Source organism: Acanthaster planci, linkage group LG03 (genome assembly GCF_054643075.1).
Source record: "Acanthaster planci isolate LZ-2023a linkage group LG03, COTS_SCS, whole genome shotgun sequence".
Taxonomy (NCBI): domain Eukaryota; kingdom Metazoa; phylum Echinodermata; class Asteroidea; order Valvatida; family Acanthasteridae; genus Acanthaster; species Acanthaster planci.
This window is the reverse complement of record NC_141779.1, coordinates 13,449,338-14,490,412: the sequence shown is the minus strand read 5'-3', so window position 1 is coordinate 14,490,412 and position 1,041,075 is coordinate 13,449,338. Positions and strand designations below refer to the sequence as shown.

Sequence of the window (1,041,075 nt, the reverse complement as noted above, 5' to 3'; positions counted from 1 at the left end):
ATGTTCCAACGCAAAATAAAGCCATTTGAAGGGCCCTTTCTAGTCCAATATTTTCAAAAATACACGCTGGAGGTCTTAGTACGTATTTTAGTTCCCATCCCGTTCACGACCGAACCACATGATAAAATGCTCTAATAGAGAATTTAAAAACATGCAAATCCTGATTTGGTCTTCGCGTGTAATTTTGGGCCAAAGTACTGCCCTACAACCATAGTGTGATGAAAATGTGCACCCATATACTAAACGATCGATTTCAAATTTCTCAGAACACTGATGAAAGCTTGCCGTTTTGCAAATAAGTTACCGGCAGCAGCCATGGCTGTGTAGCAGACATGACAAGCTAGTCTTCGCTCTGTGGAATCTGGCCACCGACTAGTGGCCCTATCCTAAACAAAACCTTCAACTAAAAATGAAAGTTGTGATTTTCAAAAAGAGCTAGCTTCGTCAAAAGTATACACGTAATTGCAATGTGGGTACACCTCCAACAGACGCATACATGTACATGTACATTGCCAGAACCTGCGTTCAAGTTATGTCTGACGCCACTGGCAAGCAAGATCCAATCAACTGTGCGCCAGCTGTGCCCCGTCGGCCTGCTTTTTGTAGACGCCCATGTGTTTGGTACTATTACAATAAACATGCTCAAATGACTGAATCAATACAGGAAGTCCTTAGACAATGCATGTTCATCTATCCTAGGGTTGTTGGTAGGTTTGTACAAAGTTAATCCGTAGAGGAATCCTCCATGATTAACCTTGACCAAAACGGGACTCGCGTGATCAAGCAGTAGGCCTAATTGAAATCTTGGTCATTAGCGCTCTTCCGCTCAACCTCAGCCATTTATAATCCTTGTTACTCGAAAAATTTGAGTCCACAAATTTGCTCTGTGGCTCTTTTTGAATTTCTTAGTATCCAAATCGCTGGTACATATACATGTACATGTACGTGTACAAGTATGTGGGACCGCGTTGACTCCCACGTCCGCCGCGTCAGTGGCGACAATGCCGGTGAAACTTGACGGCCACAGTTGCCGGACTAAGTCGGTGGCCAGTCAACCCTCAATCTGAATAAGAGTTCACCTTAAAATTCTCAACATCACTCATTGTTCAGCGACCGTGAAATCGCTTTGGTTGTATAACGCATACACCTAACTGAAAGTGCTTTGTAACTCATTAATAATTAATTAACTGAAACTGTAAATGGTTGATTGATAACTATTGATTCGCCGCCAGCAGCAGAATTGTAGAATGGTCATATCATACACAATTAAAAACTTAAAGTAGCAATTAACAAAACATAAATAACAGGAGGTATAAGCTGGCAGAGAGAAAGGTCCTATAATTTGATCATTCATGTACGCTAGCCACTGCACCATGAGGTGTGGGTAGGGCGTGCCTATGTCTGTAAATTATAGTTACATGTCTGCGGCTCCGAACCAAACGTTACGCCGGCCAGCAATTGATGTCAACCTTTTTTTCAGATTACATCAATTCTCATGGTCCGTCGGTTGTGGTGAATCTCATTGAAATAATTGGTCTTTATGGTGACGTCCCTGGTAGACCATCTCAAGTCTTGCTCCAATCTTACAACAACAAAAAAGCCTATAATGCAGAAAGTGATCGCCACCCTGTATGATTTTCATCTGTTCGAATGGGCTTTGCCTGTCATTGTAATTATGCATGCCGTGTTTTGTATCAGTAAGTTTGAAATTCCATGCGCGAAGTGGCAGATCCAGGCCTCATTACCATGCATGCACATGTACTGTGCCCACGGGAGTTTGGTCACACTACAAATACGGTATCACGCACAGGACGCCTGACCCCATCGATTCTTCAGCATGTCATTCATATATACATGTGGCATAAATGGATATGTTATCCCTTTCGTTAAAACGGAGAATTTAACCCAGGATAATTTTTATCTGTCTTTTATGCCTCACATGGTTTATCCCCCCTCCAAGGAGCACTGAAAAGATTTAAATGAAACTCGAAAGTTTGAGGTTGAAATTTAACGCGCTTTCATTGGTAGTTTCAAACTTATCTTTCCACGACAATCGCCGTGGAGTTCTTGAAGTTCGGTGATACAAAACTGAATCAAAATTTGGACAAATGATCATTGGTTTAAGAAAAGGAAATGCTGTACAGATAATATTGAAAATTAAAGTCACACTGGCGAAAAGAACGAAGAAAACGTTAAAAACATGGATATACAGACTCTAAGTCACAGCATTCTAGCCATATGTTTTATCATCCCGTTTAAAATGCGCTCTGAGGTATTTTTATTTCATATTCATATCCTTTCAAATCACCGAACATCAGTCTTCACAATGGCATTCCGCTCGTACTTCCACTGAGTTTTAGATACAGTGCAAACAAGAACTCCGTGTTGTCGCTTCAGTAGTCCCTAGCGGCCCCCCCAAAAAAACACAAGCTGTATTCTGAAATTTTCAAAGAGCAGGATTTCCCGAATCTCTTAACTCTTGCCTTTCTTCAAGTCTCACCAACAGTTGATGTCCCGACCATTTACCGTAATTTGGGGTAAACGATCAATGAAAGTTCCATAAATAGTCCCTGTGTTAACATGGTTTTCCCATCAACGCTCTATTAAAGTTGTCAGGTCCCAAAATCGCGACCCGGCCACGCGGGGCCGGCTAGGCTCGGCACTGGCACAACACAATCTGCCTCGTCAGCAACAGCTAGCAACAGCTGATCACTCATGGCCACACGCACACTCACAAGGCCGCTCGATACCCAAGCAAAAATATATAAAACAAGATTACATCGATATATTGAGTCTATTAAAATATCGGCAAAACAACATTTCACACCGCTGTTTGCGGCTAGGCTCAGGCAGGAAGTTGGCGCAGTGGATGCAAGGTTGTATTGAATCAGTCCAGCTGGCAAACCCGCCCACACCTCGTCTCGATCACTTTGGTACAAATCCCTACTGCTCTACGGTGAAGGTGACGTGCATGTATCGAACACGACTGCACTCCCAGATAATCGCCAATATCAACTGATTACACAACTCGAAGGGAAACTTTGATCGCATTCTAAGCGAGTTCAAGCATCAAGGCAGTGATACGTAACCACGGCTAGCGCAGTTCTTCTCTGAATCTCTGAACTGCTGACCAGCCCACTGCAAACAGGTAGTTACCGTCAACGACCACTATTATACAGTTCCCTGTCTGCAACTGCAAGTTCTAAAAAGGATCGGGTTGTATAAAGGTAAGCTATTTCCTGGGAAGGAAGACCTTGCCGACATAATGCGCGTATGTAACTCCGATTTTTATTTCTCGTAGGAGGGGTGTGATGCCAATGATGAGTGCCATGGGTGTCGCGATCTACTGCGGCAAGACCTGTCGGCTGTAGACGCCATTTTTGTCACTGTACGCTGCTGCATTCCAAAGGAGTCTTAAGAGGTCATTCACCCTCATACTGACGAAGGAACACGACAGTTGACCCCAAAGTCACCATGTGCCTAAAATTAATGTGGAAATCCTTATTGCTTCCCTGACTAAAATTAAGAATTAAGATGTGTTCCTGTGGGTGTCCTTTCTGAAGTTATCTCCTTCTCTGTCTTGACCAATCAAAACTGCTTAGCAATCATCTCAGTGATATATCACTGCACCCGTACATAGTACATCACACCGTCACAAAAGAATAAGAATTTGCGATGACTCTGCTTTGATGGTTGATAAGTTAAGGCACGGACCTGTTGCTTGCCTCAGAAAACTCATCTCGAGACATGAGAATGTTAATGTTGACACTGAAAAGTTTCACACAAGGCCCTCCGATATGAATGAGGATATACATTAGAAATTTAAAGGGTTTATACTATAGGCCTACATAAAATACGAGTGCACCACGACACCAATACAAAATATACTTAGTGTGAATTCTTTGACTTACTTGTTTTTTGCATTTCCGTTTACATGTGCTTTCACTTTCTTTTGAAATAGCATTAAAGGATAGCTTGCACAGTTACTCATGATGCATGTTCAAAATTATCTCGAACAGTGGTTTTCGCGGAGTACTATTTTAGACACGTATGCAGAAGGAGAGTTCCTATTATGAACACAGAAACAGAACACAAAACGCAATGGCATATCTGCATTCGCTTGCTTACGGTCTCTTGTGACGATTCTCGCTTGGTAGAACATTTTCTTCTTCAATGAGTTCATCTGTTTTTTGAGGGTGTTTTGAAGGAGCTCTCTGGCGATGTGGTAACATAGTCTTAGCCGCACCATATAGACTATACACATACCGGCATTCATAATGCACGACAAAATCTCTCAAGGCAAAAAAGTGTACAACTCACTCTCAAAAAGAGTGAGTACCTCATAAAACCACCCCAAAAGAGTGAAAATTACTCTTAATAGATTGAAAACCACTCTTAAAGATTAGAGGATCCATATAAAGGAGAAATCCTTTTCGAGTTGTCCTTTATATTTACACAGTTCCTTGAAGGAACGGAAAACTCACCCTTTTGGATAGGTTTTCACTGAGTCTCTTTTTATAGTTTTTTAAAACTCTTTTCAGAGTGGTTTTCACTCTTTTGGAGTGGATTTATGAGGGACTCACTCTTTTTGAGAGTGAGATGTTCACAAATAAATTGGCACTTAAAGAGAACGACATGTGTCGGTGGAAAAAATCTTGGGGCCCACTTCTCTCGGAGTTATCAAAACTGCTATTCACTGAAGCGTAACGTTACTTGCCACGCCTTCTCTGTGCAGTCCCCCACTCAAATATATGACACCAAAATTAATGCCTGTATACGGCCCATAACACCCTGCACTCATCGAGAGTGCATTTTCAACATCTTAAAAAGGTAAATGTTTTCTCCTAAAGAACAGTTTAAGGCACTAGTGGGAAGGATATCTAAAATTGTATTCATGGGACGGGGTGGCTAGGTGTTATGATAGGCATCCGCTCTCGACGCTACGTCCAGCCGTTGTCTGGAGAGGAAATCTTGTTCATGGAACTTACCATCCGGCTTGTCTACTATACGGGACCTGAGTGAGCATGGCGGAATGCCCGATTTCCAGTGTAAATTATTTATGAACTGAATACCGAACCGATTGCTCACTAAGCCGTAGTCTTGGCTTGTGATTTTTTAAATCCCAACGAATTCCAAACCTTCTTAGACTACGGAAACCACATTATACACGAATATCACTTCAACCACCAAATCTATTTTCTCATATATAAAGTCATGCAGTGACTACTTTATGTTGCAGGGGAAGAATTAATGCTGTCCAGTAACGGGGCGGGCCATAGGAACAGGTGTTGATAAGCGCCACGAATTTTCACTTTTTACCCCTTCATTTCCTGAACAGTGCGCCCATTCAGAACGTTCTCACTTGCTCTCACAACTAACACGTGAAGCTGAACAAAATTCACTAGGCGCTCAAGCTCATAAAATGCGCTGACAGTAAAGGACAGACTCCCAAAATAAATTTTTAGTGGAACAGAATGTGTTAATTACGGGACCTGAAGATTTCTGGGGCATGATCCCATACAAGCCCCCAATCCAGATACGCCGTTGGTATACTTTGCTATTTTTGCACCTTGAACTTTGACCTGGCCCCAAATCAACTCCGTCTCAGGTCAACTCTGTCTGTAAAGGGTGCAGACCACTAATTCAAGTGAGAATTTCTGGCCAGCTCATTAGCATTAAAAGTGCCCCCTCAGTATCTTTTGAAAAAGGAGATTGTTTGGCCCCCAAAATGGTGAGATCGTGTAAATCGTTGCCGGGCTCAACTCCCCGGGTCTTTGAGCTTTCATATGAGACCTGAAGGGCTAAAAACCACGGTTGAAAATGGTCCTAAGTGCCCGAGAAAGTTGGTTGAGGGTTGCCACTTGAAAAATGGCTGCAATCAGACTTCGGAAAAATCACCTTTTGGGGGGTGATTTTGTTTTGTGGGAATAATTAAAAATGTAATTGGTTAACCCACAAAAAATTGAAAAGAATTGAAAGATAAGTGACCAGACAAGAATTTCATTTGTGTGTCAGAAACCTCGGGGATGTTGGCGCGCATGCTATTGGGCCCTGAATAGTGCTGATTTTACGCTGTTTTCAATGGGGCTTGAATTAGTGGACTGGACCCGGTACTGTGTAGGAAATGGTGTAGATCTTCCACCGTTCGAATTGTCTCGACAGTCGCGTTTCCCGAGTCAAGTTAGTAAATAAACCGAATCGAGTTGTTCCAATCCGTAATATTAATCACAATTATTTATCAAATACAATGGCAATTTAAGGATTTATTTTAAAAATCTTTGTTAAAAATGTGATTACTCTGAGGCCTACAATCTGAGGGATCTTATAGTATAGGTTTCCCGGCCAATTTCGGCAGTGTTCATATTCGTTTGGTGACTGGAATGTTTATTTAATTCCGTCAAAACTTGTATTGAAATAGATGAATGATGTTAAATAAACATCTGCATCCTTAAGGCCCCAAAATACTTCCGCTTCCGGTTTCCCGACCTACCCTAAATTTTCGGCGCGACCCTAATTTTTTATCGGCAAGTTAGTTATTTTGTCATGAGAAAGAGTATTGATATGATGAAGGTTCATTAAAGGCAAATTTTCGGTTTGTGCACGATACGCACTGGCTTGAACCGTACCCCCCTGTGAACATGGCGTATATACGCAACGGCATCACCCCCCCCCCCCATTCGTGCGTACATATTTTATGGACGGCCCCTTTCTGGGGGACCGCATCGACAAGCCGCCGGTCGAGCATAACATCACTCTGGTGAAGATTTACTACCGGTTTATTTCTACATGGAAATTAATGGCTTGTGTTCGCACTTTTTGCCCGGATTAACTTTAACTTGTAGCCATGCATTACAAAAATGAATTGTCTTATCCCTCATGGATAAGGCTCTTTATGAGCATCTTTGCATGGTCCTAGAGACGCTCTCTTCGAAAGTGTGGAGAGGATGGGACTATTTGAATGTCTCCAATAGGGACACCATCTGTGCGTTTAAAATTACAAAGTATTCACTGGTTGCCAGCAAGGCTACGACGTTTTGTAACAAAAAATTACGAAACCAAGGAAGCCGGCTTATATCGTACGCGTAGCGCGAAAAGTGTGTTACGTACTTGTATACGTGATCCATACCCGTCCACGCACGCAGTAGACGCAGTGCTGTAAACATTTCTTCGGTAAATACATGTACGAATTTGACAGTCTGACAGTGACAGGCGGTGCCGTGTTGGATAATCCCGATCTTACTGAACTGAAAGCCATCATCACAGCGCAAAATGGCAAAGAAACAAAGAGGTATGAAGCGTACCAGAGAGAATTTATTTTTTTCTTTATCTTGTAATTTTTCTCCAGTGTCTCTCTCTCTCTACTACCAGAGGAAAACCTCCGCCTTGAACCTGGCTGGTACAGCTCAGCGCGACCCTATAAAATGATAATTTCGAATAGGCGAACGAGTAACGTTTGGCCTATAAATCATGCTGTCTTAATTATAAAAGGCTCATTTTCATCAAAGTGCCTTGTCTTTAGAGTCCAGAGAAACAACCCCTTAATTCAAGGGGGTATCTACGAGTCACCATAATTCGTGCACTTTGACCAAAATTTGTTCATAAATAGGGCCTACAAAATTTTTATGGCTTCATTTGCAGAAATTGAAAGTTTGACTAAAATCCTACATTGAATAATATTATGAAGAACATGGGATGTCGCTGAAGCAATTGGAACAATGTCGTTTGCAAACAGTCGGATGGGCTGTAGTAAAACCTACGTCACCATAATTTGAGCACGTACATTGCAAATGTCAGTTTATGGGGTATCGCCATATCGATAATGCCCTGCTTCTAAAAAAATCTGCCAGTTAATGTCTCTTGAATGAGGAATTTGCATCAATTACTTTGGTTTGGTGATGCAGTTTGAGGAAAAAACACTTTTACTCGCAAAAAGCTTGAATTCCCATCACTTTCTCTTCATTCTTTTAATTTTTTTCAATTTAATATGAAGATACAGTGACTCATGAATTTTTATGCTTTCAAATGAATCACAATTAGCATTAATATGAGTTATTCATATGGACATTATGACAAAACTTCTCCTTCTACGTGTATTTCTGAAATGTCACAAAATACAGTGTCACTGAATCCGCGCCTGCCGTCGCCAATGGGAATGTCATTATATTAGGTGTGCAGTACTTTTTCAGGCTCTGTGTTTTTGATAACGCCTTCGATCAACTTTCGCCCTGTTTGGTGAAAGTTGATTGAAGTCGTCATTAGTGCCTGCAAGGCTGTATCAGATGTCTGACATCATTTGTGAACGAACAGCAATCCTTTATCCATTTTCTAGACAATTTCAACCGGTTCACTTTTGTATTTAGTCTGTAAAATAAAGCTTTATGCTCTGTTTACATTTTTCCTTAATTGTCCCTAGAAAAGCTTTTAATTTGCACATAGCTGCCCCCCCCAAAAGACATCGAAGTGATGATCGATCATTGACAGTAATTTAATGTCAGTGCATGATTTCGTTGGAGGAGTTTCACGACGAGGAAGTTGGAAATATTTGTATGCATGATATTAGGGTACTCCATGATATAGACATGACAGAGAAACAAGGAATTAGAACAACTATTGTAATCATGTAAATTTGTTGTCAAGTGCTGAAAGTGTCAGTAATTGTTATTTGCAATGATACTACATGTATCTGGCATGTCGAGGAAAGGCCTAGCCAACTTCCTTGATATTCATGGTTGTGTAACATTGCATGTACATGTAAATGGTGTACAAATTCTTTGTAGACGCTACTAAATTAAAATAAGTAAATGTACATTTTCAGCGTAAGGCCTGCTGTGCTAGGCCTACATTTTGTGGGGTTTCTCATTTTGGAAAACCAAGCTCCATTCTCTGGCTCATGGTATTGAAGGGCTGTGTAGAATATCCAAATATTCGATCGATTATCGAATATTTGAATATCATTTTCAGAATTCAAATATTCGAATGCAAAATTCATGAAAACGAAGGGAGGATTTTCTTTTGTCTTAAATAAGAAAACTCGCACTGTGGAGGCTTGTTTCAAGCAGATTCAAATGAAAAGTGACAGAAATGTTAACTATGATTCAAAAAGTATTAATTATTCATTAATTAAAAATGTTGAAGGACAAGAGGTATTGTTCGTCTCTAAATCTTGCTAAATCATGGCTGGAGATACTCCTAGATGTGAGAAGCTATGGTATTATAGTGATTATAATGTGCAGTTGTGTGTGTTATTGCAACTGATTTTGTATGGATTGTTCATCAACAATCCGCTGGTCGGTACAACCAAATATTCGGATATTCGGTTATTCGATCGAATTGAAGGTCGAATATTCGAGTAGTGAAGTATTTGAATTGACTTAGCCCTATGGCATAGCCTAATTCAAAGTTCATTTTCATAATATTCATAATATGAATTCATAAGATGAATTCACCATTTGTAATTTGAATTCACATATTTCAAACAAATGCATGTTGATTAACGAAGATGTAGGAAAACAGATAAAGTGCAGTCAAACTTGTTTTGAGGCTTTATACAAAGAGAAGCCGTGCCTTAGCTGAGGACAGACCACTGGGCATAGTGTGATCGAAAACAGAATACAGCCACAAAGATGCATCCTTGATCCCATGATGCTACATTACGTGTACTTCGTCTGTATTTCCCTGCACTAGTTCAACTCTTCATTATGTGTGTAATTGCCTTCATCGTTTCTAAGTTTCAAAATGGGTAAGATTTAACGAGGTGAATGAGACATAAAGGACTTAAACACCATCAGATTTGCTGTTCATTTGCAGTATACATGCACATGTGTACATGTATGCACTACACAGAGATATATGCACAACTTTTGCAGGTTATAATTTTAAGTTAAATAGATTTTCTCAGTTGATTCTCAAGCCAAAAAACATGCCTCAGGATATGATTGAAAATGTGTAATTCATGTAGAACTCAGACCCGAAGTCACAAAATCTAGGTCTTGTGCATGGCATCTCCAACTTCTTATCGGATAAACATTGCAAATGGTTAGCTATTCAGAAAATGTCTGGGTGTGTGATATGTTGTGCAGCAAGTTAAATTTTAAGGGCTCCCAACACAAAGTGAAAGCCTTTGTGAATCCAGTAACCCTAAAAGAAAAGGTTTTGGGGTAAGGAAAAAAAAAGAAGTACCGAAACGTGGAGATGATCCACCACACACAGCTCATTCACCTTTGAAGGTATGCCAAATGTGGTAATAAAATGGCTGCTTGCAAGTGGTCCATGCATGTTTCTTGAGCATGGTGCTTCTCACATGTTCATGTACTTTGGCAATCTGGCAAGAGGCAATTTACACATGAATTCACACTGCAGTTCAGGCCATTAACTACTGATAGTTGCTAGTCACACCCAAGGTAATGCACTATCATTGTCCTTACACAAAGTGCAGGGGTAAGAAAATTTAGGCTGAGTGTACATGTACATATGTACCTTTTTAACATCAGTAGCCCCATGGACCAATATCAGCCACAAACACTACACTGGCATGTGTATTCATTGTACGGTACATACATGTACACTGCACTGTACCATCAGTACATGTACAGTGCCAGTACAGTGTACATGTATTGTAAGTTGCATGCATGTTTCTTACATTACCTGTATAGTACATGTTCATATATGTACATGTATATCCCAGGGCCAGGATTTCCCTATTGGCACTGATGAGAATTTGTTGGCTAATGATTTTTTTGCCAAATGCAAGTGTTGACGTCTAGGCGTAAAATACAGTAAATTCTTCCCACTCTGATGGCACCTTTATGTACATTTACTCTTAATCCCTCTCTTCTGAATAAATCAATCTCATATTCTGTGGCCTTGTTTACTAACCTGAAAAATATGAGCATGAACTACAGGTATTACAAAATATCAAATTTCTGGGGTATTTTTTTTTGGGGGGTCCCTTCCCATCAATTTTGAGGTGGCAATATGAGCTGAAGGTTAAGGTTGTCACTAAATCATGTGAGGTGGGCCACCTTAGCTTCATATGAACATGTCCCACATGTAGTGAATTTTTGTTCAGAAAATACTGGTAGAAAGCAATTTTAGTAACTTCCAATTTTTTTTTCTCTCAACCCAAGTACATGTACATGTACCTTCCCAATCAATTTTGCTGGGAATTTCCTCAAATCCTGAAATATCCTGCACTTCGCCCGAAACCAGAGGCAAACTCTAACGTTCAAGGGGTATCATGCGACCTTGTCCCTAGCGTTGCACTTTTGCATTACATAAAGAAAAAGTTCTTTGGCCTTATGTGTGCATGTACCGGTACTTTACTGTACCTTTCTGCGTGTGGCAAAATCCACCCAAAGTTTATCAGTAAAATTTGTACGCGTCTGGGGACGTCTGGGAGAGTTGCGGTAGGAGTTAATTATTACTGTGTAATGTATTACAGGTACTTAATTGTGTGCACATGTACATGTACTATGTACATATGCACAGGGTACCCATACATGTACTGTACATTGTACATGTACAATGTACCTGTGTTCACTTGTACAGTACAAAGGGCTAACCTATAAATAAGAATAGGAGCACAATGAGGCAGATACTTGTACCGGTACATGCTCTTTAAGACAGGCAACCAGTCTGTGGTAATTACCTGTTTGGTTATGGAACTGGGATAAAGCACTATAGAAGGAATGCAGCATTTGCTCCCTCCACCCATCATTGTTATCCAGTACAACAGTGTCAACAATGGCCAGGAATCCCTCCCCTCCCCCCCCTGCGGCCTTGTCATGTGTGGCCATGCCACAAAATATCATACCTGAACGGCGATTCACGGTCCAGTGGAGCACAAAACAGCTGATTTACGCACGCCTTAATAGTACAGCCACAAGCTTAAGGGAATTCTAAAGTTGGGTGTAGTTGTCACTGTGGCCTGGAATTTTTTGCCAACTCTGCAAAATGCATGATTTATATCGTTCAGTATACACGTATTGAACCGGCTTCCTCCACGCAGTACTGAACTGACAAATAGAGGAAATTATGACGTAAGCATGTGCTAGCACTGTGAACATGTGCTCGCTTGTCAGATGTTGGTGTAAAAAGAGCTCGTATTACTAGTGTAAATCTCCGGCTGATACTGATCTGGTCGACATTTCCTCGTGATTTGGTAAGGTTATAAACTGTTGATCACTATGCACCGTTATGCAGTATGTGTTTGGCTTTTTGACATTGATAATGATTACTAAAAAAGGGGCGGTTGATTACCATTTCAACACTGTCGACCTGCAGTTGACAGTGTAGGGTAAATGTGTACGGTACATGTACATGTATGTGTACACTTTGTGATGGCTAGGTTATTCAGTTACAGCACACTTCTCTTACCTTGTGAAAATATAATGTAACTTACTGTGGGTTTTAATTCAGAAGGTACAGGGGAAAGACCCCCCCCCCCAAATTTCTTGCACCAAAAATTTCTGACTTTTGTGTATGAAACTACTGTCATTTAACTTTTTGGGGGGGAGTGTAGTTGTATGTTTTTGAGGGTATTTTATCATGGAAATATTGGTTTTATTGACATTATTTAAGATTTTGACAGTTTGGTGTGTTCGATCAAATTTGAATTTTAATGTTTGATAATTTTGATTTTGTTTATAGTTTTTGTTGCTGTTTAAAAGGACTTTTGATGCATGTTGGTTTTTTCTTTAATTAATGTAAATTGTAATGAATTCAACCTTTTTTGAATGGTTTTGCCCGTAAATTATCCTTACCCTACATGTACCTTTCATGGCGTTGTACAAATGAAAATGTAAGCGTAATTGAAACAGCGTCCCTGTTGTTTTGCAGTAACTGTACATACACATACAATGTACACTTGCAGACCCGTTACAGTACATGATCATGTTAAGTACAGTACATGTACCGGTACAGTACATGTGTAGTATACAAGTGCTGGAATAAATTACTGGTGCATGTCCTACCCCACTTTCCTCTTTTGTAATCCACTAGAAATAACTTCTGAAAATTCCCATTTGTGTGAAAGTACGGTACATGTAGTTATAATTGAGAAATCTAGCTGTTTCCTCCACCGATTCTGAATTACAATGTACATGTATGTTTTATGCAACCACTTTATATAATTCTGTATGCATGCACTCAATCCATAGCATACCGTTAGACCCCTACATATACATGGACATGTACGCACTGTTCTGGAACCTTCCCCCAGGTACATGTACATGTATTGAATCTGCCCCTGATAAAAGATGATAAATGGTGGGGGGGGGGCTCCCAAGGATATTGTTTCATTGCACACAAATGGGCATATGAAAGGAGTGCTGATGTACATGTACATGTACCAGTACATGATATACATGCACAGTGTGGTTTGTTCCCATGTTGACAAAATAAGAAATGCCATTGGGTGTTTTTAATTGAAACTTTGGACTACATGTATAGACCTTTCTCAGAAGGGGCTGCCAAGATATGTACATGTATGTATCAGGCATGCAACTTGTCCTCAGATCAGCTGTTTTTCTCATTTATCACTTCACACTCATGCCACTGAGAATGTGAAAAACTCTGTACAAAGTCATTAAAAGAGTGGAATTTCCTTGTTATTTTGTCAAAGCTCAAGTTGCATGCCTGATGTACCTGGCTCTTGTGGACACTTTGGTGTATTAATGCAATAGTACCCATGTACACTGTACATGTAGAAACGTGTACCGGTATCTTCGGCTGTGACAAATTAAATATAAACTATCGGTACTGGTAACAGAACAATTTCCTTACTCTGTGCTCTCACATATCGTACTGTACATACGGTAAATGTAACATGTTTTTTTAAAATTTTGCATATACCGGTACGTACTGGTATCAGCTTACCAACCCGTGTTGAAATTATCATGGGCCTGGCATGAGTAGACCTGAGTCAGGTCAAACAATGGGTTGAGCTCATTCTGGCTAGGCAGTATCATTCACACTAGTCGCCCATACCGGTAATTTTTGAAATTTTCAATTCCCTGTAGACCCTTAAAACTGTTCCCTATAGTGGGAGCATCAAGGATTTTTACTTTGCCGGGTAGGATGTGTTGTGGTGCATTGCAGTTATCGGTAATGTACATGTATAGGTGGCAGGAGGGGGGAGGGACTACCCAGTACCACATGTTGCCATGTCATTGGGACATTGTTAAATTAACATACCAGTACACACATGTACAATGTACATCAATACATGTACATTGTTTTTCTCATTGTTACCCTGATGTACACGTATAGGGTTTCCCCTGGGGTACTTGTGTGAGGTGGTCAAACAAATTTTGCCCAAATTCTAGTACCTAAAACAAAAGCGAGTGTTTTCAAAAAGGCCTTAAATAATTAAAATAAATTCTGTATAGTCTAATAGTACCAGCACATTTGGGTCTAAATTTCCGCTCTAGAACAAATCGATCTTGTACTCTGTGCCCCGCTTTACCATTCTGAGCGATTTGAAACTGATCCATTTCAAAATATTTTTGCTTTTTCCTTTCATCTCTTGTCTATGTTATTTTAAGTGTTGAGGTAAATGTACAATGTACATGTGGGTGGTACAACTCAACAGGAAAGCCTGAGGTGGTCAAGAAAATGAATGAGGTACATGTACATGTAGGTTGCTTCAGGCAGGAGAAACCCTGCCGTGATGGGCGTTGGCACTGATGGCTGGGTGTGGATTGTAGACTTATGGTACAGTACCTGTGCATGTACTGTACATAACATACGGTATGTATGTGTAATGTATTATTGTGTGTGTCTTTTAGTGCTGTTCCCATGCTAAATGTTGTCAAGGTACAATGTACATGTAGTCGCAACGTGACCAACTGCATGTAAGTAATTTCATCTACGTACATGTACAAGTAGGCCTTCCATTGTGCAACCTTGTAACTTCACCATTCTGGTACATAACACCAATACATGTTGAACTTTAATACAAATAATGCACACTAAATGGGAATTAATTCATGTTTGAATTGCACAAGGTTTTTGACACGATACACATGTAGGCCTACATGTACATTTACTTCCATTAAAAAAAAAATCCTGTGGTTTGTTTGCCACATGTAAAATCTGTCATCAAGAGCAAAGCAAAACTTGCCTCATTTAGCACATCATGGCATGCACTTGCTGTTGCAACACTGCATGTGACGCCTACCGTATAATACATGTAGATGCACTGTTGGAGACAAATCTGAGATGGAATGGGCAATCGATTCCAAAAATGCATGATTTGCCCCACACTGTACAACATATGCATTGTTTCTCAGTTAAAATCTCGAGAATGGTCAGTGCATGATGTTGTACACGTATATGTACAGGACATGTACCTGTACATGTCCCAAGTATGGTAGGCCTACAGTGCATCTCAGACACAAGGTCAAATACATATCCTCACAAGTCACCTGAATAGTTACTCTATTCCATTGGGTAGCAGACTATTCTAGTCAGCATTCCCTGCAGATTTGTTCCTCAGGGGCTTAGCCAGTGAACATTCAGTGTGTACCTCAGTCCTGTCCGTGCTAGCGGCAACCGATTTCAGAAGCTGTGTGTTCATTGCTTGTACTGTAAATTGCCATTTTGTGTACCTGTACACACATGTACATGTACTGTACACTGTACATACACACATGTATACATACTTGCAGGACGTGAGATTACATGTACATGTAGATCTCTGCTTTAATATTGTATTCCCATTGAAAGTGTCCCCTTAAAATGACGACAAATGACTCAAAAACAGCTTTAAAATGGAACTACACTGTACTGAATCTGTCCAAAAATAACAATTCCTTCTCTTATCAGAACAATTATTCCAGGGTATAACTTGCAGTAGTCCATTGTTCCAGTTGGCCTGGTGACCTTTCATTTTGACAGGTCACCATGAAAGCTGTCAGCTGCACTGATCATGAAATGGTTGAGGTAAACCACAAGTTTCCGAGGATGACTGACTGAGAGCACATACTGGAATGTACATGTACAGTATGTGTACATGTGCATGTAGTCAGCTTTGGGAGCTTACACTGTATCATGCATGTGGTACAGTAGAGAAATGAAACAGGCAAAAACATCAACTGAGATTTTTGTACCAATACATATGCACTGGTACATGTACATATCATAAGCATTTTTGGCAGGAAGATACCGTAATTCATGTATCGGTACCAGCAGGTGTAACTTTGTCAAATTTTGGATTTATTGTCATTGTCCTGAATGTACATGTAATTGGACATCAGTAGGAGTGTAACATTGCCTAAGTACATACAGATTGTTTATGTAACGTACAACAACTGTTGACAGCAAATTCATGTACCATGTACCGGTACCCGTTCATCAAGGCTAATAATGCTTTTTGTTATTATTGAATACCCATCATCTCCTGTTTTTCCTCGCCCTCTGCTCCTCTCTCTTCACTATTTTGCAGTTGAGCAAGTCTATGTCAAACCACTGTGGCACCTCAGGCCTGTGTTTCTCTCCAGTTTCCTTGGCATGAGAGGACTCACTAGAATAACCCTATCCCCTTCCCTTCCTCCCCAGGATGCCAGTCCATCTCAGGCTGCTCCCCAGGCTGGGCCTCCCATGGCCCAGCTAAGGCCAGTACATGTACAGATGTGTACATGTACGTATGATGCATGTACATATTCTTCTGGGCAGGGAGAAGCGAACAGGGGGGTGAAGTGACTTGTCCATGGCCACTTAGTTATGATGTTGCATACATGTATACATGTACATGAATACGCCTGGGTGGAGAGAAGCAAGTAGGAGTGAAATGGTTTGCTCAAGGCCGTAACGTGTACGGTCAGTGCATGTACCGGGTACTGTACATGTATCGGTCACGTAGTAGCTGGATTTGAACCCCTGACACTCTGATTGAAGCGTCATGAACCCCTGCATGGACCTCTTGGCAGCATACCCCAACAACAGACTATACATGTAGTTCTTTTCAAATCAAAACATGTATCACTGTAAGCACATAAGCCACACCCGTTATACACATACCGGTATGTACCGGTATGTGATGTAATAAACCATTTGCGAGTTAAATTTGAGTAAAATCTGGTGCACTGAGTTATCTGACTGCACATAAACATAACGAGTTGAATTCCCCAGACTAAAGACACTGTTGCTATACCTCGTGATTCGGGGCAAGCTTTTGCATAGCGACCACCATCTCTGGATTGGACTGGTTCCTTTGTGCCCTTCCTATCCATTAAGAACAGTGTATTGTTGCAAGGCATCTCTTATGTAACTAAGCAAAAGCTTGCCCCGAATCACGAGGTATAGCAACAGTGGTTTTAGTGTACCAGATTTGGGTCGAAGTTAAATCGCAAAAGACTTATTGGACAGTATTTCACCAGCTGTGTTGTGAATCTGCAGTGAAAGGTCAATTTCTGTACTGTCTTTGAATGTCCTCAGTGGGCTTCTGCAAAGTACAAAATGCTCTCTCAATTCTTTTCAGCTGAAGAGTTTTCTTCTTGAAAAGGTGTTATACCAAACAAATATTCAGAGCCATTTTCATTCAACAATATGGAGTCAACTTCAAAAGTCCACTCCACATACCGGTAGATATTTATGAAACTAGATTTTAATCTCCGAGTTCTAATAGGGGTTTCAAATGATCCCAAAAGGAAAACTGATCTTGTTGAAATCGAAAGTCATGGAGGATTAAAAAACTAATGTCAGTTTGGTTCTTCTGATGATGCTGTTTTGGGCATTCACAGTTGAATAATATGAGCTTAGTGATGGAAAACTTTACTAATCCATTCTTTGGATCAGGCCGCTACACTTCACTAATGGAGACCATATGCTGGTAGGAAAATGTACCAAAAGTGCATTCTTTATTTACATGTAAATGCTTGTAGTCCGTTATTGTCAACTCCATTTTCACGGTACCAGTACATGTACCATCATGTGTATTGTACTACCGATCTTTAAATATAAAATTATCTGATTATAAGTGCAGTTTACTTGACGACATTGTTGAATTACTGATAACAGCCAAGGGTCATGCATTTTGACAGATCTATTGCCATTGTTCTGCGGGACCAGCAGCAACATTCAAAGGTATTGTTAGGGCTCTGGAAGTACTCGGTGAACTACGGACCTGGACAGTGCATGTGCCTGTGTGTGTGCACACCGCAGGTTGGCACGTTGTTTGTGAACTGAAAAAAAACAAAAAAAAACACACGCACACAAACAGCTGATTGAGCTGTGTCAAAGTGCCTGTCATTTATCATGATCGCAACGATTTCTCATTGCACTTTCCTCAAGGAAACTCCAGGAATAGTAGCGTGAATGCCAGCAGTACGTGTAAGACCTTGGCTATTGTACCGGTAAGAAAATGAAATCTGCCGCCAGTACCATACGTTGCAGGATGTTTAATGTTTGTGTTCATGTACGTTCGTGCATGTACTGCCACATGAATAGAACCGGGTGAATGCACATTAGGGTACATTGAGGTACATGTACGAGTACATGTACATTGAGATATTTTTGTAGAGTTGTCATCTGAAGGGGGGTGTTTACCTGGAAGGGCTGAAAGGAATCATTACATTAAGTCATAGCCGAGGGAAAATGAACCTTAGCTACATACATGTAAGTGTTTTATGGTACATGTTTATGGATGCATATGGCACTTCCAGCAGTCAAGCACAGATTACAAATTGAGTACAATGTATGAAAAAAGTGTACATGTACGTACCGGTAGGCTTATATATTAAGTGTACATACTGCACATTTGTGCCTGTAACTGAATCTTAATTCAGCTGTTTGTTGAAATTTGCGGAGTGGAACCCCACTGGCACAGTAGTGTGTATAAACTTGTTTGTGTGACTTTGTAACCTGGAAAAGATATTGGTAGTGTGTGAGTTTATTTTTCATGCACTGTAATTTGCAGTTACACCAACAGATATTTACGGAGGGAGCATGTACAGGAATAAGTTACTTTAAAGACAATTCATATGAGGTGCAAGTGTGTACATGTGTACATGTAGGTACATGTAGCAATTGGTTTTGTTGCCCTGACAATTTTGACTCGTTGTATATGCCAGGGAGATACATACATGTACATGTACGTGTACTGGTACTTACTAGTACTACATACTCCATGCACTTTCAGGACCTCATTACATACCAGTAGCACACATGTGCTGTATGTGATACATGTACATGTACACGTACATATGTACATTTTGTATATGCAGCTCGCACATGTACATGTACCGTACTGTATGCACATGAGCACTGCATGTACATTTACATGTACCGTAGTTAACAGGAAAATAATGGACGCAGTTGTTTTGTAAGAAAACATTCAGCTCCCTACATTTAGGTCCTGGCTTGGATTGTTTGGGCTATCTTGTCAAATATACCGGCACAGGTATTGAGAGCCATCTCCTTCCATGTTACATGTACTTAGAGTAGTATAATTTATGTACTCTACAAGTCTCCTTTCAACTGAAAATCTATAGAGATACTGTACTTTTACTGTATAACAACAGAAATGGCCAAACCTGTAAATTAACCCTAATCCCCTACATGTAGGGCCATTTTGCTGGGGCACATCCTCAGTCTTTCAAACTCCTCCGATTGCCTTGTTTCCCCAAAAGGCATTTGTCTTTAATCCTCTCAAATCCTCTATTATTTCTTGAATGCTCCTCAAAGTGGTGACTGCTGCCTCAATCCAATCCTTCCAATCCTCTGGCAATGTCTGTCATTAATATGTTGAGGCGGTGTGAGTGGTATCCGTGAGCATTACAGATGATTGAACGTATAATTTATGCATGGCATAAACAACACAAGGTCTAACCCAAGACCTTGACACAACAATTTTTCCTTCACGATCACCCACACTTCTGTTTTTGTTTTTTTGTTTGTTTTTTGTGGTCATTCATGCCTTGGTCCAGTTGCAGGTCCAGTGTTGTGTTAGTTGCTCATCTTTTATGAGCAAGGGCAATTTATGATGTAAGATAAAATCCTTATTAAAATTTGTCCAGTGTTAAAAAAGAGGTGGGCAACAGGAAAGCATGTGCAAAGAGGATACACGTACTGTACTGGCTTGCTGGTTTCTTTCATTAACCCTAACTCCCTTGAGCGTGTGTAAAATCATCTCGAAATTTCTTTCACCATGATTAGGGATACTGGATGAGCCACTGGACCAGGAGTCCATTGACTGGTAACGAAAATTCAAACCCTGTGAATGCAAGCGTATTTCCTTTTTTTTTTTTTTAAACAGGACTTCAGATTTTTTTCCCTTTAATTTTGTACGATTTCTTCCATTTTCAACATTCTGAACTGTAGTCATTATACTTTGGGGTGTCTGCAGGTTGCCTCTTCCTGCAAGCTCTCCTTTTACCTGTCAGGATCATGCCAGTGTGAACTCAGATGTGCTTTGCACACGGAGTTACATGCAAGTTGCAGGGACAGGTGTGGACCACATGTTTTACTCCAGTGTGGGGACCAAAAATGCTAGGGGGACATACAGAACCCCTCAACCCTGTCCAAATTTTTCTGATAACAATCTTCCCTGTTTGCTTGCTCTGTGCCACAAGTAAAAATCTTGCGGTAGGACACAAATTTATACAGTACATGTACCTTACATGTACATACACATTTCACAGGCTACCTGTACATTAGCATGGACGGTATATTTGCATCCATGGCATTAGATATCCAGTCATTATCGGTACTGTACTGGTACTTAAGGACCAGTAGTGTCCTCACCTGATGATAATTTTTGCATGATAATGATGATCAATGTACCAGTAGCGTCTTGATTGACATTGGCTACACTTTTGGGTGCCTTCTCAATGGCTGAGTATTACTGGTGGCAGTGATCTGCCATGGTGTGTGAGTAAAGCACATGTACATGTATAGCCTACATTGTACACAATATACATTGTACTGGTATACATATATTTGCATTGTACATACCGATACATGCTTGTACATGTACATGTACATGTACCAGCATAGTATACATGTGCATGAAAACAGTTGTAATTGAAAACAATTAAATTGATGTGTGTTATGTACATGTACAGTACATTGTTCTGCCATGAATCCTGTTACTGTAGTAAATTATTCTGTCCACACACACCAGTCCACACATGTACATGTATGCAGTCTACTGTATACTGATGGCAATATATGTACACTGTACAGGTGATTTTGCTTGAATACACTTGACCTTGTTCGTATTTGCATCCTTTCATACCGAAATAAAAATTGCAGCTAGGGTGTATTTTCTTGCGTAATTTGCAGACTTTTCATGGTCATTGAGACCTTGTACAGTGACGCCTAACCGGTATACTCGACATCTTCGTATAGTACATGTAGTTCATACCGCATGCTTTGCTAACTGTGTTCATCATGGACTGATGTTCCACCTTTTGAGTAGACACAACCAAGCAATAAATGGCCAAGGTCCCTCACTGGAGGAGAAATTGTCATTAGTTGCATAATGTGTCAGGTCATTGCTTTTTTTCTTTTAACACGCACATGCATGTGCCACCCTGAAATTGTGAAGTGAATTAGGAGGATTCACATTCTAGTGAATTTCTCTTTTCACGTGGTTTCTGTTGTTATCTGTACAGTTTTGTTTTTATTTCGGTTTGTCATTTTTTTTATACCTGCAAATGAAGCTGAAAAAGCTGTACTGTGTTTGCCTTTGTCCTCCCACCCATTGGCCAGTTTTCCCCCTTTAACTTGAGAAGAACTTGCTATTTTGGGTTCCAAACCTTACTTTCAGTTTTTTTCTTTGTGGCTTTAAACAATTACATGTACATATAATTTATTACAAATCCTAAATTATTTTAAACAAAAACTGGCATGAATTTCTGTTAAGTTTTATTTGTTGCTCGTTACTCTCAGGTTCCCAAATGAAGAGGTTTACATGTACGTGTACCTGATGTTCAATTCAAGATTGCCAACACAAATACAGTGAATACAGTCTTATTAATTAGGGATCCCATATGTCAAAGGTCAAGGATATTATGGTTAAAAACAATGCGACTGGTTGTTCCCAACAGAGAGACAGTTTTTGTGATCACAACTTAAGGTCACAGGTTTAGACATGGGCATGGCCGGGTATTTGTGATATTTAACACACCATTCTCATTTTCGCTCTGTTTTGGCCAAGCTAATGAACCATGTACCATACAAGAACCTTGTCAATGGCAGGATGCACTTAATCTTCTTCTGTCCGCTTACCAGGTGTATTTTGTATGTACGCTGTACATGTAATTAATGATTAACAAAATGTACAATGTTCGTATCGTTTAGAATGTCACTTTGAAGTTGTACAGGTATATTTGGTGAAAAGGAGAAAAGAATGTTTATTTAAGCTGTCTTGTATTTATCCTTTTGGTTTCACATTTGTTGGGAAAGCTTTGAACTTTGGGCATTCAGATGAATGCATGAGGAGGGGAACTGTTTGCATAGTTGCACACTTCTCTGTTTTGTGTCAAATACTGTGGAATTAATCCCCATCACTGTTAAAGTGAAGTTAAACTTTTACTGTATACAAATTTGTATGTGACTCCGGTGTCCAGTTTTAAACAAACTTAGGGATCCTACCAAGCCTTTTCTCTATGTTGTCTTTTGACATAAAATAAAAATAAAAACAACAACAAAATTTAACAGTTGTTTTGGCCTTGTTGTCACACCTTATTTCAGCAAAAAGGGCATCAACATGTACCAGGTATATGTGTCTCTTGGACATTTTCCACAAGTGCATGTACAAGCAATTTAAAACCGTTGCAACTTGGCTGACCTGTGTTTTTTTCACCTCAGTCGAGGCAGATTTGGATACCCAGTGCTGGTTGAAATGCTGTTGACACAAAGATCATTTCAAACTTGATATGCCTCCCTAACCTTATGGAAACAAGTGTCTGTCCCAAGTTACATGAATCTACCATTTCTTATCCATTTTACAGATTCTGCTGACGTTTACTTTGACACGAGAACCAAGGCAGTGCTAACTCAGACATCACATAACTCAATGGCGAACGTCAAGGAACAGGTAATGCATTAACATAATCAGGTGTGCGAGTTTTTTGGTCAGGAAGCAGAACCACTCATTTTGGAGAGTTTGTGGCATATGAATGTACACGTTGTCACAGGTTGAGAAGGCTCGCGCATTAGACTAACATTTGCTCTAGCCTATTTAATGGTTGTATGGGTCATACAGAGCTGAAAGAGTCCTTTGTATGAAACCTTTCGACGTTCCTTGTAGGCTAAGTATAAAGTATATTGTAAAGTGCACTTTTTAACACATTTCAAGTTGTCCATGCTTTCCTGGTCAAGTGTGGGCACTGTTGCTGTGATATCAACCAGAGAAGAGACTGTTGATTTTAAACATTTTTCTGTTAGTATTGTGAAACTAAACTTTGCTTATTTGGAAATATCTTGAGAAAAGGTTACTTATTAGTTTATCAGTAAAGACAAAAAAATTAGGCCATTGAAATATGAAAAATTCCAGCGTTTGTTGTGCCTAAATCAGTGCAATATTGAGGTTTTCCTCCAGAGATGAAATCACAGTGTTTCTCCTGAATATGGGAAATCTTGTACTGTTTACATACAGTCCAGAAAGGGGCTAAAATAACCTTTGAAATAGCAAAACAAACAGTGATCAGTTGAAGCACAAAGGTGCAGCACCACATATGTAGGCAATTGTGTTTCTTGTTGGAGCAATGCTAGCACAGTTTACATGGCTTCTGCTTGTTTTCATTCCCAGAAGTGTACCGGGTACCAGTACTTCTCATGTACATGTACATAGCTGCATGCACATGTAGGAATGGTAGAGATAACAATGCGTCTCAGTGTCAATCTGTTCCCCAGTCAGGCACGTGTCCTGGCAGTAGATTCCTTAATGTCTTAATCCATTCCCTGCTAATTCAACGCGTACATGCTGACACTTTGCAGTTTCAACTCAGTCAGGTTCCAGCATGGGGTAAACTGACAGGTTATTGTAAAATTCATGTAAAACCAGCCCAAAATCTATCGCTGTTGATTGCACAGTATTTTTGCAGATGGACAACTCTTCCCTCTTCAACTTGCAATTTTTATCCCCCCAAGGCCAGGGTTCAACTGGTCAATTTTGATCCAGTGTTTGTTGTGCATACACTGTACATGTACAAGTACTGTAGTACATGTACATTGTACATATGATCACTTCCAATTTGGACTGCTCTTACAGAAAAGAATACCAGTACCGATATTATATATGCCGAGATGAATTTGATTAAATAAGTAAGAGTAGTTCTCACTTGTTCTGTCTGTAATTTCTGAGAGCCTACCGGGTACATGTACTGCAGTATGAAGTAATCCCAGAAACATTCAAAAGTTCTTTTTAGTGGTCACACTGATTACCTAGTGTTTCACTTCACATTCACGTTATTGAAATTGGAAAACACTGTACAAAGTCTCGTGAAGATTGGGATTTCCTCATTTTTTTTTTCAAAGTCCAAGTTGCGTGCCTGATACCGGTAAATAGAAACGAGAATTTTCCGATGATTTTGTTCATGAGTACTTTTGCAGCTTCTTGGACACAGATTTTTTTGCTGAGAACAAATCCCCTAGTACATGTATTTCCTATTAGGCTGATCAATGTGGATTTGGGTTCACGATGATCGACAAAATCGATACTTAATGAACCTTGTAATGTTTGTCAAATATGCCCGCTCACAGCTGCATCAGCTTTTATTATTGATCAGCAGTTTGTTGAGTAGTTCCTGTGCCCTCCCATTATGTTTCTAATGGATTGTCCTGACATGAAATGATCCAGTCCAAGTTCACAGTGGGATGAAGAGAAAGCAGAAGGTTATAACGCCATGCCAATTTTGATCAATAAAAATGAGAACACGTGTTGGAGACTAATCATGGAATTCAAAAGTTATTTTGAGTCTAGAAAGGTCACGGCAGAAACATGAAGCATGAATACTGTGAAAGTTGGTGGTTGGAATAAAATGGGAAACAGCCTACACGTGGGTGTGTGTTTATTGATGTACTGTACGTGCAGTTGGAGCAAAACAGTTTTCCTCAATTTTTTCGCTGTTTGAAATAGTTTTGCTAACTTTTTCGTGAAGTCAAACAAATTGTGTCTCAAATTAATGTTCACAGTGTGTACTTCAGTTAAAAATATTCAGACATTTATTATGGATCAAACATTAATATTTCTGAAAAATTATTTTGTGAAAATTGACATTTACCCCCTTATTGTTGTTCAAAAACACTTCAGTAAGTGGTCCACTGCGACTATGAGATGTAACAAAACATACAGAAATTAGGGTTTGAGGATGTAAAATTATTGATTTTTTTGGTGTAAATGTACAAATGTAAATGTGAATCTCTGGGTGTTGTTATTTGATGCAAACACCATGTACATTAAGTAGAAACCCATCTTGTCTGTCCTCATGAAAAGGAAAGTTGGTAGGAATGAGCGAAGTTGTGAAATTTGAGGAAAATGGTTTTTGTTTTACAAGGTGTACATGTATGTAAACTTTTTGCCCCAACTGTCTGTATACAATGTACTGTATAGTGGCGTACATGTACCTTAAGCTCTCAGAGAACTTTGTGCAAAGATCGTAAAGGTTATGTATGCTGCAAAAGTTTGAATGTGTCTGAACTGTTAACCTGTCTCGGAATTTGTCTAAAAATCTTTCATTTCCTCACGACATTGAAATGATAGGAGACATGGATTGAAATGTTTCTGTTTTACCATTGACATGTACACGTACAGTGTACATATGTACTTACATGTATGTGCAATGCACATGTGCCACAGTAATGAACCACAGCTACCGGTAGGAACTGACTGAGACAGTAACTACGGTAACATAATGCCTTAGATAATACAGGGTTTGCATGGCCCTCATCTCGGCAGAGTGTTTGTGTTATGCGGGGTATGCACAGAAAAGGTTTCCCAATGGAAACAAAAGAACTTCCCTACATGTACGAGATGGCTACTACGCAAAGCCGCCTACAACAGTAAATTGTGGCTGCTTTAAGTAAGTATTGGTAAAATAATGGAAACTTTTCTTGGCCTTGTCCCCCTTCTGCAGCTTGCTAGCGTACGGGAGGTTGTACCTCACCGCAAGAAGGAAGACATACTGCTTGTCCTGCAGCACTTTGATAACGACGTGCCCAAGACAATCCAAGCTTTCATGGAAGGTAGGACGACTTGTAGTCAATCTGTTTTTAGAGAATTTATCAATTTTGTAGGGTGTGGTGGTGAGCTGGACTGGCCAGGTGAGAGCTGCCACAGGCTACCGGTATAGCCACACAAAAGTTGAAAACGTGTGGACATTTATTTAACTTCCCCTGTGCGTAGTGCGTCATCACAAAAAGTTTTGTATACGTGTAGCTTGGATTTTTTTTTCTGACTGAGCAAGTGCGTGCCTTTTTCCTGAAAAAAAAGGTGTTTCCACCTTGGTTTCCCTCATAACACTGGTTGAACTGCAGATTATATGGGCTGAGGTTTTGAGGTACCATACTTGTCAACTACATGTAAGGACTAAGCAGTGTAGATAACTGTTTCTTTTGTTTAACATCTGCAAAGCTGGTTGAATTCATTCACCTACAGTACACATAGCAATAAAACCTCAACTCTGTTCTTCAGAACCAATGAAGCGAATAAGCCCAAAGCTTCCTAAATCCCCCATAATCTTCCTTGCATGCAAAGTGTAAAGCCAACAGTTCGAACGTAAAAATATTTATATATAAAAGAAAAGGAATTACTGGAAATGAATAAAGATAATGTACGCTATTGAATATGAAATTAAATAAGTTACAGGAATAAGCAATTAATGATAACGACACAATAAATATGGCATCATAAATACAAAATAATACATACATTTGTAAGAAAACAGTAGGTAAGTGCACAGTAAATGTAATAAAAGTCTAATGGGTAATTGGCAAAACAGGAGGCTGAAATAGTACTGAAAATGAGAAGAGACTTGCTGCTTCTCTTCAAGGTATGAATAAACTTAATACATAAATAAATAGACACTGTATATATATGTACATAAATTAGAATATATAAAAATATTCAAACATATGAACATCTTGATATAAAAGAAATAAAAAGAGATGACTTACTGGAAATGAACGAAAGTGGAAATATAAGTGGAAAGAGATAAAAATGATGTAAGAAATTCAATGAATTAAGTAAATAAGGAGTTAGCAATAAAGACACAATAAAAACCGGTACAAAAATACATGTATAAGAGAAGAGGTGTACATGTATATCTGATAATTGGCAGAGAAGAGGCTCAGTTATTAGTCATACTTTAAAACGAAAAAAACAAAGAAACCAAAAATGTACATGCAACATAAATATGGGGTTGGGATTTATGAAAAGAGAACACTGTTTCGTATTGTGGGAAAAACGTTGAAAAAGGCTGTCAAACAATAGCATTGCGAACGTGCTCAGGGAGAGTTGACCAAAGACGAGGGAAAGCATGGAAACAAGATAAATGCAGGGATTGGGTCCTAGCTTGTCAGTGCTGAAACAAAACATCATAAACATGGCGGGAATTAACAGAAACATTGTAAACACATTGATTACATTCAACAATATTGAACAGACACTTGGAGACAAACGAGAGAACAGCATAGTACATGTATTTGGCCAATAGACCTTGTCTTGTTCATGCTCAGCCGCGCGTAACTTTAGACCCCAACTGATACTTCAGATCTTCCTCACCACTTCAGGATATTGTTCAGATTTCCTCAATGAAACTGCGTGTACATGTACCGGTGCAGGAACCACAGGGTTTAGAAAATGAGGCAGTAGTCATGCACTTCTCCAACCTTATTGCTCTACATACCGTACATGCACGTGTAATCCATTTCTGTTTATCTTACATACGTCTATACAACACGCTGTATGATGTTTATGTATGTTTCTAAATGCTGACTCGGTGGGGTTTTTTTTGGTACATGTATTTGATTATGTATTTTGTTATGCATGGCTTGCCTAACACAAGCATTTGTTGTTTTAGGGCTTGCCTCCTCTTCTGTACTGGTTTCCTTTTCTGTATTCCTTTATATAGTTTGTGATTAACATGTACCATAAAGAGAACATGGATGTAAATGTTACCCTCCCCATAAAATAGAATATTTCTAGGATTCAGGTCATATCCCATTTTTACAGTCCAAGAGGCAGTTTTGAGGCAGGATTTTGCAAGATTGGAATTGTATTCCAGCAAAAAGCCCGTAGGAATTAGTGGTTACATGTACATGTAACTTTCAGAATGGTCAGTTTTGGTTTCCTGTTTGGCTAGAAGGGAAGGAGGGCAATAGGAATAAACCTGTACGTGTTCACATGTACCGGTACCTCCCTTGCTAATTGAATTTCTTTTCCCCATCAAGTCATGTTTCCATCCCAGACAAGAATGTCCTTACTAATCAAGTTTTCCAGACACCACCCGTGCCAGATGTCTTTTTTGTGGGTGAGCTGAAATTAACTTTTGCCGTTTGTCTGGGCAAAAGAAAATTCAAACATTGTATTCTAGTCCTAGACAGTATACGTGTACATGTACTGAACATGTACATGTACTAGTACATGTGTGTAAGGTTACGTCTGTTATTCTTGTTTTTGCATAACTTATATTTGGAAAAAAATCAAGTGTTCTGATTGTATCTGTGCAATCTCACCTGTGTTTACAAAAAAGATTACCCAAATTGCCTCCACGCACTTGTTCATGTACATGTAATTCATTCCTTTATATTTCGTATTTTTGTAGGACAGACTTTTTTGGTTTCCTGTTAGGTTTTCCATTTTCAACAGTCTGTACTGTAATTTACTGTAGTAGTTATACTTTTGGGGGTCCGCTGGGAACTTTTCCTATTTTTCCTTCAGGCCCAAAACAATCATGCCTGTCAATCGTTTCTCTTCACTTCAGTGAACATGCTCAATTATTAGACCTATTGAATTAAACATGGAGCATTAAAACTCTCACTTGCTCCAAAAAAAAAAAAATGTTCGTGATTCTCTTCCTGACATTGTTACATGTTGGAAACTGTCCTTTTGTTATTAAAAACAGAAAGCTTACAAAGTTACTTGAATGTATACCAGTACATACACGTACAGTACCGATACTTTATTTTCTGTATTTTTACATTTAAATGTAGGATTGCTTCTTGGCCATTCCTGCCTGCTTAATTTGGAACCATTCTTTTTTTCATTGACAGAGTGGAAAGTTGATTTCTTTGTAAATACTAGGATTTTTTGGGGTGGGTTGGTGCCTTATACTTGTACGTATTTACTCATTAACATAAACAGGGATCCAAATCCGCCCCACCCCACCCCAACAAAAATGTGATGAAAGCAAGATTTTTGAAAAGATTTATTTACTAAGTAATAGATGTTCTTATTCTGTAGAGTGTACATGTGTGTCAAATGACGTATTTGAAGTTCAAAACTTGGCCCGAAGTTGGAAGGAAAATGAGTCTTTTTGTAGCAAGACACTGATTGAGGCATGGAGTCCTTTGCATCACAGGTTGTCTTCTTTTCAGACTTCACAAATTACTCTTCCATGTGGTCATGATTTTTATTGTGGGGGGGCCACCAGCTGCCCTCTGAAAGTCCCTGACATCTGGGTGACCTTTGCTACTAACAAGGCTGGTGCAACCCCTGCCTTGAACAGGCTCTCCTTGGGCCATCAAAAAATGCACCCACTTGTGCAGACCAGACTGCCTTGTCTGGCTTCCAACTCCTCGAGGAACCGAGAGAGGGAAAAACAAGGAAATATCTGAAACCACCTGCTACATTATACATGTACATTTACCAGTAGCTGAGGCTGGTCCACGGGGAACACTTTTTTGTCAGACACAGCAAAATTTCTGAAGTTCCCCCCCCCCCATTTTGTCTACATTGTACATGTACAAGTTTGTACATAAACATTTCTGTTCATTGCTTACTCAGCCTGCTGCTTGGGTTGGCTGTACCGTAGATATGTGTAGGTTATATTTCTTGTTGCCATAGGGGTGCATTGTCTTGCTTATTAGAGCCTAGTGGTTGGTGTTTAAAACAGTAAAACCAGTCGTGCAGGATGGACGTTACATGTACTTCTGGAGGTAGGATTATTCACGTTTTACATCACGTACATGTGTACATGTACAATATACATGGATCTGCAAAACTTACGCCATGCACTTTCTCAAAGGTTAAACAGTACGGACATGTACCAGTAAGATTACAGAATATATCAGGCTTCAAGGCTTGACCCCCTTTTCTTTTTTGACGGAAGTGTGGTTGTTGTCCCTGCCTGCAACTTCTTCAACAAGTTCAAGTACATATATGTACGCTGTGTGTACACACTTATGATATTGACCTCAAAAGCAATTAAGTTCAGTCCAGGAGTGCTTTATGGTTGAATTTATGGTACTGTACATGTACACACATCTACTGTACATGTACATCTGCTTTACATGTATGTGAGGTTGTTCATGGATGATCATTTAAATGCAATGCTGTGCGGTTGTTAACGTACATGTACATGTAAGTGGACCAAATCAGTCCACCGTCCACTCGTAATACGAGTAAGTTCATGTACATGTACATGTAAATACATGTACATGTACATGTAGGACTAAGTGGTACTCAGTACGTGTCTGAATGTATACGTATATTTATGATATATGTATAGTACCTGCGAGCCCAGTTTGGAGAGAGACGTTCTATAGACTTATCCGATTAGTGTTGATGCACATTCTTACTTTTGCTTGACGCACGTGTGTATTTGGCAAATCACGATACCCTGTTGGTCAAAGAGGCATGTAGCATGTACGTGTACTACCTGTCCACAAGTGTTGTTCCACTGCGTGAATGGTTCTAATTCTTGTTTTTTGAATGATACTAGTAGAAATTAAGTGTGATTGATTATTGAATGAAGTTTCTGCCAGTATGTCAATATTTACTATATACACTGTTGGACTATACTTCCCATTTCAATTCACCGTTGCATTAATACTTTTCCGTTTTTCAGATCTAGCCAGTACGAAAACACTGATAGACACTCTAATCTGATACCGTGGTACATGTACATGTACAAGACATGTATGGTACGCGTATCTTTTAACCTGGTGATATGCGGTACACATCCAGGCAGGCCCATGATTTGATGTGGACCGTAATAGTAAAGGCCCAGTTCCAGCATACAATTTATAGAAGAAAATCACCTGCTCAGTTCCTCTTTTTGCTTGTGCTTATTTCAGATGGAGCTGCAGAAGTACTTAAGGAGTGGAATGTAGCCAACAAACGCAAGGTACATGTAATGATTATTAGTTGAGTGTGTAATGGAAGAGCTTGTTGTTAGAGGGTAGCAGTTGATACAGCCCCGTCTGCCCACTTAAAATGCAAAGTTCATGTAGGCCCACTTTGGGCTTTCATAAAAGTACAGTAACCCTTTAAAATGTGCATGGCTAGGTAGCTAATCTAGACCGGAGTCATTTCAAATTATGCTAGAAACAGTGAACCTTGGAATGTTATCCAGAGAAGGAGCTTTATTGTTATGTTGAAATCTAAGGTATCAAAGACCCTGTCACAATTAGAATCATTTGGGACGTGTACATTTCTTGGTGTCAGTCTGAAAATGTCGGCAGGCATTTTTGACCATCTGGTGGATTAGACAAATTTCACTTCTTAAACCAGGACTTTTAACATAATTAAGATGGTTTTGGATGGCAAGATATAACTGTACAGGTATGCGTAATGAGATAAAGGAGAGAATGATATAAAATTTCACAGGTCACTTGCATTGGCCATTGTATTTGCCAGGAGCTTTTTTCTTTTTTTTGGTAACGTGGACCTCCAATAAGGGCCAGGGAATTTTTCTCCTGCCCAATAAGCCTTTTGCGAGTTAAATTTGAATAAAATCTGGTACACTGAGTTCCTTAAATTCACGTGTTCAAATATAACAATTTGAATTCTCCAAACTAAAGACTTTGTTGCTACCTCGTGATTCGGGACAAGCTTCTGCATAGTGACCACCATCTGTGGAATTCATTGGTTCCTTTGTGCCCTTGTTATCCATTGAAACAGTGTATTGGTGCAAGGCATCTCCTATGTAATAAGGCAAAAGCTTGCCCCGCATCACAGGAATTTTGTGAATGCGTAGTTGATGACTTGATTTTCTTTTGTTTCATGCATGCGCAGTCTAGACATGAACGCAAAAAGAATTGTCCGGCTGTGTGGGAGACAACTCGGGGAAGGACTAGTTGGGCTCATTTTTGTACCCTTTCAAAAAATATTTCAGACGATTAACAACAAGAACAAGAAGAAGCGGGGCAAGTCACAGCAGTCAGCAGGCCAGGAAGATGGCGCACCGTCGGCTAACAGACTACAGGAAGAATGCATTTCCAATAACAACAACATAGGTACGTCTGTCGCTCTCTTTGTGCAGGTTATAAATGGTAAAGCACTCTCAGTTTAGTATCAGCTTATTTAGAGGAAGTGTGCATGTCTGACAAATCCAGACTAGACGGAAAAAAAAAACCACTATCAAAGGTTTACACTGGTACAGGCATTAAGGGTTGTGACTCTCTGGCTCTGCTGGCACTGCACATGACCTCTACATGTATTAAAGTAAAACTTGGTCGTCAACTGTGTGTAATTCAGGCCGCCTTTTCTCCTGCAGAAGCAATTTGTCCAAAGCATATCGTCACCTCTACAGAGAGATGTGATTATGTGAGGTGACGGTTTATTACTGGAGTGTGGTGACTGATGTGGGTCAATAAGTTGATAGCCCCATTTTCAAGTTGATGACAAAACTTCAATCCTGCAGTTTTGCTATGGATCTGATGACTTCCTCTTTCTTTTTGAATTGTGTTCAGTAACAAACAACTCCAGTCGGATGTACCGTAAATTTTGACAGCCTTAGTCCCAAATTCTGTTGTGAAAATACATGTAGGTGGAGCTTGTACAAAACATGTACGTGTGTGACCTACAAACGATGAAATAGTTTTCCATTTACCGGGTACCTGTTATTATTATAGGCCTACACAGTTAACTCATTGTAATATGATTTGGAAAATGCATCTGTCCAACAATTTATGAGGCACAGTCTCAAGAAACTCACATTCTGGCTGATTTGACTAGATTCCCAACTGTGTTTCTGTTCTGTTGGCTGCGTGGCCTTATGGTAACAAATTTCAATTGTGCATACATGTACATGCCAAGTTTACAACCAAAATCTTGGCATTTCATTATCGCATTAACAAAGATATTTGTTAAAACCTCCCCTTTCAGCAAAATGGACTGGGCACATGTTCGACTGATTCACTTTGACCCAGTGGTTCACATCACCGCCCACTGCTCCTTGTAGGGGTTTTCATTCCTTCAGCTTCAAATCCCCTCTGTGTTGCCAATTGAAGTGATTTGGACAAGTAGTGCAACCTGCCACAGGAATTGAGTTCTACATTTTAACACGTGCACATGGGCACCGGAACCTGACCTTCATGACATCTTGCAATGCACAAATTCAGAATTACGGTCTAGATGAAGAACAGATCACATTCATGAAGTTGGTAACCGCTGTATTCACTTCTCTTCTTTGGGACATCACTGACACCCCCAGCGACAATCTCATTCCATTTCTGATGGCTTTTCTTCTTCCCTCCGGGAATTCCCAAAAGTTGCTGAATACATGCATATTTTCAGACTCTTGGTCTCTGAAATGTTTTCGTAAACCTGAGCCTACAGTACTGGGTAGTCTGTAAGTGTACGTTATGTGGCTCAGACACGTAAGCCGGCTGTGGGGAACTGTTATTGGGACTTGTCTTTGTTTATCCATGAATGCAGAGTCTCACCAATCCCTGGCCTTAATTTGTCCCAATTGGCAATTCTGCTAAAATGAAACACTTGATTGACCAGTGTTTTGAGGGACTCTCATTTAGGACTGTCAACCTGCAGAGCGGACATGACTTGAACATGTACTTTACATTGTACAGTACATGTACGTCGTGGGCTTGATCGGTCTATAATTTTTTTCAAGGACTAACAAATTTGTAGTTCACTTTACATTGTTCTGCATTGGATGTAAATTAGGGAGTTTGGCTGGGTTGAAAAAGATCAGAAAGTCAAGGTTAAGTCACATGCAGCTGTCCTGAGGAGATATACATGTACAGTACATTGTACATATACATGTACATGTACTTAGTACATTTTCAGATACATGAGCAAAACTAAAAACTGTCCAATAGTCCTAATTTTATTCTTATATATTTTGTCTCCTTCCTCCTACAATGTAGACCCTACATGAACCAAAACAGCAGGAGTACAAGAATTTTAATATAAGTAATGTGAGAAGTGTAATGTCATCGACTAAGTAAAAAGAAAAAAAATCTGTGGTGGCACTATTCATGCCCATATCCTATTGCCAGTACGTGCATGCCCATCACATCAAGGATGTGGGTTGTGGAAACCTGTACAGTACACATACATGTAGTCATGTTGTGACTTGTAGGGTACATGTGGTAGAAGCAAATCCACCACATACATGTACATGTACGTGTACATGTTGTCTCGGTACCCTTTGACATTTTTGTGGGACGCTGTTGATGGAAAAACTTTATTCACAATGTCCGTGAAAACGCCCACGGTATACACCAGTCACAGCCTGTTACTGACACAACTCGCTCGGGGGGAATTCCCCTCAATGTGCAATGTACATGTCGGTGCAAAGGTGCCTCAGCTGCCACCCATTTTACAAGGTACTTTGAATCTGCTTTGTTATCTGTAAGTTTGATCAATAGAGAATTTTTGTGGCTTGCATGCCAGAAATATTTTGTGGGGGGGGAATTTATTCCCACAGTCTGTACATATGTACATGTACTGTACAATAGCTTGAAATGTGAAGCACTGGTACTTGTACATGTACAGTATGTGTCAGTACATGTGTACATATTTTTGTCTTTTCTTTCTGCGTCAGTCATATTTTTGCCGACATGGATAAAGTATAATTTTTTTTTTTAGTTTTATTTTCAATTAAAATGGAAATTCGCTCTGTCGTAGAAGCTCATTTAAACTATTAAAAAATTAGCTGTTGGTGGCTGTCAGTATTTTTATTTATTCTTCAATTAGTTGTTTACCCTGGGTGATCCATTCAGTAAGCCTGCTCACTGATCTTCCATGGGTCCCAGCTTACATAATTTAAGACATTAAAATACCAAAAATACAATACCAAAGAATGAAAAAGGATAAAAATTCGCAAAAAAAGATAACTCATTTTACAAATGTAATCAAACCAAAAAAATTACACACTGTCAGTACAAAAGCAAAAGAATAATTCAGCGGATGTCTGAATGAAACACGGTCAGACCCTCTTTAAATGTACATGTACATGTTGTATTATGGGTCAGCCGCTGATTTTGAGGCCACTGGTAAAATCTGACACTAAACCTAGAGAAATATTTCCGCAAACCTAAGCTAAACAGATTGAAGGTAACATGAGAGCAATTTGTACTTTGTGTAATTAAGCCAGTTTCCCTTTTGATTTGTTTGGTACAAGGTTAATTTGTTCATTATAAAATGCATTGTAACTGTACCGTGCCCCCTAGTTTCCCATGAACAAGACTGTTGAACATACGAACATACATGAACAACACTTTTGAACATACGAAAAAAGTTCTAAATTGGTTGACAGATTTTTCCAAACATTTAAATGGAACCCCCCCATTCAGAGATTGATGTTTTGATCAATTTTTTAAACAATGCCTGTTACATACTGTCTTTCTCCCTTTCGACATCCACATACTTTTTGAGGAAAAAAAGTGGATTGTAAAACAATAAGCGTTGATTGTTTTAGATGCCTCAACATTAATCTGCATTTTTACATACATAGGTTGGATTGTGTGCATTGTTGAAATACAAGGTACATGTACCAGTATATAATTATGCATAAACACCGAGGTATATTGTAGGTGGCGGCATACATGTATGTAAGTGTTGGCTAAAAGTTTAAAGGGTATGGGAAAGTTTTGTAAACATTTTTCAAATTAAACGTAAATGGGTGTTTCCAGAAATTAGGGCTCCATCTTTTTTGTGTTCCTGTCAACCTGACACGATTTTGTAAGTTCAGAAGAGTGACGAAATAAAATACAAATTACCTGCTAAACAAAACAGCAATAGTTTGAAATCAATTTTGGTGATATTTCCATGTCACATAGGTCAGATGTAACAGGGACACAAAAATATCACACTATTGGACCCCTAATTTCTGGAATTACCCAAATGTCCACCGTTAACAAGACGTGGAGCTCTGCATGTACTCATATTTCCAGTCGGTTCCTGTGCTATAATGAAGTCATTGATGCAGTTTCTATAATTTATATTATCCTTGCTGGTACTCTCCTTGAAGTGAAATTACAACAAACTGTAAAAAATAAGCTGTAAAATCCTTGTTTAAATGTGAACCTGTAATTTCCATAGTCAACATTTTAAACTTTCATATGCACTTGTCAAGTTGTTTTTATCGGACAAGGTCATATTTTTGTTTCGCGAATTTATAGGTATCTCAGATGAATTTACAGGTCTTCGAATCAAACAAGAGAAATAATTACACATACATGCACTAGTACATACAGTACTAGTGTCTTCATTCAGCGACATCACAGCAACAGTGCCGTCATTTGTCAGGGAAAGCATAGAACCCTGAACATTTGTCCATTTCAATTAACGCTGCTGCAAAGGCACAAAACATGTTTTCAAGTAAAATCCACTTCCAGATGGTGAATTTTGGCAAACATGCACCTCTTCCATGATCAGTAGCGGTCTGTAAGGGGTGAGTGACTTGCAGTTGTACAGTATTTCATGACCGGTCAAAGAACTTTCATGGTTTTTATCTGCACACATTTTGATGTAGATGCCTGCAATCAGTTAAGCCAGCAACAAAGGAAAGAATTATCGATAGCCACTTCCCTATGGAGTAACATGAGTTATGCTTGGTTTTATGTCGTAGACAAACCTATTGAAGCTGCAAGAGATAGCCAAGTCGGAGGAGGGAAACCAAACTGGAGTAGCCAGCAACTGAAGCCTACCAGTTCTGCAACTCTGGATGTCAAACCAGCACAACACCAAAGTGGCCCCATGCCTGCAGATAATAGCCCCAAACAGCAGCGCCGACCCAAGCCTGGCAGGGCCCAGTTGCAGCCCGGGGGGAACCCGGGCAGCACCACACAAAGCCAACCTCAGGAACCCAGAGAGCACCCAGCGCATGCCCAGACCCAACCCAAGCCCAAACCCCAGCAGGGGAGAAATCCCAGGGAGTCGTCCCAAACCCAGGACAGGGATGGGGGTGGCAGTGGCGGCAACAGACAGGCCTCAGGACCAGCACCCGACCGGACTGGCAATGATAGGTCGGGCCAGGGGTCAGATCAGGCTGCAGCCCCTAAACAGGGTCAGAATTCAGAGGGCATGAGGAAGAGGGATAGAAACGTGAGTGAGTCCAGTTCAGTAGCTGATCCGTCCAAACCCAGAAAGACAGGTGAGCTTAGCTTTTCCAATTGGTCTTAAAAAATATCGTGAGTCCAACATTTAAGATGGTTTCTTTCCAATTGGTCCTAGAAATGTAGCTGTAAAACGAATTTGCAGGTAGTTTGGGAGTTGCTCAGAGATTTCAGACTTTGTCACAGGTGATGTGACTTTGCCTTTTCTTGTATTATGTTTTGTTAATCTCTTCATTAGAATCTCATATTTTGAAAGAAAGAAATCACTTTTGGTTGAATGTAGTTTATGATTCATTATTCAGTCTTTGTAAGATTTGTTTCATGTTTATCGGCACATATTCGTTGTTTCCTCTGACGCTTTATACCTGTGTGACTAGTAAGATTTGTTAAGCTAGTTTCTTTCCTTTGCTTTGTCAGGCATGTCGTTGGACAAGTCATCAAAGGACCTGCAGAGGACAGTGGTGTCACTGACACGGCATAAAAACGTGCTTGACGAAGAGATTGAGAAGGCAGAGAAGAGACTGAAGAAGGCATTTGAGGACGCAAGGGCAAGGTAATAGAAAAGGAGGGGGGGGAAAAGAAAAATCTTCAAACACTTGACGCCCCTGATTTCCCACAGAATCCAAATCCAAACGGCACATTTCTTCACAACCGAATTGTGGACGTCACTGCGTCGATTGCGTCTTAAGCATTTTTTTGATCGTTGATGATACAAGAATGTATCACCCTGGTGATCCCTGCCTGTGGAGGATTTTTAGTGGAAGTTGAAAACAGATTAGATACGGCCCTAAAAAGTGTGCAGAATTGACCACTGTTTTATGTGTTGCTTTTCTCAGTTTGAAATCTCGAGAGGAGGAGCTTATGAGACAGATTCAAGAGATCAAGCGGCAAGCAAGTAAGCTGGTTAAGCAGTGACAATTTTCTGTGTCCACATACATAGGCCATATCCTGCTGAAGCTTTTTAAACAGCTCAGCGGCACCTTCTGATTGCTCAGTAGGTGACCAACCACGTGATATACCTACATGAACAGTGATAGACCTTATGCGTATGGCATCATGCTAGAGGGTATTCCTTTCTTTCTCTGGGATACGCTTGAGTAAACTTCTTGTGCATTCATTCTAACGATACTGAAATAGCAAAGAACAGCCTCTGAGAGACCAGCAAGGCATAGCCTCTATCGCTAATGGTGTAGCAGGTTACTTTCTAAGATGAGAAAGTACCTGTAATTCTAACATAACACTCTGAATGTGAAAGTGCGTACATTCGACTGCTGACAGTACTGCAACCCTTTCTTCTCCTCCCATAAAAAGCAACATGATTTTTTTTTTCCCGTGTGGAAACACACAAATTTTACCTTTTTTCAATTTTACAGAAATCTTTAGTGACATGTTGGGCTCAGTATTTCTAGACGTCTCATCTGGTAACTTGCAATTTAAGTTTTTATACGTCAGTTGTTGTAAAGAAGTGTGGATCAAGCCGTGTGTACGGGCAAGGCTGTGATTACATTGTCGGAAGGATTTTCCGTTGTCAGGCCACTTTGGACCAAGTTGTGGAGATTGCCACATTGCGTGGTCCCCACAACCTAAAAACCAATATACACATGCTTGCCCCCCTTCCTTTGTTTTTGTTAAACAGTTTTTTTTTTCATTTCAACGTGCATATACAGCCTCCCTTCTGGGCGATAGACAGCATCGGGCTTTTGAGCTGAAGCAAGAAATAAGCCGAGCTGTAAGCAAGACGGACAGTGAGCTCTTGGAGCTCAGAGCAGACATCAAGGTAAGGAGGCCGCCAACGGCCGCTCTCGCACTGTATCTCTAAATTTTGCCCCAGGCTTTTGCCCTCAGCTTGGCCCGAGAGTTGCCCCCCCCTCGCAAAACCCCACAAGCTTGCTTGCTTGGTTAGGATTCGGAACCCAGAACTTGCTGCTTACTAGTGCAATGATAGTAACCACTTCCTGCCCGGGCAGTTATCAATGTTGATGATGCTGGGCCGAGATATTTATCATTTTTTGCTGTTTTCAAAATTCTTAAAAAATTCCTATCTTCATTTACTGGACACTTACAAACATGTGAAGGACCGTCTGGTGTCCACTTTAGCCCGACAGAAAAAACCTATTGACGTTTGAGTATTTCAGCCAGGCCTGCAGCCTTGTAAAAAGAGCCCAGATTGTGCGATGTTATATAACTTTCTTTTGTTCATGCACCTGGCACAGTGCACTGCTGACCTCTTTTCAATTGGGGCCAGATTAGCGTGCAGCAGTACTGTGTGGCTCATCGCTGTGGTGGTGGAGCACTTTTGTCCCCAGTGGTAATCCGCTCGCTCTAAAGGCCCCAAACCGTGGTATACTGTTTCAAAACAAGGCAGGATTATCTCCACTTTTGAGAATGAGAAAATGTCGGTAATAGCCCAGCAGTCTGGTCTTTTGTTCTGAGTACGGTCTTTTGTTACAAGGCCCTGTTCCCTTTGTCCGAGTTCGGAGACCCCGGCCACGCATATAAAGCATCTGTGTCCAGATCAGGAATCCCCGGCAGGAAGTGGTTAATTTGGCTTTGCATTGAGAAGGTTAGTTTTATACTTGGTTTGCCCTTAACACCTGATATGTATACGGCGGCGTCGTAAGGGCAGAACCTGGTGTAAACTTGAAATTAATACCATTTATCGCCACGGCAACCAGAGCAGTATATCAAAAAGCCAAGGTTTTTCTGGAACAAAGCCTTTGCGTGAGTCTGTGAACGGCTGCACTGATAGGACAGATTATCACACATGCTTGTAGTTGTTCCCGAATAGCCTTGTACTGGGCATGCTCTGCTGGAATAACTGGCTCGTTGTGCCGTTGTCATGTGAAATCTGGGCTCCAGTGGAATCTCGTCTCTCTTCCCTTATTTGGACTCCTAGTCTCACATGGCCCTGTTAGCTGTCATTGTTCTGTGCACCAGAACAAGGCAATATTGATGCATCATTTCAATTAGTCATTTGTGTGTGGTCATATTAAAACATGTCTGTAGTTTTTACATGTATGTGCTAGCTTCATGGAGATAGTGAGGTGAAAATTTGAGCTGCAAGGGTGCTGAGATTTGCGAGGAATAAGGTTTTCATAAAGTTCAAATATAGGGTTTCATTATGTGTGTGAAGGTTTTTGTAGATTTGCATCCGACCGTAACCCCTGCAGGGTATTCTCAAAAAGTCCTGTCAAATGCAGCATACATGCACATGTAATGCAACAAAGCTGCAAGTTATAAACTTACTATTTGTATGTATAATTCAAAGTGAATTTTAATCTACCCAATTTTAAATATTTCTTGTTGAAACTGCTTAATCATTCAGCCCTTGGGCTGCTATTCAGTTTTTAATAAACCAGGAATGAGGATAATAATAAAAATAAAATGAGACTCCTGCCAAATGTAACAGACTGATCCAAATACAGTGGTGAGTTCAGTGGCTCTGTGCAGTGCCTAGGCCCTATGACTTTACACAGAATACTGGGCCATTTGTGTTTGCCGCTAAATAATAATGATAATGATGATAAGGGAATAAATATGTGTTTGGACAGGTCTTAAACGTGTGTTTAAGACCGGCTTAGGAGAATGGATGTGACTAATATCCATGTGCCAGCGTGTGATTTACACAGCGGGCATTATCACTTCTGAGCGGGCATTATCAAATGTTGATACACGGTCAAGTGACGTGTTTCAACCAATAGGAATAGAAAAACTGCCCCAGGTATTTGTGAATGGATATTTATAAAATGCAACACTATTCAACAACCTGTCGCATTCTGTCACCTAGAGCAGGGGCCTGATGGTAATTGATTTGCAGCATTATCATTACAATTAAAAAACTGCTAATGATAGCAGGGAATGCAGGATGTCATTGTAATGGTAGACACTATTGTGTTAACAGCTGTCACACAGACACATGGAGTGGAACACTGAAGTTTGACAGTGTACAATAGTCAAGTTTTGGCTTGAAACATGTCTCCAGCTAACATGTAGTGGATGAGTGAATCCGCGTCAGTTTGTCACTATCTGAGCTTACTCGTGTTCAACTCATCCTAATAAAACAAGTTGCATGTCACCAGAGAACCACTGTGGTGTTTAATGACATGTAATAGAGTCGTGTGCAATGTACGTTTAAATCAGGAGGAACCCCCAATATTATTCATCTCACAGAATGTCCGCTGTCATCAGGATGTTGAATTAAGCTACATGTATGCATCAAACTAAGGAGCTAAAACAGAATCACTGGAGAAAGACCTCAGACTGATTTGTTAGAAGCGGGTCACATACATTGTATTGTATAAATTGCTACTAGTAGTTTTCCAAACCCTCAACTCTGTAAGCCCCACCTCCTCCGCCCTCCCAAGTACCTCCTGCTTTGTCCTCATTGGAAGCTCATTGGAAACATTTTGCCAGGACTTCAGGTGGAGATAGTTCCTGTCTCGCATTAATACACCCACTTGGGAATTTCCAGTTGAAAAAAATAAACCAAACAAAACACCACAACAGATGTTCTTGACATGTACGTATGTCTGTCACATGTAGACAGGGAAAAATCACAGGGTAAAGAGATGTAAATAAACATGTACGTGGATGGTATACCATACTTTGCAAAAATAAAGTTCACAACAAAATCGTCTTTTAATGTGTGTCGTCATTGACTTGTCCTAAGGTGACTTTTACTTGGTTGTACTATACATATACAAATACATGACAAATGAAGTTTGAACTGAAATTGGCAGTCGGCCTTCCATTTTGCATCCATGGATTTTATCGTGATTCTTTTCAACCTTATTTTGTTGCAGGAAGGTAATGCGTGTATATTTTTTTGGTAGAAAGGCAATTTTGCAAGGCCTTTCTTAAAAGATTCTGGACTTGTTGAGTGTGGTCCGTTTAAATGAAAGTCTGTGGACTTCCAGAGAAGGAATCCCCTCAATCCCATCACCCTCTGCTTCTGTATTCATGTCACTTCAGATATACGTGAACATTCTAGTCAGAAATATGCTTCCCAATTCTGCAGTGAAAGATGGCCGATTACTTGTACAGATGTACATGTACATGTATGTCGATAAGTGTATGGAGAAGTTGGTTTGCAAGTGTGTGTAGGATTAGGCACACATTGTACATGTGCCAAGTAAAATTTCCTGCTTTGAGAGTCTTCGTTTTGCTAGACAGGTTGCGGTTGGTAGCTAGGGACCTTTTGACGGAAAAGGAGAATTTCCTGAGCTGTCGGCATTGTATTCAGACTTGGAGTAATTGTATCTGGAAGTTTGACCACACGGGGGCAGAGCAAATAATGTACACTCATTTGCAGTAGGTTGAACTCATGTGTTTGCTTGGTGCCGGGGTTTTCCCCACAAAGAGCCATACCCTGCCTGGTCTATGTTACTGTTGATTTGGTGTGATGCGCTCAAGTGTGTCAGTGCCTGAGATATGCATCTAAACATTGCCGTAGGGAATGCATGAAAATCCCTCCCTTTTCATTTGAGGTCTAAACTCAGTTGGTTTGTTTTCTTTTTGGGGGGTTTTGTCTTCAGCATTTCGTCTCTGAGAGAAAAATTGACGAGGAGATCGGGCGGTCATCTCGCTTCACCGGAAACCCTGACAAACTGCAAGAGGTATGCCCAACAGTTTGATATTGAAAAGACAGATCATAAAATGGGGGTTTGCTGTTGACAGGATCAAATGCATGGATGCCATCAAAATGGACAACATTTATTGTCAGAAGTGGACAGTGTAGTTGGACTTTTTGTCTGTGCGTACATGCCTCTCTGGCAAAAACCTCTGCAGTGAGGTTACAACTTACAATTAAAGGCGGTTGCACCAGTCCAAGTCATACCTCATGTGTTGCACAATTGATATGTGTTCGTGTCACGTCACCAACAAAGAGCAGAACTCAAAATAATTTTGAGGCACATTGTCGTTTTAGTGGAAAAAAAACCCAAAACTGGAAAGCAGACGGTGAAGAAAGTTCATTTCGAAAATTGGGAGGTGTTTAAACTTTGAAATTGAATTTTTGTTTTTTAAATGTTCACTGATGCCAGTTTCACAAATCACCCCTTTCAGGCCGTCAAGAACTTTGGGGAAGTCCTGCCCATAAGAAGCACATACTCGGAACGTCGTCACTCCCTGACCTCACTGACCAGCATGGACAGCCTGAGCCGCCCGACCTCTGTCAGCGACGACCACGGCGGACTCCTAAGCCGCTCTGCCTCAGCCCTGGAGAACAAGGTGTCCGCCCCAACCACACCCACCTCCCCAACGACCCCTGACGGTGACGACATGCACTCGGAGGTGGCTAAGATGGCCGCCAAGATGCAGCGATCCCTGCAGGTAAGGGAACCTTGGCTTCCTTGTTTGAGGAAAGGGTTCAGCAAGAAGCTCCAAAAGATACTCATTGACTGATTTTGGGTTTAAGGTCTTAAATTCATTGTTTTAGTGTTAGTGATGAAACCAAGGATTCCTAAAAAACAGCCTACGTAGGCACTACATAGATAAAGAAACAAATATTTGGTCTTGAATAGACTCCCAACCAGATAGGGAGTTGAAATTCTGTTTACGTGTTGCTGCGGTTGGGATTCGAACCCGGGTCACAGAGTTCAAAGGGTGAAGCAAGTACCACTTTGCTAGTGTGACCCTCCTTCAAAACTTGTTACTCCAAAACACAAATACATGTAACTGATATCTTTGACAATATCTATTATTTTGGTTTTTTGCTTCTTTTGGGGTCTGAGTAGAGCCAGAGAGGTCGTGGTCCTCGAAACCCACGTCCTCAAGGCGATGGTGTCAGACAGGTCCAGCAAGGTAGCAATCCCAGACAGGGTCAGTCTGCCAAAGAGGGCAGCAGACAGGACCAACGGGGTAACAGAGGCCGCCACGATGGGCCCAGCAGGAACAGTCCTCGGGGTGCCGAGGACAAGCCGCACAGCGACACTATGCTGGAGGGCCGCCGGAACGATCGACCGCACAACGACCGCACAAGGAATGACAGGCCACGGAGTGACAGACCGCGCCACGACAGAGGAGAAGGAGGACGGGGCAAAGATGGGGAGGTGCCTCGCAACAAGGACAGGAACATCCGCCGGCGGGAGCAATACAGGCGGCGGCACGACCAAGGGGGCGAGGCTAAGCCAGAGGTGGGGGCGGACAAGGAAACCAAGAATGAAGTGAGTGCTGTGCCCCGTCCGGACACCATTCCACTCACGCCAAATGAGCCGTCCACCCCAAAAGCCGACAAGAAACCCACAGACACTGTCAATGGCGTTCTCCCGATGGCCAACGGTAAACCTCATGATGGCAGCCTGGAGGAGCTCAAACTGCACACACCACCAACACAGACAAAGTCGGGAGACCAGGCCAAGAAGGATGGCCCACTGGTCAACGGCAGCGTGAGCAGCAGTGCCGAGACCACACCCATTGAGGCGCTGCCCCAGCGCAAACCTCGCGAGGACCGCAACCGGAAGAGGGTGGAGGAAGTGGTCAAGGAGGTGACTTCCATGAATGGCATGACGAACGGAGAGGTCATGGTGAACGGAGAGAGCTAGGAAAGAAGGAAGCCAACAAACCAAGGCATCATTGGAATGACATCAAGAAATATCAACAGTATTGAATAGGAACTACTGGTCACAGTGGCATGGGATGGCCTGCTTATATCAAAAAGACACAAAGAGTCACTGCTTTTTTTTCTAAATTCCATACCCAACTGCCACACCATGTGTTATGTCTGAATTGAAAAAACAAACACCGAAAGACCAGACACGAGGAAGATTCGTCTGAAAAGGGCTTGAAAGTTATCCCTTATCGGGAAGCTTTTGTAACTTCAAGTATTATGGAAACTATACATGTTTGTCAGTTGATTGACTTACTTGTATTTGTCTGACATTTGCATGCATTTTTGATCTGGGTTTGTGGTATTATTGGCTTCGTCACTTTAATATTTATCAACCTTGCATCCTTTGAATGCTGCAGATATCTTTGTTGATTAAAAAAAATTACATATATATTCATTATTACATATGTAAAACGTAAGATTAAATTAATTTGTGTGTGCTGTCTATGATTATAGCTTAGATGAACTAATATTAGGACCAGTATGTATAACTCAAACATTTTATTTGGTCATTATCATCCGTTATTGTTTATGTTAACAGAGTTATTTTATATTGATTTCTTGTAGAGGCTGTTCAGTGTATGCTTTTATTGATCGCTGCTGTAGAAAGGATAAAAAATATATATATGCTGTGTGACCATGGAAATTTTGGAAGGGTAAAAGTTTTCTCTGTGAATAGCCGAAAGATTTATCAGTGTCAAGAGAATGTCTGGAATCGCTGTGCTTGACAATTTCTGTAAATTCCTGGAGACATATAACTTATTGAGAAATGCCTGAAAGATGACATCAGTATTTTTGTGGACGTACACGTAACTCAAAAGGTGTGTTTCTGGTTGCTGGGGCTTGCATATTTAAAACATCCTACTGAATTCTTAATGAATGCCAGGCAATGGATGGCAACGGGAAGCACGTCATTCTTCAGAGATATTCTCATCTGGCACTATAGTCTCAAGCCTAATTCTCACTGAAATGAGTGTGGTTGTACTTTGATCGTATTTCATTTGTTCATCCGTGTAAAAGTTGCCGCGAGAGCAGCTTTTTTCCAACTTGGGACTTTACTACCTCATGTAAACGTTCAGAATTTTTGCAGGTCAACTTTAAATTGTACTTAAACCATTTGGGTTTTAGGTCGCTTACGGTGGCAACGTTTTCTCCCCAGGTTTTTAAAGCCGATTAGAATGAAACAGAAGTCAAATGAAGCTTCTGAGCCTCAAACGCCAATCTAACTGTATTCTGTGCTTCACGTAAAAAAATGAAGAAAATTCACAAGTTTGAATCCTTTCATATCGATCTATTCAGGTATTGAGGTGAAGTTGGGCACATTTTTCTTGACTCTCGCAATTTGTTTGTAGAATGGCATTGCTACAAGCTGTTAATGTTATCACCAGTTTAAAGAAAAACAAAAAAAGCATATCTGAATCGCCTTTTTTCTGGAGCTGTCTTTTTGTGGGCTTACTGATATGTACCAAATGAGCTTGTACAGTTGCATGTTGTGAAGCTTGCTCTGACAGGATATTCAGTTTTTGTTTTTTTTCCGTGCACTTTGGCACTTAAACTCGACAAGCAGTACTTTTGTGTTTTCCTCTTTCATCGGGAACAAGTGTTTGATATGACTCACTCAGTTCACACCTAAAAATGGAAATGTTGCAGAGGAGGGACCACCCAGTGGGCATTTACGTTTACATATAGATGGCGAAAAACAAACATTCCGGTTTGAACTTCAAATTGAGCTTATGATAAGGCGTGGTAGTTTATTTCAAGCACAAAAATGGACGAGTATTAAAAAAAAGTGCAAATTTCGTTATCCAAGGGAATCTGTATACTGTTCAAAATGTATCCAATATTGAATTAGTGTCTGAATTGAATTTGATAAAACATATTTTGGTCCTTTTTTTTGCATTGCATTGAAGTGTTCTGATAAAGTACTGGCAGCCTTACTGTTAGTACGTGCCATTTACTTTTTTCTTTTGTCTGGCGATAATTCACTGAAGAATTGTATTCTTCTGGGCTAACAAATACAGTGACTATGAGTTTAAAAAGTGCCCTTGCATGATCAGATTTTGTTAGTTTGTCAAAGTTAATGTTTACTCTGTCAGATTTTTTATCAGAATTCTTCAAAATTGTTGAGTAGGGAAGTCGAAGAGAGCCATGGTAATGTCTCTTTGTCACTAAGAATTTGTACTTAAGTTTGTGTTGGATGTGTTGTGTATTGAGTGTATTCTGTGCTGTCGTAAGTGGAGGTTTATCAAAAGATTGCTTTTTCTTCCTGTCTGTCTGAAGAAGGAATATGGTGAGGATTGTCCTTTTTGACCCAGTTTTGACCCCAAAAGTATTGACACAGACGTTTGTAAAGGGGGAAAAATGTGAGTCTTTTCTAAGAGTGGTAGTGTGTAAACAAAGGACTGTGGTGATTGCCCTAGAAAAAGTGCTGCGCTCTCGGAAAATTGCAAAGTTTGTGACTTGGTAATGTGTAAAAACAAAGGCAAAAAAAAAAGAAAAAAAGCATAACAAAGAGTAACTGCCTTTACACCACAAGGTGATCAGAAATATTTCATCTATTTTTGTGATCAGAGACTCTGTATATGGAATTATAAATATGTATAAAAAAGTAGAATCTCCAAAAAAGGTTCAGAATGTGTGATGTTGGTCAAAAGTGGCAAAAAATGCCTTCTTTTTCTACAGTCATTTCTTATTGTAGCCTGTACTTAAAAAAAAAAATTTCCGGACTTAAATTTCTACACTTTTCTTACATGCTGTACCTTGCATAAGACCTTTGTTTCCAGAATGCGAATTACTTGTACAGGCGGCCAAAAAACAACCAGTGTATATATGAAGTCAGAAGTTAAAGTTAATGAGAATATGACATTAAGCAATAGTTCCCATGCTTAAACATTTCAGCACTGGATACGCAGGTGTAGACTAATACCGTATCTAGTGTTTCGAATGCATGATTGCTGAATTCAGGGACCTTTTGTTTTCGACTCTTTGTTCGTTGACAATTCCTTTGATTTAGTGCCTTAAGACAAATTACAACATCTGTTTGCCATTTGGGGAGAATTATTTGACAACTCTATGACATGAAATTACCTTTTATCGTAATGGTAAAAAATTAATGGTTTTTGGGGGGTTTCCTTTTATTGGAGCTTTACTTGCATAGAATACCCCCTCCACTTGATTTGTGATAAACCCTGTTAGTTGTAAAAAAAATTCTGTTATGGCATGTGGAACTGTTGGGAAGGTTTTTTCTTTTGAAGTCCTATTAAATCAATGAGAAACAGCAGATCCTGTTCCGTATTTTTCCAGTTTTGAGACGTCAATCCTCCCTTTTCATGCCACACCTTAAGACATCCAGGACTTAATGCTGGTATGACTTTGTTCATTCAGGTCCCACTCCTGGGCCACTTTCTGTGGAGCTTGTCGAGAGAACAGTTTTTGCTGCTTACAATCTCCACCATTGGAAGTATCTTCCATTTCACTGTTAACCTCATAAGTTCTCCTCGCTCCCTGTCCCATTATAATTGGGGTCACCTGCAGGGCTGCCAAATCTTTCTCTCGGCCATTACAGAATCATCTCACGCTTTTCACACCACCCACTTGCGATTCTCGTACAAAACAAAATTCAAAAGTCATTTGTTCAACCATTCCATGCTACATCCCAACAACAGAATGAAAACACTCTGTAAATTTTTGGATGATTGGCTGTTATCGCGCAGTCAGTGATGTTGTGTGTTTTTGTGTCAGGACAAGTCTGTCTCTGAAATGGGCTTCCAGAGCTACAACCATAGCTATTCTCACACTAATCTCAACATTGGGAGCCCTGCACTTAGAATAAGGGCTGGTTCGTACTCGCTGCGTTTGTACAAACGCAGTGCGTAATGTAAATGCCGCATTTGTCCTTCACACTTTCATCTTTTGTCAAGTCTCGGCTGCGTGCGCGCATCCAACAAAAATTTTAAAATTCCAATTTGTCCGAAATACGCATAGATTTGGTGCATACACACTATCCATTATTTTCACCGACTGCATGCTAGGGCGCACATTTTCATTACGCACTGCGCTTTCCTTCACGCACTGCAGACACCTCAAAATAGACCTTTGCGCTGCGTACACAGTGAATACACAGCAAGTATGAATTGACCTTAAGACTACAGAAGACTGGAACCAAAAATCCTATATCCCAACAAATGTGGACTGAATGATTTGAGACACTTTCGTAAATCAGAGGAACGTGTCTATTAAACTGCCAAAAGATGTGGACGTCCTTACTCATCACTTATTTTAATAGATAGGACTGCATCTGGACACAATCTCATCTAGCTAATCTTTGAGACTTTGATGACTTGCATACAAGCAAATCAATAGGAAATCTACTCTATTTGGGGTCGTGCACTTCATGCGAGCCGCACGCCTCCGATACAGGTGGTTATCCAGATCCTTGCACGCTTGGAATATACATTGGCACATCTTGGAACATCTGGGTTGCTGTGCTTGCATCACTTGGGGTGTGTCGGATGTGGGTGATACGAAGGGAGTTACAGGCAAAATCGGTGCAAGAAGGTTTCCTAGTTCTAGTTTTTGTGCTCACTATATCTGGGTGTTAAGGGACCCTATTGGGGCACTAGGTAAGGCTGAACGTCCTGAAAATTGAAGACAATACTTATGTCAAACTTTCAACATTTCAGTTTAATTTAACATTTGGACTTGTTCCGAAAGCAGAAGTGCATATAGCAAAACAGGAAAGGTGCCTTACGAGAAGCTTTTTACTGTATGCTGCATTCAAATACCTCAGACTCCACTCAATAAAACTTCACACTAATTCTGTGTGCCAAGACAGAATATAGCCCCACACACTCCATACCAATTTGAGGCCTGTCTCCATGAAGTTCTAGCATTGGGAGGTACTATACGGCATTACCCTTGCTATGATTGGGTATGTCAACTGTGTACAAATCATCGTAGCCAATGTTTTTTGTCCACTGACATTTTTCCCAGGTTCATTGGGGGTAATTTGGTATTAAATTGGCAAAAAACAATATTAGTACAGATAATTCCATGCTTCTGCGCAACTTGTCATATGTGAAGGGAAACCTATTGTGACTTTTTTTTGCCTGGGGCAAAATAAACAGCCCTCTCACTGGTCCCCAGAGCATTCCACATCCTCTCAGCTCACCCTAGGGAAAATGGAATATTCTGGGATCATCTTATGAAACTAGAGTTACCATGGGCCATCCACTTAAAAAAAACACCACATTTTCATGGGCACATTTAAGTGGCACTGAATGATTTTCATAAATAGTAAAAGTGCTAAAAATAACCCAGCACAGACATCAGAAATGTTTTCCTTTTCAGTTTGTATGCTCTCGAAGGAGGGGGGGTCAGAGGGGAGTAATCTTTGCAAACTTGTAAAAAATGACAACAAAAATGGATGGCCCATAAGATCGCCCTTCAATGTCAATTACTTTCATACAGATACATGTATTTCTGTTAACATTGCAAAAAATAAAATTCCTTTCACACATAGAGCATGTCCTTGAATATTTACACCAGAAACTCTGTTCCGATCAAAACCAACCCTTGCAGGTCAGATTTCATTCATAAGAACTCTTGCATATTCATATATGATTGCGACGATGTTCCACAAGACTGGTACACAGGGCCACACTTTCAAATGATTTACTCTGCACCCAATTTCAATAGAAATCTATAAGAAACGAGAATACATAGCTGACTAGCTGAAAATCATCAGTTAATGATATCACTAGACAGATGCCACAGATGATGGGCACAATTCAGATACTCATTAGTTCCAGACATGTCTTGTTCCTGGCCTTCATGATGAGAACTGCTGCAAGGCTGTCTTGACTCTGCATTGAGAGATCAGACCAAGTACATCCATGTTTCAAACCTCTGTTAAGTGATTAAAGTCCCTTTATTTCAAATCTAGAAATTCCTTTTTTTTTATAAATACATTTCACAGGAACTATACCTTAAATGTCCTACTTTACACCCACTTCAATACTTTGTGAAAAGTCAAAGTTACCTTCCATTAATAAAATTGGTAATTTAAAGTAAGATATTTCACAAATTGATCACAGGTAAGTGCCACAAATGTGCACTAACATTAGGGTCAGAAATAAAAAGCTAAAATGGGAGAATTCGACTTATTCACAAGTCGGCCATCTTGAATTGAAAATGAGGCGATCCCTGTAAACATTTTCTAAACACTTAAATATTTGTGGGAGTGAAGATGATGCAGCAGGGGCAAATGACTGACGACCATCTATGTACTCTGGTGGGTAGTTCCAAATTGTGCAATAAAACGTCATGTCTCCTTTGTTTGGAGGAATGAAAAATATTTTTCAAAGTGAGGCCTGGTCTCTAATTCTGGCAAAACAGTCAGAAACCTTCCCATTTCAGAGAATTCAATGAATAAAGCAGATTAGGGGAGCATGATCCAAAATGGCGATCCTAAGAATAAAGCCCATGACGTACTTATCAAAGAGCACTGTGTCGTTGGAATCCAGCAGCGTCTGCAGGTGCTTCTGAATGCCATACTCCTTGAGCTTGGCCTGTCTCTCTGTGGCCCCATCTTCCTCTGTCCACACCAGGTTATTGATGCAGTAGACTGCTGCGATCTGCAGCTTCACGTGCTCAATCCTCTACCAGAGCGACATGTAAAACGGACATGTGAGAATCATCGTGAATCGTCATCATGGGAAATGAACATGTGGAGCCAGCACGTGAAACAAGCGTGTGAAAATTATCACATGATAGCACCCTGGGGCAGCAACATACGGACTCAGCATGTGAAATAGTCATGTAAAAATCATCACGTGAAATCAATACCGACAAGCACCACTTGAAATCAACACATGAAAATCAATATGCAAGGAACAACATGTTTACTCAGTACACATTCACAGCAAGTCAGCACAACAACAAGAAAGTTAAGTGTGAATCGATCTGCAAAAACAGCACTTGAAAACTCATGCATTATGGGAACCAATTTGTGAAACAAGTGTGACACCGACTCAAAAACCTGAAAGTTCATGTGAAATCTACTGGTGTAAATCAGGCTTAAAAAGCAGCATATGAAAATAATTTGTACAATCAATTGCCTGCAATTAACGAGGGCAATCAAGCAATGTAACAACAAAAGAGATCAACATGTGGAAATAAACAAGTGTCACTAACCATGTAATAAGTGAGTTTCTTCAGAATGTCTTCGTTGGACATGATGTATTCTTTGGCCGAGTGCCCGTCTGCGATATTGGCAAGTATACAGAGCGTCTGAAACAAGAATGTTTAAAGAGATATTTTACACACAAGCAAGGGGTGATGGGGGCCAGAAAATGCTAGGAATATACAGGCAAAAGACGGCGGCATGGCAGACTGTACTGCACAACTGTTTTGCAATTCCGACACAAATTGTATTCATCGGATAATTATTCAGAAATCCTACCTGCCAACACAGAAAAGTCAGAAATCGAAACACCTTTTCACGAGCCTTTAATGGAACAAATAGCTGTGCAAGAGAGACACTATTACATACATGTAAATGTGTAACTTCTGCCATTTTTTACAAAGCAAATAGCGCCCTCTATTTTTCAAACAAATAGCACCCTCTTTTTCTGCATATAGTGCCATTTGCCTGGTCTTTTTTTCCTTTATCCTGGGAATCAGAATGTTCACATTTTCTAAAGTCTGAAAACTTAAAAATTGGGACAGTTCCGACAAAACCAGAACAGTTGGCAGGTATGAAAAATCAGAAATTTTGCATTTTTTTCTTTTTGGAACAAGATCCTTGCTGCACAATCAAAATGCATTCAAGTGATTTGTTACAAAATTACTGTGTGTCTAATACTCTAAACCTTCATGCGCTGACAAAAAATGGCCCCAGATTTCAAAGACAAAATAATTACTGAATTGCTTTTTGGCAAACTACAATAATGCACCTGTTCCTTGACGTCTGGCGGATGGTCGCCCTCCAGGATCATGATGACAGCTGTCATTATCTGCTTGTTGTGGGACATCATTATACTGTCTATATGCTGAAATGCAGTAAGAAATATACACTTGTCTTAGTACAAGCTTTATTTAAAAAGTGCATAGATCTCTGAGGGAACACGGAAACACTGAGAAAACAATGGAATGTATGCAGTCTGTGCTTAGTTATCAGTGATTTGTGGTGACGTTCACTCTAAATGAGCTCAATATTGGACTGCGGACTTGACACGCGAGAAGTATCTTAACTGAAGCAAATGCAATTTCAAACATATCTGACTGACACATTCTTTCACAGTATATATTCTTCTTTTGAGGCTTACTGACCTGCTTGGTGGACAGCAGGTTCCTCAGCAGTCCCAGCGTTTTCATCAGGATGTCCACGTTGGAGTCGGTCAGCAGGTCAAAGAGCTGGTCAGTGCCCAGCGAGCCTAGGATGCTGTTCTTGATCTTCTGCTCTGCCTGGAAGGCCATGTTCATCAGGCCCCAGATGCCGTTCAGTCGAAGGGCTGTGTTCTGGCTGGCCGTCAGCTTGCAGAGCAGCTCCACCGCCCCGGCTTCAACAATTGGCTGAAAATGGTGTTGACACAGACAGAGTTTCAAGAAACTGCCTTGAATCTGAAGTCACTTTTATAAAGGTAACTTTTTTGTCGGTCATCCAAGACCAGATATGGTGTCGGGGTGCTGCTTCATCAGATTAAAAAAGGTGATAATATATTGATCAAGTAAAATATTTTGAGACAAAGCTTTCAGAAATGTTGGCAACTTTGGAAGGTGCACGTACAACATACTTTTTCAGAAATGTTCCCATCGTTTTGAGAAATTCTTGCAGAACACATCGTTCATAAAGACAATATCTTGCAAGGAGGATAGAACTAAGGGATCTCTCAGAACATAATACACTTGACAAAGTGAACTTCACAACTCTACACGTCAAATTCTTCCATCAAATTGAATCAAAATCCGCCTGGAATCAAGCCGGTTTGCCAGCATGCATGTTTTTCTAGAGTATATACTTTCAGGTTTTCACTGAATAATCTTCATAGACAAAAGATCCACATGTTGGTCAATGTCCTACCTCTTTGCTTGGTGAGAACTCTAGCAGGAGATTGCAGAGTGTTGACGATGCTATTGTCATGAGTTCATCTGGATGACCCAATCTCAGCAGCTGATGAAAATAAATATTCCTTTTTTATATTCAATGACATAATTATCAAAATTCTTGGCGGACAGTGGTCAGCAATACTTTTCAACTGTGGGGTGGGGTGTAAAATCCTTTCTCTGAATATTGCTTATTTTCTTGACAATCCCGTTTTCAAGGATTTGAAGATGCTCAGTAGAAAATGTCTGAAAAATTGTTCAATCGCAACTTATCAGGGGAGACGCAAACGGAAGAGAACTTAAAAGAAGACTTGTATTGATTGATTATTGGAGTAGCATTTCATTTTGGTTTTACCTTCATCAGGGGCTTCCAGACAGCGTGATCTTGAAAACTTGTTCTAAGCTGCTGCACAGATCTTGATAGGCTATGAAGGCATCTACAGTCAAAGCATAGGATGAAATGACAATTTGGAAGAGCATTACGTCTTATTAACCCCTTGACGACAGGAATTTCTTCCCGAAAGCCGACTCCAAGAATTCCAGCCTCGCTTGGCCATGAAGGCCACCTACCAAACCACAAATTCTCAGTTTGTGGCCCTGCGTGCTCTGCCTGCTTTGAATTACACGGTGAAAAGGCTGATTGTTCGGTGACATGCGGCTACTCACCCTTCCACATTCCCGTTGCCTCTTTTCAAAGTGGGGACTATTGTGAAGCTGGTGATTATGATGCAAATTCGGTCTTTTCATTTCTGGGCTACGCACAAAGACCAATGACCATATATACAAGAGCCAAGGTCTGCCTTCTTTCAACGTGTTCGCTCGAGCGTGGGCCGAGAATAATAGTTGAAAAGCAGGCCTGAGGATCTCAATTTTTACAGCGGTTATAGCCGCCTCCCGGCGCAAAGGGGTTAACACCTAAAAGCTGCTACGAGACCAGCAACCCATTTCATAATAATTGGTGTAGCCTTTCCACAGTACATGTATGTAAGCCTTGAGAAACAAATTCGTGGCAAAGTTGTACGACGCATTTATGGCCGATTTGGCAACAAAAATGTGTAGCTGTGCAGTGTTTTAATATCTTTTAATATCTCCGATGAGGGCAATCGCAGCTTTTATAGGGTCTGTCCCTTCACAATTTCACAGGAATCAGTAAAGGCAGTCTTTGGATTAGCTCTACCCTTAATTCTGACAAAATGTCCATCTTTTCCACCCTAAGCAGTTCCTGCACACAGCCTGACCTCTGGTGTTCACTCACCTGACGGCAGAGAGTTGTACCTTCAGATTGGGTTCCGACAGGCATTTCTCAATCTGGTCCATCAGGCTCTCGGTGTCGATGATCTGAAAAACAACAAATACGAGACCTAAATTAGAGCTACGTCCCTCAAGATGTCTCGGTTGAGGTAGAGAAGATGGTAAGGGGGCAAGGTTGGGGTCACTGTACCATCCCAGCTTTCCACTCTACAGCCAGGGTTAGAATCTGACTTGGAACCATGGAGTGGATTTCTACAGTCTCCACAGAAAATTTACAGCTTCTTAAGGTTTTATTTCAGAAGATGTTTAGATGTAAAAGTTACAGCAAGAAGAAATATGTCTGTGCAACGGGTATTTCCTTCCATAATTTAACAAAGAACTTTGCATGTTCCACTATGTTGATAAACCAACTCAAATGCGCAGGAAAAGCAGATCTTCAGTGTACTTTGTAAGTGTCTGGAAGATTTGATGTGATGTCCAATACTTCAGAGCATGTAGCAAAATAGCTTAGACTCGCCCTTTCATTTGCCCTGTTCGGGCAATGAAGATCCAAGATGTTGAAAGCTGAATTTTCTCGTTGAAAGTATACTTCTGGGACCCGTGGGATTTTTTTAAGCGGAATGCTTTATACATGTAGTTGTGTGTCTACTTTTTTTAAATACTGATTCTTAGGTTAGGATTTTACTGGTGTCATTTCAGTAGGTATGTGCTATTATAATTTTACAAAAAGAAAATTTCTCCTTTTCGTACAAGGCCCAGAGATCCAAACTCAGTAGGTAGTCAAGATCTCCATGGTTATATAACTCTGACCTTTTTTCTGATGTCTTCCTCATTGGTGCCCAATGATGCAAAGACTTTAAATGCTGCCTGTTTCATCTCCGTACTCAAATCCTCCTTGAGTGAAGAAAAAAGGAAAACCTCACATTAAGGATTGCAGTGTGTCTCAAAAGTCAGAAACATTTGCATGAAGTTGGACTGTTTCCACTGGCTAAGACTGTTCTTCAGCAGCATTCAGATGGGAATGCTGAGTTCCAAGTACAACGACCGCCCGTTCTAGAGCAGGAACAATGCGTTGCAAATGGAATGTTCCTGATTTTACAACTGAAAGGCATTGCACTTCACTTTTTTCAGTGGTTCCTTGCCATGCTATGGGAACTGTTACTGAGTACCAACTGCAAGAAGTCTGTTATCAGACATTTGGTCATGGAAAACAGATCTGATACTCACGTTCTTATTGGTGGCTTCCGGTATGTACCTCAGGAATCCAGCTAGGGTCAGGATAAGATGGTCCGTGATGCTGGCTACCCGCTGGAGCTCAATGTCCTCCTCTATGAGAAAAGCCAACGTCTCCGCCCCTTCCACCCTCTCCTCCACTGATCGGTCCTTTTTGCACATTCTGACCAGGCAGGGCAGTACCTACACAAAGGCAACCCCCCCCACAAAAAAAGGTCACAGAAGTCATGAATTTGAATCATCAATTTGAGTTTATGCAACTCCAGCATTTGGAGCTGGCCAGAGTTTGCTTGCATCCACAAGCAAGATACTGAGCAATTATTGTTCTCATCAACCAAAGAGCAAAGGATCACTTCCAGACCGGCATAAAGCCATTTATTCTTCACCCAGTCAACTATTCCAATTTCTCCTAAATCCAAAAGGGTCATGCACTTTGGATCACTAAGTACACTTTCACGACTTCCAAGCACCACAGGACATCTTCTGAGATCTTTATCACCATTTGGTATCACAGTACCTCAAATATTCTGCACACCAACAAGGACAAGACACCTGTCGTATCTTTCATGAAATGGGCTATAACTTGGTCCCAACTAGTCATCTTTAACAGAATGGCCACTGAACTCACCCTGAACTGTATGATAGGGTTATCCACTGCAACAGCTCCAGCTCTACACAGATATGAAAGGCTGCAGGAGAACAACAATTGTAAAAGTAGTTTTCAACAGTTTAATTTAAGTCTTGCATTTGTGAACTCTCTTTGCTTAATTCAGAAAAGCAGATGTCACTTTTACCTATTTTTTCTTATTTTATGTCGGTTGATCTCAGTGGCATTTTTTGGTTTGCCTTTTTTCCTCTTTTGGAAAGGAATATGAGTGATGTGCAGCTCTTAGAAGATTCTTAAAAGAAGCAATTCTTCAACAGCTCTCAGGCTACACAAGCTTTCAAATGTTGTCTTTTCTTTTCTTTTTCATAACCAAACATCCACCTGTAATGGCATTTATGAAGAATCCCAGTAACACAAGCCCCCAAAATCTGTAAGCTGGTGAAAGATTCTAACTGCATTTACCACTTAGCAGCAGTCAGCTGCATGGCAACAGAGTGATTTCTGCTCAGGAGTCGGCAGAAGATTTCAAGTAAGCACTCCCCGTTATGCACGGCTGGAAGAATGCAAGGGAAAACAGGAATATTCAGACAAAATGTAAGACGACAGTGATCAGACACATGTGTTTGAAAACGAATATAGGAGTATACGTGTAAATATACCCTTGTTCAAATATGCCTCACTGGTGCCAATGATAAACAAATGAATGTTGACTTGCTTTCAAAATATACTTAGAAGCCCCTCAGTAGTTAAGACATGGAGACTATTGAGAGAATGTTTGTTTCAATTTTCACCCTATGGCCACCGAAAAGTTCAGAAATTTCCATCTAAGCCCTTGTTTTTACATTTGCTGCTTTTGCCGAAGTTGCCAATATCAAGGAAAACGATGCAAAGATAGACAGTGTTGAGGGTCTTCTTTGTATAAAATCCCTCCTAATAACGAGCCCCAAAACACACTTGTTACTAACAGTCTTACAGCCTGTTCAATTCATAGCCCTCACATCATACTAATTTTGTGAGTTCCTCATGAACATTTTACGCTTACTTTTTATTTGGGAAGATGCATCTTCCCAGGGCAAAAATCTAAAATTAATTTACATCTCCCCAGCGCAAATCCATCCTTGAGAAAGATGCATCTCATCGAAACTACGCTTTCTGTGAGCATCTTCAAGATGGCTAACAAATTTTACGATTTAACGGACAACCATAATGAATCCAGAAATATTTCTTTGAATAAGGCACCCCACTAGCTTACATGAGGCTATTGCCGAGGAGACATTCCTGTTCTGGTAGGCTAGGGCTGCATAGCATCGTAATGTTGGCAACTGAATCTAAAAATAAATATATACACAATATCTCTTTCATGTTCATGATTTTAGCAAGGCAACATCATTGGCAGTGTGATCACAAGTTGAACGAGCTGTGAGCATGCAGAGTGCAGATATCGATCCTTTTTCTGTTGCACTCACAATCAAACTTATGCGAGAAATCTGCCAGGTAAGTATATGACTTAGGAAGTAACACATAGACAAGATGATTTCAATTTTGAGTAGAGACTGAAACAGCTTCAGAGAAACCTACAAGAATTTGTAATTTCTGCAGTTGTGAGGAAAATAAACCGCTTTGAAATTGCAAAAAAAATTCCATCAAACAAAAATCTTCAGGTTTCTAGGGTACCCCTCTCAATCCTCTTTTTTTAGTCTCACATTCCAAAGCACTCCTAGGTTCCTGAGGAATCATTAACTCCTTATGTCCCTCTCCTCCTTGACGTAACACTCACCCTGTCTTCGTTAATGTCTAGGAGAGGGGCGAGCGCACCAACTGCCCCGTGCCTGAATAACGTCTCTTGATGCTCAGAGTTCTACAAATGACAATGTCAAAAGAATGCTTCTCATTGCATTTTGCATAAAAAAATCCGGCAAATGAAAAGGGACCAACTGTACTGTGACAGCCAGGATTCAGTTTGTGTTCAAATGTTGGAAAGAACCATTAAAGATTTGAAATCTGTTAACTGCACATTCTCTTCACATCTGTGGTTTTCATCTAGTTTAGTGGTATTACACAATGGTTCGGATTCAGATGCTTTAAGAAGGTAATGTCTGAGGATGGAACAGACATACAATTAATTTTGAAATCAAGGTCATCTATGCTTCTTTCTGTCAAATTGGATTGGCAAACAGGAAAACTGGTTGAAGAAACTTAGGAGAAACTGAAAATTTTGAATGAAGATTTGTAGTGACACTGTAAATAGTAAATTTCCTGACATTGCTTGTGCAATAGTCACAGATGTGGCAAGAAAGTGAACTTTGAAATACATCAAAATTAAATGTCATTTTTTCTTACATGCCCCTCCCAAAATAGGGCATATGCGTCTTTTAGAGTAGAAGTGCGGCCTTACGTTCTTAGATGCACAGATTTTTCCATCTCAATTTAGGCCTACCTTACAGCAAGTGGCTAGTATGCCGGCTATGCATTCCTGAGTACATTTGGACTGCGGGAGTAACTGTATCAAGTGGGGTATGATGGTGCTATCCTGAAAGGTAAAGAATAACGCAGAGCCTGTGCATTACATCACTCATGCATATTTATGATCTCGCTTCACAGCCCTGATTGGTCAAATCCAGATTGAAGGGTAAACTTCTGAAGGTGGTAATATGCAACTCTTCTTTTTAGTCTAGCTTCCTCTATTAAAAATGGCAATACAACAGAGTCCACTGCCGTGCTTACCTGGTGAAGTATGTCCGTGGGCGCTGTGGGACTTGTCATCATGGTACGCAAGAAACGGAGACAGGCTTCAACAAACTTCAAGTCGCTGTGGGCTAAACCTAAGCCAAGGGGAAATGAAAGGAAAATCTATCACCAAGAAAACTGCAATATGAACTGAAAAACCGTGCCATTCTCAGAAGAGCTATCCCAACAGACACAAACTTGTGAATACGTATTATTAAAAATTGAACCCAGATGGAGATTATGATCGCTTCAAATTAAACTGGCCAAGTTTGAGCATTGATAAGTGCAAAGCCAGGAATCAATCCAAGGAGACTTTATTCTTGTTGCTTGCTGCTCTTTTGCCCCTAAACAGTCAAAGAAGCAAGATGCTCAAGCAGTTATGCCAGTGTTTGTACATCTGGACAGCACAAAATCCAGCTAAGCATGTTAATCTGGGCTTTGCTCCACCCTACCTTGCAACATGATGGTCAGCACCCCTTCGGCAAGTAGCCGTTTTTTGGTCTCCTCTGACCCCTTAGCAAAGCTGCCCAGTATGATGGCACACTCCACGAGCACAGCGGGGGACTTTTCACTTGTAATGACGCTCAGTAACCTGCAACAATCAGTGGATATTACTTAACAGTTGTAAAAAAATATTGACAAAGGCAGAAGAAGATGTCAACTGATGATCACTACTTTTTATCACTTTTGAAACCAGCTTTAACCGTGAATGCAGCATTTATGATTTCCTTTTTTCATTTTATTTTCATGAATTCGAAGTAGTCCACACATAATCTTTCTTGAATTTTCATCATTATCTTATTTTAAATAACTGTATATACATGAACAAATATTACTTGAGGTTTACGAATGAGACACCTTGGACTTGTGATGCCAGTAAGTAAATTTAAGAATGTGGTGTCAAATGTTACTTCAATATTTGGTTTAGACTGTGAAATATTTTGTAGACAAAAATATTATACAATTAAGAAGAACAGTTCTAATTTTTGCAACAAGCCGACAATTTCTCCAGCCCAAATTATACATAAAATCCTCCATTCTGTTATTGTTCTGGTGCATGTCATATGCTGCAGTAACCCCTCTGACTGCCAAGTTTGGGCAGCTCAAAATATGACCCAGGCACCATCTGGAACAGTCGGAGGGTTGAAACAGGCAAAACTACAGGCAGAAACATGGGAAAGCTTACCTAGGCACAGCACCACACAGCATCAGATTAGCCTTCTGTCTGTTACTGCCAATTACCACATTCTTCATTTGTCTGAGTAAAAGGGAGCAACGTGCACGATCACAAGATTTTTCACAATGAAATCTGTTTGATTTTAGCCTTCTGCATTACATACGTATGCTATGTACATGTATTTCCAAATTCAATGCTGGTATTGGCATTGGATGACACTGATACATTTGGAAACTCTTTCAAAACTGCAAAGTTAAAACATTTTTATTTTTGTATGAACAACCAGTAAAATGCATGGTACACCATCTGCATGTTTATTTAGTTTTTTAGAAACCATGGCAGATTCTTCAAGTATATTGAGAAAGTCAAATATTACTGAGTTCGACAAGTAACTCTGCCAAGTACCCGAGTGTGCCGATTTCAATGCTAGATTCCATTTTTAAGGGCCAGGTACCCCATAAAAGTCACTTAAAAAAGAAAGAAAAAATGCTGAAGGAGTAGTTTTACTTTGTATTTGAGTTCATCAATGCAGACTTGCAAAACAACCTGCTAATTCTACATACATCACCTTCAAATCAGAAGGTACCCTGTTGGTGGCTCACCATGTTTTGATTTCCCACAGTATCTTGCCATCAAATTACTGCAATATCCAGTATAATCAGTTTACTTGTATGTAGGGGAGCTACTTTTTAAAATCAGCATATTCCATTGCAACAATGCAATTTGTGACCTTATTTCTGTGCAGCGGCATAGGCCCACTGGGGGGGAGACCCAGGTGGGTACCAGCGTAAGACAGGGTGGCATAAAGGGTGACTCCTAATCTCCTCATCTCTTAATGCTAGAGGGCACTCTTTTTCCCACAACTTTAATCACAAGTCATTAAGAAGGGACAGTGGAATGCTTTCAGGGGGGTGGATTCGTCCCTCAGGCACCCTGTCCCCTTGGCTACACCAATACTTTGTGTTTTATTATGCATATACATGTATAACGATGTTACCGGGGACACAATTATTACTTTTTTCCTTTAATTTTAAGGGTATCCAGATACCTGTTCTTTATAGAAATGGGGATCCGGTCCCAAAAATATCTGTAAGTACACTTGCAAGCCTAGAAGTTGAGCAATTCACTTACTTCAGATTACACAGAAGTTGTTGTGTGTCGCTGACGTTCAGGCTGTCCACATACAATTGTCCCAACCCAGTATCCTGCAAGAAAAGTAACATTCACGGTACAGCCTTCCAAATTTCATATTAGTTTTTCGTAAATGAAAATGGTTTATTTTGAAAACTCTTACGTACTGTACTGAATGGCAACTACATGTCATATGTGTTACTTCATCAAATAATGTGCACAAAGGATCAAAATGGGGGAAAAGTCATTTTGTTATGAAATTTCTCACGTCGAACATTGTGATGGTAATTTCAATAATACCTTGGGGGCTGCATCCTAACTACAGTTTCTATCCCAACCATACCTGGGACAGTCCCAACTATAGTGCTACAGTTGGACTGCCCAAATGATGGTAAGCAAATTTCTATGAAAAATTTCTCAAACCTTCTCCAAATTGATGCCAAAATATGCCAACCTAGCATCGACTGCATCATCATTGAAACTTGTACAAGTGCAATTTGTTGATTTTGGCAAGTTATGGCCCACACTGGCACTCTGTGTTGTAATTCTATAGTTGGGACCGATATGACAGATGCTATATATTGGGGCGTGACAGTTTTTAGCAATACGAACAAGTTGAACCTCGAGTCTCTCGGGTCAACAAGAAGACGTTCACAAATTTAATGACTGCCAGTTTTGGAAAGAGTTCCGTATACGGAAAACACTAATTTTCCCTAAAAATGTAACAACAAACTTCATAAGTGATAACATACATAAAAATGAAATTTAGCTAAGAAAATTCCGGTGATCCTAACGCTGGTTTGATCCATCCATTAGGCAACTTTTGGTGTCCGTAAACCAACGACGGATCACTGATCGTGATCCAGATCAGCGTAAACCAACACGTCATTGGACATAACTAGGCGGCAGTTGGTAAAAGTCGGAGGTAGGCCTAGCCGGAGGTAGTGGGAGGTAGCCAGAGGTGGCATTTAACATTTAGTAAAGCACTTAAATGTCAAGGCCTACTCACTCACCCTCTTGGTGAGAATCACTTTCTTATTGGGCTTGTCCTGTTTGCAGCCAAAAAGCTTCCAAAAATGATTTTCCTGCAAGTCATAATTGCCCCCTCATTATAGTGATGATGATACGACGCATGTACGTGTACACGACAGACATGTAAGTGCTTTACTCATTTTAAATGCTACCTCCGACAGTGTTCCTTTCTCCATGCTCCGGCTACCTCCGACCATACCTACTGTCATTAACCGTAGCATATGCCTCGGCAAGCCTGCATGATCACTGATGACTGATCACTGATATGGTCTAACGTACGTCATGCACGTAGATTCAAGTAATGAGTAAAATAAAAAATTGCATGCCGATCTGTGCTGTCGATCAAGAAATAAATTGATAGGGGCTACTCACCATCATGGCGAATTCATACATTTCTTGTCGTCCGATTTATTAAACTTTTTCTCCTTTCTCCGTAAAAACTTGATGCACTTCGTGTAGGAGGCCCTAATCGAAAGGACTATTCCGGCTGTCGATTGACCCACGGACCATTTACCTGAGTGAAAGTAGCCGCGGGTTCCTGACTATGGTGGCCGATAAACAACGTACAATACAAAAAGGAAACACTATGAAAGATGTTCTCTGTACGCCTCAAAACGATATGATATCATAAACTGTAGAGTCCATTCTGCAGAATAGGTTATTTATATAGGCCTCAATATACAAGTCACATGATCATCAGCCATTAAACATTGGTGTCTATGCATTGATTTTGAAAAAAAAAACAAAAACAAAGACACGAAGTTGATCAATACACGACCGTGAGCGAAACGTGCACGGGGTATCATCCGTCAACATTTATTACGCGCCGGAAACTTTACTGAACGACGACGGATTAGAATAAAAGGAATTTATTATCTTACTAATTATTTTCAATTACTTCAAAACATAATGCTATAGCCTGAAATCTAATGAAAACGGTGGCCTTCGATAAGTCTACAGCAAAGCCAGGAAAGCTTTATAAAACAACAGAACCCTGTTCAGTTTTTAAATAGTTATTCTTTATGCCTTTTATTGATGATCTCGGCGGCAATAATTTTGATTGTTCTAATCCTTTTGGACAGGACAACAAAAGTTATATTAAGATTATCTCGCGTCGGTGCCTCATCGTGTTAAAATGAGGTTTCGGTTTTGAAACAAAAGTCCAAGCTTTAGTTTGATATCAAGACCGTCAATTTCTGACAATTAATGTCAGGAAAAAATGTTATTTTGGATTGCGTTTTGGAGGGAATACTCTGTAATATACATCAAGGCCTAAAAAGATATTAGGCAAGGCAGTCTCCATTACAACGAAATAAAAAAGACGAATTTTCTTCGCTTGGCATAAGGTACATCATGACATTTCCCGCACAAACCACCCCCCCAAAAAAGACTTATTGAAACTGCATTCCTGTTGGTTTCTAACTTAGTATAATAATTGCTCTTGAAAACTGGATTTCATTGTTGTGTAGCAGAGCAGCTAGGGTTCTGAACTATAGTTTTCTTTGTTTTCCAGCAGTGTTAATAGTACTTGCAGTTGTAGTACTCGTACTCCAGTCCTTTTTTCTGTACTCGTATTCTCTGTATTCGTACTCATGAATATGTACTCGTAAGCACTCGTACTCTCAAGAAAACCATTTCCCTGGTACTCATATTCGTAATCTGTACTCTTGCCAAAGTCACTAGTCGCACTCCTGGAAAAATATTCGCAGGTGTACTCATCGGAGGTTGTGGATTTAATAGCCTTTTTAACATTTATTATTTGTTGTTTATTGGCCACTATAGTCGGGAATGGCTGCAGCTTCAATCGTGCACAGTAAAATGAGGACGATACCTGGACTACTACTGAGAGCTTTGAAATTTGATTGAATAAGTTACCCGACTGTAGCTGTCATAGGCCATCGAACGAAAGGATTAATGGTACTTCGCAAACACCACCCCTCTCCATCAAAGATATCCGAAGAAACATAGGGTGATACCACAAGAGGGCGCTGTTGAACATCAACAGGTCGAGGTTACTGGCGGCCTGTTATTGACACTTGTCTTGCTCTCGCACTCGAACGACACTGTTCTCGGAACAGGCCTAGGATCATATACCTTCTCGTCAGGGTTTTACAGGAATACAGAGAAATAGTCGTGCGATTTGAAGTTTGGAACAGCCGCCAAAGCATAGCAAGATGGCTTACAAAGCCGGAAATAATGGAATGTTTTGCAAAAGTAACAAAGTAATTTTCCATATAATATGAAAGTGCCTTTTCCAATAGAGAAGAATAAGACCCAGTTATTCATAACATGTATCTACCCTCGAAGACTTGAACGCACGTCGGCACTGCCATGTTGATCTTACTTACAAACAAACTACCAGCGATAACCAATCGTACGCCCCAAATGGTTCGAGCGGCCGGCCGAGAACAACTTGAACAAATCGAGCTGTTGATGAACATTGTCTGACGGAGAACAAGCCGAACCCAAGCCGACCTAACTCAGCCTATAGTCTTGGATTGGTCTAAATTTGTCATTCATGTTTTATCTGAAATTACAGTTTAGCTGTCTGAGTGAGATGCCATTTCAAACAAACGTTGATTGAAACTTTATCACTTTCCTCGGCAGTATTCTGCACTCCTAATGCGGTATTTAAAAAAAAAATTCCCCTAGACAGAGCGGCGAAGGGGAAGAGGCCCAAAGATGTCTGAATCCGAGGGAATGCGAATGGACCTTGCATTGGGAATCACCGTCCATTCGTGAAATACAGTAATATAAACCACACAGACCACCTCAAAAGCCACAGGCAGAATTGGAAAGGAGGAGGTTGGAAAAAGAGACGGGTTAATAAAAAGGGACCATTATATCAGGCGGCAATAAAAATAAATAACTGCAGATTATTGTCGACGTGACAATTTCTCCGAGCAAAGGTACTATGGCCACTACTTTAAACCCTGTTCTCAGCAAAGCAAGGCACCAGAACACCTCAAACGCCACAGATCGATCCTAAGTGGCAGGCGTAAACTACCGGAAAAGGAACTATTTGCTCAGAAATGCAGTGTGCAGTGTGTCAGCCGAAAATTAGAAGAAGCAATACTCTTGTTTCTGTCGCTCAGAGCATCATGACCACTACCACCACCGCTGACCTAGACACCCATCGTATACGTCACAGCCAAGTCACCCAGCCGTAGCAGGAGAAACTCCCTCAAACGTCACAGGTCGTCTACTTGCGTAGAAAATACTACCTAAAACGCCACAGGTCAATTTGGATGAAGGAAGCAGGAAAATAGTGAAAAAATATATATAATTTATGGCAATGCGAGCCTTCTAAGAGTCTCGTTGAGGACCAACCAAACCTCGTTTCCTGTAGGTGTCCTCCTTGTGGAATCATAGCGACCTGTGGTACGTATATGAAATGGTTTTTAGATATACAACAGAATTCCACGAAATGAGTTAACCCGTCGGAAGTCAATCCACACTTCTACACGTGTAAGGCCGGGGTCAGTCTTTGTTTTGTTTTGAGTTTTAGCGCCTACGCATCCATCACGATTTTGTGACTATGCCTTGATCGCCGGTGAGGGCGCCATTATTGCAGAGTGGGCCGGTATATACGTCCGTGCCGGTACGGTATACTTGCTATCTGAGTTTCCTGTGTCGCCCTCGACCTGTCTTTGATGTTATGATGATCTCAGGCTTTCATGAATATTGCCCCGGACTATTCTCAGTCGACAGATGAACAGAGGGTTGTGTTTGCAAGGAATGTATGCAAGAACGTGAACTGTATAGCTTGCACTAAGGCCTATTTTTAGTTTGCGAGATGTACCTGTTCGCGATGGAAATAGGCGTGCCATGAATTGTCCTATTTTTGGTCAGTGATGTCCCAAGTACTTGCACAGTTTTGCTGTTCCAGTTACCCCATGCATCCAGACTAATATGATTTATAATTAGGTCATCATTTACTGGTTTTGTCTGGACCAAAGTATAATCAGCATATAATCCGAGAACGTGAATAATCAGCCTTCCATGGAATAGATCTTTTACCTTAAAACGGTGTCCTGCTTCCCCCCGGCCCTCACACACTAAATTTTCATAATAGGGACTCATACACTCCACTCTGGAGGCAACCTGAGGTAATGACATCCAAAACGACGATCATTAACTCATAACACAAAATATCAAACTTAATGAGGAACGTTTCCAAGGAGCAGTGCTGATAATTCTAATTAGGGAATATAGTTCATCTCGTGGTCTCCTTAAAAGTTTTTAAAACCCCAGTTTTCGACCGACACAATTTCACTCTAAAATAGAAAATGACTGTATTGATAAATATCCTACCGAGTATAACAAATTAAATCGTCATTTCTTATATTTAAGCATGATAGCTAGACTTAGTCTGAACAGAGCTTCCATGCACAGGCTAGGTATATTATTTGAGTTTCCAAAGAAGTGACCTGCCTAGACCAGATTTAGATCACAAAATGCATACTGCCCTCGTGCGGCATGATGCCTGTCTTTGTTCGGATCTTTTTACGTTGAGGCGTTAAAAAAATTGCTCTGAGGATCGGCTCCCAGGCAACTACATATCTTACTATAATTCAAAGCAAACATCTGATTGCTGCAGACGACGTAAGGAAGCCCGACTAAGAACTTGGTTAAAAGGTCAATGACCGCCCTCCAAGTCTATACAACAGAGGGCGCTCGGCAGTTTTCTCGTCCAAATTAACTTGGGCGGAGGCGCTCAAAGAAATAACCCTACACTTTTTTAGAGGAATTTGTGCGGCCCAAGAAATTACGAGTTTTTGTAAGTATGGTCCAGGATTAACTCCCTAGATTTGAAGGCTCCCATCCCGGGCAACGCAGACAAAAATGTTATTGATAAACTGTCAGATGACCCTGCGAATTTGAGTTGAATGTGGTCCTATATTTGAAAAGTGCCCGCTGACTTGGGAATGTTCACTTTTAAATAAAAATCTAATTGGTTAAGTAACCTTCTAAAATTTGAAATCATTTAAACTTGAACGACCTGTCAACTTGTTTTTTGTTTGAGAAGCCTCGGACTTCAGTTGCCCGCAATGAGGCACCGAATTTTGATTTACACTGTTTTAATGGGGCTTGAATAAGTGTAGTGCGCCGAGCGGGAAAAAAAAGTCAAATCGGCCTATGCAAAGAATTTCAAGTCAGACACGATCATAGTCGCAAGACGACAGGAATTAGAAACTTAACACATTGAAGACGGAAGTCTTCGATATCAAAGCAAAAATCATTATTCCCCAACCTGCCACAGCTTATCAAATTAGTCACTATGTTGGTTTACTTAAACCCAGTGTTACACAGAAATTGAAGGAATGGGGCAGTGTCGCGGTAAATTCATTCCCAAGGGATAGTCCCAGTTTGCGGTGGGACTATTAGTAGTATATGTATTACAGAACATAAGACATGGTAAGAAAAGAGAACATGTAACAAAGAGATAGTTTGAGTAAGAGACGTTACTGAGAATTTATTGGCTACACCCTAAATGGGGCACTGCTATTTAAAGATCAAAGACGAGAGACTACAGGCTGAATTATACAAAAATAAACATCTCCCCCATTCATGATTTCATGATCTCATTTATCATCCTGCAAGAGGCTTCCTTTGTAAACTACAAACTGCATCCATATAACTGCCAAGACCAATTCTTAACATGCTCGTAAGAGATTTACTTAGGCTACTAATAAGTACTATAGAATTCATTCCTTGCAAACAAATTGAAACAGCATAATGGCACACACAGAAGTACTCAATCAATGCTGACCTTTTCAAACTTAGTATTGGTTTTCCGGTTTATTTTGCCCCTCTTTCATTCAAAAGTGATTAATTTGAAAGAAGTGCAAGTTCATCAAAGAGGTCAGTCGCCCCATCATTCGACTTTGACTCACAGATTACAAATATTCAGTGCTTGGAAATGAAAAAAGGCCTAAAATGGTGAGAACAAGACTTTAAAAAAAATTTCACAACTACAAGCCCACGTGAAGCTACTTGACTAATTTTGGTCTTCACCAAAGTGGACATTTCATAAAAAAATGTAAACAGTAAGAAAGTAAATATAATAGTAACATTGTTTTTGACAGGACCATTGTTTCAGTTACAATTGCTTTGTTTTCAAGGAAGTTTTATGCGGAAGACATCCTGATTTGTAATACGTCTGGTAGGATTACATAAGAATGTTGACACCCATCACCTGAAAATTTAATTAGTAGATTATGCACCTAACAATAACATGATATAATCAATCACAACATTCTTGCCCCTACTACATCTAGCTTACGTCATTTTGAAACTTCCAAACTTCAGCCAATGCTTTTAAAAAATAACAAGGTTACAAATTCAACATGGGAAATAAAATAGATAAATATGCATTGAACCTGGTATGTAAACTGTCTGAGGAAAGCTGTAGTATGTGATTGTGGAGATCTATTGGAGACCATTCAGGTTTAGGGCAGAGTTTTCAAGGACCAAAACTGCCAACTTCCAATCAAATCTTAAAATAGGGTTTTATGCTTTTTGGCAGCTTTTTGAATAATTCCAATCAAGCTGCTTTGTGTGTAGGTGTCATGACTTGAGTTGTGTTGCCATGGAGATGTCATCAGTTAATGTGTTCATCATCCAGCGTGTTCTCCAGCCACTCCACAGCATCCATGACCTTTGCTTGGTTGGTGCCCCTGGACTGGCCAAATATCAAGAAATAAAAAAAAACCAAACCATTCACTACAACAATTTGAAGCTATTGTAAATACTTTTCAATTTACAGAAGAGGCGCAATACTCTTGCAAGATACCAAACTTTCTCATTCATATTTTCCTCTTGTTTTAAAATAGAGGCTCCATTTTTGGCCAAGACACTTTTGTCAAGGGTAGAATGGATTTTCTGCTATATTTTGCTGATATAGTATCCAAATGAAGGGATTTCACCCATTGAACAGTTATTTCAACATATGTTGCTTGAAGAAAGTTAAAGAGTGAACAAGAGCCCCCCCCCCAAAAAAAAGACGGGCACTGAGGGTGAAAGGAATCCAGGGGGTTAGCAGGTTTTTTTCTGTCTGTCTAATAGTCCTTATTTACACTCGAGCAATGCAAAAACCTCGCATACCACTTAACCACTCGGGAAGCCTTTGCCCTCGGTGTTACCATGGTGACCACAGTCCTCATCGGTCAGTGAATGTGTCTGGCCTCTTGGTGCTTTATCCATCAAGGGAGCTGTCTCAAAGCCAACAGTCTTCTGTCATCTTCCTTAAAAACAGTGACCTTCAAAAAGCCAACAGTCTTCTGTCATCTTCCTTAAAAACAGTGACCTTCAAAAAGACAAACTCTTCAAAATCTGCAGAACAAATGCACTTGTCTGATTGGGCAGGATTCTGATGAAGAGCTTAGTTTGCAAGGGCATAAATTTGGATCTTTATCTGTTTGCCTTTTTAGCAAGTTGTTAATTAAAACTGATTCTTCAATTTTAAATGAATGTAAAATTGCTTGCCCCTTGAAAATTGCTTATTTTTCAGGGTGCACAAATATTTGGTAAACATTGCCAATGCAAAATGAGACTGATGAAGATTTTCAGTTTAAGTTTTGGACATGTAGGGGAAAAGTTGTTCAAAATGCAAGGCAAAAGTGAGCCCACAGTCAACAAAACGAGAGCAGTTTGAGGCATAATTGAGGTTTTTTTTGGGGGGGATGGGGGAGCAGGATGCCATCAATGCATCTATTGCTGATGTGATCTAGTTGCATGTCACAATGGCAACATACCAGTATGCAGGATTTAACCATCACGTCCATACTCCCTCGTGTATCACCTCAGAGTTCATTACCTGTCATAATGCAAAAGAAAAAAGAAACTATTATTAAAAGTGAAACGCATTTTAATATTATCACATTTTCTTGTACAGACTTGACTTTGGTTTTACATAAGGTAGAAACTACATTTTGAGAAAAAAATCTTAGGTATTTTCCCCCACATAATCTGAAATTTTTTGAACTTTTCAAATCAGTTTAGAACTTTTCAGTCGACATGGTGTTGAAGTGTGATGATGAACAAATGCCACTTCCACATTGTGAACTTTATTCCAACTCTGGAATGGAGTCTTTTTTTAAAAAAAAAAAGAGAATTCTTGAGAAGCATGGGAATCAACAAAGTTGTCTCGATAAATTATGTTAATACATGCTCACCATTGAAGCTGCAGTAAAGTGAATATCCTGGTAAGGTTAGTGAAAACAGGGCCACCACGTGAAGGTCCCAGGATACCAGCCCCGCACGCTTTCGGCAATTAGCGGGCCCATCGCTGGACAGACTGGTACTACCCTGTGGCCGCAGGGGCACCATCTGCCACTGTCCGGTCCGCCCTCCCGAAGGAGAGTGCCCTTGCCTACTCACGCGCGCCCTCTCACCCCCGGGAAGGTGAGAGGACGTACCAGCGTTTTGCTAACCCCAGTGATAACAGGGCCACGCCCCTATGGAAGAGGTCCGCGGCCCTCAACGCGAGGGACACAACTACCTGCATCTTTTTTGGCTAACAGAAACGTTGGTAGGGCTAGACTCACGAACTGCCTAGCCCCTTCCGCACATCTCGCATTTGGAACCCCCCAGGACTCCAACTGGAGCGAGTTCCAATTTTAGATCGATCTCCGCACCACACCTAAGCCCTAAATGACATAGGGATATAGGAGATCCCATGTCTCTGCACTTCTCAGAGGGATATAACAGATCCCACTGAGCTAGAGGAAAAAAACCTATAGTGAAACATTTAAGTTTCACTACTAACAAAAAAGACCCTGAGGAAGTTACGTATGCCCTAAAAGATGACCTTTGCTGGTGGAGCCTTGCTGCAGGGACAGATCCAGGGGCAAGTTCCCTACATAACCTTACGCTACACTAATATTTCCCAGTGGACCATCAATTTGTAAATTCCTTTTCATACCCCATTGAGATATTTGATGTTGCCTTGGCAATCATTGTATTTCTTTTCTCTCTCCAAAAGAGATATATGGCATATGATGCTTCAGATAATTTTAACATGTAAGCTCCCCAAGGAGCAGAGTTATAGTTCTCTCTCCAAGAGAGATATATGGCATATGATGCTTCAGATAATTTTAACATGTAAGCTCCCCAAGGAGCAGAGTTATAGTTCTCTCTCCAAGAGAGATATATGGCATATGATGCTTCAGATAATTTGAACATGCAAGCTCCCCAAGGAGCCGAGTTATAGTTGTCCTAAGTTCTCTCTCCAAGAGAGATATATGGCATATGATGCTTCAGATAATTTGAACATGCAAGCTCCCCAAGGAGCCGAGTTATAGTTGTCCTAAGTTCTCTCTCCAAGAGAGATATATGGCATATGATGCTTCAGATAATTTTAACATGTAAGCTCCCCAAGGAGCAGAGTTATAGTTCTCTCTCCAAGAGAGATATATGGTATATGATAAATCAGATAATTTTAACATGCAAGCTCCCCAAGGAGTGGAGTTATAGTTCTCTCTCCAAGAGAGATATATGGCATATGATGCTTCAGATAATTTGAACATGCAAGCTCCCCAAGGAGCCGAGTTATAGTCCCCCGTCACTGCCACCCAAGATCTGCCCCCTGGATGGACATAGGGATATAACAGATCCCATAGTCCAGCTGGTCTTGCATTGGGGATGTAGGGATATAGAAGATCCCATCACCCATCTTGAGGACATCGGGATATAGATGATCCCATAGTCCTTTAATAGAGTTGGACTTGCTCAATTTGAGCCGATGACCTGTAAAAGACCACCACCCCGCACAATCACAACATGTAGCTGAACCATTCTGGGAAAATGCTGCGAACAGTGAACTTTGGCAGACATCACAAAAATCAAGTTTAATTCTGCACCAAGTTTTCAAACTCAATTAACACCAATCAATTTTTTTTCTCAATTTTTTCCTTGACAAAAGTGTCATCTAGCTACCAAACTTGACAAAATACTCGAAAAATGCTTTGAATCCCCAAAATGATTCAGAAGCAAACTTGAACAAAAGTGTTTCAACTTTGCTTGGATACAAAAATAAAGGGTTACTTTACCAGGCCTGGTTGCCATGATCCGGGGTTCTTGTGCATGTTCACGCCTGTAAGAAATGGTTACCTCACCTTATGAACATGCAAGTCTTGAATTCCCCGGCCTCTACTTGTGATGACCCATCTCCCTGTTGTACCGTTTTCATCAACAATCCCCTCTGTTAAATCTGATGAATCTTGCAATCCGGGGGTCTTGTGCATGTTCACAGCTGCAAAAAATGGTTACCTCACCTTAGTGAACATGCAATCTTGTCCCCCGGCCTCTACTTCGTCTGTCCACTACTTCTGAGCAGATGCTGAAACAAAATCAAGCAAGATCAATCAAGCACTGAGGGATTTGAAAGGTATAAAGGACACTCAGTGGCGTGATGAAGGAATTGGCTTGGAAAACTTTTTTCGGTGATAACTTACCTAGTAGCAAACTTCCACTTTCTTTGCCTCCACTGATTCAGCTTGCTCTTGGTAGAAGTAGCTTGAGCGTGGTCCCTGTAGAAATGAAAAGAATTCCTTTTACTTTAAGAGACAAATGAGATAGCAAGAAAATTACTCACCAGGGATATCGTGTAAAAACAGCATCTTAGTAGCATATCAGCGGTGACTGATCCAAGCAAGCACAGGGTACATTTTGAGTGCTTAATTAAAGTACATTTCAAAGTTGACCCCCCCAAAAAAAGCTAGATATTTAGGCTCAAAATTTTAGAAATCTTTATAGCTCATTTTCTTTTCTCGTGCAAAATATTTTGCACTTCTAACTGAACTTAATGTGATTCTTTCTTTGGTATACACACTGCGTGAATAGAAAGTAGGTCGGGGAAAAATCAGATAAAATAAAAAAATCCAAATACATTGTTTTATTGCATTCATCATCAAATATCAAACAAATATTGACCACTTCACCTCATGAAATGATGCTAAATGGATCACCTCAGGCGACTAATTTTACTGCACCACAAGATAAAGCAGTCAATATTTGTTTGACAACACCTCTTCCAAAGATTCTGATTTAAGTGGCGACTGATTATTTTATATATTAAATGCATGTCTATTTGAAAAAGAAATTAGCTGAAAATTTACCAGTACTTATCCAAACTACCTCTTCATAAAATGGATTAACTCACATGTAGCTCTGAACCAGTGTGCACAGTATACTGTTGCACATAATACCTGTGGTTATGCGCACAGTTCTTTGGTCCATATACAGGTTTAGCAGTTTGGCTGCTATGAGTAGAGTTCGTAGCCACTCCAAAATACAGAATCTGTGGGCGAAGTGCTGAACAAAGACTGATTTTTTGTAAATAATACTCACCTTTATGGGTATTCCTTGAAGTTGAACGAGAGTAACTTCAGTAGAACCGATTCCAGACATCATAAGCTAATTTCTTTCCAGTATATCGTTCCGAGTCCTCTCTTCCTTACTAATATTGTTCGTTCATTTTCTCTCAGACAGCTGTCTCTTTTCAAACACTGGTTTGTTTCATTGTCCATGACTTCCTTTTAAAACCTCAAAGTCAACTTGAAGACAGAGTCCACTGCAGCATGTGTTGTTGATTTCCCTCGTTTATTGAAGACTATGCCTTTATTTTATCCAGGGAACCTGCACAGTTAAATTGAATCTCTCCATGGTTGGACTTCAAAGAAAGTTTACGAAAAAGAAAACTGCCCTGTTGGGGCAGTGATTTGAAAAGTTTTTGAAATTTTTATGACTTTTAGAATGTGCTGTTGATTTTTGAACTCAAAAGAGTACCATGCGCAGTGAAGTTCGTAAACAGCACGCATCTTTTTAAAAATCTTTTACAGCATTTAGACAGATCACACTCTTCATTATAATTAGGAAATGGGTAACTGGTAGATGGTTTTTTAAGGGGTAATGGCTTGTTATTACATATTTGTTAATAGTTGGGGGTTAGTAGAGGTTTATACAGTTAATAGGATTGTTTGTTATCGTTAGTGGTCGGGGGTTAGTTGAGGTTCATACAGTTAATGGTTAATGGGATTGTTTGATGGTTGGGGGATGGTTGAGGTTGGCATGGTTAATGGGATTGTTTTTATGGCTGTGAAGAAATGATCTGAAAATACCGTTACTAGCATAATGACTCGATTGATGCATAGTGAGTCAAAATATCAGAAAGCACAATTAGCTTATTTTAGAAATAGACTATTATCAAGTTCAATTTGTTCCATGCGGCAGGCTAACCCTGGATAATGGCAAGTTCATTGATACGTGATCTTGTATGACTGTAGGTCTATTGTTTCACTTCCAGTTCAAGTAGAATCGTGTCGTATACGGTTTGTGTATGAGGGCATCTTCACTGCTGATTCTTCCTGCAAGCTACATGCGTCAGTGTTGGTTCCAACCTCCCCTTGCTGATTCAATGGTGTGTAGGAATCATCTGTAAAAGAACCAAATCAAAACTTTAAAATCATTTTTCGTAGAAAAAATTCTGGACTCATGCGCCGTTTTCCAGACATAGTAACTATCATGGCGGCCTCCACTTCGTCAAAATCGCCTGAAGTATAGCGCATGAAATATTCCCCAATCCATCAAAACCTACGGCACGCTCAACCTTCAATCACACATCAAATGATTTGTAGGGAAGCGTTTCAAAAATTGGTGCTTAAAAATTGCAAAATAGTTCGGGGATGGTGGCGCACTAGTACGGAATTTTTGCCACACCCTGTCATATGCCTCATCATTTGTGGTCTGAAAAATTCAAAATGTTTTCTATATAAATGCTTCAATATTTTCATTGCCAAATTTGACTTTAAGACATCCTGTCACTTTTTAAAAGGCTGATAAACTGCTCCAAGGGAAACTAGCCTAGGCTACCGTGACGAAGTGAACGAGTCGCAGTCAAAATTTAATTTTGTGCTAAAAGCAGTCGGTGTTTCAAACTTTAATTAGTCCAGTGTACCCTTTAAACAGTAAACTATGCCACTTCTACTTGAGAGGGTCAAAACAGCTCCGTTCGACTTAAAAACGGCAAACTTACTTTGGCTGTAAAAATGGCGTAGAGAAACTAAAGCTCCTTCATGTTGGTGTAGGTTGACGCATATGGATGTGCCCTGTGTGCCAAATGAAGCTCATCCACAAAGCCCGCGAATTTATGAATGCGCGTCACCACGTGTTGATTTCATTGTTATGCAATTACACTGGTTCCCGTTCCTCACTCACTCTTACTTTGAACGCATTGCGGAGGAAACCAGTCATTGCGTAGTTCAAATTCGATTGATTGGATAACCTATTTGTCGAGTAAATTTTTATAAAAGTTCCCATAGGCCAGTCCTTTTTTTAATTTGTTGAATTATAAACCCACAGCTCTGAATAATAATAGCTTACAAAGAAAAAATAATACGAAATTCGTATTTTAACACAATGTAAGATTACGTCAGCCTTCAGAACAGCGCCCCCCGAGTGTAAGGGCGTGGTGGTCAGTTATTCCCGTACGTGCATGTACACGTCTTACACCCGCATGTTCCCCTTCACTCCAAGTGAAAGGAGTTTGTGCGCAGGCGCTACATTCTGCAAAGTCGTGCATATGGTCACTTTCTGTTATGTTGCTGTTAACATGTAATTGCCAAGTCAAGCCAGCAAACGACCATATCAAATCCATCTCCGGAGATCTTCCACATTGTGGGAAAGTTTGCTGAATTTATACCTGGGAATATAATCATGCTTCAGATTTTATTTGTGATGTGCTTCTTGCTAATCATAGGCCTAAGTGAAATTTCGGAGAAAATGTGGTGAAAAAAAGACTGTATCGGCAAGTTACATTTCCGAACGGAAAAAAAATGGTAATTTGTGTCGGATCTTGTGCAACTGGGTTCATAATATGGGTGGTCTAATTTGTCTATTCAATATGTAGTTATTAGGTTATCTCCGTAAACTTTGTATATACATGTAGTTTGTTCAAATAAATTATGGTCTCCATCCGCGGAACGGTGTCCAGCGTCGTCGTCTGCCTCGAATCCACAGCAAAGAGGTGGTGCACAAAGGCATGAGAGTGAACACATACGTCCACGGAACTCGGGGATCTGTAGTGGGTACGTTAGTGAAAAAAATGAGCGTATGACCCACTCGTGGCAACACTGTCACGTGACAAACTTTGTGCGTGGACGCATAATTGCTTTCTTTCTTTCCTTCTTTCTTTCATTTTACTCAGAGAAATAAAAAAAAAATCAAAACAGAGGTAAAGGGGTCATGATTTTAAAAAGGACTACAAAAATCTTAATAAAACTTACAAGTAATGAGAAGTATTATTAAAATAGTAGTTCATAAACTGGCAAAAATGATGCCACAAGGGCGTGGACAAGACACTTCAGTATACTTTGAGGACAAAAGGGACCAATCACTGGCAGCGGAACTCGGGGGGCGGGGTTGCCCCACCTTTGATAAGGTAGTAATTTTGCCCCCCTCCCACTTTATAGGCCTGCCAGCCGTTGGAGGAATATGTGTACATTGCAACGTCAATCTTTTCAGCCTAATGGCCGCCCGGGACGCAGTGGGGACCATGTACCAACCGATTAACATGCCAGGCAAAACACCCAGCATTGTTGTTAGATACCAAAGCAGGCACTGTGTCCCAAGAATGTTCTTAGAGGCGATAGGCCTACTGTGTTCTGTCACGGGCGCACGAAAGGTGGCGTAAACATCACATAAAGCTATATAACTCTATGAAATGTGATCACTATTACTATTCACGGGGACCCTATTCCAATCCGACCCAAGCAGTTCAAATTGTGCACGATGCGTTCAGGAATACGATTAAAATTGGGTACCCCGTGAATACGGTCTTCAAAGCGATTGCGCATGCGGATAACTTCACCAACCACGGACCCCAGACGCCAGCTAGCTAGCCACTTTTGCGTTTGTGGTAGGGAGTGGGACCAGTCTGCATGTGTAGAATCCTACAAGCTACATGTGGTAAGAAAATTTCTGGTCGCCCACCCGAAGGTCGCACGGAAAATGGCAGAGACTTCGGAGAGTCAGAAAGGGCCTGAAATGTCCTCTGCTCCCACAGATAATTTCACGAATTTGGACGTGGATTTGTCACTTGATGACGTCACGGTAATATGATTTGAAATTTTCATGTATATGGTAAAGCGAGAAATTATATTTTTACTTAGGGTTTGGCCTCAACGTGTTCACCCATATGACATGTATTATGCCTCATTCCCCCCCCCGCAGTCCTTGCCAAGCTCCGCCTTTGTGCTGGCACTTGTCAGTTTATTACATGTAGGCCCTACATCAAATTCAAGGAGCTTGCTTGGCCATGATTTAGATTATTACTGAATTTACCTAATCATGAATTTTGAAGTAGGCAACTGGCTTTTTCTTCAGGCAGAAGTCATGATGTATCATGGAAGAAGCTTGGCCCACTTCCTCAACAGTAACTAGGGGCCGGGCCTAAGGTACAACTCAGCGTAGGCCTTTAATACCATGGGGCCATCTTTTTGATGGCTCCGTATGCTATGGCATTTTGAAATGTGCCCTGTAAATGTCAGGTGCTTGTACCAGATCAAACATCTGTTTGCACTCGCTTAAGCAAATCTTCCCCTAGGCTAAAGACCCTTACATTGAAGTTCTAACTAGGCCCTACATCGAACCACCGGGTTCGAGTGGAGGCCTATTTTGTAGTAGGCCTATTTAATCTATATTATTTTTAAAAAATGAGTTTTTTTCTGCCATCCTCACCTCTCATCCCTCTGATCCGCACACATCTGCATTCTCTTATGACCGTACATCACGTGACAAAACAGACGCAGCGTATTTGCGCAACTAATATTTATGTTGCTTTGGATACCAGTCCCGAGAATTCCAATTTCTAACTACTCTCGTTAAGATTATGCATAAAGACATCTTTGAAATCTGTGGTCAGGGAACCACCCCAATCACATATCGGCTCAACCATTTTGGAAGCGGGGGAGGGGCAATATCAGGGCGTGCGATACACGCTGCGTTATCAGGCTAGCTGTTTACGCATGTTTAAAATGTTGAGAAATATGTACTTCAGGGAGTGATAATACTTGGTGAAGTTGTGGGACTAATAAAGTGTCTGTTTTCCATGTAATTCGGGGATTTTTTGATTGCAAGTCACATGGCACTCTTTAAAGCCCTATATCTCCTGAAGTACATGTGGCATCGGGTTGAAACTTTGCAGATAGCTCGAAAGGGAAGGGTTATAGACGAAAATTGACCTCATGTAATGATGACCTCATCAAGCGACAAGTCATGTGACATTGACCCGAACTACCCCAAACCTGCCCTACTCCAACAGCAGGTTTTGTGAGGTTTTGGCATGTTTGGTACCGTACCTGATGAACTTGTTGAATTTTGTGAGACTACGGATTAAAGGCCCAGGGAGATGGTGTTGGATTCTGTGTGAGTTGGAACACACAGGGTTCATTGTGTGCAGTGTAGCTTGCTGTAGCAACTGTTGGACTATGCATGATTTTGTCAGGTTTGGTACCACTTCAGTGCAAGTCATCCTATACTGCATAGACCAATCCATACCATATCACTCAAATCCCGACAGATTCATTTTGTTGGAGTTTATCAGGTTGGTACAGTGTACAGTGACCTGCATGTACATGTACAAGTACACAGACAAGTACATGTACATGCACCTGTTGGATTTTGTGAGGTGCAGTATGCTTTCTAAGTTCTAGTTCAAGAGCCGGGGGAGGGATAGGGTTAAAGGTGCAGCGTTCAACGCTAAACCTTCCCAACCACACAGAATTAAACTGTAATAAAGTGTTTAATTCTGTGGGGATAGGTCTGGTTGGCCCATAACAGCTGGCTTTTGCATTTGGTTTGTCCAATAGCCTCTTTGCACAAAGTGGGGACTTTAACTTTGTGTGAATGGGGAAGGTTGGGGCCAGCAACCCTTGGGGGTTAGGGTTAAAGCCTTATATCTCCCGGAATCCATGTGCAATTGAATTGAAACTTTGCAGATAGCTGGAAAGGGAAGTGTTATTGATGAAAATAACGTGACATTTAACGTCCATTCTTTAAAGCCCTATTCTCATTTTCATAAAAAATATTCAAAATGCGGAAAAGCCTTATGCTCTATTCTTGAACACGCATAACCTTCTTGTTTGAACTTCCACATCTCCTGCTTCTAGGATTACTTATAATACTCGGCAAGGTCTGTAAGTTTGGATATGCCAAAGAAACTTGATGTGCATGTGCAGTGAAAGTGCAATTCAGGGCTGAGGAAGATACATTTACTTAAGTGCAAGTAAAAAGAAACCATGAAGTTTATAGGTTGGCTGCTCCAACTGCACCTTTAAACACCTCATAGGATTGAGATGACAAGGTGCTTCTGGGAAGGGCATTCCACCAAGCTACAGTGTGAGGGAAGAAAGAATATGACAGAGCTGGATTTGAGCCAGTATCTGTTGATATTTGTTTGGGTGAAGGAACCAGTGGAGTGAGATATGTGCAGGGGTTAGGATTGACAGCAACAATCTGGTGTTGGATCATTTGCCCCCCCAAAATGGCGTCTTTCTTTTAGGGAGGAGCATTGGAGTTCCTTTTCAACAGAACCAGTTACACATACATTTAACTGCAAATTGAATCAGTTTAGTACCTGAAACAATTTCTTACATGAACCTACATGTGTGTGTAATAAACTATCCATTTTTCAGATACCATTTAATAGGAAGCAGAACTACAGGTAGTTTTTAGGCTTTAAGGTTTCTCTCACTCAGATTGCGTACCAACTATGGTCATTTGCAAAAATTTAAGACCACCTGGAATCTTATTGGTATTTCTGTCACTCGGCCTGCATTATATTCTCTCACTGACTGATGTTTTACAGTGGTGCATAACATCAGTGTAGTGCTGTATACCCATTTGAATGAAACCTTTTTGCAAAGGCAGGTCTTGTGTGACATTTTGTCTGTAAGGCTGCATGGGTAAAAAGGCCAGTCTAAGTAATCAGAATTAAAGGAGGGCCCACTAAATATTAGACTCTTAACATTTCAAATCATGTACATGTAAATGTAGTCAGATAGTTGTGTAACCAAGATACTAAGGTTACACATTGAAAATAAACATAAGTTGCCATGATTAATTAGTTTAAGTTTTTCTTCAGGTTAATGCATTTTGTATGGGTGGTTCTAAACTTTCGCAAATGGCTGTACTTCTATTCGTATCTGACTGTAGTCAGTCTATTTTTCACACAGATCGATGATGACGAGTTCGATATCCCTGAGTTAGAGACAGCACCAACTTTGGACAGCATTTTGAATGAGGTAAAGTAAACCTGATTGGCATTGTAGTTCACAAATTTGGTAATTTGAAAAGTGTGCCGTGTTATCCAATCAGAATCTTTATCAGGCCGTGCTTATTTGGAGCTTTTAGTGATTAGTCCTAGGCCATGTCAGAATTACTTGGCTGTGGCTTGACATTACACAAGAGTCTATGGTCTTGGCTGCAGCCATTTCCCATAGTGTTGTGTGTTGTTTCAAGCCACAAGTACTTTGGACCCAGCCTTAGTCTTAACCCTCCCATGCTGAAGTCACTCTTTGGGACACTTGGTAAACACCTCAGAGAAGCACAGCTGTGTTGTGTTGTGCACTGCAGCAACATGCAAGAGAGTGACCTTGGGCACTTGTGCATATTTGTGCTGTAAAACTAAAGGAGGGTTAAAGGGTTGACGGAGCACTGGTAGGCTGTGATCAGTATCACATGCGATTAAGATTTCTGTGACATCTGATGCCTCTTCTTTTTGTATTAGTTGAACGTTCACAAGCTGTAAATTACGCGTGCACTGAGTCATGCATTTGGGAGTCCTGACTTCACACTATACTGGCTCATCGCACTTTAACTCCCCAGAGTGATTCACTAGGAACCATACCCATTCACACAAATTCCAACGCCATATGGTAAACTGTGCACAAAAACTGTTGGACTCTGTTTATTTTGGGTATGCCCGAACCCATGTTAAAGCACAAGCAGTTTAGGGGTACAGTACCCAGTGCCACAAATTCACACACTTTATTGGTGTTCAATTCTGTGTGGTTAGGGAAGGTTAGGGTTAAGTTTAAAATATGCCATTTATAAAGTGTGAGACTTTGGCATTCTTTCATTCTTTTCACTTTTATAATTGCGAATTGTAGTTGACTATAGCACTGCTCTGGCATTTCCATTTGGTAGGCAGTCTGGAGCACAGGCTTCAACTATCTCAGTTACTTGTTAAGCGCATGTTGAATGAACTGCTTTATTTTATGCAAATTTTATTTTAATCCTATTAAGTAGTATGCAGACATTTGTGGTGACATGCAGTGTACACAAAGTTAGCATTAACAGGATCAATGTTGAATGTGATTCATTCCGTCTTTTTTGTTGGGTTGGGTTTTTAGAATGATGAACCATTTGAAGTCGATGCCCCTTCTCTGAGTCTCTTCAGCCAAGCTCCTGATGGCTCGACATCAGTTTCCGAACCCAACACACCCAGCAGGTCTCCCCAGAAATTGTTAGGAAATTGACTTTTATGTAAAGGACAGCTACATGTACTACCGTCTCAGGAAGCATTGTACCTGATGTTTCATTGTCTGATCAGTTTTGACGGAGAAGAATTATGATGCTTATGAGTGGAAAGATTAGTTGTACATGTACATGCACCTTTACTTGTAATCAAACAGCATGCATTGTATGTATGCTTGTTGTCTTTGATCTTTAATTAAAACCGTAACCCTGCTGCCTACTATGGCTAGAAACTCTGCCAGACACATCAGACTGCATATTTGTCAAAGTGGCTTACCTGCCCAGTGTACCAAGATCCAACCGGTCAACTCTTCCCAGGGCCAAACAGCCTGGGGGTCTGTGGTTGCCATTCACCACAAGATCCAACAGTGGCATTGTTCAACAGGACTAGTTCCCATTGTCTCAACAATTGCTGTTGATTGCCCAGTGCATCAAAGTGCATCAGACTTTTTTACCTGATGTACTGTGGTGCGTCTGGCAGGGTTAGGGTTATTAGGTTTTCCCTTTTTTATGAAATTTCATGGCAGGTGATGCCGACTTTAATGTTAGATTAACTGCTTAATAATTTTTTTTGTGAGCAGTGTTGCTCAGTGCAGTCAAGGACCTGCAAGGGCCTCAAAAACTCCTGTACATAGCTTAGATTTTTGTCAAGAGCTTAACCTGTACTTGAATAAATTTATGTTTTAGATTTATGTTTGCTAAAGTCACAGTTGCCATGGCTGACTGCATGTTGAATTACTAAGATGACGCGGTTGGATAAGTTCCAAGATTTGTTCATTTTTTTGATGTCCTTTTGATTCAAACCAGCATCCATCAACCTTTTTTGTCCACAGAAGCCGGAAGAAGAGTGTACAGTATCCAGTCCATGGCTCCATTATTCGCCATGTTGTACTCAAGAACATTTCCTCCCAGGTCATGTCCGCTTCGGTGAGTACCCCCTTTCCCCTCACAAAATAAAAAGAATTGTACAGTTTCATCTCCTTGTCTGAGTCAAACCAAAAGTGTGCCAGAGATTTTCAGGCAAAGTTTACCTTGTGTCAGTACTGGCATTGTCTTACTGTTTGTGTTCGTGTAAAATTTGGCTCAGCTAGAAGCTAGGTAAAACCTGCCAAGTATTAGTTTAATGTTCAGCGTGTGCTTTGTAATTATTGCATGTGACTTGGTCAGCCAGTAATCTCTGTTTTTAATGATCTGAATTTGTCTTCATTTTCCTTGCTCATCTTTTCCTAGGATCGTGTGCAAGCAGGCAGTCCTACAGCCATGGCCATTTCACAGTTCATTGCCGTGGGAACCTCACATGGTCTGATTCTTGTCTTTGGTGAGTGAGAAAATTAAAAAGCCTTATCAAGCTTGTCAATTTGTCTGCTGATCTCAAGGACATGATTCAGTTAAGTGTGTCTGCGGAGTACTACATTTGAACAGTGGCTCCCCCGTACTGAGACATAGGCAGAGTGTACATTGTACAATGTCATTAGCAAGAGTCAGTGTCTCATATTTTCGTGTTGGTTGACGACCAGTTGCTTGGAGAGCACACAAAAAGCAGTCATGTGATTTAATCCATGGCTCCAACCTTAACAGTCGTTAATCCTCTGATTTCATTTTGATTTACGTATACCGTAGGGGGTTAGGGTTAAACCCTTGAAAAATTTCATTTAACTTTGGAAAGATAAAAATTACTTGATCAGTAAAGCCAGGGCCCGATTCCTGGTGCTGCAGAGTAGAAAATCGACAACACTTACCAGAAAATTGTGCTTACTACAGTCATTTGCAAAAGTTCAGGACCACCCATACAAAATGCATTGACCTGAAGAATAACCAAATTTAAACCAATTAATCATGGCAGCTTATGTTTATTTTCAATGTGTAACCTGACTGTCTTCATTGAACAACTATTTTACTACATTTCCATGATTTGAAATGTCAACTGTCAAATGTTCAGTCTGCCCTCCTCTGTTTCTGATGACTTCAAGTGGTTTTTTTTACTCATGCTGCATTACAGACAGAATGTCATACCAGACCTGCCTTTGCAAAATTCATTCAAATGGGCTCATAGAAATACTCTGAGGCTTTGGACTACTGTGAAAAACATGTTATGTAATCATTCAATGAGACAATGTAATGCAGGCCCAGGACAGAAATACCGACGAAATTTCAGGTGGTCTTAAACTTCTGCAAATGACTGTATAGCAAAAGTTTTGCTAATCTTATAAACACTTTCTCGGTGCAGCTGTGGTAACTATTGTTTGAGTACAGAGATTTCCATTGAAACGCCACAAAGTTAAGCAAACTTTGTCCTTTGAGGTAAGCGTGCATTCTCTGTGCTTACTGCTTAGGTCTCCATGAAATATGCAGAGCCTCTGTTTGCTTAAACTCGTGTGTTTAGTAGCACTGTGAAAGTGTGCCCCGGTGAAAATGTCAGAACTTCAAAATCTCCCAGGCTATGTGCAACCACTTTCGTATATTCACAAATGGCCAATCAAGAGGTTCCAAGTGCTCAGGAAGCTGAAGTTAATCTTGACAGAGAAGGTACCATTTGCACAGGTCGTTACCCATTTCTGCTTGTCGTCTCTCCTCAGATCCAAACCAGGTGTTGAAATGGTGTCTGGGCAGCACTGCGTTAGGAACCCAATATGGCGCTGTGTCAGCCCTGGGTATAAACAACGACTGTACTAGACTTCTGGCCGGCTTTGCTAGGGGACAGGTAATAGTGTCTAGTAAAAATATTTTTGTTCGTAGTGTCGGTTTGTAATATGCTGTAGCGATAAATTGGTAGGATGGTCTTTGCTCTATAGGGGTGATGCCTTCCCCCAGTGTTCAGCGGTTTTGGTTTTGCATGAGAGAGTGGAAATTGGTCATGCTGTTACCAACATCACTATCGAAATGAAAGTGGAAATGAAAGGAATGGTACAATTATTTCCATTTTTAGTTTTTAAAAACTTCTTTTGTTTATAAAATAGGAATGTTTGCATTGCTTCAGCTGCTTTGCAGCAGTATAAAGCAAACAAATTTATTGGATCTGTGTGCCAGAGGCAGTAGCATTCAACCTACTCTGAAAATAACTTTATGTTTATTGAGATTTTGACATTTAAAGTGTTGGGGTAGATTTAATTTGCCAAATCTTTAGATGTCAGCTGCCTGTGAACATCTTGAATAAGATTGCAGTAGAACGGCCTTCTTGACAAGACGAAATTTAATTGACAAGCATTAAAATGGCAATCTCTGTTTTCTTATGGATTTGCATCTTAGATCACTATGTGGGATTTGACCAATGGTAAGCTCTTACGAACCATCACAGATGCCCACCCGCCAGGCTCAGCTGTGTTACACATACAGGTAGGGTGAAGCAGTTCAAGTACCAGACTTCTATTGTGTATGCTAAACCTTAATGTAATGTAACAGATCTTAAAGACAGGTTGGCATACCTCTGCGCTGTTGAGCAGGAAATCTTGGGTTCGAATCAAATCATTCAAACGGAATGAATATATGCGCCAGTTTAAGGGCAAAGCCTAGTACGAAAGTCTTCAACTTCCTTGGACCAGTGCAGTGCTATGATTTGGTGAAACGTATCCATATTGTGTGCTTCAGAACATGCAAGTTGGTGACAGCGTCTCGTAGGATTGTCTTATACTCCAGCTGCCTGAAGCAAGGGTGTGCATTTCTGAATGCATGTCTTTCACCCCTAATCTATTGTAACTGCTTCAAAAATCTACCTTACTGGTTTTTTTTTGTATCTTCACGGATTCCAGACTTGCTCGTTTTATTTTGTCGTGAGAACGTATTGCAAACATAGTACGTCGGATTTCCATAAAATTTGTGTTGAAAAGATTGTAAGATCTGAGAAAACTTCTGAAGGCTCGGCTAAAAAATAAAATTTGGATTGTGATAATATTAGAGAACTGGGGGAGGGGAGTTCCTCCGACTCCTTCAGGTAAAGAAATTGTCATTTTTCTTTTCACGACCGCCATACTGACTTCATTTTTGTTTTTCCAGTTCAGTGACGATCCCACCATGGCCATCTGCAGTGACAGCGGGGGCTCTGTCTTTGAGCTGAGCTTCAGGCGAGTCATGGGCATGAGGACGTGTGAATCCAGATGTCTCTTTTCCGGCAGGTACATGTATAGCCGCAAAGTAGGAAATGGTGGTTATCAAATTGATGCGCTGAGCAAGAATCAGCAGGGGAACTAGTTGCAAGAAGTATCAAGTGTATGACATTTTATTCAGTAACCAAATTTTGCTCAGCAAATAGTTTATGTGCTGAGCCCATTTGTTTGCTTGGCAACTGTATGCTATTTTACTGGGGTCATGTGTAGCAGTTCACCAGATTATTCATTTTTTTCCAGTTGCTTTTGGATTGTATTCAGTGAATACTCTAACCTCATTGACCACTTGCTGCTGGGGAATCCCGTTTCAAGCACCATGGGTTTATACACACTCCCGGGTGCCGTGTAACAAAAGACCGTACTCCAAACAAAAGACCCGCTGCTGGGAATTGCCATCATTTTTCGGCTTGCATTTTTCAAAGGTAATCTGTCACTGATTAGCACCACGGACAAAAGTGTTCCAGGGCCCAATTGATGAGCGATACAGCACCACTGCATGCTAATTCAGCCGTGTTTGAAAAGACGCCACTCGCATTCACTGGGGACAAAGAAAATTACGCAACACCTCACGGTTCTGGGATCTCTTTACAGGGCGGCAGGCCTGGCTGAAATACTCAGGAGTCAATGAATGTTCCTGTCAGCTTAGAGTAGCCACCAAACAGTCATTCCTGTGGGTGTAAAGTCAGTTAAATGAAATGATGGATTCTTGAAGAATTTTGAAAACTGAAAATCTTGAAAATCTCCCGTATATGTGTACTGCATTTTTAAAAGCACCCGGCAGCAAGTCATTATACCCTTAAGAGCTCAACATGGTGCAACAGGCAGAAATCTTGAAGATCTCTTTGCATTGGGTAGTCAACATGATCTTGTTGAATCCTGTGGTGGACGGGAGACTGGGACTTGCAGATTGTGTTACCCTTTGAATAGTTTAATTCCAGGATCTTGTACATAAACACTGAGTAGGCCTGTTATTTTGACAACTGTGACATGCGGTTGTGTTGAGCAGTGCTTTTAGCCAAATACTGTTAAGGTTAAGAGTGACAATCTTGTAAGAAATTTAAATTTGCTGGGTAATTTTTGAGTGTTTGTAGATGATCTGCTGCTTTCGGAACGAGATCAGCTTTGAGACCAGTAATTGCTTAACTTAACACCTCAGAAAATCTTGTTTCTGCTCTTGATAAAGTCAATTTCCCCCCTCCTTCCTTGTTTTCATCAGCCGTGGTGAGATGGCGACCATAGCACCCCTTCACATGAACACTGTCGTACAACACCCAATGAAGGACATGGCTCTCCTGGCAATGGCCACCTTGTCCAAGGTAAGGAGACTGAGCAAAAGACATCAGAGTAGGGGCAGGGGGCTACAAGAAAGCCCCGTGCATGGAGAGGTAATAGTTGGAACAAACTGCTGCATGTCTGTGACCAGCTGCGCTCCGTTAGGCAAATTAATGTGCTTAGCGAAAATCAGCTGAGAGCCAGTCAAAGGAAATATACAATGCAGAAGTAGCATGTACGTTGCATGACACTTTGACCGTTAATCTGTTTAATCTGTTTTTGTTGAGTAATTTGATGTCTCCAGTTACATGCAGCCAATTTCTCTGCCCACTGCAACATACAATCTGCCACACTTTAAATAACTGGCAAAGAAGTTCCTATCATAAAGGAACCCTTTTTTTGCCTGTATGTTAAGATGAAGAAAGTATTCACTTGTAGCTGTATTCTGGAGAAGTATTACTGTGAGACTGCCGTGTGCCCAATGTATCAATCTAATTTTGACACCTGGCCAGAGATCTGAAACCTTATCTGTTTTTTCCTTTTTTTCCATGACAGATTTTTCTGGTTGCTGTGCGGCCAAAGCTTACAGTATTATTCACCAAACAACTCAAGGTAAGCAAAAAATTATCTTAACTTTTATAATCCCATTTACAGTGTACTCTGATAGAATTGCCACCCTGTCTTTTTTATAGACTATGTTTGACATTTTGTCCCGGAGGTGTGTGGCCTAGTGGTTAGAACTTGTAACTCAGCAAAGGGTTGAGGGTTGGAATCAAGTTGCTGGTTACAAGTTGTGACCTTGGGCAAGTCACTTCACTCTGCCTTGCCATTCTCCGCCCTGGAGTATAAATGAGTACCTGTGAGGGCAGAGGAGGTTGTCTTGTTTGATTGGCCATTTTCACCAAGAATGGCAGCTTAGAGCTGAGCAGGGAGCTGAGATGGTTACAGGAGTGTTTATGGCCCACTGAGCAGGGATAAATGTGATGTAGCACCTTAACCCTTCCTGACATAGCACAACCCATCAGGTGAAAAAGTCTAATGCACTTTGATGCACTTGGCAATCAACAGCAGCAGAACGTACTGGCCATGTTAAGACAATGGGAGCTGGTCCCATTGAACAGTGCCACTGTTGGATCTTGTGGTGACTGGCAACCACAGACTCCCAGGCTGTTTGGCCTCGGGATGAGTTGACCTGTTGGATTGTGGTACACTGGGCAGGCAAACCACTTTGATACAGGATGCAGACTGATGTGTCTGGCAGGGTTTCTAGCCAAAGTAGGCTGGAGGGCTAGGGTTAAGCACCAGTAATAGTGGTTATGTACGGCCATATAAATACCCCTTCTCATTAGAAAGTCAGTTGTTTCCACGTTTGGTTTTAGTTTTAGCTTTCCGTGCCATGTGTTTTAATGTGTTTCCCCCACCGTTTTTCTTTTTGTGATAGGGTGATCCGACCACCCTACCCTTGCTTGCGTGGCAGTTTGTCGTCATACAGTCGTCAGATGTCTCGCGAGTCGTGGACCCTGTATTGGCATCAGCCAGAACAGACATGGTTTATTTCCATCAGGTAATCTTTTTAAGAAGAAAAAAAATATGATGACAGATTACATCCCCCCCAAAACCAGACAGATGCAAACAAGTTTGAGAGTTTGAAAGATAAGGTTGTCCACATCAGGATCATATTAGGATCATACGTTTTTCAACATTTTCCTTTTTCCAAAGATTGTTTTTTTCCGGACCCCTCTCTTGTGTGTTCGAACTGAAATGCCAGAAAACAAAGGGATCTCTGAATTAGATATTATCATCATTTTTAATGTAAAAAGTCCCACCCTTCACCCCCCTCCCAAAGTTCAGTTTGTTCATACATGAAAACAATGAAAAAACAATGGCTCCTTTGTTCCATTTATGCAGATGTGAAACAGAAAGCCTTGACAAACAGCTATGTGTGGCATGATAGTTTAGAGTGCCAAAACGTGCTGTTTAAACAGATCATTGACTCCAGGCAATAACAGTAGTAGCCTACAGGAAAAAATCAAAGGCACAACATCAAGTGATCAACCATGCCAGTCAGTCTGTGATGTCATTACTGATGGGACCTCTGACTGGCCAGCACAGGCCGTCTCAGAGCAGTATCAATGAAAAATCACTTCGGATTCAAAACACAACAGTTTACCGCACTTGTGCGCAATTTGTCTGATCTGATTTGTCTGCCCTTGTGAAGCGACTGCGATTAGATCTCCTTACCATGCAACATTCCTCTACCGCTTGTGTGTGTAAATGGGCCCTTCACGAGGTTGTCTTTCCTCCTCAGGTGCTCTACAATGACGAAGGCTTGGTCAAGGTATTACCACTGCAGTCTATCAACCTGCCTTACAGCCTCATTGCGCTACATGTAAGTAGCCTGCTAAAGTAATCAAGCGTCATTGACCAGGTCAAGCTGGTTCGTGCTCGGCATAAAGGGGGAGTTTGGTAGATTGTGACAAAATGTTCATTCTGCAAAGTTGCTTTTGGAATGACTACGAACCAGCCCTTGGTGTGGCACATTTCTGATAATTGATATGATAATAATGCACCTTTCCTGAAGGTTGCAAAGTGCAAGGTGGACTTCCTGAAAGCCATAAAACCAATCATGAACCTCAAATACAAGAGAGCAGATAAGTGTCAAGTGACGATTGGAAGATGAATGTTGAACTTGAACAACAGATTAATACCAAGTGGAAATATCTTAAAGTGACAATTTGCTGTGGATTAAAATCTACTAAATGTACTGCAAATTAAAAGTCTTTGGTTGGAAAATAAATTTGTATGATTTACCCCTGGCACTGAAAATCTCCTCTTCGAAGTAGTTGGTAGATTATCAAATGGTAAATTTTGAAATCTCATAGGCTTACGTAAACATTTCATTGAAAAGCCATCTGCATAATGGAATTCAGCAAGACTTTAGATTTGCCCATATACATGTTTCCAAGAGTTGTTAGCAGCTCAAGAGGTGACCGTTGAGAAAGATATCTCTTAGTGACGCATATTTCACTTTAGTGGTTCAACTCCAAGACCCTGGTCACCGTGGATACCACTGAGCGTCTCCACCTCGTGGATGTGCGGACGGAAGAGGAGCTGGAAGTCTTGGACCTGGTAGACATTGAGCTGGTGTATAGCAGTAGTCACTTCAAGTCACTAGCCACGGGAGGGAACGTCAGTAAAGCCATGGTATGTCGGGCTCAAGGGGAGGGGGCGGGGAAACAATTGGAGGAGGGCCTTGATGCAGCTATAGAGAATGTATATGGCCCCTTTGAATCATCCCTCAGCAACCACGCTGAAGGGAAGCATATGACCACTAGTTTTAGAACCTATTGTGTTGACTAACTTGAAATTAAGTGAAGGTTGAGAATACATGGAGTTCAAATAACCTCAAAATTGGTTGAATTTCGTTGCAATTTAAGTTATTAAAGTGAGCACTACCCTTTGATAGTTTCATATTGAGAGCAAGTATAGCATTTTAAAACAGTTTCTGTCAAATCTGAATTTGTTCAGGTCACTTTAAGAATTGTTTCAGACTTAAATACAAGCCTAATTTTATTTTAACTTTTTTTGTAGGCCCTAGCTGGTGAACGTGCCTGTTACCAGTCCATTGCCTCACACAAAGGACAAGTAGTCATCCTGGGCACAAAGGTATCTCCATATGCTTATGATCTGATATTAATTATGCTGTGCATGTAATTGATACAGGTAAAACTGATTTCATGTTTGTATCCAGTATGTCATGAGGATGGAGTCAGAAGGACTGTGGATGTAGGGATTTGTGAGAACTCATAAGCAATTCAGGCTTTGAAGTTTGCTTTGCCAGGGTGGGATCTGTTGGGATTTTCTGGGTTGCAGGATGTTCTTAACCCAATATTCTAGATCTAGGTTTGATCATTCATGTTTGGCTACTCTCTGGCACTTTATTTGAAAGAAAACAAAATGCAAGATTGACATAATCACTGATGCTTGGAAGAGAATTTGTTAGATATTTCAAGCCCTGCCGTAGTTGTACCAGCCACTGTTTGGCCAACATGACTGCGACGTGTGAAAGAGCAGCCCCTAGGCATGATATTTTTCCCTAATAGGATTTTAGATTTTTTCTCCTTTCAATTCCTGTTACTTCCTTCATTTTCAACATGCTAAACTATAGTCGTACTTCTGGGGTCTGCAGGAAATTTTTTTCCCCTGTTTTTCCTTAAATTCCTTCAGGGTCAAATGTCATATTGACATGCAATAAAATTGATAAAGTGTTCTATTGTGCCAAACTCCATTGGTCTTACTGCTTACTTTCTATCATGACTGAAGTCTGTCTTTCCCTGCAAGCGCAAGGGTTGGACTGCACAATGATCGTGCCTATTTACACTGACAAAGATAGATTTAAACTTTGGGATGAAAAGCCTAGTTGGAGTAGCGAAACCTGAATGATCCAGAGGTCAGAAAATTAAGAAATGCTGCAGTCAGTTTTCATTGTTCAATTTGGAATAATTTTGGTAATCATTCACTTGCACTAAAAAGATTCATCCCTGTGATTCTCTTTGGTGTGGTTGTGATTTTATTGCAGTCGTTGCATGTCATGACGACGAGGCAGTGGCATGAGGTAAGTTGCCTTTTGTTTTTGTACAACCTCCTTGAGTTCCGCGTGTGGTACGTTGAGGGTTAAAGACATCACTTAATCCCCTTCCAACAATGAAATTCTCAGTAGAAGTTTTTCCCAGTCATGTGCGTCTATGATTGTTTTGAGTTAGTTGGAAAAGGCAAAAATTTCAGACTGAGAGAGACATTGGCCTCAGTGCTCAATTCATAGAACTGTGCTCACTGTCGCACATTTGTTTTACCTCCAAACCCAGATTTTCTAGTTGAAGAAATGTTTCTGCACTATAGCATACCTGCCAACCGTTCCGATTTAATCGGCATTGTCCTGATTTTTAAGTTTACAGACCGCAAAATTCAGAACGTTCCGATTTCCAACAAAATAGAAAAAAAATCATAAAAAACATAAAGAGTCATGGCAAAAGAGGGCGCTAAATGTACAGGAAAAAAGAGGGCGCCATTGACTTTTTTTATCGGTCGCCATTTTGAGTAGCGGCAGTGCATCGCTCGCATTTTACATGTGACTTCCGAAATCCGTTGCGCACGTGTAGTCGTGATCAGGTATGTTAGGTGGTGTAACCTCGGTTCAAATAGAGAATTGTTGCGGGATTTAATGAGTTTGTACAGCGATATGGAGAAGGATAAGAAGCAAAAACGCTTGCAAAGATTCAAGGACGAATGCAAAGAGCAGTTTCAATTCATAACGACATCACGTAAGGGTGATTTTTTTGCATTCTGCAAGATTTGAGGCAACATATCAGTCTTCCATGGGGATGCAGAGAGGGAACCATCACAAGCATCAAGTTCCAATGGGAACTGAGTAGTATGTAGTTTTTAACTCAAGGTATGGGGAGAGTTGACAATGACAGGGGAATTCTCCTTCAAATTTTTAAAAGTTTTGCCTCCCAAACTAAGGGAAATGTGCCAGGAATTGCCCTAGATTGCACTACAGAGCATCTAGAATCCAAAATTTTCTGGGGCCCTTAAGTGGGCCCCAAACCCCATGCTGTAAGGGCTTCGGGCTCCGCACTCGCAGACGTGTTCCTATTTTTGACTTTCCGATGTTGGCAGGTATGCTATAATGCTGTTGAAATAATGACCACCTCCTTGAGGACTGCATCTGTGGATAGAAGTTCGAGGAACCTAGTCTCCCAGTTGTTGTTCAGTTGCTTCTTTTTTTATATCCCAAATGACAGAGAATAGAAATTCTTGTGAAGGACGACAAATACAAGGCTGCCTTGGCTCTGGCCCATTCCTTCTACAACGGCAAAGCAAAGGCAGTGGTCGGTGAGTAAATCACTTGAGAATTGGTAGAAAAGAACATAGGAAGAACTACAGTACTTCATGACAGAAAGAACTCACCCAGTGGACAGTTTCTTTGTTGTTGACAGTGTGTGCCGAGCTGTAGTCCATGGTTATAGCATGGTTGCTCTCTGGCAATCTAAATGCACTTATAGATAAGAGGCAAAGTGACGTTCTCATTTGGGAGACATGCACTATAGTGCACCTTTGTATCAGTTACTTTTATGTAGGTTTTTTTTGCTTGCTATTTTAAAAGGGTACTTTGGTGCATTTTTTGGTGATTGTGGTGATAAATATTTCTGTATTCATTAACAAAAGTGAAATTGTCATTGCTGGAAGAAAACCACAATATTAAATAAGCCTTTTGTGAGCTAAATTTGAATAAAATCTGGTACACCGAGCTATCAGATCGCTCATAAACATAATTTTAATTTCCCCAGACAAAAGACACTGTTGCTATACCTTGTGATTTTGGGCAACGTTTTGCATAGCGACCACCATCTCTGGAATGGACTGGTCCCTTTGTGCCCTTCTGTGAAGCACGTGTAGGAAAAATTCATCACTTGGACCATTTTAATGTATGAAAGCGTCCTTGGCTGGATTGTCAATTTTCATTGAACTGGAAATTCATAACCCATTTGTCTGTTTATTAAAACCTGTATTATGTATTATTACTTTCTGTCTTGCTGAATTAGGTCTCTATGGAAACATTGACACTAGACGTCAGACAGTAGCGCAGAAGGTAAGACCCATTGTCAAGTGGCTCATTGCAAAACAAAAATGTTAATATAGCAGTACATTTGTGTTTTATGATTGGATACAAAGCTTGCTTTTACATCCTGAATTTTTGGCAGATCTTGGATTTGCTGTTCACCTTTGTTGATGTCTCCATGAAGCAAGGCCCCCTGAGGGGGGCAATTCACTTGTTGGAAGAGCATTTTCAGGTAGAAGATTTGTTTTGTTACAAGGTTTTTTTAATCCAACCGGTCTTTATTGTGCTCATTTATCGTAAAAAAAACTCCCCTCATTTTTTATTCAAATGCAGAGATGCCAACTTGTACGATTTAGGCATAATTTTAATATCGTCTTGAATGTCATGATCATGCTAACGTCGGCCGGGGTGGAAAACGATCAAGGATTTGGTTCTTGGATTTTTGGTGAGCGGCTGGACTTGTTCTGCACAATGGCAACAAATGAGAAGTTCAGGGACGCATACACCAAAAATAATTGGCCTTTATTGCTAAATCTCATTGTGGAAGAAGCTTACATGTTAGGCAATACATGTAACTGTGACATGATAAATATTGCCCACGCTGGATCTTACTGCACTGAGAAGCACATTAACATGGAAAAAATACATAAGTCAGGCCAAGAAAGAAATTACTCTGCTTCCGATTACATGCCTCTCAAAATGTGGTTGGTAGGTTGGGATTTTGGTTTTTTGGGTCAATATTTTGTGCTGATTGAAAGGGGAAGAAAGCTACCCAAAATTGCCACAAAAGTGATAAAAACTTGCCTTAAATAAAGCAGAAATGTAATACAGTAGACAATTCTTAGAATTAAGGATGATTCACACCACTGTGTACGGCGCTAGTCAGGTAAATGTAAGTGTTTTGATGTGAAAAGAAGTTGAGAGGTGTTTGTGTAGCGAGATAAGACAACAGTATTTTTAATTTTCATTTTTAAAAATTGTTTTTCTAATTTACTGATACAAATTTTGGGGTTGTGCCGAAAAATTAGGGTCAGTCGGGCAACGGGAAGTAGAGCTATTTTTTTGCCTTAACTATCATGACTTTTCCAATAAATTTCAAGTCATAGGTTTTAAATGTATTCCTGTTGAAATGCATAGCAGGTAATTTGGTATCATAGGATTACACTTTTTCACTTTGAAAAGTTGGCTTCTCTGCGTACATGTAGCTACGGATACATTGCTAGTTTTCAGGCTATTGCACACATGTTTGTAATGATGTCGTCTAAGTGGGCTTCATGTAAGTCAGACGTGTTGTACATGTATTATGAAGATAGGTATGTCCAACAATGAACCTCAAAGGAAGGTTGTACAGGTGGTGAATTACATGCCATTGAATCAAATTGCTGACAGCAGTACGGGCTGCATAGCATGCATTGTACCTTCATCTCACACACTGAGCGTTGTTGATGGTCACCCAAGTTTGTGTTAAAGAACAGTTCGTACTTGGAATGGGCACGTGCAAAATGGAGGTGAGTTTGATGTCAGAAAACTATATAGCGAAATTTGTTTGAGGTGGAATCTGTCAGTTGCGATCCAGTGATGGGCATTTGTTTGTGGTGCCATCAGCAAGATTGAGGGTTTTGGTGACAGGAGTTTCTCAATCGCAGCCCCCCTTTGGGGAACGCTTGCCAGTTAGACTAAGTACACAACCTGACAATGCCTTTTCCGAGTCTCATCTAAAAACACCTGTTTATAGAAGCTTTTCAGTAGATTCAGAGCATAGTGAGTAGTGTTCTTTACCAGACACCTGTGCTTCATAAGTTTTTATTGTTGTCAAATTCTTGCTCTGTGATTGAATGTACTCCTTGGAAATTAGAGAGTTTGTTGGTATTAGTCTTTAGAATAATTGTCCTAACAATTACGTGGATGAAACGATTGGCCACTTTCAGTACATTGATGAATTTGGAGCAAGATGTGTAGTGGGGAATACCGGTAGTTTTGATGATGTAATTGTTTGAGTTGGCAGCTACATCATGGTACACATGCAAATGAGCTGCACCTGTTGAATGTGTTAACCACTTCGGACCGGGGCATTTTTCAACGTTGAGGATGCTGGGCCGGCATGACTATCATTTTTTCTGTTTTCAAAATCCTTCAACAATTCATCATTCCATTTAACAGTCGTTTATAGCCGAACGGAGTAATCTTCAGGCACTACTCTAAGTTGACAGGTGACCTTCATTGACACCCGAATATTTCAGCCAGGCCTGCAGCCTTGTAAACAGAGCCCAGATTGTGCGGTGTCACACAGCTGTCTTTTGTTCACGAACCTGGCTCAGTGCACTGCTGACCTCTTTTCAATAGGGGCCAGATTAGCATGCAGCGGTGCTGTGTGGCTCATCGCTGCGGTGGTGGAGAGCTTTTGTCCCCGGTGGTAATCCGCTTGCTCTAAATACCCCAAACCCTGGTATACGGTTTCAAAATAATGCTGGATTATCACCACTTTTGAGAGTGAAAAATTCCGGTCATGCCCAGCAGCCTGGTCTTTTGTTCGGAGTACGGTCTTTTGTTACAGGGCCCTGTTTCCTTTGTCCGAGTTCGGAAACCCCGGCCACACATATAAACCATACGGCTCCGATCCCGGAGTCCCCGGCTGGTAGTGGTTAATGGCAGTAACCTGCATGCATCTACCAAGCATTGTTGACGGTGGACTTCAGAGTGAAGAGTTGGTATACGCAGTGTACATGTACCAATGACACTTGTGCTGAGTGTCCTGGTCAAGAACTACAGTAGTAGCCTCATGTTGTCAGCTGTGATGGTGCAGCGTTGCATGCATGACAGCTTCATCTCGCACATTGAGTGTCGTTGGCGGTCACCCCAATCCGGCCCAGAGCCATTTGGTGATAGACTGGCAAAGTCAGCGTCCGCTGCCATCACACCTTCCAGGCCAGTCATTTGGCTGGTCATCCTCCCAGTTGCGACAGCCAGTGTTAGCCACGCCATCTTCACCATAAACCCACACAACCTCTTTTTTGCTGTCGGTGCAGTCGATCCCAACAAGTCAATTGTGGTGGAGGCTGCTGCGTGCAGGTGACTCATGAACTTGTTCTCTTCGTTGGAGCTGGGGACCGCCATGCGAGTGCCCAAGCTGCGACACAGCGAGTGAACATCTCTCCACATCATCTCAGTCTTGGTCAGCATGTAGCAAGTTCGGTTCCACTCCACCCATTCCTCAGGGCAGCAGTTAATTGTGTTAACCTGCCCTATTGTCAGAGTCAAAGGCTGTCATGATAAAGACCACTTGGTACATGTTTGTATCCCTTTTTCCAAAAACTGATCTTAAAAAGTTCTTAGTGCCACCAGGAAGTATGTTTCTCAGTCTACTCATACATGTGAACCTGGACTCCAGTCTGTTGGTCTCACCGAGAAAAAGAACCTTCATATGCATGACAGCTGAAGACTGCTGCTGTGATCCAGTGAAAAGCAGTATCAGTTACTTGTCTTTATGGCTGGTAACCCTTATTTTTAATCGGGAACATTTTTTCTCATACAGAGGACATTTCAGGAGAATGGGTGCACTGATGCCTGATAAATTTACTTGCAGCCAGCACCAAGAAATTTGACGAGGAAAGCAAGCTTCCTTTTGTGGGCTTTGATAGATAATGGTGCCATTATTCAGCAGCCACTCCGATTGTCATAATACCAAATGTCTATTATGTTTGGCACCGGTACCTCTATTTTAACGAGTGGCAGGATAATTGTCATGAACTGTCAGCTTCTGATTGTCTGATTGCAACAAATGCAGTTTTCCCATTAAACTTAATCCTAAGCAGTCATTGATGTGTAACTATAAGGAAAAATGGACTATTTGTGTCTAGTCATCTGTGCCATGTTGTGGTTGGTATAAAGAGGAGAAAGAAAGTCTGTTTGGTCAAGCAATTTTATGATTTATTTGAAATAAGCAGAAAGGTCACAAGCTGTACATTCCATTTGACGTGGATAATCTGCGCAGACTCTGGTTTCAAATGTGTTGTATTCACTTGATTTGTTTTCTTCAGCAGTTTTTTGTCCCCATCACGGGCAGATTACTGTGAATAATGTTAACCCATGTTAAGTGAATGAGAAATGATTTGCATCAACCAGTGAAGAACAAATTAGCCAGGGGTATTAGCTCAAAGAGAGACCGTTGCTCGGCAACAAAGCTTGGCAACATATGCACAGAGCTCATTTCCAAACTCCTCTCTTTCTAAGAGTGTCCAGTTTTTTGTGTGCACCTTCATTGGCCATTTCCGTTCGTGGTTTTGAATAAAATTTTTGACAACAAAACACATTTCCGTCCTTGTTTTTAATCCAAGCCCTTGCACAATGCTGTCACACACATTCTTCCACAAAAACTGTTACTAAAAATGAAAATCACTGAGACTGCAGGTCAGATTTCTGTCTCGGAGGTAATTTTCTCAAAGTAAAGTAATTTTCTTGATGTATTCGGGTTTTGTAATGTTGTATATTCAAAATATCTTTACATTTCAAGAATGTCCCATGTACTTGCAGTGTCCAAATTATGCATCCATGGTTCACGTGTTGAGGTTAGTGAAAAAGAATAAGCAACTTACATTTAAAATTTTCATTCCACACACAAAAGGTGAATTGGCCCATTTTCACAAAAGGTTTTCAAAAGAGTGCTGGAAATTTTTGTGCATGAAAGTATCACCAGAAATGAAAACGTAACTACCTTCTCTCCTACTGTACCGTAACATCTACATCACTTTATACAAATCTACGGATCTAATGACCAACTTCTGATCATTCAACGCATTTATCATGTTAAAAATGTTTTCCTTTTGAAATCTGGTCCTTCTTAATATCAAAGTTCAAGTTTGTTCAAAGCTTTTGTGTACAAGAAATTATACTTAAGAAGTACTGCGCCATCAGGTCAGTAAGGCAACATCAGACTTTTTGTCATACTGAGTTTAAAAGGGAAAGCATCTGAGTGTTGAATGGTCCAAAAAGTAATGTACATACACATAGTTTGCCAATATGAGCTCTCGGGTTGAAATGGTTGCTCACTTTTCCTGTGTTTTGATGAGGGTGAAGCTGCAAAAGTCATATGGATGTGTTGATCTTGGTTCCTAGATCCTTCAACGTTTACTGTGAATAGTCTTTCAGCTGCAGTAATTGAGTTGGCTGTGGCATGAACCCAGAAGATGTGAGAACCTTGAAAAGTCAGATGGCAAAGCAAAGCTGTTGTGAGGAACACTGCTTGGTACACACTGCCTTGGTGCGCACCATTCGCTGCAAAAATTGATACAACTAAGTTCTTGGTGCCGCCCATGTTACTTACTCTCCATGTACATGTATGGATTGCTGATCTACGTCCATAGCATGTTTGACAAGGAATTGCTTAGGGGTACAAGTGCTGAAATGTGGTGGTGGAGATCTAGTAGCATTTGTTGTCAGCAGTGATGGTGCAGCATTGCATGCGTGGCAGCTTCATCTCACACATCGAGTGGAATTGGCGGTCACCCCAATCTCCCCAGAAGCCACCGCTTCCGAGACTCGCAAAGTCAGCTCCGCTTTCGTCACCACTACCTGGCCAGTTATTTGGCTGGTCATCATACCAGTTGCGGTACTCCATCCCAGTCAAGCCGTCCTCACCGCAAACCCACACACCCTCTTCATCCCTGTCGGTGCAGTCGATCCACAACGAGTCATTTGAATTGGAGGCTGCCAGGTGACTCATGAACTTGTTCTCTTCATTGGAGCTGGGGACGGCCATGCGAGCACCCAAGCTGTGACACAGCGAGTGAACATCTGTCCACATCATCTCAGTCTTGGTCAGCATGTAGCAAGACCGGTTCCATTCCACCCATCCCTCAGGGCAGCAATTGACACTGTTAATCTGCCCCCACGTCAAAACAAGCAAAGCTGTTGTGAGGAACACTGCTTGATAAACACTGCCTCGGTACGCACCATTCGCTGCAAAAATCGATCCGACTAAGTTCTTGATACCGCCCATGTTACTCATTCTCCATGTAGATGTATGTACATGCACTGCCAAAATCATTCAAAACCGATCCTATTCGATGTGCTGTCTGGGTACAATTTCACAGTCCTTGTGAGGAAAATTCCCTATGCAGCAAACTACCTGTTGTATGCCAAGGGTATAGCTGTTGATCAGTCACCAAAAGCAGTATAAATCACATTCTATACTGGCTGGTTACCCACAATTTCAGGACTATTCTTGGAAGAAGCAGCCGACAGTGAGTGCAATAATGAAGTCTACCATTGTATTGGAGCAATTTTCCAAAAGCAATCACCACCACATCAGCAAAAATTGGCTTTATTGCTTGGGGCTGATGTACATGTATTGTCTGGTCTAAATAGCCATTTTTTTCAAGTTGAAAGAACATTTATTCAGACAGGTAACCACTAATAACAGGAGCATCACTGGTGCCTAATGATGTACGTGTAATTGCTGCAGTATCCAGGGTGATTACACATAGTGTCTCAAATGGACATTGAATGTATTGTTTGGATCTTGATGCAATCAATATTGGCTGGGCAGGAGCTCCTTTGAAGGCATACATTCATAGGATGATCACAAGTACCAGTTGCCTGTCAGACGTAACACGCGTGATAGCCATCCGGTTTAATGGAAATTTCACAAAACATTGGGCAAAGGCTTGACTGTTTTCATAGTGGCCCATTGTGTTGAAAGCACTGGTATTCCAAATTGTGTTCAACTATAAGAATGGTAGAGAGGGTATCAATTCACTTTTTTTTCCAGTAAATGGCAGAATGACTGGGCCACCTATCTGGTTTCCACCTTCATAATTATTAGGAATCAGAATAAATCACTTGTAGGTTCAGTGTCAGTTACAAGTGGATCAGTAGTAAAGGGTATTGCAGCATACCTTGTTTATTTCTATGGAGTGAATTTTTATGTGTGGCCTTTGACAGAAGTGGCAGGTTTCTTTTGCTGTCCAGTGTATATGTAGGCCCCTAATATAAAAATAGAAATAGGCAAAGGGGTAGGGTTAACCCTCATTTCCTCTTTGGATCCACACCTTAGCAATGCACATTAATACCCATAATTGAATTTTGGTCATTTTCAGTCACATTTTATTGGAAAAACTTTGCTTGTTATGGTTTAAGAGAATGACCAGCAAAAAAGGTAAAAATGCCAATAAAACTAAACCAAAGTGATTGCTGAGGACATATTGCTTGAGAAAGTGCGCTACGAACCTGTCTCCACAAATGAAAAGAAATCCACCACTTTTTATGTACCATATCAACAAGACGAGCCATCAAAGGTTACAAATTTTGTTGTGGATTTGCAGCATTATGGGAAGAACTTGTAGCCTTACTAAAAGCTCTCTTCAAAGTACACTGATTTTAATTTTAATAGTTTTAGTTTATGAGTGAATGCTTTAAAGTGGCCCACTTTCCACTTGAACAGAAACTTCTTGGTCCTGTTGACTTGTGGAGTTGCTGCATACAAGTCAAAATAACCACCTTACCAGGGAAAAACACCAACACATGGCCAGCTGCCTGGTTCCTGTCTCCAGTTTGGTTTAAGTAAATGTTGAAAAATGTCCACTACCTAAGTCATGTTAGCAGGTTCCTTTTTCAACTGATAAGAGTTTCCACAGTTTGGCATAGTAGTTGTCTTAACGGTAACAAAGAACATTTCTAAGTGAAACAATTTCACTTGATATCGTTTGGTTCACAGCCGGTTGTCTTTACTTATTAGAAAAGAGTTTCAGTGAACCCTGAAATTTTATTTATTCATATTTTTTTGCAGAGGGTTGTGCCTGTTTGTGTGGACTATTGTCAGATCCTGGGTAGAAAGTAAGTCACTCATAAATTCAGTTGAGTAACAATTATGTGATCACAGACAATCACAGACACCAGACAGTCCAAAAGTTAATCAACCTTCCGTGCTATGCTCAAAACACGTCACATCACAACAAGCCCTTTGACAAGTTGAATGCAAGCACTACCTGTGTCCAGAAAAGCGTGGACAATTTTAAATGTTTAATTGCACGTAACGCATGTGTCTGTTCGCTGGAGTTGAAGCACGATGGGAGTTCACCCATCGTGCTTCAATTCCATCACCTTTTCCCCCCAAGGGACATCTTGTTCGGTCCAATCTACGACAAGTTCCAGCAGGACAGCATAGCCAAGGGCGTCTTCCTGGAGTGCCTGGAGCCATACATACTGAACGACTCGCTCACCTCTATCACGCCGGTCGTCATGAAGGACTTTGTAGACCACTACAAGACACGGATGATGATACACAACGTGGAGGCCTGCATTGTGCACATGGATATAGCCAGCTTAGACATACATCAGGTAGGATATTTTTTAAGGAAATAAAATCAAAAAAGGAAAATTGAAGTCAAATTTATATCGATGGAAATCAAAAACCAAACTAGAAACATGTAAGGACAAGTTTACATGAAGTGTGCAGTGAAGCCCAACAGAAGGTAGTAAGGAAAACTTATTTGGCCAGTTTTTGTAAATATGAAAAAATGGCTATACGACATCCTTGTTAACATAAATATGCATTATTATTACATTTATTCACTAAGAATAAATCATCATATTGAGCTGTTATTGGTAGAAGTATTTTTGATATTGTTCTTGAATTAATTGAGCCGGGTCCCTGCCAGTCAATATTGTGGAAAATTATAGTTGTTAACCACAGAGAAATGTGTGGCTGTAACAGCCATTACATGTTAGCGTGTTATTTGACAAGGTGGTACCGAGCCCATGCATTACCACAGTGTTGAAATACCTATGAACTTTAGACAAACTCAGCTGGAATTTGGATGCTCAACTGGAAAAAATTGATTCACTTACAGTTGTGACTTTCGCAGTTATCTGTATACATAAATATTCATATGACCACTTATAAATTTAAAACATGAGCACATGGCATCCATGTTGACAAAAATAAGCAGAAGTTTGGTACACAGTTCCCATTATCTAACATCCCATTTATAACTGTGATGTCATTGTGACTTGAGGCAGGCCTACTCACACAATGTGGCATTGGAACCTTTTGTACTGGAGGTAGCGCAGAGTGGCATGATTAGTCTATGGATGCCAATAATGACTGCTTCAGGAGCTTTCATAATGCCGTCATGATTGTTTTTTTTTTTTTGTTGTATTTTGGGGGGTTATGTAGGTGGTGTCCCTGTGTTGGGCACATGGTCTGTACGATGCCATTATCTATGTGTACAACAAAGGCATGAACGACTACATCACCCCGCTGGAAGATTTACTGCAGGTTCTGGGCCAGGCTGTGCGGTCGGGAAAGCAACTCACAGGTGAGTTGCCATGGTGACAAGAGTAGAGTCGATGCAGTGATCTCTCCAGACACCTGACGCATCAACAGTCACCAGGCTATATGTCGTGTTAGTTTCTGTTCTGCAAAACATACCAACCCTCACCTTGCACGGATATTAGGGATAAATTTTGTCCCAAAACATTTTAAAGCCATGGTTAACGTTCAGTTCATGTTTTGCAGTCCAATCTCTGATAACATGCTTCAGAATTGTCTCTTGTCTGCCCCTCCATCTTTTTCACAGATCAGCAGATTAAGCTGGGTAACAAACTATTGGTGTATATCAGGTAAATATCTTGATTCTACAAACATCCACTGAGTCCGCTAGACGGTATTGGTTCCCTCTCCCCCAAAATTGAAATCCTTATTTTGCTTTGGTGTCTGGAACTGTGTAACATAATTTCAAGCTATTGCAAACATAATGTACAGGTATTGATATATGGATATTCCAATGCTGATTTATTTTGTGATGTAAGTTCCGTTTTAAAGCAGATTTACGCTTAATATGAGTAGTGAGTTCGTAAGAGGTCATAGCAGTCTATACATAGTGTTCTATCTCATTTGGTGATGTTTTGTATGAAATGGTCTCTGCAAAAAACATCTTGTCAATAGAACGATTGGAAGATATCAAAGGATCAGTTGTGATTTCCGACCTCCTTTGCTACGTTCGATGTTTAAGTGGAATTAGTAGTAGGGAAAACAAGAAATAGTGAATAATAATCATTTCTGTTATCAATTTCAGTTGTTGTCTCGCTGGCCGTGCCTATCCCTTAGGGGACATCCCATCTCATCTTGCCAAATCTGTCAAGGAAGGGGTGAGAATTTCCGTATATTGTAGCATTTTTTTAAACAAAACAAAGCAAACATGAAAGTGTCCTTGAGCATTGTCATAACTTAAATGTTTGTTAATTTACAAAAGCGAATCAAAGAGTTGGCAAAATTGTCACCTAGAAGATTAAGGCATAATCAGATTCCGTTTTCATGAAAGTGCTTGGCAGGCACAGTCAATGTACAGAGTATTATTTCTAAATAGCAAAAACAGGTTACCAATCAAAACGTAATGTGACTTATACACTGTTGGTCACTGTTCCCAGCCAATTACTGCCTAGTGATGAACAAGCTGTTCTCTAAGCAGCTGAACGAAACAGGACCTTTCGTAGAGGCTAACATTTTTTATGCTTGTCTGTAATGTTGAACAGTGACGCTTCCTTTGCAGCCTGCTTTAGTACTGAATCGTGCAATGAACACTCATTCTTTTTTTTAGGTTTGGAAGTGCCTGACGGCCCTACACACCAAGCAAGCCAACGAGGAGGAACACGCCTTCCCGTACCTCCGCACCTTGCTTCATTTTGACACCCGGGAGTTCCTCAACGTCCTTGCCCTGGCATTTGAAGAGCCAGAGTTTGCATCTCAAGCAAGGTCAGTATTATATCCGTGCATTGGAACTGGGCACCCGACCATTCATGCCTGGAACCAAATGAGCCGACCAACATCTATGGAATGGACTGGTTTCTTTGTGCATAGCAACAGTGAATTTAGTATGGAGAATTCAAATGGTTATGTTCACAGGAATTTAAAGAACTCAGTGTACCAGATTTTATTCAAATTTAAATTGCAAAAAGCTTATTATGGACCTGGGTACTCATAACCAACATTGGAAAATTAATTACCTCTCAGACGATGAAAAGGAAAGGTTTGGAAGTTGTTCGTCAAGAAATTTTAAAATAAAAACGGCAACTGTATGTATAATGCATTATGAATGATCTCTGTCATTAACAGTTCCTATGCTGCTGGCTTGCAATCCAAGCAACGTATCGTAGACATCTTACTGCAAGTCATGGTGGAAAGCATAGAATTCTCAGTAAGAAATTCCTCTCTTATTGACCCAACGATACTTGGATATAGCTTACCTGTACTTACTTTACATTCATACACTGCTTTTCATGTGTGCAGTGGCTAGTAAAAAAGCAGGTGACAGATTATTGTCCTGAGGTGATTTTGACTACAGCCTTAGTTTGTCAGGAATCCATACCTCACATTACTGTTGGGATCATAACTCGCTAAGGTTGAAGCGCACTAGTTCCACTCATACATGACCTTGCATTTCGTCATTACGGAATCCTGTTGGCTATTAAGCCTTTTATTAGCATGTTCATGTGGCTACATCTGATATACTTGGCTGTGGCTAGAAGTAAATGCATGGGCTTATGGGAAATGCAGTGAGCCACTAGCTTGTGAGGTATGTGTGTTCTCTCCAGCCACAGTCAAGCTTTTGTAATACAGCCCAAGGAACCTTGTCATTGAAGGTTTAGCTGGTTGGACGATGTTTCAGTGTGCATTTCCATAGGATATTCTTGCACTTCTGATTTGATGTCAGTTGCTGCGACTGCATCGTGACAGGAAAGTGGTTGATTGTGCAGATTATGTGGAAGGAGCCCCTCATTAATAATAATCCCGGCTAGATAAGAAACAGTCAAAGTGTACCTTTTTTTCTGATCACAGCCTGCTCAGGTCGGATGCCTCTTCACATTCCTAGCCAGGCAGATGGCCAAGAACGATAACAACATCATCGTCAATCGACTTCTCTTTGAACAGGTGTGAAGGCAGGAACAAGAATTGTTACAATTAATCAGACGTCATCGCTCTGCTGTGAGCCGGAAGTGGCAAAATGCAGCGGCAAAGAAAAAAACGTTGAAATGAATAATTTGGTTCTTTTCCTATTAATAAAGCATCAACCATACAGTGGAACGATCACTTACACCTCTGGGAAATCAAACGCCTTACTTTGTCTTGTATGTGCTCTGCTTGTCATAAATTGTAGTCATTGTAAAGGTTTGTTGACAGTGTGATGCCATGTTACCTGGTTGAATATTACCCAAACCTATATTTTTAATGAGCATGTTCCAGCCTTGACTCTATGCAAAGGCTGTTGCGTGGATTGCATCTTGTAGGACCAGTGGTGAAATTTTGAAATCTTTACAAATTCAGTAATTGTACAGAAGATAAGCCGCTATATGTTTACGATGCTTCATCCAATGATAACATTTGTAGATCATGAATATGTATGAGGTATTGTATCAGACATTATGAAGAGTGTGTCTGATTCGGTCAATTGAAGGTGCTAGAGTTTCTGTCCAATCCGGACGATGAAACCAGACATGAGGAGAGGGAGCAGGCCTTGCTGCAGCTGGTCAATGCAGGGGGAATGGAGCAAGTGGACCAGCAGAAACTTCTCAGGCTGGCCGAGGGAGCTAAATTGTAAGCAACAGATCCCGTTAACCCTAACAGTCCTCAGTCCACCAACAGGTGGAGGATTGAGGAGTCTTATGGTTAAGACAACTGTATGATAGAGTCCCCGGGTTAAGTGCACACTTATATTATTTCCCTGTTGAGCCAAACTGCCTGAGTCAGCGATCACGGGAATTATGAACTGGGATAATTTGACTTTACCTGAATTTCATCACTTTCATCATTAAGGGTAATGCAACAATCTATGTAAAGTACCAGCAAAAACTCATTTGGAATGGTTTCTTGATGTAAATCAGAACTTTTTTCTTGATGTATTTTTTTCTTTATATAACGGGTTTTGCCCTTACCCAAGGTATATATACTAGTGCAGACGTCTTAAGTAAGCAGGAGGTCGTGGGTTCGAGTCCCACCCGAGTAAGCTTATGACTTTTTTCGCAAGCTCTCGGACAAGCACTGAGCATACAGTGTTCATTAATATATACCTTGGGTAAGGGCAAAACCCGTTATATAGATTAACATCTCCTCAACGCAAAAATACATCTTGGTAGTATTTTTTTCTTCTTGGCATTAATTTAAAGGGTATTTGGTTTTATTTTGGTTACTGCAGCTACCGTGTCACTGAGCTCTTGTACGAAAAAAGACGACAGTTTGACAGAATTCTACTGTGCTACCTCAGAGACCCATCAAGGAAGGTGAGAATTTAGGAAGTTAGTTCATGCATTTTATAGCCACACAGTGTGTAAGATTAAGTTTTAACAGGATTGCCCCGCTGTCATTTGCTAATTTATGTTGATATTTGATGAGTACACCCTGACTTCGTTTTTGAGAGAAAGTGTCTATGGACAATTTGGAAAGATTTATCCAACAGTGGGGCACGACAGCCTATATAATGTTTATTTTTTGGATGCCATTGGCTCCTAATCATTTTGTATCATTTACATTGTTTTGATAATGGAGAATTTTCTCAATTGCGGAGGTACATTACACATTCTCAGGGCCATACTTTTTTCCCTGGGAGTGTTGAACTTGCCTTGACAATTTCCAGCCTAATAGCATAAAGGTGTGCAAACCTTATTTTTTTTCCACATTAACATTTAGTAGTGTGTGCGTACGTAGTTCTATTTGGTGATACCCCCCCAAAACAAATGTGAAACAGACTTTCGGGGGATGACTGTTTCCACTTCGTCTTTGTTCTTGTGAATGTCTACAGTTGGCAGTCTTCAGCTACATCAACAATGTCATGATAGAGAGCTGTTACACCGAACCAGAGAAAGAGGCAGTACAGAACCAGGCTCTGGAAAACCTACAGGTAAGAGCAGCACCAGTGTGCACCATTGGAGTATGACATTATTGGTTGAAGTATTTAGTGAGTTTTGTTTACCCTTGAGTCTGTAATTCATCAAAGATGGTTTTTATTATTTTTCTTAAGCAGAATATTTACGTTCAGTCGGACAGGATGCCAGTTTGTTGCAAGTTACCCTTTTAACCCTAACCCCCTGAGGGTTGCTGGCTCTAACCTTCTCCATTTACACAAAGGTAAACACCCATATGGGACTTTGTGCACAGAGGCTGTTGGACTTTGTTTTTCTGAGGTATGCCAAACCCAATGCAAAAGCCAGCTGTTATGGGCCTACCAGACCCTTCCCTGCAGAATTAAACACTTTACTACTGTTTAATTCTGTGTGGTTGGGGAAGGTTAGGGTTAATGTACTGGTAACCGTTGATGTTCTTGGGTATAGAAATGCAGAGTTGGTAACATGGCTTGCTCGTGGTCACAATGACCAGTAGCTGGATTTTGAATCCTTTGACCTCAGATCATGAGTCATGCAGGTTAACCTATAAAGTGAAGTAAACGCCTTTTGTACTGCATTATTGTTCCTTTTCACCCTTGATGCAGGACCTCGTGGCAATCGACAGCAAAGAAACTGCCCAGTTGGTCGTCAAAATGTTCGCCAGTTCCCTTGAGGAGGTGATAGATCGTCTGGCAGATCGGCCTCGTCTGCAGTACGACTTCCTGCAAGGCGTGTTTGAGTACCGAGACGCAACCAGCACTGCCTTAGCACCCAAGGTAAGGCATACCTTGCTGAGACCATTTGGAGGATTTTGAAGGATGAAGGAAGGTTGAGGCCAACCACTCTTACATTTACACAGGGCTAGGTGTCCCGTTGAAGCAAAAACAAATCGACACTTGTTTCTTGCACGGTTGAAGAGAGATTCCTGTCAAAATACGAAGGATATTAGGGTTACTTGGCCAGTGTAACTTAACTAGTTTATGCTGGTTTGAGCTCGCTGCCAACTTGTCCCAGGCACGGGATTATTTTCCCCCCAAATTGAAATTTTTAAAAAAGACAAGATACTGCAGAATAGGGTCTGTTAGTGAGTTGGACCTTGCGATAGAATGACTCATGCGAGTCATTTGTTTCACATTTGTGCCATAGTTCATTAACACTTTTACACTCCAAAGACAAAGTTGCCGAGTAATATTTGCCGCGGTGCCTGACCGTGGCACACAGAGGCATGAGGGCTCTACACCTGCTCAACCTCCACAAACTAGTCTGAGCCTCTCTGTGTTCACAGTAGCCATGGCAATCGCTGAAGTGTGGGGGCAAGTTGAAACGTCAGCCAGTGCTGTTCACACAGATGGCCGCGGCTTGTACAAGTCCTCTGTGCTGTAACAGAAAGCTCTGCCAGGTCTTGGTGTCCTCAGATGTGAATTTGTTAGATACACTAGATTGGTGTCATTAGTGTTTGTTGCAGGCTGGTGGATGACAGGCTAGTAATGTCCATATTTAGTCTCTGTGAGACCCCATAGCACTGCATAGTTTTTGGATTCACCAGGGAATGAAGTGCAATACAATGCCATACCAAAGCTAGTGGGTTCCCTCATTCTTCTCATAGGAATCCCAGTATGACCCCTATCTGCATGAGAAGTACATTGACCTGATGTGTCAGTTCAACCCCAGCACGGTCCACCACTACATCAGGAACGTGGAGGGATATCGTCTGGAAGAGACACTACAGGTAGGAAGCAAAAACAAGAGTGTGGCACTCTCCAAACAGTCTAGGTATGGTCAGACATATCTGAACAATATCTAGATTGGACATCATAGACGGACATGACATATCAGTGCCGGACATGACATCGCAGAAGTTCTATACTGAATTTGGCGCATCCACTCAAACACATTGATGCTCCAAGAGAAGAATGGAATGTGTACAAAATGGACTTCACTTTGGGTGAATAAGACTTGTCCGATCCATGTACCGTTCAGTTGTCCGTGTCTGGCATTGGGGATTTTGTTCTCCACATCCATTTCATGCTTGTTGTTGGCCACAACCTACAGGTCAGTGTACATTGTTCCCAAGTACAATTCTTAAGGAAGTGTGTGACGCAGGTGTTTATTTTTTAATTGTGCGGAGGGAATTCATTACTTTTATGTTATTTTGTGGATGAGCATTTCGAGTTAGCTTAAGGGGAGGAGAGTCCACATCCTCTTACTTTTTCCACGAGTGACGCTTTGGTATTTGATTGCAACACTTGGTCTCAAGCATTAGGTTGGTTTCTCTCACAGATCGTACGGCGGCACAAGATTGCGGACGCCACGGCTTACCTGCTGGAGATGGCTGGCGACGTCCAGGGTGCATTTGGCATCATGCTGGAGAGCTTGTCTAACAGCATACGTAACTTGTCGGACAGCATGGAAGCTGGCAAGGGCACCGATAAAGCGAAAGGTGAGTGGATGATAAACCTCTATAGGGACAACCACATTAGAAGGATTGCATAGTAGTTGTTTGGATATGTGAAATGTGCTCTATCGAAAAGAGGAATGATTCCCCGGGTGAGTTGTATGCATGTTTTATATTTACTCAGTCTCTGGTGTTACTGGTCATGTCTTTGTGTTCATTCTTGATTATGGACCAATCTTTAATATACATTCACAAAAGTATTAATTGCTGTTGACCATTGAATTAAAAATGAAACCTTATGAAAGTTTTGAGAATTTTTATTTATGCCCCACTCTACATGTAAGTGCTCAAGTGTTGGTTTTAATGACAAACGCATTGCAATGTATTCAGGAGAAGAAATAAACTTATAATAGTTTTGCAACAAATGGTACAGATGAAAGATAAGTGAATACCGTGCTGAAAACTAAAGAACCATCTAAGCCGACAAAGCCAAAGAGAATGGTATAAAACGAAGTACATCTATTACAGATATTGTGTTTGTTTTTCAAACTTTTCTGCGATGGATGGAGTCGGTCATTGTCTTGTATTATTATTGTGCCAACATTTGGTGGTCTTCTAGATCCCAGTGTTGCCATCTGCAGCATGCAGGCAGGATTGGTGGTGATCATTCAACTGTGTCAGAGAAGTTCGGCCAAACTGGACGAGCCGGATAGGGAGGTCGGTACCAGACCAGAAAGTCGCAAGGGTTGCTTTTATACTGTTTCGTAAAAACAGAAGAAAAGCTCTTGTCTGTGGAATGAATCTGTGGAATGAATCTGTGGCATGTGGGTGGGGGGCATTGAAAGTCCTGACACTTCAAGAGTGATAGTAGCAACTTCCTTTGAAATAGAGGGTTCTCTTAGGGATTAAAAGAAATGAAGAATTGCTTTGGATATTATCTTCAGTTTGTCTCCTCCTCTACTCAGAACTTGGGCACACTACTGAAATGAAAAAGGTTAATGAGATGTCATTTATCATCTTGGTCAAGACTGATTTGTACTTCATACCCAGGGGAAATGTGAAGGAGATTTAGTGCCTTGGAAGATTTGCATTGCTGTGCATTGTGGTTGAAATTAACTCCTTTTTATATTTCCAAATGCTTGCCATAATTTCCCAAATTTATTTTACACAAAAGGAGAATTTTTGGTGTCAAGATAGAACAAACTAGCTTGAAGAAAGCTTTGAGAATCACCCAAATTTCCTGGTATGGTCTAAGGATGAAGGTTTTAGCCTAAGTAGTCCTCAATCCTTCAATTTGTAATTGCTGATTTTCACACTTCCCCCGGATTAAGCTCAAGCAGCATTGCTTTTTATGGCTCATCAGGCTGTGGGCCTCAGAAAAGCTGTATAGAAGGGACAAGTAAAGTGCCCACCAGAACATATTTATGTCATCACTTTGACAGGCATGTACTGAAGAGGTGTCTTGTGACTGAAGTAGGAAACAGTCACTAGGTCACACTGCATTCTGACTGAGTAGTTAGTTCATCTTTCGATCTCTCTCCATTCCTATCTGCAGGCTTTGTGGTTTCCACTGCTTGATCTCATGATGGCATCCCAGAGGAAATTGAAGCCTTCTCTCAGTGACGAACATTTTGAAGGTTTGTCATTCAGTTTTGATTCCTTTTTTTATGTCTGGAGAAGTTTTGGGAAGGCATGCAACTTTTCTTTGAATCAGTTATTCTTACATGTAAATTACTGTGTTGCATTTGGTGTGCTCATGATTCTCATTGGTTCCTTGACAGCTTTTAAAGATCTTACCAGACACGTCCTGAACAGCATGATGGGATACATTGCTCTGCCTGCCGTCTTGCAGAAAATCATGCAGGTGACTCATGTTCATTGTCACAACATTGTCTTGATTGGTCTAGGGGCCACTGATATCGTCATGGTAATGTAGGGCAACAGTGTAACTTTTGGCTAGGTCAGAGGTCAGCATTTACTATTGTTGGGAATGTGGATATTTTGAAATGTACTCATGCTTGTGATGAGAATGAATGAGATGTTGTTTTTCTCATCTCAGGATCCGACTTACAGCACTGGCAAGTTTGGCGAGATCAAGGAGTTGATTCTTGGAATGCTAGACACCTATAATTATGAAAAGGTATTTAAATGTCACCCATCTTGAGGAAAAACCTCATGCATATGCATGAGGACAGGTTGTGCATCTGAAATCTTATTGGTTGCTAGATGTTTGCTATGACAACCCTTCCTTCCTTCTTTAGCCTGTTCTCAAGCAAGAGTGTGCATGGTGTGTGTTGCCTGTTAGTCTCTTACATTATTGAACTTTGTGTCAAAGGTCAAAGGTGTGTTAAGGCCCTATCATTTGATTGGCAGGCCGTTGAATATGTATCATTGAACATTCTTTGCAGTAAGCCTTTTGCAAGTTAAATTTGAATAAAATCTGGTACACTCAGTTCTTTAAATTGATGTGAACATAAATTCTCTATGCCAATGACACTCTTGCTATACCTCGTGATTCGGGGCAAGCTTTTGCTTAGTTTACATGTACATAAGAGACGCCTTGCAACAACACTGTTTTCAATGGATAAGAAGGGCACAAAGGAACGCATCCATTTCAGAGATGTTGGTCGCTATGCAAAAGCTTGCCCTGAATCATGTGGTACAGCAAGTGTCTTTAGTTTGGGGAATTCAAATTGTTATGTTTATATGTAATCAGATAACTTAGTAAATCAGATTTTATTCAAATTTAAATGACAAAAGGCTTATTGTGACTAATTGTTTGGCAACGTCAATCTGTGAAACTCTTACCCATTTTACTCACAAATAATCCCTATTTGTATATTGTTCCCGATTTCTTAACAAGTTTTTATATTTTGCCATTCGTTAGACCTTGCTACGAACCACCAATAGTCTCCTGGCTCACGACTTGTACTGGTCTCTCCACAACCTAACCCAAGCCGTCAACCGGGGCTTGATACCACGCAAGGAGGTCTGCTTCATCTGCAACCGCAACTATGTGAAGGTCAGCGAGGATGACACCGTGGTGGTCTTCAGGTCAGTATCATGGCATATGACCTCTTTTGTCCTTTCGTAACATTTCAGAGAGTATTTTGATTCCTGAGTAGTGACACTGGACTCGAGCACAGGATCTAGGATTCTGGATTCATACCCATGGACTGCCTTGAGGGCAACTTTTCACAGCCTTTGTAACCTGGAATTGCTGTATGTCAAGAACTGGCATTTCTCAGGGTGTTTTTGTGACAAATTGAAGAAATCCTCAAATGAAAACATCAGTTGGACCTGTGTCTGGCGGACCATGTGATCACTGCATCTTCTATGGTTATCGGGGTTTAATCGCTGTCTACTCATGAGCGTTTTTTTTGGTGTGTGCATGTTGCAAAGATTGCCAGAGATTCAGTCTGAGTACAGTCAAGGAACAGCATGCATGTGCGTGGCTAACCTTGGTGATGAAGTACCGAGTTGATTGGACTGGAGAGCGTTCTTAGTTCTTTTACCATTTTTACTCCAACTTAATATCCATGAGACTTTTGTACATTCCTTTTCAAAGACTGGTGTTTGGACATTATTGTAGGTATCATGTAGTAGATTTATACAAGTATTATAAAAGGGCACTTTACATCTTGGTGTTAAGCCTTCTCTACAGATAGAAGTTCCCAATAAGAGCAGCGGTTGAAGGTTAAGTGAAGTAGTTTCACAAACCGTTCAAAAGGAGTTTGTGTACCTGTTAGTGTTATTGACTCTTGGCCGAATCAGGTACATGTGTTATTTGACTGTGGCTTTGCCATTGATATGACATAGTGAATAGCCTTAGCCACAGCCAGTGCGGCGTGTTCAGGCACTGTTTATGTTACACTGGCTGCATATTTTATACAACATCTCCAGTAGCAAAAAAATAATTAAAAAAATAATTAAAAAAGGAAAAATTACTCTGTGGACACCACCTGATCACAATTTAGCCAGTCAGTCAGTGGTGATTGTGTCCTTTTATCCTCTCGGTCCACTGACCACAGCTGCGGTCACACCTACCACACCTCCTGTCTGCACACCTCGGGCTGCTCCTCCATGATTGAGGGCCGGCAGCATTGGATGTGCTTCCAGTGCTACAGCACACGCCGCACGGGCAAGGCCCGGATGGTCAACCCAAGGAAGTCACAGCACTTTGCCAGTGTTGGTGGGGAAAAGGGATCCTCGGAGAGGGGAGCGGTCAAGAAGGGAGGCGGGATTGCCGGGGCAACCAGTGGGGCAGCCGAGAAGGTAGGTGATGTTATAAAGGGCCCGTGTTACAATGAATTTTATTTTCAATTTTTGTTTTGCTGTTGTTTAAGTTATTGTCGTGCAGTTTTGGATTTTTGTGCTCGTGCCAATTTGCATATTCATGAGCAGAACTGTGATATCATTCAAGGGAAGAAGCATTAATATGCGCCCCAAAATTGCTGGAATAGAGGCTTTGTGTGGTAGCCATCTTCCAGGGCAGTTCTTTTGTTCCAGAGGGAAACCTTTGAGCATACCCTGTGGAACAAAAGCGCTGGCCTGCAAGATGGCAGCCAAGCAAACCCTCTGTTGTTGATATTTTGCTGTTCTGAATTGCCTTTTCTTTGCTGATTTAAAGTTGAGTCCGTGGTAATGAGGCAGCAATCAAAGAAAGACGTAATAATGTACACAGAATATGTTCAGTGCGCAGCAGATACCTAAAACAGCAGGAGGAAGCGTAAGAGCTCTTTGCTGCTTTAATTTTTTTGTTAAAAGGTTTTAGGACATTCACGTATTTCATCACACTTTCATGTCACCATCTGCTATTGATAGAAAGTTTGGCAATCGTTGCATTACTTCACAGCAAGTGGGAAATTTCACCCCAGAGCATCATTATGATTAAGACCAGTCTAAAACAAACAACTAGTCTGAAGTTATTTGGTTTTTCGTATGGATTGGACAGGTTGTGCAGCTAGATTTAGAGCAGATAGCCTCCCTGGATATGCTGAGGAAGAGACTGGAGGGACCGTCCAAGGTAGGATGCATTTCACCACAGGATGATTCTCTAAATTTGGAATCCAAAACTGTCCAGGACATTTTGGCATCCCCATCACACCTGACCCATGCAATTTAACATGGGCATTGAAGTTGACTTTACAACTATTTATATTTCGTGGGTAATATTCATGAACCAGTCACTCTTGGAAATTAGAGAATGTGTTCTAAACTATCATGTGATGGGGACAGGAAAAAATTTACACTCCAAATTTATAGAATGGTCCTAAAATGTAAAATACAGAAACTGCTGTGTGACTGGAGGGATCTCCAATATGTCTAAATATTGAAACAGTATGAGACTTGACATTTCCAAATGCTCTTTCAAAGGCAAAAATGCATCTGTGAAAGATACTGTTCAGACGGAAACGTTTAAACCTTTAACTTTAAAGATTTAGCTATAAGATCGATTGTAAATCTTATTTTCCATAAGACAAGCAATGTCTTGAGTATGTTTGTAGCTGTAAAATGAGGTACTGTATGTTGCCTTTAACCACTTGCTGCCGGGGGACCTGTTTTCGAGCACATAGGCTTTATACACGAAGCCGGGGAACCCGAAACTGGGACAAAAGAGCTTGGCCTTGTAACAAAAGACCTTGCTCGGCACAAAAGACCAGGCTGCTGGGCATTACCGACATTTTTTCACTCTCAATAGTGGACATAATCCAGCCTTGTTTTGAAACAGTGCGAGCAGATTACGAACGGGGACAAAAATGCTCCAGCACCGCAGCGATGAGCCACACAGCATCGCTGCAAACAAATCTGGCCCCTATTGAAAAGAGGTCAGCAGCGCACTGTGCCAGATTTGTGAACAAAAGAAAGTTATATAACACCGCACAATTTAGGCTCTTTTTATAAGGCTGCAGGCCTGACTGAAACACTCGTTCGTCAATAGATTTTGTCTGTCAGGCTACAGTGGCCACCAGACAGTAATTCATGTGGGTGTAAACGTCTATTAATTGAAATGATGAATTTTTGAAGATTTTTGAAACTGAAAATCTTAAAATTTGCCCATATGTGTGCACTGCATTTTTCAAACCACCTGGCAGCAAGTGGTTATTTGAAAGTTAATCACAGAGCTTTCTGTTTGCGTCTTTCCTTTGTAATTGTTTCACCTGAGTGTGAAAGATTTTCATCTGGAGCCATATATCGACTTGGAATGTTTTGTTTGCTTTGTTCTGATATAGCTGGGAGTGCTTTGCGAAGTCATTCATTCTTATCGTGACCAACCAAGATCCAAGGGTGCTGTCAGTTCAGATAGCCTGCTTCTGTCAGAGGACTTTAAGCTACGGCTATGTCCGCCCCCATCAGATCAGTGACCAATCACCACTCAGTAAAATTGGTAGGTCCAATGCCATGCTCCAGTGGTGTGACTTGAAAGGTACGCCTTGATCCACCCCCATCATATCAGTGACCAATCGGCACTCAGTAGTATTGGTGGGTTCAACAGCATGCTCCTATGAGGTGACTTGAAAGCTACACCTCGCTCCACCCCCATCATATCAGTGACCAATCGGCACTCAGTAGTATTGGTGGGTTCAACAGCATGCTCCTATGAGGTGACTTGAAAGCTACACCTCGCTCCACCCCCATCATATCAGTGACCAATCGGCACTCAGTAGTATTGGTGGGTCTAACAGCATGCTCCGATGAGGTGACTTGAAAGCTACACCTTGCTCCACCCCCATCATATCAGTGACCAATCGGCTCTCTGTAGTATTGGTGGGTCCAATAGCATGCTCCTATGAGGTGACTTTTTATCCCAGCCAACTTTAGCTCAATTGCAGTAGAATTTTTCTAACATTTCTGAAAATGTTAGTTTTCCTCAAAAATACTCAGTCCAGAGTGCCTCAGAAGTAGATTTGATTTCTTAAATCACAAATTAATGAATGTATATATTGAACATAGGAAAAAAGTCAGGAAGTCATCTTAACAAACTTGAATACTCAGTTCATGTTATTCCTATTCAATAGTGCCATGCCGTATTCCTTTCATTCAGCACATTTTGTTTTAGGAAGAGGTGTTTTCATCTACCTGTTCCCTGTGGAGATGAGATTGGGTATTGTCAACATTTTCATGGAAAGCCATGTATGTATCTACCTATTCACTGTGGAGAAAAGATTGGATATTGTCAACATTTTCATGAAAAGCCACACATGTAAAAAGTAGCATATTTTTGCATTTTGCATTTTCACAACAAGACACAAATTTTACTGCCCCTTGTACACGGACGAAACGCATTGACTATAAAAGCCGAAAAGTAGGTCAAGTGAGATATTTGTTTTCACATAGACCCACACATCTTTGTTACAGTGTAACAGTGGCTCACGCTTGAGCATGTAAGCCCTTTCCCTGTGGAAAAATACATTTCACAGAAGGGCCACAAAGTAGGAAAACATGGATTTTCGATTTCATGAACATATGCGTATCTTAACTTATTGATCTTGGCAGTAACCACTGTGTTCATTTTAATCACTTGGTTCAGGCAAAAGTTTACCTGTTAAAGAATCATGTTAGGGTTTTTTACTGCATTAACCTGTTCTATATTGGATTTTCGATTTCATGAACATATGCGTATCTTAACTTATTGATCTTGGCAGTAACCACTGTGTTCATTTTAATCACTTGGTTAACATACGTTGGGTACGGGCAAAACCGTTATATATATAACTGTTCTATATTGGTATTTTTGCAGTTTTGAAATAGAAGCCTCTTGGACAATTTACTTTCTTCAAAATCTGCATGTGTTGCTCTTCATGAAAACATTGACAATTTATCATTGGGTTAAAATAGCATTGTTGGAGGGCAGGATATGCGAATGATGACCTAACCTGTGCATGTTAGGTTTGATGGTATATTTCTGTGATGTAGTCAGTGACCAGTCTGTGTCCAGGATTGAGCCACTGTATCAAAATACATATACCCTTTTTTTTTTAAACCTCTGTGTACAGATTTGCTGAGCAGAAGAAACTGTTACTCAGCAAAAGTACATATCGATCCAATTGGCATCAAAACATGCTTTTGCTGAACAGAAATTTCATCTAAACAGTACATGTACAGTCAACTTGGGTCTTGGTCTTTCATAGAGGTGTTTGGGAATTTAGCCTTCCTTAGATTTTGTTCAAATAATTAAAAGCAATTCGAAGAATACGTCATTAAGAAAGGACTCTATATGCCAGCAACAAATACTGTATTTTCACTGTTTCACGTTTTTGGCAAGTTACAACTCAATTTGTTGTATGAATATCCCTGAGGAACCCAAGGCTTCTTGTAAATGACATAAAAATCTGTTTTTAGCAGAAACAGCTTTGTTGGAGATGCTCTACCACATTCAAGTTTTATTTTCAAACATTTTGTCTCCCCAGGGTGTTTTTTGGAATGTGACACATGTGTAACATTGGGTCATACATATACCTTATTATTTGCAACTGAGTGGATATGGATCACAATACATACCGCAATCAGGTACATGTACAAGTAAATATTTAGGAATCTTTATCCATTTTGTTAATTAATGGTACATAGTCAACTTCTTGGTCAAATCTAGGAGGGGGGTCGTGTGCGCCCCCCTCCCCACCTATACATGTATTTTTTTCAGTGGTCAAAATTTGGGTGTAATTTTCCTGGGAAAAATCCAAGTGGAAATTTGAAAACAACCTAATGAATGACAATTTCCCCTTAGGATAAACCAATGAACACTTTATCGACAGCATTTTCAATGTTCTCTTTTCATCTTCAAGCCTGCAGCCAGAGATTCTATTCTTGCGAACTGTGCCAACATAGTGCATTCCCAGTTCCTTGATTTTTACAAGGAGGGGAACACCAGTGAATAGGTTGTCAGCGAATATCTTGTAGTTGACGTGATGAGATAGTGTGGTGGCAAGTTTCAAAACAACATCAGCACCTTGACCAAGTTCTGAGCGTTTGCCATCACCCCCTTGATATACGTCAAAGTCGTGAACCAAGCCATCGGTTCCAGCTCTCACCCAGATCTTGAATCCCCAGGGATGAGGCTTGTTCGCAACATACTGCCTGATGCTGGCCGTCTTGCCTTTGTATTGTACCATCATCTCGTCGATGGAGTTGTGCTCGTGCGCTACTACCTTCAAGCAGTTTTCTCGCATCATATTTAGCCATGGACGGATTTTCCATAGCTTGTCAGCCTTCTTGTCCTCATCGGTCATTGCCAAATTATCAACAAAGTGAAGTACAGTCAGCAAGTACTGGAATCGATTTCGACTCATGACACCACTGACTGGTTCATGATTGGTCCCGTTCTCCCAGTAAGCTCGAACTCCAGCCATCTGAACGAGGCCCATACGGTAGAACATTCCAATCACTTGCTCTAGCTCTTTCCGTGATAGATTTGCGACGTGTCCACTCTTCTGAGCACTGTATTGGTTCGAGTATTCTACGACATGGTCCAACATGTCATCAGTGATAAAGCATTGGAAATACCCAAATGGTGTATCCAACTCCATTGAAGGAGGAACATCATCTGCTGGCCCTGTAAATGTTGCATCGGGAGCAATGAAGGGTTTCTTCTCCCACCGATAGACTGGTGATGTCTTCTTAGCTCTTTTTGGTGCAGAAGTACTTGCGATGTTGGCAAGTGGCTCATCATCTGATGAACTGTAGGTTTCATCGCTGTCATCTGTGCCAACCTCTGATGCACTCATCATCGCTTCATCTGAATCGCTGTCATCTATTGACCCATCATCGCTCTCATCACAATCCAAAATTTGCAATACATCTTTTGCATGAAACCGGCCCCTTTGATGGGAAGCCATCCTCCTGTAGAAAAAAATAAATTCACTTTTGTCGCCAGCAATACCACTTGATGACATAAAGAAACAGAAATTGCAAGAACAGAACTGCAGGAGTTGAATTGGCTAATGACATGCACACACATGTACATGTAAATGAATGCCTCAGGCCTAGGCCTACATGTACATGTAATTTGCCCCACTTCTCTCAGACTTTTTCAAGTTCAAAGACGAGTCCCCTCCAAAAAGTAAGGATTCCAAATTTACAAATTAGGTACTGGCCAACTAGCAAGATGTTCAAATTACATGTACATGCACTCGTATACACTACGTACATGGGCACGTACATGTACATACATTACACATCACTATCATGTACACGTGTACAGTGCACGCAATATCCCAATGTGACATGGGTGTAACATGGCCATAAAATCCACTTTTACTCTGCAGAAATAGCAAGTATTGCACAAATATTTGTATCAAAGTAAACTTTAGTATCTACAGATAATTCCTACATCAAATATCTGCAAGACACTTACCAACGATTTGAAAAATGCCACAGAATTCTAGGAGTTTTGCAAGACGAACTATCCTTGGTGGTAACACATGAGAGGGAACTCTGAAAAGGTCATGACCAAACAACCTATAGAGGGCACTATTTATGTTACATCGATGTAACTTTGGGCTTTGGTGGGCACTGGGAAGGATTTTTTAGTTTGGAAGTACTTTTAATTAATGTTTAAAAAAATGTTGCATATGTGTCACATGGGGCTCCTCAGGGATATATGTTTTGTGACTTTTAGATGACTACATCATGCGAGACGTTTATGGCACCAACCGTCAAACCACTGTAGTAAGTTGGCTACAGATCTTGTTTCCAAAGACAAATTCTTTAGGCCGCTCCAAAAATTTCTGGTGTCTGATCAGCGTGTGCGTTGCTGTAGACCTGCACATCGGCAAAATAAAAACATTTTGATTTATATAAAATGATGTGCAAAAGCTGCCAAATCTGTGCAATTGACTGGAATCCTGCTACTGCATGATTCTAATATGTTTTGATGGGGTACAGCTGAGTAATATGTACATTTTGTTTAAGTACTTTTTCACATGATGTCATGTCTGTATTATACATTTGCATCTGGGAACCAGACAAACAAGGTGGTCTTGTGTCCTGTGAACATGTACAAGATGAAAATGCTTTTAAACTGTAAAAATGCGGGGGCCGGTCAATTTTAGTGTTGGTAGCGGCCGGGGTTACCTGCGCATGCAGTCGCGATGGACATTGCGCGTTATCATACATCATTTCCAGAAAAAAAAGTGAGGGATTAAAAAAAACTTGCATCGCTGCACCACTTTTGGAGGCAGCTCCTGACCAGAAACCGGAGATTTTTGGGGGCTTTACTAACAAAATGCACCCTTTTCTTCAAGCTGTTGTCAGAGAGACAAGGGTGTTAAAAAATGCTCCATTTCATTCAGTTTCAGACACACTTTATGCCCTCCTGTATGGGAAGAGAATGCTAAATGGAGCTCTTTCTCAGTTCTTTGGGCATTTCTAAATCATATTTTTTGCATCGGCAAAATGTTTCCGTAACTGTTTGTGAAAAATGTTAACTATTGTAAGTTCAAAGTTCGATTCCTCCACAATATTTATAACTTGTTTATTAATTTCTAACCTTCACCTCAGTCACAGGTTTCTGTGTCAAGTCTTGAGCCTGATTTCCATATGGATGTAACGAACGCCGAAAAAGACACTGTGTGACATCACTCCACCCAAAAAATTAAACAAAATGGCATCAAAAACTCGGTAGATTTTGTATAAAGTGGCTTTTTTAGGTGGTAATGTTACTTCTTGAAGCCAAACTGATGCTCCAGTTTGATGTAATTTGTTAGTGGTCAGCTTTTTCCGTTTGACATGTTTCCATATGTCTGCGTTGCAGTTTGTATCTTGATTACGTTGCTCTGTGCATTTCTTACGTCGGTATGGAAAACAGGCTTAAGTGATTCATTTGCCGTAATGATGTATATATATCTATACAGAAGATCAAACTTTAGGCAGAGTTCCAGAAAGCCACCTGGTCTGATGCCAACAGTTTTTGCTACATTTATATTTTTCTTTATATTCCTCTATTTGCCTACATAATGCCTTGGATGTCAAATCAGTCTTGCATGCCTCACACCGAGAAGAAATTTGCCAGCCTGTTTATATCTTCAGTTTATAGAGGTATGCCCAAAGTCAAGATAATCTCAGTGATGTGCAATTTTTGTAATGAGATTTTTATCAAGTACATGTAATTTTAGTATAATTACAGGATTGTGGATTTTTTTTAATTGGTTTTGTCGATCTGTGGCTAAATGCAAGAAGGTGTTGATATTTGAAGAGAAATTTGGAAATAACCAGGGGGTTTTGGCATTGAAGTTGCAAAATGTTAGCATCACATTTGTAACTAAAATGTGTGCATGGTGAATGAATGTAAAAATTACATTGATGAATGCAAATGACTGTGCGTTACGACTGTCTACCCTTTTCTTCCCAAGAAACATACGAATAATGCATCATTGCCATGAAACAAAAAATCTCCCGTCGGGTTTCAGATTTAGGTTTTTAGTTTCTTTTTTTGGTTACCAAACTTTGAGAATTATGTCAAGAAAGCCTGTTCATGCAATTGGCTTGACTGTAAATTGTTATTTTACAGAGACAAACACTGCTGCATTAATTACTAGCAACTGACAAGGGTCTTTATTTCATCTTGGCGCGGCGATGGTTTTCAGTCTCTGTGGGAGATATTTGTGTATATCTTCGCCAATTGCTAAAACTAGAAGCGACATACAAAGTTTTATAAGCAGCAGAAGTAATGCTGGATTAATGCTGGAATTACTTCAATTAAAGTTGAATTTAGCTGCTCAAAAATCGGAATACCTGTTGTGACCTCTTAAATCTTAAATTTGTGTTCGCATTTGCTCAAAGTGTGGAACAACTCTTGGAATGTAATTCTCAAGGTATTTGTTTTTAAAGAACTGCTATAAAGATGGCCTTAACTTTTGCAGGAAAAGTCTCCATTTTATCCTAAACGTTCTGGTAAATGTGCGACGTGGTACCTCAGCCGCAATTTCAACACAGATATTAGTAGTACTAATGTACAACATTTGCTTCAAGGCTACTTTTAACAAGCACAGTACCAATAATAAAAATTTGTAACGAGACTTCATTTCAAAAAAATAAAATGCAATTCGATGTCATTGTCTTTAACAAATTTATACAGAGATTCAGCACTTGCAAATATAGATTACTGAAGAACAAAAATCATCGGTTAATAGAGTGTGGGACTTGTGCAGTCATGTCGCACAGAATTTGATTGGAATTTGATCAGGCATTTGTTCTGTGTGCATAAGGATGCAGAACACGTACAAGTAATTGAAAAAAGTTTAAATTTGGAGGAAAACCATGTATCTTGAAAAATGCTGAGTGATATGCCCAAATACTTGGAAAACCCCATCAGAGAGCAAGAAGACCCTAAATGACCCCATAAACAGTTTGAGTTGGTTCTTTGAAATGTAAGGTCAACTTGTACCACAATGAATGCACTAAGATCTCCAACCAAAACTTACGTAAACTCTACACTTAAAATCAGTGTACCGCATACCAAATTAAACAAAACAGTTCTAGTGTGATTGAAATAACATCTGAATCTGCTTTGTTTCAAATTGTAACACATGAGATTGATTATCCATTGGCATTAATAACTCTCAAGTTAGGAGTGCACTTCTTATTTGAAGGCAACATTGATAGATAAGTGGCATGTTTTTAAATTCAATATTGGGAAAAATGTCTTGAGCCTTGATACTCCCAACAACAATATTAGACTTAAATATGCACAACATCTGTAATGTTTGTTCTCTACAAGTCCCCTCTTAACACTGAATACTGCACAGAACAAATCCTATCCTGATCAAGTTGGTTGTCAACATTATCCCAAGCAAAAGCAAGGATTATGGCACAATGACAATAACAATGCAATATATCTTTATAGACAAATGTTACTAATCTACTTCCTGAATATTTAGTACACAGATGCATCATCTATCACACTGGCGGCAGTCCAGCACTACATCACAAATAATGACATGACACTCCGATGACAGGTCCAACCTTTGATCATTCCATCCCCTAGCTTCAATTGTTTAAACACCAGTGTTTTTTTTCACTTTACGGTGGCAATTCAACATAGTACTGTATCTTATATCTGAAATCTGAATTTCTGTTAACATCCCCTGGCAAAGCAAGGTGATTTACGACTTATCTCTCATTCCAAGCCAAGACAACAGAGATTAACATCTTAAAAAGTAAACCAAACACATTATATATTTCTTTCTACTGACGAGCACAGGTTCCTTGACCAATTAAACAGCCAAACTAGACAGTGCTGACTGGCCAGTTAAAATCCAGCGCAGTACCAAGCACGTCGACAAATACCACCACAGAAAATTTTGGCGTTGCAAAAATGTAATTTGTTCATTACCATTCATCTCATGCAGAACAGTCAAATCTGGCAGAATGGAATCCCAAGTTGCCACTGTCCAGAAGCCACCAAAACACCCCACCAAATCCACATTGGTACATACCAGAGTGTCATCTCCATTCAACTTTTTAAGTCTATGTACATATACATCAGCATTGGAAGAATGTTAACACATTCAAACATGTTTCTTTACATACCTTAAGTCAAAATATAAATCTTATTTTTCAACTGATAACGAGCTTTGTTAATCACATTTCGTGATTCTATACTTTTAATGCACGATACACAAAAAAAGCTTTGAAACACATTAACCCTAACCCCCAAGGGGTATGTAAAATCGTATTGAAATTGAAGGATTTGGGACTGTTCGGGTCAATACTTATTCACGGAAGAATAAATGCATCATTTGGATATGGGGATTATCTGAGTAATTTCCACCCATGTCATGTCCATGTTCATTGAGAGGTGAAATAAGTTGCAAATCAGCCAAGTATTCTCTCTGGCATGCCAGAAAAGACGAAGTTTCCTCGGGTTTATAACGGCAGCATTTTGTCATGAATGAGTGCAAAGGCACACCTGAATCAATGTTTAAGTGATCATACTTTTTAAAAAATCAGTTTCCAAGGAGTGAAAAAAATACACTCTTTATGACCACCCCTGAAAGACAACAAAAGACTACACTATAAAGAAAAGTGCACACACAGAATTGCAACCCCATTCCATTTGCAAATTCATGAAAAATGAGAGAAAAAAAAACAACCTCTGAAATAAAAGAGTTCTTGCTTAAAACAGACACATGCACACAAGAGTTGTTGGTTTGAGCTTTGAGTTTGGTGCGCATTTGGTTGGAAATTGGTACTGTACACTCCATCCCATTTGAAGGCAGAAACCAAAGTGTGTACACGACACGGCTCATGTAATGCAATCCGCAGAGTTCACATTTCACGTTTAAGTAGTCACAATATCTGAAGGCCTACAACAAACCATTTCTTCATTAAAAAAAGAAATATTTTGTGTTTTTTGGGAAACCAATTCTGCAACAAAGTGACAGTGGTCTCCAGTAGGTTTCCTTTGGAAACTTGCGACACACGTAACCACAAAATAATTAGTAAAGCTGTCAAAAAGGATGACGTCAATGGTAAGTATCTTGAGAGTAGCTTGTCATCATGGAGATATTCAAGCAAGGAGTGGAAGGTTTTTCTCTTCAAAGCCAGTTCCTCACAATTTTGGGAGCTTTTCTCAAGCTGAGGAACAATTGGATTACAGCGAATTATAGAGACTGCAGAAATTTCAGTTCTAAAATGAATTCCATACTTGGCACGTATTTCTGCACCACAGTATGAACAGGGGTTAGTGGATTACTGCTTTGCTAGTTCTACTAGGTGTCAATTATCCTGATTCAATGAGACTCTCACTGGCCCCCATGAATAATGTATCCTGACGGCTGTGTGGAATTCCCTCCTTATTTCCCTGGTTCCCCGCTGTCCCCAGCCTGGTAACCACCCAGGTCTTCCTTGCCCACCAGGCCGCTCATGTCCTCGCGTTGGTCCTCGTCATGCCCGGACGGCGTGATGTAGACATAGAAGTAGGCCATGATGGCAAATATGATCACAATCACCCCCATGAGACCGGCAAAAAGGAAGAACTCCATCGCCTGTCCCATGAAAACAAAAAACAAAACAAAAGAAATTAGGTCAAAAGTGTTTTATCAAACAACACAAATTGGGAAATGATTTTACGGCAAGGTACTTTTTGTCGCAACATTTTCGAAACTGTGGATTCTGTGACAAAATACATCAATGAACAATCACTTTCGTTTAGCCTTTCATACAGTCAATCTAAAAGCACATTTTCTGCAAAAAATGGAGTTTTTTGACGCCATTTTGTTTCAATTTTTGGGTGGAATGATGTCATGCACTTTGTTTCTTCTGTTTATGTCTGCATCTCCACGTCAAACCTCTAAAAAGGGCAGTTTCATTTAATCATTTGGGACAATCTTTAAACGGATTTGCAACTTTTTGGGTTTACATATTTAACCTGTAAACGTCCCACCCTATATACAAATTACTTGCTTACCTGGCTCTCCACAAACTTGACCTCAGCTACGATGATGACGATGAGGTTACCAAAGGCCACTGTGAGTAGCCAGGCTGCCTGGACGCATGACTTCAGGCTAGCTGGTGCCTGAGGGAGGAGATCATTGAAAGACTAAGGGGCCTGTTTTCACCAGCAATGTATATTCAGCGTAAACCCCCTAGTATGCATGGGTATAAATCCTGGGGGAGGAGGGCACAGGGGAACACTTGACTCGGGGGTGAACCGTTTCTTCCCCCCCCCCAAAAAAAAACCTTTGGAAACTTTAAACTAACCTTAGAACACAAAGGCCAAGAAAGAAAAAAGGGCACAAAAAAACTTCAAATGCTACGTATTACAGGGGTGTGAGTGGCCACTTAAAATTAAAGCTGAAAACAACCAACAAAAAGCTGAAATGTAAAAATTTTTCATACTTTTGTACAGACCAGGTGTACAAAAAAGCTAAAATTCTGGGTCAGCATCTAAACCAAAAAACTGATATCAGCTAAAAAGCTGAATTCTCACACCCCTGGTGCTAAATAGCTCGAGATGCAACACATCAGGTGTGAACGCCCCCCTTACTTTTTTCCACACCCTCGCAATTTTCGGATTTTGGTCATGCAGATTAGTGTCGCCAGTATGCACAACACTGACAGCTTTCAAATCTGACATTAATCGATACCTGTGAGTAGGAGAACTCAAGGCCAGTGATGGAGAAAAAGATCTCCCCAATGGTGATGATAATGTACTGTGGGATTTGCAGGAACATGGAGACTGAGTTGGGTTCCACATCAATGTGCAAATTCACATAGATCTGAAACAAAAATAGTATAAATACATGAAAAGCCAAATACAATCACTGACAGCAACTGTCAGAATGTGTTCTTTCAGGTAAAAGTAGCTGAACAGGGGAACTTGTTTAACATATCACTGAATGCAATCTCAAATGTCAAACAATGTAGAGAGATTACAGAGAGTGGCCTTAGCTCAAATAGAGTTCAGCATTGGGGAAAAAATTGGGTAGAAAGTGAATAAATGTTCAAACTGAATTTACTTCAAGCCTTACGACTTTGCAGTGATTGCAATATTATCATTCGACAACAAAACAAAAACCAAAATCTGAACAAAACCCGTCTATTGGAAATCGGTGGGATTGCGATCTTGCTCTTCAGAAATAGCCTTGTTCTGTTTCCAAGGCAATTTTATTCACTTCAATCTCTGCTGAAACTACTACAATTTTGAAATAAACAGAAAAAAGGAAAAACCCTACAGGCTCTGTTTTGACTTTCTGACAAGTTCTCTCCCTCTTGGAATAGATGACACAAGGTATACCTTAAAATCCAAAAAAACTCCTGTGTGTTTCAGGAAGCGCAGGACAGCACAGAGCCTACTGATAGTTCCAATGTCACCAAAACTTTTTCAAAACTGTCTACAATTGGTGGAATCCATACCGCGCCTTCAGTCTGATTGTAAGGCTGTAGAACCATTCGGTACACCGCTCCCGTCTTGATGTCAACTGTCTTCAGAGGCTTGGTAGAAGGATCGTTGATATCTCCATCAATGTATACGTCATAGCTGCAAAAGAATAATTCATATTTTAGGCAGTTTAACTTCAACAGCAAACTTAAAAATATTTTCTGCAATACCACCTTGAATTAAAAAAGAATGAATCATACCAAATATTATGGGTTATGGGGTTAGCTGTGAAAAATAAATATCAACAAACAACATTTCTAAATGTCTTATATCTTTAATAGGGCCACTTCTGAGCATCAAAAAACAAACACACTTGATAACTTAAAAGCGACATGAACAACATGAAATCATGACGGTATTTTCTTGAAGCTAAACCTAGCCTGTAGGTATGCCTTACAAATCAAATGATACAAGACATAAACGAAGGACACGGTAAAACAGACTTCAACAAACCTGGCTGGCTCAATGGCTTTGAAGTCAGTGATGTTGTACAGCCCTGAATCAAACGCGTACTGATTGTCGTCTCCTTTGAGAATGACGCTGGTATTGTCTGGCAGCTCAGAGGGGCTGATAAAAATGCCAACACTAGGGACACAAAGGCAGATGGCTGACGTTAAGCAAGGTGGATCCGGAACCAAAATCTTTTTTGGGGGGAGGGGTGGGCAGGAACCTTGGTTTTTTTTGGGGGGGGCCCAAAGAGTTGTAAATTTTTTCATAAAACCTTTCAGAGTGGGTAAGACTACATTTTGGGGCTCTTTACAAGCTTTGGGAAAAAGAGAAATGAAGTAGAGCCCCCTAAAACAATCACCTTTTTATAAATTTTGTTCTTTACAATTTTTTTATTTGGGAGGGAGAGACTACCCCCTCTACTCCTGACGCAGAGATGCCAACTTTTCAAAATAAAAAAGTGTAATCCTACAGCACCATACTGAATTGCCTAATATAGATTTCAACAGAAATACATTTAAAACCTATGAAAGTCATGATAGTAAAGGCCAAAGAATAGTTCTGCTTCTGGTTTCCCAACCGACCCTAATTTTGCTTTTGTCCTCATTCAATCAGCACAAAATATTGATCCCAAAAAAATCCCAACCTACCAACCATATTTTTGAGAGGCATGTAATAAAAAGCAAAGCTATTGTTTTCTTGGCCTAACATGTATTTTTTCATTTTAATGTGATCTCGTAAGATTCGACATGGGCAATTTTTTTTCATGTCACAGTTACATACGTTGCAAAACATATAAGCATCTCCACAATGAGATTTAGACAAGAAATAAAGGCCAATTTTTTGGTGTAATCGTCCCTGAACTTGCAGTAATTATGCAAAACAAGTCCAGCTGCTAACCAAAAACCCAAGAATCAAATCTTTGATAGTCTTCCACCCAGGTCAACGTTAGCATAATCATGATGTTCAAGACGGTAACGCACATGTATAGCAATATCGATGTACATGTACATTGCATGGACGTACACAATCACGTTGCAAATGAAGTGCAATCGTGCCTGTTCGCCCCCAATTCATTATAGCATTAATTGATGCGTGTGGATGGTTCGACCTTGCTGGTTTCCAACGCTACTTGCGCACCTGTTATGCACAAACTATGGAATGCCAGTGACACATTTCTGATGTGGACATTACAAGGCCGGCTACGGGCTAGCTTACATAGAGTTGTATACACAACTGCACACTTTTGTACCTTGGAGTTAGAAATTCCTTCCCACATTAAGTGTGGGTCGGGTCTACTAGAGGATACCTACCCAAACAGTCACTACATATGCAAATTTCCCATGCGCATATTATTCATTCGCTGAAAAGATTTGATCACCTGTGGTGCATCCTGACCTCCCACAATGCAGCGCTGCCTCGCCACCATGATCATCCTTCTTTTCAAAAGCAACTCAAAAGGTCGGAGTCAGAGTGGGGAGGACGGGCGGGAGAGGGCTGTTTGGGTAGGTACTGGTATTCTCTAGTAGACCCGACCCACACTTAATGTGGGAAACGAGTCTAGGGTGCTCTACCTACCCAAACTGTCACTACTTATGCAGAGCAGCACTGGTCTAGGTGGGGGGTTGGCAACAACAGATCTAATGCCGAGAATACACTTTTACATATAAACAAGGACGAATGTATAAATTTTAAAAATAGAAAAGGAACTTCATAATGACTGTCGTCCATCCTATCAGTTTAGTCAGGTACTACTTCAGGACATAAACAGGTCCCTAAAGTTTATCCGCATCTCCAGGATGTAAGGAGGTGGACAGTGTAAAGAAATCAGACGGATCCAGTGAGGGAGTCTGATCCTTCGTCAGGAAGCCAATCGAAGGAATGACGTGAACACCATATGGCTACCAATGTAATTGGCCTTTAGAAATGGGGAGAGCCTATAGTTTGCTGCCTCCTCAGGACGTAATCATTTTCAGGAGAAAGGCCAACCTGAGACGGGTTTGCGTAAGGCAGGCATCATTTAAGGTTCAAAGGAAGGACCGGAAACCATCTAGAGAACATAGGTCTTTTGACCAGACCAATTTCCCAACAAGGGGACACTGGATAAGCATATCATACAAAAGGTGATGGAATGTCATGTTGTTAAGGGCAGTTGAACCTATTTTGAAACCAACGTGCATGGCAGCTGGGGCTGACCTGTAGATATGAGTTGTAGATACTTGTAGCTCCGAGTGAAAGAAGTACATGAGGAAGTCAGTTATGGCACTCACAGGAGCATTAGGTAGAGCCAAAGCCTGACTGTCGACGCACATAACAAATTGCTAAAATCTGCTGTCACAACTTGAAAGGTGGGCAGATGATGGGCATGGCTGTAGCGTTGCTGGAAAGTCCCACCAAAGAGGAAGATCATGGGAAGTTGAGCGTTGTTCAAGAAAACAAAGAGATTCATGTAAGGCTGCTCTATCATCCCAGGGGGAGTGCGTCCGCCACTACGTTGTTGGACCCTGCCATGTGGATCTTACAGATCAACTGCTGATCCCTTGTCCTTTCTGTTAATGTGGCCTTGGTTGACAGTGTGGGAAGAAAAAGAGGCAAGAAAGCCGCAAGACATACTCAAAGACGGAGATGACATTATCATTCAGAGCCTCTAGCATGACTGTAGTGAGGTCTGGGCAGAAAGGAGAACTCTTCTTTGCCATCAAAGAAATTTACCTCGATAAGAGGGGAAGAAATGAAATAGGTCAGGGACTAAGACAAAGACTTCATGTAACCTAGATAAAGTTGGTGTCAGTCTTTATCGAGCAAGGTGTTCCTAACAAAAAGGATTGCTAAATCAAATGCATAAAGTTGTCTTTAGCAGCAGTGTACAACACCTGAATATGCGGAAGGGTGTTGAAAACGTCTATGTCAAATTGAAGGTAAACCGTGTTCTGTGCCTGGTGTGGCCGCCGGCTCCCCGACTGAGTCGGAAAACTTTTATCATTTTCATGCATGCGCAAAAAATAAATGGCCTGCGTAGAGGAATCAGGCTGCATGACATTTGTGAGGTCGTGCTACATGGTGGGAGGTCAGGGTGCATCACAGGTGATCAAATCTTTTCAGCAAAAGAATAATACACGCATGGGAAATTTGCATATTTAGTGACTGTTTGGGTAGGTAGAGCGCCGTACACCATAAAAATCTTATTCTGGATCGTATTCATAAATGGACTAAACAAATGCCGCCTAAATGGTACAAGTTGGCATCTCTGCAGAGATACTAATGGTAACATTGGCATTCAAATGCGATTCTGAACCAAAAGGGCAATTTACGTGGATATCATCCTTGGAAATTTCTGACTTCAAAACTTTCAGGCCAATTTGCAGTGGATTTCAGAGTGATCTTGGGGAACATCATGTACATGTCACAAAGAACAAGCATCTTCTATTTCTGTATAGGATACTACTTGCAAAATACAACAAATGTACACAAATCTCCATGGGGGTCAACAGGGGAGTTTAACATAATACAATATTTAATAAGGAAACAAATACGTGCTTATCCAGTCTCAAATGTTCATTTCCTGAGCCGGTCTTAAGACCGGCCAAGCACGTATTTATATTCCATTCATAAATACCTTTTGAGTCAGACAGTCGAAAACAAGTTCACAAATTACACACAAATTTCCAACGATTTTGTTGAAACAATTTTACTTTTGGGAAAACACCCCTCTAGCCATGTAATGGTATGTGCCTGTCACAAGTAGTTATATTCCGGTCTCCAGATGTGGAGCTAGGTGTGTGCATGGCGGGTGCTGAAAACAGCCGTTGCTTTATTACTCGCTTAAAGAACAACCATGTGGCAGGCTCTTGACCAATAGGAACGGCCAAACTGTCTTAGGTATTTATGAATGTCTCATAAGAATGGAACAATTAGTGTAAATACTTGGTACATTTTTTTAAGCCATGTGGGTGTCAATACTTCTTCAAAATAGACCTTATTCGTGGGGACGTCATTTTGATTATGTTCCAAGAATTACAATCAAAATCACTGTATTCACTGTAATCTGTTAAACAGGGTGGTACCAGACTAATAGGTTTCTTGCCTTACATTTTTTTGCAGATTTAATTAATCACAATATTAGATATAACTAATCACAAATTTTGAATTCTTCACCTGCATAAATGACATTAATTTGTAATGACATTTTATTTCAGAGCTTGATTTTTATTCTGTGGTGCCAAAATTTTAAGTTAACCCCACTTCAATATCAACTTGTGAATAATTATTTGAGCCTTACCTGACCAATGCCTGGCCTTTGCGGGGTTTCTCAAGGTGAGCTTCTGCCTATGGATAAGCCAATGGAAATACAAGATGGTTGAATTCGTAGTCCCAAGATCAGACTGTTAAAGCAAGCTCCACAATATACCACTGCTTAGAACAACTATTTCAACACTTACTAATTGGTATCAGTGCTAAAACTGAATAGAGGTGTCTGAAGAAATGTCTAGTATCTTGTCTCTCTCTTTCTACACAATCTCTCACAGTGGTGCCACTGGCTGTTCCATGTTTAAAAAGTAATGTTTCTGCAAGTGAAGTTTTATGCTTTACAATAAAATCACTTGATTTTACTCACGACTGCAAATGCTTGAAGAAACCTCTACTTGAATTCAGACAAAGTTGGCGAAAAGCTCAGGGCTCCAATTTGTATTTGGGGAAAGTTTTGTTTTTTGGGGGTGTTTCAAAGAATGAGAGAAGTGACCATGGCTTTGTTTCATATGTTTTCTGCGTGACAATGCTTGTGTAAAATTGCAACAATTGCTTGTTCAAGTTCCAGTGAGAGTTTATACCTGAATTGCACTCAGTATGCCATTTTGGCTGAATACTATAATGTCGTCCCCTTCCTCTCCACGTACAGTGACCGTGAATGGTGGACCGTCACTTATGCCGGGACAGTTTGTGCTGAACATGGCTTCGTAGTCTCCCTTAGGAAAGGTGACTGGCTTGGAGGCCTAAACAAACCAACAGGAAAAAAAGGGAAATATATATAATGCTACCTCTTATGATTCAATACAAAATCACATTACATGTACATGATAGGGCTGTGTCGACTACTCAAATAGTTGGATTTTCAATCAATTATCAAATGTTCAACAATTCCTTTTTGAAATTGAATATCTGGAGGTGATATCAATGAAATAAAGAGAGAAATATTCAGTTACAAATTTGCAGTTTGAAAATGTATTTCAAGGTGCTGTGAGTTACTGCTGCAGGCAACTGATGCAGGTGCCCAACAATGAGGCTAAAACTTACTTTCCCTTCAAGCATTTACTTTCAAGTATCTATGTGTCAAATCGGCTGGGCCAGGAGAATACGTCTCAAACTAAGAACTGGTTCCTAGCCTCCTTTAATGAGGGAACAGAAATCCGTTCTGAAGTTCAACAAGGTAGACCACCACCCAGACAGGCATACATGTAGTTTGTATCTGCTTTCGTCAGACTCAAATATTCAAATGAATGGAAGGTCTAATATTCAACTATTTTACCAATCGACTCAGCCTTGTTACATAAATCACAACATAAAAGGATGCCAGGCATAACGGTCAGTTTGACACTTCTCCTAGAAAGCCCATGCCAAGCATGGATAGAGGAGAGATTGAAAAGGCACGTCTTTATTAACAACAACAGACAAGGCTCTCGTGTCAGATGGGAAGAATGCATGTTCCTATATGTACACTCCTATTGTATTTCCATGTCCACACTTTTTTCCAACATGCATATTTCACGTGTAGTACAGTGTGTCAATATCATGATGTAAAATGCTGGATTAAACTATCAACTTTTACTCTTGTTACGGCCATTGCCATTCTTTCTAAACATTTTTGAGGGGGTCATTCATGTCACATCGTTGGTTGCCTAAATCACTTTATCTGTAAGCATTCTTTTCATATGAGTGTGCTCATTTTGAAAAAAAAATCAGTGTTTGTCCAAGTGAGGTAATTTTACCATGCCAAAGGGTATATTTCCTTTGAAGAATTCACTCTGTACACTGATGTCGCATGGAATAGCATTGATGACCTTCAGAATACCCTCTGACTGCCCTGGTAGGGCCACCTCAGATGCCTGCAAAAGTCAGCAGATTGTCATGTTATCAGAAATGATGTCAACTCTCAAACATTTCAATTCCCATCACACTGCCAACAAATACACGACAAAGTATGGTATACAACAGTGGAAGAGAATGAAGTATTCCAATGATAGAAGGCACTGAGGTAATATCTTGAAAACTGGTATGTGAACGAAAATACCTTTCAAGCAAGTAAGTGCTTTTTGAGAAAAAAAAAACGGAACTTGGCCTGTTCTTCTGGAATTAGTTTTTCTTTTTCACACAATAGCAACCACTCTGACATGTCGCCATTCCACCTCTCAAAAAAAAATGAACATTTCCTTTCTGATTAATCTGATCCCTGAGGTTTTACTGAAATTTTGCTTCGTCAGCAATTCAAAATCTGGCACAATCCACTCCGAGCAGGAACAAAAAATAGCCCATGATGCACTGAGCATGCGCAACAAATTTCTCTTGAAATGTAAGGTCTCAGCATTTGCACGGTGTGTCAAGTTGAAATTTCTCCAACCTGCCTGTTTCTTCTTCATCACCACTGGGGTGTTTGAGTCAGCGTAGATGACACATGATTTTGTCAGTGCGAAAACCAAAAATTTGACCTTTGTCGAAGAAGCCTGAGGACTAGATACCTAATCAGAATCTACTCTCTACTCACATCGATCCGTAACTGGTTGAAGCCCGCCACAACGAACGCCGCCCCACCTAGCATCATGCCAACTGTCATGCGCTGCAGGGGACGGAAGGGAATCTTGAGCTTGCGCAGCAGAGGGTAGAGCAGCATCTCAGTCACCGGTATTAAGATAATGATTAGCACGGGGTTGAAGGCTTGCATCTGATCTGGCTTGATTCTTATGGAACCCTGACAGGATCAGAACAGCATGTAGGCATATTTCAAAACATGACGGCAAGTGTATTGTGGTTACCATTAATTCTCAAAGGTTGGATATCGAGGTGTAATTTGAGGGTTTCAACCTACTCCCTGGATCTATGATTTTTGGGATACCTTTGGGCTAAAATTGATGGAAACCTTTGTGCTGAGAAGCATACTTTCACAAAAGAATTCTGTGAAGGAACTGGAAACAGCACAGCATGGAGTGATATTTCATGAGTGCACCTAGGTGCATGTCTCCCACAAATATCACTAATAATGAACAGTATTGATAGAGCACCTGTATCTAAATATGTTCAAAAAGCTACATCATTCTTACCCCGCTCATTGGGCCCACAAACATTCCTAAAATCATCTTAGCTCCCCAGGGAGTGTGCAGCTTGATGCTGCCATTTTAGGCACAGCGACGAATCAAACACAAAAACCAGAGAGGCAAGTGGGAGTAAAGTGATTTGCCTGAGCCAACGGATTCAAACGCCCCAACCCACGTTCAGGAACTACAAACCCTCACCACTTAGCCATACATGTACATCTCCACCTCCACAGAACACCCAGAAAAAATGTTTTTGTTTAACTGATGCTATACAATTTTGAGCATCTCTGCACAAGAGAGCACACAAACCAAATGGAACTGCAAAAAGTACACCATGTGGGCATACCAAGGTGCCATCCATATGCTCGGCTTGGAGGGTCCACCGGGACCCTTGCTGATCAAACAGGGACCAGAAGATGGGCAAAGGCAGGAACATCTTCAAGACGTGGTACAGATCCTTGATGTCAGTGATGAGTTTGGACTGAGCCAGCAGTGTGGGGAGAGAAAAATAAACATTGAGGGGTAATGCACTGGAGGGGAGTGACAGTGGCATAGAGGGATACAATGATAGTGAGAGATGAGGGAACAAGAAAAATGTGTGATTGTAAATTGAGGTACAACTGTGGTGTTTATGGTAACCCACTGCAGCTGGAACTGAAAAAGAAGAGTAATCAAATAAGCAGCAAACGAACAAACATTTTAACACTATTGCCACTATGACAAATGTTGGGTTTCATTTTTTTCACATCTGCTCAAATAGTGAACTGCAACAAATCTGAGTTCATTTCAGTGATACATAAATGCAGTGTTAGAGCAATGATGTCTGATTTGTTATGCAAGCAAATAAATTTTAACAACTTCACGGATCATCACTCACCATTTGAGACGTGCGTACTAAAAAGGCAACAAAACTGAACTCATTCGGTACTGATCTGTATCAGGGTTTATTTAAATTCTCCAGGAAAATCGACAGGAAAATTAAATCAACCTGTGATGACTATTACAATATCCAATACGATATGTTTTTTAATGCTCTATATATTGGTCGAGATGGAGGTTGGGGTTTTCTCATGCAGAAACTGGAGAAATGCTTTGATAATTGATCACCATTGGCATCATCAAATGCACAATAAATGGCAGGTAACAAAGCACTTGTGTGATTTTAAACAAAAATTCATACAAGATCTCCAGAATTGATAAAGAAACAGCCCTCTCTGTAACTCACGTCATATTTGTCATCTGCCCAGTCCATCCAGTGGTCTTTCCTCAAGCCACTATGTCGATGCTGAAATCTGTTCTTCAGGGCATACTGGAGGGACAAAGAAACGGCATGGCAACGTAAAGAGTTCAGAGCTAGAACCTTGGGAAGTTTCATAAGGAAATAAAAGTGTTAATTACGGAGTGTCTGAAACTAGTATGCTTAAAACTAGCGAGGGGCCTGCAAATGACAATGGACCAAGCCAAACGCCCCTAGCCACTTTTGAATGCAGTAATTTATAGGCCGATTCATACTTGGTGGATATTTTGTCGATGGTCTCTCCTTAACTGTTCCTCATCCTTTTGTTATGGATTCCCCTGACTCCAAATTGACTTCAAACCTATTTTTCAGAGAAGGGAAACCCTGGGTGAACCTGGTACATGTATTAGTCCACATGAGGTTCACACAACCTGCTTTATGTGGACCCACTGTGTTCTCAGGCCCACAAAAAGATGGCAAGGTTGAGACACTGCAAAATGGTAGGGTAGTTTCCAACAAGAAAAGGTACTGAGTAAGGAAGTGTCTTAAGCTTAAAGCACATCTACACACCTAGATTCATAGTAACCTGCTAATCATTCAATAGGCAGCACGAGGGAGATGTGACACACCCACTGCAGGTGGATTTGGGGCGGGGTACCACACACACAAACTAGTAAGAGGCTGGGGTTACAATCTGGCTTTTTCAGAGTGCAGCTTTTTCTTGCAGCCAAATTTGAGAGGGTACATCGCCTCCAGACTCCTCAATGTTTTCTTCCAATGAAGCAGTTCTAATTGAGAAAATGATGTCATCAATGAATTCTGACTTACAAACGTTGCCTTGACAACTTCCCACACCACGTTGCCACTTGGGGGGAAAACTTTGTAAAAGTAACGTCCACTAAAAAAAATAACTGTGAAGAAAGAAAAGAGATCATTACAAAAAAGTCAACTATTAATCTCACCCACACTTAGCTGTTCAAAAAACATTTTTTTCTCCTACTTGTATTGATTACTTACAAACTGCCACAAACATCAGGAGGGCTGGCACTCCAAAGGCTAGCGCGTAGCAATCGTTGCCAAAGCACTGTGCATCATGGCGTAGTATTGGCGTGAGGAAAGTGGAAATGACGCTACCCGCATTGATGGAGAAATAGAAGACTGAGAAGAACTTGGCAATGTGCTCCTCCTGTGTGAAAGCAAGCCAGAATTGTCTACATGTACATTAACCACTTCATCATGCTGCATGAAGTGTAGACATACTGTACAGGGATTTCCTGTGTTTTAAGACTGAGGACGTTTAAACCTGTTCCTTAGATTTTGGCATGCAGCGTTGGGTGAAGTCCATATTCGTTCGCATGCTTGAATAATTTCCACTATTAAGTGCATAAACAGGTTCAAACTAGTCCATGGAGGTTAAGCATATACATGCGGAGCGTTCAAGCAGCTGTGGGAGAAACAGCTGAATTCTATAGCAAATACTTTTCTGCAACATTGTCTTGTAGTTTCAAAAAGCGACAATGCAGTCACAGCTATTGTAACGACCACCAACGGTGACCACTGGTAAGGTCCAACTTTGCAAAATACTGAGGTTGTGGTATCTTGTCATTTTAAAAAGTCGATATTTTCACCCAAAAATAAGACTCCACCTGGGACAAATTCATTGTGAAACAATACCACTGGCAGTGGTTAAGGCAAGCAAATGAAAGATGATAAGCTGGGTTCAGATTTCATACAAATGCACAAATTACATGAATGCGGAACAAATTTAACATGACTTTCACAGCACGGCCTTGATTTCACAAATTCAAGCATACATTGACACTCGAGCACTGAATGTGACCTGTCCGCACATCCCAGTACTCAGGAATCCTATCATGAATGAAATGAATAGCATTTGGTTTTCATTCATTTCCAAGTTATTTTCTGAACTCTCAGTTAGAAATACAAGGCAGAGAGATTCTAACGTCTTTTCCTTGAACCTTCACACTGCACCACACTCTCAAATATTGATAATTATTTTATGGTGGTGATTCAGGGCAAAGTGCACGCTTCCTATGCACATTCGTACATGAAGTAATCACGTTATGCAGCCCAGATCCATTTGGCACTGTAAGCACTGCGCCTAGGATGCATGAAAAGCTTCAAGTGCCTTGGAAAAATTTGACGGCTTAAAAAAATTACCAGATTGTACCGTAACCATGCATACCACTGCAAATGTTAGGACAGTTCTAAAAGTGTTATTGTCTCTCTGTGAATGGTCAACGTTTAGAATGCTTCAAACTATTCTCTACCGGTACATAGCTTTGAACAGCTTAGCATCAAAATGACATGAAAAGCTGGAACCCTAACCAGCTCTATGAAATTTGTGATGGTACCTGCGTACATGTACATGCAGTATGCACATATGGCTGACAATGAGGACACTAGTGCATGTCATGTGCCCTTTTGGGAACATGAATGACCAGAAAACAACTTTGGCCTCGAGAAATAGAACCATCGTCTGGTCACTCACAGGCCTGCGGGGGACACAGAAGTGCAAGAGTGACCTCACAGCCTGTCCATATCTGCTTGACAACATACATGTACCTTCTGTCCAACATGTAAAACAGAAAAGAAAGGGTTTATGGATGCCCTGTTATTACTAAACCCTAACTCATAAACAATTCAACACACAATTTAACTATTACAGGGGAATGCTTGTACATGTAGGCTCCTTACGGTTTATGAGTTGCTGTTCACTGTTGTCATGTACATGGAAGGACGCCAGAACCGGGCAAAATGTTACGGTGCCAGATTGACCACTTTACTGTGGAATGCCTGTGCGATGTCTTGGCATGCCTCCAAATCATGCTGATGTATATTTCATGCACTATTTAGTGACCCTCATGTGACTGTGTTTCAGCCAACCAGAATTGAGAACCAGCAAGAAGTGTGTTCTAAGGCAGGCTAAAGCCCACAAAGCACTGGCGCCCAGGGCCTACAGGACACTTGATACAGCACTGATCTTATGAGACTGATCTTTGTGACATTAAGAACCATGTGACAATGTGTCTCGACACCTGCATCACTCGGGCAATGCTAGACAAACACAAATGACCTTTCAGTGGCGAGATAAACCTGAGAAAAACATCTCACTTCACATGCTGGTTTTTTGCTTATCTTAACAGCAACAGGAGCCTACCTGGTCGGCAGAAAACTGATCTCCACCGAAGGCTGATACACACGGCTTAATCCCACCAGTGCCCAAGGCAATGAAGAAAAGGCCAAATAATGGGCCGATGCTAAGGCAACGAATACAGTGAGAAAGAAGTACAATTAATCCTGCGATCTGGATGACAGTCAACAAACAACAACAGATTGAACTAAAACACAGTTCGGGACTGAAACCTGTTTTCAAAACATATTTGAGGGAGAAAAATGTGAAACAGCAAATGAAACAGCTTAGCGGTATGGTATAACGAATTATGCTAAACAGGAATTTGATGTTTACAAAATTCATTTCAAAGCACGTATGGCAGTATGGCTTATGATGTCCGAATAACAGGCTAACCAGAAGTTCTTACAATGTACAGTACCAGTATGAAACAGAAACAATGAGTGAAAAAGTACTGTAAAATGGCAACAGACATTTTCTAGTCATGGAATGCACCAATTTTTGCTTTTGCAAATCTGATTTTCTAAAATCCTGTAACTTTAAACATGAGCATGAAATTAGACCGAGAGCGTGACCAGACAAACTGTACTAGCACAGTCAATGTTGTTCCATCGTTACCACCTTCTGATCAGACATTTCCCAATGTCAAATGGGAACACACTCTTACTGCTTAGTCTTTGTCGTGCGCACAAAATCAGAGCGAAACCATAAACAGTATTTTGCTTTTGGGACTTTCACCTGGACACATACATGTATTTCCTCCAGTCAATTTGATTGACCACATCTGCTCTGGGTGGGACAAATACCAAAAGCGGTGGGAAAATGTCCAGTGTCCCATCATAATCGCATGCTCTGTACTTGCATGCTGCTTTTTCTCTACCGCTCTTCTCTGATGAATGTGCATGCACAGTGTATGTGTAATTGTCAAAACAGATTTGAAGCAATTTACACACAACAAGCATCATCACAGTATTCGAATCACTGTCAGGGCCAGAGACCCATTGCACCGATACATGTATACACATACATGAATGCACATGTACATGTAGACTGGTTACATTGTCAACGTACATCATCCTATTACATGAAAATTCTCTACATGACCAAAAAATTTACCACAAACTGGGCGGAGAGAAAGAGGGTGTTACAACCTACTTGAAATTTTTTCATCAACTTTTCCCCTGCCATAAAATCTTACAGGGACGGCTAGTCAATTGAAAATTCATTTGCCGACATTCAGAATAATTACTGCGTGCAATCTTTGCTGGTAGTTAGTACATGTAGATATAATTAAAATTCGTAGCAAAAATTTGTAGTTAAAAGTGCCCTTTAGGTAATTAAATTGAAGTTCTTCTGGAGACAGAAAAGAGGAATTTTCATTAAAATATGCGTGATGGAATGGAATACATGGATGAGTGACAGAGCATAAACTTCAATAAATACGGTTCCGAGGCACTGAGTACGAGGTCATGTACGCATACCACTAGAACTGAAAACCTGTGTATGGTGTATCTAACTATCTCATTCACAAAAATCCTTTTTTGTAGTTTCTTTGGAAGATTATCCACAAATGGTGGAGATATGTCTAGGATTACAATGTATAGTTTACTTTGGAAAGCAGAACAGTCTCTGAATAATCACGTGATTTACTGTAGCTTTTGTAACATTTTGACAAGTTTTGCTGTCAAGAGAGATCAAAGCAGGCAAGTCTTTTATTTTTACAATTTGTTTATTTTTAGGTCCCTCCAGTCGTTTCATTTTACAGTTCCATGTACATCTGTTGCTTGTAAGCTACCCTGGTATAACAAACGTAAAGGTCGACTAACACTGAAGAGCAATACCGGTAACTGAATCAGACATGCCAAGGAAATTCCAATCTTTGCAAGACTTTATCCTGTGCTTTTCAATGGCATGAGTGTACAGTGAAAAACAAGGAAATCAACTGATCCGAAGAAAAGTTGCATGCCTGCTGAACGCAATGATGGAAAATAGTATGCAGAGCAATGATTTACAAGTACATTAACACACAAGGCAGAAACCTTTTTACATTTCAGTCATGGACTCTCCGTAATTAAAATAGCACCCACACAGGAAGAACTGAATGAGTGATGAGAACGGAGCATGCATCCATGCAAGTACATATATGTCCGTCAGAATGCACTGTCTTGGCATGACATCGTTTCCATTCTCATTATACATGTATATAATCCCCTACAGGTTCAATTTCCAGGGTTCCCTCGGAAATCTGACAAACATATTCTGTGCCTTTTCCAGCACCAAAATATGACAATTTCCACAACATTTAATACCACTCTGAAGAGAAGCATTGTATTTTGAACCTTAGATGATCTACTTCTCCGTAGCAAAGAGAAATACTGCACATTCTCACACCCATCCACCCTGTTCCAATCTAATAAGCACAGCCAGACTTACAGCTCGGGAGATCCTGTTGTCTGAGGTGGCAAAGCTGTTAGACACATAATCACGTTGCCAACCATGTATATCTGTGAGACATACAGGATAGTCCTGGACAGAAACAAGAATAGAAGATAGTCACAAAAAACTGTTTGTTTTTTGTGTACGTCAGTTTGGCACAGTAAATATAATCTTGACTTCAAACTTTTTTTTCTAATTCAAATCCAGAGTTATTTAAGCACTGCCAACTGCAGAGAAAAGTGATGATTGACGAAGTACTTTGGACAGGTCTCTGCATATATCAGAGTGTGTAAATCAAACTTCTATGTTTGTGTAAATTTGCACATCATCTGCTCCAGGTGTCATTAACCCCTTCACGCCGGGAAGCGGCTATAGCCACCGTAAAAATTGAGATCCTCAGCCCGCTTTTCAGCTATTATTCTCGGCCCACGCTCAAGAACACGGTGAAAGAAGGGTGAATAGAGCCTTCTCGTATATATGTATGTACATGTAAACGTAGGTGTTTAAAACTTTACTTATTGTTTTTCTGACAAAGATAATCTGGGATTGCTATTTTTGCACAGTAAGATATTCACTAAGAAAAAAAAGAAAAATTTGCCCTAAATTGTGTACAAAAAATGACTGAGGAAGCTGAGGATTAACATACATGTAAATGCAGACCATAAATATCTGACATTATGAGTGTTCCTATTACTGGGGGAGACGTACACAAACATTTTAAATATTGCTCTGGCTTTTTGATTGCATAATTTCAGGTGAACATGTTCCATTTACATTTGAAAAAAATAATGAACTCACGAAGCCCTTGTGGAAAAAAATCTTTGCCCTCAAGGCTTTAGGAACTTGCAGATAAGAAAAAGTTGATTGGACACTGCAGCCAATGTTAAAAATGTAATTTGACTGTGACTTACATGTATACATGTATGATTGTTGGGAATATCGTTAAATGGCCCACCAAGGTTTATGGAAGCCCAGTGGCATTTTTTGTTTCTATTAAAGTAGACCATGTTATAATTTACTGATGTTACTATTGTACTCTCTAAAACTGAAACAAGAATACAGGCAGTCAGGTTGACTTAAAATAAGTGGAATAGTCTTTTTGGGCAAGGGAACTGCATGTGCATGCAGTTTATCAAGTAGGGGCAGGAGACAAAGTGTTTGAGTGCTAAGCATGTACATGTACATGTAGGTGTGGTGTACTTTGATGTAATCTTTCCCAATATTGCGGACAGCACATTAGAAGAACCAGCGCTGACAGAAATAAATGATAACACAGAGGGTTTGCATTGCTGCCATCTTGCAAGCCTGGTGCTTTTGTTTCACAGGGTATGCACAAAAGAGGTTTCCCCTAGAAACAAAAGAACTACCCTGCAAGATGGCTACCACGCAATGAGTCTATAGTACCAGTAACTTGTCCAGTGTTGAGATGATAGTACACTCTCAACCCTAAACCCACAACAAAACTCAAAGCCCGCATATTTGGATCAAACATGTAACATGTACAGCCACTGAAAAAATGTAGATGATGTTACATCAGAAGGTATGGGAACTTGCAGATAAGATAAGAAGGTATGCCGTACATATCATTGATCCCAGATACATGTACAAACAACAAATATACATGTATGCCCAATTTTGACAGAAAAAATTTCACTACCATACTACCAATACACCTACATGTAGATGCTTTTGAGCGATTCTAAACACTTCCAAAGGATATTTTCAAAGAGTCACGCATGTACGTGACACCTGAGAATGTCTCCAAAGCCACTCTTGTATTCATTCAGAGGCAGCGCATCACCAAGGCGCGTCCATGAACATGTGCAAGGTTATGGTTTACTGCACGCCGAGGTAAAAAATAGCAACGGTATGCGCATATATTTCCAGTTGAACTGTACCATACTTATTCCATAATTGTGGGGATACTTCACTCTTCCTAAATAATGAAAGTACACAGAAGACAGCAACTCCCTATCCCTAAAGCCAGAATACTCAACCACACTCAATACAAACAAGCTATGGTCTGTTTACCTGTACTTGCCCAGCCAGCTGTCTGCGATCATAGCACCGAAGATGGGGGTGAAGTAGCACAGCATGGCAAAGGCATGGAACAGAGCTGTAGCGAGGTCATCATCCAGCAGCAAGATGTTGGTCAGGTATAGTACCAAGATGGCTGCAGCACCGGGCCATTAGAAATGAGAGAAAAATGATTCAAAAAAATCTGAACATTAAAAATGATACAACTGACCTCTAGAAAAAAAAAACATGCAGTGTACCTGGAGACAAGCAAGATCTGTAGAGAAAGCACGTAAGTCTTACAAGTTGTCTTTACTCTTCTGATGTTCCAATTAAATATTTTGGTTCCACATATCCCAGTGCAAATATGGTGGTATCCGGTATGTTCAAGCCAAGATCTTGGAGAATTGTCTTTACACAGCGGCAATGTCTGATTTGAAAGTGCAGTTGTTGAAGTCTGAATGTTTCATTTGATTGTGGTCACCACTTTGCGCCCATGAAATTGATTAGACCGAATGCAGCACTTTCAAAGTGAAATTCTGCTTCATCAGCAGGAAACCTGAAGGGTTTTTGTTTCCTGAATTCGGGTTTGAGTAAAACTGTGTGATGGTATGCATAGAGGCTTGTACTTCATCAAGTCAATTCATACGATGCTGAGCTTCCAAGATATAAATAGCATAAAAGTAGCATAATTTATCAGACGGCAATCAAAACTGGGAATACTCCAGCTCTGACCTACATGTACTTTGCATGGCATCAGTGTTGCGTCAACTCAGACAATGAGCGGTAGAAAGGAGAGCCTTTTACATGCTAGATCAAAGATCAATAAACGCATTAACTTAACCACGATGACAGGTACGAGCTTGGCGAGAAATCCTGTCAGCTTTATCATCATTCTACTTCAACAGTGATACACTATTGTATGGTACTGAACCGGTGTAAAAAGGATTTTCGAGTTTACAGATTTTCTGTTCCTATCCTTTGCCAGCACCAGGGGTGGCAGGTCTGTGGGCCATAGTGAATCTGTCACATTTGTCATCCCTTGTCCATGCTGGTAAAGATCGCCCTTTGTTAAATAACTGTAATTTTGGTTTCCTGTTTTGTGGCTCAAACTGTATAGCCTGACTCTATGGCTAAAAGAATCATAACCATAAAAACTAGTTATAGCACCGACTGCACTTTGACAAATTCCACGTGCAGACAAATGTACCTTTCATTCCATAGTAGGAGAAACGTTCGCAGAACTCAGTCCCGATGATGAAGAAAATGCTCTTTGGGTACTCCCCTTTGCCGCTTAAAAATTTCTGTTTCCAACAAAGCACAATTTAAATGTAAACTCAGTCTCACTGTATTTTTGTCTTTAAATTTTCAATTTTTTCAAGACAAGTTGGACAAATACTCATAACTACAAGCATATCAGCACTACATATATGCATCTTTACAAAGGAATGACAGTAAGCTGACATGTAGATCATATTCAAATCAACTTTCAAAGTTTGGACTGCTTTTAAATAGAACCCATTTGAAAGAAAAAAAAATTAATTCAGACATGCACAAACTTGAATTACCCTCAGGAATCATCAATTTTAATGGTGGATTGTATGTTTGTTACATTTTTGTACTTTCAGCACAAAGTCAAGTTTTACGGGACTGAACTGGCAACTGTGACATCATCTTTAATTTCCATTTTACTTGAAATTTCTTTTCTAAAGTTCTATTTGAAAACTTTTCATTTATTCAGCAGTAAGATGCCCACATTTACTAGTACTGTACATGTGCTTCTTGTTTATCTATTATTTATCGTAATAAGCACAATGCATCTCCTCCTTCCACAAAACAAAAATGATATGTCAAGGGTAAATTGGCGGCAGCTGTTGATATTCAGCTGAGATACGAGTAGGTAAGAAGTAAAGGTCATGTCTTGGAAATGTCAAGTTCATGTACCTGTGCAAAGAAGGATCTTCCTGACTGCCCATTGACAAGCACCGTAAGGTGATACAAGGCTTATCTGAATATTTGCATTACAAGGCAGTTTTCACTTCCTAGCTTCTGGTATGCAGGAAAATGTGCAACTTTTTGTTCAATTTGTAATGGCATATATTTGTTAAATGTAATGTACATGTACTTGTACATGTAGTAAATGCACGGTAAAAAAGGGAGTCAACTGACCCTTGGAAAGGTCTATAAATGTCAAGAGTAAAGTACTGGTGCACATATGTATCTGCATGCAAATCGCAATTTAAAAATTTTATGACGCACGTACATGTACATGTGAACAGTACCTGGATTTTTAAGCACACAATTACAGATGCTTCAAATGATAATTACACAAAGGCACAAAATAGACGATAATAAAAAAAAAATTGGCTGGTGAGATTGTGTTTTTTGGGTACAGAGACTATGGCTGCAAGTTCCAAGTGGACTTTACATTCTGACAAGCTACATGTATGTATGTGTTTACTTCTTTTTCAGATATCTTACCCCCATTCGTCCCCATGCTTTGCCACTCAGTTTCTTGGGCTGGTCCTCATCCAACAAAGCAGTTGCTGGAGAATGGAAAACATCCAAAAAATTTATGCTCAAAAGCAAACTGATGAAACTAGAAATGAAAGAGAATGGAAAAAGCAAAAATGCCTTTGTGTTCTTTACAAATATGTACAGTTCATGTGCTGTATACATAAATTGTACATGTACACTGCATTTGTAAACACAGCTTTATCAAAATTCCTGGTAAGTTGTTCAACAGAGGCAAGACCCTAAGTGTCTATCAACGCTGTGTATAACATTATTCTTTCTCAAAGCATAATGTTCACAACAGAGATATGGGAACAGCTGTCAGAATTGCCACTGGGACTGATATTTTGACACTGTCCCAGTATCAATACATGTGCAATGTATGCTTTGCAAGGATATCGGTGAAACACTTGTACTTAAATTTTTCTCTTGGAACTAAAACTTGGGTTGGCGGAGCAGGCTTGGTTATAAATAGCTCCACAGCTTTGATGAATGTAGTGCAGGTAAATAGCATATGTCAACAGGGTGCAATGAATTTGCTGACCTTCTGTTCAATTCATACAGTTTGCACAGCTTTCAATATACATATACATACATGTACATGTAGATATGAGGACAGTTGAAAACACAAGGGACTAGCAAGCGAAGATAAGAAAGAAAAGAAAACTTGACAATATCTGTTTCTCCACTTGCCCATTTTTATGAAAGAAATTCAGTTCTGTAAAAGGCCTTGATTGAGTGTACCGGTACATGTACATGGTAAATGTGTAAATTCCCTCCTCCCGTTCTCATAGAAAAATACATATTAGAGCTTAGAGGACACTGCTTTGCTGAAGTCAGAAATGAAGAAACCACTACCTGGTAACTTGGGCAGAGCATGACAACTGTTCAGCAAGTAATTCAACATTTCAAGTGAATGTACAGGTAAATCTACATGTCTACTAGAATACAGTAAATAAAGGTGAAACAAGTTCTACCAGATTCTAAAGCAGCTGTGAGACTCCAACTTATTTCGGCATTTGAACAGGGCAAGTGGCAATGTGTACTCCCAGACACACAGTGAAAAGGCTTGGGTCTTTGCTCTCTGATGAAGGAGCAAGGCAATTTTCCCTCAGGCAGGGGCACTTGTTGATGAAAATGCATGGTCTCAAAGGGAATTCTGGAGCAGCCATGGGGCTTTTGCAATGATGGAGTGTATAAGTGAGTACATATGCACCTGCAGCGATAGTATGCTAATGGAAGCCTGAGAAGCCATTTCAAGACTACTTGGCTATGGCTGATACACAAGTCCATGGGAAGAGCCTGTAGCTGCTATATAGCAGCTTCGATCTAGGCACATGTATTATTTCCAGCCATACAAAAAGTGATTCAGACATTGCCCGAACATTCTGGATGTGCCACTCTGGCTGTTTGTCCTTTCCCTGTAGACATACAGTATGTGTTACCACAGGCCAAAGCCACTTGAAAGTGACAGACCCTATTGGTGAAATATTTGAAAGTGTACATTGTACACTATGCATTAACCATCAGGCACGTCTATTTCGTGAACAGTAACAAACCAGCCACACTTTTCCAATGCCTAATTGCATGGAGATTACAGCCCCATTCCTCACCCCATTTTTTGACCTACAGCACGGGGCAGCTCTGAGCGGACCCACCTCCATGGTTCTTGTTGGCAGTACCTGAACTGATTCTGGCGAGCTCTTCACCCTCCTCCATCAGAGAATATCCCCCTCGGGGTATATGCCTCGCTTGCTCTCACTTTACATGCAGTGTTCCGGGACTTCTGTGTAAGCTACCACAGGGCTACCATTTCCAAAGCGTTTTGCATTTGTAATATTTCCCCTGGTTAATTTGGGGTGCAGGGACAGACAGAATGGATGAAGCTGAGATGTAGTCTCTTTATGGTGACAGTTTGCAGATGCAGTGGCGTCTGTGTTAGTGATGATGCAGCATTAATCAAAGCAGTGTATGATCTGCATGGAAATGGAAATGGAAGAAGACAGACATACACATAAGAGCTTGTTCACCGCCCTGTGAGAGAGCAACTGGTGTTACATACACATATAAAGTATCCCACTGTAACTACCTGTACAACTGCACTGAACATATCTACACTGCAACTATCACTGCCCAAACGATGGATGGTTGAACTACACGTACATGTATCTAGTTGACCATATGGGACGAGGCCCAGGGGTATGGTTGCACTGTTGGTTATCAATAGCCGATTTCATTTATCATTACAGAGGGATCTATTCACATGAAAATAATTGTACAAGATTTCAATGACATGTACATGTATGCTGCGAAAATCACAGCCAACAGTGAAATGAGTGTAACAATAGGATTTTAAGAAACTGACCGACTAGAGTTGTTTGAGTGTAACTGAATTGCGAATGCGCTTTTTTGGTTAAAAAGAAATTGACTACTGGTCGAGCTACATGTATAGTTCGTGCCCGAACTTGCCCTGTAGTGTTAGGTGTTAGGTGTTTTAGCACTGCAAAAACTCTTCCTGTACTGCAGGTATTTTGAATTGCAAATGGGTGAACGTGTGCTCAGCATTTCTTCGTCAAATCAAACAGGCATACTTGACCTAAATGCTCCTGTACGTGTGCCAAATTTCCAAAGAATTTAAAGTTATCAGTACAATGTATGTTGTAACTTGTAAGACCCTTTCTGGAATCCTGAAAAATTATTGCCCTTAAAGATAACAGATACTGTAAACAATGGCATATTATTCCCAATATTGCACATTGCATCTACATGTAAACGTAAATGCAACCATACAATTTTCACAAATTTCTAAGTTGGAGGTTTCACGATCTTTTTAGGGTTAATTTATGAAACATTTGGTTCTTTCAAGATCTTACAGAAATGATGCTTGGAAAAAAATATAAATGTACAGTTGCTAGTCTGTCACAAGTTGCAAAGTTTGTCATGATAAAAGTTTGGCCTTTGGTGTTTTTACAGCCTGTCCTCACAATTATGCCACTATTTGTTTGCAATGAAGAAGTTGATCACAATGGTGCATACAATCAATGCCCAGGGGATCAATACAGTCAAATTATGTCAACAGCTTTTTATCATTTTATTTCAGATCATAGTACCAAATTGTCCAGGAATTTATGATGATTTGCAGAATATAAATCCAACCAGATCAATTCAGGTTAAAGGCTCCATGCATGTACAGTACAAATTTATGACACAATTTAAAAATCACCATTTGTTCGGACAAACTTAAAAAAATCACTATTCATTATAAATTTACTAATCTAGAAATGGAAAGCAGCACATGTATAATCCACAGATGCAAACAAGTTTACATTGTAGGCCTACCCATACATGTACATGTACATCTATGTATGTGGAGGTACTGAATGTGACATTGTACAGATATGGACTCTTTAATTAATGAAAAAAATACAACCAGCAAAAACTTAGTCTTTCACACTGTCATACCTACTGGTACATGAATTCACAGGTACATGTACATGTACCACTGATATATACACGTTATGTACATGTACATGTACATGTACCCTAAACATGTACATGTACAGGTATTAGAATATTGCTCATTAATCAAAGCAATATGATTTTAACATATTACAAGTTGTATAAACATGTACAAATGTTACATGGGAATCCAGGTCAGTACTGTGGTATTACACATGCACATATACTGGTACATGTACATGTACTTTCATGTTACCTGCTCTGATTTTGAATCTCATCCAGGTTGACAGTTGGCATGTACTACCATCACATTCAGGTACATACATGTACATGTATGTCCATGTGGTTCAAGTTTCTGTCTCTATTCGTTTCAATGGCTTCAGACAGAGTAATGGTGGTTTTTCTTCCCACAAGTAAAACTGAAGTTTACTTCTCTTTCACGATTTTTTTCTGGCCCCTGGCTTAAGTGCAAACATGTACATGTACCGGTACATGCACATGAACACAAAAGAGGAATCCTACAGTTCATCATGCATCAGAATGAATTCAAATAAAATATTGTTTTTGTCCCTTGGGGGAACTTACCACCGCACCCTGGGCTTGGATTCAAAATGTACTCACTCTACTGTACATGTACAAGTACTTCATAGCTTAATTCTCACTGGTCCAGTAATTATCACATGTCAGTTGCTATTTTTGCTGTCAACTACATGTACATGTAAGTGTGCACGAGGAACCACACATCAGGTACATATGTTCAAGCATACTAGACTGTCGCCCGGTTCACCTGGGCAACAATTTACTACACGTCAGAGTTGGTCAATTTAAATCACCTTGATGAAAACCAATGATTTAATTGTGATTCATATGATTATTTTTAGATCTGTGATTTAAATCAACACTGTAAAACGTTTTTGAAACGGCCAAAAATGTTGTTCAACCAATTTGTATTTTCCCCCAGGTTTTCTCATTCTAAATGGCACACCCCTCTGTGAACCCGTCAGTACTTATAAAACTAAGATAATCTGATGGGTTGATAGGAAGTTTTGCTTTGATTTAGATTATTTTTTTGGCATTCTGTTCATAAATAGACCACAATTCAGCCTTTTAGGTTGCGCGAGTCTCTTTTTAATAGACCAATAATAATAATACTAAAGTAAATGTAAATGGTTAATAATCGTTTGATGAAAGTTGATTTAAAGTGTCCAACTCTGAGATTAATATGATAAAGTATCAGTGTAGGTAGATCTATCTTTTACCTTTACAAGTACATGCATTTATCAGGATTAGAAATGTTGGTCATCATGCAGTGAATCCAAAACCAGTTGAACAAAGCTGCAACTCTATAAATTACAAAGGAGCTGGACCACTAACAAACCTACTGTAACAGGACTGCTTTTTGCAAATATTAGATCAAGGTAGACTACTAGCACCAGCTTTCTGAAGCATGTAAAGTACATGTACCGTACACTGCATGTTGGTTGATAGCATTTTTTTCACTCCCTGGTCCTTACCTTTGAGGTCATGGTTGACAAATTCCTGTGAACTCTGATTTTAATAAACCTTTGAGCCCAATTTAAAAACTGGATCTTCACCCTTGGCATCTGAATCTCTGAAGGAACTGTCTACAGGTGGTGTGTGCAGCACCAATATACTGCAAACATGTACTGGGCTTAGACAATTTTGAAGGTGATTATTACATGCGTAATTGCCGAAATGTGATTTCAATTATTTTAAATCCCCATTTGTATTACGTTGCAAAAAAAATAAGAGAATAATTAACAGGTACAGCTAAACTTGCTTGCTTTCAACAATGCCAACTTGCATCTAATTAAAACAATCAAATTTCAGTTTTAAAAAAAAGACTAAAATAATATAATCAGATTTTCTTTGTTTTAAATGAAAAAAAAAAACCCAACCCTGCCAAAAGCTATAATAAGCTACATGCACATGCACAAAAAATGTTGACAACATTTTCTTGTGCTCAACAATATAATATACACATGTGTATGCATGAGGAACATGTACACGTTTACATAATGCGGTCTATTTCGGCTTCTCCTAGAGAAAATAGATTGTCAACTTCTAAAAGTCCCAGAGCTACAAGTACTTTTGACAATCAACCTTAAAACCATGATGTATATTGTTCGTATACATGTACAGGTATCACTGTTGTAGGTCTCGAGACCTGGTCTCTGTCTCGAGACCGTCTTGAGACCTTTTTTTGCAGTCTCGGTCTCGCCCTGTCAAAGTCTCAATCTTGGGAGGTCGGTCTCGGTCTCGAAAGCACCAGTCTTGGTCTTGGATGCCACAGTCTCGGGTCTCCCCCTCGAGACCAGTCGAGACCATGACAAAACGCGCATCTAGCTACCACGCACGCATGCGGTTGCAAAAGGCAAAATTACCTCCGCTTGAGTCAAATCTTCAGCCACTGATATAAATACAACACCATGATGTTCAGATTTTTTGCAATAAACAATGAAATTGATGCTGGAATGAAGACTAGTCAATGCAGCATGATGAAACCTTGTCCTAAGTTGTTACTTTATTTCCAATCCAGAGTAGCCATGCTGCTTGACACCATAGAGATGAGGTTTTGAGTAGCGGAATTCGCACACTAGACTGGTTCCTGTTCCCTATGTAGTCTCCTGCTGAACATAGGGCCGGGACGGGAACCAGTCTGTGTGTGCGCACGCTATGAATTGTTGGCACGTGTGAAAGTGCTTTCATTCCGTCTTATATGTAGTGCGTGTTGTTTTAGTAGTTTCGTTACGGTAGGCTTACATCTTTTTTGGATATTTGTTTTCCAGTATTTTGCTCAAAAAAAAAACAGTCTAAGGATATTTGTTTTAATGTTCACATATCATTTGGGACTCTCGGGTTGAAAAAGACCAGACCAAGGTAAAAGTAGAGCAGTATCACTGATACAGAACTGAGACATTCTTTAACAAAATATTTGACCTTTTTGTGTGTGTGTTTTTATGCTAATGTTTTCATTTTATGTCTTTTTTACTCAATTGTACTGCCATATGTTTGTCCCTATTTACCTTTTGGAAAAAACTAAACATTGGTTTATGGTTAGTCTCAGTCTCTGATGTTGTGGTCTCGGTCTTGACCTGCAAAAGTCTTGGTCTCAAAGTCCTGGTCTTGGTCTTGAAGGAGTAGGTCTCAGACATCAAGGTCTCAGATACAACACTGACTGGTATAGATAAGTACCGGTATGTATCAACATACAGAACTTCTCCCTATATTCCCTCCTGTTCCTGCGAATGTTGCAAGAAAATGATCGGCAATCATCATTTTTCACCCTTTATGAAAATGGCACTCGGACTGTCAAACACCTATCCTCCAAGCATACAGTACATGTACACGTCGTGTACAGTGTACATTACTGTACTTTTGTGTGCTTGTGAAAACAATTTCTGAAAAAATGGATGATCCACTGCATGGGCTAGATGCTCTGCTCGCACAAATGCGTGTAATGTCATAAAATATTGCAAGTTTCACCTTATTTTAATAACAAAACTCTTCCTCATCCATTTTGTTTGGTGTGTACACATACATGTACATCATTGCCTAACGGGCACGGGCAGGACATTCAGGTATACAACTCATAATGCAACAAATGACTCAATTTTTATGATTATACCATTTTGCCGTGCAAGAGATCATACATGTACATTTACCGGTACATCCTGACTTTTTTAATACGGTACAAAACCGGAGGTACACATGCATGAAATTATTCCATAATTCCTGTAGATAATTCGACACAGACACCTGCTCTTTATCCGTAATCACAAAAAAATGCATATCAATGCACCAAAACATCATTTCCCATCTGAAACATTTTACAATGATACATTATAGCCTTTGAAAGAACAGTAAAAAGTTCCATGAATTTAAATTGAACTGTAAATTGCCAGACTTCCAAAAAACATAAAAATGTGACATTTGTCACATCACAATGAGTTTGTGGCATGATGAAGGTAAGGTGAAACAAATACCGTTATGATTAGTGATACTCAATAAAGCTACATGTACATACATGTACGTGTACAGAGCAAAAATTTCACTTACAGGAAAAGTGGCTCAAATATTTTGATTCAAGATGTACAGTAGCATTTTCAAATGGTGCAGAAAAGGTACATATACCGGGTAACTTAATACCTACATGTACATGTACACATTAAACAAATTCACAGTAACACTCCATTAAAACAAAAGATTCAATTGTACCAGTATAAACTGGGTAAACAGTCATTTCACTCAGATGCAAAAACAAATATATCTTTGCCAATAACTTGGTAATGTTCAAGAAAATCTCAGCCCATGAACTAGAACACAATTTGCAACCATATGGTACAATCATCACTACTGTCTCACTGGCCTCCCAACCATTCAAGCTCATTAAAAAAAGTCTACACTCAATGTACAAGTCCCTACAGGTACACACACAACATCTGGAACCAAGCAAATATTATAAAGATTCAACGGAAAAAATAGCCTCAGAGACATACATGTACACACCTCCTTTTGGGCGACTTTCAAAGAATCACTTTCTCCCCCATGTGATCGCTGTGTTCGTAATGATTTACCTGGTTGTCATCGCATTGGTTGACATCGTATTGCCGCAGTACCTGATATGCCTGAAAGGGCAGGCACTGTGCAGGAACACAGCCTCTTTTGCCCACTCTCCAGTCCTTTTACCCTGGCTCATTAATCTGACAGGGACAGCATGCCGGCCAGATGGAATGTCAGTCTTGTTTCGCGTATCTTCCAGACATCCATTTATCAGCCTTACAGATTTTGGGGGCTGTAGGCTGGTGTAACTGTGGACTTTTTATCTTGATAGCAAAAATACTTCCACATGATGTAAATCTGCACAGATGAGCATGTATTGTTCCATGTGGACTGACCTGTACAAAATTTCAATTTTAGCTAATCATATCGACTATATGGGTCTGGTTTTCTGAACCGGTATACTGGTACATGTACATGTACTGGTACGTAAAAATTTCTGTTCAAAACACGGTGTTTCACTAAACCTGAGGTTGAAACTTATAGCAGTATATTAAAGTATGCAGCTGTGCTCTTTCTCCATGCAGTCATTTTACCATGTGTACATTAAACAAATTTACAAAATGTAGGCCACATGTTTGGAGGATTTCAAAGTACCAATACAAATATACGCATTTTGTAGTGTATGTAGACGTGTACATGTACTGCAGCTCCAATAATCTATGTTTTAGGCATACTGCATTTGGTATCATAGATTACTTTTTATCATACATACAGTGTATATGCTTGCATTTATTCTCCTAATCAATTTCTGCTTCGTTGTTGGTGTCGCCAACACCCTACCGGGTTAGAGGCATGCACCATATACCAGTACACTGTACACGTAGAAACATATGGTACAGTACAGTGTGCATGCATGATTAATACTTGGCCGGAATTGTCCATTGCAATGTACTGGTATGCATACCATTATTTCTTGTATAATGTACTGGTATGATGTTCAGATGAAATAAAAAAATAGGTAACTACATGTATTTTAAACTTTTTATCATATTTTTTGCAGTTCACCAAAAAATTGATCAAAATAGCTGAACAGCAATCTCTGGAAACTCATGAAGTCACGACTCAGGAAGCCACAGAGAGAGATGAAGCTGCAATTCTGTAATCCTGAGCTCTGTTTTTATACATGTACATGTAGGTTCCGGTAGAACAATGCCAATGCAAGGTTGGGGGGGGCGTGTCAGTCAACCGCCATTAATCAGTTTTGTAGGCAAAATAATGGTGTTGTACGCAAGAATGGAGAATGAATGGGAGAGGGGGGAAGGTTACGCTGACCAATACATCATACAATGTACTAAAACGCTGGACTAATATGTCCTTAACCCTAACCCTGAAGGGTTGCTGGCCCTAACCTTCCCCATTCACACAAAATTAAACACCCATATCGGACTTTATGCACAGAGGCTGTTGGACTTCGTTTTTCTGAGATATGCCAAACCGAATGCAAAAGCCAGCTGTCTGGGCCTACCAGACCTATCCCCGCAGAATTAAACACTTTACTACTGTTTAATTCTGTGTGGTTGGGGAAGGTTAGGGTTAACTTGAAATCTAAACACATGCCTACATGTACATGTACATGTGTGGACTCTCCACGATGTGGCACATACAACTAATGGGAGTACATGTGCGTGTACCAATCACCACACATCAGCATGTATGTACGCAGGCACTTGTACGGAAATTGGATGCATTTGGCTTTGAAATTGACTACAAGTGTGTACACTGTACTGGTATTCACAACAGCGCACATGTACATGTACCGGTACTTAGTACATGTACAAGTACATGAAGGTGTGGTGTGACAAGTGATTAATAAAATTCACTGATGTGTGGCCAAATGTGTACATGTACATGTGGACAGTGCATACCGGTACATGTACAGTACAGTGTTTTTGGTACAGCATTTCCAAACATGTATATCAGTATAAGGGCAAAACCCATATGTATTTTTGAAAAAATCGCAGACCTAAAGGGGTATACCCTGGTTACATTTATAAATGCATTTCCACAGAACTGTACATGTACATGTATGTACAGTACAACAAGAGCACTGGATTGAGATTTCTGCCTTGAAAACAGATAATTTACAACACACTGCTGCAAAAGCTACAAATGTTCAGTATGCAGGAATTTATCCTGACATATCACACTCCTGTATACACGTATCCTGTACGTGTATTTCAAGTACCAGCTCCATGTACATGTACCGGTACATGTACAAACAGGTTCCGGTACATGTACATGTGCTTGTAATTGTGTTGTCTTACAATGCCCTTCTCAGATACGGTATTTACATGCTGTACATGTTCATTTTCTAAATCATTTTTTAAGGTTCATGAATTTCTTGGATTTCCAAAAGTGTACAAATATGCATGCACGTGTGACTGCCAGCCTGTTGCATCAATTACGCGGTACACGTGTATTTGATATGAGTAGCACATACCTATTGCCTAAAGCAACTGCGCGCAGAGAGAAACAATCGGAAAATCGATACTGCTTGTGGACAATCTGATTGACGCATTTGATCTCCAATGAAACCCCATCTTGTGTGTTGCCAAAACCTTTGTTGCCTTGAAGTAGAAAGGATATAAAAAGCAGGTATGGTACCATACAAAGTCACAATGGGGAGGCCACCTGAACTCAACGTAGGTCTATGTACAGTCAATACTATAGGCAAGAACTGTGCACAGCCATGCACAGACTGCAAACTTGAACTGAATTAATTTTGTGACTACTTCAAGTGCCTTTGAAGGAGAAATCAATACCAGTAACCTCCTTCAACTTGTACATAATAATACAGGCTGGACACAGTTATGTGTTCTGCAGGCCCTTATAGGCACCGATTTCCTGTAGGCATGGTAGGCCCTAGGGACTACTGTTCCATGGGCCCGAGACACCAGTGTTCTGTAGTCCCTATTTTGCTGTAAGCAGCACCAATTTCGTAGTGCTGGTAGGCTGGATCCTCAAATTTCACGCTGACACTAAGCTACAGCTACAGGTACCATACATGCACAAGGCAAGTACAGAGCTAGCAAAACTGGATGGGCTCAAAGTAGCAGTTTACATTTCAAAGTAACAAAATGTCCACATACATCTACTGGTACACTGCATCATATAATTGTGTCGAATTTTAATGCCGCTGGAATAATCATTTACAGAGAATTAAACCGCTTTTTTCTTTAAACTGTTGATATTGGCATACATGTGGTATTTCTGTAAGCTCAGCACTGAACATATCCGAACATTTCTTGTGTTGGATACTCCAGCCCTGGATAAATACAACATGTACAGGGTACGTACAGGGTACATGTACATACATGTACGTATATGTACAGGGTACGGTACATGCTGTTCACGCATACATGTACGGCCCATGTCTGAAGATGGTCACCGACATTGGCCTTACACATTAAAATGTACAGTGTATGGGTACAGCAGGGCACCAGGATCACAAGTTGCTTACGGTAGGTACTTTTCTCTAGTTAAAAACATGACTTATCTGGTTAAAAACACGATTTCTCTGGAATAAAAACACGATTTCATTCCCCTTGACTTCTCCAAAAACGGTAACATGGCCCATCAGCCTGATATCATGGATGTACTTCGAGAACTGTAAGTCACTAACTCTGTGTGACTTTGAGGAGACAGGGTTTATAAGGCATTGTAATGCTATGGGGTTTTGAAATCGAAATTGAGCAAAAATCTCATTTTTTTTTTCAAAAGTACTCCGTCTCATGCTCTGAAACTTTTGTTATTTCCTTTTTGGGAGGTAAAAATTAAGCAGGTATGCTGACGGGGGAAAATTTTATTTAGTACATGTAGCTTTCTTACAGCTGTGAACCATTTCACCACAAAAATTCGATTCCAAAACCCCATGGGCATGATAGGCCTAGCGCCATATAAAACTAAGTTGTCTCCTTAAGTCACACAGAGTATCACAGAGTTAGTGAGCAAATAGTTTGATTTTTAAACAAATGGTGGATATTATGGTCTGATTGTACTGTGACTTAGTGACACACAAGGCAAGGAAGCACCCCGGCCTACTACTTTTGTACTAGTAGGCCTACCTGACTGTGTCCGTAGGCTGGTAGGCTGATAGGGCACGAGGCAGTAAGGCCTTGGCCGAATATATTTAACGGCGCCCATGTTGTATGTACATGTACATCCAATTTGAAAAAGCAATGCTTACTTTTGCCACTTAATCTCTGGTGCATCCTCAAAAATTACACACAATAATTATTCTTACATTTGACTCCGTCCAGTTTGACCTCATCTAAAACTCCATCCCCATTTTTACTCGAAGCTTGAAGACCAACGTTCCCTCCATCGGCCGCCGTTGGATGACCTCGACCACTTGCTGAAGAATTCGATATTTCTTGTGACATATTATCAGTGCATCTACTGCCAGTTAAACTGCTTAAACTGCATAGTACACCTTGAAGACCACGCCAGCATAATTAACAGTAAGTTGGAAGAAATCACCTCCGGCAGATTGCGTTACAACTCGGGAAGTTACTTCAGCGGGTTTTTAACTACGTTGAAAAGGATTGCATCTTGACATGCGGAAGCACCTTGTCCCCACATGCTTGTCTTGTGACGCCTGACTCTTCGGTATCCAACCCATCACAGCCATTGAGAACGAAATTGTTACCAACACTGTTATGTTGAGGGCGTTGGGGTCGATATACGCCCACTTCAAAAAGCGAGAAAATTTTCACAGACGCGGGTGTTCAGACGCATCAAGTTACCGTACTTCCTCATGTTTCATTTTCTGTTTTAGTTTTCGGTGGTTCAAGGGACACATTTGAAGTGATGTTTACCCTGGACGCTTTGCCGTATATACAGATACAAACTGGCCTACAGATGTTCTAGAAAATAAAACAATTACGTCCAAGTTTGATCACTTAATATTATACCATTTGGGGAGAGCATGTCCAAATTTCTCAGAGACGGCAGTCTTGTTGGTACCTCCCAACCGCCATTTTTATAAACCCTCCAAAATGCTCTGATAGCAAAAAAAAATTGTTAGCATGAAAATCGAGATTTCAGGTTTGGTCTGCCATGGTAGTTTCTGGCCTATTTGTCTGCAACAATGCCATTCAATAACAGGACTGCAAAGTTGTAGACTAGAATCACTCTGACGAGTGACTGTAGGCCCTACTTGTATCGTCTGCTTTTTAGTACAGTCACTTATGAGGTTCTTGGGTCCCGGACTGCACCGTTTTTCCTTTAACTGAAAAAAACATTTGGTGAAGAAATACAGTACTGGAAAAAGCAGTTTCAAAGAGAATCGAACTCAGGACCGTAATTGGTTCAACTATGGTATACTACTATACTAGCTAGCTATTGTGGCAGTTTGGCGACAAGAGTTTTTTCACATGCTTAAAGGTAGATACTTGTGCTGTAAACGGTTTTCTATTCATGCGAGAGTTTTACATAGTGACGTCATGCATGTCTGGCTTAGAAACCTTTTTCCAGGGACGATCGTGCTGGACCTATAAGATGTGTTGTGATGGTAATGAGTACATAGCGTTGCCGTGATGGTAATCTATCTATACAAGATAAACTATAGTCAAGCATGCAGCGTTTGCACGAGCGCTTGCACGTGGTTGAAGCTGCCCGTGGGAATATATGCGATCGCCGTGACCAAGGCGGTGCACACGTGGTGGTATTCATTGTTTATATTTAGTCACGTGGGTGAAAAGGGTCTTTTGCCTCACCAGCAGCTCGCATAACCCTTATACGCGTCCTTTATTGTACAATGTGTGTCATACGTCACCAGTCAGTAACTTGACGGATAAGCCAATCGGACCCCATATCGGTGATATGTAGTTATTTATAATTGCATATGAACGACATGATCTTGCACAATATATACGGAATTTCCTCCTATCAAAGTAGTCACACTTGTAGACTCGTTCATTACAATCCACGTATGAACGACGTAAAAACATATGGCAATGTGGTTGGCTGCTACCACTTTTGGTAGATGAGCCCATTCGCTGTGTACAAACGGTTGGCAGATTCGTGAAGTCACCGTAATTCTGAACTAAACTCTTAGTAATAAGTGGGCACAAGAGGGCGCGAAGCAAGTAACGGCGCCCTGTCTCGATATGTATCCAACGTAGAAACGAAGATATCACAGAGACCCCGACTTGAGTCAAGTCTAGACTTGACTTGGACAAAAAGACTTGTGACTTGCTTGTGTTTGGACCAAAATGACTCATGACTTGACTTGACCTGTGATCAGATTACTTGTGACTGGACCAAATGACTTGTGACTTGCTTAGACTTGCAAAAGTTGACTCGTGATTTGGATTGGACTTGCAAAAATATTGACTGAAGGATTGATTGAACAACCACCTTGGATGCAAACCCAGTCAAAGTTGAAGAAAGAAATCAGCACAGACGTAACGTAATCATTGGTATCATGTTTTTGACCAGGATATCATGGCAGCAGAAACCGCTAATTTAAAAGTTCAAGTAGTAGTTAGGAAAGTACCGATTTCAAATCAGACCATTTTCTGTTATTTTTGGTATCTGTTTTTGTGCCAGACACATGGGCTACTGCACAAATGATCAAATGTACGTTCGACATCCTCTACGGATGTTATGCTCTGGCATAAATTCATCGATCTCTGTAGAAAGGCATGGCATCGTAATTGGTTGGCAGAGCTGGCTCTCCATAAACATCTTAATCAAATTCTTCAGAGAATACGGGCATTTCATGAAAGTGCGCCTCCAAGAGCTTGCAATGCGTTGACAAATCATAGTGCGTTAAATCTGTCGACCCATTGCGCGTTTGGGAAGGGTCGACAGATTCGCGCCTTGTGATGGCGCATTATCGCCCGTACCGGTATTTCTACACGTTGCGCTACCCCAAATACGTAGGCGCCCATAGAAAACATTGCAAAATCAGACCGAAAGAGCGCCGCCTGTTGACTCTCGGGAAGAGGTTGGCCTCCGTTTTTTGCTGGAAATTCGAGATTAGGGCCCGAAGATCACTTTTTGTTTCAATTTTATGGGGGTTAGCCGCGAAATTTGTTTTAATCGCCTTTCCCTGAAGATAACCTCTCCCCCCTAAAAAATTATAGCAAAATTATACGCTCAATTCTGAATGTAGCCGCCCGCCTCTATCCAAAATAGGCCCAAAATTTAGGGATTTTTGTAAAAGAAATACCTCGAAGCGGAAACCACCAGTTCCAAAATTAAGAATTTACAGAAATATTTCTATGATCTCTCTTGATTATGACATGTCTTATTGTAAAACCCCGTGGGATCACAAAATGTTAATGAGCTCGCGCAGAAATCCAACGATTTGGTGGAATGCATCCCTCAAGTTTGTCTTCTTCAGGTTTATCAGCGGCGGAGGTACACGTCGAGGTTACTACTTTAATTTATGGGCCTACTGAGAGTTTGGGATTTGTGTGGGAATGCGATTTCCGCGCACTTGTTCTTGTAAGTAATGGGCTCAGAAACGAATACCAGATTTGGGTATACCTATCTGCAACTGCTAAAAGAATTCGGGAGCTTGGAATCGTGAGAAAGTGGCACAGTTTGCATCATCTAACAAGTTTTTCACTAGTTCCTCGCCATCATAGGTCTGTATCCCTAGAAAACACTGCGCCTACTGAAACCCAATGTTGATGTTGGAGATCTCATGTGAAAGGACACATTTTGATTGAGTCCTGGTAGGTTGCAGACTGAACTGGTCAAAACACACTATTGAGATTTTGAAGTAATAAAAATACTGCCGGTTTAAAGCAATTTACGCAGTTAACCTGCCCTATATATTATGAGCTTTTCATTTAAATGCCAGGTATTTCATGTCTGATTGTATAGTATACCATTTATGTATTATTATGAAATTAAGTATTAAATTTTTTAATTTAAAAGCATGTACGGTAAGTAAGTACGGCATAAACACTGGCTCGCTGCTCGCCCGGTTGACCATCCATCCGTAGCACTTTCACCAGGACCATCGGGCCACCTTTGATCAGTGGCGTAAATTGAGCCTGAAATTGGATAGGGGATGGGGAATTGTAGGGGATTACTTACTTGGCCATGGAAATTTGAAAAGGGAACTGGATGCTAACACCATATGACACTGGTACGGGGGGGAATGTCCATGATACAGATGTAGACTAATTACATTCCTGCAGAATCTTACATCGGAAAGGGATATTCATGGTTTTTTAAAATTATTTCTCACGCCTCTTTGAGTGCTTTTGAATAAATTTTGATTGTTGAAAAGTCCTAAAATTTCTTCACATCAGCCTCAGTTTTCTCACCACGTAAAAGCGGGGGAAGGGCCATGATTCAAAAAGCCCACTCCTGGTCAAAAAAGTGTGTGTGGGGGCGGGGAGGATAATATCCGCATCCCTCAGGATTCAGCCCTTCCTGCGCACTTGTCTGCCACACCACCGCTCCATTATCCCCTTCCTCAAGGTTTAGGCAATGCTGGACACTACTACCCCTTGGATCTGAAACTCCTGTCGCCGCTTCCGCCCGCCCACAAATCGAGGAGGTTCAGCGGGGTGACGTGGTGAACACTTATGGGTTTTTTTTACTGTACATGCATACATGGACATCCAAACAAATGAAATTGATTATTAAATCTGAATTTTAGCCTTGTTATCCACCACGAATAGACATCAATAGGTGCAATGAATACACAAACAGGACGACAAAGTTGAGAGCCTTCCAATTAGGAGAAGACTGATCTTACTAAGAAGAATACTATAGTTTGCGGTTTGAAGGGGTTTTTAATGCTGGAAACGTGTTTTGCAACCTTTCGACGGAGGCAATTATTAAATATTCTTCATACAAAATTAATGGCCTCACTATAGATATCAGTCAACGTGGACTAGTAAGTCCTCCAGCCCTTCTGAACCATTGGTAATGTAATCAACTGTTCTCAGTAATTATTAAATGGTTTTGGTTTCCAATGGACATAATCAGTCTGTGTCAAGGCTGGAAGCAGCAAATTAGAATTGAAATGAATGGCCCGTGGTAAACTCTGAAGCACGTGCAACGTGAATGATCACTGCAATTTTGTGCGCGTATATCATAAACGACAGATGTCGATTTAACAACAATGTCGAGGATCATCAATAATTAAGCTGTTAGCTCCGGGATTACCTAATTTGATTCCCTGCCGATGTACACGCCCTTCGTGCAACGAATAAGTGACCAATGCGTCGTGTGTTGAGCACGTTGGGCCTTTTTGTTAAAATAATCAACATTGTGATGATTTGCACCTGTTACCTGACCAAAACGGAACTTGTGTGCAAAAAGGACGTGTGTTTTTTGACCCGTGCACAAACTCGTACCTTACATACCTAGTGTGGACATACCTTTCTTTCCGTGCAGTTAAGAAAACTCAGTGAAAGCCCTCTTTTTCTTGAACTGGGAACACGATTTTCAGCTGACTTTGTGTACAAGGTTTCCTTGAATATTCCTCTTCCTTTTACGAGAGATATGACCCCTACCCAAAAAAGCCTCTAAACTTCTTTTTCAGAGAAGGGGAAACGTCCTGTGGACATGTGTAAGTCCACAGAACGTCTTCCTTTCCTGCGTCGTGTGGACATCTTTTGTTTACACGTCCACACTAGATATGTAAGGTTAGCGCCTCTCGTGTGCACCACTGATGTAAGGGCAAGGTAATCAGTACGAAGAGAGTCACTGATATCTGCAAATAGGAGACGTCAACAAGTGACAGTAGAGCACTCGTTAAAACATGTTTGATGGTGATTCGAATAAACAAAAAAACCCTCCAATAATATCATCCTTGAGAATGTTTATATTGTACGAGTGTTACATCAAAGTATCATAACAAGCCCACCGAACGCAAAAAAGGTGATCCCTACATTTTGACTATGCATCGCTGTTAATAAATGAGACCTTTACTACAAAATGCGATCGATTGAAACGTTGAGGTAATTACAGTATTATGTAATATACGTGCCATGTTAACAAGCGAGATGGAGGTCCAGAACTCGTAATAAGAGTGCTTTTATGCTGAATATAGAATGTGTAGCACGGAAAAATGGCGCCCTAGACTAAGTCTGAATAAACAAAAAAAAAACCCAGAATTTGGGGAACTCGCTGAAAAAAACTTCAAATTTGATTGGGTAGGGAGGAGTCGCAAGGAAAATTAGGTGGAGGCAAACGACTGCAAATTTTATAGAAAGGAGGAAACAAAACAAAAAAATGAAATTCCAAAATTTATTGCTAGGGGCAATGCTCCACAGAATCCAAACGATACATAAAAAAGAAAGTTTCTAACCACAAACTCAATCAAACTGGTGATCTAAAAAAATTGAAGACAGAATGGGACTAGATTAACTTTGATCTTCAAAAAAAATGCACTTAATGAAACTACGTCAAACTACAAAAAAAATGGAAAGCAAATGAAACTTTGCTGGTCAAAAAATTAAAAGTCAAGCAAATACAAGCCAAAAAAAATGAATGAATTTCAACAAAAAAAACGAAAACCTAACCACAAGCAAAACTAAAATAACCGAAAGCCAACACAGCATATAAGTGGGTTGCAAAACAATAAACACAACAGCTTTGACAACCGAATAAAACGGCAGACTAAGCGAGGGGCAGAGAACTCAAAAAAATGTGGTGTGTGCTCTTCACTGCCAGTCTGCAAACTGAGTGGGTCTAGAAGGAATGCTGAGCACATGGTGCTAAATCAAAGGGGCTCTTTGTTCAAGGGTCTAATTACTGTAAGAATGGTGTTACCTTACCAGGGGAGGGTCCAGCTTAAAAAAGAAAATCATTTTCCAGGGGGAGGGAACTGAAGTTATTGTACACAAAGAAGATTACAATCATCCTCCTTACAAACGCATGTTCAAGGCTACAAATTTTGGCAGGAAATTAAACAACTTTCAAAGCTGTTTTTTTCTCGAACTGTAAACCTACAAAACTCCTGTAAGACTGGAACCAGGAACATTAGAATCACGTGACATCCATTTGTCACTTTTTACTCGCTGTTACTAGCTTGTCGTAAGATGGTATGACTTGTGATCGCTTGTAATCACTCGTGAAAAATATTTTGTCTGGTGCTTGCAAAATGCTCCACTTTTTTCTGAAGAAGAGTATTACTGATGAAAGCACAAAGTTTTCACCAAACTGAATTCTTCTAGAACCGTCCTTCATATTTTTCGAGCGGTGCCATCTCAATGTGCCCACAGATAATAAAAATGGCAGACATAAAGAAATATTATGGTGCTTGATTACAATCACATATTCATACAAGTGAAATTTCCTTTGCTTTCAATTATTATCCATTCATCGTCCAAACAGACACCTAAATTCCAAACACCTCTTGAAGTCGTTTCTGTAATGGAGGTGTATAAATAAGGATTGATGCAACTGTTGGTCCACAACAAATTATTGATTACGTGATATAGCGGGATCGTTATGCTTTCTATGTAGAGTTCAGTCAGACTGAGGACCTACCAGGGCAGCCAGCAACAAATGTATGCGAAGAATATCAAGAAAAGGTTCCGGATGATTCCTGTACCATCCCTCGTGGGTCTGTTTTTGTGTCGTCTACGTACTGCGTTCGGCGAGTCCAATGCTGGCCGGTTCACCGGTATTTCGGACTCTGGTACTAATGCCTCCGCTGAGGAACTGTCGACAGCGGTGCACTCGACACTTCGGCTTGTGATTACACTCAGTACCAGTTGTTCTTCTGCCTGGATGACGACGTCAATGTTGTTACCAACTCTTTGAGAACGGCCATAGTATCGGTTTCCGGTATTTGTACCTTCCTTGATTGCATTGTGGCCGCCTGGTAAAGGTAAGGCACAGGTAACATCCTGTCGAGTTTCAACATCCGTATTCGTGTCTAGCAGTGTATGGGAGTTGTCGGGCCTTGTGCGGTCTGTCTCTACTTTTCCGCTTTCCACCATGCGACTTTTCGTTGATGGTCACGAAAATGGTGAAAGAGGAGCCCATAAAAAAGTGGGATGGCGATTAGAGCTTGGAACATTGAAAACCCAGCAAAAACCTGTTGGTTTTGTCCTGTGAAAAAGCAAAAGTGGACGTTCATGTTGTGGCCTACCGATCCGAAATCAGAGTAAAGTGGGAGAAAAACTAGCATGCTGAAAAATAAAGAGGCTGTAGCTCGCTGAAAGATGACAAACCACTTGGATGAAAATCTTCGGTATACTTTTTCGGATCTCGTCACTCGTAAGTACCGGGCATGCGCTATCAATGTGAGCTGCTGCAAAGAGAAAGCAACGGAGAACGGTACGGCATAAGCCAAAATAGGGCATCACTTCTCATGACGGGGCCACGCGCCCAAGGAATACTCCGTGGCCAGGCGACAGGGTGCCAACACTGCCGCGATGAATAGGTCCACGCCGGCCAAGATGGTAATGTGGAGCTGCGTTGGTGTGCGAAAGGACCTGGTTGTGGCCACGGCACAGATAGCCAACGAGTTGCCGAAAGCACCCACAATGGAAACCAAGCCGATCAGTACCACATCCACATAAAAAAGTCCCCGGTACTCCTCGGGAAAACTCCCCATCGGCACAACGGGTGTACTATCTGAAGACATTTTTACCCACCTCCAGTCTGACTTTCTGACGTCTGACGGTTTTAATACCGTAAAGTTTGCCCGCTCTGTTTTGTCTCGAGACAATTAGGAAAACCTTCCCAGCATTCATTCTTGAATTATGGCACTGGGGGCACTGACAATGTCTAGACCAACATTGCTAAAGTCTAAAACATTCCTATTCTCGCCAAGAGATTGTCGAAACTTCGTTGAACCGAATTCCTGAACAAAATGAACAAGTGGATAATTTTTCATTATTATTGCACTCTTATTATAGTGGTTTCAAAGGGCTGCTCCTATACGCATGACTAATCCTTTATACGAATTTAACACAGCAATGCGTGACAGGTCTTACTAAACACACAAGTCAATAGTCATGTTAATGCGAAGCCATGGAAACGGCTGGTGTATCAGTTAGTCTTATTACGGTGGTAAGCCTCTGAAATCAATATCAACAAACTATAGACACTTCAATTTATAAATTCTTATTTATGTGCGCATGCGCATAAATGCAGGTGGAGGCAAAAAAGCTCGAGCAGCCCATTGAAAACGTACAGGGGCACAAATTTCAACGTTATTTTCTCACAGCTTTTGCACTTTGTCACTTTTGTCTTCGGAGCTGTGCCATGTACCTGTAGATAGTGTTTGCCCATAAAGGAGAAATTGTTCTTGGTTAGTACAAGTCTCAAAAGCGTCGCGACATCACTGATGGGGGGAGTTGTGTGTCCACTCTTCATGAGAGCAGAGCTGCAGGCACGAATACCTTCTTCATGGGGATTGTCAGTACAGAGAGAAGAAACATCAAAGATCCCGATGGTGGCTGTGCTGGGAATCTGGTTCTTGATGTTTTCCAGCTTACGTAGGAAGTCTGGCGTGTAGTGGATATATGACGGGATTTGTGGAACGAGGGGTTTGAGGAAAGTGTCAGTGAACAATGATGTGTGTTCAGTGGGTGATCCATTTCCGGAAAAGATGGGCCTCCCTGGATTACCGGCCTTGTAGATCTTGGGGAGTAGGTAAAAGCTACCGGTTTTAGGGACAGAAACTTATCAACTTTCTTGGATAGGTGGTCAAGTGAACGCATATCATCCAGTACCTGCTGAATCTGTTGTGAGAATGTTCCAGTGGGGTCAGAATCGAGGGGGATATAGTTAGTATGATTGTTAAGTTGGCGATGGGCTTCATAAATGTACATGTATTGCTGTCGGCCCATAATTACCACAGCTTAACTTTTATCTGCCGGCTTGATGATGATGTAATTGTGGGAGCGCAGGGATTTGAGTGCTGAACGCTCATCCCTGGAGAGATTATCATGAGGAGTATGACGAAAATGATCAGGGTTATTCGCTTGTGAATGAACAGCATGTGCATAGGTCTCAAGGGCTGGTACACGATTCTTTGGGGGTGCCCAGGTGCTTTGAACACGGAGGGGCTCCTGGTCGCTCGGAGCAGAGTCAAAGAAAAATTCTTTAAGTCGTATCGTGTGGAAGTATTCAGTGAGATCTTGGCTGAGTATTACCTGGTTCACTTTGGGGGGGGGGAGTGGGACAGAAATATAGACCCTTGAAGAGAAGTTTGTCTTCAGCATCAGTTATAGGCGAAGAAGAAAGGTTGACTACAGTGTTGGAGGTGGTAGATGGTAAGGGTTGGGGCTTTGGATGCCTGAAGCGTCTATGCCTATACGTTGTTTGGCTAAAATGCCACCTATCTTCTTGTTCCTCCTGTCATGAAGAACACAATCAAGATTAGTGAGGCCCATTTCCACCTCAACGCACAGGTTCCTATACACAGCATCGGGTCAGTTAGGTCTAAGTTCAGAATCAAGATGGGCTATGTCCTGGTGCAGGTTCTGAAGTGTGATTTGACACTGCTGAGAAAGAATATTGATCAATTGGATAGAAACACCATGGAGAACTTGATTCCAACTTTTCTGTAGGTAAGGAGAGAGGGTGCGTAAGCATGGGGTGGATGAGAGTTGTAAACCTGTGGGAACAAGACGTGACAAGGCAAAGAACCTATAATTATCCTGGTGGTAGGTGTAGCGGAGGGCCTTCTCTCTCGTTTTACGGAGCTGTTGAAAGAAACATATGGGGTTATTCATACGTGTAGAGAGGGAAAGAATAATGTAATTAGTACGTGAACCAGAGAAAATGACAACGCTGCAATTACCTGTAGGGAGAGAATAACGTCATTAGTATATGAAACACAGAAGACGTGCCAATAACCTGTAGAGAGGGGAGGATAACGTTAGTACAAAAACAGACAAGATGACAATGCTAAAACCAGGAAACAGCCTGAAAATCATAAACAAAAAGGACAAACTTACAGGACAGCAAGGAGGATCACCACGAAGGAATACAGCAACAGAGGGATGCGAATTCCAAAGATATGTAATACAAAACTGCTGCAAACTGCTTGCTGACTGCATTGACCTAAAATACAAACCTCAAAATATGGAGGGCCTGACGTTTCGATCCTAGCAGAATCTTTCTCAAAAGCAAAACGACAAGTAGGACCAACAAGCACATAGAGAATAAACCAAGCACGGACGAATGCAAGAGGACAAAAGGAAAGGTCAAGAAAGCTGCAGGCTGGATAAAGGGGCAAAGGATAAAGGGGACTTCTAGTTATTACTAGAAGACTATGAGTAATTTCCAGTCTGGGACTGGCGGGGTAATTCAGGGAGCCGGAGTAAACTGAGCTGGCGAGTCGACGCACTAACTTAGCATTAATTCAGATAATCGTTGAAGTTTAAAGAGGAATAAATTATTGTTCGATTCAAGAGTGTCTTCGCCATATTATTAGTCCTTTCCTTGTCTATAGGAAATAGGGCTGCCTGGCTGTATATTTCAACCAAACGGATCTGGGGGATATAAATTTATTTTGACACTGCATTATTACAACAGAAAATGGGCAAACCATAGAGCTACATTAAATTACAGACAGTCGCGAAGAGCGCCATCTACCCCACCCCGCTTACCGCCGCGTGACACCACTATAACAGGTCGCAGGCGCATGGCTAGGATTTTATTCGGTCGTCGCATAAAGGAATTTTGAATGAAATATGAAAGTAAATCAGGTAATTCGGACGGTAATTCCTCTTCGGACAGAGAAAACACACTGCTTGAACGACTTGACAAATACAATGCCAAATAGCTGAGATTGGTTGATATGTTACTAAGATGGTTATTGGTTATATTGGCACATTTGTATCTTCTTAACTGAAGAACATATACATGTATTAATACAGTTTTAATAACTTCTCTTTGAAAATTCAAAGAAATGGAGACCGCAGAATGTAGCGTTCTTTCCATCAATATTTAATACCTTCATTATAAATATGCGTATAAATTGGAATTCATGGTAAAATGCAAATGTCCAGTATTTTATTTATCAGGAAATGTTATGTGCATCACGCATTATTAACCCCATAAGACCATCAGATGGTTTTATTGGGTTTCACGAGCGCTAGTGCGCTTGATGTCCATGCGAACACTCAAACCAGTGCGCAAACCCACTTACCTGTTTTCCTTTTCAGGCTCATTGTTTGTAAAGAACATTTCCACCCTATTACGGCGGAGGATTAAGGAACATAATAGAAACAGTACCCTGGGTTATCAGCAAATAGTTAGGTATTGTAAACATTGAAGAAAGGGGGAACATGATTTCACAATTTTCAAGTACGATATGGCGCTAAATTTGCCTTAACCATGTTAGCATCATTCCTGCTATTGTTGCCGGCAACAGAGGCACTGAACTTACAAGTGTCACAAGGAGTACATTCTACCATCAGAAAGCAGTTCATTCATTCGTGACTATTTACGTAAAAATCTTACATACTGACTAAGTTTAGTGTGGGTGGCTAAAGTTTGCAGGAATATCACTCGTCTGTGTTGACGAGTTTTACTTCAAAATGTAGCCTACATTTGCCCCGATATACTTTCACTTAGTACTTAATATGGCCACGTTCCATGGTCATACACTTTGTGGATTATTTCTTCACTTTTAGTCTGAGGGTCAGTAATTGTACAAACAGTGAATGTTCACTCGGAATGACTCGGAATATGCCCTTTCCAGTTAGCTTTGGTCTGCTTCTGTTCTCGACTTTCCCTCACAAAATTGGTATCTGTGAAAATTTGACACATCTCCCATCGTTTCTCACGGTAATACACATCTTCTATATACATGAACATGTTCACTTTGGCATTGTGGTTGGTGCCTGTGTTACATTTATCTGCGAGAGTGTACATTTGGGACATGATTTTAAAAAAAAATGCCCGTGACTGAGCCTGCAGGGAAGTTCACCCGGGCGGAAAAGTATTTCGCCTGGGTGGATTACTGTCGAAACGGTAAAATTATAATCGGCACAGGCGAAATAGTAATGTCCCTTGGCAAAATAAATAGACTGGGAATGCTTGAAAATCGCCTTAGTAACATACACTCCCGCAGTTGTCAGCCTGTCAGGGAAGGTTACTACAAAAATGTTTACTGCACAGTCAAGCGGCCACAATTTTTGGTCAGGGAAATTCTGGATATTGTTTTTGGCCTTCAGCTACGAAATAAATATACAGGTATGTACACAATAAAGAAGAACGGTAAAATTACCGGTATATATCAAGAGTGAAATGCTACATCAGCCCGACAGAATGAAGTCGTAGCAAGGGAACAAACTGCTCTCTTCCTTTGCCGAATAGAACCATAAATTAAAGGTCAAATGTCTGAATTTACTTGGCTTTGTCTTGAAATAACACACCAGTCTATGATATTAACTGGAGCCACTACGCACGTTGTTGTAATTTTAAGCCGCAACTAAGTAACGTAAGTATCGTTACCGTGCATAGATGTATTGATAGAACGTCGATCACGCAATTAAACCGATTTTCTTAACTTAAGCCTAGTTTTGCCGTTTCTCAGAAATGTGCCATAACGTGCACCCATGTAAGCCAAAGTGAAACTAATATCGCCAGCCACAACTACACCTGGCAAAAACTCTGCCCAGAAGCTTTATAATCCGATTCGTCATGTCATTAATTTCATCAAGATGCTGAATATCACTCTCACTGTTTGAGAAATATAATACCTCATTGGGTATGTTCGAGACACAATCATTTTGTCGACCACTGGTTGATTTTCCCTGCTAATCTAGAAACAAAATATCCCGGTTAGCGGAAAAAAATCGACAATACTGGTCGACAAAGTGTGTTGCTTAAATACGTCCATTATTTGGAAGCCATCTCTGAGCTTTTCGGTGTTAATTCATCCCAACACGCTACAGTGGCGAATTGGGGATCAAAATAATTATGGCAGGTTGAAAGAACCATGTTCTTGGAAAATGCAGGGAGTCAAATATAGGGCGGCATTAGGCGGGCAGATACGTACGCAAAGCAACGACCAATAAATGTCTCTTGACTGCCGCTTCCCGTTTTCTCACTGCCTGTATCACCGGGAACGTCATTTACTGCGTACCTGCCATCTTCATTGCCATAGCAACAACCACCATCACCATGAGCTCTTGGGCCATCTTCCTCTCCCTCATCATTATCACCGTCATTACTGTCCACAATGTCATCCGTTGAGTTTAATCTCAAACTCTCACAACTTGTTGCTAAGGTGCCGAGACAGATGTCGTCAGCCTCGCTGGATGGCAGAAACTCTACAGACGACACCGTACACTCGATGTCGTTCAGAGGGCGGTCTATAAGCTCGAAGAAGTCGGATGAAAGTTTAGGAAATCTTCGGAGGTATTGGTAGTCGTTGGTTTCTGTGGCGCCAGTGGAGTAGTCAATGGCTAGTGTTACATCTCTCTTCTGCGAGAGTAAATCCTCCTTGATAGAGGCATAGCTTTGCTCTCTTTCAGCTTGGATTTTATCGAGCTCAAGTAAGATACGATCGTTTGCTTCCAACACGCGCTTGATTTCGCGTTGAGTTTTCCCCGCTATCTGGTCTCTAATGTTCCTAAACGTGGTCCTTAAATCTTGTTCTGTCTTCGAGACGGTTTCTAAAATCCCAACAATTTTTGTGAGTGAAGTTTCGCATTGAGGCAAAATGTCTTCAACGAAGTGTTGTTTTGCTGCGGCCACTGCGCCAGCTACTTCGTCAAATTCGTGAGCTGTATGGGATTCCTTGAGACATCGTAGGCACATAACTTCCCTACAGGTTTCGCAGTATACTCCGCACATATTCCCTGCATGGGTGGGGCAAGTTGGTATGGAAGTCCCCTCCGTGTGCAAAACCATGTCCGTCATACTTGCGAGTCTGAAATCGGAAGGGAGGTCCCTTACGCCTCTCCGAGGAAGCAAAGTCGTTTTTCTGCATACTGGACACTTGATATTCCCCTTGGCTGATTTCACATAATTCATGAGACAGTCTTCACAAAAGCTGTGCAGACATTTTAGAGTCTTAGGCTTTCGGTACATTTCGTAACAAATTGAACAAAGCAAATGCTTGTCACTAAAGTCCCTCAGTGTTGAGCGGCACAGCTTTCCCTCAGCCATGTTTTGTCGTGATAACCACACACCGTCTGGTTTGACCTGCAAGGTTCAATAATTGAAAAGGTTTGTGAATGTACCTTTCAAAAACTGAGTATTTCTCAACAGGATACGACTTTCATCCCTTTGAATAAATTTTTCCAACGATAGGGCCTGTAGAAATCACACGGGACATTACTTTTAGGCCCATTTCACATTTCAGATACTGTTTCATCCCAACTGACAGTACCACATTATTGTCAGTGCTGATTTTAAACAAATATATCAACGGTACCACTCGAAGCTGATCAATTAATCTAAACAAACGTTGAAGGGTGTGCATCCAGCCTCATGGTCATCGTGGGGGCATGGGAAAGAAACAAAAATGGGAAAAAAAGAAAACGGGGGAGGGAAGACATGGGACAGAGATCTACAGTTTGCTTGAAAACACCTCAAAGTTGACCCACTCCACTGTTAATGGTCCGTCAGTTTGCTGCTGATGGGTCGGAGTGCTGCCCCCCGAACTTTCCTTGCGACACCAGAGCTTTGCCTGTGATGTTGTGGAGCTATTCATGGAGGAAGGAAAATAAGCCTTTAGAGCTCTTTGACATCCTCACTTTTTCTTAGTTGACAAAAAGATGGGATGATCCCTGTAATTTTGAATGTTTGTATTTTCCCAAACCACTAGCTCTGTCTCTCTTCTACAAATCAACAAAACAAACACAAAGCGAACATGTTAATTAGCCTTTTAGCAGCATGGCAGACACAATGGGAGGACGCCATTTTGTTTGGGTAAAATCAATCGTATTTGCTCCAAATTTACCTAATTCAAATAGCGCCCTCCTCTTGTTTCAGCCATGCTTCTAAACATGCTACAAGGCTAATTGCTACATTGACAGGTCCAAATTCAAATACAGTTGCGAAACTGGAGTGATTTGTCTTGTTGGGCGCACTCATTGTTTCAGGGGGCAACGTACAACATGTACGTCAAAAGCAAATTAACAGTGACTTACACATAGACTATGAGTTACGCTACGAGTTATGTACGTTTCAAAGCACCTGGGGATCGTGCCACGGACTACCACGAGGGGGTAGGGCTCCTGGACGTGCGCCCCCCTCCATTTGCCGCCACTGTGTATAGGCTTTATCAGCGCAGTGGGCTGACACTCACCAGCGAACAGTAGTCCAAAAACCAAGGCGAAAGAGCTAGCATGTAGCAACAGTTATTCCATCATCAAATACCACCGACTGCTGTCTTTGACACGACCATGACAGTGCTGGTAGCAGGTGTACAATTCAACATCATATGAAGGTTTACAGCGGTGGGTAGAAACTTCCTGGAAATAAATCTGCGCAATATCGGATGCTAAATGCATCGATGGATGGAGTTTTCCGAGTAATAGGCCTACATGTGACGCCAGACGCTACGTTTATTAGTAGACCCGTAAAGCGGAGTACAAAGGCCTCGATTTGCACTTTACTTTGAAATGACCTTCGGGCTATTTCTAAAACCTTGGCATCGTTCCTTAATTGGATTCTGCGTCAGGGACATGAAATTCACTGCTTTCGACACAGAAACCTTGTCTAGGTCTAAGTTGATGTTCTGCGCCTGATATATGAAACTGTAAAACGAGAACTCTCTTTTTCTGGCCTGCAAATCGTTTCAGCTTTGAAGCCACAGCCACAGAAGAAATGTTATCGACAGACGTAGCCTAACTGTGTTTTGCATTTGAGATATGTGCCCGACGCCACGGACTGACTTCCGCCTGTGACGTAATGGGAAATCCCCTTGAGTGGGCCTACGTTTAATATAAATACAGTGTACCTACTCCCAAGGGTTTGTTCAACGACAGTAGCTTATTAATCGGAAAAAGAGCCCCCCCACAAAAAAAAAAAGAGAAAAGAAACGGTCACTCACAACGGCAATCAAAACTTTGGTTGTTAATGTAGTACTGGTGCCAACAAAATAAGTAAGGAGCTTTCACGGCCACGTGGGTGATAAAAAAATTTGTTGGAACGATTTTTTTTTCGTTCCAACGATTTTTTTTCTCAACTGTTTTTGTCATCTGTGTCCCCTTGAAAGATCCGTAACTAGAAATTTTTTAATGCCATATTTTTGCAGACAAGCAGAAACCATGAAACAGATGACATACATTTTGTTTACAATGGTATATCGGTGCACTTACTCCAATTAGTTTCTTTTTAGTTCATTTTTTTCCTCTTTGTATTTTCTTATTTCATTTTCTCCCTTTTAAAAAAATTTGTGTGTGTGTGTCTAAGAGTGGGGGAATCGACCCCCAACCTGGATCTGCGGCTGCAGTCTACTCCGGGTGGCTTCGGATATTCTTACCACATGTATACTACAGACATATATACTACATGTTTACTACAGACCTAGCCTAGGTGTTAAGCTGGAATGTTCTTTAATTTGTTTGTTGCATTCGTCAACAGAGGACGCTGTTCAATGGGAACATTGTGTGGAAATTTCGGCTCGCACTTTAGGAGTCAATGCACACGTCATCCCAAAGGAAATTTAAATTTCCTTTATTTTACTCCTATGGGTTTTCATGGGTATGTGAAATATTAAGCATTTATTGGGGAAGAAATACACACAACAAAAAACAGAGACAATTTACAAAGTTATGGCTGTGAGCACATGTCAAGGTGTAGGGTTTTATTGCATACAATCGGGCTGTGTACAATTACACACAAGGTTATTATCATCGATCCAGTTAACTGTTTGTTATTCTGTGATTAGTTATGATTACTTAAATTAAAGATGGGCCTCTTCATTGATAATTCTCGGTTGACTGGTTTCTGTGTAGATGTAATAACCTATGCAATCAGAGGAAAGAAATCGAAAACAAATTACACTATTTACTTCATTACGTATTTTCAACCTTGAAATCTCCCACACATCTCATCATCCCAATCACAAATTCACTCTTTTTACTTGAAAACTGAAACAACCAAATACACTGGACTAGGGTTATAAGGGTAGATCTAAAATCTGTTTTTAAGGGGGACCTGGAGAACTGGCCAAAAGTACAAAGTATTTCTTTTTGAACAAGGGAAAAGGGATTATAGATATAAGCATTGAAGGATATTTCCAGTCAAAATATGAAAACAGGGCAGAAATTACTCAACAGTACTCTAGACGAGGGTTGATGTTCATGACATTAATGTACACCTGTGTCACAAGAGGGCGTAAAACCTTGGTACATATATAATGAATATTCAGCATATTTGAGGACCCACCTTCTTACGTATAGTAACACGGGGAGTATGTAAATATTTTGACTAATAAGACCAAATACATTTGACGAGGGAAAAATTTGAAAACGTGTGGAATTTCGAAATTTGCATGACATTTAGATTAGTTAGCATGATCTTTCTGCGGGGTTAAAATCGTAGTGAAGCATTGGAGAGGCAGCGGACAGATCTTGACATAGAGAGAGACTCCTGATCGGTCATCGTGTGATAGCACATTTTGATTTCGTCGATTGAGCGATAGCTCTATGAAAATTTGAGAAACGGAACGAGAATTGAGAAACAGAGATAGTTTGTGGCGATAGCCCAAATCGTATATTTTCTTCATTGGAAAGCGTTAGCTTAACTTAAGTGCTTAAGAAGTGAAATCCACTTCTTGGAAAGCTAAACCCACAGTTGAGAAGCTAGTCTACGTACGGAAACCGATCGTTGTTTTAAGCCAGGGAGTCAGACTTTAAGACTGTTCGCTCGTCTTAAAACTGAGTGGAGTTTCAGTCATAGAATCTTCCTCTTTGAGGGAGAGGCTGCCCCGTTACCCCGAAGAGAACCAGGAGGGAACGGAGGACCTAGAAAGGGGGACTTGCGACCACATTACCTTGTCAAATCGGCGGAGATCCCCAGAGCATTCAGCTGGTGGAGCGACGACACGCTGGAGGACATGCATGAGTACCCGTGAGGGGGAGAGTAATATAATGAATTTGTAATGATGTGATTAATGTATTTTTAGTTTAGGGTAAACTCTTGAAAAACTCACAAGCTCTATCAAGGATTTTGTGGAGATTGTAAATAATAATAAATTCCTTTTTTACTTTTATGTTGTATAGATTACTACCAGTTCCTGAAAGTTTCTTTTTTTGTGGCTTTGTTGTCAGTGAGTGGAGATAAGGAAAAAGTGATCAATCTATATTTTGGACCCGGTTTGTGACAATCTGTGATATGTATTCAAAATGGCATTTTATGGCTGTTTAAAATTGTTCCTTAGCCTAGTGATAATGCATTTTAGTCTTTTGAAGACTGAAAAATTTGTCACAATCCTCTTTAATATATTGCTCACCACAAAAAAAGTGCGGAGGATGATTCGATAGCCCACCCCCCACCCAAATAAAGTGTGGAAAATATATGCCCCAGTGCCGACCCCCCTCCAAGAATTTAAGCCCAAAGAATTTACAACAAACACAATGTGTCCATGCCTTGTGAGGGAAAAGATGGATAAAGCTTAGGCCGTGTCCGAAACCAATCTCTGATTGTGGGCCTGAAGAGTTTAAATTAAATTGGATTACTGCAAGTATTGTGACAAAAATCCCTCTGCGTTCGAAGTAATTCCAGAAACTAGTCAAATCACTCCAAGTTACTTGCTCTTCATTAGAAAGACATTCTTGACAGGTATTTTTTAGCCGTGGTGGCACTTCCCGAATTTTCAGGGACACTAGGACACATCCCAGATAATTGTAGAAAGTCTTGAAAGCATGTATTTATCTTTCAGTGATGATTAACTTCCTTAAGAGGAATTGTTTCTTTACAGATCCTATTGACAATGGTTTTACATAACACAACTGCTTAATGGCAGAAGGGTGGGTATGCAGGCATTGCATTATGCTCGTGTATTAACTTCGCACCGCGCCCAGTGACCAGCGCCCTCTGTCACGTCACACAGCCTCCTGACAGGCCTAAATGCCTTTTAAGCCGAACAAAAATTCTTTAATTAGATGCGACAAGAAAAACCTGTGAATAACAAACTTTTTTACATAAACAACAATGTGTCATATTTTTAATATGACGCTTACCTTATGTACAAGGCCAAACAACCTTTGACCTTTCATAACGAGGGTTACCATCAAATGTAGTACAATAAGTCTCTAATTCTTAGATTTTATTCTGTAGATTGGAATTTAAAAAGTATCCCCTGGATTTAAACCACCTTCCCACACTTTCGAGCACGGCGCTTCCACACTGAGCCACATACCTCTCTGAAAGAATACTTATTTTTTTTTATACTTAACCCTTAGGTTTGAATTAATCAAATAAACTTGAAAAAGTTGTGTATCCGGGATTCGAACCACCTTTCCACACTTTCGAGCACTGTGCGCCCACACTGAGCCACATACTTCTCTGAGAGGACACTGGTTTTTCATATACTTAACAATTAGGTTTGAATTTATAAATTTTAATTTAGTGTTATTTCGGCCCGTTTATCTCACATTCCGAACTTGACGCTTCCACAATGCGTTAAGTACATCTCTGATAGATACGTGACACCTAGTCTTGGCCATGGCCTTGCCCTGGAATAGCCCCAGTCCAGCTGAGGCTAAGCCAGACCAGGAACAAGCCAAACCTAGGCAAGGCAAGCCAAGCCAATCTTTTTAATATACCATATTCACACCCGCTCGCTTTTGCACACTTTTCGTGCTTTATGCTGGAAATTCAACGGGGGGTGGCGTGGTAGATGGTCAGTAGACTTTAAATTCAAATGACGACTCGGTGAATATGTAAAAAAAAAAAGGAAACGTCTATTTTTGCAATGTGCAAATGTATCTGGTAATTCCAAAATTACTCCTGGAGGGTCGCATTCGGTCGAATGTCCAGAAATAGCTGCTTTCTTAAAAAAACCTCATAGGAGCACGCAATCGGCCGAAGGCGAAAATTTGTCTGTATAATTATGATAAACTAAGCCTAACTAAGGCTTAGTCTTAGCCCTTGACCAAAGGCTGAAACAAAGTCTAGTGCAGTTTTCGCAAATACATAGCATTGGCTGTACCCTTGCCTTTGCCTAGCCCTTGTCCAGACTAGGCCATACCCAAGAAGTGGCCCTGGCTTTGCCCAGTCCAAGTCCAGCTTACACTAGGCCAAAAAAGCTGACGTCGTCGCTCCACCTTGCCCTAGCTCCAGTCCAGCTTTCGATAGGCCAGACTATGCCCAAGCCGTCACTTTGCCTTGAAATAGCCCCAGTCCAGCTGAGGCTAAGCCAGACCAGGCCAAAGCCAAGCCTTGGTAAGGCAAGCCAAGCCACTTTTTAACATACTCCACTCACACCTACACGCTTCTATGAGCTTGTTTTGCTTTATGTTGAAAATTCAACGGGGAGGAGGTGTGGAAGATGGTCAGCGAACTTTCACATCAAATGACGACTCGGTGATTGTGTAAAAAAGGAAAATGTCTATTTCTCAACTTTGTTACTTCCCTGCGCAACGTGTGAGTATATCTGTTATTTTTGGAATTTCTCATTAAAGCTAGCATTCAGCCGAATGCTCAAAAATAGCTGCAATTTTCTAAAATACTCAAAGGAGCACGCATTCAGCCGAAGGCCCAAATTTATTTACATTTGATAATCATTGAATAACCAAGGACTAGCCTCAGCCTAGCCCTTTGCCAAAAGTTGTTAACAAATCCTGTCGCAGTTTTGCCAACACATAGGCTTGGACTTCGCCTTGCATTGGCCTAGCCCTTGTCCAGCTAAGACTAGGCCAGACCAAGCCTAAGTCATGGCTCTACCTTGGCCTAGCCCCAGCCCTGCTTAGGGTAGGCCAGACCATGCACAGGCCATCGCCTTGCCTTGGAATAGCCTCAGTCCAGCTGAGGCTTAGCCAGACTAGGCCGCCCCAAGCCAACCCTAGGCAAGGCAAGCCACGTAAGCTTTAACGCAGCCAGCTCATACTTACACACTTTTCTACACTTTTCTTGCTTATGTTGCAAGGTCAATGTTGAAGATGTGTGGTGGATGGTCAGCGGACTTTCACATGAATGACGACTTCGGCCAAAAGCGCAACGTTTAGGCTTGGCCTAGCACTTGTCCAGCTCAGGATCGACCAGACCAGGCCCAAGATATGGCCTTGCCTTTGGCTAGCCTAAGTCCACCTTATACTATGCCCGACCAAGCCCAAGTTGTGGCTCTACCTTACCTTAGCCCAGTCCAGCCTACGCTAGGAGAGACCATCCCAAAGCAAAGCCTATGAAAGGCAAGCCAAGCCAATCTGTTTGGCATACCCACCCCTCCAGAAATCATCCTGAATGTCAGACAAAGATAAAAGATCATATAGGAACACAATTGGAGTGGCTTTTTAAACTGGAGATGATTTCTTTTCAGGCTGTAAAGCGGATGCAAAGTTAAAATTAGGAAATCGGGAGGAAAATAAGGAAATTTGGCTCTGGGGATAGGGAAATTTTCATTTTGACTGTGGAAGCACTGGTTTTAGCCGTCCTGATCAAAGGCTGATCCTGAGGTAAGGGTCGATAATCCTGTGCAAGGGTTAAAGTCACCTAGCCTGATGTGACTGTGCCTAGTGGCTATAATCGCGGGTGATGCGGTATAGTTCCTGCCACGAGCTTGCGGTCGATATAAGGGCGGATTGCTATCTCATGACGTGTTTTGCGTGTAGTGCAGCCCTGACAATAAGCCCCGTAGACTTGCTAAAGTCCCTGATTCTGCAGTGGATGCCCACACTTAATTGTGGTGTTCGCTGCTCTGGGCGATCGAAGTCCGGTCACGTATATCACACAGTCTCCCGTCAATAGCGTCCTCTACTGGTGTATTGAAGTTTATTTCCAGTCAGTTCTGTCCGGATTGCGTCACTAAGTTTCGGCCAATCAGATTAGGCATCATCTCAACGAAGACCAGAGATCATTGAACTTTCTTGGGGGACGGTATACTTCTGTCCCGATCCCAGCCACAGACATATAAACGCATAGACCACCGGTCTTGCGCGTAAAACCGTGATTTTGAAAAGTATGGGCAAACAACGAGCGAAGCGACAAATTGCAGCGCGTCCAGTGTGCATTACGCGCATCGCATTTACAATGCCTGTACATGTATTTGTTTACATGTGCTTCCAAATACGTTCAACTTTTTTGCTCTTCGGTACTGCTCATGGTCTCTTCTTTTCAACTGTTGCAACCGCATTGTTTTGAATCCCTATGGGCCAGATTAATTAAGTAAATAGAGGGTTTTTACAATCGAAAAATGGCTTCATAGAATTTTATGGTGGAATTCTTCAACTGTGCGTAAATTCCCTATACCGAGGGGTGAATTTGCCCATAGTTTTCATTTTTAGTCGGGCGCCGCGCAGATCGCGAAAACCCCCTGTAGTTTTGAATAGGACCTGGCGGTCTATGCGTTTATATGTCTGTGGTCCCCACGGACGTGGTCCCCACGGACGCGTCCCCGAGCCGCTCAGGGATTCTCCGGTACGTGCCGTCCAACGCGTCGCGCCTCCACCAGGAGGAGGGCGCCATCGCCTTCGTCGGAGGGGCGCGGCGTCACAATACGATCAAACACTTAATTTCGAAAGTTGGGCATTCACAGATTGAAGACCATTTTGCAGCAAACAACACCTTTCACCACGCACCTGAAACACGAATGGTCACTTTGAGCCTCCGTAATATTATTTTTGATGGAAGGAAATATTATTTCGAGGGAAGGAAATAAGACTTGAACGAAATAATTTCTAGGGACGAAAATTTCGAAGGAACTAAATTATAACAAATAATAGTTTGTCCCCTTAAGGTCTCCGTAATTGTGTCTGACGCGTCTCTCTGTTGTCTATACTAGAACTAGGTCTAGATCTTCTCTCCATTGGAAAGACGCGCTGACAAGAGACGTAGCCGTAGCTCTCGGAGCCCTTTTTGGACACGGCTACTATCCCCAGCAGCTTATCCTACACCCTGACGCTTCGAACTAGTTTGGCGGTTTTCAGCTACAGGGAATCTGTCTGGGGAAGTAGATTTTTTTGGCCGATGAGCTGCGCGTGTGATTCATGCGCGATATGTTTGGAACTTGTGCCTTCGAGAATCCCAACTTAATCGTCTTTCGAAGACTTTCAGGGAAAAATTTAAGCCTTTTATGACCAATGACGTTTTATACGTACACCTTGATTAATTTTTGAGGCTGACGTACCCTGAAGTTGACGTTAACCACAGTTGAATCAAGGTTGGTGAGTAAAAAAAGACCACCATCATGATCATGACTATAGTCGTGTCACTGCACAGTCAGACGGTGTCAGTTTCATTTTGTTTTGGAATGGGGTGGGGTATAATTACACCGTGTCATGCTTGTATATGTACATAGTTTTATAGTCTGCTTGGGACGTGCAGAGCACATGTACATGTGCAGTTCCCTGTTGTTCATTTTGTACGTGAAAATTGAAATAATAGCTGCGTCGAATCCAAGGATGCAGTTCAACTTGGGGAGGATTAAGTATTGATATGTAGGTCTGTTGGGTGCGATCTTCGGTATGTGCGATCACTTGATATTAGCTCCATCAGTCAATCTTACTGCACAATTTGTCACCAATTCCGCCTTCAGTCAATCATCTTTTCTTTCTGATTCCACAGTTGTGGAAAATTGCTTCCAAAAAGTGATGTGAAGTTGTGTTAGAGAAATGGCACTCTCCCATCGTACCCTTCCAACATTCCTCGATGGCTGACATGTTTGGACTTGCTGTTACAAGTCTGTGTTTGCCCGTCCCTTTTTATGTCCGTTTTGTGGTTTGGTTATCAGCAGACATAAGATGTGGGGGTGAATACCCTTTTTGATTTTTTAATTTATAATATGGGGTGGGGTGCGAGTAGAGGATTATTTTGCAGGCCCTCTTTTGTAGCAACAGAATGCTGTTGTACCTAGCAAGTGGGCACTCTTCAGTTGAACATAGTGGTTCAGACGATCCAGGGGCTGACTCGTTGGTGTTTTAATGTGTTATTTAATTGTTCCCATGTGTGTACATGTAGATTGGAGGTTTCAGTGTATAACTGCCAATGGATTTATGTGGTTATGTTTTGTTCTTTCAGTAGGGTGAGCAATATTTGTAAAGTTTCATTTGGCTCCTGTGGTTCCTTGAAGAACCCATATTCTATGGGGAGTTGTTGGGAGAGCTCAACTTGTAATGGTAGTTTGACTCTTAACAATTTCTGTTTCATATTTCTTGCTCTTTTGAAGGCAACACACAAAGACCAATTACCATACATGTACATACATGAGCCAGGGTCTGCCTTCTTTCCCCGTGATTGCTCGAGCACGGACGGAGAATAATAGCTGAAAAGCGGGCTGAGGATCTCAATTTTTACGGTGGCTATAGCCGCTTCCCGGCGCGAAGGGGTTAAAACTTAACCTGGCCTATTAGTTGTTGAGCTACCAGTACAACCTATAAAAGTCAAAATTTGAAAGTGAGGAGTACAGCACCCCAGTTTACTACTCGAAAAAAAGTGGGAGTGGTCAGTGGAAGTATTTTACATACATGTAAGTTACCGGTAAGTTGTACATGCAAGCCATTGTGAATATGTGTACTTGTGTGGAAAGAGGCAAAGATAATATCCAATATATTGAGCAATACCACTTTACCATTGATATTGATATACCGTGTCGAAAGTGCCGATATAGTGAAAAAAATGAAGCTGTATTAGTTGTTATCTTGTCTTGAAATAACAGTGTCCATTTTTCATGGCCAACAAGAATAGCAGTCCGCAAATGTACCATTGATTTGTTGTTTTCCTCTTCACAAAAGCTTATAAAAAGTGGTAAAAAGTAAACAGCTGTGTGGTGTAAATGTACATGCATGTGTATGTACATGTATAATGGGTATGTATATGGGTATGTAATGTGTATGTATAATGTGTGGTGTAAATGTACATGCATGTGTATGTATAATGATTTTTGCATCGTATGTGCTAGTAAATTGTACATGTACATGTAAGAACTCATGTGCATCAAGCACATACATTTAGCAGGGCACCTTTCCACACTAGGGAAAATGCATACACAAACTGTAAACTACCCTTGTGTCTGCGGTACCAAACCTTATAGGGTTTGGTACCACAGCGTTGCAGCGGAGCTTTGACGGCTGTCATGCTGGAAGACATGAAGCTGGAAGACTTTTTTACATGTTCATGTGGCCGTGACTTCAACATTAGTAAATTTTACCTGGTACTTGTGTGTGTACTTTTTGCATACTGTGACAACAGACAAAATCGTCGAGTGGTTAAGAAATACCCGCTGCCCGAACTTGTACATGTATGAATGATGCATCAGATGCCTGCGCCCTGTCTGCATACATGCAATAGTTTGGGTGATGTATGTTTATGTCACATTGTGACATAGCAGTCTCATCAATTGTGATTGGTTGAAGGAGGAATTTACTGTCCCGGGAAGCAATGAAACTAGCCGGAGTATACGGGCCTTCGCATTTGAGTACATTTACAAGTATACCGTTCTGACTGCTGGTTATTGATGTTGTCAGTGATTTTGTTTGGAAAGATTAAAAAGTTTGTGAATGCTGCATGGTTTATAGGACCAATTGGTACATGTAGGGACCTAAGTCTCCTTTCCACAAAAGGTGTTCAGTTATGCACGAATTATGCCATTGGTTTTGAGCTTGAAAACATATTCTTCACAAAATTTGAAATATACATGTACACATGTAGGTATTATCGATATTGAGCCGCCGATGTATCAATATTGCCAGTTATCTATAATCGACAGAGCCTAGGCAACGAGTTCTTTCTTTTACCATCACGGTTCTCATGCTTTAATTAAATAAGACTTGCACCAGCATCTCCCAAACTGAACAGGCTTGTCTTTTATGAAAATTAAGTTCAGGTGGGATTTTCAATGTTTTGTAGAGAGTACATACTTGTGGTGGCCAGATACAATTCATGTACACCGGAAAAGATTGATCATGGATTGACTCAGATGTAAAAATGGACTGCCAGAACTATTTTTTTGGTCAGAGCTATATTGAGACGTTTTCAGCCAGCTTAAATCTTTCCAGACATTAATTGTAAACATGATAAATGCCACAAAGAAATGTTTTAAAACTTCTACGCTACTTCAGAATAGACCCCAAACATGCCTAATTCACAATTTGTGTTGGATTTAAGGCTTAGAGAATTCAAGGAAGGTTACACCAAAGAGTATACACCAAGGTGAATGAATTGTGAAGGGATTTTTGTATGGACCCTCATTTTGTGCTCTAGCCTGTCATATATGGAATGTGCAGCATAAAGGCATGTGAAAGGTAAAAAAAGGTACAGCATAAAGCAGTGATAACATCATTGGGTCCCATCACAAGTCAAGTAATCACTTACGTACAAGTCAGTTGGTCTAAACATAAGGCAAGTCAAAGTCTCTTTTTCCAAGTACACGTCAAGTCCCACATTAATATACATGTACATGTAAGTCATGCATCAGCAGGGCAGACCAGACTCAAGAAGTCAAAGCCCTGGCCAAACAAATTCTGATTTTTTAAATGCACATACAGGTAAGGCGTGAATTAATAGCGCTACATGTACAGTGTACATGATTGAATAGTTTGTTGGGTCGTTTGAGTACATGCACATGTACTGGTACCTTTGAACTTGTGTTGGTAACAATTTATAAATTTTGGCTGTCCAATTCAGGTCACAATTCACTTTTTTTACAAGCCCTTAGTCAAGTCATACTCATAAGCTCAAGCTGGCAGTTACAAGTCAAGTCACAAGCCACGGAAAATAGCTACTTGAGATCTGAAGAGTCCAAAATTATTTGTCTTTCTCAAATGTTTCAACGAATATTTTCATGTTTCTCCGTGAAGGAAATTTTAAAGCTTTTTGATGATAGCGGACTGTTGTGTTTTTGGTCGGGTCATGTGCGTAGAAGGGACAGGATCATATTTAATTCCAATCTCTAGAGCTGTTGTCACTATAGAAATTAATGCATGTGTCAAGTGCATACATGCTACATGTACATGTTCATACATGTACGCAGAGTAAGATCTGCAATGTGATGTGTGGATGTATGGGCCTAACATGTATGCATTCAAACTTTCTTTACCATTGCTGTTAAAGGATTGAACATGGGATTTCAACTTCAACCCCAAATAGGTGTAAATTTCTTACCAAATTCAAGTTATCAATCTTTACTAAAGATTTATAACTTGAATTTGAGAACACTTCTTCCAATGCATGGACTGTCAATGTCAGAAATTCCACAAATGACATGTCAATTAAACAAACAACTTGAAGAGGTCTTCCAGTGTGGAACACAAGTTTTGAAATCTGTTCTGTGTGCAAATTTACCAGTACCAGCAATGTACATGTACATGTGCGGTACATGTTAATGAAAATTGAGTTGAAAAATACAGTGTATGCACTGTACATTACACTTGTAACTGTGTAGTATTTCTGGCCTTATTTCATAAAAATGTTCAGATTTACATTTTGTAAACATGTTTTGACATGCATACATGTAGTTTATATTGCTTTCAGCATGTGCCATTAAACCTTTTTTGGCGGGCAACTTTATCAAGTTGCATCTGTTGCCTGTGACATGGCATACCAGACGTACTTGTACAAACTTGAGTCTGGAGCTGTTTCCTTCATCTGTGCACAGAGTAGAAATGGCTCTATGGGGGGGGGGAGAGGAGAGGGTGGAAGTAAAACCTTTCAAGGTTGGTAGTCCGTGACATTAATCTCTCCTAGTCCAGGGGACACCTCTGTGGCCTTGGTTCCATACTGGTCCCCCTGTGTACAGAAGTTCTGATGGGCCTTCAGCATCAAGACTGGTTCTTTTCCTATTCCTGTGCTGAGTATTCATGTACATGTATTTGATTGATCATCAAACATCTGAATAATTATTTTTGTATCAAATATTCCAAGCCGAAAAACAGTAAAAAGGGGTAAAATCCATTACTTGGTTACAAAATTATTTGAATGACTTTCTAGAAGTGTATTTCATAGTGTTACAGGTAAACTTCAGGCAACTGATGCATGTATGTGTAATACTTTATGTACATGTACTGTATTCTGCCCTGTATAAAGTAAGTAAAAAATCTCTAAGTTTCCTTTTTTTTTTATGTGTATGTACATGTATGAAGGCATACCTGTACATACATTGTACATCACCATTCATGACCAAACATCAGTCGCACTCCAAGCCTCCGATTTTAACGAAGGGAAAACCCCTCTCCCCGTATCACCACACAAACATGCATATTTTGTTTCTGAATCAGAGAGAAAACCAAATAATGATATACATGTACATGTAGTCTGATTAGTAGCCAATACTGTTGAGTGCTGTTTGCTTGTGAAATGTGAGAAGGTAAACTGATCCAAATATCAGACCCTGGACTTTGAGCAGGGTACATGTACATGTACTGTACATACATGTTGATAGGATTTAAACTTTTTTTCAAATGTATTTCCAGATTGTGGTTATGGTAGTGCATTGCACATTCATGTAGGTTCCTATTTTTAAAACACTGCATCATTAAAAAGTGGTTAAACAACAATGTACCAGTGTACGTATATGGACCATTTTAGCCCAATTAGACCTACAGGTAGATTGTAGGAGGGCTGATATCTATGTACATGTACTGTATGTAACTGTACATGATGTATGTACATGTAGGACGCACAAGTAGAATCACTGTACATGTACGTGTCCATCAGGTTTTTCAATAGAAGCCCTGATCTTTCAAATCAGTCGGGGAGAAAACCAACTAGTGGTACATGTGCCTAGCCACAGTCATGGGTGCACCTGTTTTGGGTGTCTATGGTAAGGAACATTATTTTTGAATTAAGTTTAAAGTGATGAAGGTTAGATTTCACCTGATATTGTATTTTTCAATATCAGGGACTGCATTTTCAGTGATAGTAAAAGCAAAACCTTGTGTACTGGATACATGCAGGTAAATGAACATGTCTGATACACACGTCTACACATACACATGTACACGTATGTACCCGGTGTATGTAGTTTTGGTAAAAGTTCCTTTAAAAGTTTATTATTTGTTGGAGATACATGTACGTGTCCTACTGGCATCTTGTTTCTGTTACTTGAAAAATTTCCCTCGGCAAATTATATGATATGTATCACTCAAGTTTGTCCAATGATGTCCTCAAACTACATTTTGAATCATTGGTTATGATGAAACTACATGTACTGTACAGAACTTATTGTTTGCATGTGTACCCTGGCAGTGCTAATTTGTGTACATCATGTACAGTGTACCGATACATTAAGACGTTGCACGCACACTTACTTCATACATGTTTGATGACCATGTTGTCATTTACAATATGCATGAATCTCAATACTACAGAGTACTGGCATGTTTTAAAATTCAGATCTTCCTGTTTGGCAAATTGCACTGCTTCTGTGTGTTTTATCGACACAGTGCATGTCTGTGCTGTCTGACACAGTTTCCATATCTTGTGTTGATATTTCCAAAAAAAAAAACATGTTGCACTCAAGTTGCAATTGTGACATCTACCAAAATACAAGGTTAAACAGAGATAAAAATATCATACACATAATAAATTATGTTTCCTGTTATACATGTACATGTACTGATAAAAGGATCTGACAAGCTTGACGAGATTGTTGATTGCTGGAAAGATTTATATGTGCATAATTGTATTTGAGTGCTGTTTTGCATTTCCACGTCCTGTGTACGGTAACCCTTTTGTAGGTCCACTCGTTCAGTTTATGTGTTTAAGAATGGTTACTTGGGCATTAACCAAATTGTGAAAATAGCTTGGAGTTCTACTGTACTTGTGGTTCATTGGGTTCACCTTGCTGGCCTGTGAGCAATTTCCATCATGCATGTACATACATGTACATGCATGTACATGGACATATGTGCATGTACATGTTCTGCATCATACACACTTCCTCTTATATACTTATTCCTCTTCAAAACTTTCAGAGAATTCCATATACAATTGTGTTCTTACAGTACAAAATACATATACATATACATATGTAATTTGCATGTTGTACATTTTTGAAAATGAAATTGTTCACTGCTGCTGTGTGATTTTTCTTTAACATGGTATGAGCAATACATGTACATGTAAGTCCTTGAAACCTAGCTGATTCTGTCTGTCACGCACATGTACCGTACTTGTACACATTTGCAACTGAACATTACTGATTATCCAGTGGCTGATACAGTAATTTTTATTGTCTTGGTGGGGGAGAAAAAGCTTGAAGAATTTATTGATAGATGTACTGTACATGTACATGTATGGTGCCTCAAGACATACAGTACATACATGTACCGGTATCATCAGTACTTACATGTACATGTATGTACATGTACATGTCCAGTATGTACCCTATCTACATGTGAACCTCTTCATGTCTGTTCTTCAATTAAATAGATGCTTTACCGGTATATTTAAGGAAAAAATGCTGCTTGGCAATCGGCATCCTTCTCATGGGGGTACTTAGTGAAATTTTTGTCAAACATCTTCCCACAGAATAATTGTTAGTTCATAATTTCCACCTCTCTGTCATGAGGTATCCATCATGCACAAATTTAAAAAACAGCTCTGAAGCTGAAGCCGACAGTGCGAGGCCATTTGCACATTGAGGATCTTCATTTGCAGTTCTCTCCATGGAAGGGAGCTTCTGATAAGGTCAACGTTGTCTGTTGAAATTTGCCAGTTGCTTGTATGATGGGCATTTTGTTGCTTGAAGCTGATATTTCATTTCAGTCGCCTACTTGCAAGAAAAACCTGACACACTGTAAATTTATATACATGAATGTATAAAATGAGAACACCAAACATACAATGTAGTGTGTAAAATTGGTCTCAGTTTTCTGCTCTGAACAATACCATTTTTAACCATGAGAGTCAAATAAAGTCTCACTCTGCCATGGAAATTATCTGATCACTTTTTGCAGATAGGCAAGGAAGTCCTTCCTGAGCAGGTCCCCATTATGTAACCACCCGGCTTGTGCAGAGTTTCTCTTAGCACCCCCAGCATGTCATCAACAGAGCCCAGCCCGGACCCGGACCACGCCCAGGATCAAGGCCAGGACCCCGGGCCTGAGAGTGGCAATGAGCAGCTCTACCAATTATGGATGCTCTACACCAGTAACGTAAGTGTATCCTCTTGAGGCATCGGTTTCTGTAATCCAGTCTTGGCTTAGGCCAGGGATCTTCCCCCAAAGGATCCAGCCTGAGACGCTACGTTTAAGAACTATATGATTCTTTCCTCTAAGCAGCGAGCTGTATCTAAGAGTTGAAGTTAAGCAGATTTTTGGAATTATTAACAAAATAGACAGTAAATTTTCTGATGTTGTAACTGGGAAACAATGAAACCATGCCCGTATTTCTTTTGCAGTCGGACGTACAGTTCTTCCAGAAGTATCTTGAGAGGTTCATAGAGAACTACAACCGAGAAATAGACTTGGAGTTCAGACATCTGGAAGAAGGGTGAGTCTAGTGAATGGTGGACTGTAGTTCAACATAGAATGATTCCAAAAAAGTTTGTCTCACAAATTCAGAATAGTTTTGTTCCCATTGGAACACTCCTTAAAGGAACGCAGTGTTTCTTGTAGGAATCTGCTGTATTCCCATTGGGTATACGCTGTTGTTGAGTTAGCATGCACGCCTGTAGACCACTGTCCCCATTTGGGAATACGCATTGCTCCTTAAAGTGTAGCTGCAATTCAGTTTTTTTCAACACAATTTTTCTGCAATTTTGTACTCTTCTTCAATGTGGACGTTTAACTGTCAAATATAACAACTTTGTTTGGCATCAAATCAAATGTCCCCAATTGGAATCCTTCAGTTGATTTGCCCAATGCAGACTCAATTCATGGAATACCAGTATTCATTTCCTGATGTCACTCCCTCCCCCCAGACAACCCCTAGAGGGGCCAGGGATGTCCAAGCTGCCTGGCACTATCTTGCAAGTCATAACCAAGCAACTGGCAGGGTGTGCCCAGCATTGCACAGAGAGCGGCAGCGCACTGCAGGACAGCGTCCAATTGGCACTGCAGATGCTGCAGGCGTTGACTATCATCTGCAGGTAAAATTAAAAAAAAAACAGTTAAATGTTTTTAGTCATTGGACTTCTCGAAATAGTTGTCCTTATTTTAAAACAACATAGCCAACCTTATGGAATATTGTTTGATCTCATTGCTAACTGCCATTCAGGGAAAGGAACGTTGTTGGAGCTACCAGCAATTCGGATTTTGTCAGATCCAGTAGGCAGGTGGTGGACCTGACCATTGATGCTTTTTATTATAATTTTTATTATCATTTGCATATTGACTAAGACACACCTTAATGAAATTAGGGCAAAATTTGTATATCTTGTGAATAATGCACTCCGAGCCAGGCAATGCCTGCCCTAATTCTTGTCGATTTTTCTCATGCACATGTGTGTGGAATTTGGTCTTCTTTGAAAAATTGATTTGCGTTTCAGGCACCATGATAACTTGGCCCTGGTTGCATCATGCGAGTATCTGAAATACATTGTTCCCATGACGACCAGCATTATAAACAAGGTGAGTCATACCGATTGGCCTCTTCCAAGTAAACCAAAATCAACTAAACTGTTGATACAGATATATTGATGGCATGAATAAACTAATACTTATAGATCGTTCTCTAAATTTGCCTACAACACTAATGGCAACCAAAGTTTGCGCAAATATGATGTTTTGGTTGGTTTTTAGTGTTACCTCAAATTCGTTTAAAATGGACATTTGTTCCACTCGTTTTAAATACTGGTAGGTTTGTATTTTAATCTAGTATGTGCATTTATTATCTGTTGTTCTGATACCAGTAGCTGCGTGGGATTTTTAACAATTAGTGAGTTATTCTTTTACTTTTGTACTGAAGGCTGGCCATAGTTTAAGTTTCCATATGTTGGAGAAACACGACTGGCATTATAAGAGCAGACCCTATAAATTTGCTTATCATTTAAAACTCATAACCATTACATATAATCGCTTTAATATTGAATTGTACAAAGAGAAAGTAAAACTTATGCATATTGGGACCTTTTCTTGGCATGCAGATGAGCTCTGTAGATGATGGGGATCGGTCTTTGCTGGTATCCTATATCAGCCAAGTGCTTCATCTGTTTGAGTGCATGTACGACCCGTACCACATTTGGAGGAAGCAACAGAGAAAGTGAGTACTACAAGTTGTGGTTCCACAGACAATCTGTGTACACTTCATTAAGTGGGCGTTGCTTGCACATGCAATGTACATATTTGTAGGTGCTGTGAATAAGGGACTGTTTTGTGTTGCATTAGTGCAGGTTTGGAGGTGCCTGTTTCAGCCAAAGCCAGTTGGCCACAGTTGAAAAAAATTTGCTTTGAATTTTTGGATCTCAAAAATGCTCTAAAGTTCACAAATCTACGTTTTGGAAAAACAGTGCTGGTACTTTTTTGTCTTTCATATTTGCTGATCAGTGACCATTCCCATTGACGTTTAATGGAGCTTATCCTTTTTTTAGCCTACAAGTGAATCTATCTCTCCTCAAGTATAAACCGTCCATCCTCAGCGTAGAACTAGTGCCTTTCTTTTATGGTAAGTCTCTAATATGGTCATTTCACAATAGTGTGCCTCCAAGAGTTTGCAACGCGTTGGCCAATCACAACGCGTGAAATTTGTCGACCCAATGCGCATTTCGAAAGGGTCAACAATTTCACGCGTTGTGATTGGCCAACCCATTACAAACTCTTGGAGGTGCACGATTGTGAATCGCCCGTATTGATTCATTGTGTATAAATTCATGTACATATTTGTACCCAGACGACGCTCTGCTCAATAATCCCTCCTCTTATTAAGCACTTCCTGTCGGGGCAGTTATCAATGTTGATGATGCTAGGCTGGGATGTTTATCATTTTCCTGTTTTCAAAGTTCTTTAAAAATTCCTATCTTCATTAACTGAACACTTACAAACACCTGACGGACTGTCTGGTGTCCACTCTAGCCCAACAGACAAAATCTATTGACGCCTGAGTATTTCAGCCAGACCTGCAGCTTTGTAAAAAGAGCCCAGATTGTGCGGTGTTATTTAACTCTCTTTTCTTCAAGAGCCTGGCTCAGCATTTGAAGCAAGATATGGGACGGAGAGAACCCCCCCGCCTTTGTGTTGGGCATTGTTTGATCGGAATCTCAGGAATTCTTTACAGACTTCTAGGGGGATATGTTAGGTAACAATAGTCTAGAGTGTGTATTGGGATTGGACGGGGGGTACCCCTCCATCCCATATCTTATGTGGCTCAGTGTGCTAGTGACCTCTTTTTAATAGGGGCCCGATTAGCATGCAGTGGTGCTGTGTGGCTCATCGCTGCGGTGGTGGAGCGCTTTTGTGCCCGGTGGTTATCTGCTCGCTCTAAATGGCCCAAACCGTGGTATACTGTTTCAAAACAAGGCTGGATTATCTCCACTTTTAAGAGTGAAAAAATGTCTGTAATTCCCAGCAGCCGGGTTTTTTGTAGCGGTCTTTTGTTACAATGCCCTGTTCCCTTTGTCCGAGTTCGGAGACCTTGGCCATGCATATAAAGCATACGTGTCCGGATCCGGAATCCCCTGCAGGGAGTGGTTAAGGGAATAAATACCGGTATGTGCTGGGCCAGTTGTTGTTTAAGACCGAATCAGGAGAGTGGACCCTAATGATGCTTGAGCCTAAGGTGAGGGATATTATTAGTTCTTCTGAGCCAGAGCCAGTCTTAAAGGTTCTTATTCCGTTCATAAAATATCTTTCTTGTCTTTTGAGTAACAAAGTCAAAACAAATTTTTAAAAATGATAACTTTACCATTATTCTGTTCGATAGCTTTACAGCACGTTTTTCAAACATGCCTCTAGCCATGATATTTTAGGTTTCTCTTATGAGTAGTCTTAAACAATCTCCTTATATGGAGATTGGCACGTGCATGGTCAAGTGACATGCTGTCTACCAGGAGGAATGGCTGTTCCCCGTGTTTAAATAGGCATTTATGAACATGATTTTAGTAAGCACTAACTCTGTGAGTGTTTTGTTTGGAATCTTCCAAAAGCCTTCAATGCCAACCACTTCACATGAACCTTATGACACATTTTTTGTCCTTAAACTGCTCAAGTAAAATCAGAATTGATCACTTCAGCAAAATCCTCAAGACCCTCTGGTGGTTTTTCGGCAATCAGAAAGTGCTAGAGGTAGCATTCACATTCCAAAACCAGCTGTATCATCAGTCATAATTTTTTACATTGATCATGTTGAAGACAGAGAAATTTGAAACTCCACATTTCCTATTCCACCCCGTCACAAAGTCAAATACTTTTGTTTGTAAAAATTCTCACAGTCTCTCAGGTTAACTCTTGGCTTGTCATTACAGACTGTTTGCAAGAGAACACATGGCGACTCTTGCAGTCCATCGATGCCCATGTTAGAGTCATTCACATGTTTGGTGCTGTATTAGCAGGGTCACAGGTATGTTGCTTGTTTCCACAGTTTTTGTGTTACTACATTTTTGTTACTGACACCTTCAGTGGCAGTATTTTCCAGAGTAGTCCTCAAGAGTTCTCTGTACATTTTACTTGCCCCTTAATGTTTGATCTACCCATTTTTTTCCCGACCTCTTAAAATTGGGAGTGCAGTATAATTTTGCACCTGATCGAGCATCAGTAGCAATTTTGAAATCCCATTTTGTTCATATGGTGTGCCGAAAAGTCGAACTTTGAGTGCCTCAAAACTGACTTAACATTACAGGTCAAATCAGACGTCCATTTGTAAGTAACAAGATAAACCATCACAAAACACCTTGTCGATTGAGTAGGCTTTGCAGTTCACTCGTGAATGAGAAGTATTATGTGGTGATGTGATTTATAAAATGCTACATTTTATTGGTTGTACCAAATTTAATTTCCTCCTCGGTATTTATTTATACTTCCATTGTAAAGCTTTTGATACACAATGTAGGTGAATGTCAACCTTGGGAAATTTTTTTAACCCAGGAAAATGCCCAAGTAGCAATATCCCCAGCCACAGTAGATGTTCTCTTTGCCTTGCTGGACACGCCGGTACCCAGCAGCGACTTCAGCGTGGCTCCAGCGGGTAACCTGCAGCTGGTGCAGGAACTGGCATTAAGATGCATTGTTCTCATGGTGCTTGCCACCCATGGATGCCCTCCAGAACAAGTTAGTAGCCGCGAGAATCTATCTTCATGTTGAGCTAATTTTATGACCTAGACGGCATTTAGCACTTGCATGCACACCAAACGTACTGTACACTAAGCACATTACTGCCCGTGCAGCCACTCACATGTAGTTGCACCTACCAGTGCTTGTAAACATTGCTGTGAAATCATTGAAATTCCATATGCAAACCAGAATGGATATTTATGGTTTTAAAAACGAACAAACAGTATTGAAAAACAAACCAGAAATTAATTTGTCTGGATCAATATTGACGTCCTAGATAGGTGGGAATATGACATCCTAAATAGATTTGTAAAGAGTTTGATTTTTTTTTTCAATCAAAAACATCCTGTATGTAAGTCAACCAGGTCTAGCACTGCCTAGTAAATGACTGACACTTTCCCTGTAGATAATCTGTGCTGTAACTGTGATTAATGTTGGATTTGTCACTTGAAGAGGCAAGTGGAACTGTCAGAGATCATCCAGCAAGTGTTACAGAAACTCTCCAGTGATAATGTGCCCCAGCAACTCCAACTGGCAATATTCCGTGAGTGTGATCTTGCAATAGTTGAAAGGCTTGTCAAACAGATTACCAGCTTCTGGGAATGTCACAAAAGTCAGAATGTTCCTGTTCTTGTGGGAATGCTCCTCGATGGAACAATTTTAATTCCCTGTGGGAATTTGCCTTAATAGCCATGATGAACACACACACTCTTCCGGAGTTAGTGCATGCAGACTTAGACCAGTGTGCATTGTCCTAAGAAGTGTTCGTGGTTGGCATGAGCAAATTTCTCATTAGAAGGTTCTTTAATAGTTCTCGGACTTTAAATGTGCTCCCATGTAATTTAGCTTGTTTATAAAGAAGGTACCTAATTATCTAGATTACTTATTATGGAATCTGACATCACTTTCTAGTTGATTATGTTGACTGAATTTGATGGAAGAGTTGTTGCAATGGTTTGTAGTGGCAAGGTAGCATTGAAGCCTGTGGTAGTCGAGTCCATTACAAGTTCCTTCACAAGTCCTTTTGCAAGACTTGTCATAAGTAACATGATCAACTGTGATGAAGGAATGCTTTTGTCTCAGTTCACTTGAAAAGCTTGTGACTTGCATGAAGACTTGAGGGCTTGCGATAGGCTTTTTGCCAGGATTTGTGATGGACTTGACTACAGGACTGTTAGAAATGTGTTCTCTTGGGCCACGCTCTGGACCTAGAGAGGGCACAATTTTCCAAGCAACCTAGGCTTCTTTGGTGGGAAGTGCAAATTGCTGGTTCATGAACCAGTATGAAATGTAAGCGTTGCGGTCGCATTGTCAACAACAAAATAAACACTCCCTGCCAATATGGCTCTTTGCAGCTGACGAGGGGGAGCTTCTGCTCAAGTAGTAGTAGTAGCTCTTGTGCTAGGAACCTGTCCTTGATTTTAAAGGCCCAGTAATAATGATGTTTTGTTGCTTTACAGGCAGCATACCCCAGGTTCTTCACGGCCGACGGAAGTTGGCCCTCCAAGAGGCTTTTGTATCTGTCGATGTCTTTGGCATTCTCATCAGCATCATTGAGAAGGCCATTGTGAGTACTTTCTGACATGCCTTATAAATTCAGTGTCGTGGTCATGACATCACAGCAGTGAATATTAATGCTGTGAACTTGTAAATGATGAATATAATGTACATGTACATTTCAACTCCGGCAAATGTAAAGTAGCTGTAAATCGTTACCATCCATCCTGAGTTTCTAAAAAAAAAGCTCCTTAAAAGAAATCTATAGTGTCTGTAGGACCCTCCTCTGTTGCTATTGTGCACATACTTGGACTGTATTACAATGGAAATTGGTAAAAAAACATACTTAAAAGTAGCAATACTTGTTGCACCACACTTTCTGGTTCCAAATGACGTCACACTTCAGTAGTGTAGATCTGACACCTCAACCCCGGTGCCCTGTTTTAGTATATCAGTGTACATGTATATGGTTGGAAACCCACCTTTTTTCTTTTGGCTATGTTTTGGTGTCCAGACTCAACTTTGTGCTGGGTTTGGTCTTCTGTACATGTAGCGCCCTCATCGACTAGGTCGTACATATATAATGTATCGCTGCACGAGATGATTACTGTTATTTTACATCCAATGTCCACCAGCTGAGCGGTAGCAGGAGACAGCTGACGGGCTTCTTCTGTCTTCACATCATGGCGGTCGTCATGGCTGACTGCCCGTTAGCCAAGACCTCCTTCAGAGAGACCATTGGCTACCACAGGCTTGGCCAGCTGATCATATCACTGGGCCAGCCCTCCCAGCAACTCATCGGTGCTCTGCTAGACATGGTGAATATCTTGTGAAGACCATTTTGTAGCTTTACCCCTCGAAGTATGCCCACACTCCTATGTTATTTTTTTCAAAAATAGGAAGTCGTCTTCACTGTTGTCACTTCCATTGACCTTCATCTCTGTTTGCGTCACAGCTGACCCAAAACCTTTTTTGATGTCAACATCTTAGAAAAATACATGTATGCCTCATTAACTTGTGCTGCTTTTCATTTCACAATAAATGGGGGAATTCTGAATAAACTTGGTGCAAGTGTTAACAAGTGGTGAAATTTGTTTGAAGATTTTGAGTGATAAGGCAGAGAGTACATTATGACTTGATGTAGAAAATAAGCTGCTGAAATGGTTGGCTTATCTTTTTCTTTTGGATTTTGGATTTTGTAGGGTTTTGGTAGGTTTGGTACCGTACCTGATGAACTTGTTGAATTTTGTGAGACTTGGGATGTAAGGCCCAGGGAGATGGTGTTGGATTCTGTTTGAGTTGGGACACACAGGGTTCATTGTGTGCAGTGTCTGGCTTGCTGTACCAATTGTTGGACTATGCTTGATTTTGTCAGGCTTGGTACTGTTCAGTGCATGTCATCCTATACTGCATAGACCCATCCATACCATATCACTCAAACTCCAAGGGCTCATTCTGTTGGAGTTTATCAGGTTTGGTACAGTGACCTACAAGTACATAGACAAGTACATGCACCTGTTGGATTTTGTGAGGTTCAGTGTGCTTTCTAGTGCAGGAGTCTAGGGGGTTAGGGTTAATAGAGTCAGTTTGATATAAAAGGTACTTTTTGTAAAGATTGTAGGTGTCCGTTGCATTGGTATTTACGGCATGTGGTGAGTGAAACACTTTAAATGTTGAATTTAATCTTACTGTCATGAACATCACCATCCTGTTTGTGAATTGGCCGTGTGCGCAGATGGTTGACACGACCTTCAAGGCCGAAGTCAAACACGTCCTGCACAACACGGGGGCGACCCACATCCTGATGCGCCTCCTGCCCCTCATCAAGTCGGAGGAGCTGCAGATCTCATTGTCCCACAGCCTGGCCTCCTGCTGCAGCCAGAGCGACTACAACAGGATGCAGTGCTGCAACGACGGCATACTGTCCACCGTCCTGGACGCGCTGGAAGCCAGGGAGAGCCTACATAGGAAAACACAAGGTGGGAGAGATAGCGTCAGCACACCTGCTTCCGGTTTCTCAAAACTTCACACGATATTTCACCTCCACTTACAATACATTTATTGTAGTGAAGCTGCCATAATAAGATTACAAAAGCAGCCATTGATCAAGGCATGATTGTCCTTTTTTAAGTATTGAAAGGATAGCTACTGAGAACTTTTCTTACGCACCTTTTGTCTGCTACCTTATGAGCTTTGAGCTGGACCAAGGAAGAGTGCAATTTTCTAAGCAACGGAGGCTCCTTTCGTTGGAACTAAACTGTTGGTTCATAAACGACTATGAAATGCATGCATTACGATCGCATGGCTACCAACAAAATGAACACTCCAGACCAACATGGCTCCTGTCAACCAATGAGGGGGTGCTTCTGGTCGAGGCAGATCCTCTTCTACATTGTATGATAATAACAACAAAACAGTCATGTGTAATAATAATTTTAATATTGGATTATACTCTCGGTTTGTCTGGTTTCTTTTATTTGTATTTTCTCCCTTTTTTCAGAGAGGTTAATTGTGTTGACGGAGGCCCTGGGTTCCTACAGCATCAGTTCCACACAGCTCAAGCGTCTGATCGGTCTGATGAGGGGTACCGATGATCAGTCCCTGTCTCCGCAGTGCCTGCGCCTGATGCACGCCCTGTCCGTCATGGCACGCAAGGAGGGCAAGAAGGGGGCTCATCATTACTTTGACCTGCAAGAAAATCTGTCTGTAAGTCTGACCTGCCTGACCGAAAGAATTGTCCTTGATTTGTTTGCTCAAAAATTTATGTGTTGTTCACAAATGCTAAAAGTAGTCTGATTTTTTTGTATACGTGTGAGTGATGTTCTTTAAAATAAGATACGTACATGTATTTGTAAGATTTTGTGACACAGCTTCATACCTGCGAATGAGGTTAGTCAGAGTATAGAGTTTGAACTATTACATTTGAAAGTCCTTGATATTTCAGGACAAACTGTAGATGAAAATTGTGGGATAAGAATTGAGATTTGAATTTAATGATATGTGTGTTTATGTGTCATAGAATACTCCAAGATTTAGCTGAATCATGGTTGTACTGTAAACATCCCAGAAAAACATGTCTTACAAGTGACAACATTTTGAGCATAGAACCTTGTGTTTTGCATGTCTCAAATCTAAAATAAGTAGAATTCTGAATTGATTTTATTTTGGTGTCTTAGTTTAAGAAGAAAGAAATTTTTTAGAGAGGTATGGTATGAACACCATTTTTCTGTGACATACAGGGCATCAGCATTCCAGTGATCCGTAAGTGGCCTGGCCACGGCTTCACATTCCACACCTGGCTTTGTCTCAACAACACACCAGTCACCACGGCGGCCATAGAGCGAGGCGGCTTTTACCGTAGACAGTTGTACAGGTAACAAAATTAAAAAGTGTGATGCAGTATGATTGATGTGCGTTAGCTTCCAAGACATGTAGGATCAAATTTGATGACTTCGTCTTTTGCAGTATATTGATAGTCACCATCATTATCATCACATCATCACATTATCATCAATTCTCTTGCGCTGTAGGCGTCGAGCCAACTAGTCTAGTTACAGCTCTCCATCTCGGCCAGTTCTGGGCTTGTTGTTTGGCCTGATCCAGTGTGACATTCCATTTGCTTAGGTCTTTGGCCACTATGTCTGGCCAGCGGGTGCGTGGGGCCTGAAGCTGTTGTGTCCTTTCTCTGAGCTCCTTGTTGGTTGTGTGGTCTGCCCATGCCTCAATCCAAGACACAATATAAAAGATTTCTCTTACCATTGGTTACATAAAATTGTGCATTCCTCACGGGTTTCCTTCAAGAAATTCCCACGTGAGAGAAATGTGTCTTTTGGTTTTGCAGTTCCTTGATTTTTGCATTTCCTTGACATTTCTTGATTTCTACTGCAATGGTACTTTAGTGAGGGCCTTGAATTTCTGACCAACATCATCAACCTACATGTAAGTATTCTTTGCTTTATTTCACCCTTCCTCCCTTTCAGTTTCTTCACTGGGAACGGTGCAGGGTTTGAAGCCTTCTTCACCCATGACGGAGTCCTTGTCATTGCCGTCTGCACCAAGAAGGAATACTACACCGTGTCGCTGACGGACTACCCGATCAGCGATAGCCAGTGGGTGAGCATAGTGACCAGTTGTACAGTAGCCAGCAGTTGGGAAACACAGAGAGGCTGGGGACATGTTACTTCTGCTAGAAAGGAGACTGGGCTACCACAGAATGCATTCTTGATCACGCTAAAGAAATAACTGGCACATGGTCTGTTATGTTCATTTCTTTGACACCCAGCACCTGTTTGAGCAGCTTGCAGTGATGCCGGGAGCATACTATAAACGGAGTGTACAGCTTCAAGTGGCACACAGAATGGAGTATTTTAAACGCAAAGTTGTTTGAAGCGAAACCATAATGGCAAAATAGATTCTAAGTGGAAAATCGATAGAGTGAAAATCATTCATACATAAGTTAGGAAATGGAAATTGATGATAAAAGCAGTATTACAAAAGTGTCAACTGACTGCATTAGTGTCTTCATTGGCTAAGTTTATAAATAAACCTGAATGAGATAAGAATTACAATATATTCTGCAAGGAGGAAAATAACCCAGGCTAAGTGCCAAGTTACATTTCACTTTGGTTTAATTTCAATTTCAAATGCACTTATGAAACGTCTTTCTCCTGCTTACCCTCTCACCCCTTTAGCACTGTGTGGACGTCACGCACATGTCGTCAAGGCGACCATTCAGCCAGAGTCAGCTCTGCATCTATGTGGATGGCCATCAGCGTCTTGTGTCACAGCTCAAGTTCCCCATCATTTCGGAGGTAAGTTGAACCAGAGCTAATTGTGATTGACATTGAGTCCACATTTGTGGAGATTCCACAGTACTGATATTGTGTTTATAGTTTAAGCAAAGGTTCTAAACATGATTTACTTGTGTTAAATTTGCTGATCACATTGAAAAGAAAGCATGCATGTGCTTCAACAAGCAGAATAGTCTTATCCATGGAGGACTAAGGAGAGATTATAAACCTAATCATAGAGCTGTAATAAATTACTAGAGCGCCGACTTCTCATGCCCCATTCAGTGAAGCTTTGATGCCGCCCTGAGCAAGGACATTCACGTTGTTTACTAAGAGCAGAATGAAATGCTCGTTTACCGATTGTGGGTTTAAAGATTTTGACATATCGACTTTATTGACACATTGTTTAAGAATACATATGCAGATATGCAAAAGCCATACAAAAGCTGTACACAATTTTTGAGTTTTCCAAGGCTTTGTGCCCAAACATGGACAGACTTGTGCAGACTTCACTTTGCTCAGTAAGTCAGCCCTTAAGTAATTTTAAGGTATGGTCCGGCATTTATAATTAAGGCATTATTTTTTTTTTGAGGTTACAGAGTGCTCAAAACCTGAAGAGCACTTAACAACTTACCTTGTAAAGTTTGAGCTCAGTGAATGCCGTCTAGTCTGAGAAAAACAATACTCTAGCATGTTAGAGTGCAGGGTCACATGTTGGATTGTGCCCAAATTTAGTGTCTGGAAGACACTCTCTTTCAAATGATTGCAGCCATGCAATGTTGCACACTGAACCAACCAACTAGAGCAACTGAGTGCACATGTCCATCATGTCAATGCTTGCGAACATGTCGCCATTATTACAAACTACACAAATACAATTTCCAGAAATGTTCCTTATACACATCATTGGAAATGGCCTTCTTTTATTGCTTTCTTCAAAATGACAACTTGCCTGAATGAATTATTTCACAGGGAGCTTATTCCCATAACTATCAACGTATGCTTTGCAACAAAACTTTTGTCCGTTACTTTAATGTGAGCTGCAAAATGTGGGTCTGTTCCTTAAATATATGTGTGACTTAAAAATTTTCTGTATCCTGTTATCTGTAGCCGTTCATATCTTGCCGAATCGGTTACCCCATCGCCTTGTCCAGTCTCCAGCAACAGTTGGCCGAGGACTCCTCTTCCTCCTCTGCCTCTGGCCACTCCGCCTCCTTCTCCTTCCACCCGTCCCGCCTCCATCTCCCCTTTAAGCTGCTGTCGGGGTCGCGTGGCTCAGGCGCCAGCAGCGGGGGTGGTGGTGAGGCCGAGTCACCGGTGGGCATGGTGCCGGTGGGCATGCAGGACATGGAGTGGGGGGAGCCCAGGTCGCTGCAGGGCCAGCTGGGCAGCGTCTGCGTCTTCCACGACGTGCTTCAGGCCCAGCAGATCAAGAAACTCTATGCATTAGGTACAGAGGGGAAAATCAAAATTCCAACATGTGGCAAACGGGCCAAAATTTAGCAGTGCTTAACAGTAAATTTGGTTGAATCAGTACTGATAGCCAGTGTAAACTACCTTGTTTGAGCCCAGATCACATCCTTTATCATGCAGGTCACAACATAAATTCACATGGAAGCCTCATTAATATACTTGTGTTCATTCACAGAAACAGTCTCAGGGGTCAAAATAACATTTCTGCTGCCCACGCGTTAACCTTAGGTCATTCTATACCACACTTAAGGTGCCAATAACATGACGTTGTTCCAGTCTGATGACAGCGACATCTCGGATCTCAGCAGTAAGTTGTTGCTTTACTACCATGGCAAGGCCTGCCGAGATCCTGTCTGCCTAGACTTAGCCCCAGCCCACCTATACAATGGCCGCCTCAAAGGCCACAGCTGTGACACCTGGGATGTGAAGGTAGGACATCAAGGGAGTGGCAGAGCCTCTGTTGTTGACATCACGGGGTCCGTTATCGTGGACCTGAGCCGAAAATGTTGCTCCTTTAGTTCAACCCTAAAAGGGGTGGGGTTGGATGCAACCCGACCCTCGACACTTTCTCTGATGATTTTAGAGAGCATTTTTTTAGTGCCTAGCTTTTCAGGAGTGTTTCAGGAATGGCTTCCAATTATTTTGACACTGACTCTATGAAAAGAAGGCAGACTTCCGGAAATACCTATTTTCCCAAGAGAGGGTGACCAAACACGGGAACTTTTCCCCCCGGCATGCTCAATACATGTGGGCCGATATGTTTGAGGCCATATACTACTCTGAATGACTGTAACAACAAAACCCTACGTCGTATCAAACTGAATCTTCACCGGTCTGCTTATTACAAAAGACTGTGCATGGCCAGTTTCCAAGAACATTGGACACGTGACAGCTGAGATATTGGGGTGGGGTAGATATTTCCCAACCCCACTCTGCTTCCAGCCTTGCCAGAGATGACTTAAACTCTAACCACGCAAGCACCGTTAATACAAAAGCATGAATATTATTTTCATTTTGTTCTGCCACTAGGATGTCCTCAATTGCATCGGTGGGGTCCAGGTTCTTTTTCCTCTTCTGGAGCTGGTGACCCAGGAGAATGAGACTGGCAAGCCTGCATCCCTGACACATGCTAATGATGATGCCGTTGACAGCCGAGAGCCAGTCAATAAACAGATGAGCAGTGACGATGAGTGGGAGGTCATACCACACGACCAAATAGGTCGGTAAAAAATACCAGTATTGTAGTGGAGACTTGTTGGAGATCATCACAAGACTCCACCAGACGTTCAGTCTGAATTCAAGTCACAAACTACAAGTGCTACTTGTCACTGTTTTTTTATGATTTGTGATGGTTTCAACAGCAACACTGAATATTACTGCTAGTTGTCAATTCTGGTAATGAAACCAAGGACTTCTCAGAAGTGTCTCAGGCAGTGTAACTTTTAAGCCTTAGAACCTGTAGAGAGGAGGCAGTGAGAAGAAATATACAGTTTTAGATGTGGCTGAAAAACTCTGGAATATTCTGGGTAAAACCAATGAAGTCAGGTAGGGACAGAACACCCATTCCAGATGCCGGCCTTGGGTGGGATTTGAACCCGGGACTGAAGAAAAGCGAGGAAAGCACCACTGTGCCCTCCCGACTCCTTCGTGTTCATCGTGGTTTTGGTATTGTGAATTTTGTGACAATAGAATGGTGAAATCGTAGCATCAGTGAAGAATGATTTCATGTTTAGTCTGTCAAGTATACCGGGACCTTTATATCAACGAAATACTGTCTCATGCATCATTTGCCTCACAAAGGTATGTAGTTACCCTATCATGCCTGGTTGAAAGCTCATATGTACCAAAAACCCACGCTGCTGTGATTTATCATTTTTCACAGACTTTAAATCTTAACCGGGTCTTTTTGAGTTTCCGGTGTGGTGGTCTCGGCTGTTTCCCAGTCTCAGCGGTCCCCTTTACCAAATGTGGTAAAATACATCATGCCATCTCTGTGCACAACGGGAAAGTCGTCAGTTTATCCCCCCTATGCAGAAGTCACTCTTTGGGTGACTTGGTAAACACCTCAAAGAAGCACAGCTGTGTTGTGCTGTGCACTGCACCAACTGTCCCTCACAGGAATACCAGATTGCACGTTTGTGCTGCCCAGCAACTGTGCTTCACTGTTTCATTTGCATAATTGTGCAGTAAACCAAATGCAATGAAGAGGACTGCGCAAAAGACCCTGGGTCATTTTGTGCTGGCAACCAACTGTGTACACAGTGAACGTATGCATGTTCGTGTTCCATGTAGAAAATACATGCACAAGAGTGACTGTGGGCACTGGTGCATATTTGTGCTGTAAAACCGAAGGAGGGTTAATGTCCGGCTATTCAGGGGGACCGCTGAGACTGGGAGACGCCGCCACACCGGTACCATTGAACAGAATGGTAACTGCTGTAATATCTGACTTCAGAAGTTGTCATAGTTCCTACAATGTCTTATAGTGTTCTTGCACTGACAGATTTGAGAAACGAGCAGAATCACGTGGCAGGCTTCGTTGCCCTGCTCAAGAACATGTGCGTTGGCCATCCCATCAACCAGGACATGCTACACAAGTCACAAGGCATAGCGACCATTGGTGCCCTCCTACAAAAGGTGAGGCTCAGTGATCCAGTGCTTAACCACTTGCTGCCCGGGAGCCCGGTTTTGGGCACGTGTTCTTTATATGCATAGCCAGGTCTCTAAAATCGGACAAAGAGAACTGGGCCTTGTAAAAAAAGACCGTACTCGTAACAAAAGACCAGGCTGCTGGGAATTACCAACATTTTTCACTGTCAATAGTGGAGATAATCCAGCTTTTTTGAAATAGTATACCGCTGTTTGGGGCATTCAATGTGAGTGGATTACCACCAGGGACAAAAGCGCTCCACCACCGCAGCAATGACCCCTATTGAAAAGAGTTCAGCAGCGCACTGTGCCAGTTTCGTGAGCAAAAGAAAATTACGTAACACCACACAATCTGGGCTCTTTTTACAAGGCAGCAGGCCTGGCTGAAAAACTCGGGCGTCAATAGATTTTGTCTGTCAGAGTAGAAACCAGACGGTCCTTCAGATGTTTGTAAGTGTCCAGTAAATGAAGACATGAATTTTTAAAGAATTTTGAAAACAGAAAAAAATGTAAAATATCCCGTCCCAGCGGAATCAACATTCATAAATTTCCCCTCCGTGATGTGGTTAAAAATAAAGCCAGTTGTATTTATATCAGTGCATAAGGTGCGTTATCCTATTGAGTACCAAAGTGAATACGTCATGCACGCAATCATGTGTGTGAAAGGCATTAGCGCGAGAACCAGTGTGCGCGTAAGTCATCCGTATGCATTACACTTTCTGGCTCAAAATGACGTCACACTTTGGTTCTCGATATGAATTGATCAAGTTTGATTGGGGAATGAAAAGCCCTTGTGCTTTTTGCATCCACAGGGTGCACTAGGGAATAGTCCATTTTACAGTCACTGATTGTGGTACCGTCTGTATCAAACTTAAACCAACTGGCTGTCCCCAGCAAGTTTGCTGGTCAAAAATTTAGAGTTCTTGAATTATTGGGCTCTACTTGTATATCCGTGCTACTTTTTCTGCGTGTTGGAAAGGTCGATTAGAGCCCTTGACTTTTGAGTGAGGTTGTAAATACAGAATTTAGTTTGCCATCAGTGCTGATTGTCTAAACTATTGAATGTCTGTTGATGGCTGCCCTGCAGAGCAATAGTTTATTGTCAACTGTGTGACAGTTGTCTATTTGGGCATTCTGTTTCACTTTTCAGGTAGATTCATTGCTGATCGATGTGAATGTCTTGATGGCCATCAAGCAGCTAGTAGAAGCAGTCTGCTTTGGGCACCAGTCGCTGCTGAAACATGCATACAGGTGAGTCCTCTTTAAGAATGTCTGTCCAGATTGAGCCAATTTAGTATTTCTGCGAGGCAGGGTCAATCAGAATTATTGCACCTGACTAGGGCCCATCCAGAACCAAATATTCAGGGAGAGGGAGGGGGGGATCAAGATTGGTTTTGTTGTGGGGGGGGGGCAAAATGTTTGGAATTTTTATGTAGCCTTTCTGAGGGTTGAAGCTGCATTTTGGTGCTGTTTTTGTGCTTTTGGAAGGGCAAAGGATATAAGTAAAAAATTGCCTTTCTTTAATTTCTTTCGAGAGGAAAACATTTTAATCGGGGTGGGGGGGGCATTACCCCTGTTGGCTCCCCGATCAGCCCTTGTGGCTGGAATGTGACAAATTGATATGAATGATTGTGTGTTTATTGTCCCAAAATGACCTATGACACTCTTCATTTGAGTACATGCTCAGTTTGAATACAGAATTATTGATACTTCTTGTTCTGTCCATTCTAAATTCTAAATATTGCGCCCTACAAAATTTGAGCTGAAGTGCTAAACTGTTTGAACTTTTGGACCACCTCAACAGGTACATTTTATTTGACTTCCGGATATGGAGCAAGAGTGTCTTTGAGATAAGAATTGGTAAGCATTCATGGTTCACACTTCTGATTTGAGGAATTATACGTAATCAGATCTTTACTTTAGCTCAATTTGAATTGTGACATTTGGAAACTGTGCAGATTCCAGAGTTTAAGGAGTTTCCTCAATTTAGCTGTTTGTCCTTTAGCTGTTTGTTTTTACTTCAAATATACGCCATTGGAAATTGAAAAACACAGTGATTCATCCTGTGTGGTTTAAATTTCCCTTAGTTTATGACTTTCTAGTTGCATGCCATATTGTAGTGACCCATAATCGGTAATCAAGTGCATAGTTCACTCAATAGCTCTATGCGTAACATTGTTTATTTTTTGATTCTGATGAAATTGGTCTTACCAGAAATACTCCTCTGTAGATTCTATTTTACCAATGGCAAGTACTTTTGGAACCTTCAGGCCACTTGCAGTACATATCCACCATGATCAAAGATGACAAGAAGAGGTTCCGGCGAAACTTCGGAGTGCAGTTCCTATTGGACACCATACGGACCTACTACAGGTATCTGTCAGGCTTCTGTCGGGCAATATTTCAAGTTCTAAAGTTGAACAGTGCACAGTTGAGCATTTTCTGCTTTTTAACTTGACGTGTGTAATTATCAAACGTCCTACACCTACTTTGATAATTTTTCATTGGATTTCAAGGCGTACCACTCAACCACTGTTTCTTATACAGAGGGCCTAGAGCTTTGTGCTGTTGAAACTTGGATGCATTCTGAAAAAACTTCATATTTGGTAAAGAGTCACAGAGACTACGGTTTTACATTTAAGCTTGGAATAGTACAAGTTAAAGCATTCGTGGTGTCACCTACATCAAGCTGTCCACAGCAGAATTGGTTTTTAGAAATGTCAACAAAGCCCGTTTCTGACCTTACATTGATCAATCTGATCAGACCTGCAAAGTCTCCATTATCATCATTGCAAAACAGAATCAAGTTAAAGGGAAGAAAAGGAGCTCGTTCAAACTTAAACACCAGCTTTTCTCTCCTCTGATGTCGTTTGTCAGTCCCAGCACCACAGACCTTTCAGCAGAGGATTCCCGCATCATTCGCAACTCCTTGCTGGGCCTGATCCGCTTCTATGTGTCCAAGCAGATCAACCACAAAGAGCTGAGTGCAATCATCAACTTTGTCACGGCTGTCGAAGACGAGATTCTCGTAAGTCTGGGACTTGTTTATGGTGACATCTTGTATCTTGCTCCAACCCCTTTGCACCATCTCTGTGTCAACATGCCAGCCTCCTTTTTCCAGCCTGCCTTCTGATGTTCCACATATCTGTCCAGTTAACTTTGATTTCATACATGGCTGGTGACCACAGATTCCCAGGCGATTTGGCTGTGGGGACAGTCAACATGTTTGATCTTGTTGCTCAAGGCGAGCAAGTGACACTTGCCAGTTGATGCGAATTGAAGGATGTGGCAGGATAGCTAGCCAAAATACCTTGGAGAGACAGGGTTGAGGAATACACATCAGTGATACCCTCTGTTTTCCTCTCATCCATAGATTGGAGAGGTCATCGACATGTTGATCACTCTTCTTGAGAGCTCCGGCAAGGACCAGCTGTACCTCTTGCTGTTTGAGGAGGGGAAAGGTGATCTGCTTTATGCACTTTTGACTAAGAAAGACTACACCGACACTCTCAGGGTCCGCGTGTTCAAGGTGAGTTACCTTTGCTGTCAGTTTTGTTGACAAATCGTGTGTATCGGGATCTGCAGAATAAAATCCCCTCTGTCTCAAATCCGATGTTTACCTCATAATCCCAGCATTAGGTTCATTTGTCCTGTCTGTGCATTATCCTGCTCAGAGTTCCAGACTCAGGACCAGGGGTCAGGGGGTTCAGATCCAGTTGCTGGTCATGGGGCATGGCCTTGGGCATGTCACTTCATCCCTGCTTGCCTCTCTCCACTCAGGGATATGAATGGGTTCCGATATTAACAATAGAGTAACCTGAGAAGGACTGGCATCCTATCCAGGGCGGAAACAAATAGTCTTTATCATCTCATGCTTCTGAAATGGAAGAGGCATGTGGCCTAGTGGTTAGGGTTTGTAGCTTCTGATCATAGGGTCAGGGGTTCGAATCCAGCTGGTGGCAGCATGTTGTGATCCTAGGCAAGTCACGTTACCCCTATGTGCCTCTCTCCACCCAGGAGTAAATGGGTACCTGTGAGGGCAGACATGGTTGTTTAGCTGTTTGCGTTGAAATGGCAGCACCAGGCTACTATATTCCCCATGGAGCCGAGATGTTTTCAGGAATGTTCAGATGATGTGTGCGCCCAGTGTGCAGGGATAATGATAATACAGTGCCTCGGAATAGTTTGCTAGATAGAGGGCGCTTTACAAGTGCTTATTATTATGACACAGGTTAGCCTGATAGGCCATGTTGGCTTGTCATAGACTTAATTTACCATACATCTCTTGCTCATCCCCCAAAAAATCTTTCTCGTTGTAAAAGTAAGTCCTTCCTTAGCCTCTAGTCAATTTCCCAAACCGCTAAGATTTCCCTAATTCGTTGGATGGGTTTCCATTCTGATCCTGTTATTCCCTTCCTTTCCCATCTTCCAAGATGTTTTCATTGATGTTGAGATCTAACAAGGTGTATGAGAAGAGCAAGCACCGGATGCGGCTGATGGACGTCGGTTTCTCAGGACTGACTCTGCTGATGGGGGAAATGCCGGTTACAATGCCCATCGCCAAGAACATGGTGGAGATGATCACAGGTCAGTAATGAGTCACTACCGGATCCCCACAGAGTGAGCCCTAAGGCCATATTTGCACGAGAAAGATGAAATTGAGCTCTATTCTTTGGTATCTAGATGAAAATGGATGTTGTGTGGGTGAAAAAAAGGTTAAGGGTCAGTATTGAGTGACGTTGTGCAAGGTGCCTTCAAAAGTCGTGAACTCAAAAGTGGCTTTGGTGGCTTCCAGCTCATTTTTTCCAGATTGGGTCACACCTATCCGGTAGTTCGTGGCATAATAAGGAGGGGGAGGTGTGGGGGTTCAAAAAGTACACAACCTATGTGGAAGCTACGGTTCATTTGCTGTCATTGCCCCTTGATAAAATATAAGCCTCTCCAGTTGCACCTTCGGAATATTCACCCTAGTTACACTACGGCCAGCAGTTTGGTTGTAAATGTCTGAATCATCTCAGATCCAAATGGCTTAATAATGGTTGTTGAATTCTGCTTGCTGCAGAGGGTCACATAAACTATGCTGGATTGCTGGCTGTTCTACAGCTGCTGCACCGTGCAAGCTCCCTCATCAAGCTGGAGGCTTGCACCCAACTCCTTCACATACTCTACACGGAAAAAGAGTCCAAGGTCAAGCTGGCCAAGGTGCCCGGCTGGCAGGACACGTTGGCCCGGCTGTTCGTCCGGGATGCGGCTGCTGGACCGGACATTGGCCTGGACTTGAACGGCCTGGCCCTGACGCCATCGAGCATCCCGACCACCCCGACCACTCCGCAGCGTGTCCTGCCGACAGACAACGCCGACAATGGAAAGCTGCCGGGCTGTGCGGTGATGGCGGCCACCAGCTTTGTGCTGCCAGACGCTGGCGACTCACAGGCCACGGATGCCAGTGACCTCCTCGCCGATGACAGCAGCGTGGCAGACAGTGAGGACATCACATCGTCGCAGTCTGTCCCCCGGCTAGTCGTCGAGACAGACACGCCAGACTCTCTGTCCTACTCGGAGAGTCTTTCCGTAGTCAGCAGTGATGCCAACTTCGGGCAGTTTGTTGACACCATGGCAACTGGTGATGGTGGCCAAGAACAGGGTGCAGACAGCGATAGCTCCTTTACGATAGGAAGTTGGCCAGGCGGAGATTGTAAGTAGCCAAAAAATAGACCCTCCCCATTAAAAACATGTTGCGAGTGGCCCTACTTTTTTCTGTCATGATTTTACATGGATGGCTGATTTGTGTAATATGCTCCTACATAAGTTTGCATAACGAGCCATAGGTACATCAGAATGTATTTGAAACTGTTGAATTTTTCATATTGATGCTTTTTATAGTCTTATATTGCCCGACACTTTTGAATGTTTAGATAACATTGGCCGTCAAGAAATAAAAACTCTCAGTAAAATGCAGCGGACCCTTTTGAACTTACAACTGTGTCCTACTTTAGATGACAGCCAAACCTCGCCCCTCCATGCGTCCAGGAGTAGTCTCAATTCAGCCACTCCCACAGCCACCCTCCGCCCCTCCCACCTGATTTTACCCACTGCAGGCGGTGCACCAGGCGGAGAGGAGGAGGAGGGTCCCGAGGGGTCTGGGGCTTGCGAGAGGACACAGGAAACCCTGGCGGACACTCTGACGGAGGTAGTGGTGCAGCTGATGTGGCGAGGGGTGCCAGGCTCGGACGAGGAAGCCTGGGCGGTAAGTCAAATCCACGAGCCCCCCTTGCTGTTGAGACACGTAGCCTAGGCAAGTGGCAGAGTGGTTAGAACTTGTAACTCCCAAACATAGGTTTTGGGGGAGGGGGGAGTGTTTATGGGTCCTGTGAGCAGGGGTAATAAAGAAAACTTGCCTTGAGTGTTAGTAATGCTGGATATGTGCGCTTATAAATATTTGTTATTTTTATGATGCTCTTGAGAACATATAAGAGTCTCCTGAAGACGGACAGAGTACACTGTTCGAAACGTCGAGTTATTCCCCGGTTCTTCTCAGAACCACACATACTCAAAGAAGAGATAAATACATGGTGTTACCGCAATCTTTACTATAGATCTCTTGAGAACAGTTGATGATTCAGCAAAGTTGTGATGGTCATTAAATCTCCTTGGGAAAATTTGTTAACCCTGTTGCTGCTGCAGTGGCCCGTGAAGATTTTCTTCCACACTTATCTTTCCCAAGTTTTTGCGCGTGTATTAAAGAAGTTAAGGATTCAGAGTCTGTCCAGCCCGACAGTCACAGCATGTAGTCATCGTACAACCCAGCATTAGAGTTTTCGTTGATTTTTTTCATCAACTTCCAGCCTCACCCTTGATGATACTCATGTAGTGGGTTGATTTTGGCAGAGTTTTATTACTGTTTTGTAGATCAGATGTTTGAAATGCTGCTTTTAATTTCAAATTACGGGTTTTGCCCTTACCCATCGTATATATTTATAAACACTATACTCAGTGTTTGTCCGAGAGCTTGTGAAAAAATTCACAAGCTTACTTGGGTTCAAATCCCACCCAAGTGGGTTTGAGTCCCACCCAAGTAAGCAAAGTGGATTTTTTGTGAATTATGTACGTTGGGTAAAGGCAAAACCCGTAATTAAATATAAATCTCCCCAACGCAGAGTACATTTGGAAAAATCCTGCTCTTACTCACTTGTGTAGGCACGTGGCCAGATATTTGTGAGCCTGTCCAAGCTCGCAGAGAAGTATGAGCTCCTGCGGCCGGCAAACCAGATCAAGCGTCACCTGCTGGAGAAGCTCCTGGAGGTGTCAGCCAATGACATAAAGAATGCAGGCTCCAGCGACCACCTGACGCATGCTGAGAACGCCCTCTGGCTCATGAAGCTGGTTCAGGACTTCCTGTTTGGTGAGGATCAGGAGGACAGCCATGCCTGGAGTGACAAGGTGATGACCTTTTTGCTTGTATTTAGACTTATACTTAACAAGAAATTCCAATTAAAAAAATTTAAATATGATACTTAAAATTCTGTCTATTTCACTAAATTGTCGTGCTTTATTTCATGTTTAAAGCAAATACATTTCAGTACGGACATTTTAGTGCAGTTTTTCAGTAAGGACCTTATAGTACTGACACGACAAAATCAAGCAAGTGCAAAGTAAGTCTATGCATCTGTACTGGTAATTTTCATTGTAAGACAGAAGTCAGGGGATATTATCATTTCTTTTTACTTAACAATTTTTTTTCTTTTTCAAAAGCAGTTAGCGGAAGCCGTCATCGACGTGATTGATGCCCTGTGTGTGTGGGAGGACACCACGGCGGCTGACGAGTGGGCGGAGATGTCGCAGCTGGGCCTGCGCATCATGCTCGGCTTTGCTGCCCATGACGACATCGAGGTGTGTGCCACGGCGGCCGCCCGGCTCCACCACCTGCTGCAGACGCGGCCCATCCCTTCCCCCAGCGAGGCCTGCTTCCTGCTGGGTTCGCTGGACTCAGCGCTCATGAGGTCTCTTGATGGTACGTGGGTTGAGCGCTTCCTCAGGGGAAATGGTTCCTCAAAGACTATTTTTTGTTACCACTTCTTCAGGTTTTATGGAAATAGAATTACACTGTTGGAACTTTGTTCTAGTTATATCACAAATACTCCTTGTTCAGTGTTTCCTCTCACTGAACTGACTCAAATATTGTGGTTGTACACGTTTATGAGATTTACATCTAAACTGATCATTAGTTTCAACAAAACCTTTACAGTTACACATCCTGTAGGACCAAAATACTTCCAGTTGTCTCGGTATCCTTTCTAAGAATCTTCTTGAAACTTCCAACTCCAACATAGTGTTGCAAACACCTGGAACTGTTGTTTTTCTTTCAGAAAAAAAATTGGGCACACCAAGCCCATGTTTGCAATGGAACTCAGGTTATCGCAAGATGAGGCCTGACCCATGTTTGCAATGGAACTCAGGTTATCGCAAGATGAGGCCTGACCCATGTTTGCAATGGAACTCAGGTTATTGCAAGATGAGGCCTGAGGAAGTCACAATAGTAATGACTGAGCTTTGTCTTTTTTTTTCTTTTCTGTTTTCAGCTCGGGAGCGTGAGACCTACGCTTACCTTATCCCGCTCACCCGTGCCATGATTGAGCTATACCACAAGCAGCTGGGTATGCCTAACTTCTTGCCCCATCTCCCCACCACCGACACCAGCCCCACATTCTTTGAGGACTTCCAATCCTACTGCCGCTCTGAAGAGTGGAGAAGCTACATTGAGAAACAGGTATGGTAAGACCACTCCAATATAGTGGTGAAAGTTTCTAAACACCTTAACCCTTCGAGCTGGGAGACGGCAAAATCCGCGGCTCTGTGGGAGGGATTAGTGCATACCACACATACATTCTATTCATCATGCAGCTGCAGTTTCAATGTGGGCCTGCTGCTGGACAGAGCTTTGCATGCTGGGCATACCGCAGCCCAGCAGTCACGGTCAAAAGAGTCCCAGCGTGAAGGGGTTCAGAAAACCTCAGGAAACTTATGGGTTTACTCGGTCTAACATGAAAATAATTGTTGTGTACTCCTTGCCTTTGTGAGGGCATGTTATGTGCAGGCTTATGGGCAGGCTTCAAGGATGTTGTTGCTTGCCTCATATGTGTACATGGATCCCATTAAAAGAGCGATGCCAATTCTTCTTGAGTCTTGTCTTTTTAGTCTTCAGTAGATGTCAGCATTTTGATTACAGCGGTGTTCTAGCAGTGCGCATTATTACAAGGAAATCCAAAATGGAAACTGCAGAAATTTGTTATTTTTAGAAATTGTTTCGCCTTTTTCGTCAGGTGAAACCTTTCATGCAGGAGTACCTGACCCTCAATTTCTCCAGCATTTCGGCCAAGATGGGCAAGCTGTGGAGGAAGTGTTTTGACCTGATGAACACGGATATCCACCGACGGGAACGGGAGCGAGGAGAGAGCAAGCTCCGATTCCAAGTGAATAAAAAAATACCAACAGTCATTGTGGTGGCGTAGCATCTGGTGATTGGGGGTGGGATGCAAGGGGATATGTACTCATGCATGTGACATTTCGTTATAATTGTTAATCTGTTGAAATGTAACTGTTATGCTGTCTTCAAACTACCCCCATGTTTGTCGAGATTGTTTGCAGAAAGCTGTGGTAGTTATAGGCAGTGAAAGTTGTTGAATTTACGTTGTTCTTATGCTGGTATCATTTTGCAAGCTTTTCCCTCATGATTCCTCAGCCTAGTTTTGAAATGATGGGACACGTGTTACTCTGTGGTCAATGAGTGGGGCCTGTGTCCCATGCATCATTGATGAAGAAGTTACTCGTTTCTTCTAGGGACACGAGGCTGTTAATTTCAATGATTTTCATTAACACTGGAGTCAAGACTTTGAATCTCAGCGTGAAGAAATGTTTCTCACTATCACTCCCCCCCAAAAATGCACTGCCCTAGTTTGATGTCTTTCATATTTGACGACCTTGTTCCGTAATCAGGCTAAGATTAGCGAACCATTCAGCACCTTATGCAAGACGGAGACAACAAGACATGCCAGCATTCTGAACAAGCTGCAGAACCAGCACCAGTCCACACTGCGACAGTGGAGGGCCAGCAAGCGCTTCTTGACAGGGGAGAGAGGGGCCTGGGCTGAAAGGTAGCATAAACCAATGCTGAGAGGATCCACTGATACACGTACAATGCTGGTACAAAACATGCAATGTACCACTGTTTACTGTATCATAAAGGCTCTTCAAAACTGATTCAGATTTCATTTTTATCTCCAAGTTCTTGTACAAACTCTTGCTGGTTTTTTCCAGATCAGTCACATCGCAGTTTCTTTTAGCCTGGACTCTTGTTTTAAGAGGAACTCAAAGGAAAACGTGTTTTCTCTGATTTTATCCATTCAAATAAATACGGAAGCATCCAAATCGAATGCAGTATCAGTTGTCTTCAGAGCTCAACTATAACAAGCTAAAAGGGGCTTTTTTTCTGTTCATGCCAAGATGCGAATTCTGAACATGCTGAATGTAGATTGCGTCATTCTTAGAAAACAGAGAAAATGAGGGGAACCCTTGCCCTGTGTTCATAGTGGATAAACCTTGTGCATGCCAAACAATGGCTACAAACAGTGGCTACATGCATGTGAGCTCTAAATGCTCATGGGATGCTTTACCGACTAGACCTATTAATACAGAAAAGCTTGTTATAGTTGAGCTTTGAAGACAACTGACACTGCATTTCGAGTTGGATTCTTCCATATTTATTTGAACAGATAAAATCAGAGAAAACGTGTTTTCCTTAGAGTTGCTCTTTAAATGCTTGATGAAACGATAGATACATGTATGACAAATACAGTAAACTGATAGATGGCATAAGTCCCTGACAGTAACACACAGCCCAGTGGTAAAAACAAAATTTTATTTAGCATAAAGAAATCTTGACTACATTTCATCAACCAAATGTAGATCTACAGCTGTTATTGATGGTTTGCTGCACATTGTTGCCAACTGTCCATCATCTGTCAAGTTTTCATTACCTGACATGTTCATATACATTTGCTCTTCTCATGGATCAGTAGGGGCATTTCTAATGGAGAATAAAATCACTATTAGTCTCTCTGTTTTTCCCGCTATTTTGGAAAGTCATAAGAAGCATGTTTGTCTTCACACAGGTGTTAAGAAATGCTTATCTGGCAGCCAGCAAAGCAGAACCAGTAAAAGAAATATTTATAAAGATGAACAAAGCAGTAGACTATAGTTGGACTTGAACCTGCGACCTCCGGAATACCATACCAGTGCTCTATCAATTGAGCTATCCAGCCCTTCATTGGCAACTCCTCATATATATATATTATGTATTTAACAGTTTGAAATTGTCATTTTCCCTTAGAACGGACGAGCACATTTACTGGAAGCTGTCTGCTCAGGAAAACTTCTCCCGCATGCATCTGAAGCTCACTCAGAATTTCATGTTTGACCAGCACATAGACGCCAGTCAAATGAGAGATAACACAGGTATGCCGGCATGTACAATCCGCTGATCTGCCTGTTTGTTTCACACGGATCCAGATCTGGATCAGTAATCTGTCATTGGTTCACTGACAACCAGGACCAACCTTATGGATGTAGGAAACCAGTGTTGGGACCACTGATCGAGATCCAGATATTTGTTTGACAAACTCGCCCCTAATACTGAGTGGATAGTACATTGAGACTGATGGCTGGAAGTCACTGGATGCTATCTTTGGAGGCCCAACCTTTGCACTCGTGTGTTGGAGACTGATCTTTACCTGCTGCTAAGCTCTGAAGCTTTTTTCCTGGACCATTTCCCAGATAAGCTGCTTTGCACCTCCCCAAGTCAGCTTCTTCGTAGTCTCCAGACTTATGTTCAAGCATTTGTTCAGCTATCACCGAGTGGCAAATTTTTTAATAACTCTTCCTTTAATCTTGAGCTGTTGGTGAAAAAGTTGAAGCTAGCACTGCATGAAAATTAGTGGAAAATTACCAACCAGAACCATGCCAATGAAACTTCTCTAGGCTTTGGTCTGACATAGCACTTTAGATGTTTCTTTAGCAGGCAGTGGAAGCCATCTTGGCCAACTGACTCCATGAAACTGATGTATACAAAGGTAGAATGTTCAAAAACAAATCCTGGTTGTCTCTTACCAGATGACAAATGCATGTGACAAATGCAAAAAATAGCAATAATGAAGGAATGTTCTCACAAAGGACATGGTACCCACAGGGTCTAAAAGTGCTGATGCCACCATTTGTTGTATTCCAAATGTTTTGTGGGTTAAAACTGGTTATTGTGTTATTCCATCGATTGAGAAAGATAGCATTCATGTGGAGGGAAAAAAATTGAAAAAATAACTTCTATATTCTACCAAAAGGATTTCCCTGTCATAAGTGTTTTTTTAAACCCGATTTTGCATATTTTGTTTCATTGCTAGGACCAGTTGCGGAAGCCACTGACACGCTATCCTTGGAAATCGTGAAAGAGGCGAGAGTCAGCGACATGGAGCTGCAAGATGACAGGCTAGGGGATGAAGAATGGAATATTATCTCAGAAAGGTAGGATACATGACCATGTAGTTAGATGAAGTGAAACATTTTTGTAACGCAAGACTATTAATAATGCCTTTTAATAATTGGAAAATGCTATTTGGTGAGATTTGGGGGATGATTTTACATCAGAGGAAAAACTCAGTGGAATCCTGATGGTTTATATGTTGCCAAGGCAGTTAAATGCACAATCTCCCGAATTAGTAATGAGAACTCTTTGATTCTTGTTTGGAATACAAGAACTATAAATACAAGTATATTCATAAAATACAAATGGCAACAAATTTGACTTCATAATAAAATGCCTTTAAAACATTGCGTACTTGTTGAGTAGATTATGTTGATAATCTACCCTTAGAAAGAAAAGGGTGCATGATTTATCAGATACAATTGGATGATCATTCATGATCGAATTTCTGTGTATTGTCTCTTTGCCACAGCACTGAGACTGAACAGGGCGGAGCTGTCAAAGAGAAGACGGTGGTTTCAGAGGAGTGTAACCTCATCACGCTAGTCGACGTCATCCCAGGCAAGCTGGAGGTCACCACGACGCATGTCTACTTCTATGACAACAGTCCGGATAAAGAAGAAAGTCAGTATCGTGGGACTGTGCTGAGATTGAGCATAGGCCTGAAAGTTGAATGTTCCATTTCCAATGTAATGAATCATGCGATTTTTTTTTCTTCTGTGTGATCATGTTTACAGTTTGATCTACAGTAACAATCAAGTAAGTGGTCCGCCTTGAGATTCTCAAAGGGAACCATTGTCTTCATAACGCCATCCACTTTCTGAAAAAGTTTCTTGTGTAGAACGTTTCAAATTTTTGATTTAACTTGTTTTCAGCTTGTCTCTCAGATATTCTGAAAATAAAAAGAACATAGTCACTGAAGAATCAAAACATCGATAAATTGAGACACCGACAAGTACTTGGAGGCGTAATTGAGCATTATGGAAATAAAGGTTTTATGACGTCAGTTTGCATTGTTGATGATAACAACTGAGCGTAAAGTTGTTCCGGTGCTTTAGCGAGGCTATCTTGTAACAAGGACATTGTTGGAATTGTGAGTTTGGTAAATATTTCCGCGATTCTGTGTGGCTGAGTTGAAGTTGGATAAACATTTGTTTAGAGTCAGTTGTAATGGCAGCCTGTGCCACATTTTGTAAAGTCGTAGCAATGACATCTTCTATATTGCGCTGTGAGTACTTCATGTGTCAAAGAGCAATGGTGAGGATGTATACCTGCTAAAATTCCCCTGAACTAAGAATTGTACAGTTCCACATCATTTTTTCTACAGAGGGTAATTTCTGATATTGATATTGTTGGATTCTTGCATGTGCACATTCATAGATGCCGGTCAGGACTTCAAATGGTCTCTGTCCCATCTACGAGAGGTTCATCTACGACGTTACAACCTCAGACGAAGCGCCATCGAGATCTTCTTCATCAGCCAGACCAACTACTTCATTAACTTCAAGGACAAAAAGGTGGAAAGATATCTGGTCCCTAAGCCAGACTTGTTTTATAGATATTGACCAGACAATGTGATAGTTGTGTACATAAGTGCCTTTCAAGTAAGTGACCAAAACAACACGAATAACCTTGATTTTTGTGTTCTTGAGCTTGAGAAATTTTATCGATGTTGTGTAGGTTTTTTTTAGTAATCCTGCCGTAGATCAAGTCAAGAAAAATTTCATGAGAATTCCTCTAATCTGCTTTTTAATTTAAAGATTTACGTGTAATATATCTACTGCAGTATGCCTGAATACTTGCATTGCACCACATTCTTGATGAATTTAGTTTGCACTTGAGCTCCTTACAAATTTAATTTTCAGGTTGAAAGTTGAAATTGTTGCAGTTAGAAAATTACTTGAACACTGTCATTTGGTTAAAATGATGAGTGGCCATAAAAGTGTATAAATCAGACATCTTCTTGTTCATGATTTCACGCATTTATCATTATTTAAATGCTGATAACCCATACACATATCTTACTCTTGGCAGATTTAGTTGGTGTAAGAAAAAACTAAGGTTGCCTCGAAAAGCAATTAACTAATGAATGGAGTGTTTGTCTCCATTATCTCAACTGAACATTTGAGACTTATGATGTTTCAGAATCAACCCTTTTGACTTGGAACTTGTATTTTTCAAACTCACGGCACTTTAGACAAGAAACAAAGCCTACAGCCGCATCTTGAGCCTGAAGCCACCCAACCTGTACTACACCGGCGCCAAGTCACCTGCAGACCTGCTGAAGTCTTCCACCCTGACCACCAAGTGGGTGAACCGGGAGATCTCCAACTTTGACTACCTGATGCAACTCAACACCATCGCGGGCAGGACCTACAATGACCTCAGCCAGTACCCTGTGGTAAGCAGCTCAATACTCAACGTGATGGAAATTTTCAGCATTACTGCGCTCAATCCAACATTATTCAAGAATTTGGGTGGTTAGAGTTCAGTCAGTTCTGTTTTTCAACTGTACCTTTGCACATCAAGAAAGGAAGATTTCAACTTTTGAATAAGACTTCGACTTTGATTTCAGAAGAGGTTAATATACACCACTGCTTAGCATGGATCAAAAGAAGATACAGTCACAGCACACACAAAAGTTGATCACTGGAAGATTCTTTAAAACATATTTCAATCTTAAGTCTTGAAATTCAGTACTTAATGCCTCCTAAACTTTTTCATTTTTGATTTCAAAATTCATCTCATTTTGTTGATACTTCTTTGACTTACTTTGCTTTGAAAACTAGTTAAATGTTGAGGCGAGTTTGCAGTTAGCAATTCAAACTGGAATAATTTTTTTGTCTGCCGTTAAATGCATTTGTTTGGTATTAAAAGGTTCTGTCATTTCTTGAAAATGTGTGAAATGTGTTTTGACCCTTTATTGACCCACCAAGGTGTTGTAATTTACTATTGGGCTCTTAGACACAGTCATTGGACTTTAAATTTGACAAAAGGCTTTGTATGTGTACAATTTGTGTTAGGAAAAACAATTGAAATATCATTTTGTCAAAGGAGTAGGACGACTATCGGTGAAATGTGGACTGCTGCTTGTTTTTATTATAATAAATCTTTGGTAAGACTAAGACAACAATTATCCATGCATTGTTCCATTTCCAGACTGTTATGTCTTTGGAAAAAGGACTGATCCAAAGATCATCTCTAGAAGCTAAGTTTTTATTGCTTTGCCTTGAGCACCAGGTTCTTGCATGCAGCAGTCAATATTTCTTGCATTATTGGCCTTGGCAGTTTCCATGGATTTTGTGTGACTACACCTGCGAGACTCTGGACCTACAGGATCCCAAGGTCTACAGGGATCTCACCAAGCCCATTGGTGTGGTCAACCCAAAGAACATTGAGGAAGTCCAGAGCAAGTGAGTATCGGTGTTACAGTTGAGCCCATCCCAAGTCCATCACAATTTATCTTGTGTAAGCCAAGCTCACAGCTATTCAAATGAACCGTGACAAAAAGATCCTTTTGTCACTGTTCATCCAGTTACTTATGACTGGTCAGGGGAAAGGATTTGTGTAAAGACTTGACTACAATACTGGTAAGTGTTTGGGAACCGAGATTCTCTCATCTTGATGAGACGTAAAATTACGTAATCGCACTTCAGAACCGAGCAGGGAGGGTGCAAGTTGGCAAAGGTATGAGTTGTCTCCAATTTCTCTCACAACAAAATAAATGTAGAGCAATACTTAAGCACATCTCACTTTTTTTGCACTGAGCAATTGTTTCCTTTTGATTGACGTCAGGTTCGAGAATTTTGAAGACCCAACGGGGACCATCGACAAATTCCATTACGGCACTCACTACTCCAACGCAGCCGGTGTCATGCACTACCTGGTGCGTGTGGAGCCATTCACATCACTCCACATACAGCTCCAGAGCGGAAAGTAAGTTGATTCCCATACCTCGTCTTCTGCCTTAGCCCCACCCCTTGTTAGAAGCCAAATCTTGATACAAGCTTCTGAGTTTTTGTGTCGTTCCTGGCACTGATTCATGAAAATGTCTTCAGAGAGCTTAAAGTTCATGTAGTTCTGAAGTATAACAAAGAAACTTACGTGGTTACATTTATGACCCAGTCAACCCAAAGGATAATCAGACATTTTGACATAATTAGTTTATAAATCCTCCATGGCCTCGAGTATTAAATACGAGATTTTTCACTACGATTTCCCTCTTATTTTAGTAAGTTTCCCCAGCTACACTGTTCAGCAACATTCAGGCTTCAGAGGCTGAGCTAGCGGCAGTCAGACTAACAAACTAAAGCTGCAGATAATTTTCACTGATGAGTATCTTTGTGTCCCTGTCAGGTTTGACTGTGCCGATCGGCAGTTCCACAGCATTCCATCTCTGTGGGACACACTAATGGAAAACCCCAATGACGTCAAGGAACTCATCCCAGAGTTCTTCTACATGCCAGAATTCCTTGAGAACAGAAATAGTAAGAACATTTTTCTGCCAATCTGTCAATTAAAGATGTTTACAGTAATACTCGCAAATCTTTTGATGTCAGTACAAATTTGACATACTGTAGGGGTTAGAAAGTAGTAAGTCAGTCCCAAGCCACTATGGGGCATCAGGCTGGTGCTTATCTCTGGTTTTGTTGTGGCTAGAAACAGTTGAGACCAATTGTATTTCCTTCCATGCATGGAATGTTAGTCCATCACAAGTTGCTCTCCAGCTAATACAAGTACCCATTTATACTCATGAGAGGCAAGCAGGGGAGAAGTGACTTGCCCAGTGTATGGCCAGCAGCTGGATTCACACTCCCTGACGCTCTGCTCAGAGTTTGCGCTTACAGAGCCCAGACATCAAGTCGCCACACAACATGCGCTGGACATAAATTTGTTCTGTGATTCCTCCCACTTGGGGGTCTGAGAACAAGTGCCGAGTTGTTGGACACATTTCCATATGTCAGAGGTTGTTGTCAAGGAGCTTGAATTTGGTATTAATTTGGCTTTGTGTCTGGGAATGTTATACCAGGTTTTGCCCTTACACTGCTGTGCATATTCTCATTGTGTTCTCATTGTGATATGAGAGTTGCTAAAATATTACAGCATTGCTCAATTGGGATTCAAACCCATTACTTCCTGCTTATGAGTGCTGATGTCCAAACCACTTGACCAGATTTAAATCATTGACTGCTTGCAGCACTCACTGCTGCATTGGATTTGAGCCAGCCACCCATTCCCAGCAAACCTAGTGGACTAGTGGTGAAGACCTTGGAACTAGTGCACAGGAAGTCATGGGTCCAATTCCCACCTGAACGTCCTTGTAATGTTTGAACAACGCAGGGTTCCCGTGGCCTGGAAAAGTCATGGAAATTTGTTTTTCCTTTTCAGGCCTGGAAAAGTCATGGAATTTTGTAAAAATGACTAAAGTCAAGGAATTTTGTCATGGAAGTCATAAAACACTGTGTGGTTTCTATTATCAGAAATAAGTGCATAAAATCTGTAATTTTATTTGCAGGTTAAAAGGCCGAATAGTCCAAGAAATTGTGTTACTTGGTTGTGGATTTTCATAATTTGGTTATGGAAAAGTCACGGAAAAGTCATGGAATTTTATTGTCCTTTAGGTGTAGGAACCCTGCAACTCTCGGACCTCACAGAGAATACAGTGTGGATAAATACAACAGTGTAAGGTTAAAATAAAAACCTTGTGTGAAAAGAGCTTAAATTTAATTTTTGGCCAAAAGGCTGTTTTAAAATGCATCACTCATATCTTAGTGCACTTTGATTGGAGAATTTGAATTTATCTGGGTCATGTGCTATGCAGATTTTGACCTTGGCTACCTCCAGACTGGTGAACGTGTCAATGATGTCATCCTGCCAAATTGGGCTTCCTCACCTGAAGATTTTATCAACAAACACCGGCAAGCATTGGTCAGTAAAAATACCTTGCTAGCTTGTGTTTAAAGCGTAAATGTCATTTTTGTAAACAGTTCTTTCCTTATTTTTAGTAAATAAGATTTTCTTTCAAAACCTACGATTACTTCTGATATCAGCTACCGAGAAGGTGAGAGTTTGTCACTGAACTGGCTTATCATTCATTTCAATAATGGTTTTTTTTTTCATTCGCCCACACAGGAGAGCGAGCATGTCTCAGCCAATCTACATCACTGGATTGATCTCATCTTTGGTTACAAACAGAAGGGACCTGCAGCAATAGAGGCTCTCAATGTCTTCTATTATTGCACCTATGAGGGTAAGTCAATCGGTCCGTCGAGTCAATCCCTGGTAGGAGAAGCCGAAGCAGGCTGTCCATTAAGATCAGGTCCTGAGTTTCAGGACCGCTAAAACATTTGCTGATTGAAATATTCATTTTGAGTTGATTCTGAAAGTGGTATGCACATACAGGTGTTGTAAGTTAACTACATGATTGTGCATGCTGGATCAGCACAGATCTCCTTGATCGAAATCTGGTTCCCAAGATTAGGTTGAGGGGGCAAGTATCAAGGAAATTCATTCGCTCCTATGCTTTGATGTGTTTATTTGTCTATTGTGTCGTTTATTAGTAAAAGTCGGCGTATTTTAACAACAGAATTTTGTTGCCACATGAAGGTGTGTCTTGAGAAAACAGCTTACTGTAATTTGTGACATGCTGATTCCAAATAAGCTTATTAAAGTCAGGAAGAAGTTTCTGTAGCTGAAAGCACAACTTATCTGAGATATTGTGGGTTTGTCAGAAACTGCAGCCAAATTGTTCCAAACTTGATTGTGCTTTGTGTAATATTAAAGCAGTTAAGTATTTGTAGTCAGTCACACAGAAACTGGAAAAACCTGGTTCCTTTTTCAGGTAGATTTAGGGATGGTGGATTATGTGTTGTATATTTGATCAAGCCAGATGGCTTAGAAGATCTCAAATAGTCACCAGACTTGAGAGTGGATTGATCTGTTTAATGTTGCTCCTTGATGTTTTGACCCAGTTACAGCTCAATTTTCAACATGCGTTTTTGGATGTACGGCGGACATGTTAGTAGGACCTTGCAGTAACATGCATGCCGTCAGGCACTGGAGAAACACACATCTTGTTACTGTGTAGGGGCATGGCTTAGTTACCCTAACCTTGCCAGACAGCACATTGCAGCGGGCATAAAAGTCTTAGTGTACTTCGCTGCACTGGGCAATCAACAGCAACCAAAATAACCGCCCATGTTTAGACAAGTGGAAGCTAGTCCCATTGGACAATGCCACTGTTGGATCTTGTATTGTCTTGCACTGGGCAGGCTTGCCACTTTGACAAATGATGCAGTCTGATGCATCTGGTAGGGTTTCTTGCCAAAATACCCCTGAGGGTAAAGGTCATGGCATCAGCCCATGTACACTTTTTTTGGGCCAATAGGAGCAGTGGACCTGGATGCCATCAAGGACCCCCTGGAGCGGGAGGCAGTGGAGGGGATGATCAACAACTTTGGCCAGACGCCTTGCCAGCTCCTGAAGGAGCCCCACCCCAAGCGGATGAGCGTAGAGGAACTGAGCCGGAAAGCTTCCAAGAACCAGACCCAGCTCCTCAACGTCTTTGACCACCTGAGCGAGCTCAAGGCCTTCTTCGTTGAGGTCTCCACTTCCGACAGTGATCCCTTGGTCTATGTCCATGTCCCTCGCAGCCAGCCCAAGTCCTTCATCTACCAAGGGATGCCTGATGCCATGGTAAGTTATAAAAAACTTTCGGTTTTTTCAAGGGTCAGATTGCAATGTACAAATTCTTATGCAACTTTGTACTTCTTCGTGAATGCATACAAACTATTTGACATCTCTTTTTTGTTAATTGTATTGAAAGTGTGCTTGCTTACGCATTGGAAATTTTCCATACTTTTTTTGACAAATGAGAGGGCTGTTGCTGTGATGCCGTTAGAGGAAAACTCATTTAGTACAAAAGACTTCTTTTTCTTTAAAATATGAACTGAAAGATTTCTCAATTTTTTTTCAGAGAATTTTTTCTGGTTAACTGTCATGAGTTGAAAGAACAGCCAATCACCAAAGAAAAGGAGCTTTTAAGAAAGCAAATTATCCCATGTTGTGGTACTGAAATATTAAAACACAATATCAAGGTTTCTTCCTAGGATTTCGTCACACCTTTACTTATGAATATGCAAATTTCGATTTGTGTTTGTCATTTAGTAGGCCTGTTTTATACATTTGAACGTTTTCTCTGCTGTTCATTTCAGTGCATCACATAATGGGGGCATGTGGACATTACATGGGCTAAAATGTGGGTAGCTTGCATTGATTTTGATCAAGATTTGCTCAAAGGCTACACTCCAAAGCTACTGTGTTGACTTTCATTTTGTTATACTGGGTTGGGTCACAGTTTGCATCTAATTCACTGATATCGCTCGCCGAAGAGTCAGCGCTTGTCAAGTTCCTGATGACCTTGTTCTGCCTGGTCTTTGCAACTAGTGATTCTCATGCCTTTGTGTTGTTCCCTTTAGACCCATTGGCAATTGTAATACAACTTCACGTAGTGATAAAAGGGAACAGACTATTTTTCCTTCCGGCCTGTTGGGTTACATTGCTCTGAATAGTAGAAAAGCAAGATGGCTTACCCATGGAACGGGTCGGTAGGCATTATAGTTCAGCATGTCACTTGCAGCAGATGTACTGATAAATAGAATCCAAACTGAGAACCAAAATCAGGACATATAAACCCATACCTTGCATGCAAAATGCCAATATAAATCTTCATTCTGCTGTCCCCCCAGGTGACTGTGACAGAGAAGGGGACACTAGGGTCGCATGGATGGCTGCCTTATGACAAGTCCATCTCCAACTACTTCACATTTGACAGAGACTCCTCACTCATCAATGCAAAGTGAGTCAGTCTTGAATTATTCAGTTTCTTTCATGGATGTTCGCGTTTTCTATTCTGCACAGGATTGTGAATGAAGCCTTCAGCTGCTAAGCATTAAAATATCAAAGGAGTTGAAGCTATTGCCATTTCATTTGTGAAACTGTCAGAAAGGTTCTCTGAGTGTGCCTAGATTGCCTTCCAATCACTTTTGAATATGTTTGCCCTGAAGAAGGTACTCAGTTACCGAAAGCTCGGCAATCACATATATCAGAGCACTGATTTGATATTATATTCTTGTCGTTATTCTAATCACGGTGCTACGCAGCCCTTCCATATTACTTTAACTGACATGTTTGGTTCCATTTTTTTCCTACTGGAACTTCTTTTTCTTAGGAACCACAGACGCATTTCTAAGTTTATGTAAGTCAAGGAATCACTCTGAGTTGAATAACCAAGTCACTCTTTGTCTTCTAGTCACCATTGTGCTGCTAAACTCTAATGGCTTCCCTGGAGCAACTTAAAATGCCCATTTCCTTCGTCTGCTTTCTTTAGGTTTTTGTTGGTAACATGGCCGGTGACTGTTTGATTCCTCTAATTAGTATTTTTTTATTTCACACATGAAAATTTAGTGTGGACCGTCCGGGATGAAAAATCTTCTTACTTTGTGTTGACATAATCTTCCTCGGTGGTCTGGTGTTTATTAAGGGATTAAAAGTGTGATTTTGCAGTTTTTAACTTGTGAAACTGATTGAGAAACTGGGCGCCACACTTCCATGCTGTTTTCAATGTGTTAGTTTAAAATCTTTTAGGCACTTTTTTTTCCAATTCATAAATACTTTTTTGCGTAACAGTCCAATGAAAGTCAAATGTTTTTATATTTATTGATTTTGTTCATCAAATTTACCTAGCGTTTTGTACCAGTGGTACATGCCTCTAATGCACAGAGCTTAAAGTCTCCTTATATGGATATTGCTTTGCACAATACTCACTGTGTGACAAGACGCAGCAGTGCCTGTGGAGGATAAAGTTTGACTCAATGACGTACGGGCTCACTGGATGCATTGTGTTTGCCATGTCATGATAAATTAGATCAGTAATGGTCATGTATCATGAGGATTCAAAACCATAACAATGGGAGTCAACAAGTTATCAGAAACCAGGAGAACACTCCAAACCAATTTGTACTTTTCTTATTTGTTAAAGACCATCCACGTGTCCGCCTCGCAGAAAGTAACTTTCCAAGGTGTTTATGAATTGCCACTCACCGAGCTCTCACTTGTGGCATCATTAGAACTGCAGTGGGCATTCATTGCTAACTACTAAATATTCATCACAACTAATTAACATCAAGGACAAATCTTTACAAAGCCTAAATCATTTTGATTAAGTTTCAGATAACTACTGCTTGTATGGCCTGATGTAACAAGCAAGCCAGTTTTAATGGTGCGAGGGGGGAGAACCTGTTGTTCCAATCCCATCCTAGCAGCATCTAAATATAATTTAGCACTCTTTTCAAGACTTGTTACAGCCATTAGGCCTACCTAAATGTAGTTAGAATTAGCACGTACACTGCTTAAGTGACTGCTTAAGAACTAACCAACACCCCTGCTTAAATAACAACCGTGCACCAAACTGTGGGTCTGCATACAGTGCAGCTTCTCTTGAAATACCAGTGTTGAATGGAAGGCTTTCTCTGTTGCACTGGTACCTTTCTTGCCTTTGTTAGGCAAGCCATGTATTCCAATATTTGCACTCCTAGTTCAGGTCAATCGGTCAACATTTAGTCCAGATGTGGCCTTGATTTATACAGGCTGTCCGTTTTTGTCCAGCGTCTTCAAACTCTGTTCATACCAATGTCTCCACTGCAGAATCAGGAAGACTGTAAGTGGGCCCTTTGCGCCTGGCCTGAAGGTCACCCCCTCCCTATTCGTCACCACCCATGACGCCAAGCTGCTGCTGACCGGCGGCCACTGGGACAACAGCCTGCGGGTCTTCAGTGTGGCCAAGGGCAAGCCCCTCGCCCATGTGGTCCACCACACGGACATTATCACCTGCCTGGCGCTGGACAACTGCGGCATGCAGCTGATGACAGGCTCCCGGGACACCACCTGCATGATCTGGGAGATTGCCTACCAGGTGATTTACGGCCCTGACTGAAATTTGTGGCTATGGCTAGAATAGCATGTCTACTGTACCTTTAAGAGTCACTTGCTTGCGACTAGCGACTTCCCATAGGTGCATGTATTTTTCCAAGCTGCAGCCACTTCGTATGAACACAGGAATCAAATTTCTTGCTCTGTAGGATGCTTGCTGGAGCTGTTGAGGCTGCTTTATTGTCTTACCTATGAGAGTCAAGCCAAACTACTCCAGGCGCACTTCGGCTGTACTCCAAATTCCTGAATTGTTTGGAAACTTTTGTTGTAATAGAATGAAAGTATCGCGGCATTTTGGCTTCATTTTGTGCAGTTTGATGTGCAGTGTTAAGTTACGGCATCTTAGCTTCATTCTTAAATTCTGCCAAACTTGTTAGTATTCCATTTGACGAAACCCAACATTACCAGTACAGTGTCATACAAATTGTATAAAAGTAATCGGAGATACTGAACACCAGTAGCATTAGTGTAAATGAGGGCGTCATCCAGAGAAGGAATAGTCTGATGAGGAAAAGGAGCACTCAGTGCTGCTGTCAACATTGAGTACGTGCTTGAAATCCCCTGGCAGATTTTGAAGGATGTCAGAAATTTGGGAATTAACCACATGCATTTCTGTCTGTTCCATGTCTTAGGGAGGGGTTGCCTGTGGTGTGGGCAGCCAGCCTGTGCAGACCCTCTGCGGTCATGATGACGAGGTGTGCTGCGTGGCCATCAGCACAGAGCTGGACATGGCGGTGTCAGCCTCAAAGGTAGGTGTCTGTTGATGGGTGACACACTCAAACTCCATGTACATGTACACCAGAAAAGAAGTGTGGAGATGCTAAAGTGTGTTCTCTCTGTGTCTAAGTGTGGCAGGATGGAACTTTCATCTGTGGCAGAACAATCCAAAAGCTGCAAATCCATAAAAATCATCAGAAATAAACATTGGCTGCAGATATCTCGTAACTGGAATGATCTGAAATGTACAGATTGTCACCTGCCCATTTACTCTTGCAGAATCCTGGTTGATCCCATGTAATATCAGAGACCGTGAATTTTCACAGCTTGAATGCTATTAGTCTACAGTATTCAAAATTTACGTGTGAGCCTATTGCTTATGACAGCCGCAGTTGAGCCAAGAATTGGCAAGAGTGGGTTAGAAATACAGCAGTTGCTGTATATCCCTGGCTCAATTTCTTATTTTCCCAAGTAAAAGCTAAAAACTCAGCCGTTTCAGTCCCACTGATCTTGATTAAGAGATTCATACTAAGGCACCTGTTGTCATCATACCCCTTTCTTCAACCCACAGGATAGCACGGTCATTATTCACACCATCATGAAGGGTCACTATGTCAGGACGTTACGCCCCCCTGCTTTGGACCCCCAGGCCCCACTCACCATCCCGCTTCTTGCCTTGTCGGACGAGGGCCAAGTGGCAGCCGTCTGCATGCCCCAGTATGGCAAGAAAGCCAGCCAGGTACAATTCACGTGCAAGGAATCTCTCAGTATCCTACAAAATGAGTTTTAAACAGTATCGAGTCATTTGCATGTGCCTTCTATATGAAGTACAGTTTTGCACGGCTTCAGTGTGTATAAAGTTGTTTGACAGCGCAACAGAACTCATGCCATGTTTTGCTGTTCATCACTCCAGTTTGTTTACTGCACAGTTATTCCAATGGAACAGTGGAGCACAGCTGTTGGATAGCACCAATTATAATCTGATATCTCTCTGAGGGGTAGTTTATTGCAATGCACAAAATGACACAGCTGTTGATCTTTGTGCTGCTGACCAACTGACACAATAAGTGACTTCTGTGTCAGAGGGTTCAAACAATTCTGCCGTATTGTTGCTCTACTCCAGCAGTAGATGTACTTGAAGTTATTTAGATTGATGTATTAATCACTTGCCTCCGGGGTGCCTGGTACCGGAGACGTTAGCTTTATATGCATAGCCGGGGTGTCCGAAATCGGACAAAGCAGCTGGGCCTTGTTACAAAAGACTGTACTCGGAACAAAAGACCAAGCTGCTGGGCTTTACCATCATTTTTCAGTTAGCATTAGTGGAGGTAATCCATCATTGTTTTGAAACTATCTACAAATGTTTGTGGCATTCATTGCCTCAGATTATCAGCGGGGACAAAAGCGTTTCAGCCATGAGCAATACAGTACTGCTGCACGCCAATCCGCCCGCATTTGAAAAGACACCACTGGCATTCAGCAATGCACTGGGGCAATTTCGCAACACTGCACAATCTGGGATCTCTTTACTAGGTGACAGGCCTGGCTGAAATACTCTGGCATCAATGGAGGTTGCCTGTCAGATTAGAGCAGTCACCAGACAGTCATTCGTGTTTTTAGGAATTTGAAAATGGGAAAATCTTGACAATCCCATGCAAATTCCACCTGGCTGGTTAAACACAGGGATCTTAAGCCAGAAAAAATTTCCAGAGGTGAAAACACGAGTTCCTTTGCATTGTGAAAGATCTCCAAGTGCAGTTTTATGTAGTCATAGAAGTTGCTGTTCTTAGAAAATTCTGACCCATTAATTTGTAGTGGTGGCATATTCACAGGGTGACATTAATGAGCAAACGAAACTCTGTTTATCAGGAGCTGTGCTCCCTCCACATTTACTCCATCAACGGCAAGCACCTGTGTGACACTACGCTATCCAGCAAGATCACTCACATCAACATCACTGGCGAGTTTCTTCTGACGGCTGACGAGAAGGGCACAGTTACTATCAGGAGACTCTTTGGGTGGGTGTCTGTAGGGTCTATTTCTCCGTCTAGGTCTGTCTAAAAACGAGGCTTAAGTCAACTCTTTAGAGGCTTGTTTTCAATCCAGCTGGAAAGCTGAGGATAGTGGTCGTGTGTTACGGAATTCAAGCCTGTTGTCTGTTCCTAAGGCCCGCACTAAAAAATATGCTCAAAGCCCTATTCCATATTTGATGGGGCTTTTAAACACACACACATTGTAAAGTGCAATCTTTATTCAATGACCAATGGTATGTTTTGGTCCATGAGCGTTGGTCCTTAATATACATGTATCTTAAATTATCCTTTTTCCAAACAGATTTTGCACATTATAATTGTAAATATTTTTGATATCCCTACTATCGAATTTTTCCTATCCTTTTCGCTACTTGTTTTTGGTGGCTGTTTGTTTGACTGTTTTGTGGCTTTTTTGTGAGTATGCATCATGGTCGTAAGTTTTTCTATCTCAGTTTATGAATATTTTAGTGATTTCACGTTTTTGATAATTTCAAAATTTTTTTATGTCTTAATTGCTCTGTAATGCCTGTGCAATTCAGCCTTTGGGCTGTGGTAAAGGCAAAGTGAAATAAACCATAATAACAATAATAATAAAACTAGGTTTTGTGGATTAGTTCAGTTTGTTAATGTTTTTTCCTTTTTTGGGGCAAAGCTTCAAATTACAATTTTAATTCCATGAAAAATCTTTTGTTCGTATGATGGTGGTATGTAGCAAGATTTTAATTTCAGTACTGAAGAAACCATTTTAGTCAGAGAGATGTGAACCATTTCAACTAAAATCTGTCCTCTGTCTTTGACACCAGCCTGGACATCTGTACCACCATGCCGCTCTTCGTCCCCATCCACTGTGTCAGTGTTGTGCCCACCAAGAGCCAGATTCTAGTAGGTCTACGAGACGGGAAGCTCATCATCGTAGCTGTGGATAGACCAGCAGAGGCTCGTAAACTCCTTGGGTAATGTACCAACTCCTTTGATTTTATCATCCATTGCTGAGGTTCATTGCAGCCCCCTAAATTTAAAATCAGTGATTTTCAATCTTTTTTGTTTGGTAACAAAGCAAGTGCTGAGTCATGATATTTTTCAGATCGTGTGATAGGAACCATCATTGTTTATAATTAAGAGATGTATAAAAATTTGTTTGAAAGGTAAGTCTAAAGGCATTACAAGAAACAGTTCAGGAGATTTCACGCAGCCAAGTTCCCTTCATAGACATTTTCTAGAAAATAAAGACTCTTGTACCTGTTGAGGGAAAATTTCAAGAAAGAAAAGAAGCAGAGTCATACCTTCTAAATACCTTTCATTGCCTTCTCAATTTAAATGCACTGGACAATGTGCTCGTGTGTTATGTGTTGAAATTTCCTGCCATCTTGTGAGGGTTGAAATGCATGGCTATTTGAAGTCCAATCTAGGCTGTTGCTCCATCTCCAGCCGGAATGGGACCGTTTTGATAGTAGCCTTAGCCTCACAGTGTAATTGCAAATGACTTCACGGTGCAGAATCAAAGCTGCATTCACGTCTGGAGTCAGGTCCAGACTAAGTCATATCACCTTGCGGCCTTCATGTGCATGTGTGCTTGTCTCCCAGTTTGGTCTTTGATGTCGGCCCCCGACCTTGCAACAACATGTTTGCATATCACACTGAAATGTCATTGTTTTTACAGCAGGTCTTTAACTGGCCATGTTTGGAAATTGCCCCAATCCAAGAAGGTTATGTCAATTTCATTCTTTCTTTTGTTTTTATACATTTATTTATTTATTTGGCAGGCGGTGATCAGCAAGAAGTGCCAACATTGCCAAAGTTTATAACAAAGATTCTCCTACTGTCCTCTGAGGGATAAACCAACTGAATGGTGTTCTGTTGAAATGCATCCACCCTGTTGAGGGCGCTGTCGTAGTCCATTGTCTTCCATTTACTTCAGACTATCCTGTACTTTATAGCAGGGATTTTTCGATTCAGTTTTTGTGAAAAATTAAATTTGGAGGCCAGAAGCCAATCCATATAAACAAAAATATTGACAAAATATCTACAAATATTTGGATATTTGTGCACACGTATGTATGACTATAATTACCTTTTATTCACGATTTAAAAGTTAAGAAAATAAATTGATACTTGTTCAGATACATGATGTGATCTTACAGGATGGATGGAAAGTTTAGATGCCCTTTGGAGTCTGTGCACAGATCGTAGATTTGCTGTTTTGCCTACTGAACACAGCCATGGCACAGTATGTAATCGTGGAAGTTGTTTCTATAATAGAACAGAAAATTATGACTCAGTTAAGTAGTGACTATGACTCCATTGTGAACATCTGCAAAATTCATTTTGTGGAAAGAGGGCCAGGTTTTGATTTAAGAGAAATTATGCTGTAAAACTGTGATAGTGACAAAACACACACTGAAAATGAACATGGCAGTGGTCTCCACACTGGTTTGATAGAAAGTTGCTGATTCGTTGCTGAAAAGTTAATTAAGAAAGCAAATTTCTGATTGGTCAAGGTGAGTGACACTCCTTTACTACCATTATACTGCAGTATCACAGGGTTTCATTGTGTCAGTTGGTGTGCTGGGTTACTGAAAAATCAGATAAGAAAGTCAAGTTTCTCCCATGTTTCTGTTCTAACTATACAATAGAAACAAGGTCAACATAATTAAGAGAAAACGTTGCCTGAAGTTGCATGCTTTTGGAGAGCGACCCTTTTTAAGCGTAACAGAAAACGGCGGTGTCCGCAACTACACATTGCCCTGGCACTTTGCCTGCACAACAAGATTCCACAAACTGTATGTTTGCACCAACCCAGAGGGACTGTTTGCACATCATTGGCTTTTTCATTCACCAGATGTCAATTTAAGGGTTGTGCTCCCTGAATCCACATTATTTGGCGGCCACTCTGAAATGAGAAGGCACCTGGCTATTTGGCGATTATAACAGGTGCCCATCGGATCACAAGGATGATAATCAATAATTTTCCCATTTTGCACCAATCTTTCTTCTCACATAGGTTGCCTTTTTAAAGAAATTTGTATGGGGATCACCTCAGTTTAAAGATGGCCAACTCCTAAGGCCAGTAGCAGCATTGCCACTAGCGCTGTGTTGCATTTTGTACAACAAAAAATGCACGAAGAAAAAGCTGAGAAGTAACAATGTCATGAAAAATATAATCAAGTTTCATATTAAAAAAAAATATCCTAATTTGTTATGAATTTCTGGTGGCTGAGACTCAACAATCTTCTTCCTTCCCTGATTAGAATTTTACCGTGAAAGTTAATATATGGTATGAATTCATGTAATGTAGTTCACACAACTGTAAAGTGCTAAAAAAAGAAGAGACGTTATAGCAAATTTCTTGCGGTCATCCAAGACTCTAGAGTTTGACTTGCCACAGTCTTTCCCACATTCCAAGCGACCTAATTAGTTGAGAGTATATTTAAATTATCTGTAAAAAAACTGTATTTAAGAATTGTAAGCTATTACAGTCCAGAAATAGAAACTATCACACACCCCTTGACACCTCCCAAGCATTAGCCAAATGAGCCAATATTCAAATGCATGTAAATACGCATAGCTCAAGCAGTGATATAATTTAGCACTTGGCTTGTTTTTATGTTAATAGTAGTACCAATGAGATGAAACATTTACGTAGCATATTTTGATTGAAGAGCTAAATGCAGAGCAAAATTGCAGACTATTACCCCCCTTACGGGGCAGGTTGATCCTGACAGGATGTTGATACCCGTAGTCTGTGGACACCCTAAAAACATGTTCATATTTACCAGGTGGTGGGTGTATAGCCAGTTGTGCCACAGTCATTAATTGTCACAATCTATTTTTTCCCCATATGCCTGTTATTCACCTGGCCATAAAATTAATGGAGGGATTGCGTAATTAGGAAACTATGTGCTAAGCGGGATTGCAGAAGTAGTCACTGGAAGTTTACATCATGGTTTTTTGTATTGTGATCCCGTTTTTTTTCGCAGACTGAGAGATTTTGAGACTTCACAGAGGCATGATATTGTACAGTTGGCCATCTAGGCAGGATTGGATAACAAAAGTTGACAGAGATTGGTTTTTAATTTTCTTTTTAAAGATGAAAACCATTGAGGTGCAATGATTGTAAAAAGAGTACGTTGAAAGAATTATGAGGGCGTTAATAAGTGTGTGATTACAGGTACATTCCTGTCACTTCCCCTCGTCAAAAGACAGAATCGTAGCATTCTTCGAAAGTTTTTTCCAGGGCTGATTCACTGTAACAGATGCATTTGAAAAATGCAAGATGTCAGTTGTGAGGAGAGAAACATTCCAGCAGTTTGGTTTAAAATTGTCTCCTTGTGCTACTTGTAAGCATTGATTTAATTTTTTTTGTAATAACTCTCTTTTAAATGCTCTCTAATGCAGTGTTAGCCGGTAACACAAGTTATTTCAAGAGCCTTTTAGTCAACCAAAAAATACATCAGAGGCCATTTACGCTGGATCAGAGTACAGGAAATTCTGTGTGGATATGTTGGTCTCTAATATGCAGGTGGGCTGATTCGTTTTCAGCATGAGAAATACCTTTGAAGCCTAGCAACAGAATGTGGCATACCTCTTGGTAGGGATTCGAACTGTAGACAGCCTGCCCCTCATGTTCAGGTAGCTTCATGGACAGTAGCATATGCCTTTATCAAAGCATTCCTGCAGCAGCTGGAGGAAGCCCACTTGTGAGTGTTCGAAACCATCTTGGATAACGTTCTTCTCTAGATGACCCTCTGTGTACTGTAAGAAAGTAACGTTTTTGTTCTATCCAGCACCACGATTTTATACAGGAATGTAATATTCATTTGAATGTGTGAAATTTCTATTTTTTATTACTATTGACTTCCTAAACGTAGATTTTTTTATCGAAGTGATGTTGATTATGTGAATGTATAAGATATGAAAGAAATGCATGCTGTATTTGTTGAAAGTTGTAGCTGCTCACAATATTCAAGGGATGTTTTTTGGGTAGTGAATTTAAGGAAACACATAAAAATGTTGCTTTGTCAACGTCCATATTGGCTAAAAATATGTATTACTTTTATCAATTTGCACTCGCTTTTTGTCAGTGTCTTTCTCATCATAAATGTGAGTGGATCCTGGTTTCGACTGGTCACCATTTTCCCAAACAATTTTGTGGCTGGCTTTAAAAGTACTTTTGCGTGTTTAAAAAAAGAGAGTTCTCACGGGTCAGAGTTCATCATGAAAACATCAATTATTGATTCGAACTGAGGCATTAAATTTGTTCATTTGAAGTTGCAGAGTCCAAAAATAATTCAGATGCAGTGATCCAATTTTAAAGGATCTTGGGCATAAACATCTACATGCACTATATCAGTTGAAATGTCAAATTTGTATTCAGTGTTCGTCATGCTTAATACTAGTCCATTTTCAATCCATTAAACCAAGATCTTAATAAAAGTTATTCTAATGATCACACTATATTATATGAAGTTATATGCTCGTACAAAGGTCACTGCACTTCCAATTACTCCTGAAAACCAATTTCAGGAAATTACATGTATTTAATCTTGCAAGTAGTTTTTTTAAGGAGCTACAGGGGAACTTCAACAGCTGTTGTCGGGGATTATTTTGTTTGGAGATCAATTTTTAAGGTAATGGACTTTTTAGGACAAATTTGAGGCCTTCTTACACTCTCCACAATTTTGTGCTTGGGTCTGTCCACTCAGGATATTGAGTTGATAGTTTGAAAATTTTAATCCTGGTTTTATGAGTGTCAAAATGCCTTCCTTTGAAACAAAAATTGAAAAAAACACGCAAAACAACGTGGTGGGAGTGTACTTCAGATCAGTGTCAGTGTTTCACTGTGTAAATGGTTTCATGTTGATCCTTGTAGACCAGTTCCTGGGCATCACTTCAGACCATGTTTGCTCCCATCAACAGGACTGGAAGTGTCATGTAAGTGTAAAGACCCATTTATTAAACTGAATTTCACTAAACTTTGTCTCTTACTCTTTATGGAGAGAAAATTTGATCTTAAGTTGACAAAGTAATCTTGTACCCCAAATTCTTTACATGTATTAGGTTAATTGCTTTTTGAAATCTATAGCAAACCAAAGTAAAATTGAATTTATTCCATATTATGTACACACAAAATGCTTTATTTGCAATCACAGAATATGTATTTGTCATTAAATTGTAAGGAACACGAAAATTGTGTTTAATCAGAACTTAATATTGAGCTTCACATTGACCACATTTTGATGGAGATTCTGTGGGAATTGAGAAGACAAAAAATTGTCATGTTAAAAAAAATTGCAGCAAAACAGTTTGGTTGGTAAATAGTTAAGAAAAAAAGGTTTTGTTTTCTTGGCTACAAAAAGAGCTAAAAATTGGTTGAAATGGTGTAAACTGTGTAATACTCTCATGCTTTATTAGCACCTAGAAAACTCATAGCTTTTTAGCACTAAAAACGGTTAACAGAAAAATACCAGAAAAATAGAAACAGTTCATACCAATGACTGCAATTTATTTACACAGTTCCATTATATGGGTAGAGTCTGGGAGGGAGTTAACTATAAGAAAACACTGCTCCTTGCTCAAGCATTCATGAGAATGATTTCACATTGTCAGGCAATGCTACAGGTTGATCACAAAATCAAACTGGGCTCTTTACAGGGCTCCCGGGTGCAGAACAGTGTGACGGGATATCTGTGGGGACATTAAGGGCCAAAAATACACATACAAGTGGTCATGAAAATAAAATTATGAAGAGTGGTGTGCCACGCCGTACTTTACTGTAACACGTGAAGCAGAATCCACCCAATGTCAATTATTTGACACTTGGCAGTAACAAAGTCAGAATGAGAAAGCACTTTTAACCGCTTGATGCCAAATGATGTGTAAACACACATAATTTACCTTATTTGTTCCACGGAGGACGTGTAAACTGGTTTAATTGAAATTCTTTTTTGTTTCTGCAGTCGACGTATTGAGTCATGCTTGGTCGTGTCAAAGCACACTTGCAAGTTTGAAGAATTTTCAGGTAAAAAAAACGGCCCCCAGCAGCTTTGAGTAAAACAAAAAAAGGACATTAACTGGCTATCAATGCCTGTTCCAGTAGACCAAATTGAACATTCCGGAGTGGCCGGAATGATATCCTAATATTTTTGGAACCACCCCAAAAAACAGGTTTGTTAGTATGTACAGCTGTTCATCAGCCATTGTGCTATGGAGTACTTGTTCTCAATATAAATAGTCCCAAAGGAAACCACCATGTCTGACTTTTTAAACATTGCTGACTGTGTACTGAAATAGGTTCTCACTCTGTGCCCACAAACTGTTTCCAGTCCTCACATCTTACATGTGTTGTCCACACAGTTACACATCCTCGGGCTAGTGCTGTTGCTGTCCCTGAAAACTCTTACACTTCCCAAGGCAAAACCAGAAATCAAAAAAAATAAATGAAATTGGCTTAAAGCACAATTGAACAGATTCTTTACGGATAGTCCTTCGAGAAGTTAAGAGCAGTTTGGAGAACACTGACCTATGATACTTCCAGCTTGCATCTCTCTGGCTTTGACTGGTAAACAAGTTTATTCATAATAATTATAACAATGTACTTGAATCCCAAACAAGAAGATTGAAGATGAAAATCATAAAATAAAAGTAAACTGAACTTATATCATCTTTCCTAAATAATGCAATACTTGCAAAGCAAACGGTATTTGTAATATGGGCAGCAAAATTTATCAGTTAAACAGTTTGACAAAACACTCCAATTTTTGCTCACAAATTATAACTTGTCACTTACTTCTAGATAATCCTCTGACAGTACTATGATGCGAGGATTAGTCTTGATGGATTCCAGACTAGTAAATCCAATGCATTATTACTTTCTGAGGGGTTGTAGGTCCAGCGTGTTAACGGTCAAAAAAACAGTTCAAATCTACATCAGGCTACAAACAAAATACAAGTAATTCTGCAGAGGTTAGAAAAACACATTTGAAAAATAGTTGATTATTTCTCAGCGTCTGTCCCGTATGCGCTCACGTCGGACCCTGTCGTCTGGTGAGTCGCTGTATTCACGTTGCCGTGCCTTACTGCCCGAGCTTTCTCGGCTGGATTTTTCGTTGGAGTAGCCACGATCGTTGTCTCTTTCCCTTCTGGAATTTGCTCGTATGTCAAGCATGTCATCATCTGTGTCATCTGCTCTCTTTCTGGACTGCTGGACTCGCCCATCCCGGCTCTCTCGGTCTCGTCGATTCTCTTTGTCTTCCATCTTATAACGACCGTCAGTGCGCAGTTTACGGGATTTCTCCTGTCTGACCTCGTCCCTTTCCTCCTCGTCACTTTCTCGGTCATAACCCCTGGGTTTCCTGGCTGACTTCTTGTCCGACTTCGGGGGTGATCTGTCGAAGCGTCTGTCCTGCATTTCAACCTGGGCTTTTACCCGGCGTCTTTCTTGCTGGCCATCGTGCTGATTGCTGCGCTGTGCATTGTTATAATTGCTGCGCCTTCCATGGTCGTCCTCGTCACTGCTGTCATAACCACGGCGGCTATTGTTGTTCCTCTGTCCTCTGTTTTTTGGACCCCTATCAGCCACATCCTCCAATCTTGGATCATGTGGGTCATAACCCCTATGATTTCTGGGGTATTCCATGTTCCCTTGACGATCCCTCCTTACATCTCCTGCCCTGCGGCTGTCATTTTGACGCTCAGTTGGCCGTTCTGTTCTGTACTTTTCTCTTCTTCTCACAGCTCTGACGTCAGGTTTCTTCGTCCGTAACATTCCCTTGTGTTTTGAATCATCTTCACTCTCTGCACGAAATGAACAAAAAAAAAGGTGATATTACCCTGTATTTCTACTGTACATCACCGTCAGTCTTCCCAGGGAATAAACATTACAATTGTTGAAGCACACAAGAAACACTGATGCGCAGTCAGGAAAATAGATAAGGTGGTATTTCATACCACTGACCAAATGCTTTCTAAAAATTTGTGCATGTACTAGATTTATTCTTTTCCAGATATATATATGTTTGGTGAACTTCAGCATATTTGTCATGCTTAACCCGAATTGCCAAGCATATTGTTTGGCTTACAGTACTCAGTACTACAAAATACTAAGTAGTAGCCTGAGCCTGAAGGACCTAGCGCTACAGATTACTACTTCTGGCTAGGTTCCTTCCATTGTTACTCGTACAGAGAACAGTAAAGCCATGTATTCATAGTGCCACAGCACTGTATGGTACATTGTCTTCTCTATTGTATTTTATGGCTTCAGGGAACAATGCGGTCATGTTCTCTTACAAGCGGCAGCACTGATTACTACATTTTACAAGAAGTAATAATTTGTAGTATTATGTAGGGTTAGGGTTAATAAACTAGAACACATAAACACAGATTTTTAAAATCCAGTACTGTGATCAAGGGTTTAGTTTTACTTACTATTAACACTGGACCAATCCACTGTACAGAGAAATAGAAACTTACAAGCAAAATAAGTTGCAGGCAGCAAAATTGAGTGTTCAACATGATACTGAAGGCATTTAGTACTTAGTACTGACATGATAACAACGTGTATTCAACCTTGTGACCACTCAAAACATTTAAATCCCTCTAGCGGTTCCCTTCACATCAATCAGAATCTTACAATAATAAATGAATGGGTGTGCATAGATTGACTTTCACAACGCACCTGAGCTACTGCTGTCACTGGAATCACTGGAATCGCTGGAGTCACTGGAATCGCTGGAGTCACTGGAATCACTGGAATCACTGGAGCTGCTACCAGAGCTGGAGGAGTCACTCTCCACGGGTCGCTGTTGCTGCATGATGGTCCTCTGGTAGTTCTTGAGATGCTCTCGCAGATCGTCCCTATGGACAAACAACAAGATGTCTTTTCATGAAGCCATCCACCGAAGTTTCAATGGGCAAGTTTGAGTGACAACTATTTGTTGACCACTGGTGGATCTTCCCTGGTTAACCTGTACATCAGCTACATCCTGGGTACCAGACAAAATCAACTGGTGGTTGATAAGTGTTAGTCACTCAAACTTGTCCTGTGCTTCAATGACAGTAGAAAATGCAATAGGATATAAGATACATAAGTAGCTTGGAAAACTGGCTGGCTGTATGGTCACTGTGGGTGATCTTTTCATGAAACCTATTTACAGTAACACAAAAATTTTGTTGTGAAATGGCCACAAATTATAGCATATCAGATGAGATCAATATGCAAAATTGTGATTCAACTGCCAACTTTCCTTGAGGCAAACAGAATATGCATTTCATATGCCTCATAGCTAGTTTTTTCTTGTTGAAAGAGTTGGTTGGTTGATTATGGTGTAAGAGTTTTGAAAGCCCTTGCTAAGGAACGGTCCCCTACATAAACAAGAGGCTAAAAAATAAATCCTGCCCTGGTAACTTGTGATTTTCACTTTTCATTTATTAAATTTTTTCAATTTTTTGAGAAAGCAGAGAAATTAAAATGCATGTCTTGTTTTATGATATAAAACATTGCAAAGGCCGCAGATTCCTTACATGGCTAATAAGTTGAGCAGTGGGTTATATGACTTACGTGAGGCCTCCAAGTCCGATCGTGGTGAAGAAATTGATGGAGAATCGGGTGTTGGCAGGATTGTCTCGGGGCATGAGTCCTTCAAAGTAGGCTTGCAAAGTCCTGATTCCATAAAGAAAAACAAAGAATGAAAAGGCTAGGGGTGTGCATGTACGGGTATTAGGGGAAATTGGTTGGCCAATAGACAAACATAAGAATAGGCCTACCAAAATAAATGCTGCTATTGCTTGAATATTTACAGACTTTTTACCATAGGGGAAACAGGGCAATCTTCTTACAAGATGCAACTTCCTGTCACATTCAGCCCTTGTCAAATGGACAGTAAATTCTCACTTTTTTTTTTACTTACGGGTCCCTGAGCCTCTCGTTCATCTTGGGCAGTCCCATGTACTCTGACAGCTCTTGGAACATGATCTTGACAAAGATGCGACTGGACGAGGTTGTGTCCTCCTCATTCATCTTGATGACAGACAGAACCTGCCAAGCACATCACCAACATACATTGAATTAGTTGAATTAGTTACTGTAGGAGACAGGGCACTAGACGATGGCTTTTGTGTTCAAAGGTTTCTGGACTGATGTCATGTCGAAAGCAGAAACAGATGCTGTCATGCTCCAGCACATAGTAAGGGCAACTCAATTTCATTTGCAGAAAACTGGCAAATTGTTGAGAAGCCAATTTTAAGAATTCATGATAGTTGGAAACTTGAGGAGACATCCTCTTTGTAATCAGGGTCTATTCTTTCTCTGTCACAATTGTTTCTTTTGCCTGCTAATGACTTGTCACAGTGTTCCATACTCTGAAAATGCGCAAAATTCAATACAAGCAAGCTATAAACAAACGCCGTGACAGGTTCTGGTAAAATGTGACATCTTCAAAGCATGTACATTGTGTATCTGTTTACTCACAGTCCAGGATATGGCATCGGTGTGGAGCAAATGAGCAAAGAACTTGGCCACGTTGCGGAGTTTGTTAGTGTCCAGACGATGACACGTCTCATACTGCTCAGGGAATATCATCTCATACTGCTGCATGTACTCGCGCTTCAGCTGACAAAACCGCTGATCATAGATAAACAAGTAAAAAAGGGACACAATCATTTAATTTTTTTTCCTAGAAAGCCCTGGAAGTGATCTCAAGCCCCTTTGCCAAATTGACGACAATATAACCAATCATATGGTGTGTTTTCTCCCACAACCTAAAGTACTAGCATTTTCACTGTAAAGCTTCACTTTTGGTGATTGTGCAATTTGGATCACTGCCAGATGCTAAGGTAGTGCCATAGGTCGTCCTTTATTTCTTAAAACAGCATATCAATGGCACATTTATGAACAAACTGAAAGTGACCACACAAACTTTCTGAAATGAAGACCCCTTTAGTATCGTGAAGAGGTTTCTTCAAATAAATGAGTTCTGAAACAGCTCCAACTTTCCAAACTTGTCATTTACATTAAACTTGGTTATCCTAATCCGTGTTGCAGCACTGTTTAACCTCAAATCTCCACGTAGAACTGAGGGAGGCAAAAAAGGAAATTGACATTTTTTCTTTTAGAGCTAGCAGAAAACACAGAGAGAATCACAATGCAGACACTGCCTGTGCAGTAAGTGACCAAAAAAGGCAAAGCGTATCAGGTCCAAGACAGGAGTTGAACACCAGTTATTTGAGACAAAAAGCAGGAACGACCAACAACAGCGACCAGCATGCCCAGCAGTTTTTGCCAACAAGCAATAGATTTTGCTAACTTCATTACAGTGTTCTATTCAACAATTAGCAAATTTTACACAAATTGTTTATTTACTTTTGAGAGTAATGAAATCATCCTCAAGCTGCATGAACCTTTCGACAGTGAGGGGTTTCAAATCACATTTATCTGACAAACCTGAGCTAGAAGGCCAAAGAACTTCTCATAGGTTCTCTGCTGGGCACAGCAATCCAGGATCATTAGACAGACTTCTTTCTGTAAATTAATAAACAAGAATTTGACACGTAAGTGTGAAAGGAAAAAAATGCTTCATATGTAGCTGTGGCAGCCTTGAAAAAGGTTGGGAAAAGTCAGCTGTAAAATACTTCACCCTGACCAGCACGACCTCTTGACCTCTGTGCATCACCACATCCCCACACACCTCTTGGTTCTGTCTCCACTGACCTCAGTGCAAACTGAGAACAAAAGTCTTGCCATCTTGAAGCAGGGTAAGAAGAAATCAGAGTATTGTCCAATGTTCATTACTCCATCCTGTTGACCGTTCTATGTTCTCACTAACCCACCTCTTGGTTCTTAGCTCTGTGCAAACTGAGATCCACGAATCATACTGACTCAGGATAGACTTTGGAAGTCCGAATGGGTGTCCAATGCCCCACCTTCACTAGTCTGACCTCTTGACTTCTCACTAGGTCACCACAATCAACCCACCTCTTGTCCAGGCTTGAAGTCCATCCTCAGCATCTTGTGAGCGCACTCCTCAAAGTCCAGACTGGATTGGATTGTCAGGTAGATGGTGCGACGTAGGGCGATCATGTTGGTTTCTGTCTGATCAAGAATCTCCATCTTCTCTGCCTCTGAACACAGCAAATACGAGAAACAGCAATACATTTTCATATGCTAAAGAAATGCTGCATAAGTTAAAGACAGCAAAAGATGGTGCCCACAGAACGGAAGACCTGGAAATGAACGTTAATGTGAACTAGAATTTTTGGCACTTTGACTGCAGGCTGAAGTCCAGACTATGACAAGTCGAGTCACATGCAACAGGGTGGGCAATGACAAAGGAATACGTTTGTCACAGTTCCTGTGTGACTTGCTTAAGACTGGATGACTTAAGATGGACTTGCAGGGACCCTTCATGGACTTGACAAGGGCCCTACTGGAAAATCAAGATGCAGATGGGAAACTACTACCTCAGCGATATAGACTCCGAGTATGCGATCACTGTGCACTTAACAAGGGCCCAGGGACGACACAAACAAATTTAATGAAGGTAGTCCAATTCAGTTCAGTAACAAACTACTTTCCAACAGAGCCCTCAAAATCACAGAAATAAAAGGTTAAAGGATAAAAGTTAAAATATCAAAATAAAAACTGAAGATAAAGGAGTACACACAAGTATGCACAATGGTAGATCCCTCTGACTGTGTGCCAGCTACTGCTCAGTCTAAACAATGCTTTCAACCATTACTGGAGCTTACTGAGTATGCAATGTCCATCTCTCTACACTCCTCAAGAGCCTCTTATTCAAATAAACAAGATTAAAACAACCTAAGCCTGGTAAACACAAATGCTATCATTCCTAGGAGTGTACATAATGGTATTTTGTCAGAGGAGTCTTGCTTTTCACATGGAGCCAGGAGATGAGTTTAGAGACATTGTTACACTGGTGACCCGTCATCTTTCACCTATTACCAACCATTACCACAATCTGTTTCACAAATGCCTGTACCTGGTTACAGAAATTAAACTCTAGCTACCAGCTACATTCCTCTGACCTCTGACCCACTGTTTCCTCACCTTGACGTTCTTCATCTTCCTCATCATCGTCCTGACTGTCAGACTCTTCGTCGCTGTCACCCTCTGAGCCTGACTCGTCACTATCCTCTCCCAGGATCTCCTTCCGGATGGCCTTGTACTTCTCCTCGTTGGCCAAGAACTCGGGGTCCTCCTTGAAGATATCTGCAAAGGAACATCCAAGGAAAGGTTCAATCGTACAAAACAATTTTTACAGCATTTTCTGCCTATCTCTAACAACATCTGTCAGTCATCAAGCCTTCAAACTATAAGAATAAAACATGTTGATAATCTAAACGTAGGCAGGCCCAGCCTGGCCATGCCATTTGTATGCTACATCAGGCCCTGTAAACCATCAACCACTACCCTCCCCCATCTGAAGCAAGCAAACAGACAACCAGAGAGAAATCAGCACAACTTATCTAGATGCGGACTTACTGAGTAAGTCTTCAGGTGAGTAGTTCTCTTCCAGAGTGAGCAGATGGGTATACTGTTCGGACTCCTCTACCAGATCCAACCCTTCCTGCAGGTGAAAGAAGGATCAATCATCAATGAAACAGAAGTTTGCCACAAAATAGAGTAGTCAACTATTTTGAGTGGATGTCAACTTTTAGAGGGGATATGGACTTATTTCTCCATGATACCAACTCTAGGGTCCTTAATTTTGACAACTCTAGAATCCATACGCATGTTTTCTAACTTTCAAACATGATACAAACCCGTCAGTATTTTCCACCGGCTAATTTTATGTTGAATTTTATTTTGCCCAGTTTTTTACACTTCCAAATAAATTACGAGAATAATATTGACACGAAGAGTGCATCTATATCCACATCAAAGAAATCAATCCAAATTCCATCCCTGTCACGCTGCACTGTTTAATCTTAACATTTCATTGTGTTTTGTCCAAGCATCTTTAACACTGCTAATGTGAGAAGCCCGCTTAGTAGGATACAACAGGTCAACCATCCCCAAAGCCTGGCCAACCAGCTGTCAATTCAGCATAGTTGAGGTTAAAAGATTTGTAAATCCAGGAAGTGTGTGTCAAACAAACACATAAGAATTTATGTTGTCATTTTTTTAGGAGTACCTGGATAGCTGGGAAATCTTTGAAGCCGTCTTTGCGGTTAGCGAAGATGACTTCCACCATGTACTGGACTCGCTGTTCAATCTGTGCCTCATGAAGGATGCTTCGAAGTCGATCAAAGATGGCTGGAATCAGATTAGGACAAACAGAGAGTTATGTCAATGTGAGTTTTAAAAATCGAATCCTAGCAACTTACAGCTACCTCGATGTGACACTTTTTGTAAGTAAATAGCATGCTAATTCCATTTCATCACATCACCACATCCTCAGAATTTGCAGAAAAAAATCAAACATCTTTTGATGTTTTGCTGAAAGATTTTCGGAATCCTCTAAAATTTACCTCTGCAGTCAGCCAATGCACATTCTCTGTACTTAAAACAAAGTTAGTATGTGAAATCCCCAAGGCAAAATTACAGTGGCTGGACTACACAATCTTGAATCAAGCATAACACAGCCAAACCAAATGGCTGACGGTGACATTGCAGTGGACTGACCAATCAGTAACTGAAAGTCACGTCTGCTCTGAGATACATAACTGTGACGCATTCTGTGGAGGCATACCATTGAGTCCTCTCGGTGAGACTTCTGATAGCTTCACGGCACACTCCTTCAAAAAGCCAATGGTCACCTCCACACTATCATTGGTAGGGTTCTCCAACAGAAGGGTCAAGATCTCAAGAGCAATCACCTCATGGGCCTAGGATCAAACACAGTAGGAGAAAAGGAAGCACTTTTATCACACGCCTAAAAACCACATTCTGCAAAGGGGTTGTAGTCAGCCAATCTCAAGTCCCCACAAGTCCAGCACACATTCAAGTCATCCAGTCTTTATAAGCCAAGTCACAATCTATTCAAATGAACTGTGACAAAAGCATACACCTTTGTCATTGTTCACCCTGATACTTATGACTGGTCCTGTGAAAGAGCTTGTGATGGACTGACAACATTATTCTGCTTCCAAACGTCATTCTCCTGCCAGGAATAAATGAAAAACGACCACCTTACCACTTGTTGGTTGACCAAGTGTGCGATGAATCTTGTGGCTGATAGACACATCACTTTGTCGTTGCGGCGGAATCCCTTCTTGAAGTTGATAACCAGACGTTTCAGGATCAGCTCACCATTCTGTGGGAACTGCAAAGGACCGACAACAGGCCCACACATACAGAACACAGAAATAAAGAGTGGAGTCAAAACACTAACATTAAAAGTGGCCAGCTTGATAATATCAGGATCTTCTTAATGCTGCCTTGGCAAATGCGATAGTGCTTCAGCCGACTCTGCTGCGGTCTACAAAAACATTTCACCGGCTGAAATTTGGTCCACTTTGTTTTTCTTTTCAATAAATAAAACCCACTCTCCTCATTCAGGGGTGTGAGAGGAATATACAGAAAAATAGCTGAAATCCCAAAGCACATACCCTTGGGTGCTTAGGGTTAATAGAAAGAGTTACATATACGGGCAACACTGATTTCCCTTCAAATATTACAACAGCCATCAGAAAGTGAAAACATGTCCTAAAAGTGAAAAATAGCTGAGAAAATTCCGAAGTATTTATAGAAAACCGTTTTTTTCAGAAAAGTCTCATAGGTTTGTGCACAGAGTCATGAAGTGTTGTGCGTGCATGGAACTCTTTCCAAATGAAAAAAAGTGAAAATCCTCTAAAAAGCTGAGATTTCACACCCGTCAATAGGATATTTCAAATAAGCTGAAACATTTCCAATTTCATTAATGTTTGGACATTTCAAAACTCTTCTGTTAAGAAGAAATCTTCTGCTAGAGATACCCACAACTGTTGATTCGGCTATGCATACGATTTTTACAAAAAGAGACTACGTTTCAAAGTCCAGTCTCAAAAATATGTGGCTAATCATCACATTTCAGTTTAATATGCCATGAGGCATCAAAACTCAAAATTACACAACCATGTCACTGTTATTAACATAACTTGCCCTGTTATTTCATTGTCAATCTGAAAACATGACTCAAAGACCATACTCGTACACAAGTAGCAGCTGCATTGTGTTTATATATAAACCTTTACCGTGATGCTGCCACGTTTGTCCTGATCCATGTAGACCCACTGGCAAAAGTAATACAATTTCACATATTGATAAGAGGACCAAACTATTTTCCCCCTTAGCTTCAGTTTAGTTAAATTGGCATGAATGGTAGAAAAGCAAGATGGCTGCCCCATGATAGAGGTCTATACGGTCATACCTTGCAGTTGACAATGGCTACCAATGCTGCAATGACGTGGGTAAATGTAGGCGAAGCGGCCTGGGCTTGTATGACAGAACGAGCCAGCAGGCCCCTGCAAAGAGGAAACAAAAACTAAAAAACTGACAGGCAACTCACTCCATGACAACCCTAGCAACATCAAGATCCCAAATGACAGCAGTATAATTCCATGGTATAATTCCACATCTAACAGGCTACCAAAGTCCAGACAATACAAAATGAGAATTCTCCAGAGACTGTGGGCTGCGTATGAAAAGGAAGAGAGTTTTTAGCAAGCAACAATCCTTGCTGCAGCACATCAAGCACAATGAACACGTTCACTTGTGCGCATGTGTCTGCGAGAGAGTTCCCGATGTAAGTTTGGAAATCTGTTAACATATTCATCTCAGTACCAGGCATGTGGCACCAGTGGGGTTAACCACTTGCTGCCGGGTGCTTTTAAAAAGGCAGTGCACACATACGGGAGATTTTTAATATTTTCAGTTTCCAGAATTCTTCAAAAATTCATTGTTTCATTTAACTGACATTTACATCCACACGAATGACTGTTTGGTGGCTACTCTAAGCTGACAGGCAACCTTCATTGACTCCTGAGTATTTCAGCCAGGACTGCTGCCTTGTAAAGAGAGCCTAGAATTGTGAGGTGTTGTGTAATTTCCTTTGTCCCCAGTGAATGCGAGTGGTGTCTTTTCAAACACGACTGGATTGGCATGCAGCGGTGCTGCGTCGCTCATCAATGGGGCCCTGGAGTGGATGACCATTGCATTATACAATAAGGCTTACCTCCCCCTGACAATGTTCAGCTGCAGCAACTCCTGAATGATGTTACTGATGTTGGACACGTTGGTCTTGTTAATAAGACCATTGATGCTCTTCTTCAAAGCCTCCCAGGCCAGACGCTGGTAGGCTGCGCTGGTAGGGGAAAACAGGATAAGGACAAAATCATTTCAGGCTTTGATCAGGTAATCACTTGCTACAATAGAGAAAAAACAAATTTGGAACTGGAATTGACTTTTGGATATTTTTGGTCTAGTTACACAGGGCTTCTGGTCACTGAAAATGGACCCGCCATATTGGAACAGTGTCCAATCAACAAGGTGCTGGATGATCAAATGGTTCTCCTGAAATTGGGTATCACTGAAGCAGGTAAGCGCTTGGTTTGTAACTGTACACCATATTATGCTGTCATTCAACCAGACCGTGAGGCTTCAACTGTTAATTCTTTATCAAATGGCGTAATGATCACCACATGTCTGGTATGGTTGTTGTTTAATATCATGCCGATCTAGCACTAGGTACTGTTTCATGTTTTCTCATACTTTTTGTCATTTACCAAAGTTTTAAAGGCATGACCACTACCAAAATATTGTGCACGGCATTGCAGTTTTTTGAACAACTGATGTACATCACATCATATGGGTCAGTGAATAAAATATAATGTTGCTGGCTCTATTTGAAGAGCAAAATGATGACAGCAACTAAGCCAAACAAAAAAGGGCAGAGGTAAGATTCTTGTATGTACCTGGATTTATCTGTCATCTGCTCCTGCATCATCCGCAGCTTGGCTGGCGGGATGTAAGCCCCACCCGTCTTGCTTTGCAGGGGCGTGTCTATTGTCTCTTTCTTAGTTTTCTTAGAGGCGGGCTGCTCGTCGTCTGGCTCCTTTCGACTCGGCTCTTCCTGTCTGTCTCTCCATCTGGCGCTTTGCCTGCAGATGTCACAATCAAGAGGAAACTCTGGTTGACATGGTTGAGATTACACCGTAGGCTTGTGGGTGGTGGACTGGGCGACATGGGTCACAGACGAGTAGCATTGCAAGTAGGTGCAAAAGTTCGGTTCGGGTTCAGTTCGGACATATTTGAAAATTTTGGGTCGAACTTTGATTCGGTTCAGGTTCCAACACGCACACACATGAACATATACAATGCATATTGAGACATAAAAGAGCATGCTACGAACATGCCGTGTATAGTGCGTCTGTGTGTAAACTATGTCAATAAAAGCAATGAATCTCCTCTACATCCCCATCCACGAGCAACTTCCATGAGAACATAATTTTTTTTAAACTGTTTCCCCAAAGTTTGTTTAGGAGTTAAAATTCCATAAAAAGTCACCGTCGGAGGTGTGAAAGTTTTCAACCGTGTTTTGCCGATCAAAGGCAGTTGTGTTTGGACCACGCTTGACTCAACAAAACAATCGTAGGATATGTGAAAACAGAAAAAACAGCATGCTCAAATGGGAGTCACCAACTTTACAGGATATACATGTAAGATCAAATTTCGAGTGAATTGTGTTTTGGTTATTTTTCATGAAACACATTCAACTGCCAAACCATGGCTTTCCATGTATTCAAAGAAGAACCTTGGTATCAAGTCAGCATTCTTTCCCAGGATGGCGCCCACATGGCCGAAAGGGGCAATTTTCCATCAGTCTTTTGTGAACGGATAACGGCATTTTGTTATTTGAGATTTGCAAACAACTTAGAGATCTGGCAAAATTTCATTATAAGATATTCACACTACTACTGTGATCAAACGTGATCAACGAAAGGCAGGTTGGGCCACTGCGCAAACCAAATCTTGTCACATGCCCACGCTGGAGCGCTGCACCTGCCGGCCTGGCAAAATTAGTTTTCCCTCCAATCAAGAACGAGTCCGATTGTGATCAGCATCCAATCAAAATTTGTTTTACACGGCCATTCATGACGTCATTGGCCTAATATGGAACTGGAGGGCATGGCTATCGGAGACTGGCAAACATAACACTAAATCTGAATATACATATACATAAGCACAATTGGATGTAGTGAGAATTTAGAATTGTTGTGCAGCAGAAATGCTGTACGTTGCATATTCTCAGTTGATTATTGGTGAATTCTCACCACATGGTTTTTACAACCATCGCATGCTACGGGGCCATCATAAGTTTACTGTACATATATGTACATGTACAGTACATTTATTATCCATTTTTCGTTGTGTTTGCTTTTTTATCCCGTTTTCTTGCATGCATTCCGTGCGCTATCAATGTCATGCCATATTTAAGCCAGACATCCAAAACTGACCAGTTTGGTTTGATTGAAAAGTTCCATGTTCGACAATTTTTGGTTCAGTGCGGCGGTTCGGCTGTAGCACTACTGACAAGGTTCTGACAGGCCACGGACTGGGTTGCTGGGTGCCACAACAGGCCATAGACCTGATTGTGGGCCACTATAAACTGGTTTTAAAAAGTGGGAATAGGGTGGTCATGATAAGCCATAGTTTTGGTGGTGGCAAAGTGTGGACATAGCTAGAATAGGACGTAGACAAAATAAACACTACAGGCAATGGACTGGGTTATAAGAGACCATGGGTTGGCTTATGGTACACAACAGACTGTGGTATGGCTGGCTATGAACAGGGGTATGGTAGGCCCTGGGACTTGAGACAATGGGGGTGGCTGACGGCAGTCCGTGGAATAGGATCTGAGAGACCGTGGTGCGGTTTAGGGCAGGCCATAGCCTGAATTATGAGCGGCTGTGCATAGGGTGATGACAAACCACCAGCTGAGTTGCATAATTCCACTGAATTTTATCATGTCATGTTTCAAGGCTACTAAAGTTGAAGTCGTACTCTTGAAGGGTCTTGTTTCGGTCCTGCTTGGAACGCTTCTCCTGGGCCTTCTCAAACCGGCGCTTACGGAAGTTCCTCTCAGCTTCCCGGTAATCCTCATCACTATCAGGTTCCTTTCTCCCTCTGTCTCTATGACTGTGTCTGTCTTGGTGCCTGTCTTGGGTTCTTCTGGAGTCCTCCGAATGTTTGCCCCTGGGTCAATAAAACACGTGCATAACAATTAGCAAGTTACTCTCATGAAACCTGAGCACGGGACATGATGTTATGAACAAGTAACACATCTCACAGTGTGCAGCGTCGAATTCAAGATCAAGAGAATTCGAGCCACCTCTTTCAGTAATAAATCTCCCAATACTGGCCAACCATATATGCAAAGTATGAGAGAATAACGCTTCACTGGCTTGGTGTGCAACTTCAATCACTTATTATATACTTGGGGACCATTACAGGACACATGATTATTTGACATCTGCATTGAGTACATCGGCACACAGCCATGACAGCATGATGCCTTCCAAAGTGCAGTATACATGTATGTACAATGTACACAATGTGGTAACTACAGGTCTAGCATGTCAACAGGCTGCTGTCTCTTACCTCTTACGCTCTGGTGAGACCCTTTTTCCGGGCTGTCTCTCACCCCGTCTGTCACTGTCTCCATCAGTTTCCTCATCAGTGATTTCCCCACTCTCTGGGGAGTCGGGCCTGGACTGTCGCTTGATGGTGGTGCCAATCACGCTGCGGAAACGACCTCTGGAGTCAAAGTCCTCTCTAACCGGGGAAAAAGCAAAGAACAAAACTCATGCCTAACAGATCAGGGTAGGTTTTTTTTTAAGCTTGTCTGCAACCTTAAGAGAGCCCCAACTGTATTTGTCTCACAGTGGAAACAGAGCACCTTCTCCAATCTCCAGAAATCTTGGCAACACAGTCACAAATTGAATTAAAACTTGACATGGTTATCAATTTACAATGGTCTTAGAATGAGACCTTTTCCCTGTTTTGTTCACACACAAGAAATTTTTTCACCATCGTGTATTCAAAAAGTTGCATTTGGGGAGAGCAGTTGGTCTAAATTTATTTTACCCTGGCTTCAAAGTATGCACAAGTCATTATCTAACATAACAAAGGCTCTGCAAGTCCTTAAGGTAGCAGTGATTTATACAATAATTTTTGAAAAGGACACTTCAGAGTAATTTTTGATAAAGACCTTTTGGCATGCAAAAAACTGCAGATGGGTAGGCTCGGATTTGGTAGAGTTGAAACAAATGAGGCCCTTGAAAACCAATAAATTCTTTCAGTTTTTGTTTTTCCTCATTCTTTTGATAAGTGCAAGTAAAGCGCATCTGTCTCTCAGTTGTGTCATGAAATCGGTCCCTGACTGGTTCCTCTAAATTTGACAGCAGCGTACCTTTCATAGGAAGCTGATCTATGGCGCCGACGTTCCTCTGTGGGCTTGTGGACGCGACTTTGAAGTACAGACTTGACCCGTTCAGCACGCCAGGAGTAGCTGTCGTCACTCTCTGAACTGCTATCTTCACTGTCCTGGTAGGCTTGGGGTCTAGTAGAGACCACAACACAAACACAACTTAATATAGTACAGATGATTATATTGTTCTGATTTCCCAAGTGCAGAGGACGAGTTGTGAAACACTGGAAAATGTTATCATCCGATGTCAAACGATTCACAGGTGCCATCAGGATGATCTTGCATTTCAACAACAAGATTCTGAAAAGTATATGTCAATCATACTTTGAAAGAATCAACCGACAATGTTCTTCAGGGAGCAAACTGCCCCTCTACATGTACCAAACTGGCTCAGTACAGTAATACAGCATTGATTCATGATATAAAGGTGATAATTTATCTAACAGGCCATTTCTTCCTCACCTGCTTGACTTCTTTGTCGGCTCTTGCTGTGGTGGTGTGTCTTCGTCTCGGTACATGTCCTTGTCATCCGGCCCTATGGACAGCTCGTCCTCCGACTTATCGCCTGTACTGGAGGTCTCTATATCTGGGGCCTTGATGACGGGTGACCGGTGGCTGGACCTTGTGGAGCCTCTGTCCTTGGCTGGAGATCTGTGAGTGGCCGGTGGAGGTGTGCTTGGTGACCTGTCATTGATTAAACCAAAAAAAAATAATAAAATGGTCCTTTTGAGTGAAAACATATAATAAATTTACAGCATAAATTCAATTTATTACCAATCAATGAAACTGTTAAAGGTGATGTTTGGGGTTTTTCACCAGACACCTGCATGATTGGATCCATTACTAAAACATTATTAATTCAGTCTGATTTATTCAATCTTATCACTTAAAATAAACACTTCCTTTTAAATGGTGTCAGACCAAACAACTAAAATTTCTTTGGCCAAAACCTCCAAATTTTTAGATTTTAATTCTTTCAATAATGCCAAACAAAAAATTACTTGTGTTTCCTGTTACTATTTCCTATTCCTAAAAGCAAATCAGGGTGGTTGGTTGGGTAAAATATAATTTTTTTACTCTAAATTTTTGTAGCCCAAAAATTACGGTTGGATGATGGTCTGTATTTTTTGGGGGGGCGCATATATTTGTAACAGGTGCCAAGTCAGATTAATACTGTACATGTGCATGTCAATATTACATATCAGCACCGTGACTGAGTAGTAAAGCAGCTGGTTGTTGAAATACAAACACACAAGAGCTGTCCATCTCATGCAAAAAACAAAATTAAAACAATAGAATGTACAGGATGATGTACACAAAATTAGGCTCAGGGCAAGGCTTCACAAGTTTTTATATTTTATTGATTTGTCTAATAAAAAGATACAGGTTCCGCGTAATTTTCTAGGTTGAGTCGGGTAACCGGAAACACAGCTATTTTTTTGTTTGGCCTAACGAAACAGAAAAACGAAAGGACAGATAAGCCGTACCTGCAGCCAGCTAAAAGTAGTCATACTCTATACAGCTTGATTGATTAGCAAGGAAAATGGACAACACAGGCCAAAAATATACTCGTCCTTTGATCACTCCAAGTCAGTCATACCGAAAGGTGATAAATCATTCAAATATTGCACCTACAAATGGGCCTATTCAACTTCAGCATATGGCTTTACTTCTTCCCACAATGTTCTACAACTACCAAGAGATGGGTATGGCCTACCGTGATTCAAAATCAGGGGGTGGTTCATCTGGACTGTGGGGTGAGGGAATCCTTTTCCTGGAGACATTTCTCATTTCTTGGTCCTCATCATCTTTGCTCCTCACTGATGCCCTGTGGTCCCCTTTCTCCACTGCCTTGCTCCTTTGACTCTCCTTGGAATATCGCCGCTGTTCACCACGTTGATTTGCTGCTGATCCTGAGCTGCTGCTATCACTGCTGCCACCACTGCTGCTGCTGCTGCTGCTGGATTCACTCCCACTGGAATCTGAATCACTGCTGCTGCCTGTGTCGCTACTACTGCTGCTGCTACTGCTGCTGCTCTGATGCCTGGCTTTTTTGCTGTTGAAAATGCAGAGGGGGAAGACTTAATCCTTTTGATCAGTCTTGTTTAGTTCGCACTACATTGTGATATGAGAGGTTACTCTGTTTGCCCATACATGTACATGTAATGTAAAAAGTTCCTTGCCTGTGCCCCATCATCCAATTGCACATGTACCTGTTCTGTTCTCTATCATTTTTTTATTTGGACCTACATGTAAAAACAAAATGCTGCAGACTGCTTACCCAAGTAAGCAATTATAATTGTCTGCGGAATACGTCACGAAGTATGAAAAGGTAGACAGCAGTCAGAATGCACAGTCTCTCTTTGACAAGTTGGCATTGTGCTGCAGCCCATCGTGTTCTTCAGACAACAGTGCAGAAAGCAAGAAACCAAACTCTATGACCATTACCGATGATCCTCTCCATACATACATGTACATCATGTACACACTACAGGCATGACAAGGTGAAATTTGTTTCCTACCATGCCTAAAAGGTACGGTCATCAGTACAATTGCACTTGCTTATAACGTTACATGTATAACCTACTGTACATGTTCACAATCAAATTTGCCACCAAAACCTGTGGGATTGACATTACATGTATTTATCGTCGCATGGTACAAAAAGGTGTTCAGAATCCATCTCGTGTTACATGTACATTCATGTTTTCTGAGTGGTGCAAAGTTTGGTGGCTGTGACCATATCAAAACTGTACACTGAACATTACGCTGCTCAGGAAACAGTCCTTGGAGTGCATGTGCCAACAAAGTACATGTATGCTTTCTGTGAATGGGTCACCAGGCCAGCGCATCGTGACGTTGTCAACAGGACATCAACATATGGTTCAAATTGCTATTTGAGGAAAGATGGCGTCTTCAAGCTCGTCAACGACAGCATTTTTGATTTGAAGGGAAAATTTCTCTTTTCTTCCCATATGTGAGTAAACCATATTATCATTATTGGACTCTCTGATTCTCACTTAATCCATAGACGGGGGCATTCTGACCATTTTGAGTGAAATGAATCAATGGAAGCAAAGTACAGTGTATGTATACAGAAGGTACTTGGACCCTACTACTTTGTATGCAAAGGTTTTCGACCGAGAAGCAGTGTTTCCTTAATGATTCAAAATCTGGGACAGAAATCTCTGGAGGATCCATCAGTAGACTCACTTTATTTTCTATAAATCCATCCCTCACAAATTACATGTAATAGAGGACATAAATTATTATCGGGTTGGATCCAAAGTAGAGGAGATTGCAACACAGATAACATCTTCTTTTTCCTTTTTTCATCAATCAGCACAAAAAAACTACTACAAATTCTCTTCATACTCAGGATCTTTGTGGGATGGAACCATTTACTGACTGAAATAGGGGAAGCTACATAAAATTATATTGATATCTTTAGGACAAACTTTCTAGTAGACCTGTTGATACATTATGGAAGCACCCACCACATGTATTAGAACCAGCAAGCCACCACGCACCTGCAACTTAAAATATCCCGTAGAGGAGGTTGCTGCCGTACTTGGAGGAAGAAGCCCAAATCGAACGACATCACCAACCCAACATAAACAGACACAGAATTTTACTTCACGTGCTTCCGAAATCAGCCCAGTTGGTCGTGGAAAGAAATTTCCCCCCTTATTTCTCTCGTGTTGATTTTCAAGAGATAAATCCATTGTATACTGGTTTCTGGGTGGCCAATCTACCTCCAAAACCCCAAATGTCGAAATATTTGAAGCCTTTTCTTAGCACTTTAACAATGTCAATGCTTTCCAGTTCAACATGTTCAATGACATTAACACACTTTCCACGTGCCATGCGTGCGATGGCACTGGCAAGATCGACAGTGATCATGACAAAATCGACGTTAATTAAATTTGTAAGGTGACTTCGCTTGAATGAAGACTATAAATAAAACTTACCTGGGTTGATCCTCCCTAGCTGTATTTCTGTAAACTCCCATTTTACAGCAGAAAATGTGTACCACTACCAGTTTCTTTTTGGGAAGCAATCATCCGCTCCAACGGGTAACCGCTCCAACACGTCCAATCACACGATGTGTGCATAACGTTTTATGCGGAAAAAGGGAAACAAGCTGCAACAAAGGACGCCCTCTCCGTTCGTCAATTTTAAAGACACGATTTCTTTTTGTGGCCGTACAAAGCGAATGTGCAGTAACGACTTGAGAGAAGACTAGCTAACAAATGGGACTTTGCCAACTGAGCCTATGCTGGTCGATAAGAATTTTTCGCATGTGGCCGTTATGTGTTTCCGTATGTCTGGAATTTTCTACATGTATCAAGAAAAACAAAACAAAACAAAACAAAACAAAAAACCGTAATCATTATAATTTTCGGGAATATAGCATGAAGTTCTTTTTTTACCTCCGTTTTTCCCGACTGATCAACCCTCCCGTATTTTTCAACTTAAGGTAAACAAAATTCTAACATTTCAGTTAGCCACCAATTGGAGGAGCCAACTATGTACAGTTCACACATCTTGTATAAGCTTGTATATAACTGGTTTTGGTTAATCTTATTTTGATGCGAGAACTACATGAGAAGTAAGCATGGTTCATACGAGACCCAAGCTTATGGGGCCGGGGTGCTGGAGAGACACCAACTTGACAGTGTCACGATGTTTCATCCCCTAACCGTTACCCGTCGCATCCATCTCTATCCCCCAAATCTGCATATTCGCCACTGATCATTAAGTGTTAAAACACTGAACAAAGGGCATTGAAAGCTGGATTGGCATTAGAGTTCACTTAGTTTTTTCCTTTTTTTCGGGGGGGGGGGCAGTATGTAGCAATTTCGATTACTAACTCAACCAGTTAATGAGATTGATAGTTGAATATACATGCTCAAAATTCGAAGTGTTGTCTTACTGAGGGATAATATCAACAATAATATCGGGAAAAAATTATTGATTTTTATATGATCTATTTGCTAAGATGGATATTCCTATTATGTTAAGGTTATGGAGGGTATTATGATTTTATATACCACTTTGTGAATTTGTGCTTTATTTCCATTAGATTCCTATAATGTATAAGGTTATTAATGATGAACCAATTATCCGATTTCCAGTCTCATTTGAAGTTGTCCATAGAGCTTACCCCCCCGCAAGGCCACGCACGCATTTTAAACTTTTTTTTTAAATTTATTTATGGTTTTCAAACATGTCACTACTTGTTACAACTAGATTGCCCACAAGCAATCATTTACTCCGATCTAACAATATTATGCAAAACCAGACAACGTTGTGCGGAAAGCAAGATGCAATAAACGACGCCCTCTCGGAATATACGCCATTACTTTTTTAAACGGAGAAAGGGCCAGGGTTTTTGAGGCTGTACAAAGTCGACATGCAGTAACGACTTGGGCCAAGACTGGCTAACAAATGGGACTTTCCCTAACGCCTCAGGCTGGTCGATAAAGTCTACCCAATCCGTGCAATTTTTTTTTCACATGTGACCCTTATGTTCTTCCGTATATCTGGAATTTCCTGCCAAGAAAATAATTAAAAACAGAAAAAAAAGAAACGGTAATCTTAAAAATTTTCAGGGCTAAACTATAAAGTAGATTTCCCGACTGACCGACCCTCCCGGATGTCCAACTTAAGATAAAAAAATGGAGTCTTCTGAATAAAAATGGGGACCCAGAGTGTTACCAAGCACCTGTCTTGTCTTTTCGTCTCAGGCCTAAGCTTCCTGGAAGCATGGTGGAAGCATGAGTCGTTTTCAAGTTTGAATGGTGCAGTGACTGATATATGTAGTCTGTTTTCTTGATTGCTATAGTAAAGTGCTGCCGTCTGTAACTATTCGTCTTATTGTTGAAAGAGATTTGGTATGCCATCTGAATGCGGAAAGAAAAAAGCGTGTGATTGATATGCAAAGTTCGTCTTTCTTTGCCCACTGGTGGTTTTGAAGTCGCAGCGCGCGTTATTTTGCCAGTTGCAATTTGCACATACAGCAGTATCTCGTCGTATTCTCTCCTGCCGAAGAGTGTTGAACCGCTGTGCATTTGCTACCCGAGATTTCACTTTTCCGTAAAGTAGTATCACCATTTGTGGGTAGGTCTAATTGCAAAAGATCCCATGGACTGACTTTTTAGACTGAGAAAACAGGCGATGGTACAGTTGAGAAAACTATAGAGGAAGGGAAAAATTATACATACTCCGATTTTTACTCGGCATGTTGGTAATTCAGATGGCAAAAATAATAAGGGCATTCCTTCCTCCCTGCTAAGGGTCACTACACAAGTGTGGAGTGAATATAGTGTAGTATACAAATAACAGAAAATTGTTCCGAAATTAAGGGGAGGATTGCATCAAACATAGCATAATGCACAGATGAACCATTCACAGCTTGCAAAGATCTACCCTTAAAACTTTAGTCACAGGAGGCCTGCACTCATTACAGTAACTTAATGCTTTTCATTTAAATTTTTACAGGACCGCTTCAAGGAAATCTAATCAGTGTTGATCAGCATGGTGGTTCTGATGTTGCATTCTAGTTGTAGACCAGCAGGGAACATGGACGATATGAACGACAAAGGAATGAAGGTCTGGTCTTTAGCACCCTGAGGAGTCTGACGGCTGTCATCTTTTGCGGCTTCCCACTGGACAGTGAGTGAGTGTCTTTTTTCATGTTTATCGTTTCTTGCTTTCTTTTCTTCTTGTCTTTTTATGTCTTATCCTGTTTTCATTTTTCTTTATTATGTGTTTCTCATTTGCTCTTTTCTTGCTTGTCTTTGCATTTCTTGTATGTTCTCTTCCTGTTGATATCCATCTTTGGTATGATTGCCTTTCTGGTTTGTCTTACCTACTTGTGTACTTCTCTCTGTGTCATCCGTTTGTCTTGTCTTGAAGGGATCGGGTAGAAGGGTAGCAGTCTCTTTACTCCCCCAGGGGATGTTGTCAAATTAATCCGAAACTTTGATGGTCAAAATCTGTTTTTGCATTGAACTGCCCAAAAGAGAATGGAGCTTCATTTAATTTACCTGAATACAAACTATGTCTTTGGATGCTGTTGAAGCAATGTATTCCCTCAATCACAATGATCAGATTAACTTTTTCCATCTTTTTTGCAGTGCAGATACCAAGAGATTAGACAGGGTAACTGCAATGTTTAACTGATGCCAACCAGGGAGATTAGCAGTAACCTGGGTGCATGCTTGATTACATTGAAACAAAGCAATACTTTTCAAAAAGAAAACAACCAGATTTTAACAAAAGATACATATCGCAATAATAATTGTGTCATATTCTCACAAGATAGACGAGTGGGGTGGAAGATGCAGGAAAGATGCTGATATACCCAAGGACAGTAGGAAGTATTTATGATTGAGCCTATTGCTAACAGTGCTCTAGCAGGTAGAGCGGTTCCTAAAACCCTTTACCTACATGTACATGCTTTTTAGTCTGTCCCGAATACAACACTAATTTCCATCATGCGAGCCTTTAATATTAATTTAGTTCTGGAGATTTCTTCCACCGATGAACACACTCACCCACACACCGAAAAAGAGAATGATAGATATATTCTGTGAACATGTTTGGATTGAAAGGCTGAATTGAAGCAATTCCTCAATGAAAAAGGGAAGCCCCCTAAAATACTGGAAGGTGCAATCCTGTAATGCAAGCAATGGAAAGACTTTATTGCATTACAAACGGAAGTTTGGTTTGTATACCTGGCACATAATCATGTAACTGTGAAAGGCTTCCTTGTAATATTTCATTTCATGCAAATGAAAATACTTTGATGAACTTGAATAAAGCTCTGCAGTGTTATGTAAATATGGGTACCACCAAATTTAAGTTGAGTCCAAAATATGCGAGATGATAATTTTATCTCATTGGAAGAATTTGGTCAAATCAACCTCAGACTGAGAGTCGTAAGTGCAACTGAAGGCTGTGCAAGTTCAAGACAGAGGCATTTGTGAAATATTGTTCATGTACCCCTTTAAGACCCCTAGACTAACTGTTAATATGTTTCTCTCTATCAGTCTGAGAATCACATGTAAGTTGCCATTATATCACTTTGAAAAATCAGGTTTGTAAGTTCTTATTTTCTGTATTCATAATTATGTATGACCCTGTCATTTAATTATTATTGTAGATAGTTTGTTATCTTGCTGCAAAAGCCACAAAATCTTTCTTTGGCTAGACTAATATTCTTGTATCTGAGCAACTAAAGACTGATAGGGTCAGCTGCATGGTATGATTTTGGGGAACAAAACCAGTAACATACTTGACCAGGCAAAAGTCATGGATGGAAGACTTTTTTTGTGTGAGTTTGTTAATGATATTAAAGCAGAAAAAACCTGGATTCGAGCCTAAATTAAAATAATCAAAACAGCAAAACTTTTTAGAGATTTGTTTGGTAATCTCACATGGGATTCTACGCTTAATTGAGCACTGAATTTAGGAGAAGCTCGATTGTGTTTTCATACAAGCGTATTCAGTGACGGACGTTTTGATGTGTTGTTTAGTTTAGGCACAAAGTAATTGCTCGGCCAATTATTTGACAGCATTTCAAATGGATTTATTTTAAATGGTTTTTCACGTCAGTCCGAATCTACCTTTGAAGTTTTGAGTTTGTTTTCCTGAATCAGATAATTTCTTTTCTGTGAGTCTGTAACTTTATCTTTATTTGTTGTTGATACAAACCCCCTCTAGAATCCTTTCTTTTACCTTACAAGTTTACAGTAAAACAAACCACTCACTGGAATCTGGAAAAGACTTGGCGCGATATCTCTGTAGAAGGCGCTGGGTTAAAGACTCTCTGGGGGGCCTGGGACCAGTTATGCATGAGGAACGGTGTTCTATCTACACAAGAGATGGGAGGATGACACGGGCGAGACTGCCATTTCTTGCTGGTTGTTTCATCAGAGTTGCAAACGGAGATCCTGACAAGTTTAACAGCCCAACTGGAGGACATCTTGGGGTTAATAAGACGTACGAAAAGCTGAAGGGTCGCTTTTATTGGAATAAGATGCCGGAGACTGTAGAAGACTGGTGTCGACGGTGTTTGGCATGCGCCCAACAGAAAATGCCGAACCGTCATGCAAGGGCGAAGTTTCAACAGCAAATCTCGGGCGTACCGATGGAGAGAGTCGGCATAGATATTACAGGACCTTTCCCAGAGACCCAAAGCGGCAACTGATATGTGCTGAAACCTATGCCAATTGTTCTATCGATGAAGAGACCATCGCCCGAGTGTTCGTTGAGGAGTTTGTTTGTAGTTTTGGTGCACCCCATCAGCTCCACACGGACCAAGGTCGACAATTTGAGGGTACCCTTTTCCGTGAGATATGTAACTTATTGGGCATACACAAGAGAAGGACCACGCCCTACCACCTGGAGAGCGACGGGCAAGTTGAAAGGTTGAATAGAACTATGAAGACAGTGTTGGGGACGCACACCGCGGCAAATCAAAAGGATTCGAATAGATATTTATCTACGGCGATGATGTCATGTAGGGCCTCACCTCACGAGAGCACTGGACAAAGTCAAAACAGGATGATGCTTGGTAGAGAGACCGATCTTCCAATTAACCTCATCTCTGGTTTTTAGCAGGAAGAGACATCGGAGACCTTGGCCTGTGCCACCGAGCTGAGACGGAAAATGGAGCACTCCCATGACATTGCCAGAAAACACTTGAAAAGATCAGCCAATCTACCTATGCTGCCATTACAACCTCAAAGCACACCCAGAGCTGTACCGCAAAGGCGACGCATTGATGGTTCGTTTTGTCACATCCTTCTAAAGCAGGGGGTAATGTAACATACTGCACCGCTGCAAGTTGGCAGAGTGCCCACTCTAAATGCAAATTAAAAGTTTTGGCGCGCGTTCGCTCAGACATGTGAGCGCGCAGGGACGTGTATAGCAGCAGAGAGAGTGGACTGTACGAGTATGCCAAGATGGGGGAGGAAACCAACCTTCTCTTCAAGCTGTCAAAAGCGGTTTGACATTCCTCTGTCTAGTTGAATATGCGTGATGCCTCTGTCAGGCAGTGAAGAGGTCGGCCAGCTCAGCAAAGCTCGGTACAATTCTCCTGTAAGGGGGGAAGGCCTAGGAGCCCTTGCACCTCACGAACATTGGTGGGAACCGGCCAGTTCTCGACCTGCTGAATCTTGTCAGGATCTGTTTTCACACCGTCTGACGACACAATATGTCCAAGAAAGGCAACTTCCTTTTGGAAAACGTGGCATTTCTTGGGTTGCAATTTCATCCCAGCAATCTTCATCATGTCAAGGAGAAGTCGTAGGCGTTGCAGATGCTCCTCGTATGTTCGACTATTACACTATGATGTCATCTAGGTATACTAGGCAAGTCTGCCATTGCAGCCCACTGAGCACTTCTCCGTGAGGCGTTCGAAAGTCGAGGGCGCATTACATAAGCCAAATGGCATCACCGCGAACTGGAACAGACCACAGTGTGTGGAAAATACTGTCTTGGGCTTATGTTCTTCCGCCATGGGCACCTGACAGTACCCAGATGCACTTCAAAGGTACTAAAGTAAGTAGATCCAGCTGGAGCGTCGATCGTGTCATCGATGCGGGGAATGGGATATGCGTCCTTCAGGGTGATTGCATTAAGTCGCCCGTAATCCACGCAGAACCTGACACTTCCATCCTTTTTACGGAACAGGACAACGGGTGAGGCCCAAGGTCCACACACTGAATTGATGACACCTCTTCTAAGCATTGAAGCAATTTCCGCTTCGGCTACAGCTCTATGATGGAAGTCACCACACAGGCTGTCTGATCGGTGCATGTTTACCTGTTTCTACCCGGTGCCTCGTCAGATCTGTTCCACCCAAGTCTCCTTCCTTTGAGGCAAACTGTGCCTGGTACTCAATCAATAGTTCTCTTAGCTGATCAGTCTCCTTCCTATCAAGATACTCAAGACTCCTCATGTACAATTCTAAAATATGGTCTGGGATTTCACCCATCTTTTCTTGCCTCTCCCTTGGATGGCTCACGGGACTAATTCTGTCTTGTAGTTTTTCTATTTCGGACTGCGACAAGTCAATTCTAGGCCAAACTGCGTCTATCATCTGGTATGTCCCAGCTGTAGTTCCCTTATACAAGGTCACTGTAATCTCGGTGGGGTTTAACAATCTCAAAGGGAGCGTCTTGTAAGCTGTACTTACTATGGTGGAGGCAAGCATCAGGTTTTTTTTCTTCAACAAGGTATCACTCGGTCCTTTCATCCCGACACATCAGCCACAGGGTCTTCCAGGTTCCCTGCTACAACTATCTCAGTCTGCGGGGCAATGACCACAACAGTCACACGACAGTACTCCTGCCGGCTTTCCACTGTCTCTCGTAAGGGCAGCTCCAGTTCCCCCAAGGCCAGTCTTCGATTTGTAACGTCGATAGGCAATTCTTGGTTAGCAGAAAATCCAAACCTAGTAACACATCGTTAGTAATGTCAGCCACTCTAAATCTGTGCCGAATTTGCCGACCACCAAGCTGAAGTTTAGCACCCATCTCCCCTGGCAAGACCAAGGTCTTATCATCTGCTAGTTGCACCCTTGTGTCCGTGCATGTTGCACTCTGCCAGGCTTCTTCATGTAACTTTGTGAAGTCACTCTTCGATAAAATTGACACCGTGGCACCAGTATCCACAAGAGCAACTTCCTCAATCCCGCTGACTTGGGCGTCATCATGTAATCCACTGCCTGCAGCAGCCACATTCCAAGTACATTTGTCTTGGGCCCCTCTGTCTTTGCTGGGTCTTGGCCCTCAGGCGCAGTATTTAGCAGTTTCCCGGATTTTCCTTCGGTTTGATTGGCTTTGAACTGGTCTCACCAGTCATTGACGCATCGGCTTCTTTCAGTTTTGGGCACCGTCGTTTTATGTGGCTGTACTTCTGGCATTCATAACTCCTGGGTTCGCGTGTGTTTTTCTGATTCGAACCCTCCAGGCTAGTCCCACGTCTTGTGGATCTTTTTCTTTATCATCTCTAGTTGTTCAGCTATTTCTTTAAGCTGACTCTGTATTCAGTTGTTCCCTGCTATGTTTCTATCGTAGAGTTTTCAGGTGTTGGCGCGAATTGAACATTGCGCACTTTCTTGAGATCGGCAAGCCGGCGTTCCTTTTCCACTCTTAGCAATGCCTCTAGTTCAACCGCAGCCGCCTTGGTGTTCGCATCTGGATAACCCTTGTCCTTATCTCACTGTGATTTAGGGCATCCATAAAATGACCCCTTCCCATGCGATCCCGGCTGTCGCGACAGCCGGGATTGCATGGGAACCGACATGTCGGCAGGCAGTTCCAAGTAGACCTGGTCAACAAGCCTCGTTATATCTTCGGCCAACCCCTCTAGACTTTCCGATGCCTTCTGCCGCCGGTTTCTCAACTGAGCTCGATGCAACTCTTTTCTTCCGGTCGGGTTGAACTGCGCCTCCAATGCCTGGACTAGTTTGTCGTAGTCATCAGATGCTTCCTTTGGTTGGCTCCCTAGGCATTGTTGTGCTGTTCCTGTCAGCAGGACAGCTAAGTACTGTAACTCTGCACTGTTGTCTTAGCCATTTATTCTGGCACACATCTCAAAATGTTTTATGTCCAAAGTCCGCAGGCTCTTCCTATCATATCTGTCTGGTTTGATCACGGGCCTTTCCTTTGTGCAGACTGCCCTCTGTTGGTCACTTTGTTGACCATCAGTACCCTTCAGGTTTTCTGCCGGCACTACCGTTTCCTGTGCAGATGCTGCACTTACTGGTTTATTCTGGTGTTAAATGCTGCAAGGCAACCTTGGCACAACAGGGAATAACGCAAATGTTTCGCCTAGTTCGCATGGTCCATTGTATTTCAGGACTTTTTCTGGGGCACTGGCCCTGGAACATGAATGGCCGTGCCCATATGTCTGTCTGACAGATCATGGTATTCTCCACGCGGTAATGCAGCTCTTGGTATGATTCAGTTCTTTTACCCTGAGCAATACGGTCGCTGAGACAGCCGGCTGGAACCGATGCTGCAACCACTTTGACGGCTGGTTTGTCTCCTTTCTGCACCACAATCCCTGGAGCGCCCGGTTGGCGTCCAACCGGCGCAGCTACCTTTGGAGCGGCCGGGTGATCTCCATTCTGCACTGCAGTCCCTGTTGCGGCCAGTTGGCGTCCAACCGGTGTAGCTACCCCAGGAGCGGCCCGTTGGTCTCCATTCTGCACTGCAATGCTCGAGCGGCTTTTAGCAAAGTAGCTGCTGAGAGTTTGTGAAAGGATTTCCCTGCTCAGCCTCAAGTACTCCTCTTCTAATTTCTTGTTCAGCTGAACAATTGACAACTGACAACAGTCATTTTTCTCACAATAGCCTCTGTTCTCGCTTTCAGCCATGGCAGTGATATTGTTGCTCTGTGTGCAACGAAATAATGGTTGGTAAAATCAGCGGTCGGCACAGCCTGTCAGTGGCCGGTGGTATGTGGTAGCGGCCGGTTCTAAGGGAGGAGCGACTGTAGAACAACACGGCGGGCGTTACAACGGGGAAGCGGCCGGTTCTACGGAGACGGGGCCAGTTCTCAAAAGCTGCCGGTTCTTCGAAGACGTGGCTGTAGCATAATTCACCTGCCGAAGGAGGGAGAAGCGGCTGGTATTTGAAAGCGGAGTGGATCACCAAGAAGTGGTTAGAGCGGCCAGTGTATGGAGAAGTGGCCGGTGCTACAAGGAAGTGGCCTGTGCTCGAAAGTGGTGTTTACTACGGGGATTCGGTCGGTGCAGTGAGTACAACTGAATAACAATGCAACACAGTCCCGCACTTTAAGCCTACTTGAGTTTTTTCTTTCGGCTCCGGTTTTCACCCCCGCCAAATAACCTAGTTAATTATGCTACACAAAATGCACAACTTCAATCCCGCTGCTGCCACCAAAGTAATGTCCACCGAGCGGTCTTTGGCCTGATTGGGGGATCGACTTCCAGATGTTGGAAATGTGTAGGCCTTCACTAGAATTTCGTAGCCTAAGGATGGGGGCCTGTACCCTATTTAAAAAAATCACCTCACAGATGCACAAGGTTGGCTTCCAACTCTCTCTTTTATTTCTAAGGAAAGAACAAGAAGAAACGCTACTTACAGCAGTAAGTTCACCCCGTTGCCCGTGACTTTCGTTTCTTGTCTATATTCACCAAATACGTAACATCCGACAACTGAAGGTTACCCGGATGCGGTCGTACATTCCATTCTCTCTGCTGCTTTACAAATTACATCCCTGCGCGCTCACATGTCTGAGCGAACGCGTCCAAAAACTTTTATTTAATTTGCATTTAGAATGGGCGCTCTGCCAACTGGCAGTGGTGCAGTATTGTTACAAGATAAATGATTTTGGAGCTTTCGTAATTCTTCAAACGTCATGTTTATTTGTTCACAAGTTGGGTTCTGAAGAGGCTGTGATGGAAATGTTTTAGGAAATGAGGTGAAATATTTTTGGGGGAGGGAAGAGATAGATATTGTCCTATTGAATTCTAAAGTTGAATACTTTAATGCTAATAGAAATCAATCTTGAGAAATCAGAAAACAGAGTCATTAATTAAAAAAGGTCTGGAAGCTCTTTTTCCCCAAATAATCGATAAGGAGGGTGGGCATTAGAATGGACTCTTTTTTGTATTCATTGCAGTTAGATATTTCCCAGTTCTTACCATACTCACAATATAGAGCGAACGCAGTAAGATTTACTCATGCATGTGACCCCAATTTCCTTGAAACCCGTGAAATACCTTCCAAATAAATGAAGACATGGATTTGGGTCATGACCACTCAGTTATGACCAGGGTAGGTAACCCAAGAACATGATGTTGGCGTTGTATCATTTTGTTCGTTATATGGCAGCGTGTAAGGGTTGAAACCCATAGAGGCATACAGAGGCTGCTTGTTAATTCTTTCGAAGTCGTAATGTCGTCGCGGCGAGTTACATCGGCGCAGCATCTAATTGATATCCCGCCACGCCGAATATCTTATTCAGTAACAGGTAGTTTCATAAATCGTTCATAGTGTTTCATCGTTCTGAAATGTATCCTCAGAGTGGTATGCAGTGAGTCTGGGTTTTACATTACTTGAAACAAAGAGATCTTCAGGCGTGAGACAAAACAAAAAGGGTTTAAAATAATGATAATAAATAACCAAAGTAAATTTGAAAACGAGATATCATTCCGCTGATTCTCTTATGTTAACAAGTTGTGTCGGGTAATATTTCACCATCCTTCCTGCATATCCAAAAAACAAGACAGAAAAAAATGCAGCCTGCCCCCAGGTACAATCTTGGCTCCGCCCCAGTAGTGCATTTCAAAACAGCTTGATTTGCACTAACTCCCCCACCCCCGTCCAAAAAAAGAGATATCTCAGTTTTTGGTGTGGATGCTAATACTCTGAAGTGAGATGGACTACTTTGTCTTCTTGGTAGACTGTCAATTGGAAGGATCATACAAACAATCATTGACATTAGCGCAGGGGGGACCCTGAAATATTAAGAATATCCAACACCCCCCAGCCAAAAAGGTAAAAATAAAAATAGAAAAGAAAAGATATGACAATCATCGATTTGCTCTAGAAAAGAAAGAAAATTGAACCTCTCCAGCTTTTTAAAATTATTTGCCTTACCTTGTATTTACCGTACCCTGAAAAAGTGGGTTTCCCCGAAAATTAATTCCAGCGACGCCCCTTCATATTTTTATCCAAGCGTGTTGTCATAAAAAACCTCGATCATGGAAACATGTGAACTTGATATCATTTTAATAATAAAATTTGCAATAATTTTGGCGATTTCAATGGGCAAAAATGTAACACTGAAAAAAACCCACGAAAGCACACGTTTTCAAGAACTGAATTACAATGCCCAGGCTTTTGACCTCACAACACGTGTTTGCTCGTACGGATCACCCTTTTTGGGCGCCGGGCGAAACGAAAACCCGTGTCAATAAAGGCTGCTCGAACTCCACCATAAACGCTATTTGGAGGGCGCTATTTCAAAATTCAAATAATCAATTCGCTAAAAAGTCTCTCAAGAGGGCGCTATTCAATAGATGGGGACTCGTGTTGGCAGAAACTTGTTTTCTTGAGGGCGCTGTTTTATAATCCCGTGCAGAGTGATTTTCTTTCTTGAGGGCGCTCTTTAAGCTAAGTAGTGCAGCGCCCTCAAGTTTTTTCCAGAACATTAATTAAATTGCGCCCTCAAGGAATAAATAATGTTGCAAATGTAAATTTTCACTTTTGGGGGATGGGCTCTTTTGGGGCGGAAAATTCAAATATTCATTGGTTAACCTACAACAATTTGAAAATCAAATGAAATCTTACGGACCAAACAACACATTATTTTTTGTTCTAGAGGCCTCAGAGACTTCGTTTGCCCGGAATGGGGCTCCGAACCTTGTTGATTTTACTCCGTAGTTTTCAACGGAGCTGGAATTTGTTCAGTGCACCCTACAGTCCGTTCAACCTGTAGGGCGCCCTCAATCATATCGCAATTTTCCGTAGACTGGTTCCCATGCCACACGGTAATTTGTTTTCACACCGTAGCTAGCTGATCAGCCGTACCCAGAGGGTAATTGGCTCTAGTCGTGTTAACTCGCGCCTGAAAAGAAACTAGTACTGTGTATTACACAACACGCTACGCGTGTTACGAGATCTCAACCATGCGAGCGCGCGAAAACACGTAATGTTAGTTCCAAGATTTAATACCAATAAATTTCTGTATTACTATGATTTCTGAATTTTGATACTTCGGAGTTGATACCGATAGACCGCTGGATTGTGACAGTGTTGGCTTGACTCCTCTTCCCTTGATGGTAAAGTTGTTTTATAATCATGTTGTTATTGGTTAAGGCGGGTGTTGGTCATGCACAAGCCGTCTTGGTGAAGTTAGATGTGTGATGGGGAGGTTTATTCACCTGATGTCTTCAGTAAACTTTTGAAATTCCTTCATATTTGCGCATACATCAAATGCTTTTGAGTCAACTCGTACTTTGGGCGACTTTTACCTTGGACAACTCATACCATGGGCAACTCATAGTATACCTGGGACAACTCGTGGGGGGTACATTGGGGCATGGAGGGATTGGGGGAAGACGGGACGTGGGTGAAGATGGGACATGCTGTTTCTGAAGCCCATTTCTGTACTCTATCTAACGTTCTTCCCATCCCTGATGGCCAAAATGGTTCCATACATTTGTAAAGTACAAAAGAGGGCGCACTCCTCAACTACGTACGAGCTGTACCTATCTAGCGTGCGACTGTGATGGGTAGAACCGTGTCAGAGAGTTTTGGCAGTTCGCTACTAGCGGTGTGGTAAGTCCTATGTAGTTCTTTAGAAGCCATTTTCAGAAAGGGAGATAGATGTTGTTAAACCTGCAGGATCAGTTTTTATTGACAAAGTATTCATCTTTTCCTCTATGTTGCACTTGTGCTTAGCAGTCGTGTCATACATTTTCCCAGCAAACATTTTGAGCTGTCTCATTTTGCCCCACTTTTGACATTTTAATGGGGGGGGGGGAGATGGGACAGGTTTTAAATTGTCAATTTTTAAGGAGGGAATTTGGGGAAAGAAAGGACATAATTCTTTATTCAAGTATTGTAGATGTTTAATATCTTTGACAAATGAATTCTAGGATTAAAGAAAAAAGGTTCTGTGAAATATGTTAAAACTATTTAGGTATTTGGCTCTCACTTAATTTTAGAAAGTGTTAAAACTAATCTTGAAGTGCATTTACTGTCCTATTTAGATTAGATTAGATTTAGCTTAGATTAGAAATTTTATTGTCTGCATCATAAAAAATACAGAAATTTTGTTTCCATTGGTACATCCAAATAAAAAAATTGGTACTTAAAAATAGACAACAATTTACAAAATTTAACCAACAAGATTAACCCACTAAAACAAATTTAGTCATATAAAAATTATTAACACAAATAAAAACTACCAGAAAATCCACAAACTCTTCCTGTGTAGGGGAGCTCCTTAATTGGATCCCTTAATTACGAACAGCTGATTTGTTAAATGAATAGAGTTGGGAACAAAGGATTGCCTGTATCAAGTTAGGTTTGTACGAGGTGCACAAAGTCTAAAACATGGATCTATTAAAACCAAAACACTCAAAAAGTGGATGAGTTGGATCTGATAGAATGACATGTACCTAAGATATTCTAAGTAGATATTGTCATATGTTTGCAAGGTGAGACCTACTGAGCGTCGAGCCATTTTCCAATACGCTCAAACCTATCCCTGTTTTTTTTTGTGAAAGTGAACCACACACACTAATTGTGACGTGCTCTGTAAAAATGAGTCACAAATCTCCGGAGTTAGTTTTGAGTTTTACTTTGTATTACATTGACGAATTTGAGCTCGATGTGTTGATGTGTCACTCAGTTTGGTACAGTGAAAGTGGACATTGTGTAGATGTTAAAATGTTGAAGATTCCTATTACTTTGAACACTGTGCAAGATTCTTTCAAAGGCCTTTAACTGGAAATTGGCTCTGGAGACATGCGACTCATTTTCACAGAGCAGGTCACAATTATGTTAAAAGTAACAATGCTCTGTATTATGGATTGGTAGAGTAGACGTAGGGTCATCCTGTCAACATTAAACTGTTTGAGCTTGCGAAGGAAAAACATCCGTTGGATGGCCTTGCCAAAGACTACCTGGGTGTTTTGTTCCAGTTAAGTTTGTCATCAATAACACTACCAAGATATTTGTACTCATTAACCCTTTCTATATCGTTGTCATTAACTCTAACAGTCCTCAGTCCTCCAACAGGTGAAGGATTGAGGAGTGTTAGCGTTAATATAAACAGGTTCATGAGCTCCAGTGTTGTGCTGAAAATCCGCAATCATTTCCTTAGTTTTGTGGGTATTAATAATCAGAAAATGGCAGTCACACCACTCCACAAACTTTGCTACCTCCGTTAAATAACAGATTGAATCGTCGGTTAAATAGCCTGTAATAACTGTGTCATCTGTATATTTAATTATACTACAATTTGAGCTGGAACAGAGACAATCGCTTGTGTAGAATGAAAATGACAGTAGTGAAATAACACATCCTTGAGGAGCACCTGTGTTAATTACCCTGTCCTCAGACTTAACGTCTTCAATTTTAACCCACTTTGACCTGTTAAGTAAAAAAACATGAATCCACTATGTAATTTTTGGGTTAAGATTTTGGCTTGTCCAAATGACTGTACAGTTCATGAAGATAAACCAGCACCCCATCATCAACCCCCTGTTACTCAGGTATGGGAATTGAAACTTGTCCAAATAAGAACCTGCATCTCTAAGAAGAAAATTCAAAGCAAGCTTTTCAAGACATTTCATTATGTTTGATGTCAGAGCTACTGGGCGGCAGTTGTTCAAGACTGATGCCTTACTTCCTTTTGGGATAGGAACTATCATAAAGGTTTTCCACAACTGCAGAATGACCCCTCTATCTAAAGTCAGTTGAAATATTTTTGTAAAAATACCAGAGAGTTGATAGCTACATGTCTTCAAAATCTGATTACCTACACCGTCTGGTCCCGAGGCCTTATTAATGCTCAGGCCTAAAAACACATTTCCTACATCAATCTCATCTATTACAATAGTAGTGTCCTGATCAGTGCTGATTTTCAGAGAGTCTTTCAAGAATTCATTTTCCCTAGTAAAATCATAATTTTCAAATCTACAATAAAAATTGTTCAGTTCATTTGCAAAATCACATTTACATTTCAGTAATTGTTTCTTTTGTCTGTATCTGGTGATTTTCTGCATTGCTTGCCACGAAGCCCGGGAGTTATTCTGTTAAAAATTTTGCTCTAATCGCCGTTTGTAGTCATTCTTGGACAGTTTAATCTGACCCTAACAACTTTTTGTAGCTCCTTTACCCTCTCCGTACAACCAGCTGCAAAATCATTCCTCTTCTCGACGAGTAGAGTCTTAAGTTCCCGCATCACCCACGGTTTGTTACTGGGGTAAACCTTTTTCTTTATCAATGGCATAACTGAAACAGAATTTAATGTACTCTGTCACAGTTGTAACAATAATATCTATTGAGTCCATGCAATCAACCAAAGCACTCCAGTCGGTGCACTCAAGGCATCCACACAGTTGTTCTTTGGATTCGGTTGACCAATTCTTGGTTGCTACAGTAAAAGGCTTTGATTGTTTCAGAGCTTGTTTGTACGACGACAGTAGCTGAATGATGTTGTGGTCAGAGTTGCCCAATTTTGGATACACCCTGTCTTTATATGCGGATGCAATATTACCATAACGTAAGTCTAAGACTGCATGCGCTCTTGTTGGTTTGCTAACAAACTGATGGTATGAAGGCATTACTTGATCGAGACTGCTGTGGTTGAAGTCTCTGAACACTGACAAATTTGGCAGAATCAGGGTAGATACTTTCTAGTCGCTGAATTCTGGTAGCAATTGCCTCACTCGTGATTTGAAAGTTCGCTCTGGGTTGAATATAAATGATCATGACAAAACTTTGACGAAACTCCCTGGGCAAATAGTAGGGCCTCAATCCAACTGTTAGTAGCTCATAGTCAGGAGTACATGCTCTGTCTTTCACCGACCAGTTATTACACCAGTGGTGAAATATCTTCCCATCTTACCCCACTTTGCTCCCGACTATTATAGACCCATGAAAACATTGTTGCAATGCCTTCATATTCATTGATTCAATAAACAAACGTCCAGGAGGAGTTGTTTACATACGGGTTATTATGTTGTTTTTCAGACGGTTTGGTGCCTTTGAAAGTTTAAACAAGCCGTAAACAATGCCATATTAGCTCAAAAAGACCATGTCTTTTCTTACACCACATGTCCCATCTTGCCCAAAACTGCATGTCCCATATTGCCCCAGATGACGGGGGAAGATTGGACAAATGTCGGAACCAAAAATGTGACTTTTAAAGCCATGTCTATCTCAATAAAGCATGAGAATATGGTGAAAATGTAGTCTGTCAAATTACTTTTCATAAATATTGTCGTGGATGTTCCAGCACAGTAAAATTTAATGTAATGGCCATAATTTTGAATGTGTCCCGTCTTCCCCCAACATTCCCCCCCCTTGAGTTAAGACCACTCGTACCTTCATGTTATCAATTCGGTTGTAACTTTCTTGCTCTTCCTTTTTAGCATGCTTAAGATCAGATATCATTGATTTGACAAACATATCAAGAAAAAATCTTCATAAATCTCCCAGAGAGATCTCAACCGCCAGCATGATTTTGTGCATAGTGCTTGCCACGGGCGTTTGCGCCACCGATTTACATGGCAGATGTCAAACAACCCTACAGTTTACCAACTTGACTTCCGTATTAACCCTAAGCTTCCCCGACCACACAGAATTAAACAGTAGTAATGTGTTTAATTCTGTTGGGATACATGTAGGTTTGGTAGACCCATAACAGCTGGCTTTTGCATTGGGTTTGGCATACCTCAGAAAAACAAAGTCCAACAGCCTCTGTACACAAAGACCCATATGGTTGGTTAGGGCCAGCAGCCCTTGGGGGGTTAGGGTTAACATTCCTTGGGGGGGGGACTTTTCTAAACTCTGAACTCTGTATTTTTTAGGGGGGCTTCAATTTCTTATGGCTCTGAGAAAACGTTATTGGACTTTCTTCATTTTGTTGAGGAATGATGGCTATAGTTACTTTTCGGGAGGGGGTGTACTTAAAACTTGTCTTGATTTCTTTTGGAAATGTTTTTGATCTCATTTTGAAATTTTTTTGGGGGGGGGTGGTTACCTTCCTTATGAATTTCTTTTGGGACAAGTTACAACTGACATTACTTTTTACAAACTTCGAAGTAAATGAAAACATGACATCACTCGGTCATCATCGCATGCAAAGACTGTTGGCCATGTTGACCAGTTGTGTTTGCCTGACAGCGCGCACACATTTATGTCACCCCACCGGTGTGTAGGGAAGGCAGTGTAGCCAAAACAGCAAATTAGCTGACGAACACATGGCTAAGAAATCAAATTATTGTTCGAGTTAATTGCAGAAATCATATGCTCTGAGCAAGCTCTGATTTCTGTGAAGGTACGAGTTGTCTCAAACGCAAAGGAACGAGTTGTCTTTAGTGGAAGCATGAGTTGCCAAAGGTGCAACTCGGCAAAGGTACAAATTGGTACAATTACATTGAGTTGATGGTACAAGTTCTCCATGGTATGCTTTGTCCAAGGTACGAGTTAACATGTTCCCCATAAGATCAGTAGCATGTAGGCCTACTCTCAATCACCGTCAGCTGTGTCACAGCTTGACCAATTGCAACAGCTGGTATCTTTTCCTTGTTTTTTGGACCCCAACAAAATGAGCCAAGCCATGATTAGTCGTTGGGATGGAAACAAAATGGGCCAATCACAGCATGGCTTTCATCTGTGTGTGACAGCTAAACAAGAAGGAAAACATGGAGTTCTGCACTTCTGTAGTAAAGCTCCAGTTCTTAGTTTCTCTGTGTAATATGAGCCTACTGTGTCCATCATGACCTATTTACCTGAATTATTTTCTCTCTGCTTAATTTCAGATGACCTGTACATACTCGACAAGTACATGTACGTTACCTACTTGGAAAGCTTCACTTGAACATGCTGACAGCAAAGACGGAATTGCAGCATTCGTTGCAGAGAAAATGGCGTAAGTAAACAGAATAAGACACTAAACAGTGTATTCACAGGAAAGAGGATTTCAGAAAAAAGGAGTAAACAAACTTAACACACTTAACAGAGTAAGGAGAGGAAAGAGGATTCAAAAAGGAGGAAAGAAACTGAACCCACTAAACACACAAAGCAGAGTAGTCAGAGTGAAGAGTATTGTAGCGGTCTCCGTAGACGGGGCCTCGGGCTTGCTCTCAGCCAACTCAACGAGCGGCTGAAGAGGCGACCAAGGAGACAGGTCTTTTAGGAGGCAGTCTACCACCAGGTGCCAAAGCTACATGTATCTGGGGGAAACTTCATACCAATGTCAACAGTGACACATGCTGAATTCTAAATTAGTCCCGTTTATTTATTTATCAAAATGGTCTCCCATTCAGGTTATTCCTATGTACTGTAGGTGAGTCGCTTACACTTACAGCACTATCCCCGCTGACGATCTTTGTTAGAGCCTGAACTGACGGCACTACATCTTGCCAGTCAGCCAATAGAAGACCGCAAGCTGCCCTCGCATTGGCCTTTTATACCCACGCACCAGCCACAAGGCGCTAATATGGCCAGTGCTCCAAATCATGCAAAGACGTCAGGCCACCAGACTCATAAGCATAATTTATGCCGAACAATTACAACATCAACTAAGGGGGCACTCTAACCTCCCTATTTCGCTACATAGCCACGCCCCAAGATCGGTCAGTCCCTTTGACTGGAAATCTGAAAACTGAAAGTAGTGAAATCCTTAGACCAGTCTTAATCTAACAGGTATTCACCTAAACAGACTCGCCTTGCACAAAAATCAAATGACCCCGTAATTCACAATTATATACTTTCAAAGTTAACTGAATGGAACTCGTACAGTCAAAACTCTACGTCATTCAATTGGCAAAGATACAGATATTCTCTGAAAATAACTTGGTAAAACAGCAGAACTTTTAACAAACAATAACTATATAAGAACTTTCCCGGCCTTGAATTTCATTTTTTTAGGACACTGCCATTTGGCATTGGTGGACTGGCTGAAATAAAGGGCAGTATTACCAAACGTGAGGGCATTAATGCCATCAGCATACCAAGTTCTGGGCATTAATGTCATCCCTTTTTTTTATATCTCATGAAAATGATTGAGGTCTAAGAAAAAGTAAGATAAGTATTATAACTGAACATGTCCGTGATAAGTGTCTAACCAGCAGCCGCCTGTTTTGACTGCAACCACAAAAACTGGCCAGGCCAGTGATTTTGCACTGATTTTATCAGGGTAGTCCCGATCAACCAATGTCATGTATGTACAGTTTGGATCGCACGGCGCGTAGCACTAAACTGCAAGTACTACATTGTGGTGTTAGTTGAAATACTGCCGTGACCATACAATTGTCCCAGGTGCACAAAAAACGTGGAGCTCTCGATATACCGATAATGCATACACATTGATGAGCACTTGTTCTAGACTAACATTATTGCACGGTACATTAAAATACTCTGTTTGGGCATGCACTGCTATGTTAAGCTGTTGGATAGGCCGGCTGGGGTCGCCAATGCCGCACTTGCGATCGTGCAGTGTGCATGGAGTGGGCCGGGCCGCCGGTGTGCGGTGGCTGAATGTACAATATCCCCACATACAAACAGTCCACGCACGCTGTGCATATGCATGTATGCTATGCATTTAGGTGGTGTGGAGCGGTGTTCCTGTTGAATGTGAGCGATCAAGGAACAATGTGTATGCCGCTTACATGCCGCTTTCCGTGTACCTTGCTGAACAGGGGCAGTGGATATGTACGTGTAGGGCACTACGGCCAAGAGAAAAAAGGGCACTGCCATCTTGGTGGTGAAACACGATCACTTTTGAGAGGCACCACGGCCAAATGGGAGGGCACCGACGGCCATGGCCTTCCAGCCGTTGTGACCATCAGGAAATTTGAGGCCTGACTTTCATAAGATACAACTCCTAGAAATGATTTGTTTGAGACCAACAATAAAACTCCGGAGATGAAATTACTCCTTTAGCCCAGCCCCGAAGTTCACATCAAGCACTTGGGTTGTCTTGTCTTTGTTGAGTTTCCGGCTTTCCTGGTACATGCTCCTCGAAGATGTCTCTCTGACTTGGGTTACGTTGCTGACCATCGCTCTCACCAGATTGTTCTGATCCATAGGTGCTCCCAATACTTCCTCCTCCCTGTCTCTGCAGCGGATCAGTCAGCAAAGTCAACTGGTGTTCTGTGATGCCCCAGACTCACTGGTCTTCTGTTTAGGCAGTGACTTCAAGTAGACGATGTCAAACTCTCTCTGCACTTCGCCGCAGATGGTACATCCTTCCCTGGCATACAGGTACGTTTCTCTGGTTTCTTTCACGGGAATCACTTGCCCAAGTAGGAGTTACTTTGGTACCATGGGCTGAGGCCAGTCCAGCAGCTGGTTACACTTCTCGTGAGGCACGGTTTCCTCAGTAGGTTCACCATGGAGCATTCCCATCATCCCCAGCGGCTTACCACCAGATTTAGCCATCGGTAGCTCAACAGTGGGCTCTTCTTCTTGATCCCAAAGGATCGGTGTCTGAGACAATGCTGTCTCGACTAGCTCTCCGAGAGCCTCATCCATCCAATGCTCTGAATTACCAATCTCCACCTTCTTTACTGCCTCAGGTACATCAGTGGTAGTCTAGGTATACTTGTGGCCTTCTTTGGCAGCAGCTTCACCTTGGACCTTTCAAGGTGCGGCTGTCGCATTTTCCTTTGCTCTTCTTGGTCTTCTTTTGAATTGGTGAATGCTTTCATGGGCTCGAAAGATCCATTGGGGTATCATCTAGCGGCCAGGAGACAGGGCAAGGTGGTGCTTTACATTGCTCGTCACTGTCCTCTAGGGATCTTTTTCCTACTTGCTGACTTTGTCATCCCTAGTCTCCTTCCTATGACAGCGCTTTCCTTTCTCTCTGTCATTCCCTGGGGTAGACCTATCTGGGATGGAACTCCTCCTCTCCCCTTCTTCATAAGTCTCACCCTTTATCTGTTCCACCTCAAAGATCTTGTCTGGGTGGCAATCCTTGTAGTGGGCTCTGAGATTATCGCGACGTTTGTTTTTATGAGAGCACCAAAGGCACCAATATAAGAGGCGTGGACCATGCTTACCAGTTAAGTGCCAATCAAGGCTCCTCTTGTGCATCATTTTGCAACATTTTGGACACACCACAGTCTTGGACTCGGGTCGTTCCTTCTCTGACTTCCTGTCACTTCCTCCCATCTCTCGGTAGCTCTATAGCTCTGAACTTCTTTCTGCAAATAAATAGAAATTGTTGATCATGTTAACAGTGTAACTCTCCTTGCACCCAATCAAAGCTGTTCAAGGCGCACCCCATGATTCCCTTCAGGTGCAGGTACGTCCCTACTACTGCAATTACTGCTATTACAGGTAACATTGCGGCATTCTACGCTGCCTTGGTAGATTCCGCTTGGAGGCGGCATCCTCTGCCTACTGCTTGCTTGTTCTGATGACGCTGCATCAGGTACTAGCTGCTTGGTCTGAGACCCTACGTGAATGTCTGAGCCATTAGGTTTTTTATCAACGGTCGGCATTGCTGCCTGTGTACTTGCTTGTCCCGACGTTGTTCCATCGATTGCTACATCCCCTGTCTGGGGTTCTTCCCCAATGTCTGGACCATTTGTTTCTTCATCAGCGGACAGAATTACTGCCTGTGACTGAAGAAAGGACTCTTCCTTTTCATTCCAGTTGCTGTCTCCTGCCAGATCACTGCCAGCAACCAACGGTTCATTTGTCTGCCTCGCACATCCAGGACTCTCATTTCCCCTCTTTTCCCCACTACTCCATGGTTTCAACAGCTCACCTACGTAGTGCTTCAAACAGTCGTAATGCAGGACTTTCATTTTCCCCTTTGGTTTCCTTTGTATCCTGTAGGTTTACATCTGACAACTTGCAAATAACCAATTACGGACCTCCACATTTACATTGTAACTTAGGTCTTAGACCCTTTGTTTTGGCAGGGTTATATAACCACACGAAATCCCCTTCGCCTATTCGGTCATGGACCACACGGCGGTCATAGGCTTTCTTCTGTCGCCTGGTGCTGTTCTTGAGACACTTCCTCGCCCTACCATGTGTTGCTTGAATATTCCTGCTCAGATTGAGTGCGTAGTCGGTTTGTACTGTATTCTTGTTACCATCATTCATTGATGCTACCCCAGCAGTTAGATCGATGGGTAGGTACACTTCTTTCCCCAACATGAGCATATTGGATGTTCTGCCTGTCAATTCCTGCGGCGTAGCTCAGTGAGCGAAGGTCGCAAATGGCAAGTTCGTGTCCCAGTCTTTCTGCCACTTCTGTGTTTCAGTCATGGTTAAAATCATTGTCAGCAAGGTTCTGTTGAATTGCTCACTTAAACCATCAGGCTTGGGGTTATATGGTGTGGTGTATGTCTTCTCTGTCCCAAGTATGTGACACATCTTTGAGAACACTTGGGACTCAAAGTTTCTGCCTTGATCTGAATGCAACTCTACAGGCATGCCAAACCTACACATGAACTCGTTCACTAGTGTTTCCACCATCATGGTTGCCTTCTCGTCCGCCTACAGGTAAGCCTCCACCCACTTACTAAAATAATTGCCTACTACAAGGATATACTTGTTCCCCTTCTCGCCCTTTGTGAGAGGGCCTTCCATATCGACTGCGATCCGTTCCATCGGTGCACGAACAAGATGTTGTTGCAGGGAGGCTCTTTTCCTCCTTGCAGGGGCCTTTTTACTGGCACATACATGTACATTGCACTGTCGAACCGTAGATCTCGCTTCACCGTCCATACCAGACCAATAAAACCTGTGTCCACTTGTCTTTCTGCCATGTAAATCTATAATTATCTAAGGACGGAGCCAGCGGGGACTACAGGCTTCCACTTCACCTGTCGGCCGTCATTGGACTCCCAGCACATCTGTAGGAATCCATCCCTGACCTCCAACTGCTCCCAAGTCAGCCAATAAGCTTTTTCTGCCAGTGAACGTGGTGAAAGAATTTCTTGATCCCGTCTTGCAGTTGACCTTTCTTTCTCTTTCAGCACCCATTTGATGGACGCATCCTGTAGCTGAGCTTCTCTCCATTGCTTCTTGGTGATGGTAGGCACAGCCGTAATAACTATGACTCCAGCTTCCTCCGGACCTGCTGACATAACTATGCTTGTCCTCACTATTACTCTTGATCACCTCCTCACGGCCACACTGACCACACGGCCTCCGAGAAAGGCCATCGGCATTCCAATGTCAGCGGCCTGATCGATGAACGATCTTCAGGTCATGCTCTCCTATCACCTGCAACCAATGAGCCACTTGGCCCTGGGGCTCCCGGAAGTTCACGAGCACTTCAGCATGCCATGATCTGTTCTTACTGTGATTCTTCTCCTGTAGATGTACCTGTACTGCCTAAGTTTCTTCAGGTAGACAACCACAGCAAGTATTTCTTTTCTAGTTATGCAATAGTTTCTTTCTTGTCTACTCAAGGCCCTGCTTGCATAGGCAATTACCCGTTCAATACCATCCTGTACTTGGGACAGAACGGCTCCTATGCTTGCATCACTTGCGCATGTATCTAGGACGTAGTTGAGATGTGGGTCAGGGTAGGCAAGAATAGTTGATCCTTGTAGTCGCCTCTTTAACTACTGAAATGCGCCTTCCGCTTCTGGTGACCATACAAACTACCTGCCTTTCTCCGTCAGATGGTGGAGGGGTCGAGCAATGTCCGCAAACCCCTTTATAAACTGTCTGTAGTACGACGCGAGCCCGAGGAAGCTCTGTATATCTCTCATGGACTGGGGAGTTGGCCACTCTCTGACCATCTTCACTTTCTCAGGATCAGTCGAGATCCCTTGGCCTGTCACTATATGCCCAAGGAAAAGGACTCGTTGCTTGAACAATTCCCATTTCTTAATAGTCTTATGCTTTAGCCCAGCTTCTCACAGTTTCCAAAACACTGTCTTCAAGCGATTAAGCACCTCCTCCACTTTGTCAGCAAAGACAATTATATCGTCCAAGTAGCCAAGAAGTGTCTTCCAATGGAGCCCCGCAAGAACTTGCTCCATTAGCCTCTTAAAGGTGGAGAGGGCGTTGCAAAGCCCGAAGGGCATTACATGCAACAAGTACACGCCCCCTCTGACCATGAAAGCTGATTTCTTCTTAGCATTGTCATCTAGTTCAACTTGCCAAGAGCCTGATGCCAGGTCCAAGGCGGACAACCACCTTGAACCTGACAGCGCATCGAGGGAATCATCAATGCGAGGGATGGGATAGTAGTCTTTCATGGTCACCGCATTGAAGCCAATGATAGTCAATGCAGAACCACTTACTGTCATCCTTTTTATTAACCAAGACCACATTGGAGGCCCAAGGACTGTCAGTAGGTTCTATTACGCCATCATGTAGCATTTGCTTCACCTGCCGTTGATCTCTTCCTGCTCCTGTTTAGGATATCTTCGTGGCCTTTCCCTTTGTGGAGAAACATTGGCGGTGTTTATTGCATGTTGAACTATGCTAGTCCACCCGATGTCTGTGCTTCCGGTAGAAAATACATGTATGTCCTGGTAGTCGTGCAAAAGCTCCGCTATTCTATGGTGATACAGTGGTTCTGCACCTTTGCTCCGGTTGTACAAGCCAATGAGATGTAAGGGAACTTCATTGTTTGTCTCTACCCTTGTTGGCATTGTCTGTGGAATTTTAATATCTTCCTTGCCTACTGAGGCTAGAAATCCTGCCAGGGTACCTCGTTTCACAACACACAATCTCCTCCCAGGATTAAAAGTTCTAATGGGCACCTCATCATCTCCAACCCTCACCAGCAGTCGTGCCACAATCACTCCCTTGTATGCCATCTCACTTCGCTTGGCCGGCTCCATATTGCTCATACCATTCGCCTTGATCCCTCCAGCCAAATACCCCTGAGCAATAGCCTCATGTCCCGGCGGTATTTCGGTCGTTTTTGCCACCATCACTCTGGCACAAACCGATCTCCCTTGGAGTAGGTGCACGTTATCCTTTCGTCGCCAATCCTGAGTTCCAAAGTGTGAAAATCCAAACTCCCCTGCGTCCACATCCATTCCAAGAATTCCCTCCAGGGGGCCAATTTCCCCAAATATTGCATTAACAAGGAAGGTGACTTTACCCACTCACATTTGCATGTTTGCGCTGCCAATACTGTTCAGTAGTCCACCATTGCTGTCCTTACACCTGTTCCTTCCCTCTCGAGTCGAGGTCTTTTACCTGGGGGTATTTTGTAGAACAAAGTGGAATTAAGCACCGTATCGGTCGTACCTGTATCTGCCAGTAGGTGCACTCCCCTTCCGTTTACTTCTGCCGGAACAAATAGGCCATTTTGTGCCCTGGCTATTTTCGGTCCTGTGGGAAGATAACTATCTTTCATGCAGCTACAGTATCTGTCTTTCCTGTGGTGCCGTCACCTACTGACCCTGTTGCTCCTCCAGCCACCCCATGGGTCCCTGGGGTGGCTGCTCCTCCTTTCCCGTATAAAGTCTCCTCTGTCCGGTAGACTGTTTACAGTTTATCTCAATGTGTCCCTTCTGCTTACATCTATAACAAATGAGATTGCCGGCTGGTATGCGTCCCCCTTCCATGGTTGTTGTCAGACGTAGGGCTCTGAGCTGTTGAACGAGAGTTACTTTCCCCTTGGTTGCGCCCTTCTCCCCCTAGCCTATATCTTGCCATCATCATCTTCATTTCCTCCAAGAGGCACTCTGTGTCAATGTCTAATATCCTGGCATATTTTGGCTTTCTGCCCTCTCTCCTGTATTTTGTGGAAACCTTTGGTTGCCAAGGCTACCCTCATGGCTTCTTCCAGCATTGTAGGCCGTGCCTGGAAGATCCCTTCCCTGATGGCCTGACTTTCAATCGCATTAGGGAAATGTCCCCTAGCTAGGCGATATTAGCCTTCTTCCAGTAGCTCAGGGTAAGCTGATGGATGGATTGTCCAAGCTCCTGTAGGCTTTCCTTGGCTCCTTGACATAGGTGCCTCAACTCCATTAAATGGTTTTCAGCCAGTTGTCCTGGTCCAAATCTTTTCTCCAGCTGGTCCACAAGTAGGGTGGCGGACTTTCCTCTATGCTGCCACTTCCTAAAACCTTTAGCAACGGCCCCTGTAACTTGCTGGGAGGAATGCACCTGCCTGTTTTTCCGACCAGCTTTTCCCTAACTTGCATGCCTCAAAGTGATGGCGGTAATCTCTCCATGGTGCCTTACCACTGGGTCGCGTCAGTGTAACACCAGTTACTTTGTTGGTGCTCCTATTCAGGGGGTGCTGTGCTCGCTGATAGGTGTGCTTGCTGTCATCTGCAATGTCGCCTCTGCCTTCTATTCTGGGATTGAAGTTACTTCTACTGCTGCCAGCAATTCGGCAACCTTGTTCTCTGACTGACTTGCTTTGGTCTGGGGCTTCACCTCAGGGTGGTTTGTTGCACCAGACGGTGTATCAGGGGATAGTGGTGTCAGTTTTCTTGTTCGGGGCATGGGCGTTGGTCTTGTTCTACTCAGAGTTAAGGTAGGCACAAGTAGTTCCAAAGTCCCATCACCCAAACTCATGGTTCTCTACATGCTGCACCTGCCACTGTCTGTTGACGAAGCCTAAGCAGGTGAAGCTCAGCCTGTAGCAATTCAATTCTTTTCTCTAACTGTCCGGCTGGGGTGTTGGAAAAAGGTGTACTCTCTTCTTGGTAACTTTCAGCTTGGGACGTAACCAGCTCACCCTCAAAATCAAACAGCAAATTTTTTGCCATGTACCTTAACTAGGTAATCGCCTACGTAGGTGTAACTGTATAGACTAGTGTGCGTGCCCAGAAGTGTGCTTTGTAGCTTATCCCACTTCTGACACCATTTGTGGCAGTCTTCGTCGTCGGAGCCTTGGGCTTGCCTTCGGCCGACCCAACGAGCGGCTGAAGAAGTGACCAGAGAGACTGGTCCGTTAGGAGGCAGTCTACAGCCAGGCGCCAAAGCTATCTGGGGGAAACCCCACACCAAGGTCAACAGTGGCACAAGCTGGATTCTAGATTATTCCTGTTTATTTATTAACTGTAACCATCCGAAATCCTCCGTCTGATTTTGGGGGATTTCAGAGGATTGAGGTTGCATGCAGTATGAAACATGCAGGGTTCTCCACAGGTACAAACTTGCGTATCGGGCCCGATACACAATTATTTCTGCCCAATATGCAGAAAATGACCGATACCCATTTTTTCATCCCCGATACGCACAATATAATTATGAGAGATACGGCTCAGAGTTATCTTACATAATGTAGATTGCATGTCCGGAAAATCTAGATGAAAAAAAAAAGTTTAGTCCTGCATTTTTCGATGTACAGTACATGCACTGTGCACCATGCTTCAGCGGCCACACTGTATTGCACACCATATATACATCGGCACCGAACGTTCCTCGCGGCCGGTGGTGCATGAAATCTGAACTTCCTTCATGGGCATCGTACATGCACCCGGCTGGCCGGCCAGGGGGGCTGCATTTATGAAGGGTACAATGTTATACTACGCCATTCGCAGAACTTACAACATCGATCCCATACACATTCTTTTTTTCATGGCGGCAGCCGTAGCCCTGTGTAAGAGTATTAACCACTTCGTGCTGGGGCATTTTTCAACGTTGAGGATGCTGGGCCGGCATGACTATGATTTTTTCCGTTTTCAAAATCCTTTAACAATTCATCATTCCATTTAACAGTCGTTTATAGCCACACGGAGTAATCTTTAGGCACTACTCGAAGTTGACAGGTGACCTTCATTGACGCCCGAATATTTCAGCCAGGCCTGCAGCCTTGTAAACAGAGCCCAGATTGTGCGGTGTTATACAACTGTCTTTTGTTCACGAACCTGGCTCAGTGTACTGTTGACCTCTTTTCAATAGGGGCCAGATTAGCATGCAGCAGTGCTGTGTGGTTCATCGCTGCGGTGGTGGAGAGCTTTTGTCCCCGGTGGTAATCCGCTTGCTCTAAATGCCCCAAACCCTGGTATACAGTTTCAAAATAACGCTGGATTATCACCACTTTTGAGAGTGAAAAATGCTGGTAATGCCCAGCAGCCTGGTCTTTTGTTCAGAGTACGGTCTTTTGTTATAGGACCCTGTTTCCTTTGTCCGAGGTTGAAGACCCCGGCCACACATATAAACCATACGGCTCCGATTTTGGAGTCCCCGGCTGGTAGTGGTTAATGGCATCTGCGACGGGGACGATATTTCTCGTTGCCATATCATGGCATTTTGTCACGCGCACAATGGCAGAAACTCAATCAAAGATAGGCTCTTTTTTAAGCCAAAAACTTCAGCAGTCCGTGCTGAGGGAACTCCAAATGAAGCAGCCACCTGCAGCATGTATTCTTTCTTGCCAATATACAAGAAAAGCCTCATTGCTCATTTTATATAAAGACCAAATGGTTTCATATTTTTATGACATTTTGTTTCTTTTAAGCTAATATTTTTTCATTACAACTGAATGGAGCTCATAGTTTCAGGTCTGATCAGCAAAACGGAAAGGTTTAAGCATGTATTAGAATTAAAAATGAAGAAACCGGTGTTTATATCATTGATTAAACAGCCACTACATGTTGTTGCATGTCTGAAACTTTAAATGACTCCTTTGGTCATTGTTTGTGCCTACAGGCCTAATTAGTTGTCGAGAAAGGAAAAGTGGTCATTTGTTAAGATACTAATATCCAAAATTAAAAAAAAATTGAATTTGTTATTTTTTTCCTGAGAACAGGTACTTCAAAAACCCAGGAAATGCTCTAAAATGCAGCTGAGAGCATCTATAAAGTCCCTAAATTTTCGGGGCCCTTGGGTGGGGTCCGAAACCCAGGCCATGGCTTCACAAAAAGTTGGTAAACCACAATGGAAATCCCCCACAGTTTCCCCACACTGTACACTGTCGGAAGGCCTTATCTCATGTTTCACATTATGCAAAGAAAAGTCCTTGGACAGCTCCATTTTCTGAAAGGTAATTGCTGCATGTAACAGTAGTTATTAATGATATATTTGGAGCATGAGGATCTTGCCCAGCAGCACAAGAATTGAATACTGGAGGATTTTGGAGGATTTAGGGTGTATCCTAGCCAAAAGGGCCTAGGCGGTTAGGGTTAATCAAAATGGTCTCCCATTCAGGTTATTCCTATATACATGTACATTTAGCGTATAATTTATGATTTACAACTGTAATTAAGCAATCAATACGATCCTGGCAATTAATTAAGTACAGGGCTGGTAACTAGTGGTGGGGATGCTCAATTCACAGACCATTTACCCAGGAATGTGCAACTTAAGCTCAGAGCTGGTTCAGTGTATGTTACGGCAGGCACAATATCAAAGCAGAACTTAAGTTGGATTATGTAACACTTTCTCTAATAATAAAACATATATTCCTGTCAACCACTTTTTTTCTTGTAATATTTTAAGTCTGGGTACACTCTTCCTAAAAATATGCTGCTTAAGATATTTCATCCTATACATTTTGAGAAAAGTGTACCACAAATGGGGAATTTTTGCCTTATTAAAAAAATCATTGTCTTTGTTACCTATTTACATGAATTATTTTCCTCTCTGCTTAATTTCAAATTACCTGTGAATACTCGACAAGTACGTCACCTACGTGGAAAGCTTCACTTGAATGGGCTAATAGCAAAGACGGAATTGCAGCATTTGTTGCAGAGAAAAGGGCGTAAGTAAACAGAATAAAGACACTAAACATTCTATTCACAGGAAAGAGGATTTCAAAAAAGGAGTAAAGAAACTAAACCCACTAAACACACGAAGCAGAGCAGGCAGTGGAAAGAGGACTCTTCAGAAATTCTGGAAACTGGACCCACTAAGCACACTTAACAGAGTAAGGAGAGGAAAGAGGTTACAAAAAGAGGAAAGAAACTGAACCCACTAAACACACCAAGCAGAGCAGGCAGAGGAAAGGGGATTCTCAAGGAATTTCTGGAGGCTGGACCCAGTAAACACGCTTAAACGAATAGTCAGAGGAAAAAGGATTGCAAAAAAGGATTAAATAAACTAAACAAACTAAACACACTGAACAGATTAAGGAGAGGAAAAAGGATTCAAAAAATGAAGTAAACAAACTGAATGCACCAATTACACCAAGCAGATCGAGTACATGTATACTGACGAAAGGAGGACTAAAAAATGGAATAAACAAGCTGAACCCACTAAATATATTAAACAGAGTGGGAGTAAACGGAGTAAACACATCTAACTCAATGAGCAGACCTTACAGATTAATTTCAGGATAGAGAATTGCAAAAAAGAGTAAACAGTCTGCATACACTAAACACATTAAGCAGAGTAAGCAGAAGAACAAGAAAAAATGACCTATTTGTAGGAAAGATTTTTCGCGCTGGTTAATTTCAGATGACCTGTAAATACTGGAGCAATTCGTCACCATTCGTGGAAAGCTTCAGTGGATGGGTTGACAGTAAAGACAGCAGTAGCATGCATAACAGACAAAACTGTAAGTAAACAGAATAATCAGACTTAACAGGTTGAAGAGAGTAAACAGACAGAGAACTCTTAACACTCTCAAGAGAGTATTTAGATTAAAAAGAATGAAAATAACGAGTAACAGACTGAACACACTTAACAAAGTAGGCAATTAAAAAAATGAGTCAACTAATTGACCACAATAAAACATTTTACCCTGTGAACAGAGGAATCTTTGTCATGGTAGCCTATATGCATGAATTTTTTCTCTTTGGCTAATATCAGATGACATATAGCTACTCGACAAGTATGTCACCTGCGTGGAAATTGTCCGTGATCAACTTCAGTGGAACAGGCTGACAGGGAAGATGGCAGGAGCATACGTTACAGAGAAAATGGAGTAAACAGGTTGAACACTCTAAGTGCACTAAATAGTTTGCCTGGTAATGAAGTTGACACTCTTACTTGTGTATTAACTTTTATAAATTGATTCATGTTGCTCGATGAAGTCGCTGTTTGTTTGTCTTTGTCAGATTTAGTTGCTGTGTGAAAATCAGCCTGATCTGCATTCACTCCACTGTGAAGTTAGAGATAGCAACACAGCTTTACTACTTTGAGGTCTCTAGAAGCCATGATGGCACAGTCTGGTTGGTATGCTCTTCCTGATCAGGCTTTCTCCATCCCTAGACCATACACCTGGGGACACTGCACAGTGCACGCCCTACAGCATCTGTGATGAGAGCATCCCAAGACCTCCATCACCTGACCCAGAGCACTGATGAAGGTTAATGGATACAAGATTACAGCCAACTCAAGACTAGAGATCCTGGAAACACATCCAGACCAGATGGTCTCCTATACCCAAGGTCAGATTAGGACCACTTGTTCTATCACCCTCCCTTAGGCAGTACCTCCAACAATATTTAGCAAGTCCAGAAGCACAAAGATCGCGAGATCAACTGGTAACTAGCTGAACTCATTTCGAGCATCCAGCACTGGTTCCATGATCACTGCATCTGTGAAGCCATCAAGATCTCCAAGCACTGCAGAGTACCCCAAGACATCCATTTTGCCATCAGCACCTAGCCCCTCTTGGACTCTCTCCAGACAGTGTGAAGAGTCATCTCTACTCAACGACAATTTCCCCACCCTGCCCAAGTTGCCCCTTTAGCTTAGAGCTTATGGGTCACCTTTATCCTTGACAACCTTGTCACCTGACCAGTATCGCTGCCCTAGCTGCGACCTTCAAGCCTCCATGCTGAAACACATCAGGTTCCAGCAATAGTCCTCTGATGCTACTATGGGCAGATATGCCGCCCAAAACATTCTCTGGTTCTCTCCAGAACCTCACATATTCACAAAGACATATTTATATGCAGTTACTGCAAACAATCTAATGTTGCTTCCTTCATTAAGTACTAGTAAGTCTTTGATATAAAATCCTGTTTGCATGGGCTACAAGCCTGGATTTTTCATTTGCTGTCAATAATTTGTTTGTACAGACATCATTTCCTATAAATCTGTTTGATTTGCCATATTTGACATCTGGTCATGTCAAATTTCTGTATGCGATTGTTTTCATGAGCTATCGTCATCTAATGTATTGATGAGTGGGAAGGTGCTATTTATTGTGCATTGTAAAAAGTAAACTCAACTCGTTTTTTATCTGTGTTTTGAAACCTGATGAGACGACTTTGCAAGTGATAATTATGGAGATTACTCATTAGCACATCTTCAGGTTGTGTGCAACATTGTCAGCCACTGTGAGCCAGCAGCCCTCACTTGGGCAGGCCTGTGGGCCTCCCATTATGGAAAGGACCAGCATGGCACCAGTCATGAGGAAGTCACTACACAAATACAAGAACAACCAAGAGGAAGAGGTGGGCACTAGAGGGAAATTGAAGGGGAACCATAAAAAAACTCGATAATGCATTCTTTAATTGAATTGTATGTTGTTTCTGAAAGCAGAGTCTGCATTTTTGAAGATTCCAGCAAACAAGATGTAGGCCTACTTCTGACAAAATGCTGGCCATCCCTGGACAGTATGAAGTCAGCACCACAACAGCTATTTGGTGCAAAGCCATTTCTTACTTGGTCCATTAAACCTTTTCGTGTTCAGTCATCTGTGATATGACATTTTGACTGTGACATATCTGTGATATTTGTCATTTACAAATAAATTTAGTCATATTCAAGAAACATTAATCTCAGTTTCCTTCAAAAAAGCTGTATAATTTGTATGTTTGCACTGTTCTGAAAAGCACTGTTTCTTGCTCACAATAATTTTGCTAGTCTGCAGTCTTCAAGCATGTTACGTGTCGGCTTTTGTTTATAAAAGTACATCTCTAATAATGTAGGCAGAACAAAGCAATGGTTTACATGTATATTTGTTTTACTCGTGTGCTATCGTGTTGTAATTACACAACTTAACAGGAGTAGACTCCACTGTACTTTTGGACAGTTTCAATGAAGACCCAAAATTAATCCACGCATCCTTTAGCTGATCATAATTATGCCTTATAATTTTTCTGTCAAGTTTAATTAAGACCGGAGGATGTTTTGAGCTGGTACAGGCAGTGCACATTTTAATTTGCTCTTCATGCAACAAAAAATACCAAGAAAAACTGATTCCAAAAACAATGAACTGTATTACTGTAATCAACTGTAAAAGCAAAACGTGTACTACAAGTGGGTGCATTTTTTCCAGTGTGTTAGATTTGTGTTGGTTAGTACACTCCTTCATTACCAATCAAACAATGAAATAAAACTGTTCAGATATGCTGACAAAAATGTAAAGGACTTGTCCCCTGTATTAAATTGTGAACTGTCTTTATTGGAAACTTTCCCGTGATCATTGAATACACGAGGTTCCAGGAGGCTCTGTGCGAGCTAGCTGAAATCAAAAGAACTGGCAAATAATTATTTTATCATTTCTTTGTGTTATCAAGCACAAAATGTCATGGCAGTTTCCCAAGATTAGCTCACTATTTACGTAGAAGCGTTTTACAACTGGCGGGCTAAACCCCATCATTTAAGTCAGAACTTTAATCTTATTCCCGTGTAATATTTTTAACTAACTTATGCTGAGTATGATGATGTAATGTAGTGAACTTAATAAAAAAAATTAATGGTTAAGACCAATACATATGTGACCAGGTACATCGTAATCAGGAATAAGTCGTTGAGGCCGGTTTACGTAATGGCCGAGTAAAGTGGGGATGTTGGTAAATGTTGAAAATAATCGATGTGGCCGTTTTTGTATATTTTGAAAGTGTGTCTATGAAAGGTTACCATCAACACACTTGTAATATGTACCATTTGAAAGCTTATGAAATTCTCTTTCTGACCATGTACATATCTCTAAAAGTCAATGTGCGACTTATTCCTGATTTCGATGTACCGAGTCACATGAGTTCACTTTTCCAGGGTTTCCGCGTTGAATGCAAGATTTAAGTGTAACCCCCTGCACCCTATAGTTAACAGCACAAGTTGATGTTAATTTCTGCAGTTTGCGACACATATATAAAGTTGGTTTAGAGTGTGGAGGAACGGTTTAAAAAAAAATCTACCATTTTTTCAATCCAATTCATGGTTGCAAAATATAAGTAATTTTTTCAGTCCAATTCATGGTTGCAAAATATAAGTAGTTTTTTCAGTCCAATCTATGGTTGCACAGTATAAGCACTCTATTTGTGTTCCCATGTGCGGGCAGCAGGGTTCGAATTCCAGAATATAATTGTTTCATCTCTCGACCCTTTCTTTCCCCTTCCTTTAGCGATTCACGTCACAGTTTGAGAAAAATGAGATGTGCTTTCGAAGCCGATTGTAGCGTGTAGTGGAAGCGCTTGGCCACTAATAGTGCGACATGCTCGAATACCAAGTCGTGGAATCTTGAATTCCATTTTTCTTGAAGAAAAACCCTGCAGATTAAACATGAAAAAATCTGTCTTTTATTTAGATATTTTTGTGGAAGGGCCATGTTCGTAAGCTTTAGACGATGATTCTAAGGCAGGCAGATATGTTTTAATTACATTTGACTAATGAAACAACTGTTTTTTTGGGGGGGGGAACTCGCTGTTCTTCAAGAGATGTTCGTGGTGTATTGTGGAAGCTTAAGCTGCTTGTTCGTAAGTTTGAGATGATGGGTTGAAATCCTGATACAGACACGTTTTCAGCTCTGTTGTTGCTGTAATAATCACGACCTCTGTAGTTTATTAATTGCATTCTAAGGGCTGAGCTTGAAAGGTCACATTTCTATTAGAGATGTAGGCGTACGTGGTGTATTGTGAGATAAACGGGCTCAAGTGACACCAAATTCTAATTTATAAATTCAAATCTAAGGGTTAAGTGTATAAAAAAGAGAGGACCTCTCAGGGATGTGTGTGGCTCAGTGTGGAAGTGCCGTGCTCGAAAGTGTTGGAAGCTGGTTCGAATCCCGGAGAGGCACCTTTTTTCAATTTATTAATTCAAACCTAAGGTTTAAGTATACAAAAAATCAGTGCTCTTTCAGAGAAGCATGTTGCTCAGTGTGGAAGCACTGTGCTCGAAATTGTAGGAAGCTGGTTCGAATCCTAGAGGGTACTTTTTATATTCCAATGTACAGATTAAAATCCAAGAGTTAAATAAGTGAAAGTGGAAAAGTTGACTGGGGACCCAAATAGCGAAGTGGTTAAGACCACCGCCTGGGAACCAGAGGACCTAGGATCAAATCCGAGACACGGGTGGAGTGGTATGGTGGACATCAAGTCCCGTACCACTCCACCCTCTTTTTATGCCCCGGGGCCGATTTGGGGCCGCTTTGGGGCCGCTTTGGGGCCGCTTTGGGGCCGCTTTGGGGCCGCTTTGGGGCCGCTTTGGGGCCGCTTTGGGGCCGCTTTGGGGCCGCTTTGGGGCCGCTTTGGGGCCGCTTTGGGGCCGCTTTGGGGCCGCTTTGGGGCCGCTTTGGGGCCGCTTTGGGGCCGCTTTGGGGCCGCTTTGGGGCCGCTTTGGGGCCGCTTTGGGGCCGCTTTGGGGCCGCTTTGGGGCCGCTTTGGGGCCGCTTTGGGGCCGCTTTGGGGCCGCTTTGGGGCCGCTTTGGGGCCGCTTTGGGGCCGCTTTGGGGCCGCTTTGGGGCCGCTTTGGGGCCGCTTTGGGGCCGCTTTGGGGCCGCTTTGGGGCCGCTTTGGGGCCGCTTTGGGGCCGCTTTGGGGCCGCTTTGGGGCCGCTTTGGGGCCGCTTTGGGGCCGCTTTGGGGCCGCTTTGGGGCCGCTTTGGGGCCGCTTTGGGGCCGCTTTGGGGCCGCTTTGGGGCCGCTTTGGGGCCGCTTTGGGGCCGGCGAAAAATGACGATATTTCAGTTGCTTTCACTGAATTTTGTGCTCTCAAACCCTTTTCCCACCCCATTTTTATTGATATATGGACAGACATATCTAATGTATTTACGTAGAGGAATCTGTATGAAGTTTACAGTTCATGAAAAATTTATTGACCACTCTTACAAAAATCGCAGAACATGCTCCCAACCTCACAGAGGGTCCCATTGAACTTCACGTTTAAACTTCTGGTGGAATTTAATTGCACAGGTGCACTGCTACATTTCATATTGCTTCCAGCAATACCGTAACTGGTGTGTTAAAAACATTTTCCTCTCATGTAGCTGACTATTAAAAACTTGAGTAGAATCATCCTTTGTTGTTAAAGAGAATTCGTCATACCGCCCAAGGTGCATGAAGTACAGGTAGAGAGACTGAAGAGGATGGCAATACAAACTTTCCAAAACACACTGCAAACAAACTTAAATGCAGGAGTGCAAGATCCAATTAAATTACACAATAATGAAATACAGTTCCAGCGAATGTGAATGAAATTAACAGGTCAATTTTCAGGCAACATCGTTTTTACAAACTTGACAACTACTTCAACAGTTACTCAAGTTCAAAATTTGACTGTAGGCTAATAGTCTCATGCATAACCAGATAAACGTGTAGTCAACATTTATCACAATTTTTACGAGTTTTTCAATGACTTTAAACGTTACTCAGTTCACAATCTTCTTGTAATTCAATGACCTTACACACAAGTTGCCCAAATAGTGATTTCTTTCTTTACCTTACAGCAGCCCACAAAATTGAATGTAAAGCAATATACACGTACAAAAGGTAGCTTTCCAGTCAACACACATCACAATTTTTTTTACAAAATTTACAACTACTTTAAAAGCTACAGAGTTTAACTTTCTTGAACATTAATAGTCATCACACACAAATGTCCCACACTTTTGTACTTGAGACCTAAAGACAGTGCATAGAAATTAAAATGCTATATAACATAAAGCCAGTTTGTGTTTCCAGTCATGATATCCACCCATGCGTCCATCCAGCTCGGTTCTTAGACAACAGATAAGTGATCCTGTAAAAACACAGTGCTGGGTATAGACAAACAATGCTGTCTCACTTCCAACCATTGAGCTGTATTAAAGTCCTCGAGCGTTAACCTCTCATTCTCCATGTGGAGAAAGTTTGACTTCGCCCTAGGCACAGACAATTTGACGCTGTGCATGCTTGTAGAATATTCGAAAATAGATAGAATGAATATCCAATGATGTACTCTTAATGCAGAGCACATCGGTTATCAATAAAATCCAATTAAAAAGTCACGGCAAACTTATCTGCAGCACAGATGCACACACATTTTAATTGTTTATGTAGAGCAAAATCAAATGCTCATTTACTGATTAAGCATTTAGGTTCCTTTGTGTATGTGCTTTCTTGTCATTTTAGAATACAGACGCAGATGTGCAAATAGCTGTACAAAAGCTGTACAAAATATTGAGTTCTCTGCACAAACATGGATGCCCAGCAGGCATCGTTTTGTATGAGAGTTAGTGCTCTAGTTTTCAAATACAGCTCTGTACTTTTAACTCACTTCAACTTGCAGATCAGAGGTACAGGTAAGTGATCCTATTGGAGCACAGCAGTAGGTTGAGCAACATGTATTATCTTTACTAACTCGGCTCACTGGCCACAAGTAAAGTGATCTTGTGGGAATAATGTTAGGCAGAGCGACATGCCTTGTCACTTCCTCTTGAATTAACATGGGAATGATGCAGTCTGATATTTTCATCTGATCTCCTAACAGGGTACAATCCAGCAGTGTCTAACAAGGTTTGTATGAACAGCGTCTTGACAAGCATCTTGGAAGTTAAAGGAGTAGGTTAAGATGGGCGCCAAACAATTCCCAAAACCTGTGGGAAAAAAATTGTTGAATTGCAGTTAGAAAGAGTTAGAAAAGCATAGTGAAGTTATTGATTTGGAATAAGTGCCATTGTAGTTTGAACATAAAAATAAAAGCATTCTACTAAGAGCATAAAACCTGAACTAATACATGGAGATCTGCAATTACAAGAGCAACAAACTGTGATCTACACTCATCTGCAACAGTTTAAGACCACCTGTAAATTTATTGGTGTGTCTGTCACTAGGCTTGGATTACATTGTCTCATTGTAAGATTACTTAACATGTTTTTACAGTGGTGCGTGACATCAGTGTAGTGCTATATACCGATTTGAATGAATTTTTTTTGCAAAGGCTGGTCTTGTGTGGCATTTTGTCTGTAAGGCAGCATGGGTAAAAAAACAGCCAGACTAAGTAATCTGAAATAAGGGAGGGCCCACTAAATATAAGACTGTTAATGTTTCAAATCATGGAAATGTAGTCAAATAGCTGTGTAACCAAGATACTAAGGTTACACACTGAAAATAAACATAAGTTGCCATGATTGATTGGTTTAAGTTTGGTTTTTCTTCAGGTTGATGCATTTTGTATGGGTGGTCCTAAACTTTGCAAAAGACTGTGAACGACCAGAATTAATGATCTGCTCCAAAAAATGAACCAATTGTTGGGCAAATAACAAGCTTTCTCACAAAAAACAACCCTGCTGTTGTAAGTTAATTTTCAGGCTCAAGATGTTGGACTTATCAATTAATCCTCCCGAGTTCTGAGGATATTTCAGCATTTGTCTTGAGTTACAAAAGGATTTCACAGCAAGTAATAGCTAGGTATTCTTTTGTTTGAGGGCAAATTCATGCAAATGACTTACTTGTGTTCCCATCCATTGATTCCTCTGGCAAACTCCCTTAGATAGGAAAATCACAACACACAGTTGTGCTGTGCAGGCTGCCGCAGAGGACAGCAGCTGATCTGACTTGACCCGCCTACATGGAAAAAAAAATAAGAAAATAAAACAAACAGAAAGTGAGATCTCAATGCTGCAGGGTGCTATACTAACTGGAAGTCTGTTTCAGTTAATGATCATGAGGTGATCAGGCAATATTGATAATGTCATAACATCTCCGCTGCCTCTCATCAGAAATTCTACATTAACTTGGTACTTGTACCACTTTTGGTGAAACCAGCACATCTTGTACACAGTGAAATGAAGTGGGAAAACAGATCTTTTCCACAGTCGTCCTGGACTTTGAAATAGCATTTGTGTTAAAGACTTTATTGTTTATAAGGCATCACAGAATAATTTGTTCTTTTCAAAAGTGTGTATGTGATCCCATTTCATGGAAAAAAGGTGGCAAAAGAATTTCATATCTTAGACATAAGCTTTCTTTGGTGCCAACCAAGAAGGTTCCCTTTGATTTAACTGAAAGAAATTTCTCTAAAGTTACTATGTATCTTTTTTGCAAAGGTGTGAACATTTCATCAAAATTTGTAAGTTTAGTTTCATGAAAGCTTTGCCTTCTTTCCCCCCAAAGACAAGACAACTGAGAAGCTCATATCAAGGTATGCAAGGAAATACCACATGACTATTTCCAAATACAAAGAAATAAAGATTTTGTAGAGTACATCGAGCTGTGCTTCCCCACTGCCTTATCTGCCGCACCATGCAAGTTTTCTGATAAAATTGGTTTGTTCAAACAACATTTTGTTCAAAAGCAAAGCAAAGGACTTATGTGCTTTTTTGCTATTTTTGTTATTTGGGATCTGGCAAAATTCCATTACAATGCATTCCCCCTACGGTCAAACCCTTCATGATCAAATGAAAGGCAAGTTAGGCCACCACGCGAACAAAACTCTTCTCATGCGCTGCGCTGAAGCGCTGCATGCACCGAACCGCTTGGCAAAGTTTCCCTCCAGAGATGCCTTCGATCTAGCACGAATCCGACTGTGATCATCATCTAATCAAAATTCATTTTGCTCGGCCATTTATGCATCATTGGCCTAATATGGAACGCTATTAGCCTAAAATGGAACGTAAGGGCGCGACTATCGGAGATTGGCAAATATGATAACTAAATCTAAATACACATGAGCCCGAATTGGATGTGGGGAGAATTTAGAATGGTTATGCAGCGACAATGCATACAGCATTGCATATTCTTGGTTGTTTATTGAGTGATTCTCACCAAGTGCTTTTTACAACCATCTCATGATACCGGGCCATTGTAAATTTCAGTATGTTCATGCACATATGGAGCGCACCGAACAACTCGTTATCCAGTTTTCGTTATGTTCGTGTTTTATTAAGTTTTCTTTTATGTATTCCCGTGTGCCTCAATGAAATGCCATATTAAAGCCGAACATCCGAGCTGAGCAGTTTGGTTTGGTTCGGTTCGAAAGTGCCTTGTTTGATGATTTCTGGTTCGGTTTGGCTGTTCTCCTGCAGCACCAGATTAAATTATGTCCATGTTTTTTGTTTACTGTGCATTAAGTTTAATAGGTAAAGTCAAAAGCCAGAAATTAGCATAAAACCCAACATGTTTGTTTTCCAACATGAATTTTGTGCAGCCACAAAGTATAAAAAGAGGACAAAATAACCTTACAAAACAAAATGCAACGTGCACGCATGATTGACTTGAAGAAAAAGCATGTAAAATCGTGCTGGTGTGGCCGATCCTACACATGAAAACCTGTGACTGCGTAATGCTGAGTCCCAGCTTGCACACACGGGCAAAAAAAGAGGTTTTATCTAAAACTACATGAACAGAACACTACGTCATGTATGATTCAGGTAAACGGTATTTCGAGTGAGTATAATCGATTCTGCAGGTATACAATTAGGTGTGTATTTGACTCACGATACCCAGACAAAATACCAAGATTACAGGGTATCGAGACCTGAACGACTGGTCTGGAAACCAACAGCACAGATATTTCACACTTCATTTGCGACACAACTACTCCATACACGTTTTATCAGGAAGTTCAAACAGTCTGCCGATCTAAGTCCCCCTGCGGAGCTGCAAAGTAAAGAGCTATTGTCATGATTCATCCACCAGACCACAGAAGCCCATGGTGTGGTAATGCTTGGTGGGGCTTGGCATTTACAAAACGTTGAACGCTTTCAAAAGCGTTTGTATTTTGACCTCATGTCTAAGTTAATGACCAAAAATTGTATGAAGCTCGTACAAAACAATGCACACAGAGCACTTAAAACCTGCGCGATGATGCATGACACAGTAACATTGCATGCCCGGTGCCAGCTGTATCTATCGGCGAAAGCATAAATGTACTGTTAATGTCCAACCATAAATTCACAGTGAAATGTGTGCTCACGCAGGAATGGCTGTAATGATTCCCACTGACATATGTATGAATACTGATGTTTCATTGACAGCCAATCACAACACAATGACCAGATGGTCCCCCGATACTGTTTATACACAAGGCCTGTGCTTTGAGCTGGCCAGGGTCGCACAGCAGTACGTATCACGGTATGCACGTACATGTACACTAGATTCAGTCGCATGAATTACAGAGCACCAGTACTGTTGATCCTGGCCATGTTTGTTAGCCTGCTGCGTTGGCGTTCCGTGACATTGTAACAAATTGTACTTATGTTGTGGCTTCATGGCAAGGGTGATCTGGAGTAAAAAAGTTCCGGTAATTTTCATGGCAGGAATAAAAACAAGCGGGCAATAGTACTTGTGCCTTTCTTTTTAACGCCTTCACTCCAGGAGCCGTTGACAGCCGCGGCTTTGTGTGAGGATAAGTGCATACCACATGTACATTCTATTCATCATGCACCTGCGGTTTCAATGTGGGCCTGCTGCTGGACAGGGCTTAGCATACTGGGCATACCGCAGCCCAGCAGTCGTGGTCAAAAGAATTCTAGCATTAACCCTCCTATGGTTTTACAGCACAAATGTGCACAAATGCCCACAGTCACTGGTGAGCATGTAGTTTCTATATGGAACTCAAACATGCACAGGTTCAGTGTGTACACAGTAGGTTGTCAGCACAAAATGACCCAGGGTCTTTTGTGCAGTCCTCTTCACTGCATTTGGTTTACTGCACAATTATGCACATGAAACAGTGAAGCACAGTTGTTGGGCAGCACAAAAGTGCAATCTGATATTCCTGTGAGGGACAGTTGGTGCAGTGCACAACACAACACAGCTGTGCTTCTTTGAGGTGTTTACCAAATGACCCAAAGAGTAACTTCAGCATAGGAGGGTTACGGGGTTAATTTAGGGGCACATTTATGAGACAAACTGGTGCATTTTAGCTACCTGCGCCTGCTAATTTCGAGCCAAGGAATGTCTATGTGGTCAAGGATGAGCGGGAATGGGACCTTCACATACAACAGGTGAAGATAGTACATCAGGGCACAACAACACCAAACAGACGACTGACCTAATCACTCTCTTGGCAAGTAAATAGAGCTACCAGTCAAATTGGTCTTCAACTGTCCAGAGAAGCCTCAAGATATCAGTGAATATATGCCCTGCAAAAGAAGTAAAAAATGGAGGAGGCTCATGAAAAAAGCAAGAAATTATCTCCAAAAAAGCAGTAGAACCTCAGAAATTGAAAAGACTACAAGTACATGCAAGTATCGGGTTTGGAGTGCCTTTTACCAGGGACAGCTGTGATTCTGACCACAGAACAAAGAAATGTTGGGATGGCCAAGGTGAGAAGTGCCAGACTGCAAATGGTAACTGGAGTGATCAGTGATGTGAATGTCAGGGTCAAACAAGGACCATCCTGTATGGCCAAAGTGCTGCATGTTGGCCACCTTAAGCACTCCCAAAGCACCCTTAACAATTCCATGTGAAGGTCAAAGAGGTAAACTTCATAGCAACCTCCTGGCCCATGGGGTCATGTCCCCCTAAGGGTTGTAAGTTTACAGCGATATCCAAAAGGTGTTGCTGAGGCTAGACGTAACAGAACAATAGGTAAGCCACAGCAAAGTTGCTGCAGCTTCTTCCCATAGACTTATGTACTTCTCTAAGCCTTAGCCAGTTGATTTGCACATGGTCTCTGTTTGAACCAGTTGACACGTACAAACAAAACATGGTACTTAGCAACTGCATTCTGTTCTTTACACATTGCAATACCTGTTGGCTATTCGAGATGAGTTTTCTTGAAGCGAGCTCTTTTGTAAAGCATTTCAGAAGTTAAGACATTAGAAAGTGCCATGGCCAAATGTAAGAGCAAAAATATGATTTCTAAACAGATGATGAACATTACTGAAAAGGGAGTTTTTATACTGTACCTGGTGTTTTCTCCACCCACTAGTCTTGATCCTCATCACTGTCAGAGTTGCTCATTCTGACGGTGAGCAACTCAAGTCTTTCCTGGAACTTGATTTTCTTTAAAGGCTTACTTTTTTATTCTGTTAGAAAAACAAAAAGGAGATAAAAGAAACATCACTCACTCAAAGTCTGAGTTCTGGCAGCTTGCTCTTGTACATGTATGTTCACGAACAGCTCGATTTATTGTTCATGGGTTGGCCATATGTCCATACATGTATAGACCTATGTTCTTCGAAGGTTAATAGTTTGGACAACTGGGCTGAATTCTTTTGTATTTAAAAAGAAACAAATTTTCTGTGTTATGGAAAATTATAAATGTTCATTTTGTGAAACCTCCCATTGCTTTGGCTTTGTAAGCCATCTCACTATTTTTTGCAGCTGTTCAAAAATCGAAATCCTACAAGTTTTCTGTGTATGTTCCTGTAAAACACGGATGAGGTAGTGTGTGATCCTGCTCCGAGAGCAGCATTCTTGGGTTGTGTTCCCACTGTTCGAGTACGAGAACAAGCAACCTGTGTCAAGAACAGCCCATCCAAACTCGACCAAAGAGCTGACTCCAGCTTTGACAACAGAGCAGTGATTTTCATTACAAAAATAAGAAAGAAAAGGAGGGAATTTAACCCTCCATTTTCTTCACCTTGCCTTGTTTTTAGCTGAGTTTGGATTTTGTTGAATTTTTCCTTCTTCTCCAAAGCAAATAAAAAATATAACCCACAGACAAATCCAGAAATCTGCGCATTGAATTACCAAATTTGTTGGACACTGTAAGTCACAATGCAGAGTTTTTGTATGGAACTCCTACAATTTTTCTGTTATCTAGAATCTTTCACACAGTCTCTGGACAAGGTACATACCTTCACCATTACAGTCATCTTTGCCATTCCCTGTGAGGCCAAACTCGTACGAGCTGACAGAGTCAAGACAAAATAATGATAAAAGTTTTAAAGATACAAGGACAGTATAGAAAGACCATGTTTCCTAGGAACTTTCCCGAATCCTCAAAAATCCTCCCAAAATGGTATTTCCTCCACCACATTTAGTGTGGGTTGGGTCTACTAGAGAATACATGTACCTACCCAAACAGTCACTACATAAGCAAATTTCCCAGGTGCCTATTATTGTTTGCTGAAAGGATTTGATCATGCGTAAAGCACCCTGACCTCCCACAATGCAACGCAGCTTTGCCGCCATGATCGACCTTCTTTTCAAAGCGACATCGAAGGGTCGGAGCCAAAGTGGGGAGGATGGGCGGGAGAGCACTGTTTGGGTAGGTATTCTCTAGTAGACCTGACCCACACTAAATGTGGGGGAGGAGTCTACTGTGCTCTACCTACCCAAATAGTCACTACATATGCAGAGTAGCACCGATCTAGGAGGAGGGTTGGCTACGACAAGAAATAATAGTCATGAGCACAAAAAATATGCACACATACTTAAAGTTAGTACCAAATTTATGCATTGGGAGGTAAATAAAGACCAAACTCAACAGACAGGAATCTTCAAGCTGACTGTCCCTTTGTTCGGTCAGAAGATAATTCCTTTGACCTCTGCACTGCTGACAGTAGGACCACCTTGCCATGTGCTGAGTCACTCTGCAAGACATCCCTTAGATAGCAGGAGGTGAATGTAGAGGGAGTTTTGCAGCGTGCAGCCTTACAGATGTCTGCAATGGAATCCCAGAGAAGTAAGACCAAGAAGTAGATACAGCTCTAACATCATGGGTTCTGATAAACTGCCGACTCTGGTTATCGGAGTGTGTTGGCCAGTCTAAATTAGCAATTTAATAGCTGAGACTATCCAGCAGGCTATGGTGTCTCTCGCTGCTGGTCAGAGTGGATTGGTAGAAGTAATTAGAAGTTGGGAAATTGCACCTCTCAGATTCTTGGTTTTGGATAGATGCCACTTCAGTGTACGAATCGGGCACCAGAGCTTGTCTGCGTATTCTCCTGTATGCGAAGCAATAGTCGGAACAAAAATGTCCGGTGGATCAAAGGAAGAAGGCTGGTTTTGGTTAGGAAGATAATAAATGGAATAAGGCGTACACCCTGTGGCTCCCAACGTAGGTGTCCCTCAGCAATTGAAAGGGCTTGCAGTTCGGAGCTCCTCCTGGAAGTGGCCACGGCTAAAAGAAAGGCTAACTTAACTCTGGCATGTAGTAGGGTGGCATTACCTAAAGTTTTGAAGGGGGCACCTGTGAGCATCCTTAGAACTTTGCTTAAATCCTATGACATGACTAAGCGTTTTACATGTGGGCGCTCAATAAACGTACCACACAGGAGATGATGAAGGGCAGTGGTATCGGATACAGTGAAGTCATCTATAAAACCAGAATGTATAGCGGCTAAGGCCGATCTAAAGTTGCAGATCATGGAAACTTGTAGGCCCAAATTGAAAAGGTACATAAAAACTCCGCAACAGTATTTAAAAGAGCCTCGGTTGGAGCCACAGCATGTTCGTCGCACCACGTAGTGAAATGTCGTATTCGGCTGTCATACACGTTGCGGGTTGAAGAGCGTCGTCCTTGTGCGGCCATGGACGCAGCGTCACAAGAAAGCCCCGCAGAGTGGAAGGATTGTTGGACAATGTCCAGCACGTTAAGTGAAGACTTTCTGGTGCTGGATGAAGAAGTCCTGACTTCAGCTGTCGAAGGATGTCTGGCCGTGCCGGAAGGATGAAAAGCCGGTGAACCAGAAGCCTGGTCAGCCTGGGGAACCAAAGCTGAAGCAGCCAGAAAAGGGTGATGGGTAGAATCCGTTCGCGTTCTATCTTGGATATGACCTGTGGAACGTGAGAGATGGGAGGAAAGGTGTACGCAAGTAGGCTGGTCCAATTGATCTGTAGGGCATCTGCGGCCTACACTCGCGGGTGAGGCGTTCTGGTGCAAAACACCTGGAGTTGGGCATTGTCTGCTGATGAAAAGAGATCAACGTTGGGTCTCTCTATCGCCAAGAACAGGGATTTGACTATGTCTGCATGAAGGGTCCATTCCGTTGGGTGAATTGTGCCGTGAGACAGAGCGTCTGCTATGGAATTGTCCGGCCCTGCAATGTGGATCGCTTGCATGTTGATTGAGTGATCCATTGCCCAGCAGAAGATTTCCCATGTCAGGACGCACAGTTGGGGAGAGCATGCACCGCCTTGATGATTGATGTACGCTACCACTGTGGAGTTGTCTGAGGGGATCAGGCAATCTTACTTTTATGTGCGTGAGGAAATGATGTAGGGTATTGAAGACAGCCTGAAATTCCAATACACTGATGTGGTTTGTTCGGAACTCGGTGCTCCAGGTCCCGGATACTTGATGCAGAGGAAGGGATGCCCCCCCCTTCCGAAAGATGACGCATCGGTTTAAATGACTATGTCTGGTTTGGTTCGCCGAAAGGGGAGTCCGGCGAGTAAGTGGTCCTTTTTAGCCACCATAGTAGATGTTGACGGACATCGTCTGAGACATGAGCTGGCAAATCGATGGGTTTTACCTTGTGCCGGTAGTAGGAGAGCAGATGGATCTGAAGCGGTCTCATTTGGAGTCTGCACCATGGTATTAGGTCCACCACACTGGCCATTAAGCCGAGAAGACGAAGCCAAGCGAGGGCGGTTGGTGACTGCGACGAACGGAAAAGAGAAACACAGTCTTGAAGATGGATTACTTGGTCGATCGTTGGCTTAATTATACCCCTGCGGAGATCGAGTATCACCCCTAGATACGTTGGAAGCTGGGATGGCATCAGGTTCGATTTTTTGTGGTTGATAAGAAAATCAAGAAGGGAAGTGAGGTTGCAGGTGAAACGGGTTGCGGCTAGGGCTTCGTCTCAAGATCGGCCCACGATCAACCAGTCGTCTAAGTACTGGAAAATTAAAACGTCTAGTTGGCGTAGATAAGCTGCAACGGTCTTGGCAATTCATGTGAAGACCCTGGGTGAAGTTCTGTGGCCCCATGCATGATCCTGATATGCCACATTTTCAAACTTTTTGAGTTAGATAGTTAGGGTAATATCATATCTTTATTTGCTAAAAATCTCAACAGCTAGGGTGGCCTATTTTTGAAATATAGAGGGCAGTATTATTCTGACCAAACAAGAATTCCAAGAAGCAAAACCTTAAACTAGATTTTTTTTTTCAGTTTCATGTCTGTGTGGCATATCAGGTTCATGCATGGGGCCACAGAGTTGATAGGCCGAATGGCAGGGCCCAGAATTCGTAAGCTCTCCCTTTGTACATGAATCGGAGGAACTTGCGGTCCTGTTCGTAAATGGGTACATGGAGATACTCATCGCGAAGATCGATTGACGGGGCCCAGGACGGAACTGGTAGGGATTGTACCACTGTCAAGATAGTTTCCATACGAAACTTCTTTGGACGTATGAATTTGTTCAATGACTTCTGGTTGATAATAGGACGCAAATGGTCAGTTCCCTTCTTGGTGTGAGGAAGAATGTTGAAAAAACCCCACTCCCATCCTGTGTTGTAGTACTCGTACTCGGTACTCGTACTCGAGTACTACTCAAGTACTGTTTTAAGAGAACTCGTACTCATACTTGTACTCTGACATCCAAGCACTCGCACTCGAACTACAGTTCTTGTACTCGGGCTACAAAAGACTCGGAACTCGACATCCAAAAATTGTACTCGAGCATCAAAGTACTCGTACTCGATTAACAGTACTTGATAAAAAAATCCTTAAGTTAACTTACCACGCATGGCCATTAAAATAAGGTACAAAAATATCGACTCCAATGACCTGATATTCGATACGGTTCTGACAAAGAGAAGGCCGAACGGGGGACCACTAACGCATACCACCCATTTGCCGTCTGTGCGCGTACTTAACCAATCACGTACGCAAATTATATTGTGGTTTCCAGAATAGTCCTGCGATTTACTTGGGCAATGGTAGTCTAGTTCCTGGACCCGAAAACAACGAACCCAGCATAATTGAATAATTGAGTCTGAAAAATAGACTTTGCCGCGCCGTGCATGTTGTGTCAACAGCTGCAACGCACGTGGAGTGACAATGACATTGCTAGCCAGATCACTTGTTCTTGTAGCCATGCCATCTGCATTCGGTGTTTCTTTTACACAGTGGCAGGTCTTAGAGTCTCTAAATTAAGATAAAACTACTTTTGAATTAGAAGAACTTGTACTCGTAATTAGAAGTACTTGTACTTGTACTCAGAAGTGCAAGTACTTGTACTCGGAAACCAGTACTTGTACTTGGCTGGCAAAGTACTCGCCCTGTCTTTGTACTCGGCAGTCAAATTACTCGGCAGTACTTGGTACTCGGAAAAAAGTACTAGACTACAACACTGCTCCCATCTGGTCAGGTTGAACATGAAGAATAGCCTGTTTTTGAAGAAGGGAATTTATCTCCGACTCCAGCGCCACGTGTTGGTCCTTGTTGTGGGGAACAGGAGTCAGTTGTAGTATTGCCTCGGACGGCGGGGAGCTTGTAAACTTGAGAGAATATCCGTGGACAAGAGTTGAGAGGACCCAGGTGATGTTTTTCCAGAGCCCTGTGAACTGTTCAAGGCAGCCGTCGACGGGTTCGGAAATGGCGGTGACCGAAGGCAAAACGGAACAGTCACCTGCGATGTCCCCAGAAAGAACAGGGGGCACTATGAATTCCCACGGCGCTGGAAGGTTTGACTCACCTTGGGAGTGACACGGGATGAAGCTCGGCATTGGCTCGATTGTTAAAAAGGCCGATGAAAAGGGCGACGCATCAAAAAAGTCTGGTTTGAAGTGGGCCTGACTTGGCTGGTACTACGTTGCTGAGGTCACTACGGAGTCAAAGACGGTGACACACGGAGGGATATTTTCTTGGCCGTATCAATCTGCTTAGTCTCCATCTCCAGCATGTCAACAAACTTGCCGGTGAAAAGGCCTTCTCCGAACAGCGGCAGTTGCTGAAGGCGAGATCTAACTCCCTTGTAGAGAATATGCATCACATCGAGGGCACTGGATCTTCTCGTTGAAGTTACCAGACAGGATATTCGAACAACCTGTTCGAATACGTTATTCAGTCCTTCGTCAAGGCCACGGAGTGCTAGGGCTGCAAAATCTGGGGAGACTGGGGAATTTTTCCTCGCAAGCATGGGCGATGTACTCCGATAAAAGGAGAAGAAAGGCCGGGCAGCGGAGCCCAAAGAGGGAAGATTTGTCTAGCTTTGTGAGCGTGGGTTCTAGCAGGGACTTGTCTTTATTCCGGTATGTCGCCTTAGCAGACGTTTTTCCCAAATCAGTGGAGATTTTGTCTTTGACCACCTCGGGGAGGTCTGGGACCGACAAGAAATTCTTGAAATCTTCCAGCGAGAAATAATAAAACGCTGTCCCTCAGTTGGAGAGAGCAGGCCATTGCTTAGACTTATCAAGGGACTTGAAGATTTCCACACATGAGCGATTAAGTGGAAGTTTAGGAAAAATAGGTCACGTAGACTCCATTCAAGCCGTATGGCATTTGAACGAGCTGTGGCTAGTGTCCTCTTCAGGCCGAGTGGCTGATGGCAGGCTGAGCTCTTGAATCATATCCTGCTGAAGGAGCCGGAGGCGGCCCTTAGACGGAGTGAAGGCGCTGACGGAATCAACTTCGTCCTTGTCAGAGGAAAATGCTGGTCGCATGGTCAAAGACACAGCCGTGCCCATGGGGGGCGGCCCGCTCCGACGGCCCGGAAATGCCCTGCTGTTGTGACTCCGGTGTGGAACTCCATCCCGTGTCATAATGGCTTTCAGCCGAAGGAGGTGGAAGGGTCTGGGCTGCCAGGAACGGGTCCGGGGTGGTGGAGGGGGAGGATGGAAGTCAGGGCTTCATTAATGGATAGAAAGGCCGACATCCACGGCTTGGACTTAGGCCCCTGATGATTGGAGCGGTGCCTCTTCTTGGATTTCGAAGAACTTGATGAAGAAGGGGAACATTTACGTTTCCCAGAAGTGGGTGACCCGATGGCAGTGGTGGCAGTTGGGGCCATGGGCGGCAGAACACCAGGGGAGTGTTCCCGCTTGGGGTCGGCGGGAACTGCAGAGTTTTGGGGGAACCTCTCGAGGGACTAGGAGAGGTAAGGTCCGATGACCAGGTGATGCCCAGTTGAAAGCGCGAGCCTCGAATGGGCTGCGGTGATTTGAAGCCCTGGTGGCGTAAAAGCCTAAAAGGCTGCAGGTCATTGTGGCTCAGTGGTGCACCAGGCGGGGTGGGCCCCGGCCCTTGTGAGGAGCCCGACCCGGAGGCTTCGATACCTGGGCGAGCAGGAGTACGCCCGGAGACTGCTGGAGAAGTAGTCTTCTTGGCTGACGTTGACCGGCGGGTGGTGTTCTTCAGAGTTGCCGGGGGAACGCTGGCTCGAACCCCGCGTGGGTTTCCCTTGGGCCCTGGCAGTCAAAGGGCGTGGCGTACAATAACGGTAGGGCGGGCCCGGGAGACGTCTGTTGGGGTACTCTCTCGGGAGTCCTGGCTGGCTTGCTAGGCCAGCGATCGACCAAGGACACAGGGTCCTTGCCAGATCCTGGCGGTGTCCCTGCTCGGGTCTTCCACAGTCAACCACGGAGCTTCCCCATCAGCTCCATGGGGCCAAACGAACCAGGGGGCCTGGCCAGATCCTGGCTGGAACCCCCTGGCCGACGGCAAGGCCTTTTCCTCATCTCAGTAGCCAAAGAAGACAGGGGAGTATGACAAATCCTGACAGCAACCCCCTGAAATCAACCGAATAAGGCCTATAATTAAATGGTAAGGTAGACACGGGCGTAGCTGAGTCGAACCTCGTAGTACCGACAGTAAACACCTGCAGGATGCACATAAGAAAAACAGAAGAAAACACAAAAAATATACACGAGAGAATACTCTAGCCAACAAACAGGTAAAATTCAAGGTAATATTTAATTCACAAAGGTGATCAAATTTACAGAAAACCGTGTAGCAAAAAACGGAAGTTCAAAAAATTAAGATTCCTTGAAAGGCACGTCTGTTACGTTATGGCGCTGAGAAAAGAAGGACGATTGTGGTGGCAAAGCCGCGTTGCATTGTGGGAGGTCAGGGTGCACTATGCATGATCAAATCCTTTCAGTGAACAATAATAGGTGCCTGGGAAATTTGCATATGTAGTGATTGTTTGGGTAGGTAGAGCACAGTAGACCTCTAAAATTTCAGAAATTTCAAGAATGAAATCAAAGTGGCTGGGCTTGCTTCTACCTTCCCAAGTCCTACGAAATCCTCCATGAATCCCCAGGTGGATTTTGCAGGATCTGGCAAGGTTGGCATTAAGAAAGATAAAAGAGCAAACTAAATTACAGGAGAAAATATGTAACCTTACAGGGATAAAGTTGAGTCTGTCAATCCAATTAGTCACTTTATGCTTGGAAGGAACTTACTCAGGTTCTACTCTGTCAGGTGATGCTGCCCACACATCAGGCACTCTTTACTTCGAGATCTTTTCTTGCTCTGACCTCCTCCTATAAGAAGCACAATGTATCACTTAAGCTTTTTATGTTGTCACTATAACATTCTTCAATAAACATGGTTTCAAGTTCCTACATGTATAAAGATCACAATCAAGACTAGGTGACAAGCCCCCACCCCAAAAAAATTGTTCCTTATTAAATTTGTCCCCTTTTCAAGGAAATAATGTTTGCTTTTCTAACTTTTGAGGCATATTCTGAGTTTCTAAATATAAAAAAAAAGTTTAGACTTTCCCAAGCTTTCAGTCTGCAAAACCTCTTCTTAATGTGAAGTTGCCAGATTGTCTTTTTTTGTGGAGTCATGTGGAGCCATATTAGGAATACATGTATATCGACACAAGATGGGCCTTTACAACAAACCACATATGCATGTATTTGTAGAGATGTTTAGTGAATTCTCTGCAGGTATAAAAGTGAAGAAAATGAAAACCACCCAAACTGTGATTATAAAATGCTGAGAGGGATGATTTAAACTTAGTAATTCAGAAAAGTTATTGATTGTGAATAGAAAAAATAGTTCCCTGACATACATGTACATCTAGAAGAATCGTTTTAGTGGGTCCAGTGCCTCTTGTCTCCAGTCAGTTGATGATCTCCAGTTTGAGTTGTTCTCCAAGGTCATTCTATCAGATGTCATCTTGGTGTTTACTGTCACAGTCTCTGTCACCTGTGTGGCCTTGACCACACCTCCGGTCCTCTGACTTCTCCCATTGTTCACGTGAGTGGATGTGAAACTGAGACTTTCTGGGCCGCGAACACTCCTCGGGGAGATCTCTGTCTTGTGAATGATCTCTGCGGTAGTTGCAATGGTGGTGATGCAAGGGGCTGACATCTCTACCTTTCAACGTAGCCCATGAAGTGTGAAGTGTCATCCAGAAATCTGGGCTCATATACATGTTACGCTAGTGCGTGTTTGTCGAGAAATATATGTACATGTACTGATAAAGTGAGGATGGGAGAGAGGCAAGACAGACACACGTCAAGTCAATGTCAAGCGATCGTGAATGGTGTCCCCATATTTACATCAAGACAGGATGAGGTTATGAAAGTGGCTAAGAAAGTGGCCTGTCCTTTTGTCTCCGTTCCCAGACCAAATATAAACAGTACATAAAATGAGAAAAATCATCTTGCTGGAGAGAATACAGAAATGAAATGCACTAATTTGCACTGAACTTGTGATAGGCTGGTTCTACGAACAAGAATTATAAAAATGACCTTGAATAAAGAGGGTACAGGCTTACGGTATGTAACAAATGGCAAGGACTACAGTACATCGTCTACATGTACAGTGCGTTCAGTTCTGCATCTCCTTCAATTCTACTGTTGGATTTATAACAGCCAAAAATAAACACAGACAATTTTTCAAAAGCCTGAAATAAGTACATGTACATGTGTGATTGCCCTCAATTATGCAGTGGAATGGTAACCTACATGTACCATTACTCACCTGATCTTACATCCTGCAATTAGTTTCTTCTTGGCATTTAAAGAACATTTGTTTTCAAGTCATGCACATGATGGTGCCGAGTTACAAGCCCGTATTCTGAAGACAGTCAACACCTTGTGCAACAATCCAGTAGTGATGAGACAAGCTGTCCAAGAAGAAATGTAAAATTTGTGCATTATCAGTTCACCATGTTCACTGCTGATGAGTACATGTACCTCTCCCTCGAAATCCCCCCCCCCTGGAAAAAGGCATCCATCCAATCAGAAATATCAGGCAGCAAGAAATACCACTTAGTTGTGAATTACTTTCAATAAAAATGACTTTCAAATCTGAACTTTTTCCCAACAGAAATTAATGCGTGTGAAATCACGCAGTCATGATCTGGGTCAGGAAGCATGTTGATTGGCCAGTATTTCTGAGAATTACTGAACGCTGTTGTTAACAATCATGCCAATATGATCCTTTGATACAAATGGGCAGCCCAAGTGGATGTCCCAAGACTTTGCAATGTTCAGGAATCATAGATATTCATTACCTAGTGTACACCAAAGCATGGCAAAATCCAGAAAAATCCTGACAGGCCTATTTTGTCATCAAGAATCAGGAAACCAATGGATTTTTTGGGGGGGTTTAACCAATGGATGAAAATATTTTGCAGGAGCTACATGTATTTAAACATGCAGGTGATGGCCGGTTATTTAACATGTCTAGAACCTGAAAACAAATGGTCATGCAGCGAGCTTGTGGAACCCTCACAAGGCCTGTCTATGGGGACTTGTAGGGCCACAATAGCATGTTTGATAATTTTGCAAAGAATGATTTCTACTGGAAACCACCCCCAATTTCCCTGCTACATTTGACATTTTGGGGATATGCTCTTGACGGCTGATAATGCACTACAGCAACATTTCCAAGTGAGTGGATGAACCTCCAGGCTTCTTCTGGCTTTCCTTCCCAGCTTTACAGCCCAGCATACAGTGCGTGCCCACCATATCAATCCAAAGGCACACACAGGATGGCAGCGCAGTGAAACCAACCTACATGTACCACCCCCCCGCTTCTGAAAATGGTTGAGCCATAATACAGTGTGATGCATTCATGTACGAACATGACCAAGGGTGCAGTGTGTTTGGAGGAGAATGAGAGAATGGCGAGCAAAAGGCTCAATTAAAAAAATGGTCAGTTTTGATTGAGAAAGTTGAATTTTGATTGAAGTACACGGTAGAGGCAGTATCACAACCAGAAAAAGGTCAACTTATAATGATGTTTACGTTCATGTACGTCAACATTTGGCTCCCAAGGTCATATGGCGTCACTGTGAAACATGAAGTACCCGGTACATGTAACCAGCATCTGCCCACAACGTGCACGTACGCTTTGACACGTATGTGTAACAGTCTTCGTTTGATTCTTGAAACTAAATGTGTTTGATCATGGAATATACAGTACAACTGAAGCGCAAAAAAAAAAAAAATCTGTACAAATAATTCGTATGTTTTCATTTCTAAGAAAAACTATATTCTTTGTCAGCTAGAACTAGGCTCGAAGTTTCATTATAATCCAAGCATACATGTACATGTAATGCAGAGTGGTTTTTGTCCGTTTTTGCATATGTTCTGCAGTGCTCATCCCCAGTCTTCTTCTTTTAATTTCCCTGCAACTCAGCATGTACATGTATATAGTGAAAGCTTCATCCACCGCAAATTATATTCCTTTTAGAAAACTGTACACAAACAAAAACATTATTGGAAAAGGCTATTTTTCTCATGGGATGACAGAATTTTTTTGCTCTGGGGTTTGTGGGGGGACCATATACCGGTATGTGTTTGTTGCCATTTGTTTAGCCATTCAGTCTCGGTGTTTTGTCTTTAACTGTCCTTTACCAAAACTAAGATTCTTACAGGATCCTTCCAGATCCTGTGATGTACTTTTAGGGGACTTCCCAACCTTCAGACATAGGCCCATTAAAATATGAAAAAAAAAGTTTAAATACATGTAGCAATGGCGGGGGGGGGGGAGGAAGGGAGGGAAGGAGGCTTCTTTTGAGACAAAGCAGTTCACAGACGATTTTTCAGAATTTGTGTAGGCCTACACCACATGTACGCCATGTCCATTTAGATGGAGAAGTGGTAAGTACTATGTACATGTACATCAGCAGACTGCTTTATGAGTTTTAACATGTTCAAGGAAAATCAATTTTTGTGAGTTTGGGTCTCTTCCCAAGGGGCACTTACATCATAGAAGACTCAACCGCAGTTTGAGAATGCAGCTGTGGGAGTTTGCCACATGAGCTTATAAATTCTTTCATCGCACGATGTTCAGACATGTCAGAGAGGCCTGGTTTAAGTATAACAACACTTTTTGTAACGCCATGCGGATTATCAATGAAATGGTGATTCGGCAAAAATATTTGAGCTTTGCGTTGCATTCCTCACGATAAGCACACACAATGGAACTACCGTAAATGAAATACATGTAGTTTGATGTGTTGCTTGCCATGAATGCATCTGGATAAAAACCTGAAGAATTGTGTATAATGTAGTTGTCTTGATTGTTTTTTATTCTGTATCGGATGGACAATGCACTCATTTAAAACAGGAAACAATGTGCTAACCCATTTCTTCTCTTAAATGTACATGTAAATCTCTGGAAATAGCTAGCTACATGTATGTGTATTGGCCTACCCGCCCCACATAAATGAAAAAAAAAATGTGGAGACTACATGTACATGTAGACCACGAACAGCAATGTTATGATATTCATTCACAGCATGTACTTGTACGTAAACGTGTACCATTAAGTTACAGCGACCTTTTTTGAAGGGGGGGGGTGTACAAAACCACAAATGCTAACACAAGCCTATTTCTGGAAGATAATGTACATGTAACTTTGCTCAGAAATTAACGTACATGTAATGTAATGTTGTCGAGTCATTCTTATTTGGGAAGATATTAGGATTCAAAGTTTGTGACAATCCTGCAGTTTGGATTTCAGGCATTTTAGATATGCCTTGAAGTTGGGCTGTGGTTGCAACAGATAAGAGGCAGATTGTAAAAGCGAGCCACTACAGCCCTATAATTTGAGGGGCTACACTGACAGGACTAAGTACACAGCTTAGTCAAGTTAGTGATCCCCATAGTCAATAATAAACATTAGCACACAAACACATAGCATAAGTAAGAATATAGGAATAACATAATTAAAAATCTACCCTGCAGCTGCCTTGTAGTACTGCTGTACGTAGCATTTTCCTCGCTCAAAAAGTTCATGAAGTTGTAACTTGTTCGCTTGCAAGTTGTAAGTTGTACTCGCACGCACGCGCAGTATACCACTCGCCCAGACCACAAGCGCCCTCTTTTGAGTTAGATTAGTCTTTTCGTCAAGACGTTGTTGTAGATGCTCTCAAAAACCTGTCGCCGAGAGAGGGCGCTCCTGTGCTTGTGCAGTTGGTATACACATCAATCGTTACACGTTGTTACAATGAGCGATGATTCACGTACATGTATTGTTCAATCAACTGGGTGGAGTCACCTAGTTCGGTCATTTTTAATTAATTGATTTAATTTTGATTGATTTAGATTTCGAAAATATTACCTGTCTGAGGTAAGTGTGGCGTTGCATAATAGAAAAGATAAGGGCTTTTCATTTTTTCTTAGGCCTAGTAGTATACGGTGAGACCTTTTTGCTGTCATGGCTGGAGGCACTTATGGCAGTAGGCCTAGTATAGGATACACAGGGAGGCCCAGTGCCAAAGCCGTGACTGCCAGACTAAGCCTTTTCTTGTTGTTAAAATACATCGAGGCTATCGTTAATTTTCCTAGTGGCCCCTGAGTATAATAATTTATACTAACGCTCCACTCAGTAGAGTGAAATCAAATTAATGTTTGACATGGCTAGTGAGAGAGCGAGAGTTTCATCAGACCATCGCTTGACCGTGACACCCTGTGAACAAACCAATAAAAGACTGGTCTCACATACCTGAAATTTTTCAAATTATTTTTTAAATAAATTTGATTTCCACTGTAAGGGAAAATTGGTGATGTCTGTACATCACTATACATACATGTAACTCTTACCCTTCATGCCCGTGGCAGAGCTGCTGAGTCTGTAGACATTTTCTTGTTTATGTGGCCTAGTGTGGCTTGGTTTGACTTTTCACCTCTGACCCCTTGCTAGAGCTGAATTTTACCTCGGATTTTACAATAACTGACAATTTATCGAGGTCTCAGCATTCCCATGTATAAATCGTGAGGTTATGTACCTGCTACAAAGTTCTAATGGAATTCTATTCTGGCCTGATTTTCAGGGTTTTTTTTCTGACGTGCATAAGCCATAACAAACTCTTTTAAAATAGTATTTCTCTTACAATATTTTATTTTGAATTTTGGTCTAATTTTTATGACAGAAATTTTTCCAAAAGGTTCAACAATACCATGTATTGTGACGACAGTACCAGTATGTAACAGAATGAATTTGAAGTTTTTCAACAAAGATTTGGCAACACTGTATGAGGAAAGTTGAGGAAAATGTTGAGTGCGCCCTGTTAGGGGACTACTCTTTATGCTTTGTCAAATTGTAAAAATAATTAAGAATCAAGAAAAGGAAGTTCAAAGAAAAGCATATGCAGTGAAACTTGTAGTTGACAATCAGTATTATCTTTCCATAATTATTTATGGAAAATTTGAATTGAGACATTTTAATCAGTTTTGAAAAAATTGAACATGGGGTATCAGGAGAAGGCATCACCACAAGTGTTACACTGTAACTTATTTTGCTTTACACTTTGCAGGTTCTGGCCTCATGCTACAGTATAGGAACCAGTCAACCATCTGTTGCTTCCAACTGCACATGTACATATACACTGCATGTTCTCGCGTCAGCTTCAGAAGATGTAGCCACCACAGTAACCTGGATTTACCCGAATGTCACCAATCTCTAAAGCAGACATCAAAGCCTTCCAGAATGTCATCTGTCATGAGATGATTAACTATGAACTCAGCCAACCAGCGAGGACAAACTAAGAATAATCAGGGGATGAGTAGATCCCAAAATAAACAGTGCCGTTCCTTCTGCAATACTTGATTGAGTTTTCTTTAAGAAAAACAAAAATTGTCAACAAGTCAAGCCATCCAGCATTATGCATCACTCATCTGGCTCCAGATACAGGCAGCGGTCGGCTGAGGAACGGATCCGTCGGAACGTTACCAACCCGGCCTACGTGACGGAGATCAGCCAGTCTGACTACAGGGTGTCGCCGGCCGAGGCGCTGACCAAAATGAAGATGTTGGAGCACTGCAATGCGGCCGTCATCAATCCAGTATTCCTGCCGCAGACTGATCTTCCCGTTGACGATCCAGTGAGCCTGGTTATAATTAAGGAGAATGTTACATCTCAATCGTAGCATTAGTTCCAACCTATATATGTAGTTGGGCCGATCCCAACTGTAAGGGGGCTATTCCCAACTACCCAGTCCAGGGGCGTTGTATACCTCTACCAGCAAGGAGGAGCCGGGCTGGTTGGAAGTGTGTCAACTGGTCTCGTCCAACGCACAAGCGAAACCGCACTTTCAAACATAAATTGGTCATGCGTGCTTAACACTTCCCGTGCCAAATGCGCATAAACCTGTGTGCACATGTTGTGAGGTCCCACCAAGGGACTGTCATTGCTATGTAAAACATGTCCTCTTGGTAGCTCGGAGCAGATACAGGGCCAACCATTGTTCTAAAGTTTGGCTCGCCAACCTGGTCCAGCTATGGTATAATGTGCTGGTGTTTGCCATGGTGCAACACATCACACACAGATTCTGTATCTTGATTGGCTATTTAAGCTACATGTACCTTGCTGTAAATAGCCAAAACATGTATATCATTAGCAACCAAAGTACACGTTAATGTTCTATAGAGTACCGAAGTGTAATGTCATTTTCAACCGTGAAGTGTAGTGCAAATGAAAGGGGGTTCTTGTGCTCATGCCTTTTACACTCATAATTGTGTGCATGACGTATTCACTTAGGTACTCTATACCTGTAGCGACCGAAGACCTATGTGCATACTAGCCAGTATTGGGTACGAATGCATGAGCCTTTTTGAAGCATGGCAGACACAATAGGAGGGGGCTATTTGAAGTTGAACAATTTGAAGTTAACACAAATTATATTTCCCAGACCAAATAGTGCCCTCAAACAGACTAATAAGGGTGTATCTGTTATGTCTCACACATACATGTACATGTACATGTATGTATTCCCAAGTTGCTAACATGGCTAATGGCTAGAGAACTGGGGTCACACATTTCGTGAAGAGGTAGAGTAGACACTTTTGAACAGTGAATTTTCCAATAAATTTTGTATTCAATTAGGACAACAATTTGATTAATCTCTTTTTAGGTAGATTTTCCAAATAGAATTGTGTAGGAGGTGTTAGGAGACAAATACTGACGGCTTCATTTCGTGGTGGAGTGAAACTAGCCTTCCTAGGTGATCTATGGAGCATAACATTTTCTCTCGGCCTTGCTTTGGGAAAAATCACCTCAGGAGGCCAATTTTACTACACCAACTGTCAATAGCTCTATATTATATAACACCTAAACAACTCCCCATTGTCAAACATGATGTGTCATTGACATGTACCCCATAAGATAATACTATTTAAGGAATATACTAAACCAAAAGTATATTTCTTTCAGCAGACAAGTTTGATATTTCCAGTCTTTTGAGGAGAGTGCATACATTTGATTTAGTTCTAAAATGTCCTTTTGTTTGTTTGAACTCTGCAGAAAATCAATGATTTTATATGTGCGGATAAGGTTGTGATCAACCCGTTCTTTGGAATGGGTGTGCCAGACTACAGTAAGCTAAGAGCACCACACAACGAGGCTGGACGAACCACAATCCATGCCCCACCTGAGAAGTAAGCTTTATTCAGTTGAAGTCTCCTTGAAAAGCAGAAACAGTAGGAAGCTTCTAGTTTTTTGTTCTTCTATATCTTTGATCCCATTATAATGCCTTGTTAAAATAGGGTCTTTGTGTAGTGCATGTATATCTTTGGTCATAACCACACAGTATGATTTGTTCTATATGTACATGTCGAGCTAACGTGAAAAGGCTGGGATTCTTAAAAAGTTTGAAGTTGTCAATTACTTTTGCACCCTGTAATTGGAAAATGGTCTAACTCCTCACGGATGTGGCTTTGGAAAGAAGTACATCTGTCCAAGTGTGTGTGTCATAGTTGTGTTTCAGTGTTGAGAGATTGGCTTATCATTTAGTTCTAATGGTTACCTCGTTCTGTTTTTTATTGTGTGTTACATTCAGTTGGGTGGATCAGTTTCCACTGCACAGTGCTGCTTACGAGGGGGATGCTGAAACGATCAAGCAACTCGTCAGCGTTGGTTACCATGCCGACCAGCCAGACATGCACTCGTGGGTGCCGCTTCATTACGCCTGCTGGTAAGACTGTTGAAAATTGCCATTGGTTAGAGAAATCACAAAGTGGCAGTGAATGTTACTAAAGATGGGTTTTTCCAACTTTGGTGTGGGGGAAATTGCTGGCCATATAATCAGTGTTTGTGTTTTGTACAAAGGTTTTTCCCCCGCAAAGTTAGATTTCAGTGTGATGTTTTTAAAAAAGATAAAGAAAAGAATTTATATCTGGAAGTGTGTTTTCCTGATTACTAAAGCTACATTGTTCTTACTTGAAATTTGTCACATAGGAATGGACATGCAGAAGCCGTGATGGCGCTACTGCAGAATGGACGATGCTCACCTAATGCAGAGTAAGTTAATGTTTCCAGATGTTACAGGAATGCAGGGGCCAATTTCATAGAGCTGCTTAAGCACAAAATTTGCTTAAGCGGGAAAAAACTTTGCTTAATAAACAAAGGTTACCAGCTCAAACTCTACCTGATTGTCATGCTAACCCCAAAAACAGCTAAATACAATCCCAAAACAATATACCTCACATGGAGTTTTGGCTGGTTAACTGATTTATCAAGCAAGGTTTTTCGCGGTTAAGCAAATTTTATGCTTAAGCAGCTCTATGAAATTGGCCCCTGCAGGTTTTGTGCATTTCAGCATTAACTGCTTATTGTATAAATAGTAAATTTTTTCACAATTATTCCTCCAGAACCATGAATTGAGCTGATACAGGCACAGCTTGGAAACTTAGTAACCAGGGGACCTTGGGTTCAAATCTCACCTAAGCTAGCATATGAATTTTTGCTCTGAAGCTTTTGGCCTCTGTAAAGACCATGTTACATGAACACAAATGTTGTTGAAAGCTTATAGCTGATATTGATTAATTGCATTGTTTTTAAAGCACGTTGGTTCAAAGTGTAAGCTTCCGCTGATCTCATAGCGTTCAATTCTGAGCTTTTCTGATTTTCAGTTTTGGAACATTTTTGATTGCAGGAATGAGAATGGATCTACTCCTCTCCATTTTGCAGCCTTCCGTGGCCATACGGCTGTTGTACAGTTACTTCTATCACACCCTGATATAGACAAGGTAGGCCCAGCAACTCTGATGGATGGACAAAGTTATATTCAGAGTTTGTCATGGCTCTTTCCAGGAAAACTGGAGTTGAGTTCACAGTCATCTTCATGCTTAATTGGATGAAAAATTGTACATGTTTTTTGCTATTACTGCTCAAATTACTGTAATTTTGAAATACACTAGTGTTAGTCTTCGTGAGCTGCCTTCATTCACTGTGGCACTGAAAACACAACACAGTGTTTGCTATTTCAGTGCTTTATGCACAATTTCTTGTGACCAAATCGTCAAGAAGCCGAGTTTCAGTTTGAGCATGTTTGGCCTTTTTATTTTGGATAAATAAACAGTATGTAGTTTGACCTGGCTCTGAAAAGTAGAAGAGACACATAGTGTAAGGGGAATTTTCAGGGTACTACTTACATGTTGGAAAATTATGCTAACTTTTGCAGACAGATTGTGCTCACTTCAAGCATATCTAATAAACTTAAGTGTTTTTAAAACCTAGGAGCAACAGAAAGTTTGCGTTCTGAATTTGGTTGATCACGGTGGCACGTGAAAGGCCCACTATAGGCTAGAGGGCTATTTTTCAAAACAGAAACAAAAATGATGAAAATGTGATTAAAATGAAAGGCACCTTGACATTAACCTTGTGGTTTGCATATTGGCGGGTTGAATTTAGACGGTGGTTGACAAGGAAGACCGCACTCCTCTGAAGCTGTGCGAGGAATCGCGGCAGAACGAGTGGGAGATGGTGTCAGCTCTTATCAAGGAAGCCACGCTGAAGCCGGTAGGAAACATCTCTGAAACAGGAAGAAAAACAAAGGACTGCATGAAACCCCTTGCTTTCTGTTAACGGATGCTCCCTGGTACCACATTACACAGCAGCTGCCGTCAACTTTGCTGTTGGTTGAAATAATCAGTCACTAACTGTGCACAATCACATGACCCCACACCTTGTTTTAAATGGATTTTGATACGATGCTGTTATCCTTATCATTGGCATTTGGAACATTCCTGAGTCTTTAAAATCTATCTTTTGTGCTTTCTCCTGAAACATTCAGACGACATTAAACCCTGTGTAAACTTGTAGTGGCTAAGCTCTGCCTTCCCTCAAAATCCTTGAAACCTTTGTTGATTTTAATAATTTAGAATGGTCAGGGTTTACTGTTTGAGGAGTAAATTATTTGCATGTATCCTCACACCGTTTGAATGATGGATGTGATGAGATATGTGGGTTTTGACTTGATTTAAATTGATTTGATTGATAGCCGGTGAGAATCGACATCCACCTGATGGACCTTGATGGATCACATGTGATGTTGGATCTGCCTGCAGGCAGTAATACCACCGTGTCACAACTACTCAAGGTAGGACAGACCTCCAGAATGTCAGGGATTTGATCAAATACTCATGCGCTGAAGTCATATCTCTCTGTGGTCACACTCAACTAAAGCAATACCAAAACTGAAGTTGACTACCAGGCAAAACTGAAGTTGACTACCAGGCAAAACTTGCTACTGCTGTAAGATAGAGTTCATTGAAAGAAGGGTCATTTTAGGACTCAGTTTTACCTGCTTGTTGAAGCAGTATTTGATAAGGCGAATAGAAAGTACAGAAATGTACATTTCTTTCCATATGAAAAGGCTTTAACTTTATAATACACATGTATATACAAATACATGTAACACAGCCCTGGTCATGGAACTTCTGACATGTCTGAAGTTATCAGGGAAGAGTACAGTTATCAATGCTGGGGGTTAATATTCTAAACCATTTAACCACCAGGCCTAATTCCATAAATTTGAACTCCAAACCGTAAAATGTATTTTGGAATGTCCAGCTACATATGCACGTATGAGAAATGTTATCTAAAACTATTTGTGATTTTGTCCTAATTGGTTTATATCACAACAATCCATTGCATTTTTGCAGCAACTGGAATTACCCCGAGGTTGCCAACACGCCTTTGCAATATGGATAGCATCGCAAAGCTTACGTAAGTCGTGTTTATACATGTTGTCAAGCATTAGAAATGTTACCTTGAAAACGGAACATGCTTGCATAAACTGGTAATGCATACTCTAAAAAGTTCAGAATTATTTTGTCACAAGTCACCAAAGCAACTTTTTTGGCCTTAATAAAATAACCTTGAACCATATTTAACTCCTAACATTTACCGTAACAACTACCGTCATTTTCGGAATACGACATATTTCGGTAACTCAGTTTTTCAGCCAAACATAACAGTACCAATATGCATGTCATGATATGAATGCTCATGCATCTGTATGGTATATTTGTTGAGTTGGATGGAGAAACATGAAATTGGAAAAAAAAGAAACTTCAAGGAAAAATTGGAGAGTGGTGCCATTGCAAACTTGACAGTGGTGTGTTATGCTGTTTGGATCCAGATTTGCAGATGAGACCCGAACACAAGCCAGTATTACACGTCAAGCAATGGAGCATGATCATCAGGCAGCTGACCAATTACAACCCGGAGACAGAGCAGCCGCTGCTGTACCTTAGACGGGATGCGCTGCTCACGGTGGACGACGAAAGAGCGGTAAGCAGACAGTATTGCTCAGCATCTCTTGCTGAGCAAATGCCAGCCGGGAACCAGTCAAGGAGCAGTGCGCATTGTATGAAATGTTGGCTGGTAACCCATCTCAGTGAAGCCAGTATCTTCTCTGCTTTGTTACTCAGTTAAATTGGTCCATGCTGTTGGTAAGCCTCCAGTGCTCTTCTTGCTGTAGTTATGGCTTTAAATGATTTGGGGATCTCCCCCAAGGTGGTAGACTGCTTTGACCTGGGTCCAGGTTGTGCAGCTGGAATACAAATAACTGTTCCAATGTGAAGACAAAAAGCAAAACCAAAGTCTAAGCCGAATCCGCTCATTTCAAAAACGCTCAAAAGTTTGGGTGTATTTTCTTTCAGATTTCTTGCCAGAAGTTTCCATTTCTGATGAAGCTAAAGATGTAGACATGAGATCCTTCGGACCTCGGTGTGATATGGGACTTTCAGAAATTTTAAAAACTTTTGTCTAGTGATGTAGCACAAAATCATTACCTCGTGTCCAGTTTCAGATCTTTTATGCATTTCCCACCAGCATCTCATTGTTCAGAACAAATGTCTGCTTGGTTGCCAAAGAAGTATATTGCTGGATGGTTTCTTGACCTACACAAATATCTTGGCTCTTTCAAAAGTGCCATGTCTTCCTTTGTTCAGATTTTGATGCAGTGATTTTTCTCTTTCTCAAGATCAAAGATGCACATGCTGTGAAGATGCTCTTTGATGAGTGCCTCGTCAACATACTCAAAGGCATGTACCCATGCAGCGATGTGGATGCAGTTACATTAGCAGGGCTGTACATGCAGGTATATTTGAAGAAAAAAGCCAGGAAATATCATTCTTATTTTAGTGTATTTCAGGGTGGATTGTGAATTTTACTTCCCCGAGGTGTGTGTGAAGTTGACAAACTATTTCCCTAGTTGAAGCCATATTCAGCTGCCATTAAGACATCAAGAGCAAGGGAAAGGTAGCATGTCCGTGTGCTGCAGTCTGTTTATGTGGCTTGTGCAGGCGGCGCTGATGCACGTGTACATGTACTTAACCAAGGCGACAGTTCCACTAACTGTTCCAAGGTAACAGTTCAGTATTCTGGCACATTTGACTTGTGCATGGATCCTTGCTCCTTGCTTGTGTGCCTGGTAAACAGAAAAAATAGCGACTGACATGTGATAGTGGATGAACCCGTGAGAATTTAGGTCTAGATCATGAATATGTATGAGGCATCATAAGTTCTATTGTAACATAAGTGGAGGACCTAATTAATATTAATATGATATCAATATAAAGGAAGAACACTGGAGTTGCGTTACAAAACATTATGTAACACCAGCGTAGCATCGCATCATGCCAACTTTGCAAAAGTTGGGAAAGTTTTGAAAGCGTGGCATCCTGTTGTAATTTGAAATAGTTAGCTTCTCAGCTGTAAGCCATAATGCCTTACAAATACACATTATTCCTGTGTATTTCTCATTGTTTTCAGATTGTTTATGGGGACCACGACCCTAGGAAACACAAGCCAAGTTTCCTAACGTAAGTTCTGTTCAGGATCAAGATGTTGTCAAAGACATGCCAATGATTTCTGTCATAGCAACCACAACTACCATAGCAACAGCACATAGCAACGGCATGTGATATCTTTTTATGATCATTGCGTCAAGCAAGTTCCCATGGTTGTGGAATATCCTTTTAAAACAGTTGTCTGAGAAAGTCATGAAAATTTAAAAATATGGGGTGTCCAGGAATCTTCTTGTCAGAGGAAAAAGGTCATGGAAAGTCAGTGAAATCAAGATCAATGAGTATATTTTGATGGGCCGCTTTTGATGTAATAATGGAATAATGATAAATTTGCAGGCTATCCTTGTCAGTCTATAGTAGTGGCTATGGCAGTTTTCAACTTCATAATACCAAACAACTCTGCAAAATGACATTAAATGTCATGAAAATTGTCCCGGAATTTAGTTCTCAGATTTCTTTGGGAACCCTGGTAAAAAACTGGATTATTTTCCAGCTCATTAGCACTCTTTTTTATAAAGTACAGTTTGACAATTAGTAAGGTTTTAGTAAAAAAAATTTTTTTCTGTCAGTGATCCAATTTTGTTTCTTTGTTGTAGCAACGTCAACCTGCGGCATTTCTTCCCAGCCATCAAGCTGGACACCAAGAGCCAAGGAGGGCGCTCTGTCAACTGGTCGCAGAAGATCATCGCCGAGCACCGTAACGTCACACAGAAGGGCGTCAAAGACGTTACTGTGAGTGGGAATGAGTGTCTGTCAGATCAAGGCCGTGTCCAAAACTGGTATTTTGTGGCTGAGGCTTTGGGCATGAGTGTCTGTCAGATCAAGGCCGTGTCCAAAACTGGTATTTTGTGGCTGAGGCTTTGGGCATGAGTGTCTGTCAGATCAAGGCCGTGTCCAAAACTGTTATTTTGGGGCTGAGGCTTAAACTTTTCCCATTAAAAGCTCCCATTGAAAAGCTTTATTCATAGACAACATTGCTCATTTTGGATAGAGCCTTATTTTGAATAAATCTTGTTTGATTTTAGGGAGGGGAGATCTTTGAGGGGAGCGCTTGAACAGGGCATTCTGCTGGCATACGTACATCAACTTTTACACATTTAAATTAGGTGTCACATGCATGCATCACGTTGAGCACATGACAAAATACAGCCCACATTTGCATGAATTTGTCAAAGAAATTTCTTGCCATCCAGCAAATAATTCTGCAACAGGAATGCACATCTTCTATAGAAAATGGTTCTTAATACGAGACTGTATCTGATTGGTGATTGCAGAAACTGCAGTTGCTATACTTGGAACACTGTCGCAGCTTCAGCATGTATGGCTCGGCATTTTTCTTCGGTTCAGCTCAACTGGGTCCGTCACCGGGCAGACAGTCCGGTTCCAACCGGTCGCCGGCAGTCTTTGTCGGGGTCAACTCAAGGGGTATTCACGTCATCAATGCAATCAGTAAGGTACGTGCCATTGATTACTTTCACAAGCTGGGCCAAGAGATTGTCTGCCAAATGTGGGTTCAGACCCTGAGAAGACTTTTTTTCAGGCTTGTGTTGCTCAGCAAGACACTTTGCAACAATAACCTCTTGCCATTCAGCAGTGAATGGATGTACATGAGCATTTATAAAGGCGAAATAGGTTTCCGTCATTCACATAGGTCTCAGTGGTATGTTTTAAGATAGCAAGCTGGGAATTCCACGAGGGAAGATTTCAGTCAAAACATTTTTCTCTCAAAATGGCAAGTTTAGCACTTGTACGTCTTTTGTCAGGATTTGTTTTTCTATAATATAACACAGACATGATGAATAAATCGAGTTACTTATGACCAAATCTGTATTCCAGATGTCATGTTATTTAAGGTGCACAATAGCACTGTGATAGTACTATTGATGTCCAATGACCAGTACTCATTTGGCAACCAGGCTGAAATATATCATGTAAACGTGGACAACCCTTGTACACAAACAAGGCTTGTTGCATGTCTTGATCAGTAAACGTTTGGCAATTGTGTCATCATGGCGCTTTGCACAGCATTTTCTGATCTTTTCTCACCTTCACAGTCCATGATACTAAGCGAGAACTACAGACAGGGTCTAACGTGGCAATGCTCTCCCGACATGCAGACACTCAAACTACACATCCAGGACCACGGAGGCACAATACGCGCCATGCCCATCAGATCCAAGCAAGTAGGTCTACCTGCTGCCTGCCTTTGGCCATTCTGAATTTTTCTCAGGCACAATTTTTCTGCAACTCTGTACTCTTCTTAAACGAAGAGTGCACTCTTTGTAAAAATTTCACATTATCCATGCTTTCTTGGGCAACTGAGGATGCACTGTTGCTGTGATGTGATCCAGGGAGGGCATAGTTCAGTGCATAGAATCTTACAAAAATAGTGCAGGAACTTTACATGCACAAACAAATGCTACATCAGTTTTGCTTATGAATGTGGAAGTCTCATTAGCAAAAAAATCCCCAAAAGGCAGCAAACTGTACTTCTCAAAATAGTGAAATAAAACTCGAAAATGAAGTTATCTGAGGCAGAAAGGTGTATGAAGGTTTGGAGGTTTGTATTATAAAAACAAACTCCATTGCAGCTACCCTCCTTATGGATATGATAGAATACCCCATCTATATTACTTCACTTTGGATTGAAATAACGCATACACTGTGGCAGCATTTCCCATAGACATGTTAACCATAACAGTCCCAAATCCTCCAATTAGGGGGTTATGGTTAATATATGTTAGTGGCTGTAGCCAGGTATGTCTGATATGGCCACACCCTTCATACCATGAATCACGTTGTTCAGCAAAGTCAAAGTTTACCAAAATATCTGCAATTTTTCCACCATACATACACTGTATGCTTACTTGGATCAAAGGAGCTCTTTGAAGGCTTGCCTGCTATGTAGATAACCATCAAGGCACCGTTATTGGTTCGCACTATGATGGCGGATGGATGTTGAGTCATGTGGGTCAGTGAGATTACCCTATAAATTCTGAATTTCCGTACCTTATTCTATCACTGTAGGCTGCAATCATCGGCAACCTAGCCAATAAGCTCTCAGGACGACAACCTGTTCCCAGCACTCAGCCGTCGGTGACGATTGGCAGGACAGCCAGCTCCTGAACCCAGCCACGAGAGGGCACCGACCCCTTCAAACAACTCGGCCCTGAAAAACTGAAAAAGAATAGAACTCAGCCATCTGTATGTGTGTGTGTTTGCATGAACGTCAAATGTTATTTGCACCTTTCTTGCAACATTTGTGGGACTACTATTCTAGATGCTGGTGTGGCACAATATATTGACTCCAAGGGATGAGTGCACTTATGGCTGTAATGCACATGACTGAGTGCACAGCCAACATGGATATGAGAGGTTTGGAGTCCACATTTCTTATGACACCGGCACCGGTCTTTTCCAGTGATATTGCTGAAAATAAATGGACAGTCCTTGCTTTTAGGACACCTACATTTTTGTGTCACTAAGTTTTCAATCTTTTTATAAGGTGTGTCTCATTCTAAAGTTACTTTTGCAGCCTTCGGAAATCTTCCTCTTGCAAAGCTGAAAGATTGAGGAATCTTTTGGTGGAAGGCATTTCAAGGAAAATGTGAAATTCCTACCAATTTTGGAAGTTAAAAGACAAACAAAAGCAGAGTCCTAAAAGTAAGGATTGCCAGTAAATGGGATCTACATGTACCGGAAGATGCAGGCTTGTACATGTAGGTGTCATTTTCTCACATCAGCAACAGTATGATGCAGTGAAGGATACAGTTGTAGAATTGCCAAGGTGTTCACAAATAGCCAAGGGAAACTTGCGTAACTTTATCCACTAAACACTATGTCATAATTCCATTACAGTACTCCATACATACCCAGCAGTTCCACGTAGCATTTAGTCATTCAATGAATGACCCATTTAACGTACACGTGCGAGTGCCAATCCCATGTCTGCCCAAGATGCAGGTGTGTTGCAGGGGAAAAATACATGTTGTGTGTGTGATGTAGTAAGCAATGCATGGGTGCTCGCAAATTTATAATTTCAGCTTTCTGTGATTTGATCAGTGAGGTATCAAAGCTGTGCCACACAAAGTTGTGCAAACTCAAGTCACATTTTGAAAACCAAGCTTTTGTCAGCTTGGTGATTTGTGGATAAGCACTCTATTTCACATACAAACTGCTCAACTTAAGTGATTTATAGCATAATACACAGACAACGGCTTATCGGCAGTCGACAGACATGTCAAACGATCGTGGCGCAGATTTTCAACTGTTCCGACATTTGGCAAGTAAATTCTAAAACATTTATATGAGAATGTTGTTATGCTACAAGTAATTTGTAATCAAACGTTTATATCGGGGAAACTATCGATGACGCCTGACTGCCACAAACCAAACCTTGACAATGTCAGTTTGGTATTCATGGAAAAGAACCAAAAAAGCAACGTGTAGCTGACATGTCAGATATGTGCACAGCAATGTATGTTGGAACCTTTTTAGTTCCATACCCAGTTCATGGTTCTTACCTCAAGTTCTTCTGCTGGCTGCACCCTCAGTTGTGATAACGTATTTATGGGGTCTGAAGTCCACTTGTATACCCGGTGTGTAGAAATTCCCCTCAACAGAAACAGGTGTCGGTGGTAGAATGTTTCAGCTGGACTCCTGGTACATGTTAGATGGTACATTCCTATAGAAATGGGTAGCACTTGTTCAACACTACTTACGCTAAGCGTGCATGAACCTGTGTGTGTGCAGTGCATCTCCACCCATAGGGACATTGTGGCTGTTTAAAAAAGCATGCCATTTTACTTACTCGAGGAGCAGATGGACCAATTAGGACATGCAATTGCTGTACACTCAGGCTGGCCCCCAATGAAGGGTTAAGCACGACACAATTTATGCATGTGATACCATTCAGAACACCAATTTCAAGACCCATTCAGTTTCAAGGCAACTGAGCAGGGAACCAGACATGGCACTGATGGACTTCCTAGACAACCCTCCCTGCCTACGTGAAGATGAACAAGACATAGATAAAATGGATGGATCATACACAGTCCCCACAAGACCAACTGTTAGCCACATCTGAGTCAAAGTTTAAGAGTGGTCATTTAATCATTCTGTGCCATAGTTCACTGGCTTAACGAATAGCAAAATACGACCCACCACTTCAAAACCAGGCTGAAGATGTCTAAGCTATTATCTGCAAATGATACCAATAAACATGAAAACAGCAACAACGCAATATTCCACAACTTTCACTGCCTGTAACCTCCCAAGCTTTCTGCAGACAAATTTTTCTACTCTGGATCACTTTGAAGAATGAAAATTAACGATTGGGGAGAGGAATTGTTAAATGTTAACGTTACCTACTTCAGCCTGTTTTTGGAATGTGGGATCACAAATTTATTTGGTGTTAAAGCAGGAGGTCATGCCAAGATGTTACTGTTTCAAATACACATGAAATATACCACATATTACTTATTTGGTATTCAAAGCTGTTGCCCTGTTTTAAATATTTCACGTTTTTCTGTGTCAAGTAAAACTGTCACATGTAAATAAAGGGAGAAACAAGTTTTCCGCGTTTGAATCTGCTTATTTTACCTCAGTTTTTTTTTACTCGATGGTGCTTCCACAAATATTGGAGTTTGCGAATTGAGCATAAATTGTAAGTTGCAGATTTTTGACTTCATTGACACGTCACTGACCACCCACCTTAATGATTCTATTAGTCAAAATTATTCCACCTCACCAAATAATAAATACATTTTCCCCATGCAGAGGTCTATCTTGTTCATGTAGATACTAGGTCGACTCGGCTATACTTAGCCTATGACATGAAACACTTGACATTAATGATAAAATTTCTCACTTCATTCTGAAAGTCTAGGGCAAAACAAGGAGTCAGTGTTGTTTTGTCTACACAATAGCAAGTTATTTCAATCTCTCAAGCCAGTCAAACCAACCTGTCAACATCATTTTTGACCGAAGGTTTTCTGCACAACTGAAAACATGAGTTACTGTTGAAACTACACAGAAACTGATCCGACAACTCAAATTCAAACAAACAAGTTTCTTTTGAAAAAAAACCGTACCAGTTTACTAGTCTGACCTGGGTTACAGTGAAAATGAGTGGCTACTCATTTTCAGTTCATGCACAAACAGGAATGCTCAAAGTCCAGTTAAAACATGAATTGTTGACAGGATTTTATTATCGAGGTTACAGTCTTTGGTACACAGAGGATCTGTCATCAATAGGTAAGGAACGGCTGCATTCAGAAGTCATAGCTGTGGCTATTACACATGTATCTATGGAAGTGGTCACAGCCACTAGCCGACGACTTCCATAGCAGACTTGGTGCCAAGTCGCTAAAAGTAATAGTCTGCAAGTAGCTAAAAGTAATTGGGTTATATTATCTGCACAGGAATACCGGTTGCCTTGTCCCCAACTTGGAGACGATAAACGGAAGTCAAAACTTGGCTAGTTACTCATCTTTAGTGGAGCCACGCCAATAGATTTAGACGGACAAAATACGACTTTTTAACGACTTGCCATCAGGTCCACTTCCACAGCCTGTTTACATTACACATTAATGAAATACATGAACATCCAACAATTGTTAAATTACGCTGATAATGTTTTTAATACACATGGACATTTTTAATGAGTCTTCCACACACCCTATCCTGTACTTGTTTTTTTTTCTCTGCCGTGGCAAATAGGTGGATAATTTGAAGCCCCCAAGCAATACACACATGACTCTGCACAGTACATTTTCACCGGTTAGCACAAATACACGACAGACTTTCTGTGTTCTTCCCCCTCTTTTTAGTTGAGTATTCAAAGAGCAAATACTACATGGTAATAAGCTTACCTTTTTTTCAATCTGAGTACATTAAGGTTGTTCACATGAAAGCAACTTATACAAAAATGACTTGCCAAGCCATTTTTGTCCTTTTGGTCAACCATACAGGTCTTTATTGAGCTTTCTTTTGTACAGTCTGGCACCCTGTAAGGAATGTTTTAATAAGATATAGTCACACAAGTCACCCTCCTTGTTCTACCGTATTTTGTGTGTGTTCCTTTTTGCATGCAATACAACTCTTTCACTTCATGAACCACCCATAAATACTTTTTTGTCCTTGTACGTACAATCTGAGACACTTTTTCAGTTTGACTTCTCAGCTGCTCCAGAGATTTCACATCAGGGAACTTGTCCTGCTAAATTTCACACCAGAAATCTGACCGTCTCTGTCAATCCCGCGCTCGTGAATGACCTACACTTCTGTACATGCATATGCCTTTTGTCTCACACTAAACACTTTCACAATACGCAAACTCCATAAAAATTGCACGATCATAAAATCCGATACTGGATGTAATTACACATCACTACTGGCAGTAACCATTCAAAGCACATCATTTTAGATTTGTCACAACTGGAAACACTGTTCTCCAGGCATTCTGTCTACAACTACAGGTTAAGACACTTTGCAATCATCACAAGTCAAATTTATTGCACCTCAGGTAAGTAGGCACATAAAAGTAATCAACCACCTTAATGGGTGTTGTGTGCATAACGTGTGATATTATTTCACTCAATTCAATTTATTTATTATGGTTATTTCTGTGCAACAGATACATGAACACATGAAGGAGAGCCTTTTATATATATTTTTCTTACAAGGAGAGGAATGCACATTTTCTGTTACTGTTGACAACGATGTCCTATCCAACTAACATTGCACAGCATGACTAAGCTCAGATTTTTTGCTGGCGCGTGTAACTTTTACACAAATGAGAGGAGAAAGCAATAATTCTCGGGAAAAGGAAACTGGCCAACTACAGATTAAAATTTGTGCAAGAAAACACCAAAGTGATTCATAAGCAAAATGAATGATGATCAAACTATTTATGTCAGTTCACAGCAATACCTGCGCTAATACATAATCATCGCTTACGTATTTCAGATCTCATAAATAAATATCTCTTCTGTTTCATCATGCATAATATGTACAATGGGAAATAAAGCAATTCTTTTTGAAGAAAACAAGACAGCTATATACACTGCACTAAAATCATAGAAATTTGTTGCGAACATCAATAAAAATGAAATTTGTTGCAAACATCAATAAAAAAAAACTAGATCGCATTTAATACATTAGCCGAGGAAATGTGAAAAAACAGAGATGACGCCGTGCTATAATACAAGTGCGCATTAAATACGTGGTGGTTTACCCTTTCATAGAAAATACAGAACGCAGACAATACTTTTCTTCAATACCTGGAAACCAACCGGTAGGTACATTTTTGTACCCACAAAGTTCCAGCACCACACCATGGCACTGCTTTACACTTTAAGATCACAAGGACATCATCAGCTTTAGTAAACAATGTCTGAGCTATCCAGTCCTGAACCAATCAAGAACTTACCCTTAGTTCAGGGTTTTGTAAGTCCATGTACTGACTATGTCACACTTTATTTACATGTGAACTTTGCTACAGACTGGGTGGGGTCCCATAGTCCACTGAGCACAAGAAACTACATGCGTAAACAAAGTGTGGAATCATCAGAGCAGAGGTCCATTGATTCGGAAAACTTTGTGGCTTTCTGGTTTTTAAACGTTTTTTTCCTCATAGATTTTGTCCAATTTTGGCACACTCCCAGTCTTTTCAAGTCCTTCTGGGAAACCAAACTATCCACAGCCAATGAAAAGAAATGTCAACACTCTTTTAATCTTATACCTCACATGCAGACTCATAAACATCAACAATATCTGATCTCGAGACACCTGTACGCTAATTGAAACATCCAACATCACACCTGTACACTAATTGAAACATCCAACATCACACCTGTACACAAGTCATGCCAAAAACTTGAAATTCTGTTGTACAATGCACAAATTACCCAATCATTTTCAAGCATATTTGAATGACAATGAATAGATAACCTATGCATTTAATAAGTAAGTATCAATCTTAGCTACAACATGTTTTTTTATTTAATGGGGGGGGGAAGGAAACCAATTTAAGAGCAATACATAGACTTTGAATAGTACAAATTCCTGGTTCTTGGCAATTACAGCATTCTTCTGCTGTTAAACTTTTGTTACTTTATACAATTACAAGGACCAGTAATGCAGAGTATCAATGAGGATTAAGCACTGATAGTTAAAAGTAACATTAAAAAAAAAATCTCACGCAAGATACTAACAGCTCTTTATTTCTGTTTAGTTAAGGTTTCATTAAGTTACTTGCAGGCATTTGAGTGCTCACTATGAATGTGAATTCCCAGAGAGATGATGAAAAAAATTCTGGGATCTGAATTTCGAGAGCTGAAGCTGCCTCAACAATACATGTAAACTGTGTCGCAGACTAACAGAGAGCCTCTTGCATTAACACAGCACTGAAGTACTGGGAAATTCTGAAGTAAATATTTCATTTCAAAGTTTGTGTCAAGTATAGGCTGCGCTGAGTGAAACTTTCTCAAATAAGTTTTTAAAGTTGAATGAATGCCCGGACTTAAAGGGCTGAATGAATGAGTGATTGTCCAAAACTAAACTTGTCAAACCAAATTCCACTCGAATTGATACGATGAAATAATGAGCAGGGTACCAACCGGCAACAGAGAATGTCCTTTCAACCAACAGACTTTAGCTTGGGTACCAACTCAAACACATTTCTGCTTAGTCTCATGACAAAATGAAAGAATTGCTGTCACGTTGCTATTTACATGAATGAATCAACTGATGAAATGATTCATTTTTATGATTTTGTTTCTGCAATTCTGAGATAACTGTCTTGATTATGTAATTTATTACCCAATTCAAGTACACATACACGTCACACCACAAACAAGACTTGTAGGTATTCTCTGCACTCTGTTTGAAGGTAGAATACAGAAACGGAGAAGAGATCATTCTGGGCTCCGGTTAGTCTAGACAATCCTCCGGCAGCTTGTCATGTCTGGTCAGCAGATAGCAGGCCTCCAAGGTGGTAAACATGTGACCCCACTGACCTGGGTCAGCCTTGACCTCCATCAGGTCATTGATGAGCTGGATCTCTGAGCCCAGGTGGGGAATCCTGACAGAAGAATGGTCACAAGTTTAAAATATTATTTTTTAAGCACTCTGATGGCTAGGCGAAAACACAAATGTACAACACACAAGACAAGAAACTCCAAAACAAGTACTCGTGATTAATTCCAGGAACATTAGAAAGTGCACAGTGATTGCAAACTGCTAAAATGCACATAGATCTTCACTCGCTCTTGCTGTTGGTCTGCATACCGCCCTCTCTTGTTTGTGCACATAGCCAATAACAGCAGATATCTAAGGGTGTGTCTGAACACCCATGTCAATGGGACTGCCCAGTAGCTTCGAAAGCCGCGTGTTATTTTCAGTCGCAACCTTGAGTAGGCACACAACGCTGTGCCATGGTGACATCATTTTAACACTTCGACGAGAGGAGTGGGGGAAGGGAGGGGGGGAAGTAGGGCGGGGAAGGATTTCTCAGTGCACAGTGACCACGTGCCTGGACTCGTCTACACAAACCAGCTTACCTTGCTCGTATGACCACATACTGGAAGATAGGGAACAGCTCATCCATACCCAGTGTGACGTTGTCCGAGCAGTGGGCCTCAATGGCTTCCTTGATGGCCTCCCATGCCGTATGGATGATCAGAAGCTTCTGGCGTGGACTGAACGTGGTGCTCATGTTCTGCAGGCACTCCACGGCGCTGATGTAGGAGACGTCGCGGATCTCTGATATTCTCTAGAGAACAAGACGATAAAACTTGGATCAGATTAATACACAGAAACTACATATCAATTCTGAACATGCTTCTGACACGCCGCCTTCTAAATAATGAAGCAGACTTTGAAACAAAATAAGCTTGTGTATTCTCATGTTTGACATATTTACCACAAATAAATGTACTCAAGTAAATTAAGATGTTAACAAATGATACATTTCTACTAAAGGTGGAACATTTACACATTTAAATGAAAAAGTTCTGAATCTGTTGACAGATTTTCCGTTTAAACGGAACTGCCCCCTTTAGAGGTTTGACATTTTAATTGACACAATCTGGTGTTCAATTTTATCGTAAACGATGCCTGTAAAATGTAATCTGATCTTCAGAGCCCTTTACTGCTCGGTCATATCAAAGGAATACCATAAATCCATCACTGGAACTTTGTGTCAACCATGTATGCAATTTGTTGTGTTTAAAGTATTTAATGACACCATGGTAAAGGTGGGACGTTTACATGTTTAAACGGGATGGGAAAGTTTTCTCAATGTTTTTCAAATTAAATGTAAATTTCCACCCTTAGTTTCTACATCAATCTCTACCTGTGATAACCTGACAAGCTGGTCCATCAAGGAGGGATGGCAAAAGTATTAAATTGAAGAGTTACCTTATAAATTATTAATCATCATTATAAATTTTGTAAAAGAGAATATTATAAAAGGCTTAAAAGCAAAGTCATAAATGTATTTCAGTACCTTCAAGGAGTCCTTCACAACTTCTTCCAATAGCCAGAATTTTCTATTAATAAAACAAAGAGTCTTTGTATAAGGGTAGCTTGGATACTGATGGTCTTGTCCATCTGTTTGCCGATTGTCATGTTATGTCCCCACCTACTCTACATCTACTGTCAGCCTCGAGCTATGTCAATAATGCTGTCTACTTTCATCCTTCAGTCTGTTTGTGAATTGTCAGCTGTTCATCTATGTTTTTGCTTTCCCTACATACAGGTCCATCGTGAGGGTTGTGCCATGAGGGTTGTATCAAGCCTGGGTTTTCTTACTCTCTTCATCTTGGTTCATCTGTCAACCGTCAGTTATCCATCTGTCTATCCATTCATTCTTGCCTACTTACTGGCTCACCTTGATGCATGCCATGAGGGCTATATCAGGTATCCCACCCAGTCTCTGGCTCTGCATCAGCCCGGCTGGTTGGTGTCATTTGTCAGTCTGTTTGTCCACCGTCGGCTGTGCATCTATTTGTTTTTCCGTATTTAATGGTCCACCATTGAGGTATGCCACAGGGCCGTATCAGGTCTGCTGTTCAGTTTCTGATTCTGGTCTTGATCATTTCATTCCTCAGTCTATTTGTCCACTGTCAGTTCCATCTGTCTATCCATTTGTTTCTTGCTCCTTATTAATCCACCTTGAGGTATGCCAGAGTGCCAAATCAGGCCTCCCGCCAAGTTTCTCATTCTGCTCAGTCCTGCTGGTTGATAGCATTCCTTGGTCTGTTTGACCAGTGTCAGTTATCCATCTGTCTATCTGTTTCTTTTTTCCTAATTACTGGTCTACCTTGAGGTATGCCACGAGTGCCATATCAGGCCTCCCACCAATTTTTTTTAGTCTGGGTCATTCCTACTGGCCGATGTCATTCCTTGGTCTGTTCTTCCAGTGTCAGTTATCCATCTGTCTATCTGTTTCTTTTTTCCTAATTACTGGTCTACCTTGAGGTATGCCACGAGTGCCATATCAGACCTCCCACCAATTTTTTTTAGTCTGGGTCATTCCTGCTGGTCGATGCCATTCCTTGGTCTGTTCGTCCAGTGTCAGTTATCCACCTGTCTATCCGTTTGTTTTTTTCCTACTTACTGGTCCACTTTGAGGTATGCCATGAGTGCCATATCAGACCTCCCACCAATTTTTTTTAGTCTGGGTCATTCCTACTGGCCGATGTCATTCCTTGGTCTGTTCTTCCAGTGTCATTTATCCACCTGTCTATCCGTTTGTTTTTTTCCTACTTACTGGTCCACTTTGAGGTATGCCATGAGTGCCATATCAGGCCTCTCATTGAGCCTTTTCAATCTCTCCTGGTACTGTTGGTCTTCTTCCTCATTCTTCAGTGCATACAATGTGAACAGGGCTGGGTAGAGGCGGGGTAGTACTATCGGGTAGAGGAGACCATCACTAGTAATGTGACAGGTGCTGCACACACAAAAACATGGAAGGACAACGTCAAAGTCACATTGCAGCTATAAGTGCAGTATAATTGTGGGCAGGGGCTCTTCCTAGTACTAATGTGAACTACATACATGTATATCAAGCATCTTATCTGCATCAACAGCTAACCTGTGCCAGAGTTGACATTATGACCTAGATTTGCATATAATCATGTCCACACCTCTATGCCGTTTGACCAATCAATCATTTATTCAAGCTCTCAAATTAGCATCTCCACAGATAGGATGTAACTATGGCCCTTGGGCCACATATCCAACTTACATGTCATCGGTAGACTCTTGCCTAGGTTTGCTGGCCGACTTGGCTATCTGTGCCTCAACTGCTGGTGGTGCGTGGCTGTCGCTGTAGTCGTAGTAATAATGGAAGTCGGAGGTGTGGTGATCGTGAACTGGGGTTTCGGGTTTTGTCGGGTGCTCGTTGGGAAGGTCACTGAAGAGCACCCTGGAACACAAGAAGCGTAGGCATAAAAACTTGACATTTACTCTCGGTGGATAAACATATGAACATCCAGGGTGAAGAAGAGGAAGAAATAATGCAAATGCTGCAAAAAACAGAACAAGAGCAGGACCTTCAATGACTGTATGACAATACAATTCCTCGTAAATTCCTTGATAATTTTGTTCAGTATTTACTACTGCTTATGCTGAACTGCTGCTCAGTTGTTCATATTTTCTTACCGGACTAGTTGGTATATCCTCTTGACGTACGATTTGATCTCGTCGACAGCATAAGGCAGTAGCCAGCGATGGGCACCCAGACCAATGTAGGTCTCCCGGTAGGCTATGCACAGATTCTCAAGGAGTTTGCCCAAGGGGTGAAGAGAGGTATCAAAGGCCTACGGGGGAGGGAGGTTGTCACATCAACAACGGTTAAAAACATATTTTGACTGTCAAATTTTTGGGGTGACAAGAAGCATTAGGGACACTATACAGCCACAAGGCTAATACAAACACCGCGCTTGGTGAAGGTGCATACAGTGCGCATGCATCCGAAATGTGCCATCGGTTGCATTCATTCTCCAAGAACTGGTGGACTAACGGGAGGTCAGTGAATGGGTCTGCAGGACTGCATGTTACTCCTGACACCCCCGGGTGCAGAAGTTGTGCGTGACTTACTCTTGGATCATACTGTGCAAACAGTCAACATTCACCTTTCTGATCGAAACTATGCTTTTGGCTCTTCACGAACTCAGGAGAGTACTCGTTTTAACAAGTGTTATACATCTCAAACACAGCCAATGTGCGATGGCTCCTAGGCGACCCTACCTTGGCCAGGTATTCCTGGATTGACTTGTAGTCTTCCTCGGTGATCTTGCCTTTGCTCTGACCACTGCTGGGGATCTTCTGCAGTTCCTCGACTACCTTGCTCCGCTCGTCCTTGTGCAACCTGAAAAGCCACAGCATGAAACTAAGCCAACTTCACACGGGAGACTAAGCAAATTTTATCATCCAACAGACATGGTGTCCAGCTTGTAGAGGGCAAGTCTTTAGTTCTGCTTGAATAAGCATCAATCCATTTTTAAGCACTTGTTACTGAAACTGACAAAATGTAGAGATCTCACCAGAAAAGCATTGCAAAACTGAGTAAATGATCCAACTGCAAAGCAAACCCCTATCATGCATCAATTTTTCAAAACCTTTTCCAAGTGATTTCTCTTGGTTGGAGGCCAAAGTTTATTACTCCAGTGTCAACAAAACCTTCATTTTTACACACCCTAAAAAAGCAGCTCACCTCTCCATCTCTTGCTGTGTCCGTGATGAAATCGCCACAGCAATGGCTGCCCAGGCTTTCTGGGAGTCTGGTCGCTTGCTCTCCATCAAACCTAGAACTGAGCGAACCTGGTTGAAGACATCTTCCCACTTTTCGTCTGCTGCTACAGTGAATTTACCAATTGCACTGATTGAAAAGACAAAAAAAAATCTACGATTAGCAAACAGAGCACTTTCCATTCAAAGTGCTCAAAAGATCGATAATCCATTTATAGAATCCTTAGATGAGAAAAATAAAAAAATACAACTCATTAGGACTCACTGCAATAGCAACCAATTTTATAGGTCAGTCAACCCTTACCAGTTTGACTGTCAAGTAGATTACTGTCTGTGCTTGGAAGTAGGAAATCCAGGATTCATGTTCCTTGAGAAGTGCCTTTTTTCCCCCACTAACTCTCAGAAACAGTTGAGGAAGTAGAATGCTTATAATTGGCAGCAGGGTTAACTTAACTGTACTGGCACCTTATCACCCAAGCTACACAGCTAAATGTTTTCCAGTTGGACACTTGTCTTTGCTCTAGATTTGGATAATGAGCAATGCATCTGAACTGACACTTACAGATTGGAAGAATGCCACCAAGATACTGGAGAGAAGTTATCAGAAAGTTGATACATTTGTAAACCACGACATGGCTTCAAATTTCCCTGAAGTGAAATTTTTTAGGCTCAGCAGTCAATGTAATCGATTAGCGAGAAATTTTCCAATTCAGTGATGATAAAAGACAGTTCTGTTCTGCTGCTGTCAGAAGGCCACAAACCAACTGCAATGTTCTAACGGTAGTAAAGTGATGGGTGACAAGGGGCCCATTGCTGGAGAATGACTGACACTTAGATTTTGATTTTAACTTGGTGTGCATCATCAACCTAACTGCATGTACCCTCCTTGGGCTTACTTGGTCAGTCTGCTGTGGTCAGGGGTAGAATCTGCAGCTTTGCTGAATGTTCCGTTAACCTTGACACCGTCGCCCCATAGGCCGCTGAAGCTGCCGTCAATGAAGTCTCCAGATGGTAACATCAGAACTCCCTGGCAAGAGGAGGAAATACTGGCCACTTTGAATCATGAAATGTATCCAGACGACAGATTCCGCTTGTGAACCGGAGAGAGAGCTCATTTATCGGGCAGTGATTTCCCTTGTTCACTTGGAAGTACACCTGACTATTAGATGTTGCTAATCCGAGGGATGACATGGGCAGTGGGCACACATACACAGCACCAATGGTAATTGATTGTTGCACCTGCCCTTCTAAAGTCACTGGTGGTAGGGTATTAGTGTACAGAGCAGATACAAGCAGTTCAGGTGACCGTCAGTTTTCCAGCTAATGGTCACACACAAGAGGCTTTGCTAGGAAGCTTTCTGAATCTTATTCCTGACACTGTGCAGCAGTAAAAACTGATGGCATCTTTGTGCACTTGAATTAAAAAATTACGTTGATTTAAGTTGGACATAATCAACACAGTGCGAAGCCTCGTGCAGCACTTTAGTGGATTTTGCAGAAATCAGGTTAAATCTGAGCTAGCACACTTGCATAACAAAATGCTGACCATTTCTAAGGCCCACTCTGCTGATAGACACAGCCATACCTTGCCACTGAGTGTAGGTCCCGTAGTCAGCTCTCCTTCATAAATGGTGCCATCCTCAGTCAGTAAAACACCCACGCCCTGAGTACATAAGAAAGTTAACACTCAGCGTAAAAACCAAGACAAGGGAGTAGGCAGAACAACCTGATCAGTGAAGGATAAATTCACCCACGTCCTTCAGTTTCAGTGGTCGCTGATTTGGCTGAAAATGCTACTTGATAAATCCAAAACTTAAAAGTTACATTCTTCATTCAGCATTCAGTTTCTAAAAATAATCAGTTTCTGTGAATGATTTCTTGATCATTTGATAAAGAAATGGTCAAAAAAAAAAGGGGGACTGTAAGAGAAAAAAGCTTGTATATCAAACCTCTGATTTTCTGAACTGACCTGAACAACGGGTTGTAAACATCCTGAATAAGAATTCACATTTCTTACACAGTGTATGAAACACTGATTGAGTAACTCCTCTCTCACCGTCAGTTTGTTTTGCGCAAAGACGCCCTCATAGTATAATCCATCCAGCGTAATGACCATCCCGTTGCCGTGCCGACAGCCGTTCTCCCACTTGCCCATGTACTTCTCTCCCCGCTGCCTTTCCTCCACGATTCCGTAGCCGTGGCGACGGTCATTCTGCCACTCACCGATGTACAGGTTACCAGTGCTGCTATGCAGAATGCCATGCCCATGCTTCCTTCCGTCGTTGAAATCTCCTTGGTAAATGTCCCCATTGGAATATCTGTTTCCCGGATCAAATATTGCGGTAACATTGTCATTACTAGACTCAAATCATAAGCTCATGACAGTTTCTAGATTAATTAAATACTGGACAAATTGAAAAATAAAAATAAATATCGGAGAAATGAGGATACCGCGCACTGCTTGAATTTTAATGTCTGAAAATCATACTTTAAAGGAACAAAACTAAGAAAAATTGATCTAAATATCAACTAAAATTTTCAGTAACTGCTAACTCTCAGGCTTTCTATTTTAAAACTGACAATTTGCAATATATTGTAATTAATATGCAATGCGTGAAAACCATATTGGTTTTCGCTTTTCTCCAAAAGTCAGGAGTTACTGTGCACCAACTTTTAACAGTCGTTTAACTTTTTACAGCAGCGAATAATGTAAGCCCAAAAACCAACAGTATGCAAAACAGTAAGTACATGTACACGATCCAATAATATAGCCTTGTTGAAACTCTGTAAACGAATGTGAAAAAGTAACCCAACCCATCATAACTGAATGGGTACCATTTCAAAAGGTAAGACGCATGTACTGCTGTGAGCTGATTATGCAAATTTATAGGTGTGGCTAGAGGTGATAGACAGCCTTGGGTTAGTTACTCTTCCTCCTACCTTAAGCTCCCATAGCCACTCATGCAGTTCTCCTGCCACTCTCCCTCATACACCTGCGCCCTTACACCTTTCTCAGTACTGGGGATTGTATACACACCGTACCTGCAAATGAAAAGCATTTAGTTCAAACTGACAGTCTGCTACATTTAGGATAGCCTTGGCTTTGGCTACTATTTTTCAGCAGCAGGAGCGGGTGCATGTAGAGGTTACTGCAGAAGAGTTATTTCTTTTATAGCTACTTCCAAAGAACTCTATATCCACATACTAAACAGTACCCTTTTTTACTTAAGGAATTCAGTAGCTTCAAGTTAGGATATTATTAATTTAAGTATTGACTGGCTAATCACATGCTTTCCTGTATATAATCTGTCAATGTTACATCCAAGAGTATTTGATAAATCCATCCAGGATTACTTGTTGTAAATCTGATAAAAGAGTGCTGAAAATGAATTGAGCTCCAAGTAAAATGGTTGAAAACATCAAAAGGTAGGTCCCACAAATGTGAGCCCAACTCACCCGTGTTGTTGCCCTTGAACAAACTGACCGGCATACTTCCGTCCATCGGGCCACTGCAAAGTGCCTCTGTAAGAAATTGGACGCAAACGAAATTGGCTTTAAATGTTAGGTATCAAAATCCTTCAGTGTTTTACAGACCTGGATCCAGGTCCGTGAAATACACGAGCAGAAAATGTTACATGCCAAGAGAACTCTGCAGTGAACTGGTGGCATGCAGTAAACAACACATCTTTTGACTGGTAACCTTAATTATACTTTGCGGCTGCTCTCAATTCGACATAAAAAGTAATAACAAACAGAACAGGCATTTTAACAATAAGAATAGCTATCTTACGTGAAAAACACCTTTTTGTGTAAGAAATGGTTATTTATCGCTGACAGCAGTTACATGCAATTGGCAAAATGCTAACTGTCATCAATCAGTCTACATGAGATGCTGGCTGCAAGCAGGAAGGAGATAATGGCATGATTTTACATAGCAATGACCTCCTTTGGTGGGAAGGTTTGGTGTACTGAGCATGGGCTGTGTTAGGTATACAGAATGTACGGCCTTGATAAGTGCACTGGATGGCTAGTGGAAATGGTCTCCATAAACCTCTCTTCGTTGCCACTGAAGAGGTACATGTACTTTGAGTCAGAGCGGACAATACATACTGTACCTTCCCCCACAAGACCCATGTGAAACCCAGTTCACAAGCATGAAAACCAAGCCATTGTGATGTCACAAAGCAGTTGCAGTTAAATTTGCTTGAGTCAAATCGTGTTCAACTTCTGCTAATGTGTGGCGTGGATATTTAATCTGACGTCACAAAATTGGGTTCATGTTTGCTTTCAAGCCAAGCATGAATCGGCCTTAAACCAGTTCTTAAAAAAGATTTCAGAGCTACGTTGTGGGCTCACTTTCCGTGGGTTTTGCCCAGGTGCCACACTCCCTCGTACACCGCGTCTTTGAACTTGGACTGTCCCTGGAACACATATCGCCCCTGCCGCGTCAGCTTGGGTGGGATCTTCTGGCCCCCGGGAATGGCAGCAGGAGAGACGGATCCTGGCTTCTGATTGGTCAGCACGGTGTCAATGGCCTGATTGATGGACCACAGCCACTCGGCCTTCTCGGCGGGGGAGGGTGCTTGGAGTGTGAGGGAGGCTTCCGGCATGGTCAGTTGTATGGTGTTTCTGGAACAGATTGACAGTATAAATTTTATACTTCAAACTTGTCAGTTTGGCCAAGAAGTAATCATCATGGACTTATGATGCATCACAAAGTCTACAGATGCATGATACATCACTTTATGATGCTTCAGAACTATTATTTGTCATTTCATGGTGAAAACAGGGCAGTGATGAAATCTTTGATAAATTGGGAGAAATACTACTAGATATGTAATCCCACAGTAATCTTGCTGTCATGTGTAAACCTATAGCTAACCAACTGACAAAACAATTGGCTTGGGGAGTAAACAATAAGAAAAAAAAGAGACTGACAATTCAATATAAATTTGCTTGCTACTTTCTATTCTGTGGGAAAATGTGACAATTCTAAAAAGGGAAGGGTACTTACTGATTAGCCTGCTGGCCGGGTTCAGCCCATATCAGAGCAAGTGGATAGGCTTGATGAGTTGAAAACTAAAAAAGTAAAGTCAAGTTTGAATACCGATAAGCAAGATTTTAAATAAAAATTAAGGAAAAACTTGACACCGAGGATACAAGTCAACATAAACAGCAAAGTAAATTTGTGAAGCAGATTTAAAATTTCCACGTTTTGTTTCTAAATGCACAACTGACTGAACTCAGTCAAACATACATTGCACAAACACATTCTCTTTAGTTGTGAGTGTTTTCACAGGTGAGAATGCTTCATTTATCACCTCGTCTTCCAGAACAAGGAATCTATCAAGATTCCAATCAAATGCACCACGTACATTTCTCTCATGTTGTTTACTTAAGTTGATGTTACAACAAAAACAGACTATCATGCAATGTTGTAATTAGTAACTTGGTAGTATGTACATCTACACACATAGAAATTTGTTAAGTAATGACAGATCAACCAAGCATACCACAAGGAAACATGAGTCCCTCTTTTCAAGACCATGCACAAATTCATTGCATTTGGAAAAACCAGCATGCAAAGTATAGTATTAGAACTTTCAAGGTTACAGTCTCAATACAATTCTGAGGAAGCGTGGAAAATGATAAACATTTCTTTTGAACCCTTCGGTGTTTTACAAAACAAAATGTATAACCTTCATTTTCTCAGCAAACATGGATAATCTTCATCAGTAAAACTGATGCCTGCATTCCAAGTAAAAATCATCTTTTTTATGGTGTTGAAACTAACAGTAAAACGTCATGTTTCAATCTAGATGGCCTTTTCTCACTGCCCCAAATATTAGTGTTCGATCAAAGTCAAAGGCAAGCCATTCGGCACTGCTTAATTATAACATCCAACAGGGACTTTCAAAAGGAGTTTCCACAAATATATTCAGCCCTGGTTAGGGGCAGGATTTAGAGACCTTACCCAAGCAGAAAATACAGAATTGCAGCTAAACCACACATGAATGCTGAACCCCAACTCAATCCAACATGGGTCCTCTCACAGTAGACTCCAATCTTACTCTAGACAACATTTAGGCTACACCTGTACATGTAGCTGAAAGGACGGTGTAAAAAGGCCTAAGGCTAACACCAACTCTATTTAATCCATCCAATCCTAACATCTAGTTATCCGATGATTTGATGAACACAGGACATCAGACCCCTGCTGAATATCACACTGCATGGGGCTTTTTGGTACAAGCAAAAAACCAGACTTATGGATTGGGATGGATTCAGGGAGGTTCCTTGCAAGATGCCTCTGCCAGGGGTCGGAAGTAAATGAAGGGATGCAATGGGGAGTACGCTGTCTGGACAGAAAAGCAATGAGGCTCTGTAACAAGGTTCCATATGGAGGTGCAATGCACTAACTGTATGGAGGTGGAAGGTGCAAGCAGTTTGTCTCATGCACAGTCTCACAGGCACAGACAGGGGCCAAGTGTCCCCCATCCGCTGAGGTTAACAAAACTCATTCTCACAAGACTTGATTAAGCTTGTCTTTGGTGCAAGAGTCTTATGGATGGTTTGGTGCTCAAACACCATGACACTGGACCCTGTCTTGATGTACAAATAAAACATAAGAAATCTACCTTTTCTGTATTTCCGCTCTTGCCCTCAGTCTCAGAAAAAAGACAAAATTTATACGGAAGTTTGATTAGTGTGGCATACATTTACACTTTTTTGTAAACATCAAGAAAAGTCAAGCCACTAATGAATACATGGTTACCCTTGTTCTAGAACCTTCAAATGACCTTAAACATTTTCTTTTCAGAAAACACAAGTAGGAACATTGTAGCAATAAACTGCAATCAATTCACACACACTCCAAGGAATGCTATATCTAGATGCCATCTCTGATATTCCACATCCTCAAAAAAAAATCACTTCGTTTTGGGGGTCTCTGCTGGTAACTTACACATAATAAGGAAGTATTTAACCACTTGACACTGGATGACGCGTGCACACGCATAATTTTCCTTACACGTATTTGTTCAACGGAGGATGTGCACACTCCTTTAAGAATTCTTTTTTCATTTCTGCGGTTGATGTACTTACACATCGTGCTTGGTCGGGTCAAAATGCAATTGCAAGGTTGAAGAATTTGCAGGTAAAATAATCCGCCCCCAGCAGCTTTTCCGGGTCAGAAAACCCGATGTAAACTGGCTATAGACTTGCCAAAATGTGATTTTTAAAAAAATGAGACGTAAAAAGTGATAATGAAAGTGCTGAACGAACAGCGTGTTTCCACTTGAATTGGGAAAACGTGGATCTTGATCTGGCATTTTGGTGTAATTGTTATTTTAGAGCAGCCAAACTGCAAGTCGCGTTCCCACTTACGCTTGATTCACCTTTTCGCACAGACATGTCGAGCCCGGAAGGTCGAGTTCGGTATTATGCATGCGCTTACTAGCTGAGCACGCGCTCTGTGGCAGGGTTGTGTGCTGACCCTTGTGGTGTTTTGGGTGCAGAGTTCTACTGACGTGACGACCTGGAATCGGACCGAATGTTCAGCCTAGTACGTTGTCTCTTAAACCTTTGCTTCTGTTTTCAATACTCTTTTACACACTGCGGGCTATATGCTAACACGGAATTAGTTTTGATGGAGAGCAAGTGAAATCACACAAATGAAAAAGGTTAAGAAACGGATGAATGCGCAACAAAAATTTTGAAAGGGCTAGGAACACATTGCGGCATGCATTCATCGTGAATGCGTGGTGACACATTTTGCTAGCCCCTAGGTCAGCAGTTGTTTATTGAGCATACTGTGCATGTTAAAAATTTTCACATGAGCTACACGCCAAAAAACATATTTCTTTGTTCATCAGACCGTAAACGTTTTGTGCCACTCGTGTGCGGACGGATGTTGACAGGTCAAATTGCCGGATCAGATCCATTTTTTGCGTTCTCATCTGATCATGATCCGCCAATTGCAGGATCTGATCTACCCATTGGGGGATCTGTATCCCGCTCCAGAGGAGGATCAAGAAAGGTGGATCTGATCCTGATCCACCTTATAACGGTTAGCGTTCCCACTACACACAATTGCCGGATCTGATCCACCAATTGGGGGATCGAGTGGGAATGCACTGTAAATTTTTGAAGTTTACAATCCCCTTCACATGTCCAAAAGAGCAACATGCAGTAACAGAATTATTCACTGTGTTCTCCTACACACTGCCACACTTAGGCGGTTTTCCAATACTCAACTTCATCTCCTTCTCAGGCTTCGTTCCCAAACTAATCCCCGATTGTGGGCCTGAAACGTTTAAATTACATTGTATTACAATAATTTTTGGCTTTCTTGCATCTTATTTGATGTTCTGTGGCACTATTAGACTGATTACTGCGCTTACAGCTTCAAAGTCAGCTAGTACAAAAAAAGTTGAAGCCTGACACAGAGCCGAAATTGAGTTTTGGAAAATGGCCCTAGGTACAGTACAGGTAACATATGATTTGACTTTGTTTTATTCCACAGTTGCAGGTTTAATCTCCACACCCACTCATTGTTTTCTCCACTTGTCCAAGTTGAGGGTTTATACACATGCACTGTACAAAAATTACTGCCACATCTGAACCAACAAACTGATGTTTATTCAACAAAGAAACAAGTGCAGACACAAAGGCAAATTTCACACTAAAATCAAATTATTTTTGAACCTCACCAAAATAACCAAAAAAGAAGACAAATTAACTGTGAGATTGAGGGCAAGCTGAAAACAGATAGAAAACCTGGTACAATACTCTCATCTACAAGATGACAAAAGCAGCTGATGCTACATGTCCTGACTGAGGAGCAAAAGCAGATGGGATACACTTACGGTAACTTCATATTCATAGGACTACACAAGTTTTTGCCAGAATTCTTGGGAAGGTTTACAATTGCATTTTGCATAAGAACAGCAAGGACAACAAAACAAAAGCCCAAAAAGTTGTGAACAAAATGGAGCTCTTGTACTGTAGTTTCAATACATGTATTTCATGCAAGAAGTTGCTGCTACGACACAATCTGAGTAAATGCTTTTCAACAGGACATTTATCAATTCAAAACAATTTCAAAGCTTTCGAAACTTGTGTGTGTGTGCAACTTCGACGGCAGACTTTAATGACAGAAAAACTATCCATTTCTAGATGATGTATGGCGGCACACTGGCAAACTGAAACAGATATTTTCAACACTGCTCTAATGGAAACAATGCATCAAGGATTCATGCCAGTAGAAAACTGACTTTTTATCATGTAAAAAAAAAAAAAAATTGGATCTGTTCATGGCACATGTAAAGCAAAGCATGAAATAAATAACCCACCGCTGCCATCAACTAAAAAACTATGTATGATGTCTATGATCACATACAAATGTGGCCATGCAAATAATGAAATCTGCAATAAGACAGTAAAGCAATACCTGCACATGGATGAAGATATCAGCAAACAGCAGGAACCAGTTTTGGGACAGTCTACCAGCGTTCTGCAATGTCAGAGGGTTGCTACGGGAATCTCTGAGCAGGCGACGGTCGGGCTTCTTAATAGATTCCTATTAGGGTTTGGAACAGCGTATTTTATAATGTATGGACACTAACTGAGGCAGATGTCTCCATGCGCTTTAATGGGCTGCTCTGTTTGGTTGCTAAAATGAAAAACCACATACATTGTAAATTGCACTTTTTCGGCAAATTTCTCAAGACCGAAACAACAAATGTATGAAAGACTGCCAATGTGTGTGTACGGATGACACACAAAAAAACAATCTTGTGCTCGAGGTGTTACGGGCACACATTTTGTGTCAACATTATGGGCATTCGGTTTGCTGTGCAGTGATAGAGTTAGGATTCTTTCATGCAAACATGCCCATGAAATTACATGTAGGTTTGCACGATGGCCATGTTCTGATGATGCTTCTTTATCTAGGGCATTTAAACAGAAACGAACATCGAGATGGGAAGACCACAGATTCCATAGAGAAGTTGTAATATCTAGTTAGAGATTATTGCACGGCACTGCTGCAAAATGATACCCCTTCTGAAGACTTAGTGCTACTTTTCCAAAGAATACTGAAATATATTAACTGGAAGATGTTCATAATCCGATTGTCTATGTGCATGATACATTCACTCATTAATAAGAGTAATAAACAGTTCTTTGAAAGCACACAATACAATAAAGTCTCCATGCGCAGAAGAAGCATAGCTTTTTGCAAACATAACTGAAGAACTACTAGTAAAAACATTTTTAAAATAATATATTTTGGCAATTTTACACTTGAAAAGTAGTTGCTACATGTACTAGTAAATGTAAGTATACGCATGACTAGTACATGTACACAAATGTACAATGATTTTACCGTACCTCATACAGGTACAAATGCATTGATAAAAGTTTGGCTGAAGAATTGAGCTTGCATTTTATATTTCAATGCCTAAACCTACTTTGCCAAATAAGCCATTTGCAAGTTAAATTCAAATAAAATCTGGTACACCGAGTTATCTGATTGCACATGCAATGTAACAATTCGGATTCCCCAGACTAAAAACACTGTTACTATGCCTCGTGATTCGGGGCAAGATTTTGCATAGCGACCACCATCTCTGGAATGAACTGGTTCCTTTGTGCCTCTCTTAATCATTGAGAACAGTGAAATGTTGCAAGGCATCTCTTATGTAACTAAGCAAAAGCTTGTCCCGAATCCTGAGGTATAGCAACAGTGTTTTTAGTATGGAAAATTCAAATTGTTATGTTAACGTGAATTTAAAGAACTCAGTGTACCAGATTTTATTCAAATTTAATTCACAAAAGGCTTAATAGAAAGCTTAACCTCATGTAGTTAAAATTTCCTAAGGTTTCAAGACTTTTACGAGTTTCAATTCCTTTGAACTTATAACGTGGGAATTGAAGAATATCAATTTTCTGCTCTGATTACTTACGGCAAGTTTGGATGGGCAGGATTCCCAGAATGCCCTTGTCTCCTCAGCATGGGCTTTCTTCTCGTCAATGTTACGTTGGAGTGTCTCCCAAGCTTTACTGCTCTCACTCAGGAGACTGAACTCTGTGCTTCCCTGCAGAGATAAAGGTTCCAACACACAGACCTGTATAAAACACTTCCAGTCTTTATCAGAGGTTTGGACAACCTCAGGATGAGACTGCAAGCTGCAAAACTTCCCAGAAAGTCTTTGCAAGTCCATGCCAGAGTCTCTGTACCCTACGCCTCGGCACATGTCTCTAGTGTAATCATACGGTACCTAACAGCAGATTTCATATGGCACATCTAGAGAAATCTAGGGGTGCTAGCAGTTTTGAGAAGTTGGCTCCTTCACTTAACTGTCAATCATTTCAGTTGTCATCAAAAAGGGTACAGGTGCATACCTACACAAAATCAACCCATACTAACTTGTCCTAGGGCCCAACTTCAGCAAATAGTCCTGCCTGTTAAACTTATGTGGTTAGCTCAAAACAGCTGGGAACAAATTTTCATGCCTTACCTGTCTATGACAGGTAAGGCATTTGGCTGGTAACCTACTTTTGCATAGCAAGTTTTTAATTCACCGCCAAAATTGCTGCAAATGTGAAACTGGAACCTGATTATCACCTGGGCATAGTAATTCTTTAGTTTCCCCAGGAGGTAGGCATAGGATTTGACTCTGTCCAAGGGCAGCTTCATTACGCCCCGCAGTGGCGCACCATAGCTGGCTGGTTTCTCCTCGTTCAAGAGCTCCGTGAAGACGGCCTCGTGCTTCGAGAGTGCATCACTGGATGACAAGACATTCAAAGATGACTGTTATCAACACAGCACGGACATACAAGGAGGGTAGCCACAGCTGAAATGTTGCTAAGATTTATTAGAGGTTAGAATTACTGTGCTGGATTACTGGATTACTTGCTCGACAATTAAAGTTACGAGAATGAAGGCTGTGTTAACAATGCGGTAGAACAGTGCACTGGCACACTTTTGTGGCGTGTTTAAAATTTTGTTTTCTTTTTTGAAAGGTGGAGAAATATATCATGGTACAGCCAGTGAGAATTGAATTTACCTTCCAACTTTCCCCATGTGAGTGAATCCGCCAATGGTAACAAAGTTGCAGACATAGATGGCGTACTGTTCAAAGACTGCCCGATATTCCATTCCACCCTTCAGAATGGCCAATTCCGTAAGGTCGCGGCTTCGCTGGACAGCTGCTGTCAGGCCAATGGAATTGTGGGCCACAGTTGTGCCAAGTAACGAAAAGAGGTCTATAATTTGTCGGAATGGCTGCTGATAGATGGTCCCTTCAAGTACTTTGTTGATGTCTGCATAAAGAAATCACCAATGCTACGTAATGTACATACACTGTACTCTTACATACAAGCCATTTTGTACGAATATGTAAGTGCTTCATCTGAAGTAGGAACCAAATACTTTTCGAAAAGTGGACCTGTCTGCTGAAGTCTGTAAAAGTAATTTTGACTAATAACACCACTTTGGTTGGGAAAAGAAAGCCACGTAAATGTCTCGAGACTACCATCAATTATAAAGCCAGAGATGAGTTATCTTGCTGCTAAATACGCTGTGTGCCTAAGCAAAGCATGTGTACGTAAGCTACAGTAGTACTAATGATATTTGCAGGCCGTGCAGGCTCCTAGTCAGTGTGGACAACGATCTTCTCAAATATTTGCTGGCTCTGATATGCCTTAACAATTGTACCCAGATCCTATCTTTTCTAGCTCACTAGCATTCAAACCAGCAATAATCAATCCCTTTACATATTCTGCCATCAACACATTTTTTCCAAGATCGGCTTCCTACATGGAGATGTATAAACACAACATTCTGGAACACAGACAGCATCCACAGCTGCTCAATGTACCTGCCCCACTGAGAGCCTTGATGATGGTGGAGCGCGTCGTGGTCAGCTGGTAGTGGAGCAGTCTCTCCGAGGTGGCCAGCTCGTGCAGAATGGCCGTGAACCCAGAGGCGTTCTTGTCGGCGATGCATGCACACAGGTCGGAGGCAGCAGTGACAAACTGAGCCCAACCACACTGGAACAGGTCACCAAAGAATCACACTCAGAAATAATGATTAAAAATGTTTCAACATACCACCAGAATGATAGAAACAGAGGGAAGGAATGGTATGCATAGTGTGCATCAGTGCACAGAGAACAGTTCAAATAATATATACATGTACATGTATTCTACATGTATTTGTAAAAGTATCACATTCTGCCCATGTCAGAATTAGTTTTCAACAATGGTGCTATTATTAAAACGAATACATTTTTAACAAGTACTAGATTTCAGTTTACTATACACATCTCAAAAAACAGCATTTTTCAGGGTCTCCCTGACAAGATTGTGGTCTTTCATGAACCTGTAAGCTTCATTAATACAGTTAGACATTTTTGATGATTTAAGTTTGAATTGGGTGTCAAGGTTTGCTTTCTTTGTTTTGGCTTTTGTTACCATGAAGGTAACAATGTGATGTAATACTACAGAAGTTACGTCAGGCTACAAACAGTACAGCGCAATGATTGTTGTCAAGATGTTTTTGGCAATTGTCTGTCAAAAAAGTCCCACATTGGCCACTTGCAGCCCAAGGGGTGCAGAATTGTGGAGCAACATCGTACTGACCTTTCTGATGAAGGCCAGCTTTTCTGGTTGCTTGGCTCTGGCTGCATATTTGACCGTTGGCCCTTTGGCAATGCTGGACATGGGCCTCTTCTTGCTGGCCTCTTTGTTCTCCTTGAGGGGGCTGCTTTCCGGCGTGCCGGTACGGCCTTCGCTCTTCAACTCTTGGAGACTGGCAGTTGATTAAAATAAACAAGTCGCCATCAGAGATTAACAGACTGGTGATAAACAAAGACATCTAAAGAGGCTTTGTTTTCTTGGTTCAAGCAAAACATTTGCTAAGGCAGGTACGTAAATATCTTGATTGATGATATTCTTATGTATTACACAAAAATTTATCATATTATTAAAATAATTAATTAAAATTAATTATTAATAATAATTTATTAGAAAGTTATTAGAAAATCACACAAAATTGTACATGTAATTGATTTGTCAGTCAGCTTTGGTATTATACTTCATAGCATACTTCAAGAATACGAGTGACTAAACAGAGAAACTTCAAAAGGAAATCTATATATCACAGGTTTCAAACTATTAGGACAACTTGGCTGAAACTGGCATGGCCTTTCCCCAAAACCAGTTCAATAGAACCAGTTCAACACAATGTACATGTATCAATAGCTGTAATTCATTACACAAAAGCTGTGTCTGGATTGCTTTACTGTGGCCAGCAATCACATATCTATGGGAAATCTATGGGAAATGGCTATCCTCACCAGCCAGTGGCTTCCTTTATGCATGTTACTCCAGGCCATGTAGCCAGGTACATGTACATCAGACATGGCTGACATTGATCTATCCTGTATGTGTATAATAACATGAAACTGCCCCAGAGTAACAAATGCATACAGGTACTTGTACCTTGGTTGTTTTCCTAGATAATATATGTCTGGCTGGCAGCTGTTACCATCTGCTAGCAGGAGAGTATGGGTGCTTCCAGCAGCTGCATCCCATACCAGGGCATTATTAGGCATCTGGAAAATAACAAAGGAGGACATGAGAGCCATGAGTTTTAGGACTATATGTACATGTACCTAGTACATGTACCGGTACTGTACATGTACATGTAACTTTACCACCAAGAGGCTCAATGACCAACTGATGTGGACCCAAAAAACATGGAACCAGAAATAAAAGGGCAAATTCACTTGTGTGTACAATGAAATAATTTATTTTTCAATAATTCAACTCAAAAGGACGGCCAGAAAACAAATTTCTCCTATTGCATCATTAGTTTTAAGAAGACAAAGCAAGGTTGCAGGCACACTGGATGTGCACACATGTATGCTTGCAGCTGTGCCCACTGCAATGATCAGGGTGCATTCCACTAACAAACACGTACACAACATGTAAACGCTGTCAAAAGTGCCAACAATTTCCGGTTTATTTAAACTCTGGCTTCCAAGGAATTTTTTTTACAGTGTACAGGTGTACAAGTACATGTACCTGTTCACTTGGCAGTGCCCTGGACAATATTTCTGATAGATGACACCATACTGAATAAGTATCAAATTTTGAGTCCTGTCTTTACGCTGATAAAACTTCTCAGAATGAGAAAATTTGGGGCTTGCACAGGACACATGGTGCAAAGAATTTAAAAGAAACATACAACACAAATTTGTTCCATTTTCACCTTAATCCTCTTTGGTATGAGCTGACCATTGTGTCCAAGTTGACCATCAGAGTTGCTGCCCCAGGAGTAAGCATGACCACTGCTTGTTATGGCCATCGAGTGGCTCGGTCCAGCGGTCACCCGGACGACACCCTTATTTGCCAATTGCTTGATAACCAGGGGTTGTGCTCTGTATTAAGAGGAACAAGTACATGTGCATGTTGAGTGCCAACCACTAGAAAAGAAATCAAAAGTTGACACAAACCCTTGTAAGGGCTTCAACCTGATGGATATCTGGATGTATCTTGTAGACACTCTGTAAGCCATTCGGAGTAATTTCGGACACTCTTTGTTGTCATTGAATGTGTAAAAAAAAATCAAACCTGGATTAATGCCCTGTTTCACAATCCGTGGCAACTAACTTTTGAGGCCCTGGTTTACAAAATTTTACACGTACTCAAACCTTGCGTCGTGTACAGACATGACAGAAGAAAACAGCTCAATGTGTATGACATTTACCCTAAATCTATGTTTGTGAAAAGTGAAAGAGGAACATCACCTCAAATCCCAAACTGTATGGTACCAGAGCATTAAGCAGTACAGTGTATTTCTCAATGAACACTCAATCTGCAATTCATATAGATCTACACAGGCACATCACATGCATTACTAATTTGTCACGGCCGACAGCCCTAGTCTCTGTATTGCAAGCAGCATGACCAAATTTTGTTATTGCTGTCAGATAACTCGCCTGTAAAATGTCAAGCAGAAGCTCATTCCTGATGCTGCCAGACAGGGTTATCAAATCTGGCAGGAATGGCATCCGTAAGTTTATCAGGGTAACTGAATATGTGGTTTGCCATGGGATATACATGTACATGCAATAACTTCATGTACATGTATACAGTTTCAAAATACAACTCATGTACTGTACATGTAGGTATACAGGTACAAGTACATGTACGGTACATTTTGGAAAATCTCATTCAGGTATAGTACCATATATATGTACATGTATGTAAACGTGCGTATTAAGCCTGTACATCTCATCCAACCTGTAAGTGTAAAGGATTCAGGACTGTTAGAGTTAAATTAACAGGGGTGAGATTAAGCGATGATAAAAATAGCCGAAAACAGCTGAAAAATGGCATAAAGAGCTGAACTGTGAAAATCTCGTATACTTTTGTACCCAGCCAGTGAGGAAAAAAAAGCTGAAATCCGTAATAAAAAACTGAAATCAGCTAAAAAGCTGAGAAATCTCACCCCTGCTAATTACTAAATGTATTATACATGTACATGTACCAGTACACTGTGAACAGTCCAAGCAAAATATCTCACCTTTTCACATTTCGTTTTTTTGTCGAAACTGTTTTTACCCACCCACCCCTATTTTCGATAAATCAGATCAAACTTACGGATTGCTCGCATGGCATGCATAATTCAGGCGAGTGAAAAGATCGATTTGTTTTTCCTTTTCTGAAAAAAATGTACCTTGACCCACCCACCCACTATTTTGAAAAAATTAAAACATCAAAAAATTTGAATGGCCACTGAGAAATTGACATTTGTTTTTCTTTTTTTGACCAATAGCTGCAGTTTTTAACCATTTTCCGGTTGAAATAATGTTTGATATAAAACTGAATATTCTTTTTGTGATCTGTACTTGCAGCTACAGTAATCAGCTTTAAAATGGTAGCCAGCATAAATACTTAATAAGATAAACTATTTTTGACCATCAGATTGACATTTCCCCTTGAACACATGGTTACCATGTTTCAGTATTAAAGGAATGCCAATTAGCAGAATTAAATACATAAACTCTGTGGAATACATACCGTACATGTACGTACGTGTACTGCATGCCATGCATACACGTACGTGTACATGTAGAGTGTATACATGTAATTAATTACAGAACTGTTGAAAGTTGGAGCAGATACATGTACAGGTAAACACCCTTGTCACTTGTCAGTTTCTGCACTGATTTTGCTTGTTCAGGCAAATTCACACAAGTTTTTACACAAGTACCAGTATGTGTTCATTGCTTTTGCGTATTTGTTTTGGAGTAGCTACATGTACACTGTACATGTATGTTTGCTATAATAAAGCACACCAAATAAAGTGCAATGGAAACCTACATGTACAATGCAAGTGTCTACATGTGTACATGTACATGTACCGGTACTAGTAGCACAGGTACATGTAGCTACTGTACATGTATCTACATGTACATGTACAGGTACCGCTACAAGTACAATGTACATGCGACGAGAAAACAACAACCCAGGTTAGTAGTCATCAGTTGAGAAAATAATTTGGTAACAATGCCCAACCAATTACCGGTACATGTAACGAGTGCCTGTGTCACCAGGAGAGTTTTGGTACTGGAAACGGTACAAGATGGGGTCCGCTCAATGGAGTAGCTGGGGGAGGGGTGGGGAGGGAAAGGGCAATGTACTTTTCAGGGGGGGAGCAAATTTCCATGTGCAGAGTACATGTACATACATGTATACTCATCAGCAACAGAGGCAGGGGTTAGTTTGAGATGCCAGTATTTTCACACTAATTGGAGATTTTCCTCTTGTACATCTTTTTCCATTCGTTTTGCTTGTCTTTCCGTTTTTCCTGAGCATTTCTCATTTTTTGGGGGGGGGGAAGCAATGCCAATCCTCCCAATGCCAACAGGTTGGATTATTGTGCACCCAAGTTTCATGCACACAGGTTGATCTAGTCATGCTGCTCAGGAAATGTATAATTGCTGACTCTTTCCTGGATTTACTCTCACCACAAAGAAATGCTGAATACATGTACATGTACCGTACTTTCTGATCACTTGTGCTCTGAGCTAATAAATAACTCCATTCAGATTAAAAAAAAAATTGCAAGTTCCAGGCTGGTGTTTGGCAATGACTAAGTGTTCTGGGCAAAACCCATTCGTAATTTACAGGTAACTTGGCCTGCCAAGGTACATGTACATTGGAGAAGGGTTCCCTGTGGTACATGCACATTGTACATTGGGACTTGAGCTTGGACTCAAGTCACAATTTCTTGATTTTACACTTCATGTATCGGTAGCACACGGAAAGAAAAAGGACCAGACTTTGATTTGGGAGAAAATGACTTTGGCAAATTTGATTTTTTTTGCTGAAAGTATGCAAGCACACAAAAAATCTACATGAATGACTTTCAATGTATGAATACAACACTCCTGCTTTTATAATTATACTGCTATTTTATATAAGAATGTGTATGAATGTGCATGTAAATCAAAGATACCATATGGTAGTAGCATTATGATGGAAAAATTAACAAAGACTCCCTCGGTCCGTCAGTATGACGTCACAAGGGGCAAATCAACCCTTTGTGCTATTCAATAATGCACAAAAATTCCCGGATGTCCGACCATGAGAATGGGTCAGACTTCCATGTATTTCCAAAACATGATGTTCATGTGGGTCATCACATGTACATGTCCTGTACATACATGGAGTAATGTGCACGTACACTGGTACGGCACCGTCCATTAATGAAATGCAATGTTGTGCATCATGAATACATGTAACGGTACATGTAATTCCACAATGTACAGTAGGCTCTTAGCAAATATCTGCAGAATCTACTAAAAAAAAACAAAACCAGGAAACATGCACTGCATTCCACTCAATGGGACAACTTTGCAATCTCCATGGTCTCCATGGCAAACCATAAATACATAAATTTTACCGGTACATACGGTGTCACCAACAGGAAACACCAATGCTACTGGTACATTATCTGCGATTTTAAGAGAATTGTCAACTTACAGAGTATACACGTACATGTACATGTACACAGGATTTCAACAAGAAACACCAAAATGACACTTTTTTCTTTTATAAGAGAGAAAAGTTGTTGAAGTCGTCAGAACAGAACAGTAACAGGTACTCCTGAACCTACAAATTATGCCAAAACTTGACATTTATGTTTTGGAAAGCCTTATTTTGAAATGGCAGCAGAGCTGGGATCAAGATCTAATCAACAGGAAAAGATGTAGTTGATATTTAAACAAGGAAATGTATGAGCTGCAAAAAGAGTTTATTTCTTTTTCCAAAATACATCTACATATATACATGTACCACACGTACATGTCCAGAAGACACATATGTACATGTACACATAAATCTTTTTTTTTATTCATGCCGGTACATGTACTAGTACGGTACCTACATGTACATGTACTGTAAGCACGGACATACCAGTACAGTGTACTGGTACATGTACATGTACATATACTGTACGTTGCTCAACTGTCATTCAAACACGAATACTGCATCTCCTCTAATGTCATGTACAGCTGTTGTTGAAGATGACCTCTGCAACTGGAGATTTCAACATCACTGTAGTTGAGAATTCAGTGATGCAAAGTTTATATGAGAGAGAAAAAACTAGATTTCTACTGTGTGAGTCATCACTCCAACATCATCTGCTCCAGCATGTGTGCATACTGCATAATAACTGCATAAAAGGTATGTGTGTGCACACAGCAAACAGGTTGTACCATACAATTCAACAGACTGTCTCACATACACACACTGTGACACACGTAACTGATCAAATGGTGCTGTTCTTCAAAGGTTGAATTCTTGTCAAATGCAGCTACATGTAGTTAGAAAATGTGCAACATTTTAAAAGAGTCACAACACTGATGGAATACATGTAATTTGTATACATTTACATGTATATGCTTACACAGCACTTTTAAAAGGCAAGTTCAGATTAGAACAAATCTTGGCCTAGAACCCCCAAAACACAAATGTGTGCCTGAGCACTGATGACTAGTGCCAAAATAAGCCTTCAGTAAAATTTGAATAAAACCTGGTAAAGAGTTATCATATTGCACATAAACATACCGGTAATAATTTGAATTCCGCAGACTGAAGACACTGTTGCTATACATGTAGCTCATGATTAGGGAAAAGCTTTTGCATACTGACTAGTGCTGACCACCATCTCTGGAATGGACTGGTTCCTTTGAGCTTTTCTTATAAATCCATTGAAAACAGTGTATTTGGTGCAAGGTGTCTCTTTCACGTATGTAGCTAAGCAAAAACTTACTCTGAATCACGAGGTACCAATATGGTAACAGTGTCTTTAGTCTAGGGACTTCAAATTATTACCTGTACCGGCATCTTCATGTGAATGTAAAGAGCTCAGTGTATCAGATTTTATTCAAATTTTATTCACAAAAGGCTTATTGTAAGATGTGGCCTGAGTGTTACTCTGATCTGAGCTGAAGGCAAATTATGAGGTTGGCTTTATGACATACGAGTACATACATGTACATGTACTCAACTGTGAGAAGGCCTCAAGATAAGCATAAAGTGCTGCAAAGGCCTTAAGGCATCTCCTTTCACCTGATTATTGATGGGGTACAGAGTAATACATGTATGCACATATGGCATGAACACTGTACTGGTATTACAATTGTGATGGCAGGGTGTGAACAAAGACATTATGGTTACACTTATTACTTGGTATCCAATACTTACCCGGTACCATACATGTACAGTGTATGTGTACCGGTACATGTTAGTTTGTAAAGTGGTGGACAGGAAGTAAAAGAAAATGGAGTCAGTCTTGAAAATATTGCAAAGAGGAATCTAAAAACATTTGTACTGGTATCTTTTGCTCGTTGAACATGAAGCTGTGTCCGTGTACACGTAGAAAAACAAGGAAAACCATGTAATGTTAGATCAGCATTAAACGGTGTCACATGCACTGTGCATGCACATTATGAATACTAACTTGTCAAGAGGGTCTCCCTGACCCAGCTGTCCATTGGCCCCCTTGCCCCAGCTCCAAACCTCTGTCTGCAAAGTTGAATCATCCAAAGGACCTTCCAGTGAAAACCTGATGTCGGACCCCTTGCCCAATTCGGGCTGGGATCCGCTGCTCATGAGCTCCTCAACCTCAATATCCTCTTGGTTGACGTCTTCAGTCAGGCTGAATTTCGACCTCAGGCTGACGGGGCTCAACAGCTTGCTTATCTTGGAGGCCACAGCTTGCGGTAGGCTGGCGAGGATTCGGTCCTTGGGGGAGGTCCTCTCAGCTGGTCTGGGAGGCTCTGAGAGCTGAAGGGGCTTCAACTGCTGTGCCAGGTACTTCTTTGCAGATGCACTGTCAAAGGATTCTGTGAAAGTGAGTCGTCGCTCTGACCGAATTGTTGGGGTTGGGGTGCTGGCACTATCTGCCTGATCATGGAAAACCTCCCCATTGGCCATTGGCTCCCCTTTCACGGCCTGTGCATCTTGACCTTTGTCCTCATCTACTGTGTATGTACCTTGGCTGTTATTGGAGTCCTCGGAATCACTCTTGGTCGCATCGTCCTTTTTGGCCGCTTGCCTTGCAGCAACATCGATACTGTCAGGCGAGAAGCTTCTCATCGAGGGCATCTCTTCGACAGAGCTGCTTGTGGTTCTTGTGTCCGTTATGATGACAATGTCCCCTTCCTCGTGGAGGGAGTAGATTTCATCTGTCAGCTGGAGGCTACTGGTGCCAGAACCTTCCTCATCCAGATCTCTCAGCCTGGTGCCACTCAGCTTGGAAGAGCGCACTTTCTGTACTACAGCCAGACTGTGGTTTGAGCCACACGCTATCTGTAACACCTTCTTCCCAACCAGGCCCTGTACCTTTCGTGGGGTCAGGACTGGTGTTGACCCCGTCCCGAGTCCCAGCTGCGGTCCAGTCCCCCATGCCCATATCTCGGTGCTGCTAGACAAGGCCAAGGTGTGTGAGTCACCGCATGAGATCTGTGTGATGATGGGGTCGGAATCGGTGTCGCTGATCTGCACCTGCTGTGGGGCGTTGGTTTTCTCTATCTGTCCGATCCCGCACTGCCCGCTGCTGGAGTCTCCCCAGCAGAAGACAATGCCGTCTGAGCACAGCACCGCCGTATGGTTGCCTCCGCATACCACATCGATGACGTTCTCCCCTTTCAGGTCTTGCACGAGCACGGGCTGCTTGGTGACGTCAGAGAACTTCTTGTGGCCCAGTTGACCGAGTTCCCCAGCCCCGTAGCAGTAGACAGCATGCTGATCAGTCAAGAAAGCAGAGTGTCTACTGCCCAGGGAGACCTTGATCACATTCTTGGTGTTGAGATTGGGATAGCTGTAGGGGGAGGTGCTGCTCAGGAAGCCCTTCCAGAAGTAAGCGACGGACTGCAGGCTCTGCTGCTGTTTGGCAGTATCTGCATCATCAGGCTCTCTGTAAGACCAAACAAATCAAAGGGATCATAAGAATTTTCAAGATAGAAATCATTTGTAATTCTGCACACTTCATGAAATACAGTAAATACAATTATGTACCTGTCCACATGTATAACAGTATAAAAAGATCTTTCTTCCCTAAGAAACATAAATGAAAAACACAAAGTGCCCACGGGACAAGGGGAACAACATTAACAGTAATCAAGTTATAAAAGCACATTATTTCAGTAAAAGTGAGTAAAACACTTAATCTCTGAGTATTCATGGATATTGTACACGTATTGTATGCACCAAACATAGCAACCGGTACATGCATTTTTACTGTCCATAATCCAAATTTTAATCTCTCACCAACCAGAACCAGATCTTAATTTCCAACCAAGTGGGAATTTAAAGTACAGTACATGTAAATACAGTATGTGCATGTATGCAATAAATGTGGAATTTCGGTAGTGCGGAAGATTTGTAGGAAGAAGCTTACAGATACATGTACATGTATAACACTACAGGTACAATGTACATGCATTTTGTCTAGCTAACGGTGAAATGTTCTTTCAACTACAACCAGAATTGTCTTTTTTAGATTATCCAAGGAGAATGTATCTCCATGGTCTCACAAACAAAGCAACACAACTGTATAGTATGTATGATCAACATGCCACTAACATCTGATATTGCTGCTATGCTACAACTGTACATTTACCAGTATGTCATGTATGTAAGTACTGTACATGTGTGTTAAGTCTTTGCATTCAACGGTGATTTGCATACATGTACAATAAATTTTACATACATTATATTGTATGAGGATGCAAGAACCCATCCACTGTACATGTACAAGATCTATACACACCGGTACAATTGTGCGTGCAAAGTGTACATGTACAATGTAATAAAAAAATGTGAATGTTTGTTAAAATGACAAGTGGTACATTTGATGTAGATATATTAAACACAAAATCCAAAAATTAGGGTACATGTATGTGTAGGCTATCATATCTTAACCACAACATGAAGCCCAATAGATGGACCATTTGCATATGAAATGCTATGTTAGCATACCAGTAGTAGGACAGAATTAATTAATATTCATGACTGAGCTTTCCATTCTAATTGGACATCATTGTCCTTACAGCATCTCACTACACTCAATGCAAACACCCTGTTGAGATCACAGTCTGTCAAATCTGTCACTGTTTGCGGTTTGGTGAGAGCCCATTTTATTCTGGCACTTTCGCGATCTTAAATTGAATGCCCAGTGGTCTAGAAGTGTCCACAGATTAGTCATCGGTCTAAGTGCTAGAGACGGTCTTTTTAGCCACAGGCAAGTTCATTTTTTTGCTAACAGATACACAGATAGTGGAAGTGCCAAAACTACATGGACACATACATGTACGTGCACACTGTACCGATACACGTATGCCAGACACTTCTTAATCGTGCTCATACATACCGGTTACATATACACATAGTTAAGCATCTGAGATGATGAAAAAATTGTTCACAGTGGAAAACGTGCTCGTCAAGTGCAGACATTGAAGCGTTTGGTATTAAACTATGATTTCTCACATTCATGTGTTGCAAGAGAAACTTCACGAGCAGAGCGGCTTCTGAAACAGCAACCGCTAATTACTAAAATAAATGATCTGAATACCGCACACTGGTTTTCATGCATACATGTACATTTACATGTGCTGCATAACAATTTTCATCTTATTTTGTTTATTGATACGAGTACATGTACATGTAGACTATACAAACAGGAATGTTGCCAGTCAATACATGTACATTAACATGTAGGGCCTAAAAAAAATCAAAGCCATATTTTTGCCTAATTTTATAAACGTACATGTACATGTATCTAGAATTCCAGATTTAAATATACATGTTGGGAAGATGCCAAATTTCAATGCGACAGTTTCACTTTGCTGTCAGGAATATTTCCTTAAAAAGGGTCCTTTTTCTCTTCAAATGGCAATAAACTCACAGGTTAAAAAAGAAATTAATTCCACAAGACTAAAAAAATGAATTTGCAAATTTACCGGTATTTCATGTGTTAAGCCGTATGTTTGATTATTTGCAAAATTATACCAACATGTGCATGAACTATACTTCATCACTGCATAAATTTGTCAGTTGTCTCATCATGGAGGAAGGAATAGATTCATACACTGTACTGCTACATGTAGTGTAACTGCTATGGTCTTCTGTGCTTTAATAAACAACAAATCAAGGAATTTCGCATGTCTGCCATACATGAACATGTACAGTTACTAATTTATTCCTAGCACGTATTACGAAACCCCCTGAGATGGCAATTATCTTCCAGTCAGCTGATTATGATCAATAGGGGACTGCCCCTGGCCATGAGGCCCCCCATCCTGTCAAGATTGATCCCCATTCATAAATACAATACCACATGACACCAGTGTACTGATTTACAATGTACATGTACAGTACATGTACATGTACCAGTAAGTTATGGCCAGCTGCTAGATCTATAGGGTGTCTTGTTTACAATGAATGACAGAGTTGGAAGGTTTGTTTAGAGGTTTTTTCTTCAGCAGTATGAAATTATAGCAATTATACACATACAGTATATTGTAGGATGTGGGAGTGGTGGGTTGGATGGGATCATGGGTTGCCTGGGAGTGAAGGTCAGTTACGGGTGATCTCATAACATACAGTGCATGGAGTCATCTCTTGGGTAAGCTCAAGGCACAGTCCCACGTCTGCAGCTGTCCATTACATTCTGGAAAAACAGGGTTCCTGCACCAAAAGGATGATTAAATTCCATGCTTTTCCATGACCAAAATGAAAATCCATGATCCAATAGTTGCAATTTCTTGAACTCTTCGGACTTTTACCTGTAAAGTTGCAAATGAAATCACACACTTTATGCACTTATTTCTAATAGAAATCACACAGTGTTTGAAGAACTTCCATGACATTTCCATGACTTTAATCATTTCTACAAAATTCCATGACTTTTCCAGGCCTGGAAAACAAACATGCATTTAAGACCAGTTCAGGAGAATGAACGCGGCAAGGTTATTATCAATGTTTGTTCTCCTGAGCAAGGTTTTAAACATTAACTTAGTTTAACACCGGATAAGCACATATTTATTCCCATTCATAAATACCTGTTTATTCAGAGTCAAAAGAAGTCAAGATATGGTATGATGGATTTCCAATGATATTGTTCTAAAATGTTACTTTCATTTTCCCAAACACCCTAACCCATTTTATGGTACATGTATGTTCCTTTTGAAAATTGTCCAATAGAATGTCCTTGTATATGGACTTGGCACGTGTGTTGCACGTTCTGCATGTTGTTTGAGACCAATAGGGATGGAGTAAACTTTCTCATATCCAGGTACATATACCAGCGCGTGTTTAACAAAGCGGGCATTATCACTTCTCAGCGGGTGTTGTCAATACACGGTCAAGTTGCAGGTTGTTGAACAGTGAAACTGTCTGAGGTACCGGTACAGGTATTTATGAAAGTCCATTTTAAAAAAAGATGATCTCTGTACTGTACAGAGATCATGCCAATACCGTTTTGACACTTTAGCAAAAACTGATTTACTGCCATGCAAGCAATCCGTGCTTAAACATGCATTAGTTGCACTGCTACATAGTACATTGTTTATGTACATGTAATGGAGGTACATGTTGTACATGTGCTGGTATGCATGTACATTGGTATTCTGGACCGACTAAGGCACACTTTGTTGATCTAGAGAGGCTGCAAAAGAAAACTCTAAAGAATTATTTTGGCTGGTGATCTTAGTTCTGCAAACCCTGTAAAGAAATTTGTCAAAAGTATGGGCTTCCGACTACATTGCTGATAGATTGGAACAACTCTTCTTCAATTTTGGCAAAATCCTCTTGGATTGCCAAACCTATTGGCATTGGCTCCCTCAAAACTGAAATTAGAACTTGCGAAATTTGAATCAGGTGTGTACTCTGAAATATATGTACTGGACTAACTGATATAAGAGGAGCTGTATCCCATCTCTTGTAGATGCACTTAATAAAAGTAATTAACATGTTTTCTGTTTCAGTGCTGGGTTTTTTGTTGGCTCTGGTTGCGTGGTGATGGTTTACTCTGCTCAAAAACTGGCTTATGCATACATGTACATGTACATGTACACAAAGGTGTCCGGCTGGTACCACGGATAAAAGATGGTTGTCCTGTGATAACCTGATATGTCTGGTCTTCCAGTCATAATTGTTTTGTTTTTGACTTGTGTCTTTTTGTCTTTGAATCCCATGCTCTTGCCACTTCTGTTACTTTTTGATACTTTTTTGCCATACATGTATTTTGTTGTGATTCGTATTGGTAATGTCCTTTGTACGTTTCTACATGTACCGGTAGTCTGTGGTCTGATAAGGAAAGTGAAAATGTATTCTTTTGTAAATGTATCACATTTCCATGTGTCCCGATTATTGTCATCTTTAGTCTTGTATTTCTTTGCATTGCTTTTCAACAAAATATGTGTATACGTTTTACGTAGATCAATCTTTTTATATATACATTACTTAACATTTATGTTTGAAGCAGTTACCATGGTAATTCCAGAATTGTGTGGTACACGTATGGTACATGTATATGAATACAAAAACGTAGGGTCATGGTAGAGTCTACTGATGATGACAAAGGCAGGTTGTACTAGTTTAAAATAAATGTGCACTGTACAATGGCTAAATGCATTGGCAGTACAACACTGTAGGTGTACCGGTAGTACCGGGTACCAAAACCCCACATGGGAATGAGCTGGGGAATCCTCAAGATTCTTGACGTCTAAGAAACAGTGCAGATCTTCAGCTCATGGGAGTAAGGCTTGGTTTCTTCTTCAGGATGAGTCACTCCGCCGGGAGAGTAGAAGATGGGTGATGTGGCAGGTGACCTCATTACCCAGGAGACCGGCTTAGCAACGCCACAGTTTGCTCTCCGTCTGCTTGGCCCTGCCTCACTCATGCATGAAGTGCTCAGGGAATTAAGGGAATGTACTGGTTTCCCTTGTGACCCTCTGCTGGGGTTTCTTGGGAAGTATTGTAGGCTGAAAGAAGGCGTGGACTGGCTCGAACATGTTGGAATGTGGATAGCGCAGAAGGAAAAGTGCTACAACACTCATTTAGATCCAAAATCATTTTTACCCTTAATAATCTGTCAACTTTTAAGTGCTGAATCCCTTTTACATCTTACAAGACATACACGTGCCATACATACATGTACATGTATCTCAACTGCAATAATAATAAATCTTTATACCGTGCCCAAGCAAGCTCACGGTGCCTAACACGGGATTAATAACACATACATAACAGGGACCCTAGAAATTCAGCCAAAAAAATACATGTACATGTACAAGAGAGGATAAAAAACATGTGCAAGCAAGGTCTTGGAAAAGGAAGGTCGTTAAAGAAAGTCTAAACTGAACTCAGACTCAGCTTCTCTCACAAATACTGGAAGTTCGTTCCAGAGGTGTAAGCCTGCTACTCTGAAGGAGTTACATGTATCTCCTGCTATCTTTTTGTTAGATATCGGGATAGAAAGCCGAGTAAGATCAGAAGACGAGCAAAGTCGGTGTTCATGGGAGATTGATACACTCAGTAACTGTATAAGATCAGTCAGATATGACTCGACACATGAAAAAAAAACATGACGGCAGGCTGCTTTCATCCGTAAAATTATCAATCTTAAGTGAAAATGCCGACACTCAAACAGAGTACTTAATTTGTTCGATACATGTTGACATTCACTCAATACCCAATCCTTTTAGTGGGCATGATGGTTACCTTTTGCCTGCGATTAAAAATCAGTTTATAGGCCTCCATGTAGTGAATTATTCAGTACCAGGCTACCAGCATGGCAAACATGCTCTTTTTTCCCTATACGCATATGTACAGTATGTGATCACTGGATCTACATGTAGCTCAATTTCCAGACTAACAGACACACCTGAAATTTCACTCTTCATATGAGAGGTCAGGGTTGGACAAAGTACATGTACATGCACTGTACATGTATGCTATGAACCGGGTAGTTAAATGTTGCAGGGTTTGTTTGGTTCATACAGTACATTTCGGTACCTGTACAAGTCCCTACAGGTACATGTACACATTGCAGTTTATTTTACAAAATACATGTAGAAAACCTGTACCAACTGGAGAGTTTGCAGCCTACACACACTGTGTACTAATACTTGTGTTGTTTATTATCTCACAATGACCAAACAACCAAGGCAGGATTTATCTCAACTTGGTTCTTAGAAGATAAGCCTAGGCTACATGTACACTAATGGTCATTTATAATGTTTGATACATGTACAGTACATGTACTGGTACATGTAGCTTGTACCCAATCGTCCCATGACCCAGAGAACATCTACATACATCCATCTGTTTATTTTACTGTTTTTAGGGAGATTTCAGAAAAAAGAAGTTGAATACTTGGAGCCGTCAAGTTTAATAAAAAGCAGGCTGAGTTAACATACATGTACAAGTACATGTACATACTGGTACCACGTTTACAAAGTTTATTACACTCAACATGCTCACACTTTGCGTGAAAAGATTTTATATTAACATCCCCCACCAAAATCAGTTTGGAACAAAAAAATCTTCTAAAATAGCTACCCTGTTGTGTTCAAAATATATACATGTAGGGGAAGAAAGTTCTGGTTTTCTGTGTTAGATGTTCTTGGCACTGTATGGTCACATACTGTAGCAACTCAACCATGTCAAAAGTGTTTGCGCGTAGGCCTGGGCCTACATGTACATTCTGTCCAATTTTGCACATGTTTTACTGAAATGAATCTGAAAATGACAGATTGTGCCAAGCATTTATATAATTCTGAACACAACTGGATACTTATTTTCAAAGATTTTGGTGTTCCTGACCAATTCTGGTGGGGTATTAAAGTAAAATCTTTCAAAATATGCAATGAGCCATCATATATGTACATGTAGGTTCCATACAGTATGGCATGTTACTTGCAGAACTCCAAGTTACATTAGATGCATTTGACCTAATAAATGAGTTTGTAACACCACCGAGTATGGGTTTTTGAACGCAGCCCTGTTATGTCAAATTGGGGTAAAGTTACATATTAACATGATTAAAGATCAATCACATTACTTTGACATACATTAGTACATGTACATGCACCGGTATGTAAAATGGTTACTGAACAGGGAATTGGTAATTGTTAACCATGTCATGACTAACATGGCAGCTTTTCCTCATATTTATAAATAAAATCGTCATTTTGGGAGTTCAGTTCCACTGTGAGAATGCTTAGGGTAAAAAACGCACCGATGAGGGTGGCAAACAAATCTATTGATCTGATGATGTCAAAATACAGCTCTTGTTTCCCAAGGCTTTCTTGACCTTGGGGCAGAACAGAGAAAAACGGGTGAAGTACATGTACATGTGTAAGTTAGATGTCATTCTAGGCAAATGACCATGACCATCTGCCTAATATTCATTAGGACCTTACACTAGAGAGTTGGGATGGCTCAATTTTATCATACTGGTACAATCCAGTGTTGACAAACACTGTTGATGGAAAAACCCAAAGTGGCTTTCACTGTCCGCCCTCTTTAAATTCACAGTTACATGCAAGTGCATGCAAGCACAGCTTTTACGTGAGCGGGTGTGTTAGCCCCAAAATAATGAAAGTTGTATAACTGCAGAGCTGTAGTGTGACGGCATCAAAACAGGCTTTATTGGATGCTCCTGAGGACTGTCGTTTTCAGTTTACCTGATATGACGGACTTCAACTCGTGCTTTTGACGTCAGTAGCAATCTTTTTTTAGTTTTTACCAACTGAACTGTTTGTTATACACTTATTTCATAAAAATGGAAACCGTGAATTACCGGTACATGAACCAATATGATTGATCTTCAACAAAAATCCACTTTCTCAATCAAATCTTCCCTCAAAATTCAAAAAGCTGTCAAAACGTATGCACCTGTACATATCTACCGGTATTTAACTCCAATGGCCTATGTGTTCAGGACTGTGTGGCTATTTCTTGAAAAAATTGGAGCTTTTATTCACCACTCTCTCATTCCCCTGATGAATGGAAAACAAAGTCTACACATCGCAATCTTACTGAGGGAATGCGCATGCAGCGTATGCAGTCGAGGTTGCAGTCAACCATCAATCCAACGCATGCGCAATGTGTAATGTGCAATGTGTTTGCATTGCTTTTGTCAGGAGAATGAGAGAGTGGTAAAAACTCACTTTTTTGCAAGAAATAGTCGTACAAGAAAAAGTTGGTCTCATCATGGAGGAAGGACACAGGAGTTTGAATTGCCCAGGCAAATAACATCTGTCCAATTAGCGCTTTCTGGCTTGTTCCATCTACATGTATTTCACAACCACGTAACCCCTTTATACCCTGTGATCGTCGTCGCAAGTCTTTGGCTGATTATCTGTATTCTTAAGATTTCTGTGTACTGAAGTATAGGAGATGGAATATCCATGCAGCTGTTGGTCCTTGGTAAGATCTTGTAACATCAAATATATCATACTGTACATGTAATGCTTGCGCAGTTGCTTGTGTTATGCCATATGACCTAAATGTACATATGTGCAGTTACTGCCCTTAACGAACGCCTTCTGCAGGAGTTACATATATTTTGAGAATAGATAGCCACGTTGTTGACAATATTTTGTGTTTTGTTTGAACCATTCTTAAGATGGTTGCAACTCCTTCTGTGTCCTTCCTCCATGGTCTCCTGGTCCTGAACCCATGGGTCAATGAAGTTAAATAGAGATGCATATGTTTTTACTGCTTTTTTAGGGAAGATTCGATTGACAACTACATGTACATGTAAGTGGAATTTTTGGGGGGAAGAAAATGTACATGTACCCTGATTTGACATAATGGCTGCTAGCCCTACTAGTGTGGCACAGACTCTCACTTCCGCTCCATCCTCAGCCACACATCCGTATACGCAATTTCGTGTCAGCGTACCGAAAAATTTCGGCGCAAACACTTATCATCGTGGGCGCAATTTCTTTTGCAGGCAGATACGATCCTTAGCCTCTCCGCTTTCTTAGCGCCATTTATTGAATGATTTCACTCACGTTGTTCTGGTATTTTCCAGTCTTTTTGCCTTCACCCATTTAATCTCAAGGGCTTGCTCTCACAGTTGCCATCTTTAAAATAAGGTCGTTGAATATTACGTCACTTGACCCCTCATCGTCTCGACGGCTGTTCTATGTCAAGACATCTAAACTGCTGCCAAAGTTTTGGAAGAGCCCATTGGTACATGTGGTATCTTATCGCTCAGTCCGTGTATTAGATATGTCTACACATGGAACTGCCGTCGAGACGATGAGGGGTCAAGAGAAGTAATGTTCAACAGATGTGTGGCTAAGGATGGAGCGGGAGTGAGAGTCCGTGCCACATTGGTGGGACTACATGGCTGCATTCAAAAACCCATGGTCAAAAGCCTCAGACTGTCAGTCACACAGAGGAGTTCTGCAAGTATTCAGTGATAGTGGTCATTGGTCATGGTGACAAATTAATATTGTTATTGGCACTAGTATTACCTTGGGACCATGGATACAGCCTTGCGTTAGATCATGGAATTCGTTCAACATGTCAGACATGTCCAACACGTCCAAGCATTTACATGTACTTACACATTTCCTTCCATGATTCAGTCAGTTCATGCAAAGAACATGTAGGGCCTCCAGCTGCTGTAAACACTGGTGTTGAAGACGTCTCTGCGAGTCCAGGAGCGTGTAATCAACTCAGCATGAGGTAGCCTAGGCCTACATGTACATGTACATCGTAAACTGACGTACGCGCAGACTCGAGTACTCTAGGCCTATACCACGTATACAGATAAACACACTTCGTGCATTTCAGGCGCAAACAATGTCAAACAATTTCAGTGCCACCAAAATATGCCAGCTATAGTGACAAATGACATAGCGAAGCATGCGAAATCAAATCTATTCTAAAGCTGAAAATTTACGCGATTCTCAATGCAATCTTTGACACCGGAGAGAAAAGAAATTCTGACTGAACAGCTGTCCTGTCGGCGGCCGGCGCGAGATCCAACATTTCTTTTGATATTATTTAAACCTCGGTTTCATCACCAGCTGTGGCGCGCCAAAAGAATTCAGAGATCATTTTGCTCACGAAGTCGAGATACTCGGAATCTGTGCAGCCCACTGTTCATCTAGAATGCACATGTACTCTTAAATTGTATACTGCAAGGTAAGGGGGTTTCGTTTTCTTTTTGTAAAGGAAAATGTTGGAAAATAGTCAGGAAAGCTAAACAGAGTTCGAGGTGTATAGAAGCCAATTTTCAAAAATGGCTCCCATGTCGATAAGCAACTGGTAAACGGCGCGAATTGTTTGAGAGCTTCGTTGCGTGACGACGGGGACCACCGACACATTAATTAAAATAATGCCCCGGTCCAGGTCCTTACCCGGGGAAAAAGTAATTTCTTTTCTTGTCCATTCTCATCAACCCAATGGAATTATCTGTGATAGTAGCATTTCTAAAATGCTAACGATTTCATTTCCTTTACTTCATTAAAAAAATGACACAGTTTGTCTAGGGGAGCAATTTACCAACAGTGTTACCCTGCTCTGCACATGGCGTCACCGCGGTAGTCCGAGTCTCGCCCGTTCTCAGTATTCCATCCACTTGCAACTGAGCACATAGACTAAATTACTAGGAAGTGCTCTCCCCTTGAAAACTTTTTTAACAGATATGAAAGCTAAACAGGAGAAAATCACCTATTTGCTTGAAAACACCTCGGAATTGACCCCTTTAAATAGAGTTCTGCTGCAGAGTTTTGCCTCCCCCCTGGTTAAAAAAAAACTATTATAAAAGACGCCGGCATTACGTGAGCAGCCCTGCATCGCAATGAATATCAATTTGTTTTCTGAAAAACAAATGAAATTCTTGTCTGGTCACTAATCTTTCAATTTCTTTTCAATTTTTAATTATTCCCACAAAAGAAAATCACCCCCCAAAAAGTGATTCTTCCGGAAGTCTGATTGCATCCATTTTTCAAGTGGCAACCCTCAACTTTCTCAGGCACTTAGGACCATTTTTCAACCGTATTTTTTAGCCATTCTGCCCTTATATGAAAGCTCAAAGACCCAGGGAGTTGATCCTGGCAAGGATTTACACAATCTCACCATTTTGGGGGCCAAAGATTTCCTTGTTCAAAAGATACTGGGGGGGGGGGCACTTTTAATGCTAATGAGCTGGCCAGAAATTCTCACTTGAATGAGTGGCCTGCACCCTTACATGTTCTTCCCGACCTGCCCAAAACTCGAGAGGGCGATATATAAAACGAGCTGCCGGTTATGCCCAGCATATGTCATGTGACTGACAAGTGAGCACTGAAATGAGGTTGTCTCAGTGCGCCACAATGGGGGTCACAAAGGGGCCTAGGGGTGCACCCTCGTAATTAGGCCAGAAATATGTCCGCCAAGCTCATTAATAAAAGTTATACACTCAAAATATTATATATTAGAGGGTCCTGAGAGCCATGGAACTGAGGAATTGAAGAAATATGAGACTGGACCTGTGTGCCGGACTCGGGGCTTCCAATTCTGAGCAATTTATGCAATCGAGTTTGAAAGTGGCACTATTTGAGCCATTTTGCCGAGGGAGGGTTTTTCAAAATGGCTACTTTTCTGGAGAGGGACATTTTCTACCTTTTAGGGGTGGTCTGCTTCTGGTGAAAATTTCTCAAAAATTCATTGGTCAACCCCCCGAAAATTGAAAGGAAAATGAAAGAGGACATGTGGAACATCATTTTTCTGTCCAGCCTGAACACCTGTGAGAGTTGTGAGTATTTTTAAAATATTTGTGAAGTATGGGGATTTATCACTGCTGTCTATGGGAATTTATTTGTAGTGGTGCACCCCTAGGCCGGGAAATTTGGGGTAAAACGAACACCCGTGCAACAGAGTACGGACTCGGCACTTCGAGGGACCACTTTATCTCTGCGTTTGACATTGAACCGACCAGCGTCCCCTCAACACATCCCATGGCCTCTTGTGTAGTGCAACGAGTCACAAATTTTAGTGGCTCGATTCGAGCCAAGTCAGGTAACGTTGTGACTCAAGTCAGTCGAGTCACCGTCACTCGAGGCAAGTCAAGTACGTAACTCGAGTTGATTCGAGTCGGAAAGTATTTGAACACAATACGAGAAATTATAGGTTTTCCCGGCCGAATTTATCATCTTCGCACACGAATTAGCCACAGTTTCATTGAAATTAGCCCAAAATAGAGTGAAGATCTAGATCACCATTTAAAGATCATTTGGCTTCCTTCTAACTTGAGCATGCAATGTTGTTATTCAAAAAGTGAAGGGTCAGCATTCTATTTGGAAAGCACACACAAAAAACAAATTTTCCCAAGGCACGCCCGCGGTATGTGTTTTGGCGTTCAATTTCGTGAATCGGCAAGCATGTGTGAGATTCGCGCAATTTTATTCATTGAGCGTTAAATATTTTAATTCTTTTTGGGGGTGGGGGCTAATTTATGAAAATATCTCATGAAAAGAAACGTTTGTTTACTTATTTACTAATTCATATTTTGTTTCTGTTTGGATTTGTATGAAAAGAATGAATAACAGCGAAGTCAAATTTAATCACACAAAGGGGCAAAGTGGTTACATGTCCATAAAGAATGAGAAAACAAGAATGAAACATTAAAGCAAAACATTACTTTAAAAAGGTGACCAAAAAAGAAAAAGAAAAGAAAAGCCATAGTTTAAGAGATTCCGAAAAATCTTAGTTTACATGCACACTTACGGAGAGAGTATGTTTCTTGGATATAAATACAGAAATTACAAATCAATAAACTGCATCTAAAGGATTTCGATTTCAGCATCCGTGAAGAAGGTCCAGGGAGAGTGTCATTAAATTTCTACATTTTGATTAAACACAAGTAAATTTTAACTGTGTTGAATAACTCTTCATAAATACAGTCAAAAGATTAAAATGGTTATATAATACCCTACAACGCTCTTTACTCGTAAATGTTGATAGGCGACCGTCTCTATCTGTTTTTTAAATCACATGCACCAATCTGGAGAAAACTCTACAAGACGTTGTTTATTAGTGTAAGTAACCAAGCACTATTTACATGGGCACTATCCATTGAAAGTTATGAAAGAATATTTTTTACAATAAATCTATACTGGCATGTGAAACACCCCCCAGCTGGAACTTTTTAATGATATTAACTGTGTCACGAAAAAAGGCGAGTTTGTCATATTTCAAGTATTATTATTAAGTATTTCTGGTAATGAAACCAAGAATTTTCCCAAAGCGCCAAAAGTAAGGCAGTAAAGTCTTACACTTCAAAAAGCTTTGTAAATGTAATTGTATGAGACGTTATGCATTCCTTGCATCATTTTCACAAGTGTGTAAAACATACTTGTTTTTTCTTACCCCTCCTTCTTCCCGAAAAATACTTAAAATACGCAAGAAAATGTACACATGAAGGAAAGGAAACTGCAGTATATCCGGTTCATAAGTATGACGTCACTTCAGTTTAAACCACGCTCACTACACATGCACTGGACATAGAGTTAGATGTATTGATCGTTGTTTCCTTTGAACCGTAGAACAGGAAGTTAACGAGCAACTGCAGCGATCGTCCAATGGTAGCCTGGAAATCGTGGCGTGTCCGCCTTCGTGACGAAGTCACTTACAAATGGGATACCGGTAGCGTTCACACATCGTGACAAAATCATGTAGACCTTTTTAAATTAAAGGGTGGAACACTGATTGCTTTTCTTGTGAAAGTTTTCACAAGTGAGGAAAACCATTATGGACTTGGGACGATGCTGTCAGATGCATCCTCCACGTACAGTGCTGTGCGGCAAATCTTTCTGATGTTCAAGAACATTTTACAGAAAGGTTGAATAATGGCAATGCAATTTTAGGTCGGGCGGTCGAATATCCAGTTCTTAAACTGAATGTCTCTTTGAGCTCTTTATTTGATACATTTCACGAGAGTTCCTAGTAGTACTTTGGCGGCATTCAAGCTGTGTAAACTGATATTATCAAAAATAAGCTAGTATAAGATATCGGTATAATGATTATGCTTGCTGTCTCATTTACCAAGCACAGGACCCCATATGTTAAAGATGAAAATGGCATTGCGGACTCTTTTAAACTGTTCAAGTTGCTATTTTAAATCTATTTATAGTTATGTGAGAAAATATTTATTATTAAAGAATACTGTGTACAACCGCCTGGTATTTTTTCATAAAGTCAGCTACAACAACAACCGATATTACCCCAGCTATCTTACACACTACACTCGACCGCCACTGGCTGGCAACACGGAAGTAAGTCTCGCCATAAGAAAGATCGGCTGCTGCGACCATCACCATGTATACACCCATCATGAAATCCGAAACTGCCAGATTCATAACCATAAACGAATGAGTCTTCTTGCATCTATCACCTGTGCCTTTCAACCTCCAAATGATGGCCACTACATTACCCAAGAGGGCGCTCAAGCCCAATACCCACATTGCAACACGCAACAGGTTAGTCTGCAAGAGACTTCCGCAGAGGTTTAGAGGAGGTTGTAACTCGTGTAATGCATCCCTTTTCCACCGAGAAATGTGCCAGCACGACAAAATCACAACATAAACGGTAGTCATCGACATACCTACCGAGAAAAGCAGAAGTGAAATAAAATGGTCTGAAGTGCTGAAAACGCTTACATTCTAACAACCGCGAGGAAACTACTGAAGAAACATTGCATGTGGGTCGTGGGCTATATAAAAAAAGATGAAGGAACAGATAATAATTATGATGTCCTGAAAACGTATCAGAGGCCGAGAATCTTGAGAAAAGAAATACTTTTACAATTCGAGGACTGTACGCGCTCACTCTTATGGAGGCTGAAACATTTTACTCACACAGTTCTGAGAGAAACCAAAGTGTTGTATGCTCCTTCTTCAACCTTGACAAATTTGTCATTTTCCAATTGAGCGATGACTACACTGAAGATAAGAGCATGAGAAAACAATTTGAAAATTGTCATTTGACAATAATAGTGTATTTTGCTTTGTTTCGCCTTTTGTTTGGGAAATAAAACTTTCAGAAGTGTATGATAATTTTGAGTCACTAATTCATCAATTTGAAATTCTCGAATACGCCTAATAATGGGGGAAAACCATATTTTCAATCAGGACTATTAGTTAACTTCAGGATATCTTCAGAGTATACGAAGCAAAATCATGAGATTTCATTCCTAGAATTCTTTCACTCAACTTTTACTGAAAATCTGTCCACCACAAGCACATTATTGGATTTTGCGAAAGCAAACACAAACGTGAATTTGTGACGTCAGATCAAAATATTCGCTCGACGATTTCGCAAAAGTCAAACACTTTTCAGCTCAAGCGAAACTTCTTGATTCGTACTGCAACATGTAGCCGAAGACTACAAATTACTACTTCCAATTTAGCGATGGAATCCATTAACGTATCTTGTCGAAGAACATTTCTCTAATAAACTTCAATTTATACTTTGGATTTTAAAATTGCCCTGTTTTAATCTCGCAAAAGCATGTTGAGAATCATAGTTTTATGTAAAAATGAACTCTGAAATATGTTTTTGCTTACAGTGTTTGGAGATCTGTTAGACCTACGAAAGCATCCTCCGAAATAGATATCATGGAAAGATTTATCATCAACCTGTTGGGGGATACGAGTAATAGCTGCAGGTATAATCACAAAATATAATGTTTCTCATAACAACTGTCAATTTATCCCCTTGTTCTTCTCAGGTTTCCTCGCTTCAGTACAATTATTCTGAATTTAGAACAGCAATGGAGGAACTGGTAGGAACTTGCACGCATTTTCCCGGTATCATGCCAGAAACAGACCATTGCAATAATATAATGTCCTTTTAAAAATGTACTTGAAGTGTTACTTACAATGTTTTGAGTTGCCCCCAATTCCTTGAAGACAGGTAAATCAATGGATGTGATGCTGTTGTTAGAAATCTCTCTGTAAATGCACATCAAATTAGACATTGAATTATTATTACATTCACCAACGGTATGATGACGGGGATAAGAGAGACGGAAGTTTGGCTGCATGGTGGTTAATAAATGGTGGTTATATTCAGTATTTAGCTGAGCGATTAAAACTTCGTAAATGATAAATATTTTAACGAGTTGTTTCCCATCTTCATTGATGCCAGAGTAGTGATCATGAAATGACATTATGCATACAAATGAAGAAAAAGGTCTTCGAAATAAGAACGCCGTTATTCAAAAGACACTGACGAACCCTACAGTCATAAATCGATACTTGCCCCTAGACACGGGTGGCAAACGATCTCATGACCCCGAAAATTAAAATCTCTTCGTTTAACAAATCAACCAACTTGGTAAATATTGTTGCTGAAAGTTCTACACTTGCTAAGCCTGCACTGTTGGAAATGTCATTTCCTTTAGCTTTAAGTGTCCATGCCATGAAGATTTCTCTTAAACATACTTTTTGTGCATCTTCATACAATCTTCCATTGTATGAAAATGCCGACGTCATTATGGGACTAAGATTTCAAACATTTATCAAAACATTTCTGGACACCTGAGGGCGATATTACCGTGCTGTAAATCAGGAAAGACACTAATCACTTTCCATGTTTTTTCTGTTTACATTGTGAACCCAAACTTTATTTGAAGCCATTTTGAGAAAAGGTTTCTCGTTGACTTGCAGGCATGTACTCAAAGAATAATAACACACCAAAGAGAAGAAATTTAGTGCAGAAAAATATAAATTCCAACTGTTAAGTTCACAAATCAGTGGAACTTTCCCAACAGCCCTCAAGGCACGTAACGAAACATGCCCTTGGTGGCTGCCAGACAAGCAATCAATCAAAGCTCGGGTTGCTCCGCGCCGAAGGAAACTTCGCGCGCTTTCGGCCTCTTTTTCCTCTGTACGGCTAATTCACTGTTGTTTATGTGCATAGCAATAAGTAAGCATCAATGCTTCTCTCAGAAATGTTTTCAGAAAGTAAATTCTGGGTTCACAGTTATTAAAGGGCAGCCACAATGAATTTTTTCTTGAACAAAATTTTCAGCCACTTCATACTCTTCTTCAGAATCTCACTAGTTGTTTCACACTCCCATCTGGTAAAATATAGTAAAATGTGCTCTTGTTTAAACACTTAGAATTAGCTACGCTTTCCTGGCCAACTGAGAACGATGTTGCTGTGATGTCATCCATGGAAGACAAAGTTCATTGCACAGATTTCTCTACTAAACAAAGAAGAAATCTGGTCTTGAAATTTGGTGGCTTAGCAATACCACGTTAATTTCCCAAATACATTCTGTCCACGTATAGAACAAATTAAGCAAATAAAATTCGTTTTCGTCAGTGTACATTTTTTTTCGCTTTATCGTTCAGTTTCATTTCCGTCTTTCCACTTTGTTTACGACCATTCAAAACTAAACGATTACCAGTCTTTGGTGTGACCTCTGTTGTCTTTTTTTTTTTTTTACAAAGGAAGGATCTTTTACCTGTGCGTGATTTTCTCTTTTGTTTAAAGTAAATCTATTTCGTATTCTAAGTGTTCAGTTTAGGACTAATGGAGAAGTATATGCCGACGGTCTTTTACTGCAAGTCATTCTGTATGACATTCTTGTTCCATAATAATTGGCTCGATGATTGTGAATGATCCACCGTTAAACCGTTTTTTTTCCTTGGAAAATCAGATTTGTATAGGATTCAAAAAGGGCTTTTAATGGAACCAGAGGAAGGACCCATTAGCATTTTCGGTGTTTCACGTACATTCACATCAAGTGAACAAAAAGTAAGTAAAATAATGTATGAAAACGGGGCTTTAATTAATACAGGTGCACATGTCATCTTTGGTCTGTATATTTCCTTTAAACAAACGATCGTTTTTTTGGCATCAATGCATCAGAGCGCCCATCCCATCTTCCAAGGTGGAACGTCTGTACAAATACAAAGGTAAAAGTCACTCCTTGTGATCTATATTTACTGAGTAATATAAGCTAGTATAGCAGAAAACCATTCGGCAGTGGTACCTACACCCGGAAAAGTAACACACCTTGCGTTATATCCTGCAAGAAACGAGACCAAGGGGTACCCCAACATGTCCAATCGCTTTTCACACTATTGTTTGACTATTGTTACCTAACACATCCCCCCATTTGTCTGAAAAGAATTCCTCAGATTGCAGTGAAACACTGACCAACACAAAGCAGGGGGAGGGCTTCTCCGTCTCATGTCTTGCTTCATATGCCTTGCGTCGGCATCTTTACAAGTGTGTGGAGAAAACTACACATCATGAAATCAAAACAGAATAAAGACCGGTGGTTACAATGAACCTGACACTAAATTAATTTCAGCATGAGCAGTTAATGAGTTTGATATCGATTTGCTTTGGTTATGAGGAAGTTGTGCGTTTTCTTACCCAATATTAGAGAAGATTTTCGTCAGTGCACAGGTATCGGCCGCTGATTCCACTGTGACACCAAGCTCCACACAGCTCGCAAATGAAAAGCAACGCCGCACAAAGCAAAGCAAGTGCTAAATGGTAAGGCTACAGACAAATTTAAGCTGGCTGCTGTCACGTGACTTCACCTCCAAACATTTCTGCGCGACTCATTCTCAACGGATTTTGGTGGTATATGTAATTACAAGTTCGGCCCATCAGTCAGAGTATAACCGTAAATCAGCAACCGTGCTCCGATCATAGAACACCTGTACTGCGCTCGTCATCTAGCTTCAATTTTCAGACCGTGATTAAGATACAATTATGAACTCTCATTTCCGATCATCTGTGTGTACGAGTTGGCATTGGTCGTACGGATCTAAGTCATAAATACAGGTTGTAAGTTGTACGGATGACGTAACTCATGGGTGTAAGGTATACAAGAGTTTTATTTTGTCACCTAATGGCGAAAAGGGGTGTCCAGTTATTTCTCACCTTTTTACCGATTGGAATGGAATACCTTCAATTGCAATGCAATGCAATGCCTGGAATGCCTCCAGTTGACCGTTTTTTTCTAGGCCTACTCGTTCTTTCGTAAACAAGGCTTCAATACAATTACCGCCCAACACGTTGTGCACAGAACAGAAAACATTCCCCTATGTTACATCTTAGCAATCTATTTCTTTTCTTAAGCTCTGTATTGAATTACCAGAAATAAAACGGCTGTAATACTTTGATCGATTACTTCCATTGCAATGTATTTTTTAAAGGAGGAAAAATGTTTTAATAAATTTTATGCAAACTGTCTGAGGAAAAAGTATTTGTTCTATCCAGGGATATGAAACTTCTAAAAGTACGAACTCCAAATACAAGGGAGGACTTAATATCTGTAACAGCTATAAAAATGATATCTTTTCCTCAGATGGCACCAAATACATACACTGTACCATTCTGGGTAATGTCGACCCGCAAATGTGCACTTAACAGCATTTTAAACCATTGGGCGTAGCGAAGGGGATGGCAAGGGCCCCCTGGGAAAATTTTTAATGATTATAGCAAAGAAACAGATGTTTTACTGTGAACGTAAACTAGACGAGATAATGTGTTCTGCAATGTTTGTGTGATTTCCACTTTTGCTGGTGTGTCCGCCGTTTTGCAATCATCTTACTGCTTCGGACATCCCTGATCCGTGAAAGTAGGAAACAACGTCCGATATAGCTGTTCATTGTTTAGGCCAATGTGATTTAAAAAATTTTCCTTGGGGTTGTCATTCCATTGTTTGCCTATTCATTTTGAAAGTGTATCAAATGAGGTTTTGGTAGGGGGAGGATCCTAATGGTAAAACGTTGTTGAGACTTGATGTATTCCAATGTTGCAGTTAGTCACAATAAGATACAGCGCTCCAGTTACACACTTTAAAACATCATTAACGAACTGTTATTGCTAAGCTTATAATTCTATTTGACGCTTTGACAAGGAAATCTAACATTCTGCAGTGTATTATACACAGTTTTACAGCTGTGTTGCATGATCTTTTCATCGATGAAATTAAAAGATTAAAAGGTGGGTAACTACAATGGTTAGCCTATACAATACCCTAAAACGTTCTTTATAGATAGATGACTGTCTCTATCTGCTTTTTGAATCACATGCCACAATCTCCAAAAAACTGTGCAATATACATATAGGCCTACCTTGTTCTTAGCGTAAGTGGACAAAACACTCATTACACGTAGACGTTTCGTAATGCAAGAATTATGTTACAGTTAATCTATTGGCACATGAAACACCCTCAGCTAGAACTTTCTATATCATATTTACTATGACAGGAAAAAGGGGAAGTTTGTGAAATATCAAGTAGCCTATTATGAACAAGATTAAAATGACATAAGGGAATCTTGTACAGGATACTTTTCTCGTTAGCGAAGCACTTTGTTCCGTTACAATTACATGCAAAATGTTGAAAAAAAGTTTTATTACCCTATATTAAGAATGAGTTCTGCAACCGATGGTTAATTTTTCATTAGTCTATTGTAAGAAATAATTTTCAAATAGGTTTTTCTACGTATATATGTATATTTAAATAGCAGGACCATTACAGCAAGCCCTTTATAATTACACTTAGTCACAAATAAGGCCAGTGTCGATTATCAAAGTGCAGTACTGTGATTTTGTTAAGGTATATCATTTTTCAGAATATGCAAAAGGTTTAAGACAACAAAGTTCAAAGCTTTAAATCAACATTTCAAGTGATGTGATGGTGTCTGGAAAGATTTCTCATCGTTTGAAGATAATATTTCTAACGTGGAAAGAATAAATTTGATTTTAAAATTTTTTTAAATCTGTCATATATGCATATAACAATTACGCTATAACAGATATTCCAATTTCAGGACTGAACATTTTTACTTCGCGCTACGTTAAAACGTTTATGACTAATAAAATAAATGCCAACATAATTCCTATTTCAGCCTCAACATGTGTACCTCTAGCCCCGAGAAAAAGTCGACATTTCAGTAATTTCATTGCGATTGTTGTAAATTTCCACTGCGCTCATGCATTGGATATTACGGATTCCGGTGTAAAAAACAGGTGTCCAATTTTTGATGAGACAGGGCCGTCCCTTTAGCATATATCATTAATACGAAGTGACCATTTCATCACATCTTCAAAACACCTTAAAAATTTCAATTCTGATTCAAATTTTGCAGAAAGAATACAATGTATAAATTGTATGTTTGTTTGTGGATTTTCAACACTTTTATAAAATTGCTTTTATGTGCTTTTGTATTTGAACCCTCGATCTATGTACCTTTTTTTCAGAAGCGTTTACCTTACGACAACTATTTTTCATTTCAAGTCTGACATTGAAATATCTAATGTTTCAACTGAGCGCGCCTTTGAGTTCTTTTTGTCGGACTTGTCTTGAAAGTAAGAATTACTGTTGCCAGTATTTGACGGCATACAAGCTGTGTAAATCGTGTACAGGTACGGGTTAAGTGAGGAGTTGATAGGTAGGATAAATACAACAATCCATCCGTACATATCGGCCCCAATTTCAATCGTGTTTGTCTGAGAGAGAATGCCCATGATTATCACCGGCATCCAGCAGGTGAAATCTGTGCCCACAATTAACGCCATCTTGACCGCCATTTTGATTTCGCGGTTTCGGTGGGAGCTCTTTCTGACCATCTTACTTGTACGTCTGACGCTGACAAAAATGGCGACGTAACAAGAAAGGACAACCAAGAAGCAGACCAGATTGACGCCAAGAAACACAACCACAGACAAAATCCAGGCCGGTTTCTTGTCAGTACCAACACTGAGAGTAAGTTGCTGGCTTCCGAGAGGATTTGGGATGTCTTCAGATTTGATGTTGTCTTGCCCCGTCGACTTGGTAGTGAGAGGCAGCCCTATACAGACGTCAGAGAGTCCATACAAATCAGAATCGGGCCCGACCGAGAAAGTAGGAACGACGCTCAAGCAAATAGCCACAAGCCACAGCAGGCCTACCACTATTTTAGTTGACCTTTCCCGGAGGTGAATGCGACTGAATGGCAACACTATGCACAAGAAACAATCGATGCTGATGAGCGTCACAAAGAACACTGACGCCTCACTGGACATGACCGATATTACCCCAGCTATCTTACACACTACACTCGACCGCCACTGGCTGGCAACACGGAAGTAAGTCTCGCCATAAGAAAGATCGGCTGCTGCGACCATCACCATGTATACACCCATCATGAAATCCGAAACTGCCAGATTCATAACCATAAACGAATGTGTCTTCTTGCATCTATCACCTGTGCCTTTCAACCTCCAAATGATGGCCACTACGTTACCCAAGAGGGCGCTCAAGCCCAATACCCACATTGCAACACGCAACAGGTTAGTCTGCAAGAGACTTCCGCAGAGGTTTAGAGGTGGTTGCAACTCGGTAGTAATGCAGTCTTCATTGACTGAGAAATGTTCTAGCACGGCAAAATCACAACATAAACGGTAGTCATCGACATACCTACCAGGAAAAGAGAAGTCAAACAAAATGGTCTTAATCTGTTGAAAACGCTTTCATTCAAACAATCAGAAAACAACTGCATTAAGAAATACTACCGCGACAGTGCACTGGAGCACAAATGCTGCAAACACACATCTAAGATCGCGAATCGTTGGGGAAGAATCATTTTCTTACAACTCTATAATGTATCACTGAAAGAAAAAAATAACTTTGCATTTACTCACACAATTCTGAGGGACTCCAAATTCTTAAATGCTTCTTCCTGAACCTCGATAAACTTGCCGTCCAGTTGAGCAATAATCACACTGAACAGAAGAACATATAAGAAAACAACTTGGGAATCATTGTCTTATGTAAATATATTTTGCTTCATTCCTTTTTTTCCTTCGGAAATAAACCTATCAGAGGCTGTTGGACAACTTGGATTCATCTTTTTGGGTCCACCAAGTCTGTTCTGAATTTCTATTTTTGAATGCACCTTGCAATGAACCGGACCAGTTCATTAATTTAATGGAAACTGTTTTCGGAGTCTTCAAAGTAAAATCGGTCGATATCACATTTACAAGCTGTTCCCTTTACTTCACTGAAAACCACTAAGAGTACAGAAAGACCTACAGTCCCAAATGACATAAATCAGGTTATTTCAATATTCAATACATGTATCTTGTTTTTCCACAGCAACTCGGCCACATGATACTTTTCTTACTCTAATAAGCAATCAAACCCATCAAGAGGTCTTGTTATTAAGTTTGATATTTTGGATTTTATAATTACTTTCCCACAGATGCCACTATTTTAATCCTGTAAATGCATGTCAAGATTCATCGCTAAGACACATTGAACTCTATATGATACCGTTAGCTTACAGTGTTTGGAGATTCGATAGACCTTCGAAAGCATCCTCCGAAATAGACGTGATGGAGACATTTATTATCAACCTGTTGGGAGATACGTATTATCATTTTCTGCTTCACCAACAGTTTTCAGTTTATTTCCTTAGGGTCGGGTGTAACATTGCTGAAGCTTGGGTAGTCAATTATTAATTTAACGCATGCGGTTGTTGACAAAACAAAGTGGTTCTTTGATGAAATATCAGTTGTGTGCGTGTAGGAGTTGCACTTTGGGCTGCATATTATGGAGCAAGACGATAACCCCCTCATAAAGTAAAGAAGAGCAAGGTGGCTACGGTTGATTACTGGGTTCCCACTTCGATGTTCGATTACTCTGAATGAGCTGTTTCACGCCAGAAAAATAATGACCTCACAAAAATGTACTGGAAATTCTACTTACAATGTTTCTAGTTGCCCCAATTCTTTGAAGACAGGTAACTCAATGGATGTGATGTTGTTGTTGGAAATCTCTCTGTAAATGCACATGAGCCAGGATATTCAATAAATACTGTTTTCAACATTTACTTTCTTTGCCAAGTACAAGGATAACACATGGGTGAAATTCTAACAACAATGGATGCAGCATTGAAATAGTTATCTTTACTTTTTCATCATGAGCGTACACAAGCCTATGTTGCATGCATTAAGATGTGCATGTGTGGCACACTTAACCATTATGATCTTCACAACTAAAATCTCTTCATTTAACAAATTACCAGCTTGGTTAAAAGTTGCAAGTTCCCCACTAGCTAAGCCTGCAGTGTTGCAACTGTGTTTTTTTGCTTGAAGGGTCCATTCCACGAATATTTCTTTGACACACTTTATGGACATCTTCACGACCTTCTCTTATAAATGAAAACTTGTTGGAAACTTTGACATCCATTTGGGGTTAAGTGTTTTAAACATTTTAAAGCTTTTCTATACTGTTGCTCTAATGTAGGGAAACCACCATTCGGTGTCTATGTTTTTCTGTTCAAATTGTGAACCTAAATTTGCCAAACGAAAACTATTTTTGAGAAAAGATTTCTCGTTGGCTTAGAGCCATATACCTTCACAACAATAACTCACCCGAGGAGAAGGAATTTTTTTTGGAAAAAAGCAAAATATCAAATATTCTTGCAGTTTTTTGGTGCTCAAATCAGTGCATTGATTGTTTCTCCCTTGGATGACATCATAGTTTTACTCATGAATATGGAAGATTTTAGTAGCATGAAAACCCCCAAAGTACCACAGCACCTTTTAAAATAACAAGGCAAGATTGAGGTTAATTGAAACACAAACATGGCTTCCGATGCAGTAAAATAACTACATTGCAAGAAGCTGATCAGGTACTTATATTTGTCTGCTGAAGCTTCAGCAGTCTTAATTTTCAGCACTTACAAAAAGGTGATGTTCAGCCCGGAAAAAGCCCCTTCCTCAATCCGCTGTATGTGATTACCTGAAAGGGACCTGAAATGATAGCATAATATGTGAGATGAAGAAGAACTACTTCGAAAACTCTTTGACAGAAAACTGGAAAACTTTGTGTATCTCTGCCGTGTATGATCTTTTATTTTTTGCACACTGGTAGATACATGCATGTATATATGAAGCAATGTTATCAATTTGCATCCGTTTAGAAATCAAACACAAGTTGAAGGATGTGAGTAAAATTGTCGCGAGAAGAACAAAAACGAATTCATTGCTCTTCTCTGCATGACAAGTAAACTGTTAGCAAGGAACACTGCAATCTGGGTGGGCAAGCAAACAGAAGGAATAAGTCTACTCACAATGCCTTGAGGTAGGAAAGACCCTTGAAACCTCCCAGTTGAAGTGTATGGATGTCTCCGTGAGTAAGTTCACTGCGAGAAGGCCAAAAAAAACAGATGCGTTTTGCTACCAAGGTAATGTTCGGATACAAAAAGACGCAGACTACTTTTTAGACCTTTCTAAGAAAACAAAATACCCAGTGGGGAGCACCTTTAGAGTTTGGGGAGAAGTAACTATTTTCTGTTTCTTCTTCTATTCTTAACTTGTAACTAACACGTTCAAGACAAAAAAAAATCACTCAGAGTAGGGAAGAAAATGCCCGCTTTGACTATGTACACGTTTCACCTCAATGCCCTTTTTATGAACAGTCCACCATTGTTTCTTTCTTCAAAGTGCAATACCTTTATTGCATGTTTCTTCAAGTGCAAAATGTGGACACGTTTTGCTTCCCTTAGCCCATAAGCTCCGAATCCACTAATAATATTTGACACACCCTGGGAGTGGGGGTTAAATTTCAAAAATCTTGGTTTTACTTAAAACAATGAACCCCTCAATCCTTTCCCAATAGTCCATAAATCTTACAGAGCTCGTGTCCTTTTGGCTATACTGTGGATTATATCCGGAGTCCAGCCTTCTCGGCATCGAACATGGAGATCATCGTTGACATATTTACATTGACAGCCACTGGGACACCGCTTCTCATCTGCAAAGATAAGCGCAAATACTCAAATGGACAAACAGGTATAGTTTTTCTAGACACTGTATCGTGGGCAGTATAGTAATGGCTGACAACCACTTCAAAGTAACGGAGTACAACTACTGGCTCCGTACCGTTCACTGTTGACTAGCAGAAAGCATTCACGGGCCACGATTCATACCTACACAATCATTCGAAGTGAATAAACGGCAGATGATCGACTTGGAGCAGCCTACACTCTCCTGATGTAGTAAAGCTTTCGGTAGTGCAAAAATACAAATGGTCATCGGGGCTTTCCAACGTGCGTCAACCAACGCAGTGTTGGCCGATCAGCCGGGTGTTGGCCCTAAAGGGAACCACGTCCCCCTCTACCTCACGCACGCTTCATTTCAAGCAACTAACACACTTCATTGCAAGCAACTAACTAGCACAATCCAGCAACTATGAACAAGTGCCGGCGATCACGTTGCACTGATCATCTGTAAATATAGCCATGAAAAATGATACGCGACTACAGCAATTGCACAGATTTATTGGTGCGTTTTTAATTTTGAAGCGCGCGCATTTGGCACGACAAACCATCTTGTTGGTGGATGATAATATACTCTAGCAGTGTATACCACCTGCATGCGAGCGAGGCGCAAAAGCAGTAACTTACTCCCGATTACCGGTATGAAGAGCGTTGTTGCCTTACTCTGCATTTTAATATGAGGTCTGGAGAGGCTGGGTCAAGGTACCCATCTGAAGAACCAAAATTGACTGATAATTTTAGGCCCTCGGCATCCCCATCAGTGTAATGTCCCACGGTCTAAAGACGGCGACTCTTACCACATCTTTCCTCGTCATCTCCGTCGTCACAGTCAGTGACTCCGTCGCATACTGCTTCCCAGTCAATACATTTAGCTGATGCATAGCACGCGTAAAAGCCAGGACAGTGTACATTGGCTGAGGGAAATACAGGGAAAAACAGAAGAAAAGTAACAAAATACATTCCTTCATGTTCTGAACATAGCACCATGCACGGGCCCTTATTTGCCTTTGCGTAATTTGTCTTGACATACTCACAAATTTCCGAACAGAGACGACATTGGCAATGAAGACTTAATCATACCGAGTCCACACTTATTTGTTGCTCTTCCCGCAGCAATTAAAAACTGGGTTTTCTTCCTGAGCGCTTGTGTGGACATTTTCCAACCCTTTGAGTTTAATTACAGTCATCGAGACACATGTACTTTACTGTCATACGAGGGACGCTACTTTTGGAGAAGTCCCTGCCATTCTATAATAAATTGCCACTCACAAGGCCCTCGAAAATGTTGCATATTCAACGATACGCAAAGGCTTGACTTTTGACATTTGCAATTATAAAAACCCTGCGTAGAGGCACTGACATCAGTAGCGTACGCCGATTAATGCTAATTGGTACAAACAAATTAACGCCCAACTGCAATCACCACCCATCTAATCCTATTAATCAGTCAAGTCTTTCAGATGTCAAAGTATTTCAACTTACTGCAGCCGAGTTCATCTCGCGAGTTGGAGCAGTCCACAAAACCATCACACCTTGCCCTCGGAATCAAACACGACCCGTCTCGGCATTCGAAAAGGCTAGCGTTAAGCAGTTTACAAGATACAACTTCTGCAAACAAAAAACCAGAAGCAACGCTTGCACATGTCTTTAATTTCGCGACGAACATGCATTAAATCCGCCCATTGTCCAAATTTTAAAAAATCGCTTCCACTCAGTTCTTGGATGAAAAGATGGAGATATGATATTGCAATTTGTTTTTAAGAGAAACTCTGCATCGAATCTAACTGTGTATTTTTTACAATGGGCACAAATAGAATTCATAAACCTTTCTAATTTTTAAAAAACTTTTCGACATTTTAGTTTCTTAATAAATTCGTTGAAACGTCTCCAACCTTCGATATGATCTGTCGGTTAATGTTTGCTTCTTTGAAGTAGTAGCTCAGTTTTCGTACGTGAACATGCATGTCGACAATTCCACATCAAGAAATTGGATCTGCGTATTTTTATATACACTGAAACTTTTTACCCTGAATTTGTTTTTACTTCTTCAGTGGGAAACAAAAGCAATTCACCAAACAGTCTTTGAAAATTCAAGAAATTCAAAGTACATGTAATATTACATGCCGAATCATTTGTTACTCAAATGTGTTCCACTCAATCCCTACTTAACACAGTGACCCAATCCACTGAGGGCCCACCTAATCCACCGGTGATCATCCGTTTCGTTGGTTATCTAGCAGTCTTACGCCTACAAGCATTTAAGATCACGTAATATTTCTACCTATTAGTGATTCTTCACAGTCGCTTTCTGACGATTCGTCTTCTTTACACCAATCTGGTTCTGTAAAGGATAAAGGGATCGACTTTCTGAGAATTAATGTGGACTGCAAGTCCCCCAACACTGTGGTTTGGGGGTGCAAGAAAAAGCCACGCTTAAACCAGAAAATACACTGTGTCAGGAAATCTGGAGACACAAATGTGATTTACTCTAGGCTACACAAGGAGAAAAAAAAATCACTCTTCCCAATGGTTTAGCTAAGGAGGGGGGAGCACCCCCCAGCGGCGTTTAAACTGTGATCGAACCCATTAAGTGCCCGTCCCAGAAAAAAAATCAGAAAGTGTCTGCGCAAAATGCACTGCAGTTACGCCAATTACTGTATATTCCAACAGTACAATTACATGTATCTCTAACCGACGAATAACAGCACTTACGTCTGAGGACAAGTACTCGCCACTGAAAGCATGGAAACATCCCTTGCTACCTTTATGCCCTACCCTCTGTGGTTGTGTAAAATACGTCTACCAATACCACCTAGTTTGGTTACCAGACCCGATGACCAAGACAGGAGGTAGGCCTATTCCTCCTGTTTCCGGATATAGCCGAAATATTCCGAAGCCATCCCATCTATATTCGGCATGACCGTTTCTGTTCGGTTATTCCCGGCCGGATAGCTGTTGAACGTAAACTACCGTATCCTGATGGCGACTGTTGATCCTACAATATTTGACTTTAAACACTAAAATCGAAGGTCGCCTTGGCCGAAATGCAAAATATAACTTTCTTCGAACAATGCAGGCTCTATGTTTGAAACATGCTCGAAGTGGGAATACACTTGCAGTATTGCCCATTGGATATGGGAAAAGCCTCATTTTTGAGATGTTGCCACTGATGAATTCAAAAACACCCAGGCTCTCAACTTGTGACCCCGGACCCTTGCGTCATATCTATTTACATCCGTGGGTGATGCCTGACCTAAGATTTTTTTTTATCAAGAGTCGTCATGGAATCTTTGGGAAGGGAACCAGACTAAATACCACCAAGCGGTCACAACGGGAGACTTTGAGGCGCTTAGTGGCAGCAAACAATCCGGTCATTTTCCGCGGTTATGCGTGTGCTGAGTACTAACACGCATGCCTAGTACTGCACGTGCATACCCACATCAGCCCAAAAAAACCTGTTGTGTCTGCTGCCAGCGATTTTTTTCCGAAGGTGGGCGAGTCAAAATGAAAGAATTATTCATAAGACCTACAAATGAACTGAACTCCAATAGACCTCTGTACTAATAAATTAATAATTATGCACGCACGTGCACAAATGTCCTTGGCGGCAAGAAGTGTGTGCGGGCCATTGAAAATGTACAGGGGTGCAACTTCAATGATCATTTTCTGTCAGGTTTTCTGACTTAATATTGTTCATTTTTTTCGACAGAAAATCCTATTAAATCGTTTTTGCTATTAGTTTCTAACTGAAGTGGGACTTTTTTAGTGCTCTGTTAAAAGATTTTAAAATCATAATTTTTCCTGTCGTCGTTTCTTAATGTGGCCCCTTTCCATCATGAGTAGTATAAACTACATCGTTAGTGTTCTTGGAGCCTACCTGTACATTTTGTAAAAACACGTACCGATGTTCAATGTACATGCATACTGTACGTACATGTACATAGTTTACCATTGAACTCGGTCATAGCTTGGAGTACTACCGAAAGAAATGGTATCCAGTTGTTATGTTTGGGGTCGTAGGAGAAAAAGTACAGATTCCATAGACAAAAGAGATCCGGTTCTTCAGATTTCCCAAGTACAGAAAGCAGCGAATCGAATGTGTACAGTACCGGTACATGTAGGCCTACATTGAACCAGTGAGGTAGATTGACTCATGAATCCGAATCAACTGCTGGCTGTCGCCGGGAGTATCGAATGCATTCCGTCCTACCTGGCCGATATAGGCCAATAATTATAATTATCATAGGTAAATGGTTTTCTGACGTGATAGTCAAGTCGCTCAAACTTTCTATTTCGAACAGCTTGCTGTCTCGTCTCACTGGACAGTGGGCATGGCTTTTATTTCTTGCATCAGAACTACGAAATGAACCTAAAAAGGAATTGGGGGATAGACAAAACGCACCATTAAATCCGTGATTAACCTCTCTTTCACGGGTTATACTTACCGTAGAGAGGAACTTCGAAAATCGATAAGAGGAATCCTTCTTCTTGAATGCTGAAATCTGTCTTGAATTTAATGGTGACTGACGACGAATTGAAGACCATGCTGCGAACCTTTGTTCTTCCGTCTAGGGAGAACTCTGACGGATCGACTGCGTAAAATGTTCGCCCTTCAATTCTCAAAACATCATAACGAGCCTCTGTGTTGAAGTCATGAACTTGGACAAAAATGACGTTCCCCTGCGCAGTCATGATTGTCCACGCGCAGTCTAGTTTAGCGGGATAATCAGCCGGATAGTTCGGCGAGGTGAAATTTACCGGCTCAGGGTCTGCCACAATTATCCTCTCGCCGCAATAATCTGAGAACACAAAAGGTAAACTGTGCCCCGATAGAAATGAAGTAAAAGAAAAAGATAGTCATCAACTCCGTTTTGGTTCATCTCCCCATTTACACTAAGCATAAGTTAGGGATTTGTGGGGGGTGACTGGTCTTGCCCGGCCATGACAATTTTATGTGTAAAATCAACACGGTGAAAATGGATTACGTAAAAGAGAGATGGTGAAAAAGGATGACAAAAGACGTTGACGTTGTCACAAACATATTTTTACATGGTGTCTTTTGTAGTCTTATTTTCTATATTTTACCGTAATTGGGACGAAGTTTCCTTATGGTAAACTACTCAGAATTTGAGTTCTGGTTTCTGTAGAATATACGGCCACTTACTTGTTGGGCAAAGTAGTAATTCGTAGTTTTCGGGCACACAAACAAACTCTGGGTAGTCGCACATTACTTCACCAACACCACATGAAACTTGAACAGAAACAAAAGAATGTCATTATTTTTTATTGTTCCTTATATTTTCTTTCTAAAATATTGCCTCATAGAAAGAATGTATCATTTATCACATTCCAAAATCCCAAAAGGTTCTACATCCTGTAAAAATTCCATTTTCTATTCACTTGGGTGTTCAAACTGTTGAACAAAAAACGCAAGACTTGTACGATTCGCAGAATTCAATTTAGTGTTAAGTCCGAGACTGAGTGTCTGGTGTAACAAAATGGGTGCAACTGAATGCAATGCCAGTTTTCATTTTTTTTTCCAGCCAACGTTTGACCCTAGAATCTAGCCATACCACTACTGACTCTTGACTTCTGGTCCGATCCAAGACCATTGGGACTGAAAACTAGTTTTCATTTCTGTAAATGAATAGCCAGATTCAACTAATTTTGAAGTAGTACCAGATCAAGGACAATTCTTTTATTATGACACAAATTTATGGAAAGCTTTCCAGTTTCGTAGAATTTCGTAGAATCGTTTTTTGTTGAAGTAGAACTGCTTCGATTTAAAATTAGTTACAAAAATGTACCGCTGAATTAAGAGAATGATGTAGTCAATTTAATTCAGTTTGGTCCACAAAAGTTAATAACTGACTACCGACTTCAGCCTTTCAACCCATTCATGTAATTTCCTACACAGACAGCTGACACAGGTAAGCCCGATCCCAGAGTTGTAGACTCGAGTCACCTGACTTGGTACAAATCGGACTCGAGTAACTACTTGTATGACTTTTTTTAGATTTTTTGACTTTTTTTTTGTGATCAGTTTTTGACTTGTGACTTGACTTGGACTTGCAAAAATTGACTTTTCTACCACCTGTGCAAAATCCTTAATTGTAGCGAAGTACTTCATTTCAGGTGGCAAAGAGCACTGCTTGAGTCAAATATGAATATAAAAAATACATCAAATACTTCAACACGGTTGTTGAATGTGTTCCACTCAACTGATTTACCTTCGTTGTCTGGTCTTTTTTCAACTTGAAGAACGAATCCTTTCCTCTCAGTGAAGTAGTTGGAATAGAAGTGCAAGGCCAACTCATTGCCTTTCGATGCAACTCTGCTTGGAAAATATGATCTGCAGTTGGGGAAGGCAAACACAGCAGTCGACTTTTAAGACAATACTTTCATGTACAATAACACCCTTGTTTATACTATGTCGTTTTTTTGTTCCGTACTTAAAACAAGCGATTAGAAAATCAGGGTTTTCATAAAACGGTTGCTTACAATTTTATCGCTAGGGAGATATTTTGTATCCACTTTGTTTAATTCCATAATAAAAGTAATAACAGCGCAAACGTTGGCAAGATAGAAAGATACTTCGCCAGTAAATCGCCACAACTTGGTTACAAGACTGTGTTGGTGTTTTTTTTTGTTTAAGTTTTAAGGCGTCTCTTTCGTCCTTTCTATTTTTTTTTTACAAAACTCACGAAGGGCGATCAAGCTTTTTCGTTTTACGACTCCCCATTATAACCCAGGAAAAATAAAGGATCATTTGCACCCTTGCGATACATGTATTTCTACCTTGCCCTACACTTGCATCCACAGCCACTGAGGTTTGGAGTCGCCACTGCGCAATGCCCATTTATGCGCATGCGTGCATAATTAAAATTAATTAGTAAAACTTCCTTTACTGTCGATCACGCAAGTGGTATGAATAAACGCAATCCATGATTGCCATAGTCCGATCACGCCACAGAAAACAAAATATATCAGACGTTGCAACAGGAGTATACCAGGCACGAAATGGGACAAAGGGGTACCCCCAACAACTCCAATCCCTGTACACACTCTAGCCTATTGTTACTTCTCTCTGTCCTATAGTTTGCATCAAATGAAAAGGAACGTTAAAAATTGCGCCCATTGATGATTACATTTTCATGGATGTGAAAGTGTAGTCAGGTGCATATAGCAAGCAGGCGTAGACAGGAACTTCATGGACCAAAACTGCAAGCGCAACGGTTCACTCGAGCTGCAGCTCAAGCCAGAAAAAGGTTTGTATGAAAATCAGTGCGAAAATTTCTACTAATGTCAAGTCTTTGAAACGTCCCGAATAGAGAGGGAACATGATAATGAACGTTCCTTGTCCAGCACGGCATCTATTTTTACCCGCTTATTCGATAGCGATTTGAGAACTGGAGTCCATTTGACAACTGGAGGTAGTCGTATCCGTCTTGAGTCTCGAATTCCAGAAAGATGACCAGAATTCGGTGTCCTTGGGGAGCAATCGCAAACCAGTAGCATCTCAAATTTGAAGGGTACTCCCTGGGCCATCCAGGCGAGGTCAGATTGGCGTAGCCTAACTTTGTCATGTTAATACGTGTTTCGCCGCACGGCCCTGAATTGGATAGAAAGGACCTGTTACCTTACCAGGCATGGCACAAAAATGAACACACCTTATTCACAAGGAAGCCAGACGTTATGGTATCTTATGGTATCTTATTCAGTGTAATTTGTTAGTGGGATGGTACTAGACTACTTTTGGTTCCATACCTCACTTTCTCATCTTCTTAAGTGTTACATCAAACATAATTTTAAATTATTCATCACGTAAATGAAATTGATTTGTAATGAAGTCTTGTTTCGTTGCTTTATTTTTATTCTTAGTTCCAAATAAAAAAGTTAACTCACTCTCCAGTGCAATATGGCTGACTTCTGAATATATTTTGATTTCTCGCCATCTTAGGTTCATGCACTCTACAATAACACTGTATTTGCTTTAATATTACTCTAGGTAGACCTTTTCCGTGCTGTTTTGCTATTCACTATCACTTCATCCAAGATAATAAGTCACCTACAATCCTTCGCAGTGAAACTTACAGCAAGTTGAGAAGCATTAGGTTTTTGAATCCCGCAATTTTTTAGTGGCAATGCGCAGTGAGATACAATAGTTGAGCAGTTGTAAATGGTAAAGCTCTGAATTGCTCCTCATGAGGAAAACTTACCACAGTTAAACTCGTCTGAGTGATCTGAGCAGTCCGGGAACCCATCACAAATCCAGGGCCTTACTATGCAACTGCCCCCGGTTTGACAAGCAAAGTGCTCCTTGGAGCATTGCCCTATAAAAGAGGTCCAAAATGATGTGTCAGGACCTTAATCAATATTAAGCAACAGCAACGTGGAGAAGAAAGCTCTTTTACCAATACAGATTGTATGTGGGTGTTTCACTAGAGTAAACAGGCAATACCCCTGTTTAAACCATCGAAAAATAACATTCCTAGAGCATTCCTAGTTCAAAACTGTAAACTCAAGCACAAAATGTATATTCACTATTAAAAAAGGAATTTAGTTTCATGGGGATTTTTTTTCACTTACTACATCCAAATTCGTCCTCAAACTCAGGGCAGTCTGGCCAGCCATCGCAGACATCTGCTTGGTCGATGCAGGCGGTTCCAGAGGGGCATTTGAACTGTCCAATTTGGCACACTGACAAAACACATCCAGCTCTACGTTATCTACGTCTACAGACCATTATGCTACATTGCCCGATACAGTTTCAGATTTACAGTTCCCGTTCAAGTTATATAGTAAAGAGTTAGTGGATGAATGACAATGTTTATTGCCAACATGCCCAGAGTTCTACTTTCATCAGGCCTTACATACAAGGAATCTCCTGTGTTCAGTGAGGGGCAAGGAGATAATAAATATCAAGCTTTTGGCGCATGATTAATGCACGCTCATCACTAGCTCATTATTTGAGACAGTATAGCCAGTACGAAAATCTTCAGTTAATCTTGAAAGAGCCAGGATAGATGTAGCCTCTCTGATGTTCTCTCTCATACTGTCTCCTTGGGTTTTTTTTTTAGGTCCTTTATTTCGAAATTTTAATTTTGGTTACTGTTTGCGAGTCACACACTTAGAGGGGCATAAAGACAGGTATCAAAATCGACACTGGTCCCATTCCAGGTCCAGAGCAAACAAAGCTAACGACTTGAGGCCAGTTTTTTACATGTTCACGACCTTGGCTTGTTCACATTAATATTTTACTTACCAATGTCCACAAATTGTCTGAGCGTAAATGCAATATGCGGACGAGGACCACTCTCTATCCATAGTGTGGAGCCACGGGATGATATGTAAGGGCGGAATGTGCTCCTCAAATCTGAATGAAACTCAGCAAGTTTTGTACACTGGCTCGCGTTACTGTCTCTAAGGAAGTCCTGGTAGTTCCCATCACAGAAGATGATCTGTGCACTGTGGTATGCTAGGATGGTGACCTGGATTCGCGCATACGGCTCTGCGGTGACAGTCCACAGACAGCTGTTGTTATGAATTTTATTCTCCGCTGCAGACAACAATCGACTAACTGAAGCATTCAAGGCAATGTTAGGCTCCCCGCAGTACCCTGAAATTAAAAAATAAAAACGCCTGTCCGCACCTTTAGCATTATTGTAACATTGCTGAATTTAAAAAGGCGATTTCTAAACTGCAAAATATATTTTAATTTGAATTTAACACTTTGGCAGTTATCAGTGGACTACGCCAGACTGGCTGTAGTCCTGCAATACCACCGAGGATGTCAAATAAAAACCAATTTAACACAGTTTTTGCGGTGTAGGTCGGTATGCAAAAGGGACAGTTCTATAAATAGTTACACATCGACTCTCAACCTACTTAAATAATCAAGTGAAGCTTTAGCACTGAGCGATACAGAAACTGGTCCCAATTAATGTATGCATTGTAAGACAAAGGGTAGAGCTTGCAAGTAAACCGTTTCCAGTCATAAAATCTGGCCCAGATGTGCTTCCCCAATAAACACCTTAACCTGTGATGGTAACGCACCGTATCCTTTAATGGTTTCATGCGGTATTATGTTGATTAATCTTACTACACCCAAATTCGTCGTTCCTTTTTTCACAATGCGAGATGCCATCACAGACCCGATCAAGTGGTATGCACTCTCGTGCTGAGCATGCAAATGCATCGTCGTTACAGCCCGCTGTCGAAAGGACATAACAAAAACAGCGGCCTTTAAATTAAGCTGAATCTGAATCATATCGCAGTTATTGTATATAGGGCATGTAATGCAAATCCACGCATCCACGCTCCTGCAGGCGTTTCACAATATTGCGCCTCCAACAGTTTGCAATGCGTTGACCAATCACAGTGCGCAAAATCTGTCAACCCAATGCGCATTTCAAGGGCATATATATAAGCCCATAGACTGGCTGCCCCAATTAAAAACAACGGCGGGGTACCGTAACCGAAACGCCATCCGACTAAATCCAAATGCGTGGGCAAATTAACCCCTTGGTATAGGGAATTTACGCACAGTTGAGGAATTTCAACCGTAAAATTCTATCGAGAAATTTTTAATTGTGGAAAAAATCCTCTGTTTACATAATCTGGCCCATGCAGATTCGAAACAATGCGGTTGCAACGTTTGAAAAGAAGAGATAGCAGTACCGAAGATTAAAAAAGGGACATATAAACAAATACATGTACTCCAAGCCCGAGTTCGGGCAGCTTGTTCCGTATATTCACGAACAGCTCGATTTGTTATTCGTGGGTCGGCCGCTCGAACGCCGGGAACAAACAACCGGTTGTCGCTGGCAGTTAGTGACAAGCAACATGCAACATGGCGGCGTCCATGTGGGCTAAGTTATTCGAGAGTTAATGTTTGGATGGGCTGAATTCTTTTCTATATAAACAGGAACATTTATTTCTGTGTTACGGAAAATTATTAAAGTTAATTTTGCAAAACTTCCCATTGTCTATGGCTTTAGAAGCCCTCTCTTTACTTTTTGCAGCTGTTCAAAAATCAAAATCTCACGAGTTTTCCTGTAAAACCCTGACAAGGAGGTGGTGTGTGATCCTGTTACGAGAACAGAGTTCTTGAGTCGTGTTTTCGCCGTTCGAGCGCGAAAACAAGAAACCCATGTAAAGAACTGGCCGCCCGAACTCGACCCAAGTGCGTCACGCGCAATGCGTACTGAACGCGCTGCCATCCACCGTTTCGCCCACAGCTTGCCCACCGACTGGTGGTCTATGCGTTTAATATCTTTGTGGCGCGTTTGGAAAGGGTCGACATATTTCGTGCTCTGTAATGGACCTTTCCTATGAAATATGCAAATACGGCAGGCGCATGCGCATTACTACCACTGGTTGGCAAAGTTGCTTAAATCTTTGACGTAACAATACACATCTTTATGCGCGCGTCACTGTCGCCGTTTCTGTGCTTGTATAGCCTTGACATGAGTGCCAAACTTAAAGACGAGGTACAGTTACTTTCCAACCTCAGGACACTGAAAACTTCACTTAGTTTCGAGAAAAGCGTGCTCAAGTATCGGGCAAAGGCTGTAATATAGTTTTGATTGACCGTCAATGGTCCATGTTATGGTTACTAGCAGCTCGCCTACGCTACCGACAGTTTTGACGGCTACACTTGCCAACCAGTGGAAGTAGCGCATATGCGCTCGTCCAATTTGCATATTTCATGGAAAAGGTCCATTGGTCAACGCGCGGCGTTTCGAGCTCTTGGAGGCGCACTAATGTGAACCGCCCGTATGAGTATAAACGTGTGTATACCCAATACTGAGAACCTTTTTAAGCTTACTTTCATCGAGGAACTCACAGGGTTGACAAAATTGCTGCCTCTGGTAATTAAAATGCACGATGATTGTGTGATTTCTACTCTGATGCAGCGCACTACTTACTGCAGTTGGTTTCGTCTGCGTAAGTGGGGCACTCGTGAATACCGTTGCAGACAGAAGACTGGTCCAGACACTTAGATCCTGAAGGACACGCAAACTGACCAGACTCACAATCTGTGTCCAAAAGCAATTCGACAAACATAATGTACCAAAATTTTAGAGCAAATGTTTGGGTATTTCATCTGCACGGGTTACTTAACAAAGCGGTTTCTTGATTCATTAAACTACAAAAAGAGAGTTTATCCTTGAAATTGAGATCTGATTATGTATTCATACAACCACAAGGGGAACTCTCGAAGGTCAGAGGTGTGAGGACAACTTGAATGCTTCCAATACAGCAACACAAAGACTTCGTCTTCACAAAGTTCACAGAATCAGAGATCATAATTTCTGTGAAAGTCAGGCCGACATCGGAAAATAACATCTAAACGTGAGGGAAACATTTACACATTACCAATTCCTTGGTTGTTCCTTACCAACGTTCGTAAAACTCTGGAGGTTAAATCGAAGCTGGTATGATGCCCATGCACGCGTTTGCAAAGCCGTTGTCATCCAAAGAAGTGAGCCTGAGGAAAACACTGCTCTATAAAATGGCACCGAATCGTTTTCCAACAGAACGGTTGAATCGACACTGGGATCGAGGCCGTTACCGATGCGCAGAGTACTTCCCCAGGACTCGATGACCTCTATCGCTATTCGAGTACCCGCCGGTGAGGTAACCTTCCAAAAGCATTCACTGACGTTCGATGTCAAGTTAGCTACAACCATAGGGGCACCCTGGTCAACACGCCCAGAGACCGTTACTAGATGCTGTTGACTTCCTATTTCTTTGGAAACCTCAACTGTCACCACCTGGTTGTGTGCTGACAAGTCCAAATTGGTCGCTCCACAAAAACCTGAATGCAGATAATGAGGAATTGCCGGTCAATGATTGAGAGCTAGAAAAGAAGTTTTACCGTTGAATAAGTTCAAATTTATGTTCAATCTCTTCTCAAGAAGGAAACCCTGTACTTATGAAAGAGAACCATGTATTACTTTTGTTCTGTTTGAGTGGAGCAAATCCTTAATTACAGGCAAAAATTGCAAACACGAGTACATCCCATAGAAACTTTCCAAAATGGTATCCAGACTTTCCAAGTTGGTCTCCTGTCTCATGTATTGGCATCTATAGTGAATCTGTGGATAGTGGCAGGTAACCAATGCTTCTTTACCGCAATCAACTTCATCTGCGTAGTTTGGTAGCTCTGCTCTCCCATTACATCTGGAACTGCCAGGCACACACTTTGAGCCGCTCTGCAAGCTCGGATCGTCGCAAGAACCTTACGATGCAAAGAATTCAGTAGAGCTAATTAAAATAATCATTTTCAGGTCTTCATTCTTGTGAAGTTGAAGGGGAAGCGACGGAGATGTACGGTCAATGGCATGTGTCGCTCAGTTTTGCATTAAAAAAGGGTACAGTTATGAAAAGGGGTTTACGATATGAGATTATAAATAAGTTAGTCCAGAATTGATGCCGGCAGTAAGTATATGTACGAACATATTGCGGACATGACCTTTAGTCATGAGCAGGATTTTCTGATTAAAGTTGGATCTTATTCTTGCACCTCAAAACAAGAGTCAACAAATATTCTGTCGTGTTCCACTACTACTTGAAGGAGTCACGGCGGCACTTGATTTCTGTTCATTGTACATGTACTTTATTCAAGTCTGGTAGCGCCTAAACCTATCATGACAGTTGTCTCGACAGGGGTAGTTTACAATACATTACCTTTGCATTTTCCATGTTAATGAGGCATGTAACCATGGTTACACCTGCAACTATTACCCCCCCCGAGTCAATTCCAGAACCAATAGCCATGATAAGGCTGAGAGCAATGGTGGTGGAATTACATTCACAATGAAAGAAGCATAAAAGGTCAGCTTATACGCCTCCGGTCATTCAAGAAATTCTGCGATCGAGAAACAACGGATATCTGATTTCACCTTTGACTTGTGCTGCAGAAAACTCGACCTCAATGCCAAAGAATGCTCCTGCCACAATCCACATCTGATTTCCATTGAAGAAGTACAGGGTCCCAACAACTTGCATGTGTGTTTCATTAGCGACCAGTGAAGAAGGCGCGGACTTCCCCAGCCCGTTACCGAATGCCACGTAGCTGTGAAGGTCCACGACCATTTTCTGGACTCGCATGGTGATGAAAGTATTGATATCGCTGGTAACTTGCCACACGCATACATGAACGAGACCTTCCAACGAAGTCGCAGAAAGCAAGATGGTGGAGTTCACATTAACTTGACGATGACCACACGTGGAGTCTGCCTCGGCAAAGACAAAGCGCATCTAGGATAAATCTGGCATAATTATTTATCGAAGGGAGTTTCTGTTTTAACCGTACGTCAGCTGCGTACTTTTCAGCACAAATAAAGGAACCTATCAGAGCAATAGGAACATTGTATGGAGTACCATGGAGGAATACGAATTCCTCCATGGAGTATCGAAGTGAAAGAAATCAGCATGAGAACCAGCCAATGAACCAACACTCGCGCGTTCTCCCTTCGTTTGCCCTGCACTTCCTGTTTATGGTTCAAATGGTATCACACTTAGTACATTTCACCGTTCACTTATTGGCAATAGAGCCTGAAAATTTACCCCTGACGGCGCGCTTCCAGAACCCTTGGATAGGAAAAATAGCGTCCAAAGAGTTTAGAGTTTGTAATATTTTTTCGTTCAGTTACTTCTTCAAAAATCCAACTTGGAAAGAGGGCTTCGGAAAATATTTGCCAGCATATCAATTTATACAAACTGAAAAAATTACCTGACCTGAAAGAGAAATCTCCTGCCACAAATTGACCCATCACGGCCGAAAATCTAAAATACATGAAGAACAGTCCAATGCGGAGGCCTCGTACGCAGATAAAAATTTACAGTTCATGAACAAAAGCCGAAATAAAAATAGATCAAAATAGTTTACACACTTTTTTAATTTATTAGGTAACAAACTTAAAGCAATACTTTTGCAAAAGATTCTAATATTTCATTGAACCTTTGCTGACAATAACTGTGTTATGTCAACTCAACGGAACTTTGAACCCATCGACTGCATTTGGGTAAATCTTTGCAACGTTTTACAATCTCGTTTTCACGTAAGCACGGGGAGTGAAAACAAACGCTCAGGAACAAGGAGACCAAATTATAATATCTTCGGACGTGAAAGGTTGTTGATGAAATTCGTTTTTTACCAATGTCCAGGTAACTTTTCTTACATAATAGTTGAGGAAGACAAAAGTAAAATTCCAACATGAGTGTTTCATGGGGTGGTTTGAGTTAAGAATTTTTCTTCCAAAAATTATCGAACGTGATAGGATGGCCCAATGTAAAATCCCCATATAGGTGGACCGCGCGAGGGTTCCGGAAGCTCGCTTCGTGACCTTTTACTTTCAGGCTCTGTCGCGACATGACGACCACCAGCGCAACTTGTGCTTTAGCATACGGAGGTTTTATCCGAGTCTAGAGGGTCTGCATATTTTTGTGTGACATGGAAGGGTGACTACAACGGCTTGCGACGTCTAAAATACATACAAGTGTATTTTAAACTTCAGTCGTGTCAGGTTGCCCTGTTCTTAATCGAACCTTAAACGACTCAATATTGTAAAATGCAAATGCACGCCATTCTTGGTAAAATAAAGAATAATCTGTTATAAATGGCTAGGAATATATTTTTCAGATTCACGTATTTTTTAGAGATGAAGTTTGACTTACAGCAATCCCATTCGTCTTCGAAGTAGTCGGCACATCCGATGAAACCATCACATATCTGCTGACTATCCAAACACTTGTCGTTGTGACCACAATGAAATTCATCTACACCACAAGTTGCTAATCCAATGAAAACAACATTAAGGCACATCAGTTTCTTATATATTGGTTTTGCTGGGCCACAATCATAATGCACTTTACGTGGAATTTCTCCGTCTTTTCACCACGTTGGGTGCCATTTGAATATTGCCCGTGCCATATATACCCCGTAACGTGGGTCTTAGGCTGCATCCGAATCTCTTGTCTTGAGCTAGGTCTAGGTCTTCACTCCATTAGAAATGCGTGGAGACGCGTAGACAATAGACCTAGCCGTAGCTCTGGAAGCCCGTTTTGGACAAGGCCTATGTTTGTGGTACACTCTGCAAGTTTCCGATGGTGACAAATTAGAGGGGGTTTCCCCAGTGCACGTTTTCACAAGCATATAAGTACATGTATATACACCACTGTAATTAGTAGTTAAATGTTAGAGTCTGTAATGAGCGAGGCACTACGACTTAAGCTTACTGTATCCGTGTTTATTTATGATTTCCCATCACAGGCAATTACTCGAAATCGTATATCCTCTCCTGGAAAAGATTGGGCCCTCCAGGGTTCACTGCTCAGCTCCTGCCAGAACATTCCTTGGTGCAGAGGAGAGCAAATAAGGGGTGAAGTGGCTTGCCTACAAGACACAGTCTATGTTGCAAACGGGACTGACAGGTCAGAACTCCTTACCCCTGTGGAGGAGTTACAAGTCTTAACCACAGGGTTACCTTTCCCTTTCAGCTTGGTGGAGTGCCGGATTAAGATTACTTACCGCATCCCACTTCGTCAGAATAATCGTCACAGTCGCGTACAGAATCACAACGTGCGTCGATGGGCAAGCACTGGACTCCAGACGAACAGGCAAATTCGGTGATGTTACAGTGCACTGCAGAGTAGCAATATTGAAAGACAAGGGATGCCAACCTTCATCTAATTCGCCAGGACAGATGTTTTGATCACCAATGATAACACCTAAAAAAATTCCACCATTTTTACGAGTCAGAAACCACTTGTCTTTTTTCAGATGGCAAAACACGATTGAGAAGACTTGTTAAAAAGACTAAAACCATGACAGCAAAAAAACCTAAAAACAAATGGAGTACATGTATTGGCATTTTGCTTGTCTAAATTTGCTTTTGTAGGCGATTCATTGTTATGTAATCGTAACGAGAAAAAGAGCAACCCTTTTTTCAAAAATGTTTTGAATGAGACAATTTTGGCTTTACAATCTGAACAGAAAAACACACAGTATTCAAGTTACATAAATTATGCACGTAGGCCTATGATTTTCTTTGAAATGGTTGTATTTTACAGAATTTGGCCATTAAGTTTACGTATCACCTACATAAATAGAAATTATACGGTTGATTGTTCCTACGTAGCTTTTGGAAGATTCTTCCGTAATTCAGGAGTAGCTCTGGAGACTTGCGACTCATTTCATTTGATATGGAAGTTATAAAACTATAGGGAAATATCAGACGAAGTGGCTTAACGAATAATTTAGTTCTGTCAAAACAGATTTCTTTTTATAGTTCGCACCACACTAACCTGTTTCATTTAACTGCGCCAGTTCAAACGAGAAGATATTCACTACGTAACTCGGGGTTATGGAAGATATCCAAGCCTCCTCCGAATGAATTGTAAAGACTCTGGGAATCGTACCCGTTGTTTTATTCAGAACTGTTGAGTTCAGATCACTTGGATCGTGGCCAGAGCCCACCAAGATGGCCGCTGACAGGGTGAGGGATACATTAATGACGCGGAAGTTGATGAAGTGACCTGGAGAAGCGTAGACTAACCAGATACAGGTTAATGGCACATATCCTAATGGCCGCCGTGGGGAGAGCAGGTAGATGCCACTTCCAGAGAGATTAACAGGTGGACCACAGACACCTGGTAAGACAATAAATCATTCGAAGCGATTAACATAAATGTCTAACTGTCAAACTAAGTGAGTATCTCCGCGTTGACTGAGAGGACTGTTGCAATTAATGTCGGAGAAATGGATTTGACCTTGCGATAACAATCAAAGTGGTTATATTCTCTACGCATTAAAAGCATGCATAGTTGCTCGCATCATTGGGGGAAAAGAAAAGTAATTAAACTACATTATTCGTTCTTAAGCTTCAATCTTACAAATCCCTTATCCCGAAAGAGCATTAGGCAATGTAAATGCAGCCAGACCGGTTGTCTGGCTTTATGCTTCGACAAAATAAATGTCATGTATAACCGCCAATCACGTCTTCCAGTTAAAAAAATGTTTAATATATATAAATACAACGGGAGCTGTAGTTGGCTCTCGCGATTCATTTTGGTCTAAAAGTGGTTTGCACCCATAGTTTCTTGTCACACCTGATTTTGGTTATTTTGTTGATTGAATGAAACACACATTGTCAAATCACCGCCAGGCGTCAGAGTAGCTTCTGAATGCAACGCATAAACTGCACCTTTAAATTGATAGCAAAGCTTACGTCATTGGGATTCGTCTACTTTACCGAGTTGCGGCTGCAACCTATAGTAACCCCCCCCCCCAAAAAAAAAACTACCCGTGATACGTATTAATCTATGTTTTACCTTTTAATATTTTGACAGACAAAGTTAATCTATGTCCATAGGAGTTTACAGGTATCGATATTTTAGAGTAGCATTGGCTTGCACTATAGGCGTTACAAAAATGCGACTCGATTACTTTTCACAGTACAAAATGTGGTCTCAAAGAAAAAAATTGAGATATTTTAGAGACTTTAAAGATTTGACTGCCCGTGATTTCGTTCCTTTCTGTCGTCCTTTATGCATTACTGGGAGGGATTAGTGTAAAATGCTTTCTATGTCGTTTTGTCTTAATAGATGAATTTAGGGCATCTTCTACACTATTCACAAGAAAGTTTTTTACACTTATACACTGTGAAAACATTATCATCTTCAAATAACAATGATTTTGAAACTTACAGACGGTAATTTCCTGTACTCTTTCCTTCTCGCTTGAAATATAAGTGGAATGATTTTTTTACTACTAACTACGCGTGTTGAAAGTCTGTATCTAAGACTAATGCAATACATACAAAGAAAGGTACGGCTTTTTATCGGAATGAAAACGTACCACAATTAAGCTCATCATATAAATTTGGGCACTGTTGGAGGAAATCACACAAACGCTCCTCGTGCACGCATTCTGACTTCCCCCCAGATGTTGAACACTGAAATTCGTATGGATGACATTCTCCTGTAAGTAAAAAAGAATAAATAGGGTTGGAACAGTATGTTCACCAGCAGCTGGAAACAATTTCCTGAGGTCAATCGGTACAGAAGTGCATAAGGGCTAAGACAACGAAAACTGGGAGAGAGAAGAGAAATTATCTCATAAGCCAGATTTTTTCTTGTCATGTTAATGGCCCTTCGAAGCCATCGTTTCCCTTTCAGTGTGCCAACATTTTTCAGTCAATGCAGGGGCCCTTTTCTGTGTGGGTGTGTGTAGGGGGAGGCAGCCATTCATATAGGATAAATATAGATATCTCCTTTCCCTTCCCTTGTTTTACCCTTATGCTTTAATTAGTTGCGGCAAAAGCACGATATTTGACACAAAAGCTTAGATTAAACTGAGTACCACCCTGGCGTGCTATACACGACGGCCTCTGTCGTGCTACACGCCGTGGCGTCACGCGGTGTACCATCGTCGTATCCAATCCGTGCCTGTGGTCTAATTAAATAAATTTTGCACTTCGGCTTGAAGTTTTTGGTACGCGCATGTGTAGCCTGGAAATTTGCCTCGCTGACTTAATACATAAGACTTGGGGAAAACGACAAGATCTGAAAACACCTGGTCCAGGAAGACTGGGTCGCGATTTATTTGAAGGTCAGGACACAAAAAAGAAAGAATTTGACAGTTGGCCAATGAACTTTAACTGGGACCCATCCTGTAACCGATGCCAGCCGTACAAAGAAAAAAAAACAGTTCTCTCATGTGGTCCTCTAAGGAAGATAATAAATGAAACTGTACGTGACTAAAGTAAAAAAAAGGGGGGGAATGGAAATGTGATAACAACCCAGCACAGTGCCACAACTGGATTACTCGAGTGATCCATCAGGCACAAACCCCAGCTGCCACTAGTGACGAGAGCAGAAAAATGCAAATGTGGGAAGGCTGAAGAGAGCTGTGAGTGGTAATACTCACTCTTCGGTAGCATGCACTAGTCTGAACAGTTAACTGCAGGAGGCTCGATAAGCAGTGCTAAACTATAAGGTGATGCGGGGTACCAGACAAGTTGCTGACTGAACTAAGGAAGCTTGTAAACGCGAAAGTGTCATGTAAAAAAAAATAAATCTCCCTTCCACACATGCATAGCAACATACTTGAGGATGTCAATTTAACACAAAAAAACATGACGAAAGCTGCACTGATGTTAACCTAATCGAAAGGGCGTCATATGATTTTGCGGTTGCTGGAAAAATGAAAGTGAAAAACAGGGCGGAAAAATGAAGCGATGCCCATTCATAAGTTTGAAGATTGGAATGTTGAGTCGTAACAACGAAATGGCGATATTGCCACATTGGATATAGTGAAATTATACAATCGTACGGTGAATCTACAAAAGTAAATGGTGCACAGCCGAATAAGATAACCGTAAAGTAAAGGATAGTAAAGTTGCTGACTGAAGAGGTCACATTGCAAGTCTGGATTGAATAATGGTGAAAATGCCGAATGTTATGGCAATCGTCCTGATCGAAATGGTGAAACTGCCGAAATAATGGTGAAAGTGCAAAATGAAACAGTGAAAATGACGAGTTCAGCTCTGAAATTGGCGAACTGAATGTTGAAATTGCCGTCGAATGGTGAAATCGACGAATGGAACAGTGAAACTAACTGTAATTTAAAAGCGAAATGTTAAAACCGACGATGGACATGTATTGGTAACAAAGATAGCAACGGCGTTCCATAACATCATGAAGGCATCAGTCTCTGTCTCTTCACCATGTCATCGTAAATTAACTACAATACTACAATATACTATAATTTTATAATTAAATTCGATGTGTCGCGTTTGACACCAGTGCTGACTCTTTCGCGCGTTTCCCAGGCTGAAATGAATTACAATCGACACAGCAGAAGGCTAAGCACTATTTTGACGCTGGCTTTAGAGACAGCCATATCCACTGTCTGACAAGGGAGACGGGGGGTACCAACCACTTACAAATTTCCATTATCGCAGCTTTGAAGCGGGTTGATCAAATTAGTGTGCAATGTGTCCCCAAGGAACGCTGCAAGGAACATTTTGCACACTCATTTCTGATGGTCCAGCATGATATGCCCTAGTAATTAAACTCAAGCATTTTCAGAAAAAAGCACCATCTCAGCACGTTCCAGTGCGTAGCGCCAGTGCTACTTTCAGATCATTTGAAATCAAATAACAAATGTGAAACGTAAGACTAGAAAGAGGCACAAGCCAAATTTTGGTTGCATTTGTTTATTGAGACTTACACTGTAATTTTTACGGTAAATTTTCATAATGTTTTACTGGCAGCGTTGGCGCCAGTAATATACTGTAAATGAATTACAGTACCTTTTTCGTGGTAATTCATTATTTGAAAAGGTGGTATCTTTGCAACTTGATGATCATCTTTATGATAACAATTTGCATGACATATTTTAGTCAGTCTACAGACCACTGCATTCAACAAAATCTGCACTGATTAAGGTTCAGTCTGACATTGCACAGGCACTTGATAATGGGGAGGTTGGGCTGCTTATGTTAGACATGTCAGCTGCCTTCGACACAATTCATCATGCAATTATTCTTCGTCGCCTGTTTTGACTTGGTTTAAGTCGTATTTGTCTAATAGATGTCAGAGCGTTATGGTTAAAGATATTTGCTCCGATGAGAAAGTAGTTGAGCATGGGCTCCGTTTTGGAACCGAAATTGTACAGTATTTATACAAGGCCCGTTGGCCATATTTTGAGTAGGCATGGTCTTTCTTACCACCTTAACGCAGATGATTTTCAGAAATACGTTAAAGTCAAACCATCCCCTGTAAATTTAGCTGTTGCTATCAGTAATATTCAGGAATGTTTGCTGAAGCTGAAAACTTGGCTATGTATTAACGGTCTTAAAAAATGAAGATAAGACTAAGTTCATCGCTTTTTGTCCAAAGAAACTAAATGGTCTCTGTCAGGAGCCTTGGCGTCCTATTTGATAAGAATTAGGATATGCAAAAGCATGTTTGTAATATATCCCGGATATATCATTACCAACTACTTAATATCAGTAAAAGTGACGACGCATGTAGGGCCTTTGTTCAAGCCACTGTTGTGTCTAAGCTTGATTATGCTAATGCCCTTTTATATGGCATAAGGGGCGTTCTTATGAATCAGCTTCGAGTTCAAAATACAGCTGCTAAAATAATTACTAAGACAAATAGACGTGATCATACTACACCCATTTTAGCTCAACTTCATTGGTTACCTGTTTGCCAAAGGGTGGAATATAAAATAGTATTGATTGTTTATAAAGCACTTCATGGGCAAACACCAAGTTATATTAGTTCTATGATCCAGCAGTACCGACCACCTATGGCTTTGTGTTCTGCAGATCAGTTCCTCCTGTCCGTTCCAAGAACTAAGACAAAAGTTTTGGAAATAGGTCTTTTCAATAGGGGGCTCCTGTTCTGTTAGGTTGTCCGAATCAGTAGGTTCGTTCAAAACACATCTTTTTATGAAATATTTTAATTATTTTTTCGTATTCTTACGGTTAACATATCTGCAGAAACGTGGTGTTATCCGACGACCATGCTAACACCCTTGCGATTGTAAGGTGTTGCTCCGGCGCCGCTGAATGTCGCTTTTAGCACCTGTGGGTGAGGGGAGCGACGTCAGCGGTGTTGGGGCGACACATTTTGGGTGTGGTCTTCTGGTGGCATCGGGAAGTGTTGTTTTTGGCACCACAGTTTTGCATGTATCTTTGTATTTTTATGTATTATTTCAATCGTAATTGTATTCTTAACATAATAAATAGGTGTTATTTTTATTGTTTTTTTATATTGTAAAGCGCCTTAGAGCCTTTTTGGCCGCTATACAAGTGTGGTATAATAATAATATCAATAATTTGACAGTAACCGTAAAAGTGACAGTTATTGATCCCGGTTGAATTTACCTTCAGCCACAGTAAATAACAGTTTTCATTGATGACAGATTCATTCTCAATGTGTATGTGCGAAGTATACACACTTATAAGGTTTCGGTTCCCTTATCCCGAAATCTCGATAATGGCCGTACTTCATTTACACTCTTAGTATACCTCACCTGGTATGTACACGCAATGATTGGTTTCTCTTATAATCATGGTTAGTACGCAAAAAAGTCAGATTTTTCATTTTTCATGTTGATTTTTATCTTGGATGGCGTTTATATGCAAAATTAGACAAAGCACACACAACTGTCAAAATAACATCAAAGGATCGTTGAATAAAGAATGGAGAATGGCAAAGTTTACTTGACAATTGTAACAACGCCCCATTCGTGTCGACATGCAAATTTAGGTAAAAGTTTATTGTAAACACTACTTTTAAATATTCAGTATTGCACTGCATTTATTGTTAAGCTCTTTTACAGTGGATTACTGTTGTAAAATCGAATCAAACCAAATTTAACCAAAGAAACGGACGAAAAGATATAAAACGAACTCGTTTGCCTCCCGATTGTCCACGGTTATACTCAACCCGAGCAAACCAGAAACGGAAAGAAATGTCCCTCTTTTTGTATTAAGATATTCCCATTTGCCTCTTATGAAAGTAGAGATATCCTGATTTAAAAAGAAAAACCTCTTTTTCATGTAGTGATCTCTACACTAATAAAAAATAATAGAGATACGTGTACTGATATCTCAGTCTCAGGATTAAATTCACAATTCAAACGATGTTAATGGAGAACACCAAAGCATTGTGTGGAAGAATCAAGAGTCGCCCTATTTGTGATGTCAGAGGCACTGGCGCAAGAAAGATCAGTGGATCCGAAATATGAAACCTTGACTATACGACACACTGCCTACAACCATGGAGGAAGGACACAGAAGGAATCTGAACTGCCCACAACGTCTGGCCAATTAGTGCTTTATGGCATGCCCGATGTGTCCACGAGAGTGTAGCGATCGCTTGATGTTTCACAACTGTGAGACCCCTTAGTAACCATATGATCACCGCGTCAATTTTTCGCTGGTAAACTCTGTATACTGAAGAATAGGAAACCGATGGGTGTTTGGTATGATTTCTCAACATCATCAAATTTAATACTTGCGCAGTTGCTTGTGTTAGGTCGTGTGCCCTAAATGTTCATGTGCAGTTATTGTTCAACGTTCTCTTCTGCAGTTATTTTCGGAATAAATAGTCAAGTTGTTAATAAGATTTTGTGATTTGAATCATTTTTATAACGTCATTTATACAAAAATGTAGTTAAAGAGATCTCGCGTTTAGTTCTTTCTTTCTCTGAGCTTTCCAGTCGTGGCCCACATGTTGTTGGCCAGTCTTGACCAAATTCGTACCAAGTCTTCGAAACTTGTGCTTTGGAGGGAAAAATATGAAGAGTAAAACCATTGCACGGATAATGGAACAGTCACTTTGTATAAAATAAAAAAGCTTATTCACGGTGGCAAAAGAAGGCATAACATTAGGGATTTTTCGTTCTCCATTTCCTGGTCATATCGATAAGTTGTGGTTAATTGCAAGCAAAACACCAAAAATTTTGCCAGGATGTTACTGGCTCAAGTTGTCGGCAGGCAGTAAAAATCGGGCGATTTTTGGAATGTTCTGTAGTATTGTCTGACTGGGCAGCGCCAGAGTTGTACCCCCTTCGGTGTCCTTTCTCCACGCTCAGGCCAAAGTTCATCAACACGCTATTTCACTTCATGCCGTTATTTACCACATCCAAATTCGTCTTCTTTGTTGTCACAATCTGGAAATCCATCGCATCTCATGCTGACAGGGATGCAGACATTGTCGCGTGCGCAACTGAATTCGGTCTCATTACGACAAGATGCTGGAAAAAAGAAACGAGGTTAATGAACGTTACAATACACTTCAATGTGAATGCTTTGAACAGATATTAGAATTATGAAACATAATACTTGAATAGGCTATCGTGTTTACAACCAACCATTAAAAGACCAACCTTAACTCACCCACTGACCAAACAAGATTGCCATTTACCATTGCCATTTAGATTCGAAATAAATTTGACTCACATTCACAGCGTGCACCGCATGGGAGTTTTACCTGGATATTCTGACTCGACCCGCAGCAGAAGTCTGGCAGGATAGAGAAAGTAAAACTTCCAAAACGTGATTTGGACATCTGAGTTACGAATTACCCTGCCTGGTTCCTTTACATTGAATAACTGCGCAACTCTCTCCGACCCTGCTTCGAAATATAAGTAAAAATCGTCCAGGTAAGGATCCAAGAAGCGAATCCGGATGACCTGGCCATTTCCGGCTCGCACTGTCCAAGAGCACTCGGCTGTAGTGGACAAGAGGCTGGTTGGATCTCCCCTCAGCTGCCCGCCAGGAAAACTGATATCATGGTGTGAGTTCATAGGAAGGAGGATAGGATCATCATCGTCACAGTAATCTGCCGAGCATATGAGAATCGTCATATCAACATTCCTCCATGGCAAGGAAGGAGTTTCGCCATCATTTCATCTATGGTTTACGTTAGATTTTAAACTAGAGGTACATGTACTTCTCTACTCGGACTAAAAACAGGAACCAACATCAGAATTTAGCTTTCCGTATGGAGAAGTTCAATAAGATTTGAGGGTTTGCACAGTTGGTATACGCAGGGCAAGTGCTGGCAGTAACACCACGTAGCAAGGTATTTTTATTTCCCGTCCGAGCCACACATTGTAGCATGATGTTATCGCAAACTCCTTGCCTGAAACAACATCAGGCTGCAAACTATTAGACAAAAAGGAAGCTAATTGTGTTCCCTCAAATTCTAAATCAGAAAGGTGCGTAGAAGCATCTTCAGTATAGTTGCCACTCGCCATTTTGCGTATAGTCTTCTTTTTAAAAAGAAGGCTTGGGTTCCAGACCAGTAACCAGGACTTTTCGTGGGGGTGGGAGTGTGAATCCTCAACAAAGCAGACCAAGCATAGATCTTTTGCTTTTTTGTTTTGAAAAACAGCAGGATTAGTTAAGTCGTACCAATTGTTTTATGGGGGAGGGGTTACAAGTATATAAACGCCCGAAAAGGGGATAACCGAGGCGCAAAATACGGACGAGTGCGGACTTTTTTGCTCAAAATCTTTTGCCTCAAAAACGGACCTTTTAGTCGCGTGGGGAGGTGCGGACGCATGCGCCCCCTACTTACGGGCCTGGGTTCCAAGCACACTCATTCGTCATGCAAAAATTGCGGAAATGAAAAGCAAAATGAAATATACGAATTGTAAAAAACCTCATCCGGGACACTTACCACAGTTTTCTTCATCTGACAGTCCCGAAACGCTGCTACAGTCCAAGCGACCATCGCAAACAATCGTATCATCGTAACAAGCGCTCAGGTATCCGTTTCCGTTACAGAGGAATTCGTTGGACAAGCATCCTCCTTGAATCATGCAACGAAGGGAAAGAATTACTTGAACTTTTAAACAACATTTTTTTGCTTTATAAATTTTTTCTCTGTGTTCATACATAATCCAGCAGCCAGACTTAATAACCATCGGGTGTATAGCAAGGTACAGACTGTCAAATGCTTTTTACCTGGGTTTGGTGACAATCCATTCCAATCATTTTTCTGCAGAGCGAACTTGAAGGTCGCATCGGCGCTTTCATTGTAAAGAGCGACAGCTAAGATAATGGAACTTGGTACTGGAATGATCGCGGATATCGTTCTAGGAATCACGTCCCCCGTCTGAAATGTTTCAGTTATGCCCTCATGTAGAAATCGCAGGCCAAATTGTGTAAAAAACCGGCCGACAGAGGATTGTAAAGTGATCTTGACGGTCTCGAAAACCAGCGCAGGAACCGTCCAGCAGGTTGTTTCATTACTGACTTCTCCGCTCCATGCCGAGTACGGTTTGACTTCCTCGGAAATGTTGACGACTTGATTTGAGGCAACATAAACGTAAGTACATTCTTCTCCATCTGTTATAAAAATACATATGTATACGCTTCATGCATGCACATTCATCAGTAATGTTTCCTTCCGATCTTTCGGATCAACTTGGGGACAACTGCAGCTCCATCTCCACCGACGAGTGAGAACGGTGTTCTTTTTATTACTTCGGTAATTATTTCACCATCTCTTCTTCTTCCTCTTCCAGTTATCATCAATATTAAAGTATTTGAAGACTTTAAATGTCTATACCAACAAAATCATCGTCATAAATCAGTTTAAAAAATGAGACACCTTTTAACAACTTTTTGACATGCCTTTTACTAAACTCAAAAGATCTGCTTAAAAATCATCAAGGGTGTCTTTGGATCAATATCTACGCAGATATTTGAAATGCTTGGGGATTTTCGTTTGTGTTTCAGAGTATAACTTGGAGGAGAGGCAAAATTCTCCAGAGACAGTGAAGTGACTTAACTATTTGCACTTACAGTAACGGCAGTATCCATCTGTAATGCAGACGCAAGGTATGTCGTCTGCGACGCAGAAGGATCCATTGTTGTGATAACAGAGGTGATCACCAACTCCACATTCCGCTAAAATGAACAAGCAATAAAAGTCACACAACCAATGTAAACTCAAAGGGTGCAATGAGAATTCCTTTCCAAGTCTAGTTAATGGCGTTTGGAATTTGCGTGGAGCAAATGACAGGCTAAACCAATGACATGAGTTGGTAAAGGACTACTGTGAGTCTGTGACCGCATCGTTGATTAACCAGGTACGAACAAGCATTATTTATTACTGGCACTCTACTACAGCCAAACGTTTATACCCAGTCACTTACAAATAATAACACATCTGCCTTTCAAAACGATAACAAATTCTCTTGATTTAAAACATAGAATAATTTACCGCTGTCGTAAAAAAAACCAAGTCCCGACACTACTTTTCAGCTTAAACTTAAGTTATACCTTCCAGTTCGTGTATTATCAAATCTAGTATAGCTCACATCCTTACCACCTTAACGTCACACATTACATTCTATTCCTATTTTTTTTAAACAATTTTTACATATATAGAGTACATCTTTTGTATCCTGGTTGTTTGTATGGGGTTTTGTTTCTGTAAATGATTGTGTTGTTACGCATGACATGCCTTACATCACCCTTTGCTTGTTAGGTTTTGTTACACCTATTTCTAACTCCATTTTTAAAATATCTATTCTGTTATTTTTGTAGAGAACAGTGTAGAGGAAACAAATGTTACTACTTCCACATTAGGGATATCGCTAGGACTTTTTTCACTGGAGGGGCAACATTGTCAACGGACGCATTGGGTCAAAGCGGTCATCAGCAATAAAAGAATTCACTATAAACGGTGAAAAGGGGGGGGGGGAACTTCCGAGGTGTATTCATCAAACCTATGATTTCCAACCCCCTTTTATGTTTCTCTCGCTTATTCTTTTATCCCCTTATATTTCGCTTTTCACTGATGTGTGTGTGGGGGGGGGTGCACCATTGTCCCTGCTTCGCAATACCATCGGCATCAGCATTGGCATCGTGATACTTACGTTTATCAGGGAAAGCCTGGAAGGAGTACTGATATGGGCTCTCCATGGAACCACTTGTGTAAACTGTCAGCAAATGCTGTGGTGAGAATATCACCATGTTTTCCACACAGGCGAGGGAGAACAATGCAGACCCGTTGAAAGAAAGAATAAATGCGAGGCCGTTACATTTGCTCGAAGAAAGGTTCGCTTTGATGGTCATTTCTTCAGGGGCCGTGACGTTAATGCAGGCGGTACCAGGAAGGAGGACATCAGGCATCGCTATTACTGGGCCAGAGGAGTTGAGCTGTAACTCACGACACGGAACTGTAAAGAAAAAATAACGACAATAATGCTAGGGTAGCAATAGGGTTCTGAAGGGTATACAGCGATAGGCTGTAAGATGCCTAACTGTTAGAATCCAATCATTGAAGAAAATGAGAAATCTAGTTATAAAATCTGACAGCTCAGAGTAGCTCAGCGATGCCATTTTCTTTTCCCAAAATAATACACCATTCACTTAAAACCTAGGACTACTTTTGAAGAAAATGCACTGGAGCTTATTATTCACAATAGAAAAAATTATTCTGATTCTTCAAACTCTTTATCTGAAATAACTCTCGACTGTTTGTGTGAGCTAATGTGAGATGATGTGAGTTGTTAATAGTCACCAGCTCACAAGAGGCACGGATCACCGCAATAAAAACCATAAAACTCCGAGTGATAATTCGAAAACCTTAAAATCTCCTAAGAGGTTTTCTTTGACGGTGAGGGCCAAGAGCTACTCTCTGACCAGCAGCTACTGCTCAACGATAGCTATTGTGTCACCAACAGTTACTCTTTGTCCTTCAAATAAGATGAAAAATATAAAAGGTAAGGCCCCAGTGCGGTAATGTGTCTTTCACGCAAAATAGAATTGTCAACAAAGATGTCTAAAATGTGGCGCAATCTGAAGAACGTTGAACGCCCAGCCGCCCGTTTGGCATGAAACAGCCAGATGAAGCAAAAATCACATAGCCCCATTTGTGGACTCAAACATGCCCTTGGACAAAGAGACATCGTCAACAGAGTAGGCCTAATCATGAGTGTCACCCACTGATATGGGCTAAGGATGATTGATATCTAATAAATATTTAGAAAGCATCCTGATGATCAGAATTAATTAAATGTATAACTTCTCTTGGTTTAGGCCCGGAAATTCATTTACAACTGATGGGTTTGTTCTAATGACAAAAAGGCCCAGACAGTCTTATACGCTCTGTATGTACATCATTCATCCGTTAAGTGAGCATTTTATATTTTCTTCTTTTTTTTAGCCTATTCTGTAAACCATTTACACATTTACGATGCCAATGATGTTAATAAGCCAGTTTCTTAGCAGTCGCGGCCTACGCAGCAACCCTGTCAGACCACATACTATATTATGTAGGGACTGCCTTTATAATGTTTTATGTAGTAGAGTGTAGAGATGTCAAATAAAATGAATTAACCACTAGGGTTTTGGTGTTCAACGTGAAGACCATGATGTCCGACAGTAAAAATCATCATTTGAGGAAATTGAGAAATTTTACAAAAGGAAAAACATGGGAAATTTCAGTTGTTTTTCATCATCCCTAGTCATTGATAATTGACTTTGGGTATTACGGAATAAGAATTTGATAGCGATTGTGCTTTGTGCAGCGACAACTTTTAATACACAAAAATTGAGACTTGCGGAATTCAAATTGTGGAAAGAGGGAACGTGTCTCTGGCATGTAATATAAACAATTAAAATGCAGGACGCAAAATCTGAACGAATAAAGTTCGGACTGTAAGACACCTATTTACAATTGGCAAAGATGAAACGACGACGATAGTCTGGCACGTAACTACGTGAGCGATTCTCGTTTAAAGCAATTAATTATAGTTTCTCAATTCTTTACAAACTCTTTCATTCCATGCGGAAACAAAGGGATCACTCTCTCTTCTTTGTTAGCACTAGAGGATGAATTGAGGATGCTTCTGACCAATTAGTGACTAAATACGGTTGCCATATTTTAGTTTCGTGGAATTTCTGTTGACTACATGTATATTTTCAGTATCGCCAGTTTATACAATATAAAGAAGCAGTCTTTTTACAATATGACTGTGGCTTTTTTTTTATTCCGCAGGGAGATTTGATGTAAGCTGCATGTACAAAAATACCTGACATATGGCATGACAAAGACCGGGACTTCCAAATTTAAAAATGAACAAAACCAAATTTCTAACTTACAACTTTTAAAAATACAACACAGTGTATGATATAGTTTAGTGTATGATATAGTTTCCGTTTTCGTGTAGTACTGCACGTGCTATAGAAAGATGACTCTTCAGTCGATAAAACATAAACATGGGTAGAGTTGAATACTCAGGAATATGTTTTTAAAAGGGTTTTTGCATGATGCACCTGTGGGATACACATAATTATGGCCGACCTTTTAGGATACGCTGTCAAAATGATACTTCTTTGATCAGATTTTTTGACTAAATAGGATGATGAAACATTTTGTTTGAAGTGACTGACGTAAAAGACTTAACAGAATGTGTTCTTGTACGCATTTACAGTCAATGAATTTAAATGGATGCCTGATTTCTTAAAATGAATGGTATGAACATGTTTTCGATGCTGCGTGAAAATATATTTTATGTCAGTTCAACCCATTTGGCCGTACAAAAGTTGAATTTTTCACTTCACAACAAGGACATTATATGGAATAAATCCACTGAAACCTACAGGTGATGATTCGAGTTTCAATCCGATGTGCAGTAAATTTGAAACTATAAAAAGCAAAATGCTTTTTGGAGGAAATCTGGTATTTTTTGGCTTCGCATCACTTCCGCCGTCGACGGCGCATTGTTGCGTCGTTGCGTGCATTTGTGGCGTCGTGCCGTCGCATATTTTGTACACAAAGTATAGGCCCGTCGCATCGACCCGTCGTGCAGTCGCGTTGTCGCATTGGCATCGCAAAAGGGGATTCATTAACGTATAATCTGAAGATGTAGACCTTTTCATCTTATGGCATAAACTTGAACTCGGAAAGAAAAGCTTATTAAAACTTGTCCGAACGGGAATAATTATAGGGGATGGTTGTGCTAAACACCGCAGTCACAACAGCAACAGCGCCCTCCTGGTGGAGCACACGAAACAAATTCCATTTTAATGAAAATGCGACGATGCAACAATGCAACAATGCGACAGTGCGACAAAGCGACGGCACGACGCGACAATGCGCCGTAGACGGCGGAAGTGTGGGGAGATCCAGGCCTAAATGCCCCACACGTTCCGCGTAAAATGGCAGGAATGGAGTTCCATAGAAAGGACCTGGTTGTAAAAAAATCCACCTTGCTGCTTGGGGTTATTTTGGGGGCGTGGCTAGAAATGCACTTCCACAGCAGCATAATGAAATACAGTTTGAGAGGGGACCTGAGGGATGTATTGACTGCAGTCGTACTTGTTCAGTTATGACCGGGAACTCCGGGAAATGATGTGGTAATGATTTTCTCCGTGTAGAGAAAAGGTCCCTCTTTTTGGCGTTGTGGCTCCGAGGGTAGAAATGTAAAGAATGTAGAGCCCTAGTGAAGAAATTAACGTTCTTTTCTTATAGAAATACAGTAAATTCCAGCATGTGATTATCTGAACTATGACTACCGCTCGGGGCTTGGGTTACAGACACCACATTCTCTTAATCCTACATTAAGGAAAACCCATCAGTCAATATGGCTCGTACATTACGTTCGCAGTGGAAACGGAAGTTGTTCTACCACTTTTTGGTTGAGTTTATCGATTTCTCGTCTACGTACAGTATAACATCACATTTCAATGCAACCCCGCGTGCTTCTAGACGTTCGTCCATTACAGCGGTCGATTTATAGCAAATAGCGTGACACTGTATACAGTTTGTATTCATTTTCGAGACAGTGAACATCTTTTGATATTTCCAAAAAATGTTCTAGTTCCTGTCCAATCTGTCACTGTAAGTCTCTTCCTGTTGTGGAGCAGAATTTCCGAACTACTGGTGCAAAAAGTTCCATTTTCTTTGTGTCTATGCTGGCCTATTAAAAAAAGTCAAATTACTGATACCGATAGACTTGTTGTCATTTGCGGATCATATTACGGTAAAAATGACGGCGTGAAATTGGCACAGTTAAAACAAAGAAAGAAGCATGTCGGGGTGCACCGCCGGAGGCCTTGCACCAGAGCCCTCCACCACCAGTTAAGGGTGCACGCCCTTGAATAAGCCACAAATATATCCACCAAGCTCAGTAAAAACAGTTATACACTTAAGATATTCTATATTAGAAAGTCCTGAGAAACATAGAATTGAGGAATTGGAGAATATGGCACTGAACCTCTCGCAGAGCTAGACTTATAGGGCTTTCAATTCTGAGCAATTTAGATGCAATCGGGCCCGATAGTGGCACTACTTTGCTGTTTTGCAGAAGAATGCTTTTTCAAAATGGCTTCTTTCCCAGCCAGGGAAATATCCTTTGTTTTGGGGGTGGTCTGCTTTGGGTGAGAGTTTCTCAAAACGTCATTGGTCAAACAACCAAATCTTGAAGGGAAAATGAAAGACAACATGTTGAACATCATTTTTTTCTGTGAGGCCAGGACACTTGTGAGCGTTATGAATACTTTAAAACGAATTTTAAAGTATTAGGATTTATCACTGGTGTCTATGGGAATTTGTTTACTGGAGTGCACCCTTCGAGCTATTAAGTGGCAACAATATATCACCGTCTATTATCACATGGTAGTCGATACAAAAGGCATGCGTGGAAGATGTCTAATAAGAGCAATAGTATGTATCACATGTATAAGGATAAAATATCCGAAATATATCAAACTTTTTTTTTTGTTATAATTTTGAATGTACCGTCACAAAAACCAAGACGTTGCCCTTTCTGTGGGATTTGTTCACAAGTACACAGTACCCTAAACTGGATATTAAAAATTTTAAAAACTCAGAAGGGACTCACACTGCAGCAGGAAATCTAGTCCTTGAGAATGGACAGGTTTGAGGTGGTGGAGAGCCACGCTGATCAAGAGAGACACCTGCCATGACCACGCCCATCCCATCTTCAAAGGCGAAATGTCTTAGAATACCATCTGAACAAATAAAAGGTAAAAGTCACCCCATGTGATCTATGTAAGTGATACTGAGTAAAAAAGTTTGAGTAACGATTAGTTCATCGTTATGTATCATGGAAGGGAACCGAATCTGAACAATTCCTTCTTTTTCAAAATTACTCTCGAGTGCAAATTTGTTTTCATGAAAGAGAGAATAATAACATGTTATATGTTTCAACACAGTATAAGTGGTGAATATGCGCTACATCATTTAGACGGAAAAGGAAAATTGTCAATAAAGCATGTCCCTTGGTAACATCTTAACTGACTCTTGGGACTAGACAGAAACATGATTTGACTATGTTCATTACACCTGAGCTACATATACCTTGCGTCGTTCGTTTGCTGCATTATTAAGGTGGAGAAAACTACACCGTTAACACCGTTTTGGACATCTGATTACGAGGTGGTAACTTAACACTGCTGTTTTACGGGGGAAGGTCTCAAGTATAGTGCTGGAAACAATGAATCAGCTGTTGTTCACTTCATTAACTGTCCACTCATGGACATCATTTTTTGTGATATCGGCACTTATAATCACGTATACTGCAGGCACAGATTTTTCTGTGAGCCTGCCCCAAAGAGTATTATTTAGGACAGAGACGGACTATTAACTGAAAGTAACAAATGAGTTTCAGATTAATGATCAGTCAGTGAGTTTGATATCGATTTGTTTAGGCTGTGAGGAATTTGAGAGTTTTCTTACCCAATAGCGGAGCAGATTTTCGTCAGTGCTCAGATATCACCTGATGATTCCAATCTGACGCTGAGCCCGCACAATGCTGACGAAGAAAATGTCACGCAGTACACGCAGTACCAATCAAAGCACTTGAATAGTTCGGCCGTGGACTAGGCTGACCGCTGTCAGGTGTTTTCACTTCCAAACACTTTGGGCGTTTTCTGCGCAACTCACATTCCGCATGGGCTTTGTGTGCTGTGTACCTGCTAGTTCTGTCCATCAGACAGAACGTGTTTGCTTTTAAATGCAGCAAGCCTAAAGTAATTTACATTGTCAATGCATTAAAGTAATGAATTTGCTCTTTTACAAATCTTTTCCCAAGAGAGTCCAAAATGAAAAAAGAGCAATTGATAATTTAACACAGATACGCATGGTATATACATGTACTTGATAGAAACTAGAACTGCACTCAGCAAATTGCAACATTGTCAATGCTGGTGGTTTTTCCGAGTAAATTCTATAGCATGCACGAGATAAGTCGTTCAAATACAAATAACGACAATAAGAGAAAACAGATATTAAAAAAATCAAAATTCAAGAATGGAACGCTTTTCAGATCATGCATTTCCCTCGTTTGCAGGAACATGACGATGTCAGAATTAATTAAGTATAAGGGCGGATCCAGGAGCCCATCCCACCAAAAAGGATGCCAAAGAATCATTTTTTAATTAACGAGAGACCTTATGGCGTTTTTCCGATTTAGATTGCCTTCCCTTCCAAAAGTGTATAGCCCCCACCACCACCCCCCCCCAAATACACAAAAACGTAGCCTCAACCATAGGAAATGTCACTTGCGGTTAAATAAACAAAATTTAACTTTTTGGTCCCCGCCAAAGCAAGCTAAATCTACCCAATGAAAATGGCTCTGCATTCGCCCTTGCTCATGTATGATTTCTTCTGTAACAATTAAATGAGATTTTCTGTTGCAAAATGCAAGTTCTTTCCTGTAGTCTGGAGGAAAGAAATCTGAGTTTTAAACATGCAAGTAAAGACCTGTCGGCAATGTGCCACAAGAATTTTACAAAAAAACAAACATTTTGAAAATATGCATGATTGTTTTGGTGAGACCTAATTATTATTAATGACTTCATGAAACTGACATCCATTAAGGCCTACGCGAAAGTTAGGATCCATCATTTCTGTTCTTTCGTTATACTATGGAAAATTACTGCATCCATCACCCGAAACTGACGAAGCATTGAAAAGATTACCCCACATGTGTAAAGACAGAATGGCCTTGGCTAGCTGACCTGACGACGTCGTCTATTAATTATCGAGCCTGCCCGAACGAGTTTTATTTGACAAAGATATTAGGATAAGTGACATTGCTTGTCGTACGCCAAGTCGACTGTTTTATGGCGATCTTGAAGACATGCACGGATTCTACCACCGCACATTTGACTCCGAAAAGCCATCAACAGCTGAACGATGTTCCGATATAATTAACTAGACAATATACAACTCTCTTCTAGGCCTAATTTTTAGAACGTTTCAATCTTTTAGGGGGATTTAATCATGGGCTTAATTTAAACAAAAACCACTTAAACCGAGGACAACGCATTAGATGAATTTCCATGTGTATTCCACCTTTTCTGCGTGCATATTAGCCTATTCAGTGGGGATTTCTTGAAATTGCATACGACTTCCATTTTGCCTGGTTCGGCAGGTATAGACAACCTATGCTTGATCAGTAATCAAGCATGACCCCATAATCAAAGTGAAAAAGTGAAACTACTGTACACGTATTTAAAACCAGAAGTTTAATAGGTGTTTTAATATACAGAATTAGTTTTTATAGGGAATGCATTGAAAAAATGCATTAGTAAAATAGAGGAATATATAGGCCCTAGTTGGAAAAGGGACCATAATAACATGGAACCCAAGCTCCATGCATAGAATTTGATTTTTAAGATTAAAAATTAGGCCCTACGTGCGACCGACGCGACGTCTGAAAAATGTCTGTAGACTAAATAGGGAACGGGATTAAGTCTAGCATAGAATTAACTGCTGACGCGCTCTTTTTTTTTTATTACACAACTGTCAGGGGGATACACGATACTTTCCTATGGGAAAATGTTCTATAGCCAGTCTTGAGAAGAGACAAGTCTTTGCGCCTCGTGGAAGCTACACCCCTCCAGCCCCTGCCCATCCGCTGGATAGCATACGCCAATGCTACTAACACGTACCGTCTAAACGTGTCGCTTAATCAGCTGTAACTTAAAATATTATCTCTGTACGCTCTATGTGAGGCAAGGGGCAGTGAAAATTTTCAAACACTTTCTGAATTAGTCTGCTCTGGTATTCACATCCAACAGTAGTACTTTGAAACCGGCACTGGCTGGGCAAAAACGGTAATTATCAATATAGGCCGGTCAACCTCAACGCCTTTGTGCACTAGCTGCCAACTCGAGTATCGTGATATACGACTGAATTATTACACAGTCAAGTTGACTGGCTGTAACTCCCAGCAAGAAAGGAGGCTGTAAGGCTGGTGGGGCGATTCCAATTAGCATGATATAGTCACCTCTGGTCCTCTGGTTTCTGTTCAACCGTAGGGCCTATGTATCACAACTAAGAAAAGAAATGTTGGTACATAACATGAAGTAGGCCTAAATAAACATGGGCATAGGTTTACATCATGAACTACACCAACGTTCCCAATATATACTATAGATGAAGGGGGAGGGGTATACAAATACATGCTGCCAACTTGAACTCAGTGTACAAAAGTGTCAATTCTAAGCCACTATACATACATAGTTTAATGTGTGCATATAGGCCTACATGTTAGTGTACAATACCTGGATATAGATTTACAAATAAAACACACTTGCCGCCACCCTACAAAAGCTACTTAATTGACTTCTACAGTACGTGTCAACTTACCAGTCGATGCAGCGAAATCACCCTCTCCCAGGGTCTTTCTTAACGTCCATAATTCAGAGCTATATGTACAACAAGATCAAGAACCTTGATGCAAATACCTAAAAAATACCATGCTGCAAGCCCAACTTAAAGTTATGACGCGGAAAGCCGATTAACGAACATGTCCATGGGCACAGTTAACTGAATCCATACACATGTACCTTAAATTCCCTGTTATGTGGTCTATCCTGTCAAAAAGTGTTCCATATTTGCCCTTATACATTTATCAACGTCTCCCTTACCCAGATAGTATATATTTATACTACTTAATTCATCATTTGTTTATGAACTATTTTCTGCGCAGTGCATGTTAATGCGAGGCGCAGGCGCCCCTACAGGCACGCGCACACATGAACGTTCACACTCGAATGGCGCCCATGGTGATAACACCTTTAGGGCCGAATTACCCATCTTGCGCAGCTACGCGGCGCTGTATAATCTTTGGTGCTGAGTCCCTTGCGGTGACTATGGAGGGCGGTGTTTATATATCAAAATGGCGGACGATAGGCCCGTTGCTAATCACAATGACGCAAATAATGTTGCCGAGGATCCACCAGAACCAAATTTTGTGGGAAATGGACTAGATAACAACATCGAGCGCAATGATACAGATACACCTGATGATGTTGAGAGTGGGGGCCTCAGAGATTTTATAACTAGAAATTACTACCATCAACAAGTACGTAGCGTACATAACTGTACTGCAGGCCTAGTACTACTACTTAGCCCCACTAGTGTGGCACGGACTCTCACTCCCGATTTATCCTTAGCCACACATCCGTATGCGCAATTTCGTGTCGGCGAAATGAACATTTTTGGCGCACCAACTTATAATCGTGGGCGCTATTTCTTTTGCACACTAACATGATTCTTGACCTTTCCATTTTCTAAATACCATTTATTGAATGAATTCACTCACGTTATTCAGGTATTTTGCAGTCTTTTTTCCTTCATTCATTCAATCTAACGGGCCCACTCTCACAGTCGCCATCTTTAAAATAAGGTCGTTGAGCATTACGTCACTTGACCCCTCATCGTCTCAAACGCTGTTCCATGTCAAGACATGTAATAAACGGACTGAGCGATAAGATACTACATGTACCAATGGACTCTTCCAAAACTTTCGCAGCAGTTTAGATGTCTCGACATGGAACAGCCGTTGAGACGATGAGGGTCAAGTGACGTAATGCTTATAAGTTGGTGCGCCAAAAATGTTAATTTCGCCGACACGAAATTACGCATACGGATGTGTGGCTAAGGATTAATCGGGAGTGAGAGTCCGTGCCACACTAGTGGGGCTAAGTACTACTGTACTACTGTCAGTAGGCCTGGCCTTGAACTTGAAGTACTAGTCATGCTAGTACTAGTAGAAGTACTACTGGATAGCTAAGTAGGAAGCCCTAGGCCTTCCTATTTAGCTACCCAGTGGACCTAAACTAAAGCCTACCCGATCATAGGCCTACCTCATAAGCCTTATCGCTAATACCTACCACATGGCTGATTTTGCACAACTGTGGAAAGGCATTGTGGGAAGGGAAAAGGGGCAATGTTGGCTCTTTTTCCTTCCCATGATGCCTTTATACTATTGTGCAAAATCACTCTTGCAGTAGGCCTACTAGTGATCATAAGGCTTATATCAACATGACCGGTGACCGATACTCGCGAGGCAGTTGTGTCCGACATGTCTGACGCATCCATGGAGCTATTTCCTAGCCTGCATTGTTTGCGAATTCATGTGAACATGAGATGCAGTTTGTTAAAACCTTGGTCTCGTGCATTCTCCATAGTTTCTGTCTTCATTTACATGTACATGTAGCTTAAAAACTGCTCCAGAGGCATGAGTCGCAAAAAGCCTACAATGAAGTTTCCTGCAATGGGTAGGGCCTTCATTATGTACATGTTGTAATGTTTCAGTGTTGAGTCTTCAAGTATATATGACGTTGGCGCATAACTTGGAACAAGGACAATGTTAGAATATAATTTATGGAGTGGCTAATATGGGCCCACCGTAGTCAAGTAGTGGGAACTGTAACATGACTTCCAAAGTTTATACATGTGTTGTGGCACTCTACAGTTATTGCTAAGCTTAAAATGATTCAATTTCCACCAATGTGGTATACTTCTTCATGGTATTTTAGGCCAACTGTTACTACTGATCAATTGGTACACAGTCTATATTTTAACGAGCTCACGGAGCCAAGTTTGAACCAGGCGTTGGATGTCCTTTTTTCCCTCTCATTTTCTTAATTTTCTCAATCAGATCCTATTACTTTCCAAACATGTTTCTCTTTTCAGTTTCAGTAAATTCATGCTTCATGGGGATTTTTTTAGAAGGGAAATATTGAAAGTCTGAGATCCATTGATTACAAGTAATACATGTACACGTAGATATCGCCAGACTGATGCAACAAAGGGAGACAGCAACCTGTCTAAACTTCTGTAACCACCTGTATAGCCACTGTACATTGATTTAACACCAACAATGCTATACATGCACATGTACATGTAGCAAGTTCTCATTGATAAAATTTGGGTACATACAAACATTCACATATCAAATATTCTCTGCATGTTTCTCGTACGAAATATACACTGAAGTTAATTTACCGTTGATTTTAATACTGATTGCACATCACATGAGCTTTTTACTCTTTGCAGCTATTGTGTGAGACGTTTTTCCAGTGAATATTTGGAAAAATTATAGACACATGCAGATAGTAAAATTTTATTGCATGTTTAAACTACTCAATGATCATTATAAACTCACGATCATTGTTGAAAGTCCGACTCTGAAACATAAGAGGTGACTTCAGTCCATTTGTGGACTGCTTCTGGTCGGAATCCTGTCTCTGTACATAGTTGCATTACCAATGTACATGTAAGCACGTCAGAACCAGACTAAAGACTTGCCATGGAAATATTTTCAAGTTCCACTCCACATGTCCAGTTGCCATGCCAGTAAAAAAAGTAAACATATATATTAGAGAACTGGTCCATGGTAAAATGCATACATTACCTTTTTTTCTTTACTTGATGGCACAGGTTGGTGCAGTGGAGGAGATGTCCCAGGCAGATCAACAGAGGAGAAATAACTTTTTCCAGAGGGCAGTCAGTGAAAGCCAGCGGTGAGGTTTATAGCTTTGGTGCAAACCAGTCAGGCATGGACAGATGTCAGAGCATGTTAAGGTCACAGTATTCCAACTTGGGGAAAGTGGAGAGACTTCCTCAACTTGAATAGCTAGAGACCTACATTGTACCTTGCTGTAGTTGTTCCCTTGCCCTTCCTCTGAAGTCTGATCCTTTTTGTCCTGTACACCAGAATGAGTGCTGAAGTCGAGAGATGCCAACAGCGACACGAGGCTCTGCAGGCAGAGCTGGGAGCAGGCAACCTGCATGCCTGGACCATGGAGCATGCGTCCGAGGTCACTGTCACCCTGCCTGGTCCTTCCCAGTCCACCGATCCCATCCCAGAACTTCCGGAGCCCATGGACTGTAACAAGTAACCCATGCTGGTCGAGGACTTCTCTGGATGGAATGATTTTTAGAATTGATACTCCTTTATAACACGTCTTTGGTTAAAACAAAGAACGTTGCATGATCTTGAAAAAGGTACATTGCAACTTGTGTGTTTGTTTTTCTGTGTTTTCCTTCAATGTCCTGTCAATGAGGCATTCATAGAATGAAAACAAAGAATTTGCTATCTTTTGACTAAGTTTTGTGTGGCTGACTGATCCAAAGCTATGCTTGCCTGCAACATTCTGGGCTTTGCAATTACAGAGCAGGATTTACACAAGATCCTAGTGGAAAAGTTTATTACTGTGTTTGTTTGAATTTCTGGTCATCAAAGACATGAACATACTGTACGGTTGTGTTGTTCATACGTTCACCCTCTGTATTTCCTAAACAAATCTGATTGTAATGAATAGGTAAAAAGGTTGTCTCCTTTAAATGTAGTACATGTAGAAAGTAAGTTAATTGATAAAACAAGGGAAACACCACTTTAGTCAAATTCTACATTTCTCCAACTCACTCATTTAATAAAAAAAAAAGGAAGAGGGATATCAGCCTATTTTCTACATTTTGTTAATGAATGCACATTTTACTACAAAGAGGGTGGATTAGCTTGAGTAAGTTTCAGGCATTATAAATATGTACAACGCTTGCTTATATTTACAATTACAACCCTAGCGAGGTTTTTAAAAGTCTGAGGAAAATCTCTGTAAAAGGAAGTTAGGTGACAAAGGATGTGGACGGCTTGCTTTATTTTTTGTACTATAAATGCATAGGGACCAAAATAAATACTGGAAGAACGTTACTTAACAATTAACTCTCTGATCCCTAAAGCACATGTATTACAGGTGCCAACAACAATTTGAAAAACATAATTATAAAAGTGACATCATCAGATAAAAATAACAAAATCAGAGAAAAAAAATTTCCCATAATTTGTTATACAAGTCCCTCGGAGTGGCATAAACTGCCTTACTTTTCATCGGAATGGTACAAACTGCCTCATGTTTCATCGGAATGGTACAAACTGCCTCACTTTTCATCGGAATGGTACAAACTGCCTCACGTTTCATCGGAATGGTACAAACTGCCTAACGTTTCATCGGAATGGTACAAACTGCCTCACTTTTCATCGGAATGGTACAAACTGCCTCACTTTTCATCGGAATGGTACAAACTGCTTCACTTTTCATCGGAATAGTATTAACTGCATGGAAAGTGTCTGTGGAGTTTCACTGACTGACAATGAGGGTGTATTCTGATGGCAGTGCTGGCCAACTGCTCATCAGTTCGTATCAGATTGGACATTCAGCTTTTTTTCTCCAAATACTGCATATGCCTAAACATTTGAAACACTTGTGATCATATCTGCAGGAGTACACTGAACCCAAAACGTGTTTGTTGCTTGAATGAAACCTTCAACACTTCACAAAATACAAAGCAAGTACATGCAGGTAGGCTATTGCTGATCACTTAAAATAAGAATATGGAAAATAAGGAATAGTCTGTTCTCAGATCAGGATCCTGGACAGCTATGGAGAAATTCACCTAGCCTCTTGAAGTATCACTTTTTGTTCAACTAAATCAGCAGTTTTTAGTTTTTCTGGCACCAAAAACGGATGCAAATGCTGTTATGGATAAATTCAAGGTTCTGTGGTTGATGAAATATTTTTGCAATTTGATCGGCAAACCACAAGGTAAGAAAAAAGGGATAGAAACCACAAAGTTGAATAAAAATCCCAAAAATTTTATCCAGAAAATCCAAAGGAGACTGACCTATAATTAGCAAGGGAGGAAATTCAGTTGAAGTCTTATAAAAACCCAAATTCTGCCTGACACAGCTTGCAAAAATATCAGATCAACTTGGTAAATGTGGGACACATTATGTAATATTTTTTTTAAGCAGCGCAAACAGTGACAGCATTTAGTTCTGTACAGCCATCAGCGATGGGGGTTGGTTGCGGATTGTCCTTGACGGGGTACCCACTGCTCGTCTGTCGGCTTGAGGTCTGGGCTGGGTTTGACGCATGGCAGACTCCAGCGTTTGCTGTACAAAGGAAAGAAACACAAGGGCTTGGTGAAACTCCATGCAGGAAATGAAGATGATCATGTCTTGGCAGTCATTCCTTTGGCAAGGAATGTACAGATATTTTTCATCTGAATGTGCACAAATTTGTCAGAGCTCTCTTACCCGTCTATCGGTGCGCATCCTTGCATTGTAGAAGGAGGCAGAATCAGGGTTCTCCATTAGAAGCTGGGATTGTAGACGCTCAAATTTCTCTCCTTCATCCTCCGGCTTGTCAGGAAAACATCAAAATATTTATTGACCTTACTGCCTTCAAGGCAGAAACATACCACAGCAAGTGCTAATGGGTCGTCTGATTCACATGCTTACAAAACATATTTCAAGAGGAGAGGAGTTTACAGTCTGTCTGTGCTTTCATAAACTAGGAAAACGGTTTATCAGCCACCATCCATTGGCAGCAAGAGCGGGGTCAGAGGAAAGAGTTTTGTACGCTCCCGAAAAGTATGACCAAAATGGGGGACCCTTAAATTCGTAACGCTTTCTACAGTTACTGGAATGAAACAGTTTCCTTCCAAAAATTCATTCTGAATGAGAAAAGACAATGAGAGAAATTTAACAACGTCCCCCAAAAAAGCATCTTCTCTTTTTAATGCAGTCTTCTTTGACATGTATGAGGTAGAGAATGAAAAGCTCGAAGTGATTTCATAGTTTATCATGAAAAGAAAAATATTTGATGCTGTGATGGGACAAGGCCAGAAAAAAAGACATGGAAACCTTCCGATGCAATTCCCAAAGTGTATATTTCAACTATTCTCTCACTCACAGCTTTGAATCAGAACTGCGGTTAAAATTTTGAAGCTAATCCTACAGTAAAACAACTTCCAGAATGCATGCTTTCTAGACTCTTGATGCTATACTCACCATGTCTCCGTTATACATGGTGCCCAGCCTCATCCCAAAACCTGCCTGTGCGCTGGTCTGCTGGTCTTCGCTACTCAAGAAGCACTCAGAGTACCAAGTGTCAAACTCTGGGAAGAAAGAAAAGAAAGTGCCGTAAGAATGGAACTGAGAGATTCTCGTAATAGACTTCAATGAATTTTCTCCAATATTTTGTCATTATCAAACATCTCTCACAGTACGATACTGTGCAGAAGGAAACCCAGGCAGAAACTGAAGACACAGTTACTGCCTGGTGAACATCACAGGCATTTATGGAAATGTTGATCTTCAGACAACACAAGCAGGCAGCCTCTTGTCAAGCATGTCCCAGAAATGATGCAAAATTACGTAGACAGCCTTGGTTCCCCTGGCAACTACACTCATTCTGATCTGAGACACGATGGAGGGGAAACAATCGTCTATTTGAATGAGGGCTGGAGTTGTGAGATGCTCTTTCGACACACTAACCTTTGAGGAAACAATTTGTTTTCATAAAAAGTCAGGGCTCTGATATTGCTAACAATACAAGTATCAATATGGCGAAGAACGGCAGCAGCAACACAAATAAAAAAAGAATGTATACACAACCATGAAAAAGACAAGCAACCACACTGTACACTGTTTGTGACTCAGGCACGAGGTTCTGTTTCTGAGTCTCCCTCACCTGTGATGAGCCTCTGTCTGCATTGGTCCACCAGCTTCTGACAGTACTGCACCTCTGACTTGACCTGCCGCAGTTCATCGTAGTCCAACCGGTAGGCAGCCTTCAGCTCCTTCAGCTTTCGGATCAGCTGGAACTCTTCTTCTGAGATCACCAACTCACCGTTTTCAGTGGCAAAATCTCCTGGAATTCATCAAAAACAAGAAAGGAAAACAAAAACCTGGTGCCGCTTAGACATTTTATAAAAGGTGGAAGTCCTTTTTCTGAATTTGAGACAGATTTAACCTTAATTGCACATTTACACAGCCAGCCACATGTTTCTCGAATTATGAATAACATGCCTTTATGAGTGGAAAAGAAAACGGCTGTATTTTATTAGTGAGTTTCATTGCTGAGGAATATCTCTAAAACTAGGCCAAATTTCACGGCGCTGATGAGCAAACGATTTTGACCTTACAGAGGCTCCATGTATTTCATGCAGACCATAAGCAGTAAACACAGCAAAAGCAGAAACCTTGGAGGAAAGTTTTTCTTATCTTTGTGTCATAATAATAGAAATCTCCATGCGTGCGCAACCGTCGGCACAACCAAGCCAAGTACTGCCATGAAAAAGTGCTTAGTTAGCAAATTTTCCGCTATACAAGCATATTGTTTCTGCTATAAACTGTTAAGCAGCTCTGTGAAATCGGGCTGTGTTCTCGCAATATCCTCAATCGACCAACAGGTGAAAAATTGATTGGAAAAGGGCAGTTCTCGTGTCAGAGAATCTTCTCTGCTGCAAGTGATTACTGACAATCTGCTCACCTTGCTCAGCTCTATCGTTCCTGACTTTGTCGATGGCCTGTCGCGTCTGGTCAATGTCCTCCTTGGTGGTGTTGATGGTCTTGGCCAGGTCTCGGCACTGCTTCTTTTTAGCTCCGAGAATATCTGGTGAAGAGGAAGGAAAACCCAGTGATTCAGGACTGATGACCAAGACCTATTCTGAAAGCACGCCGGACATGCGGTTGAGCAGTTGTTTAAAGATGTGCAGAATGTGTGGTTGTGTGAAACAAGCTAGGGAACATTCCAAAAACAGATTCATAAATACCTCTGACAGTTCACCCATTCCTACCAGTTGAGAGCCTGGGTGGTTTTTATCCATTGATTATTAAAAAGTACCACTGGTTTAAAACAGTATCCTGGTTTCGCATTCAAATCTTGACTCCTGCTTTATGGACTCAAACCCTAAAACACGATACTCATCAGTCTCATCTGGCATCACCAGCCAATGAGTCCACATTTCATAGAGCTGAAATTTGACTCTACACCCGCTTATCTGCCATCTGCATCAAACTACGCAGCATGCCACACTGCAAATTTCCATATAAGGAGACTTTACTAATACGTGGATTGGTCAATTATTGTTCATGGCTCCTTTCCCCTAAACATACTACATAACTCTTACAGTCCCAAATCGTCCAATTTTAATATGATTTTTATATACACCCTAGGGGAAAAGGGTTAAAATATGAATATACACCAGGCAAGAGCCAAAACCAGAGTTACTTAGCAAGTGAGCTTTGGAGGCCTTGGTGAAACGAGAGATACAATTCTCTGGAAATGACTGAGATTGATGGGTGGCAGTGTAGTAGTACAGACCACGGAAGACCTTCACAAGACCAACACAAGACCTCCAGTCTGAATTCAAGTCGCAAACTATTCAAATGAACGCAACAAAAGCTTTTCTTTGTCATTGTCCACCCTGTTACTTGTGACTGGTCTTGTGAATGGTCTTGTGCACAGTCTTGCATCTGGTCTTATGTCTGGTCTTGAGATGGTCTTGTGCACAGTCTTGCATCTGGTCTTATGTCTGGTCTTGTGATGGTCTTGTGCACAGTCTTGCGTCTGGTCTTATGTCTGGTCTTGTGATGGTCTTGACTTCAACACTGATGGGTGGATGATTTTTGCTACAGCTCACCTTTGTTTTCAATGAGTATGCGATTGATCTCGCTCCCCCTCTCGTGCTTGAACTCCTCAAAAGCAACAGTGCGGAGCGGCGGGGTGCTGGCCCGTGGCAGCTGGGGCAGCTCGGACAGAGGCCCACCGGACCCAGCCGCTGAGGCCGTCTCGGCACGCACCGCCGACTCCCTCATCTCCAAGGGAGCGGGGCGGACCGGTGAGGACTGCTCCGTGGGGTGGGTGCTGGGGACAGGACTGGTCGTGCCTTGGACAACCTTGGTGGGTTGCGGGCTGTGGGGTTTGAGGGAAATAACAATAATTCTATGCAGGCTTTGTGTCGATGGCATTCTGCCTTAACCCGACCTAATACTAGTTCCAACAGGAGTTTTTATTGGGAGGGGGAATCCTGACGAAAAGATTAAGTAACAGCTTAATAGCTTTTTGGATTAATGTGCCTTTCAAAGTTATCCTCAAAGTTTAGAAGTGATTGAATTTGAAATTTAGTGTTTACATTAAAACAAAAGTGAACGGCCCATCAAACGCCTTATAAATCCAACTCCCAATTTGGTAAATTAGGACAAGATCTACTAGACAGTGTCCATTCATCCAACTTGTCTGCTGCTGTCATCCATAAGTAAGCATTGGATGAATGCAAGGATCTCAATGTTTTTTAGCTGTGTCTCATGGAATGGTAAAGGAATAGTCTTTCTTAGAAAAGGTTTCTACTTCATTCCAAGTAAGGCCTAGAATCGGAACAAACCTTGCTCTGTCTTTGCCCCTCTTGGATTTGGCTTTCTTGGCTGATACAATGGCAGAGTGAGTGGGCTTTGCAGAGGAAGGGGCAACACCTAGGCCGAAACCCTGGCCATCCACTTCACCGACATAGGTGGCCCCTCCGTTGTCATCAAACACCACACCTGCCTGAAAGAGCATGAAACACAAGTTGCTACCAGAAATCTTAAAAATAAACCAAATTAGCAATTAGCAGCCATGACAACGACGGTATGGTGCGTATGTTTTCATACAAGTCGTACATATGCAGCAACAAATGGGATGTTTAGAATTTGGCAAAAAAGTGCACCTTAACTTTAAGAACACATGCTAGCACTGTGCCACCCCAGGAGGGTGTTCCCTTGAATGAGTCTATGGGCCCTATGTGGGACTGAGCGGGGGCGCAAATTTGCCCAGCAACAGAGGCTCCTTTGGTAGGAACTCCACTTCACTGGTTCACGAACCACTATGAGGTGCATGACTTGCGTACACATGGCTACCAACAAAATGAATACCAACATGGTTATTTCAACCGATAAGGGGTGCCTCTTCTCAAGGCGCATACAAAACAGAAACAACAAGAAGCCCCAGTTTACCAGAACTGGTACTGGCAGTCAATATCAAAATCAAGTGTTCCATGAAAATGTAAAATGGCTAGACATTTATAATAAGCTGGCAATTTTCACAGCAAACTTTTCTGACACAGCATTTGAATTCTAGCTTGAACCTTCTTGGCACTTCTTTTATACTCAGCAGGACATTTCTTTGTCATTAATCAACTTTATACATGCGTATTACTAGATTACTATTCATCTTCGCAGATTTTATGCACAATTGACAGCTGAACATGCAATTTTTTTTGCTGTTCGAACTGTAAAATATGAAATATAAATTACACCTCGTCTCCACTCAAGTTAGTTTAGATGATCTACAGACTGAAGTATGCAGCTGCTTGGATTTTTCTTTGCTGGAAAAAATGACTATGCCTTCGTTTAACTCCCTACGTGTTCATTGGTACTTGGTGGCCATCGTCTTCAGAACTCCTGCTGGCCAAAAAAATTCCACGGTAATAAGCAACGTCTTAATACCTTCTGAGCTGCTGCCACAGCGGCAGGGTCCATCCGGTCGATCAGGGTGTACTTGCTGCGCAGCCGGGCCTCCACATCTTGCTCCATCTGGCCCACCATGCTCTTGAAGGAGGTGAAGACTGTCTGGATCTGCCGGACGTTGACCACGTCCAATTCGTCAATGGTGCCATCCAGGTAGCGCCGGACCTGGCTCTGGATCTCCAGCCGCTGGGCCTCAGACAGAGGCTCATAGTTGACCTGACTTCTGTTGGCCTGCAGCAGAGAAATAACAATTTATGCTGCTGGTCACCAAAAGCCTCCTTGATGTATGGCTAGAATGTATGGTAAGAAGGTAAGTGTGGTAGTAATTGTCTTGAGCACTACCGTTGTCTTGTACCATACATAAGTAATGCCTTCAGCATAAAAAAAGTATGATTAAAACTGCACACAACATCAAGCATTTCTAAAGTCTGAAGATTAGTATGAACTTCTAGAATATCTAAAAAAAAAGCAAATTGTGGTCAAACCTGGAGCTTCATTTGAGTTTAATACAATGTAAGGGTTCTTACGCATACATTTTGCACAGTGGAAGTCAAAAAGAATGTTTGAGTGATATGTTTGAGAAAAGGGTTGAATAAGCTGCAGAGTGCTTGGAAAATGAATGTGGACAAATATCCTCAACAATGACTACAAGTGACTTTCCATAGACCCCTCAAACATGGCGTTGTGGAGTGGCTCTAGGGAATGAGCAATTGATCAATTAATTTCTTTGGGGGGGAGAGGTTTACTTCATTTCTCACCAGGGTATCATGCATTGCCAGCTCGTGCTTCAGATGCTCGATTTCCTTGGTGAGTTTCTTGACGAGTACCACTGGATCGAAGAACTCGTTGACGGCCGGCTCAATGTTGATGCCTCGCATGCGGATGGCAAAGCGCAGCGTGGAGATTGTCTCCTCAATCTGGGCCGCCTCCCCCCAAATGTTGGCGATCAGCTTGGTGTTGCAGTTGCCGCCTGGACACAGCACAAGGTGCCACAAAGTGAAGGTAATTTATTAATCCTCCTTCGGTCATAGTAGTCACAGACACAAATTTCCCTTCAGTCATAACTGTCACAGTCACAAATTTCGATTCGGTCCGAACAGCCACAGTCACAAATTTTTCTCCGGTCAAAACAGTCACAGTCACAAATTTGCCTTTGGTCATAACAGTCATAGTCACAAATTTGCCTTTGGTCATAACAGTCAAAGTCACAAATTTCCCTGTGGTCTAACAGACTGCCGAACGAAATACACGTATTTATGTATTGTAAATCCAAGTCAATCACAGTGCAGGAAAGTCTCATTGTGCAATACGGCATGCACACTGCGGCGTGCCGGGTCTGTCAGCATGAAGACAATTGTGGACTGTTAGACCGTAACATAGAACATGTTCATGTGAATACGAAGTCAGAAACTTACAGGAAATACAGGGTACTTTTTTGGGGGCACCACTGCCAGGAAGAATGGGGCACATAGCTAGCTTTGGCCGTGGACAAAGTGGAAATTTTCAGGGCACCACGGCCAATTGTTAAGGTGCCGACCGCCATGCCCGTGGTGGCCGCAGTGAAATTTTGTCCAGAATGCATGCTTGCATAGGAGGGAATATGCTTGTGTCGACACTTCAACATGCGCACATTAAATTAAATTTTGATTTTAATTCCAAACACTGTGACTAAGCACCAAGGGCCAGAATGCATCAAAACATTGCAAATCCAGGAGCTGTGTTGAGTTTAAACAGATTGGTAGGGTGATGTGTTTGCTCACCGAGTGAGTCCTTGAGAGCGTGGGTCAATTTGGTCTGTCGGTAGGGTATGTGATCCCGCTTCTTGTCAGCCAAGGCGATGATGGTCTGCTCCAGGAACGTCAGCGACTTGTTGATAAACATGGCTTCCTGCTGGGTCTTGCCTTCAGACTGTGGATATAAGACATTACATTGAAAGGTCTGCAAGGGAAGCCATCACAGTCACGGTTGTACAATTTTGACCGCCTGTGATAACCCAGAAAAACCATACCATTACTGCGAAAAGTGGTGCTTTAATTAAAAAGACTTCTTGCATTTTGGGGGCCACATCTAGTAATAATAACGGTTTGTAACTCCTGATCATAGAGTACAGGATTTGAATTCAGTAGTTTGTTACTTGTGAGGGTAGACGGCTGTATTGGCTTAGCTATTTGCATCTGAAATACATGTATCTGCCAAATCAGCAGGGATAACATGGTGCAAAGTGCACCGAAGAACCACTGGTACTGAAATATGCTATGTACAACACATCGATCATTATTACACATTAGAGCATGGCTTTAGATAGCATGACCATCAACTTACCCCTGTTTTTCCAAGCCTCTCTGATCCGGCCAGGTCGACCAGGTTGAGTTTGCTCTTCATGTACTTGGCAGTGGAGTCTGTCCGCGACCGCGACTCCACGTGGATGGTGAAGATGCAGTGGGAGCGAGATGAGGCCTGGTTTAGGGTATGAGAGGCTATGGCTCGGTTGGTCTCACCCTGGAGTAATGACACAAGTTGTGGAACTTGTTAGAGGAGGATGGCAAAAGTTTGAGAACTGTAATCTGTACGATAGTCAGAAATTCCCAAACTTAATTGCAGATTCCTAGTGTTCTCTAAGATATGGGACTAGTCTGGCACCCGAGTTTTTTCTCCCATTTTACGCACCATGTTTAGGTACCATTTCAAAATTCTTATCAGGTAGTTGTCGGACAGAATGGTCCGAATAATACATTTATTATCGGTTGGCTATCAGGATAAGTGTTCTCAAGTGGCCAACTCTAACTGATAAATGCCTTTACATTGCATTAATTCCCCGGGCTATGTGGTTTAAGTGAAGCAACACCCCCTCCATTATTCACTCAACACAAGTCACTGTTATCCGTCGGATGGCCCTGTCCTACAGTCAACTGATAGGAATTTTGAAATGATGCCTTAAACGTAGCCATCACACTGGCTGTGCTACACTGAAATTCTGGAACGTCGCATCTTGCACATGACCTTGATGAAAAAACCGAAGCTGTCTAAATGTTTGACTGCATTAAATTTTCACAAAAAATATCTCTAGGACATACAGATATCCACTTGACCTGAACTCGAAAAAAAAAGAAGGTTTTGGAGGAGGGGCAGAGGTAAGAACAAGGCTTGTGATCCACATGCTAAGGCTCTTCTACTGCACTTCAAAATTTTATCAGCCCCTGCCAAGTTTGAAATTCAGAACTTGGAGAATGCTGGAACTGGTTGACCTTAAAATATGGCGAGACACAATCAGCTTCCATTGGACTTTACGATATGCTTTGTACTTTACTGATCAGCAGACAGTTCAATTTAAAGAATAACATCTTATTTTACAACTGACGACAATATATTTCAACCAACATCATCTAAAATTTACAACTGTTGACGAAGTGTTTTTGTTACGGCCACAAACCCACAGCCCACAGCAGTTTTGGGGCATGAATTGTGAAGTTGCAACGTACGAAACAAAACAAACAAACAGTGTTTTTTTAAATACCTCAAACAGCAGGTTGAGGGCCTCCTCCTCATTTTGGGCAAGATGCAACGACAGCCCCTTGATGTTGACCCCAAACTCGTCCTCGCTGATGGTCATCATGGGCAGGGCCTGGATGGCGTCCGGTAATGTGCTCAGCAGGTCGAACATGGTCTCGTTGTAGATCTCCAGGTAGGAGATGCGGACCGTCACTGCCTGTTCCCCTCTCTCCTCAATTTCTTTGTACACCTGTTGTGCGGATAAGAAGCAGGTTGCATGAAAGCATGGTGCAGAAACCATCGATACCAAATTGAGGGTCTGAGTTTTCTTTAACAACATTTCTTGTAAAGAAATAACTGATTCTTCACCATAAGCAGAGTTCTACGGTGTCCTTTATGTCAGGGAAGCATGGGCGTCACCAGGTTTTCTTCCGGGGTGGAGGCAAAACAGTTTTTACAAGGGGCAAAATTTCCAATTTGGCAAAGCACTCATTGGCTAAAAATGAAAAACAATAAATAGCCAAACATGGGGGTCAATTTTGATTTTTTCTCCCAAATTTGTGATTAAGTCCCCTTCCATCTTTTTTCTCATTTCTTTCTTACCCCCTCTTTTGGAATTTTCCATTTTTTTGGGAGGGGGGGAGTACCCCAGTGCATTACCCAAGCAGGGGAGGTAATAAGCTGCATTTCAAGGGCTATCTTTACGTGTACTCAATATTCCCCAATCATCCAATTAAAACTAAAATTTTCACACAGCCCTGAAGATTAGGATTTAACTGTAAATGCCAATTTCACAATAAAATATGGAAAACGTTTGGATAAGCCTTGCTGCTGACTTTAAAGGCACTGCTGAAAAACTCCTAAATGCCAGACCCCCTAACCACAAAAGCCTTGATGCCTGAACAAACCTGCTGAGTGATGTTTGTTACAAGCAATAATGTCACGATGTGTGTCCCGTCTTGGTCATGGTCCCAAGGCAAAAACAAAAGCAGAGACAGTTGTTGGGAAAGGAAACCTCCATGTACATATATTCCTACAAAATCAGACTGGGCCGTGAGTAAACAGAGTACACAAAATCTACATTTCATGAATAGGGAACTTATAAACGTGAGGACTAATACGTCCCGATAAACGCTCCTTTCTTTCTAAACTTTTAATGTGGCTACACCGTAAATAAAAAGGAAGTACATGTATTTATGTAATCATTCAGATGCCTATGAGGTGTTTATAGATTACCTGAGCAATTGCCCGTGGAATGACACCACGCTGCTGGTAGTTCTCAGTGGTTCCTGTCATGGTGAATGTCTTACCAGCTCCTGTCTGCCCGTAACACATCAGTGTACCTTAGAGGAAAGAAAATAATCACAGCTGACAACATTTACTTTTGAGAAATATGGAAAGGCTGTATAGCACAGTGAACAGAATATTGACAAGAATACAATATAAAATCAGTGCTCTGAAACATGTAATTGCCGAGCTTTCGGTACCTAAGTACCTTCTTCAGGGCAAGCACATTCAGTTCTGAATGAGTGCAGAAAAATCCCCGTTCATTCCAACTTCGAAAATGATTCACCAAGGCGACCCTTGGTCTCTCCGATAACAGCCCGTCAGTCGTTGGTCCCCACCGTTGCTACAGAATATGTGGGGATCATACAGGCATTACAACTTGCATTACACGTTGCCGCTATGGTAAACTGTACATCGGAGAGACCAAGCGTCGCCTTGGTGACCACTTCGCAGAACACTTGTGCAGTGTGCACCAGCAAACACCCGGTCTCACTGTTGCGCAGCACTTTTGCCCACCGCCTTACGCTCTCAGTGATGTGTCTGCAGCCTGCGGAAAGTGTCATCCAATGTGCAGCGCAAGGAACTAGAGCAATGCGTTATTTTTGAACTTGGAGCACTACAGGGGGACTGAACGTGGATTTTTCTGCGTTCATTCAGAATTGAATCTGCTTGCCCTGAAGATGGTTCTCAGTTACCGAAAGCTCGGCAGTTACATGTTTCAGAGTACTGATTTTATTATTCTTGTCAACATATACTTTTTGTTTGGTTACATAGCATTTCTGTGACTGACAGACAATTCGGCAATGACTGAATATTAGAAAGAGCATCACCAGGGGCAGTTTAGCTTGTATGAGGCAGAGTTAAAAAACAGAGTTACGATGTTTGAAATGGATTTTGGGGGTACACAGCAACAACAGCAACAAATACACTAAAATTGTGCGCTACAATCATTGAAACAGCTTCTCATTTTTTATGAACAGCTTAATACTGGTAGCAGGAAATTATTTAGAAAAAAAATAATGCAAGTCAGTCTTTTAATCCGAGTGCACATCATTTCTACACATTCTATAAATTTTCCACACAGCTAAGCTGTCAGTTCCACAAGTTTTATGTGACATGTACAATGCTACGCACACATGCACAACAGTACTCTATGTACACAAACTGCAAGGTTTTTAATGACAGCCATGCATGAAAACTTTCAGGCTCAGATAATCTTATCCCACAACACTGAAAAGAATAATAAGAGCATCCCAATTCTAAACAGAATAATGAATGCAGTTTAACATGTAGTTATATTTACCGTTGTATCCATCAAGCAGCTGTCCCACCAGATCGGATGCCGTCTGGTCATAAACCTGATCCTGGCTGGCATTGTGGAGTATCCCATCCATTGTGAAGGACCAGTCCAACAACTGGTTATTGACCACACCCCGCCGCGCATCCTTCTTGGCGTGCACATTGACCGCCTGGGACTCCATCTCAAAGTCAATCAGGTCATGGGCAAACTTGTCCGTGGGCCGGGTGCGGACGAACACCTTCACTTTGCTGCCTCGCCGGCTCATGCTGGAGTTTAGGGACGCAAGGCTTTCAACTTTGGCCTTTGGAGTGAAACAAAATGTATTTCCAACATGTAACACATGTGGCCACAATACAAACAGACTTTGTTTTCTGACCAATGCAAAGACAACACCAGAACTAAAGTGCATCTATCTGCAACACAACAACTTAGCAAATCACAAGATGACTGATGATATCATCAATGACATGCAAGTATTCTTAACAACAGCATCTATACTATATATAACTGACTTTAAGTTACACTGTTCTGAACTCCTTGCACTACATGTACTTGTCCAGTGACGACTACCTGTAAATTCTCATATATGAATTTTTCTGGCACTGAACCAATGCCACATTTTTAAAAGCAATTTCCCCTTCAAGGTGGGTGAGTAGGTGTATCAATTATAGTAAGTTTAGTGGTTAGCCACAAAGGTGGGTGATTATAGTTTGATCCCCGGGTCAGATCAGCAGCTTGCAATTTGTTTCCCTAATCAAATACGTCAAAATATAATTCTTTCACGTTTTTAAGTCAAATCCAAAGAAAAAGTTTAAGGATATGTCACTTTTCTTTTTGTGATCCATGGTTGTGGGGGCCTTTTTATAAAGGGACATCAAGTCTAATTTGCACCAGGTATAAGCTCCATCTTTTGAATACAAATTTACGATGACATATTAATTGTTGAACCAGACGAAGATTCATTGCTGTAAAATTTCAAAGTGCCCAAGTTTTTTAATAACAGCCACTATGCACATTCAGTTGCTGTGCCAGCAAAAAGCAAAAGCATAGGGATGTTGGCTCACAATCCGCTGCTTTTCCTTTCAGCAAATCTCGGAGTTAGGATGACATCACTGAGTATTGATACTTCTGATTGGTCAATTGGTGGCTATTACATATTTCACACTTGAAACTCACTGAGGCAACACAGTGTTGCGGTCTATGGGGAAATTTTGAATTATTGACTAAACTCTTAACCTTTACACCGAATATGCCTGAAATATCACTATTTATGTGCTATGAATACCGTATCTCCCACACTACCAAAAAGGTACAGTTATTTGTATCATGTTGCAGAAAAAAGGAGGAAAACGTTCAAATCCCTGTACAAAGTGAATGGAGAGTTGCCCCTTTGCCTAGACATGAGAACAACCTCCCGTTGCCAGAATGCCACTTTCTTAAGGTAATTACCATTTCATCCTGGTAAGAGATTGGCGTTTGAGCAAGGGACCCATATTCATCTTCAACTTGGAATTCATCATCTGACGACAAGTCACCAGAGCTAGCTTTGACCTCCACTGTTATAGGATTTGTGTTCTTTTTCCCCAATATTCTGGGCATCTTGATAGACATTTTTTCCCAAGACTGTTTTGGAGTCTTAAAAATCGTGAATTAGGCTATGTAGGCTAACTGGGATATAGGCTAAGATATCATACGCTGCAGTAGTATGCAAAATGTAACTTCATGTCTAACTAGGCCTGCCTAAAGATTACATGTAGGTCACTCATCACAATCCCGACATGCAAACGCTATGGCAACTAGAAACACACACTACAGAAACCTCCACTTTTACTGTGACATAACTGATAGATTTGTGAAGTAAGACGCCCAGTACGTAACCGCAATTGTGACGCCACCGGACGCCGGTCGTCACGGTGAAAACTCCGCAACAAACACGTTGCGATTGTCACGCTGCGCAGGAGCCGTCTGAAGGATGACTTCACAGAAAGCATATGACTCGAGTGTTAGCTACAAGGAGTCACTGTAAGAGGCTATAAATCAGGCATGAAAACAAGCAATTTTAGTTACTTTTTAGTCGTCAACAAGCCGACCTGTCAGCAACGACATCCACACAAAACAAACCACCCGTGCCGGGCTTCGGCTAGCTGTCCTGTCGCTTCCCTCTATCAGTAGGCTATCACTTTTTTTTATCAGAGACCAAGTTGCAATTCTTTCGTGATTTTGCAGGATAATGACTCGTAACGTGAGCAAAACCTATACGCAGATGCTGAAATGTTACAGCGTGAACGCTGAAAAAATGAAGTAGCACGTAAGGTTACACCGTAGCCTACAAATGCAGTTAAAGTTTGTTATGGGTTCAAGCTGTCGTTGTCAGGTTTAATGCGCATGCGCATATTATCATTTACCCAGACTCCACCGCAGAGGAGCCACAGTAAAGCAATGCAAAATATGTGCTTGGATCAGATTTACGGAGTTGACAGACTAGATGTTTGCGCAGCGGCCACGGTCCGGAGGCGGTCGGGCGCGGTGACAAGCCGGATAAGCGTAAGGGTCCAGTCCACTAATTCACAGAGCAACATTGAAAACCCAATAGCATGCACGTCAACATCCCTGAGATTTCTGAAACACAAATGAAATTCTTGTCTGGTCACTTATCTTTCAATTTCTTTTCAAAATTTTGTGGGTTAACCAATTACATTTTTAATTGTTCCCACAAAAGAAAATCACCCCCCAAAAAGTGATTCTTCCGGAAGTCTGATTGCAGCCATTTTTCAAGTGGCAACCCTCAACTTTCTCGGGCACTTAGGACCATTTTTCAACCGTAGTTTTCAGCCCTTCTGCCTTCATATGAAAGCTCAAAGACCCAGGGAGTTGATCCTGGCAACGATTTACACAATCTCACCATTTTGGGGGCCAAACAATCTCAGGCTTTTTCAAAAGATACTGTGGAAGGGGGCACTTTTAATGCTAATGAGCTGGTCAGAAATTCTCACTTGAATGAGTGGTCTGCACCCGTGCAGTGTCCAAATTCAAAGAAAATTCTCCGCCAGAGGCGCATTAAGATTACACCTACAGATTCTTTTTAAAATGGGGCCTGTTTAGGCCAAGAAATTGTGGGATTGTGTCAGTTTGGCCCAGGATCATCTCTATAGATTCAGGTGCATCCATTTGGGTGCAAACCAGACAAAAATGTGATTGAAAATTTGTCAGGAGTCAAGAAGGTGTGGAATGTCATTTGAAAAATGGCCGCTGAAGAGACTTACGACCATTCACTCTTTGGGGGGTGAGTTTGTTTCGGGTGGATAATTAAAAAAAATCATCGGTTAACCTACTAAAAATTGAAAATCAAATGAAATCTGAATTACCAAACAACACATTGTTTTTGTTTGAGAGGCCTCAGGGATTTCAGTTGCCTGCCATGTGGCTCCAAACTTTATTGATTTCACAGTATTTTCAACGGAGCTTGAATTGGTTCAGTGCACCCACGAGGCGCCCTGTAGATATTAGTGTCGGGCATGGCGCAAGTGCGGCACGACCGGTCGGTAGATGGCGCTTCGTCTTATAAGTATATTTTACGTTTTCGTAACTACATGTAAATATTCTACGTTTTTGCTATTACATTTATGTTATCGCTTTACATACATGTATTAGACATTTTGGTTTACATCGAAACCGGTCTGGTGTCGAGGTGGCGGCGCCTCGTCCTTTTATTAGTTTCGTTCTCATTAGTGTAGTTCTATATTTATTAGTTCTGTTCGATATTTATTAGTTTCGTTTTATATTTATATTAGTTTCATTCTAAATTTTTAGTTCTGTTCTCTCTCTCTCTCTCTCTCTCTCTCTCTCTCTCTATATATATATATATATATATATAATATAGTTTCGTCCTATTAAATATATATTAATTACGTCCTATATGTGTTGGTTTTGTTCAGTTACTTCTTTGAAAATCCAACTGGGAAAAAGGGCTTTGGAAAATATTTGCTTGTATATCAATGTATAGAAACTGAACTACCTGACTTAAAAGAGAAATATCCTGTCAACTATACTGACCCATCACTTCCAGAAACCTAAAATACACGAAGAATAGTGTAATGCGGTAGTATCGTACTCGGATGAAAATTTACGGTTTGAAATTTTATGGTAGTCTATCGGTAAAAGCCAAAATACAAAGAGATCAAAATATTTTACACACTTTCTTGCTTTATGTTATGTAAATAAACGTAAGGCAGTCAGCTACTTTTACGAAAGATTCTAATGTTAATCTAACCTTTGCTGACAAGAACTGCGTCATGTGGAACTCATCAACTGCGGGTCGGTAAATCTTTGCAACGTTGTACAATGTCGTTTTCACGTTAAACACGGGGAGTGAAAACAAACGTGCATGAACCAGGAGACCTAGGTACGATAACGCCGGTAGTGAAAGGTCGTTAATGAAAATCGCTTTTCACCCATCTCCAAAGCAAAGGTAACATTCCAACATGAGGTGGTTCACGGGGTGGTTTCAGTTAGTAGGGAATCATTCTTCCAAAAATTAACGAACGTGAAGGGGTGGCCCCATGTAAAAGCCCCAGGCAGACCGCGCGACGGTTCCGTAAGCTCACTGCGTGACCTTTTACCTCAGGCTCTATGCAAATATTCGGTTACCTAAGACTTTGTAACTGTCAGTCATTTTCTAGGATAATTGTGTAATCTCTTTTTGCGCCCGAAACTGCACTTTTGTACATGTGACTTTTTATTCTTTATTCCACCTTTGACAAACGACACTTAGATTCTTGCACAAGACTCTAGCAGGAAGTCATGTGACCTTTAAGATGGAAGATTCCAATTGGTTGAGCTCTTACATGACCGGCTCGTATTCGATTAATCTGTAAGCCTTCAGAAACATTTTGAGTAGCTCGTCGGTCAGGTGCTGCTGACCAAACCCTTGTGAGGAGCGAGTGCTGCGACTGGACCTTTTCCGAGAGTTGTACGGTAATTCCGAGAACCCATTCTCATGGTGAAGTGCAGTAACCATATACATGTAGTGCCCAGCTAACTTAGCTTGGACCGATGCAATTGCGTTGCGAATGAGCCCCAGGGTTCTAGTGAGATTTTTAACATCGTAGTGACCCGTCACCGCTACGTCCGAACCGTTTGCCAGGAAAAACACCCCCATGTCCCTCGCCGTTCTGGTCCTGCTAACCAGCCCCGGTCCTCCCCGTCTCTATGCTGAGCCAATGGTGCATAGTGCGGCGATTCGATCATTGCACTCACCACATTCTAGTCTGAGTGGCAGTGCGGTGGAGGCAACTTACGGCTGGCTCCTTCCAGCTGTGGCTAGTCACCATGGTGGCTTAGGACAGCTCCCACCACGGCCCAATGGTCTGAGTCTTGCGATGTATGCGATAATCTCTCTCTGTCTAACTGAATCTTCCAATGGTCCTGCGAAGCCGCATAGTTTAACTTCGCCTCTCATGTGTTGCACCATTATGTTAAGCTACACCTCCTTTGAAACCACTTTGAACTGAAATTAAGCAACAGAAGAGCAATGAGGGTAATAAACCAGTTGTACAGTTTGACTGTCACCCTGACCCCTGTATCTCGCTCATCTTTAATAAATTGTTGACCCAAAATACCACATCCCATTATAAAACCCATTGCTACCACGATTAGGGAACTCAACAATAAAGGGCAAATCACAAAAGCAATTCTTGTGATCTTTGATGTTGTGATATGAACAAAGTAAAAGTTTATATTGAAGATTATAATATGAGGTGAAAGGGGTTTGTGTGTGCAATAAACGAACTCGGAATTGACCTCATTTTCCTCCATGACGTCATTGATTAAAAAATTATCACGATCTCGACAACTGATTGGTCGCAATATTTGAGATGGTGGTCCAGTCATGATAGGGCAGTTGATGACAAGCATCAGGTAGGCCCATCGTATTAATTCATACACTTCGCGTTGCCATAGTGTTTAGTTAGCAAACATCGGTCTACCTGTCAGGGAATAATTGCCTTAAAACATCGGTACGAGCTTGCAGTGATCAACAGGCCCTCAAACGTGTACTTGATGGAGGAAGGAAAAACCTATTCGGTGGTGCTTGACAGTATATGCAAGGTTTTACCTCTGGCTATTTCCAGGTAAGATTTATACATAATAACAATACGCCAACGCCATTCGGTTAAAAATATTTGATTGGCCCGGGCGAAAGTTATCCTTATTTGATCAAACACTATACGCGCGTGGTCTTTGTGGCATTACTCTTCTGTATTATCTAAACATTTGATATCTAGCTCATTTCTACGTTTAAAAGAAATATATGCGATTGTTTGTGCTCCAGTAAAATAAGAAATACCAGTCATTTTTTTGTACAGCTTTCTTGGGCAATGGAAAATGTACCTTGCTTCTTACTTTGTCGTGTAAGAGATTTGGCATTGTATGACCACCTCTTCGATTTCTGCCGAAACCCCCCAAAAGCCACATCCTTGACAAAACTACAATATCAGTGCATCTGTCTGGCTGCCAGAAGTGTACCATGGAGTTCGCCCAATACAAAGGGCCGTTGTTCCAGTTATGTCTTGCCTGTTTCGAGCGTCATTGAGACAGAATTTTCAAGGAGTGCCTATACATGCCCGTGTTATGCATGCTTGTACTTTCTGTGGAAATTTCATTACCACATTGCAAACGATATCTAAATTCCTAAAAGGATGACATGGCGGGAGTGAATACTGCAAGATATAATAACGAACCCAAGCTAATTCGTAGCAGGAGGTCTACCTGCGCATTTGGCCATGACACGATCAGTTTATGCGATATTGCGTTAACGAAACGATATGTTTTAAAATGTGTTTGAGAATTATTTAAAAGGCGCGCAGATAAAAAATTATCGGTCACATTAGGTTGTTAGAGAGTTTACTTATGGCGGCAAAAGTATGTTGCAAGCAATGACTTAGTGCTTCATTTCTGTGCAATCTTGATTGGACTGTGTCGGACCAAAGTAAAACGCAAAATGTCGTTTCAATTTTTCCCCCCAAAGGATGTGTTTTTGATCATCGCATTGTTTCAAAACTCCTTGCGTAAGACGTCCTCATACCACCGAACCCTGTCGAAAATGACGTTTAAAAAAATATAACATCAACAAAAATGTCCTTGTCGGTGAATGTCAGCGGTAGAAGATTTCGGAAGCGCCGTGAAAGAATATGCCTGCATTGTGCTACCGCAAACCTCTACAACTAAACTGCTACCTTCACCATGAAAAGCTTTAAAGCTCACCAAATGAATGTTGTTTCCCAAATTCCGACCGGTACTATGCCCGTCTTCTTTTCGTTAATTATCTGTTATCTATTACTGCTGATATTGAACATACCCAAATGGAATGGAATGAGCTGTATAAATTCTAAACAGCCTTCTTATGTAACTAAAATGGAGAAGTAAAAGGAGTAGTCTACTGAAAGGCGAATAACAGCAGAATGAGCTTTTGTTGAGCTCAACTGAAATAAGTTGCCCTCTCTCTTTTTTCCTTCAGGCGTTTTTGCAGACGTTTGCCTAGGATGGTATGGATGTGGTCAGTGTCGGTTCCTCTTGTACTCAGCGTGGCTGTCCATGTACACTCGATTACACATTCCTTTGCCCAACGTCAGGGATTACCATGTAAGTTCATCTTGATCCTGATCATTTTTAGAGAATGTATTATACATTTTTCAAAAACTACTTTGCTCTTGCTCTTTTTATTCTCATTATGAACCATTTTGCAACGTGCAGTTCCTATTATCTTGCGAGCTGTATCTGATCAGAGATAAATTCGTTTTTTGCGAGAGCACTATGGTGATCAAGCTAAATTGAACAAACTAAAAGAAATACTAACATTTTTGCAGTACGAACGCTAGCATTATTTGGGCGAAATATTAGAAATCTCTTTATGCATTATCAATAAATGCGCACAGGCAGAAAATTAAAAGGCGACCAGAAAGCTTAGTACGTACACAGAGTGATCAGTTCTGATAACTTGAATATAAATTTAATTATCGACACATAGAGAGATGTGAATAGAAACATAATAGCAGAAATCTTTCACTGGATTAAATGGCAGTTAAAAAGTCCGTTTAACTATTCATTTTAAAAATGCTACGCAGTTTTATGCAATACATGTATTATGAAGACCTAAATGCATGTACGTCGGTTGTATTAAAAGGCCATGAAATACGAAATAAAAATGCAGTCCATGTAATTGTATCCCTTTTATTTTGTTTTTAATTTTCATTTGCCATTTTGGGGTGCCTTTGCGGTTTCAAAGTGATACAATTTGCATATTAATGGCAAGAGTGCTGTCATTTCATGAATATTTATAACACGGGGAAGAATCAATATTACATTTAATGAGCAACAAATCAGCCGAATTTATTTGGTGTTTTGAAAGTTCCTTTCTTTTTTAAACTCAGTTTGTGAGAACAAGCAGTTGAAAAAATTTCCCAAGAGATTGCAGGTTTCAAAATTCAACCAGTTCTATGATTAATTTTAACCAGAAAGAGATGAATACAAGTTTCATACATTAAAAAGAAATCGTTCCAAGTGCAAAAATAGTTCCAAGCTTGAATCAGTTAAAGTCCATTTGAAATGCTTTGAAAATCTATGTATAGCCCCGGGACGCTCTTTTCTCTGTGAGATGTTTCACTGTTCAAAGGTTTCACACCATTGCACCTCATCAAGCAAAGTACAGGGTCTAAAATTCCCTGAAAACATGGTGTAAGCATATTCCTGATTTTTACTGATCGTAAATTGGGGTGCAAGTCTTCACATCTGAATATAGTATTTAAAAAAAAATCTAACTTCAACCCATCATTAAACTAAAAAAGCAGCGTTGGCCTCTTAAAAAATATATAAAGAGCCGTGTAATTATGAAATCGGCAATTTTGTCGCATTCTTTTTCCTGTGCACGTTTTCCGTTTTTGATATGATTATTACGGTGGGCCTTTTGCTAAGTTTTAAAGCCTCACGTTGAGCCAACACGACATGCCACACCATAAAGCAACAATTTTGTAAAACCTTCCGGGCTCCGTTTGTTTGTTTCATAAAGGCAGATTTCTTGACGTTAACGACTCTCCGGCTACTCATTCATAGTTAAATATTCATCTTGCAGCGATCGTTGCTTAAGATGATAGAAGACGCACGGGGCAATCTGGGAGACAGATTGCGCTCTCAATTTTGAGCTAATAAATGTCTATTCACGGACGACACAGATTCGATGCTTTTAAATCAGAGGATCCAGACCGGGCAGCATTAAAATAACCCCGTAAGAAGTCATCAACAAGATGATTTACATTTTAATTTGCTACGAAAAAATTAATCACTCTTGAAGTATGGGACTTATGTACTTGGGTTCCTTTATGTTGTTCAGAATAAGTACACACAATATAAAAGTACACGATCGGGGTAAGTTTGCGGCATACATATGTATACCGTAACTACGCAAATCAAATCTCTTACAGTCGTATGCTAATGCTCATAATTCAGTGAAGGCAGAATCCCTGAATCAGTTCTGAACAGTGTGCCACGATCAATGTACGGGTTGTCTGATTACTTTTGCGTAAAAGCGCTTGCTTGGTTCCGTTCAAAGTTTCCTTTTCCGTCCCCCTTTCTTGTAGATTTTTTTTTTGGAACAACGATCCGGCCCCGCATGACATCTCTTCAAAATATCTAAACTCAAAGGGCAAATCCAAGATTATCAGAACCATTTCGTTCTCTACGTAGATACCCTGATGAAAGTTCAGTTCCCAGGGATTCCGTGCGCGAGGAAACATAATAGAGTATACACGAACAGAATCAGACAAAAAATATCTTCAAACACTTGTTCCGTATTCTATGTCAACATACAAAACCTTGCCTAAACTCTGTAAGACCTTTTAAAATTGTAGGCCTAAAGCAAAAACGTCTTTAGATTCTACGTTTGGTTTAATAATCTTGTAACAGTTCCCTGCCATTCCGTGCACATCAACTCCTCAGAGCAGATAGTCACATTGACTAACGATGCTTCAGAATTTGTTTGCTGGAGCGCCACCACACAAAAAGGAAAGAAAGTCAAGGCAACGATATCTTCAAGCACTGGAGACTGTGAACTGCATTGGCATGGATTTTCATTCGAGGGACTGGAATTCTTTCCAACTTACTGTTTCGAAAGAATGGAGGTGTTTTCACCTGCGGAGACGCTCGCAGTAGTGTCCCATACATCTTCAACTGCAGTCCAAATCCAGTACACTTTCGAATCGTTCTTTGGAGAACGTAAGTATAATGCACTAACTCCCAAATGACACATTTGTCTTTCACGTTTTTCCCTACGCATTTTAAAAAGTGTACGTCGTACGAGTTTAAGCTCGGGGGGAGGGGCTGGGCCACTTTCAAAATTTATATCAAAAGTGGATGCATTATTACCCATGTTACATGCTGGTATAGTTCAGTACCCAATTTCTGTCGTACCCAATCCAACTACAAACTGCGGTTAGTAAACGATGTTTTTACAGCGAAACGCCATTGATCGTAGCGTGTCGGTAACATGATATGATGATAGACACCAGAACGACGTCACGAGGAGGTCCTTGGAGGTGGTTTGTGTGGTATAAGTGGGTATTGGAAGTGGTTCTAAACAACAGTGTCTGGGCTTCGAAAATTTAACAGTACTGCTTTTATTGAAAAGCCTATTTTATTGCCACAATTTAAAAATCAATTCTGAAAGAAACTTTGCTAATTTGAAAGTGTAGACATTGGGAAGCCACCTTTATTAGCGTGCCACAAGTATCGCATAATATGCTAATGTATAACAGCTACCGTTCCGTACATGTATACGTTATTACAGTGGCTTTTTCCTGTGAAAACTTCGTTTGTTGACGGTCTGTAGTGGGATCGGGTGCTCCTTATCGCACTCCTTATTCGCGAATAATTTCAAATTCTTGAGGTGCTGTCCTTTTCAGGGAGAAGGTGGAGCAGCGTTTGGCCTTGTTTGGCAGCTTGACAAAACGTGAAGACTGCTCCACATATTTCATCTATAGGACCCTTCTTTCATTTTCCCCCATTCCTGCTGGGGGGGGGATAATGGATGGGTCATGAGAGTTTTGACCCCAATTACAACTCCTCAAGTCTCACTTTCAGTGGCCTTCCACCGTGACTAATGCTGTCTTGTAGTTTTCATTGTGCCCTGTAGTGACTGGTGATTTCATCGACTTTAAAATGTCGTCAAAGTTCAGTAAGACAAATTGCTTTCCGGTCGGCTTGCCTGTATTAAGTGGCAATCCAATAACAAACTCCCCCGCTGACCTGAGGGTAATGAATCTGCATCGATCACACCCACCAAACTAATATTTGACTTGCGTCTCCTGGCGACAATGTGGACCGTTTGGAAACGGACAAACGAAAATATTTGGAGAATAAAAATCATGCAGTATACTGAAGGAAAATGTTTCCCCTCAAAGTACGTTGTGTTCAAGTGCATTCAGTTGCTCTTACCTTTTTGTACGCGTTGTCGTTTGGCTTATTATAGCGGCCTGTGGGATTGGGGATCATCTATGCGCTTTTCACAACGGATCCTTCTGCATCCAGGAAAATGCAACTTGCATCTGTTTTAGCGAAGGATATTGTTTTGATTGTAAGTAACAAACGTTTTTGTCTCAGACTTCGCAATTAATGTTTTGTGGATTTATGTGGAAAACAGTATAGGTACATAGATGTAGATTGTTCAGAAAGTCAAATTCCTTATCATTTCGATGATTACTTTTAAGACTCAGTTTGCACAACATCAGTGATACACAGTTGAAATGATGAGAGGTATAAAAGCCGTGCAAAAATAATTATTACCAGGATTCGTTTGCAAACGACTTCAACAAATTTCCGTTACGTTTATTTACTGTTATTTTTCCATCCTCAGACAAAGAAGAATGCAAAAATATATATGTGGATTACCGTCAGGTTTATAGCATTACTGACGAAGTTGGACTATATTCAGACCGCACCGGCCAAGCTAGTATTAAAACCCGTTGCTGGTCTGTTCCCATGCTGCACGGCAAGACCATCAAGGCCACATTTCAGTCCTCCCTCGACCAATTTTTCGTCGGATTCTCCATCAAAACCGCCAATGGTGAAGTTTCATTCAACTACGGTGGTTTCGTAGTTCCAAGAACCGTCCACGCTTCCAGACAGGGCGCATTCGTGCTTACTGCAGCCCTTTACAATGAAAGCGCAAACACTACCTTTGCGTTCAACCTACAAAAAATTAATCTGGACGCATCTGTAAACGGTAAGAACAGACGTAGCACAAACATGTATACATAATCAGATCTGTGCCAAGCATCGTGAAGGAAAGCATCGACAAGTGAAAATCTTTAGTATATAAAATCTGATTTTGTTTTGCGAGGTTGTATTCTGTTTATTCATTTTGCCCTGGTTATAACAGCATCCTGTGGCCCTAATGAATTCCACTGCATAGTTGAAGCAATGCTTGTGTGTTACGAATCCATCATTGTGTGCGATGGTCGTCTGGACTGCCCCAATTGGTGGAATGATGAGAAGAATTGCAGTAAGTATCACACGGATTCATTCCACAAAATCTTGCTGAGATTGGAATTGTTCTGTAATATAGTGTGCGGATTTTTGCATCTGCAGATGTAAGGACTTGTGTGCGGTATGTTACTAGACCACTGTGATAGTTTTTTTGCCTACCAGAGGTTGGTATAAACTTTGGCAGGCAGTCAAAAGAGTAGCGTGCTCACAAAGTGTTAAAAATCTCACGTCACTGCCACAGTGCCAAATAATAAACCTAGCTCCTGTTTCAGTAATAATGGGGAAAAAGTGTATTTTGAGGCGAATCTCGTTCCCGACCAGGAGCAAACTTTCTGGAAACCGCAAAAACCACATACAAATGATTTAATTGAGTATTATGTATAGCTACCAGTGTTAAACTACAGCGACCACAATTTTGCTAAAACAAAATTGACACTTTTCTTATGCTTGGTAGATTACTGTGACGATGAATACCCGCTGATTCTACCGACGAACTCGCATTGCAATATCAGCTATCCTGGCGGTCTCCTGAGAGGAGACCCAACCAGCCTTTCGTCCACACAAGCCGACTGTTCCTGGATGATACAAGCCGTTATTGGCCAAGTCATCCGGATTCGCTTCCTGGTTCCAAGTACGCAGCGCTACCTCGAGGGTTTTCAGTTGGAAATCTTTGTTGGGTCACAGGCAAATGCGCAATTCAATACAATAAGGGAGTCGAGCAGGGTAATCTGGAGTCCTGATATCCGGATCACGTTCCGACACGCTTTCTTTCGGTATCCGTCGAGATTTCTGCTTCAGGTTGCATCTGAATATCCAGGTAAACCGTAAAAGTAAAGGTTGGTGAGGAGCACTGCAGCTAATCAAATCATGATCGCTGCAGGGTGCATAGGGGCCATACCCAACCCTGAAAGATAATAAAAGCCGCAAAGTCAAACAAGCGAAAGACGGAATAAAGAAGATGAAAATCACCAACTTACCCGAAAATACGTCCGAGTTGACCCCTCCCATTGTTAATGGTTTGTAAGCTTGCTACTGATGAGTGCCACCCCTCCCCCGGAAAACAATCCTGGAGATGCCAAGGTTAAAAGCTTTCTCGTTAAATATGAAGGAATGGCTAATCTTTTTAAAATATTTACACAGCGTTATGTCATGGTCAGACGGAATTTAGATGTGAGCCAGACAATATCTGCATCCCCTTCAGCAAGAGATGCGATGGATTCCCAGATTGCGACAGCAAACGAGATGAATGTGGCTGTGGTAAATAAGAAAATGTTGAGATTTTTAGGTATTTTGATTTCATGACACAGACCTTACAATTGCATATTTTCTTTCATAAACTTAAGGTTAACCCTAACAGTCCCAAATCCTCCGATTTCAATTTGATTTTACACACGCCCCAAGGGGTTAGATTAATGTACGTAGCAGGAATTTAATTATGAGCAAATGTGTGCTGATGAGTTACCTTTCGAAAAATGCTTGCCTTTTTCTTAGGAGAATGCTCCTCTGACATGCTTCGGTGCTTAAGGCCTGAAGGGCTGTCGGAATGCTTGCACCAAGATTTAATTTGTGACGGAAAGGCAGAGTGTGCAAATATGTATGATGAGCTTCATTGCGGTAGGTGCCTATTCATTTAGTATAACTACGTGGTAACGCCACCCCAAGAAAACTTTGGAATCACGACCTTCAATTTGTTGTGAAATTTACTAGTGACATAGTGGTCTTTGTCATTGTTTAAAACTTTGGCACTCTCGATTTTGGTCTTCCCGTTATTTTTTGCAAAAGATCATCTCAAAACATTTAGGTTCATCGGATCTGAATTTAACTGTTAAGCATAACAATCCCCATCTACTGTTAATCTTCTTTTGACGCAACAGGTGTATGCGGCCCACCTGCTAATCTTTCTCGAGGGGGCATCGCCCGGCTTTCCGCTCCGCACGCCTCGGCTTACAAATCATTGACTTGTCTGTGGTTAGTGTACGCTTCTCCTGGACACTTCATCAACATCCGCGTCAAAAATATATCCCTCACCGAGTCGGCGGCCATCTTGGTCGGCTCTGGACACGATCCAAGGGATGTGAGTTCGACAGTTCTGAATAAAACAACGGGCACGATTCCAAGAGTCTTTACAATTCTGTCAGCGGAGGTGTGGATATCTACCACAGTCCCGAAAGACTCTGTGGCTTTCTTCCTTTTCGAAATGACACAATTATGTGAATTAGGTAAGTATGCTAGACGCGAGATTTAACATTACACTTCAGCGAAGGATCCAGTGTGAATTCACAAGGCTGCTACTCCCTGTATTTCAGCCTCTTGGATCCTCCCAATGCTGCTATACCCTGGAACGATTCAGCCTTCTCCTGGAGTCACATGGTGAAATACATTCTTTAAAAGTAAGCGTATAGCCTTTGCATACATAGCCACAATGTCAATCATATTAAGGTATAGCCATTGATATTGGTCGAGTGCCTCTCACATGGCCGGTCTTAAACGGTTGATAAAGCACTGGCTGGCTCAGTGCTACCTCACGAAGTGAGTGCTATACGCACGCCAACCTGCACAAGGAGACTGTTTGCGGCTACTCGCGAGAGAGCATACCGTATAATGGTTACATGGGCGTTTGAAAAATGAAAACAGTTAACAAAGTCGTTGGAAATTTATTATTTTAAACTTCCTATGACTTTGTGACTCGAAAGGTACTGCGTGCATTCTCCTGAGCAGGTCTTGGACGCATTACACTAGAAGAAAATGAACGTTTAAGACTAGGCAAGCACATTATTATTTACTCTTTCATCACAAGGCGTATCTTATCGATCTTGTTCAATGTTGTCAATTGCAGTGCAATGTAACATCACCACCGAATTTGCCTGTTCGTCTGGAGTCCAGTGTGTACCTATCGACTCACGCTGTGATTCTGTACGCGAATGTCACGATTATTCTGACGAATTGGGATGCTGTGAGTAACGTTTCGTAAAAAAAAAAAAAAAAAAAGTAATCTGTGCAGCAGATAGGATTTGTTTATGTTGGTCAGAGAGCTGGCGATTCGAATCAAGTCGTGGGCCAGGATGTTGCGTCCATACGCAATCCACTTATACCCTGCTTGCTTCCCCCACCCAGGAGTATGGACACTAACATTGAGTCTACCCGCCTTGGACTTTGCAGGAAAGGATACAGCATATTGATTTGCTTCATGCTACAAACAAATTGCAGATAAACGACCCTACAGTGAGCCATATTGGGTCAAAGTACACTTTACTTACTAGGCTGTTTTGCTGGAGGCAAAGACATTGGTGAACAGGAGTCCAACATCCATGGGTGTAGACCTATGTCCATCCAATGGTGAAAAAATCCCTGTTAAAAACCGCTGTTAAATGTCTTCGTGACGACTGTTGGGTAAAACAACTTTTTTGGGGCTAAATTACTGCTGATGCATAAAGCGGTCATTCAACGAATGATGAACCGCTTTAGGATTAAAAGGGACTATGTCGTTGGCTACTATAGGCAAAATGTTTCTTACATTTTGGTGGATTTTTTTTTCAATTTTCTGCGACGGCGTACGTAGCATGTACCTGTAATTCCCTGAATATTTCCATACGTGCATTTGTTAAAATGTCTGATGTGTAAAATAAAGCCACCAAGGGCATTTATGTGTTTTTAATTTAATTTTCTTTGGATTAGCAACTTGTGGTGAAGATAAATTTAATTGTGGTCACAACGACAAGTGTTTGGACAGTCAGCAGATATGTGACGGTTTCATCGGATGTGCCGACTACTTCGAAGACGAATGGGACTGCTGTAAGTCCAAAGCCTTCTTTAATTAAAAAATGCATACAATGGAAGATACATTCCTCGTCCTATAGATATCTGCCTAGTATATTATATTAAGCCTTTAAGTACACCTGACCAAATAACTAAATAATGTTAACCTATTTCGTAAATACGTATGCTTCGTTTTCACTCGAGGCAGATTCGACATGTGGTTCTCGTACGGTTAATGTGAGCACCACCCCTTTCCTCATGGTGACGTCGATCAAAGGTCAGGTACAAGCATGCGTGTGGCAGGTTACCAGCGACAACAACACTTTCATCACTTTGAGAGTCCTGAAGATGGACATTGGACCTCAGAGCTTCGTGGCGTTCGGTAACGGGCTGGGAATGTCCGTGCCATCCTCACTGATAGCTAACGAAACTGACGTCCAAGCTGTCGGAACCCTGTACTTCTTCGATGGAAATCAGGTGTGGATGGTGGCGGGAACATTCAGAAATCTATTTGACATTAAGGTCAAGTTTTCTGCTGAACAAGTCAAAGGTGAGACATTACCGTATTCTACATTACAGAATCTCTGACATCTCGACTAAGGGAATAGGTTTCAGAGGCTCTGATACTTTAACTTGGCATTCCTCCTCACTATAGATTTTAATAGGATGTCTTAGGTCAAGACCGCAACATTTTGGTTTGCTTGCCACGCTTATCAACCACCTTCCTTGTCAGAGAGGGTGCCATGGAATCATAAAATGTGCGCCAGTCATTAAAACCGGCTTGGTCTTAGGCGAGACAAATTTGACAGCCACATTTAGGCCTACTCCTCCAACGTTATGGATATACAAACAGAATTGTCCTTTTTGTGAATACATGTGAGATGAAACAATGAATGGAATTAAAGCACCTCTCCTGTTGGTATTGGCGTCCGTTGTCCCCTTTTCATGTAATTATATTATACAATACCACGTTGCCCATACCCTCTTCGCACTCCCATATACGATTAGGCTCTTGCATTGTATGGAGTAAAAATCATTCTAACAGTGACCGTTTCTTCAGAATATAAGCAAACATTGTCAATATTGTCAAGCTGTTCAGTGCAAGGTTAATGTCACTGAATGCAATCTCCTTTGCTCAAGAATCGTGCCTTGAATGGAGTAATTTATTTCAGGCATCAATTTGTATTTCCGTTTGGAAGGTTCTTGCAACGATCCAAGCTTGCAGAGCGGTTCAAAGTGTGTGCCTAGCAGTTCAAGATGTAATGGGCGAGCAGATCTACCAAACTACGCAGACGAAGTTGATTGCGGTAAAATACATTTTATAGCCTGTCACAAAAGGCTTGCCACCTGCTAAACTGACTTTGGGTGATTCGATCATTCTGTGCAGTGTCAATGAAAATGCTTGGGAAATCTGAATGACATTTTCCAGGGGGCTATAAGGCACGCCTTAATCTAATATTTTTTCCTTTGATAAAAATTTGGAACATTGAATAAACTTTACAACCCCCTCCAAAGTAAGCACAGAATGGCATTCTGTAGTCGTAGAATTTTGTTCTGAGTGGCCGATCACCTTTAAAAAATTGATCTGATTGAAAAGTTACCATTTGGATGAAACAGAAGATCGATTGCAGAGGTCGATAACTAGAGCTTCGATGATTTTTATGCATTCAGATTTTTGCGGAACCACCAGTCTGAATCTTTCAACACACGAGGAATTGGTGACAGTGAACGTTTCTTATGACGTAGTGAGTGCAAGGCAACGTGTAATGGTCTCTGTACGTGCTGATCAAGAAGTCACCGACATTGCCGGCAGTGTATCAAACGTGAGCGAGTGCGTGTGGAAGGTTACCCCGCCAGCAGGTACTGGCACTCGAATAGCGATTGAGGTTGCCGAGTCACGGGGAAGCAGTCTGCGCATCGGTGACGGCTATGACCCAAGCTTGGGTACACCGATTTTGTCGACAGCGGAAGTGCTTATACCTAGGACCGCGTTTTCCACGGAGTCGGCCCTATGGATAACAACTGGTTTGTGCACTTATGCATGGCGCTCGTACCGGCTGCAGTTTACCATCTGGAGTTACACAAGCATTGGTAAGGAAGAAGACAGTTTACGTGAACAGTATCGCATTAACTTCTTCCTTTGCATGCACAGTATTCGTGTATTTGTTTGACATCAAAGAAGTAGGTGCCGTTTTAGCTTTACCAAGCGCTTTAATTGATGCAATTTAAAATAACTTCAACCAATTGACCCACAGCCTGATTACTCGTCAATAAATCTTTTGCAGTATTGGGACAGCGGGTGGCTCAGTAGCAAATTATGCAAGCAGTTTGTTACTGAGAATAAAAAAATAAGTGCTGGAAACTTTGCTCAAATGTTCTCGCCAACAGATTGCGACGATAATCAGTACTCGTGTCCCTCAGGAACTAAGTGTCTGGAGCCGGCTTCTGTCTGTAACGGTATTCACGAGTGCCCCAGTTACGCTGACGAGATGCAGTGCAGTGAGTAACAGTGGCGTTTTCTACACTAAGCACACACCCATCAGGGGGAAGCTTATATATGCTCCTGCGCTCATTTCTGAATTTTTAAAATTTTGAAATGTGCGTACACTTCCGGATGTGTCCCCAAAGGAATTTCATCCTAAGTGTACGCGCGCATCGCTCTAATAGCACGGCACACCAAGTTAGGACTGAAAACTAGATTAGCGCCTAGCAGAAAGGGAAATAAAGAATATGTCCGATTTATATGACGTCGGTGACAAAAAGGGAGTGAGAACGTAAATGAAATCGTTAACACATTATGTTGTGGCCTGGCTGTGTGCAATTGATCCACAGTCAGAAAGGTGGAAAGGCGATGAAGGTACTGCTACAGTGTCAGTCTAACGACATTGTAACTCATTTTCAGTGGCTGCCAGGGTTTAATTAGCCTTATGCTTATTTCTAAAATGACAGACAGCTGTAAGAAAGATGAATTCGCCTGCTCAGCGGACAAGTGCATACCACGCGACGCGGTTTGCAATCAGCAGTCCAACTGTGAAAAACTAAATGATGAATTTTCGTGCGGTAAGTTCTCATGACCTATAGCGCTAGTTTATTATACAGCTTTGAACCATGAGATTAGCAATATTCTGATTCTTGCATTTTGACGTGACCTTTACGTGTATTTTAAAATGTTTTTGATGACGTCCAAAAACGTCACATCTCAAAATGTATAGTCAATGGGTTACTGCCATTCAAAAAATCATAAAAATTTGTTATTAGCTTTTTCAAAAGGCACACAGAAAGACAACAATCGGGTGTTAAAACACAACCTCCCCCAAGCTAAAATGAAAATGGTGGTACTACATTTCATCAGAAAATTCCTGTACTAGAAAGTTTTGTGGTCTTCCTGCGGGATCCTCGTTTTGTCGAGCGTGCCCATTAGGCGCCGTTGCTGGAATTTCCTTCACACGTTGACTGTCTCATGCATGGCATTTATCGGTTAACTGAACGGTAGAGTCGTAGCCCAGGTGAGAAGTATTCCATAGGCGCAACGTCCCTCCAAGTGCCTAGCTGACTGGCACTTTCCAAAATTTTTTTTTAAATACTTAGAACACAATTATGTCAATCTTTGATTAGTATGGAAGATTCTTTGTGAAGTTCCAGTATGTGACCAACAGTTGCTACAATGAAAGACCTCATCTCATACATTAATGCAGGTTTCTGCAGGGAGCCAAATATAGAGCTCAACGCCTCGGTCAAACATTTTTCTACGGAGGGCAAGCATAACTACAACTGTTTATGGACTGTCACTGCCGAACCAACTACTCGAATTCTGGCCAGACTCCTCACGCGCGGAGATTCCCTCACCACCTTCTGTGATGGAAACTACAGAGACTATGTGCGACAGATTGACGTGAACCAGTGTACAAAACTGGCCCAGTTATCAATTAGGCCTACAAGCGGTGCAGTAGCATTCCGCCGACACGTAGTTTCGAGCGGCTCCACGATGTGGATCGAGAGTACGTCTGTCTGGGACGATCCTGGCTCGTACCTCACTATGACACTCGAGCAGTTCGTAGGTGTCGGTGGGTACAAAATGTTCTACCTCTAAAGCAAAGGCCTATGTAGCATTTTGTCGTAGTTATTCGTTTGTTCCCTTACTGTCTTTCATAGAAGTCAGAGGATCTTTTACGTGTAGCCTATCCAGGTGGAACAACAGCACCGCCCCACAAGATGACTGCTGAGCAAAATTCGATTGTCTGTGTACATAAATATTCTAATGCTCCATAATAAATTTTCTGACTTTTAAAGGTAAAAAAATGTTAATAATGATAAAACAATAAATAAATAAAATGTTTGTTCATGAATGGGTGTCGATTTTTGGAAAGATTATGCACTTTTGCATAAAAAAGGAATCCTCTCCCACGCAAAACGGTTCTACAGTACACCGTTTCGAGGCAGGGAAATTGCCCCCGTCTTGAATATTGAGCAGAAAAAAAAAATCTATTCATGCTTATCTCTGGGGAACAAAACTCTGACCTGCATAATAGAAGATCAGATGTTAAGGGTACCGTTAGGCAATCGCCTCTTGCCAAACACTGTATACTGAAAATCATTGAAGTACATAACACTGTCATGCCCATGTAAAAACACTTGACCTTTTTTGCCAGAGTGCCAAAGTGAACAATTTAAATGTCCTTCTGGAACTGCCTGTATCGACCAATCAGCTGTCTGCGACGGCTGGCCAGACTGCCTCGAGTTTGAGGACGAATTTGGATGTAGTAAGTGCAGCGCAAATATCAATTTTAGTTATGTTTCGTCGGTATAAATACCCTGGTGTCATTTCCATTTGATAACTGTCACATGGCCCAGTAGCGTACCTAAAGGGAGTGGGCAAGAGGGGCACTTAGCTTGCCCACTAGGGAAGGTATGTAAAGTTTTGACTATGTACACAATCTACGTGCAAATCTCAGTCCATCGGTTTTCGATGGTCCCTGTAACTATTCGTGCACCTATCAATACGTCATGCGATTTAGCAGAATAAGAACCTGTTGATAACAAAAAGGGTGATTCACAATACAGTGCGCCACCAAGACGCTTTTCCAGTTTACGGTCGACAAAAGCACAGCCGCCTTAACGCGGCCGCGATTGGATTGAGAGTACGAAAGTAAAAAACTTGGGGAACTTATATGGTCAAACTGGGACATTCCATGCAAAAGACAGAAGAAATGATCAATTAAAAATGATTCTCGAAATACACTGACGAATCTTCTTCCCTTACAAACAGACATCCCCGGGCACAGGCGACATTAAAACGTGTCAATCGTTTCCCACAATGTACTAAAAAAAATGACCTTGCGATCCGTGGCAACCTCTTGGTGGCGCACCGTACGGTGTTTCTCTCGTACTGTGACAGATTCTCTCATCATCAGCTACGAGGCTATGTTAATTATTTGTCTCGTTTGTTTCGACATTTACAGCATGTAATTAACTCACAGCAACATTTATTGGGGTTTTGTCGCAGGAGGTTGTTGTGAAGAGTGTCTTGCGTGTGGCCCATCCGAGTGCGTGCCAAGGCTGGATATTTGTGACGGAGTCTCACACTGTCAAGATAACACAGACGAATTCAACTGCGGTAAGCCGTTAATGCAAAATATTTGTTTAAACAAAATGCCCTTGTTTAAGCATCACATTTTGTGTTCAAAATATTATGATTAATATTTAATTATTAATGTTAATATTTAATTAAATATTGTGTTTAAAATATTGTACATAAGCTGCTGCCAATCAATATAGGAGGTCATATTTTGACAAGCTGATAAAGTCTAGAAATTTCCTTTAAATCTTCCTTTAAAATCACAACAAACCTCAGTTTTTGTTTTTGATTGTAGAAAATGAAAATAGAATCACTTGCTATGCTTGGTCACTTGGTTACGGACACCTCAAAACCAGCGGTTTCACGGTATTTGGGAATTGTCATTTGGCATGTCCTTATACAGGTCCCTGTGGTGACACACGAATTAACGTAACTGGGCCAGGTTACGCCAATCTGACCTCGCCTGGATGGCCGGGGAACTACCCGTCAAATCTGAGATGCTATTGGGTTGCGATTGCACCCCAAGAAAAGAGAAACCTGGTCATATTTTTGGAATTCGATACCCAAAGCGGATATGATTACCTTAAGTTGTCAAACGGAATTCAATTTTCCCAGGGCCTCAAAGTCAGCGGGTAAGTCGCAGACGCTAAAATATTCGTTTTGCAATCAACAATTCCCTTATCCGCCTTGAGAAGAGGTACCCCCTCATCCGTTGAAAGGAGCCATGCTGGAGGGCAGTGTTTCGTCGGTATAGCGACACGCGTACACAACTCATGCCTTTCATACTCGTTCGTGAACCAGCGAAGTGTAGTTCCCACCATTGATCTCCATCATAAAAAAAATCTTTAAAATCTCCTTGATAAAAGAGATCAATGAATCCTGGATTCCACCAAAGGGAGCCTCTGTTGCTAGGAAAATCGCGCCCTCTCCTGGTCCCGTTCGAGGCCCATAACACCTTCTTCCGTGCTTATAACTGCATAAATTTGAAGACTTAGCTTTGGCAAAACATACACTGAGGCACCAACTAGATTCTATGTGTGACATATTAGACAAAAGCGTAAGTCGACGCTTTCAAAACGTGAGCAATGTGTTTTAAATTCATATTGATGTACCTTAGATTCTTCATATAGATGTTGCAACCCGTTAAATACATTTTAATAAGCACCTTATGTTTGCTTTCGAATGCAGAAAAAACTTCCCCAGCAGGATGGCATCAAAGGGCAACGAACTGTCATTGCATTTCTTTTCCAACTACAACGACGGCAGGAAAGGGTTTTTACTTCAACTCGAACAAAGACCTGCCGACCAAAGTGAGACAGCAGTCAGGAAAATAGTATTATTACAATTAAAACGTGGTCCTTTTAAACATGCGTTGAAGTGAATTGGCCCCAAAATCTGCAGCGACAATTTCTTCATTTGCTGTTGTCTAATTTAACCATCGCAAACAGCAAATCTCGACAAATTCTGGATCTAAAACTACAATAGACTCTTACAAGGCAGAGCCAGTTCTAGCTGTCTGTAGGAAAAAAAAAGAAAATCTTATGTTAAAAAAATGGAAAATTAGAATAGCTGAGGGGGAAAGAAACGAATTGGGAGAGATGAAAAGAGGGGGGTATCACAAATTATAATGAAAAAAAGTCTCTAAATTATCCTACCTCCCCTGCAAGCGCTTTGCGTCTCCAGGAAAGAACTGGGGGTCGATGCCCCCGTCGCAGAGACACAAATTCACTTAAAGGTAATCAAGCTTTACTTGAAATTTGCTAAAAATGGAAACTATGAATACATATCTTTATGTTCGGTTAAAGGATTTTTGTGCAGTGGGAGAAAGAAAAGATTCGCTGGAGAAAGATCCAAAATTCTGTATGAGCTCTCTTGATAGAAGTCAAATCACGTTTTGCTTACAAAATTTTGTCACTTTTATGTCACTTGCGTTCAAGTTTCCTGTGGTGCTGGAGAGGTTTTATGTGACTATCAGTATTTTGTGTGTGCGCCTGAAAACACGGCAGGGCAGCGATGCCCCCAAAGTAAGTCTCTTCCCAAGCATTATAAATATTTCAGCTTCGCAGATTAATCTGCAATCAGAACGTAATTCTTCTTGAGTAATTTTGGGACGTTTTCATAAAGAAGACGTAAGGTGCAAACACTCAGGTTTATTGAAGTAAGGTTACCATTTAAATTAATCAACCACTACACTGGTTAAAACGTCCAGCAAGTTTGGTTCTCTGCAGCAAAGATATTTGCGGATTCGAGCAACTTAGTAAAGTTAGATTTTTTAAAGCATCAGTTTAATTATTATGGCTCAGAGGAGAGCCTTCGCTAAAACTCCGCACACTTTCGCCCCTGCTGTTATGCATTGTTATGCATGAGTTCAACTTAACCTTATATATCTTCAGATAATTGTGGTGAGGAAACCATTACAGTGGACTTTGAACCAGTAGATTTCTTGTCACCAAAATACCCGGACAAATACCCCGCTGAACTGGCTTGCACCTGGACGATCACAACGGCGGAGGCCAACGTCATTTTCGTTCATGTCAAAGACTTCCAAACGGAACCCTCTCACGATGTTTTGAAATTAAAAGGTCAGACATTTTACAGCGCCTCAACCTCCCAGTTCTCTTTAGACGGGAAAACAAAAGTTCGCAGTCTGGTCTTCAATTCGTCATCGATTGTCATTGAGTTTATTTCGGATTCAGCATCTGGAGGAAAGTTTCACTTGTCACTTCAAAGCAACTTTTCTTCATACAGTAAGTATTAACAGGTATCATTGGGAAGAATTGCTTGAATCTGAGACTGGGAGTAAATGGCATAAATCAACAGACCATGGAGCTGAAGGTACATACTCTATTACTACCACTTATCGCTCTATCCGTAAAATCGTTCCGGAGTTTTCAGAGATCATGGGCAGAAATTCATACATTAAAGCGCTGGTGTCAACCATAAAATCTTCCATTCATTCGTCAATTTCAAATGCGATTATCAATTTCACTCCTGAGTGATATAACACGCATAAATTACTTTATTACACCGTTGTGATCTGTGATCATGCTTCGGAAAAAACACGATGTCTGATGGGTACAACGAACACAATACACACTTATTCCTTTGACTTCAATTGCACAGAGACTTGGTGGTTTTTATTTGTCCAGGTGATGAGGTTCCATGTAATGTGAATAATGACAGCCTTATTGACTGTCAAGACGGATCGTGTGTGACCTCTGACGCCAGATGCAATGGTTTTTTTGACTGCAAGAACCGTTTCGATGAACAGCACTGCAGTAAGTATGCATTCTATAATTTTAATTTCTTCGGAAACGAAGATACCTTCAGTTTAATCCTCTTATGAGACTGATTTTGAGGTCCGCATCACACCGAAATTGATGGCTAATTTTGTCAGGAAGTAAGGCGAAGAAAAATAGAAGGTCAAGATACTATTGACCCAATGCTTTAGATTCTAAGATTCGACTTGCAAGGCAAAAAGACATAAAGAACAGAATCGACCAAGTCGATCGTCAAGGAAGTACATCAAGTATCTTGAAGAGGCCTTGAAGCATTCTTTTCAGCGTTGCGTTTTTAACAAACATCTGACGAACTGTCACAAGCCCACCGACACCCTCAGATTGTAAAAAGGGGAGATTCACGAGATTTACACCTACCTCGTTAGTTTCACAGCTTTAGTGTTTTTCCCCTATTGCCAGACGTGGTGCACTGCCCTGATTTTTACGCGTGCTCTCAATCAACCAAATGTATCTTGCTGGAGGAAGTCTGCGACGGTGTTCCCAACTGTGACTTAAAAGACGATGAGGAAGACTGCGGTAAGTGATGTGGCTTTGAGGTCAGAGAAAACAGAAACCTTTTTAATCATTGGTAGGGTAGCACACCCCCCCCACAAAAAACCCACTCTCTTGAGAGATGAGAACGTTAAGAGGCACTAATATGCCTCATTCGACAGAAAATGATCCACATAGAAAATTAATGAATTGATTGATAACTGAGTCTTGAGTTTTCGTGCCAAAGGAGACTGCATGCAACGTGAATTATTTTCGCAATAACCCCTCGTGGTCTTATATGTTCAAAATGACAGAATCTGCGAGAGGTTAACAGGCTTTAAAACGGAAAAAAAATCTTGCGTATTCATTAATAGAAACTGATACAGACACGTACCAAACGCACCTGTTTTTACCACTCTACCCTACATGTTTCTACTCCTGTGACTTCCCCCATTCAGAAGAGTGTTGAATATTCTTAAAAGTGTACGTGTCCAAAGCTGGACCTAGCAACAGAGCCTCCTTTGGTAACAACTCCATTTCACTGGTTCACGAACGATTAAGAAATGCACGCAATGCGAGCACGTCGCTACCAACAAAACGAACACTCCCGACTAACACGGCTCTTTTCAACCGATGATTTGGTGCTTCGGCTCAAGGCTCATAGATAACTACACTCTCTTTAACTGTGTAATGCGTTCATTCAAACAATTTACAGTTAACTTTACGTTCTTTTTACAGAATGTACAGGTAACTGTAAACTCCTTGAAAATCCAAACTGAAGTGATAGACTGAAATCCCAGTTGTGACATTCAAGTATAACAACGTCAAGCACAAAGACAGACGCTCTTAACGTTTTAGACATTCTACGGATAAATTTTCTGAGTTTTCGATTTGCTGCGCTAATATTTTCTATGTTCGATAGCGATTATAGAGTTCAAATTGAGGTAAATCCCTCCTTTAATTTTACGTTTGACTGAATATGTCTGTTGATTTTTACGTAGTCTTTCCATTTTACTTTTATTTCATTTTTTTCTGTAATTTTTACATATTTACAATGTTTATTTTAACGTTCTCGTAACGTATTAACGTGTAATATGTTCTCCGTATGTCTATGTTTTTCAATTTTAACTTTGCATTATTTTGTTTTCAATTTAACTTCAGTTCGTACTCCTCTAAATTAAAGTAGTTTTTTTTAACTTTAATGATTACAATTCATGTGTAACTTTGCAGAACAGGTAAATCATTTAGAAACTTACCTATATAAGTCCTTTCCAGATGATATTCCAAATACATGCATTTCCCCAACGAAATAATTCCCTACGCTGACAGATTTCGATGAATAAGCATGTAATTCCAAGGTTGTTAACGTGGTCTTCATCTCAAGGGACAATGAACTGTGCTTCCCAAGTGAGCTGCTCGCCAAACTTGCTTGTTAGTGGTGTAGGAAGTCTCCAACTCTGTTCATTCATATCGATAGTATTTTATAACTTGAAATGAGCATATTTCCGCAGCTACCTTCCACTTGGACTTGGTTAATAAAAAATTGTGTTCGCCCTACGATCCACCGATGGTGCCGACTGCATGTCTCTGTGTATGACTTCATACCAGTACGCACGCACTACGCGAGTGAATGAGAAAAGGTAGTTGTGCCGGGCCAGGACTAAAGCTACGGACATGTACATCGCTAACCAGCGCTGCATGGACAATAGATGAATTTCATCTCATGGCTCAAGGCATCAGTAAAAACCCTTGTTCTTTTGTACATTGGACAATGGTAGTTAAGTCGTCGAAACGACTCAAACGGTGGAGATTCCTCGATGAAAGAATCTCTTTTTCGCTGTTTCTTCCCAACATAAATGCCTTTTAGCTGAAAACGTATCAAAGGGCCCCCGAAATCCCAGACATTGTATTGGCGTTCTGTCATACGTTTGCCATTACCCTAACCAAAAACCTTTTAGTGTCGCTTAAGAAAAGTTAAACTATTTCTTTACTCATTTCAAACCAGTCAAGTGACAGATTTTCGACCAATAAGACGAGGCACACTAAGGTTTTCAAAAATGTTAAGTTAAAGCCCTTATACAGTAGAAACTCGAACTCTGCATGTCACTTCAGCTATTTGAAAAATCTATCAACACTTGTTTGCCTGAGAAGAAGAGAAATGAAATAACTGAAAAAGGCAGTTGGTAATGCATCAGTGGCTTATCCAACAAGGAGAGCAACTTGCCCCTTCCCTGACGGTTTTTAACTTCTTACAAAGAGTACTTCAAAGGTGAGTAGGAAAGAAAGTAATCGCTACAACCAAACCCTAAAACAACAACACCAGAAAATAAAAGCAAGGATGTCGGGACCGTAAGGCCTTTGATGTTTTTTCTCCCCAACACCATGTTGCCCTCTTGATACCAACAGCTGGATACGCTGCTGTAATGCAATAATCAAAGTGAAGTCAGAATGGAAAAACATTTTCTTGTTTCATAATTATTTATATCGCTGCACCCATCTTGAATTTATCCGCTAGGTAACAAGCGATGCCCCCCAAACTGCAACTGTGGCTATGAAAATGAGGATTTTGTAGTTCGATGTCGACAAGGATGGAATCTGGATACCATTGCCAACGTTGCAAAAAAGACCAAAGCTCTGTAAGATTCACTAAAAATTCTTTTGCTTTCTGTGCTTGTTTGAAAAGTTGGCTTGACAGATTAGTTGGATAAAGAACGTGAATATTGCAATTTTTTAAATTTCAAATTGCCTCGGAAGGTGTGACTGAATGTACATGCCTCATATTGCCACTGGAAGAGTGCAAGGTTTATTCCGTTATTTTATTCAGTAAAACGGTTACACAATAGAACATTCTTTTCCTACTTGATTGATTTAAAGTGAAACAAAAGTCCCTAAGTTTATTCGCAAAGGGGACGCCTATTGCAAGTCTTAATGCTACAGTCACAGACAAAATTCACTTTTCTTATTCTTTTTCATTTTTACAGTGAAATTTCCTATGGCGAAATCAGTACTCTTGAGCTTGGTGTATTCAAAGGACTGCCCTATCTACAGGCACTGTAAGCAAAACATTGTAATGCATCAGAATGAAAGTTAATCTTCCTTTTTATTTTACTTTACTTATTACTATTCATGACGCTATGCTGCATAGCGCTTGGTGGACGGCGCCATTATCCATTTCGCGGGACATGTTTTTTTACGCAGCTCGTTCATGACTACGGTTGCGCCAAACGGTAATAACACACTTCAATGTGGCATATGGCTTCAGCCGCTTCGACACACGCAAGTGTTACTAAGCCTAAGGGGCCCTATAGAGAATTTGCCTGGTAGCCATCTTTCAGGCCCAATTTTTGTTCCACAGGGAAACCTTTGTGCATACCCTGTATAATAGTATTGGCCTGCAAGGTAGTAGCTGTGGAAACCCCCTATAGCGAAGTATTTTGGGTGAGGCCTACGTTGTACACCCTTCCAGGGCTTATCATTAAAAATCGAAGAATGCTTTCTGAAGGAAACCCAGAGTATCCTTTTTCCAATAAACATCGAGTCTCCAGTATTTCCCCGTTTCGCCCGGACTTCATCCTTATTCATGCAACGTTCACAATTTCAGATCTCTTGAAAACAACAGCATAGAGAAGATAGAGCAAAGAGCATTTGATGGGCTAAACATAACATTTCTGTGAGTATTAAAGTGTTTGTACATTCAAATTTATGTTGGCAATTATTTTGGACTACTGAGTTGGTATTATAGCCACAAAGTATGTGCGTCGTAATTGTATGCCTTTGTCTGATTTTAAGAGTTTGTTCCTTGTACTTTAAATTGGCAGAGATATCTCTGGCACCAACATAACGTCAATTGATTTGCCAATTTTCGAGGAGCTCGATCGACTCGAGACATTGTAAGTGCCACTTTAAACTTACAGAGGGAGAAACCGAACCTTTGCGGTAGGGCGATATACAGGGTGTCTACATAAAATTTATACCGAGATAAAAATTACATTAAGAAGTCAGACATTAAAATGTTAGATGTGCATTGACAGGAATGGTAGCCATGTGGAGGGCACAGAACATTACCGTATGAGGTAAGTAGCAGAAACAAAGCAGATTATATTGATTTTGGTACAAGTACATTGTACATTCCTTATTTTCAAGAATACGTTCTTACAGCAAAGGCATTTGGTATTCTGCTTACTTGCATGGTTGAGTCTCGTTAATCACATATGCAAACTTGTCACAGTACCGATTTCAGTACCCTTAACATCGGTCTAGCTTATTCACTCATCTGTGTCAATAACATCACAAGCTGTGTTCCATTGGAAAGAGGGCATTGTGCCCTTTCTAGAAATATAATTTTCCCCATATATAAAGTAGTTTTGCCGTTACAGTAATTTTTATCTCGGTATACTTTTTGTGTTAAGACATTCAGCAGATGACGCCAGCAATTATATGTATCTCACACATACACCTTTCCTTATCCACTAGCTACTGGTATTGTAATTAGCGGTTTCTATTTCTTTTTTGAAACTAGGAAAAAGAGGGGTGCATACAAATTTTACGACCGTCTGTACTTTGTTTCAATTTTTTTGGGCAGGATGATGATAAACGTTCCTATCACGTTTATTTCCGAGAATGCTTTCTCCGGACTTTCAAACCTCAGAACAATGTAAGTTAAATATTTCCCTGTGAATATCGGCCACGTGTAACTCAATTTTCGGCCTCTAAATACAAAGCTCAATTTGATGTAGGGCCGAAGCCAATAGAGTGAATACTTTCTCATTCATAACCTTTAAAAACGAATTCTTTTAACTTACGTTGTCGGCTATTAAACAGCACTTGGCGAATTTTGTTTGGTACACAGATTATAAAAGTGGAAGGCAATCTTATTATGATGCAACTCTTCTTAAGAACCCAAGACCAGACGAAGCATATTTCCTAAATTAGAAAGGCAGACTGCTAAATGAGGACCGAGACAATTACTGACTGATCTGACCGAGGTCAAAGCTGTTGTAATGGTTGAAATCATCGCAGAAACTAGCAATAAACAAAATTCAAAACTTTGTTAAAATCATTTTCCCGACAACGTTTCCAGTGTGATCATAACGAACCAAAAAGACAGCAGCTTTATCACCATCGAACGAGAAGCAGTTTGGAACTTAAAGTCTCTTCAAAATGCGTGAGTAAAAATGGCGTATTGTCAACCTAATGAGAAAGATGACTTCAAGTTGTCAGACACACCGCTGTGTTGGAAGAATGCCATGAGTTATATCGATTTAAGAGTTATACTATTTTTGTTCTGTCTCTTCAATGCGGTTCTAACCCTTACAGTTTAACCCCCATATTCCTCAGTTCTTCACCCGTCGGTAAATTGAGCCCCGCTGGGGCTTATTATGAGCCGTCGCTTTAAATAGACTTTTTTTAAGCTTTAGATCACGGAAATGTGGGGCTTGTGGAGCCGAGCCAAATCCGACTAGAATGACACTGTTTCCGTTCACTTTGATTCGCTTTACAGGTATGTCGATGACTACCGGTTGTGTTGTGATTTTGCCGTGCTAGAACATTTCTCAGCCGAAGACGGCTGCATTACTACCGAGTTACAACCGCCTCTAAACCTGTGCGGAAGTCTCTTGCAGACTGAACTATTGCGTGTTGCAATGTGGGTATTGGGGTTCAGCGCCCTCTTAGGTAACGTCGTGGCCATCATTTGGAGGTTGAAAGGCACAGGTGATAGATGCAAGAAGACACATTCGTTTATGGTTATGAATCTGGCAGTTTCGGATTTCATGATGGGTGTATACATGGTGATGGTCGCAGCAGCCGATCTTTCTTATGGTGAGACTTACTTCCGTGTTGCCAGCCAATGGCGGTCGAGTGTAGTGTGTAAGATAGCTGGGGTAATATCGGTCATGTCCAGTGAGGCGTCAGTGTTCTTTGTGACGCTCATCAGCATCGATTGTTTCTTGTGCATTGTGTTTCCATTCAGTCGCATTCACCTCCGGGAAAGGTCAACTAAAATAGTGGTAAGCCTGCTGTGGCTTGTGGCTATTTGCTTGAGCGTCGTTCCTACTTTCTCGGTCGGGCCCGATTCTGATTTGTATGGACTCTCTGATGTCTGTATAGGGCTGCCTTTCACTACCAAGTCGACGGGGCAAGACAACGTTAAATCTGAAGACATCCCAAATCCTCTGGGAAGCCAGCAACTAACTCTCATTGTTGGTACTGACAAGAAACCGGCCTGGATCCTGTCTGTGGTTGTGTTTCTCGGCGTCAATCTAGTTTGCTTCTTAGTAGTTTTCTGTTGCTACGTCGCCATTTTTGTCAGCGTCAGACGTACGAGTAAGATGGTCAGAAAGAGCTCCCACCGAAACCGTGAAATCAAAATGGCGGTCAAGATGGCATTAATTGTGGGCACAGATTTCGCCTGCTGGATGCCGGTGATAATCATGGGCATTCTCTCTCAGACAAACACGATTGAAATTGGGGCTGATATGTACGGATGGATTGTTGTATTTATCCTACCTATCAACTCCTCACTTAACCCGTACCTGTACACGATTTACACAGCTTGTATGCCACCAAATACCAGCAATGGAAATAATACCTCTCACAACAAGCCTGACAAGAGGAACCCTAAGATAGGCTCGGTTGAAACTTTGGATATTCCCCTGTCTGACCTCAAAAGAAATTAATCAATTGCTCGCAATAATGTTCAAGAAATACAAATATAAATAAGAAAACAGAAAATACGGATATAAATAAGAAAATAGAAAATGTAATGAGAAAGGAAAATGAATATAATTATACAGTTTCGGTATGCAAACACATTCATACTGAATGGACGAACCGTTTCGCTAATTTTCACATTGAGTTTAATGTACAATACTCTAAAAACTTCAGCATTTGATTTCACGATTTTTCGCTCAAGCAGATCTTCGATCATAGCATAGACTATTGGAAACAATTAGTTGGATCTCCAAAATGTGAAATACACCTTAGAAATCTTGTGAGTCTAATTTTTATTCATTTTCAGAGTTGTCAATAGCTGTATTTTGTGTATGTTTTAGAATTACATGTATTTGTAAATCTCACAGATTAAGATCGAGTGGTCTCTGAAATTGTGGAGGAACATTCAGTTGCTAGAAGAGACGCAAAAAATGGATACTTGAGAGTTGAATAATTGAAGAGGCAAAAAGCAACACTTGTTTTCTTTGTAACTGTCAGCAGTCTCTTGCGATTGAATGACGAAGAAAAGGACTGTAACTCCTAGCTCAATATTTGAAAAAAAATCAAAACCATCCGTTTAGTCGCTGGCTTCACATTTTGTATACCTTTATTAACCCTTTGATAATGTGCCTAATGTACTACAAACTTGTGGCAGTAAACCAAGTAAAACGTGTTACATTCAGATTTTATTGCTGTACTTAAATTGAAGTACAAAATAGCATAGAATTGGTTCTATTGGCTTGATACACCACAGCAAGTAAACAAACGACTGTGCAAAGTTGATACAAAACACTTGAACTAAACAAACCAAAAGATCACTGGTGGAATATTCATAAATCCTAAATCGGAACTGGTTTCGAGAACAAGGAAAAAATCAATTAGAAGTGTATGAATTAAATAGTAATTTCTTATAATTACTTTTATTTATCTAATGAGTTCCAAAATTTCGGTCCTTCATATTTAATACTTTGTTGGGCAAGCCGGGTTCTTGTATACGGTAAATGGAATTGTGAGGCTTGGCGGGTCGAGTGAGAGTGGAAATCAGTATTCAACAATCGAAGGGTGCGTGTGTAGAACAACTTTTCAAGGATTTTTGAGAAGCATGACAAGACCGAAATAGCCCTATATTTCATCATTTCATTATTATCTAAATTCTTATGAACAGGAATGACTTTAGCAATTTTCAAGATGGCAGGTAGGACGCCGGTTGAGAGCAAAAGGTAAAAGATTTACGTAAGGATTTTGAATGTGCAGATATTGTCTTTTTAAGAACAAATGTACGGAGTCAAATTCACAACTGGTCTTGTTAGCTAGGTCTTTTACGGCATCACTGACTTTATCGTATGTAACTGGAGTGAGGAACATGATTTGAAAGGTAATCAGAAAATATAGTTGTGTTTTTGTGCATTTTTCTTGCTAGATTTGGGCCAATGTCAGCAAAATAGCTGTTGAAATTGTAAGCTATGAATACTTGACTGTAATTTAGGTTGCCATTTACAAGAATACTGGGAATATTATCGGATGGCTTATATTTACCAATAACACTGTGTTTTTAACACAGTTGTTTCCAGATTCTTCCTATGAGCAGCGGGATGGCAGCCACGACTGGCGTAATACCTAAGACTATAAACGCCGTGTCAAAGTTTCCAGTGGTGTCGTATACCCAACCTATAAATAGAGTGTACGAGAGTAAAATCTCAGCATTTTAAGTTTCTAGGAATGTTAATCTCCCATTAAGCTCAGTGCATGAGATATTAATGAAACACCCTGGGTGGATGTAGTCACCCGGTAAAACTGAGGTGTTAAATTGTCACGAAATTAACGCCTCCAAATTAACCACACAATAGCAGTATAGAGCCTGAAACGAAAAGGTCACGCAGCGAATTTCCAGAACCCTCGTGCAGCCAGCCTGGGGTGATTTTATATGCGACCGCCCAACTACGTTCGCCAAGTTTTGGAAAAGTATATGATTCATAACATGAACTAAACTAAGAAGTGCTCATGTCGGAATGTGATTCCTGTCTTCTTCGAGTATAGAAAAGTTAGCTTGAGATGGTTAGAAATTAATATATAACGACTGTTTACTTCCGGAATAATCGTTCCCATGTCTTCTTGTTCATATACTTGGCTCCAACGGAGTAGTTACGTGCGAATGAGAATGAATAACGTTGCCCAGTACTATCCACAGTGCATGGTTTATAAATTTGTTGGGCCTACTTGATGTACTTCTTGTCGCAAAGGTTACTTTAGGTTTCAGTGTCTTTCATAAAGCAGAATACTCCTTGAGTTTATATCATTAAGACTTGTTAACAGGAGAACTTTTTTTGCTCCTTTCACTTAAGACTACCTTAAAATAATTTTGTAACTTTGCGTCTGCATACGGGTATACCAAGATGAACTGATCATCATGTGTTTTAATTTTTCGAAAGTAAAACGACAATGTTTTGCACAATATTGCTCTTTCACTCACGCTTTATGTTTAGTTTCTAACTTAATATAATATCATAATAAATATTTCACAAAATGTTCTAAAAGTGTTCACAATAATAGTCTTACCTGGCATAAATCCTGCGAGTGCGCTACCCAAGACACACACAGCCCCAATCCACGAAAACGCACTTGTCAGTCTTCCAACACCCAACAGTTCTTTGGTGAGAACATCGCTGAGGCTATACAGCGCCGACGTGGACATGCCAAAGAAAACGTTAGCAAAGGCCATAGCCACTGCGTCTTCGAGCCATGGATCCACCACCAGCGACAGGGCCAAGCCTAGGCTGCTTACCAGTACTGCAGATGAGCACTTCAGAAGGCCTCTATCCACAAAAGATGCAAACAATATACATCCCAAAAAATAGCCTACGCCGGCAGCTGAACAAATCCCTGTAGCTATCTGTGGAGTAAGGCCCTTGGCTTGAAGATGGGAAACGTAAAACAGGAACCAGGCGGTGTTTACGAATCGAAGCCCAAACAGTATAGAACAAACTACCCAGAAATTGAACCGAAGAAGTACACCAAGGTCCATAGTTGAGACGGCATGTGCACAATAAGATTTGTCACTGGTGCTCTCATTACTGTTAGTTTCGTGGACATCACTCTGATTAGGAGGTATCTCGTACCGTGTTTTGTTTTCTCGTACAAGCACTGCGCAGATTACTGGATGGAAGCAGACTCCAGCGAGAAGCAAGGACGCTCCTCTCCATCCATAGGTATCGAGAAACAGCTGCATCATTGGCGCACAAGCCAGTAGAGAGATGACTTGTCCCGTGTGGCTTATTCCACTGGCCAGGGAATATCTCTTGTTAAAGTGGCATCCCAGAGCAACCTTACTCAAAACAATAGTAATTCCCAGCGCTGGTCCTAAAATATGGAATAACGTGGTAATTAAAAAAATGCAAATGACGTGCGTCTAATCACAAACCTAATTATGTAAATCTCAATACAACCATCTGAATTAATACACCACAAGATTTTTCCCGATGCGATAGGCACAAACCTTCTTCCGGTGCTAAGCCTGTCGATATGTGAATGCTCTAAGCTAGGACAAAATTTGAATGGCAACACTCCGAGCGCATCATGGAAAACCAAACTACAATGCAAAGTTTAGATACAGCCCTAACGACCAACAGTGCGTTCTACATAAATTGATGAACTCAAAGCTTTGCACAATGTGTGTTACATATCATTTTTAAGGAGTAAATATGTGCCAAGCCTGCATCAAACGTTAGTTCATAACAGGTCGAGCACACATTCCCGATCGTAATAAACTTTGGTCAGAAAGTCAAAAAAAGTCTGAAAGTTATAAATTGCCAACAATTTGAGAACAATTTTACTATTAAAGTTTTAAACACCCCAAACATTAGACACCATTATAGCAGATAGGTGTCAACGATAAAAGATCAGTATGACGTAATGTCCATCCTATTTTTCAACGGCAGCCCTTACACGTCCTTTAGTCTTAAATGTTCAAAGATTTGCATGAATGGAGATCAATCTACAAAAAAGTGCCATTAAATTTTTACCAAGTCAATTTAATTGTGAGAAATCCGTAAGGATGGAGTGGACATGCCGTACGCGTAATGGCCTTGTGGTTAAGAGCATTAAATTCGTAGTGGGTAGGTAAAGCCGCAAGTTGCAGGTTCGAATTCCAGCTTGGGCTTCATGGTGCGTGTGCCCCTGGGTTAGGCACTTTGTCACTCACTGCCTCTCCCCCATCCAAAAAGCGCTACACAAAAACCTGTTATAGGACGAGCGATTTGTACACACACCCGGTGCTTGCAAACACTAATGGGTTTGGGACAATTCAGCAATTTTCAGAAAATCTGTCACATGGTAGCTACCAGACACAACGATTCTCCCCAAATGGTCAGTATCTTATGTGGGGGGAACCATACCAACGAACACCGCATATATCTACAGAAAATGGTCGGCATGCTCAGCGAATTCCTAGCTGAACGCGCTAGAACCTGCACACAATGTCCCCCTCAACAAATCGTTCGTTTCCGTATCAAAAACACCACATTCTGCTCCTACATGGGCAGGTTCTACGCAATGCGATATCGTTCCCGAAATCAATGCAACATTTCGAAAGTGAGTTAACAAGCCCTAATAGTTCATGCATTATCACAGAATGTTGACATATTACAGATTCTTACCACTAACAAGGGCTAGAACAATGGCGATGTGAACAATGCTCGTAGCCAGCGAGACCAGCACGAAACCCAAACCCATTGCTGCTGTGCTACAAATCAGCACTCGTCCACTTCCAAACTTGTCTTGGAGAAGCTTCGTTACCAAAGCTGCTCAATGGGTAGAGAAAGTCATAGTCAGGGGTCATAGTTTATGCAGTCCATAGGCCTAACACATATGTTTAATTGCCACATTGCTTGAAACAATAATTACGAGCTGGACCTGTATAATTCTAATGAATATTCAATCGTATAAGCCAATCTCTGTTCCGAAAATTCAACATGCTTTTCCATTTTGAAAGCACACAGTGTCCGAAAGTGTGCAATAAACTGAAAATAAATTTTAACATAGTTCACTTATCGTAACAATCAGCATTATGACAAAGTTTGCAACCATAATGTATAAATTGTACTGGCATATTTTGACAACATAGGTTGCCTCTGGACGCCTTCCGAATTCAAAACAGTGTCGTTTTGAATAACGACTATATTGAGGATTGATATACCTCTGTCCTGAATAGTGTATTTTCACTGGCTCAGAACGATCACACGGACATCCAATCACAATACCATAGACTAGTGCCTATCTCACAGTGCCACGATGCTAAGAACGCTTACCAGACTTTCATTGGTCCATCTGCTACTTTCAACAAGGGCCGAATCCTAATTACTTGGCCACGGCATGAAATTAAGCATGAGTCTATGGTATACTGGCCGCATCCGATTTCCATAAAGTCATGCGTAATTTCAAGCCGCAGCCAAGACATTTTAACGCGGCCATATTACGATCAGCTGTTGGAGCGCTCCAATTTGCTTTCGACGACTGAATATCGTTTCTTTGTGTCAGTTCCTTGACATGATACCTGTCAAGCTCGAAAAAACACACACCTTCTCTTTCAAAATGGTTTTGGAGACGTAAGGATGTTGCTTTCAAGCCAGACACGTGCATCCAACACAATTACTGACCAATCGCCGTTAGCCATTTTCCCAGACATCCCCTATGGAATTTCGTACGTTGAGTTTTGTTTGTCTCAGCTTGTGTGTGTCCCACGTCCATTTAGTGTAGCGAGCGCGGATGGACCGTGTGCTAAGTGCGTGATCAGTCTTTGTAAAGGTGCTTGCTATGCAACTAGTGCTTAGATATGCGGCGTGGTTGCATTCCTTCTTCCACTTCATGTCGGTTTCCAAAAAGAAACGCAGAAGGACGCAGGTATGCTCACTCCACAGACATCCACGTATGTTCGGGCCCCATGCACTGTGCATGCATTTAGTTTGTGTATCTGCGCATGCGCAATAGTGACATAATGGTCGTCGGCATGAAAAATTATTCTAGCTGACGACGCGTATCGGTGGTGACCCATGTGAGGGATTTGTACTGCCATTTCCCTTGAAGACCTTGTGTGTGAATAAATCCACAAGAGTCTATGAATTGGTGATATTTAACAGCTTCTGGTAAGAAAGATCACCGGAAAGTAATCAAAGAAAGTGGAAAATGTCAATTTTACGACAAAGTATAGGCCTAATTATGAAAAATTATCTTTTTAAACTTAACTTTGTGTGTAATTTTCACAATATTGCCGAGTTTACCTTCAAATAAATTTGGTTCCACATGAAAGACTAGTAACTCTTATGTACAAAAAAGTGTTTACGTCTAGGAAGTGCAAGTTGTGCAAGTTGGTGACGAGCCAAACGCAGCACATGCATTTCGTAATATAGTCGTTCGTGAACCAGCTACGAGCAGTTCTCACCAAAGGGGTTTCCGTTGCTTGGAAAATCGCACCCTCTCTTGGCCCATAGGAAATTTATGCACAGGTGAATATAAGTTCGATTGTAAAAAACCTTCTCTGTGTATTTAATCTGGCCCACACAGATACAATTTTAAACAACTGCAACATTTGAAGCGAACAGGTGGTACCAATATTCGATAATGGATGCTGTGTAAAAATATCATTTAACCTGCTATATCTGCTGTGACTCCCATAATGGACACGGCTATTCCAGTCAACCAAGTGTAGTCAGTGAATTGGTCTGTCAATGCTGGAAGAAGCACACCCAAACTCTTGAACGCTCCTCCCCATACCACGACAGCGCTGAAGGCCATCAGCAAGACCGAAACCCTCTCTTATTGAACTCTCTGGCGGTTTCCATCACGAAAATCACGAAAAACAAGCCCACTGCAATTGTTTGTGTTCTCAGTTCGGTATAGGCCTACGTGCAGCCTTGGATGTAGTTATAAAAGTTCAAGTTCTGTAAACATGCATCAGGCACATATATCTGCCGCACGAACATTGAAATGATCAGGGACGAAAGAGTAGACTTTGGCCGAGCTATTTCTCACTTATTATTGATTTGATCAAGTGGTACAAAGCGTACAAATGATAATCGGTTCAAGAACAGATATGGTGCCGTCCTACGCCTATGATCGGTATTATAACCCAACAGGTTATATGGATCGACACAAGAAGATGTCTTGGGACCAAGTTGTACAGTAGTTGATGTGGTTTATTTGGCTGGCTCGATGTACGGCTCTCTGCCTGATTATCAGATCTCATATGGATTTTATACATTTACTGGACATTCCATTTTTCATCCATCATACAAGTTTCCTTGCCTTATAAGGTATTGGCTAATAGTCCTTTGAATATTAATACAGCGTGAATGAATGTGTTTGGTTCATTTGGATTTGAGGGTAGGGCTAGTCAAATTAATGAATACTGACTTTTCCTTATAACGCCGGTGGACTGCCTCAATGGCCCTTCCGGTCCAGCCCTGCTTTCCTCCCCAAGAGTCTTGTGGTTAAACCAGCCATTCCTTAAGTGAGTCTCATTACTTGGAAAGCGGTTCTACTCTTGAAGGTCAATCCGTGCAACTTAAGTAGCGATACAACATGTGCTATTGTAACACAGTGATAGTATCATTAACAAGTTCCCTGATTTAGGACTATAAATTTTGCACATGCCAGACCGTATGATTTGGGTCTAGGTACATGTTCTCTGTTCAGCATTTCCTAAGGCGATATGCGAGTGGTTTGTTCATAAAGAAGTTCTGAACATTTGGCGGTAAATAAGTGCCAAAAATAGGCGTCAAAGAACCCAAATATTTCTGGTAAATCATGTGAAAATACGCGAGGGGGCTTTTCTTTTTAAAGCCAAATTTCAATAGTCATCTTTATTTATCGTCTTTATTTACATCTATGAAACATTAGTATTAACTAAAGTTAGGGTTTGTTTTTTATTGCGCAATTCACGAACGAAAGCGGCGATATTACGGAGAGCGCGCCGTCAGGCTTGTGGTCAGAGCTGAAGATAATTTAGTTCCGACAGTCTGGTATCTAGAGGTTTCGGGTTAGAAGCTAACAATAGCTGTAGTTTCAGAAGCCTCTGTGTATCAAATGTTCTGTGAACTGTTAAAATCGACAAATATAAGTGTCCTGAAATCCAGAGGTTTCGATGCTGAAAGTGTAAATTAACTTTCCAGTGAACTTTGTTCTTGAGTCAGCGTTTGTAAAAAATAGACTGCAACACGTAGTTGACGTGAGCTTCGAACTGCCAATATGGAAAACTATTTAATGCTTTCCAAAGTAAATTCACAGGTCAAAAGATCGCCTCTAAGATGTGTTCATTGAAATGTTCGTTACTGCAGGCCTGTGTAGGTCTGGTGAATTAGCTTTTAGATTATACTTCAGATCAAGTCATCACCCTTTACAAATAAAATGAAAACGAATTCATTTTTGCCATGAAGATAGCCTCACCATTATTTCTGAGGGTTGCTCTGCGAGGTTGGTACTTTTTGCTGGTAATGAGGACAAGGTGACGAACGATCCATAACGTTTTACTGATTCATAATTCAAAGATATACGAGCAAGGCTGCGGCTGTCTCGGTTGACATTTAAAATGGACCTCTCTTGCCAACGTGCTCGTCCAATTAGTTGTAATTTTAGAGAGTAATTTCAATCGTGTTTTGTATGAAAATGCTTTACTTTGGGGTGTCGTTTGGCAGAAAGTGATAAATCGACGATATTGTAATCCACACAAGTTACTACAGCATGCCTTGATAAGAACATTCCTCAGCTACAAGTTAAATCACACCTTGTCTCCTGTAATGCATGGGAGGGTAATTAAACTTAAGGTATTTATAATGGACCCGTTTGGAGTATTTTTCTGGATTCTTCATATAATTCCGCCTTGCGACGAACGAAGTCATATTTGGGTTTTGCGCTATGGGTTCGAACCGATAGAAATTAGCATTAAGCTTGGTTGACAAGGTAGTGGCGAGAGATTCTTGTTCAATTCTCTCCTCCCCCTCACGTCTGCATGTGGAAGCCTCCTACCCCTCCCATCGCTTCTCCATCGGGCCAGTCCTTCACTTGAGCACGACTGATATCTTGAGGGCCCCTTCCCAAAGAATAAAGTGAATATGAAACCACAATGTTACCATTCTGTCTCAGTTTGCATTAGAAAGAGCAAGCGAACTCGGTTTTAATGTATCACTCATTTTGGCGTCCAGATTTTAATGGCCATTGTTATGGGTGCAAATGTTGAGGCTTCCAACTGATTTCTTAGCAACAGATTCTTTAGAAAGCCTGTAAACTCAAAAGTAGCTCTGGCGACTTCATTTGCACAGAACAGTTCACCACAATTTTGTTAAATTTCATTAAATTGGTGTTAGTTTCTACCTTTAACCGTGTAACATACATTTAATTTGGCCGTCAGGGCACGAGATGTATGCAAAACAATAAAACCTAAACCACAAATTAAACAGTGGACAACCTTGGAACGTCCATGCACTGAAACCGTGGATACTATTGCGACGGTCATGAATATTTTCACGGATGATCTGCGAAACAGACAAGATCAGCCTTGGCCAGAAAATACGAATACCTGCAGAAGCCGATTATGCATTACTTGGTACAGTCACTCCCTTGCATTCCACATGATGGAGAACGCGTTATCATATTCTCATACAAACGTTTCTGAGTCTTGCATAAGTGCACTGTGCGTTTCACAGGTGGCTGTCGTGTGCTTTATCACGTTGTTTTTGTTGGCGGGAAATGTGGGAATATTGGCGGTGCTGTTTGCCGCTCCGTCCCTGCGTAACACCCACGGCTACCTCCTGGCATCGTTAGCAGTAGCGGACTTGGGCACCGGGTTGGTGTCTGCCTGGGCTGTGTATCCGTCCGTGACCCATGCCTGGCCCTATGGCGACACCGTATGCCAGCTCGTGGCTTTCTTCCAGGCAGTTTTCGCGCTAGCTTCCAATATGACTTTGATACTCCTGAGTGTCGAGCGATACATCGCCGTCGCTCATCCCTTCAAATATGCCCGACTGGTGACGTCGCGAAACGTCCTCATTTGCATCTTTATCGTCTGCTGGTCGCTTCCAATCATATTTTACGACGGTTTTATCTTGATACGTTCACATTATCAGTTCACCGAGGAGGTCCGAGTCTGCACTCCAGCTTATGGGGATCGTTTCGTCTACACACTTGTCGGACTGCTGGTCTTCTTTTTCCCGTCTTCGCTCGTCGTCGGCATCACGTCGGTCAGCGTGCACCGATCCCTGACGCGTCATCTCAAGCAGCGTGAATCAATGCTAGCCTCGGCAGTGCCAGGCCCGTCATCGATTTCATTGCCAACAACATCGACATCTTCGCCATCACCGGACAGTGGGCGGCCATCGCGGCCCTCCAAACAGGAGCTGAAAATGTTCCGCCTGGTCCGAATCGTGGCACTAGCATTCTACGTCTGCTGGGTGCCCCACTTGGCAGTGGGACTTGGCTTCCTGGTGGCCGGAAAGCCAGCCCCACCTAACCTGACTTTCTTCTTGTACTGGCTTCGCCTGTCCGGCGGTATCTGCAACTTCTTCATCTACTTCCTGGGGAACTCAACCTTTAGGCGCACAGCAACTGAAAAAATGAGATCCTGCTGCCGTAGTTGTAGCGGAACAAGCCAGTCTTACTCTATAGAAAATCGTGGGCGTCAGGAGGGAGGCATAGCTGTGACGACTGTATCTTAACCCCCCTTAAACAAAACAAAAGAACGTCTCCGGAAACTTCGATTGAACTTTAGGACAAGTTGTCGCCATTTTCACAAAGAGATGGGATGTCGAGTTGGACAACAGGAAGGGATTATAATCTTGTTAACTTGCACGTCCGATGATTTCCCCTCTAAAAAGGCACAACTTTTGGGGCAACGTTTTGCCGATTACTTACACTGTCGTAGTCGAGACCACCGCAAGAGCTTTCTCAAGACCAGACACGAGACCATGCACAAGACCATTAAGAAGACCAGTCACAAGTAACAGGGTGAACAATGACAAAAGGAATGCTTTTGTTGCGTTCATTTGAAAAGCTTGTGACTTGAATTCAGATGGAGTTCTTGTGTTGGTCTTGTGACGGTCGAAGAGGTCCCAACTGCAACAATGATTATTCACACATATCGGTACATCTCAAAAAATAGCTTAACGGATTCTCGAGCCCCTCAGGTGTGCATGAAGATACTGTAATCGATGATCCCTACGTGCTAGCGAAGGTGATAAACATAGATGAACATCCAATCCCTGTTTTGAAATGGAATGCTAAGACGGCCACGGCCGTATGAAAGAAAGGTAAACGCGGGCATCTGCAGAGCGACATAGTACCCCCCCCCACACTTTTGTAATGGAATTATTCCCACTTTTTCATGATGAGAAAAAAAATAATGCAGACATAGGAAAAACGTTTTGGACTTCTCAACAACCAAAATGTACTCAATATTACTCAGAAAGGGAGAACAAAATGTCATAAATATGCCGTTCTGATGTAAGATTCTGCATGAATGTAATATATACTGGTAATATACATCTACATCTGTTTTAGCCACAAATTAACACCGCTGGCTATATATGAAATTAACATGTTATATACAGAAGCTGCCAGACACCGCTTCATTCCATTTTCCAAAGCTTCACGTGTGTTATTTCTGGCTCACTTTTGCTACTTGGGTTGGTGGTTGTGCCTCAAAAATTAGTGTTTATTTTTTGTATGCTGTATCTGGTTGTAAAGGCCATTTCCCCTCGGTGTGATTGATTCAAAAACACGATTTTAAAACCCATTAGATGGTTACGGTTAACAGCCTTACCGAGCCACTCCAACATGAACAAAAAGGGGAAATTTGGGCCTGTTACAAGGTGGTTATAAACTCACTTTAAATTAAGTTTCAAAAATGTAATATACACTGGAACTGATAACACCAAGTGCGCGTTAATTCGTTGTTACTCTGTCAAATCGGAAAACGTGAGAAAACGTTCCCATCTTGTGGTTACATCTTGTGGAAAATAAAGGAACCCATGTCAGGCTGGTTTCATTCCAACTGGCGCTTCCATGCCTTTTAAATTTACAGTTTCTGAAAAGTCTCTCTTCTCGCTGAAACATATCTACGCCCTGCCTTCGACTTTTTGGACTGCAATGCCATTCTTCAACCGTGGAGGTTGTGGAGGAGTCAAGTGTGGAGGAGTAAACAGCGCCCTCAACTGATGCTTGCATGCACGAACAGGGGAACTAATAAGACCGAAAATCCTGTCGGTGGGCCAACGTTGTAACAATTAGCGGTTGTATGTTGTTTGGGAGAACAGTCCATCAAAAAATTTAAACAGCCAAACGACTGTTCCTCATCACTCCCTCGCTGAAAATACTATTTTAAAGAAGGGGGAAGGTGACATGGAGGCGCACGGTGGCACTGTACACTTTGCTAGCACTGACCAACCCTAGTGCGCTGGCCACTGCAACTCTCTTTGAAAGTACTCCCTTTGGATAAACGCTGTCCATCCAGTGACCCGGGTCAACACTTTCACCAGTGCACGACATGTGTGTATACAGAATTCACGTACATACCTGCGTCCGATTCAATGGACTACGACTTTGGGGGCCCTTGAGTAACACGCATGTTTACGGCGATTGGCTGGAAAAGCTAGCCACTAGCTTACTGATAGGTCTACGTGTCCTGCTCAACCGCTGACATAATTTTTTGACATCTTTTCAGGGGATATTATCGGCCTCAGAGAAGAATTAGCATGCCCACATTCCTGTGTGTTTCCTTCAGAAAAAAAAAAGTCATGAGAGAGAGTACGGTACCCTCTCGTAACTGCCTTTTAATAAAGCGGCTGGTATGATCCAAACAAAGATTGTTAGGCTGCACTTGCCATTCCCCTTATGACTTAACCCCTGCAAAAAAAAAGGCGAATACAAATCCAAGAAAACAGACCATATGAAAATGTAACCTTTATTTCTGAAAACAAAAATGTAATAAACGTCGGAGACTGTGATTACACTTTATGAAACATGAAAACTGATCAAAGAGAGGGAAAACAAACTCCTCCGTAAAAATCCCCCTTATCGAGGCACTGAAGATAAGAAATCTTCGCCTAGGTAACACCTATGAAACTATGAAACAAACCGTTGTTTTTCGTTGCTTATATCGATAATTTGTACATGAATGGGTTCAAATGTATCACAGTATTTTACTGGATCTACGCACTTGATGTTGTAAGGCCAGTTCCTGGATTGAAAAGGAGTTTACCTTTTTACGTATTGAATTCTGCTCTCTGCGTCAAAGCCCCTACAGCTGCTTTGGAGACCCGGGTCGATGACACGGTCACCGCATCACCATTCTCCACGCATCGTTTCGATTTCAGCTTTGCCTCATTCATATTGCTATCTACCGTAGATAGCACAGTTTTGCATAGCACGCAGCCAACCAACCAGCTTTTGTGTATGCACGAACGCATCAGCAGGCCGCAGTGAATAACGAGGTCATCCAGCACGGGTTTCATTACGACGTGCGGACAGCCTGTACTGCCTCGCCGTAGCGACACGCGCTCACCGTCCCTTTGCTAAATGTTCTATGCACAGATCGTTGACATCGGAAATTTACTAATTGGAAAAACACACACACTTCAGTTGTGCTGCACGGAGAGCGGGCTGCACAACTGCGGGGAACTCGAGCGTTAGTGCACAGTGGAATATATCATGATCGACAGGCGGGAATACGACTGATAAAAGAGGGGGGGAAATGCAAAATCGGCTGGGAGCGCACACGTGCGGACACTTGGTGAGTTCCCACTTTACCTAAGCAGGCTGGACGCGTTGTTTACTGAGTTCTGTCGCCTGTCACTTCAGGGCCGATAAGGGATCGGGACGGGGAGGATGCATCCGCCTCAGACATTCACGCCGAAATGATTCGTGTCACGCGAGTTCGGAGTGGAATCGCCGTCAAATTAACGGCCGATGCCCTGGCAAAACTGCGACAACGTCCAATCTGATTGTTCAGCTCTGTACAGAGGCATGCCATCAGGCAGTACAAGGATTTTCTAATACTCGGTGAGCTTGCGTTTCGTGGGTGCAGAGACAGAAAAAGAGTCTGAGCGATATACACGCCGGAGGAATGCCCTCCGTACGGCTTGGTTCTGTCGTTGTGCCGGCACGACCGCGCCATTCTATACACCTACCGCCCCGAGTCAGGATTTCACAAATAGCATAATATCCCCGAATCAACGTGCATTTATGCAGGTAGGTCGAGGCAGCGAGAGAGAAAAACAGACACAGAGAGGGAAAAAAGCTGGGTTGGTACGAGTGCAATGTACTGCTGTCCCGCTATACGGCTCTCCAGCTCAGGCTTTGCATCATTATCATCATCATGAATGTCGCTCGTGTGCCATGAATACTACATGTTGTGAGCTATGCGGAGGACAGGCGAGAGCGAGCGAGCCACGGTGAATTTAGTCCACGCAACACGTCCGCACGCAGGGAAAACACGACACGGGGTCTACGACGTCGAGCACTGGTCAGAGGCAAATACGAGAAAGAACTGGGTATATCGTCTTCAGCTGAATTTGGAATAATAAGCTGTCGCTGGTTCCCCCTCTGTGGATGGTCGCCCTTGTCTTCCCAGTGGAGTTACCAGCTATCGGGGGTAGCATGAAGCCTGGTCACATCTGAGTGTGAAGAGGGAATTAGGGGGTCCGTGAGGATTTGTGACAAAATGTCGCCTCACGCTTCCCTCACCGTGCTCGTGTGTGTTTACTTGCTTGTCTTATGTCATCACGGGAGTTTTGCCGGAGATCATCACAGTGAATACCGTAGCGGGTTAGCAAAAGTCATCCCTGGACCGAAACGTATTGTGGCACTAAATAAAAAGACCCAAGACGGTGCTGTAGATGCGGACCGAGCAGGAATTACACACAGAGAACAAGGGAGATACGACTTACTGAAAAAGAACACACGAATATGGGCAAAAGGTCACCCTGTTTTGTTAAGCAATCAGCAACGGGTGGATTATTCGAGCAAGAACGATGTCTCTAGTCAAAGTGGAAGTTACTTTGGCTTAGACGTCGACGGGAGGACTCCAGTAAGTCCCCAGGATGTCCAATCCTCACATAGAGCGAGACGAACATCGACGAAGGATGGAAGTGTTGGTCCGAGTGGGCCTAAGAGAGGGCCCAGTCAAACACAGCAGGCGCTTTTGCTGTTTTTAAACCTTGTGAAAAATAACGGCTTGCATGGTTCGGCAAGCAAACTCTGCCAGGAGGGAAGTGTGGCAGCCATGGCAGCCTCTGATATTGGACTAAATCTAACGAGCGATTTTTACAGTTCGTTCAGCAGCAATTCAACAGCGGCCGTCTACACCGCCAATCTCCTCAGCAGCATCTACTCAAGGCTGAGGTCGAACTCCAGTGTGTTTTACAACGCCAATTATCTGTTTGCTTCCGTCAGGAATAACGTGGAGAATTACCCTTCAGTGTCTGGGTCATGTGTGGCCTTCGACGGCTACAAGTTTTCCGACAACACGCAGCTGTACTCCCCGTGTGTCCAGGTCGACGACACCGGCGCTCTTGTCGAACATGACCTGGGGAAAATATACGACTACACTGCTCCCAGTTCCGCCCATTACACGGAGTGGTTCACAAGATTTAAGAGCCCCTTGGTGCAGCCACCGGAGATCCGGTGGGGTAGCCTTATACCTCGGCTGAATGCAACCACAAATGGTAGTCCCACGAACACATCCTATGCGTTTGTTGGAGAAAATGATGGTTCGTGGGGGCCACCGTACTTAGACTGCAACAGGACCGACCGATGGCTGGTCACCTACTCGGTTCCGTTCTTCGATCACAATTTAAGTTTCATGTGAGTACAAAATATCTAATTTGACCTCCACTTTCACCACTCCTACTGTTAATGTCCTACATACCGCTTCAGAATTATTGTCACCATACTAAGTTTTCTAAGTTGTTTTATAAATTCAGTGTAACCTTGCGAGGAAGAATTTCCGAGAAACAAAATAAGAGTAATTTAAGTGTGAATTCATATTTTAATTGCCCTAAAAATTGACAAAAGATACCAATTCTTAAGGACGGGGATATCAGTGTTATGTGCCAAAATGAACAAAACATTACAAAAAACTGGTTTTACTTGTTTAGTATATCTGAACCTAGAAATACTGTTTGAAATCAATAACATTTTTTTAAAATTTAAATAGTGTAACAGTAAATTTCATGTTTGTTGACTGACTTCCGCTGTTCTGTACTGTACTGCACCTCTGCGATACTAAGAAAAGTGCACTTCGTTAACTCACTTTGTTCGCCAAGAAAAACACAGTCGGGCAGAGGCACCAAATATACCTCATCCCTGGCCATCTGACGTCATGGCTTTGCTTAGAACGTTGACCGGTAAGAAGCAAGGCCGCGCTTGCAGGGTGCACATTCAGGTCAACTCAAGCAGCGGAATTTTAAACGTGCAGTTGCTGGGGGGCGGGAGGCTGCACATTCATGAGGCTGCGGTGTTTATACATAATAAACCGCCATGGACAATTTTTACGGAGAAAAAAAGGTCTTTGAACAGGCAATCCGTTTTCTTCTGTGACAAACAAGCGTTGCAATTTTCGGGCAAAAAATAACATTTCATAATAAGAGTAACTAACTAGACATTTTATTACAGTAAAAAGTTCAGCTAAAAAATGAGTTTGTCCTACTACATGTATGAAGGAATTCAGTACGGAGTTAGGCCTTGGCCTATTTTAGTCATATTATACATCAAGACGCACAGTCTTTTCCTAAAGGAAACAGTATACCTACAGGATTAACTGATCATCGACTTTGATTCGTTTTGTTTTCATAGTCAAGATTGCACAGTCATAAGCCTTTTTGGTAAGATTAGAAGACAGGATCACAGTCAAGTGCAAAGAGCATATGTTTTAAGGTTTAGGGTCTGTAGAATCATGAAAATGTAAAGTGGGGGGGTTCAAAATATTCAATGCCTGGAAGGACTTTTATTCTGATAGAATGATTATGAATTCGACTAAGCGGCATTATAAATTTCAAAAGCAAAGTGCTTTCTTCGCAACCATGGATAAAGGCCTCTGATACTTCATGCGAGATGTAGCGCATCGACTCCACTCGACTCCAATCGACTCAACTCTTTCAATTCGACTCGACTTCATCTCAACTCGACTCAACTCGACTCAACACAACACAACACAACACAACACAACACAACATAACACAACACAACAACACAAATGAACTCAACTCAACTCAACCCCACTCAACTCAATATTTTGAGCGCTTGATGGAGGTTTGGGAGTAATATCAGACATCAATTAGCAAGGGAAATACAACCCAACTTTAGCAAACCGGTCGGAAATATTCGCTTGATGAAGGGGCTACATTTTGGTCACCATTAAATGAATTTAGCTTCTTTTCTTAATTTCAATTTGAGACTCAGGCCTCTTCCTGCGAGATCGCGAAACATACGTTTTATCAGCTTCCAATTGGTAAATGCATTCCGCATATAATTGAATGAGATTGGATCCAGTCAGCCTTGACATGATTAAATTAGGTTAATCATTACAGATAAAAAAAACTACCATGCACCACGCGCAAAATTTCGAGCAATGCTGTGTTGGCCTAGCTCCCGGCAAAAGCCAGCTTGGTAAACCATTAGCAATGTGTCCGCGGCGTTGAATTTTTTGGCACAGTGCTTCGCAACCAAGTGGACATTAAACTCAAACCAAGCCAAGTGGCACTTCTGATCATGGAAGGGTACCTAGCATCGGCAGATGATTTTGGTGGGGGTTAAGATTAGGCTTGAAGCGTCCAGCCCATTGCTACTCCTTCGGTATGTCAGTATTTTGATGAGAGTTGGTTTGCTCTTGTCTAATCTGGTTTAGGTTGGTCTCCTTGGTCTGGTCTGCTCTAGTAAGGTCTGGTTTGGGTCGGGTTGTCCAAGTTATGAGCTTGCTATGGTGTGGTTCATGTATTAAATGTCTGTTTAGTTTGGTTGGGCTTGATTTATCCAAGTCTTTCTGTTGGTGAGATGAAGCCCCCGGGACGGATTTTAACTTCAAGATTCAAATCACCTCAGATGAGACCTACAGGGTGAATGCTCCCCTTTTCTGTTTCAGAAGCATCATCAGATGTTAAATAGACGTTCGAAATATTTCTGGGTAACATTCATCTCAGATTCAGAAAAAGGCAATACAGCTGGGAAGCTTTAATATGGACGACGAAAGACGCCAAAACTGCGGTGGCAAAGCACTCACACGAGCGTTCTTAAACTTGGCGCGTGCGTGCATTTGGTAACATCGCGACTCCTTATTATCCGTTTCCAGTTGCGTAAAATAGGTTTGGGTATGTGTCACGTGCCATTCACTTAAATTTAGCGCCCACTCGTGAACAAGCATTAACGAACAACCAATTTTGTGTGGGTGTTGAGAGACCAAGAAAATGATTGGTCACATATAAAAAAATGTCATTAAAAGACATAGCTTGTTTAAATCTACCTGCGGCAAAATGCCGAATTGTTACCAAGCTAATCCTTGCGTAGGCCTTTTATTCCTCCATTTTCTTTGATAGTTTTATTTTATTTGAAGATGTTTACATAGATTCACTCGAGGTCCCGTATGATTACCATCAATCACTGCGATTAATTTGCTTGGTACAAAGTAGTTTTTATTATTATCGCTAATGGGTCATTAGGGAGACATTCCCATAAGAACGTGCACACAATTTGTCCAACTTTACTGTCCCATAATTCAATATTCCCGAGTCTGATCTGAACGAAACTTTGTATGTTTTCATTTTAGACCCTAATCTATCATCTGTCAAAATATGGAATGTAAAATTTGGCCTCCTTCTGGTAGTTTGAAAATAGGGAGACACTGAAATGTCTCCCTAAAAGCCAATGTCTCCCTAATGCTGAAAAATTTACCACAAAATGACCTATTTGCAAATATTGACATTATGCCTACCTTGATTATCACACCCGTGGTTGAAAAATATCGAATCCGTTCCAGAGATACAACGAGAATCATGTGACCTAGAAGCCTACACCAAGGGTATGCGTCACTCATCAGTGCTGAATTTCACCAATCACATTGATTCTGCATTAATCATGTAAAAAAATAAATAACTTGGAATCAATTACCAACCTTCCCGTCTAAACTACGATGACTTCCATAATAGGCATAATGTCGCGCGCACGGTTGCCGTAAATTTGATTAATTGAACGCTGACGAACAAAGCCAAAGGCATCCGGAGAAACATGCATGGAACGCGGGCTTATTTTCATATCAAATGGTTATTAACGAGGCTAATGAAAATGACCCACAATAGTAGGACCTGCACTTTGGTTAGCATCCTAAAAAACAGATGAAACATTCATTATATATGGGCGGCCAACGCTACGGCCATAACTGCTGTGAAGGAACGAGATAATTACACATCTTAAAACTCGGCAGTCTACAGTATGAATGAAAATAATGGCAGGAATGGTACGTTGCTGGAATTCATATTCTCTCCACAATACAAGGGAAAGGAAACGTGGCTGAGAGTAATTTCCAGATGTTTCCTGCAAGCTGAGACAACATCATGAGACGTAAATGAACTCAGTGTGACGAGATATGGAGAAAAACATTTAAAAAGAAGCTTTTTTAAGTAAAAGCTTATTTTACTATTAACTACCAACTGCCACGAAGTGTTCCTTGGTAATGTCGACCAAAATTACCCGCATACACATTGAACGTGGCACCTGTCATACTTGATTAAACCAAGCCATGATTGAGTAGTCCAGCGGCCAAGCAAGGGTTGCGTGGTTGCATTCTGTTGGTGTGACGGCAAGTATATATATTTTGAAGGACGTATTGTTTCCCTTAATTGTCATTTATAGCTGCACTTTGGAATGTAAGTACTCGAATGTTTCGGTTTTCATGAGTTGTGATACGATTCTACATTGGTGTTCAGGTTAGCATACTGTAAACACACCTTCGGGATTTCCATGCGATAAATTAGTGTGACCAAACTACCCGAAAACCTGTGTTTTTGTTCTACGTCTCAAATTAAAAAAAAAATCTTGAACAATTGGAATCATTGAAAACTAGCAACATTTCTATCAAAGTTCACAATATAGAATGACAAAGAATGTCAAATATCAAATAGTTATTGACATGTGCCCTTTGAACGGATACGAAAAACAATCAAAGGAAGGACTTCTTTAATGAAATCCACTTGAAATTTGGCCACAACACAAAATTGCCTTGAAGTTGCGAAATTAGAAGAAAAACTTGAAAATAGCCAACCTCCTCCATTTATCATTAAAACTGCCTCGATATTGTCAACAGTGACCCCTGTTGGTAGCTAGAGGTGAACGAAAAAGATAAAGAACTTACCCACTTAACAACGGTTTTAAGAAAGTTAAAATTTCACTCTGAAAACTGTGTATAGCATTTCAACACATTTTCCATCCCTCTGTAAAGGTGTTTAAATCCAAAACATTTGATTGCCATTTACTAAACACCGATGTCTAGTGGCTAAACACTATCCAAGCAAGTTTGGCATCGAAAGTTGTTTACAAACTGATAGCAAGAAAGTCTTTAGAAAGTGCCTAATGGCTAAACCTAGTTTCTGCAGTGCTCCAAAGCATGGACGTCGCCAGGATTTCTTCCGGGAGGACTTTTTTTCTGGGTAGGGGAATTTCCGGGAGGCAATGCGCTCATCGGCTAAAACAAGCAGCAATCAATAGCGCGAGCGGGGCAATTTTGAGGTCTTTTTGAAAGCAAATGAGTGCTTTATATCCCTTTATCTCTATTTTAGTTCATTTTTTCGCCCCCCCTTTTTTTTCTTTTTAATTTTTCAATTTTCTTTTCCAGGGAGGGCAAGCGCCCCCTTAGCCTCTCTTGCGACGCTTATGTCCCCAAGCAGCTTTGATGTTTAGTTATTTAGAGCAGAAAGGGAGAAGGGAAAGTTTCTCTAAGGAGGAAAGGAGGGTGATAAATGACGACAAATTCTAGCCAGACTGAAATCATTCGGTCCAGGTTACTACTCATAGCATATTTTAGCCACAAGTTAACTATTTCGCTGAGGTTTGAGCTATAACTTGAAAACACATCTCCGTGTAACTACATGTATACACAAATAAGCTTGCCTACTTTTGAAAAGTAGCATGTGATACAATACTCTGCCGTACTCTTTGAAAGGACTTTCCTCCACACAACGTACATGTGTATACTTATATCATGCATATCGTGGTTGGCACCCATGCTTTGTTGCACGCCTGACCTAGATAAAGAGACAAACAGTTTCTTAGATAAGATTTGTAAAAACCTGTTGCTGCGTCAGTGTATTTCCTTATCAGGGAATTGTTGCTAATTATGACCTATCTTTCATCAGGCTTGTGAAATTGCAATGATTAAATGAATCAATTCAATCCATAAATACTCCCTAATGGCTGAGACCATTCCCAGTAAACACAGTGATTGATTGGAAATCAACACGAATGACTATTATCCATTCAGACAGATCCAAGTACACACAGGAGGGAGAAAAGTAATCTTATGCTAGTTCTGTAGGAAAATTCTTTTCCTTTTTCCCACGAGAATGAATCTCTATCCTGTCTCAGGAACAGATAAAATAATTGTTGGCCGAAATGTTGTAAAACCACCAAAAACGACAATTTTCTGGTGGCTTTCCTAGCACATGCACGTATTAATTACTGTCGACAGATTTTTCTAGCTGTAGAAATGTATTGGCCGGACGGCTTTGTTGACAATTTCTACCTAGTCCAAGGAATGGATCATATTTGTTGCACGAAACTGTTTTTTTAAGGGCCAAACGGCTGTCTGTTGGTGGTCTCTCTAGTATGTTTGACCCAATTTCAGCCCGTGCTGTACTGTCGCCAATGTCTGATGTATTTAAACTGTCGATTTTTTTCTCCTTTTTTATCTTGCTGCATGTGGAAATGTGCAGGCTGCACGGTTTGGTGCAATCGGCACGCCAGCCACACGTGATCCCCTAGGCAAAAAGGGCTGTGCTGGAGCAGCGGCTTTCTGCCCGCTCCTACCTCTGGGACAAATGGATTACCGATATCGGAGCGCATTCCAAATGAGATGCTTTTGAGATCGGAGTATGTTATTATCGCCATGCCAGGGTGATATGCAAACGGCTAACAATCATTCTATTGTGGAGCAGTATTTAAATGTATCTGCAGCCGAGATTCTCTGCCTAAATTCCTCCGTACACAATTATATCATGTGATTTTTCTGTATCAGTTATGAGGCCCTTCATGGCAGCTTTATAAGAAAACGACTACCAGCCCCGAAAAGATATCCTTGCAGATGCATTTTTGCTTATCTTTAAATAGGCCTCTGCCGCTACGAAAATAATGAACTGCCCATTAAAAGCTAATAAGTAATGTTGCTACTTTCCACACATGCACTTGATTTTTTCTAATTAATTTTTTGGTAACCCGACAAGCTAGAAAAGTATACACTTGTAGGTGTTCCGTTGGCAATGAAAAATAGATGTGAGAAAGTCAGTTCTTTTTTTAGATAATAAGCAACCATGTCCTCTGGCGTTTTTTTCCTGACACTACATGCTGTGGATTCTAATGCTCGTAAACTGCTCGATTTCATTTTGCATAATACACAGACATAAATCTATAACCAGAAATGCACTCAAGGTATTAATATCGCCCTTTCCACCGGCCGAGGAATGTTTGGAAGTGAATTTGTCCCAACTTCAAATCCACAGCTGGCTTTTTTCTGAACAGATTTTAAACAGTTAATGGTATGTCCTGTTTAAGAAAACTTGAGGTGAGACACTACAATGTTATAATCTGAAATGCAAATGATAGGTCAACCAGAGGCCAGAGGACGCATCTCAGCGAGGTAATTATATGCTGACCTCTCAGCTCGGTCGTATTCAATACTTTGGTACGGATTCTTGCCCGGAGATTCATACCTGCAGAGCAGTGGACAAAAGGCCGTTGAACGGCGCTGCTTTCTGCTTGTAGTACATTTGGCTGGTTCCTTACTGGAATATTACGACGTCAGATAATTTCTTCAGATGCTGAATGGACATTCATGGAAAAAGGGTCTTTATTCTACTTACATGACAGAATATTACAGTCATTTGCACAAAAAAACTTGTGAAGGATGTTCCACGTGTGAAACCCCTATAGCAAGCAGTTTATGTTGACGAAGGTGCCGACTCATGAGACATTAGACTAAAATATCCCGTAGTCAAGCCTTCTCGGCAACCGAGGCATGCCTACATACATGCAATGTACAATCATTGGTGAGCTCTTTTAATTTCAATTACGCCATCGTCGTTGTCAGGAACAGCTGCATAGATCTCCAAAAATTGACGAGCACGGGGGCCCGCTACGTTGGTGGAGAACAAAAACGGTGATTGTTATTAATGGAAATTTTATGAGCGGATGAAATGAGATTTATAATGTACAGCCGAGCATGAGCGTCTGCGTAATATCAGCATTGAGAAAGATGTAATCATCGATTTCTTATGGCGGACTGGCCGGTATATACCCTCCCCCGTGGCAGACACCATGCACTGGGGTAAAAATTCTGTACGTGATGATCGCTGCATTTGAGATAACAATGCCATTTACTTAAGCCCTCATGCATGGAGAGCTCACTGACCGGTCGACAGTTATATTGATATACTCGTCGATTGTGATAACTAACTCTTGGGGAGTGATAACTAACTTGTTAACAGTGATAGGTGAAAACAGGTGTCGTCCTCCACCCCCTCCGCAAATTGAAGACTTAGGTTATTTTCACTTCAAACCGTAGCTTAGCATGCCAACACCTGTTCCGAAGAGGATTTCGAATCCTGCAAACTACTATGTGATTAAGTAGTTTTAAAAAGGTAAAAATCCTCTTATTTGTCCAATCTTGTGGGAACGTCTTGCATTTGAAGCAAGATATGGGACGGAGAGATCCCCCCGCCTTTGTGTTGATCATTGTTTGATCGGAATCTCAGGAATTCTTTACAGACTTCTAGGGGGGATGTGTTAGGTAACAATAGTCTAGAGTGTGTATAGGGATTGGACAGGTAAGGGGGGTACCCCTCCGTCCCATATCTTGCCTGGTATAACGTCTTGGGCACTGAACGCTACGACCTCGGGCCAAAAGGTAAAGATAGCTGTACCCAGAAAATCCGCCAAATTGTTTTTGGACAAATGGCACAACGGGTAGCAATGAATGAGAAGATTATCAGGTAAGGCAATTCTGATCAAAACAGAGGGACCTCAGCATTATATGGAAGACACTGACCATGACCTTAGCACCAGTTTACTCCAATAACCTACCAAGAATTCAGCATGTCACATTTCTTCAATTACCAAAGGGTATTTCAGTCGTTGACCACTGGGGAAAAAAAACAACGGCTTTTGAGATTGATCCATTTTAAAATTGTTGAGAAAGTCACTCCCGGAAGGGCTTATTATGTACGAAGTATACCCTCGATGAGATCTGGCTAGGCTCGCGTCAACTGTCGTCTTTCTGAGAAGGTGCGGGCTCTTTAGCGGGCCGCGTGTCTCTCTTTATATCACAGGGTCGAATGGCATATCGAATACCGTGAAATTAATCGGGGCTTGCTTTGTCCCATGTAGTGGTCAAGTCGGCGCATCACAAAATGGAGGTATTTTGGAGGCTGAGTCCGATTCACAGGGCCCCGGAGGACCCCCCACCTTTGCTTGATACCCTTCAAAATGTACATTGTCTCTCACTCAGTGATATACTTTTTCTGTTCATGGGGTTTCACAGATGCACAAGGCCAATTCGGTTAGCTCGTAACCTGCCGGTGTTTCGGAACATCGCACTTTTCACTTGTGAGACACTTCCCACGATAACGATTCCCGTTTTGTCACTGAATGTAAGCACTTATCTACGACGAAAATGGCGGCATCAAATCAAGACTGTGACATCTGTACTGATGCATAATCCAGCATGGGCAACACATTCATTTAACATAGCAGAAAAAATGCTTTCTGTGGATACTTCGTTATACTATGATTTCCTTCCAAGCTCCACGTTTTGTAAACAACACCAAAACTAAAACCCAGAAAAAAGGTTTCCAAGTATGGATTGGTAGAATAAGACAATTTTATAAGTTCTCCTCGACTGTGTCTCTATACGAAAAGTATCATACACCTGTCAATACCCAGTTAAAATAACCCTAAAACAAATTAACAAAATGTATATCTCTGGCAGCAACGACATTCCCGCAGGAACAATAGCGACAAAAACCACAAAATTGGAGTACCAAAAGCAAAGATAGAGGAAACAGAAAAACCCCAGACGCGATGATTTATTTTTCAAAATTAATTAACAGAGCCGAAGTGATCGGGCGGCATCGATTTCCTGTTTGATGACATCACAGATTTTAGATACTAGTCATCAAAAACTCTGGTTGGCCTCATCTCTGAAGTATATATTGGCCCCCTATATATATATATATATATATATATATACAAAATCAAATCGAAGTCACATTAAGAGGAAACTGATCATCATGGAACATTCACCTCAATAGCCTCCAGGATAATGACGCCATTGTTTTGAATCTTCAGAACATTATCATTAAGACAGCCACGACAATCTGGAAACAACATGACAGCATGCACGGTGACGCAATCGCTACGAATTAAAATTTGCATAAGTAGGCCTAATCTTGATAACCCAAGACACTGCACCTGTCCTACAGTATAAAATCTGAAAAGTCAGTAGTTGAGCATTGATACCAATTAAGCCTACAAAATGACCTTCCGAGAACCTTGTGTCGTTTGTAAAAAAAAAATCTGTTGGCTGTAGATGTCCATTTCTATGTGATTAAGCCTTTGTATTAAGTATCATTCTTATACCATTCTTGTCCAACGGAAATTATTCTTTATTTACAAGAGAGTGCTTGCTATGCTTAAAGAGGTTGGGACGTAGTCCATATTCAGTTAGTTCGCAGAATACGTGTGGAGGCCAACACTCCGCTCCATCGAGAGTTTCCCAGCCCCCGTGCATGCAACGGCCATCCAATTGTGCTTGGAGAATACCGACCTGTCAAGTGACACGCACACAAACACACATGCTGGGCGCTCGCACAGGTGCCAAATAAAACACCTGCGATGTGTCCCGCCAGCCAAATTACTGCGACATATCTGACGCTGAAAGCTTCTGCCTGCCCACATTCGTTTCTTTTTTTATCCGTCTCACCCCCCCCTCTTTCTCTTCTTCCGTCCCACTGGTCTCTGAGCTGTTATTCCCCCGAGGCACACAGCAATTTCCCGCTAGAGTTTCCGTTGCGGCAGCACGCTGCCGGCTCGCGGCGTGGCCGGCCGCTGCCTGCGTGCACTGCCTGATGAGTGCTTGACCAGACTTTGGACCCCAAGTTTGTTGACACTGAATTAAGATGATTTCGTTTTCGAATGCATTTGACGCGAGATCTCTCGAAACCCCAGCATGGCTAGAGCGACACAAGTCGGTGATATATTACCTCAACACGAAAGAGTTAGTCTACCTAAACCCAACCGACCTTTAGAATCAATATGGTCACGTGAAATCAACTGATTGCCGCGGAAGGACAGAGAGTTATTTAAGTGACCCATGCGCTTTGTTGAAATTACATTTTTTTTCATAGGTTTGTCAGAGTATGTTTCTCTGTGCTTAAGAAGTTTCACCAAAATTGAAGGATTGTAGGCCTGTTTGTTCAGAGATTTGGTATAAACGGACTTTGAATTTCTTTGTAGCGCCCTAATTGTAAATTAAGCTTTATTTGTATGCCAAATAATTATGTACTTCATCCCTCCAATTCTGGTTATTTCTTGAAGTGGATTCATTGCGTTGTGTTTCAAACCCAGACATTCAGCTGTGTAGCCCAGGCCTCTCTTTTGAGCCCGGTTCAAAAGATACAGCAGTTCTGAGGTATGGAGGGAGATAAAAACATTCCAAGTGACGTTTTCACTTGCAATCGGTGTATTTTTGTTCCCTTTCTGCGCCCACCCATGGTGGTATTTAGGATGAAATCTCCTTCACTAGAACTTCGTCGACACTGCATATAGCCAATCCAAACTGTAATTTCATCCAATTCTGCGTGTGTTTGTGCGCTGGCCGTTACTTATAGCGTGCATTGCTCCTGGCAACACACGCTACGCACTCAGACTGTGCAGAGCAGGGCATAATCAGGTTTTCTCGCTTTTACTCTTGGATGGAGCACTACATTTCATGGCAACGGCTCTTGGAAGGTTCACTTTTTTTCATAAGATGTACCCAGGAGGTGAGACGTGGCCTGCCGGTACATGGAACTGATTTCCTCTCCATCACTAGACGAAATTCGAGCCGCGTCACCTTAGAATTCGTCCTTATTTGCAAGTAAAAGCTATCACTCTGGTTACACCATTTCCTTTTCCCGCATCTGCATTCCCTTTTTTTGTTACAGTCATTTTTCATGAAGGACCGACTGAGATACTTTATTGAAACCATTCCAAGGTTGCTACCTTTTTTATATATTTGATATCCTAAACTAATTATTATCTGTTGTCGCGACCATTGTCAGTTATTACTTTTTTCATTATTGCTGTTTATGCGTAGTACTCAGCTTGTCATGCTGCTTGTTTATCATATTTGGATCAGAGTGCAGATAATCGATGCCGCGTATTTCCAAAAAAACCTGTTAATTTCTTCGATAGCACAGGAGCTGGTCTATAGGAAGGGAGTTGTGTGAAATTTATCGGCAAAGTCGGCATCTTTCCGGGTCAACATTTCCTCCATATAGATCTTGCCATGCGTATATATTATTATACAGCCCACATGCGCCGCGACAGATTTTACGTTAGTGTCTCAGGATCCCTAAGTGACATCTTTTCCCGTTTCCATCGTGTGCACTCTTTGTTTGGTGCACGCCACAGTATCAGTCTACAGCAAGCGTTTTGGTTCAAAGCTTCATACCAAGTCCCACTATATTGTGACCTCCGACTCGGGGGGATGATTCACTTCCAGCGGTCGGTGGCTATACACCACTGCCTCTGCCGTGTCTCGCCCCAAGTCTTTCTCAGTCTTATTATGGCCAAATCCCAGAAATCGTAATTAAATCTGCCGGTCTTAAATTGCCGTGGAACGCCGGAATGATATCCCGATTCACGAGTAATTGGCGCTGGCCGCTCATACTGTTTTGCGGCGGTCGCGTGTAGTCCTCGCCCGCTCTTAGTTTGAAATGACAGATGACTGTTTATCACGCTCAGCCCATGCAGCAGTGTTCAATGATAATTCCTTTACACAAAGAACTGCATATCATGCTGGATTCATTCGGGAAACGATTGTACGTTTCATAAACGCAGAGTATCATGCCAATATTAAACTACCACGCTGTGATGAAACGCCTTCGGGGAAAAAAACTTCGCATTCACGTTGACGTCACTCTGGTCGTAAAAGTTATGACAGTACCAGCACCAAAGTTGCACGCATTATATCACAATCCCGCTATAGACAGGTTTAGAGAAAGAAATGGTATGGCCATTTTTAGAGCGTTGTCTTGGAACTGTATTTGTATTGATATTGGATCGTGTGAACTATCGTTCCATTCAGGGAAAGGTGTGATATAGCCATAATGCTTTGGTGCATTTACTATTAAAATTAAACGCCCCCCTCCGAGCAAGATGGTATCTGAATACAACGGCTGAAATGGTTAACCCCATTTATGATGGTTTTTTTTGGGGGGGGGGCGAGGGAGGAGAGACAAGTTGGACAACTAATCGTGACGGGGCGACACAGATCTTGTTCATATGTATTCAGGAGCAACGAGACCTCTTTAAAATCAGCCCGTGCCAACAGAATGTAGAAGCGACAATCATTACTTTCGTAATTCCTGAACTGAATCACATCCACCCAAGTTTCTTTTTTCAATTACTTTAATTCACCACCAGTTGTTGAGGATATCCTGTATGCGATATCCTGTCCATGAAACAACACAACGGAGTAAAATAAAGGTTATGACAAACAAATGCTTGCGTATATTCAGATGGTGTTAAACAGCTCGATGTCTTGCATTTCACATCTCAACGTTATTTGAAAAAAAAGGACAAGAACGAAAAGGAAAGGGAACATGTGTTGGGGCAGATCCCATCAACAGAACCTCATCGTTTTACACGTATCTCTGCTGAATTAATCTACAGCTACATGGAACATCGTCATTTTACATTCAGTGCGTTTTAACGCATTCGCAACTACCAAGGGTCGGCCAAACATTTCTACTGCAGCCAATATGTGAAGTGATATAATGTTTGTATATCAAGCTTTGATAGCTGTAGCATTTTTAACCTGAGGGCTCGTAGCAAAAAGTACTCCAAACCAGAGTTTCGCTTCATATTCGAGGAGTGTTCCCGAAAGAAACATGGCCCAGATGTTCTAACGACGGAGTTGCCCGTGTTGGATTTCAGCTGACATTACCATGCGAGATGCAGTGGGCGCTGGTGGCCATAAATAATGATATGTTTTCAGCGCCTACACGGTCGGGCATTGTCGAGTGCAATCATTCGAGTCCATATATTACGGCCTGTCGCCTTATTGAATTTTTAGTCACGTGCTGCTCCCGGGGAGCACTTTACTTTAAATAGAGCACTCTCAGATCATGGCCCCATGATAGACAACGCCATTTTGCGATTATCACTTTTATCGCCCTTTAGAAGGGTTAGACGTGCAGTCAGGTCGATCAGGCTTTGCTGTTCAGAACAGGGACCGGCTTCTCTCTTGCTGGAAAAATGATATTTCATCATAAAAGCAGTTGAATTATAAATGGGTTTAGCAACTCATAAAAAGTAGAATAGGTTAAATGGTAATAAGCAGGTTCGCAGCACATCTACATGATAAAATTCAAAATGTCTAAAACATTATTGATAGTAGTACACATAGTATATATTTGCTGCTAATGTAGCAGGTAGCTATTGTACATGAATTTCCACACCATTAAGCACCAGACAGATATTAAAGCCTAATAGTCTGTGTACTGATTTTAAGACGGCGTCGCTTTTGTGGCACGCTCTTCAGCTTTTCCAACGCGTATGTGAGTGGAGTTGTGATATTTTGAACAGCGGGGATGTCGAACACTTCTTTCTCGAAGTGGTAAATAATCAAGCACTACAGTTGCAGTGACCCAGTTTTAGATACCAGCATATTGTGTACTCCGGTATTACAAAATGAATGGTTGGTTGTCTCTCAAGACCAATTTCCTGATACAGAAGGCTGTATGGAGGACGGAACAGGGTTTTTATTAGACCATGACGCAGCAATTGATGAGCGACGTAAATTAGAAATCTCCCAAATTTACAATCCAAAACCTGGGAATTTCTGAAAACCTTAAGGGTGACGTGAAAACATTACGTTCAACACGCATCCTTTTCAGTTGTAAAGAGAGACACTGGATTTGCGTTTCTAAAAATCAAAATGTGGGAGTTCATCTGTCCGCTCGCTCACGGTGTGCCCAGAATCAACCAGGGAAATGTCAAAGGCGCGCGGTGCAGAAAACACCGGCGTTCCCGTGCCTGCTGCACGGGACAGGTCCATTAATTATAAGGCCTTTGAGAAACAATCTGCTTAGATTGTGGACAAAATATATAGAGTCGTTCCCGCCAGGCACAACTAGCACAAATTGCAGCGGGGCAAGTAATATGTGATTCGTGTTGTAGACACGAGAAACTGTTGTTGAAGTAATGGGCCAGCAACAATGTTGCCCAAATCAGTCAGCTGGACCCTTTTAAAACTGCTGCAGGCAATGCATGCATGATATGATCCAGGCTCCGTGTATTTTAAATGACCTACACAGGAACAAATTCAAGCTGAAAACATGAAAAAGGGGGACGCAGAAACCAAACTGCAGATAATCAACGACTGACCACACAAAAAAAGACGATTTTTAATTCTTTCCCTGAAAGTGTAACGCTCCCATGTTTAAATACAACCAACACTCACGTTCCCGTTGAACTTACTTTACTTGCGGCTAGGACGCCGACCGAGACACATGTAACAAATCCGTCAGTGTCAATGGCAAAGGCAAAGATGGGCCTCCGTCGATCTTTTCAGGCGACCGTGTTTGTCCTTTGTCGATCGATGAAATGACACAGTCGCAGACCCGAGGAGTAATAAATCAAACTGACGAATTTGCCCTTCAGAAGTAGGCCTTGATATACCTGTTGATTTTTTCCCCTCCCAATGTTTCTTCCTTAAACGCTTTCAGTATTTGCATGGCCTGTGAGAGTCTCTATCTGTTGTAGTAATTCCCACTTAGAAACAGCTTAAATGTTACATCAAAAATCAATTGCCGTATAGTTCGCCGCGGTATCAAAATGCACGCATACCCATAACCCAACATGGAGAACCTCTCTGCAATCCATCGTCGTCCCCAGTGCATTTGAACGATGGGCCTACCATCTGATACTGAAATCACTCGGTGATGTGACTTGGGTATAGGGTTAGAGCCTTCAATACATGTGAAAGCGATGTTGACTTGAAGAAGCATGTCATGCCGGATTAGGCGCTTTTCCACAGCACTATAGATTTGACCCAGGCCACAATTTGATACGAGGATTAAGACTGTAGACTGCAAAAATACGAAGTTATATATGTATACCTGACACACTTTTTGTTCCTTTTCTGAGCAAAACGAATATGAACATGAGTGAGAATCATCGCAGGAGAATACTGAGCGGTATGCTGTATTACCCGTGTTCGATACACTGATTGTACGGAGGTCGACACAGCTTCAGCAAGGCTTAAAATAATCTCGAATATATCTTCAAATGCTATCTTGCTCAAACTTGATGCTGTTTCTGCACGAACAGATTTGGTCTTTCATTACCCCATAAGATAAGGGAGATACCGGCAATGTTCTTCAAGCGATGTCATCGAAATATCCTCCAACAATAATGCGGTCCTATGTACGTATTAGTTGCCATAGTAACCTACATTTGGCGAGAAGACCGACTTGCACGATCTGGAACATAATGAAGATAAGAAACTGAACCCCGATTTTCCATCTCCAGTAAGCCGGCCAACTATACATAGCCTAAGAAATGATAGCCCATCAATGACCGTCTGATTTGTGAAAGCTCGAGTCTGCTGAAATAGCCGTCAGGTCGTCGCGGGGGGGGGGCGGAAGCTGAAGGCTGTCCTCTCGATTTGCTGTCGGATATAGCTGTGTCAGAATCGATTGGGTATGGATGTGAATATTCAGCCGCGGCCGCTGTTTCTGGGTCAGAAATATTTCCATTACGACGAATACCCGGTAGGTAGAACATCTTTGACTTCAAGTACAGGAATACGATACAGTAATAGGTTGATCAGAGAAAATGAGTATATAAACGGGAGGTGAACCCATGACCGTCGGGATACAATTCCAGCGCTCTCCTGTAGTCTAGCTGTCTCGCCTTAACCGGCGGTCTTGATTGACAGCCTTCACAGTTTAATAGGCATCTGTGCTAAAGGAGTACTTGTCAGAAGCCATAAACATGTATGTGACATGCATTCAGGAATCATGATTCATAATGCGTCGTGTGCCTGGAAGAAGGGCGTAAGTGCGTTTTACTTCCATTTGCCGGGCACACGATGCTAGTATTGCTATTAACTTACGCGAAATGGAAACTCTGAGTCCTTCGGAAAGAATAAAGCTTACTAATGCAAATACACAACACAAAAATACACAACCAAAAAACGGACGGTAGGTTTATCATTGTTCGTTTCGTTGCGAGACATGTTTCCTTTTTAGGAAGTGTAAGTACCGTGTCGTGGTAAATCAAATGCATATCCGCCTCGAGCACAGCACCCCCCTCATCGGTTGAAAAGAGCCGTGTTGGTCGGTAGTGCTTGTGTTGTTAGGAGGCCTACCGATGCAACCGTGACGCGTGCATATCCTAGCCGTACGTGAACAAGCAAAGTTCAGATCCGACCAAACGAGCCTCCATTGCTAAGAAAAATGCACCCTCTCTGGTCCAGCTCGAGACCCATTTGTGCAGTGACAAGATCACGCAGTCGTTCTGATCGTAACCATTTTTATTTATGGGCCTGTTCAACAACCTGCGGGATCTACGAAATTTTTCACCATGAACACTATTTAAAGATTCAGTCCTCCCTTCCAAGCATCTCATATCTGGAAGGCATTTGTGATACCCAACGAACTAGTACTATTCCAACGAGTGTTCTTGCAACGGTCACCGCGAAATTCCCATCCCTGGTAATGCTCACTATACCAGCACTTTACATAATTTATGAAAAGGGAGAAATTTCTTTTGTTTTAACCTGCACTAGTCTTGCTTCAAGCAGATTCGAATGAAAAGCAACAGAAATCTTACCACGACTCAAAAACTAAATTACTCAACAGCCCTATAACAGTCCCAACTCCTCCGCTTTCAATATGATTTCACATAAGATTAGGATTAACAAATTCAAAAAGAATAGAAATTTTCAACAGGGGCAAGAAGTATTATTCATCTCTTAAATGTTGTTCAATCATGGCTGGATATACTCCTAGAGAAGCTGGTTTTTTTTAGTGATTATGATGTACTATCGTGTGCGTTATTGCAACTGTTTTGTATATGGTTTAATCATCAACAATCTGCCGGTCGGTATAAGACCAAATATTTGGATACTCGATCGAATTGAAGGTGGAATATTCGAATATTGAATTATTCGAATTAACTCAGCTCCTACGGCTGCAGGCTACCATTCAAATGGGTTGGCACTAGTAAGGGATGCTGTTTGATGATGAGTGTGTCATACAAATAATAAATGTTTGTAAGAACAAATTAATGAGGTGACAGATGGACTGTTCGATTCCACGAGGCACAGCCAAGCGCAATGGAACATTTCATGTATCACCGAATTCGATTCGTGTCCGAAGCGCTACCCATGCACTGGTAGTACCGCGTAATGTTAGACTGGTTTCCGTACCCACATAGTTTTCCTCTTTCTTACTGGAAATGAGATAGGCCTACATGAAAAGGGGCAGGGACCAGTCAAGTGAAATCAAGTTCTACACAGCAGGTAACAGTTGAATTGAACGAATACTTCAATGACATGTGATCAACGATCCACCAATGAGATGATGGGGGTTTTCAGGTATTGTGTATGTAATATTTTAGCCTTGTGGCTTTGAGCAATCCTCAAATTGGGTATCTCAGCGTCATGCATTGCCAAGCTCACGAGGGAGCTGGCGAGTACACTTGAAGCTTTCGCAACGTTGCTATCAGAGATTCGTGACTAAGTGTGTCTCTACAACGGATTTCAGTCACGTCCGCGCACCAACTTGTTAAAAGTCCTGCATTAAAAAGGTACGCGCGGGCATGCAAGCGCAACGAGTTTACGTGGCCAGTCCAACGTGTAAACATTGTCAGTGAAAAAAATTGGACTGGAATGTTACACGCGAGGACATAATTTATTAAATACATGTATATCATCTCCATGCTAAATAAATCGTTACGAATGAACGGCAGGTGATATGGAGATTGAATTCAAGGTGGAGAAAGGCCCTACTCAAGGGCTTAATGTAACACTGAAAAAACGCTGCACGCGGACAACTTAATGGCAGGCATGACATGAAAAACCCCGGCACAGAAACCTTAAAATGTTACACTTGTTTCCTGAAACTTGAACTTGTATTGAGCATACATACGTGTATTCTTGTTTGAAAAACACGCTGTTGAATCAACAAAACGTTAACATACACAAAACAGAAAGCCGCTTGGATATTTCCCTGCGGAGGGGCACTTTCAAACCTCAAAGTAGTCAGGAATCAAGATAAATCTATGCTACAAGAGTAGAAGGGAATAAAACGCCGCCAACGAGATAAAGATATACCTTGTGACCAGAAACACCACACGCGTGCACTGTTCCCCTTTTACACATAGGTCTAACTGGACTTAAATTAAAAAAAAAAGAAAAGAAAAAGGTGACGTCAAAGCGAGTCCCTTGCGACGTCGACACAAGCCGGCCTCTAATATGATCAGGACTGTATCTCTGCGCATGGCCAATGGATGTTGTCACGGAATTCTGCGTGTTTGCTCTATGAAGTGGCCAGAAGCCGCCGGGCGTGCCGGGGTTCGCCGCATGTTGGCGCTGGGAAACAAGATTCTATTAATGCTTTCCACCGTGGCTTCGTGAAATGTAGAAACTCTACTGGATCACATTGAATCCCTGAGAAAGGGGTTGTCACTCTGGCGTCGCAGAGTGATGATCTGGTCTAGTGCGAATTGACAAGACTGGAAATATACTCCGCAGCTGTAAAGAACGTTAGATTTACTCTTTTAATTGTGTGTTTTGGTCGTCCTTATCCAACTGTTACTTAGCTAATCAATCAATGGTTTCCATAAGTCTCTAAAAATTACCTGTAGTTACAGACACCGTGGTTTTGTTCTTTATGAAGCTTCAGCTACAGCACGCCCCGACAAACACAGCTCAGACTCGTGCGCTCAGTTAACACATACACCCCCAAAGGCACCTCCTTTGGGCGGTTTAAAACCGACCCGCGCTTTACAGATCGATTTATCCGTCAACTTCTTGTTTCTGTAAGGTAACTCGTGTGAATGGGCCCTCAGCGTGAGAGGTTTTTACCAATCACGTTTCCCTCTTGTATGAAAGAAACGATCAATTTCATTTGCAGCGCGCCTGTCTGCAGTGCAGAACCCTGGCTTTCTCCTATATTCTTCATTAGCCTTACGCAAGCCTTTGCTTTTAAGTTTTTGCCAGCTATATTGACTTGCTTTTCTTATTTTGTTAAAAAAACTCTTTTACCATAAAGAGGAAATAAATGCCATTACATACAGCCAAACCATCTCTAAGAATCTACCAGTTGCTACCAGTTGCTTCTGATATCCACACAATCCCACACTATCAAATCTAGCCCATTTTTAAAATCTCTTTGCCACGACTTTTTTCGGGTACCTGTTATTGCACCGTTTGCGCGCCACACACACAGCACGGAGCGCGGCTCGGTGATGATAATGCGAATTCAATCGGTAAAATAAATCAACATTTTACACCGTTACCTTAATGGCTGTGACCAGCTCTATACCATTACCGACTGAAATGAGTCTGAATCTGAAGCCACGCGTCGATGCACACGCAATAATTTCGGAGCGGCAATCGACTTGAGAGCATATTCTGTAATTCCGTTTGAGAAAACCCAATTCGGCGTGATACGCGGATTCAGGGATGCTGAGCCCGGTGTCTCGGACCCAAGCCGGACGGTACTTTGTGCACGTGGACCAAACGACTGTTTCAGGAGCGCGTTTTTCCAACGACTCAGACTGTTACTACTGGCATACATGACCACCGATATTATGCAAACTTATTTTTACACTGGCCTTCGAACCCAAACCGTCCAACCTGGACTAGCTATTATACTCTACTCCCGAGTGACTTCAAGTGCACCATGTGCATCTGTGTTCGTGTGTAGTCGTTTACATGATTTTCTCGTTTACTCTTCTACAGCAGCCATATTAATACGCTATTAATACGCAACTTTTCTTGAATAACTGATGACTGCTAATAAAATCCAAAATAAATAACAACAACAACAATAACAACAACAACAACAACAACAACAACAACAGAACAACAACAGAATGAGACCAAACTCGCAGGGCACTGTTTTCAAATCGTATGAGGGGGCGACCTTTTACACAACCAAATAATTTGCATAAGCGACAGTCCTTCGTTTGAAACATGCTTCCAATACAGCCTTGTCCTTTGCATGAACTCGCACACAATCTCCACAACTATTTGCTGGTAGAGAGTCGAAATCAAGACTCCAAATGTATGTCCTGCGGATAACTCTTGTTACCTGGTAGTGCCAGGGAAAATATCAAAAATGTGTCTTACTCGAATCGATTTGGCGCTGCTCATGAACTCCAAATCGTTGTTGCCTGTAATTGCTCGAGTTTGTACTTGTGCGTGCTGCAGGGAAGAGGATGTCGTGTCGTGCTTCGAACTGCCAAAGGCCTTAAGCACACATTAAATGTTCTACCTGAATAATGTGCAACGGGTATATAGTCACGAATATGGATCAGGAGTCAGTCCTAAAACTAGTGAGAGAAATAGACACTAGTTTGCTACCCACTACAATACCAAAATACCAGCAAAATGTCGGAAATGTCACTGAGTTCATTTGACTGAGCACCAACAGCCGGGATTGGAAATGAACCATTGAACGCCTAATTCAGACAGAAAAACAACTTCTTTTGCTTGAGTTCAATTTCATTCGACAAATGACACCTGGTCAATTTAAGAATAAGAGACTAAATGAATTCCATACTCTAACTTTGCACTTTGTACAATCGTTTTATCCACCAGTAGTGCACAAAATGACAGATACTCATTACGATAATGCTGATTGGCCAAAAAAAGTACAAAGTATCACGATAAGCCTTTCACGGCCGTCATACATGAGCATAATCAACGCATATGCACCAAACAGCGAATGGATGTCAAATGAAACGTTTTAACCATGTATATCCTTTTCAGAAACCAACATATGCCACGATCAGTAGAGAATTGCGAAATCAGAGATGGTTACAACCATTGGAGAAATTGTGAAATCGACGATACTTGCAAAAATTTTGTCAGTTGCAAAATCCATCTTTAAGATCTGCAGAGACCTCTTATTCTTACGCTGAAGTCGATGTAAGCATGTTTATGTATGTCTCATACAACTATTTTCCTACCACAGCATCTTGAGGAGAAACTGGCTTACAGCGTTAAAAACATGTCGTGTGATTTACACATAAATTAATACAGCTCTTGGGTTACATTCTATCCTTGTATCCAGACATGTCTTTATTCAATTATGCTGTTATGATGGGGAGCTAAGTTTTCCGGTACCGGCTAGGTTTACTCGCATTACCGCCAACAGTATTTTCTTAACAATTTTAAAATCTTCGAAAGAGCTAGCCCTTCGGGGAAATAAAAATGTAAAAGAGAGAGGGGAAAAATAACAGAAAGGGTGGATGGGGGGTATGTTCAGTTCTTCCCATTCAGTGATGTAATTTCATTAAAACATTGCTACTTATTATCCAAATTTTGCTGCACTTAAGTGTACACGGAGCTAAAAGCCACCTCAGAGTTTGAGGCTAATAATTGTTACCAGTCAAAAAACCTCGCGTTCCTTTCCATGAAAATCAATGTTGGCTAGATACGTGTATATGTTGGCTAGATACGTGTACTCGTTTGTCACGTCGTATACAGGCCTATCTGGTGCACACATCTTTGACGGCACTTTCCTTTAGTGTATTATTACTCAGAAAGTTTATCGGTGGAAGACTTTAGCCTTTACAACCAAATAGACCTCTGCACGCGGTAAGGCTAGACGATCTTAGCATCCTTTCCAGTCCACATTAAGAGGCCGGCATTACAGAGTGTTATCATGTGCCTATTGCTTTAATTTCGAATGCATTGTTAATGATTGATTCCAGGGGCGTGGCCACAGTAGATGTTGATGTTAGATCGATCGACATCAACCAATGCGATGATGGAGATGGAGTCTACGCCGGGACACATAGATGCAGCAACACGACCAAGGTATTTGTCGTTTTATCCTAGTAGAGTAACGAAAGCTACAAACTTTGGAAAACGACAGAATACATGGAGGACGGTTCGCAAATCAATACGGGCGATTGACAATAGTGCACTTCCAAGAGTTTGCGTTTGCGTTGGCCGATCACAACACGGAAAATCTGTCGACCCTTTCCAAATGCGCATGGATCGACATATTTCGCGCACTGTGATTACCAACGCGTTACAAACTCTCGGAGGTGCACTTTTGTGAATCGCCAATATTCTTTAATTCCTTTGCCGTATCAATCACAGACAATCAAAAGTTCATTCCACTTGATTTGCCACAGTACACGGAACCATATGGATCATTTGACTGATAGGACAATCTTGTCGAGAATGCATCTTTGCATAGGAGGGTTAAAAGTGCTTCACATAATAATAAATTGATTCACTTCCTATGTCTCCAACAAGAGGATAAGCTCCAGCGATGACCTTTGTTAACCCACGGTTAGTGGACTAACTTGAAACGCTCAGAGCTTAACTGCGAAGCATTGCGAGTTACTGTCATGCCCATGCAGCCACACTGCCGCAACGCACACACACGGGAGTATTGAACTGGGCAGAAAAGGGGGTCTTGCGCCTGAGTGAACATACACTGGGTAAAGGCATATTAAGTAAACAAAAAATCACTCACCTACGAACAAATCATTTCATCCTCGATCTGAATGCTTGCACGTGTATTGAAACATCGGTGTTAGGCATTGAGTTGCAAAAAGCTGTCGACGTACCAAAAAAAAAAACCATCAAAAAACAAAACAAAAACCTATGGCTGACAGTGCTCTTTAATTAACAGCACACATAAAGCCGCACGTGTGACTCGTGGCCAAGAACGCTGGGGACATTGTTCATTGGTGTATAAGCACACAGAAGAACATTTATAAACGTGAACATACCCTTAATAATGAAACGCACACGTCAGTAACTGTAGAAGGAAATGCTAACACATTACTTACATGAACGTTCAGAGTCCATAAAACGGGAATTGCTGTTAAATAGTGTAAATGTGTTCGCGCAGAAACACACTTACTGAATATTAATGGCTTTATTTTTTTCGGTGTTTTCTTTCTCTTTTGAAATGGGTAGACCTGTATCATGTAAATAGTACCCCGGATTGGCGGGTAAACTTACTCTCAAAACATTACACTCGAAAGTCGTTGCGAATTCGCATTGAGGGAAAACGCGTGAGTGACGTCAACGCAGCAACGGTCACGAAACCGGCGACTGTCAGACTCGAGGGTATAAACCTGACCTGACTATCACGTGACGCTGTGCTCAGTCGAGCACGTAACGAATATAGCACCCACCCTCATTTTGCACAACTTGACAAAACGCGGAATGGAAGCCCGAGTTCACTGTCGCAGTCATGCATGGCATGTCGTCAAATTAGGTCTTGTAAATGCTGCACAAGGTCGAACAGGTGATTCTAACGAAATCGGGGTGCATGTGCGGGTGCTCATAAATTAGATTATGGGTGGCACGTGGTGCATATCAATACTCAGAACTACTTTGTATGGCACGGAGTGTTATATGGTAATTGGTGTTATTCGTCTCCTGTCTTGCCTCTGTCTCCGATGGTGCAATATTATAGTTTCTTTGGACAAAATCACGTCCGTTGGCGCAGCACATGATAAAATATACTCCTTCTAATTAACCCAAAGCCCCAATGCACTTCATTTATATCTGGGGAAAATAAATACATTAATAAAAAGTACAGTGCTATCTTCATAAGACAGCAAGAAAAACCCGCGGAAGTACATATTGTGCCACTTGGACAATAGTCACAATACATTATATCCAATATATGGTGCACAAGGAAGGGAAATACGCTGCAATGGGAATAAAGACGATGTGGATATAAAATACCCCTTAAGGTTATAAGTACTACTTTCCTAAGTGTGGGGCGCCGTTGGCAGACGGGTATATGGGTGCAATGAAAACATTGTATTTAAGGTTGTGCCAGATGGACAGAGGCCCAGATAACTCTACAAATCAGAGACAGAAAGTCAAATGATAAGGCTGTCGAATGTTAAAAAGCGCTTTCAGCATAAAGGTGAACCTCCCTACATTTAGTTACAAGATCATCTCCTGCAAAACAACTGCAGGCATTTCTGGAACATTCGAGACGAACAATCATCTACTGCAAAAGTTTGAATTTGGATTGATTTCTTCTTCACTTTGCAAGAGAGGATGGTGTTCAGACGTGCTCTCCATGTCGTGCCATAAAGAGTGCAATGCCACATCACTGTAATCATGCCGCCCATTAGCCCATGCGCCCTCTTTTCTGGTCCACTCTCTGCTCACCGGGGTCACTCCTATCACAACACACCATGTTTTGATAGCACATTGTGTCCCACAGATCCACGAGGATGACGCATTACACGCGAGCGCCCAACGACTGTTAGGTTTCCCCATCGCTCGACTGTTTGCGAAAAAAGTAATTCCACTGGGACTACACAAGATCAGCCATTTTAAAATATATCTAACGCAAGATCATAACGTCCTACACCCAAGAATGTCTATGTCCTTCTATTTGTGCCCACCTGAAAAGTGAATTGAAAAAAAAAACGACAGCAAATCACATTAGCTCCTTGGAAAGTCTTAGTCAACCTTATAAAAGGCAACGATGAGACATCTTCCTTGTAGGGGAGGGTGGTAATGATACCAAAGAGGGCAAAATATCTAGACCGAATTTATAAGTCATACAGCAGTAATTGCCAATACACTTCTCCGTGCATAATTCATAAAAGTGCCAAATAATTGTGGAATTTGGTAACATTATCTACTCTGACGCTTCCATTTCCTTGACAATTTTACCCAACACAAAAGCTTATTATACCTTCAATCAACATGATATTAAATGATGCCACAATGCAAGCACTTGGGAATAATACTTTAATTTCAGCAACGTCTCTGTATTCACTGAGGATGAAAGACTCCAGAGGCTCTATTCAGCCAGGTTTCTATTAAAATAATCGCTTATATTTGTCTTTATAGTACTTCCTATCAAAATGAATTGAATTACTTCTTTGGTACAATTGATACACACAGTGGCGCCATTTGCAATGGGTACAAAGAAAAAAGTCGATTTCACCATAAAATGTAACTCCAATACGATTAGATTGGATAAAAAGTGCAATCTTTCCCATAGGCTATCTACAAATCGACAACAGTGTGTTTCTTACTAGTGCGGCAGTATGAGATTATGGGGTTTCATTGCCACTTTAGCCAAACATTTATAGTAATATTCTTCGATCACATTTTCAGTATTCATCGGTGCTCATGGGCAATCAAATGTGGGTGGCCTACTTCTGCCAAGAAAAGAATACTCTTTTAAAACCGATGTTAGTCCATTATCTGAGGTGTTGAGAATATGTTGTCGTCACCGTATATGCTTTGTGTTAACAGATCTCGAGTTGGACAAAATGTCGGTGTAAGTAGTAAAAAGTCTCGAATTCCAACGTTTCCTGTGAACAATTTTTTCGAATGTTGACTGAAATAATTCTCAACGTTGATCACATGTTCCCCTAGAGCCTTACAGGAATGCATCACACACGTATAAAGGTTTTGCAAGGGTTTCTTGTTTGATGGTTCAGCTTTCCGTTGGAGCGATTGCGTTTTGCAGGATGAACAGTGGCACGTAAAAGCTACACCTCAACATTTAAGAATTCATAAATGGTTTGTTCTTTCTGGAAATGCATGATCGTGAAAAGTTATAATTACACGTTCTCAAAACATCGTTTATTAACAATGACATATGCCTATAATTTTTCAGTTTCAAATACTTCATGGTGTACTTTACACCTAATGGGTTTAAATCTTAATATGATTTAAAACATGACAAATTACGCATCTAAGCATAAAACCTTCAGATTTTATAGAGGCCATTATGTGGCATTCATCCGGCTCTTTAAGAGTCTCCATGCGCGCGTCAGCCCACACGAAACAAAAACCAAACATTTCATTAAAGGGAAAACAGTTGCGTCGAACCTCCTAAGGTGAAGGAGGGGGCACAAAACACGCTCGAATGAAGGGAGAAACCGAAGGTCGGACGCTAGGAGTAGTAACACAATTTAATAGGATTTGCAGCTTGCGAGTTGCTATGGATGAAATTGATTTGAACGCATCAGGCTCGATCGAGTGGCGTAGGTACAGTACCGCACCGGTTTGACTGGGATGGACCTCGAGTTGGCAGATAAGCCCCGGCGTTGAGACGTCGCACGGTTGCCGCTTCACTGCACCGGCTCCGTCAATCCCTCGAAGGTCACACGATTGGATGAAACACACAAAACCGGTGAATTTGAAGCTTGGCCGTAACTTGCCTAATGAGAATCAGAAATGCAGGAAGAATCGTGAGCTAAATGATCGTTTTAGGAACGGGGAAGGCGGCATATTTATTCAAGCAACTATTTTACACAACAAATGTGCGGCCAAAGTTCTATCCAGTGATGTAATCGAGTACTTTTTGAAAACCAAGTTCTCTACCAAATATTTAACTAGTTAGGAGGAAACAAAGCTGAAGTACACCGGCATTTGATGGTACACGCATAAAGGTAAGATTACAAAGCAACATGATGACTTCAGACCATCACTGTTTGATTAAAAGTACTTTTCTCCTTAAAACTGAAATTTTACACAACTGGGAGTGTCTGAAGTCTAACATTTATTTTGTAATCTTACCTTTGCACATTTACCATCAAATGCCTGTGCACTCTGCCTGTATTCCCTCTTACCCAGTTCAGTATTTTGCGGAGAACGTTGGTACTCGGAAAGTACTCGACTACAACACTGGTTCTATCACAAAACAAACTGACCTTGTTTAAAGGTTTTGGACAACGTAATTGAGTAAGCAAACACGTCTTATAAGGTTGACAGAGAGTGGACTTTAAACTTATCATTGCGTAGCCAGCAAGTGTAGTCGGAATCCCCGAAATGACCAACATGGAGCAACAGAATTCTGCAGTTTACTTTGTGCCGCCCACTATCCATGGGCGTCACATTTCGAGCAATATTATATTGCATTACACGGAAAAAGCGTTTTTGAATGGAGAAAAGCACCTGTTGAACCGAAATTAATTTTTTTTTAAACTTAAAATAATAATGTAATAAAATTAATAATAATTTTATGGACGGGGACTTTACTTTGTTCCAATCGCTACAGAGGGCGCTGTTTTTATGGCTCCCAACATTTGAATAGACTGTAGTGTGAGGTTGCAAGTGGGGCAGTCTTTTTTCTTTTCTATATGCGCGTGGGTCCTGGATCATCGCTCTTCCGAGTAGCAGTTGACACACTTTGCCACGCGACCAAATCAAGTCACTGGCTGAGTCACATCTACAAGTCTAATCACTGACATGACGCACAGCACATTTCTGACATTTTCTGAATGTCGATCGAAGTCACTTTTTTAGCCCATGCAGGCCTTCTTCTCCACACGAGATGTGGAAATAAGCTTGATGCAATCGGCGCCATATTTGGTCACTGGTTTAAGCGTCTAGCAATAAAAAAAGAAGAAAAAAAGAAGAAAAAGAAAAAAATTCGCAGCATGCATTTTGCATCAAGGCTGGGCTGTGTGGTCCGGGATTATGTTGGGAGCAAGTCACTCTGTTCTGCCGTGGTGCCTTTTGGAAAAGCACTTTCAGGTCCGGGACTGTTTCTTGACAGTGAGGTTCCATTCAGAGTGATGTATCACTGGCGGACATGGAAGGTAATGAATACCAGAAGGCGGGCAGGTGCGCCACCCGGTGTCCCTTAACCCCCTGCAGCTGCAAGCCACTGCAAGGGGTAAGATCCTACATCATAACGACGATGACAGTTTGTATGAAGTGTAGTATCTCTGCTATCGCGAGTGCATTATGCGCAGGGTCATACTTTGGCCATTCAAACACACTCGCTCCTACTACACACCAATGCGTTACTAATTAGCATTTTTTATTCATGATGTGCTGAAATGAATAAATGATTATTCATATACTTTCCTGAATGTTGGTCAATGTGAATAATTTACAAAGTACTGAAAAATCAAGTAAATATTCAAACATTTTAGTTACAAACAAGAGAAAAGCTTTCGTGCGATGAACAAACGCTAAGTGATTAGGCAGAAAATCGTCCAACTGTAGTTCAATGCCATCATGATGAGAACAATTGTGATAAAGGAGAACAGTGAGTTTAAAGTTTATATTTACCGTAGAAATTTAATGCAACAAGAAAGCAGGTATTCAGTCAAGTCGTGTACTGCCTGATGCTTATTATATCCACCAATTTTAAGCGATTACAGGCAATTTCGCAACAAACACAAACGGAAAATGCTAATCCAACATATTTTATGACGTTACTAGTCCAATTTGGACAATTTTCTTTTAATAGGGACTCACAAATTTTTGAAAGCAAGTTATCTTTTATGACTTTCAAATAAAATAATCGAGGGGAGGGGTGGAAGTGAGGATACCCTCCCCGTCGATACCAATCTACTACAACTGTAGATTTGTAAAACATTAACTTAATTCGTGATGAATACAATTATTGTGGACAGCAAAAACCGTAGATTCGTAACAAATCTACAGAATTTTCGTGTAACAGTAACTGTAGATTCGTAATGTATGAATCTACAGTTTGCTATGGATTCGTAAAAATAATCTACACTTTGAACAAAGTAGTAACGTCACAGAAATAGTTTAAATAAGAAGATGCTTCACGATTTTACATTGATTTCGAAGATTAAAAAAGATTAATGATTAATTACCTGCTATGTGATATCTGATGAGTTCATTGTAAAACTGGAAAAACTTGAAATCTACATTAATGAATCATTTGATAGACAAGTCCAGAAAATATTTTCAACGATTTTCTCTTTAAGCATTTTTCAGAAACATTTTAGCTCTTTCTACTTAACTTCTGGTCTAATGATGTCATCAGCTTTAGTCCTCAGACATGCGCTGAGGTTCAAAACAACTTTTGAGCTCGTGCGTCGCACCATGTTGAAAAATTCCCTACTAAAGACGCTGTTGCTATAACTCCAGATTCGGTGCAAGCTTTTGCATAGCGACCGTCATCTCTGGAATGGACTGGTTCCTTTGTGCTCTTCTTATTCATTGAAAACAGTGTATTGGTGCAAGGCGTCTCTTATGCAACTGAGCAAAAGCTTGCCCCGAATCTCGAGATATGGTAACAGTCTCATTAGTATGGAGAATTCAAATTATGCTCACGTGAATTTCACAAACTCCATGTACCAGATTTTATTAAAATTTCACTCGCAAAAGGTTTATTCAAACCGGGTGTTGAGCCCAACTGAATAGCACTTTAGCATACAAACGAAAGCATCTCCCTTTCGAAAACAAGCGTACAGTAGCTGCGCATTTTGTGGCACTGCGGCAAACATTGGTTTCCCATGCTCACAAAATAGCGGTGAATATTTGTGAACGAAAGGCCCATTGCACAAAATGATTTGGCACATGACATTTGAACATTATAGCTAGCATAGTGCCTCCGTTATTAGTGGAAACCTTCCAGATGAGTCGTGATCACGCGAATACGCTGGCGTGCGGTTTAACTTGATTTATCTATATTTGTTCATCCAAGAAATATTCAGTTTTAACAGGTGGGAGGAAACCCCGGAGAAAACCCACGGACGCTGGTAGGGATTGAAAAACCAATCCACATGTGGACCGATCCGGATTCGAATCCAGGTCCCCGGAGGTGGAAGGCAAGGAAAGAAACACTACGCCAACCTTACTCCCCGCCCACTTGCCTTAACTTCTGACACATTGCTGATCTCTGTAGGCCTACAGAGATTATTTTTCATTCGAAGAAAGAGTTCCCATAAAATTTTCCTGTATACTGCCTGTATACGCACAATGAAAGGCACAATATTTTTTTCCAGCAAATTGGCAAAAAACAGCAGTCGGATGCCGACACAACCAGGCAGGTGAAACCGGCAATGCTGAAATTGCCCCCATTGCATTCAAGCAAAATGATTTTCTGCATGGTCTATTAAAGTTATACTCGCAGCACGTCAAATAGGATTACCTTACGAGGGAAAAAGGTATTCAGGTGCTTCCAAGGATGCGTTGTGCTTTATCCTTGTTTACTAACCGACGGCCAGTCTTTGGTTAGATGACGTCTGTTATTAGGTTGTTCGAGCAACACTGACAACGCATCACGCCAGGGAAGAGGCAACACGCACAAGCTAAGTAGGAGCGGATGGAGTTAGGTATAATCAGGTTCAAGCACGTGGTGGAACAATTCCAAATCCCCTTTTTTAAGTGGGGCTGCGCAGCGACTGTTTACTATGATAGGAGCGGGGCTGTAATTGGCAGCACATGATGAATTCCTCTAACTTATCGCTGAGGCTGATCTGGACTTGCTGCTGAAGATGCCATCTACATCCTATTCCGAGAGACTGCATCACGTGGCACCACGGCAACAGAGCAGAATACATGTGCAATGTGAATCTCAACAAGTAATCTGGCTCTCCAAACGAACACAGCTCCAATATGTGTGACCAGTTGGTCTCGAGTACAAGATTTCAAAGTGTGTATGAATGGCTAGTAAATTTCAACCAAAATAACAAGACGGCAATTAGTTTCATTGCCAAAGTTAACACTATCATTCTACGTTTGTAAGTCACGAATAAATAATTGCTCTTTTTCTCTCGGATGCATAGAAAACTGAAGTGACTAACTGTAACGAAACCAACGCCCTGACCACCTAATGGTCTTCATATTAATGATTAACAACTAGCCGCTTGCTCCTCCCGTGGGTAGCACGCTTGTTCACAATCACACCGTGATGGAGCGAAATCTTACAGTACAAGTACTCAAGATGGTGGATGCTTCGGGATGATACAGCGGTCAGGTCTATTTGCATGTAGCCAGAAGTTCTCAGCCTCGGTAGAAAACAGCTCACTCCGGCACAGTGCTCGAACTCAGCCACCGGGAGCACATGGGTCCGCGTGCTTTAATAACCTGCCCTACATACATGTATAATGCCAGTAACCAAGCAACAAGTCAAGAGACACTACAACTACGAGAGATAGGGAAGAGAAAGAAAGACCCACGATGGCAATTTTCACTAAGTTCATTAACATCCGCAAACTTCACTTTCTCAAGATCACAGTATGCGACATCTTTGTTCTCCTTTCCAACGCGCTAATAAAATCTACTCTCAGAGCAAGAAACCACCGTCATTCGGGCAACTTCACCCAAGAATACTTGCCATAAATTATGAACCAATCACAGTGCACTATGTAACACACCAGCCACTGCAAGTAGGTAGGCCTAGTAGCCAATGTGTAGTACTTACATGTACTCATGAAAATGCGTACTGTTTCACTCATCTACTAACTCACACGATTTCATGTCCATGAGAAATTAAAAAACATTAAATGAATAGCTATCTAGTCTTAGATTTTCAGTAAACAAATCTGATGAATAGATTAATGACTTAGGTGGTCAAGTTTCCAATATGCCTTGGTGCTTTACTACCTCCGACATCATGACATATGCTGGCCATGCCTTATTTTTCTAGGAAAATTTTGATGTCACGAGACTTCATTTTATGGTACTCGTGTTTTCAATTTCCGAACATTATCAATAAGGATACACATCTATTCCTTTCCGGGTATACGCATTTAACAACCCACGTTGAACTTTGTTCCCGACAGTGCGTGCACATCCCTGGTATGGGATTTCAGAGTGGAACCTACATGTGCGTCTGTCGCGACAGTTTCTACTTCCCGGATAAGAGCCAGTCAAGGGACCACTTCCAAGGCACCGACGTGGAACGGGAGTACCACCTGATGCAAATGGGCCAGCCCAACATGTACGAGGAGGGCTTCGCCTGTCTGCCGTGTCGAGAGGGCTGCGAGACATGCATGGATGACTCGCCCTGCTTCCTGGAGAACGACATCCTGCTGCGGATACTCATACTGTCCGTCCAGGGCATCTGCATCTTCCTGACGGGGGTGCTGGCAGCGGTGGTCTTCAAGTACAAAAACCTCAAGGTGAGGGGCAAACAGGGGTAGATACCCCAGGAGGTGGTGCAGGGAACAGATTCTTTGTTCAGATAGCTGACATAACTAATACCTGGCAGGGTCATCATCATCACCAAGTTGACACCGGGCTTTCTGTAATAGTGACTGCGTGCATACGGCTGACGAGGTTGCAACTGTCAATATAGAAAACAGGTAGGGGGAGGGGGGCTAAGAAGGGGTGTAATCACAGGGTTTATTAAAAAAGAACATCTATAAAGTTCTGTATGCAAAATCCAAATTAAAAGCGTACATGTAAATCAGAAGGTAATTGAAGTTGCTTTTAGAAAGGCTTACTTCTCATTACAGGAGGAGGTGACTTCGTTTCTTGTTTGAATACCACACATAAAATGCTCATTATTTCATTGTGCATTTTACAATATCTCCGCATTTCAATTCCGGAGTGCGCATTGTAACATTAGACAATTAAATTCTAACAGCAAATCACTAATGAGTCAATTTAAGCAGTCGCTTCAGTGCAAATATGTAAAGTAACCCTTCACGGCGATGCCAGAATGCCACTCTGACCACTTTAATTAATCCAGGTCATTAGCCGTTTTACTGGAATGCTCAGCTCGAAGCGCTGGCGTCAGATGAATTGTCAGAGGATTTACCAGAAATGGTATTTATTTCTAACAGGATTGCAAGGGTTGTTGTTTCAATTTAATGCCACAGTTTAACTGCCATTGGTTCTACAAGCAGCTGGTTTTAATCATTTACTTGACATGAAATTATTTTCATCCAAAGTATGCGATTCAAATACTAGGGCCAAGCTTTTCTTCTCACACGGGTTCAGTCAATGCGATGACCCTCCTCTCAGAAGAATTTCTAGAAAAGCTTACTGATGAAACTATACGTCTAAAACAACTGCAACAAAGCTGTCAAAACGTCTTTTGCAAGACCTAATCTTTTACACCACAATGAAGTGTATGCTTAATTAATGCCATCCTTCAAAGCATTTCCTGTGTGCACAACACAGGCTTTATGATCTATCTTAAGACGTACACTTTTCATTAAAACACTGTAAACGCAGTAATTTCCGTCAGGCTTATTCAATTTTTTTCATCCAAAGAATCATCAGAATGTCCTCAAAGGTGTACATGATGGGTATCGGGGCATCTCGTACCCGAGACAACTCGTGCCCGGGACATCTCGTACCCAAAATTTCACACCCAGGACAATTTGTACCCGAGACATCTAGTACCCGGGACATGGGGGATGTCCAACATTGTACACGATGCACCCAAGCTGAACCATCTTCCGGGACATCAACAGGGACATGTTTGCAGATACTTGTTCACAGAATATCAATGTTCTTGATTTTGCCAGGGTAAAGCCCTTTCAGTTACAAACAGTTCTCAATACAGCCACTGGGGGGATGAGACAATGAAGAAATTCTCCGTTTTAGGGGTAGGAGATACACCCCAGACAAATATTACAGGAAATCTCACAGAATCAACTACGGACTGAAAACCCTATCCACCTGTCGACCTGGGTGGGATTCCGGATTCAATGAAGCTATGGTGAGCAGAGGTGGGTGGCAAAGGAAGCACCACTACACCAACCTGACTCCCCAGAGTATTTTGGAGTAAAAGTCTTTAGGTTCAGGTGTAAAGCGACCAAACAACACCATAGACAATGCTGAGCGCGCTGGAAAGCTTTGGACAAAACACGGAGCTGGATCAACACGGGGCTGGATCAATAATACAGTTTATATCTGGTTTGGCCTTGCAGGTGATAAACTGTGATAGTCCGTGGATGCTGGTGGTGGTGCTCCTGGGGGCATTCCTACTGTACTCCGAGCTGGCCGCTATGTTCTTCCATCCCTCAATCCTGGTGTGTTTCATGCAGCGCTGGCTGCGCGGCTGGGGGTTCGCCATAGCCTATGGCATGCTGGTCCTGAAAATATACAGGTAAAAAAGGTCCCCAGAATGGCAAAAAAACTGCTGTTAGCACAAAATACATGTATCTGCTTACTGTAATGTCTGAAGTAATGAACTGTAATCATTCAAAAGACACAACTGATCTTAATTTTTACAGGGGCATAGTAAGGCACTATATTGAAGACTCATCACAAGACTGTCCTGAAGACCCATCATAAGACACTACCATGAAGATCTATCACAAGACACTATTCTGAAGACCCATCACAAGACACTATCCTGAAGATCCACCAAAAGACACTATCCAGAAGACCCATCATAAGACACAATCATGAAGACCCATCACAAGACACTATCCCGAAGACCCATCATGAGACACTATCATGAAGATCCACCAAAAGACACTATCCTGAAGACCCATCACAAGACACAATCCTGAAGACCCATCACAAGACACAATCCTGAAGATCCATCACAAGACACTATCCTGAAGACCCATCACAAGACAGTATCTGCAAGACACATCACAAGACACTTTGCTGAAGATGACTCTTGCAACATGAAAATCCATGCAAAAGCCTTTACGTGTACATTTGGAATTACTTTGCAAAACATTATAATGATCGTGAAAAATGTCTCATTCAGAAATCCCTTAGCTTTAACTTGCCAAGCTGGGATTGCTTTGTTTGGGCCCTTTCCACACAAATAAAGTTTGTGAAAGAGTTATCAATTTTGATCACACTGCTGTGAGGATACGGCAGTCTCTAAGGCACAATAAAACTGCCACCTCCATGGCAACCTGCCACAGTCGTCATGGCAATTTATCTGTCAGTTCCTTTCCTTGGATAAAAAGCAAACATCCATGGATTAGCTTTGTCCCTAATCCCGTCGTTCTCCAAAGGTGAAAGAAATACACAATTCCAACTGTGCCAGCATACTCCTCAAGACGATGCACAAGACTCCATTACACTGTATTAATGTTGGCTGGGTGTGGTATATATGCAGTACATCCGACGTTAAATGTATACATGTATACATGATGCACTCGCAGAATTCCACAAATAGGCATCATTTTCATAGCCTATGAGCGCATGTACATGTACGTGGATGTATCATATAGGGGTGGTTTCTTAAATACCAAGGCGTGAGAATTTTTTTTTAAATTGGGGGGAGAAGAGAGTTTTGTGGTCATCTACAAATTTTATTACAACCCTGATTCTGGCAAAAACAGAATTCGTTACAAAATCCCAACATTGGCATCAAAATGGATTGCTAAAAGTAATTGAATTTCAATGTCTATCATGACTAAGTAAACACCAAGTGAAGGCACTATGTGCGTCTGAAATATTTGTTCCTGACTGCCTGAAAATGCACTTTTATTAAACTGCCAGTCTGCCAAATATTTTTGGATTCGACTGCCAGTCTGCCAGATATGTTTGGGGTAGGACTATAAAGAGAAACAAACATAAAACTTATATATGGCATGTACTCAAAATGAAAATAACTCTACGAGAAGGTTTACATACGTGTTAATAGACCATATTCGCGGCGTCCCCAATTTCAGTCGTATTCCCCAACGTAGTGTATTTATTTGAAAACGTTAAATTCAAAGAACCTGACTATCTTCTACGATTTCATTGTGACCCCCCCACATTACCTGGTACCATCCCATAAAGGGTTTCAAATTCATACTGTACGTTCAGGAATACGAATGAAATTGGGGACGCCGTGAATACGGTCTATTGTCACATTTCTGTAAAAGGTCTGCTAAATTTCTAAAAACCCTGGCTGACATGCACGTACATGTACATCTGATGAGCAGTTGGTGATGCTGGATTCTTCACTGTGGATTTTATCTTGCCCTCTGACTCATATCACATCTTGTCACAGAGATTTGGTTTTTGTGACTCTCCTGCAGAATGTGCACTCCACATGAGTAACGTCGAGTGGTCAGTGCACATTCTCTGCATTATTTGCAGCCTCTGAATTGTGCTATTCTCCAACAGAGAGGAACTGCAGCTTTGGAAAAGCAAGCATGGTTCATATGACCACTGATGTCTTGATTACATGTAGGTGGTACATGTACAACTCAATTTATGCGTAGTTTGTGCATGTACAATTACATGTACATGTAGCTACATGTATAATCACACAACGCTTCTCGACTAACCTGAGAATGACTCTACCTGTCTACAATCAGTGGAAATAAGATGCATAAAACCTTGGAAATCTCCCAGGGTTGAAATTGAGATTGATAGCATCTCAGTTGCCTCATCACATGCCATTGATCAGTCAGCACAATTCAATAAATGAGTTCCGCCTCTGTTTATTGAGCAAGCCCTGGCAGAGTGCGTATATTGTACATGTAAGTGTACTTGCCGAGGAGATGGCATGGCCTGTCATATTGTTGAATGATGGACAAAAATGAAGGAATTGTGGGTCTGCCGCTTCATTGCTTTTCACAGAAACCTGCGTCAGTGATATGGATAAAGAAGCATGTGGCTGTCACCTTTTGCTTAAGCGATAATGAAAGTTGATAATGAGATACACACAGAAATACGAATGATGGACACAACAAGCATGGTCAAAGTAACAATGTGAAAGATGCTCCCAAGATTTATACAACGGTCCTTCATGACCAACCCTTCTTCCTTAAATAAGGAAACATGGGAGAAAGACTTTGTGATGTTTATTTGAAATAAAAAGACACCATGCCACGACTTTTACAATGCCCAAGATGAGGGTAATAATGCAGCCTTCTTCAAACAGCTTAATCGTCATGAACAGCATACAGTATGAGAACACACCATTTAATCAAAACGTCCATTACCGACAGTAATGCACTCTGCAGAATGCATTTATACATGTACATTAACAGAATGTACTGTTCATTACTTGGTAAGCTCTGCCCAGTAATTTCTGCCTCAGTGCATAACACTCCAGCGGTTTCCCAAGCTTTGGATATTTGGCTGTCAATATAACACTTCCAAATGACTGATCTCTCTTGGCTTGGAGGATGAAATTAAATTAGCTTTTTGATTTCACAAACTGCCCCCAGCTACAATGTACAGACCCATGTGTATCACACACTCATGATTTATTACGCTAAGAAATTACTTTCGGCACATGACTTTCCCCAGGGAGAGTTTCTTATTTAGTTGCACTTCAGGTAAATAGGAATTTAAAAGTCAGAGTGGTCCCTCATACCATCATCTTACATTTCTAAATTCAATACATTCAATTTCAACCACGTCAACCTTGCATGGTGGAATTGATAAAGATGACATCTACAGATACAGTTACTCTGAGGGGAAGCTTCTGACATCCCATGTGGAGAATGTTGTCTTGTGTTCTTATTTACCTCATGGATATGCATTAATTACATGCATAGCCAAGGTAAATACAGGTATATTTGCATATCCTTTTTTGAAGGGGAGAGGTTTACTTTCCAAACCCGACTGCCCCCTTCAAGTAACCAAACCCAAAACTACTCCCTTAAAGGAAGGGAAATGCCATTTTCCATAGTTCTTTGACTCAGCTTGATACTGTTTCTCTATTTATACTTGTGGACTGAATCAGGGCAACACTTAAGCACTTAGCAATGTCAACAGGCTGTCAGTTTTGGAAATGTCAAGCATGCATGTGCACAGTTTAGATGGTGATGTCCCGGGGACCGTACGTGGTTCTACCGAGACCATCCCTGACAGCCAAAATAAATCGGCCCCAAATAACTTGGTCAAAATCATCAATGCTACTGATGACCACAACTTGCCACACAGCCCTTTAATTACAACGGTGAAAGCTGTGCAATGCCAGCCTTTCCAAAATTAGAACACAAAGAACTGAAGCTGAAGTAAAGAGTAAAATGGTATGCCATATAAATTCATGTTACAATCATCATATCATACGTACATGTATTTGGGGAATTCCAGTATTACGTACATTCAGAGGCTATGAGCACTTTGAAAAAACAAGCTTAAGTAATTACGGTGAAAGTTTATCTCTAATACAAAAATGGTATCTAGTTCAAGTCAAGTTTACATGTATAGGCCTCAGTATACATGTACATACTGTATGTACACATAACAAGACACGGTTATATGTACTTGTACATGTACGTACAGTACATATACCTTGGTGAATAAGGTATGATATGGAAACATCAAATTGTGAACATTACGGGCACTACACAGGGTTCCTGCACCTAAAAAACAGTTCAATTCTGTGACTTTTCCGTGACCAAATTATGAAACTCCATGACCCAATACCACAATTTCTTGGACTCTTTGGACTTTTAAAGTTGCAAATAAAATAACACATTTTTGCACTTATTTCTGAGAGCAGTAGTGTTTGAAAAATTCCATGACTTTTCTGTGACTTTTGTCATTTTTACCAAATTCCATGACTTTTTCGTGACTTTTCCAGGCCCCGAGAACCCCGACTACATTTTAACATTATGGACGTTAAGTATGTGAAATCAATTTGATAATTTCACACAATTGAACTTGAGAAGACATACTTACCGGTACATATAATCATATAGTCAGTTCTTCATGTTATTATTTTAGGAGCCAGAACACATTTGACACAATATGCACCACATTACAAGAAGCTGTCTTTATGACCATGTCTTGCTTCATGTAGCAGTTATAATGTAAATCATTGTATCAGACCGTACTGTAAAACCGTAATTTTACCAAAAAAAAATTGGGGGGAGGGTTCCACAAAACATTATAGGGCTCTAACCATATCCAGTCACTTTGGTTTATGTCTCTAACATTAGGTCCCTTACATGTATATACCTGTAGGTCTCTTTAATTCAATACCATATTTAAGGTAGTGGTGCTTGCAGTTTTGAGATTTCCTGATCATTCCACTATTCAGCGTTACAAGGTTGTGAACATGTATTATAATACTGGCACAGCCATACATGTACATGTGCCCTATGGGTAATGTGCAGTGTAAGTAAAAGGTGGCACCTGTAAGAAATGACTGTGCAAGCAGTTGAGGTACTGGTACATGTACACTGTATACCAACTTAAAAAGCATGTACAGTGTACATGTATGGACTACCAAACCTGAAAGAAGTGAGCCGGTGGACATGTTTGCTTTCTCGATCTGCATCAGTTATGACTTCTATAATGATGTCCCACATGATAGTACCATTGCTATTGATTCAAGATGTTCAGTAATATGTGTATAACCAGTTACCATCTGGAGGTATTTATCGATGACGGGTGACAGGAGAGCAGAATCTATACCAAGGAATTGAAGATGGGTAAGGGTGAATCCACACCCCAAATTTTATTGGGGGGGTGGAACTTTGGGGTATTTAGGGGGGGGTTAATTCTGAACTTTTTGTCTTACTTTTTATGGCCTCTCTATACATGTATGTAGCGTGAGGCCACATTTTGGGGTTTTTACAATGTACATGCTTTTGGAAGAAATGGAAGTGAATCAGACCAACAACAGCCTTTCCTCATTCTTTTTCAAAAAAAACAAAAAGGGCACCTTTGTTTTATTGCCCGCTTCCCTATCCACCCTTGGAGATGGGGTATTGAGTGAGGAGTAACGGGTGTACACAAACACAAGAACAAATACAAATGAATTGAAATGGTGTGTCAAAGAAACACCTGTCGAAAGAACCTACATTGAAAATCTCTGTTTGTGATCCTATGAAAATAATGGAAGATGAAAATGGAACCAACCAAAATTGTACTGGGACCAGGACAAGGTTTTGTTTAGAAAAATATTTATAGAACAATACGACAACAAAACCAATGTTGGTTTAGCCACAGAACGAGTGTTCCACTCTCCAACAGGTTTTTGCTGAGACAGTAGAGAAAGCAGTGATCCATATTGATGAACAAACTGTCATGGAATCTTTGAAGTGAAGAGTGATCAACCAGCTTTAAAAGGTCGTGAAGCTGAATTCCAGAATTGTCAAACATGCAACTCTGTCACTGATGTTGCTCTTTTGATTTGCAGAAAGCTTGCCATCTTCCAAACTCGGTCAGCCACACGGGTCCTGGTCCGTGACCGCGACGTCCTGAAGTGGCTGTTCCTTATAGTCATTGTGCTGACCGGCTATCTGGCGGCCTGGACAACTTTCTCCGTGCAGAGTGTGAAGAACTGCAATGTGGACATTGTGACCATTGGCTTGACGGATTCCGGCATGAAGTTCAGCATATGTATGATGGAGTGGTGGGATTATGTTGTTGAAATAAGTGAGTTCAGAAATTTTTTTTACAATTCAATGTTATGACTGAAGTTTGATTCTAACTAATTGGTTGATCCACCCTGATTATGTGGTTGAAATAGGTGTGTTCAGAAAAAATTAACAATTTTACGTTATGATTGAAGTTTGATTCTAACCACTCGGTTGATCCACCCTGATTATGTGGTTGAAATGAGTGAATTCAGAAAAAAAATTAACAATTTTGCTTTATGACTGATACATATAGATTGGATTCTAACCAGTCGGCTGATCTTAATGAACATCGACAGCTGAGTGATTCAGACAACTGCACTGGCAATCAGAAGGTCACTGATTTGAGTCCAACCAAACATTCCAAAGCAAGCTTGTGAATATTTTACACTTGCTTGGAGCACAACCGAACTCCCAGTGCTCAGTTAGTCATAATGGGCAAACTAAATACTTAAAAGATAAATAAAAATCCATTCCCATGACTCCTACAGTATGTGTGCATTTTAATAATGGAATCCTATTCCTCATTTTCAGTTGAGATTCTGTTTCTGCTGTTTGGAATCTACCTTTGCTACTCAGTTCGTGCAGCCCCAAGTGAATTTCACGAGACTCGCTACATCAGCATAGCCATTTATAACGAGACAATCTTCTGCACATTTCTTTACATTACTAGGTAGGTATTTCATTTTACACTCATATTCAAACAAATCCAAAATGGACAAGTAGTTGATACAATGTTTCAGTCGAATTTCTCAGAATTCATACATACAAGTAATCCGATCATTTCATTCGCTTCAGCTGTACAGGTCACTGCTAAACACATTTGAAATCATCCTGCAGCTACATGTACATGTATGCCTATGCAGAAAACCTGTACTCTACTTCAAGCTTTTAAAGAGTTCCTTAGTATCTTTGGTAAATATTTTCACTTTATTCACAATTTATTTTTATCTGTTGTTGTTCACAGACATATCATATGGGGCAAGGTTGCTCCCGACTGGATTTATCTGATGTACTTCCTAAGGTCTCAACTCACAACTACTGTAATGTTAGCACTCATCTTTATTCCAAAGGTATGGCAACCTTTCACTTTGAAAATTAGCATGTGTCTACATGATAGTGTGTGGTATCTTCCACATAAACTGCAGATGAAATTACAAAAAGTATTTGTCAAGACAAATTAATCGGCTGAAGATGTATTATTATTTTAGAATTAATTTACCTGTGATAGATCTGGATACATCTAGATGGGAAAGTTGAAAAAAGTTAGAGGATCTTTACTTTACCTATGTTCAGTCCACCAGGTACAGCGCGCGATATATACATCGCATTGAACAATTTGCCAAAGTACTGTCACAGTTACATGTACTTTTCAAGGCAGAAAGCTCCACTCAGGATTTACACGTACATGTACATTTGGAAGAGAAAAGCAAAAAGGTTAGGAACCGCAAAACTGCAAAAATAAAAAAAATGTGAGAGGTTAAAGTACATGTAATGGAATGATGAGTGACTGTCACCTTTTAGTTATTTCTTCAAATATCTAGAAAAAGAAACAGTTTTATTTGAGCCCCTGATGAAATCTTCCTATGTTGTTTCATTTTGGTTCCAAGATCAAAGTCATACACAAGCTTCTGCATGACGAGTCCTTTCGAGAGCGTGTGAACTCACGGGTGGTGTACGATGGCAAGTGGCACAACTCATTCCATCGACCAAACTCCAGCTCCTCCAACATCAACAATGACCACAACTTCAGTCCTGAAGATGTCAGGGTGAGGGTAGGACGACTCAAGCCACTGACTTGTTTCATTTGCAGAACATATTTGCTTGAAGTCCTCAAATAAACAATTCCTTCCAAACAGCTGCAAATCAGTGCAAGGTGGTGTTACATGTATTTGTCATAGGCGGGGTTGGAATTGACGGCGGGCAGGACATGAGTTATTGTACGGTAGATCCAGAAAAAACTGGCTCATAGGAAAATTGCAGTGTTGAAGCGGAGTCCTCAAAACCCAGTACAGAGTACTCCGAGCACTTTAGGGGCCCGAGTCCTGGGACAAATCCAAGTACACTGGCAACGAGTCCGAGTACAAATCTCTGAGTCCGAGTACATCAAAGGACGAGTGCTGGGCCGAGTCCAAAATTTTCAAATGAATAGGAAACCATTCTCATCAAGTCTAGTGTTAAGTGGTAGAAGCTGGGATGTACTCGTACATGTACCGGGTACATGTCCACACCAGTTCCATACAATCCTCTTTAAATTCCAGGTGAATCTCAAAGGATAAAGGAGGGTTAGGGTTCACATCACTATGTTTCCACCAGAGATACCTGAATATGTCAGAATACAAATTCATGGTCTGAATTTCAAATAATAAACTGGTCTTTCATGTGATGACATGGTGTTGATTGCAGGAAGAGCTCAAGCGACTCTACACGCAGCTTGAGGTCTACAAGACAAAGTCGTTACGTATCGACAACCCGCACCTGCCGTCCAAGAAAAAGAGCAACGTCTCCAAGTGGAGGGCCCCGCGCCGTTTCTCTCGCGGTTACAGCCTGCGCACCCACAGCGGCCACTCAGAGAGCGAGCGGTCATCCGAGATTGCCCGCAGCAATGAGAGCCTGGGCAAAGCAGTGGAGTTGCATGACTACCGGGCAAACCACGTGGACCCGTCCGACCAGTCCCACTGCAGCAGCCAAAAGTGGCTTTGCCAGCAATGACAGGAACTCAAGGTGTGAAGGTGTAGAGATCTCACAGAAGACAGACATCTGTGTGTACATAATAAATGGGGTATCTTAACTCCCAGATTCTGTTTTAGTTTTTCCCAGAGTATTTGTATTAACCCAAACCTTTGGAACACATGCTCAGTCCAACAAGATCCTGTGTAATTTATACTGCATATAGAAGGTTAGGGTAAAAATTTCAGTGGTTTCTTGTTCCAGAACCATGTTTACGAACCTTGTTCCTGTTCCTTGTGCCAGAACCTGCATTAAAAAGTTCTCATTGGATTTATACATGTAATTAATTGCAGGAAAAAAGGCTACATTAAGCATTAACACACATGTCAGTCATTTACAAATGTTTAAGGAAGAAAACATCTACAAAACAGTAAAAGCAGCATTTAAAAATTTAAGAGCCTGGATGTTTAGTTTGAACGCCTTCCAAAATCACAAGTACAGAACAAGCAAAATTCGAATTAGCTTTAATTAATTTCTTAAATTTTCTGCATTTTAAAAGGGCCCTCTTCTTCTCCAGTGAATGAAAATTATGTGACATTCATTTCAGGATTAAATGCATTGAAAAGTGTTCGCATTTAGACCTTCAAACAGCAAAATCTATGAATAGGCATTTTCTTTTGCACAAACCGATGTAACCTTTCAGTTTTCTTCCTCGAATGACATCAGAGCTTTGCTCATGAATATGGAATTACTCACCAGCATAAAAACCAAAGAGGTAACAGAATGCCCTTTAAAATAGTGAATTAAAAAATTTATGTCAAAATAATACCTGGCCATTGATATTAATCCTGTTAATTGCCAGCAGTACAGTCGATGCGCATGATGACCAGTTTGCCATACAGGTATGTACATGTACACGTAGGTAGAGTCAACATATGTGCTCATACATATGTATGTTTACATCCGTACCAGTCAGCAGGTGGTACACGTAGGTACTGCCATTAAAATTGTTTACAAGGAATCAGCATTCAAGCTGCTGGTAGTGTTTATAATGCTTTGAGCCCTGATAAAAGGCAGACATGTACTTGTTGAAATAAGTTTTGCACCCATTATTGTATTACCGTAGCATATCATCCATACTGTACATGTGCATGTACAAGACTCCAGTACCTTCAATTTTTTTTTCTGGCATAGAGCCTACAGGTGCACCGTACATGTATATAAAATAGATGGAGTTACTGAATTAAAAATATCACCATTACCACACAGTAGACTTTCATTAATACAAAATGTACGAATCAAAAACAAAGACATAAATTCTACAAACACAACAGACCAGAGGACAGACTTTGACTGTGTGTTCATGCAGATGGATCATGTTGGGCGAACATAATGTGGTCATTGCATTTAAATACATGTACATGTAAGTACACATACATGTACAGATGTACCGGTACCTTTCCAAGATAAAAAAGTAAAGGACTCATTGCTTTTGAAACAGGTACATCTGATTCTACTCCAGGTCTCCAAGTAATGCATGAACATATCAGTAAGTGACTATGGTAAATGTCAGTGAAAGTGCTACTGTCAGGAAAACTGTTTGAAATACATACATTACATGTACATGTACATGTACGTACAGTACAAGAACCTCCCACACATTACCATTGGCATTAGCTTATTTAGGGTTGAAATTGCTGAAATGAAATTCCTGACTCAAACATTTATCTAAATCAAGGCTGAGTTGGGAAACCAGAGCACTACAATCATGGGCATCACATGGTGGGACGGGGGAAGGGGGTGCTTGCCCAACCTTCACCCGAAATTGGAAACAAATATTGAAAAATAATAAAGAGCAAAAAGGGGGGAGCAAAAGAAATTCAGAAATAAAAGATGAACGCGGTTGAAAATTTATCATTTGCTTGGAAAAAAACCCCCCAAAACTAAAAACCACTAAAACTTGACCCCCTTTTACTGTTGATAGTTTATGAGATTGTTGCCGATGAGTGTCCCCCAAGAAAGAGTGCCTGGCCCTCTGGAATATATATAGACACCCATGACTCCAGCACGATGAGCACATGTAATTGTAAATGTACATGTACATGTAGGTGTGGGTGACACCCATTACTCCAGTACGATGGGCACATGTAATTGTACATGTAGGTGTGCCATTTTCATTCTACTCATTTATTGAAATGTTTGGATTACTTGGCCATCCGTGACATCTAACCTTGCATGCGTGAAGCAAGCCGCAGAGGTTAATTACTCGTTTCATTGAAACATCAATTACAATGGTCCTGAAACCTTTCACAGTTGAGGAGTTTATCAGGGCTGTTAATGACACGGAGCACCACAGCTTGTATTAAAACAACATTTTTGAAATTGAACATGGGGCTGACGGATAGAATAAATTAAAATCAGAAAACAATTTAAAAATTCTCGCTAAAAAGTCTCCTCCTGACTAAAGAGATTCTATTATACAAGCTTCTCTCTGTGTTGTGCAAGTTACACGTACATATCAATTTTGGATTTTAGTCTCAGTTATTAACTCATTACATTAATTTATTCAACAAATATTGACACCGATCATTGGTGGCAAACAACAGATACATGTACACATGCATCATGGGTAGATTACATGTATGCGGGAATTGTATATTTTCCATTTCGGTTTGGAGGATGAAATCATTTGAATCAGCAATCACAAAGTACCAGTATATTGCAGTGGTTTTTTTCCCCTACAAAGGTGACAAAACTTATATAATATTTTTCAGTAATAAATGATATGAGAGTTAATTACTTGTAGTATACTGTAGCCTTGACATTCTTGACAGTTTTCTCTGCATCAAGACCTCAGTCTTTTAGCCTCGGTGCACCCGAATCTTCTTACTCAGACTGTATAAATGTACATTAATTGCTACACATTACTGGGTAATGGTGTGCAATTCCTTCATATGTAGATACTGGGGTATATAAGAACGAAGTTGATTTTCAGGGGTTTTATTTTATTGACATTGATTTTTTGGGGGAGGTTCTCTGTATTATACATGTAGTTTGATTAAAAATTATGATTCAATGTTTGTTTTAGCAAAAATATTTTTGGGTGATATTCTTAGATTGTATTAAGATTTTACTCTTTTACTTGAATATTAAATGGTATAGGTAACCTTACAATTTATTTTCACTTCTTATTAATACTTGAGAGTACAATTGTTCATTAATATAGAAATCTGACAGCAAGGTTTCAATAAAGGTGTAAGTAAAATAAGTTTGATACAGAGGAGTGCTGTGACAAGTGTAAATATTATGAATAATACAAATGCATGTGTGATAATATAATCCATGTATATTATGCAAGACATACTGTTCAAAAGCTGTGTATTTTTGGGAAAAGATTTCACTTTAATAATGTTAGGCTAGATTTGTATGCGATGTATGTGGGAAATGCGGAATGCAGCCCTAGGGCTGAAACTCAGATTGGACACATGCAGCACTACGCATGCATATCTCCACGTAGTTTGCTTATTTTGTTGTGTTATTCTTTGCAGCACAAAAAAATGTCATAAAGTTTGACGTGTCCGACAATGGGGACAATTTTTTACAAAGAAATTATTACTTTGCATTAATTAAACAAATCTCTTTTTAGATGAGATCTACCGGTACATGTAGATGTTTGATTCCGACTGATTAAATGTTACCATGCAAAACTGGGACTGAGTAGGATTCTAATGGGACAATCCACGTTTTTGAAAAATCACTTCCACTTCTACAAAAAATCCCATGCAAAAGGAAGACTTCTGTATAATGCTTCATCACAATGAAATCATAAATGATTGTGAAATATGCAACGGGTGTTGTGGCTGTCAAAAGTTCACTTCACCAGTGCAGGTGTCATTCTACACAGTGTGTACGTATACATGTACATCCACTCATATTTGTCTTGGCTGAGTTTACTGAACACAAGAGCACCTACGCATCAATGTGTAACCAAATTTCATCCGTGTGCAGACATGTAACACACCGAATGCGCCTGCCCTCCCAACACATGGAGCATACACTGTATGCCCGGTTTGCCAATATTCATTTGAGTGCTCGGACAGACACCGTAACTAATGCACAGATACATATACTTGGAAACACAATGGAACAAGTGCAATTCTCTCTGGCAACCATGAGGCTAGAAGTGTTAAAGCACAAGGTAAAATCTCTCAATAAATACAGATATTCTTTGCCAAAGTCAAAGTTTCAACATCTTTTCAAACACTTCCATACATGGAGGTCCTCAAATAAATTTGATTTTTTAATTAATATTCCACATACAATGTGTGTATGCTCTAAAGCCCATCCTCTATCTTCTATACAATGTTCACCACTTCATTACAATCATTGCTTACTGATGTAAAAAGTAAATGCACAGGTTAAACTCTAGACAATGTTAAATGCATGTACATGTATGAGTCCTATGCCCTAGGGTTGAAGTTGCACACTGCATGTGTGGATGTAATAAAATCTTGTATAAAAACATTAAAGGTCTTAATATAAGGCTGTTGGTTGAGCACAGTTGTGAGTTTGTGTGAAGTGTTAATTCAGAGTGTAAGAATACCTCAATAAAAGATGATGTCCAGAAGACTTGACTCGATACTTGCTCATGTCTTGTCTATTCCCCATCGTGTGCTTTAATGACGGTATCGCATACCATAGCCTCCAGGCAGTGAGGGGTTGGCAAGTGTATACATGTATTGTATAACTGTATGTATGTGCATCCCTGAACATGGCTGCCGCGGCATCACGTTCGATACAGTCTACCGCCCCCCATTCGGTTTCACGGCTGCAGTTCTGCGATGTTTGCCATCCGGTTCTGCATTTTTGGTGTCAGACACTTCCTATGGTACAAGTCGAATGTATTTTACACACTATTTGACTTTAATTGCTACACGTATGGAAAAAGCACATGACCACCTGTGCTGGTGTCCAAGGTGACACATCATTATACATATAGCTGCTCACTGGGTCCATAAAAACATTCCTTAAATCCATCCAAGACAGATTTCATATGGTAAAAGTTGCATGCTTTCTACGCACTGCTTGACTTTAATTACAATGTGAATGTCATGGAAGGCACATAACCTTCTGTATTAGTGCTCAAGGCAGTGGCGCTATATTAATATCATACCTGTTATGCTAACTGGGTCCAGAAACATTCTGTAAGCCACATCCCAGAAAGCCTCACACTTTGCAGAAAACCTGGCATGACCTGTTTTTTATGTCATACATAAGCTTGTGGCATAGGTTTCCAACTGAAAAAACTTCACAAAGACGAGTAGCCCTTGAACAAGTTGAAGATTTTAAAATTGCGTTGGCTGCTGTGCATGTTACAAGTGCAGCTTAAACCCCAGTCTATCTGGCCTCGTTTACTGCCAGATCGTCCCTGTTTTCACGAAGAGACACTCTGGCCCAAAATCATGATTTTATTTTTTTCAAATTTCTATTTCCAGGCAAAATCCAATAGGCTCTGCTATACCTACAACTTGGTGTAATCACTTTTCATCAGATCTACCGAAATCAGCCAAATCACGATGAGCTACCTAGGGCATATTTCAACTAAACCGCATTTTTCATTTTCACAAAGAGGCGAATTTGTCTTCCATTGATACATGTACAGTGTTAGCAATAAAGGGCAAGTGCATGGGCAAACTCATTTTGCCTTGTTCAGGAAGAGGCAAATTTGATGCAGGAAATGTATACAAATGTAACAAATTTGCACCTGGAATGCACTACAGCAAAACATGGTTTATGATTTGTACTTTTTATACTTTTTAATTTTGTTAACTTTTTTATGAAACCTTTAAGTATTGAAAACTTTATTTTTTATCGCAATCAGAGTTAGTTTTGTCTTTTGTGTTTATATTTATTTTTAATACCTAACCTGTAAATGGCAATTTGTTCGCTGTTGGTTAGGGCACCCTTTTTATATTCTATGGTTCTCATTTCCGACCGACCCTAATGTGGGCTCCCAATCACGAAGAAAAAAGCTTTTTTTCCCTGCCGACCCTGCTAAAATGACCTAAACCCAAAGAAAACTGAGGGGAAAAAATTGGCCAGCATGACCTTTGAAAACAAAAGCCCTGAAAACTTATGATTTCGCAAACGACCAACAGCGACGGTCGGCGTTCGTGTGAACATTCGGTATACCACACTTTTCCGTGGCCCACTGAGGTTCATGCAGAGCCCTACACCAGCAACATGGAATTTTTTTTTAAAGGATTTTGTTTTCGACCTACCGACCTTATCTTTAGTGGTAAAAGAAATTAAACCCACAGAAATTAATAAGGGCGCCCTTATGGAAACAAAATAAAATAAAATAAAAAAGAACAGCGCACATTTTCATGAACAGACAAAAGTCACATGAAATCTAGCATTTTCAGGGAGAGAAAAATCGGTTTATTTAATTAATAAACAATTTTTTATTGATTTCTGCCGGTATAAGTTTTATTTGGTAGTTTTGTATCATTTTAAGATCTCCTCTTTCTTGCAGTAACACTGGTTACACGCATTGCAAGTCACGGGCATGCTAAACACTGGGGAAATAAGCATTTGAAGAAGAAACCAACTTCAAGTGGAATTTTCTCAAAACCTAAGTTTTCCTCTCGGGTGAGAAATTCACCTCTTCTCGAAAGTGGCGACGAGATGTAGGCAAGTGGTTTGAACATGGCCTTAAACTTCACCTTGAGTGACAATGAATCCTCCAAACCCAGCTGTCACCACTCACCAGTGTGTGCCTTAAACAACTACATGTAAATACTGTAACAGAGGTATCAAACACTCAAACAGGGACGGCCTCGTGTCTCTGTGAACAAACTCCAGTAAATTTAAACAAATACACAAGATGAGATTGCTGAGACATATTAATGAGGATTCTGCACCTTGAAGTGGCCAGTCTGTCTCATCTGGGACACTGAATGGCATACAACAGGAAATGCTGGAACTGTATGATCAATCCAACAAAAGATCGTGGATATATACACATACATAGTGCCAACACAACCTTGTGTAGAGTGACTGCAACAAGCCTAACTCCCTTGGTATATTTGCTGGGAGCCTTCAGCTCCAACATCCTTCAATCCTTCACGGAACATTCTTTGCACTTTACCTTACAAGGCACATCAAGCATGGTGTGAAGTACGTGCGGTTGGGTTCTGCCTCCTCAATCTTTCAAAATCTAGGGAAAATCTCCCCGTAGATTTTGAAGGATCCATGGGGATTCGGTTTTAGAGCTAATTCTTACCGTTAGGTCAGTCGTCCAGAATCTCAGTCGTGTCCCGGTTGTCCACATTTCCGTCCAGTGTGCTGGCCCCCAAAGCATAGATTGTCACCTTCCTCTCTGTGCCTTTCAACTGTAGCTGTAACTTTCTGACTTCCCATCTAAACAGCCATCAGAAATATACAAGCGGTGTAAACTTTTTGGGGAATGGGGGGCTGAATTTGGATAAAAGAATTGGGAAAACAGAAAACAGGGAAGGATGGAAGGGCAACGAAAGTACACATTCACACCGCCAAGTAAACGACAAGGTGAACATGAGTTCATACGTCACGCAAAAAGTGACATAACTTTGAAGTTAACCAATGTTGAAAAGTCAAAGAGAGAATGTTTGATTTGATGTCATATAAACACATTTTTGTTATGAACTGACCTTGAAACTGACAAGATTGATTTAATCCCAACTCCCCCTCCCATAAAAAAAAAGAAGATGCGGACTTTAATTCATTCTACACAGCCATTTTGGGGATAAACCCTTGCTTTGAAGCCATCTTCAAAAGTTTTGGAGGGGATGGACACAACCATGACAACCCAGCACTTATGTTAGCCACTGCCAAGTGGCTACAACCATTTCCCAATGATGGGTGTAGTGGTTCTGGCCACAGCCGGTTGAGTTGGACACCAACTTGAAAAACACCACAAGCATACTCGGGTGGGACTCGAACCTATGACCTCCTACTTACTATTGCAGACGTCTTAACCACTCGACCACCAAGCTCACCAGTGTCAGCTGGCTGGTTTGAGTCAGATGTAGCAGTGGGTACCACGAACAACTATTTCCAAGGATGGATTTGCGCCAGGGGGATGTTAATCAATTTAGGATTTTTGGCCCTGCGCGACATGTATTATAACACTGTATACTCAGTGTTTGCCCCCGAAGGCCTTAATGTCACATGCTGGTTTCATGGCTTCTGAATATAGCCCGTGGAACAAAGCCATCATCTGACCAACATGGAAGCCAAGTCCAAACAGCATTGGATCTCAGAAAAGCACCAGTGGCGTGGCCATGGGGGGACTTGGAGAGCACATACCCCCCCACAAATTCCTGGTGCCACCCTCCCCACTAAAAAACGGATGAATGGATATTGAAGAAGGCTAACAAAAACTTGCCCCCCAAAAACCACACCACTGAAAGCTGGTGACCCCCATAAGTGGCTGGTGCCTCCTTTGCACCCCCTCCCACTTGTAAAATCCCAGCTACACTGCTGAAAAGCACCCATATAAAAAGGCCCCAATTTGACATCAAAGTCTGGTAAAGTTTCTTTGCTTACAATAGAAGTATTTCTGTAATAATTATAATCTTACCCTAGCCCTTGTCTGTCAGACCATGTGTACAGAGTTCCTCTCCGTTTGCTACCTTTGACTGGTATGGCAAGCTGAGTGAAAGGAGAATATGTTGTAAAAGACAACAGCACATAAATGTCACTACTGATGTCACTAATCCAGCAATTACAGCCAGAAGCAACAACTGGGGGGTACCTCACTTGTACACAGAAGGTACATGTGTGTGTTAAATACTCCTTTGACCAATGGCGTGTCGCTATTCACCAAGATGTATGTGCAGCATTACAAGTTCAAGATCATTTGAGGAGCAAGGTGTAATTGCAGTAACAGTGTGCCCTTGGATATCAATATGTTGACAGATAGTTAATACTGGGATCTAAACGAGAGTAAAGAGTGTCCGAATACTTCCATTCCATCGGGACATCCTTCAGGGATAGTTCTGATGAATGGTTCCCAATCTGTTTCCCCATTTGGAGGGGCAGTGTTTTGTGTTTGGAAACACCAATGACAGATTTTTTGGGGGAAATGTGACACGGTTGTAAAGGCAGCCTTAGAAGCGAATCGTTTTGGTCTAAAAGAACAAAGTGTTTTGCGCCGTGGTAACTCTTATCATTCACACTACTTGGTCCCTCCCCTTTCAGGGTTTCATTCTTATGTAGCAGCAGGTGACCCAAAATAACTCAGGCCAATTTCTTCCATCAACTTTTCTTTATGTGAGGAAGTCATGCAAGAAGTTGGCCAACTATTATGTTTACATGTACGTACATGTGTGGACTTCTCACAAAACACAAAATGTACATTCCAATGTTACATGTACCTTTGCTTCGGCTGAATTGACTACATTGAAAGGATCTCCAAGGTTGAGGAACTTGCTTCGTATCGGGTGGCCCAGTACCTCCGACGCTCCTGGGTGTTCCCTGAGGATTTTCATGGACTGTGAGTAGTACGACCCCGCAGCAAGCCCATCTGGTTAGGAAAAGAGTAAAGGGGTCTAGTTCAAGAAATAGTCCTTTCCATCTCTCTTTTGACTATAAAGCACAAATTCGCTGGGATTCTTGCAGTTCAAAACCCCATTTTAGTTTTTTTTCAGTCTATTTTACTCTGTCTTTCTTCCCAAGTTTGGTTAACAGTCATCTCCCAAGGTACCCTCTCCCTGTGCTAAAGGCATCATTACTTTGAGGAGTCCCATTATTTCTTAATGAGCGGTACATCATCATGTGACTTGGTTTCATTTCTTCAGTCTCCGATGAAGTCTTATAATGGGCTTGTTAGTTAACTAGTGCTTGGTTTGTGATGCAACTACTGTACATGCAGTGTGGTTGAAGTGTGAACAACTCTAATCGAACTACTGTCTGGTCAAAGTTCGGCATAGTAACAAAACAACTGTAAAAGTGAAAATGATCGTTTACTGCTGTTGTTACTCCTTCGTTTCTTTTGCCATTTTCTTCTGATGACTGGTCCTCTCTGCACTGCACTATTAAAGACGGATGGCAACCAATGATGTGACTGTTTCCTAATGCCTAATCCTTCTAAGACTGCGCCGAACCTATTCATAAATGGCTCTGGAACATTCTGAATTCAACCCCTAACCTCAGCCCGAACTTTCTCATTGTCAACTATCTCTTTGGTAATGCCTCAAATTTTTCTCTCCATGCCCTTGATTTGACCATTTAGCTGCTGAACCTGTTTCCTAGAATTCTTAGCCTGTGAACTATTGTCATTGAATTTCTGATCAGTCTTGGAGAAATGATTGGGATTGTTCAATTGGACCTGAGCAACCTGTCCATGTTTAGCTTCAAGTTCATCCTCAAGTTTCATTTAAAAACTGCGCCAGCGACAATGTTCTCTACCCAAGTCTTCAATGTGTGCATACAAATGATCCACAGCATGATGTATCCCATTACTCATAAGGATTTCCTGATCCACATGTAACTCCTTTGCATTTTTTTCAACAATCTCGAACATCTGCAGACTAAGCCCTATACCTACATGGTGTGTATATGCAGGGGGCTAACTGACACATGCTCAATGACCTGTCCCTCAGTGCTGACCATTGGATGTTGAATACAGTTGTCATAATACTTTAATAGCCTGTTCTTTTTTTGTACCTTTTGCAATAAACTCTTCGGCCTTAGCATGACAGGTTGCCAGGTCTCTTTGCGGACTGCATGCAAGCACGCCACCATCTCTATCCTCATTCTGGTTTTCCTCAGTAACATGTACAGCATGAGGATTTCCTTGCTTAAGGTCATTCAGTGTTTACAAGGCAATGGGGGCAAAAATGAGAACCATTTGGACCTGTCAACCCAAGAACTTTGGCAATCCATTCCCAGTCACCACCCCAAGTCAGTCTGCATTTGATGTACATTTTAGGTTTTTCTGTTTTGGAAATGGGCTGCTCCTGTTCTCCAAATGAGGATACAGCTTGCTGGCAGTACTTGCAATCAGGGCTGATGAACATGTTACTGTGATCAAGTTGTTGCAGAGGCGTGAAATCAAGTTTTTCATCAATCCTGGCCTGAACCATTTCTTCTGTGAACTGTTTGTCATGAATTTCTGGTTTTGGGAGTTGTAGCTCAGAGATGTCCCTTGTGATCTTCAGTAGATCCTCAAAAACTGGCTTGAATGCCATTTTTATGTTTATCCTATCATCTTTGCCACCCTCAAATATACCCAACAGGTTCAGAGATTTCACAGACTGGCTCTTCTTCATGTTGAGAATTTGAAGGGTCATTTTAGTGCTTTTTCCACCCTTATCCCCAGATACATGCAGCCACAAAGTATCATTAAAGGTTTTTGCCATTAGATTTGTTTCCACAGATTCTGAGATGATGCGTTTCACCATACTTCCCGCATGTTTGATTCAAGTAAAATGAATAGTGCTTCCACAGCTTCCCTTGAAAGAACCAAACTCAAACTGGTCTGAAGGTTTTACTGAAGATCTCATTGTTTGGCACGTTCCTAGCAACTTCTGCCCTGTTTCTTTTTCCAAGGTTCTTTTGAGAAAAACCCGCATTGTTTCTGGCATGAGGCTATGCAACCTACTGATTGTTTCCCATGAGAATTGTGTGCAAACATTTAAGCCAGCTTCTTGAGATGCAGTTGCTGAGCAGCAACATCATCCTAAAAGGCTGACAATGACGTTGAAGGATGTGTTCCTGGAACTGAGGGTGTAGTTCTACTGGAGGTAGACTGTGATTCAGCGCTTCATGCGGATGAAGAAGGAAAAGTACTACTAGATACTATTTTCTCTATCAAATGACTCCTTTTACGGAGACACTCTTTTTTTGCACAAGTACATGTAGAACTTCCCACCTGAGCAACAGCAACTCTAACAAAAACCTTTGGATGCCCATGTTTGCCTGGAACCTTTATGATATCTTTATCTCCAGTCCCTAAACTAGCTAATATGCCTAAGTGCAAAAACCTGTAGCTCAGTTACCTCACAAGCCCTATCAACTCCAAGATGTTTTTTCACATTTTTCTCAAAGTCCCTTAGTACCTTTGTTTCTGCTTCAAGCAACTTTGTTTTGCTTTTCAATTCTTCCAACTCACAGGCATTACAGGCGATTCTTCTTCATGCGCTTCCTTTGTGCTTTTTTCCAATGGCGTATTTGATTCTCTGTCAGGATGTTCCTTTGTCCGGCACTTTTCAACTGCACAAAAATGACGTTTGCAGTCTACACGATGTGCAAAAGTTTGTGATTTGTTTGCCCTAAATTTGCTGTTACAAGTTTTGCACAATGTACACAAAACCCTTTGCGCTCGTCTTGCAGCAGAAAACAAGATTTGATATATTCCTTGAAAGTACCTGATGCATAAAACCTGCAACTAACTCCTGATCTGTAGATACAGCAGTGTTTTCTAGGCATACATGTACAAGACATTCTGAATCCTAAGTATACCAGTAAAAACTGAATCGAAAGTCAGATGAGGGAGAGCTTCGATAGTACGCGTAGGCCTACGTAGAAACACTTTGATCACAAATGAGACAGGTCCCCTGAATCTGAAGTGCTTTAATCAATCTGTTTATTTGACAACAAAACACCAGGGGTGCTAACTGTCCTTAAGAGTCCGTTAACCCTAACACTCCTCAGTCCTCCAACAGGTGAAGGATTGAGGAGGGTTAGGGTTAAGATTGGACCTCGGCGGGCCGTGGGGAGGGAGTAGAATCAAATTACAAACTTTGCATGGAAAATGGAACAGTGTATCAAAATTTTAAAAAGTCTTTATTTATGATGGCAAACGTAGGTGTAATACCAGGGATATTTCTCTCGCTCTTTCCTGGTCACAGCAATAATTTTGTATTTAATTGCAAGCAAAACACTACAAGTATTGCTAGGATATTTCTGGCCCCACTTGTCCAGCTAAGATGCAGGCAGTAATTGGGCATTTTTGAAGTATTTTCTAATATTCATCTGACTCAGCAGCGACGATCATTGAACACTTTGAGGTGCCATAGTTGCAACTCCTTCTGTGTCCTTCCTCTATGGTCCATCAGATCAGAGTCAGTCGAACTACGGTCAACTATGGTATCTTAACCCTAACCAGTGAACCTCAATCCTTCAAAATCCTCCAGGATTTTGGAGGATGAGGATGAACGATGATTTGAACATTTGAGGATTTGGAAGATGGAGGATGAATAGTGATTGAATCATGCCAGATTTCGGAGGATTGATCACTGATGATGAATGCTGATTCAAAAGCTGGAGGATTTTGAAGGATTGAGGATGAATGGTGCATATGGTCATGCATTATACTGTTTAAAATATACATGTACATGTACCCAAGGACAGTGTTCTGTTGTTCACTGCTGCTGGTCATAAATTACACAATCCTCAAGTGCAGCGTGTTAAAACAAAGGCACATGTCTGCTTTGTTTATTACAAAAGCAAAGCTGTTAGCCAACTCTGCAAAAAAACAGCTTCAGCCCAGCAACCACCCTGATGTGCCCAACCCACCCCCTCCCCCCAAAAAACCCATCAAACCAAGGTACATGTAGGGCCATGGAGGATTTTGGAGGATTGGGGATTCAGGTACCTTTCATTCTCTGCATAAGCCAAAAGAATGGAGGATTTTGGATTGAGGATGAATGCAGTTTTGAAGTTGGAAGATTCTGGAGGATTAAGGATGTGTCCAAGTAAAAAGGCCCTACTGGGTTAGGGTTAATCAAACTTGCCCTCAAAACACAATTCTAGTCTCAGAGGTGGGAAGAAACCCAACGCAATCCATGAGAAATCCTAGTGAAAATGCAGAAACTGAAACCAAATCTTATGTTTCCTAATTGCACTTTGAAACCACGTCACCAAGCTTAACAACCTACTGTCAAGTCATTCCAAATGATGCCCTCAAAATTCTTCTTATATTCAATAAGAACTTATTTTCCCTGCACGAGTGGAGATATATGACCACTGAAAACTCAGAAAGGTCTTCAGTAATTCCTGCAGCACTGAAGCCACAATGCACAGTAACTGTCATAATGCTTCCATCATTACACGTTACAAGAGGCCTTACAAATTGACCTTCGTGTACATGTACACGAATCAAATTAGAATTGCATTAACCCAACATATTGTCCAATCACAGGATACACAAAATGGACAAAGGACATGCAGAATCTGAGACAAACAAAATTCAATGTATACAATTCCACAAGCTGTCCAAGGAGAGTGGCTCACTTGCAAATGATGGGTCACTTTGCTGAACAGTAACCACTTGTCTGCATTTGTCATGGCAATACACAATTTTTGAATCCTTAAACTGTTGAGTAACTTAAGGATACCAGCAGAATTTAACCTACATGATTCTGTACGCAAATTTATGTATGCAGGAAATTTATCTACACAAAACAAGATAGGAATCACAACTCCGTGTAGAAATTTTTCTCTTACCCAACATACCCAAGGATGAAGTACATCTGCCAAAAATACGCACAGAAATGCTAGACTTAAGATAATTTTTGTTCTATACAAAACCTGTTTTGCATTTCTCACCTTGAATCCTCTTAAAGAAATAGCCAGCTCCAAGAACGGATACCACTCCACCATAAGCTGCGATCTTCTTCAGTGTAGACAAACTCATCATGTGTAAACCATCCCCAGCTAATTACACGTACATGTATCTGCCTCAAAAACACCAGTTACAAACACATCAGAGAAAGTCTGAAAAGAAAAGGAAAAATGGTTCCAATATATCAGACATTTTTTGGTGGGAAAATTAAAAGCAATTTTTGTCATATACAGATAGCACTTTTTTCTAGATAGTGTTGTGCAAGATGTGAAATCTTCGAGGATTAAAGTGCAGAACCAAAAGTTTAAACTTGGCTGCCAGATTTTAAAGCTAGCGGGCTAGCTGTCAGTTATGGACAAGGTGGCAAACAAGCAAAAGTAAGTGAGCTGCCAAACTTTTTTTTGTACAGGTACATGTAGGTTGAAGAACACTGCTTTTCAATAAGGCTGTGAGCTGGCAACAACCACTTGTTCATCAAGCAAAAGTACAATAATTTAATAAGTCAATGAATTAGTCCTGTACTTTATTGGTTTTATATACACAGATCTATAAATTTTAAAAGGCTAGGCCTTGTAATGTCAAATAAAAAAAGGAAGGATTTTAATACAAGTACAACCCTTAGCTCTAATAGTCTTAACATTAAGCTCAGATCAATTGACAGCATAGCTTCCACAATGTACAGACCGATTGCACTTGCTAAATCACGTGACCTATAGTGGATATCTACCCCATGGCAACATGTCTTTTAAGTGTTGTTTACAAACAATACAGACAAGTTATGGTATAGTACCCAGCACATCAGTAGTCTTAGTACTGTACCTGTTGTCGACTTTATTTTTGGCAAATGACACTTATGAAACACTTTGCTTTTGGTGGACGCCATGTTTGTTGATATTTAATACACACCATAGGTCATGTGACATAGCAGGCGCCATCGGTCTAGTGTTGATATTTTAACTGGTGTGCAATAAACAGTCTTTATAAATGTAATTAACCAGCACTTACATGTACATGTAGCCTAAATGTATTTAAGCATGTGATCAAAGCTCATGTACATGAATTTCCTTTTTCCCTGTTTTAAACATAGTCTGCGGTCTTGTAACTGGGTTCAAGGGAATAATTTTTCCTCGCAGTAATTATAGATGTGCTACAAGTCAATCACGCATTAACACATCATACCGGTACCCCATTGCCATATCACAGCATTCAATAATTTTTCAATATTAGCAGAACCAGACAAGGTAGTGACGGTGTTCAGTTCAGGCCCACTTACACTTCTGGGGACTGCACGAACAATGTAGGCATTGGGGTAGGCACGTATGTGGATTCTCACAAAAGAAACTTCATTTATGAGTCTTCCCTGGACAGAAAGAAATGACTTTCTCACATTTCAACTGTGATAAAGTCATTTTTCCCCTGAAACAATTTGATGGTAATCCTTAAACTTGATGGTGAATGCCAAAGAAGCGGGTAGGAAAGACATCACCCATATCGCGAAACGAGCTGTGAAATGTCCATGTAAGGGCAGCCAAAAGTCAGTTTTAATAAGTCCCAATGAGCATGCTGAGTTTTAACAACATACATGTACATGTAGGCCTACATGTCGGCTACATGAAATAAAAACAAACTCCGGGAGGGAGCTGATGTTCAGCACAATCTTGAATCTTGCACAAATTTATTGTACTCTGTCTTGAGTTGATTTGCCTTCAGGCAGTTAGGGGATATAATAAACTCAGGTGGGGATTGGCCCTCTACAATTAATTTTTCAAGATTCAAAATTCGAACGCAATCTTTAAACGTGCGCAATTTTTGTGCCTCAAACTGTGCAATTTTTACTGTTTATGTTAAACTGCCGGTAGGGATGCTTGGATATAGACTGGTTCCCATTCCCTAGGAAGTCTCAGGCTGTTTCAGTTATTAAGACTGGCACTAGTTAAGCAGGGAAACTGTTGCCTTGAGTGAAGGCTACAATTAGTTTTGAGTGTCATTTCAAAGTCCTTGTTTTTGCTGATATTATTTGTTTCGTCTGGGATCCTACTTTAATTGCAGATTTTTTTTCCAATTAATGATTCTTTAGAGGGAAGTAAAGTCTGAATTAAATGTCAACCAGGCAATTTATGAAGCTTTTATGGGGCAATTTTCATCAAACATGTCAATAAGTTTGAAAATAACGGGGGAAATTTTGTCAAACATGTTGCTGCCGGCGTTTACCTGTGCCCGGTAAGTAGGTTTGCATGTGCCACATTTTACATTGTGTACTGGTACATGTAGCACAAATCACAAGCAAAAAGGGACCAACAATACACCCGACATTGAATTTGTGCAAAACATGTAGTTGATGTCAGACAGTTTCCTACGTACGACTGTTGCCTGTGATTTAGGCCTATGTACCGTGCAATTTTTATCACCGTGTGCAATTTTAGTGGCAATATCTGCAGTTGCACAGAGTTTTGGCAATGAGAATGAACATCCCAGATTTCCATACAAATTTGAAAACCCATGAGGCTTTTTTTCATTATTCATTAGTTGGTATACATGTACATACTGCACATCGATAGTGAGTACGCGTCCATGCAAAGGGAACCAACCTTGAAAGTAGACTACATGTACATGTAACTCTCAGTCCATCTTTCATCTGGCCATTTGTACGCGGGCGCACTACAAACTCCCGATTCTCTTTGCAACCATTTTTTAACCATTCTCGACGGGAAAAACAACAATTTTTCTGAAATAATAACTTTTTGGAAAATAATGAAATTTTTTGGTGGCTGTTTCAGCAGTATGCGGGCATAAGATGGAAATCCGGGATATTCATTCTCATGGCCTTAAAACCAACATGAACATGATGAAAAGCTAAGTCTAACATGTCTATGTGTTTTCTAAGTAAATGCTTCAGAATTTTCTCAGCTAAATGTCATATTATACATGTTATAAGGACGTTATCACTTTCTAATGGCTGGGCATGTGGTAACATTCTAAGGGTAGATTTGTGTTTTCCGTTTTTGGAACTCTTTCCTTCATTGGGCACTCAAATTTAAAAGATTGTGCTCAACACTGACTAGCCTAGTACCATTACAATACACATGTACATGTACGCCTAGCATGCCGCGCCAAGGTTTAAACTTAACAATAATTTAATGTACGATAGGCCTACGTCATCATATACGTTGTAGGCCGTAGTACTAGCAGTACATTCACATTGACAAACATGACAAAAATGCATCTATCATTGTCTAACGTCGGTGACTGAAGAGTCGACAGGTCCATTATTTCACCACTTACTATGGAAACCAATCAGACTTGACAATAAAAAGCTCAAACCTATTCCACCATCATGCCTTAACTTATCAAGAAAGTTTATGAGGAAGCATCGAGTTAATGCAGGAACTCTGCTGCTGAATTTTGACATGTGCAACTTATAATGAGGGTACCCTTCTTCATCGACACAGGTTTGAAGTTGTGCTGTGTAAGAAATGATGGAACCAGACTGCGGTTTCCTGAGGCCGTCTCCGAATCTTGACCTATGGCTACGGCTACTTAAATTGCAGTGGTTGAAAAAAAACAATTGAAGCCGCAGCTCAACATCCCCCAAAGGCTGATTTATGACCTTTGCCTTGGGCAGATTCACAGGAATTCTTAATTATCAAAAATTTATATGTATATAAATTTTGGATTTTTTATTATATTTAATATTCAAAATAATTATTTTGTTTTTTTATATCATTATATTTATTTTGGAAGATTCTATGTGTCCACGATACATATAGCGTTCGAGGTTGCTGAACAAGTTGAGCACGTAACGTAGCAACACGAAAGCCATCACGTCCATGACGTCGACGTAAGCCCATGTACTTTTGTACAGGCCGTGTAGTTTTGATGCTATGTGCACATTTCTTGCTCGTAATCTATTGATTTAAAAGAAATAATGCAGCCATAAACTTCCAGTCGTCTACTTGATGTGTAGACAATACATCAAGTGAATACTAATATATGATTGCTAATTGGAATAATGTTATTAGAAGTCCGTAATTAGAGGAAAACAACAGACCGACAAAACTGATTCGAGTTTTCAAAATGGCCGATGTCCAGGTAGGCTAAAAAACATTGCGCACAGCAAGAGGTTGTACCGATTATTGCACTCACGTCTGGGCAGAGGGGTAACTCTCCATTCACTCTCTTCAGGGATTTGCATGTTTTCCTCCTTTTTTGCTGCAATATGAAAAATAAATGAAGCTTTTTCGGTACAGTCAGTCATGACAGTGTGGAAAGCACCTCTGACATGCCTGAACAGCAAGGCACCCAGTACTTAGTTGTAGGCCTAGTGATTATGGGTCAGCTCGTACCCGAGTTAAGTTGTACCCAAGTTAACAAGGCTAAGTCATACCCTGGTCAACTCATACACCAGTCAACTCATACCCCGGCCAACTCGTACCCCAGTCAACTCGTACCCCATTCAACTCGTACCCTCGATGACCTAAAACTAGTAGTAGGGTAAGTGTGGGTATACCCGATCAGGGGGAGAGCCCTACAGACTGTGACGTGAATGAAATGAATAGAGTGTAGGCCCTACTATATGAAAAAAATCACGGCTGATCGGGTTCTCCCCAATCGGGTATACCCACACTTACCCTAAAAGGATTAGGTTGGTTTTTCCCCTCTTTACTCCAAACGGTTTACGATAATTTTTTCTCCCCTTTTGCACGTTTTTGATGATAGCAGATGCTAGGGACAATTAATTTATTCATTTCAATTATTTTTATTATTATAACTATTTAGTTAATTATTTTAGAAAAAGAATTACAAGGACAAAGTACATGTATCTTTATTGCTTTAATTAATCATCAAACAAACAACAGGCAGATTTACCTCTTTTTTTGAAGATGTGTTATTTATATGGTTTTGAAGGATTCGGTGCAATGTGTCTTTTTTTTTTAGTGGCAGGATATTCTGCAGTTGCTCCCAAAACTTGGTTGAGACACTGACCTTTTTTTGGTTTTTTTTTCCGCATACAGTCAAGTTCTAAGATTCAAGGCGTGAGGCCTTTTTCTTCTGTGGTTTTGTTGACATGAAATTAAAAAATTTGATTTTGTTAACAAAATGTATTTTTCATTTTTGGACATTGCCTATTTCAGTTATAATATCTTGCCTCAGTAACAGGTAAAAATGTAAAACATTCAAGCTTTATTGCTTTATGTTACCATAAGCATGGACAAAAAAGTCAAGCATAACATACATGTACCTGGTGTACACAAAAAATATGAAACATCCATTCCAGTTGTTTTGACTGCAAATGAAAACATTTCAAGTTACCCACTGTCCTGGTTAGCAGTTTTTAAAAAAATGAAATTAAAAAAGAAAACAACTTCATGTTTCTTTGTTTATACATATAGGTGCTCTTTAGGTACACGTATAGGCCCTATTTTACGTGTAAGTTAATGAAGAGCTTTCATCTGTTGTCGTATTTGCTTTTGGGTAATTCTATAAATTTGGGTTCAGATTTTTTATGTCCCTGTCACATCTGACATATGATTTGTAAGTTCTGAACAAATTCTCTAATTTCCAGTCGTGACAAATTAATGTAAATTACCAGTACCTGCCAAACAACTAGAAAATACATATACATGTAGTTTGAAATCAATTTCAGTGATATATGTCCATGTCAAATTACACAGTTCAGGTGTAACGTAGAACACCAAAATGTCACACTTTCGGACCCAAAATTTATAGAATGACCCTTTTACGTGTACTTTGAAAAATTCCACATTCCTTTTAGTTTTAGTTGTCACATTTAATTGAAAGGTTTAACTGGGTGGTAAACGGACTGCAGGTGATGGTAGTTTTCACACCGCTTATTTTCCTTCCTAACGATCAACATTACATTTACTCTTTAACATGGTAAAAATGCCCTTCTATTTTTCACATTCCTGTCCTTGTAGTATGTATCTTCATTCAAGAATAAAGGCAAGAATCCTGCAGCACCAACATCGTTTCTCCCCACATTGCCAGCAGTAAGTATAAAGCAATTTTAAAAAGGATAAATTTACACATGGATTTTCACAAAAGTGTCAGCTTGCTTCATTTTGTTACCATACTCAAGCGCGAAGTTAGGACAAAGTACATGTAAGTTCATTAAGAACCTTAAACAAAATTGCTACAAACACCACTCTACAGGTAATTACTCTCTCAAACCAAGAATTTTTGTTGCCTTTCTGGATAAAAACAACTTCACAGACCTAAGAATTTTCTTTTGTGTTGATTTTTCATAGATCATTCCAAAAAAAAAAAATGTGCATAGTGTTCATAGAAATTTTTCATCTTTTCTGTCTCTTTATTTTTTCTTATTAATCTGTCTGAGTGAAGTTTCCACAGTGAAATTTTATAAACATCTGAAAAGTGATGTTAAAGACACACATTTTCCTATTTATACATATTTTTGAAGCCTTATGCCCAAACTTTAACACAACTTTGATATTTTTCTCTCTCGGACGTTCAGAAGCGCAGTAAACCGATATGGCAGGCCAACCCGCCTTCCTTTGTACTGTCTGGAAAGCCTCCAGAAGACCAGGTGGAAGAACTCAGCGTGGCCGCCCAGCTAACAACACGTAAGATGCATGTCCTGCCCCTGATTTTGATTTGCTATGGTTTTTAAAATTAGGAATAGAAGTGGAATGGATCAGGAGGGCACAGAATAGCAAATGAGATTTCTTGATACAGAATTTGTATACAGTGGAACGCCATTATAACGAACACGACGGGGTCCGCGCTAAATGTTCGGTACAGCAGTTGTTTGGTATAGCAAAATTAACTGCTGAACGTTTTTGTTTTTGCCATGTAGGGCTCTCTCTTGTCTAACTGAAGTGCACCCTCTTGTGATACTATGAATTGCTGTTGTCATGATGTTTTGCTGTTGCATTCACGTTTGAGGTTTCTAGAAATATATCTGTTAATTATTTTTGGTTTTTATTAAATCTTGAGTTACAAAATTGACATTTAGTTTATCCTAAAAGTCGTGAATCTACCGCTCAGGATTGATCTCTGATGTATGCTGTGGTGAATCTCGATTGATTTACAACTGCTAAATGTGCACAAAATATTGGGAGCCAAGGACAGCCGAATGTTCGGTATTGCGGTGTTTGGTACAACGACGTTTCACTGTAACATTCTACCCCGAAAATGATAAAATCCTCCAGAATAGTTTGCCACTACATCCTCTGTAATGACAATCACCTTGAATAAATTTCAGAGCAGTAAAATACCGACACCACAGTATTGTAAAGGCCTTTGATCTGTTCGGTTATGTTAACCCGTCCAACTTTATTTTAGAACTTGACACCTATGTGAGAGCAGACCCTTGTGTCTACATGTACATGTATATGGAGAGAGAGTTTGGCCCATTGGACCATTGCTAGATGGCAGAGCTTGTACATGTATGTTCATCCAGCACTGACTTGTGTCAAGTGCTTTAAAGACAATTGCTGACATGCTGTAGTTGGGCAAAGCACATGAGATATCTATGAGCCTTTTTTTACATTGAAGATGACCCATCTTATGTATTGATGATGCATGTACTAAGTCATCACAAGAGTTGTGTCTTTTCAGGGCAATTTTACTATCGGCTCTCTTTCATGAAAGTGATCCATTACTTTTTTAGTCAATTACAGTCACAAAAGAGTAACACACAAGTGCCACATGCGCCTCACTTTCTTTTAAGATTGAGGTGATCATCCACAAACACCTCACTCTCTGAACAAGGTACTCTCACTTTTTATAAAATTGAATCATACAGTACATGCATTTTCTTCACCTTGGCAGGAGAGCCCAAGAAGAAAGGAAAGACTGGTCGAAGCAAGTCATGGGACCCGGAGAGCAATGGTCCCGTGAACGGGGCCGGCAAAGCCAAGGGCTTCTCTCATCCACGGAAGGACAGGGAGAGCTTCCGCAATGCCTTGGTGAACATAATCATGTGAGTCGTAGTGGTAGTGAAAACTGGGTAGTGCTCTTATAGGCCTACTACAGAAAAACATGAATAACCTGTCACAGCAACAGCTACATGTACTCTGGCGGATGTGAGTGGATCTTTGTGACTGCAAAAACTCGAGTAACTTTGTGGGTAGTGATGAAAGTGGCACTCCTGGCATATAGCGCAGTTTCACTCACGTGAGCGTTAAGACATCAGACGCTGAGGGTGATCAGCATTTTCTGAAGTTTTTTGAAAATGTCTTTTGATTTTAAACAAGGGCTAAGCTAGGCATTGTTCTGTGACACTCTGTCCGGATAAGGCAGTGCTTTACTGAACATAATTTAACATGAAACCAAACTAAGCACAACCATGCAGCATATTTCAAGCCAGCCAATTTCTGTTCTTCATTTTCAAACTATTGAAACTTTAAAGTATTGTAGAAGCTCTGGTTCTTTGAAGCTAAGAATTTGCCTCTCCCAACCAGCAACTTACACATTTATGTTGTGTGTGTTTTTCTTTGTAACAGGCAACAGGAGACTCCTGACAGCAGACCGCCCTCAGTTGCTGAAGGTGACCTTCCCCCTCTGTCAAGGACAGGCTCGCCCACGGCTGCCGAAAAAGACATCCTGGTTAGTGATAGCTAGACTTCAACCCTTCACAGAGCAGAGGTTGTATCTGTTTGAACAGTAATCGTTCAACCAAATATTTATTTGAAATTCTGTCCCAAAAAATGAAATGGATAAGGATGAGCTCTACTTTTAAAAATATCCAGTCATATTTCATTCTTTGCAGAATAGCAGGAACAAAAATTGTCCCAACATTTATTGTGAAATCCAAAAACGTTATGGATAAGTTAAGCTGTGGAATGAAGTCCTCACATTGATCCTTGCCTTTTAGATGAAACTGAAAGTGTATTGTTGGAATCAAATTGTATCTTATTTTGTAGAAGTTGTGTATAAAGGTTACATCTTCTATTCAGCTAATGCAATTCAAATTTCTTTTTTAAAGCACTCTCCATTTGAGTAATTTCAGCAAAATGCCTGAGTGGCTTTGTACACTTTTTTATTTCTTATTATGTCAGTAAGTACAAATTATAATATTCGTTATTTCCAGCGATACTACTACTACATTCACAATGGGATTGACACGGAACACGTGGCGCCCATGGAGGACTCCTGGCTGGATAACGTCCTCCATCTTGTGTCTGAGGACCTGAAGGGAGGACACACAGAGACAATAGAGAACTTGTCTGACGAAATGCGAGAGGACTACCTGCTGAGTGTCAAGAAGGCCATCGGTGAGTAGCATTGATAGATGCAGCATGCAATGATGCCTAGCACTTGGAATAGTGACTGTAATCTAGGATTCATTGGTTTGAAAACTGCCTTGACTAGACAGAAATATTCACAGATACTGGTCATTTGGTTGCCTGCCAAATACAATCATCTAAGCTTGTGCATGCCTTGAGTTGAAATTTAGGTTCTTTTGGTTTTACTGTAAGTCAAAATGCTTGACTGTGGATCAGAACAAACTGAAGTGTTGTATTGTTAGCCTGCTCATTTTGGTACTGTGTTCCAAAGTTTTATCAGTAGTTTTATTTATTTTATGATGTGCAACCTGCCTCTCCCAATTTCCATTTATTGGCCCCTCTGCCTTGTGTGATGAAAAATAGGTTTTAAATGGAACAGACTCTAAACTTTCTTTTGCGCACTCATTGTCCATTCTATATACAAGAGCTAAATATTTTAATTGAGACTATTGGGCTAGAGGGTCCGAGAATGATCATCAATCCTTCAAAAAGTAAAGTGCTAGACAATGTTCTATAATATTTGTATTTGTCAGTGGATTTTGTGTTGCGCGATCCTCGCGAGAAAGAAGAAGACAAAGAAGAGAGCAAGCCACCTCACCGTTTAGAGCTGTCTGTGGTGCCCAAGCCCTGGTACAAGTCCTTCCTAGCCTCTCAGGCTTGCATGAGTCAGGACCTGAACATCACCAATCCCACCATGCTGCAAGTACTCGAACTCTGGCATGTGTCATTTGGGTAGGTTCATGGTTTTGTTTAAGTGCCTGAAACCAAGTTGAATAGGGTTTCCCCTTGAGTAGAGGAAATCATTCTGTTGCTTGATGGTCACATCTAAACAACTTTTTACTGCCACTTTCACAGACGAAATCTCCTTGAGATGAAAGGTCTTTGCTGCAGTAGTCCCAATAACTGAGAATTTTTCATTTTGTTGACGTACCCATCCCTCTGCAAGTGAGCCATTTTACCTACCATTAGGTACGTGCATGTGTGCATTTATCCAGCCAGCACAGAATTTTAGAATTGGCCGCCCCCTGGAAAGGGATTCAGCCCCATACCAAATGACCTTGGCCAGAATTATTTAGTAACGTCTAATGCCTAGTTTTTTAATTCATTCAGTAACCTGCGTCTGGTGGATGTAGAGGAGTTCCACCAGAAGACAGAGTCTATGGAGCTTGCCATCTTCCAGAATCTTGTCATGAGACACATTGACGCAGCTAAAGAAAAACTCTTGAAGAAGTAAGCTATGTTACAGTGTCATATTTTATGCCTTATGCCCATTAGAGCTACTGTATATAGTTCTTGGAAGTGTTCTGAAGGGAATAAATATGTGCCTGGCCGGTCTAAATGTGCATTTAAGTCCGGCTCAGCAGAATGGACTGACTAATGCCCGAACCACGGGCGAGGGCATTATCAGCATTCACTCTCCTGAGCTGGTCTTAAACTAACATTTTACGTTTAAGACCAGCCAAGCGCATATTTATTCCCATTTATAATTACCTTTTGTTGTCAGGGAGTCAAAAGAAGTCAATGTATGACAGATTTCCAACGATTTCATTCTAGAATTTTATTTTCATTTTCCCGAAAACCCCGTCCATATTATGGTATATTCCCTAGGCAAGTTATCCTAAAGAACCTCCTTAAATATGGACTTGCTGCACTTGACGAGCTGCGTGCTCACAGACTCTTGACCAATCAGAATCGATTAAACTGTCTCGTATCCAGGCACCAGTATGTGATTTACACAGCAGGCATTATCACTTCTCAGCGGGCATTATCAAATGTTAATACACGGTCAAGTTGCATGTTGTTGAAAAGGGAGACTGACTGAGTTATTTATGAATAAGGGTTTAAAAGGCCTACCCATGTTTATTATATGAAAGATCTATTTTCTGTGTGCCTTGATAGTATACTGTGAATCCTTTCAGCAGTTTTGCCACGTAAATGTACTGGTTGTGGTCCTACGGTATATAACAGCATTCCTTGTCCTCATTCTCAGTTGACTTAGTTAACAATATAATTTTGGGCTTATACTTGACCAGGTGGTTTCCTGAGGTGCAGAACATCTACTACCAGGGCAACCGACGCAAGCTGGTACCCAGCAACCACAATGGTCGCAAGCTGGAGTCCTTTTTCAACTGTGCAGCCACGCTCATGACCGAACAGCTGCAGGGCCTGTGTTTGAACTCCATGACAGATTTCACCAATCTCATCTGCCAGCCACCGGTGAGTAGATCACAGACGCACCACTGTATGGAAGACGCTGTAGGTGTTTGTGAAAAATGCCTTGTACTCACAGTAAAACATCGATGCAGAATTGGAACTCACATGGCAAGTGAAACAAAGGTTTGCTTTATTCTTCCGTCGGCATTAGTGCAGTCGAGCCCATCACAAGTCCTTTCTCATGTCCAGTTACAAGTCCTTTCATGAGAACAGTCACAGGCAACACAAAGGGAAGCTTTTTTCACGGTTCATTTTCTATTGCCTGTGACTTGACTCGTGACTGGATGGCTTGTGATGGACTTGCAGTGGGCTTATGTCAGGCTGGCTGGGACTTGTAACAGACTACAGCAGCACGCACCAACAGCACTGCCTGTTAGGTACATTTATGACCCAACAGTGTATATTAGTTTGCTTAACGTCTTCCGCTGGTACATGTATGAGCTTTGATTAGGAATAAGATTCCACAAAGTGAACTTCATAAGCTCAAGCTAGCCATGGCGAGTAAAGCTTCCTTTTTACACTAGTAACATTTTGGCCACGTATAGCTGTAATCATTGCGTAGTTGGCAAGGTATGCTGCTCACTTGAGTTAAAAAAGTTGTGAGAGCTATGCTTGTCCATTAACGATCCTGTTTCTCTTCTGGTTACAACAAGGATTCTGTTCGTGCTTTTGAGCACTCGGGCTTCATCATGCGGCTGGTGCTGGATGGGACTAACATCAAGTTTGAGCCCACCTTCTCCGACTTTGAGATTGTGTTGCTGAATGTGTACGATGTCATGCTGAAGGCGGTCAGTGTGGTGCCTCGTGTGGAAACCAAGTTGTACTCGGAGTGGGTAGGTATCAACATGGTTGTTCAGATTTGAAACCCAGAGCAGTTGATGTATGCCCTTCAAACACTTTCATCAACACTTCGGCCTCATTTTTTCTGAGAGCACCAAGTTGCTTTCCTAATCTGCCTTGAGTGGAAGTGTACCCTCACTGGCGAAAGAAAGACAGACCGGTGTGAAGCTTTCCAACCGGGTTCTTGCACACGTTCAGCATGCACAAGAAGACGATACACTCCGGAATAAATTTGTTGCATGAACTCACCATGCTGCATGTCAAACGTGCATAAACTTGCATGCCTGTGCAGTGAGTTCATACCAAAGGACTGTCAATTTCATTTAAAAAACACACCCTCTTTTTTTCCAGCTCGGAGTGGGTAAAGCAAAGGTTTATATGCCCCAGGGCAGGAACCTCGTTCTTGAAGGGCAAGGCAATTTCTCATTTGCAAAGGGCACCTGTATTTATCAACTTGTCTATGGGGACATTTCAGTGGGCATTGAGGCAAAGACCAGGGGCATCAAGGCAGTTGCCGCTGATGCCTTCGTGAAGTACCTGCCCTGGTAGCATCATTGCACTCTTTTTTGAGTGGGGTTCTGAAAAGAACCAGTGGACTCAACCGTTTCGGATGGTATGCTCTCTCCATCGGATATTGTACATTCTTCTAATGACGGACAGAGCATGCTAGGGGGCGGATCTTTTCAGTACACCAACTCAGTCTCAGAAGAGAAGGTGCTTCTGCAAACCTTTCCCTGTTACCACTGCACAAACTTTCGGATGAAATTTCACCGTTGGCCCTGCGCCCAAGCACTGGTAACCCTCGCCAGTAAAGAGCAAGACTTGACCGAGTGCCCGGTTGTGGCCTCCATAATAATTCGTATTTCAAATCACAGGGGAACTGGCACTATGACCATCAAACAAAAGAAGCACAGTGCACTATTAAACAATGAGCATCCATTGTTATTGCACCATGCTTTTTTTGTTAAATATTCATAATGTGGGGACAGTCAGAAAAACAGTTAGTCTGCAGGAGACTGAAATTGTGGAATTTCCTTTGTTCGTACATTGCTGTAATTTTACAGAAAACAGGTTATAAATAGACAATCCCCTTGTGGAATGGTGTGCTAAGTATTACCTGGGTCTACCTACATGTAGTAATAAGAAATTCTGACTTCTTATTTTTTTTTCTGGATTTATGACTACCCTTGTCAATGTCATTGTAATGCATCGTTATCTTTGCGGCCGTTTTCAGAGTGGACCCAAGTCTAAGGCCACCCTCCGCCCCATCATTCTGGAGGACATCCTGAATGGCCACAAGCAGAAGGTCCGTGACATCATCAGTGACGAGAGCATCCTGCCCAAAGACCACCTCAAGATCTATGACAAGTACAACTTCCTCATTAACAAACAGGTAGTTAAATAGCACTTCCCCCCTCCATAACCCAAACTCCTGAGAGTGCAAACTGAAAAAAATTACCAAATGAGTCTCAAAGGCCTTGTGTTAACCACTTCATGCCGGGGCATTTTTCAATGTTGATGATGCTGGGCCGGCATGGCTATCATTCTTTCTGTTTACAAAATCCTTCATTCCTTCAAAAAATTCATCATTTCATTTATCGGTCATTTATAGCCGCACGAAGTAATCTTTAGGCACTACTCTAAGTTGACAGGTGAACTTCATTGACGCCCGAGTATTTCAGCCAGGCCTGCAGCCTTGTAAATAGAGCCCAGATTGTGCGGTGTTGTATAACTGTCTTTTGTTCACGAACCTGGCTCAGTGCACTGCTGACCTCTTTTCAATAGGGGCCAGATTAGCATGCAGCGGTGCTGTGTGGCTCATCAATGCAGTGTTGGAGGGCTTTTGTCCCCGATGGTAATCTGCTTGCTCTCAATGCCCCAAACCCTAGTATACGGTTTCAAAACAAGGCTGGATTATCACCACTTGTGAGAGTGAAAAGTGTCGATAATGCCCAGCAGCCTGGTCTTTTGTTTGGAGTACAGTCTTTTGTTACAGGGCCCTGTTTCTTTTGTCCGAGTTCGGAGACCCCAGCCACACATATAAACCATACGTCTCCGATTCCGGAGTCCCCGGCAGGAAGTGGTTAAGAATCAGGTCTTCAGCAATAAATGACATTTTAGAAATCTCGAACTGAATAAAACAAGCATTCTCTACATGCACTAGAACAGTTTGTGACGTGGCTCGCCAAACGAAACTGGTAACAGTAGGAACTTACTTGACTGACCCAGGTACTTGTTTACATGTATATAGTTACAAATTCACTGATCAAAACATTGGTTCAGTGGCATTTGCGTGGACCATTCTGTTTTGTATGCAAGCATGACCCATTTTCTCATAAAATCGAGACACTGACTGCCTTAACTTTCAAGGCAGCAAGCATACGAACGGTGTAATTGAGCACGGGATTGCACTCTAAGCTACTTGAAAGTGTCGTACAGTTCACATGTACGTGTAGGTGTTCCTGGCATGTTTTTAAGTGAGTGGAAGTCTGTCTGAGTTATTCTTCAGGGTAATTGTGTTTGTTACTTCTGTATTTGACCAGGCTGATGCAGACATTGAACAGTTCATGAGCGAGGAACACTCTTTTGAGGAGTATGCTCGGGAGGTCAGAAAGTACAACAAACTAGCAGAAGAGATTTCCTTCAACACTCGCAAGGTATGTGGTCCTAAAAACCCTTTTCCGTGTTGTAGTCTCAACTCAATAGAATTTTCAAACAAATCGTGCATGTATTGGTAACAATGCCTACAAAGAAAAACTTTGATTGTATTCTTTGAATTGACAGTTATTCCAATTCAATTCTCATTTCCTTGATTGTACCGCTAAAGTGCATTGAAACTGCAGCATCACCGAGGTCATATTTCTGATCTCTCTAGAAAGTCCAAGAGATTTGGGTGAACCTTTGGTTCCAATTAATTTCATTCAACATTGTCTACACTGTCGGCCAATCTTACGTATCAATGCAGTATGATAGCATAAATACCAAGAAAAGGGCTTCGTGTCAAAACAGTCTTCGACCTGCTGTTATAGAAATCATGAGAAATTCACAAAGACTAAAGAACTTTACTTAGGAAGAGCTTTTGGAGTTTCAATTTCATTTAATGGTAAAATGTCTTGAACAAATGTTGATACTGTTAAGCATGCAATATCCTTGTTTCATTGCTGCATGATTATCAAACGATTGGCTGCCTGTGGCATCATGTCAGGTGCGCTGCTTTTCATTTGCTTTGGAAGAAACATTGCCGGCTGCCCACTTTGAAATTGAATTTGTACACATTAACCAAATACTGACACAAGTTGCCCCTTGTCTGTTGCTTCTGCTTTCCTGCATGGCATACGCACAGGACGGAGTTGACCAGAGAAGGGTTTGTAAAGTGACTTTATTATCTCGCACTCACATTCCTAACACTCCTTTGGTGGTTCCGGGTGTCTCTGTCAAACTTGCACACTGTAATCCTTACTGCACAGTTATATTCAAACATATGCACACAGTGCACTAAACACACATTAAATCACAACACTTATGTGTCTTTTTTATGTAGAAGAAGGTATTATCGCACATTGCACATGACTCTCCAGTTGTTTTAGTGTATGTACATTTAAATTTTAAATGAATTAAACACCATTCAAATTGTATGTACTTTAAAGACGTTTCTCATGAAATCTGTTGGATCGAAAAACCAGTACATAAAGCAACCAATATGTAGTGCTTTCTCTTTCCTGGCTTGGTTAACAATGACTAATCTTTCCGTTTTTCTATCAGAATTCATGTAATTATCAAGCTGCTCTCTTTTTTCTGCCTCCCATGTCAGTTTGTAGTTTCAGAAATCCTCTGGGTGGTTGAATACTAAAAACATTTCTATTTTGCTGCTCCGTATTTCTATCTTTCAAATACTTTTCTTGGTATACTTTCAATTGTGATCAGACTAGAGAAAAGATCTGAACATTTTTTAAGGGGTTAACTGAACGGGTCAGACTCTGTGCTGAATTTATGGGTTTTAAGGAAATACAGGTTGTGACTGCTTTTGCTGAACAAACCTGATATATTAACTCTTGATTATACATGTAAATAGACAGTCCAAGAGTTCAACAGTGGAAAGTCCTTGTTATTATGTAAGGTGATAAAATTATGACCCGAAAATATAAAATTGACCGATCATTTCAGAATGTCAGTATTGTCTTTGATATTGTAGCCATTCGCACTCGACAGGTCAGTCATTAGAGTGAACATAGTTTTTCCTTCCTTCAAATTCCTGGATTGGTTTATCGCTTTTTGTTGCTAAACACATGAATGAATGAATTAAAATGATGTCTCCCCTAGGTGATACGGCTTGGCATGTTTGAGCTTCACTGTGATGAGCTGATCCGTGCCCTGGCCAAGAGAGCCGAAACCCTGAGCAGTCGGCTGCTGGCCAGGATGAATATGGACCATGCCGAAGCCAACCGAAAGTAAGTCAGACCTGTCAGATTTTGGAGCCTAATTTTTATAGAAAAGAGCTACATCTTGCAGAATTTATTTTCTGGAGAACCCAAAGAACCTTATTGAAGCATCATTGTTCTTGTGTTTTATAAAACTCATTGAACATTAGAAACGGACTATTTCAGACACCAGTATAATTACAGATAATGCCATTGCAGCGTGACCAAGTCAACTCCATTTTCATTTTCCTGACAAATGGTGTTGGTCCAGGGGAGGCATAGAGTAATTCTTTGTCAAGGCATAGACTCTTCTAGAAACCTTTTGTTTCTGAGTGGGACACCGTTTTTGATTCGCTCCTATCTAGAATGAAGGGATACCTGACAAAGGGGGGAAGAAATAGATTTGTGTTGAGCTGGGGCAGATTGAGTTTTAGCTGATGAAAAATATGTTTTATTGCATAGTTGACCTATCGCGGGAGAATTGTGCAAACACAGCTTGTGAAATATTGCCCTTTACAGAATGGACGTGGGATGTCTCATCTGAGACAAGCGAAACTCAAATGTACAAAATTCCATAAGATTGTCTAAGGGGTATGGTTATGTCGCAAACAGCGATAGGTCAATTGCCCAGAGTAACGCAACAGACCAAGTCAAACTCCTGCAAAAAGTTCACTGCAGCGTTTTAAGGATAGCAATTGAAACACACGGAGGCTTTTATATCTGTCTCCACCGTGCACCATGTAGACTGTGTGACGAGTACGAGGCCATCGCGGAGAAGGCCCTGACCACCCCACCCAACACCGAGAAGCTGATGGAGCTGTCCGAGTTCATCGAGGGGGTGGAGAAAAAGACCATCTTTGAGCTGGAGAAGCAGCTGGTGCAGAGCCGAGACCGGCTGGCCTTCCTGGTGGACTACGCCAGCTTCTCGCCGGCCGAGATGCGCCTCAACAGTAGCACCTTCCAGTGGCACGAGCGCATGCCTGAGATCTTTGCCGAGCACAAACAGATTGTGGCTGAGAAGACGTCACAATACCAAGATGGTCTAAAGGTACTCAGCATATAAAAGACCAGAATAAAATTATAACCACAAGATAGTGAAACAAAGCATCATGGAAAATGTTCTCATTCCTACGGAAAGGAACCTAAAACCCTAAATTACTTTGGAAAAAAGAATGTATTTGATACATTTTCAGTTTTTCTTTTGTTTTGTTTTGAGATGAAATCTGAATTTTTTGTACTTTGAAGAAGGTATACTGCTTAAAACTTTAGCTTAGAATAGAGTAGCATAGAGAAAAAGTTGTTGTCTTATGTTATTATTTCGTATTATATGTCATTGTCATAGAAGGACAAAATTTAAGTAAAACCAAATTTTCAACTTCTTTCATCCACCCTAATAAAATTTTTTCTTTCGTTTTGTAGCTGAGACGAGAGCGTTTCCAGGAGGAGTTAGAGGGTTACGCCAAACAGCTGGAGGAGTTTTCATCTTTCGGCGACATGTCCGAGGTCGGCAGGTACTTAAAGAAGGCCCAGGCCCTCTTGGCCAGGCTTGAGGCAGCAACAGAGAAGGTAAATGATGCCCCTCGTCCATCGTTTTCTTCCCCAGGGGTATTAGCAATGCTGCAACATCACATAGACAGTGTCTCATTTCTCGTTAGTCATTGTCCACAATGCTTGCCGGGAAATGCTCCCCTTGACAGTGAACAAGTTTGGTGTTTCAACCAGGCAAGGTCAGTTGAGAATAAAGCACAAGACATAGCACCAGTTGGAGCATGGTCCATCCGTTTGAGTTGGCTTACCCGCCTGCTGATACGGCTGACCCCGCATATGCATATTGATATTCTCGGATGACCTCAGACATGCTTCAGTTTGAGCATGTGCTATTGAAATTCTGAATTGGCTCTATTGACATTTTCAGCTCAAAGTATATTATGCAGCAGTTTGTCCTACTCCTTGGAGAGAAATATTCCAGCTTCAGTGCCTGTTTTTTCTCCCTGAAAGTTATACTTTATGCATAACTATTGCAGTACTATTTATAGAGTATTTTTTACAGTACGCCTTTGTTACCTATATGTTCTACTTGAGCTCATTATCGCAGCAGTGTCAGTTCTTGGATGTTAATTTTTAGTCACAGAATATTTCAAGTTTCCACGAGCAGATTCTCTACCTGAATTTTCATCTGACCCAATTCCAGACTCCGATTGACCAACTCTCTTTTGGGAATTTGTTGCAGATTGAGGCTTTCAATCTGGAGGAGGAGGCCTTTGGTTGGCAGACCTCGGCCTATCCACAGCGGAACACCATTATGAGCACCTTGCAGCCGTACCACAAGCTGTACGAGACCACAGTGGAGTTCAACACCAGGCACAAGTGAGTGTTTGGGGGGGAAGAGCTGGGTTGTTTTAAGCTGTATGGTTCTGTGGGTCAGCGGCTCCCTTCACTCCACAGCTTTTTATAACTTAAGCATTGTTAAGAGTTCAATTTGAGAGGATCTGTGCTTGAAGAGATTTTGATCCCAAGAGAGTCTAAACTCAAGTGAGATAAATTCTTCCTTTGAGAAAGATCCAGTTTTGATGGAAAGATTAGACCCTTTAACGTCCACAGGGCATGCAGGGTACATGTTAATTCGTAGACCAATATTTTTCAACTACAACAAAACTGGAGCTTTTCTCTACAAAATAGAATCTTGTTTTCATCTTTAAGACCTTAAATAACCTATTGAGCAGGATGATATTGATGATTTTTTCCCTTTCTTCATCATTTGCGTCTTGTAGACCAACGATAGAAGGGGCCATGCCTAATGTTATCATAGTTATCTATTGAGCAGGATGTTATCAGTGACATTAATTGACATTGTCACATCAGTAATATCAGTTCCTTTCTTTATTGCTTCAATCATTAAGACAATGGATGGAAGGGGCCATGCACGAGGTGGACCCGGACAAAGTGGATCAGGACGTGGGCAACTACTGGCGCACCCTGTACAAGCTGGAGAAGACCTTCGGCGACGTGGCCACGGCCCAGAAGATAGCCAGCCGCATGAAGGACAAAGTGGAGACCTTCAAGGACTACATCCCACTGGTCTCTGCCCTCTGCAACCCGGGACTTAGGGACCGCCACTGGGAAGCCATGTCGGACATTGTCGGTTTCCCCTTGAAGCCGGATGAGGTAAGACTTCTGCAGAATAACTGCCTAATACTTCCCAGCCGTGTTGAGAGTTTAATCCAGGTTGAGCAATAGGAACCGCTTACTAGCCCATTGCGAGTGGCCACAGTCTTTCAGGTAATCATTCATACCTGATTAGGAGATTGAGCTGATTGCATGCTGAGCAAGAAAGAAATGGTATATTCCACTAGGGATATCATCTGTAGTCAGAAGGTAGAGAAAGAAAGTTTACCTGCTGAAATTTGGACATGGAATCCAGTCAGTTTCTCTGCCCTCTCTTCAGAAGGGGCTAACGTGGCTTTTGTCATTTTTTGAAGCAAACTCATTTTTATTTTCATGTTGTATTGGCTTGGTTTCAGGACACCACCCTGTCCAAGATGATCGACATGAATCTGGAGCCTTTCCTGGCCAAGTTTGACAGCATCAGTGAGTCGGCCAGCAAGGAGTACTCACTGGAGAAGGCCATGGAGAAGATGGTGTCGGAGTGGGACGCGGTGAGTCTGATGATCCTGCACAACACCAATCCCAGTTCTGCAGACTCTGTCCATAATCTGTTGACTCTGGACTCATCAACTGCACTATGCCCTCATTTCTGTGGTCTTTGTTTACATTCTGTTGACTGTGTCTATATTCTGTGCACCTGCTCCGTATTCTGTGGAGTCGGTCCATATTCTGTGGATTTGTCTGTTTTCTGTGGACAATTTTCACATTCTGAGGACTTTGTCCATTTGCTGTGCATATGGTCCATATTCTTTGGATCCGCTCAATATACTGTTAACTTTATCCTCAGAACTGTGTCTATGTTCTGTGTACAGCATTTTGGAGTTCATTTTCCCTAAGCAAGTTAAGGGCCAAAGCCATCTTTTTCTGCCAAGAAGCTTGGACTTTGAATATAAACAAAAGTAGGGTCGCTTCCATTTTCTGATTTCTTACTCTATCTTTGATCGGCAGATGGAGTTTGTCATGATTCCATACCGTGAGACTGGCACGATGATCCTGTCTTCGGTGGACGACATCCAGGTCCTGTTGGACGACCAGATCGTCAAAACCCAGACCATGAGAGGCTCCCCGTTCATCAAGCCCTTTGAAAATGAGATCAAGTAAGCACAGCAAGCCGTGTTTGTTATGGAGGGAGGGGGTCAGAGGCTGAGAATTCAGCAATGCTGGTTTCCCACCTTGTGTGATTTGCCCGCCCTGTCTTAACTCTGTGAATCGGACAGTTCCTCAGGTTGAAGAATTCCATCAGCTCTGCCATTTTTTTCTGTGAAATATGTAAATGTGAGGGACGTTATGCAGATCAGGCATTTTGGTCTCAGGGAAAAATGCAAATTACTTGAGATTGATTACAGCATGCAATAAAAGATTTGATGAAAAGGAAAACATCTGAAAATGTATTTTGAAACAAAAACCAACTGATTATTTGATACTTTGAGACAAGTAACTGTTTGCTTCCCTGTCTCAACAAACTCAGATCATCACAGATTTTATCCATCATTATGGCCAGTAACAATTAGGGTATTTTTTTAATTATAGAGTATTTATGGCTATGTTTGATTTTTAAAGCTTAGGGCACTTGCTTTTAATTACGTCAAAACAAAATTCCAGGCGTGTGGTCTCTCAGGATGGTAGGATTTTTGACCTCCTTTTATGGACTGTTTGTAGGTTTTGCTAGCTTTTTTGCTGTTGTTGCCAAAAAAATCTGAGTGCGAGATTCACACTATCATAGCATTTGGCTATTAAAAGCCGTGAAAAATTATAATATTTCATTGTTGGTGTTAAAAATCTTCTGCTGGCTGATCCCTGGGTGTCTGGTCATCCTCCAGTTTTGCCCCTAAACCTCCAACTGAGTCGTTTTCCCCTTTCGATTAGGATGTAAAAATCCTCATTAACCTTCCATTCGCCCAGGGCCTGGGAGGGTAAGCTCCTGCTCCTGCAGGAGATCCTGGATGAGTGGCTGAAGGTGCAGGCCACCTGGCTCTACCTGGAGCCCATCTTCAGCTCGCCGGACATCATGGCGCAGATGCCCGAGGAGGGCCGCCGCTTCTCCACCGTCGACAAGAATTGGAGGGACATCATGAAAGCGGCGGTAGTGGTAAGCGTGGTCTCCTTGCACCTTTATCACTTGCCAGGTTGATGCCAGCCTTTGGAGTCAGTTCTCATTTGTTTAAGCCCCATGTTTAATCAAATTTTGTTGAGAACCAACCCTCAGTGCATTTGTGTGCTTAGACAAAACGGGTATTAAAGTTTACGCTACTGTGTTGTCACATCAAAGTGTCTGACAGCCTTTACCTCTGCTTGAAAAAATGCAGAAAATACTGTTGGTAAAATGTCTAACATAGATTTGATATTTCATTTTGGGAACCACCTTTCCACTGGATAGGATGATATGTATTCATCTGTGAATAAGTGGTTTAGGGAGGATGATTCTTCAATAATCAACAAATTTTCTGTGTTGCTGCTTGTCAGGACAAGCATGTGCTGGCCGTCACCGACATTGAGAAGATTCTGGAGAGGCTGAAAAAGTCTAACGAGCTGCTGGAGCTCATCCAAAAGGTACAGATGTGCTCTTTCAACCAAATTACAATCTAGCCACTGGTCAATACAGCACTGATGAAAACTGTATTGTAGTAGGGTAGTTCAAAAATACTGCACAGATAATTTTCATCGCTTTTCACAAAGGTTTGCCCAAAGTCCTGTACCCTCTAAGAGTGGTTGGACTGTAACAAAGGAACTTGATTAATTTGTGGCTTATGTACTCAAAAGACTTAGGATTGCTTGTTATGCAGGTGTTCTGTTGAGTACTCAACTACAGCACTTAGAATGATTATGATAGCTACCCACTGACCATTCTTCACCTATGACCTTTAACCTTTCCTCTCCTCTGCAGGGCCTGAACGACTACCTGGAGAAGAAGCGGCTCTACTTCCCCCGCTTTTTCTTCCTGTCCAACGATGAGCTGCTGGAAATCCTGTCAGAGACCAAGGACCCCACCCGGGTCCAGCCCCACCTCAAGAAGTGCTTCGAGGGCATCGCCTCGCTGGAGTTCACCGATATTCTGGACATCACCCACATGAAGAGCAGCGAGGGGGAGGTGGTGCAGCTGAATGAGCCCATCTCCACCTCCAAGGCCCGGGGCCAGGTGGAGAAGTGGCTTCTGGAACTGGAGGGCCTCATGATCAAGAGCCTGCACAAGGTAGGCGCTGACCGCATCCAAATAACTAGGCTGTGGCTAAGTGATATCACATGCGTCTGTGGGAAATGCATGAAGCCACTAGCCGTAGGCTTCAATAGACATGTGTTATCTTCAGCCTCAGCCAAGAAATTCAGTCGTGGCCTGTTTCCCTTTATCTATTGGAGTCAAACTTTTTGGAATGCTGTTCTTATAATGTTTGCATTTTTCTGTGTATAAAGCAGATAATATACTTTGAATGAGGATTATGTGACTTTCAATGGAAATCTGCACAGGGTTGATGAATATTGATGGCAAGCAATCTTTGATTGGGCATCACACACTGTACAGAATCCAGTACAAGTTGTTCAGACCGTATGTTATAAAATTACTAAACTGTACCTTGACATTTGGCAGTTTTCTGGAAGTATTGAAAGACAGGAAACTTTTGCCTATTGATTAAATGACTGCTTTTAAACCCTGCAGTACACAAGTCAACATATTTTTTATGATTAAACGAATGTATATTTCTTCCATAAGCCTTGTATTTGACAACATGGTTAGCATCTCACTAATGATCATTTTTACTGCCAACACCTGAACAGGTTATCAAGGAGTGCATGGAGGCCTACGCCAAGCGGGAGCGTATCAAGTGGGTCATTGAGTGGCCCGGCCAGGCTGTGCTCTGCATCTCCCAGAAGTACTGGACGGACGAGATCCACAAGGCCATCCGGTCAGGCCAGAAGGACCTGGAGGCCTACCTGCAGCTCAACAACAGCCAGATCGACGACATCGTGGAGCTGGTGCGCGGCAAGCTTAACAAGCAGAACCGCACCACCCTGGGGGCGCTGGTGGTGTTGGACGTGCACGCCCGGGACGTGCTGGCCCAGCTGGTGCAGGACCAGGTCAGCAGCGAGAATGACTTCCGCTGGCTGAGCCAGCTACGCTACTACTGGGTGGAGGATCAGATGCTGACGCGCATGATCAACTCCATGCTGGCCTACGGCTACGAGTATCTGGGTAATTCCGGCCGTCTTGTCATCACACCACTTACTGACAGATGCTACAGGTAAGTCTCATGATTATCTAAACCTTTGTAGTGGAGGGTTTGCAGCGATGCTAGAGATACCTTAAGTACCATCTTGAAGGATCAGGATTGACCATTATTACTGAACTAATGAACGAGTTTGGCATTCCTAAAACCCAGGGTCTTTCGGGAACAAAGTGTGCGCATGAGTCAGCGTATGGCTGCACAGGACAGACTATTGCACGCGCACGTAGCTGTTCCCAAATAGCATTCGCTGTTAGAATACCGAACTGGCTCATTACTTAGCTGTGTAACTCAACTCTCAATTTTCTGATACGATTTGACTTCAGTAAACCATATCAAAGTAAAAGCTGCCGTACCAAGTTTAAAGGGACATCGTTTGATAATTCTATCCGGCAAAATCAAGAGATATCCTGCAGAAACTAGGAAAAATGCTGGTCTGAAAACATTTTTGGCCCTACATCTGTTAAACATTGCAGGAAAGTTATTAAACTAGAAATGCAGGATAAATTGTTGTGAAAGGCGAAGATGATTTTTTTACTTGCAAGTATTGCAGTTTTATACGCAACAAGTGAAGCCTGTTGCAATTACGAATTTCTACATTCCCGGTAGAACCCTGTTTGGAGCCCTCCACCTCCACCTGGGAGGGGCCCCTGAGGGCCCAGCCGGCACCGGCAAGACAGAGACCACCAAGGATTTGGCCAAGGCAGTGGCCAAGCAGTGCGTGGTCTTCAACTGCTCGGACGGCCTGGACTACCTGGCCCTGGGCAAGTTCTTCAAGGGCCTGGCCTCCTGCGGGGCCTGGTCCTGCTTCGACGAGTTCAACCGCATCGACTTGGAGGTGTTGTCTGTGGTGGCCCAGCAGATCCTAACCATTCAGAGAGGTAGCACACTTGCCAGTGAATGTCATAATATGTTAAAGACAGACGTTTGCACTGGTTGTAAAGTCTTGGTTAGATTATTTCAAAAGCTCAGAGGGCCCTGTTCTTTGACCAGTGGGCGCTGTTCATTTCAACTTTGGGTGTTGTCATGTGGAAATAATTGTACATGTACACTGAGGTTTAGTGACGGGCAGACTTCTTTGTTTTGACCGAAATAAAAAAGTATCCGGTTTCTGGTCGGCGCACGCCTCGGCTGTAGACCTGCAGGTTAGCAAAATAAATTTTTTATTTGGTATAAAATGATGTCCAAAAGCTGCCAAACTTGCTTGATTGACTGGAATCGTGCTACTGTGTAATTTTAACCTGTTTTAGATGGGCTACAGTTGAGTGATATGTACAGTAAAGGAGTCCCTTTAGTTCCCTATACATTTAGTCGGACACTCTGTCAGATGATGTCATTTCTGTATTCTACATTTACATTTGGGAACCAGACAAATGAGGTGGTCTCAAGTCCTGTGTACATGTACAAGCTTAAGATGCTTTTAAACAGGTAGAAAGTGCGGAGCCCAGTCTATTTTAATGTTGGCAGCGGCCAGGGTAATGTGTGCATGCAGTCACGATGGAGACCGTCAGTTATACATACACCATTTCCAAAAAAAAAAAGTGAGGGTAAAAAAGAAATTGTAATTCTCATAATAGTCTCCCAAAGGGTAGTTACACTGCCGCAGTTGACTGACCTGTGTAACAAGCTCCTGTATTATGCATACATACACAACAGATATTTCTCATGCATACGACTAGGTTTAATATTTGACATGTGCTACTCAGTAGCCACGAAAGTCACAGGCGACAGAGTGCACTGTGCCAGATGGGTGCACTTTTTATTTGTGACTCACTGATTTCGACTTCTGCCAACAGTGCTCTAATTGTGTTCCCCCCCCAATCACAGGCATTAACTCTGGAGCCAGCACCCTGTTGTTTGAGGGAACGGAGATCAAACTTGACCCGACCTGCTCGGTATTCATCACCATGAACCCAGGCTATGCCGGCAGATCTGAACTCCCTGACAACCTCAAGGTATTAATTGGTTTATCCAGTACTTAATCTAACCTAGTGTGCTCTGTTGAGAAGAGCATGATATGGTTGCCTCAGAACTTTAAGAATTTAAAACAAATCTTTGGCTTTCTATAAAGGTATTAAAGCCTCACTACAGAAGGAAGTTTAAAAATGAACCGTAAGCTTCGAAAAACTGCAAAAAAAGTTTAAGATATAAACAGATTCAGAAGTACGCTCATGTCAAGCAGTACATCTTTTAATATTACCAACTCTCCTACTCAAATTGCCAATGATAGGACTCACAAGGACTTCACTTTAAAGCAGTTTGAATGTTTTCACATTAAGTGCTGTGTTCCCCTGAAGCAAACCAACTGACCAAACACATCTGGTTTCCGCATTCCCTTAGGCCCTGTTTCGTACCGTGGCCATGATGGTTCCCGACTATGCCATGATCGCGGAGATTGTGCTTTACTCCTGCGGCTTCGTCAAGGCCCGTCCCCTATCAGTCAAGATTGTGGCGACCTACCGGCTGTGCTCGGAGCAGCTGTCATCCCAGCACCACTACGACTACGGCATGAGGGCCGTCAAGTCTGTGTTGACCGCTGCCGGCAACTTGAAGGTCAGTGGTCAAGTTGAGACCTCTTTGGACTGTCACAAGATCTCCAGTCAGAATTCAAGTCTTAAGCTACTCAAACAAGTGCAGCACAATAATTCCTTTGTCATTTTTCACCTTGTTATTTGTGACTGCTCTTATGAATGCTCTGGTGAATTACTACAAATCAAATGACCAGCTCTTTATCCATGTAACATTAATTTACATTTTGTATTCAAACACTTGTGCAATAGTTCTACACAGGACTCTTGACCATCTTTTTTGCAAAGTCTTTCCCGCAGGTTAGTGTAGGAGAGATTGTACTGAACATCTTTCTTCTTCCTTCTGGTAGTTAAAATATCCTGACGAGGATGAGGACATTTTGATGTTGCGTTCCATCAACGATGTCAACCTGCCCAAGTTCTTGTCCCACGATCTTCCTCTCTTCGCCGTAAGTCCATGATCATCCGTCACATTTCTTTACCCACTTATGTCGTTTGTTAACAAAGTTTACCAGGCTGTTGTCTTTGTTAATTTTTGACAATTGCACAATATGTTGAGAGATATGTGGTGTTTTTTAGTAGAATTTTGATTGTGGAGTAGTCGGTACCTATCAGACCAATGTGCCCATTTTTCTCCTTGTAGATACTCACAGTGTTATCTTACGTAGTCAACAGTATTTTGTACTCCCCCAAATTTATTATCATTATGCATAACCTTGGTAAAGACTGTGAGTTGCCAACTGATCTTGTCTCGATTTTCTGTTATCACGGCAGGGTATTACCTCTGATCTGTTCCCTGGTGTGGTACTGCCCAAGCCAGACTATGCCATCCTGACTGAAGCAGTACAGGAGAACTGCGAGAAGATGAACCTGCAGATGACAGACGTCTTCCTGGATAAGATCCAACAGGTCCGTTCACCACCATCGCCCCCGAATAGATCGTAGGGCATATTCACAAATAACAATTTTGGAATCTGAGCTTCTGGAAGACCCTCTAACCAGCTTTTATAAAACTAAACGTCTCATTGCATGAGTCTGTACACTGAATGTTTGTTGATTTGTTGAGTTTTTAATAATTGTTTGCTACTGAATGAAGATCCACACTGTCTGTTTCTGTCATTGCATGGATGTTGTAAGCTGCAAGTGAGGTGTTGGCACTTTGTTTCCTGCGTAGCTCAGATGTTGCCTTCCAGATTAGTACTGCCGTCCCTCATGCCTCAAAGCTGTCAATGTATTCTGAATACTTTAAGATGATTGCAGTTTTGGCACTTTGTTTGATGCATAGCCGAGATGACCAAACAGTTGCCTTCTAAATGAGAAGTGATGTTTCTCCTGCCTTAAAGCCGAAGATTTATTCTTCTGATTACTTAAGATCTTTCACAAAACTTTTCTCAGGGGAGTTGCAAAGTCTATCCTCAACCTGAAAGCTGTCTTCCTCAATTAGAGATTCACAGATACTCAGTGTTCTTGTGGTGTGTGTTCTTTAGGTGTATGAAATGATGATTGTCCGTCACGGCTTCATGATTGTTGGTGAGCCATTTGGTGGCAAGACGTCTGCCTACCGTGTACTGGCCAAAGCGCTTGGGGACATCGCTGAAAAGGTAAATTGTCAAGATGGGATGTTTTACACAAAATTCCACCCTCATCTAGCAGTGAAGTCAGCAAAACTCTGACAACCCTATCATAGGTCGGGTCAGTTTATAGCAGATCAGTTTGCTCTCAGTCCGTAATTTAACAATGGGCCTGTTTGTCTCACAAGTGATCAGTGATTCCAAAGCTTTTTCACTTTACTGATTAGGTAGGGTCTTGTGCCAGTGAACCAACGTCAGATCGCTGATCGTGATAGAGATCAGCTTCAAACAAGCAGGTCTTTATTGTGACCCGCAAAATCTGAAATGCACTTAGTAATTGAATATTGTAGGGGAACATTTATAGACCAGATAAGTCCAACTGAACAGGAAGAAAAACTGTTGTTACAAGTTGAGCAGCAGAGGACTGGTAATTAATGTGTTGCTCACCGGTGCCACACTGCATGTTCCAGCAACATGTGGCGTCATGCATGCGCGCACATAGTTACGTGGGACCTGAGTCCATCACAGTTCTGCACAAGTCCATCATGAGATCATCACGTCATCCAGTCTTTAAGCCAATTCACAGCTCGAATGAGCTAGAACAAGCTGTTACTTGCGACTGGTCTTGCGAGAGGACTTGCGACTGATTTGTGAAACCACCTTTGATGGGCTTGACTGTAGAACTGCTGTAGGGTTGAAAGGGGTTGTTGAAAACCTTTTGATTCAGTAATTTGCATGCTACCACTCGGTCTCATTGTTTCACTGTTACTGTCTTTCTTACAGGGTCTAATGGAGGAGAACAAGGTGCAGATAACAGTCATCAACCCCAAGTCCATCACCATGGGTCAGCTGTACGGTCAGTTTGACCCAGTGTCTCACGAGTGGTCGGATGGCATCTTGGCAGTCAGTTACAGAGCCTTTGCTTCGTCTACGGTGAGTTGTGCCGTATAAGATTCAAAAATATATTGTTTTACTAGAGTGGGAAAAAGAGAGTTTTGGTGCTTTTCTTGGTTTGTTTGGGTATTTTTACCTGTGAATCTGACGAAATGGAAAAAGGGGTTTTTTGTTCTTATTCGTAGAAAATAACAGCACTTCTATAAAAACTCTGTTTGCAGACCCCCGACCGAAAGTGGCTGATTTTTGATGGTCCCGTGGATGCCATCTGGATTGAGAACATGAACACTGTGCTGGATGACAACAAAAAGCTCTGCCTCATGAGTGGAGAAATCATCCAGCTAGCACCAACAACCAACCTCATCTTTGAACCCATGGACTTGGAGGTGGCCTCCCCAGCTACTGTGAGTGTCTGCACATATGCAGCCATAGTCATTTCTTCTTTCCATGGTTGGGTTTGTGAAACAGTAAAACCTGCCCCAAAAGGAAAATTAGCTTTGCTGGAGCAGTTTTTCAAATCTGGACTTTGTCTTTGGCTTCAGGTTCATCTCGGGCTGAACTGTCTAAACTCTAAACCCTTGTCATCCTTTTGACAGCTTGATGGAGCTACATTGACTTGAATAAGCCAACAGATCTCAGAGTCTCATAAAAAAGAAGCTCAAAGCTGAACCTGAGTCGAAGCCAAGATTCGAAAAAACCCTGCTCAGTAGTGTTAACCTGCTGTTCCCAACTCCCCAAGTTGGCTTATAGACAATATTTCTGATGGAATTTCAGGCTATTTATGGTGAAAGACAGCAATAGGTGGAAAGGCTTGCAGTAGTACCATGCGAAGGAATATATCTCTTTTGAGTATGTGTGGTTACGTGCCGTCCCGGTTCTTTTCTGAACATTCTGAGATACATTCCTTCGCATGGTGCTACCGCAAGCCTTTCCACGTGTAACAATATTTCTGTTCCTTTCTGGATTGGGAGCCAGTCCATTGCAGGCTGCTCACCAGCGAGTACCATCATCGAATTACACTCACTGCATGAGGCTCGAATATGGATTTCCTCAGTGCAAACTTTCCAGATGCAAGTCATGAATCCCAACCACTTGGCAAAACTCCCTTAATTTTCTCACCCAACAATTTAGCAAGAAGGCTGCCCTCACATGAGAAGACTTGTTGCAGAAAGAGAACATGTGATTGGAGACAGAAAAAAAACAGAAAAGCAACCTTCAGTGATGACCCCATTGCCTTGTTCAAGCAAAGCAAAATGTGTAGTCTTCTTCTGTAAAAATATATGTCTCTTTGTATAATATGTGGTACAGGTGTCTCGTTGTGGTATGATCTACATGGAGCCTCACATGTTAGGCTGGCGCCCCCTCATGGTTTCCTGGCTCAACACCATGCCCTCTGCTCTGACCGAGAATCACAAGAAGCTCATATCGGACATGTTCGACCGCCTTCTGCCTGCCTCGCTGGAGTTTGTCCGTAAGAGTGGAGTGAAGGTAAAAGACACATTGGGGAAGGTGCACCTTTTCATGCGCCCATAATGTTGCTGTTCTGTAATGAGGTTTTTGACTATTCGCTCTTTGCACGCTGCCGCCATAGGCATGCAGCTTTCCATCTGGCAGCTTTACACATTAAACATAGCTGGTTTAGTAATTCCTGTGTATGTTGTGAATGGTAATTTTGCGTGTGCTGCGTTAGTTCTTATACCATGGGATTGGACAGAATTTCAAAAAGCTGCATTGACGTGATTCTGACGTGTACAAGCTGCCCGATCAAGGCTCTGCCTGCCTGTGGTGGCAACATGCAAAGACTAAATACTGTTGTTTAGATAGAGTAGTGTTCTGTAGTGGAGAAACTATGCTGCATCATTCCATCTGCACTTGTGACCTAGTCTAACAAATTGAGTATAGAGGGTAAAAACCATCCACGTCTGAGTTCAGATACCCTGAAAAGAAACTTCCATAATAGAATACATGTGCATCAGAGCCCCTACCATTTTCCAACCCACTTGATTTTCATTCTCACGAGGATGCCGAAATGAGAGATACATCAAAACAAAGTGCTCAGTTTGAAATCTCTTGGATATGCAAATGGAAATAATACTATGGAAAAAGAACAGTCTTAAGTATCATTTTGTCAGATCCGGTCACATTACAGCTTGGCATGTGTGAAATATTTGCCAGATAGATTGCAGTTTTTTCAAAACTAATGTAACATTGCTTTGGACGATCAATTTCATGGTTGGTTTTACCCTTGCACTGACATATATGTACATGCATATCTATCCATTTTTATGCTCATCATGAGAAATGGAAGCATTTTTTGCAACTTTTTCTGCTTCTGTAATTTCAGGAACTGTCTCCGACCAATGACACCAACATGGTGAAGTCCCTGATGAATCTGATGGACAGCTTGATGGACGAGTTTCATGACGAGGCTGCTGTCAGCAAGATGGATGAGAGGGAGATCATCTCGTGGATAGAGGTCAGTCAGATTCACTAATCCTGATTAGTTGATTTGGTTTAATTAATGTAATGCAGCAGCAAACTTTACTTCTGGTGAGTCTAATGTCACTCTAGGAGAATGGGCCACATTTTATGCACGTACTCACTACATGAGCAAAATTCCATACCCTATATAGATTGGCAACGAATAATGTGCAGAATTTGTCAATCATGTTATTTGGCTGCCATAACTATAGCCACTATGTTTTCTTTGAGTGGGGAATAGTCGATAACAGTTAGGGTGATCTTTAACACTTTCAAGGGCATCTTCCTCTTCTCGTTTGTCTGGTCCATCGGAGCCACCGTGGGCGGAGATGGACGCAAGAAGTTTGACCTTCTCTTCCGGGAGATCATGGAAGGCGGTCTGTCAGAGGAATCGCGTAGCAAGTTCCACATCATCCAGTTTGTGGACCCGCCCCTCAAGAACTTCACTGTACCCATCCCCAAAGAGGGCAACGTGTACGATTACTTCTTCATCAAAGAGGTGTGGAGATTCCTTCGATTCAATTGTTCAACGTGGTGATGAAACCACATACAATATCTTCTTTTACATTTGTTGCTAGGAGCCATGTTGAAAAGACTCCTCTGAAATCTTTCTCAGTGCCAGAAATCAACAACCAACTTTTATGGGACCTCAAGCCTGCTGTGAGATAATAATTTTCTCAATTCTGCAATACTGTTTAATACCCTAAAATGGACTTTGAAGGGTCAATTTGGGAATAAAATAAATTAAAAAACAAGCAGTACAAAATCAAATTACAAAGACATAAGGGCATCCCTAGTTAATTTTTGTAGTTCTTGCCCAGTTTACCTCGAGGGAGTGTTAGTCAGCTGAGAGAAGAAAAAGGAGGTAAAAATTTTACTTCATGATCCCTGGAACTTCTGAAGATTATCTCGTTTTATTTATTTTTTTTCTGGGTATAAAATTCCAGACAGGGTCGGCAGCATAAAAAAAAAGTTTGTTCCGCCTCAGTTGGAGACAGAAATAAGAGTCGGCTGGAAATGAGAACCATAGAGTTAACAACTGACTACCTAATAATGAATTGTAAAAGATATGAAAGAGAGAGGAGCTGCAAACAACTCCTCGCAAGATCACCCTAAAGTAACAAAGCGTTTCTCTACATAGCAACATCAGTCTTTTGGCAGGGAACTCACCATGTCATGAATTTCTGTTGAAATGTATGACATTTGTGTGGTCAGTGGGTGTCCAGATCAAACGATCCCCACCAACCTCTCTTTTCATTGCCAGTGAGGGAGCACTTGAGTCAGAGCAAATAAAGAGTTAGTTTTAGCCACTACTTACCAACTTAAAAAGAATTCTTTACTTTTCTTTAGTGGGGTGACTTGTTTAACAAATGATTTAATCAATTTCTGACTGTCTTCGGTTAACAGGGAATCGGTCGGTGGGAGCGTTGGGTGGAAGAGATCAAGGATGCCCCGCCCATCCCCAAGGATGCCGTGGCCAATAAGATCATCGTGCCCACCATCGAGACGGTGCGTGCCACAGCACTCATGAAAATGCTGATCACCCACCAGAAACCCTGCCTGTTTGTGGGTCCAACGGGCACCGGCAAGTCTGTCTATGTCACGGTGAGTGCCACAGATCAGTTAGGTCCATATCCATGTATGTAATCACAGTCTCTTGTAGGCCACCTTCATTATGCCTACAACTTGTATGGGTGGCCAAAGTTTACAGAAATATCGCCATTTGGTTGGTTTTCAACAATACTTCAAATTCATCAAATGGACATTTGTCCCGTTAACTTTAAATAAACTTGTATTTTCATTTTAGTAGTAACCGGTGTTCTGATCGCTGCCTGGGATTTTTAATACTTCACGAATTATTCTTTTACTTTGGTATTGATGGCCAACCATAGTTTTAGCAGCAACTTGTAGGAAAAATATGACTGTTACATCAAAAGAACAGACCCTATGGCGTCAGCATTGAAGATATTTGCAAGTCCATAATCCACTTAGAGCAGGAACAAAAGAGGGCGTGTTTTTAAGTTAAACTGACGTCCGTTCGTATGAACGTATGCATAGGCGTGCAAGTTCATGCTCGTTTGGCGTGGGGGTACTCTGAGTACCTGCACTGAATTAATTCTCGAATGTATGGTCTTCGCGTGCACACCAAATGTGTGCAAGAATCTGGTTGGAAAACTTTGAATTCATACCAGTCTTACTTTCACCAGTGAGGGTGCACTTCATCTCAGAGTGGATAGTCCCACTCAAACCATAAGAAACGCATTACTTCCACTGATTGTTCCCAGATTTATGCCAATACATTCACTAATTGCTAGTACCAAAGAACTCTGTGCATTGCTTACGAGGGGCTTCTTTCAACCATTTTTTCAACTATTTGACCTTAATTTTTGTTTGCTTTTTGTTACAGGGGTAGGTGGGTTCCTTTAGATTTGAAGATCACAGGTTCAAACTTCCCAGATACATGTAGTTTAGGCATTTCATATAATTGAATAAGATAAGAAAATGCCTGAGATGTTTTGCCCATTTCAAAAGAAAAGCCTAGCCACCTAATAAATACCTGGTTGAAACAGGAAAACTTATAATGATAATCTGTTGTCTCCACAATCGTTTTTGCATTTAATGCTGTGCTCTGAATGTGTGGGCACCATTTTATTTGAAAAGAAACATTTTCAATGTTCATGTTGAAGTGTCTATTTTTTTTCTTTTTTCCTTTGCTCCATTTCTTTTTGATGTCAAAAATTAATTTTCATAAAAATGTTTTTTGTGTGTGTAAATGCTGACATTGATGCACAGAACGCCGTTTAGTCAGAGCACATGCTCCCTGATGCATTTACAGTCAATGAATGGCCAACATTTGTGTCTTCTTTCTTTAGGATTTCATCCTGAACAAGCTGGACAAGGAGGTTTACAAGCCCATTATCATCAACTTCTCTGCCCAGACCAGCGCCAACCAGACACAGAACATCATCATGTCCAAGCTGGACAAGAGACGCAAGGGAGTGTTTGGACCACCGTTCGGCAAGAAAACTGTAAGCCTAGTTAAATGGAAAAAAAACTACATTTTTTTCAGCTTGGAGTAGCGCATTTGTTGTGACCTGTGCGGGGAAAATATACTGAGTCATGTTTGAAATGTGATACGACATAAAGACTCTGCCTATCAAGATGCAATTCTGATGTGACACAAAGACTAACTTTGTTCAAATGTTCAGTTTCCTAATTTCAAATCTGATCATGCTTGATGTCTGCTAGAGAAAAGAAAATTAATGGACAAATCATCATGTTCATGTGTGCATGCAGACCCTGTTAAAACAGCAATAAGCCATTTGCTAGTTAAATTGAATAAAATCTGGTACACTGAGTTGTCTGACTACGCATAAATATAACAGTTTGAATTCCCCAGACTAAAAACACTGTTGCTATACCTCGTGATTTGGGGCAAGCTTTTGCATAGCGACCACCATCTCTGGAATGGTCTGGTTCCTTTGTGCCCTTCTTATCTATTGAGAACAGTGTCTTGTTGCAAGGCATCTCTTATGTAACTAAGCAAAAGCTTGCCCCGAATCACGAGGTATAGCAACAGTAGTTTTAGTAAGGAGGATTCAAGTTGTTATTTTCACATGAATTTTAAGAACTCAGTGTACCAGATTTGGGCCAAAGTTAACTCGCAAAAGGCTTATTCAAGGTATGTTGTCACTGCATTTTGCAGATGAGAAAATGGAGTATGCAGAAGACTGATATGCTCTGCAACTCGCCAATGAATTGAAAGAACTTGTTTGTGCAGGATTTGTAGATGAGTTATAAAACAAATATGCTTTATATTTTATTTGTCCCTGGAAAATAGAATGCTCCACTGTTTACCTAGTGAGGCAAATTTATATCATAGCACCTCACCCACAGATTCTGTGTCTTGATTGGCTGAGAACCAGTCACATGGCATGTGCTGTTATTTGCTATCTTGCTTTTCACTGCCGAAAGATATATACCTGAAGCCACTAAAGAACTCTACACATGATCACTAGTATGTTGTGTAAATACATGCATGCACTGATTTGCACGTTGCATGCATACTGTTGTGCAAGCCTGTAGCTGGGTTCAAACATTTCATGAAGAGTTTAGTTTTGATATCTGCTGGTAGATTTACAACAAATGTCTTATTGAATTAGATGTACTGTTTATATGTGTTCAGATCAAATTAATCTGTTATCATTTAACTTAAACAGAATCAGTGGAAGAGTTGTTATAAAATACATATTGACTGCTTTTACCTCATGGTTTGCCTTGGGAAAATAGACTGCTCCTTGGATCACCTCGAGAGGCTAGTTTTACTACACCACTGGAAGCAGTCAATATTTGTTTTACCACTCGAAGCAGTCAAAATTTATATACTATACCACTTGAAGCAGTCAGTATTTGTATTCTATACCACTCCAAGCAGTAAATATTTGTGTATGCTACCACTTGAAGCAGTCAATATTTGTATTCTATACCACTCCAAGCAGTCAATATTTGTATACTATACCACTTGAAGCAGTCAATATTTGTATACTATACCACTTGAAGCAGTCAATATTTGTATACTGTACCACTTGAAGCAGTCAATATTTGTATACTATACCACTTGCAGGGATCTGCCGCTGCCGGTCGGCGCCAGTTGGGCCCGACCGGCAAGCAGAATTGCCGACCGCCACAATCTGCCAAATCAGCTTTTCCGACCGGCACGTATTCCCGATAAGAACCCAAATAAAATAGCATCTTGGTCGAGGGATCGATCGTGAAGATATGAAGATCGTGAAGAAACCGTAAAATTTCTTCGTAAATTTCACTTTGCTCTGCCATGCATATCGTCTGCGCACCCACGTACGTGCATATGCAACATATCTGGACCAAATATTAACATGAACCAATAGGAGGCTTTGTTACGCGCAATGCACGTGTACATAGTGCGTAACGAATCTTTCCATTGGTTGGAAGGCCACACATAGGCTTGCATATGCAACGCTCTCAGTGCGCGAAGATCGGAAAACCCCCTCTCCATGATGTACAGCATTGTTTGTCCAGTTCCGCATTTTACCCAGTTCCACAACTTGAAAAGAAAATTTGGCTTAACTTTCAGAAAGACAAAATTGCAAATGACCCCATTCACACTTCGTTTAAACACTTAAAAATCTGGCAGAAAAACAATTTTACATGTACTTGCAAAACTGACAATCGACCGTGACTGTTTTTCGCCGCGCCGACCACGGTTAGCAACATTCGGTGCATGTATTTTCTGCTCGATGTTGCATAAAACGATCACTGCGATCGTTTTTTAAACCAACGATCGCACCGCATTCGTTAATTGTTGTTTATCCCACGGTGAAAATATTAACTCCGCAATTTTTTTATTCAAAAGTAACAGCATGATTTTGCCTTTTCCGTAAACGAGTTCCATATGGCAAGATACACGCGCTCAGTATGCACGTGACACATGGCCAGATGTGTCAGAAAAGCAAATGGCCAATCTACATTATGTTCATGTAGACTTTAAAATGACTGTTCAGAAAATCCCTGCACACATTTATGAATGTCGTTATCCCATATGCATGCTGTACGAACTTTCGTACAAAGAAAATAAGGAAAATATTCCGCCAAGATTTTGCATGTTTCGCCTTATTTTCAAAACACAAAAGAAAAGAAAAATGATTTGAATAGCAATGAAAAATTATGGGCATCATAGAGATAGAAATTAATTCAATATTTAAGGGATTTACAGAATAAAATCAATATTTATTTCTACTCTTTTTTTTCTAATTCAATTGCCCGTCTAAAATTATCACCTCATCCTAGTTGACCAAAATTACAAATTTTCAATTTTTTTATTAAATTTCAGAAATTTCAGACATGAGATCCCTAATTCTAGGCTGTGTATACACAGCTGAAAACACCCAGAAAGTGCTGTTTCCGGCCATCTGGGGGCTTTTAGAGTCCAAAAATTTTCTGGTACGCTCCGCGCCAACCGATGGTGGCGCTCCGCTTAGATGGTCCTGCCGGCACTAAAACCATCCTGGGCAGAACCCTGCACTTGAAGCAGTCAATGTTTGCATACGATACCAATTGAGCAGTGTATACTATACCACCAGAAGCAGTTTATATTTGTATACTATACCACTTGAAGCTGTCAACATTTTTATAATTTACCATTTCAAGCAGTCAGTATTTGTGTACATGCTGAGATTGTTTTTACTCGTGCCATGCTAGGTCGTGTTTGTAGATGACCTAAACATGCCGGCGCGGGAGGAGTATGGTGCCCAGCCCCCCATCGAGCTGCTGCGGCAGTGGCTGGACCACTGGAACTGGTACGACCTTAAGGACTGCGCCGCCATGAGGCTGACCGATATTCAGCTGATGGCGGCTATGGGCCCACCGGGCGGAGGCCGCAACATTGTCACGCCCCGCTTCCTGCGCCACTTCAACACCATCACCATCAACGAGTTCAACGATGAGACCATGGAGACCATCTTCAAGCGCATCCTTAACTGGCACATTACCACAAAGTATGAAATATCCAAGTTTTGTCAGTAAAGAGCACACATGTGCTTTCCTATCGAGCTTGGAATCTGTCGTCATCACCTATGTAAACACAGTGTGACATCAGCAGTACACTTGCCTCGTTTGATCATAATAAGGGTTTTGTAAGGATTTTCCCTCTTGGTAAAATCGTTCCTGCAATGTAGAAAAAGACCTTACAAATTTTATTTTCCAGTTCCAATTTAGAGAAGAGTTGAAATTTTTTTAAAATGACAAGGGTCGTGGAAAACTCATGGAATTTTGCGAGGACCAATTTAGTCCACGTCACGGACTCCCTTCTTTCCTTTGCAGGGGTTTCGCCAAGGAGTTTGAGGCGGTGGGCAACCAGCTGGTGGGGGCCACCACCCAGGTCTACAAGGCCACCATGGCTAACCTGTTGCCCACCCCGGCCAAGTCCCACTACCTTTTCAACCTGCGGGACTTTGCCCGCGTCATCCAGGGTGTCTTGCTGTCAGTGCCGGACTACTGCGAGACGCCGGCCGTCATGAAGAGACTGTGGGTGCATGAGGTAGGCATCGGATATCACAGCTAGGCTAGATTGCTGGAATGTTACCACCTTGACATTGCATCAATCATGTCCTTTTATGTTACTCAGACCTTCTGCCAGAAAAGTGCCTTATCTTGATAAATAAGTATATTAACCACTCCCTGCCGGGGCAGTATCAATGTTGATGATGCTGGGATGGGATATTTATCATTTTTTTCTGTTCTCAAAATTCTTTAAAAATTCCTATCTTCATTTACTGGACACTTACAAACACATGAAGGACTGTCTGGTGTCCACTTTAGCCTGACAGACAAAATCTGTTGACGCCTGAGTATTTCAGCCAGGCCTGCAGCCTTGTAAAAAGAGCCCAGAATGGGCAGTATTATATAACTTTCTTTTGTTCACAAACCTGGCTCAGTGTGCTGCTGACCTCTTTTCAATAGGGGCCAGATTAGCATGCAGCGGTGCTGTGTGGCTCATCGCTGCGGTGGTGGAGCGCTTTTGTCCTTAGTGGTAATCTGCTCGCTCTAAATGCCCCAAATGCCCTGTTTCAAAACAAGGCTGGATTATCTCCACTTTTGAGAGTGAAAAAATGTCGGTAATTCCCAGCAGACTGGTCTTTTGTTACAAGGCCCTGTTCCCTTTGTCCGAGTTCAGAGACCCCAGCCAAGCATATAAAGCATACGTGTCCGGATCTGGAATCCCCGGCAGGGAGTGGTTAATGATTGGGTAATGTGGGGAATGGAGATAGTATTTATTCAATTTAAAATCCCAAAGGCTCTAAAAAATACCCAGTTATATTCCGCTCAGTTTGTTCCAGATCATGGATGCTTAACACATTGTAACTGGTGTTTTAACAGTGCACTAGAATTCTTTGAACAGCCACAGAAATCATGTGATCTGCAATCCATCATTATTCAAAAAAACTGCTTTCATCTCGGAGAATTAATGTAGTGATGTAAATACTGACCAGTTTCGTAAAGCTGTTTTAGGTGGAAATACCTATTCTCTAATTATTTGTGTATGAATGTATGACAAACATGAATTGGAAAAGATAGGCGATGACAAAAATGCCTCCATGGCAGTGACACTTGTGCAAGTCGTGAATTGGCGCATTTGTTACAGCTTGCATGAACTTTATTTACAATCGGTAATGAATCAGAAGGCTTTTGTATTGACTTCAGTTACGAACATGTTGACTTCCATTATTAAGTGACAGAATTCATTGTAATCCTTAAGGTGTTTCGTGTCTACTATGACCGTCTGGTGGATGACAACGACCACGGCTGGCTGGTCAAGTTCCTGCAGGACGTGGTGTCCACCCACCTGCGGGAGGACTTCAACCAGCTCTTTGCCCACCTGGACTTTGACGGGGACGGCAAGGTGGTGGAGGACGACCTGCGCAGCCTGGTCTTCTGTGACTTCACTGACCCCAAGAACGAGAACAAGAACTACGTGGAGGTGAACGACATGGAGCAACTGCGGCGGATTGTGGAGGGCCACCTGGAGGAGTTCAACAACCTCAGCAAGAAGCCCATGAACCTCGTCCTCTTCAGGTACGGAGAGAGGGAAGTCATGAGTCAGGCATGATATTACCATTGTGACAGATGGTAGATGGAGCGGGCTTGTACAACACTAGTATAACGTCTCATCTGATATGTCTAATAGAATAAGGCATTAATAAACAGCATGCTAAGTCTGTCTTAATGGGATGGATAGACATCAGTGCCTTTGCATCCATTTCTGCCTTAGTTCGAACAATGCTACATTCAACTAGATTCATTTTGATTTACATTGAAGCTGAAGGGTTAGGGCTACAAAAATGATGTAACTTGGGTCTTTGGTTTTAGAAGACCGTTCTCTTCACAAACTGACAAAGCCCAAACTGCCTTGCAAGCAAACAAGTTGTTCTGTGCTTGCTTTTTATCTCCCCTCGCCTGCTCATTGGCAACTAGTATTATCCTAAACCCTCACACATCCTGTTTAATCTATCAGAAGGATTTTTAACACTAAGAAGGGAAGAGGGTAACCATTGCTTTACCCGATGCTTGATGCCTGTTGAAAGTTAATGCGCAACACATGCCAGTGGCACACACATGCCAGTTTCTGTTTGAAATGCTGTTAGAGAGAGGAGTTGAGCCTCAACCCACCTTCTAATGGTGATCCCCTCTTGGCTTCAGATTTGCCTTGGAGCATGTCTCGCGTATCTCCCGTGTCATCAAGCAGCCCAACGGCCACGCCCTGCTGGTGGGCGTGGGGGGCAGTGGCCGGCAGTCCCTGACCCGCCTGGCGGCACACATGGCCGAGTATGAACTGTTCCAGGTGGAGATCGGCAAGAGCTATACCACAGTTGAGTGGCGGGAGGACCTCAAGATGATCCTGAGGAAGTGCACAGAGGGAGAGCAGCACGGCGTCTTCCTCTTCAGTGACACGCAGGTGAGGCAACTCACCATGTTTTGAACCTTGCGATCCACTTCAGGAAAAATGACGTCTTTTCTGTTTCTCAAAATTCGATTGAATACACTATGGACTCCTTCAGATCCAAGCAATTCGGCACAGTTTTTTAGCTTTTGATTTTTGACTGATTTTTATGACTTTAAATGGTATATTTTCTGTTTTACCATTTTCTACATCAAGATAACACAAAATTGTCAAAAGAGATGGATGCAAGTCCACTTTTTCTGGACAAAATGCTAGAGCCCACTTATGTGCCTGAAACTAGTTGTAGGAAAGTTGTGCATTGCTGTGTTTGTTCATGTAGCATGTACTTTTCTCCAAAAGCTAGGGCCCATCAAATCTCTCAGTTACTGGTTTGTGAAGGCCTTTATTTCGAACTAACATGGCCATTAAGATGTGGATGGTGCATTTCTGTATTGTACCGGTATCTTTTACATCTGGTTTAAAAGTGCACGTGTTCGCAAAAGAGATCTGTATCTTTGGCCATCAGTTGTATGAATCAAAGCAACTGTTAGCAGTGTTTGTTCTCTTTATTCGTTTCTTAGATCAAGCAAGAATCTTTCTTGGAAGACATCAACAACCTGTTGAATGCTGGTGAGGTTCCTAACCTGTATCCCAACGATGAGAAACAGGAGATCTGTGAGAAGATGAGAGTGATTGACAGGTGAGAGTTCATTGATCAAAATCACCAAGTAGGGCCTTCAGGAATCATTGGTCTTCACTACTCATCAACCCTCCTATGTGGAAGTCACTCTTTTGGTCATTTGGTAAACACCTCAAAGAAGCACAGCTGTGTTGTGTTGTGCACTGCACCAACTGTCCCTCACAGGAATATCAGATTGCACTTTTGTGCTGCCCAACAACTATGCTTCACTGTTTCATGTGCATAATTGTGCAGTAAACCAAATGCAGTGAAGAGGACTGCACAAAAGACCCTGGGTCATTTTGTGCTGGCAACCTACTGTGTACACACTGAACCTGTGCATGTTTGAGTTCCATATAGAAAATACATGCTCACCAGTGACTCTGGGCATTTGTGCACACTTGTGCTGTAAAACCAAAGGAGGGTTAAAATAACTTTTAAAAACAGTTACACATGTTATAAACATGAAGGTGTCCATTTATATTTGTGTGTTATTTCTTGGATGAAAGAGGTAGTAATGTAGAAATATTTACGTCATGGCACTTTCGGATATTTGTGCAAAAAGTTGTCTTTTTCTTTGGTACATGACGCTGTCAGTATGGTTAAAAAATTAAAAGTGCTGCATGTATGCAGTTAAAAGCCCTCTTGTACAAGTGACACCACTCCATCCTTACCCCCTCTGAAACTCCTTTCTTTCCAGACAACGGGAAAAGTCCAAGCAGACCGACGGCTCACCCCTGTCCCTGTTCAACATGTTCATCGAGCGTGTGCGGGAGCAGATGCACATCGTGCTGGCCATGAGTCCCATCGGAGACGCCTTCCGTAACCGACTCCGGAAATTCCCATCCCTGGTGAACTGCTGCACCATCGACTGGTTCCAGGTAAGTCAGGGAACCACAGGCATGGCAGATTGTATCATTACAGTTCAAGGTGGTACAGTTTAACCTGGATTTTGTATTGTATTTAATTCTTGTTTACTGTGTCCTTGAGCAAGCCATTTGATTGTGATCAGTCTCTGTTATCTTGGAGCAAACCAAATCAAATGCTGTCAAGCTCATTGTATAAAATGAGCTTGATTGAGACAATCATATACAAAATGTAGCCTTAAAAGTCAGTGGCGTTATTTAATTTGCACTTAACATTGTAAATTCTTGTGACTGCCATTCCCAGAACCCCAATATGCCAAGTTTTTTTTATTAAAATGAGGGAAAACTAGTTTCTTAGTAGTTGAGACAATCTTTCCTTTCATCAAATGTTGATTGCTCTCTAGCCTCAGAAAGAAGTTAAGTAACAAGATCGTTTCTACCTGAGCGGCATTCTGTCCTCAGCTTGTAACCTTTGGGACAGCCCTTATCCCTTTTTCGGACCTTTTTAAAAGTAATTTTCACACTCCTCACTAAGCCTGGAGAGGCACATTGTCCAGTGATTAGTAGGTTAGAGGTTTATATCTATTGGATGGTCACAAGTTGTGATTTTGGGCAAGTCACTTTACTCCCACTCGTGTCTTTCCACTTAGGAGCATAAATGGGTTCCTCTGAAGTGGCAGCATAGGGCTGTGAACTTCCCAGGGAGCTGAGATGGTGTTAGGAACATTCATGGACATATCGGGCGGAGACAATGATGCTGTTCCTTGAGCGCCAGAATGCTGTATGTGTGTTTTATAAATATGTGTCGTTACTACTAATAGTCTGATCGCCTTTTGTGTTCAGTCCTGGCCAGAGGATGCCCTGCAGGCCGTAGCCGCCCGCTTCCTGGACGACGTGGAGCTCGACACGGAGATCCAGCAGGGATGCATCACCATGTGCAAGCGGTTCCACACCACCACCCGCATGCTGTCCGAGCGCTTCCTGAATGAGCTGGAGCGACACAACTATGTCACCCCGACCTCCTACCTGGAGCTCATCAGCACTTTCAAGTCACTGCTGGGCAAGAAGAGAAAGTAAGCGCCTCCTTCAGTTGTCATGTGCTGTTTCCGAAGCTCTGATTCTATATGGAAATGACGAAGTGAAATAAACAAATACAAAGAATGAAAAGAAAAAATATTAGAGTTTGATGTGCTACGTTCTTGAAGGTGCACCAAAGAAAACGTATGCTTTTAAACAAATGCATTTTTTTGTTAGAAAATTTATGGGTTTTCAAAGATTCAATCATACAGTTTTAGATAGAAATATTCAAACCAACCACACAAATTTTATTTATCTGGTTTGTTCACTGTGATCAGCCAAGACAGCTCACAAAACTCTGAGCATGGCTTTTGTTTGGCTCATCGGTAGAATTTCTCTGAGAACTGATTGCAAGTTTAGACCGATTCTGTGACCAAAAAAAGTTCAGAATGCTGGCTATACAAAGATCCAGACTCACTGTTGGCTTTGTGTAGGAACAATAGACATCATGTCCCTTTGATGGGAACTCACCGCGTGTATGCAGAGGCTCATGTGCACTCGTCAGGGAACACGCTGAGCACACCTGGCCAATTTCTGTTGAAGAGTTCAGTCAGGGGCTTTGTCAAGTCAGCACGGATTGAAATTGCATCATCTCCTTGTCTCTGTTTCCCAGCATCGTCTACCGGAATAAGAAGCGTTACGAGGTGGGCCTGGACAAGCTGCAGAATGCCGCCTCACAGGTTTCCACCATGCAGCAGGAGCTGGAGGCCCTGCAGCCCCAGCTGGTGGTGGCCAGCAAGGAGGTGGACGACATCATGGTAGTCATCGAGCGCGACTCCATAGAAGTAGCCAAGACGGAAAAGGTAACGATTGCATCGCAGGCGTCTCATCTGCATGTCTCCTGGCTCAATTTGAGAGCGCTCGAAGCAGTTGACTCAATAGTTTTGTTTTATCCAGAGGATGTGAGAAATTTAAGCAAATTCAGTGAGTGTTAAGATATTGGCACAGATTGACTCGCCATGAGATTAAAGTTTGATGATGGTTTTAACTCTTTCTTCCTGGAAGGGAAAATTTCTTTGGTCTCAGCTGTGTTGTGTTTGTATTTTAATAGATCAACTGTCTTCGACAAGGACTTCAAGCAAACAAACTCACAAAACAGGGCAACTGGTTTGTAGTGGTTTAAAAAGCTTTGTGTGGCACATTTTGTCCAAAGAATTGACTTGGTAGTTTGGGCACATACTCTCATTGAGTTTGCACTCACCTGCACACCTGTCTGATCTCAGGTGGTGAAAGCTGATGAGGAAGTGGCCAACAAGCAAGCCATGGCAGCCAAGGCCATCAAGGACGAATGCGACGCCGAGCTGTCGGAGGCCATACCTATCCTGGAAGCAGCCCTGGCTGCTCTGCAGACGCTGACACCACAGGTGAGAAAAGGTCACCTGCACCTGCAGTAACAATCGCCCAGCACGGTCGCGCTGCTTGCTTGCTGGTAATCAACTTGTGGAAGATTTTCCCATTTGCTTGAAAGAGGCCACAAAACAGACCTTAAAAAAAAGTTGAACACATGTCATGGCAGTGCTTGTTCTAATATACAGTTGCTTATCCTGCTTTGTAAGAATTATATTGAATATCTTTGAAACATAATTGTTCTCATGGGAGTTTGATGGATCGTGTCCACCTCATGGCCATAAGAAATCACACATGTATAAGAAAGTGACATTGTTATGGTACAGGTCTATTGAACTGTGGATTTCTGAGGGCCCTTGGTTACACACAGTTGTGTCATAGACTCAAAGTTCTGACAAAAGTTTTAAGGGTGAAACATGCAAATGACAGCTCTTGCTTCTACCTTTATCCACATGGCCCTGTGGTGTGCAGTCAGGTCAAAGCAGACTTTAATTTAATTCTTTAACTCTGAGGCAAAGTGATGTCTTCAGCTGCAAGGCATAACCGATGCATTTCCTTTTATAGTTTTTACAGATTGCATCCAGTCACTTCAAAGCAAAATCAGTTTTATTGCTCTCTCAATTTTATGCCAGCAATTTTGCCTAAAAAAGCCTGCAAATTTTGCCTGCAATGGAGTCCCTGTACACTCTTAATCAAGTCCGCAATTTCGCACACTCTGTGTCCCACACCAAACAGATGGGTAACCTTACAAATATTCATGGGTTGTAGTGTTTCTCATCCTGCTGTTTGGAAACTGGATGGGGAATACTCACGAGAACTCTTTCATTTCTAGTTTTTGTGAAGATTGTGATATTTAGGAAAATGTGGTGTTACCTATGGGACATAAAGGGAACCCTTTCATAGACTTACCCTTCAAATAAAACAAATTATTTCCATGGGTGGAAACAGGACATCACCGTCGTCAAAACGATGAAGAGTCCCCCGGCCGGTGTCCGCCTGGTGCTGGAGGCCGTCTGCATCCTGAAGAACATCAAGCCGGACCGCGTGCCAGATCCCTCGGGCTCTGGCAAGAAGATCGAGGACTTCTGGCCCCCCAGCAAGAGGCTGCTTGGTGACATGAAGTTCCTGCAGTCTCTCCACGACTACGACAAGGTGGGTCCAAGAACCAGAGCGTGTGTGGGTGGCTGGGCGGCTTAGGGACTTGAGAAAACCTGCACTGTCAGAAGTTGACCGAGTGTGCTCTGTTGGAATACAGAAAGAATAGAAGAGGCTCGTCTGAAATAAGGCTCCGTCCAAATCAATTTCAAAAAGCTATTGACACGGGTGGGATTTTAACAGTGATAGGCTTGAAGACAAAACACAGGGAGAGTTAGAACCGCCACTTTTTAACGCACATTCTCTTTTCGTTTGAAACAGATACTTAAACCTGTGGCTTTTGATACTTCTATCTTGGAACAGATTAATAGCAGTAAATAAAATCTAACTTTGTATGTGTTGTTTTATGAACTGTACAAGCCCTAGACATGAATAGAAAAAATACATTATCTTTGTTGAGTATGTAAATCAGTTAGCTTTCATATGAAACTCAATATGAGCACAGTAAATGAACAGCAAAAAAACTGAATGGGGGGGGGAAATCAGGTGGGAAACAAATCTCTGAAGATGGAATGACTTGTCTTTTTTCCAGGACAATATTCCACCCAACATCATCAAGGTGATTCGCACCAAGTACGTCACCAATCCAGACTTTGTTCCCGAGAAGATCCGACAGGCCTCCACAGCCGCCGAAGGCCTGTGCAAGTGGGTCAGGGCCATGGACTCTTATGACAAGTGAGTATCAGACGCTGTCATGTGCCTTGCAGAATGTCACATCAATCGTGGCGATTGCACGGTGATTTATCTTGACAGTGTTTGGTTTGCCCGCTCTGACTGTTTACCTTCGTTTGACAGTCTGTTTGGTTATTTCATTCCAACTTCGCATAAAAAAGTTCGGTTTCCTGGATCATTTGCGAGGTTGCCACGGACACCGCCAAACTGTGTACATTGTAAATGGCGACAGGTAATTTGATGCCAAACAAGCAGTATCAAGCCGTAATGTGGTATTGTGTTTCCTGATGTACTGACAAAGACTTCTGTAGCATTTTGCTTGACCATTGTCATGTAGATGTGTAGCAAAGGCCGAATGCATGAAGGAAATTTTCATGTACTCAAGCATATACCTGTAACTGCACGAACACTGAAGGGTATAGGCCCAATTGGCTGACATCATCATCATATAAAATATACTTAACGTAAAAGATCTCCTGATGATAGCCGGACCACCCACATCTTTGCAATAGTTTATAAATAAACCTTGCATTAAATTTGTTCACAAGACAAATCATCCATGAAATTAATTGAAGTGATAAGTATCTGTAAAAGAAACAAAAAGTTCTGTAGGTTTTCTTCAACAAGGAAGGAGCACCATTTTGGAAAGATATCAGATTTTTCAACACAGCGGATGGATTTTCATGACTGGTTTGCTGATTCTTTTATTGTCAGAAGGTGTTGTCACCATATCTAAAATCTGTTAACAATTTAAGCCTCGCTCAGAAAATTGAAAACTTAAAGAAAAAATCATATTAAGTAAGATGAGGACAAGAAACTGTGTAAGGTTTTACTTTGCTTTAAAAAAAATGGAATTTTACTCTTGCCTGGTGATTAAAATTGGTCCACTCACTGCACTCAAACCCCCCCTCCTCAGAGTGGCCAAGGTGGTAGCACCCAAAAAAGAGGCCCTGAAGGCTGCCGAGGCGGAGCTGAGCGTGGCCATGGCGGGCCTGGAAAAGAAGCGGTCAGCCCTGCGGGAGGTCCAGGACAAGCTGAAGAAGCTGCAGGACAAGCTGGAGGCCAACAAGAAGAAGAAGATTGACCTGGAGAACCAGGTGGACCTGTGCTCCAAGAAGCTAGACCGGGCCGAGCAGCTCATCGGTGGGCTGGGTGGAGAGAAGGACAGGTAGGTGCAAACCCAGTGTTGGACGATACTACTTTTCTCCACCCCTTTAACTTGCTTTTTTCAGCAGAGAAAACAATGTGTGAGATGTAAATAGCATTAGAGGTAGAAGCTACACCTTGTAAGATACATTTATTTCCATATTGCATTATATTTGTTGAATAATACAGAAGGTTAAGCTAATGATTTTTTAAAATATCCAAGAGTGGCCGTGTCCGAAACAGGCTTCCAGAGCTACAGCTAGGTCTCGTCTACACATCTGCGTACATTTTCAGTGGAGGAAAGACCAAGACCTAGCTCTAGACAACAGATTCGGATGCAGCCTAAGACACAAATGTGAAAAGGGGCAACTCATTCAGAAGATGAAGTCTGATACAGAAATGCCTTATTAACCACTACCTGCTGGATGGATTTCTGTTGAGCGGGATGTGATGGCGGGACCTTTTCAAGATTTTCCGTTCTTAAAATTCTTCAAAACATTAAAAAAATGTGTTCATTTATTTGATGTTTACACCCACACGAATGACTCTCTGGTGGCTACTCTAGTCTGTCAGGCAACCTTCATTGACACCTGAGTGTTCAGCCCAGGCCTGCAGCCCAGTAAAAGAGAGCCCAGAATCGTGTGATGTTGCATAATTTCCTTTGTTCCAGTGAATGCCAGTTGCGTCTTTTCATACGCAGCTGGATTAGCAAGCAGCGGCGCTGTGTCGCTAATCAATGAGGCCCTGGAGCACTTTTGTCCGTGGTGTTAATCAGCGGGCGCACTATGCCCAAAACTGGTATACTGTTTCAAAGCAAGGCTGAATTACCTTCGAAAAATAGAAGGCAAAAACTGATTGCAATTCCCAGCAGCAGGTCCTTTGTTCCGAGTACTGTCTTTTGTTACACAGACCAGCTCTTTTGTCCGAAACCAGGCACCCCGGCTCTGCAAATAAACACACGGTGACCAAAACTGGGCTCCCCGGCAGGAAGTGGTTGAGACAAAAACTAGATAGACAACAAAATCATTTTTCAAAAATCAAGTTTTTGCCATTTTTTCTTTCCGTAGATGGCGCAAGTCCGCTGCAGACCTGGGCGAGCTGTACATCAACCTGACGGGTGACGTGCTCATTTCCTCTGGTCTGGTGGCCTACTTGGGTGCCTTCACTTCGGCCTACAGACAGGTAAGTGCAAATCCTTCCACCTGTCCCCTCAGCAATCAGCCAGATGCTTGGTTGGTGATTTATGTACATGCACTGATCTGTGCAGGAGAGGTCAATGTGAAATCAGTGTTGATATGCTGCTTGTGGAACACATGGGGGAGGTGTGCTCTCTTGTGTGTATTCAATCACTACATGTATAGAACCTCCTCAGGCAAATGTAGCCTGCCACCCATATTTATTTATGCATTGTAAAACTCCGAGCCAATTCCAAATATCGGCCCAATTTAAAGCACTGGTCCATGTGCAAATCATATATTTTTAACACTGATGCTGTTCCAGATTTGTGCCCTTGTGAAACACTGGCCTACTTGTGGAAGACTAATCTTCTTTCCAAACTTGTTGGCACATTTCTTGAACGGTACTGGTGCTAAAACCGTCTCAATGCCTGCCCTTTGGCACGGTGCTTGCTGGCCTCTTCTGTAGGGTAACAAATGGACCCGGAGATCAAAGGATTGACTCCTGTCATGAGATATGCCTTGTGAGTCCCATTTGGCACCACTGTGGACTGCAATCTTTTCCGGGAACATGGTGTTCACATTCTTAATTTAAGCACAATTGTGACCTTGGGAAAGCTGATTCAAATCCAGTCATTTGAAATGAGCACAAGCCCTGGGGCACAATCTGATGTATTGAGGCCCGGTCAACTGTGGTACTCACTGCGGGCTTCATATTAAAGCAAATGCGATGAGGACCAGGACAGTGTCGGTCGTGACGCAGTGCACCAAGTCCAGGGTGTCTCACACACTGTCTAGCCAGGCTGTGTACACAAGGGTCATGCTTGAAGGCAAGTTGACATGGATACAGGAACAAACAGACTCATGAATCAAGACTAATGATGGGTTTGATCGCTCCAGTCAAAGGGCCACATAAACCCCTGGCCTTGTAAATGAAGGTAATACACAGAATTAGTGGCTAATATTCTTGAACAGATCACGCATCTACATATACTGTAGCCTGCATTATGCACATGGTACATGTACTTCTCCACTGCAACGGAATCTACAACCTGGAAGTGAAAGAAAATTGCTGGGGGGTTTTTGCAAGAGATCGTAAAAAAATGATACATCTCCAAAGTGCTGACTAAAATGGATCATTGAACAAAACGACATGCATTTCCATGTTGTAGCATTCTGGGCTGAAACAATTTCGTTTCATGCTTCAACTGTGTTAGAAAGTAATGGGATTAAGGTTGCATTTAATTTTCCGTAACCAGCTTGTTATTTGCAAAGAGCTTCATTTCATCAAAAGTCCTAATGATGTATGACAGTAAATTTAATGAAGAAGGTGGTTTTTGTCTCTCATTTAATTTCATTTAATTAATTTGTTGTGTGTTTACAAGATAAAAAATGGCTTTTACATACATGTACTATATAGTCAGATGCCCAATATGTTGTTAGACAGTAAAAGCAAAGTTGCTGATAAGCTATTTACATGTACATGTAGTAGAATACTGAATGTGGTTAAACAATAACTTGGACCAATGCATCATCAGAAAATTGCTCGTTTTGCCGAGGCATGACAAAAAAAGTGACAGTAATCTCTCCCTCGATCGAGGTAATTTGGTGCAGAGTGGCAACTACACAATACGAAACGATGATGGCCAGTAATTGCACCCTTGTGTTTGTAAGTGCCTCGGCAAACACCCACATGTTGGCATAAAGCTTATTAAGTTTTTTTCTGAGGAAGGATATGCCGCACTGAATGCTGGTAATGACATGGTATTTTCATCGTAATGGCACCTCAGTTTTTTTTTCTTTTTTCTGTACTAGGATGTACTCATATATTTGTTGTACACACACATGCTGTAATATTGAAAATCATGTTTTGCAGATCAGTTTTTTTTTCTGTGCATGTACCTTTTCAGACCCGGGGATTTCCCTCACAATTCAATTCCCTTGTACATGTACTCATGAAAGGACAGTCTTTACAAATCCCCTTTTCAGCTAAGATATGACATTTCTCAGGCTTCTCAGTTGCAGTACTTCAGAGTTTATATCAGAGTCCTTGCTGTAATGGTTTTGTTCCGTCTGCAAACCTACTTTGTTTAAGTGCAGGTCCAAATTGCACACGGACAAGTTTTCCTGTTCCGAATCGTTCATAATTGAAAGGATGTTTCACGCTGAACTTGTTCAAGTCTGACGTGTATGTTCTGGACTTGGAAGTTCCCAAAGACCATTATTAGCACCACTTCCCTTGGGCTTGGCTTCAACCCAATGTATTTTATCATGTTGAATTCCTTCAAAAAAATTATCTGTCAAAGAAAGCATAGTTTTTTAATGGTTATGGGTGCTACAGACCAGATGGCTTGGGTAATTAATGCATGTTACCAAAGCTGGAATTTGTAATGGTAGAACCAAGTTCTGTGGTTGTTCGGTCTGGAGTGTGGGACCTGGAATATTTAACTTAAAATCTTGGGATCTTTTTCTGGGACTAAAGGGTTTGTGTCCAGCTGCTGGGGCTCGGAGGTTGCATTTCAATATTGTGAGCCTGACAAACTCTTTCTAACCACCAAGGCATCAAGTGAGTTGCAGTATTAAATTGTCTGGGCAGCATATTCTTTTTTTTTCTTCTTTTCAAAGTAGCCACATTTACTGCCCGGGGTACCAAGATTTTCTTATCAATACTTTATGATTTTAATGAGCCGGAGCAGTAGCTGTATAGCACCTACTTTGCCAATATTGGCTGAATAATATGTGCACTATTATCAATGCCTAATGTCCTTCTGGTGATTTATTGAGGGTGAAATTGTGGCCAGTTCTGCAATGAAGCAAAGGGTCCGGATCCATAAATGGATTTCCATTTTCAGACAGCAGGAGTTATTGCATTGATCATGACTGGTACGTTTCAGAGGCCCCTCCTCAACTCTAGCAATCCAGCAGATGGTTGATGTTGGTAAGGTCATAAATGTCACATTTAATTGGATAGCTGTGGTGAAAAATGATGTTTCAGTGAGCAATATGAAGCCATTAAGGTGAGATGGTTGCACATGATCGCTCAGTTTAAGAACTGGATGGGCCCATTTGTGCCGTAAGTACCACAAGGCTTACAGTTAGCATGAAATGGAGGCCCCTCTACTTTCCTCATGTTTGTGACAAGGATCCTAGCCAGAGACTGGCAATGAGGGAACATGAGTTTCCCTTCTTCCAGTCAAGGGAGGTTCAGGAATTTGGGAAACAAATGCCCCAAGGCTAGGAAAAGTCAGGGACTTTGATAGGCTCCCAAGAGAAAGTGGTCACTCTGTTATTTACATTGTATTTATTTTCTTTTTTACGTCTGACACTCCTCCAAACAATGTTGAAGATGTGTCAAACTAGAAATAGGCTGAAACAGTGATCCTGGAATTTGTGGAGAGGTAGGGGAGAAGTAGAGAAGTTTGTTCCCATGAAATGCAGAAAACCCTCAAGGGATATTTTCCTCAACTTTCTGACATTCCACGACTGGAAAAAGGGAGGGGAGACGGCCCAAAAGTTGAGACATATTTTAAAGCAACCTTTTATGAGCTTTCTGAGGATGAGGCTTCATTTTGGTCTTTTTACACACTTTGGAAGGGAGGGTATTGAAAGTAGAAAAAAAAATTGCCTTTCTTGCATTGCTTTAAACAAAGAAATTTTGGCTCCTCTTTTTTGGGGTGGGGGCATGGTCCCCATTGTTGCACCACCCCCCCTCAGTGGATCCGCCCTTGGGAACCCTGTGCGAGTAGATGTGCATTATTAAACACTGTAAAACTGTATAATGAATGACTAGAATGCAAAACACACATTTCAGATGGAGTTGAAATTGGGGGGGGATGGAAAAGTAAAAACAAAAGGGATTGTACTTTAGAGCTGAAAAATCTCAACTATAGTAAAAAGTCATTTGGAGGCTGTTTATGAGTTACTAATTGCTGGTATATGTATAATGTACAAGGCTTGTTGATGTTCCTTTATACACTAATCTGTGTAATCTCAGCTAAAATAGATCTGTACAACCATCCCGCACCCACCCTGAAATAGTCCCTTATCCAGCATATCCTACAGAACGTAAACTGCCGGATAGTTATTTGAAATGGATGTGGTTGCCAGGCAACCCACAGCCATAAAGAGTGCAATTAAGCCACTAACTGTACTGGGTGTGAACTCTGATATTGGTAAATGGCCCCAGCTGTGCTGCTGATGAGAAGCCATTTATAACTCCCTGTATGACATGATAAAAAAAGCCCTCCAGTCTGCTCATCACCCGGATTTGGTTTATTGCCCACTTGTCTTTCCCTTAAAGAAAAACAAAAACACGCCTTCGAAGCTGCAGGGTGGGAGAAGGGGTAGTTTGGATGCCTTTGGAAAAGCATAATGGTCTGTGTAAGAGGCAACCAGTTTGCTTTACAAGTCTACCAAAATATCTGAATTTTGGAGTGGATCTTGGTATAACCAGTTGGTGGGAAGGGTGCACCAGAAAACCTTCAGCCACATATAGCAAACACTTACATGTATTCCACAAAATAAACTATGAAATCTTACAAACAACTAATAATCAATAAATAAAACACCACACTGAAATACTACTTCAGACCAAAAATTTTCAAAAAAGCATACTTAATACAATCGCCATGCACAGAAACCACACTGTGAAATAAAGAGATTTCATTACAGTCAAAATGTACTGTACTCATCAAACTTGGACAGACTTCTCTGAGATGATCGACTCCCGAGTAGCACTTTGAAAACATCAATGCTTCCGGTATGACAGAGGGGCGACCATTTGTAAGGGTTTGAAGCAAGGCATGTGCTCTCAGCCTCGATTTTCAGATGCACATGTACATATGTGGTCCTTAATTAAATGCACAATTATAATTACATCACTAACGGGCTTTTCACCCACATATTAAATGGGCAAAAAAGGAAAGAGAGAAAGAACAAAGTGTGTCTTTTGTAGAAGTGGTGGGGGGAAAAAGGTTCAACTGAATATTGATGCACAAATACGTGCCCTTTAAAGTCTTGTTCATTTCAGTTGAAACAATGCCTTCCAACCTCCCTTGCTATTGTTATATTTAACCAGTTAATTACTTCAAGCATTGAATCAGTATAAATAAGTGCCCCCCAAAAAATCCCACTTACCTTGTTTCAGATGGTACATAATGTACGAGTATTACCCGGTATGAAGGGGGGAGGGGACATTCACAATCACTAGTCATCAGTCCCACAAAGTTAATATGTCTTTTATTCAAGTATGGAGGCTATCAGTCAGCAGCTGTTCATGATGGCAAAACCTGTTCATATCTGAGCATTAATAGTCTCATATCATACATCAAATGTTGAAACGAAAGCTCAAGTATGACGTTCCCTATCAGTTGTGTGTGCTGATACAATTTTGCCACAACCGATCGAAATGTTAACCGTCCGAAGGGGACTTTCTGGATGACAGCCATTCTTGAATAATCAGTTCGCCCGGACGCTGGGCCCATTAGGCATGCAAGTAGGCCAACAGAGCAAGTACCCACCGAACACTGTCTAATTAAATGAGCCAGCTGCAGAAGTTTCCTTGAAATATCAATATTGCTCACTCATTTTGTTATTGATGCATGTGCAACCCTAGCTTGCATGCTCAACATCTAAATACCGGTCGTGACGTCGAAATGCAGCACTCGTGACAGTAGATGAATGGGGTGCAGTAACTTTACATGATGTCCCGGATACAAACCAGTGGCACTTGTAAAACAAGAATTACGGGCGCCGATTATTATGTCAGTGCTGGCAAATGTAATCTGTGATTCTTGAAGATACTGTCTTTCTGCAAATTCAAATATTGACATTAGTGCCTAGAGCAGTCACTTGAATTTAACATTTTCCCTTAGAGATAATTTAATAAACACTGTTCACTCGTGGCTGTCTGAGAGCTCTTGAGATACAATTCACTACCTTGCTGAGGGGTGACTTAAACCCAGAACTGTTCATAGCCTGTGCTGAGATGCTGAACATCTTTCCACCTGCCTGTTGACCTTACGGGCGCACTTTCATATGGCCAGACACCCAGTATTAACTCTAAAAAATGTTCTGCTCTTTGTCACAATGTGTTTCTTTTCTTAGAATACCCAGCCTTCTGGAGTTTTTTCCACTGATGTCTTTTGGTCATTTTGATGGCAGTTTATCAGAACTGCTCATGCTGTTCTCATTACGGGTCAGTATTTCAGTTCGGACAAAAGGAGTAACTTTTCTCTTTGCACAGCACATTGGCCAACAAACATGACAGAGAGAAATCAAAGCAATGGTGATGCATGTATATATATCAAAAGTCAGATAAAATTGAAATGTTCATATAAATTCATAGTCAGTACATCTACATGTGTGCAGAGTTTGAGAAAGATTGCTCTTTGCATAGCCTAGATCTTGAGGTTTTAAAAAGAAAAACTCTCTTCAAATACTTGCACCATCCCCAGCACTCTACATAAATTTTGCTGTAATTCTGTAAATGTGGGCTATGAGTGGTACTGAGGCTTTTATGGAAGTTGAGTTACAAGTTACACATGGGAGGCTTTGAATATCTCCTTGAATTTCTTTTGCTCAGAAGATATAGAGGCTTTGCGTGGTAGCCATCTTGCAGGGCAATTCTTTTGTTCCACAGGGAAACCTCCTTTGCATACCCTGTGGAACATCAGTAGTGGCCCACAACATGTCAGTCATGCATGCAATTACCCTCTATAGCGTCAGAATATTGACCAGCGTTTTGTCATTCAAATGTAATCAGAGAACCCAAACCAAACATAAATCAGTAAATAGGTCCACAAGTTTCACTACAGTAGCAAATGGCTTTTTAAAACACAAAGCTACCTTGGTTTGAGTCAATATAATATGCAGTATATGAAGGACGTGTATACGTGCATTGTTGGCAGAAGCTGAGTTATGAGGTAGATTTTAATAGAATGCCTAATAAGTAAAAAGTTAATGAACTACAGTCCCGCTTGAAGGTCAGCGTTTACGGCATCGATTGGCAACTGATCTGACGCCATTATACTCAGCGGCTTTGGCCTGATTAAAAAAACAATTGAATGTTACCATGACATCTGCTTCTTTAACAACACGGGATCTGTTTCAAGGCTGCAAGTTTATTGCAAGTCACCCTTTTTCCAATATACATGCCTCAATGTATCAGTTGTATTTAATACAAACGGCAGTTAAGTTGCAGTCACTAAGATGCATGCAGTTTTCTAGGATTACTTTAAGCTTGTGTGACAGGCTTGGGTTTATTAAGAGGCTCTTCTGTACATTTCGAGGCTTGCAGTCATTTCCTGAAAGAAGTGCTCTGTAGCGGTATTATCCTGGTGATTTGAAATCGAGTTTAAAGACATGTATTTGGACTTGTAATATGACTCTTCCCAGTGGAAGGTATACATACAAAGATAATAAAATTATCAAATATCTAAATACACAATATTGTGTATTGAGATTGTAGCTCCAGAGTCAAACAATATACAAAATTTAAATAAACCCGCCAAAAATTGAAAAAAAAGACCTATCATGGAAAATCACTTCCATTTGCCAGTGTAAATTTCACGGCTGAGGGTTTTAATGTAATGTAGCGTAACTTTTAATCAATTTCGATAGTATTTTTTAAAATGCAAACGCTAATAATGAGTTTTGTCCTTCACTTGCAAATTATACAAATATAATGTGGTTTGAGGTCGATGTTTAGTTAGATGAGGTATTGGGAGTTGACAAACTTCGCCTCGGGAACTTGTTTGTCAACTCCCAATATCGAGAGGAGCTAACATGGACTGTTCCACCGAAATAAACCGTGTTATATTTTTTTTGCTGTACCTCATAAATATTTGATTTAACCTCTGAAAATAAAACCATCATTAATTTGTTTCCACGAACTTTTATTTTGTTTCTAGCACTTCATCTTTTTTGATTTACATTTATTTTACACACAACAATGCATGCAGATGAAACCAGTACAGCCGGATGACAGTTCCTAGATTTTCTGCTACTAGCTTGCGCATGCATTTTTAACTGTCGTCCGGGTAAGCCGGGCAACAGTTAAAAATGCATGCGTATTTACTTGTTGCGTGAAAAATTGCATGTGCGCTTGACAAACAGCGAAAATAGCCGCTGGCGCGTGACCATGAATGCATCAATGAGAATTCAGTGATCCGTCATGAGTATGTATGAGGTATAGCAATTACATCTTCCTTAATGAAAAAACTCATCCAAAGTCTCTCTGTGCAGTTCAGGCCTCTGTTCAAACCAACCGATTGACCCCTTTCAGCCCGAACGTTTGAGACATCTATACTCACAAGCAGAAGGTCCTGGGTTCAAGCCCCACCCAAGCAAACATTCGAACACCTGACAGCAGAACCCTATGTTGGAATCATTACAATACTCTGCAATATTCCAACAGTCTGTATTGAAGGTTGTTTGAAATCTGTATTCCGAAATCAGGGCAACTTTTTACTCCACATATCAGTACTTCCACATTTACAAAAAATCATGTTTGTACTTACTGTATACATATGCAGTATCTGCTGGCATTAGTAAGCACACAGCAATCAAGGACATTTTATTTGTTTATGAAATATAAAGCATTCACTTACATATCACCATAATTTGATACAGGTGTAAATTAGTAGTCCAGGAGAGAAGAGCAGCAACCTCAACTCCCAAAGATGTGTGTAAACTCACATTGAAATTGGGCAGTTTCACCCTACAGGGTAGCTGTTATATAAGGGTTAAAAGTTAATGTTACATGTACTTTTTGCCATTATGATTCACCTGTAGTTAATGTGATATTCCCACCAGCGCTGAAGGAGATAGTATCGGTTGGGTTCGTGGACGGGTGTACACGTACTTCACTTGCATTATGAGCTGCAGGCCTTTGATACGTGTGCTTCGTCATATGACCAGACTCGAGTAATTAACTTGAGGTCTTTGGGAAACAGGCCTGTTTGCAAGGAAATGGAGTCTTTCTGCAGGATATTACATGAACCACGTTCATCACCATGCTGCTTTTTGATCAGGGGCACTGTGAAATGGACCAAGTTGTCTAACTGAGTAACTAAAGGCAATAATCTTGAGCTTTTCATAAACTGCCTGCGTTTGCAAAATGAAAAGTTTAAAATGTGGAGCATTCATCCTGGAAGAAAGATCAACAGGAGTTTAGATTTCTTTTGCTAAAAGTAACATTGGCACAGCCAAAGTTTTGTTGAAAAAGTCATTGCTGCATTCTCTGTTGTACACATTATGTTCAATCTCATCAAAGGCATATATGTACTGCCCTGGATCGGGCTGGCTCTATGCCAGATATAGCCCTGAAGTGCTTGTCCATTGTTGGTTACCATTGTGTGCTCACGCAAGTTTTATCACTCTGAGCATGTGCAATGCAAGCAGTGGTCTCTCCCCGCTACTTCCATTCATCTCCTGCTTTCTGCTCATTACAGTGCAGCCATCGTGTTTGGACAGCATACGGACGTGTATATGACTTTCCACTATTATTCACACTCGTAATTAGATAGGACAAGGCCAACTGTCAATCGTGCACTGTTTGTACCTTATTTGCAGGCAAAGTGGACTTTTCAATTAGTGTCAGTTTGCACTTCTCAAACGGATTAACACCAAGAAGGGGCTCTTTGTGAAGCGCTGGGATATGCCCTATTTATATTGGAATTCGCCTCGAATACATGAACAGACCATAGTGGATTTCATTCAACTCTGGAATATAAATTAGCTGGTGATTAGCCTTTTTTTTTGCAGTATGACGTGTACTCAGATTGGATTTTTATTGCAAGGAGATTGCTGATGAAAAAAGATATCTTTATATGCTTCTGATGGATTATTTTCTCAGAAATGGTACATCGACTAGGCTACAGCATAAGCATCGCTACTTGTATTGATGCGGCTCAACTGTGAAAAACATAGTCAGCTATTATACCCACAGGTGGAAGGTGCGCATGCCTGTCGCACAATTGTCTCGATCGGCCGGACTTCATTTCAGTTTCCTTTATCAGCTGACTCTGTGTCATACAGGGAGAGAAAATGATACGTAGTGTTTAACTTGGAAGTGTACACGTTGGTTTTCTGATGAGTGTGAGCAGACATCGTCAAGAGCGTGTGGCCTAGCTTTACACATCCCAAGGTGTGGCTGGCTTGTCTTTGTCAGAGTTGCACTTTGCTCTCGGGGAATCTGAAGATGGTGTTAAACTCTGGAGATGCTCCAAGTCATTTCCGGCGTATCCATGACACGGTTCAACCGTTGCTACTGGAAATAGCCACATCCAGTCCGTGCACAGATATCACAATCTTCTTGTGAAAATAAACTGTTATTGAAAGGTTTGGGAATAGGAGTTGCAACTTGCTTTGTGCCTTTAAAGACTGGACTGAGTATGGCTGCTAGTGCAACAGTTTTGGAGACTACATTTATTGGTAGTCCTGTGCCAGCTACTGCTGAAGCCCCTCTGTGTCGTTCAGATGCTGGCCCGTCAGGAGCACAGATTGTAGTGGAAATTGTCATCCTTGCTGTTGTTTCCTGTTTGGGGGTGTTCGGAAATGCCCTCGTCATTGCGGCTGTGGCAATAACACCCAGCTTGTGCACAACCGCCAACTATTTCATTTTTGGCTTGGCATGCGTGGATCTGGTTAATAGTGGCATCCTGGCTCCAATCTTCATATTCACCTTAGTGGAGGGGAATTGGCCTCATGAGGACACTTATTGCAAAGTGGTTGGGTACATGACCATCTTCTGCCTGGCAACATCTGAGTCGGCCTTGATTTGCCTTGCCGGGACTCGTTACCTCATCGTGACCAAGCCCAAGGACATCTTTGCCCGTTACTTCAAGGCAAAATTTGTCGTTGTGTATATTATCATATTCCTGATATTCCAACTTACAATCCTGTTCCTACCGCTGTGGTCGGACATCGGAAATGTCGGCTTCAGCCACGTCAACAGCCACTGCACGTTTGTGATCTGCGACCGGAAGGACTGGTACTACCCACTGATCCTGTTCCTGTTTTGCATGGTCATTAACTTGGGCATCATTCCCACTTTCTACTTGCTGACCTTCCGCACAGTGGCCAAGAGCAAGCGTGCAGTTAAGGCGCTGCAGGCCCTGCAGGGCACGGCCCAAGACCGGCATGTCATCTGTCTCAGCCCCCAGGAGGTGCAGCTGACAAAGAAGCTGCTGCTGCTGTTCCTGGTCTTCATGGTCTGTTGGTTCCCCTACTCCATCGCCATCTTTGCTGACGGCTGGCAGACCGTGCCACCCCTGGTCCACCAGGTCACCAACCTCCTCATCTGGCTGTCGGCAGGACTGAACCCGTACATCTACGCCTTCCGGATACGCAACTTTCGCAAGGCGTTCAGGCGTATCTTACTACTGCCATGGAGGAAGTGTCATTTCCGAAGGCCTCGAGGGGCTTCAGCCAGTGAGAACTTGGGGACAAGCATGGTAGACAGACATGAAAGCCATCCTTGAATTTGAGTTCTAGGTGCATATACCACTCTTCAGGCAGAAGCATTTATTTTTGACCTTACTGTACCACACTTGTCTCTGTGGTGAAGCTGAGACATTTACATGAAAATTCGGAAAATGGGAACACTCCATGTACATGATAGTAATGATTTCTTGTTTTCAGCAAACGCACAGCTGAAAAATGAAAACAAATATGCTCAAATATACAAGCCGCAAAAGCGGTTTGTTTTATCTTCATGTACTTGTACCTAGATAGACATGTGTATGAATACGCTGCCATTTTATCTTGGAGCAAGTCTGTGATTGTTACAATCACATGCTTTTTTTTCTTCTTGAAATGATCGCTGACATACTGTACATGAACATTTAACACCCAGATAATAATAACTGAAAACAAATTTCATTCTCTATTATTTGAATGATTGCAATTTTTAGTCAATTTACAAGTATTTAGAACCTTTGTGCAAATGCAGATGTGAGAAGTCAAATTTGCCAAAAATTACAATACAGTGACTCAGTGCAAAGAAAGTACAGACAAATTTGCTGTTTCTCTCCCAAATTGGTAGAGTGGACAGTTCATTTTTCAAAGACAACATATTAATGGAGAAACTGTTGATGAATTGGACATATAGCTTTTTGCCACACAAATATGTACTTATGTGTACATGCACATTGCTGAATACGTGTACCCCAATGTAAAGAAATAAATACACTAATGCAGTATTTGTAAATAGACTTGCATGTAAATGATAGCAAATAATCAGTCTTCTGTGTATTATTGTTGTAATAAACTTAAGTGCCTTGTGTCTGTATAAAAATCTGTGGTTCAGAGATCACATGTATGTACATGTATTTCCATGTTTGAATGGGTAAACTAATGGAGTTCAGAAGGCTGTAAATAGGTGGTGATGAAACCACCTGAAATAAACCTGATAATCTCCATTTTGAAGGAGTCATCTGTAGGACCCAGACAGTGTCTGTAGAATATTCCAGGTATTTTCACACGGCTGCTTGAAATACTGCTGCACTGCTACATGTAGTTCAGTGCACTGAGCCATTTCAATCACTAAGTTTGTCATCATTGGGCACTCGATCATTATTATTGCACATACATGTATATTATGGTTGTTTTTGATCTTACATGTATGTCTTGCTTGTCGATTTATGTTCATTTGTGAGTGTACTTGAGCCTTGAACCTGTACTTGAGCCACGGCTTCTGCTTAATGCTTCCTTATTGCTGTCTTTGTGTACCTCCATCAGTTTACATTCTTTATTTCATGTAATAATTTGACACTCAATGTTCAGTTCCTCATTTCATGTAATTTACTTATCAACTTTTCAATGTTATATAATTGTCTGCAATATGGAAATAAATGTGTTCATGAATGAATCTTGAAGTGAACAGCACCTTTTGAAATTACATGTAACCTGACTGCTTAAGATTAACATCCAGTGAAATAAAAAAATGATACCCTTTTTCGGGACACTATGAGCATGCTTTGGCTAAATCAAGTATAAAAACCTGGTGAAGTAAGGTGCGGTATGCCATCTCCTGCATACACCAATTGCAGTGAAAGGAAAGCAGATTCATAGGCTGGAAAAATAACACCAAAAATTACCAGGCAAGTCAGCCTCAAACACACTAAAAGTCATCGTTTTGCCAAAGTGCACTTGTAAAAATGAGTGCAAATAGCAAACTTGGTCACTAACTGAGCTGTTGATCAATAATTTGGATGCATGTAATCCTTTTCTTTGTACAGTTGTCCTCACCTCATTTCTTTTGGTTTGGAATGAAGGTCTCCACAGTAAGGCTTGAAATGAGGTATATTTTGACCTCTTGGTTCAAGCTAAGGCTTTTTCATGTACATATATATATCACTGTTCTCTTGCACACGACCACTCTTCGGAAGCACAATGTTTGATCAGCCTTTGGTCTCCAAACTGGTCAAACCTGTGCATGATGGATGGGTTGCCATTAATTTTATTTTTCTTCCCATCACTGACGTGTTTGCCGGAAAAATTTCACTCAGACCACGCTGTGTTGAGATTTGTTTTGACCTTTCGGCCTGTTTGCCTTTACTTTATAATTACTTGAGGCAACTAGTGTGAGATGAGGCGGAAGCCAACGTGACATTCTGAGAAACTGCAGGGCATATTGACAGAAATCAGAAATTTGCAAAGTCATCTATTCTAGTTATAAAAGCTCTTTCAGAAATCAGTTCCTGATTTTCAAATTTACCATAGATAAATCTTGTGCTCTGACATTACCCGATATGATGGGCGGAATAGCTAGAATATCTGATATTGGTATTAGCAATTTGCTTACCAATTTTGTTGTTCAGTATGGGGTCGTGTAAATTCTCGGATTAGTGCCATCTTCCTCTCCATTGGTAAGGATGCCCCTGTAAAAACATGGAAGCTAACCGTGTAATGGTTTACTTTTCCTTTTGTCCACATCAGTTAGTTTTTTTTTCTTACTAATTCAACTACTCCATTTTGACCTGCCAAATCCTTCGTAAACAAGGGCGTGGAGTAGGCAGTGTCTTCATCTAAAGTTCATTTGTGCTGCAGGCCATGTTTACTCAGTCCTCGATTCATGGACAATCTCTTAAGTGGGAGATAACATGCAGCAGGCAGCAGCCAGCTTCATCGCGATCTCTCTCTCTCTCTCTTTGTCTCGCTGGACCAGTCCGACACAGACCCGGAGAGTAACATAGGATTTCCTCCCCTTCCCTTCTGTTTGAAAGCCCCTCCAGATCTGAAGAGAATATGTGCAATCAATCACTGTTAGCACTGCCACGCACGAACCGGCGAGTTCTGATGTGCCACCGGCAACCCCTTTTTAGGAGGGTCATACATCGGATGGAAATGAGCCCCAGAAGGAAGGGGGTATCATCAGATGGAAGTGGCGTAGATGAAATTGGCCAAGATGTTTACTTTTGAAGCTTGGAATTTGCTAGCTATGATGCACTTGCTTCTGTTTTTTAATATTTAAAGTGGGCAAGCAAATTAGAATCAGGCAAGTCTTGGAAAGTTTGTAGAATTACATAGAAATGGGAACAAACCTGTAGGATTATCATGGAAAATTGACTGACACATAATATTTTTGGAACCTGTGTTAAGGAGGAACAGTTGCAGAAATTATTGAATGATGAATACTGTATACATGTATACATTTGTGTACATATATGCATATGTATGATGATAATCAGAGTTTGTCACATTTGAGTCAGTGTGATTTGAATAGCTTATCACTCGACGAAAAGTAAAATATGAATTATTCAAATTATGCACTTGGTGTGGCATTAACATCAGTGCTAGTGCGGATGTCTGTGTTGTCCCCTCAATCCCAATTGTCAATCTGTCAAATTCATAGAGAAAGCAGTGCGTTTGCGATTTTTTCCAACCATGGCAATGTTCAATTTCTTTTACAGTGGTCGATTCCACATGTTCAATCTGTGCATGGTGTGACCATATGACTATTGAAGGCTTAATACTCGATACCATGCTTTGCGAAAATTACTTAAGAAATGCAGAAAACCAACTGTATTCCCTTCCTGCAACATTCTGTTCTTTTATTCCTCAGGACCAAATCAAGAGTTGGTTTGAGGAGGTGCAGCAGATGGGCATCCCCTGCTCACCCGAGTTCTCCCTCAGTGCCACCTTGGGAGACCAGGTGCAGATCAGGCAGTGGAACATTGCCGGCCTGCCCACCGACAGTTTCTCAGTGGAGAACGGCATCATTATCAGGTAGGTCATGAGAAAACATTGTCGAGATTACATAGTTTGAGTTTCATGGTAGAAAAGTGATTTGTCCATTCCTCTCAGGTCTCAGCCAGGACAGGAGGAATAGGAAGAACAGTGCAATAAGCCACTTGTGAGTTAAATTTGAATAAAATCTTGCACACTGAGTTATTTGATTGCAAATAAACATAACAATTTGAATCTCCCAGACTAAAGACACTGTTGCTGTACCTCGTGATTTGGGGCAAGCTTTTGCTTAGCGACCACAATCTCTGGAATGGACTGGTTCCTTTTTGCCCTTCTTTTCCATCGAGAAGGGTGTATTGTTGCAAGGCGTCTCTTATGTAACTAAGGAAAAGGTTGCCCGGAATCATGAGGTATAGCAACAGTAGCTTTATGTTCACGTGAATTGAAAGAACTAAGCGTACCAGATTTTATTCAAATTTAACTGGCAAAAGGCTTATTCTCTGAAGGAAAAATCTAAAAGTTTGTGAGTAAACACCAGCGGACACTTTGTGCAAATGCAAAGACAGCAAAGCAAATTTGATGTCATAAAAGTTATGTGGCAAAATTCACTGGAGTTGAAGTGTGATCAACTTCTATAACTTCCAAGTACGAATATTTGATCTGACTTTAACATTCTGCAATTGCATTCGCAACAAGTACATATTAACCAGCCTTCTTGCACCCTGTATTCCAACGTCAATTCATGTCTCAATTTCAACTCCATTGACTTACACTTTATAAGTATGCAGTGATGTATGGACTCTTCCACGTCGTGCCAAACATGTACAGTGGGCAACAGTATAAAAGTTGGTTATCTTACTCCAATCATGAACAGATGTAGTGGATTGACGTTTATGCAAAGTCCATCTTTTGTCTTGTAACAAATGTATGCCATTCACTCAGTGGAAGTCATTAATTATTTCCTATACATGGGAATGTGATCAACTGCCAGGTATGAGAGATGCCTTTGGAACTTCAAATTTAATGAGATTATATGGCAAAGATACATGGCTTGCTGCTTCGAGGAAAACAGGTTGGCATATTGGTGACAGAAATGTGCTGTGCGTGGGTGGCCTTGTGCACATACAACTCTTGCGCTTGTATCTGGTACATGTCTATCCAAGATTATCTTGTGATACTGTAAATAATCCGTCTGCAGAATATTCCATGGACAAAACACGAGATGTTTCTCTAAGATAAGCCAAATGTATTTATAAAGTAACGACATTTATCGCAGAAAATGTCAACAAGATTAGCTGTTAGTGTCAAACAGTCAACATGCTTTTAAACCACTTGCCAAAGGCATTTTATTTTTGAAAATGCCATCTTTTTAAAACTGAAGTCCTTTACAAAGTTGGACTTTACAAATGCTAACCATTGGTGATGGTGCAACGTATGTTTCAAAACTTTGAGACTGTTTTCACATTGAGGGGTAATGATACACGTCGGCTAAGGCAAAAATCCAAAATTAATTAACATGTAGGTGTAGTCGGCGATTTCTTCCACTGTCAAGTCTGGCAGCTGCCCATAAGCAGGCTCTCATAAGTCAAGGATCTCCAATTCCCGGCCACATCTTCAAGTCCCAACCATTTATTTTTTTCTGTTTCGTAAATAATCTCTCATATTTTGAAGTGCACACATGCAACCGTTGACTAGAGTGAGTTCGCCTGAACCTTTGTTCCATATAGTGTGGGTTATAAGACAGCAGTCGACGTTCAGTTAATTCCATCTCTTCTTCATTGTATGAGTACTTATTTGCTTGTCAAGCCAAAGCAGTGAAACGGAGGACTTAGTCATAATGGTGGATATCATAGATATTCTGATTGCTTTCTAGTCATTGTGTCACGATCCACTGCTTCTACATTAGAAGGGCTCATTGAAGTAATCTGAGTGGCATGCATGTTTAATGGCATGCTTTTGGAGAATCCTACGTGAATAATAAATGACAATTTCCCATTTTGACGGATAGCATTTCATGGACACAATTCAGCCAATGTGTGACCTATTTGCCATCTATATGTCTGCCACCCAAGTGTCTTTTGTTTACCAAATAGTATCCCACAGTGTGTGTGTACCGGTAACATGAACATAATATAAACTATCCATGTTTGAAGCAACTGTGTATATATGGCCTGAGAATTCCAGTCATGATGAAAGAAAGAGTTGCGCAGTAACCTCGTTGGGGCTAGCACTTTATACATGTACCGGTATATGTGCATTTTTTAATGAAGCAGAATACCCATTGTAAATGTGTACAAAACCATTGATTTGACCTCTGCATCATGGTAGAGGGTGCGCAGTGTCAGTGGCTTCCGGTTACTGTGAATCCAGTGTCTCACTTTGTCGCAATATGAAGGGGGATTCTTTGCTTGCAGGCCTTTCAATAGCATTTGGGTTTTTTTTTTGCCAGCAATGCGCGGCGTTGGCCTCTCATGATTGACCCTCAGGGCCAGGCCAACAAGTGGATCAAGAACATGGAGAAGGCCAACAACCTGCATGTTATCAAGCTGACCGACAGCGACTTTGTCCGCACTCTGGAGAACTGCATCCAGTTTGGTACACCGGTAGGCCTGCCATTCACAATTATATTTTAGAGGCTTTGTCATTTCTGGTTCACAACAATTTTATGCAGTTCCTTCAAGCCTGTTGGAGTTTCCAAATACATTTGTATGTAGCTCGTTTCAAACACAATATGGTATTGCTTAGGAAGGATTAAAAGATACATGTGCTGTCAGCCTAATGCAATTTATGCATAGCCTAAATTTTTAATGTTGATGTGGTAAATGGGGTAATTGTCCATTTGATTTAATTTTTTTGTCCTTTTACACTGCTCAGGTTCATTGTTCAATCTTGTTTTAACATAGCTCTGTTGCATTTGTAAAGCGATCAACTGGTAATTTAAAAATGTTGGAGATTGCGTAGTTGATACTATGGTAGAGTCAGGCATGCAACTTTTCCTTGGATCAGCTGATTTCCTTGTTTTTAACTTCTCACTCATTCCATTAAAAAGTGAAAAACGCTGAAGAAAGTCTTGTCAAGATTGGAATTTCCTTATTTTTTGGTCAAGGTCGAAGTTGCATGCCTGTAGAGTTTGTACAAGCCATGGCCATTGGCAAACTGTGCTAAATGCAGTGCATGACCAGGCTGCATTTTGGCCTGTCCAGCCGTAAACAAGTCTCTTCCCCATCTCTCCCCTCTCCCCGCAGGTGCTGCTGGAGAACATAGGGGAGGAGTTGGACCCCTTGCTGGAGCCCCTACTTCTGAAGCAGACCTTCAAGCAGGGCGGGGCCATCTGCATCCGCCTGGGCGACAGTACCATTGAATACTCCCATGACTTCCGCTTCTACATCACTACCAAGTTGCGCAACCCCCACTACCTCCCAGAAACCGCCGTCAAGGTTAGTCCGTCGTGCGTCGCGGTTCCACTTGAAAGTCCTCAAGGGCCTGTTTAATTGAGTCTGCCTTCGTCGACAAGTCAGCAAGGGAACATTCTCTGTACACACACGGACAAGCGCTAAGGGGGGGTGTGAGATAAAGGTTACAAGAACTTTTAATGCATAAACAGCAGTGAGGCGTGTAAAGACAGAATGAGCTTGCACTTTTATACTGGAGTCATTATATTGAAGATCATCATTCTTGTGAGAGTACTTTTAACTCAGTCATGATGCTGAGATGTATTTAACATCCCATAATCACAAGGACTTAAAATACATTTTCAAAAAATCTTAGAGTCATTCAGTAAAAAGTGTAATATGTAGTGGACATACATGCACATACCTTCAGGTTACAATATTTATTTTACATTTGGGCCAATATTAACTGAAAAGTTTATTTCCACAAATCAAGTGTTCATTTTTTGATCAATATTTCCGAAACTGAAAATTTCAACTGTAGTTTCCTCTATACTTTCAGAATGCATTGAGATATTGACGATTAATAATTCATTAAAACTGAATTCAGCAAAGAAAATGGCATAGTCTTATTGATCCATCCACATTTATCAAGCCAATGTGGCTGTTTAGTTTTAACACCAAAAGTTGTAGTCATCTGTCTGGTGTGCTTCAGGGTTTCTGACCCTCAAGTTCTGGATTTTCAGAGGTTGAATCGTTCAAGCTATGCTGCTTTTAGTAACAAATCAAAAAAGTTCCCATATCATTCTTTTTTTAGCATTTGCAAGCCCTTCAAGTCAAAGTATTGTATTGCCGCTGTTGTAACCCTCCTGCTGAATCTTGCATGAGTTTCTCATCATCCCCCCAATCTTCCCCTCCCTCCCTCCCTCCCAATCTGACAGGTGACCTTGCTGAACTTCATGATCACTCCGGAGGGTCTGGAAGACCAGTTGCTGGGCATCGTGGTGGCCAGGGAGAGGCCGGAGCTGGAAGAGGAGAAGAATGCGTTGATCATTCAGAGTGCTGACAACAAACGGTCAGTCCCGTGTAGACTACGAAATGCCATTTACCGCTCTGGCAAGGGGCTCGTAAGCATGGTCTTAAACTTTTGCTGGGAACCTGTACATGTACTTGTTTCGTAGTCGTGGGGACAATCTGCTCTGGGCAGGAACAAAAGAGGGCATGTTTTAAAATGAAATTGACAGTTGTTTGGTACTCACTCACCAAGTAGGCGCTCGAGTTTATGCATGTTCGACGCTGAGCACATGCAGTGAATTTAGTCTAGAATATATGGCCTTCGCATGCACGCCAAATGCGTGCAAGAACCCGGTTGGAAAATTTAGTACCATCTGTCTTTCTTTCGCCAGTGGGGGTGCACTTCAGCTCAGGGCAGATACACTAGATGTCGTGGGTACCCAAAACATTCTGAGGACAATGTTTTGGCGACGCGGTCCTGACTTTCGTAAACGAAAGAAATTGTCTCCTGAAGACGCAAAGGCCAGGGCATACATTATGGCAAATCAGGACTCATTGATTGAAGAGGCAACTGACCCCTGCGTACTACGGTACCCGCATGGTAGCGTAGTGCAATTGCAATGACGGCTTGTATTTCGGGTTGCATTTAAGAGGCCATTCTGGGTGGTTTTGCAAGTGCTGTCAGACAACCTGGTCAAAATGAACCATTTTACTTGTATACAGTGACTCTCGGTAACGCGAGCTCGGGTAAGACGAGACTCTGGTTTAGACAAGCATATTTTGTTAGTCCCGACTGAATTGTGCACATTCCTATGTGGGAACAAATGCATAATATGAGCTCGAGTGTTATGAGATCTCGGTTAAGATGAACATTTTTCCCCCACCAGCTGAGTGCTAATTTATTGTTATCTGTCAGTTTAGCACAAGCTTTTTTGAAGGCAACATGTCATTCAGCCAGTTTATTCAATTTTGAAAGGTGCTTCCGTAAATTATTCGTGTACACAATAGTACAGCACTTCGGTTTTCCCTCACCAAATCAAGCTGTTTGTGTCTGGTGCCGCAAGAGAGACGAACAGTGGGCGTTTGCGGTTCCCGTAGGCCTACCCAACATAGAAATTCTTTGTGGTGGTTTTGTGCCGCGAAAAGTGCTACAGTATTTAGACAGTGGTGAACCAAAGAAATCTTTCGTTTGATTCCCCCGCCCTCCAAAATTTCCCCAAGACCAAAGTCCTCCAGGAAACTAATACAAAACCAAACATCCGGCCCCAAAAAATGTCCACCCCCATCAAAAAATCGTTACCCACGCCCCACTGTAACATGAAAATATCACCCCATCCAATATTGAAATTTCTGTAAGTTCTCAATATAAGAAAATCATGACTGATTCTCAGTCCAAAAATTCTTAAGAAAATAATATCCACAAGTTTTGAAGAAAAAAGTGCATTCCTCGTTAATAATACATGTAATAATTTTTCACCAAACCCACACTCCTTTCCAAAGTAAAAACCGATATTTGCCCTCTGTCCACACCATCAATAGCTGGTTTAATTCCTCCCACTTTTACGTGCAACAAGAACAGCTCTGGTGTTGGGTTACCAACTAAAATGTTAATGTACTTACGTTACGTTGCGCGCATGTGGATCTTATCACGGTGTGCGGGGCCAGGACTTGTGATACGGCATTGCTCCGACATGACTGGTGGAAAGTCCGCTTTCTCCGTTCTAACATTTCATAATCATTCTTTATTATAAGTTTTATTCATTAAACTGTACATATACATCTCACTTTCATAGCATTTTAAAGTCCAATTCATATAACGAAACGTACATGCCTTTAGAAAAAAGTTGTACATACTTGTATACCCTTACGCGTTACCTATGGTCGATTGGTGATACATGTATTTATGCATGTGTCAAGCAGGACAGCAGGTTTCGCATAAGACGAGGTCGGAATAATACAAGCTAATTTAGTTAGTCCCAAGGCCCTCGTATTAACTACAGTCAACTGTACTAATTTAACATTCATCATCAGTCAATCAATTTTGTTGCCAATATCTGCCTTTGTACTCAAAGTTAATGATTCTACAACTATGGAGTCAATGTTTCTTTGTTTTTTGTTTTTAGAAAACTAGGTGGTTCAGTGTACCAAGTTATTCAAATTGATATCTGGAAGTATTCCTGAAATGCCAGTTGCATGACATCATAGCATTCTGAAGATTCAGGTTGCATTTGCCAGGGTCGACTTATCGTGTAGCATACATTATTACCTGTAAGACTAGATATGCATTGCACTTCCTGGTTCAAAATGACGTCACACTAAGGTGTTCTCTCCGGTTCGTAAGTGACTTCATCACAAAGGCAGTCCCTCCACAATTTGCAGGCTCCCATTGGATGATTGCTGAAGTTGTGCATTAACTTCCGGTTCCATGGTCCATGTAACCGGCAATCAGTGCATGTGACTCTATGTGCAGTGCATGTGCACTGGGCGTGGTTTAAACTGGAGTGATTTACACTTAGTATCCAGATAGACATACATGTACATGTATGGTACATTGCTCTATTGTTTGTCTTCCGTGGTGCAGGTAGAACATGTACAGGTACTCAGCATCTGTCATGTCTGTGGTTGAGGTCATTGTGCATATATGCTAAACAGCTGTCCATATCCCTTTCAATCATGTTTGTGCATTTTTATGTCTACTGTGTATTACAGAGGTACATGTACCAAGAGAATCGATGTTTGCCGTGTTATACATCAGTGCATGAGCCAATATATTCATGATCAGTTTAATGACATATGTTGGTAGGATGTTTCATGGGGAAAAAGAGAAACTGAACTAAGTCTGCACAGCCTGAGATATGGCGCTTTGACATTGTGCATTAAACAAAGACTCAAATGACTGTTCCTCAAAGCCTTGGATGTTTTCTACTAACTGTAATGTCTTCCACTTGAACATGTGGCTTAGATATTTTTCATAATTCCAACTTTCCATTTCTTCCTAAGACTGATTGACCGATATGTATAGGATACACCCTCCACACACCATTAAACCTTGTATTGTCATTTTTAGCATAAGTAACCGTCCTGTCGTGGAAAATGCCATGTTGTGACTTCGTGTTGTACACGTACACATGCTTCAACAATCTTGATTTGCCATACTTTAACATACTTAAGTGATCTGGTGGTCATTTTAGTAATTGAGCTGATCTAAATGTCGTAACCATTAGTTACGCTCGCCATGTATTTGCTGCAGTGTCCTGTCTGTTCTGCCTCACCCTGGCTGTGCTCTTAGCTTTGACAAATGACTTACAGTAATTGCAAAGACACGACCCGGTGCACATGTTTATCATCGTCCATCAGGCCCAACTTGACAACGACAGTAAGCCAGAAAGATTTTTCGTGGCTAAAGCTTCTCTTTAGCCTCTGCATTCAGTGGTCATTTTACCAAATCCACTGCTACAATGTACGTACCGTACCGTTCGTGATGCATATGCATGTGTGTGTTCACCTGTCATGATGAATTTATGCTTTACTCTACAAATTACTTCAAAGGAAATATGACAAGAACAACACTCTAAGTTTCTAGGAGTATTTTCATTTGCTACTTTAAATTCCACTATTGCAGTTGAGTTAGAGTAAATGCCCTCCAAAAGTTGGAACAGAATCTCTGATTTCACTTTGTAAAGTGTTTTACATGTGTTGTCACACTCCAGTAGTCTGAGATATAAAAAAATGAAGTCGATGGAGTAAGAGTTCCTGGCATAACTGTAAGGATAAGCAGTGGAATGATACAATAATTTTTCGACTTTGTGGCCACCCAGGCAATTGAAGGAGATCGAGGACAAGATCCTGGAGGTCCTCTCCACGTCCGAGGGCAACATCCTGGAGGATGAGACGGCCATCAAGGTCCTGTCCTCCTCCAAGGTGCTGGCCAATGAGATCTCGGAGAAACAGGCCATCGCCGAGGAGACGGAGCAGAAGATCGACAAGACCCGCATGGGCTACAAGCCCATCGCCGTCCACTCCAGCATCCTGTTCTTCACCATCGCCGACTTGGCCAACATTGAGCCTATGTACCAGTACTCTCTGACCTGGTGAGCTGAAGAAGTGTCTTCCTCACACGCTGATCTGATTTCAGTGTTCTTTTCCTGACTGTACTGTTCCTTAAAATGGCTTGGCTTGTACCAGCCAGCCGTCTTATGTGTGCGCACTTGATTCAATTCAGTTTAGTTCAAATCTTTTGTGTTTACCATCACATAGATAGAATTATTGAACATATTAAATTGGGTGTGGATGGAGGTCTCCAAGAAGCAAAAGCTTGTTGAGTGGAGACCCCACAGTGTGAAGTAAACAAGGAACTTGATTTAATTAATGTTGTCATATTGTTCAAATGTGTGCATTTAAGAAGAGTGTTTGACTTTTTTTTGGTAGCATGGGTGGGGCTACAAATCAGACATATGTTCCACAGAAACTTGAGCAAACTTAAGCGCACAATGAATCATTGCTTGCTTTGTTAATACTCTGTTGAAGTCACCCATATTGTATGTAAGCTGGTCCCATGTTACTTTGCAGACCAAACCATTTTACCTCATCCATACATATCTCTTTTAAAAGCTTGCTTGTTTCCAACTGTATCTTCACATGAAACAGTCTGTCCAGACATTGTATTTAAGCCTCATTAAAGGCTTGTGAATTTTTAAAAGTGGGCAACTTCGCTTTCATTTCATTGAATGTATTTGGTACAAGAATACATGTATATACAGTATGTGAGTACTCTATCTGCAATGGCTATACGCTATCATAATCCTAACTTGGTCTCCCATTTTCTCCCATCTGATCCATAGGTTTGTGAATCTCTTTGTCAATGCCATTGAGAATTCAGACAAGTCGGACGACCTTGAGAAGCGTCTCTTCAACCTGAGGGAGTACTTCACCTATTCTTTGTACTGCAACGTCTGCAGATCTCTCTTTGAGAAAGACAAGGTACATTTATGGTTGGTTGGCAAAACTTAATACAAGCTAAAGCAAAGGAAAAGATAAAAATGTATTGTCATTAATGTTGTTTTATGAGGCATTTGCCGTCAACTCTTTTAAACTTTTAAACTTAAAAAAATTCTGGTAAATGTTAAAATAAGGCTTAAAATTCTCAATCCTCTAAAATTGACTACCCAAACCTCTTTCTAATTTTGGGATGAAGGCAAACTTATGGACAGCTGTCATTATCATGATGACATCGCTTTGTGGCCTGACATTTGTCAAATAAATAAGAATCAAATATCACATTCAAGTAATCAAAGGCACATCTTTTATTTTAAACAAGAAAGGGCTTGATAACCGTATTAATCAATGAATCCCCATCCCTCCTGCCCCTATTCCATCCCCAGCTTCTCTTCTCCTTCCTGCTGTGCACCAACCTCCTCAAGCATGCCAAGGAAGTGGACGAGGATGAGTGGCGCTTCCTGCTGACTGGTGGCATTGGCCTGGACAACCCCCACTCCAACCCCACCTCCTGGCTTCCACCAATGTCCTGGGACGAGATCTGCCGGCTGGACGACCTGCCCCGCTTCAGCGGCATGCGCAAGAAGTTCCCTGCCCAGAAGGAGGGTTGGAAGGCCATTTATGACAGTCCGGTAGGTGGAAACCTGTGATTGACCCTCGTCCAGCATCAATTGTTTTTCAATGGTGTCCTGAGTAGGACTGTATGATGGAGTACATGACAGGCTCTCATATGTCCCTTCATGACCATCACAAGTCCTCATATGCCCCTACAAGTCATTCAAAATTATTTGCCCCCCAAGACCCTCACAAGTTCTTGCAATTGCCCTTCGATTCTATCAAAAATCCTGACATGCCCCTTCATGTCCATCACAAGTCTAACACAAGTCCTCATATCCCGCTACAAGTCCCTGACAAGTCGTCACATTCCTTTGAAGTCCCTTACATTACCCTTTGACTTCATCAAAAATCATGACATGCCCCTGAGAGTCCATGTCCCTCACATGCCCACTTAGTTACAACAGGATACCTCTGGGAAAAAAGAATAAAATTGTGTAATGATGACTTCAAAAATTGTTTTGCCACTACCAGAGTTTCTCAAATGAATTTGCTTTTTCTTTTAACCGCAAGCTGTGACCCTAAATTTTACCTTGGACATGATGTGATTAACCTTCTATTTATTCCACGGGTGGGGATTTACAGTAACGTCCCCTGTACCTTTTTCTCTAATTCCTCCTTAGGAACCACAAAACATGCCGCTGCCTGGGGAATGGGACGAGAACCTAGGCATGTTCCAGAAGCTACTTACCCTGAGATGCTTGCGCTCGGATAAGGTACATGTACAGTATAAACCATCCCTCCCCTCCCCGGGTACCTTTGTCAAATCTGAGTACACATTAAAAAACTAAAAACAGTTTGAGTATCAAGATGCTGTCTGATATTGTGACCAGAATATAGGCATGATGAAAAGCCTGTAAAGTAACCCGGCGAACATTTTCAGAGAAAATATACCTTCTTGTGAATTTGTCCAAGGATAGTGGTAGTTGGAAATTAGTGCTGTATGATTGTTTGGAGTGGAAGTAAAATCACAGATGGAAGTCTGTGGTTGACCAGGCCAGAAACAGGTTAGTTTCTGCACTTGCTGCGTCAGTATTCAATTAAGATTCCCTCATATACATGCAGCCTTGCAGCACAGGAGTAATGAAATTTGATTTGCATAATGGGAGGGGTTAAACATCCTTCCTTCCGCCTGTAAATGTTCGCTTGTGAAAACAATAGAATGAGCTTGTGTATATTCATGAGGTGAACCAAGACCTGAGCTAACTACAACATGTGATCCTGCCCGCATCCCATCACTCCACAGGTAGTTCCAGCCATCCAGGCCTTCGTGACCGCCAAGCTGCACCGCAAGTTCATCGAGCCGCCACCCTTTGACCTCGGCAAGGCCTTCAACGACAGCCACTGCTGCGCCCCGCTCATCTTTGTCCTGTCACCCGGCAGTGACCCCACAGCCGCTCTGCTCAAGTTTGCAGACGATCAGGTACGTGGTTTTGTGTGCACCCAGAGCAATTGAATGACAAGAAATACATTGTAGTGCACTCAATTACAGCTGTCAGTGTGCGTGGGATAGTGATGGGTTATTTCCGATATATGACAGTGATTAATATGGTATTAACAACAGCTTTCACCATCAGTGAAAATGTAATTAGTTCATATATCTGCCGTAAAAAGAGCTTTTTTAATGTTTGAAAAGTAATCCGGATATCTGAGGACTGAAGGAAATCAGGGGATTGTCACATATTCTTTGCTAGATGCCGTTCCAGTTGAACTGTCAGTGGAAAAGGCATTTATTAGCCACTTGAAGTTATTTACTGGTAATCACACCTGACAGATTGGCAGTAAGGCTGATCAAGCCTTTCTATACTGTGTCTGGCTATGGCTCGCAGTAAGTGGCTTTCATAGATGCATACATACATTATTTTCAACCATAGATCGAGTAATAATATGGATTCAGTCCGTGGGTAAAACCTGTCTGAGGCTTAGGAAAAGTTTGCTTGCTCTCAGACATGAGATGAGCCACTACATCGACTGTAATGGCGAAATTTAATACGGCTTGTGTTTGCTTTTGTTGGTCGCAGGGTTTTGGAGGCAGTAAGCTTAGCTCTCTCTCCCTGGGCCAGGGACAAGGCCCCATCGCCATGCGCCTGATTGAGAAGGGCATCAAGGAAGGCACCTGGGTGGTCCTGCAGAACTGTCACCTGGCGGTGTCCTGGATGACCACACTGGAGAAGATATGTGAGGTACGTCACGCAGTCAGATTTAGCCGTCATAATCGACCACCTTGTGCACCTGTAGTTGCATGGTAGGCTGGGTCCTTATGAAATCTTGGTTTTATCTATGGCTACTTTTGTACTCCGTAATCAATATCAATATCTGTATGAGACAGTTTCCAGCATTTCTCCAGCAGAAATTGGAGGTGTCATTGAATGTCTTGAAGGTGAAGACTGGAGCTGAACCTGGAGAGGAATCCCTCATTTGAAAAATGCTATTGCTCAGTAGACGCTAAATTTTAATGCCATTTCAGATTTCTGTTTGGGGCAAACTAGTGACACTGCTTCTGAGTCATGTGCTTTTGTCAATCACAAGTCAAATTTCACATCAGGTCCCAATAGTCACTTTTTTATATACTAGATGGCAAGTGTATGATTTGCTCGTACGGGACTTGCAATTTCTCGTCAAGATTTGATCAAAGGTCTAATATGCTTTGTGCATTTATGCAGGCACACTAAATCATGGGTTCTTCCCCTTTTTGCAGGAGTTGAACCCGGAGACCACCCATCCGGACTTCCGTCTGTGGCTGACCTCCTACCCCTCGCCCCACTTCCCCGTCGCGGTCCTGCAAAACGGCGTCAAGATGACCAACGAGCCGCCCAAGGGGCTCCGCTCCAACGTCATCCGCTCCTACCTGAGTGACCCCATCTCGGACCCGGAGTTCTTCAACGGGGTCAAGGCTGAGGTCTGTGCACGCTAAGGGCCAAGCAAAAATTGCTCACCAAAACCTCCCCTTCAAAACCAGTGCTGTCCTCCACTTGAGTTGCCTTTTCACCCTGGGCTTAAATTACTCCCTCAACATTTCTGCTTCATGAATCCCCTCCAAATCCACTTCTTTTCAGTCAGCCAGTGGAACATTGTCTCTTTGCATTTAGACAGTGGTTGGCCGGTGCATTTCTCCAATACTTGTTAATATATCAAGAAACCAGGTATTACGTTGGGGAAGATTTGGTGAGGTTGAGTTTAAGCTGAGATTGCATGGGCAGCTATGATGGACATGAAGTAGAACTCCATTGCATGCCATGTCTTTCCACATCTCTATATGTGCTTCATTCATCTCTCAAATAAATACATTGTGGTTGTGGGGAATTTGTATCAAAAATGACTGATCCCAATTTGGATGTTTTTAACTTGATGTTATTGGAATTTAATAAGGTTGTGGCTTCTTCAAAATGTTCATAGAAGACCAACAGGAAATGTGTCTGAAAATCTAAATCTAAAAATGCTGCAGTTTTGTGTCAAAAATATCCAACAACTTGTTGAAATTCACAGAAGTACTGGTATTTTGCTGTGGAAAAGTGATCACATCGCACTTTTCCCTTAGTTTTTGGTTGTGATTTTTATACAGCATTTGACAGAAATTAGTGAACTGGAAACCATACTAGATTCCCAATCTGTGATTATCAACAGCAAAGGCATGTACTTTTCCCACAATTAACGTTGCATTCCTTGAAAATGCGCCGTTTTTATCCATGCATGTTGCTAGAATTACATCATTCCAACATCATTTCATTTGCTCTCCCATTGGTTCATGCTTATATCACCCGTCAAATCATTCACCCATAAACACATAGTTCATGCATTTTCTCTTGCTCCTCCTACCCAATGCCCCTGCTTGTTGGGAAATCTCATGCTGTGCCATGAATAACTGTCATCATCTACATGGTCTCCACATGAATGTGCTGTCACATCTGCAGGCTCAGGTATGCCATTGTAGTGGACTTTTTCTGCATTCTATTTTGCCGAAATATGTGGAAATGATACAATGACTCTAGAAGTGTTGACAGAAGCTAATGTAATTGTAAGACTAGAAGCCGATTTCACAGTGGTGAAACGTCACTGATGCCACATTTTATTGCGTCGTAGTGCAACAAATTAAGAGCGATTTCATGAAACTTACACCCTTCATAAGTCCGCGACTGAAAAGTAACAGCTGCTGTAAAAGCCATTATTGGCCTTGTCCAAGAAATTGAATATTAAAACATGGCAGAGCCATGCAACTTTTCTTGAAATGGAACGTTAGTATGTTGCACGGCTGTGGCTCAAATTTGTGCTGCAAGGCTCACGCATGGGTCAAATTTACATCATGTTTCATGAAATTGGCGGAAAAATGACTTTTGACCTCATTGAACTTGTGTGTGCTTCCGGAATAAGGTTAGATCTCAACCAGATTTAGCATGAAGGATGATTTGACATGCTTCATGCTAAATCTTGAAATGACCTGTGGCTCTTTATATTAGCCATTCCCTGTGAACCACCTTGTGGAATTTAATTTGCCCACTGAGTTTTGTTTATGTCAAACTTAGCGTATACCATGTCAACTGCATTGACACGATGCCACACCTATAGGTAAATAGTACAGGAATAACTCTGGTCTGTCTTCACCTCAGCTTCTTGCATGACCTTGTACACTGTCTGTGGTAGACATAGCCTGTGAAAAGTACTGCATTATCCTTCACTCTGTGCCATTATGTAAAAATCATCATCAGGCTGCTGTGTTCCCAATACTTGCCAACACTGCATTTTTTTAACAGTAAAGCTTAAATTTTGCTTTGCTTTTTTCCCCTCAATACAGAGAGCCTGGAAGAAGCTTCTGTACGGCCTGTGCTTCTTCCATGCCCTGGTGCAAGAGAGACGGAACTTTGGCCCCATTGGTTGGAACATCCCCTACGAGTTCAACGAGACGGATCTGCGGATCAGCGTGCGCCAACTGGCCATGTTCCTGAATGAATACGAAGTATGTAAGATGGCGTTATTACATGTTGAAGACAGGATATATTGAGATCAATTCACGTTCTCAGCAAAGTAGTTATTTTTCCCATAAAGAGAAACTGTTCTTCATCCTTCACATTTCAAATTAATATGCCCTTCAGAATGTTGATCCAGCTTTCCTTCCAGATTGACCTACGGTTGGTCTTACAAGGATTTAGAATCTCAAATTTGACAATTTTTCAACGTCTCAACCCCAAACTCTGCTCCTTGTTTAGGATGATGTTGACTCGGGCAACATCCAACAATCAAAGGGTTAGTCTCTGCACGAACTTGCAAGATCCAGCCACTGAAATAAAAAGATTGGAAAGATTGCCGTCTACTGAATAGTGCTGAATTACAGGGTTGAAGATGAAGCAGTAGTTATGAGTAAGAATAAAATTTTGCAACCCTTGATGTCTGCCAAACAAAGCCCAAGGTGATACCTCTGGTTTTCAAATATTGGAAAGAAGGGATAAGCATTCGAGAAGCGAAAGAATTTTCTTCTTTGCATCCAACCATCTCACCAATGTGTCCATACTAACAGGAGACACCATTCGACGCCATCAAATACCTGACGGGCGAGTGCAACTATGGGGGCCGTGTGACTGATCCTTGGGACAGGCGCAACTTGCACAACATCCTGGCCAAGATGTACTGCCCAGAGATCATCGACAACGACGACTATCACTTTGACAATAGCGGACTGTACTATGCACCCAAGACTGGCGATGTAAGTCCACTCTCTCTTGCATTAGAGGATCAGATTTAGTTGTTATGTTGCTGCACAAACAGATTGTGTTCAAGTAAGAATTACACTGTATCCAGTTGTTGAGACTATGGCTGAGGATATCACTTTGCTCTATGGAAGCCACTGGCCAAGTACTGTAAGCCAGTCTGTAGATGCATGTGTTACGTCAGCCTCAGCCAAGGATTTCAGACACAGCATCCATCCCTTTCATGCACAGTACGATGGAGTCAGCCATTTTGCTTGAGGTTGGTAAGTCTGTCCGAAGGCCAGTGCTGGTAGCTTGCTATATCGTCTTAAAGTAGGCTATGGACACAGGAGTTTGTGCATGAAGAATGTTTCTGTAAACATCCTCCCCTTTTTTAATCTGAGAGTATTCTGTTCCCTTGAGAAATGGAAATTGGTCAGGGAAGGGTGGTTCCGTCACATGCTTGCTTTGTGTACTTGCAGGTGTTTTCTACAAATAGTAGACAGTTCTGGCAGATATGAAAAGATTAGGGCACACGTCATTCGTTCATCATTAACAGTAGTAAAATTGTCAACCAGCTTCTCATGGATTTTGTTTCCACTGACTGCAGTATGAGAGTTACCTGGAGTACACCAGGAACTTGCCCATCATAGCCAGCCCCGAGATCTTTGGCATGCACCCCAACGCTGACATCACCAAGGAGCAGGCGGAGACCAAGCTGCTCTTTGACAACATCCTGCTGACACAGGTAAAGCCGTCCAGAGACGAACCGAGTCATTGATTGCACAGTGCCAATCGACACGTTCCATTGCCTGATTCTTGCATGGTCATATTGTCACCCACCTTCTTGCAGTGCCCCATCCTGCCCCGCCTATCCTAAGGAACCCTTCGTTATTAAAAAAAAAAAATCAAATGGTTGCCGTAGTTGCATGCTGTGTGTGTGTCACTAAATTTTCAACAATTAAACTTGCTGTGCTAAGATCTTAATGTTCTGTTTATCCTCCTCAAAAAATATTAAGGGACTGTTGCAAGTCGAAATATCAGTTTGATAAATATTTTTCTGTGTTGTTATTTGCATGTCTAATCTCCTTTCCTTCAATCTAATAATAAAAAGATGAAAACCAAAAGAAAAAAGTGATAAACTGATTAGCATTTCTAGGATCTCTGTGAGGTTGAAAATATTTGGAATTGGTTTTAAAAAATGAATGCTGCCCCGAACCGAAAAAGAGCTTCTCAAATCCTATCATTCAATCTAACTTGGCCTTTTATCCTGCGCATCCATGCATCCACTTCCAACTCACTTCCCTTCATACTGTTTGCTGTGACCATCCACGGACATTCCGGCTACTCCCGTGTGCCTTGATGCTATGCATGGTGTATGTCACCACTCACTTCATTCTTGCAGAGTCAGGTACGCTGTATGTTTATCATTTTTGTTGTTTGCTCTTCATAATTCCTTTTTTCCTGGATCAGATATCATGCCCGTTGATAGGATAGGTCACTATTACCTTGAATTGCTGTGAACATCTAACAGCTCAACAGCTAGAAATTGCCTCATAAGTGTAGTGCATATGTTAGCCACATCAAACACTGTAATATTCAGCATTTACATGTAGCAGGAACACTCCTCAAGTGTGATTTGTACGTGCATGTTATCCATTATACCAAATAACTGCAGTGGACCTCTTGCAGATCCCCCCGTTGTTCACCCCACCCCCCCCACATACAGCATTTGTTGCCACCATCATGTATTGAAGTGTCTGCCATCTTTTAGGTAGTGTCCGTCATCCGTATCCCCAGGCATGTGCATCCCCCCCCCTCTAACATTTTACCATTCTTTTCCTCAACATTGATTTTTATTTTCTTCAACTCCGCTTTCATCGCATGCCCTGAATGATCCCATGATTGCTGTCTGCTCCAGGCTCAGGTATTGTATACTACCCCCGAAAATTATTGATTTAAAACAGCTCTTACTAATTAGATGAACACGTATTTTTAAACCCTGTAATGTTTCAAACCCTGTAATTTTTCTTTGGTCAAATTGCCATTTAAAAAAAAATGTATTTATAAATTTTACCTGAAAAGTGTTTATGAGCTAAGAATTTTGCACATCTTTTATGTTTTTACACGGTTGAAAAGTACACAAAAAACACAGAAAGTGGAGGAGTATGCTACATTCCATTGTGTTCTGGTTTATTGATGTGCATGTAGTCAAAATACAATATTCGGGAACGAATTGAGAGAATTTATCCTTTGTATACGTCTGATTGCCCTTAAATTGTGTAACTTTGCCATAAATTTGTATGAATAGAGAAAAAGTATCATAATCTCACTTTTGATACTGTATTATTGACCCACAGCTTTTATTGAAATCTAGCACTCAATTCCTGCTCACATTTTTCCATTTGGCCCTACCTCTCCAATCCCCTTGCAGTCCCGTTCCTCAAAAGGCGGGGCCAAGTCCAACGATGAGGTGGTGACAGACGTGGCCACCGACATCCTGAGCAAGCTGCCGAGCAACTTTGACACGGACGCCGGCCTGCGCAAGTACCCGACCACCTACACGCAGAGCATGAACACCGTGCTGGTGCAGGAGATGACTCGCTTCAACAACCTGCTGGCCACCGTGCGCAGCAGTCTCATCAACATCCAGAAGGCCATCAAGGTAGAGAAGCTTGCCCAGGCTCACTGCATGTCCCTGTACGGTGCTACCCAGGAGGCGTAGTTTACCAATCTGCCCCGAGCTAGACCAACAGAGGGCTCAAGTTTCCTAGCAAAGGAGGCTCCTTTTGTGGGGACTGCACTCAGCTGGTTCACAAACAAATAACAAATGCAAGCATTTCAGTTGCATTACTACTAAGAAAATGAACATTCAACATTTGACCGATACATACTTCTGTTAAAGACAGATAGGTCTCTCATTTCAAAAATAGGACAATGAGTTCAGGCAATCAAGTGCCAGCATTACTTTGTTGTGTTAAAGGGATGTTGCAGACAGGCCATTTAACAACTCTCAGAAAAAAACTCATCAATTCTAGATCAGACTCGGAAGTATTTGCTGCGGTGAAACAAAATTTCATCAAGTTAGTGCAGTTCTTCTAGTCACAATCACGAAAAGCAACATTTGGCATCTGCATCAAATTGATAGCAATTAGCAAAGCAAGAGATAAAGGCATGAATACACAAGGAGAAACATAAGCATTGACTCTGTGGAGAAGATGTAAGAATCACCAAAATGCACAAAACAATTTTGACCCCCCATTGTAACTTTTGAAAGGTTTTATTGCGCAGGTGTTGCTACTTCTGGGCACTTGTACAAAACAAAACCAAACAAGACTTGTGCAAGGTTCGTGTAATCACAGCCATTTGCCTTGCCTAATTGCTAGCTATCAAAAGCTCCCCCAAATTCACAGTCGATCATTGTCGCTGTTACAATCCATCTGCAGCACATTTCATGGATGTCTCTTCATCCTCTCAATCTGACCCATTCCAGATGTAAATGCTGTCATGCTTTGCATGCTTTTCTTACAAAACAGGGTCTGGTGGTGATGTCGACGGAACTGGAGGAGGTGGTCAACAGCATGCTAAAAGGCAAAGTGCCGGGGATGTGGATGAAGAAGTCTTACCCTTCCCTCAAGCCTCTGGGAGGCTACATCAATGACTTCCTTGCCAGGCTCAAGTTCCTTCAGGTACAAAGTTCTCTCACTACATAAAGATGTGGCATTTTCCAGATTTGGAGATTTCCTTGAAATCGACTGAAGGGCACAAGCCTCCCACAATGTTTGGTTTCAAATGGACAGCCAAAGGCTAACCTAATTGGTCAAAGTGTAATATGGTCGATTCACAAACAGTGCGCCACCAAGAGTTTGCTGCATTCAGGTCACTTTTCAAGTTTACGGTTGCTGGAATCGTGAGTTGGGGATATTGATTGAGTCGTTCCCTGCACCACTCAAAACCCTTATTTTGACTATACCTTAACACCCATTCGCAATGAGCAATTTTGAATTTTCAACCAAGATAAACATTCAGAAATTTTGAAGTTTCCTGTACACAGCTCAGTTGGCAAATGAGACATTCTTGACTTTTTATCCCATAATGCACTACAAAAAGGCCTGTTCATGACAGACTCCTGGTGGCGCATTGCATTGCGAATCGCCCTTGTTGAGCCAACTTTATTTTCCATTGCTTCAAACTGCTGGTACCACATACTATTCCAAGGGGAGAATTAAGTTACTCCCCCAATACCTTTAATGAGCCAGTTTAGCATTTCAAGAAAGCAAGGTCATTCAAGAACAAAGTAAGTGTGGGAGATGGCGTATGGCCGCACTGATAGTGCAGACCTTGTTCAGGTACTGCTGTTCTTGGAAGTGCTTCATTTTGGGAATGTGCTATTGGCATACATATCCTCAGTGCAAACATGACATCTTCAAACATGTCTGCGTGCTGGTCTTCTGACTCAAACCATCCCGCCGATCCCGGCAAGCTTGCTGGTCTAGTGGTAAGACATCTGCACTAGTAAGCAGGAGGTCATGGGCCCAAGTCTCGCCCAAGTTAATTTGTGAAGCTTTTCACACGCACAAGCATCAGTGGATAGCTAAAACACTCAGTGCAAAAACTAGCATTTGAACATGTTCCAGAATGACATTCTCCCAAAATCATACTAAAGAAAGTCATTCAGCCCCTGATTGGCTTGCCAAAGTCATGTCTCATGTTTTGGTCCCTTTTACCAGGATTGGTACGACGTCGGCCCCCCGCCAGTCTTCTGGCTGTCTGGGTTTTTCTTCACCCAAGCCTTCTTGACTGGTGCCCAGCAGAACTACGCCAGGAAGTACACCATCCCCATCGACCTGCTGGGCTTTGACTACGAGGTCATGGACGACAAGAAGTATGATAAGGCACCAGAAGATGGTAAGGAGGCTTAGAAAGGCCATGGGATTTTTTTTTTTTTTTTGAGTTTGAATCTTGAACAGACACTCTCAGTTTCCATAAGTCAATGCAGATTTTGTCTCCCCTCTCCCTCTTCAAATAGTGTAAGAAAGTCACCCTTTGACAAAATTGCAATTCAGAGTGAAAGAGGGGTCGCGCTGATATCTTTATACCATCTTAGAGACAGTGTTTCTTGACAGATGTTTCAAAATTGGACAGTCATTCAGTTTGCCATTTTATATAAGTTCGCAGTAATGGAATTGTGTGTGGCAAAAATATAGAGCACATACTTTTCTTTAGGAAGATTACATTAAGAGCGGACAAACCGTGCAGTCACTCGATAAAACTACTGTGGTTTAGAAACAAGAATTTTTCCAAAGCTAATCGTGCTGGCACATCCTGGGCCAATCAACATTCTCGTTGGGTATGATGCTCCGGCTGCTGCTTCATCGTTGCAGAATATCATTAATGTTCTTTACAAGCAGAGTTTGACCATTAATCCTAATTTATGCTATCTTTTACTTGTTTTGAACTCTTTGACATGGCACCGATACGCAGACTAAATGAGGCAGCTACTTCTCTCTTTTGCATTTTCTGAAATAGGTGTGTACGTCAACGGTCTGTTCTTGGACGGAGCCCGTTGGGATCGTAAGACTCGCAGACTGGGAGAATCCCACCCTAAGGTGCTGCAGGATACAATGCCAGTGGTAAGCTGTCTAGTTGTTTGTCAGGCCATTTGTGCCTTGTCTAGTGTTCCTTATGCAGTGTATGTCCTAGATCAGATGTACTCATTCTCAAGCAGTCTTCGATCTAAGATATGTTGTAAACTGCGAAAAAAATATTATGTAACCAGTATTTTGATACTCACAGAGCAGAACACCAGGCCATTGCTTCCTGGCTGTTCATCAGGGTTATGAGCGTAGTTGCTGCATAGAATTTGCCCTCAGCCTAAGTCACTCTGTCCTGAACAAAGCGTGAGCATTTTTGATGCCCCCATTTCTGCTCAGTGATCATCATAATCATTTCATTAAAGCCTTGCTTACAGCAGCTCGAAGACTGCACTACAAGATTAGAGTGAAAACTACCTACAATAAAAAGAAAATGAAACATCAAGAAACATTTAAAATGAAAAGTGGCCAAGCCATCCTCGTAAAGTCCAGTTGTATACATGTATACGAATACGTTGTATTTATCACATATTGTCATTATCCATTCAGCAAAGCTGCATGATTTTTTTCTCGAACCACTCAAAACAATCTCGTCCTCTCCCACAGGTGTGGCTGAAACCCATCAAGAAATCAGACATCCCCGAGCGTCCATCTTACGAAGCACCCCTCTACAAGACCAGTGAGCGGCGAGGCACACTGTCCACCACTGGCCACTCCACCAACTTTGTCATCAGCATGATGCTGCCCTCAGATTTGCCGCCGCAGCACTGGATCGGTCGCGGGGTGGCGCTGCTCTGTCAACTGGACAATTAAGCCATTGAGATATACTTATGAATGCGTATTCTTGATATGCTTATGAAAACTTTGGAAGAGTTTGTATTCAAAATATCTTTAAAGAATCTTAAAAAGTGTGTGCATTTCAAAGATATTACTAAATATAGCTCTGTGCTACCACATAAACCGAATCTTAAATACTTCGTGAATATTTCTAAGATATTGGTAAACATAGCTTACTACTACCACATCAACTGGTTTGGATCAACTTTGTTTGGATTTATGCAAAGTGGAAAGCAATAAATGAGCTCACGTTGGAAATTTGTATATAATTCTATATTGCTCATATAATTTCAATTAAAAGGTTTTGGTTTAATGTAACATTTTTATGAGTCCACACTTGCAGTGCCTTAACCTGGAATGCAGAGTTTTAGAGCGGTAGTGGGTTTTTCTTTTCATTGTTTGTGACAAAAAATATTCAAGTGTTGAGTGGATATCTGTACATACTTCGGAGTCTGGTTTTCATTTTCTTGATAGATAAATTACTTACAATTCTAATTTGTAAAAACTTGTTGGAGAAAATTTGTTCATTTTTTGTGTTCATGGTAAAATACACATCTCCACACAAATGTACTTATGCAAGAATTATTAGGATAAGAGAAGTCTGGAAGCCATTACTACATTCTCGGACCAAACTAAATACACGCTTGTACCTTTCTTCACCATTCTTGGAGACCAGAATTATTGTAAAGTATTTTTGTATATGAATTCTATCCAGTTGCTCTAAAGAGTAGGATTATTAGCTCATGGTCAAATGAGTCAAGAATACTGTGTGATTGGTTTGATATTAATATTTAATATAATTTTTTTATCTCATGTTACGTTTATAATAGTTGCGACTGTTTGCTGTCATTCCACCCATTAAATATGAATGTATATAGTTTGAAGTATCTTATATTTGACACTACAATCGGTCCAGCATACAGATGCCTTGAAGTAGTATACACCGATTTCTGTCTTCGCTGTTATTGAAGGAAATTTCGGTAAACTGACAAAGTTATTATTCCGTCCAAAAAGTCGTTGTACCTGAGATTTATGCAAAAGCTTGTATGTGAAAGGTTGTACTACTTGTACTAAAAAGGAGTCTTTCTTCCATGGATAATTAAAAAGGTTAACGCCTGTATAATTGTGTAGAGACTTCCAATAAACGTTTCCCTGTATCAATCCAAGCTCGAGCCAGTGCGCCAGAGTACTTCGTCTATGGAGCTATAAAAAAGATAGCTCCGTGCTTCATCTGTCTTTTCGATAATTTCTAACCTATAGGTATCGGTGTGTGTGTGCGCAGTATTTCAAGAGCAATGGGTTGATAGTCTCAAAAGATGTCTTGATTGATGATTGTCTAAATTTGTGTGTTGTTTGGGGTTTGGGGTTCTTGTCCCTCAACGCGCCACTTCCAGACCCACGGGAAGGATAATATGTGATTGATCGTCATGATGAGCATTCACTCCGGAGGAAACTGCGAATAGGAATCAGTTTCCCTGGTTTCCAATTACAAACGTACAATGCACGTATATACAATGAAAACGTACATGTATGGTTTATGTCCTGAAATGACTCGGTTGAGAACAAGATATTTATAGTACTTGTTTGTTCGATCAGTGGGGAAAACGTTCATGCTGCGCGGCTATTCAAAAAGAGATGCCAAGTCATTGTACGATGATGGGCAGAATGCACAGTATGTGACCTTTGTATCGGTGACCGGTATCAGAAACGTACGTGTGTATTAACCAGTCAAGTGCGAAGTACGTACGTTCACCGTTTATAGCTGAAGGCAAAAATATCGACAGAAATATAATTCACACGTTCCAATACATTTAGGTTAGATCCTCTACCTGTTGACAATGCGGCCAAGATCGATGTGCGTGTTAATATGTCTGGTCATGGCTGTGTCACTTAGATGCACATCATGCGATGATCCCCCGGTTGTTACGACCAAGCAGGGCCGCATCGTGGGCACTCGACTGGAGTTTAACCCCCCTACGAGACCCGAGCTCCGCCGCAGTGTCAATGCCTTCCTCGGTATACCGTACGCCGAGCCGCCCGTCGGCCCGCTACGCTTCAAGCCACCCGTGCCGAAGTCGTGGAGTGGGGAGCTGCGGGCTGCAGAGGTTGGCAATCGATGCCCTCAGCCCAAAATGCCGCTGGGAAACGATGTCACATTGACGGGCAATATAGCCGAGGATTGTCTGTCTGTCGATGTGTTTGTCCCTCAGCCAGTTGTAAGTACAATTATCGTATTGCGTATTACGGGTAGAGCTAATAGCTTGATCTTACCGCCTTAAAGGGGATAGGGAATGTAATAGTCTCGTGTAAAGGATGAAAGAAAATACAGTATTTCTGTTTAAGGGCAAAACTTGTCTTCGCTATACAGCCTCCAAAAGCAGCCGTTCTTGTATACATCCACGGAGGCGGATTCTTGGTTGGTGCTGGCTCCATCGATGGGTTCTATGGGACTCCCATTGCGGCTGTGGGTGACGTCATCGTCGTGGCCCTCAACTACCGACTTGGAGCATTAGGATTTCTCTCCACCGGTAATTAAGATGAATGGCTGAATGTAAGAGAGAGTATATGACCACATGTAGCTGTATCTTGCGTAAGGAAATATGATATGTTGCCATGCACTTTACTCGAGCATGTACCAGTCTGACTCAAGGGGGGGGCGTTTCCCTCATTCCGCCGGGGGGTAGCTACTTTGCCCCCCCCCCACTTTATAGGCCTACCAGCCGTTGGAGGTACACTGCAACTTCATAATTGTATTCTTTTCTGTATAATGGCCGGGGCTTCCCCCCCCCCACTTTTAAATCCATTCCGTCGCTGTTGGTCTGACCCATTGATGTCCACCAAATATTTAGGAACTGCATCACCGTATCTTCAGCAGCAACGTGTGTAAGACGCATAGGCCTAACTATTTGTACATAGTACGATAGTCGAACTTTTTTTTACTAATTTGAGTATATGTGACCCTTTAATCATTGTAACTGACCAATTGGCGCACACGTATGCATTTTTGATTGCTTGCAGGTGATGAAGCAATACCAGGCAATATGGGACTGCTGGATCAACAACTTGCTATGGAATGGGTCAGAGATAATATTGAAGGTATGGCCGTTTCATATGTACAGCTACATGTAAGAATAAGATGCAGAGGTCTTCACCCGACAGGAAGGGTGTTGATCTACGAACGGAGTTGTTAATGGCCTGTGTTACACCAAGCTTTTTTCTTCAATTGCGACTTTGCAAGATGCGTGGACGAATGCACGACAAGTTTCAATAAAAAATGTCTGCACATGGCCAAGATGGACTCTTTGAGAATTACACCTGAAAATTTCGATTTTTTTTCGCCTGTCCATCAGCTTTTGGTGGTGATCCAGTTCGAGTGGCCATCTTTGGGGAGAGTGCCGGAGCATGCAGCGTGGGAGCGCACATGTTGTCGCCGGGAAGTGCAGGCCTCTTACGGGCTGCAATCATGGAGGTCCGCTCATCTTCAATAAACGACCCCTTGAAAAAGTTGGCAGGTCTTACCTTTCATCCTCATCCAGCTCACCTGTTACGGCCGGAAGAAATTCCCACTGACACCTGCAATTAATCCTACGCGCTTCATCGGCATTTACAAACCAAAAATGAATTTATTGGCCTAACAGATTAATCGGCCAGCCACGAACTCCTGCATTTTTTGAGGGTGTAGTTTCGATAAAAGTTGAAGAAAAATTAGTGCGAATGGAAATACATGTAAAGCCTTCGTGATCTCCAGAGGTACGTGTGACAGCTCACTCTGGATAACGTGCAGAAATTATCTAATAAACAACCTCGAAAGTGAGTTTCAGCCTTTGGATAGGTAACATGTACATATCGTCCTTACAAGAGTCAAGCAAACGGTGCAAAATACTTGAATTAAAAGAACAGTAAGTGTTGAACAGCAGAAAGTCCCCCAATATCCCACGAATACGCCTTTCGTGTTCGACTGCAAATTGCAATAAGAGCTCTAAGTCAGAAGAAACTATATGATTCATTTTTATCGGCAGTTCAAACGTCCTCTAGATTCTGTTCTCCCAACATGTCTCTGTTTTTCTCCTACATGCAGAGTGGCGAGGCATCGGCCCTTTGGAGCATAGTGCCCGCTGATGAGGCTCGTAAACGGGCATTCTTACTTGGGAAGTTGGTCGACTGCGAGAGAGAAACATCCGACGAGTTGCTGGCATGCCTACAGGAGCTGGACGTCAGCGCCATCATCGACAGTCAATTTGAGAAGGTGGAACCTGAAACGATGATTCTTTGACGGAAAACGTGGGTAGTACTTTACCTTATTATTGACGGGAACTTTTGCCTGTTGTTGCTTAATTTTATTTGCAGATGCTTCAAGCGTTGAGTGTAGCGCCCATGATTCTTTACGGTCCAGTGGTTGACGGAATTTTCCTCCCCGGCAGACCGACTGACCTCTATGCAAAGGGTGCAGTCAATGACGCCGTGTCAATCATTGGCTCCAACTCAGACGAGGGAATGGTCATGATCAAGGGGGCGTACCCCAACAACACCAACCGGGCGCCCTTCGTGGACGGCGCAGCGTTCGACGCTTTCTTGCAACCCTGGCTGGCGATGCTGAGCTCCGAGCCCGTCGTTGCCGACGCCGTCGAGCTGATGTACCTCGACGCCACTTGCGGGAACCCATCGGACTGCGACTACCTGCAGAGCCTCTCCCAAGCCCTTGGGGACGTCTTGTTCGTCTGTCCCCAGGACAGGACCGCCAGGGCATTCACTAAGGCTGGACGCAAGGTGTACCGTTATCACATGACCCATGCAGCCACCACTCCTTTCCTCGGTAACAACTGGACAGGGTGTACGCACGGTGAAGACTTGCTGTTCGTCTTTGGCGTCCCACTTGTGCCTTCAGAGAATAAAAGGTTTACCGAGGAAGAGGTCCGTATGTCAACCCAGACCATCAGTTACTGGGCCAACGTGGCCAAGACAGGGTAAGGTTTCTTACTTCTCAAATTTATTTGTCATCATTAAGCAGGAATGTTTTAACATCTGTATGAGTAAAATAGAAGCGAAGACCTCTCAAAAGAGTTAAACTCGTGTGGAGAGCAATTTTTAAATGACGTCAGTCTAATGTCTCCAATACAAAAGATTCAGTTCTCCAAGGTCAAATGGAATTTGATCTTAGTCCTAATACGGCCAAGAATTGTTCCCTTTGTCAGTCTTGATTGCAATACTAAAACTTTACAGGTTGAATTTTCCTCCGTTTTGTTCATTGCCTCGACTCCCAGTAATCCCAACCTGTCATCCCTGGACGCCGAACTGGCCAGCGAAGAGACATCCACGGCGTCAGAATGGCCGGTTTTCACCCTTGAAGAACTCGCCTACAAAGACCTGTCACCGGCCATGCCGAATGGACATGGGATCAAGGCCAAAGAATGCCTCATGTGGAATGAATTCATACCAAAGCTCGTTCAAATTGCAGGTAAATCAATGATGAAGTTCTTTGGTAGAACTTTGAAAGAAAGCCCACTCTATGAGATATAACAGTGGGTATTGTACATGGTCACTCCTGTGTCAATTGTAATTGGCCCTTAACGTTTTAAAATTTACACTCATTGGAAATCAGATTTTCTGCTATCAAACAAACTGTGGGTTTAGTTTTTGAAATTATACCGGACTTTCAATTACCCAGGGAAAAGGTTTGACAAATTCACGAGTTAAAGAGAGGCATCGTGGCAAAAGAATTTCCTCTGGAAAGCCTCTACAAGCTTACTATTTTTTGGCAATGCACACTTTCCCGCTTTGTTCCTCTTATTCCACGTTTTTGATGTTTGATTTGGCAGCAGCTTTGAGAACGGTGATTTCATTATCCATTTTCAGAGGACGCCAAGAAGTGTCGGGAAGTCTCTGCACACAGAAGATTGAGCAAGGAAATGGGACTCCGCGATGAGGGAAGTGGGCAGGAATTAAACGAAAACATTTGAGACATTTTGTTTCCATCCAACCCAAGGGCGAATCCATAACCAAAAATTCGGGGGGTCAGAATTGATTGGGGTCGAGACTCTTGGAGATTGTTATGTAACTATGATGGCATTCTTAGGGGTAAGGCCGTATCTCGGGGGGGGGGTGGCCCCGTTGGCCTCTACCCCTTGTATCTACCCTTGTCTACCCTTGACTCAACCGAAATGCAAATGATGAAATGAAACGAATTTGGTCATTCTTATGAAGCATTTTTTGGCTAAAAGTTGAGATTTTTTCAGATTTCTATTTGAAAATAGTCACGGATACATGATGGTCATAGCGTACAATTATATGTAGAAGAAGCCATGCGATCAATCCGTCTTGCCGTGAGACTTCCTAGTCTTGTGTGTTTAATATGACCAACAATCTTACGGCTGTTGTCGGTGTACAGAATCGACTTTTCTATATCCACTGTATTAATCCTCCCGCCCTGCCGTGTCAGGCCCTCGAACACAATCCTTATAGAGATCACAGATGTCCGGATATCTACACTCACTTAAACATAGTGACTGCGTCCCACACACACATTGACATTGTGCGCGCCTGATCATCTTCAATCGAAAAAAAAATTGAAGGTTTTTATATTTAGCAGCCCTGCAGGGCCAATTTCATAGAGCTGCTTAAGCACAAAATTTGCTTAATTGTGAAAAAAACTTGCTTAAAAAAACAAAGGTTACCAGCTCAAACTCTATCGGATTGTCATGCTAACCAAAAGACAGCTAAATACCATTCCAAAACAATATACGTGTACATCACATGGAGTTTTGGCTGGTTACCTGATTTATCAAGCAAGGTTTTTTCGCGGTTAAGCAAATTTTGTGCTTAAGCAGCTCTATGAAATTGGCCCCAGCCAGTGCACTTTTACGCCTTGTAAATTCGGTTCAGACATTTTGTAATATGTTCCTACTGGTAGCGCTATTTTGAATAGGCTGTTTACGTCTTTTAAAGAATAACTTTAGGCAACATGCAAGAAAGTCTCAAGCGACACTGCGAAGCTATTTATGGCCGAGTAATAATTTTTTATGATAGAAAATAATTATTGCCGAATATAATTATTGTATGATTTAAGTGTACGTAAGGTGAATTTATGTGATGTAAAAATGATTGTTAGAACTATTCATAATATAAACTGAATTTAATAAGGTCTCCTCGGCTTGACTTAGATCACCATTATTTATTTAGGATGAATATTTGTGCCTGAAACATGAATTATTCAAAAACTGTCCCCACAAAAGAGAGGATAAAATGCTTTTGCATATTGTACGCATGCGACAATACAACAGAAGTCATATGCACGTGCAAGTAGTCCACCCGGTTTCTCAGACAGTTCAACTCGTGAAGATGAAGCTTCAATTCATATACGCTTTGTGGCTGATTTTACAACTCTTCCGAGTTTCTCGTGCAGAGCCCCCGGTCGTTACGACCAAGCAGGGCCGCATTGTGGGCACTCGGCTGGAGTTTAAACCCCCTACCCGGCCTGAGCTCCGCCGCAGTGTCAATGCCTTCCTCGGTATACCGTATGCTGAGCCGCCTGTCGGCCCGCTACGCTTCAAGCCTCCCGTGCCGAAGTCATGGAGTGGGGATCTGTGGGCTGCAGAGGTTGGCAATCGATGTCCTCAACCACTGACACCCATGGGGAATAGCGGAATACTTACCGGAAAACAAGATGAAGATTGTTTGTTTATCGATGTGTTCCTTCCTCAGCCAGTAGTAAGTGAAACGATATAACCATGTAAGGCCCAATTCGAGACTTCCTATAATTGAAAAAAAGTGACGAAAAATGCATTTGCAATAAAATACATTCTACATGACCTGACGAGAACTTAGTGTTATTCCACTAGAAAGATGATGCATTAAAAGTCTTTGTACGTGTAGTTGATTGATCACAATACCTAATGCTGAGTTCTTGCCACACTTGCGAATATTTCGTAAAATATTTAAACCTGTCCTTTTGACTGCACGTGAGGTTTCCATTTTGATATCGACTTACGTGCGTGTACTTATCAAAAACAACTTACATTTTATTTCTTTGCTTGATCATCTCGGAAATTTGAATTGCATTGCATACAGTTTGCTGAAAATGCGACTTCATTGTTTAACTGCAATGAGCAAAACTGGAGGAATTAATAAAAATTGAAAGTATTAATATTGATAGGCTTTTGATTTTATTGCACCCAGTAATTAGACGAGAAAAATCTACCTTTTACGCAAAAGTGACCACAGATACAATCATGGGAGACAAAATGCGTTGGGGGGGGGAGCGTATCCTTCCAAACGATTGCGAGCTGCACGGTGCAACTGGTGTGCAATTTCCGAAGGGGCCCCTGTGGCCCATATTATAGTTACGCTATTGTGTTGCTGTAAATTGTTACGACGAATATCAAAACAGATCTGTTCGAACTACCCATCAGTGGTCCAAATTATCCATTGTTTACCCTTTGTACGTTATTAAACCCCTTGGGTGGCATTTGAATTGAAAGGTGATGTGGCCTTATATTTGTGTTCCATCATGGTTATTGCCTCCTTGTCTCAGGAGGGGACTGCAAGCCAAGCAAGTACCAGTGCAGCATGCAGTCGATGACGTGTGATGACATGACGTAAGCAATGACAAGTTTATACTAGCTGCATCGTGTGTACGGTATAAACATGCCGGTTACTGTGTTGAGCAAAGAGGTTTTGATGGATAACCGGCGTGTTGCGATGCATGCAAATTGCACAATAACTTCATGATGGTCTTTCTCCAAAATGATACGGGCTCAAACAACCACGCTAAAGAGAGTGCGCCTGCAGAGGGCAAATTTTCAATTTGTTTGATTTATTAAGATTCCATAAGTATTTCATTTGCTTTCGCAAAACAGCCGGCCAAGGCCGCTGTGCTCGTGTACATCCATGGTGGGGGATTCATTGTCGGGGCCGGAACTAGGCCGGACTTTTACGGGACTCAGCTAGCTGCTGTCGGTGACGTCATCGTGGTGGCTCTCAACTACCGACTAGGGGCTCTTGGATTCCTGTCCACGGGTGAGATTTGAAGGAGTGCATCCACCAAATCTGCTCATCAGTGCATCATCCTGCTCATTTGGAAAAGTTAACAAAATCTATGCAGAATGGGACCATTGTGCATGACGAATGCACGATTATGATGACCACCTCAATCGCAAAACGATGAGTAGGCATTGGTACTTCGTAATTTGCATTGACTGATTTAAACAATTTTGTGGGCTTACTGATTTCCAGAATCTGAACCTCCCCCTGCATGTTTTAGGCCACAGTTAAAGTGTGGTCCACATAGATCGTTTGTGACACAAACTCATGAAGAATAATTCATTGGCACAGCTATAGATTTGTTCGTTGGATGTCGTGCAGCGTGAGTGATGAGCTCACGTTTGTTTTGTTGTAGGTGATGACGTCGTACCGGGCAACATGGGACTATTTGACCAGCGCCTCGCTCTGGAGTGGATAAGAGACAACATCGAAGGTACTTTCCATCCACGTAACACTGAGCAGAACTGGAACCATTCACACGAGATTTTATTTAACTTCTCCCCTACTGGCACATGAACTGACGCTTCAAAGTGCGTCTACAAGACAAAAGTTACAGCAACCAGATTTTTCCGACTGATAATATTTTTCTTCCTCATGTAGATTCAACAACAGCTCGTGCTAAGTCTTTGCGTTCTTATTTCAATCAGCTTTCGGCGGTGATTCTGGACGAGTAACCATCTTCGGGGAGAGTGCCGGCGCAGTGAGCGTGAGTGCCCACGTGGTTTCGCCTGGGAGTGTCGGGCTCTTTCACGCTGCGATCATGGAGGTAGGACCCCCACACATTATGAAACACTACACCACCCAGACTATTTTCTTCCACTTAATACACCAGCCGGTTTGCCTCAGCAAGAACTCAGCAGCAAAACAGGTCGGAGGTAAATTCTGTGATTGTTGTAACATTGGTCATGCATTGGGGACCATCACAGACCTGTAACCCATTCGTACGGTATGGATATGTTTCAGTGCACATACTATGAAGAATTTTAAAAAAAAAGATATAGGAAGATATACATTTCTTTGGACGCTAGACTGGGAGTTGAGTTCCAACATGACAACAGTTGTGGAGGTCAGCTAGGTGTTTGAAGTCGAGAAAGTGTCGTATCCGTGATCTGTCTTCTATGTGTTTTACTGAACATTTGCATAATCTCATTTGGTGATTTGTTTTGCTCGTTTTGATAGAGTGGTGATATCTCTGCTGTGTGGGGTACCCTACCGACTGACGTGGCCCGTAGGCGGGCTTTTGCCCTCGGGAAACTGGTCAACTGCGAACGAGAGACATCCAGAGAGTTACTGGATTGTCTGCAGAGGGTGCCTTTCAAAACTCTCGTGGAAAACCAGTTCCAAAAAGTATATCGCCATCCACGCTCAGGAAATTCATTCACTTGTGGCATTGATGCCATTATCTCGTTGCTATACTTGTGTTAATGTTTAGTTGACTTACATTGCCTACAGTTATCCAATACATGTATTCATTCATTCTGAATCGGGCAGTTGTAACTTGCAATTTCGGTGTTTTTTTTTCATTGACGATGCTACATAGAACATCTTTCAAACTCAAGAGTTGATATCTTTTCATTTGGGGTCATTTCCGTTTCGAATACACTGAGTTTGGCTCCATGACCACGACAGGTTGGCCTCTGTGTCAATCATACGTAAAGTGTGTCATAATTTGAACATAGCCTCAGTTGTTAGCAGTATAGCTTTCAGAAAAGCGCATTTCTAGCTGCAGTGATTACTTTCCGACAAAAAGTTTAACTGCACCTTTCTGTAAGAGTATTATTTTTTTCATCAATTTCCTGCCATTGGCATTTCACCAAAATTACTGACATATCGAAAACACTAAACTCAGGTTTTTGACCTGTTGTGTTGCATTTGAATTGCAGTTACTCCAAGAACTTAGCGAAGCAGCCTTTATCGTCTTCGCACCGGTTGTTGATGGGGACTTCTTCCCTCGTAAACCAAGCGATCTCTACGCAGAAGGTGCCGTGAACGACGCCGCGACAATCTTGGGCTCGACTGCAGGGGACGGAGCCACGGTAGTCTTGCAAGCCTTCCCAAAACATACAGACGAGGCGCCGTTCGTGGACAGCGACATCTACGACAGTCTCACGCGACCCTGGATATCGCTGATGAGTGGTGAGCCGATTGTCGCTGACGCCGTCAAAGCGATGTACCGCAACGCCTCCTGTAGCGACGCCCATCGCTGTGACTTTCTGGAGAGTACGGTCCAAGCCTTGGGCGACGCCCAATTCGTGTGTCCGCAGGATTTCGCGGCAAGGGCTCTCGCTAAGGCCGGGCGAATGGTATACCGTTATCACATGACCCATGCCCCATCGTCACACTTCCTTGGTAATAGGTGGACTAGGACTGCCCATGCAGACGAGGTTCCGTTTGTCTTTGGCCTCCCCCTGATGGCGTCGGACAGGTACAGGTACACAAAGGAAGAGGCAGATATGTCCCTGATGATGATCAGATATTGGGCAAACATGGCAAAGAGTGGGTGAGTGTATAAGCTTAAGCGAAGCCCCCCGAAAACTTAACTACCGGTAATTGTGGTCTCCAGCAGTCATGGAGCCCCAATTTACTTCCCCAGCTCCTCTTTCTGTTTCCAGAAAGTGCTAAAAAAAGGTCTTTTCTCCTCAGAACACAGCTTAACACTCGACATTTGATTATTGTAATCTATAAAAATAATGATCAAAGATAAAGATATAGTATGAGCTGCTCATTATCAAACAACCATAAATTAGAAGATCAAAAACAAAATACCAAGTTTACAACTTATGCTTCTTAATATGACTTTAAAATGTTAAAACGCAAATAGGTTCCACTTTATTTACTGGCCACACGTTTAGAAAAATTGCCTCAGGCAATTATTTTAGATTTATACTTTGTATTTTAACTACAAACTATTTCTTTCGACCGTGCGATTTGACAGCATAGTAAATGCAACCCACTTTGCATTTGCCCGTTGGATTTAATCAGTCTCCCCACACATTCCATCTCCAGCAATCCTAACCTTTCCTCCTTGAATGTCGGGCACACTAATGAAGAGACAGTGACAGAATGGCCGGCGTTCACCCTTGAGGAACTGGCCTACAAAGACTTGTCACCGGCGATGCCGAACGGGCATGGGATCAAGGCCAAAGAATGCCTCTTGTGGAATGAATTCATACCAAAGCTCGTCCAACTTGCAGGTTGTATATATACTGAAGCCAGCTCAAAGCAAGAAATATTCGAAAGTGGTATACAGTGGTATAATTTTTCTCTTAATTATCATTCAGAAGATTCACATCAATTTATATCAAACGTAATTGTCTCTTTGCTTGTTTTTATTAGCTGGTTCGGCAGTTCAGCCGAACCAGGTATTGAAATCGTTCTGTTTTTTTTTTTCTTTCCTTTTTTTTTTTTTTTTTTTTTTTTTTTTTTTTCTTCTTCTTCAGCCAAGTTTTTCTACCCCTACACTTTGGCACCTAGGAAAATCAGAAGAATTTCAAACTTGGAGGATAGTTGTGTGATCATCCAAGGACGGTCCTAGAAGAAATTCACAGTGATAACTTAAGTAGTTTATTTATTATTGATTTTTGAAGAATTAATTTTCCCCCATAGACTTTGTACACAGATTGCACACAGTTTTCGGACTGTCGTATATCAGGCTATGAGGGCGCTATTGCAGAATTACGGTCACACCTGCATGGGCTTTCAATTTTCAAGAAACTGTCCCATATTGAACCATGTATGGCGCTGTTGCACAACATAGGGTTTGTACACACATTGTCCCGCATAATGCGTGAGCAGTCCTCAACTTCGACCCAGAATTACTACCAGAACGAAGAAGAAATCAGACTAAATTTTCCCTTCCGTTCGATCGCAAATATACCCAAGTGTCCAAATATTAAATAATATTTCATAAGTTTTTCCCAGTTTAGACAAAAATCACGTGACATGAAATTAAAGGAGCAGTTTTCCTACACATGTGTTTCTAGCCCATTGACTTTGTACACGTTTTTGAGCGACAATTTTGGTAACTTTGCAGTCTTTCATCGTTCCCAAAGTGATAGCCAACGAAGACCCCGATGCAAGATTTATTGCAAAGGGATGACGTCATGATGACATCATCACCTTATTTTATATTTATTTTTGAATATTTCATTTTTCCCCATAGGTTTTGTACACGTTTTTCGACTTGACACAAGTGAACAAGTAGTCTTTAACTTCGGCGCAAGATTACTATAAGAACAAAGGCAAAATCGGGTACTTTACGCTCTGTTATTTTATTTGAAATATGCCTAAGAGTCCGAATATGAAGTAATATTTCATAAAAATTGTCCAGTTTAAGCGGAAATCACGTGACACGAACTTAAAGAAGCAGTGTTTCTGCAAACAAGTTTATAGCCCATTGACTTTGTACACGTTTTTGAGCGACAATTTTGGTAACTTTGCAGTCTTTGATCGTTCCCAAAGTGATAGCCAACGAAGATGCCGATGCAAGATTTATTTCAAAGGGATGACGTCATGATGACATCATCCCCTTATTTTATATTCATTTTTGAATATTTAATTTTTCCCCATAGGTTTTGTACACGTTTTTCTACTTAACACAAGTGAACAAGTAGTCTTTAACTTCGGCGCAAGATTACTATCAGAACAAAGGAGAAATCGGGTACTTTACGCTCTGTTATTTTATTTGAAATATGCCTGAGAGTCCGAATATGAAGTAATATTTCATAAAAACTGTTCAGTTTAGGCGCAAATCACGTGACACGAACTTAAAGAAGCAGTGTTTCTGCAAACAAGTTTATAGCCCATTGACTTTGTACACGCTTTTGAGCGACAATTTCGGTAACTTTGCAGTCTTTCATCGTTCCCAAAGTGATAGCCAACGAAGACCCTGATGCAAGATTTATTGCAAAGGGATGACGTCATGATGACATCATCCCCTTATTTTATATTCATTTTTGAATATTTCATTTTTCCCCATAGGTTTTGTACACGTTTTTCTACTTAACACAAGTGAACAAGTAGTCTTTAACTTCGGCGCAAGATTACTATCAGAACAAAGGAGAAATCGGGTACTTTACGCTCTGTTATTTTATTTGAAATATGCCTAAGAGTCCGAATATGAAGTAATATTTCATAAAAATTGTTCAGGTTAAGCGCAAATCACGTGACACGAACTTAAAGGAGCAGTGTTTCTGCAAACAAGTTTATAGCCCATTGACTTTGTACACGTTTTTCAGCGACAATTTCGGTAACTTTGCAGTCTCTGATCGTTCCCAAAGTAATAGCCAACAAAGACCCTGATGCACGACTTATTTCAAAGGGATGACGTCACGATGACCTGAATATTTGCTCATACGTTTTGTACACGTTTTTCTACTTAATAAAAGTGAACAAGTAGTCTTTAACTTTGGCGCAAGATTACTATAAGAACAAAGGAGAAATCGGGTACTTTACGCTGTGTTGTTTTATTTGTAATATGCCTAAGGGTCCGAATATGAAGTAATATTTCATAAAATTGTTCAGTTTAAGCGCAAATCACGTGACACGAACTTAAAAGAGCAGTGTTTCTCCAAATGGGGTTTTTTGCCCGTTAACTTTGTACACCTTTCCAAGGCACAATTTTGAACCCTTTCGAATGTTTGCTCGTTTTCAAAGTGACAGCCAACAAAAATCTTGATACAGAAATTATTGTATATAAATGACGTCATGATGACGTCGTCATGTGATTTACTCTTGTTTTTTCAATATTTATTTCAGCCCCTTGACTTTGTACACGTTTTCAACCCAGCATTTGGGTTAGTTTGAGAGCTTTGATCAACAATACTTATCTTGTTGGTAAAACAGTCCCGAACCAGCTCTGTGTTTGTTTACAAACACGTTTCTCTAGTTATTTTTTTGTTATTGTCTTTTCAGAAGAAGCTAAGAAATTTCGCGAATGCGCCGCAACTAGCTACAAAAGGATCGAGGACGATTTTGCTGACGGGACTTGCACTAAAAATACATGTACATGCGCAGAAGGAAAGTAAAGTGGGCGCGCGCCCAGCCGATATTCTACAAAATCCCTGTATTTCCGGTTTAAGGAAGTAGTTTGTTTGAAGTATGACTCCGATCGGAAAAAGTAACTCACAAAATGTTTCAGCTAAGTGCCCGTGATAAACAAGTCAGCCGTGGATGTAGGTTTGTTGTGCTTTCTGTTTGAATAATAGATATACCAGTGGATGAGACATTAATGCAAGTTTTCGATACATGAAAGTTGATGGGGAATTTGTAAACAAAATTACATGTATTAATTCTTTTATAATGTAGCTGCTGTCAAATTCGAACATGTTAGGCTTTGGTTTCATAATAAAATGCTCCGTTTCCTAGCTTTAGCCTGAAGTAAAGTGACAAAGGTGTAGACCCTTTTCACCCACGGGACTTGATTGCGCTAAATATAAACAATACAACCACATGTGGACCGCCTTGGCCATGGTGATCAAATCCGACGGGCATCTTCAACCACGTGCAAGCGCTCATGCGAACGCTGCATACTTGACTGTTTTTCTTGAATAACCAGATTACCATCTCAACACTATGCACTCACACATACAGGTCCAGCACGATTATGACATCGCAGGAAAAAGGTCTATACGAACGTAGTGCAGAACACTTTTTACGGAAACGATTCCTGCATTGCATCTTCTTGGGATCAGTAAGATGGAGTGTGGTCCAATACTAATACCTGTGTCTATCTCTGTGATTTTTACATACTGCATTAATCCTAATCACAAGTCATCTTAAACCTGCATTCTTGGGAATAATTATACAAGGACTCCGAGAAAGAGGACGTTATTTGGAAGTGCACGAGAAGGTGATTTCTTTGATTTGATAGATAAGATTCACTACCCCAACCACTGCTGCTCAGCTCATCATATCGGAGCACTTCTGCTCGATACCTCCAGAGAATTCCTTTGATTCCCTTAACACAAAGAACACCACTCAAGGACTGTAACAGGTGTCGCGTATCTTGCGTCAAATGTTTCAAATTCCGAGGCTTTCATTATCATTTCGTGAATAAAAATGGCTCGTGGTTTCTTAAATGAAGTGTTTGTGTGTATCTCTTGCGGCGTGACTTCGTTGTCCTTCAAGTGCCATGATGTCACACGCGCATTAACCTCGGGGGACGTTGAGATGGGGTCATAACTGAAAAGCGTGGACAGATAAATGAATAGTCAAAAGCCAGAACATGGGACGTATTTACCCTCCCCCTCCCCAAGTACTGGTACGCGTAAGGCATGGAGTTCCACAAACTTCCAGACGGCGTGGATATGACCAAGCTGGAATCTTAACTCTCCAGCTTATGTGGGCAACATCTGTGGGGAAGATACTGATAGAAAATATTGATCATTGCAATGGTAAGCTGGTTCAGGAAATTTCACTGTTTGCACATATGTTTGAGCATAACACATGATCCTACGAAAGTCATAATGTGCCCTGGCTGGCTGTTCATGTCCACCAGTCATCTGCAGCGTGCAAAATGCACTCATTTGCACTTCAGGTAGTGCCCGTCCCCTGATTTAGGCCTGGGTTAGTGATTCCAGCAGTAAAAGTAGAAGGCTTGTCATGGCATGGACTTGTCAGAAGTTTTAAATGGATTGGCCTATTTGGAAATTATTTAAGATTGAACTAATTGCTTCAATCCTGCCTGTCTTCTACCATGTCACACACCAATTAGTAGGTGAAACCAAGTTGCAGTGGAGAGCATGCTGTATCTCTTTAATCTAAGAAATTAATTTTAAGCCTTTTTAGAACCCTGTTTAAAAAGTAAAATGTAGAAATTTACCAGGTCTAGTGTGGTCTTTAGTACCAAATTAATACAGGCAACTTAGCAACATGGAAACAGACACATACTATAGAGGGCAGAGTTCCCCTTTGCCAAAACTTGTTTTCGGGAGGGGGTAGGAAGTGAAACGCCACTACTTTAGAAACCGTACTGTCTCCTTTTTTGGATGGGGTTGAAAAAAATTACCCTTTTGCCCCTCCCCAGTGGCGTATCAAATTCTGGATACGCCACCCATATATGGCGGCTGTGCGTAGTCCTACGTTTTATACATGTGCACACCAGTGCCCAAACATAGTAACAGCCTCGTATGTTTTTGACGCCAGTTTAACGTAGCCACCTCGGTCAAAAAACAAACAAACAAACAAACAAACAAACAAACAAACAAAAACACAGAATGACATATGTTGGGATTCCTGGTCATCTATTTTAAGTACAGTCCGAGTAGTGTCAGCGTCATCAAAATTAACCCAAAGTGGCAATAATTAGGAAATACACAGTAAAAAGCATGCATGATACATGGAAAATCACAGAAAAGGGTGATTTAAAGGTCTGCATTAAGGACCTTTATGAATGAGGGATGCCCAATTAATTGCAGTCGTTAAGGTAATTTTTAATGTTACGGCAGTTTGTTAATACCTGCTGATCTGCACCGTCTCGGCAAACGCCGACTGCAACACTCACCTGGAGGTTACATACAAAAACAAACGAACTTAACTCGTGCGGCGACTCTGACCGCGTAGCTCGTGAGGGAAACTCACTTTGAAGTGGGCAATAATATTTAGGTTTTGAATTTTGTAAAAACGATTGATACTTTTTCTACTTCAGTTGTATTACTTCCAGTTGTTACGTGGCCTGATTCTACCTTTAGGGTTAGTTGCCCAATAGACATAAACTGTACGTCCTATTGTAAATCCCCAGAGACATGCTTGCTAGGCTAACTGCTGCATGTGCGCGTGTGCCTGCCTAGTTTTTGAGGTGGTATCGTAATTTTAACATGAGATTCTTCGTCTCATGTGAGAAATAATTAGAATATCCAATTACCATAAACCCACTGAGTTTTTCCGCTGATGATTATAGACCGGTTTTATGTTAGTCTTCGAGAAGAATGTGGACTCGAAGTACCAGTAAGTAGTGATTTTTGATAGTGATAGCGAGACGATAGAATGGAGCATTGTACAATTTGTAGCGAAATGCACGCAGGCTTGGGGTTTATATGTAAGGCGCCGCTGGCGCCACTGCGTCCGGACGCCAAGATGCGTGCAGGCTTAGATTAAATTGCGAAGGGCTTTTTCATGCTTGGATGGTAAATTTCAGTGGAAGTGAGTTCTCATTTGAGATTAATTTATCTCGGGGTTTCAGCAGGCTTGGATTCGTCGTGCATTCAGGTCGGGTGTGTGTGTGAGTTTGTTTCTGCATTCAGTTGGGGACCCTGAACAACAACGAGGATAATAAGGTCCCCGATTGACAGAGGGTCCCCGATTGACAACTGTGTACAAAACATATGGGTGGTCTTCTAAAAAAGTTTAAGTACAAACAAAAGGGGAACAATAGGGGGTCCCCGGTTGCAGGCAAATACACACTTGTGTGTGTGTACCTGTGGGCATGAGTCTGTCTTGTGCCCAGTCAGTGGACTGGGGTTGTGCCGTCGCTGTTGCCGCACCACACGTCACGGGAGTCACTACATCTATGTCTTCACTGGGCAATTTGAGGTGGGACGGACGCAATAGGATCTTGGAGGGTGCTCTTTTTGGTTCGGGTAAAATTTGTTGTGTTTGTAAACTCCAAAATGTACCAAATTCAAATAGCGCCCTCCTATTATTGTGTGTGCCATGCTTCAAGAAGGCCTGTTGGTCCCATTTATGTCCAAACCCAGTCTTCTCAGAGTCAGCTCTTGTGTATTAGAAATATGACCATTATGATTTAAATTGAGGTCCTTCATTGTGAGCATTTGAGCTTGATTTGTAAATAGGAACTTATGAGTGCTTGCCCAGTTTTAGGGGCGCTCCCCGGGTCCAGCAATCAATCGTCATTATCAGTGGAGAAAAGAAATCATGTCAGAAGACAAGAGTAGTGGCAGAGGGGCAAGTTGACCCCTCAGAGGCATGTTGCCCGTTTTATAGATTGAAAGTGCAAGCATTTTGGAAGCAGTACTGCCACCTTTTTTTTGGGGGGGGAGATGGAAAAACATTTGACAATTTGCAATCCCCTCGCCAACTTCAGACCTCGATACACTGCTGGAGAAGAGCTGCTCTTTTTCCTCCTCTTTCAGTCCCCTCACTATGACCTGTGTGCCTCATGATGTGGCCTCATCCCTTCCTGCCCTGCCCCACACCCCCTTCCAACATTTGCGACAGTGACCGAAGGTCAATGGTGCAGACTTAAATTTCAGAATTCTTTAAAACAGGAAGAGCCCCCCCATTTTGGTCATGTTACTGTGGTGGATACTGACCAATAAATATTCTCCCAAGCAAGCTGAACTTTTTGTATTCTGACCAGACTAGTTTACCTCTTTTGTTAACAAATATATCTGCCCTTTTGTATGGACGGCAAAAAATGTACAGAAATTCAGTCTTGATTGCAACAGTTTTTTACCTCAAATACTTATTTTGCATTATCAATAGTGTTGAATTGGGAGACATTTCCATCATGCAGTTGGTACATTGCAAGTATTGAAGTATTCAATGTTTGTTTTAATATTTGTATAAGATTTTTTTCAACACTTTACTAATTATCCTTTTAGCAATACCCAAAACGGCGCTTGTGACATTGCCTCACCAAGTGGAATGCTTTGCATCTCCTTATCCACTTCTTTCCTTTTGTTCACCTCATAATTGCTAGGCGAAAGAAAACAGCATTTGACAGAACAAAAGGACAGCCCGTGTCGAAAATGTTACTGGCTGTTTCATGAGAGGCGAGGAAGCTCTATATATACAAGTGCCTATAATGACCCATTTCGAGTGGTATCTTCATTTTGTTCATCTATGTTTCCATAGGGACGAGAATGTGTCGAAGCTTTAAACCAACGACTTTCACCATCAACCTTCGCCAAATATTCTGTCTACCAGCCTCATCGCACCTTGAGGGGGGAATAAAGACAAGCAAGCTGATCAGATCAAGGTACGGTATTCAACCGAAAAATTTCTCTGAAAGCGCAACAAGTCTGTACCCCATTCAGATAATATTCAATACACATTATAACAATCTGATTAATTGATAGACAACATTATCGAAACGACTCTGACCCCCGTCCATCTGTATTCAGTATCAACGGTTTTTGTTTCCTGATAAAAACAGAAAAACACAAGAATGGTGAATGATGAAACATTGCGTAAACTTAGTCTCATCCGTTGATGAAACCTATGGACATGTTCATAATTATGTAGTCGGCAACAGAATTTCAAATGAATAAATATTTCATGTGCTTCTTTAAGTGTAACCGCGACGTTCAACGGGCTCTCTCTTGGCATGTTATTCTTCGCGCGGCTGAACCAGCTTGCCGGTGGCAAGTCAAGTCTTTTTATGTGTATTTATTGCGGGCCAGTGGCTGCTGTTCTTTGTAGTTGTGCTTTTAATGAGTATGTGCACAGTGTGCATGCACCCGTTATTGCAGTTATTCCAACTTAAATCATGAACCGGTAACAGGGTTTTAATGCAGTAACGGTTGAACCACAGACGTTTTAAATATGGCATTGGAAGAGGCATTAAGTTAACAGGTAGATGGATACTGAAATGGGCACTTAATGTGTGTGAGTTAGCGAGGTCAGTGCTTCCAGCATCGATTGGCTGTCTGTCCAGCATCACATCTCGCAAACAAGCTCATTTCTTCCGTCCGATGAATTCGTACGTGTTTAGTTAACCGAATACTCCTATTACCAACTGATCATCTTCATGATGGCCGACCGCGAGAAAGCAATCCTATCAGTGACCATGACAGTGGCCATGCTGTAGATTTATTTTGCCCCCCAGCTTTGCATCCGATTGTTATTTGTTATTTTAATCGTCGGACACAAAATGTTCCATTTCTTAGTACAAGAGAAAAAAGAACTTAATTTTCTGTATTCATCGTTTATATTGCAGGGAAATGAGAGGGAGACGAAAGCAACGATGGGTTTGATAAAAAGTATAATAGTTTCACTGGTATCTAATAGTTGTTCCTGTTCTCCGAATCGAAGGAGAAGTCCATTTAATTACACCCTTTGGCACTTCTCCCTGTTCCAAGTTGTAATTGGAATTCTCAACGCGCGCTCGTAGCACACTTCGACCCCCATTCTGAAGTATAGCCGTTTCCCTTGTATGTCATGTTATAGAAGTGGCCAAGCAGTTTTGTCCTTTAATGGACAGCAAGTTCAAATTGATGAAATTAAAGGTCACAAAAGACCAAGGACGCGTTGGTGGAAAGTGGGTCGTCTGTAAACAGCCTACGCTGTATCTTTTCCTCCCACTGAATTTGATAACGCCCAAGACTATTGACATATTTCAGTGTTTATGATGGCGTACGCGTCAATTCAAACCGGATAATGCTCAAGGCTGTTCACACGTTTCAATATTTATGGTACCTGCGTCACTTTTACCAGATCAGTTCGCATACTAACCCTAATCCTACCACTACAAGCAGAATATCTTTCCCTACTTGGACGTTCATAAAATACCAAGATTTTCAGATCTTATCGCGGCTTTCCTGTTTGTCCTCCATTTGCTCATTTTTTTTTACAAGGGGGCTTTCTCTTCTTCGGGCGGATGACATAATTTCCTTGAATCCTCATTGGAGACAATAATTTCTTTGAGAGATCAGCGCTCCCACGGGCGCTGTGACGCATGCGTGTAGAATGAACGTGCATCGGTGAAGGGGGTGATGCAGTTGCCCATCAGACTTTGTAGTGCAATAAAGTCCTTCAGTTTTAGTGACAGGCCTGAACTATACCCAGCACATCATGAGTGCAAATATTTATCGTGCGCGTCTGGTCAGCATATTATAGTTAAAAGGATCTGTGCCATGAAATGACACCGTGCCTGTGTGAAGGGCGTTCATGTTGTTAGACTCTTAACGAGTCTGCCGGTTTCCCCGAGTTGCTATGGTATTTAATTCAAAGTTAATTCGCGAGAGTTTGATATAATTTGATGACTGGATCTGAGCAAACGATTTTAGCCCATCTGTCAAACCCTCATTCGTCATACCAAGCAAGCTGATGGAGACAGGTATGGTTGGACATAAGGATGATCACAACGTTCTGGTGTTGAAAGGTAGTTCTGCACGTTTCTTAAAAATCCACCGGGAATACTGTGCGCCAGTGTACCTTTCGTCGATGGTCTAAGAACATCTTGCGTGACGGGGGACGCCTTTACGCTAATGACGTCGTAGCATTTTCTAGTATCTGCCAAAGCGATTCAGCTATCAGTGGGATAATTTTTCGCCAGTCTGCCAAACCACACGAAGGCACCACCACTATTTCTGCCGCCAGCGAATCCACGCCCCACAGTTCTGAACTGGAATATTCTATTAGATATCTGCCGTTTTACCGGACAAACCTGAGTTCTATGTGACACTGAAAAGGATGTGGCCATTCTTCGGTACGGTCAGTAACGAAACGTCGTTCTTTCTTGAAAGGGCCTGTATGGTGCTCCCCTGGAGGCCAAGTTAAAACATTTAAAACAAGCTAAAACAATATCAAACACTGCACTACTGAGATACGTATTGACAGAATGCATTGCATTTAGCTTTGAGGATGGAGAGTCTTCAAGCATACAACCCTGCTCTTTTTTACGTGGAAGTTGTGTGGTTAAGCCTGGTGTCTGTGGCCGGCGTATTTGGCAACTCAATGGCGCTGGGTGCCGTAGTTACCACCCCTTCTCTTCGAACATCAACACAGCTCAACATCACAATTTTAGCAGCTGCGGATCTTGTCGTAACGGCAGTCCTCGTCCCTTGCCGAATCGCTACGGAGTATTACTCTGGTCAGTGGCCTCGTCACGAGCCGTGGTGCCAAGTCCTGGCCTACCTTGCCATCTTTTTCATTGGTTTCTCGCTGCAGCAGCTAGTGTTCCTGGCACAGGTTCGGTATCTGCGAGTGACCAAATCCGATGCAGTTTATCGAAGGTTTACCTCTAAACCCGCGGTCATCGGCCAGCAGGTCTATGCCGTGTGTGGTACTTGTATTTTGGCGCTTGTCCCACTCTTTTCCAATTTCGGCTCCGTTGGCTATAGCGCGAAGCTCCACTTTTGCATTTTTACCGGACGCAACCAGCAACTGCTCGCCGCCTTGTCAATGATTGCGGCTCTAGGCTTTATACCGATGTTCTATGGCCTCACTTTCCTGCATGTTCGTGCGCACCGGCGGCGGATCGGAAATTGGGGAGGACTGGGTGTCGGAACAGTCCTGCCGGAGAGCACTGATTGGCGGCTACCATCTCGCTCAATTGCAGAAACTGACATAGACACTGCCAGCCCCCAAATGGATGCGTTAGTTCTTTCTAGAACTGCAGCTGGACGTACTGTCAAAACACTGGCGGTGAATACTTTGATGTTACACACCAACCACCAAGATGGAGACAAGTTTAGACCAAGTAACAGTTTGCAAGACCAACTTGGACTCACTGACAACCGGGATATGGCTAACGATGTAACCACAAAAATACCAACCCCGGAAAACTTATTCGCACAGCAACCAGAACTACGTGTAGGCCGGCCGCAATCAATTAACCGGCCGGTGGCGGTGCCCATGAACGCAGGTCGTAAAAATCACAGGAGGGGACCGACGAAGGAAAGTGTAAAAATCACAAGGAACCTGCTGTTCATATTCTGTGGTTACATGTGTTGCTGGTTGCCTTGGTGTATCCTGAGTTTGATCGAGCCTTATGTAGATGCCCCGCCTACCACTCACCACGTTTTGATCAACATGCTGTGGACCAACAGCTGTATCAATCCTTACTTGTATGCCTCCATGAGCCGAAATTACAGAAACGCTTTCAAAAAATGCATGACACTCAAATGCCTCTTTAAAAGATAGTCATCAGTTCTCATAGACATAGATGTGGAGATAAATCGCTTCACTACTGTCAAAAAAGCGAACAGTGACGCTGTTTTGGTATTATTCAAGCAAACACCTTGCTTTTTTTCAACCAAGTTGTCAATTGAAAAACGTTCACGAACTATTTTAATTTTTTTGCACATCCAAGAATTCATATTGGAACTCTTAACTGTAACATTTCAAAAGTTGATATAAGTTTGCTTGTTTTCATTTATGACTTCATAACAATACAATTTCTTGTTTTAAAAAAATGAGACGTAAATGTCAAAGATCAACATGAGTAAACTTCACTTTTCGGGGCATGTCTACTTTGAATTGTGGAATCTCACTGCTCCCAAGTCTTGTCACCCTCCGTTTGGCTGGGAAAAGTCATCTTTACAGTTGAACATAAGCTCTTTCTCGCAAAATTGTTCTCAGTGATTATAACTAGTTTCTTGTATGTTTGTTTTGATTCGCTGTAACAAGATATGCTAAATGGTGTTGCATACTTCGTCAATGATCTCACGAAGTGTATAAATCTCTGAAATTTTTCGATCTGTAGTTTTTGCGGCCATTAAGGTACATTCAAGGAAAAGGTTGGCACAGTATTACAGCCAAAGGTTGTTAACTATAATTAATTATCGGAAACAAACATTTGAAAAAAAGAAGCTCGGTCTCCAGGTTTTTTGTCTCAGGAAGTGACAAAAACCTCCGCAGTACCAGGGCAAAAATAGAGACCAACAGCTCAGGTCGAGTGTATATGTCGTGAGCATGCGTGCGAACAATTTTGAACACGAACACCTGGGCGCGTGTTGAATGCATTGATCTTCATTGTAAAGACTGAATAGGACATCGGGCATTGTTTGTGCACAAAACGCGCAGCCGAGCAATGGCGACGCGCTGCTTTTCAGGAGGGTTATTTGATGCCGCATGCTACGCATTCACCGGTAGTCTAAATTTATTATGGAGAAAAACCATTTTACGGATAGCGACGAAGCCCTTGGCCTCCCTCTCAAAACAAGCAGAAAATTCATGAACATAATTCTCCGAATTTAACTGACCATTTTTTTCTTACTAAATAACTCACTTGAAATCAATAACATTAACCTGTTTTGTGTGTGTGTGTGTTTGTCTTTTTATTCAAGTTCACACCTATTGTCTACGGTCCTGCTTGGGAGACATTTTCACTTTGGGTCAGGTCAATCGTAATTAGTTATGTATAAAAGTGAGAATTCCTCCAAGACACTCGATAGATTTTGCCAGTAATATGATGTCCATACTGTCATCATGTTTTTCCGTCTGGTTTCGATTACCCAACAAAAACGTCATTAATAAAACGAAAAAAGTCTCCAGTTTTACTCGCTCACAGGAAAGATTGTAGTTGGAAACTGACATTGTGGCAAACAAAACTGTGAGAGTCTTTTAGCCACAGTAAGTTAATAGTAATAATAGTCGGTTCTTATATAGTGCATATTATGGAATGTGCGCTTATTATCATTATCCGTGCACATTTGGCTCACATCATCAGAAACCATGTAAGCTCCATTGTGAGTACACTAGTCTGATGCTGCCATTTTCGCGCCAGCGGCTAAACATAACCGTGTCTGCCCTCACAGGTACCGATTTACTCCTGGGTGGAGAGAGGGATAGGGGTAAAGTGACTTGCCCAAGATGACAACATGCTGCCACAAACTGGATTCGAGCCCCCGACCGTATGATCAGAAGCTGCCAGCCCAACCTCGACTCCATTGGCAGTGTGCGCGTTCTTTCACTAGCCCCTGGTCGTGTAGAAATCGAAAATGACGCTGACTGGCTATTCAGGATGAATAGACATAAACTTAAAGTGAATAGCACTCGTATTTCAAAGCTACACGCTCGCGCCCACGTATATCTCCTGCACGTCATGCATGCTTAAATCTTCGTCGCACATAAACACACTGACTAAAGGCCTCATGTAAATATTCCAAATAAATGTAGAAGTAAATTTAAATTGTACAATACTAGGAGCTAGATCGCCCAAGGTATGGTGTGAACCAACATGGCGCGGTAAGATCGTGCCCATGGGAACCGATGTTGCTGCAAACCTAACCACTAAGTCACATGCCCCCCCGCTGTTTTAACCTCAGACACTTATAAATCAGATTTCAAAAGCTTGAGTTCACACCTTGACCAAAGATTTACTTTTACCAGCTACTTACCGAAATGAAAAAGTCAGTCTTAGGCTAACTGAGAACGAGTTATTTTATAATTTAGACAAATTTTCGTTCATTGCGTTGACTTTGAATTTCCTCGTTTGTTACTTAATCGACAGAAACGTCACCTCTCTGCCTCTCGCTTTGGTTTCATCTTTGTCCTGAAGAAGAATTCTGCAACTCATATCACACCGTCTGCGTCTGCAGATCCAACAAACACAAATCATGGCTTTCTTGGAGATTTTCCAGCGAAATCTGGGGAGAAAAAACGCCGGACAAATTCATCATTTAGTTTTTCAAACCACATTTGCCAATAGTTAATATTTCAGACGGTACTTTGATATAGTGAAGTCTCATACGCTGATAGGCTACATACGCTGTCATTTCTTACTATATTGGCTTTAAGTCAAGCATTATAAAATTCAAGAGATGCAGAAACTTTCTGAAAGTGCGACTCGCATATCAAAAGCTGTTCCTTCTTCTAAACTTGATTTACCATGAATCTCCAGCAATTCAGTGATGCGCACATTTCATGCATTATTCTTTCCAAATTTATGGCATTCAGGGAGCAGAATTCAGTTCTCGGAAATCTCACGACTGAAGTGCAATAACCTCAACCAGTTTTTGAAAATCTCTGTTTGAAAGTTCACGCAATAAATTGGGAACGCTCGCTATTTACCCCCCTGAAAATACGCATACGCAGAGCTACGGCTAGTCTATTGTCTGCGCGTCTCCCCGCATTTCCATTGGAGCGAAGACCTAGACCTAGCTCTAGACAAGAGATTCGGATGCAGCCTTCGTGCCAATTAGGTCTAAAGAGTCTAGTCGAGGGTTTCAACTCACAAATAGTTAACATTTAACAAATTAACACCAGAGCCAGTGAATGGGTTGGAGGATCGGAAGGAAAAAATGCAATGAAGCCACCAACAGTGTTGGTGAAATTGTGAATAATTTAAGCCGCTCTCTATACCGCCCAACAAGAGACTGCTTCTTATTGACGGACGCTTGTTCGCTGTAGAAATGATGGAAAATGTTCCGGTTTGTTTGTATTTGACTGCGCAGCCGTTTTCGATCTTAGGTGTACATTTTTCAAGTCGTGAAAGCCATCAAATTTGAAATTATGAGTTTCCTCGTCACAACAAACAGAAGTCGAATATCATGCATAATTCAACACGTATGCGAAAGACAGAAGTCAGGAGCCTGAGGCTGCAGCAACCGTACTAATCGCAGGGCGGCATCGCGTAGTTGTATGCCTGAAATTCGTTCTCAAGATTCTCCCAGCAAAAACACTATTTTGTAGGGTATAGTTGGTTGAAAAAGTGTATTCTTTCAGATGATCTTTCCAATCTATAAGCTATTTACGGAGCAGAATTAATCTGCCGTCCATTAAATATCTAGCAATGCCGTAGACTAATGATCAATAAGGTAAAGTAAAACTGTTTCCTTCATTTGTACATAGTCTCCTTTATTGCCTTATAATAATGGTTGTAGCGTTCTTTGTGCGCATTGGAGACGACTAATGTCGATTATTTATCAATGCCGAAAATAATAGAATAAATGCGCCAAAAGTTACTGATGTCGTAACTCTGCACAGCTTTATGTGTTTGATTTAACATCACTTCATGCTATATACGTACATCAATTTTGTAAATTGTTACACATATTTTTTTAGATAAATTTACAAGCACTTACACAAGGCAGTTACGCTGTCATGTACGCTTAACTCATTGCAGTAAACATATTGAAAATTAAACTTAACGAGATGTGTTTGTGGACAAACACAGAGCTGTTTCAGAGTTTTTTATTTTTCAGCTGCAAAGGGTCTTCTGGTTTGTCTGAAAGTCTCACAGTAGCGCACCACTGATAAGATCGATAAAAGTGCGAAGCGAAAAAACGAAGTCTTTCTCCGTAGGTTTTGTATACGGCTTGAATCTCGTGTCACGTGACTTCGATGACGTCACCGTGACGAATTTATTTTGACAGCCCCTCGGGTTGATGGACTGTGTATACTCCCAATACAAAGTCACTCATATGTATGAGTGTACCATTCTTTGACTTCAGAAAAACGTGCACAAAACCTATGGAGAAAAACTGCGGCTTTAAAGTCATGTCACATGATTTGTGTTTATATTGAAGCAAATTGTGAAATATTATTTGATATTTGGACTCGAGTATTTGTAAGCAAACTACGAGGGGAAAAATTCCACATTCGTTCTCATAGTAATCCTCAGCCGAAGATCAGGAATACTCTCATTTATGATCGATAATATTGCGTAGAAGAAAAACGTGTTTGAAACCTGTGGAGTAAACTGCAACTTTAATTTCATGTCACGTGACCAATGATGACGTCATCGTGACAATTTAATTTTGACAGCCCCACGGGTTAATGGATAATGCTCCCAATACAAAGTCACTCAGATGTATGAGTGCACCAGTCGTTGACTTTAGAAAACGTGCACAAAACCTGTGGAGAAAAACTGCAGCTTTAAAGTCATGTCACGTGATTTTGTTTATATTGCAAAGAAATTATGAAATATTTCATATTTGGACTCTTTGGTATATTAGTAACCGAACAAAGACGAAAAGAAAAACGATTATTTTTCTTTCATTCTCATGGTAATCCTCTGCCAAATTTCAGGACTACTCTCTTTAAGATCGATAATATTGAGTAGTGGAAATACGTGTACAAAACCTATGGAGAAAATATGCAAATACAAAGGCTGCCAGTTGTTAATAAAGCACGATTTCAATAGAATCGCCTCAGTGAAGTTAAGTACAGGATTCTAATTTCATTTCCCCTATAAATAAAAGAAAACAATGAATTCACTGAGGTTTTCATTCATTGAGGGCGAAACACGCAAAACAACCGAAATATCGAAATTCAACGTGGACCTATACAGTTTGCAACACTGATGTAGATCTATAGTAAAGATTGCGGTAACACCATGTATTTATCTCTTCTTTGAGTATGTGTGGTTCTGAGAAGAACCGGGGAATAACTCGACGTTTCGAACAGTGCACTCTGTCCGTCTTCAGGAGACTGCTGAACCTACGCAGTCTCCTGAAGACGGACAGAGTACACTGTTCGAAACGTCGAGTTATTCCCCGGTTCTTCTCAGAACCACACATACTCAAAGAAGAGATAAATGCATGGTGTTACCGCAATCTTTACTATAGATCTAGTTTCTTTCACCATGAAAACCTTTAAGTCTTATAACATTGATGTACACAACGCGGTTTATATATGAACGCGGTATATAGGGCATGGCGTGAATTTGAGTTTGTCGGACGAATGGGCGTTTATTAGATGTGCCTCATGCACCACTGACGTTATGAACTGTTGTGTTAGTCTGAACAAAATCGCATGTCTGATTTCACACAGCCATACGATTCGTGTCTGGAAAACGTAATTAACAAAGGTCTGCACGCTGAGTACAAGCCAGAGGCCATGCATGTCGAGAGGCTGGTAGCCTGTTGTTGCCGACCGAAAACAATACGGTAGGTGAGACGTCACTCTCAGGTCACGGAAGCAGGCCCTATATACTTTGACTTCCATTGTTTCAGAGGTCTTAAATCTTTTTTTATTGGACACTTCCTTAATTGCCATAGATACATTATTGTGAAGATCCACGAATCAAAGTCATAAGTAGGGACCGTCGGTGAGAACGTTCTGGACATGTAACAACGGTGAATCATCTCCCTAAGCTGCCAGTGGGAAGTCGGGTTCAGTGTATGGAACCGTGAAAATTATTATGGTTTACTGCACAGGTTACACTCCAGCCTCGGTGTTTGTTCTCCATGGCAACCACTGGGATGCCCATTATGTTATTAGCACTCTGAAGTACTACGTGTAAGTGAACTGATTGCGACTGGCAAAATAGCGCTATCATGAGCGTTGATGTTGGGGCGACATGGAGTCTTAGTGAACCCGGCCAACAATGATATACATCGAAAATATTTATAAAAAGGCCTAACGGATAAATTAGAAGAAAAAAATGGAGAGATGCGTTTAAGGGCAGATCGACCCAGAAGTTGTTTCAAAGCAATTGCTTTACAGTGAAAGGAACAGCATGCCCAAAGCCCAGCTTCCATAAAAATTAACCCAAAGAACCTGTTTTCATCTGTAACTAGGACGGGTTGCTCCCCGACTCATCTCGATCCTGCAATAAAATCCCCCTCGTATTAAATTCTGGCCTATATTCAAAGAAGTTCATGCAAAGCAACTACTTCCAGATATTGGCACCACGCTAACAGCATGGTCTTACCATGTCTTCCATCGCTTGGAGTGAACTCACAAAATTTGTAGGATATTAATGTTTGCAGGTATTCTTCGGTGTCCGAAGACCGAGCTCCACAAGAAATATTGAATGTTTTGAACTCGGATGCAGTATTTTGGTAAATTTGTCTCCACTCAATATGACGATGGTCCTTACTTTATTCAATTGCTCTACATTTATTTGTTTTTAGGTGGAATATGCCTCCAGACAGGACACATGCTTGATTAGGAATTTCTCATAACCCGTACCATGCTTTTCTCTGAGAAAAAAAGTCAAACGGACGTCTTAATTTTCTGTAAGGAGTTTTCACCAGGAGCATGAAAGCCACAACAAAGCATTAAGTAACGAATAACAGAGTTTGTTAACATTCCATGTCAGCATTATGTTAATTTTCATGGTAAATGGTAAAATCCCCCCCGTCTCCTAGATTTATTCTGCAGGAATTACTATTCGAAAAAACTAACTGGCACAAAAAAGAGTAATATTTTTTAATTATTGAAGTCCGTATGTTACTCAAAGTAGTTGCGTAAGTTGCATTTTATTAATTAAACTGTACCAGTCAGACTCGTATTACTGGTGGTATTTCGCACCTATATAATTTCAGAGCATTAGCTTAAAAAAGGCGTTTGCCCTTACATGATCGTTTGCCTTTCCACGAAGTGAACTTGCTACTACCTAAAAATGCAAATATCTTATAGGTCAGCTCATTCACAAGACGGGCACCCTGCATGAATTTGTCACTTAGTATCGCGGGGAGAAAAAATCAAGAGCTCGACGGATGTGACTCAGTCGAACACAGTTGATGCTACATGTAGTTCAATCGTGTACTTCTACACTTTTCTAACTGCACGAGAGTTTTTATTTTTGAATTGTATTTGTAAAACGTCAATAGTGATGCCATGCTTCTATTTGATTTTTTCTTATTATGGTACCGGAGGCAGGCTTCACAATATCATACCAGTATCTAAAGGGAGTATATGGTCGCTTTTTGTGTCTTGCAGATTCAGCTACATGATTATTCGATTAGTTTTGAAATAATTTTCAACAGTTTTACTCATAACAGGGAGGAATAAAGATATTTAATGTTGTGGAATGGCCAAAGCCCTCCCCAGCCCCTTTTTTAAAATGTATTCATAACCTTGTCTCATCCTTTACTCTTTTATATGCGCGTGAATCAATGTATTTAGAAAACTTTGCGTATAAATGCCAAATTTACAACAGCACGGCACTAATAAACCTAAAAAAAATAAAGAAATTCACTGACTTTTGTGCGTACGTGAAATAGCAAATATGTTGAAAATCGACAACACTTTTACGTTTTTAACAAACATTAAGAAGAAAGTTTATTCTTTCCTCGCTTTTCCCCCAGGTTTGAATCCTGAAACCGGTCCATATTTGGTCCTTATCCTTAAGCTGTTCCTAATCACTGTTTCTTCTACAGGTTTTTCCAGGCTTGCGGGCTTTACTGCCTAGGGCGTTCTTGAAGGGTGTTTGTCTTAACTACCAGAAATGCTAAAAAAAATGGACCAAGGACGTCTGGCAGTCAATATTAGGATTTGGTTGAGGTAGGTAATTTGTTGCAACATTTACTTATATTCAGCCGTATACAAAATTCAATTTATACTACATCATAGACACAAGGAAGTAGATACAATTATGCAAGTGAAAAACAGGGAAAATATCAATAAAAAGCATTAGCTTGTTAACAGCAGGTGCTAAAAGATACGCTGAAGGGCTCAGATATAATCAACTGAAACAAAAAATGGGGTTACAAAGTAAATACTTGCAAAGATTAATAAATACTTGCAAAGATTTTTAATAACGGCATAATTGTAAAATGCCAGATTCATTAAGAGATAATAAATAAGGATTAAAATAAATAAGCAAAAAAATTGTAGCCAATTTCGTATCAATAAAGTAGAATCATATGCTGGCAGCAACAAGTGAAAATCCATCCCAGTAGTTGACGACTGGTAAACAAAATGCATGAGTGAGCAAAGAACGATTAGCAAGAGGTGACATACACGAATAAAAACAATGACAAGTGATATACATGCGCTTGTGAGCAAGGTAAACTACAGTTTTCAAAGAAAGAGTAATAGTTACAAAATGATATGATATAAATAATGTAAAATGCCAAATGTGCAAACATATCACATGCAGAGTTAGAGAAACCTTCAAGGCTTGCAAGCAAGCTAACTGGATAGCGAACACATAAACAATCACACGCACGCTGATAAATAAATCAAAACAATATAAAGTTTAAGTGATATTCATCAGTGTGTACAGGCGAGCAAATTTAATCACAAGATTGGAATAATAAATACATGTACGGTAACAACATACATAATAATACATGAAGAACTTAACAGACAAGGTATACTTGTGAATGTCAGCGTGTATTCCTTGCAAGCTAGTTGAATGAATATCGAACAACAGATCACTTGTTTATTGCACGTGGACAAATACATGAAAACAAAACAGATATATGCTAACATGCAAATACGGGAAAGTATGAAGGTAATTAAGTCAGAATTAGTGAGGAATAAAGAGCGAGCAAGCAAAGGGAAAATAATCATAGGTCCAGAATACTGTTAAGAGTTTGGCCATTCTTGTCTTGTAGAAGTCGGCGAGGTCTCCGTCGTTTCCCACGCCATCGTTTCCCATAGTAGCATATTTTCCCCGCCTTTAATAGCTTTGTTAAAATTGTCCGCCCATGCTTTTTTTTAGATCTTTTTTTGTCGAGTCATCAACACAGAAATATTGTTCATCCGGTAGTGCTTGCGAAGAACTGCAATTTTGTATTGGTAGCAATCCAACCTCATCAAGGTGCTCAGACTCGCCAGGAAGTTTATGACCACCTCGATGAGCCCTTCAAGCTTTGCATCTGGAAGGGAAAGATTATCTGTCAGTAAGTTGCGAGAGATATTCATCTACGTTCCAGCTTGTTCAGCTGCTCTCTGTAGTTAAGCTTTTGATTCAAACGAGATTTAGGCAGAATTGTAGATCAGCTGCTGATTCTACTCGGTCAGTAACCATAGCCTAAATGGTCATTACCCTTATTGGTGATGTCTGGGTAACAGTCTCACCCTTGTTGTTGACTTTAGACGAAGATTTTGCTGCTGGTTTCTTTCTTGTACCATGCTTTTTTCTACCGCCATGGCTTGCACCCATTTCTGAGATTTTGATGTGTCTCCGGTGTAGAGTGTCACAAGTGGTAAACGATGATTGGTTACAGCAGCTAAGGGTTGAACGTTAGTTAAGAGCTTTTAAAGTCGAAGAAAATGATGCTTTGCGGAGCTCAGATTGTGTATGCTCTTTAAGTCACAGCGCCCTCTCAGGTGGAGTTGAGACTTTGTAATGTTTCTGTGCATAGTCCTCCGTAAATAAAGGCAATTGAACAGCTAAGAAGGGTCGTTAGACGCTTATTCTCAAGCTTTTGCAAATCTGAGCTCAAAGACTGACAAGACTTCAGCTTGACTACTGTGAAAATAATATATATTCTATGCTTGAAAATACAACACAAAACAAGCTGGTCCTCAGAAATAGCACCGACGTTTTTACGATCCTACTACGTGTAACACGTTTTGATTATAGATGTGTGTAACGGTAACTCAAGAACGTTAAGTTGACAGCTTTGTGTTCTCATTAATACTGTCATATAACGTGCAAAGGCAACTGACGCTATCATCCCAAAAGCGTGCTTGCGCAAAACGGGTTGGCAACCGTTTTGTTTTTTCTATGGAGCTCGAGCCATGCTACCCCACCATTTGCCTCTGGTCTTATGTTGTATCATCCGTCTCCAAAACAAAATCTCAACCCTGTGAGTTTTCTGTAGAAGGAAGCTTAGCCAGGCAAATGTCTAACGGTCCCTGGAGACAGCATTGCCAGGTGAGGTTGTCCACTATATGGCTTCGTTCCAAACAGCAAGCAACTGATTCCTAGACGCACCAAGCGGAAAACCCAGCCAAAAATTGACACTTCGAAAACACTGGGTGGCTCCAGTGACAGGAAAGTAAGATCACCCAAAGTCGCCGTTCACGTGTTCAGAAATGGCGGCATTGCCCTCACAAAGGATAATGGATTGAAAACATTTCGGTGGTTGATATGCAGAGTTTTGCAAAAACACTTTTCTCTCCCCGTTATTAGTGACGTCTGTAGCCCGGACGCTATTGCTTTTCTCTCCAATCTGGAATTCTGTCCAATCTGTGTGCTTCTTGTTACACTTCGTTTCCTCCAAATCACCGTTATCTCGGTCTTACATCCAAACGTCTTAAATAATTTTTCTAATAGTTAAAAATACAATGCCTTGAAGCCACGATTATTGGCGAATTGATCTACTCGAAAGTCAAACATCGTTACGTTCAATTCCTTTTGAAATAGACAACAAAAGGACGAAAAGACATTTTCGTCCAAATATGCTGTGGAGAATCGTTTTAAACCTGGGCGAGAAAGAAACTCAACGTGGTCAAAAATATTACTCAAGATAATATATAGGAGTCAATCCGATAATTCGCAAATTGTAGCATTGTTTCCAGAGTCTTGCTTTCAGTTGACGAGACAATTTAAAGCTCAATTAGAAACTCGAGGCTTTTTTAAACTAACGAACCAATGCAATACTTTGACAGTCTCCGGCAGACGATTAAATGAGAGTGACGTCGCATCTGAATCGGGAAAGTTGGAAAGTGTCAAATTTCAGACCACGCTCAAAGCTTGGTTGATCAAAGTGAGACAGGATCAGGCGTAGCGGAAAACAATGCATGTTCCCTTACATCGATTTGCCAAAATTATCAAGGGGTAAAAGGCGATCGTCGTTTGTGAAAAACAAAGATCGAATTTGCATACGATAAATGAAGACGGCCACGGGCATATACATCGAACGCGAAAACTCGACGCAAATCGAATTATAATCTCCACTTAAATGAAGCTTCTACGTGTATTAACGAATAAAACGACGAACTAAAAGTTTGAGCCATTGATTTTCACATACCCTTGGATAAGACACATATAATAAAAAGACTAAAATGATTTGGTGGTCGTTATTATTTGGCGATCAGAAAAGGAAGATTTCTGTGCGCCGATCTATCTGGCTCTTTTCAACCGAAGAGGAGGTGCTTCTGCTCAAGATTGATAGCACCTGCCAGAACCGCAGGCACCCAGCCCAGCACTTAACCAGGAACCCCTCTAAAACCACCTTGTCCCAAAGATGGCTGAGTCAGTGTGGATCAAACATCATCATAAAAAACTGACAGACGCGTTGATAAACTCGTCGTGAGGGCGCTGATTGAACTACCGGACCAGGCATCATCTGCAGGGTTGTTGTCTGTTCAAACGTGTAGGATAATACAGTAAGCACGTTGGCCAACCACATCTGGGGTATAAGCGCTCTTGTTATCACGTATCTGCAAAAAAAACGTAATTTTGCCTTCGAAGTCAGTGTTATTTGCTCGCGAGTCTAATAGAAAAAAGTTCTATACGCCACGCCTGTATTTGTCACTCATTTTTAGAAAAATGCAGGTTTGCACACTTCCCGATACACGTCATGTTTAGAAATAATCCTGAAAATGATAAGTGCAAAATAGCTTAATTTGGTTTCAAGGTATGGCCCAATTTGGAAAGCTGGCCTGTCCAAGGGGAGCCTCAATTGCTCATAGGAATTATAAGCATGATAAGACTGAACTTATTCAGCCCAGGTGAATTCGATGACCTCTACAAAACGCCAGACCCCCATTGTAGTGAGACTGGCGTCCAAAGTGAGCTAGGGGGCGGTATACTGTTTCTAAAATACGAATAGCATCCGAAATAAAGAATAACAAGTGACGTGTCCCCAGGGGGCAACTTGCACCCGCCGGCGTGCCACTGCACAATATGCAGTATAACACATGCAGGACGAAACACTAACCAGAATGTAGGACTATTGGGACCCAACGGAGGCATGCTGACGACAGAACATAACTGAGAGTAAGAGGTTCCCGTGGACAAACCAGTGGCAGTCTCAATGAGCAATATGATAAATCTTAAGATTATATTAAGCTAGACCTACCATTTGTATTGCGGCAAAACCCCATTCATCAACACAAAATAAGGCAAACTGTGTAGAATTCCAGGAAATAAAAAAAGACTCCTTCAATTCAAGTTAAAACTTTTATTTTTCATGTCATTTTCATTGAAGCAGATTGAAAGTAAAAATTATTCTTCGTAAAAAGTAAAATTAAAGGCTTCCAAACATTTCGTGCAATGTTTGGCTAAAATCTAGCACATCATGTGCGTCAACACTTTAACCAAAAGTGAGGGGCACAAATTAATCAACAAAATTGGTAAACAAATTAATACTCTTTAAAGGGAGTAAATTTTTAACATTTTTTGGAGTAAGAAATTTCACATTTTTCCTGGGGCAAAATAACTACACAGGCAAAAGTGTAAATTTTTACACATCATCTGTTGTGTCAAGTTTACCTTCATAACGACCACGTTCCCTTCTGACGGTCACAAAGAGTAAATTTTTACGCAATAACTGTTTTTTCTCAGAATGATACAACAGGGTGATGCTGTAAGTTGTCATTTTATTTACTTTAGTACATTAAGTTGTTTGGTTAGGTTAAACTGTTTGGGAGAAATTGCGTTCTTTAACAAAAGACAATACAATTTTACAGGTTGTTGAAAGCGTCGATCAAACATTGAAAAATTATGAAAGATATCAGTAAGTACGTTTACACCAGATAAATGCACTGTCGGCTCTCCGTCTGCAGACAGATACCAAATTCATATTTGCCATGCAGCGAACCCGATATTACAGCCTATACCGGCCCTTGGCCGGTACCATATCGGTTTCAAAGAGTCAGCAGCTTTTGGCATTGCCAAGGAAACCGTCTAGATGGGATATGCGATAATATAATGTCTGCCTCTGTTGCCGATCAAAGTGCCAGTCAGCAGGAGCTGTCAGCTTAAATTACGTCTGTGTTGTAAAAATGCTGGCAAGGCCGCGGCCGCCAGACCAGCGTACATCCACTCGGTTCAAGTGCAAAATTCAAATAGTACTTATCCACGTTTTAACGCGACACTCATCCGAGAAGAGACGTTGTTCAAAGGGCTTACTTTCCATTCCCGGATTTAGTTGGTACCGTTTGGAATGTTTGTTCGGTCACAACAATAACTGTAAGTGCCCTGCGCTTCTAAATTCCAACACAGAGTATTTGCCCCGTGATGTTTTGTGCAGGCGCACGAAGAGCCAGCATTACAGTCGGCCTTGACTGACTTCCTCACGTTGACCTTCACGCCTCGCCTAAAAGTGCAGTATATTTTATTATTGTATCGATATGCCAGTTTATACAAATTTGCACTTTTGTTCGCTCTTGCACGTGGAAGTCTCTGCCACATGACCACTACATGTATTTTGAAAACATTAGTCACATAATGCAGTGCCCAGTCACAGTTCTCGTTTTGCTTACTGTACTATTCAGTGTAGTAACGAAGGTTGGGCGACTATGATTATCCACCTTGTACCTTTGATAATTAATTATCACTAGGCCTACATCGCTCCAATTCAGTTGATAAACCCACGTTGTGCCATAGGAAAGTCTCCTTACTGACTCTCCCTACATTGCCGCTTTCACGCCGTATTGATCACTCTATACGCTGTCACACATTACGTCTTGGCGTCACTTGTAATACACCTAAATCCAGTTGTAGCTGTCTTTCTTCATCAGTGGCCCAGTCTTTGGGCAAATGCGAATTATTCCTTTAGTTTGACACTATAGAGTACTTCTTAGGGAAACATGTTTTTTTCTGATTTTATCTGTCCAAATAAATATGGAAGCGTCCATATCGAACGCAGTGTCATTTGTCTTCAGACCTAACCTATAACAATCTAAAAAGGCTTTTTCTCTGTTCATGCCAAGATGCAAATTCTGAATGTAGATTTCGTCATTTGGAGAAAACACAGAAAACGAGGGGAACCCTCGCCTTGCGTTCGTAGACGGTGGATAACCTTTGAACACGCCAAACAATGGCTATAAACAATGGCTGCATTTTCCTTAGAGGTGTTATTTAATTAAAGGATATGGAGTAGTATGCACTTTCAAAAACATTTACCGTTGTGGCTTCCTCACGTATCAAGACAGAACTAGTCATTTGGGGAGTTCAATTCGACGAGGGGAATAGTTAGAACGTAAAAGTGGCGAATTTATGGTGTCAGAATAGGGCCCTCCTTCCCCCAAAGTTTCTTGGCCCATTGCCTCTCTCCTGTCACTACTGTCTGCAGCGTATAAAGCCGTGCGAGCTAGTGTCGAATAGCTGCCTTTAACACACAGGCTGCATCCCAGCCTGTAAGAAAACGTTGGATTTTCGACCACTGGAAATGCTCGCGGACACTCTGGCAACAGACGTATCCGTAGCTGTGAAAGTCCCTGTTGGACATCGACACAGCCCAAGTTAGACCAACACAACAGCGAGTGAATGCCACCTAATATAAGCGGCCTGCTGGAAAACCAGCTTGTGCCACCCTGGTACGCTATGTACAGTACCGTTGTCAAAATCGAACAAGCAGGAGAAGATGCAACAAGCGCTAACGTTTTGACCTGATTTCACTTTTTTGCTTTCCATGCCGTTAGTTGAAAGTGGATTAATGTAGAGAGTACACAATCAGATTTCAGGCCAACGGAACTTGTCTCTAAACCCGAAAATATATTTCGGAGACTTGTCTCATGAAGATGAAACTGGTCGGCCCGTTTCTCTTCAACGGCTACAACCGTAACAGAGACAGTATCTACTGCACAGGCACGCTGATGAAGACGATGGTCTTCACCAAGTCCCTGCCGGACACGGAGGGTGCTCGTGGGAACGTCGACGAATAAATATGCTTACCTCCGTTTGTGAACTGTACAAATGGACCACGGCCCCTCGACTTGCTCAACCCCAGATCCTGGCTGTATAATTATAAAATTTTTCAAATTGACGGTCATTGACCTTTTCAAAAGTTTCCTAATCAAATTTTACTAAATGTCTTTGTTGATCAGAGTCAAGTTAGTTTTTTTTAAATTACTATAAAGACGGATGCAGTAAATATCTTGTGAAAGGTTTATTATCCTAAAATCTTTCCAAAAAGCCAAAACCTTGTGCCCAGAAAGTGTTTACAAAATTGAAAAGAGGGTCTACTAAAGTAGTGCATTGTCAACAAAAATCCCCAATATATATTTTGTGCTGTTCTTTTTACTTGTTGCTGAGGGTTCAACAGTTAAACAACATATTCAACCTTTTAAATAACAGCATTTAAATACATGATGGTTTTGAAGTTGGTTTGTGTGCAAAGAAGCATAATGACACTGCAGGCAGAATCTAATCTCAACTGTAAAAGAAAATTGCAGTTTTGTAAGTGATCTTTTTGCCATTGACTTTACCTTAAAGTCAACATTGGACGAAGGAAAGCCATCGAAAAATCAGTACATGTAGATTATATCAACTTTTTGGAAGTTATCTAAAAACGAAATTCGTCCAGTTTGTTTCCGACGAAGTAATTGAACTTATAAATTTGTCAGCGTTGGGCGTTTTAAAATGAAATAATTTAACGTCCAATTTCCTCCCAGGAATAGAAATCAAGTTGGATTTCTAGCTGTGTAGGAAATTGAAGTAATATTGACTGAGCATCTCTAAGGACAAGAGGCTCTTTCAATATCCTATTAAAGGTCCTGTTGCCATGGCAACTCGAGCCCACCCTGGATATTCATTAAACCAGAAGGTGAAATCATGTGAATAAGAAAATTACAATCAGTGACAAGTGTAAAATGTTGAGGATGTGCTGAGTCAGGTTGTTGCCTGCAGCCCCCGAAAAAACAAAGATTGAAATACTTTCAGACATGTATAACGAATGTTACAGTACATGTAATTGTGCTCATGTGCATTGCGTGCTCCTTAGAAATAATGAAGTACATGTATTGTGATTGCTGAGCCGTAGTGTGATGTCATAAAAAAGGCTTAAATTTGATGCTCGCCATGAATTTTGTTATGCTTTTCCCAGATTGAAGGGGACTTTCAACTTGCACTTTGTAGGCAGTGGCAGTCTTTATGTATTTTTTAACATAATAGATTCTTTTGAATGTAACTTCACTTTAGAATAAGTGAAATTCTGAATAACTAATATGGATTATTTTTAATTTGTTAGCCTGCTGCCTCTTAACAACACCACAGAAATGATTGCATTAAGGGGAAATATCCACCAAAGTGACAAGTGTTGTGTCAGTACTTGACGGTCTTTGACAGTTCAAGTACTGGGAGAGTAAAGATAAATTTGCTTTGCCTGTCAAGGGTCGACTTTTCCTGTGCAGCGATAGCATGTGCCATCAGGCTTCGAGGGTCCCCAACCGGCTACCCAACAGGAGCACTTGCAGACTTCATGGGTTTTCAAGTCAAAAGGGTGGATACGGGTACAGGCAGCCAATCCAATTCCATGTATACATTTGGCAATCAGTTCTGATTTGGGATTTATATTTGCTACGTAGCTGTTAAGGCGCTCCCGTTGTTGTGAGGTACATGTATTTATTCCATTAAATAATGTAACATAGGCCTACGTGAATTTGGGGATTGATATTCATATGTAAAATATCCATCAATAACATACATACCCGTATTTTAGAAGGTTTTGGCAATCTAAATGGTCCAGAGACTGTTTTGCATATGATTTTTAAAAAAATCACGACAGACAGGTGTTCGAAATAGCAACAAATGTTGCCTTTCCTCGGGATTGCAGATGTCTGTATTTGTCTTTATTTGCTGCGCACACAGTACGATTTGGTGTGTGTTCCCGACTTGACGTCTTTTTACGGGATTAGCGCAGAAACGCGTTTGGTGAAATCCCATCGTCACCTACAAGTAGTAATTTGCAGTGGTTGGTTGCCGTTGCGTTCGCAGGGTCTGCAATTTGGCGCAAGTGTATTATGTCAATTAACCCCAAGTAACAAACTACAATAAAGCCTATTGATAACCAGCAATGCAACCATGCCCAAAGCCCATGACTTTGCTGGAAACGATCACGGTCGAACGTCAGCGTTGTCCCCTGTGAAACGTTATTGAGACACCACTCTTTCACTGTGTTGCGCCAGTGGTATATGTGACATCAAATCCAAGCAAAGTAGAGGGATGACCTGTTTTTCAGTAGTTATATTCCCAGCAAGTGTTACCATATTTTCACATTAACTTAAAAATGAGTTTTTATAACTTTAAACTGGTCTTATTTCCTTTTCGCCATTTATTGGATATCATGTATACTAAAATAAGGTACCATTACGCCAGTATTTTATGTCTCTGTTTGTCCCCATTTCTTTATATTAAAAGCGAACAGAAATATATATCCAGAACTAGCCAATTTTACTCGGGTGCTGTCTTCAACAATAACAAGAGTGCACGCCGTTTATATACAACGCTCCGAAGACCGTGCATGGACAGCAATATAGTGTGAATAATCGAATAAACTCGTGTGAAAGTTTTCAGTGTTTTCGAAGCCTTTTTGAACGTTCTGTAAAGAAAAAGGTATGATATGCTTTTTGTTTTAAAGAAATGGAAATACCACTTCCCAAAGACGACAGGTTATCCTGTGGGAGAATGAATGAGATTTTTTTTTTTGGAAAAACTGGGTTAATGTGGTGAACTCGAAGAAGGCAAAGAAGCGTCTAACCCTCCTCTCAGTTTAGGCCTTGTTTCCTTTGATTGTTGATTTTATCCTTCCACATTGGTTTATGTGTTTATGCCGCATTAATGCAGAGGGGTGCATGTTTCATCGCCTGTGAAAACACTTGCATGCCAAACACCTTTTGAAGGCGTTCCAGTAGTTTTTGTTCATGTAGGCATACAAGTAAGGATTGATACAGCTATTAGTCGCTATCGTGTTGTTGATAATGTGGTAAATCGGCACTGCAATGTCCAAGTAGGGCTCTACCAGACTGAGCAGACACCAAGGCAGCCAGCAGCACATGTAAGCAAAGAAAATCAGTAGCAGGTTCCTGGTGATTTTCACGCTCTCCTTCGTCGGTCCGCTCCTTTGCACTGCTTTTACAGGTGCTCCTGCTCCCCGGTTCACCGGTCCTTCTTTCCCCATTTCTAAGGTTGAATGTCCCGAGATCGATGGAATGGGTTTTTCAGGGCCTTTTCTCGAGTCAGTCGGTTTGGGAAAATCGAAGCGGGACCTTTTTTGGCCAAGACTTGACTCCCCATCTGTCATTTGACGGCTGATCGTGCCTGCGCTTTCGTCTTGTTTCTTGTGGTCATTGAGACTCGTCGATACTGTCTCTTTCGCCTTTGTCGTCTGCGTTCCAGTTCTCTTCCCACTTCTCTTTAAACTATGTCCTTGCCAATTTTGCACCTTTCTTTGATGAGCGCGAACATACATAAAGGTGAGACCGTAGAAAGTCGGTGTAACAACCAGGGCCAAAACCACAGAGACTGCGGCGAGGACCTGCTGGTTGCGTCCAGTGGTGAAACAGAAATGTGACTTTGGGTGGTAGCCCACGGACCCAAAGCCTGTGTAAGCAGGGAGAAAGACTAACATACTTGTGATGCAGACGGCACAGACCTGCTGAATGATGTTGAGTGGTTTCGCGGCCTTCCTGTGGAACGCTTCGGATTTGGTCACCCGTAGGAACCGACTCTGCGACAGGTACATTAGCTGCTGAAGAGAGTAGCCCATGAAGAAGACTATGGCATAAGCTAGGAAGTGACACCAGGACTCCCGGTGGGGCCACTGATCAGGGTAGTACTCTGAGACAATGCGGCAAGGGAGGATGACCGCCGTTACAACAAGATCCACAGCTGCTAAGATGGTGATGTTGAGCTGTGTTGTTGTTCGTAGAGACGGGGTGGTGGCCACAGCACAGAGCGCTAGGGAGTTGCCGATAACACCAGCAATGGACACCAAGCCAATCCATACTACATCCACGTAAAAGAGTCCCGGGTAGTCCCTTGGGAAACTCTGCATCGTTGTGCCGATCTTATGATATCGTGATCAAATGACCTGTTTCAGATGAGGCACCAAGGTCTCCGAAGCCTTTTTGCTGCGGCTTGTGTATTTTATTACTTCAAACTTTTAAAGCCAGTTTTCCTATATGAGAAACAGCAAGAAAAGATACTTGCTATAATCACATAAAGGACACATATTTACTTCAGTCCTACTGTGCATCAGGGTACGTCGATTCATATATGATTAACGCAATGAGTACATCAAATAAGATGAACTGAAATTAGCTCAAAGTTTTAATAAATATGTGTTTTTTAGATCGTGCCCCGTCCTTCGGCCGTCCTGGGCTAGCTCCAGTCGAAGAATTGGAAATTCTTTATACACATGCACGCGAAAGCCTTTACGTCAGTACTTTTATTACTTGCCTAGGCGATGAGATACATCGTTTTTCGGCACCTTCAGTCCAAAATGTGTCATTTTGCGGAAACACTGTCGTACGTATTAAATGACAGCACAAGAGATCAGTCTTCAAATCCACGAGAGCTTGGCCTGAAAATGCCCAGGCCATCGTCCTTTCTACGTATTGCACGTTCTGGGTCCTTTAAAGTTACGTAAGGTACATACTATTTGAATTTGTTGTACGTGTATCTATGCTATATTTACCTTTAATTAAAATGCGCATAGAAAGCTTATTTCTCTCTCCTGCAATGTTGTATTCTGAATCAAGCTAATTGAAATAGGTCAAAATAATTTTTTGTAAGACTTATTCGACTTGTTACCAAAGTTCGTCTTATGTAGTTTTCTTCAATTCAATTTGTTAAATTCAGTTAGTAAAACAAAACGCATGTACTTACTTTCATAAGCAGCTTCGTACAGACAGGCCCAACATGCGAGCATTGGAGCTGTTGTAGTAGGTACAGTAGTTAGCATGAGACTGGCTGTGTCATGTGTAACGAAGGAATGCCCACTTCTGTTTGCTCTTGGCTACGGTATTGGTTGTGGAGTCGAGTTCCGGCTCGGTGTTATGGCAGTGTTTACCCCAAGTAGATTATATGCAATTGTGAAATGATGGATGTTAAACCCCGTGTCCTTATTGTATGGCGAGGGACTAGGAGTCGATTAGTTGTTGGCCAATTGCGCACAGACTCATTATCATTTTATTCCAGAATGTTGCATTTTACGTTAACATTTCATTCACGTGACCCTTTCTGTATAAAAGAAAGAAAAAACTCCGTCGAGCCGGGATCTCCGCAGTCCGGGCAGCCACGTCACTCATCAGCCAACCAATGAATCATTTCACTCCCAAGCGTCTTTGCCCTTCACATCATGTAGATTCGGGGGTCCCCAACGTAATGTGTTAATCAACATAATCTTCTCTTGTCTTCTTGTCGGAGATGTTTTGTGGTGCATTTTGAATGAAGTTGTCTTGGGAGGATACATCGAAAAGATCTTAATTAAATGCTAGAACTGCCACATGCAGGGTTATTAATTAGGATTTTAAAAAGAGGAGTATTGCAGGCGTCGAAAAATCCACGCAGTGAAAGATGCAAGGTTTGAGATGGGTTTGAATTGGTTTCCCATATTTTGCAAGGGTAGAAAGAGAGAAAAAGCACTGTTTGAAGAATGATAAATAAAAAATCAAGCGTGAGGAAAATAGGGAAGAGCTAGGTCACCTAAAACTAGGTGGTCGTATTACGTGTATTTGTCAAGAAGTGTAGTCTTGTCATGGACCATATTTTACGTTTTCATAATTGTCCTAAATCTTTATATTGGGTCAGAGTCAGTTGTTAAAATGTCTCGAAGGTACGAAATACAATATCCAGAAATATGTACAGATCCGATGTCGGAATAACACACTAACAAGTGTAAATATACAAGCTAGTGTTAAGTTTTGAAGAAAATACAGAAAATCACACTGGCCTAGTTTCACGTTTTTCATTTGAAAATAACAATTCTATAACATTCCACTTCAAATTGTGTTTTACGTAAAACATTTTCACTGCCGCAATCGGTTGCAAGCTCAGTTGCAGTGCTATTTGGTTTTTCCTTTGCCAGTAGCATTTACTGGACATTCATAAATACCCAAGCCGTTCCCATTATATGATAGTGAAAGGGTTATTTGAAGATATGAAGTAAAAGCATTATACAGATTCATAGCAAAATATGAACGCTCTGAATGTTTCTGGACTTGGGCTCGGGTATCAGCTCCGTTCAGCTATAGGGTATTCAGCTATGGCTCTAGAATGTATAGGGTGAATTACGGCAACCGTTTCCATTAACTCTTTCTTTTTAGATGTACGGTCGAAACAATTACACCGCAGAAAACCGTAGAAATTTTGGAAAACCCAAAGTGCTTTTTCCCTGGATTTTTCCCCTGGATTTTTCCGCCATCTCGAAAAGAAAAGCAATTCGGTCTAACGTATACGGAAGACGTATGTTTCAATTGAAAAATTCACATTGTAGGTGGTAGTTTTATTATGGATACGTGCTTAGTCAGGAAGGTTTACTCGTAAATGGACATTTCAGTCAATCCTCATCGGGATTTAGCTTGTCAGTCATTTCTGACTTGATCAAAGTCACTGATGAACTGAGATGTATTGCCAACGTCAGTGGCTGTAGTTTTGTTTCACGTTAATGTTCAAGGGACACCATTTTGGGCGACAGAACAAGACAATAACAGTGAACGGTTTCTCTAAAGCGATATTTTGTACGTTGATGTCTTTGTGGGGAAAAGAGCCAGAACAAAAGTATTAATGACGATGCACGTCCTTTTCTCAGTGCGTTGCCATGGAAATCAAGTTTTCCACAACGAAACAGGCCCGTTTCCTGCCCATTGCATACGCATGAAAGAAAAGAGGGTGGCTGACGTTGCGTAAGCCTAAACCTTAGAGGAAGGGGTCCAAGCCAACGCAGAAGTATTCACGCGAAGCGAAAAAAAGTTTGCAATAAACGTCTGCGTGAAATTTATTCCCTGCCTTTATAACTTTAGTGTGCCTAAAAGAACAGTTTTTACATGTCAACATTTTACAGAAAGAGGTTTCCTATGGCATGAAATGATGCTAGAGTAGGTAGTCTTGGAGGCAAAAGGAAATTTATGCGTATTTGTATGCGTATTAATACAAGCGTACGGCGATACCGGATGTTGTTAACACCGTTTATGCTTAATTGTAGAGATACTGTGTAAGTATATACAGGGTGTTGCTACCACCGCATATGCCCTGTCAGTTTAACTTAGAGGAGGGGGTGTAAAAATCGGAACCTTGTGCAAACAAATGGACTCTTTTTTCAGAGGTTTCAGAAACGTGCCGACCATCTTGCAGCGGCTAAGGTTTTTACACAGGGTGGGTGGTGGGTGAGTGTAGGTGAAAATGTTTCCAGTATAACCGGGATTTAATTCAATAGATGTGACAAAACTGTGAGCATTTTATGAACTTTTATGAAAAAACTTTTATTTCACAGGTCAGAGCAGAAAAATTTAAAATTTTGAACAGTTTTTGGCCTTGTTATACACTTTGAAATTTGCTTCATTACGAATTTTTTAACTACTGTAATAATGCTAATATATTAAAATATTTTGATGTCGGTTTGAAGGTTAAAATTTACAAAATCTCTTTGTATCCCGTTGCTACGATAAGGTTTCTCCAGGAATATAATGGATTTCTACTTATCTTGAATCTCCTAAATTCCAAGTGTAATTGGCAAGATTTTTTCTTATGATACTAGCATACAACCAATTTTCAATAGATGACATAATCTGAATGAGTTTACATTCAGTTTTAGAAAGGCTTCACTATTCGTATTTACCTGCCCCGCCCTAGGGGTGTTTTTGACCAGTTAGATGTCGACATATATAATATGCCTTATGCAATAATTTGCCTGTCAAAAACACCCCTGTCAGGTCAGTCGCGATCGCTTGGACGCTGTATTCCTTCGCTGGAGCGCTGTTTCTATAAACATCTGTGTACCGCTTTTAACAAACGAGAGTTTCACAGAAAAGTACCCCTGTACTGATCTTTCAATGTAGACAACTTCAGGCTATCAACGGCCTTTACTCTTCGCTACTGGTGGTCATTTTGGCTGTGGGCGATAAAATATTACGGTCGATTAATTAATTATATTCTGGGGCTGATTGCACAGCCTCATAACCAGATGCATAGCCAGCAACCGGAGCACTTTGCAGGACTTTGTAGATGAACTCTTTTTACAATTCAGTGTTTATCTAACAGTAGTGTCATCGAATTCGGTCCATGCAATGCATCCATACTTAAGTGAAATGATACAATGATTTTCAGCCTGAAAACAGTCTTACATGCTTTCATTCTATCAGGTTCTGGAAGTAAGACTCACTGTCTACATTGTGAAAGACTTAAAAAACCACTCGATGAGAGTTTTAAAATAATCTACAAAGAAAAATACCAAATCTTAAAAGGTTGAAAATCACACGAAAAGACTGAAATGTCCACTTTGTTTTAAAGAGCCATTAAAAAATTTGTGCAGGATAACTCAAAAAGAGTTGTCCTTTATGTGGCTCCTCTTTTGGTGTGATTCTCACGTTTTAACTCTTTTAAGAGTAGTGATTACTTTTACGGAGTGGATTTTTAAGGGTTTTTGAACTTGCGTTTTCACTCTGTTGCCTTTAGAGAGTAGCTTGCTAGAACAGTATTCAAGCAGTTCCACTGCTTTCTTCACTTTTCGTTCTAATGCCTTTGCTAAATAATGGTAGCTAGTTAGTATGAACTTGTGGACATATTTCTAAAAATCATCCAGTGATTATTCGAGTTCGTTACATTTAGTGGGTCTTTCATTATAGAAAAGATAGCACAAGGTGGGTCTTTTTAGTTCAGACAATACAATAACTTGTTTATCATTTTATGTTATCGCAGTGCAAAGCAGTGGGGTTAGGCCAGACTAACTATCATACAGAAATGCAGTAGGCCCCCACAGTAAGTAAATATAGTAATAAAAAATACACACATGAGTGTTCACAGTAGTTGGAATGTGACGTGCAACATAAGCTTTAGTTACAATATACACGTCAGTCACTCTCTGAATGATATCTGTTTGTGTGGTATAGCTTTTGTGTTTTTGTTTAATTTTTACAAGCTTGCAAGGAAACTCAACGGTTAATAACCTTATTGTAAAAATAAAAGTAGGCCTACAAATCAGATATACAACAGCTATATTCACAGATATTTATACAGCAGCTTTTCTTCAAAAACACCGTTTCTAGTTTGTTCAACAAAGAACCTGTAACTTGTTTACAACGGCCTATGGATCGATTCAATTTCAGTGACTTATAACGTTGACGTGCGCATGCTTTCTTGGATTATGTAAACACAAATGAAACCGTTTACTTTAAGTGCTCAAAAACCGGATGAACAAGTGCATTTACTGTCAGTGACGCTGATTATAACAATAAGGAACACAACTGTGTAAAGTTCTCATTGAGTAGTGACAATATTCCCACAGTAAATCAGAGAATACTGATATAAAAATACAACAGATACAAAAAAATCATTTTCTGCTATGAGATCGATTCAGTTCAGTAATGAGATTTGAACTTCCTTTTGAGTCTTCCTTTTTAAGTAATAATTTCCTGTTCTTATACTCTGTTCCTTTGGATCCCCAAGGTCTTGGAAGGTCGCTTAAGCTTTGACATTGACGCATTCTGTCTCGCTGACAACACCATGATGGTCGAACTCAGCGCAGCGATCCAAATGATCGGAAGCCGGTGCCTGCCGGCACAGACGGGACCGAACAAAACGCACAAGTGGCTTCCGGTGCGCAGCGCTGATAGTAAACACCACGATCGGATTCAGCAAGGAATTGACGTAAACCACGACATTGGATATCTCAATAAGGGTTGAAAATAACTCGTAAGAGACATTTAAAGTCTTGTATATATCTCCGTATAAGAAATGCAAGATTATGGCATGTTTGGGAAGCCAACAGATTGCAAAAGAGATGTTGAGAATAAGCACAACTATGGCAAGGCGGCGCCTGGCGCGCACGGTGGCTGAGCTGGCTGGCGTGCCTCGCGTCAAAGTAATAGCCATGCTTACATAGCAGCATGTAATCACGAGCAAAGGAATCACATACTTCAGCACGAAACCCGCAGTAAAAAAGCCTCTGGCAACGTAGTCGTGCCACCATGGTAGGATGTGGCAAATGGAAAGGTATGGGCTATAACGTTCGACTGAGGACCACACCAAAACGGGTACAGTCCACAAGAGGGAGAACAGCCAGACGATCAGGAGGATAATGATAGAGCGTTTGGCGTGTACGTTCCAGCAGATGGAGCAAAATCGCTCAATGCTGACAGCTGTCAGAGACGCAACAGATAGCGCCATGGCTAGGCTCCACGAACTGCCGCTGACTTTGCAGAGAAAGTTCCCAAAGGAGTTGTCAGGCCAATTCAAGACGAAGTGATGCACAAGTTCAGAAGGTACGGAAAAGACGAACATGATCATGTCGGCCAGGGCTAAGTTCCCGACGAGGATGTTGGAAACAGTGCGTAGGTGCTGATTACCTAGAATTACCTGTCAGAGACAAAAAAACAGCTTTATGCCAAACATTAAGGGAGCAAGGGCCTATGGAAAAAACACTGTATTAACAGTGACTGGGTATTATGTAAAGCATTTCTGAAGACTTTTGGCAACAGGAAAATATGTGCCCGTACTATCAGTAACGTAACCGTGTAAGGTTTTTGAGTTAAGCTACACCATTGGTAAAAGCGCAACGATGGAACTGCCGCGCCAAATAAACATTAAATATCTCAGCCGAAAGAAAGAAAATAAGAGCCTCAGCTAATCTGTGAAAACATGCCTACCCAGAATACTGCTGTTTTTGAGAAAACAGACATTTTCTTTTTAACCATGGTTGGCCGACCATGGTTTGAAAGTTCGTTTTGTTTTACATCACATCCGTCAATTGGAGCCAGTTTTTTATGTGTCACAGTTGTGTGCAACTGCTGTAGGAGGGTGAAGAAATGGATAATACAAAAACAATCCAGCTAAATTCACTGAGTGCATTATAAACTGACAGAAAAGGAAAACAAATGTAAGATACAGAGAAAAAGAGGATGAGTATCAGTTCGAAACCTCTTTAATGTCACCTAAATTGTCACATAATGACGTCATCATCCCATGATGTCATTTTTGTCTGAATTACTTCCCATTCAAGCCATCTGCCAAGTGTCAACCGAATTGGGCTCGTACTTCATGAGATATAGTGCTATAAAGAGTGCTCCTTTAATGTCATCTGATGACGTCATCATCCCATGATGTCAATTTGGGTGTAAAATCACTTCCCTTTTTGGCTACTGTAAGGTTTCACCCATTCGGACATGTTTTCCACGAGATATTAGTTCTTTCAAGAACTTTTCGCGCCTTTAATGTCATGTGACCTGTCATCCGATGACGTCATCATCACACGATGCCAATTTTCCTCTGTACCTAATCCCTTTCTAGCTATCTCCGTAGTTCCAACCCAATCAGACATATACATACTCCAGGAGATATAGTGCTCTGAAGTTTGCTCCTTTAATGTGATGTCATGTGACACCTGATGACGTCGTTATGACGAATTTGTTTTGATACCCTCTTCTGATGCACTAAGAGTGTGCACTAATATGATGTCAGTCAAATCAGCAACAGCGCCAAAGTCTAGCTGTTGAAAAACTATGTTGAACATTTAAATACACCACTCAGAAAAGTTAAGGACCACATCTTCATTAACTTGTACTTTCTTCCAAGCAATGAGTGGGGTCTAGTTCTTTCATTTTTTGTTTGTCTAGATGGTGTTCAAATTGGAACAAAAAAATTTAAAAGTTTCAAAACATCAATGCACATTTTCAGCAGTAAAATACCTCATATTAAAAACGATACACAAAATAAAAATTGGTCCTTAACTTGTTTTAGTGTATTCAAATTCAGAAGTAATTCATGTGATAAAGTCATCATGACATGACATCATGATGGTGTAGGACTATCCTTGAACAATTATGACAGTTATTATCATTATGACAGTTGTGTTTCTGGACCCCCTCCAGCTGGTGGGTGAAGACTGTGGATCTAACATTGATTCAGTAAGGTCGAGCATAGGGCCACAGTCTGGCTGTTAAAAACGTGTACAAAACCTATGGGGAAAAATTAAATGTTCAAAACTCAAATGTAAATCCCTTGATGATGTCATCATGACGAATTTCTTCTATGACCATTCTTGGTTGATTATCTCAAGGTCTCCCAAGTCTGAAAACAATCAGGTGTACAAAATAACCAAACTCCCCTTGGAAAAAAAGACGTGTACAAACCCACGGAGAAAACGAGAGCTTCTGTTTATTTGCAACAGAATACAGGGCTTTTTAATATTTCTAAATTTTGACAAAAATGCACCAGACATGTATGTGACCAGCTCCACGAAAATGGTACTAGGGGACTTTTTTTTCAAAATGAGTTACAGACACATTTGAATTGGTCACATTGTAAGCTTTAACTCGGTGTAGGTTTGAACCCTGTGGCATTTTGTAATCTGGAGATACAGTGATTTTTGCATAAGCATATCATACACGTTTAACAAAATTGCTTTAAGAGCTAAAGCCCTAAAAACACAGGAAGTGGAAAAAGAAATCAGCCAAGAAGGAAGTCTCTTAATACCCACAGCAACAGTTAGGTTTCTGGTATGAATTGTGAAACTATAGATATAATAGACGCCAATAAACAAAGAAGTAAAAAATCACCCTGTCCACATACAAAAGCCCCTAGTGTGAAAAAGCACAGTGTCCCTTAATACCCTGTTTCGCAGAGTGGGTCACATATGAATATTTCTATTATTCAGTACTTGATACACAGAATGTATAAAACTCAATGGGATATGCTTTAAAGCATGCACATTTAATGTCACGTGACTTGTCAACTGATGACGTCATCACCAAATCAGGTCAATTTTCGTCAATAACATTTTATTTATCCAGGGTGTGCCCAAACAGTTTGTTAGAACTGATTTCCATTGGGGCACTGCAGACACTCATAAAAAGGCTACATTACATGTACAATAAAAAACAAAGCTTTAAAATCAGTCACCTTCACAACGGTATACATATACTAACAATGTACAGCAAAACACATGAAACATTAACAAAAGGAAATTTGTTAAAAAGACAAAGTACCGTACACAATAAACAAACAACAAAAAGTATTACACTGCAACAGTGACACCCATGCTTATTTGGGAATAGATAAAATCCTGAAAAAAAATCGAACCTTAGGTTTGTGGAACAAACAAGAACAGGAAATGTCCTTTCAGGACCTGGAAGAAAATTTAATTCAAAGCCACCTCGTCCTGCGACTCCGTTAAATTCACCTTTTCCCGTTAAATTTGCAATCCATAAATGTCTTTTACATTTATGTTTGACGACGTGCCAATTTGAATGGGCTCAAAGAAGACATAGTTCTAACAAAAAGAAGACATAGTTCTAAGTTGAGCAAATCTGCTAAGTTTCAACCCAGTGGGACATGTACTTCAGGAGAAATGTGACTTAGGAGTTTGCATCTTTAATGCCATGTCATTTGACAACCGATGACGTCATTATAACAATTTTGTTCTTGGACCCTCTCTAGCTGGTGGGCTAAGAATGTGCACCTAATACTCGGTCAGATCGATAGCAGTGCCGAAATCCTTCTTTTGACAAACGTGTACAAACCATGTGGAAAAAATATAATATTCAAAATTATAATAAATCAGATGATGACGTCATGATTCGGCATACATCTCAGATGGTAGTCTATGTGCCGGGTTTGAAGGGGAGCAGCCTCAAGGAAGAGGCAAAAGTGTTATGTGTATGGGGGAAAAATTGAAAGAAGAAGAAAAAAGTTACGGAAACAAAAGCTGTTTTGGCCGGTGTCCAAAACAGCTAAAAAAATTAAGAAAAAACAAATGCATTTTCGACCGTTGTCCGGAACAGTTAAAACAATCATGACAAAAAGAGTAAATTTTCGCAAACTGCAAACCCCCCCCCGAAAAAAAATCTCGACAAAGATGCGAAAAAGCCGTAAAACTTAAAAGCAATAGCTGTTTCGGCGGTGTAGCCGAAGCAGCAAAAGAAAGTCAGTGCGGTAATGTTCATCTTGGTGCTGTTTCAAGCACGATATGACATGCTCGAGCTGCAAGGATCCATTCTTTGTGGTAGCAACCACGTTTGTGGTGGCAACCACGCTTCCACTGCCTGATTGCCCGCACTGAGTTTAGAGATTGAAGAAAAAACCTGGAGTAAATATCTCAACAGCCGACAGAGCTCGCAAAGCAAAATCACTCAATCTTAACGCTCGGCGTAAAGAGAACTTGGCCCTTTCATGTTGATGCCAACGTATAGCGAGTAGACAAATTATTGTTGAAGACCAACGGTTAGGCCTATTGTAACACACCCAGCAAGACGATAGGTAGAAAAACACAAGGACCATGCAGCAATATGTGGTAGGGAATCAAACAAAACAAGTTTGCCCTGCCTGTGTAGACGAACTCTAGAAATAAAAGTAGATACGCATTGGTCACTACAGACCACATAATGCGTCATTGCAATGGCGTAGCAGCGATGACAGCAGGTTCGATGAGAAAACAAGAATGCGCTATTACTAAAGCGAGAGAGAGCGCACGACAAACCAGCGGAGAAAAATATGTTTGTGTGACCTGTGGAAGGCCGTTGACGATAACTTTTACAACTGGTCACATTTTTTAGCACAAGCACAAACGAAGCATGGGAGGGAGTGAGGAGGCAGATTTCAAAAAGAGAGAGAAACAAATAGGAAGGATTTAAATTTCACATGTTTGCTTGAAAATGCCTTGGAAACAGATGTCTGTTGATGTTAATGGTATATGGTCGACCCCTTCTCAAAAAGGGATTTTCTGTTGTATATGCTTTGCACGGCCGTGATTGGGACGGAAGACCGATGGACAACACCCTAGCGGCATAATGGTTAAAAAAAGAGAAACAATGGGGCTATTGTAGAGTAATAAGGCTTTGTTCCTTCAAGACTTAGTGACTGTGAGAAGTGTGAAACTGGTTTCACTTCAAAACGAAACCGACCAACTTACGGTCAGGAGAGTCGAATTGGCGATGATTCCAAAGAAGGCAATGATAAGCACAACTACCGAGTCCCATTTCCACGGCACTACGATCGACATGCTCCGGTCGCCAATGGATCCCAAACTGTACATGTAGTCTCCAAAGTCAAAACCTGCACAAGAATCCAATGAGATGGGTTTGACATCAGTTTGTATTTTCGTAGTGATAATATAATATGGAAAACTGGGTGCTTTCATTTTTCCCTATGCGTGTACACAGTGATGCTGTCCAAGAGTTTGAAGAGACACCGTTTTGTACCGATACAGGGCATTTTTTTTAGCCGGGGTTAGGGGAAGGAGAACACACCTCTCCCTTCTTCCTTTTGCCAGAATTTACCGGGCAGGAGGGCACGAGCCTCAGGGATCTGCGCTCAGGAGTAACTTATTCTTGTACTTTTGTCACCAGCGTTTGTGAGATGCAGTTCCCACACTTCATTGACCGGATTATATTGGTTGCGCATGACATAAAAGAGCAGAGAGATAAACTATTTTAAATTACAAGAAGAAATGTTTCAAAATTCCGCTACATGTATTGATATGCATATTGAATTAATTGAGGAAATGAAAGGGGACAGATTAAAGCGAATGTACAAAAGGCATAGAATTTGCTGAATTGGAGACTTTTATCTACGAATCTTCTGAGATAGCACGTACGGGACAAGCTACAAAATGAAGTTTTAATCGTTTTCAGAATCTCACATTGGTAATTTGATAAATCACAGCGATACAGAGTGTGAGAGTTTTGCAGACTGGATACGAAAAGCTTAACCCCAAAGACAGTGTTATGCTTGTACTTGAGTGAAATGGCAGAAAACAATGTTCTGAGGTAACGTTTGTCGAAACTCATTCAAAACCCCGGCAGAGTCATGTCCGCATTAAACCAAGCAAAGGAAATCAGCGTAGCTATGTTAGCTGTCATAGCTTTTCCTTGTTTACACAGATTCACAGGACACGTCTGAAATATCAAACTCAAGACGTTTCCTGAGCCACCGGCTATCAAACTGAAGCTGTGCTACACTCCAGCATCCTGCATAAACACCATGCTCATTGTACACTGTGCATGAAATGTACAATGAACATGTTTTGTGTTAATGCCAATTGCTCTGAGCCTTTTTTGAGTGGTAGGTTCTTTATATGCATACGCACTTCAGGTGTGCAGTCTTTTTGGAGATGGCGAATTCAAAACGCAGCTCGCCATAATTATAGCACTATATGAACATAAATATGCAATTAGCCCTCCGTTGAAATTGTTTTGCATAGCCCTTTACAGCTGTGGCACTGTGTGAGAATTATATTGTCACAAGAAATTAAGCATCCACGTCAGTCCCCACTGTTGCATAGATAGAGGCCGTAGGCCTACGTTAAATTTCAAAGAAGTCCAAACGTTTGGTACTTTATTTCCGTCTTTTGACCGAAAGAAGGGCATTTCCAAACCGGGATTTGGATAACCCTTGCTTATCGCAGGCCCCACTAATGTTAAGAAAACTGCATTACATATACTGTAATTGCGGGGAAACCTTTTTATGCTGGATATAAAATGCAAGATGTAACTAGTGAAATGCAAGATTCCCAACGCGTAATATCAAATCCGGGAAGCAAGTTTTCTTGCGGTCTCTTGGCAAACAACCACAACACCATGGCTGAGGTAAGACGTTTTCCACATGCAGGAAAAAAAGCTGAATATATCTCATGCTGAAATACGAATAACACAGCATTTTATTACCGAGGATGCTTTTTTTGCAATTCGATTGTGAACTTGAAGGGTAAGGCGCTGAAGGGTACTTACTTCCATAGCTATCGACTGAATGACTTGATGTATTCATACTTGCCCCGTTTACACGTCAGTATTGTTAACCTCGGACGACAACACCAGAACTGCACTGCTTTTCAGTTAGGATGTCTTTATAACATGCTACCCTGGCCACGCACATCCGGGTTGGTTGAAGTTCGGACGTCATCACTAGTCATTGTTTAACGAAGTACCATTTTGTACATCAGGAGGTATCGCCACATATTTTTCGCCACATTAAAACAAAAAAGAGACTTGCGATTTGGTAAAAATAACAGCCAATCCAAAATTTCTAATTGTTCATAGTCTATACCTTGACCGTTAATAAGTGTTTTATGAAAAGAGGGGGAGAGCCACGGGGTAACCAGCTGGCTTCCTAGGTGTTCGTTGGGCTGGTGTAGAAAAATCATCTTTCACCATTTTTCACCCCGATGTTAAGCCGACCAGCTGAAAATGCCCAGGAACCGAAACAACTCTACCTTTCACCTTTTTTCTTTACGTTAGAAACAAAGACAGAAAAGAAAGTTTTTCTTCGTTTGTTTTGTTTATTATTTTTGATCTTTCACAAAGTGGCACTGTTAAACAATGCAACTCCCTCAAGTCAGATAGGTCAAGTCAGATTAGCGCAAATTTACGTGAATAGATTCAGTTTATACATCACTTCTGGTTTGACGCACATGTAAAAACGTAGCAGACTCTTGATGGATGATGTTTTGATGAGGCAAAAACTTGTGCATAACAACTCTTTTAGATGAAGATCACAAGTTTTATTCTAAATTCTGCTTGGGGTTGAAGGCCACTAAATAGATTCCTAATGGCCTGCTGTAGAGCATTTTCGTGATTTTGTTGACTGAAGGGTTTTTTTATTGAAAAAAGGGAGGTTGGAAAGAACCGACGGGAATGGAAGCTTTTTCTTCTGTAACGTCTGGACACAGTGGGCCCCTCCAAAGAACTCTCTTTTGCAGTCAGAGTAGGCATGGTTTTTTCAAAATACCATTTGGGTTCAAGAGTGTATTTTAGTATGATTACATTTTAGAGGAAACTTCACCAGAAGCCAGCGGTTAACCCATCCAAAATTGAACAGAAAAGTAAAAGATGAGGAAACAAAAGTGAACTTTGATTTGGAGTGTGCAGGGCAAGCTGACCTATACATGTACTTGTTTTGTCACAGGTAGGGTACATCCCGATCAGTATTTTTCTCACTGCAGCACCAGGGTTCTTTAGTTAGGTTTTCTGGGAAGGGTTTGGCCTGAATCCAAGGTGGTTACCATAGAGTTCACTTGTGCGTTCTGATAGCATTAGCAGTCGATTCGAGTATGATTCGAGAGAGTCCTGTCGTGAAGCAAGTTACGTTTTGGATCAAAAAATAAACTTGAGTCCTATTGTTGATATGGAAAGCCTGCATTTTGTGCCCCGTCCTTGACGAGTTCTCATAAGGTCTTCACTACAGTATTTCTGGGTTTCTTGTTTAGGCTTCGGGTCTAATAGGCCAGTCAATGTGTAGCTGCGTAGTGCAACCACTCGCTGAAATTGTCGCCAACCTGTTGACATTACCTAACGGAAGGCGGCAACAACAAGCTCTTGTTCCCTTATTGGCTTTTAACCCAACTAATGGTCATTTCTCTTTTCTGCCTGAAACTTTTCCCTCCTGAATACACTTTGACCCTTTTGTGCATGTGCGTCTGTCTTGCTCGGTCCTAACTGCCATCAGTGTTACTTCAGACTGTTTGTGCAAGTTGGAAGTTTTGCAAAACGCAGTGCAGGGAAAGAAATGATAAAACACTGTTCGCTGTAAATCATTGCCGGCACTGTAAAACTGCGCGGTCCAATGTCAGTTAGTTAGATATGTTGAATATCTTGATCGAAAACCTATTTTCTGGTGAGACAACGAGGGATCCATAACCTTTTTTTAAACCTTTTAACGAGATGTTGGGAGGACAGGAAAAGAAATAGCCCTCATAGTGAGTTGTTCTTGTCATAATCGTCTCTTTGAGGGGGTCGTCTCTTACTGTGAGCTTTCCCTAGCGTTTCCCCTTCCTTGACAATAAGAAGACAGTAAGAATAAGTTTGGCCACTCATTTTGTGTCTTGAGTATGATAATTATCCCACAATTTCCAAATTGTTTCATCTGTTCCATTGGAATCTTTTCGATCCCCAGGTTTTGGATCACCCGATTCCTGTGTGTGCAGCGTTACACTCCAATTAAATTTCTCAACATGTATCATTGTCAAGAGAAGCATAGAGTATTTTGCCAATTTGTTCCCCTCTGACTTCGTCTCTGCATCTCTGATAAGAATGTTGCCTTCCCTATCCAGAGAACATGGGAGTGTTCCCTGTTCAAACATATTAGTCTCACGCTAGTCTAATAATATTCAAGGAGCTGTCTCTGTAGATACATCGAATTTTGAGACAATGAATCTTCATGGCTTGCATGGACTGACTCCTAATCCTGAGTTCCATTGTCGTGAATCGGAGTTAGGATCTAATGATAGTGTGCGTTAAACTTGCATGTGTTTCAATTTGAAACAAATCAGTGCTTGAGGCCTTGCTAATTTGTTTACATGCATGGTCTGTCCACTGCGCCGAAGTTGTCCTTAATGCATGTAAGGACACAAGTAACCGCGTAAGCTTAATTTACTTTGTAAAAGTATTTGTGTAATTAATACCCGACGAAGTCGTTCCCTGAACACAGTCATGCTGTAGCAGCTTAGATAACACATTTAAATGTGCAGTGACGAATTTTCTCGACACGGAGTTCAAATGTGGCGACCAAGCTTTTAAAATTGAACAGTAAAATTGTAAAACGATTTTCCCGTGACGCGTAAACCACGTATTTAAATATTAGACCTGGTAGAAAACCTGTAGTTGGTTAATAACGCATCCCATTAGTAACGTTCTATCCGTTTCCAGTAAAGGGGGCGACTGCGCCCCGCTCCAGAAGTAGAAGGTCATGAGCCAGTCAGATGTAGTAAATAGGCATTTACCTCATACGGAGTAGTTTCTTTATTTTCCACTTCGTTTCCAATAGTAGCCCACGGATGTAAAACCTCTTTTCCTGTATCCTCATTTGATACAGCAACAGAAAGAAATGAAATTCTATCGTATATTAAGTGTTTATACCAAAGCCTTTTTGGCCCTAGGTTTTTCAATGCTCGCTGAGAATGATTGCATTCATCATCTACCTCATGCAAAATCGGTCTTATTCCATTTTGATCAGATAAATATGAGGTGGTGCGAAATGCAACAGTACATGATTATTTGCTCTTCAAGGTAGGAATATTTTAACTGTTTGTATTCACGGTGTGAAGAATTGACTGATTCATACCAGACACCGCCTATTGAAAGCTAAATTAGGAACCAGACATTTTCTCATTGATACATAATTTCACTTTTTTTTTTAGATCTGCTAAAATCTAGTTTAGATCTGATCCGATATCGAGGGCAAGGCAGCAAGATATGTGTGTGGGGTACTGCTTGACAACCTGAGGACGAGGTTGTATGAGCACAGAAATGCTGCGCCAGAATTTATAAGTGTAAATCATAGCAAGGATATTTCTTATGATTCTAGTATACAACTAATTTCCAAAACATGACACAATATGGATGAGTTGACATTCTGTTTTAGAAAGGGTTTTCGCATTTACCTTCCCCGCCTTTGGGGGCTTTTTCGACCAGTAAGATGTCGACAATATACGACTTATGCAATAATCGGCCGGTCAAAAAAATCCTTCTCAGGTCAGTTGCCGCGGCGCTGTACTTCCCCGCTATTATCAAACGAGAATTTTACAGAAAACCCCCTGTACTGATCTCTTTAGGTGGACAACTTCAGACTATCACTGGCCTGTATTGTTTGCTACCGGTGGTCATTTCGGCCTTGGGCGATAAAATATTGCGGTCGATTAATTATACGGTGAGGCTGATTGCACCGCCTCGTGACCATATGGATAAAGAGCAATTGCAGCATTTTGCAAAACTCTGTAGAATTAATTCTTTCCACAATGCAGAGAGTATCTAACGGTAATGTCAGTAAAATTGGGTCCATGCAATGCATCCACACTTAAGTGAAAAGATTCAAAGACTTTCAGTCGCAAATAGTTTCACATGCTTTAATTTTGATTTCAAGTTGTGGAAGTAGGACTTACTCTCTAAATGTGAAAGAATGAAAAACCTTGATCTGAGAAGAATGAGTACCTTATAAAAACCACCCGATAAGAGTTTAAAAAAAAACACTCTACAAAGAGTTTAAAAAATCATAATCACTCCGAAAGCCTGAAATTTCCACTCTCTTTTAAGGAGACATGTGAAAGACAACGCACAAAAAGGAGCTTTGTGGCTCCTTTTTATGGCTCCTCTTTTGGTGTGATTTTCACGTTTTTGAGTGGTTTTAACTCTTTTAAGAGTAGTGTTTACTTTTACGGAATGGATTTTTAAGGGTTTTTAAATTTGCGTTTTTCACTCTTTTGCCTTTGGAGAGTAGCTTGCTAGAACAGTGTTCAAGCAGTTTCACTGTTTTCTTTGGTTTTCGTTCTAGTGCCTTGGCCAAAAAATAGTAGGTAGTTAGCATGAAACTGTGAGCACATTTATAAAAATCATCCATTGGTTATTCAAGTTTGTTGCATTTAGTGGGTCTTTTATTATAGAAAAGATAGGATAAGGTGGGCCTTTCTAGTTCATACAATATAACCTGTTCATCATTTCATGTTATCGCAGTGCAAAGCAGTGGGGTTCGGCCAGACTATCATACAAAAATGCAGTAAGCCCCCACAGTAAGTAAATACAGTCATGAAAAATCTCACAGGAGTATTCACAGTAGTTGGAATCTGACGTACAACGTAAGCTTTAGTCACAGTGTACACGCCATTAGGTCAAAGTCATGAATCCTTTCATATAGTATAGCTGAATTTAGTGAGTTTCTGCTCTTTTCCTTTCAATTTTACAAGCTTGAAAGGAAGCTCTACAGTTAATAACCGTACTGTAAAAAAAATGCAGTGAGATATACGGTAGCTATATCCGCAGCTCTAATAAAGTGGTTTTTATTCGAAAACACTGTAACTAGTTTGCTCTAGAAAGAATCTAAAACTTGGTTACATGGTTACCCATGGATCGATTCAAGTTCGGTGATTTAGGTTAAAGGTTGACGTACTAATACGTATGCTTCCGTAATTATTTAAACATTATTGAAACCATTTAAGTATTCAAGGACTGGCTGAACAAGTGCATTTACGGCCATTGACGCTGAGTATAACAATCAGGAACGCATAGCTGTGTAAAGCTTTTATTCAGTGTTGACAGTATTCCCATAAAGCATAAGAGAATACTTGTGTGAATATTCAACAGATATAAAACAAGATTTTCCTCCTCTGCTATTAGATCAACTCAGTTCAGTAAGGAGTTTGATGGTGATTTTACAAAAGACATTAACATTTTTGAATTTTCCTCTTTTTTGATGTACAGCAATTTCTGTTCTCTTTTACTGTGTTCCTTTTGGAACCCCAAGGTCTTGGAGCGTCACTTAAGTTTTGACATCGACGCATTCTGTCTCGCTGACGATTCCATCTTGGTCGAACTCAGCATAACGGTCTAAACGATTGGAAGCCGGTGCCTGCCGGCACAGACGGGACCGAACAAAATGCACAAGCGGCTTACGGTGCGCATCGCTGATAGTAAACACCACGATCGGATTCAGCAAGGAATTGACGTAAACCAGGACGTGGGCTATCTCAATAAAGGTTAAAAATAACGCATAAGAGACCTTGTAAGTCTCGTATATATCTCCGTAGAAGAAATGCAGGATAATGGCATGGTTGGGAAGCCAACAGATTGCAAAAGAGATGTTGAGAATAAGCACAACTATGGCAAGGCGGCGCCTGGCGCGCACGGTGACCGAGCTGGCTGGCGTGCTTTGCGCCAAAGTAATAGCCGTGCCTACGTAGCAGCATGTAATCACGAGTAAAGGAATCACATACTTCAGCACGAAACCCGCGGTGAAAAAGCCTCTGGCCACGTAGTCGTGCCACCATGGTAGGACGTGGCAAATGGAAAGGTATGGGCCATAACGTACGACGGAGGACCACACCAAAACGGGTACAGTCCACGAGAGGGAGAACAACCAGACGATCAGGAGGATAAAGATATAGCGTTTGGCGTGTACGTTCCAGCAGATGGAGCAAAATCGCTCAATGCTGACAGCTGTCAGAGACGCAACAGATAGCGCCATGGCTAGGCTCCACGAACTGCCGCTGACTTTGCAGAGAAAGTTCCCAAAGGAGTTGTCAGGCCAATTCAAGACGAAGTGATGCACAAGGTCAGAGGGTACGGAAAAGACGAACATGATCGTGTCGGCCAGGGCTAAGTTCCCGACGAGGATGTTGGAAACAGTGCGTAGGTGCTGATTACTTAGAATTACCTGTTAGAGACAAAAAAAGCTTCGTGAGAAGAAATTTATGAGTTTGTACAATGACTTCTTGAGGAGGTTTTGATACCCATTCATAACAGCTAAATGCAAGTTACATTTCGCCTGCCCAGGAAATAAAAATCTGAGGATTTTCATTTGTACCGCACGGGAACTTGTCATACGGTAACACATTACAAAAACTGAACAAAAAAAATTAAGGCGCCTTGTTTGACTGTAGGCCAACATTTTGCCAGTAGACATTCACCTGTTCGAACCAAGGAGATATGAATTTAAGTTTTGAAAAAAAAATGTGCCTATGCATGGCAAAGAAAAGCTGAAGCTGCACCTGAAAAGGATTCCTAAAACGTAGCTATATGTGCGGCAGCTGAGACTTAATTCCAAATTATATTGCCACGGCACTGTGTAAGAATGCGAACTCGAATAGTGCCTAGATGATACGTCACTTATCGTGCAAGAAGTGCCCAGATTGAAACTCGTCATCAGTGTTCATCTTTTTTGAATTTGTGTGTTGTTTATTGTTCTTTTTCGCCTGTTCAATCTTATGTTAAATTTCAATTGATGCTTTTGTTTTGTTTTTGTTTGTTTGTTTTTATTTGTTTGTTTGTTGGGTTGTTGGGGGTGTTTGTTTGTTTATTTGTTTGTTTGTTTTGTTTTGTTTTGTTTTGTTTTTTTGGTGTTGTTTTTGTTTTGCTTTGATTGTTTTTTTTTGTTCACATCCCTGGAGGAATCTTTTCAAAGAGAGGTAAAGTCCATTTGTTTCAGACTGGTCTGGTTCCTGTTTCCAGTGTAGCAGATTTAAAGCAATCCGCCTAGAGTGCCGCAATTATAGCCACTGCATTTTTGGTGATCATGTATGGGGCACACGAACATTAGGAAATCATACCATCAAGAGAGCCAAATTTACGATGGTTCCATACACCGCCATGATAAGCATAACTATTAAGTTCCACTTCCACGGCATTTTCAACATAGAGAACGTGTAGTTGGAGGACGCTGAGTTCTCATTGTAATCCCCAAAGTCAAATTCTGCAAATGAAATGAACGGAAATGTGTTATCGCTTGTTTCACTTCAGAGAGCTATAAAATATGTATACAAAATAAATATACACGTGGTTTTGTTTATTTATTGGGGAGTTGGGGTGTTTATTTTAGTCAAAGAGGGACCAAACCTTCCGTATCTTTTGGTAAGCTGTCCCTCCTAGGTCATGACATGAAATGAGCGGGGGAACCTTAAAATCCCCGAATGAAAAAAAAAGAAATCATGTTTTCACTAAATTTGTGTAGTTAAATGAATGAATTTAATGGGAACAGACGTCAAAATACTGTACGTACAAAACACATGCAAACCAATTTTCCAAACCAATGTCTCAGATTTGTGTCCAAATGCTTCCAAGCAAACAAACAAAAGAAGAAGAAGAAGAGGGCAGTATTGTAATGGCATCTTTATGCAATCACGTTGGGAATGAAAATCTTTTGTTATAAATCTGTAGTCCCCATTTTTGTTCATAAGAAAGGGCGCGCTTTGCAAATTGTCAGATTTTCCATTTGAACTACGGAGGCACTGGAAATATAACTGCGTGCCGGATATCGGTTGTAAAGTGAAGGGTCTCAAAATCCTGAGCAAAAGTAAATTGAACTAAAAACAAGAATCTCAAGGTCTTACATTTCAGTAGTAGTGGATAGCGATTCTCTCAAAGCTAGATCCAAAACAGATCAAAAACCCACTGCAGACTTCACTAAACAAAATTCTTAAACTGTCACTCTCTTGCGTGACAAGAACGACTAAAGTAAAGCAAAAGGAAATGATTTACCCATCTGTTCGACTTCCCCAGTACTCGTACAATTACTGTTTGCCGTTATAGCTTTTTGTTAACACAGATACAAAGAAGACTTCGTCTTTATTATCAAATGCAGGATGTTCAAGTTTCCGTAGTCGGGAAGTCAAACTAGAACTCCGTCAACATTTTGCACTGGCACTGACTGGCACGACTACTAACAAGAGAGCTATTTTTGCATGATAGTTGAACGTCCTTTTAATTTGTTGTACCCGCGTTTTTTCATAGCTGCATTGAAGTAATGAGCACACCTTCATTCTCTTTGCAATGAAACGACACTTGATAATTCCCAAAGTTTTTGTATTCATCCTTTTCGGGGATTGTGGGACGAACTAATGTGGTGTTTTACTGTTCTGCATAAATATATACAGGTGTTGGAGGATTTTTTTTCTAGCCTTCACCTTAAGCTGTACACAAACAACGGGCAGTATGTTAGAACAGCATTCAATCAAGCCTTTGGTCCATGCTCAATGTTAGAACGAGGTTCTAACATCCAAATGCAAAGATACAGATGCATGCAACAAAGTGAACAGCCCCTTCAAGCACTCTCGGCTATATGCCTGAGAAAGAGAAGCGTATTACAAGTTGTTTTGCTGTTCCAAACACTCGAGTGGTAAGCGCGAGTTTAAGTGTGCATCTGAATCTCTTATTAAGAGCCAGGTCTAGGTTTTCGCTCCTTTGAAAATGCGTGGAGACGCGAAGACAATAGGCCTAACCGTAGCTCTGAAAGCCCGTTTCGGACACAGCTTCAGTCTAAATGGCGACTTGGGGGGGGGGTTCCATGCCCCGAGTAAATATCCACTGCCCTTCGTTGCGCCCCAAAATAATACAGACATTTTCGAGGCCCTAATAATGTGTGCCGTCAAAATAGGTTTTCCCTGCCAATTTCGGAAAATGTTTAAATTAATTATTAATGGCAGCATTCGTTTTTGAGCGAAACAGAACAAAAATCCAAATCCCCGTTTAACAAATACAAGTTCTTTTTCAAGGAGGGTGCATTCATTTGTGTAAAGTCAGGGTTCATTTTCTCGATATTGCACTAGTTTAGTATGTTGAAATTCATTTTTCCGCGAAATCGAATGCACCCCTGAAATCCTGCTTTCATTTTCACTTGAACTCAATGTATTTCGCAAAATATGCAGCCGTTTTTGCGCGAAGTTTTTATTTAACGTATGCCAGGTCAAGAATTAAAATGTGTCTGCGTGCTACCATAAGTTACATTCTCGGAAGTGCTTAGTTAATTGGTTAAATGTTTGATTATTCAGGATTGAAATAAACCATTTATTTGTCGTTGGAAACATACGGACCGTTGTAGAAAACCTACAAACAGCGGCGCAGAGGGAACCTTTCTTCTTGTGCTGCGTTTCAATCATGAAAACCTTAATTTTTTTACAGTTTGATGACAAACACACTATATAAACATTCTTGAGTAACATGACTTTTTTTATCAAAGTCGTGTCATGATTTGTGTAAAATTGTATATTCTAATCTAATTAAACGTATATTTTGCATTTTAAGTTATAGCAAATGAAAATGAATATTCACTGCCGAAGGGTCACTGTAAAAGGCAGATTTTTTTCGAATAAGAATGCATGTTTGTTGAAATAATTGACAACGAATACGTCCATTCGAAATCCTAGTCAGGCATGTATCTTTAATGTCTTTGAAACGTAATGCAGTTCAGATATATGAAGAATGCAAAACGAAGTCAAATGTTTGTTATTGCGATAATGAAACCAGGTGTATAAAGTCTTTTTCAAATCTCCGCCAAATTGAATTTTTATTTTACAAATTAGATCGCAAATTTTCTTACATTGGCTGGGAAAACCTAGAGTACACCATATTGATCAACTTTTCAATGTAAAGAGCAAAGCTGGAACCCGTGTCATTTTGAAGCTTCGCGGTTTTCGTGCGAAACGGGAACTCCTTGTCCCCATCACCACCCCCATGGCCGAGCTAAGACAAATGCGAACTGTTTAGACTGGAAACTGAACATTGGAGCGTGTTCTCAGTTCTGGTGAACTACATCCAGCGAATAGCCGTTTAAGCAACACAGTTTTAAACATGAAGATACACAGTTATGTTAGGCCCACGCCACGGAGAAAGGCCAGTTACCACTAATTACCTCTATCTGCTTCATCGGTGTGGTTGGCTGAATCCATGCTTCAGAAAGCGCACGTCCACGTTGACAATTTCACACACGACGATTACTGGAACAGCACTGTCGTTGGCTTCAATTGTCTATAAAACGTTTTATCAAGGACATGCATGCCCAGGCTATAGTTTTCTCCGGGGCAGGTTCATCGACCGCAAAAAGGAGCTGATGAACTTTGATTGGCCAGTTTTCGTTCCAGGAATCATCGATTGCAGAACCGGTCAACTATAATCACCGCGGCTACAGAAATTTAATAGATTTTTAAAAGGGCCCATGTAGTGCAGTTTTTAATGCAGTCCTTGTAAATGCGCCTTTGTGAGTTTCTTAACCTCGTTTTCAGTTTCCATTTAACCGTTTTAAAGGTACTTTGATGCGTTTTTATGCTAATTGGAGGTATTTATAAGAAAAAGCATGACTTCATTTCAGGAAGAAACAGTGTTACAGATTGATTCATTCTGCAAGGAAGAATACGCGCGTACACGGCATGACTTTGCGCGGCACCCCAGATACTAATGTACTAGTAACACAAAATAAGACCGGTGCGAGTGGAGAGGCCAAGAGCACTGTCACTTGCACTGATCTTGTTTTGTGTGTTGAATGTAAGAATTCAGGGTGCAAAGCGGGCCTGGAGGCCACAATTGCTTGGGCAATCTCGCAGTAAAGTTCCCGACATCTGAATCTTATAGAATGGGATCAGTGAACCAATTTCGATCTTGTGGGGTGGTCTTCGAAGTGTTAGATTAATATTCTGCTCCTTTACGAATACTATAAACGCTAACTCTCTTATCATGCGTTAATTTCTTCATATTTATAGGGAATCAGCACTGTAGACAACGAAGATCCCATTTTACATCATGTGAATGTGGAAAAGCATACTTGATGGATGGCAACAGAGACATGAACGCTATGTTGCAGAGCTAAGAATTTTAAGTTTAAGGTAAAAAAAGTCATGCACTACAACAACTTGGTCAAATAGAGTAGGGGATGGAAGGCAGACCGGTTTTAGGTTGAAGTGGTCTCGGCTGTATCGCGTGTTATCTGTTCTCGACCAGCTTCCCTTTGACATTTCCTTACGGAAAGCGACTTCGTCTGAAAGCTCCCATATCCTGTCTAACTTTGATTCTAATTGTTTCCCTCTTTTTGTGCCTCTGCATTTAGTTTGATTCCACTTCCAGACGACCCCTGTTATTTTGGCAGCCCTCTCAGGAATCGGTGTTACTGTTATTTTCGCCCAAGTGCACCCACTGCAATATCAAACCGCAGTGATAAAGTCTAGTTAAAATGGTACACTAATGTGTGGCAATTTTTTAAAATAACATTTTGCGGAAGACATTTTCCATGATAATAAGCGGTTTCCTGGATGTTCTGCTGACTCTTTTGTTTATATGTCAATAAGCCTTTTGCGAATTAACTTTGACCCAAATCTGGTACACCGACTTCTTTAAATTTACGTGAACAAAACAACTTGAATTCTCTTTACTAAAGCCACTGTTGCTTATACCCATATACCTAGCAAGAAATGAGACTGAGGGGTACCCCCCCCAACATGTCCAATCCCCATACACATTCCAGACTATTGTTACTTAACACATCCCCCCAAGACGTCTGAAAGGAATTCCCCAGATTCCTGCGAGACAATGACCAACACAAAGCACGGGGCGGGGGTTCTCTCCGTCTCATACCTTGCTGCATATGCTGTTGCTGTACCTCGTGATTCGGGGCAAGCTTTTGCTTTATGCCTTGCAACAATACACTGTTCTCAATGGATAAGAAGGGCACAAAGGAACCAGTCCATTCCAAAGATGGTGTTCGCTTTGCGCAAGCTTGCCCCGAATCACGAGGCATAGCAACAGTGTCTTTAGTCCGTGGAATTCAAATTGTTATGTTTATGTGCAGTCAGATAACTCAGTGCACCAGATTTTATTCAAATTTATCTCGCAAATGGCTTATTGGTCGCAAGATGTCACGATGGAATTTGAAAAGATCGTCCGAAGAAGTCTGAGCATCGCAAACTTTGATTTGATCGCACGTTGATTGCTCTGTACGTGTTCACTGAAAAGCTAGAGGATCCAGTATTCTCAGGGTAAAATTGTGGACTAATTTCCTCGTTGGATGTCTGTACAGAACAGAGCGGCTATTCAGAAAGTCCCTGATCGACAGTCTGCAAGCTGTATTCGCTTAGTTTGCTTGCCTAAAATAGTGATATAATATTTGAGTCGACCCAGACATGCGGCGCGCTGTGAGAAAAAAGACGAGTGCTGTTTGTCACTGTTCCCACATTCATTTCTACAACTTCGTCTTTGCCGGACCTGTTTCCACAGTCTGCCTCCTAGTATGCAGAGCGTCCAAAAAGAGTGGAATCAAACAAGAAAACGACAGAGAAACACCCCTTTCATCTAAGCTTCTCTTGCAGAGAATCACCCAAGATGCACAGTAGCAAAATAATCATCGAGGGAGCCTGTTCCAATCACATAGACATGTTTCCTCGACTTTCCCGTCGTGGCAATCCTATACATGTACTACGGCTGGTGTAACCTTTGCGGTAAAAAAGAGTCGGGGTGCCTGACGTCCATCTTAAGATGCAGCACGTGTCGATTAGTTTAAAAGTCAGTATCGTTAAACGTTTTGTATAGCAAAAATGACAGTAAGTATTCCTAAACACAATCAGAAAATCGCGTGAAAGTAAACCATAAAAAAATCGGTCAAGAATGTTACTTCGCACTGACCGTATTTTCTATAGGGTCAACAATTTTGAAAATCGTAATAAGTAATTGTAATCGTAAGCATCCGGTTTGAAGAAAGAGGTTACATTAATTGTCTTCCCACGTGGTCTCCATAGCAAAATCTTTTCCTTTTTTTTTTAATGAAGATCTATTTCGGTGGAACAGGTCTTAGGAACGCTTATCGCGCAATAGAAGCCACATGCGTGCGATCAAATACGCGTACATCTCTTTCATGGTTCCGGGTCGTCGAGTACCGTCTGCTTGTGCAAACGCGCTGTTATTGGTTTGCCCATAGAATGTGACATTTGATATTCAAACAGTGTCTTTGTATTGGAGAAAATGGCAATCGATGGAAGCAGACAGAACCAACTTCCTCGTACGCCACCGTTGCCATAATATTAGAAAGTCCTCGCAGGCATGGATGAAATCAAAGAAATATGGTTGTTTTGAAATGACTGCACAAGTTCAAAATCCTTTATATCGTGATGGCTGAAGACATCTTCCAACTATCGGAGATTCAAATCTACAATTTCTTAAATCATGACTTACGGTATTGATATGCAGATTACGCACGTGATAGAGCTGCTTGGAGTTCTGGGAACAGTGAAGAGAGCGCTTTCCAGCACACGCGGTAAGATAACTGTTGTTGATTGTTTTGCTTGCTTTTCTAATTTGTGCATACGTCTCCTATAAAGGATGACTCAAACTTCCTGATGGGTGTGTATGGATTTGGATCAATTCGGAACCACTCGAAACACACGTCTTACGCCGACATGGACATTACTAGCACTTTGATTCCATTATTATGACCCCCCCCATTTAATTGGAAACGTGTTCAGGCGTAGAGCAATCCTCGTCGTCGTCAGCTAATTACGATTCTCCAGGCCTACATCAAGTCCTAAGCTAAGCGAAACAAGAGAGAAGGCATCCAGACTGAAGAGTTGGCGCGTGATAGATTCGACCTCGTGTAGAATTCCGCGCCACATCTATATCGTTTTTTTAAAACGAAGTAGGAGGCCTATGTGCCTTATTTTACCATATAGCATTGCAAAACAAGAGTCACTGCCTAGTTACACATCAGTTGGGAAAACGTCAGAATTTTCCCCCGGGGTTTTTGTTTTGACGAGGTAACATCAAAGCGGTAGGATTTCAAACTATAACAGAGTTCTGGGAACGGAATTAATGTATACAGATACGAGTAGTGTGTCTCCGCATTTTACTGAATTTGCTTCCTATTCTGGGTGCAGAATATGCCAGCCCAACTTCGCGGTACACCTTTGTGAAGGAGAAGTTGTCTTAGAACGAGGCGCAAAATGGCTGCGCCTCGGCCGGGGGACACCTGGCCTTTGTCGACTTGGAGCAAGAGAGTTTGGACTTACAAAACGCTCCCTCCTCATTGGCTATCCCGTCCAGCCACTACTGGATTGGCCTGGTCACTACGGGCCGAGACGCGCCTGGGCATGGCTTGACGGCTCACGGCCAGCTTACTCCCCAGCCAGCCTAGAAGCGGCCGACGACGACGATTGTTATGTCATCTCGCTGGGCAGCGGAAAGTGGAAAACGCGAGATTGCATCAGGTCCGAGAACTACGTGTACGAACACGAAGGTATGTTGATCTGTGATTTGTGTTTCTGGATAGCTGGCTGATGGTTGAACCTTCACCTCTCCTCTAGCCCAGAATTTGGATAGAAAAACAGTAGTTTGCATTATTCGAATCACTGCTAAGTATCCCCTTAGCCTAACTTTTCACCGCATCTTGTATACTTGATCCGAGTGACGCCCCTGATGTTTGATAGATTGTGTTCATGCGTCAGCCATCTTGAATTGAAAGTGAGGTGAAACTTTTCATTTGGGGAACCCGACAGTAAAAATAAAAGCTCAAAAGACATTTATGCCAGTTTTGTTCAGAAAAAAAAATTGTGGTAAGTTATATTTTGCTTGAACTTTGAAGCCAGAATAAAAAAATAAGTCAGGCTTAGAACCCAAGATAGTCTGGAACCATCCCATCCCATATAAAACATGGCTTCCCCGTGAACACGGTCTGTTGCCAGGATTCTTTTCAGTGAAGGTCTTTGAAGTTTTGGGGTAGACAGTGTTTGCAGGAGAGAGTGTGTGCTTAAAAGTGTGAAATGAAAGAATTTTTTCACTTTCCTATTTCAACACAAAATAGCAAAACAGAACAATCATTTGAAATAGAAACGGACGTCACCCATTTTGATTAGTGCGTTTCTGTGGCAGTGGGAATTACGCTACTCCGGCGAGTTCAGAATTTGCACCAAATTCGGGGAAAACAATGAAAAATGCAACCGTCGTTATCGTATTCTGACATTTTAAGGTTTAAGACTGGTCAGCGCTGAAAACATTAATTTTGTTTATCTATAGGACTGGCCACTACCGTTGCCATTTATACAACAGGGGATACGACTAGCCCTTTAAAAGACTGGCATCTGTCTCTTCCGAGACGGTGCACAAACTGACGAGTGCGTCCACGGTTAAGGAATACCAGTATAGATTCCTGACTTACCCCCTCCGAGCCTAGGGTAAGACAGGGCCTGATCATGTCATCCTGAATAAAGTCAGAGGCACCCGATCTCATCTGCGTTGCGCAGTCGCGTGCCTAAGACTGGACGGTTGTAAACATTTCGTCCACTCCTCGGACAGTGACTGTTTGCCGTCTGACGCCAGCGAGTTGTTGTGCCATGATTCTGCAACGATTTATTGCATGAAGGAGAATAAGCTTGCGGTGACAATTACTCCACATATTAATTAAACAAAAGTCTGAATAGAGACCATCCTGAATAGAGTGCATCACTCTCTGGTGCCGTGGAAGAGTTCTCATACAAGTGTTACATCAGTCGTTGATTGAGGCCCATAATGGCACCTTAAAGTGTTCTTAATTATTCGGGGTGTCCACATAGGAAACATTCCGAGATAAAAAGATAACAGTAGTGGCAAAACTTCTTTAAATGGGAAACAGAAATATATCTCTAGTTTTGTCATTACAGCAATTTTTTTTATCTCGGTATACTTTTTATGTGGACATCCAGTACCAGTAGATTTTTTCAGCAACTTAACATTTTTGTAGGCTTCGGAGAATAAGAATATAATCACTAGTACGGTTGTACGTCCACACCAAAAAATGTGGATATGTCGGATTTTAATAATTAAAATAATCATAAATTGAGATAAGTTGTCTAAAAACTTATTTCTTGATTAACACAAGCAAATTTCAAATCAAACAAATGAATAATTTATCTTTAACTTCTTAATGAAACAGATACACTTCAGGTTTTCAGCGAAAGAAACTTGCAGTCAGACATTTCTGACACTTCCAGGACAAGGTGAAATTGTCAGGGCCTTCCATTACTTCCCGGGGCTAACGCGTATAGGTGCGACTGCGTTCGATTTGACATTAACGACACAGTACAACACAACATATCCACCGACAGAGGGCGTTCCATGTATGGGGTGTTCGCAGACAGCAGCCAGATCCCAGTGTCCACAAGGTCTAAATCGTGGAGCTATTGATTAAATGTACGCAGGGAGAAACAATAAATATCGGCTAGAATCTTGACTGACTCATGGCGAGTCTGGGTAACTGACCCGCTGAGCCGGTTACGTGGGTAGGTATCCCACAATCTAATTGAAAATCATGGCGGCCTCGTTGAGCGTTTCGAAAGTTAACACTGTTGAAAATTATTTAGAAAATAGTTAATGCAGTGGCAAATAGGCTCAGGTCAACTTAGTTATATGAACGAAAGGCAGGAAGTGTGAGTTGGATGTAGGTTGCTTTCGACCAGCTGGATTCACTTTGCAAATTCAATCGATGTATGACGTCTTGACAGTACGGTGGTCGGTATTGGCATACCTTGTGTACCTTTTTGTGAGTGGTAAGCTAAGCACTGTGTAATTGAACGTGCCCCTGGTCAGGCACCTCGAGCAAGCCAAGATCATAATTCTATACATCATAGCATGCCCATCTAAACCTATGACGACATCACGGTTAGGCGCGAGGGAAGTAATCAAACGCGCTGGCATTCAAAGAAGTACAACCGATGGCAGAATGCCAATTAAACTTAGCTCGATATATGATCATTGGTATGGATTTGTCGTCTACCATGAAAGGATGAATTGATTTGCTGTCCCTCGAAATTGAGCTTTTATGATCTTGCATTTGAGGTCCTGCCCATTAATTTACATAACAAAGTCCATGGGCGTCCAGTTACAGGTACCAGCTGCGACATTGAAGTATCTTCCCGCTGAATAGATTTTAATGAGATGGGAGTTTTGTTGTTCGACGTAGAATGTCTCTCGCGAATAAGGCAGTGCTTCGTCGTAGTCGTACAAACTGTAATTTTCAGTAATGCCATCCCATACGGATAGCGGATAGACCGATTCAAAGCTCTCCGTTTTACAACATGGACGACCTTTTACAAACAGCAGCAAAGGTAAGCCGAATTTTTAATATAATATCTAAGTCCATATGATAAATCCAACAAATCGACGAAAATAGTGAGACGCATAAGCATAACCCAGAGAGGAAAAATTAACCAAGTTCATTTGAAAATGTTGATTATAATCATTCCCATACTTTAAACTATACCATATTAATTATCTTCTGTTTAGACATTTTTTTTTCAATTTCAGGTGATGTTCATGATTGCCTGGGCCAGCTTTGCTTTCTGCCTCGAAGGTAACTTGTTTGTGGATTTAAAGAGCCATAGTCTAAGGTGTTAGCCCAGCATTTATAGATTTATTTGATGGAGAAAAATACATGAAAATGGTTGTTCAGAGGAACTTGTAATACTTAACGCTTTAAGCCAACGAAGTGATGTTAGATCACCTTGCTTTTGATAGCCAACTCGACGATTTTAGCCTACAAGATTCCTTCAATCAGACGGGTCTTTTTAGGCCTATACAGGAATCAGGTATAGACAATGGTAGGGTGTCCTTCCAGTCCTTACTGCATTTCCATCAGTGTGCACTTCATTTGAAAGGCAATGATCTCCTCTTTCATTTGATTCCAGAAAGATGTTTGGTCATGCATTACTGACCAATGATAACCTGAAATTGTGATGTCAACTGGCTTCGAACGAATGGTCATTGACCTAATGAAAACGTGATGTACTGCACAAACGACCTTTGTGTAATATTTTTTTTCTTGCTCATACTCATTTACCGCATGTCCTATACAGGAATTATAGCTGTAGACCCGGCCTATTACATGTAACAATCACCAACTTTAATACTGAACTCTGGTCAATTTACTTCAAAAGTTCAATGCACAGCTGATTGAATACCGGTATAGCTTACAGGAATGTGCGGAGTCATTTGGTAGTTCTAGACACGTCTGCCTCAACTCAACTGTGACGTTACCCATAATTTCCTCTCAGATTGCCCGCCTGGTTTCACGTACTTCACGTGTTCGTGTTACAAGGCCCACGTCTCGCCGAAGCTGCAGTGGGCCGACGCCAAGAACGCATGCGCAGCTGATTCCGACGGCGGCCATCTTGTGTACATTCAGAGCGAGGCTGAGCAGGCTTTCCTCCGAGACTTGGCGATGGCCGCGGACACCAGTACTCATTTCTGGATCGGGATCAACGTCGGCGAGAATGGCAAACTACAGTGGTTGGATGGCAGCCGCCTGAAGTACACGGCATGGGACGGGCCCGTACAACATGGGCGAGATTGTGTACGACTTAAGCCGGCCAGTGACTACCGATGGAACGACAGGTTCTGCACTATCTACTTTGGCTATATTTGTGAGCAAACAAGTGAGTACCTATGGCAAACAATGGTGTCTGGATACCACATTTGATGCTGGGTACCGTCAAAATGATGGATTACGGGGATCGACTATATCTAGAGTTTGTTCGAGCCAATTGCTTACCACTGGCTATCCCAAGGGTGGGTGGCATTCGCCATATCATCTGACAACATACAGGAAGTACTTTTTAAGATGACATGAGTGGAAATACCTGCATCCCCTCTGTTGATAACCGATAGTTACGAATTCTGGTTGACAAGGTGGCGCTGTCACACCCCAATTCTTGTTAGCCGGACCCTTTTCAACGTTACCGTTATCTTAGACCACGACATGCATCATTCAGTGCGAGACTTTTAAATTGCCGAATTATTTCAATTCACATTGCTAATAAATCAGAACACATTTTAGTGATTTTAGTCTTGAAAGGTGAAGGCAGAGTTTTATTTTTCCTGTAAAAGTAAAATCCTGTGTCTCTTACAAGCTGTCAATTCTGAGCATTGTGGATATCACTAACCAAGACTGTTTGATAATAAACTCTCATCAAACTAGTAAGAAGGCTCAGCTCATATATACAGTTTGGAGCTGCCCCTCATTTGGCTCGGCCAAAATAGAAACAGCTGATGATAATTATCAAGGACCAAAATGTGCTGACTGGACTGAGGAGGATGGCAACAAGTAATCTGTGCAGCCCACTTCTTTGTTTTAATTTGTTAAAGGTGCCTCATGTCGAGCGACATTCTCAGATTTCATCAGACTAACGTCTGTCGGCCTGGCCGCTACCTCAGACGAACATCTCCTACGAACAACGATGACGTCATCCTTGACCCGCTGTTCCCACTCCTGCTCCAAGGACGAAAGGTGCAAAAGCTTCAACTACAACTTGGCAGCAGCAGCTTCACCCAGCATACGCACTTGCGAGTTACTGTCGGCCATCTTTTCAGACAGTGAAATGGCAATAAGACCCGGATTTGCTTATTATAAACACCAGTTTCCGTGACCAGAGGGAACGGTAAAAACGCACGCAGCCTTAGGGGTTTGTTGCAGCTCCCTTGAATTTTTTAGCAGCTGTAAAGTTCAGAGAAATTACTGACAAAACGACTATTTTTCTGCGTCGATGGATGTTTTGGCACAGTCTGTTGCTATGTAGCATTTCAAAATGTTGGTCGACTTTGTTTTGCTGTTGAAGATTTATGCCAAAAACACCCAACCGACTCCTCCTCACTTGGTGTCGTGGGTGGGTGTGTACTTTAGACAAATTTGTCGCTTTCTCCACTTTTAAAAGTAACGATCAGACGCACTACAAATGAAATAAGAATGTAAACATGATTATTTACAAGCTTCTATTTGGAGCGCCTGGTCGTGTATTGTCTAAAACTCCCAAGTAAGGAAATGTCTGAGTTTTTTTTTTATAAAATGCGAGGTATTTTTAAAGACGTTACCCAACTATGACATAGTAAATACATCACACAACAAACTCGACATCAAACGTTTAATTGCCCGTATTCTCGAATCAGCCATTTGTAAAAATCGTAACCGATGTGGTCCCTGTGAATATCACAGGCTCAAAATAGCGTGGGAACGAAGATAATGCAGTGGTTGCCGATGACAGATCACTATGCTTGTGCTCCGATGGATATAGTTACAATCTTCAGATAAAAAATTATGTCACCTTTATTGTTTTAAGGTGAAATGTTTTATAAAGTGATGCCATCGCTTTAATTACAGCAAACTAGTCAGACTCCTTCACATATCAGAGCCCATGCACCTTTACTGTATCATGGCTGTTCCTTTGCTGTCTTGTCAAAATAAAGATATAAATGTTCAGGGGTGTTGTCTACGAATCGTCATTCGGAAAGACGTTCTTCGTCTTGTAGATATTTATGGATCAGTGTTTTCGGTGAAATGATTTATTAAGTTGGCAAAAAAGAGAATTTTGTTAAGGTGCAAAGCTATTTCATCTTCCCCATGAGTCAACTCTGAAAAATTCACCCTGGATAATTAGCCTTTTGAGAGTTAAATTTGGATAAAATCTGGTACACTGAAGTCATCTGATTACTAAGTTACGAAAGGGACGCCTTGCACCAATACACTGTTTTCAATGGATTAGAAGGGCACAAAGGAACCAGGACATTCCGAGATGGTGGTCGCTATGCAAAGTCTTGCCCCGAATCACGAGGTATAGCAACAGGGTCTGTAGTTTTTGGGAATTCAAATTGTTACGTTGATGTGCAGTCAGATAATTTCAGTGTTCCAGATTTTATTCAAATTTAACTCGCAAAATGCTCATTTCTCCGCAGTTTTCTGCAATCGAATTGTTATCAAGTCAGGAAAATCAAATTTTCATCTTCTAATGATGTTAAGCGCACTTTTGTGTGATACCATAAACCAGAAGGGTGTGGCACAGTTGCAGGAATCGACCGAACAGTTCTATCGGTGACAATTGTGGCCAAAAAATGTTGGCCCATGTGAAATACGCGCTTATAATGAAGTGTAAATTGTGGACTGCGTTGACATGTTTTTGTGGTCCTTTTAATGAACAAATCAACGTAGAAATTAACTGTTGTGGTATTTTTGTTATTGGTTAGCAACAGGGCGTTAATGCATCTAAGTCCCGATTCGGAAAATACATAAAAAGCGCACACAAAGCTTATACAATAAAAACTATGCATTCATACAAATGCAGTGTACCCAGCTTACAATATTTACTCGTAGTATTGCTTTGGCAAACATTCGGAGTTATTCTCCAATCAAATTTTATTTAGAAAAAAAATTGATCCCCCGTTCCTCACGTGCTATAAATACTGAACAGCACATGTGTTGATCCATATTTTCTGACTATAGGGGAACAAAGTGTCAGTGCTCCCATAATTAATTCTGGATTAATGGATCGTTAGATTCATCAGTCGGATCGTAATGAATGGATATTGCAACCTCTTTGAGTCGATATTAATTAAAATTGCGCGGCACGTATCGAATGGCGCACCCACTTTTATTAACACTTTTATTACTTCATTATTGTGGACGAAACCGATTAAGTTTAGCACTGCTTTCCTCTTGTTGTTGCCTGCTTTTGTAACTTTACTGTGTGTAGATGCAGTGTGAGAACGATGAACAACCCAACCTCTCCAACGATCAGAACAGATGTGCGTTGAGTTAAGCGATGCTTTGTAATACAAAGTTCGTAATAAGTATATATGAGTCCTATTAACGACCAAAAGTAGTTAGGGGGTTGGCATCAATTTTTACTGGGAGGTGCTAGCACGCTATTAAAATGAGTTTATTCCATGGCAATCTACATAAGGTGCTGTCTCGATAGGTTAAAAAAATGTAAGGTAATAGAAAAACTTAGAGGTGCACATGGAACCATATTGCCCCTTCACCCTGTACTTGGAGTTCTCTTACTTTTCATGTTACACATATGGTTTACATAGTTTTACGTCTGTAATGCTTGAAACCTTTATTCTGTATCAGTGTGTCGTCCGAAAACTGCTTCGACAGCAATTCACAGGAATGTAGCAATTCTTGAAAATCTCTCTGGGACTGATCGAGCTTGTAGTTGAAGCTCGCACAGGCGTTGTATTTCAGGCAGTATTGGCTGCAACGAATCAGGGACGCGACCGTCAGTCTTCGCAGAAGATAATTGTCTGTGGGCGCAGCCATGTTTGCAGAACCGGCCTTGAAATTCCCCGAATTTGTGTATGATGTTGGAGAAGCTGCTGTGGGAGGTAACAGAGAACTGGTTTAGAGACCAGATTTCCAAGTTTTTCAAAATATCTGTACTACGCAACTGTATAATGTCTCTGAGCTAAAATACAAGCGCACGACTTACCAGGCTCGCGCGTAGGCGTTGGCAGAGGAACAACGTCATTGTCACTTCCTGTTGGTGAAATGAAAAGTGTGATATTGGGAGGTGTCCAACTGGCGTGACAGTAACTATACCCAGTAAGATATGTCCAATCCCTATATACACTCTAGACTATTGTTTCCCAACCCACCGCCCTAGATGTCTGTAAAGAATCCCTGAGATTCCGATCAAACAATGACCAACACAAAAGTGGGGGTGCTCTCCGTCCCATATCTTGCTTTACATGGCGGTAACAGGCAACACTGAACAATTTCAAGATGTCTTGAGATTTGTTGGTTTTCAAGCAACTTATTTGAAGAATTGCCAACCAATAAAATGATTAAGTTTTGATCGGATTTATGTTAGCGAGACGCCATCTGCAATCTCCTAAATCAAACTGTACATTTAGGTGCATGCACTACATTGTACATGTGATTATCCGGAGGGTCATGGGCTCAAATCCCACTGGAGAAGACATGTTCAGCGTTTTAGGTCCAAGGATCCAAAAAGGCATCAAGTATCACGACGTTGCATATAACAAATAACGGGACTGGTACCTATTTCATTTTTTGTTCTCACTCGATGACGGCGACTTAATTTTGTCAGTCTAAAAACCACCTAAATAGACCAACCGAGGTTGAAATACTTGGTCCGTCGGATTCGTTCCTCGTGATTTCGTTGATGCCCTTGCAACGACTTACTTTCAAGTTCGCAGATGTAACCGAATCTGTTGTCGCAATTCCTGTCGTTCCAGAGGTAATCACTACTACGGCGGAGCCTCACGCAGGGAGATTCTTCGTCTAAGGGACCAAAACGGTCCCAAGCCGTGTAGTTACCAATCGGGCTGCCGTCCAGCCACATAGGATGGTCCACATCGCTGGTATAGGTAAGTCCGAACCAGTAGTCGATACGCACCCCATGTTCTTTTGCCCATTCCTGAACGGTCGATATATCAGGAACAGTTGGTTGACACATCAGAAGGAAACGTAAATGAGGACATCTGCTATTATCTCAATATTTAATATTTTTTGTTCCATATAACTCGCTGCTTACATTTCACTTAAAACTGCAGAAAAGAAAAGGAAATTTCAACAACATTCTCCTTGATGGATGAAAAAGGTTGTCAAACTCTAAACTTTTCACAATCCTCTGGTGTCTCAGAGTTCCACAAATCACAATACTTCTTCGTTATTTCTTACATTTTATAACAACTCTCACTCTCTTTACTAAAGTAAACGTTCAAGTGCCCAGAAACGTCGCTGGATTATGTTTTTCAACATTTCGCTCAGGATCAAATTAATCAAGAGACAAGAAAATGCATGGTTGCTCACCTGAAGGAATGTCTGTTCAGCTTGACTCTGGATATAGCCGAGATGGCTGTCCGGAGCCAAATTTTGGCACTCGTTACGCGCTGTGTATCCATCTGTTGGTGAGTCTGAAACTAGACGGTAGCATGACGACTCAAAGGACGTAAAACCACTCGGGCAAACTGTATGTAATCCGTGAAAAAGAATTTCATTAAATACCTACCTACCTACCTACCTACCTACATATATATATAAACACTCCCGGCATTCATTTATTGATTAAAAATTCAAATTAATATCGTTTGGCTTATTCCTAATGCAATCAGTAAAACCAACACTAAAATGAATCAGGAAAATTAAAATGAATTGCATTGCCTGTTCGGGGGTTTCCACCACAAATTCCTTACGTTTTTGCGGTCTTTACACAATAATAATTTACACAGAAAAAAGAGAAACCTTTAATTTGAATAACTACGTCCTGGCGTAGATTAATGGAAGTCTCGTAACTAGTTCCCACATGAAGTAAGACGCTGTTTAGGGAAATCTACGTAAAAACACTAATCTCGTCACTGTTTAAATCACTCAAACTTATTTTCAAAAGCCTGCCCAATATTAGTTTTAGTTGCCCGAAGTACTTAGAGAATCAACTTTCAAATAACAGAAGGTAACTTATTGCGAGACGGAATTTTCTATCACACACCTGTGTCTGTTGTCGTTAAGTCTTGTGAGGAACTTCCTAAGGCGTTAGCAATGCACAAGCTAATGCAGACCACAAGACAACATTCCTGACACTGCAAAATAATGAAAGAGAGTAAAAATTTACGGGCCTATTAATTAAGCAGAGGAGATTATTAATAGAACACCAGTTTCAATCTTTTTGGTCTATACGTGTAGAGACTACTCGAAAAAAATTTCTAAACAGGTGTTGAGCTTGTGAAATAGCAACTAAAACCCGAAGTTACTCTGCAAGCTTAAAATCCAAAGACAGTGTCAGAAAAAGCCAAGACAATTGCCATACTGATATAATGATGACCCTCCAAAGAAAAAGAAGTGAAGTCGTTCTGTATGGAAGCTGTAGGGCCTATAATATACTGTTTATAGATATTCGTATTGAAATCACTCACCAATTGTGGGTCCATTTTCCGCCGTTTATTCCCTCCTTGTTATTCTCACCGACTTGCTGCACGCTAGTGGCAAAGTAGATGATCCGTGGAAGGGTAACATTGATTCGTTATCGGCGGGAACCGGGAAAATGCACAGATCATGTAAATTCCTTGACTTAAAATTCATGTCTCCTTGGCGTGTGATGTTTGACCTATCCAACCAGTCGAAGAGAATGCTGCAACGAGAGCCCTGAGGGCGATATAGCACGAGATCCAAGCTAGAGTAATTACGTTATACCGCGCTTTTGTGAGGGATATGGGGCTTCAAATTTAATTACTTCGCTGCGATACATTCAATTATCAGCCGAAACATATGGCGCAGGCGTGCAGTTCCTGAGAAATTTGATTAAAAATCTGGTATTACCAGGCTATGAGCGTATGGTAAAGAGACCCTGCAATTGAAATGTGATACTTGAACCACTCTTTATACCCAGCAAGAAATGAGAACGAGGGATACCCCCCCAACATGTCCAATTCCTATATACATTCCAGACTATTGTTACTTAACACACGTCTCTGGATCATTCTCCGTCGTTGGTTGAGCCAAAACTCGCCTATAACGGATGGTGCGAACCAGCAGTAGGTTCATCGATCCAGATCCAGATCCGTGTGCTACAATCTGGCCCTTTTGTCTACCTGTACGCTCCTCGCTTCAATTTCCGTTTTCTTTTAGTAAGCGGGGTTGGTCGAGCTTGTGTTAACAGCTGTCCGGGTACAACCGGCGGTAGAAGCCGCTCATGTTTCTTTCAATTTTTAACTAGAGTTTAATGGGTTATTGTTGAGCATGTCATTTGACCTGTCAGTCACTGAGCCTGCTTAGGCCTATGCTTTACCTGATTCATGTTTCACACATCTTTGGTCCAGTCGTGAGTACCTGAACAATTCCTGCTGTTTCCTGTAAAATCCACATTCCACGTTCGCACATGTGTAAAAAAGTGTATTTATTGCACATACATATGTAATATTATTCATCCTGAATCCGCCCGAAGTGAAATGAAAAAAAAGTTGTCAGGCCATGTTTCTCGCGAAAACAACTTACACAAATCATTACACAACAGTTTATTCAACATTCTTTCGCGTATCTCAACTGATTTGTGTAAATTGTTGGGTTTCTTCTTTGTTGGAGGACAACAATTTTGACAACGAGTGGCAGGGAGGTGACAAAGAGACTGCGGGAGGGCTACTGTACATGTACATGGGCAACTCATATGCAGCAAGGTATGAGACGGAGAGAACCCCCCCCGTTTTGTGTTGGTCATTGTCTCGCAGGAATCTGGGGAATTCCTTTCAAACATCTTGGGGGGGGGATGTGTTAAACAATAGTCTGGAATGTGTATAGGGATTGGACATGTGGGGGGTACCCCTCGGTCTCATTTCTTGCTGGGTATAGTTCGCTTTGCGAAAGCTTGCCCCGAATCACGAGGCATAGCAACAGTGTCTTTAGTCTGTGGAATTCAAATTGTTATGTTTATGTGCAGTCAGATAACTCAGAGCGCCAGATTTTATTCAAATTTATCTCGCAAATGGCTTATTGGTCGCAAGATGTCACGATGGAATTTGAAAGGATTGTCCGAAGAAGCCTGAGCATCGCAAACTTTGATTTGATCGCACGTTGGTTGCTCTGTACGTGTTCACTGAAAAGCTAGAGGATCCAGTATTCTCAGGGTAAAATTGTGGACTAATTTCCTCGTTGGATGTCTGTACAGAACAGAGCGGCTATTCAGAAAGTCCCTGATCGACAGTCTGCAAGCTGTATTCCCCAAGTTTGCTTGCCTAAAATAATGATATAATATTTGAGTCGACCCAGACATGCGGCGCGCTGTGAGAAAAAAGACGAGTGCTGTTTGTCACTGTTCCCACATTCATTTCTACAACTTCGTCTTTGCCGGACCTGTTTCCACAGTCTGCCTCCTAGTATGCAGAGCGTCCAAGAAGAGTAGAATCAAACAAGAAAACGACAGAGAAACACCCCTTTCATCTAAGCTTCTCTTGCAGAGAATCACCCAAGATGCACAGTACCAAAATAATCATCGAGGGAGCCTGTTCCAATCACTTAGACGTGTTTCCTCGACTTTCCCGTCATGGCAATCCTATACATGTACCGTAGTACATGATTCCTAGCAGATTCCTGCGAGACAATGACCAACACAAAGCAGGGGGGTTCTCTCCGTCTCATACCTTGCTGCATATGCCACTCTTGGCTGCACTTTCTGTGAGTTTTAATAGACATTCAAAGTCAAGTAGACGAAAGATATATATATAAAACCATAAGTTGCCACTTTATCCTATACTTGATAATAAAGCGCAAAAATCGACGGTACTTTTGGATGTGACATAAAAGAATATGAGCAAGTGCGGAAAAGTTTCCTCGCCCTTGAAAACTGTCATGACCAACTAATGCAAAAGCCAGTATTCTGGCCAAAATGGCATTATAATCATCATTCTCAGTAATTTTTTCTGATAGAGTGTTTGTTTCACACGTCTCTGGATCATTCTCCGTCGTTGGTTGAGCCAAAACTCGCCTATAACGGATGGTGCGAACCAGCAGTAGGTTCATCGATCGAGATCCAGATCCGTGTGCTACAATCTGGCCCTTTTGTCTACCTGTACGCTCCTCGCTTCAATTTCCGTTTTCTTTTAGTAAGCGGGGTTGGTCGAGCTTGTGTCAACAGCTGTCCGGGTACAACGGGCGGTAGAAGCCGCTCACGTTTCTTTCAATTTTTAACTAGAGTTTAATGGGTTATTATTGAGCATGTCATTTGACCTGTCAGTCACTGAGCCTGCTTAGGCCTATGCTTTACCTGATTCATGTTTCACACATCTTTGGTCCAGTCGTGAGTACCTGAACAATTCCTGCTGTTTCCTGTAAAATCCACATTCCACGTTCGCACATGTGTAAAAAAGTGTATTTATTGCACATACATATGTAATATTATTCATCCTGAATCCGCCCGAAGTGAAATGAAAAAAAAGTTGTCAGGCCATGTTTCTCGCGAAAACAACTTACACAAATCATTACACAACAGTTTATTCAACATTCTTTTGGAAAAACAATAACTGAACCATTGTACGATTGACGGAGATGTGGGGTAAATCTGACTTTTCTAACTAAACGAATGCATGTACATGTAAATACATGTAGTAAGTGTGGCCAAGCTCTACCTTGCTTCATGTACAGCTGTTCTGTGGTGAAATGGATAGCTGCATTCAGCGCCAATAGGATCTGCAAGTGGAGACATTAATTCCCGAGGATACACGGAGAATTGCTGTACTCTTTTAATTCCACCGACATAACTGAGAGCCATAAAAGGACTAACGTGTTGGCCAGTGACTCAGTATCCCCATAGAGCTATATTAAATCGCCATCGCGTTAACTTCTCACCGTCGGTCCACGTTGAAATAAATTGAGTTATCCATGCAGGAAAACTGCATAGAGCTATATATAAAAACCTGAGCGCTGGCTCCTGTTGGGCGCATCCATGTTGTGCACAAACCTATGGAAAACTCGGAAATTCTGTACGGCTTTTGTACGGCAATTTGCATTTCTGCGTCAATATTCTAAAACTATGCGCCGACAAGGCCAATATTCAAAAAATCTAAACGCACCATCAGTAAATGAGTGTTTCATGATGCTCCGTGCAAACAGCGCAAATGCGTGCGCGTGTGCGCTGAAGATAAATCTGACCGTGAAAGTTTCTGTTTTGTAAATCGGATTTTATCAGTACCCGATGCGTGCGTTGCATTTAGAGTACATAATTATTTCGATATTTATTCTATTTGATTTTGAATGTTTTATAAGCAGGTACACGGATTCAAATGTCTGCGTCCAAGAGGGCGTCAAATTTTCTCCTCGCAGAGAATGAGAACTCAGTCCTTTTGTTATTTAACATAGCTCTATGATTTATGTACAAACATGGATACGCCCAGCAGGTATCATTTCGTACATGAATCATTGGTCTAATTTTTATATAGATCTATGCGTATCCCACACTAACCATGAGTGTAAGTGTTCCCATTTAATACCACGATCCTATCTTCACAGGCCTTGTACTAGGCCTACACATACAACATGGCCGAAGTGAATTGGGAACCTGTGTCTCCCACTTAGTTGTCTGCTCATGATAAGCTAATCGCCGTCACCCCTGACGCGCATCGAAATATACGACAAAACAAACACTGGCAAACGGCAGTAAAAATTGCGGGCTTATCGTTTCTAGTTAGTCCTTGTTTATTTAGACGTAAATGACTCCACAAGCAAAAGAAATCTTTATTGTGTGATCATTATGGATAAAGAATGCTTCCTTCGATGTGTCTAGGCCTATGGCTATCGCAAAATCTACGCATGAGATTAATTATGAAAGGGCTGCGTAGCATGCACAGTGATCAAAATACTGACTAGAAAAAATACAGTTTGTGTTCTTAATTTAAATTGCCAAGCTTTCGATAACTGTGTATCTTCGTCAGGGCGAACAGATGCAGTTCACACTTGCCCTGACGAAGGTACACAGTTACCGAAAGCTGGGCAATTGACATTAAGAGCACTAACCCTATTTATTTTTTCAGTATTCTGCGCATGAGAGTTTATGGTATCCAAGGATTGCACCTTCGTGCGTATCAACATGCGCTCAGAACTTATAATACGCAAAAACGGATTTTTAACTAAAAAGTTACTGACTAGAAAAAAATACAGTTTGTGTTCTTAATTTCGATTGCCGAGCTTTCGATAACTATGTACCTTCGTCAGGGCGAACAGATTCAGTTCACACTTGCCCTGACGAAGGTACACAGTTACCGAAAGCTGGGCAATTGACATAAAGAGCACTAACCCTATTTATTTTTTCAGTATTCTGCGCATGAGAGTGTATGGTATCCAAGGATTGCGCCTTCGTGCGTATCAACACGCGCTCAGAACTTATAATACGCAAAAACTGATTCTTAACTAAAAATAACACTCGCGTACACGGCCAATGATTTAAAGTTCCCTGCCAATCTTTCCAAATCAGTTTGGGATTTGATAAAGACAACTGTTAACGATTTGGCTGCCTACGTGTGCGATCGATTATCAACCATCTTTAATTTCTCTCGGTTTACATAAACACAAGGGAGAGCCGTCGCATTTCTAGTTACGGTAGGTGAAATTGATATAATACGTGATTTAGCAATGAGGCATCTACAATATTTAAGAGTCTGTTCACGTAAAAACCACACGTGTCCACGCTCAAAAACATTTTTTTTCATACTTTGTAGAATTTAATGACTCGGGGTGCAGGTAAACAAAATTGACTTTTTAAATCCATTCGTAGCCCTTCTTCATGAAAACAGCTCATTTTGTGTTTTTTGCATTTTAGGCCGACTGAAAACTGGTTTAAAAGTCCACCTGAACAAAATGCAAAATTCACAGATTTACTTATATCACTTTAAAGTATCATCCTTGCCTCTGCTTGAGACAAAAACAACTGAGTAAAATGAGTAATGAAAACCTAATAAAACCTCGTATCCCACCAAGCCCTAGCCCATGATTTGCCCTACTAAGTAGGGTTGTTGTTACCATATGACATTTGTACTGGTACATGTATGACTCCCATTGCAAGTAGACACCTATAGTGCAAGAGTACTTTTTACAAGTTGCCCTATACCCAGCAAGAAATGAGACCGAGGGGTACCCCCCCATATGTCCAATCCCTATACACATTCCAGACTATTGTTACTTAACACATCCCCCCCAAGATGTCTGAAAGGAATTCCCCAGATTCCTGCGAGACAATGACCAACACAAAACAGGGTGGGGGGGGGTTCTCTCCGTCTCATACCTTGCTGCATATGGGTTGCCCCATGTACATGTACAGTAGCCCTCCCGCAGTCTCTGTGTCACCTCCCTGCCACTCATTGTCAAAATTGTTGTCCTCCAACAAAGAAGAAACCCAACAATTCACACAAATCTGTTGGGATACGCGAAAGGGATAAAAAAAACATCTTGGCCTTAAAACCTAAGTGAGCCAAAAAACCTAAATTTCTCACTGGCCAAAACGATTTTTGCCCTTCTGTCGGCACTTTCCACATTTCAGGCAAAGCTTCATTGGAGTTGAATTGGTGGAAATATAAAAGCAATATTTATAAAACCATGTATATTTTGCGTGAATAGATAATTGAGCCTGAGATTTTTGATGACGGTGATCTTATATATAAACCAAATGCATAACAGAGGTTGTATGCCTTTTTTAACAGTACATATGACTTTTCTGCATTTTCCTTTTTTGGTGAAACGTTGGATGCTTCAGACCAACTGCCTCAAGAACAGAAACCAGCAGTATGTGATCTCTCTCTCCATTCTCCAATGTCGCTGCCACTTGTCTGACATTTGACGCAATTTGGCTGAAATAGCTTAAATCTGTTGCACTGTGTGTTTCCTTGTGTATCTTTATTGTTGCGCAGTATTTTACATTTTGACCATGCACTTCTGTAAGGTTGAACATTTCATTTAGGAAACCCTTTTGTTTTTCGTTGAAATGCTTTGACTGTGAACGTTTCTTTAAAGCTCAACCTGCAGACAGAGCTTTTTCTTTGTCTGGGATTACATTTGCTTTCATATATTGAATATTAAACCCCCGTCCCAACCTGCACCCTCTTAAAGTGTGTGCTTCTCTAACCATCTTTGTCAATGCAATATAACAAATGGTGATTCAGGTCACTCAGCGTCTTTTAGAACTAATTTTATTGTGTTTCCATTTCTCAACAGACATAAAAACGGTGCCACAATCACTAAAGCGAACCTTTCTTTTTGTATTATTGACTCAAAATGCAACTTTCTGTTTTGTGAAAAATGAACATATTCCAGGCAATACTGTCACAGCAGGATTGCCCAGGATGTTGGCTCTAATCACAACCAAAAGGAAAATATTCTGAGACCCCTGGCAAGTTGACGTTTTCAAGGGGAAAATAGGCTAAAAATGTCAATTTTGTAAGTTCTCAAAACCTGCTTTTATGCAAGCTGTTAAACGAGCATAAGGGTGACACTTAAAGCAATATTTTTTGTCTCAAGCAGAGGTAAGGATGGTACTTAAAAGCGATATAAATGGATTTATGAAATATCTTTGCATTTTGGTTAGGTGGAGTTTTAAATGTAAAGTATCAACCAGTTTTTTCAGACCCCTAAGTCGGCCTAAAATGCCAAAACACAAAATGAGCTGTTTTCATGGCAAAAGGCTACGAATGGATTTGAAAAGTCTATTTGTTTACCTGTACCCCAAGTCTTTTCATCCTACAAATTATGAAAAAAAAAGATTTTTGACCAGTGACACATAATGTCTGGTATTTACGTGAAATGACTTTTAATAATTATTCCGTTGAGTAGGCCTAGAAAAGTATGATTTCTATAGCGTTTTTGTATTCACACTTACACTCCTGTCACCTTAAACGATGTAATCCTCACGTAAAATATTTTAAGTGCAAAATTTCGTGCTTATAGTTACATCATTTATCCATACATGTAGCTTCAATTGTCATCACAGGTGGTGCGAAGAGAAACGACTGTATAGTAAATGCAGACTTCGCAGCTTTTGTGTGTCGTTTCCTGAATTCGTCGACTGAAGCAATGAAGCTATCAGCTTACGAATACAAAGCACTTGGCTAGTCCCCACAAGTTCAATTTATAACGTCACCTGCCGCATGCAATCATTGTAAGATTTATAATAGAAAGTTCCTGTATTGCAACCATGGCAACGTTTACAATATGTGCGGCAAGCTGAACCCTGCTTAAGTGCACGTATATAGCTGATCACAGTTGCCCATGCAGGGGTGGATATCGTTTTGTTGAAAAAAGCTGTAGGGGAGCACTGCCACAGTGGATGTCAATTCGTCCATGACCGCAACAAGACAATACCCTGAAGTTAGTTTAGAAGTAGGGGGCCTATGGGTCCTATCATTTTTGTTCAGCAGTCGAGAACTTGTGGTTCACGTTTATGAAATTCACCCATTTTCTTTCTCGTCAAAATCGTCAGAAATCCGTCCAGTCGAGGGAAAATAGTTGTGGCTAGTGTGTGACAACAGGTGCCTAAACGTTTATCTACACATAGTTTCTGTGCTGTTACGGGGTGGGACGGCATTGGTCGCCCAACATGGGGCTAGCTGGCTGCTTCAGGGTTCTGCTATTCATTGAGAACTTCATCTTTTGGGTAAGCCATGTTGCGTTTGCCTCCTCCCCAGTATTATGCCACGTCTACCGCTTCGTCGCTCTTTCTAATTTGGGAGTTTTACCATGTATGACTCCCTTTTGGGTCAATTGCCGTTTGTCATTCCGTCTTTTGGTCTTTTGCCATCAAACGCATAAGCATGCTGAGTCATGTGATCAAAAACTACTCACTCTTATTGAAAACTATAGGCCTACTTGTCGATTCGAGATATTGGCTTCAGCTTTTGGATTTTTTTTTCATAATTTTAATGTTGCAACGATGTCATCCCAGCCACTGATACTCATGGGGACAAAGAAATGAAATTTGATCATTTTAATGATCGGACAATTGTATTTAAAGTTCCACCGAACTTTGTCGCCCCCGGAGAGAATTTTTCCTTCATTAAGCTTGGCAAAGATTACTGGAGATTGAACCGCAACAGTGGTCCACTAAAATGTATTCTCCCGTAATGGAATGTCATTATTGCTTGATATCAGAGTGAATCAAAAAATAAAAATCCAAAATTAATTTGGTTCCAAAGTTATTAGGAGTATATAATTCAAAGGAATGATGGAAAATCACTTTTACGAAATTTTGTTTTAGAGGTCCCAGTTACAGTAATAGTACACCACAGAGTCAGAATATATCATTTTTTGTCTCTTCGCTAGGACCAGGGCTTTCCAATTTAAAATTTATTTGGAACTTTATACAGAGAAGAAAACCGTTGATCTAGCCCCCCCCTGTCGTCACATGCAAGCAACTGTCATGCTAAGCCGCAGATTTCAGGTGAATTTGTAGGTATATCTTCAAGCATCGGAGTTTTCAGGTGAAGCTCTGTAGCCGTGTGACTTGGTTAAATGTTACCCCGAAATGCAAGGTGGTTAACCAGCCCCATATGTAATGATATCACCGCTAGCTCAGTATGTAGCAGACGGATCCTTGACCCTGCGGGGCAGTGGGCCCGAGTACCGGTCGTTTCCCTAAAGTCTCCCAGCGCGTCATTATTGTTTCTCTGAACTGAGGGCGTCGATCGGCCAAAATAAAAGATTTTCTTGTTTTGTTTCTTGTTGTTTCAGCCCGTTTCGGCACACGATGGTTGAGGATTAAATCTCAGCTGAATTGAGCTGATTGGGATGGGGGGACGCAATTAGCACCATACCCTCTTCGAAAGCGTAGTTTTAAAGTGTGGGGAGAAAAACATTTTATTTTCTTTCCCTTCCCAAGGCCCCACTCCCAAAATGTAGCCTCACATCTCAGAAAAATCGCAAAGCCTAAAAAAATATATTCCCAGAATTGGTTCCCTCAACCCCTCCCCCCAATTGTTTTGCGTCCACACAATGTTTGTTGTCGTCAGTATTGTGATGAGATATTGGGTGTTATCTCTGACAAGATTTTTCTTCCTCAAAGCCTGTAAAGGGGTGTTTCGTTTTCTGAAAATTCAAATGATCAGCGTTATTAAAGGACCGTGCCATGAAACTCGATTTTTTTCAGTGTTGGCATGCCCTGTGCATCCGATTTACCGTACAATCTCCGTGTTGCCGTTTGTCCAAGCTGATTGATGCAAATTTCCCTCACCAAAGAGTGAATTCATCTTGGGCAAAATGATTTTTTTTTACTTGCTTCATTGTCGGGATTTTGCCGGTTCTGTGTTTGCAGTGGCGTAAATCTGTGCAGGAAAGGGGGAGGGGTTGGGGATGGGAGAGGTGGGGGGACACAATATGACTCTAGATGTGGATATGTATGATGTTTTTATATATCTGTAATTATGTGTTCAAAAGGGCATATTTATGGCTTTTTAATTAAAATTGTTTTCCCTTTTAGAGTGGTATTGAATGCATTTTAGTCTTAAAAAGTCTCAAGAACTCTTCACAACGCACTAATATTTGCTGAACACAAAAAAGTGTGTGGGGGGATGATTCAATAGCCCACCCCCCTCTCAAAAATTTGTGGGGATATATGCCCCCATCATCCCAGGATTTACGACCAGGCATGACTGTCTGCAGTTATTGAGGAAATTGTGCACCGTGCTTTCATCAACCTCGATGGACAGCCAATGACGATGACACAAGAGCAATTAGACTCAATACTGTCGTTACAAGAACACCCCCATTTGTAACGACCAGAATGGGTCATAATATTTTGAACAGGAAACATGCAGGTACATCAAAAGGATGTCTCATTATTTCATACTCTTTAGAAGAACGGATTTTGCATAAATCATTCTTGTCATTGAGTCTTTAACATAAACAGAAACGCGTATCGGTGGGAATATATTGCTTTCGTGTAGAAGAAGCAAAATCATGGAGGAAAAGAATAAAAACACACTGGCTTCCTGACAGTATTAAGTATGATCGATGGGCTGCAGAGCTCAACGGGCTGGGTTTTACACCGATCAAAGTAAACACTAATTTACTGATTTTGCGTCAAGGTTTTCGGCGCTGCGGCATCGACTGTGTTGACCACTGACAAACGCTTTTGTATGTCTGTGCGGTCGACGCATCTTTTTGGAATACAGATGTAGACATGCAATAGCTGTGTACAGAAGCCGTACATCAAGTTTTCAAAAGGTTTGTGCCATCATAATGGAGATCAGTGGCACAAACAATGATGCGCCCAGCAGGCCTCACTTTGTACCCGGCAGCTCTATCCAAAATGAATTACATACAAAAATGCGGTTGTGAAATTTGGTGATAAACACTTTGGAGCAAAGTCGTCCGATTTCGTAAGCATGTCTTTCGATGCCTGTCTTTCGATGAATAGGTTCTGCTAAATTAAAAGTCGTCCCCTTAATGCAGTTGACAGCTCTTCATCCCGGTGTATAGTCTGACTGTGGAGCTGAAACCAAACGGGGCAAAAACTGATAAATCTCTTTTCCAACAAGTAAGCTAAAACCTGAATAATCAGCAAAAGAATAATCAGAAGATGTCGATGGATAATTGATGAGGCATCCTGAAATGGCAATGAGCGTGTCACATGGATCGTCACTTTACAGAGGCTATCAGTCAAGATTTGAACCCATTTACAAGAGGTAGAACGAAATTAAGTTTACTGTCGTCGTGCTTCACGTCGTGTATGGTAATGTTTGCCATGTTTACCCAAAGACAAAAATTGCAAAATTTATTGCGACGACTCGAAGTGAAACAGGGCAACATAAGTTCAGGGGCTGTCAGCCTCGAGAAAGCTAGTACAATATATAAATACACTTGCACAAGCGTCCAGCGGAATTTGTGCATGTTTACATTTCTTCAAAAATCATCAACCGTCGTCGGAGACGAAGAATCTGTGATTGCCAGCAGGATATTGCCCACTCCTCTATACCTTGTTCATTATTAGAAAATAGGACCTCAGTCGCGGAAATGCTGGTTTACATTTTATTCAGAAATCATGAACCGTCAGGGACGGCGATTCGTTGATTGCCAGCAGGATATTATGAAATTACCCACCCTTTTGTACCTCCTTATAGGAACTCACTCACAGTAGGTCTACAGTCTTAAATACCATTGTCACAAAAGGACTTTTTTCAGTGCAGACCCCTTTATTTTCAAAATGTAATGAAACAAACGCAATCTAGCTCCGGATATTGGACCTACGCTGTGTTGGCCGGGGACACCGAAATACTCCCAGCATGTGAACTAGGTTGGCTCGCCCCTCCATGACATCTTTTGTGACGTCAAATTCGCTTCGCTTTCATATTCGTCTGCAGTATGAACCGGCTTTACGGGCGTTAATCGCGACGTGCGAAAATGCGATCCACAACCAGGCCAGCCATAACTGGTGCATGTACATTTGAATTCGTGGTTGTTTTAGGTCTGTATACATTAAGCTAAATCATATCAAGGGGTGTGAAAATGTCTGACCGCGGCTGCCCATTGGCTAGTTGGTTAATTTGTAATTTCTTCCTCGACAGCTGATTGGCACAGCCTTAATCATCGTCGGAGCTTACGTCCTTGTCGCCCCAGAGCTCCCGGCCTTTCTGAAGATTCTAGAAGGAACACAGGTGAGGCAGGGAAAGTGATTTTATTTCAATGACCTCTCTGAAATACTTGGATAATTGGGTCGTTAGCCTGTGGTTTGATGTTCCTGTAATAAGGTGTAAATAATTTAATTATTGTCTGGCTAACAAGTTCAAAATCAAGGTTAAAATTCAGGCAAAGCCCAGAGAACAAATTATTAATTTATTATGAATGAAAACGACTCATCCCTGGATTCGGCACAGTATATCAGTCGGAGGTTAGATGTCGTGTTCCCGGCAAAAGGGCGTAAGAAACACTTTCTCTTTATGTAGTAAAAACAGATAAAATTTACTAAAAATCAACACAAGCTGTAAAAAAAAGCAACCTTTGAACAACTTATTAAACGACTTGAGAATTTTGTTTTAAAAACTGTTTGCAACGAAATTCTTATATTTCATTAATTAAGATGAAACAGCTGCATACATACGTCCTTTTGCCGGGAAAAGTTTTTTTTTCAGTGATCATGCTTCCCGCCAAGAGGGCGTAAGCGCTTGACGAGAGTGTGTTCACAACGAACGTGAACGCCGACCCTCTCGTTTTTTACTAATCCAATTATCAAAAAAATGAGCTCCCAATTTGTAATTGATTAATTTCGGGAAACTTTTGACACTTGCTTTGAATTTACATACTAAATAACCAATGAAATGGGGTTTATTAACACCTATATGTTTTTATAATATTTATCTCTTTGGAGCTAAGGAGAAGACTCAACTCCTGAGGGGGTAATTTTCACAGTGGTGAAACTTTCAAAATGGTTTAATTCTCTTTTTGATTTTTGGTTTCAGGTTATTTGCTATGTTGCTATCGGAGTGGGCGGTTGTCTCTTTATCATAGGTAAGTGTTCTTTAATTAAATTAATATAGGTTTTCCCGGCCAATTTCAGAAAATGCGCGATCTAATTTGTAAAATGACATTTCAATTTAGCGTAGATTTTGAAAACGACCTAGTTTCATTTTAGCAATAACAAGCGTTCGACTTCGTTTTGCATCCTTCATATCTATGAATATGCATTACGTTTCCTTAAAGAGGTTACAAATACGTGACTGGGATTTTGGATTGAAGTATTCCTTGCCAATTACAACAAATTAATGTGCATTATTATTCGCTGAACATCTGTCTTTTATACTGTGACCCTTCGAAAGTGAGTGTTTATTTTCATTTGCTGTAATTTAAAATCACAAAATATATGTTCAATTTGATTAGAATATACAAGGTTACACAAATCGTGACACCATTTGACAATATATTTCCTGTTACTCATGTAGAGTTTGTAATCAAACTGTAAAAAAAGAAGGTTTCTTTGATTGAAACGCAGCACAAGAAGGACGATTCCCTAAGCGCCGATGTTTATAGGTTTCCCATAGTCGGTAGGTTCCAATGACAACATGAATGGTCTATTTCAGTCACGAATATTCAAACATTTAACCAATCAACTAAACATTTCTAAGAATTTAACTTGTGTTGGCACACAAGTGAATTCAAATTCTTGACCAGGCATACGTTAAATAGTACTTCGCGCGAAATCGCCAGCACATTTTGCAAAATAGATTGAGTTAAATTTAAGATGAATGCAGGATTGCAGAGGTGCATTCAATTTCGCGCCAAAATGAATGCCAAACTAGTGCAATATCGGGAAATTGAACGCCGACTCTATACGACTGAATTTACCCTCTTCGAAATAGAATTGTCTTTGTTAAACAGAAACGGGGATTTGAGTGTTCGTTCATTTTCGTTCGAAAACGAATGCATGGTATTACTAATTCATTGACACATTTTTGGCCGAGAATTTAATTCACATGAGCTTTTGTATTGAAAGTGATTTTTTTTGGGGGGGGTTGAACATTTAGCTCTGGTGAGGAGTAACTTTAATCTTAAAGATGTAAGGCATAGACCTCACTCAAAATGGGGTCGCTTCCTGTAGAGGAATTTCAGTCACGTGATCTTTGACGGTCAATGTTCAATTTACACAAATGTGCGTGGAAACGCGCGCACATTCCAAGTCTCTCAGCATTCTGTCGTACATGAAAATTGCCAATCGAAAATCGCACATTCGCAAAATTCCTGCGCCGCCACGGACTTGGAACGTTTCCTGAACTGCCTTTGGCCGTCAAGTGACGTCATGTGGGAAAACCATTGCTTCGTGCATCAGGATTTTGAGCGTCAATTTTTCGTGACGCACATCAACTGTGCCGTGTTACGAAGATAATTGGATCAATACGCACGAATGAATGGAACATTTTGCACTCTGCATACACGCGTCAGTCCTGATTGCGCGATTTTGCAGTAAGTTTCAGTTTCCTCCATAGATGGCATCTTCGGAGAGAGATCTATATTGTCGTTTTCATCGGCCGTCATTAAGTACGATATTTAAACTTGCAATTTTACTTGCAAATGCCATAGAGTGAACATTTAAGGGATGCGTTCCCTACCAGCTTGAAGAGTACGGGATTTAGAAACCGTCCTCCAGTGATGATTACATTTGGCTTTTTCTTTGCAGGCTTTTTGGGCTGTTGTGGTGCCTTCAAAAAGAACCCTTGCCTCCTGAAGACAGTGAGTACAGGAGACACTGAGACTCATGGTGGCCGCTGACACGTGAGCCCCGCGTGACTGGTCGGCTCTTGCTTGCATGGCACTTGGCTAATGAGCGCATGCTCAAATTGATGCAAACAATGTCAGACTGGTCACATGGGACCGGTATGTTTGCCGGGACTGATCGTCTTAAAAGACTCTCATTGTTGTTTTCGATGTTGTATTTTGTAAGAGGACTTATCAGACACTTCAAGGGTGAAAGCAAATAATAAATAAGTGAAGATGCGCATGCATACGAGTTACTGTCAGTCGGCAAACCTATCCCGTTAAAGAGTATTGAGTCTGGCTTAGAAGATTTTTGTCTTTTTCAGCCATTGATACCCAAACGCGACCGCGCCATATCTTCGGTTTTAAGGCACCTTTCCATATAATATCTGCGTGTTTTTGTACAGTATCCGGTTCGGTATTCGCATCTATTTTTGGCGTTTCATTCTTTTATAGTGCATCCTCTCCGCAACTTGCGCAGACGGACCCTGACACACGCTGAAATAGCGTCTGTCTGGTTCGCAAGTAATGATTTGCACGTTAACTTAAGGTTCGAAATCCGTGGTTTCATGTAAACGGCGATCATTGCATGTAACTATGTGCAGTGCATGTGCAGTGGGTGTGGTTTAAACTGAGGTGGCGTCTCACTTACAAACTGGATTGAAAGGCGTCTTCAGTCGTCAATTTCCAACAAAGCATAGTGTGGGACTGAAGAATGATTTACCAACAACGATGTCGTTTGCAAGAGTAAACTCAAAACCACAATGTAAACAATACTCTTCCCTTCTAAACATTGCACAATATGAGATCAATCTTTTGGTATAAAATTAGTATGTGTTTGTGTGAATGTACCGTATCTTTATGGGCGTTGTAGCAGCGGGGGGAGGGAGAGCTCTCTCTCCCCTAAAATAGGTCGACAAAGTGAAAATGGGGCAAAATCTGAAACAAAATGAAAGTAGCCAATTTGCTTGTTTTGAAAACAATAATTGACCCTGGTTTTTCAATTCGTTGCGGATGGGTGTTTGCTATTCTTAGAAATTTGCCCCCAAATGCCAAGATAGGTACCAGTACATTTTCCGCAACACTCGATAGCTATTACACGATACAAATACATTAGGCAGCAGCTGTACTCCATACCCAGATCTGTGGTTCAAAGGAACCGTGATCTTCCTGGGGGCGGAAACATGACACCGTCACAATCGCTGTTCGCCTTCATGGAACAAAAGCAAGGTTGCGCCTGTGTTAAAGACTCTTTCACGTCACCGTATGCCACTTATAAATAGCTTCTATGAATGAAGGTGGCCAATGCTAGTCATTCAATCACAGCTTCTGGCTTAAACCAGACATACGATTTCCAATAAAAACAGCGCTTGTGTCTCATCAGAACAGAAAGAAAGTAAACCAAACAACACAAGTATAAATTAAACAACTCAACAACCCAACAAACAAACGTAACACCCCAACAACCCAACAAACATTCTTTTTCAAAACCATGTCACTGTAACAGGTTTGCACGCATGAAGCACAAACAACTGTCACAAGTCATGATTCGTATTTGTTTCTGTCCATGGTTTTCTCCATAGTATGCTGGCATACTGATAATCCTTGTCATCCTGGAGGTTACTGGAGCCATCCTCATCTGGCAGTTGGAAGAAAAGGTGGGTGAAATTTTTTCATCATGTACAGGAAAGGGGAGAAACTAAGTTTGGTCGATGGCTTTTCTAAGGGTCCCTGCAATGATTTTTTTCCTTTGACACACACACTTCCTTCTATCTTTATATGTATAAAAACTGCTTGACATCTTTTCGGGAGTTAAAGAGTAGTGAAAACTGCCCTTTTAAAAATCACTTCGAAATTGTCCAAGCCTCATTGGACCACAGACGGCACTGTGATCATTCACAGAATACACACTGATCAGTATCTTGTCCCTTTTTGGATCAAATTGTGAACCCAAAAAAGTTGCTCATTGAAAACATCCATGAAAAAGTTTTCTCCTTTCCAGTGGCTCATTCTCCAGTACTTTCACGATTGCAAAGAAAGGGATATTTACAACGGTAAAATATCAAAAAATAACTGCATTTTTCTGTGCACATATCAATGGAAGATTTAGGTTTTCTCCCCGGTTTGACATCACAGTTTGGCTCATTTATATCAATTATGAAACTTTGCATTAGCATAAAACCACAAAATTGTCAAAATACAAAACAGAAATTGAAAATAAGGTAAGTTGAAAACAAAGGTGCATTTTCAAGGGCTTTAGTAAAATTATTACATTTCATGGACCCTTTAAGGTACTTGAAGTAATTTGATTTCAATAACTGAAAGGCAATGACATGTAGTACATGAGAGGAAAATAAAGTAAGGATACATACCTTTCATGTCGTCACACTGCAGTTTGCGGCCCACTTGAGGCCCAGTACTTGTCACCTGAACTTTTCTTTCACTGCTTTTTCAAGCACAGTATTATTTTTGCGCTTATAGATTGTTTACTTTCTCTCATTTGGATGGAACACATTGGATGCAAACAGCGTGAACATCATTCAGCAGCAGGTAGGCCACTGGTTTATTCTGACTTCCTCAAAACCTGACAGCTGTACAGCGGATCGTTGTGCATTTAGACATGAAGGGCAAAAGTTAAGTTTTCTTTAGCCAACCAGAACAAGCGCACATCGGTTTCGTAATCCTTGACTGTGAAATTGGTGGTCGTCACAGCATTGCTATGTTTCGGTAGTTCTCTACTTTGGGATAGATGAATTAACGGTCCTTTTCCACTCATTGTATTTCTTTGCAGTTTACTTGCTGTGGTTTCAACAGTCCGGGCGAGACCACATTGGCTTCTTTAATCGTCCCTCCCTCGTGCCGTGACTCGTCTGGAGAAGCTTTCAAAGTAAGCCCTTGTACAAGTCTTGGCGGCATATTACGGCTTTTAATACCTCCAAAGCATTGCACTTGTAATAAAAGGGGGGGTTAGAGTTATATAGTCATATTACGAGAAATAGCCTCGCTACCAATGAGCCCGGTGTCAAGGCTTTTCCATCTACAGACCATGCTGCGCAGTGTTAACCATTCCTTGCTCTCAAGGAGTCTCAAGTTAGGTGGTGCCAGCATGCATAAGCCAAATTTCCTTGCTTACTCGTCGAACATGCTAAATCGTCGGCACAGAATTTTCTACTTTAGCTAGCGAGAGTTTTTGGCTCACGGCCATGAAACTGTTTCTTGGCGGAATTCTTCAGGCGTACTCACCGAACAACGCTCGGCGTTGATCACGGCAGCTACCACTGCACTGTGCTCTTTTTTTCCTATTTTGCCACAGATTGATTCAGGTAGTGTCCGAATTACCCAGCTATGGACTAAGAATATGCACAACTCTGTGGTAGTGGCTGCGGCCAGTTCCCATATAGTTGTGTGCAATTTCAAGCCACAGCCAAGTAATTCCGATTCGGCCTAATACTTGTGGATAGTGTCCTTTGGTAGAAAATTGGATACGAGTGCGTGGTGATTTTTCACAGCCATCTAATTCATTTCATTCCCGGGATTACACTGTATTATCATTATTACTAGTATTTTTAAGGTCCAGGCATCGATTTTGAAAACACAAGTTCAGTCTGGGAAACTGTATAGGCCAAAAAGTGAAGTGTTCAATCCAACACTTACAAGAGTGCGGTCAGTGACCACTCTTTGAAAGTGTTGAATACAACATTTTACATGGTAAATCCAGCATTTTTAATTTGAGATTCAGCATTTAAACTGTTAATTCAACATTTTAAATGATGATGTAATAATACCAAGTGGAAACTGTCGAATTGTAACACTTATATTATTGAATTAAATCTTTAGATGTTGGATCTGATATTTTAAATGCTAGGTTAACCTTTCTAAATGATGGATTTAACAATTTCAAAGAGTGGTCACTGACCGCACTCTTGTATAAAGTGTTGGATTCAACACTTCATTTTCGAAACCCAGGATAGTGTACTGTATTTTAATTGACTGAAAAGTCTGAAATACTACCAAGTTCGGTTTTGTTCACTGTCCGCATGGTTGTGTCCTTATAATTCAGATCGGCTGTTACGACAAACTGAAGCAGACTATCAACGAAAATATCGTCATCTCTGCGTCAGTAGCGGGCGCTGTCGCCTTTCTGCAGGTATGTGCAGGAATTCGGAAGAATTCAGTTTTCAGCACCTGTTTCACTATCATGATTGTAGGCGTCAAAAGTTACCGAGGGACAACAGTAAGTTATCGTACATGCGTGCATAGACACATTCATTATATCTGCATTATCACATTTATTTATTTATCGGGAAGTCGCCCAACACAAGGCCCCAAGACGCCACTCAGGGTGAGGGCTAAATAGTAAAGTTGAAGAAGACAACTTAGAACAATTTCGATGTTGGCCCAATAAATTCGATCATTTTGTTCCCCACCCACCGAAAAAATTACCTCCAAAAATTCGAAGGTCAGTCACTGAATCGTTTCTTCTAATTCAACAGATGTCACGTTTTCGTAGCACCCGCCGTGGATGATTTCTGATTCTCATTTTTGTGTATACGTGTATTTGCATTTTTATTGTCCAAAGTCTGATAAATAGCTCGCATGTTCAGCCACATCCGTTTACTGAAAGTAACTGGGTAATCATTCATTCAGGCAGCGGGTAGTGAGCAGAGTTGGGTGCACTAGTAGTGGCAACATTATCTCTTGGGATGTTTGACGACCAAATGTGGCCCAGTCTGTGAAAATGAGTCTTAAGTCGCCAGAACCACTTTTCGAGTTTTCATTTGTATTGTAAAGAGCAAATTGAGTTTTTTGTTTTGATGTATCACTCAGTTTGGTATCCTGATGAAAGTGGATACTCCATGGTGTAAAATGCAGCGGGTTTCTCTTGATTTACACTGTGCAAAATTATTCTAAAGGACTTTTTACTCAAAGTGACTCTGGCCGCAGACTCATTTTCACAGAGTGGGTCACAAATATCTGCCTGTCTTTTTCACGGAATTTTTTTAATTGTTACTACAGGTTGTCAGCATCATTGTCTCCTGTATCCTTGGCAGAGAAGAAAAGCCCACTCGAGTACGGCCAATTCCAGGTCTGAATTTTTCGTTCCTCCTTTTTTCAGCTAATGTGCGTCTTGGAAAAAGGGGGCAATTGCTTTCCTCCCAAGAAAAAAAAAGAGAAATAAAAATAGGAAACAGAGAAATGGAAAGAAAGTGATGAAAGGCGATGAAATTGACCATTTTCCTTGATAAACCTTGAAATTGACCCATTCCTTTAGTAATGGTTTATCAGTTTGTTGCTGATGAGTACTTTGCCCCCTCCTTACGACGCCTGTGTTCCTCGATATATTTGTAACACTATAACTGCAGAGCTAGTCTGCAGTGTAATGTCACCCTCTATTGGCAGAACGCGGAAATTTGGACGGTTTTGAATGCAGTAAAACTAGCCCCTCTGTGTTTTTTTATTGTGTTTTTCCCCCACAGGAGGAAGACAGGCTTGGAGTACAGGTGGCTATGCCTAGGGAGAATGGTTCTAAACTCACTGTGAAGGTCAAACATGCAGGGGAACTCAGAGGGGTTTGCAAGTAAAGTAACTTTCTGGTACATTGAACAAGCCAACAACAGCTTAAAGGTCTGGATGCCCAATGTTGTGGTGTCACGAAACCGAACGACAATAATTCACCGTATGACTGTTAGTCGTTTTATTTAGTCGGACAACGACGCGAATCTTTCTTGGGATTGGAACATATTTTTACAATTGTCTACACTGAAATGAAGGAAAAGTATTCAGCATCCCATTTGGGTTAATCTTGATGAAGGAGTGCCACTTTGTGAATTTCAACATTTCCAGTACTTCTCCTTTAATGCGGGGGAAGGGGTTGCCTTGATGTCATTATCAGGATGACATTGTTCATGTGGGGGGCTCTGTTCAACTTCTGAACAACCAAAACGTATCACTTTGCTCACTGGTCTAAAGTTATGCACTGAACAACAAGTCACTAAAAGACGAGATAATTTGATAGAGAAAAATGTCCACACATCTGTGATGAAGTTCGTAGTCAGAGAGGTGTCTGCCTGAAATGACAGAAAATGCTGCTCAGAAATTTACAAAGATGAATCAGTATTGAGAAAAGGCATCAAACTGCCCTGAAAACCGGTGAAACAGAAATTGAGAACTATGTTAGGCCATCTGGAACAGTATTGAATCAACAGAATTGCGTGAGCCTTTCAAATTTTGTGACAAAAAAGACTTAAACATTTCAAACTCACCAGGTAAGAGTACATGAATATTTGAGAAGTGGAGTTTGTACATCATACTCAGAAATAAAGGTATCATTACCTAATTACATCTGGCATAGTCTTGCAGCTATGTAAGTATTCCATGAGCAATTTGAGGTTGCTTCAAGTGTGTTCTGTTTGTAGCTGACGGTGTTTATTGCAGTAATTTTAGTGAGTTACATTGCAACATTCTTTCCAAGCGTGGCTTTTGTGCGATGTGGAGGGAGAAATGATTTGTTTGCTACTTTAATTCTATTTAGATTGAAACTAGGTTGTACTCAGACATTATCGGCATCTTTGTTTTATTTGTCTGATGTGTTGTTTTTCTGCAGTACTTTGAACCGAAATTTGAATCGAAATACCAATTTCCTGTGAGTTATTTATCTAGACAGAGAACGAAAATGTTGCAATCTTTGCGTATCAGATGCATAGCATGAGTCAAACAGGGTGTTTGGAATGTCAAATCGGGGTACAAAGTGTCGCTATTTTGGTCTTTTAAGTGAAATAGTCTTTTTAAACATTATTCTTTGCATATTCATTTGGTTCCTTTTTATTTTGTAATATTTAAACGTGATTGAAAATGCAAACAAAAAATACTGAAAAGATATGTAATCCCGTGTGTAAAGCAGACATAGATTTGTGTCATTTGCAAGTGACAAATCTTTGTATCATTTGCAAGTTACAAATGACACCAAATATTTGGCGAGTCCGTTCACCACAGTGACTTGCTGATAAAAAGACGCTACATCGGTTGAAGCTGAAAAAACTTGACACGAACGTGGCTTATTTGTCTTGGAGAAGTTACGAACGAAATATTCCATGATGTCATTCCATTGTTTCCCCGCTATAGTGAACTTTCTGCTACATGCGTACAAGTTGAGTTGCATAATAATTACCGTTTTCATGTTCTTATAGTTCCGTGTGTTGGGCCCGAGCTTTGATTTGTTACCTTGAAAGTGATCATGTACATTGTATGTACACGTTGATATAATACGTTGCTCGTTCTTGTATCATGAATTTAGCTTAGAGGAGAGAGCTCATAGAAAATAATAAACACAGAAAATACTGATATTCTTCACACTTTGTTTACTGACTGTTGCATAATATCAATACGTTAACACAGCTTTTTTCCGACCCTGATAGATTGTAAAAAAAAAGTGCTGTTAGTTCCGCTCGAGGCAAAAAACCCATACAATTGGGAAGTGACCCCAAAGTTTCCCAAGCTCTAGGGCGTGGCAGAAAGCTAGCCTGGCCCACTTTGAACCTGAATTGGAAGGTACAGGAAATTGGTCCTGAATCTCTAAATTATTACCAGAGGCACATACCGAAGTGCATCGTTTCTTTCACCGCCCGAAGCAATAACTTCATACATGTACAACTACGTGCGTGACGTGAAATGACCTGACGCGCACACCCTGCATATAAAAACAACGTCCAGAACATTTGCTCAACCTGCACTCCATGGGCTGAGTGCGCGTTGCTTTAGTCGCACAAGGCATGGTGGGAACCAACGTGGCGCGGCCATGGGCGCGGCAAGATCGTACCCATGGGCACGAAGTTGCATTTTGCTCGACTACTCATCGTGAAGGTCAACGGTTCATTAATTTGAAATACGTTTGTCTGTGCTTACAGAAACGTTTATGATGTGTGCAATAATTCCAGACGTGTCGGATAAAGTAACACGTAACACGCAGTGACATTTACCCATATACTCAAATTTCAGTTTAGGTTGCGGAATGTTCGCCTCGTGTGCTGAGCTGCTCAGGGTGCAGACTAAAAAAGAAGCCAAATTACGAATTAATTCTATCGGGCAAAGCCGTTATCAAAGTTGAAATACCTTTAACAAACGGTGTACGCAGAGAAGTCGCGTTACGGATGTTCTATAGAGAAAAGAAAGTGAATACGTCATGCACACAATGAGTGTAAAAGGCATCGTCTAGCGCTTTCAAGCAACGCTCGTTGCGCATTTTTGCGCTCATGTGCGTCAAGTTAATGGACGAACGCAACGTTCTACAAAATGTGCACGATACGGGACATCCCCACAGTGCTACGTGTTTGTGAACCACAGATATCAGAAATTTAACGCATAATTTATTTATGTCTGTGGTGTGAAAGAGTAGACCGGAAATTCTCCGAGAAGTTGGGTAAATGGACTTAACCTTGTGAACTTGAAGGAACGCCCACGCAGCCCATAAATTTGATATTGGGCCTTGTGGTAAAACAAAAACATCAATAAAAAAAAAAAAATAGGGCGCCCTCTCCGTTTCAAAAGCAGAGAGGGCGTTCTTTATTGCAGCTTGGCGCTTTCTACAAATCTGAGTAAATTATTGCTTGCTGAAAGTGAAAGAACTATCAGTTCTGTTCCAAAATGGAGTTTTTAGAAATGCAGTCAGGGTGGATAAACCCAGGTAAGTTTTTATTTATAGTCTCACAAACGACGGCGAAATTCTAAGAGAGTCAAGGGAGTAAGGCATGCGGTAGCGGAGAAGAGGGACCACAGTGCTACAATCCCGGTAGCCCCACTACAATAGTGTGGCATGGACTCTCACTCCAAATCGGGAGTGAGAGTCCGTGCCACACTAGTAGTGGGGCCACAATCCTGGACAAATCTCGTTGGGCCTTCAACCCTCAGACCCCCTTTCAAAGTTTCAATGTTGTGTCTGTGCGCGCGGTCTGCGCTCCGGCTGGACATGACAACATTGACCGGGGAGTGGGGGAGTATCCCAACAATTTTGTCCAGGCAGGATTGTCTTGAGTTTACCCATGCCTGTTTTTGTGTGTGTGGTGGGGGAGGGTCTGGTTAGAGTGTTTGAACTATTTCCGGCAATATGGCTGATTTGAATTAAACACTAACTTGAAAAGAACATCAAATGTGCTGAATTCACCCTGAAAACGTGACAGGCAGTGACAGGCATTGTCATGATTGCATTCCTCCACCCTCACCCTACTTCCAGAACTGTAAGGTTTAAACAAACCTTACAGATAGTCATGTACAAACTCCCATAAACCATAGAAAAAGGACACAAAAGATGTTTGAACTGCTCAGGCATTAACATCTGGCCAATTACCGCTTTCTTGCATGCCTGATATGTCCGTAGCCAGAGCGCAGCGAATGCTTGCTACGCACCATCTGTTTCACAACCACAAAACCCCTTTGTACCCTATGATCACCGCCACAAATTGTCGCTGGTAATCTACAACCTTAAAACTTTGTGCACTGAGGTATAAGAGAACGAATATTTATGCTTTTGTCGGTGCTTGATATGATCTCTTGTCAACATCAAATTTAATGCTTGAGCAATGAGCAGATACTTATGCTTTTATGCTGTGTGCCCTGAATCTATATGTGCAGTCATTGCCCTTAATGAGCACTTTCTTCTAGAGTTAATTTGGGACTAAGTAGCCTGGTTGTTCACAAGATTTTGTGTTTTGTTTGAATCATTTTGGCATTTGCGCAAAGGAATATTTTAATGAGACTTCACAATCACTCCCTGTGATGAAATAGCACATTTTGTTACTTAGCTTTATAATGAAAGTCAAACGTTTTGTTGGCTAGTCTTAACCAAATTTTTACCAAGTCTTTGAACAATGATGTATTGGAGGGAGGAGAAAAAAATTACAAACTTTGCATGGGTAATGGAACGATGTATCAAAATTTTAAAAGTTTATTAATGATGACAAAAGTAGGTGTAATATCAGGGATGTTTCTCTCTAGAGCTATTTCCTGGTCACAGCAATAATTTGTATTTAATTGCAAGCAAAAAACTACGAGTATTGCTAGGATATTGATGGCCCCGCTTGTCTGGCTGAGATGCAGGCAGTGATCAGGCATTTTGGGAATGTTTTCTATTATTCGTCTGACTTGGTGCCGACCATCATTGAACACTTTGTGCCAGAGTTGCAACTCCTGTGTCCTTCCTCTATGCATAAACATACATGTATTTTGGCTGTTTTGATTGTGATAACTTACCCTTCCATCACAGCTACATGTATTTGTGCAACCAAATTTCATACATGCCTTCTTGGTGAAGTTAAATGTCAGATGGGAAGGTTAATTCACCTTATATCGTTATTAAAATGGGGAAATTCTTGAGCATTTTGCATATCCACACTACAGAAAATCAGCAGCATGTAGGCCTACTCTCAATCATTGTCAGCTGCATTCCAGCTTGACCAATCGCAACATAACACCTATCTTTACTTTGTCGTTTTCCTGACTCCATCAAAATAAAAGCTGGGCTAAGATTGGTCACTAACATGGAAGCAAATTGGGCCAATCACAGCAGGGATTTCATCTGTGGGTGACGGGGAACGATTAGGAAAAGATGGGAGCTGTGTTGTGATTGGTCAAGTGACCATGCATCCCACTGTCATTGAGAGTACAGCCAAAATGTGTTTATAAACTTTACAGTTCTGGAAGTACCACAGGGCATGAGCGAGGAGGAACAAAGTTAATGATGAGGAAGGGACGAATGTCTCAAAGAAAAGGATTCTCTCTCAACCCACAGTCCAGATGAACCACCTCATGATTTTAAAACCATGGTAGACCATCACGTGGCATTTTGTGAAACAGCGGTAGTTGAACATCTTGGAAAAGGTAAAGTCATGTGAATGATTTATCCCCATTTTGGCTTGAGTAATCAATGACTAGACTAGGGCATACATGTACATGTACAGTAGTTTGTTTTTTTACCTGTGTTATCTGTTTTCCTAGCTAAGCCTTCAAGCTGTCACAATATCATTGTAGATGTATGTTTAGCCGGCAGGCAGCACAGGTCATCTGTCTTTGTGTTCATTCTGTTCATACTTTTTGAAAGAAATCTTGAAAATGTGGAGGTTTTGGCCGAAGAATTATTTGATGTTTGGTGTGGCATGATCTGAAAGGATGGGTTTATTTCATAAAGGGATCAGATCGAATGAAATCAGACTGAATAAATCAGAAGTGGATCCAATTATGCAGGTGTCTTGTAGAAAACCCTTAATCTCATCTTCACCGGTTTACCGTAGCTAATTGAATCAATATTTTACTAAGTTTATGGCTCATACATGTACATTGTAGGTTTTCCCACAAAGTGACCTTTTTGTTTTTCTTCGGGGGAGGTGTTACCAGTGACAAGCCACCAAGCACACCTCCAAATGGCCGCTCAAATATCTCAAGCCAAGGACAGAGGCCCCACAAGGTCTAGCCAGCGGTCACCCCACGTTCAGGCCCCAGACCTCCAGTACAGATGAGAAGTCGGAGGATGAGCTGTCCATAGGGCCAGATGACAAGGACATGTACTGAGAGGAAGACATACCACCTCAACAAGAGCCAACGAAGAGGTCGAGCAGGTGAGGAAGAAATGGCCAAGTTGAATAGAATATCACATTTCTTTCATTTATCAATGCTGTTTCACTGAGCTAGTTTGGTACATGTATATAAGAAAAGACAAGGTTGTCTATTGTTCAGAGTTGTGCTTCATTGAGTATTTATATTAAATGTGATAATTATTATGATAATTATAATAACATTTTGGATAACATTTTTTGACAAACTGGACTGTGAAACAAATCTGGTTTCTTTTAGTGAAACCTTTGTGCATAGCTGAATGAACAGTTCTGTGTGTCTGTGTGTTCCCACAGAATGGTGAGCTGATCCTAAAACATCTGATCATCAATTTCAAGAAGGGACTCCGCCGCAATATGATGTGTCTGTTGGCCATTGACAGACACGTCATCGACCAATTGGTCAACCGACAAGTGGTAAGGTGGTTGTTTTTCATTTATTCCTGGCAGGAGAATGACGTTTGGAAGCAGAATAATGTTGTCAATCCATCACAAGCTCTTTCACAGGACCAGTCATAAGTATCAGGGTGAGCAGTGACAAAGGTGTATGCTTTTGTCACAGTTCATTTGAATAGATTTTGACTTGGCTTATAAAGACTGGATGACTTCATTTGTGCTGGACTTGTGGGGACTTGAGATTGGCTGACTACAACCCCTTTGCAGAATGCGGTTTTTGGGTGTGTGATAAAAGTGCTTCCTTTTCTCCTTCTGTATTTGATCCTAGGCCCATGAGGTGATTGCTCTTGAGATCTTGACCCTTCTATTGGAGAACCCTATCAACAATAATGGTGAGGTGGCCATTGGCTTTTTGAAGGAGAGTGCCATGAAGTTATCAGAAGTCTCACCGAGAGGAGTCAATGGTATGCCTCCACAGAATGGGTTACTGTTAATTATCTCAGAGCAGACATGACTTTTAGTTAGTGATTGGTCAGTCCACTGCAATGTCACTGTCAGCCATTTGGTTTGGCTGTGGTATGCTTGATTCAAGATTGAGCAGTCCAGCTACTGTTACTATGCCTAGGGTACAGAGAATGTGCATTGGCTGACTTCGGAGAGATAGGTTTTAGAGGATTCTCAAAGTCTGTCAGCAAAACTTCCTTTGAGGGTTAAACCGTCGAAGATTTTGATTTATTTTCTGCAAACTCGGAGGATGTGGTGAGGTAGCACGCTGTTTACTTACAAAAAGTGTGACATAGATTCGGCTTTGAGTTGCAGGGATTTTTTTTAATGCACGTTGCCAAAACTGTCTGTTTGTCCCGAGATTTGTTTTGAAATACACATAGATATAATTCTCCGTTTGTCCTAATCTGATTCCAGCCATCTTTGATCGACTTCGAAGCATCCTTCATGAGGCACAGGTTGAACAGGGAGTCCAGTACATGGTGGAAGTCATGTCTGCCAACAGCAAAGACGGCTTCAAAGATTTCCCAGCTGTCCAGGTACTTCACACAAAAAAATGACAACGGACGTTCATCTGTGCTTGTTTTGACACACCCTTCCTGAAGCCCAACCATGCTTAAATGGTGGCTGGTGGACCCGGCCATAGGGATGGTTGACCTGTTGTATCTTGTTGACATATTAAGTGGGCTTCTGACAACTGTTGTATGTTGTTTGCTTGTAGCAAGGTGTTCAGCAAATATACAGTGAATACTACAGTGTGACACTGATGAAATTAGAGTTGACTTCTTTTATTATTTTGGATTGATGCATTCTTTGTGTAGATATTAGGCATGTAATTTATTTGGAAGTATATAAGACTTGGCAAAATAAAATACAACAAATGATAAGTTGATGGAATATCCGCACCGACTGGTTTGTATCAGTTTTGAAATTCAGGAGACATGCGTATGGATTCTAGAATCTTTGTCAGAAGTGAGATAGTTAAAGACCCTAGGTTTTGCAACATGAAGCAAAATCATGTTGTGTTACTCATCTGTTTATTGATGGTTGATCTGTAGGAAGGATTGCATCTGGTAGAGGAGTCTGAACAGTGTACCCATCTGCTCACTCTGGAAGAGAACTACTCACCTGAAGAAAATACTCAGTAAGTCTGTGTCTAGATGAATCATGCTTATTTCTCTTCATCTGTTGGCATGCATAAGATGGGGGAAGGGTCACGGTTGATGGTTTAGACTGTGGGCATGATGTGGTGTACAAATGGCATGGCCAGGCAGGCCTTGCCTACATTTAGATTGTCAACCTTATTTTTTTTTTCTTTTTTAGATTGAAGCCTGATGAATGGCAAGTATTGTTAGGCACAGTCAGTAAATGCTTTGATATGTTCATTTTGTGCTTTTTAACCTTTTCTTGGACATTCCTTTGCAAATGTCTTCAAGGAGGACCCCAATTGTTTTGCCAATGAGGAAAAGTACAATGCCATCCAGAAGGAGATCCCAGGAGAGGATAGTGACGAGCCAAGCTCAGGGGGTGACAGCGAAGAATCTGACAGACAGGACGAAAATGAGGAAGATGAAGAATGATGAGGTGAGTAAACAGCAGGTGAAAGGTTGTAGGAGATTGGCTGGTAGCTAAATTTTATTTTGGGCGACCAGGTGCAGGTATTTGCAAAACACGTTTTACTATTAAGGCTGGTATGAGTGAAAGATGATGGGTCATCAGGGTAACAATGTCTCTAAACTTTTGTCTCTTGGCTCCATGTGAAAATCAAGACTCTTCTGACAAATCAGCATTATTTACACTCCTGGAAGTGATAGCATTTTTGTTTACCATGATTACCAGGCTTTGGGCATTTAAACCTTATTTACGTGACTAACAGACTATTGACTTTTGAGGAATTTGGAAATATGGTCATTGCGTGCTCCAGAGCTTCGGTAATGGTTCAGGATCTGGATGTGTTTATACTCCAATAAAGCAGATAGACTGCATCACAATTACCTTAACCCCCAAGGGTATATGAAAAATCGTATTGAAATTGGAGGATTTGGGAATGTTAGGGTTAGAGTGTTGATGACCTGACCAATTAGTTGTTGGAATGACAGGGTTTACTGTTGGCTGCGATATTATTGTCCAATTTTGTGGACAAAAGTAGCTAAGCTACAACAGTCCAATATACTGTGAGGAAGGTCATTCCATACTTTTGTGGTCCAAGGAAAAAGCACAAATCATAAGCATGTGTTCTAGACAGTTTCCATTGATATAAGAGCAGGTGCATGTTTTTGAGAAGACGTTGAGGTTTGCTGAGATGATCTTGCTGGTGTATGTCGACCAGAGAATGACTGATTTTGTACATCATAATAAGACGTGTAATAGTGTGTCTGCTTTCAAGGCTGGTCCACTTTAACCCTTCAAGCATGGTGTAATGCTTGATTCTCTGGAATAATCATTTATGCACATTCTTGCAGCAGATATTTGGATTATATCAAGTTTGTGTGTATCTTGCTTGGTGATAGGATACCAAGCAGTAGAGCCATACTCAAGTTTTAGTTGAACAACAGAAAGGTACAATTTGGACTGGATGTCCGGGGTACATGAGGCTTTGGTTGACAGCATTGTTACAAGTATTACAACTATATTACAACTATTTAACTGAGCAGTAGGTAGCCTATCATATAGACACGTATTTTTCCTCCTTTATTTTCAGTTCTTTTTATTTTTGACTTTTATCCTTTTACCTTTTTTCTCTGTGATTTTGAGGGCTCCATTAGAAAGTAGCTTGTTACTGAACTGAATTTGAGTACATGTACCCCCATTATATGTCTTTGCTGTCTATGGGCCCTTAAGAGCACAGTGATTGCATACCCAGATATTGTATCACCAAGAACGTACATGTAGTTCCCAATCTACATCTTAATTGTCCAGTAGGGGTCTTGTCAAGTTCATCATACATGTAGGTACCTGCAAGTCCATCGCACGTCATCCAGTCTTAAGCCAAGTCACAAGTGAACTGTGACAGAGGTATTTCTTTGCGATTGTCGACTCTATTATTTGTGCCTAGACTGATTGATGGGCTTATGGTGGTCCTGCAGAGGTGATGGCAAGTCAATTTTTGCAAGTCCAAGTGAAGTCACAAGTCAATTTTTGCATGTCTCCTAAGTCTCAAGTCATTTGGTCCAGTCACAAGTCACATCACAAGTAATTTGATCACAGGTCAAGTCAAATCACAAGTCAATTTGATTCAGATGTGCCCTTGAGGCTTGGGCAGAAAAGACCAAAGTAGAAGTCGGGAGCCAAACGAAGTCTTAATTATTCTGATTGTTTAAGAATGCAAGGCGTAAGTTGATTGCCAAATTAAAAACTCTAAGGCGTTCGATTGAGTAGTTTTCTGGCTTGCGTTGGTAACAAGACATAATGTGCAAGTCCAAGTCAAGTCACAAGTCAAAAACTGATACATGTAGTTACAACACAAGTCACAAAAATACATGTAGTGTAATGTCCACTGAGCAGTCTTTGGCCAAACTGGGCGATCAACTACTTGAAGCTGAAAATGTGTATGCCTACACTAGAACTCTTGGAGCATACAAGGACTAAGGCCTGTACATGTACTCTAATAAGAACCACTTCACAGAGGCACAAGATTCTGGCTTCCAACTGTCTCTTTTATTTTGATTCAAGAACAAGATAGCCTGGCCAAACTCTGTGGACAATAAAACACTACACCTCATCAAGGCTCATGATATCCGAGCAGTTTCAACATCATGGGCTTACTTCAGGGGTGTACCAATGGAGGAACTATGCAAGGCAGCATGCTGGAAGACCCCATCTACCTTCACCACATGCTACCTCACCGATATTCTACAAGAAGACTCTGCACATGGCAGAGGGGTCCTAACATCGGCCACATCGATGCAGTAGAGTTCCTCATAAAAGTGGCCCACCACTGGAACAACATAACTCCATTATTTGGCGAGTCCGCAATAAGCTTGGACAATTTCTTATTGCTCTGGCATTCTCATTATGCAGTGTGGCCTCGCCGCACCCCCCTCCAAGGGTTCGGTGCTACTCTGCATATTTAGCGACTGTTTGGGGTAGGTTAAAAGCAGAAGACTCCTCCCCCACAGAAATGTGGGTGAGGTCTGCTATTGAATACCTAACCCAAACAGTCAGCACCCTCCCATCCTTCCCTACTTTTGGCTTTGGTTTTAATACCGGAAAAGGACGAATATGGCGGCCATTCCGCTATGCGCCACGGGAATTGAGGGCGCACTACGGTTGATCAGAAGATTTAGCGAATTTAATAAGACGTAAAGGAATTTGCATATTTAGTGACTGTTTGGGCTATGTATTCAGTAGCAGACCTCAACCCACATTTCTGTGGGGGGAGGAATTTCGATCCCTGACACTGCATGTTACAACTCTTACCATTTATGTAATATGGCAGATCAAAAGATGGTAACGGCAGAACAAAGTTGTCCGACAACATTTTGTCCTTTTTTGGTCTTATTTCGTGCTCTGCAAGGTATCACAAAATTTGTGTTAGGCCCCTTTGTCTTTGCTTGGTCTTAGCCCTCATATGTTGCACTTAGCAGTTTCTCGGATTTTTCTTTGATTTAGTTGGCTTTGAACTGGTCTCACAAGTCGGTGACGCACCGGCTTCTTTCAGTTTTGGGCACTGTCTTTTAATGTGGCCGTACTTCTGGCATTCATAACAGTTGGTCCACGTGTGTTCTTTTGATTTGATCCCTTCGAACTACATGTAGTCCCACGTGTCTGAATCTTTATTTTTATCATCTCCGGTTGTTCGATTATTTCGTTAAGCTGACTTTGTATCTCAGTTGTTCCTCGCTCAGGGTCTTCAGGTGTTGGCACAAATTGAACATTGTGCACTTTCTTTGGATCGGCAAGCCAGTGTTTTTTCCACTCTTAGCTATGCCTCTAGTTCAACCGTAGCCGCCACGGCTTCATCCAACATTGATTTTTGCATCTGGATAACCATTGTCCTTATCTCACTGTCATTTAAGGCATCCATAAATGATCCCTTCCCACGCAATCCCGACTGTCGGTCAGCAGATCCATAAAGATCTTGTCAACAAGCCCCCTTTATCCTCAGCCAACACCACTCGGCTTTCCGATGCCTTCTGCCGCCAGTTTCTCAACTGAGCTCAATCCAATTCTTTTTTCCAGCCGGGTCGAACCCCACCTCCAACACCAGGACTATTTTATTGTAGTCCTCAGATGCCTCTTTTGGTAGGCTTCCCAGGACTTGTGCTGTTCCTGTCAACAGGACAGCTAAGTACTGTATTTTTGCACTGTTGTCACAGTCATTTATTTTGGCACACATCTCAAAATGTTTATGTATGAAGTCCCCATGCTCTTCCCGTCATATCCATCTGGTATGATCACAGGCCTTTCATTTGTGCAGACTGCCCCTTTGTTGGTCTGTTTGGTGGATGTCAGCACCCTTCCATTTTTCTGCCGGTAGTACCATTATCAGTGTGGATGCTACACTTACTGATTTATTGTGGTTTTGAATGCTATAGGGCAACCTTGGCATAACAGGGGCACCGTGACTCAGAAATTTTTCTGGGGTACTGATTACCGTTGGCCCCGCAACATGAATGGCTGTGCCAACATTTGTCTTCCTGACAGATCACAAGATTCTCCAAGTGGCAATGCAGGTCTTGGTATGTCCGGTTCATCTGCCCTAGGCGGTACAGTCGCTATGGCTGGCTGCTCAGGAACCGGTGCTGCAACCGTTGTAACGGCTGGTTGGTCTTCTTTCTGTACTGCATCCCTGGAGTGGCCAGTTGGTGTCCAACCAGTGCAGCTACCCTTTGAGCCGCCAGTTGGTCTCCATTATGCACTGCAGTCCCTGGAGTGGCCGGTCAGTGTCCAATCGGTACAGCTGCCCTGGGAGTGGCCAGTTGTTCTAGAACCGGTTCTGAAATACATGGCGTTACCGGTCTGTTTACAAGCTGTACTGTAATGCCTGAAGTGATTGGAGGTTTCCGAACCAGTACTGCAACTGCTGAAGTGGCCGGTTGATTTCTCAGCTGTACTGCAATCTCTGGAGTGCTAGCTTCTTCAGTTTGAGTACAACTAGAAAGTTTTACAACTACTGGTGTTGCTTCATGTCCGAATGGCTGTTTCCTCTAGGTACTGGCTTGGTCCTTACTTTTTTTCCAAGCACTGCTGTTTCTCCCAGAAAAAGACCTGTTGGGTTTTCCTTGTCACTGGAACAATTCCTCCATGCACTGCACTGCTGGGGTGGCTTCTGGCAAAGTAGTGGCTGAGAGTTTTTGAAAGACCTTTGGCCAGTGTGTGGCAGGGATCTCCCCAGGCGGAACCTAAGTTTGTTGGGACCAGTCTAAAACCTATGAGAGTACAGCTGCTGTTCTCACACCCAAATTTTACCCAGACGAGAGACCACTCAGAGTGATCTCAAGACAAGGGAGCAGGTCCGTTTTGGAGGAAATGTACCACCGATTATGATGATTGTGATTACCCTCTGTGAACAACACAATTAAATTTGCAAGAAATACACTTTGACTTCAGGATTGTCAGTGCAACAAATATGATGATAATTTATTCAACAATAATCAAGAAATATGTATACAGTGATGATTGTGATTCGATTTGGTATACTTTCGTAACAGGGTCCTTCAGTTACAAAGGGAGACAACCTACTGCTCACATCAGCAGTAATACGCAAAGCATAAATAATGTACCACAATGTAAGCAGTGTGCTTTTCTTCCAAGTCAGCAATGTGCTACCAAATCAGCAACACACAACAGCATACCACAGTGTGAACCATGTGCTCCCACATCAGCAATGCTCACTGCAACAAGCACTGCACATTACCCAATTAAACTCCAACCATGCAACCTAGCATCAGCATCATACAACTCTCTACAGCCAGCACATCAGCATTGCACAGCACAACTTAAGTACAGCCATGGTTCATACACTCAGCCCCAGTAAGCACTACACATATCAGACGTACATGTAGCACAGACAGCATATATACAGGTACCTTTCTCGAGGCTGTCCAGAGCTTGACTCCTGAGCATCACGTGACTGTACCTTCCAGGCAGACACGCACATTGTACACACTTGCATGTACATGTAATAAACCTGTGGGCCTAGTTAATGTGAACATGCACTTGCTACCTACATTACAGTTCATTCATACATTAAAAAACTGGCTCAATGTCTCTACACTTTCTGTTACACAGGCCCGGGCGTAGTGGGGTGTCCCGATACACCACAAGCTATAACAGCAAAATACGAAGAGTGTAGGCCTACCTTAAACTTTTAACGTCATCCAAAGCTCATTAAATATTCACAGGATCTTATACACGGTATTAGCGAAAGAAGAACACCAAGTTTTGCCTCATTAAATATGCACCATATTTTGTACACAGTAAAAGGGCCACAAAAACACCAAATTTGCACCTAATTAAATATTCACAAGATATTTTACAAAGAATATCTGTATTCAATTCAAATGAATAAATTTGTGGACTCCATACATTAATATCTAATTGTCTGATTTGTCAGTGGGCACGATTTTACTAGGTTAAAAAGGATGGACTATGGAGAAATACAAGATTTTATATAGTTTAAATGGTACATATTGCAATTTTTTCACAAGGTTATTCGTCAAGTTCCATAAATTTTCTCTATCAGAGCCTGACTCAATATACTTAATCTATGAGCTAATTCAGGTGTCCAAATTTTACTGTACCAACATTTTACTATATAAATATATAAAAATTTATCTAATCAAGAAAAATAAATAAAAAGAAACCACCTAATTTTACAGTTTTTGTCGCTCACTCGGTCGCCACGGGATGGCCATTCTCATCCATGACAACTTGTCTTGGGAGTACTCGGCTGTGTTCCTCACTTGTGACAATTTCTCCATCCAGCGACGTCCGTGTTGAGGTTTTGCCCTGTACCGTTGCCATTCTCATCTTCCTTGGTGGGGATGTTTCGGACTGAGACACTTCCGGTGGTTGCTGGGGTTTTCCCTCCTCTTCCGCAAGAAAGGAGGATGCAGTGGATAGATCAAAAGGATGCTTTGGCCTCATCCCTGATCATGTGCAGCATCCCACTAGGCTCTCCTCCAGATGAGCGGATGTAGGGACAGGGGTGTTGGGTGAAGGGACAAGATCAGTTCTCCTCTACAACTGCTAGTTCACAAAATAATAAGACAAGTCTGCCACAACTACCTAATAGTATATCGGAGGGGCACCTTACATGCCCTTTTTAAGGTACCGCCTGGGCGGTGACATGTCTTGCTCTTCCAACTGACTTTATTACTGGACTCTGAGAACCCATGCAATTGTTCTGTAATGGCATCTCCCATCACGTGAACATCATTCTCGACCTCATAGGCCAGCTCTTCAGATAAACTCTTATCATCTGGATACTCTGTCAGCTTCATGGGGAGGTTTTCAGCCACCTTGTACCCAGGCTGACTTTCAGACTCGTCTGAACCGACATACATGTACGCCTTGAGTCCGTCCACAAGGATAACCTTGGGTTTGCCTCCATTCTTTGGCTAGATGCGTACCATCACATCCAACAGCTTTTTTAAGATCAACCAAGGTCCTTGCCACCGAAGTTGGAATTTGGGGGAAAGATGTTTCCTCTTGGCTGGGTTGTGAAGCTAAACCATCTGGCATTCTCTTAAACCGATGTTCAAATACCTTGCTGAACATGGGCAGCTTTGCAGAGGCATTCTTCGGCTCTTTTATGAGCACCTTGCATGTTACTATGCAAAGTACACCCTGTCACCAAGTCTACCGGAATATTCACTTCCCTTCCCAACATATCATGTTCGGGGGGCTCTCCAGTTGAGTCGTGTGTTGCGCACCTGTAAAGTGGCATAGGGGATGAACTCATCTCAATCCTTCTACCTACGCTTTGGATATTAAGTAGCATTGCTACATTTTTCACCCAGATTCTGTTGAACCTGTCGACCGTGCCATCCGATTTCGGATTATAGGCAGTTGTCTTGTCTTTGTCATGCCCAGGCACATTTCCTTGAACACATCTGCCTCAAAGTTGGAGCCCAGATCAGAATGGAGCTCTTGGGGCACCCCAAACCGACAAACTCATTAACCAGTGTATGGGCGACTGTGATGGCAGTGGCATCAGGAAGTACAAATGTTTCCATTCACTTAAAACAATAATCACCAACTACTAACACCTGTCAGTTACCATTGTCCGTTGTGGGCAATGGCCCAGCAAGCCCTCCTTGCACAGACATCACAGTCTTGGAGAAATGACGTCCATAGACATGCCTGGCCAAAAATACCTAGCTTTCACTTTGGCTACCACCATACAACTCGGCTATGACTTTCTTGCTAAACTTTGGTGGCACCACTAATAGCCACCAGAGGGACTTTCCATCATCGGAGTCCCATCTCCTTTGCAACACTCGGTCACCAACCTCCAACTGGTCCTACTGTAACCAATAGGTCTTGGAGGTCGCTGATAAGTCAAAAATTTTCTTCCACTGTTGGAAGTCCTTTGCTCTCTTCCTTCAACCCTATGAGCCAACTCATGATGTCATCCTACGACTGGGCTTCTCTTAGAGCACTAAAAACCATGCCACACTGCAGTGTGGCATGGCCAATTCTAATGGTTACCTTCTGGCCATATACATGTAGGTATTATTTGAAATACTTCAAATATAACACCGCATCCAACAACTCTTCGCGAGTGACACAGTAGTTTTGCTCAGGTTTTCTGAGCTTCCAACTTGCATAAGCAAACACTTTTTTGTCACTATCTTGTACCTAGGACAGGACTGCCCTGATGCTGTCACCACTGGCATAGGTGTCCCAGATGAAGTCACTTTCAGGAACCGCGTATGACAGAACTGGAGCAGGTGGTTCCAGCCCTTCAGCTCATGAAATGCCTTGACAACTCTCAGTCCACACAAGCTCCTTTGACTTCTCTGTCAAGGCAAGGAGTGGGCTTGCGATCTCTGCAAACCCTCGTATGAACCTCTGGTAGTGTGAGGCAAGACCCAGAAAGCTTCTCCTCTCATACACACCTCAGAGTTGTCACTGCTTCAACCTTTCGTGGGTAATGTGCCCCAGGTATGTCTTTGACCTTTGAAACAAAAGGCACTTGCTAGGCTTCAGTTAGTCGGTTTTTTCATTAAGTGACAAAACCCCAGATAATAGAGACATGTAATTTTTTGATATTTCCTGCTAATTTTTTGATATTTCCTGCTATGTTACTTCCTTTGATCCAAAGAACAAATGAGCAGAGTTTGTTTCAAAGCAAAATGTTGTTTACTTTCCTTTAATTATACTAGGAAACAAACAATTTTACAAAAAGTTTGGTCTCGTGTGTTTCTCTGTTTTCACGAAGTGACAAAAAGGCACATCGTTAGCAAGGCGAAAAAACAATATACACAATTCCTGCACAAGTCTCTTTGTGTGCGTGTGAATGGCGTTGTATATGAACACCTGCTCGTGTGTTGAAATGTAACAATTCTCTTCCAGCGCGTATTTTGTTCATGAGTTACAAAAAAAGAAAAATCAAAGACCTCCGAATATTTCTGCTTTCACGAATTACAAAAAATAATTTATTTAATTTTTATTGATATATTATTCATTTATTAAGGCAATATATGTGCAACTAAGTTTGGATTAGCATTTCTTAAGTCTTACATTTCATAAATTAAAAAAAAAAATAATTCCTCAATCCGTAACATAAAAGTGATTGAAACTGTGTATTAAAAAGGCTGGTGTTTTCAAATACGTTTATCTCAGATTGTCCATTTGGCAAGATTTGAGGTTTTTTACTTTGAGAAAACACTGACGAATTTGAGCCCAGCCTGTCTTAGCTTGTCGAACACCACCTTGAGACGGGCTAAGGTCTCTGTTACTGTCTGACCAAACACAATGATGTCGTCTCAATAGATCAGTAGGATCTCCCACTGTATTTCAAGCCAGCCATGACTCTTCCATGAGCCACTCAAAAGTGGCCAGTGCATTGCATAGCCGGAAAAACATGCATTTCCACCGATACAGTCCATTTCTCACAATAAATGTTGACTTTTGGCTGTCGTCCTCATCAAGAGTGACTTGCCAGTACCCACATGCTAAACCGAGGGTACATAATCACTTTGCCTTTCTCAAAGCATCAACTGTTTCGTTAATGAGCAGGATGAGATATGCATCCTTGATAGTGAGTGGATGCAACTTCTGGTACACATAGTCAACGCAAAAGCGATTCGTACCATCTTTGTTCACACGGACAACTTCTGCTACCAACGGACTCAGGGGATTCAGTTACTCCCCTCTAGTCGAGGTTGGGTATTTGCTCCTGAATCTCCTGCTGATGCAGGTATGGATGCCGCCTCACCCTTTCTTTTATTGGCATAGCATCACCAGTGTCTATGTAATGCTTGACCGTGTGCATGTGACCGATGTCATGGTCACCGTTGGACAACACATCAAGGAAGTCTATCAGAAATTTCTGGAAATCGTAGTGATACTTAGCCTCCTCATTGGCTGTACCCCTTTCGTATGACTCTTGCAAATACAGGGGCAACTTCTGTTCTGTATTTGTCACCACATCCAACTCCCCATGAATTGAACTGGCCTCAATCTGGGAAATCACTCCCACAGTTGTCCTTTCACAGGCAATTCTTGTCTTCCTTCTAGGATTAAAGGCTAGCAACAGAACAGCATCAGCTTCAGTCTCAACCAGAGATCTGGCCTGCATCAAGCCTCTTTTGGCTAAGTCAGCACCACCCCATTGGTTCTATGTACCAAGGCTGGCCCGAGAAAGTCTGAGCCCTTTTGAGCAATTTTGCCCAGGACCACAGCTTCATGACCCAGTCGAAGCACTGTAGTTTGGGAAACCACAACACGTCCAACAAAGATTTGCCTGCACTATTTTGTGTTCATGATTTCCTATCTCCTCCCTCAATTGGAAGTCTGTTTCCTTCTGTTGGCAGGAGAAAATCTGTGCCCAGGATGACACTATACTTTATTTCGACAAAACGTGCCCAAGTTGGGTGCGTGGTCCAACTAACCTGCACCTCCACCAAAGCTATATTCAACATGGTTAATTGGTTTCTGTCCACGTGTTTTGTTTGGACATCTCCTTTCTCCAAGACAGGTCTTTTCTCTTTTGCGATTTTACACCTCGCGATTTATTTAAGTTGTCAGTCGAACCTGTGTCAATTAAGAATCGACCCTTGGTTGACCTTACCAACCCATCAACAAAATAACCCATAACCAGGGCTGCAGCTTGGATCAGGCAGAGAAATTATTCGCCACCTACCATCACCATCTTCGTGTCGTCTTTTGGACCATCTTGGCCTCTCAGCCTTCCCAAGGGTCCTGGGGGCTGACCACCATTTCCCTATTTCAGATTATTCTTACACTCCTTGGCGAAATGCCCTTTCTTACATTTCAAACACTTAAAGGTTCCAGGGTCAGCTTTCCCCGGCTTGCTTGTCTTCAGAGAAGACAGGCAAGACTTGACTTGCCTTGACCCTGGCCTCTAATCTGACCTTACAATGACTTTAACTCGGTTCAGCCACAAATCTCAGTCTTGGCCTGCTCTTTGAGACTTTCCTCTGGAGTCTCCAACCTCTGTTCTTTGTCAGTTTAAAGCCCTCGCCAACTTGGCGGGCTTCAGTTCTAGCACTCACTGCTGTTCAACCATTTCAAAGTTCTCAGTCTCCAGGGCAGCCTGGACCGCTTCGTCGTAAGGTTTTGTAATGGCCCTATTGATGCCCTCTTGTACTACATTTAAGTGGCTGTCAACAGCATCAATGAAGTAGTTCTTGCCAACTTTTCTCAAGCCTCTTCCTGAATTCATGGATTGCTTGCCTTAACTCCAACAAACTTTCTTTTGGCGAAGATGTCTCAGATCAATGAGATTTTCACCATGTCGGGATAAGCCAGACCTGTGCTCAACCAATTTGCCCAGCACACTGTATGTTTGCTTTTGGCCTGAGTCACCCAAACCCCCCCCAACCTGTAGAGAATCCTCTTGCAAGCTTGTGTCCAACAACTTCCCAGCTTGCTCAATATCATTTGAAATGGTAGAAGTAACCTTCTAGAGCACTTTTCCACTATACCGATCAGGAGTTATGTTTGCCCAGTGACTTTTGTCACTACAATCTTCCCTTCTGACCTGAGTCACCATGGACATGTGCCTCTCATTTCAGTGGCCAAGGACCCACTTATGACAAGTCCACTCCTTCCACTGACTAGCTGTCCTTTGCCTTGACTAGTCAAGCTGCAAAACTTAGCAGCTCATATCACTGTGCACCTGTTTAGGGGTACCCTTTTCCACTTCAGAGACGAATGGGTTAGTACTTGACTCACCCTGTTCCACACCACCTTGCCTTGAAGGGAGCAGTGTCGGGTTGTCTATGACTTGACTCTTGCATTTCAAAGCGACTGGCATTGACCCTTCTTCATCCATGAGCCTGGGTCCTTTAGAGGCGTAATCTATATAAAGCTCACCTCCCTCCCTACTTTGGGGGCCCACTTATGGTGTCTGCTGCCTTCCTTTGCACTTGACACTTGTCTCCCCGTTGCACCAGAGACATATCCAGAAGTCTCTTTGGGCAACCTCAGCTCAACATTGGTATCAACCTGATGGAACGCATGCTGAATGCCTGCTGACCTGCCCGTGTTCCTTTCCTTTGGGGAACCATTCGACTGCAGTGCAATTGCAGCATCCAACTACTTTGCAATGAGGCCTTTTTCCCATTGCAGAAATTGTGCTTCCATTTTGCAGTCATTGCACCTCGGTCTGAGCATCTGAGGTGCCAGCTTGACCCTGCAGGCCTTTGCTCATGACTTACAACAGCCCCAATGATCTCACAAGACCACGAACAGTATACAATGCAAATCAAAACATAGTGTGCAATAGAATAATATCACAGAGAAATCACGTAATCACTCACAGTCATCCCACTTCTAAAAGCATTTGTGGTAGAGATCTCCCGGGCCAAACTTAAGTTTGTTAGGCCAGTCTAAAGCCCGTTGGAGTATAGCTGCTCTTCCCAAACCCAAGCTTTCCCCAGACATGGATTTGATTGGCTATACTTTATTACTAGGGTCCTTCTGCTCACATTATCCGCACAGCATGAACAATGTACCACAATGTGAGCAATACACAATAGTGTCAGCAGTGTTCAACAATGTAACTAATGCACAACAATGCTGACCAGTGAGTTTCCAAGTCAGCAATGTGCTACCAAGTGAGCAACACACAACAGTGTAAGTTATGTACCACATTGTAAACCATGGACTCCTGCATCAGCAATGCTCACTTTAACAAGCAATGCAGAATCTGTACCAACAGTACCCATCAAGCTTTAACCAACTGCTTAGTGTCACCATGGTGCAGAACACACCTTTTTACAGTAAGCACGTCAGCATTGTACTGTGTAACACGAGTACATGTACTGCCATAATTTGCACACTCAACCCTAGTAAAGTAAGCACTACACACTTAAAACAAACAAACAACACATTACCTTTCTCAACACTGTCCACAGCTCGACTCCTGAGCACCACGTGACTGCCTTCTCAGGCAGACATGCACACTGTTACACAATTGCATGTACATGTACAAGTAATAAACCTATAGGAATAATTAACCAATTCCAAACGTGCATTCGTACACTTCCTAAGACTGGCTCTATATATGTCTTTAGACTTTCTGTTACAATAGTTTGTGTAAAATTTGCCAATTGAATACGACGCTGTTATGACATACAAAAACTAGCCTTATAGGCCAAAGTTGCTGGGCATTTTGGACACTGAAACGTTGGTCATTAACACTGTTGGTCTCAATTAACTGGTTTTCAATTCCTGCTCGGACATGATTCACTTTGCCCTGTTTTTCACTCCCCGATTGTATTTGCAATGCCTGGATTGTTATTCTTCATGTTTTTTTCCTGCTCACTCCTAAAAATAATTTGATTGAAGTGTCCTTTTTTTACCTCAATCAATTCTAAACTTGGACTTGAGGGGTAAACAGTGCTGCAGCACTAATTAGAATAGGCAAATTTAATTAGAAACAAACAAAAAGTTTGAACATACTCGTTTTCTTGAGGGGTTTTCATTTCGGGATTACATGGTCACTTTCAGTTTGTTGTTTATTTTGCCATCGAAGTGCTGCTTATAGAGAATACCATTCTGGGGAGGACTTTTGAGGATTTGGGAATGTTTCTAGGAAACAGGGTCTTTCTATGCTGTCCTTATGTCTCACCATGATATGTGAGTAAACTTACCATTATTTTGTCTTGTTTGTCAGCTTGCTCGAATTTGGTCTCACAGGGAATGACAAAGATGACTCCGATAGTAAAGGTATGTACCTTGTCCAGAGACTCTATGTGAAAGAGTCTAGGTCACAGAAAAAAACCAGCAGTTTGATACAGAACTCTGCATTGTAACTTACAGTGCCTAACAAATTTGACAATCAGTGCACACATTGCTTGGTTTATTTGTCGGTAATTTCTTTGCTTTTGAAAAAAGATGAAAAAAAAATTCAATAAAATCTAAACTTAGCAAAAAACAGAAGAATGGTGAAGAAAATGGAAGTTTAATCTCTCTTTTTTGTGGTGTGTTTTGTAATGAAATCACTGGTCTGCTCTCAAAGCTTGAGTCAACTCTTAGAGTGATATTTCTTTTATCCACTTTTGTTTTTCCAACAAAAATAAAAAGTAAGCCTTAACCAGTTGAAGTTTTGACCGACGCTTTGAACTATCAAGGTGCTTGACAAGACACTTTCATACAAACTTTGCTGGATACTGCTGGATTGTAAGGAGATCAGATGAAAATGTTGGACTGCATCATCCCCATGGTAACTCATGACGAAGTGACATAGCATATGGCTCTGCCCAACGGTCTTCCCATTAGATCACTTTGCTTGGGGATAATGAACTGAGTTGGTAAAGACAATGTTGCTTCACCTAACGCTTTGATCGGATCACTTACTTCTGTTCTGCAAGTTGGAGTGAGTTGGAAGTGCGACAGTATTTTTCTGTACCCAACATACTGTAGTGTTGTACTGGATCACTTACCTCTTGTCAAAGAACCGAGATGGATGGACATAATGACTGGAAACACACACTGGCCTATGTTACATGGTAGTTTAAATTCTATGCAGCATCTTAAGGTTACAGTTACTGAAGTGTTGGAGATTGTTGTATAATGACTGTTTGCGTTAAAAAAATTGAACTCAGTTGCTTTTTAAGTAGTTAAACTTGTAAAAATTGTGTTAACTAGAAATTTACCTTTTTTACATGAATATATTATTGCATAACATTCATTTTTATGAGCTGCCTTTAAGGTTGAAAAATTAAGCACAATAATATGGATGATTTGTATGTAAGACCATTAAACTACAAAGAGGTTTTGAACCTGGTATCTTTGAAAGAAGTTGTAAAATTTGTAAACAATCGTGATGTATGTTAAATACAAATTTACCTTGTTTAGTCCACAGTGAAGTTTTGTACAGATTAACTTTTGAAGTACGTGTAGTTGAACAAATTGGTAAAAAAAGTAGATTGCCTGAAGATTGACCTGTTAATTTCATTTACATTCGATGGAACTGTATTTCATTATTGTGTAATTTAGTTTGGGTCTTGCACCACTTGAGTTTAGATTGTTCGCAGTGTACATGTATTTTGGAAAATTTGTATTCTCATCTTCTTCAGACTCTTTACCTGTAGTTCATGCATCTTGGTTGGTATGATGATTGCCCTTGAACAAAGGAGGATTCTGCTGTGAAAGTTAGACGAACATTATCCATAACAAATCAGAAACTGCAAGGGACACGTATCCCTGTCCAGGAATTTGTCAAAATGTCACAAAACAGTTAGCTTATGGTACAATCCAAATTATTTTCCCTCAAACGAGTATGGAAGATAAGAAAGCTCTGTAGTGCTATTAAGTATACATTTTCAAAAAGTGAACTATGATGATTGCCCTTGAACAAAGGAGGATTCTGCTGTGAAAGCTGTTAATTAATAGTCAGCTGAATGAGATGAAATTATCACAAAGAATGAGCTACAGTATTTGTGGAAGCAACATGAAATGTAGCGGTGTAATTTTGAAATTAAATTCCACCATAGGGGGCACGGTTTGTGACATTTTGACACCTTTGCAGCTTAGGGGTCCAAGTTTAGATTTGTTATTTGTACATGTGTAATAGCTTGTTAACTTTTCTTAGTTTAACCTATTTTAGAGCACATTCGAGTGTTTCAGTACTGTACCTTTAAGAAAATCGGATTGCAAGTGTAACAAGGATGTAACACCACTACCGGCAATTAAGGTATTAGTTATATGATATGAAAAATACCATTTCCTTCACGTTTTCTAACATCTGTTGGAGAAATTTAATGACAATTCATGGCATGTCCCGTTGACAGGTTTCATGGATTAGCTCAGAAACTTTAAAATACTTTTGCTCAGAACAGGTTGATGAGCAAAAAAGTGTTCCCTGGTATTTATTTGGGGGAGAAACTGGTGCTACAAATGTAAATGTTTTACAAAACAAAAATCTCCAACAGCTTGTGTTTATAATATTTGTTCTTAAAAATTCCAAAAGTGTTATTAGGTTAAAAAAGAATTCTGTTACAAGTTAGACGAACATTATCCATAACAAATCACAAAACTGCAAGGGACACGTATCCCTGTCCAGGAATTTGTCAAAATGTCAAAAAACAGTTAGCGTATGGTACAATCCAAATTATTTTCCCTCAAACGAGTATGGAAGATAAGAAAGCTCTGTAGTGCCATCAAGTATACATTTTCAAAAAGTGAACTAAATTATTTCGAAGACAGGAGATATGTTTTTAAAATCCGTTTTTACGAGATATAGTTTTCCAAAGTTTGCTCGCGACAAACATTCCTCAGTTTGTTCTGATGAGATCTATATTTAGAAACATTTCTATTTTTCGCAACAAATCGTTTTAGGAGATATATATGAAGTTTGTTTCCAGGAGATATGTATTTTCAGGATTGGATTTATTCTAAAAAAAAACCGAACTTCAAGATAATACAACCTCTAAAAACGAACTAATAGAAATCTTACAACAAACATGGAAAATTTGTTTCCAAAAATAGAAACGTTTCTACTTACCGATCTTATGGGAACGAACTGTAGAATGTATATCGAGCAAATGAACTATAGAAAAAAACAAAATGTCTAAAAACAAAACCCAGTTTAAAAATAAAGTTCATAAAGACGAATTCTGAAAGATATACTTCACATCTTGAAAATATATAATGGATGGCATTACAGGGCTTTCGTAGGAACATGTATAAATGCAGACGTTAGTTACTATGTATATGTTACTTGATACTTCCTGTAAAAACATGCAATAAAATTAATTTGAAGTTTCCCAAATGGACATGATGCCTCAGTGAATATATTATTACCTCCGTTGTAGTATCTTTTAATGCCTGAAATAGATGGGAATATAAGAAAATCTTCTTTCCCCCGATTTGGGTCCGATTTGGGTCCGATTTGGGTCCGATTTGGGTCCGATTTGGGTCCGATTTGGGTCCGATTTGGGTCCGATTTGGGTCCGATTTGGGTCCGATTTGGGTCCGATTTGGGTCCGATTTGGGTCCGATTTGGGTCCGATTTGGGTCCGATTTGGGTCCGATTTGGGTCCGATTTGGGTCCGATTTGGGTCCGATTTGGGTCCGATTTGGGTCCGATTTGGGTCCGATTTGGGTCCGATTTGGGTCCGATTTGGGTCCGATTTGGGTCCGATTTGGGTCCGATTTGGGTCCGATTTGGGTCCGATTTGGGTCCGATTTGGGTCCGATTTGGGTCCGATTTGGGTCCGATTTGGGTCCGATTTGGGTCCGATTTGGGTCCGATTTGGGTCCGATTTGGGTCCGATTTGGGTCCGATTTGGGTCCGATTTGGGTCCGATTTGGGTCCGATTTGGGTCCGATTTGGGTCCGATTTGGGTCCGATTTGGGTCCGATTTGGGTCCGATTTGGGTCCGATTTGGGTCCGATTTGGGTCCGATTTGGGTCCGATTTGGGTCCGATTTGGGTCCGATTTGGGTCCGATTTGGGTCCGATTTGGGTCCGATTTGGGTCCGATTTGGGTATAAAAATAGGGTGGAGGGGTACGGGGACTTGACGTCCACCATACCACTCCACCCTTGACCTTTGACCCTTGACCCGGATTCGATCTCGGGTCTCCCGGTTCCCATGCCGTGACCTTAGCCACTGCGCTCTTTGGGTCCCCAAGGGATATTTTGCTTTTTTCTTATTTAACCCTTAGAATATATTTCTTACCTTTGAATAAAAAAAGTGCCCTCCCTTGGATTCGAACCCATCATCTCTCACTCCAAGCACAGTTCTTCCACACTGAGCCACTTCGATTTCTGAAAGAACATCTTTTTTTTTTAAATATAACCCTTAGGTTTGAATTATAAATTTGAGTTTGAATTTTGAGATTGACTTCAAAAAGTGTCCTCTCTGGGAATCGAACCCATCATTTCCCGCCTTCAGGTACGATCCTTCCACACTGAGCCACTTCGACTTCTGAAAGAACAACTTTTTTTTTAAATTTAACCCTTAGGTTTGAATTATAAATTTGAGTTTGAATTTTGAGATTGACTTCAAAAAGTGTCCTCTCTGGGAATCGAACCCATCATCTCCCGCCTTCAGGTACGATCCTTCCACACTGAGCCACTTCGACTTCTGAAAGAACATCTTTTTTTTTAAATTTAACCCTTAGGTTTGAATTATAAATTTGAGTTTGAATTCAAAAAGTGTCCTTCCTGGGATTCGAACCCATCATCTCTCGCTTTCAAGTACGATTCTTCCACACTGAGCCACTTCGACTTCTGAAAGAACATCCTGTTTTTTAAAATTTAACCCTTAGGTTTGAATTATACATTTGAGTGTGAATTTTGAGATTGACTTTAAAAAATGTGCTCTCTGGGAATCGAACCCATCATCTCTCACTCCAAGCACGGTTCTTCCACACTGAGCCACTTCAATTTCTGAAAGAAGACCTTTTTTTATATTTAACCCTTAGGTTTGAATTATAAATTTGAGTTTGAATTTTGAAATTGACTTCAAAAAGTGTCCTCAATAAGATTCGAACCCATCATCTTTCGTTTTCAAGTACGATTCCACCACACTGAGCCACTTCGATTTCTGAAAGAAGATCCTTTTTTTTTTAAATTTAACCCTACGGTTTGAATTATAAATTTGAGTTTGAATTTCGAGAATGACTTTAAAAAGTGACCGGGAATACAAACAGAGTTCTCATATTTCGTCACGATGAACTGGACGGGAAAATGGTTGCTATTTTTAAAAAGTGTTCCCCCTGCCTCAAATCTATTGTATTGCAGTTAGCGTTTCCAAAATGGGTCGCAAACTGGAGAAAAATAATGAGCAACGGCTTGTGCCGTTAGCAGGGCACAGGGTTTAAATTTAAATCTTGCATTGGACGGCTACTGGGAAATACTGATAACGTGAAAATATAGTAGCGTGCCGCCCGCCCACACACCTGCTGGGGAGTGCCGCTAGACGGACGCATGGGATTAGGTCTTTCCGACGAGCGACTGAGGAAAATTTCGATACGTAATTCGTTTGAGGGAAATATACCCCAGGCACTGCAGCACAGCAGCAAACACTCGAACAAACACTTGGTAGGCTCAATCACACTGGGAACACATTTTTTTATTGACGTAACTTTTACAATGGTTTAGTGTGCCTGGAGTAGTAGGGATGGGACAGTTCTAGACCAGCCTCTCTTTTCCACTTCCCAGACCAGCAGGGACTTTCCAAAACTCGTGACTCCGAACCAGCACTCGTGACTCCCAAACACAAAAGGGGAATTCCCTCGGGGACTTTCCACTTTCGGGAAAAAATGGCTCTAGTCCGAACGCTCCAAGAAAAATGAGGTAAATTTTAAAATCTATGTATAAAACAGAGACATGAACAGAGAAAACAAACCACAACGCCGCCCTGTCTTAGCGGACTTCAGGCGATTGAAAAGATCGTTTCTAGCCGACTTTGCCAAACATTACAACGTTCCCGATTACCGTCATCCGCTCCAAAAAGTCAAACCAAGCCTGAGCTTGTAAAAGCGATTTAAGAGAGTCAAATACAATTCAGAAATTTCACCCGCCAGTTATATCGTCAACTCTTATAGAAAGCACAAGACAACGACATAGAATTCACGGCAACGGGGTCAAAAGGCAAAATTTAGCGAACACCGCAATTAAAGCGTACATTAAGCCGCAGGCAATTGAAGAAGTAGACATTCGAAGCATTGGGCGATTTAGAGACAACTATAGAAACTGAGACTTAATTTCTTTGCCTACTTTTTTTTATTTTTACAAAACATACATCGAAGACAAAACACTAGCCGAGTTTAAAGAAATTGGCTCATATAAATTACAAACGGCCATCAAGGTTCAGTTTAAAATGGAAAAGCCCGGATCGTGACCAAATTCGGCGTTTTCACATTTACATGTACTAGTAAAAATAACGCGGTCTTTACTAAACAAGCAATTAAAGAAACGTTAAACCAGCAATTTGCAAAACATATCGAAGATGTCGAAGCTCACGAACAGCGTGGCTTGGGCTGGGTGTTTGATGAAGTCGCGTTTTACATAAACCTGGTTAAATACAATCCAGTCAGGGCTACTTACATTCCATTGCCCAAAGAACTGGCAGTAACTGCCATTGTCGACGTCCAAAACAAAGAATATCAAGAGTGCATTTGCCAGGCATTGAGAGCTGCTTTAAAGTTACATTCAGACAACGCAAAGCATCAGTTGGAAATTAATCCAAATATTAAAATACACGAGGAGCGTTTTTCGACTTACAAAAAAAGAAGACGGCTTAAATTTCACAAACATAAATTTTCCGTGTCCCGTGTCACAAATTCCACGCATCCAATTACAAAATAATTTAGCCATCAATGTATTTGGTTATACTGAGAACGACGGCACTTACGTATTTTATAAGACTAAACGCGCAGAAAAGCCCATCAATTCACTGTATTTTACCAAAGGCGAAACGAGTCATTATTGCTGGATCAAGAACTTTTCTCGGCTGATTGGCGACGTCAATAAACACGATGGCAAATCTTTTTGGCCTGTCGCATTTTTAAACGAAAGAAAGACTATATACAAGCATCGAGAAAATTGTCAAGGAATGGACACAGCAGCGTGAAAGGTCGAACTACCTGCTAAAGGTAAAAATACTCTCAAATTTGAAAACTATACAAATAAGCAGGACGCCCCTTTTATTATTTACGTAGATTTTGAATCGGTTTTGGAGCGTTTACCACCAACACACACAAACACGGTTAAAACGCAAATTCACACGCCGTGCAGTTAGTCTTACGTGGTTATTAGATGTGACGGCGTGTACACGAGTGTCGAGACTCACAGAGGTCCAGATGTGGCAGTTAATCGTTGCAATCGTTGACTAGGGAAGTCGCCGCAATTGACGAAACATCTTCAAATCCAAAGCCTCTGACCAGGTTTCACGAGTTACAGAATATCTATGAAAACTGTAACACATGCTGGACTGTGAAAGACGCATCGTTTCAACCAAAGAATCACATTGCCGGTGTCACGTCCCGGATGAGCCGAAAACAAAGAGCGAAAAAGCTGCTTTTAGTTCAGTAAAAAGTTCAGAGATTACATTTGTATGACTTGCAAAAAGCCCATCAATAACTTTCGAAAAGTTCGCTATCACTATCACGTCACGGGTAAATATAGAGGCCCAGCACACGCTCACTGTAACTTAAAATTCAGAGTCGTGCCTGGTCAAACGTGTATTCCGGTAGTGCTGCATAACTTGGAAAAATACGACGCGCATTTAATTATGCAGGGCGCTTAAGCGTTTGACGGGAGTAAAATTTACGTCACGCCAAAAACACCGACAACTATATTTCGTTAAGCTTTGATCAAGTTCGGTGTTTAGACTCGTTTCATTTTATGACTGCATCGTTCGATCGGTTGGTTAAAATTGTTCCCATAAAGATTTCAAGCTGCTCTGCGAAATGTTCCAAGAAAACATGAACCTGCTTTTAGAAAAGGGAATTTATCTTTATGAATATATAGATTCTTTTGATAAATTTGAAGAAATGCGACTGCCTCCTCGACCTGCTTTTTATAGCTCGTCGAGGCAGTAGTCTGTTAAAGAGGAAGAATATACATGGGCCCAAAACGTATGGAAAACTTTCCATTGTAAAAATCTTGGAGACTAACACGATTTATACGTCGAGACAGATATATTACTACTAGCGGGTGTATTTGATAATTTTCACCAAGTTTGTAAAAAGAACTACAGCCTTGACCCGGCTAATTATTACACGTCACCAGGCTGTCGTGAGATGCGCTTTCAAAACATTCTGGCATCGAAATGGAGCTTTTGACAAATATCGACAAGCATTTACTTATGGAAAGAGCCAAAACAGGCGGCATTTCGAGCGTAGGAGCGTAAGTCTGATTTTTAAAAGGACTTTTACAAATTGATGAATAACTCGGTCTTTGGCATGACGATGGAGAATGTGAGATTCCCCATCGATGGGCATATGCTTAGGGACGTACACGATGCCGACAAATATAAGAAGCTAACTTTTAAACCAAGTTATAAAGCGACTACGCCGGAATGTGATCTTTCATTTGTCGAAATGTATCGCATAAAAACAAAGTTAAATAAACTAATCTATTGCGGAGTAAGCGTGCTAGACCTGTCCAAAACCTTAATGTATGATTTCTATTACAATACGTTAAAAGCAGATTTCGGTTCAGACGTCTGTTAATAATACACAGACAGTTTACTGTACTGCAAACCGACATCGACGACAGTTAAAGCGTATTTAAAAGTTTTACGATTCACTCGATCCCAGGGTGGGTACAAAACGTCCAATTGATGCGCACCATTCGGTCTTACAAACTCGGTTTGCAACACCGTAGGTCTCGGCATGTAATCGTTGCGGGTAAATAAATTTGCCAAATTGCCTGCTTTTTTAACCACGATCTCACTGTCGATTTTTCTACACGTCTGTTGACTCAAGTGATTTGCGGCACGTTCACCTCGCCAATAGCCTTGGGGACTGTAAAACAATTTTGAAAATTATTTTCCCTTTGATTTATCCATTACTGTCAGCTTTTTTAAATAAATCTAAACTAAACCAATAAACTATAAACCTACCAAAGCAGTTCCTTCCAAAATCCATTTATACTCGCGAACCTTTTCATCTTCGGAAGGTTCATAAAAATCGGATAACTTGGGCTCTGGCGGCAACGGTAACACGTTTTTACCAGTCATGTCGGCGTAAGTTCTCAACACTTCGTCCACGTTTACAAAAGTCTGTTGACTGGCAGGTTCCTGCCGCATACGCTCGTTTAAAAAGTCTAGCATGTGCACTCGATTTTCTTCCCAAGTTTGTTTAGCTTGCGCCAATTATTCCAACGCGAGGTCGTGCCTTTTACCTTCCTCGTCTCTTTTGTTCTTTATACTCAAGCTGCTAAATAAAACATTTGAACCCGTAAATGCCAGAGCGTTTACTATAGCTCCACCGACCATCATTAAAGCACTAGCCATTTTAAAAGACGTATTTTAAAACATGAATCAAGAAGTGAAAGACCAGTTGGCAGAAATTCAAGCCGATTAAAGCTCAATTCAATTCAAGCTTGAAAGGTGTCTTTATCCTGTTTAAAGATCCAGCGGTTTCCAATCCCCCAAAATTTATAATCCGCACATCACGAAATGTGTCGTCACGGTCGAAGGTAAACCGAATCAATCATACTCGCAAGGGCTTTTCAAACATCAGCATTTTGCCGAAGTTAATAAATATTTCTGAGATTCGGAAAAAGAATCGGCTCCAGCGGTTGTAAAGGATTTAATTTAACAGGTGTCGATATGGCGAGTTATTTAAAAGATAAATATGGCCTCTGGCTAGATTTCAGGAGCTCGGACGATAATTCAGCGCATTGATCAGGTCGTCCCTTAGGTGGAGGCGGAGACATTTCGATACAAATGGAAAGACAGGCCAAAACTGCTGGCCCTTAATTCAATGATGTGCGTATTTTTAATAATGGATGTGCAATTGACGGTTGAGGACGGAATTTTAAGAGCTTGGTTTATTAAGTTGGGTTAAAAATAAAATGACTGCAAACATGAATAAGTCACTGCACTGTGCGTTAATCGTAGGCGATACTGGAAGTGGCAAAACGAATTGAGTGCTCGATTTATTGGAAACGGAATATTAATTTACATTTGAAGCGATTGTAATTATTTGCCCGACGTTATTTAAAAACAAAACACATTTTGAGCGACTATGGATTTATACTGATGAAAACGTTTATTTATGCAACTTGGAAAAAGAGAACTTAGAATTAAATGAGGCAATTGACTTGTATCAAAAGATCTTTGACGGGGTACATAGTTTATCATAGACGATTGTGCCGCTAACCAATTTATCGAGTATCGCAAGAAATCGCAAGTAACACTTGCGCGCTAAGTAAAATGGCGTTTAGTGGCAGGCACTATTTACACTCCTATTGGTTATTGACACAGAAATATAATGCCGTTTTGAAATACTATAGGAGCAATACGGGGTGGACAGCAATTTTCTACTGTAAAGATAAATCGTCATTTGATCAAATGTTGGACGAAAACGACGTTGTACCATACGAAGAGCGTGATCAATTAAAGCAGCATCTAAGAAATTTTAAATTTAGTAAATTAGTCGTCATTACTTGGCCACTGGGGAAGTTTTTTCACCAATAAAAATGAGAAAATGTATTAATGTAATATTGAAATTAGATGGAAAATAAAATATGTAGTAGATGTAAAAAATCAAAATATCTTTCCGATTTTCAAGTGCAAATAAACAATAAAAACTAATTCTTGCTGCAACACGTGTCTGGAAATGCAGAAAATATATAGAGATAATAATAAATGTCCCCATGGGCGGCAAAAGCGCAGCTGTAAAGATTGTGAAGGAGTGTCAATTTGCCCCCATAAGAAAATAAAACAAGATTGTAAAATTTGCAGTGATGCTGTAATAGTTATAATTAGCAACTGGATTAGCAACAGCTGCAAAATCGATAAGAAATATAACCAATACAATCCCAAGCAATTCGTTGATAAAGAATTTTTGCAAGAATTGATAGATAACAACGGGTATTGTTATTATAATGATTGCAAGGCAAATTACAATTTTTAAATTCCTCAGATATGGCATCAACTGAAAGACTAGATAATACGATTGGCCACGTGAAATGGAACTGCCTTTTAAGTTGTTTTGGGTGTAACCTCAAGTCCATAAAAAAGTGACATGAAAGTCAATACAAAAATCGAAGAAAAAGCCCCGAATTTAAGCATAACGTAAAAGACCGTTTATGCTCGGTCATAGCCTCTGGCGAGTCCAAAAAATACCTGGGCAAGGAATATTCTGTCAAGGAAATCGAATCTTTAACTCCGGCAGACCAGGAAAAGCTTTTGAAACTATACGTGCACGGTTCGGCAAAGAGATTGTAAATGCACTTGGCAATGCGATTTTAAGTTTATACACGCGCCTTTTAGGCATCGCCACTCCGGAAAAATTGTCAGGTTTCAACATTGATTTGAATTCGAAGGAAGATATTTAATATAGATAGTAAAGATCGTCTATACGTCAAGTTTGAAGGTAAAAAGATTTTTTGAGCCGAGAAAATAACGCTAATAAATTTCTTAGTCCAAACACAATTAGACAAAAACAAGAACAGATTTTATAAGACGTGTCTTAGATCTCCAAGATTACGTTACCAGTAAACAAAGGCAGAAGTCGCCCAAGTGACCCGTATACTTGCGGAACTTCACCCGGAAAGCACAGAATTAGTAGAACTACCCCACGAAGCCGACCGAGCAAGCCACATTGTACAGGACCTCACTCGAGGGGTAGATGTCCAAACAGACGAATTAAATTACAGAGAACTCGTTGCTTTAAGATCGGTCTTTGCAAACAGTTAAAGAAGAATAAATTTTAAACCAGGGTAAATTGGATCAATTAGACACAAAAATTCAAGAGGTTAAAAACGAATTAGACGAGGCGGCGACTGATGCAGAACGAGAAGAAATTGAACAGCAATTGGACGATTTACAAGTTGAAAGGCGAAGTAGGTTAGAAGTTATTAATAGGAACACGGATCAGTTACGAAGTCAAATTAATCGCATTAAGGAAACAATTGAAAAGGTCATGAACAAAGATACAACTCTACGCAAGAAGATACCAACTTTGTTTAGAGAGTAAGGCATAACGACCGTCGGCTTTTTCACTAGCCGTAAGTACGATCGTATCTAGCATAATTACCGCTGCGAGAGATGCCGGCACGCCTAGTATTACACCAGAACCGACCCCGGCACCTGAACCGAAACCACTGTCTAAAGGTGGCGTAAGAGACTGGATCAAACGACAATTGTGGAACTTGGCAAATGTTTTGAAAAGAAATGGGCCTGAAAGCGCTTGCTGCAGTATTTGCAGTCATTCGTAGCGTTTTAAGTTGGATTTTAACGTGGCGAGTAAAGCGATAGGTGGGGTTGCCGATCACGTCTGGACTTTGTTTTTAGCGGTAGGTTATTTAATTTTGACTTTTTTACAAATAATCTTAGGGTAAAAAAAATAAGCTCATGGAAATCAGGAGTTTTTTTTCTTTTACTTTTTCGTTCAAGTTAAAACTTTACACAGCACAAAGCCTATCACACCAACGGCAACGGCTCCTATAGTTAAAGACAGTTTTTCTTCGTTGTGTATGTCTAATGGTTTCCGTTCGGGAGTAAAGGTTAAAATTGGCTTTATATTTGGAACGGGGCAATGCTTCAAAATTGTTGGACTAGGCTCTCTTCCACTTGATCGTCAAAATCGCCGGCTAAAACACCGCCACCGTTTGTACTCGGTACGTAGCCCGTCTGTACGTCTTTGGTTGCGATTTGTAAATTGTTATTGTAGCCTTCAAATGTTCCGATGCGTAAGTCCATGTAGGAAGGCACCAAATATAAACCACTACGCGACTACGAAATTTCGAGGCGTTTTCGCATATTGTAGAGAATCTTGAAGTTGGTTAATCAATTGTTTGAGGTCGGGTTCTGAAATTAAAGTTATTGTTTATTTCTCGACAGTGTATCCAAAGCTCGCCAAAAGGATTTGTATTTATCTTTCCCTTGTAAATAACTTTTGGGACTAGTCTAGCTCTCGGCCGGTTTAAAAGCTTACCAACTTCTTTACCCAACCTTAATCTGAGTTTTACGCCGTTATCATAATTGTCACCAAGTTTGACTTTTCGTCAACTTTAAAACTCACGCCGGGAATTGCGTTTAAAATAAAATCAAACCAACCCACATTGTAAAATCCGGGCGGAATGACTACACTTCCCTGCTCTCCAAACTGTAAAAAATCACTGAGAGCTTCTCTCTTGTGCAAGCGATGCATAACCGGGGCGTTAGAGCCAGAGGCCGTGACTAAAAGAGTGGGCCTGGGTTCGGTTACAGCTCTGGTGTGCCTAGTTCCTTCTTCGGTGTTGTCGCCTAAAAAGCCTTCTTGAATAAATTCTCAAGCGATGCGGCGGGCTTCTTGATAAATTTCGATGTTCTCTCGAGTTAATACCATTAAATAAATTATTGCGTCATCTTGCTCTTTATCCGATACGTCAGTTATCTCTTAAATTTAATCGTTGAGTTATTAAGCTTAAGGCTGGTTATTTTTGGGTTAACCGAGACGCTAAATTCCTCCAGGGTTTCCGCTTCGTAAGCTCGAATGTAATCTCTTATTTCGTCATAAAAGAAAATTAAAATATCTCTCTCTAAATCTGTCAACGGTATTGCGGGCCTAAGTGCTACTACAACATCCAAATTAATAGTCGCCGTCTCTAGAGAAGCAGGTAGTTCGCATCCTGGTCAAACTCCATCGGGTGCCCTTTCTGTCGGACTTCCTTCGACTTGAGTTTGCCATTCGATTTCAGTGGATATTGTAATGTTGAAGTAACCCGGGCGGAGGCTTACTTTTCTGACTTTAATCTTTTTATCGCCTTTTAAATTGTCGATTTGATTTTCCAATTTAAACGTCTGCTCACTTTTGGTGAAATAAAAAGTGTGTCTCCGTTTTAGTACAAACGGGTTTTTAAAAGTCTTGCTAGGCAAGTTTAAATTTATTGACGGCATTTTCCCCGTGTTTCTCCGAGACTTGAAACAGGTCTTTTACGGCTTTGTGGGTTCTTTTGTCACGTCTTGATAACATACAGCAATTAAAGCACGGAGCGGTTTGCCTCTGGAAATCTTGCCCGCTAAAACTTGGTTTACTTTAAATTCGACGAGTCCAGCTTTCTTGGTGCTCAACTGGACGTCAAGTCCATTAAGCGTTTTACTCGTTTTCCATTTCGGCTTTTTACAACGAAACACTGGTTATATTTACCGCCCACGTTTACTGCCTCGTCTGAATAAATGCAACATAATACTAACCCACAATCCCGACAGACGTCGAGCTTATAATCTATTTCCATCCTATTTATGTGTGAGCACATGTCTTCTTTGTCCATGATTGTTATTTATTTAAAGGCCGTAAAAGCAACCTCAGTTATTCCTGAGAATAACCGAAGTTTAAAAATTGTACTTGACTAATTATCAAATTTAACCCTCCTGTAATTTCACGGGCGTTTCCAATTCGGCTTCAGATTCACATTCGTGAAGGTCAAATCCTCTAAATACTTTCAATGCCGATTTATTTGAAATGATTCCGTCTTTTCCAACTTTTAACATGGCGGTCGAGACCGTGTATCTAACGCTGGCACTGCAAGAAAGCAAACTGTGAGTTCCGCAATACACGTCCATTGGGTAAATGAATGACTGAGCATCGCATCTCTTATTTATAAATTTCTTGATATTTGACGAGTTGGTGGGCCGCTTTCTATGGTCAAATAACGAGGCATAAGAATCAATTTTAACGTACACGCGATTTTTGTCGGTGTAGGACGGTTTAACGACTTATTCAATCCTATTTAAATCGTCGATATCGCGACTGTCTTTATAAGCGTTTATTGCGCACGATGACATGATACTCTTGGTGTCGGCCTGTATTTCAATAAAAGCGTAAGCCACCACATTTATATCGTCGAGTAATACGCATCATTCGCCTTTGTAATTGATTTGGCGACCTACAACGTTTTCGGCAGTTTTATCCCGTGTGCCATATTTATACACTGGATTTATGCCGTAACAGGGCGTCTGGCATCATAATTAACATGCGTTTTTCTAGGTCTTCGCGGAGATAATAATTTGTGGCTAAAGTAGGACCATTTGACTTTTGTAAAATCATTGAGAAATTTATCTCATTTTTCTTGGAGCGTTCGGAAGTAGAACTACTTTTTCTGAAAGTGGAAAGACCCCGGGGGAATCCCCCTTCTGCGTTTGGGAGTCACGAGCGCTGGTTCGGGAAGTCCCTTTTTGGCCCTGAAGGCGACTCCTAAGTAGGTGCCAACTTGTATTAGATTAACTCGATCATAATCACACAGCCTGGCTGGTTATTCCAGTCTAAAAAAGCTAAATGACTCACTCACCACAGTGATGTCACGGCGCAGCGAAGAATCTCCAAACAGCTTACAAAAAGACCACTATTCGAGCAAGAGCGGACCGGGAAATTCCCACTACAAGCAAGAACCCATCGGGTGTGAGAAGAGATGAGAGGACTTCCGAGGCTGGCGCAGCCCTTTATATCGGCCGCAGTGGCGCGGGACCACCACAACAGGTACCAGGACGAGACTGGCACCAGATCTATCCAATTTTTCGTTACGCAGACTGGCCTTTAAGTCTTGAATTTATACATTCCTAATGCTTTTCTATTAATGGAGCTCTATCAGACTTTTCCAGCCTTAACGGGCTCCAAGTATCCTAAACAACTGTTAGCAAACTATTATGCACAGTCCTCAACTAAGATAGTTTTTAACATCGAAGTCTAAACTTTACCCAACTCGTTCATAAAGTTTGAGCAACTGATAAACCTGTATAAAACATTTAGAGCGTTAGGGGATTACTGTCCTTACTCAACTAATGACAAGTTTCCTCAACTCTTAACTTGGAGTTTGAATAAGCAATTAACAAAATAATGTACAGCCTTTTAGGTGATAAATTTCCTTCCATGACTTTTGATTTACCAAACGATAAACTGGAAAGCTGATCTAAAGAAAAGGTTAAATGCGATTTTTAACACTGTAACACTTTGGGATATTTCGCCCTACGGCCCTAAATTAACTACAGCCTACATGGAAAACACGATCATTTTGATCTTTTGTCAGTAGCAGTCCATCCCGATAGACATATCTGGTCACTGTTTATGTAATCTTGGAGACGTTTCCAACCATGGTCTTCTCCAACTCGCTGCGAGTCATCGCTTGCCATACTCCTATTATACAGTCGTCCTTATCCCTGGCAGCCTGCAAACTCTGACCGGCTGCTTGTCACGGGACTCCCTCGACAATGGTGGCTGGGACTGAAGGGAGACGACGTCATACTGGTGCCTCTTGTGCTCAATCACGTTTAGCTCCGAGCCTGTAATTACCGTGACGGTTGTCTTTGCCCTCCTCAGCGATCTTCACTGTAAGTCTTGGTAGCAAATACGGGATGCAAAGTGCCTGTAAAGGATTACTTTTCTCCTTGTCTGGAATATTTTTGTAGACCCTTCATCTTGTGCCGAAGTCTGTTGCTCTACTTGCCTCAACAGGCTCAATGGCTTTCCTCTACTTGCCTGGGCTGGTGCCTTGCAAACGGGTTGGTGTTCCTCCATCTCCCATATCATTGATACGTGTGATAAGTCTATCCTTGCTTCTGTCTGGGGTGACCTCTCCAATGGCCGGCCACTCGACAACACTTCAACCTCCGCCGCCACCTTTGATGTACCAGAGTCTCACTCCCCAAACGCATATGGTGGAGAAGCTTTCTTAGTAGGCGTTCTTGCCGTCTTCGCTATGTCCTCCGGTTTCCCTCTACTTCGCTCCGGTGGCTTAGCCCTTGGTGTTGCACGTACTGAGGTATCCAGGTCGTCTGGCACCTTTGCACAGTGCATGGTGCAAATGCGCTGATCTTTTATCGCTTCTTGGCCTGCTCAGTAACCTCCTCCAGCTTTCTCTTTGCGTCGCCTTTATTCTTTGGCTCTTTCTCGAGCGATTTGCTCGCCGTCTTCTTGTGGCTCTTTCTTCGCAACTTTGGTCCGTCTTCACCGGTCGCCTCCTGTTCCAACAATGACTGGGGGACTCGTGCCTCTCAACCTTGATTTTGTCAACCTCCTTCATATGTTTTTCCGGTGGCAGTGTTTGTAATGAGCACGCAAGTTGTCACGCCGGTTGTTTTTATTTGAACACCTCCCACAACAGTAGTATATCCTAGGACCATGCTCGACTGTCAGATAATCGGTCTAAGCTTCGCTTGCGTAATAGAATCCTACCTAACATTTCACTCTTGTCCCGTCTGGTGTTCTATGAGACCTACTATCCCTTCACCGTCGTCTCTTCCCATGGTTACATCTTGCTGTCCTTCCTAGGTTAAGAACACAAAAAATTGGGGTTACTGACTGCTATCATTTCTCAATTCATGCTAGGGTTTGGGACCCTTTGTAGCTCTTGTACAACCATCCTCACCCCTTACGGTCTGAGGTAATCTGCTTTCCCTGGGGGTTGGTCACGGTAACAAAGTGGGGCATTCAGCTCCCTCTGTGGTTTCGCATCTTCTCCGCGGTATTCGGGCTGATTCCATACCCGGTGGGGTCTCGGTGGCAGGGCCAATCGGCTGCAATGACGTTGTTGGGGTGAAAGGGCTGGCGGTAGCGTCTAAGAATTACCCTGCCGGTGTCAAATTCTTTGGTTGCTCGCAGAAATCTCCGGTCTGCTCAGGAATACTGGTTTGCAGCTTTTGGCGACTGGGGGTGTAGTTGTTGGCATTGTCTGACCCATTTACGATCCACGACACATGGGGTCTCCATGGTTTCAAGCGGTCAGGGTGTACCACTTTCATCTTCCCATGTTTCTTCTTTAGATCCGCAAAATGACTGCTGAAAGTGTGCATACCATGAAGTATGGACCCTCCAACGGCACTGTAATTTAGGAGAAAAGCCCTTCTTTTCCAAACGGTTATACAGCCATGCCAACTCTCCTACTCAGAGCTTGTCAGTCACAGTAGCTTTTCCGCCTTCTCGCAATTTAAGACACTAGCGTGTCCGATCGTGTGCAGGACTGAACTGCTCCCTCAGTTGCTGTGCATAATCTTTGTCAATTTTTTTCTGCGTCCTGTTGGTCGTCACTGTGCTGCTCAACGGTGAAATCGAACAGCAGGCGAACTTCACGCCCAAGCATAAGCATATGTTCGGCAATTCACCTGTAGGCTTCTGAGGTGACGTGCAGTAGGTGAACATGGCCAAAGCAAACTTCTCATCCCAATCGCGCTGTAGAGGATGACGCTCTTTCATTATTGAAACTATTGTGACCAGTGTTCGATCCCACCACTCTTCGGATTATACAGTGTCGTGCGTATTTTCTCGATGCCCTGTTGGCGACACATTTCCCATGAGGACTTGAGACTCAAAGCTGTGCCTTTGGTCAGAGAGAAGAACTTCGGGCACACTATACTGGCAACTCGACGAATTTATCCGCTACTGTTTCTGCTGTCTGATCGGAGATTGGGTAGGCTTCAGTCCACTTGCTCAAGTAGTCGCCTACAACAATTATATGCTTGTTTCCTCTCTCTGTAACTGGCAATGGGCCCATACATTTAATGCAACCCTTTCCATAGGCGCCCAATTTACCACTACTACCAGGAGCTAATGTCTTGTAACGCAATAGTTGTGCTTTCCCTTGCTTAGCATCATGCTCACCTAAGTAATGACTCGCTCTTGTCCGTCATACCAGACGCACTTGGGTCAGTGTGCAGGATGTGGTCGGCCTAAGCAACAGGATAAGCAAGGATAGGTGACTGCTGTAGCCTCATCTTCAGCTCCTGGGAGGCATCCTCGCAGGCGTTACTCCAGATGAACCCTCTTGATTTTCTGTGAGACTGGGCACCTCTTTTGTCGTCTTAGGGGTTGGCCACTCTCTTATGGCGTGAATCTTGTCTGGGTCGGTAGCAACACCTTCCCTAACACTATATGCCCAAGGTAGAATATACTTTTCCTAAATAGGTGGCATTTTCAGGGTTTCAACTTCAGGCCTGCAGTTCGTACGCGTTGGCAGACTGCCTCAAGATGAGTCGGTTCTTCGTCAAAGGTCTGGCGAAGAAAATCATATTGTCTAAGAAGACTAGTAAGGTTTCCCTGTGAAGGCCAGCAAGCATCCTCTCCATCAACCGCTCGAAAGTGGATGGGGCATTCCACAGTTCGAACGGCATGAAACGTTAAGAGTACAAGCCGCCAAGGACTACAAATGCTGACTTCTGTCTGGAATCCTCGTCGAGCTCCACCTACCAGTACCAACTGGCGAGATCTACAGTGGAAAACCACTTACTACCGGACAGGGTGTTTAGAGACTCATCGATGCGGGGTATGGGGATGGCGTTAAGGCAACGAATCGCTGGCTACCATCCACCTTCAACAGGACAACATTCGATCCCATGGATTCTGTCGGCTCTAGCCTACATCCCTAACCATTTCCTGGATTTGGCCATGTATTCTTTCTGCTCACTTGGAAAAAACGTCTGGGCCTCTCCTTGATCTGAGGTGCCGTACCTGTGTCTATCAAATGTCGAACCAAGTTTGCAAGGCCGGTGTTTGTGTCACTCCTAACAGAACGTCTTGATGTGTGTACAATAGGTCAGCTACTTTGCCGTGGTATTCCTTGTCCACCTCTTGGATTCTGAGGTCTTACAACTCTTTCAGATGTTCGGAGACTGCTGCTTTTCCCGACTCGGTAGGCGAAAATAACCATGTGCCGTGTAAATCGTCAGTCTCCACAGGCGTTAGGAGTCCCACCATGGTTCCCTCCCTAACGACACACTCCCTTTTTTTCAGGGTTGAACACACGCACAGGAAGCAGCTCTTCCTCTGAGTTTACGAGAACACGTGCCACAACCATGCACTAGTCGACTTCGTCACTTTGATAGGACGGTTCTACGAAGCCAAACTTGCTGCTGACGTGTTCACCCATCAGGACGGCCGGTACCAAGGCCTCCTGATGACCGGCTGAAACTCTCGTCGTTTCCCCCGTAACTACTCATGCGCAAAGACCTCCCCCACATCAGGCCACACACTTTATCTTCTTTTCGTTTAACGTTAACTCGCATGACTTGAAGTCAGGGAGCCCTTAGTTGACAGCGGCAAATCCATACCCAGGATCCCATCAACTTCTCCCGTGTTTCCAAACACAGCACGAACTGGACATTGTCGTCTTGCCGATCTGCGCTTCCAGCAGGCCCTACCAAGAGTGTCCATTTTGTTACCATCAGCGTTCCGAACGCCTGTGCCGTCACTCTCCAACCTTGGCTGCTTCACTGTGAGTATGCAGAGTTCATCGCACGTGTCACCCAACAACTTCACTTTGACTCCCCTAATTTCGCCTGTACAAATAGTCCTGCTTGTGCCTTTTGGTCACGGTTTGGTTTTAAATCTTTACTATCTTTCGCATCTCCTTGCAGACCTGATGCAAGGAAAACCTTTGCTTCCTTGTCGGTCCATCTATTTGTAAGCTTGGAAGCTGCAAAACGACGTTTGTACTTCCGCTATGAAGTTTCTTCATTGAATCTGTCAGGCAGAATGTTCGGCTGTTTCCTAGTGCTTACTGACACACAGCTGTCCGTCTCCACCCTCGCCTTGGCTTTCTGTTTGCCACCGCGTAAGTGCAATATTCTATCTCTAAACTAGGTGCCCTGGTTCATTTGCAACGTCCATGCAGTCTTCCGTCACACTCGATAGTGAGGTATCGCTGTAGAAAGGCAACCATCCCTCGCCGTTGTCTATAAAGCTGGCAGTAAGTGTTGCAGTGGTGGGTGTAGTAAACGCCGACGTAAGCGGAGGCACAGCCATCAGAAATTTCCCTCTTGATTTCGTGAGTTTGAATTTGCTGGAATTCTTGACTTTGGGGTTGTGACTGACAGCTCTGAACTCTGTTGGCTTGTGGGGAACCTCTCTAGTAGTTCCTTGACTTGTAATTGTAGACGCTGATTCTCGGCTCTCACGTGCTCCCACTCGTCACTGTTCTCTTGCTGCACATTGCTGTCAGACAGGCCGTCTGCCAACAGGTCGCCTTCAAAATCAATAAGGCCAGTCGACATTCGCCTACGTACAGTTGTGCTCAAAAGTATTCACACCCTTTGAAAAATAATATACTTTTCTAAATTCTTCATTTTTAAAAGATATTATGTTGGCACTTCCACTATATCTTTTGTCTGTTTGTTACAATACACAAATCCACATGTGTATTGGCTAAACTTCATTTGCATAATAATAGATATGGGCCGGGTTTCGTTTTTGCTCCTGTTCAAAAGTATTCATACCCCTGGTTTACATAGTCTGTTGTCTTTTCTTAATAATCAAAAGTATAGCCTTGGTTCTTGATGACTACCTCAAGACGGTTCCTAAAAGTGCCCACAAGCTTTCTGCATGTTTCCTGTATGATGTTGGTCCACTCTTTTTAGACGAAAGACTCCAGCTGGGTCAGGTTGGATGGTCTCCCAGCCATCACTCCAGTCTTCGGCTCCCTCCACAGATTCTCTATTCGATTAAGGTCAGGACTTTGACTTGGCCATTCCAGCACATGGATACCACTGTCCTTGAACCACTGTTTTACTACTTTGGTGGTGTGCTTAGGGTTATAATTTGTCCTGCTGGTACGTCCAATCAGGTCCAAGCTGGAATTTCTCAGCAGACGCTTTACTTTGTCATCCAGGATTATGATATAATCCTCCTTGCCCGTATCTTACTGAGGTTCTCGGTGCCACTGGCAGAGAAGCAACCCCATAGCATTATGTTGCCACTACTGTGCTTGACGGTTTGGGCTGTGATCTTCGGCTTGTATGCTGCTCCTTTCTTCCTCCAGACGTAGGTAATATCCATGTGGTTAAACAACTCCGTCTTTTTATGGCCTTGGTTGTGATCTGTTAGTCGTTGTTAGCCTCCCGGCAGATTTCTCTGGCAAGTCTGAGAGATACTTTGCACTTCCTGCCATGCCCATTGAGGTTTTTATTGCTATGTTGAACCGCTTATGTGTCCTGGTGATACTCTGAATTGTTACAGCAGGGACCTCATATTGCTTGGAAATTGCCTTGTACCAACATAATAGCTTTTAAAAATGAAGAATTTAGAAAAGTGTATTCTCCAAAGGGTATGAATACTTTTGAGCACAACTGTAGGTACTGTGGCGCCAGGGGCCGGCCGGCCGGGTGGGGGCGCCACGGTAGTGTGGCTGGCGCCCTTGCTGGACCAACCGGGAGACCCGCAGCGCCAGCGCTAGGAGGCGTCTTCGGGTGGCCTCGAGAATTCGGTTTTGTTGTGAGTCTTCGCACGGACAAGTTGATTGTGTTGCCGAAATAAACATGTTTTGCCCTCGAAAAGAGAAGTCCTGAGCCTAGTGTGCTTTCTTACCTCTGTGTGAAACCCATTAGACAGTCGGAATGTTACACTGGTGGTAGCTAGGGACACGGTTTGGCGAGAAAATCAGGTAAATCTTCTCGTTTCTGTTGGCATGGGTCCATCGTTCGACTGAGGTCTGGCACCTGAACCCCCATGCGGCGGAGGTGCGGACTGGGATGGGACTTCATGGGCAAGGAACCAGACTTTGGAGACAACCCGGAGGTGGACAGACAATGAGGATGTTTGGGAATCATTTTGGGGGGAAACGTGGAACAATTGACCCGTAGTAGGGAGGGGGAAGGCCTCAGGGTAATAGTGCAGGGCAGGGGGAGCAGGATTTGGCATCACATTCCCCGCGTACCAAGCCATTGCATGCGCTGTTGCAAGGTGGACCTCCCCTGGTCGTGGGGGGCGGGGTGATGGGCGAATGACCCCAGCTGGGGCTTCACCAAAGTTATCCTGCTGCCACGGTGGGGGCTGGGTTTCACCAGGGGCCAATGTCTCTCCCTCTCACCAGTACTCCGGATACCGATATCCGTGCGGCACCCCACTGCGGCAGTTGCGTGGCAGATGAGGTGGTCCGGTTGGAATACCATCGGGCCGGGATTGCCGCTGCCAGGGGAGGGGACCTTCGCAAAGGCCAGTTGAGATTAGCGCAAACAAAGGGAGCGTGGCGCCCCCTCTGGTGGCGGGGGTGCACGGGGAGTGGTGGTCCTTTCGGAACATCACAAACGCTCACCCAGTGCCGGAGAGGGGGATGCCCAGCGGCATTCAGTCGAGGTATGTCACACAGGGGCAGGTGCCGAAGTGCCCTTTAGAGATGGTGGCGAGACGGGTGGGGTGGTCCATACAGAACACCGCTGAGGGGGAGCTGCCAGCGCAAGTGAGGGGCACCGCACGCGAGTCTGTAGGGCCGACCCCGAACCAGGGCACCGTACACGTCTCTGTGAGGTTGAACCCGAGCGGCAGTACCACACACGAGTCTATGGGGGTGAACCTGGATGGGGGCAATGCACACGAGTCTATGGGGGTGAACCTGAACAAGGGCACCACACATGCATCTATGACAGTGGTGCCGAACAGGGGCACTGCACAAGAGTCTGTGGGGCCCACCACGAACCGGGGCGCCGCACATGAATCTGCGAGGTTGAACCTGAGTGTTAGCACCGCACACAATTCTATGGGGGTCAACCCGAACGGGTGCACCACACACAAGTCTATGAGGCTGAATTCAAGCCAGGCATTGTGGGCGCGACCCGTGCCAGCATCCCCGAAGTGCTAAAGACCTGCCCTTCCGAGCGCGGGCCGTGGCTGCTGCCCCGCGGCCCCAGCAACCACAGGCAAGGCCTGCGGGGAAGTCGCCTCCGACGCACAAGACTGAGTCGCCCACACCGGGCCGGGCGAGACCTAATACGCGAGCGAACCATGTCCTGGGCAGGCTGGCGGGGCGGTAGATACGGGTACTTATGGATACGGGGGCAGCCCTGAGTCTGATCTCTGCCCGGGTATATGATGAAATGGAGGCAGTGGATCAGCCACATCTTCGTCTGGCTAGCCCGACACTAAAGTTGGCAGATGGCAGCCCAATGTCGGCGCGGGTAGTGGCGGAGTTTGAACTCCAGGTGGGAGACCAACAGCTGAGACACACCTACCCCGTGGCCAACATGGAACCAGATGCCATCCTGGGGATCGACTTCCTTTTCAAATATCGGTGCAAATATGGTGAAGGGGTGATAGTGTCATCGTCATCGATGGGAAGCCCGTCCCACTGGAAGGGAGCGGCTGCCAGCAACAGGTTGCAAGAGTGCAGGTGGGGGAAAGCTTGGTGGTGCCGGCCGGGCACAAGGTGTTAGTTGTCGGACAGAAGTGGACCCTGGGAGGAGGATCAGGATGATTTACCCAGACCTTGCAATGACAGACCGGTGCCAGGTGATGGTTGCCACTGACTTGGTGGACGCTGGTGATGGACCTGTTACGGTGCGAGTTTTCAATCCGACAAAGGAACTGGTTATGGTGCATCGGGGAGTCAATTGGCCTTGTTCTATTGCGTGGACAATGTGGAGGTGGTTGGACCAACGGAGGACCTGGGTGCTCCCACTTCAGTTCCTCACCCCCACGCCAACTCCTCATGGGCGCCGAGAGCGAAGTGTCTGACCACCTGTGTGACTTGTGGGGCCACACACACCTTAGCGAAAAAGAGAGCTGCCGGCTGGCGGGACTTAGTACAGCATCGGATTAACAAAGGGACAACACCTCCCATCCGGCATCCGCTGCGGCGGTTACCCATACATAAACACCAAGAGGTTGGGAGACAGGTGGACTAAAGGCTGCAAGATGGCATCATCGAACTGTCCCATAGTCCCTGTTCCTCGCTGGTAGTCCTCGTGAGGAAGAAGGATGGGTTTGTCCGCTTCTGCGTGGACTACCAGAAGGTCAATGCAGCCACATTGAAGGGTGCGTGCCCCATCCCGAGAATCGAGGACAACCTCGACACCCTGAGTGGAGCCCGCTGGTTTAGCACGCTCGACCTGGCCACCGGGTACTGGCAGGTCCGTATGGTGGAGGGGGACCGGGAGAAGACAGCATTTGGGACCCAGAGAGGCCTGTACCAGTTGAGGGTGATGCCATTTGAGCTCTGCAACACCCCGGCGACTTTTGAACACCTAATGGAAGGGGTGTTAAGGGGGCTGCAGTGACAGTAGTGTACTTGGATGACGTAATTGTCTGGGAGCGTACGTTCGAGGAGCACTACTAGAGGTTGGCTACAGTGTTGGAACGGTTCCAGAGCACGGGGCTGAGGCTCAAGCCCAAGAAGAGTAACCTCTTCCGGACAGAGGTGTCCTTTTTAGGTCACCTAGTGTCTGCCGAGGGGGTCAGAACCGATCCTGACAAGGTTCTCCGTCATTAAGAGCTGGCTGACACCTACCAACGTGACGCAGGTCCGGAGCTTCCTGGGCCTAGTGTGGCGTTTTTCCCCCTTGTAAAAATAAGAACACTTGCATCTACAGTAGACTCCATGTACATTTTTCTAAGCAGTAGATTAGGAGCCTTCAACTTTTGACCCTATAATGTCAAGCCACCTAATTGATTTAAGAGCACTCCTACACAGGACCCACTTTTATTGCTTTGGCCTTCTTACCACATTCCTCTGGTAGACTTCTGGTCTAGGATTTATTACTTTATAATTAGATTTTAGTTAGATTTACCCTTGTTCTTCCGGCCTATGTTCCCAACCCTATTTTCACCACTTGGTCATATTTTTAGCCAGTCTCATCACAACCACTCTCCAAGCAACATCTCTATGCGCAGTACTCCCACTCTCTCTTGTACAAGCTGAAAATAGTTTAGAATAAAAGTTCCTTTCTCAAAAGTTAGTACCTGTTGTCAACATTGTTCCTTTTTGTACGACACTACTAAATTGGTGACCCAGACGTGATTTGAACATGCCACTCGAAGAAACACCAGCAGTGGGCTCGACTGCCACACCCATGACAGCTGCAGTTAGCCTGAAACTACCTCAGTACTGGCCAGCAGATCCACATGTATGGTTTGCTCAGGTGGAGGCCCAGTTTGCCACAAGAGGGATCAACGCAGAGAAAACGAAATACAACCACATCATTTCAGCTCTCACCCCGTCAATTGCTCAGGAAGTCAGGGACATCCTCCTAAATCCTCCACAAGACACCCCCTACAAAACCCTGCGCGAGGAGCTGATCAAAAGAACAACGGCAACTGAACAAAAACGACTACAGCAGCTTCTGACAGACGAGGTACTTGGCGATCGTAAGCCGACGCAGTTACTGCGGCGGATGCGCCAACTCCTCGGTGACAGAGTACTGGAAGACTCGATCCTGCGCCAGTTATTCTTGCAACGGTTACCGGCTAGCGTACAGATGGTAATCACCTCGGCAGGAGACTCCATGACGATGGAACAACTCGCCGAGCTGGCTGACTAAGTCATGGCTGTGTCCATCCCATCTCACGGGGTAAACTCAGTGACACCGGTGGCTACCCCGACAGCAAACCTGCAGAGCGAGGTAGAACTTCTTCGCGGCGAGATAAATCGCCTAACTACTCAAATCCAGAAACTGGCGACCAACCCTCAACGCTCCCGTTCAAACTCTCGCAGTCGTCGACCCCGTGCCGGCACTCCAACTCCTCCGGATGACGGCAACGTGTGCTGGTATCATGCCAAATTTGGTGACGGGGCCCACAAGTGCACCCAGCCCTGTTCCTTCAATGCCAGCAACCAGGGAAACGGCCAGGCCGGCAAGTAAAGGCGGCATACTCTGCCGGCCACTCCACACCCTCTCGCCTGTTTTATGTCACTGACCGCCACTCTGCACGCCAATTCCTCGTAGATACAGGAGCTGAGGTGAGCGTCATCCCTCCTACCCCGCAGGAGCGCACCCACCGTCGACATGGGCAAGATCTCCAAGCAGCAAATTCATCGACAATTGCTACTTACGGTGAGAGATCTTTGACACTTGACATTGGTATCCGGCGGCCATGTCGCTGGGTTTTTGTAATTGCAGAAATTCAGCAGGCCATAATAGGCGCAGATTTCCTTCGTCATTTCAATTTGCTGGTAGATCTTCGACATCACATGCTTCTTGATGCCACAACCAAGTTGAGCATCACCGGCAAAGCCTCGAACACACAATCGGTCGGTCTTGTCCTCGCGCCACCGCCCCCATCACATTTCGCAGACATCCTGAAGGAATTTCCGGACATCACCAGTAGATCATCCTGTCGTGACACTCCAGTCAAACATAATGTTACGCATCATATTGTCACGACAGGCCCGCCTACAGCGGCCCGCCCACGGCGTCTAGCCCCTGACCGCCTTAAAGTTGCTAAGGATGAATTCCAGCACATGATGGCTCTTGGCATCATTCGGCCTTCTGACAGCAATTGGTCGTCGCCCCTCCATATGGTCCCCAAGAAGCAACCTGGTGATTGGCGGCCATGTGGAGACTACCGAGCCCTGAACTCATCCACAGTGCCAGACCGTTATCCTGTGCCCCACATACAGGACTTTACCAGCTCACTACATGGCACAACGATATTCTCAAAAATCGATCTCGTCCGTGCATATCACCAAATACCAATGGCACCGGAAGATATCGCGAAAACAGCCATCACTACACCGTTTGGACTTTTTGAATTTGTTCAAATGCCGTTCGGATTGCGCAACGCTGCCCAGACATTCCAGCGATTCATCGATGAAGTCACACGCGGACTTGATTTTTGTTATGCTTACATTGATGATCTTTTGATCGCCAGTGCCGACGCCGAACAACATGCTCAACATCTCCGTCTTCTGTTTAGCCGCCTCAATGAGTATGGAGTGGTCATCAATCCGGCCAAATGTTGCCTTGGTACGGAATCACTTGAGTTCCTTGGACATCGAGTTGATGCTCAAGGGGTGCAACCACTTGAAACAAAGGTCAGTGCCATCCGCGATTTTCCGCAGCCAACTACTCTGACCAAACTGCGCGAATTTCTCGGACTAGTTAACTTCTACCGCCGCTTCATTCCTCATTGCTCGCAAGTCCTCCAGCCACTCACCGATCTGCTCGCTAATGCAGGAAAGAAATCAGCACCGTTGCCTTGGAGTGACACTGCTACGGCTGCATTTCAAGCGATCAAAACTGCCCTCACTAATGCCACTCTCCTCGCTCATCCCAAGCCAGACGCGCCTCTGTGCGTCATGTCAGATGCTTCGGATGTCGCTGTTGGAGCCGTTCTCCAACAACGAGTGGACAACGCATGGCAACCACTCGCATTTTTCTCCAAGAGACTTCAACCCGCCGAGACACGTTATAGCACATTCGGTCGCGAATTGTTAGCCATTTACCTCGCCATCAAACATTTTCGGCACTCGCTTGAGGGTCGACAGTTTCACGTGCTTACAGACCACAAGCCGCTCACATATGCTCTCAGCACCTCATCTGACCGTCACCCCCCTCGCGAAAGTCGCCACCTCGACTTCATATCACAATTTACCTGTGACATCAGACATGTGAAAGGTGGAGAATAACGTCGCAGCCGACGCACTATCACGTGTTGAACTTAACACTCTTCGCTTGGAACAATCTTCTCTCATCGATTTCCGCAAAATGGCGGAATTGCAGACAAACAGTGCGGAACTGGCACAACTTCAAACATCATCGTCATCCTCCCTCAAATTCCACGCCGTTCCGCTCCATTCTTGCGACACAACATTAATTTGTGACATTTCGACTGGACATCCACGTCCGTTCGTGCCAGTAGAGTTTCGTCGCACCGTATTTGACGCACTGCACTCCCTGTCACACCCAGGCATTCGCGCCACGCAACGCCTACTTACTGAGCGATATGTTTGGCCATCTATCAACCGAGATGTCAGACAGTGGGCCCGATCATGTATTCAATGCCAACGTGCAAAGGTTAGTCGTCATACCTTTGCCCCCCTCTCTCAATTTCCTGCCCCGGACTGTCGCTTTTCACATGTCCACATCGATCTGGTAGGACCATTACCACCATCCAATGGAAATACATACATGCTCACATGCATTGATCGTTTCACACGTTGGCCGGAGGCCATCCCATTGCCTAACATCACTGCTGAAACAGTCGCTCGTGCTTTTGTCACACACTGGGTTGCCTCATTCGGCGTTCCATCAACTCTCACCACTGACCGTGGTGCACAGTTCGACTCTGCACTCTTCCGTGCCCTGACCAACCTACTTGGCACTCAGTGTATACGTACCACTGCTTACCACCCCATTGCCAATGGCCTAGTGGAACGTTTCCACAGGCAACTCAAATCATCACTCAAGTCACAAGTGGACACAACCAATTGGACAGAGACATTACCACTCGTCCTGCTGGGGATTCGAACCGCCGTCAAGGCAGACTTCGGCCACAGTGTGGCTGAGCGTGTCTATGGAACCACTCTTCGCTTGCCCGGAGAATTTTTCGATACTACCACAGATGCCGTGGACCTCGACCCAACGGCCTACGTTCATCGTCTACAACGCTCCATGCAAAGTCTTCAACCACCCCCTGGCCGTTCCCAACAACGGACTAACATTCATGTTCCCTCAGATTTGCATACGTGCACCCATGTTTTTGTCCGCCGTGACGCGGTACGCAAACCTCTCCAACCCCCCTACGATGGCCCGTTCAAAGTTCTCAGCCGTTCAGACAAACATTTCGCCATCGACCTAGGACATCGAAAGGACACTATTAGCATTGACCGCCTCAAATGCGCACATCTAGACATTGCCAAAGAAACAATTACTGTTCCGCCCAAACCTAACCAACCTGCCCCAGCACTCGCACCTAATATCACTCTCGATAATAATCACAATTCCTCTACGTCAGGCACTCCCTCCAAGCGTACCACACGCTCCGGCCGTACCGTCCATTGGCCAAAACGCTATGTTACATTCGTTCGTTCCTAATTTTTTTTGTTAATTTCTCAAGTCATTTTACTTTCCTTTTCATTATGTAGTCACTCATTGGAAGGGGGCTCCTGTGGCGTTTTTCCCCCTTGTAAAAATAAGAACACTTGCATCTACAGTAGACTCCATGTACATTTTTCTAAGCAGTAGATTAGGAGCCTTCAACTTTTGACCCTGTAATGTCAAGCCACCTAATTGATTTAAGAGCACTCCTACACAGGACCCACTTTTATTGCTTTGGCCTTCTTACCACATTCCTCTGGCAGACTTCTGGTCTAGGATTTATTACTTTATAATTAGATTTTAGTTAGATTTACCCTTGTTCTTCCGGCCTATGTTCCCAACCCTATTTTCACCACTTGGTCACATTTTTAGCCAGTCTCATCACAACCACTCTCCAAGCAACATCTCTATGCGCAGTACTCCCACTCTCTCTTGTACAAGCTGAAAATAGTTTAGAATAAAAGTTCCTTTCTCAAAAGTTAGTACCTGTTGTCAACATTGTTCCTTTTTGTACGACACTACTAAACTAGCGTCCTAATATCGCCGCTTCATAGCCCACTTTGCGGAGATCGCCAACCCATTGCATGGTCTCACCAACAAGAGTTAGGACTTCACCTGGACAGATTCCTGCCAGGAGGCCTTTGAACAGCTTCAGGACGCTTTGGCGACAGCCCCGGTGCTGAGGTATCCGCATCCCGAGTACCCAGTACATCCTGGATACCGATGCCTGCAACTGCACCATAGGGGCAGTCCTGTCCCAGGATGGCGGCCGGGGCGAGCAGGCGGTTGCCTACAGCAGCCGTGTACTGACGAAGTCTGAACACAATTATTGCACTACCCGGAAGGAGCTGCTGGCTGTGGTCCACTTTGTGCAGTACTTCAAACATTACCTGCTGGGGCGGCGGTTTCTGCTTAGGACAGACCACGGGTCACTGAGATGGTTGTTCAATTTTCGGGAGCCAGAAGGGCAGACGGCCTGTTGGTTGCAGAGACTAGGGTGTTTCGATTTTAATATCAAGCACCGAGTGGGGTACAAGCACCTTGATGCTGATGCCGTCTCCCAAGTCCCCTGCAGGCAGTGTGGACGTTCGAAAGAGGCCAGGTAGGAGTGCTTCAGTGCAGGGACACCGCCCCCTGCGGCCGAGCCAGCGCCCACAGTGGGTGCCATTCAGAGTGGGGACCAAAAGGACGCATCGGACTTGGACGAGCCCCCACAGGTCTGAAGCCCCGACAGCCTTCAGGAAGAACAATGCCAAGACCCAGAGCTGGCCCAGGTTTGGAAGTGGCTGGAACAAGGGTCCCAGAGGCCCAAATGGGAGGAGGTTTTGGCCCTCGGTGCCGGCGCAAAGTCATGGTGGGCCAGGTGGGAGACGCTGCAGCTACAACAGGGTGTCCTCCAGGTGAGGTGGGAGCAACCACCCGGCAGTCCCCCGACCTGGAGTGTTGCCGTTCCACGGACCACGATACAGGAGGTCCTGCGGCTGGCCCACGACCACCATACTGCCGGGTACCTGGGGATCGCCAGGACCATTGCCAAGCTGCAACAGGCTCCCGTCTTTTGGAGAGGAATGCGGCAGGTAGCCGAGGAGTGGTGCCAGAAGTGCCACCTATGTGGGTCCTGGAAACCCCCGCCACGACCAGGGAAGGCCCACCTGCAGCAGTATGTCCCCGGCGCACCCATGGAGCGCATCACCATAGATCTCACTGGACATTGGTGGAGCAGGTCATCATCCGTTTTGGCACACCGTTGGAGATCCACACCGATCAGGGACGGGAGTTCGAGGCTGGCTTGTTCCAGGGGGTCTGCCTGCTCCTTGGCATCCAGAAGACGCGGACAATGCCATTCCATCCCTAGTCACATGGAATGGTGGAACGCTTCAAGCTGACAGTTAAGACCAAGCTGAGCATGTTTGTGGCTGAGAACCAGAACGACTGGGATGAACACCTTCGTATGTCATGATGGAGTACCGTTCCTCCCAGCATGACAGCACCAAACTCACCCTGAACAAGCTCACGTTTGGCCGTGAGGTGGGGCTTCCGTTGAACGTGGTGGTGGGCTCGCCAGAAGGACAGCCGGAGGACCTGGAGGTACACGAGTTAGTGGATGGACTGAGGACGAGGACACAGCATGCCCATGAGTTTGCCCGGTGCCATCTACAGCGCAGTCAACGGTATCAGAAGCGGCAATATGATCGGAGGGCTCAGGGTGCTGGCTTCGAGCCTGGGCAGGCCGTCTGGCTCTACAATCCAGCCAAGCAGGTGGGCCAAGCACCGAAGCTGCAGTGCCGCTGGGAAGGGCCGTTTACGGTGCTGGAGTGCATTAACGATGTCACCTACCCAGAAGTCACCCAAAGCCAAACCCTGTATCGTGCATTACAACCGGTTGAAGCCCTACCTCAGCGAAGTCGACCTGGGATGGGGGAGACGTGCCAGCACAGGGTATCCAGCGATCGAGAAGAAAGGGGAGCCCTGGCCCTTTGGTCCCGCTCCTAGGTCCCCCTTGCAGGCTGAGGAGGCGACGCAGGATCCTACCCCCCCTCGAGCACAAAGAAGTTGACAGTTCGGACGCGGTGGGCGTGCAACATCAATCCACGATGCCAGATCCCACTCCCGGACTCGAAAGGGGCACCGGGTTGTCCGACCAAGCCGGTACTTGTTATCCCTAACCACTGATACCCCAGTTTCTCTTCCCGACAGGATGGACTCTGTGAAACGTCCCTACTGTCAGCAGGGGTTCACCCAGCCACAGGGGTCGAGGCGCCACTTGAGGACGGCTTGCTCGGTTCTGCGGTCCACCCGTCCCTTCCAGTGCGAGAAGGGCTATGGTGTCAGCTTCTACAGGGAGGGCATCTGTAGCCGCCACTACCACTTCCGCAAGGGGGTTGCGGTCAACACCATTTAGGTGGAGGATGTGGCCATGCCGTACGTCCACGCAAGTGACACTGAGATGGACAGGGACCCCAAGCTTCCGGGACGCTCGCCCTTGCCACCACACCTGGTCCCGGAGGGAGACCTTCAGACACCTCACCCCCAACCAGAGCTGCCAGAGGGAGCCGCTCCCCAAGGAGACAGGAGAGGCGGAGGCGACGGTGCCACTGAGAGTGGTTGGGGCGCCGTATACATGTGGCTCCCCCTCCTGACCGAGCCTGCCATGCACCGTTGGCCCGGAGCCCCAGCGTGGTCAGGTCCCAGATGTGCTTGGGTGATGCGGCGACCCTACAGCCCTGCGATGCTACCAGGGAGGTCGGGACGGGCATATCCGCCCCTCTTTGCGAGCACCTGCATAGTGAGTGCAGACTGGAGCAGATATCAATAGGGGTTGACGAGTTTAGTATACTACTCAAGGAAAAGCTTACTAGATGAGTGGACTGTGCTGGGCTGACGCTGCCTTTTATATTGGCAGGCCGCGCGCACAGGTCGCAGCAGTGTGGGACCACCACAGCGGATGCCAGGATGTGACTGACACCAGGTCTATTTCCTTATACAACTGAGAATTCAACGAATAAACTTTCAACTGTAAAAACCTAAAGGATTGTTCATTTTCTCATCAAAACATATGGTATGCTCTCTCACGTTTGCTGAAACATGGCAGTGATTACAATATAATTAGAATAGAGACATACATCAGGAGCAGTGGTCACTCTTCATCAACGGCCATGCAATTCAAATCGGGAGCACTTGTCTAATTGGTCTAATCACAAAAGAATCAAACAATCATCTGCCTAAAACTTAACCGTACAGCGCCTTTTGTACACTTTGAGCCCCCGTGTACTAAACACAATTGCTTTTTGTCTAAAAAAACAGTACATATGTCCCATGGATCAATCAGCAATCAGAATGCTCTAATATGCAAAGTGCAGGTGACTTGGTACGTGTTATCTCTTACCCACACCGTCCAGTTGGTGTTCCATCACTAAACATACAGTTTATACCCTGTCACATAGCCCTCTTCCAATGTTTTCAGTCCCTGGAAAGTTTTTAGTCCCTGAATTTTGCTTTCTTTCACTTCTTCAACAGTTTGGATCTTAATACAATTATACAGTTCCAGCTTTCCCATAACTTCTGCTAAGTATATTTTTTTCTCTGCACGACACCAAATCAGCAAAAAAGATAAAATTAAACAACTGAAGAAACTTTTAAATATTGAACTTTTGCGTGTTATACTCAACCTTATAAATAGTCCACAACAATTTCAACTGACTATCCAGAGTATAAATCCGCAACAAGAAAACTACAAGTCTTCAATTAAAAGTACAAGTTCTCAATAAGAACACTTTGTGAAGAGCACAAGTCCTCAATAAGAAATCAATATCAAAATTATAAAGCTTAATGAACAAACTTTTTGAAAAAACAGGTAAGCTTTGTTTCAGGAACCACACAGCCAACCACATTGTTTATTTCTGGCTAATGTTCATAGCAAAACTCTTCTCGATATCCTCCCGGTGGACGGCCCCACCGTTACTGTAAAAGGTTATGGTAATCCTCATCTCGATCCCATCTTCGGTTGCCGTTTTGCCCTTGGACGACGTCGAGCTGGCTCAATTCCGTCTTGCTCTCTGATGTGGAGGAATCTGCACTTCAGGACTTCAGGCATTTCACTCCAATGTGAGGGTGGGGCGGAGGACTGCTGGCTGATGTTGATGCTGCTGGTGGTGCTTCTTCTATTAGCTTGAGTGTCGGTTCAAGGGGAAGCGGAGGTAGTGACGCGACATGGGGGTTCAGGACCAGGTGTGGAGGTAGGGTGAGTTAAGTGATGCTTTTGTCGTGGGTTTTGTTGTGTCGCTTAACACTATTCCAATGGGTGAAACTGTATCAACATAGAGCTTGAAATTAAAAGGTCACGCAGCGAGCTTCCAGAACCCTTGGGCAGTCTGCCTAGGGGGATTTTACATTGTGCCATCGTATCACCTTCGAAAAGTAATTCCTTACTGAAACCACCCCATGAAACACTGATGTTGGAATTTTACCTCCTGTTTTCCTCAAGCATCATTTTGGAAAAGTCACCTGGAGATGGGTAAAAAACGAATTTTATTAACAACTTTTCTTGTCTGGGGATATCGTACATAGGTCTCCTTGTTCATGCACGTTTGTTTTCACTTGCTATGCTTTCTTCAAAACGAGACTGTACAACCTTGCAAAGATTTACGTACCTGCAATCGATGGCTTTCAGATTCCGTTGAATTGACATCACGCAGTTGTTGTCAGCAAAGGTTAGATAAAATATTACAATCTTTCGTAAAAGTAGAATATTGCTTTATGTTTATTACTTTATAAATTATCAGAATGTGCAAAATGTTTTAATCTGTTTTTATTTTGGTTTTTACCCACAGACTGCCATAAAATTTCAAAACATAAATTTTCATCTGCGTACGAGACTACCGTTTTCCACTGGTCTTCATGTATTTTAGATTTTTGGAAGTGATGGGTCAATTTTGGCAGGATAGTTCTCTTTTAGGTCAGGTAATTTTTCAGTCTCTATAAATTGATATACTTGCAAATATTTTTCAAAGCCTTTTTTTTGGATTCTTAAAGAAGAAACTGTACAAAAAAATATTACAAATTCTAAAATATTTTCCTATCCAAGGGTTCCGGAAGGGCGCCATCAAGGTCAACTTTCAGGCTCTGTTGACATAATTGACAAGCGATTAAACAGCGGTTCCAGCGGTATCGCAACTCCATTACCAATGATGGGATCGGAATGGGAGCCATCAAACTAGGGAGAGGGCAAAGGTTGCACCAGCCTCTTTCCTACGATGATGAACAGTACACGTCACCAGTACGCCCTCGGGATAACACATTGTGATAAGTGCATAAAGGCGTAGCCTGGGCATGCACATGTTGGTGAGTAGCTAATGCTAATGTAATGTGCTAATGCATCATCTACCGTGTTTGTGAAGATTGAAACGCAGGCCGCCTGCCCATGCCGGCGTGGATTGTGTATGTAAAACGTACATTATCAAAGTGGAAAACGAACGTTTCGTTGTTTCCGGAAATCTGGAAATTTTCCGAATTAATATCACAGTCAAAGTCAATTGCAAACCCCTTGTTCTTGATTACAGCATCCCGCAGGCAGCTCCAAGGGAATATTGGCCCATTATCTTCCTTGGTGAAGACCTCTAGCTCTTTCAGGTTTGAGGGTAGGGTATGCACCTTGGACTTGAGGGTGATCCACAGGTTTTCGATGGGATTCTGGTCTGGGAATTGGCTTGACAATGGTTGCACCTCCACGATGTTAATCCTAGAACAATTTCTTGACTGCCTTTGCGTATGTTTAATGATAATTATCCAGTTAGTAACGGTACATGTAAGCCAAGTTAGGGCTGAGATGTAAATTTTCTACAGCCTGCTTGACATTTTCCTGCAGAATCTGGATGTACTACTCCTTCATTATTCCTTCCACTTTCAAGAGACTGCCAGGCCCACCTGCAGAAAAACAACCACAACATGATGCTCCCACCTCCAAACTTAACGGTCAGCAAAGTGTTCTTTGGGTCGATGTTTCACCTTTCTTGTGCCAAACGAGGGAAACAGCCCTTTGGCCAAACAGTTCCATCATCTCATCTGAGCTGACCATAGAACTGACGACCAGAAACTTTGATCCTTGTCTTGGTGCCCTCTGACAAATGTGAGTCAAGCTTTTCGATGCCTGTGATCAAGGAGAGGGGCCGTTTTTGGACGACGCCCATGTAGCTCTTCCTTGTGCAATGTGTGGCAGACCGTCTTCATTGAAACCTGGGTCTTCATCTCACCCAAGTTGTCCTGCAGTGCCTTGATTGTCGTTCTAGAGTTGGAAAGGGCCTCACGGCACACTTTCTTAACCAAACGAGACACCTTCGGATTCTGTCAACGCTTGCCAATGTTTTTCACAGCACTGAACTTCTTGTACTTTTTGACAATGCACTGTACAGTGAAAATTGGTACTCTGAAGAGCTCACATTTGGCTTCATAGCCTTTCCCATCTTTGTGGGCATTCACAATGTTCATGCGGAGATCCTTGCTGAGTTTCATAGTTTTTGCCAAGTTCACAACAACTGAGGAAGACTCCACGGTTTCACTATAATTTATACTCTAGGAGTAGTGCACTGATGACATTCCACAAATTACATGTAAATGCAAAAGATGACATTCTTAACAGATTCCCTGAGAATTTATGCATTGTTGCATATACTCAAAACAACATGCAGATCTTAGGATTAGAAAGTCTGGAGCATGTGCATTTCGGAGGAATGTGGCCAAATACCATGACATGCAAATGAAGCTCTTCTTTCCATCATCCCAACATCAAGTCATCTTGTCAACCAAGCCCTTATTGGCAGGGCTTACAATATCTGTGACATGGAACACATCGCCGAAGAACTGTACCACATCTCAAAAGAACTTCAACCCAGCCCTTATTGGCTGTCAACCAAGCCCTTATTGGCAGGGCTTACAATATCTGTGACATGGAACACATCGCCGAAGAACTGTACCACATCTCAAAGGCACTTCAACCCAACGGCTACAAGACCCAGCAGATCAACACTCAAGACCCAAGACCAAGATCCTCTCCCGGCCAAAAGGTCTCCTATACCCAAAGACAACTAGATAAGGCTCCTAGTTCTGTTACTCTCCCCTTCATAGGTTGTACTACCCACCACATCCAGCATATCCTGAGCAAACATGACATCAAGGTATTCCACAGAGCCCCTCTCAAAATCTGCAGCATGCTGACATCCAACAAGATCCGCACCACCAACCAGGGATGTACAAGATCCCCTGCTAATGCGACAAAGTGTATATTGGCGAAACTGGTGGGGACCTCCCCACCAGACTCAAAGAACTCCGAGCCCATGGCAGGAAGGGAGAGTACGAGAAGTCAGCGATAGTCAAGCATTTCCACACTGAAGACCACCGCATCAACTGGCACCAAGCCCACCTCATCATCAGCATCCAACACTGGAACCAAAGACGCATCAGAGAAGCCTTGGAGATTCTCAAGCACAGTATCATTCCCAAAGACATCGGCTTCTCCATCAGTGACATCTGGCAACCCCTGCTCATCTCCCAGTCCAATGGATCCTCTATACCTTTGGACACCCCCCGCCCCGCCTGTGGGTCTCCTACAGTTTTGTAGTTATCAAGACAGGTCTTGGTCTCGAGACCAGTCTCCAAACCAGTTTGAAGGTGGTCTTGATCTCGAACATGCTGGTCTTGGTCTCGAATCATTAGTTTCAGTTTGGGTCTTGATCTTGCACCTCCTGTTCTCGGAATTTATGGCCGAGACCAGTACAAGACCAATTTAAAAATACGCTTTGCACCCTTTTATACCTTATCGGTAAGGAATTTCGATTGTTTGTAGGCCTACAAAAAACTTGAATTGAGATCCCGCAAGACGTAGGTACGGCCGTTAAGGATTGTACCTAAAAGCGTTTGTTGTGGCTACAGCTGGCAGTAGCATATCATGGGCAAACTTCACCTTTTCCACAAATTACGTGTGCACCCACAGTTAAAACTTGCGCGGCCAAAGTTTAAAGCTTTCGCACTCGCAGCAAAGTTAAAGCTTGCACCAGAAAGAAGATGACAGCGCGTGACAGCCCCCAAAATAATTGTCAATGGTTACCGGCCGTAAAAAGATATGTCATTTGTTGTCGTCGGAGTACCTGTGAACCCGCAGTCACATTGCGTGGTGTGGTAACTAGACGCTTATTTATGCACTGTTTGTTGATCTTAAACTTGACTAACAAGACACCATTCCATGATAGCATTTTCGGCAAAACGTGTGCTGCCGTGTGCCTTTGCCTTGGTGGTGCGTAAGTCGATGTCATGATTACCAGAAAGTCTTTTCCGGCTATTATGTCTGGCAATTCAAGGTCGGCAATCATACATTATGCATTCAACTACCACAAGGAATATGTTGGAGTCAGAACGGGAAACAAAAAGATGTCGCTGTGTGTGTTTTTTGCATGAAAAACCCAGCATCAGGGGTAAGGCAGGAACAACATCTGCCTTCATTGAAAACGTGCACTGCCATCACCCCGTGAAGTACGTACATTTACGTGTACCAGACTACTTCTAGGAATGATCTTTCAGTCCTCATGTTTCTTTAAATTTTCAAAGAATCTAAATTTAAGGCTTAAATGTTCAAACAATCATAAACTGTTTCGTGTTTGATTTTTAATGGAATGTGATGCCATGTTTGCATTACAGTCCCGAGTTCCATTATTTTTGAAAAAATAAATTGGTTTAATTTTACCACTTTAAAATGAATTGAGCTGAAATGCATACAATTATGAAGTGCCGTTATTTTGCGTTCTTAATTTTTATTTAGGACCCCTTATTTTTATACTATTTGCATTTGCACACTATTTGAGGATGATGATACAAAGATGCTCGATTCTCTCATCACATGCTTGCACGACATCCAGAAGTGGATGCTGGACAATTTCCTGAGGTTCAACCCACATAAGACAAAGTTCATGATTATTTCCTCGCCACAACTTCAACACAAAATCAAAATCCAAAACCTACAAATAGGCGATGCTGTTCTGGTACCCAGTACGGATGCCCGCAATCTTGGTGTGGTGTTTGACCAGTTCTTAAACTTTGAAAAACATGTGTCCAAGATTTGTCAGACATCATACATGCATCTAAGAAGAATAGCAAGTATCAGACCCTTACTTTCTCAGAACGCAGCAGAGCAACTCATTCATGCCTTTATCACTGCTAAACTTGATTTTTGCAATAGCCTGCTCCGCACGGTACAATTCATCGTTTGCAACTTGTACAGAACGCTGCCGCACGTCTTCTAACGAGCACCAAAAGACCAGCTCACATAACTCCCATTCTCAACAAACTACATTGGTTACCCATCAAATACAGAATTCAGTTCAAGATCCTCCTTCTCATATTCAAGACACTCCACGGCTCTAGTCCCCTTTATCTTGAAAACATGCTGCAACTCCGCTCTGGCAGGCCGGGTCTGAGGTCAACAAGTAATACCCTAGTTGTTCCCCGGACTCGGCTGGCCAGTGCCGGAGACAGGGCTTTTTCTACAATTGCACCACGCTTATGGAACTCACTCCCGGATCATCTAAGACAAGAACATGACATCAAGCAATTTCAGCATCATCTCAAAACATTCTTCTTCTCACAAGCTTTTTCACTATGAATGCACAATTGAGTTTTTCATTTTTCCACCTAGACCGGCGCCTCTGAATGCTTTGCAGATATGGTGCGCCTTATAAATGCTTTATTATTATTATTATTATGTAGCAGGGGCGGATTTAACTTTTTTCTTCGTACATGATGCGAAAGTCCATGAACTGTACAAGAGTAGCATCCCTAGTCTACCCATCTTAAAGTTGCATTGTGCCCCCCCCAACTTACTCGATGATGACTCATTCAACTGAACCAGGCAATGTCACGTGGGCATGCTTTGAGCCCCAGTCTCAGTAAGCAGGTCGGCAGTCAGTGGAGTAACACACCTATTTAATACCAGTCAAGTTCTGCCCTGAGAGCTCAGACCTGCGAGTGGACTTGGTAGTTAACGCTCGAGTTGAATTGATCTGTAATTTTTCTTAAGTGCTGTGTTGGGTTTTTTAGGTTGGTTTGGTCTTGTTTTTAGTTTGGTTAAAGCTTACGTTGATTTTTGGCAGTTTTCGTTGGTCTAGCATTGGTCTAATTTCTTAAACTTAATTTTGGGCTTGGTCATATTTGTTCTACATTTTAAATTTCAGGCTTCATGTTGGAAACCACCATGGGGTTTTTATAATCAGCATGGAAACACCATGGGGTTTTTATGATCAGCATGGGAACACCATGGGGTTTTATGAGCAGCATGGGAACACCACAGAATTTTTATACTCTACATGGAAATACAATGTGATTTGTATGCGGACATCATGGAAACGCCACACAAACACTATTCAAATTTTTGCAATCATCAAAAGAACACTGGGATTTGCATTGATATGGCATCTACACAGGTACACTTACAGGCTTTGTTGTATTGTAAACCACATTAGCTGCTGCCATTAAAATGCATTGGCATGAACTACAGTACACAAATTGGAATGGAATGTGGATTCATTAAGCATAGCTATTCATTCCAAAGTGAACAAATTTAGCTGTACTGGTACATGTACATGAGTTTTAAATAATTATCTCTTCAAAAGAATTAAATATTTCTTTATAAAATTAAATAATTAATTAAATTGTGATTGAAATTTGAGTTTAAAATCAACTAATTTGATCAAAATCACATGTAGTTTATCTATAACCCTCTGCTGATTTATAAATTTTAACGCCCAATTCCACATGCATGTACGTGTACCAGTGAAATACCTATTTGTACCTGTAGTACAGCAGATAGATACCGGTACAGGTGCCAAAGGTAAAATAACAGGTTTTAATAAGCTATAAACTCTACATTCTGTTAATTAATAATTGAGGTCACAGGGTTTGTCAACATGGCGCCACAAAATAGAAGGATCAATGAGCGAAAAAATGCCATCAACCACTTCACTTGTGAAGTGGTTGATGGCATGTACATGTACATGTACTGGTACTGTGCCTGAAGTGATTAGTGGGGTTGGGTAATGGGGTCATCAACTTTTTTATCATTATCAGCAAGAGCATAAAACCTCTGCGCTGGGAGGGATTGAAGATTTGAACAATATCAAGCAGAACATAATCATTTATTTTCTATTTTTCATTTGTACTCACACTAGAGAGGGGAGGGAACTTCATGACATTCATAAAAATGGTGAAAAAAATTACTAGTCTAGTGATTTTAGGGTTAGTACATGTAGGTTTAGGGAAAGGGGCAGGGGAAAAAGAAATGAGAAAGATGTAAAAACTACTTAAGGGAAACCTGAGAGTCCAGACAGCTAAGAGACAGAGAGCCTGACAGACTAGAGGGACAAAAATTAACACAAAAACAAAAAAACATTAGAAACAAGAAAAATTTAAGAACTAGGTCAGAGCAGAAAGTAAAAAGGCATTTGGTCTTCCAAGGCCAGGGGCGACCACATCCCTTGGGTACTAAACAAATTGCTACTTTGCTACCCTTCTGGTTCTGTATCACCGAATAAAGATTTTGGTCTGACAAAGGCTGGGGTGCCCACTTCCCTGGGGTACTAATACGGGCGTTTTACAATAGTGCACCACCAAGAGTTTGCATTGCGTTGGCCACTCACAATGCGCAAAATCTGTCAACCCAATGTGCGTTTGGAAAGGGTCAACAGATTCTGTGCATTGTGATTGGCCAACACATTGCAAACTCTTGGTGGTGCCCAGTTGTGAATCACCCACATTGCTACCCTACTACCCAACTCATTCTGCATCACCCAACAGACGGCGTGGTCTGACAATGGCAGGGGCAACCACTTCCCAGGGGTACTAAAGATATTGCTTCTCAACTAACCAACTCCAACAAGAAATCGAAGAAAAAGCAAGGAAGGGCAAAGATAGATGATGGGAAAAGATAACAGACAAGTAAGAAAGAAAACATACAACAAAGAAATTATTAAACAACTTGCAAACAAAATAACACGAACATGCAACAGAACACGAACTAATCAGTCTGGAGTATTACCATATTTGAATGGCTTATTACATCACAAATCTTGCACAATCTGACCAATCACAAGGCTTGTTCAAGCAGCCTCCAACAGATTGTGTGGGTGTTTCCCTGTTACAGGGTGCAGCATATCGAACAAAAAAACTAAACAAAAAATTTCCATTGCAAAATTTTGACTACAGACAGAACTAGAGACATCTAAAGTTGAATTTGGACCAAAATTGCTCTATCAGTAGGGAAAGGTCTTGATGCCAATATGTGGTTATACTAGACTGCTAATGAAGAAAAAAACATACAGAAAGACAAGAAACACCACATGGCAGTTTAAGACCAGCCATGTATTCCCCTATTCAACCGCGAATGACAAGCCTTTCGCTTTCTGCAATGACTACAAATTTAAACTGTACCTTTTCTTCCTCCATGTTTGTAATGGTGTCCTCAAGGATAATTCTAGACCTAAGAAATTTTTGCTAAAATTACTTTCCATGATGGAACCTAATGGATAGTAAGCAAAAAAATTAAATAGAACTTGTGATGGGAAAAACTTCAAGGGGCACTGCCACTGCCAAACACTCAGTGCATTGGTACTGGACTTAACAGTTATAATTCAGTCAGTTGTTTATGATTAATAATGATGGTGGTTTCATCAATCTAATAAGAACAAAAATGACAACTACTCAAAAATAATCTCTGCTAAAACCTTTCAGAAATGAAGGTAGGTCCTAAATGAATCACAATTCAGTAAAGTCATCACTTTAATTTAACTTGTCCTGAGAACTCTGACTTTCACAAATAATTCCTAATTAACTACAACTAATTAACCGTCACAGAAATTTCAGCCTCTTTCATGCTTTGAAAGTTGCTAAACTAATAAAATTACCAGAACATAATGAGCATTCGATAAAAAACAACTTCAGCTGATCAAAAGAATTCAAAAGATGGTTTGACTACCGGGGTGGGGGAGGAGGAATGCATGGTCCCATACTTTTTTGGTTGGAGGGGCCTGCTCCCCCTTCCCCCAACTTCTGAAAGCTCCCACATGTACAATGAAGCGGGGCTTAATGGGTTGATTTATAATGGATTAGTCATATATATATAGCACTAACAGTCCCAAATCCTCCGATTTCAATATGATTTTATATATATTCTACGGGGTTTGGGTTAATGAATTGGTTTATTGTAATAACTGAAGCTAAAAGCTTTCACAAGTGCCCCCCCCGCCCACTTTGCAAAATGTTGGAATCATACGTGTAGTTTAACCAGTGACCATTCACAGACCTGCCAACATGCCATACTCCATCCAGAGGTCAGGCATCACCACACAATAGATTAAACTTTTAAATGAAGTGAAAGTTCATTTAAATACCATTTAATCTGTTGTGTGGTAATGCCTGACCTCAGGAAGGTGTACGGCTAGGTTGGCAGGCCTGTATTCACGACAACACCCATGACAAACCTGTTTGGTTTAAAGTCGTTGTCCAGTGGTCTCAGCACTGGTCAGACAGCACTGTATGGGGGGGGGGGAGTCTGCATCCGTGGAAACATTTGCTGATTTTTGATTTACCAGTATTTGAGGCATAATTGCAAAACACCCCCCACTCAATATACACCCCTAGAATCACTGGCTACAAGGTGGAATTGAGTCTAAGACAATTAAGTCCAAATTGACTCCCCTGCTGACGGTAATACTGCTGCAAAGTGGAAGTCTCTGTTTTGAGAACGAAGAAACACTTAATGAAGGGAGATAGGCATGGATGAACAAAATTTAAGTCCAAATCAACTACACTGTTGGAGGCTACGATGTGCATGGCTATGATATGGAGAGAATGTTTAAGGGCAGCCAGGTATGATAATCAAGCGGCTACGAGGGGGACTTTTGGAGTGGCAGGGTACAATTGTGCCTTTTTTTTCACTTATTTACTTTTTATTTTATTTTTTAGGAACAGCTGTGCTAACAATTCCTATCATTTCCAATCACTAACAGTGGGAGGGGGGCAGGGAGGAATATTCACCAGCAAAAAATTCCGCCCCTTGGACCCAAAACCTTGATACGCCCATAGAGGTAAATGCCACTATAACTGACATACCCATGACCTAGCTAGCCCTAAACATACATTGAACGACTCTCTCTTGAGATGACAACAGAGAAGAGACAATTTTTACAGGACAGCCATTCACAGCCAGCTCCATGGACACTTCCAGAACTGTAAGGTTTGCAAACCTTACAAATAGCAAATGTACAAACTCACATGAACACAGCTAGGTAGCTGTTTTGGAAGGTGCCAAAACTCTGTGCCATCACAGATACAGGTGCAACAAAATTTCATACTTGCCTTCTTGGTGAAATTATATCTAATGGAGAAACTTATTCAGTTTGACCAATCGCAAAACAGCCCCTATATTTTCCTTCATGTTTTCCTGTCACCCACAGATGAAAGCCGCACTGTGATTTAAAATTTGGTTCCATAATCATAGCTCGGCCTTCATTCTGGTGGAGACAGGAAAACAACAAGGTAAAGATAGGAGTTTTGTTGTGATTGATCATGGAGCAAGGATACAAAAGGAGTTTGAACTGCCCAGGCTGAAGCACCTGGCCAATTACCGCTTTCTGACACGCCTAGTTTGTACATAGCCAGAGCGCAGCGAACACTTGCTACTCACCATTTGTTTCACAGCCACGAAACCCCTTTGTACCTATGATCGCCACCACAATTTGTCACTGGTAATCTGCTTCCTTAAAACTTTGTGCACTGAGGTATAGGAAATTGAATATTCATGAATTTGTTGATGCTTGGTAGGATCTCATGACAACAAAAGATTTAATGCTTGCGCAACTGCTTGCGTAAACGCTGTGCGCAGTCATGCAGTCTGACTTGGCGGCGACCATAGTGCCAGATACTGGAGTTGCAACTCCTTCTGTGTCCTTCCTCTATGGATTGATCAAGCTGGAATGCAGTTGAGAGTGACTTTGAGAGAGTATGCTGCTTATTTTCTGTACTAGTGTGGATGGGCAAATAAATACTCCTGAATTTCACCATTTTAATGACATACATGTATAAGGTGAATAAACCTCCCAAGCAGAAAACCTAACCAAGAAGGCATACGTGTATGAAATTTTGTTGCACAAGTATCCGGGACACTGAGAGTTCCCGTAGGCCTGTAAGGACGCCACTTGACACCCCGTACACATACCCTATGATACTAATCTGAAAAATCATCATTTTTGTCTCAATAAATGATTAAGTTCAAACAATCCAAACGGCTATAACTGTGTTTATAAGAGTTTGTACATTCTGTAAGGTTTGGATAAACCTAGTACTAGTTCTGGAAGTATCCATGGGCTTGAACGTGAGCGCTACTGATCAGCCGAGGTCAGTTTTCTGAACCGTACCATTTTGTCTACTCTGGTAATGGTTGGCACGATATTTCAAACAAGTTCTGATATTATTGTCGATAAAACATCGAGCTTTCTAACAACAATCTATACGGTTTTCAAATAAAGCACAAAACTACTTACAGTACAGCTTCACTGAATCACTGAGCATAAGCTGATACGAGCCTTGTGTCCTGGCCATCTAATGCATGCACCATCCCGCGTCGATGCTTGCCCTGTCGTCCATTTCCTTGCTCTATGGTCGATCGTCCTCTGGTCGTGCAGTTGGGATTTCGGCAGCTGTGCTCGTGCATGGTGTCCACTATGCGCCGCAGAGTGTGAAGATAACATCATGCGCGCGAGCAAGCTGCGCCCAACTCCGTAAAAGTCCAATTTGACGGATAAGCCAGACACCTCCTCAATGATCAGTATGTAGCCGCGGTGCTATACTACATGTATCTTTGGTACATGTATGTAGTTATTCATAATTGCACATAGATTTAATGAAACACATGATCTTGGACAGCGTGTACAAAATTTCTACCAGTTAAGTAGTGAGACTTGTAGACTCGTTCATTATAAAGGGGTATGAACGATGTAAAAACAAATCCAGCAATTTTATTGGCTGCTTCCTTTTTTGGTAGATGAGCTAATTCGCTGTATACATACGGCTGGCAGAAATAATAATAATAATTTATATTTATAAAGCGCTTTTCATAACAGGAGTTGTATCAAAGCGCTTTACAAAACAAAACACTGTTAGGCCTACTACAAAAATCAACCAAAGAAGTTTAATTAACCAATGAAAAAAACTCCTGCTGGAATTCCTTTCAATCAAATTAATCATGGTAGGTAGAAAGGCATATATAAACCAAACTAAAAAAAAGTCAAGTTAATTTTTCAAAAAAGTAAACTTTAAGTTGTCTGTTAAAGGTATCAAAACAGGGTTTAGAGCGCAAAGAGACCGGAAGGGAATTCTATAAGAGTGGAGCACTATTCCTGTAAAAGGCTTTGTCACCAGAAACGTTTGTTTTGCTTTTGCAAAAGCTAGTTTTGGGAGGCTGTGCAGATATGCACTCTGAAACGTACATTAGGAGCAATATGTCAGACAAGTATTCAGGTGCGTCATTATGGAGGGATTTGTTGCAGATTCGTCAAGTCGTTATTTCTCAACTACTAGTACCGGTAGTAAGTGGACACAAGAGGGCGCGAAGCAAGTAACGCAGCGTCAGATCATGAATGCAGCAACGTCACGGAGGATCACGACTTCAGTCGTCTACATTACATGTAAACGCAATGTGTATGGTCATTGTATATCCCCCCCTCCCGCTTTTCAAATTTTCATGGCCGGGCAAGTCATTCCCCCACCTTTCCCATCCCCAATTTCCAGCTCAGATTTACGCCACTGCTACTTTAGCCCAACATAAAATCATTAGTAGAAGTGACATAGTTACTGTTTAAAGAGTAAACTGGACTAATCAAAGTTCGAACCACCGACTTTTTAAAGCAACGGAATCAAATTTCAGCTGTGACTCAGTGATAATGTGTCTTAAAAGTCAAATTTAGCAGGCAGTGAAAATAGTGTATTTACTTAGAAACATATTTAGAATTTTTCTGACAAGTCTCACGAGGTTTATGATAGGGTGTCAAGTGTTGTCTGGATCGACAGAGTTTTTGGAATTTCAATTTTTCTTCCAAAGTCCTCCACAAAATGGCTCTTCAACTCTCAACTCTGTGTAATAGAAAGATTTCTTAAGGACTTAAGGTAATTTTGGAAGTAGACTATACATGTATATGGCCTAACATTTTGATTTGAAATTGGATGCATTTCTTTAACATGTGTGATTTTAACATGTCTCGATTGCTTCAGACTGAAAAACTGTCACATATTTGTGGCCCAAAACTGCAACTGCAACTGCAAGGTACTACTCGATGTGTCTTGCTTGTTCCAATTTTAATGGTACACTGTCCCTCCTTTCTAGTATTTTTTTGTTGTTGAAAAACTGCCCTTTCTCAATCAACTCGAAAAACCATCAAAACTTAATTATATACCTTTAAATTGCACGCCTGGTGGTTTGGGACCATGTAACTAGCTTCTTGGCAAAATTAAAGTTTTTCCTTACCATCCTACCTCTCCTCCCCAAACCATCCGCCAATATGCATACTGTGGCCATTTACATGAACATGTGGTACTGGCTCGACCAATTACACTTGTGTGAACAGCTTCACAGCGCGCCCTGCCATACACCCCGCTTTGAATCAGAAAACCAAGCAGATTTCACAACAGGTAGCGACATTAGGGACCTGGCGACTAGCCCGTCACGGAAATTATGCATAAAACCAGATATAAATGTCTTACAGTGAAATTCGGAAGTCAGGCTCATTGTCAGTTTGTCACCAGTTGTCGTGCCAGTACAAATGCAAAGGCAGTCGCTATTGGTCCAAGGTCATATACTTCTGAGGAAGTTTTCATTCACACAAAGGGCAGGGGGCCATTTTGTGGAGGACTTTGAAGAAAATGTGAAATTTTAACCTTTTGGCCGTCGAATACTTGCAGAGTCCTAAAAGTAAGGATTGCCCAAACGTAAAGGTAGCCTCTCAAGTTCTGAAAACTTATGAAGCTGTTGACTTTAAGATAAAAATGGGATAAAAATGTAAAGTCCTGTCCCAGCGGCCTGTAATTAGAGCTACCGAGGATTGGGAGGAAATGATCAAAACAGTTTTATTTTGTTATTTTACAGATGATCCCTGTACAACTCGATTTGAATCAGCAAAGAAGGCTGGAACCAACACTCGCACCGATCGGGGCGCAGGAAGAATGGAGCAGTGATGATGCCTGCATACTCAAACCCGCCTATGCGAAATGATTCTACCATTTGAATTAGAAGTGAGACAATGGACCTACATTCATACTTGCCGTAGTGCATTCCGTCTGAGTCTTGACCTTAATTGACTTTGAGAATTAAAAAAGGAGGAATTTATTGGCATGACACAGTCGACGGTGTTTGAAAAGAGACAGATCTCTTTGAGAAAATGAAAGAACAATATTATTATTGCGGAAGTCATCTCAAGGATTCTGAGTTGTGTACTGGAAAGAAATTGGCTTATGTCTGGAATCAGTACTGTCGTTCAACTTCAAGGTAATCCATAGAGGTGAGTATTGCTCATTTATAAAATACTATTCAGTCTTTTTATAGCACCCACAGATTCTGTATTTTCGAGTGGCTAAGAATTGTACCCATAACAGCCAAACCGCCATGTCTGTAGCTACCAAAGTAAGCATGACCACAGGTATTATGTGCAAATACACACTGGTGCGTGTTGCACATTTTGCACACTTTTGTTCAAGCTACATGTGAGTTCACCCATTTCATGAAGAAAGAAGTTTTGATAATGCTGGTAAATTTTAATCAATTTCTTCCTCAAATAGACAAACTTTTAATGCCATGAAATACGGTAATCGGCCATAGCTTATAAATTAATCAGAATCTGTGGTAGAAGTGCTGTAAAACAAATTATTGACTACCTCATCTGATGGTGCAGTAAAACTAGACTCCCGGGGTGATCAATTTAGCATCGTTTCACGTGGTGAAGCATCCAATACTTGTATCATATCTGATAATAAACGAACTAAAATTTAAAAACCCACATACATTGTTTTATCAGATTTTTCCAACTTAGTTTCTATTCACGTAGTGTGTGTACCAAAAAAATTCACCTTTAAGTTCAATTTGAAGTACTAAATATTTTACCCCATAGATGTCACGAGAACCTGACAAAACTTGAGCTGCTAAAATTCTTTGCCTAGATATCTAGATTTTTTCCTTGTCAAGATTGAAATGTACTTTATGCACTCAAAATGTCCCCTATGCTTGCTTATGGTAACAGTCCCAAATCCTCCGATTTCAATATATGCTTTTACAAACTCCCTTGGGGTTAGAGTTAAAACTGTGTTTTTACTTGATTTCCCAAGTTTCTTACTTTCTCATTAAATGTCTGTTTAAATAAAAGGAATCCTTTTCATTTCTACAGCAACCACGCTCTAATTTGACAAGCAAGCTGAATCAGTGGATGCAAAGAAAATGGAAGTTTGGTACAAGGTTAGTTATTACCCAAAAACGTTTGTCTAAACCAATTCATACATCACGCCATTAACTATCCTTTTTACCTTTGAAATTCGTCAGTGCTTGATTGGTTTTTTCTTGATTTTGTTTCAGCATCTGCCCAGAAAAAGTGACAGTCCAAGTAGAGGACAAGCTTATGTGTTCACCAAGCTGTTAACCCCCGTATCGTTGGATTCATCTGATTTGGACAATGAGATTGTTGGTCGAAACGGTACAACAGGAGATGGGTCATCACAAATAGAGGCCGGGGAATTCAAGACTTGCATGTTCATAAGGTGAGGTAACCATTTCTTACAGGCACGAGCATACACCAGAACCCCCGGATCATAGCAACTAGGCCTGGTAAAGTAAAGTAATCCTTCATTTTTTATATCCAAGCAAAGTTGAAACACTTTTGTTCAAGTTTGCTTCTGCACCATTTAGGGAGTCTAAAAGTATTGAAAGAAAGATTTTTGAAAGCAGTTTTTGAGCATATTTCCAAGTTTGATGACACCTTTACCATGACAAAAAATATTTTAAAAAAAGAGTTGATTTGTTTAATAAGAATTGATTTTGACAACTTTGTGCGGAATTTTAATTGATTTCTCTGATTTTTGCCAAGGTTCATTGTTTGTGAATAAATGGATCATTTCAAGTTACTATTTTCTCAGAATGGTTCAGCTACATGTTGTGATTGTGCAGTGGTGGGTTATGTGTTTTGATTGTGCGGAGTGGTGGTCTTTCACAGGCCATCGGTCCAAGTTGAGCATAGGTCGTCGGCTCAGAGCATTTTCTGTAGGTCCAACTCTATAAGGACTATGGGATCATCTATATCCCGATGTCTTCAAGATGGGTGATGGGATCTTCTATATCCCTACATCCCCAACGCACGACTAGCTGGACTATGGGGTCTGCTATATCCATATGTCCATGCGGGGGCGGATCTTGGGTGGCAATGGAAGGGGAAGACAACTATAATTCAGCTCCTTGGGGAGCTTGTATGTTAAAATTATCTGAAGCATCATATGCCATGATTTTCTCTTTGAGAGAGATAAGAAATATGATGATTGTCAAGGCAACAGCATCAAAAATCTCATTGGTGTATGAAAATGAATTGGAAATTGATAGTCAACTAGGAAAAATTTAAGTGCAGATGGAAGGTTAGGGAACTTGGCCGTGGATCCGTCCCTGCTGCAAGGCTCCACACTAAAGGTCATCTTTAGGGCATACGTAACTTCCTTAGGGACTTTTTGTTAGTAGTGAAATGAAATGTTTCACTATAGTTTTTTCTAGCTCAGTGGGATCTGTTATATTCCTCTGAAAGGTGCAGAGACTGGGATCTCCTATATCCATATATCGTTAGGGCTTAAATGTGAAATTGGCTGAAATTGGAACTCGCTCCAGTTGGAGTCCTGGGGGTTCCAATGTGAGACGTGCGAAACCAAGAAAGGAACTAGGTGAGTTCCTTGCACGCCGTCTAGCCCTACCAACGTTTTTGTTAGCCGGAAAAGATGCAGGTAGTTGTGTTCTTCGCGTCGAGGGCCGCGGACCTCTTCTATAGGGGCATGGCCCTGTTATTATTGATGGTTAGCAAGACGCTGGTACGTCCTCTCCCCCTTCCCGGGGGTGGGAGGGGGCGTAAGTAGGCAAGGGCACTCTCCTTCGGGAGGGCGGACCGGACAGTGGCAGATAGTGCCCCTGTGGCCATAGGGCAACACCAGTCTGTCCAGCAATGGGCCCGCTAATTGCCGGAAGCGTGCGCGGCTGGTATCCTGGGACCTTCATGTGGTGGCCCTGTTTTCATTAACCTTACCAGGATATTCACTTTACTGTAGCTTCAAAGGATAAGATTGTGACTACTCAAAAATTTAACTTATCAAAGCAACTTTGTTTATTCTTATGCTTATCAAGAATTGTTTTGTTTCCAAATAGAGACCCCATGCCAGAGTTTGAAAAAAGTCAATCACGTGGAAGTGGCATCCGTTGCCCATCATCACACTTCAACACCATGTGCTGTTTGCTTTGTTGCATGAGAGTGCTGACTGAAAAGTTCTTCACTTATTCAAAAATTAAAAAAAAAAATCAATCTTATGTGAAATCATAGTTAAGTTTAATAAGCATGCAGGGGCAGGTTGGGCAATAAAATAATTTTTGCTTTGATATCGATTAAGACTTCTTTGAACCGTGCCCACTGAGTCTATAATTATATTCACTCTTTTTAAAATGAAACGCTCACAGGTGTTCTGCCTGCACAGAAAAATGATGTTCGATATGTCGTCTTTCATATTCCTTTCAATTTTTAGTGGGTTAACAAATGAATTTTTGAGAAATTCCCACCAAAAGCAGATCTGCCCTAAAATGAAGGAAATTTCCCTACCAGGAAAAAAAAATTGAAAATGCGTCCCTCTGCAAAACGTGTCAGTAGTGCCACTTTTGGACCCGATTGTATCCAATTTGCTCAGAATTAGAAGCCCTAAGTCCAGGCCAGAGGTTCATGTAGTGCCATATTTCTTCAGTTCCCCAATTCCATATGGCTCTCTCGACTCTCTAATATAATATACTTTGAATGTATATAACTTTTATTAATGAACTCGGCGGACATATCTGTGGTCTATTTATAGGGGTAAAAGGATCCGAACAAAGACAGGCATCATGCCGCACGAGGGCAGTACCAGTATGCGTTTCGTGATCAAAATTAGATTTGCACAAGTATCGTGAGTGTGATGGTGTTTATCCGTTGCTTAATATTTATGATATTTATTAATACAGTCATTTTGTGTTCCTTGAAATCGTGTCAGGCTTTTTAAAAACTGTATTAAAGGACTGACATCACTCTGAATTATCAGCACTGCTCCTTGGAAACGTTGCTCATTAAGTTGTGTTAGGTATTAATGATCTGGCAAAGGCGTTTGGGATCCCAATACCTCAGGTTACCTCAATCTGCTAGTAGAGTGTGCTATTCCCTATAATAAAAATTTAGTGAGGGGATAAGAAGGCCACATTTTGGGATACCGTTTTAAGATAAAAGGTTTCGTCCATAAACTACAAAGTTTATTTTGATTGTTCACATATCCTCAGGATATATGCTGATCATACTTGGATACTGACAAAACAGTTAATTTGATAATTTTTTGACACCGTGTGTGGCGTACAGGCAAAGGCGTCAGGCCATTTTAAACGCCGCAGGTCCACAAAAACAGAGGGCACATAATACCTCCATGGTTGGCTTTAGTTTTCCCGTGGACATTGCTCATGAGACCCCCTCCCGCAACAGAAAACCGTCCGTGGAACCAGCTCTAATAGCACTCAATAGTTGGGAACTTCCTGCCTTTCCTAAGCAATACCCATCGATTGCACGACATCACGCAGATGAAGACAGACTCTAACTTCATGGCATTCGGCGCTTGAAGCGAGGTCGTGTTCGGGTAGGCTGTTCTTGACATGGGTTTCTTGTTCTCGCGCTCTAGAACACGACTTAAGAACACTGTTCTCGGAACAGCATCTTACACCACCTCCTCGACTGTGCTTTACAGGAACACACACAAAAAAATTCATGAGATTGTGATAACTTACAAAGCCTGAGACAATGGGAAGTTTTGCAACATTAACACGATAAATTTTCCATAACGTAGAAATGAATGTTACTTTTTAAATGAAAAGAATGCAGCCCAGTCATTCAAAAATTACCCCTCAAAGAACGTACATGAATACCGCCATGTTATACTTGCCAATACCCAGATAACCGGTTGTACGTTTCTAGCGTTCAAGCGACCGACCCACGAACAACTAACCGAGCTGTTCGTGAACATACGAAAACAAACGGCCCGAACCTAGCCAATGAGCTCTAGCGTTCTCATCGGCGAACCACGTTCCATCACGACAAACGTCACAGGTCGTCTTGGGACGGAGGGCACGCAGTTATTGCGTCACCTCGGATTCAGTAGAATTAGTTATTCTTGGATGTATTTTGGTGTGCCCTCACCAGGAACGCGTTTGTGACTTCAAAGCAGTAACCAAGAGCATGTTCAAGGCGGCCCACAAAAACAAACAACCTGAAACGGTTACGACAGAGCCAAAGTGTGAGGAAGCAGATGACCTTGGTGATGAACGTCATTTAGCATATTTCTCACCAATGCTATTCTCTCTTTTCACGTTGTAGAAGAGAATACTTCCTGCCTGGAAAACTTCGGATAGTACCCTCTGTCTTTCTTGCGCCGGTGAGGGTGCACTTCAACTCAAGGCGGTATCGGTCCTCATCAGCTGCATACCGCCAAAAGGGGGCGTGTTCAATAACGCCTTCAGCAAAGGTTCGTCATTGTAAGGGATATTTCGTGTCATACACCTGAGGAATACACAAACTAATACACACTGTCTCCATCAACCTAAAACTGCTTTTGAGTATGTATGATTACAAAAATAGTAATGTGCAAAAATAGGACTTTTATCATTTTCGGAATCGAGTACGAAACATAACACCAACTATACGTTATGTAATAAATTTCTCCCACACGCTTGTGTACGTGTTCGGGCTTTAGCGTGGTATATGATGAGCCGTTCACCGGATTGACACATCGAAAGATGGCGACTGCCGGCCCCTTGAGAGCGAATGCTACCGCTCCAAAGTTTGACTCCAAAAACCTGGAAATAAAGACGAAATCGATAGAGCAGACACTGGTTCCCCTTGTGACACAGGTAGGAATTTCTGCGTCGAAATTGGAACAAACTGCCCAACCATGCCAACGCCTGTGGTTATTTTGTGTGATCTGTGTTTGTCACGTTATGACTAACGCTAACATGACGGAAGATGTATGTACAGTCGACAGTACGGCAATTTGTGGTGCACTGCCGCATGCCGGAAGGCCTGCAGGCTTGCGTTGTAGTTTTGTGATGTCTATTTGCCTGAATGTCCTCGTGAACCAGAGCTGGACCTAGTAAATTTTACATGTATACAAAAGAGTCTGACAGTTTTGGGAAAAAATGGAAAGAGTTCCATACGGACATCACTTGTCACATATTGACATAACACCCTGTCGTGCCTGTGTAGACTTAAGGCCTTACAAACCCTCTGAGACTGGTCTAGAAAAGAAGAGTTCTATTCGGATAACACAAATTTTCCCTTAAAGTGTTATAACAGTCATCGGAAAGTGTTAACTTGTCATAAAAAGTAAAAATTTTCCAAGAAATATCCTAAGCATTTACTTAGAATTTAGAAAACACTTAGGAGGACAAGTCTCAGTGATATGTTTGTGCACAGAGGGGCATCAAGTGTTGTCTGTATGTGGAACTCTTTCCCTGGAAATTGTAAATGTTCTGTAAGTAAATGCTTCAACATTTTCACTTCTAAGACTTTATTTTTAGGACATGTTATTGCAGAAAGATTTTAATTTATAATAATGCCACAAAAACTTTGGCATTTTTTCTGCCCCAGTTTGAAGAATAATCAAAAGTATGAATACACACCAATATGATGTGGTGGCTGGGTTGGGAGGTAAGGGTTGGGAAAAGGGGATATTAAGAAAAGGGACTGGTCTTTCATAAGCAAAGAAAAGGGTGTCCCTGCTCCCACCTCTCCCCTGGTCTCTTACATGCATCTTCTTTCCGTCCCCTTTATGCCTGTCCATTTCTCTCTCTTTCCTTGATATCATCACTTCTTCACAAGTACATGTATTCTTCCTTCCAGGTTGGGATTTTAACCACTTTCACTTCGGTAAATCTTGATTTTCAGCTCCTCAGTCTTGACCGCTCAGCCAAGTGGGTTGTTGCAGGAAGAGATCAATTTGTTTTACTTTAACGTAAAAAAAAGTGCTTGTCTTTTAGTATAATAGGAATATATTAATCATAATAAAACATATTTAAATAAATAAAGGTGTGACTGCTTTGTGGAATATTCCATTCAATTTTAAAAGGTACGTAGTAGAAAGTGGAATTCTTCTTCAGGTTTCCCTAGACGTTTGTAACTACGTGTATAATCATTTCCAAACACAAAAACATCACAAGTTGTGTACACAACAACTTACAGAAAATCGCATCCATTGTGATACCGGGCTGGTAACATGGCTAAAAGCGGATACATGTATTTTATCTGATACTTGCCTATTTTGTAGAGCTAGCCAGAAATTATAAAAATGCATGTGGTAAGTCTCATGGCAGCATCCATTCTTTGGCTTGAGCCGCAAAATATTTGATGTTAAGCTACTGGTAACTTAAGACCAGCACACGTACTGGTACATGTACACAACACATGGCCAGTTTAAGTTCCGACATGGCACGGTATTGCATAATGTACTTATCACAAGATTCCGTTTTTCATTCTTTTTTATAAGGATTGTCTGGGTGAATGTCCCCCAAACTTAGTTCTGCCGTGCTACATGTAGAAGTTACTGGTACTGGTATTCTGCAAAGAACAAATAGGTCTGTTGTAAACTTTTTACCGGTGGGGTATTAAGTTAAAATCTTCCCGTCTTCATTTGCTAATGGCTAATACACTACATGCAAGGGAAAATTAATGGTGTTCGTGTGTACAGACAAAACTTGTGTCCTGATGCCATGCCATAGTTTTTAGTACATGTATGATCACCGACTAAATTGCATCTCAATATTAGATTCTTTTTTAAATGTTGCTGTTCAAACACCTTACATGTAGGTGGTTTCGAATTCGAAATATAAGATCAGAAATCAAAATTCATGTACTGAGTGAAATAGCACTCAGTTTTTCCTGTGCAGGTACATGTACATGTACTTTGTATCTGCAGTCAGAAAGCGATAACTTTGTCACAGTTTTCACAAAGAGACAAGTTTCTCATTGGATTGCAAAACATACATGTAGGTTTTGAGAAAATCGCATTTGAAGTTGGTCTTTTTTTTTCAAACGCTTAATTTCCTAGAATTTAGCATTCGTTTAAATTCACCAATGCTACACCATAAAAGAGGTGATGTTACATGTACATGACACAAAACTACAAAACTAATATTTCTAGAAGTTAAAGTTGTTTATTTTGTAAACAAACAAGATTGTCTGTTCGTGAAATGCTAAAATTTGTGTGATCTTTGGTCTCCTCATGAAAACGGCACACATAATACACACTTTGCCATAGCGCGTGCCAAGTTCAACACTGTTGCATGTATTTTGAGCACTGATCACCAGATTACAGATAATAAAGGTAATTTGAATTTGACCAGCCTCCCAAAAGGGACTGTTGCTTTTTGTTATAGGCTCAGCACTGAATGATTGGGTACCAGTAGGCCCTTACATGTCAAATTTGAGGTTGAATTTTGATCATGTTCCTGTCACATTTGGCATGATTTGTAAGTTTAGAACACATTTTTCAATGCAAATAACGTACCAAACAAATAAAGTTTGAAGCCAATTTCAATGATATTTCTGTGTCAACTTGCAGGTGTAACGGGGACACCAAAAAAATCATGCATTTGGATCCCAAATTTTCAGAATGACCCAAATGCAAAAATGAATTTTTAGTTGGCCCAGAATATGTGACAACTCTTTGTCTAGTTTCTTTGTATTCATGAGATTGGATTCAGACCAAGTGCGAACTTGCAAACTGGATTTCCCTAAATTTTTATTTTCATTTTTCAAATCATGAAAAAGAGAGAAATATTCGGCAGAAATGTAGGATGCAGTTTATAACAAAGCTTTGCAACTTTCTCAGTTGGAGAGGAATTAAACCCAGTGAAAATTCAGTAATGACTTATGACAAAGCTCTCAATGCGATCAGAAAGATGGGAGCAGCTCATTGTAAATTGATAATAATTATCCTACATGGATGTAGTACTCCCAGGGAGTGTGTTGAAAGGCTATACAATTATGACAGATTATGCGCCACGCATCAGTAGTTGCACGGTTAATTGCCCTTGACCAGTATAATATTGAAAATGACTGTACCACCAAATAGTATTTATCACTCACTTTCATTGTTTTTAAGGTGAGAGGTTAACTCTGAATAGAATACAACTACATGTACATGTATTGGCAGTACTGCATGGTACATGTATGTGCACTTGCATATGAAGTTCCTGCACACGTTTGCAGTGGGATGTACATGTACTGGGAACAGACAGATGTACACCCATCCCAATGAGAATTATCCCTATGCCTAGAAAAAAAGTTGAGACACGTTGTGCTTGTACAGTACAGTTTTGAACCCAACACATGAACTCAAAAGCAATATCTGGTATCTACATGTGTACATGTACATGTACATATGAATGTATACCGTATGCATGTTACCGTGAAAGCTTTGTAATGTTAGGGATACATACATTATACCGGTGTCTAGGCACTTCCACACTAATGCCCAGGTGTAATGGATACATGTAAATGTAGCTAATTTACCGGTAGGTTTTGAAAGGGGGCCACTGGAGGGTACCGGTACATGATTGTACCGGTAAGGTGCAGCAAGATACTGTGTTCATTTTTTTCCCTGAACATAAATGCGCCCTTATAATAATCCTGTCAAAAAATATTGTGGACTTTCTCAAAGTTTCTCTGTACCTGTACAGGTTCCTTTAGAAAATGCAAAGGTTGCTTAAAACATTTACTACATGTACATGTTTGCTTGTAACATACAGTAGTTAAAGTACTGTACCATACATGTACATGTACCGGTAGGCAGAATTTTTGCTTTAAAAAAATGGACAGTATATATGCTTTTATTATGTGCAGAAATTTACCCAAATACCTACAGTATATCATCTCATTTTTATTCATAACGGCCAAAATAATTTAAGCACAATGTATAATGGGTGTAATGTGGACAGAAACTCTGTGACTAATTTCTATCCATGTTGAATTATGCTCTGGTACTGTATGTACATTAACATTACAGGCATGCAGTACATACATGTACCGGTATGTACAGTACATGTGCACATGTAGTTATTATTCAGTTGTCTTGGTTTTACAGGTAATATTGCTCAGGGGATCAGAAGGAAAAAGCACAATTTTGGGGGAAATGTACATAATTTACTGAATTATAACTTACCCTCAAATTTAATGTGAATGTACTTTCTGTCCATGTACGGTATACATGTACATGTATAGCTGTACATGTATTGCACATGTGTGTACGTGTACCGGTATGTACATGTACATGTAGCATTCTAAACAAATGTGCACGTTTATTACTTGGCAAGTTCTTTGTGAGCAACAACCCTCAACAATGGTGTGGGAACATACTAGTAGGCCCCTATATTTATGAGGGGAAAAGAAGATAAAAACATGTACACAATGTACATGTAGCTTTATGCTATTATTCTGATTTATTTTCCACTCCTATGGTACATGTTCGTGTACACTGTATGCCATGCTTTTGTCCTCCTGATGTGGAAAGACCCATCCTAACATGCCGAAGTACGTAACCATTGACAAGCCTGTCAAATTGATACTCTAATCTTGGTCACCATTTGTACAACTGTACATGTACATTTGGGTTGTCTTACATGCACCTGTATGTACTTTGTTCACGCACTTGTTTGTTTTTCGGTTTTTTGGGGAGTTTTTGGCATTTGGATTCTTGAAACTGGTAAAGTGTAGACTTTCTGCATTTTGGGCTAAATATGCAGTACACATACCGGTACACATATACAATGTACATTTGCAGTTACATGCACACGTTATACTGGTGGCATACATGTACATATATGCACAGTCGTGTACATGTACATGTACGTGTGCAGCAGTGTACTGTACTGTGATCCCCACCAGCCTTTTCCATTTTGTGCCCAGTTTCATTCTGATCTTTGAGTACATGCAATCAATCACATTCACTACAGTATGAGAGGGCTTTCAGCAGCACTTGGAAATTTGAAATCCCAGCTCCTATTCCACACATGGATTGCAGTGCCCCTTGTTGACCTTTAGTTTGTGCAGGAGGCTCCTGGGGAAAATAGCAACATCTGTTGCATTATGTTGGTAAAAACCACAAAGTAAAAACATGTACATGTAGGGGCCTACCTGTTCCCCCACATACATGTACATTGTACGTGACATAGGGGTATGTATAGGCTTACATGTAGAGTTAATGTACATGTACATTGTACACTATACTATGTTCATACATGTACTAGTATGTAAATGATACAGGTACATAGGCATGTACGTGTACATGTGTGTACTGCACATAAACGTAATACCGGTACATTAGCACACGTACATGTACATGTACAGTATGTAGGCCTACAGTGTACATGTATGATACACGGACACTCATGTTGAAATGCCAGCAAATATAATTAATATAATTACATGTACATGTATTTGTCTGAAATGGAAAGAAACACATGCAGAATTATAGTACCAGTAATATCGGCGCATGTATGTGAACAATTTTCAAAGTGGCATGGGGCCATTTCTTAGACCATCAGACATTACATGTAGCTGTTAAAGGGCCTGCCAAAAGTGAGATGGAGGACATTATCCCTTCGTCAAAGGAGTGGGGGGGGCCAGTGGCCCCAATGGCCCTCCCCCAAGTTGGACCAGTGTGTATGATTACATGTACACATACATGTAAGTGAAATCACCAACATTAACCCCAGCAGGCGTCCAGGGGGAGGGGTAACATAACGACTTTCCAGTTGGTGACACCATGTGTTCGCAATCATAGGGTCGTTGTATGGCACTGACTGCATCACTGTGTCCTGATTTGACTCAGCCTTTAACCCTGTCCACACTGGACTTTGTTTTGGTCAAATTTACCGAGAGGATGGTTACTTTTCTCATTTACATACATTTATTTACACTGTAAATGTCCAGTGCCGACATCCCAGGAAATTTTCCTCTCAGTTACTTTTACTGAGTCGCATAGTCATTTTTACCGGCCAATTAACTTCTGCCCAAGAAAAATCCCTGAGTCACTTTTCATGAGATAGAAGTCCAGTGTGGACAGCACAAGTTGGTAAAAGCATGGAAAGGGGCATGTTTCTTAAAGGGAAGCTACACATCCGTGCATTGCACATTTCACCGCAGTGTGGTGTGTGGCAAATATTTCAAGTACATTTGTTCTTTTTGTCCCAATCACAGCAAAAATGATTATTGATACACACGTATGTTCGGGCCCCATAGACTGTGCATGCATTTAGTTTGTGTATCCGCGCATGCGCAATAGCGACATAATGGTCGGCGGTCTGAAAAATTATTCTAGCAGACGACGTGCATCGGTGGTGACCTATGTGAAGGATTTGTACTGCCCATTCCCTTGAAGACCTTGTGTGTGAATAAATTACCAAGAGTCTATCAAGTGGTGATATTTAATAGCTTCTAAGAAAGATTGCAGGAAAGTCATCAGAGAAAGTGGAAAATGTCAATTTTATGACAAAGTATAATTGTGAAAAAGATCGTTTCTTTACCTACCTTTGTGTACATTTTTCACAATTTTGTAGAGTTTATCTTCAAATAACTTTGATGCCATATGACTATTAACTCATATGTACAAAAAAGGTACATCTACCGGTAGGAAGAAAACCATTTTTTAAAAGTCACTTCGGTTTTCATTGGGACCCATTTTCATCATTTGCCGTGTTTTTCACCTTACTTAGTGCCTAATTTTCACACTTTTATGGAATTCCCCTGAGATCATTGGTGATACTGTTTGGAAGACTAAGAAAATTCTTGTATATACATGTACATGTATCAGCTCATTTTTGTTCAAGATCGAGAGCCGCTTGTCTGAAATGCAGTCTGTTTTTCATGCGGATTTAAATTTTCGCTCTGCGTTTGGCAGTGGTCAAATATGAGATGTCTGGATTTTGGGCATGGTGCACACGTACACATACCTGGATATGAGTGCATTTGGGTACGAGTTGACATACTGCATTGCATGAATATGTACAGTCACTTCAAATTGCCCGACTAAAAGGTACAAACAAAAAGGTATCCATAAGGTTTCCTTCTTGTATGATACTTTCTCATTAGAGTGTTCATGATATTCTTCACCATTCACAAGTAGAGAAATGTCAGGGAAAACTCGGCAAAACTGAAAAAAATCCCCTCTAAATTGTAGGCTTCACTTTCAACTTCTGACTCTGTTACTTTGGAGGTACTGGTAAGTGACAAAAATAGGCAAAAATTTGGCAGAAAATGGATTTTTATAGAGTGCAAGTTAGCAAAAGGGACTTTTGAGTGTTTAAATTCTAATCGGCCAGAAAGGTCACGCAAAGTGTCCTCATAAGTCATTACACTGACAACTCGGTTACTGCTCCTGTGGTCTCAGTAAAATTTTCCCCTCTCCAAAGTCCAAGAGCAGACAGTGGTCACATTTTTTCATTTTACCATTGGCTTGGTAAAACCGTTCGGAAAAAAACGTCCATTGCCAACATGGCTTTAAAAGGTTTGGAACACTCAGTTACCGGTAAGAAAAAAATCAGGCCCACCTGGGCCAACGTACCTATGAATGTTACCATGTATGGGTACATGTATGTTCATTGTACACATACATGTACATGACGATCATCACACGTATTTGTACATGTACCGGTAGGTTTGTATTTTTTCAGTTTGAAATGACTAATGTGGACAGTGCAAATGTAAAAAAAAAAAAGCACCCCCCAAAAAGAATAACGGGTGTGCTGTTCTATTATTTTCCCCTTAATACGTACATGTAATATGTGCACACATACATGTACATGTGTGTACATATTATGCACTGGGTAGTCAGTACAAATGTGAGCAATCCCAAACATCTCCAATTTAATATCCTAACTGGACCTTGCTTAAAACCAAACATGTACATAATGTATGCAGTAATATCAGGCACCCTCCCTGCTGCCTGTTATGAGCCAAAAGAGAATATTTTTTGCCCCAGTGCACAAAAATGGCCTTGTCACACGCATGCATGAGCACCCCTAAGCGGATGTAATGACCAACTCCAGGAATGGATGGTAGATGGGGATTACAGTTTACTGGTGCATCTGCTGTACGGTATTGGCTATAGAGGATTTTCAGTCACATGATTTTTTGATGGTCAGCTTTCAATTTACAAAGTGTCTCAACACTCTGGCATACCAGAACGTGAAATTTCCAATAGGTATTCAGTACACAGATTGGAAAAATGCATGCGCCTCCATAGACATGGTATGCTTCCTGAAATGCCTTTGCCTCTCAAGTTGCATCACATGAAAAACCTCTATACGGACATGTTTTCAGACGATGTTTGTAGTCCTCTCCAATGAAGAGAATATCTCTGCCAATTCTACAGACCATAAGGGCTTTAGGCTTTTTGACTATCGGCACATGACATGTATCGGTACCTCATAACTGCACCAAATATGATGTCAGCATCACCAAGTAACTATTTTCTGTCACCCGTCTCGTTCACATGTACATGTGGCTCACTGTCCACACAGTATCAGCATGTTAAAAATGATGCACTAGTACCTGTACATACACGTACATGTATGTACATTGTAGGCCTACATGTACATGTACAGTGTACATTATGTTTACAGTACATCTTTACGTAAATTGTGTATAGAAAAACCCAAATAGTTCAAATACTGGTACATGTACATCAGATGTACAGGGTGTACACGTACATGTATGTATGTACATGTACGTGTACCAGCACATGTACATGTATGCACCTGTTCATATGTACATGTACATCTCAGTATACAGTACATGTACTGTACATGAACAGTGGCATACATGTGGAGGTACAGATAAGTCCATTCAGAGTACTACATGTATTTTGTACAGTCTACATGTACCGGGTACATGTACCAGTATCGGTCTACATGTATGTGCACATACACTGTAAATTGGTAAATGCACTTGTGGTTGTCTTGCTTCTGGACACAAGTTCCCATACCCCGGTATGTGTATTGTGGAAATTCCACTCTTGCATTTAAGGCTGTCTCTGCACTTTTGTTCAGTTCCAATTAAACCATGGCACCAGACCGTGATTATCTTTACAGGGTTGAACATTATTTTGACAACTTTAATTTTCCTGTGCAGTGACGCAGAATTAATTGATGTACCTTAGTCATTTATTCTGTAACATTGTAGATGTACGGTACAGGGTAAGCCTGCAGCCTGACAGATGATGATGCCTTGAAAGCTATGTATGTCTGTGTAATGGGCGTTGCATGTATGGTACATGTACCGGTACATGTACATTATGTCTGCGATTTTGAATTTCAAAAAATTTACACTACCAGGTACTGGTACAGTACATGTACCTGTACCGTAGTTAGAAAGCTTGTAGGCCCCCTACACCATGCATACTACTACACATGGCGGTACTGAATCACTTATTAGATCAGTGTACACCAGACTGGGTGTAAATTACTAGTCCCGACATGTTCTTGAACAGACATTGTACATACTTGTACCTGTACATGTGCTGTGAACATACTACGTGTTCATGTACCTTACCGGTACATGTACATGTGCACGTAGTACCAGTGCATGTACATGCACTGGTACAGGGTACCGGTATGTTAACTGAGCCATGATGCTGTGAATAATGGAAATCATACATTTGAATATACATTGAACTTGCCAGCCATGATTGGTGAACATGGATGCGAACCACTACTGGTATAAATGCAATTTCAGCTCTAGAAAGATTCCCCTCTTGCATTAATATTTCATGCATGTGCATGTCCATGTACATGTCCATGCCAGCAAGGTTCAGTGCCCTACAAACCCAAAGCTGATTCAATTAGATGGAGCAGCTAGGGTATAGTGCACGTCCCAGGTCAGGGTAAGGAATCCTACACCAAGCCATTGGTAATGAATCCTAGGCTATTTTGCCGTCCCCAGAGCCCTTGCTCCAGCTTTTTTCTCTTCAAAACCAGTATATTTTTGTGTTCCACCGACATACACATTAGTCGGTCAGTTTGGACCAGTACCGTGAGCCTGCAGGGTACAACAGAAGCTGCACAGCTTGAGATGGAGGATTAATCTGCAAGGCCCCAAGGCAAAGAGATACCTGTACGTGTCCTCATGCAGGCTGTAGGATACCTGCTGATGAGGGCCTTTCTAGTCTATCACCACTAGTTCATTATAAAACAAAATGGATTGCAGGGGTGCATACAAGTAAATTCAGAGTTGTATGAGTACAACTCATGTCTAATATCAGAAACAACATTCAGATGACAAAACATACACGTAATTTGGTGTACTGTATGTTTAATGTGAACTTTGCTGTGTAGCCCTTGGTTATGAGAAATTTACACTTTGTATAATTCTTTTGATTTACATTATGTACCGGATATGTGTACATGCACAGTTCATTCTCCATGTACATGTAAGTACAGCATATCACAGGGTAGCACATGTACATGTACCTATTTTGCACACATTGTACATGTAATGCAGTTTGTAGAGGGTACATGTAAATGTACATGTATGTGTAAATGTGCATGTGCATGTGTAAATTTCATAATCAAGCTTTTTTTGTGTGTGTTACAGTTGCAAAGTGACCGACCCAACAGTGGAGTCATTTTTTGTTATGGAATACACATACAAATGTACATCTACATGTATGTGTATGGACCACACTGTACTTGTACTCTTACATGTGTACATAGACGTGTTACTGTACGTACATGCAGGTACATGTACCTGTACATTGTACATGTGTACACTGTACAGGTACTGATACATGCACACCTTGAATTTATAAAATGAATCACCGACACACCAGGAACATGTGTGTACTGAAGTTGTTTAAATTTTGTTGGTGGTTTTAATGCAAGTTTTTACTTGTCTTCACACACCAACATTATACCGAACTTCACATGTACAATGTACGGGTACTTTGTGTATATGTTCAATACATATGCAGACGCAGACGCATGTGTACATGTGTTCAGTGATTGTACGGGGTATACAGTGTACAAATTATAATCACTGATTAGTTTTACAGTGCATTGAGTAAATTGGTTACATTATTTTTGGTCTTGCAGTATGTCACATGTGCTGTCTAATTCAGGTGGCCGCTCCCTGGTGTACATGTACTTCACAAGGAGCCACAAAACCATGGGGTTTAATGGTCATCACAGTAAGTGAAAGCACATACACATGTATGCTCATGTACAATACTAGTACATGCACACCCAGCTTTTTGAATATCAGTCTTACTGATAGTCCCTTTTGCATTCGCCACAGATGACATGAGGTGATTCACTGTTGAGCTAATAAGAAATTATAACATGCTTTTGAAAACAAGTTGGCTTTGTACAGACATTCCACCCTAAATGAGCGTCTGTGTTTACATTGTACATGTACGTATGATGAATCTGTGCCTTTGCTGTGCGCTGATCGCCTTTCGGGTGATGATGCATCTTGTGGCATTCTCTCCTCTCATTCTGAGTGAATTGCATCAATTCGTACCCCCCCTCCGTACTCCATTTCGGCCCATTCAGCTAGCCTGAGCGACTTGACCGATTACAGGTTGAGTCATCTGTCCATGCCCAGTCTGTCGCTGGAGCTAATTTGCTGAATGGAATCAGCTTCCTTGCCAGTGAGAGAGCAGTGAATCGTTCTGCCAACTGATAAGGCTTTGTGCGGTAATATCTTATTTTGTGTGTTCTTTTCAGGCTTTTTGAAAGGGAGTTGGCGGGACAGACTTGCGGTATGGCATGTACAGGGTATGGTATACATGTACATGTACATGTACACATGTACATCGTACATGTAACCCCATGAGGTGTTCTGTAGGTACTGGTACTTTGCCGAATTCTAGAGCATGTAGGCAGAATTTCAATTCATCCAACAACAATCAAGGAAGAAGCCTGCCAGCTGACTGAACATGTATATAATCAATACATTAATTTAATGTAGAATCCCTCAAAACATTCAACAGATGTCACCCACTGTCACATTTGCCCCTTTCTATGCATGCACATTCAGCAGGGAGAATACAAACTTTGTATTACTTTGTACATTGGCACATTGAGTGCATTTGGTTGCTTTCAACAGTCAAGCTTTGTTGGAACATTTTAATAGATACCGGTACCCTTGCACATGTTGCATGTACACATAGTAGGTACATGAAGAATTTTGCACAAAAGTGAATTTTACAAGAATGGAGAAAAAAAACCCACTTAACTTTATAATTAATTAATTAATTGTACTGAGTAGGCTTGGGCAGCTCTAGAATTCCTAGAGCCGGTTCCGGCTCCAGCCAAGAATTGCGATTCCGAGTTAGAACCGGCTCCCAATGATATAAAGAAAAACATAAGGTTTAATAAAGCACACTTAAAATCTGTTGCTGCCGCATCACACAGGTGCCACACACGCTTCAGAACAGCAAAATACTGGGTGTTGGTCTTTAGTGGGCTTTAAGATTATCCACAGTGGGTATTTTGAATTTTATTTTCACCTCTTCGTAGACTGTAGTCATGGTTGGAATAAATCTGCAACATACATGTACATGTACAACCATGGCACAACTCAGCACTGCTTCCTCCTGCAGTATTTTCCATTAAACGTTCATGTATATTCATTTAATAATCCAATCAGAACAACAACCGATTCGCCGTTGTCTAAGTACGTGTAACTTTACCCATGGAATTGTCGACCATGCTGTGACACTTAACGTATGGGCTGGATCACGTGAACGTATTGAACATGTAGCAACATATCGTAAATGGCCATGAACCATAAACTGGTCATTCGTCCACAGTGGGTGCATCTAACTCCAATATGTCCGCTACAAAAGCAGTACCAGTGCCCGGGTCCATCTATGGAACTGGCTCTGCGCTATCGCCTGTCAAGTGAGAAGTTGAGAGCCGGGACTATGATATGAATATCACCCCCAACTATTCTGTGAATGCCGAGGTGCGCAGGACTCTAACGTATCATACAAGTTCGGGCAATGGCTAGGCTTCTCAACCGCTCAACTATTTTGCCTGGTGTCATACATGTATAAGCGAAAAGTACAGACACGTCACACACAAGTACCCGGCAAAATTCGCAAATGTTGAATTCACAGCAAACATGTACACGTAAAACAGTCTTCAAGCTTCAGGCCGTCATATTTGGCCGTTTCCCAATACTCAACTTCAGCTCTTGTTAGGCTTCAACTGTGCCTGACTTTGAAGCTGTAAGCGCAATAATGAGTCTACAGTAACAGTGCCGCAAAACATCAAATATGATGCAAGAAAGCCAAAAATTACAGTAAGCCATTAATTTAAATGCTTCAGGCCCACAATCAGGGATTGGTTTTGGGGACGAAGTCTGAAACTCAGACGGAGACAAAGTTGAGTATTGGCAAATGACCAAAGTTCCGCTTTGCACGCCATGCAATAACCAGTGTGGTTTGGTACCCAGGGTATTTTACAGTTTATTTGTGTACGCATTTTCTACGCGCTCTTGGAATGTGGAACGGCCGATGGTGGGTACCCAGTTCTTCACAAAAGCGGAGCTGCCAACTCCGATTCTTTTTGGAACTGCGATTCCACTCGGAACCGGGCCAACCCGTAAGCCTAATACTTAGCAATTTAAATTCTTTTTGAATTCAAATTTTTGGAGTCCTCAAGATATACCGGTACTGGTGCATGAATGCCTTTGTTTGTATGCAAAGTGAAGAACGCTGTACAGATTAGTCTTGCAATTGAATCTGTGATGTCACTACATGTAGCTCAGTGCTCTTGCTTTTGGTACAAATAACTTCAACCAGAATTGATTGGTCATTGGCTTCACTGATGATGCCTCCCCAGTCTAGCATGATTCCTTCTATCACACTTTCCCATATCACTGAGGTTTTTCTCCCCTTCCCTCTCCCCCAGGGAGTTTAGTGAGGCAGCTTGGGGATTTTGATGAATAGGGTGATTAGCAGATCAACTTGAATTGCATCTGAGAGCAGAATGAAAAGTTCAGAGTCAGCCTTGGTGTATTATAATTATTGAATACCAAACTGCTACAACTATTGAAAACACTACACTAAGGCTTTGGCAGATCAGGCTGTCATAATTTTTTCCAGACTTGCCAGTGGTATCGTCTGCCATCATTGCCAATAAAATATCACATTGAATGTGTATCAAACTGTCATTGCAAATTGAAAAATGCAGAAAAAATCTTCTGCAGATCTGAGTGTCTGTCATTTTCCCAGACTTCCCAGTTGCGTGTCAGTATTGCCAATAAAATTATTGCCAATAAAATTAGCTTAATGAATGCCAGACACACTACAAATTGAAAAAAAAAAGCTACAGGTTGGAAGTCACCTCTTTTTGTGGACTTCCCAGTTGAATGCCTGTCAGTTAAAAATCAGGGAAAGAGTCTCTTGTGAACTCGTAAACCTCCTGCCTCATTGGATCAAATGTAATGACAGAGAAACTGCTGACATGTGGCTTTGTTCCCAAAGGATGTGCTGTTTACTAGGAGCTGATCTCCAATTTCTTCTGTAGCTGAACAACTAGTACCCCTACGTAGGTGTGCTTTGGAAGGAACGAACAACTAGTGCCCCTAGGTACATGTAGGTGTGCTTTGGAAGGAATATTTGTAATGGCACAGAAAAAGATCTGTTCCATGAATAACCTCTGGCAAAAAGACCTAAACAGGATTTGCCATTAATCATACAGACAGTCTCTAATGTCAGTTCCCCTGGTGGTGATAGTGTGCCTGCATAGGCAAGTAGAGAGTGGGCAAGGAGCCCTGCTTCACCTGGGGTAACCTTCTCCCCCAACTCCCCCTTTAAAAAGGAAGGTACAACAGTAGGCCAGAATTCAGGCCTGATTGAATCCAGCCTCAAGTGATTCTGCTGTGCTGATTTCCCAGTGGCTTTGGACATCTGGTGAACGACTCCTGCATCACAAGTGGGTCCTTTCTTGTCCTGGCTTGTCTTAAGGGGGAGACAGTTGGCGGCTCAGGTAGTATGTGTGTGTATGATGTACCATATTCTAAAAAGTTGAGAGGAAGGTTAACTTTTTTTGTTTTATTTGTGCCCAAATTTAAAGTGGATGGTTGTGGTTGGGATTTGGGTACATGTAGATACCCCAGTACATGTACCGGTACATGTACATGTATATGTACAGATTTATGTACATGTACTTAATCTATGTAAATATAATGCCTTGCATTTCTTGAGAAAATTGATGGACAAAATTATTTGTTTTATTTTATTACACTTTTCCACTGGCTATTAAACCAAAACATTAAATACATTGAAAACATATACATAAAACAATTGACATGGCACAACAACAAACAGGTGACGGCTATAAAAAAGAATATGCTTAAAACACCAGAGAATGGCAAGATGGAACAGGTGACCAGCACCTCTACAGAGCCATCCTACCACATGACAACCCCCCTCCTGCAAAAAAGAGCAAATATGAGGTGGAAAAGACAGGTAGAAAATAAACCCAAAAATAAATAAAAGTGGGAATTTATTAATATCTGCAGCCAGCACAGCGATAGCTGGACACCCAAGTACATACATTATTAGATTCTAAGCTAGAGCTGAACTTTGTTTTGTAAAATTCCCAAATTTTGGTCTTGAAGGATGAAAATGAAGAATCTGATCTGTATGCAGAAGGAAGTTGGTTCCAAGTGTTAACAATAGGCTGAAAATAAAAGGCTTTGTGAGACTCAGAATTACAACGGGGAATGGATAAATTAAATGGATCAGAAGATAGTCTTGTAGTAGGCTGGCCCTGGTTAAAATCAAACTGGACAAAATTATCAAAAGTCGTGTCATAATGACCAGCCTTACATTTTGAACAGAACAAAAGGCAGGCAGGTGGTGGTTTTCCAGACATCTCAGTTGAATTTGGGAGAAAGCAAAATTGACAAGTATCTTCATACATGTACATTGTACGAGCAAAGTAGAAATTCAAATGAAATCTTATTGACTGGGTACCAATACATGTATGTGTGTGATCAACTCCATCCCCCTACCCCCCCCCAAAGTTGTAATTAAAGAATTAGATGAATGGGCCTTCAGCTGCGAATCATTCTTGACTTTCACATTGACGACTGAGATGCACCCACCTCATACGTTATGTTGTAATTGTGTGTTGTAATTTTGCGCTGCGATTACATGGAAACATTGCCATACAAGTTTATCCAACTGCTATGCAAAAATGACTTTGTTTAGCAGATTTGCTATGCAATTTTTTTGCTGAAAATTATTCCCTAGCTGTCTATTGAATCAATGTATCATGATGATGTCAGGCTTCTGCCATCTGTTTGTGGGAACAGTTTGTTTATTACTTTATATCCAGCTGGTATGTACATGTACCCGAAGACGGTGTACATGTGTATGCAACCCATACATTACAAGCTTAATTCAATACTTCTCCTTATAATGCCATTCGGTTGTAGCATTTTTAATGTCCTTTTCTTTTTCGGCTCTCATAATATCCACTCTTTACTGTCTGATCAAGTGTCTCTAGCTATCTGAATTTATAGCTGTACTACCACATGGCTAAGCAACCTTTTGCTAATGGCAGAAAGGGCACTAGCATATGCCATACATGTACAATGTACATGCCATTAGTTCTACAACAACAACTTCTCCTTGTATGGTAAAGGTACATGTAAGTCGCCAGATTCTCAGAGAAATTGCAAAATAAACTATTGTGTTGTGTTTAGTCATTAAAAAGAAATCTGTAGTCTGTACATATGGATGCTTTGTTTCTGAAAGTTCAGGCTGTTCACTTAAAATTTGCCCATTGGCATTAATTATTGGGGGGTGCTGCACTCCTCCCCCCTCCCCCCAGTCACTGGGCTCCAACAGTGTACCGGTACCTACATACATGTCTACATGCATAGCGTACCTTAGTTGTTATGTATACCTTTTTCAAGTTTCTTGGGAGTAAATGTACAAATGTAAGTTTCAGTTGGATATTACATACATGAGTAACCAGCGGTGTGGAGTCAAAAGTACTAAAAAGGAACCTGAAAGAAGCCGAAGCAAAGACAAAAAGAAAACAAAAGAGCTGAGGGGATTGTATGAAATGCAGAAAATATAAATAATTTAATACAATTTCCTCACACAGTGCAGTAAATCGTAACAAGTAGAGAAGAAGTCAGCAATTTCCCAGCAACGATTATGTGGTCACAATGCAGTACAAGATATTGTAGGTCTACTCAATTATGAAAATCCAAATGTCACCATAGGAATATTGCACATAAGAATTTGCAATATGCAAGGCTACCACAGAATAGTGGGTCACATCAGAACACCTTTATTAAAGGTGTTTTTACAAGCCTTGCATCAGAAGTCAACAATGTACATGTACAGTATGATTGTTGTAAGCAATTACAGCAACAGTTGGCAGTGCTGGGGTATTGAACTTCAAGAGGTAGACTGTGATTCCAGCAGACAGAACTCAATGTAACCAACGAAGGTAACAAAATCTAGACTAAAGAAAAGTGCGCCTTTAAAGCATGGCTGTTGGTGCAGGAATAAGCTTGCACAAACATGTGGGGTCTACACGTACATGTACATGTTCTTATACATGTAGGAGAACCACATCCTAAACAGTTCCATAAGCTCTAGGAATCTCAATACATGTGCAAAGAACAACTTGGTATGCATATATACATGTATTGGGTACATTGTACATGTGGTACATGTAATTCAGAGCAGTGAATTACATTTACTTGACTAAGAAATGTACATGTACCATACCGGTATGTAACCGATCGACCACACCCAAGGGAAGGCTGGTTACACACAGTATACATTGTATGTACTGGTAAAAACTGCAAAGTACCATACATCATGCAGACAGTACATTTACTGTAGCTTGGGGACGGATGTTTCCTTTCATACATGTACATGTACAGTACGAGTGTGTGTTAATTCCTTTGCACTTCTGCTGATATTGGGGATCCATCACACCGCATTAGAAGCATACATGTGCACACATGCAGAGGGAAAATGTAATTTGCGGTGGAGGCCCCCACCAGGGGAGGGGAAATCCCCTAATCCTGTCAGACTCTCTGGGCTTACTGTACCTGGAGAATGGAATGAATCTGTCTGCTTGAATCAATCAATCAATCACAGACAGCTTTAAGTTGGGTACAGTATTCTGGTCAATTGCCTAGCTTCTGGAGAGTGGTGGGATTTTGGAAGGGGGATTGGGTGTTCTTTCACATTCACATGTTTGTAGTTTGGGCTGTCTTCTTGATGAGATTAAACAGTATTATTGGGCCACTTACATTGTACCGTACCCAGGGGGGGGGAGATTTCAGGAGAAAATTTCTGTTACATATATTTACATGTACATGGGTACATGTATTCTGTACATGTGCTGTATGTTACCTTAAACCTACTGAAAGACTGAATTTTAAGAAAGAAATTGTCTGTGGCGAAAATGAAGTTTTGTACAGAATGCACAAAATCTGTATAAATTGCTCACATCACCTTGTATTGTAATATACACAATATACGTGTAGGCCTACAGGGTACATGTAAATCTCAACTGATGCTCATGTATGTACGTCGTAATGTGTGGAACTACACACATGTACTGGTGCTTCATAATTGTGGGGACAAACATACGCTGAAAATTCTGTCGGTACCAAAAGTGTAATGGAACAAATGATTGTCCCTGCAATTCGGTCTCGACTTTGTTACAGAGAGAAACTCATCCCTTCCACCCAGTGAAGGGTCCACCCATACATTAATTACATGTATGTACATTAGGTGCACAAATGCGCTTGTGATACAGATTTGTATAAGTTTCTCTGGTCTAACTGTAGGTGCAGAATACATGTATATACGTTGTACACATCCACATTAACGCTTTACAACCAACCCTTCATCCCCTCTCCTTCACAACCCAAGACTAGCCTTTTTAAGACAGGCAGTGCAGCTTTGAGCGGGGCTGATTGAAGTGTTCAGAAATTCCCAGCACACAGCACCGGGGACTCGGTGGAGCATCGGATCCAGGAGCAATGCCTTGCCTCGCCTCTGATTCCCCTGCAGGAGAAAGGGAAAGAGCTGGAACCCTCTCCAATTTGGGTCAGAGACGAAAGGGGAGGGAATGGAAAGAGAGGCGGCTCAATTGTGCCGAGGCTTGTGACCAGGGGAATGTTGAAACGATGAAACCTGAGCAGTAGCGCTCGATGAAACTGCAGAATGAAAAGGCAAGGGAATGGGTGATGAAAGAAAGAATGAAAAAAACCAAAAGTGCTCTCCATGGGCGGTTATTTTCTCCCCTCGGATGATTTCCAATAATAAAATCAGATGCACCTGCACATAATAAACCATATCCCTGATTTCTTTTAGGCCCCTTCTGCTAAGTGCACTTTTTTAGCTTGTGTACTCTGGTCACGTATCCTGGTATTATTGCAGCATGTGGTATGATGGCATTGATTGGTTTTTTGAGGAAACATTTCATTGATCTGGTACGATGTTATGTGTACTGGCAAATTATTGCATGTTGTATGCACAGCACATGTACAAGTACATGTACCGGTTTCATACATGTACATGATGGTGTGCACATGTTGTGCAGTATCTGGTACGATGTTATGTGTACTGGCAAATTATTGCATGTTGTATGCACAGCACATGTACAAGTACATGTACCGGTTTCATACATGTACATGATGGTGTGCACATGTTGTGCAGTATGTAGTACATCAACCTCGACTCCATGGGTTGCGGTACGCATTCCTGCTCTACCGGTAGCTCCTGTTAATGTAAAATACTAAAATGATACTGACTTGCTATTCAGGATAAATATACATTTAACGTAAAGTCAATCGTGCCCATATTTCAAAAGCTGCATGCTCACGCCCACGTATTCTCCTGCACGTCACGCATGCGTAAATCTGCATTACGCGTAAACACAAGCCTAATTTATATCCCAAATAGTGGGGGATTTAAATTATACAATACCAGGGGTTAGATCGTGCAAGGCATGGTGGGATGTTATGTACTGTATATTTATGCTACGCAGGTCCTTGTCTGAAGGTGTACCCGATACCCTCTCCAAGTGTCTGGTAAAAACACTCATTGTACTAGAACCTGAAGGAGTTCCTTGTTTACTCTGCCGGTATAATGCAAACAGTGTTGTACATGTACATGTACTGTAGATCACAAGTAGAAACCCTGATGAGATTGCTATACCAGTAGGCTGTTGCTTCAAAGAAACCATAACTTGTCTGATGGTTATTCGATGGGGGGGCAGGTTGGGAGCAGGACAAAGGTGTCATGCTGGAATATTCACATTTTGTTTCTCAGCATTGGGGATGGGGACCATGCACATATGAGTCCATTGCTATCAATTGCAAATGGGCTTTGTTTGAACACAACAAGAACAAACAAGTAGAGGAGGCAGACGTACGGTACATGTACATGTGCATATCTTTCTCTTCAAGAGAGAGCACGGACCATGGAAGTTGGTTGCACAGCTCCGGCATTCAAACAGCTACCAGAAGGGTACGTGTATATGTTCATACATACCAGAAATTATAAACCTGTCATGTGATTTGCATTTCGTACTATGTACATCATCCTCTTTCGAGAGAGCATAGACCATGGGGTCCTGGATTGGACATGCGCTGGTTTAAATACATGTACAATTTTACAGTACATGTACATGTACTTAAGTCAAGAAAACAGCCATGATTCCCTTGTGTTACTCTGTAATTTTAAGAACACACTGTCCTGACTGTAATAGTGGTACACTGTATGTACATGTATCGTGCAGCGAGATATGCAACTTATCGCTGTTAGACCCCTCTACAACCACCCTGAATACCTGACAGAGATTTGGAAGCATCATCAATCCCTATTCTGCCACAGAGTGCAAGCAGTTAAATGTACTACCTATATGTACATGTACTTGTACGCACACTTTACCTGTGTGGTAATCAGTAGAGACAATGCTGAGAAATCCTGTGTGTGGTACACATTGCAAATTGCAACATTTAAAGCTGTTAGGAACGTGCATAATGAAGCAGAGCCATACGCTTGGTTTGACAGGATAATCCTCTGAAGTCCAGGGTAAATGTTGCAGAAAATTGTCTGTATTTTAATTCTTACACCATACATGATGTATAGTGCTACTCAGGCATGAACATGTAAATGTACATGTACATGCAAGCCCAAATAATGTACCGTACACATGTGTGGTACATCATACCGGTAATGTTGTTGCCTGCTATGGTACCGTTAGAGCACATGGTGTTTTGTACACGGAAGGGGTTTTATGGCACCAGAAGTATTTCGTTTTGTCGGTACCATGGTAATATGATTGCAAAAGAATTGAAATTAAGTGAAAGATGTTTTTTGGGGGAATGACTCATTTCACTGAAATTGTTTTCAGCAAAAAAGTGTTTAGCTGAACAAGTTCAATTACATGTAAATTAAACAATTGGTACATGTACATGCAGGAAGTGCCATCTTTGTAGTGACATTTCCAAACTGTCCCCTTCTGTCACTTACGACTGAAAATACTGGTATGTGAACTATTTGATTTTGAGCAGAAAGTTCTGTATTTTGCTTTGTGCTGATGCTGTCCACTTTAACTAAAAAAAGTCAAATTTCTGATTCCGTTTTCCGAACGATTGAGAGATAATGCTCTTATTTGGAAGGACCTGTTTTCATCTGTTAACGGTATCATGGTAAAATCAGTATGGCGTAATTGGTACAGTTCAAAAAGGAAACAAGACAGATGAATGGAACAGTAACAAGCAAACGAAGCAGAAACATACATGTACATGTAGCTCCACTTTTTCCCATGCTACATCTTGCAGGAATAGTATTAGCATAGCGGTAGCAACAGCCTCGTACATGTACATGTACCCGAGGTAATACTGATGTACGGTAATACAACAAGGTTTAAAGGACACTTTCAAGAGCTGGCAAAATGAGGTACAGGTAATGTACCCTGTGGGGTACATCACTCAGTACCATGACCTACATGTACATTGTATATCACTGTGATACATGCACGTTTTATGCACCTCATGGGGTTGGTCAGCACAAGTGTGAACTACATGTACATGTATGTATCAGATTGATTACTGTACTTGTTTGGACTTGATGAACATGTGAAAGTGAAGTCATGCATGTAAACATTACTCACACATGTACGATATGGTAGCTCCTTACAAATGACTGCCTCCGTAGTTTTTCATGTGCCAGTATTGGCAGTACATGTACCTGTACCTACTGCTACCTTGCATGCACATGCACTGATAAAAACAAATAACCAGAAACAACATTTAGAAAACCCAAACAATAAAATAATGGTAACCCTTCTTCCACACCATTGACTTGCACGGTGCACCAGTCGCTGAGTACTTTCTAAGCTACTGGTATATACCGGTCTATTCACAGAGAGGTCTTCCAGACCCCGCTCAAATTTACTATCAATACCACAATAAACAAAAAAGAGGAGTATTCCTTCTCTTCCTCAGGAGGAAAACAACCCAATTCTGCCCCCATTAGGCATCCTTGGAGGCATTCTTAGGTGGGAAACGCTGTCCAAATTCATGGCTCAATTGAATTCCAACTCATTTACAAGTGCGGTATTTGTACTAATCCAGTTCCCATTGGGTTTGCGTGCCATTAAATTGTTTGCTATCTACTTGCCTATACAGTATGTACCCCGGTAGATGTAGCTGGCCATAAGGAAGTGCGCAGAAAGTGCATTGTATGGAATTTCTGTGGGCTTTGGATACACATTGTCTTAGCGAAAATAATTTTCAGAAGTTAATTGTTTCAAGTTTTTGTTACCTACAAGTGTTTGCGTACTAGCATGGAGCTTTGTAGCTCCATGGTACTAGCATGTGCTACAGTGTACATGTACATGTATGCAGTACCGGTACATGTACATGTACATATACATATAGACATGTACACGTGTACATGTACATGTAGTGGTACAAGTCATAAACCAAAGGAAGGTTGAACTTGCAAAACAAACTCTTTTTCACTGTCATCAGTAGGTTCGAACATCTACCGTATGCATACCGGTATTGTGCCTGTACGTATACATATTTCTACGATGGTCACGGTACCAGTACGTGTGTGTATGTACACTTATCTTGCAAAGATATACAGTGTATGTACATGTATTTTGCTTTTTTCAGAACTGGAAGTTCTATGAAAGATTAATTGGATTAAAGTTGGTCAAGCTTTTCTGCTCATGTGAAGCAACGCCGTGCTCCAGTTATGGTTCAGGTTCTTCAAGTCTGATGTTAATCTCTTTGGGTCCTTTTCATTTATTTATTTTTATCACGCTTCATTTATTAATTTATTTGCTTACTTTTTTATCACTCTTGCAGATCACCACCCTTGTCAACCACCGAGAGAAGCCAGGCAAGAAGTCGGAGAAGACCTGCAAGGCAATTGAGCGTGTTGGCCAGGCAGTCAACCTTGCCATTGAGCGGTTTGTGTCAGTTGGTGAAGCCATCGGAGACAACAATGCCGACATCAAGGACGATATGTTTGACGCCTGCAGAGAGGCTAGGCTGGCTGGTAGAGTATTTCACATGTTTTGCACATTTCTGTGTAAAAGGCATGGAGTTATTTCTGGAGATCAAGCTTGCAGAATGTTCACTGTGCATTTCTTTTGTAAAGCAGAAAGGCTAAGGAGAGTAGGCCTTCCTTCAGTTTCATGGACAGTGATCAGAAAATCATGTCCAGCATTTCTGGTAGAAAGAGTTTAAATGCAACCAGTCATTTCTATTGTGTCGTGTGGATAAATCCAGAAATGAGGGGTCCATTTTTTTCATGTCCCTGTCACGTCTGATATGATTTTGTAAGTTAAGAGCACATTTTCTGATTTCTGAGAGTGAAATTAATGCAAAGTACCTGCCCAACAAATAGTAATAGTTTGAGATCAATTCTGGTGATATTTCCATGCCAAATAAAAAAGGTCAGATGTAACAGGGACACAAAAAGTCACACTTTTGGACCCCTAATTTCTGGAATTACCCTTATAACCTTTTTTGCCAAGCAAAGCTGTTCCATGCTCAGAGGAAATTTTTGCCAGCAGTTGTGAACGAGTCCCAGTGCTTTGCAGCCAGACTACATGTACTGTATGTATGAAAGTAGGGAAACTCTGGCTGTCTGGACATTATTTCTTGATTGGGAAGAGACACTTTGAGTGTGGCAAATTTTAACTCCAAGATTGAATCGCCAGTATAAACAAATCTAGGGAATGTTTCACTCGACATTCCTATGATGGGCCCTTTAAACCCTAACCTCACTGAAAGCTACAAAATACCATCAATGTAGCATACAGTGCTGTGGCGTCTATGAGTACATAACCTTATTGTTCTCTGAAGCCGTAAAATACAATTATTAAGACAATGTATCATACATGTACGTGTACACATGTACAATGCTGTGGCACTATGAATGCCGGTACATGACCTTAAATTGTTCTCTGTATGAGTAACAATGGAAGTGCCCTAGCCAGAAGTAGTAATTTGTTGCGCTAGGTCCTTCAGGCTCAGACTACTATGTAGTATTTTGTAGTACTGAGTCCTGTACCCTATGTTATATGCCAGGGGGTTAGGGTTTATGGCAGGAAGCACTGTGTTTGGCTTTGTACTGAGCATTGTCACGGAACAGTGGCTCCATACAACCATGACAACAGTTATCGCAATGCGTACCTCCATCGACTGGGACCACTGCAAATGACTAGTGATAGTGTTACCCGTGGTTGCTGTATTGATAGTTGTATGTTGTTGTTGAACTTCTCCATGTTGTCAGTTCATCAACGTGCATCCCCACAACGTTTTTAGATGCACGTTCTTGCTCCATGGCATTTTTGCTCTGTACACGTTCCTAACAAAGTTTGCTGGTTATTCAAGTCGAAGTCTCTTCCAGACAAGTAGGCAGGGTGTAATGGGTCATCCCGAAGTCTCTCATCCCTCCAGCGTGGCGCAAGACGGATACACACTGGAGAGCGGTTTGCACACATGCACCAAATTAGCGTGCGTTTAATGGACCACGTAACTTGATTAACTGTGCATGGTATTGACTGGCTGTCTGGGGCTGTTTACCCTGGACACAGCTGGTGCAATTCCTCTTCAGACCTTGATGGAGTCCTGAGACAACCCCAATGTGTGAAATTACTCTCAGTCTCTAGTGGCGGAGGTGGAAGTGTGAGAAGAACCTCATTGATTGGGAAATATTGCAGTGCGCCAATCTAGTGTCTTGCACGACCATCATTGAAAGTCATTAGTTCCAGTGTACATGTAGTTCCCATGTGTGCAACTTCTGCGCTGCCAAATAAGTAGTCTGTGCAAATGTCAAACAAAATAGCTTCATAAAAAATGGATGTAGCCGTATACTATACAGCGCCATCCACGAGTAAGTACCCATTTGAGAACGGAGCAATACATGCATGTTTGCAGCCCTTGAACACCTCCTATCTCGCTCTCACTTGACTTGTTCTCGCACCAGGTTTGCACGAAGGTCGCTTGCAAGAAGAACGAATTTCCAACAGTACATGTACCGGTACCTTGAAAGTAACTTGAGCCCCTCGATACTGTTCACTCACCGTGAAATAAACGTCCATTTGGCCAGACCTGGAACGGGCATGTGTACATGTACATGTATACTGTGCACCAGTAGTACGGAAGAAATGAATTTGGTTGTTAGTAGCACTTAAACCCAGAAAATTAGTGGCATTTAATTGTCTATAGGCAAACTTACAATTTTGTAAAGGAGGCAGGATTGGCCCAAGGGATATCCCCTCTGGTGCATGTACAGGGAATGTATGTACTAGTACATTTCATAAAAATGTGGACATTGTCAACAGTTTGACAATTACCGGTACAATCTGACAATAGTCCCAGTCATGTAGATGTGCAGGTTGAGTGATGTACATGCACATGCACCAGTACTTGTATGGTATATGTAGAGCCAGCAGGTGATTTTGCAGAGGGCAGTTATGTACATCAGAATATAGAACAGAAAATATTTGACATTTGATTTAATGCACACATATAAATACTGCAGGACAGTGCATGAAGTGACAAGACAAGGAAACTTTAAGACTTCTTTAGTGAGCCGAAATATTTACATGTACGTGTAACAGGTAACAGCGTGTTACCAATATACTGGACTGGTTAATAGAAGTCAGGTTTCATAGCTATTGCATCAGTGATGTTGCTCTTTTACAAATTCAATTGCATACATGTATTTGTTAGCATCAGATGCCAGTAAGTTGGAGCTCCCTTTAAACATTGCACACATAAAGATTGACACACAATCAGGAACAAAGTTGGTTAAAAATCTGTGCATGTATTTTAGGTTGGGCATGCATGCATTTTTCATGATATTTTTGTCTTAAAGTTATCCAATGACCAATTGAGAACAAAAGAAAGAGGGTAAGGGATAGGTATTAGTGTCTCTCTTGAACAAACAAGGGCAGTGTAAGAGGCAGTATGTCTGGAAAGCCTTCCCCTCCCCCTTCTTCCCCCTTGGCCCTCCCCCGAATCTGCTACTGCATTATAAACTTGCCTTGAGTCTAGTAGTTTAAGTACCAGCTTGACTGGCCTGTTTGTTATTACTGTCGCATTGCCCAGAGTTAGCGTAACAGTTTTTGGTATTGATCGGGAGTAATCAATACCGTACACACACTGCATCTCGGTGAAGACGGCTAGAATTAATTAGATATTGAACTTCAGCTTCTACCAGATGGAATTGTCAGTGGAATCTTCCATCTCTTGTGCATCTTGACAAGAAGAGACAGTTTATTTTGACCAGCACAATGTAGAAAAATGTCAAGCATTATAAAGAAAAGAAACCAGCGTTCCGCATGGTTTTGGTTTTGTTGTCTTTGTAACAAACATGCACATGTGATATTTATTTCCTCCAACGGTCTTGCTTTCATTTCTAGTGGCTAAGTTTTAGGGTAGAGATTTATATTGCTCACATACATGTGTACATGTACCGGTACATTTATAGTAAATGTACATGTAAATGTGCATGTACATGTAGTTAAACCAGAATTTACTGAATGATTCACGATTCATTTTAGTATTTAACGCCATAAAAATAAGAAGCCTCCAGTAATCTGGCGAGCAAACTTACCAGTAGAAGCCATCAGTGTTCTGGCAATGGTCACTCCAGTGACACGACAATCGCATGCAGGTGGCAGAGTGCTTTGACTCTGAATGTGTGTACACCTCATGTTTGAGTGTGGTAACGCTAGGAAAATGGTGGCTAATTGGATTACATGTATAGTGTACTTTTCAAGTTACGAATTTGCACATGGATGGTCATATTTCATACCATAACAGCATACAGGTACAGTAGCACAGTCATTTTAAAAAGTTTCGCCCTTTTAACTGCCAACCACAGAATTTCCATACATGTACATGTGTACATGTAAGTATGTGGAGCTTTTTCTACATATATCTTTGTCACATCCTTCTCAAATTACAAACAAATGGAGGATGTTAGACTCTGGACGTTAGAAGTTGTAGAATTGGCCTGCACTATGTACATGTATGTACATGTACATGTATTTGCTCAATAATTTTTATGTTTTTAATATTTAATATGGCCAGTGTTTGTGGAGCTCCTAAATCTTCAACATGATACAAGGATCTTCAATTTTTAAGACAGTAAATTATCAGGAGTTGATCATAAACTCTACAGTGCATGTTTCAGTATTAGCGTCTTGTACAGGTACCAAGGCTTTGTGACGACGTTGGACCATACATGTAAGAACTAGCATGACCATTTTCACAGCATTGCCCCTTCACCCCCTGTGCCTTCCTGTTTGCTGGCACTCTCATTCCTGACAGCTGTCTTTCCTTTCCTTCTCCCACCTCTGCTCTCCCTCCGCTGTCACTCAGGTGAGAACATCGCCAAGCTGACAGACATCACCTACGATGAGTCGGGCCAGGTCATGAGCCCAGCTGACAAAAGCGCGATGGTGCGAGCTGCCAGGGGCCTGCTGTCAGCCGTCACCCGCGTACTCCTGCTGGCCGACAGAGTGGTCATCAAGCAGATACAGGCCGCCAAGCTCAAAGTAAGTGGCCGAAGGGGGACAGAATGCTGTCTGACATTTGACAGAAAGTAAACACTGACTGACTGGTATAGAGCTCACTTCTCCCCCCCCCCGTTTGATGATTAGCGTGGTAGTTTTATACAGTACGCAAAGAGGAAACCCTAACAGAAATCAGCATTTTTGTTGTCATCATTCATGAGGTGTTGGAGTCATTGGCAGTTGGGTAAACATACTGACTGATGGGATAACAATCAGGGAACCTGTGATAGAGCTGATGAAGTGTAAACCATCCCAAGACTGACACCTGTGCCGGTACTTGCTGATGTACTACAGTGGAATGCTGGTGTTGCAAAATCAGATTATCAAACAATTGGGTGTAACAAGCATCTCCCCTTTTCTCGTTTTGTCCTTTTTTTTCTGTTTCCGTAGGCCTACATTTCTAGAGCTGATTTACCCATGCTGTACCGTCACCTTTAGTGACACACTGTATGTATTCTACTGTGCACCAACACACATTTCTGTTACCTTCAAGTACATGTACCTGCCGGTAGTGTGGAAATTCCTTCATTTTCGTGTACACATAGTTAAGAAAGCTCTGTGAAATACCACTTTTCCTGAGCCATGAGCACTCTTAATTGAAATGGGAGGATTTGTTCCTGTTGGGCTTAATGCAGATTTAAAAGTTTTCTCCTTGACTGTTCCTTGTTCTTTTGCTTCAGATTTAACCCAACCCAAATACATGTGTATGCTTTTACACTGTAAAACTGCCGTATTTACCAGAAAGAGGCTAACCTTATGTGAACCTGGATTATAGTCCACACAAGATTCACACAACATTGTGTGGACCTCTTTTGTTCACAGATCCACACTAGGTACATGTACATGTATGTAAGGTTGGCACACAACAGTGTGTAAACACCTTCAGGCCTGGAATCCTTCTGTCCTAAACATGTTTATTGTAGCTTTTTGTGAATGGTACCAGTAGGATTTGTGCATAGCATTTCTAATCTTGGACCCTTGACAGTTGTGGACTCTGATGTCCGCAAGATTTGAGAACCCACTGTATTACTTACTGTAAATGTACAGGTACCTAGTGAACGTTGCTTTGTTTTTGTGTACTTCAGAATACTCAATAAATACTAACTTTCTAATGCTGTGAGTGCTGCTTTATGCTGGATTTTAAATGACTTTTTTGTTGACTGTTCCTCTTCATTTTACTATGCAACTCCCAAATCACCTCTAAAACTGTTCAGAGAGAGATAACCTTGTGTGGACTTGGTTTAGCCCACACAGTGCTGATACATGCACATGAGGACCTGTTTTGTTCTTAGGTCCAGGCAAGGTACATGTACATACTCACCTTTAATTAATGTGAGGTGTGTGCCCTGTGCTGAGCATCAAAGAACTGCCAAAAAAGGTTAAGATAATGGCCGACCTTGTTGACACCAGTTAGCATGTACATGTGCATTATTTACAAATTTTTACAGATATCATCTAGAGCAGTGGTGTCTCCACACATATGTTAATTATAAAACTTGGCCTACAGTCCTAACAAACCCCTGATGCCTGTCTGCTGCCTCACTGACAAAAATCTTCACCATTTCTTCAATTCCTCAAGTATCGAGCACTTTGGAAGTTCAGTGTCATTTTATGCCCGCTAGTTCTTCAAGAATCTTCAGAGCCGAAAAGTCAACATTGTTTGTGGGGGGGGGGTTATTCTCTTGACAGGTAAAGGGGTTATCAAATAGGGGAGAAGGGTAAACAAGCCTGGGACACCAACATGTACAAGTGTTGATGGTTCAGGGCAGGTAAACAGTCCGTGAAGTAGCCATAAAGCTCTTGCAGGGAAGGCAAGGAGGAGGCTGGGAGCTCAACAGTCTCCAGGGTGCATGCACTTCCAAGATAATGAGAGACCTACAAATCGATGCCAAGGTAATCAAAATATTTGATCCAGAAGATGGAAGAGCAACATTGTAGTGTACATGTAGGCAATTGCTTCAAAGTGTTTGGTAGTCAGTGCAGAAGACTGTGCGTACATGTACTTGTATTTTAGGCTTGTATTTCAGGCACCTAGAGCGTTTAAAAGTAGGAGGATAAAGCAAGAATCTGAAATGGCATGCAAACAGCCAACATACGACCTTTGTCATGTAGGGTTGTAGGGTGCCCGTGCTGTACAGATGAAGGGGTGATTGAACTAAAGGGGACAATGGATTTTTCACTGCTCCAAGATTGTCAATGATCTTGTTGCATGCGAAACAAAGGGGCATCTCACATAAAATGAAATGGCAGTAGGGGTGCGTACATGTACATATACCGGTATACCTGTACCTACAGGTACATGTACAGTATATGGCATTGTTCACTTTAGCTTTTAATAAGTTCTGAGGTAATGACCTTTTCATCAGTAGTCAAGTCTGAAAATTTAATACAGACTTCTTGAGCACTCCAAATTTTCTGGAACTGTACAGATGAAAGAAAATGTGCAAATATTAATGCATGGATTTTCAGATTACATGTACACATTCAGTATAGACTAAGACTGTAGACTAGTATAGTATGCGTCGAACAAATGAGCTCAGAGATATGAGGTTTTGGCTTGATTCAGTGTGGTTGCTTGCTGCGAGAACGTGTACTTGCACCATACAGATGCAAACAATTTCTACAGACTTGGAGGCAGATGTGACCACCATCCAATCTTGTCATGTTCGCTTCTTTCCTCCCCCCCCCAGATCAAGTACAGTATGTGTTTCTGCCGCAGTGCCTCTGGTGGGTGCTAAAAATGATTGAATTGAGTGTCATTTGAGACATCTGCTGGCCCCAAAAATTTCACAAGAAAAAAAAATGAAAAGAAAGAAAGAAGCAGCCCAAGTTGGTGGAAAATAACTGGCATCACATTTCATTCCCAAGAGGTTGAAATCCGCAGTTCTGTCCACTGGCCTGATTGATACACGTACTATGAAAATGTTCCAACCAGCCATATCCACTGCAGAGGGCGTATATTCTTTCATCGCTGCCTGCATATCAAGTTCTCCAAAGAACTTTTGTAATCTTTTCATTTCTGTCCTCCTCTTTACAATATTTCAAAGAGCTTCTTGTTATCTTAAATCTGGGTCAGGGTCTCCATTTTTTTGTCGGAACAAGGGAAATTTTTCATTATTGGACGGAGATGTAGAGACTTTCTTGAGCATTTTTATTTTCTGCATTGGCATTTCATGCTTGCTCAATTCTAATCAGCGTGCTTTGGGTGTTTTACCCTTTCAGATTGTCAGGAAAGTGACTTACATGTAACTACACATGGGAGCACATGTACATGTACCATACATACATGTGGGTTTTGTTTTTTGTTTCAAGTTCCAAAGCTGGAACATATACCGGTACAATGTACATGTACTGTACATGTGATACTTTTTTCTCATCATCATGTCATTACTTTATTCTGTGTTGATGTCCAACACCATTACATCCTTTTATGTGATATTTTGACTGTCACTTATACAGTTTTTACAGTTTTCTCATTTGTAGAATTAGAAATGGTTGGAAGATTTCAGTAGATATTTTTTGTGTCCAAAACACCCCAAACTTGGCTGAATAAGCAATTACATCGTGTATGCTTTCAGTCACCGTGCTTTCACAGCAAATATTTTGGGAGCATTTTGCAAATCACAGTCACAGTGGCTCTTGTGTAATTGTCTAGAATTTGGCGTCAAGGATGTTGGTGTTGTATTTCACAGTCCTCGCTTTCAGCCGCTTTTAGCGCGGACAACATCGGGTGCATTTTAGGACATTTTCTCCCATCAAGACAGCCGTTGTCATGGAAACCCCCCTTTTAGTGCATCCTTACAGCCTACCTGCATGACCTGTACATGTACATGTACATGTTCCGTCGTTCTGTGGAACAATATGCAAAATGTTGTTGAAGCTTGTGTACAGTTCCCCGTTATACATTGCACTTGTTAATGGACATGTACATATATATATGCATGTACATTGATTTTATTGAAACATTGATATTATTTGTGAAAACGTACAGGTACATACAAAAAACAGTAGTTTTCAACATACAGTGGTTCAGATTTGCTTGCATGTACTAGGTACATGTAATTTCATGGTCATGGTAACTTGTCTTTTTATAAAATCATGACTGATTTCTTTCTCTTACCAAGTAATCTAGTGTAAATTTACTGTTTGCATTCAAACTGCACTGTGTTCTTTTATACATGTACATACTGTAGGAGACAGTGTACATTGTATGTACATGTACATCTACCGGTACACAGTGAACTATTCTTGCATGCTGTGCTAACACATGGTATCAGAGTCCAGCAACTTTGGGGTCAATTTAGGCCACTGGAGATCCATATCCATCATCAGGAATTGCATTTTGGGTGACCCTGGCAAAAAGGGGTAATTTTTCTTTCACAAAGTAGTTTTTTGCTGGAAAGTGCAACGTTTTGGTTGTTAGCAATGAAAGCCTGTGCCTACATGTGCATGAAGGCTCTGCATGTACTGTACATACATAAACAGTGTACTTGTAACATGCTGTACATGTACACGTAAGTTGTACTTTTTGTCGTGGAGATTTAATTATGTAGTTAAACTGTAGATTTAATTTGTGTGGATCAGCAGCAGTTTTTAGACAGCTGTGTGTCATTACTTCACTTGTTTGAAATTTTTACATGTGCCCTGTTCACACCTGCATGTTGGTGCATGAGAGTACATGTACTTCAATTGGTGTACTAAACTACGATATTAATGGAAATCTTTAAATTTCATTAACCCTAACAGTCCTCAGTCCTCCAACAGGGGAAGGATTGAGGAGTGGTAGGGTTAAGGGAATAAATGTGACTGACTCTGGAAAAATGGGTAATGAGTCGCCAGATTCAGGTTATGAGTTTTTGATATGGCTGGTTTCTGTACATCAAAAGCTACAGTTTGATATATGAATGACCCCTGTAGTGCACTTCATTCAGGAGATATACATGTACATGTATGGACATTTGTATGTCCACATATTTGGATTCAATAAAAGCACTTTTCAAGAAAAAGCTCATAAAGTGTAGTGCTTGGAAACACAATGCTGTGTAGGATTTCTTACTGAATGATCCATTTTTCATCTCTATTCATCAGTATCCATGTTTGTTGTCACAAATTCTGAAAGTGTAAATGTTATAGAAGCTGTTTAAGGAAAAAGCACAAAATTACACTTTTAAAGAAATTTTGCCCTCTCCAAATAGAACAGGCCTTTTTTGCAGAGCGGGTCACAAATGTGTGTTTAGCTGGTCTTAAACGTGTATTTCAGATAGGTTCAGGAGAATGGATGCTGCTAATGCCTGAGCTCATACCGGTATATATGTTTATTCCCATTCATCACTGTTCGTAAGTACCATTTTACTAATTTTAAAAGAAATCATAGACATGTATAATAAATTTCCAAGGATTTTATTCAAGAATTTTACTTTCATGTTCCTGAACACCCCATCCATTTTCTGGAACATGTACACGTACGGTACGGTACTACATGTATTATACATTACTTGTGCAAGTAGTCCAGAAGAACCTCCTTATATGGACTCGGCGCATGTGTTGTGAGTTCTGCGTGCCGCTGCGCAAACAGACTCTTTACAAGGACATGTAGGAATGGGTTAAACTGTCTTGTATCCAGGTGCCAGCTTGTTTTTATGCAACGGGCATTATGAAATCGCAGCGGGCATTATCAAATGTGATATACATACAGTACGTGTACGTACACGGTCATGTTGCACGTTGTTGAATAGGGAAACTGTGTAAGGAACATGTACATGAATGTGTGATCAAATGTGGTAGTATCAGTACATATTCGTGGAAAAGTGGAGTTTGATAACAAGCGGGGCACAGGTTCACTGTCATGACTTTTGATATTAGTTACATGTAAAACAGAGGGATTCTGAAAACATCTTTTAATTCTTTGTTGTTCGCAGTTTTGTAAATACAGCTCGTCTTTCCTCAGTGAAATACTGTAACCTTGTACGTTTGTACATGTATGTATGTGTAATGTACAGTATGCAGATTTGATAAGTTTTCTCTGCACAAATTCAAGTGCCAATTTATCAACATGCATGTACATTTACATGTATGTGTCCAGGCTGCCTAAATCAGCCTCCTTGCATGTACATTTACATGGGGCATGCATTTTTAATGGGAAGTTAATTTTTTTCCCAAAACAGAGCCTTCATCCTATGATCAGTGTCAAATTGATCCTTACTAAAATTGCACATTATACATGTATGTACTTGCACATGTACATGCACTTTTGCTGAATTCCCCAAAGAGTCCTACCTGGTACAAACAGGAAGTTTGCCTGATATTTTGAAAAACAGTCTCTCACATTTCACTTTTAGAAGCAGTGCAGCTTTCATTTTTATGATGCCAATTGCCCAATTACTCAAACAGTGAAGTGAAAAATTAATCAGTAACTTTGAATATTTGATCAATGTACAATTACGTGTATGCCGTACATGTACATGTATGTACATGTACAATGTACCTTTGCATTCTCTGTGTATACATGCACTGTCACGTACATATACAATGTAGAATAAATCATTTATTCATTGCATGTACATGTATGTTTTATGTTCACGTAGATTCTGCAAGAGAAATTGATGTCTCATACAGCAATTTTTTTTTCTCATTTGGTTCTGAGCATGTACCGGAAGTTTAACAAAAATGAATTTTCCAGCGGGGGGGGTGTTTTTTATTTGAACTGATGTGGATGTTGGAGTGAGGTGTCCAAGTATTCTACGGGGGGGGGTGTGTTTGCCCATAGAGATTTGTTTGATAGATTTTTGCATCAGCATTGAACTTGTGGTTGTGCTTAATGTGAACGGAGTGAAGAGGGAATCTTCCATTTTCCAATCAGTGGGAATGTCCGTAATAATGTACTGGCTATGTGCGCTTGCTTCTGTGTGCTGACCAACTGAACTAATGTAGATAAAAAAGTTACATGTTACATGGGAATATAACTGAGGCAGGAATCTAACGTGTAACCTGCATTTTGTTGTACAGATGTACCACCATCTGACAACTACATGTACATGTATGTGATGTACACATACATATATACATGTACAAGTGAACGTACGGGTAGATGGTATTTGCTTGCTGGCAATCACCTATTCAATCCATGTATGTACATGTACGTGTAATCAACCAAACAGCATACATGTGACACTTCATGTGGTACATACATGTACAGACACTGTACATGTGCATCTACCGATCATGTTCAGAGTTACAATGCAGCAACAAATAGCAAGCTTCAACGCACAAACTCAGGAAAACGTACACACTGTACCCCACGTACCGGTACATGTACAATGTACCGGTATTCATACACTGTGGCATTAGCAGGAAGCACTTGAGAAAGCTGCATAAATTTCTAATTTTGGATTATTGAAAAATTTCAAATGTGACCTCAGAAACAAATCTTAAACTCTGTTTGCGTTGGACTTTTTTTTGGGTACATTTACATAAAACTAGCCAAGATTGTTTTCAATTGGTCAAAATTAAAATCCAATGGAAACAGCTGATAAACTGTTGAAGTTATTAAGTGGTGATCATCAGTTCTTCGTTTTTACCTTTTGCAATGAAAAGTTTTACAGGGCCAAGTTGGTTGCAGAAGAATGACTGGTACCGTACACCGTCAGTGTTACATGTACATTTGTACGTTGGAGATAAGGCCTGTGTGGACAGCCACTTTACACAGGGAATTCCCACATGATCTCTTTTCACCATGCACATGCTCATAAAGTGCTGAACAATGCATGTAAGACATCGGAGATGCAAAATACACGACTGTACAAGGTACCGGTACGAAAAAGCAACATTTCGAAAAATTAGATTATAACGTCACTCATAGGGCGCCCTTGTGAGATTCTAAAAAGCCATACCACTGGAAGTTTACATTGTTAGTTGACAAGGGATCTTCTGCTGATTGCAAGTAATCCACATGCAGATGCATGGAAGAATAACCACAGCAAAATATTAATTAACACTTTCAAGTAACTTTGTACAATTTTTAGTCCCATGTGAGCACAGCTTTATACATATGTTGCTACCGGTAGGAACAAATTTCTAATTTGTACATGTTCCATAATTACATGCGCTGTTGGTCTTTTCAGTATTGGTCTTTGATACAAAACAATCACAAAGCAGTTCTCTTGACAATTTTAAGGGTAACTTACCCGGTACATACTCACACATTCTCTCCATGTACTTTGCAAAAATAAAATTGTCTCAAGTTTTCCTTGAGTTTACACATATCTTTTGAAAACGCATGGCATAAATTGCACGTGCACATACACTGTAGATGTACATGTAGTTTACTAGTTCTTTTGGTATTAGGTAATAGCACCAGTACACGTACACCAGGTTATCTGACCTACATGTACATGTACAAGTGCATGTAAGTTGAAGCGCACCCTCATCAGCAATGAGGAGACAGGCTGGTAGGAAGTTAAATTTTCAAGCAGGCTTGTGGATGTGCCCTGCTCACACGCGATGACCATACATTCGAACAGAAAAGGGTTTCCTGTTCCTAATGTATACAGTACATGTACATGAACCTGAACGTGCCTGGGGTAAGTTCCCACGAAAGCATGGGTTTGTTACGTAAAAGTAAGCTCTCCCTTGTTTCTGTTTGGAGGAGATAACAATGTTATCTATTGCATAGCCATCTATCCCGTATAATTTTTCTCATGGGTTTCCCAGGTATGCACGGATGGAGCTGGTCGTGCTTTGGTGTCAAATAGTGAATGTGTGTTAATGAACTGTACTAATACATGTACATGTACGCTCCCAATACAATGTGAATAAATAGAAGATGAATCGGGTATAAGTTTGAGGCATCCGTAGGGTGCCTTGTAAGAACAGCTCTGCACATCCATGGTCTGTGTTTGTTTGTGCATGGATGACTTTTTAATTATCTTCTGCCCGTGTGACGGATCGGGAAATTGGGCGGCTGTGACAAGAAGGCGATAATTTTACAGGCCGGCAGACTGTCACGACTTTCCCTAGCTTTTCCAAGAGGAAATTGGCTTTTTCGGGGACCATGATGAATCTGATGGGCCCGTTTTCAAGGCAAACAAGGCATATTTACATGATTAACGGTTGAGTTGAGTAATATTTGCCCCGGTTGGGTTGAGAAATGCCGAGGCACAGACTGCATATATGCTGAGATCAGAAAGGAAACCTTGTACACTGAACTGTCCCTCTGGTCTCTGCAGATTGGGAGCGGCTGGCGCTCTTGTGTTTTTGCAGGATTGATTAATGAGACATTCGGCAAAGGCTGATGCAATAAATCTTGCAACTGTTAGTTGTTATTATGGCTAGGCTGACCACCATATTTGTTGTTAGGAAATATCTGGAATTCTCTTGTTCTCCTTGGAAATGAATTCCAAGTTGTAAAAGAAAGGTTGAATGATTATTTGCACGTGCCAGGAATAAGTTCACAGCAGCGCAGGAATGATAACATATTGGTCCCATGTGCATGAACACAGTGCTATAGTCAAGACAATCCACAATACAAGTATGTCAGTGCAAATTTCTATGAAAGATGTCCAGAATACTGATTAATCCTAACCCTCCAAGATCCTGCAGTCCACCAGAAGGTTTGGAAGATGTTGGAGGAGTGGCCCTCGAGAGTTAAAGCACAGAGAATGTGCCATTGGTTTCCTGGAGAGTGGAACATTCGGGATGTTTCGAGCAAGTTCCAAGCCAAAAAATGCTAGTGGAATTTGGGTTAATGAGCTAATTCTTAAGTTATACATGTACCCTTGCATACTCGTTGCTACAAATACCGATACACACTGATATTTGCCGTGTGTGTGTTCACGTTACAATACAGCAATGCACATGTCTATTGTAACAGTTGTGATTAAGAGTCTTTTAGCTGGCCACTACCATCTTCCTGTGTAGAGGACTCACTGTACTGTGTATCATTGGCCTCTAGTTGGATTACCTCACTGAGAAAACACCTGACATCCATTTGGCCTGATTTTGAGATATTAAAAGCATCAATTGATCCTGTGGCTGCGTTATTACCCTCCATCTATCATCACCGCGACGTGTCAACGTCTCGCTTCATCGGTCAACAATTTAGGGATGTGCCAGAGTAAATATGGCTTGCATCCTGGGTGTTGGAACTTGGAGGCATCCTGGGTCTTGTTGTCTTAGTTGTCATATTACTTGATTAGGTCTCGGTTAGAAACCTTTTGGGGATGAAGAGAATTTTCTGCAAGGATGGATTGTTTGATCAAGGAGAAATCTGGCAAGCCATCAGTTCACAGATCCATCAGTATATCTGTTGTCTGTGCCGTGGGCAGGCAAGTTCATTATTTGATTAGTGAATCTTCTGTTCATTAATAAGTCAGTTGTCGGTCACTTACTTGTAATGTTAGCGTGTCGGTTATCCTTCAACTTGAACTCCCTAGGAAAAGGAAAGATTCACAATTATAATGTGGCACCAGGCTATTGCCTTGATGAAGCTGCTTTTAACTTTAAGTCATATAAGTCATGTTATCCTGCAGTATGTTGAAGGCTAATGCGTTTACATGCAAGACCTGTGAAGTACATTAATCATTATTCACACCTGAAATTTCCATTGTACATTGTACATTGTAAATTGTGTACATTTGGGCAATGTAATATAAAACCAGCAAGTTGCGGCCAAATGGAATGTTGTTCAGTGTGCTGATCTTGACCGGTTTCCGGTGTTATGTTTCAAAATTAGCCTTCCCATACATGTATGGTAGCTTTTGGGGACACAATACATTTACACATTTATACATGTAAACTGTTACTACATGTACTTGTATGTGCATTTTATATTTAAACTCAAAACATGGTGTAGTTCTCCAGCAGCACAACTTTTACACTTGCAGCAAAATTGAAATATCTTGACTGTGACTGCCAAGATTCCCACAAAGGCCCATGTATACCTTTTAGTAGAGATGCATACCAAATAGTGGATTCATTCCCGGCGCATTGTATTTGTCTAGGCTGCATTTGGAAACTGTATTTGGAATTCCAGCATGCGATGGATTGCAGTATGAAATCCCTGGACGGTTCACATTTCATCTTGGGCAGTCTTGTAGAATGAGGTATCCTTGCTTCTCCCCTCTAAACACCCCAGATCGGGACCGTCTGTCTGTCTGCTGCTTGTTACAGAATGCTTCATGCAGCATGAATGTGCCACATCTGTGAAGTGGGTCTGGCCGACATCTTGAAGGGGGAATATTATATTGTGTCATCAGTTGCTCCTGGAGGAATGTACGAGAATATAATGGGGGAGGGGGACTGAGAGTATCCATGGTCTCCCAAGATGATAGATGGCATAAAATGATACCGACATTACTGGCAAAGGGATGGGGCTTTTTAGTCATCATTCCATCAACTTCTCTCTCATTGGCACACAGGAGGAATGCTCCCAGGGGTATTCTGCTGCTTCTATTTCCTGGTTTTTGTGGTTGATGAGTGTCTTCATTCCATGGCAGTGGAGATTGGAAATGGACATGCCAGGCCTCACTGGGATGCCATTTTGAAGTTGGTCCAACTATTCATATCACAGGACTTTGTTCTTGTATTTTAAAACCATACAATGTATATTGATCAGTAAATAGCTTATATACATGTAATATGCATGTTGTACAAGTATGGTGCAACTGTAGTCTGCCTTTCTAAGATAAAAAAAATTAGCGCTTGTCAAAAAGCTTAATTTTTTCCCCTGGAAGTTTCAGGGCGCTTGTTGAAACAGAGCTTGTGTGAAATTGTGAAAGAAACAGCCTTTTCTGTGGAACATTTAAACGTGGTATTACAAACAATTAAGTGCCCCGAGATACACGTACATGTAAGTACAGTTTTTAAATGTACAGGTATAGTACACACACATGTACATGCAGATCTATCCTCACAGAACTGAAAAACCACCAGTGACCTGTAAGAAATTCCACCCTCCTGCTAATGTTGGCATCAGCTCCACAGCTACTTGCACATATGCATGTACATGTACGGTATGTATCAGAATTTGTGCTGTATTTTCATGCATGTACCCCCATGTACCGGTATGCATACTGCATGGACAAGCATGGACGCATTTTCAATTATTGATGACTGAAATTCATCTGACCCATCCCTGGTGGCTAAAGGGGTAATTAGCAGTGATAAGATGACCGTTGGAGGGAATAGGGGTGATTATGACGTGTGTGGGCAGAGTGCCCCCCTTCCAACTGTCATGCATAATATATTGTCCGAGGGGACAGAGATGTGGATTAATGTAATTTTCACTCTTGAAGTCAAAAGTCTTTCATTTATTGGCCTTGTGTATAATTTGATATGTACATGGACATTACAACATGGAAATAAATGTTGAGTCAAAAAAAAAATGTCCTGGAGTGAAAGAATGGTAGAGGAGTAGAGAGAAGGCGGGCTGGAAGAAATGGAGGGATGCTACTTGAGAAATGTGACAAGAAACTACCGGTACCATTGAAACTAAGGACCGGAATGTACAATACAGTCATTAGACCAATGCTCGTACATGTATGCAGTGTTGAAATGTAAGCACTGGAAGGAAATACGTGTACATGTGCATATAAAATGTCGAACATCAAACTACCTGAATCTTCCACATGGAATGTTTTCACCCTACAGGGCTATGCCTATTCACCGATCAAGCTCAAACTCCTTGACTTGGCGGGAGAGAAACGTCTTAGTCAAAGACCAAGATATTACGCTGCCCTAAGTGTCTTCTAAGGAGCTTTTAGCCCGGGCCGCGTTTGGATAAGATCACCGACACTCGCGCAACCTTTCAAATGTCACGTCACACAGCCCAATCAATACCCCGGGACTCTGACTATCCGGTGCTGAGCTGCGGCTTGAGCCTGTGTGTTTTTGGATCTGGAGACTCAGGATATTTGCTTGATTTAACATGCAGATATTGTGTATTAATGCCGGACAGTGTAGGGGCCTGATTTTTTTCAGTGCAGGTGGGGGGATATTGGTGTTTGCTTCAAGCAGGTGGCTTTTCAAAGATCTAATATCAAAAAATATTTTTTTTAAAGGTGGAAGGATGCTTATTCGTGACCGTGCACATTTCCTGTCAGAAGATATTATTGATTGTGTTTAGCTTGGCGCAGACCCCCCAGTGGGGCCTGTGTTTTTTTTCTATTTTTTGTGAGCACACCTACAAGTACGTAAAATGGACACTAGACTTTGGGGTTACAGCTAGAGGATGTTGTCTTTACAAACACACACATGTGTAAATACATCACCAGTACTTGTAAAAACATCACTGATCTGAGGATGCATTCACACTGGTTTGCTTTTTTTTTTTAATATTGCTGTTTCTCAGGTGATAGACAGTTTGAACAAGATCGAAAGCACCAAGACTTTCACAGAGTTTGTTCAGTGCTTCAGCCAGTTCGGAAAGGAGATGGTGGAACTAGCTCACCTGACTGGCGATCGGCAAAATGTGAGTAAAAAAAAACAGGTTTCCCAGTTTTCATTCGCCTTAAGTTCCTCACCTTAAGGGCAAGCGTTCAAATGGAATTCATATCTTACTGAAAAATCAGATATGCGGCTTGAAGACTAAAGGTCAGTGCCAGACATGTCAGGGCTTGAGCTGAGGTATTCCAGTTGAGACTTTTTGGTTGAGGTGATGGATGTCTCCTCGGAGAAAGTTACGTGCATTTTCAACGGTGGTTTGTGAACCACATGGGGGGGCTGAAAACAAATGGGGATTCACCCAAAAATTTGATGATTTTCTCTAAGTAATCTTAATTTCTCAGGTGTGAGGCTAGCATTTTGAGACGTTTAATCATCGTCTTATTTAAATTAAAAAACAAAAATGAAACAAGTAGTTGCCGTGACGTACGATAGCCCTGTTCTCCTCACCCAACCTCGCCTGCCAATATTGGTCTTTCTGAGCTCAGACTTGCATACATTTACATCCAAGCCAGGGACTAAATGTCCGTCCATCCTAAATGTTAAAGTTTTGAGACAGTTCTTCAAAAACTCAGTTCAAAAATGTGTTAATTTGGAGACCGACAGGTTGTTCAAAATCCACTTAATTGAAGAAAGCCCCAAACCCTTCAATGTTACCGTAAGTTGCATTTAGTTTTGTCTCCTCCACCCACAAGGATCTGAAAGATGGCAAGATGAAAGCCAAGATGGCAGCTGCCAGAGCGATACTGGAAAGATCCACCATGATGCTCTTGACATCATGTAAGGTATGTACACATGTACAGTACGCGTACCGGTACTTGTGCGTCATCATGCTTTAGGAAGCTGCCTGTACCGTATGTGACTGCTTGCCATTGTCTTGAAGACATGCATTCACTATAGAATTCACTTAACCCTAACTCCCCAGATTGATTTACTAGGAACCATACCCATTCACACAAATTCCAACACCATATGGTAAACTGTGCACAAAAACTGTTGGACTCTGTTTATTTTGGGTATGCCTGAACCCATGTTAAAGCACAAGCACTTTAGGGGTACAGTACCCAGTGCCACAAATTCACACACTTTACTGATGTTCAGTTCTGTGTGGTTAGGGAAGGTTAGGGTTAATGGATTTTTTCCAGCATCTTCTAATTGTGCTCTTTTAGGTTTAACGTGTAAATTATACTACTAACTGGCATTGCATAATATTTAACTAGAAATGTCACATCAGCCTTTAACAGATTGCTGAGATTGTTTTATGAAGGTACCTTTTATTCTGATAAAATACCATCGTATGCATCAAAGCATTGGGGTCCAGTTGTCAGAAGAGTCTCACTGTGCTCAGAAATTGTAATAGTGGAGGTAATGAATGATATGCTCACAAGATTTCAGCTGTGTCTTGATTCAAACAGGTGTCTTTAGGAGCAGGCGTAATGTTTTTCCTACTCAATAGGATTTCAGATTTTCTGGCTGTCATTTCCTGTTATTTCCTTCACTTTTAACATTCTGGTCTTAAATGTATGGTGCTTCTAGGGGTCTGTATGGAATCAACCCCTGTTTTTCCTTTAGGATCAAACACATTCATACATGTACATGTATGTATACATGAACGTACATGTACCAGTATGTACGTACAGTACATTGCATGCCATTGGCTCAACCACGTTGAAATGTATTCATTGTACCACATTGAATGTCTTCATTGTGCAGCTCATTTGAACATAATGTGACCTGTCAACACAAAATGAGCTGAAAGTCGGAATTTTCAAAAATTGAGATCTTGGTATTTTTTAAATCAGCAGAAAGAGAGCTTTTCAATGGTACATGTATGTACATGGAACACTTAGGGTAAAAGTATGATGTGACCAGGTGGCATTATTCTGACAGCTTTGTGTCTTTATTTCTAACATTTCTTCAACATTTCTGACCTGGCACAAATAATGCTATCATCAAAATTGCTGAGAAAATGACATTTTAAATATCTGATCCCGCTAACAAAATTCGAATTAAATAGGGGGGTTACTCTTTCAAAATATTATAAAATGCCTAAATTGACCTCCACTTCAATATTTCACTTTGCACCCTAAAACAAGAAAGAGCAGAATGCGACTTCACGCTCATTTTGTCGTGCCAGGTCATATATCTGTATGAAATTTGCACTTTGTAAATGAATAATTTATTATAAGTATTATTTTTATTATTATGTACATCACAACCGAGGAGGTACATGTAGATGTAGCTGTTTTCCAGTATTCTCCTTGGATCAGGGTTCCCAAGGTCATGGAAAATCCTGAAAAAAAATGGGAAAACGTTGTCCTAGAAAGTCATAGAAAAGTCATGGAAAATTGAGAAAAAAATACAGATTCCTGGAATTACATGTATGTTTTCAGGTTGAAAACAGACATGGAAAAGTCACAGAAATCAAAACCATGCAATGCCACCTGTGATGTGATAATGGAATAATACTAAATTTCATAATAAAATAATTGTAAATAATGATGAAGTTCATACCAGACAACTTTCTCTGCCAAATGACATTCAGTGTCATGGAAATTGTTATACAGTATTCAAGTAATGGAAAGTCCTGGAAAAATCATGAAATTTGGTTTTTAGATTTCTGTGGGAACCCTGATGGGTGCACTCTAGTTATTTCCCGTCATAATAAAAATAATGATGATGATATCAAAGCAGCTGTAAGGCACACAGCATCTAACAGTCATAGCCTAAACAGTTGGACACAGGCCCCCCATATAGAAAATCCGTACATTTGCAGGTACATGCACATGTACATCATACATGTAGTGTGTTATGCAGGTAGTGTTGATGCTAGCAAGTAATAAAACACTGATTGATGTTCTTGAACTTGAACATTTAAATGAGCTCAAAGTTACCTGATTCATGAATTCGGCTGCATTTCGTGACATCTTTGAGGGAAGTGAAAAGAAAGACATTTGTGTTTATTAATTGGATTTGAAAGTCCAAGGGCTCCCGTTCATACAAGTTGAAGCTGAACGTCGTTATAACTAATGAAATGATGGAAAAATGGTGATACATTGAGTTGTCTTCTTGATTGAAATTGATGAACCAAATCAGCTGCGGATACCTCCTCCTGCTACTGTATATGTCAGGAGGCTATGAAATTACCTCACAGCTAGACACAGCTGTTTTCTGCAGACCTTGACATTTTCATCAACAGCCTGTGCCTGCTTGTCCTGTTATTGGTCTCAAACCATTCCCTTTTTTTCTTTACCATCCTGCAGACGTGCCTTAGACATCCTGACTGTGTTCCCGCCAAGGAGACGCGGAACGGCGTGTTTGTCAACATGCGACGCGCCCTCAGCCTGATTGACGATGTCATCAACGACGGCTACGCCCAGCCGGTGCAGAACGGCATCGCCTCGCCCAGGAACACAAACAATGCCCTGCAGGAGCTGATGGTAAGTCGGCCATGTGTGCAAACCGGCCAAGACTTTGTTGGAGGCTTGCCAATTGCTGTACCAGGGTTGCCCTCCCAGGGTTGCAGCTCAAGAACAGTGCTAATGCAGGCCAACATTTGTACATCTACCAACTACTTCAGATAAGGCTAGAATTTACTCTTCACGCATCAGACTTTCTCAGTCTTCATATTTTCACCGTAGATATTTTAAGTGTATCTGAAATAACTTTTGCTGAAAGTGTATTTAAGAAGCTGCTATGTTCACAGTGGCTCTTGATGCATTAGGGGCTGCCATTGGTGATGACAACAGTCGCAGTGATTATTGTTCCACTTGGGGCTGGCGGGTTTGCCCAAACATAGTAAACTATTTGTAAACATCAGGGCAAAAATCCAAAATTAATTTACACCTCTCTGGCGCAAATCCATCCTTGAAATAGTTGTTCGCAGTACCCACTGCTACATCTGATTTGAACCAACCAGTCAACACCGGCAAACTGGGTGGTCGAGTGGTTGAGACGTCTTCACTAGTAAGCAGGAGGTCGTGGGTTTGAGTCCACCCGAGTACTCGCGTGGATTTTTCAGAAGCCTTCAGGGGCATACACTGAGTATACAGTGTCAAAATGCACGTCGGGCAGGGCAAAAATCCAAAATTTAATAGTGAACTATTGTTTGCCCATAGATTCATGTGAAACTGGGATTCTGAACCAGTACTATTCTAGTGTTTTTCTACTGAATTCTAGTGATTCTAGTGATTTTAATCATTGAGAAGTTTGTTGGTCTTATTAGAAGGCACTTCCTCCATGTTGAATACCAAGCAGTCCAGATTAGTAAGGGAATAAATGTGTGCTTGGCCGGTTTTAAACATGTGTTTAAGACCGACTCAGGAGAATGGATGCGACTAATGCCGAGCTGTAGGTTGGGCATGGCCAAGCACATACTTATTCCCATTCATAAATACCTGTTTTTAGTTAGTCAGAAGAATTTTACTTTCATTTTCCCATAGAGCTATACATACATGTATAGTTCATCTTTTCTAACACCCCTGTCCATTTTTATGGTATATTCCTTGTGCAAGTTGTCCAGAAGTATGTCCACATATGGACTTTGTGCACACGTGGTGCGTGGTGCGTTTTGCATGCCATGTTGCACGCAGATTCTTGACCAATAGGAATAGATGAAACTGTCTTGCTCTTATCCAGGTGCCAGAGCATTTTTACTCAGTGTGCATTATCAAATCTGAGCGGGCATTATCAAATGTTAAAACTTGGTCACGTTGCACGTTGTGGAGTAGTGAGACTGTCTGAAGTATCTGTGAGTGCAGATTAGTAGTCAGCATTTGTAACTTATATCTGTCTAGTAATGTCATAACAGGACAACCACAAGTAGGCCAAAGTATTGTTTTTTTGAAAGGATTTTTGCAGTAAAGCCCATTGAATCAAATTTGCCTTTATTTAAGTTTCATGTTTTGATCTAGTGGACTTTTGTATGTTGCCGTAGAGAAAGGAACACAAATATTTTACCAGTATTTTTTACATTTCTAACATCTTGTCTATTTTGTTCTTTGAAAGTCAAGTCTGTTGTGTGCAGTAGAAAGCAACACTTACCCAGTCTCTTTGCAAACACCTACACAGTAGTACAATCTCACGGAGCTGAGGCTTTGTACATTCCACTTTCATGGTCTCTCCCTCTGAACAACCCCAGGATCTGGTGGAAACGGCCAAAGTCACCCAGGCCGACCGGTCCACCAGGGACAAGATGCAGTGTGTGCTGGACACGGTCATCGACACAACGCAGGACTTCACCGACTCAGCCTACACGTCCCACGAGCACCGGGAGCGCATCCTGACCCTGCGGGACAGGGCTAGGACGGACCTGCGCACCCTGGCTGGCGTGGGCACTGCCCTGGTGAGTAACTACCCCTTGGGATAAAAAAAGAAGGAGGAACAACTTCAAGAACTTTTGCTCCTGAACTGGGTACTCAGGACCTAACCAGCAGGTTCTTTGGGTGGTATGTGGCCTAGTGGTTGGGTTATGTAACTCCTGATTCTAGGATCCAGGGCTTGAATCCAGCCGTCAATCACATTTTTTCGACCTGTTTAGGGTATGTGACTTGTCCAAGGTCACAACAGGTCAGTAAGTGCCCCTCTCTCCAACCAAGGGTGTAAATGGGTACCTATAGGGTAGAGATGGTTCCTTTTTTTTGTTTGTTTAGGTGTGTGTGGCCGAAATGGCAGCATTCCAGCCTTGTAAATGTACATGTACCTCCAAAGAGCTGAGATTGCTCTAGGAATGTTTGTTGAACCAATTAGCCAGGATAATTCCATGTAAAGATCATTGGGAATCCATTGGCACCGAAATTTGCTATATGGAGAAGTTATATTTACTGCATCGTATTATTACTCACTGTTATTTGAATGTTGCCATTCCAAGAATGACACTAAGGGCTTTCCATGAGCCAGTTTTGTGTTTTGTTGTTGAATGACCTTGCCTTTTTGAAATAACAAACTGGCACATTCCAGAGCACACTACAGGGAATGCCTGTGCACAGAGCAGATAGACAAGGGTATTGTCGAACTGTAGACAGATGGGGAGATGCCTCATTTCTACATGTCATTTCTTGATTTTGGGGGCTTTTAGGAAAAGAAGCCGAACAAACAGCAGGAGCAGGACCTGGAGATGTGCGTCCAGCAGATGTCCAAGACCCTGCTGGACCTCAAGAAGCAGCTGCAGAACACGGCGCTGGACCAGGCCTCGGAGATCTTCCGCTCCAGCGATGACCAAGACCTCCTAGCCAACCTCAAGCAGAGGGGAGCAGCCGGGGAGTTGGACAGGGTGGAGGAGCACGCGCTGAAGTTCAGCGAACACTCGGAACAGCTTCAAGAGGTACTTGTGAAGTTTTGTTTAAAGAAAGGAATCACACAAGGTCACTTTTTTGGGTAGACATTAGTTAAAAGTTGTAATCGACCCAAACATCAGGTAACCCAAAGTTACTTGAATTGAACACCTGTTGTTGATTGACTATAATAAGCACCAAGCAGAAGTGCTGTGCTGTCAAACAGCATTTTGGAAATTTTGGGAAGTTTCGTTTCAAAAATAACCATTTTTGTGGAGAGTGTTTTGTTTTTAGGGAATCTAAGTGTGGCTTAGACAATCACATTGGTGAGCATTGTCTCTGACTGATTTTCTCTGAGTATGAAGCCATCATATGTAAATAGTGTTTGTGCTAGAAGCCAGTTTGCAGAGTATGCTCAGAATGGCATGAGTCATAGGTCATTTGGGATAAACATTGAGAACATATATGTATGTAGGCCCTTCAGTGCACTGAACACGTTCAAGCTGGCATAGCGTCACATGCTCTTCTCCCAAGTGACCTTGCCAATTAAAATATTGAATTAGCTTTATGTACAGGAGTATGCATAGTTTAAGCCAAGACTGGTCGCCTAAGTTGGTTATTCAGAGTGTACATGCATAAGAGTTTAGATCAGAAGTTTATGGTAAGGTGCATGATACAATGACGGGTCGGTAGAGTAGTATCCTGCAGTATGAAGGAGTAATGTGGTGAAAGAGGAGTTTTCAAGTTTTCAGTACTTCTTTAAAAATGTTTTTCCATGACAATGCCATCTGTCATATTATATTGGTTGTGTCATTTCGACAGGCATGCAGGTTACTTGGCCACATTGCTGGTACAGTGCCCTTGGCGATATCTGCTGATTATGCAGAGAACAACATCAAATCATTAGGTCCTCAAGTAAGTCAGCATTTGCATTTGGGAACTTATTAATAATTATTGACCTCGGGCCAATTTCGTAGAGCTGCTTAAGCACAAAATTTGCTTAAGTGCAAAAAAGCCTTGCTTAAAAACAAAGGTTACCAGCTCAAACTCTATCTGATTGTCATGCTAACCAAAAGACAGCTAAATATGATCCAAACACAATATACGTCACATGGAATTTTTTACTGATTTATTATGTAAGGTTTACTTGCGCTTAGCAAATTTTGTGCTTAAGCAGCTCTATGAAATTGGCCCCACTTCTTGAAGACAGTGATTGTGTAGAAATGTACACTCAAGAATATGGGTGTTTCACAATAGTGTGCCTCCAAGAGTTTTTAATGTGTTGGCCAATCACAGTTCTCGAAAACTGTCGACCCAGTGCGCGTTTGGAAAGGATCAACAAGTTTCGCGCATTGTGATTGGCCAATGCGTTTCAAACTCTTCAAGGTGCACTATCGTGAATTGCCCATATTATAAAATTTCCTTTCCTTGATGTAGGTTTTGTGGTTCATTCCAAGTATTGCTTGACTGTTCAACAAATATAAATTTTTTGTTGCAAATAAGTACTACCTGATAGTGGCTATATTTGGATGTCCTCTCTTTCACACTTACTGTCCAAGACAAGGGGAAGGATTTCAACAGGCATGGAGGTTTCCCTCAAACAGCTCCTTTCCATTTTCTTAACTCCCCATTAATGCTGTTCCTGAAACATTTGAAATGCACCCCATGAAGCCTGTGATTTCCTTTTATTGCACAATGAAATAATACTACCCCCATCAGGGCATACTAGAATATCATGGTTGTTGATGGTTTAACTTGGACATCTCTCTCATGAAGTGTGTGTGTGTGGTAGCCATGGCACCCTTGTTATCATCCTCCTGGCAACGTTCTTTTCCCCACTTGTCTAGATTGTTGCCTTGGCAACCACCCTGGCAATTCATCCGAGCAGTAAGATTGCCAAGGAGAGCCTGGAGGTCTTCAGCGACACGTGGGAGAGCCAGGTCAACGACCTCTCACTGCTCGTCAAAGAAATTAATGACTGCTGTCAGGGCAAGACAAGTAAGATGAGAATAACAGCGAGGGGGGATCCTGCCCTAACAAAAGAAGTAGATCTCTTATGAAACTCCCTCTCATGTTTATGATCCACCAATGCAAATAGAGCCCAGTTTCAAGGAGTTGGCTCTAAGCAGAAAACGTCTATAGGTGAAATAAACACCAGCAAGGTACCAGTCTGTATCTTTTTTGTGGCCTTTTGGTTGGTAACCTAAGTTGCTAAGTAAATTTCTCCCATGTTCAGCAGAATTCTGTGCTTAGCTGGTCTTTAATCTTGGCTGTAGGAAGTAAGTGCCGAAATGTGTTCACTTGGATCTGCGAATGTGAACTTTGACAGGTTTGGTAACATATTGCAAGACAGTCGTTTTGATTATTGAATATTCATTTTTTTGTTATTTTTTTCACAGGTGAAAAGCAAGTGTATCTTTCATTACCAAGGCCAGGGGTGAGTATATGTATTTCTTCTGTATTGTCCGCAGCGCTTCTGCAGTTTTTACCTTTTCAGTATCATACCTAACAAATTATGTTGTCCGAAATACATTTATTCATTTGTATGCTGTAGCTTGCTGATGACAGTTTGCTCTCTAATTGCATATCTAGTTCACAGGAAAAGGTATGTGCTTTTAGACTTAAGCTGTTTTTACTACTTGTTGACTCGGACCTACTCTGAAAAGAAGGCCACTACCTGCTAGGTTGCATTCACCAAGTGCCTCCAATCAACTTACATGTGATGCATTAGGAAAGCTGAGTTGGCTTCTTGGATTTCAGGCAAAATTGAAGTGTAAGGTTCTGTCCCCTTGCAAAATCTTTGGCATTGTGTGAAATGCTTGAGAGGTGAATTATCATATATTGGAAAAAGTTTCAGTGTTGTTCAGTTCTTCAATTATACTGGTATATTGCTACATGCACAAGCATTATCTGTCTTTCTGTCACTGATAAACCTCAGGTTGCAAATTTCCAGGGCCAACTACATGTAGATGACTGAGCACATTCGGTGACTCTCTGGAGTGCTATTCCCTCTTGCTCTTGGCCGTACTGAGTAGAGATACCTGTGTCATGAGCAATGTGGTCATAGGCATAGAGGACACCCATTACTCCATTCACTTGTGACCATAAATCCTGGCATTAGGCCTACATATATTTTATCCCGAACTTGAACTTGACAAGCGAAGTCATTTTTTTATTTCCATCACTTGGCTCTTGTATTGCGGTTGAACAAGTAATGAATTTGGATTTGTTTCATCTGTGAGCAACAATTCTATGTATTTGAGGATGGTGGTAAGTCTAGATGCCTGTATATAGTTCATGCATTGGGTGTTGATCAACATAGTAATTGATGGTAACCTTTAATCAGTTTTGTACTTTCGATATTAATGCCTCACAAACTTTACGGCGTTGACTTGGCATTTATAGGATGTATATACTTGTGTAAATTACTGCTGTTGCTTTTGATATGCGGTAAGGACTAGAGACAAAGAATAATGGACTCAGCATAGGGCCATGGTTGGGTATATTACCAGCTTGCAATAGTCATCATTTGCATGGATGTCTTGTGTTAACTTGGAAGAGGTGAAAGGTGTATTGGACCTCAGCAGGCTGAGTTGTACATGGCAGAATTTCTGGACTTTTAGGTTCATGTACATGTGCATGGAGTCATGTACATGAAAGAAGGTCTGAGTGCAATTTTTGCCCTAGAACATGTAAGCTATTCATTCCCCCCCCCTTTTTTTAGGGGGGGTGGGGACAATGAACATCATACATGTACATCTAGTGGCCTGACATTGGGAAGAATATTTTCCTTTATCAAAGTAACAGCGCTGTTTTCTGTCTGACTTCCAAAAGCATTGTTAACCCAAGGTTTCTCAGATTAGTTTGAGGTCTTTAAGTGTCTTGCTTGCAGGTGTAGCTATCTTATTATAAGCTCTTTATTGGAGTAGTCAGGTATTACAGTTGTGGTTGGCCTTCTCAGCACAGGTGATTCAGCTGGAGCCAAAGAGATTTTTTTATGCCGGGAGAGGATTGCCTGTTTGGAAAGTGAAAGGCCCCGAAATTTTTCCCTCTGTATGTATGGAAACACATGTGTATAAAATATTCGCAGTTGAACTAATTCTTCATGAAAATTTGGATTGAGCAATCCAGCAGTGTTGTGCATTTCTGCTGAATAAAATGGACGTGTGTGTTGTACTCTACAAACTTTCTGTGTGTCTGCGTCTGTTGAAGAATGCACCATTCTTTCTGTACGTACAGCATAGGCAACAGGCTGCAAACCAGCAAAAGCACTAACCCACATTTCTGTCTTTGGTTTTTCATTTTGAACAGCATATCAAATGCTGACAAAGACAGCTGAAGACAGCCAACAATCATGAAGATAACTACGCTGAACCACATGCTTTTTTTTTTAATGAAGAGTTTCTGTTTTTTCTCTCGTGAAAATGGCAGAAAGCATATTTCAAGTTTCATGTTTTTTGTGCACGGCTAGTTGCCCTTTCTGAAAGAAAAGTGAAAAAAATACAGCTGTATTACTTTTTAAGTTTTTATTTGCTAATTTTTTTCCTTTGTTTTGTTTTTCTTTTGCCTCTTTACGCTTGCATAATACACTACTCTTGTAGTATATTCCAGTCAGTGTGAGTATAATTCATCCAAGTATGGACTAGTGTGAACTAACAATGGTGGTAGTTGCGCCTTTTGATTCGTTGAACCATTTTACATCTCTGCTGGTTTTGGTATATGCTTTGTGTTGACCATACAACACTTTGTTTTGCACTGATAACATTTTTCCAACTTTGGTGCATCTCCTGTCTGCAATACCTCCAGTGTGCCTCTTCTCCACTTACTGCCTGCTGTACTAATCATTACTAACGTTTGCTTCTTCTTTGCTCTAACATTGCTATTGTGTTATCTTTGGATTTTCTCATGTACTTGTAGTTAAATTTGTATGTGAGGTACCAGACACGTGTGCACATATTTGTAATGTTTATTGTACCTCAAACTCCTCGCAGGAGTTGTTTGCAAAGGTGGCAAAAGAGTAATAACGGATATCCGAAGAGTTTTCATTTTCATTGTGCGAGTTTTTCCAGCAATTATTACCACAGCAATTTCAATCCCTGGAGGTTACAAAAAACTTGACGTAGTTGATTTGATTCTAGCTATTGGTGCATTGACAGCTTAGTTTGAGAAAACAGGAAAATAGATGAACTGCAATTTCTCATCCACTACCCTTCATCAGTCTACCTGGTACATGGGAAAATAATTCCCTTATTTAACATTGTATGGTCCTCCCACCTTAAAATTTTGTAAAGCACTTTTTCTTGTTTTTTCGTCACACAGAGACTTACATGTATTGATATGGTGTATATGTATAACAATGCACATTGTTAGCCGTTTTTACATACCGTATGCATACCCCATGTGACTGCTTCTCGACCAATCAGCAGCATCGTACTAACCTAGGTATTTATGAATGTCAGACAAGCATGCCGTTTTTGATACCTGCATACATGTATCTCTGGTGTAAAGTCGGAAAGCCTTGATCCTACATAATCCCTCACCTCCGCTACTCATGCTGGAATGAGTTTACATTGTACACCTTGCTGTAATTACTGGGAACTGAGATACATGTATGAGTAGAATGTTACTTTAGCTCTGGGCTTTAGATGTACATGTATGTATGTAACTGCATGGACAACTGATTTGGGTTGTTTGTCTGGTTCATGATCTAGTTTTAATGTTTGGTTTTGTTTGTTTAATGATGAGGAAAATGCCACGCAATCTTCGTGGGTTGGGACTAGAATTTTCTGTTTGATGTTAGGTACAGGCAAAACCGATCATTAAATGGACATTATGTTGTTAATGTGTGCATATTCATGCCAACACTTCCAAGTGTGATGATCCTGTAAACCTAGAGAATTCTGCCAAGAGAAAAATACAGTGATGATTTATCAGGTGGCAGGTGACATTGTAGTGGTTGTTTCACCTTGAACTACTGGGAAAGAAATGGGTCATTCCAGGGGGGGACTTTGAAAGGTGGATAACATGATATCTCATGTTGCCTTAACAACAGAAAAGAGCTCTTTGCAGTCTCTGTTTTAGAAGATTCTTGTAACTTTTTTTTACTTGTTTATCTTTGCAACCCCACCTGTTTATGGTGCCCCTTTTAAAGCATATTCTCTTGTGCACATCTTGGACATAAACAAGTCCGTTGTATATAGAAGTCTACCTGTATATGCTTATGCCCTTGGTGCGCTAAAAACAAAATCTACATTGGGAATGTACATATTTACTTAAAAGGTCAGAGTGTCCACTCATCCTCTGCTGTATTTTTTTTAATTCTCCTGAGCACTGAAACAGAACCATCGCTGTTTGCCACATGAACCATACTTAACAAGGTCGCCCTCTCCCCTCATCCCCCAGAAATTCTTCCAAGTAAAAAACCAATCTCAAAAAAGACACAAGTTGAGTTCCAAATACTGTACATGCAGTCTTCTTTCCTTTTGCATGTGTGATGCATTATGCATTGAACATTGGGAACTCACTGGTGCAGGATCTCTCTCACTATCAACATGTTACGCTAGGCGAGTTTCAGTTGGCTGTGAGTGGATTTGAACAGGGAATGATTCATGCAAGGGCTGTTTATTATTCATGAACATCAACACCTCCAAAGTCATAGTCATCACTGATTCATGCGCGGACTTGGGGAAATAAAGGTTGTGTAAATGCGTCTGTTGCAACCAGGGTGACTGATCCATTTCCCAGTCCTGAACCTTTTGTGTCATTGCACAGGGGTGTATGGGCTCCATGCATGGATTAACGAGGGCGCTCTGTGTACTAATCATAAAGACCAGTGGTGGGCAGTTACATGTACTTTGTGCTAGTCAATGTGTGTTGTGCTTCATATTAGCTCTGGGGAAATCAGCATTCAACAGGGAAAGTGAAGGCTGACCTCACTGGTTCCCCTACATTTTTAATCACCCATTAATGTTTTAAATTTTACTACGTACCGGGCAAGTATCTGTATGTGATCAGAAACGTTTTGTATTTTTCCCCTCCTATAGCATACCAAAGTTGCCATGTTACAAGCACCCTTTAAACCAACACACACTAGATGTTCTTTGGAATAGTTGTGTTCTTAAGAATAATTTTGATCTGCAGGTGTAGTTAATAGATGAAACAGAGTTCCGGCAGGAATCTTTTGCTGTCTGTCCTCAGTTTTGTTCTGTATTGTTTCCTGGATCTCTGGTGTTGATCTTTTTTTTCTCAAAATTGTCTGTTTTTCTTGATATTTGAAAAATTGTGTATTTGTTGGTTTTAGATCTGAAGATTCAGATTGTGTAACTTGTCAAAGTTTGACCCCTGTAGATTTTGTTACCAATGTACTTCTTGTTTGTTTTATTCTCATTTTAGAAACACGGCTCCACACCCAAAAGTATCAAACCAGCCAAGCTTGATGCAGAGGTGAGTTTGAAGGAAGGGGATGACTGGGACAGCACCAGACCACTATGGTCAGTGGTGTTGGAATGTTGCAACCATACTCCAGGAGTCTTGGCTGCAGCTGGTCGTGCAGTTGTGTCTGTGGGAAGTAGTGTGATGTTTGAGACCATCACAAGGCCAGTCACAAGGCCAGTCACAAGACAAGGCACAAGGCCAGTCACAAGACCAGACACAAGACAATTCACAAGGCTGGTCACAAGGCCAGTCACAATTCCCGGCACAAGGCCAGTCACAAGACAAGGCACAAGGTCAGACACAAGACTAGTCGCAAGACCAGTCATTAGATAAGACACAAGACAAGATACAGAAACAGACACAAGACAAGTCACAAGACCTGTGGCACGACAAGTGGCATGATAAGTCACAAGTAAAAGGATGGACAGTGGCAAGTGAATGCTTTTGTGGTAATGATGTGACAGGCATTTTTACCACAAAATGTACTTTGAAAATTAAACCCTTCTTCATTGAATGCAATATTTCCTGGTGCCTTGTTTCTATCATTAAGTGTTTGTCTAAGTTTTTATCCCTGCTCTTTACTCAACAACAGTTCAAGTGACTCGCCATGACTTGTATAGCTATTGGTATGAAACTGTCCCCGATTCACGGATGTATTCATTTTCACATTGTGATTGCACAGATTTGGCACTGAAGAACAGGATTTGATATCTATTGTAGAAATCTGACTTCTACATACAGAGTAACCTCTCAATGATTTGACTCAGTGTCCCAGCATGTCCAAGACAATTGATTTCAGAAGACTTCCCGACAAACCCTGTTGAAGTTGCATATGACAGCTTGAATTGCTCCAAGAGAAATGGTCATGCCTGTTAACACTATTTTATTTTCGGTGCTTTTAGTTTTAATTTACATGTAAGGCCTGTCATGTTTCAAAAAAGTAGGAGAGCCTGAAGTTTCGATTCTAGCAGAATCTTTCTGAAAGGCACAAGGAAGCATTATTTAGGGTCCTCCAGTCATGTTTGATATATGGATTGTGCTTATTTACCCGTCGTTTATTCACTTGTCATTATAAGTGTGTTGTGGTTGAAGTTTTGGATGTCTGATGTAAAACTCCTTAGCTAAGACTGTCAAAGTACAATACATTTGACAGTGATGAATTTATAGAAATCTTATCGGTGCAGCCTGCTCATTAAACCTGAATTGACCATCTTGGGCATTTTGCAAAGGAGCTTTAAGTAATATCATCACCTTGATGGAGTTCTTTATCCTTCACAAAATTGGCTTGGGATGTGGTTTCTTGTGAATTTTCGTGATGTCAGGATTTTGACGTAAGCAGTGGATACTTAGTGCAACAAAGTCAAATGCAAGATTCAATGATCATTTTGAAAAGAGTCACAATAGTCCATTGCTGTTATTATTAAAATCCCTGTAGTGGATGTTTTTGGTGGATTTCTCTTCTCCAAATCTCACTCCTGATTGGCACATAATAGGCACCAAATTTACATGTAAGTCACAGCAGGAGAACCCTAAACAGTGCTGCCAACCCAAAGTGCAGGTTTTGAATCATGGGGTAGGGAGAGAGAACGGATAGTACAGGTTGCACAAAGGGGAGAGATAAGGACTCGCCATTCTTTTCTGTGGCCCACAGGAGCAAGCCAAGATTGCCAAGCTGGGTCTGGAGATGAAGCTCATGACATCAGAGCTGGACGCCGAGACGGACAAGTGGGGCGACCAAGACAATGACATCTTGAAGCGGGCCAAGAACATGTCCAGCATGGCCTACTCCATGTACCTCTTCACCAGGGGAGAAGGCATGCTGAAGACCACTCAAGATCTGTTCAAACAGGCGGAGGTGAGTAATATGGCAGGTGGAGTTGCTCTAGCTCTTAGTCTGAGCGGAAGATAGAGGAATGATGGGTTTCTCTCTCTTGCAAAAGGATGTATTTGAAAATAAGATTCAAATAAACAAGGGCTTCCTCCCTCTGAAATGTACCTGGAATTGTACAAATGTTACACAGTTTGAAGGTAGATAGTCGGTATACTTTAATGTATTGGAAGTTGGCAAACCGGTTCCCTCAGCTTTACCTCAGCTCTTCAGCTTCCAGTACATGTACATGTACCTCTGGGAGCTAATGTTAACTGTCTACCCAAAATGAACCATGTTATGTATATTTTACAAAACCTCATACATGTGACAACATTGAGCAATAAAACCAAATTTATGGGTATAACTGTGGTGACGTCTGCATTTAATTTCAGGTACATGTAGACTTGAATTGTCATTTCTGATTTGTCGATCCATGGCAACAAACAGTGTGTCATATAACTGTGTTGCACGGTCCATGTCAACCCCCGTGTAATGCGCTATTCTAACTCTATGCAATGCGCTATTTTTACGCTAAAAGCAAAATGCACAACTGTAAAATTTACTGTTAATTCAAAGGTGGTGCGTTTTCGCATATTCCTTTAGGCCCCTATAACATCTTTGCTGCATGTCAAGTTTGCTGGAAGATAAATTCATTATCACACTCTTGCTCATGTGATAACTAATAGTGTGTACTGCCCCCATGCGACAGTTCCATGGGTACTTTGCAAAGTGCATGCATTGTAAACTTTCACCCTGGTATGTCAGGCAACAGTTTACTGCCATGCATATGCATATGCACTTGGTGGTGATTAGACCAGTTAGAATTTAGCTTTTGGTCACGAATATGCATGAGGAATAGCAAAGTAACTAAGCCCCCAGTCAACCCAAGGTGATAGACAACATCACACAGTTGAATACTTGTATACTTGAATGGATAGCTAACCTTGCAGTTTGTCTGCCATTCCTGCCGTCAGTATTTTGGTGAGGAAGGCAACAAGTTATTCCGATCCCTCAAGCAGTTTGCTGCCCAAGTGCCTGACGGCTCCCTGCGGATTGAGCTGTTGTCCCTGGTGGACCAGATTCCATCGTACTGTCAGCAGCTTCTCTTCATTACCAAGTCTCCCACGATGGGCAAGGTGGCAACCTTCAACAAGGTACAGTGATATACAGTGTGAGCCCCCAGCCCTTTTGCCTACCCAGGGGAAACCTTTTCATTGTTCTGTAGTTGAAGAGAACAGCTCCCTTGTCTTCCATGCATGACAGGAAGTTATCAGAGAGCCGCAAAATGTTCCATAACAGTCTCTCGGCTGTAGGGTACATGAAATCTTTTAGCAGTATCTACATGTAGCAGAGTCTAAGATGTTTCAGACTTTCTTCATATGTACATACTTGTCATTGTCCTGAAAACACATGGCTGCTTTTGTGTCACGTCTTCCGTCCAGCCAGGCTGAGGTGCACTCCTGGAATGCAGAGATACTCAGAACATGTGCGCATTCCGTCCAAATACTTGTACATGTGTGGTCACACGTGCTCTGCACTATTCCTAAGCACTAACATAACCAGTGCACTTGCGCTATGTGTTTTGCCTTGGTCCTCCTGGGTAAGACACCCAGTAGCATTTACACATATACATTTACATGTACGTAGAGTTTGTAGCATGCTCTTTAGAATGAAGTCATATGTAGAAAATGTTTCAGTTAGTAATGGATTGGAGGCACCTCATGTGAATAGGCTAGTTCTGGGCTCCGTAGATGACGAAGGCATTGTGTGGCCTACGAAGCAGAACCAGTTTATACAGCTGGTGCGTGTCCTGGTTTGTGTATTTGTGGCTTGGAACACGCGTGACCAGTTTTCCTCTGAACGCATGCAAATGTGCAATATTTTGGTGTGAGGGCTGGGACCATTTTGGCAAAGGCAGAGTGTCATATGCCTCTTCTTGTCAAAGAGTCTGTTGTTATTGAGTTTCATGCACCCTCAGTTACACTTTTCTGTTTCTTGAGTTTTCTCAGACATTTACATGCTTAACTGTTTTTGACCAGTTTGAATTTATTGCTTGGCTTCAACAGGTGGACAACACAATACAAGAAACGCAAAACCTTTTGTCGACAATCAGTAGAATTGTGCCGCTGTGCTACACACTGGCAGCCAAGGTAAGTAGCGAAGGATTCTGTCATAACTGAATAAAAAAAGTGGAGTTATGGCAAAACCAAAGCCTTTGCTGTAGAGATTGCTCAGATTCTTGTTGTCAGTTTGATTTTGCTGAAATACATGGACAAAGCAATGCTCACGGTTTTAATACAAAATTATCCTAACTAACCAAACGTCCATAAGTTAGAACTCCACAGTAGTAATCCTTAATGGCAGGTGCATAGGGCCACCTGCTATTGGAACTGGTATCCCAAGCTTGCCAGCAGTCTGAAGCAGTGAGTCTGGTACCTCACCTCCCTCAGTCCCGTCCCCCATCCTGTTTCTGCTTTTTCTGTTTCAGTTTTACCTGATATTCCTTTTCTCTTCTGTCAACATCGTGAATATTTCAATTGTTCCGTCCTTTCTCTACGGGAGAAGATTTTCAGGTCTTACTCACTGCATGGTATTTTTACAGGCTTTGGTCAGCCATTACTCTTCCCAGTATCTTCTCTAATGTAACTTGTGTTTTATACCCAAATTTCATTTTGTGTACCGTTCATTGACAGAAGCATGATTCATTGTCTATGTCTGTGTAACCTATTATTTGCCGGCTTGGTTGGTTCCTTGTCTTCAAAGTGCGGCTGTTGAAGTTTTCTTCCAATAAGTCCTTGTAATGCCAATGATCTGCTCTCACATGGGTTTGCATGTGACTTACATGTATATTCCACACGTTTACCCCATGCCTGTTGCATGTATTGTCTCTTCTAATGCCTGTTTCGTGCTGGATTGCTGTGTAGTACATTTCTGTGCTGTTTCCCTCGTGTATGTCAGCTAATCCTCTCTCGCTCGGTGCCTTGTAACTCCGCATTTCCCCCATCCCAGCAGCTCTTCTCCCAAACGCCATGCATGACCACCGTGCATATGTGTATGCGCTGGATTTCAGGTGGATTGCCTCTTTGAGCTCATGCTGTTGCAGTTTGAGGATGATTGAAATTGGCAGAAAGAATAGCTGTATCTGAGATGTTGTTCTTGAACAGCATGGACAGTTTAAGTCAAGCAGTTGAGACAAATGGAGAGCCTGTTGTGAACAATTTGAAAAAATGTGGAAATGGAAGTATGGTTTCTTACTTAAGAGTGAACTCATGGAACTACCAGGAGTGATGCAGGATTGGGTGCAATCGTTGTTTCTTCTGTCATATATGTTTCTGTCACTCTGTGGCTTTTATCCTCTGTGATGTCCGTACCTTTCAGCCATACTATGTTCAGGGACTTCTCTTACGTTAATCTCCATCCCTGCTCTGGTTTACTTCTATTTTGGCCGGTCTCCAATGCTTTCCTCATTTGCTCCCATTTTTGGCTTGTATCTCTTGTATCTGTCCTCTGGCATTTTGGCATTTAAAGTCTCCCCGCTATTCTGTGTTGTTGTTGTAGGGCTGTGCCGAATATCTGAATATCTGGATATTCGATCGAGTATCAATATTCAAACATTATTTTCCGAATTCGAATATTTGAATGCAAAATTCATTAAAATGAGGGAAGAATTTTCTTTTTGTTTTAAATGCGAAAAATTTCACTGTGGAGGTTTGTTTCAAGCAGACTCAAATGAAAAGTTACGGAAATCTTACGATTCAAAAATTAATTCATTACAAAATTTTAAAGGACAAGAAGTATTGTTCTTCTCTAAATTTTGCTTAATCATGGCTGGAGATACTCCCAGATGTGAGAAGCTATTACAGTGATTAAAGCGTACAATTTTGTGTGTTATTGCAACTGATTTTGTATATGGATTGTTTATCAACAATCTGCTGGTCGATACAAACGAATAATCGGATATTCGATAGAAGTGAAGGTCGAATATTCCAATAGTGAATTATTTGAATTGACTCAGCCCTAGTTGATAATTGCAAAGGTTGCTTGGATGTCAAACTGCATACAGTTTATTGAAGAGAAAAAAATATGATTTTGCATGAAAACGATGGAAATCATACACACAGATAAATTTTGGATAAGAATTTGGTTAATCCATTTGAAACCTAAATTACGAGCACATGTACCAATAAAGTGCAAGACATCCCATATCAGACCTGTCTTATCAGAATTCACCTTTTCTTCTCTTATTAAAAGCATGCATGAAATGTTGCTAACATTCAGAAACTTTTGAGTTGGACATCTTGTCCTTCCAGTTTATCCTCTCCTAATCATCATTTGTCTTCCTTCAAATACTCATGGTGTCCTCCGTCCATGCCTTGCGTTCTCAATTCAACCTAATCTCTTTTTAAACTACCCATCATTTCTCCAACCCCCTTTCCCCCAAATAAAAAAAACCCTCTCTCTCTCTCTTGGTAACCTCCAACTCACGAGAAGACCCCAACTCCACCGCCTTCCAACTCTTTTGACCCCTGGTGTTCCAAATCCCTCCACGGTCAGCCAAATCCCACGCCGTCGTCCCCCGGCCTTCTGAGTGAGGACAAAACGGAGGCCTACAACGCGGCCTACAGTGTCAAGTGAGGTTGGTGCTCCCCCGTCGCTTCTCGTCCACACGTACCCACACAAAGAGTTGTAGCTGTAGAAGAACTTTTTTGTTTCTTTCAGTTTTTCTCCTTACTTTCTCTCCTGGTTTTTTTTTTTCTTTTCATGCACCATGAGCAATTATTTCAATTGCTCATGCTTATTTATTTCACGCTTTTGTTAATTTGAGATTGTGTTCTCCTCAGTAGATAAAAACAAAGATTTTTACTTGCCAAAACCAGCTAAGGAAATAGAAAATACAATAAGGTGTTGAAGTCTTTACAAGTTCACAAGTCTATTGACAGTAATAGTCTAACGATAAGCTGCCTGGTGAACTCTGACTTTGGCCTACCTATGTTGTTGACCTACACTGTGCATGGTACTTGAGACCAAACTTCCAGCAGATTCATGGGTTGACAAGCTTTGTGTGTGTTGGATTTACGTTCAACACCGAAAAAGCCAGTAACAGTTTTATTTTTGCTTTTTTTCCCGACTGCCTTGAAGTTAAATTTGAAATCCTATTACTTGAACTTTTTTAAGGCTGAAAAGGTTTTTAACTTGTGCAAATGATGACATTAAAATGAATGGTAGGCAATGATTGTATTTTTTAGTTCTTGTTATCCCCATCATCGGGTTTAAGGGGTTTGAAATTTTATTAAATTTCATTTGAGTAGTTCTGGAGTATTGTCCCTACCTAAAAAAAGGCAACTTGTGATTTTTTAACACAAGCATTTTTTCCTGTACCTGAGAATTTTTGCCCGGTTTAAATTCACACATTTTTATTTCTCAGCACATATTAAAATTTCAGTTATCAGTATGGTGGTCTCCTTCAATCTTTATTTTTTATTTCAACTAATAGCAATCACTTAGAATATTACTTTTCTGCTACACGTACCGGTGTAGTGACTGTGTAGAACACATTTCGATTTTAATTTTGTCATTTATGAGCTCTAAGTTTGTTTTAAAAAATTTCTTAGCTTCTGTATCTTTGGAATTGATTGAAAAGCACCCGTTTCTAATGTTGCTGCATTACAAGAAGTTAAATACAGTGTAAGGAAAGAAGGTATCAAGGAAAAAGGATAAAGGCATAAGGTTTGCAGCACTCTGCAGGTGCATTTCTACATGAATCTGTGCCTGACAATGGAATTTGTGTTGTGTGACTGTAACGGTATCAGACTTCTTTCTCATCATTAACGACCTTTTCAATCATTCAGTGCGAATGCACAAGGATAGTCTCTCTGGAATAAGGTTTAAATATTGTAGGCATAACAAAAATAGACCCTTTGACGGTGAATAGTGAATGACATTTCATGGACAGTGTAGATGTACAGTACGTGTAGGTTGCTGTGGCTGTCTCACTTTTCAATCATGTTAGTAAGGTTCCGCAGTTATGCCCAAACGTGAAGATACAAGGAGTTGAGTTGCAAACTATACAGTAAATGTAATGGACGTGTACATTTTCAAGCCTTCCTTTGAACTATTTTTGTCTTTCACAACTGTCACTCAGCTTTGCTAGGTAATATAGCGAGGCACTTTGTTCAAGATGCTATCGCAAATGTTCTTCCTAAAAGGTAAAGGGCGTTTTTGAAGGTTTTGTCATCAGGATCACGTTGGAAAATGCCGAGGAAATGGCATGTGGACAGCTTGTTCGGAAGTGGAGAAAACAATCCAAGAAATTCAAGCATCTCACTGTCGTCTGATACAATCTGTATGTTTCCACCAGGTGTCCATAATGGGCAAACATTTGCCTTCACAGAAAAATATAAATTTCACTGTTCACCCATTTCACTGTTCGAAATTTGGAAGTAGGTTTGAATGTCACCTTTTGAAATCAAACATTTCCAATAAAGATGTTGACTTTCAGATCATTGATTCATTACTAACTTTCACAACAGTTTTTGTTTACTTTAGTCACTTCACTAGCTAACCCAAAATAAAAGTTGTTTGTTGTTGATTTTATATGTATACTTTCACATTTATTTATCTTTTTCTCTTGTAAAGCAATTTCTTTTACACACAGCACATTTACTGTATTTTAATTTCATTTTGTTTCTGATGTAAGAATCTAAGATCAGCTTTATATTGAATGCATTGCTGGCTACAGTATAAAAAAAACTCGTCCTGCAAAAGTGATTTTTGGTTTTGGTTTGCATCAGTTTTTAGGCTTGGCTTTCCAAAATTGGACTGTATTTTCTAAGTTACACATAATTTCATGATAAAACGCATAAAACTGGAAGAACCTTCAATTGGTGACATCTGCTTGCAAATCAAGACAGACAGTAGAGATAACGGTAATTTGAGTCTTTCAAAGGAACCAGAAAATTCCTTTTGAATTGTTTGATGTATCAGTATGCTTTACTCATGGAAAGTGCTTAATGTTGTCAACTGCTGGTAAGAATTTTCCATCTGTAACTGATCAACAGTATAACAAGTTAAGTTGTTTTTTAAGTTCTTGGCTGCAGCATTCCCAGTGATTCCCAATGTTTTTCCTTTTCTTCTGTCTTCAGTTCCAGATCTTAACTCCAATATCGCCTATTCACCGGTGGCGAACAGCGCCCCCTAGCGTAGACTATCGTTACAACAGTTACGATGACAGTGATTCCATCGCCAGCTCCAGCAGCAGCCGTTCAGACCGGTCTCCGCTGCCCGGAAGCACTGAAAAAATCCTGTACTGAAGACGGACAGTGAACAGCTCTCGGGAAAGAAATCTTTCCTTGGGTTTCCCGTAGGAGGGGTCTACTTCCCCAGCTGATGCTTGGACAACTTTGTGCAGATTGGTCCTTGAAAGGTGCCTGGGAGTGATTCCTGTGGGAGATTTCTCCATGCTGTGCCAGGCACATCCGTGTGGAATGGATGGGTTTGTTCCGGCAAGGCTCCTATATAATATACCTGTGGATAGAATTTCTGCACATAGAATTTCTGGTTTCCAGCAACAAGTTACGTCTGGAAGTACATGTATGTTATGTCCTTTAGGGATTTGTCAGAACAGATCAACAGGGGGAAAAGTTGGGGATATGCCTGAATTAATATAATGTAGAATTTTTGACTGTACCTTATTGAAACAAATCAGACTAGAATTCATGCTGGGATCATTTTCTAATTGTGCCAAGGAGGACCCATGCACATGTAGGAATATTTCTTGGGCAGGTCCTGAGGAATCGTGGAAAAAGTTCTGGCCGGACTGATCCATATGGAATGACTTCCTGGCTGTTGCTTCTACAAGGAGAAAACAGTCATTAGCATGCCAGCTTAGCTGTACAGACCTATGCATAGCATTCTGAAGTTTTGCACGTCGACAGACTTTGGTGTGGCTGCGGAATTCACTCCAACACTGTGATGGAATTCCTGTTTTAAAATAATGGCGATGATTCCAGATTCATCTGCTCACTAAGAAGAGACTCGTGTCTCTGTGGGAAAGTTGCTGTTGGAAGACAGATGAGAATTATACCCAGTACGAGTATTTGAAGGAATCAGCTTCTACTTTTGTTTAGCATGGAGCTACAGAATTAGAGTGCAGGGAACCTGTGCCAAATGATTTGCAGTTTCTGTTTGACTCATCTGTGTGGGAGGGGGTTGACAGGTTTTTTTGTAAGGTGTGTTGTGTTTCCTTTACTGTGGTCAGTCTTAAGTCCTTGTTTCTTGAAAACAGGAAGTTGATTATTCTGAAGTTGATAAAGGGGGAAAAATGATGGCAAACTACTTACTAATTACAATGACCTGGAGTACTAGTTTACAAAACTTCAAAAGTTAGAGGACGTGGCATTTTGATCGCTGCAGAATATATGTCCCTCAAAGGCAACAGGAGCTTCAGTGTCAAGAATGTCCGAGTTAGTTTGGGAGCATTGACATTTCCTTACACAGTGTCAGAGTTGATGTTTGGAAATCCAGCAGGGTGCCCAATGAAAATACACAGAAAAAATATCAGAGACGGGGTGAAATTATTCAACGTCTGAAAAAGAGTTGGGAGATGAGAGTACGTACTCTTTACTTTGGTTTGCAGTATTCTGCAACCAAGTTGCAACATGGCCTTGTATAAAGGCCCAGAAACTTAGTTTTAACAGGACTGAACACCTAGATAGCTCAAGTATCGTGTATTGATGTGCCACTTCACAAGAACTGACTGTCTTTGTGTCAGTTTAGGAATCCCAAATCAGACCTGAAGTGTAAAGATGCAACCAAAGTTCCTGTTGTATTTTTGTTACCTTTCTTTTAATATCTCTCTCTCTCTTGGTGGATTTTTTTGTTTATCCACCAAACCAAGCCTGGCATTCAACATACGGAGTCAGTATTCTGGTCAGATATTGTCAAGCAGCATTCACTAAGAAATGTCTCAAATTTCTCCCTTCTCTATAAAGCTGATGATTAGGACCTACATGTATTTCTTGATCACCAATGAAGTATCACATTATCTGATCAAGAAAAACAGCCTCAAAATATTGACAAATTCGTATTGCCTCTGCACCAGTACCTAAAGTATTGTAGGTGTACATACTCTAATTTTTTTAAAGTGGTATCTGTGTGCCATGGTGGTGAAACTTTGATTTTTCAGTTCATGAGAGAGACAAAAATAAAGAGTACAGAGATGATGGTGCTAATTTATTCTGTTAAATGTTTACACAGGGAAACTGTAGACAGTGTTCTTGTATGAATAGTAGTGTACTTGTATAGGGCACGGCACTTTTCCAAAATGCCTTTCGCACTGGACAGCTGAGGGGAAATTTGTGTTGATTAGCTCAGTAGAAAAAGTTTGTGTCACATATTGCCGAAGCTACATGTAGATTTTTGTTGAATGCTTGAAAGTCTTGAACAGGTACATGGAACATTTCAGTTGGGTAAGGATGATTTGGGCAATGGTGTATCCAGACATAAAAAATGTAAAGGTTAACAGGTTGTTCAAGCAAAGTGAAGGTCCTTTTTCTGATTCACGGGAGAAGATTCAGTTATTATTATTACTTTTTTTTTTGGAGGATGAGGGATCTTTTCCTCACTTCCCCCAGCAGTGGACTGTGTACTTGTGATGTACACAAATACCACAAAGCTATAAAACAGACTTGCGCATATTCAGAGGAGGGCAAGAAAGCTGTTGACCCAACTTAACCTAACCACTCAGCATTTCTTTGCAGGGCCGGAGATGTGCTCCAGTCACCCACTTAATGCCAGTCAAAATTCATATGACATCTCACGAATGGAAGTAATGGGAGAAACGGTGATGAACGACTGCCTTCGTCACAGCTTCTGTTGATAGCATGTGACTTGAAAGTGGATTCGCTCGTGACTTATATTGTGACATGGTGATGAGATGACTTGAATCCCACACCAAATTTTCTGAGCTAAAATGCTCTGCAGAATGTGCCAAAAAGAACTGTGGAATTAGCAATTAGGCCCACTTTGAGCAATGTGAGTTTCATAACAGTTATTTCTAAGAACCTGCAGTATCGTCGTTCACAGTTTGACATGATTTTGAGTCTTAGTTCTTCCATATCCAAAGTGCCCTCTGTTACCAAGGATAATTAGACTGTATTTTAGTAACTATACAACCTTCACAACAGTGGCATCTTCTGACCTCTCAGCCCTAAACAAAGATAACATGGTCCTGCATTGTACAGTAGATTAAAATTGGCAAAAATCTGACCTGGAAGGATGTCTTTCTGAAGATGGGAAAAGTACATGTATCTTTTTTAAGGACAAAAGGCGAGGGTAGGTAATTTTTGGCTCTGAAGTTTCCAATCCAAGCACAGGCAGTTTCTTTAGCCATACCAGCTTGAATGAGAAATGTGTAGTGTGCATCTTTAATGGAAAGATTTGCGGGTGGATTGCATGCCTAATGAGCCTTTTGTGGTACTGCATAGTGTGTAGCAGGCCAAGTCTACGTCTGAAGTGGATTACTTTTGAAACTAGACACGGCTTTTATCTTTGCCATTTGCATTGCTGCGACACTAAGCCACAGCTTTAGGCAAAAATTGCCACCAGAGCCTGTGTCTTTGCCTCATTTTTTAATATCTGCATGCAGTACATGTACATGTATGTCAAATTTCCGTTGTACATTTTCATTGAGCCAGTGACAGTGGCTTGCAGGCTGAAAGGATAAATCGTACTGTAACTGTACATGTAGTTACTTGTGAGTAGGTTGCCTAGACTCCACAAAACTTACAACTTCATGGAACTATGAATCAGCGTATCAAGTGTAGCTTACGTCAACATCGTACTTAAACGTGGAAATTCATCCTCATGACATTTTTATACAGTACCTGTACATGTTCACTTCCCATTTTTTTGAATACATGCGGTGCCCAGTTGAAGTACTAAAATGTAAAATTTACAGTGTATAAAGCAATATGTAAATTATGGAAAAACAGGCACATTTTTATGAAGAAATCTGTCGAAAATACCAAAAATATAAATATGAATATTTGTAGCTTGTAAGTTGTAAGTGTACGCCATTTGCAGAACTATTGTACAAAGGGATATCTTTATTGTAGCAGAGATAGTCATTGATGTAGTCAACGGTAGCACATATGCTGTGGGGCTTGTGCTATTGGTTTGTATTGTAGTACTCTTGCCGTATGATAACGTGTAATGATCCTGAATGTGTGCTGGAGTTTTTGGGGTGTAGATGGAGGTACTTTCCAACCAATGCTCAAAGTAGTAAAAATTTGGACCTTGCCAGATGTGAGGTTGACCATGTCAACTTCGCAAGTCACTATTTGTTTGACCAGTCTTGTCAAAAGGTTAGGTAGTGAGCTTCTTGTTTAATAGACCGAATCCGCCTGCTAAGTTACGTAACCTACAGTGGGCATCAAACAACAATAAACATGGTGTCCTCCCATAGCCAAGTTTTAAGCCGATTTTTGATATGAATGTAGTACTTGGAAGTCACTGATCAGTAGTCTCTAAACTGCACCAACCATTGGCTTTATTTTTGTTTGATACTCACTGTCCCGGTACGTCATGTGACTTAGCATGCCCAGTTGGTCTATTATAGTTGATTGCCTGCAAGGTGATTGGCAAGTTTGCCGATTATTTGCTTTTTATGTTATGCTATTTTTATGTTGAAACAGACAACTCAGATACACAGGGAATTGCATGTGATTTGGTAGCAATTTGTTTCCTACATCTACTAAATGTTCGGTTCAGAGACCAAATGAAGTCCAGGCATTAGGGTTTCAGAGAGAGAATTACCTCTTGAAAAGTACTATTTCATGGTTTACAGTTATGAGTACTAACCTTACTGATTTGTGTTTTGTCACAAACATATTCCTGGCGTATGAATTGGTGGAACATCTTGGTTTTACCCCAGCAGTGTAATATTTGGGGGCTTGCTTGGAAAGTGGCAAATTGCTTTCCAAAGTTGCCACTTTTCCTTTGAAAAGGCTTGGTTGAAAGGAAGATCCTTCCTTGAAAACTCCAGTTGAAATTTTGGTATCCTTCATTGAACACTACTCTTTCCAAGAAATTTTTGGAATTCAACCCACTTTATGGCGTACATGTACTTAATTTTGTACAAAGGCATTCTGTTAAAAGCACTCTGTTTGAGTATCGAGGTTAGTTGTCTTTATGATGGTTTCAGGTCAACAATTCCATTTTGTTATTTGAAACAAACGATACCAATTTCAATTTTTTTTAACGTGTTCCTGAAAATTAACTTGCATGTAAGCCTCTTTTTGAATATCATTTTTCCCCAACCTGGTTTCTTCATTTTAGATTCAAAACTGAACGTGCACGTAATGAATTGACTACTTGAATAAATCTGTCACAAACAGAAACATACATGCATTTCTCATGTGACGGTGGTTCTGTATCTCTGAAAGACATCACTTTTTAGGTAACTCGTCCAATTTGAAGAATTCCAGAGCAGTGACTGCTTGGAGGTCTGTAACTACAGTTCATAAAGTTTCTAACATGATTTTTGGGGAAGTGCTGCCTTGCCAAGGCAATACATCAGTTAATGCTACAGTTTACAAGAACACCGTCTAACAAATTACACCAACCAATCTGTGTTTTTACATTAAATATAGAAAAATGTTACTCTTCAAATGATAGTGCAAGTAATATATAACCATTTGCATTTATAAATGTAAAGCTACCTCTCTTTGAAAAAAAAAATCCATGAGGAACCAGATTACAAAATATTACTGACAAGTACAATTGTTAATATTTGTCAAAAAATACAATACAAACATAACAATATCATGAAGTATGATAAATACAGAATTCAACAATTGCAACTTCACATTCTTTGGGATACATGAACATCTATAATTTCTAAAGAACCAATTGGAAGTTTTTAATTGGTGAGACAGTGATTTACCTGCATAGAAACGCACAAGATGTTAAAGGGAAAAAACACACACAATACATGTGCATTTACTCAATGTATGTATCAATCAGAATTTCTGTAGTGCATAACGTTAATCACTTTACTTAAAACAAAGGAAGTTCAGTTACTTTTGATACAGACCAAACCTAGCACAGAATGGCTGTAAGTTCTGGGTGGGGCCAAGTTGGCCTACAGGTATGTTAAACAAATCGGTTTGATTTGAACACACTGTTTTTCATAGCAACACATGTACATGTACGTATCCAGGATCAAAACCTGCTTGAGTCGACAGGGTGGTAACTCAAAGACACTAAAGTACTGGCAGATCTGCCACCTTGGGAATAATCTGCATGTACCAACTCGCCTAATGGCAGAAACACTGAAACATTTCTTTGTGTGCCCGGCATGATCTCGGCAGAAAAACTGTTCCCGGCAAAAGGATGTAAGAAACACTTTCTCTTTATAATTTACAACAAAATCAACATGGGCTGTCCAAAAAGCGACCTCTGAACAACTTATTAAAGAACTTGGGAATTTGTTTTAAACATTTTGCACAGAATTCGTTATATTTCATTAAAATAAAACAGTTGTATACATAACGTCCTTTTGCCAGAAAAGTTTTTGGCAGTAATCATGCTTCCCAACAAAAGGGCGTAAGCGCTTACATCCTTCCAGGCACACAACAATTTGTTTTTGAACTGTAAGCTGGCCATCCTGGGACTACAGAGATCATCCACTCAGACTGGTGCTTCCAAATAATACCCAATGAAAGCTAGCTTCCAATGTTTGTGATGCAACACAATTTGACACAGCCCAAGACAAAAGGTGATATAACTCAAATGCATCATCAATTTTTACAAGTTACGCTGTCTTACATGTCAAGTGTACACACAATAAGTGTATAATACAGCAGGCTTGTGGACTGTATACCAGGTATCCACCTTGGTAATGACACATGGCCGAGTAACGTTTAAGTGGTGGTGTTTTTTTTAAGTATAATACTTTTTTTCCCCAGGATGTACACGTTGCACTTTCAATGGTTCCAGTCTTTCTTTTTGCAACCCGTCTACTTCCCACATTTTGCGTGACTAAGCCACAAAGCAATGAAACCGAATTAGACGTGATTAGAAAAAAAGGTGATTGAAATACGGACACTTGTAATACGAGAAGCACTCCGTTTGTAGAAAGGTCAAAATCGTGTTTGATATCCCGCGCTTCAGGAAATTAATGTTTTCAATCATTCCAAACCAGGTAACAAAGGTTGCAGTGGGAGGCACTAGCTGAAATGGTCAGAACACGCATAGGCATTCTTAAGACACATTTTCTAATAGAACCACAACACTCGTCAGTGCAATTTGCTTGTACATGTACCGAGTAAGCATGAAACCAGAGAACATGGTATGGCACTCTCACTGGCCTGTCAAGAGGACTGCCGTTGCAGATAATTGTTGGATCTCATAAATAACTCAGTGGTAAAATGGAAAGGGATCATCAAAAAAGGCTACAAAACAGGTTTCCGGGAAGTGCCTGAATTTCATTTAGCTTTTGTGACAATAAAAACACAGGTGGGATGAAGTACATGTATCTGTTTATAAAAATGATCAAATCCTGAACCCGTTGAACCTTCCGTGCTTGGTTTGACAATACGATTTCTGCTGGGGAAAAACCGTCTTAAAAAAAAATATGACTACTCGCACCTCACAAAATATACTGGGCCAGCCAGTGTCTCCATTCAAGCAATTTCAATTCAGGGAAGCGAAAACTTGGCCAAATTCCACTCATACCTGTTTACTTCTATTGGTACATGTATCATACGTGTCTTTCCACTGTATTACATAAATAAAGTCACTCCCCAAACGCCTGCGAACATCCTTACAAAATTACAAAAGAGCAATGCAATTACAAAAATATAAATTAGATATTCAACACTTTCAAAACAGCATGCAGGCCACTTCTTTTTCTGTGGGCATGTTGGTCTGACATTTGTGACGAAAGACTCATTATTGTTAATAGCCAGAGTGACTAACTTTTTCCTCTCGTTCTGATACTTAAAATTCAGCATCGGTGTATCTTTAGAGGCTGTGGAAAAAGGAAACATTTCTCTCCAAATTTTGTTTTAAAACTTGTTTTTTTAAATTTTGTTATTTTTAGACCTGTTGTTTGAATTTTGTTATTCTAAAACTTATTAGCTAAAAACTGTGTGCCTAAAAAAATTAGGGCATTTGAAAAATCCACAAAATTGTCGTTTGGAGAAATATTTCAAACAGCAATTTTCTAAAATCAAGCTTCCCTGGCCTAAAATTATGCCTAAACTTCTTTGAGACTTGGTGCAATTAAAATTACACTCTAATCATTTTCCAATATTGAATTCCAAATGCCAAAGTAAAGCAAATCTGTTGAAGTCCGCAATTTTGGTATTGTGAACTTCACCTACATGTATACCTTTACCAAATTACCTTTAATGTCCGTAATGATTTGGATTTCCACCCGAGGCACAATGTATGTTTGACCTTGCAGGGCTCATACCAAATAAAAATTAATAAAGTTGACTGGTTTGATTTATATGTTTTAGACAAACAAGTGACATGAATTTTCTGCTGTTGGCAAGCAGAAGTGCATTTTCCCCCCTTTAATTACGAATTGAGACACCATTCTAACAAATTCTAACAATGTCTAAGAAGAATTTGTTAACTATTTCTGGTACTGAAACCAAAGATATACTAATGAAACCAACAGCCTAGGTAAACGAAAACAACAATAATGATGTTGCTTCAGTGTTCATTGTTAGTATTTACATGTATCAATTTCAAAATACCGGTAGCTTGCATACATGATGTGAATTTAAAAAAAAACCGAAGAAACAGCTACTTCTGTGTAGCCACTCAAGACTTCCCAAGCTTGTCATGGCCACAAATGGAAAAATCACTGCTATCAATTCATCAGCTTTAAACATGTACAGTTAAAAAAACTCTTTGAGGTAATGCCCTCGTAGTGAAACTGACTTGAGTATAATGAAAAAAATGGCAAAGTGCACACTTAAAGAACTTGAAAAGTTACCTATCTAAGACGTGAAGAGACAAAAAGCACTGCTCCAGTATGTTTAGAAGCTACAAGAAGCCTGCCACAGAATACATCCATAAGGGAGCATATTCTAAAGGATTCTCCCCTTCCCCAAAGAACTTGGCTCTGTCACGTTCAATATTTTTTAGCTTGGTATGACTGTAAAGACACTAATTATCATTATAAATGTCAAGTTTGAACTCAATCAGACATATAGTTTTGCTGTTATGGTCACTGGAAGTTCAAGGCTACACATGTGCAGCCCATGTGCATTGAGCACTGTAGTGGAAAAGTATACATTTTTGGCTGACCTGTCTCAGAAACATGCACACCGCACAAGAACAGCATGTTCTATTTTCACAAAACTGGTGTCATAAAATGATTACATATAGTTACTCAAAAACTCCTGAAGGCTCAGCTCCTGAAAAAATGCAATGTGGCGAAATCGGACAAAATGTTGACGGGGCAGAATCTGTGCCCCCTCCCTGGCTCTTTTGGGGTTAAGAAGTCTGCACTGGTTCACAGGAAGTCATTGGTTCATATCCTACTCCAATTTGCAATTTGTTTTCTTGGACCACACTTCAAAGTGACCCGGAAGAAAAATTTTGTCTGTAGGAGGCTTTGGTAGTCAAAGGAAGTGGATTTTGTACTACTGATGTATATACTTGCATCATGTTCTGGATAACAGCCAAAAAGACTTCAGCCTGGTTTGTGGAATGGAGGGTCACATTTGTATGAATCGTGAATGATGTGTTCTTCATTTGGGGACCTTGCACTACAGCACTTTCACACAGCAAACCTGAGTGATTATCATCAATACTGAACCAGCCAGGTCTCTCACGTGATTATTTGCTTTTCAAGCAGGCTACTGAATTGAATTTGGCCTCGTGCTGAGAATTTGACTGGCATGCGATAACTAAGGCTACATCAAACTGAGCTTGAGGCTGTGTCGGAGACTGGCAATGCTATTTTCTGCAGTGCAGTGATGAAAAAAGAACTGAAGCCACAGCCATAGGATACCCTATTTGGACACGGCCTTAAACATGTGCTACAAGTGGTTGCATTCATGCTGGGTGTCCTGATGCTGGATTTGGGGCTAAAGTGAAATGTCTACCAAATGATAAAGATGGGTCATTCAGCTCCACCCATGACATATCCCCACTGTCCTAGCTCTCCATCCTTCTGTGAGAGTGGAGCAGTTGAGGACCTCACAGGAGGAAATTACATGTAAGTAGGTTAATACACTCAAAAGCACACAGTTCACAGGTAATGAATCTCATCCATGAACGGCGCAATCCTCATATCCTATCCTTTACTAAATGTCACAAGGCACATCATAATAAAATAACCGACAATAACTGCATCCTTAAAAAGAACAAAAAAAAACCAATCTTACAGGTCTTAGATTTTCAGCACTACAGTCCCAAAAATCAGGTGTGGGGGTCTCTCCTTGTGGAAACACAAATATTACAACCAAAATCGACGACCAAAATCTTGAGCTGGGAATCTGTCAAGGAGGCACTTCATTGCGGAAGATCACACACCAAATGTTGTCAGGAGACTAAACAAAATTCAATCTTAAATTCAATCTTAAATTTAATGAGTCATTTCACCTGCCACTCGAGCCTTTTGAACAGAAAAGAAAACCAAAAATTAACCACTTCTGATAGATGATCAGGAGCATTCCATGACGGTCCTTAGACACTTCAAAGGAAGCTAGGTAGACAGTTTACTTGGCAGTTTGTTCATGTCATTCTCCTTCTTGCAGCCTGCGCTGCTCCCTCAGTAATCCTTTCAGCTGCTCTATCTCCTTGTCTTTGGCCTGGTATATAAAACAAAGAAAGAAATCAAATGAGAACTTTTTTCAAATGGACCATCAGAAACCGATGATTACAATGGTGTACCAATTAAACCATGGACCAGAATTAGAAACATGTGCGTCATGTGCGTAGGTAGTGCGTAGGTAGTACAAACACACACACAATGACTGCCTTTTTGACCCACAGGCTGTTGTAGCTTGTCAAACTGCAAGCGCAAATTACGTTCAAGTACCTGTGACATGTCCATGTACGTGAGTGCAATTTCACTGCTACAATGATATTACACACATCTGTCTGCGATTATCAACAAATTTAGTAAAAAGCATCCAGCATGCACCATCCAAACTATAGTCTGGGGAGCAGGGTACATATACTTGTGCCTCCAAGTACACCATTTCGCTACAATTATTTCAAAATTCCTTTTCAGGAAAAATGGATAAAATTGAGAATAGATGATTAGGTTTTCTGAAATGGACATGGTGGTGATTGTGAAAGTGGCTGATGTGAGACTTTCCACACATTAGTTTTGTAGAATGTTGAAGGATGACATTGCTCGAACCCTTTGGCTCTTGAGCTGGTGGACCCCTGCAGTAAATTCTATACTATTTGTCCAATAAAAGAACCAATTTCAGCCTATAGGTTTCCAATTTTCATGCACATGTGGTTTTGACACTCATGTCAAATTTCAGATATGTGAGCACAGACATGATTTGATCTCATGCAGAAGCTTCAATGACACTGCTGTTTGGTTGCAAAATAGCCAGATTTTTCATGGGACTATGCCCTGACGTTTAAATCCACTGAGAGACAATAATCCTGTCACACAGCACAGGCAGGTCTCTTTTCAATAATCCAAAAATGCTACTCTTTAATTTTCATTGAGAATAAAATTTAAAACGAACACGGTCGATGTGGATCATGGCACTATGAAAAGTAATATTTTCATTCTTCTACGCTTGCTTAATTTGCAGCAAGTATGAAGTACATGTATTCTTCACCAGAATCAGAGTGAGTTGTTTATGTGTACTATGTGTAGATTACCAGAATATGAAGCCTTCACTGGGATGGCAGCATGCTTACCCACAGGCTGTACATACACGTTCAATGCTTTTTTCCACCTATAGGGGTATTGTGACTAATTACCACTATTGAACAATGCAGGTGACATTTATAATTTTGCGGAGCTACTGCAATAATAACATTACCTCAGACTAGTCTAAGCAAGAGACTAACAGGTGAGATTGCCACCTGTACATGCACATTCCCTGGGGGAAAATGGATGAAGGAACTGGACAGAACTATGAGGCTTCTCTTGCATAAAGGATGGTAACTACATTAAGTTTTACAAAATCACAAATACACAATGAGTGTCACTTTCAGTCTTGCGTTGGGAAAAAAGTCATGTCTACAAGTACAATTTCTCTTTGCACGGCAAGCAGAAAAAACACAAGGAAAGCCAAACAAGCGTCGTGAAATCAGGCTAACAGTATGGCAGGGACAATAGCAATGGAACTGATTTGGTTGAAATGAGCATGTACATGTACCAGACCTTAAGATTTATTCTATACATTTACAACAGAGAGGGTTTGAAACGTGGCAATTTGCAAGCTTGACAACACAAAGGCAGTGACAAAAATGGGCATAACAGAAAAAAGGTTTCATTGCAGTGTAATCAGTGTAATGTATGATGAGGGGGAGAGAATTAACCATATACACACTTCAGAAGCAAAGCTGGGGTTATTCACACTGACATTACAGCAAAGTATGGCCTCCAGCCTTCACAACCAGATTTAAATTTACAGCAGATTCTGTAGTTACTTTAGAACAGCTTTCACAAAACAGATTTCTTTCTGTTAACAATGAAAGTGAAAATTCCACTATGTATCACTGAAAACTACAACAAAGCACAGTGAAACTGGCCACATGAAAGCAGTGACAATTTGAAATGACAAGATTGGGAAGCAAGTTGTAAATCCTTCAAGCAGTGCCAGACAGGTTAGACTAAGAAGTAAAACAAGGATACATGAGCAAGGTGATGATAACCACAACAACAAGGCACACACTGGGGTTTTAATGGAAGGGGAGATGGGATGCTCAGAACACCGCAGATGTTGAATACGACTGAGACTACAAGGGGACTGCCCCCCCCCCAAAAAAAAACCCCAAATACCCAAAGCAAAAAACACCAGCACTCGAGTTTCCCCACCTGGAGTTGTCTCTGGAATAGCTGAGCGTCTAGCTGCAGTTCTTGCCTCAGCTCTGTTAAGATAGCCTGTCTCATCTAGCATGGGGGAGGGGGGGAAGGTACAGATGAATGTCCATGGGGACAGGGAGTTGAGAAAAACAGAACACAGGGAGGGGAGGGGAAGAAAAACACGCATGTAATGTCTATGAACTACTTTTTGGGGGGTGGTAAATCTTTTCTACAACAGCAGAATAGCAAAATCGCAGGTTTTGGTTCGGATGCAGTTTACCTTGGTTACTATTTGGGATACGGCATCTATTTGGGGAAATATGAACAAAAAGCCTGTTCTGATCATATCTGTTGATGATGAACTACAGACCTCTATTGTGGGACAGCCATCTTGCTTTTCCACCATTCAAAGCAAAGTAACCAATCTGAGAGTTGGAAGGGAAAACAGTCTTTTCCCTTTCATCAATACATGTATGTGAAGTTGTATAACTATTGCCAACGGGTCTACAGGGAACAAGACAAACATAGCAGCATCGTGATAAAGGTCTATTTTCCATGAATTGTGTATCATCTGTGTTTCCTTTTCACGACAAATTCACTGAACTAACTGGAGTAATATCCCAACGTTGCCTCACTCATCATGACAGTATACTCTATGTATTCATTTTCAGAAAATGGCATTTCACAAAGATTTTCCCACTCTTTCGGTAGGGCACTTTCCTGTCCATTTCTTGCAGTAGGTTCAATTCAGATGTTCAACAAACTTGCAAGGATGATAGGGTTTGGCCTTGACTGGCAAACTTCAAATAATGCCCTGTACAAATGTTTTTTTTAAACTTAAACCTTGGGCAAGTTTGATCTGTGACAATTTGCTTAACATTAGTCAATTTTGCCTGGTGCCCAATGTATGTACAATGTATATGTTTCATGCATAGGTTACCAATCAAACTTGACCATAGGTTGACAATTTGTGGCTGATCGGACCTGCCCACTGTATTACAATTAATGCCTCCTATATGGTCGAAGAAAAACCCAGACAAGCAAAAGCACATAGGTGGAGGAAACAGGAATAAGCCAAGCAGTGCAGGGTGGGGGGGCATGCAAAGGATCTGAGGATCTGTCTACAAAGTAAAAATATCACTACCTGTACTCATTCTGTGAAAAAATACAGACAGTGTGGTGTGTAATTTTAACAATTATGGACTTGTGCAGAATTTTGGTTTGACCACAGAACCATTCTTTGGAGTTAGTTGCAATACCAAAAGCCAAATGAGTACATGCACCGAACTTGAACCAAGAAAAAAAAATTGCAAAAATGGCCTCCCTCAAACCACTGTTGATTAAGGTCCCAAAGTGTACATTGTACCTGTCTGCAAGTAATCAGTGACACTATTGTTTAAAGCACCCTAGCTATGTTAGCCACGAGATTAATAATCCACACAGTAATACCTGCCTATTGTGAGCACAAGGAGATTCACATTAGATGCCATGCATCTTTTAGGTGTATCAAATACTACAAACTGCATCATTACAGTAATTTCCATGGACGAGACATTTCTAAGAACCATCCTTGATGTCAAAAAGCAACTGCCTCACACATGAGTGCATTCTAAGTACGGGACAAGGCCAACTGGTCAGTCTACACATGTATTGCAAAAATCCGCTGTTTGTCTTCACAGGACAGAAGACACTGTTTCAAAATGCTGTGTTCCTGTTCTTTGTTTGAGAGACGGAAGTAAACTGCGACACGCTGTTTCCTGAAACATTCCAAATTACGGGTCTCTTCATGTATTTCATATTCAATATTTTGTACTCAAAACAGAATGGTGCAGCTTGCAATGTGAACAAGGTTGACAGTTCTGTCTGAGGTAACTATTAATTACCTGTTCTCTGTTTGTCCTTGAAACAAACACAGAAGTCTCTTTTTATCGGCAAGTTTACACCAAACCCACCTGGGAGATTGAATAGGGATCTGATCACGCAAGGGGGATTGAAGAAGGAATGACAGCAAGTGTAAAAGTCAAGTTGAAGGGAGGCTGATCAGTCTCTCTGGATCCCCTTTTAGACAGGATCGGGTCTAGCTGTGTCTAATCCCGCGATGTTGAGTGTAAACACAAGCGCTGGATCAAACCCTCCAATTTGACACAGCCGTATCCACTATGTGTGGCACATACGAATTTGCAGTCTAAATGTCCGTGAAATTACATGTACATGTATTTACTGAGGAATAGGTACAGTGTACAGTATGCTATCACTCGGTGGTCACCACAGGGTTCGACCAGTGCATAATAAAAGTAAGTTCATGTTTGGTACTTCGTCCTCAACTGCACCGTGCCATTCTTTCTTGTTAACATGCATAGTAAGGCTACCTCAACAATGCCAACACACGCTCTGCCATATGATTCCTAAACAAACAGGGTTATGTTGAGCACCAAATAATCATGGACATTTGGGCGAGATACCAAGAAGAAATAAAAACAAAACTGGATAGCTATCATCTATTTTGATGTGCCACAATGACAGTAGTTACAACGGAAAGTATACATGTAAATGTTTTACACTGACTGCACAGGATTGTATAATGACCACAAGTACAGCGTTAGCACATTCTCAGTGACCCTCCTTTTGTTGTAAAGGAGGATGGAAGCAGGATCAAATCCAGTGTGCACACCAAACAGATTGCAGTTAACCTTCCCATGATTTTATCACCCATACAAGACCTGATCCCCATTGCGGCACTTGAGTATGCAAGAACGCATTATTATCTATGTCAGTCCTTTATTTAATTACTCCATGAGTGTTCTACTTATTCAGTCAGCCGTGCTAATTAAAATGCCAAAGAAAACTTATGACTCAGTTAAATGATGGTGGATATGTGGTCTGGTCTTCTCCCTATCCCCTAACACTCAATTCATCAGCATCTGCTCTGGCAGTCAACAGTTTCTTTTGATCGCTTCACTAGCCCTGCCCATAATATTTCACTGTCTGCTTATTAGAATTGACAAAAGGCAAACATCTTGAACATGATAAGGCCCTCTATTCAGGCAGCAAATTTCAAAAGTCTGAAAGTGAGTGCCCACTTTCCATGCATCTGGGGGTGTGAAGTGTACCAGGCACTGGGGTCATGTTATTACCGCATCTGTCACAGAGAAGGGCAAAACTGTGAACCCAATTCTAAATTCAATAAAGCTAGCTCTGTACAAAATAAACACAGATAGACTATTATGCAAGAAACCTGTGCCAACATTGTACTGACTTTCATACTTGCAGGCAAGCCTAACTGAAAAAAGGGGAAAAAAGGAATAGAATTTGACACACTGCATTTTCATTATCAATGTTGTCATTCATTCTTGATGTTGTCAAGCAACCGGGAAGAATTCCTGGGATATCTGATGATAACCCTTGGTGGGGATATCAAACCCTGCCTAGATACTCCTTGTGTTGCATTACCACGAGAAGCTGGTGAGTCCCCATGAAGGGAGAAGATAGTTCTTACGAACAGAACAAAAGAAGATCCCAAAGTGCATACTGTACCGTCTGTCATACGGTTGTAACATGACTTGGGTGTGTCCTAATGTTAAATATTGTGGGTGAATTTGAACTGCATTTCAGATCATTTGCAATGTACAGTGCTTTCAAACTTCCCGACTCTACTGATGGGGCAACTACATTGTACTTCATCAGTAGTTATTTTCAACAGCTGTTGATATGATGAACAGTATTTTTCCTCCAAATTTCTCCGCGTAAATTTCAAATTTATCTGACAATGCTTTTGTAAATGTACGCAAATTATGTACATGTAATCTACCGGATTACAAAATTTCTATGTTATTATGATACTATTTTGATTTTTAACAGTTCCCTAATTGAATGGAAAAAGGTCACATTTTAAAAGATTTTCCCTTTCCCCCAACTTGAAATTTCAATGGCACTATTTGGCCATTAGGTTTCAACTACAAAAGAACATCAGACATGTGGATGACAGTCAAACACTCTTTAAAACCAGCAGACATCCAAATACATGTACGTGCAGAGAATCACTCTGCAAAATAGAGACAGCAGGTTTTAGTGCAAGAGCAACAAAAAACCTCACAAAATTAAGGTTTTTGCTTGGGATAAAATTAGACAATGAGGATTCCTCAAGACTATGCACACTCTGTTGAAACTGCCTTAAGCCAGTGCACATGCAATGTATTTATAATTTGCTCCCCTTAGCTTTGAGGAGTAATGGTAAAATGGGGGTTCCCATTTGGGTTCAAGTGTTCAGAAATACATTAGTCCAAAAATGATCTCTGACCCCAACTTATCCCCCCCTCACCTCTTTGACCGCAGAGTTCATTTCCCGTCGGGCCATCTCTCGCTGGTGCTGCAGCTCCAGCCGCACCTCCATCAGCGCTTCCATCATCTCCTGCCTGTCGCTGGCTGAGGTGTCCTCTTCCCCCTCCACTTCCCCCTGGTAGGACTCCGCCCACTCTGGGCTGCCCTGTACTACTGACAAGTCGGGGATGGTGGAGGCCTCGGAAAGGGTGGCGTGAGAGTGGGTAGTCTCCAGGTCTAGGAGCATGCGACGGAGGGAACGCTGCTCTTCAAGGAGGTTTACCATCTGCATCAAGGCAGCACAAAGGACTGAATATACATGTATATATCCCCGGAATGCCGGATGATTTACATACTTTTTATTAATACAAGAACTTTTTGAGGTGTATCCCCTCAAATATGACACCAAATGTATGGTCAATCAAAGTCACATACCCTCATTCTAAAACGAAAGAAAGAGGGTTCAGGTCACAAAGACAATGGACAAAGGAATCCCTAAGAAACAAAAATCAAAACACAAAACTCTGCAATTTGTTGTCAACAAAGACAAGGCATTCCCTGACTCAGACTGGAAATGAGACTAAGCGGCTGGCAGCCTCCTACCTCTTGAATCACCTCCAGGTTGTCCTCAGATGCTGTTGCTAGGCTGTTCTCAAGTCCATCCTGAAACAAGCCGCCAGAGAGACATTTGCACCCAGATAAATCACACAGCTTGACAAGTGTGCATTACAGGCTTGCAAAAAAAATGATACAGCGTATGTTGCAAAGTTGATTTGAATGAAAACAGGTATCAGCATAGCTTTACTAGTACACTGTAACCTGTACCTTGTACAAGTACATGTGCAAATGTCAATATATGTAGACATACATTTTGAAACAATTTTGGATTTTCATAATCGTTCCTGAACATGTGCATACTCAAAAAAGGATGAGATTCCCCATGAATACTTCATTATACCAAAGTTTGGATAGAAGTGGGAAACAGAAGTCATGCACTGCTTTAGTTTCATCTTACAAAATGCTCAACTGCAACCAGAAAACACTTATAAATAGCAGTTTTGTTTCCCTTGGCTCTGGGAATAATTTCAATCCTACCTGAGACCCTATACAATATGTAAAACTACATGTACATTTAGCCAAACTCAATTTTACCATGCGCACTCCGTATGGTGCGGGGTCCAAGGAGTGGCTTTTAACGTCCTTCCCCCAGGCTCTGTGATTAATGCATGCTGACAGCCACTTCCGTGTAATAAGGCGGCGATTTCAAATAATACACTTTACTCGGACTCATTACTACGAGATCAAATCGATCACTGCCCCCACTGCAGCGTGCAAATTGTACATAGAATGGAGACAGAACCTTCTACTTTCTGTTGGGTTCTTTTTAAAACAAAATCCTGCAGGTCAAGGGCTACAATTCTTGTGGCCAACATACTGAGATTTGTGTACATATACAAGGTGTCCCTACCAAAAATGCAAATCAAAAGTACTATTTACTTTCTCCCAAAATAATCTGTCCAAAAAAATGTATTCTTTTCATATCAGACTGAAGCTTAGAATACAAATGTTTAAAACCTGAAGACTTCATTTAAATCTGATGAGGCTCTGCGAAGATAATCTTGATTATGTAAGGTAAAAGCGTTTGGTTCTGTTTTTGAAATACCAAAGCAATCAGAATACTTTATCTATGCCATTTAACACCCTTCAACACATGAGTTCTTTGAAAGGGTTAATGAGGATACTGAATTGAAAAGGGTTTTATTGAGCTATGGTAAAACCTTGGTAATTCCATTAACAAATAAACAGGATCCTGAAATGATTTAAAGTGGCTACAGTTACTAAGTAAAAAAAGTTGGCACCTTGTTGTAAGTTGACTTGAGTTTATTGGGCAAGTTAAACTGAAGTGGTTTCTCTAAAAGGAAAAACTCATTAACCTCTAAAACTTCGAACTCTGAAACTCCACCAAATTAGGTTTTAACCCTCCGTCTGTTTTAACCGTCAAAAACAGTCAAAAATGCCTTCCACTTGATTTCCCCCAGTACACAGACACATATGGGAAATTTGACTGATTTTGACTGATATGACAACTGTGTCAAGAATGTATCTTTGCATAGGAGGGTTAAATGGCTACAGTGCTGGCTCCTGTTAACCACAATCTGGGCAAGCAGGTTCTTACCGGGGAGTTGACCCTAGCGACGGCCACCGTCATCCGCTGCGACAGACGGCCCTCCATGATCTCTACCTCCTCCAGGACCTGACGGCGCAGACTGCGCACGGAGTCCAGCTCCGCCCTCTCCCGTTCCGTCATCGCCCCAACAAACTCTGTCTCCCCATCTTCGTCAAGGTGGCGGGCATACAGCCGCTCTGCCAGGCTCTCTAATTCACACAGGTCCTGCTTGTACTTGAATAATGCCCTCTGGAGGAGCTTCATGTCATGAAGGTCATCCTACAAAAGACCCCAATGACTCATGTGATACAACAGGGATGATCCTCAGTAAAAAAATTACCCAGTGTTAAATCCTGTTAAAAAAAAAGCCAACTATAACATTTCTTTAAAGTTAAAGAACTGACATACATTTGCAAGGACTGAATGACGACTAACAGGAAGAACAATCACTCTCAAGCATACATGTATATTTGAAAGTAATCTGTGTGGCAATGTATATGTACAATGTATTTCCAACTGACCAGAGTGGCAACAGAGTCTACACTGTCCCAATACAAACAGTTCACAGAAGTGATATTTCAATGTCCTCTTTTGAATTAATTTTCATGTTATGCATTTCAGATTCTGGCCAAACGCACTTGCTTGAACAAAACTTTGTGTAGAAAGACAAAAAAAATTGACCGTCAACAATATGAGAAAATCTGCTCAGAAACAGTTTCCCTACCTCTGGTTTGATTCTGGTTATACTTTCTGTTGAATTTTGCGACTTTTTATTACAAGTTTCTTTAGGACTCTCAGTGTCCAGATCCAGCTCAAAAGAAGTCCGATATCGATGGGGGGCTGACTCAGCTTTGGAACAGTTGCATAGCTTTTCGGTATCCAAAACATTGTCTTCATTTGCAGCAATGCTACTGGGAACCACTGGAACATCACCGACTGACCGCCTCGGTGACAAATAAAGATATACAGAGGATTCAACAAGCTTGGTCGGCAGAGAAGTTCTGTGCATATCAGTGGGTTGCACTGGGCACAAAGTCTTTGGAATGACGGTGGTGTTGACAATATCTTCTTTATCACCTACTGAGTGTGAACTCAGATATGCTCCGGAGTGTTTATGGAATGGTTGATCAGCTACGGATGAAAAAACTTCTACAGTTGTAACAAATTGGTCCAATGGCTCAGACGCTGAGTGAGCAGCTTGATAGGACTCAGAGGTAGCTTCTGATTGGGACACCACAACCTCCTCATGGAGCAGGGCCTGTTCCTCTTGGATCTTTGGTCTTGCATGGGATCTCGGTGGGGAGACTCCTTCCAGGAGCCTTCCCTGCTCCTGCAGAAGACTCTCGACATGCTCCAAGTACAGCATCTCCTCCTCCAAGTCCCCTACATCCCCTACACTGTCCACATTGGCCACCATGCTCACTGGGGTATCCGTATCGCTCATAGTGTCCGTGAGAATTGGCTCCTCCAACCTTGCATTGGGAGACAAGTTGGCCGGAATCTGATTGTCTGTTGTCTCTGAGACCTTGTCTGCATCTGCACAATGGCCGGAGGAATTCTGCTTGGGCACAGCATGCTGGCTGTCAGTAACACTCGAGTGTCTTGAATGCACCGGAGTTTTCTCCTCATCCAGACAAGGTAGTGTGGGAATCATGATGATCTGGCTTGACTTCCGCTTAAGGAGCTTTGGACTGGATCTACAACTACAGATCTCTTCTGCAACTCCATTTTCAGCCACTGACACTGATGACGGTGCCTTAGAATCCTCTGGGGAATTAAAAACAACAGTAAGATTCTGGTTCTCTGCTTCATCAGTTATGGAATTGGAAACTTCATTAGAATGGCCAAGGATCGCCTCCACAGACTCCATTAAGCTTGGAACATGAATGTCATCCAGAGGGAAGTAGTCAAAATCCACAGATTTCATCTTGGACAAGGTGGGTCTCTTTTTGATTGCATTTCCAGCCTCTTGGTCTTCGATGAATTTCTTTGCCTCCGTGGCCTGCTTGATGTTCTCCTGCAGTGTGGTCAGGATCTCTACCACCGTTTTGGGGCCTGGGGCAACCTCCTGTTTCTCAGAGGTAGTGGGATAGGTTCCAGACCGCTGCCGGGGGACAGGAACAGTCTTGATCGGAAGTGGGGGGCCTTCTCCGTCAAATGGTGAGTCCTCCAGACTGGAAATGCTTATCCCACTGAAAGTGCTGCCCATCCGATCATAGCTGCTCCTAGACTCCCGAAAGGACTTCCGTGAACGTGCAATCCTCTCCGCGCTGGATATAACTGATGACTGCTCAGACATCGAATTCTTGTCCTCCTCGAAAGATGACTTGGCAGTTTGTCCTGAGATAGCATCTCCAGTTTCCTGAGCACCCTCTTCCCACTCAAAGCTTTCCAGCACTCCAAAGTCATCAAAGCTGGTCTGGATGAGTTTGTTGCCCATTTCCGGCCCACTGCCATTCCTTTCCTTGTTGTCTTGCTGAGGAGAACCACTGCAATCGTCAATTCGGGTTGAAGTGGGGGTAATTGTTGAGTCCATGACTTCATCGGCAAAGCCACTACTGTCAGACTGAGCACTGTCAGTGCGAACAAGAGGCTCTACAAACAAAACGAACAAAAAAATACATGTATGTGCATAATAAACAGCTTCATTTACCATTTTGAAAGATCTGCCCTCAACTAATCACTGGCTGAGCTGGTGATAAATCAGTTCACAGTTCTGTGTTCAAATCAACTAAGGTGTGCCAGAGTTTTCACAGGCTACTCCAAATCATCACAAACGCTGCATGGCTTAAGTTACTCTGTTCCCGGTAGAGTAGAATTTCACTAAAGAGCAAATCTATTTGGCTTGACTGATGAAACCTGTACATTACTGTTAAAGGGAAAGTGTCTTGATACAGGAGAATCATACCTGCATGTGTATCTTGCTTATCTACACATCCACCGTACATGTACCACCACTTTTGCAATTTGTAGATTTGATAAATAGATCTATTGTCTGGTATTTGATAAAAAAAGAAGGGTCGTTTGTGGAAATTTTAGCTGGAGTTCATTTCTCATTTCAGTTTATTTTAGAGACAAACAACACTCCACCTGCTGATAAAATACAGCAAAAAAGGAGTGAAGCTTGATTACCAACAAAACAGTAACTCAACACATGCTACCCTGTAGTAGTCTCTGGCAGGAACACAGATCTTTTTAGAGAAAAGGCTACTTTGTCCATAAATTGGATGACTTTCTCAAGTTGCTTCCTCATGCCAGTACATTCTAACAGTTTTGGTATTATGACTTTTACAACTTACCCATACTATTGCCTAGTATTACCATCTGTACACATTTACAATTGGTTGTCTCAGTCCTGTTCAAGTACATGTTAAATGTAGACCAGTAGTGTTTCTTAGACTTTAACCTCTTCCAAGGGGTGAGACTTCCACTGAATTGTGTTTTATGGCTTATGCATAACCAAAGAGAGCTCCTAATCTAGGAGAAAAATTAAGCATCTTACAAGAGCTAAAGCTTATCAAGGTACTTCAGCCTTACATGTACCCAAATACTCCTGCATGGTATACATGTATGTATAAAAACAACTTTCAGTTTTATGAGAAATTCCAGACAAAAGACTGTACTTTCTCCACATCTCGACAAAGATAAATAGTCTTGTCTCTTCTCCCACCAATAAATGCCAAATGAATATTTTTACCAAAGCAACGTCTGGCCAACGTAGACCCCTGGCTTTGCACCACAAAGTATAGTGCACAGACACGATTCATGGATCAACCTAATAGCCAACAGTGCCAAATGAGCCGGGGAGGATAAAGAGCTAACAAATTGATTCGGCATGCTACTAACTGAGGCAGCAAAATGTCGGGGGGGGGGAGGAAAAAAGGGAAGGCAGGGTTTGGAATCATGGCCAGATCACGTACATGTACACTGGTTGTCCAGCACACCGCGTCGTGATTTAATCATCTTTGTGATGGATGGTTGGAAACTGTTGGGCAGGCGAAACAAGAAATAAGGAGCTCTTGTCTCTCTCAGGACAGCTCCCTTGCTGTGCAGCCATACGAATTAAATGTCAGCATATCCCACAGTGATACCTAAGCCATGTTCTTCATCCACCTGCATTTTTTGTTGCTTGCCGGCCGAAAACAACTCTTGTTCCCTACGAATTCCCCCCCCTTCCCTTTTCCAAGTCAGTACCTGCGGGCATATTTCACACTCAGATGATTTACAACAATTTCTTTTTACCTCTTTTCTCTGCCTCCTTTTGTGCATGCTTTTTCAGACATTCAGGAAATACAGGTACAAAGCCACAATGTTGTTAACTTAATTCAGGTGAGAGTGAAATAGCAACGACTACGCTGACACTTCAGAATGGATGCATAAAGAATATACAAAATTGGTCACACGCTCACATTTCTCATAAATGAGATACATGTGCATGTACCAGTACAGTGTATTTGATAAATTGAGATACGTACATGTATATGCTTGCATGACAGTATAACTTACAAATGCAATAATACCTACAATGTATACAATGCAACATACGACAACCAGTGAGATTTGGTGATATTTCTTGAATATATATGATAATGGAGGTTAGCAACATTTCTATGAAACAAAATGCAATCAGTTCACTTTAAGGTGAAACTACATGTACCTTGAATTGAAAGAACATTGTTAATTACATGTCCAATTTTTCACTTGATGACAAAACATTCACATATCCAATATTCTACACTCTATATGTACTGACAAACCTTTCATTTAAGATGTCAAATTTTGGTTTGTGAAATATGTTTTATTTTAAAAGTATACGTCCTTAGCCATGATAATACATGTACATGAACTGTGAATCTTGACGCTAAGCACACTTCTGTGTGTGCAAATACAGTAAGTGTGTACATCTCCATACACATGTACATGCACATGAATGTAAATGTACACTGTACGTGTATTTTGCAAACTCTGCAAATAAATTATTTCCAAGGCATAAAAAATATTCAGGAAGGGTTTGTAAGCTCAAGCAAAGCCTGTAAAATGGTAGGTCAAAGGGCATACTGCATCGTTCTCAAACTCTGCCTCAAAACTCTTCAAGTTTATTGTCCTACTCCAAGTTGGTCAGAAATCATTTTGGCACAATCATTACTGAGAGCAGAACCATTAAAATCAACTGTTTCTCCAAAGAATTTCTAAATCCATTTATTCTTAAACTCTCCAAAGTGGAAACTAGCCACATAAAATGGTCATTTTATACTCATCTACTCCTAAACGAGTTCATTTGTCTTGCATCTGCCATCCCTCAAACTCACTGGTGCCACGCAAATTGACAAATTAGATTTCAGTTCAAAAGCACCGACCAGTTTGTCAAGCAAGCAGACAACAGCTGCGCACCAGAGTTAAATCACCGAATTCTGAGTGTTCATTTCAATCGGGCAATCTTTAAAAAAAAGGCACTCCAGGATGTTCTTCCACAAAGACAGTCTTCACTTCAGATTCTGATGCCAGGTTAGAGTGGTATTTTCCCTTGTTCAGCAATAATTAATTAATTCCCTTCCCACATGATGCACTGGATGAAAGCAGAGACAGTTCAAAATGTACACGAGTGGTGTCTCTTGAAGGGTGAATCTGTTTGCCCGGAGTGTGCAAGTACATGTACATGTATGTACCAAATGTACACATGCACAATACCTTATGCACACATGTACAGACATGTACAGGTGTGTACATGTATATACACTGTACATAATGGGCATAACCAGAAAGCAATTGCGGTTTAATCTGAAGACTTGCCTGTCAGATTCTGAAGCACAACTACATGTACATGTACACACACTGTTCCGGGGGGGGGGTTGATGAATGGGAGGGAAAAGAGCAATTTGGGGTGGACATACACATGATGGCGGCCCCGTGGAGGGTGTTTTGTCTAGCAAAGCGAACGCTTTGCAGCAACTGTGTATATGGAATTAAACTTCCCCACTCGACTTCCAATTATTCCGAATCTGGATAGAGAAGAAAATACATAGAATTAGGCTAATTCCAGAAAGGGGTCAAGTTTTTGTGTCCCTGTCACATCTGACATATGATTTTGTAAGTTCATAACACATTTATAATTTCCAAGAGTGATGAATTAATGCAAATTACATGTACCTGCCAAACAAATAGTAAGTGTTTGAAATCAATTCTGGTGATATTTCCTTGTCAAATAACAAAGGTCGGATGTAACAGGGACACAAAAATGTCACGCTTTTGGACCCCTAATTCTGGAATTACCCATTAATCTTGGTACCATACAACAGTGGAGGGTGGGTAGGGCTGAGTCAATTCGAATAATTTACCATTCGAATATTCCACCTTCAATTTGACCGAATATTCAGTCGCCCCGACCAGCAGACTGTTGATGATCAAACCATGTACAAAATCAGTTGCAGCACACACAATTGTACATTATGATCGATAGAATAACTTTTCACATCTAGGACTATCTCCATGATTTAGCATGATTGACGAGATAAACAAGACTCCTTGCCCTGTTGAAAATTTCTATTCTTTAAAATTTTTTAATGAATAATTTACTTTTTGATTTAAATCTTTGTAATATTTCTGACCTTTTAGCTGTTTCGGCAAGCCAGCTGAAACAGCTATTGCTTTTCTAATTAATTTTTTTTTCCAGCCCGAATCCTTCCACCAGTCGACTTTGGCAGTTTACTAAATCTGATCCACTTTAAACTTGGCAGACATTTTTAAACTTGACAGACCTTTAAGCAATTATCCGAGAAGAAATTTGTGATGATGACGTTATCACGTGATTTCTTTTTGAATTTTGAATATTTAATTTTTCCCATTGACTTTGTACAAGTTTTCAAGCCACTAGTTTGAAACCTTCACAATGTTTGATGGCTGTCAAAGTGATAGCCAACAAAGACCCTCATGCAAGAATTATTCTAAAGGAATGATGACGTCATCATGTGATTTTACTACTGATTTTTCAATATTTATTTCAGCCCATTGTCTTTGTACACGTTTTCAAGGCACTATTTTGAAACCTTCGCAAAGTTTGATCGCTATCAAAGTGACAGCCAAAAAAGACCCTGGTATAAGAATTATTGTAAATAACTGATGTCATGATGATGTCATCATGTGATTTGCTATTGATTTTTCAATATTTTTCAATGTTTGATCATCATCAAAGTTACAGACAACAAAGACCCTGAGGCAAGATTTATTGAAAATGAATGACGTCATCACCTTATTTTATATTGATTTTTGAATATTGTATTTTTCCCAATTGGTTTTGTACACGTTTTTCTACTTGACACTAGTGAACGAGTAATCATTTACTTCGGCTCAAGATTACTATAAGAAGGAAAAAGAAATCGGGTACTTTACGATGTGTTATTTGATTTGAAATATGCCTAAGAGTCCAAATATGAAGTAGTATTTCATAAAATTGCTCAGTTTAAGTGCAAATCACGAGACATGAACTTAAAGGAGCAGTGTCTCTGCAAACGAGTTTATGGCCCATTGACATTGTACACGTTATCAAGCCACTATTTTGAAACCTTAGCGATGTTTGATTGCTATCAAAGTGATAGCCAACAAACACCCTGATACAACAATTACTGTAAATAAAAGACGTCATTACAGACAACAAAGATCCTCATGAAAGTGTTTTCATAAATTTAGGACGTCATGATGACGTCATCACCTACTTTTAAATTGATTTTTGGATATTTAATCTTCCCCCATAGGTTTTGTACACGTTTTTCAACAGCCTGTCTTTGGCACTTTGGTCATTCTGAATTATTTTCTTCAATGTACACTTGAAGTCCCTATTAAAAAGAAGCTCCCAAAGAAAATTCATCAAAATGACATTATCAGGGGTCGTGTAACATGAGATTAAAGTTGCAGTTTTCTCCATAGGTTTTGTACACGTTTTTTTCCTACGCAATATTATTGATCTTAATGCGGGTAGTCCTGAACATCGGCTGAGAATTACTATGAGAACGAAAGAAAAATCGGGTTTTTTCGTCTTTGTTCGATTACAAATATAGATTTTTTTTTCAGTATAAACGCAAATCACGTAACATGACTTTAAAGCTTCAGTTTTCTCCATATATTTTGTGCATGTTTCTATGAAGTCGAAGACTGGTAAACTCTCACATCTTACTATTTTTGCATTGGGAGCATAGGTAGTCCATGAACTTGTGAGGCTGTCAAAATAAAATTGTCATGGTGACGTCATCAGGAGTCACGTGGCGTGAGATTAAAGTTGCAGTTTGAATTCTAGGTTTTTTACACTTTTTTTTTTCACTACGCACTTTTGTTGATTTTACCAGTGCTTTGCCTGGGGATTGTAGTGAGAATTTCAAACACATTTTCCCTTAAAGATAACAAACAAAAAGTTCTTAAACAATGCAGCGGTTTTTCACAACCACGTTCCTCTAGTTTCATTTGAATCTGCTTGAAACAAGCCTCCATGGTGCAATTTTTCTTATTCAAAAACAAAAAAGTTTCCCTTCCTTTTCATGATATAAAAAATATTCAAATTTGAAAAATAATATTAGAGTATTAGACAATCCATCGAATATTCAGAATTTGAATATTCGGCACAGCCCTAAGGGTGGGCAAACTGAGGAGGCAAGAGAAGACTTGGAGGAAGGAATTCATCAATGGCATCCATGTATTCCTTCATTCAGAAACAGATGCACATGTCAACATTCAAAAACAGAAAAATATATATACATGTACATGTGTATCAGACACGTGGTTTATTCAGAGGGGTTTTGTACAAATGGGCAAACTTTCACAGACAATACAAGATGAATGGGCAACAAAGGAAGGAGAGATATCGAAAATTGTGATTCACGTTTTATATAAACACAGCCACATACAGGTACAAGGGGTTGGGGTTGATGGGAATGGCCATAGATTAAAAAGCTGTGGATATGACAGTGTAAATGAGGATATCCTCAAATGCCAAACTTGCAGACCACATGTATCTAATTTTTCTCCCTTTGCTTTTGTCTGAAACAAAGTACTATCTGGACCATGGACCATGACCATGTAATACATGTATGTGTAATATTACGACTAATATATCGCACCCACTCAAGTTACACATGTCCAATAGTTTCTGGTATCTCCCTCCCGTAAGTGTACTTTGCTGCCAAGAGGCCCTAATGAAAGTTTTAATATATTCTGCACTCAGAATGGAAGTCGAATACGAGTAGACTTGATTGGTGGCGTGTTGTTAATGGCACTGCGACCCATGCCACAATGCAGGTGTTGCTTTCTCGGCTCTCATGGGCTGATGAACAGCAAGAGTAACTTCAGATGGCACTAATGGGAGGTCTGCTAATGAATAGCCCTGGTTTATGTCTCCAAATGAATTAATAGCATCTGATACCAGTATTCATCAGAGGCTGATGGGCGAAAGGAAAGTCAGTGCCTTTTTTTGAAAAATCTGCATTACTTTTGAACCTCAGATAACAAAGCTGACTACTTCAGCTTACGTGAGTTAATGACAGACAATGATTGTCATAAAATGATTTTCATCATTGAGCTGGGACTCCAGGTTCAACGCTAGAGGCAACACAAAAATTTGATGCATTGCACCACCAAGTGACGTACATGTACCATATGCCTAAATTCTCTGTGCACAAGATCTGTGTACATGTATACATGTATGTCAACTCATATACTGTCGCAGCAAAATGCGTTACCGGTACGTCACTTCAAGCATGGCACAATTGATACTCAAAGATGTATGCATGTGTTTAATTCAGTCTCAGTGTCTGCATTCATAAATATCAAATTTACGGTGAAACTGTTCTTCCCCTAAACCACTGTGAGTTATTGACTCTCTGAGAATATCTTGGTTTACGCAACCAAACTACGGTACCCTCAATGGCAGCTCGTGCCTTGCCCAAAGGAACAAGCACCATCGCCAATGACATCACAGTTCACATTTATATTCTTGAGAATTCTGTGAGCAGAGCAGGACACAACAAAGGAAACCAAAGCTTTTATTCTACCACAAAGCTGACCTTCAAGCCTGCAGCAATTTTCTTCCTCTTCTGTGCTTTGAGATTCTTTGAAGGTGTAAAAATCACTTCCATTAATCAATATTATAAATACAGACTGGCTTGGCATCAACACTAGATAAGAAAACAGAAATGTCATAATGGCAACCAAAAGAGTAGTAAATGATTTTTTTTTCATCTTCGGGGGGAGTACAGGCTTGCTCCTTGACAAAGCAAACCTGATGAATGAGCAGAAGACAGATGCAGTACAATTCTACAACTACATCTCCGGTAGCAACACAGCAAAAACTTAATAAGCCTTTTATCACAATACCACATACATGTATATGAAAAGTAATGGAGCAAGCTTAATGACAGCCATGAACAAAAAACAATTTGTTGAAGTTGTAATAACAGGCTGAAACATATAAGGTACATCATATGGTACAGGCCCTTCTGTAAATCTACATTGTTATATTGTTGTGTTACACTATTGCTACATGTACCTTGTTCTACATTGTAATATTGAAACAACACCTTGTACTTAATTATGAAGGTTCATCATGTTACAAATGTGCTTAATAAAGAGGAATTTCCATCTGCATTTTTGGGGTATACAGGCACAGAGTGCAATATTAGTTTCCAGATAATGCTGCAGGTCCTATGGCATGCATGTTCTTTGAATACCATTCATTCTATGAATGTGAGAGCATGCAAGTTGTGTTGGGCTGTGCCAACCTTGCCATCTTTGTGTGGGGCTGATATCAAAGCAGGTGTCCACATGATACAGAATGTGTGAAGCCCTGTGTGAATTAAGCAAGGTCCACACAAGATCCCCCCCCAAAAAAAACAGGTTTAATAGCATTTTGGGGTCCGGGTTATGTGTGGCAAGAGGACAGGAACAGTTATGGAATCCATGAACACATATCCAGTTTCAAATAGCATTCGCAGTTCAGGTGAAAAATAGAGGATCTTGTTAAGTTTTCTCAACTACACAAGAAGAAAGGAATGCCCAAAAGAATTACATACAATGTAGGCTACATGTACATGCACAGAGTATCATATGTTGACTTGTGCAAAACTCTCTTTTGCTCCAGTTGCTGACTTTTCTTGCAAGCTCTAACAGTAACTCCCACAGTGGATTAAACTGGCTCAGAATATGGAGAGACAGTCTTAAGCAAGTCTAGACATTAGTCGCTGCAGCGCTCACAGCCTTAAGCTTTACGAGGCTTGCCAGCTGCCAAGCAACAATTGAGTAAGGGCACAGGATGAGCACCTTCTACGACTGTTTCCCCAGAAGAAGCCCATTAAAATTGTAATCGAGACCCAGCACGTGAAGTTTGCCGTGCCCTAAGCTAATACTTGGACTCTTTATGAGGTTTCAAGTTTTTTGGCTCATGTTTGAGGATTGTATCAGTTTGACTGGCGCCCAATAATTGATACTGTCGCATTTCGCCCACGGCCTGTGATTGCACTTCCCAATCTCCCCATGTGACTGCATTCTTACTGATGAAGATTCCTGTATGCTGTGCCAGGGTGTCTTTCCTAAATGAAAATTGGCCAAATCAGCCCAACTTATTGGCTTGGTATCAAGACCAGTGTAAAATTACAAGAGCTCGGCCCTATATACACTGTATGTACCTTTTTCTACATGTACACATATTTTGCCCAATCCCGCAAACCTACTGGTACATGTAGGTGTTGATGGATGTGGTCACAGCGCCAAACGCCATCAATAGAAGAAATTTACAATATAGCATGCCCCTGAAAAATCATCTCCCAACAAACTCTATTACTGGCTCACATGGTGACATCATAACTACATGTACATGTACGCGACACACGCAGGAAAGCATCCAGGGACTGTGAGACTAATGCAAGTCAGGTCTAATGAAATTTTCTCAACAATCTTGGTTTTCCATAAAGTGGCACAATTTGGAAAGATTTGGTTGTGACAGCATGGAGAAGGTACACTCTGCGATGATTTAGTGCTAAATGTAAATGTGATTGCTATATAACAGGTTTGCACTATGTCAACCTTTCTTGAATATACAATGCAGCACACTCTTAAATTGATTTCTGAGTCCTCTAATGATGGTTCAGCGATTGCGGTACATGTCTTCCCTCAGTGATTTTTCCAAGTACATTTGTACAGAAGCAAGAACTTTATATTAACCCTGGAGATCCACATAGCAATTCTGCATGAGCCAAAGACAATTTAATCACTGTGTGTTTGTTCACAACCATTAAATCGTGTGATAACATCAGCTGGTTTTACCAAATGATTTGGTTCATCGTATTAAATTAAATGTTCTTCAAAACCGAAACTCATTTCCTTTCTGTGTCAGGTGAATAATTCCTGAGTTTTCTTACATGTAGGTAGCAAGAAAGTGAAACAGTTTTGAGGGGTTACATTTAAATACTATTTTGCAGAGAAAAACAACAAATACGCATTATTTGGTTCCAATACTACATGTATATACCTATATACTATATAAACTTCCACTATCAAGTGTTACAAATCTACTGTACATGTATACAGGTACATGTACAGGACGTTCACTCTGGCATTTTAAAACAGTACATATACATGTACCGGTACTTGTGCTAGCGTATGACAATTTTTATGACTAAAAGACAAACATCTCTAGCTACAGTACATGTATTCCAAGATGCATGAATCACATTTTCAGGACTCATGCAGAACGTTCAGGTTAGGCATTCTCAACTGGACTACAGTGAAATAATGCAGAGACTTGAAGGAAAGTCTACCTTTGTCGGGTCTCCGGTAACTGCCGTGGATGAGTTTACCGATCCTCAGAACTCTGTGATTGTTAAAGTTGGAATTACAAAAACTATGCAAGCGTGGCAAGTGAACACTAGAGTCACCTATAGAAGAAGCCTCATTCATAAATACTGTACCTCAAACAGTTTCCTTATTCAACAATGTGCAACTTGATCATCTATTAACATTTGATAATGCCCATTGAGGAGCAATAAAGCCCGCTGCATAAATCATGCGCTGGCACCTGGATGAGAGACACTTTTAATCGATTCTGATCGGGCAAGAGTCTGTGAGCACGCGGCTCATCACACGCACACCAAGTCCATATAAGGAAATTCTTTTGGACAACTTACAAAAGGAATATACCATAAAATGAACTGGGGTGTTCGAGAAAATAAAAGTAATATTTTTGTACAAAATCGTCGGAAATCCATCACATATAGACTTCTTTTGATTCTCTGACTATTTAAAACAGGTACTTATGAATGGAAATAAATATGTGCTTGCATGGCCAGTCTTAAATTCAGGTTTAAGCCCTACTCCTCAGGAGACTGAATGCCGATAATGCCCAAGCCTGTGGCTCTGGCATTTGTCGCGTCCACTCTCCTTAAGACTAGCAAAGCGCATATTTATTCCCCTTATTTGAAGTTTCCAACTACAGTCCCAAATCTCAAGATGTAAATGGCAGAAGCCAGTATAGAAGGTCAAAATCAAACCAGTCTTGCCAAAAATTGCTGGTCGGGTGGTAAAGGTACAAGAACACAAGTACATGTAGCTGTAGCTGGAGCAAACATATACATGTACACGCTTGTTTTTATGTAATTTTCCCTAATAAACATCAAATCCTGTTAATGAACTTTACATATAGAAAAATTCACATTTAGTGAGGACTGAGGGCTTTTTTTTTTTGGAATGACGGCCGAGCACCAGTACACGTACATGTAGGAATACATTGGGTGTTGTTCATATTTTCGCTGTGGAGATCTCAGCTAAAGGCTGATCCAACTTACGGCACACTGGTTAATGTACACACTGACAAGTCCCCTTCTGCTGCCAGAAATGTACACAATTTTACTGTTCAAGCACGTCTATAAGCCATTACTGCACCTCTCTCCAACGCATCATGGCAAAAGTCATTTGTTGGTTAAATATTCCAACTGACAGTTGGTGGGTCAACATTCTGGCGGCAGCATGCATCACTCAGAGCAAAGAGGTTGGCAAGGAATGGAAGCAAATCTTTTTCTTCTCTCTGCGTATAAACCACGATAATATCTTCTTGTGCTCCTTTTCTGTCTTTGACTACCTTTTCTTCTGCCCATATTCATACATGTACTTGTACATGAACCTATTCCTAAAAGGGAACAGCAGTTTTCTTTTAGAGGGATGTGCAGACATCTCTTTCAAAAGAAGAGTGGAAGGCTGAAGTCACATGTACATGTAAGTCTAGACAAATTCTTTTAAGAAACCTTTAGTTTAGTACGCTGGCAAGCATACATGTATTAAGTGTTGCTGTGCTTCATTTTTTTTAGTCTTCAGGGTTGAATTTCTCAGTATGTAATGTTTACAAAAATTAGTATTTTCTACGTAAAATATGCACTAATGAAGTACACAACACACCAGAGCCACCCACAAGCTTGTAATGTCAGTCATACAAAATCTTGGCATGGATTTTATGGGAGCTATTCAACATGAGGTTTTTTTTTAGTAAGAGTTGACAGCTTAATTGCTTTTTGTTATACGTCATAATTAGGAGTCTGTAAGATTTACAAAGTATGCAGCACACACGCTGTAACAGCAACATGTACAGCAATTATGCTTCATAATAAGAATTCTCAAAACAAATTACATTCAGCATACACTTGGTACCAATGCATTATCAAAGTACATTTACAACTAATACTGGTGAAATGCTGTCAAAAAGAATGGTCTACAGAACACTACAAACTGTCATCTATCAAATGTCAAAAGCTGATTCTATCATCTGCTGTGATAAATGAGAGCATGTTAGGCTGGCAATTCATGAAGACTTTGGCACACCTGTCCTGAACATTTGATAGTTTGAGCAATTAAGACACGGTGATGCACAAGTACACTGTGCCTGTACCGTGCACACATGTACATGTACACATGTACCGTACACACATGGACACAGCGCACACACGCCACAGGCCCTGTTCAACTCAATAACGAAGGAACTGATATCAGTATCCACCGGACTATGACCGCTTGTTATTGGTACTACGTACATCTCCCTTTGGGGAATTTCTCACCACAGATCAAGGGCACATGCGATCAATACAAGCTTTTTTCCTTCTCCAACGGGAATTCCACAATAGACAAAAATGTTTGCATGAATGCATGAATTGCTGCAAGCTGTGTCATATTGGGTTCATACATGTAGAGTCCTATACTGTATCAGAGTTTACAAATCAACTTAAAAAAAATAAATCAAAAAATTTTAAAAACTGCTTTTTACTCCTGATCTGCTCTGCAAATTACAGACATAAAAAGAGGAGGATCCCGTTTTTAAGGAGAAGACATGTCCATTTCTATTTGGCCACTCCCTGAAAACTGCTTTTTGAGTGAAGTAAAAACCATTAATAGTGATACAGGGACAGATAAGCGTTGCACATGCTTGTAGCTCTCAGCTGGTAGAGGAACGCTGTCATGGCCTTAAGATCACAGGTTCAAGTCCCACCCCATTCAATTTGTATGGCTGATGATATATTCAATTTAAAGATAACCTAGTCAGTGTCCTGCTGTGGTTCATTCAGTGACCATGGTGACATGAACATTTTGAATGAGGTGACCAACCCATCAAAGAAAAAAAGTGCAATCCAAAATGCTAAGCTTGCTCTTGAAGGAGTGTGTCATTTGAGTACATTTGGTACTTTGAGCCCCAGGGGCTCCAAACTCTTAAAGATCTCAAGAGAGGCTGAGAATTGTCCCACAATCAAAACACATCAAATGCAAATTACTAGTACATGTATCTCAAAGGTAGAGAAAATCTAAAAATAGCTTTTTGAAAAATGCCCTAGGCTAAAAGTGTTGCAGTTAATGTAAGTGAACAATTGCCCTTTTACTGGAGAGAAGGAAGATTGTGAAATTCTGACCTACCTTTTTCCGGTGTCTTGTCAGCTGCTCTGTTGGCCGAGGTACCGTCTTCTTGGTTTTCAGTACTGGAAATCTGCAGAGAAGCAAGGCAAGACGACGTCAATGTCTGGCTTAGTCTCCAAAGCCAGGAATCACTGACGACTGAGCACACTGAGTAGTATCGTGATGGTTAATCTGTATTGGCTCAATAATTGAAGACGTCAGTGGACATCATGAACGAGGAGTGGGAAATGATTTCACGCAATTGTAGACATAAAACAAATTTAATCCCAGTACACTGATGATATGACAGTCTGTGAGCGACATTATCAAGTAACCTCCACGCCAGCAATTACCGCACTTGAAGCCTGAACCATACATAGCTGTTATGAGCTGTGTCCAGGCTATCTGCACTGCATGAGAGTATGCCCACTGCTACGGTCTACCAGAATTTTCAAAAACTGATATACAGTGTACAATGTATGAGAATCCGACAGACTATTTGACATCCATTACTCCACATGTAGAAGATGAAGGCTTGAGAAAGCACTTCATATTGAAAAAGCCCATAGGAATAAATAGAGGCAAAAAAAAAAGTAAATTTGGAATGTTTTTAATTTAAGGGTTGATCCCTCGCACATGCACAATGCACTTTAAAAAAAAGTCAGCCCATTCAAATGTAACTTTTTATAGGTCCATTTCTGGTACCGTGGTTATCTGGGACATTTTTTCAAACAAATGAATTTGTGAAGGCATGAATTGAACTTCAACATTCAACTCCTCAGGAAGGTAATATCCACTTTTTCCTCTAAACCAAATACATACTGTACATGGGCATGTACATGTACAGTATGTATTTGCAAACAATAAACTTCCTAAATTCTTGAGACTGTAACATGGGTGTACATGTAATCAACCAAAGGCACATTTCTTTTTACATGTACCAGTGCGAGTACTTCAAACAAAGCCTGGGACCACTACATGTACATGTACATGCACACATGAAAAGTGAAAGGAGCTGCAGGGCTATGTCTGGTACATATACAGTACAGGTACACGTCAGTCTTGAATCCATCAAAACCTTCCCAAATAAACCAGCTGATTCATTTTGTAGGATTTGGGGGTACATGTAGTGAGGGGTTCAAGCACAAATTATCAGCTCTTACATGTACATAAGGGTGAACATGTATACACGTATGTATACATGTAATAACCACTGAATAACATCCACCGTTAGTTGAGTGCCCAGAGAGGCAACATTTTACTCCACCAGATGAATTTTGGCCCTCTTCCATTTTGGGTCACACGTTCACTTGTAAATGTCCTGTAACCACCTCCAAAAAAATATAGAAATAATGACAATCTTTGCCAATGCTACATCCCCATTCTGAGAGCTGAGTAAAAACTGGAAAGTTCAAAAAGTTCATGCAACATGTGTACATGTATATCACACAGTATGTATACTACTCTTTCTTACACAAAATGACAACTTATCATATTGGAAGATTTCACAGGATATTTTATACCCAACCAATTCTAACCACAAGTAAGATTTACCCCTCAACAGGTACATGTACAGTAAGTGTACAAACGCTGAGCCTTACGTTGCACAAATGGTTTCACCTCCATCTTACCTACATGTACACACAGTAAGAAAAACTTACCTTAGGAAGAAATAGTTAACATCTCAGAAGTTGGAAATTATGAACATTCAGGCAACTACGGTAATTTACAGATGCAACCCAACACGTTCACTGTCAGATGCAGCATAAGCAGCCTAAATTGTTGGCTGCCTGTCTGACTTCCCTAATCAACAGTGACTCGTATACATAGGAGGGCCCAAAACAAGCAGTAAATGGAATTTCCAATTACTGCTACCAGCATTTAGCAGGCCGTGTGAGCAACAAACTGGGCTCTTCAACATACTTGAGGCATATGGGACGGCCGTGCAAGAAGACAATCTGCCATCAGATTGCCATGGCAACCTGCTCTGCCAGTTGTTTCATCCCTCAGTGAGTGACAAAAGAGAGTGTCACAAGTCATACTGCCATACTGCACATGTACTGTAACATGGATGAGTGGGGATTTCACAAGGTGCAAATGGATCAGTCGCAAAAATTAACCCTCAATATAGCTGACATCAAAGTTGGGCTACGGGTGAGATGGGCATGGTGTTGGTATGGCAACTACAAGTGTCACTAAAAATCTTTTACCCCACAATAAATGAAGCAAGTAAACATTTGCTTAGAAATGTTCTCTTACAGTGTATACACAGGGTTGTCTGATTTAAATCACCTTGATTTAAATACCCTATTTAAATCAAATGATTTCTTGAAAAAAATCACTGATTTCAATCAAAATATTTAATTTTGGGGGGTAAAAAGACAAAAACGTTTCAATTTTTGAAATTTTTTGACTGATTGGAAATTTTTGCAGGTTTTGCACATTTTAAACAGCAAATCCCCCCTCTGTGAGCCTTCCACTTCCTAGTATTAAAGAAGTATGAATGGACATGAGTTACACAAAATCTGGATTGGCAAGAATTTTATGTTCATATGTCCACTTGTTTCGATTTAAATCAGCTTTTTGGATTCTGTATTTGATGTGAAGGATTAATAATCATGATTTAATTTTACTTCATTTTAATTGCCTACTTCAGAGTTTAACCATAGAGGAAGGACACAGAAGGAGTTAAACTCTGGCACTTCAAAGTGCTCAATGAGCATTGCCGCCCGGTCAGACAAATAGTAAACATTCCAAAAATGCCTGATTACTGCCTGCAGCTTAGCCGTACAAGTGGGACCAGTAATATCCTGGCAATATTTTGTGTGTTTTGTTTGCAATTAACTACAACTTATCACCATGACCAGGACATAGAGAGCGAAAAATCTACTTTTGTCACCATGAATAAACTTTTTACTTTGATACGCTGCTCCATTATCCATGCAGTGTTTGTAATTTTGTCTCTCCAAAACATCAGATTTTGAAAGTCTTTGTACAAATTTAGCTAAAAATGGCCAACATGTTGACCACCACTGGACAGTTAAGTTCATAACAAAAAAATGCACTATTTCATCACAAGGAGTGCTCAAGAGATCTCATGAAATACCTTATGTATAAATGGCGTATTAAAAATATTCAAATCAAACACAATATCTTGAAAACAACTTGGCTATTCATTCCCAAAATAACTCCAGAAGAAAGCATTCGATAAGGACAATGACTGCACGTGAACATTAAGGGCGCACAGCCTTATACAAGCAACTGCAACATGCAGTAAATTTGATATTGTTTCCAGATCATACCAAGCACCATTGATGGCATGAATATTCAACTTCCTAAACTGCAGTGCACAACGTTTTAAGGATGCAGACTAAAACAATTGAGGCAATTATCACAGACTACAAAAGGGGCTTATGGTTGTGAAACAGATGGTGCGTAGCAAGCATTCACTGCGCTCTGGCTATGGACGTAACGGACATGCCAGAAAGCAGTAATTGGCCAGATGTTATAGCCCAGGCAGTTCAAACTCCTTCTGTGTCCTTCCTCCATGGTTTAACATGGTAAAGTATCAGTGTACATGTACATCAACCTTTTACATCTGTACAAGTGTATGTGTATTTTATTGAGATAAGAAATGTTAGTCAATATAATGTTACAACTAAAACCACTAAATTCATGCCCTTAATAAAGTGTTTTTAATCAAGCCTAAGTCACTGCTCTGTGGAGCTGGATCAAAAACAAAATGAGACTGCTTTTTCCACTTTTCCACTTGATTTCTGCAATACACTGAAACTGAATACCCTCAACAGTATTCTAACTATGCAATAAAAGCAGACCTTCAGTGAATTTTTGTCAGTTTCTGTGAGTCCCATACTTTAGATGAGCCATGTCCTTGAAAAAGCAGTAGACACGTCATAAGCGCATGCTTAACACCAGTATTGAATATCGAACATTTGATAAAACCTCCTTCCCAGCCTCTTGGGGTGGATATAAATCCAGCTTTTATTACATGTACAGTAGCAAACAACGAAAGGGGAGATAAAAAAATGCCCCTGGATATATTTTTCCTCTGAAAAATGGCAATGTACATGTACCTGTACATGTATATTAAACTGAAGGTAGAGTTCTAAATGAATGTGAGCAGTATACATGTACATGTACCTTCAGAAGCCGGGCAGAAAAGCAGAACACATCCATCTAGACCCCTTTGGGAAAGTTATCCAATTGCCCCTGTGGCAGGTGCATGCATGTACGATTACAAGTGCATTTGGAAGACGCTGCCTATGAACTTTGATTAAAATGTTGTTGGCAGGATGTTCTCTCAGGGCGATGACACTGTTTTGATGCTCGGCAACAGTTCCTGTAAAAGCCCTCTGTTCACAGCACTAAAATATCAAAGGTACATGTACATGTATAAAGAATCAGTTCTGTTTTTTTTTTATACAGGAATCTCATATCAGGGCTTGATGAGGAAGAGTATGAAAACTGCATGAATGAAGTTGGAATCTTGTGGAACCTGCTAATAAAACATTAAAACCCAATAATCAAAGAAAGAAATAGAAAACTTGACCAGGTCTGGATAATTATTGTCCCTCCCTGTAAGTACATGTAACTGATCATTGTGCACATATAGATTCATTAAGAATTGCCACACAGATTCACTGAGAAAAATCGAATTTCTTTTTCTTGTTTTTAAAAAAAAACTCCTCTTTTTGGACAGCATGGCCCCCATAGCTCCCCTGGATTCGCCCTTGGCCTCCTTCTATCTTCATTTTACATGTTTGAGCCACTAGCTTGAACATGCAACAACCAGAAATACACGGACCAGTATATAACCTGGTCCCTGTACACGTGGTTTGAAAACTCTCTCATGTGCACATGTAACATACATGTACGGTACATGTATATATGTTCCAGTGTCTTGTTTCAACATTTAACCCTAACTGCCCAAACCTGCCATACTCCAACAGCAGGTTTTGTGAGGTTTTGGCAGGTTTGGTACCGTACCTGAGGAACTTGTTGAATTTTGTGAGACTTGGGATGAAAGGCCCAGGGAGATGGTGTCAGATTCTGTGTGAGTTGGGACACACACTGGTCACTGTGTGCAGTGTCTGGCTTGCTGTACCACTCGTTGGACTATGCTTGATTTCGTCAGGTTTGGTACTGTTCAGTGTAAGTCATCCTATACTGCATAGACCCATCCATACCATATCACTAAAACTCCGACGGGCTCATTCTGTTGGAGTTTATCAGGTTTGCTATAGTAACCCGCATGTACAAGTACATAGACAAATACATGAACCTGTTGGATTTTGTGAGGTTCAGCCAGAGCCAACAAACACAATTTCTACCATTTTTTTTTATAATACTGTATTTGTAGCTGAATAAATAATGAATTAAAATTCAAATTAAAGCCCAGTGCTCAACCAATTACATGTGTACCTGTAGTTGCTTGTACATGTCATGCACTGCAACACCTGCATCCACATTGGTTACAAGTGGTACATGTACATGGGTTGGGGTCATAGGTCTTAAAGATCAGTCACATTGGTACATGTAATTCACAATTTCACTTTTTATGAAATTTATTAAATTTAAAACAATCTATTTTGTAAAAAACTCAATAAAGATTGCTACTGACGTCAAAAGCTCTGGGTTGAATTTCTCCTTCATATCAGGCAAATGAAAACAAAAGTCGTTGGGAGCATCCAACAGAAGGCTGTTTTGATGACGCCAAACTACAGCTCTACAATTATACGACTGTCTCATTACTTTGGAGTGAACACACCTGCGTGCATGAGCGCTGTGCTTGCTCGAACTTAACTGTAAATTAAAAGAGGCCAGACAAGGAGAGTGACTTGAAATTGCTTTTACATCCACAATGTTGACCAGGCAAGTCAAGGTAATGTCAACAATGAATCATCCATGTATGATACAGTTGAATCATCCCAATTTGAACCAAAGTAAGGTCCCAATAAAATTCGGGCAGATTGTTGCAGTCATTTGCTGAGAATGACCAGTGAGGAAGTCAAGAAACTCGAGGGGAACGGTGGAACTGAACTTCCCAAATGAAGATTTTTTTATAAATGCAAAGAGAAGCTGCCACATGAGTCATTATATGGGTAATGATGACCAACACCCTGTTTAATAACCTTTTTGAATAAAAGCAACATGACTGATCTTTAAAACTGCTTTGATATGATGTACATGTGTCCCCCAATCCAACACTACGCAGGTGTTGACACTATCAGAAGAAAATGAAGTTAGTGAATCATACAGGTACCGGTACATACATGTACATGGATTTCACATCCAGTGTGTCCCTCAAACAAAGTGTTCTTGTTTAAACTCTTTGCTAATGACATTCTTCACAGGGTTCCCTTTCGAATGTGTTTTGTCATCTTGCTCATTCCGTGTCACACAGTGTATGAGTAGACATGGACAAACATCATGACATATGTGTCCCTCAAACGAAGTGTTCTTGTTTAAACTCTTTGCTAATGACATTCTTCACAGGGTTCCCTTTCGAATGTGTTTTGTCGTCTTGCTCATTCCGTGTCACACAGTGTATGAGTAGACATGGACAAACATCATGACATATGTGTCCCTCAAACGAAGTGCTCTTGTTTAAACTCTTTGCTAATGACATTCTTCACAGGGTTCCCTTTCGAATGTGTTTTGTCGTCTTGCTCATTCCGTGTCACACAGTGTATGAGTTGACATGGACAAACATCATGAAATATACAGACTGACATTTACAGACTTTTGAGAATGGTCCATACAAAATCCATGTAGATTGAGCTTCAATTCCTCTAAAACAAAGGTTGATGCATGTCACTCGCAGTCGGTAAATTCATCTGTAACACTGTTTTATCCACCACCTCTTCTTTTCAGTACCTCAGCATCCCCATCAGTTAACCTTAACCCAAACCAACCCTAACCCTGACCAACAATAACCCTTACCCCAACCCTAACCTTGATATTCATACATCAATACTGGTGTTTCTCCTGCTTATTCGTTTTCACTGTTTGTTTGTCCTTGTTAAAATACATGCAGGAATGCATACCTCTAAGTACATTAATTTACTTTTGCTTTCCCTGACCCAAATATTTTGTTTGTATTATTTTGTTTGGTGTAAGTTTGTTTATGACAGTTTCTCAGATTTGTTAGTGGCTCCCCATTCATGCCTGTCTTTGGCTGAATGCTTGTTAGTTCTATTGTTTTCCGGTTCAAATTTTTATTCCATTTGGTGTGTTTTTGTTTTGTGGTTTTCTTTTCAATTCTACCATATTTTACTTTGTCTGTGTCAAACGAACAGTAAAAACAATATGCATACCGAACGTGTACATGTCAATATCAAAATTGCTACAAAGCTCTAAGGTACGAGTACATGTATTAATGGTGAAATGTCTGGAAAGTCAGGATGAGCATCTACATGCAAACAGCATCTTTATAGAGCTGTTTGCTCCTTCAATCAAGATGACTTTGGGCAGTTGGAGATGAGAAGAATGAAGTCTTATTCTTGACCCCCTCCCCTTTCCTTATGTACTTAAACAGACAATGCCTGCTTTAGTTGTCCAACAGAAAACATGGAGAACCCTAAAAACTCTGGTTTCACCCTCTCCTGATCTACTACACATAATTTGCACAGCAGTGAAATGCGAACAAAGGTGCCCACCAATGGCTGCCCCTGCTGAGATGCACAGTGCCCTCCGTGGGAAGGAAATGCACTGAGTGACCAAAAACAAGATGAAAACAAGTCACAAAAGCCCCCTCAAGGAGTGAAAGTTCACCCCTGCTACCGTATGTCAAGACTCTGAACATGTACCAATTCCCAAGATTATGCCTTGAGGATTCTCCAAAAAACTCTGAAAAACATGGCTTTTGTGAAATGGCAAAGTAAGATTACGGTATGTTGGCTGAGATGTAGTTGAAGAGCTTGTAAACAGCAGATGTCAGCCACAGCAAAATGAAAGAACTCTACAAGTGCACTCTGGGACCCCAGACCTTTCAGAACCCTGAGCAAAACAGGAGATACATTAGCTGTACACTAACAATTTCAGTGATTCAATTACCACACAAAGCCTTCAGCAATGTTTTTCTGCGCAGTGAATTTGATCAACAACGTGCATGACAGCACAATGGGCATGCGTTACGGGCAATTTAACCCAGCGGAGTTTGGCTTTGCCTTAATGACATTTATTCAATAATGCTCCGAAGTAACATTCTCTACAACTCGAGTGAGATTAATATCTCCAAACCTCATGTACATGTACACAACTTCACATATTCTGAAATGACAACTTACATATACAGTATGTATGTACATCTACATGTATGTGTGCCAACTTTTAAGTTTCTTCACATAAGCATTTATAAATATAAAGATCACAGATATGCACTGCTCGTTATTAAAGGCCAAGCCTCAGATCTTTGAAAGATGCCTTTAAAAAAGACATCACATTTTGCTTTGCAGCCTGGAAATTTCCAACAGATACGTTAAAAAATTACACACAGAATTGCCAATATTGAAAATGCTGGCGTGCTGTAAAAGAATAACTGACAGACGCACTACATTCATTTTGATTTAAAACTGATATGAAATTTGACAGTTCACATGATTTTCTTCAAGGGATGTAATCAGGTTACAGGAACAACGGTATTATCTTACCAAGATGCGTGGTAGTGGCAATTCTAAAATAATGATTAAAGTTACCCCTGTAAATCCCGCAGAAAGGTACAAGTCCCACCTCTCTTCAAACTCACCTCTTCAATCTCAAATGACTCTTGGTTATGAGCAAGACGGTGGGTAGGTCTGTCAGAATGCTGTGACGCTCTCTTCTCACAAGTGCTAAGTTCCACTCCTCTCTTTGGTGAGCTTCCCTCAGTCAAAGGCTGGTTCCCGGTTCCGCTTCTTCCTTCCCGCGGGTCACACTGCAAGTCTCGCTCCACACTGGGGTCTTGGATGACAGCAGGAGGCCTGACTGACTGGACTGATTGGCTCACTTCCAGCTCCTCGCGGACTGGGGGAAGCAAGGGCTCCGGCATCACCATGCGAGTCAGGCGCGACCGCCGGTGCTCCTCTGCCGGCCTGAGGCTGCCGGCACTGGAATCCACCTCCTCATAATCCCAGTCTGAGTCCGAGGAGTCACTGACAAACTCGTATCCATGGGATGAGTCTGCAAAGGAGTTAACCCTGACCTGACCTGAGAAAACACACTCATTGGGCTCATTTTCAATAGCTGGGCTCAAGGAAACAGAACTGGTACTGTGACTGGATGATGGAGAGGTGGGAGAGGATGCATCTTTGGCTTTATGGGAGATATTCAGTCCACTTCTTGGTCTTGTGAGGTCAGTTTCACCGACTGAATCTGGCTGCAAGTTGAGTACTTGTAAATCTGTTCTTGGCAATTCGCCACCTGGGCTGACTGGCCTAACTGACAGGGTGCCTTGTCTTACCGGCTCTGCTAATGGTTGATTTCCTGCTACTGGGCTTACTGACTTCTCACCTCTACTGGTAGGCCAGCTCATAACTCCGCCCACATCCGTCTGACAAACCAGCTGCTCAGCTGAAGGGGTGATAGCACACATTGACTGTTGGAGGACAGCTCCAAGACCTCGCAGCCCACCATGGAGACTGAACCCTGTGTATGTAAACAGAAATTGTAGAAGTTCTCTTTCAAATTCAAACTCTGCAACATCCTCTCTCCCAGAAAATCGGCCATTTTTCAAAGGCCACTAACCAGTGACACACTGAGAGGAATTCAGAAATTTTCTGTACATTACAAATGATGCACAGAAATCTGCAAAGTGGCAAGATTTTGGTATATTCATGTAGCGAAGTGGTTCTCTTCTGGAAGACAAGATTCACATGCATTTACATGTACGTACTGTATGTTTCAAGAGATGTGCTGTTTCAACAATCTCCCTGAGAGACCAGCAGAGAGTACATTTTGAAACGTTGAGCTTTCTGTGATTTTTAGAACCAAGCATGCTTACATGTCAAGGCTCCAGCTGAACATTTTGAATATCCGCCAAGGTTTCAGACAAAGAAGAAAACAAAAGAAATCACTTTTTACGCAGTGCTACTGCTAAAGCAATCATAGCCAAATTTTGCAAATATATGGCTTTTGGCAATAATAGTGACTGACAGCTGGAACACTTTATACTAGAAGATGCCTGTGTCACATTTTGAAGTGTTACTAAAAAGGGTTCTACTGTACACAGAGTTACATCTATGTACATGATCTACAACTTGCTGTGAATTGCCAGTGTAACACATCATAAAAATCTTCCCTCTCCTAAAGGTCAATCCTGTGTTCCTTGGATGAGCATATATTTGCTATCTTTGTTGACTCTTCAAATGCCACTGGCCATCCGTTGATCTCTTGAAACTGTAAATGCAGTGGGCAAAACTTTCGACCATTTTGACAAATGTTTCTGAACTTCACACTTGCAAGCATTCTAAGACTGGAGAACATAAATCACAAGAGGCAGGTGACATCAACTGTGATGTCAAACTTATCCATCAGGTACTGCCGTGGGAAAACATCAAGTTTTGGATTCTTGCAACAGTGTAGAGCTCCAACCATGCGTAAAGTTGACATGTTGTTATTTAGGAACCTTGTCAAAATCTATGTAGTTCACATCTTGGCAGCTTTGCCATCTTTGGAGCACGAAGCAATTATGGATAATCTTCAACAGCTTTTTTTTATCAGGATTATGCTGTATAATTAAAATATTTCACAATGTACTATAAAGAGTGGCACCAAGAGTTTCAAACTTGCTGGCTACATTTTAAAGTTGGGGGCTACTTTTTAAACACAAGCAAACTTGCATTGGGGAAAACAGAAGAAAAAACCCCTAGCAAATCTGAAGTTCACCATTTATAAAAAGTACAAGATCTAATAATTCAAAGAAGATGAGGATAGATCTTGCATTTTCTCATTTTCATGGTGGCATCTTTGTAACAAAATAAGTACCCATGACTAGAGCCACACACAAAAGAAAAAAAGACCATCATCAAACTTGGACAACAAACTCTCAAGTTACTACAGAAACAATGTACATGTACTTGTACATGTACGTAAACACAGTTTGTGAGATACATGTATGGTGTTTGATTTGTTTCTTAGGGAGGTACATGTAAAGTAAAACCTGGATATTTCTGTAAACATCTGGTCATACAATAATATCTGTTTGCTGCAATATCAACAGTTCCCAAATTTTCTGCACCAGTCAACAGTGAACACAGCATCACGGACATGTAGCAAATGTACCATGCACCAGCTGTAGAAGTGTTTACTGCTTCTGTCTCCCTAATGTAGGCCACTTCCCCTGAGCAACCTGAAAATACGACTGATCAGGATGATCCTTGTGATGTGCGCACTGTTAAGCCACAACCGACAAACATCTACTTGCACGCTTAGCTGCAACTCCGTCCCCCGAGAGAACTAAGGACATGAAGCATTTCAGCTCTCGAAATGAGGACCTGGCCCGTTTTTTTAAAAAGGTTTCTCTCTTGCCTTCTCACGGTCTGTTTGCAAATCAGTAGCGACAAGAGTCCTCAAGGGCCCCTTGCCAGCAAACAAGATTCTCATCAGGCCTGTTTGCTTTGAGCAAACAGGCTGAAGAAAAGCTCAGGCCCCCCCCCAAAAAAAGTCAATGTATTAATCAGGGCCCAACATCAAACAAAGCTGGAGACACTGATTAGTGGAGAAAATTTACAGTCACTTTCTGTTTGATTGCGTGAGATCCTGAGATCCCAAATGTACATGTACAATGCACACTCAGTAAAGTGACTGCATACAATATTATGGGAGAAAAAAGTTAGAGCGTGCCAAATTCAAAGATAACAAAACAACACTGAAGGACACTTGGTATTGTGCAGTTTTCCCAACACACAACTGGTAGAACATTAGCTCTACATAAAAATGATTTTTTCAAATCAAATAACACGTATGAACTGACCATTTTAGAAGTCAAACCAAAAAAGTGGCGTCCCATCCCTATCCCAACAAATGAAAGGGTGAAATTTGAGAGTCAAATGGTGAAAGCCATCAAGGAAATTCCTGTCTCAAAAACAGGTACATGGCCTACCGGTATACATGTAATTAATGGTCCATGTACATGTACACGTAGCTTCACTGGAAAACTGGAAATAACATTCGGATACTTGTAGCAATTTCTTACCATGAAAAACAATTTCAGCTTCGTTATATCTAGATTCTTTGTATTTGTACATGTATATATATCCTCACGAGTAAGTTCATTTTTAAAAAAAGTTACTTACATGTATGAGCACTACGACCCCCAAAAAGAGCTCAAACAAATTGGCTTAATATAGCCCAGAAGTATCAATTCATATCAAGTAACTCAATGCCATAATTTTAATTGGTAACTGTTTTGTTTATTTTAGTATCGCATAACCATTGCAGATGGAAAAACTGCTGACAAAAAATGAACGGCGAAAGTGCAAAGCACAGGTGACTGCAGCATTATCTCACGAATGACGTCCATAGAATAAAAAATAGCTTTGATGATAACCAGACCGATTGGTAAATCATGATAGCTGTGCCAAACAAATAGACTCCCAAGTCCCAATCCAATTTCTGAAGATCTGCAATCTGCAGGCAGTCAGTACAAATGCTTAATTTTAGATAATGACACTGTATGCCATTGGAAAAATGAATGGATGGCTGCATGCACAATGTATCGGCATTTACATGTAATCTTTTCTGTCAGAAATGCATGAACATACTGTACAATGGAAGTGCTTCTTAGAATGAATGTCTTCCTTGAAGGATCCCGTAAGTGACGGTACCTGGTACGTAAGTCTCCTTGCTGCATCATCAATGACCATGATGAACTTGTTCACTGCTTATTCATGTACATGTAAGCAGCATAGTGATTAGTACTTCCATTTTCGTGACTTGGAAAGACTACATACTGTAACTGCACACTTTTATCAAGCTCCTCAAAACTAACTCTCTTGGCACATGTGTTGGCAGATGTATCAGGGTGAGATTGAAGGGATTAAAAAAATTCCACAAAACTTATAGCAGAGTGGTTGAGGCTACAAGTAAATATGCATCATGACTGGTTTTCAGGGATTTTATCCGCTCCAAGCAGGAAAAAAAGACGGCATGTTTTGAAATGAAATTGACAGTACTATTGTATGCACTCGCTGCACAGGCACGCAAGTTTATGTGCATTTGTTGCGTAGCACGCTGAGTATGTGCAACAAATTTAGTGAGGAATGTATGGTCTTTACATGCATGCCAAACGTGTACCGGAACCCAGTTGGAAAACTTAGTACCATCCGTCTTTCTTTCACTGGTGAGGGTGTACTCAGGGCGGATTAGCTAGCGAGGCGTGAGTTCTCTCACAATTTTCAGGCCCCAGAGTTTCCTTAAGTACCAAAACACAGAATGTGCATCCGAAATTTTGAAGCAAGATATCCTAAAATCCATAAAAAAATTCCTGAGAAATCACATGCCTGGCATGTACCCTATTTCTAAATCCTTCAAAATTACTTCCAGTGCAAAGAAACCTACTGTATGCTCAATGTGCATTTACTAAGGGAAATAACATGCCAAATCAGTGGTGTGAGACTCCATTGTCCTTAACGTAACTAATCAAGTTTTCTCCCTTGTCTCTCGCATGCAGAAATCCTGGACTGAGCTTTTGCGGATGCAAAAAAATGAATTGGGCGAGGAAAAACAAATTGGTCAATAATTCTTAAGTGCTTTCAAGATCAATCCAAAACTTTGAATGCTCTCAAGAGAGCGAGTCCTGATGCAGACTGCGATTGGATTCCAGCACAATGCAGGCTCTTCGAGGCCTGACAGGCCCAGTCAATAAATTTCCAGTCCCGAAATATCCATTCTGTCAACAAACTAATGCTTGGATGATTGAGTGATGCAGCAGGCTGTCTGCCCCGCTGTCATCGCAGCGGAGGAAGGCTTTCCTTGGACAAATAGCTTTATCGGCCGGCCACTCTTTCAAATGGAAGGGCGGGGGACTTCAGGAAGGTGATATCAGGCCCGTTTCTCGAGTTGCCAAAGCAACAAGCATCCTGCTGACGATGACAATGGCACCAGTAGCCAAACAAGGAGAGGAGAAAGAAACAGTCTGTGTGCTGTCACCTTGAAATCCTCCAACTAAGCAGGAAATTTGGACAATTCCATGTCAGCAAATGATCTTTTGTGAGGAACATGTCCATGTATGTCCCCATTATCTACACAGTAAAATGACAAATTTGATTCATTCATTTTGTTCAGCATCCATGAAATATTGTAAGATGATAATCGTACAAACGCAAGTGAAGACTGACACTAAACAACAAACATATATACATGTAATTTTGGTTTCTTTTCAAAGCGGCAAGGCTCTGTAAGGATTATTAAAATCCTCAGAATGTTTCATATAAGTAAAAAAGAGCGGTTTGTGATTGATTGGAGAATTAGCTCTACAGCTGCACTCCTAAGTGGTGCGTTAATGCCACATTGAAACAAACAAATGGCACGCGCTCCAAGAGTGCCGGGGCAGCCTGCTGAAATGAACAAGCTGAGAGTGATGCTACCGGTACATTGCCGTGGCAACGACACATCCTCTGCTACACAAAACCTACCCTAAGTTCTCCTCTCTGTTTGTGTCCCTACTCCATAAATTAAGCCAAAACTGGGTCAATGGATGGAAAGAGCCTAAGTAGTGGACTGGGCAGCAAGAAGCTTTCCATCCATTGGCTATCAAATTAAAAGGTAAATATCCACACTTCAATTGGGTGGATTCAAAATGAAAACAAAAGGTGGGTCGTGCACACTCTTCCATTTCAACAGAAGGAGATGCACATAAAGATGCACAGTATTTAATATCCTGAAATGTAAGAGTTTGTACCAAGGTCTTTCTATTTTGGTTATCATGCTTTTTTGGCCTTTTAGAAGTCTATAAGCCACAGAGATTCATTGTTGTGGTACTAAATATTACTTTACTCAGAGACCATTGGTAGACACTGTAGGGTTGTAGCCTGTACTGATAATTACTATCTCATTCCGTTGTTAGGGTGTTCTGGATGCTTGCCCACTGCTCAACCCGAGCCATAATCTAGCGAGAATAATTTCGCAGAGGACCAGAAGTTTTTTCTGACTTACACATATGTACATGTATGTACCTGTAGGGATGTATTTCATTTCCTTTGCTTATTTGGAAGATTTTGTTTGCCAAACCTTTTTTAACAACAAGCACTGCAGCGTATGCAGTGAAGGAGAGTGCAAGTTCAACAAGTGAGTGGGCAACCTGTTTTTGGCTGATCAGGTGATTACCTTTGCTTTACATGTTTGTCCTTTACCTCTTTAATGCTGGGTCCGTATTATTTGGCTACAGCCAGCAATGCATTTCAAAGAAATGAATCTAGCCACCAGCTGGAGGATTCAATGAACCCTTGCATTATCGCCAGCTCTAGCCAAGTGACTTGGGGCAGCTTAAAGTGCAAACTGAGGTCTGACCACTGACCAATGGCTACTGTAAGTCTTACCAATACATCCAAGAGAAAGTCCAATGGGAACGTACCTTTTCCAAAATACGGAGATGGAAAAAAAAGCACCTCACCATATTTTTGGTCCTGAGTTTCTGACAGCATCAGGTAATTGTCAACGCTGATGCCCTGAGCCATGGATGGTTGCTGCAGGAAGCGACCAGGAATTCGGTCCAAAGGGTTGGGCTCCTTCCCCCCACCAAAGCCCAGGCTCAGCAGCAGCTCTTCCGGGTCGTTGCGGGCATAAAGGAGGTCGGATACACTGTATTAAAGGAAAGGGAAAAACACTGACAGCAACTGTACATGACTTCAAACTTCAGGAAAGAAACAGCCATATATGAGAGAACTTCAAACAAATTCCTACCATAGCAGTGGGACCAATGTTCTTACATTACAAGATATCACAAATGAATTTTCATTTTTAATTCTTTTCATAAGAGAAGAATATGAACTTGTGGTTTGCCAGTTTCATGAAAGTTTCAAACAGCACAGCTGACTCAATTTCTTTATTCTGGGATTCATGTGCCATGCACAAGCAATCTTCTGAAGTAGGCAACATGGGGGAAATGTGCAACATTGAACTTGAGGTGTAGAGAATGGGCATATTTGGCAGAAGAGCAATGGATTTTTACATATGTACATGTACGTGAATGCAACCTGTGTGTGAGGCTTTGGGGACCACTGCAGTGGAGGCTTACAATTCTGGCAGCTGGAGAAGTCTGTACAGTAGATTTTGCGCTCGTGAGCTTATGTACTGCTGCATGATGCATGTATTAAGATCTGCATAGCCCAGTCACTATTTACACATATTATCCCCACTTTTGTTTGAAGTGTGAAAATGTGTCCTGGGTTATTCCACAGATAAGGAGTTTACGAATGGTGCTTTGTTGTGTGTTGAGAACTTTTGGCCAAAGAATTACTGAGGAGTTAAGGTTTAAGTGTAAGCCCAACAGTAGTACTTACTCCAAAATGTGCACATTCAAACACGACAGCTGTGCACTTTGTACCACGACACTCACAAGCAGTCATTATCCTGCTTACAGTTCACACCTTCCCTGAACTCTATAGGTGTGATCTTCCTGATGATCAAGTATACGTGAACTTGACTGGATTGCTTTTCTCAAATTCCACAGAGTGGTACTGATCCACAGACATTTCACTGTCAATGTTCTCATTCCATCAAAACAACAACATTGTGCATGTCAATACGAGTACTTCAACTATGCACAGGCTTCACTAGACCATTTCAAATGGGAGAGGGGAAGTGCCATCATAATATCTGCCGAGTTACATTGTATCAGCAAATTTCACGGGTGTAATGATAGTCTGTTTCCCCGACCTGACATGTAAGCTCCCCTTCCGTTACCCTTCATTCTCCATTCCTGCCGACAGCACTGTGATTTTGCCGACAAAACTGACTAATGGAAAAGTGTGACACACCCCTCTCTTCCGTGAAATGCCTGTGAAGTTACGTATACATGTGCATGTGCATGTAAGCCTAAATGTGGATGCACGATAAATCTTCCATGAAGGCATGCCAAGGAGCATTTCAAGCAATGCCTCTGGTCTCAAACATGACACACGCATTCTTTAATGTAGTCCCTTTATTATGAAGTCACAATCTCTTCCAAGGAAAGCGTGTTATGTCCACAGATGCCCCCCCCAGACCCTACCATTTCACCCTCACAAAGACAGTAACCCAAATCTGCTGAGTCAAACTGTAATTGCCCAAGGATTCCAAGCCTGATTGTACCCAACTCATTCAATCAAGCACATTGATAGACACTGGTTTGGAGTCGGGGCAATTTGCTTGCATTTCCTCAGAGGAGGCTTCAGACGGACAATGCCAAACTCAACCTTGACAGGCCACTAGCTTATTAAATACGATTTTCCACCAAATTAAGCCCTAAGAAGTAAGTGCCCTCGCAAATCAGTGGCAATCCCTTGTGGACTTCAAGTGAAGATAAAAGCTAGTTTGTCCTATTGAATATGAACGCTTACACTGTACATTATACATGTACATGTACAGTAAGTGTGTACAAGTATACATGCAAATACTTCCTTCCACATGTCACCTGATCGGAGTGAGGCACACAGTAGGGCGATGCGCGTAGGGCTATACGCTTAGCTACACACGAACTACTTTGAAACCAAGATGTTTTGAACACGGGGTAACATTTGCAGCATACACATTCCTGTGCGCTACAAAGTTCAATGTGTGCACATTCTGACGTTTAAAACTCCGTCATTTGTCTAAATGTACTTGACACTTTGGGGCTGAAATAGGGAATAATTCTTCTGATAGTGAGATTGGATAAATCTATCCTATCAGAGGAGATACATCTTTATGGTGCTTGCATAGACTATGCAGAACACACGCGCATGCAAGCACGTGCCCCGTATGAAGGTACATGTACGTACAGTACATGTATGTGAATGAACTCAAGAACGATTCAATATCTCTTCCAAACCTCATGTTTCTCTGAGGCAATAGGGAGCCAATGTATTTACTCTACAGATGATCTCTCTGATTCAGAAGCAGGTGGGTTTATATCTATGGTTGCCAAGTGATGCCATGGCCTCATCAGAATCTCATCAGCAAAGGTATTAAAGGCCACAAGATCAAATAGGCAGGGGGGGAGGAACAGCTATCTGTCTTCATGCACATAAATGAAGCTCCAGCAGGACGTGTATTTGTACCTGTACAGTTGCACATGTATGGGTAGGTTCCCTGTTTCACATCCTCACAGGATATCAATACATAAAACATACGTATATAATAGATGCACCCAAGGTGCATGTAGCTCAAGAACAGGGTTCCTCCACCTCCAGGACAATTAAATTCCATGACTTTTCCATGATTTTCCAAGACCAAATTATGAAAATCCATGACCCAATAATGCAATTTCTTGGACTTATCAGACTTTTAAAGTTGCAAATAAAATCACGCATTTTATGCACTTATTTCTGATAATAGAAATCACGCACAAATTCCATGACTTTAGTGATTTTTACAAAATTCAATGACTTTTCCAGGCATGGAAAACTAAAATAAATTTCAATGAGTTTATCATGACTTTTCCAGGCCCCGGGAACCCTGCAAAAATGTAGTGGATTTTAAAAACTGCAGGAAAATGAAGCAGAAAGCAATCACGAGTCTTGAAAAAGACTCAGCTATTTATGGGTAACTGCTACGATGACAACACAGTGCATGAGGGAGATTGTTAAGAATGCAAAAAAAGAAAAGAAAAAGATTTTAGACAATATGGGCGTTTCACAATAGTGCGCCCCCAAGAGTTTGCAATGCATTGGCCAATCACAATGCGCGAAATTTGTCGACCTAATGCGCGTTTGGAAAGGGTCGACAAATTTCGCGCGTTGTGATTGGCCAACGCGTTGCAAACTCTTGGAGGCGCACTATTGTGAACCGCCCGTATTGAAAGATAGGAGAATGAACAGATCACAAAAACTGAGAAATATGCATGTACACATATGTCAATACAAAAAGCTAAAGTTGTTCCTTTTGTCTGATGTAAACAAACAAAATTACTGAGGAAATTGCTTTGTGCCTCATTTTCACAGAGTGGGCCACAAATAATGTACAGTACATGTACACTTTTTACTTTCCTGATGGCTCAAGTGAGCCAAACTAAAAAAATTTTCTCATACAAAAGCCAAGCGTGCAAACAGTACACATTATCCTGAAACCACTTGTGTAAACCATCAAACTTCCTGATTCAGTGATGCCGTTCAACGTTTGCATGCACAGGTGACTGTATGTACATGTGTAACAACTAACCATAATTTTACATATTTATATACAGTGGCGTACATTTATATACAGGTTTTTAAAAAAATCGACTTAACGAGGAAGAACAATTATTCAATGTGATACCAATTTTCACAATCCAAGACAAAGCCACATGTAAAACAACCCCCACGTACCCTTAAAAAAAAACAAAAAAAAATTAAACACAACAAAACAAGAAATCCATGACCGTTTTAATTTTTTCACGATCAACTTTGCAACTGTAATGAACTTTAAGTTGGATCTGTGTCAACTTCTCCTGATACCACACCTGGCTAAATAGTTTTCCCAACAGCTGTTAGAGATAATTAATAGCGTCACTCATTCAACTCCAGCAATGAACTCGGCAATGTTGTCTAGTCCAAGGTCCTGTGTGGGGCACAACCCCAGACATGCCAGATACGTTACAAATACATGTACCAAGTCCCCCCCCCACATGTGCAGGTACAATCATCTTTGAAGCTGGGATGCATAGACAGTGTACATGTACGTACATGTACGAGCATAAATATTAAATGTACCAGTATCATCGACAACTGAATCAACTGTTGCATATGGTGAAATAATCGGTGCAAAACTTGTTCCTACCATCCTCTCTTCCATCCTGATTCAAAATGCTTGGTGTGGTCAGAGGGACCAGTAGCATGAGTACACCAGCACATTATCATCAACACCACTAATCCATGCTAATCATCTACCTCAGGCCAACTGACTGTGAATGCTAATAATATCTGTGATACAGTGCGATGTCTGTTTGCTTTTTCTCACCACAATGACACTGACACCTAACACTTATCCAGGAAATACTGCACTGTTCATATGACATGTGTACACATGTATGGTGCATGTACCAGTACGTATGTGCTGCAATCCCTGAATACTGAAAAATGTTGATTTTTGGGGAGGTATAATTGGAAGTGGGACCTCTATTAAACTTGACACAAAATACTATGTCCATGATGACACCATGCGTTCAGCTTACCCTACAGCCCATGCATGCATGATTGACTTTCACAGGTTAAGAGCAGTTGTGCAAAGCATCTGTACACTGTGCATTATGTACATGTAAAATTGCAACTATGTGCAGTCACAAATAAGTACATGTACATACATGAACACTGGAGTCAAGTTGGTAAAGTAGTTTTTTCGTTGCCTTTCACTTCTGCGGCAAGGGTTTGAATCCATGCTCAGTCCACCTGTGGATTGGGTTTTCGATCCCTACCCGATTGCTTGGGTTTTATCCAGAATGTTCTCCTGCACTTTTCCTCCCACGTCTAAAACTGTAACTGCTTCTCTCACTGTCTCCTCTCTACAGATGTACAGTAGGTGGATGTGGGTTGTTTGGTGGCTCCTTGCAACACCCTTGTATGCCATCAGCTGGACCACATTAATTGTACAGTGCATTTCAACGTACATGTACATCTAAGGGTAGGAAATTTGTGCTCTATAAATGAATAAATTATTTCAATATATTATTCATAAATACCTTGGACAGTTTTTCTATTCCTATTGGTTGAAACGTGCCACATGACCATGTATTAACATTTGATAATGCCCACTGCATAAATCACGCGCTGGCACATGGATACGAGACAGTTTAATCGGATCTGATTGGTCAGGAGTCTCTGTGCACGCGATGCACCACACGTGTGCCAAGTTCATTGAAGGGGATTTTATTGGACAACTTTCAAAAGGAATATACAATGAAATGGAAGGGATGTTCAGAAAAATAAAAGCGAAGTTTTAGAACAAAATTGTTGGAAATCCATCATATGGTGATTACTTTTGACTCTTTGAATAAAAAGTTATTTATGAATGGGAATAAATATGTGTATGTACATCATTTCCAGGAAAAACGAGACTTTTTTTGGCATAAGGCCAGATTTCTAATCTGAATGAGTTCATGTATTAGGGCCTAAGAAAAATATCTCTTTGATAGAATACATGACTTTTGGCTCTGAAATAGGCCTCTGAGTGACATACATGTAATCTTTGTTCTCATCCATTTTTTGTCTGCTTAATTTGGTGCAGAAAACATTTTAGTTCAGCAGAGACCTTTTATCTTAAGCTTGAAAAAGCACTACCAGGGTGTATGAAGGAACTGCTGGCTTCACCATTTTATTCAACATCTTCTAGACATCATCTACCAAGGGAAAATCAAGCAAAACTAATGACACAAACAATTTGTCACTCAAGGCCAAAATCTTGAACTGTGAAAAATGCCAACAAGGTGGGAAAAAAAGACAGAATGGACAGGGACACACAGGGGAATTTACTCCTCAGTCAAGGAAAATGTCAGCTGTCACTGTGACAAATGGCTATGAAGAGTGGATGCCCCACTATTATTCCAATCAAGTGGACACTGATTGCATCAAAGAGTGAAGAGAATACCCTGCAATGATACCCCATGATGCTGCTGCAGGCACTTAACAGAAAAGGACAGTGTGTGTTCCTCCTCAAGGTTGACGGGCTAGAACGGCCACATCTGATGAGACACGTAAGGGAATATCAATGTGGGCAGAGGCTAACAACAGAGCAACGGGACATTTAACTTATGCAATGCCCACAAGTCATTGACACAACCAGCAGTACATGCAGATGCAGTTTTTGAGCTCTTGAAGATTTTTTAAAGCAAAATACCTTCAGTGTGCCAGTACGTGAATACAACCACATATATTAATCATTTTGCTGCAAAAAAAGTTACTAAAACTGCCAGTAGCATCTGGCTACAAAAATTACCCCACCACACTTTTGTGGCCCTTGTCCATGCCCACACAAAAATTATCATGTGGGACGAGGAGAATAAAAACGCCCAAAAAGCTTATGTTTTTTCCAATTCTTTAATTTTTTTCCAACACCTACATATACAAGTACATTCAATTAAAATTAATAAGTCCGTAAGCTTATTAAGTCCGTAAGCTGCTTGTCCATGTTAATACATGTACGGTACACATACAGTGTACAGTATATATGTTATGAAAAAAACCCTGCATGCTGACATACATAAAATGACTTCCTTCAAATTCTTTCCCCAAATTTTCATCAATAGCCTCTGGCCAGTGGGCCGTGGGCCATGGCCCCTGGTCCCTGCAGTTTAACACGTACATGTACACATGTACCCAAGGGCTGAAATAACCCTGGTGGCCAGCTGTCTATTTCTATCCCTGTTTCACACGTATTAAATGTTGTCAGTTTTCAACATGAATATTCAGCCACATTCTCCAGTTAACATTTCTTTGCTGTTCAATGCAACGTGCAGGTTGGATATGTATAGGTGTGATGATTATACATGTATACTATTCTCCAAGATGACAAAATCATGTATTTTCTGATCTGGCGTCATGTGAAATAATTTACATTACACAAAACAGGTCAATGACCTGCAACACTGTAAAGGCATCAGGCTAGCCCACCCCTAATTTACAAGGTCAAAGATCTTTTGGGCATGCACATAATCCAACTGTGGAAGTGAAATAGCAGCCCCACTAATGAGCTGCTCATACAAATGCCACAGTTAGGAAACTGTTATGACCGGGATTTAGCTAATGTGTGCATCTAGCTACGAAAATCTGTCTAGTTCAGCTTGGAAGTACTTGTACGTAGTGATCTTTGAGGAGGAAAGTGGTGACTAGCCAGAAAATTGGTAAAGGTATTCACAGGTACCTGGCCACTGAAGCATCGGACATGGCACTGCTCCCCATACGCTGCAGCTGCTTTCGGCGACTCTGGAGCGCCTTCGTCTGGTTTGCCAAGTTGATGATGTCGCTGTTGGTGAGCTTTTTCGCAAGCGTTTTGCCCCTGAGAGGCAAACATGTAAGCAGAGTCCTTACTAATCTTGTGGCGTGGTTGAACTTTCTAGAACGTTCACCAGGTTTCAGCTTTTGGGAAAGACTACAGTGTGAGGAGGTGCCACAGCAGTACATTAACTTAAACATTGATCATTTGAAATGTACACACAATATACATGTATGATCTACTACTCAGTACAGCAACTTGGTACAGTACATGCCGAGAGATGCTGCGACAGACTACATGTACATGCCTCAGATCTAAATTTTCAAATAACTTTTAAAAAGCAAGTTTCCTATATCTGTAAAAACATCCGTGAAATGATTTGAAAACAATAACAAGTGACAGCAATCTTTGGCTCTCACAACATATGCAACTGCCAAATGAAAGTTGATTCAGGCATAGGTAGTATACATCTCCATTTTACTGGCAGTTCAAGTAACTGATAAAAGTACTGCAAGGCCAAACTACCGAGGCAAGTCACATCAGAAGCGGCCCAGCTACATGTGTAATAAGTGAAATCAACTTTGAAACAAGATTATTTTTCTAAAGGTGTTTCTCTGTCTCTCAAAAAACAAAACAAAAATAAATAACAACCTCATAGAAACTTGCACAGCTAGTATATTAGAGGGGAAAAAAGGATGAGAGGGTTTGAAAGTTGGGGTAGGTAATGGCAGATGGTAGGGAAGTTCTCTTACCCCGGCCCTGTGACTTGATTGGTCGTGGCATCCTCGCCTTTGATGGAACCTGTGACTGAACCTGCATCAGCACCCAAGCCCAGATCATCCTCGACACTAGCGACAATGCGCTTTGGAATGCCTGGGGGGGAGCAGAAGAAATATGACACAGGAAAACAAACAAATCAAGTAAAAAGCTGTGCAAGCAAATAAACACAAACATTCATCCTGATCCCTCAACTGATGTGTTGTTCTTCATGCGCCCAACGTAAACTCCAAAAAGGCCAGGAAAACAGACCCAGTGCCAAAATGTCCTTCAAGGAAATTAAAGAGCCAATATCTCAGTACAATGTGCACAATATGTGTCACTGAGTATTAGAACCCACACGCACACACTCATTGCAGTATTCAAAATTACCCACAGCCCATCGACAAAGACATAAGATATTTCAGACAACCTGAACTGAATAACTGAGGAACAGCAGTCATTCTGCATTCCCGCACCCCTCTTCTTTCCCTGTTTTTGTCCTTGTAAGAAGTCATAGACAAAACATCAGACAGAGTCGGAAATTCCTTTATAAATAAGATTCGCTGTGAAATGAAAATGGCATACAAGATTTTATCATTCAGAGTCTTGCCCATGCATGCATAGTGTTCAAAATGACAATCGCGAGACCGCGGATGCCAAGTTTGTGGAAGGCTGATTTAATCTGCATTAATTCACATTGGAAATGAATGCATGGATAGTACAAAGGGTATGTCTAATATGGCAAAACTTCAATGTACGTGTATGTATACATGTACCCCAAACAGACAAAAAGAGAGAATGTGGAAAGTTATTTTTCGAAGAAGATAATACATGTATGGTAATTACACCAATCATGGTGAAATCTTAGGTGGTACACCTACCGTTTCCTGAGTCCGAAATCTTCCTGTTGGCAGGTAGCAAGCTGCCAATGCTTTTTCGGTGGTCCCCATTGACCTGTCCTGGGGTCAACGTGATGTCAGGGTCCCCTTCCTGGCCATCGATGGAGTCCACCCAGAGCTGGATACTGTCCCTACTGGAGGACGTGGAAAGCTGGGAACAGGAGTAGGTGGAATCTGCCAAAGGAAGAAAAGAGTCCCTTGCTCAAATGAGAAAATATTACTACTGGTCCCAAAATCTAAAACATGAATACAGTAGATTTTTTTCTACATATTGTTTTGGTTGCATCATTTGGTAATACACTGTTATCCACTTGACAAAACTTAATACTGTGCATTGTACAACAAAATAAAGATATGTACTATATCTGAACAAACATATATCGGTACAATGTGTAAAGCTATGATCATGACAAAAACCATGATCTATGCGTTACTTGCACGTTAATGGCCTACGTGCATGTATGTACCGGTATCTCAACCTGCTTCTCTCATTATCAAGGCTTGATTGTTATTTTTAGACAACTTTTGCGGGCTTACTTTTGCATGCATGTACAATGTACACCTATGTGTACATGTACATGTACTATGCAGGTACATGTACTGTATGTACCGGTACGTACGGTACACGTACAGTATTTACAGGAAAATGCCATAACTGTCTTCAGTCCTTTGGCAGGTGAAGGATTGAGGATGGTTAGGTGCCAACAGCTTACTTGTACATGTAGCAGAACCTCTACAGTGAACACCAGGTACATGTACATGTACAGTACATTTACCAGACAGATGTGAATTGTGTACACATAAATGTGCCCATGCATGTACACACTGTAATCATCAACATGCATAAAACACATGTAAACCTAAACTTGAACAGTTTTCAAGATTACCCTATCAGTGCAATATCATGCCAACAGAACAATATCCTGTCAAAGCAAATGACACAACACAGACTTCACTTTTTTTCCTCTAAAGAGCCATGAAATTGCGCAGAACTTGAGGTTTTTGTGGCATTGGTCATGTTACCATGATTTCAAGTCGACCTCCTAGTACCGGTACATGTGCATGTATATTGTACAGTACATGCACATGTACTGTATGTACCTGTACTGGTACATAAAGTGTACACAGACTTCACCAGAATGGGGGCAAAGCTTTCTGAGGGGAGGGGGAGTGGTAAAGATACTGTACATACAGTACATGTCCCATTCAGCAGCAGCAAACTGGCAAGCTACAATGTAGCAACAGTGGACTGAGGTTAATTCCACGGCACAGTGTATTTTCGCATAAACTGGTGATTGTCATCCCCTTCCCAGCACTTTTTTTTTCAATTTTTGTCTTTTTCTTTTCATTTTTTCCAAGAACCAAACTCTCCCTCACTCCACTCAAGTCTGCCTACATAGTTGATAACAGAAGCTTTCTTTGCAGTAAACCAGTTATATGCCCCCCAGCCACGTGTTTCCGAAACACGTGCCATTGTGTATCAATGACCAGTGGATGAACACCGAGATGTACCGGGGTCCAGCAAATGGCCATTTTATCAATGGTGAAAATCTTTATGCCAGAGGGGAATCAGTCCTTCAGGATCTGCCCAACATGCTGTTACTAAAATAATTCCTCCGTTATACACTTACAGCCATGGTTAATTGCTGCAACGTGCAAACAGATATGGGCTGAGGAGATTGGATCTCATTTCCACCAGCAGAGATACGTACAAGTAGATGTGAATGTACATGAACTCAGGTACAGATCTACATGTAAATGTACAGTATGTACATGTACAACCCTACCCTGTTTTTTTTGTTTTTGTTTTTTTGGGGGTGGGTCACCTTCTTTTATCAGTTCTTTTGTTTGTAAGCCTCAAACGTCATCACTTCTCATATCTCCTTTTTATCAGACGAAAGAAACCTCCACAAAAGTTTGGAAGCATCTTTGGCAGGTGAACGGACTTCACCTTTACAGATGGGTAAAGCACAATACTGACAGTACATGTATATGTGCATGTAAACAAGTGGCGTGTGGGTGAAGTGAAGAGTAGTGAAGTGAAGTGAACGCATTACAAAAACCAAGCCCCGTCGCCAGCCTTGGCGTTGGGGGGCCATAGTACCAGCTGACGGACATATATCACAAGAACAATATTATGCATACGGTTTGCGCCAATGGGTGCCAGTTGCTGGGGAGGGGACTTCTGAGCCCCTTCAAAAGACGGGCCTGCATCAACCATAACACGTGAAGTTCCATAAAATGTGAAGTTTATAAAAAAGGTGAGAGCAATGTACAACATACAGGTGCGTGTACATTTACATGTCACTGCTTCATATGTAGCAGTACAGCAAATATAGCAAATTTCAGAAGTGTGAGAACACCTACATATCTCGGTAATTTTCGATGAGATTTGTTGGCTTATTGCAAATGGCTCAATTGATGGTAATTTCAAATGAAATGAACTGGGAGGAAAAGGTATGGTGTGATACTCGATATTGCTGGCAGTCTGACAAGAAAAACCGTTATAAAACTTGCCATATATTACATGTATATACATCGTACATGTACACGTGTACCTGCACGTTTTGAATTTAAAACAACTAATGCAATACACGATAGTGTAACAAGTCTGTTTACATGTACAGTAGCATAAAAATACTGGTATTCAACCACATCATAATGTAAGTCCTTTTTTTCATAAAAACTAGCAACCATGTTTTAGGCTGTATACACCAACGTACATGTAACTCATAGAAAAACATTCACTGTGTGGCCTGGTACATGTACATTACAAACCCTTCAAAGTACCTTCTTTTTATACAATACAGAAACTTGCTTGCCGGATGCCTCCAGGGGGCATGTGCCATTACCATGAATACTGAACATTAAAATGAAACAGAAAACAATAAAGCAGCAACCATTTTTACTGGTGGGCAACTCCATGTACATGTACAGCATGGAGAAGATTTTCACAATGTGCAAAAATCGTTTTCTTTAATTATGCTGGTAGTACCTCATACACAGACTTATTTGAAATTTGCGGCAGTGCAAGGGTCAGGTACATGTCAAGGTATCCATTGCCACGGTAACTTCATACATTTGCGATCTCCCTTTCTTGGTTTTTATAATCATCACCGCTTTCATGTAAAGAGGGTAATGTTAAAATGACTTTTCTCCCAATTTTTTTTTCCTTTCCATTTTGTTTTAAAACATTATACTTCACTGCTTTAACATGACTTCCACAAGCAAATAAAACATCATTAAAGTCAAAATTACACAACTGATGCCAGGGGCAGTCGCTATCTTGATAACTGCATTTTGCATTTTCATGAGGAAAAGCAAACAGGCCCTCCATTTGAGCACATAAAAAAAGAGAAATTAGATTTTTGTTTTCACAAAAAGACACACCTGTGTCACCTTCCCTATGGAAAAACACGCTAAGCAGAGGGGCCAGAATGTAGGAAAACGTGGATTTGCGTTTTCATGAAGCTTTGCTAATTAATTTTGGCTGATTACATGTAAACTTGTACTGTGCTCATTCTACCACTAATTACTGCGTTGTAAAAGTTTACAGTTAAAAACTCATTCGAAGGTGTCCTTGTAACATTATAAGAGTTGTTGTACAGTACATGTATGTACATGTACATGTACAAACATGTACTAGTAATACTTTTTTGCAGTTTTAAGGATGGCATGTGCATGGCATATTATACAAAAAGTAAACTTTCTGTTTTAAATGAAATTCATAAAAGCTGAAAGGAAAAAAAAGGAAGGGTGTATATGTACATTGTACGTGAACATGTACATGTACTGTACATGTACCAGTACGGGGTACAGTCGGTATACAATCAGGATTAAGCTGTGCAATCTGCTATCATCCTGAGAGGAAATGAAAGCCTGTTACACCTGCCATGTGCTACTGGCTCTACAACTGAAAAACTAATTAGCAGATTTAGACCTTTGTACAATGCTAGTATAGACATTGTCAGAACTAGAAAGGAGAGAAAGAAATTAACAATGTGTGTGCACGGGGGCTTGAAGGGGAACAAAACAGTGATGGTGATTAACATGCACCCTAGGAAGTTGGGTTAAAGACACAGCACAGTACCTCTTGACTCAGGGCAAGATTTTGCTTACTGGACTGCATATGCCTGTACACGTGGGAGATGCACTGCAATAATACATGTACACTGTTTTCAAGGGATAAGAAGGGCACAAATCGGAATCAGATCATTCCAGAGATAGTGGTTGCTATGCAAAAACTTGCCCTGAATCATGAGGTAAATTAATCTGGGAAATTCAAATTATGTTTATGTGCAATCTGATAACTCAGTGCACCAGATTTTATTCAAATTTAACTTGCAAAGGGCTTATTTCTTTCAGAGATATTTTGTGGGTTTTTTTTGTTTTACATGTATGCTGATGTAAATTTCCACATTTGGGAGCAGATCTGGAATGTCATCCCAGTGAAAGAAACTGGGTATGATACTGTACGTTTAGAACACATTCTTTAATTTCCAAGTGATAAGTGATGTAAATAATTTTCCAAACAAATTTTTAAAGATAGTTGCAGTCAATGTCAATGATAGTTCAATGTCAAATTACCCAACAGTGTCATCCCTCAACATCACAGCAACAGCGCCCCAGTCGTCCCAAAGAGCACTGACAATTCTCAAATAAAACAACACTTTCGATGCACTCAATGCAAAAGAGCTTTTAAACAGTTTTCATGTATTGAAGAAAAGTACACATGCATGTACCGGTACCTCAGATGCGTAGACAATGCATATAATCTGAGAAAAAAGTCATTACATTAACCTTTCAAATGATATCACACAAAAAATTTGTGAAAAATAAATGTTAAGAGTCTGACAGAGCATTTTGTGCCATTTTGACACATATGGATAGATGGACAATCCATCTCCATGTCTGCAACAATGTACATGTGTTCCGAAAAGCTCACCTGAGCTGACTGTGGTAATCCTTTGCCGTGGTGAGACTCCATCACTGGATCTGATTTCCCACGGCAGACGCTCCCCAGTCGACCAGATACGTCTTCGTTTGGGATCCTGTATTCGTCCCCCTTCCCCAGGCAGGGGCTTGGTTGAGGGCAGCCCATGTACGTAATCGGCGACGCGCCTCTTCCACGACCTCTGCGCACTGTCCAGCTCCTGTAGTCGACTGTTGATGATTCTGGCCTTTTCGTCATCTGAGGCTGGCGGCAGAAACACCTCGCTCACATCCGACACCTGTGGTGATGCCCGGTCAAACACTTGACTCGAGTCAACGGTCTGCTGCGAGTCCGTACGGCCAGCACGGTAGTGTAGCACGTCTGTCATGGTGGCACTGCGGGACCGGGTCAGGTAGCCACTACCGGTACCTAGTTCACCCACTGCACCAGTGGCATGGCCCCCACTCTTCCGGTGCTGCTCTACAGTACTGTAGGCCTCAGCTAGCGCTCGTATCGAGTCCAGGTATTCGCTCTGTGACTGCGCCCGGATGGGCAAGGAGTTGGAACGACTTCGACCACCGACTGATTCCAGACCAATTCTCTCATCTATGCTGCTACCTGATGATCCAGCTGTGTAAAGCCGATCCACTCCCCGACTGTTTCTGCCTGTGTCGTTTCCAGTCACACCTGATCAAATGAAGCCGAATACACATTATCATACATCATTAGCCTGGCTTATCAGCCGTACATGTACATACCGTATACCTCAGAATGTTAACGAACCGAAGTAACGGTAGTATTTACTGAGCGGGAAACAGCTGATAGAGACAAAGAAGGTTACATAACATTACACTACATTTTCAGTTTATATTGTACATGTATATGTGTGTGTAAATGTTTTTCAAGACTGCATGGGCTAGCTAGCAAAGCAAATGAAGCCATAAAGCCCAGCAAAGTTCATTACAGAACGGTAGGTACCAGTAGGTTTGCTGTCACACACATGTACATGTATACATACACCCCCACCTACATGTACAGGTACATACATGTGTACCTGTACATGCAGGACTTCATACCAGTGTACGGAAAGGTACATGTACATGTACGTACTACGCAGAACTGGTGCGGAGCAGGAAAGTGGATGTTACAACAGCACTGGACCAAATGAGGAATTGAGTGTATGTACACTGTACATGTATGTGATGGATGCTGCATGTGCACGTACGTAATGGTACATATGAAAGCTTATTGGGCACTGACAATGCATTAAAGTGCATGAATGCAGATGGTACATGTAGCTACATGTAGCTTCATTAAAAGCTCATTATCCCCAAAACTATCTTCTTAGCACTATGTCAGTGTGGAAGTTATTAATGGCCCAACAGGGCACAAACTGGCCTAATTAAACCAGATTCTGTGAGTTGCTGGCAAAAAAACCAGGTCACATTACACGTACATGTACACCAAATTCAGGTATATTTTGTATAATTTGGATGTTTTTGTTTTCATAATATTACTGGCGTAATTGGATAGAAACCTGATTTATCCATACATTGGATGGATTAACTGATTGAGGTAAGAATCTGTCTCCATTAAATTTATCCAAAAAACTATAGATCAACATTTGTGTACCGTAGTCCTCACAACTACATGTATACACACTGTACATGTAAGTACAGTTACTCGTACCATATTAGAAATGGTAGTGTACATGTGCGCATACTGGTTACGTTTGTGGCTTGGAAAGATTGGTTGGTTACCGGTATATCACAGCTTTGTGTGACCATGTCACTGCACACACTGTATGCAATGCCCGTTTCACATCAACATGTATACAAGTACTCGCGTACACATACATGTACATTGTACGTGGGTTTGTAAATGACTGCACGAGTCATGACCACCAAGTTTTCCAAGCCGCATACATGGGGCAAGTTCGATCAGCGGCGAATAGTCGACCAAAGGACAATTTTGACCGGTAACCTATACAGGTGCAGTACATACATGTATATCACGCATCAGTGACAATCGACCAGTGGTCAACAAACTGCCGCTGCATTGATCCGCATCAGTTCTAACGGTCCCGATTGCAAAATTTGTTCAGTTTGCATATACAGTGTGGTACATGTTTTTGTTTATTGTCTAAGTGTAATTATTTTTTTATGCACACCAGTACTTTTTACATGTTCACATGTATTTTGGGATATACACAACTCAAAAGAAATAAAGGAACAAGAGAACAGAATGTGTTTGTCATGGTCTATATGGGCTACCGTTAGAATAAGAGGCAAAACCTTGATGCCTCTTGTTCTAATGGTAGCCCATATAGACCATGACAAACACATTCTGTTCTCTTGTTCCTTTAATTTTTTTGAGTAGTGTACATGTATATCCCAGAATTTGAACAATAATGCTCTGTATTAATTTGACTAAAAATAACCATATTGGAAATTTTGCGGGACCATTCTCCAACTCATACAATTTACACAGTTTCTGTGATCCTTTCATCTCCGGTTGTCAAGTTCAAACAATCAAAACTATGGTAGTACATGTATATTTGCATTTGTGGAAAAATACATTTAGTGCAAAAATAAATGAAATTCACATAGTTTCAGTAGCAGGAGGATCCACATTAAACTACATACACTGTTGTTCAAACCATTACCCTCTGTCAAGTTAATGGTGGTTCATACCTGCTATGTCAACGCCTACACACAGTACATGTACGTGGGTGGGGAAAATTACAAATCATATGTTTTTATGAAGGAAAACATGTGAGAAAATGTATTTAAAGAAAAAAAGTTCTCTATGCACTGTAATCGGTTGGTACATTTAATTGGTTGGTACATGTCCGTGTATCTGTTTGAAGCCCAATGGAGGAATACCCTAGATGCAAAATTAGCACTGAGTCAGAGTCCAAGAACTTCCCTTTGGCTCCTTTGATTGTGCCCAATAGAGATGGAGATGACAGTGATGGACGGTGAATCACTGCAATTCAGGAAAAAGAGGAGGGGCCGAGAAGCATTATAACGAGGGGAAAACCTACATGTACTGTTGGAATCACTGCTCCCAAATCCTGAGGGTACATGTACTCGAACAGCATGCTGACCCGAGGAGAACTCTTTGTGTGCTTGGAAGAAGGACGTAAGCACTAATGCCCTTTTCCAACAAATATTTTTCCCCGGCAAAAGGACGTACATATGCAACTGTTTAATTTTAATGAAATATAAAGATTTCTTTTTAAAAAGTTTTTTAAAAAATTCCCAAGTCCTTCAACAAGTTGTTCAAAGGTTGCTTTTTGAAGTAATAAATTATATCCATTTTTACTAAATAAAGAGAGTGTTTCTTACGCCCTTTTGCTGAGAACATTTTTCTGCTGTGATGTTTGCCGGGCACACAACAAACTCATGTACACGTGTACATGGCATGTGTACAAATATGTACATGTACTTTTTTGTATAGTGATCCAAGGGCTAATTCAATGGTGCAGGTACAGTGGGCACCTTGCAAATAGGGAATATTTTCTGTGGCAAAAGTCAGGTTCCCTGCCAAACTGACGTGCAACATGTGCGCGTACATAGATGAACGTATTTTCTTGCATATGTTGCAGCTCAGAGGGGCAGACTCTGGTATGCCACTCTAACTAATACTGGGCCTCAAAAATCTCACGCACATGTACCCTCCAAAGTCTCATCCAATCCTAGCAGAGCAGACCTGGATGTTAAACATTGTCCAATTACAAGTCCAACCTCATGCGGTTAATCAGTCAAAGGTGCTTACATGCAGCTGCAACATTACCACAAACCACATCCTCATTTCACTTCTACTGACCTCAACTCATTTCATTGATTCACAAGCATATAAATGTGCTGGTACATGTCTACACATGTACATGTACAAGTGATCCATTCTATGACAACTGTCACACCATCACAAGGAATGATCAAGACAAAATGTTACTTTTGGGGTATCTCCATGTACATGTATGGCTTACCTGGTTGCAGCCATCTTTCCATGCCTTGAAGCATCTAATCATCCAAATTTGAAAACTGAAACAAACAGAAAAGGGGCGAAATAAGTAAAACAAACAACACCTACAAACAATCAAGGACAAAAAACAAATTTATAAAAACTAAACGGTAAGAAATTAGAGATGTTCTAAAAAACAGGAATGGGCTAAATATATTTCATCCAAATCAAAAGAAAATATACAGGAATACAACACATTCTGGCAATGAAACAAACCAAATCAATTTACAGCAACAGAACTTGTGCAGATCTCAACAAATTTAGTAATTTACATCAATCGTGTACATGTAGCTACATGTTACTATTATTATAATTAGTTTATTAACTTGTGTGGTGGCCACTGGTCAAATTGTAACATTTACATAAAAACATTTCATAGTAGTAAAACAACTGCATGTACATTGACACAAGAATTAATAACAAAACGTATGTGAAACAAAAAACTAATGCTTAATTTGAATTAATAAGACTGATATATACATGTATGGGATTGGGCTATTCTTGTGAACCGCTGCATCATCATCTTCTATTCCTGTAGTACATGTATGTACATTTACATGTACACACACAAAAATGCTTACACTGTAAGTCATGTTCCCACTGGATTGACATGTATGGTAAATGGTTACTACTGTAACTGAGCGAATGAATTCCAAAAGTTACATGTACCGTCAATCCAATCAGAACCTATACAAAGTATGGCTCAGGGTGGGAATCGAACATGGGTTCTGGGCTACATAAATGTACATGTAGCTAGAGGTGAGTACATGTAATTCAAATTACTTTTAACTCTGCACCATGTAACCAGTGTTTCCCCAAAGCTAGGTTGTCTGGAAAATTGGCATGGTCTGGACACCATACTGTACCCTGATTTACAGGCAGGGCAGGTACATGTACATTTGCTTTATGGAGGCAACAGAGGCAAGTTTTGCCTTGATTCCTTTGGTATTTGCCAAAGGGCACTGATGAAATGGTCCCACAGACAATATGATTTTCTCATACAAGTGCACCTTACAGAGCAATTGTCTAGCCCCTTCAAGAACAAAGTTCCTTCCCTGTTCAGGCTGCCAATTTTACTTCAACTGTGTTAACAGCTGCAGAGCTTGCTTGAGGGAGACACTGATGAGCAATTCCGAATCGTTTATAAGAGACCTCCCAGCAAATTCCGGTACATATTTCCTGAATATGAGGTTAATTCACAAGTCCATTACAAATAACTTAAACATGCATTACCGGCATTTCTCCATTCAAAAGAGTTTATACATGCAAACAGAAGTGATTCACAGTAAGGCAAACCTCAAAGTTTATCCCCACAATGTCTATGGTACATGTACGTACATGTACATGAACTTCCGGCCTATACATGTAGGTCAAAATCAGTAGCTACACATACTGTACCAGTACATGTACCGTACTTGTACGTAACGCTCTACAGCCTAACATGGCTGGACATCCAGCTTTTAAGATTGATGGTGACGAGGCCGGACAAATGAGAGCCCCACTTAATTATACACTTTAAACAGACTGCATGTAATTACAATAATGCAATTTTTTCAGTGTGCATTTGCATTCATTAGATCACCTTTAACCACTTGCTGCCGGGTGGTTTGAAAAATACAGTGCACACAAACGGGATATTTTCAAGATTTTCAGTCTTCAAAATTCTTAAAAACCATCATTTCCATTAATGGACGTTTACACCGACACGAATGACTGTCTGGTGGCTACTCTAAACTAACAGACAAAATCTATTGATGCTAAGTATTTCAGCCAGGCCTGCAGCCTTGTAAAAAGAGCCCAGATTGTGCGGTGTTATGTAATTTTCTTTTGTTCACGAACCTGGCACAGTGCACTGCTGACCTCTTTTCAATAGGGGCCAGATTAGCATGCAGCGGTGCTGTGTGGCTCATTGCTGTGGTGGTGGAGCGTTTTTGTCCCAAGTGGTAATCCACTCGCACTAAATGACTCAAACTGTGGTATACTGTTTCAAAACAAGGCTGGATTATCTCCACTACTGCGAGTGAAAAAATGTTGGTAATGCCCAGCAGCCTAGTCTTTTGTTACGAGTATGGTCTTTTGTAACAAGGCCTAGTTCCCTTTATCCGATTTCAGAGACCCCGGCAACGCGTTTATTAAAGAATACGTGTCCGGTACCGGAAACCCCAGTGGCAAGTGGCTAATGGTGGATTCATGGTACTGGGAATCACTCCTGTTAAAACAAAAATACAGGTACATGTACATGTATTTCTGACACCTGAATAAAAGCAAAACTACTTATGTAAATACATGTATACAGCGTACAGGTACCAGTAAAGTGCAGTCTCATGCATGTGCATGTACATGTTGACAGTTAAATACAGTAATATACATGTACACAAGGATTTGGGTGTATATCGCAAGTCCGATGCCTCATACATGTACTGTAAGTCCAGTGCCTCAAAAGTCTGCATTTTCGAACTTACAAGGCATCCGACAAATGAGGCATCAGATCTACATGTACACTGTACATGTATAGTCTGAAAAAAACCAATAAAGAATCGTTGGACTTTTGAGGCGTCTGACTAATGGAATTTTTTCAAAGCATTTTTTAGACTTATGAGGTGTCAGACCTACCTGTACATGTACATGTATGAGGCATCGTACTTACGTGTGCGAGCTGACCCCAGGATTTCAACCTGTCTGTGCTCCAAGTTTGTACAGTAATGATTTCAAACAGCTGACACTTTGGCACGAATGGAATGACTTCCTCAAGCCCAATGAAAAGATTTCCTGCCGGAGACCCCCGTTTTCATATATCTTTACCCACTCAGCTAACAACTGACTGAAACTGACTCTGCTCATCACAGCCCACGGGAAAATCTGACGAAACAATTTCTACAACTAACCCTGCACATCACGGAAACGACACGTCAAGATGGAAAGAAAATGTTCACCCATCCCCCTTCTACAAAAAAAATGTGCACTTAATCAGACATGTCATAGACGTGTCCCATCAAACTAAACATTTGCACCCAAAGAATGCTGGAAATTAAAACAACAACATTTCACAGAGTTATCAATTTTATTACTGTCATGCACATTATACATTCCTCACAAGACTTACATACACATATATGGTACATGTAACTTATGTGTATCGTACTCGGAGTGAAGCAATTAATCTTTTTTTTTCTTTGAGTCTGCCAAATAGCGTGCTCCGTGGTAGTCTGTTGGAATAAAAATGGTGTTTCTGTCCAGTTACATGTAACACATGCACATTTTTATACATGTATGTGGTAAACAAACTATTTTCATGAAAAAAACTTCTGGTTTAGCAATAGGAATGTACCATACATGTTTACATGTACTGGTACCGTTAATTGTCTTTATGACTTTGGTCCTGTATTTTTCAGCTGAATTGACTACATGTTATAGACACCAATGAGACAATAATGCAAGTTCTTTGAGGATCTTAAAAGAAGAAAACCTGTTCACACAAACATGGAGCTTAGGGACCAAACGGTTCCTGAAGCAGTGTACAAACTTTTTGGGCAAACTTTTGGGGGGCTTTTTTTTCTCTTTCGGGAAGGAACCTACTGTTTGCTGGCTCTGTGGTCCAGATTCCTGGAGGCTTTTTTCATTCTGGCAGCTTGCCAAGGACCCTTGGAATGAAATTTCATCCGGATGTGCTGGTACGTGTAGGAAAAACCTACGTGTACATGTACATGTACAATAATTTTCTGAACGAATGACTGCCCCTCCCCCTTGACTAAGGCTGTCTGCAAGTTCCCTGAGCGTCAAGCGGTTGCTTCCGAAAACCTTCTCGTGCATGCTTGCATCGCATGCACGCAGCTCACATATGGTACTAAACATGTACAGCAGCTCCAGTACTATTTGCCGCACCTGAGGGAATGTTGGTTTCAGTTTTCCTATCAAGCATGTATCCCTTTGTGCACATACATATAACACATGTATTGGTACATGTACACGTATAAGTTTGCTGAATGACAAATTAAACAAGTCTGTGTGTCACAGACAACCTACTGGTACTGTGCCCATACATGTACATGTATGTGTACAAGATTGCTTTGTTTCATTATTACTTTTAATGTTTACAGTGTTTAGATTTGTTGCATGTACCGGGTACCAGGGACATGTATATTTTCAATGCATGCAAGAGTTCATGTACACATGAGCATGAAGTTATCATGTTTATAAACCATCCAAATGCAGTCATAACATGATGATGTTCATCCAATATACAATGTATACTGACTTTTTTGCTTCTTTGACAGCATTATATGTCTAGTGATCAATTCCTGTCTTCCGTCATTGACCCATCAGCATTACAGCCCTTCCGAGACTCCAGGAAAACTGCAACTTGAAATTCACGACACCTTGAATAACAGAGTATATGTATGTTTTTCCCACTAAAACCAATGAATGAATGAGAGGTGTAAAGTCAACTCCAACAAGTGATTCGCTTTCACTAAGCAGGTCAAGATCATCTGCAGAAATCAGGGGTGAAAAGCTGAAATTCAGAAAGTTCCATTAATTTTGCAGGGAGCAAGTGTCCAAAAAAGGCTGAAATTCAGTAAAAATCTGAACAAAAATATGATGAAATCAGGTGAAAAGCTGAATTCTCACACCCCTGAGGGTATCCAGCAGAGATTTGTGTTTAAATACCAAGACTTGCACTGTACAGGTACAAAGGTTCATTTACTTCTCTGAAAAGAGAACATTCACTGTTTACCTAAAGTATATACCGGTAACTTGTTTGCAAGAATGTTGAGTTTCCTTTATGCAAGGACGAGGGGAAATTTGATATTTGATGTATTTGTTCAAATTTTGTGTGGTATACATATATGGCATATCAAGCAGCAAAATTTGTTTAGCATGCTTCCTGAAGTTTTATTGTACCTCTTCTTTGCAGATTTTCCCTTGGAGAAAGAGAAAAGAAAACTTTGTATTGTGAATAAATGTATACATTTGCCATGTGTACATATGTTGTACATGTACATGTGCACTGTATATTACAATATAGCAAGGGTACACTGTGCTGTACTGTACATGTACAGTACAGACTTCATTGGTTAAGTGAGGGCTGTATTTATACACAAGTAAGTGTATACCCTGGCAAGTCTGGTTGGCTAGTGGCCCACCCACCACAAAAACTGACAATTTTTTGTTTTCATCACTGTAACTTACCTACATTGTGTATCCATCGTACATACATGTAATTGGTGCATAATGCATTTGTTGGATGAACAGAATGCATCCTCCTCCCATTCCCCACCCCACTTCCATCCCCAGTTATGCATCTATACTTCGTACAACTGTACATGTTCACATACAAGTAAATGCAGCTTGAACCCAAGTGTCAAAAAATTCTGGCGAGAATTCTGGGATTTGGTCACCAGCGACTCTACATGTACACATGGCTTCGCAATGTACTTTGCATCTGCTTGTACATGTACATGTACGTACACGTACTGTACACCCATGGAGGATTGGATTCCTCCATGGTACATCTAAAGATCTTTCACTGACATAAGTTCCTGTTCATAAGTCACTCAAAGACCCTTGTTCTCTCAGTAAGTGTGAGCAGGTGGTCACTTAAAGGGTACTGGTAGCGCCAATCAATTTGGTTTAATATACATGTACATGTATATGTAGACCTTCAAAATGCAACTTAGTGCCTCAGTTAACATCATTTTCCACTTTTGTTTCATTATTTCAAAGGGTATTCGACTGCCTTTTTGGTTTTATGCTAATTAGTATTTACATATTCATGAACAAAACTGTGATGTCATTAATGTTACATTGGTTTGTTCACAAAAAAGTCCCACATTTTTGTAGACTTACTGGACTCATTTTCTCTTCTTTGCCGATTCACTGTTGTTCATGTGCAAAGCATTAAGCAAGCATCAATCCCTTTCTCAGAAAAGTTTTCAGTAAATTAATTTGGGGTTTAAAAATTTGAACAGAAACGCCTGGATATGCACTGAACTATGTCTTCCCTAAATGACTTCACAGCAACGGCACCCTCGGTTGTCCAGGAAATATAGATAATTTCAATTGTTTAAAAAATTGCATTTTTCAGTGCCTTTAACCAAATAGGAATGTAAAAGAGTTTTCATACACTGAAGAGGAATACAAAGTTGAACAAAAATTTTGAAAAATTGATTTCAGCTACACTTAAGTATGATGTCTGAAGTATACGAGTGAATGTGAGGTGTGAGAAAAATGTACATTTACACCGGCAGAGCTAATCTGTGCATGACAAGGAGCTGAGTCAAGACTAACTTCAGCCCTGTCTGCATTGGACTTTTTGAGTCAAAATTATCGACACAATGGTTATACATGTACTCTCCCATTTTAAGTCCAGTGTGGACATCCCAAGAAGTTTTCCTCTTGGGTACTTTTACTGAGCAATATTACCAGTCAACTTCTGCCCCCAAAAATTACCAAGTCACTTTTCCTGAGATGGAAATTCCACTGCGGACAGCACGAATGCGTCGGCAAAAGCATGGGAAAGCGGCCTACAGCCGGTCTGGGCATAATGGCATGCTTCATACAGGGAAACTACGCATGCGCATTTTGCCACAGAGTGCAAACAGTAAACATGTACATGTAGGCCACATTTGACCAATTTTTTATTTGACCATCGGCTCGGAAAAAAAAGTCCAGTGCAAACAAGGCTTTCGATGTTACAGTGTATATCCTAGAACCCTGACAAAGTGCAAGAAGATGTACTTGTACATATATATATACAGTACATGCTTGTGCTTTACCTATAGAACAAACACTCTAATAAGCCAAGTTTTAGTTAAAAAAACTTGACCATCCATCCTGCTAGGTTTGGAAGATTTTGCAGGATTGACGAAGCAACACATTAGAGCTACATGTACATGTACATCATTATAACTTCACATAAATGTACAATGTGGAACTTGTACATGCATTCTATGTACAAAGCGTGTGCCACTAAAACTGAGAATGGTGAAGGCATTAGTTGCAGCTCTAAAATTTTTACAGATTTTAATTTGAGGTACATGCAGAGTTTCAACCCTGACAGTCCTCTACATGTACTTTTAGTCCTCATATGTATCTTGACAAAAAAATTGAACTACCGATCCTAACTATCCCACTCCAGTGTGACAAAGTATCAGCCAATATTAGACCAGAACTTTGCACATGACACACATGAAGCCAGCTCATCCATGCCACCTTCACTCCGAGGGTACCCCATTTGAGGTGACTGGACATCCCCAGACTCTGCCCATGTCCCCAGACACTACAGTCCCTGGATCCCACAGCTGCTGTGCAGCTGCTGCATACATGTATGTACATGTACAGTACATGTACACGTGTATACACAAAGTGTGCAGTTTTCCCACTGACAATGTACTAGTACACATGTACTCTGTGGTTTTGCCCTCAAGTTCCGTTTGTCACTGGATAGGGTCAACTAACCGCAAAAGACAAGGTCTGGTATGCCAGTGCCATACCAAAGGCAGGAAGTACAGTAAAGTACTGTATGGTGAACCACGGATGAACATACTTCTTACAATACTGGTAGGTACAAGCACATTTTCCAAGGACACGCATATACATGTATACATGTACACTGTACATGTACATTTTTGTACGTCATTCCAACTGCTGGTATAGTGCAGCTATACAGTACAGTTTGTCATAGACTGTGAATTTTTATCGGTCGCCAATTGTTTGTGTGATCTACAAGCGCGCATGTACATATATGCTTACAGCTCAAGTGCATTGGCGATGTTGTCGGGCTACAAAAGCGGTGATCTTTCCCACAGTTGATGTACATGTATCTTTGGCTTCACCTCGAGAGCCATTTATTTGCCCCTTCAAAACACGATGGTCCCCTTACATTACATTACTGTACCTCCATACAGCTACCAGTGTTTAAAATGAATTTGTACCAATACAGTACAGCTCCCCACTTCTTAATGTACATGTACGTACAACTACTTCTGTACATGGACTTTATGTACGTGATACAGCACCAGAATAAATCTCCCATCATCTGACTGGCTACACAAATAAATTATTGTTCCTAATGTACCATGGCAAATCGGCCACACTTAGAAAAGAGTGCATTAGAACCATACAGTACATGTAGTCGTATTTGGTCAAATGACCAAGGCACATTACAAATACCAGGTTTCTCCTTCCCTACATGTACGTCTTCAAGATAGAGTATGTCCCGGTACATGTACATATGTAAGATGTCCGAAAAATAAAAAGGACACCATAAATACAAAAAAATGGATCTGGTATGCCACAGATTAGTAAAAAAACAAAAAACAAAAAAGGAGGTTCTGACATACAAGGGCAATGGTCGAGCTACATGTACCGGTGGTCAACTATTATCATAAACAGCTTTATAAGGCTAGGAAGTGAAAACAAATCAATCAAAAGATTGAGAATCTTCCTACAATCTTGCAAAGTTCTAATGAACAACATCATGACATCTTCTGGGAGGTGAAGCTCATTTTACTGACCAATCCTGCACCCCAGCAAGACGGCTGAGACAGCAACAAGTCTGGCTGATGTCATCCCACCCTTTACTACAGCAGGTACACACTGTAGGCTACATGTACACATTGGTCCTTGTCCCTCTCCTTTTGTGTCAGTGAAAGTGATGACGAGGCCCCTTCATTCTCTTTCTGATCCAGGGGGATGGAAGAATCAATAAAGTCAATCATAGTCTGTCATGACTGCAGTCTCTGATGCGCCCTGGCTTACATTCATGCAAGTCAGTTACTTGCCAAGGCAATCACTTGTAAATAAACAGATACTAAAACATTTTAGACCTCAGTGTATATGCATAAAGTACATTCTACTGGTACATGTACCAGTGCACATGTCTATACCTAGCATTTGTGCAGAATACGTGGGCAGACCAGCAGTGAATTACATGTACATGTACTACACTTTGTTATTTGGGGCTGTACAAGAAATGACTTTTTAAAACTGTCTTGGACCTGAGAAATGTGTGCCTTTAATAACAAGTCCAAAGCGTGGCTTTCAGGAATCCAGGCATATATCGGTACATGTACTTGTAAACATGCACCGGTACTGGTCAGTATTTTGCCCATGCAAGGTACAGTACATGTAATTAAGCATGACTGGGATCAACAACTATGATCAAACTTTCAATTTAATGCATCATTATGTTTACGACACAACTTTCTGAAGTCCACGAACAAGATTACAGGTAGATGGGATTCAGGTAATTACCATCCATGCACATGTATGTCCATATAGGACTGGAAGTCATGTTTAACTGACCTGACTTCAAGTTCTATACTGGTATGTACACATATGTACTCTACACAATGTACGGTGCATGAACATGATCATTTTTTGCACATTTTTGCACAAGTCCTCGAAAGTTTTAGGAAAGAACTAGTAAATCAAAAACAAACACATAACATACCATGATCACATCATCATTATTTATGCAATTTCTTCAACATTTGTTGAAATACCGTTATACATGTCATACTGTTTGTGTATACACAAACAGTATACTGTACATGTACATGTACAAGTAGTGCACATGTATGCAGACTTGCAGTGCTCACCTGCACATTCACTCGATCAGTACAATCGACCAGGAGTCCAGCAATGTTTTCATCACTTTGGTACATAAATGTACATGTACAAGTACCGTATGGAATTTTGAAGTTAAATTGAAAGCAGTCCTACTACATGTGTGTACAAATATTAATACACATACTGTACATGTATACGGATACACTGTAAAACTTTCTATATTTCCACACGTATACATAATTCATACAGTAAACGCACTGCATAGTACATACCTGTACAGTACATGTGTATATTTGTACATCAATCAGATTACAGAAATTTGTACGCAAGTGAGACTGCAAAAATAAACTGCAAGAAACAGAGAAGCAACTGTGCAGCAAGTGCTTGGAGGCGTTTAGACACTGTCTTAAATTCCCTTCTGCGAACATGTGCACTGCCACGAAAACTGAATGTTTAAGGTCGCACTTGAGGATCCATAACTTGATCTGAAAAGAATTTAATGGTACTTATATCCAGCAACAAAATACAAGATCAGTAATTGAAATTTCATTTCATTTTCGAGGAAAGCATAAAGTATGTATTTTCCTGCAGTATAGACCCTTCAATTCAAAAGCCAGAATGACGAATGTCTATAGCGACGTTCACACAAGCATGTCACATGCGCTTTACATATACATGTACATGTATGTACTGTAAATAAACAGAAGTTCTTCATGACCCCGAGAAAGTTTAGATATAAACCACTTTGAGGTAATCTTGCCGGATTGAAATGGTATATGAACACTCAGATCTTTTAATTTTAAAATCACCTCCCCAGCAGCCATTTCAACTTTTACAGTTTTAGCTAAAACTCTGCCTGAACATACTGTAGCCCTTGAGGCATCATTCCTCCTCTCCCCCCATCACCTTTGATCACACTTTGCTTTTGGATGGCCATCTGATAACCTTGGCCCAGATTAAACAGGGTTGGTCAGTGGAGATCAACAATAGAATGCATTTACAGGCCAAAAAACAACTTCGATCCACAATGACAGAGAGACAGAATACAAGTCTCAAAACTCACCACTTTTTAAGGGCAAGGCCTGATTGACACAGCTGAATTCATGTAATTTCTTCCGAATATATTAAAGCAAAACAACAATAAAGACAGCTTTGTTTTTACAAACAAATGTCTCCACGTCTAGAACCAGGGCTCACTGGTGCAGCATACCAATACCATGTAAAGAATGCACACGATGGAATGTGCAATTTTAGTTCCAGTACAAATGTAAATGTATGCATTTCTCTGAAATTCACTGTAAAAAGTACAGTGCTCAAATACAATGAAGGACCCAGAAATGACTTCATGTACACATCGCTGGGTCGCACGCAATGGGTTAAAGGAAACTGGGTTCCCTGATGGTGTGCACCCACAGCAAACAAGACCAGCCCCTACTTTGACAATGGGCCCACTCCATATCAAGTAGCAGCTCACTGGCAACAGTCAATAACTACAGTAAAAATCACACAGGACACTTTTCTTCCTTATTTCTTTGTTGCACGCCCCCAGTCATTCCTGAAATACATGGCTTCTAAATTTACAGAGAGAGTGCAAAGTACAGTACGAGCACATTCTTGTGTAGGCTTGCAGCTGATGTGCACTGTACCAACGTACTGGTAGATTCTCTCAATTTTGACAGCCAACTTTACATTGTATGCAGTGATATCCACCAAGCCATGGATAAAATTATATCTTTACCATCAATTTCAAAATCTTCCAGTCTCTTTCATCACGAAATTGCTTGTGACTCACAAAACTACATGTACACGGTTCAACCCACAATATTATTTCTAAAACACATAAGCACAATTGCACACCACGTATGAAATTTGAAAGGCAACTTTAATCAACAGTATCTTCACCTTTCAAAGCAGATCTGTGCACCATTTTCCGACATGCACTTGCTGTCTCTTAACAATTCCACGTAACCTTTACAAGCTAGGTCCCAATAGGAGAATTTGAAACAGCTAAAGTTGTATGGTACATGTATGTATCCGCGGGTATAAATGTGCACTTTGGGAGCCACATACATGTACTTGTGCTTTTTAAGCTGTGCAAAATACGGTATTATATTTCTTCTTGCCAATTGCTCAGGATTACAGCCAAAGCCTGTACGTGCCATTTGGCTCCGTCACAACTGACAGCTGGAACAAGTGACCAGTATGAACTGTAAAATAGGAGTTGTAGGAATTAACGAGAATGGTGAAAAAAACCTACTGATACTGTCACAACCCCCCCGCCCCTTCTGGAATTATTTGTGTACATGTACATGTACAGTACTGTGGAAAAGTGATTATAGTGTCAAAATGTTGGTGTATCATGTAAAGAATGTTGGACAAGATGAAGTACATGTAGCCAATGTCAGTGTCAGCAATTTAAAGTAAGGACCATTGCCAACTATGTACATATACACGTACAATGTACAGTACTGCAGTCCATTTTGTCCGGTAGTGAAGGGTTCATTCTGACAATGTACAGGTAGCCTACAGTACTCAACAAGTGGTTGCCACTCCATTTTGCCTATACATTTGAAACCCCAAAATAGATAACCTGTAAAAGAATGAAGTGTAATGGTGAATGAACATGTAACTATGCACTGTACCAGTATGACTCCCCTTTTTTGACAAGAGGATTGCCGAATTCAGAACTGTGGCAAAGCAACATGTGACACATCCATGTAAGTCATTTATGCTTAACCCCATGTCATTGTCAGTATCAAGCCCGAAGTAAAAATAAGGAAGTGCAAACAGGTACATGTACATACCCCATCATACACACATGTATGTATACAATAGTATACATTTGATGAGTTGTAAAACCTGAACATATCAGAGCACAATACTCCTCTAATGTCGGTAGCCCCTAGGCACTGTATCCCTGGCTCTATGTTTGAATTGGCTCCAAATATGGGAGGCAGACCTGTGTATCCATACATGTACATGTTGCTACTTCATGTAGTCATATGGTACAATACATAATCGTATGTACATATGTGTATGCATGTAACATAAAAGAACAAGAAACTACACGTACTTTGTGGGAAATTCCAACAAAGGCTAAAGGGAGTAACTGTATGATTACAGTGCTTAGATGAATAACTGTTGTTGATGAGCATTCCAGATGAAAGACAACTACATTGACTACATGCAACAATGTTAAAGCACCTTTTATGTACCAGTACATGTAAATGTACATGTGTGTAATTTGGGGGTTATAGGTTTCCTTATGGGTGCCAGGGCACATACATATACATGTATATGTGCTTCAATATGGTGACCAGTTCCAGCACATCCTGTAATGCACACCACTACTGCTCAAGTTGGTGTTGGACTGTCACCAAATGATGTCCTGTGGTATTTACTCATGTAGAGTACATGTATATGTAGAACCTTCTTTGTTCAAAACCTTCCAACAACACAATTAGCTTTTAAGATTCCAAGCTTTGCTGGACAGGGAAGTACAAGTGTACTCTCAAAGGTCTGCAGTGTCATGATCTCTTTTCTCAGTGTGGTGATCAAAACCTTGGAATATAACACATGGGACAAGATATCCACTTTCCTTGCTGAGTAATCCACCCAATGACAATTTGAATAAAACTAGTTTTGCAAGTCACTCTTGCCTGTTATTGGCATATGAACAAAGTACAGAAAGTACCACGCTCAAGACATGTATGGAAGAATACCAGGAAAGAAGGGTTGTCTTTTGGAAATGCAAGGCAATACACAATAGACGTCATGTAGACATGAAGCATTCCGCTCAAGCTGAACAAATACAGTTACATCAGTGCATGTACTAGAACACATATGTTTATGTACCGTAAAACAAGTAACATTTTAGTATCTGCCCTGAGGTGAAGCACACCCTCCCCTGTTAAAGAAAGATAGACAGGTTCAAAGTTTTCAAACCAGGTTCTTGCACGCATTCAGCATGCACACGAAAACCATACATTCCAGAATAGATTGGTTGCACGTACTGTCTGCGTGCCTCACGTCAAACGCACATAAATCTGCATGTCTACACGGTGAGTTCGTACCAAAGGACTGCCAATTTCATTTAAAAAGAAGACCCTCTTTTGTTCCCACTCAAAACGGATAACATGCTGTACAAAAAGTGTACATACACAAATTTATACACACATATCCTGAAAAATGTATCCTTGTGGAGACATTGTTTTGTTCTCTTACACTTGAGTGTATAAAAACGTTTTCAAAATGCTCTCATTTGAACCAGAGTTACATGTACTTTCCTGGATTGAATTACAAGTACTTTCCTGGATTGAAATTTTAATGGAATGTCTCTAATATAATTTTGGAGACCTTGTCATCTTTAGAATTCCCTTGTAGAGACTTTTTCCACCCACTCCCACCAGATTTCAAATCACATTGACTCAAATCTACCATACCTGTGTACACATGCATTATCACCTTGATTTCAACTCAAAATGTGGATACCAAAAGCCCTGAAAAGCTTTGAGCCTTTTTGTTTTGTTTTCATCATTTTCAAAAGTGTTCAAATTACACACTTACTTTAGTACATTTACAATGGGTATGGGGGGGCTGTGGGCAATTAATGCACAGTACACTGTATGTTTTTCAAGACTACTAAAAATAATAATACCTACTGCAAGTGATCACTTTTCCCTTTCTAATATGTAGGGTAAAAAATGTACATGTACATGTACAGGTAATAGCTTCTCTTGGTGAGAGCTGTTCCTATTGTACATCTGTCCAGACAGATGGGCAGTCCTCCAATTATTTTGTACAGGGAATTACTCATGAGTGATGAAAAAATGAGGCATGAGTCATGACTGTCACCCAAGTGACTCAAACCTACCCTGGAGCAGAGGGCTTGCCTCCTTGAACACTATGAGCTTGAAGGGGACAGCTGGCTAGTTCAAATCTCTGGGAGCAGCAATACTGAATGCAGTCCGAGCAACTGGGGTTGTGGGGGTGAGGGAGGGTGTGGCACATCCCAACCCCCCAAAAAAAGCAAATGCCTTTGCCATGCCACTACATGGATGGGGTAAACTCACCAACTACCAGATACACATACATGTACATGCGACTTCTGTGTGGATTTGAATTTGCAAAGCCTGCTCTCCAGAAAAACGATCAGAATTCGGGTGAAAAGAAGTTTTCAATATGGACCTGCTTAATTTCACGTGAAAAAAATTCTCTTTCTACTTTTATTTCTTTGTAAAAAAGTTACAAAAACACTGTGCCAAGATCTGCATCTGACTGCAATGGAAATCTTGAAATTACACAGACGTTTTTATCATGCTCCGTATCGTTAATAATGCCCTAAAAAAAGGCATAATTCAATCAAAGTTGTCATTTAGTGTCAATATTGATTGGATGTCCAACACCCATCATGACTGCACATTGATCACTTATAAGTTTTCTACATTGTACATAAACAGTACATCATTAAACTGGTTCTCTTTTGTGTTTAGTCTATACGGTAAAACTTTACACTCTACTGACTTTTTGAAAACACTCACAGGAAAAGACTTTAATTCAACTGCAAAAAGAAAAAAGCTGATGTGACGAAGGATCCTCAACAAGAAATTTACATCAGAGTACTATAATTTCATTTAAACGGATTCACAACAAAAATGTTGAAAACACTTGCATGCACAAATTTATCACTCCGTGTACTCCATGATATAACAAGGAACAGGCTTAGCCAGGCATCGTAGGAAATCCTGATTATAAACATGTTAAATTTTTGCCACTTATCACCATGTTAACTATAAAAATGTGGCGCGCGCAGAGGTTCCCAGTGGCAAGTTGATTAGACTGAACGCGAATGACCTCATACTTAATTTACACGGGAACTAGACCTAGGCTACACGTACATTACAAGCATTATGTGTGTAGTCACACTGCACGTAGCTAGACCGGCAGCTGCAGTCAACAAGTTGTGTGAAATTCAGATAGTCGACTAACTTCGACAACACTGGCCCTAATACTCACCCCTTGCGTCTGCCTCATACCTCAGCTAGAATTGTATCTCAAGGCACCACAGCAGACCCAAGCAGAAGCACATTCGTCGGAAAGACATGACGGTAACACTTTACCGGACCACGTATATGTAGTACTACTAGGCTCCTGCGGTACACCTGTTACTCGAGTACTCCTATTAGGTACAGCTTGTAGATACAGTCTGAGCCCCAGCTCGCTTGTTTGCATTAATATCGAGTCGGGCACTCGATTATCCCCCGAAAAGTGTTTAGTCATGTGACCTTGACTTTTGCAAAATGCTCGCGTTACAACCTTTTTTAAAAAGAAGAAATCGACCTTTTTTAAGAGTTCGTGCTTGTTCGTGTTCGTTCACCATAAAAACCTAGGTACGGTAAATGCCAGTTGGTTCGTCAGTGGAATCGTGGGGTGAGGAAATAAAAAACCTCATTCCAGAAGGTCACCTTTTGTCCAAAATTCTAAGGATTGTATTTGACACGTTGCACATTTTAGTTTCCCGCTCGTTGGTCGTGATTTATTGCCGTGTTTTCTCGGGGAACAAACCTATTATTAATTGCTGTTTAAAGGTTATGTTAGTGAGGTTGACTTTATTGGCGCATGGCATCAATCGTGCCGGGGAGGGATTGATGGGCGATAAAATAATTATGCGAAAGGGTCGCTTTGAAAGTAACGGTTTTTTTTCCGAAGAGTTTGGGCCATTTGCAAATCTTGTTTCATGTTTCAATTATATTTATCACGTATTGAATATGATCAAAAATTTCAAAAATACGTTTTACTTATACTTACCTTTTGTTTCATTTCTGTTTTGTGGAAAAGACTGTGGTCACCTTGTATAAACGTGCTGGAGATCTTTTCAGAACAGCGCTAGTCTTTGAGAATCATGCATTACAAAAGAATGGAGATCTGATGGCTGAGATCGCTCCTTTCCGCTCGATGGACCGAAAGCGCTGCAGTGTGGTCGATCAATCATGCAGTTCAGTCATATCGTGCCCATCATAATCTAAAAATTGCGTAACCGCTAACAATACAACTTAATAACAAAATGTGCCGCTTGAAAACAATATTTCAAAGACGCGTATTTCGGAAATTCTTAGTACCGTGGTATTGCTCGTAACACCTGTGAGTACATGTGGTGATGTATTTGTGACATTTGCGGGGTTTCGGAATAATAAGAAATGAAATCATTGGCAAATCTTTTCCATCTCACACTGACAGGATGCCGAACCATGATTTATATTTTTAATATTCTTTATTTACCAGTTCGTTTCTTTTTTGTCAAATGTACAATTATGGCAACAACTTGTATCTGTTATCGCATAAGCCAATTTCAAATCGGCTTTCCTTGGCTACGCGAAACAATTCTTAAACAGTGGGTTTAAAATTACAATCAAGGCACATTTCTGAAAAAAGGACTTATTGTCTCAAAGTATGGAAACAAAGGGTATATAAAGACAAAATAATTAAGTACAATTATAAAATATATATCACTGCTGACAAAAAAACAAAGATTATTTTAACATCCTTGGAAACAGTGAAGTGGCGGATCTCCGGGGATGGGGCTAATGAACTCCCTTATACATGTACTTCAAAGAGCCATTTCCTCTATTTTTAAAGATAATCGAGGGGCCACTGGGAGACTCTTTCATGGACCTTCCATCTCCTGAGAAGTGCGTAAATTTAGCTTCGGCATATCAGAGAAAATTCAGAACGATGACATATCCTCAAGTCCCCCCCCCAAAAAAAAGATTGAAGTCGGGATCCACCTTTTGGTATGTCCAAGTTAGTATCCAAGTATATGCGCGTTTGACGCGGAGCACGCTGTGTACGCATAAGCGACGTAATTAATTTACTCCGGCATGTATGGTCTTTGCGTACTACCCGGTACACGCAGAACGCGTGCAAGAACCCGCTTATAACCACCTGTCTTTCTTTCGCCGATTGATGGTGCACTTCAGCTCGGGGCGGGTACTCAGCTTCGTCTCCAAAACCAACGAACCGACCCATGAACAACAAATTGAGCTGTTCGTGAACATACGGGAACAAGCCGCCCGAACTCGGCCACCGGGTTGCACTACACCTAATACGCGCCCATAGAAAACGTTGCAAAATTTGACCGAAATAGCGCCGCCTGTTGGCTCTCGGGAAAAGGTTGGCCTCCGTTTTCTTACTGGAAATTCAAGATTATGCCCAGGGTATCACTATATTCCATCAAGTGGTAGCCACGAATGTTTTTACCTGCCCTTCCCCGAATATACCCCTAAAATAGTAGTAAAACCATGCGCTCAGCTCTGAATGTAGCCGCTCGCCTCTATCCAAAATAGGCCCGCAATTTGGGGCTTTTTGGTGAAAGAAATACCCCGAACTGGAAACTACCAGTCTCAAATTTGGGATTTATAGAAACATTATTATGATCCCTCCTGATTTTGGTATGTCCTATTTTAAAACCCCGTGGGATCACAAAATATTAATGAGCTCGCGCAGAAATACAACAATTTGGTGGAATGCACCAATTATGCTATTCGCTCTGAGATGTGCACGCTGCCCTCATAGGCATGCAGATCCTCGAGCTGGTAGCTTTACACAAATGACTGGTTCGGTGATTCGCGTGATGTTGCTTAGTAATTTTACGCGTGCTGCGTCAGTTCTTACACCATGCGATAGGCCAATGTTTCAAAAGGCCGTGTTGAAGTATTCTGACGCGATTGTACAAGTGTCCAGATCGAGGTTCTGCATGCCTATGGCGGCAGCGTGCAAAGAGCGAATAATTATATAAAAACTAAAGCGCTGACTCATGTACAAAGTGATGTCTGCCGGGCGCGTCCATGTTTGTGCACAAACCTGGAATTTTGGACGCTTTTGTACGGCCATTTGCATATCTGCGTCTGTCTTCTAAAACGAAACGTCAATAAAGCCGACACGCAAACAACCTGAACGCACAATCAGTAAATGAGCGTTTCCTTTTGCTCTTCGACAAAACAACACAAACGCGTGTGCGTATGCGCTGCACATGAATTTTGCCGTGACTTTTTAATCAAATTTTATCGGTTCACGATGTGCATGACAGCCGCCGCTCCATGGCCGTCAACTCACTTGACACTGACTTAAGGGAACGACTTTTTACTTTAGCTTAACTATAGTCACCGAAAGACAGTCCTCAAAGACATGCGTACGAAATCGGACGACCTTGCTCGAATCGAATGTTAGGGACACGTTCGTTTTTGTTCTAAACTAATCAGTAGGCCTATGCATGTAAATCGTGCTTTATAAAGAACCTAAAGTGCGCGCTACGTATTCTACGTACGCAGTACTCGTGTGCAGACGTTGACGCGCAGCCGCCATTGCCATTGTGGGCGGAAGTTAAGTGAGAGCTCGAACGAGTTGTTTCCACTTAGACTTCGGATTTCGTTGCTTCCAGTCAGAGCTTGAACATGCGATTTCAAACGCTACTTCAAAATGACTGGAACCAGTGAAACGCAAATCTACGCGGAATCCACTCGTTTTGAAAACGCTAGGCTATTCGAAGATGATGACATTGAGTTTCCTAAAGTCGACGCAGAACCGTTTCGCCCCCGGGCGGCATCTTCAAATCCTTTAATGAATATCCTACAGTATTAAAAATGCCAATCCTAACAAGCTGCGGACTTCGCCCATGTTCTGCGGCTGCTCATTCATAGTTTTACCTGCAATTGTAATGACCCGTCCATACTTCGGCTATAAATCATGAAAGTAATAGGTCACACAGCGAATTTCCAGAACCTTGGCGCAGTCCGCCTATGGGGATTTTACATGAGGCCCTCTTTTTGCGTTCTATATTTTTTGGAAGAATGATTCTTAACTGAAACCACCTCATGAAACACTCATGTTGAAATTTGACCTTTGTCTTCCTCAAGTTATTATGAAAGGTTACCTTAATATGCGGGTAAAAACGAATTTCATTAACTACTATTCACTTTCGACAATATCGTTCCTAGGTCTCCTTATTTATACACGTTTGTTTTCACTCCGTGTTCTTACATCAAAACGAGACCGTGCAATGCTATTATTATAATTATTTAACAAATTGCACTCGATGGGTTCTAGATTCAGTCGAATTAACCTGACGCAGTCAGCAAAGGCTTAATTGAACATTAGAATCTTTCGTGCAAGCCGATTATCGTTTTAACTTTATTTCCTTATAATTCAAAGCAGTAATTTAAATATTTTGATATGTTTTTATTTTTGATTTTATCGATAGACTAACATAAAGTATAATTCCGCCACTGTAAATCTGCGTACGAGACTATCGAATTTCACTGTTCTTCATATTTTACATTTTTGGAAGTGATTGGTCAAAGTTTGGCAGGTTGTTTCTCTTCTAGGTCTGGTAATCTTTCAGTTTCTATGAATTAATATGGTAGTAAATGCTTTACAAAGGTCTTTTACGAACAATGGGAAAATCTCAAAATACAAAGTGTGACCGACTCAAACTCTTGCCTTCTTTCGCTGATAATTGTCTAACCCGTCAAAATATGGTCATGAAATTTGTACCAGTGGATAGAAAACGACATTCTCTGTCAGATGACACCACGATTGTCTCATTTGGACAATTTTTGGAATTTTTAAGCTGAGATATATAGATCTTATCTGTCGCAGAATACACTTAGCCAAACGTAGGCCTACCTGAATGAAAAAATATTAGAAATTATAAAAGTTTTTCTTATCCAAGGGTGCCGGAAGCGCGCCACCAGGGGTCAACTTAATGCTCCATTGTGTGCCCCTATCATGCTGATACCGCACTGCTATGGAATTCCATATATGCCGTCGTGCGTCGCCCGTCGTGCGTCGTCCGTCGTGCGTCGTGCGTCGCCCGTCGTGCGTCGCCCGTCGTGCGTCGCCCGTCGTGCGCCGTCCGTCGTGCGTCGCCCGTCGTGCGTCGCCCGTCGTGCGTCGCCCGTGTTTTTTTTTGTCACGATTGTGCAGTGGTATTTTAACTTTGACCCTTGATCGTTTCACATGTACATGTTCTTGTTCGATCGATCCACCATGCCCGACTCTCATTTTAGCAAAAGAACTAGAAGATATACATGTAGGCCTATTCGTTTTTGCAGTTGCGCCAAACTCCAATGAAAGAAGAAATAATATCCTGACATCAGCTAAGTAACGTGTATATGATATAACACCATTTTGGTTACATAAATAAATCAACAAAATAGACTTTTGTTGCGGTGGATTGTTTTTCTCGATAACTCAATTACTCTAGACGTAACTTTACTCGTTAACAGCCAGACTTTAGGTCTATAGCCTATGTGATATTTCTGTCTGTCCCTGCACGATATCCCACAGAACGGAATGTAAATATAGATTATTTACAATGTTTGATTCCCAATAGTTTTCATAAGAGACGAACTGATTCAACATTATTTTGAGGGCGGGTATGCCTATGATGAAATCTGCTGTATACTCCAAATTAGACATGACTTTAGTTGCAGGTTGGCTCACAGAAGTCTTTTAAACAGTACCGTCACTTGTTAGCCCCATAAATAATGCTGATGTGCTGGACAACCTGTTCTCATTGGTCTATCCAAAATGGCATACACACCCACAGAAACCAACACGTCATATTTTCTGAAACTTAAACCAAGTGGTAATTGCCCCTTAACAATACATTTAATAAACAGTTTATTATCCACAGCACGTCTAGTATTTCTGGATTTCAAGTGAAATTGAGAGGACAAGATAGAATATCTGTATCGGTTGGCAGATTTCTTCCTGGAATTTGATGAAAACAAGTCGGCACATTTTTACAGTACGCAAATTAAAATAACACTGTGAATAAGTTGGCCGGAACACTTTTTGCTGAAAATGTTTTTCCCCAAACAACACTTGGTTGAATTCTCAGAGAGGCGATATTTTCTTGTCAAGGGGCAGGGGTAGTCTTGCATTATTGGAATTAATTATGTGACTAGTATATGCTTTGCAGGTGGGATTTGTACTTGCCTTATTCGGAAAAGATCTTTAGAAGTGAATGGAATCATCACATTGTCATTTGTTAAACAACGGCTTTTGCAGGTCCTATAGAACACATTTGATGGGCGACGCACGACGGACGACGCACGACGGGCGACGCACGACGGGCGACGCTCGACGGGCGACGCACGACGGGCGACGCACGACGGAAAATGGCATGTTTGGAACTGGTAAATGGCAGAATTGGGACACAACAAAAAGCAAAATGCGACGGACGACGGGTGACGGGCGACGGCAGATATGGAATTCCATACACTGCGGTGGTGCCTACGACGTGTTGATGTATCTAACTTTATTGAACAGTGGGTCTAAACATGCATTTAGAAGACAAAACATTATCAAGTTTTGTTCTTTTCAAGACTCTTTATTACTCTTTATCCACAGTGCTGAAAAGGCTCATTCAATGCAAGTGTCTAGTGATTTTGTGTAAATTCAGTTTGTTTTCCATTTAAAAATCAATTTCAAACAGTAATTCAATGATTCTCGGCTGTGTTTAATCGGCGCACAGCTCAGTCACAGCGCCCCCCCTCAAATAAAACGTCAGAAAAGACAACATGCTAAATCAGTCTTGATTACGAATTGCCATATACCGGCGCTGAATGTCGTGACCAGGAAGGTATAGAACTGTACGATGGGTTGAAACCGACATGGACGGCACTGGTAGCCTTTCGGCATTTGCCCATATTCAGTTGTTCCACAAGTTTCATTCAGCAGTCTGTATTGGAAATAATGTACTTTGACCCTCAGAATTATGAGCGTTATCGGATTTTTATCGTCGTCCACTTGATAGTCTTCCATACTAGTGCAAATGCAACCATTGAATGATACGACTGTGTGTTGGTACTCGCTTTATGTATTGAACGTGCATGATCTTTTGTAAATGGGTTATTTGTTCAAAAGTCGTACTTTACAGACTGAAAAAGAAAAATAACCTTGTGTCAAAAAGACCATAATATTTTCCCCCCAAAATTCCATTGTATCTTCAACAGGCAACTATAATGCAAAACCGATGACTGTTCTTTTTAATCTTTGCTGGATAGGATTAAGTCTCATACTGATGTCACTGAGTGACTGTCAACTACGCTGTCTGTAATGCGTCAACATAATGCCCACGTTTTCTGTTAAAGTGTACATTTTATAGGAATGGATCAAATGGTGGGACTAAAAATAGTTGGGGTCCGAGCAGGTGACCGAAGGAACCCTCTTTTGAAATAATTATTGTCCTGCTGGGTTTTAGAAAAAGGCCTGTGGAAACGTCTGAGCAGATACAGAGAGAAATGAATGTCTGAACGTCAACATATCTTGAAGTTATACGTCCCAGTTTTAACCATTGCTTGCCAAACACTGTTGTTCATTCACCAAAACGCAAATTTGTCAAAAAATAAATCAGTTCTGATGTGTTATCCAACATGTCTAAGTCAATTTGATATTTGGGCCTGATGTGCCTATCATACAGCTTTTCGTAGTACTCCATTGAACCCCCCACACGTGCTTGGACGACCGTGAGAAAAACTTATTTCGACTGACGGAATAAGTGTAGGTCGACGGAACTCCGTGCTCGTATATAGGGTCCCTCCGAGTCTGAAGAACCCTCCAGACTGGTTGGCATACATCAGGGTTTTCCACGGCGTCCACGTTTCGGTGACCACTTCCCTGCCTCCCAAGATGGTAGCTTTGGGCGGTGCTAGATGCCTATCTCATGCCAAGATGTCGAGCAGATCACCTAGATTGTCTGCTTCACGGAGGACAAGTTCCGGGTCTAGGTTCGGTTACCAAGTTGTACGACTCCTCAAATCCGCCTTTTACGGAGACGAAATAGTTCGATATGTTCCTTGAGATGGCGCGCACATACTAGTTCAACCAAACTCTCCAGTATGACATTGTATCAGGACGGGAACACCGGTGGCGAATATAAAACGAAAAAAAAATGCACAGCGTATATATTGGGGAAAAATGTCGAGGCGGAGGGGCGCATTCCGCCCTCGGCTATGTTATTAGGGTTAAGGAAGGGGTTTGATGCCGTTCTCGGCACACTCGACAAACGCGATATAATTGATTGTTAGCGGCAGCCATCGTAAGAGGTGAACTGTGTTGGCGATTTTCAGTACTATCGTTACGCAGGCAACCTGTTGTACACTGTCCTTTTATCCCGAGCTTGTTAGAGAATAGCGCGTATATACTGCAGACACGTGTATCTAGAGTGTTCCCGGATATCTCCTGGGCCTGTCGTTGTGCATTATTATAATGAGTAGCATTTGATCGTTCCCTGCTCCACATCTTTGGTAAACATTGCAGTGCACTCATTCTGTTATCAGCCCGTGGCAAGGATGAGGGGTATTCTGCACATCGTCTTTCCCCATAAATCTAGTGCATCAGGGAGTAACATTTATGGTGTCTGCTATAGTGTTATCACATCAGCATAACTATGCTCACTCTGGAAGATCTTTAAGTGTTTGAAGCATGAACCCTGGAGGCTCAGGCTTTAATCCCGTGATCTTTAATGCCTTCAGGTTATATTTTGCCAGTATCGCATTCAAGTGATTAATAAATTAATAAATCCCAAGATTACTAAATTTCAAACTGAACAACCTCTGTCGTTTTTTATGCTCACGGTGTTTTTTTTTCACCCCTCCTCCCCCAACATTGCGCCCCACACCCGCAAAACAAAAAAATATCATACACGCAGTCAAAATTTCAGAAGACTTCTTGCATGGCGTTTGACATATTGCCATAGTTTCAAACAAAGCTGAACTGTAGGAAGACATCTTTGTATGTAATATCGGAATAAGTGACAAGCCTGAGGGACTCGCATCTTCACCAAACGCATATATCTAATATCCGAAAACTGTTTCTAAGTTGTAGATGCATTGTACAGGTTATCTAGATTCGTTGCGGCTGATTGTGCGATATAAAATTTGACATGTGTAATTATATGCAAGTAGAGTCATATTGATTTATGCATATTTGAAAAAGTCGCACAAGGAAGTTTGAGTATCACGAACATTTCTTAAAATACTTTTCTTATAATAGACAAAATATCTTTAATGAATTCAATATAAAAATTGGAATATGTCAAAGGAGAATGCAAAAGTGCTAAAATTGAGATCTAAGTTGTTTTAACTTAATGTTGACGGAAAAGTAACTTTTTACAACGGCTACTCGTGGTAGAACACATTGGACATGACGTTCACAACACTGATTTGAGTGAGAAAAGATTAAAAGGAAGACAAGCGAGGAGATGTCCTTAAAATCTATGGATGTACAGCTTGACAAAGGCTCTGTCTGCTGGTGCCAACAGCTTCATTTTGGTAGCAGGAGTTTTTAGGAATTAATCATTTCGATTTGAGCAATCCAGTGTTTCATGGTGACGAAGGCTTGATGCGCCTTGAGTGGAGCTTTTCATAATACTCCATGGACGCTTTCACACAAGCCTGAACATCAACGGGAAGATTCTCGATTACTGGAGGGGGTTCTGGAGACCGGAACATCGTGCTTTGAAGAGCGTCGTCGTAAAAGCCTCCAATTTTGTTGGCATTGACCATGGCCTTGGATGCAATCCATGTGTCCGCGATGGCTCCTCCAGCTTGCCAAGAGAGCAGACCTGGACTGTATGGAATGTCCATCTTGTGACAGTAAGCCGACAAGATGTTAGGTGGATCACTGAGGAGGTCATCAATGTCAAGAATAACTGGCTCCTTGTCCAGGTGCCTCTCTACGTACTCCAACAAGTCATATTGCTCCTTGAATCCACAACCTGCAGGAAACACGCATTCCGGCAGTTCTTGCAAGTTGCCCATGTGTTTTGCGCAGGGTTCACCAAACGTTTTCAGCAGCGACATTCGCCAAGACAGGAAAACCTTGGCCGGGTGTCGGATCAGAAAGCTGTGCCGGAAACCTTTAGGTAGCATGTGGTATTTAGCATCGAGGTAAAAAGCCATGTCTTTGCAGAAGAGTATCTTTTTGCATGGGTGATAAGCCTCGAGAAGTTCGTCTCGTATCCAGCCATATGTACAGTCTTTCTCATCGAAACCACGGACGTCCCCATCGGCAGAAGTGTGGTCAAGTATTTCCGCCAAGCGTTTCTCTACCGGGGAACTTAAATCCAACTGTGGACTTTTCCTCTCCGGACCCGAATGGAAGGCGCACTGGTAAGGCTCGTTTACAACTTGTAGGCCTTCGACAAAGCTGATACACTTCAAAAAGGCTGTGGACACCGTGCGAGGCACGCACCATAAAAACACACGGTTCAGGTTGTCGGACATCTATCAAAGTATCATAATAAATATTAAACTTTACCTTAATTGTTGAAGGCACTCAGTGTTGAAGTACTGTGTACCGTACATGTACAATAACGTTGCACTGTAAGCAATGAAGGCAAAGGCCAATACAGGCGCTACTTACCTTGTCATATGGGTAAAATCTTTCGGTGTTCTGTTCCAGAGTTCGGTATGAATTTGTTTGAGGGTTTCAGAGTGGCAAGACTATACCCTATAGGTGTCACACTTTGACTAGTTTAAAGAGAAACGGATGGTACTCGTTGCAGTGTTTGGGACAACTCAGGACAATTTTGGGAATTCCCCTTCAATTTTAACCTTTGTTCCCGTGGTACTATAGGTACTGTTCGCTTTGATTTACTACGGGAGCTCAAAAGTGCCAGCCATAATATATTTTTACTGCGAATTAAGGTAACGCAACACTTTTGCGAAAGTAAAGGCCGATTCACACAACAGGTGAATGTCAAAGCGAATGTTTTCCCAAGATAAAAGTGAAAAAAATGCAGACGCAGAGAGAAAATGTCGTTGAAATAAAGTTTCCCTTAAATACCTTTTCAATGGGCGCTTAAGCTTGTTGTCTACATTGGCCGTTTATGCGCATGCACACATAATTTATAATCTATTAGTGAAATGGGACCAGTTTCATAGAGCTGCTTAAGCACAAAATTTGCTTAAGCGGGGAGAACTTTGTTTAGTAAACAAAGGTTACTAGTTCAAACTTTTCATATTGGGTGCGTTACGTACACGATGTGTTCATGCGTCCCACTATCACAGACACAAAAAATGGCACCATTAACATAAGACACGGGTGCGATGCATTTGGTCGTACGTATGACCGCCCCGGGAGCGATTTTGACAGATAACGCAACGCGTGGCGCAAGTGTTGACGCACAAATGGAAAGGCGCCGGAAGGTGGCCTGAATAGAGCACCATAATTTTTTTTGTCGTCCACGCGCTGCATTCCATCCTAGGACCCAACGCTGGTTCACCTGTACTTCCGTTCAGTACTGCACGGGGAGTGGTGCACTCCACTTGTGATATTTACACTCAGCTCCAGTTCTCCTTTTAGTACCTTGATGCTGGTATTGATGTTGCCACCAACTCTTTTAGGCACATTGAAAACCAAGCAAAAGACTGTCAATTTTGTCTTGTAAAAAAGCAGTGCACTCTTCCAGGGCCCCTTTCCCCGGCAGAGTGACTTATTAAACCGGAAACTCTAGTCAGACAGTTGCTAATTTTTTTTTCTTCATTTTGTTGCTGCTGTTGCTGCTTATCAATTTCATTACACTGTAAGTTTAGCCTGCTTCAAATTCAAGTCATGTGCTTTGGCTTCATAATATGTAATGTTTACTTCTCTATTAAAGTTCTTGCAGACAAAATCTGTGTCTTCAAATTACATGATGGAAGCAAGTCGAGCCAGCTTGAAGGTTTAGGCCTACCTCACCATACCAAAAACAACCAGAGGCCTACATGTATCATATCTTGAATTCTTTGAACTGTTTCAGGAACCCTACCTGTCTGTGTGCAGTTGGCAGTACATCCACTGCCAGAATCTCTGACCTATGGTATCCTGGCTCAAAATGCTCTGCCCCCCTGCCCCGGGGGTCACCAATGTTCTCATGCAGAGAGCTCATTTCAATCAAGAACCCTTATCTGTGATCAACGAGCAACTTAGAGCAAGTCCGAGCATGATTGATAGTAAGTTTCCTCTTACCAGTTCTTCACAACCATTGATATCCAAGTCATTTTTCCCCACTGTACTAACAAATAGCACCTTTGAGAACTAATAATGCTGCCATGCTTAGTAGCCCAGTTCCAAAAAGCTGACAAGTCCACCTGTCTTGCTCTCAAATCACCTCAGTCAAACAGTTCATGCTATAGCCTTTAACATTTTATTGAATGCATTCCACATTCACATTTGCTATTTAAAATGTCGTTGGATGGCTGATAGCTGGCATTCCAAGGTGAGCTATTTTGCTCACAAATAAATCGCACATGACATATCTTAAATTACTGTACTTTTATGAGGATGGCGGCTCTTCAGTATCATGCTGTCTATGCAAGATCTCAAAGTTATTACCCTTAGCGAATGTGCCCTGAATTGTTCTGTTTGTTTTCAGGGATGCAACTTTTCCTTGGATCAGCTGATTTCCTCATTTTTCGCTTCCCACTCATACCATTGAAAATTGAAAAAAGAGTACAAAATTTCGTTAAGATTGGGATTTTCACATTTTTTGTCAAAGTTCAAGTTACATGCGTGTTAATTTGTACTTGATTTTTAACCTGACCATTTCTTATCACTCAGTAAGTGTCATTGCCTCCACTCTTAGATTAATCCCTGCTGCACGGTTCTGGTTTCTACTCTTCCAGGTCATCCGTTCCTTCAGCCTTCTGTCACAGGCAACAGGAATTTTCATGTCCCAGTGCCTTTCTTGAAGGTAAAAAAAACAGTTCCCATGGCAGTTGAGTTGAAATCATTTTTACAATTTGAACAGCTTTTATTGAAGGAGTGGCATTTGTTATTGGTGCATGCCCTTCCAGAACTTTTTTCCCATTTGACTAATCTCGTCTACCCGAGTTGTTTTCCTTCTTGTTTCAATTTTAACATAACAAATCTGGGGATGGGCAAAATCTGTTTTTCCTTTATAATTTGATCTTTGAGTCTACTTACTTCAATAAAAAAAAAACATGCTCTTTCGCACATCTGAAATTTGCCATCATGAGCCTTGTCTTCATAATACTCTATGCTTAAAAGAATTTTGAGTTCTTTTTTCAAAGCTGGCAGCTACATGTAAAGTCAGTTTGAAAACTTTGCTGGGTTTGGTGATGCATTGAGAAATGACACGTCCATGCATTGCACGCTTGAACAAGGAAAGCATCTTTTTTAACCATTTTTAGATGGGGACATGGGAACCCAATGCACTCAGCTGTGAAGGGAAACTCTGATTTTTTAAAAAGAAAATTGAAGTCTGACAGACTGATTTCTGAATAGAAAGTCAACAGATTTTCAATTGCTGACTGTATAAACATTGCATTGCCGGGGTTTTGGGTGACTCGGTTGCTGTCGTACCACTTTTTGTTTTGTTGTCTGAGTGAAACTAGAATAAATCATTATTTGTACACTTACATGGGCCATGGAGCCACACTTGCAGTTCAACATGGGAACATTGTATTGGGGTTTTGGAGGTGACTAGGTGCAATGGAGTTTATTCCATTTCTTTTATTGCAAGAGCACAGCGAGAATAAATCCTCTTTTTATGCATGAGCCCATTCCAGGTTCTTCGCCTGTTTGCCATCTTCTGATTTTGTTTTTATAAAATCTGGCATATAGTCTTGTCAGAGTTGGAAGTGCTGAGGAAGTATCTTTCTGTCTTGTTTTCCAAATCTAAGGAAGGCTTGATTGACCGGTTGTAGAGTATGAGCTGATGCTACACGTAGAACATATATTTAAGTACATAACCACACGATCAAAGTCCCTGAGCTTGCCTTGCTAGCAATCATGCAGCTCAAGAGAGATAAGCCTCCTAGTGTGATAGTGGTTATGTGCTACCTGTGTATCTCGGGCAGTCCCATGTTTCCCACCAAAATGATACCTTGTGGAATTTGAAAGGTGTTGTAAGGTCAGGTTTAACCACTCTCAGCAATCTATTCATGCCAGTTTTAATAGTTAGGGGATCTTAGTCCTTTCATACAAGAGGTGGTACATTTAATTGTTTTTTCTTGTTCTTCTTTTCATTTTTTCACCTTTATAATCAGAGCACAGATAGTTGAAATTCATTACACAGTAAACTTATGTTCCTCAAAGTCTGTTCAGTTGAAACTCCAAAGGCATCATTGCCACCAGAAAAATAGGCTTTTATGTACAGAAAGTCCTCCATAACTCGAAGTGCCTACTGTGCAACATCTGCTTATTTTTAAGTTTCTGTGATGCCAATCCAAAAGAAACATCTGCAGTTGTTATACTGCCAAGTGATTCTCTTCACACTGTGTTATCACAACAAAACTTGGGTTTCAAGCAAGCTTGATTATTGCCACCATGGGCCCAGTTTCCAGTGTTGGAGTACTTGCACTAATCACAAGAATACTCATCAGCCTACTGTATACTCAATTTCAGTACTCAAAAATTAATTGTACTGGACCCACATACTTGATTCTTGTACTTGGATTTTGGGCATACTCGAAACTTAGGTACTTGGTACTTGATCCTTGTACTAAAAAACATTCAAGTACTTCACATTTTATTGAAGCATTTTCGGGCAGTGGGTGAGCAAAGATTGCATTACTCAACCTTGAATGCAAGGCAAGGTGACACAGCAGTTTTACTCTGTAGTCTGTATACTCTCTAAATCAAAAGAGGGAAAACTTAGTCTTTTCAAGTGAAAATCCACTCCCACAGTTGGAAACTAGGGACTAGACGTTTTACAGTGAAATTTCTTCCATCGAAAAGATCGAGTTTTCACTCAAGCTCCTACTGAAGTGATCATTTTGTAAAGAGTATTTTAATCTAAATTGAGAGTGATTTTCACTCTAAATCGTCTTGTGCCTAATTTCACTCTTTCGGATTTAGAGAGTAATATGTACATAATGCTTTACCATACCATGGGTAAGGATCACTTTTCTACTTGTCAGGTTCTGCCTTCACAGCGTTTACCGTAGTAAATTGTAGTGCTGATATGAGCCGAGCTAAGCTTGTGCTCCATGAGTGTCGTGTCATTTCCACGGTCCGTGTGCGCAAATAAAAGTTGAAAGTGTTAACTACTCTGTAAAGATGATTATGTCATGGTGTGTTTGTCCAAGTAATATACACGTATATCTACTTGTAGATGTATTTAATTTGTTTGTTTACCTTCTTGGTGTATTTACCTTCTTGGTATTGTACTGGGAGTCAGACTTGGACTTCAGTATTTGGATTCAGCCCATTTGCTGGTCTTGAATGTACTCACACATTGTACTCCGTGTTTTGTTCTCGGATTCCTCTCCAGTGCACTTGTACTCGGCCTACAACTTGGGCTCGGATTACTCTGTACATATACTTGGATTTGAGGACTTGACTCCAGAACTGTCACACAAAGTTTGCTGTTTAACTTGTGTGTTATTTATAGAACAAAATCTTTTTTTTCATGAACACGATAACATTTCAGTAACTGGTGATTTTTATGAGTGGTGCACCATGAATAGAAGATAAATAACCACAGAAATGTTTCCAATAGCCATCCTGGAGTGAGTTGTAATGTATACTCTGTAGGTGTGTATATGGGTAGGCCCCCTATAACTATGATGACTCCATAAAACAAGGAATTTTTGTTCGCTTGAAATCCACGTACCTCATATCGTAGTTTTGGGATTTTTTGTGTTTTCCCATTCCCCTGCAGTTTTGAGTTACTCGGGTATTTATGCCCGTTATTTGACCTGGATATGTGCTCAACACTAAATTTTTAATTTAACCATTGTCACTGACTTGACAAGTGAATTTGTCTTTTGTTAAATAGGGTTAGACTTGGCAAATGACACTCATAGTGGTGTTCAACTGCATGCATCATGCCATGTGACTTGCTTCAGTACTTCCTGTTGCATTTCTTCAGCTGTTGAAATTTATTTTCAATTAATGTCATATGTTGGCAGTGCCCTCGCCATACATCCTGGATTCTCAACTGATGTTTTAAACACACAAACCATGCCATGCACACAAACCATTGTGCATGTGGTGTGCCACACGAAAAGAGGGATACGTGCTGCCTGTCCACTATTCCTGCATAGTGGCCACACAGCATAGGCCCATGCACTGACGCGACATAACACTTTGTCTTACATGTGCACATATCTTTGGAGCCAGTCAGGGCCCACGGTCCACTTGTAGAGTGATATCATCAGTGCAGAGATCTCCTCAGGTAATACGTCAATCCATGACAACATTTCTGTCTGCATATTGACCAGGGAGCATGAGACCTGCCTGCTTTGTAGCTTGCTCAAATCAAACAAATAAAAGCCTGTTACACCATGTGTATCGTGGACTTTAGAAAAGAGTATGATACCTTACAGAAAAGGGATTTGTTACTTTTGTACTTGATTTAACCTTCTTAAGATGGGGAGGATGAATTCTTCGCTAATCCACCTCAAGAATAATCCTGTTTAGAAGATGCATCTTTCGCATGATTGGTAAACAGTTTACACTGTACTTGAAGCAATTTTGGACAATGCACCCTGCATTTTTGGGGGTTGTTTTACTTGTGTTTACAGTGCAGAGACATTCTTTGTTTATGTTACGGTATCGCTACAGCGCTGCTCTTGTGCCGATTGAGCTACTGTTATCAAGTGAGCTCCACTAGTTGCCATTGTTGTAGTCATGATCTGATGACTGAAGCACCCGAGCACAGAATAAAGACACAGTCATAGTTCTATTACCCTCTGTGTCTGGAAGCGGTCCTTTTACGCTGCAAACAAGAATACATAATATCGTGTCAGAAGCGTAGATTCTTTCTTGTAGTGATTTTGAGCTCTCCCATGGTGACTTTTCATCGAACTCGCCATACCTGCAGGGCTGTTGTCCAGCACTGTTGCCTGTATGTGTACACGATATGTACGTGATGAACTGTGTGGACAATATACTGTACATGAACTGCATGGAGCCAGACTTACATGATATGCAAAGCATGTGGAATTGAATGACTCTAAACACGTGTTCATGTACAGTATATTGTGTGGACAATATACTGTACATGAACCGCATGGAGCCAGACTTACATGATATGCAAAGCATGTGGAATCGAATGACTCTAAACACGTGTTTGCGTTCAGGCCACCGTGACTGCACTGGGACCGTAATAATATCCCCCCTTTTACCGATTTATTGTAAAAGGTTTTATTCTCAGGGAAGGGGTTTTTGATCAGAACCTGTGCAGTTGTTGAGTGATCGAGTGGTCAAGGAGACACTGTTTCCGTAATTCTTGGTGGAGGAATGCCAAGGCAGAATCATCATCATAAATCTTTTTAATAGATCAGCCATGTAGGGCCCCTTGGACTCTAAAAGTACATGGTCACTTGGTAACAGCCAACCAAGAACTAAACAGAGGAGAATTTTTCTGCAACAAATTTTAAAAAAAATTTGTCGAAGCTCAACCTAACGCTACCGACTGCTACGTAGTTTTGACACCATGAATCGCGGAAGTTTGCAGCACACCCGTTGACGACCGGCCCGATTTATGTACACTGCTGTATGCTCCGCCATGAGCAAGCAGACAAGGAAGAAGAAGACAGTAGCCACCGGTGGACCGGCTGTGGTTAGATGGGCCACTAGGGCACCAAGACCTGGACGTCGGTCCCAAGCCAAGTCCTTCCCCATACCAGAAGGAGTTCCACCTGCCAGCCCGGATGAAACTGCCATCGTGCCAGCAGCCTCACCTGACGAGCCTGGGACAACAATTTCCATCCCTACCGCACCAGTCTTTTCATCAAGCGAAATGAGTTTCCTTCACCCACCTGCCTGCTTCACCACAGCAGAGCTGTTTCCCACCCAGCCGGCGTCAATCTCTGTGACATCAAGCCAGTGCTACTCCCCGGCGGGTTTTGCCCGTTCGGTGGCAACTAGTATGTCCCTGTCGTCGTCATCAAGCCCACCAGCCATGCCAGCTATATCCAACGGGATGCTGTTTAATAGTGCAGCCGGACCATCTCGTCGGATTCAAGCGAACTTGAACAATCCACTGACATTGACAATGGGTGTGCCTCACCCCATTTGTAGTTACTCCGTGTACTAGGAAGGGCAGTTGTTACCACCTAGTTTTGGACCGCAACAAACTGCCCGTGTTGCCAGGAGTAGCAGTGGCATTGCTAGTGGCAATGGTGCTAATCTAGTGGCTGGGGGTGAGTTGAGGCCTTTGCGGATGCGATTTTCTTTTCCCACAACTACCCCTACGATTGTTAGTGCTGGGCATACCCCTCATTGCAATAAATGTAGTTTGAATACTTTACCAGCCAGCATTGACATATCAAACGTTCCGTCAACCTGGCAAAATCGCCCAACCTTAGCAACCAGTTCTGTCTCCCCACTTGGCATACATGTCCCCCAAGCTGCGTGCGACAAAATTTGTCAAGGGGTATTTGTCGATTTTTCGCTATTATATAATGACACTGCTACAGCCGTCATTGCAAAGTCTAATGAACAGCAAGCTACAAATTTGACTTTGGCAGTAGAAGGGGGCAGTGTAGTCTTAAAGAAGCCAGGAGTACACCAGAAAAAGATAGAAACGTTTGACATGTGGCAGTCGGCATTTAATGTATTCTTGTCAATTTACATCTCCAAGCACCTGTCCTGTTGTTTGGAGCTTTTTAAGTATGCAAAACTCATTCGCACTGCATCCGTTCAATTCCCTTGGCTTGGTTGGCGAGCTTATGACGAGCAATTCCGCCTGGACAGGAAACCAACACTGCACATTCTTGGGGGGAAATTGATTTCGAGCTGCGGCTCACAGTTGCAGTGGCGAGCGTCACTTCTCCTGCAGCAAGAGGTGTTTTTAATAATCCTCCACCTAAATATCGCCAAAAAAATATCCAACCTGGTCACTGCTTTGCCTACAATTCCACATCAGGCTGCAATTTCCCCAACTGTAAATTTGCACACACTTGCCAGAAATGCATGCGGGCTGGCCATGGTCCACCCGTTGCGGATCGGCAGGCCAAATGCATTGGATGATAAGTCCCAATTCAAACTTATCTCGTACGTCCCCTGCACAGAGCCCCCATGCTAATGATGCACCCACTAACATGACTAAAGCCAGCTCGTATGTATCGTCGCGTCGTACGCCATTGAGATCCAATCCTAAGCCCAGCGTCAAGCCCAGCCAACCAGACCCATTCCTTTCGTCCTTCCAACACCAATTAATGTTTCATTTTTATGTTTGTTGCTTGTTGATTATCCTGTTCAGGAGGATACCAGCCTTTTTTTTTTTAAAGGTTTCTCAGAAGGGTTCACTTTGGGTTACACAAGTCCCTGTTTACTTCGAGATTCACAATGCTTAGTTTTGGCGGCTGTTCGTCCAGAGGTGGTGCATAAGAAATTGGAAGCTGAAATAGTTCTTGGTAGGCTTGCTGGTCCATTTGCTGAGTGACTTCCAAATTTGCAGTGCTCCCCGATCAGTTTAGTTCCCGAACGCGAACCAAATTCGTTTCACTTAATTCATCACCTCTCTTTCCCAGAGGGTCAGTTGATTAATACCTTCATTGATAAAGATCTATGTGCAGTAAATTACGCTTCATTTGATGATGATGTTGCTCTGGCTATGAGTGCGGGTTAGCAAAAGCTGACATTAAATCTACATTTCATTTACTTCCCATATCCCCTAGTGATTATGACCTGCTGGGTTTCACATTTCAAGGCAGATTTTATTATGACAGATGTTTGCCAATGGGATGTAGCATATCTTGCTCATTATTTGAAAAACTTAGCTCATTTCTTGAATATCAGGTCAAGCAATTTAGCCAGTCTCAATTCTTGACCCATTACCTGGATAATTTCTTGTTTATTGGATCTTCAGCTGCAGGCTGTGAACAGTTGTTGTCCTGCTTTCAATCTCTTTGTACAATTGTTGGGAGTCCCTTTGGCGAATGAAAAGACTTTCAGTCTGGCCCAACAATTGTCTTTTTTTGGCCTAGAAATTAACACGTTGACAGAGACCGCTGACAAAGTGCTAGCCCCCTCTACACTCATTGAATGAACATTGTCGAAGAAGAAAATTTCCTTGCAGAACAATCAATCACTAGTCGTGTCATTAAATTTATTGTGCAAGGCTATACCACTGGGGGGGGGCCTTTTTGTGACGTATAATTGGGTTGGGTTCTGGTCTTTGTCGGCCATACCATAGGGTTCGCATTTCCACAGGTGCTAGGTTGGACTTAGTGACTTGGCTTGACTTCCTGTCCAATTTTAATGGCATTTCAGTTTTTTCAGCTAGTGAATGGGAATCTAACGATAACCTGTCCCTGTTCACAGATACAGTGGCCAGCATTTGTTACGGAACATATATCCAGGGAAATGGTTCAAAGCCGTTATCTTCTTCCACAATCGTCACATATATATCCAGTGTTGGCTATGTACTCGCATTGCGTAGATTTACAGGCCCTACCAAAGATTTTATGGTATCCAGATTATTGGAAGGCGCCCGCCGGCTTTGCCCTGTCAAAGATCTCTATTGCCAATTTCTGTACCATTGCTAAGGGACATCATTAATTCACTTCCAGCCATTTGTTTTTACTCAGTTTGAATCGACTTTGTTTCGTGCAGTTTTTCTGAGTGCCTTTTTCGGCTTTATGTGGGTTAGCAAACTTGCAGTGGGCTCTCGCCAGCACCTTCAGGATTCAGTTTTGTGTTTTCACGATGTAACATTTTCCCAACCCACATCAGATAATCGGCCCATACATGTTACCATAAATTTTTGTCAATCTAAGAAAAAACAGTGTGGCTCCCCCAAAGCATTCGTTTAGTGGAGAGCACTGACTGCAGTCTGTGCCCTGTTTCAGCATTAGTGCATTTTTCTGCTATTCGCCCACAGATTTTGGGTCCATACTTCTGTCATTTTGATGGAAGCCCACTCACACAGTACCAGTTCAATGCGGTATTGCAAGAGGCTCTTGCTTTTATAGGGCTCGATAGAGCCTGCATTAAAAGCCATTCCTTCCGCATTGGGGCGGCATCTTCTGCATCGCATTTTGGGGTGGCCAGTACTGATATTCAGTCCATGGGACACTGGCGCTATGGGGCATTATTTTATGTACGCCCCTTGCCGCTTTGTAGTATTGCATTGTGACAAGAGTCCGCCACGATTCGATCAGTCTAATGTTCCATACACAATGGTCAGGCTTAGCCCTGACCGTGTAAACTCTTATTTCTTCCAATTTTACTCTAGATCCCATTTTCATAATTGGCGACTCCCTCATTCATAGGGCAGAGGGTCGTCTGGATATCCCGGTAAATATTTTTTGGCATGGGAAGGGCGGGGCAGGTGTGGCAGATCTGTATGACATGAGGGCAGAGCTAGGTAAAGTTCTTCCTCCTTCAGCAATGTTAATTATACATTTGGGATCTAATGACCCAGTGAGACTAGATGAATATGCCTTGCGGCAAAGGGTTTTGGTCATGCTTCGGGACTGTGCCGCCTGCATGGTGTCCCACTATGACGATTGTGTGGTCAGATATTCTGCTGTGATTTTTTTGTTTTGGTGCATTCTCACAGCCTGCACTGGAATGCAAGCACAATTAATAGATGGGCACGGTCTCAAAGTGTACCAAAAAGCCACATGCCCTCTGCCTTCATCACCCACAGTTTCATTGGTCGGATTTTGCATTTTTTCGGTATGATAGAGTGCATTTATCCCTCAGGGGTAGTCATATCTTCATTTCCACTTTGAAACAGTTTATTTTGTCCCATATTGTTCCCTGATTAGGAGGTCCATTCTTGATTGGGCCTGGCTGTCTGCCTCCCAGCCTGGTGGGCACGCTTTGCGTGGGTGGCAATTTTTGGGACACAGCCATGGACTTAACTTTTCATAGTTATGGGGCTAATAATCCAGTTAAATCTCTTGTTTTTCTATTTTGTTACATTGATATAAAACTTGCCATAGCACTCTAAAGTATCAAGAGGCTATGTTTTCCCGACTGAATGTATCATCAGTGGGAAGATAATTTTTTGGTATTCAAGTTCAATGTTCTTGGTTGACAATTATTGCCATATATTTAATCATTTAATGTATACATGTATATCATTTCTGTCTAGTACATCATGTATGCTGCTGTGGCTTTAGGCACATGGTTGCCTACTGGTCGGGCCTGGTGTTGCCCAATTAATGTTCAGGTGTGGTGTTGCCCATAGGGCATATGGCTGCCCTCACTATGTTGCAGTTATGTGTTTCGTATTTGTCCGTTCTTACATGTATAAGTATTTCATCTTCATAATGTTTGTTTGTTGTTCGTGTATGCCATTGTGGCTTTGGGCCTGGTGTTGCCCATTCCATGTTGGGCCCAGTGTTGCCCTTTATTAAAACTAACAATTAATTTACAATTCAGCCGGTATGCCCTATCTCTGGTATCCGGAATAAAATACTCCTCTGTGGCTGTGGCACACAATAAACTGTCTCCTAAGGCCCTTTATTTGAGTCCGAGATTAATAAGCTGTGTGTAACCGAGGTTCTCTCCAAATTGCAGGAATCAATTACTTGAAAATGACTCCTTTGGAGCACATGGATGTACATGTAGGTTATACACTCAAGGCTATTTTGGTTTTTATTTGTTGGAACTGATACATGAAAATGAAAATCATTGAAGTAATTTATGGAAAAATATAATAACCAAAACTTGAAAATGAACTGAGCTTATGAAAAAAAATAATAAATGGTGCCAGGACTGGGAGTACGGCTCTCATCACCGAGTACAAGTGTTTGGCTCTCATGCAAAAGTTAAGTGTTTGATACAGTCTGGGCTTAAGCCAGTCCCAATAAAGTCGAAGTAGTCTGCAACATGGAAGCACCTACATCTGCGGAGGAGGTCCAGTGATTCGTTGGCATGGTGAAATACCTCGCAAAGTTCCTACTGTATTTGCCCGAAATGAGCGAGCCATTGTGGCATCTAACACACAAGAATGGTTGAATGGGCGTGGACTGAAGAACAGTCAAATGCATTTGCGCGCATTAAACAATGCATCCCATCAGCACCAGTGCTAAGGTACTTTGACCCTATGATAGTGGCTGAAAGACAGGGTGATGCTTCAGAGAGAGGCCTTGGTTTTGCATTACTGCAAGAAGGCCAACCCGTTACATGATCGAGTAGAGCACTCACGCCATGCAGAAATGAGATATTTGCAGATACAGGTAGAGAAGGAACTGTTTGCTCAAGTATTTGGGTTGGAGCATAACCATCAATACACAAATGGATGGAAAGTGGTGCTTTGAACAGACAATAAGCTGTTGGTGACCATAAGCCACTAGCAGCAGCTCCCAAGCGACTACAGCATTTGCTTATCAGACTAAAACAGTACAATGTGGACATACGTTGTAAGCTAGGCAAGGAAATGTACCTTGCCGATACATCTCGTACCTATCTGAAGAACACTGAATGCTCATCAGTGGAAGCAGAGACAGAAAGCATCCACGTGATTGATGATCTGCCTACCTTGTCAAAAACCCATGAACTGACCATGCATGCCTCAGAAGAAGATGCAAGTCTGCAAACTGTAAAAGGCTTCATCTCAAAATCTGGCCAGATAACAAAAGTCAGCTGCCAGCTGAGGCACGCCCCTACTTCAGTATCCGCAACGAACTCTAGTTCTTACTAGGACGGCATATTCCACGGTACACACTGTGTCATTCCAAAAACAGCTACTGTACAGGGCTCGAAATTGGGCTAATCATCACGGAAGCAAGTACTTGCTCCCTAGACAGCTAAATTTGTCACTTCACGGGAGTAAGTAGCTCCCATACAATATTAAAGACCTAGTGTCATTTCAAGAAAAACAAAGCAAAGACCCTGGTCCTTGCTGTTGCCTTTGTTTAAATCAATGACACTGGTAACTTACGGCTTAGACTTTGGCAGACATTAAAGCCTTGATCGAGTTATTATTTTTGTGGGTTTCACGCGACATACAATTAGTAGTGAGCACGCAACCAACCGGAACCTCATCAAACGTGCTTAGCGACGCTACGCAATAAGTCAGGCACTGGGCCTTTATAACGTGCATATGCACACAGACGTAAAAGGGAACTAACCGCAGTAATTGAGCGTTTTTGAAACGAGTGGATTAGGCTGAGACTTTGTTTTCGCTGGTTCCAGCTATTTTGGAACATGGTTCAAAACCACATGCTCAAGCTATGACTGGAACTTATTACGAAATTTCTATTTAAAGAAAGAATGGTGTTGTGATATCACTACGGTGCCCTCATGCTAAGCTACTGTTATTAACTGGGCGCGCCCCTAGTCACCATTGTTGTGGCCACGACCTGATGACTGAAGCACCCATGCACAGAATAAAAATGGTCACAGTTCACTGGTCTCTATGACTGGAGGCGACAGTTGTAAGCTACAAACAAGAACACAAACAGTTTACAAGAGGTTAGGAGGAAGTACTGGCAACTTGGGTCTTCCTTGACATGTTTTCCCAAGATTTCAAGATTAATGTCAATCTGCAGTTCATTTAAGTTCATACCGGGGGAGGTGTTGTGAAGAAGTGTCATTCCATGGGGCCAATGATAGCATTGCGATAGCCTGATATTCCAATGATGTCCAGGAGGTTGAAACCTCAGTTTGGTCTCTATTGCACTGCCAGTCATTGATGCTTCAGATATATGTATGTGAAATATGACTTGTACTCGAGTCACAAAACATCGAGACCGAGTTCAAGTCCGAGTCATATTTCTCGAATCAAGGCCCAGTCATCCGGGTTGAGTCAGAGTCACAAAGGTAGAGTCCAAGTCAGGAGTCACCTTTATTGTTGTATTGGAACACATTTTCGGCTTCTACAAGTATTTCATTTGCAGAAAAGAAGTATCTTTTGTTCCATTTTTCTCCTGCAGAATTTGCATTCTGCGCCTGGTCTTCTGTTTTCATTTCTCTTAAAACTGATCAGCCCAAAATTGACTACTTTTGGAATGGAGGCCATGACCAATCTTCATGCTTTCACATACTCACAAAATGTGTCAGGGATGAGATTCTTCTGCTTTTGGGACTTTGAAAATCCACTTTTGCAGTTAAGTTACGCCTTTTTGGACTGTCCGATACGGCGATAGTTGACCTATAGAAATTCCGATATTTTAAACTTGCTGACCCATTTCATCAAGATGATTTTTTTAATTCCAAGTATCAGATATGATAATATTGAGCCTCAATTTGTTGTGAAATAAAATGAAATAATTTTTGCATTTCTCGTTGCTTACTTTCCATGTGTTCAGTCATTTTTATTTCGCCCTAAGTAAATCAGAATCATATCGACCACAAAGGGCACTTGGTCGTGCCATGCATGCCATACGTTCATGTGTAGTTTAGGCACACATGGTCAACGTACACACAGATCCGAACTAGTACCAGGCTAGAACTGGGAGATAAGATAAAGGAACACATTCCATTGGCTTTTTTCGCAGACAAAAACCAGTCCCGCCCAGTAACCATCTCTGTAGGAAATGTGTTCATTTCCAGGTAACTGTTGGTGTCACAGTTGCTCTGATAGGTTTATTTTCATGAAGTATCCTCATTTAAGCCAATGACTGTGCACTTTTCATGCTACTCACCACATGCACAAGTGTATAGACCACCACTCGAAGCCACTGCGCCCGGTACCCTGGATACTTTTTGTGTGTAATCACAGAAAACCGTACCGTCGTGTGTGTTGTTGAACAGACGTTTCTTATTGTTACATTTCAATCATTATGTCCGCCCATAAAGACATCAACTTGAAGAAGAAGGACAGGTGAAGCACATCGATAGAGCTGTTAAAACTTCCTGGCGATGGGAGTGGGTTGGAGCCAAAACAGGAGGAGTATTCTTGTCCGACTTTATTCGGAAACTGGCAAAACTTGGCAAGGCAGTGGCGAGATGTAGAAATTAATTACGCTTCCTGGGGCAAAAATGTAACAGCATGTGCAGAATCGTTGAAATATAACAGTGAACTCAAGACACGGAAAACGAAATATCGTCTATCAGGTGTGTACGTGTATACACGTACATAATCGACATGTATTTTGAAGCACATTACAAACCACAAGTGATGAACAAAACTATGTGGTGGGCCTTTATAATACATATCAAGTGAACAAATAATAAAAAAGATTGGGCTAGAAATAGGTTTTTCAGAGTATGGACTTTCACAAATGTTTCTATCATAAAATGTGTCTCAGAGGAGCTTAGCATTAGATTGCACCACAGAGTATCTAAAGTTGAACATTTTCCTGGTGCCCGCATGACGTAAAGGGCTTCGCACTGCACGCTTGCAAATTTCAGCTTTTTTCATTTTCTGAGAATTCTCATCCCCGTTGTACTGACATCAGATCGTCAGACCCATAACCAACTGCAACTGAGATTCTTCAAATAGCAATACATGTGATTCAAAGCTGTGGCTCATGTGTGACCTCTGCTGCTTCTCCGGCATTGGTTTCTTGACTCCGTTCCCATGCCTAGTCACCATACTGAGATCTGTCTTCTGATTCTTCAGTGGCCTCTCTTACGTCCTTCCTAGGGAAAGGCAGACTGCAGGCGCCTCCTTGATACTCTCAGATCAGGAGGTTGCTGTGGCATTTGCCTCTTTGACCTTCACCCGGAATTGTTCAGGGTGCTTTTGTAGTGCCAAAGATAGTCCACATGCAGCACTTTGGTTTTACAGGGTGGTTCTTGTTTGACCTTGACATTGACAGCACTGATTGCTCCGGTTACTATGTCCAATCTGGCCCCTTTCCACTATGGCCAGAGTTTGAAAGCCAAGTCTACATTTCTTTTTCTTTGGTCTGCACCACAGCTGACCTGGTTAAAAGCTCTCCACTTCACCCAATACTTACATAAAGTACATTGCAATTGAAAGTTAACACCAAAATGGGAAAATCTTTTCACACTTTTTCTCTTCCCTGGGAATTCCTTTTCAATTGTGAAAAACTGTGCCACATAAAAGTGGGAATATATATTCACAGATTTTCCCCCAACAAGTGGGAAAAGATTTTCACACTTTTTTCCCACAAGTGAGAAAGGATTCCACAGATTTCTCTGGTACTGGGGAAATAATTTAGCAAGCTTTCTTCATTAAGTAGTATTTGTACATGTAGACATTTATAAGGAAGTCTGTTGTTCTCTGTGGTTTCAAACATGCGCATCTCTGAATATGGAAAGTGGAGGATAATTAGTCTGAGGCAAGTATAATCTTTCCTTCTCTGGAATTTCCAGAAGATTATTTGAGGAAGACAGCATTGAAATTTCAAGACAGTCTGTTTCTTGGTTCAGGACAAAATGCAATGCGACAGGCGAAATCAAAGCTGGCTATTGTGGAGGTCGGAGACCAGCACTGAATACAGTATCAAACAGCTGAACTACGGGAGATTCCCGTTATAGCACTCTCAATGTGACCTAACCGCACGGTGCTATAACCAACTGGATGGAGGTACAACATGTGCACCGACTCTTGACCTATGAAATGGTATTGCTACGCCTACAGACAATCGCGTAGACAATCTAGTACAGTTCATCACCATGTTTCAAGAATGACAGGTGAACGCCAGAGCATGGTTCCACCTTCTGGGGTTGATGGCCAGCCTTGTGGACCCTGTCCCCTGGTGAGGCCTCTCCAACTTTTCCTCTCGACTCCAAGCTGAGCAGGGATGCCCTCGACCTCAAGATACTGATGTCAGCCCTGGGTTTTTCCACATTTGGCTTCGTGGTCAGTGAGAGACAACCTGACCGTCTGCCTTCCCTTAACAACCCCAAGACAGGACAGTGGTGATCACGACAGGTGCCTCGAACCTTGGTTTTGGGGCCTGTCTTCACCCACAACAAGCTTCTGGCCTCTGGGGCCCCAACCTTTGGGGGTCCTACATCAACCTACGGGCAATCTTCGAAGCCCTCCTTCACTTCTGTTCATCCATAGAAGGCAAAATGATTCTCATCCGTTCAGACAAGGCAACAGCCATCGCATATATCAACCATCAGGGGGACATGTGCTCCCCTCACCTGTGCCTCCTAACCTGGCACCTTCTTCCCTGGACTGTAGAACACTCTGTCGGTCTGCCGAACACATTCCTGGAGTGGAGAATAACCTGGAGAAAGCTGTCTCTCAGAGCTCGGTCTGTCCTACCGGGTGGACGCTCCAACCAGAGATAGTCAAGACACTGTTCTGCGTCATGGACAAGCCTATACATGGAATTCTTTGTGTCCCACCTGAACGCCCAACTCCAAACGTTCTCCACTCGATATCCCCTGGCACCCTATGCTTCTCCTGGGAAGGGCTTCTAGCATACCTCTCCTGTTGCACATCCCCAGGATAGCTGTCCAAGATAGAAAGGGAAAGTGTTGCATCCTCCTCATTGCCCATTCTGGCCAAGGCAACCATGGTTTCTCCACATTGTCAGACTACTGGTCGACGTTCCCCTGATCCGGCCATTTTGTCCAGCTAGATGTCATCTTCCAACCCAGGTCCCACGTCTTGCATCCGGACCCATCTCACCTTGACCTAAACCTGCTGGACATGGTCCGTTGATCGTGCCAAGAGGCAGGCCTTTCTCAAGATGCTGCTGTCTTGGCCGCTATCAGTTGTCCACGAGAAAGATCTACATGTATCACAGCCAAATACCACATTTCAACTCATGGTGCAAGGAGCAAGCTATTGATCCGACCAAGGCACCTCTTTAAATCGTAGCTGACTTACTTATGCACCTTTTCACCTCTGGCCTGCTGGTATCCAAGATCAGAAACTACCGTTCGGCCACGGTTCGACCATCTCCAACAACTCACAGATCCATCACCTCAGGGGAATGTGCATAGAACACCCTTCATCTAAGAAGCTTATCCTATCCTGGAACCTAGGGGACATTCTGTGATTCTTGGCTGGTCCTCCATTCAAACCCACAGGACGGGCCTCTCTCCAGCAGTATCAAGCTGGTGTTCCTCCTCGCCGCCGATCATTACTTCACGAAGGGGCTATGAAATCAAAGCTGTCTCCATATCTATTGGCCACATTAGATGGGAGCCACTTGGGGTACCACTCATTCTGACGATAGGGTTCCTCACAAAAATCCAACACCTTCCTCCAACTGCTGGACATTTTTGTTCTGGCAATTCAGTCACACTCAGCCTCCTTGGACAAACTCTGGTGCCCCCTCCACATGCTGAAATTGTACTTGGAAAGGACGGACATCAGGGGATCCACCTCTCATCTACTCATCACCACTACATGGCGTCACCACTCGGCCTCCAGGGACATGATTGCCAGGTGGGTTGTTTCCACGATTAAGGTTGCCAGCGAAGATTGGCCTACCACCCCGGACTAGCAATGCAAATGTTATAATGTGCCCACAGCATCCTAAACTGTGTCCTCCTGGGCTTATTTTAAGGGGATTGCTATTATATGTTGCAAAGCAGCATGCTGGAAATCCCCATCAACATTCACCTCTGTTTACCTCAGTGATGTGTTTCAGGGGGACCACTCTCATGGACTGGCCGTCTGATGCTGGAAATCCCACACCCCTACAAGCAACTGTCATCATACGTAAGCGACCACCTTTGAGGAGTCAGGGGTTACCCCCCTTTTAAAGTTGATAGTCCTTGTACTCATAATGTCTTTGGATTATTCCTTATGTACTTACAGTAGTGTGACCTCACCTACCCATCTCCGCAGGTGTGGTGCAAATATATTGGTAACCTGGGTAGGTTCTAAATCCCGGAAGTTAAAAAAAAAGAAACCTTCATTTCTAGCAAAAATATAATGAGCAGGCCCCGACCTATGCCCTCTGTTGTCTACAAAAAATTCACTGGTTTCCTTCATTTTGTACATGTATAAAATTGCACCTTTTTAGTGGTCACCAGTTGAAATGTTAACGTACCTTAATATATGAGTACATCATACAGGTTACAATTCTTTGACAGTGATTGGTGATGAGTCCACTTTCCCTATTGATGCATTTTATTAATTTTATGCTTTGTTCTTCTCAATTAAGACATTTTATTACAAGTCTTTGTTTGTTCTATTCTGTACCTTACACTTTCACAAAGAACATGTTCAAACTGTTTTGAAAGCACATTCATCACCCTTCAACAGTGGTACGATCGACAAATGACACATACGAGTGGGAAAATACTCTTCTCTTAATATGAGGTTCTGGATAATACAAAACAATTCAGTAAGTCCTGGGGCCTTTGTATTGACGAGAGCCGACTGTATATCCTAACATAATTGGCATATGTACATTGAGGGTGCTTTTAAATCCCTAAAAGGCCCTTGATAAAATAGTGAAACTTACAGAGAGTTTTACTTTCATTTACTTCCAGATCTCATGTGTATCCTCTTGGTGTCCTTGTCATCAGTGGTGTCACCTGAGAGGACCTCATCTCTCTTGGCCATGTTCATCACAGGAGGGGAAGAGGCTTGTCTGTTTGATGGTATGCACGGAAAATAGTTCTCTGTAAATACTGACCTGACCTGATCTGAATGTCTGCTTGTATTGAACCAAGGATAGGTGAGTCTAATGTTTGAGATTATTACTGTACCACTAGCTTTTTATCATTACTCATCAGGGCCCTGTATATATATGCATACATATAAATGCATTTCCTTTAATTAACCCTCAAATGAGCCACCTGTTTTAAACTTTATGCTAATGTGGAATGAATAAAAATAAGCGATGAGAAAACTTGAATATTGCAGCATGTGATTTCTATTCCATTTAGGGATCCCAATACAATACTTTTAGCAGGAATTGACGTACCTGCGATGGTCGCGTATCTGCATGTGAAGTAGGCATGGTTTAAACTGAAGTGGCATCAAACATACGAACCGGATACTGCATGTACTGTGTCGACTCCGCCGGTGTGTGCGACGAAGTTCAACACAGAGAGCCTCGGTTTCGATGCGGATATGCGCAGACAACGCTAATGTGAAATCCCTCTATGATCAAGCACAGCTTCGTTCATGAGCCCGGTGGCAATAAACAGACACCATACATGTATGGCTGGTAACCCCATTGAAAAGGGACACAATAGACCCCATCTATGGGCTGCAATGTGATCACTAAAGGCAAGAAGCAAATGCGCTTGACTTTGTAGTCGACCTCTGTTTCGTATCCTATAATATGCAATGGTGAAATTGACAAAGTGGTAGAATTTTCTCTGAAAATACATTAACTCTTTGCGCGCCATCGGCGACTCAAGCCAGCGCAAAAATTCCCTGCATGCTGTGGGCAACTACAGTCACCCGCATGTGTTATGCATGTTCAGTCATTGAATTCTACAAATATATAGACCTCTGACTCCTCATCCGGGTACTTTTAGATAGTAGTATACGTGGACAACAATATTTTGTCGTAAAGAAGCTGACTCTTCTTAGAAAGTTTCCCATAATTTACCGATCAAAGTCCATGCGCTGACAACCGCTGAAACAATAGTTGTGTACAATGAATGTTAACAAAGTATTTCGGGAGATTTTTGGAGACTCTGACTCCGGAGATTCCGACTTTGAAGAGCCTTTTCTGAGCGGTTCTGATGACGATGAAGTCAGTGAAGGTACATGTACCTGTAATAATGGCATGGACAGGACCGGAGGAAACGACAGCAGTAATGCTAATGGGTCGGATTTTGTCATCGGCCCTGGTGAAAATCGGCACCAGGCGGCCAGGGCCGGTGATGATGTTGCGTGGGAAGAGGGCCTTTCGGAGGGCGTACCAAGACGACTGGCTGGTAAATTTCAACCATCAGAATGGTCAGCTGTTATTTGATGGCGACGAGGAACCCACTGAATATGGGATTTTTTCTCATTTTTTGATGGGGATGTCGTTGATCTGTTGGTTCGTGAAACAAACCGATATGCTGCCACGACTATAGAAAGAAAAGGAGGCACGGACAATCTCAACCAACAGTCAAGATTCAGGAAATGGAAAGACGTTCCGGCCAATGAAATGAAGGCTTTTCCAACCATCATGCTGTTGTTTGGGTATTGATCACTGTTCCAACTATAAAGTTTACTGGACCACTGAGTGGACATTGGAAGCCCCCGTCATCATGCCTATCATGTCACGTGATAGATTTTATCTGATACTGACCTTCCTTCACTGCACCGGCAATGCCCAACTCATTAGACCTGCAGATGAAAATCATGACAGGTGGGGAAAGATCAAGGAAATTATGGACTTACTAGTAGATCGATGGCAGACAGCCTATTACCTGGATCGAGAACTATCCGTAGATAAAACAGTAATCCCTTTCAAAGGGCAAACTGCTATGAAAGTGTGCGAGCCGAACAAGCCCGACAAATGGGGATTGAACTGTTGGAACTTGGCTGAGGCAAAAACAGGATACGTGTGGAAATCAGAACTTTATCAAGACAAGTGGAATAACCAAACTGAGGTGGGCTTGTATCATGATATTGTCACAACTCTGTGTCTGCCTGTGTACGATAGGGGCCACCATGTTTACATGGACAATTTGTTTACATCCCCTACCCTGTTTCATGACCTCAGCAACCATGGGACGGGCATGTGGAATCCTCTGGACCAACCGTGTCGGAACACCTGATGAAATAAAAAAAGCCAAACTTGAAAGCCAGTGACCCCCATTTTTCTGTTCGCGATGGAAAGGCTGGTTTGACAAACAACAGGTAAATGTAGTCTCAACTGTGCACAATGTGACAACATTCCAGAAAATGTTCATGCATGAGGCCAAAACAATCCACGCAAGGTGGATAAGCCTGTAGTTATCGAATGCTACACCAAGTACATGGGAGGAGTGGATCATGCAGACCAGGGTATGTGGTATTGCTTGAATATCCACAAGACATTGAAGTGCTGGAAGAAGGTATTCGTTTACCATCTCAAAGTGAGCTGTGTCAATTGCTGGATCATCTGGAAATTAAGCCCTCCATCTTGGCAATAGACAACGGCCCGAAAAGTTCCGGTTTGCCATCATCAATGGACTTCTCGAGGGACATGTCAGACATTGTGGCAGAGCAGGAAGGAGATCCATGGATGCACCAAATCGACTCACAGAACGACACTTCCTCGCCATCAATCGCGATGTCACTTCAACAGGACGTCCATTCAAACCAGACTGTGTGGTCTGCTCCAATCAGGCAGTCCGACGTCATCAGACTGAATACATTTGTATTGAATGTAATAAGCCAATGTGTCCTGTACCATGCTTCAGAAGATATCATACCCTCATGGACTACAAGGCAGACTGTGTTCCAGGATTTCACAGATAAATGAACACTAGAACCATGACTGGACACAATCACTCAAGGAAAATAACTGGACACTGGCAACTCAATTGGTAAAAACAAATTTATTTCCAAGCTTTTTTATGGGGGGGTCAAAGGATGTGCCAAATGCAGTAAAACAAATATTGAATTGTCTGTAAAGATTGATCTATTCTCAGCATTTTCTAGTGAAATCTGCTTCTTTTACCTCTTAAATTGGTACTCAAACGCCCATGTTATGTTAAATCTTTAAAGTATGGAGTCGTTTGTGTGGGCTACAACTTACTCAGCACGCATGCATGAAAGCCGCCTTGCAAGGGTATGAATAACACTATGCCATAGAAGGTGTTTCACATGAAATATAAAATGAAACTGAATATTGATGCTTAACTGCCTGTGTTCTTATTCTGACTTAAATCGTTCACAAATCCTTAATGAATCTCATAGGTCATTGATCATGAAGTTAAAGCTGGACTATATTTTCTTACGGACGTAGATGGCACTGACGTTGCCAAATACATTGGGTACGTAAATGAAGGATCAAAGTACAGTAACTTCGTTGTCGGAATTCTGCCCCTTATTGGGAGGGCCGATCATAGTATACACAAACCTTCGTTGTCAGAATTCTGCCCCTTTATTGGGAGGGCATATCAAAGTATGTACCGAACTTTGTTGTCGGAATTCTGCCCCCTTATTTGGAGAGTGGATCATACTACTCACTAAACTTCGTTGTCGGAATTCTGCCCTCTTGTTGGGAGAGCAGATCATAGTGTACACAAAACTTCGTTGTCAGAATTCTGCCCCTTTATTGGGAGGGCAAATCAAAGTATGTCCTGAACTTCGTTGTCGGAATTCTGTCCCTTTATTGGGAGGGCCGATCATAGTATACACAAAACTGCAGTACAACACTGCACCCAGCCTCAAGTTGCATCGGAAGATGCTAGCCTTTTTGGACTGCTAAGCTGCCAGGGCTTTTGTCCGCCACACCCCATCTGCAGCTCTACTATGACCTCCAGTCTGCCGATGGACTCTGGGCATGAGGCCACCGATCCTGACCCAGGACGCTCCTCCTAGGATACGACTGACGATTCAGGACATCCCCACCTGGCTTCATCCTCATCCACCTAGGCTTTCGGCTCCCCCGCACCAGTGAAGACTAATAACACAAGGCCAAAACATCTTCTTTGTCAGAGTCAGAAGTCAAGCGTATGAAGACTGCCAAGAAAATTTCACTTTGTGCACTTGTGGCTCTGCCATGACGGCTGCTACCACCGCCACCGAGACAGCAGACAGGCCTACCCCCGTCTTCACGCCATTCCTTTAGTTGTCCGTTTTGGTCAGCAACTTGGTCATCAGACCCCCTCAGTCTCCGCCCCCGACTGCTCCTAGAAGGTTCCAGCCACTACCCGCCGGCTGCAGGTCCCTTCAGGGGCGGCACCAGGGACTTCTGTCCTTCACGTTTGACGGCCGCCGATCCCAATCCTGTCGGCGGCCATTTGGGCAATTTCATTGGGTTCTGGCGGGAAATCACTGCAGACAGCTGGGTCCTCACCACCACTGCCCATGGCTGCACCCTCGAATTCACGAGCTCCCCACCGTCTGAGATGGTCTTTCTTCTACTCCCCCTCCATACAATTCCAGGCGTCTGGCTCTGGCGGAGGAGATTTCAGTGTTACTGTTCAAACGAGCCATCATGCCGGTACACCCAAGTTGGCCATCCACCGGCTTCCTTTCGTCATTCTTCCTGACACCCAAGAAAGAACCGGGACCAATAATCAACTTGATTGATGGGATGCATTTCTTCATATCCCAATATACAAGCAGGACCGCAAGTGCCTTCATTTCGAATATTGTGGCCAAAACCTACAAGTTTCAGGTTCTTCCTTTCGCCCTCTCCACTTCTCCAAGGGTTTCACTCAGGTTGCCAAGACGCTCGCCGCTCACCTGGGACAGCGTGACGTTCTCATATTTCAATATCTAGACGACTGGTTGATCATCTGCCATTCCCCCCGATGAGGCACAAGCCTCCACTTCTCTCACCCTTGATGTCACGATACACCGCGGGTTTCTCATCAACTACGACACGTCGGCCCTCACCCCATCACAGAGACCAACCAACCTCTGAGCGGTTCTCAACCTCCGCAAAGTCATTGCACCTTCAACGCCAGAGTGCATCCTCAACCTGCATTAGTGCATCCTCCATTTCTATTGGCCGAGGCTCCTCCGGTGTTAGCCTGGCTCTGTCTCCTCGGTTAATGGCCCGCCTGGTCGATCTCGTCCCATTGTATTGACAGCAGATGTGGCCACTTCAACTACATCTCCTATCTCAGTATCATTCCAAGAGCGACCCAATTACTACCTTGGTCTCTCTTCCGTCCAACATACACATTCACCTTCATTGGTTGACCGTCACTGAACATCTGTCGGTAGGCCTTTCTTTCTTTCCTCCAGGTCTGGATGTGACTGTGGCGACGGACGCGTCGCTGTTCAGATGGGTAGCCTCTCTTTCTCCACTCCACGCTTCTGGGGTCTTGCAGGTACCCCCTTCGAACTGCTGACTGATGCGCCTGACCTCCATCTCAGCATCAAGCTGGCGTTCCACCTCGCGGTTGTTACATTGAGACGAGGTAGCAAGCAGCATGCCCTATGGATTGCCATTGGTCACACCCGCTGGGAGCCGCACAGGGTTCGTCTCATCCCAATCATTGGGTTCCTGACTAAAAACCAGATGCCTACCTCCCAACGTATTCGTTCCTGATATAACCTCACTTGCGGGTGATGACACTGACAAGAAATGGTGCCTGGAGCAGTGCATTGGATTTCAGGGTAAAGTGTCCTAGGCGGCCATTAAAAGGGTTAGTGAATCATCTCAGTGTGTAGAAACTGTAATGAAGCACTATGATCAGTCTTCAGGTATTGAATAAGTAGCAAGAGTGGCATCCGTTGATTCACAGAAGCGTACATTATTGCAACTAAGGTTTAAGAGTATCGGACTGTCTGTATTTTTTACCAGGCTAGGCACACACGTGAAGTGTAACAACTGACCACAGGGTGGAAGACTCTATCAGACGGATGGACCATAGCAGGAGTGGGCCACTAAGGCTCCGCCAGCCACACAGCTATGTGTGCCGGACCAGCATAGGGCTACTATCTCGAACCACAGAAAACTGTTGCCCATAACATGTATCAGAGCGCTCAACAGTTCATGGTCAGTGTCGCACAACACGAGTGGTCAGGCCAGGAAGCAAGTCGGCAAGAGTTAGGAAATCCTCGCCTTTTATAGAGAATTTAGGTTTCTTGTATCATGAATATACATGTAACTCTTTAGAGGAATAACCAATGAGGATTGCCCTGCTTCTGTCTCTAAGCAGACTGTGTGCAAATACAGCATACGTAATGTGAAATGACGCAACGTCATGTGCAAGCAGGCAACACCCAGGGCAGGTCAATCATTCTATGCATATTCATGTATGGTTGCAAGGGTCAAATGCGATGCACAACCCTGGTAGTCATGCAGCAAGACTATGTGTGAGATAAGGCTCGACTGCATCCAACAGCTTTATACACAATGATGCTATAGTGATGAAGAAAACTCTTAGGCATAAGTGCAACATAGAATGAATAACAGTAATTCAGAGATGCGCAACACTATCCCCCCTTCTGTTTATACAATATCCTCTTTGTATGTGGGCAAGGGAAGTGTTTAGTAATGTGATTACACTGAGAAAAAGAGTTCAAAAGTCCAGTTCAAGAATCACAATTCAAGTGTATTGAGATCCATCGAGAAGATAGACAGAGTTCGTCATTGCCAGTGACATTGCTGGAGTTCATAGAGTTCATGATGACGGTGATGGCCAACTGTCATTTTTTTCTTTTAAGTCTAAACTACAAAAAGATACAACTACAAACTAAATGGTGTAAAAGCGAACAGAATAAATAGAAAATAAAGTTGTTTAAGCACAAGTTAAAGACGCAACGTTGTTGTGGATAATGTATAGCCAAAAAGTCCCAACATTTATGAATGCAGGCTAGCTGTCTTTTACTGTTTCACTGTGTTTGCTAAGGCCTGGGCAGTGTCTCTCCTGTACTGGGGGATAGCATCACTCTGCTGAAGTACAGTGTTTTTGAGGTCCTCCATTATCTCGCCAGTCCTTGGACACAGGTGTTGGCTTTGAGCCTGGGCGGTTTTCACCATTTTCGTCTAAAACCTGGCATTTTTCGGCATGGCGGTTGGTGTGATGATGCGGCGGCAGTATCGGAGCTCTTTGGCAGTGACCCACACGGGGGCGGCTTGGAATTAAGCGTGCTCTTGGGTGGCGTAAGGGGGGTTGCCTGGCACAAGGTAAGCCGTAACTTCAAAAGGTGGCCAACCACGTCCAGCTACTTCATGCAAAGTTAATTTGGAAACAACTTATCAGTCAAGCCGTGAAAAAGAGTCAGTCAGTGCTAAATGAATTCGAAGTTGGCATGTTTGGCTGGTACTTGCTTAGTACGACAACTCTTCCGAGTGAGTGGGTCGTGTTTCTTAGTGGTGCCAGTGGCGGGGGGGGGCATTTTCCACATCTGTGCGCACTGAGCCTCTGGAGCTGGTAGGGGGCACACTTACATTGTGTCTGTAGGTGGCTTGAGGTTGAGTTAAGGCAGCTGTCAGGGTGGACTCCGTTTTCAAGTTCTCCTTCATGGGTTTCATCCACTCACAAACCTTGTCACTATGATAGTGCTTGAGGTCGTCGTGGTGTAGCACAGTTGTTTTTCCACTCTGATTCCAACGGACTGCAAACAGTAAATCACTCAGTTTGCACTGAATGATACATTGTCCTTTCCATTTCGCCTTGTTAAGTTTAGGGGACAATCCCGGTGTTTTGGTACTGTCCAAACAGTACACAAGTTCACTCACTGCGTAGTTTGTCTGAGCAATTTTTTTGTCATAATCGCATTTTTGGCATTCGCTCGTCGAATCAAGGTGTTCGCGGACTATCTGATGCACCTTGGTAATTTGCTCTTTAAGTGCAACAATATATTCACACTCATTTCCCGGTTGGTCAGTGTCTGTGGCCGGGCCACCAAACACAAGTTCGATTGAGGCACAGGTTTCATGACCCAGCATAAGTATGTTAGGAGAATACCCGGTAGTCTCATGCTGACAACTTCTATATGCTGAAGTCAGTAAGGGGAGGTGAATGTCCCAGTTCTGTTGATTATTATCAACATACGCTGAAATCATGTTCACAAGAACGTGGTTAAACCTTTCAGCTAGTCCATTGGCTAATGGATAATGTGGTGAATTCTGTGTCCTGTGAATGCCCAAAAGTTCACAAACAGAACAAAAGAGGTAAGACTCATAAGTTCTGCCTTGGTCGGAATGAAGGTCGAGGGGAGTGCCAAATTTTGAGATAAATTTGTATACAGTTTTGTGTGCTACTGTCTCTGCTTTTTGGTCGGAGATGGCATATGCCTCCATTCATTTGGAAAATTGGTCAAAAACAAGTAGGATGGACTCATTGCCTTGATTACTGACTGAGGATATCAGTAACCCCTCTGTCCATTAGTAGTCTTTTAGGGGGGCTCTCAGGGTTTGCTGCAGCCGCTTCCTAGTGCCACATTTTGCACGTTTTCTTATTTAGTCACGTACAGTCTCCTTCAAACGATACCAGTAGAATTTTTGTTTTGTCTTCTACACAGTTTTCTTAAGGCCGAGATGAGTTGAGGACAAGGCATCATGCGTTGCTTGCATTACAGTTTGTTGCAGCTGTTTGGGTACAACAAGTTGCAAATATGACTGACATTTATCAATAGTTTCCTATCTCTTATGGAGGACACCATAATGGAGGACGAGCTGTTGCCACAGCAATCAGAGTTTTCTTGTTGCAGGACTTTGGTGAGTGGCTATGTCTCTGTGTGGTCATTCGTTGGATTGGTCAAACCATTCCAATACAACTCGAATGTCAGAATAATTTCTCTGTATTTTTGCGATGTCATCAGTGGTGTAACTGCTCACCCAAGATGTGGCATGTTGCTGGCCAGCACTGGAAGCGGCGTCGCCGTGCACGTCGATGATATGCACATTGAACAAGTCACTGTTTTGGCTGTAGGGTTCTGAGGCTAACTGGGAATGTTCTGCAATTTGTGGCCCGGCTTTGTAACTGGCAGTGGCGTCTTCGTTAGGGGCGTCAGGCATGTTGCAGTTCAAACTGTTGTTTCCTGTTCATTCTGATGTTCATCTTTGAAACTTTTTGGGGGGTCCTTAGATAATATGTTTAGTCCACCAAGTTGTTGCTTCCATTGAGAGGCAATTGGTGCAATGGCGCACCCGGGGTTTCTCCATCCTGTGCGTTTGTGAAACAAACGTCAGAGATTCTTTCCCTCTGGTCGCCAGCTACTGTATTGCATGTGCGCCGAATACAATTGCCTAGGTGACAAACAAGAAGAAGGAGTGTTACCGCTGTTGCCAACAATGTGAGAACTGTCTCAATGGGAAAGGCCCAAACCTTTGCTAATACAGTAGCTGGAAGTTTAGGGGCAGGGGTTTGACAAGTGAACTTACTTTGAGCTACTTGTCTAGGTGCATCATCTCGTGAGAGTTCTTGGTTCACAGGGTTATCATGAGAGTCGCTTGTGTTGCTGTTGGTGACAAGTTTGGTGTTGCAGGCAGTACGAATGGACTGGTTTTCATTGGAGACAGCATTGAGTCACCTGGCCGATAGGGGAATGACATCATCGACTTTATTAAAACTGGACCACTGTTCATTTTTGGCAACACACTTGTTGCAGCTGCCCCACAGTAGTTCGGTGAGAATGGTCCTCCCGTCGTAGCAAGGGCAATCATCATGGTCACACGGCACTCTTGAGAGAGCATCTGCGTTGCCGTGTTTCTTCCCAGCACAGTGTTCAATTCTGAAGTCAAATTGTGTCAGTATCTCCAGCCATCGAGCCATTTGGTCGACTGGATCCTTGAAGGACATGATCCATATCAGGGCACTGTGATCTGTGCAAATAAGAAACCTACGTCCGAGAAGTGGTACACCAGCATCTTTGTGCTAATATTGCTCAAGGAGTGGCTGGCAAACAGAATCAGGCATTCTTCCTCCCTTTGCCTTTGATCGCTCCACTGGAGTTGTGTCAGGGTTGCTCCGATCCCAGTTTGGAAGCATCAGTGTCAATAATAAAAAGTCCATTGTTGTTTGGATATGACATTACTTCGTCTCCAGTTAGCGCGGACTTCAACATCTCATAAGCAGTTTGGTAATCATGGGTCCACTTAAATGTCTGTCTGGCCTCTAACGACGGTTTGTAGGGCTTGCTATGATGGCACATTTCTCAAACTAATGATAGTAGGAACATAGTCCAAGGAAAGAGCAAACATTGGCTATGTTTTTGGGCACGGGCCAGCGCAGAGACTTTGTGAGGGTCTGGTTTTACGCCATCTTAGGTAATGACATGTCCCAGGAATAGAACTTCTTCACGGAAAAGTTCACATTTACTGGGATTTAGCTTTAGCCCAGCATTTCGAAGTCATTGCAGCAAGTCACTCTATGTGTTCTTCAAATGAAGATCACAGGACTATGACATCATCCAGATAAATAAGCAATGTTTTCCATTCCCGCCCTTTTAGCACAAGTTCCATGCAACGTTCGAATGTACTTGGTGCATTGCATAGTCTGAACGACATTGTTACGTAGTCGTACAAGCCATTGCGAGTGGTGAACGCAGTTTTGGGTCAGTCCTCCTTAACTTTGATCTGCCACTAACCTGACTGAAGGTCAAGAGTACTGAAAAATTCAGCACCACTGAGGCAGTCCAAGCAGTCATCAACCATGGCAACGGTTACACATCACGGCGCGTAACGTCGTTTAGTTTACGGAAGTCGACACATAGTCGGGTGGTGCTGTCCTTCTTCCATACAAAAACCATTGGCAATGCCCAGGGAGGGGTTGATTCTTGAATAACTCCTGCCTTGAGCTGAGTTTCTAGAACTTTCTCTTCCTCCCCCGAAAAGCTTAAGGGGTACAATGAGGAAGCTGACGTATTGGACGGGCGTCACCAGTATCGATGGTGTACTTCACCACCGATGTTCTTCGCAAATCCTTAGGAAACCTAGCAAAGGTGTTCTCATGCTTTGACAGCAGATCACGCAACTGTTGTTGATGGGGGAGGAGATTTCACAACTCGTCTCGTACAGTCCTTGAAGATTTTATGGCCATTTTGTGCATTCATCGCTGGGGTTTGAAACAGTGGCCTGCAGGGGAGAAACCAGTGGAGGTTTGCACGCATGCAACCAGCAGATGTTTATAACATGACATACATGGTCAGTCTCACTGTTCTCTTGTTCTGCAAGCATTTCTACACGATCAGCTACGCACAAAAATGCTAATATCATACCTGCTTTAAGTTTAAGCATTTCTCTGATGATGTGTTCATAAGTCGTATGGGAATGCCAGTGTCCTTCATGTGGGGGTCTACGAATGAACGTCCAATGACAACATTCGGGGCAAGATGTTCACTGGTTGTGGGCTCGACAATGGCAAAATTTGACTGAAGTTCCTGAGCGTCGGCTACACCTTCAGCGACAGTTTCACTGCGTATAGGGATAGTGGCAGTTCCTTTTAATTAAATCACCCCTGTGACGTCACTCTATTAATTAAAGTGTAGATTATTCTTAAGAATTTACCCTAAAGTGTACATTCTTTTTAAGAATGTACAGTAAAACTGTACATTCTTAAACACTGAATCTAAATTGAAAATAAAGAAACACGATTTCCAATTTTAATACTTATTATAACTTCACGTGGTGAAAACAAATTGACTTTATATTGTTGAACACACTTATAACAAGGTCATTTTATAACAAGATCAACTTCACGAAATCTAAACAGACCAGTTATAACAAGATTTTCGTATAAGCAGGTTGTTGTGTTACCAGCATTCTTATTAATTTTATTCTCAAAGAATATTCTAATGATTAAAAGCTATGTTGACAGTCTCTAGCGCTCTCCACGGTGGTTTTCGCTTTCTCAGTACACTGTCTCTTTCCTGTATGGACGAGTTCTTCACCCTGCTGTAACTCTCCGTACAGAGCCACGCTGACAGCTTGCTTCTCGTCCTCGCTGGTTCTCTTGTATGCTCTTATGGCATTTGACCTGTGGCTTGTTGTCTTGGTGACGAGCTGCTCATCGAAGCCCTTGTTATAGAGGCGAGATGCTACAGACGCTCAAAGTGAGTGGTTTGAATAAAAGCCTTGAAAACCAGCCTCCTTATACAGCTTTGATACAACCTGGGATATTAAAAAATACATTAATACTTAAGAAAAAATTAAGGATCCCAGAAAGCAAAAATGAAAAAGTTAATCCACTATTAAGTGTGGAAACGGCTCTAATAAATTTTATGATGACAAACATAAGGTTGATGCTAAACGTACGTCAAATATATTCAACATAAGGTCTCAACCATACCCCTGTTCACATATTAACTGGCATTTGAATTCATGCAAAACTTAAGAGAGGCTGTATACATGTACCTCCGCCAACTCATACTGTCCCTTCAGTTGACAGGAGTACCACACATCATTAGTTGGATTTGCTAGTGGCCGGAGGTAAAATGCAGGCGAGCACTTGTCAGACATCGGTCGATGTTTGATATAGGTCTCATAAATTGTGACGATACATCGGGAAGGGTTGTTCTTTTGTTCGTATGCATCCACAACTTTTGGTTTTACTCTCCTGTGCCATAGACCTCTTTGGCGGGTTTTTGAAACATCTTATTCGTATCTTAGAAATCTGTTCCCATGATTGTTGGTGTGGAGAGACAGTTGGGAGTTAACAAAGCGGAGTGCATGGTGCTCCTTTCCTGCTCGGAGGGCAAAGTGTAGACTGTCACATCATGGGTCTGTTTTTCCCACAGAGGACGGCAGTGATGAGGAATGCAATAAACAGACAAAGGATAAAAGGCAGAACATTCGATTAGCATTAACTGCGTGAATATTTGTTGACCATTTAATCCAAAACGTAAAAGAAAATATCCAAAATTGTATGTACAAAAATTCAGGAAAAATTACGCTCTGATTTTAGTCAACTATGAACTGCACCGTGTGCATTATAACTTCACCATATTTAGCCCTGCCCTCGCTCAGTTGAGGGTGGGAGAACTCAGTCCGAGTTTTACTACAGTTCATGAGTGTGTGCCGTTGCCACGGGTACAGTCCAGGTAGGTCCAGCTTAGTCCAGCTTGTGCAGGTGTTCCAGAAGCAACCTCCGCTCAGCTCAACACAACTCGGCAGGTAGGTTTTAGGCAGCCTGGTAATCACATTTGGAACCAGCGGCCTGGAGTGGATTCCGCCACACAGAACACAGCCGGAATCTCTGAAGCCTGGGGTGATTAACTGGAATCAGTGTCCTGTTGCCTCAACAGCTTTCCACACAGGAGTTATAGACTAATGGGTCGGAGTCTGCTCCATCCACACAGGATTAGACAAGTAGTAGTGGTCAGGTTCCCCAACTACGTACTCGGACCTCCGACAACATGTATTTCCCCACAGGGAAAATGCCCTTCAAAAAAGGTTGCATAAATTTTATGGTAAAATCAATCCCTGCAGTTTTATAATAAGAAACTGTGCACTTTTTCTGCACTTCAAAGCTAAAGACAATGAAATTTCCTTTGAAGACTTATTAAGAACTGACTTAAGTTCTCTGTGAATTTTTTGGCACACAAATTTCACAAATGCTTCTCCAAAACCATTTTCTTATTACATGTATATAATCCTTTATCATTAAAGCTTTGCAAACTTAAACTTAATAAGAAGATATACTAAACTTACAGTTTCTGGCTTGAACTGGCTTTACACTATGGGCCATGCCCAAGGTACACACAGTACCACTCCACACAGGAGTACAGTGACTACACCCTTTGAAGGCAAATGCTGTAGTGACTTCACTACACACAAATTACACCACACCTAGGAATTCAAGCAAGACTACTGGGCCTTGTCTTAATTAGCATATAACCATTATCATGTCAAAAGATGGTACACCAGGCCACACTCAGGGCTAAATCATTCTAGAATGGGGGAGGGAATAATTAAGTCAAGAAAAAGCAACTGTAAGAGAGAGGTCCAATAAATTGATTTGACTTTCCAACACTTTGTGACAATAACTCCCCAGTTAAGATGATGCACTCAATTTATCATCTTCTCTAGAAATCAGTCAATTTGTAGACGCTGTATTCATTATCTTACAGGGTACATCTACTTAGAAAATCTGGGCCAACATTGTGTGAGCCTTTAACTGCTCTAACAAGAAATCTATATGGTTGCAAGCTCAGGGCCCACCTCATCACTCTGTTGTTGTTGACCTTGGCTCTGGTTAAGTATGACAGTGGGTAGTGATCCGTCTCCAGGATAAATTCTTTGCCATACAAATATGTGTGAAATTTGGCAATCGCCCAGACTAGCGCCAGACATTCTCATTCGATGGTTGAGTATGCACGTTCACGTGGCAGCAACTTTCGGCTGGCATAGCTGATCGGATGGTTCACGCCTTCATGCTCTTGCATGAGCACCGCCCCTATTCCTACATCTGAGGCGTCTGTGGCTAAGATATACGGTTTCTCCGGATCGGGAAGATTCAAGATCGGTTGTGATTCCAGTCGCGCTTTCAGCGTCCTAAAAGCTTGTTCCTGCGAAGCTCCCCACTGCACAGTGTTCGGAGCACCTTTCTTAGTCAGGTCTGTCAACGGCGCGGCAAGAACAGCAAAGTTGGGCACAAATTTCCTATAGTAACTCAACAGCCCTATGAATGACCTGACCTCTTTCTTGGCCACTGGCCTTGCTGCCTGGATTATTTGTTCAATCTTACCTGGTCTCGGCTTCGTCACCCCATCTCCTACTACGTGGCCTAGAAAATCAAGAGATTTACAAGCTACATAGCACTTTGAAGGTCGTGCTGTCAGTCCTGATTCGTGCAACCTATGCAGTACCTTCTCCAGAGCACACATATGTTCGTCCCATGTACCTGTGTAGATCAAAATATCATCAATATAGTTAATGACATTCTCCATTCCATGCAGTAACTTCCTCATCATCCTCGAGAAGAGGGCCGGAGCGTTGACCATACCAAATGATAACACTCGGAACTGGTACAACCCTTCAGCTGTCACAAACGCCGTCTTCTTCTTGTCACCCTCTGCGATCGGTATCTGCCAGTAACCTTTGGATAGATCAAGTTTTGTGAAGAACTTACCCAGTCTTGTCATCAGGTCATCTGCATTGGGAATAGGTTCGGGATCAAATACAGTAATGTTGTTGATCTTCCTAAAATCAATGCAAAATCTGTTTGATCCATCAGGTTTTCTTACAAGTACTATGGGAGAGGCATATGGCGACTCGGATTGCTCAATGACCCCTAATCTTAACATTGAGTCTATTTCCTTCTTGATTACCTCACGGGTCGCTTGGGGGGTGGGGTATGGTTTTGATCTGATGGGTGTGTCTGTAGTTAGATGAATTGTATGTTCCACGAGACTTGTCTTACCAGGCATATCTGTTAGAACCTGCTCATACTGCTGGAGAATTTCAACAACCTCAGTCTTCTGGCAGTCACTGAAGTCGTCCCCAATGTTGACATCTTTTAAGCTTTCTTTAGCTTCGACTGGTGGAAGGACAACTTGATCAAACCCATCTTCTTCATCTGGATCCTCTACAATCAACCCAACTGCTGCCAAAGTCAATGCTTCTGGAGGAGTGACATCACCACCTTGAACTCGGTCAACGTACAACTTCAGAAGGTTGGCATGGTAGGTACGATCCCGGTCTCCAACCTGAACTGCATAGTCATGCTTGGCCACCTGACGCACCACTTTGTACGGGCCTGCCCACTGCATCAACAATTTATTGTTGTCGGTTGGTCTCAGGATCAGCACCTTGTCTCCTCCTTTGAATCATCGATCTCTGGCTTTGGCATTGTAGTACTTCTTGTACCGTCTGGAATTCTTGACCAGCTCATCTCTCGCCAACTCACAGGTAGACTCTAACCTGTCTCGGAGGTCAACAACATACTGGTAAGTATTCTTTACCTCTTCGTCCACATCTTCCCCTGACCAAATTTCTTGCAGGATGGAGAGTGGTCCTCGAACTGGTCTTCCAAACATCAATTCAAAGGGGGAGAACCCAAGACTCTCTTGTGGAGCCTCACGGTAAGCAAATAACAGAGCTGGTAGAAATCTGTCCCAATCCTTAGGCCGTTCCGAACACATTCTTCTCAGCATTTTCTTTAAGGTGGCATTAAACCGTTCCACTAACCCATTACAGATTGGGTGGTACGGTGATGTTGTGAGCTGTTTGATGGTAAGTAACCGGCTAACCTCTCTCATAACTTCGGAAGTAAATTGTGTCCCCATGTCAGTGAGCACCTCTTGTGGGACACCTAGCCTGGAATACACCTCAAGTAATGCCTCAGCCACCCTTTCTGCCTGAATACTTGGAAGAGCAACTGCTTCAGGGTACCTGGTTGCATAATCGACAATGACCAGAATATATCGATTACCTCGGTCAGTGATGGGATGAATCGGGCCAACTAGATCAACCGCAATCCGCTTGAAGGGGGTGTCTATCAGCGGCATGTCTCCCACAGAGACCTTTCCAACTTTTCCCTTGGATACCGTCCTCTGGCAGATGTCGCAGGATCGACAATACCTCTGCACGTCACTAGACACACCTGGCCAATAAAAGCTCATACACAGTTTATCAGTCATCTTCTTGACTCCTAAATGGCCAGAGAGGGGAGAATCATGTGCTAATTTCAACACTTGTCCTCTGAACTCTTGAGGGACAATCAACTGTTTGATGACTTTACCTCGGTCAATCTTGGGGGACTGAAACTCCCTATATAGAAGACCTTTGGCCACGACAAATTTGGAACTATTTCCCTTACCAGTCATTCTTGGTTCTTGATTGTCAACATGTTTCCAAAGTTTTACTAGAGTTGGATCTTGCAGTTGTGCTTCCTTGATCTCCTCCCGTGAGACTGACTTGCCATCAGATTCTACTACCAGTAGCGGTTTGAGGGGTTTCTCTTTCTTCTCCTTCATGCTGCGGGTCTCCACTGCCCCACCAGGTTCCTCAACAGATGGAGTCTCCACTGGCTCTCCTGTCTCCACCTCTTGTCTTGAAGGGTGCCACATCTCATCCGGTGTCTGTGGGTCCCTTGCACCTGCAACATTACCAATTATCAAATCATACAAGGGATTGTCCATACACAAGGCTTCCACTTCCCCACTAAGGAATGGAGTGTCCACCCTTATACTTGCCACTGGGACCCGACGAACTGTGCCGTCTAACAAGATACATGGCTGGATGCGTCCCGTCAGCTGACGGTCATTCACTATGTTTCGCCGGACAATAACTACTGCATCCTGTGTCTCGTAGAACCATCACCGGTTGGTGTCCGACAACCCCCTTTCGGACTGGCATCGATGGTTCGATGGTGCAAGCAGCACTGACTGAGGGAAAGGCCGGGCTGTCTTGGTGGGCTGACTTGTCGGCTTCAACCTCCCTGTCTGAACTTGAGTCGCCCTCAATACAAGCCGCTCCTGTCTGTGGTTTGGTGGTCTCGACTTTCTCTGTGGTGTTACTCTTCAGACCTGCTGCTGGCTTGGGCTTGCTGTGCTTCGACACCTGAGAAGACTTACAATTCTGAGCAATATGACCCATCTTTCCACACTCATAACATCTCTGATTTAAGTGAGAACTTTCATGTGAACCTGAAGGAATACTCTGACTGTAATTCTTGCCAGGCGGTTTGATTGGTTCTTAGGCAGGTATGTTTTCGGTCTTACCGTATCTGTTTTCTTCCTTGACCAATCATGAGCCTCCAAGTAGTGGTCAGCAACGTTAGTAAGTTCAGCAAGGGTTTTGGGCTTCCTCTCTTTCAAAAATAATATATATAATAATAGTGGATATATAATAATAGTGGATATATATAGTGCACATATTCATCACAACTGATGCGCAAGGTAGCGGGCATAATACAAGAATCATGACTTATCATTACTTACACCTGGGGAGTCAGGTTGGCGTTGTGGCTCCTTCCTCGCATTCCACCTGCTGTCCGGGTTCGAATCCCGGCCCTGTCCATATGTGGATTGGGTTTTCAGTCCCTACCTGATTCTGTGGTTTTTAACCAGCATATTTCTCTAAGGTTTTTCTTCCACCTCTAAAACTGTAACTGCTTCTCATTGTCTCCTCTCTACAGGTTTATTTAGGCTTGTGAGCACCCAGGGTGCTTTTGAAAAATCCTTGGTGTCATTACCAGAAATAAATAATACTAATAATAAGTTCTGCTACCAACCTGCCCACACGTGCTGCTAAGCAACCCCCCTTTTATGGAAATCCTATTACAAAGTCAAATGCTAATTCAAAGTGTTGGGTGAATGTGGAAAGATTGGTCTTCCCACTTACAAGATATGCTGTTTTCACCAAAAATGGTACCAACTACATGATAGGCAGCCGAAATTCTATGACATCATCAATATTGCCCAATGACCTCATGATCATTTACAACTGAACCAAATGTGCAGATAGTATAGCACCCTGTGGCATTGAGATCTCGCTTTATATTTTCTTATTTTCTGTTTTATTGTTTTTTATTCCATGTAGGCCAGCTGCTATCCTCTGTGGCATCCTGAAGAGTGTGTTATGATTTTCCTGTCAATAGGAGTTTGCTGGAGAAATGAATGGATGGGAACACAAGTAAGTCATTTGCATGTATTTGTCCTCAAACAAAAGAATACCTAGCTATTCCTTTCTGTGAAATCCTTTTGTAATTCAAGACAAATGCTGAAATATACTCAGGTGGATTACTAGATGAATCCAACGTCTTGAGCCTGAAAGTCTTCTGCTTTCAACCTACCCCAAACAGTCGCTAAATATGCAAATTCCTTTGCGTCTGATTCAATTCGCTAAATCTTCTGATCAACCGTAGTTTACCCTCAAGTCGCATAACGCATAGCAGAATGACCGCCATGTTTGTCCTTCTTTTCCTTTGCGTGATTCTAAACGGACGTGTCTTTTTGACATTTTCGAGTTTATCAAGTTTCCGTTTCGCTTCACACCTTTGTGACATTCTGATCAAACCTTAACATATTGTAATAAAGGTACATTCTACATTTCTGAGTTTTTGTGTATACTTTCTTGTTTTGGTGGTATATTTTCTCTTTTCGTGTGTGTGCACTTTGTAGATCATTGACTCTACGCTGTTACTACCAAGCGATACATAGGGTCAACGGGGCGGCCCTGGGTTTGTTGGGGTTCGCGAGGAAGAATTTTGCGACCCCACATTCCTCTTAGACTGACAGTTCAGGGTTAGCCCACGCCACGCTTCAAGGAATTGAGCTGCAGTGCATGCGATATCCATATGCTCAGTTCCCCAACGTAACACTGAAGCATCGTTGTCAACGATAGTGCAGAGTGGCACTGCACTTGGGGTTGAGATTCCCCCCGCTTGCTGGGCCTGGGCGCAACACTTCTGCATCCCAGTCCCTAAGCATTTTGGAACAGGTGACGCGGGTCGACAACAAGTGACCGTGGGCAACACCTGACATCAGCGTGGCTCACAAGTCTACGCACCAGAGCAGCCCCACGTCGCCAATGCTAGCTACACCGGCTGCATCACCCCTGGTGCCATTGTCTTCAGACACCCTTTCAACTGGGGCACCCAGCTGTGACAAAGATGCTGACGATCCACGGGACAACACAACACTGCCCCCCGATGTGTTACCTGCAGAGACAATAGCCAGCCAGATCCGGACCCTTTGCCGGCACAACGTGACCGGGATCGGCATCCACATCCGCATCCGGATCCGCAACCCGAACCTGTGTTCATCGACGATCCAATCTTCATATGATGGTTTGCCCCTTTGATTTATCCAGGTTCTGGCGCAGGCTACAGCTCACCTCCTGCTCTGGCCCCTGGCCACCCAAGAAGACATGAAGATGTTCCTCTCCATTTAAAGACAAGGACAAGTGTTTCGTCTGGTCTGCTCTTGCTAAACTCGACGAAGCCTCATGGCATGGCCTTTGCTGCACCACGTTTATGACACTCCTCTTTGAGTATTTGACCTTAGTGTGTAACGAAGATTCACCAGTTACTCCTGACCTGGCAGCTGTCGCACTTCGAGCGCTCGATGAGAACATCAACTCTATCTTGGAGCAGTTTGTTCGGATCTCCGTTCTAGCCGCTTCTGCACGTAGATCCAACGCTTTAGACGCCATGAACATTCCCTTTGAGGGAGTCAAGTCAAGACTTCAGGATCTTCCTCTTTGTGGTAAAGACCTTTTCGCAGGGAAGTTCATGGAGATGATGGAGTCTGAAGTTAAACGTATTGACACAATACTTAAATTCAAATTCCAATCTTGTCGCGATAATCACCGGGCTCGACCCTTCAGACCCCCAAGTCAGCAGAGTTGTGGTTCCTTTCGCCCTTTCGTCAACCCAGTCACCAGACGAATCATGGCCATCCATCCTCCTCTTGACCTACCAAGCCACCCTAGAGGAGCTTCAAAGGAAGAACTACCGAGCCGCAGTACCCCTTACCTCCTGGGGGTGGGCGTCGTTGACTATTTAGATTTGCCTCTGCCTGCCGATCTCAGACCCGTCAGCAGGCGTCTTCAACTCTTTGCAGGGTCTTGGGAGAAAGTCACATTGGACAGCTGGGTGCTCACAACCATTTGTTACGGATACGCCCGTAAATTCATGAGTACCCCTCTGTCTGTACCTATCCTCCGTCTGACTTCAATTCCTACCGACAAAAATAAACGACAGGCACTGGAGTCCGAGATACACTCTCTCCTTTGGAAACGTGCTGTCCTCCTAGTTCCCAAATTTCAAGCAAACAAGGGCTTCATCTCAACGTTCTTCCTCACTCTGAAGAAAAGAACTCAACAGCTTGCGTCCTATTATCAACCTCAAACCTCTGAACCGCTTCATCCGCCCGAAGAAATTCCGCACGGAGACCCTTAGGACGGTCACCCAATCTCTACAGGTTCTATGCAGGGCCTCTTCCATAGACTTGAAAGATGCCTACCTCCACATTCCGATTCACCCCAAAAGCTAGGAATACCTTCACTTCCTATACAATGGGAACCTCTTCAAATTCATGGCCCCCCCCCCTTCGGCCTCTCCACTTCACCGAGGGTATTCTCAAGGGTTGCAAAGATCGTTGCTGCTCTCCTTCAAAAGCGGGACGTCATGCTGTTCCAGTACATGGACGACTGGCAGATCGTTCAATGAAGCAGAGGTTTCTACCTGCCTTAATACATTAATTGGCTGGGCTTCATCATCAACCACGAGAAGTGGAATCTCACCCCAACGCAATACCTGACGTATCTAGGGGCATCTATCGACCTTCAATGAGGCATAATCTCACCAACAACCGAATGCATCGACAATCTTCTTGACCGTGTGAAAGTCTTTTCTACCAAGCAGTCTGCTCCGGCCCGTGCCTGGCTCCATCTCCTGGGCTTGATGGCCAGCATGGTGGACCTCATTCCCCTCTGCAGGCTGTACGTGTGCCCGCTACAACTACATGTCTTAGTGCTCTACAGGCCCAAATGGACTCAATCAATCTCCAGGTCCCCATATCAGACTTCATCCGCCCTCATCATCAGTTGTGGTTAGTGAAGGAGCACCTCTCTCTCGGGGTTCCCTTCCCCAAGATGAACCCAGAAATAACCATAACATCAGATGCTTCTCATCTAGGCTGGGGAGCCTCTCTACCGCTGCTTCAAGCATTGGGAACATGGGACCTCCAGCTCCAAGGGAGTCACATCAATATACTGGAACTTCAGGTGGTATTCAGTGCACTGAAAGCTTTCCAGTCAAGCATCATAGGCAAACGAGTCCTCGTCCGCTCGGACAACTCCACAGTGGTGTCAAACATCAACCGCCAGGGCGGCACACATTCTCCCTGCCTATGCCTCCTGATGAGACAGATATTCCTTTGGGCCCAGGATTATGGCATCCACTCCAGGGGACTCATATTCCTGGTATCGACAATTCCATAACAGATGCTTTCTCTCGGGGAAAAGAACGTCCCACAGAGTAGACATTGCACACCAGTGTCGAACAGATCTTCGCCGAAGTAGAAAAACCGAACATCGATCTTTTCGCCTCAGCGGAGAACACCCAACTGCCAGTGTTCTGCACCAGATTTTACGACCCACAAGCCTTGGCAATGAATGCACTTAAAATCAATTGGGAAGGGATGTTGGCCTATGCTTTCCCTTCAATATCCCTAATACCAGCGGTTCTCTCCAAGATTGAAAGGGGATGCTGCCGCGTCCTTCTCATCACCCCTTTTGGTCACGCCAGCCATGGTTCCCTTGTCTGACAAGACTTCTTGTCCGGGTACCGGTGATCCTTCCCGACAGACCGGATCTGCTACATCAGCCAAAGTGGGGCGTGCTTCACCCTCATCCGACGTCACTACACCTGACTTTTTGGCTATTGTCAAAAGTCCTTCAGATCAGCAGGACTTTCTGATGAAGCTGCCGAAATGGCCTCGAAGAGTCGACGTCAGTCTACATGCGACATCTGTTACTCCAGATTACGACATTTTACCTTATGGTGTTCAGAGCGATGTTTGTCTCCGACCGAAGTTTCTGTGACCTCTAGGCCCTATAGCTAACTTCTTCATTCACCTGTTCAAATCAGATCTCCAGGTTTCAACTATCTGTAACTACCGGTCAGCCATTGTGGCTATACACGATGGCTTCCCTGATAGTTTGACTGTGTCCGATTATACTGCTCTTTAACATCTACTTTCGGGGATGTTTCTGGAGTGTCCCCCGACTAAGAGACTAACTCCTTCATGGGACTTGTCAGCTGTCCTCCAACTGCTTGCTGGTCCTCCCTTTGGGCCTCTCAGTGACGTATCGTTGATTAACTTGTCGGTGAAACTGGCATTCCTGCTGGCAGTTACTACATCACGGCCCAGCAGTAAACCGAAGGCACTGTCTATCTCAGATGGCCACATCCGATGGGAACCCCATGGTGTTCGTCTCATCCCAACGCTTGGGTTTCTCACCGAGAACCCATCAGCTTCCTTCCATCCTCCTGACATTTGTGTGCCAGACTTTACCAAACACACTGGGACTCCCAATGACAAACCATTGTGCCCATTGGGGACTCTTAAATGGTACTTGGCCAAAAACCAAAAAACTCAGAGGTACAACTTCGCAGCTTTTCATCACCACAGCAGCTTTTCATCACCCGAGCTGCAACCAGAGATACTATAACCAGATGGGCAGTCTCAGCCATCAGGTTTGTTAACCCAGCCTGGCCGAACTCTGTGGACAGTAAAACACTACGCTTCATCAAGGCTCATGATATCCGAGCAGTTTCCTTATCATGGGCCTACTTCAGGGGTGTACCAATGGAGGAAATATGCAAGGCAGCATATCTACCTTCACCACATGCTACCTCACAGATGTTCTACAAAAGGACTCCGCACATGGCAGAGCGGTCCTAACATCGGCCACATCGATGCAGAAGAGTTCCTCATCAAAGCGGCCCACCACTGGAACGACATAACAACTCCATTATTTGGTGAGTCCGCAATAAGTTTGGACAATTTCTTTTTGCTCCGACATTCTCATTATGTAGTGTGTCCTGGTCGCACCCCCCTCCAAGGGCTCAGTGCTACTCTGCATATTTAGCGACTGTTTGGGGTAGGTTGAAAGCAGAAGACTCCTCCCCCACAGAAATGTGGGTGAGGTCTGATATTGGATACCTACCCCAAACAGTCGGCTCCCTCCCATCCTTCCCCATTTTTGGCTTGGACGGTTTTAATACCGGAAAAGGACGAATATGGCGGCCATTCCGCTGTGCATCATGGGACTTGAGGGTGCACTACGGTTGATCAGAAGATTTAGCAAATTGAATCAGACGCAAAGGACTTTGCATATTTGGCGACTGTTTAGGGTAGGTATTCAATAGCCGACCTCACCCACATTTCTGTGGGGGAGGAATTTCGATCCCTGACACTGCACGTTACAACTCTTACCCTTTATGTGTTATGGTAGATCAAAATATGGTAACGGCGGAACAAATTTGATTGTGTTATGACATTTTGTCCGAGCACTATTTTGGTCAAATTTCGCACTCTGCAAGGTATCATTAAATTTGTGTTGGGCCCCTCTGTCTTTGCTGGGTCTTAGCTCTCAGATGTCGTACTTGACAGTTTCCTGGATTTTTCTTTGATTTAGTTGGCTTTGAACTGGAAAAGTAGCGGCTGAGAGTTTTTCAAAAGCCTTTGGCCAAATTGGTGATCAACCACTTGAAGTTGAAAATGTGTACACCTACACTAGGATTATTATAGCCTATAAGGACTGGGGCCTGTACTCTAATAACCATTTCACAGGGGCACAAGGTTCTGGCTTCCGACTGTCTCTTTCATTTTGATTCAAGAACATCATAAAATGTTACTTACACGGTCCTCCCGTTGCCTATGCTTTTTACTGGTACTAAGTCACAAATGTACAGCTCAAAATGTAAGGTTGCCCAGACAATGTGCTGCTTTAAACTGACAGACTCGAGTCCAAGTCAAGTCACTTGAGTCTACAACTCTATGGTCTTGACTTCAGCCTACAGCTGAAGTGCCAAAATTTCCAGTTCACATTGACGATCTTTTCCAGGTCTTCCCCTGTGAGCATAATTCTTTGTTGACTTCAAGTTCTGCATTTCTTCAGCATTTTAAAATATGTTGCTTTTTCTCCATATTGCAACACAATTTCAGAGGCTAAAGAAGATGAAGATTATGGATCAGACAGAGACCAACATGATCGCCCGATTATGATGATTGTGATTACTCTCTGTGAACAACACAATTAAATTTGCAAGAAATACACTGTGACTTCAGGATTGTCAGTGCAACTAATATGATGATAATTTATTTAACAATAATCAAGAAATATACAGTGATGATTGGGATTTGGTTTGGTATACTTTCGTAACAGGGTTCTTCAGTTACAAAGGGAGACAACCTACTGCTGACATCAGTAGTAATACGCAAAGCATAAATAATGTACCACAGTATAAGCACTGCACAACAGTCAGCGATACACAACAATGTAAGCAGTGCGCTTGTCTTCCAAGTCAGCAATGCGCTACCAAATCAGCAACACAATGTGAACCATGTGCTCCCACATCAACAGTGCTCACTGCAACAAGCACTGCACAATTCATACCAACACTACCCAATTAAACTTCAACCATGCAACCTAGTATCAGCATCATACAACTCTCTACAGCCAGCACTTCTGCATTGCACAGCACAAGTTAAGTACAGCCATGGGTCATACACTCAGCCCCAGTAAGCGCTACACATATCAGACGTACATGTAGCACAGACAGCATATATACAGGTACCTCTCTCGAGGCTGTCCAGAGCTTGACTCCTGAGCACCATGTGACTGTATATCTTTCAGGTAGACACACACATTGTATACACTTGCATGTACATGTAATAAACCTTTGGCCTAGTTAATGTGAACATGCACTCGCTACCTACATGTACATTTACAGTTCATTCATACATTAAAAAAACTCGCTCTATTAGGCCTGTGCCGGGTACCCGTGTACCCGCCCGTCGATTTCAAAACCCGGTTCCATTTTTCCGGGCCGGGTACCCGTAAAAAAGTAAATAAATTAGGAACAAACATTCATGCATAAAATGTCTGTGAAATTTCTTACTGAAGAACAGACTTCATGGAAAACCACCGTGCCGATGAAAACCCGGTCCCGCGGTCATACATGAAACTTGGATTCGGAGATCGACAGCTTATTTCGTTACCCACTCCGCCCATTGTACCGCAAGTCGTTTTCCTAGTTCCGGAATTTCCTAGTTCACAAGAGCGAAAAAAATACTAAAATTCACGGGTGATAGGTCACTTGCTACGTGTGATTTTAAATATTTCTTTAAATTGAATAGTCATATAAACCTTTGCATCTAATGTCTGCTTAATCAAAATGACTTTTTTAGAGTGTCCGTTTTTGTTAATTTAGCGAAAACTGCAAGCTTTTCCCCCACTCTCGGATCGCGCGGCGTTACCACGCAAAGTCGTTGCGAACTCATCTACACGGGCTCAGCAGAAATGTATGTGACGTAATGGGTTCGTCAACTGTGCGGCGCGGGGAGGATAACGTTGATAGCTCACTGTACAGTTTAAAAGTCGAGTCAAACCTTACGCAACTTCTACCTTTTTAATTCATTGGAATTCTTATTTTTCATCTAATTTTCTCAAAATTAAAAGATTCTCTATTAGAAAAGCAACTTTTTACCATGGTTTTGGCTGAAAATGGATTTTTCGTGTGGTTACTTTTTATTTGTGAAGATGTTTTTGTCTCGATCCTACACCGATCCAGAACTAGGAAAGATGTGTTCATCACTTTCGTTGATCGATCCTGTGAGTCCAAATATAAAAGCTTAGATTTTGAAAAAAAAATTGAAGTATATCCAAAACACAAAGTCGACTTCTGACCATATTTCACTCGAATTTGAGGATTTTTTAGCTGCAGTCTTACTGAATAATTTTCGCTACCCGGAACTAGGAAAATGACTGTACCAAACCTATATGAACAAGAGACCGAAGGAGTTTTGTCTTATGAGGGGGAAGCGCTGTTGATGTACACTTGCATGACTGTATTTGTAACTATCAAACCCTGTCGGCCTAAATGACTTTTGTGCGGAATAAGTAGTGCTTACTGTTTGAATTAAGAGTATTTTTGTCAAATAAAACAATATGAATGAAAATTACTTTATGTCGGGATTGACGACTAAGCGAGAGCGGTCTGTGTAATATTCCTGCGGTACTGGACTCCACGTGGCGTGCGGTAAGTAGTGATCACGCACAAAATTGTGCGGTTGATCGGCCTCTTTTTATAACCAAAGCACTAAATGTGCGCTACAAACCCAAAGAGTCAGAGAACCAGTTTAGTTAAGTTTTATACCAAGAAATATTCCGTTTCAAAATTATTTTTAAATTAAAGCAACTTGAATTTCCTCAGTGATTCAGCGGAACTGTGGATGAGGAATTGACCAAAAAAGCAGGAATGATTTTTTCTGTATGTACTGAAGCATTTCAAATCCAAGTATTTTTTCATTCGAAAAAAAAGGAAATGTTGACAGGTGCAAGTCATAATACAGTCGGCCAATCAAATATCACTTGTCGAAGTACTTGTGCATTAAAATCTCGACAATTTGAACCTCAGGGGAATGGAGTTATCCTGAAAAAGTATTTATAAAACTAAACCACTTCATCGTGGTACGTACTTTCGTGTGGCAAAACTTGCGTATCGCTTAGTCATTTAACAACGTGAAGCGCTGCTATTTTTTTCACTTGGGCTTCCTTATGTGTGGTCACATGACCTTTCTTTTTACGGGCACATGGCTGCTGCAGTGTCAGCGATTTGACTGCCTGAAGGGGACTACAATTGGGCCCGCGTTGCAATCGGGTTAGTTTCAGCGTCTTGAAAGCCAGGATTACACAGTTGCAGCTACGTTGATTTATGCAACGTGCTGGTCCTCGTCAGAAAAGAAATGAACTTGCGATGACTCCTGACCCTATATAGACTTCCGATTGTTTCAACGCCGTTTGAAGCATTTTGATGGCGGTTTTTTGAATCAGAAACTTCAAAATAAGTGGATGTAATGGTGTGGGCATTGTTCGAGTTACGGTGGTATTTTTGTACATAAAACTTTAAGCCTTTTCACCCGTGACGTACGTAGCACTGATCTGGTCCGCACGTGACACGACCAGCGCTCATCATTTGTGCACGCCACATGCGTTCCGCGTGTCCGTGGTCATGCAGCATCCGGGACATTTCCTTTGAGCGTTTGCAGGTGCGTATATCATGTAGTGGTTTGCAGCTCTGTTCTTTTTTCTGACGTTTCCCGTGAAGATTTGTTTCATACACCCGCAAAAAATTTGCAAATTGAAGTTAACAATTTCGTTTGATAAAAAGGTAGGCGAGATTAACTCCGACGTTTAGAACAATGTTCTGTTTGCTTCCTATGTACCAAAAAGAACCGTGTTTCGGACACATGATCCACGGGGTTGCGCGCAATGCCATTTGTTATTAGGCGATCTCTTTTCCGGGTACCCGGGTACCCGATGTTAACAAAAAACGGGTACCCGGTTCTAAAAATACCCGCAAATGCACACCCCTAGGCTCTATGTCTCTACACTTTCTGTTACACAGGCCCGGGCATAGTGGGGTGTCCCGATACACCATAAGGTGTAACAGCAAAATAAGAAGAGTGTACCTTAAACTTTTAATGTCATCCAAAGCTCATTAAATAGTCACAGGATCTTATACACGGTATAAGGGACAGAAGAACACCAAGTTTTGCCTCATTAAATATGCACCGCAAAGGGCCACAAAAACACCAAATTTTCACCTAATTAAATATTCACAACGCATTTTACAAAAAATATCTGTATTAAATTCAAATAAATAAATTTGTGGACCCCCATACATTAATATCTAATTGTCTGATTTGCCAGTGGGCATACTTTTACTAGGTTAAAAAAGGATGGAGTATGGAGAAATATTTACAAGATTTTATACAGTCTAAATGGTACATATTGCAATTTTTTCACAAGATAGGTTATTTGTCAAGTTCCATTAATTTTCTCTATCAGAGCCTGACTAAATATACTTAATCTATGAGCTAATTCAGGTGTCCAAATTTCAATTGAAAAGTTATAAGTTTTCAAATTTTTCTGTACCAACATTTTTCTACATAAATATATATAAATATATCTAATCAAGAAAAATAAATGAAGAAACTACCTAATTTCAGAGTTTTTGTCGCTCACTCGGTTGCCACGGGATGGCCATTCTCATCCATGACAACTTGTCTTGGGAGTACTCGGCTGTGTTCCTCACTTGCGACAATTTCTCTGTCCAGCCACATCTGTGTTGAGGTTTTGCCCTGCACCGTCGCCATTCTCGTCTTCCTTGGTGGGGATGTCTCAGACTGAGACACTTCCGGCGGTTGCTGGGGTTTGCCCTCCCCCTCCGCAAGAAAGGAGGATGCAGTGGATTGATCAGAAGGAGGCCTTCGCCTCATCCCTGATCATGTGCAGCATCCCACTAGGCTCTCCTCCAGATGAGTGGATGTAGGGACAGGGGTGTTTGGTAAAGGAACAAGACCACTTCTCCTCCACAAGTGCTAGTTCTCAAAATAACAAGACAAGTCTGCCACAACTACCTAATAGTATATCGGAGGGGCACCTTACAAGCCCTTTTAAGGTACTGGCTGGGCGGTGACATGTCTTGCTCTTCCAACTGACTTTATTACTGGACTCTGAGAACCCATGCAATTCTTCTGTAATGGCATCTCCCATCACATGAACATCATTCCCGACCTCATAGGCCAACTCTTCAGATGAACTCTTATCTTCTGGATACTCTGTCAGCTTCATAGGGAGGTTTTCAGCCACTTTGTACCAAGGCTGACTTTCAGACCCGTCTGAACTGACATACAGCTTGAGTCCATCCACAAGGATAACCTTGGGTTTGCCTCCATTCTTTGGCTGGATGCGCACCATCACATCCGACAGCTTTTTCAAGATTAACCAAAGTCCTTCCCACCAAAATTGGAATTTGGGGTATAGATGTTTCCCCTTGGCTGGGTTCTGAAGCCAAACCATCTGGCATTCTCTTAAAGCGATGTTCAAATACCTTGCTGAACATGGGCAGCTTTGCCGAGGCATTCCTCGGCACTTTTATGAGCACCTTGCATGTTACTGTATGCAGTGTGTCTGCAAAGTCCATGGTTGTATCCTCAATTTTGGGACACCCTGTCACCAAGTCTACCATCATGTCATGTTCGGGGGTTCTCCAGTTGATTCGTGTGTTGCGCACCTGCAAAGTGGTGTAGGGGAGGAACGCATCTCAATCCTTCCACCTACGCTTTGGATATTAAGTAGCATTGCCACATTTTTCACCCAGACTCTGTTGAACCTGTCAACCGTGCCATCTGTTTTCGGATTATAGGCAGTTGTCTTGTCTTTGTCACACCCAGAATTTGGCACACCTCTTTGAACACATCTGCCTCAAAGTTGGAGCACACTTCAGAATGGAGCTCTTAGGGTACCCCAAACCGACACACTCATTAACCAGTGTATGGGCGACTGTGATGGCATTGGCATCAGGAAGTATGAATGCTTCTATCCACTTAAAACAATAATTGCCAACTACCAACGCCCATCAGTTACCATTGTCCTCTGTGGGCAATGGCCCAGCAAGCCCTCCTTGCACAGACATCACAGTCTTGGAGAAATGACGTCCGTAGACATGCCTGGCCAAAAATACCTAGCTTTCACTTTGGCTGTGGCCAGAGTTTTAGGTACCCCCAAGTGACCACTACACAGTGGTTTAGGATGCAGACATTTGTAAAAAAAAAAAATTCTTGAGTTTATGCTTTTTTTCTGTTCAGTGGTATCTAATAAAATTATTTTTGCTCTTGAAACGTTTTCATCCATGATATTTCTTGTATAATTCACTATTTTTCGTAATGATGACTTTCTTGTTCTGGGTTGGACATTTATACAGTGGGAACTTTCATGCAACATTAAAACCCCTGTTTTCTATTAGATAATCTAATATCTAGTAATAAACCTTTACGTTATTTTGCAGCCTATTTAACACTCTTTCAGATGATGTGACCTTTGATGTGAAATATCTAGTTGAAAGTGCAAAAATTCGCTGCAACTTGGAATGGTAAATTATGTCGCAGTTTTCAAATTAGCTTAATATACTCACCAATGTCTTTGATGATACATACTTAAAATCGGCCATTAACGGCCATTGCAAAAATGTTTACTTTATTCATAAATTGGTAAATTGATGTTTTAGCTACAAAGATAATCAAGCGGAAAATTGCCGCAATTCATCGTTGTGCCGAAAAAAATAATTTTGTGAGCAGTCCTCGGCCGGAATTAACGCGCGTTGACGAGAAATAAACAGCGCCCTCTGGTGCCGACATTCGTACAACACATTGCACGGGATCGCTATCGCGCGTTCAACGTCGTCGCTACAGCTAGACAGGAACCAGCTTCGTTTTAAGAGAGCAATTGTCTCGGAAAACGACCCAGGAAGATAATTTGACTGACGTCTTTCATCGTTTATGGCTGAAATCCGACCCAGTAGTGCGCTCCAGTCGTTGCACCAACAACTGTACATACTGCGACGGGGATCATCATGTTCGCTCCTGCCCCAAGAAAATGACAGATTTCGGAGTCCACATCTAACACAAACTTTTTAATTCATTCCTCATCTAGATAACTTACTCTGACAGGTAACATTTTATATATTGTTTCCTGGAGAAAAGATCAGCTGGAGGAAATATCACAGCGATATTTATTTACGTGGGCCTGCTCGGTTTGAAAGAAATTAAAATAATCAACATACCTTGTTACTTTTGCTATTGGGTCATTCCACAAAGTTGAGACACACTTTGTTACGGTGTTCCTTGTTACATCCGCAACCTTAAACATATTTTTCCAGCATGTGGATTCGAAATTGACATTGATATAAATTTTGCAAGGTTCTTGCAGGTTGTGCTTTATCCTTGCAGAGTAATATGAGTTAAGTCTGTGGTAATGTAAAAATAACAGGCTGTAAGGGTTGTTTATGTAACAAGGGACACTGTCACAAAGCGTGTCTCAACTTCGTGGAATGACCCTATTATTTCATTTAGAGACCACTCAGCGAAACAGAGAACAAGATACAGCAATAAACTTACACTTCTGTAAGAACAGCTCAGAGAACACAAAAGTATGTTTTGTTCTTGTTTTGCCATGATTTTTCCTTATTTTGTGATGAAACACATTTTGCCACTTTTTTTATATCAAATAACGTGACTATCCGTTTGTAATGCGTGAAACATCCACGAAGCAAATTGTGGCGCGCGAGAGACATTTCTTCAGAAAACCTTGTCAACAGAGGGCGCTATCGTTTACTCACGACGGACGATTTTGGCGAGCTTTTTCCATATCGCGTCTCGGAAACACCTTCCTTCGTCTAACTTGAGTACCTGGCAGACTCTAAATAACTTCCAAATACCTTTGTAATTGTTATTATAAATGTATGTCGAAGTATTTCAACTGTATTCTCTGATGTCCGGGTCAGGTACGATTTTAAACCAACTCGGCTATGACTTTCTTGCTAAACTTCGGTGGCATCACTAATAGCCACCAGATGGACTTTCCATCTTTGGAGTCCCATCTCCTTTGAACACTCGGTCACCGACCTCCAACTGGTCCTACTGTGACCAATAGGTCTTGGAGGTCGCTGATAAGTCAAAAATTGTCTTCCACTGTTGGAAGTCCTTTGCTCTCTTCCTTCAACCCTATGAGCCAACTCATGATGTCATCCTACGACTGGGCTTCTCTTAGAGCACTAAAAAAACCCACTGCAGTGTGGCATGGCCAATTCTAATGGTTACCTTCCGGCCATATACGTGTAGGTATTATTTGAAAAACTTCATATATATCACCACATCCAACAACTTTTAATCTTCGCGAGTGACACAGTAGTTTTGCTCAGGTTTCTGAGCTTCCAACTCGCATAAGCAAACACTTTTTTGTCACCATCTTTGACCTGGGACAGGACTGTTCTGATGCTGTCACCACTGGCACAGGTGTCCAAGTTGAAGTCACCTTCAGGAACCGCATATGACAGAACTGGAGCAGGTGGATCCAGCCCTTCAGCTCATGAAGTGCCTCAACAACTCTCAGTCCACACAAGCTCCTTTGACTTCTCTGTTAAGGCAAGGAGTGGGCTTGCAATCTCTGCAAACCCTCATATGAACCTCTGGTAGTCCGAGGCAAGACCCAAAAAGCTTCTCTTTTCATACACACCTCAGATTTGTCACTGCTTCAACCTTCAGTTTGTCTGTGTTTTCATTAAGTGAAAAAACCCGGATAATAGAGACATGTAATTTTTTGATTTGGAGTTTTTCCTGCTGTTACTCCCTTTGATCCAAAGAACACTGTATGTTTGCCTTTGGCCCGAGTCACCCAACCACCCATAGAGCATCCTCTTCCAAGCTTGTGGCCAACAACTCCCCGGCCTGCTCTTCACTCCCAATATCATTAGAAATGGTAGAGGTACCCTTCTAGAGCACTTTTCCACTATACCGGTCTGGAGTTATGTTTGGCCAACGATTTTGTCTCTACAATCTTCCCTTCTGACCCGAGTCACCATGGACATGTGCCTCTCATTTCAGTGGCCAAGGACCCACTTATGACAAGTCCACTCCTTCCACTGACTAGCTGTCCTTTGCCTTCACTAGTCAAGTTGCAAAACTTAGCAGCTCATATCACTGTGCACCTGTTTAGGGGTACCCTTTTCTACTTCAGAGACGAATGGGTTAGTACTTAACTCACCCTGTTCCACACCACCTTGCCTTGAAGGGAGCAGCGTCGGGTTATCAATGACTTGACTCTTGCATTCCAAGGCGACTGGCATTGACCCTGCTTGTGGTTTCATCCATGAGCCTGGGTCCTTTAGAGGCGTAATCTCCAAAAAGCTCACCTCCCTCCCTACTTTGGGGGCCCACTCATGGTGTCTGGTGCCCTCCTTTGCACATGACACTTGTCTCCCCGTTGCACCGGAGACATATCCAGAAGTCTTTTTTGGCAACCTAAGCTCAACATTGGTATGGAACGCATGGTGAATCCCTGCTGACCTGCCCGTGTTCCCTTCCTTTGGGGAACCATTCGACTGCAGTACAATCGCAGCATCCAACTACTTTGCAATGAGGCCTTTTTCCCATTGCAGAAATTGTGCTTCGATTTTGCAGTTGTTGTATCTCGGCCTGAGCATCTGAGGTGCCTGACAACAGCCCCAACGATCTCACAAAACAACAAACAGTATACAATGCAAATCAAAACACAGTGTGCAATGGAATAATATCACAGAGAAATCACGTAATCACTCACAGTCATCCCACTTCTGACAGCATTTGTGGTAGGGATCTCCCCGGGCCAAACCTAAGTTTGTTGGGCCGGTCTAAAACCTGTGGGAGTATAGCCGCTCTTCCCAAACCCAAGCTTTCGCCAGACATGGATTTGATTGGGTATACTTCATTACCAGGGTCCTTTAGTAGGATTGAGGAAGTTAGAGTCCTGCCCTGCCACTTTGATTTCATTGTGAAAATTTCTGAAATTTTAAAGAATACAATTCAGGGGAGGACTTTTGAGGATTTGGGAATGTTTCTAGGAAACAGGGTCTTTCGATGCTGTCCTTATGTCTTACTATGGTATGTGAGTAAATTTACCATTATTTTGTCTTGACTGTCTGCTTGGACGAGTTTGGCCTCACAGGGAATGACAAAGATGACTCCGACAGTAAAGGTATGTACCTTGTCCAGAGACTATATGTGAAAGATTCTAGATTTAACAGAAATAAATCAGCAGTTTGATACAGAACTCTGCATTGTGACTTACAGTGCCCAACAAATTTGACGTTAGGTGCACACATTGCTTGATTTATTTGTCGGTAATTTCTTCATGTGCTTTTGAAAAGAGATGAAAAAATTCAACAAAATCTAAACTCAGCAAAAACAGAAGAAAAAGTGAAGAAAATGGAAGTTTAATCTCCCTCTCTTTATTTGTGGTGTGTTTTGTAATGAAACCACTGGTCTGCTCTCAAAGCTTGAGTCAACTCTTAGAGTGATGTTAATTTTATCTCCTTTTTGTTTTTCCAACAGAATTAAAAAGTAAGCCTTAACCACTTGAAGTTTTAACCTACTCTTTGAACTACCAAGGTGCTTGACAAGACACTTTCATACAAACCTTGCTGGATACTACTAGATTGTTAGGAGATCAGATGAAAATGGTGGACTGCATCATTCCCAAGGTAACTCATGAGGAAGTGACAAAGCATATGGCTCCGCCTAACAGTCTTCCGATTAAAATCACTTTACTTGGGGACGATGAGCTGAGTTGGTAAAGACAATGTTGCTTAACCTAGCGCTGTGATTGGATCACTTACCTCTATTCTGCAAGTTGGAGTGGGTTCGAAGTGAGACAGTATTTTTCCGTACCCAACACAGTGTTGTACTGGATCACTTACCTCTTGTCTAAGAACGAAATGGATGGACATCACTACTGGAAACACAAACTGGCTTATGTTACATGGTAGTTTAAATTCTATGCAGCATCTTAAGGTAACAGTTACTGAAGTGTTGGAGATTGTTATATAAAGACTGTTTGCCTACAAAAATTGAACTCAGTTGCTTTTAAAGTAGTAAAACTTGTAAAAAATTGTGATCTGTGTTAACTAGAAATTTACCTTTTTTACATGAACATAGTATTGCATAACATTCATTTTTATGAGCTGCCTTTAAGGTTGAAAAATTAAGCGCAAAATATGGGCGATTTCTATGTAAGACCAAAAAAAAAAAACTACAAAGAAGTTTTGAACTGGGTATCTTTGAAGGAAGTTGTAAAACTTGTAAACAATCGTAATGTATGTTAAATACAAAGTTACCTTGTTACGTTTAGTCCACAGTGAAGTTTTGTACAGATTAACTTTTGAAGTACGTGTAGTTGAACAAATTTGTAAAAAAAGTAGGTTGCCTGAAGATTGACCTGTTAATTTCATTTACATTCGATGGAACTGTATTTCATTATTGTGTAATTTAGTTTGGGTCTTGCACCACTTGAGTTTAGATTGTTTGCAGTGTCCATGTATTTTGGAAATTTGTATCCTCCTCTTCTTCAGACTCTTTACCTGTAGTTCATGCATCTTGGTTGGTATGATGATTGCCATTGAACAAAGGAGGATTCTGCTCTGAAAGCTTTTAATAGTCAGCTGAATGAGATGAAATTATGTAAAAGAATGAACTACGATATTTGTGGAAGCAGCATGAAATGTAGCGGTGCAACTTTGAAATTAAATTCCACCATTGGGGCACGGTTTGTGACATTTTGACACCTTTGCAGCTTAGGTATAAGGGGTCCAAGTTGAGATTTGTTATTTATACATGTGTAATAGCTTGTTAACTCCTATTAGTTTAACCTATTTTAGAGCACATTCGAGTGTTTCAGTACTATACCTTGCGAGTGTAACAAGGATGTAACACCACTTCTGGCAATTATGGTATTTAGTTATATGATATGAAAATGTTCCGTCGACGGGTTTCATGGATTAGCTGAGAAAATTTAAAATACTTTTGCTCAGAACAGGTTGATGAGCAAAAACGTGTTCCCTGATATTTATTTGGAGGAGAAACTGGTGCTACAAATGTAAATGTTTTGCAAAACAAAAATCTCCAACAGGTTATGTCTCTAATATTTGTTCTTAAGTATGCCAAAAGCGTCATTAAAAATGGTTAAAATAAGAATTCTGTTACAAGTTAGACGAACATTATCCATACCAATTCAGAAACTGCAAGGGACATGTATCCCTGTCCAGGAATTTGTCAAAATGTCACAAAACAATTAACTCATGGTACAATCCAAATTATTTTCCCTCAAACGAGTATGGAAGATACGAAAGCTCCGTAGTGCCGTTAAGTGTGTATTTTCAAAAGTGAACTAAATTATTTCGAAGACAGGAGATACGTTTTTCAAACTCCGTTTATACGAGATATAGTTTTCGAAAGTTTGTTTGAGACAAACATTACCCAGTTTGTTCTAATGAAATCTATATTTAGAAACATTTCTATTTTTCGCAACAAATCGTTTTAGGAGATATATTTTTCGATGAAGTTTGTTTCCAGGAGATATGTATTTTCAGGATTGGATTCTTAAAAAAAAACGAACTTCAAGATAATACAACCCCTAAAAACGAACTAAAAAATCTTACAACAAACATGGAAAATTTAATTCCAAAAATAGAAACGTTTCTACTTACAGATCTTATGGGAACGAACTGTAGAATGTATCTCGAACAAATGAACTATGGAAAAAAAAACAAAATTTCTAAAAACAAAACCGAGTTTAAAAATAAAAGTCATAAAGACGAATTCTGAAAGATATACTTCACATCTTGAAAATATATAGTGGATGGCACTACGGGGCTTTCGTAGGAACATGTATAAATGCAGACGTTAGTTACTATGTACATGTTACTCGATACTTCTTGTAAAAGACATGCAATAAAATTAATATGAAGTTTCAAAATGGACATGATGCCTCAGTGAATATATTATTACCTCCGTTGTAGTATCTTTTAATGCCTGAATTAGATGGCAATATAAAAAAAATCTTCTTTCCCCTGGGTCCGATTTGGGTCCGATTTGGGTCCGATTTGGGTCCGATTTGGGTCCGATTTGGGTCCGATTTGGGTCCGATTTGGGTCCGATTTGGGTCCGATTTGGGTCCGATTTGGGTCCGATTTGGGTCCGATTTGGGTCCGATTTGGGTCCGATTTGGGTCCGATTTGGGTCCGATTTGGGTCCGATTTGGGTCCGATTTGGGTCCGATTTGGGTCCGATTTGGGTCCGATTTGGGTCCGATTTGGGTCCGATTTGGGTCCGATTTGGGTCCGATTTGGGTCCGATTTGGGTCCGATTTGGGTCCGATTTGGGTCCGATTTGGGTCCGATTTGGGTCCGATTTGGGTCCGATTTGGGTCCGATTTGGGTCCGATTTGGGTCCGATTTGGGTCCGATTTGGGTCCGATTTGGGTCCGATTTGGGTCCGATTTGGGTCCGATTTGGGTCCGATTTGGGTCCGATTTGGGTCCGATTTGGGTCCGATTTGGGTCCGATTTGGGTCCGATTTGGGTCCGATTTGGGTCCGATTTGGGTCCGATTTGGGTCCGATTTGGGTCCGATTTGGGTCCGATTTGGGTCCGATTTGGGTCCGATTTGGGTCCGATTTGGGTCCGATTTGGGTCCGATTTGGGTCCGATTTGGGTCCGATTTGGGTCCGATTTGGGTCCGATTTGGGTCCGATTTGGGTCCGATTTGGGTCCGATTTGGGTCCGATTTGGGTCCGATTTGGGTCCGATTTGGGTCCGATTTGGGTCCGATTTGGGTCCGATTTGGGTCCGATTTGGGTCCGATTTGGGTCCGATTTGGGTCCGATTTGGGTCCGATTTGGGTCCGATTTGGGTCCGATTTGGGTCCGATTTGGGTCCGATTTGGGTCCGATTTGGGTCCGATTTGGGTCCGATTTGGGTCCGATTTGGGTATAAAAATGGGGTGGAGGGGTACGGGGACTTGACGTCCACCATACCACTCCACCCTTGACCTTTGACCCGGATTCGATCTCGGGTCTCCCGGTTCCCATGCCGTGACCTTAGCCACTGTGCTCTTTGGGTCCCCAAGGGATATTTTGCTTTTTTCTTATTTAACCCTTAGAATTATTTCTTACCTTTGAATAAAAAAAGTGCCCTCCCTCGGATTCGAACCCATCATCTCTCACTCCAAGCACAGTTCTTCCACACTGAGCCACTTCAATTTCTGAAAGAACATCTTTTTTTTTTAAATATAACCCTTAGGTTGGAATATAAATTTGAGTTTGAATTTTGAGATTGACTTCAAAAAGTGTCGTCTCTGGGAATCGAACCCATCATCTCCGCGTTCAAGTACGATCCTTCCACACTGAGCCACTTCGACTTCTGAAAGAACATGTTTTTTTTTTTAATTTAACCCTTAGGTTTGAATTATAAATTTGAGTTTGAATTTTGAGAATGACTTTAAAAAACGTCCTCCCTGGGATTCGAACCCATCATCTCTCACTCCAAGCTCGGTTTTTCCACACTGAGCCACTTCAATTTCTGAAAGAACACCTTTTTCTTTTAAATTTAACCCTTAGGTTTGATTTATAAATTTGAGTTTGAATTTTGAGATTGACTTTAAAAAGTGTCTCCCAGGATTCGAACCAGCCTCCCACACTTTCCAGCACGGCACTTCCACACTGAGCCACAAACATCTCTGAAGGAAGACCATTTTTTTTAATACTTAACCCTTAGGTCTGAATTTATAAGTGAAACTGAAAAAAGTGCCTCCCGGGATTCGAACCAACTTCCCACACTTTCCAACACAGCACTTCCATACTGAGCCACAAACATCTCTGAAGGAACACAACTTTTTTATATACTTAACCCTTAGGTTTGAATTAATAAAGTGAAATTTAAAAAGGTGTCTCCTGGGATTCGATCCAACTTCCCACACTTTCCAGCACGGCACTTCCACACTGAGCCAAAAGCATCTCTGAAGGAACACCGGAGTTTTTTTTATACTAAACCCTTAGGTTTGAATCAATTAGTGGAATTTAAAAAAGTGTCTCCCGGGATTCTAACCAGTTGCCCACACTTTTAAGCACGGCGCTTCTACATTGAGCCACAAACATATCTGAGAAAACACTGATTTTTTTATACTTCACCCTTAGGTTTCAATTAATATTGAAATTGAAAAAAGTGTTTCTCCTGGATTTGAACCAGCTTCCCAACATTTGTCACGCCGTCTTCACACTGAGCCACAAACTTTTCTGATTAAACAGTCTTTTATATACCTTACCCTTAGTTCTGCATTTATAAATTGGAATTAAAGTATTATTTGAGCCCCCGCAATCCGGACGTACATCTCTAAGAAAGGTGACTTTTTAAACTCAAACCTCAGAATGCAGTTTATTCACTGCAATTAAACAGGTGTATGTATTGCAATTTCAACCCATCATCTCAAACCTACGAACAAGCTGCTTCTACGAATACGCCACGAACATCTCTTGGAAGATCAGTGATTTTCAAAAACAAACCCTTTCATTTTAATTAGTCAAATGCAATTAAAACCCGCAGCAGATTCTATCGTCTAAAGCTTACGAAAATGGCCCTGGCACACTATGCTGCAAACATATCAAGAGCTTTTGTCGTGCAATCTGTAGGCTTTTCTGGAAGAAAAACGGAATTCAAATGAGCAACGAAGTGACCAAATAAGCAAAGAAATGAACAGTAGTATATTTAATTATTTATCCGTTTCTTGCCATATGAAGATTGTCCTTCCAAGGATCGACGTGAATAATGTTTCTGCAGTCAAACCCCACGCTTGGCAATGGTGTAACAAAAGCTTTGGACGGAGATATAACCTATGGAGACATATGGAAAGTGCACAGGGAGCAGAGAAATCTAAAAGGAATGAAGTTGACGATGAACTGAAGTGATTTATTCTGAATATTCTGACATGCACAATTCTGAATCCTATTTTAAAAGGCACGGATTTGAAGAATCAGACACAGAAATTTGTAGAACTGAATCTACGTAGGGTTAAAACGAAGAACAGTGAAAAGTCTTCAGTACAGTAGCAGGCAGGTAAGTTGGGGCTAAACAAACCCCCAAAACGAAGATATCCTTTAACCTTTTTTCTGCAATTCGCAAAATGTAATTACTTATTTGATTCCAATACTTATTATTTTGCTGATTTAAACCACCAGTTTCCGAAAACATCGGCAGTATCCCTATGTGTATAAATTTAAACTAAAGTCCTACTTGAACACCCCACGGCCGTTTTCACAAGAAAGAAAAGAAAAAAATATTTACAACTCGAAAACTTATTTATTCAGGTCCCTTAAAGGAAACACACTTCCATCAGTCCAAGGGTGATGGCCACGCCCTCGGAGCTTGTATTTCCTTGACAGATATCCAGGTCGTTGCCAGTCGGTGGGTCGGTGAAAACTCTGACTTAGGGGCTGGTGAATCCCAAAGCAGGGGTCAATCTCTAGGCAGTCGGGCATACCTTCCCGAGATGAGACAGATGGTAAAATCGGTACAACACATATTTAGTGTTCTAAAATCTATATAGGTTCAATTGCTATAAATCCAATATGGCCGCGAGGTGGTGCATCGGATCAATTTGACAGCTATCTCCTCTCCTGTTTGGGTTATGAGAATAAATTTGGTGTCTATCTCTAGGTTTTCGGAGTCAGGGAATCCATTCTCTTTTCTTTCTTATGTCAGGCCACTTTACCAGGCACTATACTGAAAACGATAATCGCAGCCTTAAACATTGGGTTAATTTGTAATGTGTTTTCTCTAATTGGTGCATAACTCTTTTTTGATGAGAAAGCACTTAATGATAGTGGTCTTGGTAGATGCTATAACCCGACAGGTTATATGAATCGACACAAGAAGATGACTTGAGACAAAGTTGTACTGTAGTTGATGTGGTTTATTCGGCTGGCTCGATGTGCGGCTCTCTGCCCAATTGCTAGAACTCATAGGGATTTTATACATTCGCTGGAAATTCCATTTTTCATCCATCATACAAGTTTCCTTGCCTTATTAGGTATTAGCTACTATTCTTTGAATATTAATACAGCGTGCATGAATATGTTTGGTTCATTAGGATTTGAGGGTAGGGTTAGTCAAATTAATGAACACTGACTTTTCCTTATAAGGCTAGTGGGCTGCCTCATGACCCATCCGGTCCAGCCCTGCTTTCCTCCCCAAGGGCCTTGTGGTTCAACTAGTCATTCCTTAAGTGAGGCTCATTACTTGGAAAGCGGTTCTACTGTTGAAGGTCAATCCGTGCATTGAACTTATAAGTAGCAATACAACATGTGCTATTGTAACATGGTGATAATGCTCAGAGGACACGCTTTCGAAAAAATCACGCGTTCAATGAAGAGGACAAATATCATGCTGCAGCAACATCTTATGAATTTTTGCAGTCGATCTCTTCTGTCATAAAGGTAGTTATCGTAGTTTTACGTACAACTACGAAGAACAGACGAGAACTGTAACTTCACAGCAGGAAAGAGCTATCATGGACCATTTTTACCATCTTTTCAATAGTAAAGTTATCAAACGCATAACTTCGGTTTGAGAGGATCTCAAAGATATGAGTGAAGAGTATGACCTGGATGAACCACCGATGACAAAGACGTGCACTCTTAAATTAAAACTGACAGAGATTTCGTGATGTTATTGCGTTTTAAAAGTTTGGTAACAACCCAGCTAGTGGTGCATTCCTCTGCAGTGAATCCGATATCATGTTCGGCAGCGACCCTTGAAGGCCACTGACTACAGGGAAATTACTTGTCATGACCAAGGCATTCGCAAGGCTGATTCGTCGTAAGATATCGAACGGACAAGCTCTAAAATGGGCGGTACATCAACATGAGTTGTTCGATCTGCTTAAAGTCACAAACCTCTTCAGTGCATTTTTAATGGAATTTCCCGGTCAATAAATCCCAGAAGACCTACGAATGCAAACAGTTTTGCCACAGCTTTGAATAAGGTTGAAGCAGAGAAATGTCTGTAATCTGCAAAAGCTGGGAACAGAAGGTCACTGGAGAACGACTTCCAGTAGAAACGGCTACAGGTTTGACCATACATGGGATCACTGGAAGTAAAGAGGCAAAAACTCTGTTCAATCGCTGCGGGGTTGTTATCCCTTACACAGATGTCCGAGATTTGAACAACAACTGGCAAGGCCCGTCACCGTGCAGCACAGATAGATGCAACCACCAGGTTTCGTCCATGGACGAAGCATATAATATTTGATAACTCGGGTGGCAAACAGCAGTTTATGACAGGATCACACACCACTCATCGCACAACGAAGAAAATATTCCAGGTGAAGTATTCAGAAATGATCCAACACCTGCTACTACTGTGCGGAAGGAGTTGGACATCATTGACCAGGAGAAGACTGACTATGAGTTGTTCCAAATCTACACAAGAAGGGAGCCTCCACCATCATTTCCTGAGTTCAACGACGAATACAAGGAGTCCACGTTATACTAAGTGCGGCATTGGAACAAAACATTGCCTGGGTTTTGGTCAGTGCTCTTGGTGACGACTGCCTTGAAGAATACTTCCCTTAAATAGAAAGGAGCATCTGGGATTCGTTGGTTCTTGGACTTCTTTCATGAAAGTGTGACGGATTGCTCAACTTCGAAGTGCAAACTTGTATCTCCCAGTAGTTCCTCTGCCCACGGGGAGAATGTAATCAAGTGGTACATGAAGATTGCTGAGAATTTGGAACTGAGTTACATTTTTGCACATGCAGATGAGGTAATCAATAGCACGATGTTGATAATTTCACATGGCTTGACCAGGTGTGTAATAGCTGGGTTCTCTTGCAAGCATTTGAAGGTCGCCACTTTGCAAGAGGTATTTACCTCAACGAGCAGTCATTTGAGGTAGACCTATGCAGCACAGGATTAAATCAGCAAATGCCCCTAGCCAGTTAGACCAGGAGACAAGGGAGGTGATTTGAAAGCTTCGAAGCAGTCTGATGCTGAAAATGTACGATCACTTTTTGACTTCCTAGTGTTCAAAAGCATCTGTTCCTCCGTGATGCACTTTGAAGGGACACAGACACAAATGATGGTAGAGTATCTCAAAGATGTACCTGCGCTGTAATGTCTCATTGCAGCAGTCAGGGGGGAAAGCAGCGGAGCGGGCCCTTCTTCCTAAATGAGTTTGCTTTTGGCCACATCAATTATGCCCGATCCCTAACATTCCAGCATGTCAACCTCCAAACCGTGAAGATCAATCACAAAGACGCCTGGGCACACTTGGTGGAATATGGATTTGGAGGGTCACTCTGTGGTTAACCTTTTTCTACCATTTACGGAGATCTAATGACAGAAACAACAATCAGGGTAAAAGTTTGAGGTGGGCTGATATGCAAGGAGGATACAGTACCACTGAACAGACAACAGAAACATTCATGAAGATTAGCCACATGATGGCAAATCTCAAAGCTGTACTGAAAGAAAGATTAGATGTACTGACGTCTTCAACTCACAAGGAGACTTCCATCGAGGACGAAGGAAACCGGACAATTATTCAAACCCATTCGAATTCCTGACTGGTCCTGCTCGTCACATGAAGACAGGTGCTGAACTTGACAACAATATTGTTATGGGACAGTTGTCATCAGCGGAGGCCGGAAAAAACAGTTCAACGAATATGAAAATAGCAGGCTTAAAGCTATAGGGAAGACAGAACGAATTTTTCGACAAGATCATCAATCTCAAAATTAAAACTGGTCACACGTCAAGAGAAAGCAAAGAAAGAAGTGAAGGCGGTGAATGTTCTTATAAGATCGACAAACATTTGGCTTGTTGGTAGGCGTTCCATTTCTCTACAGGAGGTGCATTCACATCCTTTGACAGCAGTACCACTCGCTCTTTCGACTCCAGAAAGGGATCTACGACACGGCTCTAAAGCTGTGCTCCAGTCCAGAACCTCCAGACAGCAGCCCTTGGTTGATAGATGGGATGGGAGAGGTTAAGTCTGTTTCTCCTCAACCAACGTGGGGGCGTATTCTAATGCGTTGCTGCAGTTCGGCACTTCCCACAGCAAATAACAAAATACTGCAAATGGGAACAACATTTCATTCTTTAATACAACAAAACAGCCAACCCAAATTCGTCGAGGGAAATCTGGTGGAAGAATCCAAATCACAAGTTCCGAGCAAAGTTTGCCGAGGGGAAAAGATTGGGACTTATTGCAGCGCTATTTTGAAAAACAAAACGGAGCTTACAGAGTTTCTAGTCACCTACTACAATTCCGAACCCATCAGAGGGAGACTGATACTTCCTATAACATTGAGAGGAAAGCAAGCCTAGGCTGGTGACAAAGGGAGTGTCCAGGAACAAGAATCGTGCAACTACATTGAAGTCGACACCAGACTAATACTTCACATAATTATCGCAGTGCCAAAGTGCAGTCATTGTCAGAGCCACTGATACAGACATCCTCATTCTTCTGTACTCTGCTAATAATATAGTTAAGCCCTCCGTATGACTGGATGAAGGTGGACCAACGCTATACCAGTATCAGTAAGCGAACCACTTTGAAGACAAAGTGTGTCAGGTTCTCCCAGCTTACCATAGTATCGCAGGGTGCAATACGACATCTTACCCATAAAGAATTGGAAGAACAAGTCCTTCAAGAAAATGCCGAATCAGGATAAGTGCCACCTCCTCTCCAAACTTGGGTCATCAGTTGACTCTGTTAATGACATCTCCAATGCTAAATTCTTTCAGACCTGCGTGTATACCAGGGAAATGTGCAGGAAAGACATGTCGAAACGAAGATCAAGATGGCAACATGCACAAGAGGAAACCAAGTGCTAGTATACTACCAGATCAAAATAGAGCCGTTGAACACATTAAGGGGAGTGATCTACAGGCACATATTCCACCAATGCCCAAAGCTAACGACTGAATATTCTTCCATCACAAGCAAGGGTTGGAAAAGAACAGAAGAATGCATTCGACCAGTATAGTTTGCCTGGCAACAACTGCCACCGAGTTAAAATAGCAAACGAAGACAAAACCAGGGTATGTTCCTCAGGATCATGTAGATTTACTTTTTATCCTAATTAAACATATTTTTACTCCATAAATTGGTTTTTTTTTCGGAATCACCATTTAGTTGACAAAATCTAAATATTTCTCACACAGAAAATGACTATGACGCAGACGCTGACGAAACAGTGAAAGCGAGTGGACTGCCTCCATATTAAAAGAGAAAAGCAGTTACCAAGTGTAGAGAAGGGGAAACAGCAGCAGCTTACAACGGGGGGGGGGAAACAAGGTAAGCAATGCGCCATTCAGATATTTCCTTTTCAGATTTTTTAAATCTTTGTATTAATATCTTTCCGTTTTACAGGCCGTTTCGACTATGAGGCAGAAGTGGACAAAACTATGCAAGAAAGAGACCGTCAACCATGTAAAACGAGCAACAGAGAAGCAACCCGTTCAGAAGAACAAGCGTTTCAACTTCGTCAAAGGTAACAATGTAAAAAAGTTTAAAGACAACTTTAGCAAGGAACTCATTATTGACCATTGAATGAACACAAAGTAACTTCAATAATTTTTTTTAATTGCACGTTGTCCGACTAACTATGAATTCTCTGGAGATAATGAAGACTCAACCACAGAGGAAAGTGACATTCAGCAGAGTTCTGATAGCTCTTCTGACATTTGTGAAATTGTGGAATCCGAGATTGACGTTTACAGTGACTTGGACATTAGCAAATGTAGCCGTTTCGAAATAATAATGCTCTCAAAACAACAAAGAACCAGGACAGTTTAAGGCTCGACAAAGTGCTTGTAGTTTATGGAAATATATTCCAAAGGATTCGATGACCTTGATAACCTTTGTTTAGACCCAAGAAAAAAACCTAACCAAATTATGGTTACAGGTCATGACGATCCTGTTTAGTTTACTGCCTGATAAAGTAGCGTGACATAAAATAATCGCAAAAATGGAGTCCCTGAACCTGAAAACCTGGGGATAGACACAAAATTTATTCTCATAACCCAAAGAGAAGAGGAGATAGAGCTATCAAATTGATCCGGTGCAGCACCTGGTAGCTTTGTTGGAGTTACAGCCTTTAGAGCCTATATACGGATTATAGAACACTGAATATACGTGTTGCGACTTTACCATCTGTCTGCAGCTTCAACCTCAAATACCAGTGAAAGAACTTTCACATTTTGGCCACAGATACTGCTGTAAATAACTTTTTTGGGATTTGTGGTGGCAGTCTTGGATTTCAGCCAAAAATTGAGGTGGCACATAGTTTTATTTCAAAGAGTATGGTCTAAATTAACAAAATCCACTGGCAAAACATTGACCCCAAAACATCAGTTCTTACCTGGCATGGACTATCTACAGCTGGGAGCGCTGTTATCATGATGCAATCAGG

The 1,041,075-nt window shown here is 41.4% G+C and overlaps 34 protein-coding genes, 6 long non-coding RNA genes and 1 pseudogene across 119 annotated transcripts; 20 read left to right on the top strand and 21 right to left on the bottom strand.

The window, feature by feature from the left end:
• The first annotated feature begins 2,700 nt into the window (after positions 1–2,700).
• Positions 2,701–48,356, top strand: LOC110989352 (uncharacterized). Of its 5 annotated transcripts, none has more exons than XM_022253698.2 (12): positions 2,701–3,227; positions 22,956–23,041; positions 26,082–26,190; positions 31,243–31,292; positions 32,283–32,403; positions 36,984–37,508; positions 37,888–38,023; positions 38,307–38,365; positions 39,138–39,247; positions 43,005–43,085; positions 43,534–43,800; positions 44,205–48,356. In XM_022253698.2, the coding sequence occupies exons 2-12, from the start codon at positions 23,021–23,023 to the stop codon at positions 45,009–45,011; spliced, it is 2,286 nt and encodes a 761-aa protein (XP_022109390.2). In that variant the 5' UTR covers positions 2,701–3,227; positions 22,956–23,020; the 3' UTR covers positions 45,012–48,356. The 5 variants fall into 5 exon arrangements, with proteins under 5 accessions (XP_022109390.2, XP_022109375.2, XP_022109382.2 ...); XM_022253683.2 differs by lacking the exon at positions 2,701–3,227 and adding an exon at positions 7,097–7,288; XM_022253690.2 differs by lacking the exon at positions 2,701–3,227 and adding an exon at positions 11,909–12,160.
• Positions 46,860–63,873, bottom strand: armc8 (armadillo repeat containing 8). Of its 2 annotated transcripts, none has more exons than XM_022253720.2 (20): positions 63,712–63,873; positions 62,308–62,381; positions 61,186–61,257; positions 60,452–60,591; positions 59,997–60,094; positions 59,710–59,802; positions 59,050–59,130; positions 58,525–58,600; positions 57,735–57,825; positions 57,294–57,354; positions 56,660–56,848; positions 56,243–56,326; positions 55,437–55,519; positions 54,537–54,618; positions 54,159–54,248; positions 53,408–53,650; positions 53,032–53,127; positions 52,271–52,366; positions 51,569–51,735; positions 46,860–50,940 (listed from the first exon to the last, which is right to left on the bottom strand). In XM_022253720.2, exons 1-20 carry the CDS (start codon positions 63,730–63,732, stop codon positions 50,907–50,909), a joined length of 1,971 nt encoding a protein of 656 aa, XP_022109412.2. In that variant the 5' UTR covers positions 63,733–63,873; the 3' UTR covers positions 46,860–50,906. The 2 variants fall into 2 exon arrangements, with proteins under 2 accessions (XP_022109412.2, XP_086990219.1); XM_087134093.1 differs by lacking the exon at positions 63,712–63,873 and adding an exon at positions 63,060–63,195.
• A 4,913-nt stretch (positions 63,874–68,786) lies between these two features.
• On the bottom strand, positions 68,787–71,602 carry LOC110989381 (uncharacterized). Of its 2 annotated transcripts, none has more exons than XR_002599599.2 (4): positions 71,517–71,602; positions 71,097–71,158; positions 70,447–70,648; positions 68,787–70,024 (listed from the first exon to the last, which is right to left on the bottom strand). It is a non-coding gene; the product is annotated as an uncharacterized LOC110989381 (long non-coding RNA). The 2 variants fall into 2 exon arrangements; XR_002599600.2 differs by having other exon boundaries at positions 70,447–70,601.
• A 6,688-nt stretch (positions 71,603–78,290) lies between these two features.
• On the top strand, positions 78,291–123,865 carry vps8 (VPS8 subunit of CORVET complex). 2 transcript variants are annotated; one of them, XM_087133969.1, is made up of 41 exons: positions 78,291–78,450; positions 81,573–81,641; positions 82,752–82,864; positions 83,709–83,802; positions 84,106–84,193; positions 85,452–85,576; positions 86,122–86,208; positions 86,866–86,984; positions 88,192–88,291; positions 88,803–88,859; positions 89,689–89,811; positions 90,556–90,636; positions 91,281–91,451; positions 91,839–91,913; positions 92,827–92,862; positions 94,052–94,142; positions 94,853–94,899; positions 95,012–95,101; positions 102,653–102,699; positions 102,981–103,203; positions 104,042–104,183; positions 104,445–104,487; positions 104,943–105,015; positions 105,465–105,619; positions 105,980–106,061; positions 106,703–106,795; positions 107,319–107,458; positions 108,057–108,141; positions 108,660–108,758; positions 109,347–109,517; positions 110,348–110,470; positions 111,022–111,181; positions 111,756–111,853; positions 112,692–112,773; positions 112,918–113,000; positions 113,196–113,276; positions 114,024–114,190; positions 115,168–115,411; positions 116,091–116,162; positions 117,370–117,524; positions 118,197–123,865. In XM_087133969.1, the coding sequence occupies exons 1-40, from the start codon at positions 78,349–78,351 to the stop codon at positions 117,499–117,501; spliced, it is 4,263 nt and encodes a 1,420-aa protein (XP_086990095.1). In that variant the 5' UTR covers positions 78,291–78,348; the 3' UTR covers positions 117,502–117,524; positions 118,197–123,865. The 2 variants fall into 2 exon arrangements, with proteins under 2 accessions (XP_086990095.1, XP_022112060.1); XM_022256368.2 differs by lacking the exon at positions 118,197–123,865 and having other exon boundaries at positions 82,752–82,849; positions 117,370–117,932.
• On the bottom strand, positions 123,666–160,757 carry LOC110990178 (solute carrier family 15 member 1-like). 5 transcript variants are annotated; one of them, XM_022255059.2, is made up of 20 exons: positions 160,412–160,553; positions 149,784–150,101; positions 148,093–148,157; positions 146,822–146,915; positions 145,627–145,768; positions 143,593–143,685; positions 141,187–141,286; positions 139,023–139,191; positions 138,834–138,916; positions 137,994–138,077; positions 137,115–137,249; positions 136,222–136,425; positions 135,449–135,565; positions 134,294–134,455; positions 133,744–133,790; positions 129,471–129,602; positions 128,993–129,116; positions 128,224–128,355; positions 127,545–127,652; positions 123,666–127,122 (listed from the first exon to the last, which is right to left on the bottom strand). In XM_022255059.2, exons 2-20 carry the CDS (start codon positions 149,842–149,844, stop codon positions 126,931–126,933), a joined length of 2,244 nt encoding a protein of 747 aa, XP_022110751.2. In that variant the 5' UTR covers positions 149,845–150,101; positions 160,412–160,553; the 3' UTR covers positions 123,666–126,930. The 5 variants fall into 5 exon arrangements, with proteins under 5 accessions (XP_022110751.2, XP_086990096.1, XP_022110767.2 ...); XM_087133970.1 differs by having other exon boundaries at positions 149,808–150,101; XM_022255075.2 differs by lacking the exon at positions 160,412–160,553 and adding an exon at positions 156,105–156,292.
• Positions 160,758–166,086: 5,329 nt separating this feature from the next.
• On the bottom strand, positions 166,087–171,047 carry LOC147799684 (uncharacterized; annotated as a pseudogene).
• A 991-nt stretch (positions 171,048–172,038) lies between these two features.
• LOC110973059 (uncharacterized) lies at positions 172,039–176,425 on the bottom strand. Its single transcript, XM_022223514.2, has 3 exons — positions 176,266–176,425; positions 175,658–175,772; positions 172,039–175,269 (listed from the first exon to the last, which is right to left on the bottom strand). Exon 3 carries the CDS (start codon positions 175,231–175,233, stop codon positions 174,082–174,084), a length of 1,152 nt encoding a protein of 383 aa, XP_022079206.2. The 5' UTR covers positions 175,234–175,269; positions 175,658–175,772; positions 176,266–176,425; the 3' UTR covers positions 172,039–174,081.
• Positions 176,426–184,178: 7,753 nt separating this feature from the next.
• Positions 184,179–240,239, top strand: LOC110973084 (neurobeachin-like protein 1). Of its 4 annotated transcripts, none has more exons than XM_022223564.2 (52): positions 184,179–184,396; positions 192,129–192,326; positions 192,572–192,663; positions 193,094–193,261; positions 193,661–193,742; positions 194,258–194,373; positions 194,702–194,775; positions 196,571–196,665; positions 197,190–197,372; positions 197,829–197,919; positions 198,836–198,942; positions 199,508–199,690; positions 200,608–200,851; positions 201,373–201,578; positions 202,112–202,245; positions 202,853–202,985; positions 203,564–203,683; positions 204,773–205,112; positions 205,386–205,564; positions 206,165–206,354; positions 207,639–207,772; positions 208,935–209,035; positions 209,589–209,644; positions 210,055–210,157; positions 210,662–210,812; positions 211,158–211,313; positions 212,218–212,371; positions 212,847–213,479; positions 213,781–214,031; positions 214,982–215,224; positions 215,540–215,795; positions 216,364–216,551; positions 217,105–217,254; positions 217,778–217,935; positions 219,171–219,295; positions 220,234–220,354; positions 220,786–220,937; positions 221,694–221,830; positions 222,511–222,714; positions 223,602–223,726; positions 224,109–224,249; positions 224,670–224,800; positions 226,135–226,241; positions 226,446–226,563; positions 227,701–228,008; positions 229,061–229,170; positions 231,018–231,285; positions 231,935–232,051; positions 232,591–232,758; positions 233,889–234,037; positions 234,856–235,005; positions 235,816–240,239. In XM_022223564.2, exons 2-52 carry the CDS (start codon positions 192,210–192,212, stop codon positions 235,820–235,822), a joined length of 8,226 nt encoding a protein of 2,741 aa, XP_022079256.2. In that variant the 5' UTR covers positions 184,179–184,396; positions 192,129–192,209; the 3' UTR covers positions 235,823–240,239. The 4 variants fall into 4 exon arrangements, with proteins under 4 accessions (XP_022079256.2, XP_086990051.1, XP_086990053.1 ...); XM_087133925.1 differs by having other exon boundaries at positions 215,537–215,795; XM_087133927.1 differs by having other exon boundaries at positions 212,847–213,483; positions 213,788–214,031; positions 215,537–215,795.
• Positions 240,240–240,533: 294 nt separating this feature from the next.
• Positions 240,534–260,604, bottom strand: LOC110973085 (uncharacterized). The gene is made up of 21 exons (XM_022223566.2): positions 260,445–260,604; positions 258,191–258,529; positions 256,936–257,157; positions 256,456–256,605; positions 255,645–255,818; positions 255,048–255,239; positions 252,959–253,144; positions 252,220–252,348; positions 251,416–251,509; positions 250,201–250,329; positions 249,757–249,892; positions 249,199–249,320; positions 248,547–248,631; positions 248,112–248,273; positions 247,020–247,165; positions 246,489–246,566; positions 245,517–245,669; positions 244,957–245,084; positions 244,608–244,709; positions 243,726–243,904; positions 240,534–242,845 (listed from the first exon to the last, which is right to left on the bottom strand). Exons 1-21 carry the CDS (start codon positions 260,483–260,485, stop codon positions 242,052–242,054), a joined length of 3,741 nt encoding a protein of 1,246 aa, XP_022079258.2. The 5' UTR covers positions 260,486–260,604; the 3' UTR covers positions 240,534–242,051.
• On the top strand, positions 253,138–296,389 carry LOC110991216 (uncharacterized). Of its 7 annotated transcripts, none has more exons than XR_015424624.1 (7): positions 253,138–253,254; positions 262,978–263,151; positions 279,023–279,132; positions 290,776–290,856; positions 291,552–291,651; positions 291,906–292,028; positions 292,154–296,389. It is a non-coding gene; the product is annotated as an uncharacterized LOC110991216 (long non-coding RNA). The 7 variants fall into 7 exon arrangements; XR_002600110.2 differs by lacking the exon at positions 253,138–253,254 and adding an exon at positions 262,472–262,596; XR_002600109.2 differs by lacking the exons at positions 253,138–253,254; positions 262,978–263,151 and adding exons at positions 273,049–273,304; positions 281,294–281,468.
• A 666-nt stretch (positions 296,390–297,055) lies between these two features.
• Positions 297,056–317,352, bottom strand: LOC110991219 (uncharacterized). Of its 4 annotated transcripts, none has more exons than XR_015424799.1 (9): positions 317,241–317,352; positions 314,030–314,174; positions 313,113–313,520; positions 312,496–312,576; positions 304,995–305,047; positions 304,101–304,220; positions 303,118–303,332; positions 299,697–299,811; positions 297,056–298,841 (listed from the first exon to the last, which is right to left on the bottom strand). It is a non-coding gene; the product is annotated as an uncharacterized LOC110991219 (long non-coding RNA). The 4 variants fall into 4 exon arrangements; XR_002600116.2 differs by having other exon boundaries at positions 303,242–303,332; XR_015424800.1 differs by having other exon boundaries at positions 299,697–299,801; positions 303,242–303,332.
• A 1,814-nt stretch (positions 317,353–319,166) lies between these two features.
• krit1 (KRIT1 ankyrin repeat containing) lies at positions 319,167–332,182 on the top strand. The gene is made up of 15 exons (XM_022223468.2): positions 319,167–319,385; positions 320,804–320,937; positions 321,339–321,473; positions 321,737–321,799; positions 322,434–322,527; positions 323,192–323,299; positions 323,781–323,879; positions 324,445–324,508; positions 324,924–325,075; positions 325,770–325,886; positions 326,561–326,610; positions 327,192–327,327; positions 327,870–328,049; positions 328,650–328,778; positions 329,623–332,182. Exons 1-15 carry the CDS (start codon positions 319,167–319,169, stop codon positions 329,719–329,721), a joined length of 1,779 nt encoding a protein of 592 aa, XP_022079160.2. The 3' UTR covers positions 329,722–332,182.
• LOC147799683 (uncharacterized) lies at positions 319,252–322,006 on the bottom strand. The gene is made up of 3 exons (XR_015424655.1): positions 321,719–322,006; positions 321,306–321,479; positions 319,252–319,391 (listed from the first exon to the last, which is right to left on the bottom strand). It is a non-coding gene; the product is annotated as an uncharacterized LOC147799683 (long non-coding RNA).
• A 592-nt stretch (positions 332,183–332,774) lies between the features above and the next one.
• Positions 332,775–373,978, bottom strand: als2 (alsin Rho guanine nucleotide exchange factor ALS2). Of its 3 annotated transcripts, XM_022223466.2 has the most exons (26): positions 373,524–373,978; positions 362,396–363,853; positions 356,633–356,801; positions 355,861–355,973; positions 355,000–355,168; positions 354,237–354,408; positions 353,424–353,679; positions 352,982–353,141; positions 352,320–352,451; positions 350,804–350,932; positions 347,991–348,020; positions 346,367–346,431; positions 345,709–345,981; positions 344,809–344,874; positions 344,293–344,394; positions 343,409–343,670; positions 342,938–343,015; positions 342,249–342,379; positions 341,318–341,482; positions 340,852–340,972; positions 340,264–340,421; positions 339,848–340,027; positions 339,371–339,550; positions 338,105–338,147; positions 337,158–337,369; positions 332,775–336,679 (listed from the first exon to the last, which is right to left on the bottom strand). In XM_022223466.2, exons 1-26 carry the CDS (start codon positions 373,535–373,537, stop codon positions 336,529–336,531), a joined length of 4,989 nt encoding a protein of 1,662 aa, XP_022079158.2. In that variant the 5' UTR covers positions 373,538–373,978; the 3' UTR covers positions 332,775–336,528. The 3 variants fall into 3 exon arrangements, with proteins under 3 accessions (XP_022079158.2, XP_022079159.2, XP_086990243.1); XM_022223467.2 differs by lacking the exon at positions 347,991–348,020 and having other exon boundaries at positions 373,524–373,977; XM_087134117.1 differs by lacking the exons at positions 347,991–348,020; positions 350,804–350,932.
• Positions 373,979–375,543: 1,565 nt separating this feature from the next.
• Positions 375,544–382,326, bottom strand: LOC147799682 (uncharacterized). Its single transcript, XR_015424687.1, has 5 exons — positions 382,114–382,326; positions 379,823–379,895; positions 379,509–379,580; positions 378,801–378,884; positions 375,544–378,547 (listed from the first exon to the last, which is right to left on the bottom strand). It is a non-coding gene; the product is annotated as an uncharacterized LOC147799682 (long non-coding RNA).
• Positions 382,327–382,787: 461 nt separating this feature from the next.
• On the bottom strand, positions 382,788–427,341 carry LOC110991203 (uncharacterized). Of its 2 annotated transcripts, none has more exons than XM_087134270.1 (34): positions 426,924–427,341; positions 423,148–423,277; positions 418,174–418,476; positions 417,095–417,199; positions 416,252–416,635; positions 415,965–416,096; positions 414,771–415,121; positions 414,418–414,534; positions 408,613–408,735; positions 407,061–407,405; positions 406,285–406,398; positions 405,432–405,548; positions 403,655–403,987; positions 402,883–402,990; positions 402,148–402,567; positions 401,675–401,785; positions 399,847–399,957; positions 399,010–399,363; positions 398,334–398,444; positions 397,964–398,077; positions 397,128–397,356; positions 395,975–396,096; positions 394,909–394,995; positions 394,190–394,543; positions 392,026–392,085; positions 391,227–391,352; positions 390,542–390,658; positions 389,599–389,719; positions 389,037–389,108; positions 388,648–388,716; positions 387,668–387,739; positions 387,244–387,315; positions 386,602–386,682; positions 382,788–386,377 (listed from the first exon to the last, which is right to left on the bottom strand). In XM_087134270.1, the coding sequence occupies exons 2-34, from the start codon at positions 423,245–423,247 to the stop codon at positions 385,207–385,209; spliced, it is 6,606 nt and encodes a 2,201-aa protein (XP_086990396.1). In that variant the 5' UTR covers positions 423,248–423,277; positions 426,924–427,341; the 3' UTR covers positions 382,788–385,206. The 2 variants fall into 2 exon arrangements, with proteins under 2 accessions (XP_086990396.1, XP_086990395.1); XM_087134269.1 differs by lacking the exon at positions 426,924–427,341 and adding an exon at positions 424,005–424,754.
• Positions 427,342–427,422: 81 nt separating this feature from the next.
• LOC110991185 (uncharacterized) lies at positions 427,423–431,289 on the top strand. The gene is made up of 3 exons (XM_087134271.1): positions 427,423–427,641; positions 430,005–430,087; positions 430,282–431,289. Exons 1-3 carry the CDS (start codon positions 427,456–427,458, stop codon positions 430,463–430,465), a joined length of 453 nt encoding a protein of 150 aa, XP_086990397.1. The 5' UTR covers positions 427,423–427,455; the 3' UTR covers positions 430,466–431,289.
• LOC110991184 (kinesin-like protein KIF9) lies at positions 430,972–446,347 on the bottom strand. Of its 2 annotated transcripts, none has more exons than XM_022256419.2 (15): positions 446,060–446,347; positions 443,996–444,293; positions 442,642–442,748; positions 441,431–441,655; positions 440,239–440,415; positions 439,677–439,824; positions 438,675–438,886; positions 437,896–438,147; positions 436,797–436,957; positions 436,056–436,327; positions 434,903–435,025; positions 434,102–434,281; positions 433,420–433,526; positions 432,664–432,768; positions 430,972–432,519 (listed from the first exon to the last, which is right to left on the bottom strand). In XM_022256419.2, the coding sequence occupies exons 2-15, from the start codon at positions 444,255–444,257 to the stop codon at positions 432,397–432,399; spliced, it is 2,454 nt and encodes an 817-aa protein (XP_022112111.2). In that variant the 5' UTR covers positions 444,258–444,293; positions 446,060–446,347; the 3' UTR covers positions 430,972–432,396. The 2 variants fall into 2 exon arrangements, with proteins under 2 accessions (XP_022112111.2, XP_022112110.2); XM_022256418.2 differs by lacking the exon at positions 446,060–446,347 and adding an exon at positions 445,442–445,739.
• Positions 446,348–449,392: 3,045 nt separating this feature from the next.
• Positions 449,393–476,763, top strand: LOC110973075 (uncharacterized). 5 transcript variants are annotated; one of them, XR_015424627.1, is made up of 33 exons: positions 449,393–450,120; positions 451,506–451,630; positions 453,947–454,255; positions 455,508–455,612; positions 455,892–456,260; positions 456,417–456,539; positions 456,978–457,340; positions 457,664–457,780; positions 458,015–458,137; positions 458,398–458,742; positions 459,360–459,476; positions 460,199–460,315; positions 460,488–460,829; positions 461,479–461,586; positions 461,951–462,370; positions 462,668–462,778; positions 463,229–463,339; positions 463,975–464,343; positions 464,929–465,039; positions 465,783–465,893; positions 466,258–466,486; positions 467,043–467,164; positions 467,792–467,878; positions 468,248–468,601; positions 469,004–469,132; positions 469,553–469,669; positions 472,140–472,260; positions 472,606–472,677; positions 473,226–473,294; positions 473,443–473,514; positions 474,207–474,278; positions 474,474–474,788; positions 475,125–475,182. XR_015424627.1 is itself a non-coding variant. In XM_087133930.1 (33 exons), exons 1-33 carry the CDS (start codon positions 450,050–450,052, stop codon positions 476,299–476,301), a joined length of 6,507 nt encoding a protein of 2,168 aa, XP_086990056.1. In that variant the 5' UTR covers positions 449,393–450,049; the 3' UTR covers positions 476,302–476,763. The 5 variants fall into 5 exon arrangements, 4 of the variants coding, with proteins under 4 accessions (XP_086990056.1, XP_086990055.1, XP_086990057.1 ...); XM_087133930.1 differs by having other exon boundaries at positions 468,248–468,436; positions 474,705–474,788; positions 475,125–476,763; XM_087133929.1 differs by having other exon boundaries at positions 474,705–474,788; positions 475,125–476,763.
• LOC147799681 (uncharacterized) lies at positions 464,522–469,631 on the bottom strand. Its single transcript, XR_015424630.1, has 3 exons — positions 469,511–469,631; positions 467,020–467,152; positions 464,522–465,861 (listed from the first exon to the last, which is right to left on the bottom strand). It is a non-coding gene; the product is annotated as an uncharacterized LOC147799681 (long non-coding RNA).
• A 148-nt stretch (positions 476,764–476,911) lies between the features above and the next one.
• Positions 476,912–484,088, bottom strand: LOC110973076 (monocarboxylate transporter 13-like). Its single transcript, XM_022223547.2, has 4 exons — positions 482,977–484,088; positions 480,988–481,131; positions 478,892–479,692; positions 476,912–478,003 (listed from the first exon to the last, which is right to left on the bottom strand). The coding sequence occupies exons 1-4, from the start codon at positions 483,119–483,121 to the stop codon at positions 477,888–477,890; spliced, it is 1,206 nt and encodes a 401-aa protein (XP_022079239.2). The 5' UTR covers positions 483,122–484,088; the 3' UTR covers positions 476,912–477,887.
• A 1,867-nt stretch (positions 484,089–485,955) lies between these two features.
• LOC110991195 (putative G protein-coupled receptor 21) lies at positions 485,956–487,103 on the top strand. The gene has a single exon (XM_022256452.2). The coding sequence runs from the start codon at positions 485,956–485,958 to the stop codon at positions 487,033–487,035; it is 1,080 nt and encodes a 359-aa protein (XP_022112144.2). The 3' UTR covers positions 487,036–487,103.
• Positions 487,104–489,420: 2,317 nt separating this feature from the next.
• On the top strand, positions 489,421–540,345 carry LOC110990225 (metabotropic glycine receptor-like). The gene is made up of 9 exons (XM_022255114.2): positions 489,421–492,178; positions 514,787–514,892; positions 524,585–524,923; positions 526,685–526,863; positions 532,822–533,060; positions 533,576–533,714; positions 534,009–534,114; positions 534,652–534,810; positions 535,448–540,345. The coding sequence occupies exons 1-9, from the start codon at positions 491,037–491,039 to the stop codon at positions 535,751–535,753; spliced, it is 2,715 nt and encodes a 904-aa protein (XP_022110806.1). The 5' UTR covers positions 489,421–491,036; the 3' UTR covers positions 535,754–540,345.
• On the bottom strand, positions 495,300–553,885 carry LOC110990234 (cytochrome c oxidase assembly factor 1 homolog). Of its 13 annotated transcripts, XR_015424628.1 has the most exons (8): positions 553,605–553,739; positions 550,307–550,474; positions 545,131–545,279; positions 544,335–544,405; positions 542,997–543,133; positions 519,089–519,247; positions 515,563–515,644; positions 514,772–514,909 (listed from the first exon to the last, which is right to left on the bottom strand). XR_015424628.1 is itself a non-coding variant. In XM_087133932.1 (6 exons), the coding sequence occupies exons 2-5, from the start codon at positions 550,395–550,397 to the stop codon at positions 543,004–543,006; spliced, it is 441 nt and encodes a 146-aa protein (XP_086990058.1). In that variant the 5' UTR covers positions 550,398–550,474; positions 553,605–553,739; the 3' UTR covers positions 515,562–515,644; positions 542,997–543,003. The 13 variants fall into 13 exon arrangements, 9 of the variants coding, with proteins under 9 accessions (XP_086990058.1, XP_022110869.1, XP_022110880.1 ...); XR_002599795.2 differs by lacking the exons at positions 514,772–514,909; positions 519,089–519,247 and adding an exon at positions 495,300–495,431; XR_002599789.2 differs by lacking the exon at positions 514,772–514,909 and having other exon boundaries at positions 515,562–515,644.
• Positions 553,886–554,139: 254 nt separating this feature from the next.
• On the top strand, positions 554,140–637,991 carry dnah7 (dynein axonemal heavy chain 7). Of its 2 annotated transcripts, XM_022254265.2 has the most exons (69): positions 554,140–554,411; positions 556,259–556,330; positions 556,816–556,924; positions 558,135–558,285; positions 558,809–558,911; positions 559,396–559,579; positions 560,125–560,323; positions 560,702–560,821; positions 561,625–561,808; positions 562,459–562,638; positions 563,880–564,038; positions 565,189–565,302; positions 565,989–566,009; positions 566,966–567,093; positions 567,808–568,111; positions 568,483–568,629; positions 569,294–569,430; positions 569,964–570,228; positions 570,585–570,719; positions 571,177–571,325; positions 572,131–572,317; positions 572,692–572,778; positions 573,113–573,418; positions 574,000–574,463; positions 575,055–575,326; positions 576,273–576,400; positions 576,786–576,998; positions 577,324–577,422; positions 577,748–577,882; positions 578,461–578,574; positions 579,328–579,477; positions 579,660–579,842; positions 580,747–580,926; positions 581,783–581,914; positions 582,197–582,418; positions 583,327–583,524; positions 584,793–584,948; positions 588,157–588,452; positions 588,778–588,994; positions 590,213–590,529; positions 591,154–591,409; positions 591,976–592,094; positions 592,774–592,954; positions 593,783–594,012; positions 594,630–594,819; positions 595,240–595,380; positions 596,312–596,515; positions 597,051–597,193; positions 598,107–598,358; positions 599,404–599,518; positions 614,579–614,742; positions 617,153–617,306; positions 617,949–618,140; positions 619,034–619,167; positions 622,925–623,197; positions 623,948–624,086; positions 624,488–624,733; positions 625,340–625,432; positions 625,963–626,139; positions 626,738–626,899; positions 627,415–627,615; positions 629,506–629,667; positions 630,226–630,411; positions 631,005–631,142; positions 632,829–633,059; positions 633,931–634,083; positions 635,125–635,302; positions 635,924–636,027; positions 636,595–637,991. In XM_022254265.2, exons 1-69 carry the CDS (start codon positions 554,397–554,399, stop codon positions 636,799–636,801), a joined length of 12,057 nt encoding a protein of 4,018 aa, XP_022109957.2. In that variant the 5' UTR covers positions 554,140–554,396; the 3' UTR covers positions 636,802–637,991. The 2 variants fall into 2 exon arrangements, with proteins under 2 accessions (XP_022109957.2, XP_086990339.1); XM_087134213.1 differs by lacking the exon at positions 565,989–566,009.
• LOC110989706 (beta-4C adrenergic receptor-like) lies at positions 603,328–612,389 on the top strand. The gene has a single exon (XM_022254284.2). The coding sequence runs from the start codon at positions 609,906–609,908 to the stop codon at positions 610,992–610,994; it is 1,089 nt and encodes a 362-aa protein (XP_022109976.1). The 5' UTR covers positions 603,328–609,905; the 3' UTR covers positions 610,995–612,389.
• A 490-nt stretch (positions 637,992–638,481) lies between the features above and the next one.
• Positions 638,482–643,965, top strand: LOC110991091 (acetylcholinesterase-like). The gene is made up of 8 exons (XM_022256258.2): positions 638,482–639,041; positions 639,194–639,353; positions 639,844–639,921; positions 640,176–640,294; positions 640,904–641,071; positions 641,173–641,789; positions 642,087–642,280; positions 642,679–643,965. Exons 1-8 carry the CDS (start codon positions 638,664–638,666, stop codon positions 642,780–642,782), a joined length of 1,818 nt encoding a protein of 605 aa, XP_022111950.2. The 5' UTR covers positions 638,482–638,663; the 3' UTR covers positions 642,783–643,965.
• A 99-nt stretch (positions 643,966–644,064) lies between these two features.
• Positions 644,065–717,283, top strand: LOC110991019 (acetylcholinesterase-like). 6 transcript variants are annotated; one of them, XM_087134214.1, is made up of 16 exons: positions 644,065–644,529; positions 645,678–645,837; positions 646,217–646,294; positions 646,509–646,627; positions 647,041–647,208; positions 647,745–648,361; positions 648,868–649,055; positions 651,775–653,255; positions 656,677–656,800; positions 668,598–668,721; positions 704,223–704,345; positions 706,696–706,762; positions 707,379–707,737; positions 708,514–708,671; positions 716,497–716,628; positions 717,032–717,283. In XM_087134214.1, exons 1-8 carry the CDS (start codon positions 644,065–644,067, stop codon positions 651,885–651,887), a joined length of 1,908 nt encoding a protein of 635 aa, XP_086990340.1. In that variant the 3' UTR covers positions 651,888–653,255; positions 656,677–656,800; positions 668,598–668,721; positions 704,223–704,345; positions 706,696–706,762; positions 707,379–707,737; positions 708,514–708,671; positions 716,497–716,628; positions 717,032–717,283. The 6 variants fall into 6 exon arrangements, with proteins under 6 accessions (XP_086990340.1, XP_086990342.1, XP_022111774.2 ...); XM_087134216.1 differs by lacking the exon at positions 708,514–708,671 and having other exon boundaries at positions 707,545–707,737; XM_022256082.2 differs by lacking the exon at positions 708,514–708,671.
• LOC147799680 (G protein-coupled receptor 84-like) lies at positions 657,493–664,463 on the top strand. Its single transcript, XM_087134219.1, has one exon. It carries the CDS (start codon positions 659,407–659,409, stop codon positions 660,685–660,687), a length of 1,281 nt encoding a protein of 426 aa, XP_086990345.1. The 5' UTR covers positions 657,493–659,406; the 3' UTR covers positions 660,688–664,463.
• Positions 678,734–681,058, bottom strand: LOC110991200 (allatostatin-A receptor-like). The gene is made up of 3 exons (XM_022256460.2): positions 680,951–681,058; positions 679,694–680,240; positions 678,734–678,738 (listed from the first exon to the last, which is right to left on the bottom strand). Exons 2-3 carry the CDS (start codon positions 680,115–680,117, stop codon positions 678,734–678,736), a joined length of 429 nt encoding a protein of 142 aa, XP_022112152.1. The 5' UTR covers positions 680,118–680,240; positions 680,951–681,058.
• LOC147799679 (galanin receptor 2b-like) lies at positions 684,886–693,086 on the bottom strand. The gene is made up of 3 exons (XM_087134947.1): positions 693,001–693,086; positions 691,185–691,327; positions 684,886–686,635 (listed from the first exon to the last, which is right to left on the bottom strand). Exons 1-3 carry the CDS (start codon positions 693,035–693,037, stop codon positions 685,742–685,744), a joined length of 1,074 nt encoding a protein of 357 aa, XP_086991073.1. The 5' UTR covers positions 693,038–693,086; the 3' UTR covers positions 684,886–685,741.
• On the bottom strand, positions 697,096–703,519 carry LOC110991020 (galanin receptor 2b-like). Its single transcript, XM_022256083.2, has 3 exons — positions 703,379–703,519; positions 700,302–700,444; positions 697,096–699,409 (listed from the first exon to the last, which is right to left on the bottom strand). The coding sequence occupies exons 1-3, from the start codon at positions 703,413–703,415 to the stop codon at positions 698,516–698,518; spliced, it is 1,074 nt and encodes a 357-aa protein (XP_022111775.2). The 5' UTR covers positions 703,416–703,519; the 3' UTR covers positions 697,096–698,515.
• On the top strand, positions 708,678–713,724 carry LOC147799678 (snaclec coagulation factor IX/factor X-binding protein subunit B-like). Of its 2 annotated transcripts, none has more exons than XM_087134226.1 (4): positions 708,678–710,579; positions 710,779–710,824; positions 711,525–711,905; positions 712,615–713,724. In XM_087134226.1, exons 1-4 carry the CDS (start codon positions 710,550–710,552, stop codon positions 712,893–712,895), a joined length of 738 nt encoding a protein of 245 aa, XP_086990352.1. In that variant the 5' UTR covers positions 708,678–710,549; the 3' UTR covers positions 712,896–713,724. The 2 variants fall into 2 exon arrangements, with proteins under 2 accessions (XP_086990352.1, XP_086990351.1); XM_087134225.1 differs by having other exon boundaries at positions 710,758–710,824.
• LOC110991021 (C-type lectin lectoxin-Lei1-like) lies at positions 714,406–722,242 on the bottom strand. Of its 7 annotated transcripts, none has more exons than XM_022256088.2 (7): positions 721,595–722,242; positions 718,174–718,402; positions 717,750–717,840; positions 717,074–717,231; positions 716,444–716,678; positions 715,728–715,775; positions 714,406–715,611 (listed from the first exon to the last, which is right to left on the bottom strand). In XM_022256088.2, exons 2-7 carry the CDS (start codon positions 718,186–718,188, stop codon positions 715,322–715,324), a joined length of 837 nt encoding a protein of 278 aa, XP_022111780.2. In that variant the 5' UTR covers positions 718,189–718,402; positions 721,595–722,242; the 3' UTR covers positions 714,406–715,321. The 7 variants fall into 7 exon arrangements, with proteins under 7 accessions (XP_022111780.2, XP_086990346.1, XP_086990348.1 ...); XM_087134220.1 differs by having other exon boundaries at positions 714,406–715,614; positions 721,595–722,241; XM_087134222.1 differs by having other exon boundaries at positions 714,406–715,614; positions 718,174–718,236; positions 721,595–722,241.
• An 847-nt stretch (positions 722,243–723,089) lies between these two features.
• LOC110973025 (23 kDa integral membrane protein-like) lies at positions 723,090–740,317 on the top strand. The gene is made up of 11 exons (XM_022223418.2): positions 723,090–723,340; positions 726,210–726,383; positions 730,288–730,377; positions 731,179–731,227; positions 732,891–732,943; positions 734,551–734,625; positions 735,449–735,517; positions 735,759–735,854; positions 737,028–737,114; positions 737,984–738,053; positions 738,445–740,317. The coding sequence occupies exons 2-11, from the start codon at positions 726,327–726,329 to the stop codon at positions 738,480–738,482; spliced, it is 684 nt and encodes a 227-aa protein (XP_022079110.1). The 5' UTR covers positions 723,090–723,340; positions 726,210–726,326; the 3' UTR covers positions 738,483–740,317.
• Positions 740,318–740,453: 136 nt separating this feature from the next.
• Positions 740,454–763,883, top strand: LOC110973040 (pre-mRNA-splicing factor CWC22 homolog). 5 transcript variants are annotated; one of them, XM_087134229.1, is made up of 11 exons: positions 740,454–741,647; positions 743,651–743,836; positions 744,340–744,570; positions 744,862–744,981; positions 745,289–745,424; positions 745,882–746,003; positions 746,523–746,608; positions 746,904–747,048; positions 755,276–755,577; positions 760,781–760,833; positions 761,191–763,883. In XM_087134229.1, the coding sequence occupies exons 4-9, from the start codon at positions 744,922–744,924 to the stop codon at positions 755,309–755,311; spliced, it is 585 nt and encodes a 194-aa protein (XP_086990355.1). In that variant the 5' UTR covers positions 740,454–741,647; positions 743,651–743,836; positions 744,340–744,570; positions 744,862–744,921; the 3' UTR covers positions 755,312–755,577; positions 760,781–760,833; positions 761,191–763,883. The 5 variants fall into 5 exon arrangements, with proteins under 5 accessions (XP_086990355.1, XP_086990353.1, XP_086990357.1 ...); XM_087134227.1 differs by having other exon boundaries at positions 746,901–747,048; XM_087134231.1 differs by lacking the exon at positions 755,276–755,577 and having other exon boundaries at positions 746,901–747,048; positions 761,195–763,883.
• A 22,143-nt stretch (positions 763,884–786,026) lies between these two features.
• LOC147799677 (uncharacterized) lies at positions 786,027–787,637 on the top strand. The gene has a single exon (XM_087134901.1). It carries the CDS (start codon positions 786,496–786,498, stop codon positions 787,006–787,008), a length of 513 nt encoding a protein of 170 aa, XP_086991027.1. The 5' UTR covers positions 786,027–786,495; the 3' UTR covers positions 787,009–787,637.
• Positions 787,638–814,939: 27,302 nt separating this feature from the next.
• ctnnal1 (catenin alpha like 1) lies at positions 814,940–884,902 on the top strand. Of its 4 annotated transcripts, XM_022255791.2 has the most exons (18): positions 814,940–815,233; positions 838,758–838,950; positions 843,294–843,469; positions 856,833–856,952; positions 857,620–857,709; positions 860,188–860,364; positions 862,065–862,268; positions 863,001–863,246; positions 864,019–864,111; positions 865,044–865,194; positions 865,596–865,633; positions 867,798–867,812; positions 870,589–870,639; positions 872,282–872,485; positions 873,475–873,654; positions 874,567–874,650; positions 876,992–877,136; positions 879,643–879,781. In XM_022255791.2, exons 1-17 carry the CDS (start codon positions 815,120–815,122, stop codon positions 877,133–877,135), a joined length of 2,280 nt encoding a protein of 759 aa, XP_022111483.1. In that variant the 5' UTR covers positions 814,940–815,119; the 3' UTR covers position 877,136; positions 879,643–879,781. The 4 variants fall into 4 exon arrangements, with proteins under 4 accessions (XP_022111483.1, XP_086991008.1, XP_022111467.1 ...); XM_087134882.1 differs by lacking the exon at positions 867,798–867,812 and having other exon boundaries at positions 814,943–815,233; XM_022255775.2 differs by lacking the exon at positions 876,992–877,136 and having other exon boundaries at positions 814,945–815,233; positions 879,643–884,902.
• A 2-nt stretch (positions 884,903–884,904) lies between these two features.
• LOC110990663 (uncharacterized) lies at positions 884,905–964,365 on the bottom strand. 7 transcript variants are annotated; one of them, XM_022255747.2, is made up of 15 exons: positions 964,198–964,365; positions 948,578–948,632; positions 944,596–945,270; positions 939,633–939,824; positions 938,745–938,865; positions 937,921–938,055; positions 930,524–930,711; positions 923,681–924,558; positions 914,935–915,004; positions 899,735–901,605; positions 899,020–899,289; positions 897,447–897,506; positions 896,845–897,129; positions 892,539–892,613; positions 884,905–890,334 (listed from the first exon to the last, which is right to left on the bottom strand). In XM_022255747.2, the coding sequence occupies exons 2-15, from the start codon at positions 948,609–948,611 to the stop codon at positions 890,263–890,265; spliced, it is 4,926 nt and encodes a 1,641-aa protein (XP_022111439.2). In that variant the 5' UTR covers positions 948,612–948,632; positions 964,198–964,365; the 3' UTR covers positions 884,905–890,262. The 7 variants fall into 7 exon arrangements, with proteins under 7 accessions (XP_022111439.2, XP_086991005.1, XP_086991004.1 ...); XM_087134879.1 differs by lacking the exon at positions 964,198–964,365 and adding an exon at positions 959,246–959,265; XM_087134878.1 differs by lacking the exon at positions 964,198–964,365 and adding an exon at positions 951,260–951,463.
• An 8,288-nt stretch (positions 964,366–972,653) lies between these two features.
• Positions 972,654–974,815, bottom strand: LOC110989136 (uncharacterized). The gene is made up of 2 exons (XM_022253286.2): positions 974,611–974,815; positions 972,654–974,471 (listed from the first exon to the last, which is right to left on the bottom strand). Exon 2 carries the CDS (start codon positions 974,469–974,471, stop codon positions 973,569–973,571), a length of 903 nt encoding a protein of 300 aa, XP_022108978.2. The 5' UTR covers positions 974,611–974,815; the 3' UTR covers positions 972,654–973,568.
• A 629-nt stretch (positions 974,816–975,444) lies between these two features.
• On the top strand, positions 975,445–1,040,154 carry LOC110990919 (uncharacterized). Of its 11 annotated transcripts, none has more exons than XR_015424899.1 (7): positions 975,445–975,772; positions 975,989–976,181; positions 976,854–976,921; positions 994,480–994,667; positions 1,013,040–1,013,132; positions 1,028,765–1,028,807; positions 1,029,164–1,031,586. XR_015424899.1 is itself a non-coding variant. In XM_087134991.1 (7 exons), the coding sequence occupies exons 2-7, from the start codon at positions 976,046–976,048 to the stop codon at positions 1,029,181–1,029,183; spliced, it is 471 nt and encodes a 156-aa protein (XP_086991117.1). In that variant the 5' UTR covers positions 975,445–975,772; positions 975,989–976,045; the 3' UTR covers positions 1,029,184–1,031,586. The 11 variants fall into 11 exon arrangements, 5 of the variants coding, with proteins under 5 accessions (XP_086991117.1, XP_086991119.1, XP_086991120.1 ...); XR_015424901.1 differs by having other exon boundaries at positions 976,814–976,921; XM_087134991.1 differs by having other exon boundaries at positions 994,480–994,590.
• The last annotated feature ends 921 nt before the right edge of the window (positions 1,040,155–1,041,075 follow it).

Coding starts and splice junctions, on each gene's coding strand:
- LOC110973025 (XM_022223418.2), top strand. CDS start 726,327: ATGGGGCTAGCTGGCTGCTTCAGGGTTCTGCTATTCATTGAGAACTTC. Junction 732,944..734,550: donor ACCCTTGCCTCCTGAAGACA/GTGAGTACAGGA, acceptor TTTTCTCCATAG/TATGCTGGCATACTGATAAT. Junction 734,626..735,448: donor TCTGGCAGTTGGAAGAAAAG/GTGGGTGAAATT, acceptor TTGCGCTTATAG/ATTGTTTACTTTCTCTCATT.
- LOC110991185 (XM_087134271.1), top strand. CDS start 427,456: ATGGCGGACGATAGGCCCGTTGCTAATCACAATGACGCAAATAATGTT. Junction 427,642..430,004: donor GAAATTACTACCATCAACAA/GTACGTAGCGTA, acceptor TTGATGGCACAG/GTTGGTGCAGTGGAGGAGAT. Junction 430,088..430,281: donor GCAGTCAGTGAAAGCCAGCG/GTGAGGTTTATA, acceptor CCTGTACACCAG/AATGAGTGCTGAAGTCGAGA.
- LOC147799680 (XM_087134219.1), top strand. CDS start 659,407: ATGGAGAGTCTTCAAGCATACAACCCTGCTCTTTTTTACGTGGAAGTT.
- LOC110973085 (XM_022223566.2), bottom strand. CDS start 260,485: ATGGGAGTTTACAGAAATACAGCTAGGGAGGATCAACCCAG. Junction 258,530..260,444: donor GCTAGGGAGGATCAACCCAG/GTAAGTTTTATT, acceptor CATTTTCAACAG/CAAAAAAGCCAGGCATCAGA. Junction 255,819..256,455: donor AGATCAGCTTCCTATGAAAG/GTACGCTGCTGT, acceptor TTCCCCGGTTAG/AGAGGACTTTGACTCCAGAG.
- LOC110989136 (XM_022253286.2), bottom strand. CDS start 974,471: ATGTCCGACAACCTGAACCGTGTGTTTTTATGGTGCGTGCCTCGCACG.
- LOC110990919 (XM_087134991.1), top strand. CDS start 976,046: ATGGTATCCTGGCTCAAAATGCTCTGCCCCCCTGCCCCGGGGGTCACC. Junction 1,013,133..1,028,764: donor ATGAATGGATGGGAACACAA/GTAAGTCATTTG, acceptor TGCTTGGACGAG/TTTGGCCTCACAGGGAATGA. Junction 1,028,808..1,029,163: donor AGATGACTCCGACAGTAAAG/GTATGTACCTTG, acceptor TTTTTCCAACAG/AATTAAAAAGTAAGCCTTAA.
- LOC110989352 (XM_022253683.2), top strand. Junction 38,366..39,137: donor AGAGATCAAGCGGCAAGCAA/GTAAGCTGGTTA, acceptor GTGCATATACAG/CCTCCCTTCTGGGCGATAGA. Junction 43,801..44,204: donor AGATGCAGCGATCCCTGCAG/GTAAGGGAACCT, acceptor GGGTCTGAGTAG/AGCCAGAGAGGTCGTGGTCC.
- LOC110973040 (XM_087134227.1), top strand. CDS start 744,922: ATGATGTGTCTGTTGGCCATTGACAGACACGTCATCGACCAATTGGTC. Junction 746,004..746,522: donor AAGATTTCCCAGCTGTCCAG/GTACTTCACACA, acceptor GTTGATCTGTAG/GAAGGATTGCATCTGGTAGA. Junction 746,609..746,900: donor TCACCTGAAGAAAATACTCA/GTAAGTCTGTGT, acceptor AATGTCTTCAAG/GAGGACCCCAATTGTTTTGC.
- LOC110991203 (XM_087134270.1), bottom strand. CDS start 423,247: ATGGGATGGGCGTGGTCATGGCAGGTGTCTCTCTTGATCAGCGTGGCT. Junction 402,991..403,654: donor TTCTGCAGCACAAGTCAAAG/GTGAAATCAGAT, acceptor TTGCATCGTAAG/GTTCTTGCGACGATCCGAGC. Junction 386,683..387,243: donor CTATCGAATCTCCAAACACT/GTAAGCTAACGG, acceptor TCTTCTGTTCAG/TGTGATTATTGCTCAACTGG.
- LOC110991020 (XM_022256083.2), bottom strand. CDS start 703,415: ATGGATTCAGCCAACCACACCGATGAAGCAGATAGAG. Junction 700,445..703,378: donor CACCGATGAAGCAGATAGAG/GTAATTAGTGGT, acceptor TTTCATTTGCAG/AATTTGACTTTGGGGATTAC. Junction 699,410..700,301: donor TAAATTTGGCTCTCTTGATG/GTATGATTTCCT, acceptor TGTCTCTAACAG/GTAATTCTAAGTAATCAGCA.
- LOC110991091 (XM_022256258.2), top strand. CDS start 638,664: ATGCGGCCAAGATCGATGTGCGTGTTAATATGTCTGGTCATGGCTGTG. Junction 641,072..641,172: donor TCGACAGTCAATTTGAGAAG/GTGGAACCTGAA, acceptor TTTTATTTGCAG/ATGCTTCAAGCGTTGAGTGT. Junction 641,790..642,086: donor GCCAACGTGGCCAAGACAGG/GTAAGGTTTCTT, acceptor CTCGACTCCCAG/TAATCCCAACCTGTCATCCC.
- LOC110991195 (XM_022256452.2), top strand. CDS start 485,956: ATGGAGAACGCGTTATCATATTCTCATACAAACGTTTCTGAGTCTTGC.
- LOC147799679 (XM_087134947.1), bottom strand. CDS start 693,037: ATGAATACATCAAGTCATTCAGTCGATAGCTATGGAA. Junction 691,328..693,000: donor TTCAGTCGATAGCTATGGAA/GTAAGTACCCTT, acceptor ATTCTTGTGCAG/GTTTTGACTTTGGAGACTAC. Junction 686,636..691,184: donor CCAATTCGACTCTCCTGACC/GTAAGTTGGTCG, acceptor TGTCTCTGACAG/GTAATTCTAGGTAATCAGCA.
- LOC110973059 (XM_022223514.2), bottom strand. CDS start 175,233: ATGGCTGAGGGAAAGCTGTGCCGCTCAACACTGAGGGACTTTAGTGAC.
- LOC110991184 (XM_022256418.2), bottom strand. CDS start 445,603: ATGTCTATCAAGATGCCCAGAATATTGGGGAAAAAGAACACAAATCCT. Junction 440,416..441,430: donor CCCTCAACCTGCTGTTTGAG/GTATTTAAAAAA, acceptor TCATTACTCCAG/GGTGAGACCAACCGAGCCAT. Junction 436,328..436,796: donor AGGGGCAAAGACAGAGCAAG/GTTTGTTCCGAT, acceptor CAAACCCCACAG/CCCGCAACCCACCAAGGTTG.
- LOC110973076 (XM_022223547.2), bottom strand. CDS start 483,121: ATGGCCTTCAGCGCTGTCGTGGTATGGGGAGGAGCGTTCAAGAGTTTG. Junction 481,132..482,976: donor AGTCACAGCAGATATAGCAG/GTTAAATGATAT, acceptor CCCATTGAGCAG/CTTTGGTAACGAAGCTTCTC. Junction 479,693..480,987: donor TGTTCTAGCCCTTGTTAGTG/GTAAGAATCTGT, acceptor TCCATATTTTAG/GACCAGCGCTGGGAATTACT.
- LOC110973084 (XM_087133925.1), top strand. CDS start 192,210: ATGTCATCAACAGAGCCCAGCCCGGACCCGGACCACGCCCAGGATCAA. Junction 199,691..200,607: donor TCGGTGCTCTGCTAGACATG/GTGAATATCTTG, acceptor CCGTGTGCGCAG/ATGGTTGACACGACCTTCAA. Junction 211,314..212,217: donor TCAGGGTCCGCGTGTTCAAG/GTGAGTTACCTT, acceptor CCATCTTCCAAG/ATGTTTTCATTGATGTTGAG.
- vps8 (XM_087133969.1), top strand. CDS start 78,349: ATGGCAGAGACTTCGGAGAGTCAGAAAGGGCCTGAAATGTCCTCTGCT. Junction 78,451..81,572: donor TGTCACTTGATGACGTCACG/GTAATATGATTT, acceptor TTTTTCACACAG/ATCGATGATGACGAGTTCGA. Junction 89,812..90,555: donor ACATGGTTTATTTCCATCAG/GTAATCTTTTTA, acceptor TTTCCTCCTCAG/GTGCTCTACAATGACGAAGG.
- armc8 (XM_087134093.1), bottom strand. CDS start 63,116: ATGGATCAAACCAGCGTTAGGATCACCGGAATTTTCTTAGCTAAATTT. Junction 59,803..59,996: donor CCACGGACATACTTCACCAG/GTAAGCACGGCA, acceptor TTTACCTTTCAG/GATAGCACCATCATACCCCA. Junction 50,941..51,568: donor GACACAGTGCTCTTTGATAA/GTACGTCATGGG, acceptor CTCTCAATGCAG/AGTCAAGACAGCCTTGCAGC.
- als2 (XM_022223466.2), bottom strand. Junction 352,452..352,981: donor TAAAGAATTACTATGCCCAG/GTGATAATCAGG, acceptor TTATCTCTGCAG/GGAAGCACAGAGTTCAGTCT. Junction 344,875..345,708: donor CTGGGCAAAACCCACGGAAA/GTGAGCCCACAA, acceptor AATTTCTTACAG/AGGCACTTTGCAGTGGCCCG.
- krit1 (XM_022223468.2), top strand. CDS start 319,167: ATGCATCACTCATCTGGCTCCAGATACAGGCAGCGGTCGGCTGAGGAA. Junction 321,474..321,736: donor CCGCTTCATTACGCCTGCTG/GTAAGACTGTTG, acceptor TTTGTCACATAG/GAATGGACATGCAGAAGCCG. Junction 327,328..327,869: donor AGGGCGTCAAAGACGTTACT/GTGAGTGGGAAT, acceptor TGGTGATTGCAG/AAACTGCAGTTGCTATACTT.
- LOC147799677 (XM_087134901.1), top strand. CDS start 786,496: ATGCCACTCGAAGAAACACCAGCAGTGGGCTCGACTGCCACACCCATG.
- LOC110990225 (XM_022255114.2), top strand. CDS start 491,037: ATGTCGCCTCACGCTTCCCTCACCGTGCTCGTGTGTGTTTACTTGCTT. Junction 533,715..534,008: donor ACATTTCTTTACATTACTAG/GTAGGTATTTCA, acceptor TGTTGTTCACAG/ACATATCATATGGGGCAAGG. Junction 534,115..534,651: donor CACTCATCTTTATTCCAAAG/GTATGGCAACCT, acceptor TTTGGTTCCAAG/ATCAAAGTCATACACAAGCT.
- LOC110991019 (XM_087134217.1), top strand. CDS start 644,065: ATGCTTTTGCATATTGTACGCATGCGACAATACAACAGAAGTCATATG. Junction 644,530..645,677: donor TGTTCCTTCCTCAGCCAGTA/GTAAGTGAAACG, acceptor TTCGCAAAACAG/CCGGCCAAGGCCGCTGTGCT. Junction 648,362..648,867: donor GCAAACATGGCAAAGAGTGG/GTGAGTGTATAA, acceptor TTCCATCTCCAG/CAATCCTAACCTTTCCTCCT.
- LOC110991021 (XM_087134220.1), bottom strand. Junction 717,232..717,749: donor CTTAACGACAACAGACACAG/GTGTGTGATAGA, acceptor GATTACATACAG/TTTGCCCGAGTGGTTTTACG. Junction 715,615..715,727: donor AACGCCTACGCGCGAGCCTG/GTAAGTCGTGCG, acceptor TACCTCCCACAG/CAGCTTCTCCAACATCATAC.
- LOC110973075 (XM_087133929.1), top strand. CDS start 450,050: ATGGAGGAAGGAAAAACCTATTCGGTGGTGCTTGACAGTATATGCAAG. Junction 456,540..456,977: donor GAATGATGAGAAGAATTGCA/GTAAGTATCACA, acceptor TATGCTTGGTAG/ATTACTGTGACGATGAATAC. Junction 474,789..475,124: donor TTAAAGTCTCTTCAAAATGC/GTGAGTAAAAAT, acceptor TTCGCTTTACAG/GTATGTCGATGACTACCGGT.
- LOC110990663 (XM_087134876.1), bottom strand. CDS start 945,798: ATGCAGCATCCATCACATACATGTACAGTGTACATACACTCAATTCCT. Junction 930,712..937,920: donor TCCGATGCTTCAGTGGCCAG/GTACCTGTGAAT, acceptor CCTTTAATACAG/TGTATCCGACCTCCTTTATG. Junction 892,614..896,844: donor TGAACTCTGCGGTCAAAGAG/GTGAGGGGGGGA, acceptor CCCCCATGCTAG/ATGAGACAGGCTATCTTAAC.
- LOC147799678 (XM_087134225.1), top strand. CDS start 710,550: ATGGACGACCTTTTACAAACAGCAGCAAAG. Junction 710,580..710,757: donor TTTTACAAACAGCAGCAAAG/GTAAGCCGAATT, acceptor TCTTCTGTTTAG/ACATTTTTTTTTCAATTTCA. Junction 711,906..712,614: donor CTATATTTGTGAGCAAACAA/GTGAGTACCTAT, acceptor AATTTGTTAAAG/GTGCCTCATGTCGAGCGACA.
- ctnnal1 (XM_022255775.2), top strand. CDS start 815,120: ATGGCGACTGCCGGCCCCTTGAGAGCGAATGCTACCGCTCCAAAGTTT. Junction 860,365..862,064: donor ATGCCCTGCAGGAGCTGATG/GTAAGTCGGCCA, acceptor GAACAACCCCAG/GATCTGGTGGAAACGGCCAA. Junction 874,651..879,642: donor GCTACACACTGGCAGCCAAG/GTAAGTAGCGAA, acceptor TTCTGTCTTCAG/TTCCAGATCTTAACTCCAAT.
- LOC110991200 (XM_022256460.2), bottom strand. CDS start 680,117: ATGCAGAGTTTCCCAAGGGACTACCCGGGACTCTTTTACGTGGATGTA.
- dnah7 (XM_022254265.2), top strand. Junction 559,580..560,124: donor GAGTGTCAAGAAGGCCATCG/GTGAGTAGCATT, acceptor TGTATTTGTCAG/TGGATTTTGTGTTGCGCGAT. Junction 571,326..572,130: donor CCCTTTGAAAATGAGATCAA/GTAAGCACAGCA, acceptor CCATTCGCCCAG/GGCCTGGGAGGGTAAGCTCC.
- LOC110990178 (XM_022255045.2), bottom strand. CDS start 160,550: ATGTCACAAGAAATATCGAATTCTTCAGCAAGTGGTCGAGGTCATCCA. Junction 143,686..145,626: donor AGCTGGCTGGGCAAGTACAG/GTAAACAGACCA, acceptor GTTTCTGTCCAG/GACTATCCTGTATGTCTCAC. Junction 137,250..137,993: donor GGGCAGATGACAAATATGAC/GTGAGTTACAGA, acceptor CTGCTGGCTCAG/TCCAAACTCATCACTGACAT.
- LOC110990234 (XM_022255177.2), bottom strand. CDS start 550,397: ATGATGAGTTTGTCTACACTGAAGAAGATCGCAGCTTATGGTGGAGTG. Junction 544,406..545,130: donor TCAATTCAGCCGAAGCAAAG/GTACATGTAACA, acceptor CCTTTCACTCAG/CTTGCCATACCAGTCAAAGG. Junction 543,134..544,334: donor TCTGACAGACAAGGGCTAGG/GTAAGATTATAA, acceptor ATGGCTGTTTAG/ATGGGAAGTCAGAAAGTTAC.
- LOC110989706 (XM_022254284.2), top strand. CDS start 609,906: ATGGCTGCTAGTGCAACAGTTTTGGAGACTACATTTATTGGTAGTCCT.